The sequence below is a fragment of the Schistocerca piceifrons genome, chromosome X, assembly GCF_021461385.2.
Source record: "Schistocerca piceifrons isolate TAMUIC-IGC-003096 chromosome X, iqSchPice1.1, whole genome shotgun sequence".
In the NCBI taxonomy this organism is placed as follows: domain Eukaryota; kingdom Metazoa; phylum Arthropoda; class Insecta; order Orthoptera; family Acrididae; genus Schistocerca; species Schistocerca piceifrons.
The window spans coordinates 202,200,997-203,354,429 of NC_060149.1; the positions used below are offsets into that span (position 1 = coordinate 202,200,997).

The 1,153,433-nt window shown below is 42.2% G+C and overlaps 3 protein-coding genes and 2 non-coding genes across 11 annotated transcripts in view; 3 read left to right on the top strand and 2 right to left on the bottom strand.

Moving 5' to 3' along the window:
• Positions 1–15,297: 15,297 nt before the first annotated feature.
• Positions 15,298–847,810, top strand: LOC124721610 (ras-related protein Rab-3). Of its 3 annotated transcripts, XM_047246661.1 has the most exons (6): positions 15,327–15,367; positions 43,750–43,967; positions 603,635–603,859; positions 810,455–810,573; positions 813,333–813,504; positions 845,613–847,810. In XM_047246661.1, exons 2-6 carry the CDS (start codon positions 43,932–43,934, stop codon positions 845,757–845,759), a joined length of 699 nt encoding a protein of 232 aa, XP_047102617.1. In that variant the 5' UTR covers positions 15,327–15,367; positions 43,750–43,931; the 3' UTR covers positions 845,760–847,810. The 3 variants fall into 3 exon arrangements, with proteins under 3 accessions (XP_047102618.1, XP_047102617.1, XP_047102619.1); XM_047246662.1 differs by lacking the exon at positions 43,750–43,967 and having other exon boundaries at positions 15,298–15,367; XM_047246663.1 differs by lacking the exons at positions 15,327–15,367; positions 43,750–43,967 and adding an exon at positions 471,090–471,230.
• On the top strand, positions 591,000–591,074 carry Trnat-ugu. The gene has a single exon. It is a non-coding gene; the product is annotated as a tRNA-Thr (tRNA).
• A 100,120-nt stretch (positions 847,811–947,930) lies between the features above and the next one.
• LOC124722249 lies at positions 947,931–948,320 on the bottom strand. Its single transcript, XM_047247439.1, has one exon. The coding sequence runs from the start codon at positions 948,318–948,320 to the stop codon at positions 947,931–947,933; it is 390 nt and encodes a 129-aa protein (XP_047103395.1).
• Positions 948,321–1,053,621: 105,301 nt separating this feature from the next.
• LOC124723158 (palmitoyltransferase ZDHHC2) overlaps positions 1,053,622–1,153,433 on the bottom strand; it is a 279,047-nt gene continuing 179,235 nt past the window's right edge. The window contains exons 7-9 of one of the 5 annotated variants that reach the window (XM_047248350.1): positions 1,152,370–1,152,496; positions 1,098,951–1,099,031; positions 1,053,626–1,055,603 (exon numbers count right to left, since the gene is read on the bottom strand). In XM_047248350.1, the coding sequence (XP_047104306.1) occupies positions 1,055,462–1,055,603; positions 1,098,951–1,099,031; positions 1,152,370–1,152,496 (350 nt within the window). In that variant the 3' untranslated portion in view covers positions 1,053,626–1,055,461. Of the gene's footprint in view, positions 1,055,604–1,086,920; positions 1,087,153–1,098,950; positions 1,099,032–1,145,547; positions 1,145,636–1,152,369; positions 1,152,497–1,153,433 lie in introns of those variants that run through there. The other 4 variants (XM_047248351.1, XM_047248352.1, XM_047248353.1 and 1 more) reach the window with 4 other exon arrangements.
• Trnat-ugu lies at positions 1,131,025–1,131,099 on the top strand. Its single transcript has one exon. It is a non-coding gene; the product is annotated as a tRNA-Thr (tRNA).

A 1,153,433-nucleotide genomic window follows, 5' to 3' on the forward strand; every position in this document is an offset into this window, starting at 1 on the left:
TTATGTCTTTGTGTCGAAGTTTACGTGTATTTGGGAAAGGTACAAGCTCTCTGATTCTGTTCGGTGGTTCTTCATTCTTTAGTACAAGAGTAGGTGGTAAAGCAGTGGAATCATGAGGCATTTCATTCAGCACATTTTGAAATAAGTGTAAATATCTGTCCCAATGCTGATGCTTTCTGTGACAATAAAGTCTGCAAAGCTTATTGATTTCTTTCATAATCCGTTCAGACGGGTTACAATGTGGTGAGTACAATGAAATAAAAACAGATTTGATTTTATGATTCCGAAGCGTGCGTGACCAAACAGCAGATCTAAATTGCGGTCCGTTATCTGAAATAACTTTAGCAGCGTGGCCAACTTCACGTAAGAAATTTTTAACAAAGGCGTTGGATACAGATCGTCCAGTGGCTTTACGTAACGGAGTGAAAGAAACAAATTTTGAAGTAAGTTCAACAGCGACTAGAACGTACGAAAATCCATTGGATGTTCTGACAAGCGGTCCCAAGAGATCAACAGCAGCAAATTCTTTTAATTTAGAAGGAATAATAGGAAACAACGGAGCACGATGTGAGACAGTAGATGGTTTCGCCTTTTGACAAAGTTTACAAATAGACAAGACTCTTCGAATTCTTTTTTCCATATTGTTAAAATAACAAGTCGTTCGAAGAATATGATAACATTTTCGTGGACCAAAATGTGCGTAGCTGAAATGAATGTACCAAATGAGCTTATTAACAAAATCGTCAGGAATGCAAAGTACCCATAGCTTGTCATCAACAGTGCAGCGTTTGAACAGTATGTTGTTTCTAACCAGATAATAATGCCGAATCTGTGTGTGTGTCTTTTCATGCCATTTGCTCTTGATGTCTTTCCAAATCGGATCTTTATCTTGTTCATGAGCAATGTCCTTTAAAGATGTGGTGATGAAGTTTTCAAAGGCGACTTTCTGAATGTAAAGAATACTGAAATTTTTCTCGAGGTTGCCTTCTGTGGTACTTTTCTCAAGCCCAGCCGGTGCGCGTGACAGTGCGTCCGCAACAATGTTCTCCTTGCCGGGAATGTAGACTATTGTGAAGCGGAATTCTTGCAGAAACAATGCCCAACGTTTTAACCTGTCATGATTTAATTTTGAAGACATAAGAAATTGTAATGCACGATGATCACTGTATACTTTTACGTGCTTACCAGAAAGAAAGAAACGGAATTTGTTAAATGCCCAAACGATTGCTAAAGCTTCTAATTCAGTAACGGAATAATTTTTTTCAGATTTTGTTAGCACTCGGCTAGCAAAAGCAATGGTTTTCTGAACAGTAATGTCATTTTCTATGGCTTCTTGAAATAAATGGGCACCAAGACCGACTTTAGAAGAATCCGTGCTAAGGCAGAAATCTTGTGATAGATCTGGATGAGCTAATATTGGCGCATGAAGTAACGCTTCTTATAAAGAATCGAATTCCAACTGTGCTTGTTCGTCCCAGTTCCAAATAGTATTTTTTCCAGTGAGAGAACAAAGTTTTGGTGTAACAAGAATTTGCATATTCAGAAAACGACGGTAAAAATTTACGAGACCTAGAAAACTGCGGACTTGTCTTTTTGTGGATGGAACTGGAATGGCTCTGATTGCTTCTAACTTTTCAGGATCCGGCTGAATGCCTTCAGAAGAAATAATATGTCCCAAAAACTTCACCTTTGTCCTACCGAATTCAGACTTTTCCAAGTTAACTGTAATTCCAGATTCTGCAAAAATACGTAACAAACTGTTGAGGATGCAATTATGTAGTTCCCATGAAGCTTCTGCTATTAGAATATCGTCCACATATAAGGTGATGTGACGTTTTAAGAACTCAGGTAATATGGAATTTAGCCCGCGAATGAATGCTGCTGAAGAAATGTTCAAACCAAAGGGAAGTTTCCGAAACTGATAACAAACGCTGAAACAAAGGAAAGCTGTGTATTTTCTACATTCTGGATGAAGTTCGATCTGATAAAAGCTGGATCTGAGATCAATGGAAGACAACACTTTTACACCATTAAAATTTTGAAGAAGTTCTTCCAACGTTTGCGGCCTGTCTTTTTCAGGAATAATGATCGTATTGATTTGTCTCGAATCTAAGACAAGCCTGATCGATCCATTTTTCTTCTCAACAACATGTAATGGATTGTTGTATGAGCTTACTGCAGGCTCAATAATGCCCTCATCAAGCATAGATTGTACTTCTGTTCTAACACGGTCCCTATAATGCGCCGGAATTACGTATGGTCTAACACAAAATTTAGTATGCTCACGAACACGAAATTGGTATTGAAATCCCTTGATTGTTCCTGTTTTGTGAGTAAAAACTGTGGAATGTGCCTGTAAAATCTCAAAAAGGTCCTGCCTATCAATGTCATTACAGTTCTCAATTGTTTGAATTTTATTTTGAATTAAATCATTAGTATCAAATATGTCGTCGATACCATCCCTGTCAGTACTTGCAGAGTGATTGTTAGTGTCAAGTTCCGTTGAAAATTCCGAACTGTTGTCTAACAGGAGGTAAAGCCGATTAATTTCCTCGTCATGGTTTGAGAGCCAATCTTCAAATTTCAAAGCTATTGACTTACCTTCTTTTTCTAAACTTATTTCAGCATCGTGAAAGCTTAAGATTGCTTTGTATTCATTCAAAAAGTCTACTCCCAGTATAATTTCCGTCGACAATAATGGAACAATAAGAAAGCTCATAGAGAAGCTGTGGCTTTGACAAAAGAATTCTAAGTTGGTTTGTTGGCGTACATCTACACTTTTTCCAAAGATTGCACCTTGTAATTTAATCTTACGTAACGGAAGTGTGGGACAATCGTTCGATTTGTTGCATTTGCTAAAGGCTGTTTCACTAATTACTGAAATGGGACTGCCAGAGTCAAGTACTGCCGTAAATTTTACATCATTTACTGTAATGTGAATCACAGGATATGCAATGTTGTTATGTTTTATGTCGTGTTCCTGAAGTAAGATGTCCCTAATGTCTTCCATTTTTATGTAATTACTAGCTACGGCAGCTGCGTCGTCAGTTTCATAAGTATGTTTTGTGGCTGCCAGCGGTGTGAGTCATTGCCTATTGTCTCTTTGTTGGCGCGCGTCGTTATTGGGGTTTGGAGACCTAACTTCTACAAATTCACCGTGACGAGAGGGCCCTGCTCTGTTTGAATCCCGCCAGTTCTGATGCAATTCAGGTCTGTCGTTACGATCACATCGTCTGTCGTCATGTCGGTAGTTCCTGTAGTTTCTTTCTTGTCGGTTAAGTGGTGGAGAATTTCTCCCTGAATCGTAACTGCGCGCTGGACCGTTGCGTCTCAAGTTATTCTGTCTCCCGTAATAATAATTGTTTTGGTTCCCATATTGTCTGTTTCTCTGATTGTCTCTGTGATAGTCATTACCGCGGAGAGGTGATCTTTCCCTGTAATTATTACTACTCTGCCAACGGTTGTCATACGGGTGGTGTCTGTTTTGGTCACGATTTGTGTTGTGAGAATAGCCTTGTCGCGTCCAGTTATTATCGAGGAATTGTGACGGATGTGACCTGTAATTGTTGTGTTCCTGTTTCCGCATTCCGCGATTGTCAGTGTCAATTTCCAATTCTTGTAACAGTCCCTGAAAAGCTTCAATGTCGTCTTTGCAACGTCCTGCCAAAATAATGTGTCGTAAATGTTCAGGCAATTTGATTAAGCAAATGCGGATAAGTTCTGAGGGGCTGTATGGGTTTGACAGGTACTGATTCTTGTGCAACATGTCTTCAAAATATTTCATAAGACTGGAAAATTCAGATTGTTCGAAACGTTTCATCATTATGATGCTTTGTTTTACTCGGTCTTGTGTGGCCTGAGACCAGTATGCTGAGAGGAAGGCATGGTAAAACTCTCCTTCACTGTGGCAATCGTGAATGACCGACCGCATTCTTACAACTGGTTCATTCTCTAAGTAGCCACACATAAATTCTAATCTGTGTTCTAACGACCAGTTGGGAGGAAAACAATGCGAGAATTGATGGAGCCATGCTTGTGGATGAATGTCGTTGCCAGAATTTTTAAATGTTTTGAATTTACGTGTAGTCATGAACAGCTTATAGTCAAAATCATCATGTCGGCGAGTCGCATATTGGTCATTGTTAGGTCGTGTCGGCCGTTCCATCTCAAAATTCGGTGCACATTGCCAATTTCTTTCATAACTTCCGAAATGCCCTGTGTTATTATTTTGTGGCTGTTCCGTATTTCTATGTCCCTCTTCCCGTATTGGGGCGCGAGTGTCCTCTGAAATACGTAATTCTTGTACTACTTGTGCCAACTGATCTTGTACTTCCCGGATTTCTCTTTTGTACTGTGTATTGATTTGATTTTGATTTTGTTTGAATTTTCTTATTTGTTCATACTCTTCTGTGTCAGTGAAGGCTACGGGTCTTGTGTCATTCAGATCATCATCTACCTTTGTAGATAAGTTAGTGACCTGATCCGAAAGTTCGGCTACTTTCTCCGATAGTGTACTTATTTCCTCCATGTGTCTTTCTGAACCAATTTTCAGGGTATCTACTGTGTCCTTTAAGTTTTCCTGAGTTCTTGCAAGTTGCGTAACCGAATCGGTAGATGCAACTGAGTCAATTTTAGCCCACAAGGTCTCATGATTTTCATGAACAATGGTTTGCAGTTCTTTTATGGCTGCTTCGTGATTCTGTAATGCATTTTCATGCCGCGAAAAAATAGGTTGAAAATGCTCACAAATTTGTGTTTTTACGTCATTACAGACTTTTTGACATTTCGATTCAATGTTATGTAACTCAGTAGTTAAATCTTCGCGTGTTTGTTCAAGTGTGGTGTCTAACTTTTGAAGATTTTGTTCCATTGCGTCTAACTGTTGCTGTGTTTGTCTCTGGTGTTGTTCCACTGTGTCTAACTTTTTAAGATTTTGTTCCACTGTGTCTAACTTTTTAAGATTTTGTTCCACTGTGTCTAACTTTTTGAGATTTTGTTCCACTGTGTCTAACTGTTGCTGTGTTTGTCTCTGGTGTTGTTCCATTGTGTCTAACTTTTCAAGCTTTTGTCCCATTTGTTGCATTAATTGTAATAACAATGCACTGGTGTCTGAAACATGTTCCTCAGTGCTTTTCGGCAGTGAAGTTGCACCGGCAACATTCACATTTTGACAAGCGGAAAATGTGTCTTGACTCATTTGAGAAAACGGTGAGAACCCAAAACCTGAGTCTGCAGTATTTGCAATATTGTGTTCTGTCATTCCCGATTCCTGAGGCGAGCTGTTGCCGACCAATCGATCGATAACGCTTCCCTGTTCACTACCTGTTTCACTGTCTACACCATTGTTTGCCGCCCGCTCCATTTCCCTATGCGCAATTACCAAATTACTACTTTGAACATTAGTTAATTCATTACTCTGCGGCGCTAACACACTGCTTTCGTCTTCACTGTCATTTCTCAGTTTACTTTGGAGCCTAGTATTACGTTTTTCACACGCCATTATTGTCACAGTATTTCACACGACAACACAGAAAAACACAATTTGAAGAGCAAAAATAAGAGAACACATTAACATAGCACTGAAAATAATATTTAGTTAATTGCAAGCGCAGCTGCGAAAAACTTGCTGCAAATCTACATGCATGCCACAACTGTTTTACTGTACAACAATGAAAAACTACAACTACAAAGGAAATTCTCTCTATGATTACGCGCTATCAATAAACAAAATCTACACTAATTACACAAACTACAAGAAAAAAATCAGAAGATTCCAGTGAGGTATCCTCAGCTAAGGGTCGACATATGAAACGTCCCCTTTGAACAATTATACACGACTGTCCTTAAACTGACACACAATATTTTGTTAGCGCAACGCAATCTGACTTTCAAAATTCCCTACAAAAGAATGGCCCTGACTAACATTAAACTATACCTTTCACAAATCACTTACCTCACAAAAATCTTCGCTGCTCAAGCTACTGCAATACAGCGAGCGCCACTACTGCCAGCTAAATAAAAGATTCAAACTACTGAAGGCACTAACTACTGATAGGGATAGTTAGCAAATGAAAGATATTAATAGAGAACAAACAATGTATTTACCTTGATATCATCATATATAAATATAGCAGTTCATGACAAATTTCAAAACTCCGCCATCTCTCTCCCCACATCCACCACTGCTGGCGGCTCACCTCCAACTGCGCAACGCTACGCGCTGTTCACAGCCAGCTGCCTAACACTACAATGGCGAGTATTACAACAATGCAAAGCAGCCACAGACTGCACACAGCACAGCCAGTGATTTTCATACAGAGGTGGCGTTACCATAAAAAAACCTAAACAGCCTACTTACATAGAGAAAACATAAACAGCCTACTTACATAGAGAAAACATAAACAGCCTACTTACAATATAAATCAACCAACCAACTCAGCGAAGTGATCGTCAGCCATCTTTGAGTATTTCCATAAAACCCAAATGTTTCATCTAAAATCTTAAATGCTTTATATTTTAAGTTAGACACTAGATTGCCAATAATGACATAAAATACGAATAAAGCCTTCGGATTCCAACCTGTCACTTCATTCCTCGTTTCATAATGAAATTATTTCCTCTTCTTAGTGCTCACTTCTGGAAATTCAGAACTGAAATAATTGCACTGGCAACAACTTTAGATCAAGGAGAATTGTCTCAATATTCGACAAGCTATGTCAATTTATTCAATAAGCAATCAGTGTCCTACCTCAACATCAGTGGTAGTATTTCGAGCTTGTAATAATTGCTTCTGTAGTCAATTGGTTCTAACAGCTTAAGCTAAATCGATGCCATGACTAAACACTTGAATGATCTCACATAATCCAAAATAAACCGTATCACAGAACGTGTTTCAGTTGACAAATTTAACTTACTGAGAGTCTCAATAGCAATGGCAATCTTATCCAAGTAAGCTGCAACTGGTATTGCAGCATCAACCTGAGCACTCCAACGGTTATCAGACATAAAGAATAAAGAACTTTCAACACACTCTTTCAGAAGTGTTACCATCGTTGTGGACTGCTACTGAAAAAGTTGTAAAGAATATAAAGGTAGGCTTCCGCGGCCATTGTCACTCTCAATAAAAATTTTCTGGTGTTTGTGACCGCAATACCAATATGTAAAACTACTGACGTTTCGGTCAGTTGCGAGTGACCTTCTTCAGGGTGTTTTTGTTTACTGCCGAATGAGAAAACTTTGTTTCTTATATACCTGCAGACGTGGCTGTTATCTAATTCTGACAGGCTGTTAAGGATGAAGGAAGGGGGGGGGGAAATTAGAAGTTGATTATTGGTGTTTTTATTATTGCTTTTTATTGGTGGAAAAGCGACGTTCTGATTGGTGTTTGCATTGCTGCTTGTGATTGATGGAGATCGGCGAATGGAAAACCAGGTGGCAGTTGTGACGTGGCGTTGTTTTCCTGCTTTCTAACGCCGGCTGAGTAGAGTTGTGAACAAAACGAGCGAGACCCCTCGCCTTTTCGTTATGCTGATCCGCACAGCATAACAGGCAAGGCGACGAAGTGCTACCAACATACTACGCACAGGCGTGAAATTGAAAAGCTATTCGAACTTTGTCAGACTGATTCCAACCATGTGTAAGACTATATTAATGCTGATTTGTGTGTTAAACACAACACGTAAATATAAGGTGTAAATGAAAGAGGAAACGCTAATTAGTATGAACTGTACTAATAAAAAGGAATTTCAGCTTATCGAGATAACATAACTGTTTTAGTAAGACAAAGTACCCCAAATCGATACGAATTAGCAAAATATGCGCATTCGGCTGCGAAATGGTATGTGTCAAGGTTCAGACCAGTCATACTGGATTACCATTGCTGACCTACCACGAAAGTGTGCAAATCCAGCAATGCGTGAAGATTCATAACGAAATGCAGTAAAAATCATTCAGTGCCACACTGAAGTCAATTTAATTATTGTCAGAAGCGGAAAAAGTAGGCAGTAACGACTATGAAATTCTACAAGAGTATCATATCGACATCCACAGGACGTCAGTACGGGATAAAGGTACTGGGGGCACGAGAATTTCTTAAAATTACTTTACTGATAGTCTATCTGCCAAAATCTAGATTAGAACGGAAAACAAACCAGACCTCCCTTTCAGTAGCAAACACCTTTCACTATGCTAGCAGACATCCCAGGCAAACAACCCTCTATTATTACCCCAGACATGATTAAGCCAGCAACATACTTTTGTGGGGAAGGCAAACGACAGACTGCGTTTTATTGGCCGCACTCTAAGAATACGCAACAGGTATACTGAAAACACTGCCTACACTACGTTTGTCCGTCCACTGCTATAGTATTCATGCGCGGTATGGGTTCCTTGACAGCCGTGATTGACGGTGCACGCAAAAAACGTCCAAGGAACGGTTGCACGATTCGTAATGTCAAGAAATAGGGGAGAGAGAGTCCCAGATTTGATAAGCGAATTGGGGTGACATTCAGGAAACCAAAAGAGCTTTTCTTTGCCGCGAGATCTTTTCACGAAATTTAGATCACCAACATCTATCTGTTCTGAATGCCAAAACATTATTTCCTCGGGAACTTACACAGGAAGAAATGACCATAATAATAATGTAATTCAGGGCTGTTAAGGAGTGGGACGGTAGAGAAATAGTCCGAAGGTGGTTCGATGAATCCTCTGCCAGGCACGTAAGTCTGGATTGCAAAGAAATCGTGTAGATGTAGTCATGTCGACGTAACAACGAAATTATGTTGTGATTGCGACGTGTGAGTTACATTTGATTTGAACATCGAAGTTCTTTGCTGTTTATTGATTTTTTGTTCATTATTTTCAGCTATATACAAACACCTAGACGCGTTAAATTGATACTGAAACAAAGGACCAATAACAATAAATTCTTAACTACTTGTTATGGTACTGCAGTATCTGCCAGCGTCCTTAGAAGTGGATACCGCTTACGACGTTCCTAGGTTGTTTATAAGTGGATATTGCAGACGACTTCAAGCAAAATTTGAATCTAGCATCGTAAAAGTTCCCTGATAAAACGATCTGAGTTGATGACGAACACAGTTTATCCTCACTAGGCAGTATATATTATAATTATACACGAGGTAAAAAAGGTTTCACTGGGTGCGGTGGTCGAGCGGTTCTAGGCGCTTCAGTCACGAACCGCGCGGCTGCTTCAGTCACAGGTTGGAATCCTACCTCGGGCATGGACGTGTGTGATGTCCTTAGGTTCGGTATATGTAAGTAGTTCTAGGTATAGGGGACTGATGAACTAAGCTGTTTGGTCACATAGTTCTTAGAGCCATTTTTTGACCTATCGCGTAAATTTTATTTACATAAAGGGCCGTATCATCAGATTGCGTTGACATAGCTCACATTTTTACACCACCAAGGGACAGTATACCGCAGGAAGTGCGATATATTTCCGCTTATTATGTCTACCGTACTCGAGGTAACCGGGTGTTAAGGGTTTGGTAGACAGATAGCCGGTCAAGAAAGTGAGACTAGTAGGGTTCCATTTTTACCGATTTAGGTGACGAAATCCTAACGACAAAAATAGCTACGACAGTTACTGAAGATCAGTGCCGCATAAATAAACACTTTCGATCCAAATCACGTTTACAGGAATGCAAATAAAATCCATTTGCCTATACACGTGGTTATCCAGATCCCAGTATTAATGCCACCCCGTTTTAGAAGTGCGAGCATTCCCACTGGTAGCTAGCTTAAGAAACAGTTCGGCTAATGAACGTTTTCTGGCTGTGGAGAATTCGAAACATTGTAGAATACGTTTGGCAGCTATGTCACCGTTTATTTCCTGAGGTGGTGCAGAATTATCCTACTAAATTTACTCGCTAGTAACAGTATTTTGTTGTTTCGATAAACATCCCCAGTGATTGTCATATGAGCGGTGACATAAAGGTAAAAATTCATGTTTTTGAGTCCACAAAGCTCTATGCAACAGAAACTGTAGATCATTTTGCCATTTTCATTGCGAAATTGCCGGCTTTATCATGTTTGGGGTAATAATAGAGGGCTGTTTGCCTGGGTTGTCTGCTAGCCTAGTGAAAGGTGTTTACTACTGGAAGGGCGGTCTGGTTTGTTTTCGGTTCTAATCTCGATGGAGGCAGATAGACTTTCAGTAAAGTAATTTCAAGAAATTCTCGCGCCCCCAATACGTTTTATTGCTACCTTTTTTCTGGCTGGCTGGTTCAAATGGCTCTGAGCACTATGGGACTTAACATCTATGGTCATCAGTCCCCTAGAACTTAGAACTGCTTAAACGTAACTAACCTAAGGACAGCACACAACACCCAGCCATCACGAGGCAGAGAAAATCCCTGACCCCGCCGGGAATCGAACCCGGGAACCCGGGCGTGGGAAGCGAGAACGCTACCGCACGACCACGAGATGCGGGCCTTTTTTCTGTACTGGTGCCCTGTGGATGTCAATATGAAACTCTATAGAAGTTCATACTCGTTACTGCCTACTTTTTCCGTTTCCGTCAGTAATTGAACTGACTTCAGTGTGGCACTGAATGATTTTTACTGCATTTCGTTATGAATCTTCACGCGTTGCTGAATGTGCGTACTTTCATGGTAGGTCAGCAACGGTACTCCAGTATGACTGGTCTGAACCTTGACACAGACCTTTTCGCAGCCGAATGCGCATAATATTTTGCTAATTCGTATCGATTTGGGGTACTTTGTCTTACTAAAACAGTTATGTTATCTCGATAAGCTGAAATTCATTTTTTATTAGTACAGTTCATACTAATTAGTGTTTCTTCTTTCATTTATACCTTATATTTACGTGTTGTGTTTAACACACAAATCAGCATTGATATAATCTTACACATGATTGGAAACAGTTTGACAAATTTCGGATAGTTTTTCAATTTCACGCCTGTGCGTAGTATGTTGGTAGCACTTCTTCGCCTTGCCTGTTATGCTGTGTAGCAGACTTTAAAGCTGTGCGGATCAGCATAACGAAAAGGCGAGGGGCCTCGCTCGTTTTGCCCACAATTGTACCTACGGCCACTGCGGTACCCCGCGCGCCTGTGTGTATAGCTTCCTGTGAGCTGTCGTCCTGCAACGCTGTAATTGCTGGCAGCCAAGACGTCGGAAGTCGATATCTGTCTTCTCTCTTCACATTGGCGGGTCGCTTGGCTATTTCTATTGCCTCTCTAGTCTTCCTCCTGAAAGTAAGACGCTGTTTCGCTAGTACGCGAGCTTCACCAAAATCAATCTGTTTGCCGCACGCATCCTGGTGTTCTGCCACCGCTGACTTGGTGTGTTGTCTTAGTCGGATACGTCTTTCGTGTTCAGATATCCTTGTGCTGATGGGCCGCCCCATCTCGCCTACATACACTAGTCCACATTCGCACCTGATTTCGTAAACTCTAGTAGCATCCAGTATTGATTTAAGTGTCAGGAAGTCATTTCTGAAAGTATTCGTATGGAGTGTAGCCATGTATGGAAGTGAAACATGGACGATAAATAGTTTGGACAAGAAGAGAATAGAAGCTTTCGAAATGTGGTGCTACAGAAGAATGCTGAAGATTAGATGGGTAGATCACATAACTAATGAGGAAGTATTGAATAGGATTGGGGAGAAGAGAAGTTTGTGGCACAACTTGACCAGAAGAAGGGATCGGTTGGTAGGACATGTTCTGAGGCATCAAGGGATCACCAATTTAGTATTGGAGGGCAGCGTGGAGGGTAAAAATCGTAGGGGGAGACCAAGAGATGAATACACTAAGCAGATTCAGAAGGATGTAGGTTGCAGTAAGTACTGGGAGATGAAAAAGCTTGCACAGGATAGAGTAGCATGGAGAGCTGCATCAAACCAGTCTCAGGACTGAAGACCACAACAACAACAACAGTAGCATGTGGTTTGTCAACTGCGTCTTTCGTTCGGCGAAGAACATCTTTTACTCTGGTGCTACTTTGAAAGATCGGCTTGATGCATGCTTTGGGGATAATTTTGACCACCCGTTGAACATCTGGTAATAGATCGATGTTTTGTGCTTCCTCCTGCTCTCCTCTATTGCCTTAATTCCTTGTCGCCATAGTTTTATCTATTAGTTTTATCCCATAACCACTGGCAACAAAAATGGTCTAAACGTGGGTAGTTTCACATATTGACAATGCTGTCACAAACCCAGAAAAATGTTATGGAAAGTTGTAAAGAAGTTGAATCACTCTGAAAAAGTATCTGCTTTATGACAACTCTCGTGCATAAACTCAATATAGTGCTATCACAAGTACACACGGAAAATTTTGCAGGAAGATTGCACTAAAGAAAATGTATCTGAACTGCTTTGTAAGATTCTCTAATATTCTTTCGGTTATCATAACCTTGTCCGCAGCATTCACAAATAGGAACTGAGTGTTTCACAAGTGCTGGTGCAATTAAATGTGCAATAGCAACTCTCGCTTTCTGATTACAATACATGCATTCCAAAACCCGTTCATTTATTTCATATTCATCAGTTTCCTTATTGAAGCAAATATAACGCAACATGAATATTGTTTGTTCAATATGATTTGAATCAGGAGTTGAATCAATAATAATTGGAATAATACTTCTCATTTTCTCTCTCTTCCAAGATGGCACCCACGACATGATGGGCACAACTAGAAATAAATTTGACAGATAACGCTCTTGTAACTGCTTTCCATGTTTTTGTTGGGCTATGACACTGCCAATGTGTTTTACACGAAATGGATCATAGTGATTTAGGAGCTGGTATATTCCGAGGAAATTTCAATTATTTGCATCTCCAATTTTCTGAGCTGAGTCTGAAGGACGACCGTCGTTGCCCAAGAAATAATGTCAAGTAACGTGAGAGTTCCCATGTGAGTTGGCTATTCTACAGACGAACAAGTATCAGCATGTCCAATGTACGTCTTTCACGTCAGTCCATTTCTTCACTTTTACTGTTTTTCCAGGACGACTATCTACAAACAGGAATATTTTATTTTGTGTTTACTGTAGAATGCAAAATATTTTCTGTATACTCGTTTTTCGAGTAAAATCACCTTATGATGGAATCAGAAGTGCCTTATCTTTGAATGCTGCTGGCAAACCTATCAAATTATAACTACGTTTCACAGCTGTTACCGTGTACATTTGTTGGGGAAATTTTTTGTTAGGATTTTCAAGAAGAAAGCACATTTTCGACTCCATACAAGGTTGTTTTAGTGAACGATATCTAAAGAAAATATAGTGCATTCAACATTAACACGAAACAGAATTGTAGAAGATGGTGTTAATGCATGATTTCTAAAGGAAATGTAGTACATTCAAGATTAAACGCAAAGTAGCATTGTATGCAGCTGGCCTGTATGACTCATAAAACTAAAGAAATGAAGTGGAAAGGAAGAGCTAGATTGGTCATGCTGGTGCAGGAGTAATATTCTTTTATTTATTATACACTACTGGCCATTAAAATTGCTACACCAAGAAGAAATGCAGATGATAAACAGGTATTCGTTGGACAAATATATTATACTAGAACTGACATGTGATTACATTTTCACGCAATTTGGGTGCATAGATCCTAAGAAATCAGTACCCAGAACAACCACCTCTGGCCGTAATAACGGCCTTGATACCCCTGGGCATTGAGTCAAACAGAGCTTGGATGGCGTGTACAGGTACAGCTGCCCATGCAGCTTCAACACGATACCACAGTTCATCAAGAGTAGTGACTGACGTATTGTGACGAGCCAGTTGCTCGGCCATTATTAACCAGACGTTTTCAATTGGTGAGGGATCTGGAGAATGTGCTGGCCAGGGCAGCAGTCGAACATTTTCTGCATCTAGAAAGGCCCGTACAAGACCTGCAACATGTGGTCGGGCATTATCCTACTGAAATGTAGGGTTTCGCAGGGATCGAATGAAGGTTAGAGCCACGGGTCGTAACACATCAGAAATGTAACGTCCACAGTTCAAAGTGCCGTCAATGCGAACAAGAGAGGTGACCGAGACGTGTAACCAATGGCACCTCATACCATCACGCCAGTATGGCGATGACGAATACACGCTTCCAATGTGCGTTCACCTCGATGTAGCCAAACACGGATGCGACCATCATGATGCTGTAAACAACACCTGGATTCATCCGAAAAAATGACGTTTTGCCATTCGTGCACCCAGGTTCGTCGTTGACCATACCATCGCAGGGGCTCCTGTCTGTGATGCAGCGTCAAGGATAACCGCAGTCATGGTCTCCGAGCTGGTAGTCCATGGTGCTGCAAACGTCGTCGAACTGTTCGTGCAGATGGCTGTTGTCTTGCAAACGTCCCCATCTGTTGACTCAGGGATCTAGACGTGGCTGCACGATCCGTTACAGCCATGCGGATAAGATGCCTGTCATCTCGACTGCTAGTGATACGAGGCCGTTGGGATCCAGCACGGCGTTCCGTATTACCCTCCTGAACCTACCGATTCCATATCCTGCTAACAGTTATTGGATCTCGACCAGCGCGAGCAGCAATGTCGCGATACGATAAACCGCAATCACGATAGGCTATAATCCGATCTTTATCAAAGTCGTAAACGTGATGGTACGCATTTCTCCTCCTTACACGAGGCATCACAACAACGTTTCACCAGGCAACGTCGGTCAACTGCTGTTTGTGTATGAGAAATCGGTTGGAAGCTTTCCTCATGTCAGCACGTTGTACGTGTCGCCACCGGCGCCAACCTTGTGTGAATGCTCTGAAAAGGTAATCATTTGCATATCAGAGCATCTTCTTCCTGTCGGTTAAATTTCGCGTCTGTAGCATGTCATCTTCGTGGTGTAGCAATTTTAATGGCCAGTAGTGTATGATAGAAAATTTATTTTGCAATAGCAGGCTACTATTTACCAAATTTGCACCCTGTGTGATCCGAGCCCTTGGGACTTGGGCCCCCCATGAGGATTGGGCCCCGGGGATTATGCCCCTCCCCCACCTCTACCCTGTCATCGGGACGGCCGACTGTCGCCCTGCCCAGCACTGGTTTTGATCAGAAATCGTTCTGACATGTCACCTACAATGTAAAAAAATTGTGAGCGGTTCCTAGATCCTTTCGTGCTTCACAGTAGCTACAAATCCTGTGTAAGGTACGCGTACAACGCACTGTGTCGTCGGGAATTGGTGGCGGGCGCGCTGACTCAGCAGGTGTGGTTCTAGGCGGTCGTAATAACGTGAGGAACAGCTGGCAGCGAGCGCCTGGCAGCGTGCGGCGGGCGATAAGAGCGCCACAGGAAGGCGGAAGGGAAACAACGGCGCAGTCACAGCACAGGCCCATGGCGCGACGCGTCGTCCTGCTGCCGCACCAGGTAAGTACTGTATTATACTACCGCACTAGTCGCGGGCTTTCGTGCCTAGCGCGACACGTTTCAGGAATTTATTCCTATTTTCAAGTGTGGTTATCTATCACACTGTGTTCTTTATGTTAAATCGTAGTGGCAACGTCATGGTTTGCGTATGTGAAAGTTTCTGAGTAATGAAGGAGGCACTATAGTTTAAGGCCATAAAAGGACTACGCGACAACAGAAGCGGAACGAGACATACACTGACATCACTTACAATAACAATGTAAACTGCTACAGTACCTGAAAATTGGAATAAACTGCTGACACGCGTCGTTTCCTATGAAAAAATTTATTAGTGCAGTACGTTTTTTCTGTAAAACGTTATTGAGACAGTTGCTGGCTCTAGAGAAACATCGTTGATGACGGTTGAAAGTTGTTGACACTCTTTGCTTATCTGCAAGTCATATGTTTTGATTCGTTGTGAACGACTGCGGAAAGTGTTCCGACAGATTTAGCAATTACGATTAACGTAATGAACATATCGATTTCGGTTGATCTCGATGTCAGTCCTTCGTATCAGTGACATGTGCATATATCGTACATGAACTATGAAAAATACGAGCGGGAACGACTACGTAACTCTTACCAAAACCACATAGAAGTTTTTCTTTTCACAGTTAGTATTTAATGACGAGGCTATGTTTCATTTAGGTTGAAACATAAACCACCACAACTGAAGAATATAGGAAACAAAGCAGCCATGTATCACAGTCGAGGACGGCGGAGACTTTCCAAAGTTTTGTGTATATTGAGCTCTTTTTCCGGATAAGAACTACGGCCAGTTTTTTTTCGCGGAGAAACGCTTACAGGAATCGGTTTCCTGAATATTTTGCTGATCTGACTTTTTCTACGATAGCGAGAGCATGCCTACAATTTGAATTTTCAATGGGACTACGCACAGCTGCAGTGGAACCTACATTAAGAGAATTTATAACCGATGAGCTACCTCAGCGATGGACTGGCGTACGAATCTCACATTACAGCATGAGATTCCAGTGTCGCCTAATTATACGGGATGTGCCCCCTCTTCTAAAAACGTCGGTTGAAATCCGATGCGATATAGCAAAAGCAGTGAATGCAGTAATTCCAGAAAAGCTCGCAAAAGTAAGGGAGGAGTTTGACTCTCGTCTGTATGTTTCGTGCCTATCGTGTGTCCAGTGGAGAGCACTCCGTCCAATGGAGAGCACACCAGAGGTTTGTGAAAGGTAAATGAAAACTTTGACCCTAAACGTAATTGTAAAAGGCACCTCAGGGTTGTGTGTGCATCCATGTAAAAGATATGCCCTTGTACAATCGGATGGTGTTTTCCCCAAGTTTGCGACTTCATTCATGTAGAAGGTACAGTCTTGAGAAATTGGATGAATCTGTGTAACACCCTGTACTATCGAAGGTAAAAACACTGTACTGCAGTAAAATAGAAGCACCTCAGTGTGGGTCTAGTAAGAGTTACGTAGCTTTTTTCCAAAGAGGTGGAGTCCCTCCATGCTCACACCGGCATGATGTCAACTGCCACCTCTGCATAAGGGTTACTTTTCACTAAAGTGAGATGTCGAGTGGGTACTGCGATGTTTGCGTACGTCTGGTTAAGGTTAACCATTAATACACGCTCATCTGGAGATAGATTTGGTCGAAAGTTGAACGAAGGGTAGCAGTTGGAAGGGCAGAGGAAAAAAAGTACCAAGGGAAAAAAACCTGTGCGATAGATCGGGTAGTAAGAGCAGTAGCAGATGTCTTGCTGCCTGCGACATGTCATTCAAGGGTAGGCTTTGTTCGTAGTGAGTATCATGCATGTCGATACCATTGACGTTGCGCGGTGCTGTTACTCGGCGGCTGCCGCTCGGTGCCGGTGTTGATCTCTCGGTCAGCGTCAGCAAACCTGTAACAGTTAGGGTCGTCATTGTTTTGTGTCCGATAGGCCATATATCAGATGCACAATGTAGGGTGATGTTGGCAATTTGTTTGTACGCCAGTGGCCGAGCTCGTCGGTTTCCATGCTGTAGCCTGTTGGTCGGCTTTAATAGCAGCTGGTATATCCTGTCAGCGTTGCTGATATGCAGGGGCTTGCCGACGTTTGTCGCTTGTCGGTGTATGTCAGCTTGCCATAGATTGTTATGCCCTAGCTAGTAGTGTCTTTGGCCGTTTATGCTATGATCGTAGTTTCCCAGAGTAAGGATGAAAGGATTGTTAGTGTTTCGAGTTCCTGTATAGTCGTGTTTCTTGAATACTTCCTTGAGGGTTTCAAGACGGTACTCACTGTGAAGATCCACGGTGCGTGTGTAGCGCGGAGCGTTGCCAATGATACGTAGCACTTTGTTCTGCATGATCTGCAGGCGGTGCAGGCGTGTAGGAGCTGCATATCCCCAGACGGGAGCTGCGTACGTCATCAGAGGTCTAATCAATGTCATGTATATGGACCTCGACACCCTCCAATTCAGTGTGCTTTCCCTGTTGAGCATTGGGTAGAGTTGTTTGAGTCTATCGTGCGCTCTGTTGGCAACGTATTCGATGTGGTCCCCCCCCCCCCCCCCCCCCCCCATGTAGGTTTCCGGTCCCAGACACCGAAATATCTGAATTTCTCTCGGAAACGTATTGGGCGTGTATGTAGTGGTTTCTGTCTACTGTGTTGATGTTTGCGCAGTAGTTTCGGTCTGCGTGTGAACAGAACTGCTTCGCACTTGGTGACGTTTACTTCAATACGCAATCGTTCCAACCAAGGCTCGGCAGGTCTGAGTGCCGTCTGTATTCGTTCGATGGTTTCCAGTCTTGCGCAAGGATGGCTGTGTCACCAGTGTAGAAGGATAACGTTGTATTTTGTGTTGCTGGGAAGTCATTAATGTACAGGTTGAACAAGATGGGCCCTTGGGGCTCTTGGATGATTCCCTGGGTTACTCCAGCTTGGATACCGTGTTGTGTCGATTGTTTGCCCTGCACGTCAGTGTTGAAACATCTGTTCGTGAGGTATGAGTGTATGAGACGTAAGAGTCCGTCTGGGAAACAAGCTTCGCTTAGTTTGCGTATAAGGCCGTTGTGCCAAAGACGGTCGAAAACTTCTTCGATATCCAGTAACACGGCCCGTATGGCTTTGTTCATGTTGTAGCCATGTATTATATGTTCGACTACGCGGAGGAGTTCTTGTGTTGAGTGGAGATTCCTAAAGCCGAATTGCTCCGGTCTTAGGGTGTTATTGGCGATGCAGTGCCTAGTGATGCGTTTTAATATTACCTTCTCAACAATCTTGCTGAGCGAGCACAGCATATTCATGGGACGGTAATTTTGTGGGAGGGAGTGGTCTTTCCCTGGCTACCTGAACATCAGGACCTTGGCCACCTTCCAAAAGTCAGGGAAGTGTTGATGTTTTAGGATGGCATTCGTTATGTGTGCAAGGTGTTCTACGTCTCTATCCGTGAACTCCTGGAGGACACGGTTTTGAATGCCATCAGGCCCTGGGGCTTTCCTAGCGCTGGTATACCTGATAGCCATGTAATTTCATTTGTGCTAGTACGTCTAGTTTCGTCGCGCGTGGGCTGGGCTACAAGTCGTGTAACCTCCTGGTCCGTTTCAATTGTGAATACCGGATCTGAAGGAGCCAGATTCTGGATGCAAGACGCTGCAAGTGTTGTGGCCATAATCTCTGCCTTCTCCGTCGCGGAGTAAGCTGGACCGTCTGGCCCTTGTAGAGTGGGAATGTAATGTTTCTCCCTGGTGAAGTGTCTGGCTAACTTCCACACGTCAGGACGTGGGGTATCTAGACCTGCAAGTATATGTCCCCATTGTTCGTTTCTAAATGTTTGTATTTTGTCCCGTATTATACCCTGGAGTCTGTTGAGGTGCAGTTTACAGAATGGGTGCCTGGTACGCTACCAGTTCTCCTGAGGCGGTTCCTCATTGAGATAAGGCCCAGGATTTCCTGGGACAGGGCCGTCGAGTGTCTTTTTGGTGTTGTCCGTAGAATGGCGTCAGTCATTGCGTCTTGGACGGCAGTAGTAAGAGCCTCCACAGCCTCATCAGTTTGTTGCGTGTTGTTAATTTCGCGGGTGTCCACGTAGTACTCCCCTTTTCAACTTTTCGTAATTGGCGTACTGCGTACGTACATAATATACACAAAAAAACTCGTCGGAGATTTTTTTCTAATCATGTAATATAGCTTTACTTAATCTCCATTAGAGTTTTGCTAATGTACAATGAAAAGTGCGTTAGATGTAGAACAAACGTGAACTTCGTGCTATGCTACACATGCTTATTTCGAAATTGCATTCGTTGCCTTCATTAACTCACAACCAAATTCTCACCTTGAACCTAATCTACACGTAGGAACTACGCTACACATGTCTGTCACCACAAACAGGATTTCGAGCGGAACACTATCATTCCTGAACTGTGAAATTCCTACGTAGGTCACAAGAACAGCACAAAATTTCATATTTTTCAATTATTTTGCATCAGTATACAATTTTGTGATCATACTTTTTACAACTCGTACAAAAATTGTGTTGTTGATAGTAACGTGGTGTAGGAAAATAGTGGTGCTGGGATGTTCGTCCTGAATCAGAAGAACAGGGTAAACTCTGAATTTTTCAGTTAATTGGCATCGACATTTAATTTTATTGTTACACTCCGTATAACACACACGAAAAGAATACTATTATTCCTAACTGCGGTCGTGGAACAGGGTTATGGGTTTAGAGTAAAAAAAAAAATAAGAAAATTACAGCTTTTCATTTATTTAGCGCGGTTGTGAATTGTATTACTGGTATAATAAATTTGAAATATATACATCAATGTTAATAGCGGTCAAAGATCAGTGAAGTACTCACACCCAGCAGAAAGAGGTACCCGTAGTGCTCCATAAATATACCATTATTCTATTCCCGAATTATTTATGTGATTATGACTGAGTCAAGTTAAAAAGAAACGTTTTTATGGTGCCTTCGTCGAGACACGAAAGGCTTTCTATAATTAAATAAATTAAGAATGGAGTACAAATTAAAATTCACTCTGCGGTTATGTGTTATGTGCTGGTTTAGTTGTTCGATAAAAGAATTGCTATGACATTAGAAGAGAACATTGTGAAAAATTATGAATATCTTTTTACTTTCCCTGGTTCGTCTATGCGCTTAAATAGAAGGACATTTACATGTCCGCCATACGCATTTCGCATATTCCTTTCTTGAAGTTTCTTCCGTGGTTTCTTCTTTACACCTGTGCCATAGGTCAGCTGTACTTTGTTCTCCCATACAGTCCAGTACATTTGCGTGCGTATTTCAGAAGTTTCATCTGGTGTTCACTATTACATTTTTAAACGCGTATTTTGTGTATGTACTGCCCACAAAACAAACGCGTTTACAAACATAAGACGGAAAAATTTGAATAGTGTACGAAAATACAATAACGCAGACTGGATTGTATAATACAACAAAATAAAGTGCACCGTGCCACAGACATGAACAACAGGTGTTGAAACTCTACAACTGTTGATGAATTGTGTATTACTTCAGAATAAACAAGCTGAGTCACTTTTATAGTTTATTTCCGGACCTCTTCTTTAGGGATGACTATCTATCATACATCTGTCAGAACGCGGTGTTGCGGTGTGCGAAGTTCCCGAGTTTGCTAGTTCCACTTACTGCAATCAAAGGCAAGAATAATGACGGATAAGAGTGAGAAGGAGAAAGTATCTAATTGTTATTTAGCGCATAATCACGTTTTATCGAATTCATTGCACTTACAACGCAGAGTTTTGCTGGGAACAATGATGAGTTGCACAAGCAGCTACGCGACAGTGAACAATCTCACGAAAGCCACAGTTGGGGAATTCGCTACGCTGGGACCGAATATCTGAGCCATGGTCGTGTCCTGAGTGCACACCCTGCGCTGTATTTATTCTACGGGTACAGTTCAGTGTGCCAAAAGTTTTCGTTCTTAAAGGCGTTTTCCACAGTTTTATTTTTACAAAGACTGTTGGTAATTCTTCAGACCTTCAGAATCACAGCATATTATGTTCTAATGTTTCTGTGATTATAGAATAATCTTTGGGTTCTCACAAATGTAATACGAATGTGTAAGTTTTAAGGGAAAAAACAAGATAACATGTTCGAATTCTGATGCTCTTTGTGAAAACCACGCTATCAGTGTTCTTACAGAGGAAAATAGGAATTATCATACTGTGATGTAATGTCGTAATCAGTCACGTATTTATACAGGTAAAATTATTATTGGCTTTGAAGTTCTGGGAATTGGCCCGGTTTGAATGAGGATTTCTTTGATCATCTTGGATATCTGTTGAACTGACCGTTCATCCGAATTCTTCATATTCTCCACTTATTACACCGTAAACGTATACCATTAAGTCTCCTCGATGGTGTGTTTGCAGTAACAACAAAATGATTACAGTGAATAATTACATTCACTACTATGTTATAAGAAAAACGACATTACATTGTATCAGACGAAGGTGTAGCTATACGTTTATGTATTCACTTATTAATCCTGCCATGATGAGGACCATCAGGCCCACTCCTACGCATAAACAGGCATTCTACATACACTACTGGCCATTAAAATTGCTACACCAGTAAGATGACGTGCTACAGACGCGAAATTTAACCGACAGGAAGAAGATGCTGTGATATGCAAATGATTAGCTTTTCAGAGCATTCACACAAGGTTGGCGCCGATGGCGACACCTACAACGTGCTGACATGAGGAAACTTTCCAATCGATTTCTCGTACACAAACAGCAGTTGAGCGGCGTTGCCTGGTGAAATGTTGTTGTGATGCCTCGTGTAAGGATAAGAAATGCGTACCATCACGTTTCCGACTTTGATAAAGGTCGGATTGTAGCCTATCAAGATTGCGGTTTATCGTATCGCGACATTACTCCTCGCGTTGGTCGAGATCCAATGACTGTTAGCAGAATATGGAATCTGTGGGTTCAGGAGGGTAATACGGCCTCGTATCACTAGCAGTCGAGATGACAGGCATCTTATCCGCATGGCTGTAACAGATCGTGCAGCCACGTCTCTATCACTGAGTCAACAGATGGGGACGTTTTCAAGACGACAACCATCTGCACGAACAGTTCGACGTCGTTTGCAGCACCATAGACTATCAATCAGCTCAGAGGCCATGGCTGCGGTTACCCTTGACGCTGCATCACAGACAGGAGCGCCTGCGATGGTGTACTCAACGACGAACCAGGGTGCACGAATGGCAAAACGTCAGTTCTTCAGATGAATCCGGGTTCTGTTTACAGCTTCAAGATGGTCGTATCCGTGTTTGGCGATATCGCGGTGAACGCATATTGGAAGCGTGTATTGGTCATCGCCATACTGGCATGTCACCCGGCGTGATGGAATGGGATGCCGTTGGTTACACGTCTCGGTCACCTCTTGTTCGCACTGACGGCACTTTTAACAGTGGACGTTACATTTCAGATGTGTTACGACCCGTGGCCTTACCCTTCATTCGATCCCTGCGAAACCCTACATTTCAGCAGGATAATACACGACCGCATGTTGCAGGTCCTGTACGGGCCTTTCTGGATACAGAAAATGTTCGACTGCTGCCCTGGTCAGCACATTCTCCAGATCTCTCACCAATTGAAAACGTCTGGTCAATGGTGGCCGAGCAACTGGCTCGTCACAATACGCCAGTCACTACTCTTGATGAACTGTGGTATCGTGTTGAAGCTGCATGCAGCTGTACTTGTACACGCCATCCAAGCTCTGTTTGACTCAATGCCCAGGCGTATGAAGGCCGTTATTACGGCCAGAGGTGGTTGTTCTGGGTACTGATTTCTCAGGATCTATGCACCCAAATTGCGTGAAAATGTAATCAGATGTCAGTTCTAGTATAATATATTTGTCCAATGAATACCCGTTTATCATCTACATTTTTTCTTGTTGTAGCAATTTTAATGGCCAGTAGTGTAGAATCTCGGAAAAGGCAAGCTTTACGCTACGAAACACCTGTCGATATGTATCAAACGTTTTCGACACACTAATCACATAACATAATAATTAAACCTTCATTCTCTTCGGAATGAAGTCCGTAATAAAAATCAGTGCGAGTTGTGACCGGCAAGGGCAGTTGTAGTGGCGTGGAAGCGAACAGCTTCCTAATGTCATCTTGAGGAATTTCTTACAAACACATGCTGTATCGGTTCGTGAAGACTTGTGGCTGGAGTTAGGTATCAAAGTACTCGTCTTACCATCGCATCCCACACATGCTCTCAGTCCAGCCAAGGACCCACACGTACCTCAAGGCGTTTGTGGTGGTCTTGGATCATCCTGTTGGAATATGCCACTTTGTATCCTGCTCGTGAAGGGCATTCAGCTTCTTTTCAACAACTGTCAATCCAGTCCAGCTGTCATATCCTATAGCTCCCCCCACACGGTGACTGCACGAGTTGGAGAGGCGTGGATCTCGAGAATAGCTGCTTCGTATGAACTTCATTAGGTCATCTACAGACACGTTGACGTCAAAGAGAAGCTACCTTCAGCACACTGTGAAACACCTGTCGGTATGTTTCAAACGTTGTGGACTTGCTAATCACCACATAATGCCACTCAATGCCGCAGGTGGCTCTGTACAATGTAAGTCTATGTTCTCCGTAGTAAACGACGCATTATAACTACAGATCTCACACCAGACATCAGTAATCTGTTCTGGCCGGTTCGTGGTGCCACTCTGACTGTAACCTCTTCACGTATTTCAGTTGCCGTCATCCGTCTGTGCGTCAGTCAGTCGAACAATCCTACGGATTTCTCGTGTTAGTCTTCCTGAAAAGCTTCGCGCCTACTCTTTTTGCCACACTGGAGTCCTGAATCTATGTCATCACCACTCGTTTTTGAGACACTGGATTTCGTGATCTATCGGTAAGGTGCATCCTCATGCCTAACCTCAAAGTCCTAAAGATAACGATGAGGTGCACGTGCCAGTCCTCAGGTTATGTGATACGATGTACAACTGGAAAATTTCAGTAACGTTAGACATACCAAACAGCCATCATGTGCCCACACCATTCTTCATATGCAGGAATGGCTATTTTTCTGTACTGAAAATAGCTCGCGTAAGGACGAAATTTTCATAGCACATCCCACAGCCATGGGGACACTGGAGTATTATCTTCTTAGCTTTCGGTCAAGGTGTTCATAGTTCGCACTTTTTGTTTACGTCGGTTTCTTTTACATTATGTTCATTACAATACATATAAGAATTATTTCATTTAATATGGACTCAAATATATAGAAATCGTAAATAGAGGGAACAGTAATAGGTACATCAGGAAAAAAACAAAGCTTATATTCGTTCATGAAAATGAAAAAGAAGCAAAGAAGAATTGCTGGTAGGCAGACTGAAGCGAAGGGCACAGGCAGCAGTGTACGTAATAGAAGTGATGAGAGAGGGGAAGAAAGACGACCATAATTGAACAAGTAATGAAGACATGGGAATGGAAAGTGGATCGTAGAGAAACGAAAACAGAAAGAACAGTAACTGGAGAATATGAGAACACTTGTTTTACTTTTTGACAGTGAAAACTGCATCTAAATCTACATCATTTTCCGCTTGCCAGCTAACTATGTGTGGCGAAGGGTCCTTTTGGTACCTCTGATGTTCGTACGCTGTTCCACTCTGTGAATGGCGCGTGGGAAGAATGATTGTCGGTAATCCTCCGTATTAGCTCTAATTTTCTTGTCGTGGTCATTTAGCGAGAGGTTTGTGGGAGGAAGTAATATATCCGACTCTTCCCGGAAAGCGAGCACTCGAAATTTCAGTAGTAAACCTCCCCGTGATGCAGGACGGCACTCTTGTAACGTCAGATACTGGAGTTTGTTGGGCATCTCCGTGACGCTCTCGCGACAGCTAAACCATCCCGTTTGATCTTCTCTCTCTCTTCTGTCAGTGCTGCGTGGGGTAGCCGCGCGGTCTTAGGCGTCTTGTCACGGTCCGCGCGGCTTCCCCCATCGGAGGTTCGAGTCCTCCCTCAGGCATGAGTGTGTGTGTAGTCCTTAGCGTAAGTTAGTTTAACTTAGATTAAATAGTGCGTAGCCTTAGGGACCGATGACCTCAGCAGTTTGGTCCCGTAAGACCTTACCACAAATTTCCAATTTTCTGTCAGTCCTACCTGCTAAGGATATCACACTGATGAACAATACTCAAGAATCGGCCAAACAAGCGCCTTATAACCCACTTCCTTCGTGGTTGACCTGCATTTCCTAAAGATTCTAACTATGAATCTTAGTCTGCCATCTGCTTTTCCTAATATTTGTTTTATGGGGTCATTCCAATTCAGGTCGTACGGATCGTTACTTTATAGGTATTTTACGGAAGATTCTGTTCCCAGCATTTTGTCATTAATGATGTACATGTATAGTAGTGAATTTCTTTTCTTACAATGCATAACATGTCAAATTCATTGACGTTTAGGATGAACTGCCAGAGCCTGCACCATTCACTAATCTTCTGCAGGTCATTCTGCAAATCAATACTGTCTTCTGTCTCTGAGGTAACGAGCGAGTCGTCGCGCCCTGAAAACATTCTAAGTGTACAGTAGTAACGCACTTTTCTATATACTGTACTTTTCTATATACTGTACATTGTATTTAACGTGTTTTATACTGTATTTTTATTCATTTCTGAATAGCGAACAATTAAAAAAATGACATTTTTATTTGCTCCATAGATTTCCGATATTCAGATGTTTTACTGTAGTTGAGAGCTCCAGATGGGGCCCCTCAAGGACATGGCGGTAAAGGAGAGGAAGAAGTCCAGTGTGCATTCTGTGTGGATACCGCGGGGGTAATCTCACATGTGGAACACGTCTTCTGGATACCATGGAAAGGGCACTGTCACTTGGATCGCAAGAGATTCTCTCTGGTTTCCGGCAGGCATCTGAAGTAGTAAAGACTGGAAGGCTTTCCTGCGAGATGAAGGCATAGATCACCGTATGCAGCACGGTCGTTTAGTTTCAGTTTAGTTTAGTTATGTAATGTTCTGTAGATCATTTTTACGATTATTTCATCGATATGATGTGGAACAAGTCAGATTACAAGATATATATATACACACATGAATAGTGATAATATTAATATTACTGAAATTTTTAGTTGTACACATGCAACTACATTTAGAGATACAATTTTTTTTACTAGTTTTCAAACAAAAACTCGTCCATGGAATAGAAGTTCTCCAAAAGAAATGATTTTAAACTAGATTTTAAACTTGATCTGCTACCTGCCAGACACTTTATGTTGTTGGACAAATGATCAAAGAGTTTTGTTGCTGAGTAATGTTCTGGTTTTTGAGAAACTGACAGCTTCAATAACGGATAGGAAAGGTCATTTTTCCCTCTAGTGTTGAACGTATGAACATCACTGTTCTTCGCGAACTGATATGGATTATTTATAACGAATTTAATTAGCGAATATATGTACTCTGATGGTGCAGTTAAAATACCTAACTCCTTGAATAGGTGCCTACATGACGTCCTTGGGTGAACAGCACTAATTATTCTCAGTGCTCTCTTTTGTGCAATCAATACTTTATGTGTAAGTGGTGAGTTACCCCAGAAAACTATTCCATAAGACATTATTGAGTGGAAACATGCAAAGTACGTCAGGAGGCTGATCTGTTTATTACCAAGACTAGCGATTATACGAAGAGCGAAAGAAGCTGAACTTAATTGTTTTAGAAGCTCAGTAATATGCTTCTTCCAGTTCAAATTGTTATCAATGTGAACACCCAAAAATTTGGAGAAATCTACCCTGTTAACTGAGCCCTGTTCAAATGCTACATCAGTTGTCGGTATGACTCTATTCGGTGTACAGAACTGGATATAGTGATTTTTCCAAAGTTAAGGGAGAGTCCATTTTCTGAGAACCACTTGATAATTCTTTGAAAGACATCCTTAACAATATCTTCAGCTGCTTTTTCTGGAATGGGATTTATTATAACACTCGTGTCATCTAAAAAAGTACTAGTTCTGCTTGTTGAACGTTAAGTGAGAGGTCATTCACATGAATAAGGAACAGCAGAGGACCCAAAGTTGAACCCTGTGCTACCCCTTTGTGATAACTCCCCATTCATTAGAATTTACCACCCTCCCAACATTATTTGTGTTATTCAGCACAACTTTTTGCTTTCTGTTCGTTAAGTATGATTCAAACCAACTGTGCGTATAGCCTTCAATTCCATAAAACCTGAGTTTTTCTAAGAGTGTGACATGATCCACACAGTCAAATGCCTTGGAAGGATAAAAAAAACCAACTGGCGATAATTTGTTATTTAGGGCTTGTACTATTTGATGGGGAAATGTGTAGATAGCATTCTCAGTCGAAGCCATTCTGGAATCCGACCTGTGGCATGCTGAGTAAATTATTTTCACGTCAGGACCGACGCTTGGTACAGAGCTGAGTGGAGGGTCTCAGCTAGAGACATAGACGGTTCTGAAACAGTGCAGGCTGCAGATTCCTCGACTTGTACCATAGGTTGGTGGGAAACCTGGTCGCGCTTGTTAGTTCAGCTGTCCACTACACACAGGAGGCGTGTACACGGGTAGTGGGGCTGTGTGGAGTGGACTGCGGTTTTTTAGATGAGAGAATCTCGGTAAAGAACAGAAAAGGTTTTAGTCACAAAGGGTGCACGCCAAACACAGGATAAGGGTTGACCTAGGAACCATAGGCACTGTAGTAATAAATTATTGTATTGTTGGGAAAGAACCAGAGCTCCAGGAGCTAATAGCAAGCTCTGAAGCACAAATCGTTATAGGTATTGAAAGGTGGCTAAAGCCGAGATGAGTTTAGCCGAAATTTTTACAAAGGAATTGACGGTGTTCAGAAAGGATAGATTGATGACAGTTGATGGTGGCACGTTTGTTACTGTGTAAAGTGGTCTGTGTAGAAGCGAAATTGAAGGAGATAGCTCCTGTGTGTTAGTAAGGGCAGAGGTTAAACTTGACGACCAGAATAAATTAATAATAGGTTCCTTTTTACCGATCAATGATCTTGCTGAGCAGCGCAAAGAAGAGTTGAATTTCATTTCAAGTAAGTACCTCACTTATACAATAAATACTTGGTGGTGACTTCAATCTACCCTGGATATGTTGGCGAAAATACACATTCAGAGCCGGTGATAGACATAAAACATCTTCCGAAATCGCATTAAACGCTTTCTCCGGAAATTATTCTGAATAGCTAATTCGGAAACCCACTCAAAGTGTAAATAGCTGCGAAAACTTACTCGACCTCTTAGGAACAAATAATTATGAGCAAGCATGGAGCATTATGACGATACAGAGATTAGTGACCGCAGAGTCGTCGTAGCGAGACTGAATACCGTAAATCGAAACACACTAAGAATAACCGCAAAATATATATGCTTTTAAAAAGCAGATAAAAATTCACTTGACTCCTTCCTAAAGGACAGTCTTCCTTCCTTCCGAACTAACTAAGTGATCATAGGCCGCCGTGTGCATAGTTGTCTTGCTGTCCAATGATAAGTGATGTGCTGTTCGATCCAACATGACCGAATGCTGGGTGTGTCTGTGACCTCCAGTTCTTTTCGCTCGGGCTTTTCAGATCCTGCATGATGTTGAGTATGGCACTCCTGAACCCATAGATTCCATTCTGAAATGATAGTTGTGAGATCTAGTATATGGTACTCGCAAGGTAATGGACGGGTGGTTTAGCGATGATACAGAAACTGGGAAGCATTTGGCCATGTCATTGGTCGGCATAGAAATTACGGAAAAACTGATAGAATTGCTAAAATTGGTTACACTATTAGCTGTGATTCTTATTACAGTACATTGACGGTGTCTTTTCTGTCCACAGCTCATGGTCTATTGGCTAGCTTTGCTGCCTCTGGGTCCCAGGGTCCCAGGTTTGATTCCCGGCCGGGTTGGGAATTTTATCTGCCCAGAGACTGAGCGTTTGTGTTGTTCTCATCATTTCATCATCACTACCACCATCATCATTCGTGACAGTGACTAGATTGGAGTGTGTAAAAATTGAACTGTATAAAAATTGGGATTTTGTATAGGAGCTGATGACCATGCAGTTGAGTGCCCCACAAACCAAACATCATGGTGTCTTTTCCATCCCATCTGTCCACTGGTATGCTGTTGATTACCACATAATTACTGACTGACATCACTTGTTTGAGATGCAGAAAGAGTCTTCAGGGAGGGGGATTGTTAGCACCGAAACAGTGATCACATACATGATGGCAATATGAGGAATCAAGCCATCTGCTATCCCGTCACTGTGAAAGATGAGTTTAAATGTAGAGGCCATTAATCACCTTTAGACAGCTGTCTGGAAATGCTTCACAATGCTGCAAAGCTCTTCCAGTTTCCATATGTTGTGACTGTCTTTTATTTGTCATCCTGTGTGTGTGTTGTGGGAGCAGCAGCATAATTTACACTGTGCAGTGTCCAGTTTTCTGTGAGAGCCAATGGATCGAAACATGTGAATGTCAGTTTAGAACCTGACACAGACATCAAAGTTATAGGGGAAGAAACAAAATGTATGTCGTTGTACAAAACTGTAGTCATACACTGCTTTGACGTGTTCCAGCAGAAAAAAACAGTGTATCAAACAACAAAACAGGGACCCTCTCTTGCAACTGATAGTCTGTGGGATACGGTCCTTCGACAGTACAGGCAATGAATCTTTACACTGATTTGTGTAGGTGTCTTCCATCACTGGCCACTTGCTCTAGTGGATCAATACCTGTGTATATTTAATAGGATCACCACATGCTCGATGCCAGCACACAGACGGTATTTGTTTCGCAATACATCAGAAGAGAGAGAGATGTGGTAAAAAAATCTTCTCGAGTTCTCTATTGGATGATGTTAGAGGAGTCTTTATAGTTCGTAGTTTATCTCTGTTGGATGGTAAAATCTGACGATGATAGAGAGAACGTTTGGGTGACAGACGTGAATGCACCCTGAAGGGTTCAGATCTCCTTTGGACTGCAATTTGGAGACAGATCACAATGCAGTAGCAAAATCCTCATCCTTCCAGTTCCTGTAACTGCTTGTACTGCCTTTTCTACTACCTCATGTTGCGGGAAGTTGCGTTTGACATTGGTCTTACACATGGAACACAGCTGGCAGAGCTACGACAACATGTTCCCATTTCCACTGAGTGGCAAAAAAGATGGTCCTGTCGCATTAACTCAGCTCACCCTGTTTCTCCACAGGTTGCAGAAGGTCTTAGATATAGCGCTCTCCAACGTCTGCTGAGTTGAAACAACACATGGACAAAGCTGCAGGGATGGCGGGGCAGAGACAGAGGAGCAGTTACATGATGCATTGGGGCTATCTACAACCACGCTGGAGTTTTAGTGTAGCAGATAGGTTCGACAAAAGTGGCTCATTTCGAGATATGATAGCGCCAAGAATATGATTCACTAGTGGCTGTAATCATTAAGACATTTTCAAAGGATCAAACGCAGGAATATGGTTCAATGAAAAGACTTGATCCCAAATAGCAAACAGGATTTCTACCAGAAAGGCTAACACTATACATCTGAAAAGCCAGTGTATTGGTCGTAGGACTTTGTACATTTATTACGACCTCAATCTAGCGTTGCATTTTTTAAGTGATTCGCCACATAGCACATCATCTACTACATGTGTTCATTCTCAGTCAACCATGATCCTTCCACATCTGTAACCCAGTGGATATATTTCAGAACCTATGACGTGGCATCAGGATTGAATGCGTTACAAATACTGTTTGTTAGCGTGAGAAATATCTAGTAGCGGCATGAGGGCGTTTTATACGGGCTTAATACCATGTTCCTAGGCCGAAACACTTTCTAAGTTTGGCGATTATGAGCTTACACCGCCGGCGACGTGCACCTGGGCTTTCGGTCTGTTAATAAACACCCCAGCGTTCACCATCTATATTTAATGTTGCGCTTTTTGTGTGGAAAACCAATACCATATCTCGATTTATAAAGATTGTATAGTTTTTAACTTGGATGTCTTTAGCAGTACGTGTGTGCACCGGTCGAACCAAGACCGCTTTTTATGAAGGCGACAGTAACATAAACGTTGTGATTGTGTTTCTTTAATAGCTGGTTACTTATAAGACGATTACATATCTCTTCCTAAGACAAGATACATACTGGTACCACTCACAAGAGAAAGTAATGAGGCACGTCCATCCATTCTGGATTTTCACTCAGTACTGTTTGGTGTCACCAGCATTCAGTTATTGCCGATGTATTATACTTAGTCTGGGGTGTGTCATCAGTGGGCTTATAAAATATGTGTGCTGTGATCGGTGTTCCAACATGTGCAAATAAAATGACTATGTCCTGTCGTAATGGGAGGTGTGGATTTTGCATGTAAAATCTTTCAGCCCAGTTACAGCTGTCTCAGTTTTTCGTGTAAAATTATGTCCAGTCATAAGGAAGATATACACACATCAAAAAAAGTGTTGAATCACCCCAGTTCCCAGAACTCCTAGAGACAGACGTTGACTGTGGATATTGTATCACAGACAGTCCCTTTGACTGCTCAGAGATGTCACTGAACCCGCCCAAAGATGTAAACAACCATGAATGAGCAGTGCCTATTAGATGGAGGGGGTCCGACAGCCGATCAGTTCCAGTCATTCCACCAGGAAGGACGTACATGGCTCGTGTTGTCTGTAGTTCAACCATGCCTAGACGGTCAATACCGCTGTTCGATCGCGTCCACATTGTTACTTTGTGCCAGGAAGGGCCTTCAACAAGAGAAGTGTCCAGACGTCTCGGAGTGAACCAGAGCGATGTTGTTCAGATATGGAGGAGATACAGAGAGACAGGCACTGTCGATAAAATGCCTCGCTCAGGCCGCCGAAGGGCTACTACTGCAGTGGATGACCGCTACCTACAGATTATGGCTCGGAGGAACCCTGACAGCAACGCCACCGTGTTGAATAATGCTTTTCGTGCAGCCACAGGACGTCGTGTTTCGACTAAAACTGTGTACAATAGGCTGCATGATGCGCAACTTCACTTCCGACGTCCATGGCGAGGTCCATCTTTGCAACCACGACACCATGCTGCTCGGTACAGATGCTGAATGGACCACTCAGGACTGGCATCACGTTCTTTTCACCGATGAGTGTCTCATATGCCTTCAACCAGACAATCGTCGGAGACGTGTTTGGAGGCAACCCAGTCAGGCTGAACGACTTAGACACACTGTCCAGGGAGTGCAGCAAGGTTGAGGTTCACTGCTGTTTTGCGGTGGCATTGTGTGGGGCTGACGTACGCTGGTGGTGGTCATGGAAGGCGTCGTAACGGGTGTACGATGCGTAAATACCATTCTCCGACCGATAGTGCAACCATATCAGCAGCATATTGGCGAGGTATTTGTCTTCATGGAAGACAATTCGCGCCCCCATTGTGCACATCTTGTGAATGACTTCCTTCAGGATAACGACATCGTACAACTAGAGTGCATGGGATGGATTGAAAAGGGCTGTTTGTGGACGACCTGATCCACCAACCACTCTGAGGGATCTACACCGAATCGCCGTTGAGGACTGGGACAATCTGGACTAACAGTGCCTTGATGAACTTGTGGATAGTGTGCCATGACGAATACAGGCATGCATCAATGCAAGAGGACGTGCTACTGGGTATCAGAGGTACCGGTGTGTACAGCAATCTGGACCACTGCTACTGAAGGTCTCGCTGTGTGGTGGAACAACATGCAATGTGCGGTTTTCGTGAGCAATAAAAAGGGTGGGACTGAGGTTTATGTTGATCTCTATTCAAATTTTCTGTACAGGTTCCGGAACTCTCGGAACTGGGATGATGCAAAACGTTTTTGATGTGTGGAGGTATTTATATTTCCAGAGCCACAACCAGGGGGGTGGGGGTGGGGTGGGAGGGGTGTATTTCAGATACTTTGCTCATTGTTGAATGTTATCAGATTGAGGTTGAATCCGTAATATTTAATTGTAAGTACGGTGATAAATATGTGGCTGGTTTCCTAGGATGATTCTGCCTGGCATGCGGGAGGTGCGTGGCGGCGGTAGCCTGTGGTGGGAACGATTGACGTTTCCAGCTTATGGCAGGAGCTGTCCGAACTAGACAGGCTGGGGTACAACATGCAGCTGACCTAACCACTTCGCCTTCTAGGTGCCTGAATAGCAAACTAATGCTCAGAATGTGCTGGGCAGCCTTCGTAATGTGTGTATTGGAGGTGTTATCCGATGTAATTTCAGGAGATTCAATATGGGCGTGAGTTTGCACTGGACAATTATTCCCTCCCATGTAAATTATCTGGTCGACTGCTTTTACTGCCATCCTACACATTTCCCGTCTTTATGTGGTTGAGAGGACGTCGATTGTGATATGTGTTGTGTGCATCGAGATGGTGAAATTTGGGTGAAAGAGACGTTTGCTGCTTCCCTAACATGAGAAACATGTTAGTTTACTTTGTAAAGTACAAGGATCATTTGGAATGTGTTAGATCATTAACGTAAGTGTTCGTCAAAAAATACGAGTGGAACTACCAATTTCCTCTATTTTTACCGAGTTTTCACTAAAAGATCTTCGCAGACAAGATAAGTTTGTAGCTACTCAGTGATTTGCAGCATGTCCCATGTGATGACCTCGCTAAAGTTTTGGGTTTCTAGACATATAATCCCCTTATCTCTGGAATTGTACTGTGCAAGTGATCGGTAGTGTACTACTATGTGGCTGACATTGAGAACTACCGCGTAAATGGTATGATACTCTAGTGAACCATGTGAAAATACATATGTTCTTGTAATCCTAGTGTCTGGAGATGGATGTAGAAAGCAAGACAGCAAGCAGAAAAGCAGACAAGCAGGTCAGGGCCGGAAACAGTAACAACTTTGTGCCGGGAGAACCAGCCCAGGCTTTGTACTCCAGTTCAGAGAGTGACCACAGTCCATGGAGGGCGCTGTGATCGCGCATCGCGCATCGGTTTAGTGTGTGTGGTGAGCAGTTGACTCATGACTGTTGACCAACCGATCTTGCTAATATCTAGTACTACGGCTGCATATACAGTGCATGTGCATGCTTATGTTTTGGGAATCGATCAGTCTTCGTGGTGACCGGGCCAAATATCTCATGGAATAAGCGTCAAACGAAAAAACTATGAAGAGCGAAACTTGTCTAGCTTGAAGGGGGAAACCAGATGGTGCTATAGTTGGACCTCTAGGTGGCGCTGCCATAGATCAAACGGATATCAACTGCGTTTTTTAAAATAGGAACCCCCATTTTTATTACATAAGCGTGTAGTACGTAAAGAAATAAGAATGTTTTAGTTGGACCACTTTTTTCGCTTTGTGATAGATGGCGCTGTAATAGTCACGAACGTATAAGTATGTGGTATCACATAACATTCCGCACCTCCCGCAAACTCGATCCTCCTCATCCACTTGTCTCACCCATCCTCTCCCACCCCCGACTGCTGCTGCGCCTGTATTCCCACGTCCCACCTGGTCTCCATCTCTGCACCCTCCTTACCCTCTCCCAAGGTGGCTTCCGCCAGCTCCCCCTCCCTGATGATGTCCTCCTCCCCTCCATCTACCCCTCCTATCAACTTTGATCCTCCCCCCACTTCCTGTGTCCTTTCCCTTAGGCACCCTCCCTCCCCTCCCTTCCTCTTCCTTTTCCATTTCCCCCGTCCCCTCCCTCCACCCCTCTTCCCCTGGGCTTCCCCTACCCCTTACTCCCTTCCCCCTGTTTCCCCTGCCCATGGCATCTGCTCTCCACTCTCCCTCCCTCCCCCACTCCTCCTCTCTTGGCAGGTCCCTGGACTCGTACAAGGTTAGTGAACATTCGCGCGCTGGAGATCAACGCCTCGTGTTCTGTGTGTGCCATCGTTTTGTGCTTAAGTGGTTCGGTGTTATTCGTTTTGTGCACCTACGTTCACGTGTGACAATTTTCGTTTCTGTCTGTGTCCAAGTGTCTGAACAATTTTATCTTGGACTCCACGCCCGTGAACGTCACCTTGTATTTTAAAAAGTGTTGTCTCCGTTTATATGTCCACCATGTTTTTCTCTAAATGTTTTCATTTGTATATCTGTGTTTCTCTGGGGCCAAAGAGCGGCGTCTTATGCTGCTGCAGGCCTGCCTGTACTACAGGTTTCAAAATAACAATAAAGAAAAAAAAATAACATTCCACCAGTTCGGACGGTATTTGTTTCGTGATACATTACCCGTGTTAAAACGGACCGTTTACCAATTGCGGAAAAGGTCGATATCGTGTTGATGTATGGCTGTTGTGATCAAAATGCCCAACGAGCGTGTGCTATGTATGCTGCTCGGTATCCTGGACGACATCATCCAAGTGTCCGGACCGTTCGCCGGATAGGTACGTTATTAAACGAAACAGGAAGTGTTCAGCCACATGCGAAACGTCAACCACGACCTGCAACAAATGATAATGGTGATGCCCAAGTAGGTGTTTTAGCTGCTGTCGCGGCTAATCCTCACATCAGTAGCAGACAAATTACGAGAGAATCGGGAATCTCAAAAATGTCGATGTTGAGAATGCTACATCAACATCGATTGCACCCGTACCATATTTCTATGCACCAGGAATTGCATGGCGACGACTTTGAACGTCGTGTACAGTTCTGCCACTGGGCACAAGAGAAATTACGGGACGATGGCAGATGTTTTGCACGCGTTCTACTTAGCGACGAAGCATCATTCACCAACAGCGGTAACGTAAACCGGCATAAATGCACTATTGGGCAACGGAAAATCCACGATGGCTGCGACAAGTGGAACATCAGCGACCTTGGCGGGTTAATGTATGGTGCGGCATTATGGGAGGGAGAATAATTGGCCCCCATTTTATCGATGGAAATCTATATGGTGCAAAAAAATGGTTCAAATGGCTCTGAGCACTATGGGACTCAACTGCTGTGGTCATAAGTCCCCTAGAACTTAGAACTAATTAAACCTAACTAACCTAAGGACATCACACACATCCATGCCCGAGGCAGGATTCGAACCTGCGACCGTAGCAGCCCCGCGGTTCCGGACTGCGCGCTATATGGTGCAATGTATGCTGATTTCCTACGTAATGTTCTACCGATGTTACTACAAGATGTTTCACTGCATGACAGAATGGCGATGTACTTCCAACATGATGGATGTCCGGCACATAGCTCGCGTGCGGTTGAAGCGCTATTGAATAGCATATTTCATGACAGGTGGATTGGTCATGGAAGCATGGCCCGCACGTTCGCCGGATCTGACGTCCCCGGATTTCTTTCCGTGGGGAAAGCTGAAGATTATTTGCTATCGTGATCCACCGACGACGCCTGACAACATGCGTCAGGGCATTGTCAATGCATGTGCGAACATTACGGAAGGAGAACTACTCGCTGTTGAGAGGAATGTCGTTACACGTATTGCCAAATGCATTGAGGTTGACGGACATCATCTTGAGCATTTATTGCATTAATGTGGTATTTACAGGTAATCGCGCTGTAACAGCATGCGTTCTCAGAAATGATAAGTTTACAAAGGTACTTGTATCACAGTGTAACAATCGAAATAAAATGTTCAAACGTACCTACGTTCTGTATTTTAATTTAAAAAACCTGTTCGTCTAAAATTGTGAGCCATATGTTTGTGACTATTACAGCGCCATCTATCACAAAGCCAAGAACGTTGTCCAACTAAAACATTCATATTTCTTTACGTACTACCACGAATATGTAATAAAAAGTGGGGGTTCCTATTTAAAAAAAAAAAAAACAGTTGATATCCCTTTGACCTATGGCAGCGTCATCTAGCGGGCCAACCATAGCGCCATCTGGTTTCCCCCTTCAAGGTAGACAAGTTTCGTTCCTTGTGGCTTTTTCGTTTGACGCTTATTTCGTAGGATATTTGGCCCTGTGACGATCAGTGGACCACCTTGTATAAATGAGTGTCTGGTTGTTGATAGCTATATGTTGGATGCAGAGGTGATTTTATATGGTCAGGTTACGAATTGTTTACTACATCGATATGGTAATCGTCTGTTGTTATATAGCCCGGATGGAGATCGGTTTCCCGCTGACAAATTCAAGCTTTCCTTGACAGTAGCAGAGCAGTGGAATTGAGGAAGTGCCTTTGGCGACAGTTTCCATATTTCATGATCTGTAGACGACTTTTGCAGGGTTTATCTCTCAGTGCAGTATGACTGCTGTGTTTTTCTTTCCTATTTGCACGATATAGTTTTGCCTCTGAAAGTCTCATGTTTTGTCCGTCTGCAGAAAATGGCGGACACTGCTCCCGCAGTGGCGGCAGCAGTAGTTTGGCGGGTGAGGTTCAGAATGCTCCATTCACAGGAAGTTCCATGACGTCAGAGAGCCACAAGACATCCTCTGTGTATGGCATTGGAGTCTCTACAGACTGGTTCAAACAAGACAGGGGCAACGTATTTATGGAACGTTCTGTGACATCTGAGAGTCATGTGATGTCTTCTTTGTTCGAGTGTTCAGAGACATGTCCAAGCAGACCATCCTCCTCTGGTTCTGACGGGTGGGATGCTGTCCTCAAACGCCATTGTGCTTTAGACCATCTCCAGACAAGCAGTTGTAGGACATCGAAAATTCACCGAAAATTCCAGCCATTTTTCTCTTCTGTAGGACAGTGCTTTGAATTGTTTGTGTAATTGTTCTGATTTTCTCATCTGTGCTTAGACACCAGTGTGCTTCTAGGAGTGAGGAAAATAACATCCCTGGCTCCAACAGCAAATATTACACTATGCCCACGCAGCGTTTCAGAAAAGTGATGAACACCACCGCCAGCTGTAGGCCTTAAAAAAATTTTCTCCCTCTGGCAAGCAGCTAAAACTCGAAAAGTGGTGAGCGTCCTGTTTAGAGCTGTAGACAGAGGTATTTATTTCAACTTCCAAATCATCGTTTAGGCGTGTAAAATCAGATATTGCAGCTGATACCGTTTTCGCGATTATTTCCCACCAAAGTGTGTGAGGTGTCTCAGGGACGTTTCACATGTGTACCGCTGTCGTTTTGGAGTCTATTCAAGTGTGGCGGTATACATCGTAAAACTGAAGCAAACTACTGTGCAGAGATCTTTTTGAAAGTGTATTTAGAAACATATTCAGTTTGATTTAGTAACTGCTGAAGCAGCCCATGTTAGCGACGAGGGAAGGCTGTGGTATAGCGCACAAAAGCGCGCGAAGTGTCTCAGGAATGGTCGCAAGTGTGCCGCGACCATTTTTTTAGAGTCGATGTTCAAGTGTGGTGATGGTATTCCTCAGAATAAAACGTGTAAAATCACTTCGCAAATTGTTTAAATATTCATGCGTCTCCTACAAAGCTCTCTTTTTGTGCAGTGGTACATTTAGTTCCTGTGACTTCTTCAAATGATGTATGTGACAATATTCCGCATATTGCTTAAACACCAGATGTAGCAACTCCTGAAGCAGTTCGCGTTCAATGACAATGGGTGTCCATGCGCCAGGGGTCAGGTGGGAGTCTGCGGGTATTTCCATAGCGACAGGGAGTACTTATCGTATGACTGTCCTGCAGCTACTGCATGCTGGCGCTGTGAGCCTGGTGTGGTCCCTGCCCCAGAGTCCTCGTGTCTGCTGGAAGAGGCCACGTGCTGGGGTGGGTAACTGCGTGTTGCACTTCAGAAGACTGACTGGGCTTTATCGAATAATATACAGTTAAGCACACACATTTATCCGCATGAATTGTGAAGTGTAACTCAGCCCCATCCTTCCACATCTTCATCATTTTATAAGTGTATTCATATTCTTCATACGTTCACCAAATATCGTTGCTTTCCATGGCTATGGACACAGTCCTCAGTTGCATCATTACACCTAATATACCCTTTAAACTCTTCCTTTTCCAGCATAGACATCTCATCCACTGAACACACAGTATACAGTAAACAATTGTCTGTCCTCTTGGGAAGCTCAGGACAGACTGAGCGAATTTCCCGCCATTTTCCCCAGACTGCCATCTTGGATTACGTGATGAGAGGGAGGGGGTAGGGCTGAAAGCGCCCTCTGGTGGTGATGGTGTTGTGAACTTGATCAGCTGGCCTCTAGGCCTGAAGGGGAACACAGTGTATGGAGCTACTATCTATGTCAATTCTAATTGTTTGAATAAACAGTATACCATAATGCATATAAAATAAAGACTTAAGTCCATCCTATCCAGCAGCCCAGTACAGACTGAGTCCTTTTATCGCACATTTCCAGATGCGAAATTGGAGTGGGTAGGGGGAAGGGGTAGGGTTGGTGTATTTGGGTTAGTGGAGATAGCCTAATTGACCTATTTTCCCATCAAAATTTTGCCTTCCCGCCATGACATCACTGCGATGTTGCCACATCTATGGCCGCCATCTTGGATCTGTCATCTTGTATAAATCAGGCAACAGTTCCGAGTGGGGTGATGCTGTCATTATCTCACTACTTACAGGATAGAATGTCCAGGCTGTGATACATATTATATGGGACAGGCAGGTAGAAGACTTGAATTCAGGTTAGGTGAGTATTTAGTTCTGAATAGGCGGGATATAGTTGAGAGATCCATGTACGCTGCCCACTTGGTTGAGAGAGGACACACACACACTTCCATCACTGAGGTTGGGTGTCAGATTGTTACACTTACTGTAAGACGTCGTGGTCTCCTGACCTTCATTGCTTACATATTCCGCCCTCACAATCATATTCCGCACATCAAGACGCTTCATTCGAACCCGAACTCGATAAGATAAAGTCTATGTTGTATGAATTCATGTAAACAATATGCAAATAACAAGTGCGCACCGAGGTTGAAATACTCGAGGCTGGCGTACACACATACATTCCAGACACAACGGTCACAGGAGCTTTTAGTTCGAGAGAGGCAGACCACACAACGGGAGGCCGGTCCCTTCAGAGGACGAGTCAACCTCGGCCGCCCGTGCAGCAGACAGTGTATGCCTGAGTGAAAGGGGGAACGACCCCATGTTCGGCTTAAAAGCAAATTCCGCTACATTGTGTGGGAGCATCCAACCTATGCATTCTTTACACATAGCACGCAGTTTCAGAGATTTTCACAGGGAGACAGCAAACGCCAAACGCCGATACTTCTGATTTCCAGATTGGTCGCCTTAAATGAAACGTCATTCTCCTGTTTTACAACAGCAATGCTGATTGGCACACGATATTTCTGATGCCTTGAGCTGAAGGAGTAATGGAAGAGACCGAAAGATATACCCCTTCACATCTGGTGTGGAGAGGCGCCGTTCCGTTGTCGCTCTTGTAGTGAGGAACAAGTCTCTCCTCAGTACTTCACTGGGAGAGCACCCCTGTCAAAAGCGAATCGAAGTGCGACTCTATATTGAGTCCTTGCGATTAAGCGTTGTTAACTGTGTTGGCCGACACACTTATTGTGCGGTGATGGACTTATAGTTAAATGAATGCGAGCGAATTTTTAAGTGGCATCGTGGTGGACTGGTTATATGACCGGTGTACCACGCCAATAGTTAGACTAGGGGCGAATAGGAATCCTTGACGTCATCAAGGAGTAGGGAGACTTTGATTGGCGAAGGTCGATCCAGATAGAATGAGAGTTATCTTATTTGTCAGCAGTGAGCGGCGCAGACAGCAGTCATCGCAGCTTACGGTATTGTGCGCTACAGCTATTGCGAGCCCCATATTTCCTCCACAACAGTACACTTCACTGCATTTCACACGCGACAGCCTCGACCGTACCTAGCAACATTGTAAAGGATAATTATTCAAGTTGAGTAGGCGCGCCTCTCAGCCATTCTGCCAAATCAATAACAATCTTAAACTTTGTATAGAAATTTCATTAGCGAATCCTATCCTTGAGAGGTAACTTCACATTCCGAAAAGAACCAGGATATAACTTGTTCAATTCATATCTAAAAGTGCCATTGTGATTTCTCAGAATTTTTGCAAAATAAATAATAATCTTCGTTAGTTTCATGTTTTTCTTACACTAACTAGTACTACTCCAGTACCCAAGTATCCCACTAGTTACGTAAGAAATTTTGTGAATTTTCGTGTCATTTGCTGCGGACGACTCCAGAAGATATTTATTGCTGAAAGTTTTTCGGGCATTTCTCTTTAGAACGTTAGGAGCGTCTGTCTGACTTCTGTAGTAGTGTGAGGGTGGAAATTGCATCTTGCAGGAGCCACAGGGTAAAGGGTACATCTCAGATTAATCTGTTGCGCAGAATATTAACTGAAAAGGGCAATTTTGATGGAACTCCTGGAGGACATGAAAATATACTGCAATCCGAGGTCATCTGGCATTTACCTGCTCAATGAGCAGGTGATTGTGAGGAGCAGCTGATTTTGGGAGCTCTTTGAAGGTCTTCTGCTTCAGGGTAGGAGACGTCATGACCCAGGAGGGAACTAATATCGAAATTTTGGTCTGCCTTTGATTTGGCAACACTGGGCGTGGTAGTTTGTGAGAACACATTATTATTGTCAGTGGATCCGTTTGTCAACCATTTTGTTGGTTCCATCAAATGCCGTATCGGTTATACTATAAACAGGTACAACATTATTGAACCGCTAGTCCTAGGGCCTATGTATAATGCAGTGTGTTACATCGTTCTTTGGAAATAGCGCACCACAATTAGAGCTACATCATACATTACATAAGAAATTTACGCCAATAGAGCGCGTTAGAATGTTTTTGTTAATTGTATGTGGTTAAAGTGGCCTTGTTATGTTGATCTCAGTATTTTACTACGATATTAACAGAGGTTAAAAAGAGATTTGTGTGACCTTTTGTATTTATTTTAAATTAATTACTTAGTGGATCACTTAACCACTGTAATACTATCGACTGAACTAGATTTCAGCTTTTGACTAATTCCATTTGGTATATAACTATATTTTTATGAAAACCATGTTCGGAACTTTTTATTTTTTTAATTTTTTTTAAGCTACTGTATTGTAAAGAAACGGGTTTGCTTGGTTTTTGAAATATAGAGGGCACTATTTACACTACGTGACGCGATCTGAGGTTGCCATCCTTTTTTGTAAACAACCACCTCAGTTTCCTTCTGCCTATACACCTGTATAGTTATGTGGTGACATATACTGCTGCAAGTTTGTTGCAATATAATTCACTCAAATGGTAAGTGGAAAGGCTCAGTGCTATTGGACAACGCGGTGTTTTAGTTACTGTTTTATGTAAATCAGTTCTTGTTCTGTAATTTCCTTGTATTTTAGCACTGAAGATGAATATCTGTAGTTGAAATCTAGATATGCAAGAATATTAAAAAACCAATGAGCCTGCGACTGATTATTCCTTCCTTATCAAATTCATCTAGCAGATGCCGCTTTTCCGTTTGCGTTCAATATGCAAGGTTTCTGAAGAAGAGAAATTTGTTAACATCGAGTATTGATTTAAGTGTCAGGAAGTCGTTTCTGAAAGTATTTGTATGGAGTGTAGCAATGTATGGAAGTGAAACATGGACGATAAATTGTTTAGACAAGAAGTGGTGCTACATAAGAATGCTGAAGATTAGATGGGTAGATCACATAACTAATGAGGAGGTATTGACTAGAATTGGGGAGGAGTTTGTGGCACAACTTGACTAGAAGAAGGGATCGGTTGGTAGGACATGTTCTGGGGCATCAAGGGATCACCAATTTAGTACTGGAGGGCAGCGTGGAGGGTAAAAATCGTGGAGGGAGACCAAGAGATGAATACACTAAGCAGATTCAGAAGGATGTAGGCTGCAGTAGGTACTGGGAGATGAAGAAGCTTGCACAGGATAGAGCAGCATGGAGAGCTGCATCAAACCAGTCTCAGGGCTGAAGACCACAACAACAACAACAACAAACAACAATGCAATGCTTGAAGGTCGTCTACGATCTCTCTGAGGTGATGACTCACTAAATGGATTTAAATAGCTACAGCTGAATGTTTATATTCCTTAAGTCTGATAGCATCTTTATGGTCATTATATATATTTATAACGCTCATCACATTTGTCCTGTAACTTGGCAGAACATTGAGTTTTGTACAGACCGCAATTTTCAAACTTATTATTCTTTTTTTCTCGGTCATGACGTCTTTATGTCCCGATATGTTCTTGGTATGAAAAACTAATTTTTCCACCTTTCGCGATTTTCTGTCATAGTACAGAAATGTGACTATTTTGAAGCTATTCCTTTCATCCGAGTTCTCAGCCTGGCATTTGTTTTGCCTAATGATCGGGCTGTGATCTCTCGAAACGTATAATAAGTATGATTAATGTTACTGAACATTGTGGTTGACGCTGAAAATCTACAAAATCTTGATACAACCGCGACAACGCATGCAGTAAAACTTAACGAAGTACTTTTTCAGTACTGAACGTGAGACCAACTCCGTGCCATTATACCGGTTTTGGAGAAATACGGAGAGATAGAACCCTGGCGTGTCGATGAGAGCGCGGAAGCCAGGAATCGAGGCCTGTGGTCAGCGTGCGTCCGCTTCCGCCAGCGCTGCTTCGGGGAGAGCCAAGAGGCAGCGGGCAGTACGGACGCAACATGCAGTACAGTCACAGGCAGAACCAGCTGCGTTCCGTAAGTCCCACAAACCTTCTCTCATGACTGGCCGCTCGCAAGGGCCAATACGCTAATTCGCTTTAATTTTCTTAAACGATTCAGTCTGTCCTCAGAGTTGTTCTCGACAATGGTCATCGTCGATTTCTCTCATGGAAGGTGTGTACAGTCAGAAGATGCCCCCTCCAAATACTCTGCTGGCTATTAAAGTTGGAGTATCAGGAAGTATAGAAAATACCGCAATTGTGCAAAGTGTGCATAAACAAGATAGTAGGAAGAATACTAGATTAAATTTGTAGTTTGGGGGAATTCGGGGAGGAAATGTAGTACAAACGGGTGCCATCTTAGGCATCAAAAACGGCACTAAACTGGCTGGGCATAGAGTTGAACTGTGAGAGGACAGAGACTAGTACATCATCGAATGCTGCTTCGCCGTAGCGGCTGGCGAATGATGCGGGACAGTCTCTCGGAAACACGGAACTAGATTTTTCATTGGGTGAAATATCGATCAAACGTGCTAGCCAGGGAAACAGCCGAAAACGATATGTATCGATTGTGGTTAGGACATTACTATCGACATGCGGTGTTGCGTTATCTTGTTGAAATATAACGTCGTCACACCTCGAAAATACAGCACAGCCACCGGTCTTAACATGTCAGAAATGTAGCGGCTGCTGTCTGAATTACCGGCTATGCGAACCACAGTTGAACACATTGACTACCCAATGACACTCCAGTCCCTCACGCTATGCGCTGCGTCTTTATAACGAAAGCAACCAATCTGGCAACATTTTGGTCGCACTCTGTGTGTCGTACAGCAAACAAGAGCATTTGCTAAATCACGGTACGTGACGTGGCTGTGTCTCGATTCCTTCCAACACGAGTTTTGTGGGGCCACTGGGATTCCGAATGGCGGTGAGTATGGCCCTTATGAACCCATAATTTCTATATTCGCGTGATAGTCTGAGATCCAGACCAACAGCAGTAGCAATATCATTGAACGAGAAACCGCAGTCTTCGTAGACCACGATCTTACCGCTGTACAATTGTATAGACGTTTCTCCATCTCATACGCGGCGTAATACTCTCTTCTTACAAATATGAAACGTACAAACGCAGTTTCTGAATGAATAGCACTCTGTGTAGTCCTTCCTTATATACAGAATATAGATGGCGTTACTGTTAACCGCTTTGTGCGGTTACACTGAAATGATAATCGTTTGGATATCCAAACACATAGTATGTATTTTGCCAGTTTGACGTTTACTGAGCAGTGTGTTCATGATATTGAAATTTTAATCGCTAGCTGCATACTTGAACGCAATGTCCTCCACTTGATTCTTCTTTTCTCAACTTCCGTATCTAATCTTTAGATGCCCCTCCCTCCCTCCCTCAAAGATGTGAAGCCGTGTTAGGTTTGGGTGCGGAGGTCCACAGTTTATTACTGTCCTCTCTCCTGACAAATGCAGCTTGCTGTCACCCCACTTATAACGTGCCGCAGATGCCTAGACTTCAATGATATTAACAATAAAATATCTAAAATGTCTTAATATAGTAGCAGGAATTTGTTTACATCGGTGGTTAGTGCATCGCTTTAACATAGCCTCTAAGAAAATGCAATTTAGAGTAATACAGAGTGTAGCAGGTATAAGTGTAGATATTTCTGTTGGTAACTGAGGATGGTGTACTGGAGATTAAATCAGTATTTACTTCATTTGCAGACTAGTAATTATAGCTATTAGGAGTAGTATGTTTTTAGGTTCGTCAGTACCTCCAAGTACATGTGGGAAGAGGAAGATATTAATGCTTATTTTCCATTGGGCAGCAGGTCAGATATTGAAGTGTGGACACGTGGAAGCAAAATGGTTAGTCTCCACTAACAGGTGTTTTCCATTGAGTGGTGCAGTTCTTGTCATGCAGAAAACGTCAAGTTTGTGGGAAGACTGTTCAACACAAAAAAGACGTTCACGCTGATGTTTGTACATATAAAGGTACCACATATAAAAATATCTGCACTTATGTCCATTACACCTTGTATATCATGGAAAAACATTTGTCCAAAACATTAGAAATAAATGTCATGCCAATGACTTAGGAACAAACTCTCTTCATTTTGACAACTTTATAATTAACAGAACATGACATCACAGTGTGTCAGTACCACAGACCAGTGTACTAAGGCTATGCGCGCTTTTAAGTCTTATGAATGCTGTATCTTTTATTCGTTTCCACCTACATTTAGCACATTTTGTTATTCTTTCTTAGCGGTCCGTCATTACCTTCCTTTCTTGACTTATTAACTTTGCTGGGGTTTCTTGATTCTGCCAGTAGATTATGCTGCTCAGGCAACGTACTTATACACATGCGCTGCCACTGGAAAGTATTTTGTATTAAAAAGAGTTTATCATTTTCTGGAATTCCTACACATATTAGAGACTTTTAGTCATCATGCTACTTTTTTGTGCCAAAATTAGCTGAGAAATTTTGGATTCTATATATTTAAAAGTTCTTTAGGGGCACTTATTGTCAAATGTTCTTTGTCTACATCCTGTAAACCTGCTTTCAGCAGTTTTTATCTTCCCCCCTAGTTAACAATCGTAATATACTACACACACTACAACTACATATCTTTCATACCCTTTCTTAACAGCCACAGATTACACTTTCTCATAGCATTACTTAACCTCCTTATTCCCAACTTATTTTTTTGTGGTGCAGGTTGTGCAACTTAAGACGATGCATTGTAATGAGGTGGTTTCACCCTCCTTGTAAAAACTACCGTAAGTATTTGCATTGTAAACATGTTTTAACGTCTGCGAACGCCACCAATTAAATAATGAAAATTATATAGATATTTTATCATTTTAATATTTTAAAATTATGCTTATATGTCATATAAATGCTCTTGGCTAGAGAGTACCATTGACTGACAAACTATAATCGTTAACCTCCCGCTAATTTAAGTTGCATTAAACAAACAGTAATGAGGCCTGGTTTTACCGAGTTTGTCATTGTTTCTCTGCACATTTGTACTGCTCTTAAAGGTCAGCCCCAAATAATCGGATTACTATAACACACAATAAAAGAAATAGCTTTATATATCCACCCATGAATGGCATTCAGTTATCTTGGATTTTATTTCTGTAGTTAACTTTCTTATCCATCGTCTAAACCTGAGATGGAGAATACTCCTCATACTATTTTCATGTTCCATCTTTCCTATTCTGTTTGCAGATAGTACATAGGAACAACTGCTTTCGATAATCCTACCTATAAGGTCGTATTCTTCGATACTTCTCTGTAGACTGTTCGTGATACGCGACGCCTCTCTTGCAGCGTATGCCAATGAAGTTTAATGAGCATCTCCACGACTCTCTAGCGCTTACTGCAAAAATCGCGAGAAAACGTGCATCTCTTCTTTTGATGTTCGCGATCTCTTCTACTAATCCTAAATAATGTGGCATTGCGTGCAGAAGCCAACCTTGACCTCGACCTAGAGGCTACTCTCGGAAACCTCACGAATTTGCGCTTGTTATAGTCTGCTGACATCTTGATCAGCATTTCTGTATCTCCAAGGCCATACCAGGACCCATGACATCAAGATCACTGCATCCAGTTATGTGTCAAGGCCATGGAGTGGGAGAGAGGGAGGGGGAGCGGGAGCAGGGGCATAGAAAAGGGTAGGGGGGAGGGGGGGGGGAGCCCTCTTCCGCTCACCTGCCCCTGCACCCGGCAGGCAGTTGCATGCAGCGCAATGGTCAAGCTGAGATCTGGTGACATCATGACAATAAGTTAACATATAATGCCAAATATGTATCTTAATTACCTAAAATAAAGAAAATTTTGCCAACTATGTTTACATTACTGACTTACAAAAATTTGTTTAAGGACTGGTCTACAGGCCACATAGGCAAAATTCATATGAAGCTACATATTGTTCGCCATGGAATATCGTAATGAGTAGGTTGCCTATTTCTTTGTACATAATTAAAAATCACCATTCATGAAATATAAATAATGAATTAAGAACATATGGTACTGAACATGCCGGCCGGAGTGGCCTTGCGGTTCTAGGCGCTACAGTCTGGAACCGAGCGACCGCTACGGTCGCAGGTTCGAATCCTGCCTCGGGAATGGATGTGTGTGATGTCGTTAGGTTAGTTAGGTTTAATTAGTTCTAAGTTCTAGGCGATTGATGACCTCAGAAGTTAAGTCGCATAGTGCTCAGAGCCATTTGAACCATTTTTGAGTACTGAACATTTTTACCGTAAATAATATCTTGAAAACCTATTAAATGGGAAATTAAATCACATCCTGTTTTACATTTCAGTTGCTTACTGTCACAACAGATGGCTCCACTGTAGCATTCTTTGTAGCATGAGTTGTTCTCACTGCCACTCTTGGATGGCGCCTCTGTAGAAAAGAGCCTAGTTCGTTCTTTGTTCCAAGAGTTGTTCACACTGTCACACGTAGGTGGCTCCAATGTGGAAAAAGTGCATTGCAGTGGTAAAAACGATAAATGTTCGTTTTACAAGGTGTACAAATTGGCTTCCGCAGTTTTTTCCTCAACATTTGAGGCTTTAGTGAAACAAATTGGTCACAGTTGTATCATTCAAAGTATTTTCCATCGCTGGCCACTACTTTCTCCAACCTTTAGGGCAGCGTACGAAGCCCGCGTCGAAAAAATTGTTCAACTTTTGAAGCGATCCACGAATCTATCCAATTTGTGACTTCTTCATGAGATCGGAAGTGTTGGTCAGCCAGGCCATGCTCCATTGATCTAAACAGGTGATAGTCAGAGGGAGCAATGTCTGGAGAATACGGTGGGTGTGGTAGGACTTCCCAATTTAACGTTTCGAAGTACGTTTTCAATTGGTTCAAATGGCCTGAGCACTATGGCACTTAACATCTGAGGTCATCAGTCCCCTGGAACTTAGAACAAACCTAACTAACCGAAGGACAAGACACCCATCCATGCCCGGGGCAGGATTCGAACCTGCGACCGTAGCGGTCGCGCGGTTCCAGACTGTAGCGCCTAGAACCGCTCGGCCACCCAGGCCGGCAAGTACGTTTTGACATCTTTTGCAACGTGGGGTCGAGCGTTGTCATGCTGCAAAATCACTTTATCGTGCCTCTCGCTGTATTGTAGCCGTTTGTCTTTTAATGCTCGGCTCATACGCATTAATTGCATTCGATAACGAGCACCTGTGATTGTTTCACTTGGTTTTAACACCTCATAGTGCACGACGCCTAGCTGTTCCCACCAAATGCAGAGCATGATCTTGGAGCCGTGAATATTCGGTTTGGTCATTGACGTGGAAGTATGGCCGGGATATCCCCATGATTTTTTGCCTTTAGGGATTATCCTAATGAACCCATTTTTAGTCCCCAATCACAATGCGATGTAGAAATCCCTTCCGTTTTTGCCTCTGAAGCAACTGTTCACAAACACTCAAACACCGTTCAACGTCTCTTGGTTTCAGCTCACACGGGACCCAAGTTCCTTCTTTCTCAATCATGCCCATAGTCTTGAGACCTTTTGAAATGGCTTGCTGTGTCACTCCCACTAATCGTGCCAATTCTTCTTGAGTTTGACGCGAGTCTTCACTCAGCAATGTCTCCAATTCAGCATCTTCTAAAACATTTTCTCTTCCATCACCATGCCGGTCTACGACGTTAATATCACCGTTCTTGAAGCGTTGAAACCACTCACGACACGTTCTTTCACTAATAGCGTCCTTACCATACGTACTTGAGAGCATTCGATGAGACTAAGCCGCTGTTTTCTTCATATTGAAACAAAACAGTAACACCTCCCGCAAAGGAAGAGAATTAGGCTCGTAAACTGATCCAATCAAGAACAACTTTATGATGCAGACACAAACTGACTAATGTTTGAATGAGGTTATGTTGACCGAGGTCCAAGCTAACTGCCTGACGTCTGCGATCTGTTTCTTTCGACCGCTACTTACCGTTGTCGCCACCTTTCGGCAATCGGCGGAAGCAAATTTGTACACCTTGTATGTTTGTAGAACGCTTTGCTTAAGACACAAGAGTCGTAAAACATCAATGATACCTGGCAAGTGTCACAATATTCTAAAACGCCTGCAAAAATGTGTCTATAATGTAAATAAAATGCAAGTTATTTTCCAGTACGCGCATAGCCGCCAAATTAGCATCCAAAATTGTAAAGTATGTACTCCAGTCCTAGTTCTCCATGGGTAATAACAGTTGACATTGTACACCATAGACCAATGGAATCGATGTAATTAAACTGTCCTGACCACGCTGATAACTGCATAAAAAATGTGTGTTAGCTTAAATACTACGCTAAGCAGGTAGGCACACAAGGTCTATTCTTGATGTAAGTCACAATAAACACTCAAATAAATATTCGCGCGTTTATATTGTTCTCAAGCACCATTTTGGGCGGGACACGGATAGTGCATCATGTTATTCATTATAAAAAATATAATTGATGATATTGCTTGCTAATTATCGCTATTATTGTAAATGATGCAGGGTGGGGTTCGTTGCAGGCGTTGCAGGAAGGGGGAGAGGCGAGGTTAGGACACTGTTTAAGGAAGTGGGAGGCTTTACAAGGGGGGCAGGTGGGGATTTCTTGCACTTTTGGGTGAGGTGATCTCGTTGTGCTGGAGACAGTGCTGGCAGCGGTAGGATTTAGGAGGGGAATTGGACAGATCAACGGGGTGGCGGCCGTTGAAAATCAAGGCTCCCTGTGTGAGGACGTGATCGATGGAGGAGACAGACTCAGTTAAGATACGCATGAGGAAGGTAGGGACAGCGGATTTCCAGGGCAGGGTGAGTGTTCAGTTCAGTCAACACCTCTGCCTCCGTGCTTACAGGACTGAGTTTTGTGATCACGGCAGTGACGATTGGCGAACGACGAAGGGGTGGGGGCTGACAAGGAGAGGAAAATGTAAGGAAAGGGGTGAGGGATGCATGGTGGGGATAAAGGGATGAGGAGGAGATAGAAGGGGAGGAGACTGAGTAGAGTAGAGGACCCCCAGACTCCGATGATATAGTTGCTGAACAGTTCAGAGAAAATTTGAGTCTCGTAACAAATAAATACCCCACTCATACGGTTATAGTTGGTGGGGACTTCAACCTTCCCTCGATATGTTGGCAAAAGTACTTGTTCAAAAGCGCTGGTAGGCAGAAAACATCTTCCGAGATTGTCCTAAATGCTTTCTCCGAAAATTATTTCGAGCAGTTAGTCCACGAACCCACGCGAATTGTAAATGGTTGCGAAAACACACTTGACCTCTTAGCCACAAACAATCCAGAGCTGATAGAGAGCATCATGACTGATACAGGGATTAGTGATCACAAGGTCGTTGTAGCTAACCTCAATACCGTTTCTTCCAAATCCACCAGAAACAAACGCAAAATAATTTTATTTAAAAAAGCGGATAAAGTGTTACTAGAAGCCTTCCTAAGAGACAATCTCCATTTCTTCCGAACTGACTATGCAAATGTAGACGAGATGTGGCTCAAATTCAAAGATATAGTAGCAACAGCAATTGAGAGATTCATACCTAATAAATTGGTAAGAGATGGAACTGATCCCCCGTGGTACACAAAACAGGTCCGAACGCTGTTGCAGAGGCAACGGAAAAAGCATGCGAAGTTCAGAAGAACGCGAAATCCCGAAGATTGGCTAAAATTTACAGACGCGCGATATTTGGCACGGACTTCAATGCGAGATGCCTTTAATAGGTTCTACAACGAAACATTGTCTCGAAATTTGGTAGAAAATCCGAAGAAATTCTGGTCGTATGTAAAGTACACAAGCGGCAAGACGCAGTCAATACCTTAGCTGCGCAGTGCCGATGATACTGTTACCGACGACTGTGCCGCTAAAGCGGAGTTATTGAACGGAGTTTTCCGAAATTCCTTCACCAGAGAAGACGAATGAAATATTCCAGAATTTGAAACACGAACAGCTGCTAGCATGAGTTTCTTAGAAGTAGATATCTTAGGGGTTGCGAAGCAACTCAAATCACTTGATACGGGCAAGTCTTCAGGTCAAGATTGTATACCGATTACGTTCCTTTCAGATTACGCTGATACAATAGCTCCCTACTTAGCAATCATATACAACCGCTCGATCACCGATAGATCTGTACCTACAGATTGGAAAATTGTGCAGGTCGCACCAGTGTTTAATAAGGATAGTAGCAGTAATCCATCGAACTATAGACCTATATCATTGACGTCGGATTGCAGTAGGGGTTTGGAGCATATACTGTATATAAACATTATGAATCACCTCGAAGGGAACGATCTATTGATACGTAATCAACATGGTTTCAGAAAACATCGTTCTTGTGCAACGCAGCTAGCTCTTTATTCTCACGAAGTAATGGCCGCTATCGACAGGGGATCTCAAGTTGATTCCGTATTTCTAGATTTCCGTAAAGCTTTTGACACCGTTCCTCACAAGCGACTTTTAATCAAGCTGCGGGCCTATGGGGTATCGTCTCAGTTGTGCGACTGGATTCGTGCTTTCCTGTCAGGAAGGCCGCAGTTCGTAGTAATAGACGGCAAATCAGCGAGTAAAACTCAAGCGATATCAGGTGTTCCCCAGGGAAGCGTCCTGGGACCTCTGCTGTTCCTGATCTATATAAATGACCTGGGTGACAATCTGAGCAGTTCTCTTAGGTTGTTCGCAGATGATGCTGTAATTTACCGTCTGGTAAGGTCATCCGAAGACCACTATCAGTTGCAATGCGATTTAGAAAAGATTGCTGTATGGTGTGGCAGGTGGCAGTTGACGCTAAATAACGAAAAGTGTGAGGTGATCCACATGAGTTCCAAAAGAAATCCGTTGGAATTCGATTACTCGATAAATAGTACAATTCTCAAGGCTGTCAATTCAACTAAGTACCTGGGTGTTAAAATTACGAACAACTTCAGTTGGGAAGACCACATAGATAATATTGTGGGAAAGACGAGCCAAAGGTTGCGTTTCATTGGCAGGACACTTAGAAGATGCAACAAGTCCACTAAAGACACAGCTTACACTACACTCGTTCGTCCTCTGTTAGAATATTGCTGCGCGGTGTGGGATCCTTATCAGGTGGGATTGACGGGGGACATCGAAAGGGTGCAAAAATGGGCAGGTCGTTTTGTATTATCACGTAATCGGGGAGAGTGTGGCAGACATGATAAGCGAATTGGGATGGAAGTCATTACAGCAAAGACGTTTTTCGTTGCGGCGAGATCTATTTACGAAATTTCAGTCACCAACTTTCTCTTCCGAATGCGAAAATATTTTGTTGCGCGCAACCTACATAGGTAGGAATCATCATCAAAATAAAATAAGAGAAATCAGAGCTCGAACAGAAAGGTTTAGGTGTTCGTTTTTCCTGCGCGCTGTTCGGGAGTGGAATGGTAGAGAGATAGTATGATTGTGGTTCGATGAACCATCTGCCAAGCACTGAAATGTGAATTGCAGAGTAGTCATGTAGATATAGATGTAGATGTAGAGGAAGCACTCCATGAGGTTACAGTGGGAGCAGGGGATGGGGAAGGGGAGGTGTAGATGATGGTGGTAGTGGGGGTGTCCATGATTGAAGGTGGCATCCACTGGCGACAGGAGTCGCCAAAGTGCGAAAGGAACTAAAAACGGCGGCGGAAGCGGCGGCGGCGAGCACCAGGCTGCGGCAGCAGCGACGGCGTGCAGACGGACGAAATGACGGCAGCGGCCGGTAGACAGACAGGTGGCAACGGCCGGGGGCTCTTCCAAAGCAACGATAACTCCTTGAGTGTAGCACAGGCTGCATAATTCCTCGACTTGGAACTGAGGGGATCCAACCCTCGAAACGACGGCGTCGGACACTAGTTGTCTTATCTAGGCGTTGCCGACCGCAGCGCCGTATTCCGCTTGTTTACATATCTATGTATTTGAATGTGCATGCCTATATCAGTTTCTTTGGCGCTTCAATGTACTAATTTTATTTTGTTTTGTTGGTTTTGTTTATTCAAAAAAATGGTTCAAATGGCTCTGAGCACTATGGGACTTAACATCTGTGGTCATCAGTCCCCTAGAACTTAGAACTACTTAAACCTAACTAACCCAAGGACATCACGCACATCCATTCCCGAGGCAGGATTCGAACCTGCGACCGTAGCAGTCGCGCGGTTCCGGACTGAGCGCCTAGAACCGCTAGACCACCGCGGCCGGCTTTGTTTATTCAAAAATGGCTCTAAGCACATGGTACTTAACATCTGAGACCATCAGTCGCCTAGACTTAGGACTACTTAAACCTAACTAACCTAAGGACATCACACACATCCATGCCCGAGGCAGGATTCGAACCTGCGACCGTAGCAGCTGCGTGGTTCCGGAGTGAAGCTCCTAGAACTGCTCTTCCACAGTGGCTGGCCTTTTGTTTATTAATATAAACTGTTAAATAGGCATACTTTTCCAGTTCTTCTTTGGCGATAGTAGTCAGTAAATGTCTGATGATGGCCTTGTAAGCCGAAAATCGTCTAACACAATAAATTAATACTGTAGAACAAAAGCAAACTATCGCTTTTAATTTATTGTATGGAGAGATGGTGGACTGCCTTGTGCTGGCTGTTGCATTTGCATGTATTTTTGCGAACCATGACAGGCAGTTGAAACAAAGACTCGCTGAGTAGCAGGGCCAACCAGCCTCATGGCAAGGCCAATTCATGTCTCTTTAAGTGCAGATGTGTGTAGCTTTGTCTCATAGGACTGGACTATGTACTTATTATTGAGCATACTTGAGTAATTCTCCCTCGTCAGGGATTGTAACCGCTGGAAGCTCTAGTAGGAAAGCCAGCAGTCAACCTTCATTGACAGATCAGGAGGGGTTGTACTGTTCTTCAGTAATATACAGGGTGACACACTTCAAACTTGCGCCAGAAATATTGCGGAAATGGAAAGTGCTATTGATGGTTGGTTTTCACACAATGGATTGGTAATAATTGGTAGTAACGGACTCATATTGTTAGCCAGTCACCAAATTGTAATAATTCATAGAAAGTGTATTTTTGTGCAAACATATACTTTTTTAAATGTCTATTGACATTAACAAACTAAAATTAGAGTAAATTAGAATGTCAGTGGTGTTTGTTGCAGGATTCTTACGTGATTCGTTTACGAGATATCGTATTTTGAAAAGTTCCCAAACCGAGAGTTGTTCAGTACCAGTGGTAGCACACACTAAGGAACGACGTAAGTCCATACGCTAGTTATACGGATTCTGACCAGTAACGAGAAAATTGACCACCACTGGTTGCGTTTAAAATGGCCACTGGCAGTGGCAGTACACGCTTCCTTGTAGATAGTGTCTTTCATCTTTCCCCACAGAAAAAGTCTAGAGGCGTCAAATCCAAGGGACAGGCTGGCCAAGGTACAAGTCCAGTGCGTCCAATTGAATGATTTGGGAACAATTCGTGAAGACATGCTGTAGTACTTCATGTACTATGGGTTGAACAACACATGTTCATGCCCAGGTTTCTCCTAGTCTGCAGAGGAAAGTCGTCTAGCATCTGTGGAAAATTGTGTGTTAGGAGGATACGACACTTGTGCACATTCAGTGTGCCATCTATGGAGAACGGTCCTTTGAGCTGATAGTTCACTGCCCCACACTACACTTCCATTGACACTGACGCTCCACTTGATGAAGCCAACAGGGATTGTCAGCAGACCAATAGTGCATGTTTCGGCAGTTTATCTGGCCATGATTGGTACTGTGGCTTCATAACTAAACAATATACATGATACATCTGGAGTATCCTGTCTTAATGCCCATGTACAGAAGTTAACACGATTCTTATAAACGTTTCCATGCAGCTCCCGATTTAGAGAGGTATGACAGGGATGGAATATGTGTCGATGGAGAATGCGTAGAACACTTGCCTGACGTGCCACTTCTTCGTGTGATTGTGCGGGAGCTGAGATGTGGATCAACTGCAACAGTAGCAAGAACGTTAATCTCCTGCTCATATGTTGTCACTTGTTTCCTTCTGTTATGAGTTCTGTGTATTACACCACCACTTCCACATAACTGGTTGAAGAGGTTGATAAATAATTTCCAAGATGGTTGACATCTCTTGGGATGTTTTGCTGCATACACCATACAAGAACGAACTGCATTCTTTGTACGCTCTCCATACTCCATGAGCATGTCGGCTTTTTCTACGTTGGTAAATACCATTGTCAACTCATCATCTGCTGCTTGGGCTGTCAGACAGTAACTGACTAACAAGTCACAGTGCACTCAAGGAACACAAAATCACATCATAAGCAAACATGATAACATCGTTCCTAGCAACTACGCAGGTTGAGTGCCACAAACAAGTGCCGATGTGGAAACTTTTGAAAATACGATATCTCATAAAAAATGGTTCAAATGGTTCTGAGCACTATGGGACTTAACATCTGAGGTCATCAGTCCCCTAGACTTAGAACTACTTAAAGCTAACTAACCTAAGGACAGCACACACAGCCATGCTGTGGGGCGGTGGGGCGGTTGTTTGAATATTGTAACATTTCCCGACCGATGCACCACATGTGGGGCGGCGAGTATTCTTGTAAAAATAATAAAAAAAACTAATTTGCTGATTGCTGTATAAATGCTTGCATGTTGAATCAGTTTCTGGCTTTTAGAATGTTGTTAATGCTGTCTTTCGCCGTTCTCAACACTGGCTCTATATTTACTTTTTGGCACCCAGAAAGTGATTTAATAAAACATGGAACCAGTAATTAGAGATCCTAGTGCCCACTTTATCTGAGAATGTTATTATAGCTGCAGCTTATAGCTCTGAGGAATTAGGAGATTGTCCGGGATTTCTGATCAAAAACGGTTTTCCAAAATAGTTGAGTATATTCTGAAATTCACTGATAAAAAACACAAGTATCCCTACAACCTAAATAACAGAGCAGTTCAGAGTCTAATGCGCTGATGCAACTATAAATGTCCGAATTAAATGTTAAAAAGAATGCTCGCCATAATTTGATGAAAATATTTCATCAAACGCCACGCTAAATAATTGGTAGAATGTCTGTCCCGCGACGGCACGTGAAAATACGACAATACGCAAACTGAAACTAGATAATGAAAATCATCCCAGAATTAACACTTCACATGAAATGTTTTCATGGTTCCGCGTATCTCTAGTAACTTAATACGGCACCCGAGGCTGTTTGTAGCAGAGACACTGATGCGACGCGATTCCCGACACAGATGGCGTGTCATTCAGCGTCTGGAGAGAACTGGGGCCTTGCTTCCTCGCGCAGCGTTCTTATATACAAAGCCGCGGTGCGAACGGCTAAGGGAACGCCTGATCTTTTCGGCTCTCCCGACTAGCCGCTGGGCTAGTAACGCACCACTTCAAGTTACATAATAATTTATAGCTTCTTTTGCTTATGGCCGATGAAGCTCTTAATTTAAACGTGCATTCAGCACGCAGGTAAGTATTGATAATAAAATTTTGACGTGGCTAAGTTAAATATTCTGGGCGAGAGAATTAATTAAATTACACTGCACGCAGTAGATGAGCTCTGAACTGGCCCTTTTGAGATCCACTATCGCTGTAATTTTATAGGTATTCAAAAGAAACTTTACACATCTTCATAGTCATAGCGGACCTCCAACCTATTTAAATCTAAACATCCTAGCCTTATTTACTAGCCTACTTACTCTATCTTGCTTCCTTCAGTTTTGAGACGAAAACCACAAAATCATGAATTTCCACTAAAATCTTAATATGTGAAATCCAAAGTACTGTTTTTATTAAATCATTATGAAAGATGAATCTAAATATAAATTTTGAAGTCTCTAGCTCTTTTCTGTTGCGCCAATGGTTTTTCCAGAAAAACGTCCAAATTTCGAAAATGACTTAAGTTATCGAACTGATATTTAACACACATTAATTTAGTATTATTCCCGACATGCTAGAAAAGTTTTAGGTCATTTGCTTGATTTTTAAGGTATTGCGCAACATTTATGATGTCAGAGCTAGTTACAGAAGACTGGCTGGCACACAATGGAAACTGATGTGAATTTACTACAGCGTGAGTAGGCTGCTTCCCTACATCACCCTCTACTTAAATTTTTTTGTTTATGAATGTTAATGAATGAAAAAAAAATTTAATTACAAAAAGGGAAGCAAGAGTACAGTTTAACTCCCTATGAAAATCAAAATTGAAATATAAACCTGTAGAAACCTTAAAGAAAACTGATTACCTACATTAATTATTTAAATTGTAGGCATGTTCACTGCCTTTTAAACAATGTCATTACTCAAAATTTTAAGCAAAGTCAATGAAATATTTTGGCATACATATTGCCTTAGACAAACAAACACATACAAATTGAAAAATTATGAAAATCTTAGATCCATTAAATACATTAAATACATTTTTACATACACAAATTCAAAGAAAATAACATGATACATAAACAGATGATTATCTCTTAGCAGTCTTTTCTAAACCTGAAAGAAAAGTTCACAAATAATTTTTACACACGTGGTTGTAGCCGCTTTGGCTGGCGTCCTACACTTCCATTCACAAGGGTAGAGGAGGGGAAGTTGCTATGGTGTGTGTCCTTCTCGATCACTCTAAATTACATGGGGGAAAGGGGAGGGGTCACTGTGAGTTGTGTCCAAGTCACTCCACGCTTTCATGCAGCTACCAGGCTGCCATTATCTGGTTTGTCCTGTAGAACAAACAAAAAGAGTGCCTCAGACTCTGTTCACTTAATATCTAAGGGTGGGTCACAATGAAATGGGGATATATACATTTTATCCTTCAGTATGTTGCTGGAACAAAGTTAACAGAACGTTTCTCAATTTTACTCTTACGGTTACTTAACTGTCATAAAATCGGTAAACAAATGGCTCAAAACGCCGTTAGTCACGTACCAGAGAAAATCTATGCTCCTAAAGCATACAATCATAAAGCATATTTAATCTGAATTTATTATTTCTGGTCCGGAACACTGAACCAATGCTCGGTACATTCCTGATACATTTGTATTTTAAGCACTTAACTGACTCATCTTTGATTACCTTATTCTTCGAGATAGTATGAGTATGATTAGTGGTTGTTTTCCTAGCTTCTTTGTACATGTGAGTAACCTTTGGTAATAGTACAGATGTGAGTGTTCAAAACACACTACGTTTAGTTGACTACTAAATCCACTTATTGGTCCTCTGCTGTTGTCAGTTCCACATCTGCAATTACGTACTTACTTACTTTGAAGTGTATTTATGCTGAGCTAAAATAATGTTTCACGTCTGTCAGTATGTTACTTATTCATTTTGCTAGTGTATGTACTTATTTAACACTCACTCTATTAATATTTAAAGCATAGGATAGCACATTTATTTCATATTCATAGTGTATTGCAGCTGATTAGTTTGCTCACGTGGCAATCCATTTCCACTCGATCGGACGCTGAAACCTCAGGTAGTCTGTCTCAGACCTACCACTAAAGTGCATCAATTAATTATGGACGAGCGTAATGCTAAATTCCTTAAACCTATAGGACACCATGAGCTGCTCTGTCTCATTTAACATAAGGGTACCTATGGTCGCATTCACGCCTCCAACTCATAACCTCAATACGTGTAGGTGTATCCTGTCACCCACTACACTAAAATAATGGCCAGCTCCAACCTTATAAATACTTCAGGGACGTGTCCTTCACGTCTCAGCCACAAACACTGCTCAATTCTTTTACACTGCCTTTCCTTGCTACACCAGGTGAGTTTATCCTTACAACTTATCTGCATATTTTTCATAACACTAAGCAATCTCTTTCTTACTATTTATTAGTTAGCTCTAATGCATACACTAGGTTTCACTACCACTTCAGATCCTGCTTGTACATGAATTCATATATCTTTTTAAATTACTGTTGGTGGACCATTTCCAATAAAACAACACTTTGTACTTACTATATTACCAGGGTACTATACATAATTGTTACTCAAATACATTTGTATCTTAATTAATTCATACTTCCCTATTGTTTGTCACTATTAGGTTTGTCACATTAGGTATTTTTCTTCACTAATCGGTAGATGGAATGGTTACATAACTCATGGCTTGATAGCCATGACAGAAAATTTTCATGTCTGGAAAGAAGAGGTCGAAATTTTTGTGGATAGGAAAGATGAAGAATGAGTGAGACCTGAAAGGGGAAAGAAGATCTCACGCAGCTGGGACTGCACAGCTGCCACACTGTGTAGAGGTTACAGAACAACCTCCTCCCTACAGCATTCATTCATAACCTTTGACCACGCCACGTCGATCTGAAAATACTTTATGATGCCTTTTTAGAACCTGTCTCAGTTCTTCCTTTTGATTGTCTAAAATCTTCACGATTTCCTGCAACTTAGCTTCTATCTTGTCTAAAATAATTGCTTCTTCTTCTTCTTCTTCTTCTGTGTTTAGCTTACTTGTATCAAGATTAACATCCTCGTCCCAATACCTCCTATTTTTCAGAACTCGTATAGGCAGCTCCCAAGTTTCATGATCAGTTACTACATGTTTATCACTAAAAGGTACTATAATTACTCCGGTTATTGGCAAGACCAATTTTAACTGGCTTCTTTCAAAGTCAACAACACTCTGATATTTTGACAAGAAATCTAATGCCAATTAAAACCTCAATACTGAGATTGTTTACAATTAAACATGAATGATCAATTAAATTACCATTAATGTTAAAGGGTAGTAAAGCTTCTTGCTTTACCGTTTTTGAAACCTTGCCAGTAGCACCAATTATTCTTAGTCCTGATACCCTCATTACTGTAAGCTTGTCTTTACCAGGTAATGCATCAAAGAAGGACTGAGATATTGCACTCACCTCACTTCCACTGTCTAAGAGACAACGTACATTGATACCCAACATATTCACTATTATTATAGGGTGGCTTATTCTAGGTTGTACGGGTGGTTCCTCAAATTCATCTAGTAGTTCCTTTTGGATTTGTCTCCAACTAAAGTGATCAACATCTGTCTTCATTAGATTTAGGTCACAGTGTGTAGGGGTTTCCTGAATTACATTTTCAGCTGCCTTTTCCAGTCGGTCTATTAATTTTAAATCGAAACACCGCACGACTTCATTACATTTAGTTTGCTGAACATGACCCAAATTACTGTAGTCTGAGCGATTCTGCGCCTCCAGACCGGGCATAACATTAGTTACAGCTAAGCCACTTTCACCATTATCGTCGGTTTCCTTCTCAAGTGACAACTGGTCACAGCTACTGGGTTCATTGACCCTCAACAGCCTACCCTCTACATTCTCACTTACCTCCTGTCCTAAATCTATTAGTACATTATCAACATCCTGCACAGGCACTTTAGATAAGAGCACATCATTCTCATCGTAAATATAAGCATAAATTTCTTCTGCTTCTTCACCTGACAATTCAGTATTTTGTAGCTCGTCCCTATCGTTACACAGCTGCACCTTCTCATTCTCTTCCCACTTAGAAAGCGTCTCTAACACGGTATCTATCAAATACTGTGAGTGATCTAATATTTCTGTTGTATCCTTAGATGCTACCGACCCTTCATCCACCTGTTCAGTTTGAGTATTCTGATTTGTCTTACCAATTCCCGTAACAACTGGCTTAGGAAAAGTAACCGCCTGGTGAGCGCCAGTGTCCTCATAGACGGGAACTAGTTTTCCTGCCTCGGCCTACTACTGTTTCCTTTATTTTCATTATAGTTGACTGGCACAGCATTACTTTCCGTACTGTTGTTTACATGCATATTTCTGTTTGGAACAAAATTATTATCCCTTGGATGCCATTGTTGGTTCTGATAATTATTTCCCCAATTCCTACCTCTCTTAGGATGGCGAACACCTACTGTTCTGATGTTTACATTGCCATTTTGCTCGTTCCTAAAATTACTATTATTGTTATTAGCATTTCTGTTATTACGTGCTTGCTCCTCATTGGCAGCAACACGTTCTACACGTTCCAGATATTCAATGAAACGATCCAGATTGTCTCTAGGAGCAGATATAATTCTAGTTTGCCAATACCATGGCAGTTTGGCTTCAAGACCTAGTATAATCATTTCTGGTTTTAGCTTTTCCGCCAAATGTGACAAACGTGAAATCCATGACCTAGCAAACTCTTTAATGGACTCCTTGCCTGCATTGAAGCGTTTTCCACTCCAAAATTCTCTCAACACTTCATTTTGCTTATTGCTAGACCAATACTCATTCATGAAAGTTGTTTTAAACTCCGCTAATGTTTTACACTTCAACATAACATCAGCTGACCAACGCATGGCGTCACCTGCTAAATGGCTTCTAATAAATGAGATTTTCTCTCGCTCAGACCAAGTTGGTGGAATCACATCTTCAAAATCGTTCCAGAAATCTAGCGGGTGGATATTTTTATCTGGATCGAACCGCAAGAACTGCCGACACCCGATAAAAGTGGCGTTTGCAGCTACAACTTGTTGTATACTACCATTACCAGAAGTTACTGAAGCTACTTTACTCTCAATGTTAGCAATGTTAGTACTGATATTTTCTACTTTCATTTCAACATTATCTACTCTTTGCACAATATGAGTAGTGTCAGTTTTAATTGCATCTACATCTGCTTGACATATGTTTACTTTAATATTAACATCTTTAAATCTACCTGAGCACAGTTCAGATTCCGCCTCGATCTTTTCTGTTAACTTGTGCTCCAGCTTCGCATCTTCCATTTGGAAGTCTTTGCGAACCTCAGCAACTTCGGATTTAACTGTTTTATACATTTCAGAAAACTGTTGAGCAACCTTTTTCTTAATATCTTCATGATTGTAATCAATTTTATAATTCAAACTGTCTAGATCCTCTTTCAACTTATTGCAACCAGCCTTGAAGGTATCGTCCATTACCTCCAATCGTTTATTAAAATTTGTTTGGCTGGCCACAATTTCAGACTTTAATTCAGCATTACTGCTTTTGACCTGTTCACTTATTTCAGACTTTAGTTCAGCATTATTGGATTCTAATTTATTGTCCATTGCCTCAAACCGTTTATTAAAATTTGTTTGACTGGCCACCATTTCAGACTTTAATTCAGCTGTCATTTGTGCATTACTGGCAGCTATTGCTTGTAATATAACATTTAGATCAACAGCGCCAGCATCTTTGGGTTGCTCACTGGCTGGTTTTTTATCACACTCAGGTGACAAAAAACTAGCTCCAATACCCGAATCATCAAAATTAAATGAAACTTTTGATTGATTAGTCATCTCTAACTTCTCCTTCTTAAACTCTACCATTTCTGATGACTGTTTCATTTTTAATTCATCAGAGAAACTATCATCCAATAAATTTACCATTTCTACTTTCCGCTTTACTACAGGGGTCTCTATTATTGAATCATTGCCCCTTCGCACACTATTGTCAGGAGACAATACTTCATTTTTCACTTTAACATTACTACTTTCATGCATGTTTATACTTGAAACGTTGTCTGAATTTACAGTTCCCTCAACAGACATAGGTTCTAATTTAAGTTTAAACTCAGTTTCTTTTGGCGGTTCCATCGCCGACAGTCTTTTAGTGCAGGTTAGTAAAATTTTTAACAGTTTTTCACTTAACTTAGTTCCTTCTGCACGACGTATGGCGTTGCCGGCGCGGCGTACCAGGATTCCTGATGCGACGTGGCACGTTGAACTGCAGACGGCTCTCCGACGGCTGTTGTGTGTTTGCGTGGCCCGCAATTGCAGGCTCTGCGCCGGCTGCTCCAGCGGACGACTGCGGTGCGGCGAGACTGGCTTCTCGCGATGCCGGCAGCACCGCTAGACTCAGTGCCAGCTCCGTCAATCCAGATGCGTTGTTAATCCAATTGCGTCGTCCACATACACACGTAACACATTCACTGTTCTATACTCAGTTGCGTGTCGCATTTCACTCGCGAATCCGAATAGTTAAAAATCACTTTCACTTAGTTGATTTCCCGGCCGATGCATCATATGTGGGGCGGCGAGTGAGTTTGTAGAAAATAATTAAATCTACTGTTGTATCCTTGTTTGAATATTGTAACATTTCCCGACCGATGCACCACATGTGGGGCGGCGAGTATTCTTGTAAAAATAATAAAAAAACTAATTTGCTGATTGCTGTATAAATGCTTGCATGTTGAATCAGTTTCTGGCTTTTAGAATGTTGTTAATGCTGTCTTTCGCCGTTCTCAACACTGGCTCTCTATTTACTTTTTGGCACCCAGAAAGTGATTTAATAAAACATGGAACCAGTAATTAGAGATCCTAGTGCCCACTTTATCTGAGAATGTTATTATAGCTGCAGCTTATAGCTCTGAGGAATTAGGAGATTGTCCGGGATTTCTAATCAAAAACGGTTTTCCAAAATAGTTGAGTATATTCTGAAATTCACTGATAAAAAACACAAGTATCCCTACAACCTAACTAACAGAGCAGTTCAGAGTCTAATGCGCTGATGCAACTATAAATGTCCGAATTAAATGTTAAAAAGAATGCTCGCCATAATTTGATGAAAATATTTCATCAAACGCCACGCTAAATAATTGGTAGAATGTCTGTCCCGCGACGGCACGTGAAAATACGACAATACGCAAACTGAAACTAGATAATGAAAATCATCCCAGAATTAACACTTCACATGAAATGTTTTCATGGTTCCGCGTATCTCTAGTAACTTAATACGGCACCCGAGGCTGTTTGCAGCAGAGACACTGATGCGACGCGATTCCCGACACAGATGGCGTGTCATTCAGCGTCTGGAGAGAACTGGGGCCTTGCTTCCTCGCGCAGCTTTCTTATATACACTCCTGGAAATGGAAAAAAGAACACATTGACACCGGTGTGTCAGACCCACCATACTTGCTCCGGACACTGCGAGAGGGCTGTACAAGCAATGATCACACGCACGGCACAGCGGACACACCAGGATCCGCGGTGTTGGCCGTCGAATGGCGCTAGCTGCGCAGCATTTGTGCACCGCCGCCGTCAGTGTCAGCCAGTTTGCCGTGGCATACGGAGCTCCATCGCAGTCTTTAACACTGGTAGCATGCCGCGACAGCGTGGACGTGAACCGTATGTGCAGTTGACGGACTTTGAGCAAGGGCGTATAGTGGGCATGCGGGCGGCCGGGTGGACGTACCGCCGAATTGCTCAACACGTGGGGCGTGAGGTCTCCACAGTACATCGATGTTGTCGCCAGTGGTCGGCGGAAGGTGCACGTGCCCGTCGACCTGGGACCGGACCGCAGCGACGCACGGATGCACGCCAAGACCGTAGGATCCTACGCAGTGCCGTAGGGGACCGCACCGCCACTTCCCAGCAAATTAGGGACACTGTTGCTCCTGGGGTATCGGCGAGGACCATTCGCAACCGTCTCCATGAAGCTGGACTACGGTCCCGCACACCGTTAGGCCGTCTTCCGCTCACGCCCCAACATCGTGCAGCCCGCCTCCAGTGGTGTCGCGACAGGCGTGAATGGAGGGACGAATGGAGACTTGTCGTCTTCAGCGATGAGAGTCGCTTCTGCCTTGGTGCCAATGATGGTCGTATGCGTGTTTGGCGCCGTGCAGGTGAGCGCCACAATCAGGACTGCATACGACCGAGGCACACAGGGCCAACACCCGGCATCATGGTGTGGGGAGCGATCTCCTACACTGGCCGTACACCACTGGTGATCGTCGAGGGGACACTGAATAGTGCACGGTACATCCAAACCGTCATCGAACCCATCGTTCTACCATTCCTAGACCGGCAAGGGAACTTGCTGTTCCAACAGGACAATGCACGTCCGCATGTATCCCGTGCCACCCAACGTGCTCTAGAAGGTGCAAGTCAACTACCCTGGCCAGCAAGATCTCCGGATCTGTCCCCCATTGAGCATGTTTGGGACTGGATGAAGCGTCGTCTCACGCGGTCTGCACGTCCAGCACGAACGCTGGTCCAACTGAGGCGCCAGGTGGAAATGGCATGGCAAGCCGTTCCACAGGACTACATCCGGCATCTCTACGATCGTCTCCATGGGAGAATAGCAGCCTGCATTGCTGCGAAAGGTGGATATACACTGTACTAGTGCCGACATTGTGCGTGCTCTGTTGCCTGTGTCTATGTGCCTGTGGTTCTGTCAGTGTGATCATGTGATGTATCTGACCCCAGGAATGTGTCAATAAAGTTTCCCCTTCCTGGGACAATGAATTCATGGTGTTCTTATTTCAATTTCCAGGAGTGTATAAAGCCGCGGTGCGGACGGCTAAGGGAACGCCTGATCTTTTCGGCTCTCCCGACTAGCCGCTGGGCTAGTAACGCACCACTTCAAGTTACATAATAATTTATAGCTTCTTTTGCTTATGGCCGATGAAGCTCTTAATTTAAACGTGCATTCAGCACGCAGGTAAGTATTGATAATAAAATTTTGACGTGGCTAAGTTAAATATTCTGGGCGAGAGAATTAATTAAATTACACTGCACGCAGTAGATGAGCTCTGAACTGGCCCTTTTGAGATCCACTATCGCTGTAATTTTATAGGTATTCAAAAGAAACTTTACACATCTTCATAGTCATAGCGGACCTCCTTCCTATTTAAATCTAAACATCCTAGCCTTATTTACTAGCCTACTTACTCTATCTTGCTTCCTTCAGTTTTGAGACGAAAACCACAAAATCATGAATTTCCACTAAAATCTTAATGTGTGAAATCCAAAGTACTGTTTTTATTAAATCATTATGAAAGATGAATCTAAATATAAATTTTGAAGTCTCTAGCTCTTTTCCGTTGCGCCAATGATTTTTCCAGAAAAACGTCCAAATTTCGAAAATGACTTAAGTTATCGAACTGATATTTAACACACATTAATTTAGTATTATTCCCGGCATGCTAGAAAAGTTTTAGGTCGTTTGCTTGATTTTTAAGGTATTGCGCAACATTTATGACGTCAGAGCTAGTTACAGAAGACTGGCTGGCACACAATGGAAACTGATGTGAATTTACTACAGCGTGAGTAGGCTGCTTCCCTACAATGCCCGAGGCAGGATTCGAACCTGCGACCGCAGCAGCAGAGCGGATCCGGACTGAAGCGCCTAGAACCGCTCGGCCACAACGGCAAGCCGATATCTCTTAAACGATTCGCATTAGACCCCTGCAACAAACACGACTGACATACTAATTTGCTCTACTTTTAGTTTGTTAATGTCAGTAGGCATTGTTCCACTTAAAATTGTATGTTTGCACAGAAAACACACATTCTAGGAATTATTACAATCTGTGTATTGGCTAACAATATGATCACCTGATTACAAATTCATTCTGTGAAAACCGCACATAAACAGCACTTTCCGTTTCCGCAATATTTGAGGTTCGTGTTTTAAGTGATTTACCCTGTATACTATAGTGGAAATTTTCACGTCTGTATCACTTATTATAATGCAGCTCATCGTAATATAAGAAAGACCTCTATGAAAATTCGAGCAAAAATAAACTTTTATTATATAAGATTTCGCACGCTTTGTAAGCATAGTGAGGCATCAAATAAATGAAACAGCTAACGCTAAACGCCTAATGGCTAACGCCTAAGGCCTAACGCAAGACATTCATTTAAGCACACCATTGCGTGGCACCTTGCATTGCTATAAATACTGATCAAAAGTCGCAACCCATACAGTATTTAAGTAATAAATAACATAAAGAAGTCATGAATTTTTTTTATATAAGCAGACCTACATCATATCGCTTTTTGCTACGACTTTTGTTGATCGTTTTTCTTTTCAAATACCCCTACATTTCCGTTGTAAGCCATATATACGCACATGATTTTAAACGACTAACGAGTAGCATAGTGGTATATTTTAACAAAATACACCAATAACACACCCTAAAACAAATAGTACAGCGCCATAATTTAGTTAAACATTAAAACTAAGACGCAGACAGACACTAGATGGCTATTAGATAATATATTTTTTAATCCGACACTTACACTATGCGATCAAAAGTATCCAGACATCTGGCTGAAAATGACTTAAAAGTTCTTGGCGTCCTCCATTGGTAATGCTGGAATTCAATATGGTGTTGGCCCACCCTTAGCCTCGATGGCAGCTTCCACTCTCGCAGGCATATGTCCAATCGGGTGAAACATCTACATCTACAGCTACATCTACATCTACATGACTACTCTGCAATTCACATTTAAGTGCTTGGCAGAGGGTTCATCGAACCACAATCATACTATCTCTCTACCATACCACTTCCGAACAGCGCGCAGGAAAAACGAACACCTAAACCTTTCTGTTCGAGCTCTGATTTCTCTTGTTTTATTTTCATGATTATTTCTACCTATGTAGGTTGGGCTCAACAAAATATTTTCGCATCCGGAAGCGAAAGTTAGTGGCTGAAGTTTCGTAAATACACTCCTGGAAATTGAAATAAGAACACCGTGAATTCATTGTCCCAGGAAGGGGAAACTTTATTGACACATTCCTGGGGTCAGATACATCACATGATCACACTGACAGAACCACGGGCAGATAGACACAGGCAACAGAGCATGCACAATGTTGGCACTAGTACAGTGTATATCCACCTTTCGCAGCAATGCAGGCTGCTATTCTCCCATGGAGACGATCGTAGAGATGCTGGATGTAGTCCTGTGGAACGGCTCGCCATGCCATTTCCACCTGGCGCCTCAGTTGGACCAGCGTTCGTGCTGGACGTGCAGACCGCGTGAGACGACGCTTCATCCAGTCCCAAACATGCTCAATGGGGGACAGATCCGGAGATCTTGCTGGCCAGGGTAGTTGACTTACACCTTCTAGAGCATGTTGGGTGGCACGGGATACATGCGGACGTGCATTGTCCTGTTGGAACAGCAAGTTCCCTTGCCGGTCTAGGAATGGTAGAACGATGGGTTCGATGACGGTTTGGATGTACCGTGCACTATTCAGTGTCCCCTCGACGATCACCAGTGGTGTACGGCCAGTGTAGGAGATCGCTCCCCACACCATGATGCCGGGTGTTGGCCCTGTGTGCCTCGGTCGTATGCAGTCCTGATTGTGGCGCTCACCTGCACGGCGCCAAACACGCATACGACCATCATTGGCACCAAGGCAGAAGCGACTCTCATCGCTGAAGACGACACGTCTCCATTCGTCCCTCCATTCACGCCTGTCGCGGCACCACTGGAGGCGGGCTGCACGATGTTGGGGCGTGAGCGGAAGACGGCCTAATGGTGTGCGGGACCGTAGCCCAGCTTCATGGAGACGGTTGCGAATGGTCTTCGCCGATACCCCAGGAGCAACAGTGTCCCTAATTTGCTGGGAAGTGGCGGTGCGGTCCCCTACGGCATTGCGTAGGATCCTACGGTCTTGGCGTGCTTCCGTGCGTCGCTGCGGTCCGGTCCCAGGTCGACGGGCACGTGCACCTTCCGCCGACCACTGGCGACAACATCGATGTACTGTGGAGACCTCACGCCTCACGTGTTGAGCAATTCGGCAGTACGTCCACCCGGCCTCCCGCATGCCCACTATACGCCCTCGCTCAAAGTCCGTCAACTGCACAACGGTTCACGTCCACGCTGTCGCGGCATGCTACCAGTGTTATAGACTGCGATGGAGCTCCGTATGCCACGGCAAACTGGCTGACACTGACGGCGGCGGTGCACAAATGCTGCGCAGCTAGCGCCATTCGACGGCCAACACCGCGGTTCCTGGTGTGTCCGCTGTGCCGTGCGTGTGATCATTGCTTGTACAGCCCTCTCGCAGTGTCCGGAGCAAGTATGGTGGGTCTGACACACCGGTGTCAATGTGTTCTTTTTTCCATTTCCAGGAGTGTAGATCTCGCCGCGACGAAAAACGTCTTTGCTGTAATGACTTCCATCCCAATTCGCGTATCATATCTGCCACACTCTCTCCCCTATTACGTGATAATACAAAACGAGCTGCCCTTTTTTTGCACCCTTTCGATCTCCTCCGTCAATCCCACCTGGTAAGGATCCCACACCGCGCAGCAATATTCTAACAGAGGATGAACGAGTGTAGTGTAAGCTGTCTCCTTAGTGGACTTGTTACATCTTCTAAGTGTCCTGCCAATGAAACGCAACCTTTGGCTCGCCTTTCCCACAATATTATCTATGTGGTCTTTCCAACTGAAGTTGTTCGTAATTTTAACACCCAGGTACTTAGTTGAATTGACAGCCTTGAGAATTGTACTATTTATCGAGTAATCTAATTCCACCGGATTTCTTTTGGAACTCAAGTGGATCACCTCACACTTTTCGTTATTTAGCGTCAACTGCCACCTGCCACACCATACAGCAATCTTTTCTAAAGGTTTCTTGGGGAATGGTAGGCCATTCTTCACGGAGTGCTGCACTGAGGAGAGGTACCGATGTCCGTAGGTGAGGCCTGGCACGAAGTCGGCGTTCCAAAACATCCCAAAGGTGTTTTATAGGGTTCAGGTCAGGGCTCTGTGCAGGCCAGTCCATTACAGGTATGTCCGGCCATGCATTATGAACAGATGCTCGATCGTGCTGGAAGACGCAATCGCCATCCACTTATTGCTGTCCACCAGTGGGAAGCAAGAAGGTGCTTAAAACATCGATGTAGGCCTGTGCTGTGGTAGTGCCACGCAAAACACGAGGGGTGCAAGCCCCCTCCATGAAAAACACAACCGCACCATAACACCTCCGCCTCCGAATTTTGCTGGTGGTACTACACACACTTTCACATGACGTTCACCGGGCATAGGTGTAAAGCAGGCAGGGAAGCAAGGGATCCGATGTCACTCACTGGCAGGTAGAGCCACCAATGGAACTTCATGTTAAGGATCACATGATCAATGTATTAAGATTTGAGATATAGACGCAGGCGCCTATTTGCAACATATTTGTATACCACAGTACCTATACAGTCTGTAGTTTTCTCGACGAGTATGAAGGTGAAGGTGCTTTGACACCCATATACACGGATAACTAATGTAATAGCCTCTCACCAGGACAACACATTAATGACCTGTGGCAGCAGACGACCGACGCGAGTGCTTTCGCTGGCAGCACGACGTCGCCTGCAGCGCACTCTCCTGGGCTCGTCACCATATTGGTTGGACCCTAGACCACTGGAAAACCGTTGTCTGGTCAGATGAGTCCCGATTTCAGTTGGTAAGAACTGATGATAGGGTTCGACTGCGGTGCAGGCCCCACGAAGCCAAGGACCCAGGTTATCAAAAAGGCTCTGTGGAAGCTGCTGGTGGCTCCATAATGGTGTGGGCTGTGTTTGCATGGAATGGAATGGGTCTCCTTGTCCAACTGAACCGACAGTTGACTGGAAATGGCTATGTTCGGCTACTTGAAGACCACTGGCAACCATTCGTGGACCTCACGTTGCCAAACAACAATAGAATTTTTATTGATATTTTTATGTTTGCAGTTGGTTTGAAGAACATTCTGGACAGTTCGAGGGAATGAGTTGGCCACCCAGATCGCCCGTCATGAATTCCATCAAACTTTGATGGGACATAACCGAGAGGTCAGTTCGTGCACAAAATCCTGCACCGCCAACACTTTCGCAATTATGGATGGCTATAGGGGGGATTTCACAAGGCATGGCCTACACCTCAATAGGAAAGGGAAGGGTAAACTGGCAGGGTTGTTACTGAATTCCATAAGGGGGGACACTAGTACTCATGGAATGTACCTCTTTTTTAGACTAATATCAGTGTCCAGTGAAGTTCAGGCAGGCAGGTACTAAAGAGGTCCAAAACTCACAAAATTCTCACAACAGGAAAGTATATAATAATGCTACCATATTTAATCAAAATATTGGTGGATTAAAGAAAAAAGTAGATTCTCACAAAAGTAAATTAAAAAATAATGTTACCATTTTTCACAAAAATATCCCGGGATTCAAGAGTAAAGTAGATGAGCTCCTGGTTTGTCTAGATGACATTGAATCTTATAATGTAATAGATATACTATGCCTGTCTGAGCATCACATGGTTTCTGATAAGGAAAAGGTAAATATCAGTGATTATAAACTAGCTGCACATATCAGTAGAGAGAATAAGGTGAAAGGAGGAGTTGCCATATATGTCAGAAGTTATCACTGTGTAGAAAGCTTAGATACAAAAAAGTTTTGTCTAGAGCAACATATAGAAGCATGTGCCTGTAAACTTAAACTGAAGGAGGTCTCTTTTATAATTGTAACAGTATATAGCACCCTTCAGGAAACTTTCGTTTATTCCTGGAAAACTTGGCTGCCTTCTTGTGCTATCTGTCAGATAGAGGAAAACAAATTATTATTTGTGGGGACTTCAATGTTGGTTCACTGAAAGAGTATAATAGGAAGAGTGACCTGGAAGTGTTGCTCGGTTCTTTCAATTTGACATATGTCATTAATTTTCCTACTTGGGTAGTAAAGGACAGCAGCACCTAGATAGATAACACTTTTATAGACCAAGATAGGTTTAAAAACATAAATTCTTATCCTGTTGAGAATGGCCTTTCTGATCATGATGCTCAGCTAGTTACAGTACATGACATAGCTCCCCTCAGTAATTGAAAACCACCCTCCAAATTTGTGTGTTCAATTAATGACTCAACAATTAGAAATTTCAGAGAAAATCTGCAGCAGTTAGACTGGGATGAGGTGTACAATGAACCTGATGCTAATTTAAAATATAACTTATTTCATGACACACTTGTAAGAGAATTTGAAAACTGTTTCCCCAAGAAAGTAGTTAAATCTAATTATAAGAAATCATGCAAAAAACCTTGGCTTACTGAAGGATTAAAAAATCTTGTAGCCACAAAAGGGAACTGTATCTAGCAACAAGAAAGAGTAATGACCCAGAAACAGCCAAATATTATAAAAGCTACTGTGCTACATTAAGAAAGGTTATTAAAAAGTCCGGAAGTATGTGCATCATGTCTCAGATTAATACCTCTGATAACAAAATCAAAACAATTTGGAATATTATTACAAGGGAGACAGGGCAACCAAGAGTACAGGATGATGGCATCACCATCAAATCGAATGTAAACTTGATAAACAACAAGCCGGAAGTCGTTAACATTTTGAATAATCATTTTTTTAATGTTGTAGAGAAAATAGGATCTAAATGTTCATTAGAAGAAGCAAGGCTGTTAATGGAAGAGGCCTTACCCACACCATCTGATACAATTGAAATTCCACCCATCTCTCCTCCTGAAATTAGGAAGATACTAAACTCTCTCAAGAATAAAAGCTCACAAGGAATTGATGCCATTTCCAATCAGGTAATAAAAGCTTGTTCCCAAGAAATAAGTGGGATTCTTAGCCGCATATGTAATAGCCCTCTGAAGCAGGGTATTTTACCAGATAGACTGAAGTATGCCATTGTTAAACCACTGCATAAAAAAGGGAATATGTCTGATATCAACAACTACCGCCCAATCTCTCTTCTGACTGCCTTATCCAAAATTCTTGAAAATTAATGTATTGTTGAGTAGCTTCACACCTTTGTAAAAATAAAGTTTTAACAAAATGTCAGATGGTTTCCAGAAGGGTTTTTTGACGGAAAATGCTGTATATACTTTCACTAATGAAATATTAAATGCTCTGAGAAACCAGAAGTCACTTGTGATTTTTTGTGATCTATCAAACGCTTTTGACTGTGTAAATCATGTAATACTTATAGATAAGCTCAAGTACTGTGGCATGAATGGGACAGTGCTCAAATGGTTTAAATCATACCTAACTGGAGGAGTGCAGGAAGTTGAAATAAGCAGTTCACATAATATGCAAAAAAAACTGGTGATTTCTCAAACTGGGGAACAATCAAGAATGGGGTGCCGCAAGGTTCGGTCTTGGGTCCTCTGCTGTTCTTAATATATATTAATGACTTGCCATTCTATATTCACGAAGATGCAAAGCTGATACTTTTTGCCGATGATACAAGTATAGCTATCACACCCAACAGACAAGAATTAACTGGTGAAATTGTAAACGATGTTTTTTAGAAAATCATTTAGTGGGTCTCTTCAAGCTGGCTCTCATTAAACTTTGACAAAACACAATATATACAGTTCCACACAGTAAATGGAATTACACCATTAATAAATATAGACTTCGATCAGAAATCGGTAGCTAAGGTAGAATATTCAAAATTAGGTGTATGCATTGATGAGGGGTTGAACTGGAAAAACACACTGAGGATCTGCTGAAATGTTTGAGTTCAGCTACTTATGCTATTTGGGTCATTGCAAATTTTGGCGATATACATCTTAGTAAATTAGCTTACCACGCCTATTTTCATTCTCTGCTTTCGTATGGCATCATATTCTAGGGTAATTCATCATTGAGTAAAAGCGTGTGCATTGCACAAAAGCGTGTAATCAGAATAATTGCTGGAGCTCATCCAAGATCATCCTGCAGACACTTATTTAAAGAGCTAGAGATCTTCATTGTAGCCTAACAACATATATACTCACTTATGAAATTTGTTATTAACAATCTGAACGAATTCAAAAGTAATAGCAGTGTACATGGCTACAACACTAGGAGAAAGGTTAAATCTAACTTTGGCTCAGAAGGCGGTAAATTATGCTGCCAGAAAAGTCTTTGGTCATTTACCTAATAAGATCAAAAGTCTGAGAGATAGCCATACAGCATTTAAAAGGAAATTAAAAGAATTTCTTAATGGCAACTCCTTCTACTCATTAGATGAATTTTTGGATATAGTAAGTGGGTAATTTCCTCAACCCCCCCAAACATAAAATAAAATAAATAAATATTAAGTGTCATGTATATTTTGTGTAATGTAATATCTTGTATAGACACTTTTTATTAACCTGACACGTTACACATCATTACGAAATGTCGTATTCATGATCTATGGAACAAGTACTACTCTAATCTAATCTTCAAATTTTGGAATAAATTCGCCCTAAGGTCTATGGTTTTGGTGACAGTATGTCCGGCATAGTCTTCCTAATTCTCGCATATAGCATGCTACTGGATTACTAGATGGATGGTAGACTATTCCTTTTTGTAATATTCCTTCTAACCAGAATTTGGAAATAAACTGAAGACCATTCTCAGATAGAACTCTCCTTGGTATTCCTATCTCATTAAAGTATTCCAATATTTTACGGAAAACTGCTTTAGCTGTGGGTTTCCTGATTGGATACAGTTTAGTAAATTTTGAAAATACATCTGAAATAACTAGTCCGTAAGTGAAATTTCCAGTGGTTTTAGGTAGGGGCCCATATAGGTCCACAGACAGTAGCTCCGTGTTATCTAATGGTTTAAGACTCTGCGTAGCATCTCTGTTGGTATTGTTGGCCACTTTAGCCCTTTGACAAACGTCGCATGACTTTAAACGTTCTGTAACCTTTTTCAATGCCTTACTCCCAGTTTTGACAACACTTGCAATTTTCTCTTGGCACTGCTTCCCCACCCCCCCCCTCCCCTCCCCCCAAAATGTCCATATGCTGTATGAAAGTAATCAATAATTCTATTTCAAACTGTGATAGTCAACAGACTTGCCTTTTCTAATAAACAGTACCCCTTTAAATGTTTTGTACATTTTTGGTATTTGTGGACAATCATTACTGTCAAATTTGGCCTTCATTGATTTCCACACTCCATCTTCGGTTTGCAATCTCCTAATATTTTTACATATATTGGCTATTCTTTTGCTACTACCTACTTCTTTTAAGTATATCATTTTTAAAGTTCCATCCTCATTGGTTTCTAAATTGATCTGTTGATTGCCTTTAGGTAGCCTTGACAGTGCATCAGCAATTTGGTTTCTTGTTCCTTTCACATACAATATTTCGTAATCGTATAGCTGCAAATATAAAGGCCAACAGGATAGTCTCTGGTTCAACGGCCTGCAAAAATGTGAGTTTTATGGTCATTATGTACAATAATTTTGTGCTCCCATAAATAATTATTAAATTTCTTCAATCCCCAAATTATAAATAACGCCTCCTTTTCTGAAATAGTATAATTTCGTTCATATTTTGTTAATGTCCTGCTTGCGGAGGCAATGGTTTTGTGAACAATTTCCCCTTCAGATTCCACATCCTAAAAGACTTCTACTCCAGTCCCATACCAGCTGCTATCTGTGCTCATGTGGAATAGCGATGACAAGTCAGGATGATGTAATATGTTATCTGTAAGTAATTCCCTTTCTATTTCTTCAAAATCTCTTTGGCAGTGAGCTGTCCAAACGAATATACTATTCTTTGGTAACAAATTGTTTAAATCTTGACTATTAAAAGATTTTTCTTTTACAAATTTTCTGTAAAACCCACATAATCCGAAATAAACTTTTAACTGTTTCCTGTTCTTTGGAGGGGGACATTTTTCGATAGCTTTTAGTTTCTCAGCGTCATTCTGTATCCCTTCTGTGGCAATAATATGTCCCAAAAATTTGATTTCTTTTTTCACTACTGCACATTTCTTAAGCTTCAGTGTCATTCCTCCTTTCTGTAATGCAACAAATACCTATTCCAATAAACCGCAATATTCCCTCCATTCTTGAGTAGCTGTCAACAAATCGTCCACATAAATTGTGAGTCTACAGATCAATGCCCTTCCTAACACCCAATCCAAAGCACGTATGAACACAGAAATTGATGTATTTAAACCAAATGGTACCACCTTGTAATGATAACACTTGCCAGCAAAAAGGAAAGCTGTATATTTTCTTGAATCGGCATCTAACGCGATCTACCGGTACCCAGCCATCAGGTCTAAGCTGGATAAATATTTGATATCATAGAACCTCTGCAACATTTCACCTAGTGACTCAGGACAATCTATTTCCCTCTTCACTGTCTTGTTTAAAATCCTGGCATCAGTTAACTCTTACACCGCTGTCCTTCTTACTTACAGTAATCAGTGGATTATTGTATTCACTGTTGCCACGCTCTATAACTCCCCATTCAAGCATCTTGTCAATTTCGGCTCAAACGGCCCGTTTTTTCGCTGTTGGTACCGGACCGGATATGGGTGAATGAAAAACTGTTTATGTGGCAGAATTTCCAGTAGTATCTGAAAACGCGCTGTAATTTTGATCCAATATTTTTAGTAACTCGTTTTTCTGCACTGGATTCAAATATGGTATGTCAGTGACAATTTTACGAAATTCTTCTAACATCTGGTCTAAACTTTTGATGCTTCTTACACTTCTGAGAATCCTTCAGTATTAGTATCTATCTCCGTCATCATAGATTGAAATTCTTTATCAAGATCTTCATCGGTTTCTTCGAACTCTGTGTTCACAGTACCTTCCTCACTCATCATACTAACAATTTCATTTGCGCAGTTGATAACTACCTGTTGTTTCTGTAGCCAATCTATGCCCATGATTATTTCGGTGCTAAGTTCCGAAATCACCAGAAAATACTGAGTAAAAGGACGAACCTTTATTACAAATTCTATCAAAATTTGGGTCTTAATCGGTTTGCTTTCTCTTCCAGTCGCGCCCACTATTCTGATTCCATGTATTGTCATTATGACTTTTCCTGGCTTGTCTTTAACGTATTCGTAGAAACATTGAGACATCGCACTAATCTCTGAACTAGTGTCCAACAATGCTCTAATTTTGTAATCATAAACATCAATCGGGATTATGGTTTGTTTCATCACTTTCACTTCCTTGTCCTCTTGTTTCTCCGCAATAAGTCTTGGTCTACCATTACATCTCCCCACAAAATGTTATTTATTTCTTTACATTACAGTGGTTCTTTCTTCTTGCCTATTGAAGTATCCTTTATGATCTTTAATTTTTACTGTTTACTAATCATTTCTTCCGGTGTTTCTTTTTTCTTAGGATCCGTTATGTCTTCCGGATCCTGTGTTGAGATTACTGCTTCTTCACAGGTCTCGTCATTTACAGATTTTGTTTCCTCTTGACTAACTTATTTCTCCTTTTTACTGTCCAATTTCGGCAACTTTTCACATGAAATATCCTCATTCTCTGGTATTCTCATTTCTATCAGACAGTTTTTCAGTAAGCTTTGTTTCCTCCGATTCTGAATCATTAGATTGATTGGTTTCTTCATTTTTATTCAAGCGTCTTTGCTATCACTATCGGCTTCTAACATGAAAGCCCTTTTAATTTCTTTGAGAACTCTAGATCACTTGTCACGTAATTCATGCATTTATGGACTCGTTCTATGGTAACGAATTCCTCTTGTTTATCTTTTGCAACAGGCAGATTGTTTTTCTCTGTTGGTAGTTCGTCTTCTTCAGAACTGCCTTCGTTATCTTCCATGACGTCATCAGCTTGCATTTCATAAACTTTGTAATCTTTGTGGATTTCTATGAATCACGCAAATTCGTATTCCTTCAAATCAGGTTTGTAAATAACAGAAACTGTATCCTCAGATTCGTTGTCACGGAATGATTCTGCAGCAACGTGTAAATCTGCATCTCCTGCTTTGTGCATGCTTACTACCTCTTCATTTTCCCTAACATTAGCGACACGCATCCTCTGCGCAGTGCTTTTGGTTCAATTGTATTGGCAGCTCACGTACTCTGCTTGGCTTTAGACATTAAACCTTTCTTCTTTACCTCCTTTCCGGTCGTAGTAACGCTATCTTCCTGTTAGTTACACTTCTTTATACCGTCATACAGATTACTCATCTGTGTACGCCAATTATCAACTCCATTCAAACTCTCCTCCATCTCAGTTACTGCGTGTTGTCCGTCCGTAGCCTCTGAATTGGTTACAGGGGGGCGATGCCCCCTCTAGTGGCTTACTCACAGCCTCAGCTGATTGCCCTGTGACGTCACTCTCCGTCTGCACTGCTATAGAATTAATTCTTGTTACAGCACTCTGCCACAGCGGCTTGTTAGTGCATGGAATACGTCCGTTGCTAGGCGACTGTGATTCACCTGCTGTACCATCTGTCAAGGCAGGTCTAGTGCCCGACCTCTCATCTGCACCGTACTGCAGCGTATCGGAGCTTCTCTGCCTATCTCGACAATATTTCTTGCGTTGAGCCTCCTGTATCTCGTTCCTGAGTCAGTCCGACCCTCAACGTTTGCGTTATTTAGTTTAACTCCTCTCTATGGGAGTTACTTCGCGGCCTATGTCCTCTTCCGCGATGGTTAGAGGAAAATCTTCCTCTGACTCTTCCTCTTTGAACAGTATTAACCTTATTCTGGTTATTCTCCTCACCATTGCTGTTATTCCAATCGTTCCTTTCATTACGGCAGTTATTATTCTGACGGAAATTGTTTTCTCGCCAGTGGTCTTCGTCAATCACTTTTCCTAAAAATGCAGAAAAATAAGGTGGTTACTGCCTACGTAGCTCTTGGAATCCTCTGGTAATTTCTTCCAGAGTTCCCATACGATTTCGGAATCACTCCGATTCCTTAAGTGAGCCAATCTCCTATACCATGATTCACAAAATTCTTTCATGTTCATTCGGCCATTACCTTCGAACATTCACACCATTGTAAACTCACACCAGAGGCTATTTTGTATCTGCTGGGACCAATACTCATCCAAGAACGACTGTCTAAATTCACTGAAGGTCATTGCTTCAGTGCTTAAACCACTGTGTTTTCGGTAAGGGTCGAATGTTTCGTCGTCCTCCAGTACCTTGTAAATTGGTGTTCTGTCAGCCACAAAAGGGCCATTACATGTAATCTTTCTTTCTAGGTCACTAACTTTTTCTGGTATACTGGAAGTGTTATTGCAACACTTTTCTTCGCAATGCTCCACTTTCCTTTCTAGGTTTTTCTCAGTCTCTTGAACAGTCATTCTCAGTTGAGAAATTTGTTCTTCGTTGGTTTTCGTTATTGCTTTCTTAACGTGGGAAAGCTTCTCCTCAACCTTTGACCCTACCATAGGTTCGACCTATTCCTGTATTTTCTCTACTATGGTTTCAAACCTGTCGTTAATGCCCACAATTTCTGCCTGTTTATTACTAACAGTTTCACCTAAATCTTTCACACCTTTCTTCATTTTCAGTCAGAAAACTTATTTTATTATTAACTTTCTCCAACTTTTGGTCATTCCTTTACATTCGTTCACTCCGTTTCTTAAGTTTTTCGTTTATACTGGCAGTGTTTTCGTTTAAAATTGAAGTGTTCTTGTTTTGTGCTATCAGCTGTGTTTGCATACTATGTAGTAATGCATACAAATCAATTGGTTGTTGTTCATTTTGTTGATTATTGTCTAGCCCCTTGCCTTCCTCCTCTGAATCTACCTCTTTCTTAATCTGAGCTGCACTGAACAGCATAGAAGTCTCATCCCCCAAATCAATATTTTATACCTGCTTTTTCATCAGTAAAATCGTTTCCTCTCTGTCCTGCTCCTGAAAGCTGTTTACAGAAGTGTCATCACACTTATCCTCCTGCTTTACTTCTCTATACTGCATGTACTTATCTTTATCCATTTTTAATAATTGCTTAAACCACATATATAACAATTTATACTCTTTACCTTTCTCCTAACTGCTTTAACAAATTCGTGCCCGTGAGACCTTTATACTTGTTTCGAAAGACTCCTACCTATCTATAAAATGTATAACTACTTATGGACTCCTAACTGCTGCAAAAGGTCCTGTCACCAGGCGCCACTATACCCCAACAGAACATACAGTCCTGTCACGGGAAAAGCCACATATAACCCTACCACTACTATTGTAGTTTAGTATGCTTTTACCTGAATAACAGAAAACCCTGTCTCCATGTTGCCACATATAACTCTCTTACTAAATTTAATTTAGATTCCAGATAAAGCACACTATGGGAGGATAGTCCTGTTAATAAGGAAAGCTAAACAATAGAGATACCCTTTTTACAGGATTTGATTGTTTGTTGTGTCTAATGGATAAGTAAATCAGAGCATTCAATTCTTTTCCTAATATCTTATCCTGCGGTTAGAAAGAAACACAGTATGAATAATATTATATTGAAACTAGGGCAACTCAGTGCCAAGTTCATTTACTAGTTTAAAATATGTACTATCGGTCGCCATCCTATCCAGACAATGAAAAGGTGAAGTATTTGAAAAGCAGAAGTATGAATTTTGCCTACTTTCTTGAAACTGTTTAAGTTGCTTCTTCAAATAAATATTACTACACGTAAACAATGTTGCTGCAGACAATGGAATTTCTTTTTGACTACTACACTCTCATACATTATGTTTTTAAAAGAAAAGATGCCCAGTAGATAACTCCAAGGAAGCTAAAAATAGTTGGCCAGGGGGGACGTTAAGAAAAGCACTTTCCATAATAAACAAACTTAAATACGAAAATACTTAGATACTAAGGCACACACTTTTTTTACTGAACATTTCACTTCATGAAAACCTCTTTCTTACTGGAATTTATTTTCAAAAGCTATTATTCTTTGAACTTACTCTGTATAGTCATTTAATAGATTCTAGTAACTTTACTTCACTCTGACTGAATTTTGCGTAAGCAAACTTTTATTATAACACTTTGCAGTAGTTAAGGAAACTTTCTCATTATTTACACTGTGTCTCTTTATATTAACTTGGCACTTCATAAGTTTGTAAAACAGGATACTCGGATTAATCAAGCACCAGGAAAGAACCCCATATATGTTTATAATTAGGATGAAACAACAGGGTGAAACAGTTTCTTTGAAGCTCAAGAGTGAATATTAAAACACAGTTTAAATTAATGGTTCACGCTGTACAAAAGTGAAAACACAAATAAATCTTATCTGGTGGCCGTAGGCTTGGGTATTGCGAACAATTTTGACGGCTACGCTACCAAGAGTACGGCCTGCAAGTAAGTTGCTGTATGGCTCAATTTCTCTTCTTGGCGTCTTTCCATTTTACATACAGTAGCTCAACAACTCGCAGCCGGCCGGAGTGACCGAGCGGTTCTAGGCGCTACAGTCTGGAACCGCGCAGCCGCTACGATCGAAGGTTCGAATCCTGCCTCGGGCATGGATGTGTATGATGTCCTTAGGTTAGTTAGGTTTAAGTAGTTCTAAGTTCTAGGGGACTGATGACCTCAGAGGTTGAGTCCCACAGTGCTCAGAGCCATTTTTTTTTTCAACAACTCGCAGGTATGCCCTAAGCCGTTTGCAGTTTTCATCCGAGGCAATTTTGTGCAAATTTGCAGGCAGACCTTCTCCTACTGCACAATGATGTTGCTTCAATCAGTGCTGCTTACGGACTGTGTCACTTACTTCCCGCACTTGCTCTATGTAGCGCGCCAATTCGCCCTTGCCACCTTTTCCGCTCCCCAGAGCCACTTTCGTTTCAAACAAAAGCACACTGGCTTTTACATAACACCTATTTCTTACATTGTTCCTAAGCGTGACCATTTCCTAAATTTTCAAATTTTCATCAACATGGACAATTTATACAAACTAATATTTTTAAATAGAAAATGTCATCAGAAAGTTATTTAACGGAATAAACAATTTACATAGAGTTTTACAGACATTACTCACATACAATGCAAAGAACTTCAAATTCCAGAGTAGCACACTTGGCTTTACATCTACAGAAAATATAACACCAATATGCGAAAATTTTAAAGCAAAAAAAAAAAAAAAATTATAAAAATTTAAATGAACTATAAACAAAGAATGTTATACTGTGCCCTGGATTCAATTCCAAACCTCTCCGCAGGACCTTATGAACTGATGGCACGTGACACTGTTGATGGGGATGTTGAGCTGCTGCTGCTCTGCTACAAGCCGGCAGCGCATTCCCCTCCTCTCCCTTCCCTCATCATATCCAACATGAACACGATACAACACTACACTTACCTGCACTTAACAGATATATTCACATATTACACCTCGCGAAGGAAATGTGCCTGCAGGCGCGGAGGATAGGAAAAACCTGCCCAGTTAGGTGGCTCAACATGCACTTCAGGGTCTTCCAGCCATTCGTACCTTATGACTTGACTGCACGTTTTTTAATCAATGTATTCCTTCAACCAGCAATGCGGCTTGGAGAATACGCTATGGTTATACTAACGAGATCCAACCCCAATCTGAGATATAGCTGGAGGTTTCTGAAGTGCAAACTACATCGCTGCTTATTTCCTTGCGTTGTCAGCAGCTTCGGGACGGAACCATTTTGTGGGACTTGGCACTCCGGACACAGTGGCAAGTCACTATGCACATCGTGCAAATGGGTGGAATATGGCAGTTCTACGTACAGTAGATATCCCTCACTCGCATGCCTAGCTACGTCATGGATCTTTTCCTTCAGTCTGGCGATTTCCCCTTTGGACATCCATTGGAAGCCTCCAAACGGATTACTTTGTTTGAATAAAATCTTCTAGGTTCTCAGGCCGTGTCAATTTGAATAAAATTCTCGATATTTCGATAGCTTACTTCGTTGCATGACATACCAGAGAGGTTGTTTACATCGAAGTAAAAGATGTGACTTAAATCGTCAGATGACCTGTACTACTACTCATTCATTCGTGGGTTATTAGCCTTTGCGTACCTCTGCAAGCACTGCCCAAGTCCACCACAAATCCGGCATTAGAGGAAGATCAGCACGTCAACAGCAGTCGACAGTTCCATGCTGACGCGTGTTGTTCTTAATACTGCATCCCACGGTGGCGCGGTGTAATAGAAGGCAGGATCCATAGATTATGTTCCCAGTCACACGCTCTGGAATTTTTCGAAAATCTCAGCGAGCAGTTGTACAGCGATGTTCGTGTACAATCTTGCATACTTTCCTAAGTCAGTGATACCAAACTGCACTTACTCCAGATCTGTTATGGCAGTTCCTCTTAGTTTAGTGGAGTATGTGGCTATTTCTGGTAATGTGTTTTCGTGGGGTCTTTCTATCGCATCCGGGTATTCGTATGGAAAGACTCCCTTCATCGACACAAGCTGAAACTTTGCATCATCAGGATATGAAGCTCTGGTGACATGCATGTCCTACTGTTGCATTGTCTCAGCAAGTTTCTTAATGGACGCGTGCATGAAGCGAAGCGAATCCAGGAAGGAGGGCAATATTTTTGGCGTGATTCTCTTGAAAAAAGAAATACACTTTTCAACAGTATCAGGAATGATACTGACCCTATCACCCTTCAAACCGAAATCACCCAAGTGCTGAACAAGAAAGTGGGCATCGTACCTGCTCACATTGTGAAAGAAGACGGGTATGTGGCATGGCAGCTCCTACTTGAAGTTGCACGAGTTGTGAGCTGCGCCGCAGAACTTCCTCGCTGGATGGCAACTGTTCCCGCTTCTCTAGGCAATGGCTGTCCATAAATATACTGAAGAACCAAAGACACGGGTACACCCGCCTAATATCGTGGAGGGCCCCCGTGAGCATGTAGAAATGCCACACCATGACTTGACATGGACTCTACTAATGTCTGAAATCGTGCTTGAGGGAATTAACGCCATGAATCCTGCAGGGCTGTCCATAATTACGTAAGAGTACGAGGGGGTTGAGATCTCTTCTGAACAGGACGATGCGAGGCATCCCAAATAAGTTCAATAATGACTATGTCTGGGGAGTTTGGTGGCCATCGGTAGTATTTAAACTCAGAAAAGTGTTCCTGGAGCTACTCTGCAGCAATTCTGGACGTGTGGGGGTGTCGCATTGGCCTGCTGGAATTGCCCAAGCCCATCGGAATGCGCAATGGACATGAATGGATGCAGGTGATCAGACAGGATGCTTAAATACTTGTCCCCTGTCAGAGTGGTATCCAGACGTGTCAGGAGTCCCATGTCACTCCAGCTGCACACACCCCACACCACAACAGAGTCTCCACCAGCTTGAACAGTCCCCTACTGACATGCAGGGTCCAAGCTTCGTATGGTGCAGTCATCAAGGGTACGCGAGTGGGCCTTTGGCTTCAAAAGACCATATCGATGGTGTTTCGTTGAATGGTTTTCACGCTGACACTTGTTGATGGCCCAGAATTGAAATCTGCATCAGTTTGCGGAAGGGTTGCATTTCTGTCACTTTGAACGATTCTCTTCAGTCGTCGTTCTCCCGTTGCAGGATCCTTTTTCGGTCCCAGAGATGTCAGAGATTTCATGTTTTACCGGATTCCTGATGGTCACAGTACAATCGTGGAATGGTCGATCGGGAAAATTCCCACTTCATCGCTACCTGGGAGACGCTGCGTCCCGTGGCTCGTTGCGCCGACTATAGCACCACGTTCAAACTCACTTAAATCTTGATAACGTGCCATTGTAGCAGCAGTAACCGATATAACAACTACGCCAGACACTTGTTGTCTTGTATAGGCGTTGCCGACCGTACTGCCGAATTCTGCCTGTTTACATATACCTGTATTTGAATACGTATGCCTATACCAATTTCTTTGGCGATTCAGTGTATGACAATCAACTGAATGCTCATGTAAGGCATCTACATCTACATACATATTCCGCAATCCACCATACTGTGCGTGGCGGAGGGTACCTCGTACCACAACTAGCATCTTCTCTCCCTGTTCCACTCCCAAACAGAACGAGGGAAAAATGAGTGCCTATATGCCTCTGTACGAACGCTAATCTCTCTTATCTTATCTTTGTAGTCTTTCCGCGAAATATAAGTTGGCGGCATTAAAATTGTACTGCAGTCAATGCTGGTTCTCAAAATTTCTTCAGTAGCGACTCACGAAAAGAACGCCTCCTTTCCTCCAGAGACTCCCACCCGAGTTCCTGAAGCATTTCCGTAATACTCGCGTGATGATCAAACCTACCAGTAACAAATCTAGCAGCCCACCTCTGAATTGCTTCTATGTCCGCCCTCAATCTGACCTGATAGGGGTCCCAAACGCTCGAGCAGTACTCAAGGATAGGTCGTATTAGTGTTTTATAAGCGGTCCCCTTTACAAATGAACCACATCTTCCCAAAATTCTACCAATGAACCGAAGACGACTATCCGCCTTCCCCACAACTGCCATTACATGCTTGTCCCACTTCATATCGCTCTGCAATTTTACGCCCAAATATTTAATCGACCTGACTGTGTCAAGCGCTACACTATTAAAGGAGTATTGAAACATTACGGGATTCTTTTTCCTATTCATCTGCATTAATTTACATTTATCTATATTTAAGTTAGCTGCCATTCTTTACACCACTCACAAATCCTGTCCAAGTTATCTTGTATCCTCCTACAGTCACTCAACGACGACACCTTTCCGTACACCACAGCATCATCAGCAAACAGCCACACATTGCTATCCACCCTATCCAAGAGATCATTTATGTAGATAGAAAACAACAGCGGACCTACCACATTTCCCTGGGGCACTCCAGATGATACCCTCACCTCCGACGAACACTCACCATCGAGGACAACGTACTGGGTTCTATTATTTAAAAAGTCTTCGAGCCACTCACATATTTGGGAACCAATCCCATATGCTCGTACCTTAGTTAGGAGTCTGTAATGGGGCCCCGAGTCAAACGCTTTCCGGAAGTCAAGAATCATTCTTCTGCGAGTCAGTCATGGGAATGTTATTCCGATAAATCCCATCAACTTCCCACACAAGTTTTTCGATCGCAGCGAGCACTCATCTCGCAGGATTTTCATATGACGTATGGATAAAATTTGTCACAGTTGGTGCCATATGAGCATAGAAGGTCATATGTTGTCACATATGACATGTCGTTCTCTGGAGATTGCATGGGAGACAGTGGGGTTACCCTCACAGCGCACCACAGGAGCTAGGAGGCACTTGAAATCGGCGTATACAATGAAGGCACATCGCTACTGGTGATGGGTGTTTTTTAACTATAAGAAATTTTTATCCTCAGTAGTCATTTCCACACGTATCAGTTCCTGGCTCGAATAATCAATGAGGTGTCGGTCAAGACACTCACTCGTGACAAACGAGTTTAGGCATCTAGAGCAAAAATGCCGTGTACTGTGCTGTATGTATACATGAATTGAATAACCGGGTATTTTGGGGAATGGGACTCCTTTGAAATTAGAATGTTCTCAGACATCAGATATTCATTTGACGAGCCTTATCCGTGGGTTGTGATGCACTGCCGCTAGTATATCTATTTCGTTAGCGTCTCCTGTAACACGTTTGCTTCGTTTCCCTTTGCCAGTCTGTACACTACTGTGATACATAAAGGCTTCACAACCTTCTAAAGAAATGAATGGGAGCGAGCTTTCTCCGGAAAACGCTCGTCATACAAGGCAACAGCAGCCTCAACATTTCTCTTACATTCTCTGTAAATCAGGATCATTTCAGTTTAGTCATCCACTTACACGTCTGTTCTCCAAATGATAGGTAGGTGTGTAGGCAATAAACACTGCGCAAGTATTTTAATATTTAGAGCCGCTATTTGTTCTACGTCTGCAAGATACGTGAGCTCCGATCGGAGTGTTCTGGCTGCTGTGATACGTCTTAGTTCGCTACACGTTCACGGTGGCGCTAGAGTAGCCCCCTGTTCGATAGGTGGAAGGAATACAACGTTTCGGATGGGGTTTCCAATTAGAAGTTCTGAAATACTGCCCTGTCCTACCCTCGCACCCTCGCACCATGGAGATGGGGCCCCACGTACCATTGGATATTCAAGAGTAATTGAGTGGCATGTCGTAAATTACGATTGGGTATCCATTTGTATTCTTCCGATTAGAACACCATCTGTAGCTAAACGACGGAAAGACTTCAGTCAAAACATATCTACATTTTGCCGTAGAATCGTAATCCGCAATAAAAAAAACGGACGTTCGCACTGAAGATTTCAAAGTTGCCCCCACCACGCATACACGGAGTGGGTGGCGGGTCGGGTGTGGCAATGTTTTGGATGTCCCCCGCCGAGACAAAAAATTGGAATTATAAGCTTTTTGATTCGATGTATAGTTTTAGAGATATCGCAATGTCTTTAGTTAAAATAAACGTACTACATAAAATGCGGACCAATCAAACCTGTGTTTTTTTTTACGTCAAATTTATTGAAACAAAATACAATTTAAAATGAAAATCCTTTTACATGCAAGTAGTGCTATCTTTCAAGAATAACATTACTCGATATAATCTCCTACAGCCGCAATGACCGCCTCCAATCTTGTCCTGAAGCTATCGCACGCACTCTTTCAAACAGCGCCGTCCATATTCGCGATTGCTGCTTCGATAGCGGCGCGTAGAGATGCGACATTAGGGTTGCTCGTCTTATTGGTAGCTCTTTCGACAACGCTCCAAACGTAGCAGTCAATGGGCTTTAAGTGCGAGCTATTCGGGGGCTAGAACTCTTTTGACCAGAACATGGCAACATCATCCAAAAGCCAGTTTTGGACTAAATGGCTCGTATGAGCCGGTGCACCGTCCTGTTGAAAGACATGTTGTCACCCCGAGGCCACAGTTACCATCCGCGGTTTCACGACATTCGTCAAAACTTGAAGACAAACTTCCTTTGTGGCAGCCTGTCGCGTTTCAAAGAAATGTGGCGGCATGGCCACATGGCCACCTCAGACTTCTCCGAAGCATTATACCTGGCCACAATATCATAAATAGTTGATCTCGGGTACACGGAGAATCGAACCACATTCATGCTCATAAGTTAAGGATAATTGCAGAATGTGGTGCCACACAACATGGTACTACACAAAACTGGCGCTGATAGCATAGGCACATAGGGAAACACATGACACAGATCTGTAAGTCCACGGTATTGGTGATAAGTTGAGAAAATCGGTCCGAAACATATGTGCTACAAAACGCCACAGTTTCCTGCGCATGTACCCCGACATCAATATGGAATATGAGCACCATGCACACGTACACAGTCCGTAGAACGGGTTGGCATACTGTGGATCAGGTGGTCGAGTAGCTGCAGGGTACGGCCTCCCATTCTTGCACCAGTGACTGTCGGAGCTCCTGAAGTGTCCTAGGGGTTTGAAGACGTGCAGCGAAACTTCGACCGAGAGCATCTCAGACGTGTTCGATGGGGTTTAGGTCTGGAGAACAGGCAGGCCACTCCATTCGCCTGATATCTTCTGTTTCAAGGTACTCCTCCACTATGGCCGTGCGTTATCATCCATCAGGAGGAAGGTGGGACCCACTGCACCCCTGAACAGGCGTACGTACTGGTGCAAAATGTCGTCCCGATACACTTGACCTGCTACGGTTTCTCTGCCAAAGACATACAGAGGTGTACGTTCACCAATCATAATCCCACCCCACACCATCAAACCACGACCTCCATACAAGGACATTAAGGGGTTGGTATCTGGTTCCTGGTTCACACCAGATGAAAACCCGACGAGAATCACTGTTCAGACTATACCTGGACTCGTCCGTGAAGATAACCTGGGACCACTGTTCCAATGACCATTTACTGTGTTTTAGACACCAGGCTTTACGGGCTTTCCTGTGACCAGGGGTTAATGGAATGCACCCTGCAGGTCTCCGGACGAATAAACCATGTCTGTTCAGTCGTCTGTAGGCTGTGTCTCTGGAGACAACTGCTCCAGTGGCTACAATAAGGCCCCGAGCAAGGCTACCTGCAGTACTCCGTGGCCGTCTGCGGGCACTAATGGTGAGATATCGATCTTCTTGTCGTGTTGTACACTGTGTACGTCCCGTACTGTAGCGCCTGGACAAGTTTCCTGTCTGCTGGAATCGTTTCCATAATCTTGAGATCACACTTTGTGGCACACGGAAGGCTCGTGCTACGACCTGCTGTGTTTGACCAGTCTCCAGTTGCCCTAGTGTTCTACCCCTAATAACGTCATCAATGTGGGTCCTTGAACCATTTTCAACACAGTCACCATTAGAACGTCTGAAAGCGTCTGCACACTTATTCGCTACACCGTACTCTGACATGCACCAACACACCTCTGCGTATGTGGACTGCTGCCAGCGCCACCGTGCGACTACCGCAGGTCAAATGCACCGCATGGTCATACCCCGAGGTGATTTAAACCCTCAAACCGCCCACAAGAGCGTTGTTTCATCATGTATCAGCATTATCCTTAATTTATGAGCATGAGTGTATTTCAGTGGACGAACGATCAGCAGGAAGACTTTCGATAATCGGAGCTCTTCGGTTGTACTCTGCTCTTGTCGGCCTTTTTGAAGCTCTGACTGTGTACTAGATGCCTGTCGCTTTCAAGAATGCCAATTGCGACCTCCGGCGGAACTACGATATGAAGGGGAAATTCAAAATGAATTTTTTCCGGATTTAAGTGCCGCACTCTGTATATATTTGCAGCCGTTCATGGACTTCATGTTCTTAAAGAACGATGTCATGTCACTAGGCCACAATTGCTCGCGATTGGTTTGAGAAACATTCTGGACAATTTTAGCAATGATCTGGCCTCCTAGGTGGCCTAACAAGAGTCTTATCGAACATTTATGGGACATGATCGATACTCATTTCGCGCACAACATCCTGCCCCTGCAACACTTAAGCAAATATGAACGATAATAGAGGCAGCATGCCTCAATATTTCTGCAGGGGAAAGCTAACGACTTGTTGAGTCCACGCCACATCGGGTTGCTGCACTACGCCAGGCAAAATGAGGTACGACACGATATTAGGAGGTATTCCATGGCTTTTGTCACCTTACTGTGTTTCAAAATTCATGTTACACACTTCTAGAGTTTGTAGAGGAGCCTTAATAGATGAAGTTTTACACAGGAATCCATGTCCGGAAGCGTCATCCAACGACGCTACAGAGTGTCAAATTTAGGCGTCGAGGCCAGTAGATGTATGTACATATGGGGCGATTCCGTGACATGTTACAAAGTTTCTAGGATGATGGAGAAGGATAAATGTATCAATTTGAGGTAAGGGTCCCTGTACCGAAACGGATGGGTCGAAAGCTGTAACTGAAAACCTCTGACAGTGTAATAAATGTATTGGTACTGTTGTTGCTATGACTGTAGGGTAGGCAACTTTCAGAGGTGGTAACATGAACCAAAACAAGGAAAATATGTCCAGTAAATATGGGCTCTAAACTGCATGCCTGAGGAGTTACGAGCACTTGATCATCTTCGCTACTGTGGAACATATCTCTTCTATTGAACAGGTGGTTATAGCTCTGAAGGTATTCATTTTACAGACCACGATTACCGGACATTTTTCCTTGTTTTGATCCATACTACTAACTCTGAAAGTTGCCTACTCTACAGTACCAGTGCATGTATTCCACTGTCAGAGGTTTGAGAACGGTTTTCACTTGTAGCTTTCGACTCATTCGTTTCCAGTGCAGGGACCATTACCTCAGATTGATACATTTATCATTCTTCACCATCCTAGAAAGTGTGTAACATCATCACGGAATCACCCTATATACACTCCTGGAAATGGAAAAAAGAACACATTGACACCGGTGTGTCAGACCCACCATACTTGCTCCGGACACTGCGAGAGGGCTGTACAAGCAATGATCACACGCACGGCACAGCGGACACACCAGGAACCGCGGTGTTGGCCGTCGAATGGCGCTAACTGCGCAGCATTTGTGCACCGCCGCCGTCAGTGTCAGCCAGTTTGCCGTGGCATACGGAGCTCCATCGCAGTCTTTAACACTGGTAGCATGCCGCGACATCGTGGACGTGAACTGCATGTGCAGTTGACGGACTTTGAGCGAGGGCGTATAGTGGGCTTGCGGGAGGCCGGGTAGACGTACCGCCGAATTGCTCAACACGTGGGGCGTGAGGTCTCCACAGTACATCGATGTTGTCGCCAGTGGTCGGCGGAAGGTGCACGTGCCCGTCGACCTGGGACCGGACCGCAGCGACGCACGGATGCACGCCAAGACCGTAGGATCCTACGCAGTGCCGTAGGGGACCGCACCGCCACTTCCCAGCAAATTAGGGACACTGTTGCTCCTGGGGTATCGGCGAGGACCATTCGCAACCGTCTCCATGAAGCTGGGCTACGGTCCCGCACACCGTTAGGCCGTCTTCCGCTCACGCCCCAACATCGTGCAGCCCGCCTCCAGTGGTGTCGCGACAGGCGTGAATGGAGGGACGAATGGAGACGTGTCGTCTTCAGCGATGAGAGTCGCTTCTGCCTTGGTGCCAATGATGGTCGTATGCGTGTTTGGCGCCGTGCAGGTGAGCGCCACAATCAGGACTGCATACGACCGAGGCACACAGGGCCAACACCCGGCATCATGGTGTGGGGAGCGATCTCCTACACTGGCCGTACACCACTGGTGATCGTCGAGGGGACACTGAATAGTGCACGGTACATCCAAACCGTCATCGAACCCATCGTTCTACCATTCCTAGACCGGCAAGGGAACTTGCTGTTCCAACAGGACAATGCACGTCCGCATGTATCCCGTGCCACCCAACGTGCTCTAGAAGGTGTAAGTCAACTACCCTGGCCAGCAAGATCTCCGGATCTGTCCCCCATTGAGCATGTTTGGGACTGGATGAAGCGTCGTCTCACGCGGTCTGCACGTCCAGCACGAACGCTGGTCCAACTGAGGCGCCAGGTGGAAATGGCATGGCAAGCCGTTCCACAGGACTACATCCAGCATCTCTACGATCGTCTCCATGGGAGAATAGCAGCCTGCATTGCTGCGAAAGGTGGATATACACTGTACTAGTGCCGACATTGTGCATGCTCTGTTGCCTGTGTCTATGTGCCTGTGGTTCTGTCAGTGTGATCATGTGATGTATCTGACCCCAGGAATGTGTCAATAAAGTTTCCCCTTCCTGGGACAATGAATTCACGGTGTTCTTATTTCAATTTCCAGGAGTGTATAAAGCCATTTCCAGGCGCCGGCACCTATAACTTTGACGCCGTATAGCGTCGTTGGTTGACATTTCTGTACATGAATTCCTATGTAAAACTTGATCTACTAAGTCCCCTCTGCAATCTCTAACAGCATGTAACATGAATTCTTAAACACGGGAAAAAATTGTAATACGAAGAAGGGTGTTGTGCGACATAAACGAAAGTCGATAGGCGTGTCTATATCTCAAAGATGTCTATTTAAATTTCGAAACAATCGCATAAGAACTTTGCTAGCAGCGCTACTATGCGGATGCGAATCAGATTTAGTTTAAATACACACTGTAAAAAAAAATGTTCGTATGTGTGTGAAATCATATGGGGCTTAACTACTAAGGTCATCAGTGCCTAAGCTTACACACTACTTAATATAAATTATCCTAAGGACAAACACACACATCCATGCCCGAGGGAGGACTCGAACCTCCTCCGGGACCAGCCGCCGCACAGTCCATGACTGCAGCGCCTCAGACCGCTCGGCTCACGCTGTAACAGCCGTAAGCATTATTTACCTTTGAGATTGAATGCGGTGAGTTGATGTTAATCAACAATGCCTTCAAAGCAAAAATACACCATTATCAAAACCTCACAGAGTTTGAGTGAGGTCGTGCAATACGGCTACGAAAAGCTGGATGGTCCTTCTGTGATACTGCAAAAAAAAAAAAAAGTAGACACTGTACATGATTGCTGGCAACGGTGGTCACTGGAATCTGCGGTCCCAAGAAGACCGGGCTCCGGATGGCCTCATGGCAATATTGAAAGGGAAAACCATCGTGTTCAGCGTATGGCTGTGGTGCACCGTCCTGCGTCTGTAGCAGGTGCCAGTGGTGGCCGTTGTTGGTTAGAAATTGTAAAAATTGTAAACATGACATGGGATAACGATATGCGCATATAAAGAAGGTGTTAGTATCGTGTACAAATGGTATACAAGGGCAGCGCATTGGCGAAGCTGTCATTTGTTCTCTGGTGATTCATGTGAAAAGGTTTCCTACGTGATTATATCCGGACGACGGAAAGTAACAGACTTTGAATGCGGCTTGGTAGTTGGAGCTAGAAACGGAAATTCAATATGCCGAGATCCACGGTGTCAAGAGCGTGCCGAGAATACTAAATTTCAGACCTTATCTCTCACCGTGGACAACGCAGTGGCCGACGGCCTTCACTTAACGACCGAGAGCAACGAAGTTTGCGCGGAGTTGTGAGTGCTAACACACAAGCAACACTGCTTGAAATAACCGCATAAAAGCAATGTGAGGTGTACGACGAACGTATCTGTTAAGACAATACGGCGAAATGTGGCATTAATGGGCTATGGCAGCAGACGGCTGGCACGAGTGTCTTTGCTAACAGCTGGACATCGCCTGCAGCGCCTCTCATGGGTTAGTGACCATCAAGGATCGCATGCTGACGTTATTGTAGATAAAATCATGAGAAATTTGCTAGTCACAGGTAGCATCCATTTAATATAAACGACTTCGATTAGCACCTAATACTATTTCTCAACGTTCGTCTAATTTTTAAAACCATTTATTCTATATTTAACCAATTTTTTTTCGACTGTTTTCTCCAGCATTATCAGTTGTTGGAAATATCCTGCTTTCGCCACATATACAGTTGAGTGTATTCTAGAAGAGTGAACACATGTAGGAAGGAGACGGTTGAAGGTTCAGTCAGCGCAGATACTGCCCCTATCTCGTCATGGCTATGTGGAAAGTTTGGCCCGGCACTGCTGATTATTCAGGGTCATTCGATAGCTCCACCTGCCAGCCTCCAAGTTGCTGTCGTGATCCTATGGTTTTAATATTTAACATTTTATCGTCATACATTATTATTATTACTTTATTACTTAAATAAGCAGTTAAACACTTGATATAAAGTTGGTCTGGGCGCCTTTAATGCGAATTTCTGCCGTCAGCATTCGTTTTGGTTCTTTGAATAACATTATGTATACAGAACAAAATCACATCCATACTCCCCCTGGCCTTGGGGCATCGACGTAGGAGGATACACACATAAAATAGAGTGTAGTTACATCTACACTTAAACGGTAGACCGAAAGTGCTACCATCTTGAGTGTTTACACAGTTGTGCTTTTGCTACCGATACGAATTATCGACTACTCTGCTTGCAATGTGAAGATCTAATGCAAAATATGATCTATCTGTCTATAATTTTAATCATTCAACGTGCAAATTGATTACGCAATCTCGTTCTGGTGGTGGGCTCATGTAAAATACCACAGAGCGATTTATAAACAATCCTTGTATCATGCTTTAAAACACACACATACACATACACACACACACACACACACACACACACACACACACACACACACACACACACACACGCGCAGGAGGTTAGTAACGCCTTGATACAACCGTTACGGCTGTCTTTCCAGGTATCGTGTGCATGCTTTGTGTGACAGCAGCTGCTCGATGCTGCAAGACTTTGTGCAACACTCCCGTAATCCCTCGCTGGCATAGAACAATTTATTCTCATTATCTTCCATTACTACAGTAGATGCCCATTAATCCGGTATCCGAGTGTCCGGCACGTTAAGTGATCCGGTATATCTTAATACACACTGAATATTTCGGTGGCGTTCGGCGGAATTCGGTCACGCCTGGCAGTGGTCAACAATTTCGAGGCATACAGTGCCAGCAGTCACCTGTTAGACAGCTTCTTTCCTGTACCAGTTGTCAACATCAGTTAAAAAGTATTGTTTTAAAGTGTAATCACGATTTGTGCTGTACTGTATCGCAATTAGAAGAGCGTTGCATAGTGGTGTAGGAATGTTTCCCCAACCGAGCACCTCTCAAAACAAAATGTACGTGAAACGTAAACATGTTACCCTTATGGTACAACAAAAGCTTGACATCATTAATCGGATTGAGAAAGGTGAGAATAAAAATAATAGTATGGAGGAATATAATGTTGGTTCTTCAACTAAGTATGATATTAAAAAAATAAAGGTCAACTTCAAAAGTCTGCCTTACAGAAAGATGCATTGAAAGATTCTGAATCACGAAAAACTTCGAAAAAGCCCAACCTAGATCAGTTGGGCGGAATTTGGTACCAGTGGTTTTGTGCCAAAAGGTCTGGAGAAAAACCTGTAAGTGAACATACGTTATGGAAAAAGGAAGAGACCGTGGTGGTTTGCAGTTATCATAAGTTGAATGTATATTTTCTTACATAAAATGAATATTCTTACAAAAACTCTAAAAAAAAATAATTCCTGAACTTGTCATGTGCTGTTAAAAACCAAGATATTTGATGATACCTTAAGAACATAGCTATCATCTCTGAAAGGCACACATTTTCACATATTTAACTTATCGAGTTAATTATGTAAATGATTCAGTTAATTGTATTCTCCACTGTAATTCCGCGTTTTTGCCCAGCACGAGCCAGTCTGGCCCGACCGATTACCATGTTATCCTCTGCCAATGGAGTCATTGGATGCGGTATGGAAGGACATGTGGTCGACACACAGCTGTCCCAGTCGTTGTCGGGGTTTTTATCCTTGGAACAGCTACTGCTTGGTGAAGCACCTCCTCAGATGGCCTCACGACACTGAGCGCGCTGTGTTCCAGTCCACCCGCCAATGATGTAACACCCCACCCGTCACTTACCTGGTTTTGGCGTGGGTTCACCCCAGCTAATTGACTAACAGATCAACAGAGAGTGCAAAACTTCCGCAATAGTGGCCGTGCGGTTATAGGCGCTCAGTCCGGAACCGCATAACTGCTACGGTCGCAGGTTCAAATCCTGCCTCGGGCGTGGATGTGTGTGATGTCCTTAGGTTAGTTAGGTTTAAGTAGTTCTAAGTTCTGGGGGACTGATGACCACAGATGTTAAGTCCCATAGTGCTCAGAGCCTGCCGCAATATCGGATAACGCAAAGAAAGTGATAAGGCCCTGTGACTCCTGATTGAACTGCGGTGGAAGTGTTGACATTAATTGACACAGAATTGATCACTTTTAATTAAAAAGGGGTGCACATTGATGTTATATTCAGCTATTGAACACCAAATGCAAGTGTTGAACATAAAATTAATTAAGAAAATGACTTGGGATTTCAACTACTTGATTGAAAACAAAATGGATCTGAGCACGATGGGACTTAACATCTGTGGTCATCAGTCCCCTAGAGCTTAGAACTACTTAAACCTAACTAACCTAAGGACATCACACACATCCATGCCCGAGGCAGGATTCGAACCTGCGACCGTAGCGGTCGCGCTGATTGGAAACAGATGCAGTCGATTAGCACAAATTTATTTTAACTCACGACCTTCAATCATCACATTACATGAATCTCCTACCAGGCAGTGGTAATAAATTGCGTTTGCGTGGAGTAAAGCGCAATAACTCAAAAGTAATTCCTATCGACTAACCCAGGCGTAATGCGAAGTGCGAGAAGAATTCTACAATACAAGGCCCATGAAACCCTCATGGAAACTTTGCCTATGTGGTCCAACAAATTAATCAGTGGCCAGAGCGGGCGCAATACCACCGAGTACAGCGTGACGGAGCGGCGTCGTTATGCGGACGTCGGCCGACGTCGTGGTGCTGCAAGGCTGCGCTCGTCTATTCACTCCTAGCTATCTTGCTCAGTACACAGCTGAATCAAAACTTCCTATCTCCAAGCACAATCGTTCCGTTTGCGAAGTCCTAAACTGCAGAGATGCTCACTCTCTCTCAGGCTAGCTGAGTAAAGAACGGCACGTAACACTGGACTCGCATTCGGGAGGACGACGGTTCAATCCCGCGTCCGGCCATCCTGATTTAGGTTTTCTGTGATTTCCCTAAATCGCTCCTGGCAAATGCCAGGATGGTTCCTATCAAAGGGCACGGCCTACTTCCTTCCCCGTCCTTCCCTAATCCGATCAGACCTATGACCTCGCTGTCTGGTCTCCATCCCCAAAACAACCCAACGCCACGTCCGCACTCTAGGCAAGCTGGGAACGGAAGACTCCTACGGAGACTTCTCCCAGTCCGCTCTTCGCCTCAGTTTCCCCTCCAGCAAAAATCACTTACGCCAATTGCAGTGCAAGTCGCATTAATTATGCGTCGCTTCCCAGCACCGACCAATGCCTGCTCTGGGAAGTGAACAAATTCCCACAAAATTTCCCTTCCTCTCAACTTCTGCTGTTTAGCTCCTCCCAGGCCATCCATCAAGGTTAGCGTCTGCACAAAACACCAATTTTTCCGGAATTCTGACCCCCAGGAGAGTACTTCAGATTCCTTGGTCCTACATTCCCATCGGAGGCCGGCGTATTTCATTCTGTCGCTCTTCACCTGATTTACTTCAGACTCTGTGGACCGTGAATTCAGCGTGAAGTTGCTATAGTCACGAACACGCATATTTTGGCCTCTGTTGACCGCTCCACCGTAGCTTTGCGCGGCTTTCTCGCATGTTTCACTGAAAACGGGACGACGGACATTTATCAACAGGCGTACAAGTTCTCCGTCTGCTTCCTGGTACACCAGCATGGGGTCAACCACCCACTCACTGTCACTTATCTTAAGGCAGCTGGAGGCCGCGCCCCGTTACCGCTTTCTCGGAGGTTGAGCCGCCCTAAGCTGCCTATTGTCGCTTCCCTTTGCCGCTCCCCAGCCGGCCACGGTCACTTGAATACTTCCCTGGGATAAACTAGCCTCCAGTAAATCGACGCGTTTCCACAAATTTTCATGTCATGTGAATTACTTTAAAACCATCACCCGATATTAATTATTCCAATACGTCCATACTATACCCTCTACAAGATGCATTATGCCTTGTCAGTCATTTTTGTTCAGCCCTATTGTTCGCTCAACGTGAGTTAGGTGATCTTTAATGACTTGATGTAAGGGGCATAGTTCTTGCCATCTTACAATGAAAAGTCCCAGACAGTGCACTCATTCGAAACTGTCCTCCACAAAGCAGTCCAGCCACGCTGACCACTTATCTGTGGAGGCAAACAATAGTGATGAAACATACTGATTTTCATCTTTTCTTTTCAGATACATTGGAAGCTTAAGTTTTGTTAACTGTTCGTTTCACCAAAAGCACTCCCAGAAACTTTAGTCCTCTGTTTATTGGTCCCACAGTCCATCCACTCCTTGTCGGTAGTAATATAAAAAAATCATTGGCACATGCTATAAATTCGTTGTTAATTTGTAATTTTTTTTGATTATGATGAATACATATCATTTCAGTCTTCTGGCCCACTGTGAAATGTGCTGTACAAATTTTTCCATTATTTGTTAACGTTTGTCAATACTGAAATCAAACAGGGTACTGTCATCAGAAAAATGAAGGTGGTTCACGTATTTTCTATTAACCTATTTCCTTCTTCGTTGTCTCATTTTACAGATCTGAGAACTTACTGACTGCATGTGAGATTTTCTTTTCTCTCGCTATTTTTCTGGATTAAAGTGGCCACCCTATAGGAAACTGAATTTTCACTAAATCGTGCTTATTAATAGGAGCTTGCCGATTACATATTTTGATCAGCGTATTGTAAGGTATCACACCAAATATTCCTAAGCCGAAAAGAAAGTAATAAATAGGATCTGAATGATTATTTCTGAAGACTTACGAAGTGGTCACCTTTATTACTTGGGAGATAATGTGACCAGTACCATCGCAAAAGTATCCCATGCATGCTGTTCTGATTTTCGCATCTGAGACAATACCAACCTGCTGGAGCAGAACGTTTCCAAGCGAATATTTGTATCAGATAAAAAAAGCAGAATAGCGACGGCTTGGAATAATATAAATAGATCAAAATCGTCACAAAGAGACAGAATTACCGATGATACATTGGCATACAGGGTGGTCCAGTGATAGTGACCAGGCCAAATATCTCACGAAATTAGCAAAGAACGAAAAAACTACAAAGAACGAAACTCGTCTAGCTTGAAGGGGGAAACCAGATGGCTCCATGGTTAGCCCGCTAGATGGCGCTGCCATTGGTCAAACGGATATAAACTGCGTTTTTTAAAATAGGTACCCCCATTTTTTTATTACTTATTCATGTAGTACGTAAAGAAATATTAATGTTTTAGTTGGACCACTTTTTTCGCTTTATGATAGATGGCGCTGTAGTAGTCACAAACGTATAAGTACGTGGTATCACGTAACATACCGCCAGTGCGGACGGTATTTGCTTCGTGATACATTACCCGTGTTAAAATGGACCGTTTACCAATTGCGGAAAAGGTCGAAATCGTGTTGATGTATGGCTATTGTGATCAGAATGCCCAACGGGCGTGTGCTATGTACGCTGCTCGGTATCCTGGACGACATCATACAAGTGCCCAAACCGTTCGCCGGATAGTTACGTTGTTTAAGGAAACAGGAAGTGTTCAAAAAAATGTGTGTGAAATTTTATGGGACTTAACTGCTAAGGTCAAAAGTCCCTAAGCTTACATACTACTTAACCTAAATTATCCTAAGGACAAACACACACACCCATGCCCGAGGGAGGACTCGAACCTCCGCCGGGACCAGCCGCATAGTCCATGACTGCAGCGCCCTAGACCGCTCGGCTAATCCCGCGCGGCAGGAAGTGTTCAGCCACATGTGAAACGTCAACCACGACCTGCAACAAATGGTGATGCCCAAGTAGGTGTTTTAGCTGCTGTCGCGTCTAATCCGCGCATCAGTAGCAGACAAATTGCGCGAGAATCGGGAATCTCAAAAACGTCGGTGTTGAGAATGCTACATCAACATCAATTGCACCCGTACCATATTTCTATGCACCAGGAATTGCTTGGCGACGACTTTGAACGTCGTGTACAGTTCTGCCACTGGGCACAAGAGAAATTACGGGACGATGACAGATTTTTTGCACGCGCTCTATTTAACGACGAAGTGTCATTCACCAACAGCGGTAACGTAAATCGGCATAATATGCACTGTTGGGCAACGGAAAGTCCACGATGGCTGCGACAAGTGGAACATCAGCGACCTTGGTTCAAATGGCTCTGCGCACTATGGGACTTAACTTCTGAGGTCATCAGTCCCCTAGAACTTAGAACTACTTAAACCTGACTAACCTAAGGACATCACACACATCCATGCCCGAGGCACGATTCGAACCTGCGACCGTAGCGGTCGCGCGGTTCCAGACTGTAGCGCCTAGAACCGCTCTGCCACCATCAGTGACCTTGGTGGGTTAATGTATGGTAAGGCATTATGGGAGGAAGGATAATTGCCCCCATTTTATCGATGGCAATCTAAATGGTGCAATGCATGCTGATCTCCTACGTAATGTTCTACCGATGTTACTACAAAGATGTTTCACAGCATGACAGGATGGCGATATACTTCCAACATGATGGATGTCCGGCACATAGCTCGCGTGCAGTTGAAGTGGTATTGAATAACATATTTCATGACAGGTGGATTGGTCGTCGAAGCACCATACCATGGCTCGCACGTTCACCGGATCTGACGTCCCCGTGGGGAAAGTTGAAGGATATTTGCTATCGTGATCCACCGACAACACCTGACAACATGCGTCAGCGCATTGTCAATGTATGTGTGAACAATATGGAAGGCGAACTACTCGCTGTTGAGAGGAATGTCGTTAAACGTAAATGCATTGAGGTTGACGGACATCATTTTGAATATTTATTGCATTAATGTGGTATTTACAGGCAATCACACTGTAACAGCATGCGTTCTCAGAAGTGATAAGTTTACAAAAGTACATGTATCACATTGGAACAACCGAAATAAAATGTTCAAACGTACCTACGTTCTGTGTTTTAATTTAAAAAACCAACTTTTTACCAAGTGTTCGTCTAAAATTGTGAGCCATATGTTTGTGACTATTACAGCGCCATCTATCACAAAGCGAAGAAAGTGGTCCAACTAAAACATTCATATTTCTTTTGTTACTACACGAATATGTAATAAAAAATGGGGGTTCCTATTTTCAAAAACGCAGTTGATATCCGTTTGACCTATGGCAGCGCCATTTATCGGGCCAACCATAGCGCCATCTGGTTTCCCCCTTCAAGCTAGACAAGTTTCGTTCTTTGTGCTTTTTTCCTTTGACGCTTATTTCGTGAGATATTTGGCCCGGTCACGATCAATGGACCACCCTGTATACATATCGTGAGATATTTGTCCCGGTCACGATCAATGGACCACCCTGTATAAAAGTGTTTAGAAGTTGGTATGGCCTGTAGTGTCATGGGTGATATATGGTAGTGAGTAACTCTTTTTGGATAAACACTGTGTGCACTTTTCCCAACGAGTAATATGGCTACTTTTCCCGATCTGACACCAAGTCGATGTTAATGGTTCACAGAGGAAAGTTGCCTTAGATCGTACAAATCATAAAAGTTTTTACTCAACAATAAGGGAACATGCTTTCTCTGCCAAATTCACTGACAGCAATGACTTTGTACGTTAGATCTAGCGTGAACACTTCTCGGTGGGCAGCAGACGGCAAATTATATGCAATTGACAGTTTATCCACCCCAGTCACTTGAACCTACCTTCCCCTTCTACATTCTTCTAAGTATTTCCTATGATACCAAAATACTTGCTTATTTTTGTCTGGTATACCTCCCATTTCATAAATAAATTCTCAAATCTACAGTTCTGATTTCCCGTCTGTCGGTTTTTTTATACAAAATCTTGGAATTTTCAAACGGTTTTTGACGTTCAACTCCTGTTATTGTTATTTGTTAAAATATAATATTCGATGTTAGTTGAATTTGATCCTTGCCAAGTGCATTTTGTACTTGTTTCTCTTCTGGATGAATGTGCCGAGGATTAACGTATCGTTTTCGGGAAATTCTACAAATATACACTGATGAGCCAAAACATTAAGACCACCTCCTTAATAGCATGTTAGTAGATATTAGGAACGCAATACAACAACGTTTCCGGGTGGAATGGATTCAAGAAGTCCTAGTTAGGTTTCTGGAAGAATACGGTTCGAGGTGTTACGCAAAGGTCACGCAAAAAAAAAAGGAAGTTCGGTCACCGGGTTGCAAGTTTATTTCAGGTGACGCAACATTGGGCGACTTGCGTGTCGGTGATGATGAGGGAAACACAATACGCAGCCAATGAGTGAAGAAACTCTCCAACCCAGCCTGGAATCGAACACGGGACCGCTGCATGGTAGGCAAACACGTTACCACTTTTTTAAAACCTCATTTGGTTAGTTTTATCTGCTCGTCGTTGATCCATTAATTCAGTTTTATTTATTACAGAGGGCAGCTAACCCTCTGACCGAACACGCTGAGTTACCGTGCCGGCAAACCACTCAGCTAGGCAGGCACGTAATTCCCGTAAATTACGGGACGTGGTTTGTCAGCACAGAGGTGACACCTGATAGCATCCCAGATGTGTACTGTACATCGGGTCCAGATCAGATGAATTTTGGGGACAAGGCATTAACAAGAGTTGACTGTAATGATCCTCAAACAACTATAGCACGCCGGCCGCGGTGGTCTAGCGGTTCTAGGCGCTCAGTCCGGAACCGCGCGACTGCTACGGTCGCAGGTTCGAATCCTGCCTCGGGCATGGATGTGTGTGATGTCCTTAGGTTAGTTAGGTTTAAGTAGTTCTAAGTTCTAGGGGACTGATGACCACAGATGTTAAGTCCCATAGTGCTCAGAACCATTAAAAAAAAAAATAATAAAACTATAGCACGATTTTGGCCTGTTATCCTGCTGGAGGATGCCATCACCATCAGGGAAGGTACGAAGCATGAAACGATGCAGGTGGTCCACTATACTGTTGATGCAGTGTATTGCTGTCACGCCACCGCAGGTCTCGGCATAATACTGCCACTAAGGACCTGCGGCGAATGTTCAAGCAGCCGTTTGCCTCGATACCAGCAGCGACGGCGCTACCATTTTCAGGGAAAAATCTGTGAAAAGGTGCGGTGGAATATTGCATTACCCATGGATAGCTCGTGAGCACGGCTAAGGCAACAACGATGTTCAATTAATGTGACGTGTCCTAGGCTCGCTCATTGTAACGTGGCAACACAGGCAATGGACTTGTTTCCGATTACGTGACCAGAAGCGGCGCATTGGAGAACAGATGCACTGCTGTCTGGAATAAATAGCTGTCGATTGCAGAATCACTCGCAGCCCAGCATTCTACCAGCATGAAGGGCTTACGCCGTATGAGGAGACAACATGCAACCGCCAGCCGCAGCGACGGGTTGAATCCCTTTCGCCGCCCGTGTGCAGGCATTCAGTACAGGTTTGGCTGTCTTTGCAGCTCCTGTCCGTCTCCACGCGCCGCTGACATCGGTGCTGTAACTCGCGCAACAGGAGTGCGTGCCAGGCTCTGAGTTTCGGCATCAGCAAAGCAGGGCGCGACCACCTGTTGCAGTCAGCTGCAGCTGCCTGCACAGCTACCACCCCTCTCTCCACGGATGGGCGAGGGGCTGGTCGCCTCCATACATCGACGAAGTGCTGATGTACAAGTAGAAAAAAATATAGATTTTGACAGTATTTATATTGTGTGTGAATGAGGAGTACAAGGTGTAATCCAAGGAAAATCGTCGAGTAAAACCAAATTGATATCCGGCGTTCCCCAAGAAAGTGTTATAGGCCCTCTGCTGTTCCTGATCTACTTAAACGATTTAGGAGACAATCTGAGCAGCCCTCTTAAATTTTTTGCAGATGATGCCGTGATTTACCATCTAGTAACGTCATCGTAAGATCGAAACCAGTGATGGGAAAAGTGGTAGTTTGCTTTGAATAAAGAAAATTGTTAGGTCATCCACGTGAGTACAAGAAGAAATCCGTTAAATTTCGATTACACGATAAACCACACAATATTTAAGATCTGCCAATTGTGCTAAATACCGAGGAATCACAAGTACAAACAACTCAAGTTGGAACGATCAAATACACTCCTGGAAATGGAAAAAAGAACACATTGACACCGGTGTGTCAGACCCACCATACTTGCTCCGGACACTGCGAGAGGGCTGTACAGGCAATGATCACACGCACGGCACAGCGGACACACCAGGAACCGCGGTGTTGGCCGTCGAATGGCGCTAGCTGCGCAGCATTTGTGCACCGCCGCCGTCAGTGTCAGCCAGTTTGCCGTGGCATACGGAGCTCCAACGCTGTCTTTAACACTGGTAGCATGCCGCGACAGCGTGGACGTGAACCGTATGTGCAGTTGACGGACTTTGAGCGAGGGCGTACAGTGGGCATGCGGGAGGCCGGGTGGACGTACCGCCGAATTGCTCAACACGTGGGGCGTGAGGTCTCCACAGTACATCGATGTTGTCGCCAGTGGTCGGCGGAAGGTGCACGTGCCCGTCGACCTGGGACCGGACCGCAGCGACGCACGGATGCACGCCAAGACCGTAGGATCCTACGCAGTGCCGTAGGGGACCGCACCGCCACTTCCCAGCAAATTAGGGACACTGTTGCTCCTGGGCTATCGGCGAGGACCATTCGCAACCGTCTTCATGAAGCTGGGCTACGGTCCCGCACACCGTTAGGCCGTCTTCCGCTCACGCCCCAACATCGTGCAGCCCGCCTCCAGTGGTGTCGCGACAGGCGTGAATGGAGGGACGAATGGAGACGTGTCGTCTTCAGCGATGAGAGTCGCTTCTGCCTTGGTGCCAATGATGGTCATATGCGTGTTTGGCGCCGTGCAGGTGAGCGGCACAATCAGGACTGCATACGACCGAGGCACACAGGGCCAACACCCGGCATCATGGTGTGGGGAGCGATCTCCTACACTGGCCGTACACCACTGGTGATCGTCGAGGGGACACTGAATAGTGCACGGTACATCCAAACCGTCATCGAACCCATCGTTCTACCATTCCTAGACCGGCAAGGGAACTTGCTGTTCCAACAGGACAATGCACGTCCGCATGTATCCCGTGCCACCCAACGTGCTCTAGAAGGTGTAAGTCAACTACCCTGGCCAGCAAGATCTCCGGATCTGTCCCCCATTGAGCATGTTTGGGACTGGATGAAGCGTCGTCTCACGCGGTCTGCACGTCCAGCACGAACGCTGGTCCAACTGAGGCGCCAGGTGGAAATGGCATGGCAAGCCGCTCCACAGGACTACATCCAGCATCTCTACGCTCGTCTCCATGGGAGAATAGCAGCCTGCATTGCTGCGAAAGGTGGATATACACTGTACTAGTGCCGACATTGTGCATGCTCTGTTGCCTGTGTCTATGTGCCTGTGGTTCTGTCATTGTGATCATGTGATGTATCTGACCCCAGGAATGTGTCAAAGTTTCCCCTTCCTGGGACAATGAAGTCACGGTGTTCTTATTTCAATTTCCAGGAGTGTAGATAATGTTGTGGGGACGGCTAAGTTAAGACTACTCTTTGTTGGCAGAACACTTAGAATATGCAACAGGTCTAATAAAGAGACTATCTACATTACGCTTGTTCGTCCTCTGCTAGAATATTACCGTGCTGTACGGAATCCGGATGCAGGACGTGGAAAAAGTTGAAAGGAGGGCAGCTCGTTTTGTATTATCGCGAAATAGGGGAGAGACTGTCACGGATATGACAAGTGAGTTGGGATGGCAACCATTAAAACAAATCCTTTTTTTATTGCAGCAGGATCTTTTCACAAAGTTTGTCACCATCTTTCTCCTCAGAATGGCAGAACATTTTATTGTCGCCAGCCTACACAAGGAAAATGATCAGAGTAATAAAATAAAATAAATCAGAGCTTATACAGAAAGATTTCAGTGTCAATTTTTCCCTCATGCTGTTAGAGAGTGGAACAGGAGAGATATAATCTGAAGGTGAACTGCAGAGTAGTCATGTAGATCTAAATGTAGATGACCGAGCGAGGTAGCGCAGTGGTTAGCACATTGGACTCGCATTCGGAAGGACGACGGTTCAATCCCGCGTCCGGTCATCCTGATTTAGGTTTTCCGTGATTTCCCTAAATCGCTCCAGGCTAATGCCGGGATGGTTCCTTTGAAAGGACACGGCCGACTTCCTTCCCCATCCTTCCCTAATCCTATGAGACCGGTAACCTCGCTGTTTGGTCTCTTCCCCCCAAAACCATTCAACCACCTATATGTAGATGTAGAAATATTGCAGTGGCAGACTCAGAGACACAGAGTGTTATTAGTCGGGAGGCTGTTCAAGAATTGTTTCATGTTGTTGCACAGTGGAGAGCAGATAAACGTATGGCGTCGTTCGAAAAGCTGGGTGCCATAGCAAGGTTCGCACATCGCAACGAAACCACAGAAGAGTATATTCCCTGCGTGCCGTAGCGACGAATCAGAAACGCCTGCCAGAGCTTCGTAACGGCTCAGCAGAGGAACCACAGTCTCTTCTTAGATACGCCACAAATGTGTTAAATTTCTTATTCGGAAGATTATGAGAATATTGGTTCAAATGGCTCTGAGCACTATGGGAGTTAACATCTGAGGTTATCAGTCCCCTATACGTAGAACTACTTAAATCTAACTAACCTAAGGACATCACATACATCCATTCCCGAGGCAGAAGTCGAACCCGGGACCTTAGCAGCAGCGCGGTTCCGGACTGAAGCGCCTAGAACCGCTCGTCCACAACGGCCGACTTATGAGAATATTATGCCAGTTGTTACTCAAATGAAGAGTATCGTAAATTTGTCAGTATCAAGTTATATTTTAATATTTTGACATACTTGTAAACACTCAGAACATTCCTGTGGAAACTGATTGCACAAAGTTAAGTAAATCTTCATATCTGTATTGTAACACAGTGAACTAATATTTTATATGTTATAGTTCCGCCCAGTCTCCTTCCGGACCAAACCAAAGAACCCAGAGTTGTGCCGGCGAGTGTATTTTCGTCAGTCCCTTTTCTGGAAGGTCATCAGAGGATATGATATCGTTGGTGGAGGACCTGAAGACGTCGGTGAGTATGGGTGGTTGGTCCGATAGTCAGCTGTTTCAGGTAGCAAACTTAGGTCCAGCAGGAAAGGCAAAATTTTTTCTGAGAGGAAGGTAGAGACGTTTGAGCATTTAAAGCAGGTTTGGGAGTTGGGTGGTTTCTGGGAAGAGACCAAACAGCGAGGTCATCGGGCTCATCGGATTAGGGAAGGACGGGGAAGGAAGTCGGCAGTGCCCTTTCAAAGGAACCATCCCGGCAGTTGCCTGGAGCGATTTAGGGAAATCACGGAAAACATAAATCAGGACGGCCGGACGCGGGATTGAACCATCGTCCTCCCGAATGCCGGGGTGGCCGAGCGGTTCTAGGCGCTACGGTCTGGAACCGTGCGACCGCTACGGTCGCAGGTTCGAATTCTGCCTCGGGCATGGATGTGTGTGATGTCCGTAGGTTAGTTGGGTTTAAGTAGTTCTAAGTTCTAGGGGACTGATGACCTTAGAAGTTAAGTCCCATAGTGCTCAGAACCATGTGAACCATTTTTTAGATAACCAATACTGAAGAATCGGGCGAACAAGCGCCTTATAAGCCACTTCTTTCGTGGATGAGTTACATTTCCTTAAGATTATTCCGATGAATCTGAGTCTTGTGTCTGCTTTTCCCACTATCTGTTTTATATGGTCATTCCACTTAAGGTTGCTCTGGATAGTTACGCTTAGATATTTTACGGCAGACGCTGTCTCCAGCTGTTTCGCATCAATAGTGTAGCTGTACAGTAGTGGATTTCTTTTCCTACGTATGAGCAATATGTTACATTATTTACGTTCAGGGCTAACTGCCCGAGTCTGCACCATTCATCAGTTCTCTGCAGGTCGCTCTGCAGATTCTTACTACCTTCTGGCGTTGCTACTTTGGTACAAACAACTGCATCTTCTGCGAATAGCCTTAAAGAGCATCCAACGCTTTCTACTAGATCATTTATATATATTGTGAACAACAACGGTCCTATCACACTTCCCTGTGGTGCTCTGGATATTACCTTTACATCTGTCGATTTAGTTCTGTTAAGAGCGACGTGTTGATTTCTATCTGCAAGGAAGACTTGAATCCAATCACAGATCTGCTACGATACTCCGTAAGCTCGTATTGTTTTCATTAAACGTCAATGAGGGACGGTGTCAAATCTCTTACTGAAATCAAGGAACATGGCATCAGCTAGAACGCCGTTGACACTGCGCTGTTGATCTCATGGAGGAACAGAGCGAGCTGAGTTTCGCAGGATCTCTATTTGCGGAATCCATGATAATTTTTATAGAGGAGCCATTCATTTTCCAAGAACGTCATAATCCTTGAGCATAAAACATGTTCCATAATTCTACAACAGATTGACGTCAACGATATAGATCTATGGTTCAAATGGCTCTGAGCACTATGGGACTCAACTTCTGAGGTCATCAGTCCCTTAGAACTTAGAACTACTTAAACCTAACTAACCTAAAGACATCATATACATCCATGCCCGAGGCAGGATACGAACCTGCGGCCGTAGCGGTCGCGTGGTTCCAGACTGTAGCGCCTAGAACCGCTCGGCCACTCCGGCCGGCGATATATATCTGTAATTGCGTGGATCTGTATTATGGCCTTTCTTAAAAACGGGAATGATCTGCGCTTTTTTCTACTCGTTACGTACCTTTCGTTGCTCAAGCGACCTACGATAAATTACTGCTAGAAGGGGAGCAATTTCTTTCGCATAATCTTTATAGAGTTGGGTTGTTTTTGGGGAAGGAGGCCAGACAGCGAGGTCATCAGTCTCAATGGATTAGGGAAGGACGGGGAAGGAAGTCAGCCGTGCCCTTTAAAAGGAACCATCCCGGCGTTTGCCTAGAGCGATTTAGGGAAATCATGGAAAACTTAAACCAGGATGGCCGGACGCGGGATTGAACCGTCGTCCTCCCGAATGCGAGTCCAGTGTTTAACCACTGCGCCACCTCGCTCGGTAATCTTTATAGAATCTTATTGGTATCTCATCTGATCCTGACGCCTTTCCACTACTAAGCGGTTGTAGCTGCTTTTCAATTCAGCAATCGGTTAGCTCAATATCTGCCATTTCGACGTTCGCATGACGATTGAAAGGAGGGACAGTGTTACGATATTCTGCGGTGAATCAACCTCGGAAGACCGAATTCAGTATTTCGGCCTTCTCTCTGTTATCTTCTGTTTCGGTGCCGGTGTCGTCGCTGAGAGAATGAATAGATGATTTTGACCCACTTATTTTACATACGACCAAAATCTTAGGGTTTTTACTTCGGTCGGTTGACAACGTCTTACTTTCAAAATCATTAGACGCTTCTCTGATTGCTCCTCCTTACGCTTATTTTCGCTTCGTTCAGCTTTTGTTTGTCAGCTAGATTTTTACTTCTCTTGAATCTCAGATGAAGTGCTCTTTGTTTACGTAGCGCTTTTCCAACACGGCTATTAAACCACGGTGGATCTTTCCCATGCCTTAAAATCTTACTCAGAACATACTTGTCTAGGGAATAGTGAACGATGCATTTGAATTTTTTCCATTTGTTCTCCACATCTTCGTCCTCATCGCCGAATATTTGATGCTGACAGCTGAGGTATTCCGAAATTTGTATCCTGTCACCCTTGCTGAGCAAATATATCTTCCTACCGTTCTTAACATTCCCTGTAGGACCCGTCGTCATAGATGCTGTCACAGCCTTATGATCGCTGATACCTTCCTCTACGTTAACTGATTCGGTAAGTTTAGGTCTGTTTGTTAACAGGAGGTCCAAGACGTTACCCTCACGAGTTAGTTCTCTAACTATCTGCTCAAGGTAATTTTCAGACAAGAGATCCAGAACAGTGTCACACGATTTCCTGTCTCTGGCACCAGTTTTGGTGGAATAACACTCTCAGTCACCAGGCAAGTTGAAGTCACCCCCTATTACAACGGCACGATCAGGAAAACTACTATGATATTCTGCAAGCTCTGTCTGAAGCGCTCTACAACTACAGATCCTGAACCAGGCGATGCATAAAAGCATCCAATCATCATTTTTGACCGTTCTTTGATACTGAGATTCATCCAGATTAATTCACAGTCGGAATACATGATAAGCTCGCTAGATTTTATCGAATTTTTACTGCAATAAACACGTCGCCATCATTGGCGACTAAACTATCCTTACGATGAATATTCCAGTCTGAACTTAGGATTTCGTTGTTATTGACGTCTGGCTTCAACCAGCTTTCTGTTCCCAATACTATCTGTGCATTATAGCCTTCAATAAGCGATACTAATTCTAGGACCTTTTCTTGGGTGCTCCTGCAGTTTACTGAAATCATATTAATCTTTTCTATCTCTGATCTGCGGGGACCAAGATTCTCTGTGGTTGCTGTGGCTGATTTAACAGGCAAATCGTGTTTGTTCCCCATGTGCACGCCATACATACTTCGCTACCCTAGTAGCCGCTTTCTGCGTGTAGTGCAGGCCTGACCTATTAAGGGGAACCCTAAAATTCTGCATCCGATAGCGGAGGTCGAGATATTCTCATCCGATGCCGTCGCAGAGCCGTCTGAGCCTCTGGTTTAGACCTTCCACTCTGTTCCAAACCAGAGGACCGCGGTTAAACCTGGGTACGATGGTACAAATAGACAGCTTAGCCTGCACCCCGCGTGCGTTGCTAGTTGACTTCACCGAATCAGCCAGCCGCTGGAAGAAGCCGAGGATGGCCTCAGAACCCAAGCGGCAGGCGTCATTCGTGCCAACATGAGCCACTACATGCAGCCGGTTGCACCCAGCGCGCTCGATAGCCGCCTGCATGGCCTCCTCCACATCACGAATGAGACCTTCCGGCAAACATACCGAATGCACACCGGAATTCTTTCTCGCCTTGCCTGATATCTCCCTGAGGGGCTCCATCACCCGCCTAACATTGGAGCTCCCAATTACTAGCATACCACCCTCTGTACTTGTCTGGACTGGGCAGAAAAATCGACCGCTGGCCCAACAGGAGAGGCATCCCGTGCTGGCCCAGAGTTATCATCAACACTGGGGAGCACCTCGTACCTGTTGCTAAGACGTAGGGAGACAGCGCACAGCCTGCTCCCTCTTTCGCCTTCCGCCCAGTGACACGCGAACCCACCACTGTCTAAAATGGTTCAAATGGCTCTGAGCACTATGGGACTTAACTTCTTCGGTCATCAGGCCCATAGAACTTAGAAGTACTTAAACCTAACTAACCTAAGGACATCACACACATCCATGCCCGAGGCAAGATTCGAACCTGCGACCGTAACGGTCGCGCGGTTCCAGACTAGCGCCTAGAACCGCTCGGCCACTCCGGGCGGCCCACCACTGTCTGCCACCCACTGTGTAGTGAGCGCGGATTGGTCAGAGTTGCGTATCTGAAGCCGCAGTGACGTCCGGACCACCAGGGGATTCCAGTGACACCAAAGGTGTCGCAGATCTCGTCACTGGCGCTCCGACGCCACAGCAACTTCGAGCATCAGCTAGATGCTTGTCGACGGTAGCCAACGCAGCTTCCAGCTGTTTACGGACAGCAGTCAACTCTCCTTGTGTCCGCTCACAACAAGCACAGTCCCTAGCCATATCGTACTGTGTATAAACTATATATGAGATCTGAAATGGCGATACGGAGTTTCAAAATATACCAAAGGAGAATAAAATAACACTAAGTTGGTGTGCAGATACCTCACTTAAATCTGAGACCGTAAACTATTAAACAGGAATAAATTTCTCTATAAAGAAAATTTACACTAGGAAGCCGCCCTACACAAGGATATTCACGAGACTTACGCAAAAACAAAATCTACGATTAATTTTCTAACCTCTTGTGTACACAATAAAATTCACACGTACAGTTCATTTCTTTGCAGAAGCACGTGAACAAAAAACAAAGACTAAATTAATTTACAGTTTATCACACAAGTACTGCTGCTGCTGCTCTGCTGCGCGTCCCCTCGGCTCGGCGGCTGCAGCTACCCATGGTAATAGATCGCTTCCATTAGAATGTAAAGTTGATGGCCTCACTCATTCATTCTGTGAGTGGACAGGTGGCGGCTCCTTCAGCAGGGTCCGAATAGGCACACGGGGGGAGGGGTTTACCGGTTACTGGGAGCTCCAATGTTAAGTGCGTTATGGAGCCTCTTAGGCAGATAGCGTTCAGGGTTGGAAAGGAAGCAAATGTTCAGTCGGTGTCTGCCGGGGGGCCTCATCCTAGTTGTGGTGTCGGCCTTGCCGGTAGCCATTGAGCATGCAGGGTGCAGTCGTCTGTAAGATGTGACTCACGTGGGCACCACCAACGCCTGTCGCGTGGGTTCTTAGGTGATCCTCAGTTCGTACAGACAGCTGGCGGAGGTGGTGAAGACTGCTGGCCTCGTCCGCGGGGTGCAAGCAGAGCTCAATTTGCGGCATCGTTCCCAGAGTTAATCGGGGTCCTTCGATTTGGAGCCTATGGAGGGTCTCAACCAAATCGTATGGGGATTTGTAGGACTTCCCTGTGATAGGTCAGGGGTGCACTACACAAAGGACGCAGCTACTTTGGTGGCAGAGTACTTGTGGAATGCATCTGAGGTTTTTTTAGGCTAGGCGGTAGTTGGGGGTGCACTCATGACCACTCGCCAGTCGATTCATAGCACGGGAAGTCAAACGGCGTTCAGAATAAAGATATTTCACCTATCACAGTTTTATCAGTAAACTGTCGAAGTATTCGTAATAAAGTTCCCGAATTTACTGCCCTTCAGGAAAGTTCTCGCGCTCAGATTATTCTTGGCACTGAGAGCTGGCTGAAACTCTGGAGAGCTCTGAGATATTTACCGGAAGAACAGATTAGAGGCCATAAGACGAGGAGTTTTCATTGCCGTTGACAAAAATATTGTCTCTATTGAGATCGAAGTTGAGTGTGACAGTGAAGTCGTCTGGTCGCGTCTAACAGGTGTAGATGAAACTAAGTTAATTGTTGGATGTTTTTACCGACCACCCGATTCCACTGTGACAGTTCTAGAGTCATTTACAGAAAGTATACGGTCAATAGCGCGTAAATACTTATATCAAGCAATACTAGTTGGTGGCGACGTTAACCTACGATGTCTGTGGATTCATTGCGGGGGGTACAGACAGACAGGCATGCCAAATACTTTTGAACACATTTACTGAAAATTCTCTTGAGCAGCTAGCTCGGCAGCCCACACGCAATGGAAATATCTTAGACCTTGTAGCTACAATTAAGTCGGATCTTATCGATAATGGCAGGATAGAAACGGGGATTAGCGATCATTATGTCATTATAGCAACTATGATAACGAAAGTTAATAAATCAGACAGAAAAGCTAGGAGAGTGTTGTTCCTGTTAGATAGAGCCGATAAGCAGTTATTAACATCTTACTTAGACGGTGAACTGACATCACTTAGTTCCTGTAAGATTGATGTAGAGGAATTATGGGCAAGGTTTAAGCAGATTGTAAATCGTGGTACGGAGAAATTTTGGAAATTTGTGGTAAGGTCTTCAGGGACAAAACTGCTGAGGTCATCGGTGCCTAAACTTACCCACTACTTAAGCTACCTTAAACTAACTTACGCTAAGGACAACACAAACACCCGTGACCGAGGGAGGACTCGAACCTCCGATGGGGGAAGCCTCGCGGACCGTGGCAAGGCGGCTCAGACCGCACGGCTACCCCGCGCGGTGGTATGGAGAGTTACGTGTCTAGTAAGTGGATAAAGGATGGAAAAGACCCACCATGGTTTAATAACGAAATTCGTAAGATGCTGAGGAAGCAGAGGCTGTTGCACTCTAGGTTCAAAAGGGAACGCACAAACGACTTCAAGTGAAGGTTAGCAGAGATTCATCCGTCTATGAAAAGGTCTATGCGCGAAGCATACAACAACTACCACCGTCACACCTTAGCAATAGATGGGGCAGAGATCCCGAGAAAATTGTAGTCGTATGTAAAATCGCTAATCGAGTCTAAGGCTTCCATTCAGTCCCTTGTTGACCAGTCTGGTGTGGAAGTTGAAGATAGCAAAACAAAAGCCGAAGTTTTAAATTTCACGTTCAAGAAATCGTTCATGTAAGAGAACCGTACAAACATACCGTCATTTGACCATCGGACAGACTCTCGTATGGACAACATGGGAATAAGCATACCTGGTGTAGTGAAGCAACTTAAAGATTTGAAAACAAATAAATCACCAGGTCCGGATGAAATCCCAGTTCGATTTTACAAATAGTTCTCTACAGCATTGGCCCCTTACCTAACTTGTATTTATCGTATATCTCTCGCCCGCACAGAGTCCTAAGCGACCCGAAAAACGCCAGGTGACTCCAGTATATAAGAAAAATAACGCAAAACTACAGACTAATATCCCTAACTTCTGTTTGCTACAGAAGCCTCAGTTCGAATACAATAAACTTTATTGAGGCTACGTAGCTTATGTCCACGAATCAGCGTGGTTTTAGAAAGCATCGCTCATGAGAAACTCAGCTTGCCCTTTTCTCACATGGTATACCGAGAACTATGGATGAAGGGCATTTCCGGAAAGCATTTGACACGGTGGCCCATTGCAGGCTGTTTAAAGTGCGAGCGTATGGAATAAGTGTACAGATATGTGAGATGCTCGAAGACTTCTTAAATAATAGAACCCAGTATGCTGTCCTCGACGGCCAGTGTTTATTCGAGACAAGGGTAACATCAGGAGTGCTCAGTGGATGTGTGATAGGACCGCTGTTCTCTATACAGGGTGTTACAGAAAGGTACGGCCAAACTATCAGGAAACATTCCCCACACACAGATAAATAAAAGATGTTATGTGGACATGTGTCCGGAAACGATTAATTTCCATGTTAGAGCTCATTTTAGTTTCGTCAGTATGTACTGTACTTCCTCGATTCACCGCCAGTTGGCCCAACTGAAGGAAGGTAATGTTGACTTCGGTGCTTGTGTTGACATGCGACTCATTGCTCTACAGTACTAGCATCAAGCACATCAGTACGTAGCATCAACAGGTTAGTGTTCATCACGAACGTGGTTTTACAGTCAGTGCAATGTTTACAAATGCGGAGTTGGCAGATGCCCATTTGATGTATGGATTAGCACGGGGCAATAGCCGTGGCGCGGTACGTTTGGATCGAGACAGATTTCCAGAACGAAGGTGTCCCGATAGGAAGACGTTCGAAGCAATCGATCGGCGTCTTAGGGAGCACGGAACATTCCAGCCCATGACTCGCGACTGGGGAAGACCTAGAACGACGAGGACACCTGCAATGGACGAGGCAATTCTTTGTGCAGTTGACGATAACACTAATGTCGGCGTCAGAGAAGTTGCTGCTGTACAAGGTAACGTTGACCACGTCACTGTATGGAGAGTGCTACGGGAGAACCAGTTGTTTCCGTACCATGTACAGCGTGTGCAGGCACTATCAGCAGCTGATTGGCCTCCACGGGTACACTTCTGCGAATGGTTCATCCAACAATGTGTCAATCCTCATTTCAGTGCAAATGTTCTCTTCACGGATGAGGCTTCATTCCAACGTGATCAAATTGTAAATTTTCACAATCAACATGTGTGGGCTGACGAGAATCCGCACGCAGTTGTGCAATTACGTCATCAACACATTTTCTGTGAACGTTTGGGCAGGCATTGTTGGTGATGTCTTGATTTGGCCCCATGTTCTTCGACCTACGCTCAATGGAGCACGTTATCACGATTTCATACGGGATACTCTACCTGTGCTGCTAGAACATGTGCCTTTACAAGTACGACACAACATGTGGTTCATGCACGATGGAGCTCCTGCACATTTCAGTCTAAGTGTTCGTACGCTTCTCAACAACAGATTCGGTGACCGATGGATTGGTAGAGGCGGACCAATTCCATGACCTCCACGCTCTCCTGACCTCAACCTTCTTGACTTTCATTTATGGGGGCATTTGAAAGCTCTTGTCTACGCAACCCTGGTACCAAATTTAGAGATTCGTCGTGCTCGTATTGTGGACGGCTGTGATACAATACGCCATTCTCCAGGGCTCCATCAGCGCATCAGGGATTCAATGCGATGGAGGGTGGATGCATGTATCCTCGCTAACGGAGGACATTTTGAACATTTCCTGTAACAAAGTGTTTGAAGTCACACTGGTACGTTCTGTTGTTGTGTGTTCCATGATTAATGTGATTTGAAGAGAAGTAATAAAATGAGCTCTAACATGGAAAGTAAGCGTTTCCGGACACATGTCCACATAACATTATGGGGCGGCGGGTGGAATTTATTCAATTCTGTTGTTTGCCGTTCTCAACCAGAAAGTGATTAGCAAAACGTGAAGCCTGTAATTAGAATTCCTAGTGCCCACTTCATCTGACAAATACATTTATAGCTACAGCTTATGGCTCTGAGGAATTAGGAGATTGTCTGGGATTCATAATCAAAAACAATTTTCTCTAAAATGTTCACTATATTCTGAAAGTCACAGACCAAAAAGAATCCACACAATCCAACTACCAGAGCAGTTCAGAGTCTAATGCGCTGATGCAACTATAACTGTTCAGACTAAATGTTTAAGTGAATGCTCGCCATAATTTGATGATAATGTTCATCAAACGCCACGCTAAATAATGGTAGAATGTCTGTCCCGTGGGGGCACGTGAAAATACGACATACGCAAACTGAAGATAGATCATTAAAGTCATCCCAGAATTAAAATTTTACTCGAAAACGATTTCATGGTTACGCGTATCCCGAGCAACTTATTACGGCATCCGATGCTGTTTATAGCAATGATACCGACGCGACGCGACTCCCGGCACAGGTGGTGCACTAATCAGCGTCTGGAGAGAATTGGGGCCTTTCTTTCTCGTGCAGCGTTCTTATTTATAAAGCAGCGGTGCGGACGGCTAAGGGAACGCCTGATCAAATCCGCTCTCCCGACTAGCTGCTGGGCTAGTAATGCACCACTTTAAGTTATCGAATAAATCATTGCTTCCTTTGCTGATGGCCAATGAAGCTCTCAATTTAAATGTGCAATCAGCACACAGGTAAGTAATCATAATAAAAGTCTGATGTGGCTAAGTCAAATATTTTGGGCGAGAGAATCAATTTAACTACACTACACGCATTAGACGAGCTCTGAACTTGCCCTTTGGAGATACGCTATCGCTGTAGTTTTATAGTTATTCAGTTGAAACTTCTCACATCTTTATGATTATAGCGTATCTCCCTTCTACTTAAATTTAAACATCCTAGCCTTATTTATTCGCCTACTTAATCTATCTTGCTTCCTTAATTTTTAAGACAAAAACCAGAAAATCATGAATTTCAACAAAAATTTTAATTTGAGAGATCCAGAATACTGTTTCTACTAAATTATTATGAAAAACGAATCTAAATATAAATTTTTAATTCTCTAGCTCTTTTCTGTTGCGCCAATGATTTTTACAGAAAAACACCCAAATTTCGAAAATGGTTAAAGTTATTGAACTGATATCCAAGACATATTGATTTAGTATTACTCCTGACATGCTAGAAACGTTTCAGGTTATTTACTTGATTTTTAAAGTATTGCGCAACATCTATGACGTCAGAGCTAATTACATACAGCGGACTAGCTGGCACACAACGGAAAGACTGATGTGAATTTTATACGGCGTGAGTAGGCTGCTTCCCTACAACATATAATCTTTCTTTGTGTGTGAGGAATGTTTCCTGAAAGTTTGGCCGTACCTTTTTGTAACACCTTGTATATATAAATGGTTTGGCGGACAGGCTGGGCAGCAGAATGCGTTTGTTTGCTGATGATGCCGTGGTGAGCGGTAAGGTGACGAAGTTGAGTGACTGTAGGAGGATACAAGGCCACTTAGACAAAATTTCCAATAGGTGTGATGAATGGCAGCTAGCCCTAAATGTGGAAATATGTACGTTAATGCGGATGAGTAGGAAGAACAAACCTGCAATGTTCGGATACAGTACTACTAGTGTTCAGCTTGACACAGTCAAGTCGTTTAAATATCTGGGCGTAACATTGCAATACGATATGAGGTGGAACGAGCATGTGAAAACTGCTAGGGAAGGCAAATGGTTGACTTCGGTTTACAGGGAGAATTTTAGGAGAGTGGTTTACCTATAAAGTAGACCACATATAGGACGCTGGTACAACCTATTCTTGAGTACTGCTCGAGTGTTTAGAATCCATACCAGGAAGCAATTCAGAGTAGGGCTGCTAGATTTGTTACACAGAGGTTCGAACGTAACTTTAGTATTACGGAGATGCTTCAGGAACTCAAATGGGAATTCCTGGAGGGAAGGCGGCTTTCTTTCCTGGAAGCACTATTGAGAAAATTTAGAGAACCGGCATTTGAAGGTGACTGCCGAATGATTCTGCTACCGCCAACATACATTGCGCGTGAGGACCACGAAGATAAGAGAGGAAATCAGAGTTCATACAGAGGCGTACAGACAGTCGTTTTTCCCTCGCTCTATTTGCGAGGGGAACAGGAGGGGAAATGACAAGCAGTGGTACAGGGTGCCCTCCGCCATGCACACTACAGTGGCTTGCGGAGTGTGTATGTAGATGTTGATGTAGATGATTAATATGCCAAACGAAAGTGCAGTTACTGTTCAACAGGTAAATACTTTGGGGTACCGGAGATAATGATTATGGATCAAGAGACAAATTTAATGTCAGACGTGATGGAGTTATTATGTTACTTCTTACGTGTGAAGAAATTAAGAACAAGTGTGCTTCACTCACAGTCGAATGGTAGGATGGAACGGGTGTATCGGATAATCAGAAGTATGTTAAGTTTCTATGTGAACTTACATAGTAACGACTGGGAAATATAGCTTTCGTTTGTCATGCCTGTGTAGAGTTCAAATGTACACAGCATTACAGGGCTTTGTCCACACTATGTGGTGTACGTAAGGAAATTGCCATTGCCATTTGATATGATTAAGGTCAAAAGGGGCAAGAGTGTCACTCCATGAGTTGGTAAGAGCAGTAAGAGATATACTGAAACGGGTGTAGAAGCAAACACAAAGGCACTAGAGAAACAGGAGGGAGTTGTAAAATGCACAGGGAATTTATCCCATTGGAAGAGTAAAACATAGATGATTGTCACAAGATACCGAGGAGCCTACCGCGTGATAGAGACTACGTCACCAATCAACGGTAGGTTACAGTTGCCGGAAAGGTCGACAACATTGCATACTGGACGCCTGCGACCATTCAGACGTGCTCCGGTTTCGAACCCAGGAGTAGTCTGAGTGGAACTGGAGACAGAGGTAAAAAGGAAGAAATGGAACGATGTATATAAAAGTATAGATGAACCTATTTAAGAAGGGATTATTTCGGGTATTATGTGTGAGATACGAGTTAAAATATATGTTAAGGGTGCACGAATAAGTTTTTTTTTTATAGAGTAAGGGCTTGTGTAGTTCTATTTTAATATGAAATGCTGACCAGTGACAGAAGCTTTCTGATGGGGAGAGAGTATGAGGATAGTGTTTGCCCTCAGGTTGCTGCACGCTGAGAGTGAGGATGAGAAGAATGCAAGGCGTGGCGATGCTGTACCTCTTCACCTCGGGTCGAGTGGGAACCCTGTTGTGCCACTGGAGGGAGGAGTTCTGTTTGCAAGACGAGAAGATGTAACGATTGCTAGCCACCAAAGGACGCTGAGCATGGTAATTCGGGAATGAAGCAGGGAGGTTCAAAATGGTTCAGATGGCTCTGAGCACTACGGGACTTAACATCTCAGGTCTTCAGTCCCCTAGAACTTAGAACTACTTAAACCTAACTAACCTAAGGACATCACACACATCCATGCCCGAGGCAGGATTCGAACCTGTGACCATAGCTGTCGCGCAGTTCCAGACTGAAGCGCCTAGAACCGCTCGGCCACCAGCGGCCGAAGTAGGGAGGCTGGAGAAGGTATTTTCTGGTTTTCGACGGGTAACCAAGAGCAGAGGAGTACCTGGGGAAGTATTGTGCGAGTGTGAGAAGTTATGTAAGTCATATGGGCAATTACGAGAGCATATTTAGCAAGTAGTGTTTGTTGGGCAGCATTCACTACGGTGACAGAAGGGACTTTGGATTGAGCTGAAGCAGTCACTGTGAGTGGAGGAGTAGGCAGAGGATAACAAGTCGTGGTGAAGTGGCACACCACGCAGAGAGCGAGCATGGAGAGAAGAGTGTTGGACAATACTTGTACGTTTCGGAAACTGACATGTAAGGTGATGGAGTATGCAAAGGCATCAGGTGATACTGTGAACCGAGACCTGGGGATCTTGTAGGTACGGGTAGATCTGCTGGATGCAAGAGTCACAGTGACAAGACTGCTGCAATCGCTAGCGAACAGTCACAACGAAGTTTTTCGCTACGGCACTGTTGTATAAAACATTCTCGGACTGCTTTTCGCGATAGTTCCGGGTAAAATCTCGAGCTTTCAGTGATTACCTTCATCGATTAAATTTGGCTTCCTTTCGTCCAACTTCATTTTATCATTATGTTGACGATACGTTTATGGCCTGGCCGTACGGCGTAGAAGCACTTGAGCACTGTCTTGAACATAGATGAACAGTATGCACCCAAAAATCTAGTTCACTGTCGAGACAGAGAAAGAAGCAAGGCTACAATTTTTAGATGTTTTGGTTCAACAAAAGTCATATGGGCTCCTCGGCCACTCAGTGTACCGCAAGGCGACTTATATCTTAGCAACCAGAGTTTTTATCATCCAGTTCAGAAGAGAGCAGTTTTACGTACAATAGTAAACAGAGCAAAAACTGCTTCTGACGTTGACCACTTGGATTCCGAAATTAATCAACTGAAGAACGTATTCCGAAAGAACGGCTATGGTTCATATGATATGAAGTCAGCCTTCTCCAAGAAAAAGGAAAGTCAAAATGTCGAACATTCACGTGATGAGCCACTGACTGTATTCCTTCCTTTCTGTGGCGCTACATCCGGCAAAATAGTCAGAATCCTGGGAATACGAGGTACAAGACCTATTTCCATACCTCTTAAGACGATAATGGTGATGCTACCACCTGTTAAGGACAGTCTCGGCTTCAGGATCCGTTGGCTTTATAACATCTCTTGCGAATGCGGAAGCATTTACATCGGTCAGTCCACCCGTCCGTTTCTTACCGCTGTATAGAATTTTTTTTTTTTTTCTTCATTGTGATTTCATGCCCCTGCCCCATATGGGCAGGGGAGGGCTGTCAGCAGCACAATCCGCCGCTCTTCAGCCGAGTGACACGGTAACTAAAACAAGAATAAATTATACATACATAAGGAGATAAAAAAGGGGAACATAAAACAGAGTAAGGGGAGAAAATGGAGGTAAAAATACACCGTCATGTAGAAGTTCATTGGGAACAGTTAAAAAAGTCACCAGAAAGTTAAAAAACACAGTTGGCGATTCTTAAAACACAGAGAAGACACTGGATGCGCATGCACAGGTTAAAAGTTGGCCACAGTATAAAAAACATTCCGAAACAACACACTTAAAACCCACTTGGAGCACACACGACGAGGAATAAAACTACCAGGCGGGACCTGCCGAGGGAAAGGTCAGAGAGGATGGAAAAGGAGAGGAGAGCACGGGGCAGCTGGGGAAGCGGCGGGATGAAGAGAGGAGGGGCAACTGTGGGTTCACGAAGAGGCAGGAGACACATGGGGCGGGAGAGGAAAAGGGAAGACAGGGCAGGAGGGAGTGCAGAGACACTGAAAGAAGGCACAAGAGATGGACGGGGAGTAGGAGGGGAAATCCGCTCAGAAGGAGGGAGGGGGAGGAGAGGGAGCCCTGAGGAGGAGGCAGGAAGAGGGGGTTAGAGTTGGTAGGAAGGGTAGATGTCAGGGCGAAGCTCATCATCCGGGAGTGGTAGACGGTGGAAGTTGTGTTGGGAAAGGAGATGGAGGGTGTGGAGATGGAGAGAGGGAGGGACAACGGTAAAGGCGCGGCAACTGGTTGGGAGTGGAGAGGAAGGGAGACACCAGGGGGTGAGGGGGATCAAGGCGGCGGACAATATATAGTGTGCGGATGTGTTCAAGGAAAAGGAGAAGGTGGGGGAAGGGGATGAGGTCATAGAGGAAGCACGTGGGGGACGGAAGGCGGATGCGGAAGGCAAGGCGGAGTGCATGGCGCGCTGTATAGAACGTCAGTGGCATATTAAAAGTCGAGAACTGGAGAAAACTGCACTTGCTGAGCACAGTCCCACAAACAAACAAAAAATAATGTTTGCAAAACTACAGTTTTGTCCCAGGCTCCTACATACGGATAAGCAGTAATTGAAGAGGTTGAGGAAATAAGAAAGCGTGAGAAGAACTTCAACCGTGACAGCGGATGTAATCTTGCTGGTACATGGAAGCGAGTTCTCAAAGTAGATAAGAGGCAGATATATTCTTCGCAATGTTTACGCTACTGCTGGAGCGGTGGCACCACCAGCGCAGACGTTGACGCTATCTGGACAGCGTTACGTAATTACCGACCAATCAGAAGTCGTCTATGGAATATATGGAATATATAAGGCCACCACAGCAGCAGTTTTGACAGTTAGTTGTTCCTGACGGAGACGATCGAGGTAATCGTTGAAAGCTCGAGGTTTTACCCTGAACTGACGCAGCAAAAAGTCCGGAAATGTTCTATATACTAGCGGACAGTGTTTGGGACGTGAGAATGGAAATTACGAGCTTGCAAGAGGCTGTGCACCACACTTCGCACAAGGAGTTGAGTCCCATCTGGTTTTCGCCAGAACAGTATCTGTTGGGGTTGAGGGAAGTTCAGGAGCAACAACTGTCATAGCTGTGACTGCTAATGGAGTCCAGTCGGCAAAGTTTACCTTTTTATTATGAGATGGCATAGCTAGATGTGAGGACTGACCAGGCATGGCTGTACGTACCGGTTAGGGTCCCAGGAACAGGCAGGCATGCACAATTTAGGTGTTATACCATTCATCCCTGTCCAGTGAAATGGGGACCACAGAGGGAAATTTGTGCAGGTGAGGACAGGAGGTGTACTAGTGATTTCTGAAGAGGAGGACGGGCATGTCGTATTGGCAGAGGAGGAGCTGCGACAGTGTCGGAGGGAGAAGATTACAATGCTTCTAGCGCAAGTGAACCAAGCACATGCGCAGTGTAGCTATTCTTGTTCGTGGGCAAAACAGGGATACAGGATTATCGAGGGATATTGTGGAATCTAGACCTCAGTTCCAGTAACCAGGCCTGCACTGGGAGTGGTAGCGAGTTGCAACGATCGAGGAAGGTCACGGGGGAAGGAGACGGTTAGAAGTGAGAGATGTGGGTTGTTAGTTAACGGGACAGTATGCGACATAACAAGGCCTACCTTTCATCTACTAGCCTGGCGACAGGAGGTACTTAATCTTGTGCGCTACCATAGGGACATTGATTCAATTTTCACTAATAGATGGACTAATTCACAAGGAAGATTAGTGCATAATTTATTATCACTACAGCAGACGAGTTATCCGGCCATCTATACTTAATGCCACCTGAGTAAATCCAGGGTGGATCACTATTTACTAATAATAATTGGCTATCAGTGAATTTTCTTCAGTTTATATATCCCATATTTGTGTCCAGCTCCTCCACCCCTCTCTCTGTCCATATCAACCTCCCATTCTATCCATGACTTACATCTCCTCCTTCCCCCTCCCTCCCTATCCATCCTCCCTTGCCCCGCTCTCTTCCTATCCGTCCTCCCTTGCCCCGCTCTCTTCCTATCCGTCCTCCCTTGCCCCGCTCTCTTCCTATCCGTCCTCCCTTGCCCCGCTCTCTTCCTATCCGTCCTCCCTTGCCCCGCTCTCTTCCTATCCGTCCTCCCTTGCCCCGCTCTCTTCCTATCCGTCCTCCCTTGCCCCGCTCTCTTCCTATCCGTCCTCCCTTGCCCCGCTCTCTTCCTATCCGTCCTCCCTTGCCCCGCTCTCTTCCTATCCGTCCTCCCTTGCCCCGCTCTCTTCCTATCCGTCCTCCCTTGCCCCGCTCTCTTCCTATCCGTCCTCCCTTGCCCCGCTCTCTTCCTATCCGTCCTCCCTTGCCCCGCTCTCTTCCTATCCGTCCTCCCTTGCCCCGCTCTCTTCCTATCCGTCCTCCCTTGCCCCGCTCTCTTCCTATCCGTCCTCCCTTGCCCCGCTCTCTTCCTATCCGTCCTCCCTTGCCCCGCTCTCTTCCTATCCGTCCTCCCTTGCCCCGCTCTCTTCCTATCCATCCTCCCTTGCCCCGCTCTCTTCCTATCCATCCTCCCTTGCCCCGCTCTCTTCCTATCCGTCCTCCCTTGCCCCGCTCTCTTCCTATCCGTCCTCCCTTGCCCCGCTCTCTTCCTATCCGTCCTCCCTTGCCCCGCTCTCTTCCTATCCATCCTCCCTTGCCCCGCTCTCTTCCTATCCATCCTCCCTTGCCCCGCTCTCTTCCTATTCATGCCCTCCGGCCCCCTTTCTCTCCCCATTTCCTCCTCTATCCATCTCAACCTCCCACCAAGCCGGCTCACCCACACGTGTAGCCCCTGCAAAAGGAGTTGATAAACCAGGCTGGCACTATTCCCGCAACATGCCTCTCGTGGAGCATAACCTATATGCCAAGGGCTTGGAAACCCTTTTCTTCCCCGTTACGTAGAGGCTACCATGAACAGCAGTCTGCGTATAGGTTCCTCTGCAAAACAGGTCGGTAAGGCTGAAGGCTGGTCGATACTATTCCCAAACACGTCACCTGTTGTTCAGGGCAGCCTGTATGGCTGTGCTTAAAAAACACGTCTGTTTTAACTCCACAGCCTATTGTAAAGTGAAGAGATACTTCATTCAACCACAATCATGTGAACACAGACGCACAGGTGGCGGTCAAGATCGGGCCATATTCGTGTTGACAGCTGAAATCAGTTTGACAGGAGCACATGGAGGGCCAGTTTCACACTAAGCTCCACAGATGGAGTTGTCTTTGGGCTTAATTTAATCCTCATCTGAGGAGAAAAAGATGGACAATTACGCGTGTGAAGACGCGCCTTAGATATCTGCATTAGTTTATAAGTTACTGTAAGTTAAATATTATAAATCATTCCTGAATTGTAAAAATGCATATCTCGGCAATGCATTACCGATTGCAACAAACAAGGTGCCTACGGGTACATCTTTTAGAACTGTATCGGACTGTGATAGTAAATTTACTGAAATTATCCACATATTTAAATGAGGGGCCTAAAAGTAGATTTCGCGCAATTAAAAACAGCTGTTCTTACTAAATAAATAGAGAAACATTAAAAGTAGTGCAATTACTGTAAACTTCAGATAAATAGCAAATTATTTAATGCATAATTTAAATTGTTTGTTAATATTTACACTATAAATCCGAAAACGGAGGAAAACCATAGAAATAATTGTTTACAAATAAACTATGGTAGATAAAAGAAAATTGGTAACAGCATAATATTTCTCGAAAAACATCTGTGATTTGACGTATCATATGTGAATAATAGGTTAAAATTAAGAATTCCAGTGGTTTAACTGACTTCATTGGTGCAGGACCGAGGTTCCCTGGGTGAACAGCTGCAATTTGGATGGGTGTCTAGGTTCGCACGCCGTAGGAGGCGGTCAAATTGTGTTAGCCTATGTTAGAAGAAAGTTTTATATGAGGAGTGGTGAAATAGCCAGCACCCATTTCTTCAGAGTTCCTACTTTCGGACATAGATACTTTCCTGCATCTGATGAACTTGTTACTTTTCGGGTTGTGTGTGATACAAGCCGCACCTATACGGTTTCAGTGTGTAGCCATTGTGGAATTTATAGTCTGATATACTGTGGAACTTTAACGGTAACTTACGAAATGAATCGTAGTTCATTCAACCACTACAAGGATTTTAAGAAACTCGGTCAGGGCCTGAAATTAATTTATTGTGAACTGTGACTTTCAATTTTTCTGTGTTTTTATTAGAAATAAACTCGAATTTGTGAAACTTAAAAAAAATACGTGGGTGCGTACGTATCCTTCCTGGATTCACATTAAGTACTTTTGTGGGACATAAGTTACAATATGACGAGTGTGAGTTGGCGGCCCATAGACGAAACGTAAACGAACTTGTAAGCCCAACCACATTTATGGGGGCCCATTGAAGTGTTTGTACTGTGTAATGCGTAGGTAAATATTTTCGTGCAGTAGAATATGGGGGTTGCAAGCTGATATAAAACTTGTGGGCAGTTTAGAACTTTGATTTTGAGCGAGTTGACGAGAGAGATCCTATTTTATTTCATCATTCACACCATATGCACATTCCCATACAACACGTATGGTCGCATTGTACATCTCTAAATACTGGAGCTAGACTGTTGTAAACTCCCTCTGTGTTTATATTCTTGGAGCAAGGAGTTTGTGTGTCACATTTGGTCCAGTTCATCCAAGGGCCTGAGCGCATGGGATGAGTTCCTACACATTAATACATATGCTCAGCTTTATATGGATACAGGAGCTGGGAACCCCAGCATTGCCCAGATTTTCATCTTGCCAGTTTTGTATTAGAAAAAAACCTTATATGTACTCCTCCAGTAGACTCAGTATGAGATGATCCCAGACAGTTTATCTACACTGAGCGCAGCTGGTTCATGTGTCTACAAAGTGATTTTGTAAACGTCTCTATGCAACACCACTTCATAGCTATTGTTTTCACCTACAGCCATTTGTGCTTTGCAGTTGAAACCTGTCGAAAGCATTGCCAGGTGTCAGGGATTTCGTTAAGTTGATTCGACTGTGGGCGTGTCTTAGTAGTATGGGATAAATTTGTTAAAGCTCCATGCACGATGTGGTGTATGTATTGTACAATGATATATCTGTATAGGTACAATCAGCAGCATGTGTGGAAACTGTCTGCAAAATATATTTCGAATGAAGTTAGTAGCAAAGTAGTCATAAATTTAAGTGTCATGCATGATGCAGTTTTTCACATATCTCAGTGATTATGACATTGTATCTCCTGAACTATGTGAGATACCATAATATAATTAGGTGCATTTATCGGCATATGTGAATAGAGTTAGTAGCACAGAACTAATCAATTTAAACGTCATGCAAGAAGACATCTAATCGTTTATGACATATCTCTCTGCAGAAATGCTAGCATGTTGGCAGCTGTTGTTCCATACCAGTCTGGAAGCACGTGTTCCCACTGCTGGTGGTAGTTTAAACACAACCTGTGATGGTCAGTTGTCTTGTTACTGGTCAGAATCCACGTAACTATTGTATGCACTGATTTTAGCCTTTGCTGTGTGCTAGCACAGGTATTGTACAAGTGTCGGTGAGGGAACTTTTCAAAATATGATATAAAATAAAAGACTCACACTAGAAACCAGCAACAAACACTACTGTCATTGTAATTTACCCTACTGTTAGTTTGTTAATGTCAGTAGACATTATTCCATTTAAAAATGGCACATTTGCACAAAAATTGCACTTTGTAAGTATTATTGCAATCTGTGGATTGGATAACAATACAAGCTTCTGACTACCAACCCTTCTGTGAAAACTGCGCATCAATAGTACTTTCCATTTCAGCAATATTTGGAGTGCAAGTTTTAGGTGAACCTTCACTGCCAACCGATCAGTGTTAGTAAATAACTATCGACCCGCTCCAGATTGGCACGGGTAGCATTAAATACTTACTGCTCGACAACCTTTCTGGCGTAGTCGTAATCTCTATATGTAAAGGAAATGTCCCAACTGATTCACAGACCCCTCATCGCCGAGTCCAAACCATTAAGGACAGCAACCTTAAATTTAGCCAGGGTGTTGATCTAACACTGTCGACATCATTTGAGAACGGATTTCTCGAAATTACATCTGCAAGGGGGTGAAATAAGGAATGAAATTTTTTGGGGGTATTTGCCACTATTAAGGCAATTTTGAAGTTAGAACTACAAAAATTGGTATCCGACCTGTCGGTTGAAAATAAAAAAATACTTGTTTCATAATTTTTGGAAATGCAACACGTAAGGAGGCGAAAAAGGGGATGAATTTTTTATAGGAATATTTCAGTATGAAAGCATTTTTAAGCTAAATCTATGAAACCAAAATGAAATTTTCACTCTGCAGCAGAGTGTACACTGATATGAAACTTTCTAGCAGATTAAAACTGTGTGCCGGACCCAAAATTAAAGCCTTGAGGACATGTCCTCCGTTGTGACTGTGTAACTCAGTCGGTAGAGCACTTGCCTCCTGAAGATATAGGTACAGACTTCGCGTCCTGATCTGGCATAGTTTTAATCTGCTAGAAAGTTTTAAATCTACGAAAATTTGTATTTTACTTTTCACCTGAGAATAAAAATATATCTTGTTTTTCGAAATCAACCGCTAAGGGTGTGACATAGGGGATACGTCTACACATCTACGTGATTACTCTGCTATTCACGATAAAGTGCCTGGCAGAGGGTTCAATGAACCACCTTTATGCTGTCTCTCTACCGTTCCACTTTCGAACGGCACGCGGCAAAAATGAGCACTTAAATTTTTCCGTACGAGCCCTGATTTCCTTATTTTATTGTGATGATCATTTCTTCCTATGTAGGTGGGTGCCAACAGAATGCTTTCGCAATCGGAGGAGCAAACTGGTGATTGAAATTTCTTGAGAAGATCCCGTCGCAACGAAAAACGCCTTTGTTTTAATGATAGCCACTCCAATTCACGTATCATGTCTGAAACTATCTCCACTATTTCGTGATAATACAAAACGAGCTGCCCTTATTTGTACGTTTTCGATGTCATCCTTCAGTCCCACCTGATGAGGATCCCACACCGCACAGCAGTACTCCAGAATAGGGGGACAAGCGTAGTGTACGCAGTCTCTTTGGTAGACCTGTTGCACCTTCTAAGTGTTCTGCCAGTGAATCGCAGTCTTTGGTTTGCTCTACCCACAATATTATCTGTGTGATCGTTCCAATTTAGGTTATTTGTAATTGTAGTCCCTAAGTATTTAGTTAAGTTTACAGCCCTCAGATTTGTGTGACTTATCGCGTAATCGAAAATTAGCTGATTTCTTTTAGTACTCATGCGTATAACTGCGCACTTTTCTTTATTCAGGGTCAATTGCCACTTTTCGCACCATACAGATCTTATCTAAATCATTTTGTAAGTCGTTTTGATCATCTGATGAATTTACAAGACGGTAAATGACAGCATCATCTGCAAACAATCTAAGACAGCTACTCAGATTGTCTCCTATGTCGTTAATGTAGATGAGGAACAATAGAGGGCCTATAACACTTCCTTGGGGATCGCCGGATATTACTTCTGTTTTACTCGATGACTTTCCGTCTATTACTACGAACTGTGACCTTTCTGACAGGAAATCACGAATCCAGTCGCACAACTGAGGCGATACTCCGTAGGCACGCAGTTTGAGTAGAAAACGCTTGCGAGGAACGGTGTCTAAAGCCTTCTGGAAATCCAAAAATATTTGACATTTGTTGATAGCACTTATTACTTCATGAGTATAAATAACTAGTTGTGTTTCACAAGAACGATATTTTCTGAATTCGTGCTGACTATATGTCAATAAATCGTTTCCTTCGAGGTACTTCATAATGTTCGAATACAGTATATGTTCTAAAACCCTACTGCAAATCGACGTTAGTGATATAGGCCTGTAATTCAGCGGATTACTCCTACTTCCCTTTTTGGGTATTGGTGTGAATTGAGCAATCTTCCAGTCTTTAGTTACGTATCCTTCTGTGAGCGAGTGGTTGTATATAATTGCTAAATATGGAGCTATTTTATCAGCATACTCAGAGGAACCTGACTGGTATACAATCTGGACCGGAGGCCTTGCCTTTATTAAGTGATTTAAGCTGCTTTGTTACACCGAGGATATCTACTTCTATGTTTCTCATCTTGGCAGTTGTTCTTGGTTGGAATTCAGGAATATTTACTTCGTCTTCTTTGGTGAAGGAGTTTCGGAAAACCGTGTTTAATAACTCTGCTTTAGTGCCACTGTCATCAGTGACTTCGCCGTTGTTATCGCGCAGCGAAGGTATTGATTGCGTCTTGCCACTTGTGTGCTTTATGTATAACCAGAATCTCTTTGGGTTTTCTGCAGATTTCGAGACAAAATTTCGTTGTCGAAATTATTAAAAGCATCTCGCATTGAAGTACGCATCGTATTTCGAACTTCTGTAAAACTTTGCCAATCTTGGGGATTTTGCGTTCTTTTAAATTTGGCATGCTTTTTTCGTTGCTTCTGCAACAACGATCTGACCTGTTTTGTGTACCATTGGGGACCAGTACCATCACTTATTAATTTATGTGGTATATATCTCTCAATTGCTGTTGATACCATCTCTTTGAAGACATTCCACAACTTTTCTACACTTACATGATCATACCGGAAGGAGTGAAGACTGTCTCTTAAAAAGGCGTTAAGAGCATTTTTATCGGCTTTTTAAATTGATATACTCTGCATTTCTTTTTGATGGTTGTACGTGTTACGGTATTCAGCCTAGCAGCAACTGCCTTGAGGTCGCTAATCCCTGTATTCGTCACAACACTCACTACTTGTCCAGGATTATTTATTGCTAAAATGTCAAGTATGCTTTCGCAACCATTTACGCTTCGCGTGGGCTCATGAACTAAATGTTCAAAATAATTTTCTGAGAAAGCATTCAGTACAATTTCAAATGATGTTTTATGCCTGCCGCCGGCTTTAAATGTATAATTTTTCCAGCATATCGAGGGTAGATTGAAGTCACCACCGACTATAATTGTATGAACGGGGTACTTATTTGAAATGAGACTCAAGTTTTCTATGATCTGTTCAGCAACTATGTCTTCTGAGTCGGGGGATCGGTAAAATGATCCAATTAATAGTTTAGTCCGATTATCAGGTATAACCTCTACCCATACTATTTCACATGAACTGTATACTTCAATTTCGCTACAAGGCAAACTACCTCTGACAGCAATAAATACTCCACCACCAACTGTATTCAATCTACCCTTTCTGATCACTGTTAGATCGTTTGAGAACATTTCGGCTGAACATATTTCCAGCTATTTGAGCTTCAGCGCTTTCTTTTAGGGCTTGGAGCTCTGGTTCTTTCCCAACACACATACGACAATTTACAACTACAATACCAATCGTTTCTACAACTACCTTACTGTGTTTTACCTGCCCACTTTTAGACGGACGTCCCTTCTGTGGTTCCCTGAGACCCTCTAACCTAAAAACCACACAGCCCCCGCTACCTGTGTAGCTGCCCCCTGTGTGTAGTGGACTCCTGACCTATTAAGCGGATCCCGGAAACCCACCACCCGATGGCGTAAGTCAAGGAATCTGCAGCCTACACGGTCACAGAACCGCCTGAGCCTCTGATTCAGACCCTCCACTCGGCTCTGTACCAAAGGACCACAGTCGGTTCTATCGATGATGCTGCAGATGGTGAGCTCCGTCTTAATCCCGGGAGCACGACTGGCAGTCTTTACCATTTCCGTTAGCCGCCCGAAACCAGACAGAATCTGCTCCGATCCAAAGCGACACACGTCATTGGTACCGACATGAGCCACCACCTGCAGTTTGTCTGCACCCTGTACTCTTCATAACATCCGGAAGCACCCTTTCCACATCCGGAATGACTCCCCTCGTAATGACCGAGCGAGGTGGCGCAGTGGTTAGACACTGGACTCGTATTCGGGAGGACGACAGTTCAATCCCGCGTCAGGCCATCCTGATTTAGGTTTTCCGTGATTTCCCTAAATCGCTCCAGGCACATGCCGGGATGGTTCCTTTGAAAGGGCACAGCCGACTTCCCTCCCCGTCCTTCCCTAATCCGATGAGACAGATGACCTCGCTGTCTGGTCTCCTTCTCCAAACAACCCCCAACTCCTCGCGTAATGCACACAGAGTGCACACTGGCTTCCTTCCCCGCCTTGGCAGCCATGTTCCTAAGAGGCCCCATTACGCGCCTAACGTTGGAGTCCCAACTACCAGCAAACCCACCCTCTGTGAATGCCCAGACCTTGCGGGCCGAGAAGCTTCCTCTGGAACGGGGTGGACGACTGCATCCGGCTCAGAGACATCGTCAGCCACAGATAACGCCCGAAACCTGTTCGTCAAACGAACCGGGGAGGCCCTACGATCGGCCCCACGGAAAGTTTTTCACTGCCTGTCAGACTTTGGAATTATCTACCACTCGACCACGGGTGAGGGGTCAGCCTCAGTGCAGGCAGTACCCCGGGAGGTTACAGCAGTGGACCGATCGAAGGACACGTGGGACATGCTCGACGTCCCTCGCATCCCCCAGCCTCAAGCTGTGTGACGGAAGCCAACGCAGGCTGAAGCCGTGAGCGAAGGGTCGCCAGCTCAGCTCGCATCTGTACAACAATCACAGTTCCTATCCATTACTGCACTCCTCCTGTTTGAAACTCGTAAAAATATGTCACAAGTGAACGGTGCATTCGCCTTAGTAGGCGCAGGAACTAGCGGTGAACTCTCGCTGACGGTCTAACTGACACTGAGCTGTTCTAACCAAACAAACAAAAGCATGCACGATACTATAGTCGATACAACGGTCGATAGCAAAGGCTGTACTGTACACTACACTTATTGAAATAAAAGGTTGTGCCTAGTAAGCACTCGAACACGCAAGAAATTACAAAAATAAACTCATAACTGCACAGATAACTGAAAATAAGTCGCTCCTGTTTAAAGCTCGTAAAAATATGTAAAAAGCGAATGGTGTACTCGCCTTAGTAGCAGCAGGAACTAGCAATCCGCTCTCTGACGGTCTAACAAACAAATTATTATGTAAGTATTTCGTTACATGAAAACATTTTAAGTTAAACTATGAAAGTTAGTGTATGACTTATCTGTTACAGATAAAGGAAAATGTCTTTCGGAATGAGAATCTTTATGGAAATATTAGCACACGAATTCAAAAGGCAGGAGTAACAAAAAACTCCTACTCCACTACCAGAATAGCTTTTTGGTCAGATGTACATTCAGAGAAGACCATGCTTCTATAGCCTTAATTAGCCTGAAAAGTTTAGAAGGTGATGCAGTGTGTGGAATTTTAGGGAATTTAACATCCACGTGCAATAAACATGACTATGATAGTAGTCAACACTTTACTGTATTTACTCACTATTCATAGAACACTCTTCAGTGTGCACAGTCGAAATCTCAACAACGTAGTAATTACCAAAGAACAAAAAAAAACGTATGTCATATTGTCCAATACAAAGATATATGTAGTTTTTATATCAAAGCTATTCGGTGAATCAATGGTTGCACTTGCTCCATATCTCTAGTCCCTCTTCTTCCGCCACATCGTGCCCCCATTTTTGGGAGCTGTAGCTCGCCAATTCGTGTGCATAGTACGTTTACTCACTTGGTCCATCGGTACCCCAACTGGACTGAAATTGAAAACCTGCCCCCCCCCCCCCCCCCCCGGACCGTGGGGTGTCGACAGAGTACCAGAGTACTTGCTTGTCAGTCTGTCTTTTCAGTTTGTTCACGGGGATGAATGCGTCTATGCTTCTCTCACATATGATGAAGGAAACATAATATTTGGGCCCTTTCATTGCATGGTTCGTATTGACATCTTTCGGAGTATGCTGGTTTAAGGTAGTCAATCAACACTGTCTCCTTTGCCATTTTTTTCAACTACAAAATTTTTGACTCTCCTGTCAGTGACCTTTAAGGGTCGTATACATGGATGGGAAAGAGGAGGTCTAGCAGGGTCATCTCTCATCCATAAAACTCACATTTGAAAAAGTCTTTCTGGAAGTCGCGACGGACTGACGGGTTTAAGGAGTTGCATATAAGTTTGTAGGATGTGCAAAAATGTGGCATGTTCCCTAACCTATAGATTGGAAGGTATGGAAGGGGGGGGGGGGGGGAGGAGAGAGTAAGAAAAAATTACCTTCAAATTGCTCTCTATAGACCAACTGCACAGAGGAACGTCCTAAGTCTTCTTTAATTACTGTGCGTAAGCCTAGAAGCACTAATGGTAGTGCTGTCGTCTAGGATTCCGCACGGGAGACCAAGGCAGCTTTCAGGATGTGGTGCATACGCTCTACCATCCCGTGCAGGCGCGATGGTAGCTCATAGTTCGTATGTGTTTGCATCTGCATAATTTCATGGGCTCAAAGAGTTGGCATTCAAACTGCTTACCCATGTCGGTAGTGATAATTTGAGGAATGCCAAACCTGGAGAACCAAGTTGTGATCCATGTACCGGTGAGAGACACTGATCAAATATCTGGTGTGGGGACAGCCGCCGGCCACCTATTAAATCTGTCTACTATGATAACTAGAAAACGACAGCATTCTGAAGAGGGAAGAGGACCTACAACATCAAAATGCAAGTGTGAGAATCTCCTTGAAGGGGAGGGGAAGTCATCCACCAGAGCAAAGCTTTGCCAGGAAACATTACAACTTTGACATCGCGTGCAACATTGAGCCGCTTTGGTGGGATAAACGGACGTAACTTGTTTCTTATAGTGTCGCGCCAAATCCATTTCTTTGTGTGCTTCTGTAGCAGGCGGTCAGACACTGCTGAAGGAAGCCGTCCATATCTCGTTCTGCTGCCACGTCAGCCCAGTTAATTACGGAAAATACCGCACAGTTGTGCGACAAGCTGTCAGCCACAACGTTATCCTGCCCTGCGATGTGTTGCACGTCTGCCAAAAACTGGGCAATGAATTCTGCTTGGCGAATTTGACGTGGTGAATTGTGGTTGGTAACATTTTGGAATATGGAAATCAGAGGTTTACGATCTGTGAAAATTGTAAATACTTGTCGCTTTAGGAAATTGCTGGAAATTTTTGACAGCCAGATATATAACCAGGAGTTCCCTGTCACATACACTCCATTGTTTGTGCTGTACGGACAGGCTTTTTGTAAAAGAAAGGCCAGAGGTTGCCATTTCGCTGTGACGTATTGTAACACGGCGCCCAGCGCCGTCTGAATTCGGTCAAGCCGCGAGGTCACTGCCGCGTTCTGAACGAAATGTGGCAACAATGTAGCATTCACGAATGCATTTTTTAGGTCGCTACATGCAGATCTAGCTTCGGGAGTCCATGGAACCATCTTGCTACCGGATGTGTTTTTACCTGTGAGGAATTCGTTAAGCGGTTCCTGCAGCTCTGTGAAATGTGGCAAGTGACTTCTGTAATAATTTAACATCCCCGGCAAATGTGTAAGGCCTCTGAACGGAGAAGGAGGCGGCATATTTACAATATATGTCATGTTTTCGGGAAATGGAGAGATACCATGGCGTGATACGGTATAGTCGAGAAACTTTACATCTTATTTTGCAAAACATATTTGTCGTTATTAATCGTAACATCATAGCAATCTAGTGATTTGAACAAAGTATACGGATGCTTAACATTCTCCTCCTTGGTTTTCGAGAATAACAACACGTCGTCCATGCAGTGCAGGCAGTGCAGGAACGCATGCATGAAACATTGTCAAGTTTGTGGAGCGTTTCCTAGGCCAAAAGGCATGCTATCATGCTAAAAAAGGCCAAAGAGCATGGTCCCAACGTTTTTTTTTTGTTTTTTTTTTGAGTCATAGATATTTGTGAGAATGCCTTAGCACAGCGAGCAACACTAGAATGACAAACACCTTATAGGTCACCATTAAGGTCAGCTATATGAGGCAGCGAGCTATTAAACCCCTGTCGTCTCTGCAGATTCGCCATGATCCGTTTTTCTTCTTTACCACTTGCAGTGGGGCTGCCCTCGCACTATGTGATCTCGATGCGGCTCCATTACCTATCATGTTATCGAATTCCTCTTTTGCTGCGGATAATTTATCGGGCCTCCCACCATGAACCATAGACCTTGCCGTTGGTGGGAAGGAAAAATCTTGTTTCACAAAACGCCTAGCGTCCAGTTCACACTTTTCTATCGATTATTATTGCGATTTTGAAACGCATCCCTGATGGTTTTTGAACATTTTTGAACACATTCTTCGTTGATGTCTGAACGAACCATAAGTTGATTTTTGAATGCATGCATAGTGTACGTGATGTTTCTGCAATGGGAATACCCGTCGCATCTAGAAATAAAAAACTTTCACGCAGACATTGATTGGGTGTGCGAATGATAAGCGTCGTTATAATTATTAGCTGAGTACATAGGTTCAGACTACCAGAGTGGAAATAAACGACGCACAGGAACAACAGGTGGTAAAGGTTACATATTATCTTCTCGGTGTATCCAAGAAAATGAAATTTTGACAGAAAATTTGTGTCAGATCGCTACACTACTAAGAGCTAGTTGTACAGTCTCCGTTTAGCAGTCACTTACAATCTGTTCTCGGAATAGCGCGGAGAACGTGTTGTACGAACACGTAATAACGCGTAACATTAGAATAAACGCGGGATAACTGAATTGTTGATTCTGGGAGGGTTAGTGAAGTTAACCGGAGAAAAAGTTTTGACAATGGCAGGAATTGTTACAGAATTAGCGATGACAAGATTATTTGTTAGATCGAGGATGGAGAAGGATCGAGGACATCACAAAAAATTATATGGAAGAATATGACGACTCCAAATTTATGTAAACATTTCGTGCTACTACTACTACTACTACTACTACTTTTAGATCTTATTCTTGAGAAACCGGAGCATTTGAATGAAGTGTGAAACTATATCCTAACATAAAACGTTTTGCTTGTAGTAGGCGTAACAGGCATTTGATATTGGTACTTCGTGAATCCTAATTTGTCGTGTTATTTATGTAAATGAGGTAAATAAAAAGACCATTTGTGCCAAAAACGTTTCGCTTATTTGGCGTGAGCTACAACTGATGCAATATTAGAAAGGCCTGTTTCGTTTTATTTAGCAGACAGTGAGAAAACAGACGTAATCAAAACGAGAAACTTCACCAGTCTTGAGTACTATTCGTATTACAGCTTTTCAGTATTAGACATCTGCATTTTGATTTTTCATGTAGCAAAACGTTTGAAGAACTTGGATACAGTAATAGATTCTTTCGTAGATGGGAAGGCACGCCGTGTGAAACTGTAGCAAGATTAGAGAGAGAAAAGAAAATGGTGGAACTGAGAATTGAAGAAATGTGTACTGTCTTGCTTGTCTCTTGTTTTTACTGGTTTTATATTTTCTATACACAAAAGAGTGTTATTAGCTAATAGGCAATAAAGAGTGCAAATTTTCTGAAGAGTTTTCATTCTCCCGGTCACAAATAATCCCACTCAGTATTAATTGTGGGTTTTCTTTTTTTTTTTTTTTTTTTTTTAAAAAAAAAAAGAGGGGTAGGATGTCAAACTGGCCGACTGGGAGCAGGAGAGGCACCACAGGACGTTTTAATTTCCACTGTATTGAATATAAGTTTGATGGCTTCCATTACAAAAAATACACATTTGAGTTCCACAGAGCGAAATAAAGTGACGTGCGATAGGAGAATGCTGTGTGAAGAGGCGTGGCACTGCGCTTTGGCACGCTTAAGACCAAACAACATTTCTTACATTTCCTCTAACATATATGTTTTATATATCAAACTCTTCAGAAAGATGTGCACTACAAAATGAACATTTTTGAAAATCTATTTTTTTTAAAGTTTTGACTTCCTACCTCAGACACCCTGGTTCGGATATATCGTAGACCCGAGGCTGCTCCATAGTAGGCGAGAAAGGCGGAATTTTTGTGTTATAGTTGTTATTGTCGTTTCTTGAGCCTGTGCTGGTACTTGGAGCAGCTGTCTGCGGCATAGTGTTTGCCGGTAGACTGCGGGTCGTGGCAATCCGTCTTCACGGCAGTTGTATTGGGATCGATTGTCTTGCGCGTCCGGTCGAAGAGAATGTTTCGTATTGTTCAGTACGAGATACCCTGCTTTCGGCATCCACTTGTAATACACACGACTGTAATAGTAATCAACACTTTATTTATTCACTATACATAATGTAGAATACTCTTCAATGCACACAGTAGTAATACCAACACCATACTAATTACCAAATCCCATGAAAACTTGGTCCAATACAAAGACAAATCTAGTTTTATATCACAGCCATTCATGAATCAATGATTGCACTCGCTCCATATCGATTGTCCGTTTTAGACCACTACAAACTAAATCAAAGAAAGCTATTTAACAGTCAGCTGACAAATTGGCTCCATCAGAAATGCATAGAAAAAAAAGAAACGGATCTTTAATACATTTACTATATTCGTTTGAGAGGACCAGGAACGCTGTTGCTTGATTGTTGCTTTGTTCACGATCGATGTAAGAATATATTGATGTGTCGACAGAAGTGCCGACACAGTGTGGTTTTAGGGGACCGCAATGCACGCTATAAAGAAAAGTACGTAGCTGCTGGAATACTTAACTTTAATCCATCATTTGTATACAGCGTTCTTGATGATACAAGTGAGTCTCTGTAGATTCAGGCAATATACTGCTAATGGCGCCTTGCTACGTCGTAGCCATTGACTTAGCTGAAGGCTATTCTAACTGTCTGCTCTGCAAATGAGCGAGGCTTCGTCAGTGTGCATCGCTAGCTACGTCGTCCGTACAACTGGGGCGAGTGCTAGTAAGTCTCTCAAGACCTGCCGTGTGGTGGCGCTCGGTCTGCTATCACTGAAAGTGGCGACACGCGGGTCCGACATGTACTAATGGACCGCGGCCGATTTAAAGCTACCACCTAGCAAGTGTGGTGTCTGGCGGTGACACCACATATATAACTTTAATTAAATTAAAAAAGTGCAAATCTTTTATGAAGAATGGCTTTATTAAATTTTATTACCCTGTCTGCAGGTTAGTTTGTGTGGACTACATACAAGCCGGCCAGGGTGGCCGAGCGGTTCTATGCGCTTCAGTCTGGAACCGCGCGACCGCTACGGTCGCAGGTTCGAATCCTGCCTCGGGCATGGGTGTGTGTGATGTCCTTAGATTAGTTACGTTTAAGTAGTTCTAAGTTCTAGGGGACTGATGACCAAAGATGTTAAGTCCCGTAGGGCTCAGAGCCATTTGAGCCATTTGACTACATACGCAGTTTGCATAGTATGTAGATTTACACATGAGAAATGGGCCTAACAACATAAAAATTCGATTAAAGGAAAAAAAACAAGTTGTGTTCGGACCATACAGTCTATGCGAGCGACGCAGCAGGCGCTAAGCTATTAAACTCTCTCTCTCTCTCTCTCTCTGTGTGTGTGTGTGTGTGTGTGTGTGTGTGTGTGTATGTGTGTGTATTTGAATGTAACGTTTTCGAAAACTGCTGTAAATTTGTTTTAATATACGCTCTCTATTCAAAGAACGTCTAACAGTTACGTTGACAGACACACACTTTCGACAGATTGCCGAAACTGTGACGGCAATAAAAGAAAACAGCTGTGTACGAGGATGAGATGGTTTCTTTGAATAGATGTTCAATATTAAAATAAATTTACAGCTGTCTTTGAAAAATTACAGAAATGAATGATACCCTACACAACACGTCATTAGCCTACAAACTCAGGTTACCTTAAAAAAAAAAAAAAAGACTTGCACTAATGACGCACTTATTAGTGTATATTACTCTTGTTCCGTTAATGTCATACAGGGCATCCTACCTTGCGCATCCAGAGTGATGGCTTTAAATTACTGTTTCCAGCCGCGTGGGTTGAAAACCAGCCTGGCATCATTTAACGACCGTTATGCGTAACGCAACAAACTGTGTCGTTGGTTGTTGGAACTCTAAGAAACTGCTGAGAGACATGGTCCGCAAATTAGGCGTTTTTACGAGACTATTGGAAAGTATCATCAAATTTTAATAACATTATGACATAATATTAGTTTAATATCTGAACACTATCGACAACAGTTAATCTACGTCAGTAGTATTAACAGATCACTGTTGCTGTGAACCAATAAAACGTCACCCACACCATTAAAGTCGAGACGGCAGCGACGCTCGGTAACCACCACACCTGGGGCAGTGAAGTTCCTTTCACAAGATCCACTTGTCGCTGGAGTACATAGGGTACCCATAGCTACACCTGCCACGAAAGTACTGCCTTTTTAAGTACTTTTCATCATCCGAGAACATCAGCTTCCCCTCTTACATCTTTCTCTTTCGCAGTGTTAGTCCGCATGGTCCAGACTTCTCACATACCTCTGGAATTTCAACAGATGCACCAGGATCTGACCTGCTTTCATGTGAACCACGAGTTACTAGAAGAACAGAGGTAGAAATTTGTAGCAACATTCACTTGTAGTCATGTTTTAAGAGCATAGAATAATCGGCGTATATAGTTGTTAATTGAAGTATTTAAACACTGACAAGGGAACCTCCCCATCGCACCCCCCTCAGATTTAGTTATAAGTTGGCACAGTTAATAGGCCTTGAAAAACTGAACACAGATCAATCGAGGAAACAAGAAGAAGTTGTGTAGAACTATGAAAAAAATAAGCAAAATATAAAAAGTGAGCAGTCCATGCGCAACATAGGCAACAATCTAGGAACCTCCGTCGTAAAGAGCGCCGCGGTCCCGTGGGTAGCGTGAGCAACTGTGGAGCGAGAGGTCCTTGGTTCAAGTCTCCCCGCGAGACAAAATCTTACTTTCTTTATTTTTGCAAAGTTACAATCTGTCCGTTCGTTCATTGACGTCTCTGTTCACTGTAATAAGTTTAATGTCTGTGTTTTGCGACCGCACAGCAAAACCGTGCGATTAGTAGCCGAAAGGACGTGCCTCTCCAATGGGAACCGAAAACATTTGATCGCAAGGTCATAGGTCAACCTCCACAGGAAAACACGTCTGATATATTCTATACGACACTGGTGACGGCATATGCGTCACATGACAGGAATATGTTGTCGACCCACCTAACTTGTACCCTTGGCGAATGGGTAAAAAGATTCTTCTACCTTGCCCGATTTAGGTTTTCTTGTGGATGTGATAATCACTCCCAAAAGTGATGAAAACATAAGAATTTGTCACATAAACTGCAACAAATGAATGCAACAGTTTCACAGTCGCACAGTGCTCTGTCAAAACATAAGTTTTTAACTTTTTCAAATTTTTCCGTGTGTAGATCGTCAAATCCTGCATATGTCCAAGCAGATCTGAACATGTCCTGGAATTTTGGAGAGCGAAGTTGATTACGTGTGAGTGCCTGAATTTTGATAATTGTCTGAAAATCAAAAATCAAACTTTTTACCTGAAGGAAGACTTGAACCAAGGACCTCTCGTTCCACAGTTGCCACGCTAACCACCTTTTTTTTTATCTCGTTTTGTTCGTTGCATCTGCTCGGGGCGGACGTCGCAAGACACCCGTTTCAGTTCGTCGTTGAGCCATTAACTCAGTTTTTTTTTTATTACAGAGGGCAGCTAACCCTCTGACCGAACACGCTGAGCTACCGTGCCGGCTGTCCACTGGACCACGGCGCTCTTAGGTTCTTCATCACCTTGATGTTGCTTATGTTGCACATGGACTACTCGGTTTGTATTTGCTTATTTTTTTATAGTTCCACACAACTTCTTCCTGTTTTCTCGATTGATCTCTGTTCAGCTTTTCAAGGCCTATCCATTGTACCAGCTTATAACTAAATCTGAGGGGGGTGCGATGGGGAGGTTCCCTTGTGAGCACCGTACACCAAATGGAGAGTTGGATAGTTGTCTCATTTTAGATCATTACTGCCTTCTTTGAGTGGCTTGAGGAACATGACAAGTTCATTTAGGGTCTGTTAATTTATACTCTGTTAACACTTTTTGTGGGAGCAGGTCTTTGATCTCGATCAGAGTATCACGTACTAAATCCAGCATGCCTAACAAAGTGCTCTATCGGACGTCGATCTCTTGCTTGAAATATTTTGTGAGTTTATTTGCTGTTTTTTCTTCATAAAGAAATTAGTGTGGAAAGAGTACGTTATTCTTCACATGTTGTATTGCACTAATATAGGATACAGTCACTGTAGTGTAGTTTATTTTGCGTGCATCATCCATCCACATTTAGTTTGGAAAGAAACTCTTTTATCGCTAATAGCAGCAGTATTTCGCGGAACCAGCACCTTTTACACAGCGTCTGCAGTGGGAATTGCTCGATTGTTAACCGTAGTCGGATGAGGTAGTATAGTCCTCACAACTACTTCACAACCCACTACAGCTTCTACAAAAATGAGTGGTTGGGGCTACGTGTTTGAAGCCGCAGCCATGAACCATACTCAGTGGCGTAAGATCTTCGCAGTACATGTGTCACATAATCACAAACAGCCCACTTTATGTTTGCAGATACATAAGATTCGTTGCTCTGTGCCCTGTTTCCGTTTGATGGAAAACATCCGTTCTCTCATGGTGGAGATAGAATAAACAAAAGTACAATCATTTCGTTTGCACAGAACAAACTTGGTATGTTTTCCATCTGCAGCGTGGACTGTACTTTCGAAATTTTTCCGGGTATCACTCGTTTTTTTCTGGAGATCATTTGTAATTATAATACACTCTGTCACTTAATTTTCGTTTTAAATCTTCAACAGCCTGACAAAATAAAGCTTCGTTAGAGGCCATCTGATCTCGAGAGTCCATCACTTTCACTCAGTCAGTGCTATACAAGTACAGCAAGAACATGACCTCAACTTCTGTATTGCGTCATACCGTGTCTTACACTGACGCACGCTTCAGTAAGAGGTAACTAGTCGACGAGTAGAAAGTGACTCCAGCGTCAACTTTCTCAGACTCGACATATTCGCGGAACTATAGCGAGTAGGAGAGAAGTCAGTATAAGTAGAGGATCAAGGAGAGAACGATCCAACCTTCAAATGACTTTTGATGTTATGTTATAGCTGATGCAGTTGTGTTCAAGGCCACAAGCGACACATGTCAAGGTCACCCTCGCCACTTCCGCCCCTCCCCACCCCTATCCTAGCCTACCTCACTTTGGCCTTACCCAGTAGGGACTGTTTGACGTTTGCATTTGGTGCTGAAAGGACTATCCTGAAACACAATCACACTGATCAATCAAAAAGCAGAAGAAGTTTGAAAGTCAATATTTTTCCGTTAGTTAATAATACTATTATTAGTCATTTGTAAATACACTCCTGGAAATTGAAATAAGAACACCGTGAATTCATCGTCCCAGGAAGGGGAAACTTTATTGACACATTCCTGGGGTCAGATACATCACATGATCACACTGACAGAACCACAGGCACATAGACACAGGCAACAGAGCATGCACAATGTCGGCACTAGTACAGTGTATATCCACCTTTCGCAGCAATGCAGGCTGCTATTCTCCCATGGAGACGATCGTAGAGATGCTGGATGTAGTCCTGTGGAACGGCTTGCTATGCCATTTCCACCTGGCGCCTCAGTTGGACCAGCGTTCGTGCTGGACGTGCAGACCGCGTGAGACGACGCTTCATCCAGTCCCAAACATGCTCAATGGGGGACAGATCCGGAGATCTTGCTGGCCAGGGTAGTTGACTTACACCTTCTAGAGCACGTTGGGTGGCACGGGATACATGCGGACGTGCATTGTCCTGTTGGAACAGCAAGTTCCCTTGCCGGTCTAGGAATGGTAGAACGATGGGTTCGATGACGGTTTGGATGTACCGTGCACTATTCAGTGTCCCCTCGACGATCACCAGTGGTGTACGGCCAGTGTAGGAGATCGCTCCCCACACCATGATGCCGGGTGTTGGCCCTGTGTGCCTCGGTCGTATGCAGTCCTGATTGTGGCGCTCACCTGCACGGCGCCAAACACGCATACGACCATCACTGGCACCAAGGCAGAAGCGACTCTCATCGCTGAAGACGACACGTCTCCGTTCGTCCCTCCATTCACGCCTGTCGCGACACCACTGGAGGCGGGCTGCACGATGTTGGGGCGTGAGCGGAAGACGGCCTAACGGTGTGCGGGACCGTAGCCCAGCTTCATGGAGACGGTTGCGAATGGTCCTCGCCGATACCCCAGGAGCAACAGTGTCCCTAATTTGCTGGGAAGTGGCGGTGCGGTCCCCTACGGCACTGCGTAGGATCCTACGGTCTTGGCGTGCATCCGTGCGTCGCTGCGGTCCGGTCCCAGGTCGACGGGCACGTGCACCTTCCGCCGACCACTGGCGACAACATCGATGTACTGTGGAGACCTCACGCCCCACGTGTTGAGCAATTCGGCGGTACGTCCACCCGGCCTCCCGCATGCCCACTATACGCCCTCGCTCAAAGTCCGTCAACTGCACATACGGTTCACGTCCACGCTGTCGCGGCATGCTACCAGTGTTAAAGACTGCGATGGAGCTCCGTATGCCACGGCAAACTGGCTGACACTGACGGCGGCGGTGCACAAATGCTGCGCAGCTAGCGCCATTCGACGGCCAACACCGCGGTTCCTGGTGTGTCCGCTGTGCCGTGCGTGTGATCATTGCTTGTACAGCCCTCTCGCAGTGTCCGGAGCAAGTATGGTGGGTCTGACACACCGGTGTCAATGTGTTCTTTTTTCCATTTCCAGGAGTGTATATTCTTCTATACTTACTTTTCGTTATTATTTTTGATTCCAGCAGTGCTGTGCACTATAGTAGAAGTGCTGGAGGTGAACACTCGGGTGTTAAATATACCACTGTAAGCACTGCCGCAACAGCAGCTCAAAGACAAACTTGTGGATTTATTGGAGTTCCTGTCGTTCAACTATCTTGTAGCACCACTAGAGCTACCTCAGTCTGTCGAGACTCAGCTAAGTCCCATAAGAGTGCTATTATTCACCAACACATACATTGTGACTGCTAGTTACTCTAAACATGTGAATGTAAGCCTGAGACATAATAGTGACGTAGAAGTAGATATAGAAGTGGAAATTGTTTAATGAATTGGTGCTTAAGTGTAGTATTCATGGTATGGGTGGCACTAGTTGAGTAACAGGAGGGAGTACAGCCAGTTGCACAAGAAAGCGTGTCATAATTTTAAATGTAACGTCTGTAGCGACATCTCTGGTAGTGGTCTCGAATCTGTAATCAACGCGCTTTCGCACAGTGTATAGATAAACAGTGTGAGAATTGAATGTTTTGTTTTGTGTGTTTTTGAGTGCAAAGCATCTGAAGTGTGAAAATCATCCAAATGTGTAAATCATCCAAAGTGATGGAGCTGCTGCTAAAGTTCTGAGAAAGTCAAAGACATTCATTGCAAAGTGGGTCAAACACTATTTAGAGGTTGGAAACTTGGATGATTTACTGGAGAGAGGGCTAAGATGCCAATCTATAATCGATAATGACGGCGATGGGATTAACTCTTAAGTAATTGTGCAATTAGTAATAATATGTATTTTTATGTAAACATATATTTATAATAGTGTCTTTTATTTCATAAAGGTAACGTTGCACACTTTCTTGTGGAATTGATTGTATATAGAGAAGAGACTGATGACCGATTATTATCCATCAGATACATAAATTGAAATTCCTGTGTTTGAACGAAATATTTCAATAGCTGATATGTCCAATAAAGCTGTTCTGAGCTAACCTAGGGGACACAAATATATAACTAAAACATTCAGGTGTTCTGAATTTGTATGATCTATACTTTGTGCTAGAAATTGCAGTCAAATGTCAAAGTTTCAAACTGTGACTTCGTAGCGGACTTGCGTGTGAATAGTGTAAATGTAAAGCAAATAGGACAGTATGTAAATGCTTGTATTCAACCAGTGTCATGGAATGTAAGTGTTGAGTCTATAACTATAAAATCTGTGGAAGCAGAATTTACTGAAGGAATTCCTATGTAAGTAATTCCACCTCTAGACTTGAATATGATTCAGAGTGAGTTCAAAACATATAGAAATAATTGCTTCGACGATATTACAAACAAACTGAATATTTGTGTGGTGTATATATACTATGTCCATATGTATTATGAAATTAGATTTATGTATCTGTGTATGTATGTGCTACATCTCCTCATAAACCTCTGGACCAATTTCAACCAAATTTGGCACACATATCCCTTACTGTCAGACAACAATCGTTGTTGGGGTAACAATCCCCTACAAAAAAATGGTTCAAATGGCTCTGAGCACTATGGGACTTAACATCTGTGGTCATCAGTCCCCTAGAACTTAGAACTACTTAAACCTAACTAACCTAAGGACATCACACACATCCATGACCGAGGCAGGATTCGAACCTGCGACCGTAGCAGTCGCGCGGTTCCGGACTGCGCGCCTAGAACCGCTAGACCACCGCGGCCGACAATCCCCTACATATTATAGTTCAAGAGATATAAGGTCATAGGCAATTAGATGCGTGACAAACTGCCACATCATTCATGACAGGTAAATTTATTACTTCTTTGCTACAAACTCTTTTCGCAACACATTTCAGCGACATCATCGGCATATGCCACTAAATGTATCTACACAAATATGACACTGTATGAGACACAGTTCAAGAATTATGATGCCATAAACATTGAGAAACGTGAAAAAATGCTGGATCAGACATAAAGACTTAATGCATTTATTGTGTGCTACTAAGCCACACCTACGGTTGAGTCAAATTAAGGAAATCCCTGACACATGGCAGCGCTTTTGACTGCTTTCAACTGTGAAGTGTAAACAGCTGTAGGTGAAAATAACAGCCATCTGTAGAGCTATGAGGAACCATTGTCATACAGGCATTTATAAAATTGCGTTGTAGACACATGAAGCAGTTGTGCCCATCATACAGAAACTGTCTGGCGCCATCTCACACAGCATCTACTGCAGTCAGATAGCACATTTCTCGATAAATAATTTACAAAACCATCATTTACTACTAAAACATAAATGATTAAATACACTATGTGATCAAAAGTATCCGGACACCTCCCAAAACATACACAACTGGCTATTAAAATTGCTACACCAAGAAGAAATGCAGATGATAAACGGGTATTCATTGGACAAATATATTATATTAGAACTGACATGTGATTACATTTTCACGCAATTTGGGAGCATAGATCCAGAGAAATCAGTACCCAGAACAACCACCTCTGGCCGTAATAAGGGCCGTGATACGCCTGGGCATTGAGTCAAACAGAGCTTGGATGGCGTGTAGAGATACAGCCGCCCATGCAGCTTAAACACCATACCACAGGTCATCAAGAGTAGTGACTGGCGTATTGTGTCGAGCCAGTTGCTCGGCCACCATTGACCAGACGTTTTCAATTGGTGAGAGATCTGGAGAATGTGCTGGCCAGGGCAGCAGTCGAACATTTTATGTATCCAGAAAGGCCTGTACAGGACCTGCAACATACGGTCGTGCATTATCTTGCTGAAATGTAGGGATCGAATGAAGGGTAGAGCGACGGGTCGTAACATATATGATATGTACCGTCCACTGTTCAAAGTGCCGTCAATGCGAACAAGAGGTGTCCGAGACGTGTAACTAATGGCACCCCATACCATCACGCCGGGTGATACGCCAGTATAGCGATGACAAATACACGCTTCCAATGTGCGTTCACGGCGATGTCAAAATGGTTCAAATGGCTCTGAGCACTATGGGACTTAACATCTGTGGTCATCAGTCCCCTAGAACTTAGAACTACTTAAACCTAACTAACCTAAGGACATCACACACATCCATGCCCGAGGCAGGATTCGAACCTGCGACCGCAGCGGTCACGCGGTTCCAGACTGAAGCGCCTAGAACCGCACGGCGATGTCGCCAAACACGGATGCGACCATCATGATGCTGTGAACAGAACCTGGATTCATCCGAAAAAATGACGTTTTGCCATTCGTGCACCGAGGTCTATCGTTGAGTACACCATCGCAGGCGCTCCTGTCTGTGATGCAGCGTCAAGGATAACCACAGCCATGGTCTCCGAGCTGATAGTCCATGCTGCTGCAAACGTCGTCGAACTGTTCGTGCAGATCGTTGTTGTCTTGCAAACGTTGACTCAGGGATCGAGACGTGGCTGCATGATCCGTTAAAGTCTTGCGATAAGATGCCTGTCATCTCGACTGCCAGTGATACAAGGCCGTTGAGATCCAGCACGGCGTTCCCTACTACCGTCCTGAACCCACCGATTCCATATTCTGCTAACAGTCATTGGATCTCGACCAAAGCGAGTAGCAGTGTCGCGATACGATAAACCGCAATCACGATAAGCTGCAATCCGACCTTTATCAAAGTCGGAAACGTGATGGTACGCATTTGTCCTCCTTACACGAGGCATCGCAACAGTGTTTCACCCGGCAACACCGGTCAACTGCTGTTTGTATATGAGAAATCGGTTGGAAACTTTCCTCATGTCATCTCGTTGTAGGCGCCAGACTTGTGTGAATGCTCTGAAAATCTAATCATTTGCATATCATAGCATCTTATTCCTGTCGGTTAAATTTCGCGTCTGTAGCACGTCGTCTTCGTGGTGTAGCAATTTTAATGGCCAGTAGTGTACTTTGCTACCTGAAAAGCAAAACTCCTCTATAACGTCTTGTGGCTCGTTTCGTAATCTAATTCCTTCAGCATCACCTGATTTAATGCGATTGCATTGCGTTAACGTTTTTGAAATTTGTTTTCGCTATTCATCTCGTAACCTGTTTACAGGACAATATCTAATATATTCCGATAAACTAATCTCTCTGTTTGTTTACTGTCTCATCCAGAATTGCAATGACATTAACAAACCGCAAAATTTTTATTTCTGTCACTTAGAACTTTAATTTCTTTTCCAAATATCTGCATGGTCTCCTTTACCTTAAGGTCTAATAATGCCAATACTTAACGTAACATTTGATAAATCGTTTCATCAGGAACGTGGTATTTTGCTGACAGGTTCTCGGTTTCGAAGATATTTCGTTGAAGCTGGGTACGAAAACATACACCGTCCCTGTAGTGACAGCACTGAATGAGGTAGATGAAACGTATTGCTTCTCTCACCCTCCCCAACCCCTGTCAAAAAATATTTCTTCTTGCTCCTGTCTGTATCCGCGTTTATATGCAACATAACTTCCAGAAGAAGAAAACTGGGTTCCGGAAACCGATTTTCGATGTCGTTTTTACGTGCTATTCGTGAATAGATTTTGCTAACCCGATCAAACAGAAATTTTCCGAGCATCGGTTGGTATACACGAATGGTGCCTCTATACTAATGTCTTAATTTCGTCAAAATGATAAAGTGAGTTTATCAATACCTCCGTAATACTACACTGCTGGCCGTTAAAGTTGCTGCACCATGAAGATGACGTGCTACAGACGCGAAATTTAACCGACAGGAACAAGATGCTGTGATATGCAAGTGATTAGCTTTTCAAAGCATTCACACTTGGTTGGCGCCGATGGCGACACCTACAACGAGCTGACACGAGGGAAGTTTCCAACCGATCTCTCATACACAAACAGCAGTTGACCGGCGTTGCCTGGTGAAACGCTGTTGTAATGCCTCGAGTATGGAGGACAAATGCGTACCATCACGTTTCCGACTTTGATAAAGGTCGGATTGTAGCTTATCGTGATTGCGGTTTATCGTATCGCGACACTGCTACTCGCGTTGGTCGAGATCCAATGACTGTTAGCAGAATATGGAATCGGTGGGTTCAGGAGGGTAGTAGGGAACGCCGTGCTGGATCTCAACGGCCTCGTATCACTGGCAGTCGAGATGACAGGCATCTTATCCGCATGGCTGTAACGGATCGTGCAGCCACGTCTCGATCCCTCAGTCAACAGATGGGGACGTTTGCAAGACAACAACCATCTGCACGAACAGTTCGACGACGTTTACAGCAGCATGGACTATCAGCTCGGAGACCATGGCTGTGGTTACCCTTGACGCTGCATCACAGACAGGAGCGTCTGCGATGGTGTACTCAACGACGAACCTCGGTGCACGAATGGCAAATCATCATTTTTTCAGATGAATCCAGGTTCTCCACATCTCTAGATCTCTCACCAATTGAAAACGTCTGGTCAATGGTGGCCGAGCAACTGGCTCGTCACAGTACGCCAGTCACTACTTTTTATGAACTGTGGTATCGTATTGAAGCTGCATGGTCAGCTGTACCTGTACACGCCATCCAAGCTCTGTTTGACTCAATGCACAGGCGTATCACGGCCGTTATTACGGCCAGAGGTGGTTGTTGTGGGTACTGATTTCTCAGGATCTATGCACCCAAGTTGCGTGAAAATGTAATCACATGTCAGTTCTAATATAATATATTTGTCCAATGAATACCTTGTTATCATCTGCATTTCTTCTTTGTGTAGCAATTTTAATTACCAATAGTGTATTAACTACAGAGATAGATCGATTTACTAATAGATTTGTTGTAACTCTTAAGGAGGATAAGGGGGCGACCGCTAAAGAAAAATTGTTTAAACTTTTTATCAGCAGAATTTTTTGTTCGAAACTTTTATAATGTCTACCTAGACCACGCGGGTTGCGGAAAAAGTAAAATGGTTGCTGATGGAACTTTATTACACTGGAATCTTTTGAAAGCTTGTATTACTCTTGTTGGGTAATGGTGCATGCTAACCGTGTGTACAGACTTAGCCAATGTGTTTTCCTCAGCCGCTGATTGTGTGTGAGAGTATTTGTTACTAAAGGCGAGAGTGAGAGTGGGAGTAACAATTTATAAATTGGCCAGATAGGGTTTTTTGCAAGTTCGATTATATTAAATCAGTAAATATTTCAACATTTATGAGATTCTTTCTGGTTCACATACTGTACTTCTTTCCAATTACGTTAAGGAAGTAAATGTCTTTCCGATCAGTTCAATACCAGTTTTTTTCTTTCATTTCACTCAAATTACTTCGTCCAATTTAACCAAAATTTTTAAAAAAAATCTGGTACCAGCCTTGCAACCCAATCACGACTCAAATTCGCTAGTGTTTTAACTTGCAGCGAAAACCGATTGCGGTAGCTGAAATCCGTCTACCAAAGACGCATTTCCTGAATCGATGTTGGCATGTGTTTATATGACCAACCTGAAGTTGCATTTGGGAATTAGGTTTGCAGAAATGCGTATTTTAAAGCCCATGTAAACGTTATGTATGCACGTGGCAACGCTGGTTTCCTCTGAGAGTTATACCATCAGTCTTTACATGTAGATTAAATATCTGTACTTTGAGTATACATAATTTACTTCCAGCTTCACAGCACGAATGTGGTGCAATTGAGTTAAATGTGTGCTTCACTTTCCGTATCACGCCAATCGACTTACGTTTTCGCATTATTAATCAGAACTTGCACTTTCAAGGGGTCAGAGTAATCTTTGGTAATTTTTTCATATTAAGTGAATACATTTGCGTTTTCGATAGAATGTAAATCAATTTATATACCCACTAGCAAGGTAGAAACCTTTTTGTAAAACCTACGACTTTGATATTTATAGTATTATCGTCTTAAAAATCTGTCTACATATAATATGATCATATTAAACAATCTGAATACCTTTTAGCTGGCTAAACGACTAAAATTTGTTGGAGGTCAAATAGCAAAAAGTCATCATTTCAGTTGTAGAAATTTGTATGGGACATTCATATTTCGCAGGAGGTTTCAAATACTGCTATTTAAAAGAAATTCGTCCAGGGGTCTAGGGAGTAACAACGCCATAAACTTTTCCACGTTAGCCTGATAGGCAGCTCTTGACCTAGTATAAATTATCTGGCAAACAAGTTTTCCAATTTTCTGAATTTCACACCTTGCATCGTGATTCAGCATAGTATAGAATGTTTTCCCACTACCCCACAGTTCCGTGGCGCGTCTAAACATACCACTTATGACAGTGCAGATTTTGTGAAAACGCTGACACCATGAATAAAACCTGAAAGTCCCCTATGGCACTTAAACCAAATTATGAAACCTAAACACACTCGTGTACATAAAACAAGGAAACAGTTGAACAAAAGTATCAGTATCTGAACAACAATTTCTCAAATGAATTTGGTCAGAGTTACAAGACGTAAATAAAACACGAAAAACACTTTCACTCAAACAGTTTATATTCTACCTAATATATTTTCAGTGGATGAAGGCCGTTTTGGCTTCTGAGTAAATCAAAATTAGTGTGCTATCACTTCGTGAAATGAATAGTGCGCCATTGATGCGACAGATAATGTCATGTTCCCTAGGTAATTTGCATATCATCTATCGAAATGACAGGGGAGCGGTCAGTTAATAGTGGCGCATCTTCGTTTGTCGCCCTTGCCACAACCGCAGAATTCACAGTCAGATGGCTTCGGCATCTCCTCCGTGGCTGTCGTCATACGATCCGGTTATCACTCTCACAGCAGAGAGCCACTGATTGCCACCCTGTGAAGGCACCCGCAGCTCATCTGGGAGCTCCATAGCACTCCTGTTGCTGACACTAGCGGGCCCCATGATACAAGTACGACTTCGCAGTATTTCTCCGCGGGACGGCTATACAGGGTGGTCCATTGATCGCGACCGGGCCAAATATCTCACGAAATAAGCGTCAAACGAAAAAACTACAAAGAACGATACTTGGCTACCTTGAAGGGGGAAACCAGATGGCGCTATGGTTGGGCCGCTAGATGGCGCTGCCATAGGTCAAACGGATATCAACTGCATTTTTTTTAAAAAAAATAGGAGCCCCCGTTTTTATTACATATTCGTGTAGTACGTAAAGAAATATGAATGTTATACTTGGACCACTTTTTTCGCTTTGTGACAGATGGCGCTGTAATAGTCGCAAACATATGGCTCACAATTTTAGACGAACAGTTGGTAACAGGTAGGTTTTTTAAATTAAAATACAGAACGTAGGTACGTTTGAATATTTTATTTCGGTTGTTCCAATGAGATATATGTACCTTTGTGAACTTAGCATTTCTGAGAACGCATGCTGTTACAGCGTGATTACCTATAAATACCACATTAATGCAATAAATGCTCAAAATGATGTCCGTCAACCTCAATGCATTTGGCAATTCGTGTAACGACACTCCTCTCAACAGCGAGTAGTTCGCCTTCCGTAATGTACGCACATGCATTGACAATGCGCTGACGCATGTTGTCAGGCGTTGTCGGTGGATCACGATAGCAAATATCATTCAACTTTTTCCACAGAAAGAAACTCGGGGACGTCAGATCCGCTGAACGTGCGGGCCATGGTATGGTGCTTCGACGACCAATCCACCTGTCATGAAATATGCTATTCAATACCGCTTCAACCGCGCGCGAGCTATGTGCCGGACATCCATCATGTTGGAAGTATGTCGCCATTCTGTCATGCAGTGAAACATCTTGTAGTAACATCGGTAGAACATTACGTAGGAAATCAGCATACATGCACCATTTAGATTGCCATCGATAAAGTGGGGGCCAATTATCCTTCCTCCCATAATGCCGCACCATACATTAACCTGCCAAGGTCGCTGATGTTCCACTTGTCGCAGCCATCCTGGATTTTCCGTTGCCCAATAGTACATATTATGCCAGTTTACGTTACTGCTGTTGGTGAATGACGCTTCGTCGCTAAATAGAACGCGTGCAAAAAATCTGTCCCGTAATTTCTCTTGTGCCCAGTGGCAGAACTGTACACGACTTTCAAAGTCGTCGCCATGCAATTCCTGGTGCACAGAAATATGGTACGGGTGCAATCGATGTTGATGTAGCATTCTCAACACCGACGTTTTGGAGATTCCCGAGTCTCGCGCAATTTGTCTGCTACTGATGTGCGGATTAGCCGCGACAGCAGCTAAAACACCTACTTGGGAATCATCATTTGTTACAGGTCGTGGTTGATGTTTCACATGTGGCTGAACACTTCTTGTTTCCTCAAATAATGTAACTATCCGGCAAACGGTCCGGACACTTGAATGATGTCGACCAGGATACCGAGCAGCATACATAGTATACGCCCGTTGGGCATTTTGATCACAATAGCCATACATCAACACGATATCGACCTTTTCCGCAATTGGTAAACGGTCCATTTTAACTCGGGTAATGTATCACGAAGCAAATACCGTCCGCACTGGCGGAATGTTACGTGATACCACGTACTTATACGTTTGTGACTATTACAGCGACATCTATCACAAAGCGAAAAAAGTGGTCCAGCTAAAACATTCGTATTTCTTTAAGTACTGCACGAATATGTAATAAAATGGGGGTTCCTATTTTAAAAAAACCACGCAGTTGATATCCGTTTGACCCATGACAGCGCCATCTAGCGGGCCATCCATAGCGCCATCTGGTTTCCCCCTTCAAGCTAGACGAGTTTCGTTCTTTGTAGTTTTTTCGTTTGATGCTTATTTCGTGAGATATATGGCCCGGTCACTATCAATGGACTACCCTGTATAAATCGCCGCATAGCAGCTCGCCAATCAGTCTGCGAGTGGGCAAGTTCCAGCTTCAGTTCGTGAGCTCGACACCGACGTTCATAGACTGTCATTCGTCAGAGTGCAGCTCGCGCCAGTCATAGCCGAGACATCTGTAGTGTAACACATACAGACTTTTCTTACTGTGACAGACTGTGTACTAAACAGTACCTTCAAGAACTTTGGTGAATAGAGCAGTTTCTCATCAAATCGGGACGATAATTTAGTTACATTCATTCAGAAACTGTTCAGTTGCTGTTCAGGATGTATTTACTGTGTCAATAATAAATTTTTATTGTTCGTGGTTACGTGGCACATCTTCTTGTGGCATGCATCACCCACGTCACGAGATACTAAAAATAGGTTAAATATACATGGTTTATTAGCTTGTGATGGTATATACTGCCTATTTACAGATCGCAGTAGTACAGCGGCCTAAATTTAGTAAACATGAGCGTATTTGATCCATCGCACTATTCATGTTACATAATAAAACGTAAAAAAGAAATAAACATCTTTCTCATATATTTACTAACGACACTAGTTATTAATTGAAAACATGTCAACAGAAAAAAGGAGTAGTCCAGAATCATTGACTGATATGGTAATTCTTAATGAAGATCGTTTATTTTCTTATAGTGTTGTAGCTGTGGACATTACTGTTATGATGGATTATTTACAATGAGTTTCACTAGAGACTATATTATGCAACTAGAATGCCTAACTCATTGAAAAGATGCCCACAACACGACTGAGGATGAAAATACGTGTTATTCCCACTGTGCAATGAGAACTTTTGTTCAAAGTGATGAGTTGCCTCAGAAATTACAGGCTTAAGGCATTAACCCACGCAATACCAAGGGATAGAAAGGAGTTGGGGATACTTTAATCCCACCTTTAAATACTGTAATCGAGTCAGGTACTTTATATTTTAGAATATAAATTTAAATAAATAATTTAAATGTAGATGCTACTTTCCCTAGTGAATGGCACACTCAATATTTTCGGGTTCAGGATCTTACGTACACATCAGTATCCTTTTAAAAAGTGTGTTGTGAGTGAAATTCAGCAACAATTCATGAAATTTTGTAATCTATTTAGTATGGGCGTAAAGTACTCCCTTTCCCCTTGGTAATACGCGTAGCGGAAAATACGTCGGTATTGCTAGGATTAATAACGGAAGTATGTAAAATTTGTTAAGATGTTGATCGCAGTCGTGCAAACAGCAATAGTTTCTAAACTTAGATGTTTGAGAAGCTCAATAAAACGTCTCTTTCCGTTAAAATTTTCATCTGTATGTTCAGCTAAAATGTATGAACATCCTACCTTCTCATTCTGCATGTCACTTTAAGTTTTCGTGTCCACGTGTCTGCAAGATGTTATTGTCTGTTTAATTCCAAAGTGCAGAAGCAATTATCTGTAATCGGCGCAATTCGTACATTTTCTCGTTCTTCCCTGAACTATCTGTCTGGATGTTAGAGTCTATGATTAACATAATACGAAAGCCTCAAACATGCGGCCACGTCTATGTGATGGTTATCTTAACTGTCTCTTTTCTCACTGGTAGCACAAACTGGTGACCTATTCTTCGATGTGCACTTATCTTCTGTGAACTGATGACTTAAGCGGGTTTCAGAAGCGCAGTTTCCATCTGGTAGTTTTATGTGACATAGTTAGATTTTGGAAAAGAGGGAAGGAAATTTAGAATTAATCGGTGCACAAGCTCACACTAGAAGAAACTGGGCAGAAAGTAGGCCGTGGCCTTTTAAAAGGAACCACACCAACATTCATTTTAATGTTTGTGTTTGTTAGTAACGGAAGTTTCAGTAGCAGCAGTAGCTGCATGAAAATCATGGTAGTGGTAGCTGTAATAGCACTTTTTTATACCTGTCATAGTAGTTTGCTATTGTCATAGTAGTGTGTGCTGTTCTAGTAGTAGTAATAGCAATAGTTGATAAATATAGCTGTAAGGTTAGTGAAAGTAGTTTGAAATAACGAATATCTATGGTTCTTTTTTCTCTCGCAGTAACGGAATACCCGACTGAGAGTGTTAAGCGACGTGGTGCAGTAGTTAGCACACTTAAATCTCATTTGGCAGGACGACGGTTTAAATCCCCGTCCGACAACCCAGATTTAGTTTTCCCGTGATTTCCATTAACCGCTCCAGGCAAATGCCGGGATGGTTCCTTTGAAAGTGCACGGCCGAATTCCTTTCCCATTCTTAAAACAATTCGGGCTTGACCTTCGGCTCTAATGACCCCGTTATCGACGGGCTGTTAAACCATAATCCTCCTTTCTCGCTTCTTCCGAACGAGAATTTTAAAAATGCCATAAGTATCTCCTACATGTAGAATAGCAGGCAGGTAGATATCTAAATCTTATAGTGATAGTAATAGAAACATTGTATGATACTCATTGTAACGTTAATTCAGTATTCGTAGCAGCAAATAATAAGAAAAGCTTACATAAACAGTCACGTGAATTTTATATGTAACAGTCAAGTCTCACAAGCTGCGACATGGTCGCGAATAAAACAGTGACCCGAATATAAAATACATTTCCTTTACGTTTATGGCTACAAATTTTTTGTCATCACACTACCGGTTTCGGTCTATAATGCCCATCTTCAGATCTGCAACAAAATATGGGGCAACATAAATACACTAGCAGATTGTCTAAAGCTTAAAACAGTAAAATAGACCGTAATAAGAAGTACTCTGATATACATGTACATTTGTGTTTTATAAAAACATGTCCTACTGTACTGCAGCCGTAGTGGCATCGTCAAATGTTAAACACAAAATTAACACCAGCATCGTCAAATATATATAAATAACAGCATATGCAAGAGTCATCTTGTCAGCAGGACTACTGTTCATAACAAACTGTCGTACAGTAGCCACAAGATGTTTGTGTTGCAAGTTTACTAGATGTCGCTACTTTAGGCATACACATATTCTTCAATGATTAATTGAACAACTTAAAATAAAGGGGTATACAATCGCTATAATCTCTAATGTGCTTATAAGGAATAAGACGCATTACAGTAATAAAAAGCGATGAAATAAAACATGACAAAAGTAAGGTTGTTAAAAAGAGGAGAATCTTCTATCGATAGCATAGTGTACTTAGGAACAGATGATTCATTTTGGCAAGTACTGCAGTCTAGTGACTGATATTAGAACTGCATGAAGGGATGCGCCCTAGAGACCGCCTTAAGCACTTTGCTCTATTTTCTACAGTTTTGTTGTTGCTAGACATGAGGTTGTGTTTTGTGCAGCATCTGTAAATATTTCGAGTCCTAATCATTGAAGTGCTGTGTAATATATTTAAAGCTATTTGGAATACATTGTTAATTACAGAGTACCTGTATAGTGAGTAAAATGCTATACATTTATATGACATGTGCTCACTTAAGCCACATTTCGTCGATCGTGCACCATCTTCTGCCCTGAAACAGAAAGAGGTCTTTTACCACGGAAAATGTGATGCTTACAAATTAACTGCGTTTTGCTAATATCTTAAGAACTTTACATGTCTTGAAAATGGAAACTTTGTTAGTTTCCAATAGCTTCTATTTCAAAATTTATTTAACTCGTAAGTGGTTTCTGATGGTACTTTTGCTTAATTTCGCTTACTGATTATCGGTGTGTATTAGAGAAATAATGTAACAGATAGTGGATTAAATGCAGTACTGACAGGATTTTCTCTATGGTGAAACTTTTAAATTTCAGTGTAATATTTGTTTCTAAGCACCTGGCCATGTTGTACCTTGGAAAATGTTTCTCACTTGAAAAAGCCACAACTGTCCGGAGTAATTTTTGTAATTTCGGAGAAAGACTGGAGTACATACAAAGTGAAATCCACCTCTTAAAATGGGATTAGAAAATATATTTAACAGGGTTGGCTGCAGGCGAAAGTCTAAAAAGTGTACAAAGGTAGCTACTACATGTTTGGATTAAGCCGACGGTGAGAGCCCGTCCCTACGGAATTTAGAAATTAAAACACTGGGCTATTGTCGGGCAGCGCATCAGGTGAGAGCGGTACCTGGCAAGTTTGGAATACGGAGGCTGCACATCTGTGATTTGGAGAGCTCCTTCACTCGGCCAGCGGCAGCTAATCGATTAGGCGCCAAAGGAAGCGCTGACACTGCGGGGGCGGGGGCCGGGGAGGCGGGGGAAATCGAAGCCGGCGCCTTGTTTTGCCGCCAGACAGGCTCCTATGCTGCCGCCGGAGCTCTTCTGTCATGGCAGACACAGCGTTGTTTCTTGTCAGTTCATTGATCAACCGTACTATTCTCACACTCGAAGGAGACTCTCGGCAAACTGACTGATGGCAGTAGTTACTCGATAGAAATAGAATGCAAATGAGAAGTACGGACCACTCCCCGGTCGCTGCTAACTTCAGCAGAACACTTAGAAGATGCGACAAACCCACTAAAGAGACAGCCTACATTACACATGTCCGTCCTCTGCTGGAATATTGCTGCGCGGTGTGGTATCTTTACCAGGTAGGAGTGACGGAGGACATCGAAAAAGTGCAAAGAAGGGCAGCTCGTTTCACGTTATCGCGCAGTAGGGGCGAGAGTGTCACTGACATGATACGCGAGTAGAGGTGGCAGTCACTGGAACAAAGGCGGTTTTCTTTGCGGCGAGATCTATTTACGAAAATTCAATCAACAACTTTATCTGCCGAATGCGAAAATATTTTGTTGACACCTACCTATGTAGGGAGAAATGATCATCATAATAAAATAAGAGAAATCAGGACTCGAACGGAAAGATTTAGGTGTTCCTTTTTCCTACGCGCCATTCGAGAGTGGAATGAAAATGGTTCGTTGAACTCTCTGCTAGGCACTTATGTGTGAATCGCAGAGTAACCATGTAGATGTAGATGTAGCAGACAATGCTGAATTTAATGAATCTATGATGTCAAAAAATGTGATTATTTCAAACTTATTTACATGTAACTTCAGACGTTACCCAGGATTCAGTTCTGGAACCACTCCTGCTCTTGGTACATGTAAATGACTTTTCATCTTACGCAGGTAAAGCAGAAATAGTGAGCTCTTTGTGAACGATGCGAGCATCATAATCGTGTTCAACGGACCTGCAGCGACAGAACGAGTAATAAATGAAATATTTAACTGTGTTATAGACTGGTCGATCACTTAACTTAGGGAAAGTAACACTGTTCAAACAATACTACATAAGGCAATATACCTAACCATCAATAACAATACTGCGCTAGATCAAGGAAATATGTACACCCGAACGTTCAAATTTCCTGAGAGAGTATATTCAACAGGACTTGAATTGAAAATCGCGTATTAAAGACTCTTCACAAGTTTATGAACATTTAGTCTACGTGTAATTGCTGATTTTCGTGATGGAAGCTTCCGAAAATTAGCTTACTTTGATATACTTTGATGTACTGATGTCATATGGAGTAATTCTCTGGGATGATTATACTCACAGAAACTTGCTGTAAGAGTAATATGTGGTGTCTATGCTCCAATTTCGTGAGGGCAACTGGTCAATGTATTTGATACGCTACAACACACAACCAATTCTTTCTCTTATGAAGTTCGTTTCAGCTCAGTCTAGATACGATTGTTGTAAATTATCTTGTTTACTGCATAATTATCTGGTCAACAGCATATAATAGACTGTTTAATGGTATATTTACTACGCCTTAACTATACCTGCAAATAAGACAACAATAAAACTACTTTCAAAGGAAAGGACCCCGTCAGATCGAAGATAATATTAAGAGAGTAGATTTTAGAACAAATATCCTACTTCAGTTGCCTAGGATGTGATATTAGTTTTAAGTATCACAAATGTATTGAGAAGAAGGTTAATAAATATCAAGCTCTCTGCAGAATAATTGGAATGAGCTTGGTAAGAAAAATAAGAAAGGAAACACTAATAAAATTCTATTAGGTATGGCGGTAGCTACACTTGTATATGGTTCCGAATCATGAACAGTAGTAAAAAGAAAAAAAACAGACAGCAGAGATGAACGCCATGAGGTGTGTAAGGGGCCATAATAAAATGCACAAAATAAGAAATGAAACAATTTAAAAATCTTTTCAGTTAATGACAATACAAAAGAGAAGAGACCGTAATGGAAACATAGTGTTGATATTATGATAGAAAATAGGTTACCAAGAACGATAATGAATTAGCGGCGAAATGGAAAGAGAGAACTACGTTGACCTCATAAATGATGGATGGATGGTAGAGACTGGAGCAGCTGACTACAACACTCAGTCCTTGGAGGAGGAGGAGGGGGAGGAGGAGGAGTAAGAAGAAGAAAAAGAAGAAGATGATGAAGTTCTTTATGAAGAACTAGGCATGAATTAAAAATAATAGTAATATTCATAAATATAGCACAATTAACAAGAACATCTTTCACCGTCCCCAATATAACCTTACACTTCCATTGAAAAGAGCAAAGTATACAGCCATGAAATTATTTGAACACATTCGTTGTGAATTAAAGGCGCTGGCAGATGACGAAAGTTTTAAAAATAAATTGAAATAATTTTTGTTTGACCACTACTATTCCATCGATTAATTTCCGAATAGGTATTGTGTATACAGTAGTGTTACATTTATCAAATTTTGTTGTAGCTTAAGATTAAAACAAAAAATACTTTATGCAGATCGCTAGCATGTAGCCATATTTTCACAGAGAAAATTTACCTTATTTAGAAACCTTTGGACACGTTCAAGATCATTCAAGTTGTCGCGATTATGACCCACGGAACACGCATTAAACTAAACGTAACTGACATTTCAGCGATCGTTGCTTGATCGCCTGTAAGGTAATTCTATGCAAGCGTTCAGAATTCTTGCACACCGAGATAGTACAGAAACGGGAGGTTAAAAAGTCCCTACCGCTGCGCATTGATTCAGCGCAGGGATGTGTCAACACAAGCCAACAGCAAGGCGTAAACATTTCGATACGGTTAATCGGTCACCAAGAGTGCGACATCGACACTTTTGTGTGTGATTGCGAGCGAGATGAGTGGAAAAGTCTAAGAGAAGCACAAACCAAACTGCCTTTGTTGGCCTTGGAATATTAAGTAGGATGGCCGGCCAGTGTGGCCGAGTGATTCTAGGCGCTTCAGTCTAGAACCGCGCGACCGCTACGGTCGTAGGTTCGAATCCTGCCTCGGGCATGGATGCGTGTGATGTCCTTAGGTTAGTTAGGTTTAAGTAGTTCTAAGTTCTAGGGTACTGACGACCTCAGATGTTAAGTCCCAGAGCCATTTGAACCATTAAGTAGGATGCACTAGATAGGACGCAACCAACCCCTGTCAGGGACCTGACAGAGCAGTTACGGTACTCAGTCGTACCTGTTAAGCAAATTTAGCAGAGCCAGAGACCGCCGCCCACTCGTAATAAACAGGACCAATTTGGCCGTCACGAATCATGTCCCAGGGCAAAGCGCCCCCCCCCCCCCCTCCCATTTAACATGTTCTTGTTGTTGTTGTTATTGTGGTCTTCAGTCCTGAGACTGGTTTGACGCAGCTCTCCATGCTACTCTATCCTGTGCAAGCTGCTTCATTTCCCAGTACGTACTGCAGCCTACATACATCCTTCTGAATCTGCTTAGTGTATTCATCTCTTGGTCTCCTTCTACGATTTTTACCCTCCACGCTGCCCTCCAATACTAAATTGGTGATCCCTTGATGCCTCAGAACATGTCCTACCAACCTATCCCTTCTTCTAGTCAAGTTGTGCCACAAACTTCTCTTATCCCCAATTCTGTTCAATACCTCCTCATTAGTTATGAGATCTACCCATCTAATCTCCAACATGCTTCTGTAGCACCATTTCACATAAACACCCCAAATACCCCAACCAGTTAGCTTAGAGGCAGTCGTTCAGTAGGAGCCGTGGTGTCCATGTCGTTCGCACTCGACTCTCTCTAATATTTTCAGTAGGATTATTCCAGCATTGTCACACTATGTCAGTAAAACTCTCTCATTGCCTGACACTATGAAAACAGTTCCGTAAACGCGGATAACTGACGCCAGAGTCCAAGGCTGCAGCTACCATTGATGGATGGATCAAGGGTCCCCCACCACCAGTCCTGTGCAGGGCATGACTTGCTCTGATATTTCAGCTTCATACAGACCGGAGGGCCTACCTAACTGGCGGGCCAGGGTCAGCGTACATCCTGAAATCAGAAATTCACTGTATGTGACACCGCAGTCCATGTGATGTGACAGTGCGGCCTGTGACCAAAAAGAGACAAACCGTCTCAAGGCGGTATGTGTATCAATTACACATGCATCACGTTCAGATCTTCGCAGCGATATGCCGAACAGGAAGTGCCTATGGATCGGCGTGCAGGCAACCCACCAGACACGAGGTCCTGGCCGAAGCTATAGTTTACACAATGACCTCAGGCAGCTTTGAGTCTGCCAGATTCCACTGCAGCTTCCGATAAATTCATACCTGCTACATGCACTACATGCAGGAGGTGCCGTCACTCAGCAGATGATTGAAGAGAATACCACTGGACTGTCGTTAGACATAGAATAAAGTAAAATTGTTTCTTGCAACTGTAGTTTGTATTTTGAGAGTTATAGTAGTTTGTTCGCATAAGGAACGAAAAAGTAAAATGCACAAACATGGCGCAAACACAGGCAGATGGTACTAACGAGACGATAGCTGCTCTCACAGAGCAAGTTTCTAAGTTGTTAGATGACAGTGAGCAGCAGAAAGCATATAATGAAAAGTTGAGTCCGTAGTTACAAGCTTTACAGGCGTGATAGCATCCACAATCGCGTTCGGGGAAAGAAACCATTGAATGCTAACGAGTATGCTCATTCCATCAGGAATCATTCCCAGTAAAACGCAGTACTATGAAAGCATACATAGAGACGGATTGTTGGTTCAAATGGTTCAAATGGCTCCGAGCACTGTGGGACTTAACATCTGAGGTCATCAGTACCCTAGACTTAGAACTACTTAAATCTAAGTAACCTAAGGACATCACACACATCCATGCCCGAGGCAAGATTCGAACCTGCGACCGTAGCAGCCGCGCGGTTCCGGACTGAAGCGCCTCGAACTGCTCGGCCACAACGGCCGGCACGGATTGTTGCTTGTCAGCTTTGGTAAATAATAGAAAGTGTAACTTCCTAGTGGACAGTAGACACACATATCGGTTGCGAGTCTGGGCCTCGTGGACAAGAGGAGACTGAGAACTCCGAGTTACAGATTGAACACAGTAGGAGATAATAGAATAGATTCAGCAGAGAAAGCACAGTTCGGGTTATGGCAGGATGTACATGTTTTCATGAGCAAATCGACGTGTTCCCAATTGTGGGACAGGATTTACTCGGATTAGACTTCCTGGTTAGGCTCAAAATGGTTCAAATGGCTCTAAGCACTATGGGACTTAACATCTGAGGTCATCAGTCCCCTAGACTTAGAACTACTGAAACCTAGCTAACTTAAAGACATCACACACATCCATGCCCGAGGCAGGACGCGAACCTGGACCGCAACAGCAGTGCGGGTACAGACTGAAGCGCCTAGAACCGCTAGGCCGCAGCTGCCGGCCCTTGTTAGGCCTCATGCTAAAATCGACGTTTGACATCAAACAGGTGAACTCAGCAGGAATTTATTTCCAATGTGTACAGCAGTTGCAAACTTTTCTATATCACAAGGTATTCCCATCACTAGGGTAGTGCTAAATAAACTATGTTCAAGTTCATGAAAGGTTGTTTCACAAGACGGAACACCAGAAGGTACAGGGAAACTGATTTGTGTTACATTAGATGACAGTATATCGCAGCAAGTCTGCTAGAACCACTATCAAATAATGATATCCTGCATAAGAAGCAATGTTTTATACGAAGGAGTATAGCCCATGAAGGGAACATAAATGGCCAGTTTATGGTTCCAATAAGCCTAAACAAAAATGAAATTTTCACTTTTCAGCGGAGTGCGCGCTTTTTTACCGGATCGAAACTCGAATGCGTGACCTTTGCCTTTCGTGGGCAAGTGCTCTAACAACAAAGTCAAGTGGAGCCACTTCGGGCACCCTTAAAAAGTATTTATAGATATTAAAACAAAATTCGAAGAAACATTCCATTGCTAACTGTGCAAGTGTTAGCTCTTCCTGGGTGGCATACTCGCGTAGTTTTGCTTAGCTGATCACTTTACTTGGTCGGTTTCACAACGACAGCACGCTCACGCGGCACACCCCGAGTATATGGCGGGTCCGCAAAAACCGTTCCTAGGAAATTTGCATACCAGTTCTTGTACTTTCGTAGCCGTAACAGTTTTGTGTGGCTATCTTGCAACTATTGCCAGTAATGCAGTACGTTGAGACGTGTGTCTCTATTTACTGTATGTAATGGACCGTCATACCTGTGATCCACGCCAGTGCATTCGTCTTATAACGCGGAAAATAAGTTTCCTATGGAAAAAATACTGTGTCAAAAGATATTGCTGTATATGTAGTGCGCAGCATGAATGCCATTATCTTCCTTGCTAGAGTCCAGACAGCCAACACCTCGCCGCAGACCAGCCGATGGTCGTCCATATTCAGCATGCCGCATTGCTGACACACGGGCGAATCCGCCAAATGTATTGCGTACTTTTTGCCATTCTTTGCGTATTTCCGGTTCACTACAATGTACCATGTTGACCTGAATGTCGTAGATAGATGGGGGTGGTGCACCGTGCGCCACACCACATGCCAATTAACGGCAGGATGTTTCCGTTTCACCCTGTTCAGGGCGATCTGTCGAAGAAGCAGATGGTACACGTCCTTCGATGTCGACTTCCGGGACGTGTGAGCACATACGTTAACGGGGACGATATACGGCCGACACTGACCGGGGGAAGATGCGATGTTGGTACTAGTTCTTCGATAATCGTCGCCGTAAGCGAGTGTTTGATTCTTGTTGCGCCACCATTTTAGCATAGTATTAATATACATGGCAGGCGCCTTCTCGTGCACGTTCACTAAACCAACGCCCCCTTCTCGTGATGGAGGTTAAGCGTGTTGTACTGTACCTTAAAGAGCTGTCCCAGGCTTACATAGTACCCAAAAGCCGCTTCCATCCTCGTAGCCATCGTGCGCGTCAAGGGGAGAAGGCGTGTCAGGTGGGACATCATGGAAGCGAGTTAAAGGTTGACGAGTGACACTCGCTGCAGCATATCCATCGACCGGAAGGCGTTTAGTCGTACTGACGTGCAGACTCTGAGCAACAGCCATCGGTAGTTGTCCCCAGCCGTTCCCGCCGTCTCCTTATGAAAGGCTATACCCAAACATCGGACGGTTTGTACCACAGGTAAGGGTCCTTCCGTTGCTGATTCTAGTCCACGCCCCACATGCAAGAGTTGTGATTTTCGGGAGTTGACCTCGCTGCTAGCTTTCATCCCATATGTCTGGAGCCAAACCAGTGCTGATAGAGTCTCCCCTTCATTCTCGACGAGGAACACAATGTCATCCGCATATGCTCTACGTTTGAATGATAGATGCCGTTAAGACAGCGGCGAAGGCCTGCGAGGCACGGATCTAAGGCGATCGCATATAGGAGGATCGACAAGGGGCAACCCTGTCTGACTGATCTTAAGATCTTAAAATACTTTGTTCTCCCTCCGTTGATCACCATCGCTCATCTGGCGCCGTGCAACAGCCGCATCACAGCATTGGTCAATAATGGCGAGACACACACCCTATTCATCACCGCCGCGAGGTACACATGATCCACTCGATCAAAAGTGTGATCGAAATCTACAACAACCGGTGCCCCCCGGAGGCGTCATGCAGCCGCGAGGGAGACGACGTTACGATAGTCTCCCAAGGCTGTGTGGATATTACTGATGCCGCCAAGACAAGTCTGATAGGCATGTATTCGATCCGCCAGCGATGTTTTGATACGATTGCCCAGTATGCGCATAAAGATCTTGTAGTCACTATTAAGAAGGTGCAAAGGGCGATAAATCACAAGGTCGTTTGCCACCACGTGGCTTGGGTATCGGGATCATGAGCCCTTCCGTGAATTTTTTGGGAATCGGTACTTCTTTCCGCAGAAGCTCATTAAACATTCATAACCACATCGGTGTCATAATGGTCACAAAGGCACGGTAAAATTCCAACGGGAATCCATCTGGACCTGGGGAATTGTTGGAGGCATCTCGTGTAATCGCTTCCTCCAGCTCCTCATACGTAATTTCAGATAACAGGTCCGCTTCCCCGTTCACACTTGTCGCGACTGGGATCTCTTCCAAGACGTTCCCCAACTCCCTCTGGGCCTCCCCGTTGCTCGCATAAAATCTGCTAAAATGATCCATGAACGCCTGTGCTACGCCCCTTTGTGTTGAAAAACGACGGACATCGCCGAGATCGATCTCATGGATTAACGTCCTTCGTCTTCTTCTTCTTCTTCTTCTTCTTCTTCTTTCCTTTATCTCATAAAGCATCGAGGGAACTTCGTTGAGCAGTCAATCCTGCGACCTCGGGCGTATCATCGTATCCGCCATCCTATGCGTCGCAAGTTGTACCAGCTTCGCCTTGACTCGGTGGACGGCCGTCTGGCGTTCTGGTGTAGTGGTTGAGCGAACAGTTCCCGGAGGGCCGTAAAGTAAAAGTCAGTGTTCGTGCGTGGCCTTCGAGAAACCTCCTGCCCATAACCTATTAACGTCCTCCGTAAAGCTGGCTTCGCGTACTCGGTCCATCTCTGTAGGACAGAACCGTAAGAATTTCGTCGACGGAGGCAGCCATGCCACACGTGCTCCACCATGCGTTGGCTTTCTGCATCACGCAGGTGGGAGACGTTCATCTTCCAATTACGCCTCCGTCTCCACACCTGCCGTCTAGCGAGGGTAGCCGTAAAAATATATGCCTCATGGTCTGTAAACGCTGTCGGCCAGATTTCTGCGTCCACAGTCGACATCGCTAACGCCCTTGAAACATAGATCCGATCCAAACGGACCCACACTACCTTCCCTGTAGTTTATCCTGCTGATCAATCTTTAATGACAAGTGAAATCATGTATTGCCAATGATCAATCTTTGCACGGTGTTTGTCGAGAAAATTAGTTCCAGAATCACTGAATATTTTCACCTACATATCCAAAACAAAGTCCAAATAAAGAGGATTTAGTTTTTCATTTTTGTCTTAAAATTAAATTATGTTTTCTTAATTTAATCAAATTTTATGAACAGTTTTTCATAACACATCGATAATTAAGAATTTGTATTTGAAATGAAAATAGAAATTTCGCGTCCAATATGGAATTAGAAACAAGAAGACGTGCATTATTCATAAAAAAGATGATGACTTTTATTATTTCAATCTCTAGGTATTTGAAATTGAACGAGAAAGAAATGATAGTGAGGAGATTTGCACCAACGCACGAATTAACGGAGTAGATTCACGTTCCATTACGTGACCAACTGCGCTACACGTTCAATGTAGACTTGATAATCAACTGCAGTATATACAGTGCAGAGAAAACTTCAAAGCCGATTAACTCCGTAAATTTATGAAAATGTCAAGAACAGCCTATTACTCGGTACTTTTTAACCGTTTTCCATGCGCGTGTTTCACTACGGAACAGAAAGCAGCTTCAGCTATTTTCGTACTGTGTATTAACAACGCGATTGTCAGAGCACAAAGTTGCAGAGGACGTGACTGTACACGACTTTTGAAATAAAAACTACGTAGCTAAAGCGTGATTAAGAAAAACGTCGATGGCTGTTAATACATTAGAATATCTTAAAGTTTCATTTAACGTAACTAAGTAATAAGATACCTAATACATAAGTAGGACTTACTTCCAGGAGCGTAACAACACCAGTGTACGTTTGCTACGGCTTCTGACCAATCATCGCGTTTGTGTTTGTTTACATCAAGTTTGTTCTTATGATGAACGGATTATAGATTCAGTCTTAATGTTCAATTCTTCATTATGCGATTCAAGTTTAGAAAACAGTAATTGCATCCAATTTGGTGCCTCTACCTTGCAACTTGGCATTTCCACTGTTTTGAAAGGGATTTCTAGCATACCCTGACTTTGATGAATTTCAGATATACTGAACTCAGTTTCATTATCTGATAACTCTATTAATTCTACTTTTTCTTTTTTGACTTCAAATTCAATTACTGGTTCTAACTTGGCAGTAACATTGGAATTTACCTCCGATTCCACTTTGAGCAAATCACCTGCAAATTTTGGATTTATTGCTTTGACAGAACCGTCTTTGTTAATTTCTACTTTGAATTCTGAGGATTTATCGTTAGAGACTGGTTCCATCTTAACTTTCACATCATCCTTATCATTATATTCCATTTTTAATAGCCTGTTAGAAGCAGTCAACAAATACTTTAAATATTCTTGACTTAATTGCTTGACCTCGACGAGCAATGCCGGCGCGGTGTATCAGAAAACGTGATGCGATGTGTTGCGACGTAATGCAGGCAATAGCAGGAGCTGTGGCGGTGAGAATGGTTGCGGGTATCGCCTACTGCAGTAGCTCTAGGGATGGCAGGACATCGGTGAGCGTGCACAGTTGCTTGCAGATAACTTGCAGGTCCACCAGCCCGATGACGATAAACCATCTTCCTCTAACCATAGCGCCAGTGGTAGCTACGATGTAGTTTCGTCTTCTTATCTCCTTTCATCACGTTCAAGGCTACTTTGGCTAACATTTCGAATTTACAGAGCGAAAATTATTGAAGTATATGAAGAAAAAACTTAAATTAGTTATAAACTACGGTGTACACACTCTTTATTCAACGTGGAAACGTCACAACAAATATACGGATTTAGGTTATGCCGTGTTTGATATGCCCGCCATCATTGGCAATGATGTGGCGCAGACGAATAGCGAAATTATGCATGACCCGCTGAATTGTCCGAACATCGATGCCGTCGATGACCTCGTGAATGGCTGTTTTCAGCTCAGAAATGGTTTTCGGGTTATTGCTGTACACCTTGTCTTTAATATACCCCACAAAAAAGGAGTCGCATATGTTCCGATAAGGAGAATATGGCGGCCAGTCGAGGCCCATGCCAGTGGCCTCTGGGTACTCCAGAGCCAAAATGCGGTTCTCAATGTGCTCCTCCGGGACATCAAACACTCTCCCGCTTCTATGTGGTCGAGCTCCGTATCGCATGAACCACATATTATCGTAATCAGGGTCACTTTAGATAATGGGAATGAAATCATCTTCCAGAACCTTCACGTACCGTTCGGTAGTCACTGTGGCATCAAGGAATATCACACCGATTATTCAGTGTGTGGACATTACACACCACACAGTCACTCGTTGAGGTTGAAGAGACATCCCGATCGCGAATTGCGGATTCTCAGTTCCCCCCCCCCCCCCCAAATGCGCCAATTTTGCTTAATGACGAGCCAATCCAAATGAAAGTGGCCTTCATTGCTAAACCAGATCAAAGTCCTGTTTGTCAATTCTGTGGCCAATAGTGTTGGCGAAACACAATCGCTGTTCCATGGCCCTGGGGCTTAATGGCTGATGGGTTTGGATTTTGTATGGGAAGAGATGCAGGTCTTCAACAATAATTAGTCGCAGTGTCTTCCGGTAGATTCCCACCTATTGTGCAGCTCGTCTGATCGATTTCCTGGGGCTGGTTTGAAACACAGCAGGTGTCTCCTCGAAGTTTTCAAGCTTTTTCACCCTGTTTGGAGGACTGACATTGCCAACACTGTCATCACGGACACTACCTGTTCCCTCAAACTTGCGAATCAAATTTTTGATTGTTAGCACACTTGAACTGGTTGTCTTCAGCTTGAACTCGGTCGCAAACTTCGTTTCAGCCGCAATTGGGCTGTTACTGCTCGCATAGTAGGCCTTCACATACGCTATGCACTCAGGCATGCTGTACCATGACATTTTCACATGCAAATGGCCGACAACAACAAGGCGCGTGCGCATACTAATTCTCATAACAATGCACTTAGAACGTCCTAAAGCAAACCGTTCAGATGTTACGACGATTTGATTTCATATAGTTCAATAATTGAACTATATTCGATGTTAACAAATCTCTCTTTTTCAGAACCGCTGTTCTTTGCCGTTGCCAGTCTACACTTTATATCGTCTCTACTTCGGCAATATCAAATACTTTACTGCCAAAATAGCAAAACACAGATACTACTTTAAGTGTCTCGTTTCCTATCTAATTCTCTCAGAATTTGCTGTTTTGATTCGACTACATCCAATTATCCTCGGTTCGCTTTTGTTGATATTCATCTTGTATCCTCCTTTCAAGACACTGTCCATTCCGTTCAACTGCTCTTCCAATTCCTTTTCTATCTCTGACAGAATTACAATGCCAAAGGTAAGCTTCAAAGTTTTTATTTCTTCTGCAAGGAGTTTAATTTCTACTCCAAATTTTTCTTTAGTTTCCTTTGCTGCTTGCTCAATGTACAGATTGAATATCATCGGCAATAGGCTACATCCCTGTCTCACTCCTTTCTCAACCATGGCTTCCGTTTCAAGCTCCCCCGACTCATAAGTGCCGTCCGGTTTCTATACAAGTTGTAAATAGCCTTTCGCTCCCAGTATTTTACCCCTGCTACCCTCAGAAATTGAAAGAGAGTATTCCATTCAACACTGTGAGAAACTTTCTCCAAGTCTAAACAGGCTTGTTCTTCTTCTTCTTTCTTTTTTCTTCTTCGCAAAGTGAGTGACCGTTACAAAACATTTTCGTGCAAACATCAGTCCAGCTTCCAAAGTGACATCGCTTCTTACTAAGTTTTCTCTTCTTCCACAGGATGACCACAGCCTTTACGAAAAGACTGTGCAATATCAGTATGATCTTATTGTAAAGTTGTTTTTGTAATGCCATTTAACCTGAAGATGTGGTTTAACCCACGAAACATGTTGCTAAATAAATAAGTAATACAATAGTTGACAAAGTTTGTGACTGGTAGCGGTAATTTTAAAAAAAACCTTTACATATTTCTTGAGTGAGTCACGGTCGAAAAATAGTCAAAATGGCTTCAAATTCTATTATATTCTTCTTGAAGTCTGAGGGCGTTTCGCCTGTCTCATACATCTTGCTCAGAAAATGGAAGAGTTTTGTCATGGCTGGCTCTCCCAAGGCTGTCAGTAGTTCTAACGGAATGTCGTCTACTCCTGGGGCGTTGTCTCGACTTAGATCTTCCAGTGCTCTGTCAAATTCTTCTCGCAGTATCAGATCTCCCATCTCATCTTTATCTACGTTCTCTTTCACTCCTATAATATTGCCTTCAAGTTCATCGCCTTTGTATAGAACGTTTATATACTCCTCCCAGCTTTTACTTTTCCCTTCTTTTCTTAGGGGTGATTTTCCATCTGAGCTCTTGATATTCATACAGGTGGTTCTCTTTTCTCCAAAGGCCTCTTTAATTTTCCTGTAGGCAGTATCTATCTTTCAACATAATGATATATGCTTCTGAATCACTTACATTTGTCCTCTAGCCATTCTTGTTTAGCCATTTTGCACTTCTTGTCAATCTCATTTTTTAGACCTTTATATTCCCTTTCACCTGGTTCATTTACTGCATTTTTATTTTACTTCTTTATATGCCGCTGTCAGCAACGACCCATTGCGAGGTGTCCGCTCCAAACGGCCATTGCGCGCAGTTCACGTCGGAACGCTCGCTCTGAAGCTGGTTGAGATGCGCCTGGATTCACTGATGTCAGCAATTCCTGTCGTGATTCAAACCGATTATCGTTAACACAGCGGGACACTTGTCTCTGGTTAGCATCTTTTTGCAACCATTGTTCTTACACCGTGTTGTAAGCCTGCTAGTGAGACTACATTCTATGTAGACATATTTGGCAGTACAAGCTGATACACCAAAAAATAGGCCAACTTCGTTCACGAAAGCTCCTTTGTGCCATTTTGTCACGTCTCATCGTACTTTGCTGCTTTCATACATCCGACTGGCACATATACAGCAATTTTTTCCGTTATTTTATTCCCTCCTGCCAGAGGAATGAGGGAGGCTGGCAGAGGAACAGTACTCCATTCGTTAGATAAAAGAGTTTAAAAGCAACAAAGATGAAACAAGTAACTAACTCCATCCGAACGGGCCTCGAAGTTCCAACAGTACAGACTGACCGCAGTGTCATCTTCGGCACATAGGGGTCACCGGATTTGAATACGGAGAGGTATGTGGTCAGGGCCCGCTCTCCCGGTCGATGTCACTTTTCGTGACCAGAGTCGCTACCTTTCCGTCAGTTCCTTCTCTAAATCCTCGCACAAACGAAAAAATGGCTGACATCGAAATAAGTGTCCAAGGAATAGAAAAGCAACTGAAATCACTCAACAGAGGAAAGTCCACTGGACCTGGCGGGATACCAATTCGATTCTACACAGAGTACGCGAAAGAACTTGCCCCCCTTCTAACAGCCGTGTACCGCAAGTATCTAGAGGAACGGAAGGTTACAAATGATTGGAAAAGAGCACACGTAGTCCCAGTCTTCAAGAAGGGTCGTCGAGCAGATGCGCAAAACTATAGACCTATATCTCTGACGTCGATCTGTTGTAGAATTTTAGAACATGTTTTTTGCTCGAGTATCATGTCGTTTTTGGAAACCCAGAATCTACTATGTAGGAATCAACATGGATTCCGGAAACAGCGATCGTGAGACCCAACTCGCTTTATTTGTTCATGAGACCCAGAAAATATTAGATACAGGCTCCCAGGTAGATGCTATTTTTCTTGACTTCCGGAAGGCGTTCAATACAGTTCCGCACTGTCGCCTGATAAAGTAAGAGCCTACGGAATATCAGACCAGCTGTGTGGCTGGATTGAAGAGTTTTTAGCAAACAGAACACAGCATGTTGTTATCAATGGAGAGACGTCTACAGACGTTAAAGTAACCTCTGGCGTGCCACAGGGGAGTGTTATGGGACCATTGCTTTTCACAATATATATAAATACCTAGTAGATAGTGTCGGAAATCCCATGCGGCTTTTCGCGGATGATGCTGCAGTATACAGAGAAGTTGCAGCATAAGAAAATTGTAGCGAAATGCAGGAAGATCTGCAGTGGATAGGCACTTGGTGCAGGGAGTGGCAACTGACCCTTAACATAGACAAATGTAATGTATTGCGAATACATAGAAAGAAGGATCCTTTATTGTATGATTATATGATAGCGGAACAAACACTGGTAGCAGTTACTTCTGTAAAATATCTGGGAGTATGCGTGCGGAACGATTTGAAGTGGAATGATCATATAAAATTAATTGTTGGTAAGGCGGGTACCAGGTTGAGATTCATTGGGAGATTCCTTAGAAAATGTAGTCCATCAACAAAGGAGGTGGCTTACAAAACACTCGTTCGACCTATACTTGAGTATTGCTCATCAGTGTGGGATCCGTACCAGGTCGGGTTGACGGAGGAGATAGAGAAGATCAAAAGAAGAGCGGCGCGTTTCGTCACAGGGCTTTTTGGTAAGCGTATAGCGTTACGAAGATGTTTAGCAAACTCAAGTGGCAGACTCTGCAAGAGAGGCGCTCTGCATCGCGGTGTAGCTCGCTGTCCAGGTTTCGAGAGGGTGCGTTTCTGGATGAGGTATCGAATGTATTGCTTTCCCTACTTATACCTCCCTAAGAGATCACGAATGTAAAATTAGACAGATTCGAGCCAACACCGACTCAAAGGAAGGCCTCGGCGCTTGTTCGTGACGTCACGTCAGCTAGGCACGGCCAACGCCAGGTCTGTTGGTTCAAATGGCTCTGAGCACTATGGGACTTAACATCTATGGTCATCAGTCCCCTAGAACTTAGAACTACTTAAACCTAACTAACCTAAGGACATCACACAACACCCAGTCATCACGAGGCAGAGAAATCCCTGACCCCGCCGGGAATCGAACCCGGGAACCCGGGCGCGGGAAGCGAGAACGCTACCCCACGACCACGAGCCGCGGACGCCAGGTCTGTTGCAGGCATACTCATAATGGTGGTGTCTCCCTCTCTGACACAGGAAAATGTGAAACTATTGGCGGTAGTTGACCAACACACATCGTTCTGAGAGATATCTGCAATCAATTAATTGTGCAATTCATTACACTTCTAAACAAATAGTGTACTCCTGAACTTAAGTTTCCACCTGTTTTAACGATTGACATATAAAAACAACTTCATGGTCCAGCAGCAACAGAATTCGTGCTTCTTTACCTTATTTGTAAATCTGAGGAAGTTACGTTTGTACTGAGTTGCTTTTACAAGAAACTGTGAACATATTGGTGCTCTTCTTTAGGTATCTTATTTGACTATGGGGAGAGGAGCACTGAATGTTAATCTTGCGATTGTACACGTTCGGGGATGGGGTGGGGGACAGAAGAAGAGGCAAAAGAGAAATACTTGTTTTATCAAATAAAATTTTTTTATCTTATAAAGTTTCTCCTTTCAGTTGCAAGAGGGGAATATTCATCTTTTTTAATGCGCATGTTTAAAAAAGTTTAAGCTCAGCAGTATTTTCGATGTATGAAGGTATTTTGTTTCCTGTTTAGAGTTTCTTTCGTTGAAAACGACTGTAATCTAATGACTGGCAACAGTTGGACATTTACACATGTAAATTAGTTCACATTTCCAGTGACGATGTCAAACGAAAATAAATCAATAAATAAAAGAAACAAGTTCATTGTAAGGGGGTTGGGGTAAGTTTCGATAACAATATGGATCAAGTAAACATAGTTACTTGAATGTAAAATTTCCGAAGCTGGCAATGGGGCAAAGCGTCTTCTCATATTGATCTACGTTTGTTTCGACAGGATTCAGTAATACAGAACTATGATCTTGATTTGTAGCTTTACAATAGTAAGAAAATCTTTCATCTAAATAAAACTACAGAATCCAAAACAATACCAAACATTTTGTCCAAAAATAAGAGATTTATAGTGATAAGCACGCCCAGGCGTTTCTGCCTGCAACAGACCTGGCGTTCGCCGTGTCTAGCTGACGTGACGTCACCAACAAGCGCCGAGGCCTTCCTTTGAGTCGGTGTTGTTCGAGCGCGCACGGAGGCTTTCCGGCAGTCGTTCCCGCGAACCATACGCGACTGCAACAGGAAAGGGAGGTAATGACAGTGGCCACCGTTGGGTGGCTTGCGGAGTATAAATGTAGATGTAGATGTACCTTCTCAATTGGCCTCACAAGGGGTTGGTGCACCCCGCCTGCCAACAGCGTTCGGCAAACACAGATTGCCAACCATCCAAGTGCTAGCCAAGACCGACAAAGACGGAATAAATATTTTTGAAATAGATGAACTACATAAAATGGTTTTAAACTAAATTAAAAACGATTTTCATTGGTGATATTTAAAATAAGACTTAGGAAACCGTCGTCTGATATTTAGAAACAGAGATAATTAGTTGTGAGAAATTTAAAACAAACACTTCAGTGCGTTGTACTTCACTACTGTTTAATGGGAGTGACCTGAATATGGTAGGAGTAGTAAGAAGACGGAATACGGTTTGGTTCTTTGGGGCTGTTAAATATTTGTTGAGATATGTGGTACACGTAGGTTGCGTGGAGTGGACAGGTAGAATGCGGGAGGACGGTTTGTCGGAAAACACCGGATTCAAGGTACAGGTGGGGGGCAGGCTAAGGTAAAGAGGAGGAAAGATAAGGAAGGAAAGGGAGCCCTGAAAAATAGGGAAGGAATAGAGGTAGCGGCTTAAATCTGATACGAGGGACGGATGTCAGGAAGTGGGTGTCTGTTAACATTGTGGTGGGAGAGGGTATAGCCAGAGTGTAAGTGTAGAGTTTGTGGGATGTGTTGATAAAGGAGCGGCAGCACGGCATGTTTCGTAATTACGGGGAAAACAATGGGGTTGTTGACGTTGAGTTTACGGGAGGTAAAGGATATATGAAGATGCTCATGTGTGTGACAAAGTGGGGAAAAGAGATGACTGCTAACTGATTCTTGTGTTGTTGTTGTTGTGGTCTTCATTCCGACGACTGACTTGATGCAGCTCTCCAAGCTACTCTATCCTCTACCAGCCTCTTCATCTCCGAATAAGTACTATAGGCCACTTCCATTGACACCTGCTTACTGTACTCGTCTCTCGGTCTACCTCCGCAGTTTTTACTCCCCATATTTCCCTGCAGTACTAAAGTGACGATTCCTTTATGTTTCAGAATGTGTCCTGTCAACTGATCCCTTCTTTTGGTCGTGTTGTGTCACAAATTTCTTTTCTCCCCAATTTTATTCAGAACCTCGTCATTTGTTGAGCATTCCCCCTAACACTCAGAATTCTTCTGTAACACACATTCAAAAGCTTCTATTCTCTTCTTGTCTAAACTGTTTATTGTCCACGTCTAACTTCCATAAAAGGCTATACTCCACACAGATACCCTCAGAAAAGATAAACTACGGATTATAGGATTATATCCTCTCTACTTCGGCCATCATCCCTTATTTTTCTGCCCAAATAGAAGAACTTATCTATTAATTTAAGTGTCTCATTTCCTAATCTAAATCCCTCAGCATCGCCGGACTGAATTTCGCTACATTCCAACATCCTCGTTTCGCTTTTCTTAATGTTCATCATATATTTCACTTTCAAGACACCGTCCACTCTATTCAGCTGCACTTACAGGTCCTTTGTAATTCTGTCAGAAGCATCAAAGTCATCGACAGAACAAAGTGTTTATTTATTCCCTCTGAACTTTAATTCCCTTCCCAGATTTCTCCTTGCTTTCCTCCACAGCTTGCTCAATGTATAGACACAATAAGATCGGGGATAGGTTACAACCCTGTCTCAATCCCGTCTCAACCACTGTTTACATCTGCCGTCTGGCTTCCGTACAAGTTGGAAATTACCTTTCGCTACATGAATTCTACCCAACTCCATCAGAAATTTAAGGAACATATTGCAGTCAACATTGACAAATGCTTTCCCCAAATCTACAAATGGTGTAAACGTAGGTTTGTCTTTTCTTAAGGTCAGTGTTGTCTCGTGTGTTCCAACGTTACTGCAGAATCCAAGCTGATATTCGACTTCTACCAGTTTTTCCGTTCTTGAAGGGAGGGGGGGGGGGGGCTACACACCATTTAACTGCTATGACTAATGTGACCAGTTCTACAGTGTTCTAAAGCGGCCAGTCTCTTCTTTTAAAGGGGTGTATAGTATAATGTTCGGTGGGCTTCTGTAGGTTTGCGTATTGATGAGAAAATGAATATTTGTCGCATATGTCCACAATTACGCCAGTTCAGTCAAAATTGTGCTCATGATAGTCCGTGCCTATACTGTAGAATACCGATGCCAGCAGTACGTGTATGTCATGACGCCATATTCAATGCAGTAGTCATTTTTAGAGCCAGTGTACGGGTGCATCTGTTGCGATACTGTTTGGTAAGTGCAACCAAGTCTGCTCCTAATGTTCTCAGGACTACACCGGCTGAAGCGCTGTTTGTCGTTTCTGGAGTACGCCCACTCGATGTAATTGGAAGATAATAGCTGCTTCGTAGGGGCTGCGCGGTGGAGACGTAAACAGTGACTTCGAAACGATAGTTTCTAGAATGGTAGTCTAAGACTCGGGAAGGCAAATAAATGCCGGTCGGAGTGGCCGAGCGGTTCTAGGTGCTTCAGTCTGGAACCGTGTGACCGCTACGGTCGCAGGTTTGAATCCTGCCTCGGGTGTGGATGTGTGTGATGTCCTTAGGTTAGTTAGGTTTAAGTAGTTCTAAGTTCTAGGGGACTGATGACCTCAGATGTTAAGTCCCATAGTGCTCAGAGCCATTTGGATTTGGCAAATAAATGGCAGCGTGACTGGGGCGAACTTAAAAATTTATTTATTTATTTCATTAACAGTATAGAGTAACCCACCGCCTGGAAATGTAAGATGGATCAGATGCATCGGAATCCAGTAGCAAACACTTCTCATTTTATAGTATAAAGAACATAATACATAAAAATTTCTCTAAGCTTAGAGCGAGTTGAGTGGTTAGCGGTTGTTAAAATGGTTCTATATAACTTGTTTCTGCCTAGTTGATGAGAATATAATTTATACAAAGCAAATGTCAAAGAAAAATAAAAAGATAAATGTAATAAAATAAGTGTGGTGAAAATAATTTACAGTATGTAGAGGGAAGTGATATACTGTGTCTGGATGTGTAATACAGCCTTGTAGCATGTTGGTTTGTAATGGCCTATTTCTATCTATTTCAGGTGAGAAGGTCTGGGTACAACCTCGAGCTATTCTCATCTGAAATGGTTTGTGCTAATGTATGTTTATTGTGTTTGCGTGTATTGGCATATTACTGGGAGTGTTGCAAATCAGGACACTACATTCTATCCAGCAGCTGTTTGTTTGTCCTATTGTTGGTAGTTGCGGTATATTCTACGTGATACTTTAGATACATACGCCTGGTATTAAACAGATTAAATACTGACTGAATATTTGATGCATGGAAAACATGAATTTTAGCTTTACATGAGAAATACACTTATGTTTGTAAATTTGTTAATAGAAATAGAATGTAGTTCGTTGCTACCTGAATGCATTATTCCTTAAATAAATTAATACATTACATTTTTAGTCTTATACGTACTTTATTAGAAAATACATTTGATGTAGAAAATTAATTCACTGTAGCTTTAAATAGGGAAGAGGATATACTTCTATCTACACATAATAAGACAAACAATACATTACTTCTTGTGTGCAGTATACTTTGAACGCTATGCAACATGTCATTGGGGAGTAGGAGCCTCAGAATAGAATTCTTCGAGCCTTCTCCTCCCAAGCGACGTTACGTTATTACTAGAATCTTAGTATGTGGTGTCGGTGTTTGTTTGTTTTATGATTTTTACTGCCTGTTGTATTGTTTGTGACTGTGTTGTGGCATGCAGTGTCATCCGTTGTTGGCTTGAGTCCCTTACGTGTTGATTCCTTCTGAGTCATGTTCACTTAGTGTGTTGGTTCCTTCCTCGGTTTCGGAATCTTGTGTCCTCCCTTGTGGTTTGTGTCCTCCCATGTGGTTTGTTGTGTTGTTTCTGATTGTCTACGCCTTCTTCCATAATGGTTTTGGCGCTTGTATTCTTCGTGCAGTGTGTTCGATACAATATCGGCTACGCTATTTATTGTGTTCCAGTCATCGGAATTACGTAGTATTCTGGCGGTGTCACTGTCGTTCTGTACAGGTCTCACTTGTGCAAGCGTGTTGCATAGAAGTGTGACATGTTCTGGTGTCCCAGTTTCTCTGCAAACGCATATTTAATCGTTAGTCCCATGCGGTTTAAATGTATCGGATATGGCCCGTGGCCTGTCAGGAAATGGACAATCCCCCGGCTGGGGTCGACATGTTTCAGTTGTAATCTTTCGCGCACGTCAGGAAAGAAAGAGTATACTCGACTTCCCTTGTCGGATGCGTCCCACTCTCCCTGCAATGTTTCAATTTGCCATTGTTTCATTTGTGTTTTGTTCATAATGTTGGTTCCTGTAATTTCGGTGACGTTATCAAGCCTGTCCCTCTTAAGCCAGGAAAGGGCAGCTCTATACCATATTGTTATGTCTATGTTCAAATGTGTGTGAATCCCTAAGGAACCAAACTGCTTAGGTTATCGGTTCCTAGACTTACACATTGCTTAATCTAATTTAAACTAACTTATGCTAGAAACAACACAAACAACCATGCCCGAGGGAGGGCTCGAACCTCCGGCGGGAGGGTTATGTCTATAGAACAGGTCCCCATCACAACGCAAAGTGCCTCTAGTGATGTGGTGTTGAAGGCTGCGCTCATTCTCAGGATTACACTACATTGGCTTTGTCTTCAATTGTCTTGTTAGTCTGTATGTTCAGTCTGTGAGCCCACGCACTTGCGGCGAAGCATGCGATCGCATCAAATATCGCAATGTGGTAGGTCCTTATGGTCTTAATAGGTAATTTATACTGAGTTGTGTTGAGTGTTGCTAGTTTGTGCATAATTTTTGAGGCTTTGTCAATTGTCAGCTTCCTATGTATGCTTGTATTATTTAATTTTAGAATTGGATTCCTCTGTAGTGTCCTTCTGAGCAGTAAATATACAGTTTTGTTGGGAGCGATTTTTAATTTATTTTCTTTGCACTAAATATTAATTTTCTGAAGCAGTTGCGTGCATTTTGTCTCTAGTGCTGTTCTAGAGTTGGCTGACACCACTACGAGCAGGTCATCTGCGTACGCCACCAAGCCTCTTACCCTATAGTCACCGCGCAGCGTGTTCAGCAAGGGCTCGATAACGATATCCCAGAACATTGGTCCGCAGATCGAGCCCTGTGGACATCCTTTCGTTATTCTCTTGACAACCTTGCGTGTACCAGCCCTCCACTCCGCCACTCCGCCTCTGCAGAAGTCGAGGAGGCTATTGTAGAGGGAAGCTGATAGCCTCACTTCCCTTAACCTGGTGAAGAGGGATGGCCACCACAAGTTGTCAAAAGCCCCAGCTATGTCGATTAGTATGGCCGCCACGTATTTGTCACTGATGCTTGATGGGGAACCCGAGGAGGCTTCTGTGCAATTGTAAGCGGTCACACAGGGGCCTTTCCTGTACCTTGGCGAGAGTGTATAATAGGCAAATCGGTCGGTACGTCTTGAGGTCTGTTGATTCTTTGTCTTGTGATTTTCTGATTATTACTTCATTAGTAGTTTTCCAGAGGTTTGGAATCCTGCCAGTTACTAGTGCCTCGTTGAACATGTTAGTAAGAAAAGGTATGATTTGTGTTACTGTTTGTTTCAATGTTTCTGAAAGTATTTTGCCTGGGCCGGGTGCTTTTCGGTTTTTAATCCTGCTGATTCCCGTCGCAACTTCTTCTTGTGAGAATGGTATGGTTACACTGTCATTGATGTATCGTTGCCTCATACGTTCTCTTAGGTCAGCGTGGTGTCGCTCGTCTTGTGCGGGGTCGTCATCTGGGAGGAGCCTGTTTAGAAGATATTCTGCTGTGCTTCTCCATCCTCTGGCCATTGTGCCGTCAGCTTGTTTTAGTGTTGACAGAACTATCGGTGTCTTAACTCGTTCTGTTTCTATTTTGAAAGGTTGTCCCCAGATGTCGTTCTGTAGCTGGGTTTGGATGAAATTGGTCCAGTAGTCTTGCGTTGTTGTCTTTAGTTGTTTTTGGTGTTCCCGTTTAGCGTAACGATACAGATCAAGTCTTATCTGTCTTTCAGGAGCTGTCTTTGCTTGTTGGTAGTACTTTCTTTTGTCCCGTAAATCCTTCCTTAATCTCGCCAGTTCCGTCGACCACGGTTTTTTCTGTCCCCACCCAGCTTTTGCCCGTGGTAGCTGCTTCCTGTGCTCTTTGTAGAACCTCTGTCAGTACATGCGTTTTGTAATCTATACTGCCTTGAACAGTGTTTAGTGACGACGCCTCAAAAATATCTCGAACTTTTTGCCAGTCGGCTCTTCCTATGAGTAAATGCAGCTGTTCATGGTCCATGTTATGTGTATTGACATATCTGTCTGTGGTTATGACGATTGCGTTGTTGCCGCTGTGTGTGGCTGTATCCAATACTTTCCATGTGTTGACTAGTGAAAGAGATTTTGCGTTCCCTAGAGAAAGGTCTATGTTACTTACATCACCGGCGTCTCCGCGATAGGTCGGTGGCTGACCCTCCCTATTCAGTATGAAGAGGTTGCATTCATTTACAACGTCCTCTGTCGTCAGTTCTATCTGAGTTCCGCAAGGGAGAGTTTGCGTTGATATCGGTCAGAATGAGCAGCCTTTTTCTTTCTGAGTGTCGTGCAATGTCTTTTATTTTGTCTAAGGAAGGTTCTATATCATACGAATACTGAGGGTAAATAGACGACATGAGCCATACATCCTGTCCGTCTGTTATTTCTGCTGTGGCTATGTGTTCAGAGCAAAACTGGGTGATCTGTGTTACGATGAGGTTTTTAGTAACTACTATTAACACGGCTGTCGCGTTTGGTGTTCCTGCTATTGTGATGTAATGTAAGGGGAGCCCTGAAATCTTCCCGCTTCGCAGAAAAGGTTCCTGAACGCAGGCGATGTCTGCTTTTGTTTCTTCTAAGAGCCTACCTAGTTCGACGTTTACTAGGGTACTAGGGCAGTTTAGTTGTATTACCTTCATAAAAGATATATAGTGAAGGGAAAACACTTGGGTGTGGTTTCTTTAAAATCCAGAAACACATGTCCATGTGCTCTCACGAAGTCGTTGTATACTTTCCCTAGGTTTAGGCCCTCTCCCCTAAAAGCTTATGTAGTTCCTTGGGGTTCGTTGGCAACGCTTGGATCATCCTGTCAGTTTGTTATGTAGTTGGGAAGCAGATTTTATCCCCGTTTTCATGGTTAGTTCGTATTATATAGCGAAGAGCTGCTTGAAATATATCCTTGTTTCTAGTCTGCTAACTCGTAGGTTAGCTTCTAAGTGTTCGTAATTTACGTGATTAACGGTATTCAGTTGGGGGCCCTTGGTTTTGTCTGGCTGGTGTTCTTGACTGTTTGTTTGTTGCTCAGATTTCGAGTAATTTTGCAGTGCAGCATGTTTCTCGTGCTTTATGGTTTCTGGTAGTGTGGAGTTTGATGTGTTTTCGCTGAGCATTTCCCCTGATAGTGACTCGTTTTTGATCTCTTCCACGGACTTGTTCGTGAATGGTGAGTGTTGTATGTCCGTTTCTGGGGTGGTTGTGTCTGGTGCTGTGCCGGTGCAGGATGTGTCTTCCTGTTCAGCTAACTTACTCTTTTATTTTTCGTAGTGACTGTGTGTACTACCCCCGTAGACAAAACGAACTGATGTAATATAGGGTCTACGTTTGGTTGTGTCATATTCTACTTGTTGTGCCGTCAGGAAAAGATTACACTTAATCCAAGTCAGCACAAGGTACATCTTATTAGTGGCCATGGTAAGTACCCGCAGTATTTGTTTAAAATTAGGAAGCGACAGTCAGAAACGGTTAACTGCGGACAGGCTGACTCAAGAGCAGATAGTATTACTTTGTCCACCGTGCGCAGGCGCTAGGGCGAGTGATTTCCCTCAGAAGATTTGTATAAACTTCTAAGAGGCTCAGAACTGTGTTCAACAGTGGCTACAGCTGCACGCAGAGTTCCAAAAAATTAAGCCCCCGTAGCTTCCTTGCTTGGCCTCTGCCCACCGATACCTGTTCCTTTGTAGTTAAATGTTACCAGTACATATTTTGGTGTTTTGTACAATGATATGTATGTAGTGTGTAGAATTTAGAATAAAAATTACAACAGCGACAACCACTACGGACTTACGAAGACTCGAGCAGTGCTGAGATGCGCAGCACCAGAAGACTGTAGACCAGATTAGATATACTTTATCTTCTTATATTACGGTGCACGACAAGGGACTGGTAAGACTCGCAGCCTTTCCGGGACACCCACAAAACCTTGAAAGTGTGTAGAATAGAAACAAAACAAGATAGTATATAGGTGGTGTTTAGATTTTTTGTGATGTGTTTATTAAAATTTTGTTTTGTTGCAAATACCTTTGACAGTAATGGTTCAAATGGCTCCGAGCACTATGGGACTCAACATCTTAGGTCATAAGTCCCCTAGAACTTAGAACTACTTAAACCTAACTAACCTAAGGACATCACACACACCCATGCCCAAGGCAGGATTCGAACCTGCGACCGTAGCAGTCCCGCGGTTCCGGACTGCAGCGCCAGAACCGCACGGCCACCGCTGCCGGCTTTGACAGTAATCCGAACAGTAATTCGGTAAAGTAATGTGATTTGCCTGTTGTGTAATAGAGATTCACGAAGACTCACGAAGACGGGTGTTAGTGAAATAGCAGAAAATATACAATGCCTAAGAACAGCGAAACACCGAAAAGACAATGTTGGATGTTACACGTACACGTACACACCATTGTGTACGTCCCAGGAGGAATGGTCAATATTCATAAAAAAAAATTGTTCAAATGACTCTGAGCACTATGGGACTTCACATCTATGGTCATCAGTCCCCTAGAACTTAGAACTACTTAAACCTAACTGACCTAAGGACAGCACACAACACCCAGTCATCACAATATTCATCGAATGACAGGAACGACCATTTGAAGTAAAAGATCCTAGTAAACATAGCTTTTAGGGCATACACCTTAGAGTCTCTGTGTGCTGGATACTTTCTTCTTCTTTTGGTCCATACTACCATCTCCAAATATATGGAAAGCAAAGAGCTTGCAGTAGAAGAGATTGGCGTAACGGTACCGAAGATGAAGTTGTGCTCATAACTCTTAGAGTATGCATTTTAGAGCTCATGTTCTCTCTACGTTTTTGCTTCGAAAGATCTTTCCAGTCATATCTCTGAATGTGGACCATTCTTGCTGGGATACCTTGTAAAAAACTCAGTCCAGTCAACAAAGGAAAACTTAGGGAAAAATTCGTGTAGTCACGAAGTTTTGTACAGTGGCAGGGAGGAGTGTAATGAATAACATACTAAAAATTCTGGGTGATGGGATGTGAACGTGGAGGAGGGGGGGGGGGGAGGGGGTGGAGAGAGTTTAAAGGTCACATTCTAATGTTTTTTTTTTTTTGTATATCTGGAAAACGGCTGCTTATAACAAAAATGTTTTCCAATACAAAATTAAAACACTCAGTCTTCAGGCCACAAGTGGCTCATCGGGACCATCCGACCGCCGTGTCATCCTAAGCTGAGGATGCGGATAGGAGGGACGTGTAGTCAGCACACCGCTCCCCCGGTCGTTATGATGGTTTTCTTTGACCGGAGCCGCTACTATTCGGTCGAGTAACTCCTCAGTTGGCATCAAGAGGCTGAGTGCACCCCGGTAAATGGCAACAGTGCATGGATGGTCACTCACCCAAGTGCTGGGCACGCCCGACAGCGCTTAACTTCGGTGATCTGACGGGAACCGGTGTATCCACTGCAGCAAGGCCGTTGCCCAGTACAAAATTGGACAATATTACATTTTCTACAAAGAAGATCCCATTGATAATTCAGCTGCGACCAATAGTTTTAGCGTTGCAGGCAATGAAAAAATCGCAGATTATTAAAAAAGCTTTTTTAAAGTTACAAAAATATTGTACACTGTTAAAAAACGTGGGATAAGAACAAATATTAAGTGTTTCTACCGCATCTAAGTGCAGTAGGCCTGTATTAAGGTTTAAATTTTTTCTGGGGGTGTACAGGACGGAAATGCGGGGATGAATGATAGAAGCTTGAGGGAATCGCTAGGTCACCGGATTGTGGTCATACACTTCCCTCCTTCATAAATCCGGAAAATGAAGAGCGAGCAGCTAATTCCCCATCATGTCTACCACACTACGCCACAAAACGCAGCTGGAGGATGTTTCACAAAGTTATACCAACACTTCCGCAGCTCGCCTTATGATCCACTGGGACACAGTGTGCAGATATGCGCGGGGGTATTCATTTTCCGCAAAGTGTGTTAACACTTGATGGAAAACATGTATGAGTTACTAATAATACTTGCACAGGAGAACACATTTGGACATAATCTACGGAAATCTGTGCAGACAGTTTTACAGTACTAGAGGAAAACCGTTTCTTAGTCACACTGTACGGCAGCTGTAGCACTCTTCTGGGAAAGGCAACTTGCCCCACTGTGATTGCTGATCGCTTTTCAGTTTACAGATTATGGTTAAAAATGGCTCTGAGCACTATGCGACGTAACTTCTGAGGTCATCAGTCGGCTAGAACTTAGAACTACTTAAACCTAATTAACCTAAGGACAGCACACACATCCATGCCCGAGGCAGGATTCGAACCAGCGACCGTAGCGGGCGCTCGGTTCCAGACTGTAGCGCCTAGAACCGCACGGCCACTCCGGCCGGCTACAGATTATGCTCCCCAGCATTTCAGACAGACTTTGCGTCCGCAACGTTTTCCGCCCAGTTCTCTTATATGAGTAGGCAAAATAACTTCACTGAGTTCCTGTTTATATAGTGAAGTTATTTTCAGTTTATTAAGTGAGTTCTTGCAGTTGTTAAATGAGCTCTTATGCAAAATATCTCAACAGCCACATCTGTCAACTGTCTACCACATGAATAGCCTGCCTCAGGTGTAACATGCTACCAATATGTAGTCCATAATGTCAGTGTGATTCTCTCCACTAGCAACGGTTGCAATACTTTTCACAGCGTAGGGATATCAAATGTATCACGCCAGCCTCATCCTTACTAAAATGTGAAGAGGTTCAGAGGCTTAAATTAGCTCCTTCTGTAACAGAAGTAAGTCACCTAGGTGTTATGAAACTTCAGATATTTTAACCCAAGTGAAGCAACGCATTACAGCAGATTACTGTTGTAACCATTATCAGTTTTGTTCCATCAATTACATTGGCAACCACATTCCAAAATATTCTGTAGCTGTGTAGTAAGTGACTCCACTCAGTGTATCTCACTCTACAAGTCCCAGCAATTCCTGAGTGGAAGAGATTTATGCAGTCCACCAGTAACTCAATTAACGATCAGAGAAGTGCAGTAACCGTGTGATCATTCATTAATTCACCACGAGGTGTCTACTACACGGCTACATGATTCACAATATGCTTTCAACAACAGACAGCACCAATCAAAAACTGATATTAGTCTTGACCACCGTATTTATTAATTTTAAAATGCCTAACGTGTTTCGGCATTTTGCTATTCGCAAAGGCTCTACAAGAAAAATACACGGAAGGATATCAGTGAAGAAACATCATAAAAACTGAAGAAACAAGCATCCAGTTAAAAAACATTGATAAAATACATAAATCAAATACATGATTTTCATAAATGCTGTATAGTTCTGCCATCTGGCGGTGTTCTTCATTTAATACCTCGATGTGAACAGAGAGTCAGTTTGCACTGAGACGTCATCAAGTAATGTAGACCAGACACTTTGTATCCACGTTTAACAGATTCAATTTCGTTTTAACTTAGAATGTGTTAAAGATATTTTGGTGAGTTCTATCTCTCTTCATCATTTTTACGATGTACATTTTGTGTCTTTCATCAATGTTTTTCCACTGAGTGCTTGCTTCTTCCTTCTTTATAATGTACGTCTTATGTAACTGTACCAACGTTTCTCCACTCATACCCTTTCATGTATTTCTCTAGCAGAGACTTTGAGAATGGCCTGAGGTCGAAACGCGTAAGGCAGTATAAAATAAATAAATACAACGGTCAAGACTAGCATCAGGTTTTGAGTGCATTAAAATGGCCAAATTAAGCATTTCTCAGAGGCTGATTATAGGAGCGTATTTTACAGAAACGTCACTTAACAACAAAGTTGAATATAACGACAAGTGATCATAATGCAGTAATCACTGACACGAAGACTACAACACATCATATATCATCATCAAACAAATATATATTAATCAGGGCAAATTGGTACAGGATTCAGAACTATGTAAGAGATAAACTCGTGGAAAACGTAGATGAAAGTGTAGATCTAAGGGCAGACAGACTTCAGAAAATATTACAAACTGCCCAACGAAAAACACATACCGACTTTCACTAACCAGCCGGCCGCGGTGGACGTGCGGTTCTGGCGCTGCAGTCCGGAACCGCGGGACTGCTACGGTCGCAGGTTCGGATCCTACCTCGGGCATGGGTGTGTGTGATGTCCTTAGGTTAGTTAGGTTTAAGTAGTTCTAAGTTCTAGGGGACATATGACCTAAGATGTTAAGTCCCATAGTGCTCAGAGCCATTTTTTTTTCACTAACCAGCGTGAGACAGATGCTCCCAAGAGGTCCGAGCTATCTAGACTTACAGGATATGAGACGCAAGAGAAAGCTGTACCGGAAGGCAATTACCACTCGGGACAGACAGATCGAATACAAGAATACAGGGACGCGAAAATTACATTCGAAACCGCGCTAATCACGACTGGAAAAGAACGCTGAGAACACTACGTCACAACACATCGGCAAAAGAGCACACGGGGAATCCCATACAGACTTATAACAGAGAAAATTAAGTCCCTTCTTGTCCTCGCTGCGCTAAGGTAGGATAACGGAACTATGACAAGGGGATGGAGACAAACAGCACAATATCTGATCGACAAACTCCTCCCCGATGACGGTCCAGGAACAAATACTCAAGCATACACACACCTTAGGGAGACAACGTATAGGAATTACACTACAGAAACAATCACCTGCCCGTTTACGCGAGAGAAGGTCGCGATAGCAATTACTGGCTTCAAGAACAAGAAAGCACCAGGACCAATCATATCCTCTCGGAAACATTGTGCCAGGTCTCACCACACATAACCCCATATTTAACAAATCTAACAAATGATGCCCTGAGGCTGGGACGAGTGCTTGTAGTGTGGAAAACAACAAACACAGTAATTATTAAAAAAGCCGCAGATAGGGATCCTTAAATCAAAAATCGGACCGGCCAATTCGCGTGTTAAATAGGCCTACATTGGCTAAGGTCGATGAGAAGCTTCTGCGTGACACCCTCCAGGCTCACAGGGAACTCCATAGCCTTAGTCAGCACTAATTTGGCGTTTGAGCGGGAAAATCTATTGACGACGCAATTAATCTGGCTTTCCAAATCGTATAACAGACATTACAGAAGCACACAGTTTCGATTCTTATTGACATTGCTGGCGCCTTTGATAATATTTGGTGGCCAGCAATGTTTGCACAGTTACTTTAACTTCAGGTACTCGGATCCCTATACAATATCCTCCGAGACTATTGTAGAAACAAAGTGGGTTAGGGGAAAGATGGTAGTCGCAAGGCTGTAAAATGGATTAACAAAGTATGTCCACAAGACTCTATCTGCAGACCCAACGTTCAGACGGGATCGTTGCGTATGCTGACGACCTGATAGTTGTGATATCAACCAACACTAGAGCAAAGTTGGGAAACAAGACCAATGTTATGCAACACACAATACAACAACGGTGCCACCAAAACAAATTATCCACAGCAGCACAAAAGACAGCATACATAATGCTTAAAGTGTTACTACAAAAATACCCCGCAATTAAAATAAACAACACAAACTTAAAACGCGAAGTAGTAACTAGATATCTTGGGGAACACACTGACGAAAGACATAGCGAACATATACGACTAATCACAAACAATGCCGAAAGTATTCTTTACAAATTACACGACATTAAATTCGACACGACACAGAATACCACTCACACTCATAAGAATACACCACTGTGCACTTTTCTAGTCGATGTTGAGCTTTGCAACTAGTACATGGCCACATAGACTCGCTTTCGCCATGAACAGGATCACTGTAAGGCGAGGGCAGAAAAGAGTGCTACTTAGATTATCTGTCGATTATCAGTCGATTCGCTGTGTGTGGTGCTTGGAATACATCCGATCGATATAAGCATCAAATTTCGGGCTGCAACATACTGACTGAAGATGGATAGACCTGAGAGAGTGTTGCAAATCACTGGGCAGAACATAGAAAATAGGGGCCAACTTAACAAATGTAGTGTAGACACTTGGCAAATAGAGTGGGACGAAAGTGATAAGGGCCGTCGAGTCTATTCATTTTTACCAAATATCAGGGAGTCGTTATGGTTGCGTCATGTCAACCCCAGCCGAGGCATCGTTGATTTAGTGACTGGCCACGGTCCTTGTCCCACGTATTTGCAGCGCATGTCACTTTCAGAAAGCAGTCATTCCACATCAGGCGAAATTGGTTCCCCAGAACATTTTCTTTTGAAATGCGTTATATACAGGCACGTACGTAATAACATAGTACACATAACACTATATGATGCATTGAGGAACCCAGATACATGAACACAGTTGAACGCAATCGCCAACTACACTCCTGGAAATTGAAATAAGAACACCGTGAATTCATTGTCCCAGGAAGGGGAAACTTTATTGACACATTCCTGGGGTCAGATACATCACATGATCACACTGACAGAACCACAGGCACATAGACACAGGCAACAGAGCATGCACAATGTCGGCACTAGTACAGTGTATATCCACCTTTCGCAGCAATGCAGGCTGCTATTCTCCCATGGAGACGATCGTAGAGATGCTGGATGTAGTCCTGTGGAACGGCTTGCCATGCCATTTCCACCTGGCGCCTCAGTTGGACCAGCGTTCGTGCTGGACGTGCAGACCGCGTGAGACGACGCTTCATCCAGTCCCAAACATGCTCAATGGGGGACAGATCCGGAGATCTTGCTGGCCAGGGTAGTTGACTTACACCTTCTAGAGCACGTTGGGTGGCACGGGATACATGCGGACGTGCATTGTCCTGTTGGAACAGCAAGTTCCCTTGCCGGTCTAGGAATGGCAGAACGATGGGTTCGATGACGGTTTGGATGTACCGTGCACTATTCAGTGTCCCCTCGACGATCACCAGTGGTGTACGGCCAGTGTAGGAGATCGCTCCCCACACCATGATGCCAGGTGTTGGCCCTGTGTGCCTCGGTCGTATGCAGTCCTGATTGTGGCGCTCACCTGCACGGCGCCAAACACGCATACGACCATCATTGGCACCAAGGCAGAAGCGACTCTCATCGCTGAAGACGACACGTCTCCATTCGTCCCTCCATTCACGCCTGTCGCGACACCACTGGAGGCGGGCTGCACGATGTTGGGGCGTGAGCGGAAGACGGCCTAACGGTGTGCGGGACCGTAGCCCAGCTTCATGGAGACGGTTGCGAATGGTCCTCGCCGATACCCCAGGAGCAACAGTGTCCCTAATTTGCTGGGAAGTGGCGGTGCGGTCCCCTACGGCACTGCGTAGGATCCTACGGTCTTGGCGTGCATCCGTGCGTCGCTGCAGTCCGGTCCCAGGTCGACGGGCACGTGCACCTTCCGCCGACCACTGGCGACAACATCGATGTACTGTGGAGACCTCACGCCCCACGTGTTGAGCAATTCGGCGGTACGTCCACCCGGCCTCCCGCATGCCCACTATACGCCCTCGCTCAAAGTCCGTCAACTGCACATACGGTTCACGTCCACGCTGTCGCGGCATGCTACCAGTGTTAAAGACTGCGATGGAGCTCCGTATGCCACGGCAAACTGGCTGACACTGACGGCGGCGGTGCACAAATGCTGCGCAGCTAGCGCCATTCGACGGCCAACACCGCGGTTCCTGGTGTGTCCGCTGTGCCATGCGTGTGATCATTGCTTGTACAGCCCTCTCGCAGTGTCCGGAGCAAGTATGGTGGGTCTCACACACCGGTGTCAATGTGTTCTTTTTTCTATTTCCAGGAGTGTACATCTCAAAAGCACAACATGACATCTACAAACAGACTCATCAACATAGAAGGCGCAGAAGACGAAGACAGACCGACACAGATAGCTCGAGTAGCTCCGGTACTGACAACGAAACGAGTGACAGTAACAATAATGACGTAAGCTAGACACAGAACATACATCACATAAAACGTAAAACATGCACAACTATTCACGTAAACATTAATCAAAGATTGCAGTTTATATCTTATTATGAAGGAATCTAATTAAAAGTCCGTGGATAGATATTGTTCTAGAATACACGTTAAGCCTATACCCAATATTGTTAAGTAGTTATATAAATGAACGCATCTTTGTAAATGTTATAATATGAATGTAATATAAATTTAATACGAAGTAAGCAAGTAAAATCAAAACAGTGTAATGTTGTTGCATTAATTTGTTATGAAAGCGGTGCTGATAGACAATAAAAGCGGGTTAAAAGCTGTGAGCTGTCTGGGGAAGTTAACCTTGCATTACTGAGCAACTGTTTCACCAGGTATCCAGTCTGGCTTACCAAATTCCCAACCAGACTAACATTAATTATAATCTTTTAATAGTCATACGACAACCGGTTATATATATATATATATATATATATATATATATATATATATATAAAAGAGAATATAAATAAAAAGAAATAAATCAGTTTATATTTGGAAATTTATTTTAACATTGATCATTGAAATTTCAGCATATTAAACTTGATTTATAACTAAACTGGTGCCTTATTTAGGATTGTGAAAATGTGAGTTTGTTATCTTACGGAACACATCAAATATGGAGCCAAGATTGGGAGACTGCATACAACACTGCATTCATAAAATAACACACGAAGAACGTTGAAACATATGCAAGAGGAAATTAACCACAACCAACCGATTCAATTTTCACCCAAAGAAGTTATGTTCGTAGCGCAATCCTGTCCGTCATGAAATTACCACACACTGGTATACTAAATTCATACTAACTCTCTGTGAAATCTTCCCGAAAAGAATAGCTGAGGGCTACTTTGATGCTTACACCACATGCTTCACGTGATCAACTTGGTTTACACAAAGAGTGTAACTCCACAATAATTTTGATAATTTAAATAAATCACATCGAAACGCAATTTACAAAAGAAAAACCACGAACTGGTTACTATCGTCTTACTATTAACCTGATGGGTCAAACAATTGTATAAACACGTGGTACTGGTCTCACAAAGTACACCCCACGTGGGTTGAACATAAAGAAAAGTTGCTATATTGAAAAATATTGTCAAGACGAGACGTTATAATCTCACCCACATTCGCATTTAAGATTTATGATCTTTGTTAGAGTTACTGATCAACACGTGGTTCCACTTTACTCACAAAGTAGTGACAAAGCAACTACCGGAAGATATTCTGAACTTCACACTCGAATTACACTGCGTTGCAATTTAAGATAACATTAGATATTTTAGAGCTAAACCTGAAATAAAGGTGATTAAATTTTCAGTTAGGCTGAACTTGTCCATCCATTGTCCAACAAATCCATTGTCCTACGGACTTAGCAGACACGCGCTTTGCCGGAGATCTTACCACTTCAGACGCTCGCCGCGGTTAGACTGACTAGGCCCCTACCGAGGGTGCTCCACAGATACAAACGGAAGTGACCAGGGAGGCAGCTTCCTATACCAACATGACAAGGGACGGACAGGACCATACTAAGAATAGAAACCTCTTTGCTTTTAGAAAGTGTAGCTACCTGTTCCGACGTTGGTCCTACTGTTCTCTAGCAGACAGGCTTGTCTGCTACCATCAAGCATGCAACTAGAAATACATTTGCTCATTCATCCTCTCACACAGAAGGGAAGGGGGATGACAGTATCTTATCATATACAGTATATAAAAGAAAGCGGATGTAGGTTCCGTATGAGACTGTGTGACATGAATTACATATAAACTGTGTTTTAAAGTGTAGTAGTGTGACAGATCGTTCTTGTTTATGTGTAAAAGTAACACGTTTCACTGCTCAGTCTCCTCCCAGATAGTCAGAAACACCACAGTAAATTTAGAAGAGGAATTTATGCCGTAAATGACAACAGATTTAAGAAATTAACATGAAAGGAATCCAACAGAGACTTTTCAACAGTATAAATACGCAACAGAAACAGATCATGCCTATTATGCAATTATACAAAACTAATGAGTCCAATATACAAAAAAAAGTTTAGTTTTATTCTACAAAAATATTTTTACAAGATTAATGATAGGTTTGTGGTAGCTTGTTATTTCTCCTACAGCTACGTTCGAACAGTATATAAATTAACTAGACTGCACTGGGGCAGGATATTGCTCCAAAGCCATGAAAAATTTGTTCACTAACAAACCTAATACTGATAGTTGTTATGTAACTTAACAAACATCAGTTCACACAGCACTCTAACAAACAACACCGACATAGATTAGATCTGCATGGACTGAACAAATCGAGTTTTCTTGAAGGGTGATTTTCATGTGGATAATATTAATAAGGGTAATACCACATGTGGACGCCGGACTTGAAGGTCAATACCAAGTCCTCTTTCCCTGGTGGTAATGGTGAAGGGATATCTATATCTGTTCTTTCCTGTCTTCTTTTATTAAATTATATAATAAATTTATAATTTCCTACTTCCAAATTCCCATGTTTTTCTTTAAAAAATAAGTGAAATTGCTGGAAGTAAATAAAAGATAACACCAAAGTGTAGAAAAAAGAAATGTACACAGCCACATCTCCACATGGTGCTGCATGGGCAACAATGCCTGTGGCCTCAACTGTATACCGCAATTTTGCTGAATGATGTTGGCCGTGAGTACTAGCTAATAGGTCTGTCTGGGGCACTACGACCTGCGTAAAGCAATAAAATGGCATGCCCTAGTAATCATAATACAGCATGAAAAAATGCACATTGTATACGTTGCAAGATTTTTAGGAATTGGGACCATCAGCCATCTACAGGCATGTAATTAAATAGGGGTGAAGGCTGAAAATTTGTGCTGGAGCGGTAGTCGAACCTGGATGCTTCGCTTCTCTAGAATGGTTGCCTTAACTGTCTCGGCGATCCGAACACGCTTTCCGTCAGACCCAGATCCTCAGCTTGTTAGGCGCAAGTAGCGCCCCTATCCATTACCACCACTGCTCATAGCGTTGCGCTAAGTCCTTCAGGGATTCGGATGTTCAGCTACATCCACACAAAGAGTACCGCAAGTCATATCCGATCGTAGCTATACAACAATAGTGTCTGTTTGTCGGACTTAGCGCAACGATGAGAGCAGGGGGATAATGGATAGCGGCGCTTATTGCACGTAACAGACTGAAAATTTGGGTCCCATCAGTATCTTAGAACTTAGAACTACTTAAACCTAACTAACCTAAGGACATCACACACATCCATGCCCGAGGCAGGATTCGAACCTGCGACCGTAGCGGTCGTGAGGTTCCAGACTGTAGCGCCTAGAACCGCTCGGCCACTCCGGCCGGCCAGAAATGTGGCGTATGGGTGGGAGGCAAAGGAGAATGTGAAAGCAAAACTTGATTGAAAAGAATATGCTGTTACTACGAATAATCATCTTGGGGGTGAAGCTCTTTTTTCCGTGTTTGCTTTAACAATACATATGTTTTTGGATAGGGTCCGCCTTTAGCAAAACACAATTCTGTTTTTTAACCCAAAAATGTTTCACTGCAGTTGCAGCATCTTCAGTGGGCTTTTATTTCTCATCTTTTTACCACATGGTGTGGTTTTTCTGATCTACATCTACATCTACATCTACATCTACATTTATACTCCGCAAGCCACTCAACGGTGTGTGGCGGAGGGCACTTTACGTGCCACTGTCATTACCTCCCTTTCCTGTTCCAGTCGCGTATGGTTCGCGGGAAGAACGACTGTCTGAAAGCCTCCGTGCGCGCTCTAATCTCTCTAATTTTACATTCGTGATCTCCTCGGGAGGTATAAGTAGGGGGAAGCAATACATTCGATACCTCATCCAGAAACGCACCCTCTCGAAACCTGGCGAGCAAGCTACACCGCGATGCAAGGCGCCTCTCTTGCAGATTCTGCCACTTGAGTTTGTTAAACATCTCCGTAACGCTATCACGGTTACCAAATAACCCTGTGACGAAACGCGCCGCTCTTCTTTTGATCTTCTCTATCTCCTCCGTCAACCCGACCTGGTACGGATCCCACACTGATGAGCAATACTCAAGTATAGGTCGAACGAGTGTTTTGTAAGCCACCTCCTTTGTTGATGGACTACATTTTCTAAGGAATCTCCCAATGAATCTCAACCTGGTACCCGCCTTACCAACAATTAATTTTATATGATCATTCCACTTCAAATCGTTCCGCACGCATACTCCCAGATATTTTACAGAAGTAACTGCTACCAGTGTTTGTTCCGCTATCATATAATCATACAATAAAGGATCCTTCTTTCTATGTATTCGCAATACATTACATTTGTCTATGTTAAGGGTCAGTTGCCACTCCCTGCACCAAGTGCCTATCCACTGCAGATCTTCCTGCATTTCGCTACAATTTTCTTATGCTGCAACTTCTCTGTATACTGCAGCATCATCCGCGAAAAGCCGCATGGGATTTCCGACACTATCTACTAGGTATTTATATATATTGTGAAAAGCAATGGTCCCATAACACTCCCCTGTGGCACGCCAGAGGTTACTTTAACGTCTGTAGACGTCTCTCCATTGATAACAACATGCTGTGTTCTGTTTGCTAAAAACTCTTCAATCCAGCCACACAGCTGGTCTGATATTCCGTAGGCTCTTACTTTATCAGGCGACAGTGCGGAACTGTATTGAACGCCTTCCGGAAGTCAAGAAAAATAGCATCTACCTGGGAGCCTGTATCTAATATTTTCTGGGTCTCATGAACAAATAAAGCGAGTTGGGTCTCACACGATCGCTGTTTCCGGAATCCATGTTGATTCCTACATAGTAGATTCTGGGTTTCCAAAAACGACATGATACTCGAGCAAAAAACATGTTCTAAAATTCTACAACAGATCGACGTCAGAGATATAGGTCTATAGTTTTGCGCATCTGCTCGACGACCCTTCTTGAAGACTGGGACTACCTGTGCTCTTTTCCAATCATTTGGAACCTTCCGTTCCCGAATTGGTATCCCGTCAGGTCCAGTGGACTTTCCTCTGTTGAGTGATTCCAGTTGCTTTTCTATTCCTTGGACACTTATTTCGATGTCAGCCATTTTTTCGTTTGTGCGAGGATTTAGAGAAGGAACTGCAGTGCGGTCTTCCTCTGTGAAACAGCTTTGGAAAAAGGTGTTTAGTATTTCAGCTTTACGCGTGTCATCCTCTGTTTCAATGCCATCGTCATCCCGGAGTGTCTGGATATGCTGTTTCGAGCCACTTACTGATTTAACGTAAGAGCAGAACTTCCTAGGATTTTCTGTCAAGTCGGTACATAGAATTTTACTTTCGAATTCACTGAACGCTTCACGCATAGCCCTCCTTACGCTAACTTTGACATCGTTTAGCTTCTGTTTGTCTGAGAGGTTTTGGCTGCGTTTAAACTTAAAGTGAAGCTCTCTTTGCTTTCGCAGTAGTTTCCTAACTTTGCTGTTATACCACGGTGGGTTTTTCCCGTCCCTCACAGTTTTACTCGGCACGTACCTGTCTAAAACGCATTTTACGATTGCCTTGAACTTTTTCCATAAACACTCAACATTGTCAGTTTCGGAACAGAAATTTTCGTTTTGATCTGTTAGGTAGTCTGAAATCTGCATTCTATTACTCTTGCTAAACAGATAAACCTTCCTCCCTTTTTTTATATTCCTACTAACTTCCATATTCAGGAATGCTGCAACGACCTTATGATCACTGATTCCCTGTTCTGTATACACAGAGTCGAAAAGTTCGGGTCTGTTTGTTATCAGTAGGTCCAAGATGTTATCTCCACGAGTCGGTTCTCTGTTTAATTGCTCGAGGTAATTTTCGGATAGTGCACTCAGTATAATGTCACTCGATGCTCTGTCCCTACTACCCGTCCTAAACATCTGAGTGTCCCAGTCTATATCTGGTAAATTGAAATCTCCACCTAAGACTATAACATGCTGAGAAAATTTATGTGAAATGTATTCCAAATTTTCTCTCAGTTGTTCTGCCACTAATGCTGCTGAGTCGGGAGGTCGGTAAAAGGAGCCAACTATTAACCTAGCTCGGTTGTTGAGTGTAACCTCCACCCATAATAATTCACAGGAGCTATCCACTTCTATTTCACTACAGGATAAACTACTACTAACAGCGACGAACACTCCACCACCGGTTGCGTGCAATCTATCCTTTCTAAACACCGTCTGTACCTTTGTAAAAATTTCGGCAGAATTTATCTCTGGCTTCAACCAGCTTTCTGTACCTATAACGATTTCGGCTTCGGTGCTTTCTATCAGCACTTGAAGTTCCGGTACTTTACCAACGCAGCTTCGACAGTTTACAATTACAATACCGATTGCTGCTTGGTCCCCGCATGTCCTGACTTTGCCCTGCACCCGTTGAGGCTGTTGCCCTTTCTGTACTTGGCTAAGGCCATCTAACCTAAAAAACCGCCCAGCCCACGCCACACAACCCCAGCTACCCGTGTAGCCGCTTGTTGCGTGTAGTGGACTCCTGACCTATCCAGCGGAACCCGGAACCCCACCGCCCTATGGCGCAAGTCGAGGAATCTGCAGCCCACACGGTCGCAGAACCGTCTCAGCCTCTGATTCAGACCCTCCACTCGGCTCTGTACCAAAGGTCCGCAGTCAGTCCTGTGTTGTGTTTCTACAGTGATTGTTTTGTTCCACAGTTTGACATCTGCAACCACTTACACGTTTTCTTTTTCCTCATCTTCATCACTGTCAAACACTATATATTGAGTTGGCACTGGCGGTTGTTGTAACAGTGTGTGACAGAGATTTTCACCAGTAATTGATAAGGACGGAAATCATGACTCTTTGGTGTGAGAAGCTCTGCCCTTTTGCCGTAAAGGCCTCCTACCACACATCTGAAGGCCTATGTTTTGCAGAACACTGCAAAGTGTGTGTTCGAAACATTTACAGTTTCAGCGAAAGCTACGGGAACTAAAAAGTGACTAGAAATAGTGCCAGAGGTTTTCACTCATTTGCGTTAAAATCAGGTGGAGAATTTATCGCTTTATGTCAGGAGCTTATGAAAATTGGTCAGAACTGGAACATGTTGACATCAAGAACGACTGTAGCACGAAACATTGAAAGACAAGTGCATGAAACACAGGCTAATACAACGCCCAACATTGTCCAGGACGTACGCTTGAATGCATGTGCATCTGCAGTGGATAAGTGAACAGATACGTATCGGAAAACGTGTTACCTTCTATTGTTCAAAATGTTCAAATGTGTTTTAATCTCTAAGGAGCCAGACTGCTGAGGTCATCTGTCCCTATACTTACATACCACTTAAACTGACTTATGCTAAGAACAACACACACACACACACACACACACACACCTATGCCCGAGGGAGGACTCGAATCTCCGGCAGGAGTGGCCTCGCAATCCGTGACATGGCGCCTTTAAGCGCACGGCCACTCCGCCACTCCGCGCGGCTTACCTTTTATCATTTCTCTCTAGGTTAATCAAAGAGTAGACATAGCGAAATATGGTGTTGGTGGCTACTCATTTTTCTAACATGAAAAATTCTGGAGAATGCACGAAGAAGCGTATTGAGAAAACATTATTTAACGAAGGAGTAAATCTCCAGCATCTTAATAAGGTTTCATTTGTCACTTACTAAGGCACAAATACGCTAAGATGACAAAAGTCATGGGAAAGCGATATGGACAAATGCAACCTCGTTAATACCGTGTACACGAAGTATAAAAGGACAGTGCATTCGTGGAGCTGTCATTTGTAATCAGGTGAGTCAGATGACAAGGTTTCTACGTGATTATGGCTGCACAATGGTAAAAACAGACTTTGAACATGGAGCTGGGAGAGGAAGAGTTACTCTCTCACTATTCTCCATATTCAAGGGTAAAATTCCATGTTGATTTGTCACCCAAGACATCGTGTTTGCGAGACGACAGGAAGTTATCAGCATGAGCAGGTATTGATGGAAACACATACATTGTTAATGCAGGCAGGATCATTATGGTGGCTCTTCTTCAAATAGTATTTTTCTGGAGTTGAGAACAAGCAGGCAGTGTGGTCATTTAACAGTAAATCTCGCGGTGGAGGTTTGGGGCTTGAAAGCCACATGCAGGCCGCGCTGAATTAGCCGTGCGGTGTAAGGCGCTGCAGTCATGGACTGTGCGGCTGGTCCCGGCGGAGGTTCGAGTCCTCCCTCGGGCATGGGTGTGTGTGTTTGTCCTTAGGGTAATTTAGGTTAAGTAGTGTGTAAGCTTAGGGACTGATGACCTTAGCAGTTAATTCCCATTGTATTCTCCCCACAAAATATGTAATATTAATTGGTTAATGGTTCCAATTTTAGTGTAAGCTCAGAACAAAATTAGTTCCCATTTAATGTAAGCTCGAAACAGAAAAATTCCTAAACCTCGTAATAAAAAATAAATTCAGTAACCTGGTAGAATTTGGACGACAGCAGCGCTGCGTCATGGCCCTGTAAGATCATTCTGAATAAAAAAGGAAAAATTCTTACCTCAATAAAAACGGCGAATTTATCTGCTCTTATATAAAATTTTTCCGGGACAGCTCTATGCGATGCTGGCCGATAGATTTGTCATTTATGAAAGGAAGCAACTGATTTTTCTTTTGTAACAATAGGAATGATCATGGATTGAAGAAATTAGTAAATTCTTTAAATTGAAATGAATGTTTTTTTTAAAATTACTTTATATCACGAAGATTATTATTAGGACATTTTTAAAAGATTTACATGGCACTTTACATAACATTACTAGATATGCGCGATGCTGCTTTTTACCTTATACAATAATACTCAGGCTCCGGCATCGCTGCACCGCGACCGGCCCAGCCAACATGATACACTAGACCAGAGCAGACAGGCGACTGCTCGCTAGCAACAACTTACTGCTACAGCTACACAGTTCGTACTGCAGTCAACACTGCTCTTTGGTCTCAGATTCTCTTATAGCTTACATATCGCAGGCAGCACATACCTCTTACACCATAAGATTTCACACACATTTGAACACAAGCTGTTAAGGAAAGGAACATCTTGAAGAGTTACTGGTGACAGAATGCTGGGGCCATGGGGTGCAGACAATGCGTTCGGTCGATGAGGCACGAAAACGGCCTATCTTGACCTATCTGTTAGGCGCCCTTGCCACAGCAAAGGCCAGGGGCGTGAGAGAAATCTAAGTTGCCCAGCCGACGTGTTACGGCAGCATTGAGAATGGGGATGGTGGCCACAAAAATTCGCGAGTTTCCATGTTCACCGTGCACAGGATGCTATCAAGGAAGCCGTCAGGTAGTGTCGTCCCTCGGCCTGCAGAATTTTTTGGAAAGCCTCAGGCCTTCAGAACAATTTTAGGAGGAATGCAACATTTATGGCGGCTCTGAAATGCTCTACGTTGGGGCACACAAGCACTTCTCTTGGTTTAGCCGAGGCACCTGGTTGGACACGCATTAACGTTCAAGCCATCCAGATAATGGTGTCCATGATGAATGTGTTGTTCACTTTAGAGCTTCACAGAAAGTCAAAATAAAACGCTGCATAAAGCGGCCATAGGAAAAGACAAGTTGTGAGCACGACGTTGCCTCCGTTCTGCATGGGAATATGCGGCTCAGGGCCACTTCTCCTGGAAAGAGAAAAATATTGTTAACTTTGATTAGGATTGGCCGATGAGTAGAGCAGGTGAGTTAGAAGGGAGACATGGACCTCGTGGAGTCTTATGATTGGCACGAAAGCGAGTGCTTTTGCGGAGTTTACGGAGGTTTGACGGAAAGTGAGGAGTGGAAATACTGGTCATCTGATTCAGACTCCGTGCTGGAGTGGATCTTCTGATCCAGACTCCGATCTCAAGAGGATACTGTTCTTGACGTTTTTTATGAGTGGGGTGCAATTGGGACACTTACCCTGAGGGTGACTCCATACTAGGACTGGTCCTGACTGGGGAGCCTGTGGTGAGGGGCAGTTTAGACCTAAGTCATCTCAGGCAATTTGCTGTGCTGAGGACAATCTTATTTGTGACAGGTATACTGCCTTGACGTTTGATCTCCTTGTGCACACTGCCATGTAAGTGAGTCAAATTAGTCCATGGCATGACTGGCTAGTGGGTGTGTCAGACGCTGGAATCTGCCGAGATTTCAGGACTGTGTTAGAGAGTTATTGTGTTCTATCTAACAAACTGCTTGCTGCGACTATGCATATTTCATGTCCATGATAGGGAATTACAGGCGCCACACATCGGTACTCTGCAGACACTTGAACCATGACCATCACCAGAGACAGAGCCACACATCAAGAAAAGGGGTATTGTATTGCTGCTCCAGCTTGTTATTGCAAACAAGATCACAATCTGGCTACTTGTTCTCAGCTACATCAACGTAGTATAACTTCTGTGTAGAATAAGTTCATCAAGGTCTATTCATTGTCAGATAATTTCAGACTGCATTATCCATAGTTCAATCAGGTAAACCTTAGTCTTTGCCAACCAATCACCACATGGGGTTGTCGGTTGTTCATTGCATATTTGTGACACCATCAGATCATGCTTGTTTTAGTTATGACACTTAACATGTATTTTGTCCAGTTTTATTCTAATTAATAAACTTGTGCCATAACTGTTATAAACAATGAATACGTCTCATAACTTTTATAAAATTTTATATATATTTTATAAATCTCACCCATCAGCAGTTGACAAAAAAATGACAGGGCCACCATTTCACTAACACTGTTTCAGCATTCACGTTCATTTGGATTATGATAACTGAGAATGCAGGCTATCAACAACGAACATAGTTGACGAGCAAAATCAATTTAGCAGACACATGGGACAGGTCGTCAAGTAGAGGGTTTACTAGTTAAAGTGATTGCTGTAAGGGGAATTCAGATTCGCCGAAACGTACCGCAAGTCCAGTGCAGCGTTTCAGAGCTAGATGCATGGGACATTCCATTTCGGAAATCGTTAGGGAATTCAATATTCCGAGATCCACAGTGTCAAGAGTGTGCTGAGAATACCAAATTTCAAACACAGTGTCCAGTGGCCTTCACTTAACGACCGCGAGCAGCGGCCTTTGCGTAGAGTTGTTAGCGCTGACAGACAAGCAACACTGCGTGAAATAACAGCTGAAATCAGTGTGGGATGCACGACTGACGTATCCAGTAGGACAAAGTGGCGAAATTTGGCGTTAATGGCTGTGGCAGCCGACGACTGACGCGAGTACTTTTGCTAACAGCACGACATCGCCTGCAGCACATCTTCTGGACTCGTGACTATATTAGTTGGACTCTAGACGACTGGAAATCCGTGGCCTCATCAGATGTTACCTGGTTTCAATTGGAAACAGTTGATGATAGGGTTCGAGTGTGGCGCAGACCCCATGAAACCATGGATCCAAGTTGTCAACAAGGCAATGTGCAAGCTCTTGGAGGGTCCATAATTGTGTGGGCTGTGTTTATATGGAATTTACTGGGTTCAACTGGTTCAAATGGCTCTGAGCACTATGGGACTTAACTTCTGAGGTCATCAGTCCCATAGAACTTAGAACTACTTAAACCTAACTAACCTAAGGACATCACACATATCCATGCCCGAGGCAGGATACGAACCTGCGACGTAGCGGTCGCGCGGCCCCAGACTGTAGCGCCTAGAACCGCTCGGCCACTCCGGCCGGCATTTACTGGGTCCTCTGGTCCAACCGAACCAGTCATTGGCTGGAAATGGTGAGTGATCTGATGGATATACATTTTTCTGGACACAAAAAAAATTATGAATCTCAACTTTATCTCCGGTAAGAAGAGAAGCTAAAGCAATGAATTAAAATGTGTACCAATGCCTTGGCAGAAACTGTAATTCATTACTTCAGCTTTCTGTCCTTAAGGAAATGTTTATGTTCGGCTACTTGGAGTCCATTTGTAGCCATTCATGGATTTCATGTTTCCAAGCATGTCGCCACGCCACAGTTGCTCGCAGCGATTGTTTTGAAGAACAATCTGAACAATTCGAGCGAATGATTTGGCCACTCACTTCGCCCGACATGAATCCAGTCGAACATTTCTGGCACATCATCGAGGGATCAGATCGTGCACAAAATCCTGCAACTGCAACACTTTCGCAATCATGGACGGCAATGGAGGCAAATGGCTCAATATTCGGAGAAGATATCCCATGACTTTTGTCAACTCAGTGTATATGCAAGGCACTGAAACCCTTTTAGCATTACAAAACTTCTGAACACAGTGGTTTATTCCACGATTTATGCTGCCAAAGATACTATCTGGTTCGTGAAGAAAACTGACGTCATGAATTCAGATAAACTTGAAGCGAGAAATGGATACTAAGTGAATTGCCTGTTTAGACTACTACAGTTTGTAGTTACACAGTAGGATAAAATCATGGAACTGACTGCAGAGAAGGGTGTTTCTGAAAAATCTAATGGTTAAAATAACAACACTACAAAAGAACTCGAGACATTTTTAAAGCCAATGAAAAGTGCAACAGAAATGTTGGAAGACGAGAAGTGTGCTACGCTTCATTTGTTTTGTTGTGTATGTACAAACTGGAAAGTTGTTGTACTTAAGTCTTGTAGGTACAGAGGCACAGTTTCTTGTTTAATGTACACTGAGGTGACAAAAGCCATTGGATACCTCCTAATATCGCGTCGGACCTCCTTTTCCCAGCATAGTGCAGCAACTCGACGTTGCATGGACTCAACAAGTCGTTGGAAATCCCCTGCAGAAATATTGAGCCGTGCTGCCTCTATAGCCGTACACGATTGCGAAAGTGTTGACGTTGCAGGATGTTGTGCACGAATTGCCCTCTCGATTATGTCCCATAAGTGTTCGGTGGTTATCATGTCAGGCGATCTGAGTGGTCAAAACATTCGCGCTAACAGCAGAATGTTCTTCAAACCAGTCGTGAACAATTGTGGCCCACTGACATTGCACACTGGCATCTATAAAAATTCCATCGTTGTTTGAGAACATGATGTCCATGAATGCCTGCACGTGGTCTCAAAGTAGTCGAGCATAACTATTTCTAGTTAGTCATCGATTCAGGTGGAACAGAGGACTCAGTCCATTCCGTGTAAACACAGACCACACTATTGCGGAGCCTCCACCGCCTTGCACAGTACCTTGTTGTCAAATTAGATCCATGGCTTCGTGAGGTTTGCGCTACACTCGAACCTTCTTACCAACTGCAACCGGGATTCATCTGACTAGGTCACGGGTTTCCAGTCGCCTAAGGTACAACCGGCATGGTCACGAGTCCAGGAGAGGCGCTGCAGGCGATGTCGTGCTGTTAGCAAGGCACTCGCATCGATCTCTGCTGCTATATCCCATTAACGCCAAATTTCTCCGCACTATCCTAACGCATACGTTCGCCGTACGTCCAGTGTTGCTTGTCTGTTAGCACTGACAATTCTACGCAGACGCCTCTTCCCTCTGTCGTTAAGCGAAGTCCGTCGAACACTGCGTTGGCCATGGTGACAAGTAATGCCTGAAATATGGTATTCTCGGCACACTCTTGACACTGTAGATCTCGGAATATTGAAATCCCTGACGATTTCCGAAATGGAATGTTCATGCTTCTAGCTCCAACTACCATTCCGCGTTCGCAGTCTGTTAATTCACGTTGTGCTGCCACAATCACATCGGAAACCTTTTCACATGATTCACTCGAGTAGAAATGACAGCTCCGCCTATTCACTGTCCTTTCATACCTTGTGTACGCGATACTACCGCCATATTCATACGTGCAAATCGGTATCCCATGGACTTTGTTATATCAGTCCACAGGCTGCGAGTCCAGCAAATGAAAACCGTATTTTGGCGGTGCGGTGCAACTGTCGTGTTATGATCTACGAACTAGAGGTACTGCGAGCGCTGTCTCTGCCTGACAGAGGTGAGTCGCCCAGAATAATAACATTTCTGTGGTCGCCCATCCGATTAATAAAAATGATATCCGTTTCTGATATAGATGAGACAGTAAAATTCTGTCTGTCGAATTTCTGATGAAGTATCAGTTTCAGGTAAGCTAGGACAAAACTATAACGTTACAGTAATGTCTTATTCTATTTTCGGAGAGCCACGTCGTACACAATATACCGCTGAGGTTTACTTGTACTTATATTTAACCCGAATGGATAGTGGTGAAGTCGACTATCCGCTTGAGAGGTGGAAGGTTAACAGCAGCTAATTTAGCGAGAGGAAATTTTTGCGTTTCAGCTTCAAATGTGGCTAACGAAAGATATTTCAGTTGACGGGGAACCTTGTTTCGGACAGTCGAAACAGAATTGATCCAAAACGATTCGATTGTATGTTGACAATTCATTGTAATTTCAGCATTAACACAGAATAACTTCGAGACAATTTTGTTCGTAGGCCTATTAGATTTCTATTTCCTCAGGTGGTATAATTCGTATATGTAAATTTGAATCAATAAAGTAGACGGTGTTATAAAAATAACAGCATTGTAATTTTTCAGTCCTAGAATGACCATCATTACAAAAGTCTGTAGTTACTTAGTTATTCTCTGATTCTTTAAACTCTTTTTAAATTTTCGTTATTGTAGAAAGCAAGCTATTTTCTGTTGTGGAGCAGAATGATGTTGCGATTAGACACCACTATCCAGGGATATTCATCTACAGCGTAACTAAATTGATCTTAGTGTAGACCTATCAAATATGAGAGTATTTCAGAAGCAACATCACCCTGCATACACACAGGGCAACTTCAGCTCGTATAACGTCCACAATAGCTGCAAGATGCAGTCTCTATCTTCCCGTTCTCACGGCGCACAGTGGGCTAAGTTCGCTTCAGAACCTAGACATAACAGAAAAATTGATATAAAATCCTACAAAACTGTGTTTTTGGACTCTTTGGGCCGCTTTTTAGGAATCCAATGTCGGAATTACAAAATTCAAAATTGTGGATCCAGTTTGGCGGATTGAAAATAATAAATTTAGCGGATAACAGTAAAACATCGGGTATAAAGTATTGTGAGGTCGCTGATAACGAATTAGAAGTCGAAACTGCCGTATTGAAATGTTTTATTCGACATGTTACATTTTTCATTCGAAATCGTAGTCATATTCATCACTTGTATCATTGCTTTCAGAACGGTCGCTGTCTGGTTTTTCACTGGGAGATGGTTCGAAAAGCAGTTCTTTTACCTCAGGTGGTATCTGATCATTACAAAAGTCTGTAGTTACTTAGTTATTCTCTGATTCTTTAAACTGTTTTTAAATTTTCGTTATTGTATAAAGCAAGCTATTTTCTGTTATAGAGCAGAATGATGTTGCGATTAGACACCACTATCCAGGGATATTCATCTACAGCGTAACTAAATTGATCTGTTTACCTTCTTCAATTGTTATCTTCTGGACTCTCGAGATGAATGGGTCTGAAGATGCCAGAAACACGACATGCATCGTTTTCTCACGGAAATAGTAGCTTGTAAAATCTTCTCGGTAACGCCGAGTATCCCTATTCAGAGTTTCTTGCGCATCTTGAGAAAACCAACAAATCGGCAACGGAACAGCTGCGATTGTGGCATATCCGTGCATCAAAACTACGTAGACTGATGTCGGCTTAGGCCATCATTGCAGAATACTGCGATTCCGGTGAATTTGGCCCCTGAATTTCGAAAAATATACACTTCTTCAGAGTTCTTGATACACTCCTGGAAATGGAAAAAAGAACACATTGACACCGGTGTGTCAGACCCACCATACTTGCTCCGGACACTGCGAGAGGGCTGTACAAGCAATGATCACACGCACGGCACAGCGGACACACCAGGAACCGCGGTGTTGGCCGTCGAATGGCGCTAGCTGCGCAGCATTTGTGCACCGCCGCCGTCAGTGTCAGCCAGTTTGCCGTGGCATACGGAGCTCCATCGCAGTCTTTAACACTGGTAGCATGCCGCGACAGCGTGGACGTGAACCGTATGTGCAGTTGACGGACTTTGAGCGAGGGCGTATAGTGGGCATGCAGGAGGCCGGGTGGACGTACCGCCGAATTGCTCAACACGTGGGGCGTGAGGTCTCCACAGTACATCGATGTTGTCGCCAGTGGTCGGCGGAAGGTGCACGTGCCCGTCGACCTGGGACCGGACCGCAGCGACGCACGGATGCACGCCAAGACCGTAGGATCCTACGCAGTGCCGTAGGGGACCGCACCGCCACTTCCCAGCAAATTAGGGACACTGTTGCTCCTGGGGTATCGGCGAGGACCATTCGCAACCGTCTCCATGAAGCTGGGCCACGGTCCCGCACACCGTTAGGCCGTCTTCCGCTCACGCCCCAACATCGTGCAGCCCGCCTCCAGTGGTGTCGCGACAGGCGTGAATGGAGGGACGAATGGAGACGTGTCGACTTCAGCGATGAGAGTCGCTTCTGCCTTGGTGCCAATGATGGTCGTATGCGTGTTTGGCGCCGTGCAGGTGAGCGCCACAATCAGGACTGCATACGACCGAGGCACACAGGGCCAACACCCGGCATCATGGTGTGGGGAGCGATCTCCTACACTGGCCGTACACCACTGGTGATCGTCGAGGGGCACTGAATAGTGCACGGTACATCCAAACCGTCATCGAACCCATCGTTCTACCATTCCTAGACCGGCAAGGGAACTTGCTGTTCCAACAGGACAATTCACGTCCGCATGTATCCCGTGCCACCCAACGTGCTCTAGAAGGTGTAAGTCAACTACCCTGGCCAGCAAGATCTCCGGATCTGTCCCCCATTGAGCATGTTTGGGACTGGATGAAGCGTCGTCTCACGCGGTCTTCACGTCCAGCACGAATGCTGGTCCAACTGAGGCGCCAGGGGGAAATGGCATGGCAAGCCGTTCCACAGGACTACATCCAGCATCTCTACGATCGTCTCCATGGAAGAATAGCAGCCTGCATTGCTGCGAAAGGTGGATATACACTGTACTAGTGCCGACATTGTGCATGCTCTGTTGCCTGTGTCTATGTGCCTGTGGTTCTGTCAGTGTGATCATGTGATGTATCTGACCCCAGGAATGTGTCAATAAAGTTTCCCCTTCCTGGGACAATGAATTCACGGTGTTCTTATTTCAATTTCCAGGAGTGTAGATATGTTACACTTGTTGAGTTCTCTGTACAAAATTTGAATACTTCTGCACTATGTCACGAGAAATGGACAATATTACTTGGAGAAATTTTAATTCCTTACAAAAAATTACTTGACAGTTTGCGAAAAAAAAATGATTATATGTGTGAACAACTGCCCAAAAATTCTACAGAATGCACAGATGCCTTTTTTTGTGCAGATAGTAGTTCGTGCGATAATTGCAATAATGAGGGACCTACTTTTACCGTGTGGCACTGCCACACGTCGGAAGAATGACGCCCACTAAAAATGTGCAAATACATACGCAAACAACTGAGCTCGTTAACCTTACTAGTAGGGTAATAGAAAGGCAATTTACAAAAATTGCAGCCACGCAGAGGAAATTTTTACCCAAAGATTCCGGATTTTATCGGTAGTAGTATAGTTTTAAGTCGATTGCGTCCTTACACCAGCTAAAAATGTTATAAACGTACCATCAGGAGTACTACCCATCTTTTTTTTTATTCTGATAACTAGGCTGATCGCTGTCATATATTAAACAGGTCACATAAACGATATTTGAAAAATGTGTCGTTGTCCGATTCACTGTTTGCGGTCAACTGCCACGGCATGTATCATATTGATTTGAGACTGGGAACAATGCAGCACCGGGCAAGTCTACACCAGTGCAATCTATACAAGATTTCGTGGGATTAAAGTCGGAACGCCAACTTTCTTTTCTATTCGGTTTAGATTTGGCCAGCCGTGCGGAGCCTCGTTCGACTACAGCCTACCAGCTCCCACCATTCACGCTCGTGACCGCTATGCACGCGCGCGTTCTCCTCGAGTGACAACTGCGTCTAAGGGTAGCTGTGGAAGGTTAGATATACCATCCAGTAATTGCTTTTTGTAACGTAGTGCGGAAGATAGAATGGGATATTGCCCGCTCGCTCTTCATTCTGCAGACTTATGAAGGAGGCAAGTGCATGACGACAATCTGGCACTTACCTTCCCTCACACTTCTAACCTCCACTTCCACCTTTCCATCCTGTTACACATCCAGAACTCAATTTATCCATTAATACCATTCTACTGCACTTAGATGTGGTACAAAAATATTTGTTCTTAACCGATGTCATTTACCAATATACGTACATAAATTCTATGTCTTTAAAAACTATTTTCAGTAATTAGCGATTTTTTCATCCCTTTTAACGAGGGAACTATTAGTGGTAGATAAAAATGGTTACATCATTTTTTTTGTAGGGAATTTAATGCAGTTTGGAATTTAATGCAGTTTCATTTTGAATCGGGAAACATTTTCGCTAGATGCCACAATTTTCGAGCTATTAGATAAAAACTACGTGAAGTTTTTCCACCATTCGACATTTTTTTGGCCTTCGTTTATTGGGTTAATGATTAGAGATATGAAGAGGTTACGATGTGCTCAGTGCACAATACGACTCTGTGACAGGTAGCACGACCAGCAGAGTTCATTACTGTTGTTCGGGTTTACGTTGTTATCAGGACTTGTACGGTGTATAAGAGGCGTGAACAGTATCAGGTACTGAGTTGTCACTGTGAAGTACACGTAGATGCCATACACTTGTGTGAGACAGCATTATCGGCAGCACGCAGAGCTTGAAACGGACCTTGTTGTGGGCCTTAATTTAGCTGGCTCGTCGTGTTATGCAGTATCTAGATTTGTGGGGCATAAGCATCTGATGTAGTTGCCCGATGTTGGACTGCACGGAAACGTGAAGGCAGGTATACTTGTCATCGAGGGTACGGTCGACCACTTCTGACAGCCACAAGGGAGAATGCCGTATTGTGCACTGAGCTCATCGTAACCCCTTCACATCTATACCTGCTATCCGAGAACAAGCAGTGGTCTCCCTGTAACATTTTGTATCATTCCGGAACATTGGTCCGAAACTAGCTGCAGCCAGACTAGCGAATTACCGTCCTATGCCTAGGCTGTCGTTATCAGCACATTACAGATAGCTGCAAGTGGAGTAGTGCTGTGACCGAGAAGTATAGACTGCTAATGAATGGCATCGCATTATATTCGGCGATGAATCGTCCTCCTGCACTACATTATGCGACCATCGTCTCCGAGTACTGTGGCGACTTGGGGAGAGGTCTCATTCTTCCAATATTTTGGAGAAGCGCGGCGTTGTTACCCCTGCTATTACAGTATGGAAAACTATCGGGCATGACTAGAGGTCCCGTCTGGTCGTGGTTGAGGGAAATCTCACAGGACATCCCCTCGTGACATCATGTGTTTTCCTCAGCCAGCACATGGGACCCGCGCCCCCCCCCCCCCCCCCCCACCCATTCCCCCGCCCGCACCTACCCTACTGGCGGGAATTTCGAATTTTGATGGCCATTTCGAATTTTTGCGAGAATTTCGAATCTTGGTGGGAATTTGGAATTTTGGTAGGAATTTCTTTGTCCCAGGACTGTGCTGACGTCCTACTCCACCTTCACCCGGGAACTGACGGGAGATTAAAAATGGCGGTGCCGTTTCTGGGACTCGAAATCTGGTCCTTCTGGGTGGAAAGCCCAAGTGCACCCTTAACATATGGAAACTGTACAGATTCAGAAAAGGAAGTTTAGGTTCGTGTATTTTATTTATTTTGGATGGGAAACTGAAGTAAAGATCGGTCCTCATTACATAATTAATCGTAAGGATTGGTCCTAATTACACAACTATATGCATAGCGCTACACAAGGAGTGCCTAAAATTGCAATACAGCTCAGAAATTGACAACACCATACAGCTGGTGTTATCTTGCTGGGGAAAAGTTGACAATGCCACTCGCAACGAGTGGCAGACGTACTCAAATTCTAACCGTCACCTACATGCTAGTGGGAAAAAGGTGGAGTGGGAGGTGCTATCTTTATTTTTTGGTGGTAAATATGTTCAACTGACGAGATGCTGGCGTTGGACAGAGAAGAGTTTAATAAGTGTATTACTTGTATGCATATAACTGAGGATGCTGTCTATCACTGTTTGACATCAGAGTTCACTTCAGGCACATGCTCGACAATTACTTTGCAGCCCAGACAATCGAAGAAAATACACACTACCGAAATTGATGAAAAATGCTTCACTGCTCTAATTACACATTGAAATTGCTGTGAAAAACAGGCAGCACTCATAATCAGTGGGTCGTAATGCAACACAGGTACTGCGGATAATCTTTGTACCAAAAGATTGCAGAGGCGGCCGCAGTTGAACGTGCATTCTCCACAGTGTGCGGCCAAGAACTAGTAAAGTTAGAGGCACTTATACCTCCCCTCATCCGTCCCTCTCTCTCCCTCTCTTCCTCCACCTATAGAGACACGGGCCTTCTCGAATGGCCAGCTGCTACTGCAACCGTGTGCTGCGCCCTGCTCTTTTCGGCCATCCCCCGGCGGACCAGCGGCACCCAGCCTGCCTTGAGGCAACGGTCCAAGCATCGACATTTCGGCAGCTCAAAAGGATGAAAAGCCAGCTAAACAGTTAGAGATAAATGAGGGGCGCTCCACCCCACACGCCGCTCCCTTGTTGGGGCACAGCTGCCTAGGTCGACCACACACCCACACTGGACCATCTCCACACTATCGCCGCAAGTGCCCGTCGTTCTGAATGTGGAAACACTGCATTTTAACAATTGTATTTAACGTCAATGCATCTCTTATAATCAAACATCTATTAAAAAGGAAAACACAATTGTGGTGATAATTCATGTCCTCTTCCCACCAAAAATTGGTACAGTGCATTTTCTTTTAGTTTTATGAGAAAAGTTGGTATAGTTTTTACATTTGACTGCTGGATACAATTCGAACCTCATTATTTTGCGACATCCAACGAAGTGCACCACCGCCAATTACAGATGACCGAAATTGAGAGGTTGGGCTGTACACTCCGTATACATGCCCAACCTGCGTAAAATCGAGAAGGAAAACTTGCACTGTTTTGCTACAAAAATTACCAATCACCACATCCCATAGGATTTTTGCGTGTCTCTTTCTTCCGATATATCAGAAAACAAATACAGTCTTCATGATGACTTTGAGTATCTTACATATACACATATCGCTCCATTGGACCTGGTAGCCAGTGGTCAAAGTCACTTGCACACATCAGCACAAAGTTTTGATGACTGTGCTGGAGGAAGACCATACTCAACAGACTATCAATCACAATAGAGGGTTTCTATATTGTTCCTTTATAAGCAGTTTAATGCATTGTTTTCTTGGCTACAGCACATCCAAACACTGTATGACTACAGCTTTGTGCACCTTCATACACTTTGTTTTTCCGCCATGACTTAGAGGTGTGTGTCAGAAGCTAAACCGACATTAACACGTTCGATCCATTGGCTCTCACAGAAAGCTGAACATCACATGGCGTAAACTATGGAGCTGTCACAACACACAGGTTGGTAGAAATAAAATACAGGCGATGTTTCTCAATGATAAAAACGTGGAAGACATAGCAACATATGGAAAATGGCCATCGTGGCATCGTAGAGCGTTTCCAGCAGCTACCCAAAGGTCATGACCTACACAGTTAATGTCATCTTCCACAGTGGTGTCTTTACGGATGTCTCAGTGTTCCGTTTCGAAGAGCATTGTTTCCTCATTCTGCAGTCATGTACATGATTACTGTTCTGGTGTTGACCGTCTCTGGACGGTGCTGTTCACAACAGGTGTGAGGTAGTAGAAATAAACAGATGTACTGTTATCTTGCTGATGAAAAAAGTACATTTGGAGGGCATCACAGCTCTGGAAATGGGATGAGTCTGTAGCATTGAGGAACGCTTCCAGACAACCCTGAAGGTGATGACCTCTACGTTTAATTCCATGCTCCACAGAGACGAGTAACAGGTATCCAATGTTCCACGAACGCTCTCTCCAGCTCAACCTAGTGGTGTCAGAAAATCATTATGTGCTAATGTACAACGTACCAGTGAACAGATGGGATGGGAAAGACACACACTGATCATATGGGACGATGTACTGTAACACGCACCGCAGTTGATAGCGCGATCAATTTTAGCAATTTTGCCAGTTGTTCTGTAATTTCGACACCAGCCAGTGACACAGGATCTTGCGTCCCAATTTCCGTATCATCGCTAAATCACCTCTCCACTTCTTTGCAAGTACCATATACTAGATTGCGAATGCAGATAGATGACTGCGTAGTATGTCCATTTGGCCATATACACCAAAGTATACCAGCCAGGGTCCTATACCGATACAATTCAGCTATCCACAAATCTCCATCAACATTGATCATAGTGCAGAATTTACGATTGCGGCAGGTCGTCTTTCCATGTGTGGATGGACATCACAGAGTATTTTCTCAATCGTAGGATAAATTCGGAGACAGACAAATCCCTCCCACATTGTCCTTGACCAATCCTCCATGAAACATGGTTGCCAATTTAATGTGCAACTGACCAGAAGTATGAGGGTCCTACACCCACTACATTCCATGTTTCGTGAAGGAACATGCGAACTGTGACCATAACTGCTGTTCAGTGAAGACTGTTACGCACCAGTCTTACCCATGGCACCCATCCAAATGCACAAGATTTCTCCGGATGCGTGCATCTCGAGGAAGGTAGCATCTCTTATCGGTGTATAGTAGATATGTTAGTATTGCGGTGATATAACAGATGGTTAAGAAGAAACGTGTCGTTTATACACGACAGAGCTCAAGACGGAAGGAGTTTGAAACATTTCACGTAAATCAACTCTGCTACCAATTCTGAAGTATTATTCCACTGTCTGGAGGCAGTACCAGGAAGGTATAAGCATGAGAGAAATGATCATAGAGCATAAACACATACTCCTAGGGGTACGTGGTTCTGCGCCTAAAAATACTATTTTGTTAAAGCCATATGGTTTCCAAAGTATTAGTTGTGCGGAATGCAACGCTCTTAATACTCTAATGCACCATATATTTGTCCAACGTCAGACATACAACCACCCTTCAAGGTTCCATCCCCAATCACTACTACTACTACTACTACTACGTGATCAGGCCCAGTGGACCGCACGCATCTACAAGTTTCCTCCTCCCCCAATCACTACAGTGACAAAATTTAAAACAATAGAACTACTTTCTTTTACGTTTTTCTGGTGTCTTAGGAAGGCATTGTCAGAGTATATTCGCCGCTCGAACTGCTTATAAACCAACTAGAGCAAAGTCAGGAGAGTGCTGTTCTGTCTTTCAGGAAAATAATGGTTTTTATACGTCTTAAGTCGGAAACGCACGTAACCTTAATCACACTTCCCACATCAGTTGTGCTTATCATTAGTAATGGCATCAGTTTTGACGTATGCGATTATTGCTCACTAGGAAACAGAGCGAGGAGAAACTGACATAAATACTTCCGATAGCTGATACATTGAGGTACCACCCACGCAATGGTACTCGAAAATGCACACCAAGAAGCAGCAACTTCTTCCGAGGGAATAAGCACCACGATCTGTAGCCAAACGAGATGTAACAGTCTTACTGCTGTTTACAGTTGCACCACTACGGCTCTCGTAGGATTCATCTTGCACAAAGAAGTCCTGGTCTGATGTTCCATAGTTTTGCTCATGTGTAGGATCATGTAGCAGTTTCGTCCTAACACCAAGTCTCTCGAATACACCCCTCTCATACTGTTATGGGTGATACATGTGGCATCTGTCCACTCTCCTACAGAACCCTCCAGGGAATGGCTTAAGTCTGATAAACGCATTGAATCTTCTTCTTAATACTTAAGGAATAACATTGCTTGCGAGAACCAACCACATTTAGGTAATATCTGTATCTGACTGCATGTGTCAGAACACAGTTATGGGTTGGGATATATATGTGGAAGACAGATGAACATGTAGAAATGTGCCAGACTTTGAGTTTGCATCAAGTGCATCGCTACACGACTCTGTAGGCAAGCTCACTGATGTTTCCAGACTAAGAGTATCCAATCTGCAACGCTCGTTGAGTCTCGCCTAGGTATGAGGCGACTGTTAGTATACTTCTCATAATCTCCCTATCCAAAATGCATGCAAGTAGATCATAAAGAAAAGGAATTAGTGGTTTTTTTTAATAGGCTGGTGTGTAGCACACGCAAAAATCCTCATATAAAATCAAACAACGCATGAGTAGCCAGCAATATGTCAATATACATATGGAAAATTATCGAAGAAATATGAAAGAATGACATGAATTCAGTATAAATCTACGAAAACCTGGTATAATTATGACAAATTGATGGGAAACACGTAAAATTGAGGGAAATACGACGAAACGTGTAAAATAGCCAAAAAGCTTGCAACATTACGTAAGTTGAGCAAGAATGCATAAAATTAGAGTAAACGTACCATGATATGTAGGGGATTCAGGTATGTTTAGGGTACCCAGACACTCAAGACTGAGAAAAGCTTAAAAATTATGCTCTGGCTGCATTTATTTTTAACACTTCTCCTCCCCCTGTAAACTACGTGGGTTTTTGTAACACATACTTGTGTTTTTCCGACATGTGAGGAAATGGCATGAAAGATTGTATTCTCTAATGTTATTTCACATGTCTGAATGTTTGTAATACATACGTGCATTACAGTATATTTAACAGACACTGATTTGAATGCGAGAGATGCTGTCAGGTCGTGTCGTGATCAATAGATTTCACAGCAAAGTAGTGCAACTTTTCCTTCCCGATTTTGTGCAAAGTGGACATGTGTAGGAAGTTTATAGCCCAACCTCCGAATTTCAGTCATCTGTAGTCGGTGGCAGTGGACTTCGTTTGATATCGCAAAATAATGAGATGCGAATTGTATCCTGCAGTCAGACGCAAAAACTACACTGAGTTTGCTCATGAAACTAAAAGAAAATGGACTGCACCTGTTTTCGTGGAAAGAGGACATTAACTACCATTGCAATTGTGTATTCCTTTTTAGTAGATGCTTGGTTATAAGACATGCATTGAGGTTAAATACAATTTTTACAGAGCAGTGTTTTCACATTCAGGACGGTTGGGACTTGTGGGTATGGTGTGGGACGGTTCAGAGTGTTTGTGTGTGTGTGGCTGCCCTAGGCAGGTGTGCCCCGACCAGAGGGCGGCGTGTGGGGGAGGGGGGTAAGGGGAGGGCGAGTCTCATTTATCTCTAATTGTTTAGTTGCCTTTACATCCTTTAGAGTTGGCGAAATGCCAAAGGAGAATGCAGTTGAACTGCCACCCTCTCTGCAATCTTTTGGGACAACGATCTTCCCCAGTACATGTGTTGCATTATGACCTATTGATTACGACTGCTGATCTTTTTTCACAACAATTACGATGTGTAATTATAGCAGTGAAGCATTTTACGTCAGTTGCAGTAGCGTGTATTGGCTACGATTACCTGGGCTGCAGCATGATTGTCTAGGAGGCGTCTGTAGTATGCTTACAGCTAATACACATATTAAATTCCTCTCAGTGTGACACCCGCATCTCGTCACTTGAACATATTTCCCACCAAAAAAATAAAGATGGTATCTCCCACTCCATCCTTTTCCTCAGCAGCTTGTAGGTGAAGGGTATAATTTGAGTATGTCTACCACAAGTTTCGAGTGGTATTGTGAAATTGTTTCCCAGCAGGGTAACGCCAGTTGTATGGTATCGTCAATTTTTGAGCTGTATTGCGTTTTTAGGCACTGCTTGTGTAGAGCTTTGCATATACACTCCTGGAAATGGAAAAAAGAACACATTGACACCGGTGTGTCAGACCCACCATACTTGCTCCGGACACTGCGAGAGGGCTGTACAAGCAATGATCACACGCACGGCACAGCGGACACACCAGGAACCGCGGTGTTGGCCGTCGAATGGCGCTAGCTGCGCAGCATTTGTGCACCGCCGCCGTCAGTGTCAGCCAGTTTGCCGTGGCATACGGAGCTCCATCGCAGTCTTTAACACTGGTAGCATGCCGCGACAGCGTGGACGTGAACCGTATGTGCAGTTGACGGACTTTGAGCGAGGGCATATAGTGGGCATGCGGGAGGCCGGGTGGACGTACCGCCGAATTGCTCAACACGTGGGGCGTGAGGTCTCCACAGTACATCGATGTTGTCGCCAGTGGTCGGCGGAAGGTGCACGTGCCCGTCGACCTGGGACCGGACCGCAGCAACGCACAGATGCACGCCGAGACCGTAGGATCCTACGCAGTGCCGTAGGGGACCGCACCGCCACTTCCCAGCAAATTAGGGACACTGTTGCTCCTGGGGTATCGGCGAGGACAATTCGCAACCGTCTTCATGAAGCTGGGCTACGGTCCCGCACACCGTTAGGCCGTCTTCCGCTCACGCCCCAACATCGTGCAGCCCGCCTCCAGTGGTGTCGCGACAGGCGTGAATGGAGGGACGAATGGAGACGTGTCGTCTTCAGCGATGAGAGTCGCTTCTGCCTTGGTGCCAATGATGGTCGTATGCGTGTTTGGCGCCGTGCAGGTGAGCGCCACAATCAGGACTGCATACGACCGAGGCACACAGGGCCAACACCCGGCATCATGGTGTGGGGAGCGATCTCCTACACTGGCCGTACACCACTGGTGATCGTCGAGGGGACACTGAATAGTGCACGGTACATCCAAACCGTCATCGAACCCATCGTTCTACCATTCCTAGACCGGCAAGGGAACTTGCTGTTCCAACAGGACAATGCACGTCCGCATGTATCCCGGGCCACCCAACGTGCTCTAGAAGGTGTAAGTCAACTACCCTGGCCAGCAAGATCTCCGGATCTGTCCCCCATTGAGCATGTTTGGGACTGGATGAAGCGTCGTCTCACGCGGTCTGCACGTCCAGCACGAACGCTGGTCCAACTGAGGCGCCAGGTGGAAATGGCATGGCAAGCCGTTCCACAGGACTACATCCAGCATCTCTACGATCGTCTCCATGGGAGAATAGCAGCCTGCATTGCTGCGAAAGATGGATATACACTGTACTAGTGCAGACATTGTGCATGCTCTGTTGCCTGTGTCTATGTGCCTGTGGTTCTGTCAGTGTGATCATGTGATGTATCTGACCCCAGGAATGTGTCAATAAAGTTTCCCCTTCCTGGGACAATGAATTCACGGTGTTCTTATTTCAATTTCCAGGAGTGTAGTTTGGTAATTAGGACCGACCTTTATGATTAATTACGTAGGTAGGACCGATCTTTACTTCAGTTTCCTATTCAAAATAAATAAAGTACACTAAACTAACCTTCCTCTCCTGCATCTATACAGTTTACATGTATTGGGGGGGGGGGGGGGTGGAGGGGGCACTTGTGCTTTCCATCCAGCAGGACCAGGGTTCGATTTCCAGATAGGGCACCACCATTTTTAATTTCCCACATTTTCTCATTGGGGGGGGGGGGGGGGGTCGTCAAAGAAATTCCCACCAAATTTCGAAATTCACTCCAAAATTCAAAATTTCTGCAAAAATTCGCAATTCTCGCAAAAATTCGTTATTCTCTCCAAAATTGTCATCATAACTAAAAATTCACACCGGTAGGGTAGGTGGGGGAGGGTCAGGGGAAGGGGCTTGGGATAGGGCCCTATAAGCCAGCTGAGAAAACTCATGATGTCATCTGGGTGGGGGGAGGGAGAAGGTTGGGGGAGGTAATTAATTGATCAATTTAATTAATTTGCATATCAATTTGGTATGAGAATTGCGTTTTGGAGCGCCATCTCTCCACTACTTATGACATCCTTCCCAACCAAATCAGTGCTTACACCCAGACCAGAGAGGGAGCAATGTCATAATGAAAAGTGGGCATTTAGCGCCAGGCTCTACGTAAATTAGCCTCGATTTTGTAACCACCGAAATAACACCACAAGTCCTCTCATCCCATCAAATTTAATTTCCTTTCCTACTGTCCTGAGTGCTTCACTTCCTTTCTCAGGCACTAGATATTTTAAAAAATACCATTTCACTGACTCTGGTTTTTTGGAAACCAGAAATGATTCAGGCTGAACACCGCGTCTGCCGTGTCAAATGGTTCAAATGTCTCTGAGCACTATGGGACTTAACATCTGCACACTGGACTCGCATTCGGCAGGACGACGGTTCAATCCCGTCTCCAGCCATCCTGATTTAGGTTTTCCGTGATTTCCCTAAATCGTTTCAGGCAAATGCCGGGATGGTTCCTTTGAAAGGGCACGGCCGATTTCCTTCCCCATCCTTCCTTAACCCGAGCTTGCGCTCCGTCTCTAATGACCTCGTTGTCGACGGGACGTTAATACACCACTAACCTAACCTAACCTAACTTCACATCTGAGGTCATCAGTCCCCTAGAACTTAGAACTACTTAAACCTAACTAACCTAAGGACATCACACACATCCATGCCCGGGGCAGGATTCGAACCTGCGACCGTAGCGGTCGCGCGGCTCCAGACTGAAGCGCCTAGAACCGCTCGGCCACAGCAGCCGGCTCTGCTGTGTCGAGTGGCAAAATGTGTTTTCGCTTAAACTTTCCCTACAGTGATTGTCACACTCCTATTACTTATTCATTTGCCGTACGCTGTTATAGCGTGTTGTGTAGTGTTCTGCAACAAACGATATTTTATGTCCACTATTTTTATCTTAACTTTATGTTAAATAGAAATGACACTATGGTTTAAAAAAGCAAAATACAAGTTGTTTCAAAAATACTCACTCGACGCGTTTGATTCAGGTTTCACTTCAGTGCCGCGCGGAGTGGCCTCGCAGTTTGAGGTGTCATGTCACGAATTGCGCGGCCCCTCCCGCCGGACGTTCGAGTCCTCCCTCGCGCATGGGTGTGTGTGTTGTTCTTAGCACAAGTTAGTTAAAGTTACTTTAAGTAGTGTGTAAGTCTAGGGACTGATGACCTCAGCAGTTTCGTTCCTTAGGAATTCACACACATTAGAATATTCTTTTTTTTTTCATTTCAGGAGTTCTCTTGCCGAACCTTCACGCCCACTACGATGTTCACATGAGTGTGTGGAGGAGGGGGGGGGGGGGGGGGGGGGAGAGGCGCGGTGAGATTGTATTATTGTTCTACCACCTATCGGAGAAATCTGAAAAATGGTTCAAATGGCTTTGAGCACTATGGGACTTAACTTCTGAGGTCATCAGACCGCTAGAACTTAGAACTACTTAAACCTAACTAACCTAAGGACATCACACACATCCATGCCCGAGGCAGGATTCGAACCTGCGACCGTAGCGGTCGCGCGGTTTCAGACTGTAGCGCCTAGAACCGCAAGGCCATTTCCCACTTTGTGCTCTGCGAGAACTGAGTAAGTGCTCCGCGCAAAACTATTGGTGAAATGACGGTTTTTTTTTCGACTTTTTAACGTTACTAATTATTTTTTAAAGAAATTGTTATGAAATATGTGTTATCAGTTATGATTTAAAAAAGAAATAATCACTGCATAAAACAAGTTTTTATAATTTTTAAAAAATGTTATTCACGTTCAAAATAAACAAGGTGTTGCATCAAAGTACCAGCATTCTCAAAGTGTTCAGTCAGAGGAAAAGTTTGGGCATCTCTGGATTAGACTGATCATGTTTGGACCGCCGCGTACTGTAGAACAGAAAGTGGTCCTCAAAAAGGCAGCGCCAACTTGTGTTGCATTCTGCTCGTGGTAACCACCAGCCGTAATGTGTGGACGGCAGTCATTAGCTGATGATGCCGATCTCGCGCAATCGCTACGAAGCGGTTATTTAACGTTTTGTGCATCACGATACGGGGTTGAGATCTCCAAATGACTTGCTTTGATATCCGCCAATTCGACCAGCACCGTCCCCCATTGATACTCTTTCTTACCGTAAAGTCACAACACGCTCTCGATTTAAGCTTAAAAATGACCTTCTGAATCATGCTGGGATACATGTTTACACAAGCTTCGCTTTTAGATTGATGGCTCACGCGAGACCTGCACTGGAAATGCAGGTTGAAGTTCATTTCCATTACACGGGTGGTTGTACGGTGCGATTTCTTGTGATGAAAGGAGTAAAGACAGTGAGGTCTCCTATAAAAAACACAAGTATACTAATTATGAGGGTGAAAATGATTTTTTGAGAGTTCCGCTTCTTGTCGTCGTACTTTTCACAAAGGTTTGTGTACTGACTACAGTTTAGAATGTTGTTAATATCGTCATGTTGACTACCTGACGGTCTTGATAATGATAAAGAAAGGATAACGTGCGATGTCTTGGGAGCGCGTCAGTATACAAAAGGGCTGATAAGGTAAGAAATAAAGTGGTGTTTTGCAGAAAAGACTGTAGGAAACATGTAAAAAGGTGAAAAGCACTTACTAGACGAAGGGACAAGATGAAAGGACATGTGTAAGACGTCAGGGGGAATAACTTACATGGTACTTGAGGTACCAATAGCCGGCTACAATTGTCGGTTCAAGACAGAGATTGGAATATATCCAACAGTTAATTGAGAACGGGTACGCGTGCTACTTAAAACGAGTGATGATCCCGCCGTAAAGAAGAAAATAATGCTCAATGTAATTGGGCTCGTTCTACGGCGAAACTAAACTGCTGTAGTTCGATCCGACATCCCACTGCCTGCTAGCTGCGTTCTTCTCCGCGACGATAAAAACATTTTTCTGTGCTGCTCGCATCGCATCGCATCGACCTCCACCCACGCTGCTTGGAATTCTGAGCGCTTGAAAGGGCTTTCGTGTTAAGAAGCGGCAGTGCGTCGTAAGCGGATTCCTCGTAAGTAAGCACCGCTTTCGTAAGCCTTCAGTGTGTCCCAGTACGAGATTTACAGCCTAAATACGCATAAATATGAAACAAGCTGTTATTGAAATGCAAAGAATATTTATTAGAATTTGTAGCAATTAAGAGCAGGCCACATGGCAGACATAAAATCAAATACGGATATCTTAAAATACCTCTGAGCAGAGGAGACGATATTGTTGGGCCGTAGACTCTTTTCTGAGCCTCGTGGAAACGCACGAGACGATAACATGCGGAAGGTAAATAAATTTTAAAGCATTTAACATTTACCAGCCGGATAGAATGATCTACTTATATTATTTGTTTTTGAGGTTTCTCGAATAAGGAGAATTATTTTTCAGTCACTGCAAATAGTGAGTGTAGCTTCTAATAGACGTGAAGTCTACATAGTAAATTGAAAGAAACAAGCTTTAATGTGCCTATTAGTCCCTCTGACGACGGTAAATTATTAACAACGGTTTTAGGAAGACTACTCTTGTGCACTACACATCACGTATTATAAATTGCGTTGTTATCGAGACTGAATGACATAAAGGTAAAAACAAATATTTTAGTTTCCCAATGTGATAAAAGCTTTTTATGCTCAGACGTAAGAAAGAGTGCTGAAGTCCTGTCGTTGTTATTTATTGAGATAAAAAGTGTAATGAAAAGCTCAATAAAATTTCATTACGAGTTAGTAAAATTTCAAACCAGAAATATTTTATGAAGAGTCAAACTTCCTGAAACAATTTTTTTCTGAAATAAGAGAAAAGAACTGATATTCAGAACACTTCACATTTGAACAACGAAATACCCTGCATCTTGATTTTTTCCAGTAGTCATTTCTGTCATGTGCATTTATATATTTTCACCAGAACTGGTCGTGATTTTATTGTTATGTTCTTCGTTTTGTTCACTCAAATTACCTTCCTCTTTCTCATTTTCTAAATTTCCAAGTATGATGTTCACTCTGTCTAAAAAAAATAATAATAATAATCTTGGAACCAGAATTGGAGAGAGTAAAATTGTATCCATTTCTTGTTTAATTATGAGATGTAAACGCAGAGATTCAAAGTAACAACATGATACATCTAAGAAAAGATCATTTTGAGAACTAATATCGGAATTTACTTCATTTCCTTAGGTTAATTTAAATCAAGGACTCGTCAACAACAACTTATACTGTTTTAGATGGCAATAATGCTAAATCAGTGTTCCTAACCTTTTCTTCGTTAAGCTAGTCTGGCCTGCTCGGAAACTGATTGTTACTGGTTGTTTTGGGTCTGTAAATCAGTCGGTACTTCGAGGAATGACAAACAGCTCTTGTTTATTCAGTAAGTTTTAGTTACATGTGTACTAATAAAACGAGATGTTTCTAGAATAAAATTTTCACTCTACAGCGGAGTGTACGCTGATATGAAACTTCCTGGCTATGTGTGCCGGACCGAGACTCTAACTCGGGACCTTTGCCTATCGCGGGCAAGTGCTCTACCAAATGAGCTACCCAAGCACGACTGTCGCCTCGTCTTCACAGCTTTAATTCCGCCAGTAGCTCGTCTCCTATCTTCCAGACAGTTGACTGGAAGGTAGGAGACGAGGTACTAGCGGAATTAAAGGTGTGAGGCCGGGGCGAGAGTCGTGCTTGGGTAGCTCAGTTGGTAGAGCACTTGCCCGCGAAAGGCAAAGGTCCCGAGTTCGAGTCTCGGTCCGGCACACAGTTTTAATGTGCCAGGATGTTTCAATAAAATGAGACTTCTGCTAAAGTTACTATCCTCTTCAAACTGTAATTCCTGCACCACTGAAGAGGACAGTGTACATACATTAATAAAATGTAACGAGTATAATAATACGAGGACAATTACACTGCACATTATCTCCAAAATGAAAGCTTATTTTTCTCTTCGAGGAGCTCTTAGCTCCATGAATGGGTCCGTTGCCAAATACGTTTCACATTTTATCCGCCTTTGACAAGAAAATTGTAAAATTTGATAGCTTTTCTTATGCTTCATTATGTATAATTCTTTATACTTATATAGTAACATTTCGTTCTTAGATTTTGTATTTTATGATAGTGGTGCAGTCAGACTAACATACTTCTCAGAATAATTTTTTCTCACCTAATTATCAGTTTAACGTTGTATATGTTGGTTTTATTTAATACACTGTGTTTCATATTTTGTAATGAAGCTAGATAAATGTTCCGTTCGTTTCATTATGTGGAATAATTTATCAAGAAACTGAACCTTGCCTGAAGGTAATAAAAAAATAAAATAAAATGTTTCAGTCAACGTTCACACGAAATATAGTGCGCTTTACGAAAGAATTTAATTTTAACTGGCGTACTGTGTGCGACGCAGAGGGTAGCTGGAGATTAAACAACTTCAGTAATGTTTAACTTCAGTAGAGAGTTGTTGGAGGGATGAATATCATCACTTTGCTGCATTATATATTAAACATGCTACCAATCACGATTGGTTTTTATCACATTACGTTCACCACCTTCACCGATTTACTTCAAATTTTTAGACTGTACTCTGATAAACATTCAGACAGACCTAGGCTATATTTAAAGGGGCAACGTTGTTAGCAAAAATCTCTAAAACTTTTAGATGTTTTACTTCACATTTTTAAACGATACTGTAATAAATGTTTAGACGAACGTAGACTGCATATTTTTCTAAACATGTGGTTTTTAAGTATATAAATAATGATATATAAAGAGGAAACACTCTTAGCAAAAATCTTGAAAAGTTCTTGATTAGTTTACTTCCAATTTGTACGCAATAATCTAATAAACATGTCGACAACCATATGCTACATATTTTTCAATACATATAATTTATGAGCTTATATACAGGGTGTTACAAAAAGGTACGGCCAAACTTTCAGGAATCATTCCTCACACACAAAGAAAGAAAATATGTTATGTGGACATGTGTCCGGAAACGCTTACTTTCCATGTAAGAGCTCATTATATTACTTCTCTTCAAATCACATTAATCATGGAATGGAAACACACAGCAACAGAACGTAGGAGCGTGACTTCAAAAACTTCGTTACAGGAAATGTTCAAAATGTCCTCCGTTAACGAGGATACATGCATTCACCCTCTGTCGCATGGAATCCCTGATGCGCTGATGCAGCCCTGGAGAATGGCGTATTGTATCACAGCCGCCCACAATACGAGCACGAAGAGTCTCTACATTTGGTACCGGGGTTGCGTAGACAAGAGCTTTCAAATGCCCCCATAAATGAAAGTCAAGAGGGTTGAGGTCAGGAGAGCATGGAGGCCATGGAATTGGTCCGCCTCTACCAGTCCATCGGTCACCGAATCTGTTATTGAGAAGCGTACGAACACTTCGACTGAAATGTGCAGGAGCCCCATCGTGCATGAACCACAGGTTGTGTCGTACTTGTAAAGGCACATGTTCTAGCAGCACAGGTAGAGTATCCCGTATGAAATCATGATATCGTGCTCCATTGAGCGTAGGTGGAAGAACATGGGGCCCAATCAAGACATCACCAACAATGCCTGCCAAAACGTTCACAGAAAATGTGTTGATGACGTGATTGCACAATTGCGTGCGGATTCTCGTCAGCCCACACATGTTGATTGTGAAAATTCACAATTTGATCACGTTGGAATGAAGCCTCATCCGTAAAGAGAACATTTGCACTGAAATGAGGATTGACACATTGTTGGATGAACCATTCGCAGAAGTGTACTCGTGGAGGCCAATCAGCTGCTGATAGTGCCTGCACACGCTGTACATGGTACGGAAACAACTGGTACTCCCGTAGCACTCTCCATACAGTGACGTGGTCAACGTTACCTTGTACAGCAGCAACTTCTCTGACGCTGACATTAGTGTTATCGTCAACTGCACGAAGAATTGCCTCGTCCATTGCAGGTGTCCTCGTCGTTCTAGGTCTTCCCCAGTCGCGAGTCATAGGCTAGAATGTTCCGTGCTCCCTAAGACGCCGATCAATTGCTTCGAACGTCTTCCTGTCGGGACACCTTCGTTCTGGAAATCTGTCTCAATACAACCGTACCGCGCCACGGCTATTGCCCCGTGCTAATCCATACATCAAATGGGCATCTACCAACTCCGCATTTGTAAACATTGCACTGACTGCAAAACCACGTTCGTGGTGAACACTAACCTATTGCTACTACGTACTGATGTGCTTGATGCTAGTACTGTAGAGCAATGAGTGGCATGTCAACACAAGCACCGAAGTCAACATCACCTTCCTTCAATTGGGCCAACTGGCGGTGAATCGAGGAAGTACAGTACATACTGACGAAACTAAAATGAGCTCTAACATGGAAATTAAGCGTTTCCGGGCACATGTTCACATAACATCTTTTCTTTATTTGTGTGTGAGGAATGTTTCCTGAAAGTCTGGCCGTACCTTTTTGTAACACCCTGTATAATAGGAAAAAGTTGTTGACCAATATTTGAAAAATTTCTGGAGCTACGTACTTGAAATTTTGACGCAATACTCTAATAAACATTCAGACGGACATGTAATATATTTGTTTTAAACACCAATGTACAGGTTTTCTGTTAAAGCCGACTGCGAGAAAGAAAATACTGTGCTGTGAAAATGTGCAGTTTCGTTGCTTTCTTGTAGTCTGTTTTAACTGCGATTGTAGGGCATTTAAACCATCTGACAAATTCAGATAACTAACGAGAATGCAGCCGGGTGACATTGTCGACAACCTCCGATATTTCGACAGGATCACACCCTACCATTTTGAAGGTAAAACTGCAGCACCTAAGCGCTGTGCAAGTGAATTTAAAACCTTGGTTCCCGCAGAAACTTCGTAAAGATAACACACACACACACACACTGTAAACATTAGCGCCATCACAAACCAAAGACGGCCGACGTCTTAAATTATCGATAGTGAAATTAATAATCAATGCGTGTGGTAGCATAAACCTGTCCCGCTGTTTTTTTGAGAAGCGAGAGAGCAAGAATCCACGCAGAATTCATCTCTAGATCCGACGCACGAGGCTGAAGACACCCGTTGGCAAAACACCGTCTATAGCTGCGTGAAAAGTCCGTACCTGCTTATTGTACATCATCGTGCCATAGGAATCGTCGACCCGTCGAGGCTTTTTTTAAGTGGCTGAAGGCGTGATAATAATCACCTTTTTCTAACCACTGAAAACAGTCAACTATTGCTTGCAGACTACAGAGAAATGAAATGCAACATGTAAGAAATATGCACTATCTGATCAAAAGTATCCGGACACGTCTATGTGATTTGGAACTGACCTCTAAACATCACGATAAGCAAGCACGCCAGTATAAATGGAGGCAGAGGGTACTGTGTTGTCAATGAAGCAGCAGTAATAGCAGAATGGGTCAGTCAGGACAACTCAGTGACTTCGAACGTGGACTATTCATTGGATATCACCTGAGTAACATATCCACACGGGGACGTCTGAACGCCTCTAAAGCTGATGATGCTTTACCAATAACTCTTAACAACAGAAGACATGCAGTAACGGAAAAAATCGAAACACGAAAAAATAATTAATGTAGAATAATGAAATTTCGGGAATACATTTGTGTTCGTAACACATTTAAATGATTAATATTGCAAGATCACAGGTTAACACAAGCGCGAGATAAGCCATTGCAAATTTGAAATGCTGGTACATTAACAACCAGTCTAACTGCCGGAATGTTGAATGCAAGGATGCAGACATGCACACATTGTGTTGTACAGGTGCATGATGTCAGAGTGTGGGATGGAGTTACATGCCTATTGCACTTGGTCAGTCAATACAGGGACGGTAATTCTGCTTGTGGATGACGCTGTGGTTGTTGTCCGATGATGTCCCACGTGTACTCGATTAGAGACAGCCGTAGTGATTGAGCGGGCCAAGGCAACATGTCGACACTCTGTAGAGCATGTTGGGTTGCAACGGCGATAAGTGGGCGTGCGTTACCCTGTTGGAAAACACCTGCTGAAATGCTGTTCACCAATGCCAGCACAGCAGTTCGAATCTGCAGATTAACGTACAGATTTGCAGTAAGGATGCGTGGAATATCCACGTGAGTATTCCTGCTGTCATACGAAACTGCAGCCAAGACCTTGACTCCAGGTTTAGGTCCAGTATTTCTAACGTGCAAACAGGCTGTCTGCAAACCCTCAACTGGCCCTCTTCTAACCAACATACGGCCATGACTGGCACCGAGGCAGAACCAGCGTTCATCAGAAAAGACAACGGAACTCTACCCTGCCCACCAATGAGCTCTTGCTTGACACCATTGAAGTAGTAAATGGCGGTGATTTGGGGTAAGTGGAACGCATACCACAGGGCGTTTGGTTCGGAGCTGTCCTTCAAGTAATCGGTTTGTAACAGTTCTTTGTGTCACTATAGTGCCAACTGCTGCTCAAATTACTGCTCTAGATGCAGTATGATGCGCGAGCCATACGTCTTCCCTCTCTCTAGTGTCACGTGACCATCCGGAGCACGGTCGTCTTGCGACCGTACGTTCTTGTGACCTCTGCTGATAGCAATCGTGTTCAGTAGCTACGTTCCTGCCAAGTCTTTCCTCAGTATGGCAGAAGGAACATCCAGGTTCCCACAGCCCTGTTACACGACCTCGTTGAAACTCAGTAAGGTGTTGATAATGGCGTCTTTGTCACCTCAAAGGCATTCTTGACTAACATCTACTCACCACGTACAGTCTCAAAGATAATTAACGTTCATGACCGTTACAGGGTGTATTTGAAGCAAACCCGTTTAGCATCCTCATGGTGGTGCTACTAGCGCCACTCTTACGAGATTGTCGCGAAATCTGAATAAACATCAATTTTCAAATGAAGAATCACGCCTAGCAGCTTAAGTTTATGTCGCACAACTCCTTCTTGGTGTTGCGCTTTTTTTAGGTCAGTGTATATTCCATCATTTGAACTGCATTAGGAATGGATAAACCTTTAATATTTATATACATACTGACAAAGAAGAAACGAGACTGCTAGTATTACTAAGAAACTATTTGTCGTGTCATGTTGGCGTGCTACTGTCTTTCAACCTCGAACTATTTCGTTACGCTGTAACGAGATCAGTGGGACTAATATTGTGAGAACGGTGCATGCGCCCACTGACTTGACTTAAAACGGGTACAACACTATCCCAGCTCGCTATCGCGACGTCGCCTAAGGCAGTTAGTTAGTTACGTGTTCCACTGATCAATCTCACGGTAACCGTTCTGATGTGGAACGTGTCAAGTGCATAAGAAATGCACACATGAATGAACTTTTTTTTAAGCTTAAAATTTTTATTGTCCACCCCATTCTCTCAAATGGCACAAAATGCACATATTATACACTACTGGTCATTAAAATTGCTACACCACGAAGATGACGTGCTACAGACGCGAAATTTAACCGACAGGAACAAGATGCTGTGATATGCAAATGATTAGCTTTTCAGAGCATTCATACAAGGTTGGCGCCGGTGGCGACACCTACAACGTGCTAACGTTTCCAATCAATTTCTCATATACAAACAGCACAAAAATCAAATGGCTCTCAGCACTATGGGACTTAACTTCTGAGGTCACTAGACCACTAGAACTTAGAACTACTTAAACCTAACTAACCTAAGGACATCACACACATCAATGCCCGAGGCAGGATTCGAACCTGCGACCGCAGCGGTCGCGCGGTTCCAGACTGTAGCGCCTAGAACCGCTCGGCCACTCCGGCCGGCCACAAACAGCAGTTGACAGGCGTTGCCTGGTGAAACGTTGTTGTGATGCCTCGTGTAAGGAGGAGAAATGCGTACCATCACGTTTCCGACTTTGATAAAGATCGGACTGTAGCCTATCGCGATTGCTGTTTATCGTGTCGTGACATAGCTGCTCGCGTTGGTCAAGATCCAATGACTGTTTGCAGAATATGGAATCGGAGAGTTCAGGAGGGTAATACGGAACGCCGTGCTGCATCCCAACGGCCTCGTATCACTAGCAGTCGAGATGACAGGCATCTTATCCGCATGGCTGTAACGGATCGTGCAGCCACGTCTCGATCCCTGAGTCAACACGAACAGTTCGACGACGTTAGCAGCAGCATGGACTATCAGCTCGGAGACCGTGGCTGCGGTTACCCTTGACGCCGTTACCCTGCATGACAGACAGGAGAGCTTGCGATGGTGTACTCAACGTCGAACTTGGGTGCACGAATGGCAAAACGTCATTTTTTCAGATGAATCCAGATTCTGTTTACAGCATCATGATGGTCGAATCCGTGTTTGGCGACATCGCGGTGAAGCGTGTATTCGTCATCGCCATACTGGCGTATCACCCGGCGTCATGGTATGGGGTGCCATTGGTTACACGTCACGGTCACCTCTTGTTCCCATTAACGGCACTTTGAACAGTGGTCGTTACATTTCAGATGTGTTACGACCCCTGGCTCTACCCTTCAACGGCCGGTGTGGCCGTGCGATTCTAGGCGCTTCAATCTGGAACCGCGTGACCGCTACGGTCGCAGGTTCGAATCCTGCCTCGGGCATGGATGTGTGTGATGTCCTTAGGTTAGTTCGGTTTAATTAGTTCTAAGTTCTAGGCGACTGATGACCTCAGAAGTTAAGTCGCATAGAGCTCAGAGACATTTGAACCATTATTCTACCCTTCATTCGATCCCTGCGAAACCCTACATTTCAGCAGGACAATGCACGACCGCATGTTGCAGGTCCTGTACGTGCCTTTTTGGATATAGAAAATGTTCGACTGCTGCCGTGGCCAGCACATTCTTCAGATCTCTCACCAGTTGAAAACGTCTGGTCAATGATGGCCGGGCAAATGGCTTGTCGCAATACGCCAGTCACTACTCTTGATGAACTGTGGTATCGCGTTGAAGCTCCATGGGTATATGTACGTGTACACGCCATCCAAACTCTGTTTGACTCAATGCCCAGGCGTATCAAGGCCGTTATTACGGCCAGAGGTGGTTTCGTCTGGGTACTGATTTCTCAGGATCTATGCACCCAAATTGCTTGAAAATGTAATCACTTGTCAGTTCTAGTATAATATATTTGTCTAATGAATACCCGTTTATCATCTGCATTTCTTGTTGGTGTAGCAATTTTAATGGCCAGTAGTGTACATATAGATTTATTTATTCCTATTCAAGAATTCATCTATGGTATAGAAAGAGTTCTCAAGGAGGTATGATTTCAAGTTATTCTTGAAACTATTACGCTGTCTGTCAGATATTTTATTTTCATCTGGTAATCTATCGAAAAGTTGTACAGCAGCGTATTTTACCCACTTCTGTGTCAAAGATAGGTTAAGTAGAGGATAGTGTCTTTCTTTCTTCTGGTATTATAATCATGAATGTCACTGTTGTTTTTAAACTGGTCCATGTTGTTGAGAACAAATTTCATTACTGAGTAAATGTACTGTGAGGCTGTTGTGAGAATACCTAGCCTCTTCAGGAGATATCTACAAGATGTGCAACTATGAGCCCACACATTATTCTGACCACTTTCTTTTGAGCAGTGAATGACTTTTGCCTAAGTGTTGAGTTACTCCAAAATATTAATCCGTATGACATCAAAGAGTAAAAACTATGCAAAGTATGTTAGCTCGCTAATTTCTATATCCTCAAAATTATCAATTATACTGATTGCAAAAGTTGATGAACCTAATCGCCTTAGGAGATCCAAAATATGAATTTTCCAATTAAGATTCTCATCTATATGTACGCCCAAAAACGTAGTATGCTCTATCCTGGTTACTGACTTCTGCTGATGTGTTATATTTATTGAAGGAAGTGTACTCCTTGCAGTAGAAAATTGGATTTACTGTGTTCTTTCAAAGTTCAGAGCAAGGCCATTACAGAAAACCAATCAATAACTTTTCCAAATACATTATTTGTATCATTTTCTATTGGAGTTTCTTTTACCAGGTTAATAATGATGCCATAAATCTCTTAAACTATATAAAGCAACTTTTTGCTTCCTGTTCTGTAGGGATGACTTAAACTGCTCATATGTTGTAGCCTACCATTTATGCCATAGAATTGTAATTTCGGTAACATAATGTCGTGATTCACACAATCAAATGCTTTGGAGAAGTCACAGAAAATTCCTATTGGTGACATTTGACTATTTAAAGACACTATTATGTGTTCACTGAAACTGTATATTGCTGCCTCAGTGGAACAGCATTTTTGAAATCCAAACTGTAATTTACTAAGTATCCCATTACTGCTTAGATGGCTAATCACTCTTGAGTACATTACTTTCTCGACAATTTTTGAAAATGCTGTGAGCAACGATACTGGCCGGTAATTATTGACATCTGTGGTGTCCCCTTTTTTTGTAGAGAGGCTTGACAATGGCATATTTTAACCTGTCTGGGAAAATACCTTGAGTTAGTGAAGCATTACAGATGAGCGCTTGTCCTACTACAGGCATAATTTGCCTTGGTCTCATTCTTGACCATTCTGATGATGGCCGAGCGTGATTGATATGAAGGACAGGTGAGGACAGCACAACTCTACTTGAATAACAGACGACTACAGCCTCAATTAAACAGTTGTAAAGCTCTGGAATAAGTGAAAAACATGCTGTGACTATAGTTAATAATCTGTTAAGGGACCGCACTCGGTCAATAAGGAAAAGATCTGTGGTGTCACCGCCAGACACCACACTTGCTAGGTGGTAGCCTTTAAATCGGCCGCGGTCCGTGAGTATATGTCGGACCCGCGTGTCTCCACTATCAGTGATTGCAGACTGAGCACCGCCACACGGCAGGTCTAGAGAGACTTCCTAGCACTCGCCCCAGTTGTTCAACCGACTTTGCTAGCGATGGTTCACTGACAAAATACGCTCTCATTTGCCGAGACGATAGTTAGCATAGCCTTCAGCTACGTCATTTGCTACGACCTAGCTAGTTACTATTGATACTGAACCATGTACAGTCAAGAGCGACGCTCATCATTACTGGATTAAAGTTAAGTATTCCACAGCTACATCCGTTTCTCTAAAGTCGAATTTCCTTGTCCTGTTCCAGACCTCACGCCAACCTGCGTGAGCTACACTCCTGGAAATTGAAATAAGAACACCGTGAATTCATTGTCCCAGGAAGGTGAAACTTTATTGACACATTCCTGGGGTCAGATACATCACATGATCACACTGACAGAACCACAGGCACATAGACACAGGCAACAGAGCATGCACAATATCGGCACTAGTACAGTGTATATCCACCTTTCGCAGCAATGCAGGCTGCTATTCTCCCAGGGAGACGATCGTAGAGATGCTGGATGTAGTCCTGTGGAACGGCTTGCCATGCCATTTCCACCTGGCGCCTCAGTTGGACCAGCGTTCGTGCTGGACGTGCAGACCGCGTGAGACGACGCTTCATCCAGTCCCAAACATGCTCAATGGGGGACAGATCCGGAGATCTTGCTGGCCAGGGTAGTTGACTTACACCTTCTAGAGCACGTTGGGTGGCACGGGATACATGCGGACGTGCATTGTCCTGTTGGAACAGCAAGTTCCCTTGCCGGTCTAGGAATGGTAGAACGATGGGTTCGATGACGGTTTGGATGTACCGTGCACTATTCAGTGTCCCCTCGACGATCACCAGCGGTGTACGGCCAGTGTAGGAGATCGCTCCCCACACCATGATGCCGGGTGTTGGCCCTGTGTGCCTCGGTCGTATGCAGTCCTGATTGTGGCGCTCACCTGCACGGCGCCAAACACGCATACGACCATCATTGGCACCAAGGCAGAAGCGACTCTCATCGCTGAAGACGACACGTCTCCATTCGTCCCTCCATTCACGCCTGTCGCGACACCACTGGAGGCGAGCTGCACGATGTTGGGGCGTGAGCGGAAGACGGCCTAACGGTGTGCGGGACCGTAGCCCAGCTTCATGGAGACGGTTGCGAATGGTCCTCGCCGATACCCCAGGAGCAACAGTGTCCCTAATTTGCTGGGAAGTGGCGGTGCGGTCCCCTACGGCACTGCGTTGGATCCTACGGTCTTGGCGTGCATCCGTGCGTCGCTGCGGTCCGGTCCCAGGTCGACGGGCACGTGCACCTTCCGCCGACCACTGGCGACAACATCGATGTACTGTGGAGACCTCACGCCCCACGTGTTGAGCAATTCGGCGGTACGTCCACCCGGCCTCCCGCATGCCCACTATACGCCCTCGCTCAAAGTCCGTCAACTGCACATATGGTTCACGTCCACGCTGTCGCGGCATGCTACCAGTGTTAAAGACTGCGATGGAGCTCCGTATGCTACGGCAAACTGGCTGACACTGACGGCGGCGGTGCACAAATGCTGCGCAGCTAGCGCCATTCGACGGCCAACACCGCGGTTCCTGGTGTGTCCGCTGTGCCGTGCGTGTGATCATTGCTTGTACAGCCCTCTCGCAGTGTCCGGAGCAAGTATGGTGGGTCTGACACACCGGTGTCAATGTGTTCTTTTTTCCATTTCCAGGAGTGTAAAACGCGTGCCTTTCGGCTTCCTCTCATACCCGGTGTTGGCTCTCCTGCCAACCCACAACAAGATCTACACACAAGAAAATGGTTCCAATGGCTCTAAGCACTATGGAACTTAACATCTGAGGTCATCAGTCTCCTTGACTTAGAACTACTTAAACCTAACTACCGAGCGAGGTGGCGCAGTGGTTAGCACACTGGACTCGCATTCGGGAGGACGACGGTTCAATCCCGCGTCCGGCCATCCTGATTTAGGTTTTCCGTGATTTCCCTAAATCGCTCCAGGCAAATGCCGGGATGGTTCCTTTGAAAGGGCACGGCCGACTTCCTTCCCCATCCGCCCCTAATCCGATGAGACCGATGACCTCGCTGTCTGGTCTCCTCCCCCAAAAACCAACCAACCAACTTAAACCTAACTAACCTAAGGTCATCACACACATCCATGCCCGAGGCAGGATTCGAACCTGCGACCATAGCAGCAGCGCGGTTCTGGACTGAAGCGCCTAGAACCGCTCGGCCACAGCGGCCGGCTACATACAAGAGGACAGGGAACATACGAATATAGAAATCAAACATGAAAACTGAGGGCGAGCGTAAGAGATTTTGTCTAGTGATGGTACGTGGCAGTGAAATGTTGGATAGGCTACAGTGGTCTGGATGTGGTCGTAATTACCAGTTATTATCGTAATTTCTATGTATCTGACTGTGGTGATTAGCGAGTAACAAGATCATAAACTGTTTTGCTTCACAAAACCAGCAGACTTTCCTAAGTTCTTAAGACTGTAAGAACTTAGTTTAACTTTTGCAACATGGCGGTTAAAGTGTAGGTGCATGTGACATGGAGGTTGATTGTACTAACAGCGGGAAACGTGTGTTGCTTGTAGAAGATCAACCAGTAACATTAGACTGGCCGGTAGGTTTAGGTATTATTTAAAATCTTCACAGTTAAGAAGGCAGCTGACTGTGCAGGAAGATGCTTCTTTTTGCAGTCTTCATTTGCACAGGTTTTGTAAGGCTGCTCAGGTCAGTTAAGTTGTCACTTAGTGACTTCACCTAACAGTTGAAACTGTCTTTCTTGTTTATCCATGTGCGAGGCACTGTCCAAGTTCTCACAGGGGCTAACTTTAGCCGTAAAATGCCAAACTGGCGAGAATTACTAACCTTGTAATGAAATATGAGGTGCATTCAAGTTCTAAGGCCTCCGATTTTTTTTCTAATTAACTACTCATCAGAAATCGATGAAACTGGCGTTACTGCTCGACGTAATCGCGCTGCAAACGTACACATTTTTCACAACGCTGACGCCATGATTCCATGGCAGCGGCGAAGGCTTCTTTAGGAGTCTGTTTTGACCACTGGAAAATCGCTGAGGCAATAGCAGCACGGCTGGTGAATGTGCGGCCACAGAGAGTGTCTTTCATTGTTGGAAAATGCCAAAAGTCACTAGGAGGCAGGTCAGGTGAGTAGGGAGCATGAGGAATCACTTCAAAGTTGTTATCAAGAAGAAACTGTTGCGTAACGTTAGCTCGATGTGCGGGTGCGTTGTCTTGGTGAAACAGCACACGTGCAGCCCTTCCCAGACGTTTTTGCTGCAGTGCAGGAAGGAATTTGTTCTTCAAAACATTTTCGTAGGATGCACCTGTTACCGTAGTGCCCTTTGGAATGCAATGGGTAAGGATTACGCCCTCGCTGTCCCAGAACATGGACACCATCATTTTTTCAGCACTGGCGGTTACCCGAAATTTTTTGGTGGCGGTGAATCTGTGTGCTTCCATTGAGCTGACTGGCGCTTTGTTTCTGGATTGAAAAATGGCATCCACGTCTCATCCATTGTCACAACTGACGAAAAAATATCCCATTCATGCTGTCGTTGCACGTCAACATTGCTTGGCAACATGCCACACGGGCAGCCATGTGGTCATCCGTCAGCATTCGTGGCACCCACCTGGATGACACTTTTCGCATTTTCAGGGCATCGTGCAGGATTGTGTGCACAGAACCCACAGAAATGCCAACTCTGGAGGCGATCTGTTCAACAATCATTCGGCGATCCCCCAAATCAATTCCTTCCACTTTCTCGATCATGTCGTCAGACCGGCTTGTGCGAGCCTGAGGTTGTTTCGGTTTGTTGTCACACGATGTTCTGCCTTCATTAAAGTGTCGCACCCATGAACGCACTTTCAACACATCCATATCTCCATCACCACATGTCGCCTTCAACTGTCGATGAATTTCAATTGGTTTCACACTACGCAAATTCAGAAAACGAATGATTGCACGCTGTTCAAGTAAGGAAAACGTCGCCATTTTAAGTATTTAAAACAGTTCTCATTCTCGCCGCTGGCGGTAAAATTCCATCTGCCGTACGGTTCTGCCATCTCTGGGACGTATTGACAATGAATGCGGCCTCATTTTAAAACAATGCGCATGTTTCTATCTCTTTCCAGTCTGGAGAAAAAAAATCGGAGGCCTTAGAACTTGAATGCACCTCGTAGAATGAAGATCCGCAAAAGATATGGAAAATACCTCTACACGTGCGGGGCATCATGAACTATTTTGTATCTCTTCTCTACCCAGCATTATACATCAAATTAATAATAAAAATTAAGCACTCATTAATAAAGTCTAATTTGTATGTTTTTTTCTGTCCTAGAAATTTCGTATACAATAAAGCTAATCTGTCTTTTATTATTAAATTCTGCCGCCTCTATGACATCTCAGTACATCAAAACAAATAGTTTGTAGTAGTGCGGTTCCCCCCATCGGAGGTTCGAGTCCTCCCTCGGGCATGGGTGTGTGTGTTGTCCTTAGCGTAAGTTAGTTTAAGTTAGATTAAGTAGTATGTAAGCCTAGGGACCCAAGACCTCAGCATTTTGGTCCCATAGGAACTTACCACAAATTTCCAAAAAAAATTTTTAGTAGTGCAGGCAGTCTTTTTCGCTGACATGCTTTGTGTGTTTGTGTCTCTTATAAGTTTTGGGAATCATTCTACTATGCACTTGTTAAGATATGTATAAAACGGAACTTGGAATGAGCTCTGGTTTCTCTCTATGAACTCGTGAAACAGACTGATTATCATAATCCTGCAAACACGGCTCATCCCCAACCTCACGACGGCATTGTAGAACGGGAAGCCAACCAGCACAGGCGTAGAACCACCATTGTGCTTGGTTGTGGCTGGGAACGAATTCAGCTGTGAAGGAGTTAGAATACCGCTCCTCTGCATTGTACCTTCCTTTGTGCGCATTCTTGCCTCACGGCTCAACGTTGATGATACAGGCTCGGTCGCCCCGCCACAGGAAACGTGCCGCATAAAGAGGCGGACAGCGCGGTGCGCATATCAAGACATGTTCGCCACTTCAGCAAATTATCAGCAACTGGCTCTTGATGATAAAATCTTCAGTAGATACATACTACAGACAAACAATACTGCGTACTGAATTTCATCACGACCTATCACAAAACAGTCCCGTCTTACACTGCATTCCATGTTTCCGAGAGTTGTCGATGTTTGCTCGTAGACCTTTGTTGTTGTTGCTGTTGTTGTTGTTGTGGTGGTCTTCAGTCCTGAGACTGGTTTGATGCAGCTATCCATGCTACCCTATCCTGTGCAAGCTTCTTCATCTCCCAGTACTTCCTGCAACCCACATCCTTCTGAATCTGCTTAGTGTATTCATCTCTTGGTCTCCATCTATGATTTTTACCCTCCATGCTGCCCTCCAATGCTAAATTTGTGATCCCTTGATGCCTCAGAACATGTCCTACTAACCGGTGCCTTCTTTTTGTCAAGTTGTGCCACATACTCCTCTTCTCCCCAATTCTGTTCAATACTTCATCATTAGTTATGTGATATACTCATCTAATCTTCAGCATTCTTCTGTAGCACCACATTTCAAAAGCTTCTATTCTCTTCTTGTCCAAACTATTTATCGTCCATGTTTCACTTCCATACATGGCTACACTCCATATAAATACTTTCAGAAACGACTTCCTGACACTTAAATCTATACTCGATGTTAACAAATTTCTCTTCTGCAGAAACGCTTTCCTTGCCATTGCCAGTCTACATTTTATATCTTCTCTACTTCGACCATCATCAGTTATTTTGCTCCCCAAACAGCAAAACTCCTTTACTACTTTAAGTGTCTCATTTCCTAATCTAATTCCCACAGCATCAGCCGACTTAATTCGACTACATCCCATTATCCTCGTTTTGCTTTTGTTGATGTTCATCTTGTATTCTCCTTTCGAGACACTGTCCATTCCGTGCAACTGCTCTTCCAAGTCCTTTGCTGTCTGTGATAGAATTACAATGTCATCGGCGAACCTCAAAGTTTTTATTTCTTCTCCATGGATTTTAATACCTACTCCGAATTTTTCTTTTGTCTCCTTTACTGCTTGCTCAATATACAGATTGAATAACATCGGGGAGAGGCTACAACCCTGTCTCACTCCCTTCCCAACCACTGCTTCCCTTTCGTGACCCTCGACTCTTATAACTGCCATCTGGTTTCTGTACAAATTGTAAATAGCCTTTCGCTCCCTGTATTTTACCCCTGCCACCTTTAGAATTTGAAAGAGAGTATTCCAGTCAACATTGTCAAAAGCTTTCTCTAAGTTCACAAATGCTAGAAACGTAGGTTTGCCTTTCCTTAATCTTTCTTCTAAGATAAGTCGTAAGGTCAGTATTGCCTCACGTGTTCCAATATTTCTACGGAATCCAAACTGATCTTCCCCGAGGTCAGCTTCTACAAGTTTTTCCATTCGTCTGTAAAGAATTCGCGTTAGTATTTTGCAGCTGTGACTTATTAAACTGATAGTTCGGTAATTTTCATATCTGTCAACACCTCCTTTCTTTGGGGCTCAAATGGCTCTGAGCATTATGGGACTCAACTGCTGTGGTCATCAGTCCCCTAGAACTTAGAACTACTTAAACCTAACTAACCTAAGGACATCACACACATCCATGCCCGAGGCAGGATTCGAACCTGCGACCGTAGCAGTCGCACGGTTCCGGACTGCGCGCCTAGAACCGCGAGACCACCGCGGCCGGCCCTTTCTTTGGGATTGGAATACTTTTCCTGCAGATAAAAGCCCAGAGCTGTCAAATATGGAAAGTGTGTACGCCATTTTGTGTTTCCTGAACCACCAATAATCTCCAAATGTTCCGTTAAGAAAGACTAATTATGTGCAGAATGGACAACACATTCGGCATGTCATGTCCAATGGGATATCTTCCAGTAACTAAGGCAGTATATCTGTTAGGGATCATACATATTTGTGGTCTACTTTTGGTTACACACTGCCCAGTCACATTAATGTGGCCACCTCTCAAAAGACTGAATAAACACTTTTTGCAGCATTTGTAGAGTCACTGAGGTTCTGGACCATACCGACAGGGACGTGGGGCCATGCCGACTTCAGTGCTGTGTCCAGCTACGCTAGGTCTCTCGTATGAGAATCCGTAGCGGGAAGAGTCCGACCGACGTGGTCCCACAGATTCTCGATTTGGTTTAAATACGGGGAGTCTGTTGGCCAGGGGAATACGGTAAACTCATCCTGTTGCTCTTCGAAATACGCACGTAAACCCGAGCTGTGTGATCCATTACCTTTTCCTGCTGGTAGATGCCATGGTACAGAGGAAAAACAAACTGCATATAGTGGCGTACATGATCTCCATGGATAGCGGCATGCTTGTGTTGATCCAGTGTGCCTTCCAGAATAACTAGATCACCCAGGGTACACCACGAAAACATTCACCAGACCAGTTGTAGAATTTTGGAACACGTACTTTGTTCGAGTATAATGACTTTTCTGGAGACTAGAAATCTACTCTGTAGGAATCAGCATGGGTTTCGAAAAAGACGATCGTGTGAAACCCAGCTCGCGCTACTCGTCCACGAGACTCAGAGGGCCAAAGACACGGGTTCCCAGGTAGATGCCGTGTTTCTTGACTTCCGCAAGGCGTTTGATACAGTTCCCCACAGTCGTTTAATGAACAAAGTAAGAGCATATGGACTATTAGACCAATTGTGTGATTGGATTGAAGAGTTCCTAGATAACAGAATGCAGCATGTCGTTCTCAATTGAGAGAGGTCTTCCGAAATAAGAGTGATTTCGGGTATGCCGCAGGGGAGTGTCGTAGGACCGTTGCTATTCACAATATATATAAATGACCTTGTGGATGACATCGGAAGTTCACTGAGGCTTTTTGCGGATGATGCTGTAGTATATTAGAGGTTGTAACAATGGAAAATTGTACTGAAATGCAGGAGGACCTGCAACAAATTGACGCATGGTGCAGGGAATGGCAACTGAATCTCAATTTAGACAAGTGTATTCTGCTGCGAATACACAGAAAGAAAGATCCTCGCTAAAATATAGCAGGCCAGCCACTGGAAACAGTTAATTCCATAAATTATCTGGGAGCAGGCGTTAGGAGTGATTTAAAATGGAATGACCATATAAAATTAATTGCCGGTAAAGCAGATGCCAGACTGAGATTCATTGGAAGAATCCTAAGGAAATGCAATCCGAAAACAAAGGAAGTAGGTTACAGTACACTTGTTGGCCTACTGCTTGAATACTGTTCACTGGTGTGGGATCCGTACCAGATAGGGTTGATAGAAGAAATAGAGAAGATACAACGGTGAGCAGCGCGCTTCGTTACAGGATCATTTAGTAATCGCGAAAGCGTTACGGAGATAATAGATATTCCAGTGGAAGACTCTGCAAGAGAGACGCTCAGTAGCCTGGTACGGGCTTTTGTTGAACTTTCGAGAACATACCTTCACCGAGGATCAAGCAATGTATTGCTCCCTCCTACGTATATCTCGCGAAGAGACCATGAGGATAACATCAGAGAGATTAGAGCTCACGCAGAGGCATACCGACAATCCTTCTTTCCACGAACAATACGAGACTGGAATAGAAGGGAGAACCGATAGAGGTACTCAAGGTACCCTCCGCCACACACCGTCAGGCAGATGTAGATAACGCTCCCTCCTTCGGTCTCGACCCTACCGACGACTGTTGCAGGTTTTCCTGCCTTCAGACGTTTCACGCCGTACACGCTAACGGCCATCTGTCTGATGGAGCATAAAACATAATCTATCTAGAAAGGCCACCTGTCGCCAATCAGTTCACGTCCGCTAATCCCTGCCTTAGTCGCCGATCAACAACAGTCAGCATGGTTGCACAAACGAGACGCCTTCTGCGGAGGCCCAAATGCAGCAATGTTCGCTGAACGGTCCTTGAGGAGGCACTGTTGGTTATCCCTTGGTCCAAATGAACGGTCAGTTGCTCAATATTTGTACATCTATTCGCCTTTACGCATCTCCGCTGCCATCGTTCACCCCTGCCATCTGTGGCCTGTGGTGCAACACAGTTGCCTCGGAGGTGGTTTTGGACAGAGCCATTTTGCCAAGCGCGGTATAGTTTAATCACGGTGGCACGCGAATGGATTACAGTCCTACCCTTTTCGGAAATTCTTCCACCCTTGACCTGAAAGCCAATGATTATGCCCTTTTGAACGTCAGATGAATTGCTCCGTTTCCGTATTACGGCAACGACTGCACTGATTTTCGTGTTCCCCAGGCAAGCCTTATATGCCCTCCACCGCTAGTGCTGCCACCTGCCATTTGCGAGTGGTTATTGCACGTTGGCATCGAACATAGGCGGTGGTCATATTAATGTGAATGGGCCGTGGATAAGTCCTGTCAATAATACATTGACCAATGATGTGATTCTTGACAAACCCACGCCACACTTTGACATACCAAAGCAGTTGTTTATGAACTCCTTTCAGCCAACATGGATCTCCATCTAACTGGTACTGCATACTGCAATGATCGATTTTCCCACGATCTGTAAAATATGTTCCATCCGTAAACAAAAATTTGCATAGAAACGCCACATGACTTTGCAGTTTTCTTAGGCGTCATGTGGAGAACTGTAACCCATTTTGAAGTTCACTGCCATGAAACTGCTGAGGAAGTGAAATGTGCAAACGATGAAATGCGTAGGAATGAAATATTCGTAGAACATTTTGCTGGTCCTACTCACATATTCAAGCTGCCGCGTTTCTACAGCTGCTTGACTACTCTGCAGTTCATATTTTAGTACCTGGCAGAGGGTCCATGGAGCCGCTTTTGGTCTGTTTCCGTTCCACTCTAGTGTGCGAGAGAAACAAACCACTAACTCTTACCGTGGAAACTCAGATTTCTCATATTTTATTACAGTTATCATTTCCCCGTATGTAGGTGGGTGTCGACTAAATATTATGAAAAGACACCGCCGCAACGGAAAACGCCTCTGTTTTTATTATTGCCACACCAACTCTCTTATTACATCCGTATTACTTCGCTACAATACAAACGAGCTACCCTTCTTTGGACTTTTTCGATTCCCTTCGTCTATCTGGTAGGGATTTCATACTGCACAGAAAAACTCTATCAGAGGAAGGACAGGCCTAGTTTAGGCAGTCTCTGTAGTGCATTTGTTGTATCTTCTAAGTATTATACCAATAAAACGCAATCTTTGGTTCGCTTTGCCCACCACATTGTCTACGTCATCGTTCCAATTAAATTTTTTCGTAATTGTTATTCCTAGGTACTTAATTGAATTGAAGCTCTTAGCTTTCTGTGATTTTATGTGTAACCGAAGTTTAACTTAGTTCTTTTAGTATTTCTGTGGATGATCTCATACTTTTTATTATTTAAGATCAATTTCCACTTCTCGTGCCATAGAGGCATCTTGTCTATCATTTTTCAATTAGTTTTGGTCTTCTGATGAGTTTAATAGACGGTAAATAACAGGATCATCAGGAAACAATCTAAGATGGCTGCTCAGATTGTTTCTCAAATCGTTTACATAGTCCCTATATCACTTCCTTGGGGAACGCCAGATGTAACTTCTGTTTTGCTCGATAACCTCCCGTCAGTTATTACGCACTGTGATCATTCTGACAGGATATCAAGAATCCAGTCGCACAATTGAGGCGATACACCATAGGCACGCACTGTAATTAGAAGCCACTTTCCATGTGGATTGCGTATTAACGCTGTCAGTTCTCGTCACTTGCAAATTTTGTGAAGACAGATTGTAAGGGCTGCCACGACCAAGCATACAACAGCACCACTGCTCTGACAGATTGCTGACATTCGCCGTAAAGACTGTCGCATACATTTTGAAAATCTGAATATCTTCGCAGGCAATTTGTCTTCCCGATACAACATAGGACACGTGCCTGAGTTCCGTGTTTCGATGCATTTATGGCAGATATTCGAGAGACCTCTTCTCTTGACGGCTAGACAGTGGTTTTTGATTCTGTTTGATCAAATTTCACAAATGTTATCTCGTCGAAGCTATCTTCCGAGACCCTGTATAAAAACGGAAAAGAGCATGTAATACCAATAAAAAAAAGTCGGTATCATATTTCGGCAGCTACAAAAGTTAGACACTGCGTGTGTCAGAAAAGTCGCCCCACTATCCACTGTGACTCGCAGTAAATCATTCCTCAATACATTTACTAGTACTGAATAAATCTGAACCGAGCTCATTGATTCTTTCAAAGATATTTTCTGTTCTAGAACACTAACAAAATGGCTCTAAGCACTATGGGACTTAACATCTGAGGTCATCAGTCCCCTAAACTTAGAACTAAGTAAACCTAACTAACCTAAGTACATCACACACATCTATGCCCGAGGCAGGATTCGAACCTGCGACCGCAGCGGTCGCGCAGTTCAAGACTGAAGCACCTAGAACCGTTCGGCCACAAGGGCCGGCGGTACGCGAGAGACAGAATGCGACCCCCAAGTGCTCCTCCAGAACGTCAAACACTCTCCTGCTTCGATGGGATCGAGTTCCGTCTTGCATGAACCACATCTTGTCGAAATCAGGGTCACTTTGGATAATGGGGATGAAATCATCTTCAAAAACCTTAAAGTACCATTAGGTAGTGACCGTGCTATCAAGGAATGTCGCGACAATTATTCCATGACTGGACATTGCACATCACACAGTCACGTGTTGAGGGCGAAGAGACATATCGATCGCGACATGTGGATTATCAGTCCCCAAATGAGCCAATTTTGTTTATTGACGAACCCTTCCAAATGAAAGTGGGCTTCGTCGCTAAGCCAAACCATGTATGAGCATACTAATTCCCACTATGCCCTGAGGCCAGCCGCGTAGTTTGAACGTCGTAAAGCAAACCGTTCAGAAGTTACGACGATTTTATTTCATATACACTATTGGCCGTTAAAATTGCTACACCAAGAAGAAATGCAGATGATATACGGGTATTCATTGGACAATTATATTATACTAGAACTGACATGTGATTACATTATCAGTCAATTTGGGTGCATAGATCCTGAGAAATCAGTACCCAGAACAACCACCTCTGGCCGTAATAACGGCCTTGATACGCTTGGGCATTGAGTCAAACAGAGCTTGGATGGCGCGTACAGGTACAGCTGCCCTTGCAGCTTCAACACGATACCACAGTTCATCAAGAGTAGCGACTGACGTATTGTGACAAGCCAGTTGCCCGGCCACCATTGACCAGACGTTTTCAATTGGTGAGAGATCTGAAGAATGTGCTGGCCAAGGCAGCGGTCGAACATTTTCTTTATCCAGAAAGGCCCGTCAGGACCTGCAACATGCGGTTGTACATTATCCTGCTGAAATGTAGGATTTCGCCGGGATCGAATGAAGGGTTGAGCCACGGGTCGTAACACATCTCAAATGTAACGTCCACGGTTTATAGTGCCGTCAATGCGAACAAGAGGTGACCGAGACGCACCATCACGCATCCAATGTGCGTTCACCGCGATGTCGCCAGACACGGATGCGACCATCATGATGGTGTAAACAGAACCTGGATTCATCCGAAAAAATGACGTTTTGCCATTCGTGCGCCCAGGTTCGTCATTGAGTACACCATCGCAGGCGCTCCTGTCTGTGATGCAGCGTCAAGGGTAAGCGCAGTCATGGTTTCCGAGCTGATAGTCCATGCTCCTGCAACGTCGTCGAACTGTTCGTGCAGATGGTTGTCGTCTTGCAAACGTCCCCATCTGTTGACTGAGAGATCGAGACGTGGCTGCACGATCCGTTACAGCCATGCGGATAAGATGCCTGTCATCTCGACTGCTGGTGATACGAGGCCGTTGGGATCCAGCACGGCGTTCCGTATTACCCTCCTGAACCCACCGATTCCGTATTCTGCTAATAGTCATTGGATCTCGACCAACGCGAGCAGCAACGTCGCGATACGTTAAACCGCAATCGCGATAGGCTACAATCCGACCTTTATCAAAGTCGGAAACGTGATGGTACGCATTTCTCCTACTTACACGAGGCAGCACAACAACGTTTCACCAGGCAACGCCTGTCAACTGCTGTTTGTAGCCGGCCGGAGTGGCCGAGCGGTTCTAGGCGCTACAGTCTGGAACCGCGCGACCGCTGTGGTCGCAGGTTCGAATCCTGCCTCGGGCATTGATGTGTGTGATGTCCTTAGGTTAGTTAGGTTTAAGTAGTTCTAAGTTCTAGTGGTCTAGTGACCTCAGAAGTTAAGTCCCATAGTGCTGAGAGCCATTTGATTTTTGTGCTGTTTGTATATGAGAAATTGATTGGAAACGTTAGCACATTGTAGGTGTCGCCACCGGCTCCAACCTTGTGTGAATGCTCTGAAAAGCTAATCATTTGCATATCACAGCATCTTCTTCCTGTCGGTTAAATTTCGCGTCTGTAGCACGTCATCTTCGTGGTGTAGCAATTTTAATGGCCAGTAGTATAGTTCAATAATTGTCACACTGTATGTACTAGAAATTACATTTATTCAAGACTGATTTAAAGCTTCCTGACTGTCTAGGGAAGACTTCTAGACTTATCGATTCGTATTCGTGCATTCTAATCTAAGTGAGTCCATCTAATCTGCGTGACACCCTCCGGCTGCTGTGTTTCTTGGCACTACTGTAGTCCTCGAATGTGCCGCTCTTCTAAATCTAATACTAAATTCTACACTCTGCTTATAAGAATAACGTGCTGACGAATTACCTCGTATCGGGGAAATCTGAATGTTAGTTAATGCATACATTAGTGTTTCGCAATTACATCTAAAGGCTACTTAATTAGGAGTTATTGCTGACTTTTCCGCTCATGTCAAATGTCTCGTCAGAATTCACCTCATGTATTGATATGTGTTGGTTTAGTGTTGTCCTCATCCTTTTTATTTCTTTCATTCCCTTTCGATCATTTCTGTCTTTCACATTTTGAAAACACTTTCATTGGCTACAGAAAGGGCAGGGTCACTGCCAAGTAGTCACAGAAAGGCGCTACGAAGCTATATATTTGAGACTTAGGCGCTGTTGCCCCTACCGAGGATCATATTTTTGGTATTATTAAAAAGTTTTACAAATCTGTGTAACCATCGAACAAAGTAATACTCGTACTACCTGCTCAGCTGATCCTCCCGCAGTTACAAAATTCTGATTGTCTTTCCCCTTAATTCTGACAAATATTAAGATTACGGACCATGGCCACTGATTACATGATCCATACTCTGACTTGAAATAACGAAATTCCGTAGAAGCCTTTCCCTGATATTCGGAAATGTATCATATGGGATGTAACAAAATTAATATCGAAAACTGATACGTGAGGAAATATTATTCGACAGTAGAATCACACAAATAACCACAAAAGAGCCGTTTGGAGATAACTGCGAATTTGTGGGCACGGGTCGCCACTAACAAATACAATCCCAGTTAGCACAAATGTATTTGAAATGCAAAATTTTCGCTCAGGTTCCCATATAACTGAACTCGAGTTTCACTCATGGCCTACTTTACCAAAAAATGAAATACTACTTCAGCAAGTTACATGTTACAGTATATTGTACAGTCGCACTAGTGAAAGGAGGTGTTTTATTTTATTTTACACGTCTAGTTCCACATAACCAGATTGTGCAGCAAATCTCCACCATCATGGAACGAGTCAGTACATGAAATTTACATAGAAAAAGTAAAATGCAGGCAAATTCTATGCAGATGGCAGGCTGCGAGTACATATTACCATAATCAACAATATAACGCTGGAATTAGCTTAATTTTTTCCGAGGAACTCCCCGACAGAATATAAGGGGTGATCCTGAACAGGGTTCGACAAGAGGTTCGCGAACTTACACCATATATTGCTCGAACTACCCATTTCTGAGCCATGTGTCGTCTTCGCATTTGGATTGGATGCGGCATTCGTTTCTGCTCTCTGCTGTGCTTTCACCCCCCCCCCCCCCCCCACCCCACTCCTCCCGAATCATATCGTAAAGATTGACAAGTCTGTACAATTTGCTGCTCCAGTCCTATAACCGTGTCTACGGGAGTGCTGTATTCTTCACTTCTGAGATGACCTCAGATAGAAAAAATCAAGGGAATTGATGCCAAGTGATCTTGGAGGCCAAGGTATAGGCCCTATCCACTAGGACAATATTGGCGATTTAGTTGTTTTATATGCAGCAAATTGTGCCAGGTGCTCGCATTCATGCACCACATGTCCTGAGTGTGTACAGCGGTTCTGGTCAGCATGCAACCAGACATTTCTAGGGATGAAATTTTACTCGGTGAGATGCCCAGAAAGATCGTTTGCGTTTCTATTCTCTGTTCACCCTCGTTAAGGTTTCTGATTTCGCCTTCCGGCTTCTCCCACATTAATAATGGCGGCTGTTGCCATAGAACACGACAACATTTTAGATGCATTTGCAGTAAATTATTTTTCATAACTTGTTTGTAAAACATGATGTAAATTCAATTTTAATAAAGTATTCAGTTTTTATCGCAAAGTATTTTGTTCATGGTAACAGGTTTCAATCTCTGAAAATCATTATCAGACCACTGAGTGGTAGACCATGAAGTATCTCTGAAAATTTAACATAGTTTTTCTCAAAAGGCGATCATGAACTTTAAACAATAAACAGTACGCAAAATAGATAACAAAAGTTATGATAAAATACGAAACATTGAAACTCCTGCTCGGTCCAACGGGAGGGCTGCAGTTTATCCCTTTCGCGATACTTAAACGATCTGTAATTACAACATCGAAGTCAGGGACCGCAACCAACAACCGACAAGGGTAATCAAATCACACACGAATTATCGCTTTTCGAGATTTACGATTATACGTGTTTTACAATGTACTTAGAAATGAGACCCTGATCACTTCATATACGCTGAAGTATAACCTGATATGGAGACTAATAACTAAATGCAACAAGTAAGCCGCTTTAACGGACGAAAGAAATGTCGGGTATTAGTTCCACTACACTTTGCAGTTGTCTTAGACCCGTAAATATGAACTGTAAATAACAACCACTGACAGGCTGAAAACAGAAAAACAAATCACAACAGCACTAAAACTACAACATACTTCATGTCCAGCTGACACGGCAGTGACTGCCCTATGTGACAACTAGACAAACCAGTCACCTCCAGATAAACCTAATCCGGAAACCCACACGATCAAAAACACTTATTCAAACCTAATGGTAAAACAATAAATATGATCACCAGTGCTTGGCGACGTATCAGAAAAAATGTGATGAACTAAGCCCACCCAATTCCGGATGCGCTGCCACATAGCGAGTGCAGCGTCACCCTATTACTGTTTACTAACACGCAATGTAAGGAAAGACAAGCCCCTTCCATGGATATGCTTGTACGGGAATCCATCTAGCTCCTCATGAATATTACTAACACCAACTGACTTGTATACGATAAAATAGCAAGGACGTATCATCGGCACACCAGATTTAATAGGTGCCAGACTAATTGGCACAGCAGTTAAAACCACATAAATATTTAATATATATATTTAAAGAACAAGCAGAGCAACGCTAAAAACAGCTTAACAACATCAGATGAATTCCTCTAAAGAAAAATTACGCATATGTAACAACATATAAGCAAGGGTGATAAATTCTTTGCTCCTGCTCGTATTCCCTTAACAACAGTTAACACTAACAGAAAAACACATCACTGAGCTGGCAAACATTGACCCCTTGAAGCTAAGCGCCGCAATCGGTGATCTCTCAAAGGGTATCGACAAAAAAACTTAAAAAAATAGTCACTCGTAGTAACAACCGCCCAAGGCGACAGAAAGACTCGCTGAAGTGCCATATAACACAAACTCGCCCTCACTATTTGTGTGGACACCGGTCACACAGTACTAACGGACTGTCGACTCGTCTGATTTAGCTACCTTGAGCTCCCGCACCCATTTTCGGGTGTGATATATGGATCCTAATTACATCACCTTGGTTTACTTCAACTAGCTGAACCGTGACAAGTGCTATAAACCTGTTTATCCAAAACGGTGCCTTGAACCTCGGTAGCACGTTCTTCTTGATCTTGTCGATAGCTGTATTAGTAGCCTGATAATTCTTAACAAACACTATATCTTCCATACGGTATGGATTTACCTGACGCCCTACATTGTACTTCTTAGCTTGCTGTCAATGCTCTCTGTGTATGTGCAATTTTTTCAACACTAATCTGATCAGGCAACATATCCTCTATGCCCCAAAGTTTATTGAGGTGTTAGTTAACCGTAAAGGTAGAAAGCAATTGAGCCGGAGTTGCCTTATGGCAGGGCTTAACAACTGGCCGGTTTTGAGCGCGAGTACTCACGTCTGCTCAGGCACGTGATCGCGAGCAGGTGCAAGGTCGCGGAGTAGGGAGGGAGGGGAGGGAGGGGAAATGCGCGCGCACGTTTGAATAGGGCCGCAGCGTGCCTATTGAATTCGCACCGACTGTGTAACGTAAAAAGTACTACGATCAGCTCTAACAGTCACTTCGCTGGTTAAGAATCATGTCAGGTCGCCGTTGTGTAACCCCAATCATGCTTTCGCAGTTCAACGCCCATTGGGAGGAATTGTATATGTTTACAGAAAAAGATGGTGTTGCAAAATGTTTAGTATGTCACAAAACGCTGAATTCTTTTAGGAAATTTAATTTGCAGCGATATTATATGTCGTACCACGCGAAAGACTACGGAAGTGGAAAATGTGATGGACCAGATCGTGCACAGGAAGTTACTAAACTTAAAAGGAAGCTATCCGAAGAAGATCTGGACGACGAAGAAAAATCAACTGAGGCAGCTCTCAGAGTGAGTTACAAAATTGCTTTGCTTTTAGCAGAATCCCTGCGCCCCTTCACTGATGGAAATTTAATAAAAGAATGTTTGGTAGTTGCAGCGGAACATTTTTGTCCATCTCAAGTTGAACAGTTTCGGATTGTGCCATTATCTAATATGACCATTATGCGTCGCATACAGGACATGGCAGACGACGTCCAGAGCCAGCTTGCAAATATCTGTAAAGATTTTATGGCGTATTCTCTAGCTCTGGACGAAAGTGTTGATATCACTGGAACAGTGCAGCTTACCATATTTATTAGAGGTGAGGGAGGAGCTTCTCGATGTAGTAGCCATGAAGAACACTACAACCGGAGGTGATATTGTAAGCAGTGTTGAAGAAAGTGTTGAAAATATAGGATCGTCGTGGAATTCTTTAGTTTCAGTGTCTACAGACGGTTCACCAGCGATGACAGGGAATGCGCTGTTGAAGAAGAAAATGCAAAAACTGACCGGGCCGAATGAAATAAGGGGCGTTCACTGTGTGATCCACCAGGAAAACTTATGTGCAAATAGAATCACTCTAAAAAATGTGATGAGTGTTGTTGTTAGTACAACCAATTATATAAGGAGGCATGGGCTACAACACAGGCAATTTAAAAGTTTTCTTGAGGATGTAGAAAGCCAGTATGGTAGCCTGCCTTATTACAACGAGGTCCGCTGGCTTAGTCGTGGCGAATTATTAAATCAATTGTTTTGCCTATTAAATGAGATAAATATGTTCATGGAAATAAATAACGTGTGTTCCTGAATTGAAAGAGCCTTCATGGAAATGTGATCTCGCGTTCTTAGCAGATTTAACTAGCCATCTGAATGATTTGAACACTTCACTACAAGGTTAAGATCTGCTAATTACTCATTTCATCGAATACGAGCTTTTAAAATGAAATTGACACTTTGGGTGAGTCAGCTGGAAACAGGAAATCTAGCTCATTTTCCTAAATTATCATCCATGCAAGATGTTCACAAAGACTGTGAACGTTATTCACATAGTTTAGTTGCCCTTAAGGAAGAATTTGATCAACGCTTTCAAGATCTGACAGCACTAGACAGTGATTTTGATCTGTTCTCCTCTCCATATTCAGCGAATATTGAAGGGATTCGTCCTGAGCTGCAATTAGAAATTATTGACCTGCAGTGTGACAGAGAATACAGAGACAAATTTCAGAACAAGAACAACATTTTGGAATTCTACAGATAGATTTCTTCGTTTGCACAAACTGGCGGCTACAATAATATCAATGTTCGGTTCCACATATGTTTGTGAACAACTGTTCTCTGCAATGAAATGTAACAAGACGCGCCTGAGAAACGCATTGTCTGATCGAAATTTAAATTGCACACTGCGCCTACAATGCACAAGAACAATTACTCCGAATATAGACGCAATTGTAAAGGGCAAGAAGTACAAGATAACCGAGAATCCCACACTTCAGTGACACCTATTATTGTGTAACAGTTCACAAATTAATACGAATGTAGAGGCATACACTAAGCTAATAAAATTATGTGGCACGTGTACATTCTCCTTTATTTGTTGTCGCAGTAATAATTCGTGAATGATATCCCTGCAGGTGGCCGCGGATTTACATTGACAGGCGGCAGCTGTTGTGTGCCCCACATGACTCTACCCACTCTCCGCTCTGGTCCGGTAGTGGGGGTAGCGTGCTCACGCTGCTGCTCCGTGCTCGGGCCTTGCTGCTCACAGCTTGCTCCGCGAGCACTTATGTTGTGAAGCCCTGCCTTATGGGCTTGATGCCTGTCTATATATTAAAAGCAAACATGAGCCAGTACAACTCATCCCGCTTACTTCGACTATGCTGATGAAAAGAGATCAATGCTGCCTGAAGGTTATGGGTAACTCTTTCGGCATATGGTGGGTTTGAGTAGTAGGGAGTAGTTTTAATGTGGTTAATGTCAAAAAAAGGAAAAATCCTGAAAAAATGGGAACAAAAGTAAGCTGCATTATTGCTAACGACAGCCTTACTGGGCCCAAACACAGTAAGTATTTGTTGTAAGCATTGCAGCACTGCTTGTGCAGTAGCGCCCCTGTTGGGAAACAACGAGGTGAATCTAGAAAACGCGTCAACAGAGCCCAAAATATACTTGTGGCCACTGTGATTTCTGGGCAATGGACCTGCAATGTCCACGTATGCATTATGTGGACATTGTATGTCGGGGAGCCGGCCTTGCTGTTTCATACTGGTTTACTCACAGCACAAATTTGACAGTTCCTTACTCTGTCCTCAATGTCCCTATCTGCATCTCTCGTGGTCGTGCGGTAGCGTTCTCGCTTCCCACGCCCGGGTTCCCGGGTTCGATACCCGGCGGGGTCAGGGATTTTCTCTGCCTCGTGATGGCTGGGTGTTGTGTGCTGTCCTTAGGTTAGTTAGGTTTAAGTAGTTCTAAGTTCTAGGGGACTGATGACCATAGATGTTAAGTCCCATAGTGCTCAGAGCCATTTGAACCATTTTTTGAACCTATCTGCATCCTTCCAAATAAACTTCCTGCAAATTTTTTCCTAGGTTCGTAAATAATCAAGGGCTCCACCCACCGGGAATTCATCAAAATATTTAAATATTTCGAAATTATCTCCGTTGGTACCAACACTTCAGGTTTCCCATCAGCTTTTGCTGTGCAGCATAACACTTGTTCCTTAGATGTACCGAAGGAGGTGCGCAGTGGTTAGCACACTGGACTCGCATTCGGGAGGACGACAGCTCAATCCCGCGTGCGGCCATCCTGATTTAGGTTTTCCATGATTTCCCTAAATCACTCCAGGCAAATGCCGGGATGGTTCCTTTCAAAGGGTACGGCCGACTTCCTTCCCCGTCCTTCCCTAATCCGATGAGACCGATGACCTCGCTGTCTGGTCTCCTTCCCCAAACCAACCAACCAACCCTAAATCGTTCCAGGCAAATGCCCGGATGGTTCCTTTAAGAGGGCACGGCCGACTTCTTTCCCCGTCCTTCCCTAATCCAATGCGACCGATGACCTCGCTGTCTGGTCTCCTCCCCCAAACAAGCCAACCCTTAGCTGTAAAAACGGGCACCAACTTGTCTGTTTAATCGATCTTTAATGACGTCAATGACAACGTCTTGGTCTCGATACTGCCTAATCCCTTCAGACAATGATGGAAAGTAGTCAAAAATTAAATTAACTTGCTCAGTATCAGAAGCCTTTCTTAGTAATATCATATTTTACTGGTTATCAGTTTACTAAGACCATCGGCAACCTGGTTTTCAGTGCACAACCTCAAACTTAAATGCCAATATTTGGGTAGTCCATTGCACTATTTTCCCAAATTTATGAGTCTAGGACCCAGTTGAATGCCTTGTTATCTGTCCTGAGCTGAAAGATGGTTCCAGTGCTCCTCCATAGTCCCACTATACACAACCAAATCGTCAAGACACTGGAACACAAACTCAGACTTAACATTTGAGAAAATGGAATCTATGAGTTGTGACAAGACTGCCACTCAAGGGGCTAGATCGAAAGGCACCCTTGAAAATTCAAATCAATTCCAGTCTATAATGGATGCAGTGACTTCCCTAGAGTCACTGTGTAAGGGGATCTGATTATGAGCCTGGCTCAAAACAAGTAGTTTTAACAGCAGTGCACCTTTGAAACAAGCGAAACTCGAAAGAAGATCAGAAGGCGGAACAGATCAAAGAATTACCTTTTTTGTAAGTTCCCTATAATCTACAACAGGTCTTGAGCCTTCCCCTACCTCAGGGATTTAAAATATCGGTGACGCAAAGGCGATATTGAGGGCATAATGACCTCCTGATCTAACATCGTCTCAGTGTGTCTTTTAAGTCCTTTCCTGTAGGGGGTGATAATCGATATGGGGCTTTCCTACTGGGAACTTGATCTGTTAGCTCAAATGCTCCAAACTCATCAGTGACACCTCGCTTACTGGTGTCGCCTCCCCAACCACCTGTGAGGTATTTCCGTGTGGTAGCTCGAGTTGACGTTCGTACAATGCAAAGCTGACATTTTGAGCAAACCTGAAATAATAACTACTGTTTAATCAGTCAACAAATACCTTGATCTTACTTATAACACCTGGGCCAGTAATAAAAGGAACTGACAAATTACCGATTGCCCTAGCTTTAACCTTCCACGTAAAACTGTCTTGTCCCGAGACATAGATAAAAAGACATCTTACAAAAGACAAGGTTCTTACCTCAGTCGACACAATCGACGCGAGAAAGTAGCGTGGTCTGCTTGAGTACACCGACAGCGACTCGGCTACAGCTGAATGTATTTCAGAGTACGGAACTCAGTGTAAATCTCGAGGAAGCTGAAGGGAAATAAAGGTCGAACTGGATTCATGATAATGGAATTCTACTCCAGGCACTAATGTACGGCAAGATCTCCTTAGCTAATTCCATGTCAACGAATACATGTTGATATAAGTCTGCTGACTATTCCTCACAATCTATTTCAGTAGCAATGGCAACATGCCAAAGCTAACCAACTGTCCTAAATCCGAGGCCGGGTGGCTGGGTAGTGCCTCCTTACTACTGTGGACATGCTCTACCCTGGGCTGCAGACGGATTTGTATTTATATTGTTCATAAAGGTCGCTTTCTTGGCCTATACCGTATTAGGAAGTACATCTCCTCTGACGTTTCTCTGTGCTCGCCATGGTTGGAGCCGTAGTGCACGCCTCCCTTTATCTGTGTGTACAAGTCCTGTTTGTCGCTGGGCGCCAGTATTTTGACTAGCTAAGCTGCTTGTTCAAACGATCTCGCAACGCTCCGACTGGCTCTGCCTCCCACTCCCAGTTACATTCTCGGAATAATTTCTGAATTAGTTAGCTCTTACGGGATCGGGGTTCATGAAACCTCCCATGCCCAATGAAAAAATTTGCAGACTCTGTCCTCAGAGGCTATAAAATTTTACTTGTCCTGTCATTAGGGCTTTCGGAATATACATTTGTTTATTTCAGTTCCTTTGCATAGTTATGTCCTACCATGATTATCAACTCTACAGTTTACATGATTATCAATTTTATGGTAAGTTTACGTAACACTTAATAGGTAATAAGGTTACAGGACAATAAATCCGGTCTTTAGTACAACATTATTATTAGTTTAATGAATAACTTTGACATTTATTCAGTTCGTTCTGGTTACAATTCACACACATACGCCCGCAGGTATGTATAGTTCTCGTTAGCTCAGTCCACAAAATGATCAATCAGTTACGTACAACATTGTCTCGATGTATATCTAAACAGTTATAGGTTTCTTATTTATTAGTCTAGCATATATATATATATATATATATATATATATATATATATATACATATATTGTTATAGCTTAGCAGAGTAGCCCTTTCTTTTAATCTTTGTCAGTTTATGCTTGAGACTTTTATCTGTGAGTAACTTTAGTCGGTCTAGTATTGGCGTAAGCGGATCCATTTCCATAGTTCTCGGTGGAGTTGGACTATCGTCTCTCCGAACCTTCTCTGGAAGTGGTGAATGGTTGCCTGATCTTATGTCACACTCGAATAATTCGTTCTCACCTCTATGACACACAGTCAACATGGATTTAGAAAACATCGTTCTTGGGAAACACAACTAACTCTTCATACACACGAAGTGTTGAGCGATCTTGACGAATGATTTCAAATTGATTCCGTATTTCTAGATTTGCAAAATATACCGCACAATCAGCTTGTAGTGAAATTGCGTGCTTATGGAATGTCGTCTGAGTTATATGACTGGATTCGTGGTTTTATGTTAGAGATGGCTCAAATGGCTCTGAGCACTAAGGGACTTAAGTGATGAGGTCATCAATCCACTAGAACTTAGAACTACTTAAACCTAACTAACCTAAGGACAGCACACACATCCATGCCCGAGGCAGGATTCGAACCTGCTCTGTCAGAGAGGTCACAGTTCGTTGCAATTGACGGAAATTGATTGAGTAAAACAGAAGTGATTTCTGGCGTTTCCCAAAGTAGTGTTATAGGCCATCTGCTGTTCCTTATCCATATAAATGATTTAGGAGACAATCTGAACAGCCGTCTTAGGTTGTTTGCAGATGATGTTGACGTTTATCCTCTAATAAACTCACCAGAAGATCAAAACAAATTCCAAGAAGATTTAGAAAATGTATCTGAGTGGTGCGAAATTTGGCAATTGATCATAAATAATGGGAAGTGTTAGATCATCCACATGGGTGCTGGAAGGAATCCGTTAACTTCGGTTATACAATAAATCAGTCAAATCTAAAGACCGTAAACTGAACTAAATACCTAGGAATAACAACAAAGAACAACTTAGATTGGAAAGAACACATAGAAATTGTTGTGGGGGAGGCAAACCAAAGACTACGTTTTATTGGCAGAACATTTAGAAAATGTAACAGATCTACTAAAGAGACTGCCTGCACTACGCTTGTCCATCCTCTTTTGGAGTACTGCTGCGCAGTCTGGCATCCTTACCAGATGGGATTAACAGAGTATATCGAGAAAGTCCAGAGAAATAGTGGAGAGAGTGTCACGGACATGATGCAGGATTTGGGATGGACATCATTAAAACAAAGGCGTTTTTCGTTGCGGAGTAATCTTGTCACGAAATTTCAGTCACCAACTTTCTCCTCCCTACATATTGAGAAACGATAATCATAATAAAATAAGGGGAATCAGAGCTCACACAAAAATATATAGGTGTTCGTTTTTTCCACGCTTTGTTCGAGATTGGAATAATAGAGAATTATTGTTAAGGTGGTTCGATGAACCCTCTGCCTGGCACGAAAGTGTGATTTTCAGAGTATTCATGGAGATGTAGATGTAGTATAGATGCATTTCGGGTCGGTGAGAGGGGTACATTTAACAATTTATCCTGAGGAACTTCTGTTTGCAACGTTATTTGTTACACTGACTTAAGCACAACAGCTTTGACTCATAATTTTGCACACACTTTCACTAAAATGCTTACAACACTTACAATATATACATAAGCAACACACTATTATTATTAAATATACAATAACAGATCCGGAGTATCCCCACACAGACTACTGTTTCATGGACCATCCTTTGAATGTCATTCTATGTTAAAACGCAATTTCATTTTTCCATTCGTCTATCTTATCCCCTGTTGCCTTCAAATCATCCACCTGACAGACCACGTGCTTTAAAGATAATAACACTGGTATATTTGATATTTTCTCTTTCTCTTCCTCAGTTACTCAACAGTGTACCATTGTGTTTAATGCTGGTACAATATTCTCGTTACTTACAGTCGTACAAGTCACATGTTTCGACTGCAGAATTATCTGTGCTCCATATCCTTTACAGTTTCCTAAAAACTTAACTTACCCATACCTCTCATGAATAAGTCAGTAGTCGGTAATTCGCTACATAGGACGGTTGTTTGTTTATCCTTAGGGACTATGAATAGCCAAGCACTGTTTTGTATCTGCGTCCAGATACGTTTGTTCAATACAATGTGCTTTAGAGTGCAGTGTCTAGATATTTCTTTCACTGGCTGTAGCATGTGTGCTTCACATCTTTCATTGTCGTAAGTTGTTGTGAGTACAAAATTTATGTTAGTATTTTTGACGCTTAGCTGTGACACTCTTATAGATGAAATGGTCACTGAACAGTTATGCTGCCCTCTTGTAATGTTTTGTGGTTCCTGGTTGGATGAAGAGAGGGTAGTATGGTAGGTGGGTGGCCGGTTTCCTTTCACTACAACACAAAATGCTCACGTGGTTAAAATACACTTTATTACAGAAACCAATTGAGTACTTAACTTCAATGATGTCCAGTCTGAAGTTATGTGATTAACAGCAATCAGATAACAGGTACTAATTCTTGAATCTTATTGGTGTCCATATCACATCTATATACAATGACTAACGTTCCCTCACATCTAGCTAAGGAGCGAGACGACGACTGTCACTGTGAAAGACTAGAGCACAGTGCGACATATTGAGGTGCAATGCGGACTGACTCCCGATACGACGTACTGAGGTACTGGTCATAGCAATCTATAAGAAGGGTAGAAAATCGGATGCACATAATTACTGGCCAATTTCACTGACATCGATTTGTTGTAGAATCGTGGAACATAATTTGTGTTCAGACATAATCACCTTTCTAGACTCTGAGAAGCTCATCTGCAGAAACCAGTAAGGTTTTAAGAAACAGCGGTCATGCGAGACACAGCTGGCCCTCTTTGTGCATGATATACAACAGGCTCTAGATACCGGCCCCCAGGCTGATGCCATATTTCTCGACTTTCGAAGGGCGTTCGACTCAGTTCCGCACTGTCGCTTGCTCCAAAAAGTGCGCGCTTACGGTCTATCCGATGACATATGTGGTTGGATTGAAAGTTTTCTAACAAACAAAAGAGAGCAGTATGTCGTCCTGAACAGGGTTACTTCAACAGAAAAAAGCATAACTTCAGGTGTTCCCCAGGGCAGCGTAATAGGTCCGCTGCTTTTTACGAATTACATTAACGATCTGGTTGATGGTATTGACAGCAGCATTAGACTGTTTGCCGATGTTGCTGTAGTCTACAGGAGAATAGTATCACACGAAAGTTGTGAACAAATCAATGAGGATTTGCAGAAAATAAATGGGTGGTGTAATGACTGGCAGTTATCTCTCAATATTAGTAAGTGTAACCTACTGCGTATAACAAGGCGAAAAATCCCCATTAATGTACAAGTACAAAATAAATTCCCAGTCTTTGGAAGCGGTAACATCCATGAAGTATCTGGTTGTGACTGTTCGAAATGATCTCAAATGGCAATGATCAGATAACACAAGTAACGGGAAAGGCGAACTCTAGATTGCGGTTTATTGGTATAATCCTGAAGAGATGCAGTCCTTCAACAAAGAAAATAGCTTACAATACGTTAGTTCGTCCAGTCTTATTGTTCGTCAGTATGGGACCCTTACCAGTTGGGTCTGATTCAAGAGATTGAGAAGGTCCAAAGAAGAGCGATAAGATCCGTTACTGGTACATTTAGCCATTGCGAGAGCGTTACAAATCTCATAGAAAGTTTGAAGTGGTACACACTTGCAGATAGACGGCGCGCTAAACGGAAAGGGCTGCTCACTAAATTCCGAAATCCGATCTTCACCGAGGGTGCAGAGCATATATTATTAATACAAACATTCAAATCGCGCAAAGATAACCATTCAAAGATAAAGGAAATTAGAGCTCGTACTGAGGCGTTCAGACAGTCGTTTTTCCCTCCCCGAGTGGAACAGAGGGGGAATATGACTTTGGCGCGAATTGTGCCCTCCGTCACACACCGCTAGGTGGCTAGCGGAGTATGTATGTAGATGTAGATGTAGATGTAGACTGAGAGACTGAAACAGCTCGGTCGGCGGCGGCGTCCTATATGCGCGATGCCCAGGGGGCGTTACCGGCCCGTAGCCTGGGGCGTATCTTGATCTCTTGTCACAGGCGCGCCTAGTTCAGCGTCTGTTATACAATGTTTCCTAGTGCCGACCGGCGTGCTGGCGAAGGCGTACGCCAGCAACATGTATTCATTGCGATCTACATTTAGTAGTACAGCCGTCCGAAAATAGATCAAGTCTGTGATACATAGCAGCTGATAGCCCTGGTCCTCTGTCATCAAAAAATTGTATTTCCTTTCTAGTCTGTTAAACATCACAGTTAGTTGCACTAACTGTTCAGTTATCGTTATCAAAATCATGGCTTTATGCATCTTTTTACTCACACTATTCTCGAAGTCCCCTACATGCATGCATAATTTCCGAATTCCGTTTGCTATTATCTGCTCAGTATTCGTGACAGCATTGACGGTCTGACTGAAACTCATTAGGGATGGTCTTACTATCATCACTTTCTGATTTTATAACCTTAAGAGTACCCCTTGCTGTTTTTCCATAACATATATTTTTGCTTTGAAAATCGGCGTGTCCTCTTCTTACAGAGTACTGAACAGGATTTTGCTCCTCTCGCCAATGAAATTCAAAATTCCTCTTCTCGGTTGGAAACGTTCATGTCTAGCCAACTGACATAACTCTTTAGCTCAGTTTATTTTTTCTGCGTGCCATGTTACAGCTTTTGTGCATGTTCGTAATTGATGGTACTTAACTACACAGTATACAGTCTAGTTATACAATGTAATGCCGCATGGGCTGCTGCTTCTTGTGTTTTCTCAAATTAATCAAGCAATTATTTCTAATTAAAATAACCTAAAATATGCCCTTGGTGTACTGTATATACTAACCATTCTTTGGTTATCATAGAGAATTCCTGGGGAATCGATGCAACTGTATGTCTCGTGGCGTCTCCACTTGGTCTGCTAGGCTGGCCGTCACACCTCCGAAAATTAATAATCCCGATATGTCCCATACTCCTGCCATTTGGAATCCAAAGAATTCCTTCAGTCTATTCGCATCGACCTTTATACATTTCTGACCTTTCGTTCAAATGACTACATTGAGTCCTTTTACAATGACTACTGTATAGGGCCCCTCCACTGACTATCCAAATTTCTTGGTTGGCCTCTTCTCATGCTCTCATCGAATAAGAGTACTGCATCACTTTTTTTAACTTTTGTGATTTTCAGTTCGGTCAAATTGTGCTTTGTTGCTTCACTTACTTTTCTGGGTGGTTGCTTATACTTCCTGGTGAAGCAACTACATTCTCTGGCGTATTTCAGTGACACAGTCATGGTAATTGTACATAACAGTAGAAGGCTTTAGTGGCAGTAAGCCCTGTAGATTGCATTTCCTACTGAAGAATAGTTCAAACGGCGCATATCTGTTGTGCTGTGGGGAGTAGTATTATACACAAAAGTGGCATATGGCATCCGATAGTCCCAATCTGGCTAGGTCTCTGTTAATGCAGTGTTGGAACATTTCAGTTAACATTCGGTGTGTTCACTCTATTGCACTGTTTGTTTGGGAATAGTAACTGGCAGTTTTTATTTTAACGATTAACAGTAACTTAAACGTAAGCTTCATGGTATCACTAACAAAACTGCTGCTCACACCAGTCAGCAACGACGCTGGTATCCTGAATTTAAGGACAACGCTCTCAACTAGCTTTCACGCGATGGTGATATACCTGTCCTGTCTATCTATGGGTTTTTCCACAGCATATTTTGTCCAAGAATCCTGGGAGGTTAAGATATATCGATTACCTGTATTTTATTGGAGAACGGGACCAACAATATTCACATCATATCTCTCAAACATGAACTCTGGAGTAGAAGTTAATTCTAGCTGTTGCTTGCTGTTAGTTTTCATAATTTTGTTTTTCTGACAACAATTGCGCTCCCAAATGAATTGCTCAACATCTGTCTTCATCAGAGGCCAGTTAAAGTACTGCTTTACATGCCAGTATGCCCTACCTTTCCCTTGATGTCCTGTAATGGGACAAATGTGCGTTTGTGTTTGAATGGGTAATTTTTCTTAGACATTCAATACAGATTACCATTCCACAGTTTCCAGTTTCCCCTGTGGAACTTCTGACTGCACTTCTTGTGTCTGATGATCCTTGTCGTCCAATATCGCTGTTATTTCAATTACAGCCAGCTCCACCCATGTGTCAAGGCTGCAGCCTCAGTTGTGCTGCCCGTGTCAACAGCGTAATCTTTGGTACATTCCACACTTTCTCTTGCACTTGGTGTAGATTCATGAGTTACTTCACGTATATTTATAATGCATGATAAGGCATCTGCTACCTGATTGTGTTTGCCTTCTTTACATAGGATTTCCTCATCAGACTCCTCCAGCTGTTACCTAAATTTTATTAAACAGTAGGATAGATAGGAAATACTGCCCAGCCATATAAATGGTTTGTGATTGATCAAAATTTTAAAGCGTCTGCTGAGTAGGTAGGGTCTAAAATATTTTACTGCCCACACAGTAGCGAGTAGCTCCCACTCCACTGTACTATAGTTTTGTTCTGCCCTCTTGAGAGTTTGTGAGATGAATGTTACTGGCAGATCCTTGCTCATTTGGCCCTCACTTAGTACTGCACCAGTTGCATACAGACTCCCTTCTGTGGTCATCATGAAGCCTTCTTCAAAGCCAGCAAATTGCGGTACTGTTGGCCTTATCTGTTTTTCTTTTAACTCTTCTTGTGTGTCTTCCCAGTTATACAGGACTCTCTTCTTCAACAACTCATACAATGCCTTAGCTACTTTTCTAAAGCTACTTAGGATGTTTCTATAACATCCGTTGAGACATGGGTATGCCTTTCATTGTGTCACATTTTTATGTTGTGGATGTCGTTTGACTGATTCGACTTTAGCAGGGTCTGGATGAAGTTCCTTGGCTGTGAACACATACTCCAAAAAGATTACGTCTTTCTTCAAAAATTCATACTTACCTTATTGAAATTTTAGGTTTTCCGATCTTAAGTATTTGAACTTCTCTTCTAGACAGGCCTTAAGTCCCTTGTGTGATGATCCTAAAACAACCATATCATCTGGATATATGAAAAGCTGATTACCCCTTAATCTTGTTAGCACCATATTCGTTAACCTTTGAAACGTTGGGGGAGTGGCCTTTGGCCCCATTGCCATTTTGTTGTATTCAAAATGCCCATTGCGCGTGCTAAATGAGGCTTTCTCCTGATCCTTTTTCCCTACCGGCACTTGCAAACATGCTTTGGCTAGGTCTAGCGTTTAAAAGTATGTGGCTTTGCGTAGTCTATCTAGGATTTCATGTATTTATGGAAGAGGGCATACCATGTTGAGAGATTTCTCACTTAGTTTTCTGTAACTGGCTGTAACTCTCCACTTTCGCTGTTGACTAGCATTTAGTTCCTTGTGTATCATTCCATAGGGACATACTGGGTGGTATTATCTGTCAGCTAACATACTGTCAGCTTCCTTTTGTAGTGCTTTCTTCTGGGTGAAGAATCCAGTGATGTCTTTCATTAATAATCATACATTCCACCTTGGCTATTACACGTATTTTATACTTCACCAAGGCGGTATGTTAGTACATCTCCAGGTAACTGTCGTAGGCGGCGCACAACTCTTCAATAGATTGCCTCTCTTCTTGCTTTAAATGATCTACTGACATGTTTTCCCGTACGAAACTCTGTCTCAATTTAACTGTGCCTTTTGTGTCAGGTTTCACGTGCCAGATTTTACAACTGATTGGGGAAGGTACTGGCTCTGGGGGTACCTCAGAGGTTGATGTTCACACTCCTTCTTCGTGAGTGATCAGCACGCTAGTAATGCAGCTTCTCTTTTGCACGGTCACAAATGCTTCTGGGATGTAGATAGCAAGTCGAATTTCTTGCTTCAGTATTATAGCTTCCGTTCCTTGGATGCAAGCTAGCGTAACTTTGAAAAAGCATTCTTCGCAGAATCCTATCAGGACTTATTTTTGGCTGTTGTCGCTGATAACTATCACTTCCTGCAAGTTTCTTACTTATTACCTTGTGTCCTCTGTCACTCCTTTGCGCAGGTCGCGTTCTCTCTCACAACTATTTCCTCTGTTGTCTGCTGGCGGCTGCTGTCGGTTTAAGTGTCTATTGTGACAGCATTCGTGGTGGCTGTCTTAGTAATGGTTTCGTGGTGGCTGTCTTAGTAATAGTTCATTATCCGTGCCATTACCGAAGTCAACTTTCGTTAGTAAACTTCGACTCCTTGAGTGTGTGGTAGCCCACAGCTGGGTTATTGATCCCTTGTTCACTTGACTCAGTGACATCGTACTCTCCTGACTTGTGCACTTAGTGTTTCCTAATCCCCATTTCTTGGCACAAATACAGAGTTTGCTCCTCTTACATCGCCGTCCGTACCTGCAGTATTAGTAACTTTGCTACAGTTGTATCCTCCTCGGCTTCTCATAGCTCTATCCACTTACCCTGTACCATAAGTCTTCGAAGTGTGTAGTCAGTTAGTTATTGGTGCTGGTCCAGGTAGTCTTGTACTAATAGACCATTGAAGAGTAGTGGTATGAAATTTGAGGATACACGGTGGGAAAACCTTTCACCAGGTTGGACTTGGCCCTTGTGTGGTAAAACACTGAGCACATTTTAAGTAGTTTATTAAACAATCTATCAAACAACAACAAGGGCAGTTTCAACTTCCGTATTGTACAATACCTCTAAAAAAGCTCACACATGACACACTACAAGATACAAATAGATGAACCACAGTCAAACAAATAAATGCTTGCCTTGTGCAAGCAGACCATAAACAATCCAAAGGCGCAGTCCCTATATACACCCACTGACAGGCGCTACCAATCTTACCACATCTTTTGTAAATACCCTTTATTTATCAGTAAATGGCGGTGTTTACACCAGCAGTTAAATTAAATAAAAGTTTAAAAAATTATTATTCTTAAATAGCAAGAAATAACCGGAGATGTTTACATTCAGAACTCTACTAGACATTTGTTGTTTAAAAAATTTCAGATAAAGGAACATGTTGTTGCACTTAATTAAACAGCAAATATATTAAAAGAAAAATTCACATTTCAACTGTCAGTTCTACTTAGCTAGTACTGGAAAAAATATAGTTTACATAAATGTCAGCTGTCAACACACAGACAAAGGCATTAAGCAGAGTTAAATATTGAAGCTTCCATGTCAGTTAACAGCACTTGACTAGAGAATCAACAAGTTTTAACGTTAAGCCCTAGAGACTGAATAGAGACGGCTGTCTGCATTCAGATCCAAATCAGATTAAAGAGAAGTGCAAAAAATTTTAAACTTTAAATATCAGATAAGCAATAAATAAGCAGGCAAGCAAGGAAAGACAGTTAATTTGAATTAATCACAACGCGGTGTAACTGATTGCTATGCGCATTCCAACCAACCATCATCTTACGACTTACACTGCTGAGTACCAGAGTAAGTGATTTAAACGGGAAAATACTATAACTAGAATACCGGTTTACATTTTAGACGCGGGCACTGGTTTTCTTCCATATGAGCTAGCAGTGTCCGCTGCCATGTTGTAAAAAATGGTGACGCTTTAGGCATACCCAGACGCACCATATTTAAATGACAGATGACAAAGGTTCTACAACAAGGAAGAAACCTTTGGTATCAACACATGCAACATTATTTAAAAAATCGCCTTGCAGCACACACCCTGGCACAGCGATCTGTTAGTTACGTCAGAGCAACAAGTTTTACAAAACTTCAAATAGAACTTCCAGACATGCCTCTACAGTTCTTTAATTCACAAGCGTATATAAGTAAACATAGCTCTACTACTAGTGCCGAACTTTCCACTTCAACAGCTAACAGGAGTAAACTTAAGTGCTCCTCATATTAACATAGAGCGAGCTAACCAAAAATCTGTTGGCAGGGAAGTCCGACCAAATGTAGAATACGATGTGGCTATACAGTTTCAATGCAGAAGATTGGCAAAATACTCATTCAAACTCTGCAGGACCCATACTTGTCACACCCCTGAGCTTTTCACAGCACAAGACTAAAATACTGGTGCACAACCATTAGACGCTATTGACCCGTCCCTACTATAGGTCAGACATGGGTGTCTCATCCCCACCTCACGCACCAATATTTGAAAACTACTCAAGTCAGATATCGCCTGTACCCAGGTGACCATGCGGAACCTCTCGGAGGCAGTGATGGTAACTAGAGCAGAATCAATATGGACGTATCAGGTAGGTCTATATTTATTCCTACGACCTGGAAATCTTGTACACGTTCTGTTCCTTTTTCGAATATAGAGTTATCTTAACTCTCCCTTTGGTTTGAGTTTCTTCGTTGACAATACTACGAATGGAAATGGCTTTCCAAGGTTCCCAGTGTTTTCCCCTTTTTAATATCTTGCTTTCATTAAGCTAACATGGGCACCACTTTCCATCACTAGGTTCACTTACGGTTTACAGACGTCTGTATATCATAATTTGATGTAAATATTGTTACTTGTGCAGTCCCCGGTACATACAAGTATAATTCCAGATACAGCGTTATATGACTCTCACATTACGTCCGGTGTCTGTTTCCCTGTAAGCTCTTTGCACAGTAGTTTGCCATCTTTTCATCTTTTCCCATGCAATCTCAGGCTTATTGCCCAGCGCGATGACATGTTAAACAAGTCCCCGACTTGGCTTGTGTACAAGGGGAAATCTCCCTGTGCTCATATTACTGTCTTCATCCTGTCATATAGTGACTGGATGAATACAGATGTGCCGAGTTAACCTATCGGAGCATTGCTCCTGGAACATTCATCAAAGGTTTCATTATTTCTCTAAAAAGAAAATGCATTGTGACTGCTTGTGCAGCTAATTGAACCACAGTCTCAGTCCATCTTTGTCTACTACCAAACAATTTACAGGAGTAAAAATCTAATGTTTGTTATTTTCTTAACTGTCTAATAAGATCGCACGCACTGCGGACCAGGGGTCCATGTGATTATGTCCTTATAGCTTACTATGGGTTGACCAAATGATTTGTCCTATAATATACTTTAAGAACACCTTCATAGTTCTAGGGTCTACCAACTCATAAGCACTATCACAGAGCCGGCCGCTGTGGCCGAGCGGTTCTAGGCACTTCAGTCCGGAACCGCGCTGCTGCTACGGTCGTAGGTTCGAATCCTGCCTCGGGCATGGATGTGTGTGATGTCCTTAGGTTAGTTAGGTTTAAGTAGTTCTAAGTCTAGGGGATTGATGACCTCAGGTGTTAAATCCCATAGTGCTTAGAGCCATTTGAACCATTTTTAGCCACTATCATAGGTGTCTAAAAATTCCAATAATTGTTCTCTGTTGCCGTCGAATTCCCTAGGTACTAATGTAATGGCTTGAATGTAGCTCAGGATTGTGGGTCTACATCGTCAGGAGCGGTAATGTTGGAATTGTGGTGGCTTCCGTGTTTACTAACATTCCATCGCTACTGGTCATGTGACAGTTGCGGCATCTTCTCTCCTGCTTGCTGGTCCCTGGTATGGTGAGCCTCTAGTTCACGACAGTATCACTTTGCAAGTTGATGCTGTGCATAGGTTAGGTTAGGTTAGTGGCGTTTAACGTCCCGTCGACAACGAGGTCATTAGAGACGGAGCGCAAGCTCGGGTTATGGAAGGATGGGGAAGGATATTGGCCGTGCCCTTTCAAAGGAACCATCCCGGCATTTGCCTGAAACGATTTAGGGAAATCACGTAAAACCTAAATCAGGATGGCTGGAGACGGGATTGAACCGTCGTCCTCCCGAATGCGAGTCCAGTGTGCTAACCACTGCGCCATCTCGCTCGGTGTTGCTGTGCTTAGTCGTGCGTGCCTCTGGCTCGCAATGGCACTTCTCCTGTGATAGCTGTGGTCCATGGTCTGGCAAGCCTCTAGCTCGCGATCGTAGCTAGGTTACAAACTATTTTATTTTAAAGCTGTTCTCCTAACTTCATTTTGGGGTGACTTCTACGAAACTACCATTCTTACCTATACCTATCGCTGTACTCTGTGGCATGTTGATGTCCTTTCAGTTTAACTGGTCACCCAACTCGATCAATGGCCAACTATTAAACCCCACACCTGGCACATTTTCGTGCCTGTCGTGTCGCAAGAAGGAGTTAGAAGGACATCTTACAGGGGGCAGCGATTCTTACCTCAGTTCACATAGTCCATTGAGAGAAAGTAGCTTTGGACTGCTTGTAGTTCTCCGACAGTGGCTTGGCTACAAGCTGCATGTTTTTCAAAGTACAGAACTCAGTTTACATCTCAAAGAAGCACAAGCGAAATAAAAGTCAGAGTGGATCCGTGATATGGAATTATACTCCGGGTACTGCTGTATGGTATGCTTAGCTAATTAGGCCTACATGACTTGCCCTGAATTCGTTCCGATGTAAGTCTGCTAAGTATTCCTCAGAATCTCTTTCATTAGATACAGCAGCATGCCAAAATTAACAAATAGTCCTAAGTCTGAGACTGAGTGACGAATGGCACACGGGTAATGTTCCACTACTATGGACCTGCTCGCCCCCAGGTTGTAGATGGACCCGTAATTATATTGTTCGTATAGGTCACTTTCTTGGACCATAGGGAGGTTCTAGAACATCTCTGCTGATATTTCTCTGTACTTGATATGGCTGGAGTCAGTTACGCAGTGTGTGCCTCCCTACATCTGTGTATACAAGCACTGTCGCTGGGCGTCAGTATGTCAGCTGGCTGGACTACTTGTTCAAACAATGTCGCAACGCTCTGGCGGGCTCTGGCTGCCAGCTCCTAGTTGCATTCACGGAACAATTTTTAAGTTGGATTCTTTTTACCTCTTATGGGCTCAGGGCTCGCCACAACGCGTTGTATCCCCAAACAGACTATCAACACACTTCTAAGCTCCATCTAGATGTTGTTAACTGATAATATTTAAATTTATTCTCGTTCAGTTTCCTTTCCATTTGTAAACTATTATTTTTACTAACCCACTACAGGTCCAATGTCGTTGCAATGCTGCCAGAATCCACCAACCCACAAACTGGCTCATTAACGTTACAGCATATACATGGAAGCTAATCGTCTTGTGATTGAAGCTCTTTCCTTATCCATGTTTGCTACTTAATATGTTATACAGAAATGTGGTTGTGCCTTGAGCAAACAAAATTACTCTCTTTTAGTAGCTGAACATATTTCGGACAAGTTTCTCGACCTTCAGTGGTTTAATTTACTCTCTGTAAAATGACAAAGAACTTATGTACTATAATACATAATAATTTCTGAGGTTATAGTAGATATATTAATAAAAGCACTGACAGAAATATTAACAAGAAAAATAAATATATACCTTGGTTTGCATATTGGTGTTCATGTGGCTGACATTTGCTACACATTTTTAATTATTGCCTTCAAGTATGTCATTCAGAGTTAATAAGGGTTTATCAACGTTTTGTTACGTATTTTGCCAAAGTTTAGACCTAATAAGAAATTATCGAGTTCTTTACGTTTTTTAATTTTTTATTACAGTACTATTCTCATTACATTGTACTGGAAACAATGATTCGCAATTTTACTCTTTGACCAGCTTTTTATGTTAACTGCGAAACTTTGTTTATAACACAACATAATATACTGACAATATTGCAATAATAAAAAAGTGATAGTTTAATATTAGACCTAAAATTTGCAAATCACACAGCAAAACATTGATAACAATTTATTAATTACAGATGACATACTGGAAGTCAATAAACATACCTGTGTTGCAAATATCAGACATCCACTTGAACATCAATATGTAATACTAAGGTAAATTATTATTTTCTCTGTCAATATTTCTGCAGGTACTTTTATTAACTTAAGTACTGAACCTCAAAAACTGTTATGCATTATATTGCATTAATTCTTTATGTGTTATTTAGCAGAGCGTAAATGAAATCACTGACGATGGAGATATATCTCCAAAACACGTTTGGGTACTAAAACAAGGAAAACTATGTTTACTTTAGGTAGGACGACATTTCCCTATTACATATGTGGAAGACTGTCCCTACTTCGCATCTGTAACTGACCCAGTCCACACTTCTACAAAAGTCGTAACGCGGGATGAGTTTTTCAACTTTTATAATTGTGGTCCCGTCCCTCGACCTACAAGGCAGCTCCGGGCTAGGTGGACAGGACTGCCACAAGCAAAACACATTATGTCATCTTGGGCCGTATACGTGCTATTCTCACATGGTTTGGTTTCCGTTGTTTCTTGCTCCTTCATTCGCTTGTTGACATAAGCAACCCCTACACGTGACTAACCATATCACTTGAGGGAAGAAAATCGTAGGGGTTTTCACAAAACACAACAAGAGTGAAACTACGACAGTCTTCCTCTCCAGCTGGAAACCCTAATGACTGCCCTACTTAATAATTTCAAAAACCAATAATCCCCGCAGATAAACCTAATACGGAAACTGCTGAAGCACGAACAGTTACTCAAACTTAGTGGTAAAAAAAAAAGGGAGTACTAATGCTTAGTGGTGTATTAGAAATGTTTGATAGACTAAGTCCTCTCAAATCTAGATGCACTGTCACATAACCACATGCAACATGACCCTATTACTATCTACTAACACGCAATTAAAAAAAATACTTGGAACCAAAAGCAAGCCCCTTCATGGCATATGCTTACACGAGAATCCAACCCGCTCCTCATGAGTATTAGGAACACCGACGGACTTGTAGGCGGTAGAATGACAAGGACGTTTTATCGACACACCAGACTTAATAGATGCCAAGCTAACTGGCACAGCGCTTAAAAGCACATAAATATTTAATAAAGATTTAAAGAACAATTAGAGCTACAATAACCACAGCTTAACAAAGGTCAAATCAGTTCCTCTCAAGGAAAAGTACGAAGGCACAACAACAAATTCGTAATTCCTCCTCTTCTTCCCTTAACAACAGCTAACACCAGCAGAAAAGCACATCATCACTGAACGTGCAAACATCGACGGCTGTAAGGCTATCGAGTTAATCAGCGATCTCTAACCAAGCAGTCTTTAAAAGGACATCGACGAAAATAAAAACTTCAAAAAACAAAACCACTTGTACTAACTCTCAAGGACAACGACGTTTGGATAGCCCATTGCAAACCAACTGCGGAGGCTAACTGCCATTTCGTCGGGCCGCCGCTGGCTAACGCTACAAGGCATTGCCCGCTTACCCAGAACGCAACGGTTGGAGGCGGTGGGTCTTTCAAATTAAAACTGTAGCCCACCACGACCAAAGTCGAGAAAAAAGCTCGCCGGAACTCCCATACTGCACAAGATTCATCCCCTTAAGCGAGCTACAGAGTCGGCGAGCGGAGCCAAACAAATGCCAGAAGGCACATTCGGCTATTGCTGACTAGCGTAAAAGGGCTGTGTATTATAAAAGCGAAGCTCCATCTATCGTCTCCACATGATCACAGAGGGCGCCAGTGACAACTATAAGATGTTAGCGTATGTAAATACATCGAGAAAAGTGGTTAAATAAAATGAAAAATTAGACAGTATACATAAATAAGTCAAATAAGTCGGTATTAGTCGTCACACAAATTAAACACATTTGTAATAAAACGACAAAATCATAACAAGGACAACCAGCAGTAATCAATTACAGTAATCGAACTACCATCAAGTTTTCTACCGCTATTTCCATGGCAGCAGACGTTAAGTCGGCACGCTTCGTTGCTTTCGTCTCCATGGTGACTGACAGCATTCCTTGTTGGTAAATCATTGGATGGACGTCTGCCCCGCCAGTGACACGATTCATCGATGGACTCGAGGTGCCGGCCGGATTGGCCGAGCGGTTCTAGGCGCTTCAGTCTGGAACCACGCGACCACTACGGTCGCAGGTTCTAATCCTTCCTCGGGCATGGATATGTGTGATGTCCTTAGGTTAGTTAGGTTTAAGTAGTTCTAAGTTCTAGGGGACTGATGACCTCAGCAGTTAAGTCCCATAGTGCTCTGAGCCATTTGAACCATTTTGACTCGAGGCCACTCGCTTCCACGGCAACTGATGGCTCGTTTGTATACATCTGTGCGTTAGTTAGTATCCAAAAATCTTTTACTAAGACTCTACGATCTATAAATTTGATTTATTGTCCATTGATAGCGGTTCGAGTAACTGTAACTGATTTTTATTGCCGGCCGAAGTGGCCGTGCGGTTCAAGGCGCTGCAGTCTGGGACCGCAAGACCGCTACGGTCGCAGGTTCGAATCCTGCCTCGGGCATGGATGTTTGTGATGTCCTTAGGTTAGTTAGGTTTAACTAGTTCTAAGTTCTAGGGGACTAATGACCTCAGCAGTTGAGTCCCATAGTGCTCAGAGCCATTTGATTTTTATTGGTTTCCGTCTTATCCTTTTTTCATTGTACTAAAAATGTGTTTAATGTGTTTGACGAGCAATACTAATGAAGTTTATCTTACTGATTTATGTTTCTTAATTTTTCATTTTACTCAATTACTTTCCTTCGTGTTAATAATTTACGTTAATCATGTATAGTTCTCATTGGCACCCTACGCGATCATGACGATGGTAGGGCCATAGTGTCTTACTACACTCAGCAGTGGACAAACGTGCCTTTTGGAATATGTTTGGCTCGAAAAATGTTCAAATGTATGTGAAATCTTATGCGACTCAACTGCTAAGGTCATCAGTCCCTAAGCTTACACAATACTTAACCTAAATTATCCTAAGGAGAAACAAACACACCCATGCCCGAGGGAGGACTCGAACCTCCGCCGGGACCAGCCGCACAGTCCATGACTGCAGCGCCTAAAACCGCTTGGCTGATCCCGCGCGGCATGTTTGGCTCGTCTCGCCGTCTCCGCAGATCGCTAAAGGATATCAATTTTTGGACTTCATATTAACTTTTATTATCTATTCTGCGTATTTTTTATGTGTTTAAGTTCCTGATCTCTTTTTAAAGGAGGTTATATTTCATTTTCAGATATACCTAATGGTCTGCTGATAATCTCCAAAGACTGAAACCGGTTACAACGAATAAAATGTTTTGCGATCACGACTCATTGTTTTATTAACATTTACGGTAACATGGACAGTATTTCATACTGAAGTCAGTGGGGCCTCGTAACCTCACGTTCGCAATTATCTCACAAAAAGTTTGATGTGAACTCATGTTTACTGAATGTTTTTGCTTTTATTATCATGTACTTTCACCTGTGTCAGTTTTTGCAGTTAATTATGACACGTCCTGTGTATGTTTCTCTCTTCCGACCCACTCGCGTTGCTACTCTTCGATTTCTAGAGTTTTAAGCTGTTTTTATATGCGATTCCGGAACCTGTGAGACGTAGTGTCGGCGTAACAGGTATAACACAGCTACATTGCCAGGCAAAAAAGGAGAAATGCCTAGAAGGGGAGGAGGATATAAAATCTTCACGGGTTGAAAGGGTATTTCAAGTTATTTCAGTGATTACAAAAGCGAATCAAATTTACAAGGAAGTTGACAGTATGAACAGACTTATCAGTATGATGTTTCACCCTCTCTGTTCTGGATGCATGCACTAATTATGTCTAACAAATGATTAGGTCTAACAACTGTAATAGCTTGTGCTTAATATGCTGTATAGTGGCACTGGGGCGGAGTTGGCTTCCAAACTGGGCCCATATTCTATCGGCAACAGATCTAAGAATCTCGCTGCCCATGGAAAATCCCCACAATCTCGCAGACAGTTCGTAGAGACGCCTGCCATTCGAAAATTGGTTCCCAGTTCGCCATCATACTGACCGGAGATTGTCATCTGTGATAGTTCAGAACCGCGACTGATCGCTGAACACAATGTAACTTCATTCATCACCGGTCCGTGCTTCCCAGTTACAGCACCCCTCCAAACGCAACCGTTTCTGTTACTGTATGTTAACGGCGGCGTATGCACAGGATGGTAATTCACTACTTCAGATGGTTCCAGTCTTCGACCAATGTTGCTAGAAGACAGAAAGTGTGGCAGGGGTCCATTACTTGTTCTCATATGTCAGGCATAGATGTGAAGGGGTTGCGATGTGATTGTGGTGGTTAGATGTCGTCGATGGCAAACTTAAAAATGAGAATGCTGCCTTCACATTTTCATGCAGTTCAACTCTGTGCTGCTGTCATATCTGAATGTCTCACAAATCTGGATACAACACGATTCGACCAGCAGGCCAGACTGTAACCCACATCACTTTCAAACTATGTGATGTGCTGTTAATGTTGTCTCACACAAGTGTGTGGCATCCCACATGTTCTTGCAGTGATCACTCGAATTCGGACGCTGATCACGCTCTTCATATACCATTTCAGGTGTGGTAATGACAGTAAACATGACAAAACTATTAGAGTGGCAAGGAGAGTTCTGGCCAAAAATGCTGAGACAGCGCAAGTCAACACTTTCAACTGCTGTGAAATGATCCAGTTGTGTATGTCATATTTCACTGACAGCAGCACCAGTACTTCCTTATGTCCAAGACCATACCAGGAAATACGAAATCTGACCACGCGCCAAGGTTAAGGAGGGGAGGTGAGAGGAACCAGATATCATGTCACATCAGCATAAGCACTTTCTTAACTCCAAGGCCATTCCACGGTTCGCGACACTGGCATCATCACATCTGGCCACATGTCAAGGTTATGGGAGGGAGAGTAGGGGAGTGAGAGGCCCCTCATGCACCACCCACCCACCCACCCACGCTGAGCACGAAATTTGCTGCAAAAATTGTCAGAAATATTTGCATTACTGACTCCCAAAAATTCGTTTAAAGACTGACTCACCAGTCATCAAGCACATTTGTAAATTTCATTTGAAGCTATAAATCACTTGGCATGGAATATTGGAATGAGTAGATAGCATATTTCTCTACAAACAATCAAAAACTAAAATTTATTTATGAAATACAAATAAAAAATTACGAATTTGTATTTGTTGAAACTGACTTTTATCTTACATACTACCCCACAAACCCTAAAAGTGAGAAATAAAAGCAAGTCCTGTTTCCTTTCTGCTTGCTCCTGTCATAGCATGTGGCAGTACTGTACAAAAACGAGTGATTACTACCACCAGCAGATGGCTGAAATGTGAAATCGAGGGATATTCAACCTTTTCAACCACAACTTCTTACTGACACCAGTAGACCGCTGCACAGTTAAATAACTGCACTGGAGTCTTAAATTAATTACCTTCCACATCCAAGATGTTAAAAAAGTTCTAAAATGTCCATATAATATGTCGACAGCGCGAAAATTACGATGTTTGTATTGCTGGTTGAGATTAACACATGAAAAATCGCTGTAAGATTCAAAGCAATTGATGTGATGTCGCAATACCGCGAAATACATCTGCAAATATACACATATCTGACAAATTGCTGTCTAAAATTATAAAACATGTACCCCAGGGCCAGATTTCCACACATAATAACTGACATTTGAGAGTGTACACTTAACAATTCTGTTTTGTAAAAACAACCTGACCAGTCTTATTACTGCAGAAAAATACTTGTTAGCTCAAAGTACTACGCTACACAGGTAAATATGCAGACTGAATGTAATTGATTAGGCCTCCTCCTGATAAACGTCACAATACTCCCTCAAATTAAATATTTCTACATTTGAACTGTTCTCAGGCACCATATAGGCTGGGACAAAGGTAATGCATCATTTTACTCACTGCAAAAGATATAAACGTGGTACTGATGGCCAATTATTACTATCATTAAAAATGAAACAGGCCTACTGAAGGTATGTAAAATAATAACAGTTTGCAGTCAGACACGTGGCGGTAAAGCACAACAGGGTCGTAAATTAATTATTTCCCACGTCTAAGACGTTAAAAATTGTAAAATTCTGCATAGACTGTGCAAAAAGTACTATCGAGGGACTAACTGATATTAATACACATAAAAAACCGTATAAGACTCAGTGTGACGCCACATACATCTGCAATGTGAAAGAAAGTGCAAGTTAATTTCTACATATACACATGTATAAGAAATAAATGTCCAAAATTCTAGGGTATGTACCATAATACTACATTTCCATGTCTAATTACAGTTGACATTTTAGAAGTTAGGCCAAATAATTCGATGTAAAACTAGCCTAAACCCAATTTTTTTTTGAGGCATCAGTCTTCTGACTGGTTTCATGCAGCCCACCATGAACTCCTGTCCTGTGCCAACCTCTTCATCTCAGAGTAACATTTGCAACCTATGTCCTCAACTATTTGCTAAACGTATTTCAATCTGTGTCTTCCCCTACAGTTTTTGCCTTCTGCAGCTCTCTCTCTAACAGCATGACAGTCATTCCCTGATGTCTTAACAGATGTCCCGTCATCCTGTGCTTTCTCTTTGTCAGTGTTTTCCACATATTCCTTTCCTCTCCGATTCTCTGCAGAACCTCCTCATTCCTTATCAGTCCATCTAATTTTCAACATTCGTCTGTAGCAGCACATCTCAAATTCTTCGATTCTCTTCTGTCCCGGTTTTCCCACAGTCCATGTTTCACTACCACACAATGCTGCGCTCGAAACGTACATTCTCAGAAATTCCTTCCTCAAATTAAGGCCTATGTTTGATACTAGTAGACTTCTCTTGGTCAGGAATGCCCTCTTTGCCAGTACTAATCTGCTTTTGATGTCCTCCTTGCTCTGTCCATCATTGGTTATTTTGCCGCGTAGGTAGTAGAATTCCTGAACTTCATCTACTTAGTCCATATTATGCACTCATCATACTGTTCATTCCACTCAACAGATCATGTAATTCTTCTTCACTTTCACTTAGGATATAACTGCAAAAAATACATGTTAGCTCAATATACAGTAAGTAGGCAAATAGACAGACTGAATGTAACTAATTAGGTGCTTGAGGTGGGATGGTGGGAGGAGAGTGGGGGGCCTCAGGGCATGGGGGGCCTCTCACTCCCCTGCCCTCCCTTCCATGGTCTTGGCACAAGGATGGGTGGGATGATGATCATAATTCCTGGAATGGCCATGGAGATGAGAAAGTTCTTATGCTGATGTAACATGATACCTAGCATCTCTCCCCTCCCTTCCCCTCCCGACCCCTCCCCTCCCCTCTCCTCCCTTCCCCTCCCCTCCCCTCCCCTTCTTTGTTTGTCTATGTCACATGACCTGATGCCATGGTTTCTGATATTGCCTTGGAGATAAACGAGTGCTGGTGCTGTGTCAGCAAAATATGACTTGTGCAGTTCCATTCTTTTGCACTAGCTGAAAGTGCTTCTGACACTCCACTCCTGTTCACACTTGTTAGATATCAGCAAAAGTACCCTGTGAGTGCGTTAGCGTCAGTAGGATAAATGATTGAGGTTAGGAGTGTACCCTTATTCTATGACAGAGCACATCGGTGTTTAGCTGTAAAATTGGTTTAATTTCTATATTATTGTCAAAGAAGCAAACGAATTTACATAGATTGTGACATAACAATTTCAGAACAGTTGTCAATACATCGCATTACGCCCTGTTTAGCAGAAATAACACTGAACACAACGACATAAAATTTAAATAGAAGGTGCTCTACAAGATTTTTCTTACTTTTAGACAGTGAAGTTGGCCAATATTACGACAAATCATCCAATTCTGATTCTGAGTTCAGTACCATTTAGGATGACAATCAAGTCTACAGAGGATGGTTAATTTTTGTGAGGAGATGAGCAAAAGATTACTCAAGGTTGCTCGAGTTTACAGTGGATGCAAGCTGGTGATCCAACAATTTTACGCCTCTGCAAGCAGCATTTGAGGGGGCATTTTTTCGGACTCATAGTGTGAAATAACGACTTACAATTTCGAGAAGAAGAAAACAGTGACTGGTAATCGGAGAGACTACGAGCAGAAGCGTTGACCAGCACATACACACCCATATACTGATATTTCTATCTGGAGAATGCCCCTGGCGACACATCAGCCATTACGATGTCAAAAGTACACATGTTGTGCTGAAAACTCGTTAAACTTTTATTTTCTTGTCCATACTTGGCTCTAGGGGAGCTAAGTGTATTCTGGGACAGATAATTTATTCAAAACGGCAGCTGGGTTTTCCCCACCTCCTGGAAATGGCGGGCAATTTTGACAGGACATAGGGAATTGGGCTACCTCCACTAATCTAAGTTCTCACTGCCCCCTCCGATGACACGTGATGTGCTGTTGTCTGCATGTCTGCTCTCGCCCTCTGAAAATTCTATAAAAACTAATCAAAATCTTTACTGATTTTATCCGCTGAAATGTTTCTCGTTAGGTGAGAAAACATGCACTCATCCCTAGTCTGGAAAATATGGCGATACACGTGCATAGATGGAGCAGCATGTATACTTCAATGGCCTCTCAGTTCTCACAAGAACAATTAACCACATGGCTGTTTTGTTTCTTCAATGTCTACCCCTGCCAATCGGAAAGGGCCTACCTTTAAACTACATCGCAACATCACCCCTTTTTCTCCTTCTGAGTTTATTTCAGCCAATCAGATATTTTGTGCCCGCTCCTGACGCTTGAAAATTACATACATACATCACGAGCTTTCCACTGGCCTTTCACATGATCAACTGCATTGCTGGTCTGTTTGTATCCATCTGGAAATTCCCCAATGTCGTTTTTTAAAGAATTTCTCTGTCGCAAGCAGCGCTGGGCCGCTACCTGCTACCCTCCCTGTATCGCCCGGCACGTTCGTTGTCTCTCTCACTACGGGTCACCAACCCCTCTTAGAAACCCTCCGTTGTATGCAGGCCATGACGGCGCATCTCACATTTGCCCCCAAACTAAAACGTTTCTTCTAGGAGCTTTTTTCACTTTTTGCTCATTGACATGCAGAATGTGGGTTTTTTGTGTTAATACCGTCGAATCGAGTGTCATCTCTTTGCATTACATACTGTACATTTTGATAGGCAAATCTGCTCACTATCGCCGAAGTATGTCAGATAACATATCCTTCTACTTGTTACATAGTGTGAAATCTCATGTAAGGTGCGAAATTAACATTCATTCAAGCTGCCACCTTACATGCTGACTTACACTACATTGGCGCTTTTGACCAGAACTCTCCTTGCCATCCTACCTGTACAAGTGAATTACAACACTAATCATCTACATACCATCTGATGGTGTGTATTTGTTCGTAGTTACATGAAATCCGACCAGGCCTTCTGGGTTCTTAATTTTCTTTGTGAGACAATGTACATATTTTGTAGTTTTCTTGCCGGCCGGAGTGGCCGAGCGGTTCTAGGCGCTACAGTCTGGAACCGCGCGACCGCTACTGTCGCAGGTTCGAATCCTGCCTCGGGCATGGATGTGTGTGATGTCCTTAGGTTAGTTAGGTTTAAGTAGTTCTAAGTTCTAGGGGACTGATGATCTCAGAAGTTAAATCCCATAGTGCTCAGAGCCATTTTTTTTTGTAGTTTTCTTGATTCGGTATACCCCAAGAATGAAACAGCTTTATCAGTCGATGTTGTCCTGTAAGCTCCCTTGAGTCTCAGGAGAACACTGTGCTTCTGTCTACTCTGTGTTCCTGTAGCTGTTCAGTCGGAGTGGATGTGTCCATGTACTCGCCACAAAGCTTACTATGGGGACAAACATGGCATTATGGTATATACAGAGGGTGCAGTGGAATCTTGTGATCTGCAACACTGACACTAACTATCATATGCATATTTTCAACTGCTGTCAGTCAAACTTTAGCTAAGGGAATAGAAAAATTTACTCCTTCATTAGAAGCATTCTTAGACATTTGCTGACAATATTTTTATTTATAGGAATGCCTCCTGACAGTAGGATTTCTGGTTACAGAGAGTCTGTCCATAAGCAGCAATAAACAGGTCTTTTGTGCAGATATTTCTCATTTACCGCAACTACTCGAGTGCCTCACTCACTCTCTCCTCCATCTTATCTCTGAAATCCATGGTGAATATTATCTGTGTCAACAACTGTCCCATTTATATTGTCATCCCAATATACAAGTCCCTATCTTGAGCCGTAAGGACAGCCAGCACTGATTTTTGTTTTTAATCACCTTGGCAGTTCAATTAGACATTCAACTGAATCTTACAGCATTCGAGTTCAATATAATGGTTACCACTACACCAAGTTTAAAGTAGTGAACCGTTTATTAACGAAAACAGAGTGGAATATAGACAATTTTTTTCCAGGCTGGTAGATACCAATTAAGTTTCAGATATTTTGGAAGATACGCTGATGAGAAAAACCACTGCACCAAAAAATAAATAATGTAGAGTAGTGAATATTCGAGAATACATTTGTCTAGGTAACATTTTAAGTGAGTAACATTGCAGATCACATGTTAATGTCAGTGTCAGATAAGCCATGGCAAATATGAGATGCTGGTATACTAATAACGAGTGTAACCACCAGACATTTGAATGCAGGCTTGCAAACTTGCATGCATTGTGTTGTACATGCCTGTTGCATGTGGTCAGTCAATAGAGGGATGGTTAATGCTATTTGTGGATGATGCTGGAGGTGTCGTCTGATGATGACCCATATGTGCTCAATTCCATAACCATATTTCACCAGAAATCACAACAGACCTTCATCCTGCTCTCCAATGAGCTCACACTTGACTCCACTGAAGTCGCGAAAGGCGGTGGTTTGGGGTAAGTGGAATACATGCTGCAGGGCATCTGGCTTGGAGCTATCCTTGAAGTAACCGATTTTTAACAGTTAGTTCTGTCACTGTGGTGCCAACAGCTGCTCATATTGCTGCTGTAGATGCAGTACGATGCGCCGGTGCCATACACCAAATATGATGACCTTCTCTCTGAGTAGTGCCAGGAACCCAATCTTCTTGCGACCATACATTCCCATGCCCACCACTGCCAGCAGTCATGTTACTGACAAGTCCTTCTGCAGTATCACAGAAGGGACATCCAGCTTCTCGTAGTCCTATTACACGACCTCATTCAAACTCATTTCTATGTGCATACCAGTTTAGGGGGTTGTTTCTATTATCGTTTTAGATTGAGTCTTTTTCCTGCCAATTCACAAGTGGGGTAGATAGATTTATTTCGACTTGTAGGCAAAGAGAGCGTCCAATGTAGAGTTACTATTTATTTTGAGTCTGTCTGCTACTAGTTTCAGATGGTACTGCAATGTTTTCCAGCAGGGTAGCACCAGTTGTGTGACATCGTCCATTTGGAGCTGTAATGCGATTTTAGGCAGTCGTTGTGTAGCACTATGCATATAGATGTGTAATTAGTAGCGATCTTTACTTCAGTATCCTACCAAAAACAAATAAAGTGCACTAACCTAACCATCTTCTCTGGCAGCTGGATAGAGGCTCACAGTTTACCGCTGTTTCCAGGGTGGGTGATGTCGTAGGAGTGGGGTGAGAGGCGGGGGAGCCAACTGTGGCCTCTGGTAGATGTAGTGCAAACGAGCTCAGTCGCTTCCTGCACATCGATGCGAACACAAATGTTTCCACGTAGGTTACTGGAGGTAGCCCACGTGAGCTATGAATAAATAAATTAATTAAATACGCTACCTGCCTCTCCAGTGCAGAATTACCGTTTGCCACCAAAAATAAATAAAGTGAACTATTTGAATGTTTCACTCGGGCAGTTGTACAGAGACTGACCATTTCCTGCTATTTCCAGGGGTGATGTCTTACGAGTGCTGGGGGTGGATGATGTCATTGGAGGGGGCAGTGAGAACTTAGATTGTGGAGGTAGCCCAATTCCCTATTTCCTGTCAAAATTGCCCGCCATATCCAAGAGGTGGGGAAAACCCAGCTGCCGTTTTGAATAAATTATCTGTCCCAGAATACACTTAGCCCCCGTAGTCACATAGAACCAAGTATAGACATGAAAATAAAAGTTTAACGATTTTTCAGCACAACATGTGTACTTTTGACACCGTAGTGGCTAATGTGTCGCCAGGGGCATTCTCCAGATAGAAATATCAGTATATGGGTAAATGTGTGCTGGTCAACGCTTCTGCTCGTAGTCTCTCCGATTACCAGTCACTGTTTTCTTCTTCTCGAAATTGTAAGTCGTGATTTCAGACTATGAGTACGAAAAAATGCCCCCTCAAATTTTATTGCGTCAAAACAACCACTACACGTTTTATCAGTGCACTTTCACTATCACAAACCCATTGTTTCTACATAAATTCTGTCTTGGGGCCTTATTGTAGACTGTAACGACTGCAGTTGTCTTTCAGATCGTGCTTCGGTTTTTCCAAACAAGATTTTGAATGTTCTTCCTCGAGCCTTTTGGTGCGGAGTTCTTACTACAGAGGTCTTCTGTCATATCACGAATTTTAGTGACTGCTTTTCGAGAGAGAACGTGAAGTTGGCATCTAGTTCTGCCATGTCTGATGGGCACATTTAAAATTCATGTGTCCGATAACAACCTGTCTTGAGTGCTAGTCATCGATTTTGCAGATGGCATTAGCTCTGCTGCACTGTCGCAAGCGTACACCTGCGAACACATTCAGAATCAATACTTGTGATTTCCATTTCGTGAGATAAGCTGAATTCAAGTGGCCTCCGAATGGATATAACAGTAACCAGCGAAGATTTGTATTTACGAGGCTTATAGTTACTTTAAAATAATAGGCCATCTCGATAAAATTTTCCAATAATTTTCCCTAAACTATTTCAGCCGAATATTGGAGCAGGTCGTGGAGGAATACTTCCTTTAACCCAGTAAGTCTCCAGTCATTCAGTTATGTGGGTCACAATTAAGAAACTCTAAGTTGCTTTATATTCTCTTGTTTAGATATGACGCAGTTTTTGTATGTTGATCACATTCGATTTTATTATAAAACCACTTCACGTTATGCTCGCTGGGCGCAGCGTTTCCCGACCCGTGACCACATAACTGATGTCTATTCTGTCGTATCGTTTTGTTACGAATGTATTTCCCTGCTTGTCGGTACCAGTGTATGCAGATATTCTTTTAGTATGACGAACAGTAACGACCTCATAGCGAATGCTATTATCAGAACGGGACTTTACCTGTAACGTCATGTGATATTACAATGTAAGATATTGTGAACGTAACCGATAGTGGAATAAAATACTTAAGCAGCGGCTGTGGCGGACAATAATGAGTTTATAAACAAATTCCTGAGCAACTACGCAACACAATTTGCATAACCTCTTGCGTTAATTACTATCTTTTTCACCAGACATGTCAACTATCCCTCGTAACGGGTGTTAGGTAAGTATCGAATGCATCAAGCTGTTTTAATTTACATAGCAGTGTTGTATTTCACGGCACTAGCAACAGAAATGTGCAGTTTCGTAAAACGCGTGGACTTGTGACGTGCTTCACGTTCCGTAAAGATTCCTGCGCAAGTCTGAATGCGTGCAAATGAGCTTTTTCTGCTACTGGCCTGCCGTCTCTCCGAGGACTGGAAGACTTCCAGGAGCAGTACACGTCGCGCCTACTCCAATCGATATGCTTCAAGGGAACGTGTCAGAATTCGCCTTCTTACTTGAAGAAAAATGGTTTCTCAGCTAACTGAGACACTCTGTTCCTCCGCGCTCTCGGAGGCTCTGCAGCGCATTATAAATGAAGATCAGCATTAGAAAGAGTCATCACTGCATCGTCAAATGCAGGGGTTTTCGAAACGTTTTAAATAGGCCACATATTTGGCTGGTGGGTGAGCCACTAGATCCGCTCTCGGAAGGAACTGGATTCACTGACGACAACAGTATTCATGTAGGGTTAGAAATCAATTGATGTTGACACGGTGCGATATTCGTCTCGGGTCCCTGTCGCCTAGGATCTTTGTTTTATACTGCGTTGCGTGGTTGCGATTGGTACATCATTTCTGAACAGCTAGCATTGCTACACACGGCACTTCGCTGCCGTGCACTTCTGTAGCATCTGCGGCGCTCCAATGTTACCATCCTGGGTTTTAATAACCTGTCTAATTTTTGACAGGTGTGGATATAATCTTCACAAGCTACTTTATAGTTAGTTAGTTCGTTAGTTAAGTAGTTGTTTATTAACCCGTAGATCATTTACAAAATTATATCAGACATGTCATCTTAGTTAAAAAGGGAAACAGTGTCTGAAAGATTAACAACGTGATGCACACAGTAACATTAACAATGACACAGTGCTCATTTGTATCACATCACTGATCACTGCGCCACAAAATACGCACACTACACTACACTACACTACACTACACTACATTCTCTCTCTCTCTCTGTCTCTGTCTCTCTCTCTATCTCTCTCTCTCTCTCTCTCTCTCGGCTGACGTCAGGACCTTGACTATGGCCCTCGGCCAACCGTGCAGTTTGAACATCCTAACGCAAACCGTTCAGAAATTATGACGATTTTATTTCATATAGTTCAATAATCGTCACAATGTTGAGATACAGATAATTTGTAGTGACTGCTCAGAAATGTTTTTAATTTCGTTTTTAGTTGATTGCAATTTCGATTAGTTACTTTATATTAGATATTAATTTGTTGAATATTTTCCCGCCAGAATAATTAACTTTGTTTGGAATCCTAGAGATGTAGGCGAGGTCTCCATGAAAATTATCTGTATGTCTTGTATTGTGATTGTGCAAATCATAGTGCAACTGTAACTGCTTTTTTATCAGCAAAAGAAAATCATTAAGGAGTAAATGTGTTGGGAAGTGGGTAAGAATTCAAAGATACTTAAAAAGACTTTGACTTATGGTCATATACCTTACACAATACTATTACTTATTGCTCTTTCTGAGTAAATACTTTATCTTCTTTAGACTCACTGTTTCAAAATATAATTCCATGAGACAACAAAGAGACAAAATATGCAACATAATCCAACACTCTTGCCTTTACGTGAACGCTACGAGAGGGCTTGTAACAGCACAACACACTGAATTGAGCTTCTTGATTAGTTTATGTATGTGTTTTTTTATTTTAGCTTTTCATCCAGTTAGATTGAAAGGAATTCTACTTACTGTGTTTCATATAGTGTATGACCATTAATATCTACTACTGGTGCTGCTTGATTGAGTTTGTGTGAAATTAGAGCTTCAACTATTAGCTGTGAACCACAAACATTCGTCATCAGTCACCTAAGGTGTGTCTGATAAGAGTGAGTTTGAGCTCTTGATTAGTATGCTTGTGTCATCATCTGATCCACGTAGCTCCTAAAGGGGTGGGGTAAGAAGGATTTGTAACGTCTCACATCTCGGGCGCCCTGCAGGACTGGCATGATGGGCGGTATGTGTGGAACTCGCTGACGGCCGACACACGGCACTGCTACAGCTGTGAGCACTAGTGTCGCCTCTGTTGAACTAACGTGGTGATGTTGTCCGTCCCCGGTAGCTGAGTGGTCAGCGCGTCAGAATGTCCATCTTTAAGGCCTGGGTTCGATTCCCGGCTGTGTCGGAGATTTTCTCTGCTCATGGGCTGGGTCTAGTGTTGTCCTAATCATCATCATTTCATCCCCTTCGACGCGCAAGTCGCCGCAGTGACGTCAAATCGAAAGACTTGCACCCGGCGAACGGTCTATCCGACGGGAGGCCCTAATCACACGACATTTACATTTTGCCTGGTGACGCTGCAGGGCCATGCCCACTTTGCCAGCCAGTTAGTCTATAAAGCTAGTTGCGCCGCAACTCTGCCTTCAGTTGTGTATTCCCTGCACTCTTACATTTTTCTGATTACACGCCATTGGTTTGCTCTGAGATTTTTCTACAGCTTAGGTTTTCGTTCACGAATTACTCGTTTGAATTTTGTTATCCTGCCATGCCATCTCCGTTGTTCGTTTACCTCTTGTTGCTGACCTGTTCACATTCAACTAACCGCTGTTGACAGCCCCTGGCCGGCCACTCGCTGCTGGTTCTTTGAGTCATTCCTTATCCTTGTCAGATTACAGTCACAATAGTTTGCAATGCTAAAACAAGACTAAAAGCGGGAAACAGTTATTCAAATAAAAACAATAGTTTAACCTGACACATTTTAAATGACACTAAAAGGTATAAAATAGTTTATACTAGCCCCACACAGGTTCCTAAACCAATACAGATAGTTCTGTTAATTTGCGATTGTGAATTTTAAGAGCTTTCAAAATACTTGTAAGATTTAAAAATAGTACAAATGGCTCTGAGCAATATGGGACTTAACATCTGAGGTCAGCAGTCCCCTAGAACTTAGAATTACTTAAACCTAACTAACCTAAGGACATCACATGCAACAGATAATAGTGACCTATTCATGGATCGGTTATATATGGGTTGTTGTTGTGGACTTCAGAGACTGGTTTGATGCAGCTCTCCATGCAACTCTATCCTGTGCAAGCTTCTTCATCTCCCAGTACCTACTGGAACCTACATCCTTCTGAATCTGTTTAGCGTATTCATCTCTTGGTCTCCCTCTACGATTTTTACCCTCCACGCTGCCCTCCAATACTAAATTGGTGATCCCTTCATGCCTCAGAATATGCCCTGCCAACCGATCCCTTCTTCTAGTCAAGTTGTGCCACAAATTTCTCTTCTATACAATTCTATTCGATACCTCCACATTAGTTATGTAATCTATCCAACTAATCTTCAGCATTCTTCTGTAGCACCATATTGCGAAAGCTTCTATTCTCTTCTTGTCTAAACTATTTATCGTCCACGTTTCACTTCCACGCAAATACTTTCAGAAACGAATTTCTGACACTTAAATCTATACTCGATGTTAACAAATTTCTCTTCTTCAGAAACGCTTTCGTTGCCATTGCCAGTCTACATTTTATATCCTTCCTACTTCGTCCATCATCAGTTATTTTGCTCCCCAAATAGCAGAACTCCTCTACTACTTTAAGCGTCTCATTTCCTGATGTAATTCCCTCAGCATCACCCGATTTAATTCGACTACATTCCATTATTCTCGTTTTGATTTTGTTGTTGTTCATCTTATATCCTCCTTTCAAGACACTATCGATTCCGTTCAGCTGCTCTTCCAGGTCCTTTGCTGTCTCTAACAGAATTACAATGTCATCTGCGAACCTCAAAGTTTTTATTTCTTCTCCATGGAATTTAATTCCTACTCCGAATTTTCCTTTTGTTTCCTTTACTGCTTGCTCAATATACAGATTGAATAACATCGGGGATAGGCTACAACCCTGTCTCACTCCCTTCCGAACCACTGCCTCCCTTTCATGCCCCTCGACTCTTGTAACTGCCATCTGGTTTCTGTACAAATTGTAAACAGCCTTTCGCTCCCTGCATTTTAACCCTGCCATCATCAAAGTTTGAAAGAGAGTATTCCAGTAAACGTTGTCAAAAGCTTTCTCTAAGTCTACAAATGCTAGAAACTTAGGTTTGCCTTTCCTTAATGTCGTAGGGTCAGTATTGCCTCACGTGTTCCAACATTTCTACGGAATCCAAACTGATCTTCCTCGATGTCAGCTTCTACCAGTTTTTCCATTCGTCTGTAAAGAATTCGCATTAGTATTTTGCAGTCGTGGCTTATTAAACTGATAGTTCAGTAATTTTCACATCTGTCAACACCTGCTTTCTTTGTATATATGTATATATCATTTTATAAGTATTTCATAACTCTCAAAAATTCACTATCACAAACATTCATAATTTATTTGTATGGCGTTAGCAGCCTGTATGGGGCTAGGAGAAATTATTTTATACTTTTAAATCCTATTTAATAACACGTTATGTTAAGCATTTGTTTTTATTAACATAATTATTATTTATTAAGCTTTATTTGTTTTGATCTAGGACATTAAATGCGTTTTCTATAATGTCCTTGGCGCTGTCCACATTGCAATATTTTCTCTGCTAGTAGCTGTTTCAACTACAGCCATCCTTATTCTGTAGCTCTGTCTTTCGGATGAGTTTACTCTACAAATGGTCTAGAGAACGCTTTGGAAATCACTGGGGTGCAATGGATACTGATTTAGTCGCATTGGGTGCTTATGGGAAGCAGCCGTGCAACAAGCCTCATAACAGAAACATTCAGATGCAGACGATGTTGTATAAGATGCAAGCGAGTGAGGAAAAGTGCACAGCCATGTGTGAACGTCTCTCTTGCACTAGCGATTATCCAGCCTCTTAAAGTTCCGTATACGATTTCCTTTTCAGAAGCAATTCACTTACCCAGAAGTCCTCCTCCAAATCTTTATATATGACTCGATTGCGTTACAGTGGATTTTACTTTTTTGTCCTATTTCGAATCGTTTTTTAGTATCATCACTATGTATGTAATCTGTGTGGTGTATTCCGTCTGTTCGTCACTAATCATGTAATCGGATACTATTAGGTGATTTATTCGCGTTAAACATTTAGCGGAACTAGACAAAACGCAAATCATGATGGCTGGCCATGGATTCAAACCCTAGTCCTCCTGAGAGCGACTACTTCATGCTTGATGCCTTACCCGACGACGATGACATCTTGCATCAAGATAGCTGTCTTTGACACTAGGCCAGAATCGCGCTAGAGTGGTTTCAGGAAGAGATTGCCGTCAAATCTGCCTCTTATCAACCCAATGGAACACAACTGGGACGCCAACTCGCTCACAAACCGCCGGCTCGTAATGTAGTGGAATTGCGTGGCCTGGTTCGGAAAATTTGGAGCTATATATCTCCGGAAATCTATCGAGGAATTCTCGAATCCATGCCTTGCAGAATCACTGCCGTATTACGTCCCAAAGGTGGACCAGCAAGCTATTAAGCAAGTTCTCATAATTTTTAAGTTAATTAGTTGAGTTCTTTTGAGGCTCAGCAAACAATGTCTGCACTTGATGCTGATCATACGAAAGTCTCTCTGGATTTCGTTGCCGGCCGGTGTGGCCGAGCGGCTCTAGGCGCTACAGTCTGGAACCGCGCGACCGCTATGGTCGCAGGTTCGAATCCTGCCTCGGGCATGGGTGTGTGTGAGTGTGTGATGTCCTTAGGTTAGTTAGGTGACTGATGACCTCAGAAGTTAAGTCCCATAGTGCTCAGAGCCATTTGAACCATTTGATTTCGTAACTATTTTATATCGATGTTACACCATTTTACACAACTGTGTTGTGGCTTGGGATATGGGACCGATGGTCTTCAGTCGTTCGATACACAGTTATCGTACTTTGTTTAATGTCTTACCTACAATTATCTTATTAGTATCAGACAGTGTTTCAGATTCCTCGCCAGCCTGAGTATAACTGGTGAGAGAAATATACTGAAGTCACAGCTTGTTCCTGTGCGAGGCTGACGTAAGACTGTTGTAAATACCCCGGCCTAGTACTTGCCAGTCAGTCTCATTCTAGTATCTGAAGCCAACAGTAGAGTTTTGACAGTGCGTGTTACACATTTGTGATTTGGTTTGCTCCGTGGACTGTTGTATATGCTTAAGACGACTTTACTATGATCTGGTTAGCCATTCAGCTCGTGACAACGCCCTCATCGACCTCAGGAACCTCCTCTTGGTTCCACCGGTCTCTGCCTTACCGCCGGTCGAGTGACTATAAATTGGGTGCTATCGACGCAGAGTAGGATAGAGAAATCCAAAATCTTTGCCTCTATATTACACTAAAAAATCGGCAAAACAGCGGGAATATCGACATCACGTATTGTGTTTTTTATTTTGAAGAAAAGTTAAGAGGATTTGAAGGAACGAACGAAGATTAGGATTCTTGGCCCCTTCGATGACAAGGCAATTAGAATCGGAACACAATCCCAGATTGGGGAAGGATTAACAGTTAAATCAGTCCTCTCTAAAGAAGCCATCGAGGCATTTACCTTAAGCGATTTAGGGAAACCGTAGAAAACCCCAGTCTGGGTATCATGACAAGGATCTGAAGCTCCTTCGTAACAAATGGAAATCCAGTTTCCCGTCCACTCTTCAACATGCGGAACAAAAGTCTATTAACCGCAGAATTATAACACAAAGTGTAGTCGAATGAGGCAAAGTCATGTTGCCAAGTGAGTTCAAATGGTTCAAATGGCTCTGAGCAATATGGGACTCAACTGCTGAGGTCATTAGTCCCCTAGAACTTAGAACTAGTTAAACCTAACTAACCTAAGTACATCACAAACATCCATGCCCGAGGCAGGATTCGAACCTGCGACCATAGCGGTCCTGCGGTTCCAGACTGCAGCGCCTTTAACCGCACGGCCACTTCGGCCGGCACCAAGTGAGTGACTAGCAGAACTGTCAAAGACTACTTGAAAACCTAAGTGAACGGCGTCACAGCCCCATAAAACAATAGCGAACTAGCAAAGTATTCAGAACTGTTCCTTTCAAGTAGCTAAAATACATAATTAATTGAGGTCCACGTCAGATACACGGTATGCAAAATGAAAGTTGTCTGGAAAATATTTATGACTGACATGTAATTATATATACGAAGACAGTAACTTGTTCGCGAAAGAACAGTTACTGTTGATGACCGTGCAGCTTTTCCCTGGAATAAAGTATGACTAACTGAAAACCTAAGCTGCCGACAGGTGTTGTTGATATACCTCGATGTGGACAGCTGAAAATGTGTGCCCCGACCGGGACTCGAACCCGGGACCTCCTGCTTACATGCCAGACGCTCTATCCATCTGAGCCACCGAGGACACAGATGAATAGCGCGACTGCAGGGACTTATCCCTTGCACGCTTCCCGTGAGACTCAAATTCCCGACTGTCCACAATTCTACATATGTATTGTAGCTCAGATGGACAGAGCGTCTGCCATGTAAGCAGGATAGAGCCAAGGGTCGTAACACATCTGAAATGTAACGTCCACTGTCCAAAGTGCCGTCAATGCAAACAAGAGGTGACCGAGACGTGTAACCAATGGCATCCCATATCATCACGCCGGGTGATACGCCAGTATGGCGATGACGAATACACGCTTCCAATGTGCGTTCACCACGAAGTCGCCAAACACGGATGCGACCATCGCGATGCTGTAAACAGAACATGGATTCATCCGAAAAAATGACGTTTTGCCATTCGTGCACCCACGTTCGTCGTTGAGTACACCATCGCAGGCGCTCCTGTCTGTGATGCAGCGTCAAGGGTAACCGCAGCCATGGTCTCCGAGCTGATAGTCCATGCTGCTGCAAACGTCGTCGAACTGTTCGTGCAGATGGTTGTTGTCTTGCAAACGTCCCCATCTGTTGACTCAGGGATCGAGACGTGGCAGCACGATCCGTTACAACCATGCGGATAAGATGCCTGTCATCACGACTGCTAGCGATACGAGGCCGTTGGGATCCAGGACGGCGTTCCGTATTACTCTCCTGAACCCACCGATTCCATATTCTGCCTACAGTTTTTGGATCTCGACCAACGCGAGCAGTAATGTCGCGATACGATAAACAGCAATCGCGATAGGCTACAATCCGACCTTTTTATCAAAGTCGGAAACGTGACGGTACGCATTTCTCCTCATTACACGAGGCATCACAACAACGTTTTACCAGGCAACGCCGGTCCACTGCTGTTTGTGTATGAGAAATCGGTTGGAAACTTTCCTCATGTCAGCATGTTGTAGGTGTCCCCACCGGCGCCAACCTTGTGTGAATGCTCTGAAAAGCTAATCATGTGCATATCACAGCATCTTCTTCCTGTCGGTTAAATTTCGCGTCTGTAGCACGTCATCCTCGTGGTGTAGCAATTTTAATGGCCAGTTGTGTATTAATGAACAGAACTTGTCCATAACAGAAAATGCGGCAAGCCAGTATTACGAAGCACCTATCGGGTGCTGCCACATGCACATTTCCTCATGTTCTGCCCCGAGTACTTGGCTGTGCCTTTTCGTCTGTGCCGGCCGTTGTGGCCAAGCAGGTCTAGGCGCTTCAGTCTGGAACCGCGCGACCGCTACGGTCGCAGGTTCGACTCCTGCCTCGGGCATGGATGTGTGTGATGTCCTTAGGTTAGTTAGGTTTAAGTAGTTCTAAGGTCTAGGGGATTGATGACCTCAGATGTTAAGTCCCATAGTGCTCAGAGCCATTTGAACCATTTTTTTTTTTCGTCTGAGCCAATAAGACAAGCTTAGTGCTTAGTGACCAGTTGAATGGAACACAAAATGGTACTCGAGACGAAACAGCATGTGTTCATTGTCGAAGTATATATAAAGGACAATACGTGGAAAACGCGTGCGGAACTGTGGCAAATACACTCCTGGAAATGGAAAAAAGAACACATTGACACCGGTGTGTCAGACCCACCATACTTGTTCCGGACACTGCGAGAGGGCTGTACAAGCAATGATCACACGCACGGCACAGCGGACACACCAGGAACCGCGGTGTTGGCCGTCGAATGGCGCTAGCTGCGCAGCATTTGTGCACCGCCGCCGTCAGTGTCAGCCAGTTTGCCGTGGCATACGGAGCTCCATCGCAGTCTTTAACACTGGTAGCATGCCGCGACAGCGTGGACGTGAACCGTATGTGCAGTTGACGGACTTTGAGCGAGGGCGTATAGTGGGCATGCGGGAGGCCGGGTGGACGTACCGCCGAATTGCTCAACACGTGGGGCGTGAGGTCTCCACAGTACATCGATGTTGTCGCCAGTGGTCGGCGGAAGTTGCACGTGCCCGTCGACCTGGGACCGGACCGCAGCGACGCACGGATGCACACCAAGACCGTAGGATCCTACGCAGTGCCGTAGGGGACCGCACCGCCACTTCCCAGCAAATTAGGGACACTGTTGCTCCTGGGGTATCGGCGAGGACCATTCGCAACCGTCTCCATGAAGCTGGGCTACGGTCCCGCACACCGTTAGGCCGTCTTCCGCTCACGCCCCAACATCGTGCAGCCCGCCTCCAGTGGTGTCGCGACAGGCGTGAATGGAGGGACGAATGGAGACGTGTCGTCTTCAGCGATGAGAGTCGCTTCTGCCTTGGTGCCAATGATGGTCGTATGCGTGTTTGGCGCCGTGCAGGTGAGCGCCACAATCAGGACTGCATACGACCGAGGCACACAGGGCCAACACCCGGCATCATGGTGTGGGGAGCGATCTCCTACACTGGCCGTACACCACTGGTGATCGTCGAGGGGACACTGAATAGTGCACGGTACATCCAAACCGTCATCGAACCCATCGTTCTACCATTCCTAGACCGGCAAGGGAACTTGCTGTTCCAACAGGACAATGCACGTCCGCATGTATCCCGTGCCACCCAACGTGCTCTAGAAGGTGTAAGTCAACTACCCTGGCCAGCAAGATCTCCGGATCTGTCCCCCATTGAGCATGTTTGGGACTGGATGAAGCGTCGTCTCACGCGGTCTGCACGTCCAGCACGAACGCTGGTCCAACTGAGGCGCCAGTTGGAAATGGCATGGCAAGCCGTTCCACAGGACTACATCCAGCATCTCTACGATCGTCTCCATGGGCGAATAGCAGCCTGCATTGCTGCGAAAGGTGGATATACACTGTACTAGTGCCGACATTGTGCATGCTCTGTTGCCTGTGTCTATGTGCCTGTGGTTCTGTCAGTGTGACCATGTGATGTATCTGACCTGAGGAATGTGTCAATAAAGTTTCCCCTTCCTGGGACAATGAATTCACGGTGTTCTTATTTCAATTTCCAGGAGTGTAGGTGCAACACGAGCTCCGTAGCGAATGAAAACTGTACCTATCCGAAAATAGTTCGAATACCAGAAAACATTGCCCGAGTGAAGAAAAGCGTGGAACAAACTACAACGAAATCTCAACGCTGTTTATCTGTGCAAGTGAGAATTAAGAGATGATGGTGTCGAAACGTTATCAGACAGTATCTGCATGTATATTCTTGTAAATCTGCAATTGTGAATTAGCTAAAGCGTACAGAGGAACTGATGAATCCTGCCGGGGATTTCTGAGTAAAATGGAACCGGGACTTCTGGATCCTCAGTTTTTCATTCCTTTAGATGAAGCATAGTTTAGCTGCCAGGGTATGCGAACTCACAGATCATTTGCCATTATGCACCAGAAAATTTCCATCAGCACTTTGAAGTGCCGTTGCATAACCTCAATATTGGTGTTTGGTGCATAATGTCCTGCGCCCGCATAGTGACACGATTATTTCATCAAACTGTTAAAGGTAATGATTATGTCCAGAAACTGATGATGAATCGCCGTATGGACATTTTCAGCGACCGGCCGTTGTTGCCGAGCAGTTCTAGGCGCTTCAGTCTGGAACCGCGCCACCGCTACGGTACCGAGCGAGGTGGCGCAGTGGTTAGCACACTGGACTCGCATTCGGGAGGACGACGGTTCAATCCCGTCTCCGGCCATCCTGATTTAGGTTTTCCGTGATTTCCCTAAATCGTTTCAGGCAAATGCCGGGATGGTTCCTTTGAAAGGGCACGGCCGATTTCCTTCCCAATCCTTCCCTAACCCGAGCTTGCGCTCCGTCTCTAAAGACCTCGTTGTCGACGGGACGTTAAACACTAACCACCACCACCGCTACGGTCGCAGGTTCGAATCCTGCCTCGGGCATGGATGTGTGTAATGTCCTTAGGTTAGTTAAGTTTAAGTAGTTCTTAGTTCTAGGGGATTGATGACCTCCGATGTTAAGTTCCATAGTGTTCAGAGCCATTTGAACCATTTGACATTTTCAGCAAGACGGAGCAACATCACATACCGTCTTGACAATCCAGTCACAAATACGTGAGGTGTTCGGTGAGGAAAGGACAATCAGCAGAGGCAGTGTAAACTCCTGGCAAATTCGATCACCTGATCTCTCTCCCTGTGAATTTTACTCGTGGGTAAATTGGTGAGGTGTACTCAGATAATCGTCATGCACTGTAGGACCTACACACAACACTGAAAACGCGCACTGAAAACTTTATTGCTGCTATCTCTCAGGCAAAGCTCCTAAGCGTGTCAACAGTTTGATAAATCGAGCACTTGGCTGCATGGACGTCAATGGTGGCCACTTCTAGCGTCTTCATTGATTTTCGTTGACAACGGTCAACCTCGCGTCAATCTTATTGCAAATAGTTTGCGGGTCAATTTTATTTTGCCCACTTCGTATAACAGATTTAGTACAGGGAACAGAACCATAAATCTGATATTTGTACTTCAATAGGGTCTGTCAAAATACGGAAAGTGACTAAAGCAGTCAGTACTAGCGATTGCGCATTTAGCAAATGTTTCTAATAATGTAATGCGCAAATTTAGAAATTAATATACGCAAATACACACTCTTTTCCCGATGTTTCGTCTTAATGCTACCTAGTTAGTTCGCTTCACATGTATTTAACATTTTACATTGCGTTTCTATCACACTATCAAAGATGGCGTTTAATCTGCGTCTGAACCTAGCTCTCCATACATTTCCAATGTTGATGATCAGTACTTGATCTTCTTGGATAGCGACAGTCGGTTGCAGCATGATGACGGTATTGCACGCTGGAACCAGTTAACTAAATAAATTAGTACTGTATGACAGCCACAATTCTGAGCTTTTTGTTTTATACGAGGGTTGGAACTTTAATAGTGGCAACTATTTATTTACAGCTCGTACAAAATAGATACGTGCTTCAAAGTTTTACTGAACTTCAAAGCAGTCACCAGCATTGTGTATTACCCGTTGCCAGCGATGTGGAAGTCGTAGCATACTCTTAGCAGTGCCAGCTGTGTCGACAGTTCGAGCGGCGCGGTCTATTGCCCGACGAATTTGTAGTAGTTCTGAAGCGAATGCCGTGAAGTGCTTCCTTCAGTTTAGAAATCGAGTTGAACTTACGAGGGCTTAAGTCAGAGGAGTGGAGTAGGTGGTATAGCACTTAGCAGCCCCATCAGTCAAACAAATCAGTAACAGCTTGCACCGTACGTGTTTGAGCATTGTCCTGCAAAATGATGGTCAGCTCCTGCAGGAAGTGTTATCACTTCTGTTTCTCTGCTGTTCCTTTTTGGAATACAACCTACGACCAGCTTAGTGACAGAAGTGATGACACTTTCTGCAGGACCTGACAGAACTGTTGATCGAACATGTCGACACTCTGCAGAGAGTGTTCAATTACCCTGAAATGCTGTTCATGAATGGCAGCACAACAGGTCGAATCACCAAATTGCCGTACAGAGTTGCAGTCATTTGATAAGAACGAGATTGCTGCTTCTGTCAAACGAAATCGTAGTTCCAGTGTGTCCAGCACGCAGACTGGTTAGTGGCAGGCCCTCAACAGACCTCCATGTTTCCCTCCAATGAGCTCTTGCTTCACACCACTGAAGCCGCGGATGGCAGTGGTTTGGTGTCAGTGAAACGCACGTTACAGGGCTTCTGTATCGGAGCTCTCCTTGAGGTAACCGATTTGAAACAGTTCGTTGTGTCACCATGGTGCCAACTGCTGCTCAGATTGCTGTTGAAGATGCAATAGGATGCGCCAGAGCCATAAGCCGTACACGATGGTCTTGCCTCTCGGTAGTGCCTCGTGGCCGTCGGAGCCCGGTCTTCTTGCGACCGTACATTCTCGTGACCACCGCTGCCAGGAGTCATGTACCGTGGCTACAATCCTGCCAAGTCATTCTGCAACATCGTAGAAGTAACATCCACTTTGTCATGACTCTATTACATGCTATTTTAATAGACATCATGTTTCAGTTGTAGAAACACGCCTACCAACTTTCGTTTATGCCGCAAAGCTTCTTCTTGGTGTTGAGATTTTTTTCCATGAGTGTATATTTATTCACGCGTAATTTCAAATTGTTGGCACAAACGCACACTGTCACGTTTACAGAATTCTATGTTTTTATAGTTTCCTCAACTAGCAGTTTTTTCGTGACTTGGTAATTTATTTACCTTAAAAATCTCTTCTCCTTCTTTACGCTGACTTTTGTTTTTGTGCCCGAATTTTTCTCTCATTTTTAGCCTCATAACTACCCCGTAAATTAACTTTGGTGGATGGCAGATATAGAGCTAGAACAGCATCAAGCTTCAGCTTAAGTTTCGGAGGAAAATTCTACAGTTCACTTTTCTAATTCCTTTCATAATCGGAATCAGCTGAGCACACACGAGTATTATCAGCTGCAAATATATTGGTACATTTACAAGTATTTATCCATTTTTGTTTCAAGTTATTGTTCCCAGGATATACGAGGGCTATTCGGAAAGTAAGGAACGATAGGTCACGAAATGGAAACCACTGTGGAAGTCAAAACTTTTTTATTTGCAACAGTTAGCTACTACTTCCAGCTACTTATCTCCATAGTAGCAGATCCGACTTTGACGTTTGCCGTAGCGTTGAACCAACTAGCCAATACCCTCGTTACAGAAGGCATCCGTCAGTGCTTTCCGCCAATTCTCTACGCTGGCCTACAGCTCGTTGTCTGTAGTGGTTAGTACAACTCGCGGCTGCACAGCAGGCCACTGTTTTTCGTTGAAAACTGTTGTCTTCATAGCCAGCGGTTCATGTGAGCAGAGGTTAAACTCAGAGGGAGACAATTAAGGGCAGTATTGTGGATAATCAAACGCTTACTATTGAAAACGATGCAGAAACATCTTCACTGCCCCTGCAGAAAGCGGCTGAGAATTGTCTTGAAGAAGAAAACGCATGATAGTTATGTAATGTTAACTGCATAGCTTCAGGCGAAATTTCTCATCAGGCCCTCGTACTTGGCGGGAGACACTATTGTTCCAGGTATCTTTATGTGCTCCCTGTGTGCTCAGAACTAAAAGCAACAACGTAACGCGATCGACAGGCATACTAGAGACACTGCCTAACACACCTGTGCAAAACGTCGTCGGATTTTCACCGTGGATTCCATTTCGCGACCGATCATTCCTTACTTTCCGAATAACCCTCGTATATGAAACTTAATTCCTAACTTTTTTCGTTGTCTGTAGTGGTTAGTACAACTCGCGGCTGCATAGCAGGCCACTGTTTTTCGTTGAAAACAATGTTTGAAACATACTCGCAGAATCACCCAACACACTGATAACTGCAGCGCAAATCCACAGTTAATCGTCAGTCGCGGGTGATGCTGTTATATGTAGACAAGTCGCAATGCTGTAAATTTGTAACGAATTACAGAAGGCCTGTGGAGTATCGACACTTAATGTAGGAATTTCTCAGTCGGCCCTCAGCATAACAATTTTAATGTATTGCGCATAACTAGGTAGAAACACATGTTATTGTATGATTATACGATTACAGAGCAAGCATTGCAAGCAGTCACATATGTTATATAACATTCTATTTGCTCAAAAGCACAGTGACAGTACAATAGTTCTGGCTACTGAGCTGTGACAGCCCAAGAGAAATATGGGTCCCGCACCGAACTTGTGATGTCATACTAGTTACATTACCAATTGTACATTCCAAACACTCAGCTACTTCCAGGTGCAGACGGAAAATGTGCACCACAACTTGTACCTTGGTTTCCAACTGCTCTGTTACGGAATATAATTACGTATGTTCGTCGTTGTTGGTAATTCCTCACCACTATTGCTGTTGTAATCACATTATTGTGTCTCTGTTTTCTGTGTATTGCAACGTCGATATCTTCTCCTCTGCGAACCGGCGCTATCATTGTGATACACTGCAATGTTGCGGTACCATACCTAGTTACATTTACAGCCATTTTGTATAAGTTTTACTTATTGGAAGTCTGAACACGAATGTTATGTTGAGGATTTGATATTAAGCGTTTATAATATTATTATACCTACATTCTCATAAGCCAACTGCTATTAGCAGTGGAAATCTAGCACTGGGGTACATACCTTCGAATTTTCGACACTATTTTGGCGAATATGTGTATATGTGAATTAACTCGTGATTCCCTTTACATTCCAGACTTATGTTTACAATATTGTGACATCACATTCATTGATTTGACTCTTATAGCGTTTTTTCTTGTAATAGCCTCAAGCAGGTCCTGGCTACTCGGAGCAAACATAGCACATTTTACAATGCCTCCGTATTTTGGAAACATTTTCGAATGTTTCAACATGTTAGATGTGGAAAATAATTAATTTACGAATCTGTTGCGTTTTTTAACCGCACAACAATCGATTGGTAGCAGTACGAAATCGTGGTACAATGACCGAGCTTTTACAGTGTAGCCATCTGCTATTGACAGGAGCAAGCAGGATGTGAAACATTACTTCCTGTAATTCAGATATTCGTGGTGCCTGGGATAGTACTTAACCCTCAATCGCTCGCGCTTGAGAAAGAACATAACATTCATGATTTTACTGAAATATTTCAGAATATTGTAAAAATATTGAATTGTTGATCTACCAATGGTTTCTTCGATACCTCTACCTGCAGTGCAGCTGTCTTCCTTCTGTCAAATTACAAGTAAAACTTTCTGGTAGCGACAGTATTTGAAGCAGTGCGTGTTGTTAGATTTTTTCTCACGTGGGAGTTATTACGTAACAATGTGTTCAACACTCATGCTCATAAGGATAATGCTGATACATGGTGAAACAGCGCTCTGGTGGGCGCGACAGACAGATTATATCGCTGGCGCCCATGTGTCAGAGCTGCATAAATGGCTTTATAAATTATTTACGTTATCATAGAATAAAGACAAAAAATCAGAACAGTGTATAAATGCCTGTATTCCTCCGGCGCCAACGTCTACAACAGTTGGCCCCATAAGTAGAGAATCTGTAGAAGCAGAATATACAGAGAGAATACCCATGTATGTCGTAGCTTCTCTACGTTTGAACACGATTCAGGGTGAATTTGAGGCTTATAGAAATCAATTACTTGCAACATATTGTAGAACAGAATTAATGGGATATATATATATATATATGTATACAGAGTGTGTATGTGTAAATTTTAAAAAATCACATACAGAAGTGATATTATTTCCCTAGGTCTTTCAATCAAATGTTTTATAGCTGAGTTTGTCCAAAGGAGAACCATGCTACAAAAACAGTTATCACACAAGTACTGCTGCATATCGAGTGCCATCACCACGGCTTCTGCTGGGCCACACTGAGGAGCGGTGAGGTGTGCATGCTGAGCAATGATATGACTCACGCCACTGCTGCTGCTGCTGCTACTATGAACACCCACGGTGGGTGGGGTGGGCTGGCAGAGACATACCACCCCCCTCACCCCTCCATCTCACCAGCCACTAGTCTTGTCTCTCTGCTGCCCACCTCCTCCCAGCCCTACACACAAAGCTTACTGAAACAATGGCCATCGCTCCCCACCACCACGCCACCTCTCAAGCAGAGCTGACAGCGTGGCTTTGCTGTATCCCTCATTCCTTCTGTAATAACAGTCAGTATTCAGATGTGAATTAAGAGACAATACAATACCTATAGTAACTGTAGCAAAAAAATGGCTCTGAGCACTATGCGACTTAACTTCTGAGGTCATCAGTCGCCTAGAACTTAGAACTAATGAAACCTAGCTAACCTAAGGACATCACACACATCCATGCCCGCGGCAGGATTCGAACCTGCGACCGTAGCTGTCGCTCGGTTCCAGACTGTAGCGCCCAGAACCGCACGGCCACTCCGGCCGGCGTAACTGTAGCATTTTGGATAGACGACTTGAGTCATAAAGAAAAAACAATAACCCTAAGCTGTGATGATTAAGCACACAAGTTTTTTAAGTATATGTGCAGTGTTCGATAATTCATTCATTCAGTCATATAAGAACTCTGGAAGGGTAAGAATGTCGAAACACATAGCAGGACAGCCTTCACATGAGGAGAATCTGTCCAACGTGAAATTAACGTTTTTTAAACTGAATTACAGCCTGAACATCAGCAGCAGCAAATACTTCGTTATGGGAATGATTGTGGATAATGACCCCCATCTGGTGGGGGTTTTCGAAAATCCCTGATATGGTGTTACCAAAGTCATGTTGTCCATGGATGAGTGACTGTGTCTGTGCAAGACACCAATGCAGATTGCCTCATTGTTCCATGGAAATGCGAAAATGCGTGCTCTCCGTCAGTGATACTCGGTGATCATAAAATCGCTGCAACGGACTTCCCACAAATAATTAAGCTGTATAGCGACAGAAAGTACATCCATCTATAAAACGACACTTTCAAAACTCTAATGTACACTAGTTACACGTTTTAGTTTGCTCTATACTGGCAATACAGCTGGCAGACGTATGTCCATAGATTCTGTGAGAAAATATGCAGCAATCTGTTGCAGTCAGCACGCAAAAATTCTCATCCACCAGAAGAAACCATCGCTCAGTTCATGTTGTGCATCAATACAGCTTAAAATGTACGAAGCAACCATGCCACATGTAGGCACAGACCTATGCTCATATTTCAGTATGTTGATATATCCTGCTGTATTGAAAGGACAATAGATAAAAAACCTATAAAATCCCCTGTATGTTAATGTGATTATATGGTCATCACCATTGCTGAGTAGATCAAACGCCTTCGCCAAAAGAGCCTCATAGTAATTGACTGATCCTGCGGTGACACTGAAAAGAAGAAGAAGAAGAAGAAGAGTGGATCTCTAAAACTGGTTCAAATGGCTCTGAGCACTATGGGATTTAACTTCTGAGGTCATCAGTCCCCTAGAACTTAGAGCTACTTAAACCGATCTAACCTAAGGACATCACACAACCATGCCCGAGGCAGGATTCGAACCTGCGACCGTAGCGGTCGCGCGGTTCCAGACTGTAGCGTCTAGAACCGCTCGACCACTTCGGCCGGCAGAATGGATCTCTACTTTCCAATAACATACATTCTATAATTATTGAGACATCTGACTGCAGGAACACTAGTGTCGTTCTATCACTGTTAACACAACCTGAGGGGGTCTATTTCGAACATGTTTATATATTTTCCGGAATATTATTTCAGCTATTAGAGGAGATTTTGCATGGCGTCGACAGAGTACATACCAGACATTCAGCGAAAATGGCAATATTCCACGTCCTGAGAAAGTTAATCCCAAGAGTGTCATCGTATTTGGTGATATTGTGAAACTCAATACCTTCTGCTTGAGCCAGATATATTCCACGATTCCAAAGATTACCTGCAAAACACACAGTATCGCTTTCTTGTCATTGGAGAAACGAGAAAACTGAATGATGGCTGATATAGACGAAGAGTCTGCTTAAAAGATAGTGTACCAGCACGTTGCTGTGTCAGTGTACTATAGGCCATGAACATGCTGGACGATTTGGGTGACCAAATTATTTCGCTAAAACTGTAGAAAATGTTCTTCAAACCAGTCATGAACAAACTGCACCCTGATGACATGGCACATTGTCATCCGTAAAAACCTCATCGTTGTTTTGGAACATGGAGTACACGAAGGGCTGCAAATGGTCTCCACGTAGCCAAACGTAATCAGGACAGTGTCCACTCCATGCTAAAACAGCCCACACGATTATGAAGCCACTACCAGCTAGCACAGTGTCTTGTTGACAACTTGGGTCCATGGCTTCGTGGGATCTGTGACACACTCGAATCCTACCATTAGCTCTCGCCAACTGAAATCGGGACTCATCTGAACACGCCACGGTTTTCCCGTCGTCTAGCCCAGGAGAGGTACTGCAGGCGATGTCGTCGTGCTGTTAGTAAAGACACTCGCGTCGGTCGTCTGCTGTCATAGTCCATTATCATCAAATTTCGCTGCAATGTCTTTAAAGATACGCACGTAGCACGTCCCATACTGATTTCTGCAGTTATTTAACGCAGTGTTGCTTGTTTTTCTAGCGCTCACAACTTCACGCTAACGCCGCTGCTCTCGGTCGTTAAGTGAAGGCCGTCAGCCACTGTGTTTGTGGTGAGAGGTAATATCTGAAATGTGTTATTCTCGGCACACTTTTGACACTGTGGGTCTCCGAATACTGAATTCCCCAATGATTTCCGCAATGGAAGTCCCATGCGTGTAGCTCCAAGTACCCTTCCGCATTCAAAGTCTGCTAATTTCTGTCGTGCTGCCATAATCTCACCGGAAAGCTTTTCACACGAATCAGCTGAGCACAAATGACAGCTTCGTCGTTACTCTGTCCTTTTATAACTTACGTACACGATAGTACCGCCATCTGTATTTGTGCATATACCTATCCCGTGAATTTTGTCACCTTAATGTATACCTATATATTGATAGAAAATTTGAAGCAAACAGCATAAGATAAACGGAATAGGACGGCATTGTCTAGAAAACAACTACAAAAGCTGAGAAGTATTTGAATGACACAATCTAAAAGTCTCAATGCGCGATTAACAAAACGGTTTTATAAAGCGAACAGTAACGAAAGTAGAGTTGCACAAATCCATCGACAAGAATCTGAGGTGGAAGAGTGAAAGAGGAGAACAACCCAACATCACAGCTAGTGCCAGAGTATATTAATTGTACACTATCTCAAAACCTGTTTATTACGCACTAATGTGTCCATAAAGCGTAAACTCAGCGATGATGTTCACTGGAGCTTACAGCTGCTATATTAGGACAGTAGGACAGACATCATTCTCTTTCCAGAACCTAACAGAAAGTATTAAATAGCTCTCACACATGATAGACAGAGAGACAGAGGTAGAAGAGGAAAAGAAGAAAAAGAAGAGGAGGAAGAAGGCTATGCTGTTACTGATTAACCATCACAGTGCTAGTGAAATAGATGCGACTTGCAGGATGAGATCAGATCAGCCATAAATGCTCGGACAGAGCTCTAAAAGCTAAACCAAGCTCATAACACGTGTTGGGGATAGGGAATTTGAGAGAGCACCCGGTTCATTGGAACTAATATTCTTAAAAACATCAATACCCGGCAAGTGCAATGTTTCCAAAACGATTTACTAGTGAATTCTGAAATACTGCATTTGACTAACGCACACTGGCGAAACAACACCCTCAATGGATGAATAAAACGCCCAAACAGTTGTACGATTCTTCAGTGGTGAGTAGTTTTTGAGGCGATCATGGGGTAGTAGCACATACGCTCCAGCGTTTGGAGGGAAGTTTTGCGATGATTCAATGTCTACAGTGATGATACGTATGTCCATAGTTCCAAATTTTACCATCTGATTTTGCTTAGAGCAATCGTCACCACTGTAGATGGTAATTATTTAAACTTTTACTACTTAGCATAAAACAAAATTCATCGCATTCATAGTAAGAAGAGCAAGAGTTATTATCTGTAGCACTTCAAATTAGAATCATTTCTTGTTTAGCATTTATAAAGGCTCATGTATTAGCCTCAAAGAAGCACATTATAATTTTGGAGCGGGATACAGACGCTAAAGGGGGCACCTGTAGGTACATCTATGAGCCGCCCTTCATTTTTGCTGGTCCAGAGTTGATACGGGGACGTATATTTTGAGGGTTGAAATGATTCCAACGTTTCTTGTGTGATCGAGCTCAGTACTATTAAGTTCGTATCTTATTTATTGAACCATGTGTAAGCTGCAATGCTGTTGATGACAAAACCATTGCATCCTCCTCTGTGATTGTAAATCTTCCTTCAAAATTTAGATAACTGTTGCTTGGAAGTATTAACTCGCCTTGATGTTGAATAAGAATTTTTATCTCAGAGTTTTTGTTAAAGATAGTCAACGCAAAAGGCTTGAGCGAGAAATACTCCTGAAGAATGATCCGATAATCATATTGAATTGGAATTGTTATACTGAGCGACGTCGTTGCGTAGTTTCAGTCCTATCGCTTTAAGAAACTAGTAATTCGCCCATGCTATTGCATCTTTCGTACACATTATATCCATCATGCTGCTTCACATGAGGATGTACTTCAATTTCGTCACCACGAAAATCGACTAGATTCCCATTCTAAACTGTGATATTAACTCAAGACGGTCTAATGTCTGATCACACCCTAGAAGGTATATTGGATTGATAGTCACTTCCATGATTTTGTAGCCTGGACTCACTGTAAGAAGAAACCCGTAGATTGTGTGAATTATCTATCATTAAGATATGAATTCGTTGCGATATTACACTCTACACAGATCATAATAACAGGTTGAATATCCAATTGTTGATTCGACTTGTAACACTTACATCGATTTGGAGTAAGTTTATTTTAAGTAACTGTGTATCTGCAATTTATGAAGTGTGCATTCTATGTTGTTTGAACTCCTTGATTTATGGCAAGAAAATTAGAGTTTTGTATGTATATATGAAAAAAGCAAGAGAATATGTTGAAATTTTACGTTGTTATACCATAATATGAATATGTTTATGAAAGAAGTATGTTTGTTGAAAGCCAGTTCATGTTTAGGACACTTGTATTTGTAACATGTAAACGCTGTAGGGAAGTCCTCCGCAACGAAAGTGGCAGGGCGCGATGTAAAAGGTAGGTTTGGCTGTCGAACTGAGCGGCTCCTTTCTGTGAACGGCATGCAGTGTGTGTCCAGTCTTAGCACGGTACACATTGACGGTGCTAAGAGAGGCAATTGGAAGCTGCATTAGAAGGGATTTGCTTGGATGTACGTCTGGATATTATTTGGTATTCACGGCATAATGGAATGGCTCTAATATGTTGAAAATCCGACATCAAGAAGAGATTTTATAGAGCATTCGCACATTAAGAGCTGTGAGTACAGTTACCCGCCATTTCGCCTGCCATTAATCTTCGCCACTGCTTCACAGACTTCGTACATTGAGTTACGTAATGTATATTGTCATGGACCAGTTAATTTGTGTGATGCTTCAAAAATAATCACATGAAACGTCAATTCGTGTTCGAAACCATAACTTCAATCCTGATCACGAACCTACGCAGGGTCCTCACCTAAGTGCTACTAAAACAGAGTATCCTGATTTAAATGAACAACTCTGGCATTCATTTGTATAAAAGTGATCTTTTGTCTAAAGTAAAAGTAGCAACAAAAGTTAAAGCAAGAGTAAAATTTGGATGCTTTGATTATGGACTACTCCAAGTGAAATTGTTAAGGTAGGAAGTTTAAGTACAAAAATTTAAAGACCAATGAATAGGAAAGTGAAAATCTTAATTATTTAAAAGCTAAATCCATACAAGTGAAGTTGGATAGGCTTTTGCTAAAGTATCTTTAGTTTATTATAAAATAGAGTTTCGTAGGATTACAGTGTTAGATTGTATAAATATTATTGCCAAGAATACATGCTTCACGGGTGATTAAAGTACAAATACGTATAAATCTTTAATGAATCGATTTGGGTTGTACCATTAAGTGTGAAGTTATGCACATTTTCAAAGATAGTTTAGTTTCGGTACCCTTTGAAGGTAATTAAGCCCAGTGTTGCATTTTATTACCTTGCAAAGTAATTTAAGTGAATGATTAGCTTTTAGAGATAGTTTTTACTTTTGCAATAATCAAAGAACCTTGGCTAGTGAAACTATACCAATTTATGGGTCCCCATCATTTTGTCCTCCTGTTCATAAAAATGAACTATTACAGTTGCTAAGGAAAACTGCTATATGTAGAGGAGCTTAAACAGTGTATTTAAGATGTTATTCATCTATTATTTGAGTTATTTATGTCAATCAAGATATGAGCTCCACATGTCCAAAATTATTTCTGCACTTCATGCAGTGATGTTTCAGTATTTTGATTAAGTGATGCTAATGATTGTAACCGTCATTAGTATGAGATCGGTGCAATTTTGCTCCTCATAAAATACTGGTGTGTGTGTGTTATTGGTAACTGCTGCTACCGACAGAACAGAGTGCACTTGGTCAGTTTGTATCCTGTTTGCTATTCAAAGGGAAATCTCAACCAAAGTAACTTTAATAACTAATATCCAAATTTCTCAAATATATATTTCCAAATTAATGTGGGTAATTAGGCTGGTGACCGTTCATTTTTTTTCCATTCACTTATAATTTTACCACTTCTGTTAACTTTTAAGGTTAAGACCCGTTTAGTTTTCCAGTCAACTTCACAAAAATCGAAAGTATTTTCCTCTAGACACATCCACGGTCGAACTTTGAAGTCCTCTCAGAGGGTAACATTAGCGTGTTTCACGGCACGTTAGTGTTATAGATTGTTAAATTTTATAAGTATGCTCCAACACCTGGCCCCTCAAGAAAATATAGTAGTGATCGTATTGACTCTTCGTGTGTATAGTCTATTCTTTGTTGTATAGTCTTTATCTCTGCTTTATGGGTACTAATGTTTCCATGTAACTCAAAGCCTTGTGCAAAACATTCTACATACACATTCAAGTACAGCATCGTATGAGCCGAGAGGTATTACCACAGTTTCATGACCACCTAGATTAAGTTTCTTCTTGTTCTGGTGATATCAGGTACGCTGTTATTCGTTTGCAGAATGATGAATGCAATGCTCCACTCCCGCCTCCTCCCCCTGTTAAGCACCATTACGGGAAAATAGTTCACTCTTCATATTGATGAGGGGTTTGTTAAGGTAAAAATGTATGACATCAAATATAAATCTCAGCTAATGTAGTAGTGTGCATAGTGTTTCATTTTATGCATTCGCCAGGATAAACGTTAGGCAAAATGGCCACAAAATGCCACAGGGATGTGGTAGCGTCGAAAATCTTAGAACACCTGATTCATGTCAATAAAGTATCAGCGCAATTCTTCTGCTGGTCTCAAATTACTATACGAGTCAAAGTAGTAGATGGCAATATTTTTTTAACATACGAAATCCAGTGAGCGCTATATGCTCCTGTTACATCTAAATTGACAGTCCCACATCCCTTACATTCCCACATCTCCTCCTGTAATGTATTCTATATAAATACCCCGGGAAATCTCGCGATTTTGACGAATTTAAGTAGATCTGTATTGAAAAGCGGTCTGTCTGATAGTATAATAAGAAAGCTTTTTTTATAATCATTCTACATCCTTTCCCTTATGGTTTTAAATATACTGCTTTACTGACAGCTATAGACACCATTTCTCTATTGTGCCTTTTAGCTTCCAGTGGTTACTCCTGAGGGTTTTCTGCGTTTTTTACTGTTAGGGCTTTGGCGGTAGCACCCTGGCCAAACGATTGGCTGCTCATAACCTGCAAGGGCCGGAATTAGCAACGGTATGATTCCTTCAGATGTCTTAGGTGTTGGTAGAACCACTGGATTTTTACTCGACTTTTTCTTCCTTTCTGCTTCAAAGCGCATTTAGCCATTACCTCCACAAACTACATGCATTTTTAACACCTTATAGCTTCAATATTTTAGTGTGCAGTGAGCAGCGCTCATTATTTGTTTTAAATTTATTCCAGCACCCAATTTAAGTTTGGCATGTGTTGCTTTGTCAACTAGGAATGTTGCAATATATTGTCCTAAGCTTACGTCCGTTCCTTCAGGTATTTGCCTAGCTTTATGGGCTAATATTCGATCTACAACGTGACGATTTTTGTTTGTTATGTAAGCACTATTGTGTTCCTTGTAGGCATGGTCTAGTATGTTAATTCCCTTGTCGACAAGGGTTAGATATTTTTTTGCCTTTGGTTCAGATCCACAGTAGTTGTATCCAGATGAATTCAGTACAAGTCGTAACTTATCTAGAATGCCACCACCACCTCTGATTTGCTTCCTGTGTGGTTTGAAATTTATGTGTCCTGTTTATATAACAAATGGTGAAAGTTCACCCAGATGTTGTGCTTTGACGGGAAGCCGGGCCACTTCACTAAACCCTCATTCCCTTCACGTCTAATAACATGCTTTTTGAGAAACACATGTGGTTCAGAGCTTTTCTGTTATTCCTCTGTGTAAAAACTTCTGGCAGTTCAGTGTAAGACTTCTCAAATCCAGTTTTTTATCTTGAAATAGGCACCAAATCACCTGAACTGAATTTCCACTTGCACAGGTCCATCATCTTAATCCACTGTATGCCATATTTAGGAGTTCAAATGGTTCAAATGGCTCTGAGCACTATGCGACTTAACTTCTGAGGTCATCAGTCGCCTAGAACTTAGAACTAATTAAACCTAACTAACCTAAGGACATCACACACATCCATGCCCGAGGCAGGATTCGAACCTGCGACCGTAGCGGTCACGCGGTTCCAGACTGAAGCGCCTTTAACCGCACGACCACACCGGCCGGCTATTTAGGAGTCCATTATCATGTAGTTCAGTAGGCCTCATGTTCGTCGTACTATGTCTAGTTCGATTATATTGCTCATTACTTTGTGGGAGACAGTAAAACCATTTGTTTGACTCCTGAAGATTAAATATGATCCCTATGCAATTTTTTGTAGCTCTATTCAAATGTTCCACAATACTCGTTTTCATGTGGGGTAACGTCGAGTAGTGGTTTATTCCGTATAGTTTCATTACCGACTTGAAATGTCTGTTGTGAAATTCGCCTCCGTAGTCGTATTGAACATTGTCAGAATATCGCTTTGTCCCCAACTGCAATAGTTATTTGAACACCGACGCAACCTCCTTCCCTGTCTCTCCTCAGTGGCAGGACCCAGGCGAAATTTGAATGTGTATCTACGACCATTAAACTGTATTTGGACTGTTTATTCGATCATGAAATTGGTTCATATCAACGATATCAGTTTGCTATAAATCATCTAAACCCATACCTGGATGTGTCTTTGGGGGAATGTTTTGCATTGCGGCTTGTGAATCTCATGAATGGCTGGCACGATATCTTCTCAAAACTCTGAAACTGTTGGTATAATTTTATTCATTTTTGTTGTATTCCCTGCTGCAGCTGATGCTGTGAGCAGACATACATGCTCCCTGATTTCATTCCAGTCATAGTAGTGTATATACCTCAGAGGCAGCGTGTTCATTCCCTTATGTTGTGTGTGAATGTCTTCATCTGCGCTATGCATATACATTTTAAAGCATATTTAATGATATTATTGTATTTATTACTTTTAGAGTCTTTTATTTGCGCATACAAACACTTGCCTCTCTTCCGGCAGATGCTCGCCGGCACTCGAAGTTTTGAAAATTTTTATTGAGTCATCAGACTTCTGACTGGTTTGAAGTGAACCACCGCAAATTCCTCTCCTGTGCCAACCATTTCGTCTCAGAGTAGCACTTGCAAGCTACATCCTCAGTTATTTGCTGGATGTATTCAAGTCTTTGTCTTCCTCTACAGTTTTTACCCTCTACAGCTTCCTCTAGTATCAGAGAAGTTTCCTGACGTCTTAACAGGTGTCCTATCATCTTATCCCTTCTTCTTTTCAGTATTTTCCATACATCCCTTTCCTTTCGGCGCCGATTCTGCTGAGATCCTCCTCATTCCTTACCTTATCAGTCCACTTAACTTTCAACATTCGGCTGTAGTACCACATCCCAAATGCTTCGATTCTCTTTTGTTCCAGTTTTCCCACAGTCCATATTTTACTACCATGCAATTTCTCCCTCAAATTAAGGCCTATGTTTGATACTAGTAGACTTCTCTTGGCCAGGAATGTCCTTTCCGCCAGTGCTAGTCTGCTTTTTACGTCCTCCTTGCTCCATCCATTATGGGTTATTTTCCTGCCTTCCAGAATGAAATTTTTACTCTGCAGCGGTGTGTGGGCTGATATGAAACTTCTGGCATATTAAAGCTGTGTGCCGGACCGAGACTCTAACTCGGGACTTCTGCCTTTCGCGGGCAAGTGCTCTACCGAGTTACTGGCGGAAGTAAAGCTGGGAGGACGCGGTGTGAGGAGTCGTGCTTGGATTAGATCTGCCGGTAGAGCACTTGCCCGCGAGAGGCAAAGGTCCCGAGTTAGAGTCTCGGTCCACCACACAGTTTTAATCTGCCAGGAACTTTCATATTTTTCTGCTTGTTGTTGTTGTGGTTTTCAGCCCAAAGACTTGTTTGCTGCAGCTCTCTATGCTCCTCTGTCCTGTGCAATCCTCCGAATAACTACTGCAACCTACAGCCTTCTGAATTAGCTTAATGTATTCATCTCTTGGTCTCCCTCTACGATTTTTACCCCTCACGCTTCCCTCCAGTACTAAATTGGTGATCTCTTGATGTCTCAGAATGTGTCCTACCAATCGATCCCTTCTAGTGACGTTGTGCCACAAATTTCTCTTCTCCCCAGTTCTTTTCAGTACCTGCTCATTAGTTACATGATCTACAGTCATAGTCGTCAGCATTCTTCTGTAGCACCACATTTCAAAAGATTCTATTCTCTTCTTGTCTAAACTGTTTATCGTTCATGTTTCACTTCTATACATGGCTACACCCCAGACAAATATTTTCAGAAGGGGCTTCCTGACACTTAAATCTATACTCGATGTTAACAAATTTCTCTTCTTCAGAAACACTTTTCTAGCCATTGCCAGTCTACATTCTATATCCTCTCTACTCCGACCGTCATCAGTTATTTTGCTTTTCAAATAGCAAAACTCATCCACTACTTCAAGTGTCTCATTTCCTAATTTAATACCCTCAACATCACCTGATTGAATTCGACTACACTCCACTATCCTCGTTTAGCTTTTGTTTATCCTCGTTTTGCTGCCTAGGTAACTGAATTCCTTAACTTCGTTTATTTCATGATCCCCAATTTTGATGTTAGGTTTTTCGCTGTTGTAATTTTTGCTACTACTCATTGTTTTCGTCTTCCTTCGATTTAGTCTCAGTCCATATTCTGTACTCATTAACTGCTCATTCCATTCAATTGATACTGTAATTCTTCTTTACTTTCACTGAGGATAAAAATTGCATCAGCGAATTTTATCGTTCATATTACGTTCGAAGTTTAATCCCTTTCTTGAAAGTTTCTTTTGTTTCCGTTATTGCATCTTCGATGCGTACACTGAACTCTAGGAGTGAAAGACTACATCCCTGTTTTAAGTCCTTTTTAATTAGAGCACTTCGTTCTTCAACTTGTGGTATTATTTTTTCCTCTTTGCTCTTGTATACATTGTATATTACCCACCTTTCACCGCATGTTACGCCAATTTTTCTGAGGATGTCGTACATCTTGTGCCATTTTACACTGTCGATCTCTTTCCCTAGGTCGACAAATACTATGAACTTGTGTTGACTTTTCTTCAGTCTCTCTTCCATTATCAGCTGCTTGTCTGCTGTCTTTACCTTTCCTAGAGCAAAACTGATCGTCGACTAACATATCCTCAGTTGTCTTTTCCATTCTTCTGTATATTATTCTTGTCATCAACTTCAATGCATGAGCTGTTAAGCTGGTCGTGCGATAATTCTCGTACTTATCTGCTCTTGCTATCTTCGGAATTTTGTGGATAATGTTTTCCGAAAATATGATCGTATATCGCCTGTCTTGTGTTTTGTTGTCACTTCCCCAGATGATTTTAGAAATTCAGATGGAATAATATCAATCCCTTCTCCCCCAATCGATCTGAAGTCACCCAAAGCTCATTGAAACTGTGATTCTAATACTGGCTCCCAATGCCTCCCGTTTCTTTTTCCATCACATCATGGACAAATCCTCCCCCTCACAGAGGCCCTCAGTGTTTTCCTTCCACCTATCCGCTCTCTCCTTTGCATTTCACAGTGAAATTCCCATTGCACTCTTCATATTACAGGCCTTGCTGTTGATTTCACTAAAGGTTGTTTTGATTCTTGTGAGTCGGTCCTTGCGACAATCATTTCTTTTTCGATTTCTTCACATTTTCCATGCAGCCATTTTCCTTAGCTTCTTTTGCACTTCCCATGTATTTCATTCCATCAACATTTGGGTTTTTCGTTCTTTCGTCGGTAAACTAAAGTATTTATCCTGTTACCCTTGATTTCTTCGAAGTTACCTTCCCTATGCGTATAGTTTCCTTTTCGACTTCTGGGATTGCCCTTTTTAGAGATGTCCATTTGTCTTGTAGACACATGGCAGCGCCACCCAGTGGATGTGGGGGAGGGAGGGGAGGGGGAGGTCGTCCAATGTGAATCGAGTTCCCTCCTACCTCTCGGTTTGCTCCCGTCCAATTTCCAATCGTTCGAGTTCTACGCTATGCAGTGAGAATACACTTTGATCAATATTTTATTGTTGTAACAAATTATTTTTATTATGCGATGCCAGTGTCGCAACGACATGACACCAGCATCACAACAGCTCACCGATATGACGCCAGCATCACACCAACGCGACGCCCGTGCTGCACTGATGTCAATGTCATGATGCGCTGTATCACAACTGCGACGTTTCCCTGGCCTTGGTGTTCACTAATGTTGCGATTGTTCTGCAATCGTAGCACTGCGCGGTTTCGCGAATGCACAGAGACAAGACGATGTGATGTGCACGTGATCGCCCTGTCCTTGATATTTCCAAAAGTGGCGTCGAGTGCCAGTGACGCCTTGGGTGTGTGGCCCATATCATATGAGCAGCCACTTCACATTATACGTGAAAACATTACATACGTAAATATTTCTTTCTATTAATCGGAATGTATTGTACTAAAAATTGCATAAATATAGACTGATTATTGTTAAGTTTTCAGACATTTTAATTATGTTGCCTGGAATACAGACTCAAACAAAGATGACACGTGTATTATTCATAAGTGTCATATTAAAGTTGGAGACATATATTTTTTCCCAAACCACGACGTTGTTCTCCACAATACCGTAAAATATAGATGTTACATATTCAGAATTGCTTCCTACAAACAAAGTTATTCCACAGGTGTGAAGAAAAATAGTTAGCTTAAGGGGAGCCATGTTACTTTCAGCAAATACAAGATATATTTTTTCTTAAACCATTAAACATATGGCTCTGATATTTGGACAATATTTTCAATGAGTATTCCTCTAAAAAGTTATACTGCCCTGTTATGAAATATTTATTGGCTTTTGTTTTACATTTTTTAAAAATATTTCCAATTCTTTCTCTAAAATTTTGTATCTTCTATAACTCTCCTTAAATATACAATATTTTTTACAATTTGTTATAACAATGACGGAAATGAAATAAACAATATTGTGTACAATTTTGATTCATCTCCTATTAGCAGTTTTTATGAAAATGTTCCTTAAATATGAAAATCTGAAACTTGTGGGAAATGGCTTCCAAAGTTTTTTAATACCTTCCCGCTCCGTATCATGGATTATCTGCATCCTCTTCGTTTTCTAGTGTTATATTTATTTTCGCACGTCTCTTCTTCCCTTTTCCTGCGTGTTGCAGACTTTTATCTCTTCTTGATGCACCTCTTAGTCTTTCTTCGCCAATTAGGCGCATTGTGGAAATGGTGTTGTGCCCTTGTTGGAATCCTAAACCTTTGAACCAATCACATTTTATAATGTTTCTAGCACTGTACGTTGCAGCTGCATCATACACTCCGAAGTGCAATATTTTTATTTGTACAGACACTGTTTTTGAAATCCTAATCCAAATTAAATTGTTCACACTTTCATTGGAATTTTGTGTTTTCCCTTATAGGCACTTTTCCAATAAATTTGTCTGTGACAAATCTCTAAATATGGGCTTAATTACATCAATTACAGCATTTGGCGAACTGTGTTTATGGTCATATTCCTTTCCTGTTTGGTACTTACACCATGAGTCATTATCTGTGGGACATAGTGCACGCTGTGGGCGCAGTATGAAAAAATAATGCCCATACTGCTTTCCTCATATGCTCAGTGCCTCCTGTGTTTTTCCTAGTGGTTCAACCATAATACCTCTGCAATCTGTCAATTGTTTCATTTGTCAGTCTCCTTCTTCCTCCAAGGGTCTTGCCATCACTATGCTTCTGGGATCCTAATATCTGCTTCAGTTTGCATTTCTGCACATGTTCAATGCATTCCTGTTTTTTAATGTGAATTTCACTGCCATAAGGTTTGAGTTCCTCTACAGTTTTATACCCCTTAGAATCACAATCCCCCAGAGAATTAGTGTATCGTACATTATACCACTCCTCTGACCTGCAAAAAATTCTTTTCACTCTCCCTACTTCCATCGCTCCACTTGCACCATGAAAATTTGCTTCGCAACCTTAATTATGTTCCACCTTGGTATTGCCCTTACATCTACAATGTTTGGAGAGAATAGCAACATCAATAACTTCGCAACTGTCTCCACTGGTAGCTGTCATGACTCCATTTAGAGATTTATGATCTCTACACTGCCATGATCCATCTAAAGCAACAGTTAAATCTCTACAATTTCCATTATTAGTCACAACCTCTTCAACTGCTTTCTTCATTGTTAGTTGTGCAACATCTTCAGCAGAAGATTCCACCAATTTATTATAAAATCCAAACTTGGCTGGTGGTTTTGACAAGTTCATAATTCCATGTAGCATTTTTCCTGCAGCACTGCCCTTTCCTATGCAATACAAACCATACACTAGCCTAACATTTATGTCATAAATGTTCTTTCCATTTATACTAGTAGGAGGAATACTGTTAGAATTATGAAACGGAACCTCCCCACCACATTTATCACACTTCAGTAACATTTTACATGCCAAATCAATGTGTGAAATTATTTTCAATTCGAGTCCTCTTTCTTTGTACTATTGGCATAATACATTATGTTTTAAAATATTAGACAACAAGGAAATGTTAATTATTTCATTCATTCATTCACATGATTACTGTCACTTTCACAGTTTTCAAATTTCTATTTGCTGTCAAAAAGTTTCTTGCTAGAAAAAGTTTTCTCACACAGATTTGGAGTGGTTGGTGAAGCACACGGAACAACAAAGGATTTCTTCTTCCACTCACTGCGTCTTTTCTTATACACTCGATTTCTAAATAGGGCTTATTTATATCTACAAGCCAAATACGTAAAACAGATACGATTAAAATTCGCCAAATATGCAAAATTGCTGAGCCAAACATCAGACACATAGGAAACTTCAAAAGTCAACAAACACGGCGTGGCGTTTATGTTTACGGATATGAACATTCACTTGTCACAGGGATCTAGGCCTACAACGTTGGAAAACAAAACACTGGCGTATTCTGCCAAGGAACGATGTCTAAAGACAGCGAGCGGTGCCGTCAGTGATAATACACCATTTCGCTACAGCCATTTATGGAGCGAAGCGAGGTGCCTCAACTTTTAAGCGATAAAAAACACACTTAGAATTCACGTGGAAGAGTGAAACTTGATTTGTTTTCATCAGAAAACTCCAAATAATTTTATAATGAAAAACCCAAAAACGTTAATTTTCCCATTTTCATCGTTTCGGCTCCCCTTAAGCCATTCCCTATGGGAAACATTTTCCTCACTGCAGGACCTTGTTAAAGTGATTTACCACACACTGAAATTCTATATCGATGTGGATAATAGCTAGAGGGAATAACGTGCCCAATAGACTTAAATCATTCCCTGCAACGCGGCGTGTGATATATTCTAGAATAAGGTGGCACTAACTGATTTAGCCGAGCTAGATAGACCAGTTATGGGGCATAGCCTGAATCAGATCGTCTCTATAGCTGCAACAAATTACTTCCTCCCACATACCCCAAGAATGGAGTTGTGTAAAAAACGGAAGTTAACACTGGTAACATTTTTCCTTGAATTCAATTTCGTTATAATCCTGTAATAAATTTAAAAGATATGACAATTTTTTTTGCTGACTACAGCTCTACTAAATAAAAATTATTGCTGTATTTCTATACTTGTATTATTCCAAATAAAACGTTGTGCCGCAGTATTAATGGTGCTTGAAGCAAACAACATTCTGATTGGCATTTAGGATCGGTCATTTCCCTGTATGGGATCTACAAAGTTCTAAAAAGATTATGTATTTCGTAATTTATCTTATTATTTTGTAGCACTGATTATGTGAGAATACTTTATAATGTTTTACATAAATAAGTTATTTACAAAATAAACTGCATTGAATTTTACTTTTCTGACAATGTGAGATTAGGCACATGGAAAGTTTGACATTTCCACTCTTCAATTATCTAAATCTACGTCTACATACACACTCAGCAAACTACCGTACGTTGCGTGGCGGAGGGCACTCTCTATCATTACTAGTCATTTCCACTCGCATATAGAGCAAGGGAAAAGACATCTATGTGCCTCCGTATGAGACCTAATTTCTCGTATCTCATCTTCGTGGTTCTTTCACGATATGTGTTTTGGCGGCAGTAGAATCGTTCTGCAGTCAGCTGCAAATGCTGCTTCTCAAAATTTTCTCAATAATGATCCTCGGAAAGTATGTCTCTTCCCACCAGAGCTTCGCATTTGAGTTCGCGACGAATTTCCATAATACTTGTGCGTTGTTCGAACCTACCAGTAACAAATCTAGCAGTATGCCTATGCCTGTCTTCCTTTAATCCAACATAGTGCGGATCGTAAACACGCGAGCAGTACTCAAGAATAGGCCGCACCAGCGTTCTATATGCGCTCTTTTTTTTACAGATAAACCACACTTTCCTAAAATGCTCCCAATAAACCGAAGTCAACAATTAGCCTTGCCTACCACAATCCACACGTGCTCGTTCCGTTTCATATCGCCTTACATCATTAAATCCAGATATCTAAATGACCTGACAATGTCAAGTAGTACTACTGCTGTATCCGAACATTGTTGTTGTGGTTTTCAGTCCAGAGACTGGTTTGATGCAGCTCTCCACGCTACCCTATCCTGTGCAAGCTTCTTCATCTCCCAGTACGTACTGCACCCTACATCCTTCTGAATCTCCTTAGTGTATTCATCTCTTGGTCTCCCTCTACGATTTTTACCCTCCACGCTGCCCTCCAATACTAAATTGGTGACCCCTTGATGCCGCAGAACATGTCCTACCAACCGATCCCTTCTTCTAGTCAAGTTGTGCCACAAATTTCTCTTCTCTCCAGTTCTATTCAATACCTCCTCATTAGTTATATGATCTACCCATCTAATCTTCAGCATTCGTCTGTAGCACCACATTTCGAAAGACTCTATTCTCTTCTTGTCTAGACTATTTATCGTCCACGTTTCACTTCCATACATGGCTACAGTCCATACAAATACTTCATGACACTTAAATCTATACTCGATGTTAACAAATTTCTCTTCTTCAGAAACGATTTCCTTGCCATTGCCAGTGTACATTTTATATCCTCTCTACTTCGACCATCATCAGTTATTTTGCTCACCAAATAGCAAAACTCATTTACTACTTTAAGCGTCTCATTTCCTAATCTAATTCCCGCAGCATCACCCGATTTAAATCGACTACATTCTATTATTCTCGTTTTGCTTGTGTTGATGTTCATCTTATATCCTCCTTTCAAGGAACTGTACATTCCGTTCAGCTGCTCTTCGAGGTCCTTTGCTGTCTCTGACAGAATTACAATGTCATCGGCGAACGTCAAAGTTTCTATTTCTTCTCCATGGATTTTAATTCCTACCCCAAATTTTTATTATATTTCTTTTACTGCTTGCTCACCTTACAGACTGAATAACATTGTGGATAGGCTACAACCCTGTCTCACTCCCTTCCCTTGTCTCACTGCTTACTTTTCAGGCCCCTCGACTCTTATAATTGCCATCTGGTTTCTGTACAAAGTGTAAATAGCCTTTCGCTCCCTGTATTTTAGCCCTGCCACCTTCAGAATTTGAAAGAGAGTATTCCAGTCAACGTTGTTAAAAGCTTTCTCTAAGCCTACAAATGCTAGAAACGTAGGTTTGCCTTTCCTTAATCTACTTTCTAAGATAAGTCATAGGGTCAGTATTGCCTCAGGTGTTCCAACATTTCCACGGAATCCAAACTGATGTACCCCGAGGTTGGCTTCTTCCAGTTTTTCCATTCTTATTGTATTCTTCTTGAAGTTTGAGGGTGTTTCGCCTGTCTCATACATTGTGCTCACTAGATGGTAGAATTTTCTTAGGCCTGGCTCTCCCAAGGCTGTCAGTAGTTCTAATGGAATGTTGTCTACTCCCGGGGCCTTGTTTCGACTTAGGTCTTTCAGTGCTCTGTCAAACTCTTCACGCAGTATCATAACTATCCGAACATTATGGGTTTGTTTTTCCTACTCATCTGCATTAACCTGCATTTTTCTACATTTAGAGCTAGCTGCCATTCATCACACCAAGTAGAAATTTTATCTAAGTCGTCTTGTATGCTCCTACACTTACTCAATTTCAACACCTTGCCGTACAACAAAGCATCATCAACAAGCAACCGCAGATTGCTGCCCATCTGGTCCACCAGATCATTTATGTATATAGAAAATAATAGCAGTCCTGACGACACCCTTGTCTCTGATGAACTCTCGCCGTGGAGGACAACATACTGGGTTCTATTACTTAAGAAGTCTTGAAACCACTCACATATCTGGGAACCCATTCCATAAGCTCGTACTTTCATTAACACTCTGCAGTGGGGCACAGCGTCAAATGCTTTTTGGAAATCTAGAAATATGGAATTCTGCCTGCTGCCCTTCACCTGAAATTCGGAGTAGATCATGGCCAGATTGGCTAGATTGGACTGTGTAAAGATTCGGACTTTTTACGGACACTGATGACGGCGCAGTACAGCGCCCCACAAACCAAACATCATCATCTGATTTCGCTATTTGCCTATCGACTCGCGAGTGTTGATCAGAGTACCTCAAATTACCGCCTAACCTAAAAAAAAAACATGTGCACTCCACAAGTATTCTCCAACCCGAGTAACTGCTTCCTTTGTGTAGTGCTCCCTTGACCTATCAGGAGCCGTCCTACAATACCTCACCAGACTACGCAGGTCTCGAAATCTGCAGTCAAGACTTCAAAGAGATGATGAAGCCTTTGGTTGAAACCTTCCACTCGGCTCCAAACTAAAGGACCCCTATTAAAGGGTAAGATGCATGTGGCAAGAGCAATGCTTTCTAAAACAGTGCTGTTTCGAGGACATAAGATTTTCGGTGTCGTGGAAATGTATTATAATCGAACTGAGAATATGTTCAAGAATTCAACTACAGACCGAAGTTAGGGATATTGGTCTGTAATTTTGCGAATCCGTTCTACATCTACATCTAAATCTACATCTACGTGATTACTCTGCAATTCACATTTAAGTGCTTGGCAGAGGGTTCATCGAACCACAATCATACAATCTTCCTACCATTCCACTCCCGAAAAGCGCGCGGGAAAAACGAACACCTAAACCTTTCTGTTCGAGCTCTGATTTCTCTTATTTTATTTTGATGATCATTCCTGCCTATGTAGGTTGGTCTCAACAAAATATTTTCGCATTCGGAAGAGAAAGTTGGTGACTGAAATTTCGTAAATAGATCTCGCTGCGACGAAAAACGTCTTTGCTTTAATGACTTCCATCCCAACTCTCGTATCATTTCTGCCACACTCTCTCCCCTATTAAGTGATAATACAAAACGAGCTGCCCTTTTTTGCACCCTTTAGATGTCCTCCGTCAATCCCACCGGGTAAGGATCCCACACCGCGCAGCAATATTTTAACAGAGGACGAACGAGTGTAGTGTAAGCTGTCTCTTTAGTGGACTTGTTGCATCTTCTAAGTGCCCTGCCAATGAAACGCAACTTTCCCTACAATATTACCTATGTGGTCTTTCCAACTGAAGTTGTTCGTAATTTTAACACCCAGGTACTTAGTTGAATTGACAGCCTTAAGAATTGTACTATTTATCGAGTAATCGAATTCCAACGGATTTCTTCTGGAACTCATGTTGATCACCTCACACTTTTCCTTATTTAGCGTCAACTGCCACCTGCCACACCATACAGCAATCTTTTCTAAATCACTTTGCAACTGACACTGGTCTTCGGATGACCTTACTAGACGGTAAATTACAGCATCATCTGCGAACAACCTAAGAGAATAGCTCAGATTGTCACCCAGGTCATTTATATGGATCAGGAACAGCAGAGGTCCCAGAACGCTTCCCTGGGGAACACCTGATATCACTTCAGTTTTACTCGATGATTTGCCGTCTATTACTACGAACTGCGACCTTCCTGACAGGAAATCACGAATGCAGGCGCACAACTGAGACGATACCCCAAAGGCCCGCAGCTTGATTAGGAGTCGTTTGTGAGGAACGGTGCCAAAAGCTTTCCGGAAATCTAGAAATACGGAATCAACTTGAGATCCCCTGTCGATAGCGGCCATTACTTCGTGCGAATAAAGAGCTAGCTGCGTTACACAAGAACGATGTTTTCTGAAACCATGCTGATTACGTATCAATAGATCGTTCCCTTCGAGGTGATTCATAATGTTTGAATATAACATATGCTCCAAAACCATATTGCAAACCGACGTCAATGATATAGGTCTGTAGTTCGATGGATTACTCCTACTACCCTTCTCAAACACTGGTGCGACCTGCGCAATTTTCCAATCTGTAGGTACAGATCTATCGAACTAGCTGCTCTTATTATAGACAGGAGTCACCTGCCCTTCTTTCCAGTCGCTTTGGACTTTCCACCGGTCGAGATATTCACGATAAATGCTATCTGCGTAAGAGACCAATGCCGTAGAGTATTCTTTGTAAAACCGAATTTGGATTCCATCCGGGTCTGGCGACTCATTTGTTGTCAGGTCTTTCAGTTATTTCTCTACACCAGGGATGCTTATTACTATATCGTAGATACCGGGCTCTATGCGATGATGAAACGACAGTAGGTTTGTACGATAGTCCTGCGTCAACTCGCGAACTAAATTTAAAACTTCGGCTTTTCTTTTGCTGTATTCTTTTGCCACACCAGACTGGTCAACGAGTGAGTAGATGGAAGCCTTAGACCAGCTTATCGATGACCAGAATTTTTTCGGATTGTCGACCAGTTCTTTTGCTAAAGTATGACGGTAGTAGTTGTATGCTTCGCGCACTGATCTTTTCACAAACACACGAATCTACCAACCTTTGCCGGTCGTCATTTGCACATCCTCGTTTGAACCGAGAGTGCAACAGCCTTTGCTTCCTCAGCATTTTTCGAATTTCATTGTTAAAATACGATGGCTCTTTTCAGTTCTTAATCCACTTATTGGGCACATACTTGTCCAGAACACGATTTACAGTCTGTTTAAACTTTGCCAGTCTTCCCTTTATGTCCATAATATTGGAAATAAGTGATGTCAATTCATTTTCTAAGTGAGATGCTGACAACTGCTTATCTACTTTTTCTAGTACAAACACTCTCCCAGCCTTCTTAACTGATTTATTAACTTTTGTAACTATAATGGCTATGTTGACATCGTGGTCACTTAGCCACGTTTTTATACTGCTGCCATCGATAAGGTCCGCTCTGTTTGAACAACACGGTCTAAGATATTTCCATTGCGTGTGGGCTGCCGAACTAGCTGCTCGAGACAGTTTTCGGAAAATGTGCTCAGAAGTCCTTCGCAAGACTGTCTGTCTGTACACCCTGTAGTGAATCCATAAACGTCCCAATCTGTAATTGGTACATTAACGTTGCCTCTAACTAGTATTGTATGATCGGGTATTTACGCATCACTGACCGTAGACATTCTTTGCATGACTCAAGAACTGTCACAGGAAAATCGCGTGGCCGGTAAAAACGTCCAACAGTTAAACTGGGTTCAGCTACACCTGTTAAACGAGACAGAAAACTTCACTGACGCACTCAATTTCGATCTAAATAGGGACAATATTTTTGTCAGCTACAATGAACACTCCTCCTCTTATGGCGTGTAATCTGTCTTTCCGATATACGTTCCATGACTCGCTAAATATCTCATAGCTTTCTACTTTGTGTTTCATACAGCTCTCGGCGACAGGAATAATTTGAGCCCGAGAAGTTTTCTGGAGGGCAGTAAATTCGGGAACTTTGTTACGAATACTTCTACAGTTTACTGATAAAAGGTTGACAGTCGAAGTATCCTTACTCGGAACGCGTTCTGATTTCGCTATGTCCTCAGCTCGTGGTCTTGTGATTAGCGTTGTTGCCTCTGGATCACGGTGTCTCGGGTTCTGTTTCCGACGGGGTTGGGGATTTTCTGTGCCCTGGGATCGGATGTTTGTGTTGTCATCATTCGTGAAAGTGGTTAGATTGGACTGTGTAAAGATTGGGACTTTTTACGGGCGCTGATGACCGCGCAGTAGAGCGCCCCACAAACCAAACATCATCATCTGATTTCGCTATTTGCCTATCGACTCGCGAGTGTTGATCAGAGTACCTCAAATTACCGCCTAACCTAAAAAACCTCATGTGTACTCCACAAGTATTCTGCTACCCGAGTAACTGCTTCTTTTGTGTAGTGCTCCCATGACCTATCAGGGGGCGTCCTACAATTCCCCACCAGACTACGCAGGCCTCGAAATCTGCAGTCAAGACTGTCACAGAGATGACGAAGCCTTTGGTTGAAACCTTCCACTCGGCTCCAAACTAAAGAACCCCGATCAACTCTGGGAACAATGCTGCAAGTGGTGAGCTCTGCTTGCACCCGGTGCGCGAGGCCAACAGCCTTCACCACCTCCGCCGGCTGCCTACACGAAATGAAAATGGCGTCAGAACCCATGCGACAGGCATCACTGCTGCCGACGTGTGCCACAACTTGCAGACGAGTGCAAGCCGCCCTCTCGATGGCCGCTGGCAAGGCTATTTCCACGTCTCGGATGAGGCCCCCCGGCGGCCATACCGGGTGCACACAGATTTTCTTTCCAGCCCTCAACACTGCCCACTGAAGGGGCTCCATAATGCACCTAACGTTGGAGCTCTCGATTGCTAGGAAACTCCTGATCACGTGTACCTGCTCCGATCCTGCTGAAGGAACGGTCACCTGTTCATTTACAGGGCAGGTACACAAGGAGGTACCTCGGCAGCGGAGCCCGTGACGCATGAAGTTTCCCGCGTGACGCATCAGGTTATCCGCCACCGCTACACGCCGAGGCAGCAGCCTCAAGGCGGCTGACCGTAGACAAACGCGCATTCAACTGTTCGCGAATGGCGGCCAGTTCCTCCTGCGTCAAGGACGCAGCATACACTTATCCTATCCATCCTAACAAGACTGAAGAAAAAACTATAAAAGTAGAGAGAAACCAAGATATGCAACTTGTTACTCTTCTGAGGTCTCACCAATGGACGCTGATGCCTTGATGTGTTGTTTAGCTGACTGCTCAGAAGAAATGAAAACTACGTCACAGACTGCTAGAATTTACGCTTACAGTTAAAACGCTGGATGAATCCTATTAAACAGAAAATCACGCACGCTGCTAGAGGAACGTAACTTGTCGCTGTGGAGATGCGGAATGGCGACAGTTGAGGGCAATTATATTTTGCTTTAAATAAGTTAACTACACTACTGGGCTTTAAAATTGCTACACCAAGAAGAAATGCAGATGATAAACGGGTATTCATTGGACAAATATATTATACTAGAACTGACATGTGATTACATTTTCACGCAATTTCGGTGGATAGATGCTGAGAAATCAGTACCCAGAACAACCACAGCTGGCCGTAATAACGGCCTTGATACGCCTGGCCATTGAGTCAAACAGAGCTTGGATGGCGTGTACCCAGGTCCGTCGTTGAGTACACAATCGCAGGCGCTCCTGTCGGTGATGCAGCGTCAAGGGTAACCGCAGCCATGGTCTCCGAGCTGATAGTCAATGCTGCTGCAAACGTCGTCGAACTGTTCGTGCAGGTGGTTGTTGTCTTGCAAACGTCCCCATCTGTTGACTCAGGGATCGAGACGTGGCTGCATGATCGGTTACAGCCATGCGGATAAGATGCCTGTCATCTTGACTGATAGTGATACGAGGCCGTTGGGATCCAGCACGGCGTTTTGTAATACCCTCCTGAACCCACCGATTCCATATTCTGCTAACAGTCTGCATCTACATCCATACTCTGCAAGCCACCTGACGGTGTGTGGCGGAGGGTACCCTGAGTACCTCTATCGGTTCTCCCTTCTATTCCAGTCTCGTATTGTTCGTGGAAAGAAGGATTGTCGGTATGCTTCTGTGTGGGCTCTAATCTCTCTGATTTTATCCTCATGGTCTCTTCGCGAGATATACGTAGGAGGGAGCAAAATACTGCTTGACTCCTCGGTGAAGGTATGTTCTCGAAACTTTAACAAAAGCCCATACCGAGCTACTGAGCGTCTCTCCTGCAGAGTCTTCCACTGGAGTTTATCTATCATCTCCGTAACGCTTTCACGATTACTTAATGATCCTGTAACGAAGCGCGCTGCTCTCCGTTGGATCTTCTCTATCTCTTCTATCAACCCTACATGGTACGGATCCCACACTTCTGAGCAGTATTCAAGCAGTGGGCGAACAAGCGTATTGTAACCTACTTCCTTTGTTTTCGGATTGCATTTCCTTAGGATTCTTCCAATGAATCTCAGTCTGACATCTGCTTTACCGACGATCAACTTTATGTGATCATTCCATTTTAAATGACTCCTAATGCGTACTCCCAGATAATTTATGGAATTAACGGCTTCTAGTTGCTGACCTGCTATATTGTAGCTAAATGATATGGGATCTTTCTTTCTATGTATTCGCAGCACATTACACTTGTCTACACTGCGATTCAATTGCCATTCCCTGCACCATACGTCAATTCGCTGCAGATCCTCCTGCATTTCAGTACAATTTTCCATTGTTACAACCTCTCGATATACCACAGTATCATCTGCAAAAAGCCTCAGTGAACTTCCGATGTCATCCACAAGGTCATTTATGTATATTGTGAATAGCAACAGTCATTGGATCTCGACCAACGCGAGCAGCAATGTCGCGATACGATAAACCACAATCGCGATAGGCTACAATCCGACCTTTATCAAAGTCAGAAACGTGATGGTAGGCATTTCTCCTCCTTATACGAGGCATCACAACAACGTTTCACCAGGCAACGCCGGTCAACTGCTGTTTGTGTATGAGAAATCGGTTGGAAACTTTCCTCATGTCTGCACGTTGTAGGTGTCGCCACCGGCGCCAACCTTGTGTGAATGCTCTGAAAAGCTACTCATTTGCATATCACAGCATCTTCTTACTGTCGGTTAAATTTCGCATCTGTAGCACATCTTCGTGGTGTAGCAATTTTAATTGTCAGAAGTGTAAAACATACAACACGAACGTGACACGAGAAAAGAAACTATTGAGAAAATAACCGTTTAATACATTACGCAGCACGGTATCACACTTTTTCCATAGTAGCTCTCTCAAAACATTGCGTTGTGTACCTCGTGCCCACCAGCTACAAACGACATAGCTATAGGCTCCTGCATTTTAAACGGTTTTCTATACTAATAGCAGGTGATGTCCGACGTGTGTGCGAGTTTGAGTATTGCTTACTTTGCTCGTTGTCATACACCACAGATGCAATAAATTTTAGAGACATGCGAATTACATCGCCTACTTCCTTTCGATCAGTGTTGAGTAAATGACTATAGTATGCCCTGCAATGTTGCAACTCTCACTGGAATTTTAAATACATATTGACATAATTCCATCCACTAAGTATCCTTATTGCTAATGAAAGCAAAACGGATAGTCTTACTCTGCATGAGTTCTATATTTAAATGTTTTTTCAATTCTTGGCTCATCAAGATATTACGCAAGCCTCTCGTCGTTTAATGCTTTCGCATATCATCCACGAACGGAAAAACGAAATATTGACCATCTTTACGCTCCAATAAATGTGTCAGACAACCTACTACTTGGCTGTTATTCAGTTTATAATATTATGCTGCTTGGATTCCCCATTGCTTTTTCACGTCAACTCTAATGTCATGACGTTAAGACTCGTCTTAGGTGCCCTGATAGTCATGTCATTGTTTTTTTATAGCACCAATAACGCGATGGGGAAGTTCCTTCGAGTGAAATATAGACTTCGTATGTATCATTTCAGCTACATCTACATGGATGCTTTGCAAATCACACTTCAGTGCCTCGCAGAGGGTTCTTCGAACGACCTTCGCAATAATTCTCTATTATTCCACTCTCGAACAACACGCGGAAGAAATTAATACCTGTATATTTCCCTGCGAGCTCCGATTTTCTTTATTTTATTATGATGATCGTTTCTCCCTGTGGAGGTCGGCGTCAACAAAATATTTTCGCATTCGGAGAAGAAAGTTGGTGTTTGAAATATCGTGAGAAGATCCCGTCGTAACAACAAGCGCCTTTGTTTTAATGATGACCACGACACATCCTGTATCATGTCCGTGACTTTCTATCCCCTAATTCCCGCTAAGGAGCCCACACGGCGCAGCGCTACTCCAAAAAGAGAACGGACAAGCGTAGTGTAGGCAATTTCTTTAGTAGGTCTGCTGCGTCTTCTAAGTGTTCCGCCAATAAAACGCAGTCTTTGTTTCACCTTCCCCACAACATTTTCTATGTGTACTTCCCAATTAAAGTTGATTGTAATGACCTCACACTTTTCATTATTTAGGGTCAACTGCTAATTTTCGCACCATATAGACCTCTTTTCTAAGTCTTTTTGCAATTTTTTTAATCCGCTGATGACTTAACTAGACGATAAAAGATAGTATCATCTGCAAACAACCCTAGACTGCTGCTCAGAGAGTCTCCTACATCGTTTATATAGATTGTGAACAGCAGAGACCCTATAACATTACCATGGGGAACGCCAGAAATCAATGTTGTGTTTCACAAGATCGATGCTTTCTAAATCTGTGTAGACTAAGTGTCAATAGACCTTTCTCTTCGAGGTAATTCATAATGCTCGAACACAGTATATGTTCCAAAATCCAGCTGCATATCGAATTTAATGATATGGCATGTATTTTAGTGGACAACCACTATTGCTTTTTTGAATACTGGTGTGACCTGTGCAACTTTCCAGTCATTGGGTACGGATCTTTAGTCGATCGAACCGTTGTGTAGTACTCTTAGGTACGAAACTATTGCATTAGCTTACTCCGGAAAGAACCTAATAGTTATACAGTCAGGAGCGGAAGACGGATATTTACTTCTAAGTTACTCATCTCGACAGCTGTTCTTAAATCGAATTCTGTGAAATTTACTTCGTCTTCTTTGGTGACTCTGCTTCAACAGCACTGTAATCGATAGTATTTCCATTGCTATTGCGCAGGGAAGGCATTGATTGTGTCATTCCGCTAGCATACGTTACGTACGACCAGACTGTCTTTAGACTTTTTGCCAGGTTTCTAGACAAAGTTTCTTTGTGGAAACTATTGTGAGTATCTCGCATTGAAGTCCGCGCTATATTTCGAGCTTCTGTAAAAGACTGTCAACCTTGGGCATTCTGCGTTCGTTTAGATGTGGCATGTTTTTAGCTATTTCTGCAACAGCATTCTGACCTGTTTTGTGTACCAAGGGGCATCAGGTCGGTCGTGAGTTAATTTATTTGGTATAAATCGCTCAACTGCTGTCGATACTATTTCTTTGAATTTAAGCTATATCTGGTCTACGCTTATATTGTTAATTTGGAAGGATTGGAGATTGTCTCTCAGAAAGGTGTCAAACGAATTTTTTCGGCTTTTTTGAATAGATATATTTTTCGTTTATTTTCGGAGGATTTACGAGTTACGGTATTTAGTCTCGTTACGACAATCCCTATATCTGTTTTTGATTCTCGTTATTAGATCAGGATTATTTGTTGCTAAGAGGTTAAGTGTAGTTTCACAACTGTTTACTATTCGAGTGGGCTCATGAACCAACTGCTCGGAATAATTTTCAGAGAACACGTTTAGCACAATGTCGGATGATGTTTCATGCGTATCTCCGGATTTAAAGATTTATTTTCGTCAACATATTGAGGGCAAATTGTAGTTACTACCAACTATAATTGTGTGAGTCGGGTACATGTTTGAAATCAACTCAAATTTTCTCTGAACCCTCAAGCAATTGTATCACTTAAGTTGGATCCAATTATTAGTTTATTCGGATACCTACGAATGACCTCTACCCATACTAAATCACAGGGACTATCTACTTCAGTATCATTAAGAGATAAACTACTTTTAACAGTAACAAACACTTCAGCGCCAACTGTATTTAGCCTATCCTTTCTGAACACCGTTAGGCCACGCACAAATTTCGCCTGAACTTACATCTGGCTTTAGCCAGCTATCAGTGGCTATAACGATTTGAACATCAGTGCTTTCTATTAGCACCTGGAGCGCTGCTGGTACTTTCCAAACACAGATTCGACAATTTACAGCAGTTATACCAATGGATCAAATGGCTCTGAGAACTATGGGACTTAACTACTGAGGTCATCAGTCCCCTAGAGCTTAGAACTACTTAAACCTAACTAACCTAAGGACGTCACACACATCCATGCCCGAGGCAGGATTCGAACCTGCGACCGTAGCGGTCACGCGGTTCCAAACTGACGCGCTTAGAATCGCACGGCCACACCGGCCGGCTATACCAATGGATCCTAGATTTACGTTCTTCCTGTGTTCGACCTGCACCCTTGAATACTGAAGCCCAGTCTGTGTTTCCCCGAGGCCCTCTAACCTAAAAAACCGCCCAGTCAATGCCACGTAGCCCCTGCTACCCATGTAGCCGCCTCCTACGTGTAATGTACTCCTGAACTATTCAGCGGAACCCAAAACCTCCCCATCCTTTGGCGCAAGTCGGGGAACCTGCAGCCTACACGGTCGCAGAACCATCTGAACCGATGATTCAGACCCTCCACTCGGCTCTGTACCAGAGATCTGCAATCAGTCCTGTCGACTATGCTGCAGGTGGTGAGCTCAGCTTTCATCTCCCAAGCGAGATTCTGCATTTACCAATTCTGATAGCTCTTCAGAACCATAGAGAATCTCTTCCAATCCAAAGCGACACACGTCATTGGTACCAAGATGAGCCACGACTTGCAGCTGACTGCACCCTATGCTCTTCATGGTCTCTGGAAGGACCCATTCCAGGTCTGGAATGACTCCACCTGGTATGCGCACGGAGCGCACACTAGCTTTCTTCAACTTGCACTTGGTGCGGGGAGTGGCAACTGACCCTTAACATAGACAAATGTAATGTATTGCGAATACATAGAAAGAAGGATCCTTTATTGTATGATTATATGATAGCGAAACAATCACTGGTAGCAGCTACTTCTGTAAAATATCTGGGAGTATGCGTGCGGAACGATTTGAAGTGGAATGATCATATAAAATTAATTGTTGGTAAGGCGGGTGCCACGTTGAGATTCATTGGGAGAGTCCTTAGAAAATGTAGTCCATCAGCAAAGGAGGTGGCTTACAAAACACTCGTTCGACCTATACTTTAGTATTGCTCATTAGTGTGGGATCCGTACCAGGTCGGGTTGACGAAGGAGATGGAGAAGATCCAAAGAAGAGCGGCGCGTTTCGTCGCAGGGTTACTTGGTAAGCATGATAGCGTTACGGAGATATTTAGCAAACTCAAGTGGCAGACTCTGCAAGAAAGGCTCTCTGCATCGCGGTGTAGCTTGCTGTCCAGGTTTCGAGAGGGTGCGTTTCTGGATGAGATATCGAATATATTGCTTCCCCCTACTTACACCTCCCGAGGAGATCACGAATGTAAAATTAGAGAGATTCGAACGCGCACGGAGGCTTTCCGGCAGTCGTTCTTCCCGCGAACCATACGCGACTGGAACAGGAAAGGGAGGTATTGACAGTGGCACGTAAAGTGCCCTCCGCCACACACCGTTGGGTGGCTTGCGGAGTATAAATGTAGATGTAGATGTAGGGGGGTTACTTCTCGTGAAATTAATCGCAAATACTTTTTACAATAATAATCGGGAGGGTAATATGCAGAACCCAAATGTCACCCATTCCTGAAGTTCGAATAGCTACACACACATACTACACAGATATTATACAACACATCCTAATTTGTTCGTTTCTGTTTTCCACATTAATGTCCCTTTCCTAAACACTACATTCCGTTACTTTTGTTCAATATAAAAATAATTGTCGAGTTTTGCTTGTGTATACCAGTATTACATGGAAAAGTTGTTGCTGTATTTACTTTTATTCTGATGTGAGAAAAGTCACGGGATACCTTCTAATATCGTGTCGGATCTTCTTTTGTCCGGCGTAGTGCAGCATCTCGACGTGGCATCGACTCAGAGAGTCGTTGGAAGTCCCCTGTAGAAATACTGAGCGATGCTGCCTCTATAGCCGTCCATAATTGCAAAAGCGTTCACCGTGCAGGATTTTGTGCAGGAACTGACCTCTCGATTATGTACCATAAATGTTCGAAGGGATTTATGTCGTACGATCAGGATGGAGAAATCATTCGCTCGCATTGTCCAGAATGTTCTTCAAACCAATCGCGAGCAATTGTGGCCCGGTGACATGGCGCATTTTCATCCTTAAAAATTCAAAAAATTGGTTCAAATGGCTCTGAGCACTATGGGACTTAACTGCTGAGGTCATCAGTCCCCTAGAACTTACAACTACTTAAACCTAACTAACCTAAGGACATCACACACATCCATGCCCGAGGCAGGATTCGAACCTGCGATCGTAGCGGTCGCGCGGTTCCAGACTGTAGAGCCTAGAACCGCTCGGCCACTCTGGCCGGCCTTAAAAATTCCGTTGTTGTTTGGGAACATGAAGTCGAATAGGCCAGTCCTTGTGAAACAAAATAGACAACACACTTAACACTTCAAGCTTTATTAATCCGTCCCTGTAAGAAAAATTACACACTGATTCGAGGTTTGTCGATGTGTTCCTGACGCAACGTAGTTTCTATCAGCAATCCAGCACGAGAGAAGGAAGTAAGATTTCTAATCACGGTTCAGTGTAGAGTTGGTTTCGCGTAATTGTCTGTTGAGTCTGCAAGATTCACCTCAGCACAAACTTTCTCCTGCCATCTTCTCGTCATGCATCAGCCAACATTCACTCAATCCGATATTTGTATCGTTTATGACCACATCCCATCTTCATTAAAACTGTTCAAGACTAAGACTTGGTCACCACTGTTCTTGATTATTTCAGCTGTATACAAGCTTATTTTATTTGCAAATGTTCAGTCTTCGCGACAGTAACTAACGGTTACTGCTGAGTGTAGCTGCTCTTCCTAACAGCATCCCATACGAGCAAGCAGTTGCGCTTTTACGTGCAGTTACTCGTACATTAGGTACGGGGCTATGCACGGCTGCGTTAAAAGGAATAGCTCGATGTAGTCACAGGGTCGAACCGCGCACGTCTCCTTTCATGTCCCGCGGCTTATTCGCTGCAAATTATAACCTGTAGCTGTGATCTTGCATCAGATAGTCTATGCATTGGCTAGATTGCGAGTTAATAAAATACACAGAAATACATAATACAATAAATAATTTAATAACGAGGATTCTACTGTCAACATCTGTAATTGATATAGGAGAAAGAGAATTACGTTGAATAATGTTTATTTAAGAAAGGACATCTCAAATAAATAAGAAGTGGTCCTAGTGTATTAAGTTAAATACGGAGAGAAAATACCCTTATCAAATGCAGTAACGGTAAGTTCAGAGCGTTGCGAGAATGGTAGCTAAATCACCAAACTAAATAGTCATTAAAGACTCGCAAAAAGTCCATTTCGTGATTACAATACACGAAAGATTCACCAGCTCAAAACAGTTCAGTGTTCAAATTGATGATTCACACGCGCAACAGTAACTCATACTCAATCTATGCGCAATTTCGTATGACAAACGGAAAAAATTAGTCATACTCTCGAGCACTTTCAGACGTCTCGAATTATAACGTCCCTTCAGTAGTATGACAGCGGCCGTTCGAATCAAACACCTCCACGATCGAATCACGCTCGTTACTGCAGGCAGGGATGTCTCCCTCAAGAACTCGGTATGAAGTGTCTAGAATCGCCCCCTTGAGCTCTCCACTCGAAAGTCCCAGTTTGTACTTGAATCCCGCAGTGTTCGGCTTCCCCGCTTTTCCACTGGCTGCAGGCCATCCACACCAAAAATACATCGTTCTATACATGATTTGACTCATCTTGAGTAGTTCCCGGACTAAACTAATATATTACAACGATATTTAAATAAAGAAATGGTATAAACATTCTGACACACTTAGATAATTTACAATAATTATAAATAAAGGTTTGTCCAATAGTAAACAAGGCAGTATTCTTTCGCAAATGTGCTCACGTTAACTGACAACGGATTCGAATTATTATTTAAATACACTGAAGAGCCAAAGAAACTGGTACACCTCCTAATATCGTGTAGGGCCCCCGCGAGCGCACAGAAATGCCGCAACACTGCGTGACATGACCTCGACTAATGTCTGAAGTAGTGACGCAGGGAATTGACGCCATGAATCTTGGAGGGCTGCCTGTAAATCCGTAAGAGTATGAAGGGGTGGAGATATCTTCTGAACAGCACATCACAATGCATCCCACATATGCTGAATAATGTTCATGTCTGGGGACTATGGTGGCCAGCGGAAGTGTTTAAACTCAGAAGAGTGTTACTGGAGCCATTCTGTAGCAATTCAGGACGCGTGGGGTGTCGCTTTGTCCTGCTGGAATTGCCCAAGTCTGTCGGAATGCACAATGGACAGTAATGGATGCAGGCGATCAGACAGGCTGCTTACATACGTGTCACCTGTCAGAGTCGGATCTAGACGTATCAGAGGTCCCATATCACACCAACTGCACACGCCCCATACCATTACAGAGCCTCCTCCAGCTTGACAGTCCCCTGCTGACGTGCAGGGTCCATGGATTTATGAGGTTGTCTCCATACCGGTACACGTCCATTCGCTTGATGCAATTTGAAACGAGACTCGCCCGGCCAAACAACATGTTTCCAGTCATCAACCGTCCAGTGTCGATGTTAAAGGGTCCAGGCGAGGTCTAAAGCTATGTGTCTTGCAGTCATCAAGGGTAGACGAGTGGGCCTTCGGCTCCGAAAGCCCATATCGATGATGTTTCATTGAATGGTTCGCACGCTGACACTTGTTGATGGTCCAACATTGAAATCTGCAGCAATTTGAGGGAGGGCTGCATGTCTGTCATATTGAGAGATTCTCTTCAGTCGGCTTTGGTCCCGTTCATGCAGGATCTTTTTCTGCACACTGCGATGTCGGAGATCTGATGTTTTACCGGATTCCTGATATTCACGGTACATTCGCGAAATGGTCGTATGGGACATCATGTTAAAACTTACTTAAATCTTGATCACTAATCATTGTAGCAGCAGCAACCGATCTAACATCTGCGCCAGACTCTTGTTGCCTTATATAGGCGTTGCTGACCGCAGTTCTGTGCTCTGCCTATTTACATATCTCTGTATTTGAATACGCATGCTTATACCAGTTTCTTTGGCACTTCAGTGTAATTATTTATGCCTTCTTAATAGAAGCGCCTTTTGGTTCTCTTTTGAATTGTGGTGTCCGCTAACACATGGGATTGAGCACTATTAAATTAGCACAGTTTTTTAATAGCACTTGGAATCGACATTTAAATAAAGTCACTGACCAATTAGTAAGTTGTTCATTAAATAAAAAATGCAAGCATGACAAGATATGAGGTACTGATACTGTATTCATTTTCTGCTTAAACGAGGAGAATGCGATGTTGTGACAATCATTTGCCTAATGAAAAGGATATGAAAGAGATCGTAAATCAATAAATGAAATAGATACAGACGTGCAGCTTTCAGGGATGATAGCTAAGAGCGAGTCTATCATCTGAGTTATCGCATGTTAAAATCGCATGAAGCGATTAAAAGTTGTTAATTCAGAGGTTCGTTGTGTAAATGTTTATTCACTGTGAAATGTTATTTTTGTTGTGTTAAAGAATTCGGTGTTACTGATGTGTCATTAGATGCGCCTCATTTTTCTGAAATCACCCATGTACTCAGACTTGCATTTAAAACTTGACTGTAAATTATTACAGACTCTCAAAGAGCTGTAAGACACCATCTTTCAGCTTGTCTCAGAGTCCACCATTGCTGGTCATTCCGCATTCTGCTAAGCGAGCGACCATTGTCCAGTTCCTTTTTTTGGGGGGATTTAACCACATCTGGTCTTCGTCCCGGAATGGCCTGGAGCGGCCGCTGCGGCCCACCCTCAACCCCTGGCCTGTTAGCGTTCAGTCGTACCTTCTTCGTTGCAATTCTGGACAGCCGAATAGCTTACCTAGATGCTCATAACGTTACATCGTTCAATAATGTTGCACATGTTGTCGTTCTTGACCGTTATTATAGTGTCCTTTCACTTGCTTGGCATTACATTGTTCCTTTTCACCTAGTCTACGTTTGCGCTAGACAAAAAATAGTGTTCATATCTGTCTACAGTTTGTCGGTGCTACACATAAATTGTGTCTTATGCTCGGTACCTCGTTCGCAGTTCATAGTTGTCATAATTTAATGTGTAATACAAGTGAAGATGAGTTCGTTGAATTACGTGAGTAATATAAAATGAATATTTCCCGTAAACGTGATTATCAACCTGATGCACTGCAGCATGTGCAGCCAGCTGCAACAGTGCCGCCGGCCGCTGTGGCAGAGCTTTTCTTGGCGCTTCAGTCCGGAACTGCGCTGCTTTCGCAGGTTCGAATCCTTCCTCGGGCATGGATGTGTGTGATGTCCTTAGGTTATTTAGGTTTCAGTAGTTCTAAGTCTAGGGGACTGAGGACCTCAGATGTTAAGTCCCATAGTGCGTAGAGCCATATGAACCATTTTCTGAAAGAGTGCCCGTGGCATACTGGAAGCAGCACCCTGGGGTGGTCCCTGCACACTCCGTGGCGACAACCAAGTGGCCCAGTGACTCATAGCCACAGGTAAGCGACCGTTCTGCTATGCTGCTCCCCGGAATGCTAGATTTGTGTCAGCTCATAGCGGTACAGTGCGGAGTTGCGTGTCACGCGACGGCCTTGTCCCACCAGCTTGCTTCCTGCAGAGTCGTGTAAAGCGGCCCGCCTCCCGAGCTGTCCCCGCACTGCTTCGCACTGGGCGTCAGGAGTCGCAGGCGAAAGTCACCTCATGGTCCGGGCTGGGCTACCTGACTGGAGTGCTCCGCTCCGAGCAATGAACTGTAGGACAAACTGGGACCGTGACGTCAGTACGCGGGCCACGCTGCTCCGCACAGTATTTAGAAACTGCTCACAATAATTTTACCTTTGAAACTTCCTGGCAGATTGAAACTGTGTGCCGGACAGAGATTCGAACTCGGGACCTTTGCCTTTCGCGGGCAAGTGCTCTGCCATCTGAGCTACCCAAGCACGACTCACGTGCCGTCCTCACAGCTTCACTTCTGCCAGTACCTCGTCTCCTACCTTCCAAACTTTGCTCTTCTGCGAACCTTACAGAACTAGCACTCCTGAAAGAAAGGATATTGCGGAGACATGGCTTAGCCACAGCCTGGGGGATGTTTCCAGAATGAGATTTGTCCACGAAAAGCAAACATCCCGAGCTCGAGTGTCGGTCCGGCACACAGTTTTAATCTGCCAGAAAGTTTCATATCAGCGCACACTCCGCTGCAGAGTGGAAATCTCATTCTGCAATTTTACCTTTTATTCTCACAACTGGGACACACTCTTAATTTTCGCGTTAATCTGTCCACTTCTGTTTCAAAAATGATGTTCTACTCTAACAATTTATTCAGAACTATACATCATGGGCGTGGCCTCATGCAGTATAATTACAGCTACGTTGGGAAGAACGTTTCAGTCAACATATGCAACTCGGTGTCATAACTACAGCATCTACCCTCTGCTACCACGTCGTAACGCTCAATTTAATTTTTGTTATACACTGAAGAACTAAAGAAACTGGTACACCTGCCTAATATCGTGTAGGGCCCCCGCGACCACGCAGAAGTGCTGTAACACAACGTGGCATGGGCACGACTAATGTGTGAAGTAGTGCTGGAGGGAACTGATACCATAAATCCTTACGAGTACGAAGGGGTGGAAATCTCTTTCTGAACAGCACGTCGCAAGGCATCCCAGATATGCTCTATAATATTCATGTCTCGGGAGTCTGGTGACCAGCGGAAGTGTTTAAACACAGAAGAGTAAGACTGGAGCCACTCTATAGCAATTCTGGACGTGTGGGGTGTCGCATTCTCCTGCTGCAACTGCCTAAGTGCGTCGGAATGCACAATAGACATGAATGAATGCAGGTGATCAGACAGGGTGCTGACGTATGTGTAACCTGTCGGAGTTGCACCTAGACGTATCAGGGGTCCCATATTACTCCAACTGCACACGCCCCACACCATTACAGAGACTCCACCAGCGTGAACAGTCCCCTGCTGACATGCAGGGTCCATGGATTCGTGAGGTTGTCTCCATACCCGTACACGTCCATCTGCTGCATACAATTTGAAACGAGACTCGTCCGACCAGGCAACATGTTTACAGTCGGCAGTCTAATGTCGGTGTTGACGGGCCCAGGAGAGACGTAAAGCTTTGTGTCGTGCGCTCATCAAGGGTACACGAGTGGGCCTTCGGATCCGAAAAACCATATCGATGATGTTTCATTGAATGGATAGCACGCTGACACTTGTTAACGGCCCAGCATTGAAATCTGCAAGAATTTCAGGGAGGTTTGCACTTCTGCCATCGTGAAAGATTCTCTTCAGACGTCGTCTGTCTCGTTCTTGCAGGATCTTTTTCCGGCCGCAGCGATGTCAGAGATTTGATGTTTTACCGGATTCCTGATATTCACGGTACACTCGTGAAATAGTCGTACTGGAAAATCCCACTTCATCGCTAAGTCGGAGATGATGTGTCCCATCGCTCGTGCGCCCATTATAACACCACATTCAGGCTACTTAAATCTTGATAACTTGCGATTATAGCAGCAGTAACCGGTCTAACAACTGCGCCAGGCACTTCTACATCTACATCCATACTCCGCAAGCCACCTGACGGTGTGTGGCGGAGGGTACCTTGAGTACCTCTATCGGTTCTCCCTTCTATTCCAGTCTCGTATTGTTCGTGGAAAGGAGGATTGTCGGTATGCTTCTGTGTGGGCTCTAATCTCTCTGATTTTATCCTCATGGTCTCTTCGCGAGATATACGTAGGAGGGAGCAAATTACTGCTTGACTCCTCCGTGAAGGTATGTTCTCGAAACTTTAACAAAAGCCCGTACCGAGCTACTGAGCGTCTCTCCTGCAGAGTCTTCCACTGGAGTTTATCGATCATCTCCGTAACGCTTTCGCGATTACTAAATGATCCTGTAACGAAGCGCGCTGCTCTCCGTTGGATCTTCTCTATCTCTTCTATCAACCCTATCTGGTACGGATCCCATACTGCTGAGCAATATTCAAGCAGTGGGCGAACAAGTGTACTGTAACCTACTTCCTTTGTTTTCGGATTGCATTTCCTTAGCGTTCTTCCAATGAATCTCAGTCTGGCATCTGTTTTACCGACGATCAACCTTATATGATCATTCCATTTTAAATGACTCCTAATGCGTACTCCCAGATAATTTATGGAATTAACTGCTTCCAGTTGCTGACCTGCTATATTGTAGCTAAATGATAAGGGATCTTTCTTTCTATGTATTCTCAGCACATTACACTTGTCTACATTGAGATTCAATTGCCATTCCCTGCACCAATTCGCTACAGATCTTGCTGCGTTTCAGTACAATTTTCCATTGTTACAAATTCTCGATATACCACAGCATCATCCGCAAAAGGCCTCAGTGAACTTCCGATGTCATCCACAAGGTCATTTATGTATATTGTGAATAGCAACGGTCCTACGACACTCCCCTGCGGCACACCGGAAATCACTCTTACTTCGGAAGACTTCTCTCCATTGAGAATGACATGCTGCGTTCTGTTACCTAGGAACTCTTCAATCCAATCACACAACTGGTCTGATAGTCCATATGCTCTTACTTTGTTCATTAAACGACTGTGGGGAACTGTATCGAACGCCTTGCGGAAGTCAAGAAACACGGCATCTACCTGGGAATCAGTGTCTATGACCCTCTGAGTCTCGTGGACGAATAGCGCGAGCTGGGTTTCACACGATCGTCTTTTTTCGAAACCCATGCTGATTCCTACAGAGTAGATTTCTAGTCTCCAGAAAAGTCATTATACTTGAACATAATACGTGTTCCAAAATTCTACAACTGATAGACTTGTTGTCTTATATAGGCGTTGCCGACTGCAGCGCTGTATTCTGCCTGTTTACGTATTTCTGTATTTGAATATGGCTCTGAGCACTATGGGACTCAACATCTGTCATCAGTCCCCTAGACTTACTACTTAAACCTAACTAACCTGAGCACTTCATACACATCCATGACCGAGGCAGGATTCGAACCTGCGACCGCAGCAGTCACGCGGTTCCGGGCTGAAGTGCCTAGAACCGAACGGCCACTACGGCTGGCTATATTTGAACACGCATGCTTATACCAGTTTCTTTGACGCTTCAGTGTAGTTATCTAAAAGATTTTTTATTAATTTTAGCATACCAAGGTTTCTGAAACTAGGTATAGTTTTTGTAGTGTCTGAAGCTGGATATGAAAAAATCGATTGTAAGAAATCCTAATGTGACGTCTTACATGTATATGGATTAAGAATAAAAAAAAACGGTCGTCTCCTTTCCCTGTGCTGGTGTCTGTCGTTGTACATTCGCAAATATTTTCTTCTGTTGGCGAAAGTTGTAGGTTTGGCATCATGAACACACAAGACTTTATATAACGAGATTTACGAACCAGATTTTAAATTCTAAGCCATTTCCAGGGACAGATGTCGACTCTCATCACAATTTATTGGTTATAAACTGTAGATTAAAACTGAAGAAACTGCAAAAAGATATGAATTTAAAGAGATGGGACCTGGATAAACTGAAAGAACCAGAGGTTGTAGATAGTTTCAGGGAGAGCATTATGGAACGGGGGAAAGAAATACAGTAGAAGAAGAATGGGTAGCTTTGAAAGATGAAATAGTGAAGCCAGCAGAGGATCAAGTAGGTGAAAAGACGAGGTCTAGTAGAAATCCTTGGGTAACAGAAAAGATATTGAATTTAATAGATGAAAGGAGAAAATATGAAAATGCAGTAAATGAAGCAGGTGAAAAGGAATACAAACGTCTTAAAAATGAGATTGACAGGAAGTGCAAAATGGCTAAGCAGGGATGGCTAGAGGACAAATGTAAGGATGTAGAGGCTTATCTCACTAGGGGTAAGATAGATACTGCCTGCAGGAAAATTAAAGAGACCTTTGAAGAAAAGAGAACCACCTGTATGAATCTCAAGAGCTCAGATGGAGAACCAGTCCTAAGCAAAAAGGGAAAGCAGAAAGATGGAAGGAGTATGTAGAGTGTCTATACAAGGGCGATGTACTTGTGGGCAACATTATGTAAGTGGAAGAGGACGTAGATGAATATGAAATGGAAGATATGATACTGCGTGAAGAATTTGACAGAGCACTGAAAGACCTAAGTCAAAAATAGGGCCTCAGGAACAGACAACGTTAGAGCTACTGATAGCCTTGGGAGAGCCAGCCATGACAAAACTCAACCATCTGGTGAGCAAGATGTATGAGAATATAATAATTCCAATCCCAAAGAAAGCAGGTGTTGACAGATGGGAAAATTGCCGAACTATCAGTTTAATAAGTCATGGCTACAAAATACTAACACGAATTCTTTACAGACGAATGGAAAAACTAATAAAAGCCGAACTCGGGGAAGATCAGTTTGGATTACGTAGAAATGTTGGAACACGCGAGGCAATACTGATCCTACGACTTGGCTTAGAAGATAGATTAAGGAAAGGCAAACCTACGTTTCTAGCATTAGTAGACTTGGAGAAAACCTTTGACAATATTGACTGGAATACTCTCTTTAAAATTCTGAAAGCGACAGGGGTGAAATACAGGGAGTGGAAGGCTGTTTACAATTTGTACAGAAACCAGATGGCAGTTATAAGAGTCGAGGGGCGTGAAAGGGAAGCAGTGGCTGAGAAGGGAGAAAGACAGGGTTGCAGCGTATCCCGATGTTATTCAATCTGTATATTGAGCAAGTAGTAAAGGAAACAAAAGGAAAACTTGTAGCAGGAATTAAAATCCATGGAGAAGAAATAAAAACTTTGAGGTTCACCATTGTAATTCTGTCAGAGACAGCAAAGGACCTGGAAGAGCAGTTGAACGGAATGGACAGTGTCTTGAAAGGAGGATATAAGATGAACATCAACAAAAGCAAAACGAGGTTAATGGATTGTAGTCGAATGAAGTCAGGTGATGCTGAGGAGGTTAGATTAGGAAATGAGACACTTAAAGTAGTAGATGAGTTTTGCTATTAGGGGAACAAAATACCTAAAGATGGTCGACGTAGAGAGGATACAACATGTAGACAGACTATGGCAAGGAAAGTGTTTCTGAAGTAGAGAAATTTGGTAACATCGAGTATAGATTCAAGAGTCAGGAAGTCTTTTCCGAAAGTATTTGTGCGGAATGTAGCCATGTATGGAAGTGAAACGTGAACGATAGATAGTTTAGAGAAGAAGAGAATAGAAGCTTTCGAAATGTGGTGCTGCAGAAGAATGCTGAAGATTAGATGGGTAGATCACGTAAGTAATGAGGAGGTACTGAATAGAATTGGGGAGGAGAGGAAATTGTGGCACAACCTGACTAAAAGAAGGGACCGGTTGGTAGGACACATTCTGAGGCGTCAAGGAATCTCCAATTTAGTATCGGAGGGTATCGTGGAGCGTAAAAATAGTAGAGGTAGCCCAAGAGATGAATACACTAAGCAGATTCAGAAGGATGTAGGTTACAGTAGTGACTCAGAGATGAAGAAGCTTGCGCAGGATAGAGCAGCATGTAGAGCTGCATCTAACCAGTCGCTGGACTGAAGACCACAACGACAACAACAACAATAACAACGATCATTTTCTAATGCTGTATGCATTATGGCAGAAGATAGAGATGCAAATATGAAACATGAAATATCGCATGGAATGTCAAACAAAGATAATGTGGCCACAATTCGATACTAAAAGTTTGCCATAGTTATTGTGAAAGGAACTCGAATCGATATACGTTGAAAAATTATTTGTTTAAAGAAGTAAAGGCAAATACCTTCAGTCAGGAAAATACGTTGAGGAATTCACTACTGGAGACAACGAGCAATAGACATTTTTGGCGTTATTTGTGAACTGAGAGAGTCTGCATGAGATCTATGTCGTTATTTATCAAAATAAATTATCTTTATTAATGACTTTGCGTCGAAACAATGACAAACATGTCTAGATACGTATTCACTTGTCTTCGTACTATAGTGTAGAACTATTATTAATTTCATTAGATGCACCTGCAGCGATCATTCAGTTATAAATTAACCGATTTTATTGCTTCGATGTACGCAGTCATACAATAGTTCGTTCCCCCTCTTTTCTCGATTTTCGCTATCTTTTTCTGAGGCTATTTCCTCTCATATATATTCGTATTATTTCATATGCAATCTAGATAGTTACCAGACAGACACTCCATCCTAACGTATTGCGGTCTTTGTGTTATTATCCACAAACAGACATATTTTGCCTCACTTCAGAGTTTAATCCAAAGCAGCGTACGACGTTTTTTATTAATCTCTAGAGAAGCGCTCGTAGAAAAACTGCCATTCTGTATTTTCCAACATATTGCTTCGTACTTCGATGCTATCTTTCCTCACAACGACTGCTTAATTGCCTTCCCTAGTGACACTAATCGCCTCGGTCATTTTCATGCAGACAGTTTAGCTTCATTAATTTTTATAACCAGGATGGCAGCAGTTGCACAACATTGTGACGTCTTCATGCTTCTAAAATAGATACTTTGTATCACAGTTGCTCCTACACAATTAGTAGCATTCGTATTGCGATGGAGGCAAATAAATGAGACATGAATCGTTGATAAATTCTAGGATATCGTTTACAAAATTTTGTGTTTAATCTTTTTCAAAGATACTTTGTCTTATTATTTGTCAAATAAAAGTGATGGCGTAATAGTCTTTCATGTTTTTCTTACTATATAGAAGATGCGTGCGGAAATTGCAAATGGTCCGAAAAGAAAGGAAAGTAAGTCAATAAAACAGGAAATAAAACAAAAACTAATGGCTGTGAGTACAGAACCATAGAGCCTGATCCAGATCCCAAAAGTTCTATTTGGTAGTGTTTAAGTCTATAGCAGATGATGATGACAACAGTGTTAACTATGTTTGTTTTGTGGCATGTAGTGAACTTTACTATCAGGAGAGAGGCCAAAGGCTAACTTGCTAGAAAGGCGCCGCCAACGCCTTCTCGACCACCATTATTTAGATCGCCACCACGGACCGGAGGACCAAGTCAGTTTCAGTCAGTCATCCAGTCAGTAACCGAGTCAAGTCTTCAGTCACAACCCTGTCAGTTGCAGTTACAGACAGCGTCGTAGTCTCTGGCAGCACATAGCGACCAGAGTACTGTATATAGTGGATGTGTACTTCACCAGCATTGATGGTAACGTGGACTATTACATAAGAGTTTTTACCACATGGACTAAATTAAGATAAGTAACTTTCTGTTTTGATTAATTAAGAACAGTGTTAATATATGCATGCAGTTGTGCTATAGAAGGGGATACCGGTAACCAAACAACATCCTCTCCTTGCTTTCCATGGTACAAGCTTATAGCAAAAACGAGACGACACAAAACGTATATTTGGATCTGACTCAGAGATTGGTCGACACCGCAGCGACTTGCAGAAAGGTATCCTCGGTAGCTGTTATTCTTCATCTTACAACCGCCTGACGACACATCACAGGAAAAGCGAAAAATCTTACAAAGGAAATTATGCCTAAAGAAATGTATTACGTAAACGGAGGTGAATGCTATCACACTTCTTGTTTACAACCCGGTTTCCAGACGAGCTTAAAACCGGTGAAAATATAGGAAAGGAATTGTTCAGACGTTTTATCTCCTTTGGTATTCACGAGAATGGTCTCAAAGATGACTGAGAAAGGTACTAACACTATCACTGTCGTGTGCTGAACATATGCAAAGAAATGCATTTAATGTTCACTATATGTCATCCAACTGCCCTCAACGTCATTTTGTTCTGGCTGCAGTGAAGGACTTTGTAACATTTGTAAAGCAAAGTGACCTTGTTCATAGGCTAGACAGAACACTGGAGCAGTCCATTGATACTCACTGGAACACACGGTTGACCATGCTTAAATTGGTCAAAAGGCAGCATTCAGTATTGTGTAAAAAGCTCTCTGAGATATTATAAACAAAGAGAATAAAAGGAATTGACATCAGGTTGATGGAGGAACTGATTTCTGTTCTGATCGTGTGTACAGTGTTGTGTTTTTATACACACCTCAACAAAAGTTTGAAATATGATAGGGCTTATTACAATGACTTCTTATAATACACCCATTGAGTTTGTACAATACTTTACTAACAAAAAAACTTTTGGTTAGTTATAAAAATCATTGCAAAGCAAAGCAGGCTCTCTCCAACTCCAAAGGAGTGAACATCTTTATCTCATGATGATGGTTATTAGTCTTTAGTAGTAAATACACTCCTGGAAACTGAAATAAGAACACCGTGAATTCATTGTCCCAGGAAGGGGAAACTTTATTGACACATTCCTGGGGTCAGATACATCACATGATCACACAGACAGAACCACAGGCACATAGACACAGGCAACAGAGCATGCACAATGTCGGCACTAGTACAGTGTATATCCACTATACGCCCTCGCTCAAAGTCCGTCAACTGCACATACGGTTCACGTCCACGCTGTCGCGGCATGCTACCAGTGTTAAAGACTGCGATGGAGCTCCATATGCCACGGCAAACTGGCTGACAATGACGGCGGCGGTGCACAAATGCTGCGCAGCTAGCGCCATTCGACGGCCAACACCGCGGTTCCTGGTGTGTCCGCTGTGCCGTGCGTGTGATCATTGCTTGTACAGCCCTCTCGCGGTGTCCGGAGCAAGTATGGTGGGTCTGACACACCGGTGTCAATGTGTTCTTTTTTCCATTTCCAGGAGTGTATCTCTTCCCTGCACAGATGAGTTCTTCCACTCTGCGAGGCATGCTCTGGATGAGACCATCAAGTTTATCTTGGGGTATGAGGTGCATTGAAGTGCTGAAATTGACAGGTGGATTCGGACGCTACGAAGATGCCACCTTCAACCAGCCCCATTCATGCTCAACTGCGTTCATGTCTGTGGACTGTCCTGGCAAATGCATTTAGTTGATGTTCTACCTTTGAAGATACCAAGACACTGCTAGAGTAAGGTTAGGTCTTTCATTGTCATCGACTAGGATGAAGTTGTCACCAACTTCGTGTCTGTAGTGCCTTACAACCGCTTGTAGGAACCCCTCAAGGTATTAGGAACCAGTCAAATTGCCATAGATGGAAATCTACGGATATACTAATTGGGGAGAAGAGAAATTTGTGGCACAATTTGACTAGAAGAAGGGATCGGTAGGTAGGACATATTCTGAGGCATCAAGGGATCACCAATTTAGTATTGGAGGGCAGTGTGGAGGGTAAAAATCGTAGAGGGAGACCAAGAGCTGAATACACTAAACAGATTCAGAAGGATGTAGGTTGCAGTAGGTACTGGGAGATGAAGAAGCTTGCACAGGATAGAGTAGCATGGAGAGCTGCATCAAATCAGTCTCTGGACTGAAGACCACAGCAACAATAACAACTAAACACCGACCAGCATATGGACTGTAACTGGATAATGTATAAAGTGCCTAGGTTAATGAGACCTGTAGTATCGTAGACTACAATTATGATAGTATTGCAAACTTTTCTAGAGCAGTGTATTAAACTGGTATACATTAGCACGTAAATTATTTCAGGAACTGTAAAGCAGGGATTTTTCTTACATCTCTTCAAGGAAACCTCAGAACAGGAAACGGGAAACTCGCCTACACTGCACTTCCTGTTGCCATGGAAAATGACACGTACCTGAAACACTTAAGAAAAGAATCTAAAGACGGAGAAGCCTCTGAAATAAATCTTGCCAATCCGTCTGAAAATTTATGCAGAGGAAAAGGTACAACAAGCTAGCTAATTTCGTATGGGCACCATTTCCCCATCTGAAAATAATATCTGAATCTCAGAGGCATGAAGTTATGGAAGAGGTAAAGCATACAATTCGCTAACTACTATATCAATAATTTTAAGTGACCAGTCACAAAAGGGTGCTCACGCGTGAAGCACCGTCTACCAAACAAAACTACGTAAATTCTGTGGCAGAAAAGATGGTCATCTCAGGTTTATTCTCGTCTAAAGACTAGCCAAGTATACGTGAACTGTTTGCGGGACTGTCCAGGTAGAATATAAGAGCAACTTTGGCGAAGACCTGCAATGCTGGAAAATAATTCAAATATTTTTAAGAACGGAACATTTGGTTTCGTTTTCAATAGTACTTTTACGTTTTTCTGATTTGCCAAACGATATGTTTTGTCATCACGAATGAAAGTACAGAAGTTTGCTTTGTATGCAGATATTGACGACAGTAGACACGTATTTAAACCAGAATTGTAAATTGGTCGAAAATGTGGCTCTTTTTGGAATGAAAATGGACAAATGTTTCCGACTCTCCAGAAGATCGCCAGAAAATTTTTGTATGTACAGTCAGGCAACTTTGCAGCAGAGAGAAATTTTAGTTCTGCAGGTTTTAGTCGAAGTGCACGACGGTCACTTTTGGACTCAGACAGTGTTGATGCTCTTCTATTTCTTCGTAACAAATTCAATATCAGACAATGTGTTGTAAATAATTTTTTCACACCGCGTTTTGTTTTCTCTAAATCGGTTGTCGATTATTGTTAGTGTTGATTTATGGCAGCCAAATAAGCGAACCTGTTTCTTTGTGAATTATTACTGCACTGTAGAATGTTGGCAGTTTTATCACACCGCAAGTCATCATGTTTTGAAGTTAGTGCAGTGACAATCGTTTAACATGAAAACGTTTAATTTGAATAATCCGTTGACATGAAATTGGACTGTGGAATCGACGTAATGCCATACTCAGTTTTTCTTTGGATGCAACAAAATGGTTTGACATAACAGTAATCCGCTTCTCGGGAAAATTAGATGTTCAGTACCTACTTTCTACACTCTCATCAACACTCATAAGGTTTGTTCTTATTTTCGTTTCTTTGTTCGACCAAACAGAATAAACAATGCTGCATTTGGGCAGGTTCAGGTACCGTCAGTATCAACACATTTCACTGTACTAGTCAGTCAGATTTCGAACTCGGTTCTGGATGTGTGGAAATCTAATTTACGTGTATAATGGCCGAGAAATCTATACGAATACAACCCATCGTTTTACTTAAAATGTGGACATTCATAGTGTAAACAAACGTATCTAATCAGATGTGTTTACAACTGCATGTGTACATTTTAACAGCAAACAGCATTTCAGAAAATTACTTGGAGCAGGAGAGGCACCACAGGACATCTTAATTTCCACTGTCTAAACCTTAACAAATAAATTCATAATACTTTGTCAGCACGACCAGGAAGGATTCAGGATTCACTCTCAAAGCAGTGGAAGTTCAGAAACTTAACAAAATAAATTTTTTTACATGTGAAATGTCATCATTTTTTCACTTACTATTTGACTGCATTTGTTGCTATAAGTACACTTTTCTTCATAAGTAGGTGAGAATCTTCGATGAATTTTGCACAGCGTATAAATGATACTTACAAGTGTATGAAACATCTTGAAAAGTTAAACTACGATATTCAACTGGACAACGATCGACTAATACAACCCACCTCTTCTTATTGAAAGAAAGTACATCGTTTAGTTATGCAACAGCAACTTACTGATAGTTTAATTCCATTAGTTCAATGATTATTAAGGTTGCAATGGGGATTCTTTCTGCACTGTGCTGTCAAGGAAAAGACGAAGAAATTTAACTGAAAGTAAAAGTTCAGATCTCTAAATTAGGCGATCACAAGTAACCGAAATCATGGCAGGCTTCGACAGTTTTCTATATGAGTTTAAGAAGGGGTTTCCGTGTGGTCATATGGGGGCATGCGTGGATAGTAGATAGAATTAATCATGTCAGTGCCAGGGCGAGTGGTACGAGAGAGCGAATGAATATTTCGGTAACTCCTTACGATCACGCTATCTTTTCTGAGTCAATGCTTGTTAGAAAACGATAAGGGTTGGTCCGGATAGTTACTAAACAATCAAGTACACTGACCATGAAATAAAATAACTAGCACAACGGATAACGCTGAAGGGAAACAAGCAACCAAAGAAAATAACATATTGCGAGTGACTGCACTTCTGTCCGACATGCATATTTTCAGCATAATATAGTAAAGTAAATATTCATTAACTCAAACATGATTCCTTGAGGGGGGTAAATTTGCATAGGGTTGAATTATCAGATGCGGTACAGCCATTGCAATTACCAACATGAACAACAGGCTATTTATTAAAAGACACAGCCAAATTTTTAGTATAAAACAATACGTATCTCAGGCGCTGAGGGCGCTCAGTAGCTACATGTAAATGATCTCGTAATTTATTTCGAAATTAGGATGCATGGAATGAGTATATTAGGTAGCAAGACACGTTACTGGTGGGTGTGAAATTCTTCTGGATGCATATTCATGCGATACAGACAAAGAAGTGTGGTAACCCTTTCCGTTTCTAATGAATATGCTTACAAGGCAGGTAACGGACCAGGTTGGTTTTAGCGGGAAGAGTGATCATGTAATGTCATACTGCATTATAGGAACACGAGGAATCAAAGAAGACATAAATACACAGCATAGAATATCATATTAATCAAAATTGCATCCTAATAAAACTTCACACGATCAAACGCATTGTCTAACATGAATATCTACAAGAGCAATCAGGGCTGATTGACTGTACAGCCACCCCCACGTGGATGAGTGGAAGTTAGTACTCACCATTTCGGATCGTTCTTGAATCATAACCAAAATTGCACACGTAACATACGTAATACCTAGCCTTAACTTATTTAAGACGGGTACGGTTCGTTGTCCATCCAGTCGTGCCGACAAAGACCATACAAAACTTAGCAAACCTAATCAGTTAACATCACACAAAAAAATGCTTATATATTTGACGCTGTTCACACGCATGAAAACCTGAGCTGAAATAGTTATAAGTTACCTCTTCTTTATTAGAGTGGCTGCTTCCACATGACTACCTAGAGGATGAAGACACCAGGCCCATTTCACAAAGAAGAAAATGATAAAAGGTCTTACACGAAAAACTAAATAAAATGAATAATCGAAAACACATCACGATATAAAGTCAGTGCACACAAAATGTGCTGAAGGCACCATTTGATTACGCACATCCGCTTGGTTTGAAATGAACACGAAGATACCATTAAGAAGTCCGTATCACTGAATTTATGTGAAAAATCACTAAGAAGATAGTCTCAGCATTACCATAACTGAAACAGACCTAAGAAAAACGGTTAAGTAATCTTAACCATAACATACCTCGTTCTGAACTGTACCATTAAAACCATCTTAGACGACCACAGAATCCGTCTATTCCCTTACCAAGTTGGAATCCGAATGCCAAAAATGGCGGAGACTGCCTGACCGTCTCTTTGAGTCACCCAGGGGGTCTCAAAGCACTCTCTACTACACTCTGTACTACTAGCACTCTCTACTACAGATGTACTTCTGATTTCAACTTACTAATTGCCAAACATTCACCCAAGGTTTCAAGTTGGCAGAAAAACTGAAGTACCACATGTATGTTTGAACTACCACTGAATAAACCACACAAACAAATCATTCAAACATTACAAAACTAACAGGAACATTTTATGAAAGAGGAAAAGAAGGATGTTTACCAGAAAATAAAGTAACTCAGCTGTATCCATTCCGAAGATCCTCGGCACTTTTACAGATTACAAACATAGCCAATGCGTCATTGATACTAAAAACACAATGTACCATGAGTGACAGTAATGGGACAGTACCAATGCTGAGCCATCGACTTACCCCTGTGGATGTCAGAATGAGCTGTACCAGGTGATCCTACCGATAATAAACTTGCTCCCCCATGAAAGACATGAATTTAATTACATGCGCCTCCCGATGCATATATTAATAAATTTAGTTTATTAATGCGGCTGGCATACATGAAATATGGGTGCAGTAGTAACTCACAAGATGATAAGATAGGGAGTTTCATCGAACTGCTGAATGAAGCAATGGTCACAAGAAAACCCTATTCACCATAATTTGCTGCAGACTTCAAGTTATACACAAGTACACATGGACATGAAATCATTAGTTCATCGGGTATTAATAGAAGTTTAGAACAGAATTAAAACAACAACGCCATGGGAAATAGCCCGGCAAAGAGATGGAGGTGAATGCATTAACCTCACACAACACAGGGGTGGGGGGGCGGGAGGTGGGGGGAGGAGGGGGGATATGAGTTCACGGGAGTCACACTGTGACTGCCAACGTTAATCAGAGAGGAAAGAAAGAACTACAGGGAGAACCATGCATACACCTACCATGTTGATTGTGCACATGTTGAGTTCGAGATTGCTAATAGATGTACACCTAAGAGTCCTAACATCAGTCTGAAACCTCCATGTACTTACTGCCACCTGATTTGTGACTGCTGCACTGCCTCACCAAACTTAACGCTACCGGTGCCTGCGAGTGACAACTGTGGATTTTGAAAATTCAGAATCATTTGGTCTGCCTTAGAGCATGGAATCGAAGTCCCTGTCTTGGCTGAAGCGCCCTCTGATGAGTCTCGTGAAAACATTCTGCCACAAAGTAAAACGCCTTTGTTTTAATTATGTCCACCCCGAATCCCGTATTATTTCAGTGACTCTCTCCCCTATTTCAAGATAATATAAAACGTGCAGCCCTTCTTCGAACTTTCTCGATGTACTCCGTCAATCTTATGTGGTACGTATCCCACACCGCGCAGCAGTATTCCAAAAGAGGACGGACCAGCAGTCTCTTTAGTTGGACTGTTACATTTTCTAAGTGTCCTCCCAATAAAACGCAATCTGTGGTTAGCCTGCCCCACAACATTTTCCATGTGTTCCTTCCAATTTAAATTGCTAGTAATTGTATTTCCTAGATATGTAGTTGAATATACTGCCTTCAGATTTGACTGATTTATTGTGTATCCGAAATTTTACGGATTCCTTGTAGCACCCATGTGGATGACCTCAAATTTTTCGTTATTTAGGGTCAATTGCCAATTTTTGCACCATACAGATATCTTTTCTAAATCGTTTTACAATTTGTTTTGATCTTCTGATAATGTTACTAGTCGATAAACGACATCATTATCTGCAAACAACCTAAGACGGCTAGATCGTTTATACAGATAAGGAACAGTAAAGGACCTATGACACTACCTTGAGGAAAGTCAGAAATCAGATTTCCATACCAAATTCTTCTCCTAAAAATCTGTTTAATTGCGGTTGGGAGTCTTATGAGGTACATGTTGGGCAGAGGGTACGCAAGCAGAGGGAAATAGCCAGTGTCCGAGCATTAGATGGGCCGCAGGCCTTTTCAAGCAACTAACGCCGCCAAGGGGATGAGAAGAGCAGCTAGAAAGTCGAAACAGTGTCTTGGGTGTGGGCTAAGTTGCATCACAGAGGCACCGAATATGTTGTGTTCAAATCGATGGGAAGCCTACGTATCGTGTTTTAATGCGAGCGGTCCGCTGGCGGTTGAGAGGGACATCACGAGCAGACAATGAGACAGCGACGCCCTAGGAAGTCACTGTAATGCTAGGCCCGAAGCAATATAAAGAGAGAAATCTCGGAAGCGGAATAGGACGGGAGACCATTCAGAGATTTTGTGCTTAACTACATAGGACCCACAGTCGTCAGACTGGCGCCAAAGCATTTGCCTTGTTATTGACTCTGCTACGAAATAATAATGGCTAATACCATCGGGCAAGAGAAATCGCTGAGTGTACATGCAGGAGACCAGATTGGCTAATAACGCGAGATAGGACAGATGGTGGGAGTCAGGAGCTGCTTTTTTCTGAACTCCAACACTAAAAACTCATACTACTAGTTAATTATGTATAAAATGAGTATGAATAGGAAATTTTTGCAGTATTAGAATGGACTGGATCGGTTGGCACCCGGAAGGGTAACAGTCATTGGTGCTCAAAATCATGTGCAAGTAAAAATTCTACTTCTTTCTGGATCAGCTCTGTGGAACTTACATCCATCCGCTATTAACTGCTCCGAAATCGAAAATATTTTGTTGACGCCGACCTACATAGGGAGAAATGATCATCATAATAAAATAAGGGAAATCAGAACTCGCACAGAAGGATATAGGTGTTCGTTTTTTCCGCTCGCTGTGCGAGATTGGAAAAATAAAGAATTGACGTGCCGGGTGGCCGCGCGGTTTGAGAAGCCAAGTGAAGGACTGCGCGGCCCCCTCCCGCCTGAGGATCGAGTCCTCCCTCGGGCATGGGTGAGCGTGGTGTTCTTAGCACAAGCTAGTTAAGTAATGTGTATGTCTAGGGACCGATGACCACAGCAGTTTGGTCCCTTAAGAATTCACACACATTAGAACATTTGAATAAACAATTTTGTGAAGCTGGTTTGATGAACCCTCTGCCAGGAACTTAATGCGATTTGAAGAGTATCCATGTTGATGTAGAAATCTACTAACTGGACGTGGCGATCACTGACATTAATTTTAATCAAACTTGTATTCTCATTTCTAGATTGAGGTTAATTTAGATTGGCTGGAAGTGTTAATTTATTGGAATTTAATTAAGGAACGTGGCAATTTTACCCAAAACTGCAAAAACAGGCTACAAAAACAAAGGTGCACAGCTCAGTCCTCAGTCAGTTCTAAAATTTTTTCTTACACTTATCCTTCCTCCCACGATTGAAATGAATTGTATATGTGAAAAACTCTAAGTTGCACCATTACTGGCAGTCCACGCTAAACTGAAGGTCTCACTGTAACACGACGGGTAAGTCAACTGCAAGTTCGGAGAAAAGGCGATATAAGAATGACGAGTAAATAAGTTCTTTGTTCAAAAGAAGCTTAAAGTTCAGTGGAGATTTACCTGTGTAGTATAGTTATCGTATAATAGACCGAAGAGCTACTGTGGTAACTACTAAAATAGTTAGCTAGTCCAGCCTAAGTTGACCGAGCGAGGTGGCGCAGTGGTTAGCACACTGGACTCGCATTCGGGAGTACGACGGTTCAATCCCACGTCCGGCCATCCTGATTTAGATTTTCCGTGATTTCCCTAAATCACTCCAGGTAAATGCTGGGATGGTTCCTTTGAAAGGGCACGGCCGACTTCCTTCCCCGCCCTTCCCTGATCCGACGAGACCGATGGCCTTGCAGTTTGGTCTCTTCCCCCAAACAACCCAACCCAGCCTAAGTTGAATTCCGTACTCTATAGCAGTATTCAAGTATTGCTTTGAAAGCAAACTGTTTTGTAATAATTTGCCAGGGCACTTACAAATAAATGGAATTCAGCAATTAGATCTACTTACAGTGGAACTATGTCGTTATCCAGTTTCATATTCTCACACATTGATACCTCAAGGTGTTTATATTACGTGAGAAATTTCAGTTGTGGCTCATTAATGCTGCAGTAAAATGGTTATATATTTATACGTTTCCTTTAATACCTGAGTACACGGTTGTCTCTTTCATTCACACTTCACTCGATCACATTGAATGGACTTACAACAGTTTAACGTTTCGAATCTTAAGAGTCTCATGAAAACTGAAAATACAGAAAAGATGAAATGCAAAATTACTATTATGTATAGAAATTAGAAACTGCAAACTAAAGAAATTTATGAATTATTTAAAACGTTGTTAATGTATAACGAATATTGTAATATTTTTTACTATAAATTGTGTTTGAATATAATTTAAAATATTATGTTCGATTCTTAAACATAAATAAATTTTTAAAACTGAAATTTCTAAACATACAAGCCAAACATTTATTTGCTCTTTACAAACACAGCTGTTCCATTTCTAACTGGAACGCATGAGCTGGTGCGACAGCTGATGCGTAGTGAGCAACAGGAGCACTAGCTGATTGGTGTGGAACTTTTGTACCAAGATACTGAGTAATTTTGTATTCACAGTGTGTTACAGCATTCATGAAACTGATGAGTGACACACACACATAAAATGCGATGTATTTGCAAATTCAAGCGGTCCGCCAGAGACTGTATCGCCAAACTTGTTTCTCTGTTTGTTTCCTAAAACTAAACAAGAGGTCGATATAAAGATTGAACACAAGACGGTAGTAGCGATCGAACCTGAGCCAGAGGCTAAGCAGTCTCTTGCAATGTAATCGACATTATGAGAGCAACTGACACTAATTGTATCTAGCTGGCCGCTTGAATTTGCGTGTGTGAAGGCCAATTTGGATAGCTTAAATGCTAATTGACTCAGAAACAGCGTAACATATGGAACTTTTTTCTTAACAACTATTCCTCAGCACGGCTTACACTGCAAAGGGCATTAAAAGCCTGGGTATAAGTGCAGATATTTTGATCATTTCTACTTTAATATGTACTCAATTGAGTGTGTTACTTGTTTTTTCTCTACGTCTAACAGTGCTCCTGCAGACACATCAAGCACTACCTAATGTTTTCTGCATGTTCGTAACTGGATCACTAAGTGCTCTACATCTGTCAGTATAAACTAACCGTTTTGCGTACACGTGTCCACACTTCAACATCTGACCTGCTGCCCAGGGGAAAATAAGCATTAACAGCTTGCTCTTGCCTCATGTACTTGAAAGTGCTAGCCAACCTATTCGTATTAGTTATAAGAATCAGTCTGCAAATGAAGTAAATACGCACATAATGCTGTTCAGTACACTGTCCTCAGTCACCAATAAAAATATCTGCACTTATACCCCTAACTCTCTCTCTCTCTCTGTCTCTCTCTCATATATATATATATATATATATATATATATATATATATATATATATATATATACACTCCTGGAAATGGAAAAAAGAACACATTGACACCGGTGTGTCAGACCCACCATGCTTGCTCCGGACACTGCGACAGGGCTGTACAAGCAATGATCACACGCACGGCACAGCGGACACACCAGGAACCGCGGTGTTGGCCGTCGAATGGCGCTAGCTGCGCAGCATTTGTGCACCGCCGCCGTCAGTGTCAGCCAGTTTGCCGTGGCATACGGAGCTCCATCGCAGTCTTTAACACTGGTAGCATGCCGCGACAGCGTGGACGTGAACCGTATGTGCAGTTGACGGACTTTGAGCGAGGGCGTATAGTGGGCATGCGGGAGGCCGGGTGGACGTACCGCCGAATTGCTCAACACGTGGGGCGTGAGGTCTCCACAGTACATCGATGTTGTCGCCAGTGGTCGGCGGAAGGTGCACGTGCCCGTCGACCTGGGACCGGACCGTAGCGACGCACGGATGCACGCCAAGACCGTAGGATCCTACGCAGTGCCGTAGGGGACCGCACCGCCACTTCCCAGCAAATTAGGGACACTGTTGCTCCTGGGGTATCGGCGAGGACCATTCGCAACCGTCTCCATGAAGCTGGGCTACGGTCCCGCACACCGTTAGGCCGTCTTCCGCTCACGCCCCAACATCGTGCAGCCCGCCTCCAGTGGTGTCGCGACAGGCGTGAATGGAGGGACGAATGGAGACGTGTCGTCTTCAGCGATGAGAGTCGCTTCTGCCTTGGTGCCAATGATGGTCGTATGCGTGTTTGGCGCCGTGCAGGTGAGCGCCACAATCAGGACTGCATACGACCGAGGCACACAGGGCCAACAGCCGGAATCATGGTGTGGGGAGCGATCTCCTACACTGGCCGTACACCACTGGTGATCGTCGAGGGGACACTGAATAGTGCACGGTACATCCAAACCGTCATCGAACCCATCGTTCTACCATTCCTAGACCGGCAAGGGAACTTGCTGTTCCAACAGGACAATGCACGTCCGCATGTATCCCGTGCCACCCAACGTGCTCTAGAAGGTGTAAGTCAACTACCCTGGCCAGCAAGATCTCCGGATCTGTCCCCCATTGAGCATGTTTGGGACTGGATGAAGCGTCGTCTCACGCGGTCTGCACGTCCAGCACGAACGCTGGTCCAACTGAGGCGCCAGGTGGAAATGGCATGGCAAGCCGTTCCACAGGACTACATCCAGCATCTCTACGATCGTCTCCATGGGAGAATAGCAGCCTGCATTGCTGCGAAAGGTGGATATACACTGTACTAGTGCCGACATTGTGCATGCTCTGTTGCCTGTGTCTATGTGCCTGTGGTTCTGTCAGTGTGATCATGTGATGTATCTGACCCCAGGAATGTGTCAATAAAGTTTCCCCTTCCTGGGACAATGAATTCACGGTGTTCTTATTTCAATTTCCAGGAGTGTATATATATATATATATATATATATATATATATATATATATATATATATATATATATATATATAAAATCACCCCTGTTCCCAGAACTCCAGAAGATAGACGTTGACTGTGGACATTGTATCACAGATACAGTCCCTCTGACTGTTCATAGATGTCACTAAACCCGCCTAAAGATGTAAACAACCATACATGAGCAGCGCCTATTAGGCGGAGGGAGTCCAACAGCTGATCGGTTCCAGTCATTCCACCAGGGAGGAGGTACACGCCTCATGTTGTCTGTAGTTCAACCACGCCTAGACGGTCAATACCGCAGTTCGATCGCGTCCGCATTGTTACTTTGTGCCAGGAAGGGCTCTCAACAAGAGAAGTGTCAAGTCGTATCGGAGTGAACCAAAGCGATGTTGTTCAGACATGGAGGAGATACAAAGAGACGGGAACTGTCGATGACATGCCTCGCTCAGGCCGGCCAAAGGTTACTACTGCAATGGATGACTGCTACCTACGGATTATGGCTCGGAGGAATCCTGACAGCAACGCCACCACGTTGAATAATGCTTTTCGTGCAGACACAGGACGTCTTGATACGACTCAAACTGTTCGCAATAGGCTGCGTGATGCGTAACTTATCTCCCGACGTCCATGGCGAGGTCCATCTTTGCAACCACGAAACCATGCAACACGGTACAGATGGGCCCAACAACATGCCGAATGGACCGCTCAGGATTGGCATCATGTTCTCTTCACCGTTGAGTGTTGCATATTCCGGCCGTAACGGCTGTACGATACGTGAATGCCATCCTCCGACCAATAGTCATGCCGAATGGACCGCTCAGGATTGGCATCATGTTCTCTTCACCGTTGAGTGTTGCATATTCCTTCAACCAGACAATCGTCCGAGACGTCTTTGGAGGCAAGCCGGTCTGGCTGAACGCCTTAGACACACTGTCCAGTGAGTGCAGCAAGGTGCAGGTTCGCTGATGATTTGGGGTGGCATTATGTTGGGCCGACATACACCGCTGGTACTCATGGAAGGTGCCGTAACGGCTGTACGATACGTGAATGCCATCCTCCGACCAATAGTGCAACCATATCGGCAGTGTATTGGCGAGGCATTCGCCTTCATGGTCGATAATTCGCACCCCCATCGTGCACGTCTTGTGAATGACTTCCTTCAGGATACCGACATCGCTTGACTAGAGTGGCCAGCATGTTCTCCAGACCTGAACCCTATCGAACACGCCTGGGATAGAGTGAAACGGGTTGTTTATGGACGACGTGACTTCTGAGGGATCTACCCCGAATCACCGTTGAGGAGTGGGACAACCGGGACCAACAGTGCCTTGATGAACTTGTGGATGGTATGCCACCACGAATACAGCCATGCGTCAATACAAGAGAACGTGCTACTAGGTATTAGAGGTACCGGTGTGTACAACAATCTGGACCCCAACCTCTGAAGGGCTCGCTATATGGTGGTACAACATGGTATGTGTGGTTGTCATGAGCAATAAAAAGGGCAGACATGATTTTTATGTTGATCTCTGTTCACACACACACACACACACACACACACACACACACACACATATATATATATATATATATATATATATATATATATATATATATATATATATATATATATATGTGTGTGTGTGTGTGTGTGTGTGTGTGATTAGAATGGATTAAAAACAGACTCACAAAAAAATATTTTTATCATTGGTAATGCAAGATAAGTAAAGACAAACTGGACAAAAGAAGTCGAAATTGAGGACAAAAAACAGTTCAGAATTAAAATCAAAAACATAAATTTGAATAAGTTTCAACGAAAGGAACAGCATAGAAGAAATGAGCGGATGATAGGAAGAAAAAACACAGTGAATTAATGAAGAGATTTTGGAAGAAAAGGAAGTGAAGCTGTGATTGGCTCAAGTTCACACACTTTACTAAAAGGAAAAAGACAAGAATAATAATAAGAAGAATAAGAATAATACATTTGCGGACTAGTAATTACAGCTACTACAAGCCTTTTTTATTATGGTTAGTACCTCCAAGTACATGTGGCAAGGACATGTCATTAATGGTTATTTTCTTATTTTCTCCTGGGCAGCAGGTCACGTGTTGTGTAATAAATTAAGTGATGTGTTTGTGGGAAGACTGTCCAACACAGAGAAAAACAACCAACACACTGATGAGAGTACATATTAAAATACTAAACATAAAAATATCTGCAATTGTACTTCAGCTCAGATATCTCTGGATCATTTATACATATTGAGAAACGACTTTCACAGGTATGAATGTAAGTCAGGGACTCTTGAAAGGAAGTGCTGTTAGATATTCTAAAACGTAAGCAAATATTATTTTCAACACAAACTTATGTTTTTTTAATGAACGTTCTTTATTATTACTTACGCCATCAATAACATGAAAAGTCACAAAAATAATGACATTGGTTGCACCACAATACATCAATTTCATCCTGAGAAATTGTAAAGCAAAGGGGACGCTTGAAATAAACGAAATAGGTCGCTATTGCACATCCAGAGATGCATGAACCCTACGTTGGTTGTTATCACGATGCTTTTGGTGTACATAATCTTACTTTCACTGTTTTCATGATGGCCGAGAGTAATAATAGGGTTTTCTGCCACAGACATTGATATGTACATAACGGTTTCCCTCTTGTATGTTTTATTATCTGGATACACACTACGGAACTAAACATAGCAGAAATCATGACTTCCTTTGGATGCATTCAAGAAAACACAGTAGAAAAACCCCAAATTCCCCCCTCCAACCAGTCTCGCCCGCTATTAGCTGCCCCATTGGTATTTTCTACTTATGTTTCTGATTTGTGCGTGGATTATTTTATACCAATGCTTCATGTATGAGACAACTTTGAAGGATGACAGCTCTTCCATTGTAAATGTGTGATTTGCTGGGATAACTGGTTACTGCTCTCGAGACTAATTAGTATAAGTAAATAAAATTTAATTCAGAGTAATGGGATGATTTTAGATTTGTTTTCGTACACTGTTGTCTGCGATACAGTATTTTACAGGGAAGTCATATAGTTAACGAATTACCAGTGCAGAGTTGGCGGTGCCCGGTAATCGGATTGTGAGGATTATTTTAAGTTAATAACGCTTGAAGAATTTAATGCTGCAGTATTCTGGGTAACTATTGCGGTTGTATACGTTAGGGTGAACTTTTCCTTCCTATTATCATTCCTCATGACTACCTAGGGCAATACCCTCCTTAGTGACACGTGGTGAAAAAAAAAAGAAGGATCCGACTTAGGGTGAAAAACGTGTTGATTAATACGTTTTAAGCCATTAAGAGCTTAAGGGGCTCCGGAACGCCCTATACTTGCAATGTTAAAATAACGCTTATAAATTACATCTTTCCTCACAAAGTATTTGAGGTAGGAAGTTGAACTTTTTACAGATTATTTATTGGAATATGGGCTACAACTTAACACAGGGATTTTACAAAATTTTAGTTCAGTTATTAAACATGATTTTTTTAAAATTGTAATGAAAATTCACAACATTTTTTTGCAATTTTTTATTTATATATTCAAAAATATACAGTTTTTTGGAAAAAAGGCTGTGTTAAATTATGCAGAAGGTACTGTGTAACATTTACTGAAAGTTTGAAACAAATATGTTTGGAAGATCCTTAGAAAACATGTAATTAGTATGAGAAAATAAAAGTTTTGGGAATCGAGCGACAAAGATTGGATTAACTTTTTAGTACATTCCAGGTCCATAGGATGGATTATCTTCATCCTCTGCAAACTCCTCCTCCAGCTTCCTCTTGTTCCTCCTCCTGTTTACTCTTGCTTGTATTTCTAGACTCTTTACAGCCCTGTCTGCAGCCCAAAGGCGTTCCTTGTCTAAAGCAAGCATCGCTCGTACCATGTTAGAACCTATCTTCATTCCCATATTTCTAAATACCTTGCACCTTACAATGTTGCCATCATTGAAAGTCGCAACAGCATCATACACACCAAAGTGAAGTGTTTCTATTCCAACAAATACAGTCTTGGGAATTCTCGCCCATATAACACTATTTACACTTTCATTGGGGTTTTGAGTTTTTCCGTGAATACACTTTTTCAACAGTTCAGGTGCTGCTAAGTCTCTGAAAATAGGTTTTATCACCTCCATTATTGCATGAGGCAGACTATGCTTATGAGTGTACACTTCACCAGTTAGCAATCCTTTGTTATATTTACACCAACTGTCTTCTTCTTTGGGACACAAGCTATGTTGGGGATTTTCATCGGTTGAAGAAGTATGAAAAAAAAGAGTCCAAACAGCCTTCTTCATTTCGTCGACACATTGTGTATTTTGCCTAATAGCCATTCCATAATAGTTCTGTATTTTGTCAATTACACTGTCAGTTAACCTTCCCTTCCCATCCAACCCTTTACCATCACTGAGTTTTTGTTTTTTGTACGAAGCTTTCAGTCGCCGAAGTCTTGTTCCCATTCGCTTCTGTACGTGTCCAATACACTCAAATTTCTGCACTACAACATCATCACCATAGGGCTTCAGTCCTTGAACATGTTTGAAACTTTTAGAATCACCGTCACCAAGGTAATTAACATATCGCACTTTATCACACGCCTCAGAACTCTGGAATATACTGGCAACACCAGCCACTTCCATTCCTCCACTACTGCCACTATAGTTAGCTTTGCAATTATTTTCATGTGTACCTTTATATTTTTATGGACATCTACAATACTTTGATATTACTGCTACATCTAAAACTTTCCCTGTATACATACTGATGGCAGATACTACACCATGAAGAGATGTGTGTCCCCGTTTATGCCAGGTAACATCGAACGCTGCAGTCAAATCTCTGTTACCATTATTTTCCATTACTGCCTCTTCCACAGCGTTCTTCATAGATTCTATACAGACATCTTCTACTTTAGACCCTATTAATTTATTATAGGTCGTAAACTTGGTTGGGGGATTTGGAAGATTCATGATGCCACAGAAAATTGCACCTGCAGTAGCACCCTTACCAACTGAACGCAAGGAATAAACAAATCTAATGTTGTGTTCGTAGATTTTGCTACCATTTTCTTCAGTTGCAGTTACTGCAACACTGTTCCAAAAGGTGGTCATGTATGAACACTTATCACATTTCAGTTGTATTTCACTAGCAAGTCCTACGTGCTTTATTATGGAGAGTTCCAGACCAACTTCACTACAATGAATACATCTTACACAGTTTGAAAAAATTCCTTTGCGAACCGACATATCAAATATTTCATTCACATCCGATTCGCCCATAAAACATTCATAGTTTTCACTCATTGAACCAAGCTGAAGTATTTTCTTTCTCACTTTGACTGCTATGGGCAGGTGTACTTGAGAGGCTAGGTTCACTCACTTGGTTATCGTCTTTATTGTTTACAGTAATAACACATACCTTTGGCTTTCCAACATTTCTCCTTTTCTTAAAAGCCTTCAGAGGATTTCTAATAACTTTACTTTTACTCATTATTATACTTTAACAAAACAGAGACTCAAGAAACAGAATTAATTACGAATATTTTCGAGATAACGACAGAGTAAATAAACATGAAACAATCGACAATCACACCAGCGATATATATTGAACCATCACAGGTTAGCCACAACACATACTTTATCTCACATCACTAAAATGTACCTGATGATCACGGACGTTAATAATAACACCATTTGACAGCAGTTTAACAGCGCCACAGTGGGTCACGCCCATGTAGAACACATTTCAAAAAAAATTTAAAAATAGTTGTAGTCTTCGGAATTGAATAAATTATATATCTATTAAAAGGTAATAGTCTGCAGATTCAGAAAACGCAAAAAAGTAAAAATTGAACTTTTCATGATTTTAAGCCTTTCCGGAACCCCCTAATGTTTCTTAATGTTGTGGTTTTTACCGTGATTTCATTTTAAAATACAACTTCGTTACTAAAAGGATGAAACGTTGGTTTCGTTATACAATTTCGCTTTTAGACTATTTGTGACTTATGGTATTCATGTAAAATTTGACAAAATTTCATTAAAAGAAAGATAAATTTGGTTTTATTGTAAGTTTTTGCTTTAGACTGTTTGTTTGGTCTGGCATGTGCTTGTTTGTAGACGATTGCTGATGTAGTGCTTCTGTTTGACGAGTGTGGCGCTATGTGTGTTCCCTTGTCTACAAATTGACTTCCTGTTCCGATTTAAGAAACTCTGTATAAAGAAACGATATGCAATTTCTTAGGTGTGTGACGTAAACACTGCTGTAGCCATTATTTTGTTGTGTTGTTGATGATTATGGTATGCAGTAAAGACTCCCCTAAACGTCCGACAGCTGCGCCCCTTGCAGGAAAATTTCCTCAGGCTCACTGAAGTTAGGCTGTCAGTTTCTGTTTGTATCTAGTTTCACGATCACTTACACATACTTCTTTGGATAACGAGTGTCGTGATTTTGCTGTGTGGAGTAATATTTATTCTGATTGGATGGTACATATTTTGATACGTTAGAAAGGGATATTTTGCAACTTTGTCTGTTTGTTGTATTGAAATTATTTTTTTGTATTTGACAGTAATTTTACATTTCATCTTTTCTGTAATTTTAGTTGTGATGATGACCCACAAGAGTCAGAACAGCAAAACTCTTGTAAGTCCACTCAGTGAAATGAAGAGAATTCTTAATAAAATAAAAAGTATTTTTGAAAATAGATCCCATGCAGCACTTTGCCAACGTTGAATTTTATTTGTATTCTCCTACTTTAGTAGCTACTCGTCTGTCTCTGCAGCAGTTTGGTATTTTGTCTAGATGTACCGATATTGCTGCAGTTGTTGTGAAAAGACACTGTCTCAGACAGAACCACGCGATCTTGGAAATGTCTACAATGGCTATATTTTATTCACAAAATCTTTGAGATGTAAGATTAGCAGTAGTTACGCTATTAAAATTTTCAGTGGAACTAGGGTCAAATCGTTTTTGTTGTTGACTGTTTAAGATTATATGCATATACCATACCCAGTCACAATATTTGATGACTTTTAATCTGTTAACATTAATTTATTGGCGACGAATTTCAATCCACCAGTGCTGATCCTCAGGCATCAAGGAATAAAAATGTGTTTTATATTCCGTGATGCATGCAGATGAGCAACGTTGGCTCGAAACGCATTGCAAATTAATTACTGTTATAAATTTAGTGTCCATAGACAATCACAGGAAACCACGGATATAATTATGCTGATAGCTGATTATTTTACTTTTATTATTTTAGTCATTTATATCAAAACAGAAGGACAATTAAAAGTGGAGAACCAGAAGATCTGGATATTGGCTCACTGGGCTACAGAATCGATACAGTGAGTTGTAAAATTCAGCACCATTGGACCTACAGCCCTCATATTATACTTTCGAAAACCGTGCTAATCGTGATAAGTATTTTACTTAAGCACTAAGTTCCACAATGTCAGTGGGCAGCGTGCTGAGGGTCTACCAAGTATCCTCGTCGTGCATTTCCTTCTCAGATGAATCGTCAAAGAAATGGGAAGGTCTGATGATTGAAGTTTAATGCTCCGTCAACGACGAATCTATTAAACATGTAACACAAACTCGGATTGGACAAGAGTCGCTAAAAAAAACCGGCTGTGATCCTTCCGAAGCAACCGCTCCCAATATTCAGCTTCAGTGAAATGGAATGCTGGACGGATAAAACGAACGGGCGAGAATGCGGTGTAATAGCGGAAGTGCGCAGTTAGCACACGTCCGTATTACTGGTCTGTCTCAACGTTATCGTTGGGCGTGGAGGGCGCTGGTGTCTGTTAGCATAGAAATTGCGCTTCCGCTGAAGGTGGTGCGCCACAGCAGCACTCCGTTTCGTAATGTTCTTGGCGCTGCGAAAACACAGGCTGCTTCAGAGAAAGGTATATCTCCCATATGAATCAAGATAGAATGTTTGGGTAAGTTTTAAATTTCATGTAGAACTACGAAGTTTCTATTTTCAAAAGAACCATCTGAGTTTACATGGCTATCTCTTCTGCATTCATATACATTGTAACATATTTTACAACAAACTTTAGGACAAGAGTTCTGGTTTTTCTTTCACAAATATTCAATGTGCCCTCCACTTGGTACACCACAGATATTTAAACAGTAGTCAGGGTCGTCCCATACTGCGACACGATTAGGGTTACTGCATTCATTGCGGTTGCTATGCGGTGAAGCAATTAACCCAAATTTGCTTTAAGGGGAACCACATCAATGGAGCCTTTCACAAAACCCCGCAAAAAGAAAAAGATCAATACTGTGATCTCCAGCGACCTTGGAGGCCAATGGAGCAACGTGATATTTAGACTCAATCTTTTTTTTTTAAGATACGCTCTTGGATACAGGAGAGAGCAAGTTAGTGCTTCGTCCCATCGTAAAATGAAAGTTTCGGCATGTTCTTGCTATTGCGGGAAAAGCTAGATCTCCAGTATGTCCACCTACGTGATTCCAGTAAACGTATTTTCAAAACAAACACAGCATATTTTTTCTTGTGGAAAGGCACAAAACACAAGAAGCTTTGGAGAGTATCTTTTGTGCTCTACTATGGTACCTAGGGGTTATTTTAAGCTTGTCGAAACAAGCTGAAACTATTGAGCAAAACGAGTGGCACATTGTCAAAAGAGAGTACATGATGCGGATCGTGCAGACACAGTTATGCTGCGGTGCGGATAACATGTACATCACAGTGTGCGATCGAAATGGCGCGGCAGCAGTAAACGTACTGCGAAGTTGAAGAACTCGGAACAATACGATTCTTGTGGGCAAAATGTCTAAATTGCACATAGATTAACACTAAAATTCTGGCGCTGTGTGGAACAAACACAGAATCGCTTGCAGACTTATAAAATAATGTCAACAACTTGATAGACGCGGGCGATACTGATCCGCCATGCAGTCCAGATCTTGCACCTTTCTGGCACGCTGAAAGAATATTTGGAGCAGTCTACTTACATCTTTCAGTCCGTCTCGTTTTCATTTGGCTGCCCCTAATACAGGGTGATTCAGCTGCTCCTGCCGCTAAGTATCATGCAACCAGCAACTCTTTCAAATACTGTGTGGAAGATATTCATATTCTCTCGCTGGCTGCGCACAAACTGCTAGTCCGCCAGAAAAAATGAATGGGGCCTTTCTGTAGGAAATTTAATGTAGTTAAATTTTGTACTGGGACGCATTTTCGCTAGAGGCTGCAGTTTTCGAATTACTCAATAATGTCAACAACTTGATAGACGCGGGCGATACTGATCCGCCATGCAGTCCAGATCTTGCACCTTTCTGGCACGCTGAAAGAATATTTGGAGGGATGTTCAGACGGTGGTTCTCGAATAGCTCTGAGATCGAGGAGTGGATTTCAGTTATCAAGGAACTAAACGATAGGTAGAACGTTCGAACTGTTGTTTACACCTGGTGATTACGGTGAAAAATAATAGTGACATGTGGCTGTAAGAAACTATAATGCCTTGTGTTGATGATAAAAAGAACCAGTGCACGGATTCTGAGTCCGCAGCTCGTGGTCGTGCGGTAGCGTTCTCGCTTCTCACGCCCGGGTTCCCGGGTTCGATTCCAGGCGGGGTCAGGGATTTTCTCTGCCTCGTGATGACTGGGTGTTGTGTGCTGTCCTTAGGTTAGTTAGGTTTAAGTAGTTCTAAGTTCTAGGGGACTGATGACCATAGATGTTAAGTCCCATAGTGCTCAGAGCCATTTGAACCATTTGAACGGATTCTAAACTAGGGGGTTTAATTTTTCGTGTAGATATTGTCGAGAAGGTGTGCTTCCGGACATGTGGCATTCGCTAACTAGCATAACTGTTTGAATGAATTATGAAGAGCACAACGGCTATGACCCGGTAACTGAAGTGTGCTAAAATTTGACACAACGGGTAATGCGAATTTTGACGAGCATACCAGAGAATGTGACGTATCGCGAATAGCGCTAGATTCTGTCGTACTGCACATTTCTCTTCATTCTCTGCCTACTGTACGCTGATCTCTCTGAGATAGAATACAGAGGGGCGGAATGGGTAAAGTAAGGGTGAGAACGAGATCGTTTATGTAATCAATAGGGTTCCTTTTATCACGAATGTCGAACACTCATTCATCTAACGCCAAATAATTGTTAACAATAACTTTTTGAAATACACTCAGTACGCTATGTCCGTGGTGCAGAAAGTCTTATTTAGTCGTAACTGATTACTCAATGATAAATCACTTGGATACAAGCTTCATTTGCAATTTACACTCTCTTGAGTTGGAGACATCATAAGCGCTGTTGGTGGGGAAAATAACGTAAATCAGACTCTCATTCACGCACTTGAAAATAGTGGATAATGGTTTATTTCACTCTCAAATGTTACTGAGATAAATGAAGAGTGAATGCAGTAAATGATGGATAAAGCTACAGCATAGAAAGACAGTAGCAAACATTTCTTAAATAATCAAAAAATAGTCACCAGAGAATAACTGGAATTCATATGCAGGGTGATTCAGCTGCCCCTACCGCTGGATTTCTTGCAGTCCGCAACGCCGTCAGTTACCATGCACAAGATTTTCTCAATCTCTAGCTTGCTAGTTGGAAACTATTAGTCTCGTGCCAAAATTAACAGGCCCTTTTTGTAGGAAATTTAACATAGTTAAATTTTGTAGTGGAATATGTTTTCAGTGGCGTCTACAGTTTTCCAGTTATTCAAGAAAAAGGTGTAGGAAGGTTTTTTGCACGTTTTCTTGAGTAATTCGAAAACTGCTGCCTCTAGCGAAAATGCGTCCCAGTACAAAATTTAACTACATTAAATTTCCTACAGAAAGGCCCCATTCATTTTTTCTGGCGGACTAGCAGTTTGTGCGCAGCCAGCGAGAGAATATGAATATCTTCCACACAGTATTTGAAAGAGTTGCTGGTTGCATGATACTTAGCGGCAGGAGCAGCTGAATCACCCTGTATTAGGGGCAGCCAAATGAAAACGAGACGGACTGAAAGATGTAAGTAGACTGCTTACTATTTCAAAAGTAATTGCCGTATCAGTTAATACATTTATCCCACTATGAGACAAGGCAGTCAGTGCATTCATGGAAAAATGATGTTGTCTATGGGTCCACGATTATACCCAGACATGCACCTCTTTGTTCAAAAATCGACGACCTCTATACAGCCCCTATGTCTCGCCATGTGACTTCCATAGATTTGGAGCCCAGAAGAAATTCATTCGTGGCCACTGACTACTTCAGATGAAGAGGTGCACACCTTGGTAAAATCATGATTCTGTAGGCAAACAGCAAAAATTCTTCCAAAAAGGCACTGACTTTTCTGACGATGGTATAAATTTATTGATAGTAATGAGGATTATATTTCAAATACTGAAGAGATTACTACTTTTTTACGTATGTCCCGTTTTTATTTGACTGTACCATATAGGTAGTCTTACTACACAATACAAGATACAGGTTACTAGCAGTGAAATCATGAACACATTCGGTTGTGCCAAACAAAGGCCATTTTACTAGACACAAAGAGAAAGCCATTGAAAAGATATAAAATCCCATAGGAATTTCTCCACTCAAATCACAAGTTCATGCTGATGAGAATTCAACAATCTATAGATCCATAATGCTTAAGGCACTAGAGTAAGTTAACATAGAATGCTGGTTCAAGTTCAGGAAAGGTAATCGTCATCAGATTGCTCTTTCACACAAAATCTAACAAAATAAGCAAAATAGGGCACATCAAGACTTACCTGAACACAAATGAAGACAAAAGAAAGAAATAAAGAGAATTAAGTGATTCTCCAATTCAAGTAACAAATCCAAGTATATGTATCCTCTAGTAGAATATGAATATATGTTCTATCTCACTTTTCCAAAATCGTCTGAATTCAGAAAATTCCTTGGAATTTCCTCAAACCTACTATCTTTCTTTCCAGTATCGGAAAAATTATCCAGAACATACATTTATATACTTCCATATTCTAATATAAGACGATGAATAAATTACCCCTTTTTCAAGTATTTTCAAAGTTTTAAGGGCTTTTCAACGTTTTTCAAGTATTTTCACCATAATTTCCAATGTTTCCATTATTTGTCCAAAGATTTTTCACATATGTCCCAAATATTTCAAAGAGGAACTGTGAAATTTCAAGCATGAACTCTAGATGTTAAAGTTTCAAATTGTATCCTCACTTTCAGTTATATTTTTCTTTAAAATATAGATAAGGAAATGGAAAACTCAGTAAAACAACAACTAATTTTTTCACTTCTCCCATGTTTTTATTTAAATAAAAATTTTTGCATTAAAAAGTGTTTTTTTCAATATAAATGGGTCTCTGCAATGTACTGGAAGAGTAAGAAAATTTTTACACAGAATATATTTTAAAAGAAATGTCCAAGGTGTTAGCTGATAAATCTACAAAAATGATAAACATCACATATGCATTCTATATTGAGAACTATGATAAGATCTTCAAATTTAGTGATGTTAAGAGCTAAAAAGATGATCATAAAAGCTGGATATAAAGTGTAAGACTCAAACAACATGTCATTAATTAGTTTTTCAGTGGAAAACATAAATATATTAAATGTGAATTTTATAAAAATTGGAAATATCTTAAGTACAAATTTTATGTAAGTAAACAATTTATGGCATTTATATGGTAATGTATTATTTTCTAAAACATATGCTTTATCATCATGTAGACTTCAAAGTTATTTTGTTAATCTCAACAGAATAATTTACATCTTTATTAGTTTTGATTAAATTCATAGTTCTATATTATTCAGTATTATTAAATTAAAGTTTATTGTTTAGTAAGCTTATTTTTTTGCAACATATTTCTTACCTCCTTTAGATTTTTCTTCCTGAGTACCACCAGTTAACAAAAGCATACATTTTTGAGCTGAAACTACAAAATTCTTCCATCATTATTCCGTTACCTTCATCTTCCATTTTACAGAGTACTTTTCTATCACTTTTATCAGATCTGTTAAGAGTTTTCTACATATCTTCATAAAATCTACTCTTCCTATATTATAAATGTTACTGCCACTGTCTTGATATCAGAGTTAAATTTTATATCCATTATTATACTGAAAATTATATGTTAATTCTTTGGTTGAATCGACTATGCTCAATTCAATATAAATTCTTTTTGTGAACATAATTTTCATCGTTTTCATATGAATTGCAGCATGATTTTCATTAAATGTGGTTCTTCCACTGAAATTTTGTTTTGCTATACCGTTTTCACACTTTTCTTCAACTCAAACTAATTTTATATCCACCCTGTTGCTTATATTTTCAATTGACTTTCAAAATCGGAGTTATTCATTAACTTGCAGACATCTTACACAAAATCATTTTACACTTTTGCCTCATTTCTCTATTCAAATATGTGTATTTTTTGAACCAGTCAGATTGCTGTTAAATTATAAAACCATATATCTTTTTGGTGTTTTAATTCCATGAGACAAATATTGTTAAATATTTCTGTAGGGGACTAAAAAATGTTTTTGTCATTTGGTGTTGTTCACAACTTTTATCTTTAGCTCCAGGCACAATTTTATTATCAGAGGTAAATCTTTATGTGCATCATGTAAATTTTTGGATATTCTAAATCTGCTTCAGAAATATACCCGTATTCTGAGTTATCAGCAGCTTCACTTATTTCTTTAGAATCAAGATTATTTGAATTATCCCATTCAAATCCATCATATGTCAAATGTTGACTAATGTTGTTGTTGTTGTGGTCTTCAGTCCTGAGACTGGTTTGATGCAGCTCTCCATGCTACTCTATCCTGTGCAAGCTTTTTCATCTCCCAGTACCTACTGCAACCTACATCCTTCTGAATCTGCTTAGTGTATTCATCTCTTGGTCTCCCTCTACGATTTTTGCCCTCCACACTGCCCTCCAATACTAAATTGGTGATCCCTTGATGCCTCAGAACATGTCCTACCAACCGATCCCTTCTTCTGGTCAAGTTGTGCCACAAACGTCTCTTCTCCCCAATCCTATTCAGTACTTCCTCATTAGTTATGTGATCTACCCATCTAATCTTCAGCATTCCTCTGTAGCACCACACTTCGAAACCTTCTATTCTCTTCTTGTCCAAACTATTTATCGTCCATGTTTCACTTCCATACATGGCTACACTCCATACGAATACTTTCAAAAATGACTTCCTGACACTTAAATCAATACTGAATGTTAACAACTTTCTCTTCTTCAGAAACGCTTTCCATGCCATTGCCAGCCTACATTTTATATCCTCTCTACTTCGACCATCATCAGTTATTTTGCTCCCCAAATAGCAAAACTCCTTTACTACTTTAAGTGCCTCATTTCCTAATCTAATTCCCTCAGCATCACCCGACTTAATTAGACTACATTCCATTATCCTTGTTTTGCTTTTGTTGATGTTCATCTTATATCCTCCTTTCAAGACACTGTCCATTCCATTCAACTGCTCTTCCAAGTCCTTTGCTGTCTCTGACAGAATTACAATGTCATCGGCGAACCTCAAAGTTTTTATTTCTTCTCCATGAATTTTAATACCTACTCCGAATTTTTCTTTTGTTTCCTTTACTGCTTGCTCAATATACAGATTGAACAACATCGGGGAGAGGCTACAACCCTGTCTTACTCCCTTCCCAACCACTGCTTCCCTTTCATGTCCCTCGACTCTTATAACTGCCATCTGGTTTCTGTACAAATTGTAAATAGCCTTTCGCTCCCTGTATTTTACCCCTGCCACCTTTAGAATTTGAAAGAGAGTATTCCAGTCAACATTGTCAAAAGCTTTCTCTAAGTCTACAAATGCTAGAAACGTAGGTTTGCCTTTCCTTAATCTTTCTTCTAAGATAAGTCGTAAGGTCAGTATTGCCTCACGTGTTCCAGTGTTTCTACGGAATCCAAACTGATCTTCCCCGAGGTTGGCTTCTACTAGTTTTTCCATTCGTCTGTAAAGAATTCGTGCTAGTATTTTGCAGCTGTGACTTATTAAGCTGATAGTTCGGTAATTTTCACATCTGTCAACACCTGCTTTCTTTGGGATTGGAATGATTATATTCTTCTTGAAGTCTGAGGGTATTTCGCCTGTTTCATACATCTTGCTCACCAGATGGTAGAGTTTTGTCAGGACTGGCTCTCTCAAGGCCGTCAGTAGTTCCAATGGAATATTGTCTGCTCCGGGGGCCTTGTTTCGACTCAGGTCTTTCAGTGCTCTGTCAAACTCTTCACGCAGTATCGTATCTCCCATTTCATCTTCATCTACATCCTCTTCCATTTCCATAATATTGTCCTCAAGTACATCGCCCTTGTATAGACCCTCTATATACTCCTTCCACCTTTCTGCTTTCCCTTCTTTGCTTGGAACTGGGTTTCCATCTGAGCTCTTGATATTCATACAAGTCGTTCTCTTATCTCCAAAGGTCTCTTTAATTTTCCTGTAGGCGGTATCTATCTTACCCCTAGTGAGATAGGCTTCTACATCCTTACATTTGTCCTCTAGCCATCCCTGCTTAGCCATTTTGCACTTCCTGTCGATCTCATTTTTGAGACGTTTGTATTCCTTTTTGCCTGTTTCACTTACTGCATTTTTATATTTTCTCCTTTCATCAATTAAATTCAATATTTCTTCTGTTACCCAAGGATTTCTACTAGCCCTCGTCTTTTTACCTACTTGATCCTCTGCTGCCTTCACTACTTCATCCCTCAAAGCTACCCATTCTTCTTCTATTGTATTTATTTCCCCCATTCCTGTCAATTGCTCCCTTATGCTCTCCCTGAATCTCTGTACAACCTCTGGTTCTTTTAGTTTATCCAGGTCCCATCTCCTTAAATTCCCACCTTTTTGCAGTTTCTTCAGTTTTAATCTACAGGTCATAACCAATAGATTGTGGTCAGAGTCCACATCTGCCCCTGGAAATGTCTTACAATTTAAAACCTGGTTCCTAAATCTCTGTCTTACCATTATATAATCTATCTGATACCTTTTAGTATCTCCAGGGTTCTTCCGTGTATACAACCTTCTTTCATGATTCTTAAACCAAGTGTTAGTTATGATTATGTTGTGCTCTGTGCAAAATTCTACCAGGCGGCTTCCTCTTTCATTTCTGTCCCCCAATCCATATTCACCTACTATGTTTCCTTCTCTCCCTTTTCTTACACTCGAATTCCAGCCACCCATGACTATTAAATTTTCGTCTCCCTTCACAATCTGAATAATTTCTTTTATTTCATCATACATTTCTTCAATTTCTTCGTCATCTGCAGAGCTAGTTGGCATATAAACTTGTACTACTGTAGTAGGTGTGGGCTTCGTATCTTTCTTGGCCACAATAATGCGTTCACTATGCTGTTTGTAGTAGCTTACCCGCATTCCTATTTTCCTATTCATTATTAAACCTACTCCTGCATTACCCCTATTTGATTTTGTGTTTATAACCCTATGGTCACCTGACCAGAAGTCTTGTTCCTCCTGCCACCGAACTTCACTAATTCCCACTATATCTAACTTCAACCTATCCATTTTCCTTTTTAAATTTTCTAACCTACCTGCCCGATTAAGGGATCTGACATTCCACGCTCCGATCCGTAGAACGCCAGTTTTCTTTCTCCTGATAACGACATCCTCTTGAGTAGTCCCCGCCCGGAGATCCGAATGGGGGACTATTTTACCTCCGGAATATTTTACCCAAGAGGACGCCATCATCATATAATCATACAGTAAAGCTGCATGCCCTTGGGAAAAATTACGGCTGTAGTTTCCCCTTGCTTTCAGCCGTTCGCAGTACCAGCACAGCAAGGCCGTTTTGGTTATTGTTACAAGGCCAGATCAGTCAATCATCCAGACTGTTGCCCTTGCAACTACTGAAAAGGCTGCTGCCCCTCTTCAGGAACCACACGTTTGTCTGGCCTCTCAATAGATACCCCTCCGTTGTGGTTGCACCTACGGTACGGCTATCTGTATCGCTGAGGCATGCAAGCCTCCCCACCAACGGCAAGGTCCATGGTTCATGGGGGGGATGTTGACTAATAGCCCAACCATATTAGATATTGCCACACAGGGTAACCACATGGTCTGGGGCATCATGTGATGGTTCATGTGTCTCCCCCCCGTCAGAGGTTCGAATACTCCCTCCGACATGGGTATGTGTGTTGTCCTTAGCATAAGTTAGTTTAAGTAGTGTGTATTCTAGGAACTGATGACCTCAGCAATTTGGTCACACAGGAACTCACCACAACTTTCCAAAATATCAATTATATATATATATATATATATATATATATATATATATATATATATGTGTGTGTGTGTGTGTTAAATAATTTGACCTCATATGTGAGTGGTAATTTTTCCAACATTTATTATTTGCTTTAACATAACTTTTACAACAATGAGATATACTGCCTTTAATTCTTTTCAGTCTTTACAATCACACCATAACCACCAAATAACTATAATTTAACTTTCCTCATTTTTAAAATCGAATCCCAACATAAGACTGGCGCGATAAAAGCCATGATGGATGTAAATGATAAGACTTTGTACAAGATTTTCTAAAATTTTCGGAAATATCAGATAGCAACAAAACATCAGTTTTAATATATAAATCATGATATTTAGCATGATTTTTATATTAAATTTTTCTTAAATTGATTTGTGTTTATAATTTTCCCCATTAATATCGCCTTCATTTAATTTAGCATAAAATTTTTCTTCTGATGGAAGTTCTGTTTCTTAAAAATTTTTCCAACTGTCCGTATAACCATAAGGACAAACCCATTTTTGGGTTATTAAATTTACTAAATATTCTGAAAAAGTTTCTAATATTTTTCATTTGATCTTTTCTCAAAATTGTTGGAAGTTTTCGAGATGTGAAGCTATGAACTTTAATGTATCAATAAATGTAATTTTCAATTTTTTTACCAACTTAAATACATACATCTCCATTATTTGGCTTTGAATCTATTTGTTTTTATCATAACATAGTTCTTTCACGAAAAATGAGAACCATATCTTAAGAAATTATGTAAATAAATTGGTACAAAACTTGGATGATTGAGTTGTAAATTAGATAATTTTCTTATATCTTTTCCAGAAATGATGATGAAGTCTTTTGTTTATTGTGAGTAATTACATCTAACCATTGAAGAAGTTTTTAATTTATTACATCTCATTTATTCTTGAGATGATAGTGGTTCCAATTCTCAATTTCAGAATATAAATCACCAATTTCTTAAGCTTCTTTCTTCACACATTCGATAAATATTTTATGACAATTTGGGCCATAACATACAACTGGATTTTTATAATGTCCTGTCATGTATTTAATGTAATAACAAAAACCACTTGGTTCATTTTTTGATATTTTATAGCATATGTTTTTCTGAATAAGTCTGGCAATTATCCATTTTTGAAAGTAAACTTTCAAAATTAGCGTAATTAATCAATGGAACTTGCATTTATGTTGACAATTTTTAAAACTTATTTATAAATTATTAACTGCTGATCCAAATTTATTAACTAAACAATTTGGAACGTGTTTCTCTAATTATTCATTATTAACAAATTGCATCAAACACATTTTACATAAAATTTCACTTCTACATCTCATGTTCTCTGCACTCAAACAAATGTTGAGATATTTTATTATCCAACAATAATGTGAAATATTTTCATCTTTAAAATGTAATGGATTGATAAGCTGATTGTGTTTAGATTTCATTATTTTCAATGGATATACTTGAGATTTTTCATCAGATGAGTGAACATAAATAGATATATTTTAGTCCTGATTTTGGAAATATCTTCAAGTGTACAGGTGAATTGAAATTTGTCACACTTCTGCTCGATATCCAGTATATTGTCCATATGTTCTGTAATTCTACCCACAGATTTGTCTGTAAGATGATATGTGGATTTTGTAGACCACAGGAAATAGCTTTGATCATTTTTTTTTTCATTAACACAAATTTGTTTATTTTTCCTTTTTATGGCTGCTCAGTGTATGATGAATGTCTTCATGGGACATATTTATCAAATACTAAGAGATTGAATAATTCGATGTGAATTCCATCCAGATTCTCGAGTTCGAAATTCGTACATTCATGAGAGAATTTCTTTTTTCTCATTTTTATTCCATTTAATTAAAGCTCTTCCATTCATTCCACTGCAGATGAGTTCCCTGTTGTTTTTTTTAATCTGATAACATTTTATAATCACAAAAAAATTAAATTTAAATTCAATCTACTATGTAATTTTAAATTTTCTTTCACTATTTCAATAACTTTTGATTTTGTTGCGTTCAAAAATAAAATTGTGTTAAGTAAATTAAGATTGTTTACTATGTTAACAGTTCGTCATCTACTGTCAAATGCTTTGTTAACTAGATACTGATTAACTGTTTTTCTTTTTCTTCGTTTCTCAAATATGTCAGTTGAAAATAGAAATATTTCTTGCAATTCCTGAGGGTATTTTCATTCTGTCGATGAAACTACAAGAAAATATCTCTTTTTCCACCGGATGTATCTTGCTTTGTTGAGGTAAAGCATCATCAGTGGTCTGTAATTAAAGATATTTACTGTTGGATCTGTTTTTAGCCTAAAAAAACAGTTCATTAACAGTACGTTGCTTTTTACTTACGGTGATTTCTCCCTGGTTTCTCGCCTACATTGAGAAATGAAATTGTTTAACTTCACCATTTTTCAAATTTCATCGTTACTTTCAGCTTCAAAATATGGTAATTGTTGGAACTTCATCGCAGATTAAAACTTTGTCCAAACTGAGACTTGACATTTGGGGCTTTCACAAGCATGTGCTGTGACAGCCGTGCTACCTAAGCACAACTCATAATTCATTCTCACAGCTTTACTCCCACTGGACCTCATATCCTATATTTCAAACTGGACGGAATCTGTTCTGCGAAACTTGCAGGACTTGCACTCCTGGAGACAAGGCTTAGCTACAGCCTCGGTGTCTTTCCAGAATGAATTTTTTGCTCTGCATAGGAGTGTGCACTGATGTGGTGTCACTAAACCCGCCCAAATATGTAAACAACCATGCAGGAGCAGCGCCTATTAGACCAGAGGGGATCTGACAGCCAATCAGTTCCAGTAATTGCACGAGGAAGGAGGAACACGGCTCGTGTTGTCTGTAGTTCAACCATGCCTAGACGGTCAATACTGCAGCTCGATTGCGTCCGCATTGTTACTCTGTGGCAGGAAAGGCTCTCAACAGGGAAGTGTCCAGGCGTCTCGGAGTGAATCAAAGCGATGTTGTTCGGACATGGAGGAGATACAGAGAGACAGGACCTATAGATGAAATGCCTCGCTCAGGCCGCCCAAGGGCTTTACTGCAATGGATGACCGCTACCTACGGATTATGGCTCAGAGGAACCCTGACAGCAACGCCACCATGTTGAATAATGTCCTTCGTGCAGCCACGGGACGTCGTGTTACGACTCAAACTTTGCGCAATAGGCTGCATGACGCGCAACTTTACTCCCGACGTGGCAAGATCCATCTTCCCTACTACGACACAATGCAGCGCGGCACAGATGGGCGAAACAACATGCCGAACGGACCGCTCAGGATTGGCATCACGTTCTCTTCACCGATGAGTGTCGCATAGGCCTTCAACCATACAATCGTCGGAGACGTGTTTGGAGGCAACCCGGTCAGGTTGAACGCCTTAGACACACTGTCTGGCGAGTGAAGCAAGGTGGAGGTTCCCTGGTGGTTTGAGGTGCCATTATGTGGGGCCGACGTACGCCGTTGGTGGTCATGGAAGACGCCGTAGCGGCTGTACGATATGTGAGTGCCATCCTCCAACCGATAGTGCAACCATATCGGCAACATATTGGACAGGCATTCGTCTTCATGGACGACAATTTGCGCCTCCATCGTGCAGATCTTGTGAATGACTTCCTTCAGAATAACGACATCGCTCGACTAGAGTGGCCAGCATGTTCTCCTGACATGAACCCTATCGAACATGCCTGTGATAGATTGAAAAGGGCTGTTTATGGACGACGTGACCCACCAATCACTCTGAGGTATCTACGCCGAATCGCCGTTGACGAGTGGGACAATCTGTACGAACAGTGCCTTGATGAACTTGTTGATAGTATGCCACGAAGAATACAGGCATGCATCAATGCAATAGGACGTGCTACTGGGTATTAGAGGTATTGATGTGTACAGCAATCTGGACCACCACCTCTGAAGATCTCAATGTATGGTGGTAATAGATGCAATGTTTCGTTTTCATGAACAATAAAAAGGGCAGAAATGATGTTTATGTCGATCTCTATTCCAGTTTGCTATACAGGTTCCGGAACTCGCGGAACCGAGGTGATGCAAAACTTTTTTTTGATGTGGTGATAGGCTAGTCATATCGAATAATCATGATTTACATATACAGAAAAAGTATCACATAAGCACAGGATCATCACCAGTTCTGGGCAGAAACTCTTTGACACCAGCATCGTTATTTCTGGAATTGACATCAGCGTCAGCATTCACAGGATCGCTGATACCAGCATCCGGTACTCAGGCAATGGCACTATGCTGAGAGGTCTCAGGGCATGAATTGCATGCAAGCTCAGGCAGGTTCTCCCTCCCGCTTTCGAGAAATTTTAATTTTTATAGTTGGATTGTCAATACATCCATGCAATATGAAGCGATAACACCAGCAGCAGCGATGAAATGGACAAATGAAGTCTAACAGTAAGTATTTGTCATTTCTTTTCTATTTTAACAATATGGTTATTACTAACAAAAACACACCAATTTCCATGCACACATCGTAGAATCCCGATATGGCAGGTGATGTGCTACAGCTTCCATGTGTGTGTATTTTATAGATACACTGGCCTGTTGTGGTAAGTTAATAACGTTCGTAATCAGGTTTTTTGTTTTTGTTACAGGCAAGCACACAGAAGTGTTCTGCAACTCACTAGATCCTCAGGATGTCTGTCTGGCTTTTCGGAACTGGTGTCGTTCAACTATGTCATCGCACAGCCACAGCAGCTGCTGTCTGCAGCCCAAAGAGCTCTAATCAGATGCTAGACCAGGATATGGAGGTGTTCCACAAACAACAGCAGCAGCCACCTACCAGGTGATCAAAAAGTCAGTATAAATTTGAAAACTTAATAAACCATGGAATAATGTAGATAGGCAAAAATTGACACACATGATTGGAATGACACGGGGTTTTATTAGAACCACCTCATATTGCTAGACGCGTGAAAGATCTCTTGCGCACGTCGTTTGGTGATGATCGTGTGCTCAGCCGCCACTTTCGTGATGCGTGGCCTCCCAGGTCCCCAGACCTCAGTCCGTGCGATTATTGGCTTTGGGGTTACCTGAAGTCGCAAGTGTATCGTGATCGACCGACATCTCTAGGGATGCTGAAAGACAACATCCGACGCCAATGCCTCACCATAACTCCGGACATGCTTTACAGTGCTGTTCACAACATTATTCCTCGACTACAGCTATTGTTGAGGAATGATGGTGGACATATTGAGCATTTCCTGTAAAGAACATCATCTTTGCTTTGTCTTACTTTGTTATGCTAATTATTGCTAATCTGATCAGATGAAGCGCCATCTGTCGGGCATTTTTGAACTTTTGTAATTTTTTGGTTCTAATAAAACCCCATGTAATTCCAAGCATGTGTGTCAATTTGTACCTCTCTGTCTACATTATTCCGTGATTTATTCAGTTTTCAAATTTATACTGACTTTTTGATCACCCAGTACATTGCGTATACTTGGACTCAAAGCAAGCAGAAAGGAATGTAGTATGACAATGAGCGCTGTTAGTTTATTGTTACTGTACATTGACAATATACATATGTAAATAAAACATGTACTAAATTTCTTGTTATTATTCAACCCTGTCAACCAATAACAGCATGCACACACACACGCACACACACACACACACACACACACACACACACATATAAATATGATGCATGCACCAGTGTTACACTGGCATAATATTTTATGACAGCAAGCATCATATTTTATTCTAGCGTATTCGCCACAGTTACACCATGGTAAAATGCACTGAAAATATAAAAAATAATGACGTAATGTCATAATCAACAAACTGCTAGTGAAGTGGTACCATATCTTGATATTAGTAAAAGACTGGTGGTACGCATCGAAATGCAAACGTACCAACGCAAAAAATTGAGCACTTCATGCAGATGTGTATGTATCTGCCTAGTGTGTAAATGCAGGAAAAGGCATGGGCAGTATAAATAATGAGTTGACTGATATTGAGCGTAGGTCTTCACCCAAACAGCACTCGAGCAACAGCTAATCACAATGTCACAATGACTGTACTCAAAATTATCTGAATTATTTATCACTCATGCTCTGTTGCTCCACTTCTTTTAGGCATTTGCTCTCCATTGTAGGTCTTTACTCTGCTGTGAGAGGATTTGGATGTAGGTATCAAGATCGAAATCATTACTACGATGAAATATGTCATTCAGTGCCCTGTGTGTGCATTTTCATTACAATATGCCGCCGAACTTGCTCTTCCTTAAGTCTCAGTTGTCCCTACACACTCTTACAGTTTTACCAAGTCAGTGTTTGCTAAAAGTATTGACTATTATGGGACTTGTCGAGATGGTGAAATACGGAATTGCGTACGTAGGAGATGCAGTGCTTGTAGGTATTGTGTTAAAAAAAGAATATTTCTCCTGGTTCAGTGTGGCACTTCTGCGACATATTTGGTGGAGTTTGTGTACTGTATTAAAGCTATAAGCAGGCAGAACATAGTAATAATAATCATGTTCGGCTGAACGGTTTATCTATGCAGTGGTAGAGGAACTGCAGAGTGTTCTTAAACTCCACACAGCAGATATTCTACAAGTTATTCATTAACTGGCATCACATGGAAGCACATTGTAAACACCGTTTGTTAGCATTTAAAAAATCACTTATTCATTGTATCTCATGGTCAAACACGTATCTACTGATAACTCTGTTCACTCGTGGGCCAAATTTTAAACAAAACTCTATTAAAAATTCAGCCATAGACCATATATTTCGTAAACAACTATGGATAGGTTTTCTGTTAAACCTAGCTGTGAGAAAGAAAATGATCTGCTGTGCTCTGTGGTATAAATGAGACATGAATAGTAAACATTAGACAAATTGTTTCTTTTGTATATATTCTTTCTCATTATATATATTTTAAACATAAATTCTATACACAACAATGTGCTGTTTTGTTTTCTTTCTCATAGATGGTTTTCACAGAAAACAGGAAATCTGTATTTCTGGCTAGTCAGCTTATAATTAGAATACTACTAACAGTAAACAAGGCTCAAGGTCAGAGAGGCGGGGAAGAGGATATGAGCAGAGGGGTGGGGGGAAATAGGCACAGAGAGCAGATAGGAGAAGATGGACAGAGAGAGGGGGCAAAAAATTGAAGTGATCATGTGACATTGTTGGCCAGGAGGCTCCATCCGGTGAAGTTCGGCCGCTGGGCTGCAAGTCTTATTTCAGGTAACGCCACATTGGGCGACTTTCACTTCACTGATGATGATAAGGAGGAGGAGGAACATGACACAACACCCAGTCTACAAATGGAGAAAATTTACAACCTAGCTGGGAATCGAATCCGGACTCACTGCGTGGTAGGCAAGCATGCCACCACTCAGCTAAGCAGGCAGACAGGGAGAAGGGGCAGAGGAGCTGTAGAGAAAGGTGGGAGGAAAAGGTGGACAGAGGGAGGGAGAAAGTGATGGATAGAGAGAAAAGGAAGAAGGAGGAGATGGACAAAGAGAGGGGGAGGAGGAAGTGGTCTGGGACAGAGAGAAGGAGAGTAGGACATATATACAGTCTCAAAAAATTTTAGAAATGTGTGCTTTATTTGTCCTTTCAGTTCCATTTAAACAGATTGAGTCACAGCAATGCATGGTCAGTTTCAGCAATTTTATTATATGCTTTTACTCTGCAATTGGAAATCATCCACATTAAACAGTCAATCATGATCTTATCGTTATTCATAATCACATTGCTGTTGTGAGACAGTGAGATCTTCGTGTACATCTGTGTGTAAAACTGATTACATTGGTAAGCTTTCCAAGTTCGAATTATGTCATCCTTGTTAAATGTAACCAGTCATAATAAATGGTAGCAGAGCAGCACAAAAAATTGGTATGATTTGTTGCCTGATGTTAAGATAATACAATTAGGACCCTTGCCCCCACCATAAAGAAAGACCAACTTTTACCACACGCCATATCTTTAAACATAACCACTGCTGCTCTTTTACTTCTTTATGCAGTAACGCAATACCTACATCAAAGAAAAAAGTTCCATTTATCAACAACATAATTCGCCCTGTCACGTGGCATCCACACCAAACACATGGGACTTTCCCGCCAAAACTGCTTGTCGAACTAACAGGATGGATAAGAGAAAAGTCATTGGAATAACATGTGTCCTAAATCCATTTATGTGCCAGCACACATCTTAATGCATACCCATAAATTAACATAGAGAGACTGTACAGCACCAGAATGCCATGTAGCCAGCCAGCTCTGCACTACGCGCATTTTCCTGAAGCACTGTTTCTCCCCACATCCCCACACACGCGCGCGCACACACACACACACACACACACACACACACACACACAGCTGCATTGCCCAGTGCAAGTTCATCATGCAGCCAATTTTTACAAGCCGATTCGGAGCAGTATTTTATGCTACCCAGCACCCAGCTACCATCAGAACGGACATGATCACACCACTGAGTAGGGAGGCATATAAACGTTAGTATTTTCCTCTGCTGCTAAAGATCGATTGCATGTGCACTGTCATTTAGCATCTGTATTTCCATCAAGATCTCATGTGTTCAGTTGACAAGATTCTTATGCTAGCAGAACTACTGGAGCAGGTTATGTGGGTATTCTGTGATCCATTATTGTTTCAGCTATCAGATCAGCAGCAAATGCCTACAGCCCAACAGACCTCTGATCCAATGCTAGCAGAACTGTTGTATTGGGACATTAATGTGTTCTGCAAACTAGTATTGCCAGAACCCTCATATCAGTAACAGATATCTGTAGTCCAGAGCCTCTGATCCAGTGCCAGCAGAACTGAAACACAGGGACGCACAGGCACTACATAATGCACTATTTCTGGACTCACAGCAGCAGCAGGGGCAACAAGTGTGGGACACACATTAGCAGATTCGGTACTGAAATACACTCCTGGAAATGGAAAAAAGAACACATTGACACCGGTGTGTCAGACCCACCATACTTGCTCCGGACACTGCGAGAGGGCTGTACAAGCAATGATCACACGCACGGCACAGCGGACACACCAGGAACCGCGGTGTTGGCCGTCGAATGGCGCTAGCCGCGCAGCATTTGTGCACCGCCGCCGTCAGTGTCAGCCAGTTTGCCGTGGCATACGGAGCTCCATCGCAGTCTTTAACACTGGTAGCATGCCGCGACAGTGTGGACGTGAACCGTATGTGCAGTTGACGGACTTTGAGCGAGGGCGTATAGTGGGCATGCGGGAGGCCGGGTGGACGTACCGCCGAATTGCTCAACACGTGGGGCGTGAGGTCTCCACAGTACATCGATGTTGTCGCCAGTGGTCGGCGGAAGGTGCACGTGCCCGTCGACCTGGGACCGGACCGCAGCGACGCACGGATGCACGCCAAGACCGTAGGATCCTACGCAGTGCCGTAGGGGACCGCACCGCCACTTCCCAGCAAATTAGGGACACTGTTGCTCCTGCGGTATCGGCGAGGACCATTCGCAACCGTCTCCATGAAGCTGGGCTACGGTCCCGCACACCGTTAGGCCGTCTTCCGCTCACGCCCCAACATTGTGCAGCCCGCCTCCAGTGGTGTCGCGACAGGCGTGAATGGAGGGACGAATGGAGACGTGTCGTCTTCAGCGATGAGAGTCGCTTCTGCCTTGGTGCCAATGATGGTCGTATGCGTGTTTGGCGCCGTGCAGGTGAGCGCCACAATCAGGACTGCATACGACCGAGGCACACAGGGCCAACACCCGGCATCATGGTGTGGGGAGCGATCTCCTACACTGGCCGTACACCACTGGTGATCGTCGAGGGGACACTGAATAGTGCACGGTACATCCAAACCGTCATCGAACCCATCGTTCTACCATTCCTAGACCGGCAAGGGAACTTGCTGTTCCAACAGGACAATGCACGTCCGCATGTATCCCGTGCCACCCAACGTGCTCTAGAAGGTGTAAGTCAACTACCCTGGCCAGCAAGATCTCCGGATCTGTCCCCCATTGAGCATGTTTGGGACTGGATGAAGCGTCGTCTCACGCGGTCTGCACGTCCAGCACGAACGCTGGTCCAACTGAGGCGCCAGGTGGAAATGGCATGGCAAGCCGTTCCACAGGACTACATCCAGCATCTCTACGATCGTCTCCATGGGAGAATAGCAGCCTGCATTGCTGCGAAAGGTGGATATACACTGTACTAGTGCCGACATTGTGCATGCTCTGTTGCCTGTGTCTATGTGCCTGTGGTTCTGTCAGTGTGATCATGTGATGTATCTGACCCCAGGAATGTGTCAATAAAGTTTCACCTTCCTGGGACAATGAATTCACGGTGTTCTTATTTCAATTTCCAGGAGTGTACAATGAGTGGTGCCTACTGTACTTGAGTGATTATAAATTGTAAATTACTGTGTGGTAAATAAATATATATGTATGATACAAATGGGAGTATCATTATTTATTATGTGCTCCATGTGCTATTGAGGATCAGGTTGTAGGTATTTTAAAGAAAAATTAATTTTTTTTGTCAGTTATGTGAGCCAGTATTAGCTTATTTAATGGTATTTGTATGCAGCGGCAAAGTATTGGAGATTTATGTAGCTGTGTAGCAATTGCAACGAGGAAATTGCATATTTACACTGAATACTTGAGTGCCGCTTATGACCATGTAGAGTATTTTTTGGTGTAGTATTTATTTTATTTTTTATTGGTTTATTTAATTAACCTGATCTGATTAGGCCAATCAGGTCCCCTCTTACATTGAACCATGGTTTAACACATACAGTTCATATTTTACATCACAGTATCCACAGACATAACAGTTACAATATGACATACAGCGTTAAAATGATCTGAGTGTCAGAAGTGGCAGTGTGAGTAAATAGCACTGATTATCAACTTATAAACTTAATGCTGGCAGTACTTGTAATATTGCAGCTCCTATCACTAAAAGTTATAATAGTAATATTAATAATAATGATGACATAATAATGATAACGATAGTGGCAGATATAAAAAGGAGTTGGTTGGTGTACAAGATAGATGTTTTCTGATATATCGAGTTCTGGGGAAAGCAAATTTAAGAAGACTGCACCAGCTAAGTATGCTGGGAAAAGATGAAGATCGTTGGAAACAAGGATGTACGAGGATAATGAGTGCTACAATGGCAATGGTACTCCTTATTGTTGCTTTTGTAGATACGTTATTAACTGTCTTCTGAGGCTGGAGATGTTATTCAGTTCCCTAATATAATGTGGGAGATTATTGAGGTTATTCCAGAGTCGACTTCCTGCCACTGGAAATCACTTTGAAAATGTGAATGAACGACGGAATGGGACAGAAAGGATTTTGCTCTGATGGGTATAGGAGCTTCAGCCATGCTGTTAGATAAGAGCGTTAAGCTCGAGGACAGATGCGAGGGCCAGTGTTCGTTGATAAGACAGTAGAGAAGACAGAGCATATGGTAATCTTTGTCCTTGTGTACATGAAGCGCGGATAGCTGTGTATATGACAGTGAAATATGACCAAAAGTCGAACATCACAGATATAACGAATATAGACTTTCTTAACCAATTCCAGCCGCTGTGAGGTTTCCTGAGAAAAGTTTTGCAGGATAACATCGCTGAAATCAACAATTGGAAGTATAACTGTCTGTAGTACTTTCTTTTTCAGATCAAGAGGGGATAGCTTTTTATAATTTTGAAGGATATGGAGATGCTGACGCCTTCTTGCATATTGCTGTTACATCCTGAGTACAAGAGTCCTAGACTCTTTGCTGAGGGAGAGAAGTTGATATTTGTCCCTTTCAGGATTAAAGATGGTAGGTATTTCCAATAAATTGGGCTAATGAGCCTAGAATGGCCAATGGATTGGTTGAGTTTTTATCCTATATCCTGCAGCCATTGTAATAGTGCAAACAGGTCGGTGTTGAGAATCCCGATACCTGTCTTCAGGTTTATAGGTTTTTTATTTAGATACAATGGGAGGTCATCGGCGTACATGTAGTATTTGCAGTAGGACGAAACTGATGACACATCCTCTACATAGAAAGAAAAAAGTACCTAATAATGAATCCTGGGGGACGCATGATACTACTTGCCTCCATTGTGACTTAATGGTGCTGGATATGACGCATTGCTGGTGAGACGTCCGGTTTGAGGGAAACCATTGCACTGCACTTGGCGAGAAATTTAGGCTGCTAAGTTTGGCAAGTAAATTGTCGAAGTCGAGAATGACAAAGGCTTTGCTGAAGTCTAAGAAGCACTTGATAGTTGCCTCTTGTGCATCCATGGCAAGCTTCAGCTCATCTCTTATCTTCCTTAAGGCAGATGTTATGGTGCGATGTTTATGGAAACCTGACTGGTATTCATCATGTAGGTCGTTTGTAGTTAGGTAGTTTGTTATCTCGATGTGGACTATATATTCTAAGGCCCTGGACAGTGCAGGAAAAATGTAAATAGGTTGGTAATGGGAGGATGCAGTTGCAATATCCATGTTTCTTAATAGCTTAACTAGACACTGTTTGAAGGCCTTGGGGAAAACACTTGTGATTAAGGAGTATTTGAAGATATCTGTTGTAGTGGGTAGTGGTAAGTCAGTAATAAGCTTCATAGTCTGGACTGTAACGCCATCATGCCCAGTAAATGCTGATCTGACATGCATTCTTTTTTGATGTTGTTGCAGGTATTATGCTGTAGACAGAATTTTTTGGGGCTACAATAGTTTACCTCCCTGAAGTAATCAATGAGTCTCTGTTTCATTTGTTGTTCAGTTGTCGTTCATAATACGAAGTGGTAGGTCAGTTATTCGGCTGGGACAATGGGATCAGTTGCAGCTTTTACTTTACTTCTAACAACACCACCTATCTTCTTCCATAGGACAAATGGCCTGTTTTTGTTGTCGGTTAATGTATGGATATGCCTGAGTTTTGCATTTCTCGCAGACAGACTGACTTTGTTCTGCTTCTGCTCTATAAGCAATATGATATTCAGGCATGGGGAGTAGTTTGTACGCCCGGTGTGCAGCGTCTCTGAGATTCATGAGTTGTTTTAATTCATTTAGCCAAGGTGCAGGTTTCCTTCTTACTTTCCGGTTTTTAGGGGAGCATATTTGTCGTACAGTTGAGTAATATGTCGATTAGTTGGCAGCAAGTCGAAACTGCAAGTCACGGCCAGTTAGGACTTCTTGGTATGAAATTGCAATATGTCAAACCAGTGTCAACGCTCCTACCTTCAACAGAATACTAGAGAACGATCAGTCCAGGGGATATGTTTAAGTGTATACAGACAGCAGTATTTGGCTCTACACCTCAGACACATACTATGTTGCACATTCAGTAAACTGGTTTCATGTTGCTCTATCCAGTGTCTACATCCATCACATAGCCCCGTCATTTACAGCTCATTAAGATCTTAGATGAGGCATCAGTGCAACGGTATACATTCATTCGAGGCATGAACTGATTTGCTGACTACTCATCGCCACCTCTGTGTAGTCTTAACTAAAATAATTGTTATAAAAACAGACTACATTGTCGTATAAAGTCGCTTTTAACACCATATGTTTGTCTGCATAGCGGAATTAGTAAGAGCAGCATCACCTACAGACAGTCCATTTTCTACATGGATTATTATTATTAGATCACTAGTATGGACAGACAGTAACGAAATGTGTTACTTTGCTACAGCTATATATTTCAGTTAAATTTGAGATTCGCTAAGGCCTAAATTCTGTTCAAATTTTAACAACTATATATATCGGTGTGTGTGTGTGTGTGTCTGATTATTGCTCTCCTGTGAAGACAGCTATAGCTATACCACCTACTCTGCAGCTAAAAGAACAGTCTCATATGACTGCTGTTTAAGAACTGCAGATCCTCAACATTCATGTCTGAAAATTCCGGCGTTAGAAAGAGCTTGGCAGCATATAGCTCAGCCAGTACTGCCTTCCCAAAAGTTTTGTTAGTTTCGTAACTTTCAGTATAAGTAACTATTTTATAAGTAGTTATGAAAGCCTTGATAGAGGTTCCACATAGATGTCCCCACTACAAATGCTGTTTGGATTCTGCAAAGAAGGAGTCCTATCTTAAAATATATCATCATATTCTTGCATTGTAATGTTAGTATATAACAGTGCTTAAAAACAGTTGTGTAACCTCACATTTCGATTTCTTCTTGTACTTAAAAGTGGTTGATGAGTATCAGTAATCCCTCTGTGGTGTCAGCAGGTGATGGATGGATGCGAATAATGGCTACAATGTGGAGACAATGTCCAGTATACATAATGAGAATGATATGATGATAATGCGGACACCTCACAGATTCAACATTTTTAGGGTACTATGATGTTCAGGTTCGCTACCCACTCCCACGCAGCGGCGAGGATGCAGTCAGTGTATATAAGAATAATTTGCATAATTTGGGGACGCAGATCAGACCACAACGCTTTTCTTCCATCGGCTTGTGAAACCGCCTTATTTCATTACCTCGATGCATCCTGCAAAGAAAAAAGACACGCGATGGTATAGACGCAGCCCACAACCACATAATTTCAGGAACTCATATCACACCATGTCATTCCTCTCCCGCACTACTGAGAGTGCAGTGTATTCAGTATTGATAGCAGCACACATACACGGAACTTCTGGAACCAGATCATGCCACAGCACTCGCAAATGCATTTTCGCTACATGAGTGTTATGGCACATGGCCCCTGGGCTGACTGCCCACAGTTGGCCAACAACGATCACACTGCGCTCACTTCAAGTATGTGGGCTTGTCTGACAGCACTGAGCATGGAGAAAACAGTTCACTTCCCATATGAGGTGTGTACATCAATTCATGCATTGGGCGATTAGCATTTTGCTTTATACAGAGAGGCTTGCATTGGAATATGGCAGCAGATTGCTGTGGACTGCCTCCAATTTCGGCGTAATACAGACAAAGTTTCTAAACCTATTCATGAACAGTAAAGCTGGCATATGTAAAATACTTGCTTGAAGACTGAGAGCGAGTTGGTGAGAAAAATATGAAGTGAAGAAGTACATGCAAAGCTCATGTTCTTAAAAATATGTGCACATTCTCTGAAACACACATATAACTGCTGCTTGATTATTTTTCGTTTGTTTCACACAATCGTTATACATAATGTGGCTGAAACTGTGCACAATGTAAAACCATCAACGCAGGATGGCGTATTTAACAGCCAATATATTCCTGTGACCTGAATTCGTCACTTCTGTTCATCGGCTGACATATGTCAAAACAGTTGAAGAAATTGTAACAAAGCGGCACCACTGCGTGAGGCGCATGATCTCTGCACTACCAGAGGTATTACCAGGAAAGAGCAGGTGGATGTTTATTTAGCTAAATGCTTAACATGTACTTTTAATACACGTTCATAGCAGCTTCTTACAATGTGTCATCATGGAACAAATTTGTGAGCTTCAGATCTCCTCTTTATGGAAGTATTAAGACATGAAGTATATTGCCAGGTGTATAATATAGTTCACGGATACATCGTAGTCTACTTACCCCTCTACATGCCCACTTACCACCACCAAATCTGTTCCATATGTCAGCCCCCCCAACACCTCCCACTCACCATCAACTGCCCTCTTCTCCCCCTTTATCACAAACCTCACACTCTCGCACAAGCCCCTCACCTTACCACCCACTCCTTCTCCCCCTCCCAATTCCTTATCCCTATATTGAACAGCTGTGTACTATTATTGTACCTGCCGTATTTTAGGAATGTGTAGAGAATGTCATTGAGCAGTTCTGGCTCAGGATCTTTCATTTTCTGAGTTTTGTGGCAGTCACCCCATTTCACATGGATCATGTAAGTCGTTGCACAGATGTGACATCTTTCACGTAAGTCTCCATGAATCACGATTTTGTAATACTGAAGCCACGCGAGCGTTTTGAAATCAAAATTTTATTGTACATCTAAAATCGTTATATTTACACTCGAAGTACGGAATATTACAATTAATGCCTGTTAGAGGCTGTCATGAACATGTATTACAAGGACACATTAAGCATTTAGGTAAATAAATATCCACCCGCCCTTTCCTAGTAATACCTCAAGTAATGCAGAGATGATGTGGCCCACACAGTGATGCCACTTTGTTACGATCTCTGGCACTGTTTTGACATACGTTAACGTCAGCTGATGGACAAAAGTGAAGAATGCAGGTCACAAGAATATATTTCTGTTAAATATGTCATAATGTGTGTTAACGGTTTTTCACTGTGCAGAATGTCAGCCATATTATGTATCTTCGATATATACTTGTATCCTGTAATACAACTGGTCTATAAGTCCACACATATGTTTTTTCGACGATGGTATATCACAGACAGGTCAGATGTACTTTAACTTGTAAGTAACGTTTTCAGATGCATAGTAACGTCTTGTTCCTATGCCCGACACTGTATGCTATGCACGCTCCATTAGTTTTCACTTTGGTAAGCACTTGAGAATGGCTATAAAGCCGAAATCATGATTGTGTAAAATAAATGAACAATTAACAGTCAAATGGCGGAAATTTGTTTCAAAAAATTCTACACGACTGTGATCCTCTGTGAAAGAGAGATCTGTTGCTGTCACCATACATTTGCTTTAGTCTTCGAATTGATGGGCAGCTGAAATCCTGTGGATCGTGCATTGATGCACTCCTAAGATATTATGCAGACACAAGACTTTTTCACTGCCCTTGACGCAAAATATGCTTTCTCTATGGTCATTGATTCGACGCAGTATCACCATATTTTCGTTCAACTCTCCCTCCTCGTCCCACTGTTTCCTGTCATTGTTCGACGAGTGTTAGCACAGTGGATTGTACTAAATGGTTTAAACGAAGCAGCGGTTGTGGAATTCTTCGTTAATACCTGTCCAGTCTTGGAGAATGCCGTGAAGAAATCATCTTTAAACACAAACTGTCCACACTTATCGTGAATCCCCTGTATATGCACAACGACATTTACACTCAGACGCCAGTGTGAGACATGATGCATGCAGTGGAATACCTCTACACTTATACCACATGTTTTACTATTCCTGTTAGAGGTATGTAAATTACCATTCGGTCTTGTAGCAATAATGTGTATCCTGCAGTGCGTTCAGGGAAGTTTGCGATGATTCAAATTCAATAAGTATGTCTATAGTTCTGCTTTTAATGAATTCCTTTTGTCTGCAGCAATCAATCACCGCTAAGGGCGCTAATTCTTTAAATTTCTTAAGACTGAATATGCATCCAAATTCTTTGCTCTCATAGTAAGAAGAGCAAAACTTTGCATAAATATCATACAGTAGGCTATCATTGTCACTCTTCCGGTCAAGCTGTAGGTTATAGTATGGAAAATACTCTGAATTAGGTACACTCTTGTATTGGTTAGCTTTCAGTTATAAAATACGCTTGAGTCCTTTTTCCGATTCCCCCTTCTGTCTGTTTGCAGCGCTGTAATAATAAATCGAGGCTATTGTAATTGAACAGATCCCGTAATTGTCCATGATTGTTTGGAAGTCTCTTTAAGGACTGGTTACTCGTCAAATTCCCATGAATAGAAAGTTAATGACAGCTGGGCATCTGCATGCAACTCACATAAAAGTTTCAGGCACTCTTCAACGGATACTGACAAATGGGATAGTTCCCACACCAATTTATCCAACACAATTTTATTTTTCTCTTCTAATGCTTCTTGAATGTATTCCAATTGGAATAATTTCCTATTTAGCGTTCAAAAAAACTCATGCATTATCCTAAAAGAAATACCACTAACGTTCTGAGTGGAATACAGCCGCTAAGTTAGGCATTAGGAGTGATTTAAAATGGAATGATCATATGAAGTTGATCGTCGGTCAAGCAGATGCCAGACTGAGATTCATTGGAAGAATCTTAAGGAGATGCAATCCGAAAACAAAGGAAGTAGGTTACAGTACACTTGTTCGCCCATTGCTTGAATATTGCTCACCAGTGTGGGATCCGTACCAGATAGGGTTGATAGAAGAGACAGAGAAGATCCAACGGAGAGCAGCGCGCTTCGTTACAGGATCATTTAGAAATCGTGAAAGCGTTACCGAGATGATAGATAAACTCCAGAGGAAGTCTCTGCAGGAGAGACGCTCAGTAGCTCGGTATGGGCTTTTGTTGAAGTTTCGAGAACATACCTTCACCGAGGAGTCAAGCAGTATATTGCTCCCTCCTACGTATATCTCGCGGAGAGACCATGAGGATAAAATCAGAGAGATTAGAGCCCACACAGAGGCATACCGACAATCTTTCTTCCCACGAACAATACGAGACTGGAATAGAAGAGAGAACCGATAGAGGTACTGAAAGTACTCTCCGCCACACACCGTCAGGTGGCTTGCGGAGTATGGATGTAAATGTAGATGTAGATGTAAAGGGAGCACCTATAGATCCATTTATAAACCGTCCTGCATTTTAGAATGTATTTAGGTCCAAAGTTGATGTGGAGTTGTATGTTTTGTAAATCGATGTGATTCCATCATTTCTTGTGCAGTCGAGCCCGATACCATTAAGTTCATGTCTTATATCCTGAAACAGAGAGGAGAATGCAATACGTGAAAGTAGCTATGTTGCTGGTGGCAAAGTGCTTCCATCCTTATTCATGATTACAAATATTTCTTCCAAATACAGAAAACTGTTGACTGGAAGTGTTAACTCATCTAGATATTAAATAAGAATTCTTATCTCATCGTTATTCTTGAAAGTTGTTGAAACAAGAAGTTTGTGGGAGAAATATTTGTGATGAATGATCCAATCATCATATTTAACTGGAGCTGTTATATCGTGTGATGACATCGCGAGGCGTTAGGTCTGTCGATTTAAGGAACTCATAATTCTTACATTTATCACGTTGTGTACCACTGCGAAGTGGTCTTTTGATAGCTATGTGTGGTTTATTTATACTTCAAACCCATGACGCTGCTTCAGATGAAGACGTACTACAATTTCCTCATTGAAAATGTCTACTAGGTTTACACTTTGATGTATGATATTCAACACAAGATAGGCTAATTTCTGAACAGTCACTGGGAGATGTATTGCACTGCCAGGTACCTCCACAATTTTGTATCCTAGTCACACTGTGGGAACACGTCTGTAGATGGTGTGCAGTAATCTAGACTATGTGATCGAAAGTATCCGGACACCTGGCTGAAAATGACTTATAAGTTTATGGCGCCCTCCGTCGGTACTGCTGGAATTCGGTATGGTGTTGGCCCACCGTTAGCCTTGATGACAGCTTCCACTCTCGCAAGCATACGTTCAATCAGGTGCTGGAAGATTTCTTGGGGAATGGCAGCGCATTCTTCACGGAGTGCTGCACTGAGGAGAGGTGTCAATGTTGGTCGATGAGGCCTGGCACGAAGTCGGCGTTCTAAAACATCCCAAAGGTGTTCTGTGGGATTCAGGTCAGGACTCTGTGCAGGCCAGTCCATTACATGGATGTTACTGTCGTGTAACCACTCCGCCACAAGTCGTGCATTATGAACAGGTGCTCGATCGTGTTGAAAAATGCAGTCGCCATCGCCGAATTGCTCTTCAACAGCGGGAAGGAAGGTGCAAGACTCCTCCACGAAAAGCACCGCCACACCATAACACCACCTCCTCCGAATTTTACTGTTGGCGCTACACACGCTGGCAGATGACGTTCAACGGGCATTCGACATACCCACACCCTGGCATCGGATCGCCACATTGTGTACCGTGATTCGTCACTCCACACAACATTTTTCCACTGTTCAATCGTCCAGTGTTTACGCTCGTTTGGCATTTACCGGCATGATGTCTGGCTTATGAGCAGCCGCTCGACCATGAAATCCAAGTTTTCTCACCTCCCGCCTTACTGTCATAGTACTTACAGTGGATCGTGATGCAGTTTGGAATTCCTGTGTGGTAGTCTGGATAGATGTCTGCCTATTGCACATTACGACCCTATTCAACTGTCGGCGGTCTCTGTCAGTCAACAGACGAGGTCGACCTGTACGCTTTTGTGTTGTACGTATCCCTTCACGTTTCCACTTCACTATCACATCGGAAACAGTGGACCTAGGGGTGTTAAGGAGTGTGGAAATCTCGCGTACAGACGTACGACACAAGTGACAACCATTCACCTGACCACGTTCGAAGTCCGTGAGTTCCGCGGGGCGCCCCATTCTGCTCTCTCACGATGTCTAATGACTACTGAGGTCGCTGATATGGAGTACCTGGCAGTAGGTGGCATCAAAATACACTTAATATGAGAAACGTATGTTTTTGGGGGTGCCCAGATACTTTTGATCTCATAGTGTATCATTAAGTTATGAACTTGTTGCGACATTACAACAAGGATCGTGCTCACAGGCAGGACATTTGCTTGTTGATTCGACTCCTAAATTTTGTCAGTATATTTACGACAGTATTTGACTGCTCCAGAAACCTGGCAGCGATCCTGTAGAGCCTTCTTGGCTGAAGGCTATTACATCTACATACATACTCCACAAGCCGCCGTACGGTGCGTGGGGGAAGGTACCCTACACCACAACTAGTCGATTCCTTTCCTGTTCCATTCGCAGATAGAGCGAGGATATTCTGCACTGTCTGCATGTCTCTATATGAGCCCTTATTTCTCGTACCTTATATTCGTGGTCCCTACGCGAAATGTTTGTTCACGGCAGTAGGATCGCTCTGCAGTTAGCTTCAAATGTCGGTTCTCTGAACTTTCTCAATAGTTTTCGTAGAAATGAAAGTCCTCTTCCCTCCAGGGATTTCCACTTGTACTCCCGAAGCATATCCGCAACACTCGCACGCTGATCCAACCTAACGGTGACAAATAATCCATTAAATTTCGGGCATGCAGCCGCGGAAATAAAATTTCTTCTGCTGATATTTCGGCCGCGTATCGTCCGGCCATCTTCAGAGCGAGTTCCAAGACTGACGACAAGGTGCCAAGCGCGGCCTTATATGCTCCACCGCGGCGGTACTGCGCATGCGGGTCACAGATGCTGCGCCGCCTGTGGCGAAGGCGTACGGACATTCCATTTGCTTATCGATGTTTGATCGGCGGCGGTGACACGGTGACGACTTCTCTGCAATTTAATTACTCCAAGAGCCGGATTCCATGCTTTGTCCAGATTAAAACCATTGTCTCTGTTTATTAAATTGTTGGCTAATCGAATTTCTATGGCTTCCTTGAATACAGATTCCCAAAAAGAAGAGGTGGATGTTAAAATCTTCACATCACTGTAATTCATGGAATGACCCGTATCAATACAATGTTCGGCCACAGCTGACTTGTCTGGTTGTAATAAGCGTGTGTATCTTCGATGCTCCACACACCTCTCATGAACGGTGCGTGTTGTTTGACCTATGTATGACAGCTCACAGTTATTACAACCAGACAAGTCAGTTGTGGCCGAACATTGTATTGATACAGGTCATTCCATGAATTACAGTGATGTGAAGATTTTAACATCCACCTCTTCTTTTTGGGAATCTGTATTCAAGGAAGCCATAGAAATTCGATTAGCCAACAATTTAATAAACAGAGACAATGGTTTTAATCTGGACAAAGCATGGAATCCGGCTCTTGGAGTAATTAAATTGCAGAGAAGTCGTCACCGTGTCACCGCCGTCGATCAAACATCGATAAGCAAATCGAATGTCCATATAAGGCCGCGCGTGGCACCTTGTCGTCAGTCTTGGAACTCGCTCTGTAGATGGCCGGACGATACGCGGCCGAAATATCAGCAGAAGAAATTTTATTTGCGCGGCTGCATGCCCGAAATTTAATGGATTATTCATTACGCCGCGAGAAGTTGAAAATGCACACCTAACGGTGACAAATCTAGCAGCTGGCCTCTGAACTGATTCAATGTCTTCTTTCAATGCGACCTGGTGCGAATCCAAAACAGTCGAGCAGTACTCAAGAATAGGTCGCTGTAGCGTCCTATATGCGGTCACCTTTACTGATGAACTACACATTGCTAAAATTCTCCCAATAAACCGAAACTGACCATTCGCTTTCCTTACCACGATCCTCATATGCTCGTTCCGTTTCATATCACTTTGTAAGGTGTGGCACAGATGTTTAAATTACGTGACTGTGTCAAGCAGGACACTACTATTTCCGTATGCGAACATTACTGGTTTCTTGTTCCTACTCATACGCATTAACTTACATTTTTCTACATTAAGAGCCAGCTGCCATTCATCACACAAACTAGAAATTTTGTCTAGGTCATCTTGTATCAGCCTACAGTCACTTACCTTCGACACCTCCGTGCACATCACATCATCATCAGGGAACAACAACAGATTGCTGCCTACCCTGTCTACCAGATCACTTATGTGTATAGAAAATAGCAACAGTCCTATCACGTATCCCTAGGTCACTACTGATGTTACCTCTGTCTCCGATGAACACTCGCCGCCGAGCACAACATACTGCATTATTCCGTATGCACGTACCTTCGTTATCAGTCTGCAGTGGGGCACCGTCTCGATTGCTTTTTGGAAATGCAGAAATATATAATCTGACTGTTGCCCTTCATCCATAGTTCGCAGTATATCATGTGAGGAAAGAACAAGCTGGGCTTTGCACGAGCGATGCTTCCTAAAGCCATGATGAATCGTAAGTATGAGCTTTTCGGTCTCTAGGAAATTTATTATATTCGAACTCAGAATATGCTCAAGAATTCTACAGCAAACCATTGTTAAGGATATTGGTCCTTAATTTTCTGTTTTGTTGCTTATATCTCTGTTTTAACTGTATTAATGTTTGCACGTAACTCAAAACTTTGTGCAAATCACTTTATACGCTCATTAACATTCCAGATTTCCAGAAGGCTTTTGACACCGTTCCTCACAAGCGTCTCCTAACCAAACTGCGTGCCTACGGAGTATCACCTTAGTTGTGCGACTGGATTCGTGATTTCCTGTCAGAAAGGTAACAGTTCGTAGTAATAGACGGAAAGTCATCGAGTAAAACATAAGTAATATCTGGCGTTCCCCAAGGAAGTGTTATAGGCTCTCTATGGTTCCTGATCTATATTAACGACATCGGCGACAATCTGATCAGCCGTCTTAGATTGTTTGCAGATGATGCTGTCATTTACCGTCTTGTAACGCCATCAGATGATCAAAACGGCTTTCAAAATGATTTAGATAAGATATCTGTATGGTGCGAAAAGTGGCAATTGACCCTGAATAAGGAAAAGTGTGAAGTTATTCACATGAGTATTAAAAGAAATCAGCTAAGTTTCGATTACGCGATAAGTCACGCAAATCTGAGGGCTGTAAACTGAACTAAATACTTAGGGATTACAATTACAAATAACCTAAATTGGAACGATCACAAAGATAATATTGTGGGTAGAGCAAACCAAAGAATGTGATTCATTGGCAGAACACTTAGAAGGTGCAACAGGTCTACCAAGGAGACTGCTTACACCACGCTTGTCCGCCCTATTCTGGAGTATTGCTGTTCGGTGTGGGATCCGCATCAGGTGGGACTGACGGATGAAATCGAAAGAGTACAAAGAAGGGCAGCTCGTTTTGTATTATCACGAAATAGGGGATATAGTGTTACAGATATGATACGTGAATTGGAGTGGCAATCATTAAAACAAAGGCGTCTTTCGTTGCGACGGGATCTTCTCATGAAATTTCAATCACCAGTTTTCTCCTCCGATTGCGAAATCATTCTGTTGCCACCCACCTACGTAGGGAAAAATGATCATCACGATAAAATGAGAGAAATCAGGGCTCGCACGGAAAAATTTAAGTGTTCGTTTTTACCGCGTGCCGTTTGAGAGTGGAACGGTAGAGACACAGCATGAAGGTGGTACATTGAACCCTCTGCCAGGCACTTTATTGTGAATAGCAGAGTAATCACGTAGATGCAGATGTAGAAAATCGTCAGTCTCATATTAGACAGTATTACCACCAGATCACCACTTCGTAGATGTAGTTTCGTATTAGCCTTGGTGATCTTAAGGTACGCTGTTAGATGGTGCCAGACCGAACAATGTAATGCTCCACTCGGCCTTGCTTAGATATACTGGGGCAAAATAGTTCACTTTTAATATCCACAAGCATTGTTTTAAAGTGAGTGAGTATGACATCATAGCTAAATCTCAACTAATGTAGTAATATATATAGTGCTTATTTTTAAGTATTTGTCAGGAGAAACATTAAACAGAAATGATCAGAGAGTTATGAATTGATTCTTGGTAGCGTCAAAAACTGTAGAACACCTGGTTCTTGTCCGTAATGTATCGGCACAGTTCCTCACATGGTCTCAGATCACCATATCAGTCAAAGTAGTCAATGGAATTTTGGTTGCTTGTAACACATGGAACCCAGTGAGTGCCATATACACCTCCAACATTAAATTTTAATAGTCCGACATTCCTTCAGTTCCACATCTTTGACTGCTACGGTCGCAGGTTCGAATCCTGCCTCGGGCATGGATGTGTGTGATGTCCTTAGGTTAGTTAGGTTTAAGTAGTTCTAAGTTCTAGGGGACTGATGACCACAGAAGTTAAGTCCCATAGTGCTCAGAGCCATTTGAACCACATCTTTGTTGGCAACAATCCCACATAGACACTACACAAAATCTTGCGTTTTTTAGTTTCTTGATGAATTTAAGCGGGTCGGTATCGGTAAGTGGTCTGTCCGGTAGTACAGGTAGAAGGATTCTTTTTTTATATACAAACAGTCGAATTCCTTCGTTGTATGGTTTTAAATACAGTCATTTATCGGTAGTAATGGCCTCCATTGCTCTAATATACCTTATAGCTTCCTGAAGTTGCTTCTCTGAGTTTTGTGCATTCTTGACTGTTCGAGAACCTTCTGCTAATAGGCCTGTGAGCTCTGGAAGCAGAAACAGAATTATTCCACCTGATGTCTTAGGTATTAATAGAACCCCAGCCATTTTAACATGCCTCCTTTTTATTCCTCCTTTCCATTTCACACCACTTTTATCCACTGCCAAGGCTGACTAGATGTAATTTGTTTTAAAACTCCCTACAGTTTTTTTCTTCTTCAGTGCGCAACGAGCTGCGTTCATGATTTGCTAAAATTTAATCGAACACCCGGTTTAAGTTTTGCGTGCATTGCTTTACCAACTGTGAATGCTGCAATACGTTGGCCTATGCCTACGTCCTTTCTTCCATGTATTTGCCTGGCTTTATCAGCTAATATGCAACCTGGAGCACGACGATTTTTATTTGTGGCATAAGCAGTATTGTTGTCCTTGGAGGCGTCGTCCAGTGCATTAATTTCCTTATTGCCATGAGCTAGACGCTTTTTGTTCCAGGTCCACGATAATTGTATCCCGGTAAATGTAATTCAACTGCTATTTTATCGAGAATACCACACCCCCCTCCCACCCCCACCTCTTATACTTCCTAGCACTCATGTCACACTACGATATGGTTTGGTGTATATGTGTCCTGTTTGCAGACTAAATCGTGAACGTGTACTCAGCTTACCTAAAGCTACTTAACAAAAGCCTTGTTATCTCGACGTCTTACAACATGCTCAACAAGAAACAAATATTTTTCGGAGGTTTTTCTTGTGATTTCTCACTGTAAAACATTTTGATAGTGCCTTCAACATTTCTGTCCTTTAAGTTGTAAGTTCTCAGATTTGTGCATTGCAGTTTGGGAACAGTTTCTCCGTTGACCATTTTGGCAGGTAAGACTCCTCAAATGCAGTTTTGTATTTCAAAATATTTTCCAAGTCACCTACATTTAATTTCTGCTTGCACAAATACACCGTACTAACACGGCTGTATACAGTATTTAGGAGTCCATTATCATGTACATCAATAGGCTTCGTCTTTATCGTACTGTCTAGTTCTACTATACTACTCAGTTATTGGTGGTAGACTGTTTAGCTCTATGTGTGACCTTAGAAGATTAATTTCACCCACATGCAGTTTTTCATCGTCCTCACTTCTATGATCGGCTTGAAGATGGTCCGGTCATCGATTCATTTCCATCTACAGCAACTACTCAAACGCCTGAACTATATCTTTCATGGTCTTTGCCTTCACATACACGACTCAGGCGAATTTGGAATACACATTTATGATCAATAAAATATATTTGAAGCCTTTATCCCACCTTGAATATCGATTTATATTTACGAGACGGGTTTGTCACAACTCACCTAAACCTCACATTAAGACTTGTCTACATGGGAAAGTTATTCATGCAAGTTTGTGAAACTTATGAAAGACTGTCTCCACAATTACCGGATGACATGTCTTTCTTGAAACTCCGAAATAATTGGTATGATTTCATTCGTGTGAGCTATATTCCCTACTGTGGCTAACGCAGTGAGTATTTGTAACTGTTCTGTGACCTCGGTTTGGGTCATCGTAGTCATTTAAAGCAGGTTTAACAATGTTATTGAATTTCTCATTTTTACAGATTTTCATTCTCCATTTTGGGCTGTCGCCTTGCCTATGTGCTTTAATCATACGAAATATTTCAGCACATGCTTGCTTTTCTCGACAGATATGTGTCAGAACTTGAGGTTTTTAAGAGTATTAGGTCTAATAAACCCGGTAATGTCCGTCAACGTATTCGGTAATAGTGTTTCCTCTCGATCCTTCTTCTTCTGCTCTTCTACCATCATTCGTAGTTTACGATAGCCTTTTTGGCCTTACCGTTACCGGTTTAAACGTTTTTGAGAGAGAATGTTCTCGCTGCAGCTGTCCTAATTTTAGCAGTCATAATAATCGACGAATAGCTTTCCATGCTTCAACAACTTTACGCTTTGTCGCCGACATGCTGTTGTTTACTAAGCCGATTTTTGTAATGGCATGCAACTTATACATACTCTGAAATTACTGGTAGTGATGGGATGCAACTTCCCTACCTGTTGCATGGATAAAGCTGAGCACATCCGTTAGTCTTCCGTTGATCTCTTCAATTCTGTCGTTCAGCATCTCAACTTTTCTAGCTACTGACTCGACAATATTTTCCAGTTACACAATTTTTGTGTCGATTATCTGAATTTTCGTGTCAAAGAATAGATGCACGTGCTCCACATCCATACTTCGTGTGATTACAGTAATCAGTATCATGGGGGAGGGGGGAAAGGGGAGTGCATTTTCGTAGAACATAACAGAACTGCGTTCAAGCACCATACAGACGATTCTACACATCTGGAGATAATGTTACGTTGATGTCACTAAATTGTGGGTTTTCAAGTACCACCCCTTGGTAGAATTCACTACCCAGCGTCTTTCCCACACTAATTACTTTAGTATCATATTTGTTGAAAATGCAGGTACGGTTATGCAATATTATTTCTGCATCAGGCGTCTGCTGCAATGGCAGTGCCTTGTCTGTAAGGAAAAAAATTATTTAGCATATTCTATATTAACGACGGAATTTTTCTTATGCATCATTGACAACTGCCTTGCCGCTATACCCCTTGACATGTTCACTATTTCAGAGTTCATTCACGACTGACTGAACAGCCGAGAGCTGTAAATATACACATTTCAGTATAGTAAATAATGTTATTAGCTATGACACTAAATATAGTGTTCGTTATCTAAGCAGCGAGTGTACGGTCGGTTGGTTAAACCTTCTCATAGGAAATTATGCAATTCCATTGGTGCTCTAAGCAGCTTGTGCTCGCTTAGAAACGCGCAGGCTACATACTGATTCATGCATACCTGTGGAATAGTTCGTCACTTAGCAGGAAGCAGTGCATGGCTGTCATACGCCTGGCAACAGAAAATACAGCGCGTTGTGTTGGTGCAGTGAAACAGGTAATGTATCTTCTTGCCGTTCTGTTACATTGACGTTATTTGTTGAACAATACTTCTCGTGTCTGCAGTCATACTCTCCTCTGTTACCATACCTATCCATTCTTGATGCAGAAAGCTATGATCACATTTTCATTATTGGATTCAAGGAAAGGCTAAACGCGAAAGAATATCGATAGACAGTAACGTGTACAGTGTCTAGCAGAGGAACACTTAGGGCACGATGATTGCGCCCTGTCATAAAGGAGCACTTCTGAAGCAATGGTTTGCGGACAGCAGCATTCCTGAAATGGACTGCCCTAGCCAGAGTCCCGACCCGGACCCAATGGAACACTTCTGGGATGAGTTAGAACGTAGTCTTGCAGAATATCGGTAACATTTTTCCTAATTATGTCGATGTAATATGGAGTGACGTCAACTTGCCAGGTAGTGATTGGGAGAGTAGCCTTCAGAACTAAAGCCAGAGACAGGGATTCCTGTGACATTACTCTCAATGCGTTGTCCGAAAATTACTTCGAGCAGTTAATTAGAGAACCAACCTGCAAAGGTAACGCCTTAGACCTCCTAGCAACAAACAGCCTGAATTTCTAATGGTTCAAATCGCTCCGAGCACTATGGGACTTAACATCTGAGGTCATCAGTCCCCTAGAACTTAGAACTACTTCATCTACATCTACATCTATACTCCGCGAGCCACCTTACGGTGTGTGGCGGAGGGTACTTATTGTACCACTATCTGATCCCCCCTTCCCTGTTCCATTCACGAATTGTGCGTGGGAAGAACGACTGCTTGTAAGTCTCCGTATTTGCTCTAATTTCTCGGATCTTTTCGTTGTGATCATTACGCGAGATATATGTGGGCGGTAGTAATATGTTGCCCATCTCTTCCCGGAATGTGCTCTCTCGTAATTTCGATAATAAACCTCTCCGTATTGCGTAACGCCTTTCTTGAAGTGTCCGCCACTGGAGCTTGTTCAGCATTTCTGTAACGCTCTCGCGCTGACTAAATGTCCCCATGACGAATCGCGCTGCTTTTCGCTGGATCATGTCTATCTCTTCTATTAATCCAACCTGGTAAGGGTCCCATACTGATGAGCAATACTCAAGAATCGGACGAACAAGCGTTTTGTAAGCTACTTCTTTCGTCGATGAGTCACATTTTCTTAGAATTCTTCCTATGAATCTCAACCTGGCGCCTGCTTTTCCCACTATTTGTTTTATGTGATCATTCCACTTCAGATCGCTCCGGATAGTAACTCCTAAGTATTTTACGGTCGTTACCGCTTCCAATGATTTACCACCTAGGGCATAATCGTACTGGGATGGATTTCTGCCCCTATGTATGCGCATTATATTACATTTATCTACGTTTAGGGAAAGCTGCCAGCTGTCGCACCATGCATTAATCCTCTGCAGGTCCTCCTGGAGTACGTACGAGTCTTCTGATGTTGCTACTTTCTTGTAGACAACCGTGTCATCTGCAAATAGCCTCACGGAGCTACCGATGTTGTCAACTAAGTCATTTATGTATATTGTAAACAATAAAGGTCCTATCACGCTTCCCTGCGGTACTCCCGAAATTACCTCTACATCTGCAGATTTTGAACCGTTAAGAATGACATGTTGTGTTCTTTCTTCTAGGAAATCCTGAATCCAATCAGGCTTAAACCTAACTAACCTCAGGACATCACACGCATCCATGCTCGAGGCAGGATTCGAACCTGCGACTGTAGCGGTCGCGCGGTTCCAGACTGAAGCGCCTAGAATCGCTCGGCAACAGCGGCCGGCAGCCTGAATTTATCGTATCAGTTAACGTGAAGGAAGGTAGCACTGATCCATGCTAACGGTCTTTACAAGGCATGTTAAGAAAGATATGAAAACGTTTTAGCTTGAAGAGACTGACATGATACAAATTGCAGAGTATCTGAGGAATCAGCATCAAATATTCAGGGCTGAGGATGAACTCGCGGAGCACAAATGGAACAAATTCAAAAGCATCGTTCACTGGGCCTTAGACAGGTATGTCCCTAACAAGTTCTCAAAGGATAGGATAGATCCTCCGTGGTTTAACAGCCTTGTCAGAAAACTCCAACTTAAAGAAATAGAGCTTTATCACAGATTAAAGAGGTTTCTGTCTCACGTAAAATCAGTAAGCAGCTGAAATTCGCCACTCATTCACTCAGTGACAATTGTGACACCGGAATGCAGGATAACAGAAAGAAGTCCGAAATCTTGAATTCGGTCTTCCGAAATTGTTTACCGCGAAAGATTGTAACATTTCAATCATTATACGAACGGCGGAATGGCAGATATAGAGATAACCGATCGCGGAACAGAAAAACAACTGCAATCGCTTAGTAGTGGGAAGGCATCAGGACCAGGTGAGACATCTATAAGAATCTACAAAGATTAAGCGAAAGAATTTGCTCCCGTTCTATCGGCAGTTTATCGTAAATCGATGGAGCAGCGAAAGGTACCAAGCGATTGGAAGAAACCGCAGCCAATTCCCGTTTTCAAGAATGGGTGTAGGACAGATTTACATGATTATATGTCTATATTGTTGACGTCAGTGTACAGGGTGATTCAAAAAGAATACCACAACTTTAAAAATGTGTATTTAATGAAAGAAACATAATATAACCTTCTGTTATACATCATTACAAAGAGTGTTTAAAAAGGTTTTTTTTCACTCAAAAACAAGTTCAGAGATGTTCAATATGGCCCCCTCCAGACACACGAGCAATATCAACCCGATACTCCAACTCGTTCCACACGCTCTGTAGCATATCAGGCGTAACAGTTCGGATAGCTGCTGTTATTTCTCGTTTCAAATCATCAATGGTGGCTGGGAGAGGAGGCCGAAACATCATATCCTTAACATACCCCCATAAGAAAAAATCGCAGGGGGTAAGATCAGGGCTTCTTGGAGGCCAGTGATGAAGTGCTCTGTCACGGGCTGCCTGGCGGCCGATCCATCGCCTCGGGTAGTTGACGTTCAGGTAGTTACGGACAGCTTCAAGCGAACAAATGTACAACTAAATGAAACTTTATAGCTCCCTTAATTCGCCGACAGATAGTGCTTAGCTCTGCCTTTTGTCATTGCAGAGTTTTAAATTCCTAAAGTTGTGGTATTCTTTTTGAATCACCCTGTATTTTATGATTTTGGAACATTACTTATGTTCAAAGATTATGACGCTTTTTGAAGACCGAAAATTTGCTCTATTAAAATCAACGTGCATTCCGCAGAACAAAGATGTTGCGAAACTCAGTTCACTCTCTTCTTCATGAGATCCATAACGCTGTAGACAACAGTGCTCAAGTTGAAGCCATGTTCCTCGACTTCAGGATAGCATTTGATACCGTCCCACACTGCCGTTTAGTAGGAAAAAAACGCACTTACCGAATATCGGACCAGATTTGCGACTGGTTTCAAGAATTCCTATTAGATGGAACTCAATACGTCGCCCTTAACGGAACAAAATCGACAGATGGAAATATAATTTCTGGAGTATCCCTAGGAAGTATGATGGGATCTTTACTGGTTGCACTGAATATAAATGACTTAGTAGAAAGCGTCGGGAGCATTTCAAAAGTGTTCGCAGATGATAAAGTTGTCTACAAGAAAGTAGCAACGCCAGAAGACTGTGTCGATTTGCAGAATGACCTACAGAGGCTTGATGACCTGAGCAGGCCCTGGCGCAACTGATACTGAAAAAGAAGTGTGAAGTCCTCCACATGAGTGCTAACAAACTTTCGTTAAATTTCGTTACGTGATAAATGACATAAATGTAGAACGCAGTCGATCGAACTAAATTCCTAGAGGTTATAATTACCAACAAACTTAAGATGGAACCATCACACAGAAAATATCGTGGGAAAGTGAGCTGAAGATTGCGTTTTATAGGCAGAACACATCCAAGGTGCAGCAGATCTGCTGAAGAACCTTGTCCGTCCTCTTCTGTAGTATAGCTGCACGCTATGGGATCCTTACAAAACAGATTTAATGGAGGATTTCGAAAAAGTTTAAGGAATAGCAGCTCGTTCTGTTTTATCGTGAAACAGGGGAGAGAGTGTAACCGATAAGATACGCGAGTTGAGGAGGAAATCATTAAAACAAAGTCATTTTCGTTGCGGCGAGAGATGCATACACATGACACTAACAGATGCTAGAAGTAGACTCAGGAGAAAGTTCATCTGCTAAACCATCTTATATAACGTTGGTCGGTGGATAAGTAGTGGTGGTGTTGGAGAGGTGGTGGAGATAAAATAATGTCACTGTGACTGCAGTTTTCGCCAGGAGTGGATACATGTAACCATTGCTACATACGTGGAGGGTGACTAGGAACTAAGACGATAAGAAGACATGAGAGCTAGTTTTAAAATAATTTATTTATAATCCAATTAAATAGCACCTTTACATTATCCATTGTACATATATTCGTCTACTTCAGCCTAAGACGATGCTATGGAAGACATCCATATCTTTGTAGATCTTTAACGGAGGCGTTCCTTAAATATCATGTATCCATGAAGATTTCCCATAACCTTTCACATAAACAATCGAGTCAGTATGATCGAAATTTCGAAGTAATGTCACAAGATCTTCAAACATCATTCTGTCTTCCTCCCAGTTGATGCCATGATAATATCAACTAAACCATGACACATTTTTATGCGTTTTGACGCCGTTGATGTCTTTGAAAGGTTTGTTTGGAGTCACGATTGTTGCAAATGTTATGATAACTCATCTCCCATTCGTGAAGGAAAATACGACATCGCTGAATACGAAACGCTCATATTCGTCAAGAAATCCTTGTTTAGCAGTTTGAGATTCCACTGTGGAATGGTTCAGTTGTTATGCTACATCTAGCAATTTGTACAGGTATCTGTACAATTGCAGTAAGTGGACTGTATTTGGTGATCCAACTATGTAGCATAAATGCCAATACTTCCACGTTTTCTGGAAAGTTTTAGAAGCTTGAAACTCGATAGAAACGTCAATAGGACCTTCGTCCACTGTTTCATTCAATTTGGAGCAGTCTCTAATGTGAATTGGAGCTAGATTCTTCGATTTCTTAGGACTGAGCAGGCACCCATTACCCTCTTCACTGTCATAGTATGCAGGACAAAACGTAGCATATACATCAAAAAGCAGGCGTTATACATTATTAGACCAACCTTGCTGTAAGTTGTCATATGGGTAAAATTCGGCATTTAAGTGTACTCGAGTGTTTGTTAAATTACAGTTGTGTAATTCAGTCGAATCACATTTGAGGTTCACATTCCTAACGGTCTGAAATGAGAGGATGATAGATTGAGGTCTTCCTAATAGGACTGATGTCTAAATGGTGCATGATCGACAGGAAGAACTTGGAAGTAGAGGATATTCAAACAGCTTCGATGGTCTGAAACTGAAAGGCAGTTCAGTTCCAGATCCAAGTTTTTTATGTTTCAAGCGTTCTTCATTGGTTGCAGACACATGGAGCATCTTCCAAATTAATTTCTTGAGCACTGTCTTGCTTTGTTCTCCATTGACACCTTGGATATATGCATTGTCGCCTGTTTCATTTCTTAGTAATATAAGTTCCTGCTTCACATTAATTAGAATCAGAATCATCATACCACTTTCATATCCTCAAAGTATTTCATAGGCATTTTGAGAGGTATGCAAGCACTAAACCACTTGTACTCATCTGCTGATGGCAGTTTATCGGTAAACCAGTCTGTATTTCCTAAGTCATTCGAGTCTGATTTTGACGCTGAAACGTATGTTTTTAAGATTGATTTGATGCCTACATTCCCAGTGTGGTCAATTTCTACACCATTCAGTTCACATCTTATTTCCTGAAACAGGAATGCGAATGTGTTACGAATTACATCTGGTGTCAGTCCTAGATGATCATGCAGAGATCTCCTTAAGAAACTTGGTATTCTAACTACCACTTCTCAGTACATATACTCACTGATGTCCTTTGTCATTTTCAACATGTCTCTTTTTACACAAAATAGTGCAAAACATGATTATAATACCAGAGTCAAAAGCAATCTGTATAAGGACTATAAAAGCTTAACATTAGTACAAAAAAGAATCAAATACATGGGTACTCATATACCCAGTTTCCTTTGAGAAACCTACATAGTAACGATCTGATTGAATTTTCCTTCGTAAAGTTATTCTTGTTTCACTTTTAAGTATGTTGACGTTCAAGCATGACTTGAAACCTGGTGCTGCCCGTTTTAAATATTCGTTTGCATCATCAGTTTCATAATCTCTGTGACATACTTGTACAATTTTACCACTTCCCAGATGTATATTGCTGTTTGATGCACTAAAATTTGGTATTGTGTCGTACATTTTTAAGCCTATCAGCGCAATACTCCGACCTCATTTGTGTATTCGACTGGTGTGAAATAATTCACATCTAGTACTGACAATCGACAATTTGACCATTTAAAATTAAATGTATGACATGGCTCCTCAAACTCAACTGAGAACTGGTGTGCGGGATTACCGTTTTCAGATCATCCTTGTAGCTATCAGGATGAATATGAGACGTACAGGGTGACAATTACTGAACTATACGAAAAATAACCTAAATTAGTTACAAACTACGGGGTGCACTCACTTTTTTCAACATGTAAACGTCACTACAGATATTGAGATTTAGGTTATGACATGTTCGATATGCCTGCCATCCTTGGCGATGATATAGTGCAGACGAATAGCGAAATTCTGCATGACCCGCTGAAATGTCGGAATATTGATGCTGTCGATGACCTCCTGAATGGCTGTTTACAGCTCAGCAATGCTTTTGGGGTTATTGCTGCACTCATTGTCTTTAATATAGACCCACAAAAAGAAGTCACACGAATTCAGATCCGGAGGATATAGCGGCCAATGGAGGTCCATGCCAGTAGCCTCTGGGTACCCCAGAGACAGAATGCAGTCCCCAAAGTGCTCCTCCAGGACATGAAACACTCTTCTGCTTCGATGGGCTCGAGCTCCGTCTTGCATGAACCACATTTTTTCGAAATTAGAGTCACATTGGATAATGGGGACGAAATCCTCTTCCAAAACTTTCAGGCACCGTTCGATAGTCACCGTGCCATCAAGGAAAATCACACCGTTTATTCTGTGATTGGATGTTACACACCACACAGTCACCAGTCCAGGGTGAAGAGACTTCTCAATCGCGAAGTGCGGATCCTGAGTCCCTTAAATGCGTCAATTTTGCTTATTGACGAACCCTTCCGAATGAAAGTGGGCTTCGTTGCTGAACCAAACCATGCATGTGCATATTAATTCCCATCATGCCCCGCCCAACCGTGCAGTTTGAACGTGCTAACACAAACCGTCCAGAAGATATACGACTTTATTTCATATAATTCAATAATTGTTACTCTGTAAGTTTCTAGAGAGGTATTTATGGAAGTTTTGGTAAAAATGTAAAATACATGGTTACCATCAAAGTAGCTGCTTAATTATACTGGAGGCCTCAAATCGCCAAATGAGTCGAAATACTAAACACTGTTTTGAGATAGTCTTCTAACATCAGTCATTCAGTGAGCTCCAGGGCCACTCGCAACATCAAAACGTAAAACTGCGCGTTCATTAGGTTCTCATCTACTGTAATGTATTCTGTATGAACGCTGCATGAAATCGTAGGAGAGAGAACTTTTTGACGAACTTAAGGAAGTCGATATTTGTAAATGTGTGTCGCGGGCTTTTTTATTGTACAATCCAACCCTCTCCTGTGAAGTTGTAAATGTAGTCCTTTCCAATAGCCACAGATTTCACGAAAGTATTATGCCTTTGGCTTCGTCATGTTGCTTCTGTGTGTTTTCCGCCTTTTTCACTATTCTGGCGATAGCCGCCACACCTCCAGCCAAGGGACCGACCGCTGAAAGCCCTGCCAAGGCTGGAATTAAGGAGGGAAGGAATACACGTGATGTGATTTGCTATGATGAGATTCTAGGCATTTTAATAAGTTTTCCTTTTGACGCTCTTATAGCTAACCACGAAGGTTAGGTTGAGTACACAGCATATATGGTTTTGTCTTGCTTGATTGTAATTTCTTTCTATTTGACTACTGCTTGCCATGTTACTGTCTGGTACAAATGCTCCACAATACATGTTTCATCTGAGAGAAGGTTGAATAGTGATGTATTGTATACTGCACCATTACCGCCTTGAAACACGTATTCTAGAACTCACCGCCATGATCTGTTCGTAGATTGTGTGGTGTGTAGTTGGTTCTTGTCTGTAATACACATATCAAAAAAAGTTTTGCGTCATCCCGGTTCCCAGAACTCCTGAACAGACATAGTCCCTTTGACTGTTCAGTGATGTCATTAAACCCGCCCAAAGATGTAAGCAACCATGCATGAGCAGAACCTATTAGACGGAGGGGGACCGACATCCGATCAGTTCCAGTTATTCTAAGAGGCACCCACATGCCTTGCTCATACTGTGGCATCAAGCAGTCAGGCCTGCAAGATGAGTGGTCTGCCAAGCGAGTGGATTCATTCTTATTTATCGAGTAATATGAACTCTCGTACTCTCAATTAAGTTACAAATTATCCTCCTGTATGAATAATACGCAACGGAAACGCACATCTGATTATCAGTAATTTACAGAACCCTGACTGTTCACTACGCACTGGCAATACCACATTTTCTTTTTGTCTTTTATTTAACGGCTTTTATCAACACGTGGCCACCGCACTGAATATGAATGGCGCACACATTATAAATTCGGGACATCATGACAACATACAATTCGAAGGAAAAGTCCACCAATCTTTTTCTTTTCACTATCTTATTTATTCCGATAAATTCTATAACCTAAACACACAAATTCTATAACCTACAAAAATAACACATGAGAAATTCCGCCCAGTGGGCATGGCTTTACATTGGTGATTCTCTACCTTATGGTCTCGTAATTATTTAACGCTACAGTGCACTTTCTGGATAGGATGGTGGATCTTTTATTATATCTCACACTTCGACTCTCACAATCATCATCACGAAACTTTCCTACAGATCGAGCGGTACAGAAGGAACAAGCATAACCCACTAATCTTTTGAACTACCTTGCTACTCTCCCATGCAAACCACACGTACCCAAATTACATGACATACACCACACTACAACATGGAATACAATACAATAAATAGTCACAACACTATCACTTTCAGCTTTCCCACTTCAATTAGTATTTATCCCAGTTTCACACGACACTGCCCCACTTTGTAATTCTACTTTCCTACTATGAATTTTGGAGATATATGCACGTCTTCCTGTGCAATGCAAGCCAAGTGGCGTTGCTAGATAGACGACCGACTCACCTTTCTTCTCTCTCAGAGTTTGAATCTAGCGTCACACGGAATCATATCACGCAAAGTAATATTAAGAACATATTCACCACACACGCGAGTCCTCAACTGATACCATGGACGAGTACTTCTCTTTATCCTTTGTCTCATACACAGATTGAGACTCACCCAGTACTCACCATGTGGAAGTACTCGTCTCTAATTTCAAGTCCTGCACACGCCATTTCTTAAATATTTCAACTTATGGTACACACGCTATTTCTTAAATATTTCAACTTATAGTACACACGCTAGTAATTCAGCTTAACTTAAGCACACGGAAGTATTTCAACTTATTGCTACACGTGGTTTCATTGTGACCGTTGGTCACTCCCGAAGATTACTACGATCCCATTAATATTACCTGCCTGACATTTAATTCTCCCCACAAAAGTTCCTGAAATAGAGAAATTATTATTTCAAACTACTCTTAAATATTCCACATGCATACCATGTCTCCACTCTTTTGTCTTTACGGAGCACAACTAAGACAGGTCTTAACAGCACAAGATCCAGCGGCAGAGTGCCGAAACATGGCCGTTCTTCAGGTCCTCTGGCACCTCTGCTGAAGTGGGGGAGCACCTTGCTACCGTATTGGTCAGCCACATTTCAGGCGCTAAAAGCTCGGGTAAATTTCATCTCTTTGGTCCCACCAAAGGTGGCCAAAGTATCGTCTCAAAGATGATCATATATTCACATTCACTATCTGCGGTTAGCAGACGACCATACATTCATTCATTTCACAGATCTCACCAAACTGGATGTAGGGATTTATTTTGTGGGAGTGCACATGTGATCAATTAAATAAATAAATTGTCATTCTTTCCCACACTGGTATCCGGCTTCGCTGTATTAATTGAAATTGAGTTATTTTACAAAAAAATATGTTGTTCTGACAAAAATAATGAAGTATGTTGTACCTATTTCCAATGTCGGGTGGTACTGTACCCTTTCAATTCCACCAGGAAGGAGGTACACAGCTCGTGTTGTCTGTAGTTCAACTATGCCTAGACGATCAATACCAATGTTCGATCGCGTCCGCATTGTTACTTTGTGCCAGGAAGGGCTCTCAACAAGGGAAGTGTCCAGGCTTTTTGGAGTGAACCAAAGCGATGTTGTTCGAACATGTAGCAGATGCAGATACAGAGAGACAGGAACTGTCGATGACACACCTCGCTCAGGCCGCCCAAGGGCTACTACTGCAGTGGATGACCGCTACCTACGGATTATGGTTCGGAGGAACCCTGACAGTAACGCCACCATGTTGAATATGCTTTTCGTGCAGCCGAGGACGTCGTGTTACGATTCAAACTGTGCGCAATAGGCTTAATGATGCGCAACCTCACTCCCGACGTCCATGGCGAGGTCCATCTTTGCAACCACGACACCATGCAGCGCGGTAAGATGGGCCCAACAACATGCCGAGTGGAGCACACAGGTCTGGCATCACATTCTCTTCACCGATAATTGTCGAATATGCCTTCCACCAGCCAATCGTCGAAGACATGTTTGGAGGCAACCTGGTCAGGCTGAACGCCTTGCACACTGTCCAGCGAGTGCAGCAAGGTGGAGGTTCCCTGCCGTTTTGGGGTGGCATTATGTGGGGCCGACGTACGCCACTGGTGGTCATGGTAGGCTCCGTAATGGCTGTACGATATGTGAATGATATCCTCCGAGCGACAGGGCAACCGTATTGCCAGCATATTGGCGAGGCATTCGTCTTCATGAACGACAATTGGCGCCTCCATCGTGCACATCTTGTGAATGACTTCCTTCAGGATAACGACATCGCTCGACTAGAGTGGCCAGCATGTTCTCCAGACATGAACCCTATCGAACATGCCTGGGATAGATTGAAAAGGGCTGTTTATGGACGATGTGACCCACCAACCACTCTGAGGGATCTACGCCATATCGCCGTTGAGGAGTGGGACAATCTGGGCCAACAGTGCCTTGATGAACTTGTGGATACTGTGCCACAACGAATACACGCATGCATCATCGCAAGAGGACATGCTACTGGGTATTAGAGGTACCGGTGTGTACAGCAGTGTGGACCACCACCTCTGAAGGTCTCGCTTTATCGTGGTACAACATGCAATGTGTGGTTTTTATGAGCACTAAAAACGGCGGAAATGATGTTTATGTTGACCTCTATTCCCATTTTCTGTACAGGTTCCGGAAGTTGCGGAACCGAGGTGATGCAAAACTTTTTTTGATGTATGTAGTTGTCCAGACACCAGTGCATCACTCTTTCTCGTCTTTGTTTCCACAAGTAGAGCCCAAGCAGATTTAGAGTACATATCAATTACCAATAAAATGTATTTGAAACATTTCTTCTCCCATGAATATTGTCACATATCGACAAGGTCTACCTACGAGGGAAAATGTCGTGCACGCTGGTTTATGGAGTTCTTTTTGAACAACTTTCTCCTTGATTATTCGATAGTATGTCTTTCTCTAATTTCAGAAATTATAAAAATAATTTCATTTGTATGTGGTGTACTCTCAGCTGCAGACACTGTTTCATAGGGATCGTAGTAATAAGTATATTGGGGTGATCTGTTGTTGTTTTCCTTATTCTGAATGTCGATAATGCCACTGGGAGGTATGTCTGCTAACGCATGTTTCATAATCTTTTTGTATTTGTGCTGTTGGCACAGTTAACCCCTTCTCTGTTGCCTTTCTTACATACCTTTGCCTTTCGTAATATCTGGTCTTAAATTTTAATATCTGTCGGTTAACAGCTGTCTTGTTCTGTAGTTTTTAAGAACGTAAGATTTAGTAAACGGATTTTTTTTTTTTTGAATTCTCTGTCTCTAATCTGTATTGCATTCTTGGTTAATCATATAGGTTGAGTACCTAACATACACTACTAGCCATTAAAATTACTACTCCAAGAAGAAACTCGTTGGACAAATATATTATACTAGAATTGACATGTGATTACATTTTTACCCAATTTGGGGGCATAGATCCTGAGAAATCATTACCCAGAACAACCACCTCTGGCCGTAATAACGGCCTTGATACGCCTGGGCATTGAGTCAAACAGAGTTTGGATGGCGTGTACAGGTACAGCTGCCCATGCAGCTTCAACACGATACCACAGTTCATCAAGAGTAGTAACTGGCGTATTGTGACGAGCCAGACGTTTTCAATTGGTGAGAGATCTGGAGAATGTGCTGTCCAGGGCAGCAGTCGAACATTTCCCCGTTCTCACAGCTTTACTACCGCCAGGGCCACGTCTCCTACCTTCCAAACTTTACAGAAGCTCTCCTGCTGTGGCTAAGCCATGTCTCCGCAATATCCTTTCTTTCAGGAGTCCTATTCCTGCAAGGTTCGCAGGAGAGCTTCTGTTAAGCTTGGAAGGTGGGAGACGAGGTGCTGGCGGCAGTAAAGCTGTGGGAACGGGGCCTGAGTCGTGCTTGGGTAGCTCAGTTGATAGACCACTTGCCCGCGAAAGGCAAAGGTCCCGAGTTCGAGTCTCGGTCCGGCACACAGTTTTAATCTGCCAGGAAAGTTTCAACCCCAGAGTGGTTTGAGAATAAGTACTTAACTCCTTGATACTTTTGTTGAGTTCTTCAAATCTAGTAGTATGACGTTTAATACTGTCATTGAGTGATTCAGTTTTCACGTCAACGTAGAAGAGGAATGATCTGCCTTCCACTCTTGACTGCTTGTGGTTAGATGATGTTACGAGCTTGTCTATACCATAAAGTATGATCTCATAATCATTCCAGTGTATTACTACACACACACACACATACACGCACACACACACACACACACATATGCAAACGTCTTTTAAAAACATCCTGACAGTTCTAGCGCTATTCAGCTGTTTAGCTTTATTGATAACAAATCTGTACTGTGAACGATTCCCGCAATCTCTACATAAATTTATAAAATCCTCGAATGTCTCTTCAGTTCCTACATGTGCCTGCTAAATGTGTTTTAAATTCATATTACCCTGTTTGATGGCAATAATAATGTTTGCGTTATCTCTTATCAGTTGCTTTGGGGTCCATGAATATGTCTGATTTAGGGCCATATTGAACATCTCTGAACTTGTTTTTGAGTGAAAAAAAACCTTTTTAAATACTCTTTGTAATGATGTATAACAGAAGGTTATATTACGTTTCTTTCATTAAATACACATTTTTAAAGTTGTGGTATTCTTTTTGAATCACCCTGTATATCAAGACCTCTATGCCCGGGCACAAAGGTATCAAACAACCCGTTGGGAATAGAAAACTATTACATCCACATCGTTGTACCTGGATCATGCTAAATGTAGTTTCTAAACAGACACTGAAAGGGCTTAGCATATTGTACTGAACAAGCAAATTTGCAACGCTGAAGTAAATTTTGAACATAAATAACAACCGTTAGAACACAAAGGTCTACATTTACATCGGAAATGAAATGTAGAATCAAATGCGTCGGTTCTTAATTGCAAAAACGGGCACAGTTGACATTGGTCGATTGCAGCAACACTTACCACGAATGGAAAACAATGATTTGAGTAAACCGTACGTATATTTTGGTGTAGACATGGAATATGCAATAAAAACAGGTATTTCTCATTTGAAAATACAAAACTGACCCCACCCATATAGGAGGGGTGGTTAGGAGGTGGCCAGCTGTAACACAGATATATGTCACCTTCACTGAAATTAACACTTTTTTTGTACGATGCGTCGTTTTCGAGATATTAAGTTATCTCAAGTTAAAACAAACACCCTCTGTACGCTAAAAAAGCACACATGAATTGTTGACTATACCCAATATCTTAAATGCAGCTTGATGCCTACTGATACTCCATGATCACATAACAACGTGGCTAATAGTTTGTACTGCATTCTCATTACTGTTTACGATACTGACAGATAATTCTCACACTACTTCTACATTGAGTGTACTTTTTTAGAGTAGTGTGTTCTTTCAGAGACCATGCTAGGGAAATAAGAAGCAGTGATTTTCACCTTAGCAGCAACGTCTACATTCACTGAGTGTTTACAGATATTTCATGCATCATAAAACGTAGGTTACAGGCAGATGACCGCAACTATTTGTCAGCTTATCAACACTTACCTAAATAACAATAAAATGACGGAATTTTCCAGCTCTCTATACTGAGAAAGTAAGTTGTTCGGACACATGTATGTGTGCACACTGGACTGGTTTACTACCCCTACAGAAAAAATTAGGCTTCCATCATATTGCGCTCTACATCTATTAATACAAACTGGTAAATGTCCCAGGCTAACGAACATATCCCATATTTTTTTGCACGTAACACACAACGAAAATCCAAATCGGTTATACATGTGATAAATAATTATAGATTTGATTGAATAAACGGGTAACCATAAGTATCTTTTACGAATGCATATTTGTCATGAGTGTAGCGTGGTGGATCTGTAGCACATTTACACATACAATGTTACCTGCTGTAGCGTTAGAGCACTAAGCTAGCACATCGACAAATGACACCATAGTCCTGCGTCCAGCATATAGGCTCCTAAGAGGTAATACATTAAGTCTGTTAGACACATTGACTCCTTTAACTATCTGTATCTTTGCCAGCAACACAGTCAGGTCTCCAGAGGTGTATAGATATTCTTTGCATTTCTCTTCCTAGATTTTGTCCTTAATCATAACACTAGCAAAGAAAACCAGTGGTGCTTTTCCCAGCTATAGTAACCACAAATAATGTACATGCTTCATGGTATAATCATCTTAATCGATCTTGACTCTATGGCAAATTATTTGTTTACAACGAATATACAATCATCTAGCTGAACAACATAGAATTCCATCAAGAGACTGTCCACAGCACAACTGTCTGTATCGATGTTTTGGTAGTTTTTGTAATCTATTGCCGTGTTAATATAATTGAAACTTTAGCCATACAGAGCCTAGTTTTACAACCAATTATCGGTCGTTATTACTGGGAATATATTTAATTCCCTGGAAGATGTCGCTTTAGATCACATGTTGGTCTGTCATAGTATTTGCATATGTGTAGGACACAACACAAGAAGGCGTTTTAATATAGCTCGCAAATGCGAAGGCGAGCTTTAAATATCGTTTTAAACACAGGGAGATATTATCATTCTACCATAAATAGCAATGTTGAGTAACCATACGTTGGAGTACTGGTGGGAAATGTAACCGAGACCGTTTACTGCATTATGGGACGAACGAAAAAAACAAGAAATTATTTATATAGCTCCACTTACATTTGGACTTGCTTAGATGTTGTACACTTAACATAACAACCGTCTGCAGAGTTTAAAACCGTTGGAATAACAGTTTTTAATTGCAGTTCGATTGCAAAAGAATTGTTAACTTGAGGTTTCAGATGGCTATACGACGTTGGAAGCGAAAGCGCTCACCAGCAGCTGGGAGTCTTTCCGCATACAGTAAAATGTCAGTGTGTGTGTGTGTGTGTGTGTGTGTGTATGTGTATGTGTGTGGTGTTTAACAGGGTTCTGCTGTTTTCCTATTGGGGTATTAAGCTCCTAAGCACGTTTAATGTGTGATTTATACAAAGAAAAAGAAAGAAAACTGGAAATGGAGGACATCGAAGTCAAGAAACGGAAAACTAGAGAATGTGGCATAGACAACTGCCATAAACGAAGAATGTGTAAATTAAAATTGAGAAAACAAAAGAAGCTGTCACAAAATATGTGGAGCAAGTTTTACTTATTGATTTAAACACAGGAATATATTAGCATTTACTGTAGAATAGCAATGGTAGGTAGCCATATGGCCAATGCCCTTGCTGCAGTGGTAACACCGTTTCCCATACGATCACCGAAGTTAAGCGCTGTAGAGTTTGGCTAGCACTTGGATGGATGGCCGTCCGGGACTGCCGAGTGCTGATGGGGGGTGACCTCAGACCTTATGTGGCCAATTGAGGAGAATTAGGGCTCAACTCACGAAAACTGACAACGACCAGGAGAGCGGTATGCTCCCCATGTGGCCCTCTACATCTACTTCCAGTAACGCCTATGTGCTGAGGGTGACACGGTGATCGGTCGATACTTCCGACAGATAGCGTAGCTGCAGGACGGTATCAAAATGGCGTGTGTGGGTGCTGTACCGTACAAAAGCAACGTGTAGTCACCGAATTTCTCACTGTAGAGAAAGAAACTGTGGGGAATATTCACAAACGCTTGCACAAAGTCTATGGAGAATCTGCTGTCGACAGAAGTGCAGTTAGTCGCTGGACACGGAGGGTGAGGTCTTCAGAATGCGGTTCGCCGGAGCTCTACGATTTGCAGTGGTCGACGAGTCCATCCACGGCTGTCGCACCTGAAACGTTGCAGCGAGCTGATGTTGTCATTCGCGAGGACAGACACATTGGCATCTGCCAATCAGCAAAGGAAGGGTGGATGTAAATATCTGCACTCTTGGACATTCAAAACTGTGTGAAAGATGGGCCACGCGGTTACTAACGGTGGATCACAAATCGCGCAGAACCTTTTTGCAGTTTCTTCAGTTTTAATATACTGTCATAACCAATAAATTGTGGTCAGAGTCCACATCTGCCCCTGGAAATGTCTTACAATTTAAAACCTGGTTCCTAAATCTCTGTCGTACCATTATGCAATCAATCTGAAACCTTCCGGTGTCTTCATGTCGCTTCCACATATACAAACTTCTTTCATGATTCATAAACCAAGTGTTGGCGATGATTAAGTTATGCCCTGTGTAAAATTCTATCTGTCGGCTTCCTCTTTTATTCATTACCCCAGTCCATATTCACCTACTGCTTTTCCTTCTCTTTCCTTACCTACTACCGAATTTCAGTCTCCCATGACTATTAAATTTTCGTCTCCCTTAACTATCTGAATAATTTCTTTTTTCTCATCACACATTTCTTCATCATCTGCAGAGCTAGAGCTAGTTATAGAAGATATAGATAGATCATAGTTTGCGTTTAATACACTGGTTCTTTTTTTCTTAAGATCTACGATCTGATTCGACTAGTAGATGGAATGTCCTGACAAGACGGGGCGTGCAAAAGTATTTCGTCACTACTTCTACTAGTCACTGACTTCGTAGAATGCGTGTGCCTAGTGACAGGCTGAGAAGTGTAGAAATGAGAGTTTAGTCGAGTATTTAATTATGATGCACACGGAAGCCACTGCAAGACCTGTTTCCTGGTAACAATGGTCTCCATCTCGATACCCACACCCTAATCCTCTCACTGTAGAGAACGGATCTATAATGGAGAGCGAATTGCCTAAGAACAGTGGAGCCCTACAGCTACTGGATGAGAGCAACAGCGCGTGATTGTAGACAGGTATGTCATAGTTTACGTTTGATGCACTGGTTCTTTTTTCTTAAGTGCTACAAAATAACGTTTCTTGACGATATTGTAGTGGTACCTCGTCAATACTTAGGACATATATATAGATATCGTCAATTTACAAACGACAATTATACTAATAGCCACTCATTGTCATGCCATATTCCTCCTGATTGTTTGGCAGTGAAAAAACAAAAAATTCTAAGTAGATGGCTGCTGTTGTGGCTCAGGCAATAAAGGATCTTTTTTTCTTAAGATCTACGATCTGATTCGACCAGTAGAAACACCTCCATATCCTGGTACAGCAGTTTTGCCAGCTTTGGATTAGAGGCTCTTTGGGTTGTGGACGGTTGCTGCTGTGGCTGTGCTATGGCACAGTCAAATGACAACAAGTCCGATAGGGCACACAGACAACGTATGGAGAAGGACTGCTGCTGTTGCAAAGGTACCAGTGCATTGCGGAACACGTCTGCGTCCTCATCTGCAAGAATAACAACAAAAACGTAGGTATAAACACATGAAAGAGATAATATCAAATTGATTTATCACAATAGGTCAATGTGTCTGTAAAATACACATGTCATAATTCTCTAAATGTTGCACAGAAGCAGTATAAGCTAGCTGCTGCACTCGTGTGCTGTGTTGGAGTGCTGTTACACATGGAAATCGGTGGATTTTGTAGTAATAATCATATTGTTACAACGAAAAGAACTGCCAGATACTTATTGATAGTGCTTTTCTTCCCAGCTGATCGACGCTGTTGCAGCTGGTGGCACTTCATACTGGATGTACGTGCAGACTCTATGAAAGACTACCCAGGCGCAATCGAGTTTTAAAAATTGAATTTGCTCGAAGATTGCTCTGGGGGAGAGGGGGGTAGGGGGAGGGGAGGGGGGGAGGGCGAGCTTCAACTTCTCGGTACCCCGGAAGGCCCTTCGTGTAATGCTACAGGGAGTGGGGGATAGATCAGTGATGTCATGAATTCCAGGAATTCCGATGCTGATGTCTGCAAAATTCCCGCTATAACTGGCAGAGACCCTCCATTTATGACCCTTCTCCTTCCTAGTTTAAGGTTCTGAAAGTCAATCTATGTTTGTTAAGCATAGTTTTAATATTATGGAAGCACATTGTCTGACTGTTCCCACTAATCTCATAAACTTTTTTATACTAATGTAGGTTGAATGACTCTCAGTGGCTACCACTACAGATTTTGTTGAAACTGAATCAAAATCGTTATTAAAATCTATGGATTCCATCCAGGATGGTAATTCAAACAAACTGCTTCATTGTGGAATATAGTTCATGACTTAGAAATAGTCCATTGTTTTATATACACTCCAGATGACAGTTTATCACATAGCTTGATTAAAACCCAATATTGACATGTGCATGGTTGGTGATAATTTTAGTTACTATGATGGGTAGATCACATAACTAATGAGGAGGTATTGAATAGGATTGGGGAGAAGAGGAGTTTGTGGCACAACTTGACTAGAAGAAGGGATCGGTTGATCGGACGTGTTCTGAGGCATCAAGGGATCACCAATTTAGTATTGGAGGGCAGTGTGGAGGGTAAAATACACTAAGCAGATTCATAAGGATGTACGTTGCAGTAGGTACTGGGAGATGAAGAAACTTGCACAGGAGAGAGTAGCATGGAGAGCTGCATCAAACCAATCTCAGGACTGAAGACCACAACAACAACAACATATTTTATAATGCTGAAAAGGGGAAGACCTCAGAAATGGTCAACCCATTCAGCTCATTTTTCTAAGGTCGCTTGCGTAGAAATTAAATACACTAAGATATTTTCTCCCCAAACCCACCATTTTGAGAGAATTATTCCTCAAGTTCAAAACACACAGTTGACTTGTAATTGATGGGATCGATAGATAATTGAAAACTGAGCATATTTCATAAATATATGAGCTGCTCGTGGGAATAAAATGGTAAGCGCCAAAATCACAGTTTCGAGATACAGCGCATCTAAAGTTTCAATTGATCTGCAAATCTGAATAATTTTTTTTGAACAGTCCTTTTATTCTGTAGTGATTCTAACATCTATCTTCTACTATACAGACATAAATGAAACTCAGAACTGACTAAAACAAATGAAATATACAAAATTTATTACGTTACCATACACCATTAACAACATATAGTGATAGAACATTACATATTAAATTTTGCAGTAAGTCTTCAACAGTGTACTGAAACTGCAAAATCATTCATCACTCTCATTACTAATGTATTTTTCATCCAAAACTGTTGGCTTTAGTGACAGGAAAAATCCATAGTGGACAGGAGGTATGTAATTTAGGAGCGACAGGACGTCAGCAACTTTCTTCTTTTGAATAAGCCTTGGCCCATTGCATTTAAGTCGAAGTATAGGAACTGGTCCATGCCTTCCACGTTTCCTGAAGCTTATTTCATGCCAAATGTCATGACAAAATGTCTCGCTGATGAATAAAGATGATGGATATCCGGAGGTCACCTTCCACCTACATACTTTCCTTAGGTTGATATCTCGACCATCAACTGTCTTCTTTCTGAAGACAAACGCTTCTTTAGCGTGTCGTATTTGATAGAAATCCTCTCTTTTCATATTATATACAAGCAATGGATTCTTCTTAGCCGACTTCTTGATGATCTTGCACCACTGATCTGGATTGTACACATCTTGTACTTGTCGGCGAACGTAATTTTCAATTGTACCTCAGGAACATAATGATATGTACATGCACTTACCATTATGTTCGTAAAACGTACTAAAGACAGTATATTTACAAAATAACATACCTCTGAGTCATCTGAATCGTTAGGAATGTATTCTGGAGCCCTCTCGAAGATATTAGTATCATTGGAAGTATTTTCCTCGTCTTCTGCCATGTTCACTGTTGCCATAATCTCGGAGATGTTTTTACTTGCCGCCATTCCCTCAGTCACTTACCATAATGTTTCCGCAACAGACAGACAGTGGCGCTTACCATTAAGCTCCACCCTGACATCTATTGAGTGAATTTGGAACTGCTACTAAGTTTACTGCATCGTGCATCCCACAGGTGGTGTCATTAGCCATCTACCGCAAAATTCACGGCGATGGCGCTTACCATTGTGGTCCACCGAGCAGCTCATATATGGAACATCTAATGACAGCAATCTTCGAACAACTGCATTTTTCTCTCCAAAGATTCATAGGAAAACAAACATGGTTTACATTTTAAAGTATTTCTTCTTCACAAATTAATTTTGACTCATACCATGCATACAGTAACATTGTATGAAAAATCGGCTGAAAGTTAGTCACGAATTATGATGTAAATATTTGTATTTTTATTGCGTCCGCGTGGTTGCGCGATTCCCACTGGGTTACCAGAAGCAGACGCAAATTTTTAAGCATCGGAATAATGTTTTTAAAGATAAAAATGAACACCACATGGCTGGCACAGACGTCTACAGTTTGGCGGTATTACTTCTACCATGCAACTCAGTTGACCCAAGTAATCTATAAACATGCAATCATACATTATGGTATTGGTATTTCCACACCAGGATCCCATTTTCAGACAAAACTTGTCATTAGCAACATCCGTTTTTAAAATGTGCTCAAGATATATTTTGTGAATTGAATTCTTCAATTTATCTGGTTTGGAGCAAGTGACACAAACATTTTTAACACGTTGGTTAAATGGTTGACATCTTCTATGTCCTGAGGATCAAATTAATTGGCAGGAGGCACGGCACTCTCTCACTTTAACAACATTGTCAGTCAGATTAAGATTCATATTTTAGGAGATGATCTCTGTGTTCCCTGGTACCACATTTAATATGTTTGGTTACTGAATTTTTCTAGGTGAGGAAATTATGGGCAGAATGTACTTGTAACTGTACATGTAACCTGTATAGAGTTTGTCCCCAGGGGTCATAGCAGAAGCGACAAAAGACAGGGAGAGAGATGGGGGCCGAAAATACTGAGTGCAGCGACCTGGCTATGGGCGTGAGGCTGGGAAACAGTGTTGTGTGGCTCTTACCTCTAGAGGGGTATCTGACCAAAGCAGTCTCCTCCTTCCACTTAGTGCTGGATAGAAGGGCACTGGTTTGCAAAACATTTTACCTGGGCCAGGCGCCAGTCCATCACGGAAAACAGTTGAATGGCTGAAAGTGGAAGAAGGAAGCTATTTAAGATAGTCTGCTGTAAACTGAGCTTGTGCAAGTAGTGGGAAGGTCATAAAACTCCATGCATTCTCATATTAGAAGCTGGGACATTACGGAGAAAATGGTTCAAATGGCTCTGAGCACTATGGGACTTAACTTCTAAGGTCATCAGTCCCCTAGAACTTAGAACTACTTAAACCTAACTAACGTAAGGTCATCACACACATCCATGCCCGAGGCAGGATTCGAACCTGCGACCGTAGCGGTCGCGCGGTTCCAGACTGTAGCGCCTAGAACCGCTCGGCCACAACGGCCGGCCATTACGGAGAGATTGACGGGCATACATGTCTAGTGGAGGTGGGACTGTGACACTCCCCTGACGCCAGGATGTCGCTAAATTCTTTTAGTGCGCGGCAAAAGCATGTATTTCATGGGCATGACATTCTGAGAAGCTTAACAAATTTCTTTCAGAAACTGGAAATGGTCCGCCTGAAAGGATTAGATCACTCTGTGAATGAGGGACTCTGATACCCTCTGGGTACACGTTTTTCGCCAAAGTGTGTCCATGCTTTCAGTGAGAAAGACGCCTTCCTAGTCTATAATCTTCTTTTTTTCAGACAACAGAAGTTTCAAGCCGCTGATCGGCTTCTCTCAGGATATGCAAAGTAGGAGCTGGCTCCGCCAGCGTGGGAACCCTTGTGCTATGTCTGGATAGGCAACCAGGCAAACAGAACAGTCAAGAGTGGTGATTCAAGCCGGCCGGAGTGGCCGAGCGGTTCAAGGCGCTACAGTCTGGAACCCCGCGACCGCTGCGGTCGCAGGTTCGAATCCATGCCTCGGGCATGGATGTGTGTGATGTCCTTAGGTTAGTTAGGTTTAAGTAGTTCTAAGTTCTAGGGGACTGATGACCTCAGATGTTAAGTCCCATAGTGCTCAGAGCCATTTGAAACATTTTTGATGATTCAATGAATACATCTACATCTACATCTACATTTATACTCCGCAAGCCACCCAACGGTGTGTGGCGGAGGGCACTTTACGTGCCACTGTCATTACCTCCCTTTCCTGTTCCAGTCGCGTATGGTTCGCGGGAAGAACGACTGTCTGAAAGCCTCCGTGCGCGCTCTAATCTCTCTAATTTTACATTCGTGATCTCCTCGGGAGGTATAAGTAGGGGGAAGCAATATATTCGATACCTCATCCAGAAACGCACCCTCTCGAAACCAAGACAGCAAGCTACACCATGATGCAGAGCGCCTCTCTTGCAGAGTCTGCCACTTGAGTTTGTTAAACATCTCCGTAACGCTATCACGGTTACCAAATAACCCTGTGACGAAACGCGCCGCTCTTCTTTGGATCTTCTCTATCTCCTCCGTCAACCCGATCTGGTACGGATCCCACACTGATGAGCAATACTCAAGTATAGGTCGAACGAGTGTTTTGTAAGCCACCTCCTTTGTTGATGGACTACATTTTCTAATGACTCTCCCAATCAATCTCAACCTGGTACCCGCTTTACCAACAATTAATTTTATATGATCGTTCCACTTCAAATCGTTCCGCACGCATACTCCCAGATATTTTACAGAAGTAACTGCTACCAGTGATTGTTCCGCTATCATATAATCATACAATAAAGGATCCTTATTTCTATGTATTCGCAATATATTACATTTGTCTATGTTAAGGGTCAGTTGCCACTCCCTGCACCAAGTGCCTATCCGCTGCAGATCTTCCTGCATTTGGCTACAGTTTTCTAATGCTGCAACTTCTCTGTATACTACAGCATCACCCGCGAAAAGCCGCATGGAACTTCCGACACTATCTACTAGGTCATTTATATATATTGTGAAAAGCAATGGTCCCATAACACTCCCCTGTGGCACGCCAGAGGTTACTTTAACGTCTGTAGACGTCTCTCCATTGATAACAACATGCTGTGTTCTGTTTGCTAAAAACTCTTCAATCCAGCCACACAGCTGGTCTGATATTCCGTAGGCTCTTACTTTGTTTATCAGGCGACAGTGCGGAAGTGTATCGAACGCCTTCCGGAAGTCAAGAAAAATAGTATCTACCTGGGTGCCTCTATCTAATATTTTCTGGGCCTCATGAACAAATAAAGCGAGTTGGGTCTCACACGATCGCTGTTTCCGGAATCCATGTTGATTCCTACATAGTAGATACTGGGTTTCCAAAAACGACATGATACTCGAGCAGAAAACATGTTCTAAAATTCTACAACAGATCGACGTCAGAGATATAGGTCTATAGTTTTGTGCATCTGTTCGACGACCCTTCTTGAAGACTGGGACTACCTGTGCTCTTTTCCAATCATTTGGAACCTTCCGTTCCTCTAGAGACTTGCGGTACACGGCTGTTAGAAGGGGGGCAAGTTCTTTCGCGTACTCTGTGTAGAATCGAATTGGTATCCCGTCAGGTCCAGTGGACTTTCCTCTGTTGAGTGATTCCAGTTGCTTTTCTATTCCTTGGACACTTATTTCGATGTCAGCCATTTTTTCGTTTGTGCGAGGATTTAGAGAAGGAACTGCAGTGCGGTCTTCCTCTGTGAAACAGCTTTCGAAAAAGGTGTTTAGTATTTCAGCTTTACGCGTGTCATCCTCTGTTTCAATGCCATCATCATCCCGGAGTGTCTGGATATGCTGTTTCGAGCCACTTACTGATTTAACGTAAGACCAGAACTACCTAGGATTTTCCGTCAAGTCGGTACATAGAATTTTACTTTCAAATTCACTGAACGTTTCACGCATAGCCCTCCTTACGCTAACTTTGACATCGTTTAGCTTCTGTTTGTCTGAGAGGTTTTGGCTGCGTTTAAACTTGGAGTGAAGCTCTCTTTGCTTTCGCAGTAGTTTCCTAACTTTGTTGTTGTACCACAGTGGGTTTTTCCCGTCTCTCTCAGATTTACTCGGCACGTACCTGTCTAAAACGCATTTTACGATTGCCTTGAACTTTTTCCATAAACACTCAACATTGTCAGTGTCGGAACAGAAATTTTCGTTTTGATCTGTTAGTTAGTCTGAAATCTGCCTTCTATTATTCTTGCTAAACAGATAAACCTTCCTCCCTTTTTTTATATTCCTATTAACTTCCATATTCAAGGATGCTGCAACGGCCTTATGATCACTGATTCCCTGTTCTGTACATACAGAGTCAAAAAGTTCGGGTCTGTTTGTAATCAGTAGGTCCAAGATGTTATCTCCACGAGTCGGTTCTCTGTTTAATTGCTCGAGGTAATTTTCGGATAGTGCACTCAGTATAATGTCACTCGATGCTCTGTCCCTACCACCCGTCCTAAACATCTCAGTGTCCCAGTCTATATCTGGTAAATTGAAATCTCCACCTAAGACTATAACATGCTGAGAAAATTTATGTGAAATGTATTCCAAATTTTCAAAAATGGCTGGTTCAAATGGCTCTGAGCACTATGGGACTCAGCTGCTGAGGTCATTAGTCCCCTAGAACTTAGAACTAGTTAAACCTAACTAACCTAAGGACATCACAAACATCCATGCCCGAGGCAGGATTCGAACCTGCGACCGTAGCGGTCTTGCGGTTCCAGACTGCAGCGCCTTTAACCGCACGGCCACTTCGGCCGGCTCCAAATTTTCTCTCAGTTGTTCTGCCACTAATGCTGCTGAGTCGGGAGGTCGGTAAAAGGAGCCAATTATTAACCTAGCTCGGTTGTTGAGTGTAACCTCCACCCATAATAATTCACAGGAACTATCCACTTCTATTTCACTTCAGGATAAACTACTACTAACAGCGACGAACACTCCACCACCGGTTGCATGCAATCTATCCTTTCTAAACACCGTCTGTACCTTTGTAAAAATTTCGGCAGAATTTATCTCTGGCTTCAGCCAGATTTCTGTACCTATAACGATTTCGGCTTCGGTGCTTTCTATCAGCGCTTGAAGTTCCGGTAGTTTACCAACGCAGCTTCGACAGTTTACATTTACAATTACAATACCGATTGCTGCTAGGTCCCCGCATGTCCTGACTTTGCCCTGCACCCGTTGAGGCTGTTGCCCTTTCTGTACTTGCCCAAGGCCATCTAACCTAAAAAACCGCCCAGCCCACGCCACACAACCCCTGCTACCCGTGTGCCGCTTGTTGCGTGTAGTGGACTGCTGACCTATCCAGCGGAACCCGAAACCCCACCACCCTATGGCGCAAGTCGAGGAATCTGCAGCCCACACGGTCGCAGAACCGTCTCAGCCTCTGATTCAGACCCTCCACTCGGCTCTGTACCAAAGGTCCACATTCAGTTCTGTCGACGATGCTGCAGATGGTGAGCTCTGCTTTCATCCCGCTAGCGAGACTGGCAGTCTTCACCAAATCAGATAGCTGCCGGAAGCCAGAGAGGATTTCCTCGGATCCATAGCGACACACATCATTGGTGCCGACATGAGCGACCACCTGCAGATGGGTGCACCCTGTACCCTTCATGGCATCCGGAAGGACCCTTTCCACATCTGGAATGACTCCCCCCGGTATGCACACGGAGTGCACATTGGTTTTCTTCCCCTCTCTTGCTGTCATATCCCTAAGGGCCCCCATTACGCGCCTGACGTTGGAGCTCCCAACTACCAGTAAGCCCACCCTCTGCGACCGCCCGGATCTTGCAGACTGAGGGGCAACCTCTGGAACAGGACAAGCAGCCATGTCAGGCCGAAGATCAGTATCAGCCTGAGACAGAGCCTGAAACCGGTTCGTCAGACAAACTGGAGAGGCCTTCCTTTCGGCCCTCCGGAATGTCTTTCACCCCCTGCCACACCTTGTGACGACCTCCCACTCTACCACAGGTGAGGGATCAGCCTCAATGCGGGCAGTATCCCGGGCAACCACAGTCGTAGTCCGATCGGGGGATGCGTGGGACGAGCTGGCCGTCCCCGACAAACCCCCATCCGGAACCCCACAGTGATGCCCATTGGCAACAGCCTCAAGCTGTGTGACCGAAGCCAACACTGCCTGAAGCTGGGAGCGAAGGGATGCCAACTCAGCCTGCATCCGAACACAGCAGTTGCAGTCCCTATCCATGCTAAAAACTGTTGTGCAAAGAACGTCTGAACTAATCTACAGAGAGCGCAAACAAATCGACACAAAATTTAGACGGTTATTAAAATACAAGATTGCCTAGTAAATGCAGCAATGCTACTACTTGCGCACTGCTGACACACTGCTCGGCGGCGGAAGGAGACTACGCGATTTTACACTATTCAGGTACTAAAACGCGATGCTAAAACTCTCAAATACTATAATACGCCAGAAATTTATGAATTAGACAATGCAAGTACCAAAATCACGCAAAGAAATTAAGATTTAAACTATGTAACAAATGAGTGAGCTAGGAGTATACGACTTGCTGCTGCAGCTGCTTATCCAACGACGGCAGGGTTGTTCGATTTGTTTGTGCAATGTGGGGGCAGTTTCGTTTTGCTAATTCGCTCCCTGCTCCCTGTCCTCAGGTGAACCGTAGTTTGTAGTACAGTTGACCGTAGTTGATTCCATTTGACTAGAGTTGGGCCTCACCGTGGATCCATGTAAACAGAGACAGATTGCGTTATAAAAGGGATTAATTCAGGGGAGAATTTGTATAGCGTTCATTCCATTGTATGCTTTGCCTCTCAGACACTGTGGGGTAATGGGCGAGATGTGGAGCCCTGAAAATATTCTAAGTTCGGAGTTGGCATGGCCGCGCTGGGGCCTCTCGAAGAGCCACGGCTCATCGACGACTGCATAGTGCCGAACGTTAGCGGGGGCCCAGGGACCGTGTGGCTGACAATTCCATGATGACGCTGTGTCGATGAAGGAGACATGCTGGGAGTGCCTAAGATGGCGGACTTCGTTAAACCTTAATGGCATCCATTTCACAGTCTATATAGAAATTAATAGTACCCAGATGAATCATGATACTTCAAAAACAAACATATACCTTATCATTATTTGCACGACGCCTCTGATGGTGTAATCAGATTTTCAATATCTTTATTAGTTTAAAGTTTAGTATCTGACGATAAATTATACAAGTAACACCCAACAACGAATTTCCAAAATCTAAACGGTTCTTCCGATTTTGTCGATCGACATGTCTTTAGAAAGCTATTAGTGTAAACCTAAATTGGTATAAATTACAGGCATGTAACTTGAATAGCACAAGAGTTATTGGAAGTGAAAGTGGCCGATTACTATCGATCGCGTCAGGCCACAAGTACTCCACAGTTACACGAAAAAACGGTAGCAGCATGCTCATAAATATATTTCTTCAACTATGTCTTCGTTTATATCTGATATATATACTATTCATGAAGAAATTGGTCAATTATTTACTGTGTTTTGAAAAGTACAGAGACATTAGGCTTAGTGCTGCTCTATTCCTTTGATATATGTTTATTTTATTTGTTTATGTATTTAATGATGTGTGTTAGAGCGCATTTATGGTCCACACGTAGGAATATTTATTTAATTTCAAGTTATTTAAATGTAAATCCAGTATTTCGAACGTGTTTCATTATGCGTTGGCTTGAAGACATGGTGAGAGTGCTCTAGCCAATCATAGCGCTCGTGAATGGGGAGACTGGAGGGAAGTGGGAGAAGATTACGGGAGAGGACACAGGGGGTCTGGAACAGTACGGCGCGAGGGACACACAGTGGCGAGAGAGACTTGGAGTGTGGAGCGGTCGCGAGAGATACAAATACTTCGGAGTGCAGACTTGTGAGAATTCCGAGGTTTCTACAGTGAAGACATATTATGCGTTTAGAAGTGAATATCTCGTGAGCTATGTTGTCGTTCATAACTAATTACGTGCAGTAGGAATCTATTGTTTCCCTGTTATTCAACTTATATTTTATTTAATTGCTGGACCATCGACACCAATAAGTGTTTTGCAGAAATATACCACATTCTCAAGAGTACTTCTGCTATCGTACTCATCATTTAAGGTCGTTAAGATAGTACCTGCAGATTTTATTTATTGCAATCTTTCATTTATAAATTTCTACGTTACATTCGCGATTGCCGAGTGATAGGAACCTTCGACCATTCGATTCATGTATATATTCGTATTGTATACTGTAGATTCAGCAGTATTTGGCTTGTAATTCGGCAAGTGCGTATCCCAGCCCCTAGACAACGAAACCAGCCAAAACTTTTAATATTTCAACTTTGAGTCTGAGGGTACGTAGTTGAGGGCCAACACGCCATTTCATTTTCATAATTGAAAGCCCGCAACACCATTCCCATTATCAGCCAGTTGTAGTTACTAAAGGTTTAATAAAACTTGTTATTTTAAATGCGAACATTTTTAGGTTAGGCTTTACCGTGACTGTTACTGACATTAAATGAAACAACAATTTCACTGTTACCAGTCACCGTTTTAACTGGTAACAGTGAAATTGTTGTTTCATTTAAACTTGTTATTGTTTTGTAAATTTAAATACGCCACTGTGCGCATTCATACTCCCTCTACTATTCGCTGCTTTTATTTTATTATGGTGGTACATGAGTACCTTCACTCAGACATATATTTATAATTAAAGCGAGCAACGGCTTACATCATTAGTTTCTTATAACAGAAATCTTCGGGCAACAAGTTTCCAGACGCTGCGATGGAATATTGCGCCGTTTGCGAATGCGTAACTTTATGTGCACTCTCAACTGCGACAACGGTTAGCTTTTCTCCTTTATATGATAAAGTGTCAAATGCTCGTCTTCGAAGAATTCTTACTTGGAATTGTTTTCATACAACGAGGCCTAACAGGTTAATTCTGTACTAACACAAGGCGTTCGAGAAATTAATTTGTTTACCTCGTTATTACTAATCGTTTGTTTATTTAAGTTATTAACCCTGCTATTCCTAAAATATCGATTCAGAAAAAAATAAAAATGAAAAAAATTGCAGAATGTATCTGGAAATGGAAGCCATGTTCTATGATTCATAGACAGATTCCATGGCCCTCTAATTTAGCAGCACTTACACTGTGGGTACATAAGAGCCAGTCAGAAAAGTACCTGTTTTCGATTTCTACGAAAATATATGTCTGCGGACCAAACATAATTTGGTGAAAAATGTTCAGTTTTAAGTTACCTATCAACCCCGTCAATTATGACTTGATTACACGTCATGAATTTTAGGAGTGGTTTCTCAGAAACTAACAGTCGTTGAGCCAAAATAATTTAATGTCTTTCATTTTATGTTGTACACAAGCGACCTGTCAAATGCAAGCCGAATCGGATGGCCTTCACCCAGGTCTACCCCTCGTGAGAGGTGCTTGACAGGCCTATAGGTTTTTATATATTGTGCCTCCTTTCTTGTGTTGTAAAAAATAACATTGTTTCATTCTTTGGGAACTGCCTTTAAAGCAAGACAGTATTAATGTAATCGTACAAGAATCTTATTATTACTTTCTTTCCGATTATAATCATTACAACTGAATGGCTACCTATGCCTTGTCTAGAATACTATCATTTTTATTATTGTCTGTCTACTTACTTTCTGTCTTGAACTACACAATTAAAAATGTTTAATTGTCTTTACAATTTGCTTTCTTTTAACTTTTTATCTATAGTTACTTGAAAGCTGTTTTAGCAGTGGACGACGTTTGGAAGGATTCGTACTTCTATGGCACAATATGTTTTATAATAGCTGCCCACGTGACATATTACTAAAACATTTTATTGTCTCTTGGCATTACCGCTTTCAAAAAATTCTTCATCATCGCCTGACTGCACTACATTTAATGACCAGGTGTTTAATGCTATGACGTAATAGAGTGAGAAACTATTTTGATTTGTGATACACTCGAAATGGAAACGAAAATCGAGTCTAAACTATAGTTAAAATCATTAGGATTATTACACGCTCCACGTACTTCTTATTTTTGGAAATAACTGAGACAGTAATTTATCCATTTTACTGGCTGTTGAGCTCAGTGGCTGTGGCAAGGCGCCCTCAGTCCGCGCGGCTAAATCAATACAATCAAAAGATACGGCCATTTATGTCACGTATTTTGATCTTCTCAAACTCACTCATCGAAACCTTTAGGGTACTTCCCGTTTACCTAGCATCATAATATTTGGCAGGAATCTAGGTTTCACAGTACAAGACGAAGGAAAAAGTCCGGAAATGTTCATATTGTAATTATATCACATAAAAAATCCTTGCTGCCATTAGAACTTACAAAACAATGGCTCTGAGCACTATGGGACTTAACTTCTAAGGTCATCAGTCCCCTGGAACTTAGAACTGTCTAAACCTAACTGACCTAAGGACATCACTCACATCCATGCCCGAGGCAGGATTCGAACCTGCGACCGTAGCGGTCTCGCGGTTCCAGACTGTAGCGCCTAGAACCGCTCGACCACTCCGGCCGGCTTAGAACTTACATTGCGCTCATCATCCGTCAAGAGCATAATAGAAAAATGGTACTGCATGCAAACATAAAATGTTAAGTTTTAGTCACGTTTTAGTAAGTAAATAAATTATATTTTAATAACTGGACTCGTAGATGTGTCAAGTGGTTGCCTACCTGCAAGCACCTCGGACTACGTAACAAGTTCTCTCAGTACACGTTCATTTATAAAATTCTCAGTAAAGGTGGGCGGATGTCACCGAGGGTTTTGCCGTGTCAATGATGTGTCAATGTCACATCCATCCGTGATCACGTCACAGGAGGAGGCGAAACAGGAAGCCTGGAAAAGCATAAGCACCCATTGCTGATTCGGATTACGTTCAAATTTCGTCGAATGGTTGTGAACGGTCCCTAGTGGTATCGAACTCTACAAGACAGCAAAAACTGCGGTCACGATGCATTCCAAAGGGGTGCGATCATTTTTATGAGGATCCAGCCCCACAATGTCCGTACAGAATGATTGAAACGTCCAGAGATATCAACAGTGACAGAGGTTTTCAATGACGTCTCCTAGTTGCTCGTGGCGCTGCAAACTGTTGTTTTCTGCAGCTCAATGTGTAGGAATCAAGGGCCAAGGGAACGGGATTGTTTCACTGACGCCCCTGAGGACTTTTCGCGACGATTCTGAGCAGCAGCGTGTCTCCAATGTTTTCCTCGGTGACTTCAACGCTTGGCGTCGCGGTTATGACCTCCATCGCAGAGGCGTCAACAAAAGGGATGATATGTGGGTAAGAGGGGCTGTGACAACCTTCCCATTGCGTAACACGTCTACGCTGGCGGTTTTTTTTTTTTTTTTTTTTTTTTTACGTCGCAGGGCACCTCGCTTTTCCACCATTGCACAAGACGGTTGTGTGCACATTTGATGCAGATTTCAAACTTATACGTCGAAATGGCAGGCAATTATGAGGTTTCGAGGAAGCGATTTTTTGATTTTGCTGCGCAGTGTATATAAATAAGACCATAGCAACTGGAGTACCAACATGGAAATGAATGCTTCTATCTGTAACCAGCTGTATCACTGCAATGAATAACATTTAGACATATACCATATAAAATGTTTTGTTCGAATTAGTCTATACTTACTTCTCTTAAAATACTGAAGCACTTTTATTTTTACCTGCGAACATTCAGTTCTGACTATATAATGTTAATGCTTATCACTCTATTTATTTATCTTAGACTGCGAACAGTGAACTGTATCTGTGTCATATTAATGTGTAAAAGTTGACGTATTTGTACTCTAAGTGGTATTTTAGCTCATTGTATCTTATGATTTATGTCCATCGTTTATGGATTAATGTTTAATGACCAAGGAAAAATAACAATATTAAAAAAATCCGATATGTGGCCCCAGAATGCTCGCAAAATGCTAGTCTTCCCAGCTACTGATTTTACATGTTCTTTCTACTTCACATACTTTCACAGTTTTATGTCTCGGTATTTTAATCGAATGACAGCTTCCAGAAGTTTACAAAAAATGGTTCAAATGGCTCTGAGCACTATGGGACTTAACATCTGTGGTCATCAGTCCCCTAGAACTTAGAACTTCTTAAACCTAACTAACCTAAGGACATCACAAACATCCATGCCCGAGGCAGGATTCGAACCTGCGACCGTAGCAGTCGCACGGTTCCGGACTGAGCGCCTAGAACCGCTAGACCACCGCGGCCGGCTCCAGAAGTTTACAACCAATGCGGCAATTTAGTATCAGGTCTGTTTTCTCGTATTTAGTGTTATCTTGCATTTAGTCACTTTTAATCAAGACTCTCATGGTAACAGTTGTGGATTTGCGTGAGGACATCACTTTGTAATTTGCTTTTCTCGCATTTTTTGTTGGGCTTGATATTCAGTAGGTAGTTGATGCGCAGTTTGATTAGGTGTCACTTTAGTCATTTCTCAGCTTTCTTTTTGGTCCCCATTGAGTTTTATGATCAGATTCCATGCAGTTTTTGTGCTACGTGATATGTCCATTTTCTCAAAGGTTTCGACCCATTTCTTTTGCCTTTTTCACCTAGTGCTGTCATAGGAGTTGTGCCACAAGCTGATGTCTTGTCACTGAAAGGGTCTTTTGAGTACAATTCTTCATATTTCTTTAAGATGTTTTGGTCCCCCCAGAGAGTCCTGGTACGAAGTTCCGTTCAAATGTTCAAATGTGTATGAATTCGTAAGGCAACAAACTGCTGAGGTCATGGGTCCCTAAGCCTACACACTACTTAACCTAACTTAAACTAACTAACGCTAAGGACAACACACACACCCATGCCCGCGGGAGGACTCGAACCTTCGGCGGGGGGAGCTTCCCGTGCCATGGCAAGACGCCTGAGACCTTGCGGCTACATCACGCGGCGAAGTTCTGTCTACAGCCTCTTGGAATGTGCTTTTTTGACACTTTAAGAAGAATTTGTACAAAAGTATGCAGTTTTCGGGTACGGGATTTATGTCGTTAATTTCCCCGTCTAGTTCCCTAGAGAAATCCATCTATCTGGCTTTCTTAAAGTTGAACGATCTCTGAAAGGGTATGATAACAGATTTGACTACCGAGAAGACTTGAACTGCAATGGGCCTATGTCGAGTCCTTGGAAGAGCTTCATATACATATTTAACATATCTGTCACGTCAGGTGCGTAATGGGGCCCCTTAGAGATATGGCAGCAAGAGAGGGGAAGAAAACCAATGTGCACTCCGTGTGCATACCGGGGGGAGTCATTCCAGATGTGGAAAGGGTCCTTCCGGATGCCATGAAGGGTACAGGGTGCACCCATCTGCAGGTGGTCGCGCATGTCGGCACCAATGATGTGTGTCGCTATGGATCGGAGGAAATCCTCTCTGGCTTCCGGCGGCTATCTGATTTGGTGAAGACTGCCAGTCTCGCTAGCCGGATGAAAGCAGAGCTCACCATCTGCAGCATCGTCGACAGGACTGACTGTGGACCTTTGGTACAGAGCCGAGTGGAGGGTCTGAATCAGAGGCTGAGACGGTTCTGCGACCGTGTGGGCTGCAGATTCCTCGACTTGCGCCATAGGGTGGTGGGGTTTCGGGTTCCGTTGGATAGGTCAGGAGTCCACTACACGCAACAAGCGGCTACATGGGTAGCAGGGGTTGTGTGGCGTGGGCTGGGCGGTTTTTTAGGTTAGATGGCCTTGGGCAAGTACAGAAAGGGCAACAGCCTCAACGGGTGCGGGGCAAAGTCAGGACATGCGGGGACCAAGCAGCTATCGGTATTGTAATTGTAAACTGTCGAAGCTGCGTTGGTAAAGTACCGGAACTTCAAGCGCTGATAGAAAGCACCGAAGCTGAAATCGTTATAGGTACAGAAAGCTGGCTGAAGCCAGAGACAAATTCTGCCGAAATTTTTACAAAGGTACAGACGGTGTTTAGAAAGGATAGATTGCATGCAACCGGTGGTGGAGTGTTCGTCGCTGTTAGAAGTAGTTTATCCTGTAGTGAAGTAGAAGTGGATAGTTCCTGTGAATTATTATGGGTGGAGGTTACACTCAACAACTGAGCTAGGTTAATAATTGGCTCCTTTTACCGATCTGCCGACTCAGCAGCATTAGTGGCAGAACAACTGAGAGAAAATTTGGAATACATTTCACATAAATTTTCTCAGCATGTTATAGTCTTAGGTGGAGATTTCAATTTACCAGATATAGACTGGGACACTGAGATGTTTAGGACGGGTGGTAGGGACAGAGCATCGAGTGACATTATACTGAATGCACTATCCGAAAATTACCTCGAGCAATTAAACAGAGAACCGACTCGTGGAGATAACAATTTGGACCTACTGATAACAAACAGACCCGAACTTTTCGACTCTGTATGTGCAGAATAGGGAATCAGTGATCATAGGGCCGTTGCAGCATCCCTGAATATGGAAGTTAATAGGAATATAAAAAAAGAGAGGAAGGTTTATCTGTTTAGCAAGAGTAATAGAAGGCAGATTTCAGACTACCTAACAGATCAAAACGGAAATTTCTGTTCCGACACTGACAATGTTGAGTGTTTATGGAAAAAGTTCAAGGCAATCGTAAAACGCGTTTTAGACAGGTACGTGCCGAGTAAAACTGTGAGGGACGGGAAAAACCCACTGTGGTACAACAACAAAGTTAGGAAACTACTGCGAAAGCAAAGAGAGCTTCACCCCAGGTTTAAACGCAGCCAAAACCTCTCAGGCAAACAGAAGCTAAACGATGTCAAAGTTAGCGTAAGGAGGGCTATGCGTGAAGCGTTCAGTGAATTCAAAAGTAAAATTCTATGCACCGACTTGACAGAAAATCCTAGGAAGTTCTGGTCTTACGTTAAATCAGTAAGTGGCTCGAAACAGCATATCCAGACACTCCGGGATGATGATGGAATTGAAACAGAGGATGACACGCGTAAAGCTGAAATACTAAACACCTTTTTCCAAAGCTGTTTCACAGAGGAAGACTGCACTGCAGTTCCTTCTCTAAATCCTCGCACAAACGAAAATATCGCTGACATCGAAATAAGTGCCCAAGGAATAGAAAAGCAACTGGAATCACTCAACAGAGGAAAGTCCACTGGACCTGACGGGATACCAATTCGAATCTACACAGAGTACGCGAAAGAACTTGCCCCCCTTCTAACAGCCGTGTACCGCAAGTCTCTAGAGGAACGGAAGGTTTCAAATGATTGGAAAAGAGCACAGGTAGTCCCAGTCTTTAAGAAGGGTCGTCGAGCAGATGCGCAAAACTATAGACCTATATCTCAGACGCCGATCTGTTGTAGAATATTAGAACATGTTTTCTGCTCGAGTATCATGTCGTTTTTGGAAACCCAGAATCTACTATGTAGGAATCAACATGGATTCCGGAAACAGCGATCGTGTGAGACCCAACTCGCTTTATTTGTTCATGAGACCCAGAAAATATTAGATACAGGCTCCCAGGTAGATGCTATTTTTCTTGACTTCCGGAAGGCGTTCGATACAGTTCCGCACTGTCGCCTGATAAACAAAGTAAGAGCCTACGGAATATCAGACCAGCTGTGTGGCTGGATTGAAGAGTTTTTAGCAAACAGAACACAGCATGTTGTTATCAATGGAGAGACGTCTACAGACGTTAAAGTAACCTCTGGCGTGCCACAGGGGAGTGTTATGGGACCATTGCTTTTCAGAATATATATAATTGACCTAGTAGATAGTGTCGTAAGTTCCACGCGGCTTTTCGCGGATGATGCTGTAGTATACAGAGAAGATGCAGCATTAGAAAATTGTAGCGAACTGCAGGAAGATCTGCAGCGGATAGGCACTTGGTGCAGGGAGTGGCAACTGACCCTTAACATAGACAAATGTAATGTATTGCGAATACATAGAAAGAAGGATCCTTTATTGTATGATTATATGATAGCGGAACAAACACTGGTAGCAGTTACTTCTGTAAAATATCTGGCAGTATGCGTGCGGAACGATTTGAAGTGGAATGAACATATAAAATTAATTGTTGGTAAGGCGGGTACCAGGTTGAGATTCATTGGGAGAGTCCTTAGAAAATGTAGTCCATCAACAAAGGAGGTGGCTTACAAAACACTCGTTCGACCTATACTTGAGTATTGCTCATCAGTGTGGGATCCGTACCAGATCGGGTTGACGGAGGAGATAGAGAAGATCCAAAGAAGAGCGGCGCGTTTCGTCACAGGGTTATTTGGTAACCGTGATAGCGTTACGGAGATGTTTAACAAACTCAAGTGGCAGACTCTGCAAGAGAGGCGCTCTGCATCGCGGTGTAGCTTGCTGTCCAGGTTTCGAGAGGGTGCGTTTCTGGATGAGGTATCGAATATATTGCTTCCCCCTACTTATACCTCCCGAGGAGATCACGAATGTAAAATTAGAGAGATTAGAGCGCGCACGGAGGCTTTCAGACAGTCGTTCTTCCCGCGAACCATACGCGACTGGAACAGGAAAGGGAGGTAATGACAGTGGCACGTAAAGTGCCCTCCGCCACACACCGTGGGTGGCTTGCGGAGTATAAATGTAGATGTAGATGTTGCTGTTCATAAAGCGGTTATCAAGGTTGTAACCTAGTTTCCAGATTTTACTCGCGAAGGATTAATGCAGCTTTGAGTCATGTAGGAGAAAAAAGTTTATTCACTTCCATCCATTCTTCTAGGAAACAGCTATTGCCATCAGTTTCGTTGTAGCCCCTGTTTATACTATAGCAGCTGAAGTCACCTGAGATAAACCCTTTGTTTTGGTTTTTAAAATCGTCTGGCATAATAAGCTTAAGGTTACAACTTGGGGGCTTCTATGCAGATGTTAATGTGAAGATTACGCATTCGGTAGTTATGATCTCAGTGTCATTTACTGCTATTTGCCCTATGGAAGTTAAGGCCATGTCAGATCTAACGAAAATTACATTGCCGTGTCTAGTGTGTGGTACCTCTATTGCTAAATGCATCCCATTAATTTGGGACTTATCTGCTGATTAATCTCTGTGTGTTTCCTGTAGACACAGTATGCCACAGTTATATACATTTGGCATAGCTGCGAAATTATGTGTTGTTTGTTCTTTGTTATTCCTTCGACATTCAGGCTAGCGATAAGCCACAGTTGACACTGAGATGCCTTTTATTTGATTTTGATTCTCTGCGGTGATGGAAGGGTTGGTCGGTGCCATTATGGACATCATTTCCAGAGAGCTCCGGCATTTTCTAGTCTTATGGTGATTTCGAGTGGAAATGCACACTTAAAGGCTCCTTCCGTGCGCCAGTGCCCAAGGATACGAGATATTCTCTCTATACTGACGATTTGAGTATCACAGCGTAAGGAAGAAACTTTGTGGGAGCAGAGGTAAAGTTGGAGAATACCTTAGAAGCTGTGTCAACATATTACGATGACAACTCCCTCAAACCAAATCCCATTAAAACGAAAGTTTGCACCTTTTACCTGCTCGCACACCGAGCAAATAGAAAGCTGTACTTTAAATCTAATGGGTCTACCCTTGAGCATACAGACCAGCCGACATACCTCGGAGTAACGCTTGAGAGGTCCCTCACATACGAACATCACTGCGAAAAAACCCGAACTAAGGTAGCTACAAGGAACATTATCCTCAGATAGCTAACTCGCAGTAAGTGTAGTGGCAAACGTACTGTGCTTAGAACCGCCACTTTAGCACTTTGCTTTCCTGCACCTGAGTACGCGTGCCCTGTCTAGTCTACATCGGCGCATGCAAAGAAGATCGACATAAGTCTTAACGAAACCTGTAGTCTAGTCACAGGATGCATGAAGCCCACTCCACTGGAAAACTCTACCAAGCTTCAGGTTTCAGCAATTCGAAATATCGTAGAGTAACTCATGAACATAGCGAGTAGTTCAAAAAAGCATTTGAGTGCCATCCACTGTACGGCAGCCTTTATGAATGTAAAAGATAACAATCAAGATGTCGGTTCCTCAATACACTGGATGAACCCCATGTCGCCTATCCTATTTCAGAACATCCTCCAAGTGGTGCTGAATTAAACTACAGATCATGGAAAATGCTAAACCGTATCAGAACTGGTGTAACCTCTATCCAAACCAATCTGATGAAATACAGCCTATTAGAATCTAATGACAATAAGTGCGACTGTGGAGAAATGCAAAACATGGAACGTCTTCTAACATGCCGAAATCGTCCTGAACGTTGCTCCCTAGACAACCTTTGTCTAAGCAGGCTTGAAGCTTTTGACTTAGGCCAGTATTGGGCCGAATAATTGACAGCTTCGGACACGAAAAAGTAAAAGTAAGTAAACAGGACTGCGGTTCAGTGGTCAATATGGACGTACTGCACAACTGACTTTTCATTCATTTCGCTACACTCTTCCAGAGACGATTATTTCATCACCGCCAGTAGGAAATCCGACCTATCTTAGTGTACACATGCTCGCCCAAACCCATTTTCCCACAAACCGATTTCACATTCCATTCTAGTAGCAGCTCTGCTCATGTAAATATTCATCTCCATCTAACTTTACATGGATACTATACAAATCTCACTTAAATGCCTGGCAGTGCGTTCATCGAACCACCTTCACAATATTTTTCTATTATTGCACTCTCGAACAGCGACCGAAAAAAACGAACACCTATGTCTTTAGCGCGAGCTCTGATTTTCCTTGTTTTATTATGATGATCGTTTCTTTCTATGTAGGTCGGAGTCAACAAAATATTTACGCATTGGGAGGAGAAAGTAGGTAACTGAAATTTCATAAGAAGATTCCACCGCAACGAAAGACGACTTTATTTAATCATGTCCACCCAAAATCCTGTAGGATGTCCGTGATACTCTCTCCCCTATTTCACGATAATACGAAACGTGCTGTGGTAACTATCCCACACCACCCACCAGCACTTCAAAAGAGGACGGACAAGAGTAGTGTAGGCAGTCTCATAGTAGATCTATTACATTTTATAAGTGTTTTGCAAATAAAACGCAGTCTTTGGTTTGCCTTCCCCCCAACATTTTCTTTGTGTTCTTTCCAATTTAAGCTGTTCGTTACTTTAATTTCTGGGTATTTAGTTGGATTTACGGCCTTTAGATTTGATTGAAGTTTAACGGATTCATTTTAGCACTCATGTGAGTGACCTCGCAGTTTTCATTATTTAATGTCAATTGTCAATTTTAGCACCGTTCAAATATCTTTTTTAAATCGTTTTGAAATTTGTTTTGATCTTCTGATGACTTTATTAGACGATAAACGACGGCATCACCTGCAAAGAACTTAAGACGGCTGCTCAGATTGTCTCCTAAATCTGGAACCGCGCGACCGCTACGGTCGCAGGTTACAATCCTGCCTCGGGCATGGATATGTGTGATGTTCTTCGGTTAGTTAGGTTTAAGTAGTTCTAAGTTCTAGGGGACTGATGACCTCAGATGTTAAGTCCCATAATGCTCAGAGCCATATGAACCATTTTTTTGTCTCCTAAATTGTTTACATAGATAAGGAACAGCAGAAGGCGTGTAGCACTACCTTGGGGAACGCCAAACATCACTTCTGTTTTATTCGATAACTTTCCGTCAATTATTACGAACTGTTACATCTCTGACAAGAAATCACTAATCCGGTTACATAACTGAGGAGATATTCCAAGCACGCAAATTCACTACAAGCCGTTTGTGTGGTACGGAGTCAAAAGCTTTCTGGAAATCTAGAAATACGGAATCCCTTATCAATAGGACTCAGCACTTGGTGTGTGTAGAGAACTTGTTGGGTTTCATAAGAACCTGTTTTCCAAATCCGTGTTGACTGTGTGTCAATAGACCGTTCTCCTCCAGTAATTCATAACGTTCGAACACAATATATGCTCCAAAATCCTGCTGCATATCGACGATAATGATACGGTCCTGTAATTTAGTGGATTATTCCTACTACCTTTCTTGAATATTGGTGTGACTTGTGCAGCTTTCCAGTCTTTGGGTACGGATCTTTGGTCGAGTGATCGACTGTATATGAGTGTTTTCAAAAAATGGTTCAAATGGCTCTGAGCACTATGGGACTTATCTTCTGAGGTCATCAGTCCCCTAGAACTTAGGACTACTTAAACCTAACTAAGGACATCACACACATCCATACCCGAGGCAGGATTCGAACCTGCGGCCGTAGCGGTCGCGCGGTTCCAGATTGTAGCGCCTAGAACCGCTCGGCCACCCCGGCCGCCTTATGAGTGTTTTGTATGGAGTTATTGCATCAGCATACTTTGAAAGGAACCTAGTTGGTATACTGTCTGGACTGGAGGACTTGTTTTTATTAAGTGCTTTAAGTTGCTCCACTACTCCGGCAATATCTACTTTTAAGTTACTTATGTTGGCAGCTATTCTTCATTCGATTTCTGGAACATTCTAATATCAATTTTGGTCATATAAATACCTGATACCGAATCTGATGATGTGAACATTCCAATATCGGTTCTGTAAGTGCGGTACTGACTGCCGCAGAGCAGGTTCCACAACCGGGTTTCGGACACTGTCGCATTTGAGTCGTGAATAAGCAGGTTTCTTCTTGCCTTAGAATTTGCTGGTTAACGTCGTTGATGTGATTTTACGTAAAATAAACGAAAAGAGCAAGAAGTGGACTGGCCAGGAAGTTATTCAATTTTTTTATTTAACCGACGATAATCAGTTGTCCCCCCATGAACCATGGAGCTTGCCGTCGGTCGAGAGGCTTGCGTGTGTCAGCGATACAGATAGCCGTACCGTAGGTGCAACCACAACGGAGGGGTATCTGTTGAGAGGTCAGACAAACGTGTGGTTCCTGAAGAGCGGCAGCAGCCTTTTCAGTAGCTGAAGGGACAACAGTCTGGATGATTGACTGATCTGGCCTTGTAGCAGTAATCAAAACGTCCTTGCTGTACTGGTACTGCGAACGGCTGAAAACAAGGGGAAACTACAGCCGTAATTTTTCCCAAGGGCATGCAGCTTTACTGTATGGTTAAAGGATGATGGTGTTCTCTTGGGTAAAATATTCCGGAGGTAAAATAGTCCCCCATTCGGATCTCGGGGCGGGGACTAATCAGGAGGACGTCGTTATCAGGAGAAACAAAACTGGCGTTCAACGCATCGGAGCGTGGAATGTCAGATCCCTTAATCGAGCAGGTAGGTTAGAAAATTTAAAAAGGGAAATGGATAGGTTAAAGTTAGATATAATGGGAATTAGTGACGTTCGGTGGCTAGAGAGACAAGACTTCCGGTCAGGTGAATACGGGGTTATAAATACAAAATCAAATAGGAGTACTAGATGAGTAGGTTTAATAATGATAAATTGGAGTGCGGTTAAGCTAGAGGGACAAGACTTCTGGTCAGGTGAATACAGTGTTATAAATACAAAATCAAATAGGGGTAATGCAGGAGTCGGTTAAATAATTAACAAAAAAATAGGAGTGCAATTAAGCTACTACAAACAGCATAGTGAACGCATTATTGTGGCCAAGATAGACACGAAGCCCACGCCTACTACAGTAGTACAAGTTTATATGCCAACTAGCTCCGCAGATGACAAAGAGATTGATGAAATGTATGATGAGATAGAGGTAATCATTCAGATAGTGAAGGGAGACGAAAATTTAATGGTCAAGGATGACTGGAATTCGATAGTAGGAAAAGGAAGAGAAGGAAAAGTAGTAGGTGAATATGGAATGGGGGTAAGGAATGAAAGAGGAAGCCGCCTGGTAGAATTTTGCACAGAGTATAAATTAATCATAGCTAACACTCGGTTCAAGAATCATGAAAGAAGGTTGGATACATGGAAGAGACCTGGAGACACTCAAAGGTTTCAGATAGATTATACAATGTAAGACAAAGATTTAGGAACCAGGCTTTAAATTGTAAGACATTTCCAGGGGCAGATGTGGACTCTGACGACAATCTATTGATTATGAACTGTAGATTAAAAGTGAAGGAACTGAAAAAAACGTGGGAATTTAAGGATATGGGACCTGGATAAACTGAAAGGACCAGAGGCTGTAGAGAGTTTCAGGGAGAGCATTAGGGAACGATTGACAAGAAAGGGGGAAAGAAATAAAATAGAAGAAGAATTGATAGATTTGAGATATGAAATAGTGAAGGCAGCAGAGGATCAAATAGGTAAAAAGACGAGGGCTAGTAGAAATCCTTGGACATCAGAACAAATACTGAATTTAACTGGAGAAAGGAGAAAATATAAAAATGCAGTAAATGAAGCAGGCAAAACGGAATACAAGCGTCTCAAAAATGAGATTAACAGGAAGTGCAAAATGGCTGAGCAGGGATGGCTAGAGGACAAATGTAAGGATGTAGAGGCATATATAACTAGGGGTAAGATAGATACTGCCTACATGAAAATTAAAGAGACCTTTGGAGAAAAGAGAACCACTTGTATGAATATCAAGAGCTCAGATGGAAACCAATTTCTAAACAAAGAAGGGAAATCAGAAAGGTGGAAGGAGTATTTAGAGGGTCTATACAAGGGCGATGTACTGGAGGACAATATTATGGAAATGGAAGAGGACGTAGATGAAGATGAAATCGGAGATATGATACTGCGTGAAGATTTTGACAGAGCAATGGAAGACCTAAGTCGAAACAAGACAGTTAGAGCTATTGATGGCCTTGGGAGAGCCCAGCCATTACAGAACTCTTCCATCTGGTGAGCAAGGTGTATGAGACAGGCGAAAAACCCTCAGACTTCATGAAGAATATAATAATTCTACTCCTACAGAAAGCAGGTGTTGACAGATGGGAAAATTACCGAGCTATCAGTTTAATAAGTAACGGCTGAAAAATACTAACACGAATTCTTTACAGACGAATGGAAAAACTGGGAAACCGACCTCGGGAGAGATCAGTTTGGATTCCGCAAGAAAAGTTGGAACACGTGAGGCAATACTGACCCTACGACTTAACTTAGAAGATAGATTAAGGAAAGGTAAGCCTACGTTCCTATCATTTGTAGACTTAGAGAAAGCTTTAGACAGTGTTGACTGGAATACTCTCTTTCATATACTGAAGGTGGCAGGGGTCAAATACAGCGAGCAAAAAACTATTTACAATTTGTACAGAAACCAGATAGCAGTTATAAGAGTCGAGGGGCATGAAAGGGAAGCTGTGATGGGAAGGGAGTGAGACAGGGTTGTAGCCTATCCCAGATGTTATTCAATCTGTATATTCAGCAAGCAGTAAAGGAAACAAAAGAAAAATTAGGAGTAGGGATTAAAACCCATGGAGAAGAAATAAAAGTTTTGCGGTTTACCGATGAGAGTGTAATTCTGTCAACGACAGCAAAGGACTTGGAAGAGCAGTCGAACGAAATGGACAGTGTCTGAAAAGGAGGATATGAGATGAACATCAACAAAAGCAAAACGATTTTAATGGAATGTAGTCGAATTAAATCGTGTGATGCTGAGGGAATTGGATTAGGAAATGAGACACTAAAAGCCGTAGATGAGTTTTACTATTTGGGGAGCAAAATAACTGATGATGGTCGAAGTAGAGAGGATATAAAATGTAGACTGTCAATGGCAAGAAAAGCGTATTTGAAGAAGAGAAATTTGTTAACATCGAGTGTAGTGTTGGCAGAAGAGCGAACACTGTGTTTCTAGAGGAGGCCGAAATGCACGCGTTTAATTACACGCTGACTGGGGTGAGGTCTGGAACAGGACAATATCTTGAGAATTGCAAATAAAGTACGTAGTTGATATAATACTTAACTTTAATCCACAATTGTAGAACATCTCTCTTGATGATACATGCTTCACATAATAAATATCAATTGAATACGGCGCCTTGCTAGGTCGTTGCAAATGTAGCTGAAGGCTATGCGAACTATCGTCTCGGCAAATGAGAGCGTATTTGTCAGTGAACCATTGCTATGAACGTCGGCTGTACAACTGGGGCGAGTGCCAGGACGTCTCTCTAGACCTGCCGTGTGGTGGCGCTCGGTCTGCAATTACTGACAGTGGCGACACGCGGGACCGGCGTATACTAATGGACCGCGGCCGATTTAAAGGCTACCACCTAGCAAGTGTGGTGTCTGGCGGTGACACCACATCGAGTATAGATTTAAGTGTCAAGGACTCGTTTCTGAAAGAATTTGTACAGGGTGTAGCCATGTTTTGAAGTGAAACATGGACGATAAATAGTTTAGGCAAGAAGAGAATAGAAACTTTCGGAATGTGGTACTACAGAAGAATGCTGAAGATTAGATGGGTAGGTCACATAACTAACGAGGAGGTACTGAACAGAATTCGGGAGAAGCGAAATTTGTGGCACAACTTGACTAGAAGAAGGTATCGGCTGGTAGGACATGTTCTGAGGCATCAAGGGATCACCAGTTTAATACTATTTAGTACTTGAGGGCAGCGTGGTAGGTAAAAATCGTAGAGGGCGGCCAAGAGATGAATTCACTAAACACATTCAGAAGTATGTAGGTTGGAGTAGGTACTGGGAGGTGAAGAAGCTTGCACAGGATAGAGTAACATGGAGAGCTGCATTAAGCCTGTCTCTGGACTGAAGACTACAACAACAACAAGCAGCTGTATGTTTATTAGATGAGAACATATAGATAGATACTGAAATATTTACGGAAGTACCAAAATTGAACTGGTTGGTTACGTCCGTATACCCTTCGTTGTTGGTTAATTTGTTGATTTCTGTACTCACTCTAGCTTTCAAATGTAAAGACACTCGAATACAGTCAATACCTGACGACAAAATAATCGCTAATGGTCATTCTTCCCGTTTTCCTTCAAAGTTCACTGAAAACAATAAGGAAGTCGTTCTGAAATTTATCTATGTTTCGTTGTTTTCGCATGAAAGGCAAGTCCAGATTCTCAAATTCACAGCCCCCGTGGATATACTCTGTCCACTCACATTGATGTGACCACCTGTCAAAAGCCTGAATAATCACGTTTTGTATCGCAGACCGCTGCGAGACGTGGAGGTGGAGAGTCAATGAGGTTCCGGAAAGTACATCTACATCTACATCTACATCCATACTCCGCAAGCCACCTGACGGTGTGTGACGGAGGGTACCTTGAGTACCTCTATCGGTTCTCCCTTCTATTCCAGTCTCGTATTGTTCGTGGAAAGAAGGATTGTCGATATGCTTCTGTGTGGGCTCTAATCTCTCTGATTTTATCCTCATGGTCCCTTCGCGAGATATACGTAGGAGGGAGCAATATACTGCTTGACTCTTCGGTGAAGGTATGTTCTCGAAACTTCAACAAAAGCCCGTACAGAGCTACTGAGCGTCTCTCCAGCAAAGTCTTCCACTGGAGTTTATCTATCATCTCCGTAACGCTTTCGCGATTACTAGATGATCCTGTAATGAAGCGCGCTGCTCTCCGTTGGATCTTCTCTATCTCTTCTATCAACCCTATCTAGTACGGATCCCACACTGCTGAGGAGTATTCAAGCAGTGGGCGAACAAGCGTACTGTAACCTACTTCCTTTGTTTTCGGATTGCATTTCATTAGGATTCTTCCAATGAATCTCAGTCTGGCATCTGCTTTACCAACGATCAACTTTATATGATCATTCTATTTTAAACCACTCCTAATGCGTACTCCCCGATAATTTATGGAATTAACTGCTTCCAGTTGCTGACCTGCTATATTGTAGCTACATGATAAGGGATCTACCTTTCTATGTATTCACAGCACATTACAGTTGTCTACATTGAGATTCGATTGCCATTCCCTGCACCAAGCGTCAATTCGCTGCAGATGCTCCTGCATTTCAATACAATTTTCCAATGTTACAACCTCTCGATATACCACAGCATCATCCGCAAAAAGCCTCAGTGAACTTCCGATGTCATCCAGAAGGTCATTTATGTGTATTGTGAATAGCAACGGTCCTACGACACTCCCCTGCGGCACACCTGAAATCACTCTTACTTCGGAAGACTTCTCTCCATTGAGAATGACATGCTGCGTTCTGTTATCTAGGAACTCTTCAATCCAATCACACAATTGGTCTGATAGTCCATATGCTCTTACTTTGTTCATTAAACGACTGTGGGGAACTGTATCGAACGCCTTGTGGAAGTCAAGAAACTGTACTGACAGGGACGTGGAGCAATGCCGACACTAATGCAGTGGCCGACTGTGCTAGGTTTCTCGGTCGAGAGTCAATGTCGCAAACAGCGAGCAAGTGGTCCTACAGCTTCTCCACTGGGAGCTTGGTGGCTAAAGTACAGTAAACCCATCCTGGTGCTCTTCCAACCACTGCGATTTGTATGACATGGTTCAGTGTACTGCTGGTAGATGTCATCGTGCGGAGGAACAACAGACTGCATGTAGCGGTGGACACTGTTCCCAAGGATAGATGCATACAGGTGTTGATCCATTGTGCCTTCCAGAATGACACGATCACCCACGGAATGCGACTAAAACATTTCACAGACCATAACGCTCCCTCCTCGGGCCTGGATTCTTCCGGTCATGTTCCGTGGTGTTTACTTTCTGACGTTTCACGCCGTACACGCCAACGGCCATCGGTCGGATGGAGCATGAAACGTGATTCACTCGGAAAGGCTACCTGTCTCTACTCAGAGGACGCCCAGTTGCCGTATTGGCATGAAAACTCCAGCCTTCGTCGCCAATTATGAGCGGTCAGCATGTGTAGATGAACCACGCGGCTGCTGCGGAGGCCCATACGCAGCAACGTTCGACAAACGTCGTTGAGGAGGCGCTGTTAAAAGCACCTTGGCTCATCTTGGCGGTCATTTGCTCAACCGCTGCACGTCTATTCCCTCGTACACATCTCTGCAGACAGAATGAGATTTTCAGTCTGTAGCGGAGTGTGCACTGATATTAAACTTCCTCGCAGATCGAAACCGAGACTCACAGGTTCGCAGGAGAGCTTCTGTAAAGTTTGGAATGTAGGAGGCGAGCTACTGGCAGAAGTAAAGCTGTGAGGACGGGGCGTGAGTCGTGCTTGGGTAGCTCAGATGGTAGAGCACTTCCCCGCGAAAGGCACATGTCCCGAGTTCGAGTCTCGGTCCGGCACACAGTTTTAATCTGCCAGGAAGTTTCATCTCTGCAGACGTTTTTCACCCCTGTCATCTATGGGCCGTGGCGCACCACAGTTGACTCGAGTGCAGCTTTGGATAGTGCCAGTTTGCCACGTACGGTATATTTTAACCACAATGGCACGCGAGCAGTTTATAGCTTATGCGTTTCGGAAATGCTGCCACCATTGGCCCGAAATCCTATGATGGTGGCCCTCTGGACGTCACATAAACCGCTCCGTTCCGCATTACGACAACTACTGCTCTGTTTTCCGTGTTTTTTTTTTCTTTATTGATTTTCAATTCCCCCCGAAGGGGGCGGGCTGGCAGCAGCTTAGTACGCTGCTCTACAGCCTACAGACTTTTTTTAAAAAAAAAAGGAAGAAGAAAGAAACAAGGAAAAACAGGCGACAAAATGGTGACTTAAAGTGTGAAATGGCGTAAAAATTCGGAAAGTTAAAACAGAAAGGAAAAGGTGTTGGCAATGTTGATAAAATACACAGGAATCAGACAAGTAACATAGTAGACACACAACTAAAAAACATGGCGACAGTCTGGTTTCTGTTCGCAAGAGATAAAAAATCACACCCAGCGACAGTATGATGGCTGTTCGCTACACTTCCCAAAAGACACAACACGGAACACATCGTGTAGTATCAACGTCAAACTAAACACGTAGGTACGTAGTAAGTGCTCATCTTCCGTCACGCTGCTAGTAATAGGCCCAACTCACTGAGAACTCTCCAGAACTGCCTTTAGCCCACCTTCAGCTGAGGCGGCTTGTTTATTGTGGTGCCTTGTCATGTCATTCTGTGTTTTCTTTTCTTTTTTTTTTAATTATTGGCCTTTGAGTACTCCCCATATAGCCAACTATGTAAGTAAAACATAATGGCATACAACTGAAACAGATACAAAAGCAAATGGATAAAAACAGAAACTACTGATGATTACATAAAACAAAAACAATAGAAAAATGAAATAAAATACTCAAATTAACAAAGTTATGTAATTTATGTGAACTAGATCATCGCTGTCTTCGTGACTGCGTTAAAAAAGAGAAAATTTCCTTATACCCTGCAAATTCCGTGGTTCCCAATAATGTTTCGACAGATGTTGGTAACTAGTATTTCTTGTCCGCAACCTTCCTCAGTATTTTCTATATGATGTCTCACCGATTGATGCATCCAAAAAATACGTGATTTATGTTTTCTACTTGGCCTCAGTCACAAAGTGAAGATGGTGTTGTGCGTATGTGGTGGAGGAGCTGTGCATATCGACAGCGGTTGAACTTCAAGCGCGCTACACTAGTTGCAAATATTCCTGAGCCCCACGGTACCGAGGCCTCGTTGACAGTACTGGAGTCAACTGCGCATAGTCTTTTCCTGTAGCTGTCTGGGAAGCTTTCCATTCTTTGTCCCACTCGTTTAGAAACTTCTTCCTGTAAATCTGAAAGAGATGCTCCACTGTAATACGTGTATATCTTAAGCCTGAGGTCACCGCTTCCTGTTGATATACATATGTTACTACCTCGTGGGCTATCGGGTGGTTTGAGTGCCCTCGATGCAAGTAGTTTAGGAGAGTGAGCCCAGACTGAGAGTCCGGAAAGATAACAATGATTTCTTCCGGCACCGCAAAGCAGTACTTAATCAGTTCATCACGAATGGTGTCTGTTCTGTCGGACACCACTTAGATTTACACATTTCTGTAAGAGCGCGACGACTCCTTGACGTTTGTTTCAATGCAGATGCACTAATATCGTCCGACATCCTACGGAATCAGTAATTTGGGAAAAGGAGTTTAATGGAAGAGGGATGCTGAATTGTCGTGTGCGTAAAGTTTGAACCAGGGACCGCTTCCGGCTGGCCAAAGCGATTAGAAACCTGTCCGACACAAAATTACAACTTTCGCCACTGCATTACCACAGTGCCCTGTACAGCTGGAAGTCAACGAGTTCCACACTCAGCCTTTCCTTTCCCCAACCCCTATGTCATATACATGACCCTATCCTCTACTTCATATAAATATATGCGCCAGCCACGTCATAACGTGTGATGTTTGTTCTGTCGGACATGTCCAACAGAACAGACACCACTTAGATACACGCAACCCGTATTTACTGTCCCGGTAGTCACAGTGCCATATATCTAAACCTGCCCAGTGCATCTAAAACACATGGAAATTAACAAAAATATGTCTCTCAATAACATTTCCTTTCGATAAGCAGTAGCTGTGTTTGAAACCAGGCCTTATGCGAATGTGGTTACTTTTCCCCAAACATTACGAGGCAGTGTACAGAATTTCCATCCCTTCACGCTCAACAGCGGCCGAAAGTAAATGTCAGGACCGTCACCTACGATCTGAAACGAGCAACCCATGCCATGACGACAATGCCGCAGACCTCAGGAATAGAAAAGCAACTGGAATCACTCAATAGAGGAAAGTCCACTGGACCTGACGGGATACCAATTCGATTCTACACAGAGTACGCGAAAGAACTAGCCCCCCTTCTAACAGCCGTGTACCGCAAGTCTCTAGAGGAACGGAGGGTTCCAAATGATTGGAAAAGAGCACAGATAGTCCCAGTCTTCAAGAAGGGTCGTCGAGCAGATGCGCAAAACTATAGACCTATATCTCTTACGTCGATCTCTTGTAGAATTTTAGAACATGTTTTTTGCTCGCGTATCATGTCATTTCTGGAAACCCAGAATCTACTATGTAGGAATCAACATGGATTCCGGAAACAGCGATCGTGTGAGACCCAACTCGCCTTATTTGTTTATGAGACCCAGAAAATATTAGATACAGGCTCCCAGGTAGATGCTATTTTTCTTGACTTCCGGAAGGCGTTCGATACAGTTCCGCACTGTCGCCTGATAAACAAAGTAAGAGCCTACGGAATATCAGACCAGCTGTGTGGCTGGATTGAAGAGTTTTTAGCAAACAGAACACAGCATGTTGTTATCAATGGAGAGACGTCTACAGACGTTAAAGTAACCTCTGGCGTGCCACAGGGGAGTGTTATGGGACCATTGCTTTTCACAATATATATAAATGACTTAGTAGATAGTGTCGGAAGTTCCATGCGGCTTTTCGCGGATGATGCTGTAGTATACAGAGAAGTTGCTGCATTAGAAAATTGTAGCGAAATACAGGAAGATCTGCAGCGGATAGGCACTTGGTGCAGGGAGTGGCAACTGACCCTTAACATAGACAAATGTAATGTATTGCGAATACATAGAAAGAAGGATCCTTTATTGTATGATTATATGATAGCGGAACAAACACTGGTAGCAGTTACTTCTGTAAAATATCTGGGAGTATGCGTACGGAACGATTTGAAGTGGAATGATCATATAAAACTAATTGTTGGTAAGGCGGGTACCAGGTTGAGATTCATTGGGAGAGTGCTTAGAAAATGTAGTCCATCAACAAAGGAGGTGGCTTACAAAACACTCGTTCGACCTATACTTGAGTATTGCTCATCAGTGTGGGATCCGTACCAGGTCGGGTTGACGGAGGAGATAGAGAAGATCCAAAGAAGAGCGGCGCGTTTCGTCACTGGGTTATTTGGTAACCGTGATAGCGTTACGGAGATGTTTAATAAACTCAAGTGGCAGACTCTGCAAGAGAGGCGCTCTGCATCGCGGTGTAGCTTGCTCGCCAGGTTTCGAGAGGGTGCGTTTCTGGATGAGGTATCGAATATATTGCTTCCCCCTACTTATACTTCCCGAGGAGATCACGAATGTAAAATTAGAGAGATTAGAGCGCGCACGGAGGCTTTCAGACAGTCGTTCTTCCCGCGAACCATACGCGACTGGAACAGGAAAGGGAGGTAATGACAGTGGCACGTAAAGTGCCCTCCGCCACACACCGTTGGGTGGCTTGCGGAGTATCAGTGTAGTGTAGAGGTGTAGAACGGTGGCTCCAGTGGATTCAGCAACGATACCGCCGCCATCTCCTCTAATCCAACTACGCCACCAGCAACGTGAAAATTCTGCAGAACGCAGAGAACTCCACCAAACAGCGGTCCTACGTTACCAGTTGTACCAACAAGTACCCCGTTTTCCTCTTGCTCCATTGGGTCCCAGCTCCTACCCACCAAAATTTCACAAATTCACCCAACAGACTGATGTTGTGAACTACCTCGTTAACAGCATTTTAATTATAATTATGGTTGTGATGAATGATACATCGTACCAGCAGGCTACTTATAGGCCCACTCCAGAAATACACACAAATTTGATTTGGATGTGAGTCCAAATCATGTTGACCCCTCTCCTTGCACCGCAAAGTGGCATATAAAATTATCCATTGGAATGTAAGGTCGCTCAAAGTAAACAAATACAAAATTTTAAACGTGGCTGGACCAGCAACTGTTAAAAATCCTCACGGTAAAGGATAACAGATAAACAGTTGCAGTATAAAGATTTATTGAAATCCTTGACTATGGTTTCGATATATCTAAATATACCTTCATCAGAAGCAACGATACGCCTGAACAGGAAGACACCTTCATTAGCAAAAACTCTTAGCAACATAAGTGCGATAAAAGAAAAAAAAATGCTTGTAGCTTTAAGTAACCATGAAAATTACCAAAGAATTACAAGCACAAAAACTTTTAGTCACTTACTAAAATCACATCCTGCAGTGGAGATGGATAAAACAATCGTGCCAAAGGTGGTATCAGTAGTTGAAATTAAAATATCACCTTCATCTGCACAGCATAATTATGAAGAGATGGTCGATGCGAACGCGTCATACTATCAGTACTTAGCCTGCGAACTAGAGTGAAGAGGGTGTGGAAGCAGTAGAGCAGACAGTTTCACCGAGAGAGGGCACTTGTGGTAGGCGCGAGACACTCGCGCACATTAAAACCCAGGATACATACTCATGGGCGTCCAAATTTTAAAGGCTGTGCTAATTCAAACCCTCTGTCTTAATAAATAAAACATATCAGAACCATTTAAAACACCTGCATACAATAGAAAATATGAACACCAATTATCCAACGAAAGAGGGCACTATGGTTATGCGCGAGAGTCTCGCGCAAATTAATACTACTACGAAAACGAACAAAAGGTTGAAGAAAATCGAAACCATCTGTCATCATGAATAAAAAACATAACAGAATCAATTTAAACCACACATACACATCAAAACCGCGAATAACAATCATCAAAAATACGTAAAATTCAGCGTTCGCGTCGTCCATCTCTTCATAATTATGCTGTGGAGATGGAGGTGATATTTTAATTTAAACTACTGCTACCGCCTTTAGCACGATTGTTTTATGCATCTCCACTGCAGGATGTGATTTTAGTAAGTTACTAAAATTTTTTGTGCTTTTAATAATTGTAATTTTCATGGTTACTTAAAGCTATAAGCGTTTGTTTTTTCTTCTATCTCAGTTAATTTGCTAAGTTTTTTTGCTAATGAAGGTGTCTTCCTGTTCAGGCGTATCTTTGCTTCTGATGAAGGTATATTTGCTACAGATATACCGAAACCGTGGTCAAGGATTTCAATAAATCTTTATCCTGAAACTGTTTGGCTGTTATCGTTTGCCGTAAACAAATACAGCCTTAGACATTTTCTACTCGAACTAACGTAGAAATCCATGCCATCATGGAAACATGGTTAAAACCGAACGCCTCGTTCGCTCTCCTGGGCTGCTCTGCCATTGTAGGAGACATAGATGCTGGCTATGGCGGTGCAGCTTTCGTGTTAAAACAAGATATCCACTTTCTCGTTCTCAGTACTGGCACTAAACACGATCCATTGCAAATGGTGGGTATTCTTCTGCAGATCAAGTAACTCGATGTGAATTTTGTCTCAGCATGCAAAAGCACCTTAGGTGACAGACTTTCCAAACAATAATTAACAACAATAATTGACTCCATCGGGAGACGCCTTTTGCTACCAGGTGACTTTCACGGCCACCACACACCATACACTGTGGGACTGCAGAACTGCCAACGCAATGGGAAAAATGCTAGTGGATGCGCTAAATTCGGCAAACCTTATGATATTATAAGATAGCTCACCAACACGAATAGTCCACCCAAATGGTAGACCTTAGCATGGCACCCCTGCACTGTGTACCGGAACAACATGGATAGTGATACAAGATACTTTAAGTTCAGGCCACTTACCAGTTCAAATTATAGTAAACGATCGACCTAGGGAGACTGTCCGACACGTAATCAGCCAGAAACGGAAGACAAACAATACGAATTGGAACATACACCAAACACTACTGAAAGAAAAACTGAAATCAATAATGGAAACTGGAGATTCCGAAAGAGACTATGGCGTCTTAGTATTGCTTACCAATGAAGCAGCGGAAGTCTCAGTACCTCAAAATGGACGTAAGTGGACTCCTCATAGGTCATAAACCTGTTGGTGAGATTCGGAATGTGAAGCAGTGCTCAATGAACGAAGGGAGGCATTCTGAAAATACAAAATTCTCTTTTAAGACACAAACTTTATTGCTCTGAAGAAAGCACAAGCTACAGTAAAGAAAATTTTCAAATACAAAAATAGAAAGTCGTGGCAAAATTTCTGCATTATGATCTGCAAAGAAACAGAACTAACCAGTATTTGGAATGTAGCTAAGGAACATAAAAAACGGTCTAATGATGGACATACACACACTTCCACCAACCGACAAACTTTTACAATCATTCTTGTGTGTGATAGTACCATTTAACGTGATGGAAAAGGAAGACGAGGCGGAATATGAAGAGGACAACAATGTCACTACACAACCCTTTTCGCTGAAAGAACTCCAGTTCGCGCTCTCCCAAGGAAAGGGTGCTGCCCCTGGCCCAGATTGTACTGACTACGCGATAGGACGAAAGACTGGTAAGTTGCACAGGTCACACCAATATTCAAGAAAGGTAGTAGGAGTAATCCACTAAATTACAGGTCGGTATCATTAAAATCGATATGCAGCGGGATTTTGGAGCATATATTGTGTTCGAACATTATGAATTACCTCGAAGAGAACGATCTATTGGCACACTGTCAATACGGATTTAGAAAACGTCGGTCTTGTGAAACAAAACTAGCTCTTTACACTCACGGAGTGCTCAGTGCTATTGACATGGGATTTCAAATTGATTTCGTAAAGGCTTTTGACACTGAACCGCAAAAGCGGCTTGTAGTGAAATAGCGTGATTATCGAATATCATCTCAGGTATGCGATTGGATTCGTGATTTCCTGTGAAGAAGAGGTCACAGTTCGTAGTAATTGACGGAAAGTCATCGAGTAGAACAGAAGTGATTTTTGGCATTCCCCAAGGTAGTATTATAGGTCCTCTGCTGTTCCTTATCTATATAAAAGATTTAGGAGACAATCTGAGCAGCCGTCTTAGGTTGTTTGCGGATTATACTGTCGATTGTTGTCTAGTAAACTCATCAGAACGATTTAGAAAAGATATCTGAATGGTAGAAAAATTTGCAATTGACCGTATATAATGAAAAGTGTGAGGTCATTCACACGAGCGCTAAAACGAACCCGTTAAATCAGTCAAATCTAAAGGCCGTAAATTCAACTAAATACCTATGAATTACAATTACGAACAATTTAAATTGGAAAGAAAACAAAGAAAATCTTGTGGGGTAGGCAAACCAAAGACTGCGTTTATTGGCAGAAAACTTAGAAAATGTAACAGAGGTACTAAAAAGACTGCCTACACTACTCTTGTCCGTCCTCTGTTAGAGTACTGCTGCACGGTCTTGTGGGGTAGGCAAACCAAAGACTGCGTTTATTGGCAGAACACTTAGAAAATGTAACAGAGGTACTAAAAAGACTGCCTACACTACTCTTGTCCGTCCTCTGTTAGAGTACTGCTGCACGGTCTGGGATCCTCACCAGATAGGATTAACGGGGTACATCGAGAAAGTTCATAGAAGACCACCACGATTTGTGTTACCGCGAAATAGGGTAGGGAGTGTCACGGAAATGATACAGGCTTGGGATGGACACCATTAACACAAGGGCGTTTTTCGTTGAGGTGGAATCTTCTCACGAAATTTCAGTCACCAAGTTTTTCCTCCGAATGCGAAAACATTTTGTTGACGCCGACCTGCATAGGAAGAAACGATCATCATAATAAAATAAGGGAAATCAGAGCTCGCACGGAGAGATACAGATGTTCGTTTATTCCGCAAGCTGTTCGAGGGTGGATAATAGAGAATTATTGTGAAGGTGGTTAGAAAAATCCTCTGCCTGGCACTTAAGTGTGATTTGCAGAGTATCCATGTTGACGTAGATGCAGATGCAGAAGCTACGATACATCCCTCACATAGGGAAACTGATGCTGCACAAAATTTACCGTAGCGTATCGACTCAAAAGATTCAAATGGATTTGCTGGAAAAATGTGTAGTCCCCATCTACAAATCGGGAAATGGCTGTAATAAACCCGAACCCGCGTCGTATCGGCCAATCACCTTACAACAGTGTTCGGGCAAGGTAATAGACAGCACCGTTTAGAATAGTGGTGAGAAATCAAGAAAATATTATCAAAGAAACAACTTGGGTCTCGGAATAATTATATGATAGCTGCCTTAACGAAAGTATACGACAACGTCGTCTTAGGGAAAAAACTGGAAAAACTGCAGATTCCACAACCAGTCGCCCGTAACATTATAAGCCTCCTGAGCAATCATTTTGCAACACAGGGCTACACTAGGACCCAGAGAAACTAGCAAAGGACTCCCGCAGGGATCAGTCTTGGCTCCCTTAGTATTCAGTCTTTATACTGCAGACGTTCATGACCTCTTTGCCAGTGATATCCAAATATTACAGTACGCATCTATTCCGAAAACTGTACTCTTCAGTCCTGTTGACTGAAAATTCATACCGCTCTCACACGTCTGCGTGAGTGGTGTACAGAAAGTGGCCTCGCAATCGCTGATAGCAAGTCCACTCTAATGATTTTTACTCAGCAAAGGATTCCACTTCCCCAAACAGTGCAAATAGGACAATATAATTTTCCAGTTGCGAAAACAACTTAATACCTTGGGATTATTAGCGATGATAAACTCATATGAGCTCATCATATCCGACATATCATTAATAGATGTGAAAAGGCTTGCACTCTCATCAGAGCTACCATTGGGGTATGGTGGGGCTCTCATTGGTGGACAGCGATGACATTATATCGGTCTCTACTAGGGATACTGTTCGGCTAAGGAGACATATGCGACGGATCACCTTCAGGCAGCACGCTGCAAAGACTCAACACTATGCAGAACAAAAGCTTACGTATAATTACTGGAGCGTTCATGTGAACTCCAATAAATGCATTATTGGTTGAAGCGGAAGAACCTCAGTGAAAACTGCGAAGAATGTTCCTCAGCAAGAAATTCCCCCTGCGAATCTTTCTCAACGAATATGGGCCCCTGACGAAAATACCCTGGAATTAACATCCTACTGTGTAAGCGGACGTTATTGGATAACTAAGCAACTTTCACACGTGGTGGCTGAGTCTATAGATATGCGGGTATTAAGGCACAAGATGTGGAAAAGTCCTCTTATACCGTATCGCAACATCGTGACGGTATGGATGAAAGACAACCTGGAAATTAACACGTAGATGTCCTAGCAAAGCAAGCATTTATAGATGGAGCTATTAAATATGAAAAATTCCCTTCCACCAATATGATACCCATGCTCGGAAAGCTGTTGCCATCAGACTGGCATGAGCAATGGTCGAGGGCATTTAAAATCAAAGGCAGCCACTACGCACTAATGCATCCCACGATTCCAAGAGTACCGTGGTATGAAAGGATACAAATCTCGAGGAACTTCACGACAGTTACGGCATGGCTGAAATTTAATCACTGGAAGCTCAAATGCACCTCTATCGGCTCAACCTAAGCCACACCCCTCTATGAGTTTCGCAGAGGAGGAAGATCCAGACCATATGTTCCTACAATGTCCTCGAAACACGTATCACATCAACGTCTATACAAGCAATCTTCGGGCTCTTGGTCATCAGTTCCCAAAAATGGTTCAAATGGTTCTGAGCACTATGGGACTTAACCTCTGAGGTCATCAGTCCCCTAGAACTTAGAACTACTTAAACCTAACTAACCTAAGGACAGCACACACATCCATGTCCGAGGCAGGATTCGAACCTGCGACCGTAGCGGTCGCGCGGTTCCAGACTGTAGCGCCTAGAACCGCTCGGTCACTTCGGCCGGCCATCAGTTCCCAAGCAGCCTCCAAATCTTTTTACGCTGTAGCAACGTTTAAAATACTGTACAACATTAACTGAATTTTCCGTCGATGCTTGTCAGAACATGATAATTATACTAAAAACTAAAAACACTTCCTAACGTTTTGCAAAATTATATGTATTTGAGCACTGACCGGATTTCAGCTTCTTAGGTCATCTTCAAGTATCTGTGTTTGCGAGATTCAGTTGTCACGTGAAGATGGCCTGAGAAGCCGAAAGCCGGTTCGTGACCATGTTGTGGATTGGCAAGACAGCCAACCCACTATGAGAGGAAGCCGAAAGGCACGCGTTTTAGCTCACGCAGGCTGGCGTGAGGTCTGGAACAGGTCAAGGAAATGAGACTAGCAAAAAAAGGACGTAGCTGTGGAATACTTAACTTTAATCAATAAATGGTGAACATCGCTCTTGACGGTACACGTTTTACAGCATCAATAGTAACTGGTAATGGCACCTTGCTAGGTCGTAGCAAATGACGTAGCTGAAGGCTATGTTAACTATCGTCTCGGCAAATGAGAGCGTATTTTGTCAGTGAACCATCGCTAGCAAAGTCGGCTGTACAACTGGGGCGAGTGCTAGGAAGTCTCTCCAGACCTGCCTAGTGGCGGCGCTCGGTCTGCAATCACTGATAGTGGCGACACGCGGGTCCGACGTATACTAACGGACCGCGGCCGATTTAAAGGCTACCACCTAGCAAGTGTGGTGTCTGGCGGTGACACCACAGACCAAATAAATGTAATTTTGCAGAACATTAGGAAGTGTTTTTCCTTTTTAATATTAATTACTGTACAGTGCCAAAATGCAGATATAGCTCCCTGCGCTGCTAATCTAATGCTCTTGGTAATCCGGAGAAGAACGCAGCACAGTTCACTGACTATGTTGTCAGGATGTGAGACGATCAGCATGTAAAACGTTTCCTCTTGTGTGTACTGTATATGCCTGAATGTTGGAGTATCCATATGTACGGCTGTAACACACAAATCTGCTTAATGTATACTGTTCTCGTGTTGTGTATAGATGGTACGTATCAACCTGTACAAATATTCAATTATCTATCCACAGATTTTGAAACAGTTCTTACAGGACATACAAAAGAACATTTCCTTGTTAATTTAGATGCATAGTCATTAATATGGATTGAATTCGGAATATCCCGAATGAGTTCAAATGGTGCTCTGAGCACTATGGGACTTAACATCTCAGATCATCAATCCCATAGAACTTAGAACTACTTAAACCTAAGTAACCTAAGGACATCCCACCCATACATGCCCGAGGTAGGATTCGAACCTGCGACCGTAGCGGTCGGGCGGTTCCAGACTGAAGCGCCTAGAACCGCTCGGTCACCAAGGCCGGCCCGAATGAGTACCAACGGCTTTTTAACATTTTTTATTGTGTTACTAGTGGGATTTTTGTAACTTACTGCCTCTGTGAATCCCGTTTTACATTTTCGTCTTGTTTACTCGTCTTAGTGTGCTGTGGATGTAAAATTTGTTTTATATCTAAATCTGTTCTCTCGTAAGCCTATGTAGCTTCGTTCCAGCATACGACTTACACTAGTACGTACTCTCTATTGTCAGAACGAACTGTAGAAGCCTATTTTCAGTGTTGAGATGGCTGTATGGGCACATACCGAAAGACTTAAATAAAAAAACTGCATCATATGCTCTCTCCGTATCCGTATGAACCGCTATTAGGAACCCGTTATTGCTGAGACGAAGCTGGATATTTGTAATAAGCTATACTAACGTTTCATAGGCTCTGCGGAAGCCCATCTGTCCAATCTGTAACAGGCCGTTATGTTCGCATGACCAGTCTATCCTATGTTTTATTACCCTTTCTGACACCTTCAATGAACATGACTGTAGTGCGATACGTCTTTATGACATTTCGTCCGGAGGGTTCCAGGCTTCAAAACTGGAGCATCTCGCACTGTCTTCAGTTGAAGGCCGTAATTCCTACTGCAGCAGGAATTGCTAAAAATATTGCTCAGGTCAGTTTTTTTGATACCGTCAAATTATACAGCATGGAAAAGACGATGTTGTCAGGACCAGGGACCCTGCTTGTGCGAACCGACAACACTCGATTTCGTTCGCTTATTGTTATCGTTTCGTCCAAGATACGAGGGTTGTCCGGAAAGTAAGTTCCGATCGGCTGCGAAATGGAAATCATAGTGAAAAACAGAAACGTTTTATTTGCAACAGTTAGGTATACCTTACACCTACTTCTCTACATAGTCGCCGCACCAACTTCGAGTTTTATCGTAGTATTGTATCACCTTTCCAATATCCTCGTTATAGAAAGCAGCCGCCTGTGCTTTCGGCCAGTTATCTGGTCTGCAGCTCGTTGTCTGTGGAAAAACTTTGTCTTCATAGCCAGCGGTTCTTGTGAGCAGAGATGAGACTCAGGGGGAGCCAATTACGGACTGTATTGTGGGTGATCAAACACTTCTCATCGGAAACGCTGCAGGAGCGCCTTCATTGCCCCTGCAGTGTGCGGCCGACAATTGGCATAAAGAAGGAACTGTTCGACAGCTGTGTTATGAGGGCTGCATGACACAGGCGAAATCTCTAACCAGGCCCTCATACTAGGCGGGAGACGCTATTCCCTACGCATCTTTACGTGCTCACTGTTCACTCAAAACTGAAAAGAGCGACGGGCATACTAGAGACACTGCCCAACACGTCTGCGCAAAGCTTTACCGGATTATCCCAGTGATTTCCATTTCGCAACCGATCGGAACTTACTTTATGGACAACCCTCGTATGATGTACACCAGAAGCATCTAAATTAACAGCAAGGTTCACAGAGTCAGCCGTAAAATGTTGAATAAACAAATCCATCTAACTGATTCGAAAAGTCATGCGGCTGGACGTCTGGGTTTGAACCTTTCCGGTAAGTTTAATTTTTTCCCACACAGATGAAATGGATGTCCTTGCATTTAATCTCCCGTAAAATTCTTTCCAATTATTTCGTTTCATGTCCTTTAGGAGACGTTTCAGTTTCTTATGCACTCTATTGAAAGCAACGTAGTTTTCTACTGTCACTTGATGTTTTTATAATTTGAGTGCGTTCTTACGTTCTTTCACCGCGTTTTGACACTCTTCGTCCCACCGAACTGGTGGTTTATTTTCTATCGGAAGAAACGGTTTACCCTGTAGAATGGACATCTTCGCTGCTTCCTGAATATTTTTTTCTGAAATTCTAAAATTGGTATAATCCACTGCTAGGTTTCCTCGAATCTCGAAGCTGGTCATTACGGGTGCTCCAGCGCCAAAAATGTTGATCGATATGGAAAGAGACCGATAATTTCGAGCAATTTTAAATAGTAACCAAAAGCGTTTGTTGCGTTAAACAAGAAACAACTTTTCTGACGGGAAAATTTCGTTTGTGGTGAACAATGCATCTTCCTTGTTTAGCAATTGCTTCAGTAAAAGTCAAGAACTGGCAGTCGGTCTTTGATTTACAAAAATAGCGGAGAATTCTCTTTATAAAAAATATCACGAAAATACTGATAAACTCACTTTCGAAGCCGGCCGCAGTGGCCGAGCGGTTCTAGGCGCTTCAGTCTGGAACTTCGTGACCGCTACGGCCGCAGGTTCGAATCCTGCCTGGGGCATGGATGTGTGTGATGTCCTTAGGTTAGTTAGGTTTACGTAGTTCTAAGTTCTAGGGGACTGATGACCTCAGAAGTTATGTCCCATAGTGCTCAGAACCATTTGAACCACCCTCTTTCGAAAGTGGTGAAACTAACGAAACCGAAAAGTCTTATTTACAGACACCACTCGTGTAAAACAATCGAATCTCGGAAAACGGAAAACCGACAGGGATAGCAAAATCGATTCCGACCTTACAAGTAAACACAAGTCAGATTCTTTAATTTTGTTTCGACTTCCACACGTTGCGTTGGAAGTAAACGTAGTGTCTGATAAAATGATTCTGCAGCAAAGCAGTAGCTAACCTAGTATTGTTGATTTTGAGCTGCTGGAAATGTTCATAGTTTATGGCTTCCCAAGTGAATTGTTGTAACTACGTGACGCTATTTTCGTTCTGTTTAGCTAACCGTGCGGCTAGCTAGGGACTGCATCTGCATTTATGGTAGAGGATACTTCCCATTGTACTTCATATTAGAATATCTTGCAGTCCCGTTCACGTGAGGAGTACGGGAAGAATCACTGCGTAAATACCTCTCTACGCGCTGTAATTTGTGTTATTTAGCTTTCGCGATCCCTAATATTAAGAAGACTTTAGTGTATTCCTAGATTCGTCACTCAGTTCTGGTTCTTGAATCTTCGTCAACAGGCTTTCGTTGAGGGTTGTCAGTTAAAGTTTTTCAGCATATCCGTTATGCTCTCTAGAGAGTCAAAGCTGCTATTCTTTGTATACGTTCAACATTTCCGGTTAATCCTATCTGGTACAGATCCAACACACTTCAGCAACATTGTTGCATGGGTGGCACGAGTCTTTTGTAAACAATATCCTTCGTAGACTAACTGCATTTTCCCCACACCGTACCTGTGTCCTAAATTCCATCAAGTCTTTACCTAAAACTGATACTGTATGATCATACTACTTCAAGACCTCACAAAGTATTGCATTCAGGTTTATGTATTATTTCAGTGATTCCAATTATGACTCATTTATATTGTAGTAAATGGTTCAAATGGCTCTAAGCACTATGGGACTTAACATCTGAGGTCATCAGTCCCCTAGACTTAGAGCTACTTAAACCTAACTAACCTAAGGACAGCACACACATCCATGCCCGAGGAAGGATTCGAACCTGCGACCGTAGCAGCAGCGCAGTTCTGGGCTGAAGCGCCTAGAACCGCTCGGCCACAGCCGCTGGACTATTGTAGTCATAGGATATTAATATCAGCTGGTAAAATATTAAGTATTCTCTTAAAACAGCATAGTGGTCGCTTTGGAACGCTGTAGATGGTACCAGGTGATTATGGAACGTACCACGGCTGACTTCAATCACGGCAGTGGAATGGTTTTCTGTGTAGTAGATATGCGGCAGAACGGCTAAAAATGGTCCAAATGGCTCTGAGCAGTATGGGACTTAACATCTGAGGTCATCAGTCCCCTAGAACTGAGAACTACTTAAACCTAACTAACCTAAGGACATCACACACATCCATGCCCGAGGCATGATTCGAACCTGCGACCGTAGCAGTCGCGCGGTTCCAGACTGAAGCGCCTAGAACCGCTCTGCCACCGCGGCCAGCAGCAGAACGGCATAGGAGCATTTTTGTATGGATGTGCCTATGACCACACCTTGGAGGAAGATCGCGTATCATCGTGGACAGTCTAATTTGTAAGCAAGGAATGGTGTACATAAAACTGGCAGCCATATAACACGTCGCAAGAACATAAAATAACTTAACAACCAGAAACTAGGAACGAACGCCACGTCTTATCAATTACCAACGCAATGGAAATAGCTGGTGTCAGTTAATGAACGTCCCCTGCAACCAATTTCCGAGCTAGCATTGCGAAGGGAACTGCATGCTGTGGACATTTGGTTTCGGGTAATTCATGGAAGGTCATTGCTCTCTGTGGCACATACAGCTGCTCATCTTACAATACACAGACGGAAAATCAATCGACTGGAGGTGTGTAGTGTAGGCCGAAGAGTCGCAGTTTTGACACGTTTCAAATGATGAAAGGTGTGGATCCCACAAGCTGCCAAATGCTGCATTTAATTTGCAGCGTGTAGTTAAAGCCGGGACTGTGTCTATGATGGTTTGTAGGTGTCTTTCGTACCATGACTTGGGCCCACGCATTCATTTCAAAATTCTCGGTGACCAAGTATTGCCCATTCCTCTATGCGGACATTCCCGTTTTCCAGGATAATAACAGTCGTGTTGACTGGAGTACCCGCGAATTTTCCTGGTTTGACGAACACTCTGGTGTGCTACTGCACCTCGACTAGCAAAATAAATGATCCTACCTTAAAACGAAACAAACTCTCTAGGGCTATTTGGGGCACCAGATCGAATCATCTCTGCAGTTTGGTAGCTTGAAACGGTACAGTAGTTTCCGCTCCATAAGCAGCAGGTTTCGCTGCTCGCTCGCACCGGGAAATACAAACGGAGGCGGCTCCGCCGCCAGTTTTATTGCACGACGCGGCCGGCCGCGGGTGCAACAGAACCCATGTGGATGGGTTCATAATATATATTTATATGTGTCGTGTATTATGGATTTCTTGTACGTGAATGTGAATCTGCACATGAACTTTCCTAATCCTCCTCACACTTTTCCATAAAGTATGGCCAAATCTTACACTCCTGGAAATTGAAATAAGAACACCGTGAATTCATTGTCCCAGGAAGGGGAAACTTTATTGACACATTCCTGGGGTCAGATACATCACATGATCACACTGACAGAACCACAAGCACATAGACACAGGCAACAGAGCATGCACAATGTCGGCACTAGTACAGTGTATATCCACCTTTCGCAGCAATGCAGGCTGCTATTCTTCCATGGAGACGATCGTAGAGATGCTGGATGTAGTCCTGTGGAACGTCTTGCCATGCCATTTCCACCTGGCGCCTCAGTTGGACCAGCGTTCGTGCTGGACGTGCAGACCGCGTGAGACGACGCTTCATCCGGTCCCAAACATGCTCAATGGGGGACAGATCCGGAGATCTTGCTGGCCAGGGTAGTTGACTTACACCTTCTAGAGCACGTTGGGTGGCACGGGATACATGCGGACGTGCATTGTCCTGTTGGAACAGCAAGTTCCCTTGCCGGTCTAGGAATGGTAGAACGATGGGTTCGATGACGGTTTGGATGTACCGTGCACTATCCAGTGTCCCCTCGACGATCACCAGTGGTGTACAGCCAGTGTAGGAGATCGCTCCCCACACCATGATGCCGGGTGTTGGCCCTGTGTGCCTCGGTCGTATGCAGTCCTGATTGTGGCGCTCACCTGCACGGCGCCAAACACGCATACGACCATCATTGGCACCAAGGCAGAAGCGACTCTCATCGTTGAAGACGACACGTCTCCATTCGTCCCTCCATTCACGCCTGTCGCGACACCACTGGAGGCGGGCTGCACGATGTTGGGGCGTGAGCGGAAGACGGCCTAACGGTGTGCGGGACCGTAGCGCAGCTTCATGGAGACGGTTGCGAATGGTCCTCGCCGATACCCCAGGAGCAACAGTGTCCCTAATTTGCTGGGAAGTGGCGGTGCGGTCCCCTACGGCACTGCGTAGGATCCTACGGTCTTGGCGTACATCCGTGCGCCGCTGCGGTCCGGTCCCAGGTCGACGGGCACGTGCACCTTCCGCCGACCACTGGCGACAACATCGATGTACTGTGGAGACCTCACGCCCCACGTGTTGAGCAATTCGGCGGTACGTCCACCCAGCCTCCCGCATGCCCACTATACGCCCTCGCTCAAAGTCCGTCAACTGCACATACGGTTCACGTCCACGCTGTCGCGGCATGCTACCAGTGTTAAAGACTGCGATGGAGCTCCGTATGCCACGGCAAACTGGCTGACACTGACGGCGGCGGTGCACAAATGCTGCGCAGCTAGCGCCATTTGACGGCCAACACCGCGGTTCCTGGTGTGTCCGCTGTGCCGTGCGTGTGATCATTGCTTGTACAGCCCTCTCGCAGTGTCCGGAGCAAGTATGGTGGGTCCGACACACCGGTGTCAATGTGTTCTTTTTTCCATTTCCAGGAGTGTAGTTGGGAAGTGGTTCTGTAGTATAGTAGTTCCAACCTTACTCCTGGGTAGGGGATCAGAGAGACAGCACAGGCAGGGCAAAGTCAAAGATGTTCCAGTGTCACAAGATTTGGGATGGAGAGGTTGGTCACGGCCAAGTGGTTTGACCACCCCCTCCACCGCAGCCCAGGGAGACCCCCGGGTGCCCGCCATATTCAGGGAGTGTTACAGAAGACGGGTAAGTGAGCAGACGTGCCATCAGTGCGTCTGTCTCGATGTTCACGCGTGGAGGGGTATTTGAATATGTGCACTAGTTATTTTATTTCCAGCTTCGGATTGTGTAAGGAAATGAATGTTCTCGTTTAATTTCGGAAATTTGACCCCTCCCCCAGTGTTAATGTATCTGGTCCCCAGTTTGCCCGTTATCCTCCTCACATAGTGGATGTCCCACGTAAAATATTGGGAGACTTTGGTTGTATACATTCGACCAACGCAAGTCCGTCTTTTCCGTAGAAACGTGCATGCAGATTAGTATATAATACACCCGAGCTATAAGTTGTAAAATTGTAATATCTGTAAACTGGGTCAATTGCTGCAATCGCTGTAAAGTCGAGTGATAACGTTTAAAATAAATAAATAATCAGTTGTCATCAATCTTTAACATACCCCAAAAATCAAAAAGGAGTCAAGTTAAAGGAATTCATTTAAAATAAAAGATATGGAATGCAGGGACCCACACATCAGCATGTGAGCCCTCCAGCCCCTTGCCTAGTATCGTACAGAACAGGGCACGCTCTCTATGTAGCGCTCTCAAGCTCCCCTCCCCGGTTATCCGTTGCGCAATTTTCATTCGGGGCTTGACGACATCAACTTTCATCTGGCGTCCCTAGGCAAGGAGGTTTGACGGTAATCTTTCAAGCTCTAGGGCATCTAATGACGACGGAAGGCCTTCAGCTGAGCGAGAGTGTCGGTGTTACACGATATTAGCGTGACTAACTTTTTACCCCTTTTTTGTGTTTAGCCAAGGGCATAATATTACATTTCGCAACATTGAAAGCAAGATGTCAATCCTTGTATCAGTTTGAAATAATATAGATTCATGAGCAACTATTTGTGTAGCGTTTTTCAGACGCTATTTCATTATATACCTACAAAAGATCTGATTAAAATTGACTGCCAGGTCATCAATATACAAAGAAAACAGCAATGCTGCCAACGCACTTCACTGGGACACGCCCCAAGTTACTTTTACATTTGTCGCTGACTCTCCATCCTAGATAACATGCTGCGCCCCCCGTACCATAAATCTTCATTTCAGTCAGAAAGTTCGTTACTGCCCCATATAACTGTACTTTCGTTAATAAACATTGATACGATGTCGATTCAAATGCTTTTCGAAAGACAACAAATATTGCATCCACCTCTCTACCTGTATCCTCGGCTTTCAGGACGTCACGTGAGAACAAAACGAATTGCGTTTCGCAAGACCGACGTTTACGGAACCAAGCTAGCTGTCTCGGTCGAGATAATTCTGTTCGAGGTACCTCATTAGGTCTGAGAAGTTGTTATAAGATACTACAACAGATGATCGGAAGTTCCAGGTAATCACTGGAAGCAACATAAGTAAGGAGAGGAAGCTGAACAATGGATTGCCTCAAGCATCAGCTCTCTCACCCTTACTGTTCAACCTATATCTATCTGATCTACCTGACACTTCGTCCAGAAAATACTGCTATGCTGATGACCTGGCTCTAGCCGTAAAACACCAAGAAATGAAGACAACAAAAGAGATTCTAGCTAATGACCTGTCTGCATTAGATAATTACTTCAAAATCTGGAGATTCCAACCCAGTGTGAGTAAAACAGAAGTGTGTTGCTTCCATCTAAATAACTGGTTGGCGAACGTAAAACTGGAAGTACGTTTTAGAGGCAGAATTCTTCGTCATAATTGGAACCCAAAATATCTTGGAGTCATCCTGGATCGTACACTATGCTTCAAACAACACCTTCTTAACTTAGCTCAAAAGTTGAGGACTCGAAACAACATCCTCCATAAGCTATGCGGAACTACCTGGGGATCTTCAGCAACTACCCTGCGATCTTCAGCTCTGGGCTTGGTGTACTCAAGTGCTGAGTATTGTGCACCTGTTTGGACGAACAGTCATCATACAAGGCTTGTTGATACCCAGATGAATACGACAATGCGCATAATATCTCGCGCAATCATATCTACTCCAGTTTATTGGCTTCCAATGTTAACCGGTATAAATGCCTCCTGATCTACGCAGATGTACTGCCCTTATGAGAGAGTTCCACAAGATCTCCAGGAATTCTAACCTACCCGTTCACAGCGACCTGCCGCTTTTAAATCGTAAGAGACTGAAATCACGCCATCCAACTCTGTGCGATGCTGCTGACATGGTTGCTAAGGATTTCAAACCTCTTGAAGAATGGAAAGGTCGGTGGGCAGCAGTGACAGATGTGCACCTGCATAACATCTTCTCAGGTGCTAAACTTCCAAGTGGATTCGACCTACCACGCAAGACCTAGACTACTCTCAACAGAATCCGTAGCGGCCATGGCCGATGAAGGGATGCTCTCTTTAAGTGGAAGAAGCTGCCTGATACAGCCTGTGACTGCGGGGCTCCATACCAGACTGTTCACCACATTGTCAGTGAATGCAGGATTCGAGCCTATCACGGCGCCAAAGAGGACTTCCTGCTAGCAACTCCAGATGCAGTGCGCTGGATTGAAGGACTGGATATTCAGTTGTAAAGACAAACTTAAGTTTCTTGTGTGTTAATATGTACATATGTATACGTAATTTAATTCCATGATATGTCTGTATTAGCCATACGCTAAATAATAATAACAGATGGATACCGAGACACGATCGATTTTCTGGCTCGTCTCTTCCTTCGTTTTTGTGACGTTAAAGTATATTCGGCTCCAGTCGTCTCAGATTGCTGATTGTACTACTTAGCTCTATCCAATTAGTTTACTAGGGCCGTGAGCGGATTCTCCAAAAAAACCGGTTTATATCGCGAGTAACCCGACGAGCGTAACTAGGGCAGAGGTGCAAAGCGAGGGAGGAACGTGGCACTTGTCGCATTTGGGCTGCGGTGCTAACTCGATCGGATTGTGGCCGCATACATTGACGAGCGGCTGAATGAAGCGCCGTGTAGCGGGCGGGCACCCGCCTGCGAAATCAATACCAGGGGGGAGCAGCTGGCTACACTCGCCACTAGAGCGCAGCAGCAGCGCGCGCCATCTTGTAACGTTACTATGATAGCGTATTAGCCCGCAGTGCTCGGCCGTGCTTTGCTGACAGTCACTAACACCTGGGTGCGCGACGCACTCTCGCGATATTCGGCTGGTGCGTGGCGTGTCTGTCAGTCGGTGAACACCACAGCGCACTCATCACCAGGTCTGTTCTCCTTCGACGCGCTTTGCGCGTAGTCCTAGCCGCGCGCAATGCAACATTTTTCTCAGATCCTTGGGTAGCCTTGCTCAGAAATATGCGGCGACTGTATAATTGTTAATGTAATACATTTTTTTTGCAACTGCGCGACCTGTTGCGAATAGCATCTCGAGAATGTGCCGTAGTCTCCGATGTACTCGATTTTGGCGGTAAACTAGTTTCGGGAAAAGTTTCTCGCACCTCAGACAGTGCAAAAAAAAACTGCAACTCATTGCAGATCTTTTCTGACGGTCGCCTATAACCGCCAATCCCCTGTGTTCGTTGACCCGTACACCGAGCAGGTTTCGTCAATAACGCCTCCTCCTTGCGTCAGTAGAGATTGTCGAACACGGATGTCATTTGAACACGAGGGTACTGTGTTGCAACATTTAGCTAGGAATACGCATACGCCTGTTGCAATTCTGTGGGAATGATAATGATTAAATGTCCACGTAACACGCTGTTACATGTGTTACCAGTTGCGAGTACATATTTTTGCACCATTTCTGTCGTAATGAGCCTCACGAAACACGGGAATTCGCTGTTGTGCCCGAATCAAATAATTTTTTTCTGACTGGATCTGCGTATTATTTGAGAATACAGATCATTTATTTAACAGAGTTAACGTATGTTTTACTCCCTTTGTGACCAATGCCTCCTGCTTTGGCGAATATAAGCAAAAGTATTGCGTGGTTTTTCAAAACAGACTTTAGGTTTAAAAATTACTGTTATCTAGTACTGTATCAATGGCAGTTCGTATGAAACTGACTTAGCGTGAAGTACTTACGTATTCAGCAGGGAAATTATTTTGTGTGTCGTGTATACAATTGAAATACACGAAATTTATCCATCCCTTTCAAATCCGTGACAGGCTCTCTGAAACCATTATCTAACTTTCGCGTATTATAATTCTATCCTCCACGCAAAAATTTCGACACTTTTCAAGTCGACAGAAGTTCGAAGTCTGGCGGGAAGCGTAACGCTAAGGCGGCAACGGAAAAAGTCTGTAGTTTTCGTGGAATCTGATTGCAGACAGCATTTTATCGATGAGATAAATCATTTATATATCTAGCACTTGTTTCAAAAATTGTAGCTAGCACCATATGTGTAATATTTTGGGTTGCTACTGCCGATTTCGATTCATACCTTATTCGATATGTCGTACTGGTTCGCGATTATCTCATTCAAAGGATGCATGCATAAGGAAAAACTGAACTACAAAGCAACCGAAAACTGTTAGAGACAGGTATTAAATCACGATCTCTCGCACAAGACTATGTTGAACTCCACGTTTTTATAGTTTTAATGAAAGATTATTCAGACACTTTGACATACGTAGAACTCTTGAAACATTTAAAATGTATAATTTGGTGCATTATTCGTGACACCCCTGTGAGCAGAAACAATTCTGTTCCTTTCGGCAACAGCTGAATATTGATTACTATGCTCCAACTGGCGGGTCACAACGCTGAATCGACATCAGGCAGACACAAGCTTACAGTTTCTAACATCCTGAAACAGGCACACATAAATTTGCTTTTATTGCACATCTCATGGTGTGTTTTTTCGTTAAGTGTTCTCGCGTGTTTCAACAGCAAAGAAAGTGGTGCCCATATGGGTCCTAGATATTGGTTACAAGTTCTACGTAGCATATTTCCCCATTACAGACTTTAGAAGAAGCGTTTCATGACTGACAGATCTCACTATCTGAGGCCTTCCGTGCGAATACGAACAGATCAATATAACACCATTTCCTTTCTTTCCTTTTTCCAAGAGTATCTTTTTCGTGAGTTGTACTGTCTCGTTAAGTGTGCTTTCACTGCGGAAAACGTGTCCGTATAGATTACGTTTACTCTAAGAATTAAGTTGTTATTGCTTTGCGTAAATTGTATGCATTCTTGTATTACAGCAACACAATATTGTTTAGGCGCGTTAGGTAATCTGTTCCCCATACTTTCACACTTCACACTTTCAGATTTAACACAACAATTCATTTGAAATGTGGGATTTTCGTTTCGGTTGTCTTATGTAATAAAATAATTGTCGATGGAAACGCCTTCAGTAGGCGCGTTGCTATTGCCTTCCATTGTTCACGAATGTCAGTTAGTCTTGCAGTTTTTTGTTTAATGTTTTTCCTACTGCACAGCGCAGCTGTCGTGTCTACCTTGTAATTGCACTGTTCGGTCAAATATTGCAAACGAATGCCGTTCCAGTAAGTATATAAGAGTGCTCTAGCAGCACGCCCCTGCATCGCCAATGAGACTTCGCGCGTTTCTTCCGAAGTCGTTGCTCCTGCTCGTAGCAGTTCCTGTAGCTTTTAGTATAAAATTGTAAGCTGTAAGCTTGATTGTTAATATCGTCGTCTCTGCTGAACTGCTAGCATTCTCACATAAGTTGTGCTCGGAGTGTTGAGAATACAGCAGTGTAACTCAGCAGTTGACAATGAAAGAGGTTTTGGCATTTTCTACACGGCAACGAACTGCTGTCATATGTTAGCGTAAGCGGATAAGTGCCATATGGACACACGTAAAAACGAGCTGTTTCGATATGTATGTCCTTAGCGTTGGGCCCATCGCACCAGCCGACAATAATCCAAAGAGACTTCAGTACGGAGAGTAATCTTTCCACAGATTTCGTCACCAGAGGCTGCTTCCGTTACTGAATATCTCAGTGACGCCATTTATAGGTGTAACTGGTGCTGTGTGCAAGCGGACTTGGAACAACTTTCAGGTATTCATCACGAAAAAAAGTAAAATATATGATACATTTCGTATCCAAAATATGAAAGATGTTCCAGTCCTAGATAGTTGACTGAGCGAACGCGCTGGATCGACAGTTTACCGTACTCTCTCCGTCGGTCATTTAATTTTACCCAACTCCAAGCTACTCCCACTGGCTCGTAAAGCCTATCTTGACTATATGTGATAACTTCTACAGACAGTATTAATTTTTGCATGTGTAGTCCGTGCGATACCTTTCGGTGTGTGGCGGAGGTTACATTATCAACCCTCCCCCCACCAGCACACCACTCCTATTCCTTCAGTGGGTGGTGCGCGGGAAGAACAATTACGACAAATCTCGATATAGCTTTAATTTATGTAGTTTTACTGCTCTCTCATTCTGCGAGTGGTAAGCGAAAGAAAGAAATATCTACTGACGCTCTTGGAAGTTTAAGTCGGAGACGCGTTCACCGACGACGTCGTTTACATACGACGCAAGAGTTTCGAGTATTCGTTCACTACGAGTACCACGTAAACAACGAATAACACAAGTGAACCCCATTAATTTTCGCTATAACACTTTCTGGAACGTTGCTTTCATTTCAGAGCTTTTTGGGGATTCTCTAGCATCAGCAACAGCCTGCCCACGGAGACAGGTTCACTGGATTGAGTTGCAGTGTTGTGGCACAGCGGAAATTATCTCAGCCGTTACCACAGTGCCCGATGCTGCAGTCATTGCATCACAGCGAGCATGATCCTGGAGCGGCCCTATCAACAAAATGATACAAGACGTCTCAAATAATTTATGTACGCAAATCTCGCTCGTTGTCAATACTGAACTGCTGCTAAAATTTGGTTTATTGAGTAGCAGCGAACAAATACGTCGTAATGCAATAATTACTCAATACGTAGCTTTCAAATAGGACGTCCTGTGTATTCAAGTTCTTCTTTATTACGTGAATATAAGTTTGGAGTTATTTCACTACACTCCAACTCAAATCATTGCAACAGACATTTTATGGCGTTCCGTTTGTTGCGATTCACAATTCATATACAAGTTATGTTCTTGTCGCCTCACATATTTTATTGTCTGCTTCACAGAGGGAAAGAACGCCCGATTTAGGCTCATTATACGACCAAATATTTCGACAACTAGAGTTATATGATGAAAGATGTATCGCATGTAGAAAGTTGATAGCTGCCCGGTTCCTGCGGGTTGAAATGTCTTTGACATAAGCAGCATTTCAAGTAAATTTCGATTTTACGCAACATATAGTCCTGATAGTCATTACTTTGTTTACTGTTTTGTCATTTGTCTGATGTAAGATACACAAAATAAATTTTATACGTCGATACCTGTCAGAGAATGCAGTATACAATTCCAGTTATCTGTTTTGCGTAAACGACAAACTACACTAACGCTTATTGAAAGAGAAATTTACACATTGTTCGTGGTGACTAATGAGCTCAGTCAGGGGTTGGAGGGGGGTACTTCATTAAGCTGCATCATCACAGCTGATAGTCATTTGTTGAATCACATCATATATTTCAGCGATTGGCGCAGGTTGCCAAACTTGTAAGTGAATACGAGTCGTCTTCTTCTTTTTCTTGGCCATATCAGCATGTCAATCTGGATTTGGCAATGTCAGTGGCCGGACGCCGTCTGTTTGGAGTTTGCCCTCCAGTGCATGCAAACGACAAAATCTTACTATATTACTTTTTTGCACTAACGTATTTTGGCACAGTAATGCCGTGGTCAGGATATTTTATTTTATTGGCTTCTGAAAGTGCATCACGTTTACGAGAAAATTCTTGAGTGAAAAATTAGGTCTTAAACTCTTGTTTATGTACTGCACTATTTCTCTAAACATAAAGGTTTGTATCTTCAGTAACGGGAAAGGTAGCTTGACACCTGAACAGTTAACAAAGCATAAACAACAGGAAGACAAGGTAGATGACTGCAACGGATAAGAATGTTTTAAGCTTAATTTCTCATACACCGAGGCCTTATTTTGCATACACTAGTTATTTCCTAAAACATATGGTTCCAGACATCAAAAGAAAAACGTGCCGAAACATATTTGGCTAAGGAAATTCATGTAGGAAAAGATTGTTTTCTGCATAATCAGGCTGACAGCAATCCCCATAATTTGCTGCACAAACATGGTTGCCGTTAGAAAATTAAAATCTGTACCCATGTTATTCTTTTAGCAGTTTCTGTAAACAGATGTGTGACAGATATTACCACCTGAGACTGAAAATGCTTAGCAATTTTAGTCGGCAACATGCCATCCTCATTAGTTATACATCTACATTCAGTACATTCTCTGAAAACCACCATACGGCGCATGGCAGAGGATACCTTTTACTAGTGCTAGTTATTCCTCTTCTCATTCCACTCGCAGATGAAGAAATGGAAAAACGACTATCTATATGCTTCCGTTCCAGCCCTGATTTCTCTTATGTTGTGTTCGTGGTCTTTACGCTAGATGAACATAAATTCACATGGCAGTATAATCGTTCCGCAGTCTGTCCTAACTTCCGGTTCTCTAAACTTTCTCTATTGAGTTCACGGATTGGAACGTGCGACCGTAGCAGCAGCGTGGTTCTGGACTGAAGCGCCTAGAACCGTTAGGCCACAGCGGCCAGTTGCACAGAAGAGATAGTCGTTTGCGCGTACGACATACGAGGTACGACAATAACGTAATGAGACTGATTTTCTTTCAAGATGTGGCAACCCTGCAGGCTTCCGTAGGCACAATACCTTTGACCTTGGTCTGTAAGCTGCTTCTTGTCCAAGCGGCACATCGATGCAACTGCTCAGTCGTGAGTTGTGCTGTAATAAGTTAACACGTGTTTGTGTCTCTCGTCACAGAAATGGGGCCGCATAATATTGCGCAACGGTATGCCATTTCTTTTTGCGTTTAACTGTGTGAAAACGCGACAACATCTTACGGTAAGCTTCAGAAGGCTTTTTGAGAGGAGGTTATGTTAAGAGCTCAAGTTTTTCGTTGGCGTAAAATGTTTAGTGAAGGCAATACAAATGTTGAAGATGAAGACCGCAGTGGACGATCATCAACCTCATGGATGGATGTCAACTTGGCCAGGGTGCGTGAACTCGTACGATCTGATCGAAAATTATCCATGAAAATGATTGCAGAAGAACTGAACATCAATCGAGAAACGGTTCGTCTAATAATAACTGAAGATCTTGGTATGAGAAAGATTTGTGCAAAAATGGTCCCCAAAAATCTCACACCACAACAGCGAGAAACACGGAAAAATGTGGCTGCCGATCCGTTAGAGAAAACGGAAATCAATAGAGAATTGTTGAGCCATGTTATCACTGGTGATGAAAGTTGGTTTTTTCATTTCGATCTAGAGACAAAACCCAGCCCAACAAAAAGCTCGCATGTCAAAGTCAAAAGTGAAATGCATGCTTATGTGCTTCTTTGATTCCAAGGAAATTGTTCATAAAGAGTGGGTGCCTCCTGGACAAACAGTTAGCCAATATTACTACAAAGAAATTTTAGAAAGACTTCGTAAAAGAGTTCTTCGTGTCCGTGCCAACATTGCTGATAATTGGATTCTGCATCGCAATAATGCGCCATGCCATACTGCTCTGTCAGTTCAGCAATTTGTAACCTCAAAACAAATTTCAGTACTACCACAACCACCTTATTCACCAGATATTGCTCTGTGCAACTTTTTCTATTTCCAAGAGTCAAAACGGCGGTGAAGGGACACCATTTTTAAACAACACAAGATGTCCAAAAAGCTGTAACGAGGGTCTTGGAGGATATTACAGAAGATGAGTTCCAGAAATGTTACCATCAATGGCAGAAACGCTAGAAAAAGTGTGTGCAATAAGAAGGGAACTACTTTGAAGGAGACAACACTAAACTTGACTAAATCGGTAAGCAACATTTTTTTTTTTTTTCACATCAGTCCCATTACTTTATTGTCGCACCTCGTATACATGGTGAGCGCTGTCTCGTAGAGTGCATTCGTACCAGTCACACTGGCCCCACCCCAGCCAGCCGCGGTGGCCGTGCGGTTCTAGGCGCTTCCGTCTGGAACCGCGCGACTGCTACGGTCGCAGGTTACAATCCTGTCTCGGGCACGGATGTGTGTGATGTCCTTAGGTTAGATAGGTTTAAGTAGTTCTAAGTTCTAGGGGACTGATGACCTCAGAAGTTAAGTCCCATAGTGCTCAGAGCCATTTGTACCATTTTTGACCTCAGATGTTAAGTCCGAAGTGCCATTTGAACCAACCCCACCCCAGACCTTATGGTCTACAGCTACAGCTCTCGTTCGCCTTTGGTGTTTCTGGAGGGGACGCTAACAAGCGCTCGGTACGTTCAGAAAGTTGTTAGAACCGTTCTTACTACGTTTTTGAAACAGGAATGTGATGTGCTATTCCGACATGATAACGCTCACCCACACACTGCCTGTGAAACTCAGCGTCCTCTGCAAGACATGCGGCAGCTTCATAGACCAGCACGACCCTCGGACTTGGATCCGATCGTACACGTGGGAAATGTTTGGACGAAAAGTGACTAATGCACATCATCATCATCATCATCATTTAAGACTGATTATGCCTTTCAGCGTTCAATCTGGAACATAGCCCCCCTTAGACAGTTCCTCCATGATCCCCTATTCAGTGCTAACATTGATGCCTCTTCTGATGTTAAACCTATTACTTCAAAATCATTCTTAACCGAATCCAGGTACCTTCTCCTCGGTCTGCCCCGACTCCTCCTACCCTCTACTGCTGAATCCATGAGTCTCTTGGGTAACCTTGCTTCTCCCATGCGTGTAACATGACCCCACCATCTAAGCCTGTTCGCCCTGACTGCTACATCTATAGAGTTCATTCCCAGTTTTTCTTTGATTTCCTCATTGTGGACACCCTCCTGCCATTGTTCCCATCTACTAGTACCTGCAATCATCCTAGCTACTTTCATATCCGTAACCTCAACCTTGTTGATAAGGTAACCTGAATCCACCCAGCTTTCGCTCCCATACAACAAAGTTGGTCGAAAGATTGAACGGTGCACAGATAACTTAGTGGCCAAGTAAGTGGTCCCAACAGTCGGGATACCAGTTACTTTGGAATAAGGCTGGGCATCTCGGACATATTCTGAGTCGTGGTCACCTTTGTGCTCATATGGCAAAGACTACCAAATCCACCAGTTAGTCCCTCAGCCGTTAGGGGTAAAACCCAATGGGACTCGGGGCAAGTAAGGCTAGCAACCTGCTTCCCTGGTACTTTAAATATGATGCTGGCAACAATTAGAGGACTAATGCACATTGTCATCCAAAAACTCTTAAAGAATTACGTGAAAAGGTCGAGCAAGCATGGTATAACATACCCTAGGGCAGTATTCGCCATCTGTATGATCGACTGGATGCCAGAATCAGCGCCTGCATTACTGCCCGTGGTGGCTACATCACGCATGGGTTGATACCTGATATATAGAACCGCTTGTGCTATTGGTTTGTAAATGTAATCGTTCTATGTACTCCATATGCACTGTTGCAACAGTAAATATTGAGTGAATTGGAAACGCCTAAAACTGTGTACATTTGCAGCCTTCTGCCACTGGAGGGCTCTGAATTGTAGCACGTAACATGGCGATGTGTAACGTCACTATGTTGGTGAGTGAGAAACAGCGTGCTGCAATCCAGTTTAGAATTCGAAGGGTTCGTCCATCCACGGAGCATGACAATGCCAGATCAGAAACGAGCGCTGCAACATCAGCAATCCTATGCGTTGCGTTCACTGTCATCCATCATACTCCATACAGTATAGACTTGGATCCATTCGATTTTCATTTGTATCCAAAACTTAAAGAACACTTTCGAGGACTTCACTTTGATAGCGATGAAGAGGTGCAACAAAGTCAAACGTTCAACAATGGCGGTACCAACTACGTGGTCTCTCGTTTGGAGAAATGTGTTCGTCGCCAGGGTGACTATATTGAGTTGAGGAATGAATAATGGTTCAAATGGCTCTAAGCAGTATGGGACTTAACATCCGAGGTTCAAAATGGTTCAAATGGCACTGAGCACTATGGGACTTAACTTCTGAAGTCATCAGTCCCCTAATACTTAGAACTACTTAAACCCAACTAACCTAACGACATCACACACATCCATGCCCGAGGCAGGATTCGAACCTGGGACCGTAGCAGCAGCGCGGTTCAGGACTGAAGCGCCTAGAACAGCTCGGTCACAACTGGAATGAATGTGTGGACATCAAGAACAAAGGTGTATAATGTTAATAAGACCTGTTTTACTTAGAAAGCTTTAAGAGTTTCAACATGAAAAATTCAGAGGCATTACTTTTCAGCACTCGCACATATTTCTTTTAAACAACAATCACCACACTCCATTTAGAACATTTAGAACCAGGAACTACGTTTAGACACATGAGGTGCAAAAAAAACAATACTTAGGACCTTGGAATATTTGCAAGGAATGTCACGAGAATACTGAAGAGAGGAGCCCATATCCAGGAACGACTTCCTTCGTCCCTACAGAGCGCCGAAACTAGTGAGCGAAACTTGCCGCCAACCCAGCAAACGTCACTTGTGAGGCTGATAATTCTGCCGTCCCTGCGCTGAAAACCCTCAAAAGTCTTACTATGACAGGCGTACACGCAATAGACTCCATCTAACGTCCTCCATTTACAGGAGGTAGGATTGCGGTTAGTCAGCGTTCGAAGGGGTGTGTCCGCTTTAGCGTAGCTGAATGGCGTAGCTGGACATGGTATGTTACATCTACACTACTGGCCATTAAAATTGCTACACCACGACGATGACGTGCTACAGACGCGAAATTTAACCGACAGGAAGAAGATGCTGTGGTACGCAAATGATTGGCTTTCCAGAGCATTCACACAAGGTTCGCGCCGGTGGCGACACCTACAACATGCTGACATGAGGAAAGTTTCCAACCGATTTCTCATACACAATCAGCAGTTGACCGGCGTTGCCTGGTGAAACGTTGATGTGGTGCCTCGTGTAAGGAGGAGAAATGCGTACCATCACGTTTCCGACTTTGATAAAGGTCGGATTGTAGCCTATCGCGACTGCGGTTTATCGTATCGCGACATTGCTGCTCGCGTTGGTCGAGATCCAGTGACTGTTAGCAGAATATGGAATCGGTGGGTTCAGGAGGGTAATGCGGAACGCCGTGCTGGATCCCAACGGCCTCGTATCACTAGCAGTCGAGATGGCAGGCATCTTATCCGCATGGCTGTAACGGATCGTGCAGCCACGTCTCGATCCCTGAGTCAACAGATGGGGACGTTTGCAAGACAACAACCATCTGCACGAACAGTTCGATGACGTTTGCAGCAGCATGGACTATCAGCTCGGAGACCATGGCTGCGGTGACCCTTGACGCTGCATTACAGACAGGAGTGCCTGCGATGGTGTACTAAACGACGATCCTGGGTGCACGAATGGCAAAACTTCATTTTTTCGGATAAATCCAGGTTCTGTTTACAGCATCATGATAGTCGCGTCCGTGTTTGGCGACATCGCGGTGAACGCACATTGGAAGCGTGTATTCGTCATCGCCATACTGGCGTATCACCCGTCGTGATGGTACGAGGTGCCATTGGTTACACGTCTCGGTCACCTCTTGTTCGCATTGACGGCACTTTGAACAGTGGACGTTACATTTCAGATGTTACGACCCGTGGCTCTACCCTTCATTCGATCCCTGCGAAACCCTACATTTCAGCAGGATATTGCACGACCGCATGTTGGAGGTCCTGTACGGGCCTTTCTGGATATGGAAAATGTTCGACTGCTGCCATGGCCAGCACATTCTCCAGATCTCTCACCAATTGAAAACGTCTGGTCAATGGTGGCCGAGCAACTGGCTCGTCACAATACGCCAGTCACTAATCTCGATGAACTGTGGTATTGTGTTGAAGCTGCATGGGTAACTGTACCTGTACACGCCATCCAAGCTCTGTTTGACTCAATGCCCAGGCGTATCGAGGCCGTTATTACTGCCAGGGGTGGTTGTTCTGGGTACTGATTTCTCAGGATCTATGCACCCAAATTGCGTGGAAATGTAATCACATGTCAGTTCTAGCTAGTATAATATATTTGTCCAATGAATACCCGTTTATCATCTGCATTTCTTCTTGGTGTAGCAGTTTTAATGGAGTGTACATACACGGAGGTGACAAAAGTCATGGGATACCTCCTAACATCGTGTCGGCCCTCCTTCTGCCCGGTGAAGTGCATGGAAGTCCTCTTCAAAAATTTGAACCATGATGTCTCTATAGCCGGTTTTAATTGCTGAAGTGTTGCCGGTGCAAGATTTTGTGCAAGAACTGACCTCTCCATTATGTCCCATAAATGTTCGATGGGATTCATCTCGGGCGATCTGGGTGGTCACAACTCAGTCAAATTGTCCGAACTTTTCTTCAAAACAGTCACAAACAGCTGTGGTCCGGTGATATGGCATATTGCCATCCGTAAGAATTCCATCGTTGTTTGGCTATAAATGGACTCCAGGCAGGCGAACATAATCATTTCCAGTCAATTATTGATTCAGTTGTACCAGAAGACCCAATTCATTCCACGTAAATACAGCCCACACCATTATGTTGCCGACAGTAACTTGCACAGTGCCTTCTTGACAGCTCGGGTCCAGGACTTCGTTCGGTCTGCCTCACACGATCAGTTCCTAACAGTATGTGCACTGGTTGGCAGTCACCGGGAAACGGTGTGTAAATTCGCTGTTTCTTCATGCGGGGCTTGGGTCGCGTGACGGCAGTTTCAATGTTTGCTGGCCACATTCACAAACAAGTGGAGATATTGTAATAAGTGTGCGGAAACAAATAAGACTGCTCAAAGCGAACAAGTTGCTAGGCCCTGAAAAAATAGGAGTACCCAATAGACATTGCATTGAGTTTGCAGTGGAATTAGTCATTTTCTCAGACGATTCGATTCCGCGACTGTAGATGTTTCTGGCTACCTCTGCTGCTGTCACCCCACTACAGAACTCAAACAGAAGAATATTTCGGAAAGGTTCCGATTTCTCCACTTGGCCCTCCATGTTCTAGCGTTCACAGTTCCTCTCACTATGTCCAACTGACAAAATGACAGCATGAAACACTCAAATAGACACAGTGACAACAAATAAAATTGAAATCGACAAACCCATAGCTACGGAAATACCAACCCGCAAAACAAAAACGTTACTAACTTTTTCACAAACCTAATAGTTTAAGGTTCATTTCTTTATAGACTCTCCATGCATTGTAATATGCTTATGTTTTTCTTATTGATATATATAGTCGTAAAGCGTCACATTTCTTTCCTAAAAGAATCTTTGTATAATTATAAACTCTCGCTGATGTTGTGTGAATTACCTGTCTGGTCTTATGTCATCTTATGGTGATCTAGAAATCTGAAAGCGAATACACAACGAACTACAAAGAATATTATTGTGGACACCAATACCGTGTACTTCCATTTTCAATATGTTTATGCTCCTGCAAGTACCGGTGGAGTATTTCATAAAAAATAATACACATTCGTCGAATAATATTACAGGCAATGCACCTCGTAGTATTAAACTTCCTAACAATCTTTAAAAATATTAATCAAAACTGCAATAGCCCCAGCCTGGAGCATCTGCTGTATAAACCTATCAGTGCAGAACAAATGCCTCTGTCGCAAGCACCTCAGTTTCCCGGGCACTGCATTCCCGGAATGTAAGACTCGATGGTGACTCGGACGTTCGTAGAAGCGAAAATGAAACAAGATTTTGCAAAATTAATATTAAATGGATTTATCCTACTTGCGCCCTTCTTCCATCACTGAATATTTAATACTCGTTTTTATACTTGAAGCTGAACTTTAGTAGGGAATAGAGAAAAACTTATGTAACTGGGCTGGTATACAAGCCAAGATACGACTATGCGGACTATCGTTCCAGATATATGGATGACTCGATGTATTTTTGAGTAATAGGACACAGAACGTTATACTGAATGGCAAATTTTTGAACTAAACGAAATTGTCAGGCGTGCCTTAAAAAAGGCATAATAGGAACTCTAATATTGTCAGTATATCATGTACACAATCTCAAATGGCTCTGAGCACTATGGGACTAAACATCTGAGGTCATCAGTCCCCTAGAACTTAGAACTACTTAAACCTAACTAACCTAAGGACATCACACACATCCATGCCCGAGGCAGGATTCGAACCTGCGACCGTAGCGATCGTGTGGTTCCAGACTGAAGCGCCTAGAACCGCTCGGCCACTTCGGCCGGCACACAATCTCAGATAGGGTCGTCAGCACAAAATGTTCGATGGCGATGCGACAGAGGAAGACTTGGGTAAAATTTCCACTTAGTGTAAACAGTAACAGTTTTCTTTAAATATGTATAGATGCAAGATAAGAACCGTAAGAAGGAGAAAAAACCCAAGAGTATCTGATTGCAAGATTATTGGTCTAGATCTGGTGCACGAAGCAACAAATGTTTCAAATGGCTCTGAGCACTATGCGACTTAACTTCTGAGGTCATCAGTCGCCTAGAACTTAGAACTAATTAAACCTAACTAACCTAAGGACATCACACACATCCATGCCCAAGGCAGGATTCGAACCTGCGACCAGAGCGGTCGCTCTGCTCCAGAATGTAGCGCCTAGAACCGCACGGCCACTCCGGCCGGCTCACGAAGCAACATTCAGATATTTATGACATACTAAGAAGCCATATGAAGTGGGACGAACACGTAAAATCTGTATTAGCAATTGGGAATTTAAGAGTTAGGTTTGTTAGAAAGGGTCTGGAAAGTGCAGTGTGTTTGCAAAGGAAATAGTATATAAGATGGCAGTGCGAACATTTCTAAGGGTACAGCTGTGGCATTTGGAGTACGTATGACGGCAGACATTGAACTTGCAACAGGTCTGCTCTCACTATCGTATATCTCGCGCAGGGGTAAGAGAAATTATGTTGCGTACAGTGTACCATATACTCAGTAATTTTTCTCTTGGGTAGTACGCAAATGGAGGACAGAAAGTCGATAATATCGGCATTAAGTATACAATCCTGCCACACACTTTTCACTGGCTTGCGAAGTGTGCACGTAGGTGTAGTCGATAAACATTTATCTTCAGTGCGCACGGTAGCTGAGGTATTAGTTCCAAGGCCTAGGAATAATCTCTGTCATTCGGCACACGCTCTACACTCGGACGGAGCAGTGACTTGACTGTTTGGTAAAACGAAAGGTATTCTCTGCCGCGCGCTTTTCGAGCGATTCACGGGAATGTAACTGTGGGCGACGATCTGATGCAGAAGATACCGAGGTCTCGTCGTACACGCAGGATCATTGATTTCTACTGGTGCAAGACGTCGCGTGCGACCTTTACTTTCCAGCCTTGCCTTTGCTCGCGAAGGGACAGAAATAAACAAAGTGGCACAAATACGTGATATTTCGTATCGTGCGCTCAAACACATTCACAAATCTCCGCACGCAACTTTTGTTGGTGAGTATTTTCTGTCGCTTATTCCGTCTCCGAACCAGGGATATCATTACAAACGTAATGATGTTGCTCTCATTTTTAGTAGTAATCGGTGATTCGCTATCGTCATACTCACTACTGAATAGTTAGACTTGTACAGTGGGAACGGACACTACTGCTCTTACACCTCGTTCTCTTTCATTCTCTCTTTCGTTGTTCCATTATTAAATCTAAATGCACGCCTATAAATTAGTTTTTCGAAGGCATTCAGCCGGCCGCTGTGGCCGAGCGGTTCTAGACGCTTCAGTCCAGAACCGCGCGACTGCTACGGTCGCAAGTTCGAATCCTGCCTCGGGCATAGATGTGTGTGATGTCCTTAGGTTAGTTAGGTTTACGTAGTTCTAAGTTCTAGAAGATGAACAGATAGAGAAAGTGTATGAGGATATTGAAAGGGTAATGCAGTATGTAAAGGGGGACGAAAATCTAATAGTCATGGGCGACTGGAATGCAGTTGTAGGGGAAGGAGTAGAAGAAACGGTTACAGGAGAATATGGGCTTGGGACAAGGAATGAAAGAGGAGAAAGACTAATTGAGTTCTGTAACAAGTTTCAACTAGTAATAGCGAATACCCTGTTCAAGAATCACAAGAGGAGGAGGTATACTTGGAAAAGGCCGGGAGATACGGGAAGATTTCAATTAGATTACATCATGATCAGACAGAGATTCCGAAATCAGATACTGGATTGTAAGGCGTACCCAGGAGCATATATAGACTGAGATCACAATATAGTAGTGATGAAGAGTAGGCTGAAGTTCAAGACATTAGTCAGGAAGAATCAATACGCAAAGAAGTGGGATACAGAAGTACTAAGGAATGACGAGATACGTTTGAAGTTCTCTAACGCTATAGATACACCAATAAGGAATAGCGCAGTAGGCAGTACAGTTGAAGAGGAATGGACATCTCTAAAAAGGGCCATTACAGAAGTTGGGAAGAAAAACATAGGTACAAAGAAGGTAGCTGCCAAGAAACGATGGGTAACAGAAGAAATACTTCAGTTGATTGATGAAAGGAGGAAGTACAAACATGTTCCGGGAAAATCAGGAATACAGAAATACAAGTCGCTGAGGAATGAAATAAATAGGAAGTGCAGGGAAGCTAAGACGAAATGGCTGCAGGAAAAATGTGAAGACATCGAAAAAGATATGATTGTCGAAAGGACAGACTCAGCATACAGGAAAGTCAAAACAACCTTTGGTGACATTAAAAGCAACGGTGGTAACATTAAGAGTGCAACGGGAATTCCACTTTTAAATGCAGAGGAGAGAGCAGATAGGTGGAAAGAATACATTGAAAGCCTCTATGAGCGTGAAGATTTGTCTGATGTGATAGAAGAAGAAACAGGAGTCGATTTAGAAGAGATAGGGGATCCATTATTAGAATCGGAATTTAAAAGAGCTTTCGAGGACTTATGGTCAAATAAGGCAGAAGGGATAGATAACATTCCATCAGAATTTCTAAAATCATTGGGGGAACTGGCAACAAAACGACTATTCACGTTGGTGTGTAGAATATATGAGTCTGGCGATATACCATCTGACTTTCGGAAAAGCATCATCCACACAATTCCGAAGACGGCAAGAGCTGACAAGTGCGAGAATTATCGCACAATCAGCTTAACAGCTCATGCATCGAAGCTGCATACAAGAATAATATACAGTAGAATGGAAAAGAAAATTGAGAATGCGCTAGGTGACGATCAGTTTGGCTTTAGGTTCAAATGGTTCAAATGGCTCTGAGCACTATGGGACTTAACATCTGTGGTCATCAGTCCCCTAGGACTTAGAACTACTTAAACCTAACTAACCTAAGGACATCACCCACATCCATGCCCGAGGCAGGATTCGAACCTGCGACCGTAGCGATCACGCGATTCCAGACTGAAGCGCCTAGAACCGCACGGCCACACCGGCCGGCTTGGCTTTAGGAAAAGTAAAGGGACGAGAGAGGCAATTCTGACGTTACGGCTAATAATGGAAGCAAGGCTATAGAAAAATCAAGACACTTTCATAGGATTTGTCGACCTGGAATTAAAATACAAGGTGAAAGGATATCAATGATACGATTCGCTGATGACATTGCTATCCTGAGTGAAAGTGAAGAAGAATTAAATGATCTGCTGAACGGAATGAACAGTCTAATGAGTACACAGTATGGTTTGAGAGTAAATCGGAGAAAGACGAAGGTAATGAGAAGTAGTAGAAATGAGAACAGCGAGAAACTTAACATCAGGATTGATGGTCACGAAGTCAATGAAGTTAAGGAATTCTGCTACCTAGGCAGTAAAATAACCAATGACGGACGGAGCAAGGAGGACATCAAAAGCAGACTCGCTATGGCAAAAAAGGCATTTCTGGCCAAGAGAAGTCTACTAATATCAAATACCGGCCTTAATTTGAGGAAGAAATTTCTGAGGATTGAGTTCTGCCGATAGGGTCGACTTCAGATTCAGAGGGATGTCACATTTATTAATCTGATTTTATTTACTGACGAGGCTACATTCACGAACCACAGAAATGTCAATTTGTATAACATGTATTACTGGGCAACTGAAAATCCATGTTGGCTGCGGCATGTTGCACACCAAAAACCGTGGTCGGTGAATGTATGGTGTGAGATTTTGGAGGAGTTAAGGAGTATGGGACTTCATCATAATCATTTCATCGAAGGGAATCTTAATGGTCGGAAGTACACACCCATTCCTGCAAGAAACCTTAGGTCTGCTATTGGAAGAAATACCTTTAGGAATAAGGAACAGAATGTGGTATCAAAACGATGGGTGTCCTGCACATTTTTCGCTGATGGCTAGAGATGAGTTACAGAGACGATTCCTAAATAGTTGGTTGGGACGCGGAGGAGATGTGTCGTGGCCGGCTCGTTCGCCAGAGTTGACGCCTCTGAATTTTTTATTGTGGGGATTCGTAAAACACTTTGTTTATAAAGATGTTCCAACGGCACCTGAAGATATGCGATAGAGAATTGTCAGAGCATGTGCTTCGATAGGTGCCGATGTGATGAGGAATACCACTCAGTCCATGATAAGAAGATTGCAGCGGTGCATTGCATTTACGAGAACCCTCTGTAAACGGAAGTTCATGCCACCTTTGTGAGCTTCGTTGACCTTCAAAGACCTTACTGTTACACATCATTGGATTCGTCTAGATAGCCGCTATCAGAAAATAAGTACCAAACTATATGATCCCATTTAAAGAAACAAAGTTGACCATGTCTCTGAAGCGACCCCACCTAACAACAAAAAACCAACGTCATATTATTGCCCCTGTTGCCCATGCAACTTTTGTCTCACAAACTTTTCAGCTCCTATCATACTTTCGGAGTTATTCTTGGTGGCAATAGTTGGTGACTCACCCTGTATAAAGGAGAGACATTTTTACCAGACATCTCGAAATGTACTTGATCTATTTGCTTCAAAGATCGTGGCCTATTTACTTAAAATTTTTACATTCAGATGAAACAATGGAGGAAATTAATGAAATATTAAATGCCTCACAAACGAAATATATCGTGGTAAACTGACTGTAATTCCAACGGCGAGAATAAATTACAGCTGTAATATCCGCCGTGGCGATAGTACCATCAGACGTCACTAGATTTCGGGACGAGCGATAGCTCGAGAATTCAACAGCTATGTATTGATTAGTTGCCGTTATTACATAAGACATATACACAGCTATTTTTATTATTAAAATCCACAGTGCCGTACAAACGCTAAGGCGGCTCGTGGATATAGTGTCAACAAAAGTCATTAGATCGCGGGCCGATCGAAGGATTGAACAGAACATGACATTTTCCTAACTGTGACAATCTGTTCTAAGAATTAGTCGTGCTGTAACACAGCGCTACTTGAAACAGTGAAAGCTGAGCTGAAACAATAGATGGCGCAGCTAAACATCTTGCATCTTTTGAAACAGGTGAAGACGTTCGTTGCATTCGGTTGATATCCAGCGATTCAAATGGGCGCTTCGCCTTAAAGCGAATAGTTTCCCACGTGGAATGCATTCGCTGAGTATCAATAAGGAATAGGGCCAGTCACTTTGTATGGCAGATATTAAACATCCCAGGCAATGCCGGACACTGCAGCTAGTACAGAGTAACTTAGAAGAATTTATAGCTGGTGTGATGAATGGCACATAGCTCTAAATGTAGAAAAATGTGAGTCAATGTACACACACCAAAAAAGTTTTGCACCACCTCGGTTCCCAGAGTTCCAGAACCTGTACAGAAAATTGAAACAGAGATCAACATAAACAGCATTTCCGCACTTTTTATAGCTCATGAAAACCACACAGTGCATGTTGTACCACCATACAGGGAGACATTCAGAGGTGGTGGTGGTCCAGATTTGAATGTTCTACAGGGGCAGTTGAATTTAGTGAAACTAAACTTCTAATTGTTGTTGTTTATAGGTCCCCTAATTCTGAATTCAGAGCATTTCTGCTCAAGATAGTGTGTGTTCTTGATTCACTTTATAGGAAGTACTAGAAATTAGTTATATTTGATGACTTCAATATAAATTTTGTATATGGTAGAACAAGAAAAAGGATGTTGATAGAGCTCCTAAATTCATATGATCTGAAGTAGCCTGTGTTTTCTTCAACAAGGGTGCAGGGGAATAGTAGCACAGCCATAGACAATATTTTAATCAGGATGCCATCCATTCGGAAAGTAGGTGCACTCAGCGACTGTTATGTGGCTTACAAATTATAGAGTGCAGCAGTCAGTCGTCCTTTCTTAGATTTTATTACGCAAATCCAGATTTCGGCTAGTGGCTAGCCATTCTCAATGCATTATTTTCTAGTTCAAATGGTTCTGAGCACTATGGGACTTAACATCTGAGGTCATCAGTCCCCTAGAACTTAGAACTACTGAAACCTAACTAACCTAAGGACATCACACACATCCATGCCCGAGGCAGGATTCGAACCTGCGACCGTAGCGGTCGCGCGGTTCCAGACTGAAGCGCCTAGAACCGATCGGCCACCTATTTTCTGGATGTAAGTCCCTGTTGTTCGGGCGTCAGTCACATTTCTTTGAATTTTTGATACAGTAGTTTTCCGATAAATGTGACTTTCATGCATCGAGAATATAAAACAGTGCATTGAGAATGGCTAGCCACCAGCTGAAATCTGGATTTGCGTTATAAAATCTGAAAAAGGACGACTGACCGCTGCACGCTATAATTTATAACACAATATTTTTATTCATTATTCATTGCTAGATGGCCATTCTGTTAGTAAAAGGGTGAATGGCCTTTCAGACCATGATGCACAAATTTTAACACTAAAAGGCTTTTGTTCTCAAACAAATGTTACATATAATTACAAACTATGAGGGAAAGTTAATCTAACAGCAATAGAGAGGTTGTTAAACCTCGTCAAGGAACAAGAGTGGGAGGATGGATATAGTGCCGATAACATAGATGATAAATATAATGCTCTTCTTAAGACATTTCTCATGCTCTTTGAGAGCTGCTTTCCATTAGAACGTTCTAAACGGGGCACTAGCAGTAAAAGGCAGCCCAGGTGACTGACTGATGGGATATCATGTAGAACAAAGCGGGAATTATTTCAAAATCCCGGCCGCAGTGGCCGAGCGGATCTAGGCGCTAAAGTCCGGAACCACGCGACTGCTACGGTCGCAGGTTAGAATCCCGCCTCGGGCATGGATGTGTGTGATGTCCTTAGGCTAGTTAGGTTTAAGTAGTTCTAAGTTCTAGGGGACTGATGACCTCAGATGTTAAGTCCCATAGTGCTCAGAGCCATTTGAACCATTTTTTATTTCAAAATGTTAGAACTACCCATGATGCACAGACCTTGAATAAAGAGGGCTACACAGTTAAATCAGTTATAAAGGATGATATGTGAGAGTGGGAGCTTGAGTGTTCTTGGTGCAGGGGGAGGGTGAGAGATTTCCTGTCATTATGATGTCCTCCCATTGGCTCACGAGTTACGTCCCAATTTTGTATCACGTGACTGGTATCGAGTTGTGTGACGAATTTGAATGTAACTAGGCCACTTGCCTAATGTGCACGAGGGGCTCCGCCGGATGACGTCGATCAGTTTCCAGTAGTTCCCCAGGGGCAGCCTAGTGGGGAGGGGGGAGGGGAGGGAGGGGTTGAAATCCAATCTAAGTCACACAAGTGTTAAGCCTTGTATCGGAAGGCCTTGTCTGTGACCCTGAGATAAGACGCTACCTCACCCAGTTCTCTCCTCCTATAGTACTCCTTATCCACTGTGGCGTTATCGTATCACCAAAAGTGATGTCACTCAATGTTTACCTGTACTCGTATCCGCTCTCGATAACTACTGTGGGTATTATTACGGGTCAGAATGGTTCGAGCGTTGACTCCATAATCGTTCGAGATGATGTTGCAGGACTGTAGGCTGGGCAGCAAGTACGAAGAACCAGGTTCCCTAGTTGACTTTGAATCATAGAGGCATAGGTGATGACAGCAAGATTTATTTAACACAATTCGTACAGCTGAAATAGTCTGTGTCCTAGAAGCATACAGTGACCCCAGACAGCTGTGCCTGCTTACCACAGCACGCAGCAGCGGTAGACAGCCACCAGTGCAAGGACACTGGACCGGTGAAGCGGCCGGAGTGAAGAAGAGAAGTCAATGTCTGACCAGACGGGGAGCTGTGTCGAGCCTGCAGACATCGGGCATGCTGTGGCAGCAGTCTTCGGTGACGTTAAGTGCAACTGTGGCGACCACCCCGCAGCTCATACTGGACCCAGGGCAGGAGGCGCCCAGTCACGAAACGTGAACTGAGGACCCCAGAAGGCACCCTGGGGTCAGCTGACGTCTGACAACACAATGCTCCCGCCAGGGGCCCTATTCTGTATCAAAAATGGTTCAAATGGCTCTGAGCACTATGAGAGTTAACATCTAAGGTCATCAGTCCCCTAGAACTTAGAACTCTGAAACCTAACTAACCTAAGGACATCACACACATCCATGCCCGAGGCAGGATTCGAACCTGCGACCGTAGCGGTCTCCCGGATCCAGACTGAAGCGCCTAGAACCTCTCGTCCACTCCGGCAGGCTTATTCTGTATCGTTTATACCGATCGGCGTAGTAGGTTTGTCTCGGTATTGACGTCATTTTCGGTTCTTTACCGAAATATCCTATTCAGTAAGCTTATGAGACCTGTTACCGAACGGTCCTTCCACCGATTTTACGACAATTGTACCGAGAGGTTTTGGATTTCGGTGTGGCCCTGTCGATCGGTGAGCTGTGTTTATGTACGCCTGCAATTTGTTATTTTAAACACATTTAGCGGTTTTAGCTTTGGATTTAGTGATTGTGTTACTGAAGAATCACCAGACGACGCATCCGGTTGGAAAGTGAGTTCATGACAGACTATATTCCTTTGTTAGAAATATGGTTAGGTTAAGTTGTTACTGTGAATTATTACATCCAAACAGAAAAGTTTTCGGTCAATATTCTCTCAAAATACGTGTTATTTTAATGCAAATAAGAGTTTAAAGATAATTAAATAGCAAGACACCGGGTCTGCTTACGTATATTACATGAGTATGAACTGACGTTACTAGTGACTATGTGTACTTTTTCCCACAAATGGTTTAGTTAGTAATCAAAAAATGGTTCAAATGGCTCTGAGCACTATGGGACTTAACATCTGAGATCATCAGTCCCCTAGAACTTAGAACTACTTAAACCTATCTAACTTAAGGACACCAGACACATCCATGCCCGAGGCAGGATTCGAACCTGCGACTGTAGTGAGTTAGTAATCATCGAAACGTGTTAACGACATTCAAGTAACAATGGAAAGCAATTATGTTAAGCCTGATATTGGGAATCTTCCAAACTATTACGTATTTCTGATTTACGCAGCATCGTTTGTCAACGAAGTCAGCAAACGTTCCTCCGCAATAGTACAAGAATTCAGCATTGCGGAGTTGTTGTTTAGCGTAGCCAAGTGATTCGCGCGCGGCGTTGCTACACGTAAAGAAACGGATTCGCGCACGGATGGGTGCAAAATTTTTTTTCCTCTTCATATATGGAACACTTTCTGAGACATTGTTATTCGTGTAAGTTAAGATTTTCTGCAATATTCGTTATTACTTAAATGTAAGAGCGCACTTCCTCAGTAATGATTTCGTGATTCCCGTGTGTTTAAAAAACGAAATATGAAAATGCTGGAGATAAAATTTCTGTGAGTGAAACAACCGACAGTGACCTTTATATTTTTTCTTGTCAGAAATAATTCACCATTTCTTCCGAATATGTAGCGATTTCCGAGTATGCGATTAGACAGGAATCTAAGCGCACAACTTAAATTACTGGGAATGTAACTGGCAGCAGTCATCTTCATAATCTTGCTTCTCACAAGTCTTTATCTGCGATCGAATCCTCAACAAAAGCAGACGGAGATGAAAGATCTACGCCGTAATATTTTTAGACTGTAGCACCATATACGAAACATTTTCATTCATGAGATGCATCTTATGAACTTCGACGAACTGCAGGGCCTTTCGAAAACGCGTCCTTTCAATTTTGTTTCTAAGACCGAAATCGTTGACGTAACATATAGGGAAGTGGGCTACTTAATCATTTGGATCTATAGGAGCGAGTTGCCGGCCGGAGTGGCCGAGCGGTTCTAGGCGCTTCAGTCTGGAGCCGCGCGACCGCTACGGTCGCAGGTTCGAATCCTGCCTCGGGCATGGATGTATGTGATGTCCTTAGGTTAGTTAGGTTTAAGTAGTTCTAAGTTCTAGGGGACTCATGACCTCAGATGTTAAGTCCCATAGTGCTCAGAGCCATTTGAACCATTTTTAGGAGCGAGTTATAACCACATTCTGTTTATCTTCTTATTCTTTGAAACTCTCAATCAATTTTTCCGGTGTTTTTATAGATGTATTAGTGCAATGTGGTTCTACACACTATTCCTAACTCATTTTCCGAAACATAAAATCCAAAACACGATGTCAGTTTGAATGAGAATAAGATGACATAATGCTGAATTTACGACAATCTGCAGAATACAGTCAAATACGCTATAGTTACTATGCATGCATGGAAACATGCATGCATTTCAGCTGAGAATCATGGAAATGCAGGGTTTCTGTTTTTGTTTCAAATAAAAAAAATGGATCAAAGGGCTCTGAGCACTATGGGGCTTAACATCTGTGGTCATCAGTCCCCTAGAACTTAGAACTACTTAAACCTAACTAACCTAAGGACATCACACACATCCATGCCCGAGGCAGGATTCGAACCTGCGACCGTAGCAGTCGCGCGGTTCCGGACTGTTTCAAATAAAATACCCATAAACGACAATCACTATAGCAATCCTTAACGCTCTTTCACTGTCACTGAACTGTGAACCTACTAACCTCATTTTCATCCCACATTTCCGCTGGTATTTTAGCAACACTTCGTACTGCGAAAACGCAAGTTCGGTACTGCGAAGAATAGCGCGCCTACGTCGTCTGCTAGCTGCTTTGTGTTCGTGGCACTGTGCGCGCTGCAGTGCGCACGCGCGGATCTGTGGCCGCTTGCTTCTGATTGGCTTGCGCAACGCGAACCGTCAACAGCGCTTCGGTTCTCTAGACCCGAACGGTATCGCTACCGAAATGCATACTGAATAATGATGGGACTCTAATTCGAGTACTAGACCGTTCGGTGCTCTTGAGTACCGAAACGATCGGCACAATGGCGGAAAGATACAGATTACGCACCTAGGGAGGCACCAGTTCAGTTCATGGCAGCATCACGGTTGGGTATGGCCCGTGCACCAGCAGTTAGCAGAGGCAGCGTACATCAGTCGATGGCCGGCATGGAATACTTCTCAGTGTACGCAGCGGCCGAGACGAGATACTCTTGAGATCTGGATGGCCAGTATTTATATTGGCTCGCCTTGGATCTATTAGGAAAAAGTGCTACTTAGCGTCTCATACGAGGGCTGGGCAAGAGGCAGCAGGTCCCAACGGTCCATAGCCTGCAGTAACTTGGGACCGAAAGCAGAGGCTTTCGCCCTGAGGGCTCAGTGTTTCCCAGCACATATGGTAAGTAGCCTGCCGGCTTTATCACGAGTTGTGGACTCGACTTAGGAAGATAGTGGCATAACAGTACATACTTAATGCAGTCGTGGCCGTGAGGCAGAATGCGAAAATGATTGTCGTGAAGCATACCACACGATTCAATATGGAAATCGGTGTTTCAGCAGAATTGTAGATTATGGGCAGGTGCAATGCAATGTACATTCCGTGTATCAGGCATTCAAAATACAAGTGGTTCAAGTACGGAGAAAGTGTTTCTGAGATATCGCAGGATAAAAGTACTGGGTGATCAAAAAGTCAGTATAAATTTGAAAACTGAATAAATCACAGAATAATGTAGCTAGAGAGGTACAAATTGACACACATGCTTCGAATGGCATGGGGTTTTATTAGAACCGAAAAAATACAAAAGTTCGAAAAATTTCCGACAGATGGCGCTTCATCTGATCAGAATAGCAATAATTAGCATAACAAAGTAAGACAAAGCAAAGATGAAGTTCTTTACAGGAAATGCTCAATATGTCCACCATCATTCCTCAACAATAGCTGCAGTCGAAGAATAATGTTGTGAACAGCACTGTAAAGCATGTCCGGAGTTACGGTGAGGCATTGGCGTCGGATGCTGTCTTTCAGCATCCCTAGAGATGTCAGTCAATCACGATACACTTGCTACTTCAGGTAACCCCAAAGCCAATAATTGCACAGACTGAGGCCTGGGGACCTGGGAGGCCAAGCATGACGAAAGTGGCGGCTGAGCACACGATCATCACCAAACGACGCGCGCAAGAGATCTTTCACGCGTCTAGCAATCCTTTGTTTTTTTGGTTCTAATAAAACCCCATGTCATTCCTAGCACGTGTGTCAATTTTTACCTCTCTATCTACATTATTCCGTGGTTTATTAAGTTTTCAAATTTATACTGACTTTTTGATCACTCGGTATATCAGAATTTTAAAAAATCAGCATCAGTTTTACAAACATAAATTTACTTTATTTTGCAACAGATAATTGTAGATCATTTATTTCATGCAAAGTAGAGGACATAGAAGAAACATTGGAGACTGCAACAATGTTTGAAACAGAGTATATGGAAAAATTCAGTAGTCTCCTGCAAATAACAATATAATAGTTCCATGTTTAATGTTCACATATCCATTCATGTGTTGACTACATTTACCTACGTATTCATACATAGAACAATTCATCGGTGTCTTCAGACGCAGCGTCATTTTCAGCAAACAGCAAACCCTTTTTGATGAGCATTTGAGATGCAAGAATTATATTTGAAGAAACAGTGCTATATGGGAGGAATAAAAGGCAGCAAATCAAGCATATCCTTCATCTTCTTTGCATCCGTAACTGCACGTCGCTACTTGTAGAGACGGTCTTATTCTGGTAGCTGACGTGCTGGCCTTCCTTTACCTTTCTCTACTAAATTAATTTCAGAGAACTGTGTGTAAGGACCGAGGCAGTTTTTAAATTTTACTGAATCTGCACATCCCTTTTCGTACATCAACTACTGAATGTATAGTCAATTCAGTTTGCGACCACCTACGGTTTTCTTACTGTTTAAAATGGCTGCTTCCAATTTCTTTGTGGATGAAAAGTCTGTATGCGCCATATGAGCTATTTTAAATGGATTTTTCTTCTTGGATTCTTTCTCAACGGTTAACCAATCATCTGGCGAATAAATATGGGTTGCTTTCCTACTCTTTACTGCTATCAAGCCAAAGTCGGCATCATTTGGTAGATACGAATGCCCCGAAACGGGGAATATATGTTTAATGATTTTTGTTTCCGTAAGAGGTTTCTGCAATAGTTCCTTCAAACCAAGTGCCATTTTCATGTACCAATTTTGTCCTGTACAGCTTTGTGACTATACATCCTTACAATGTTTCAAAACAGGTTATGTTGTTGTCAAACCATGTACACAAATGATATAAGTGATCATAACGTGACCTACATTTCGCAATACGTTTTGAATTACATTAGTTTACCTTCATTTTCTTATGAACCGTCGTCTCTGCACATAGTAACGATTATTTGGAGTAATGGAACTACAAAATTACGAAACGCTGTGTGTGGTGTGGACCTGTTTCACTGGTCTGAAATAATAAACAGCTGTTTCCGTTGCCAAGTGAAGTGCTGTCATCTGACACCATACTGCTCAACTAGGTCTTCATTCAAAAATTTGCAGAAAAGGTCCAATTACACAGAGTGTACAACGCCTCTGTCCTCAAAAAACAATTTTTGTGGACTTACACCACTTTTACTCTGATCGCCTCACATAAGGAAAGAGTAGACAACGTTTTTCTCATTTAGAAATCTCATCTCAATATTGATTTATGTGAAGGGTTCGGTTTATGCATCGTGTAAGGAGGAGATACACCTTCGAGCACGGGTCGGAACTCGACAGCAGCACGATCGTCGTGTATCGAGACTGCGGTTTACCGTCTCGCGATACTGCTGCTTACGTCGGTGGAGATGCCAGGAATAGGTGGGTTCAGCAAGGACGCGCTAGATCCTATTAAGGCTGTCAACGAACCACATGCGACTAGCGCCGAAGAGGAATGACGTGCTGTTCACTCGTCTTTTCGGCCGGTTGGTACCACTACCGTACCTAACGGGGGACCTTCTGGGAGGTGCATCGAGTTATGAGCTCCCACTTCGCCTGCTTATAGTGTGGGTGGGCACCTATCACACCCTAAAATTGTAGGTGCCAATGCGGCCTCGTTTTTGAAATATTGCCTGTTAAAGTTTCGGCAGCTCTTTATATACAGAAAAGTTTCACTATTGTGGAAATTCAGCGAGTAGCCGAGAGACAAGGGAGCGAGACTCCCGTCCAGGCGACCCTGGTTCGAGACCCGTCTATGCTAATTTTGTTTCCTTTTTTCTCAAATGCATTTTTAAATTTTTAATTAATCATCAAAATTCCGCAAGGAATTGATTAAAATGAATTACAAGCCTCTACAAATCAAAATTACACATTGAATGTCAAATTTTGCCAAAATTTGTAAAGTCCTGCCGTTCTTCATTGTCAGGTGGAGCCCACAAAATACCTTCTTGGTCTTCCACCAAATGTTCAATATTGTCAAAATTGCACTGACTGACAACTCGTGAATAACTTGCACTTTTTGCTCCATTTTAAAGGATAAACGTCTGCACACTTCAGAAACAAACTTTCAACTGACGAGAAACGTTTATTCGGCAGTTATAACCGTCGCTACTCCCGTACACAGACGGTAGAGTCCCTTCATTCGTGGAACGGTAGGTACAATTTGGGGAACGCCAACGATCACAGACCATTAACAGGATCAGGCGCGACGACGCGTCAACGATCTGACAGGTATAAAATTTTCTAGGACCCTGTCCCAACATTTGTATGACAGGTTTATGACTATTTTCGAAGAAATATTTTAACAACTTCTCTCAATTTTCAGGTAAATAGACAAATTTATGTATGCCAACGTTTTAATTACGGTTAATTTCCTGCTAAAATAAAAATAAACCGAAAAGATTGAAACAAAATGTGACATTCAATTTGTTATTTTTGTTTTATAGAGGCTTGTAATTCTTTTTAATCAATTCCTTGCAAAATTTTCATGAGTAATTATAAATTAAAACCAGCATTTAAAAAAACAAAAAGAAAACAAAAGTAGCATAGACGGGTCTCGAACCAGGATCGCCTGGACGGGGGTCTCGCTCGCTTGCCACTTTTTTTAAATTTCATTTTGTTCGATTTCGGCTACTTGCTCATTAGCCACAATAGTGAAACTTTTCAGTGTATAAAGAGCTGCCGAAATTTTAACGGGCAATATTTCAAAAACGAGGCCGTATTGGCACCTACAATTTTAGCGTGTGATAGGTGCCCACCCACGCTATAAGCAGGTGAAGTGGGAGCTCATAACTCGATGCACCTCCCAGAAAGTCCCCTCGTAAGACTGAGTGGGCCCACCACTGTCAGCGCGCCTCTCTCTGCTTCCACGTCGAGAGTATCCGCAAGAATAGTCCCTATGCTGACAGTTCGTGATGCTCCATACGTCGTCGCACTGTCTGTTTGTCTAACTACAAACAAGCCCATCTCCTGAGTCAAGTTATGTGGCGTGACTGTACGATCTTGCACAGCAAACCAAATAATATGTGTGGCCCTTGTGGCGCAACTCTCGTGGGGCCGTTGACATCTACATCTACATGTACATGACTACCCTGCAGTTCACACTTACGTGCCTGGCTACCCTGCACAGCCTAGTACGACCGCCATGCGCCCATCGATTCCATATTCGCATGACAGTCGTGGGATCCGAACCAACAAGCAACAATATAACTGTCTAGATAGGTCACGATTCTACCGGTGTAAAATTCCGACATGTTATAACCAGGAATAACACAATAAATACTTCACCGTTCTACGGTTTATTGACACAACACTGATACGAATAAGTCTCTTAGCAAGCGCCAAGTTGCAGATGAACACTTTATGGAAAATTATATAAATTGATGGTGGTTATACCAAGGTCCAGGAAGTGCAAGTTCTAACAACCCTACCACAACAAAGTTAAAAAATTAATTATGATTGTAGTGTTGCTCACGCTGCTAAATATTGAATTTTCGGGCAACAACAAAGTTATATTATGTGGCAGGAGTCATTAGAACACAGTTAATAAAGTCATTTCTTGAAATAATGGATAAACTAGGCACTTATCTTTTCGTGTTTCCCACGCTGGTCTCGTTGTGAACTCATGGCTCAATCGTCGAAAATCTAGATAGTGATGATTCCAAGCTCGGATGCAAAGAGGCCTAGGTGTTATTCTACGATATTCAAAAGTTTTATAGATGTGTTTCATAAACCATTCTTGAAGATTAAACTTTTGCAAGTTAGGACAATGTTGATGTAAAAAAGTAATCAGCACTCCGAATTTAAGTTACACTTCTTTTTTATTATTTTTGTTGCAATATCACGTAACTCGTTCTAAAACATCAAAAAAAAATGGTTCAAATGGCTCTGAGCACTATGGGACTTAACAGCTATGGTCATCAGTCCCTTAGAACTTAGAACTACTTAAACCTAACTAACCTAAGGACATCACACAACACCCAGTCATCACGAAGCAGAGAAAATCCCTGACCCCGCCGGGAATCGAACCGAGGCGCGGGAAGCGAGAACGCTACCGCACGACCACGAGCTGCGGACTCCAAAACGTCACTTCACAATATAAAACATATTGAAAACATCTTCCTCACTATTAAAGTTCACATTTCATAACCTGACTACAATTTGGGTCTTTTTAACATGACGATCAAAGCTTGACTCTCCAATAACCGCTTACGCGCCCAAAAATCAGAGTTACAAGTACGTCAAAGATCATAGTGACAAAAGAAAGAATACACATAAGAATAATATCATTGCAATATATACATATCGATGAATCGAAGTACCTCTACATTAATGAAATCAAATCTGAATGTTGTCACAGAAATATGTGAACTATTTTACAGAAACACAGTAGAATATTACTGGTATCGAGAGGTTGAGGTGACGTGCCGTAATGGTTACGTAATTCAAGTACCAATACAAAGTGAAATAGAGAATTCCGGCGTAATCAGAAGTCCGTTGACATGTTAAGCGTAGTGAACGTCGAAGTCCAAGTTCCAATATAGAATTCGGATTCTAAGTCCAGAGTGTAGTCAAATCGACGTCGAACAGCAGGTCCACCGCAACGTAGCACTTCCGAGTTGAGCAGAAGACAGCACGATGAGAACTGGCGTGCAGACGTCAGTAGCGGCGTTAAATTAGGCTCCATAGTTAATGGAGCCGGCGGCTGAGGTTGCTGTATATTCTGGGTGGCCAGTCGCTGAGTAGTGCGGGTGCCCGACCAATCGCTGTGGTTTGAAGGGCGCTCGGCGGCGATTGCGGCCGGCGATGCTAGCAGCGGTCCGCGCACGGAAAGGTGCGGTCTACGATGTGGTTGTCAGCTGTTTGGTGCGGAGCTTTAATAGTGATAGATTCCACACGACACGTGCTGGTAGACTTTTCTTCTTCTCACACGAGGCATAACACGACCTTCTTACAAGCATCCAACATTAAAATGGGATTTCTGACTGATAAGTGGGCAGTGTTATCTTTTCTCATGTATGAATGTAGATTGCGTTACTCTGATGTGCTTTGAGCTGTTACGGAAAAATGCTAATCGTTTGCATACCCAAGCATGTAAGACACTTCATGCGAATTTGTCGTTTGTTGCGTCCATCTTAACGGTGTTGTTACTTTAATGGCCAATAGCTTATTAAGAAAGTATGATACATTTATTAGTGTGGTGCGCAGTTTTCTTCTGTACTTGCGTTCTCTGTTTATTGTAAGGGGCAATCAAATGAAAACGAGACACATAGAGCAAAGTAAAGAAACTGTTTATTATTCCAAAAGCAGTTGCTATAACATTTAATACATTACTGGCCATTAAAATTGCTACACCACGATGACGTGCTACAGACGCGAAATTTAACAGACAGGAAGTAGATGCTGTGATATGCAAATGATTAGCTTTTCAGAGCACTCACACAAGGTTGGCGCCGGTGGCGACGCCTACAACGTTCTGACATGAGGAAAGTTTCCAACCGATTTCTCATACACAAATAGCAGTTGACCGGCGTTGCCTGGTGAAACGTTGATGTAATGCCTCGTGTAAGGAGGAGAAATGCGTACCATCACGTTTCCGACTTTGATAAAGGTCGGATTGTAGCCTACCGCGATTGCGGTTTATCGTATCGCGACATTGCTGCTCGCGTTGGACGAGGCCCAATGATGGATCGTGCAGCCACGTCTCGATCCCGGAGTCAACAGATGGGGACGTTTGCAAGACAACAACCATCCGCACGAGCAGTTCGACGACGTTTGCAGCAGCATGGACTATCAGCTCGGAGACCATGGCTGCGATTACCCTTGACGCTGCATCACAGACAGGAGCGCCTGCGATGGTGTACTCAACGACGAACCTGGGTGCACGAGGGGCAAACCGTCATTTTTTCGGATGAATCCAGGTTCTGTTTACAGCATCATGATGGTCGCATCCGTGTCTGGCGACATCGCGGTGAACGCACATTGGAAGCGTGTATTCGTCATCGCCATACTGGCGTGTCACCCGGCGTGGTGGTATGGGGTACCATTGGTTACACGTCTCGGTCACCTCTTGTTCGCATTGACGGCACTTTGAACAATGGACGTTACATTTCAGATGTGTTACGACCCGTGGCTCTAGCTTTCATTCGATCTCTGCGAAACCCTACATTTCAGGAAGATAATGCACGACCGCATGTTGCAGGTCCTGTACGGGCCTTTCTGGATACAGAGAATGTTCGACTGCTGCCATGGCCAGCACATTCTCCAGATCTCTCACCAATTGAAAACGTCTGGTCAATGGTGGCAGAGCAACTGGCTCGTCACAATACGCCAGTCACTACTCTTGCTGAACTGTGGTATCGTGTTGAAGCTGCATGGGCAGCTGTGCCTGTACACGCCATCCAAGCTCTGTTTGACTCAATGCCCAGTCCTATCACGGCCCTTATTACGGCCAGAGGTGGTTGTTCTGGGTACTGATTTCTCAGGATCTATGCACCCAAACTGCGTGAAAATGTAATCACATGTCAGTTCTAGCTAGTATAATATATTTGTCCAATGAATACCCGTTTATCATCTGCATTTCTTCTTGGTGTAGGAATTTTAGTGGCCAGTAGTGTACATTTATCCCACTGTGAGACAAGACGGCCAATGCTTTCCTAGAAAAATGTTTGTGGTTGCCTACGGAACAACGATTGTACCCAGGTTGGTATCTCTTCGTTCGAAGCAAACCAACGGCCACAAATGCCTTCCTTCATAGCGTCAGATATACGGTAATGGCATGTGGAGAAATCAGGACTACGGAGGGTGTGTATGGGCTTCCCAGCGATACTTTTGCGCGGTAGTCGAAATAACATTGGGCCCGCCCTGAGGAAGATCGTCGTTCTGGGCAACCGCAAATATTTTTCCGGCAGGCCCTGACCGTCTTGTCTCATAGGGGAATAAATATATTGATAGTTATGGCCGTTACTTTTGATATAATAAACAGTATACTACATTTTTATTTGACTGCTCCTTATACATAGAATTTTAATTCTCGCTAAACCCATTGTGAAAAGTTATCGTCCCCCACCCTTCCCCAATTACCACCCTATACTTCCAGAACCGAAGTCAGATATTGCGTATGATACTACGACATTGTCGAATATTTGTTCTCTATACCAGTGCCATTGGTGTCTAAACACAACTATCGGTACACATGCAACGAAATGCGCTACCTAATGCCGCCCATAAGAATGCGATTCTTCCGGAACGCATACCTCGAGTTTCATTGGGGATAAAAAGGTGAGGTCGAGTGTGTAGGATAGCCCTTGGGCCAAGAACCATTTGTACACCAACAGAGGATCGTCTTAGTGTCACTATCCTACAGTGCAAGGTCGAAGTATGAATATAAGCTACTTGCGCCTGCTTGGGCAAATGGAGTATATCAATTGGCTGTTTTTGCATCTGATGTGGTCGACGGTGGCCTTGAGGTGCATATGCAGACACCATTAGTTAATGGGCGGTTGTTTAGAAAACCCTCTAAAAAAGTCTTTTTAGCTTTTTCTTTTTGTACCAAAACCGAGCCGCGTTTTCCAAGACGGCTATGCGCAGCAGATGGCTGAAATTTTTACGATATATTTCTAAGATCCAGATCTCGAACAACAGTGAATATTTTCTTGATATCCTTATCCGTTTCCGAGATACAGAGGTTCAAAGTTACCTTACATGTACACGTGCAATACGTACGTACAACCCTAGATGAGACGAAAGGTAAATAATTAATAACCGCAACAAATTGCACAAATTTTAAAGATACATTCTCTAGGCTTCTATCTAGAAGTGCCATCAGTCTTTATTAGCTAATCGGTATTTCCGCAGACAATCTCAAAACACGTTTTCTTACCATTTTTTTCGTACTAAATCTAAACCGCGGATTCCAAGACGCCTACGCACGGATAATGGCTGAAATGTTTATGATATACTCGTTAGACCCCGATCTCGTACAAGTTTGAAAAATTTCTGTATATATTATCTCGTTTTCGATGTACAGAGGTTTAAAATTATATGATTTTGTCCATTATAAATGGTTTTCTTGAAATCCTGCGACTGTTCGCTGTACACTAAAAGTTGTGAGTGATGTTTAACATGTGTGAGACTCCGCGCAAATGGACCATACGAAAACTGTAAGTACAAGTTATTCCAAATTTCGCCACTAACTACATATAAAAACAATAACTAAAAATTGCGCGTTTTTTATATGTTGCAGTAAAGTCAACAAAACAAAGCAGGACCTCACACATCGAAAACATTACGAAAAATGGCATAGTACAAAGAAATACACACTTGAAAATGGGAATAATTTCCCGAAATGCGTCCTGTAAAACATAAATAAAAGAAAATCGTAGCTGCTAGCATAAATTAATTTATAAACAAACCCACTGGCTTAATGTTACCTTACATGTACGCGTAAAAGTGATGCAGATTGGAGAAATAAGTTGTAAAGCGTCTGCATTAACATAAGAAGGGTTCTGGAAATCCCATGTTGTAGTACTGAATAACCACGCGTAGTGGCCGCACGGTTTGAGGCATGTCACGGATTTCGTTGCCCCTCCAGCCGGAGGTTCGAGTCCTCCCTCAGACATTGGTGTGTGTGCTGTTCATAGCATAAGTTAGTTTAAGTAGTGTGGAAGTCTAGGGACCGATGACCTAAGCAGTTTGGTCCCTTAGGAATTCACACACACGGTACTGGATCACATGCAAAGTTTTTGTGCACGTAAAATTCGGTCTGAATTGTAAAATTAGTTTTGCGCTATTTCAGTTTCACGTAAGTAAACTATAAAAATTTTACTGGCCCATGAAGTTCTTTTCATTTGAGTGACATGTCCTGCTGTGGCAGGGAAAAGAAAGGAACCAGTGGAAAAATGCCGGAGCACAAAAAAGGCGAAAATGTTCCTGTTTAAAAGACTGACTGAAAAGTGGGGGACCAGCTGCCTCATTCTACCTTCCTCAGCACCTTTAAAAATTTACTCAAAATTTTTTGCCTGTGAACATATTCGTACATTTTTATGCTAAGAAACTGTGGAAGTGTGAAAGAGGGGGTGCGGGGAGGGGGAGAAGTAATAAATACTGGAAGATAGTAGATGGTGGTTGTGGTATAGAAAGAGCGAAGGAAACACTGCCGACTGTGAGAGAACAGTGCTAGGTAAAGAGTGAAGGAGACTGTGCCAGTGGGAGACGAATAAAGAGAAGGAGGAGGAGGAAGAAATGGAAGTGGGTGACAGCTAGTGATAATGAGAGACTGTCTGACAGCGACAACGATGAAGAGAGATATGGTGACAGTGAGAAGGGACAGCAGCAGTGGGAAGGAATGAATAAGATAACAGCAGTAAGAGAGGGAGACAGTGATAAGGAGATTAGACAGTAGTAGTACTAGGACAGAACGAACATGGCTGTGGCCGTGAGGCAGGAGACAGTCACAGTTAAAGAGACACAAAGAGATGACAATGAAGTGGTCTCAATGAATGAGTGAAAATGCGCGAGAACTGGACGGGTATGAGCGATTTACAGCGATGGACTAGTGGGTGTGAGCGAGTTACAGTCACGGGAGCTTGTGGCAGTGAGAGCTGAGTTGCGTGTTAAAAAGAGCGCGAATATGTTCGCAAGCCAAAACAGTCTGGAAAAGTTTTGAAGGTGCTGAGAAAGGTAGAACGAGGCAACTGGTACTCCACATTTCAGTCAGTCTTCTAAACGGAGCGTGTTTGCCTTTCTTGTGTTCCGATAGGAGCATTTTTACACTGGTCGATATTTTATCTTATGGGTTACGTCTCTACTGGTCGAAGACAAGAACATCGCCCCCACTGCTTAAATGCTGTGACTATCAAAACAACCTCCCATAACTAGTTTTTGAATTACACCGTCACATTCGGAAGGCACTTGGGCAAATAAGGATTCCTACAGAAAATCGCCTCTCCTCGGTATGTCCTCGTAGGCACACTTACAGCCGTGTCAAAGGAACCTCATTAGCGTGCGCTGAGCGCTCTGTTCTTTCAATGGCGGGGTGTGAGCCGGCCGGCGCAGCAGATGTCATCCGCAGCGCTGACAGATCACAGATTACGGCTGCGTTTGATCACCACTAGCCTAGAGACGGAGAGGTGTTCGCTGTGGCCGCACGAATCTCTGCAACGCGCCCAGCTCTTCCACTTCCCAGCACCCCACACAAAGGGGGTGTCACACGTTTTCCAGTAAATATGCACCACGGCTCTTCCAGTGCCTGTTTTTATTTCATTCATTGCATAACGGTCCGATTTTTCCTCTTTGCTTAGAGACCGCTGGATCCATAGTCCGGTGAAATGGAAAATGGCCTGCTCAGACTTCAAATGTCTGAATGTTTGACTGTGAGTAAAATTAAGTCTACAGGGAAACGTCGGCGACATCCAAAGACATGACATGCGATATTAAACAGCCCAGTTCTGCAGGAGTTCCAAATCTGACGCAACTCACTGTGTCTCTGAGGTGGGGTGGCCCCAAAAGGTAGACTGAAATTTATTTTCCAATAGTGTACTTGTTATCGTGACGCACGACGCACGCACGCACCGTCGCTCGCTCGCCACTAGCCCATCGCCATGTCCGGACGCGGAAAGGGAGGCAAACTTGCTGCTGTGGCAAAGCTTCTGCTCACGCTGGCAGGAGACGGCCGCGGCAGCAACAAGAAGAAGAAGCGCAGCCGACCGCAGCACAAGAGGCAGTGCTACCGCTGCCAGAAGATGGGACACGTCGCCAGGACGTGCAGGAACGCAGTCGCGTGTCTGAAATGTGCTAAGGCACATGATACACGCGACTGCGACAAGCCACCACACGTCGCGCCAACGTGCGTAAACTGTGGCGGCGCGCACGCCGCAAATGCACGCAGCTGCGCATACCTGAAGCAGCGGACACCAACAACCGCCAAGAAAGCGGTCCATGAAGAAGAGGCACCATCAATGCGAACCCGGTCTTCACGCCGAGCGACTGGGGATACATCTTCGACGACGCAGTCGTACGGCTGAAGAACGAGGTTCGCGACGGCACGAGGAAGCTGTCTGCAGATCTTCAGACAGCGCTGCAGAACATCTCTCGCGAGACGAAGAAGACGTAAAACACTGAAGTCCACTAGTATGCCTGCATACTAGTAGCCAGGACAGGATAGACACCGAACAACGAGAGGACACACCACACAGTGAGGCCACATCACCATTGCATCGCCAGGAACAGGAGGAATGACTGTAATAAGTCTAGACTCCTACACCTCGGGCCAAAGAGGCCCGTCTGTAAAGCGTCAGCGTCTTTTGTATTAAACAACTTAAATTCTCAGACAGTATTCGAATATTTTCAATACGGGGTTAGAACTGTCGATACCGAGTAATGTTTCTGAAACTGGTAGTATTTTGCATTTTAGACCTGAAATTTCGGTTAGCTCGATGCGGCAGAGGTCTGGGACGTATGTTCTATGGAGCACAACGCTTATGCCCTTCCGGAGGGCTCAGTGAGCTGAATCTGAAGCCGTCCTCACAGGGGACGAGTTATCTAACGTTGACGTGGAATATTGTGAGGTCATTTCCTGTATTCCACGCTGAGGAGCCATTACATCAAAATAGGTTCTGCAATATTTTGCCAATTTGCTACGAAAAGTTGAACAATTAAGAAACAAGAACGCTCTCTACATCACAAGCAGGACTTGCGAGACGCCCTATGGTCTTTGTCTTTCTCAGTTAAATCTAATATTTCATAGGTTTTATATTATAACTTATTCCTACGAATATATGCTGTTTCTAAGCACCAGCACATCGAGAATCTCTCGAAAACGCGTCAGTACTGGTATGATTTCTTGTAATAAAACGTCATATTGCTTGTTACAGAATTTTCATATGCAGTTATATTCGTGTTATAAATTCACACGTTATGAAAGTGCGCTGTTTTATGATAACATCACACTGAAGATTCATCAAAAACGTGCCAGTCTTGGTAGGATTCGTTGTAATTAAATTTCAGTTAATAACGCATTTTCAGAAGATCGTAACATAAAGTACGTCATTCATTGTAGAAGTGCAGCGTAGCATAGTCGCTAGTGGCCCCGAGTTACGAAACAATTTGTAGTGGGTCCACGTTTTGCCGTATCCAATATTTTTTTCATCTTCGCATTTTCTATAGCGTTCTGGGACTTTCTTATTAAACTAATAAATAATATATTTTGTAATATTCGGTGGTAAATAAATGTAAGTGGGTGCTCTCTCAGGAGTGACTTTTTCCGATTTTGTGAAGTTTTATAAGCAGATGTCTTCACTGACTGACCATGGAACTTACCTTTTCGTCTTACGACATGTTCATGGATACTGCAGTTTTTATTTCTATATATTATGGACATAACAACGTGGCTAGCATGTTGACATGGAAGAAGTGTACGTTTTAATAGAAGTAAAATAGGAATTTTATCTGCGTCCAGTTTCACTTCACTGTTCTGAAAGGGCTCTGATTCAGAAGATTAATTTACTGTCTTACGTTCATTTTCATTTAGGAGTTTACTTTTATGCCGATGTTGCTACTCATTATTAAAACCATTAATAGTGAAATTTGTATTTATTTCGTTCATGTTACTTTCAGTAGTGACATGCACAGATTATTCTAGTTTAGCTTAGCGAGCTTCTGTTCCTGACACCAATTGGCTGTTTAACGACCGCTGTGAAAGCCTGCTACCCTCAGCCACAAAGCCTCCCTTCTACGTGAAGGTAGCTGCCGCTCCCACTTCCAGAAACCTGTGCTCCCCCAACACAGAGCGCCCCGCTAGGCATTGTTCCCCCACCCTCGGTGGACCAGGGTCGGTAACGTACATCAACGGTATCCCCGCCAATCTTGCACCCAAACGCACTAAGCATCAAATTGCACACAAAAATGTCCAATCTGTAACAGCTCATCTCGAAGAGTTCCACCATGTATTTCAAGACAAAGACATCCATACAATACTTCTGTCGGAGACCTGGCTCAAACCAAGTATTCCCAGAAGTTCGGTAAGTCTAATCGGCAACATCTCTCTAATGCATGCATGACAGGTGTAACTGGCGATGGGGTGGAGTAGTGGCGTACATATGCTCTGATTTGTCATCTGCTGTGCTTCACACATCCAAACAAGCGGAATATCCCCGACGGAGGTTCGGGTCCTCCCTCGGGCACCGGTGTGTGTGTGTGTTGTCCATAGTGTAAGTTAGTTTAAGTTAGATTAAGTAGTGAGTATGCCTAGAGAGACCGATGACCTGTGCAGTTTGGTCCTATAAGACCTTACCACAAATTTCCAATTTCCAAGTGGAATATACGTTCGCAAAGATCAAATCCCTTAGCAGGAAGTACCTGATAAGTGTACTTTACAAACCTTCTTAAGTAGGAGGGTCTGCCTGCTTCGAAAACGCTATTTCAATACGCTAATTGACATATGGCCATACGACTATAGCTAGTGACACTAACAAAAATTTTCTACACAATAGTCCTCCCAGTACGAAATTTAAGCGGATGGTTTCTTCTTCAAACGTGTCACTATATCAGTTTGCTCTTGCCCATTACACGAATAGTAGTCACACTCTCATAGATATGTTTGCAACGAAACCCCATACACCATAATTTGTATCTCTCAAATATCTGCATCTCGCATTTCCACCCATGACATAATTTTTATTACATATTCGCTAGAATGTTCCAGAAAGAAACTGAAGCTGACTACATAACGAGACTTCAAACGCATAAATTTATCTGAACTTGCAACTGAGGCGCAAGAAATAGTTTGGGTGACGTCTTCTGTTCCTTTCTCAGAGCCGGCCGGGGTGGCCGAGCGGTTCTAGGCGCTACAGTCTGGAACCGCGCGACCGCTACGGTCGCAGGTTCGAATCCTGCCTCGGGCATGGATGTGTGTGATGTCCTTAGGTTAGTTAGGTTTAAGTAGTTCTAAGTTCTAGGGGACTGATGACCTCAGCAGTTAAGTCTCATAGTGCTCAGAGCCATTTGAACCTTTCTCAGACAAAATTAAAAACTTCACGGCTTTCCTAACAAACTTACTCAACTATATGACAAACATGCTCCCCTAAAAACCGGAAAAGTAAGAAAACCTGCAGCTTGGCTGACTGAAGGAGTAAAACAGCTCATCAATCTGACACGCTGCGCATCTGGCATAGAAACTACACACCATTCCTGAAAATCGTATTCCTTATAAGCAGAAGTGGAAGAGTCAGGTAAGCTGTGATAAATGCAGAACTCGTGCATGCCTATACATTAAGCGACAACATAAATGGTCCAGCTGTCCTATGGTAAAAACCTGCATGGTCTCAGTATAGGCAAAGTAAAATTCGCATCAGGCCAGCATCTACTCTAGATGATGGCATCATAGTCCTAATGATGGAGCTTATTATTGACCCATTACTGCCCACTATGAGTTATCTTCAACCACTCCTTAACGACATGTGTTTTCCCAACGGACTAATTAAGCCACTACCAAAAATGGACGTTGTCGCAGCACCCTATCATTACTGTCCTATTTGCATTCTTCCCACACTGTCCAAGGTCTGTCAATATATAGTCCACAACCAGCTAACAAACTACGTAACTGCAAACTGCAAACAACCTACAAGAAGAAAACTAGTCAGGTTTCTGTAACCATAGCAGCACAACATCTGCCTTAATAAAGGTAACAGATGACCTGAAGCTTGCCATGAACGTACAAGAGGCAACTATCCTATGCTTTCTTAGACTTCAGCAAAGCGTGTGCCACTGTCGACTTCGACGTTTTACTTACCAAACTTACTAGCCTAAATTTCTCGTAATGTGCAGTCCAATGGTTCGGCTCATACCTGACACGTCGCGAGCAATGCATCATGTCCGGCACCGTAAAGTCACCATAATGGACGCAGATAGTATCAGGCCCCCCCAGGCTTCAGTATTAGGTCCTATACTCTTTTCATTGTGCGTAAATGATGTCATCAATTTTTTCCTACTGCAGATACTACATTTAGGCTGATGACCTCCAGTTGTATGCAAGTGCATAACCAGATAACCTGAAGACAGCTACTGAGAATCTCAATTCCGATCAGTGTGCACTATCAAAATGTGCATAGGGTATAGGGTAAAAACGCAGCCCATCAAAAACGAAAGCGGTATTGTTTAGTCATTCTAGGCTGATTAGCCCGACACACCGGGAATCCTTACCATCTTTAATCTTAAATCTGACAAATGCCAACTTCTCTCTCATAGCAAAGAGTCTGGGATTAATTATAGGTAAAAATCTAAACTGGACTCAGTACGTAGCTGCAAAGTGCAAGAAAGGCATCAGAATCTCTCCATGCCCTACAAAAATATAAAGAGCTCTTCCCTCCTGAAAAACGAAACTTGTAGAACCACTTTTACTTTCAGTTACTGAGTACAGCAACGTTATCCTGCAAGGTCTTTGTCAGGAAAGCCCACGGTGCCTGGAAATGGTTATGAATGCGTGTGTTCGTTATATCTGTGATGTTCACTGTGATACGCACAGCTGTTCCGGTTACGTGCAGCCAAGTGCAGAGATTTCCATATCTCCTGTGTTCCCTACGGTCTTAGCAACGAACATTGTCCCTCATATACTTCGCCGATCTTAACACTTTTACCCGAACTACATGGCAGAAACATCCGTTCCCATCAGAGCAAAATCCTTTCTGCCCCACTCGATGAGTTCAGCCAATTTCTCGAAGTACCTATCAGTAACAGGAACCCGACCCTAGAATAACCCCTCTCATTATATTAAAGAACTGAATAACTTTCTTATCTTTTGAAGACAGTTAATGACAATCTAGTTCAAATGGTTCAAATGGCTCTGAGCACTATGGGACTTAACTGCTGAGGTCATCAGTCCCCTAGAACTTAGAACGGCTTAAACCTAACTAACCTAAGGACATCACACACATCCATGCCCGAGGCAGGATTAGAACCTGCGACCGTAGCGGTCGCGCGGTTCTCTTACCTGGCTCAGTCCCCTGAAATTTCCTTTACCCAGAATTCGATATATAAGAAAACATATATCTTGTACACCTATACATTCTTTCTATATCTGCCACTATCATTATTGTTATTACTCATTATTTATTTATTTACGTTGTTTAGACCCATAGAGGATGACATAAAGCAAATTATGACCTGTGGCTGTTATTTTTCTTGTTCTTCCAGAATTGTTTGATCATCTTGCTATGCTTATTAGTTATTATTATTATTACTATTATTATTATTACTATTACTATTAGTGGCAACAGTTGCAGTACTATGAGTACTGCCAGCGTTAACTTTATTACCATAATAAAATTTTTATTCTGCAGCGGAGTGTGCGCTAATATGAAACTTCCTGGCGGGATTAAAACTCTTTGCCAAACCGAGACTCGAACTCTGCGCTTTGCCTGTCGCGTACAACTGCTCTACCGACTAAGTTACCCAAGTACGACTCACGACCGTGTTTCTGGTCAATCTAACTTTCGCACTTAAAGGACGGTAGTATAAAATTAGAAACGTTTTTGATAATTTGTACACGCAAAGCCTCTGAGGGCATCAGATGTTTTCACGATAACAGTATTAGAAGAAAATGTGAGCTGCACTTCTGTCTAGCCAGCCGCTGTGGCCGAGCGGTTCTAGGCGCTTCAGTCCGAAACACCGCGGCTGCTACGGTCGCAGGTTCGAATCCTGCATCGAGCATGGATGTGTGTGATGTCCTTAGGTTAGTTAGGTTTGAGTAGTTATAAGTCTAGGGGACTGATGACATCAGATATTAAGTCCCATAGTGCTTAGAACTGTTTGAACCTTTTGAACTTCTCTCTAGTGGATCTAACCTTTTCACAGAAAGGAGGGTAGTACACAACTATAAAACTCTTTGATAATTTGTACATGGAAAAAAAACATCCGTCACGTATGTGTGTGTGGGGGGAGGGGGGGGGTGGTTGAGGGGGGGCCGGCGTGGAGGAAGGGGAGGGGCAAGCACAGAAACAATTAGTATTGAATATTTGCTGTCTGGTCAAAAGTATCCGGACATCCTATGTAATGCGCAGCTGGCCACTAGCTGTCACATAACGGGGACACGCTTGTATACAAGTAGGCGGGGAGAATTGTGTTGTAAATAGAGAAGCTGGAACAGCAGAATGGGTCGGCTAGGACAACTCAGTGACTTCGTATGAAAACTACCTACTAGATATCACCTGACTGACATATCTGTCAGGGACATTTCAACCCTTTCAAATGCGCCAAGTCGGCTGTAGTGATGTAGTTGTGAAGTGGAAAACCCGAGCAACAATCACAGCTAAACCAGGACCACGCAGACATTGTCCTGACGGGCAAGGACAGTCCAGCATTGTAGAGGGTGGTTTAAAAAATCGCAAAAATCAACGGAAGGAATTACCCGTCAGCTTCAAAGAGGTATTAGCAGTTCAGTTAGCACAATGACTGCCGTAGGGAGTTAATAAGAATGGGATACAAGGGTCGAGCGGCCCACTATAAACCACACATTTCTGTAGTTAAGTGAAAACAAAAGACGGCTGGAACTAACCATGAATGCCTGTGTCCGTTACACCTGCAACATTCACCGATATGATCATGTTAGTGCTTCATACTCTGAGCTAGGGTGGCTGCAGCCGGACAAATTGCGTGACTACCACACTCTATGTCTACTTCACCGACTCCTCGTCGTGCAAGCACCCCAGTACCTTGCTTCAGAGATTAAACACCTTTCATGCCATCATAATCGAAACACGAGGTCACTCGTATTTGGTATCCTAACTGTGCCCACTCACAAAACAAAAACTTTTGCAAACTCCTTCTCAGTTGCCGCTGTCCGCCTCTGGAACAGCATGCCATACGCTCATTGTTAATCAAGACACCTAATCGAAAGTGTCGCCAGCAGAGTTCAAGAGGTCATAAAGGGGAATGGTGGACACAGCCTATATTAATGTCCACTACTAAGTGTCCAGATACTTATTATCGAATAGTGTGTAGATTCGAATAGTCTCTGCCATCCTTTTTTTTTAACTGACACGTCACACACCGTAGCTTTTACTGTCAATAGAATCCACCAACTAACGGACGGATCACCATCATCAAGGTCACACGGCCTCGGCCTCACTTAATGAGAAACCGTGGGAAAGCCGTGGAATTTAATGCAGAATACTTTAGCTCGGCGTAGTGGTGAGGAAATTTGCGCCATCACCTTTCCCCCACCTTGCCGACCGAATACTGACTGTCAACATTTATAACATCGCCTGGATTCAGACCAGCCTAATCAGAGTCCAACGGCACCGAAGTGGCGTGCGGTAACGATCTGTGCTGCGTGGACAGCTTTTCATTGTTTAAAACTCGTATAGGAACCACAGTCTGCTAGTGCGGTGCACTGGACAATGTACTGTTTGGTTTTTAGCTGTTTCAAACAACCACGGAGAAACAACCTGGACTGGTTCCAACGTCCGTCTCGCAGATACAGCATGCTAATAGTATACACACGAAAACAAGCTGAACACGCGAAGTGCCTGCAGATATGAAGTATAGCTCGCGTTTCGTAAGGCTTCGTGAAGTTCCTGGAATTGCACTACTTTGTACTGCCTCGGTGTTTCAGTGTATTGATTTAGGAAAAGTTTAAAAAATTACGGCCGACAGTGACTGTAGTGCGGCCATTTGATTGAAAGTAAGGGTTGCTTAGCTACGTTCGAGCGGACAACTACATCACACGGAGAATATACATTACCCGTATCTGAAACACCATCTGTCGCTACGGCCCATTTTCAGCACATCGCAGCTTGAAATGAGTTTGTAATTTAACCTTATGTGACTTTGTTCACTTACACTACCACTTTTTTTTTACGTACATGGGACTTGTAGAGACGTGAGGTAAATCCAATCGTCACGTACCGTCATATGACCACAATTTACATGTTCGTAATACGGTGTCTGGTATCATGTTTGTATACGTCTTCCTTTTTATATTTTGCTTTGGTACTGCTTTCGTGTGCAAAGTAAATCTCATTGTAATACTCGAGAAAGCGAATCGTAAATCCGGTTGTAACGGGAACTACTTGGTGACATGACTAGGTGCAGTCACCTTCCAGTACAAAGTGGTGCGTGTTGTTGCCTCCCCGTGTAAGCACGGAAAATGATCGGGCAGCCGCGGCAGCTGGCTGTTAACGTCATTAAATTTACTGCGATAAAAAGAGGAATGAGCGTGCAAGCAAAATCTTAAAACAGAGAAAGTCGATAGTTTGAAAATTACGCTAATCGGTTGGGTTTCAAGTACCAGTCACGAAGAAGAAGAAGAAGAAGAAGCGAAGTGCACACAGTACAGATCACACTGATGATATGGTTAAATGTATAACTAAGCAGCAAGTTGCGCTATGTTAACAACAATACAAGGAAAAATCTCTGCTTTGCAGGGACTTCCCAGCTTTTGTCCCACAGAAGTGGATTTCAACGCCAGCGATGAATCCAAAGAAAAAATTGTTTTGTATATGATATTTGGTTTCAAAAGGTGCCTGTATAAACGAGTGATAATGTGCGAACGAGACGTCGTCGATTAAAAAAAGTCACGTTACATTAGATCTTTGTGAAAAATTGAAAAATCAAGATCAAAGCAACGAGCAAAAGTGTCCGTCAAAATTCAGATGTGCTATGCAGTGCACTGGGATGAACACTATTCGGACACCCTTACACAGGGTGCTCCATTGATAGTGACCGCGCCAAATATCTCACGAAATAAGTGTCAAACGACAAGGAACGAAACTTGTCTCGCTTGAAGGGGGAAAGCAGATGGCGCTATGAATGTTTTAGTTGGACCACTTTTTTCGCTTTGTGATAGATGGCGCTGTAATAGTCACAAATATATTGCTCAAAATTTTAGACGAACGGTTCGTAACCGGTAGATTTATTAAATTCAAATACAGAACGTAGGTACGTTTGAACATTTTATTTCGGTTGTTCCAATGTGATACACGTACCTTTGTTATCATTTCTGATAACTCATGCTGTTACAAAGTGATTACCTGTAAATACCACATTAACGCAATAAATGCTCAAAATGATGTCCGTCAATTTCAATGCATTTGGCAATATGTGTAACGACATTCCTCTCAACAGCGAGTATTTCACCTTCCGTAATGTTCTCACAGGCATTGACATTGCGCTCACGCATTTTGTCAGGCGTTGTCGGTGGATGACGATAGCAAATATCCTTCAACTTTCCCCAAAGAAAGAAATCCGGGGACGTCAGATCCGGTGAACGTGCGGGCCATGGTATGGTGCTTCGACGACCAATCCACCTGTCGTGAAATATGCTATTCAATACCGGTTCAACCGCACGCGAGCTATGTGTCGGACATCCATCAAGTTGGAAATACATCGCCATTCTGTCATGCAGTGAAACATCTTGTAGTAACATCGGTAGAACATTACGTAGGAAATCAGCACACATTGCACCATTTAGATTGCCATCGATAAAATGGGGGCCAATTATCCTTCCTTCCATAATGCCGCACCATACATTAACCCACCAAGGTCGCTGATGTTCCACTTGTCGCAGCCATCGTGGATTTTCCGTTGACCAATAGTGTATATTATGCCGGTTTACGTTACTGCTGTTGGTGAATGACGCTTCGTCCCTAACTAGAACGCGTGCAAAAAATCTGTCATCGTCCCGTAATTTCTCTTGTTCCCAGTGGCAGAACTGTACACGACGTTCAAAGTCGTCGCCATGCAATTCCTGGTGCATAGAAAAATGGTACGGGTGCAATCGATGTTGATGTAACATTCTCAACACCGACGTTTTTGAGATTCCCGATTCTCGCGCAATTTGTCTGCTATTGACGTGCGGATTAGCCGCGACAGCAGCTAACGCACCTACTTGGGCAGCATCATTTGTTGCAGGTCGTGGTTGACGTTTCACATGTGGCTGAACACTTCCTGTTTCCTTGAATAACGTAACTATCCGGCGAACGGTCCGGACACTTTGATGATGTCGTCCAGGATACCGAGCAGCATACATAGCACACGCCCGTCGGTCATTTTGATCACAATAGCCATACATCAACACGATATCGACCTTTTCCGTAATTGGTAAGCGGTCCATTTTAACACGGGCAATGTATCACGAAGCAAATACGGTCCGCACTGGCGGAATGCTACGTGATACCACGTACTTATGCGTTTGTGACTATTACAGCGCCAGCTATCACAAAGCGAAAAAAGTGGTCCAACTAAAACATTCATATTTCTTTACGTACTAAACGAATATGTAACAAAAATGAGGGTTCCTATTTTAAAAAAACGCAGTTGATATCCGTTTGGCCTATGGCGGCGCCATCTAGCGGGCCAACCATAGTGCCATTTGGTTTCCCCCTTCAAGCTAGACGAGTTTCGTACTTTGTAGTTTTTTCGTTTGATGCTTATTTCGTGATATATTTGGCCCGGTCACTATCAATGGACCACCCTGTATAATACGGAAGTGACCACCAGAAATGACGAGAGGCGGACCCGCCAGTATAAAAGAGGGCGAGAACCACCGTGTCGTCAGCAGAGAAGCAGGAACAGCGCAATGGATCGCTCACGACAGCTCAGTGACTTCGAAAGCTTACTATTCATTGGATGCCACTTGAGTAATAACCCATCAGAGAAATTTCAAGCTGCAGTTGTAAAGCTGCACAATTCGACCGCTGGTAATGTGACTGTGAAGTGGAAACTCCAAGGAAAAACCAAAGTTCAACGAAGACCAGGCAGATTTCACGTACTGGCGCATAGCGGAGGGTGGTTATACAAACTGGATGGAATCAGCGGAAGGTATCACCCGTGACTTCCTAAGTGCTACAAGCAGTGAAGCTAGCACACTGACCGTGCGTAGAGAGTTAAAAAGAACAGAAGGGTACAATGCTCGGTAGGTCTTTATGAGACACACATTTCCGTAGTAGAAACTAAGCAAAGCTTGAGGTGGTGTAAAGAGGGACGTCAGTGGACAGTGGATGAATGTGATCGAGTTGGAGTAAAGAATCAAGCTATACCTTGTGGAAATCTTATGGAAAGATTCTGGTTTGGCGAATGCCTGAAGAACGTTACCTGTCGCCATTTGTGTTGCCAACAGTGAAGTACTGAGAAGATGTTGTTACAGTACATTCCTTTTATTTTTGTTAGTAGGTCTATTCCCTTATTGCGATGAAGAAAACACTAAATGCAAAAGGATATCTTACAGCATTACGTACTGTGTACAGTAGAGGAATCGTTCGGAGGTGATGGTTGTATCAGCATGACAAAGCAGCATCTCCGAGGCAATGGTTTGTGGCCAACCATATTTCTGAAACGGGCTGGCCTGTCCAGAGTCACCACCTGACCATCTGTGTGATCAGTCATATCGTCGATTTCGATCCAAACCAAAGCGTCTGACATCACCACCTTATCTGATTTCAAACCCTTGAGGAAGAATGGTCTGCCATTCCTCCACAGACAGACAGCTCACTGAAAGTGTCCACAACAGCGTTGAGCCGTCATAAGGGCGAAAGGTGAACACACCCCACATTAATGTCCACTAATAGGTGTCCGGATACTTTTGATCAGAGTGTGTATACGTGTAGCGTGTCAGTTCTTCACTTGTAAAAATTACTGGACTGTATTCTATTACTGCCTCCACTCCCTATTTCTCGGGTGTAAATGTGACGGTGCCTCTGACCGTGCCACGTCTAAGGTTTGCTTTACCAGATAATAGTTAAGAAAGTAAATTGTTACATGCTGTATACATGTTCTTTCAGGAGGAGCAGTAAATATTTTAGGAATCTATATCGAATAAAAGGTTCCATGTAACATAAAATTATATCTAGTACTTAATTGGTTAGAGAGATAGTGTTGCTCGTGAAACACCCTATTTAGTTTTTGGAATCATTATTTACGGCATGCTACACAAGGCCTTTCTTTTTTCAAAACTATTCCATATTCTTGCCGGAAATTGTATTAGCGTACACTAGAAACAAAATTCCTAGCAACATACGGTCAGAAACAAATACGTTTGAATTATGAACTATCTCAATACTCAGTGGTGTAGGTCGTTGTGTTCTTATTCCACAAACTGAGCTAGATATATCAGGCCTAGAAATAACAATCGTTTCCTATATATCTACCTTTCCTTACGTGCCACGGAGCACGCAAAGGAGAGCTTAACTAACTTGCAGAACATTTTCATGTTAATCATAGTAACACAGTTACCGGTAGGTTTCTTTTGACTGGTGGGTGATTGCACAGCATATGAAACTGACTCTTTTACAACAATGATTGATCTGTGATGTTAAGTAAGGAACGAAACCACTGATCATTGTGCAACGATTGACTGCGGTAAAAGGCATTATAATACGCACTATTGTGTGGCGTCATAATCTTCATAGTGGTTGATAAAATCTCTGACTAAAGGTGTCGTGTTTTGTCGTATCCTTCACTAATGTCCCCGTCGCCAATGTACTGTCGTGCTCGAAAGTATCCGACCGACCTGGATTGCGTTTCACCTGATTTGTATGCAACCACCATAACGTAGCTGTTTAGCAGGTCCTCAGCTCTATTTTCGGTACAGTCGTTTGGCTATACAAAATGGTTACTGCAAGAGGCCACAAGAGATAACTTCTATACATGAGTAGCAATCCAGATGCAAATATCAGAAAACATGTTATTAGAGATTACACAGGCATTATGCCAGTAAAGAGAAACTTGTTACAGTAAGTGACATTTCAAGAAGCACATTTCGACTTGAAATTACATTACGAACGTCTGTGGTGGACTGGGACCCGAGATTCCAATCCACCAACTCCTGTTCCTGTAGACTAACCGCGCAAGACAACGAATATGGTTTCAGTCACAAGTAACAAAGTGTACGAAGGTTTAAACTTGAAATGACATGGCATAAAATTTTGAGTTGTACGGGAATTCGAATGCAACGCCACATAATTGATGTGGAAAGCTATAATTATTTGTTACTTGCAGTTTGGTGTGCACGTGCTGCAGCTTGAAATGACATGATGTGAAACTTTTGTACCAGACCAGGTTTTGAGCCCAGACATCTGCCTTTCGTGGAGGCCTTAAGGACTTCGGTGTCTTGGTGAAACAATGAAACGATATAACTCTATCATCTCAAAGGAGTCTGGGTTCGAATCCCAGTCCATCACAATTACTTTCAAAATCTAAAGATTGGCTCATTAATTAAAGGCACTCTCGCGTAAGGAAGCTCACTGGTGACAGCCGGCCGGCCGGGGTGGCTGAGCGGTTCTAGGCGCTACAGTCTGGAACCGCGCGACCGCTACGGTCACAGGCTCGAATCCTGCCTCGGGCATGGATGTGTGTGATGTCCTTAGGTTAGTTAGGTTTAAGTAGTTCTAAGTTCTAGGGGACTGATTACCTCAGAAGTTTAGTCCCATAGTGCTCAGAGCCATTTGAACCATTTTTTTGGTGAAAGTCTTAACCTGGCGTGACTTTCACTCCTGTCATGAGTCATGACCCAACCTGCACGCATTCTTCTCCAGCAGCCGGCCGCTGCGGCCGAGCAGTTCTAGGCGCTTCAGTCCGGAACCGCGCTGCTGCTACGGTCGCAGGTTCGAATCCTACCTCGGGCATGAATGTGTGTGATGTCCTTGGGTTGGTTAGGTTTAAGTAGTTCTAAGTCTAGGTAACTGATGACCTCAGATTTTAAGTCCCATAGTACTTAGAGCCATTTCAACAATCTCCTCCAGCAGATAGCGAAAGGACATCAAGTTTAATGTGGATATGGAACCACGATGCAACCCCACATTGTTCAACCGGCGTTACCAGAGATGAAGAGAGTCTATTTATGCTGACTAAAAGTAGTTTCCTGATGCGTGAATCGAACCCATACCTTCGGCATACGCTTCTAGTTTCTAGTTCCTATTATTTCAAATTACATTGCTACTCAAAAGAGAATAAAACAAAACTCGGATTTAATACTACATGGAACAGTCACTTTTACACTTTGAAAAATTTCATTTCTAGTTGTAGTCTGCGTTTAATTGTTTTATATATTTATTTTTTATTTTTTGAAATGACAAGACCAACAGGACCACAAAAATGAAATAAACTGTGAAACAATGTATCTGAAAAGGGGCCATGACTAGAATATCCCAACCACCGGCTAACTGAACCGATACCTCGGCGACGAAATACAAGGTTCAACATACTGGCGAATAAGTAGCGATACCGTGGCAGACGCAAACACTTCCTATATGCAGTGGCCATATGTTGGTGAAAGAGTGGGTTCGTATCGCTCCTCCATCTACAATGTAATGAACAGTGGCCAAACAGCTATAAACTGAATTGGACTTAGCCCTTGGGAAGTAGTAGTAGTCTGGATGCAACACGATATCGGCCAAAAATGTAGCCTCAGCGGATCAAGTAAGAAACTCTAATCGTTTTTTAAGCCAATGTAAATTCGATTCAAGACCGTGACAGGTAAATCTATGTCGTAGCTTGTCACTGGCAGGAGTGCAATGATCTGTAGCACTAAGTCCAATAGCATATAGGCGGTCATTAGTGGACAAAAGGTTGTGTACCACTTGATACCACGAGGACGCCACCGCCATTGATACAATAGGAAGGCTAAGATGAATCCACACCGTCTTCCCAGAATTTTGGCGGCGATGCCCGTTCAACAGGCGCCATACAGTCAATCCCTTTCCCGCGCACTATCAAAAATGAGGTAGCGAGAGGCTGCCTCTCTAGAATATCAGCCCCCAAATAGCTGCTAGCAGTATAAAATCCACGGATATGTTTCAACTGGAAGTTCAATCGACTATCATCGACAAGCGGATCAAGACTAGCCGGCCGCAGATAGTAAAATAACTGAGACGTGAATGTGTGGATTGCACGAGTGACAGTCAACACAGGGCGCCGAACAAATAATACAGACTGTCTACTTTTAATATCTGAAAGTCTCAAAACCCCGAGGAAACACGCACACGCACCCACCTCGTATCGTAACCGAAATATGTGATTATTCCCTAAAATTTCCTAGCTATCATCGCAGGAAGGCGCAAGAGCTGAGCGACATAATATGGACTGCACAAGTCAAAGATATTTAGGATCCGAACTACCGGAAGCAGGTTTGGGAATCACAGTTCATGTTCCAGGATTGCACCTTGTATTTTCTCCATGAAAGAATTCCAATTATGTGTTGATATTTGGAGTGGAACCCGATCAATTACGTCTATCGACCACTATCGCCAGCAAAATCACAGAATTATCAAAACCGCGTAATTTCATAAGCCAACATTTACCTTCGTTGGTGCAAGCACCAGATACAAGGCAAAAGGCATCCAACGCACGCCCGAGCAACGGAATCTCAGCAGGAGAACGGAGCAACACCATCACATCGTTCGTGTATGCGTCTCGAACAGGAGTTACCATCCTTGTAACAGAGCGACGATCCTTCGAAGAAGGGGCTCAAGTGAGAGAACGAACGACGACACTGAAAGCGGAATTCACTGAGGAAAACCACTGCAGATGTTAATCTGGGGTGTCAGCTGGCCATTGACAGCCACCGAAGCTCGGATATCAGTAACCAAATCAGACAATACAGTAGCCCGCGTCAGTTGTGAACCCGACAGCTTCCGGTATCTGCAATAGGAAGCCATGGCTGAACCTGTCAAAAGCCTTGTAAAAATTCAAAAGTGGCAGAGCAACAGGAACAGAAGTAACAGCTGCCACCTATACGATATCACTACATGCAGATATCGAGGTCAGAATAGTATGACCGGGAATGCAACTTTGATGGTCAGCACCAACTTTCAGCAGCAACGCGGACTGCCAGCTATTCACTGCCCTCGTCACAGTCTTCTAATCAGAAGTTAATAAGGTAATCGGGCGAAATTTATCAATTGCTGCCTAACCAGAACTTTGAGGGATTAAAACAGTTACGCCAACTTTAAACGTGTCGGGCACAAACCCACTTTTCAATACGTCGTTCAAAAGCAATGTAAAAGTAGGACCCATGAACGAGCAAAAACGCAAATACAGGGGTTGCCTAGAAAGTAATGCACAGCTGTTTTTCCTTCAACAATTCTTTTTTGAACATAATAAGAATGACACACACTGAAACTTCCCCTTTGAACAATTATACAAGACTGTGCTTAACCTGACACACAATATTTTGTTAGCGCAACGCAATCTGACTATCAAAAATCCCTACTAAAGAATGGCCCTGACTAACATTAAACTATACCTTTCACAAATCACTTACCTCACAAAAATCTTCGCTGCTCAAGCTACTGCAATACAGCGAGCGCCACTACTACCAGCTAAATAAAAGATTCTAACTATGGAAGGCACTAACTACTGATAGGGATAGTTAGCAAATGAAAGATATTAGTAGAGAGCAAACAATGTATTTACCTTGATATCATCATATATAAATATAGCAGTTCATAACAAATTACAAATCTCCGCCATCTCTCTCCACACATCCACCACTGCTGGCGGCTCACCTCCAACTGCGCAACGCTACGCGCTGTTCACATCCAGCTGCCTAACGCTACAATGGCGAGTATTACAACAATGCAAAGCAGCCACAGACTGCACACAGCACAGCCAGTGATTTTCATACAGAGTTGGTGTTACCAATAAAAAAAACCCATAGAGAAAACATAAACAGCCTACTTACATAGAGAAAACATAAACAGCCTACTTACATAGAGAAAACATAAACAGCCTACTTACATATGCTTTTATAAAATGAAATGCATTTGCTAATGTGAACACTTTCTGTCAACAGATCTATTAAATAATTATTTTATGATCCACATTCTTTAAAAAAGGAGCACTTGGAAAGGAAAGAACAATAAGAAGGAACTAGTAACAGTAACACATAATTTTCTTTTCAAGTACGTGGTAATATTTCTTTTTACAATCAGTTGTTGTGGTGCACCACTTTAATTACATAGACATTAAGATGTGAATATACATTTTCCTTTTCTGCATTGTTGTTTTTACTGTAATATTCTTTCTGCTTGAGCTTTGTCATGTTTAGATATAAGTTGCTGCTGTTTGCCAGGCATAGTGTTATTGAATTTGACTTTTGCTAATTTATGCTGCTAGCTTTGCAATTTGAATATTTTGTCATTGCTGTTTGTGTTAATTGTTTTGTGCTGCTGCATTGCCTCGTCCCTTAGTTTAGCATCTGAGCTCAGTAGATTTAAGTTAGCTTAAGAGGGGGTAGCCTCTAAGAGAATGAGTTGCGATGAATTGGAAGAAATGCATTCAGAAGTTATACGAAAAAAAGTACAGAAAACAGGTTTAGGTAGGATTTTCTTGGAAATAAATGTTGAGGTAAGAAATGTGTGAACATATAAATACAGAAAGCATGCTTAGATAGAATTTTTTTGGTGGAAACAAAGGATGAAATAAGAGGAAAGATATATGAAGTTTTGGGTTGGACTGCAGTACCAAATGTTACACTGAAAACGAACCCTATCCTTTCCTATTGGTGTTATCCCACTATGTGTTTGTGTACCCTTGTGTAGTTGTTTTCTTCCTGTCTCTGTGTAGTTTCATAGAATTTTTTTCCCTTTTAATATTAAGCTACATTCACTATGATGAGGAATACTGTTATCCTCAAATATAATTGGCATTAATAATATGTTATTTACTTTGTAAAGATGTTAGACATTATTCATTCTGTTTAAATGCTCATGTGTGAAGATGTTTCGCAAGTTATTCTGATCTTCTATGTATGTACTCATGTCATAATTCCTGTAACACTGACGTATATGTCTGTTTCTATTCTTTTGTAAAGCCTGTACTACAAATGTTATCTATATTGTTATGTTTTTAATGATGTATTTTGTACCTTTATTGTATTCTTATGTTATAAAATTGTAACTGTCACCAGTTCATGATATTATTAACTTGTTAGTTACATTTCACTGCACACATTTCTGTTGGTCATAGTATATGGACAATATGTGAGAAGTTGGGACTGTTAGTGTTTGCACGTGTGTTAATAATTCAGCAAGGGACTGGATAACAGCATTGTTGGTTCTAAGGACAATTCCAAAAACTTTGTGAGTGCACAAGTGGTGGTTATGGACTTGCTATATTATCCGCAAGACTCTTCAATGGTGATTGTGCACCTGCACAGTCACAACAGATGGCTGCTAGGTATCTCTACAAGGACTACAGTGGGTCTGCATCTTTGATGACTCACCAGTACCATTATCTCTACAAGGACTACAGTGGGTCTGCATCTTCGATGGCCCACCAATTGCTACAAGGACTGCAGTGGGTCTGCACCTCTGGTGGCCCACCAGTACCGTAATTTCTACCAGGACTACAGTGGGTCTGCTCTGTGATGACCTACCTACCAATACTCTTCAAAACTTCGACTGACTCTGCTGTGGGTTTGCTCTGCTGTCTTTCCGTTGGAAGGACAACACTACTTCTTCAAGACTGCATGGAAATCCACTACTTCTGTGTGCATTTTCTTTTACTGCTCAGACTTTGAGAAAAACTCTGCATTTTTACTGTGATGAACAATCTGGACTGTCTTTATGGACTGTGAAAAATTTTTTAGCTTTTGACCAACATTGTATCAATAAGTGTGTGCATTTGATATCTTTGTTACTGCAATTATGAAACATTTTTTCAAATCTGTATTGGCCACTGCCCAACCCAATTTGTAAAATTTTTTTTGTGGGGACCATAGGGGCTATGTAAGTAGGCTGTTTATGTTTTCTCTATGTAAGTAGGCTGTTTATGTTTTCTCTATGTAAGTAGGCTGTTTATGTTTTCTCTATGTAAGTAGGCTGGTTAGGTTTTTTTTTATTGGTAACGCCAACTCTGTATGAAAATCACTGGCTGTGCTGTGTGCAGTCTGTGGCTGCTTTGCATTGTTGTAATACTCGCCATTGTAGCGTTAGGCAGCTGGATGTGAACAGCGCGTAGCGTTGCGCAGTTGGAGGTGAGCCGCCAGCAGTGGTGGATGTGTGGAGAGAGATGGCGGAGATTTGTAATTTGTTATGAACTGCTATATTTATATATGATGATATCAAGGTAAATACATTGTTTGCTCTCTACTAATATCTTTCATTTGCTAACTATCCCCATCAGTAGTTAGTGCCTTCCATAGTTTGAATCTTTTATTTAGCTGGTAGTAGTGGCGCTCGCTGTATTGCAGTAGCTTGAGCAGCGAAGATTTTTGTGAGGTAAGTGATTTGTGAAAGGTATAGTTTAATGTTAGTCAGGGCCATTCTTTTGTAGGGATTTTTGATAGTCAGATTACGTTGCGCTAACAAAATATTGTGTGTCAGGTTAAGCACAGTCTTGTATAATTGTTCAAAGGGGAAGTTTCAACACGAAAGAATTATCTACACACCTTATTTTTCCACCTAATGTCCATCCCGTTCTATGGCCTTTCTCCAGAGCGAAACAAGGACGGTACGACCTGCCGGTACAAATCCTTGTCCTGGTGGGGGAGCCAGCTTCACTGTGTGAATCATCTCCTCATCGTCCTCAAAATGTCCTTCACCAATGACATCCTTGAATGGCTTAAACAAGTGGAAGTCCGAGGGGGCTGTGACAGGTGTGACAGCCGTGGATGGTTTCCCCGACCGCTGCAAATCATAGAGATCCGCAGAACCGTCTTCTGATGATCTCACCCTCCATGCACAGTGACTGACTGTACCTCTGTCGACAGCTGATGCTCCATAGACTTTGAGCAAGCGTTTGTGAACATTCCCAGCAGTTTCTTTCTCTGGAGTGATAAATTCAATGACGACACGTTGCTTGTAACATACATCATCTACAAACGCCATTTTGAAACGTTCCTACATCTACGCTATCTGTCGGAAGTGACGGAAACTTGGCGCGTTCGCCAAAAGTTTTTTTCGGCTGAGAAAAAAAAATGTGCATTACTTTCTAGGCAACCCTCGTAAAACACCTATGAGAGGCCATCCAAACCTGGTGACTTATGAGGAGGCGACCTGACAATGAGGTCTTAAGGCACAGTCACATTGAAAAGCATCTAAAAACGCAGCATTATGAGCAGGTGCAAGTCTAATATCCAGAGCCCGAACAAAATAAAAAAAAAAAAAAAAACGGGTGACATATCGACAGGAACCTCATACAGCCTAACGTAGAATTGATGTAGAGCATGCAACATGTCCTGTGCCGTCAGAGCACTGGCGTCCTATGTCTTGAGAGACGTGATACACGCACGTCGACGACGAGTCTGATATCGAATCGTATGATATAGAGAAGTCAGTTCATGTTCTACCAAGGAAATTGGTTTGGATCGCATCCTTAACCCTTCCGTTTGACGCCGTTTCAACCGTAACAAATACGCCTTTACACGCCTGACGTCTGCAATCCGCAGGGGAGGCTCGTGAGCACTTTCACGTCAAAAAGAGTAGTAAAATTCCTCCCTCCTCCGAAATTCCCACGCTCTATCAGCGCAGAATCGTATCAACTTTTGACGGAGCCTCGGCTTTGCCAGTTCAACCTACCATTCAAAAAATGGAGGCGTATCGCGCAATTGAACGGAGACTGCGGTACCATAATTCCAGGGTCACCCATTTAGAGGGAGGCCTCATTCAGCATTCAAGACAATCGAAACAATTTAACCGAGTGTCGCCTATGATTTAAACTAACAGTCACTGCACAGCAGTCCGTGAAGTTGCCGAGGATGACATCGACAGTCAAAATCCTATCACACACCCAATCAAATAAATGAAATCTGTCAAGCCTACTGCTAGAAATGGTAGTAAAATACATCAATTCGAGAAGAGTCATCATGCAATTTCAAGGTACGAACTAAGTTTTGCAGTTGCATGCAGAATTAAAATTGGGAGACTGATTTACAGAACGTAACACACAGCTAAACACCACTATGTGGACATTTCCGTAACAAATAAATCACCGCTTCCTTATAAAATGGGGAACCGTCCATAGTGCATCCAATACCGAACGGTGTATAAGGGAGAGTCAAGGTGAGGTTAAGAAAAGTACATCATTTCCTCCTATGATTATCAAGAACTTCAATCCCTTCAATGAGAATGCTCTCCCCAAAAAGCAAGGCAGTTCCTGTGGAACATTCGGGAGCCACATTAAACGCACAGGCAAAACCAGGGAGAGAAAAAGGAGTAAATTGATCTTCTTGTAAGAATACGGCATTCACACAGGAATTATAGATAAATTGAGGCAATGAAGCAAGCTTCAGTCCCTACTCCAAGCGATTAACAGTGAAAGAAAGAAATGTATACGCCTGCATACATTAAAACAAGAAACAAAATTCGATTTGTTGGCCAAGTTCATCAAGTCATCAATGTGTCTGAAAGTCCATAGCCGAGTCCACTGATGAATCCGAGAGGAGGGTGTGTGTCTGGGGCGTGGGGGTGGGGGGTGGGTGGGGTAACGTGGTCTTGCACACCCGCCGCTCGAAATTTAATGTTTCTTCGTTTTAGAAGCCACCGCACGCTCAGGTTGGACGCGTTGTTTACAGCGACTACAGGCAATACAGGATCTGCAGTTGGAGACGTAGGCAATTCTTGAACATTAACCGAAATTGGTGACAACCAAGGAGCCTCAGAGGCCCACTGCGCAAGATGGGATCCTTGAAATTCAGATTGAAGCACAATGGAGAGGCCAGGCATCACAACATCTGGGTCGACAGGTAGGACTTCAGGGCCACCAACTGCCTTCATGGGAGTAACAACTGTAGATCGTTCCGACGTCACCTGAATGGGTGACATCAAGGGAAGAGGCACATCTATGGGCGCCTCAATTTTCTGCTGTTGAATCGTTGGAACGCCAGAAGGCTCAACGACTTCCCTACCCTTGGGTGATTTCGAAGTAGTTACTCTAACCACGGGAGGAATATTAGGATAAACACTGGAGATCGTGGTCTTGCGGTAGCGTTCTCGTTTCCCGCGCACGGGGTCCCGGGTTCGATTCCCGGCGGGGTCAGAGATTTTCTCTGCCTCGTGCTGACTGGCTGTTTCATCATCATTTCATCCCCATCGACACGCAAGTCGCCGAAGTGGCGTCAACTTGAAAGACTTGCACCAGGCAAACGGTCTACCCGACGGGAGGCCCTAGCCACACGGCATTTCCATTTTTACTGGAGATCTCAGCAGCTGTCTTCGCACCACCGACACCGTCAGGAAAGTAGGACTGAGCACTACAAGATATCAACCCACAAGCTTCCTTCAGGGAGAGTGAGTGAGGTGTAGATGTATCCGACTCCTCACTATCCTGCGGTCGGCGTCTCTTATGTTGCACTAAGGCTACTGACGGGCTTGGCAATAACAATTTCAGGACCGTATTGCGAAATTCGGGAGCAGTAAGCTGCGCGTCCCTCTGTTGTTCCATTTCACCCGGGAACGACGTGGCACGAAACTCCTGAGTAGGAGAAACGAGATCAGCTAACGTCAATTTTCTGTACTGTTCAAATGAGGACACCAATACTGTTAGATCTAAGGTGGCCATTTGCAAAGGAAACACGTCCCCATTTGTCCGCTATATGTTACATGAATGTGGCAACCACAGGCCTGTAGATGGGATGGAATGTTACGTTCGACTACCATATCCAGAGAATGGATGCGGCTATAACATTCAAACCCGTATTGAGTGGACGACATTCCCTCAAAATTAGTGAGATCCTTGGGAGAAAATACGATGACAAAATTATTTTATCGGGTATGGGCTGTGGTTTTACAGAAGAATGACGAAACTTCACTTTCTGATAAAGTGAGAAATGAGGAGCTTCGCTGCAGAAACGAGTGGAATAGTTTCCGGTTTTCAATTGAAAATATAACTGTCACAAAAATTGTCAAAAGTGAAAGTTCCTGTGTAAAAGTCTTAGAATGAGATATTCCATTAATTAGAACACATTAGACATTTTTGTACTACGACAGAACATTGACTATCTCGACTTTTGACAGTTGTTTTGAGCATTTGTAAACAGGCGTTAGCTTATGAAGTGGCGATAGTGCCTCGAAAGTGAGGTGTAGACAGGATTGAGCCTACAAAAATTTGTTATGTTCCTTGGAACTTTCACGCAAGACTTGCAAACCTTTAGTAAAATTCTGAACATTGAAAGGCGGGTGGCAGTGAACTGATTATTTATCGGATTGTAACACGTAAAAAATGTGCAATGACCAGCCACCGCTTAGAGCGACAAACTGAGAGCGGTGGAGGAAGCGCCGCAGCTGTAAGATTTCTATACAGGCTGTACCACAATCAGTCATGGCCGCCTGCGGTGCCATTGGCACTCAAATGCAAGATTTGCATATCGTAGTTAGTAGCGGAAATTGGCACGGGTGAGGACGTACTAGCAAAAAGGGGGGAGAGATGGGCCGCCAAACGACAACTAGCTTCTGTGCAAAAATGTTCTCCAAGGAATTAACAAAATAAATGTTGCAAGCAACGAATTACGACATAGTCCAATCGCCCCATTGTCTCCCCTTTGATCACCACCCTCGTATACTTCCGCGCCTTCAGAAACACATCCTTCTGTCCCTATACCTATACACACTCCATATCATATCCCAGTGCAACTCCCTCTCCCAGGCAATCGGATTCCCCCACCCACGTATTTATCCCTCCTATCAACTCTTCCCTGCCTATCCACTCCATATGAGGGTTCCTCTCTCCTTTCCGTCTCCATCCATCCCCATCCTTTTCCTCTTGCACCCACTGCTCTACTCAGACGACACCTTCTGTCTTTCTCACCGACCGTATTTCCACTATCCACCTCAGTTCATACCTCTCATCTCCATAGTTCTTACCATCTAACAGATCCCTAGCTTTCTACCCACACCTTGCAAAAATATGGAACATACTCTCACCTCCGGTAACATCTCTCATCCTAGTGCAGGACCTTCAGATTTTAAGTGAAACTTCAGTGCTTCGGTGTTTTTATCAGAAGAACTTCATCTTCCTGCAGTGTGTTTTTAGAATGTATGTATTTCCGTTTTTTTAACTGTGCGTCTTTGATTTTTAATTTAAAATAGAAAGCCGCCTCAAATTTTGTTTATATTTTAATTTGCTTGGCTGAAGAGCGGAGAATAGTACCGCTGATATCCCACCCCCCGCCCATGTGAGGCGATAGGTATCAAATAACGATAAAGGAAAAAATTACGACCGTGAACAACGAGTTAATAAGTAGAGTTTGGTGCATGTCTGTAACCAGTTCTGATTGTGAGCCGATATAATGCTGTCTTAGAGCTTCACAAGGCAGGCAACATTACTTTCAGAGCAGTCCTGACTCATTCTGTCTGTCATCAGAAGATGAATCAGAAATAAAACTAGGGTCACCGACTGATTCATATTCAGCCACAAGTACTACTGAACGTAATATTCTGTTTTAACAATTACACTATGTTAATCCTCACATGAAGTTTCTGATATCCAGGAAAAATGAGAATCGAATTGTAAAACAAGTCTCGCCAATTACGAAGCGCTGCATAGAAACTTCACTCCACATTCTGCCTGTTGGATCTCCTACTGATATTTTGCTTTCCCTCCATCTGAAGTGTACTGCATGTAGACACGGCCATTCATCAGACGCATTTCGCTTTCGCTAACGCAGTAATATCAGCGATTATATTGTAGTCACTACAAGTATATGATAATATTTGCTATTCTGAATAGTGCAGACGGAATGGCAGTTTCTCTTAATAAAGACACCTTCCAGACAATACTGTCAGCGTTCTATGTTCTTTTTACATGTGCTGATGACAGCTGTTTCTCCCCTCGCGTTAGTTGAAACACGAATCGGATTTGCTCTGCACACCTGACGACAGCTGCTTCTCCTTTCGCGTTAGGAGAAGCCCAAATCGGATTTGTTCTGGATCCACTTGCCGGATCCATTTCTTTGCGAGTTTTGGATCCGACTTCGCTTCCTCGATTTGAAACTTTGTCATGCCAATGAAAGTATTCTTAAGAAAAACTGTTCGTAAGCTCCTAACGATCGAAAGAATAAAAGAATGAAAGTGCCATCTCCTCATAATGTTTACACGGTATCGACGCGCGATGCTCGAAAATAAAAAGAAGCGAATCGCGTCTAGCTAATGAGTTCCTCAGTTTGACGGAGAAAAATAATTGACAGCTACTGAAATCTAGGACCGTCTAAATAATTCCCCCTGCTCTTTATATACGATACTCTAGTTACGGTCTGTGGGTGTTAGATCAAAATAATTGTGTTACGCTTCAATTATTTCGGCTTCCAATTAACTCAGAGCACCGGCGTAGCGTCGTCTTCGAAAGGCGAGCTTCCCAACTGCTATTCAGCTTAGCAAACGTATTCCTCCTGTCACTAGTCTGATACAGAATTGACAACATTATAGAATACGTCTGGGAACTACGTGACCGTTATTTTACCTCCTGATGTGGTGGAGAACTATCTTGCCAACTTCATTAGATTGTTCTTTGTCATTTCCGATAAATAATCTGAATGATTCTCACTTACGATGTAACACTGGGATGTCAAATCTGTTTGCCTCCAGGAAGATCATTCCACACAGATCTATAACAAATCTAATATTTAAAATTACTAATTGTGTCTGTTAATCAACAATACTGCATGAAAGCCTACGGTCGCAGGTTCGAATCCTGCCTCGGGCATGGTTCTGTGTGACGTCCTTAGGTTAGTTAGGTTTAAGTAGTTTTAAGTTCTAGGGGACTGATGACCTCAGATGCTAAGTTCCGTAGTTCTTAGAGCCATTTGAACCATTTTGCATGAGAGCATGCGCAGTGCTGTGCAGGCTCGGTAGCTACGTGGTAGTGCAGCAGGGAACGCTACGTTATGGGGAATCCTAAAGACTTTATCTCATTTTTACATCTTCTCTTACCGAACTGGTCTAGCGGCTAGCGTTGCTCCTTCTGGATCAGGGGGTTCCGGGTTAGATTCCCGGGCGGGTTGGGGATTTTCACTGCACGGGGACTGGGGGTTCGTATTGTCCTGATCATTTCGTTATCATCATCATACGTGACAGTGGCTCGATTGGACTATGGAAAAAACTGGACTGTGTAAAAACTGGGACTTCGTATGGGCGCTGAAGACAGCGCAGTTGAGCGCCCCACAAGCCAATCATCATCATCATCATCTTACCGAACTATAAGCTTCAGATCGAAAACAATAAAGGAAATTTTAACTTCACCATCTTAAGTCTTATTGCAGTTTCGCTCTAGTACCCCTAGATCTGAAGGTGAAATATTTAAGAAATAGTGATCTTGCATCCTCGTTAAAACTTGTATTTTTTGCATCGTTTTTTGTGAATACACGAGTCACTTCATTATGTGTGGCAATGAATAATTTTTAAACTGGATTTCTTTTTGCATCTACTCTCACTGCGAAGCTTGTTTGTTTTCGTAGTAATCTCAAAATGGTTCTTGGGTAGGGCAAGGGACTTCACGAAGGCACAGACCATGTTGGACTCAAAACTGAGTAATATCTTGCTAATGTGTGATGTTTTGAGAGGTTAGTGTTACACATAGTATCTCTTTTATTAAAGTAGGCTTTTGTCGTAAGGATAACCTGGTAAATTGTAACTCATTTGCGTTGGAAGACAGCGTATTTTTATACCGTTTCTCGTTGATTTATTGAATACAACAGAAAAACACAAGAGAGAAATTAATCATCAAGAATGTGTCTCGCCCTTTCCCCTTCCCCAATTAACTAAAGGTGTCTGACGATGGTCAGGCAGTTTTTGGATTCCACACTTGTAGAAAGTTACTGGTTTGAAGATAAAGATGTCGTCAGTACAGGTTTTAAGAGCATTTTCGTCCTCAGAAGGTTTTCTTCATAGGAGATAAAGATGTCGTCAGTACAGGTTTTAAGAGCATTTTCGTCCTCAGAAGGGTTTTCTTCATAGCTGTTCGAGGAGTGATAAAGATGAACGTTTGAGTGCGCTAGATGAGAAGTGCGATAGGGCTTGCTTTCCTGAAAAAGCTGAAGAATAGGTTCTTTTGTGGCATCATCAGGGTGTAGACGGGCGGCGTTCTCGTACAGTAGCAACACTAGCTGCAGTTTCCTTGGTCACTTTTCGAATGTTGCGACCGCAAGGCGCCTCAGTTGTTGATACGGATGTCAACTGCGAAGGAAACATCTTTGACATGCAGTTCTTAACACAAAACTTCTTATAGCGATTTAAATCCCCGTCTGATCATTCTGATTTAGTTTTTCAGTTATTTCCTCAAACCTATTTTTTGCCATTTTTTCGTTTGTCTCTCTGTTCGTCTGTTAAGACCTCTTTTTCTCAAGAATGGAAAGACGTACGAATTTGAAATATATGTCAAATACTAATGCCTATGGCCCCTTGGCGGTGTAAAAATTATAAAGTTCTAAGTCACTGCAGCCAAAGGTACGGCCATAGATGTCACAGATTTTGATATTCGCTAACTGAAACATCAAATTTTGTAGATGAGCAATCTGGTACATCGGCCTGTTCCATTTGCGACGCCGTACGGTTGGCACGTTGTTTACTTCCGCTCCGTCACAGTGGTGTGAATATTGGAAGTTAGATACTGACGTGACGTATTGTGCTTGGCGAGTGTATGTACTACGTTGAATTCGCCTTTGTCTTCGTTTACATGTGCTCTTGGTAGCGGCGTTATCCGGTTCTGTTTTGCGATCTTCTTTTGAACAGTGGTGTAAGTTAACCGTGGCGGACCTTGTCTCCAATGACAGTGAATAAGTGGCCGAGAAATCTAGTGGCGTCCACCGGACAGATATGAATTTCGCTGTGGGTGATTTTCCGCCGTTACGACCGAAGATGGCTCCCGATGTGCGGGTTCCTCGCACGGATGCTCAAGGCACCCAAAATAAGAGGCGCCGTACGGGGATACCGCTGTCCTCCCCCCCCCCCCCCGCCCACCCCACCCCGCCCCCCACATTTGGACAGTTTCCACATGCCGGGGGTGCACCTGGGCTCTCTGTCCAGAAGGACCGGGGTTCGAGTCCCAGAAAGGGCACCGCCATTTTTAATTTCCCATCAGTTCTCAGGTGGAGGGTGGAGTGGGACGTCAGCACAGCCCTGAGACGAAGATATTCCCGGAAAAATACGCAGTTCATGCAAAAATTCGAGATTCCCACCAAAATTCGAAATCGCCTTTAATACAGTATGTGTGGAAGGGGGTGGGGATGGGGTGAGGAAGAGCGGGGACCAACGTGTCATTTGAGGAAACTACATGACGTCAGCCGGACTGGGGATTGGCGTTGGGAGGGGGGGGGGGCGTAATTAATAAATCTATTTAATTCAAATGGTTCAAATGGCCCTTAGCACTATGCGACTTAACTTCTGAGGTCATCAGTCGCCTAGAACTTAGAACTAATTAAACCGAACTAACCTAAGGACATCACACACATCCATGCCCGAGGCAGGATTCGAACCTGCGACCGTAGTGGTCGCTCGGTTCCAGACTGCAGCGCCTAGAACCGCACGGCCACTCCGGCCGGCTCGATTTAATTAATTTGCATATCAGTTTGACATGAAACGGGGACTTGAAGCCCCTGTAACTTATTATTAGTAACCACAAATATCAGTAAATGTACCTGCAAAATTATATCACTGTACGACACATAGTTCAGTGGATACGATTTCGTAAACTTTTTCAAATGGTTCAAATGGCTCTGAGCACTATGGGACTTAACATCTTAGGTCATCAGTCCCCTAGAACTTAGAACTACTTAAACCTAACTAACCTAAGGACATCACACACATCCATGCCCGAGGCAGGATTCGAACCTGCGACCGTAGCAGTACCGCGGTTCCGGACTGCAGCACCTAGAAGCGCACGGCCACCGCGGCTGGCAAAGCTTTTTCATTATTCTATGGGTGAATAATACGACACTAATCAAACCGACATAATTGCGGTTTTGAATCTTCATACATAAAGGCTTTAATGCTTACCACCAAACATTTAACATATTAACTCATTTTTAAAGTTATCAGACCTTTGTAGCTGTTTTATACACGGTAGTTGGATTCTTTAAAGAATTGTGGCGGAAGGGGATTCACATCTAAATTAGTGAAACATATGTGCACAATCTTCAGATATCCACTGACACACACTCTGAGGTTGTGAATGCGGTGACCGTGTGGTCCGTGGGGAGGACATGTTGGAGGTCAGTGAGTGGGTGTTACAAAGATTCGGAGGTCGATATGTTCGGCCACAGCGCGAAGCGGCCAGGAATCAATAGGTATGTGCACAGCACAGTGTGACGTCACGCAGCTGGGCGCAGGTCGTATCTGAAACTGCGGTCGATGTCCGTGACGTAAGCGGCTGCAACACTCGTACGCCATACACAAACCGTCGTCAGTCGCGTAACACCGCGGAGAGCATTGCTGGCGTGTTGCAAAATCCTGGCTGGAAGTGGAATGGGGAAGTGACGCGTGTCAGTGGCGTAATGCGGAATCAACCACGAGAAGCGAACGAGCCAGTATAAAAGGAGGCGGAGAATGTTGTGTCAGCGGGGCTCGGTGATTACACCTCAGTGACTTCGATCGTGGACTAGTCATTGGATGCCACTTAAGTAACGAATCAGTTAGGGGCAGTTCAACCGTTCTAGACATGTCCAAGTCGACTGCTTTTGATGTGACTGTGAAGTGGCAACTCTAAGGAACAATCAGAGCCAAAGCAAAACGATGTAGGCCTTTTGTACTGACGGAAAAGGACCGTCCAGCTTGGAGAGGGTGGCTGCGAATAATCCCATCAAATCAGTTGTGAGTTCATAAGTGCTGCGACGAGTCCAGCTGTTGCAGTGACTGCGTATGCAGTTCAAAAACAGTGGGGTACAATGGTCGACCAGCTGCTAATAAGCCAAACATTTTTGCAGTACAAGAATTATATTCACATTTGTGAATATGGTGAATCTCGAGCAGCTCTGTTTATTGGTAACAATAAAAATTTGTCCCAGATCGGGACTCGAACCCTAATCTCGCGTTTTACGCGAGCGGTCGCCTTAACCGCTGAAGGCGTGCATGTCTGAAGACATTGCAGAGTATATCGAACTCACACAGGCACTGGAATATAGTACTTCACGAATAAAAACAAGGCCACGACTTTAACCAATGTCTCCCCCATTTTCAATGTCAACTCTGACACGTTGATCCTCTCCGCTGAAAACGGAACTACAACCCACTGGCGTTGATATGTAACAACAAGCTCTATTCGTGTGCACAATACATACATTGTGGAAGAAGACAAAACACAGCTTAACGTCCCAATTGCTATAACCCGTTCATCATAAGAATAAATCTAATGTAAACATTGCACTATGTATTCTTCCGCGTTTGCTGGAACCTCATTGGATTTCCGTTTCACGTGGGACTGTAGTCAAGCTGTCTCGAGTACTGTCAAGTAAGATAATAAAGGTACGTTTTGTGCTGTGCGTGAACCGCACATTGCTTTGGCGATAATACAGCATAACAGCTTTACCGGCACATTTACCTTGGACAGCACTGGCCGGCCAGCTGGTACAGTTAGCCTGCAGTTACGTGGCCAGCTGCGGCTCACACGTAAAAAGAGACGAGCAGAAGAGCAACACGGCTTCGAATATCACTTAATTTTTAAGCAGAATGAAATAATACACTGCAAATCTCCCACAATACGCTCCGTAGACGACTAGACGAAAACCGCAACACGTTATCGTTTTTAGCTAACGTACTATTGTAATTAAAAACTAGAATGATAAAAATTCCTGACTTAACCACGGGGTAATTTTTCTGCATAAGCTGTGTGTAACGTAAGAGTATTGAACGATTTCACTGTATCGTTAAACATTGAAGCCACTGAAGGTATTACTTACAGTCAGCTCCTTCCTTATCCGAATCCGAGAAATACATTTCAGTTCTGGAAGTGTCACCTGCTACGTTGATAACGAGCCTATCAGCAACAGAATCCACGAAGGCGATAACAGGCGCAGCATTTTTTCTTCTTCTTTTATGACGAGCTGCTCTATATACCTCCCCCAACGTTCGGCAGTGACGTGTGTAAAAGCTGCGAGCGTTAGTTCCAGTACGTCTGGCAGCTTAACAATCTTGTTACTTCTCGGGCCAAATTCTGCAGCTTGGCTCCAGATCAGTTCTGTTGAGTTCACATCGTAATGGTACAGTAGCACGTGTAAAAATGGAGCATTTGTATGATGTGCTCGATGCTGCGAAAATGATTGTTTTTCATATTTCTACGATATTTATCTACCTCTGTGGTATAAAACGATGGACATAGTCCAAATAGAGGATTTGGTTTCTCATTTTTGCCTTAAAAATTAAATTGTTATGTTTTCTTAATTGAAACAACTTTTATGAATAGTCTTTCATAAAACATCGATATAAAAGAATTTGTATTGAAATAGAAGCAGGAACTTCGTTATATATAATTAGAAACAAGAAGACGTGCATTATTCATAAAAAAAGATGATTTTTATAATTACGAGATGTAGGTATTTAAAATGAAACGAGAAAAAATGATCCTGGGGAGATCTGAACCAACGCACGAATAATCGCACAAAATTCATATTCCATTACACAACCGGTTGCGCTACACGTTCAGCTATTATCTGCAGATCAACTTCAGTATATACAGTGCTGGGAAAACTTCAATGCCGATTATCTCCGTAAATTTATGAAAACCATTAAGAACAGCCTGTTTCTCGGCCCTTTTTAACCGTGTTCCACGCGCATGATTCACTAAGGAACAGAAAGCAGCCTCAGCCATTTTCATACAGCGCATTAACAACGCGATGCTCAGAACACAACACTGCAGAGGCTGTGACTGTACACGATTTTTGAAATAAAAACTCCGTAGCTAAAGCGTGATTAAGAAAAACGTTGATGCCTGTTAATACATTTGAATATCTGAAAGCTTCATTTAATGTAACTTAGTCATAAGATATCTAATACATTAGTAGGACCAGGCCGGCCGAAGTGGCCGTGCGGTTAAAGGCGCTGCAGTCTGGAACCGCAAGACCGCTACGGTCGCAGGTTCGAATCCTGCCTCGGGCATGGATGTTTGTGATGTCCTTAGGTTAGTTAGGTTTAACTAGTTCTAAGTTCTAGGGGACTAATGACCTCAGCAGTTGAGTCCCATAGTGCTCAGAGCCATTAGTAGGACCTACTTCCAAGAGTGTAATAACACCAGTGTACGTGTGCTGCGGCTTCTGACCAATCATCGCGTTTGTGTTTGTTTACATCGCGTTTATTCTTATGATGAACGGGTTATAAAAGAAATTACCCCGGTTGCTTTGTACTCATCTATAGATATGCGGCACGTTCGTAATGGCTTTTATCATTTTAAACTGTCTTTAATAGAATTTAGCTATACTCAAACCAGTGTCCGTGCAGGACTATGACAAAAGTTAGACATGTACAAGAAACTAATGCAAGCTAGAAGCAGAAATGTGATGGAAGAAAATTACTCTCATTATCATTGTAATCTGGAAAAACATCAGTGCCCGTAACTTACTAACAAACGTGAAAGCTTAACGTAACACCTGGAAGTCGCAACCAAACAAACTTCACACCATCTATCTAATGGTTTCACCAACGTGTGAGTCTTACGGCTTAATGAATATCGAAGAACATAGATATGTGTACACTACAGTTACGGAAATCTGGCAACTCATCAGACAAATCTTAGCCAGGATAACCCGGACAGCACCCAACAATATCACGACTGCAGAGTTTTTGAATCCCAGTAATGTACAAAAATGAATGCTGTGAACTGGCTAAAAGTCCAATCGGTACATTTCTCATGACCGAAGAAGAGAAAGCAAAGATGATGTCCTTCACCACCACAACCTAATGAAGAAAAAATACTGTAAGAAACGCTTTGCCAACTTTTTAAAAGTGCTATTATGTGAAACTTAGTGACCATTTTGAAACGAAACAAATCTAAACAGAAGACCTAAATATCAAACATATGTTGGTTTATTTCTCCTCATACGTCCTTTTTATGGTGTCAGGAAAGGGAACAACCATTACCTATGAAATACTCACATAAGAAGCTCTTTTGTTTCGTTTTGAAACTTCCTTGGAGGGGAACCTTGTTCTCACAACAGAAGAAGTCGTCTATATTTTTTTTTATTTTCTTATTTTTAATTCGATAAACTATTCTATCAACCGGAAGAAGCTATTAACCTAATTTCTACTGTTTTACAATACATTCATCGTCATCTGGAGCAGCCCAGATGGTGGTACGAAGGTCTCGGCGAGTGGGGAGCTCAGAGTTAAGAGAAGCTAATTCAGCAAAGAAACCTCCTGAAACCGATACACCGGATGAAACATGAACAGATTTTGGAACAAAATAATCAACAAATCTCCGCGAAGACAAACTTTGAAGCCGTCATTGAGCTGAGAATGTTCCCGTGCGGCGATGGCCATTTGAAAAAGGCCGAAAAACAATGAAAGATATTTTTATTTACCATTCTACCAGTAAAGGAAACCAAAGAAAATTTGGAGTAGGAATGAAAGTTCAGGGGGTAGAAATAAAAACTTAAGGTTTGCCGATGACGTTATAGTTCTGTTAGAGATGGCAAAGGACTTGGAAAAGCAGTTGAACGGAATGGACAGTGTCTTGAAAGGAAGATTTAAGATGAACATCAACAAAAGGAAAACCAAGGATAATGGAATGTAGTCGAATTATCAGGTGATGCTAAGGGAATTAATTTCTTTTGAATACATTATGGGAGTAACAGTGATCAATATGTTACAAACATTTACTATTAAAAACAGTCTTGATTCTCTAGCAGACGAAGGTTCTTACTCATTCGTCTGAATATGACCACAGTCGTGGTCGAAACCGGTCACCGTACTAAATAAATTGTGATCAAGACTGTTCTTAATAGTAAACTAAGGGAATTAGATAAGCAAACGAGACACTTGAAGTAGGAGATGAGTTTTGCTACATGGGAAGCAAAATAACTGATGGTAATCGAACTACAGAGGATGTGAAATGTAGATTAGCAATGACAAGAAGAGCATTTCTGACTAAGAGAAATTTTTTAACATCGAATATAGACTGACGTGTTAGGAAGACTTTTCTGAAGGTAGTTGTCTCGAGTGTAGCAATGTATGGAAGTGAAACATGGGCGATAAATAGTTTGTACAAGGGAAAATAGAAGCTTTCGAAATGTGCTGGTACAGAAGAATGTTGAAGATTTGATGGCTCAACCACGTAACTAATGAGGTGGCACTGAATAGAACTGGGAAGACAAGAAACTTGTGGCACAATCTGACCAAAAGAGGGGAACGGTTGATAGGTCACATTCTGAGGCATCAAGGGATCAACAATTAAGTATTGGAGGGAGACCAAGAGATACATGCAGTGAACAGATTCAGGTGGATGTACGTTGCAGTAGTTATTCGGAGATGAAGAGGCTAGCGCAGGATACAGCAGCATGGAGAGCTGCATCAAACCAGTCATTGGACTGAAGACCACAACCTAATGAAGGAAAAAGACTATAAGTAACACTTTCTCAACTCTTTAAAAGTATTATTATGGTATATAATATGATATATAAATTCTTGAGTTCTACTCAACGCTATTCCCTGTATTTTTAAATCTCATTTCGGTTGACTGCTAAAGTTATCAGTCTGATGGTGCCTCAAAGATAATTGGCTTCACTTTTTTAACCTACCGTAACAGTAAAAACTTCCATAAATTGTTCGGCCAAACAGCTCGTGGTGCCGACCATACGCCAGCCGTCAACTAACGCCAGGCGCCGTCTCCCAGGTGAACGCGGCGTGGAGCTATGAGTGTGTTTATCAGCTGCCATTTTCTTATTTGAAGTTCTAGTATTTATCCTGCGTTCTTGAAACGTATGCACGTTGCTCAAGTGTTGTAAAATAGACTCAGAAGTGGTAAAAGGCCTAACATTTGCAACATATTATTCACTTTGGATTTAATAGAGGGCCGAGGCAAGTGCTATTGGGCAGAACACGTCAGAAAAGGAATTTCTTGTTTCGAGAAAGATCGTTCTGTCACGAATGATTTTCCACATTGCGAAAGTCTCGATGGCGGACTCACTTGAGTAACCATAGGCTACGAACTGCGACCACTGATGCGTCGTGTGATACATGCATTCAGTAGTAAAGGTTCCGAAGCCGGGTGTAGGATTATCCCTTGCTCTAGTTCAAAGCAACAAGAATCAAAGCAGTGATTCTTATTGCATTCTTGCTTGAACGACATCAGTTCATATACTGAGCATTCCTATGAAGTATTGTTATTGGTGGCGAGTTACGATGCTATTATGATAATTTCTGCCGGCCGAGAGGTTCTAGGTGCTTCAGTCTGGAACCGCGCGACCGCTACGGTCGCAGGTTCGAATCCTGCCTCTGGAGTGGATGTGTGTGATATCGTTAGGTTAGTTAGGTTTAAGTAGTTCTAAGTTCTAGGGGACTGATGACCACAGATGTTAAGTCCCATAGTGCTCAGAGCCATTTTAACCATTTTTTGATAACTTCTGAAGAACAAATTAACGGATGAGTCATAACAAGAGATATATACTCGAGATAAGGTCAATGTGAACATACATTGCATCTTGTGGCTGAAAAGGGGTGTTGTACTGTAGGGTCTCCTCATCAGGGGTGTGTCCATCGTAGCTGGTAGTTTTTGTCAACAACTGAGACACCTTTCGGTCGCAGTGTAAGAAAAACGACAAAAGAATATTCAAATGTGTGTGAATTACTAAGGGGCCAGGGGCCAAACTGCCGAGGTCATCGGTCCCTAGACTTACACACTACTTAAACTAACTTATGCTGAGAACAAAACACACACAGACACACACACACACACACACACACACACACACACACACACACACACACACACACACGCCCGAGGGAGGACTCGAACCTCCGGCGGGAGGGGCCGCGCAATTCGTGACATGGCGCCTAAAACCACGCGGCGAAAAACAAAAGACAAAACTGCATCGCGTGTTGTTATTACACGATAACACGCTCTGCTGATTTCAAAAAATAAACTATCCATGTGGTTGTTAGGGAAGTCATCCATGGCGCAGTTATTATTTTGAGCCGGCCTTAGCGGCCGAGCGGCTCTAGGCGCTTCAGTCAGGAACCGCGCGACCGCTACGGTCGTAGGTTCTAATCCTGCCTCGGGCATGGATGTGTATGATGTCCTTAGATTCGTTAGGTTTAAGTAGTTCTATGGGACTGATGACCTCAGAAGTTAAGTCCCATAGTACTCAGAGCCATTTAAACCATTTTTTTATTATTCTGATCGTATGCCCTCAAATGTTTACCTTTCCCGCTCCTTATCGAGCAAAACTCAAGAAAATTCTTTTCCAGACGAAAATCTACAAAAAACCTGGCTTGACGACACCTTTAACTCGGAACAAGTAGGCTTCTACACTTGTGGAATCTGGAAACTACTTGAATGTTGCCAGATTGTTTTAGATAAGGTGAGAGAATATATTGTTGAAACTGATTAATGTTTACTGTTGTATTCAATAAAGTAATGAAAACGCTGTTAAAATAAGCAGTGTACTGATACAAATGAAATACAGCTAACCACGATAACCTTACGACGAAAGTCTGTTTAAATAAAACATGAAGTACTGAAACCCTTGCGTGAATTAGTAAGATGTTATTCGCTTTGAGTTTCAAAACCGTCTATGTTTGCTTGCCTTCCTGTGTCATACTCAAGTAGTACAGAAATGTGAAATTTCATAATTAAAATTGTGTATTCACAAAAACCAGATGTTATGTCAGCAGAAGCGGAAAGTGACTATCAGTTGTGCAGTATCACAAAAGTGGTTCAAATGGCTCTGTGCGCTATGGGACTTACCTTCTGTGGTCAACAGTCCCCTAGAACTTAGAACTACTTAAGCTTAACTAACCTAAGGACATCAGACACATCCATGCCCGAGGCAGGATTCGAACCTACGGCCGTAGCGGTCGCGCGCTTCCAGATTATAGCGCCTAGAACGGCTCGGCCACCCCGGCTGGCTACATATCACAAGTTTTTCGCCCTTTCACTATGAGGAACTGGAAGTAGCGAGACTATCCGTGATGTGAAGTTTCCTTAAGATTTCCTTATTGTTCTTCGATGTGGCTGTTTGTAGCTCTGTAACATAAAGGATAAAAATAGTGTCTTCAGCTAGACTGCAACTGAATGTTAAAACAGCTTTCGTTTGACACGAATTCACACTGACTGTTTCTGGAGTAAATTCCTCTTGTTACGGCTCAGCCGTTAAAATTTCATCTTAAGAAGTTACCACCAGTAATGATGCTGCATAGGAATGCTCAATATATGAACTGATGTCATTCAAGCAAGAATGCAGTAATAATCACTGCTTTGAGTTTTGCTTTGAATTTGGCATTGAATACTTCTACATGCGACTTCTGAACCTTTCCTATTGAAGGCAAATTTTGAACGACGCACCATAGGTCGCAGTTCATCACATATAGTTCATCACATATGTCTGCCATTGAGACATCCTGAATGTGGAAGATCATTCATGACAAAACGATCTTTCTTTAAATAATAAATTTCTTTTCCGACGTGTCTTGCCTCACACACAATACGAAGGTTCCGAGTTGCCTCTGCTGCCCTCAACCCTCAATTAAATCCAAAATGAATAATGTGCTGCAAATGTTACACTACTGGCCATTAAAAATGCTACACCACGAAGATGACGTGCTACAGACGCGAAATTTAACCGACGGGATGAAGATGCTGTGATACGCAAATGATTAGCTTTTCATACCATTCACACAAGGTTGGCGCCGGTGGCGACACCTACAACGTGCTGAGGAAAGTTTCCAATCGATTTCTCATACACAAACAGCGTTGCCTGGTGAAACGTTGTTGTGATGCCTCGTGTAAGGAGGAGAAATGCGTACCATCACGTTTCCGACTTTGATAAAGGTACTTCGAAAGTGCAGTGTCACTTCCTGTGTGTAATGGGTTGTTTGTTCATGTCCGTTCGCCGAACCAGACATTAACAAAGCTGACATTCCCTACGGTAAGGGCAACATCACAGGTCAGTGGTAGGTTCCCCATATCTTCTACCAATGTTCTTTCTCGTAACAGTATGGCTGTGCCACCGCTGCTATCGGCACTGTTCAACGATAGGCGTCACAACCATAAAACTCTATAGGGGTATTGTTTCGTACCTTCTGCAGAAAAACTATGTCGATGTCCACTGTCCGCAGCATTGACTTGCTGAAAATGCTGCAACTGCAGTGAAACATGTTTGGATTATAAAACAAAATTGTGTTTTGTTAAAGGCGGACCCTATCCAAACACGGAAAAGAGATCTTCAACCCCAAAAAATATTATTATACTAACATATTTTACATATTTCTTTGTTACCATTATTAAAATCCTAGTCATCTGTCGTAAGTTAATAGTAGGGGTGACAGCAAATTATATTGGGGGAGGGGGGGGCGGGGGCGGGGCGAGTTACAAATTGTGATCCTCCAGAATTCAACCTCATATCCGCACCTGGGTAAATACCATGCGAGAGCACTAGCCATAGAGCAGCGGCTGAGGCGGCAGACTGACACCAATTCGACGTATAGCTTCATCTCCCTAAGTTTGCTTCAAAGGTTCTTTCAATGTTTGGTGCCGTACTTACTGGCAATTCTTTGAAACACGGCCTTATTTGCGTTCAGGGGGTATTTCAAGATACTAGTGTTTATTTCGGCAATTATTGGGCAGTTCTGGCTGTATATGTATTTTCAAGTCTGCAAGTAAATGAATGTCACTTGAGATCCCAACAAGAACCGGGCCATCTAAAAATGCTACGTATCTTTACAAGAAAACGCAACAAAAGCGTTACAAATGCAAATAATTAGATATGATTACTAGACAATACACGCCAGTTAATAATACACTACTGGCCATTAAAATTGCTACACCAAGAAGAAATGCAGATGATAAACGGGTATTCATTGGACAAATATATTATACTAGAAATAACATGTGATTACATTTTCACGCAATTTGGCTGCATAGATCCTGAGAAATCAGTACCCAGGACAACCACCTCTGACCGTAATAGCGGCCTTGATACGCCTGGGCATTGAGTCAAACAAAGCTTGGATGGCGTGTACAGCTATAGCTGCCCATGCAGCTTCAACACCATACCACAGTTCATCAAGAGTAGTGACTGGCGTATTGTGACGAGCCAGTTGCTCGTCCACCAATGACCAGACGTTTTCAGTTGGTGAGAGATCTGGAGAATGTGCTGGCCAGGGCAGCAGTCGAACATTTTCTGTATCCAGAAAGACCCGTACAGGACCTGCAACATGAGGTCGTGCATTATCCTGCTGAAATGTAGGGTTTCACAGGGATCGAATGAAGGGTAGAGTCACGGGTCGTAACACATCTGAAATGTAACGTCCACTGTTAAAAGTGCCGTCAATGCAAGCAAGAGGTGACCGAGACGTGTAACCAATGGCACCCCATACCATCACGCCGGGTGATGCTCCAGTATGGCGATGACGAATACATGCTTCCAATGTGCGTTCACCGCGATGTCGCCAAAGATGGATGCGACCATCATGATGCTGTAAACAGAACCTGGATTCATCAGAAAAAATGACGTTTTGCCATTCGTGCACCCAGGTTCGTCGTTGAGTACACCATCTTAGGCGCTCCTGTCTGTGATGCAGCGTCAAGGATAACCGCAGCCATGGTCTCCGAGCTGATGGTCCATGCTGCTGCAAACGTCGTCGAACTGTTCGTGCAGATGGTTGTTGTCTTGCAAACGTCCCCATCTATTGACTCAGGGATCGAGACATGGCTGCACGATCCGTTACAGCCATGCGGATAAGATGCCTGTCATCTCAACTGCTAGTGATACGAGGCCGTTGGGATCCAGCCCGGCGTTCCGTAATATCCTCCTGAACCCACCGATTCCACATTCTGCCAACAGTCATTGGATCACAACCAACGCGAGCAGCAATGTCACGATACGATAAACCGCAATCGCGATAGGCTACAATGCGACCTTTATCAAAGTCGGGAACGTGATGGTACGCATTTCTCCTCTTTACACGGGGCATCACAACAACGTTTCACCAGGCAACGCCGATCAACTGCTGTTTGTGTATGAGAAATCGGTTGGAAACTTTCCTCATGTCAGCACGTTGTAGGTGTCGCCACCGGCGCCAACCTTGTGTGAAAGCTCTGATAAGCTAATCATTTGCATATCACAGCATCTTCTTCCTGTCGGTTAAATTTCGCGTCTGTAGCACGTCATCTTCGTGGTGTAGCAATTTTAATGGCCAGTAGTGTATAAATGTGACCAGACAGTGGGTGAACACCAAGCACGATATATGTTTTCACTCGAGAGAATAACCGCTTCTGTACATTTTTCCCCCTCTTTCACACAGGAATTCACTTCGTAACGTTGCTGGCATATCTAATAGCCCGCCAATCAAGCGTTGTGGAAGCTGGCTCAGAGAGTAGCGTATCTGGATAGAGGATATTTCCGCCTGCAGTGCCGTCACATTTAAGGCAGTCCACTGAGAAAGTGTGACCAGATTGCAGGCGGTAGCTATCGTGCTGCTGTGATATACTGACCGCTATTATCCAGAATGTCCCAGAAATGTTGCGAGAAACTTCGAGGGGTTGTAGAGAGTGTTTTGAGGAACAAATCGGGGATAGTAACCAGTGTCTGAAAACGTCATCCGACAATGCTGCAGAGCATCGAAGTTAGAGGCTCCGGGGCTTACCGCTACGCCACCCCTTCAGCAGCACACGTGACTCTTATGCTGACGGACTGTAGTCGGAACGTTTCGCAATGAATTTTGTTAATCAGTTATCGCGACTGAGTGCCACGATCGCCCGTGGAGAAAATGGAGTTAGCTGCTGCCTCGATGGCCGGCCGAAATGGCCGTGCGGTTCTAGGTGCTGCAGTCTGGAACCGCGAGACCGCTACGGTCGCAGGTTCGAATCCTGCCTCGGGCATGGATGTGTGTGATGTCCTTAGGTTAGTTAGGTTTAACTAGTTCTAAGTTCTAGGGGACTAATGACCTCAGAAGTTGAGTCCCATAGTGCTCAGAGCCATTTGAACCATTTTTTGCTGCCTCGATGGGCCTCGTCTCCTAAGAATGACATCCTCTGTTGCCTCGATGGATGACTGGTTTCCATCTGCAGTTTAGTTTTTTCCTGAATACCGACAAACAGTGGAAATTTTACGGGGTTCCAGGAGAAAAATAAGCTGCAGAAAAAAACCATATTTGAAACCATCATCCATCGAGACAACAGACTATTTTATTTATAGGAGACAAGGCCTGACTGCACACCAGTCACGATCACTGATTAACAGACAAAATTGCGAGACGTTGAGCCTACTGTCCGTCGCTTTGCTGCCTAAGGGATGACGCAGTTGCAGACGCCGAAGCCTGTAACTCAGACGCTCTGTAGCAGTGTTGGATGACATTTCCGGACATAGGTTCCCACTCTCGATTTGTTAGGTATGTCTAACCGTTTCTGTTGAGGAACCGAGCTCAACTAGTTTATACACACATTAAACAAGTTTTGCGTCACCCTTGTTCCCAGAACTCCTGAAGGTAGAGGTTGACTGTGGATATTATATCACAGACACAGTCCCTTTGACTGTTCAGAGATGTCACTAAACCCGCCCAAAGATGTAAGCAACCATGCACGAGCAGTGCCTATAAGACGGAGGGTGTCCGACAGCCGATCAGTTCTAGGCATTCCACCAGGAAGGAGGTACACGGCTCGTGTTGTCTGTAGTTCAGTCCTGCCTAGATGTCAATACCGTGGTTCGACCGTGTCCGCATTGTTACTTTATACCAGGAAGGGCCCTCGACAAGGAAAGTGTCCAGGCGTCTCGGAGTGAACCAAAGCGATGTTGTTCGGACATGGAGGAGATACAGAGAGACAGGAACTGTCGATGACATGCCCAGGCAGCCCGAGGGCTACTACTGCAGTGGATGACCGCTAGCTAAGGATTATGGCTCGGAGGAACCCTGACAACAACGCTTCCATATTGAACAACGCTTTTCGTGCAGCCACAGGACCTCTTGTCAAGACTCAAACTGTGTGAAATAGGCTGCATGATGCTCAACTTCACTCCCGACGTCCATGGCGAGGTCCATCTTTGCAACCACGACACCATGCAGTGCGGTACAGATGGGACCAACAACATGCCGAATGGATTTCTCATGTTTGACATCGCATTCTCTTCACCGATGAGTGTCGCATATGCCTTCAACCAGACAATCGTCGGAGACGTGTTTGGAGGCAGCCCGGTCAGGCTGAACGCCTTAGACACACTGTCCAGTGAGTGCAGTAAGGTGAAGGTTCCCTACTGTTTTGGGGTGACTTTATGTGGGGTCGACGTACGCCGCTGGTGGTATGGAAGGCGCCGTAACCGCTGTGCGATACGTGAATGCCATCCTCCAACCGATAGTGCAAGCATATCGGAAGCATATTGGAGAGGCATTCGTCTTCATGGACGACAATTCAAGCCCCCATCGTGCACATCTTGTGAATGACTTCCTTCAGCATAACGACAAAGCTCGACTAGAATGGTCAGGATGTTCTCCAGACATGAACCCGATCGAACAGGCCTGGGATAGATTGAAAAGGGCTGTTTATGGACGACGTGACCCACCAACTACTCTGAGGGATCTACGCCGAATTGCCGTTGAGGAGTGGAACAGTGTGGAACAACAGTGCCTTGATGAACTTGTGGATAATATGCCATGTCGAATACAGGCATGCATCAGCGCAAGAGGACGTGCTACTGGTTATTAGAGGTATCGTTGTTTACAGCAATCTGGACCACCACCTCTGAAGGTCTCGCTGTATGGTGGTACAACATGTAATGTGCGTTTTTCATGAGCAATAAAATGAGCGGAAATGATGTTTATGTTGATCTCTCTTCCATTTTTCTGTACAGATTCCGGAACACTCGGAAATGAGGTGATGCAAAACTGTTTCTGGTGTGTGTAAATTGCTAAGTTAGAGTAAAGACTTCAAAGTGAATGTCTCATATCCTCAGCATCAAAAAATGTATGAGAAACGTGCCGAAAATGCTTTTATGTGATAAGAGTAAACCCTAGTTTTCGAAATGCTGTCATTTAGCTACAGCGACAGATTTCGCAGTTTCAGTTACGGCAGCGAGCCCAAATACCTAGTGCTGTCTTAAGTACCTTTAAACTGATTATTTCGAATTGTCAGAAACTGCATTACAAAAAGATGAACAGTATTATGTTTGGTATCAAAGAAAACTTAGGACTGCAACACATATAAATAAATCTGACGCTGTTTTTGTTATTGAAATTTAAAAGAAATTAGATAAAAATACTTTAAGCACAGAAACCGTGCTCCTCGGGCACCAAGTTTTATATAACAGATCAAATTATAAGTTTTTCATCTGCGATGTTTCTTATTGTGCTGTTTTCCTTAGCTGTCAGTCATTACCAGGACGGAATTACAGTATATTAGTACTATGTGTGCAGTAATATTGCATTTTTGTCAAGGAATTTTCACTGAAGCAAAATACTGTGCAAATCAAAAGTGCCTCTGAATAATGTACATGCAATCACCAGTTTCCTCTGCACAGATGTATAACCCAAGCACGAATTATTCACAATGTCCTTGTTTGATAGTTATCAGCCTACTCTTAAATATCTCTGTTCCAAAGCAACCGATAAATAAGTCATACAAAGCTCGCTGTTTCCAGCTTCTGAACTAGCTGCAAAATACACAGCAAAATATGACGTAATGTATGACTGTATAGTTTGCCTCGCCGAACGTATGAGTACAGTCTGAATCGCAGACGGCCAAACCGGGCGAATATGGGCGGAGAAGGAGGGAACGACACTGAACACGTCAGCTCGATGTCCCCGGAAATCTCTTCTCAAGACTACCTTGAGGCAGTGTATTGGACTCAACGTGGAAACCGATCGATCCCTAAGCCCTGCAGAATAGCGTCGGGGTCAGGCGTCGTGTCCTTTACGAGGTGCGCTAGCAGCGATTGTGGGCAGCCGAGGCTACAGATTCTCAGCGCACCCAGAATACTGTCTTCACTACAGACGCAATACCAAACGCGAAGACAGTTTGATCTTTGTGTATCACAAGCTGTGCCGCATCTATACTCGTCTTGATGATAGATTTCCCAAAAATTTAACTCACAATTCCAGTTACCGATAAATGCGGAAGAAAGTCAGACACTGGAGTTTTTTGTACATCTTGGTAACGCTTTCGTGCTGGTTGAACTATCCCGGGACGAAACGCGCCGCTCTTCGTTGTATATTCTCTGTCTTCTACCATTACTACCTGATAAGGTTCAAAATGGTTCAAATGGCTCTGAGGACTATGGGACTTAACATCAGAGGTCATCAGTCCCCTAGATCTTAGAACTATTTAAACCTAACTAACCTAAGGACATCACACACATCCATGCCCGAGGTAGGATTCGAACCTGCGACCGTAGCAGTCGCAGTTTTCCGGACTGAAGCGCCTAGAACCGCTCGGCCACCCCGGGCGGCACCTGATAAGGAACCCATATTGACGAAAAATGCTCAAGAATCGGTGGAATAGTAGTAGATTCCTCCCATGAACCATGGACCTTGCCGTTGGTGGGGAGGCTTGCGTGCCTCAGCGATACAGATAGCCGTACCGTAGATGCAACCACAACGGAGGGGTATCTGTTGAGAGGCCAGACAAACGTGTGGTTCCTGAAGAGGGGCAGCAGCCTTTTCAGTAGTTGCAAGGGCAACAGTCTGGATGATTGACTGATCTGGCCTTGTAACAATAACCAAAACGGCCTTGCTGTGCTGGTACTGCGAACGGCTGAAAGCAGGGGGAAACTACAGCCGTAATTTTTCCCGAGGGCATGCAGCTTTACTGTATGATTACATGGTGATGGCGTCCTCTTGGGTAAAATATTCCGGAGGTAAAATAGTCCCCCATTCGGATCTCCGGGCGGGGACTACTCAAGAGGATGTCGTTATCAGGAGAAAGAAAACTGGCGTTCTACGGATCGGAGCGTGGAATGTCAGATCCCTTAATCGGGCAGGTAGGTTAGAAAATTTAAAAAGGGAAATGGATAGGTTGAAGTTAGATATAGTGGGAATTAGTGAAGTTCGGTGGCAGGAGGAACAAGATTTCTGGTCAGGTGACTACAGGGTTATAAACACAAAATCAAATAGGGGTAATGCAGGAGTAGGTTTAATAATGAATAGGAAAATAGGAATGCGGGTAAGCTACTACAAACAGCATAGTGAACGCATTATTGTGGCCAAGATAGAAACGAAGCCCACACCTACTACAGTAGTACAAGTTTATATGCCAACTAGCTCTGCAGATGACGAAGAAATTGAAGAAATGTATGATGAAATAAAAGAAATTATTCAGATTGTGAAGGGAGACGAAAATTTAATAGTCATGGGTGACTGGAATTCGAGTGTAGGAAAAGGGAGAGAAGGAAACGTAGTAGGTGAATATGGATTGGGGGACAGAAATGAAAGAGGAAGCTGCCTGGTAGAATTTTGCACAGAGCACAACATAATCATAACTAACACTTGGTTTAAGAATCATGAAAGAAGGTTGTATACATGGAAGAACCCTGGAGATACTAAAAGGTATCAGATAGTTTATATAATGGTAAGACAGAGATTTAGGAACCAGGTTTTAAATTGGAAGACGTTTCCAGGGGCAGATGTGGACTCTGACCACAATCTATTGGTTATGACCTGTAGATTAAAACTGAAGAAACTGCAAAAAGGTGGGAATTTAAGGAGATGGGACCTGGATAAACTAAAAGAACCAGAGGTTGTACAGAGATTCAGGGAGAGCATAAGGGAGCAATTGACAGGAATGGGGGAAATAAATACAGTAGAAGAAGAATGGGTAGCTTTGAGGGATGAACTAGTGAAGGCAGCAGAGGATCAAGTAGGTAAAAGACGAGGGCTAGTAGAAATCCTTGGGTAACAGAAGAAATATTGAATTTAATTGATGAAAGGAGAAAATATAAAAATGCAGTAAGTGAAACAGGCAAAAAGGAATACAAACGTCTCAAAAATGAGATCGACAGGAAGTGCAAAATGGCTAAGCAGGGATGGCTAGAGGACAAATGTAAGGATGTAGAGGCCTATCTCACTAGGGGTAAGATAGATACCGCCTACAGGAAAATTAAAGAGACCTTTGGAGATAAGAGAACGACTTGTATGAATATCAAGAGCTCAGATGGAAACCCAGTTCTAAGCAAAGAAGGGAAAGCAGAAAGGTGGAAGGAGTATTAGAGGGTCTATACAAGGGCGATGTACTTGAGGACAATATTATGGAAATGGAAGAGGATGTAGATGAAGATGAAATGGGAGATATGATACTGCGTGAAGAGTTTGACAGAGCACTGAAAGACCTGAGTCGAAACAAGGCCCCCGGAGTAGACAATATTCCATTGGAACTACTGACGGCCGTGGGAGAGCCAGTCCTGACAAAACTCTACCATCTGGTGAGCAAGATGTATGAAACAGGCGAAATATCCTCAGACTTCAAGAAGAATATAATAATTCCAATCCCAAAGAAAGCAGGTGTTGACAGATGTGAAAATTACCGAACTATCAGCTTAATAAGTCACAGCTGCAAAATACTAACACGAATTCTTTACAGACGAATGGAAAAACTAGTGGAAGCCAACCTCGGGGAAGATCAGTTTGGATTCCGTAGAAACACTGGAACACGTGAGGCAATACTGACCTTACGACTTATCTTAGAAGAAAGATTAAGGAAAGGCAAACCTGCGTTTCTAGCATTTGTAGACTTAGAGAAAGCTTTTGACAATGTTGACTGGAATACTCTCTTTCAAATTCTAAAGGTGGCAGGGGTAAAATACAGGGAGCGAAAGGCTATTTACAATTTGTACAGAAACCAGATGGCAATTGTAAGAGTCGAGGGACATGAAAGGGAAGCAGTGGTTGGGAAGGGAGTAAGACAGGGTTGTAGCCTCTCCCCGATGTTGTTCAATCTGTATATTGAGCAAGCAGTAAAGGAAACGAAAGAAAAATTCGGAGTAGGTATTAAAATTCATGGAGAAGAAATAAAAACTTTGAGCTTCGCTGATGACATTGTAATTCTGTCAGAGACAGCAAAGGACTTGGAAGAGCAGTTGAATGGAATGGACAGTGTCTTGAAAGGAGGATATAAGATGAACATCAACAAAAGCAGAACAAGGATAATGGAATGTAGTCTAATTAAGTCGGGTGATGCTGAGGGAATTAGATTAGGAGATGAGGCACTTAAAGTAGTAAAGGAGTTTTGCTATTTGGGGAGCAAAATAACTGATGATGGTCGAAGTAGAGAGGATATAAAATGTAGGCTGGCAATGGCAAGGAAAGCGTTTCTGAAGAAGAGAAATTTGTTAACATCGAGTATTGATTTAAGTGTCAGGAAGTCATTTCTGAAAGTATTCGTATGGAGTGTAGCCATGTATGGAAGTGAAACATGGACGATAAATAGTTTGGACAAGAAGAGAATAGAAGCTTTCGAAATGTGGTGCTACAGAAGAATGCTGAAGATTAGATGGGTAGATCACATAACTAATGAGGAAGTATTGAATAGGATTGGGGAGAAGAGAAGTTTGTGGCACAACTTGACCAGAAGAAGGGATCGGTTGGTAGGACATGTTCTGAGGCATCAAGGGATCACCAATTTAGTATTAGAGGGCAGCGTGGAGGGTAAAAATCGTAGAGGGAGACCAAGAGATGAATACACTAAGCAGATTCAGAAGGATGTAGGTTGCAGTAGGTACGGGGAGATGAAAAAGCTTGCACAGGATAGAGTAGCATGGAGAGCTGCATCAAACCAGTCTCAGGACTGAAGACCACAACAACAACAACAACAGTAGTAGACTCCCCAGAAATCAATAAATCATCACTAGTTAACAGAAATAACAATGTCCCATGCTTTGAACGAGGCAAAAACAATTCCAGTACAGCAAGCAAATCGTGTCAGAGTCTCTCACAGTAAAAGTTTATATTAACTCCCCAAGTCAAAGTCCCACTTGCCTCAGAATTTCACTAAGTATGAACAAATTTTGAAGTCCTCTCGAGCGCTACCCACCCGAACTATGACTTTACCACACGCCATACCAAATGTTTCAGCTCTCTACATTTTCCAGAAATCCCACCTTGCTGCCAAGAGCCACTCCATGAATCAGAATATCAGAGAGCCTCACTTCTCACTCCAAAGAGGAACACATATTCCCCAACGAAATATCATCGTTGACTAAAATCTATAAAATTAACCATTTTCATAATTATAAAGTGACAAATTAGGTATATGCTTTAAATTAAATATCATTTTCTCTCACTTTTATAGGGACCAACACAATACTGTACACATAAAAGCATAAACATAATGAATTAAACATGACCTAGCACGTACGTGCTTATAACAAAGAATAAAGAATTCACGTTAAAACGTGTGGAATGTGAGTTTTGCCTGCTCTACTGATGCGTCCTCTCACACTCAATCTGTTTATTGTATTAAATCTTACACATCATTTACCTTTCTTAAGTTACAAAGTTTTTATGGCTGGCCCACATAACTTTTTGTTATCATTCAGAAACAGTTAATAATTGAGATAAACATAATATGGATAAAAGAAGTTGAAGAGGACCTCAGACAACAGTAAACGATGCAGAAAATAGAACTGAATTCAGGAACATCATCAAAAAACATAAATTTGACACCACAACACAGAAGAGACCGAGATGCAAATGGACAGCGGAGCGAAAGAAACAACACAGTGAACACATGAAGAAACTTTGGGCTCAGAAGAAACATAAACAATCATCATAAAGGAATTCAAGTTCAAACGCTCTCTTAAATGGGAATAATCGAAAATAAGAATAATAATAATAATAATAATTTGGTCACATATGGCTAGACCTGAGAATTGCCACACTGCTTTCATTTGCTATGAATCTGTGGAGGATACTATGATATGACATATTTACACAATAAAAAGATATAAAACGCAATAATTCAACGAATAAAATACGTGTCAATGTGTGACTTTCAGCGTTGGTATCTGGAGTCCTGAGCGATCATCCGATACTTCAATTCATAAAGATCGCATGAAATGTTCTACAGTTATTAATTTGCAGTGACTGTTATATTTTTTAAGTAAGTTCAACTAATTTATATAGTTTTTTGATATTTATAATATGAAAGTCTTAATAAATGTGTCTCAGTGCTGTATGTACGCTGATATGTTCGGATTTTTTGTATTGTGGAACACCAGATTATTATAGAATTATGGAGTACTTAATATGGCCATTTTTCATATTGTGGCAAAAGACGTCATTGTACCGGACCGCACTGCAGAGCAGGCCGCTTGCTACCTACTAACGTGAAAGAACCGTACTAGTGTCTGCTGCTGGTCGCTCCTTTGTCGATGCACGTGGCCCACCCGGAAAGGCCATCCAGCAGGATCCCACTGTCATGATACATTTTAAAACTTTTCTCTGGCTGATTTCTGGAGCATGTGCGTTATATCACAATCCCTTACAGGCTGGATTCTACATCTGGAGGGTAGGGGGGGAGGGGGAGGTGCTATACATAGATCACTTAGGTAATCACTGCTCTAATCTGTTATCCTAGTCTCAAGATCCCCACGCGAGGTTACACCAAGCAGAAATACTGTTCAGGCCGTTCTGAATCCTTACATCGAGCGACTATGCCTCCCTGTACTCAACATCATTAGCGAATAATCTGAGAATGCTACTGAGTCTGATTGAACGTTTTGTATGTTGGTGAATAAGCCATCCTTTTGCACTTTCTTCATACACACCCGATGTTACATTAGTTTCTGTTGAGCATTAGCCCTGGGTTCAATTAGTCAAATATTCTTCACGCCAGTCACATCTTTGTGAAGTTATTCCGTTTAATTTTGTCTCGGTTATTAGTCGACAATGTTGTGCAGTCTCCTCGAACGTATTTAGAATATTTATGAGGACTGAGCCCACCTGCTCCTCTTTATCCAATATTTGCAAGCAGTTCCTCGTATGCCCTCTCATTGTGTTGCGTATTGCGAGGAACTACGACAACGTAGAGTATACCAATTTCTGCAACAAGATGTATAAAGTGACAGACTTGTTACTAAGTTCACTATTAATGTTACGTAATCGTGTACGTTGTTTAAGATTGCCTTCTTCACGGATCACCGTTTGCGCTCCGTAGATATGAAACAATTGTGTTCACAAGAATACTTAATGTGACATGAAGCAGAGTCAACAAATTCCACGTCAGTAACGTTTACAGAGCTTACATACAGCAGTTAAATTTCTGAAATATTTACATCTTTAATACATCCCCAGGATGTAGTCGAATCTTTTTTTGTACATAAGCTACAACGCAGTAACAGTATATATGAAAGAAGTTAAGTGGCTCATTCTAAATCCGCTGTCAGGGTGCGCTATGCAGGCTGCAGCGACTCGCGCTTCCAGGGGCCGAGCCTGCATTTATCATGGGGTCTAGCCGCAAGCGGATGAGCGTAGAGGCTACCGTCATCAGGCCTCATGCCAAATAAACAACGGGACAGGACGGCAAACGAAGCAAAATGCCCAGTTGGCTAGCACCGGAAGTAAACGGTCACCCCGCAGTCTGCACGATGTCCTAGCTCCCTATGGAATACCCGTCATATTCTGTTCAGTTTTCGGATGAGTTAGCACCTCCTTTGAAACCTAGTATTAATGGAAATACGTTACGTCTAATGGCAAAGAGACTCGACCTCTTTGATGATGTCCACATTCAAACGTGTCACATATCATAAGGCAGTTTTGACAACAATGATTACCAGAGTTCCGGCTGTTGTGGCCGAGCGGTTCTAGGCACTCCATTCTGGAACCGCGCCACCGCTACGGTCGCAGGTTCGAATCCTGCCTCGGGCATGGATGTGTGTGATGTCCTTAGGTTAGTTAGGTTTAAGTAGTTCTATGTTCTAGATGACTGATGACCTCCGAAATTAAGTCCCATAGTGCTCAGAGCCATTTGAACCATTTTTTATTACCAGAGTACAAAGTACAACTGAAACAAGCAGGACGACTTACCGCGTCCTTGCACATCAGATAAAGAGGTAGTAGTGTCATATCTTAATGAACCTTAATTTAGCTCTGGAGAAGAACGCGTAGAAGAACTTTAGCTCAAGTTTAAAAGAATAGCTGATAATGCACTTTATAATGTCAGTGCTAAGGGACAAGCTAGTTGTTTTGAGAAATTGCACTGGAAAGTTTCAATAAAATAACGCAGGTAATATGTTTCAGATTCACTCTAAGAAAAAAAAAAGACGCAAAACGAAGGAATTCTCTGAATGGGACGGAAATCGGTAGATGTGATGTACATGTACAGACAAACAAACGATTACATTCTCAGAAAATTAGATGATTTATTCGAGAAAATGAGCTTCACAAATGGAGCAAGTCAATAACGCGTTGGTTCACCTCTGTTCCATATGCAACCAGTTATTCAGCTTGGGACCGATTGACAGAGTTGTTGGGTGTCCTCCTGAGGGATGTCGTGCCAGATTCTGTCCAACTGGTTCGCTAGATCGTCAAAATCCCGAGAGCGCTGGAGGGCCCTGCTCATGATGCTGCAAACGGCCTCAGCTGACTAGAGATCCAGCTACCTTGCTGGCCGAGGTCAGGTTTGGTAAGCACAAAGACAAGCAGTAGAAACTCTAGCCGTCTGTGGACGGGCACTATATTGCTGAAATGTAAGCCTAGGATCACTTGCATGAATGGCAACAAAACGGAGCGTAGAATATCGTCGACGTACTGCTGTGCTGTAAGGGTGCCGCGGATGACAATCGAAAGGCTCGACCTATGAAATGACATTGCTTACCAGACCATCACTCCTTGTTGTCGCGTCATGTGTCGGGTGACGTTTAGGTTGGCATCGCAACGCTGTTCGGGCCGTTTCCAGACACTTCTTCGGCCTGGAATCGCATTGACTGGAGCAGATTTGTCTTCAGTGATGAACCCAGCTTCGAACTGAGCCTCGATGACCAGCGAAGACATGTCTGGAGACACCACGGGGAATGGTGGGAGACCGAGCTGACTGTCGCCCACCATACTGCCCGACAACCAGGAGTGGTGGTATGTGTTGTCATTTCATTTTATAGCAGGACCTCTTTGGTTGTGATCCGTGGCACCCTTGCAGCGCAATGGTCCGTCGACGATTTTCTACACTCCGTGTTGTTGCCCTTCATGCAAGCCTTTTACTTGATTCGACCAAAATTAGCGGCACAAGCTGAACAGGCCAAACCATTTACAAAATAATTTTGAGAAGTTTGTTAGAGGATAAAATGTGAAGACATGGAAAATGAGGAGCATACTCGGCAGTTTGCAAGTAAAAGACTGCAATACTGAATAGGCCAGTGAGTATTACAAGCAAACACTTACAGCCCAAAGGGCAAAACAAAAAAGTTCTTAACGAAGTAACAAGGACCATACCAGGTCGTCGAAATGGCTTCACCGAGAAACGTAAAACAACTACCGACTGAGACATCTGTAGTCCATGTCAGTAGACTGAAGCCGTTTAAAGGAGCGATTGCTCCATTATCGCGGGTTTCTTCAGCATTACCGGAAAAAGAGGAGTTTTCTAGGAAAGGAAAAAAATAAGCGTAATGTATCATATGAACTTAGCTCTATGCGAAAAATACGAGGATTCTACACGTCTTACACCTTAGGTGTACATGGATTATGTTGGGATGTATATTTTAGGATACTTGAGTTGACATTGTTTTCCATTTGCTTATCTTTGATTCTGCTGATATACAATGGTCTAAAAGAGGGAGGGGGATTTATGGTAATTCCTGTTTCCTTTGGCAGTGTACCAATGATGATGTCCAGAGGGATTATCTTTGCCGTAATACTACAACACTTATTCAGAGGAGGTATGATTTGAAAACAGCCACTGAACATTGGGATTTTTTTCTCACTCACATACCTACAGCAGACTTGAATATATCAGAGAGAGTATTACCATTTATCCAGACAGCGTAGTTCACACTGATGAACAGGCAAAAAATGGTTCAAATGGCTCTGAGCACTATGGGACTTAACTTCTGAGGTCATCAGTCCCCTAGAACTTAGAACTACTTAAACCTAACTAACCTAAGGACATCACACACATCCATGCCCGAGGCAGGATTCGAACCTGCGACCGTAGCGATCGCTCGGTTCCAGACTGTAGCGCCTAGAACCGCTCGGCCACTCCGGCCGACTATGAACAGGCATTTCTTGGAAAAAATGGAAGTAGTAGAATGGAGCGGGAAGTACTAACCCCATGCCTTATTTCCAGAAAATTGGAGACCACTGGATTTGCTTCAGATTTTCACCAGAAACAGTGACTGTCAACTGTTACAGAAACGGAAAATCAACAGAGATGACACAATTACAATTGCAAAATAGCAGATTACTAATCAACGGAACCAAGTGTGGCATAGCTAGAACACGGTTTCTTACCACCACATGAACAAAAATGATTACCTTTTAGCGACCAATGACGTATTGGCCGGAAGAACTGTGACGTGTGTTACTTTTACAGAGCCTAACCTTACTTAACAAAACCTTGGATTCCAGTCTGTTACACTCTTTAAATGAACTGTTTATCTCAGAAAATGGAAGAATATCAGTTGATTACATGACACAAAATATAAAGCAATATCGTGAGAAACACAACCAAAACTTAATATCTATTGGTGTGTCCACAAAAGGTGTTATCCTGATTCTAATAGTCACTTGTCAAGCTTACTTGTGCATAAAACGCAAAATATCCTTTTTAAACGAATCACCAATGCATCAGATACACATGGAATGGATATATACTTGCGACAAGAATAAAGAATAGAAAGAATAAAGTGTATTACTAGTAGGAAAATAGACCAGGAAGATAATGTGAAGCTACGTAAGTAAGTTAATGCAGACTATGCTTAGGAGCCTTAGGGTTCAGCAGGAGAAGCAGCCAGAGGATTCACCTGAGAATAATATTAAATTGTAAACACAAAATAGGACGAATTTCTTGTGGAAGAGGGCAATGATACGCCACAGAGTAGAAAAGGGGGAAAAAATTTCTTATGTTCACGCTACCACAGCCACAGGTGGCACCCGGGAGAGATAGTGATGCAACTTTGCAGAAAAAAGAAACAACAACACTGTGAATCGGTTGCACACATCAGCACACGTTGCTATATCGGCAATAATCGCAAGGCACAAGTTACACATGCAGCAAAAGCCCACTGAGAGAGAGAGAGAGAGAGAGAGAGAGAGAGAGAGAGAGAGAGAGAAAGAGAGAGAGAAAGAGAAAGAGAGAAACAGAGAGAGAGAGAGAGAGAGAGAGAGAGAGAGAGATTCATTATTTCTTGTATGTGTAGCTAAATCCTCAGATGAAATAACAGCTATCAAAGACTTGACATTGCCTGTAACAAATTGTTGACCAACACTGTGGCATGATGACCCCTGACCACTAGTAAAGAAACAGACCATATATGGTTGTAACAGTCAGAACTTCACATCATTGTTTCCCTTCTGTCTGCCTAAATACCGCAGTTCGCCAGCTCTGAGTTCATTTGCTCATGAGGACTGATGGCATTTGTATCGAAGCACTCAATTCGATGATTATTACGGTGATGTGAAAATCGTATATTAGATGTTCCAGCTCTTAGCATGAACACGCTGCTTGCTGTTTCTGAGGTGACAACATGCAAGTAAGCTAGACCTGCCACTCGTGGGGTCTTTGCATTGGCTGCTGCCTACCACATCACTGATAGAGATGGATGGTTTTCAGACACCAGCACATCTCGCGGTGCTTCTTGCTCTACCATGATCGTCACTTTTGGGTGAGAGGGCCGTCTGGTGTCTATGCTCCTGATCATCGTAGCAGGCACTTCTGGGTGCAAAGGCCTACCTGTCAAGTGGGGCCAGGATCATCTGACTACACCACTTCCGACCTTGTGGCAGATCCCTATCAAATGGTTCAAAAAATGGTTCAAATGGCTCTGAGCACTATGGGACTTAACATCTGAGATCATCGGTCCCGTAGACTTAGAACTACTTAAACCTAACTAACCTAAGGACATCACACACATCCATGCCCGAGGCAGGACTCGAACCTGCGACCGTAGCAGCAGCAGCGCGGTTCCGGACTGAAGCACCTAGAACCGCTCTGTCACAACGGCCGGCAGAACCCTATCGCTCACAGCAGGTCAACTTCATCTTCCAGAGTGGGATCGAGGATCCTCTAACACAATGTGGGGCATAATCTCACGCTGAGGCTTCGCCTGCAGACTGGCAGAATTTGGCCCGCAAGACGGCAGCCGATTTGCTGGAGCAGAAGCCTTGCTAACCAGCCATCCCAACCGACAAAAGGAGGCAGTGGAATTTCATTGTATCACTGGCACAAGGCGTCATCCGAGGCTGATGAAAAGACACGGACCTGTAAATGTAAACGAATATATGTTAACTAGCTAATAATGTTTTTTGAGCACCGAAAGCTGCTCTACATGTTCCATAACACCATCCTAACAACGTGCCCTCACTGAACACCTTTACAATGCGTATTGATACGTTCCTATATACAGTGGTTGAGAAGTGCGTAATATGTAAGTTTGAGGTTGTCGGTGACCTTTTTAGTGTGGGTGGGAAAGGAATTGGATTGGTGAATGTGGCACCTTGCTGCTGTCTATTGTTGTCAGAGCATTGTAAGGCCAAGTAATTTTGTTGTCACTTTATGTGAATTAATTAATTTATTTATTTAATCGTATGGCTAGGGACCCCCCGTCGAGCAGGCCGTTCGCCGGGTGCCGGTCTTTCAATTTGACGCCACTTCGGCGACCTGCAGTCGATGAGGATGATAGGATGATGATGAGGACTGCACAACACCCAGTCTCTGGCCGGAGAAAATTCCCCGATCCAGCCGGGAATCGTTCCCGGGCCCAGAGGATTGACAACCCGCTCGCTGACTATTCAGCTACCGGGGGCTGGTATGTGAATTAATTAATGAACAGAAAGTTACTGCACTTTTCTCGCCATTAATTGTATAACTGGTAGATCCCATAAATCTCTTCCATTTAGGAATTTCTGCGCTTTCGGTATGTCCTGCACTGAGTGGTGCCACTTAAGACGTACACGCAATTTATCTCCCATGATGGGTGTGAATATGTCTGATGCAGTGGGACTGTTAATGTTGAAGTCAAGAACAATAATACGCTGCAGTGCGTTGCTTGACTTATATTGAAATATCTTAAGTTTCATAATACCTAGCTGACCTACTTCTGTTGCAGAGCGTGCAAATTTATGGCTCTGGGACTCTTCGGATGTATGGGAGCTGAGACAGGGGTGGTGCACTAAATAAACCTCATACCGTAAAAATTATTCCAACCATTGATAGTCCAGATAATGAAATCGACGTTGTTGACTAAACACTGACAGCGTATTACACTTGGGACAGACACTTCAGTGCAGTAGACAGTTAATAACTCCAGCTGTTGAACGTTTTTACATGACAGCTACTTATCAGCTGAAACAATGTACTCATTTAATAAACTGAGAATAATTCCACTTTATAAACACGAGATCAATGAGGTTACTTTGTCTACCCACATAAGAAAACTGGACAGGAAGTTTCAGGGAGATATAATCTGTCTCTAAACTGAAAAGCGAGCAGTGCTAGTGGTGGGGGTAGTTGCCTTTCCCGAAAGAACGCTACAGCTTCCGTACTGGATAACTAAGAAGCAATTTTCGTACTAGCTGTGTAGAACAGTGTACAGAGATTTACATAGTTTCTGTCGTTATGCGTTCTTGTGTTAGTATTTTTAGTAATTAATATTTGTGTCCCATCTAATGTTAATACATTTTGTGTAAAATAAGCGTTCCTCGGCATGTCTGAACGTTGTCACAAGTGTTTCCTGCGGAGGTTTCGTATCACTTTGTGAAACACCCTACGTTACAAATCAGTAACAGCTTGCACTGTAAGTGCTTGAGCATTGTTCTGCAAAATGATGGTCAGATCCTGCAGAAAGTGTCATCACTTCTGTCTCTAAGCTGGTCGTAGGTTGTGCTCTGAAAATGAACAGCATAGAAACAGAAGTGATGACACTTTCTGCAGGACCTGACCATCATTTAGCAGAACAATGCTTTGACTGATGGGGTTGCTAAGTGCTATACCACCTACTGCATTCCCCTGACTTAAGCCCTCGTGAGTTCAACTCGATTTCTAAACTGAAGGAAACACTTCACGGCATTCACTTCAGAACTGCTACAAATTCATCGGGCAATAGACCGCGCCGCTCGAACTGTCAACAGAACTGGTACTGCTAAGTGTATCCTACGACTTCCACATCGCTGCAACGGGTTATACACAATGCTGGTGACTACTCTGAAGGCCAGTAAAACTTTGAAACACGTATCTATTTTGTACAAACTGTAAATAAAGAGTTGCCACTTTAAAGTTCCAACCCCCGTATTTGCCCTAGAAGCCGCGGTTTTCCAGTTATTCAAGAAAAATATGAAAATGTGACTAAAATGCCCCCGCGCTCCTCGCTAACACCACACCGGTGGGAATTTTCACCACTGTACAAACATTTGCGAATTCACGATTTTTCCCCTTACTCGAACATTTTTGGTCTTCGCTAAGAGGGCTAAATAGCTTTTGCAGCGTTGCGCCACACAGCAGTATTAGGCTGTGTATGTTTTTTTTTTCCCTCCCACGGACGAAGGTTTCTTAAACTGTCAGGGTGTGTCAACGCACACAGATGACACATTTGGACTGAAGAGAATCCCTTGCCACCCACGTACGAGGTCATCGAGAAGAGATTTCCACAAATTTATGCACTGGCATGGTACACGATTACTAGCTTGGTTCCTGCATGCTTGTTCCTCGAGTCACACGCGATATATATACAAAGTTCGTTCGAGAAGTGCTACCGGAATTACTGGAGGAGCTGTCATTTGCAGTTCGTCGACGTATGTGGTTCCAGCACGCCGGGGTAGGCACACATTTCAGTCCAGCTGCCAAAACCCATATAGAGCAGAAGTCTGGAGATTGATACATTGGTCGAGGTGGCCCTGTAACTTGACTTTCTCGGTCGCCTGACCGCAACCCGCTGGACTACTTCTTGTGGGAACATCTCAAGAATGTGATGTGTGAAACCCCAATGGAATCAGCGGAAGACTTAGTTATAAGGATTTATGCAGCGTGTGAAGATGTTCTCAATATGCCTGGTATCTATGAGCGAATGCGTCAGTCAGTGGTACGCAGATGTCGCACACACTGCAATGTTGGAGGCATGCATTTCTTCTCTAATTTTATTTAATTTCTTATAACAGTAGAATAAATAGTGATGTTCACTCCTTGAAACTTATCTACCACAGTGAATACTCTGATGTTTCCTCCTCTTTTCTTTCCATTCATATTTCTGTTCCTTTAAATTAAACAAAAGCGCCCAATTCTTGAAGACTCTGCCGTTATTCATGGAACGCGAGGGACACTGTCGGTACCTTTCTGTTACATCCCGTATACCGAAAAACTATGGAGATTTTAGAGGGGTCCAAGAGAAAAATAAAAACTGCGAACAGGAACCCGTGTCCGAGACCGTCATCCACAGAGGCAACAGATCATCGCATACACAGGAGACAAGCGGCATCTAACTCCATCTCATCCAATGGCGGTCGTGGCAATCAGTCGTGGTGACTGAATAACAAACAACACCGTTCTATCGTGAAACAAATGGTTCAAATGGCTCTAAGCACTATGGGACTTAACATCTGAGGTCATAAGTACCCTAGACTTAGAACTACTTAAACCTAACTAACCTAAGGACATCACACATATCCATGCCCGAGGCAGGATTCGAACCTGCGACCGTAGAAGCAGCGCGGTTCCGGACTGAAGCGCCTAGAACCGCTCGACCTCACCGGCCAGCCTATCGCGAAACGTTCCGCCGGTGCCTATAAATTCGAAGCTCTGCAGTGTCGTTCGATTATATTTCCTATCCTCAATTTGTTCCTCAACGCACCGTCTGCAAGCTCTTGGAGTTTTTCGGTATCGTTTTGTAACACCCTTTGTAGATACAAACATTTTTGCTTACCCGGAGGTAATACTAACAGTCAAAGGCGAAATTATTGTCCTTTAAAACCATATCTTGAGCAGCACAATTATTTTATTTGGTCATTAGAGACAGTAATAATTTATCAAGTGGTTGCAAATGAGAATTTAGATCCCTGCTCACATATTATAATAACACAAAAAAGTTTCCATCTTTTAATTTATCTCGGAAAGAAAATGTTAACACTGAGATGAAAGGAGGAAGAAAATTAGCCAATTTATAAATACAAAATAAATCATATTAAACTGTAATTGCTATTGCGAGAGTAAATTAGAACGCAAGTGCTCGTTGTGAAGTTAATACTCACATATGTCGTAGATAAAAAGAAAATGGCTCTGAGCACTATGGGACTTAACTTCTGAGGTCATCAGTCCCCTATAAGTTAGAACTACTTAAACCTAACTAACCTAAGGACATCACACACATCCATGCCCGAAGCAGGATTCGAACCTGCGACCGTAGCGGTTGCGCTGTTCCAGACTGTAGCGCCTAGAACCGTAGATCACGGGACGAACAAAAGCTCGGGAACTGGACTGAAACGTGGTCGCTATCTCTTCTTTATTTTTTAGTTGCTAATGTTACATAATTAGAATCTGCGCCGGCCAGTGTGGCCGTGCGGTTCTAGGCGCTTCAGTCTGGAACCGCGTGACCGCTACGGTCGCAGGTTCGAATCCTGCCTCGGGCATGAATGTGTGTGATGTCCTTAGGTTAGTTAGGTTTAAGTAGTTCTAAGTTCTAGGGGACTGATGACCACAGATGTTAAGTCCCATAGTGCTCAGAGCCATTTGAACCATTTGAATATGCACCGTAGAAGATATAGCGGTCAGTGTTTCCCAGTTATTATTATTATTATTAAAATTAATAGTACTTGAATTAATAATACGTTAATACTTTAATAGTACGTACATTTATAACTCAAAGAAGCATCATGAAGATAGTAGGTACGGCAATATAATGGTGGAGTTTAATCTGTGATTTCTCGAGCGGTCGGTTCGTGCTCAGGCGTAGTATTGAAGTACTGCGACGTTGTGTTTGATGATAAATTAAAACATAAAGAAAAAGTAAAATCCTGCCAGAATAATAACTGTTGTGGATCGGGCAGTAAACGTTGTTTCGGTTGTTCGTAGGTCGTTCAAACTAGAATCGGTAGTGTTTACCAAGCGGCTCGTTACTCCAGCGAATTGTTATCTTTGGAGCTCCGCTGCACTAGGCATGCTTATTCACGTCCGATGACATGGTTAATACAGCAATGCGGGTTACTGCCGTATTTGTGGTCCTCAGGTTCCTTTCCGTCTGACAAACCCAACGCGGGTATTTCCTGTTTGGCTTCTGTCCGCTTGCCGGAAACGATCAGGAAACAAACGGCTTCCTACGTCTGCGTACTAGACTCCGCTTTCATTGCATCACAAACAGTGCGGTATTCAACGGACGTACGGTGCTCCCTAACTGACACGAAAAATTGCGGTTTAACCGTCTTTTGCAATTGCTGTGGTTTCTGTTTAACAATATCTTTCAAGTAGCTAGAACATTATCACGTTACGCTCAATTTAATAGGTTCTGTTGCCTGCTTAACGATATAATTCGTATCTGTAACAGCGGCACATAATTGGTTCTTGCCCTTCTTTGTTGGAAGGTCAATGAAGAAGGCTGTTCATTTTATCTGCGATCGTCTTGTGAACACATGTGAATTTTTGTATTAGTATCTAAACGAGACGAGTGTCGCATACGACCTGTGGGCGTAAAACTCATAGACAAAGTGGTCGATGAAACAGAAACCCCTACTAACAATATCGTATGTGTGTAAAGTAGCTATGTCGGCCTGTGAGAAACATCTTGCTGTAATCGACTTTCGAATTTGGGGAGTTGGTCCACCCGTGGAGCACACTCTTCTTCAGCATGACAATGCCGGACCACACACGAGCGCCGCGACATCTACAACAATCTGACGCCCTTGGTTGGCTATCATCGATCGTCCTCCATACACCTGCAGGGTTTATCGGTCGCGTCGCGTCGCTCTTTTCAGTTTTGAGTGAACAGTGAGGTGCGTCCAGCCGCATGACTTTTCGAATCAGTTAGATGGATTTGTTTATTCAACATTTTACGGCTGACTCTGTGAACCTTGCTGTTAATTTAGATACTTCTGGTGTACATCATACGAGGGTTGTCCATAAAGTAAGTTCCGATCGGTTGCGAAATGGAAATCACTGGGATAATCCGGTAAAGCTTTGCGCAGATGTGTTGGGCAGTGTCTCTAGTATGCCCGTCGCTCTTTTCAGTTTTGAGTGAACAGTGAGCACGTAAAGATGCGTAGGGAATAGCGTCTCCCGCCAAGTATGAGGGCCTGGTTACAAATTTCTCCTGTGTCATGGATCCCACGTAACACAACTGTCGAGCAGTTCTTTCTTCATGTCAATTATATGCCGTACACTGCAGGGGCAATGAAGACGCCCCTGCAGCGTTTCCGATGAGAAGTGTTTGATCACCCACAATACAGCCCGTAATTGGTTCCCCCTGAGTCTCATCTCTGCTCACAAGACCCGTTGGCTATGAAGACAAAATTTTTTCCACAGACAACGAGCTGAAGGCCAGTGCAGATAACTGGCCGAATGCACAGGCGACTGCTTTCTATGACGAGGATATTGGAAAGTTGGTATAACACTGCACAACCCTCGAAGTTGGAGCGGCGACTATGTAGAGAAGTAGTGGGACGGTGTACCTAACTGTTGCAAATAAAACGTTTCTGGTTTTCAGTGTGGTTTCTATTTCGCAACCGATCGAAACTTACTTTCTGGACAACCCTCGTACTTTAACGTAAAATCGGCACAAAGTGTTGCGGTAGCATATCGATATCACGATTAAAAAAATAACACAATGTTGCATTATGATTTTGTTTCTCAATCGAAAATTGTACCATTCTGTTGCACTAAAATGTCGGAAGAATAATAGTAAAATGTGTATTTCTCTATATACAGGGTGGTCCATTGATCGTGACCGGGCCAAATATCTCTCAAAATAAGCGTCAAACGAAAAAACTACAAAGAATGAAACTTGTCTAGCTTGAAGGGGGAAACCGGATGGCGTTATGGTTGGCCCGCTAGATGGCGCTGCCATACATCAAACGGATATCAAATGCGTTTTTTTAAAATAGGAACCCCCATTTTTTATTACGTTTTCGTTTAGTACGTAAAGAAATATGAATGTTTTAGTTGGACCACTTTTTTCGCTTTGTGATAGATGGCGCTGTAATAGTCACAAAAGCATAAATACGTGGTATCACGTAACATTCCGCCAGTGCAGACGGTATTTGCTTCGTGATACATTACCCGTGTTCAAATGGTTCAAATGGCTCTGAGCACTATGGGACTTAACTTCTAAGGTCATCAGTCCCGTAGAACTACTTAAACCTAACTAACCTAAGGACATCACACACATCCAAGCCCGAGGCAGGATTCGAACCTGCGACCGTAGCGGTCGCGCGGTTCTAGACTGTAGCGCCTAGAACCGCTTGGCCACTCCGGTCGGCATTACCCGTGTTAAGATGGACGGTTTACCAATTGCGGAAAAGGTCGATATCGTGTTGATGTATGGCTATTGTGATCAAAATGCCCAATGGGCGTGTGGTATGTATGCCGCTCGGTATCCTGGGCGACATCATCCAAGTGTCCGGACCGTTCGCCGGATAGTTACGTTATTTAAGGAAAGAGGAAGTGTTCAGCCGCATGTGAAACGTCAATCACTATCTGCAACAAATGATGATGTCTAAGTAGGTGTTACAGCTGCTGTCGCGGCCAATCCGCACATCAGTAGCAGACAAATTGCGCGAGAATCGGGAATCTCAAAAACGTCGGTATTGAGAATGCTACATCAACACCGATTGCACCCGTACCATGTTTCTATGCACCAAGAATTGCATGGCGACGACTTTGAACGTCGTGTACAGTTCTGCCACTGGGCACAAGAGAAATTACGGGACGATGACAGATTTTTTGCACGCGTTCTATTTAGCGACGAAGCGTCATTCACTAACAGCGGTAACGTAAACCAGCATAATATACACTATTGGGCAACGGAAAATCTACGATGGCTGCGACAAGTGGAACATCAGCGACGTTGGGGGATTAATCAATGGTGTAGCATTATGGGAGGAAGGATAATTGGCCCCCATTTTATCGATGGCAATCTAAATGGTGCAATGTATGTTGATTTCCTACGTAATGTTCTACCGATGTTACTACAAGATGTTTCCCTGCATGAAAGAATGGCGATGTACTTCCAACATGATCGATGTCCGGTACATAGCTCGCGTGCGGTTGAAGCGGTATTGAATAGCACATTTCATGACAGATGGATTGCTCGTCGAAGCACCATACCGTGGCCCGCACGTTCACCGGATCTGTCGTCCCCTGATTTCTTTCTGTGGGGAAAGTGGAAGGATATTTGCTACCGTCATCCACCGACAACGCCTGACAACATGCGTCAGCGCATTGTCAATGCATATGCGGAATGCATGTGCGGAATGCGAACTACCCGCTGTTGAGAGAAATGTCGTTACACGTATTGCCAAATACATTGAGGTTGACGGACATAATTTTGAGCATTTATTGCATTAATGTGGTATTTACAGGTAATCAAGCTGTAACAGCATGCATTCTTAGAAATGATAAGTTCACAAAGGTACATGTATCACATTGGATCAACCGGAATAAAATGTTCAAATGTACCTACGTTCTGTATTTTAATTTAAAAAACCTACCTGTTATCAATTGTTCGTCTAAAATTGTGAGCCATATGTTTGTGACTATTACAGCGTCATCTATCACAAAGCGAAAAAATCCAACTAAAACATTCATATTTCTTTACGTACTACACGAATATGTAATAAAAATGGCGTTCCTTTTTAAAAAAGCACAGTTGATATCCGTTCGACCTATGGCAGCGCCATCTGGTTTCCCCCTTCAAGGGAGACAAGTTTCGTTCTTTGTAGTTTTTTCGTTTGACTCTTATATCGTGAGATATTTGGCCAGGTCACGATCAATGGACCACCCTGTATAGTTCTACAAAGCATCCGGATGTTTATTAGATATTCTGAGAGATATTATGATAGATGGAAGCAAGTGTAGCCTAGATTCGATAGTGAGGTAGGATGAAATGTAGTGCATTAGCAGGGACGCTAGGTGATATCGGAGACCTGGCCCAGCTTGTTTCTGTGGGTCGTGTTACGTCGATGCAACAAGACCTAATAGTGGGAGGAGGGAGCTCTAGTGCGGAATGCTAGGACGTAAGGTGCGGCGATACTGCCGAAGATGACGGCCAATAAATTAGTGGAACAGCAGCCCGCTCTTTGGGGAACGAAAATAAATTGGCTCCGGCTGGAAGGGCAACTGCCAAGTCTGCTAGATGATGGTGAGGTACTGTTTAGCAGAGAAGACGCCTGCAGCGACCGTAGTCTTTACATTATTTACGAGCTTTTCGAATATCGGACCAGACTTGTCACTAGATTAAGAACTTCGTACCAGATAGAATGTAACACGTTATTCTTGTTGTCGTCGTTGTGGTCTTCAGTTCGAAGACATGTTTGATACAACTGTCCACGCTAGTCTGTCCTGTACAAACCTCTTCGACTCCGAGTAACTATTGCAACTCACATTCTTCTGAATCTGCTTACTGTGTTCATCTCTTGCTCTCCTTATACGATGTTTACCCGCGACACTTCCCTCTAATACTAAATTGATGATCCCTCGATATCTCATAACGTGCCATATCAACCTATCCCTTCTAGTCAGCTTGTGTCACAAATTTCTTTTCTTCCAAGTTCTGTTCGGTACCCCCTCATCATTTACGTGATCTACCCACTTTATCTTCGGCATTCTTATCTGGCACCGCATTTCAAAAGTTTCTATTCTCTTGTCCATTCTGTTAACCGTCCATGTTTCGCTTCCGCACAAATACCTCAGAGAAGTCTTCCTGACACTTAAGTCTATATTCGATCGTAGGAAATTTCTTTTCTTTAGAAAAGCTTTTCTTTCGAAAAGCTTTTCTTTCCATTTCCAGTCTCGCAGCCTGTAACACTTGAGGAACACACGGCACGTGACCGAGCGAGTTGGCGCATTCGTTAGCGCACTGGACTCACGTTCGGGAGGCCATCCTGATTTAAGTTTTCCGTGATTTCCCTAAATCGCTACAGCAAATGCCGGGATGGTTCCTCTAAAAGGGCACGGCCGAATTCCTTCACTAATCCGATGGGACCGATAACCTCGTTGTCTGGTCCGTTTCATCAAAACCAGCCAGCCACAGCACGTGGTCAGAGAAACATTGGATCGTCAGCGCCATCTACTGTGGCAACGATGCATTTACGGACACATATTCATAGAAAATTTGTTCCTCCATTTCCAGTCAGAAATCCGTCCCTGCAGTTTGTCGGTATAGTCCTTCCACTTTTCAGCTTTCCTTGCCTTGCTTAGGACTGGTTTTCCATCTGGGCTCTTGATATTAATGCAGCAGCTCTTCTTTTCTCCAAAGGTCTGTTTAATTGTCCTGTAGGCGGTTTTAATCTCTCCCCTTGTGATATATGCTTCTAAATCTTTACATTTGTCCTCTAGCCATTCCTGCTTAGCCATTTTGCACTTCCTACCAATCTCATTTTTTAGATCTTTGTATTCCCTTTCACCTGCTTCATTTACTGCATTTCTGTATTTTCTTCTTTCGTTAATTAAATTGTCCAGGGATTCCTACTAGGCCTTTTTGTTTTACCTATTTGATCCTCTGCTGCCTTCACTATTACATTTTTCAAAGCTACACATTCGTCTCCCACTGTATTCCTTTCTCCTGTTCTTGTCAGTCGTTGCCTGATGCTCCTACTGAAGCTCTAAACAACCTCCGCTTATTTCAACATACCTGGTGTCACCTCCTTTATTTCCTATCATAACCAATAAAGTGTGGTCAGCGTCCACATCTGCCCCTGGAAAGGTCTTATAATTTAAAATCTAGTTCCGAAATCTCTGTCGTACCATTACATAATCAATTTCAAACATTCCGGTGTTTCCAGGTCTCTTCCAAGCGCACAACTTTCTTTCATGATTCTTAAACAAAGTGTTAGCCATGGTTAAATTATGCTCTGTGCAAAACTCTTCCAGATGGGTTTATGCTTCATTCCTTTGCTCCAGTCTACGTTCACCTACTATTTTTCCTCGTCTTCCATTTCTTCTATCGAATTCCAGTCCCCTATCACTATTAAAATTTAGTCTTCCTTAATTACATCAATACTTACTTTTATCTCGTCACACATTTCTTAAATCTCATCATCTGCGGAGTTGGTTTGTATATAATCTTGTACTACTGGGGCGTGTGTGGGTTTCGCGTTCATCTCGTCTACAATAATGCATTCACTATGCTGTTCATAATAGCGTACCGCATTCCAATTTTCTTATTCATTATTGAACATACGCCTGCATTACCACTATTTCACTTTTTATTAATTACCCTGTATTCACCTGACCAGAAGTCCTGTTCCTTCTGTCGTCAAACTTCACCAGACTTTAAATGATCAATTTCGAATTTTAAATTTTCTGACCTACCTGCCCAATTAAGGGATCTAACATTGCACCCTCAAGTCCGCAGAATGCCAATTTTGTTTCTCCTGATGTCACTCTCCTGAGTAGTCACTTCCCAGACATCCGAATGGGAGACTATTTTACCTCTGGAATATGTTACCCAAGAACATGCCATCATCATTTAACTATACAGCAGAGCTGCGAGCTCTAGAGAAAAATTACAGCTGTAGTTTCCCCTTGCTTTCAGCTGTTTGCAGTACCAACACAGCAAGGCCGTTTTGGTTGAAGTTGCGAGGTCACATCAGTCAACCATCCAGACTGTTGCTCCTACAAGTACCGAAAAGGCTGCTGACCCCCTTCAGGAACGACAGATTTGTCTGACCTCTCAACAGATATTCCTCTGTTGTGATTGCATCTCCGACACGGGTAGCTGTATCGCTTAGGCACGCAAGCCTCCCCACTAACGGCAGTGCCCATGGGTCATTTGGGGAGGGAGGGGGGGGGGAGAGGAAATCGTCCTGTAGACTACATATATGTATTTGAAAGATACACATTACTACTGACTAGGGAACCTCCCCATCGCACCCCTCTCAGAATTAGTTATAAGTTGGCACAGTGGATAGGCTTTGAAAAACTGAACACAGATCAATCGAGAAAACAGGAAGAAGTTGTGTAGAAGTATGAAAAAAATAAGCAAAATATACAAACTGAGTAGCCCATGCGCAAGATAGGTAACATCAAAGAGAGTGTGAGCTCAGAGCGCCGTGGTCCCGTGGTTAGCGTGAGCAGCTGCGGAACGAGAGGTCCTTGGTTCAAGTCTTCCCTCGAGTAAAAAGTTAACTTTCTTTATTTTCGCAAAGTTATGATCTGTCCGCTCGTTCATTGACGTCTCTGTTCACTGTTATAAGTTTAGTGTCTGTGTTTTGCGACCGTGCGATTAATAGGTGAAAGGACGTGCCTCTTCAATGGGAACCGAAAACATTTGATCGCAAGGTCATAGGTCAACCGATTCCTCCACGGGAAAACACGTCTGGTATATTCTATACGACAATGGTGACGGCATGTGCGTCACATGACAGGAATATGTTGTCGACCCACCTAACTTGTGCACTTGGCGAATGGGTAAAAAGATTCTTCTACCTTGCCCGATTTAGGTTTTCTTGTGGATGTGATAATCATAAATTAAATAATATAAACTAAACTTTTCGCTCGAGGGAAGACTTGAACCAAGGACCTCTCGTTCCTCCGCTGCTCACGCTAACCACGGGACCGCAGCACTCCTGAGCTTACACTTCCCTTGATGTTGCATATCTTGCGCGTGGACTACTCAGTTTGTATATTTTGCTTATTTTTTCCATAGTTCCACACAACTTCTTCCTGTTTTCTCGATTGATCTGTGTTCAGTTTTTCAAGGCCTATCCACTGTGCCGAGACGTCGGTCTGTGCCGGGCAGACTTCATATTTTTATTTATGTTTATATAGTGATTTGCATACGTCTTGCGTATCACTATCATTCTCTCTTTCGATCTAGGCAATATTTTGCTTTTCTCGATCAAATTGTTTTCACGCTTAACTACGTGAGTGGTCAGGAACAGCAATGCAATTTTCACCTGTACTCTAATACTAGGAAAACCTGTCATTATTTGACTTTACAAGACCTGTATCTTGTAGCTTTCGGCTCACGGGAACTCCCACCTGCGAGGAAGAATCAGCCTTTCCCACTGACCAGGCACGCTAACGGCAGCCCGGAAACATAATTCAGCGCACTGGCAGGAGTGAACACGAGTTGCCTCTGCCAGCCTTATCTGGGGCTCGGGAAGAGAAAACGCTTTCCGCAGAACAGGTGGGCTTAGCGTCCAGTACAGACAATATGGGTCACAAGGCTTAGGAACTTGGAGAGGCGGAAGCCCCTCAAGTTCATAAACAGCCGCAGAGTGTCTGGGCGACCACTTACTAAAACCGTCGTTTCGTTCCTTTTGCACACCAGCATTCGAAATTCTGATTTATTGCTACACCTGCGCAAGAGAAAATTTCTTCTACAGTTTTCCGTGGGAAGGACAGTCGGAAAAATATCCCAGAATACTTGCCTTGCCATGAGAATGTGGTTTTGGATCTTTCCCGGGTACGTTTCTGATTTGCATTCTGTTTAAATTGTTGGTGGGCGTCATATACGAGAAATTGTGCGTATTCGAAAATACAACTGGCAGCTTGCTACGAACCTCCGTGGATAGGCAAATAAATTTGGTTTACAATACTACCATCGGAGGTCAGGAATCGGTAGCATACCCGCATGAAACACTAAGAATGATTATCAGTATAACTGTGGCGCTTGCAGGAAGGGTTAATTTAAATCCTGGATTCATCAGGAGGCCTCACTTAAGTGTTTGTTTGAAGGACTTTGACAATTTAACTACAACTGTGCTGTAAATTCCTAAATCATGCTGATAACATACATTTATTGATCCATGATTAACATATGACGATTATATTTTTTGACATTAGCATAATAATACAAATTGACTAACAAATTTAGCACAAAATTTAACTACATTGAATTTTATGCCAAAGCGTACTGTTCATTTTCCTGTAGGACTAGTAATACGAGCGTAGAGGGCAAGAGAATATGAAAATCCCGCACTGGGTTTCTGAAGGCCAGATATAGCATTGTATGCTGCATAAAACGACACTGGTAGGGGCACCTGAGTCAACCTATATACTGAGAATTCTCAAACCTTTCTTCTGTCATCCCCGTTCATTTTTGAAGGCTTGTGACAATAGATCACTAGACTGTCTCCTTTTGTGCAGTCAGTCACTGGACCTGTGAACGGCCTGGTGACGCCACGATTTTACCAGAACAAATAGCGAAGAGTAAACAGCGCTGGCAAAAAAATGGTTCAAATGGTTCTGAGCACTATGGGACTTAAGTTCTGAGTTCATCAGTCACCTAGAACTTAGAACTACTCAAACCTAACTAACCTAAGGACATCACACACCTCCATGCCCGAGGCAGGATTTGAACCTGCGACCGTAGCGGTCGAGCGGGTCCAGACTGTAACGCCTAGAACCGCTCGTCCACTCCGGACGACAACAGAGCTGGCACTACGATTCTGCCGAACCGAAGAGAGCTGTGCCAACTGCCACACTTCAGTAATAAATGAATACTTCCAGGAAGGAACGAGCAAAGCCGAGACTCCGCACGCCCTGCCGTGGCCGCGACACAACGGTTAATGATCGATGCTTCAGTCCAGTGACTGATTTCAGACTCACGTGAAGGAAGGCGCACTAGAGAGCGCCATAAGTAGCCGCCATTTTCCACAGTTTTTGTTGTTGTTAGACATGAAGTTCTCAGCCGGACACACAAAATCTGTACATGCGTCCGTGAAAGTGTTACGGCACTTTATTTATGAAGGTGCATCTTGATCACAATAATTGTACAATTCACAGTTACCGGTGTCGGCCACTGCCGTCTTCACTTTTATTACAAATAGAAAAAACAGTGGTTCAATAACCTAAGTTCAGTTAGCTGACGAAAAATCTACAACAGGCCTTGTGGTACATAAGGAGAGCAAAATATATACGGTTAACAGCCATGGCTACCAGCTACATATATAATAAAAATATTCTGATGCAAGTATCAACGTCAGTATCTACACTACTGGCCACTAAAATTACTACACCAAGAAGAAATGCAGATGATAAACGGGTGTTCATTGGACAAATATATTATACTAGAACTGACATGTGATTACATTTTCACGCTATTTGGGTGCATAGATCCTGAGAAATCAGTACCCAGAACAACCACCTCTGGCAGTAATAACGGCCTTAATACGCCTGGGCATTGAGTCAAACAGAGCTTGGATGGCGTGAACAAGTACAGATGCCCATGCAGCTTCAACACAATACCACAGGTCCTCAAGAGTAGTGACTGGCGTATTGTGACGAGCCAGTTGCTCGGCCACCATTGACCAGACGTTTTCAGTTGGTGAGAGATCTGGAGAATGTGCTGGCCAGGGCAGCAGTCGAACATTTTCTGTATCCAGAAACGCCCGTACAGGACCTCCAACATGCGGTCGTGCATTATCCTGCTGAAATGTAGGGTTTCGCAGGGATCGAATGAAGGGTAAAGCCACGGGTCGTAACACATCTGAAATGTAACGTCCACTGTTCAAAAGTGCCGTCAATGCGAACAAGAGGTGACCGAGACGTGTAACGAGTGGCACCCCATACCATCACGCCGGGTGATACGTCAGTATGGCTATGACGAATATACCCTTCCAATGTGCGTTCACCGCGATGTCGCCAAACACGGATGCGACCATCATGATGCTGTAAACAGAACATAGATTCATCCGAAAAAATGACGTTTTGCCATTCGTGCACCCAGCTTCGTCGTTGAGTACACCATCTTAGGCGCTCCTGTCTCTGATGCAGCGTCAAGGGTAACCGCAGCCATGGTCTCCGAGCTGATAGTCCATGCTGCTGCAAACGTCGTCGAACTGTTCGTGCAGATGGTTGTTGTCATGTAAACGTCCCCATCTGTTGACACAGGGATCGAGACGTGGCTGCACGATCCGTTACAGCCATGCGGATAAGATGCCTGTCATCTCGACTGCTAGTGATATGAGGCCGTTGGGATCCAGCACGGCGTTCCGTATTACCCTCCTGAACCCACCGATTCCATATTCTGCTAACAGTCATTGGATCTCGAACAAAGCGAGCAGCAATGTCGCGATACGATAAACCGCAATCGCGATAGGCTACAATCCGACTTTGATAAAAGTCGGAAATGTGATGGTACGCGTTTCTCCTCCTTACACGAAGCATCACAACAACTTTTCAGCGGGCAACGCCGGTCAACTGCTGTTTGTGTATGAGAAATCGGTTGGAAACTTTCCTCGTATCAGCACGTTGTAGGTGTCGCCACCGGCCCCAACCATGTGTGAATGCTCTGAAAAGCTATTCATTTACATATCACAGCATCTTCTTCCTGTCAGTTAAATTTCGCGTCTGTAACACGTCATCTTCGTGGTGTAGTAATTTTAATGGCCAGTAGTGTCTATACATAGATACAGACTAAATGCTGATAATGGCCTGCGTGCGGCCTGTATTTATATAAATAACTGAGGCCAGCAGAGGCCGCTAACGTTTGTGTACGTGAGCAACCAGTATTGTAAATTCAGTAATTGAAATACAGTATGCGTAGTCGTTAATTAAAACTGCTGCATATGGAAAAATGAGAGTCTGACAATAAAACATTAACGGACGTACAATATGCAGAAATGAAATCCGTACTTAAAATCCACATAAAACCCGTATAGAGTAATAATAGAAAGGGCGTTACCTGACAAAGTAAATAAAATGTACCGTAAATGAGTAAATATCAGAACAAAAAATATAAAAGTAACATCACAGCTAAAAATCTAAACCTTACAGCAATAAAAGCAATTAAACATAACCGCAATTGCATAATAATGAACCAGACAAGCTTGCGGAAGAACGCCCACTCCCCTGACCGCTGGTGGGAGGCTTACACGACCGCACGCCATGCTGTTGCGCCGAGCGACACTGCTTAAAATAATACTTTTCTGAATACATCGAAATAAGTATTCAAATTAAACTCGTTCTGTTCATTCAGTAGTAATTATGGTTGCCATTTTCTATGTACGAACAAAAATAAGAGCCCATTCGGTACACATTTGAATATAGAAAAAATGTGGTGAGAAGTACAGAGGATAATATGGAAGTGTCGCAAAATGCATCAAAAGACAATTATTGAACGTGCTGGGAGAAATGGAATTTACGTACTTTGAAAACGGAAACAGGGATTACTGCTGAATGACCAGAATGAGCTTAACTCGAATGCTTATTTTGATGTTTTCAGAAAGCTGTTAGGGCAGCGTTGTACGCCGCAACGGTTTGTCGTGCGGTCGTGTGAGCTGCCCACCAGCGGTCTTCTTCTGCAGGCTTGTTTTCTTAATTATTTTACACTTACAGTTATATTTAATCGTTTTGTCTTGTTGAAAGTTTTCTGTTTATAGACGTGATATTATTTTTAAACTTTTTATTCTGACTTTTACACAAACATGTGATTTACTTTTTTTACACGTTTTCGTGGGTTTTAAGTATGGATTTTATTTCTACATATTGTACGTCAGTTCATGTTCTGTTGTCAGACGCCATACTCGTTACTTATCTGCCAAAGCATTAGTGCTCTCTACTGGCCTCAGTTATTCGTATAAATACCGGACCCAACCAGGCCATCACCAGCACTTACTGTGAACCTATATGTATAGATATTGTCTTTGAGACTAACATCAGAATATTTTTATGGACTGTATGACAGGTATGTAGGCCTGCTATTAATGTTATTTTTTTTCTTATGTATCACTAGGCTTGTTCTAGATTTTGCTTCAACTAATGGAACTTAAGTTATTACACCACTGTTTTTCTATTTGAAACAGATGTGAGGATGACAATGACCGAAACCAGTAACTGTGAACTGCACAATTTATGTGATCGAGACGGACCTTAACAAATAACACGAAGTTCTGTTTTACGCAGCATTTGTAAATCTTTCGCGATTTATACATTTAAATGCTTCTTTTTAACTCTCTACGCAAAGTCATTGTGCTAGCTGGACCGCTGGTCTCACGAGTGATTCCTTCCGCTGATTTCATGCAATTTCTTAGACCCACCCTCCAAGTTGCCCGGCGGCATCATTCCGTCAGTACGTGAGGTCTGTGTGGTGTCGGTTGAACTACGGTTGGGCGTGCGTTTCTAGGCGATTCAGTCTGGAACCGCGTGACCGCTACGGTCGCAGGTTCGAATCCTGCCTCGGGCATGGATGTGTGTGATGTCCTTAGGTTAGTTAGGTTTAAGTAGTTCTAAGTTCTAGGGGACTGATGACCACAGATGTTAAGTCGTATAGTGCTCAGAGCCATTTGAACCACCATTTGAATACACCATCTTAGGCGCTCCTGTCTGTGATGCAGCGTCAAGGATAACCGCAGCCATGGTCTCCGAGCTGATAGTCCATGGTTGTTCCTTCGCGTTTCCACTTCACGACCCCATCACCAACAGTCGACTTGGCCAGCTGTAGAAGGATTGACGAATTTGTTAATTAGGTGACAACATCGAATGACTAGTCGACCTTCGAAGTCTCTGAGTTCTCCTGACCGTCCTATTCTTCTGTTTCTGCTTCTCTACCGACAACGCCTTTAATACTGGCGGGTCCGTTCGTCTTCTCGTCCCGCGTTAGATACGAGTGTTCAGATACGTTTGCCCAGATAGTGTAACTGCTGCTGCCTACATCATAGTATGTGGTCGAGCATTTTGTGTTCTACCGTATCTTCCTTCGTCGTCGGCGTTGTCGTTGTTGCCGTGAGGCACCGTTATACCAAGTGGAAAGGCGCGTCGATCTTAAGAGCATGAGATATGGTAACCTTAAGTCATTGACAACACACAACGGTCACGGTAGCACCTGATTCCAGAATAGCTGCAGTAGTTAGGATCTACGAACTACCCACTCTTGACCAGGTCCCCAAAACTTAACTCGTAATGAGATCCCTTCGAAGCAAATTGTCATAAAGATCATGTATAAAGGCTTCGTACAACGATAAGAAATGTTACAGTTTATCGAATAATAACAGATACGACCAAACTGTCTTGTTTCTTCTGTTTTATTTAACGTAACTGTGTTCACAGTTTTATTTCGCATTCACCACTCATTCACACCCTGATGTGGAGTATATACGAGTGCCTGAACCCTAACTCCCAAGTTCCATCGAAACCCTTTGATGAACAGTTTTGGTTGCTCGACACCAACAGTCAATGATAGTGATACAGTATTTTGTTATTGACTCTTCTAGTTTAGCCATCGCCCTCCACGAATGTTTGTTAGGCGTAAGACAATTATACACTTTTCTCTCCGATCCGCTATTATTAAGAGTTCGTTAAAAGTTAACGTTTTTCTCCTTTTCATAAATTGGAGCCCGCTCTCCGCCATATAATTAAAAAAAACGGTTTCAGTACCGCGTCCCTCGTGAGATGCGTATAGATTTATCCCGGGGTTGATCGCCCTGTAGGTGTACTCAATTTAATGACTACACTTCGCTATCCGCGATTTCGTGTAACTAATTGTCCTTTTGCTACTCTAATCGTATACCGTAGTTATTTAAAAGTCGCCCCTATATTTTTTCACAACGCACAATTAGCACTTTTTTACTTGTTTATTTCTAAGAGTAAACGAAAAAATGACGCCGTATCATTGGCTTCGTTGATATAAAGCAAAACACCTCAATATGCCCAATTTTACCTCTTCTTATAGGATCGGCTACCTTACTCATTAATTTACTACATATTATTTCCAATAACACTAAACAGGTATCGCTGTTATATTTTAATTGTATTCAAAAGCACGTTGTTATTATTATGACCGGCCAAATCGTAACAAATCGCGCGGCGTGCGTTTTTAACGATAGCTTTACACTCGCCCAGCCTTTATTCATGCAATATTATGTATAAATATACAGACAGGACCGAAAGATCGATCTCTCTACCGTAACCAATAGAGGCAAATACGCTGTTCAAGTTCCGTTACATCTATCTTGACTCGTATTGTTACAGTGTCTCCGTGTCATTATGTTCTTTACTACACTTTTGTCTATTTGACTTGTCGAAGGGCACATTCTGCACTTACCTCTATACTCTGCAAACCACTGCCAAGTGCATGACAGAGGGTACTTCCACGTATACCACCTATCGGGATTTTTTCCTGTTTCCGTCGCGTACAGAGCGCGGTGTGAATGACTGCTTAAACGCCTCCGTGTGCTCTGTAATTAGTCAGCTATTGTCTTGGCGATCCCTATGGCAGCGGTATGTAGAGGGCTTTGGTGTATTCCTAGAATTTCCACTTATTATTGGTTTTTGAAAGTTTGCAAGTAGGCTTTCGAGATCACCACTACTCTACCAGTGAACCGTCCGTTGAGTGGCAAGCGTGGCTGACTGCTGTCTAGAGGATCCAACTTCAGTTCTCGGGATTTTTCCTTGGTGGGTGGACTGTCACGAGATTCACTTAGTCTTGTGATGCCAACTGAGGAGCTATGTGACTCAGTAGTAGCGGTTCCACGTGACTTAGACTGAGAACGGCCGGAAAGTGGAGTGCTGACCCCATGTCCGTACATACCGCGTCCAGTGGCACCAACGGCAGAGGCTGACACCACGATCGGTACTGTCGGTGTGCCAGGCTTGTGGACGTAGTTCGCGTTTACTACCAATGAACCACTGTCTCCCACCTTTTTTACCTACGATTTCCAATTCTTCTTGGTAGATAAATGCTTCGTGTGCAAAAAGTTTAAGGTTACTATTAATTCCGACAGGTTGTCATCGTGCCGTACTCGACCAATCCACTTGATTTTCAGCGGTCCTCTGCAATACCAGATTTAAAACACTTCTAATCATTTAATTTCTACAATTTTTTTTTTTACACTTTCCATTTCTCATGCTCACACTGTGCATCACGTAATCTTCCCACGAAAATTTTTCTGGTCTTAAGGTTAGTATTTTTTGCTGTTAATAGCTGTTTCTTTTTACAGAGAGCCCTTTTGCCTTGTGCAGTTCTTGCCCTACTTTGTCATTCTCGTAGCTTCCTTCTTTAAATTGTCTATGAACTGGCTACCGAAATGACTCAGGAAACCCTACAGAGCTCTAAATCGTGTAAGCTGCACTGGGACATATCGGCTCGTATTGTTTCTTTCCTGAGGCTCCTAACTCATTACGTGACGGAAAGCTTCGCCTGGAGCTCCGAACAGCGGCTGTAGTTTGCAACGAGCAGTGGCGACGTGACCTCTGACCTATGGCGCGTGCGTCGCCCAGTACTCTCCACCACGCGGAATCCCATCGATTCAGCCTCCTCAGAGGATCGTGTGCAAGCGAGCCGCGGCCCGTATGTTCGGGCTGGGTAGCCCCTAGACCATCTACACGTACTTTATCCTCCTATAACGAGAACTCGTCCAGTTGTGCAGTGCTGTTATGACGAACGTTTTCCTGGGTCAGAGTGTGCCAAACTGTGATTTATTGTTTTGATGACCATATTATTTCACTCCTGCAGTTCTCTCGGAGACTCGTTGCCAAAGTGCTAGACTAGGAATCCAAAGGCCATGGGTTCCGTATCTGGTTCGTCTCGGACTTTTCTCTGCCACTTTTCGCTTCTTTCACCTCTGGCATTATTTGTTAATGCAAGAAATGCCAAGCTGCACAGTGGTTCCTACTCCACATTCAACTATAGCTAGTTGGTTAAGCTAGTTCCAAGGTGAGAGGAAGCCAATGGCATACCATCTCTCACAGAGACATGCCTACTAAAACACTTTGGTGTAAAAATCAGTCTTCAGGTTGATGACAGCTTTACTTCTTTTTAGAAGGGGCAACATCTATTACACATATGTTTGCCTCACACTGAGGTGACAGAAGTCATGGGATAGCGATATGCACATATGCAGATGGCGGTAGTATCGCGTACAGAAAGAGTAATAGAGCAGTGCACTCACAAAGCTGTCATTTGTACTCAGGTGATTCAAGTGAAAATGTTTCCAACGCGATTATGGGCGCATGACTTCGAGCACGGAATGGTAGCTGGAACTAGGGGACATTCCATTTCGGAAATCGTTTGCAGTTCAATATTCCGAGATCCACAGTGTCAAAAGTGTCCCGAGAATACTAAATTTCAGGCATCATCTCTCACCACGGACAACAAAGTGACCAACGGCCTTTACGTAACGACCGAGAGCAGCGGGGTTTGCCTAGAATTGTCAGTGTTAACAGACAAGCAACACTGCGTGAAATGACCACAGAAATTAATATGAGAGCTACGCATCCGTTAGGACAACGCGGCAAAATTTGGCGTTAATGACGATCGACGTGAGTGCCTTTGCTAACAGCACGACGTTGCCTGTAACGCCTCTTCTGGGCTCGTCACCACATCGGTTGGACCCTAGACTACTGGAAAATCCTAGGTCCCTATATCAAATGGTAATATTTGATGGCAGGGTTCGAGTGTGGTGCAGACCCCACGAAGCCATGAACCCGAGTTGTCAACAAGGCACTGTCCAAATTGATGGTGACTCCATAATGGTGTGGGTTTTGCTTACATGGCATGGACTCGGCCCTCTGGTCCAGCTGAACTGGTCATTGAGCGGAAATGGTTATATTCGGCTACCTGGAGATGATTTACAGCTATTCATGGACTACATGTTCCCAAACAACGATGGAATTTTTATTGATAATAATGCGCCGTGTTACCAGGCGACATTTCTTCTCGATTGGTTTGAAGAAGGTTTTGGTTGTTTTGAGCGAATTATTTGGCCACCCAGATCGTCCAACGTGAATCCTGTCGAACATCTATGGGATATAATTGAGAGGTCAGTTTGTGCACTAGATCCTGCACCGGCAACACTTTCACCATTACGGAAGGCTGTAGAGGCAACATGGCTCAATATTTATGTAGCGGACTTCCAACGACTTGATGAGACCGTGCCAAGTCGAGTTGCTACTCTACGCCAGGCAAAAGGTGGTCCGTCACGATAATAGGAGGTATTCCATGACTTCTGTCACCTCACCGTGCAGTACTAGATGATATGGGGAAGAGTCAAATTAAATGCATAGCTCTCTACTTAACAGAAAAAAGAGTGCCAGTAGCTCGTAAGGATGTCTTAACCCTTTCACCACCACTGTTTTCGGTGTGAAATACATAAATATATGATTATTTCAACTAATGTCATAGAAGTAGCAACACGAAAAAAATATTTATCACGGTTTTGTTTTCTAAGATGTAGAGGGGCAGACCTACAGATATCTTCGGGGTTTCAGAAAACGACTGCGCAAAAACTACAACATATACTTAAAATAGACATGATCAGTGTATTTATTGTTTCTCCAACTCACTTTACAGGTGCTCAATATGGGCACCGCTTGTGACGCAGTAAACGTCAATACCTGCGCGCGGTCCATTTACACGAATGCGCGACAGCAGCCCGCTTTGCAAACCTGTGCATTGCGTTGCCTATCTGCGAGTACCAACTAATTCGGTGCGACAACACGGAGCAGAGGATTAACACTGAAACTGGAAGACGGTACAACCTACAGGTGCAATTTAATTTCTAGTTATAATAACACTGCAAACTATTATCACGCTTCTCTTTATCTGTGGGACATTGATCCACAGCAATAATATCAGAAGATTCGCATCGGTTCTCTGATAACCTGTTGTGGAAGACACACGTCCCCGTGGTAGCAAAAGGGTTGAACAGTGCCCCCAGACCCGCGCGCTGTTCGAGAATGGAACGGTAAAGAAGTCACTTGAAGGTGATTCGATGAACCCAATGCCTCGCAGTTAACTGTGAATTACAGAGTAATTATGTAGATGTACTACTTTCCGCCTCCCCCCCATGAACCATGGACCTTGCCGTTGGTGGGGAGGCTTGCGTGCCTCAGCGATACAGATAGCCGTACCGTAGGTGCAACCACAACGGAGGGGTATCTGTTGAGAGGCCAGACAAACGTGTGGTTCCTGAAGAGGGGCAGCAGCCTTTTCAGTAGTTGCAAGGGCAACAGTCTGGATGATTGACTGATCTGGCCTTGTAACAATAACCAAAACGGCCTTGCTGTGCTGGTACTGCGAACGGCTGAAAGCAAGGGGAAACTACAGCCGTAATTTTTCCCGAGGGCATGCAGCTTTACTGTATGATTACATGATGATGGCGTCCTCTTGGGTAAAATATTCCGGAGGTAAAATAGTCCCCCATTCGGATCTCCGGGCGGGGACTACTCAAGAGGATGTCGTTATCAGGAGAAAGAAAACTGGCGTTCTACGGATCGGAGCGTGGAATGTCAGATCCCTTAATCGGGCAGGTAGGTTAGAAAATTTAAAAAGGGAAATGGATAGGTTGAAGTTAGATATAGTGGGAATTAGTGAAGTTCGGTGGCAGGAGGAACAAGACTTCTGGTCAGGTGACTACAGGGTTATAAACACAAAATCAAATAGGGGTAATGCAGGAGTAGGTTTAATAATGAATAGGAAAATAGGAATGCGGGTAAGCTACTACAAACAGCATAGTGAACGCATTATTGTGGCCAAGATAGATACGAAGCCCACGCCTACTACAGTAGTACAAGTTTATATGCCAACTAGCTCTGCAGATGACGAAGAAATTGAAGAAATGTATGATGAAATAAATGAAATTATTCAGATTGTGAAGGGAGACGAAAATTTAATAGTCATGGGTGACCGGAATTCGAGTGTAGGAAAAGGGAGAGAAGGAAACATAGTAGGTGAATATGGATTGGGGGACAGAAATGAAAGAGGAAGCCGCCTGGTCGAATTTTGCACAGAGCACAACATAATCATAACTAACACTTGGTTTAAGAATCATGAAAGAAGGTTGTATACATGGAAGAACCCTGGAGATACTAAAAGGTATCAGATAGATTATATAATGGTAAGACAGAGATTTAGGAACCAGGTTTTAAATTGTAAGACATTTCCAGGGGCAGATGTGGACTCTGACCACAATCTATTGGTTATGACCTGTAGATTAAAACTGAAGAAACTGCAAAGAGGTGGGAATTTAAGGAGATGGGACCTGGATAAACTAAAAGAACCAGAGGTTGTACAGAGATTCAGGGAGAGCATAAGGGAGCAATTGACAGGAATGGGAGAAATAAATACAGTAGAAGAAGAATGGGTAGCTTTGAGGGATGAAGTAGTGAAGGCAGCAGAGGATCAAGTAGGTAAAAAGACGAGGGCTAGTAGAAATCCTTGGGTAACAGAAGAAATATTGAATTTAATTGATGAAAGGAGAAAATATAAAAATGCAGTAAGTGAAACAGGCAAAAAGGAATACAAACGTCTCAAAAATGAGATCGACAGGAAGTGCAAAATGGCTAAGCAGGGATGGCTAGAGGACAAATGTAAGGATGTAGAGGCCTATCTCACTAGGGGTAAGATAGATACCGCCTACAGGAAAATTAAAGAGACCTTTGGAGATAAGAGAACGACTTGTATGAATATCAAGAGCTCAGATGGAAACCCAGTTCTAAGCAAAGAAGGGAAAGCAGAAAGGTGGAAGGAGTATATAGAGGGTCCATACAAGGGCGATGTACTTGACGACAATATTATGGAAATGGAAGAGGATGTAGATGAAGATGAAATGGGAGATATGATACTGCGTGAAGAGTTTGACAGAGCACTGAAAGACCTGAGTCTAAACAAGGCTCCCGGAGTAGACAATATTCCATTGGAACTACTGACGGCCGTGGGAGAGCCAGTCCTGACAAAACTCTACCATCTGGTGAGCAAGATGTATGAAACAGGCGAAATACCCTCAGACTTCAAGAAGAATATAATAATTCCAATCCCAAAGAAAGCAGGTGTTGACAGATGTGAAAATTACCGAACTATCAGCTTAATAAGTCACAGCTGCAAAATACTAACACGAATTCTTTACAGACGAATGGAAAAACTAGTAGAAGCCAACCTCGGGGAAGATCAGTTTGGATTCCGTAGAAACACTGGAACACGTGAGGCAATACTGACCTTACGACTTATCTTAGAAGAAAGATTAAGGAAAGGCAAACCTACGTTTCTAGCATTTGTAGACTTAGAGAAAGCTTTTGACAATGTTGACTGGAATACTCTCTTTCAAATTCTAAAAGTGGCAGGGGTAAAATACAGGGAGCGAAAGGCTATTTACAATTTGTACAGAAACCAGATGGCAGTTATAAGAGTCGAGGGACATGAAAGGGAAGCAGTGGTTGGGAAGGGAGTAAGACAGGGTTGTAGCCTCTCCCCGATGTTGTTCAATCTGTATATTGAGCAAGCAGTAAAGGAAACAAAAGAAAAACTCGGAGTAGGTATTAAAATTCATGGAGAAGAAATAAAAACTTTGAGGTTCGCCGATGACATTGTAATTCTGTCAGAGACAGCAAAGGACTTGGAAGAGCAGTTGAATGGAATGGACAGTGTCTTGAAAGGAGGATATAAGATGAACATCAACAAAAGCAAAACAAGGATAATGGAATGTAGTCTAATTAATTCGGGTGATGCTGAGGGAATTAGATTAGGAAATGAGACACTTAAAGTAGTAAAGGAGTTTTGCTATTTGGGAAGCAAAATAACTGATGATGGTCGAAGTAGAGAGGATATAAAATGTAGACTGGCAATGGCAAGGAAAGCGTTTCTGAAGAAGAGAAATTTGTTAACATCAAGTATTGATTTAAGTGTCAGGAAGTCATTTCTGAAAGTATTCGTATGGAGTGTAGCCATGTATGGAAGTGAAACATGGACGATAAATAGTTTGGACAAGAAGAGAATAGAAGCTTTCGAAATGTGGTGCTACAGAAGAATGCTGAAGATTAGATGGGTAGATCACATAACTAATGAGGAAGTATTGAATAGGATTGGGGAGAAGAGAAGTTTGTGGCACAACTTGACCAGAAGAAGGGATCGGTTGGTAGGACATGTTCTGAGGCATCAAGGGATCACCAATTTAGTATTGGAGGGCAGCGTGGAGGGTAAAAATCGTAGAGGGAGACCAAGAGATGAATACACTAAGCAGATTCAGAAGGATGTAGGTTGCAGTAGGTACTGGGAGATGAAAAAGCTTGCACAGGATAGAGTAGCATGGAGAGCTGCATCAAACCAGTCTCAGGACTGAAGACCACAACAACAACAACTACTTTCCGCGGGCTGCCCTGTAGCTTATAATATGATCGTACAGCAGAAACCAGGACTACAGTTTTCGTCTGATTTAGCACAAAACTCAATCACGAGTGAGTGTACAAAAGATTCCAATCTGCTAAGCCGTTTTAGTTCACGCCAGAATTATTGGTTTTGTCGTAAGGATATTTTCCTTAACGTTGCAAAGTTTATGGAAATTTCGTGTGTTTTTAAAGATTCAATACCAGTTTTCTCAATACATAAAATTATTGCAAAGTATTTAGTCTATACTGACGCATACGTACACCATAATCCAGAACTCTGTACAGCAAAAATAGAGACATTTGTTGTGCAAGATAAATAAATGACTACGAAGTGTTTCGCGACGGAGTCCTTGCATAAAAAGTTCTCGATTTACTCGCCGCGCCAAATTTGGATAAAATCCCAAGCTTTCTATGACTGCATTCATCATCTTCGTCAGGGGTAAAACTGACTGTCGTGGACCGGTGAGGCTTCCGCTTTTATAAGCAGTGGACGGCTTCTCATTGGCTGGATGACGTCACGGTGAAAACGGCGCGTACGGAGGTGGCGGCCTCTACGTCCATGGATTTTGTTTGCGCGCTTTATCCAGCGTTGCTTGCAGGTCAGGAGGTCAATGTCCGAAAGAACAGATACCATCTTCATATATAGTTAAGGTTAACCAGCCATTGACCTTCTTCTGTGCTGGATGCACACGCATTGCCCAAAATCTTACGGGACTCGGTAAGATTGTCTGCCGCGAGTAATGAGTGTAATGGGCAGGGGCACTACGAATGTAGTGTGTGGGCATTAAGTTGGGAATGTTGGTCCCACGGGGAGCGTGAAAGGGGTAATACCCTGCAGTCGCACTGTCGTCTGTGCCCTCGGTGGCTCAGATGGGTAGAGCGTCTGCCCTGTAAGCAGGAGATCCCGGCTTCGAGTCCCGGTCAGGGCACACATTTTCAACTGTCCCCGTTGATGTATATTAACGCCTGTCGACAGCTTAGGGTCTTGATTTAATTATCATTTCAGGGCGTAACCTTCCGGGAAGCTTTTTCAGACATACAAAGCGTAAAGCAGTCTGTCAAAAAGTCTTTTCATGCAAATGAACGTAATTCCCGTAGCAGTTCTGATGTCTTCAGATGCACATAGTTATGGGATGAGAGCAAGTTTTTGAGACGTTCATGGAGCGGTAGAGAATAATGTTCAATTAGAGCCTGTTTCAGGTCTGCATAGATTGTTCATTTAGCACATGCTCAGCATTTTTGATGTGAGAAGAGTGTAGTTGCGCTAACGCATTTTTGTCAAAGTCACAGTTCACTCTGTGTTTGTAAAATATTACTTGCAGTTCAATAAACAACAATTCACTGTTTGTCGACCAAAATGGTGGCAGATTCACGTAACCAGTGTTTGGCGGAAGCGAGGCGTGATGCAGGTCCCGATTGGCGTGACGACTTATTTGCGCAGCTGCGGTCGAAGTAGCAGCCGTTAGCGTACAAACTGGTGTATGTTCCTGCTTGACTGTTGTCGGAAACGGCCTCGAAATAGAATACAACAGTGATGGCTCTGACTCCCTTGTCACTAGTTCATCCACGTTCTAGAGGATCACCAATGTAGGACATAATGAAAGGAACTTCCAGTTATCTCAATTATGAACGAACAACTGTCAAGGAGCACAGTAAATAATTTACTAAGTATCAAAAGACTTACAAGGAGCACAGATACATATACACTCAATACACGCTGAAGAAAGCATCCATACATCTCAAAGAAGTTCGTACACACTCATTTCAGTGGAGTTAATCGATTAGTCGGTGCTGTGGCCAGCACAAGGCAACCAATTTTAAAATATCCTGTAGTGAAACAGAGACGTGTGAGTCAGTACTAAAAGAAATTAACGTTCATTGATTGTCATCACGCAGTGAAGAACAATAAAAATGAATTGACTTTTCATCCGACATTATAGCTTCGCAAAGAACATAGCCTACTTGAAGGAAAATGCACGGGTTAAAATGAAGAGGCAGACCAAGAATATCCACACTGCAAAATGAGATTAGTGACATTGACTGTATTAGTTACAGGTGGTGATACAGATGACACGACTGAGAGAGGCGGGGCATCGGCTAACACAATGGACTCGCGCTCGTAAAACAATTACGGCGACTTGTAAGAGCTGAATCTGTGCTCCCTCTTTTAAAACTCGAAGAACTCGTCGTCGATGGGACGTTACATCATACTCACTTTTTTTGATTTCTTACGGATGGCCAGAGGCAGACAAGGATGTTGCTTCAACAGTGTGACACGGATGTTGTTTCAACAGTGTCTGAACGATGATGATGAAGATGTGATGGTGATGCAGTGGTAGGAGAGAGTCAAAGATAGATCCCAAAATGTCATCAACAGGCGGTGAAAACCTTCGGCAACTCCAGTGTCATTGATGAGACGAAGAGGTGTCCAGACAAATGGTTCAAATGGCTCTGAGCACTATGGGACTTAACATCTGCGGTCATCAGTCCCCTAGAACTTAGAACTACTTAAACCTAACTAACCTAAGGACATCACACACAACCAAGCCCGAGGCAAGATTCGAACCTGCGACCGTAGCAGCAGCGCGGTTCCGGACTGAAGCGCCTAGAACCGCCCGGCCACACCGGCCGGCGGTGTCCAGACAGCACAGCAACAGGTAGATATGGGCGTCTTTGACTAGCTGCTCGTCGGCCGCTCAGTTAGACAAGTACCAAAACATGGACAACTCGTTACCTGCTATTATACAGCGTTTTTCAAGAATCCGACTTAACAAGACTATATCTTCTACATAACTGAAGATAGACAGTTGGTTTTCATTTTAATCCACGCATCGAAATTGTCGATTGACCTTCGCGTCAATTATAAGACGGCGGTTGTGCAGCCAACTCGCTCGTTCGCTACGTCTCGAGATGGTGATACACGGCCTCTGTGGAAACAGCTGCCATTAACTTACAACTGTGCAGCGTCATTTTCACCTCGAGTGCAGCACTGTACCTCCCGCAGTTCGTATCATTCGCCTTGGCGCGAGAAGTTTCACGACCCTGATTGTTTATGCGAGGAAAAATCCAAAAGTCGTTCCTGTGTGCTCATTCAAGCCGCAGAGCGCAATCAAAGAGTTTTGCACGTAGACGTGCCAGCCTATAGTCAGCCATTCCTATCTGGCTGTTTTGTGGCAACGTTTATGTTACATACCATGAACACTGAAGCGCCAAAGAAACTGGTATAGGCATGAGTATTCAAATACAGAGATATGTAAAAAGTCATAATAAGGCGCTGCTGTCGGCAACGCCTATATAAGACAAGTCTCTGGCGCAGTTGTTAGATCGGTTATTACTGCTAAACTGGCAGGTTATTAAGATTTACGTTACTCTGAACGTGGTGTTATAGTCGGCGCACGAGCGATGGGACGCACCATCTCCGAAGTGAAGTTGGGATTTTCCTGTACGACCATTTCGCGACTGTGCCGTGAATTTCAGGAATCCGGTAAAACATCAAATCTTCGACATTGCTGCAGCCGTAAAAAGATCCTGCAAGAACGGGGCCAACGACGACTGAAGATAATCGTTCAACGTGACAGAAGAGCAATCCTTTCGAAAATTGCTGCAGATTTCAGTGCTTGACCGTCAACAAGTATCAGCGTGAGAACCATTCAATGAAACATCATCGATATGGGCTTTCGGAGCCGAAGGCCTACTCGTGTATCCTTGATGACTGCACGACACAAAGCTTTACGCCTCCCTTGGCCCGTCGACACCGACATTCGACTGTTGATGACTGTAAACAAATTGCCTGGTCGGACGAGTCTCGTTTCAAATTGTATCGAGCGGATGGACGTGTACGGGTATGGAGACAACCTCATGAACCCATGGACCCTGCATGTCAGCAGGGGACTGTTCAAGCTGGTGGAGACTCTGTAATGGTGTGGGGCGTGTGCAGTTGGAGTGATATGGGACCCCTGATATGTCTACACACGACTTTGACAGGTGACGCGTACGTAAGCATCCTGTCTGATCACCTGCATCCATCCGTGTCCATTAGTCAACTCCAGCAGGACAATGCGACACCCGACACGTCCAAAATTGCTACAGAGTGGCTCCAGGAACACTCTCCTGAGTTTAAACACTTCCACTGCCCACCAAACTCCCCAGGCATGAGCATTATTGAGCATATCTGGGATGCCTTGCAACGTGCTGCTTAGTAGAGATTTCCACCCTTCGTACTCTTACGGGTTTATCCCTGCAGAATTCATGGTGTCATTTCCCTCCAGCACTTCTTGAGACATTAGTCGAGTCCATGGCACGTCGTGTTGCGGCACTTCTGCGTGCTCGCGGGGCCCGTACACGATATTACGCAAGTGTGCCAGTTTCCGAAAACGTAGGACAAAGATAACTTAGCTGAACTTCATCTCTCAAGTACACTGTGTTCGCATATTTAGCTGATGACCTAACTTTCAGTTCTCTGGAATTCTCGAGAATAAATACTGTGTTCAGCGTTCGCCTGCTTAGCCGGGTTCGATTTCCGGCCGGGGTTGAATATTTTCTTTTCTCGTGGACTAGGTTTAGTGTTGTTCTCATCATTATTTCATTCTCATCACCGGCACGCAAGTCGCCCAGTAGGGCGTCGAATGAAATAAGCCTTCCACTTGGCAGCCTAACTTCCCCGAATGGGGCTTCCCGGCCAGAGATGCTATACGCTCATTTCCATTTCTGTATTCAGTAGATTGTACAAGCCCCTGATAGGTGCAAAGGAGTTGTTTTCAAAACATATGTGTCTGTAGAAAGTGTTCGAAATAAAAGTATGAATTGTGTGAAAAAGATGACAGTAAGAGCTACTTACCAAACAGGCGGTAAATTTTATTTAGCCAAATTGTGGGCACACCTTGCTAATGTGAGCTCTCGACACTGGCTGATGTAAAACGGTCACCCTGTGGGATTGAGAGAGAAGCCCTCTGGCTGTTAAGCGTTGGAGGGTAATCGAGATTGATCTGGCACTAAAGAGCACCCCGGCCAGTCTATCCAATTTAGACAATGACTTTCAGATGTGTGTAAGACTGATTGTTGTCAAAAACTAGCGCAACGGAGTACCCTGCCTGGTCTAGTTTCTTTGATAGACGTTAGGGGATGTGAGCGCTCATCGAACCGGAGTATGTACAAAGTGTATACTTCTTATTCCAATAGAAAGAGTCTACACCGTAACCACACCCGGATGGTCGACTTTGCACGATGCCTCACAGTGACGTGACGTGAACGCGGCACGATGTATTCGTCTCGGCCGCTGCTCTGGCACGGAGCCGCACTGCTAGCCGCTCCCGCGACTGCTGCCTCGGCTCGTGCTGCTGACACCCGATCGCGCACACTACTACCGTCGCCAACTGCCTCTTCCTGCATCTTCAATGCTGTGCGCCGATCTGAAGCGAGAAATCATTCCACGCAAAACCTCATAACTTAACACGGTATACAGGGTGGTCCACTGATAGTGACCGGGCCAAGTATCTCACGAAATAAGCATCAAACGAAAAAACTACAAAGAACGAAACTCGTCTAGCTTGAAGGGGGAAACCAGATGGCGCAATAGTTGGCCCGCTAGATGGCATTGCCATAGGTCAAACGGATATGAACTGCGTATTTTTAAATAGGAACCACTTTTTTCGCTTTGTGATAGATAGTGCTGTAATAGTCACAAACGTATAAGTACGCAGTATCACGTAACATTCCTCCAGTGCGGACGGTATTTGCTCCGTGATACATTACCCGTTTTAAAATGGACCGTTTACCAATTCCGGAAAAGGTCGATATCGTGTTGATGTATGGCTATTGTGACCAAACGCCCAACGGGCGTTTGCTATGTATGCTGCTCGGTATCCTGCATGACAGAATGGCGATGTACTTCCAACATGATGGGTGTTCGGAACATAGCTCGCGTGCGGTTGAAGCGGTATTGAATAGCACATTTCATGACAGGTGGATTGGTCGTCGAAGCACCGTACTATGGCCCGCACGTTCACCGGATCTGACGTCCCCGGATTTCTTTCTGTGGCGAAAGTTGAAGGATATTTGCTATCGTGATCCACCGACAACGCCTGACAACATGCGTCAGCGCATTGTCAATGCACGTGCAAACACTATGGAAGGCGAACTACTCGCTGTTGAGAGGAATGTTATTACATCTATTGCCAAATGCATAGAGGTTGATGGACAGCATTTTGAGCATTTAATGCATTAATGTGGTTTTTGCAGATAATCACGTTGTAAAAGCATGCTTTCTCAGAAATGATAAGTTCACAAAGGTACATGTATCACATTGGAACACCCGAAATAAAATGTTCAAACGTACCTACGTTCTGTATTTTAATTTAAAAAACCTACCTGTTAACAATTGTTCGTCTAAAATTATGAGCCATATGTCTGTGACTATTATAGCTCCATCTATCACAAAGCAAAAAAAGTGGTCCAACTAAAACATTCGTATTTCTTTACGTACTACACGAATATATAATAAAAATGGGGGTTCCTATTTAAAAAAACGCAGTTGATATCCGTTTGACCTATGGCAGGGCCATCTAGCGGGCCAACCATAGCGCCATCTGGTTTCCCCCTTCAAGCTAGACAAGTTTCGTTCTTTGTAGTTTTTTCGTTTGACGCTTATTTCGTGAGATATTTGGCCCGGTCACGATCAATGGACCACCCTGTATGCTCCGCAAAAGTACCTGAACGAGTTAATTAATTGTTTAAACAATGTATTGTTGGGAGATACAATTCGTTAATTAGTGCGCACGAATGTACCAGCAGTAAACTAATTTCTGGGTTGCAGCACGCACAAGCGTACACACATACACACACACACACACACACACACACACACACGTCAACCTCATGAGCATATGGCTGCAGCTGGCACTCAGCGTTATCTGGGACACGCACTGGGGGGTGGTAAAGAACACGTCACAGCGCGTCTCTTGGGGACTGCAGCGAACAGGTTGTAAAAATTTTTCACATAAACTGTATATGATCAAAAAGCATCCAGATACTAATAGAGACACATTTTCATCTTGTGTGTAACGTGACGCGTCGCACGGCTTTTGGTCCGAAAAATCGCCGAGTTATACATCGTTCAACATTATTACACACGTAGAACAACGACCTATTTAGTGACTTGATGTTGGATCTGTCTGTTAGGTACATCGCTACATCCCAAATTAGTCTAATCTGATATTTGTATAATTAACAGAAAACATTGAAATAGCAGGGCAAATGTCCCAGCTTCCTAATTCACACTACAATCCGTGAGATAGCTGCGTGTAGTTTTGAAACTGCAGGATATGCATTAAGCGTTAATACCCTATCTGCAGTCAGACTTGTGTGCTGATAAATCTAAGAAAATATCATCCAGCTGACAGCTCCCAGTCTCACGCACCTTGACTTCCTCGCCAAACAGGCATACAGATAACTTACGTGTGCAACTGGATTGGAATAGATTAGAATCGGTTTTCTTTCCATAGACCCAACATTGAGATGATGCTCGTGGGTGTGGAACATGTCAGAAAGTATAACACAAAAGTATGGAACATTTTAGTATCCCCTGATCATTTGTCCGGAGATTGTCAAGATATGTGAATACAATAGAGTAAACTGGAACTGCTAATATTTATAGAATTAATTCATTGTCTGAATGAGGAATATTTTAGGCAGAGGTAAGGGATTTTATGTGTTTATGTAGATTGTTCTTACTCCTAGTTTTGATACTATGTGTTGAGCTATTGGATGGAAATAGAGACATATTATTTGCAACAAATTTCATTAAGGCCTTAATTTATTGAGAATCAGTGACTAGAATACCCAGTTCCTTAAACAGGTTTCTACATGGTGGTTTTGCATTTACACCACAAATGAGTCTTATTACACGCTTTTGAATGCTGAAACTTCTGCTCGGTTTGACGAGCTACCCCAGAATACGTTCCCATATGACATAACAGAATGAAAGTAAGTCAAGTATGCATTTTTTAAATATTTGTATCTCCTACAACTGACATCATTAGCACTGCAAATACAGACATGCTTAAGCACTTCAGCAGTTGTGTGATATACCTTTCTCAACTGAATTTATTATCGACTTGTATTCCCAGAAATTTAACACTGTTAAGCTCTTCTGTCTGCATGTCTTCAGAAGTTTTACACACGCTGGAAGGAAATCTCATACAGTTTCTGAACTGCATATAGTGGGTATTTACAAACTTCAGAGACAGTGAATTAGTTTTCAACCGTTTAATACTGTCAGTGAAACTTTGATTAGCAGCCATTTCTAAATCTGTCCTTGAATTGCTATTTATTTTATGTTTGTATTATCTGCAGACAAGACAGACTTAGCATCTGGCAGTGTAAAGGACGAGAGACTTTAATATACAAAAGAAAATTCAACAGGCACAAGATTGAACCTTGAGGAACACATCATGAAATTAATCCCCAGTCAGATGCGTACTCCACAGGTATTATGCAACGACACCGTTTGTTTCCTGTTAGTTAGGTAAGACTCGAACCATTTTGCAGAACTGCTAGTGACACCATAATATTCTAATTTACTTACGGGAATGCTGTGATTCACACAGTCAAAGGCCTTTGGCAGGTCGCAGTAGATGCCAGTAGCCGCTGTTTTGTTACCTAATGAATTAAGTACATTCTCACTGTACGTGCAAATAGCCTTCTTTATATCTAAACCCTTAAGGAGCCCGAAATGCGACTTCGACAATAAATTATTCGCAGTCAGATGCTTAAGGAAATGTTTGAACACGAAGACTTCAAACAGCCTCCGATTCTTGTGCTCGGAGGTCACGAACAAGTTCTACACGCAGTTGCCGCAGCTGCCGGCAGGCCTACTCCTTCTCTGCAACAAGGCAGCAAATGCAACCTTTTCTGCCACCGTGACGGATTTGGGATGTACAGTTGCTTCGCCAGCTACGTCCCGCATTGCAGCGCGTACGTCGTCCGTCGGCTGCTACTGCGTCTGCTTGTGAACAGGCAGTTTTTCCCGCCCTCCCGCTTGCGGTCGGTCTCCCCCACAGTCGATGGGAGATTCTGGCTACCCGCTGGTGGGGAAATTCCCCACCAGTTCCTCTGTCTGCTTGTCCGTCCTCGACTTTGTCGGTCGACGTCGTCGTCTTTTCCGCCGGTGAGTTCTTGTGGTGGAAGGCGCCATCACGCCGGACAGTCTTGACAGTTTGTGAAATGGGAGCAAGTGCAGGGAGCTGTCATTTGTGGTCTTAGTGAAGTTATTGGATCTTGTATAAGCATTATTGCCATTTATGGCTATTACACATGTGTGCACTTGTGGAAATGTATGTCAACGTTTACAACGAAGGCTACGGTTTGAAAATGGACAATGTAGTCCAAACTAGTCACCATAAATATAATTTTATGGAATTCAACTGTGAGAAAGATGGGGGAAAACCACACTTATTTACATTGCTTACATTACTGCACTGAAGACATGCGGAAGTCAGTTTTTACGTAACGCTCAAATTATTTGATGTGATTGATAATATACACATGAATCGATTCTCCTAAGAAATTAGTGAATGGAGTAGGCGTTGGCTACTAATAAATACTTCAGGCTCCACTTAAACTAAACTTTTAGTAAAACCTTTCATGGTTGCCGGCAAGTTATTGAAAATATGTGTTCCTGAATAATGTACACCTTTTTGGACCAAAGCTGGTGACTTTAAATCTTTATGGTGATGCTTGGCCGCAACTGCCTGGGAATTATCATACACAACTTTTGTACAGTGATCAGCCAGAACGTTATGACCACCTACCAAATAGCCAGTGTGTCACCTTTGGCACGGATAACAGCGGTGACGCATCGTGGCTTGGAAGCTGTGGTGCCTCGGCAGGTCGCTGGAGGGAGTTGGCGCCACATCTGCACTTAAAAGTCACTTAATTCACGTAAATTACGGGTTGGGGGGGGGGGCGATGAACTCTGACGCCACGTTCAAACACATCCCAGATGTGTTCGATGGGGTTCAGATATGGTGACTTGGAGGGCCATCATGCCAATTGCAAATCGCCACTGTGTTACTCAAACCATTCCATCACACTCCTGGCGTTGTGACATGGCGCATTATCTTGTTGGAAAATGCTACTGCTATTGGGAAACATGATTGTCATGAAGGGGTGTACGTAGTACGCAACCAGTGTGCGATACTCCTTGGCCGTAGTAGTGCCTTGCACAAGCTCCACTGCACCCACGGATTACCACGCAAACGTTCTCCAGGGCATAAAGGAGCCGCAGCCAACTTGTCTCCGTCCCGTAGTACATACAGGTGTCAAGGAGCTGGAAGATGACGGATTGACGCCCTCCTATTGGCATGGTGAAGACGGTAACCAGATTCATCAGCGCATGCAACGCGCTGCCACTACGCCAACGTGCAGTGCCGATGGTCATGTGTCCATTTCAGTCCTAGTTACCTATATTGTGGTTGGCACAGCCACGAGTCGTCGGCTGCGGATGCCATCTTTAGGAGTGTGTACTCAGTGCACTGTCTTCAGTCACATTTGTACTCTGCCCAGCACTAAAGTCTGATATTAGTTCCGCCAAATTTCGCCGCCTGTCCTGTTTTTCCTGTCTGCCCAGCGTACGACGTCCGACATCTGTCATGAGGGGTGGCCGCCGAACCCCACGACGTCCTCGAACACCTGCCAAATCGTACACTTTACGACCTTCCCCGTTCTAGACACGGACAGCAAACTCACTGATACTACATGCATCGTGCTTGCGTCTCACTAGCAGTCATTCCTCTCCAAGTGACGCTGCAATCGCCTGGGCGAGTTTAAATCAATAGTAAGTCGGTGGTCATAATGTTCTGCCCCATCAGTGTATATACTACTGGCCATTCAAATTGTTACACCGAGAAGAAATGCAGATGATAAACGGGTATTCATTGGACATATATATTATACTAGAACTGATATGAGATTACATTTTCACGCCATTTGGGTACATAGATCCTGAGAAATCACTACCCAGAACAACCACCTCTGGCAGTAATAACGGCCTCGATACGCCTGGGCATTGAGTCAAACAGAGCTTGGATGCAGCTTAAACACGATACCACAGTTCATCAAGAGTAGTGACTGGCATATTGTGACGAGCCAGTTGCTCGGCCACCATTGACCAGACGTTTTCAGTTGATGAGAGATCTGGAGAATGTGCTGGCCACGGGCCTTTCTGTATCCAGAAAGGCCCGTACAGGACCTGGAACATGCGGTCGTGCATTATCCCGCTGAAATGTAGGGTTTCGCAGGGAGCGAATGAAGGGTAGAGCCACGGGTCGTAACCCATCTGAAATGTAACGTTCACTGTTCGAAATGCCGTCAATGCGAACAAGAGGTGACCGACACGTGTAACCAACGGCACCCCATACCATCACGCCGGGTGATACGCCAGTATGGCGATGACGAATACGCGCTTCTAATGTGCGTTCACCGCGATGTCGCCGAATACGGATGCGACCATCATGATGCTGTAAACAGAAACTGGATTCATCCGAAAAAATTAGATGCCTGTCATCTCGACTGCTAGTGATACGAGGCCGTTGGGATCCAGCACGGCGTTCCGTATTACCCTCCTGAACCCACCGATTCCATATTCTGCTAACAGTCATTGGATCTCGACCAACGCGAGCAGAAATGTCGCGATACGATAAACCGCAATCGCGATAGGCTACAATCCGACCTTTATCAAAGTCGGAAACGTGATGGTACGCATTTCTCCTCCTTACACGAGGCATCACAACAACATTTCACCAGGCAACGCTGGTCAACTGCTGTTTGTGTATGAGAAATCGGTTGGAAACTTTCCTCGTGTCAGCACGATGTAGGTGTCGCCACCGGCGCCAACCTTGTGTGAATGCTCTGAAAAGCTAATCATTTGCATATCACAGCATCTTCTTCCTGTCGGTTAAATTTCGCGTCTGTAGCACGTCATCTTCGTGGTGTAGCAATTTTAATGGCCAGTAGTGTATATATCCGCATGTTTTAATATTACCACGTAAACGGAAATATATTTGAGATTTTATGACTCATTCCACATCAATAAGCACAAATTCAGTTAGGATGTGTGTAAGGAACATTAGGATACCTCATTCTAGGGCTCCGTACCTCTGTCACTAACAGCGGAACCCTGGCAGCATCGCCGTGTTGTCCGTCAGTCTGCCTGCCCGTGCGCCTGACTTGCTAAGACCCCTGTTTCTCAGGAAGGGCTAGACATACCAAGTTCAAATTTATGTTAAATACTAAGGGCTACGGTCCCTTGGCGATGTAAAAAAAAGTGAACATCGAAGGCACTGCAATAAAAAGATACGGCCACTTAAGTCACATATTTAAAAACTCGCAAAATTATTCATCATAAATGATAGGGTACTTCCCCTGGACATAGAATCATGAAATTCGGCAAGAAGCAATGTTTCAGAGTACAAGTAAAGGAAAAAATCCGAACATTGTTGATTTGTAATTATATTGCACGAAAAAAACATATTTTTGTAAAACCTATCCGACTGTGAATTTGTCCATCTGTTAAGACCCATTTTCTCTGGTATTGCAATAACAAAAAAATTTAAACTTAAAACTTAAAATCGAGACATTCTCAAAAATTTTGGAATTTACGGAACCGATATCTTTCTGCCGTATGTCAAAAAACTGCCGGAACTCATTTTATCTCGGGCGTATATGTGATATCAGCGCAGTAACAACGGTGGCAGTTTGAACTGTCAACTGTAAACAACATACTTGCATTCGACCAGTGAGTTGTGAGCAGGCAATGTTAAGTAGTGGACGTGAGGCCGTAGTGTGTCAACGTTGATTTGTCACACGTCGCTGTAAATCAAGTGTTCAAAACCACCTCCACAATGTCTTGAAGAAGAGAAAAGTGTGTGCAAAGTTTGTGCTGCACATTTCAATCCCGAACAAAATGACACCAAGATGTCTGCCGCACCTTTATTCACATGCAAAACGTGGACAGTTCCTTTCAGGAGAAAATCATCACGGGCGACGTGACTAACTTACCACAAAGCAACAAAGTACAGAAATTCACGTGAAGGGTCAACGCTCTTACGACATAACCGACAGTCGGACCACTGCGAAGCGCGAGTTGAACAACATTCCGAGGAATAACTTTTCAGATAGTTTCACACGGTTATACAAACGTTGTACGGATTGTACTCATCTGAGGAGAGATTATGTAGAACACCTAAACCATCATGTTAACTCTTCTTTATTTTTTATTAATCCATTCTCGAACCTTTTAGGACTGTATGTTATGTATTCTTGTTTCATAATACGTTATACACCTCCTCACTGTGGATTTGTCTAACTTAATAATTTTGTACAGATTTTGTAACACAGCTGGAAGAAATTATTTAAAAAATTACCATTAGAGCGAGAAAGGTGCATCAGCTCTGTGAGCTAAGTCTAAAGACGTGGTGTCGCTTTGTGTGTGCAGATGGCTGGCGGGCAAGACCCTAAGTGGCAGAAAGATGCCGCCGACCAGAACTTCGACTACATGTTCAAGCTGCTCATCATCGGCAACAGTAGCGTGGGCAAGACGTCCTTCCTGTTTCGGTATGCCGATGACTCGTTCACATCGGCCTTCGTCTCGACGGTCGGCATCGACTTCAAAGTGAAGACGGTTTTCCGCCACGACAAGCGTGTCAAGCTGCAGATATGGGTGAGTACACGACGTAACATTTCTGCCAGTGCTTTTGCTCTGCTTTACGTACACTATTGGTCATTAAAATTGCTGCACCAAGAAGAAATGCAGATGATAAACGGGTATTCATTGGACATACACTCCTGGAAATTGAAATAAGAACACCGTGAATTCATTGTCCCAGGAAGGGGAAACTTTATTGACACATTCCTGGGGTCAGATACATCACATGATCACACTGACAGAACCACAGGCACATAGACACAGGCAACAGAGCATGCACAATGTCGGCACTAGTACAGTGTATATCCACCTTTCGCAGCAATGCAGGCTGCTATTCTCCCGTGGAGACGATCGTAGAGATGCTGGATGTAGTCCTGTGGAACGGCTTGCCATGCCATTTCCACCTGGCGCCTCAGTTGGACCAGCGTTCGTGCTGGACGTGCAGACCGCGTGAGACGACGCTTCATCCAGTCCCAAACATGCTCCATGGGGGACAGATCCGGAGATCTTGCTGGCCAGGGTAGTTGACTTACACCTTCTAGAGCACGTTGGGTGGCACGGGATACATGCGGACGTGCATTGTCCTGTTGGAAGAGCAAGTTCCCTTGCCGGTCTAGGAATGGTAGAACGATGGGTTCGATGACGGTTTGGATGTACCGTGCACTATTCAGTGTCCCCTCGACGATCACCAGTGGTGTACGGCCAGTGTAGGAGATCGCTCCCCACACCATGATGCCGGGTGTTGGCCCTGTGTGCCTCGGTCGTATGCAGTCCTGATTGTGGCGCTCACCTGCACGGCGCCAAACACGCATACGACCATCATTGGCACCAAGGCAGAAGCGACTCTCATCGCTGAAGACGACACGTCTCCATTCGTCCCTCCATTCACGCCTGTCGCGACACCACTGGAGGCGGGCTGCACGATGTTGGGGCGTGAGCAGAAGACGGCCTAACGGTGTGCGGGACCGTAGCCCAGCTTCATGAAGACGGTTGCGAATGGTCCTCGCCGATACCCCAGGAGCAACAGTGTCCCTAATTTGCTGGGAAGTGGCGGTGCGGTCCCCTACGGCACTGCGTAGGATCCTACGGTCTTGGCGTGCATCCGTGCGTCGCTGCGGTCCGGTCCCAGGTCGACGGGCACGTGCACCTTCCGCCGACCACTGGCGACAACATCGATGTACTGTGGAGACCTCACGCCCCACGTGTTGAGCAATTCGGCGGTACGTCCACCCGGCCTCCCGCATGCCCACTATACGCCCTCGCTCAAAGTCCGTCAACTGCACATACGGTTCACGTTCACGCTGTCGCGGCATGCTACCAGTGTTAAAGACTGCGATGGAGCTCCGTATGCCACGGCAAACTGGCTGACACTGACGGCGGCGGTGCACAAATGCTGCGCAGCTAGCGCCATTCGACGGCAACACCGCGGTTCCTGGTGTGTCCGCTGTGCCGTGCGTGTGATCATTGCTTGTACAGCCCTCTCGCAGTGTCCGGAGCAAGTATGGTGGGTCTGACACACCGGTGTCAATGTGTTCTTTTTTCCATTTCCAGGAGTGTATATATAATACTAGAACTGACATGTGATTACATTTTCACGCTATTTGGGTGCATAGATCCTGAGAAATCAGTACCCAGAACAACCACCTCTGGCCGTAATAACGGCCTTGATACGCCTGGGCATTGAGTCAAACAGAGCTTGGATGGCGTGAACAGGTACAGCTGCCCATGCAGCTTCAACACGATACCACAGTTCATCAAGAGTAGTGACTGGCGTTTTGTGACGAGCCAGTTGCTCGGCCACCAATGACCAGACGTTTTCAGTTGGTGAGAGATCTGGAGAATGTGCTGGCCAGGGCAGCAGTCGAACATTTTCTGTATCCAGAAAGGCCCGTACAGGACCTGCAACATGCGGTCCTGCATTATCCTGCTGAAATGTAGGGTTTCGCAGGGATCGAATGAAGGGTAAAGCCACGGGTCGTAACACATCTGAAATGTAACGTCCACTGTTCAAAGTGCCGTCAATGCGAGCAAGAGGTGACCGAGACGTGTAACCAATGGCACCCCATACCTTCACGCCGGGTGATACGCCAGTATGGCGATGACGAATACACGCTTCCAATGTCCGTTCACCGCGATGTCGCCAAACACGGATGCGACCATCGTGATGCTGTAAACAGAACCTGGATTCATCCGAAAAAATGACGTTTTGCCATTCGTGCACCCAGGTTCGTCGTTGAGTACACCATCGCAGGCGCTCCTGTCTGTCATGCAGCGTCAAGGGTAACCGCAGCCATGGTCTCCAAGCTGATAGTCCATGCTGCTGCAAACGTCGTCGAACTGTTAGTGCAGATGGTTGTTGTCTTGCAAACGTCCACATTTGTTGACTCAGGGATCGAGACGTGGCTTCACGATCCGTTATAGCCATGCGGATAAGATGCTTATCATCTCGACTGCTAGTGATACGAGGCCGTTGGGATCCAGCACGGCGTTCCGTATTACCCTCCTGGACCCACCGATTCCATATTCTGCTAACAGTCGTTGGATCTCGACCAACGCGAGCAGAAATGCCGCGATACGATAAACCGCAATCGCGAGAAGGCTAAAATCCGACCTTTATCAAAATCGTAAACGTGATGGTACGCATTTCTCCTCGTTACACGAGGCATCACAACAACGTTTCAGGCAACGCCGGTCAACTGCTGTTAGTGTATGAGAAATCGGTTGGAAATTTCCCTCATGCCAGCACGTTGTAGGTGTCGCCACCGGCGCCTACCTTGTGTGAATGCTCTGAAAAGCTAATCATTGGCTTATCACAGCATCTTCTTCCTGTCGGTTAAATTTCGCGTCTGTAGTTCGTCATCTTCGTGGTGTAGCAATATTAATGGCCAGTAGTGTAGTTTGCAACGCTCAGTATCGCGTAGCCAGTGCGCAAATAGTCATAAGTAACAAATAAGAGGCCAGAGAAGAGACGATGTATTTTTAGAGCAGAAATTTAAACCATTTCATATTATTGCTAGATTATTCGTAGTTTCATTGGGTCATTTAAGGCTACTGTAACGTTTTCACTACCATTCCTTTTCTCTGAGTGAAAGACATTGATGTGTGGTTATTTTAATTAAGTTATCGTCAAAAGTAACAATGTGAAAAAATATTTCTCTCTGTTTTTCAACGAAGGGAGGGGTTGGACAAATGGGTCCCATTGGTATTTTGACATGGAAACAGTATGACCCAGTGATAGCGAAATGAACGATCATCATGTATTTCCACTTATGATATACATGATGATTCCCCGATGCTGTTACAGACTTTTAGATATGATGGGGAAGAGTAAATGTATCAATTTCAGGTAAGTGATCTAGTTCTGAAACGACTTAATCGAAAGGTATAAACGAAAATCTATTCATGTTCGGCCATAGCCTCACGCAGCGCTCGAACTATGGGCCCCAACATCCGAACCCTGACCGTGACGCACAGAATTCCCGCTGAATACTCCCCAATACTCTCAGATAATTTCCCCTGTTGAAGAACTAGTAACAGCGCACGTAATTTGTTGTCATAGCGACCGAAAATTCTAAGTTTACGTTACAGTAATAATGAACTACATTTACGCACACAAGTTTCGCAAGCTGCTACAGTTACAACAGTTGTTCAGACGCCTGTAGCGTCACTGCACCCATCGCATCAACGCACAAAGTTCTGTCGTACCCGTTCTAAAATCCCCGGTGTCTTTTGAACAGTATCGCAGGCAGACACTCTTCAGACTCGACAGGGGTCTTGCGCACAATTATAACTTTCCATTCGGTCGTTTTCGGACCAGGGTCTCTTGCCTCAAACTGATACATTTACTTTTATCTATCCACGAAAATGTGTAACATCATCATGGAATCACGCTGTATATTTTCAGAAAAGCACTTGGATCGTATCAATGATCATATATGAAATTTCGGCCTATTACTTGAAATAGAAAGGTCTTTATCATTACATACAAATTCGAGTGTCTCATGTGATAACCACATCGATCTTCCTGTGTGTGATGTGATGCGAAACGGTTTTTGCGCAAATCAGTTTGACAAATGGTACATGGCAACAACACGCAGCAGATTCTCATTGGTTCGCTGATAATCTGTCGTGGGGCACATACGTCCCAATGACAGCGAAAGTATTAAATACCACCACCGCAGCTTCGATAACTTTTTATTTCCTTCTTGAAACGAGATTTAAGGTGGTTGTTTTGTTGCATAGCCGAAGGTAAATCTTAGCGTGGAAGGTAATGAAACTTCCTCACAGATTAACACTTGTGTGCCTGACGAAGACTCAAATCAAGAACTTTTCGTTACGCAAGAGCTTTTCTTACCGATTGAGCTATCCAAGTACGACGTCATCCCCCTTCACGGATTTACGTCTGCCAGTACCTATCTGAACCTAGCAACAATCTCATAGGCTAAGGCTAAACTATTTCTCCATGATATCCTTTCTTCGAACAGTGATAGTCTCACTAGACAGACAAAGTCGAGAAACGCCCTGATATCCTACCACGTTAACGCACCGCTTCTAGGATACAGGGAGGCGAGCCTCACGTGATGGGCTGGTGATCTGGTCAGCCTCGATCTAGTTTTTAGGCGGTTTCTCAACTTTCACTAAGTAAATACTGGGTTGGTGTTGAAGTTCCACCTCTGATAGACGCTAAGCAAACAAAGGAAACGTTCTCACACTTTCACATGAGATTTATTCTAGGAGCAGACAGATAAGGCACAGAATTCCGTCCTGGAGGGTGACTAATACATTGATGTCCACAAAACCCATGATCATCATCACCGTTATCATGGAAAGTCGGAGACACGCTCTAGAAGAAGAAAAGCTGTGAGGGCGAATCATGAGTCCTGGTTGGATATCAGAGTAACGTCCGCCGAAGGCTGGGTTCCGGGTTCGAGTCCCTGTCAGACGCACCGTTTTAACCTGCCAGCAAATTTAAAAACAGCGTATATACCGCGACAGAGTAAATGATGCGTTCTGGAAGACAATAGGGTGAATGCGAGTTGACGAATCCAGCGAATCTGATGCCATGACAAGAATCTCAGATATGGTTATGAACAGTAGAAAGTAACGGGACCATAAACACATACTGTATACAGGCTGTTTAAAAAAACTGTCACATATTGTTCAAAACTGGAAGAAAAGTTCCAATAATTATGTTTCCGCAAAGTAATACCTGTTCAGTTATGGACCGTTGAAGATCTACATTTTACGGCCTGTCTTTTAGTTACAGATGCAGCAGGATTCACAACAGAATGCATAGTAAACTACCACAATACGCACATATCGACAGACACAAATTCTCTAGTAGTCGAGGAGCTGAGGCATCAGAACCGATTTAGTATCAGTGTATGATCGCGAATTGTCGGTGACAGAAACATAGAGCCATACACTTTACCGGACAGATTAACAGGTGCTGTGTATCACTGATTTCTGCGCGATGGATCACCAGCGGTTATGGAGAACGTTACCCCTCCAGAAAGACAACGACTGTGGTTTTCACACCATACAGCGCCATATACTTTTCTACGGATCGTTTGACAGTACCTCAGTGTAACTTTTCGTAGGCGTTTAGTCGAGATGGTATGGCCTTCGCGTTCACTGAACCTGAATCCGTTGGATTTCCAGCTGTAGGGACATTTGTTTATATGAACAGGTGTGTGCCCAACCCATCGACAACGTGAAGACGTTGCAGGAGTGTGTATCAGTGCATGTGACGCAGTCCGAGTGGACCCGGTGTGTTTGAAAGAGTGCGTGACTCACTGCGAAGAATGGCTGAAGGATGTGTCAGGATGCATGCAGTATTGTCAATAGTGTCTACTTCCACGTAACGAAAAATGGCTCTGAGCACTATGGGACTTAACTTTTGAGGTCATTAGTCCCCTAGATCTTAGAACTACTTAAACCTAACTAACCTAAGGACATCACACACATCCATGCCCGAGGCAGGATTCAAAAGTGCGACCGTAGCGGTCGCGCGATTCCAGACTGTAGCGCCTAGAACCGCTCGGCCACCCCGGCCGGCTCCACGTAACAGATAGATGGTACAAATAATGATATATACAATTTGCAGGCACAAATAGGGACACATATACAGGGTGTTCCAAAAAGGTACGGCCAAACTTTCAGGAAACATTCCTCACACACAAAGCAAGAAAATATGTTATGTGGACATGTGTCCGGAAACGCTTACTTTTCATGTTAGAGCTCATTTTATTACTTCTCTTCAAATCACATTAATCATGGAATGGAAACACACAGCAACAGAACGTACCAGCGTGACTTCAAACACTTCGTTACAGGAAATGTTCAAAATGTCCTCCGTTAGCGAGGATACATGCATCCACCCTCCGTCGCATGGAATCCCTGATGCGCTGATGAAGCCCTGGAGAATGGCGTATTGTATCACAGCCGCCCACAATACGAGCACGAAGAGTCTCTACATTTGGTACCGGGGTTGCGTAGACAAGAGCTTTCAAATGCCCCCATAAACGAAAGTCAAGAGGGTTGAGGTCAGGAGAGCGTGGAGGCCGTGGAATTGGTCCGCCTCTACCAATTCATCGGTCACCGAATCTGTTGTTGAGAAGCGTACGAACACTTCGACTGAAATGTGCAGGAGCTCCATCGTGCATGAACCACATGTTGTGTCGTACTTGTAAAGGCACCAAACTCAACATTACCTTCCTTCGATTGGGCCAACTGGCGGTGAATCGAGGAAGTACAGTACAAACTGACGAAACTAACTAAAATGAGCTCTAACATGGAAATTAAGCGTTTCCGGACCCATGTCCACATAACATCCTTTCTTTATTTGTGTGTGAGGAATGTTTCCTGAAAGTTTGGCAGTACCTTTTTGTAACACCCTGTGTACACACACGCACACACACACACACACACACACAAACGCTCACAGGTACGCTCATTTATTCTCGAGCGAATAGTGAGAGAACGGAAGGGTCCCGATCTCATTTGCACAAGTGAAGCTTTAGTCATCATTTCGCGACAGACAGACTTCCAGTTGCACTGCAATGTGCACCTCAACGCCGAATGATCGAAAGACTACTTCCTGCACAATATGAGGAGATAAATCAACACCAAGCAGGCACCTCTTGTAGTTTCCGTTTAGTAGAGCGTGTGAGGCGGCATGGTGCAGTCCCTTAGCCTGTTTTCTGGTGGCGCCTGCATCTATATGGTATGCATACATTTTGTATCTGTGCGCTACAAACTCCATAATATGCAAGCCATTAACATCGTCTGTCATCGGGAGGATAACCTTTTTGTTCTGTGGTGTTAAAGCGTAAGGATTATCGGCCACATCTCCAGACGTGTTAAATTCCTTGGTTTTTGTATCTAATTGCTTCATATGGATCACAGGTTTTGACCTAGTTTATGAAACTATCTGTATCGATGTAAAGTACCTTGACATCAGTGAAGTTTGGTTTAGCAAACCCGTAGTGGAACGGACACACGTGGAGTTCGAATACGCCAAGAACGCACATGCCGATATAAACAGGCTTCGTGAACTCTTCTGAAACCTTAGCCATCTGCTCAGTGACTAGATCTTCATTGAAGATTGTGACCCGCTTAAAATTTGGCTTCATGAAGTAATCTCATGCACTATAACGCCCATCCCCACGGTAAACTAACTGAATTTCGCGGTGGGTTCTAACTTTCTTTGGTTTTGTCGAAAATTAAATTATTCATTAATTTATAAAAATCTTTTTCAAAATCACACGTCACGAGAGACCTCTGCTAGGTATTGAGATCAACATACTCCTTTAACCAGGGTCGCTGGTCGAAGAAGATGCTGCGGGTGATTCTAGCGAGATTCATCCCCAACTTGAGACATTTCTGGAGGTTCCTATAGAGTAGAATTATTTTAGGGTGACAAACATTTGAGCATGATTTTAAAGGAGATGACCAACGTCTGACCGTGGTTTTAAAGGAGATTTAGTCACGATACATTTTAGCTGCATATCGAATGGGTGACAATGGAGATATAAATGTAAAAAGCAGGCATACTTTACTTACGAGACGAGCACATGCACATGTTACCAGTACTGACTGAGAAAAAAGTATATGTTTCCACTCTCCCGACCAATCTGGAAGTATTATTTTTTTTTCTTTATTGTGATTTTAAACACCTTATACAAAGGCGGGCTGTCAGCAGCACAATACGCCGCTCTTCAGCCTTGAGTTTGACAACAAGTAGTACATAAAGGTGGCACAGAGAAGACAGTCAAAACGGTGGGCAAGAAATGTAGGCAATAAAAATCGAAAAAAACATGGAGCCGTTCACGCTGGACGAGAAACATCACTAACACTAGGCGACACGGTGCACATAACATGGATGGTGGCGACGGCACGTGAACGGTGGTGGCGTGACGGCGAACAACACTACACACAAACGAATGTTCACTGAGCGTGTGCGAGTCCGGGGACCTGCCAAGAGAGGAGGAGGCGGAAGGGGAATGGGAGAGGGAGAGGGGAGAGCAGAGATGCCATAGGCAGAGGAGAGAGGCGGAGGGAGGAAGGCGGAGGGGAAGCCTGGGGGAAGAGGGGAGGAGGGAGGGGACGGGGGGAAAAGGAAAGAGAAGGGAAGGGAAGAGAAGGGAGGGAGGGTGCCTAAAGGAAAGGACACAGGAAGTGGGGGGGGGAGGAACAAAGTTGATAGGAGGGGTAGATGGAGGGGAGGAGGACATCATCAGGGAGGGGGAGCTGGCGGAAGCCACCTTGGGAGAGGGTAAGGAGGGTGGAGAGATGGAGACCGGGTGGGACCTGGGAACACAGGCGTGGCGGCGGGCGGGGTTGGGAGAGGATTGGTGAGACAAGCAGATGAGGAGGATCAAGTTTGCTGGAGGTGTACAGGATCCGTATCCTTTCAAGGAAGAGGAGGAGGTGGGGGAAGGGGATGAGATCATACAGGATCCGCGTGGGGGAGGGGAGACAGATGCGATAGGTGAGGCGGAGAGAATGGCGTTCAAGGATTTGGAGGGATTTATAAAAGGAAGGGGGGGGCGGAGACCCAGCCAGATGGGCGTAACAAAGGATAGGGCGGATGAGGGATTTATAGGTGTGGAGGATGGTGGAGGAGTCCAGACCCCACATACGGCCGGAAAGGAGCTTGAGGAGACGGAGTCGGGAGCGTGCCTTGGCTTGGATTGTCCATAGATGGGGAGTCCAGGAGAGGCGACGGTCGAGGATGACGCCAAGGTACTTAAGGGTGGGAGTGAGGGCGATAGGACGGCCATAGATGGTGAGATAGAAATCAAGGAGGCGGAAGGAAGGGGTGGTTTTGCCTACAATGATCGCCTGGGTTTTGGAGGGATTGACCTTGAGCAACCACTGGTTCCACCAAGCAGTGAACCGGTTAAGATGGGATTGGAGAAGGCGTTGGGAGCGCTGCAGGGTGGGGGCAATGGCAAGGAAGGCGGTGTCATCGGCAAACTGGAGGAGGTGGACGGGGGGTGACGGCGGCGGCACGTCCGCCGTATACAAAAGGTACAGAAGGGGGTAGAGGACGGAGCCTTGGGGCACACCGACGGAGGGGAAAAAGGTGTAGGAGTCGGTGTAATAGATGGTGACATAGGAAGGACGGTGGGAGAGAAAGGAGCCGATCAGATGGACGTAGTTAATGGGAAGGGCGAAGGTTTTCTGGAAGTATAGGCTATGCCATTATTTATGTACTTCTCACATTACCTTGGGCCAAACAGTCTTCCTTCTGTAGAAGCACGAGCGAAAATATTTCAAGGTCTGTCGATCAGGGAATTTGAACTATTTGTACACTTCGTGAAATTAACATATACAAGGTGGTACATTGATAGTGACCGGGCCAAATATCTCATGAAATTAGCATCAGACGAAAAAACTACAAAGAACGAAACTCGTCTAGCTTCAAGGGGGAAACCAGAGGGCGTTATGGTTGGCCCGCTAGATGGCGCTGCCATAGGTCAAACGGATATCAACTACGCTTTTTTAAATAGGAAGCCCCATTTTTATTACATATTCTTGTAGTACGTAAAGAAATATGAATGTTCTAGTTGGACCACTTTTCACGCTTTGTGATAGATGGCGCTGTAATAGCCACAAACGCATAAGTACGTGGTATCACGTAACATTCCGCCAGTGCGGAAGGTATTTGCTTCGTGATACATTGCCCGTGTTAAAATGGACCGTTTATCAATTGCGGAAAAGATCGATAACGTGTTGATGTATGGCTATTGTGATCAAAATGTCCAACGGGCGGGAATCTCAAAAACGTCGGTGTTGAGAATGCTACATCAACATCGATTGCACCCGTACCATATTTCTATGCACCAGGAATTGCATGGCGACGACTTTGAACGTCTTGTACAATTCTGTCACTGGCACAAGAGAAATTACGGGATGATGACAGATTTTTTGCACGCGTTCTATTTAGCGACGAAGCGTCATTCACCAACAGCGGTAACGTAAACCGGCATAATATGCACTATCGGGCAACGGAAAAGCCACGATGGCTGCGACAAATGGATCATCAGCGACCTTGGCGGGTTAATGTGTGGTGCGGCAGTATGAGAGGAAGGATAATTGGCCCCCATTTTATCGATGGCAATCTAAATGGTGCAATGTATGCTGATTTCCTACGTAATGCACTACCGATGTTACTACAAGATGTTTCACTGTATGACAGAATGGCGATGTACTTCCAACATGATGGATGTCCGCCACATAGCTCGCGTGCGGTTGAAGCGGTATTGAATAGCATATTTCATTACAGGTGGATTGGTCGTCGAAGCACCATACCATGGCCCGCACGTTCACCGGATATGACGTCCCCGGATTTCTTTCTGTGGTGAAAGTTGAAGAATATTTGCTATCGTGGTCCACCGACAACGCCTGACAACATGCGTCAGCGCATTATCAATGCACGTGTGAACATTACGGAAGGCTAACTACTCGCTGTTGAGAGGAATGTCGTTACACGTATTGCCAAATGCATTGAGGTTGACGGACATCATTTTGAGCATTTATTGCATTAATATGGTATTTACAGGTAATCACGCTGTAACAGCATGCGTTCTCAGAAATGATAAGTTCACAAAGGTACATGTACCACATTGGAACACCCGAAATAAAATGTTTAGACGTACCTACGTTGTGTATTTTAATTTAAAAAACCTACCTGTTACCGACTGATCGTCTGCAGTTGTAAGCAGTATGTGTGTGACTATTCCAACGCCATCTATCACAAAGCGAAAAAAGTGGTCCAACTAAAAAATTCATATTTCTTTACGTACTACACGAATATGTAATAAAAAATGGGGGTTCCTATTTTAAAAAAAACGTAGTTGATATCCGTTTGACCAATGGCAACGCTATGTAGTGGGCCAATCATAGCGCCATCTGGTTTTCCCCTTCAAGCTAGACAAGTTTCGTTCTTTATAGTTTTTTTGTTTGACGCTTATTTCGTGTGATATTTGGCTCGGTCACGATCAATGGACCACCCTGTATAACAGTCCTCACTAATTAAATATACTAGAGCCGGAAGTATTAAAAAATTGTATGATACGGGAGATCACAAGAAATAAGGGAGATTTGGTCTCCCTAGCTTATTCCCCACTGTTGGCATCAACTTGGGGATGGAACCATTTTGTAGGACTTGGCGCTGCGGACACAGTGGCAAGTCGTTGAGCGGGTCACGCAAATCCGTGAGACTTTCCAGGTCCACCCCCAGAACTTACCCCTACTAGCATCAGCAGTCACCCGATGGATCATACCAATGATATTATCTTTAGATAGCCATCAGAACCAACTAAACGGTAGAGTTTGTTGCACGGTATGGCAGTAACGGCACTAGATACTGTTTTCATGCAAATAAACGTTGTAACTCAAATCGACATATATCTGTACTTCTCCTCACTCATTCGCTGGTTATTCATATTGGTGTACCTTTGGATGCACTGGTAAAGTCCCCTGGGAATCCCTAGTTCGCAAAATAAGCAACATATCAACACTGGTCAACAGTTTGATGTTGACACGTGTCTTTTTTTAACATTACGTCTCACAAAAGCCTCGTACGGCGGGATAGAAGGAAAGTTCCGGAGTTTATTTGCCCAGGTATACACTCTGGAATTTTTCGTAAACATCTGCACGCAAGCGCGCATCTCTCTCCACGTACAACTCTCTCCCTGAATTAGAGATATTGAATTCCTGCCTAACATTCACAGCTTGCCTCTACTCCACATTCATTATGACATTGTAACATACTTGTAACCACTACATAATGCCTTTATTAGATATATAAAAACAAACCTTGTATTACGGGCTACTGAAGATACTTCATAAATGCAAGAAGCGAAACTCACATGGCAAAAAACAAACTGCCTTTCATTTAGTTGCAAAGGCGGAACAGACCTCCATGAAAATGTGAGGTATTCGTGCTGCATTCATTTTCTGTGTAATGGTGAAGAATACAATGCTCTGACAAACATTTGCACAACGGAAAGATATAAGAAACGGAATAAATCAAGGAATAAAATACACAAATAAGTAGCTTTCAGAGATCGTAGATATAGTGCAAAGTTATCATCTGGGATACTGAATGTTGAAATCGTGTGAAGCTTTTAAAAGTTGTTAATTCAGAGGTTCATTGCAAAATGTTTATTTACTGGGAAAAATTGACTTCTGTAGTTTTAAAGATATTGACATATTGTTGTGTCATTGGATGCACTTCATTTTTTTAGGATCGCCGATGCATTCAAATTTGCATTAATATTTGACTGTAAATTATTATAGATTCTCAAGAGGTGTAGCAAGCCATCTTTCAGCTTCTCTGACGCTCCACCATACTGGTGCCTTTCTTGCATAACAGCCATGCGAGTAGCAGCTGTCCAGATTCCCAGCTTTGCGACTTGCAAATTTCTTATGACGCTGCTCCTTGTGCGCTGTCTGGCCGGTACTGGACACGACGCACCCTTGGCCCTGCTGCTACACGGCTAGTCCTTAGCCACACAAGCAAATTCATTTTCTCTCACACCTGCTCCAGGCACCTAAATCATTCTCCTACGTATGTGTAACGTTACAACCTTGTCGTTCTTAAAGTTAAAATTATCGAAGTACTCAACAAGAAAGTGGGGTTCATATCAACTCAAATTATGGCAGAAGATGGGTAAGTGTCATGGCAATTACCACTTCAAGTTGCATGCATTTTGAGCTGGGCCGCAGAACTTCACTGTTCGATGGCAGTTGTCTCTATGTGGATTTCCACCTTTCTGTCCTAAGGCAGCCTTCAAATACGACATTCAGCTGCCTATTTGTATAATGCATCATTCTCTTCCGAGTTGCTCTTTGGAATGTTTTTCTGTAAAGAGCATTAACATTCAATGCACGTTTTCCGAGCTCACAAAGCAGTCATCTCAGAGGATTATCGCCATCAAATTTATCGCGACTAGAAGCATTTGAGAATACAATTTGATACACCGCTACTTACGGCGCATGTGGTTCTGTGAATGTGGTGCGAGAGGCTGCGGAATCACCTTCAGAGTGTACCACAGCAACCAGTAAGCACTCGAAATCAGCATATACAACAAAGGGACCTCGCTTCTTGAGGTGGGCATTCTTAAACTTTAAGAAGTTTTTATCCTCAGTGGGCATTTCCACACGTACTGGTCCCTGGCTCGAGGAATCAATTAGATATTTTTCTAAATATGCACTCTAAGTGAAATAGTTGAGGCATCAGCATAAAAATACCGTTTGCGCTCATTTTTACTTAATTGGGATGGAAGTAGGCAGGACACGTTCTTTATACAGAGGCAATGATGCTTCTTGACTCTGGAGAATAGAGAAAAATCCACGTGTCTGGGACGCTGACAGGCTACTTTGGAACAGTAGAAGGACCTGACTGCTTTATGCTTCACATCTCTTGGCACGCTTTTTCTCTTATCCACATCCAGATCATAGACTTGAACCTAATAATTAGGGCTCTGCCTCTTGAATTTTCCCGTGTCTAGGATTGTGATGAGGAATGAGATGCCTTCAAAGTTATAATGCTTGCAGACATTAGATGTCTTGAACGTGTCTGCGAGATACACATGCTTTGCGTAATTTCTATTGAAGGTGCAAAGCGACCTTATGAAGCAGTATTTATGTTCCTCGTCTAGATTCAGGATGTTGATACATGCATTTATCGAAAATATCTGGAGGAAGAGAGCTGAAACTGGACCCTGAATTGATTGAATCAAAAGCATGTGAGTACAAATCAAGGTCGATTACATGGCTGAGTGCCTTACCAGACCCCCTTTAATGGATATCAGAAACATGGCTCAGTATGATACTCTCATTAAAAGTTCCATATTACTCTGGAATTGGCACACCCCTCGATATCACATCATCCTTATCCCAAATTTTGACGATGTTTTTCTCTCCAGCAATACTGCCTTCTTTGGGGCGGACGTGACAGCTTACAGTACAGAATTGCTTTGCACTTCATGGCAGAATACCGATGAGTATTGATGATATCAGAGAGCTCCCTTTCCAACACTGCATGAAAAGCATGAAGGAAGGTAGCTGGGTTTGATGACCTGCATTAGTGTTATCAATGAAGGACTGCAAGATCCTACCACAAAAGCGCCTGCAACCACAGAGCTGCCTAATGCAGCTACAGGATTTACCTGGTTTTGATTTTAAAAAAGTGCTCAGTGACTCCTACTGCTACTAGACCCAGGACGTTGTTGTGGTGAATGATTACAAAGTGGACATAGTAAACATAGAACTCCAGACTGGGGGTATGAGGTAGCACAAGGTGGTAACCATCTGTGACAGACCTCGGTGCTTGTAGCTGCCAGTTCGAGGGTCCACGCTGGGGTGATGATGGTGATGGGTGTAGCATCAGCCAGTGGCATACAATCCACAAGTTCATCAGGGCACTGTTGGTCCATTTTGTCTCACTCTCAACGCCGATTCGGCGTAAATCCTTCAGAGTGGTTGGTGAGTCACGTCGTCCATAAACAGCACTTTTCAGTCTATCCTAGGAATGTTCGATAGGGTTCATGTCTAGAAAACATGTTGATCATTCTAGTCGAGCGATGTAGTTATCCTGAAGGAAGACATTCACACAAGATGTGCGCGATGGGGGCGCGAATTGTCGTCCACGGAGACGAATGCCTCGCCAATATGCTGCCAATATGGTTGAACTATCGGTCGGAGGATGGCATTCACATATCGTTGCAAAGATGGACCTCGCTATGGACGTCGGGAGTGAAGTTGCGGATCATGCAGTCAGTCTGTTGCACACAGTTTGAGTCGTAACACGACGTCCTGTGGCTGCACGAAAAGCATTATTCAAAATGTTGGGGTTGTTGTCAGGGTTCCTCCGAGCCATAATCCGTAGGTTGCGGTCGTCCACTGCATCAGTGGCCTTTGGGCAGCCTGAACGAGGCATTTCATCGACAGTTCCTGTCTCTCTGTATCTCCTCCATGTCCGAACAACGTCGCTTTGGTTCACTTCGAGACGCCTCGACACTTGCCTTGTTGAGAGCCCTTCCTGACACAAAGTAACAATGCGGACGCTACCGAACCGCGGTATTGACCGTCGAGGCATGATTGAACTGCAGACAACACGAGCCGTGTACCTCCTTCCTGGTGGAATGACTGTAACTGATCGGCTGTCGCACCCCCGCCGTCTAATAGGCGGTAATCATACTTAGTTGTTTACATCTTTGGGCGGCTTTAGTGACATCTCTGAACAGTCAAAAAGACTGTGTCTGTGATAAAATATCCACAGTAAATGTATATCTTCAGGAGTTCTGAGAACCTGGGTGATGCAAAACTGTTTTTGATGTGTGTATATTAAGAACAATAATGGACCCAAGACTGAAGCCCGCGGAATCCCATTCTTGATAGCTCCCTAGGCTGAGGAATCTTCTGATTTTTGTGCATTATATGAACCCTTTATTTTAACCTTCTGCTCTCTTCCAGTCAAATATGAATTAAAGCATTTGTGTACCCTACCACATTAGGCGCTGCTCATGCATGATGTATGCATGCGTCTTTTTATTGACACACGAATGTCTGTTAACTTTCGCCTATTGTTGTTTGCGTGTTCCCTTCTGAATCGAGAGTACAACATCCTCTGCTTCCTCAGCATTGTGTGGATTTCGTTTTTGATCCACGGTGGGTCGTTGTTGTCTTTAATCCACTTACTCGTCACGTATTTCTGCAGATTATGATTTATAATTCGTTTAATTTTTGCCCATAATTTCTCTACTTCCGTCATACTGGAACTAAATGATGTCAATTCAACGTCTAAGTGAAATGCTAATAATTGTCTATCTGCTGCGTCTGGAAGAAATACTCTCCTATCCGTCTTGATTGATTTATCAGCTATAGTAACCAAAGTCGCTATGGCTGTGCTGCAGTCATGGACTGTGCGGCTGGTCCCGGCGGATGTTCGAGTCCTCCCTCGGGCATGGGTGTCTGTGTTTGTCCTTAGGATAATTTAGGTTGTGTAGTGTATAAGCTTAGGGACTGATGACCTTAGCAGTTAAGTTCCATAAGATTTCACACACATTTGAACTATGGCTGTCGAACTAGTTGCTAAAGACAGCTTTTGGATAACGTCTTCAAAAGAACCTCGCAACATAGACCGTCTGTACTCGCTGCAGGGAATCCATAGACGTGGGGATGGAGGGGGAGATTAGTGTTTAACGTCCCCTCGATAACGAGGTCACTAGAGACAGAGCGTAAGTTTGGAGTACGTAAGGATTAAGAAGGAAATCGGTCGTGTCCTTTCTAAGGAACCATCCCGGCATTAGCCTTAAGCGATTTAAGGGAATCACGAAAACCTAAATCTGGATGGGCGGACGCGGGGTTGGTTGTCGTCATCCCGAATGCGAATCCAGTGTGCTAACCACTACGCTACCTCGGTCGGTCTCAGAGATGTCGCAGTCCATACTCGGTATGTTAAAGCCGCCTCCAGCTTATATTGTACGATCTGCGCATTTCAGCACTACTCACCGTAAACCTTCTGTCAGTGACTAAAACTGTCATAGTGGAGTAGGTAGTCGATAAAAACATCCAGCAATTAACTTCGATTCACTTAGTCCTGCTATACGCTACTAGATAACTTCACTCTCACACTTAAGTTCGACCTCAGCAGAGAGAATATTTTTTTTAACTGCAATACGACACCCCCTCCAATGGCGTCTAATCTGTCTTTTCAAAATACGTTCCATGACTCGCTAAATATATTAGAGTTTTCCATCTCGGGTTTCACCCAGCATTCTATCCCGAGAGAAACACGAAGGCAGTTCAAAAAGTTTGTTACTCATTATTATGGCAGGACAAGTAATTTTTATTCGATGCTGCATTACACTTCAAAGTGACACAAATACATGACACTACTTTCCACGTAGTCACCAAGTCTGTGTAAAAAACGGTTGGACCGTTTTGTTCAGTTCCTCGACTACTGAAATCCACTCCTTGGTCTCGGAACCGCTGTGTGCAACGACTGTGTCGAAGTCAGGGAAAGCAACAGGTGAGATCGAGCCTGTGTCGTCCATGTTTCCTGCCTCAATCGTCTGAGGGCTTACGGCATCGCTTTTTATGTTTCCTTGGAGACGTCTGTTTCCGGACGTGGGTTTCTGTGTGTGTGTGTGTACAGGTTCCTGCACCGCACCCCCTCAGGGAGAAACGCAGACGCCGGTACAGCCCTAGTCTCGAGTTCCATCCATATTCAATTTTAGCTTGTCGCATGCCGCAGGGGACCGGGGACGTCTCGAAGGTGTCCCATTTTTCTGCCACATGGCTAATTACCGTCCCACATAGTCGGGAAGCCGCGGTCGCTACGTCCGGCGGCACTTCGTTGCGTGCGTAATCCAGTCCCGTATGGTCAACGGTAACCGCTCCGATGTGGCCATCGCAGTTACTGGACTTGAGAGTGTTCGTAAATCTGCTCACAACAGCGTTACATATCGCTTCAAAAATGGTTCAAATGTCTCTGAGCACTATGCGACTTAACTTCTGAGGTCATCAGTCGCCTAGAACTTAGAACTAATTAAACCTAACTAACCTAAGGACATCACACACATCCATGCCCGAGGCAGGATTCGAACCGGCGACCGTAGCGGTCGCTCGGTTCCAGACTGTAGCGCCTAGAACCGCACGGCCACTGCGGCCGGCTATCGCGTCTTCGACCGTCTTGACGTACAAGACGCTACTTGTGTTGGAGAGGATGATAGCGACGATGTACTATTTGAACTTCGTCACGAATGAAGATTTCGGTTTCAAAGGCACGTGGTCGATTTGAAATCTGATCTTGATGGTAGCTTTTCCGTAGAAATGAGCCATAGCGACTCAATAACAACGGACTCGAGCACTAGCTGCGGCGAGGAAGTACACAAACTACGCGCGCTCGCGCACGAAACATAAACAAGACATCCTCGCCGCTCACGTGACGAAGGCAGTCTGCCTGCCATTGAAGGGCCAACATTTCACCACTAAGCTGCCATACAACTGTTGGTTGAATTGAGGAAGGGGACCATACAGTGAGGTCATCGGTCTCATCGGATTAGGGAATGATGGGGGAGGAAGTCGGCCGTGCCCTTTCAAAAGAACCATCCCGGAATCTGCCTGAAGCGATTGAGGGAAATCAGGAAAACCTAAATCAGGATGGCCGGCCCTAATGTCAGCCCAGTGTGCTAACCACTGCGCCACCTCGCTCCCTTATTGCACCAATGATTGCCAAGACAGGGAATTCGCTACATAAATGGCGACGTTAGCTGAAGTTTCTGTTGTAAACTGACGGTCACGCAGTTACCAAACTTATTCTACAGTGCTGCCAATTCTGCAGGCAGACTACAATTGCTCAGACGATGTGAATCTTGAGCTGGCAGCAATCGCGGCACCTTGTGTTATGGAAACGCGGTATTGACAGGGACCTAGTATAGGCCAAAGAAGTGTAAATACCTTGTACAGGCCAATGAGTTTTATTCACATATCTGTAACTGTGATTCAGGTGCCAAGCATAGTTACGAACTGACTGCAACTCGAACATAATAAACGAAGAGAACCGAAAATTATTTCGCTGCACTCCTATTCTGTAGTTGTCATAAGTAGTTTTTTTTTTCTGCTTTAAAGAAACTAACAAAAAACTCATTCACTTGAAGTGGTTCGGTTTTTTAGCATCACTAGGCGCTGTTAACAATGAGTATATGACATTCATATTAAAATTATATACTTACGCAAAACTCAATTAATTCTATAAAAACCAACGACATGACAAGTATCATCTAACTGTAACGATTACAATACAACTGCTGATGATGCTTTGTCACAAACAGCGGTAAACGCCTGATGGCTTTTCAATTTTCAGAAAGCTTAAGACAGAGAGGAACCAAAGTAAGAAGAAGAGGTTATCCTAGGTGAGCCTGGGACGGAATTTCTATGCAGCTGCCGCATTTTGCTCGTAGTTTATGTATCGGTCGTTTCTTACTTACGACTTCTCTAGGCTATCGCAACATTCAGATTTGAATGATCGAAGCATAATTTTTAAAACGGATTATTATTTTAAATATTACGGCACTTGTGGTCGGATCTGATTCAGTGGACCACGCTAACTGTAATTTCATTTCATCTTGAAGACTACTGGAAAGGCTTAATAGCGCTTTCAACACGCACGTCAACGTGTCTCCTGAGACAATTGCCCATCAGCTCTTGCTTAACCAACAAGTCGAGTGCCACATACACAGGATAAAACCAGAAGGACAAATAGACACTAGACACCTCACCCTTTACATCACTGTGGAATAACTTGAAAAACTGAAGCACTGATAAGTCGACGAATTGAGATGGAATGTGGCTGATGAGCCGGCCGCAGTGGCCGAGCGGTTCTAGGCGCTTCAGTCTGGAACCGCGCGACAGCTACGGTCGTAGGTTCGAATCCTGCCTCGGGCATGGATGCGTGTGTCGTCCTTAGATTGGTTAGGTTTAAGTATTTCTAAGTTCTAGGGGACTGATAACCTCGGATGTTAAGTCCCATAGTGCTCAGAGCCATTTGAACCATTTTTGTGGCTGATGAACTAAATTAAACATTTCGAGATGGAACCTAAATCATTTCTCCTGTAAGCACGTCCGCTTTGAAATCGCCACTCCAAAGCTCACAAATGATAAATACGTCTAATTGAAGATCTCTTTGAGTTGTTTATACACCTTAGTAACTTGAGGTCGGGTTATAGATTGTCCGCCACCTGATGTTGTCATTATGCCAGTCCCAGTGCGATACATTCCCCAATTTGTAGCCTATACTCCTGCACCAAAGAAGACGAAGTAAATATTCCTGAATTCCAGTCAGGAACAACTGTCAAGATGAGAAACATAGAAGTAGATATCCTCGGTGTGGCAAAGCAGCTTAAATCACTTAATAAAGGCAAGGGTCCGGTCCAGATTGTGTACCAGTCAGGTTCCTCTCAGAGTATGCTGATACAATAGCTCCATATTTAGCAATTATATACAACCGCTCGCTCACAGAAAGATCCGTACCTAAAGACTGGAAAATTGCTCAAGTCACACCAAGACCCAAAAAGGGAAATAGGAGTAATCCGTTGAATTACAGGCTCATATCACTAATGTCGATTTACTGTAGGATTTAAGAACATATACTGTATTCGAACATTATGAAGTACCTCGAAGAAAACGATTTATTGACACATAGTCAGCACGGATTCAAAAAATATCGTTATTGCGAAACACATCTAGCTCTTTATACTCATAAAGTAATGACTGCTATCGATATGGGATGTCAAATTGACTCCATATTTTTAGGTTTCCAGAAAGCTTTCGACACCGTTTCTCACAAATTTCTTCTAATCGAACTGCGTGCCTGTGGAATATCGACTCAGCTGTGCGACTGGATTCGTGATTTCCTGTAGGAAAGGTCACAGTTCGTAGTAATAGACGGAAAGCCATCGAGTAAAACAGAAGCAATATCCGGCGTTCCCCAAGGAAGTGTTATAGGCCATCTATTGTTCCTGAACTGTGTTAACGACGTAGGAGACAATCTGAGTAGCCGCCATCGATTGTTTGCAGATGATGCTGTAATTTACTGTTTTGTAAAGTCATGAGATGACCAAAACGAATTTCAAAATGATTTAGGTAAGATATCTGTATGGTGCGAAAAGTGGCAATTGACCCTGAATAAAGAAAAGTGTGAAGTTATTCACATGAGTACTAAAAGAAATCGGCTAAATTTTGATTACGCGATAACTCACAGAAATCTTAATGCTGTAAATTCAACTAAATACTTACGGATCACAATTATAAATAACCTAAATTGGAACGATCACATAGATAATGTTGTGGGTTGAGCAAACCAAAGACTGTGATTTATAGGCAGAACACTAGAAGGCGCAAAGGTCTACTATAGAAACTGCTTACACCATGCTTGTCTGCCCTATTCTGGAGTATTGCTGTGCGGTGTGGAATCCGCATCAGGTGGGACTGATGGATGACATCGAAAAAGTAGAAAGAAGGTCGGCTCGTTTTGTATTATCGCGAAATAGGGTAGATAGTGCCACAGACATGATACGTGAATTGGAGTTGCAATCATTAAAACAGAGGCGTTTTTCGTTGCGACGGGACCTTCTCAAGAAATTTGAATCGCCAGTTTCCACCTACGATTGCGAAAACATTCTGTTGGTACCCACCTATATAGGGAGAAATGATCATCACGATAAAATAAGAGAAATCAGGGCTCGCACAGAAAAATTTCAATGCTCGTTTTTCCCGCGCGCCTTTTGAGAGTGGAACGGCAGAGAGACAGCTTGAAGGTGGTTCATTGAACCCTCTGCCAGGCACTTTATTGTGAATAGCAGAGTTATCATGTAGATGTAGATACTGTCTTCCAAAAGATCAGCATTGATGTGGTTTTAGGAAGTGAGTTGAAAAGAGAGAATAAAAAAGTCCACAAGTTACAGCAAATGAAACATGTCATTTTTCACCGACTCAGTAGTGTTTAATTTTAGTTTAACAAGCATAATTACATTATACGTAATTTCGCTGGTATATTAGTCTCTCAATATCAACACTTGGAGCTCATAGTCATTGGCCGATTATGTTTCTGGTGCGGAAATACAGCAAGGACTCCATGTTCCAAGTGCGGGTTTAGAATTACATCAACAGTTTCCTGAAAATATATCTTACAAGGAGGGGTCACCAAGTCGAAACATAGTTTGGTGAAAGAAGGGCTAAAATAAATGGAAACTTATTTTGTCTTAGATGCAAACACTCAATAGTTTTCGAGAAGAGACAGTCAAAGTTTTGATGCTACTGCATGCTGCTACAGCAAGCGAGTTCGTGGCATAGTGGCTAACAGGACTGGTTCGAATTTTTGCGCCCCATGATCAAATCCAGTCTTATGACGCTATCCTTTTACTTTGGTTGTCACGGAACAATAAGAGATCAATGAGATCAGTATCTTTGTGACATAGAGGATTATAATGGAATTATTATTTACAAAATAAATAGACATTTCAAACATTATTAAGATTAGATTTGATCATCACAAATCCAATATAACCTGATGTAGCTAACAGTAATTAAAAATGAAAAGCATATAAATCCTAGTTCATCAATTTTTACTTTGATTTTTACTTTTATACTATTAGAGTACCAGTGCACCTCCCAGGGCGGTATCTATCATAAAAACGTTCAAAGCGTGAAAAGTCGGTGCACCACCAGCAAACTGCAAAGAAACATATGCCACATTCATACTTTTTAATTTGAATATCATTAAGAAACACAACTTCGTTAACGTTTTAAGTACCTCGTGCTCTGGCAATAATTTCGTGGCAAATCAAGCATATTAAAGCATTTTTTCGCAACAAAAACTGTTGATAATAGTTTTTCGGGAAGTGTTAATACGTAATGGGCTGTGTACCATCCAACCATGGCGACTTGCGAAAAGGTGATCTGACAATAAGGTCATAGACATAATCACATCGAAAAGATTCTAGAAACGTAGCATTTTGAGCAGGTGTAAGTCTAGGATCCAGAGCCTGAACAAATAAATCGCATAACGCATCGACAGAAAGGGATACCTCATACAGCCCAACATAGAACTGATTGCCGTCCTTTGTCTTGAGAGACGTGATACACGAACGTCGACGGCGAGTTTGACGTTGAATGAGTAATATAAAGAAGTCAATTCGTCCGCTACCACGGAAACATGGTTATCACAGCCTTAACCCTTCCATTTGACGCCGCTTCAACCATAACAATTGCGCCTTTACACGTTTGACGTCTGCAATCCGTATCGGAGCCTGATGTGCGCTTTCATAAAGGTCACGTAAGAGAGAATAGTAAAATTCTTGGGCACTCCGAAATTCTCGCGCTCTATCAGCGCAGAATCGTACCAACGTTTGTCGGGACCTCGGTTTTGGTAGTTGAATCCACCATTCGAAAATGGAGGCGTTTCGTGCAGTTGAATGGAGGCTGCTGTCCCACACTTCCCGAATCAGCTCATCCAGTGAGGGATCATCCAAGCGCACCACATTCAGTATCCAAGGCGATCGAAACAATGTCGCTCGTGATTTAATTTAACAGTCACTGCACAGTGGTCCGTGAAGCAGATGGGGATGACATCAACAGCGAAAATCCTGTCACACATCCAATCAGATAAATAAAATCCGTCAAGTCTACTGCTATAAGTGGCAGTGAAATTCGTAAATGTGAGAAGAGTCGGATATTCACAGACCCAAACCTCTTGGAACGGTCGAAAGTGTATCCGGAACAGGACGGTGCATAAAGAAGAATCAAGATCAGGTGAAGATAAGTATATCCTCTTCCTCTACCATTACCAAGAACTTAAGCCCCTTCAGTGCGAAATGCCCTCCCTAAAAAACAAGACAATCTTCATGAAACATTCGGGAGCCACATTAAACATAGTGCAAAACCAGGGAGAGAAAAACGAGTAAATTGAACTTACTATAAGTATAAGGCGTCCGCACAGGAGTCGTAGGTAAACTGACCAACGAAGTGTGCCGCAGTTCCGATTCCACCCGATTAACCTTCAAAGAAAGAAATCTGTAAGTCTCCATACTTTAACAACAAGAAACAAAATTCGAGCTGCTGGCCTACTTAATTATGTTATGAATGTATTTCGACTTTTTCAGATAGCGAACTATTGTGGCTCCTCCTTGTAAGATATTTGTTCAGGAAACTGCTGATGAACTCCACGCCCACACATGGAATATGGAGTTCTTGCTGTATTACCACAATAGAAACATAAATGAGCCAATCCAAATGATCTTGAGAAACTATATATTCATCATCATCTTCGCTTCAAGCATTAGGTCTTTTTCCTGTTTTGTCTGGTACGGTACCCATCGCTTTCTCGATTTTCCTTGATTTCTTCTCCCAACTGACTTAAATCTTCTTATCTGGAGAGGTGATCTGCCCCACACATTCTTTCGAGACGCTCATCCCAGTTTCTCCTATGTTTCTGTATTTTATTGAGGATGTTCAATATATTCAGTTTTTCCCTTATTTCCGAATTTCGAAATCTAGCGGCTCTTGTGGATCCCTTTACTGCTCTTAGAAACCTCAGCTGTGTTTCTTTTATGCGACTTTCCTAACGTGTACATATAAACCACGATTCACTTCCGTAAACGAGTATTGGAACTGCCATTGTCTTATAAAATTTCAATCTTGTTTCTTTACTTATTTTATTTTTTAGACAACTGTTTATTGTTCCACATATATTCATGAACTCCCCTAATTTGTTCTCTATGTCTTCGACGTACTCATATGTGACGTCACTGCCTAAATAATGACAATGTTTGACCTGTTCTATTGTTGACCACAATTTTTATCCATATAGGATATTTCCCTTTCAAAACAATTGGTCTTGTCTTCTTTTCTGAAATAACCAAATGGTACTCTTCCAAAACCTTACGTAATAATTGTATTCCCCTTTGTAGGTCATTTTAATTATCTGCAGCAATGTGACGTCGTCTGCATATAAAAGGCAGTTCAAGCGGGAACTATTATTAATCTTAGTTCCCTAATTCACATGTTAAAAATCTCCTACCATTTCCAAATTGCGTCACCTGGATAAATACTAAAAACTGTCTGTGGCTACAGGTTGAGTTAAGAGTGCGATTTATACCTAAACTTACAGTTGCGTAATTCTACAGACGGTTTAAAACGTTTTTTTTTCTTTTTTTTTTTAGGTGTTGTGGATATCCTCTTTTGTTCATAGTTCTTCCCAATTTCTTTCTATCAACTTTGTCAAATGCCTTAATAAAATAAATGAATGCTAAATGGGTTTTCTTATTATAAAACCATTGTTTTTCGACTATTGTTTTATTATAAATACTGCATCTATTTTCGATCTGCTCCTCCGAAATCCCATTTGTTCTTCGCCTAATAAACTCTCTGCTTAACCTTTATCCTTTTGTTCACTGTTCTTGTTTAAATTTTGTATGCAGTGTCAAGTAAGTTGATTCCTCCATACTTCTCACAGCTAGTGCAATCTTCTTTTTTAAATAGTGATATCACCTTTGCTTGTGACCATGTTTCTGGAATAGCTTCTTTTCTCCAGCACATGTTAAATAACTATAGCAATCTGTTTTGTTGTAGATTGCCTTCACATTTTACCAGTTCAGCTTTTATGCCATCCATACTAGTAGCTTTTCTGTTTTTGTGGAGTTTAGGGCTTCTCGTAATTCGTTCATACATAAATCGTTTACACGTCGTATTTCAGTTTCATCCTCTATATTCTCTCTGGAGCACGTTTCTTTAAATCACAAATTCTCGTAATGTTCTATCCATTTTACTTTTGTTAGATTTTATTTCTTTGACCAACCTCTTTTTCTGTTGGATTTAGTATTTTCATTCTTTCGTAAGCTTCATTTGCCTAATATGGTATAGAAATTAATCACCATCTCACTGGACTACTCTGATGTAACTAGGATTCTTAAAGTAAGACTGAACTGTACTGATTCCGTGGAAACTGACATGTTTCATTTCCTGCGATTTGTTGACTCTTTTATTCTCTCTTTTTGACCCTCTTCCTGAAACCACATCATTGCTGAACTTCTCAATAAAGTTATAGAATGCTGATTGGGATCTACATCGCAGTGGGACTGGGACGACGACAGTATCAGTTGGCGGACGCTTCCCACTGCGTGCTCGAGTAACCAAAGTATTTAAAACGACTCGAAGAGATTTCCAGTTAGACGTATTTGGCGTTTTTAACCATGTAGGGGCGATTTCAAAACGGAAATACGTACTGAATAAAGGATTTACGTTTCATCTCGAAATGTTTTACCTAAGTCGATTGACTTATCAATGCTTAACTTTTTAAAGTTATTCCATAGCAATGAAATGAAATGATCGTCTGTGGCGTTCTTGGCCGGGTGGCCCCTACGGGGAAGTTCGGCGGCCGGTTTGCACCTCTTATCTCAGGTGATGCCATCTTGGGCGATTTGTGTGTTGGTGATGCTGATGAAAGGATGATGAGGACAACACAACACACAGTCCACGAGCTGTGACAATCGCCGAGATTCGAAACCGGGCCTGCTGCATGGTAGGCAAACACGTTACCACTCAGCTAAGCAGGCAGACATTCCACAGCGATGTAAAGAGTGTAGTTTCTCGTCTCCGTGCCTATTCATCCTTCTGGTTTTACCCTTTTTATGTGACACTCAACTTATTAGTTAAGCAAGAGCTGATGAGAAATTGTCTCAGGAGACACGTTGATGTTCGCCTTGAAAGCGTTATTAAGCGTTTCCAGTAGTCACCGAGACGAAATGAAATTACAATTAGCGTGGTCCACGGTCGTAATATTTAAAATAGCAGTCCGTTTTAAAAATTACGTTTCGATAATTCAAATATGAATGTTGCGTTAGCCTAGAGGGGTCGTAAGTATGAAACAACTGATACATAAAGTACGAGCAAATTGCGTCATATTCGGGATAGTGGATAGAAATTCCGTCCCAGGCTCACCTAGGGTAACCTCTTCTTGTTACTTTGGTTCCTGTCTGTCTTAAGCTTTCGGAAAATTGAAAAGCTCATTCATCAGGCGTTTTCCGCTGTTAGTGACAAAGCATCACCAGCGGTTATATTGTAATCGTTACAGTTAGATGATACTTGTCATCTCGTTGGTTTTTATACAGTTAATAGAGTTTTGCGTAAGTATAAAATTTTAATATGAGTGTTACTTGCTCGTAATGTTAATAGCATCTGGTGACGCTAAAAAAGCGAATCGCTTCAAGTGAATGAGTTTTTTAGTTTGCAGTTTAAGGCAGAAAAAAATAGCTATGACAGCTACAGAAGAGGAGAACCGCCGAAATAATTTTCGGTGATCTTTTTCTTATGACGCTCGAGTTGCAGTTGGTGCACCTGGACATTATTCGTAAATGTACCTTGGACCCATGTCAGAGTTACAGAAACTCGATTAAAACACTTTGGCCTATATTAGGTGTTTACGCTCCTAGTCAATAGATTGGCAGCCACCGACACCACATTGCCGTGGGCACGTTGCCCCGATGCTAGCCAGCTCAAGATCCACATCTGTCAAATATGACGATAAAACGTCAAATTATGAGAATTACGAGAAAGGGCGATTAACAACAGCAGTAAAATACAACAGAGCCAACAACATAACAGTCCTAAATCTACACCGCATTGTAATAGAGTACAGAGTGACCGCGACCACTAATAACATATGGACGTAGGTACAAAGTTTTTACATCCGAAAATAAGATAACCAACATTATAATAAAATAAAATAATGTTATGTAACTTTTTTCACTGATGGTCTGGAGATGGCATTGTAGCCGAAATGTATCCATCACAATAAAAACCCTAAACTGCTATAGCAGCAATCTGGATTTTGTTACACAATTGTAGGATATGTTTGGCAAGTATGTCATCGTCGATTTACTTCCTGGTTTGGTTGAGAATTATTCTGGTAAATTCACTCGATATTGTCTTGTCATGGTAAATTCACTCGATATTGTCTTGTCATTTAGATGAAATATTACCAATTATTCTCACTTACGGGATGACATGCACGCCGTCATCAGGCCACAAGTGGCCCATCGGGACCATCCGACCGCCGTGTCATCCTGAGATGAGGATGCGGATAGGAGGTGCGTGTCGTCAGCACACCGCACTCCCGGTCGTTATGATGGTTTTCTTTGTCGTGGCGGTGGGACGTGCGGGCAGCGTCGATTACTTGCACAGCTGGGGCTAGTGATGAGTCAAACGCTGTCGCTGGGCCCATAACAACTCGTTATCCCTATTGATAATGCTTAGATAGTAACGTGTATCATCTAGAAAGGAAAGACACTGTGGAATTCATTTTTGATAGTAGCTTCTCATGACGAACATTTTTTTAAACAGAATGTTTTCTGGATGAAGTGGTTAAATTACCACCAGTCGATACCACTGGGATCCACTTGTCGATGGTCAGCAGAACGGTGTATATCATGTTGCGAAATCCCAAAATGTGGGATAAAGTTACAGAATTATGTAGTGGCATGTTAAAATTTCGACAGTGACGGTAATGTAGGTGAGGTGTTCGTTGCTCGTGCTGGGCTGGAATGGGTGTTAGAACAGTCAGAATTTTCGAGTTGTCATTCGAAGTAACTGCGGAAAAAATTAACCCCTCTGCTAGGTACTACGGCAAAATTATCAACAAAATTGCCGAAAAGTGAGTGTCGTTTCACAAGTACCCTGTTTTGAATGGTGTTCGGCAAATTAAAAATCGAATTGCAATGACATATGCCATCGTACCTGGTCATTTGTGGATACAGGGCGATAATCATGTATGAGAGGCAACCTCGAACACGCTGACGTTGTAATTGCGCAGGAAATGTCCGTGCCTAGTGTATTCGAAGCCGAGTAACGCAGGTGCCTGCAGGTGAACTAGAAAGCCCCCTCCCCTCCCACCTCCCACCGAAAATGGCAACGTCTCCGGCAACATGTATAGCGGCAGTCCTCGTCAATTTACCCACGACGTCGACAGTGTGAGTAGAATTCAACACACGAACCTCATGCTCAGCAAACACAGTAACAGGAAGCGATGTGGCTCTGAAAAATCGACAGGAGACACATCAACAGCTGTGTCAGCAGTCAGCTAGGCGGACGATACTTACGATGTATCCGGCAACCACGAGATGGGGAGGGGGGCGGGGAATAGAGGGTACCTGGAGATACGCCACTGGTATCTCGACAAGATGCGACATCCGAGGAAAGCAACGTATAGACAGCTCGAGGAGAAGTCCAAGGATGGGAGAGAACCGCAGATTCTTCAGTCCGAAGATGACAGATGGAATCACTCCCTTTTACGTCCGATGCAATTTTTTAAGATTCCCACTTTTAATATTAACAGAATCGATCGAACAGTCCACGGGTGTACTGCCGGTTCATAGCGTCCAACGGACAGAATATTTCGGCGGTCAGACATGTCGCCATCGTCAGGTGCGGTGACGAACTGAGCTCCTGAGGGCGTCTTGCCGACTAATATCCGCTGCCCCCTCCAGCCGCTCCGCCCGGACGCTAGCGCCGAGGTCTGTGATGGCGCTGACGTAAGGTCTCGGTCGGCCCTGGTCGCCAGACGTTTTGTTTGCTGAGACTCTTCTTAACTAAACTCAGTGCTGGTTCCCAAATTTTGCTAAGATTATAGCCGCTATCTCGGTTGACGAAATCGTCCCTGATACGAATTTACATGGCCCCTCTAACGACGCTGTCCCAGTATTTGCTAGTCTGTGCCGAGATCCTGATACGTTCGTACTTCATCTCGTGACTCTCGGACAGACAGTGCTCTGCGGCCGCTGACTTGTTGGCATACATCAGTCGAGTGTGCCTCTGGTATTTTCGGTAACGATCTTCAACGGTGCGCACTAGTGTCCAGTATATGTCTGATCTCCTAAATATTATTCCCGTTTGACACTATGAACCGGCAGTACACCAGTGGACTATTCGATCGCCGGCTTCGGTGGCCGAGCGGTTCTAAGCGCTTCAGTCCGGAACCGCGCGACTGCTACGGTCGCAGGTTCGAATCCTGCCTCGGGCATGGATGTGTGTGATGTCCACAGGTTAGTTAGGTTTAAGTAGTTCTAAGTCTAGGGGACTGATAACCTCAGATGTTAAGTCCCATAGTGCTCAGAGCCATTTGAACCACTTTTTGACTATTCGATCGACAAATACGCCGGGAGAAACTGAAGAATAACATTAACAGAATCGTCTCCCAAGATAAGATCCACAGCGTTAGACAGTATTTAATGACAGCTGCCATAGATATATTCTTACAGGATGCAGTGTCACCACTAATAGCAAACGCACCCCGTTCTGTAGCCGTTGTCAATATAGAAACTGAATCTGGGACCGTGCTTCTGTACAAAGAAGGTATCGAATGTTCCTGGCCATTTTACCAACCGGAGGAGGCATTGCGGCCAAATTCCGTGATATACTCCTCATTAATGTATATGCACCTTCCAGTTCCAGCGCGAGAGCAGCGAAGACAGAGTGTCACACCCCAGTGTTTAATCACCGACTTGTGCCTGCGCAGTGTTATGGAAGGCGACTTCAACTTCGTGTTGCGTCACACCGACCAAACGTCGAATTTTAACTTCAGTCAGGAACTACAAATTTTGGCAACAGAACTGCAGTTAGTCGACACGTAGTTCCACCGCCAGTCACATGAGGTCGCGTATACTCATATTACACCGCATTCATCAAGTTGGATAGATCCAATATATGTGCAGCAATATCTTTTAGCAGACGTGGGATGCTGCGAATATTGGCTAGCAAACTTAACCGATCATATCGCTTACCACACCGTTCTTAATCACACTCCTTAGAAAATTTACAGAGGCTCAGGATGATGGCATCTCAACTTTAGTCTCTTACGGGATAAAAGTTTAGAAAGTGAGATCTTGCCAGCAAAACATGGCTTCACACAGGCCCAGGTAAGCCACGGGATTAGAATCATGGACAGTTTATGCCAAGGGGAAACTTACTTACTGCGTCAAACATCGCGCCAGAATCCGTGCACGTGGAGAGAAGAAAATCAGGAATTATATTTCCTAGCTTTACGAGAAGTTTGCAAGAACTACGGCCAGTTCCTAATAACATTACCCAGATACGGTGCATACAAGAGAAATTACAGCCATCATGGGAGAGTTCGGCGTCGGCCACCAGATTCGTGCACGTGACGTCACCAACTTGCCACCACAGTGGGCGTCTGTATATTACATTGTGAAACAATGGTACATGGCGCGCAGGAGGCTTGTAGACAAGTTACAGGACGACTACGGCACCTCTTATAGAGATATCAAAAACTTTGTTGCAATTTGGTACTGTGCAAGGATCTCGTCTCATTCACCTCGACGACATGCACTACCATAGCTGTAGCCTTTCTTGACTTTATAAGACTTATGACAGAGCTGACTGCAGCTATCTTAGCAACGGGGATGGAAGCGATGGGCTTCAGTCGCGACGTTCTGCATATTGTCAACAACTCTTTTAAGGGTACGCGCACGAGGTTCGTGATAAACAACACACTGACGGGATATGTGCCGCTCTCCAGAGGAATGAAGCGAGGATTCCCTCTCTCAACGGTGATCTATGCGATACTCACAGAAACCTTGTTGCCCAAACTACATCACAGCCTGATCGGATTCCAGTTTTATGGTATTAAATCTATGGTCCAATCATAAGCCGATGATGTTAGCGTGCTCCCCGATAACGTTCGAGATGTCGATGACGCGAAGCGTATTCTCGAAAAATTTCAAACAGACCTCAGCGCACTTTTAAACATCAATAAATCTGCCATCTGAACACTTGGCCAAAATGAATCCATCACAGGAGACACCTGGCTGCCCTGTGTACTTACAGAAAAACAGCTTGGTATGTACGTCACGGCACCGCCTCCGGACATGTATAATAAGAATTGGATACCACAATAAAAGCAATCTTGCGCGAGACACCTAGATCCTCTACAGAGGACTTTATTAGTTAATTCTTCCGTTCTCTTCAAACTACAATATGTGGCACCATCCTGCCAGTGCCAACCACAATGACGAGATTACTTCTAGCAGCGTCCGCCCCCGGTAGCTGCGTGGTCAGCGCGACTGAATGTCAATCCTAAGGGCCAGGGTTCGATTCCCGCCCGGGTCGGAGATTTTCTCCGCTCAGAGACTGTGTGTTGTGTTGTCCTAACCATCATTATTTCATTCCCATCGACGCGAAAGTCGCCGAAGTGGCATCAAATTGAAAGACTTGCACCCGGCGAACGGTCTACCTGACGGGAGGCCCTAGTCACACGACTTGCAACAGCGGCTGCCTGGTACGTTTTAAACCTCAGTATTTTTAAGTTTCCCTTCAAAACAACAGTTTTGTCGTGCGACATGGGAGGCCTCGGATTGAACAACACAGGAATCCGTGCCTTGGCTACACTTGTATATGTGAAGCGATCGTTGAAAGTACTTACGACCAATGAGGACACCGTCACGAAGCGGCTCTATCAGCTGCCACGCACACGCAAGATGTCTCCGCCAGTAGATATGGCCCACATCAGCCCACACCTCAAACATATAGCACTATATAATCTCGAAAAAGTTATACTGCAGACGAGATTTCCTAGAAGACGACTGCTCAGATGTATCGCCCCGTATTACAAGCGAGCTCATCTTGCCCTTTGAAGAAAAAATATCCGTCTTGCGACTGGACGCTGATTTGAGCTAATATCCATAACAATACGCTAATAACAGATGCCCGATGGAGATGGTACGATTTGGTAACTGAAATAGTTCTAACGCAAGAAAAGCGGCACAGAATTAATCTTGCACGGAGTTCCTATTGCGAATTGTGACACGAGATGACAACGGTTCCACATACACTTGTATGCAAAGACGAAGTGCACGTCTGGCGTTGGACGTGCAAAATAGGTCTGCACCCCACGTCACGAAGAACACAGACGTTCTGCGACCAGACTTCCGACTCTTCCCAGAAGCCAAGCACAAGAGCTACATATACCTGGCGACTTCCTTCATCTGCTACACGCTTTCCCACAGTATCCCTGATGTCCCAGATTTCCGCTTGTATCTACTGAATCAAGACTGGGGACTGAAAACCGGCACAAGACAAATTTTCAAAATATTCTTCGAGTGATTCTACTGACGCCATAGGAAAAGGGTCATACAGTCAGCCATAAGAAGAATTTAGTTCGTCGTATTGAAGATGTAGTTTTATAGTCTCTTCGAAGAGTTTATTTTGTCTCCGGAAATCTACGAATACAGAAGATTTTATGTTTCAAGATGACTTCCTTTCCTAGGAGATATTATTCCGGAGGGGATATTTAGTTTGTCAATTTTTGTTATGTAACAGAACAAACATACCCGCTTTTTCCAGCGAATGAAGCCACAGAGAAGAAACTGCTACAAATGGCATTAGAAATTTATTTTTCATTTTGTCTTCAGGTACATTCTACTTTTTAACCTTTAAGCCGCTTTTACCGTTTATTCCTTATTTTCGTATATATACTCATTGTTAAAAACACGTATGTGTATAATGCTCCTTATTTAAGGATGTTTCAAAAATGAAAGGATGCTAGCCGCCAAAGAAGGCGAGGAAACTAAAAGAACAATCAGTAAAGAAATCATAAGACAGCTATTCCTCCATAAGTTTTGTCGCTACCTTGATTCCGTACACTTTGGATCTAAAGGTGAAAAACTTTCAGAACGTCAGACGTGTTAATGCGTGCTTTTTCTGCTTCTGTGGATTGTATTGACTTAATTGTAACACTGGTTGATCTGTTAATTGAATTTCGTTATATATCTATCCATACTGCTACATTTATATACAGGGCCACTCAAAAAGAAGGAACAGATTTCAAACACTTATTGCTTCCAAACTAGATAGAAACGCATCTTCAACATTCTTGGAAAGATAAAAGTTCAAATTATTATACATTCAGTGTGAGCACCATGTGTCACACGACAAATATAAAAATGGTGCCACATTTCCTGCCACACACGAAGCAGCAGGACTATCGTTATCGAATTCGCAGCTTTAACAAATGTTCAAATGTGTGTGAATTCCTAAGGGACGAAACTGCTGACGTCATCGGTCCCTACCGGCAGCAGTGGCCAAGCGGTTCTAGGAGCTTCAGTATGAACAACGCAGTGTCATCTAAAGAGCATGTCGTTGAGGGTACCTGTCTGTCTAAAATTTGCTTCCAGGATGAGGTAGTTTTTCTTTCTTTTTTTTTTTTTTTAAATAGAGATGGGTCCCCTCCACGCCCGCACCAACGTGGAGACCAGACCAAAAATTCTACTGTCACCTCCGTCAACATCTTACTAATATCTAATAGGTGGTTCACAGGATGCTGGGCTGTGATGTTATCCGTGCGTCTGGGTAAGACTACGCATTAACACGGTCCATCAGGTGATAGATAGTGGACGAAACGCGAATGAGGGTAGCAATTTGAAAACCTCTGCGACAGTGGGATGGGTAGTAAGAGCAGTAGTGGCTTACTAGCTGCAGTAGTTCATGCAAGGTTGGGTTTGTTAGTATGGGTATCATGCATCATTATCGTGGCAAGCGATGGCGATGTATCCCAGTTTGGCCGGCCAGGGTGGCCGAGCGGTTCTAGGCGCTTCAGTCTGGAACCGCACGACCGCTACGGTCGCAGCTTCGAATCCTGCCTCGAGCATGGATGTGTGTGATATCCTTAGGTTAGTTAGGTTTAAGTAGTTCTAAGTTCTAGGGGACTGACGACCTCAGATGTTAAGTCCCATAGTGCTCAGAGCCATTTTTTCATCGTCCCTAGACTTGCACAATACTTAAACTAACTTACGCTAAGAACAAGACACAAACCGATGCCCGAGGGAGGACTCGAACCTCCGGCGGGAGGGCCGCTCAGTCTGTGACAGGGCGCCTCAAACCGCACGGCCGCTCCGCGCGGCTCTTTAACAATGCGATGTCACAGACGTTAAAGAGTGTCAGTCATAGGGAGGGGGGGGGGATAAAAACGCAGCCTTTTACATAATCTCACATTTAAAAGTCACAAGGTGTTGGGTCTGGGACGTTGGATTGGAAGAGGAGGAGAAGAAGATGAACTCCATCGCCAGTGGCCTCCCAGGTATCCAGACCTCACACCTTGTGGCTTTTATCTGTGGGGTTACATAAAAGAGCGCCTTTTTATCTACCCTAGAACTGACTCTCTTGGAAGTCTGCGACATCGCATTGTTGAAGCTGTGAATTCGATAACGAAAGACCAGTTGCTCCGTGTATGGCTGGAAATGATCCACCGTTCTGATATTTGTTGTGTAACACATGGTGCTCACAACGAATCCATAAAAATTTGAACTTTGCTCTTTCCAGGAACGTTAGAACTGTGTTTCTATCTTTTGTAGTTTGGAAGCAATAAATGTTTGAAAACAGCCCTGCTTTTTATTTATTTTTCGCGGTGATCTTTCCTGTAACTCCACTTCATTATCACCGTCTACTGAATGTAGATACGCATCGTTTCGAAAACAGATGTAAGATTGGCGGTCTCCTCAAAACTTTTAGAAAACTATCCTTCTAATTCTTTCAAGGACAGAATGAATTCTTCACACCTCGTCTTCTCTTTAACAGCAGTGAGCTTAAGGAACTTCAGTGTGTTTGTCAGAATGTGTCCCTTCTATAACGAAATTCTCTTTTTGCATACATCGTCATCAAATCATAAATTAGCTGATTCTCATTTTGCATTGTCTTACTGCACGCAGCATGCAGTCAAGTCTACTTAAAATGTGAGGTCTGCAATCCATTTCAGATGTTGTAATTTTCATTCCCGCACTAATTTTTCGTTCATAATTTCAACAATAACGTGTTTTAAATCTAAAACTCGTTTTAGGCCTGCTGCTTGACTTAACCAACGTACTTTGAGGTAATATACACTCCTGGAAATGGAAAAAAGAACACATTGACACCGGTGTGTCAGACCCACCATACTTGCTCCGGAGACTGCGAGAGGGCTGTACAAGCAATGATCACTCGCACGGCACAGCGGACACACCAGGAACCGCGGTGTTGGCCGTCGAATGGCGCTAGCTGCGCAGCATTTGTGCACCACCGCCGTCAGTGTCAGCCAGTTTGCCGTGGCATACGGAGCTCCATCGCAGTCTTTAACACTGGTAGCATGCCGCCACAGCGTGGACGTGAACCGTATGTGCAGTTGACGGACTTTGAGCGAGGGCGTATAGTGGGCATGCGGGAGGCCGGGTGGACGTACCGCCGAATTGCTCAACACGTGGGGCGTGAGGTCTCCACAGTACATCGATGTTGTCGCCAGTGGTCGGCGGAAGGTGCACGTGCCCCTCTACCTGGGACCGGACCGCAGCGACGCACGGATGCACGCCAAGACCGTAGGATCCTACGCAGTGCCGTAGGGGACCGCACCGCCACTTCCCAGCAAATTAGGGACACTGTTGCTCCTGGGGTATCGGCGAGGACCATTCGCAACCGTCTCCATGAAGCTGGGCTACGGTCCCGCACACCGTTAGGCCGTCTTCCGCTCACGCCCCAACATCGTGCAGCCCGTCTCCAGTGGTGTCGCGACAGGCGTGAATGGAGGAACGAATGGAGACGTGTCGTCTTCAGCGATGAGAGTCGCTTCTGCCTTGGTGCCAATGATGGTCGTATGCGTGTTTGGCGCCGTGCAGGTGAGCGCCACAATCAGGACTGCATACGACCGAGGCACACAGGGCCAACACCCGGCATCATGGTGTGGGGAGCGATCTCCTACACTGGCCGTACACCACTGGTGATCGTCGAGGGGACACTGAATAGTGTACGGTACATCCAAACCGTCATCGAACCCATCGTCCTACCATTCCTAGACCGGCAAGGGAACTTGCTGTACCAACAGGACAATGCACGTCCGCATGTATCCCGTGCCACCCAACGTGCTCTAGAAGGTGTAAGTCAACTACCCTGGCCAGCAAGATCTCCGGATCTGTCCCCCATTGAGCATGTTTGGGACTGGATGAAGCGTCGTCTCACGCGGTCTGCACGTCCAGCACGAACGCTGGTCCAACTGAGGCGCCAGGTGGAAATGGCATGGCAAGCCGTTCCACAGGACTACATCCAGCATCTCTACGATCGTCTCCATGGGAGAATAGCAGCCTGCATTGCTGCGAAAGGTGGATATACACTGTACTAGTGCCGACATTGTGCATGCTCTGTTGCCTGTGTCTATGTGCCTGTGGTTCTGTCAGTGTGATCATGTGATGTATCTGACCCCAGGAATGTGTCAATAAAGTTTCCCCCTCCTGGGACAATGAATTCACGGTGTTCTTATTTCAATTTCCAGGAGTGTATAAAGTCTCCATATTTTTCCTTTAGTTTCATTGAAAACTATTGCAACTGACAGTGGAATAATGCGTACGACTTCAGAAATTTTACACACGTACCACCAATTTCTTCACGTGGTGTATGCCTGCAAATTTAGCAAAAGTGCTAGTTGATATTCAGAACAACGAATGTACAACGATCACTGTAATTTTTTTGCTCTTTCATTGTCAACTAAATCTCTAAATTCTTTCTTCATGATACTGTAATGTCGTTTTATAGCAAATCTCCGTTACCCGTCGCTTACGCAACTGCTTAAAAGATATTGAGATTTCCTTCCCTCTATTGTGTCATTCAACTTCATTTTTAAAGGCTAGTGGCGATAGATCTTTGGATTGCCTTCTTTTGTGCAAACAGGCACTGGATCCGTGAACGGCCTTTTCCTCAGTTACCGGTACGCAAACTGCCCGATTTCAAAGCTGGGCGTCACGTTTCTGACCTCCATCGCAGAGGCGTCAAAAGAACGGGTGAAATGTGGATAAGAGGTGATGTGACGACCTTCCCATCGTGCTAACTGTGCTGAAATTTGATGTCAATGTGATATTAGATTACCTTAAATTTCATATGAACTTCTAAGCTCTAGCCCTTTTTCGCATGTGTCGGCACCTTGCTGTTTGAAGCGTTGTCCATCCCGAGGGTGACGTCGCGAGGCGCTATGCTTTCGCACCGTTACAGAGGGAGTTTGAATTTTGTAAACACCTATGAGCCAAATTTCAAACTTCTACTTCGCAGTGGTAGACAATTACTGGGTTTTGATAAAGTTATCCTTAACTGTGTTGCGCAGTTTATATGCGTCACTTCAGGTACGACAAGATGTCAGCTTCCATTCCTTTGCTAATATTAGTAATTACTCATGCTGTAGAGTGAATTGTGGATTGTGTAGACAATACAAAAATGGACAGCATGTGTGCTGTGTACAGTATTTTTACAAACCATAAATAACCAAGTGTTTGTTTCTTTACGCTGTTTATTTTCTAGATTTCATTGGTTTTAGTGTCTGTTGTTTTACTTAAGAAACAAACCATACAAAATCTGAGAACTCCAAAAGGCCTTTCAATGCGTATCCTACAGGGAAACCTGCCAACGTATTCCTTGTAACCTCAAGAATACATTTTGCTGATGATATCCCGACAGTCTGCTTCTAGGTTGGCTCCAGAACCAAAAATTGCATTTTCAAATGTTCGAAAACATTTTGCACACCATCGATGGAAGATTACAGCATTTACGAGCACAACTATCTGATTATTCCGCAGTTCAGAATAAGGTATTCGGCAGGAGGTTCATGGAACCCCTTTCAGAATATTTATCAACCGTTCCACCCTCTAATTAAAATGAACACCTGAACCTCTCCGCGTGTGCTCTGGTTTCTCTGACTTTACTAGGATGGTAATTTCTCCCTATGTAGTTAGGAATCAACAAAATAGTTTGGCATTCGGAGATGAAAGTTGGAGATAAAAATTTCATAAAAATACTTCGCCGCAGAGAAAAACGCATTTTTATTGATAATTGCATTCTATTTCGTTTATCATGCCTGTTACATTCTTTTCAGTATTTCACGATAGTAAAAAGAACTACACTTCTTCGAAATTTGTTGATGTCCTCTGCCAGTCCTATCTGGTAAGGATCGCGTACTGTACAGCAATACTGCAGAAGAGCGTAATGGTGATCAAACAATGTATTTTCATTGCTGTGGAGGTTTGAAGCATTGGCATGAAGAGAATGATCGATGGGCGGCACACGCTCTGTGGTTCTTCAGATGTACGTTTTTGATTCATATAAAGGGCATTGATTTCATAGATATTATTTGCCCAACGAAAAGTGCGATAACTTGCAACAGACAATGTGTTAAATATTAAATTGAGCGAAAAGGTCTGAACAACGCAGTGGCATCTAAAGAGCATGTCGTTGATGGTACCCGTCTGTCGAAAATTTGCTTCCAGGATGAAGTGGGTGCGATATTCAACCCAAGTGGACACATCGCTACATGTGTTAAATGTACACTCTCCATTTCCTTTTGTTTACGACAGAAACAATCAGGAAGTTTTACGTAGTCTGAAGAAACTAATATTAGGAATGTTTGACCAAAAGTTGCGATGGGTGCTATGCGTGATGCGTTATGCATAGCGTGTAGGTGTTATGCGACATGCGTTATGCATCAACGTTAGGCATTGTGCGTTATGCGTTAGGCATTAGACATTATGCGTTCAGCGTTAGCTGTTACTTGCATTTAACTCATTTTGCCCACAGGGACTGCATATGACCATGTATAACGAAAATTAAAGTGATATTCGAATACTGAATATTATTGAAGGCCTTTTTTTTACAGCTGTGAAACAGTAAATTTGCGTGAAAGAATACCTGATGAAATATTGCACACTTGTAGTCTGCTGTTAAATTCACGCTGACATAGAGAGATATACTGGGCAAAAAAAATTAAAATGATTTAAGTTGAGGAACGTGACAACAGGCTATAATTGCCAACTTTGTAAATAAAAAGAAAAACTTAAACCCAGCAGCACCGTAGGCTCTCCTGAGTAGCTCGAGCAAATGAACTAATGCGGCTCCTTACAGCTGACAACATGAACGGAAAGAGAAAGAAAGCGTTAAGTGTAGTGGTAAGCAGAGATGTGCACTATTCTAATAAATTTCTATCTAGATAATTATTCGAATTAGTAGATCATTCAGCTATAACAAGTATTTTGCTCAGTGCAGTTTCTGTTTGATAAATAACTTAGTAACGGTCTTCCTGAAATATATGTTGGTGACTCAGTGGCTAAAGTTCTACACTGCATTACGAAATGTCAAGAGTTCTGTACCCTGTTAGTCCTATAATACTCTGTTACATATCGCTGCTTTCACTGACAAAAATTACAATAATACCGAGTCGAAATGGTTCAAATGGGTCTGAGCACTATGCGACTTAACTTCTGAGGTCATCAGTCGCCTAGAACTTAGAACTAATTAAACGTAACTAACCTAAGGACATCACACACATCCATGCCCGAGGCAGGATTCGAACCTGCGACCGTAGCGGTCGCTCGGTTCCAGACTGTAGCGCCTAGAACCGAGTCAAGTTGCGCCATATTTCGACGTACATGTTGAAATGTAGGTCCCCCTCTAACTAGCTGTACGCGTCTGTTACAAGGTGGACCGACGTCAACGGCACACCACCATCGCTACTACAACATTGCAGTGGTCAAACAAACTTGTAGTCCAGCACAGCTTTACTTTTTTTAAACGTAACAAATGAAATAAAATCAAAACTTGTAGATGGAAGGCCTTAGCAGTGCCAACACAACCTCATTCAACTGTCTCTGCACCTACCAGTACTAACCACCTCCTCCCCCCCCCCCCCCTACGTGAGCAACTAATGAGAATGCATAGAACTAATTAAACGTAACTAACCTAAGGACATCACACACATCCATGCCCGAGGCAGGATTCGAACCTGCGACCGTAGCGGTCGCTCGGTTCCAGACTGTAGCGCCTAGAACCGAGTCAAGTTGCGCCATATTTCGACGTACATGTTGAAATGTAGGTCCCCCTCTAACTAGCTGTACGCGTCTGTTACAAGGTGGACCGACGTCAACGGCACACCACCATCGCTACTACAACATTGCAGTGGTCAAACAAACTTGTAGTCCAGCACAGCTTTACTTTTTTTAAACGTAACAAATGAAATAAAATCAAAACTTGTAGATGGAAGGCCTTAGCAGTGCCAACACAACCTCATTCAACTGTCTCTGCACCTACCAGTACTAACCACCTCCTCCCCCCCCCCCCCCCCCTACGTGAGCAACTAATGAGAATGCGACAGATAAACAAGACATCCCACTCAAATGCTGACTCCTTCGACCACGTATGGAAGTGAACAGTTGCTATTTCAAAAAATGGTTCAAATGGCTCTGAGCACTATGGGACTCAACTGCTGTGGTCATAAGTCCCCTAGAACTCAGAACTACTTAAACCTAACTAACCTAAGGACATCACACACATCCATGCCCGAGGCAGGATTCGAACCTGTGACCGTAGCAGTCGTGCGGTTCCAGACTGTAGCGCCTTTAACCGCTCGGCCACTCCGGCCGGCATTTGCTATTTCAGGCAGGTTTCATATGCCCTCTTGTTCCACTTCGATGATAGTGGAAGGTAGGTCACCAGCAAAGATGCAAGTGTTGAAGTGTGCAATTCCAGTGATATTCTCTGTCACTGACTGCGAAGAGTATGAGAGGAATGACATAAATAATACATTGATGCTCACCGAGAAGTGAGTTTATGTGAAAGGAGCACAATAGTTGCATTACCGGTCGACATTAACAAGACCGTCGATCAGTATGGTGATCCTACGGAACTAGCGCATATTCAGTGGTCCCTGCCATTTGTCTTGTTTATACATTGGTACTATTAGTCGTAGTAGCTTTTCGCAAGGTCAAAACGGGTCTGATGTTATTTTGCACTATAATAAGGGTCTCATCTGTGTCGAGAACTTCAATCCCACACCCGTGTATCCGGATTCGTAGTTTCGCTTAAGCGAGTAAATAGAATATCGACGCCGCACGGGGTAGGCGTGCGGTCTAGGGCACCTTGTCACGGTTCGCATGGCTCCACCTGTCGGAGGTTCGAGTCCTCCCTCGGGCATGGGTGTGTGTGTGTTGTCTTTAGTGTAAGTTAGTTTAAGTTAGGTTAAGTATTGTGTAGGCTTAGAGACCGTTGACCTCAGCAGTTTTGTCCCGCAGGACTTACCACAAATTTCCAAATTTAGAATATCGACCAGTTGCTTGGAAGAGTGGTTTCCTTTCTCATCCTTGCCTTACACGAACGTTTGCTACATGTCTAATGCCCACCGTCGACTGTTCGTGAAACCCAAACCTTTATTCATCGACCATTATTTTCACGTACATGTTCCTGTACCCATTATAAACTCTTACTTCTGTTGCTGTTTTCTGGTTCCCAATACAGCGTGCCCCAAGCCTTTTGGTCCAAACCTATGCAGTTCATAGAGGATTAGTTTGCGATGAATTCAGTTATGTTTACAACACATAAGGTCGTGAGACCTCGACAGGTGGAAAATGATGACAATCGTGCAATCGAAGTATGTAAAAATAAATGAACATTTGTCGAGGACTCGTATACGGTTCACCTAGAGGACTAACGTTTTACCGAATAATTTACCAAGTCGTTACACTGCAATGTCAGAGTATACGAAACTCCCGTAAGATAAAATCTTTACTTTGATTATTGCTTCTGTACGCCTCACATAAGCGCCTTTTTCAGGGTACAGATGTCCAACAGAATTTGAGCATATTTTTCGCCCTTTGGCTATTCCATCACAGTAGTGCCACGTGCAGAAAGCGTCGTGGAGAGAGCACCTCACATTGTTATCAAAGCTGTTGGGTTTGTGTACCACTGTCTCACAGGATGTAGGGGTACAGATATCGATCCTGTACTTGAAGGATCGGCTCTACCCTTAAGCTCCTTTGCTACAGCGCAGCAACATCGCTGACGGCGATGCCCCATCGTCCTAGAAGGGAGAGATGGCCTGGAGACCATCCAGCGCAAAGGAGTGAGTCAGTCGACCCTGACCAAGCCTACAGGGCAGGTTTCGCGAGCTCGTGAATTAGCTTTGTGATATTGCGGAATACTGTCAGTCGAGCAGAGCAGATCCCGAATGTATAAAAGTGAAATATTTTGTGGAAAGAATACTGAAAGTCGCACCAGAGTAACAACGCGAGTAGGATGCATGTATGTGTCTGAACAAAGTGAGAATTTTGGAGCTCAAATTTAAATTTCGAGTAGGGGAAATTGTTATGTAAAGAAAGGCGATCGTAGAGTAATGAATCGGCAATGGTGAACTCGTACAAGCTCATGATAAATGAATGACTACAATTTAGAGTGAATGCAATCAGAACAAGCAAGGACGTGTTATTTGAATCGAATGTGGAATAAAGTAACTGTATTGTATCATAGTGTTCACATATTACAACCTCTTGATTATTAATAGAATATTTTGGAAGGCTGAATAGATAGGGCACGCGTCATAGACTCACAGTCAGAACTTTGGTATCAGTTCATGTACCTTGGGAGTAAGTTAGCACTCTATAATGGCTACTTAGAAATATCCGATGGCTAATTTTCCTAACCAGTCAGACTACAGCAAGTATTAATCACCTATATCCGTCGAAAAAAGCAATAAGATAGTAGGGGCGGCTTACAAGGGCAAGGTTATACAGATATTATTGAAGCAATACTTGATAGAAGCTAGGAGCTACAGCTGTGGTAAGATATTCCGTAGGCTATGTCTATTGCCAGGATGCTCTGTTCAGCAGTAATAGACATCATAGATTTAATTTTCATGTCTGTATTACTTATTAAAATACATGCATATCGTAATATAAGTAACATCTCTACGACAATACAAGCAAAATAAAATTGCTTTACATATAAGATTGGTCCCGTTCTTGCAGAATCTTTCTCCGGCCTCAGCAATGTCGAGGATTTGATGTTTTGCCGGATTTCTCATCACGGTACACTCATGGAATGGTCGTACGGAAAAATCCCCTCTTCATTGCTACCTCGGAGATGCTGTGTCCCATCGCTCGTGCGCCGACTATAACACCACGTTCAAACTCACTTAAATCATGATAACCTGCCATCGTAGCAGTAGTCACGGATCAAAGAATTGCGCCAGGCACTTGTTGTCTTATATAGGCGTTGCCGCCAACAACGCCATATTCTGCCTGTTTACATATCTCTGTGTTTGAAAACGCATGCCTATACCAGTTCCTTTAGCGTTTCAGTGTAGGTCTCTAAGTTTAACAGCGCTTGAACGTTTTAGGTGTATTAGGTCTGCAACTTCGTTTTCTCCATTTTGTAACAGATGCCAGTAACGGCAAGTGGTTGTGCAGGTGGTAAGGTCGTAAGCGTCATGCAATAAGCTTAGGCATTGGTAAACATAGCGTTACCCCAATTCTCGTCATTTGCGGGAACTTTTAATTTTCTGCCTTAACATAAAGAAATCAGCCGATGAGACTCATAAAATTCTGGGTAAGACGTATGATGAGGCACCTATAAGTGGAAGAACGTGCAGAGAATCGTTACAACGCTTCAAGAATGGTGAGTTTGACGTCTAAGACCTGCATGGCGGTGGAAGAGAGAAATTTTTCGAATCTATTGAAACCGACTGAAACACTCGCAGGAGATTGTTATCGAAAGCAATTGATGTGTTTGGGCCAAGCACTGAAATACAAACGACCACAATACGGCGAGAGACATGGAAAGGTGATTCCGCAGCAGGGCAATACTTCATCCCACGCCACAAAACGTGTCGAAACATACTTGAAAACGTTGAAATGCGAAGTCGTACTCCATCCACCGTACTCTCCAGACATTGCTCCCTCTGGCTACCACCTTTTTCGATCGGTGACACACGGATTGGCTGACTAACACTTCTGGTCATATGAATAAGTGCAAAATTGGAACGACTGATGGATCTCAAAAGACGCGAAGCTCTTCAGCCACGGGATTCGTATGGGGAAAAAGTAGCAGTCAGAGAAGGCCAATACTTTGAATCGCAAATTTCTTGTAAGTTTTTCACAATAAAGCCTAGAACTTCGTGAAGAAAACAGCGGAAGCAAGGTTGTAGACCTAATATATTCGTACGAAATGAGGTTAAGTCTAGCATTACCTCACCGTACCCATAAACTATTGACACTATACAAGCAAACATGTAAATGTCAAGAGGGATGTGAGATGCGTCAGACTCGTTAGTCGTCTTCCTAACTAATATATTCATACCGTATACATAGTAACTCTCCTACCATGAATACTGCTGTTTAGCACCGGCATGTTGTGCATTTTCTACCTCTATGACTACTTGGGAGTCATTGTTAAGTGCCAGACTTACATTTTCACGATTAGAACCACTGACATTTACATTGTATGTGTTAGCGAATATCATAACTCTTCTGGGACTTGACTGTTGTGGTTGTGCTACGGCAGGTTGTGAAGACATCCTGTGGGCAGCGATTGTGGGAATATCTGTGTTCCCTTGTCCAGCAATGGATCGGTGGTGCTGAGGCAGTGGTACTAGTGGCAGTAGGTCAGGACGACATCCTGTGGGCTGCAGCGGGGAACGGCTGCGCGCGTAATAGCATAAATATACTAACAAGGACAGGCTACGATGTTGGGATCACAGATACGTCATACATCGTACACCTTTAGTAGGCCATTAAAAGAACGTAATGTGCAAGTACTAAGATGCACTACTCTGGAAATTCCGAGAAAATCGCGACAGAAGTTTCACGCCTCTATTTATTTATCTGTGCTTGGGTGCTGCAGGTTAACACGGTGGTCAAGTGGTCAGCATTCCAACTCCCTAAAACGAAGCGACGGTTCGACTCTCGCTCAAACTTAATTTTAATGTGTATTTTTTTATCAGTGGTCGTATTATTAATATAAATAAAAAACATGATTATTTGCATGAAGTTTTGGTGAATTTCGTATTATTTGACTACTTACTATTTTTAATTAAATTGAATTATTAGAACATACATGTTTATAACTATCGACAAGTAAATGAGGAAACACACAGAGCTTTCCTGAAAATGAATGCCTGAGAAATGTATGTATTGTGAAATTCCTTATACATGCAATCTGGTAAGTTACCCGCCATTACTTTGCAACTTGATGCTTCGAGCTGCAGACACAGAGGCAGGCCCCATTTGGCAGTTAGCCTGCACAGCGGTGAGACTTTGCTAATGTAGTAAGAACGAATAGTGTAGGTGCAACTTTTTTGAATACCACAGAATTTACTCTTGTACTACAGAAATTTTCTGAGCGGGAGTCGAACTGTCACCTCATACACGTTCGTCTTACAAAGCTCGAACGCTAACCACTTTTTTTCACTACATTCCATTGCCTTAACCGCCTTTTTCCCCCCTGAGGAGTCTAAAAGGGACTCAAAAATAAAGAAAGAAAACTGCCACCGCCACGTTTGCCTAAATAAAAAGAAACCACCACTTCAGGCGTTGACCTCGATCTAATCCTACTCTCAGTACGACTAACCTAGACCTACGATGGGACGAGAAAGGATAAAGGAAAGGAAACCACAGGGGAGACATGAAAACTTAACATAATTAGTGATGAATTTTCCTCGGGTTATCAGCCGAGTTGTGGCATCGTCTTGTCGCAACGTTTCGATGAGTTTCGTCCCCATTATCTTCTGACGAAGTCGCCAGATGATGATGGGTACGAAACTCATCTAAACGTTGCGATAAGACGACACCACCACTCGGCTGATAACCCGAGAAGAATTCACCACTGGAATACGCCGAGAAAGACTGCAATCGCATACTAACATAATTAGTTTTTTGCTTTTTATTTTTTATTTTAATTTTATTTTTGTTTCTTTTTTTCGTTTTATATATGAGCGCACTGAGTAGCTGGTCCTGCGTTGGCCTGCACGTCCAAACGTGTCGTCTCGTTGAGTGGGAGTAGATTCTGTTATCGGTTCGGGTAGGTCTAGATTAGTTCTCAGCTTCTCATTGCTTAGACGTTCCAGCTGTGAGACGGATCATTAAACATGCTCCCTAAGACATTGGAGAAGTATTGCTGATAGTGTGGGTTGCGTGTTAGGACTCAGTGTCGTTTGTTGAGATAATTCCAATATCCTAGGACTGACTTAAGGCCAGAATTAAAAAGATAACATACCATGTGGTCACAGATTCAGTTCACAGAGTGAGTTTTGATGATGGGTTTAAAAGTCCCCTCTGGGAATAAAAGTGTGTCGATATGGATCTGAGCGGGTGTTTGGCGTGTAAGAAAAGCCAAAGAACGCCGCGCAAGTGTCCAGAGATTGGACGCTGGACCACAGTGGAACCGGTGCTCGTCTGTGTCGTCCACTCCACAGCGGGTGCAGAGGGACAAGTGAGCTAGATGGATGCGATGCAGTAGATGTCAGTTAACTTGTTTGCCATCCACTGCGATATACCACGCTGACAGGATGTTGTTGGACGAAAGGCACTGTTGTAACACTTGGTAAACTGTTTTAGTTTGAAACAACCGTGTAAGTGGTAAAGACTGGTAGACATAACAGAAGTTCAAGAAAAATGCCGGGGATGGTCGATATCAAAACTGGGGCCGACAAAGAGACCGACGCAAAGTCTTGGAATAGGAGTCCAGTGAGGCTCTGTGGGCGACGATGCCAGAGTTTGAGTTGGGAGCTGATGTACAGCGCCCTGACTCTGGTCGGCACATGTATCAGTCCCACGGTCCGGTGGGAGCGCAAGGGAGTCAAATTGCACTTTGAATAATATCCCTGAGCTGACGAAGGAGCCCAGTGTCATCAATAGATGTCGGGCCAGGAGAGTTGGGACCGGTAGTACTTGAGGCATATGTGGTATATGGGAGGCATGATAGATGCTCACACATACGGCTCATTGGATAATGTCGAGGGCTCGTAGTCAATGATCTGCAAGGCTAGCTCTGGTGGTCTGCAGCAAACGCCTACCGTTAATAGTCGCTGATCGACGGAGATCGGCTGTGAATTCAATGCCAAGACATCGAACCATCGCGGCGACGCTAAGGGGCGCGACGCTTCTCTCCGGCAGGCCCTCACTATGAGCAAGACCTAGGATTTGGTGGACACGTTGAGGGAGCTGACCGATGCTTCGCTGTAAGTCGCCACCCCTATCAGGTCTGCTCGAACTTCATCTTCATTGCACGTATAAATAACGAGGTCGTCATACTCAAGAATGGGTTGCACTAGTGGTCTATACGCCGTCTCCTTGATGGAAAGATATACTTTCCCAAAATTCTCCCAATACAACGAAGTCGAGCATTCACCTTCCTTGCTACCAACCTGATGTGCTCATTCCATTTCCTACCGCTTTGCAACGTTTGCCCATATATTTAATCGATGTGACTGTGTCAAGTAGCACCCTTTTAATGCTGTAGAGGAATGTTACAGGAATGTTTTTCCTACTCATCAGCTTAACTTACATTTATCTACATTTAGAGGAAGCTGCCATTCATCACACCAACTAGAAATTCTGTCTAAGTCATCTTTTATACTCTTACAGTCATGCTACAACGCACCTCCCCAAACACCACAGAGTCATCGACAGACAGCCGCAGATTGCTGGTAACCCTGTCCGTCAGATCATTTATGTATATAGAGAATAATGCAGTATGATTTTAAAAATTTGCATTAATATCCAACCAGATTTTGAAAAACAAAAATTGGAAACGGCAGGATTTTATTTTAGATGTTCATACATGTAAAATTTTGCACAACATAAAACGTGAACCTAATATGCTGTGATTACCTTCTTACACTGAACCAGGCATTCTGCATATTTTACATCAAATGTTTTGCAATAAGCATGTTACAAATTAAATCTCATATAGAATATAACATTGAAACATCTAAATAATTTTAAAAAACCCTCAATGTACATTCTTTCAAGGGCAACAATAAATGTAAATTACGGAAAGGTAGGTTTAGACTATGGGTGGTAGCAGGAACAAGAGAGAAGGTATTTAAAGGGAAATAAATGAGAAACGAGATAACTCACAATGCATAAAGAGAAGGGAAAAGAAAGTGACGTGATTCACAGAAATGAAATGAGGTAAAAGCACAGATGGGAGCATATAGGTACAGTGGCTGCACTGTTTGTCAGATGAAAATAAAAACTAACGTTAGGTAACACACACAAATATATAGATGAAGCAATGACATGGGATGATCATATAGGCTCATTCATAGGTTAAACAGATGATGACTTCGATTATTTGTAAGTACTGGGAAAATGCTTATATTCTACAATGGAGACTGTTTACAAAGGATTCGTGCGACCTATCCTAGAATATTGCACAAATGTGTCATATCCATACCAGAAAGGTCTAGGAGGACACATTGAACCTAAACAAAGGAGGGCTGCACGTATAGGCACAGATTTTTTTGACCGACGTCTATGATGAATAACCTGAATTGTCAGATGCTTGAAGACAGACGCTATCCCGCCAAGGCCTACTTTCAAATATCAAGTAAAGAGTATAGGAATATACTACAAGCCCACACATGTCGCTCTGTTAGGGACTGCACAAAACCTTAATACCTGGCGCAATGGGAGAAATCCTCTCCCAAGCACTTCGTGGTGGCTCGCGGGTTGCACACTGCATAGATAGACATTCTACTGGACGTGGGGATCCGTGACCTCCATTTCCAATGTACTAGATGTATATCTATGTGGCGAATGTACGAGTAGTAAGTGCCTATAGAGTGTAATATGGCGTTTTACGATGTTAATGATGATAGTAAATAACAACGGGGAGTTTGAAACTCAGCACTGGCACATACCGTACTTCTCCCTAGAAGAACTAAAGGGCTTCCGAACTTTGCAGAGGTCTTTAGTGATACCTTGTACAGAAATACTCTATACAGTTTGATAAAGTCTGTCTCACCTCAGGTTAATGTTTACATCCGAAACCTGGTGTAACTGCTCTGTACTATCTATCTGGGCCTGCATTTTTACCACGTTCCCACGTCTGCGTTCAACTCCCCCCCCCCCCCTGCGCTGTCCCCTCCCAGTCGTTACGAAACGATTCATTGCTAATCATTAAAAGCTTCGTGTTTCCACTCATCGTTTCAATGGCTCTCAGTATCACTGCAGGAAGAAACGGGTTTACCAAAAAATGTAGCTACATTGCTGAATGGATTGTGAGATCTACGTATGTTCATTTCCTGGCATTTTTCGATCCCCTGTTAGTACATACCAAAATCCGCTACTCCATTGGGTATGCTTATCTTAGTTGATGTAGTTTCGTCCAAGACTGTATGTCCACGGCATCATTTGATGTTTGAAGCGATATTGCGATTTGAATAATGAACAAAAGCTTTTCGGAATTACTATCAACATAAGGACTCAAGAACAAGCATATATCTTATGCACTTCATTATAGCCGCCATCAGTTTTGTGACCATACCATTACTCAGAAACGAACATACAGTCGCATCTTAAGTGGCATACAGTCGTAGCTCTCAAACCAACTACCAGCTATAATGAATTGACAAGGTGGCCTCCAAATGAGATACGCAGGTATATTTCCGCCGCAAAAAGTGCTTATTTAAGACTAAATCGCGTTAAATTTAAATATCTTTTGTTCTATATACTTGCTCTAGTGCATGTTCTCGTTACACAACTGAATATTTAGCTTACCTATTGTTCCTTTTTCTTAAAAACAACTGGTGTCATTTGAAATCCCGACAATCGCTAAGTAGGCCGAAATTTTGCGTGATATAATAAAATGGAAATCCTATCTGATCTTTCTCAATAGGAGGCTATAAATTTCATTAACAGAAGGCAGGAATACTTTAAGTAGTATCTACACTCGCAACAAAAGCATAATGAAACTTTTCTAAATCGTATATCTCAACATAATTCATATTGTTTATTGGTTAAATAGATGTGATTTTCGCCTAAATTTTCCGAGTTCTAAATGTTTAAAAACCTAGCAGCGGCAGCAGCAGCAGCAGTAGCAGTAGTAGTAGTAGTAGTAGTTATAGAAGGAACCATCCAGGACAGAGTAACAGTTGATGTCAAGACCACGTTGTGCACCGCCACTTCCATTTCCTAACATGAGAAACTGAGTCATTAAAACCTCTATAACGAGTGAAATGTTAAAGAGGATAAGTTGTTACTATTACACACTGCATAGCTCTGGGAGTAAGTTTTTTCATAGAATGAAAACAGAAGGAAAAACTAGTGTGAAAATATGTGAACTGTTAGATATTTTACTATCGTATTATTATTTGTGTTATGTATTTTATCCAATCCCTACTCTCTGTTATCTAAGTGATCTTTCATTGTATAGAATGTTTGGGTTAATAGGTACATTTTACGTGCCTTTTTTTCAGTAAGTTTGTTTTAACAATGTCTTTAATATCCTTTAGTAATGAGATTTTTCTACCGTTTTGACCATAAGGGCCTAGCGTTTTTTATATACAGGACTATGAACTTTGAGATAGAGTTCTGGTTTGTAATGTAACCCGCGCTGCTGGATTTGAAGTAAGACGATGCCGCCGTCGTAATCGATGACTGCAGAGTCGGCTGCGCTCTTACAGGAGCGGCAGCGGCCGCTTCTGGGAACTCTACAGGGCGTGCCTGCGTCGACGTCTCTCATTCGTTGCTGCGACTCTCCTTACTTGCGCTTCTGCTGTGATGAACCAACTACGACATGGAATCTCGTTCTTCGGACGACACCACAATTTAAAGGCCGTTAACGAAATTATAGAACAGAGAAATGAATATCAGTTATAATTTCTTTCGGATTCGCATGTTTTAAGATACCTTTTGAGTGAAGTGAATAAAATCTGTGCTAACAACGAGTGCGACATTTAGTATCGATTCAGCCTATGTTATTGTGGTGGTGGTGGTTTTTGGGGGAAGGAGACCAGACAGCGAGGTCATCGGTCTCATCGGATTAGGGAAGGGCGGGGAAGGATGTCGGCCGTGCCCTTTGAAAGGAACCATCCCGGCATTTGCCTGGAGCGATTTAGGGAAATCACGGAAAACCTAAATCAGGATGGCCGGACGCGGGATTGAACCGTCGTCCTCCCGAATGCGAGTCCAGTGTGTAACCACTGCGCCACCTCGCTCGGTATATGTTATTGTACCGATGAATACATACATCAATACATCTTCCATCAGACTACTCAGTGTAGTGTAGCGTCTCCACATCACCAAAACTGCTCTCAATGAGCCCTACAGAAACTGAAAAAAGAACGAATACGTATTAATGAAACATATCGTGCCACCTTCGTTCTGCTGGCATTGTGTTATTTGTCTTTAGTGAAGACTGACTTCGTCTAATGGAGATACCTAATAGTTCAAATTTGACAGTAGACCTCAAAATCCGCTATAACAAGACTAATGTATAATCGACACGTGGCAAATGAAACTGTACAAATAAGCTGCAAAATCTTAAGAAACAACTGATGGATTTTGGTATCTGGGGCAGCTGAAAACAACGGGATAGGCAGGCTAAAAACATTAAAGAGTTAAGTGTCGACAAGTGCTTCTGACTAACAGAAATATAAATTAAGAATATGATTCACCTTGAACGTTGATCACGTCTGTCAGCTGTAGTTTACAATGAAACGAAAATGTAACATATACTTACTGACGAGCTAAGGGACACAAAAGACTGTTTTTCTTTCTGTGGTTTCGTCAACTTAGTCTTCATTATCGTTGATGATGATGAAGTCCCATACTCCTTCACAGAGCCTAGCGGAAAGATGCGGGAGACCCGCACCGGCGTTCTAGGCAAGGTCCTAGTGGAGGTGGTTTGCCATTGCCTTCCTCCGACCGTAATGGGATGAACGATGATAATGAAGACTTATGAATGGTGGGCTCCATGTGGTTCCCAAGTCGTGCAGCGACCGTAAACCATAAAATTACCAAATATGCAGCAACCAGTCGGGAAATCATGTTTTATTTATTCACTTTTGCAAATCAACTTCAACTGATTAACTGCCATCATCGGTACTTTCAACCAATACGGGCCCTGAGTAGTAATACTGTCTTAAGCAGAGGTCAATTACATAGTCAAATTTATGATTGACCTCTGCTTAAGACAGCATTACTACTCAGGGCACATATTGGTTGAAAGCAACGGTGATAGCTGTTAATCAGTTGCAATCGATTTGCAAAAGTGAACAAATAAAACATGATTTTGCGACTGGTTGCTGCATATTTGGTAATTTGGTAATGAAGACGACACAACACTCAGTTTTCTCGTGGCAGGTGAAAATCCCTAACCCCGCCGGTAATCGAACTCAGGACCCCGTGTTCGGGAAGCGAGAACGCTACCGCGAGACCACAAGCGGCAGACTTATTGTCATTATAAACTATAAATTGCGCCAGTTCTTAGCAGAATAAGTTCCAGATAATTCATAACAGCGATCGTGCTGGACGAAACAGGAGTAAGATGTTTCGTTACGAAATAAATATTATCAAACACACACAACTTTACGTTTTCAGTTAAAATTGTTAGTTTTTATCTTATTACAGAGAAGCATGGCACCAGTCCATATCTACTCGCACGGCTCTTGCAACTTCACTGCCCTGTTTTTATCTCCCCTGCCGTTTGCTGTGACGCTGCTAACCAGGCAGTTCGCGGACGCTTAATCCGATATTAGTTTCAAGGGCTTCGCGTCGTATTGCTCGATTCAGGGGATCAAATTATCACGCTTGCGGTAAATTTGGCAACGCGAAGCTTATTAGTGGCCAGATGCGGAACGTCACAAACAGTGTTACGAAAAGCGTGCGACTCGTAAAAGCAAAAAGTATGGCTTAAAAAAGGCGAGTGGGAATAAACCTATGTGCACTACTCATAAATTCTCATGCCTTGGAAATGGAATTCCGAGGTACGAAGCGACAGGTTCACATGTATGGGTGTTATAGGTATGCAACAATGCATGCATGCGTGCTTCTCTGATTTGCTTACGACGCCAACAGAATAACAGATTAACTTTCTGCTTCATCTCTAAGCAATTTCTGATTATTTCTGTCGGACTACCGATACATTTCTCGTGCAAGAAATAGCAAATAGTGAAAAACAATGTGTTTTTTGTGAGAGGCACCTAATAAATTTGTTAAATTTCAGATGCACTATTAATTCTAACCTACTGAAACCACACACTCACTCACACACACACACACACACACACACACACACACACATTTTATGTCATATGATTACAGCAAATGCAGTTCACAATGTGAACATTGCTGACGAAAATAGTCTGTTGCAACAAATCTCAAACAACAGATAATCCTGACTGATTATGAATGCGTAGTAACTAAATGACCTAATTAGTGGGTGATAACTTGCTTACTCTGACCTAGTACATCATGCATATACATCGTAACCACATTATCATATACTACCGTGTACTCTACTCTGGGGACAGGTGTTGGTTCAAATGGCTCTGAGCACTACGCGACTTAACTTCTGAGGTCGTCAGTCGCCTAGAACTTAGAACTAATTGAACCTAACTAACCTAAGGACATCACACACATCCATGCCCGAGGCAGGATTCGAACCTGCGACCGTATCGGTCGATCGGTTCCAGACTGTAGCGCCTAGAACCGCACGGCCAGTCCGGCCGGCGACAGGTTTTGCATCGTAAGTTGAAAATTTTATTTTCTTTCACTGCTTATATTTTCTTCCAAACTCACATTTCGAAGACTTAAAAATACTGCACTTTCTGTCTTTGCAGTGTTCACGTTTCAGTGCAATACAGTGAGTGTAAAAAGTGTTCGGAAATCCAGATATTTTGCACATGGAGCGGACGAATCACTGTTTTAATAAGAATATATGCCGCAGTTTTTACATGCTACAGTAATATTTTTCGTCTGAAAGATGAAAAAAATTAAAAATGAAACAAAAAAATAAAATGAAACTTAAAGTAGCGGCCCATTTCTGAGGCGCACAACAAAGGATTAAAAAGCCAAGGTTTTTTTAACTTTTAATGGAAAATATGTTCAAATTCTTGTCCTAATACTTGTCGAATATATGTGTTAAATTATCAAATGTGTTATGACACAAAAATATCATGTTGACGTTGTTGTTGGGATGAATTACTGTAGTAGTGTGAACATATGGGGGAAGCTAAAAATTTGATATCAACTGATGTCTACACGAAGGGAAAACTAGAAACAAAGCAGACACTACGAAAAGTAAGGCGCAGAGAAGCATAACTATTCGTTTCAAATGCGTAACAAAACTATTTTATTCCATTGGCCATAAAATCAAAATAAGAATGAATTTAGCTACAAGTGCAGAGAGAAAATTGACGAGGCCATAAGGCTATCACGGGCGACCAGCTAAGAAGAAAGCAATGATAGCGAAGCAAATCGGAAGAATGGTTGACAGCCGTCACCCGGTATGAAATTATTCACACAACTTCCGTAATCTGATTATCTGAAGTGAATGAAGTAAAGTCCGTACCCTGCGCAAGAAGACCTCAGAGCTGCAGTTCAGATAGCTAATTTCTGTCATATTTACGGATTCTTCCGTTTTTTCTTTGTGGATCAATTCCATACTTAAAGCTGCATAACAATTACGCTGTTTCTGTTTTACTGATCCGTAGAACAAAAACAGTGTACTTGTTATTCAGCCTTAAATTCCTATCATATCACACCAAACCAGCGGCGGAAGAAATTTTCATGGCTATTTGACCAGCAAGTGGAGATAGCTTACGGTCTTGGGTTACTCGACTCAGGTTTATGTTCTCGGATGAACCCCAAATCTTTTCGAAGTGTCAGAAATTGATTGACTGAGTCACCAATGGTAATCCTTTTGTCGAACGGGAAAGTTCAGCTCGATTGCTGCCTTTGGAGCTTTTCTTTCGAGAGGACTAGGCTACGTGTCTCGGCGTCTGGTCCCCCCCCCCCTCGCCCCCCCCCATCTCTCTCTCTAATAATAATAATATAATAATAATCACCATCATCACAGAACACAACAGTGAAACTCCACACGCACCCATCTTCATTCAGCATGTACACTTACGACACAATAATCACACTTCGAGAAGAAAAGGTGCCCTTGTGCTCGAAGGAAGCACCATCATGTTGAAGTTGTTGCTGGGATGAATTACTGTAGCAGTGTGAACATACGGGGAAAGCTAAAAATGCCACAGATCTAAATGTTTCAGATAGACTAAAAACCCACATTCCCAGAACACACTGATAATGGGTAGGCAGTTCAGTAGTTAAGTGCCAGACTATGGATCTAAAGCTCTCAATCGAGTCCCAGTCCGCCCAGGAATTCTTATGTATCACTTTCCACTTGTTTCCCCTCCGGAGATGTTTGTTAACGTTAAAAATGTTGAGACCTACGGTGTTTCTGGGTCCACGTTAAGCTGTAGGTCCCCTCGTAACTGCCAGAGTCAGTTCGAAGGTCGGAAGAAGCGAGCGACATGCCAGCTGCAGCAGCACTGTACTTCGGGTTGATCACAACTTTACCTCTGACATAACCTGTTTCGCACGTCAGCATAAACATCGCGACTACATCCAGAATGTAGATTTACTGCTATACGTCTTTCTTTACATAAAACAAAAAACGTTTGTCCTTCTTATGGAGTAGGTTGAAACATCCCCTTAGAAAAATTATACATGACTGTCCTTAAACTGACACACAATATTTTTAGTGCAACGCAATCTGACTTTCAATAATCCCTACAAAAGAATGGCCCTGATTAACATTAACCTATACCTTTCACAAATCACTTACCTCACAAAAATCTTCGTTACTCGAACTACTGCAATACAGCGAGCGCCACTACTGCCAGCTAAATAAAAGATTCAAACTACAGAAGACACTAACTACTAATAGGCATAGTTAGCAAATGAAAGATTTTAATAGAGAACAAACAATGTATTTACCTTAATAGTCATCAAAAGTCATAATATATATAGCAGTTCATGACATCCAGTCTTACAAATTTCAAAACTCCGCCATTTCTCTCCCCACATCCACCACTGCTGGCGGCTCACCTCCAACTGCGCAACGCTACGCGCTGTTCACATCCAGCTGCCCAACAGTACAATGGCAGACAACAATGCAAACTAGCCACAGACTGCACACAGCACAGCCAGTGATTTTCATACAGAGCGCTATATAACGTTGCCAATAAGAAAACATAAACAGCCTACTTACATAGCCCCCATGCTCCCCACAAAAAATTTTACAAATTGTTTTGGGCAGTGGCCAATAATGATTTGAAAAATTTTTTCATAATTACAATAACAAAGAAATCAAATGCACACACTTATGTTGGTCAAAAGCTAAAATTTTCTCACAGTCCATAAAGACAGTCCTGATCATTCATCACAGTAAAACTGCAGTTTGTTTTCTCAAAGTCTGAGCAGTAAAAGACAATGCACACTGAAGAAGTGGATTTCCATGCAGTCTTGAAGAAGTAGTGTTGTCCTTCCAACGGAAAGACAGTGCTGACTCTTGACATGCAGACAGGTAATGGGCCCCAACAGAGCAAACCTACCGTAAAGTCAGTCGAGGTTATGAAGAATATTGGTAGGTAGGTCATCACAGAGCAGACCCACTGTAGTCCTGGTAGAGGTTACGGTATTGTTGGGCCACCAGAGGTGCAGACCCACTGTAGTCCTGGTAGAGATTGTGGTATTGGTGGGCCACCAGAGGTGCAGACCCACTGCAGTCCTTGTAGAAATAATGGTACTGGTGAGTCAGCAAAGGTGTAGACCCACTGTAGTCCTTGTAGAAATAATGGTATTGGTGGGTCATCAAAGATGCAGACCCACTGTAGTCCCTGTAGAGATGGCCAGCAGCCATCTGTTGTGACTGTGCAGGTGCACAATCACCATTGAAGAGTCTTGAGGATAATATAGCAAGTCCATAACCACCACTTGTGCACTCATAAAGTTTTTGGAATTGTCCTTAGAACCAGCAATGCTGTTAATCAGTCCCTTGCTGAATTATTAACACAAGTCCAAACACTATCAGTCCCTACTTCTCGCATATTGTCCATATACTATGACCAACAGAAACGTGTGCAGTGAAATGTAACTTACAAGTTACTTAATTTGATGAAGTGGTGTCAATTACAATTTTATAACATAAGAATACAATAACAAAGGTACAAAATACATCATTAAAGAACATAACAATACAGATAACATTTGTAGTAGTACAGGCTTCACAAAAGAATCGAAATAACATATACATCAGTGTTACTGGAATTATGACATGAGTACATACATAAAAGATCAGAATAACTTTCGAAACATCAACTTCACACATGAGCATTAAAACAGAACAGAATAAATAATGTCTAAACATCTTTACGAAGAAAATAACATAGTATTAGAAAAATTCTACAACATAACTCTCATCAGCTAAACACATAAAGACAGGAAAAAGACAAATACACAAGGGTACATAAACACATAGCGGAATAATACAAAAGGAAAGACAGGGTTCGTTTTCAGTGTAACATTTGATACTGCAGTCCAACCCAAAACTTCATTCCATAGATCTTTCCTCTTATTTCAACATTTGTTTCCACCAAAAAAATTCTATCCAAGCATGCTTTCTGTATTTATATGTTCACACATTTCTTACCTCATTATTTATTTTCCATTATCTTACCTCATTATTTATTTCCAAGAAAATCCTACCTATACCTGCTTTCTGTACTTTTTTCGTATAACTTCTCAATGCATTTCTTCCAATTCATCACAACTCGTTCTAACATATAGCTTACCCCATCTTAAGCTAACTTAAATCTACTGAGCTCAGATGCTAAACTAAGCGACAAGGCAATGCAGCAGCACAAAACAATTAACACAAACAGCAATGACAAAAAAATGCAAATTGGCAAAGCAAGCAGCAATATATATATAAATTATCAGAGCAAACGCAACATTACAACTAATATGAGCCAATGTGCAGCAACAAGAAAAATAAATCAGTAGTAATACTGGCTTAACAGAATAATAAAAAGTGAAATTTAGTAGCACTATGCATGGCAAACAGCAGCAGCAAATGCAATAACTTATATCTAAACATGACAAAGCTCAAGTAGAAAAATTATTACACTAAAGATGGCCATGTCTAATACCTATGCACATCTTAACACTAGAGTAATGCATCACAATTTATTCTACAAAAGAAATTACCAAGTACTTGAAAAGAAAATTCTGTATGCAATTCCTGTGAAGGGAAATGTCTTTTTGTGCTCCTTTGTTTTTTTGAAGTACATCATAAAGTTATTCTTTACTGGGTCTGTAGGCATAAAATATTTATATTAGTAAATCTATAAAATTTTATTTTAACCAATGCTGCAGGGTAGCTAGAAACTAGATATTAAACAAATTGAGCAATCTCTCAACTAGAAAGACAATAGATGTAAAAATGTTTCTCATCATTTCATTGGGCATTTTAGTAAATATCATAAATTGAAAGCTCCAAAGTGTAATCATACGTTTTCAGGTTTGAGTGTGTCGTATTTGCGATTCTTTCTAGAAAGGAATGTCAATAGCGAGGATAATGGCCACTTTTTTTTCTCCACCTGTGCCTCTGAAAGGCACACACAAATGGCATATTCCAGGCGATTGTCGCGCAGCTGGGTGCGCACGACGCATTATGTGCAGGTGGTCACTTAACTTTCTTACCAAAATATTTACGACACCAGTTTGCACTACAGTGACAGTCTCATATACAAATAAAATTTTCACAAGTCGAGAAATTACAGTAGAAAAGTGTAGAAACAAAATCCTATAAATATAACAGTGTCCAAAAAATTTTCGACAGCATTGTAATACATTCACGCATGTTAACACATTTCATAACTCTTAAAGTACGATTCTTGGTTTCCAACATCCTTTTTCACATATCAGAGACCCTAACCATTGTTCATTACTCCTTACTTTATTAGACATATACATATTCGTCGACACTTCTTCAATATTTCATCATAAGAAATACGTAGCATAATCAAATTCCTCATATACGGTAGCATCATCTTATTGATCATAGACATACCTCAGCAGCGTAATACACATCGTCCTCGTAATAATAACATCATAACACCTCAGTCAAATCTTGAAAACGTCGTAGCTTTCTGCAATAATTTCAAAACCTAAAAAAATTCTTTGCTCATTTAAATAGTGTCATCTACCTCAAACGTACTATAAAAATCATGATCCCATATCAAATACATCATTCAAAGCTCTCATAGTATCACAATGGTTCCAAAAAAATATGAACAGTTCACAAAGTACAGACAAAATTCAATTTCATAAGTATGAAATTATCCAACTATGTAATTGCGTAAACATGTGTCACTGATGTAGTTAAAGAAATATTTGTCTCTCAGTTAAATGATCAGATAGCTGTGTAATTTATGTGTTAGAGAAATATGGTACCGAAGTGTAAAGTTGTATAAGCAAATACCATACTAGCTAGGGCTCCTTGTGCTTGCCAAACACATGGTACACAAAGTAAGCGTACACCCCCCTGAGGATTAATGTAATTATACCCTCAGGTGTTACAGATTACAGTAATGGAATGAAATGTATCACGGAAAACCTTTGTATCATTGTACTTCAAATATCTTTAAAAATAAATGATTTAAGCACCAAATTAATCACTCAAATAAGTGTACTGTAGCGCTAAACTGTGCGTCTTGTTGTAAGATAATCTCTGTGGAAGTGTCGTAGTTATCGTCCTCCGAAAGCTAAGTTCTGCAGAAGCCAATGGACTTACTTCATGATAAACAAAAGTGAAATGCTTTGCGTATAGATATCTTAGTTATTACGCTTATTGCCGTGATGAAGAAAGTACTGTGCTGTAACATATTGTTGTGCTACGGAAAAGGCAGTCTCATTGTAGCTATACCACAAAAGTTACTACTAAAATATCTTTTACTTTCCAGAATAATACAGAAAAAGAGTGCAGATATAAAACAGATACACCGCAAAAGCAACAATGTAAATTGTGTCACATATTAGTAGCGTCGCGATATAATCGTGTAACTGTCAAATAAACTAACCACTGTGTCATCTAGTACCTCTCAGAAAGTACTTTAAATCTAGAATGTATTTTCAAGTAAACCAAAATGTTGCATTAAAATCTCATTAGCAGTACCGGTACATGTTCTAAGTATGTCAGCCTTATAGTCGTTACGTAATCGTGCAACTAACAAGCAAGAATTTACACACACAATAACACTGTGTCATCTGTTCACTATAACAATGCACTTGTAAATACTGTCTAAAAATGTTCCCTAGGTTCTAGACTGGATAGTGAACTTCAAAACATAGTTGCATGTTAACAGTTTCTAAGTCTGACAAAGCATACTAATAACGTGAAGTGAAAAATTTTATGGCAAAGACTAAGTTATAAAGCAGATCATCTTTCAATAAACAGTTTTACATGTGAAATGTGGTGCAATCCTTTACTCTTCTAGTACGCAGAGTTTCAACTTCAACACAATTATCATGTGGTATACGTCGGTAAAGAATACTGGAATTTTTCTCAGGGTTAGCTATGTTATTTTTCTCCCAGCCAGCCAGCGCACGTGGCTGCCTGCGGTGCGAGTCATTGTCTGTCTCTTTGTTGGCGCGCGTTGTTATTAGGATTTGGAGATCTAACTTCTACAAATTCACCTTGTCGAGAGGGCCCTGCCCTGTTTGAACCACGCCAGTTCTGATGAAATTCAGGTCTGTTGTTTTGTCGGTAGTTTACATAGTTTATTTTTTGTCGGTCATGTGGGGGAGAATTTCTCCCTGAATCGTAACTGCACGGTGGACCGTTGCGTCTGAAGTTATTCTGTCTCCCTTGATAATAATTGTTTTGGTTTCCATATTGTCTGTTTCTGTGGTTATCTCTGTCATATTCATTACTATGGAAGTGCGATCTTTCTCTGTAGCTGTTATTCTGCCAACGGTTGTCATATGGGTGGTGTCTGTCTAGGTCACTATTTGCGTTGTGAGGATAGCCTTGTCATGTCCAGTTATTATTTCTGTCATCGCGGAATTGTGACAGATGTGACCTGCAATTGCTGTGCTCCTGTTTTCGCGTTCCGCGATTGTCAGTGTCAATTTCCAGTTCTTGTAACAGTCCCTGAAAAGCTTCAATGTCATCTTTGCAACGTCCTGCCAAAATAATATGTCGTAAATGTTCAGGTAGTTTAATTAAGCAAATGCGGATGAGTTCTGAGGGGCTGTCTGGGTTTGACTGGAAAATTCAGATTGTTTGAAATGTTTCATCATTATGATGCTATGTTTTACTCGGTCTTGTGTAGCTTGAGACCAATATGCTGAGATGAAGGCATGATAAAATTCTCCTTCACTGTGACAATCGTGAATGACCGATCGCATTCTTACAGCTGGTTCATTCTCTAAGTAGCCACACATAAATTCTAATCTGTGCTGCAATGACCAGTTGGGAGGAAAACAATGAGAGAATTGATGAAGCCACGCTCGTGGATGAATGTCGTTACCAGAATTCTTAAATGTTTTGAATTTACGTGTAGTAATGAACAGCTTATAGTCAAAATCATCGTGTCGTCGAGTCGCACAACGCTCATTGTTACGTCGTTTCGGCGGTTCCATCTCAAAATTCAATGCGCCTTGCCAATTTCTTTCATAATTTCCGAGGTATCCTATGTTATTATTTTGTGGTTGTTCCGTATTTCTATGTCCCTCTTCCCGTACTGGAGCGCGAGTGTCCTCTGAAATATGTAGTTCTTGTATTACTTGTGCCAACTGATCTTGTACTTCCCGGTTTTCTCTTTTGTACAGTGTATTGATTTGATTTTGATTTTGTTTGAATTTTCTAATTTGTTCATACTCTTCAGTGTCAGTAAATGCTACAGGTCTTGTATCATTCAGATCATCATCTACCTTTGTAGATAAGTTAGTGAACTGATCTGAAAGTTCGGCTACTTTCTCTGATAGTGTACTTATTTCCTCAGTGTGTTTTTCTGAACCAAATTTCAGAGTGTCCATTTGTGTTGAAATCGTATCTACTGTGTCCTTTAAGTTTTCCTGAGTTTTTGTAAGTTGCGTAACCGAATTGGTAGATGCAACTGAGTCAATTTTAGCTTGCAAGTTTCATGATTTTCATGAACAATAGTTTGCAGTTCTTTTATGGCTGCTTCGTGATTCTGTAATGCATTTTCGTGCCGCGAAAAAATAGGTTAAAAATGCTCACAAATTTGTGTTTTTACGTCATTACAGACTTTTTGACATTTCGATTCAATGTTATGCAACTCAGTAGTTAAATCTTCACGTGTTTGTTCAAGTGTGGTGTCTAACTTTTGAAGCTTTTGCTGTGTTTATCTCTGATTTTGTTCCATTATGTCTAACTGTTGCTGTGTTTGTCTCTGGTATTGTTCCATTGTGTCTAACTTTTGAAGATTTTGTTCCATTGTGTCTAACTTTTGAAGATTTTGTCCCATTTGTTTCTGATTTCGTTCAAGCGTTGTGTCTAACTTTTGTAGCCTTTGTCCCATTTGTTGCATTAACTGTAATAACAGTGTACTGGTGTCTGAAACATGTTCCTCAGTGCTATTCGGCAGTGAAGTTGCACCAGCAACATTCACATTTTGACAAGCAGAAAATGTGTCTTGACTTATTGAGAAAACGGTGAGGATCCAAAACCTGAATCTGCAGTATTTGCAAGATTGTGTCCTGTAATTTCAGAATCCTGAGGCAAGCTGTTGCCGACCGATTGTTACGTCGCTGTTCACTACTTGCTTTACTGTCTACACCATTATTTACAGCCCGCTCCATTTCCCTATGCACAATTACCAAATTACTACTTTGAACATTAGTTAATTCATTACTCGGTGGCGCTAACACACTGCTTTCGTCTTCACTGTCATTTCTCAGTTTATTTTGGAGCCTAGTATTACGTTTTTCACACGCCATTATTGTCACAATATTTCACACGACAACACAGAAAAGCACAATTTGAAGAGCAAAATAAGAAAACACATTAACATAGCATTGAAAATAATATCTCATTAATTGCAAGAGCAGCTGCGAAATACTTGGTGCAAATATACATGCAAGTCACAACTGTTTTACTGTACAAGAATGAAAAACTACAACTACAAAGGAAATTCTCTCACAATTAAGCACTAGCAATAAACAAAGGCTGCACTAATTACACAAACTACAAGTAAAAATCAGAAGATTTCAGTGAGGTATCCTGGCAGGGTCGCCATATGAAACGTCCCCTTTGAAAAATTATACATGACTGTCCTTAAACTGACACACAATATTTTTAGCGCAACGTAATCTGACTTTCAATAATCCCTACAAAAGAATGGTCCTGACTAACATTAACCTATACCTTTCACAAATCACTTACCTCACAAAAATCTTCGTTACTCGAACTACTGCAATACAGCGAGCGCCACTACTGCCAGCTAAATAAAAGATTCAAACTACAGAAGGCACTAACTACTGATAGGCATAGTTAGCAAATGAAAGATTTTAATAGAGAACAAACAATGTATTTACCTTAATAGTCATCAAAAGTCATATATATAGCAGTTCATGACATCCAGTCTTACAAATTTCAAAACTCCGCCATTTCTCTCCCCACATCTGCCACTGCTGGCGGCTCACCTCCAGCTGCGCAACGCTATGCGCCGTTCACATCCAGCTGCCCAACAGTACAATGGCAGACAACAATGCAAACTAGCCACAGACTGCACACAGCGCAGCCAGTGATTTTCATGCAGAGCGCTTTGTAACGTTGCCAATAAGAAAACATAAACAGCCTACTTACAAGGTACGTCTCTTCTATATGTGTCTGTCTCTTGATGGCAGTATACAAGTTTGAATATTACAGTATTTTGTTTATGTCCAAGTGAACAAATGCGCTTCTATTTTATTGAAGCAGACGCAAGAGTAGCAGCTTTGGCCTGCACACTTTCAAAAGCAATTACATATCCACGGAAGATGACATACACATGGTGAAACATAAATGGACGACAAAAACAAAAAAAAAATTATTACGTGTTTTCCAAAAGGGCACATTATATAATGTGTTTGTTGAAACTTTGACATTATACATAAAATCACATAAGAGCAGTAAAACGTGACATTTCTCATTCAACGTTTTCCGAATATTTTATGGGTACGGACCACAGGCAAACAAAACATGCCACAGATATAAATGTTTCAAATAGGCTAACAACCCACATTCCCAGAACACAGAAACAGATGAGTTCATGCCAAACTTCGCAGTAATATATGTTTTGTATTCAGTGAACAGAGTTTTCATAACATGAAAACCACCACAATAAGCAACAAAAGTATGCCAAAGAAATAGTGCGTGGACTTTCTCGTCGCTATTTAACAGAAAACTTTCATATTTTATGGTGCAAAGCAAATAAATTGTGTTTTGTTTCATTTACATTTTTTGTTCCTCCAATCATGGCCTCATAAGCGGGAAATACGCTACTAAGGAACAATTATTAAGGGAACAAAACGGATTTTGTTTATTTTGCAGGTTTATATTAAAAACGTTTTTCTGACACTTGCAAATACGACAAATTTCAACACAATTAATTCTTTTTATAGTTCGCAATAAGGCTCACATTCGTAAAAACTGCAAACAATGATAAAAAACAGTGATATCAAACCAAGAAAACAATTGTAATGGTAATTTAGCTCAAGTAGTAAATAAAACACCACAATAGTTAAACATAGGACAGTTAACGATACTGCCAAATTTACGTCTAAGTCTCCGTATCACAGAAATTGCGCCAAAATAAAAAGCGTTATTACATCCAGATTACAAATTCTGTTATAATTTCGCGTACAGTAAAGGAGACAGAAACTAAGACTAGCAACCAAACGTTCTACTAAGGCACACGGTTTGTGAAAATTGTCAGTAAAACTGCTTGTTTAACATAAGTTACCTTTTACAGCAAAATAAACGGAAAACCGCATAGGATGCCATAACAGAACCGAGACGCCTATGGAATATAGTAAACTAGAATAAATTTTGTTATGCTCACTACAGAATCCACAGTTATAATTTATTATCTAAAAACATTTATTTCACGTAGATAAAATTAACATTTTCAACAACTGTCAGATCGATGAATTTATCAACATGGTGTTACGCAAAATACTTCTATAGCGTATTTCAAAGTCTTTAAACCAGTCATCTTTGAGTGACACGTCACGTCATGGGAGCATTTGTGACATTAGGCGTCATTTCACTGAATCCACAGACGCTCGGTGGGACCGAACTAGCTGGATCTGCTACCCAGGTGTGCTACATCCGCATACTAGCTACTCCAGTAAGTTCATAGAGTGATTGAGACTGAATGAGGAACTTGAGTATTTTGTAACCATCTTGTGGTGTTGCAACTCTTATGTCCGTGCTTGCTATGAAAACAGGACGATTAATTCAGCCTTATGCAAGACACCTTTGAGTTTCGTTTTACCCAGACATGTTTCAGCACTTATTGTGCTATCTTCAGTGGGTTATTTTATTTTCTTTCTGTAAAATTGTTGTTAATATTTAACATTTAGAGAATCTTTTGGTACAAATATTGCAATTATGAATGAAAAATTGTTGTATAACAGTTGTTGTAAAACAACAATTATTCATTCACAATTGTAAATATTTGTACCAAAAGTTTCTCTAAATGTTAATATGGAACAACAATTTTACGGTAAGGAAATAAAATAACCTACTGAAGATAGCACAAAAAGTACTGAAACATGTCTGGGTAAAACGAAACTGAAAATATGTCTTGCATAAGGCGGAATTCCTCGTCCTAGTGAGTATTTTGCTCGGCCTAGCAAAGACGCCAAGCGTCAGCGCAACTTTGCCTCTGACAGAAGTTGTTCCTCACGACGTGTTCTATCACACCTACACGTTCGGTGCAAAGACTTTGAGTCACCTTGTACTGGCAACTTATGACATCAGTACACTTAAGTTTTTATTTATTTATTTAATTGTTACCTAGGCTTACTTATAAGAGCCCACTTTCTTGACTACAAAAATGGACAGTTACATGTAGAATTCTATGTGTGTGCTTTTTAATGACAGTCAACTTTCTTTCTTATCCCTTTTCTTGTGTTCTGACGTCAACGCACTACCAATTTTACTTGTAATCAAAGAATCCAGTTAGTGTGATAAGTGTTATATATCTATACCGAAAAATCTCAATATTTGTCGTGGCGGAAGCAAGGAGTAGATAAAGTATGGAAAGCCAAAGCAGGTTGGCTGACTCAGAAATGTATTCTAGCTCATATTGAATGCTAATCGATAACTTTTTGCCGCTTCGTATAAGGAGCACGATACTGCAGTACCTCTTTTTAAGACGCATATATAAACAGAATTGTCCTTTCTTTTACGTCAGCTATAAATATTGTTATCTCCCTCGTGATTTTTTTCTCGTACCCAGAAACTTCAGTGATACAATGATATTTTGTGTTGATCGTATCTTGACTGTGTAAACCATGCGGCAAATGAATAGAATTTGCAACTCTATCTCCAAAATTTCCAGTCTGTCACCTTGCATATATATCTCTGTTGTCAAAACAGAACACGTGCAGTACCTACAAGTACAGATAATTTCACTGAAAATTAGATATTGATCTCGTGTTGAGATAAATACATATCGCACTTGCCAGTATGTATCTCAATGACATCAAATGCCAACCTAAATGCTGACAAGTATTGCACCACTTCTGATTGCAATTGTGTAAAAATTCATTTTTCAAGTGCCGTCGACATTTTCATACACTCCTGGAAATTGAAATAAGAACATCGTGAATTCATTGTCCCAGGAAGGGGAAACTTTATTGACACATTCCTGGGGTGAGATACATCACATGATCACACTGACAGAACCACAGGCACATAGACACAGGCAACAGAGCATGCACAATGTCGGCACTAGTACAGTGTATATCCACCTTTCGCAGCAATGCAGGCTGCTATTCTCCCATGGAGACGATCGTAGAGATGCTGGATGTAGTCCTGTGGAACGGCTTGCCATGCCATTTTCACCTGGCGCCTCAGTTGGACCAGCGTTCGTGCTGGACGTGCAGACCGCGTGAGACGACGCTTCATCCAGTCCCAAACATGCTCAATGGGGGACAGATCCGGAGATCTTGCTGGCCAGGGTAGTTGACTTACACTTTCTAGAGCACGTTGGGTGGCACGGGATACATGCGGACGTGCATTGTCCTGTTGGAACAGCAAGTTCCCTTGCCAGTCTAGGAATGGTAGAACGATGGGTTCGATGATGGTTTGGATGTACCGTGCACTATTCAGTGTCCCCTCGACGATCACCAGTGGTGTACGGCCAGTGTAGGAGATCGCTCCCCACACCATGATGCCGGGTGTTGGCCCTGTGTGCCTCGGTCGTAGGCAGTCCTGATTGTGGCGCTCACCTGCACGGCGCCAAACACGCATACGACCATCATTGGCACCAAGCCAGAAGCGACTCTCATCGCTGAAGACGACACGTCTCCATTCGTCCCTCCATTCACGCCTGTCGCGACACCACTGGAGGCGGGCTGCACGATGTTGGGGCGTGAGCGGAAGACGGCCTAACGGTGTGCGGGACCGTAGCCCAGCTTCATGGAGACGGTTACGAATGGTCCTCGCCGATACCCCAGGAGCAACAGTGTCCCTAATTTGCTGGGAAGTGGCGGTGCGGTCCCCTACGGCACAGCGTAGGATCCTACGGTCTTGGCGTGCATCCGTGCGTCACTGCGGTCCGGTCCCAGGTCGACGGGCACGTGGACCTTCCGCCGACCACTGGCGACAACATCGATGTACTGTGGAGACCTCACGCCCCACGTGTTGAGCAATTCGGCGGTACGTCCACCCGGCCTCCCGCATGCCCACTATACGCCCTCGCTCAAAGTCCGTCAACTGCACATACGGTTCACGTCCACGCTGTCGCGGCATGCTACCAGTGTTAAAGACTGCAATGGAGCTCCGCATGCCACGGCAAACTGGCTGACACTGACGGCGGCGGTGCACAAATGCTGCGCAGCTAGCGCCATTCGACGGCCAACACCGCGGTTCCTGGTGTGTCCGCTGTGCCGTGCGTGTGATCATTGCTTGTACAGCCCTCTCGCAGTGTCCGGAGCAAGTATGGTGGGTCTGACACACCGGTGTCAATGTGTTCTTTTTTCCATTTCCAGGAGTGTATTATTTTACAGTCAATGAGAGCTTACTTCGCTCATGACTAATTTTAATCATCATTAGTGGCATGTCTGAATAAACTTTCAACTTTGTTGAAGAAGCCTCAGCATTGTTCGGGGAACGTCATTTTAGGAATTGTACGTACTTAAAATTTAAGTAATCGATTTCTGCTGCATCTTACGGCGTTGTTTCGCACGACAGTGGGAGGAATGACTAAATTATAAGTGAAAATAGAGCAGAAGTAATACAAAATCATCCTGTGAACATCCGGATCACTCGAGTTTTGAAATGGTACAGCAGAACTGACAAGCCGGCCCTTGTGACCGAGCGGTTCTAGGCGATTCAGTCCAGAACCGTGTTGCTGCTACGGTCGCAGGCTCGAATCTTGCCCCGGGCATGGATGTGTACGATGTCCTAAGCTTAGTTAGGTTTAAGTAGTTCTAAGTCTAGGGGACTGATGACCTCAGATGTTAAGTCCCATAGTACTTAGAGCTATTTGAACCAGAACTGACACTGACTTGGAAACAGTTAGCTTCGGTCTTTCTCAGAAATCTGGAATGTCCTATATAATAGATTCAGGCGGAATCAAAATCGGGAAGTATTTTATTTTTCGTTGTAGTGACATATCGTGGCCACCATATTGCTGTTAGGCAAGTGAGGATTTTTGGCCGACGCGCTTAGACACCAGCAAAGGGCATTGTGATAGTGTTTGCCGCTTGGGAAGTATCCCAGTACCAAGTAGCCCACTGTGCTCGGCGCCTTTTCTTTCGCCTTTCTACATCTACATCTACATCTACATCCATACTACGCAAGCCACCTGACGGTGTGTGGCAGAGGGTACCTTGAGTACCTCTATCGGTTCTCCCTTCTATTTCAGTCTCTTATTGCTCGTGGAAAGAAGGATTGTCGGTATGCCTCTGTGTGGGCTCTAATCTCTCTGATTTTATCCTCATGGTCTCTTCGCGAGATATACGTAGGAGGGAGCAATATGCTAGCTGACTCCTCGGTGAACGTATGCTCTCGAAACTTCAACAAAAGCCCGTACCGAGCTACTGAGCGTCTCTCCTGCAGAGTCTTCCACTAGAGTTTATCTATCATCTCCATAACGCTTTCGCGATTACTAAATGATCCTGTAACGAAGCGAGCTGCTCTCCGTTTGATCTTCTCTATCTCTTCTATCAACCCTATCTGGTACGGATCCCACACTGCTGAGCAGTATTCAAGCAGTGGGCGAACAAGGGTACTGTAACCCACTTCCTTTGTTTTCGGATTGCATTTCCTTAGGATTCTTCCAATGAATCTCAGTCTGGCATCTGCTTTACCGACGATCAACTTTATATGCTTTTTCCATTTTAAATCACTCCTAATGCGTACTCCCAGATAATTTATGGAATTAACGGCTTCCAGTTGCTGATCTGCTATATTGTAGCTAAATGATAAGGGATCTTTCTTTCTTTGTATTCGCAGCACATTACACTTGTCTACATTGAGAGTCTGTTGCCATTCCCTGCACCATGCGTCAATTCTCTGCATTTCAGTACAATTTTCCATTGTTACAACCTCTCGATATACCACAGCATCATCCGCAAAAAGCCTCAGTGAACTTCCGATGTCATCCACAAGGTCATTTATGTATATTGTGAATAGCAACGGTCCTACGACACTCCCCTGCGGCACACCTGAAATCACTCTTACTTCGGAAGACTTCTCTTCATTGAGAATGACATGCTGCGTTCTGTTATCTAGGAACTCTTCAATCCAATCACACAATTGGTCTGATAGTCCATATGCTCTAACTTTGTTCATTAAACGACTGTGGGGAACTGTATCGAACGCCTTGCGGAAGTAAAGAAACACGGCATCTATCTGGGAACCCGTGTCTATGACCCTCTGAGTCTCGTGGACGAATAGCGCGAGCTGGGTTTCACACGATCGTCTTTTTCGAAACCCATGCTAATTCCTACAGAGTAGATTTCTAGTCTCCAGAAAAGTCATTATACTCGAACATAATACGTGTTCCAAAATTCTGCAAGTGATAGACGTTAGAGATATAGGTCTATAGTTCTGCACATCTGTTCGACGTCCCTTCTTGAAAACAGTGATGACCTGTGCCCTTTTCCAATCCTTTGGAACGCTACGCTCTTCGACGGTAACAACCTTGCCTGGCGCCTCTCGTGTGATGGAACAGTAGGATTCTCTTGCGACATATGAGGTCACAGCGCCCCATCTCGGTTGCTGGTATCGATCTGCAAGCGGCGCGTCACCTGTGGCCAGTAGCAGGAGCCGATGGGTCGATGGCCTTGTGCTCTTGCCAGCGTTCGTCGCACCGCGCTTCTACGTTCACTGCCAGTAACGAGCGTTTCCTTGCGTTTTTTGTTCTAAAAACGCTTGCAGCAACGCCACAAGGAAGAGATAACAACATAGCTACTGAAGGCGTGCACAAATAACGAGCAAACAAGACATTATTACAATATGTTACCACCTTATTTCTTGGGTTTCGGAGACGTCGTTAAACTGAAGGTCCCTCCCATAACTGAAGAGCCAGACGTACTAAGTGCCGTTTCTTTCACAAAGCGTGTATTCAGAGCTGTTGCGTTTTCGGCACATTTTTGCATGTCCCTAGATTTGTTACAAGTGCCCGATCGTGGAAAAATGTTTTAAAAATTCATTAACAGATGGCGCATGGTCTTAGTGCCAAGCAGTTCTTCCCTCCGTAGTTCCGACTGTCATACCTCAGTCTCCTCCATTTAGTTGTAGTGAGCAGAGTGCATGTAAGCTGTGTAATGGAAAGAGATAATTTCAGTTTCAGAAATGTAAAATAAGTTGGAGAACAAAGGCAAGCGAAGCCTTTGTTTCTCAAGATTTGCACGAGACTGTGCAGTCAAGTAAGGCTATGAAATCATTCCATGAATTCCAATACATAAAACTGACCTCTTCTATTTTAATGATACTGCTGAGACATTTTTGTCAATGCAGGCGTGTAAGATACCCAAATGACGCATGGTCAAAGTGTCTTACACTCATCAATCTCAAATAGGAATTAAAAATTCTTTCTCTACAACAGAAGAGTGGAGAAATGTCAATGTATTCGCAAGAACAAAGACCATGGCTTATGTATGCTTTGCCGTACTTCATCTGATGGTCCACCTGTGTTATCAGTCGCAAAATAGAAAGACTTGTTGAAATGCTGCCATTTCTTCCTAAACAGTACAATGAATTCTGCAGTGAATTTAGCAGAATCTAGTTCCAAGAATGGAGGTGTGTAAGTAACGTAAGGCAGTACTGAAAGTATTTTATAGAATTTAATTTTGTTATTCTCTTGAACAACACTTCAAATATTAAAGAAATAGTTTTTGACTACAGTTCCACTAGTTAAAACATTACTGCTGTATTTCTTAGTAAATGGGGTATGTGTGATAAAAGAGGTGGCGGTTATGCGAGAATTTCTCAAAGGTATTTCTCAGTTTAACGATCAAACTGCGTCCCCTCTATAACTGGGCTGCTACTCAGTGTGCGTTGGTGACTATCCAAAAACTATTAAATTTATCGATGATGAGGATAGTTTAGAGTGCACCCACTTATAGGAAGCGACATTCAGAAACTTTGTGTGCACAAGTTTAGCAATTCGGTGGGCTGTTAATAACCAAGTTGGATGGTGAGATTATGTTTACAGATTTTTTGCAATTTTTGACACACTCTTTCAAAGCTGACTAATGAGAACATTTTTGAGGATGTATTCACAAAAAAACTGTGTTTTGAAGCTGTACAGAGCATGTATGATGTATCACCTCTACCTGCTGTAGGCAAATAAACGTGTGCATACTCACATATGTTTATCTTCCCCAAAATGTTATCTGAAATTAAGAGAGAAAATAAATTACCCATATAAATTATAGAACTTTTTTTTCAAGTAAAGATTCAGTGCCGTAATAGCTCAGTCAGTAGTGTGTGTACTTGCACTAAGAAAGACAGTGAGTTTGCCACCATTACCAACTGACTCGAAGCTATGTAACAACTACGAATTTTTACATGCAGTGGTACTACCCAAAAGGATATGTGATAGGTTTCTTTTTGTAAATAAAATTATGTGCTTGAAAATTTTTTTCCCTGTTTATTCACTAGATATATTTATACACTAATTCTCTATCTAGAAAGAGAGATATGAAGCAATGATCAGAAATTCTTTTTCTTAATGACTAGAAGTTACAGACAATTTTTTTGTTAATGATTAGTTACATTTCCTATGAGAAACTGTATTTCCAATAGCAGTCTTTTTTCAGTGACGCAGTTGTTCTCTTTTACAGTGTTAGAGACAGTGTTTTCTTTCCTACAGTGAGAAATATTCTTTGTACTGTATTTATCGTCTTTGATCACATGACTAGAAATGACGTCTCCCCTGGCAGTACCTTTTGGTAACGCAGTTGTCATCTTTCCCAATACTCGAGAACATCTTTTCACTGATACAATAATAGAGATTCTTTGTAATGTATTGATGTAGGAAACACAGTGTGAGATGAGTGAAAACAAAATATAGACACTAATAATACTTAAGCCATTAATGTGAGTACTTGAAAGTCTCGATCCCTTCCTCACAGATGAACCATTTGTCGTCATAACGTGACAGGCCGCTTTTATGTTGCGGGTGATCCATGTGTGGCCGGCCGGTGTGGCCGAGCGGTTCTAGGCGCTTCAGTCTGGAAACGCGCGACCGCTACGGTCGCAGGTTCGAATCCTGCCTCGGGCATCAATGTGTGTGATGTCCTTAGGTTAGATAGGTTTAAGTAGTTCTAAGTTCTAGGGGACTGATGACCTCAGATGTGAAGTCCCATAGTGCTCAGAGCCATTTGAACCATTTTTTTGCCCCATATGTGGAAGTGAAGAAGAAGAAGAAGAAGAATCCTAATCAGGTAGGAGGCACTCCAAGTAATCATCAATCATGAGAGCCAAGAAGGCTGCACAATGCACACCATTAGTTCACTTTTGGGTGGCGCCTGTCTGTGTATGGTATGCGTACATTTTGGATCTGAGACCCACGAACTCCGCTACCTGTAAACCAATCACCTCATCCTTCATCAGAGCGATAACCGTCTTGTTTTGAGGTATAATTCTTTCAGCATTATTGGCCGCATAGTTGGACGTGTCGAATTCTTCAGGACAGTATCTAATTACTTTACATGGATCTCAGCCTTTCACCCAGCAGGTGAAACTATCTGACACTTTGGATCTGCGAAATTCTTCTTCTTAAAGTCATAGTGGAATCGATACATGTGGAATTTGGAAAAGTCAAGTATACACATACCACCATAAACGGATTTCGCGAACTTTATCGAAAATTTACTGATCTCCACAGTGAGTAGCCCTTCATTGAAGACTGTGGCCCGTTTAAAAATCCTGTGTGCCACAACGCCCCTCCCAGTAGCAAATTAATGAATTTTTCGTTGGTCTCTTAAATTATCCACGGTTTTCCCTAAAAAGCATTAGTTATTAATTTAAAAAAAAACCTTTTTCAAAGTAACATGTCTCGAGAGTCCTCTGCTCGGTATAAACGTAAATATAATCATTCAACCAGCGTGTCTGCTAGAAGGAGATGCCGCGAATGACTCTAAGCAGTTCCATCCCAGACTAATGTTTTGTTGGAGGTTTCTATAATGCATGACATATCTGTTTTCCCCTAGCGTTTTCATCAGTTTGGGGAGAAGCCATTACGTGGAACTAAGCGTTCTGAACATAGAGGCAAATCACTGTACACATAACGCAAATTAGAAGGATATGCCATGTCTGCCTCCATGACATATACTTCACCAGAATTAGCTGCCACACCTGTGAAATTAGCTAATCTGATGATGTAGTCTTTGGATAGCCATCAAATTCTCCAACAGGTAGATATTGTTGCATGGTGTTTCCATATACACTGATGACATCAATGTACATGATGTATCTCCCATCCTCAAATGCTTTCAACTGTCCATCCATTCGCAGGGTTTCTGCCTTGGCATGCTATGGACACATTGGCAAAGTCGCCCACGAATCAAGCGAGGAACATGTCGACTTTGGCCAATACATTTCAGTCTCGACATGTGTCTTTTTCAACATAGCATCCCATAAAAGCCTGGTGTGGTGTAATTGAATGCAGAGTCGAGTGTATGTGGTCATGCTTGCACTCTGAAATTTCTCGAAAATATCTTCTAGTAGTCACACGTCTGTGTCCATACATAGCTTGAAACCTTCCCGTCTCCTCTATACTTTTTTTGTTAATGATAACCTTCCCTTTTACAATAAATTATGAAACATTTTCTTAGGATTTCTATCTCTTGCTTAATAATAACAAATGAAATCTTCCCTTTGAAATTTATTCTCTTTCTCTATCTTCGCATACAAATTTAATTGCAGCTTATTAAAAGTGATTTTCTGATTATTTCGACGAAACATAGAATGTGTCGTCGTCTTGGCCCTCAGTCGTTATCTGCAATAACCCAAAACTGTTCCTTGCCTTTTTTACTGTTACTGGATCGTCATATGACTGCTACATCGAACTGCGACATGAATATACTTACTCTGTTTTACTATACTCTATTAGCTGCTGGTGGGCTTTCATAATAAGTGGCTGTATTTATTACCAAAGCTGACGTTATTCTTTAATAGCAAAGCTGACGTTATTCTTTAATTAATTTGACTGAAGTTACGTAATTCATAGTTAAACTTTTTCTTGACAACAACAAAATTTTGCAAAGTTTTACGTTGATGGTTTTTCGGATGGATTATAATTATAAATGCAATATTTCTGTCAAAAGTTAATTATATTCTGAATGAAATGATTTTACAAACGTTCAAATGGGACTTACTTTTTACAATAATCTTACAACTAGCAATGCGCAAACATACCTTCAGTAGTCTTGAGTTTTTCAAAAAATTAATTCAATAATATTAGTTCCTCTTATTATAATAGTTAGCTGATGTCTCTGTACACCCGTTTATAATCTCTTGTAAATCATAGCTAGTGGCTGGCAGGCACACCGCTCCTCTCAACCTCTCTCTTCAGACCTGCTACCGACTCGCTTCACTTCTCGCTTACTACTGACTTCCTACAAACGCTAAAGTGCTGCCTCTGCTCCCAGCAATGCTTTCTGGTGCAGACAATCCCTGCTACCATTACAAAATGTATCAATGCGCGGTCTTTCACGCTCTTTTCTTAAAATGTATACATACGCTGTCTCCCCCGCCTTTTTTAAAATTATATCAATTTGCGGTCTCTCTTGTCAACAATACTTTGGTGCAGACATTCCCTGCTACCACAATTATTTCCAACATGACAAATATTAATTATTCCTACCTAATCCTACTAATAAAATATAAACATATTTCATAAATTGCGGTTTGACAATAGACAATAGAAATATACACGTCTTACAAGCTTTGCATACTAACCTAAATCAGAGATGTTGAAGTTCTACAAAACTACACTGTATGTCCATACTCTGCATCCATTATGGCATTTCCTGCAAGGTTACTTGTGAATTCAGTTATGTTGGGCAACATGGTTTGATTGAGTCGCTCCATAAGATCCTGATATTGGCTCTGAGCACTATTGGACTTAACATCTATGGTCATCAGTCCCCTAGAACTTAGAACTACTTAAACTTAACTAACCTAAGGAGATCACACAACACCCAGTCATCACGAGGCAGAGAAAATGATCCTGGTATTCCTAAGGAACCCCCCCCCCCTTTCTTTGTCACAAGGTGAAACATTACATCAGCGGGAAATACAGCTCTAGTGAAATGCATGTCCTCCTGATGCATCATCTCAACAAGTTTCTGAAGCAGTTCAGGAATAAATCGAAGTGAGTCCAACAACTGTAACATGATGTTCGGTATCGTAAGCTTGGAGAACGAAATGTACCTCTCAACATTCTCAGGTAGGCCACTAACCGGATTGTTGCATCAATTGAAATCACACATGTGCTCAATGATGAAATGAAAATCACTCACGCTCAAACTGTGGAAAAAGACGGGTATGTGTTGTAGGCGCTTGGAAGTTTAGGTTGCATGAATTGTGTGCTGCACTGTGGGACTTGCTCATCAGATGACAGTGGTCTCTACATGGACTTTCCGCTTTTCTGTCCAAAGGGAGTCCACAAATATGCATTTGGCAGCTTTCTCGTACAAAGCGTCATTCCCCTGCAATTTGGTCATCAGGATGTTTGTGCCATAAATGTGATCAGCTTCCCATGCAAGATTTTCAAGCTCAGTGAGCAACTATCTCGCAGGATTATCCCCAAAATATGACCTGAAATGATGGTTACTTGGATCATATGTGCATACAACCTGATATGCAGCTATATATGGTATATGACGCTCTGTGATAGCTGTATGGGAGGCACTGGGGTCTCTCTCAGAGTGTGTCACATGAGCAAGTAGGCATTCGAAATCAGCATGTGCTACGAATGGACAACGCACCTGGTGGTGAAAATTCTTACACCTGAGAAACGTCTCTTCCTCAGTTGGCATTTCCACATGGAATGCTTCCTAGGTGAAACACACAATCAGCTGTTTCTCTAGGCCCTCACTCGTAGTAAAAAAAGTTAAGGCATTTAGAGCAATAAAGACGTGTACGACAACATTCACTCTTTTGGGCTGAAAGTAAGTCAGACATGTTCTCTACCCGTATGTACTGTTGTTTATTGTGCTTAGAAAAATAAGAGAAATCTACCTTTTTAAAACACTGGCCAGCTAATTTTGATAGGTAGAGCGGTTCAGCAACTTTGTGCTTCGCTTACTCTTCTTTTTCCTGAATAGTGTGCTCTTCTTCTGGATTACTTTTATCTTTCTTCAGGACATAAACATGAGCTGAATAATGCAGGCTTTGCCTCTTGAATTTAGGTATATCCCACAGTGCCACACGAATGAGATACAGTTAGAGTTAAAAAGCCCACAAACATCTTTCATTCCATATGTGTTTGGACGCTCATGTTGATCACTAAAAGTTCTTTCACAAATCAGTATTGACCGTGCAGAGCAGAATTCGTAACATTGGTACATGCCTTTTTATCTGCTATATCCTTTAGAAGTTTGAGATAGCTGGACCCCCCATTTAATGGGTCAAATGCGTGGATGTGGACATCCAAGTACCATATATGGCTGAGTGCCTTACAAGACAATCTTTCCTGCATTTTTCGGATTGCGCTAGTTTACAGCATAGTACAGCGCCGCATTTTATGGCAGGATAACACAGATCTCTTAAGGTTTTAGGGAGCTTCCTTTCCAGTATATACTATGTATGCATTAAGGGAAAGGTTAGTGTCTGTGTAGCCCACAGTAGAATTATCTATGCAGGCATACGAGGTCCCTTCCCTGAAAGTACCTGCACTTATTGAGTATTGTAATTCTGACGTGTGACTGACCTGCACCAGTGCCAGTCCTATAGGATGAGCGAAGGGGCTGTTACTAACTGGCTGCTGACTACTAGTAGACGGTGCTGCAGGTGAAGACTGACGCCACGGGGGCGCTGGGCGATGTGATGGCGCCGTAGGGTCTCGGTGACAGCGTCGTAGACGACACCAGTCGCGGTGGGTGCAGTCACAATCGGCTGGCACGTTATGGTGGTGGTGGCGCTGGGCGCATTAACGAAGGTTTAGGAGGTGGCGTTGCTGGGTGAAGTCTGCCTCCAGATGGGACCATCAGAAATTCTTCAAGAAAGAAATCTTCAAGTCTAGCGATGTTGGGAACGAAAAAAAATCATATGACAGTAATGTTTTGTGGTAGTTATATACTGGTCCGCATTGTATATAACCCTTATATCAATCTCGTCTAGCCGGCCGAAGTGGCCGTGCGGTTAAAGGCGCTGCAGTCTGGAACCGCAAGACCGCTACGGTCGCAGGTTCGAATCCTGCCTCGGGCATGGATGTTTGTGATGTCCTTAGGTTAGTTAGGTTTAACTAGTTCTAAGTTCTAGGGGACTAATGACCTCAGCAGTTGAGTCCCATAGTGCTCAGAGCCATTTGAACCATTTGAATCTCGTCTGCCTGTGGACTGCCTCTTGTCAGTAGCTCAAGATAATCTCCATCATTATTACTACTATTGGGCATGGCTACAAACAATGAAACATGTTACAAGCACTGCATGTAGGTATGACAAAAAAGTTGTTGTAGAAGAAGAAGAAGAAGAAGAAGCATTACTCACATGTCTCTTCATCTATGATGGAGCGGATCCAGCCCTATGAGCTGATGGAAGAGAATGGAGTCGCCTCCAATCGCTTCACTGTTATCGACAGCATCTCGAAACAAGAACAACAAAATGGTTCAAATGGCTCTGAGCACTATGGGACTTAACATCTGAGGTCATTAGTCCCCTAGAACTTAAAACTACTTAAACATAACCAACCTAAGGACATCACACACACATCCTTGCCCGAGGCAGGATTCGAACCTGCGACCGTAGCGGTCGCGCGGTTCCAGGGCGAAGCGCCTAGAACCGCTTGGCCACAACGGACGGCCAAGAACAACAGTTGACAGGCAGTTAATGCAAGCATGAGTAACTGTAGAAAAAGAATGAATTATTACTATTATATACAAATTAGTTCGTCAATTATTCGCGCCCATCCCTGTGAGGCAAAGAGGAAAATGGCGTCATGGTCTGAGATGGAACGTCATTCTGAGTATATATCTAGAAAGAAGGGAAACTCGTAAGAAATGCGAGCAGATGATGTAATAGTAGTAGTAGTAGAAGAAGAAGAAGAAATATGTATCGCTACATACGTATACTCTGTCACAAGCTATGTCAAGTCCCGGGAAGTTAGAGCCGAAAACGGTGTCATGGACTTCACATGCTTAAGAAAACCTCAGAAGAAAGCTTATACTCACCATGTTGTGGAAGCACAGGACCGGCTGCAGCCGACAAGTCAGCTTGTGGGACGAGCAAGTGCACAGGAGGGATGAGCTCAACCTGGGATGCATTCGCTGCAGCAATATGATAAAACAAATCTACAAAGAACAAATTGAAGTATGTAGCATTATTCACACACACCAGAGAAAAGCGGACGTTATCATAAAAGTAACATGGGTAAGGGCCTTATTACACTAGGCCACCCACGCACGCTACCGGAGGCTGTGTTCCTGTTACACTAGGCCGCAGTCAACTGTGCCACCGGCTGCGCAACAAGCGCTTGTTGTTCAGGCTGCGGTAGTTCGACAGTTCTCGCTAGTCGAGCAGTCTGTTTTCCTCGCACACCTTTCTGCTCACTATTTCATTGGCATCAGTATGTCTAGTGAACTGCAGAGTGTCACTGTGGAAAGGAATGAAAGTGTACACACGACAAAAGCTGAAAGAAGCACTGAAAGAATGCCAGAAGTTATTGGACACACAAGTGAATACCGAAGATTTCATTTGTGCAGTTTAACGTCATCCCGCAGTTTGGGATACCAGTTCTGAAGCTTACAGCAATAAACAGTTAAAACTAAATGCTTGGAAAGTAATTATTTTTTCACTCCTACCAGATTTTGAGCAGCGGTCCTTGGTTGAGTGTAATAACCTTTGTATGTATTTAAGTATTATATTTATTCGTAAATTCTCGGAGGTATAATTTTATCATTATGACTACAGAGAAAACTGAATGCTTGTGCTTCTACTTTTTAAAATCATGACCTTATCCTTCTACATTACGCTTGGGAGGATATCCTTCGTTTTTCTCTATAATAGAAAAAAATTCTAAAGGTTATGAATTTTTAAAATAGCTGCCGTTTATTTATTTATTTATTTATTTTGCTAATATTCACATGGGTGTTACAACACCAAGCAGACTTCATCCACTAAACTATAATGACGATAAATAGTAGGTACATGTTCTCGCTTTAGCGGTCGTGCTGTTGAGTTCATTTATGTACTCGTAGATTCTGTCCATTTGCCAAGGTACAGCTCCCGCGTCACTGACAAACTAATCACAAAACTTGTCTCTTAGCTGTGTTGCTTTGTTTGTTAGCATTTGACGGTCTTCACTCCATTCATATAAACCTTCAACTGACAAGGTATCTTATGCATAGACATACACCCTGTACTAACCAATCAAGTTATAGATATGATCATTAGCAGACTCCCTGATTTAAATTTAGAATCATTTCAAGCTTTTCCCTGTTCAGTATTGCTACTAGTTTCATGTGCGTAGCTAATTAGTTTTATAAACTGTTACACCTAGTTCATTTAAGGTGCGTGTTGTTGAGAGGCTTATGTTACTGTTTACTATCTTATTCGCCATTTCTTTGTTAGTAGCACATTTATTTGCAAGGTTTGGTTACTGTGTTGTAGTATGAACAGGAAAGAGTGTAGTGTGTGTCAAGGAAGGTTAGGTTAGTCTTAGCACTGCCTTCTGCTCTATTATTTTGCTTGACACAAGAATGCCTAATTAGGCTGGCGACCGGTTTTAATATGTAATGTTACAACTTTTGTGCTGCGAGAACATCTTCTCCCTGACTCACTTGTTTTCTGTTAGCTATACCCTGCTGGAGTGTATCGGAAACGAATCCCAGTTTGATTGTTCTGTTTCCATTAGGTTATCTCACGGTCAACTTTCTCAAAAATCCCTCGCAGAGGTATGAGGTTAGTATCGATTGCCCTTTAATGTGCACATATGCCGACAGAAGCCAGCTTTCATCACCTGCTCACTCGCCCGCCAACGCTCAAGCACTGTCAGAGTATAAAGAAAATAAGGTGCATTGCTAAACCACCCCAGTGTTATGTTGGAGTAGCAAGAGCGGTTTTCGTTTTTTCGTGCAGCGTGATGTTATTTGGATGTTTTTTTACGCTCGACTGCAGGTTACGCATTGTGATGTTAGTAGTAGGAGCGTACTTTTCGGTGCACCGAGGTGTTACCTTCCATAACATTTTTCTTCTTTTATTTAAGAAACTCGGTAGATAGCATTGGGATGCGCCGTCACCCCCCCCCCCCCCCCCCCGTCCACCTTCTCCAGTTTGCCGATGACACCGCCTTCCTTGCCCTTGCCCCCACCCTGCAGCGCTCCCAACACCTTCTCCAATCCCATCCTGACCGGTTCACCGCTTGGTGCAACCAGTGGTTGCTCAAGGTCAATCCCTCCAAAACCCAGGCGATCATTGTAGGCAACACCACCCCTTCGTTCTGCCTCCTTGATTTCTATCTCACCATCTATGGCCGTCCTATCGCCCTCACCCCCACCCTTAAGTATCTTGGCGTCACCCTTGATCGTCGACTCTCCTGGACCCCCATCTCCGGACAATCCAAGCCAAGGCATGCTCCCACCTCCATCTCCTCAAGCTCCTTTCTGGCCATACGTGGCGTCTGGACCCCTCCACCATCTTCCACACCTATAAATCCCTCATCCGCCCTATCCTTTGTTACGCCCATCCGGCCTGTATCTCCGCCCCCCCCCCCTACCTTTTATAAATCCCTTCAAATCCTCGAACGCCATGCTGTCCGCCTCGCCTATCGCATCCATCTCCCCTCCCCCACGTGGATTCTGTACGATCTCATTCTGCTCCCCCACCTCCTCCTTTTCCTTGAAAGGATACGGATCCTGTACACCTCCCGCAAACTCGATCCTCGTCACCTGCTTGTCTCGCCCATCCTCTCCCGCCCCCGCCAGTTGCCGTGCCTGTATTCCCACGTCCCACCCAGTCTCCATCTCTCCACCCTCCTTGCCATCTCCAAGGTGGCTTCCACCAGCTCCCCCTCCCTGATGATGTCCTCCTCCCCTCCATCTACCCCTCCTACCAACTTTGATCCTCCCCTCCCCACTTCCTGTGTCCTTTCCTTTAGGCACCCTCCCTCCCTTCTCTTTCCTTTTCCACCGTCCCCTCCCTCGCCCTTTTCCCCCGGGCTTCCCCTCCCCCTTCCTCCCTTCCCCCTATCTCCCCTGCCCATGGCATCTGCTCTCCCCTCTCCCTCTCCCATCCCCCCCTCCTCCTCTCTTGGCAGGTCCCCGGACTCGTACACGGTTAGTGAACATTCGCGCGCCGGAGATCAACGCCTCGTGTGCTGTGTGTGCTGTCGTTTTGTGCTAAAGTGGTTCAGTGTTATTCGTTTTGTGCACCTACGTTCACGTGTGACAATTTTCGTCTCTGTCTGTGTCCAAGTGTCTGAACAATTTTATCTTGGACTCTACGCCCGTAAACGGCACCTCGTATTTTAAAAAGTGTTTGTCTCCGTTTATATGTCCACCATCTTTTTTTCTCTAATTGTCTTCATTTGTATTTTTGTGTTTCTCTGCGGCCAAAGAGCGGCGTAGTATGCTGCTGCAGGCCTGCCTGTAAACAGGTTTCAAAATAATAATAAAAGAAAAAAAAGCATTGGGACACATTATCGTGCTGGAAATTGAATATGCTTTGTGGTGATGGCATTATTGCTCCAACGAAATCCGTATTAAGAATGTCAATCTCAAGATGACCCTAAGGAGTAGTGGAAGCGGTGATGGTGGGTGCTGGGGGAGGGGGTGGGGGTGGGGAGGGAACGACCAATAGCACAATAGCAGCAGAGTGGGGGCGTCTTTTATTTTTATGTCATAAATTACCATCATTAATATTGACAGTTATCACTTTAAGCTAAAAGACTAGGACACCTGGATAAACAAGCCGCCATAAATTATGATGATTATCATAACAGTTATTGCCCATTAATTATAACCCAAATAAACAATACATGCACCCAGGTGAACAGTGTGTTTACAAAAGGAGCATTATGCAAGGCTGGTGTTACTGGCTGGTTTCTTTACTTAAGGACAACAACGCCGTCCTTGTCCCAGACCTTACATGCCCCCTTAATTTTCTACTTTCGCATTATCACAAAAGAATCTAGTGACTCTGTATTAACGCACTTGAAACAAAATTTTCTTATTAGCACTTAGCAATAGCCGGTTCCGTGGTATGACACCTAGAACGTTCTTAATACATTATTTATTTTTTAATTCTCCTTATAATTTTTTGCAGCGATAAGGTTAGCGGCATAATTGTGTTGTATCATAACCCCATCTCAGTTTTTTTTGGAAACAGGTTAGTTACAAAAAGAGATGCATTGTTTTTTGGTTCTGTTGAGAAACGTGAGATTTGTCACTTAGTTTGACATTTGCACTATTCAGTTGTCTGGTAATTCAGTTCAAAGGTCGGAGGATCGCCACCTGCAATTGGACGTACTTTATGTGTAATTACGTGTGTACGACATGACGTTGTGTGCCATTTCTCCGGTCCGTTTTCCATTTGCGAATGCACCGTGGGAAGAACGGCTGTCGGTAAATTCCGTGATTCTTAGCGTCGCGATAGCTACATGGGAGGAAGTAATATGTTGCCAAACTGTTAGTGGAACGTAAGCTCTCGGAATTTCAACTGTAATCCTATCCGTGATAGGCAACGCCTTCATTGTAGTGTCTGCGACTAGAGTTTGACGAGTCTCCGTAACGCTCTCGTCCTTACAAACTGATCAAGTGACGAAACGCGGCGCTGGCAGATGCATCTTCTCTTTCTCTTTCTCTTCTACACTTCCGCGCAAAAATTAGGGACGAAAGTAACTTTCACCGATCTGTCACAGTCAAGTAACATCTCTCGATGAAACTGAGACCATATACCGAAAGTACTGCTAATTATGGTACAGAAGATGTTCAACTCCAAATCTCACTCAGTACACTCACCGGTCAATGTACCCTTTTCCCATGTACATCTTTACCGGGATGCATTCGGTCGTGACTTCATTTTGAGGAGAACAGTGCGCGACCGCATCGCACAGCGATGACCAAAACATTATGACAATCTGCTCAGTAGTGTGTTGATCGCAATACAGCAAAGAATTTACAAGAGAAATCATTGCCAACTTCCTGGGGGTACGTGGCCCTAGGTGAATTCGCAATTGCCATAAATTACCGGCCGGTGGGTTTGGACGTAGAGATGGTACCTGACAGCGTTCCAAATGTGTTCAATCGGGTTCAGATCATGCGGATTTGATGCCCAAGATATCAACGTGAGTTTACTGTCACGCTCCTGAAACCAGTGTAGCACGATTCTTGCTTTGTAACATGAACAGTCATCCTCTTGAAGATGTAATCGCCGTCGGGAAAGGCAAAAAACAGCAAGGGATACGGGTAGTTCGCAACAGTGTTCGCGTAGTCCATAGCTAGCATGGCGCCTTAGATTGCTTCCACAGTTTCCTGGACGCCCAGGTGAATATTCACCATAGTATGACACTGCCCCCACAGCCTAATGTTCGTGACGCGTTCCATGTTCCGAGCAGTTGTTCGTGTGGAAGACTATGTATCTGGACACGGCCATCGACCTTGTGTAACAAGGAACGTGATTCACTATGGGTACTGTGTTTCCTTTTTTTCTACTGGTACGGGATTGTTGGTAATTAAATACTGAATTGACCATCGAGAATAATTTTAGGAAATTTACCCTACTGGCCATTAAAAGTGCTACACCAAGAATAAATGCAGACGATAAACGGGTATTCATTGGACAAATATATTATACTAGCTAGAACTGCATGTGATTACATTTTCACGCAATTTGGGTGCATATACCCTGAGAAATCAGTACCCAAAACAACCACCTCTGGCTGTAATAACAGCCTTGATACGCCTGGGCATTGAGCCAAACAGCGCTTGGATGGCGTGTACAGGTACAGCTGCCCATGCAGCTTCAACACGATTCCACAGTTCATCAAGTGTAGTGACTGGCATATTGTGACGAGCCAGTTGCTCGGCCACCATTGACCAGACGTTTTCAATTGGTGAGAGATCTGGAGAATGTGCTGACCAGGGCAGCAGTCGAACATTTTCTGTATCCAGAAAGGCCCGTACATGACCTGCATCATGCGGTCGTTCATTATCCTGCTGAAATGTAGGGTTTCGCAGGGATCGAATGAAGGGTAGAGCCACGGGTCGTAACACATCTGAAATGTAACGTCCACTGTTCAAAGTGCCGTCAATGCGAACAAGAGGTGACCGATACGTGTAACCAATGGCACCCCATCGCTGGCAACGGGTTCTACACGACGCTGGTGACTACTTTGAAGGACAGTAACAGGTTCAAACATGTAACTCTTTTGTATCGGTTGTGAATAAATAGTTGCCACTATTTAAGTTCCAACCCTCGTATATGTACCTTTGGGACGACATTTATGTTATATAGATGAAAAACAAACATTTCGTTTCGTTGTTCTGCAAGTAAACAACGACAGATCGATGCACTGCCTCAATGAGTCAGTGTTGCTAGCATCATCCTTCACAAAATCAGTGCAGCGACATTATGTAATCGTACGTACGTCCGTCGTGTGACGCAAGTGCTCCTGCTAAAAACGATCCATCTGCTGCTTTTCTTCTAGAAGCTCGTCACGTCATTCTTATGGCGTCACACAAGCCCTACGTCACAATTACGACTTGTCTAATGATTCAAATTACCTGTTACGTAAATTTAAATTATTTTGGTGAGTAATAATACTGACACTTCAGTGCATTCAAATAACATCGGTGCCGCTTCACAATTGGTCGGTTCTGATGTAAGCAAATTGTATTCATAATCTTTCGACTGAATTTAGTTGAAAGGGGTGGAAAACGCTAGAAACATACAAAAGAAAATCACTAGAAAAAAGCAAAAACAAGAATCTAACAGAATGTTATCGTGATGTCAACCAAACTGTTTCGTTTGGCGAGAGGATTACAAAACTGAAATTGCATTTCGACTTGGCAAGGCATTTTGAAAGTTATTGATATGTCATTAGCGATGTTTTAATTAATGAATTGTAATTAAAATATCGTCTTTTAAGTGAAACAAGTTATATGAAGTGAGATTCTTTGACTTTCTGCTTTGATTGAAATATATCAATTGCTTCAAAAGTGTCACCATTAAGATAAGCAGTGCTCTCATATCATGGTTTTTAGGATTGTCTGATAGAATCCCTTCCACAGGAAACCTTCTAAGAAGAGTTGGATCTCTTTCAAAATATGTTAGTATTGCTGGGGTTAATTTATAAAAAATAAACCAAACACGATAGCTTCAACTTCATGAAGTAAGCTAATAAAGTAAATACATGTATCAATTCACGGTCTTAAGTTTACTGCAATTAATTAAATAGAATTTTACAGCAGACGCGTTTCGCTTTTCTTTACGAACCATCATCTGTGATCACTCTGGAAATACGGATACATATCTTTGTATATTTTGGTTCCTGCTTCTTGTTCACGTATTCTGCAAACCACTACTTTTTCCTGCTTTGTTAGCGGAGGTTGCGGTCAGAAGAAACTTCGTTGTACGTAATTATACACTTCGCAGCTTTTATCTTTTTGCGCTTTCTCTTACGCTGCGTTGTCGTTATTTGCAATTCAGTGTACTTTAGGAAACACACTGACTAACACACACACACACACACACACACATTCTTCTTCCACCATCTCTTGCGCTTTCTCTTACGCTGCGTTGTCGTTATTTGCAGTTAGCCCACTTTAGGAACTCACTAACACACTGATTATCTCACACACACACACACACACACACACACACACACACACACACACACACAGACATTCTTCTTACACCATCTCTCTCTCTCTCTCTCTCTCTCTCTCTCTCTCTCTCTCTCTCTCCCCCCTCCTCCCACTCACGCATCCCCCACACCCATACGAATTAAATATGTAAACAAATATTTGACAGGATAGCATCGCTCAGAACCGAAACTAAAAACAAATAAAGAAAGATAAACACTGTATTACTGTGCTAAGGGCGAACACGTTTAACTGCAGTTCTACTTCTAAAGCGAGGTGAATTGCAAATAACGGCAATGCAACGTAAGAGAAAGTGCAAAAGGGCAAAAAGTGTATAATTACCTACAACGAAGTTTCCTTCCGCCTCAACCTCCACTAACAAAGAAGGAAAAAGCAGTGGTTTGCAGAATATGTGAACAAGAGGCAGAAGCACCGTAAGTAAATTGCACGCCAACTATATAAAGAAGTACTGTTTTTAACCCTTTCGTTGGCAAAATTATTGAGCAGTTTTTTTAATGAATAGAGATCAGACAGTAGTTAACAAATAGGTATATTTATCATACAGAATATCAAATTTGCTCCAACTGTGAAAGTGAGGTCACACAACAAGATGGGAAGTATTCTTCCCACTGCCCTTCCTTGGAGTTAAATGACAAAAACAGCTTTTTCAATATATGTCATATTTATTTAATAAATTTACTTCTCTTGATACAATGATTGTTCACAATTACTTGCCATGAAATTTTCTGAAACATTTGTCTATGCAAAGTGGTACTTGACAATATGTACAAACACAGCGAGTGCACTTTTCCGCAGCTTTGATACTACAATGACGGCAGGTCCAGTAGGTTCCTCCTAAAATGGGTTGATGCTCCCCTACAGCCACATGACGAAAATCTTCATGTACTTTACCCCTTTTCGCCAGAAAGACAGGTTTCTGTCCACGCCTTTTTTGGGATGAGAAGCCAGCGATCAGTCTGGCTAGATGGATCCTGTATGTAAGCTGATCATGCTGTCCACTTTCTCTATTACTTATTTTCCACAGGATGAAACTGTTCACTGCAGCAACGTCCAGCAGGAAATAAAATATTCTGTGTCACCATTCTACAGAACGTCTGCCAATAGCATACCTTTCTCGTAATTGATCAAACTTATCGACACCACCCATTATTTTGTTTTATTCCATACCTTTCTCGTAATTGATCAAACTTATCGACACCACCCATTATTTTGTTTTATTCTGCCACAACTACAGGACAAGAAATCTCTGCACTAGTACCATCCTTGTTTTTCCTTTTCACTGTGGCTGTTTCTCATGGGTCATGAATTGAGGACAGGAAAGTGACTGGACGGTTATCCATCCATTTTACTGCATAAATGGCTCCTTTTGTTTCAAACTGGAATTCTCCTCGTTCCAATTTTACGTTTTCCTTCATAAATTTGGGTAAATCAAAAGTATTTCCCTTATATTATAGCTTTGAGGAAAAAAATCACAAAATGCCACGCAAACAGCACTGAAAGGCCCCTCTACAGAGCAACACTCAGTGCCTCTGCGCGAAGCTACAGCAAAAACGGCGGGAACTTCGATTGGAAGTAGTACCCTATACTGTTCACTAGGTGGTTTCACCGTACAGAGGTGGGAACTGTGAATCCCACGGGACAAGGAGCGAGTTCATTGTAGGGGGGAGCATGTTTCCCACGGCTCACGAAAGGGTTAACCTATATCACTGTGTACAAATATATGCATCCATATTTCCAAAATGACCACAGACGAGGTTTTGTAAATAAAATCGAAACGCGTTTGGAGTAAATACTTTTTCATTACTTCCAGCAAGGTTAAGACGAAGAAACCAACAATAATTGATTTTAACAGGTGCTGGTGGAAGATGGTCATGCACATGTACCTATATCTACGTAAATTTATACAAAAAGACGGCTAATTTCAAGTAGTTTTGTGCAGTACAAATTTTATTTCGTAGAATTTAGTTTATGACGAAGAAAACAGCTTTTATTTGCAGCAGCCGATGTGGAATATGCCGATTTGTCGTAGTTGATTTGTGATTTATGATAAAACGGCGAGTTAAATAGGATTACACCACAAACTGTCGGCGCCACAAGTCCAACATTATACTGCAGTGTTTTGAGAAGCACGCGGACAGGAGCTTTACAGATGCCATAACTGTAAGATTTCCATCACAATTAGTAGCACGCCGAGCTGAGAGGATGGCCAAAGTGCGTGTTAGTAGCAAAAACTGTTGCGGGTGAAAGTGTGAGAGGGAATTGGTGGGAGGAAGGGGGGAAAGAATAACAAGTCGCCTGTGCCGAGAAGTGTTCTCGAACCGGCACTGCATGTGGAAGTATTGGCCAACGAGTTCGCCTGATCTGAATACGGTAAGGAAAAAAGTCTGTGACGCTGTCGGGCGCCTGTGAGGGGGGCGTGGAGGTGGGCCGTAACCCGGGCACGGAATATTGGCTGCCAGGACGACGGCTGGCCCTCAGCTTCCTTCCATTCTCTTTAATATGAAACTTCCCTGATTTCATTGGCCCGATGCACACGTATGAGCTCGATGCACACGTATGAGCTTATAGAGGACACAGCTGCACGTGCATCTACCACTTATTCAATGGATACTCCGCAATGTGGAAGTTTGACATTTCATATAATACCTATATCTGTATTCCGCAAGCAACAATATGGTGTGTGGTGGATGGTGCGTGGCGTAGCAAATTCAGTTTCCACTCTTCTTATTTTGTTCGTGGATGGTAAAGTGGAAGAAAAACTGTCTACATCCAATTGTAAAGACCAACTTTATCTTATTTTTCTACCGTAGTATTGTCCGCCTCCGGTAGCTGAGTGGTCAGTGCGACGGAATGTGAGTCCTAAAGGCCCGGGTTCGATTCCCGACTGTGTAGGAGATATTCTCCGCACAGGGACTGGGTGTTGTGTTGTCCTAATCATCATCATTTCATCCCCATCGACGCGCAATTCGCCGAAGTGCCGTCAAATCGAAAGACTTGCACCCAAAGAACGGTCTACCCGACGGGAGGCCCTAGTCACACGACATTTACATTTTATTTACCGTAGTATTACGAGAGGCGAAATTCGGAGAAAGGAATTTGTTTCGCGATTCATTTTATATCTTTTCAAACCATTTCAGTAAGGTTTCGCGATGCATACGGCCAATATTTCTGCCTTTTGGGCCGCATTTTGTGGAACATTCCTGTAACGTTAACACGAAGGTTTGCTGGAAATGATGCCGCGTCATGTTGTAAAATAGCTGTCACTGCATAAAACCGGCTTTTTCGACCAGAGCTGCAGTGGCTTTCTTGTGGTCCACTGTACGGTGTGTTTCGTTTATACCCTTCTTCTGGGCTTGACACTACGTCACAATTAAAAAAAAAACTGTCGACAGGTCTTGTCTCGTGCGGTGGAAGAAGAGGAAAACTTGATTAAACTGATTTCCTGTATTGGAAGGTGTGGGATCTACCATGTGTGGCAGTCATCGGCGAATAGAGTGTACATTCCTAGCTTCTACCTCATACTGAGAGGGGCAACAGATAACGGATGATCCCCACTCGTGCAGAGTATCATTTTCTGACCTCCTATGAGTAGTAACTCTCTTCATTATTGTGAGCGCAAGAATTATTATTTGGGAGAAGGCAGTACACATGATAATAGGTAACGATCCTCCGGAATTTGCCAAACCCATACCCTTCCATGGGATTGCCACCGGGTATAGTCGGCCGCGGTGGCCGAGCGGTTCTAGGCGCTTCAGCCCGGAACTGCGTGACTGCTGCCGTCGCAGGTTCGAATCCTGCTTCGGGCATGGATGTGTGTGATGCCCTTAGGTTTGTTAGGTTTAAGTAGGTCTAAGTCTAGGGGACTGATGACCTCAGATGTTAAGTCCCATAATGCTCAGAGCCATTTGAACCACCGAGTACAGCGTGATTCGTCACTCGAAATCACTCGTTTCCAGTCACCCACTGCTCTTTACACCACGTCAGATGTCGCTTAGTACTGACTACAGAAATGTTTGGCTTGTGAGGAGCTGAGGCTGTTCATTAGCGTTTCCACTTGGCAGTCAGAAGAGTTAAAATGTCGCTGATGGATTTGTTACTAAGGTGACATCCAATGACTAGTCCCCGTTCTCCTGACCGACTCACTCTGCTGTTGCTGTTCTCAGCCTCCTCGCCTCCTCCTCTACTGCCGGGTCCGCCTCTCCTCACATAATTCCGCATTACAAAGGAGTGTCCAGATACTTTTGATCAGATTGTGTAGTTGCCCACATTATATCTCTCCGAAAGGATACTGTTAAATACAAGGTGTACAACTTCGCTTCCACCGTTTTTTCCCCAAAATTTGAGGATTTAATGAAACAAATCGGTTACACATGTATCATTCAAAGTACACTACTGGCTATTAAAATTGGTACACCAAGAAGAAATGCAGATGATACACGGGTATCCATGGGACAAATATATTATACTAGAACTGACATGTGATTACATTTTCACGCAATTTGGGTGCACAGATCCTGAGAAATCAGTACCCAGAACAACCACCTCTGGCCGTAATAACGGCCTTGATACGCCTGAGCATAGAGTCAAACAGAGCTTAGATGGCGCGTACAGGTACAGCTGCCCATGCAGCTTCAACACGATACCACAGTTCAACTCGCGTATTGTGACGAGCCAGTTGCTCGGCCACCATTGACCAGACGTTTCCAGTTGGTGAGAGATCTGGAGAACGTGCTGGTCAGGGCAGCAGTCGAACGTTTTCTGTATCCAGAAAGGCCCGTACAGGACCTGCAACATCCGGTCGTGCATTATCATGCTGAAATGTAGGGTTTCGCAGGGATCGAATGAAGGGTAGAGCCGCGGGTCGTAACACATCTGAAATGTAACGTCCACTGTTCAAAGTGCCGTCAATGCGAACGAGAGGTGACCGAGGCGTGTGATACGCCAGTATGGCGATGACGAATACAGGCTTCCAATGTACGTTCACCGCGATGTCGCCAAACACGGATGCGACCATCATGATGCTGTAAAACCGAACCTGGATCATCAGAAAATAATGAAGTTTTGCCATTCGTGCACCTAGGTTCGTCGTTGAGTACACCATCGCAGGCGCTCCTGTATGTGATGCAGCGTCAAGGGTAACCGCAGCCATAGTCTCCGAGTTGATAGTCCATGTTGTTGCAAACGTCGTCGAACTGTTCGTGCAGATGGTTGTTGTCTTGCGAACGTCCCCATCTGTTGACTCAGGGATCTAGACGTGGCTGCAGGATCCGTTACATCGTGAAGAAAAAATTCGATCGTTGCGCCGTTAGCAAGTTAATGCGCACCGAAGAGGCCGTTGGGTGCCCGAATTGGAGCGACCAGCAAGAGATGGTGTCCCCAAACGTGTCGCTTGGTTCCCTAAAACCGAACGAGAGAGCGATACAAAGATTGGACATGAGATGGTAGTAAGGATCGAACCCGAGCCAAAGGATGAAGAGTCTCGTGCGCTATCGTCTACGCTGTGCGTAGAACTGACACTAACTGTACACGGCGGGCCGCTCCATCCTGCGCGCAATGGCTTGCTTGGGCTAACTTCAATGTCAGTTGACTCGGAAACGCAACAACGTATCGAATTTTTTTCTTAACAATTATTTCTCAGCACAATCTACCCTGCACCAGCTTTACAAATTTTTTATACTGTTTCTGACCAGACTTAATACAGTAATGAGCTAAATATTATGACGACCACTGCCCATTGCGATACTGAACGCTTCTTGGTGGCGAAGGAGAGTGTAGAAGTGGAGCAGAGAAGAATGGGGAAGCACTCTGGCGACGATACGGGAAGCAAAAAGCGAAATCCATTCACATAACAGACTTCCACAAAGGACAGATTGTCAGAGACAGCTGCCTGGGAGCGAGCATCTCGGAAACGGCGAACCTGGTCGGCTGTTTGCGTGATACTGTCGTGGGCTTCTGTGGAAGTGGTTGAAGAGCAGCGAAGCCACGAGTTGGTGACAAGGTGTTGGTAGTCCACACCTAATCACAGAACAGGGATTGCCAGAGGCCTGCCCGCTCTATAACATCTACATCTATACCCACACAGATACTCCGCAAGCCACCGTCAGGTGCGTGGCGGAAGGTACTCCGTACAACTACTTGCCATTTCCCCAGATGTTCAACTCGCAAATAGAGCGACGGAAAAACGACAGTCTGTACGCCTCTGTATCAGCCCTAATTTCTCGTATCTTACCTTCGTGGTCCTAACACACGATGTATGTTGGCGGCATCAGAATGATTCGGCAGTCAGCTTCAAATGCCGGTTCTCTAAATTTTCTCAATAGTGTCTCCAGAAAAGAACAGTGCTTTCCGTCCAGGGATTGCCATTTGAGTTCTCCAAGCATCCCTGTAACGATTACGTTTTGTTCCAACCCATCGGTAACAAATCTAGCACTCCTCCTCTGAATTGCTTCTATGTCTTCCTTCAATATGATCTGGTACGAATCCCAAATACTCCAGCAGTAGTTAACAATAGGTTCCACCAACTTCCTAAACGTGGGCTCCGCTACAGGTGAATGAATCCCTCTTTCCTAAAATTCTCCCAATAAACCGAAGTCGACCTTTTGCCTTCCCTACAATAATTCTCACATGCTCGTTCCACCTCATATCGCTTTGCAACGTTACGCCCGGATATTTAAACGACTTGACCGTGTCATGCAGGACGCTAGTAATACTGTATCCGAACATTAAAGGTTTAATCTTCCTATTCATCCTCATTTAGGGCTAGCTGCCATTCATCACACCAACTGGAAATTTTGTCTAAGTCGTATGGCATCATCAGCAAATAACCTCACATTGCTGCCCACTCTGTCCCCAAATCGTTTAGGTATACATAGAACAACAGCGGTCCTATCACACTTCCCTGAAGCACTCCTGACGATACCCTTGCCCCTGAACACTCGCCGTCGAGGACAACAAACTGGGCTACGTTATTTAAGAAGGCTTCGAGCCACTAACATATCTGTGAAGTTATTCCATATGCTCGTACCTCCGTTAACAGCCTACAATAGGGCATCGTTTCAAGTGCTTTCTGGAAATCTAGAAATATGTAATCTGCCTGTTGCTCTTCATTCATAATTATCAGTAGATCATTTGAGGAAAGGGCAAGTTGAGTTTCGCATGAGCGATGCTTTCTAAAACCACCTGCGCTTTTTCCAGTCTTTTGCGACTGTTTGTTGGGCGATAGGTTCACGATAAATGCAAGCTAGGTATGGAGCCAATGACGTAGAGTACTCTTTGTAAAGTCGAACTGGCATTCCTTGCGCATCTGGTGATTTATATGTTTTCAAATCTTTAAGTTGCGTCTCTACGCCAGGTATCCTTATATCTATGTCGTCTGTACGGGGGTCTGTCCGCTGTTCGACGGGCAAATGACGGGATGTTTGTACGGTTCTTTTGCATGAGAAATTTGTTGAACGTGAAATTTAGAACTTTGGCTTTCGTTTTGCTATACTCAACTGCCACTCCAGACTGGTCAACAAGGAACGGAATGGAAGCCTTAGATCCGCTTAGCGATTTTCCATATGACATGAATTTTCTCGTGTTCTCTACCAGATATTTTGCTAAGGTGGTAGTTTTTCCATGCTTCGTTCATAGATATTTTCACAGACACCCGAATCTCTACTAACCTTCGCTTGTCGTCATTTGTGCGTTCCATTTTGAACCTAGAATGCAAGAGCCTCTGCTTCCTCAGCATCCGCCGAATTTTGTTATTAAACCATCGCGGGTCTTTTCCACCTTTTATCCACGTTCTAGGCACATAACTCTCCAGACCACGATTTACAATCTGCTTAAACTTTGCCCATAATTCGTCTACATTCATCTTACTAGTACTAAATGACGCCAATTCACTGTTTTAAGTGAGGTGTTGATAACTGGTTATCTAGCAGAAATACTCTCCTAGATTGCTTGACTGATTTATTACTTTCGTAATCATAGATGCCATAATGACATCATGTTCGCTAGTCCCCGTTTTTGTACTGACATTGTCGATAAGGTCCAGTCTACTTGTAGCTACAAAGTCTAAGATATTTCCATTTCGTGGGGGCTGCCTAGACAGCTGCTCAAGACAATTGTCAGAAAACGTGTTGAAAAGTATTTCGCATGGCTGTCTGTCTGTACCCCCCGCAATGAATCCATAGTCATCCTAGTCTATACTCGGCAGGTTAAAGTCGCCTCCAACTAGTATTGCATGATCTGTGTATTTACGCGCTATTAACGGCAGATGTTCTTTGAATGAGTCTAGAACTGCCACAGCGGAATCGGGTGGCCGGTAGAAACATCCAACAATTAACTTAGTTTCTCCTACACCTGGTATACGCGACCAAACGGCTTCACTGTCACACTCACTTTCGACCCCAATAGAGACAATATTTTTGTCAACTGCAATGAACACTCCCCCTCTTATGGCCGCTAATCTGTGTTTCCGATACACGTTCCACGACTCGCTAAATATCTCGGAGTTTTCAACTTCGGGCATCAGTCAGCTATCAGTCCCAAGAATAATTTGAGAGCGAGAACTTTCGCGGAGGGCAGTAAATTTGCGATCTTTATTACGAATAATTCGACAGTTTACTGATAAAGTTGTGATAGTCTAAGTGTCTTTATTCTGAACGCCATTTCACTTCCCTTGCTATGAATCGACTGTCGAGTGTTCATCGGAGCCTATCCTAAAAAAAGCCTCTTGTGCACGCCCACAAGTACTCTGCTACCCGAGTAGCTGGTTTCTTAGTGTAGTGCATCCCTGACCTGTCAAGGGGTGTTCAATAAATCACCAATCAATTATGCAGATCTAGGAAACTATAGCCAAGACCGTCACGCATCGTATCTTTTGGTTGAGACACTCCACTCAGCTCCAAACCAAAGGACCCCGAGCAACTTTGGGAACGATGCTGCAAATCGCGAGCTCTGCTTGCGCCCCGTTGGCGAGGTCAGCAGTCTTCACCACCTCCACCAGCCGCATGTACGAACTGAGGAGCACCTCAGAACCCATGCGACAAGCGTCGTGGTACCGACGTGAGCCACAACTCGCGGATGACTGCACCCTGCACGCTCGATAGTTACCGGCAAGGCCGCCTCCACATCTCGTATGAGACCCCCCGGCAGACATACCGAGTGCACACTGCTTTCCTTCCAGCCTTGAACCCTATCTGCCTAAGGGGCTCCATAACGCGCCTAATATTGGAGCTCACAATAACCGATATACCACTCCGCCGTGTGTCTGCTCGAATCCTGCTGAAGGAATGGCCAACTGTCCACTCACAGGGTGAACGTGTGAGGTCAGGCGGTCATTCTCCACATTGGCCCTCCGCCTCCAGCGACGCGAACGCGTTGCCACCCGCCACTCACCCTCCTGTGAGAGCGGATCCACCGCGTCGCGTGCACTAGGAAGTGCCTCGGAAGCAGAGCCCTTGGGTAACACAAGTGGCACTTGATGTGTCCCATGCGACGCGCCAGATTCTCCGCCACCGTTACACCCCGAGGCAGCTGGCTGGAGGTGACTGGCTGTAGCCAACAGCACGTTCAGCTGTTCGCGAACTGCGCCAACTCCTCCTGCGTCCGCACACATCATGCACACATCCTACTCATTTTAGCAAGACTAACTGAAGAAGTGAACTATAAGAGCAGACAGTCCTAGGTATGCTACTTGCTACCCTCCTGATGCGTGACCAATGGACGCTGATGCGTTGAAGAGTTACGCAACTGGCTGTTCAGTAATTATTACGCAAAAGACTGAGTGAGTGTACACTTACAAAAACGCGAGATTAACCCTCTTAAATAGGGAAACACGCAAGAAATTTAATAAATATACTATGTGGAAAACACAGAAAAGGATAAACCATTCACTTGCCTCTCTGTAGACGCACTCGTATCACAGCCGAGAGCTGGAGCCTGACTGATATGCGGTGATCTGTGGCAGATTTGACAAGAGAGTACAATGTTGGTGCAGGGATATGATTCTCGGAGCACACCGTTCAGCGCACTCTGGTGAAAATGTGGATCCACAGCAGACGACCCTTCTGTACTCTGATTTGGCCTCACGGCGTCATCAGTTATGATGGCAGTGGGTACGGAAGCATCGAGACTACACTTGAATGAAGGGAAACGAGCCGCGAGGTCGGACGAATAGCGTTTCTTCTTGCACCAGATCGATGATCGTGTCCAGGTTTTCATCCAGGTGAACATGTACCACACCACGGGTGGAGATAGTTGGGGGCAGTGTTATGCCGTGAAGGGCATCCACGGGACAACTGGTATCTGCAGACTCGGTGAACGTTATTGCAGACCACATGCATTCCTTCACGCTCGATTTCTTCCCTAACGGCGATGGCATGCCCCACCACGGTAACTGCTTCATCGCAAGGCCAGAATCGTGCTGCAGTGCGATAGTAAACTCACTTGGACGTCTCGGCCACAACGTTTGCCCCATACGAAAACGATGGAGAGCGTTTTGGGATGCAATCTGGCGCCAGCTTTGCGCTCACAAACCACGGGTTCGTGATTTAAGAGAATTGCATGACCTGTACATAGACATATGGTGCCACATACGTCCGCAAACCTGGCACGGACTTGTCCAGTCCGTAAGACATAAAGTGGCGGCTATATTTCGTGATCCAACACGCTGTTAAGAAGGAGGTCCTAATATTTCACTGTATATAAATTACCTGGCAGATAATGTCTGTAGCTATGAACCTGTTAGCAAATGACTCAGTTGTGTACGGTGAATGGTGTCTTTAGGATATATTATTAAACGCAGACAGACCTCCAAATAACCGCCTTAAGCAAAGATTTCGAAAGCGGACATTCGATACAAAAAAAAACTAACGTAATACTAGTAAATAGACGAAAAGATTCGGTTTAGTTTGACTATGCAAACGGCTTTGTCACTGGAATCACTCACAACTGTCGAATACAAGTAGAACAGCTTTGCTTCCGCAGTTTGCCGATAGATGGCGACAACGGTAAGTAGCGATCGAAAGAAACAGATCGCAGACGTCAGGCAGTTAGCTTGGACCTCGGTCAACATAACCTCATTCAAACATTAGTCGATTTGTGTCTGCATCAAAAATGGTTCAAATGGCTCTGAGCACTATGGGACTCAACATCTTAGGTCATAAGTCCCCTAGAACTTAGAACTACTTAAACCTAACTAATCTAAGGACATCACACACACCCATGCCCGAGGCAGGATTCGAACCTGCGACCGTAGCATTCCCGCGGTTCCGGACTGCAGCGCCAAAACCGCACGCCCACCGCGGCCGGCTGTGTCTGCATCATAAAGGTGTTCTTGTTTGAAAATGTCAGTTTACGAGCCTAATTTTCGTCATTTGCGGGAGGTGTTACTGGTTTGTTTCAATGTGAAGAGAATAGAGGCTGAACTCATCGAATGCTCTCGAGTACGTATGGTAAGGACGCTATTAGTGAAAGAACGTGTCGTGAGTGGTTTCAACGCTTCAAGAACGGTGATTTTAACGTCGTAGACCGTCATAGTGGTGAAAGAGGGAACGTTTTCGAAGATGCAGAATTGGAGACATTGCTGAGTAAATACTCGCGTCAAACTCTAGCAGAATTGGTACGACTAGTGGGAGACACACAGCAAGCGATTTCAAAACGTCTCAAGGCTATGGGCATGATTCAGAAAGAAGGAACTTGGGTCTCGTGTGAGCTGAAACCAAGAGACGTTGAACGGCGTTTGTGTGTTTGTGAACAGTTGCTTCAGAGGTAAAAACGGAAGGGATTTCTAAATCGCATTGTGACCGGGAACGAAAAATCATGGAGGTATCCCGGCCATGCTTCCACGTCAACGGCCAAACCGAATATTCACGGCCCCAAGATCATGCTTTGCATTTGGTGGGACCAGCTCGGCGTCGTGTACTATAAGGTGTTAAAATCAAGTGTGTGTGTGTGAAATCTTATGGGACTTGACTGCTAAGGTCATCAGTCCCTAAGCTTACAGACTACTTAACCTAAATTATCCTAAGGAGAAAGACACACACCCATACCCGAGGGAGGACTCGAACCTCCGCCGGGACCAGCCGCACAGTCCATGACTGCAGCGTCTCAGACCTCTCGGCTAATCCCGCGCGGCCTAAAATCAAGTGAAACAATCACAGGTGCTCGTTATCGAACGCAGTTAATGCGTTTGAGCAGAGCATTAAAAGACAAACGGCCGCAGTACAGCGAGAGGCACGATAAAGTGATTTTGCAGCACGACAACGCTCGACCCCACGTTGAAAAAGAGGTCAAAACGTACTTTGAAACGCGAAAATGGGAAGTCCTACCCCACAAGCCGTATTCTCCAGACATTGCTGCCTCTGACTATCACCTGTTTAGATCAATAGCGCACGGGCTGGCTGACCAACACCTCCGATCTCATGAAGAAGTCACAAATTGGATCGATTCGCGGATCGCTTCAAAAGGTGAACAATTTTTTCGACGCGGGATTCGTACACCGCCCGAAAGATGGGAGAAAGTACTGGTCAGCGATGGAAAATATACTACTTGCCATTAAAATTGCTACACCACGAAGATGACGTGCTACAGACGCGAAATTTAACCGACAGGAAGAAGATGCTGTGATATGCAAATGATTATCTTTTCAGAGCATTCACACAAGGTTGGCGCCGGTGGCGACACCTACAACGTGCTGACATGAGGAAAGTTTCCAACCGATTTCGCATACACAAACAGCAGTTGACCGGCGTTGCATGGTGAAACGTTGTTGTGATGCCTCGTGTAAGGAGGAGAAGTGCGTACCATCACGTTTCCGACTTTGTAGCCTATCGCGATTGAGGTTTATCGTTGCTCGCGTTGGTCGAGATCCAATGACTGTTAGCAGAATATGGAATCGGTGGGTTCAGGAGGGTAATACGGAACGCCGTGCTGGATCCCAACGGCTGTGTAATATAACGATAGAAAGCTGTAATTTCGGGAATAAGCTCCAGTTTTATATAAAAAGACACTGACGGTATTTATGTGGATTTACTTCTTGTGATCTTCAAGTTGTTAAGAAAAAACTGACACTTGTGCTACAATTGGTAAAAATATGACACAGTAGATTATCTAGTCCTTAGAAATAAGTTACAATGATGAAATAATATCGCTATGTTTGTATGAAGTAATGATGGAGCTATAACTAATTTGAAGATAATCACGTAGAGTTACAGAAGTACAGACGGTAGAATAGAAGCAGTTCAGAGGTCACAATGTACACTTGGTTCCCATAGAAAAATTCTGGAAGTCGATACTTAAGAGACAACTCGTGGAAAATTTTATAGTACGTACATAGAGTACAGAATCGATCATAGAAAAATTGGCGTGCTTGTTAGTCTTCAACTTACAACAATATGTGAAATTTTGTAGTCAAAAAGAGTGCCTTGTGACCACTGCTTTAGGAGCTTAAGATGTTCTAACTACAGGTGTTCTGTTTGCCGTCCGGTCGGAAGCAGCACCGAGGGTGCAGAAGGACCACTGTAGATGCATAGGAGGTGATCCGATCGCCGTCAGTTGCCAGAGATGCATCTCAGAATGTGTCGTAATTCTGTCCGCGTCCGCGTAAGCGTACGCTGAGCATCGGATGGCTTTGAAGACGACTGATTTGAATGCTTTTCAGTCGAATTAGGTAGTGTTCATGTTTTATGCAAAGGTGTGAAAGTGTACCTCCTGGAAAGCTTTTGTTTCACTTTCGATGTTTTGATTCGTCTGCCGCCCGTAGTATTGTAGAAACCCGCGTGGTAAGGGGCATAGCCTATACGCCACATTTAAGTACTTAATTAACAAATGGACTGATAATTAGTAATACTAGAAACATCGAATATAAGTCATCTCTGAAATACGTTGAGCGCTGATTACGATAGAAAAACTTCAATGAACTGCAAAAATGTTAATTGTAGGTGTGAATTTCTCTTAAATATACTGATTTGTTAAACGACAGTAGACTTTCCTTTATCGTCATAGTTCCTGACTCCTAGAACTTTTGTTTCACTGAGTTGTGGACTTACAGACTGGAGATTATGGACAGCACATTCTCCATCGCTTTCTGGTTGTCGGCACAAATACTTTGAGGCTCTTGTAAAAGGCAGTGGTATTTAAAAACCGAACAAGCTTTCATTCAGATACTATTTATAACTAAAAAGACAATAAATGTACCATAGAAACTTTTTTAAAGCACGCCGCATCACACCTTTATATAGATCGGTATGATACGAGGCTTTATAGCGTGTATCATGAACTATAGCTACAAGAGAATCCAGTTTATCGGCATATTTCGTATTTAGCGGGCACCATATCAGTTCCACTGTAGTTGCCTCTGACGACAGATCTGAACTGAGTTTGTTATACACGCACACTTTTCTACCCTTTATAACGATACAATACTAACAAATTTCGAGGGACTATGGGGGCATCTTGAGGAACAAATTTAGGATGAGAAACGATGTCCAGAAATGTCAGTAAATGACGCTCCAGAGCGCGGATGGGTGACACCTGTCGCTAGGACACCCTCTGGACAGCTGACGTCAGTTTTTATGCTTTTCCTCTGCGGTCTGAAGGGCGAACAAATGCTCGTTGGCTGTTCGTCGTGGCCTAGCGGCAGAGATTACTTCCTTGAATAATTGTTGGACGACTTCCCAGAATGAGTTAGTATTCTAAATTTTTTTCAAGACACGCACTATAAACCCGGAAGTTAGTGAGTATCGCTTTGTTCCACCATTATATCTACGATTTTCGCATCTTTGTGACGGTCGATGACAGGAAATGCGTGGTAACCAGTGGCAGACAGATGTGCTGCTGAGGCATGATCGGCCACATTACACCAAATGTGTGTTCCATTTCTGATTTGCAGTCGTGCAGTCTACTAGTCGACCTATCACTGTCCCTAATCACATGTTGTAGGATGCTGCTGTCCGACGTGTACCAGGTGGTTATAATTAAAGTGCAACTTCTCAAAGAGGTCCAGTGTGTGCTGTAATTATCGTATGGCAGCGGGACTTGGTAGATATTCCAATGCGTTAATGAAGAACCGATTTACGCTGGAAACAAATTTGTTCCAATTTTGGCCACCAGATCAAATCTGGTGCTTTGAATGCAGAAAGTACGTATGAAATGTTTCCATATGCAATGGATTAGGAATGGGACGTGGGCATAAAAGGTCAAACAAGTGAGGAAGATAGTAATGTTGAATTTATTATTAACCACCGCTTTCACAAGTTGTCCAATATGAACACGGAGACGTTGATGAGCTGCTGTACACTGCCAATTTTGCTTCTGGTGCCCAAAATTGGAACTAACTTTTTTGCAGCGTAAATCGGTTCCACCTTAACAAATAAGCATATCTACCAAGTTTCGCTGAACTACGATAATTACAGCCCAGACTGGAACACCGTGAGTAGCTGCGCCATCATAACCACCCTGTATATCCTCTAACTGGCATCGTGATAGGGGAGATGCTAATCCAACGAAACAAATTAGATACGCAAAATATATATCAGCCAATTCAGTCACTTGGTGATGTGGTCTCACTGAGTCGGCGTGCAACACAGGATCCCAGCAGGTTCTTTCATTTCTGCCGGTCTTGAGTTTCTTGTTGCCAACTGAATCCAGTTGTCTTTCATAATTTTCTGTCACGTCTGACAGGTAGTCTTCTTATTTTTGGTGAATTGGGCTCCAACCCAGATTTTGTTTTGACCATCTGCCAACATTTCCTCTAGCAATATTACTAAACCACTGCATTTCCAGGAAATTAACTCTTTCTATGATGTCACTAACCTTTTTCGGACGTTTGATTTCTACAGCTTTCATTCCTCTTTACGTCTCCCACATTGACCCTTCCACTCCTCTTTGATCTGTTACGAGTTTCCTATCAAGGAACTCAGTCAATCTCCATGTCTCACAACCGTAAATTATTACTGGTATTATGCATTGGTCTAAAGCTGTTTTCTTCAGCTCCGCCGATATCATAGACTTGACAACTGAAGAGTGTTTTTAGTAAGATTTCCAGCCTAATTTAACATGTCGAGATATTTCTGGTCTGAAATCTCCTTTCATATTAAAAAGTCACCCAGAGAGACATATTCTGTGACGTTTCGCAGATGTGTACTTTTATCACGCATTCTCGTGCTTCCTTCTGGTGTCCATTCATTCATCATGATCTTCGTTTTGTCACAGTGTATTTATAGACCAACTTCAGAGCATACTAACGCAAGTTCGCTAAGTTCCTGTTTATAATTATTGCTTTAGATCCGTCCATTCACAAGGGAATAAACCAAATTTTTGCTGTCGTACGCGTTTCGCTTTTATTATTTGTAAGGTGTCTTCAGTGACCTGGAATATACATATACTTGTGTTTAAATTACCATGTTTTACAGTTTGGACGTAACATATTGAGGCTATAAACAGTTCTAACACCCTCTGCTTCTCTATAATGTAGTGATCGTAGACATTTCTACATTTGTTCTTTTTCCTGTTTTCCAGCTGTTCTTCTTCTGCTTGCTGCCAACGGAATTTCGTTTTCACAGCACTAGAAAATGAACGTTTGTTGTGTTTTGGATGGTGTTGTCAACTACTGAGCGCTATTACCAACTGCTGAATGTGTGCTTGAGATATGTCATCCATCCACGCTTGTGCGTGTGCGTGCGTTTGCCTGTGTGTGTGTGTGTGTGTGTGTGTGTGTGTGTGTGTGTGTGTGTGAGAGAGAGAGAGAGAGAGAGAGAGAGAGAGAGAGAAGGGAGGGGGCGAGAGACAATATGCATTTGTTCCGTATGTACAAAAGGATTTTTTAAAATTATATTTTCATTTCCGTTATTAAGTTTAGCGCATCTCGTGTGGGTGTAGGGATTTCGACTCGTGCGAGAATATTAATAGAATTCTGAAACAAAAATAACCTTTAACTCGGGAAAATCCGCTTGTTCAGTCTTAGGAACTGATTTACATTGGATAATCCTGTCGCCCTGCCTTCGACGGATTGCGAAGACAAGGAGCTTATTGTTAGAGGAGGCGAGACTCTCCAGCCGTCTCCCCGCGGCCTGGTAACTTGATACCCTGCAAGACACCGAAGCCCAGAGATGACTCCGCGGAATTTCAAACACAAAGAACCCGGTAGTATCTGATTACAAGATTAGTGGTCAACATCTTGAGCACGTCACATCGTGTGACTAATACTACGGAGCGATATAAAATGGGATGCTAATGGAAGACTTAGAACAGATCTGGGAAATCAGTCATCGAAAGAAGTGTGAGATGTGCTGCTAACTTGGTACAGCCCATATCAAACTCCAACAAAAATGTCCGGGGGACGCAAAAGAGAATCCCTGGAAGAAAGGCGGCGTAATTCTTGCGAAACACTTTTGGATAAATTTAGAGATACTATATTCGAAGAATCCTATGAGATCATCTTGGTTCTTGCGTATGGATCGTGAAAAGAGATATAATGAAACTTAAAATGGCATGTAAGTAATCATTTCTCCCTCTTTCAGTACGATAATGGAACAGGAAAGGAAAACAATAATATTAGTTCGATGTACCCTTCGCCTTGCAGTTTCTTGCTGAGTATAAAAATGGGTGTAGGCAAACAGCATCTCACAATACTTCTGACCTGGTTACTGAGAAGTTGTCTTAGTGACAAGGAGATTGCCTCAGACATGGCTGATCGTAAGATATTTTGACTCAGCGTCCCTCCGCTTTTGAGAAAACCGTCCCTAAAATTCATGACGCGCAGACGGCTCAGAATTGACAGAAGTGATAGAGAATTGAAAATCGAGCATTTTTCATAGCCATACATGGCGTCCCCCAACGCATATATTCCTAGAAATTGAGGAAAAGAACTGCTTTGTCCGCCAGTTATACATCCATTAGAAAACGTTCTTAAACTAAAGCTACACTGGCGTAGCGACGGAGGCACCTAGCTGGGGAGCAGAGAACCTTCGTTCGATTCTCTGCTTCATTCTGCGGTTTTCTTTACGTGTATTTTTTCCGTATCGAAATTGTTAGGAATAGGAAGTCTAATAAGGTAATCAGTAAGGAATAATAACAAATTAGTCAAATTAATTTCTCAAACAACTAGGTTCAATTGGCTTTGAGCACTATGGGACTTAACATCTGAGGTCATCAGTCCCCTATAACTTAGAAATACTTAAACCTAACTAACCTAAGGACATCACACACATCCATGCCCGAGGCAGGATTCGAACCTGCGACGTAGCGGTCGCGCGCTTCCAGACTGAAGCGCCTAGAACCGCTCGGCCACACTGGCCGGAAAACAACTAGGAATAATAAAGAATTAAAACTATAATCCTCGCTGTTTGAAAACAATTCCGGGTAATAGTGTTGCGAATTCGTCATGACAGACCACAGACAGCCGACCGCACGATATATGTTACAGCGACACGCGGTGCTGAACTTTCTTTGGAGGTTTCAAAATTGCGAAGTACTTCTGGAAATAAAGCCGGAATTACACAACCGCGCGGATGAAACGACGATTCGTAGCATAATCCATACCCAGTAAAGAAACATTTTTCAATGTGAACCAAGCCTCTTTTCCACCAAATCTTCGGAAGGAACGCTGCAGCTACGCGAAGATTGTATACATTAGATGAAATTGCTCCAAGGATGGTGAGGACATGTGAAGGAGTGATTGAAAGAGCCTTGTAAGGCAACCAGCATTAAAATTGCAATTATTTACTAACCAAGTCGTTTGAGAAATTTGACTATATTGTTAATATTCCTCATTGGTTACCTTATTGACCCTGTTTTTCCTACCAGTTTCGATACAGAAAACAATACAAATGAAAAAACTGTAGTATGCACATGAGAATCGAACACAGGTTCTATGCTCACCAACCAAATGCCTTTTTTTTACGCGAAGGTGAAAAAATTGATACATCTCTTCTTTGGCTTTTTTGCTTTTTTGGGAGCTTCTGCTTGGCAAGAAAAATTAACATCAATATTTTTCAAAGAAACACAGATTTTAATATAGGAAGGAGGGTGGGGTGGGGGGTGGGGATGACAGGGTGGGTAGCGGCATGGCCACGGTGTATCAAATGTGTGTGTGAAATCTTATGGGACTTAACTGCTAAGGTCATCAGTCCCTAAGCTTACACACTACTTAACCTAAATTATCCTAAGGACAAACACACACACCCATGCCCGACGGAGGACTCGAACCTACGCCGGGATCTGCCGCACAGTCCATCACTGCAGCGCCCCAGACCGCTCGGCTAATTCCGCGCGGCGTGTATCAAATCAATTGGCTCTAAGAACTATGGGACTTAACATCTGAGGTCATCAGTCCCCTAGACTTAGAACTACTTAAACCTAACTAACCTAAGGACATCACACACATCCACGTCCGAGCACTATTCGAACCTACGACTGCACCAACAGCGCGGTTCCGGACTGAAGCGCCTAGAACCGCTCGGCCACAGCGGCCAGCCACGGTGTATCCTTCACCACCAACGGATTAGGACAGGTGAGGAGGTATCAGTAGTGCGACCCACTTCTTTCCCGCACCTAGAATACTTGCTGCTATCAACACTTCGTGCACTAAGTAAAGAAAACAAATCATCCCGGGACTGTATCACCCCAGGGCGTTATTTAAGGGGAAAACGGGAAATGCGCGATGTAGTACGATGCAGAGGAGTGCACCGCTTGCTCTACTTACGCTTGAAAGTCCAGGTATGTCTTCACGCATGTCGCAGGTTATTCCACCGATATCCGATCGTGTTATCGTCAGTTCAGTCACTGCGTATCTTCTCCTACCTGTTGATGAGCCACGTGCGTGGGAGGTCGGGTGGGACGCTCCCTAAGTAATTAGAAAAATGTTGCCTGTACTTTGGATTCTGTACAATCTTACTATGAAGCTGTTGTAGGAAGTTCCAAAAGTCCACTACATGTTTACGTTCATCATAAAATAAATATTTCGCTGCGTGCTCACGGACCCACACCCCTGTGTTGGTTTTTGTGCTTGGGTAATACAGATAATCCGGAAAAAATAAAAGCCGAGATACAAATGTTTCGGGGTCACTCGTAGAAAGTACGCAAATTTGTGTTGCACCAAGAACCATAAATCTTGTGCTTCGCCATATCTGAGACGATGCTCGTCCGGGTCCGGTACTTTGCTTTCCGCGAGACCGCCCTATGTGTCTTGCGGAAGCGCAGTCGGGTGACCTACTTACCGCTGGCAGTGATGTACTATGTTGATCGGAATTATGTATCCAGTATAATTGCGTGTACCGGCCGCCACACCACCTTGCAACTAAGATCAGGGTTCTTTGCGTCCAAGACGTTCGGTGGGTGCCTCCATTGTAGGACGCGATGTATCTCCCGTCCCGTCGCCTGTTTCATCATTGGTTGTGTCTTGCGGACATGGTGACCGATGTTGTAGACATGCGGGGGCATATCTTACGTCTTCAACAGGGCCGTAAGGGAGGACGGAACAAATCCATCAAACGTTCCGGGCTGTAGTGCCACAGCATGATGTGCGAACCGACAAACAGGACCATTTCTGTCGTGGACATGGACTAGGCCGAGACGTATTCTGTCTGGGGAAGGGTCAGCTATTCATAATCGATTATGAAGAGCATGGTGGTAATGACGTACCTCCAAATGCCGCTAATATACGTTGAGCTATCTTTAACATTACTGGAAATACATGCGCTATATGTGGAATGCGTGATGTTAAGTAAATACTGACGAAGTACGATCTTTCAAAAATGTCGAGAGTCCGTCGACGAAGGTTGGCGATCTTGACCCGAATTTGTTGTAACAAGCGGAGGTAGTCACAAGCCGCAGTGCGCCATATACCGTCGTTAAACTCTACTCCAACGCATTAGATAGTACCACTAAGCCGTAGGTGGTCAACACACACTAGGCCTATGTACATGGTAACCGATCTCTTTACATTCAGACAGCTGTCGGAAGCCTCACGGTATGTGTCAAATCATTCTAATGCGTTGGTCACATCATCATCATTGCGGAGCACGAGCACCAGGTCGTCTGCGTACACTGTACAGTGAAATGTGACGCCATGTAAGGTTACACCCGTTGACGGAGGCTGCAAAGGAGAGGTGTTCCACTGACGAGTCCTGAGAGGGAACAGGAAGGACTGCACGAATGCGCGTCATGGAACTTACCGACGAGGTACGTCGATAACAACTTCTGCTAATGGGCCGCCTGCTCTTCACTTGCTTGGCTGAAAAGTAGGCTATTGAGTGGGTTAGAGTACGGAACTCGACAGGAATATCAGGCATCCGAGGATCATAAAGCGGGAAATGGGATTACTATTACTGGAAGCACCCCCTGGGACATTCCCTATGTACAAGTCCCTATAAAAAGTATCTACATTTGGTTATAAGACTTCCTATTCTTCCTTGAGCCTAAGTCTCGTGGTGCAGAGGTGAGCGTGCCGGCCTAAGTGTCGACTTCATCGGATTATTCTACGTCCAGTCCCTGCCACACAGTGACCCGCCAGGATAGCCGAGAGCCCTAACGCGCTGCCTCCTGGACTCAGCTAGGCGCGCCGGCCCCGGATCGAATCCGCCCGGCGGACAAACGACGACGGCCGGTGTGCCGGCCAGCCTGGATGTGGTTTTTAGGCGGTTTTCCACATCCTGCTAGGTGAATACGAGCTGGTCCCCACGTCCCGCCTCAGTTCCACGACTCGCAGACATTTGAAACACATTCACACTATATCACGATTTACACTAGATGCAGACAGCTGGGGTACACTAATTCCGTCCCGGGGGGTGGCGGCAGGTAGCTTATGACCCACGTGGTGCTGCTCCCACGCCAAATCTGTACTTAACCCTGTCGACCCTGCGTACAATACGGGATAAAGGCAGTAGCGAAAGAAAGTCCTTGCCACACAGTGACTATGCAACCAACAAAAGACCTTTTCAGTAGGGTGGGTAGCCCTTTTATAGGCGTCTTTGCGCACCGACCTATCCTTCTGGAAGTTTCTACCCTTATGTACACGGGTGGGGCTGACCGCGCGGGAACGCGTGACACGTGCATGGCGTACGCGCATATTTCCTCACTGACTGTGTTCCAAGGTCAATTTTCCTCGCTTACTCCGAACCCCGTGATGCTACAGAGTCCGCCCTTGTTTGCAGAACAAATAGTAAATAGTAGCTGCCAACGGTCACGTACGCATCTCTGCTGCTCTGGCTAAGAATTTACGTTCTACTGCACTACCGAGTTTAGCTTGTTCTTTCTACTATTGTCCGCCCCGATAGCTGAGTGGTCAGCGTGACGGCTTGACGTCCTACAGGCCCGGGTTCGATTCCCGGCTGGGTCGGGGATTTTCTCCGATCAGGGACTGGGTGTTGTGTTGTCTTCGTCATCATTTCATCCCCATCCGGCGCTCTGGTCGCCCATTGTGACGTCGAATGTAATAAGACCTGCACCAAGGCGGCCGGACCTGCCCCGTCAGGGGCCTCCCGGCCAATGACGCCAAACGCTCATTTCCATTTTTTTTCCTGCTATTTACGACAGCGTAGAGTAAGCTCGACAGGGGGCAGCCTTGACGCACTGATCTGGAAATCGGTAAAGACTGTGTGACACAGCCGTTGAAGAACACCGTCGAAGTCACCCCACGGAGGAAGCACATCACGACGTTTATGAATTGCTGTGGGTACTACATGTGTTGGAGAATGGACGTCAATTACACGTGATCCACCAGCTCTGAAGCTTCACTGAAGTCTAGTGACGCCAGCAATCCTGGGATGCGGCGTGCCCTCGCTAGGGCTATCATGTCACGGTATTGACACAGTGCTGTGTGGATATAATTAATGTCCCCGATGAAAGCCTGATCTGGTGAGATGATGTGAAGTGAGGTCGGCCGTGTACGGGTCGCTAACAGTCTGGTGAGCATCTTCATGTCGCAGTTGAGGAGTGTCACCGGCGGTAATCATGTACTGTTGACTAGTATAATCATTTCTTCGACGAAGGTTGCTGGGAGCAGCACCACGTGGGACATAAGCTACCGACAGATGTCAGTCAGCTTGGTGGATACAAGCACACTTTTGAAGTGATTGGAAACCCTGGAATACGGACGCACTTTTGATATCTGGGATTTGATTCCGAACCTCCTGATTTCGAAACCCTTCCCTTCCCCTATCTGGAAATACTGGCACATACTGGTGCACTTGAAGATGCGAGTGTAAACCTCGAAATGTATTTTGGAATGAAATAAAAGGCTAACTGTCGCAGAAAATTGTTTTATTTCGAGGTTTATTGTAGTAGTTCCACACAACAGTTCAACATGGACGACATAAGGTTAATACTGGCGCATTCTTAATTCAATTAAAGTCATCTTACCTCTATGTTTGATGGGAAACCTTACCGCCACGTCGTCCTTCTATACTGTGCCTCTCTGACTGAAAGCTCATTCTCAATTAGTAGATGAAAACTGACAACGCAGTTTACATCTACTAACTAACACCGAAAAACATTTTGGCTAGAAAACTGAGGTCATTCAAATCAATTTATTCATTAAAATTTAACTGAATTAATATATCAATTAAAAGTTTTGGTTTTAAGAGAATATAAAACAATTAAAAATCTTACACAACAAAAATTTTGAATTTCAAATTTTTATTTTTTTAAAAATCTAATAAATTTTTTATGTTTAATAAATCTAATAAAATTTTTAATTTTCATTTCAAAAATCTAACAATTCTTTTTATTTTCAAAAATTCTAATATGTTTTTGTTTTTCATTTTTAAAAGATTAACATGCAATAAATTTATGTTCTCCATTAAAAAATAAATCAATTATATGTTCTTTGACTACCAAGAAATATTCCCAGCCATCATAATCAGCATTTAAATTCATAACTTCAATAAAATGTGAAAAAACTTTTATCGTAATTCTTAGTATATAAAGTATGTGTGATAAATAACATGTTGGTAGATTTATCAAATGACACTGTTGATGCTTCTTTTAAAATATATTTTTCGTTAATGTTGTCTAACTTCTTCAAAACTTTTAAAAGACCCATTTATATAGAATTAAATTGTTTATTTTTTATATATTTTTGTATACGTTGTTTAGATTTATTTGAATAGTAGTTTGGCTAGGAAGGTCTTACACATTCTCCACACAGTCACGATATATAGCTATGAGATTCCATATTTTTGATAGTCTGGAGGAAGACATTCGTGGTCATCAATTTGCTTCGCATGAAGAGGTGCACGCCCGGGTACGAGACACTGACTATTTTGTCTCACAGTGGGATAAAAGTATTAACAGTTATGGCAATTATTTTTGAAGTCATAAACAATTTACTCACTTTATTCCCATCTGTCTTGTTTTCATTTGACTGAACCTTATAATAATAATAATAATAATAATAATAATAATGAAATAAGTCTGTTGAAAAGATCACATTTGTGAAATGAGTATCTGTTGATGAGTAGTACTGAGTAGCGTATTGCTGGAGTCATCTGCTGTAACACGCACCGTCTGACACTCTTGGAAACTGGCTCTCCAGTGTATGATACGATTCCTACAACGACGCATTGCAAGTTTCAACTAATCTCAAGAATTATGAGTTGGTTATTTCGTTCACAGCTGTAGTTCACAGCAGGTGTAGAATAATTCCACAAAGATAAAAAGTCAGTCGGCAGCTGCACAAGGTAACCTTTATTTAGTTCACTTTACCGATTTCGACGGTTTATAGTGCCATCTTCAGAAGTGAAATAGGCTCAAATCATTGATAAGACAACGTCAAAATAAGAATCGGACAGTAGTGTCCTTTTCTAAAGAATCAATAAAAGAGAATGATTGCTCTAAAACTATATGATACGTGTGATGAGTGTGAGAAAAGTCAGTCACAAAACTGACCAGTCTGATGGTTGACTTTTCTCGCATATATCATGTCCGATGTGAAATTTGACAGTTAATTGATTGCCACTCGACGCACGTATGATATATTTTTAGAGACGTCATTCCCCTTTATTGAGTCTGTAGCGAAGGACACTACCGTCTGATTCTTATTTTGATGTTGCCCTAGCAATGATTTGAGCGTGTTTTACTATTAGAGATGGCAGTACGAACTGTTGAAACTGGGAAGGTGAACCAAATAAAGGTTTCTTGCGCAGCTGATGACCGACATTTTATCTTGTGGAAATTTTCAGTTGGATTCATATTTGCTGATACCGCAGGCCATTCCACAGAGTTAATTCGTGCCTCATAGAAGAAGGTGCTCACGAAACTGGTGCGATGTGCCCATGTGTTGTCGTCATGAAAACTTAGCGCAGTGCTGAAATATTGACTTTAGACTCAGACAATAGACCGGAGGATCCCGATCATCCAAGCCCTCAGATAATCCTCTATGGGGAAGAGGAGCGTCCGACATCAGTATTCGATGCTGGCCGACATTCCTGTTAAATCTGTTGTACAACGTGTTTGACAAGGGAATTGGTACCCGGCTACCTTCACATTCCTAGTGATTATCATCAGGGGCAGACAAATTATGCACTCCTTGGTGAAAAGTATCAGACGCCGTTGATCCAATTTCAATTTCAGGTGTTTCCTTGTCCAACCATCTTCTTCGCTCACCATAGCGCTAATGGTATAAACTGTTGATTGGATAGTATACGTAGAAGCTAAATTATTCTTGTGGATATGATTTCGTATAGTCTATGTTTGGACAGCCCTCCCAGTAGCACCATTCAACTTATTTCCATGCTCTTTAGGGTACCTAATAGCCGTAGTTTTTACATAGTGGTCATCAGTTTTGTGGCGGTGTTCGTAGCGACAAACACTTGGCTGTAGAAATGGCTTACGAAGTCACCGCCACACTTTTAATAGCGGGCCGACCGGTCCGCTGGAACAGTGAACAGAAAGATGAAAGCCCAAACACTCATATTAAATAAAAGTCGGTACTTATCTTTTATTAATGAAGATACAGTAACACAGTAGTGAACTCGGTGTCTACAGAGATCTGTCTAGTTCGAGTCGGAGCGGCTAGGTCAGCGTCGGCTGACGACAAACAACAACTCTGCTGCGATGAACACACAACTGACTAGCAAGTACACAATTCGGTCGCGAGTATACAACTGAGCGGCGAATCTAGAACTGTCCTAGCGCTCGCGACTCCAGCGCTTAAGAAGCCAGAAGCCAGCGGTGGCGCGCGCAGACTTGCGGCGATTTCCTGTATCGCTGGCGCTGCTTATGCGGACGGCGTCCGGACTTTGATGCTGCCAACCTTTCGGCAGCGGGCTCGGTTGGCATTACTGGCTAGGACATAACAATCAGCACATTGTATTTGCCTCGGACAACTACTACGATGCAGGTCTACACTGTTTCGTGTCCCACGATAACGGCTGAATCTCGAACTCTGAGCGTAGTTTCCTGCAGTAACAATCCTTGCCGCAAAGTGAGAATGCGCGCACACTCTAGGCTTCGAGGTGTGATGACAGAAAGAAGACCGGCATCGTCCCATTCACGATAAGTGGCAGCGCTTTCCACTAAAGTGGACTAAGAATACAGCTCTACTTTAACATTCATTATATAGATGTCTGTACATAAACGAAAGATGATCGAGGAAGCGCTTTCTAATCAAAAGCACAATCAATACAAATCACAAGAGTGTTATTGAGCAGCTTCTTTACCGTCCACTGTTATAATTTCGCGCATTTAGCTATTTTTAAATGACGAAGAATCTCGGCACTTGTCTAAGAGTAAAATGGGCTCTCGAAGGAATTACACAATGTCATAAACTATAAAAGCAGTGATCAACACAGTGTGGCCAGTACTCGAGAGTTGGCAGGCCTGACCAAGACGGCAGACGCTGGATTATTGAGCTCGTGAAGATGAACTGCTTAATTTCGTAATAGCTCTTAATTAAGTTAATATTACTCCTCAAAGAAATTAATTAACGTCTATTCTAACTCATGTATTGAAGATTTCACTTTTTCAAAGGCGTTTTTCGAGAAAGTAAAACATTTTGAAGTGTCAGATTTCTTACATTGCAATTGAAGGTTTACTCAAACTTAAGACGTTTGTGTAAGTGTTAAGGGTAGAATTTAGGTTATTTTTGTTTCAGATATATAGGGTGTAAATTTTAAGTTGACAAACCAGAATAACTCGAAAAATAAACTTCACACGAAAAAATGTGTAGAATCCAAAGGTGATTATTTTCGAGGGGGACATGTGCTGGTACCAAAATTAGCCCGCCACCCCAGCCCCTGGGGGAGGCAACTTTAAAATTTCGTATGGGAACCCCCATTTATTTTATTGCACAATCAGATTCTACATAAAAACATGGATGTTCTTGAATTACGGCGCCAACTACCAACTAGCAAAACAAATGTTTAAGACAAAATGTACATAGTTTTTTATGTAGAATCTGATTCTGCAATAAAAAATGGGAGTTCCCATTTGAAATTTTAAAGTTGCCTCCCACCCCACCCCCAGGGGGCTGGGGTGGCGGGCTAATTTTAGCACCAGCAGATGTCCCTCTCGAAAATAATAAACTTTGGAATCTACACATTTTTTTCATTTGAAGCTTATTTTTCGAGTTATTCTGGTTTGTCAACTTAAAATTTACACCCTGTATACTGCTGTAAATTAGTACACCATTTTAGAAGTTTCCAATTCAGTCAAGATTTATTGTTACAACAGTGCGGATGGAGTACGTGAAATGAGTGCATTTACAGGTCAACTGCACAAGCGGTTTAAGGTACCAAGTATCGACCCATGCTCATAACCCATATTAGTTCTTGGTGTAGCCTCGACGGGCAGCAATGCAGGCGCTGACTGGCATCCAGTCGATCGTACATGTGGCCAATATTGTCGTTTGATAAGTTATCCTACGCCTGCTCCACCTGTTCACGTAGTTCTTTAAGATGTGTTGGTTGACAGGTCGCATCAGTCACTTCTCGTTCCACCATATCCTGCAAGTTCTCAACTGGAGACAGGCCTGCAGATCGTGCCGGTCAGGGAAGCTACTGCATGTCGTGCAGAGCACGCTGCGTTTCATCGGCAGAGTGTGAGCGAGCATTATCCTGTTGGAACAAAGCATTATCCTGTTGGAACAACATATCACTCCCTGAATGAGATTTTCACTCTGCAGCGGAGTGTGCGCTGAGATGAAAGTTCCTGGCAGATTAAAACTGTGTGCCGGACCGAGACTCGAACGCGGGACCTTTGCCTTTCGCGGGCAAGTGCTCTACCATCTGAGCTACCCAAGCACGACTCACGCTTCGTCCTCACAGCTTTACTTCTGCCAGTATCTCGTCTCCTACCTTCCAAACTTTACAGAAGCTCTCCTGCGAACCTTGCAGAACTAGCACTCCTGAAAGAAAGGATATTGCGGAGACATGGCTTAGCCACAGCCTGGGTGATGTTTCCAGAATGAGATTTTCACTCTGCAGCGGAGTGTGCGCTGATATGAAACTGCCTGGCAGATTAAAACTTCTTTCAGGAATGCTAGTTCTGCAAGGTTCGCAGGAGAGCTTCTGTACAGTTTGGAAGGTAGGAGACGAGGTACTGCAAGAAGTAAAGCTGTGAGGACGGGGCGTGAGCCGTGCTTGGGTAGCTCAGTTGGTAGAACACTTGCCTGCGAAAGGCAAAGGTCCCGAGTTCGAGTCTCGGTCCGGCACACAGTTTTAATCTGCCAGGAAGTTTCATATCAGCACACACTCCTCTGCAGAGTGAAAATCTCATTCTGGAAACATCCCCCACACTGTGGCTATGCCATTCAGCAATATCCTTTCTTTCAAGAGTGCTAGTTCTGCATGGTTCGCAGGAGAGCTTCTGTAAAGATTGGAAGATAGGAAACGAGATACTGGCTGAAGTAAAGCTGTGAGAACCGGGCGTGAGTCGTGTTTGGGTAGCTCAGATGGTAGAGCATTTGGCCGCGAAAGGTAGGTTCCGAGTTAGAGTCTCGGTCCGGCACACAGTTTTAATCTGCCAGGAAGTTTCATATCACTTCCTGTTTCAAGAATGGCAAAAGAACGGGTCTAACGACATTCTGCATGTCCCGAGGGCTGTTTAGCGTCCCCTACGGAAATGCCAAAGGTTAATAAGAGTTGCAGCTTATCGCATCGCAAACCATAAAGCTTGGGATGGGGCCAGTGTGTCTTGGCTGGCCGATGTGGCCGTGCGGTTCTAGGCGCTTCAGTCTGGAACCGCATGACCGCTACGTCGCAGGTTTGAATCCTGCCTCGGGCACGGATGTGTGTGATGTCCTTAGGTTAGTTCGGTTTTAGGTCGATGACCACAGATGTTAAGTCCCATAGTGCTCAGAGCCATTTGAACCATTTTTGAGTGTGTCTTGAGCGAACGCAGTCTTCGAGGCATGACTCACCAGTTCTACGGCGTACACGCAAACGACCATTTCTTGCGTGCAGGCATAATCTGCTTTCATCGCTGAAGACCACGGCGCTCCATTCCATACTCCAAGTGATCCTCTGACTGCACTAGTCGAGCTATGCACATCGATGTTGTGGCATGAGTGGAAGTTGGGCTGGAGGTGTGCATGCCTGTAGCCTCATTGTTAGTAACCAGTTCGCAGCAATTCATGTTGACATGTCTGGGCTCACAAACTCACTTACTTGTGTTGTGGTTGCTGGGCGATCTGACACTGCTGCCCTTACAATGCGACGACCCCGGCGGGCGTGGAAGTCCAGAACCTGGCCTACAGGTGTGAGAATGTTCACATGACGACTAATACCAGCATCTTTGTTTAACTGACACAGCGTGTTCCACTCGTATGGCAGTTCTCCGAGAGGACCATCCCGCCACAATTTGACCCCTTTCAAACTCGTTCCGTTGGCTGTGGGACGCACAAGTGTGTCTCCGTGGCATGATTGCCAGCTTGCTTCACACATTTGCACCACCTGAACCATCTAGCTGTGAGCATTCCTTGTTAAAAAGTAGTCACTTATGGCGTTGTGGTAGCTATGCCACTACGCTATCTGTTGGCCGACGACGTTGAAACCATTATCAGTACATCTACTGTCCCCCACGTGACACATACTATCATCAGATCGACGCTGTCTTTACAGGTGTACATTTTTTCCGACAGTGTACGTAGTACAGCCTTATATACTTGGAGAATTAAAGATTTAAAGTTGTATCTATCATTTCTTTTAAAGACACACGTAGTCCGTATCGCACTAACGCCATTTTAGGCCTTTTTTTCGGGTGTGCAAGTTTAGTGTATTAACGTATTTTAAGTACTTTACGTTACAATATTAATAGTACATACGTATATTAATGTGCTATATAACTTTAATGTTTCCTCTGATCTGTAGTTAGTAGAATACTATCGTTTATTATTTAGCTAAATTTCGTAAGTAAAAATTGTAAACGACGAGTGCGAAGTGTTTGAGTTACCGTAATGAAGTTATATCTTGGGTTCTATGCAGCTGTTGCAACAAATGGTTTCATTTGGAGGAATGCAGTGGTATGCGAATTGCGGAAGTAAATGAAATTCTTCCATATTATTGCAAAGCATGTTCAAGGGACAGAAAAATAGCTGAACAATAAGGGAAATGTAAAGCCCGTAAAGCTGAACTGGATAGTCCAGGGAGAAACTGATGAGGTTAAGGGGGAAGAAGGGTGAAGACAAGTGATAGCAGGGAACAGGAGACACAGAAAGAGAACACTATCAGGCGGTTTCATCATTGGCACAGAAAACAGATTTGTATTGCTACCTGAGTTAAGTAATGAAGAACGTCAAGTAGACTTAGGTGTAGGTAATTCTCAAAAGAAGGTCATTAGAAAACCAACTGTTTAAAAAATATAGAGAGTAGAAGGGAAGGTCTGTTGCTGGGAAGTAGCCGTGGAGGAGGTGTGGGCTACAGTTTGCGAGGAAAATCACGTGACAGGTACCAGATCACTAACTTTTTCAACCCCAGCACATGTCTTAGCCAAGTTGTAGAGAGTGTAGGACAATTGTGCGAAGGTTTTAAAAGGCAGGATCACGTTGTGATAATGGTCGGAGCAGGAAACATATCTGATGGGGATTAGGGCTACAACACTGAGAGTGACTGGGTAAAAATAATTTTTGCAACGAACCATACAAATGCTGAATTTGAGACTGTTGCCAAGCGGTATTATCAGCCTCAGTTGAACAGCTCTGCAAGCAATCTCAGTATTGAGTCCGACTGGCTGCTCCAGGCAGCTACTGCGTCAGACATGGGTTCGGTTTCTGTTGATGCTGTTGGTAGATGGAATTTCTCTAGGAAAGGCCTGCATCTCAATACGAAAAGGAAGAGTAAGATGGTTGAATGGATACCAAATACCGAAAGAGAGGGAGGGCGCAGCAATTCATGGGAGTACTTCTTTTTTTAGGCCAAGATCAGTGTCCAGTAATTCAGCATCGAAAGGAGTTAAGCTTAATGAGAAGCTCAGACAGGCAGGTAGTGAAGACGCTAAAATATCACAAGATTCTCATAAAAGTACAGTTAAAAATTAATGTTAGTATATTGTATTAGGGTATCAAGGGAGTAGAAAACAAAGTAGTGACATTTTCGATTGTTTAGGAGATGTAGAAATGAGGATGAGGTAGATGCACTATATATGTCTGAACATCATGTAGTTACAGATATGGAAAAGGCAAATGTAAGTGGATATAATCTCTCAGCACATGTAAGTAAACATAATATAGAGAAAGAAGGAGTTGCCATATATTTTAAAAGTTATCATAGTGTGAAATATTTGGAAAATAAAAAAAATTGTGTAGAGCAACATACAGAAGTATGTGCATGTGAACTTAAATTAAATAATGGTACTTTTATAGCTGTAGCTGTGTATGGGTCCCCTTTATGAAATTTTCAGCTATTTCTGAAAAATTTGGATTGTTTCTTGTGCAGTCGGTCAGAGGCAAGAAAATTATTACTTGCGTGTATTTCGGTATAGATTTTCTGAAAGACTCTGACAGGAAGAATGACCCTGACGTACTACTCGGCTCTTTCGATTTGGTATCAGTTATCGATTTTCCTACGCCGGTATTACAGGAAAGCGACAAACTGATAGATAAATATTTGGTATACCGAGATAAATTTAATCAAATAAACATTTATCCTGTTGAGAATGGTCTTCCTGATCATAATACATAGCTAGTTACAGTATATGTCATAGCTCTATATAGTTATGCAGAACATTCCTCCCAAATGGTGCGTTCAATTAACGATTTAACAACTGCAAATTTTAGGGAAAGCTTGTAGCAGTTAGACTGAGTGAGGTGTACTGAGAATCTGCTGCTAATTTAAATGATAGCTTATTTCATGATACGTTTGTGCGTATATTTTAAAACTGTTTCCCTACGAAAACAGTGAGGTATAGTTCTAAGAATCCATGTAAAAAAAACATGGCTTGCTAAAGGGATAAAAATATGTAGTAACCGTAAAAGGGAAAAGTACCTAATAGCATGAAAGAGTAATGGTTCAGAAGCAGTAAAAAATTGTGAAAAAAAACTGTTCTATATTAAGGAAAGTTATTAAGATGTCCAGAAAGATATGTATTATGTCTGAGATCAATACCTCTGATAATAAAATTAAAACAGGGCAACCAAGAGCGCAGGAGGACTGTGTTACCATCAAGCTGAAGGAAAAGGTTATTAACAAAAAATAGAAGTTGAAACTATTTTTAATAACATCTTTTTTAAATTTTATAAAGAAAATAGGATCCAGATGTTTATTATAACAGTCAAGAATGTATATGGAAGAGGCAACAGCTATGCAATTTGATAAAATTGAAATTCTACCCACTTCTTTTTCTGAAATTAAGAAAATAAAGCTAAAAGCTCAAATGGAATTGTTGACATCTCTGACAGAGTACTAAAAACTTGTTCCCAACTGCTAAGTAGGATTCTCAGCCACATATTTAATAGCTAACTGAAGTATGGCATTTTTCCTGGTAGACTGAAATATGTTATTGTTAAACCATTGCATAAAAAGGCGGACAGGTCTGAGGCCAGCAGCTATTACCCAGCCTCACTACTGACAGTTTTATCCAAAATACTTGAAAAAGTAATGCATTAAGTAACAGCTTTAGCAGTAGCTTCAAATATTTGTAAAAATAAAGTACCAAGGAAATCTCAGTTCTGTTTTCAGAAAGGCTTTCCAATAGAAATTGCTATATATGCTTTCAACGATAAAAATTAAATGCTGTGAATAACTGAACATTAGTCGTTGGGATTTTCTGTGCTCTCTCAAAGACTTTTGTGCAAACCATGTAACTCTTGTTGATAAGCGTAAGTATTGCGGTATGAGTGACAGGGTACACAAATGCTTTAATTCATAATTGACTGGAAGAGAGCAGAAGGCTAAAATAAAGGGTTCACCTAATGCACAACAATCAGAGGATTCCCCAGAGTAGGGAGCTATTCCGTGGGGTTCAGTCTTGGGTCCAGTATTGTTCTTAATATAAACACATCAAAAAAAGTTTTGCATCACTCCGGTCCAGTTCTCAGAAATCCTGAAGATATACATTGACTGTGGTTATAGTATCACAGACACCGTCTCTTTGACTGTTCAGAGATGTCACTAAACTCGACCAAAGATGTAAAAAACCATGAATGAGCAGCGCCTATTAGACGGAGGGGGTCCGACAGCCGATCAGTTCCAGTCATTCCACCAGGAAGGAGGAACACGCCTCGTGTTGTCTGTAGTTCAACCATGCCTTGACGGTCAATACCGCGGTTCGATCGCGTCCGCATTTGTTACTTTGTGCCAGGAAGGGCTCTCAACAATGCGAGTGTCCAGGCGTCTCGGATTAAACCAAAGCGATGTTGTTCGGACATGGATGAGATACAGAGAGACAGAAACTGCCGATGACATGCCTCGCTCAGGCCGCCCAAGGGGCTACTACTGCAGTGAATGACCGCTACCTACGGACTGGCTCGGAGGAACACTGACAGCAACGCCACCATATTGCATAGTGCTTCTCGTGCAGCCACAGGACGTCGTGTTACGACTCAAACTGTGCGCAATAGGCTGCATTATGCGCAATTTCACTCCCGACGTCCATGGCGAGGTCCATCTTTGCAACCACGACACCATGCAGCGCGGTACAGATGGGCTCAACAAAACGCCGAATGGACCGCTCAGGCTTGGCATCACGTTCTCTTCACCGATGAGTGTCGCATATGCCTTCAACCAGATATTCGTCGGAGACGTGTTTGATGGCAACCCGGTCAGGTTGAACGCCTTTGGCACATTGTCCAGCGAGTGCAGCAAGGTGGAGGTTCCCTGCTGTTTTGGAGTGGCTCTATGTGGGGCCGACGTACGCCGCTGGTGGTCATGAAAGGCTCCGTAACGGCTGTAAGATACTTGAATGCCATCCTCCGACCGATCGTGCAATCATATCGGCAGCATATTGGTGAGGCAATCGTCTTCATGGACGACAATTCGCGCTCCCATCATGCACACCTTTTGAATGACTTCCTTCAGGATAACGACATCGCTCCACTAGAGTGGCCAGCATGTTCAGACATGAACCCTATCGAACATGCCTGGGATAGATTGAAAAGGGCTGTTTATGGGCGACGTGACCCACCAACTACTCTGATGGATCTGGACCAACAGTGCCTTGATGAACTCGTGGATGGTATGCCACGAAGAATACAGGCATGCATCAATGCAAGAGGACGTGCTACTGGGTATTAGAGGTACAGGTGTGTACAACAATGTGGACCACCACCTCTCAAGGTCTCACTGTATGGTGGTACGACATGCACTGTGTGGTTTTTATGAACAATTAAAAGGGCGGAAATGATGTTTATGTTGATCTCTCTTCCAATTTTCTGTACAGGTTCCGGAACTCTCGGAACCAAGGTGGTTCAAATGGTTCAAATGGCTCTGAGCACTATGGGACTTAACGTCTGAGGTCATCAGTGCCCTAGAACTTAGAACTACTTAAACCTAACTAACCTAAGGACATCACACACATCCATGCCCGAGGCAGGATTCAAACCTGCGACCGTAGCAGTCGCGCGGTTTCGGACTACAGAGCCTAGAACCGCATGGCCACCGCGGCCGGCACCAAGGTGGTGCAAAAACTTTTTTTCATGTGTGTATATTAATGAGTTGTCAGTGTACAATCACGAAGAAGCAAAGCTAGTTCTTTTTTCTGAGGATACAAGTATAGTGAAAACAGCAATGAGCTGAGGAAATTGTAAATATTGTCTTTTGGCAAACTGTTAAGTGGCCCTCTGGAAATGTACTCATTAAATTTTGATAAAACACAGTATATTCCGTTCTGAACAGCAAGTTTCGTAACACCATTAATAAATATAGACTTTCAACACAGGCCTGCAAGTAAGGCAGAATATTCAAAATTTTGGATGTCTTCATTGATGAAAGACTGAACTGGAAGAAACACATTGATGAACTGCAGAAACGTGTGAGTTCAACTACTTGTACTATTAGTAGTGTTGCAAATTTTGGCGAAAAACATATCAGTAAATTAGCTTTCTATGCCTATTTTGATTCACTGTTTTCGTATGGCGTCATATTTTGGAATAATTTATTATTCAGGAAAAATTTATTCATTGTACAAAAGCATATAATCACACAAATAGCTGGATCCCACCCAAAATCATCTTGTATACATTTATTTAAAGAACTAGGGATATTTACAATAGCTTCAGATATTCACTTATGAAATTGGTTATTAATAATCCATCCCAATTCAAAAGCATCAGCAATCTGCATAGCTACAACACTTGTAGAAAGACTGATCTTCACTATTCTGGGATAAATCTAAATTTGGCACGGAAATGGATGAATTATGCTGCCATAAACGTCCTTGGCCACGTACCAAATAGCATCAAAAGTTTGACAGATAGCCAACAAGCAGTGAAAAATAAATTAAAAGAATTTCTTAATGACAACTCCTTCTACTCAATACATGGATTTTTAGGTATAAATTAATAATTTTACAATTATTAAGAAAATTGAACTGTGACAGATAAAGAAACCTTTCGTTAGACTGACATGTTCCACATCATTACGAAGTGCCAAATTGATGATTATGGAAGAAGTATTAATGTAATCTAATCTATTCTAGGCTAACAAAACTCCAGAAAAAAACTACTTGTTGCGCGCTCTCACTCTCGTCGAAATATAGATTTATTTTCCATTAAATATGTTTTTTTTTATATTTTGACAAGAGCAAGGCCGCACATTGTGTTTTTCCTAGCACCTGGAGCACTGGTCACAAGGTGTTGTTCACTGCTTTTACGAAAATGCTTCAAATGGCTCTGAGCACTATGGGACTTAACATCTATGGTCATCAGTCCCCTAGAACTTAGAACTACTTAAAACTATCTAACCTAAGGACAACACACAACACCCAGTCATCACGAGGCACAGAAAATCTCTAACCCCGCCGGGAATCGAACCCGGGAACCCAGATTGCTTTTACGCTCTATGGTCTAGCGTGTTTACTTTCTTGAGGATGCCTTTTACCTTTTGACATAAGTCGATGCACTTCGTCATCCACTTCAAAATGGTTATATAGTAGAAACTGCAGTTGTGGGCAGTTAATATATTTACGGTTGCAGGCGAAAATGTTGTTGCTTAGGAAGTACAGTCACATTCTGAATCCAATACAAAAGTAATTAATCTTCGTCGCGTTGCAAGAGTAAGGATATTTAGATTAATAATTGCAGGATCTGTCGACTTTGTCTAAAGTCTACACAACAGGAGAGCCTTACTGCTAAGAAGTGCTGCGTCCAAAGCGACGCCGACCGTTGCTAGAAGGCTTTTAAGCGAAGTGCTCTTCTGTTTGAGCTTAAGTGACAATCCCTATATGGCTTACGGCGTTGACAGAGGATTACGCCCCCTCAGAGAGCGTGCGAAGTGTACCGTAACAAGCTGCTCCAGCGAGCAACGGCGCTTCAGACCTTCGTCTGCCTGCTGGAGAATTCTTTACTTAATGCAGAGTGCTTTATTGTACGCCATCATTTTCCCTCTGCTGCAATTCCATACTAAGGCACTTCCTTACACATACATAAAACTACCACCCGTAGATTGTGCGTTACATCACCAGTCGTTTCTCCCAAGCTCCATTCATGACTACAACGAGAAAAACCCTCAACATCGCCACTTATACATGCGACACAACTTGCGAAAGACGAAAACCAAATTTCGGAACCGTTTCCGGCTCTCAGCTTTATACCTGGATCGATGTTGCTAGTCTGATCAAATATAGGTTTTCCGAGCGTGAGTTGTTTTACACGAATGTTGTCGGATTCGGTCTGCACGGTGAAATAAGGTAATCAGAAGTTTTGTAATATTTTCAATAAGTGTGAGAACTGTTTCCTTACGGCTATACGTCAACTCTTAAGGGGGTAGAAGAGGAGGAGACTGTACAATAATAGATGTTTAAAAATGTTATCGACACTAATTAATGTGATCGAAACTTTTATTAAACTCACTTAAATTACGCGCGTTATGGCAAAAAGTGTAATCACCAGTGGCAGATTAACGTCTTTTTTTTTTTTTTTTTTTTTTTTTTTTTGTCATCAGTCTACTGACTGGTTTGATGCGGCCCGCCACGAATTCCTTTCCTGTGCTAACCTCTTCATCTCAGAGTAGCACTTGCAACCTACGTCCTCAATTATCTGTTTGACGTATTCCAATGTCTGTCTTCCTCTACAGTTTTTGCCCTCTACAGCTCCATCTAGTACCATGGAAGTCATTCCCTCGTGTCTTAGCAGATGTCTTATCATCTTGTCCCCTCTCCTTATCAGTGTTTTCCACATATTCCTTTCCTCTCCGATTCTGCGTAGAACCTCCTCATTCCTTACCTTATCAGTCCACCTAATTTTCAACATTCGTCTATAGCACCACATCTCAAATGCTTCGATTCTCTTCTGTTCCGGTTTTCCCACAGTCCATGTTTCACTACCATACAATGCTGTACTCCAGACGTACATCCTCAGAAATTTCTTCCTCAAATTAAGGTCGGTATTTGATATTAGTAGACTTCTCTTGGCCAGAAATGCCTTTTTTGCCATAGCGAGTCTGCTTTTGATGTCCTTTTTGCTCCGTCCGTCATTGTTTATTTTACTGCCTAGGTAGCAGAATTCCTTAACTTCATTGACTTCGTGACCATCAATCCTGATGTTAAGTTTCTCGCTGTTCTCATTTCTACTACTTCTCATTACCTTCGTCTTTCTCCGATTTACTCTCAAACCATACTGTGTACTCATTAGACTGTTCATTCCGTTCAGCAGATCATTTAATTCTTCTTCACTTTCACTCAGGATAGCAATGTCATCAGCGAATCAGATTAACGTAGTCCAACGATTTGGAGACTTTTAATGGCCAAAGAACTTCGAGAGAGTAAGGACAATTTCGTACTGCTGTTCACGGAACTACCTCGTTCCAGATGGGACATTAGACCACAGTGTTCCTTCATGTACCTAAATACTTGGCCTCTAGATAAGCTTGAAAACCTCAAAATAAATATAGCAGACAAAAAGTTTGTATCCCCAGGAGACATACCGCCACGAGCCTTGATAAATGTCTCAGTTCGGAAAGGAAGAGATTCCTCAAGTTCCTACACGTATGCCAGATCCAGTTGAAGCCACTCATTGATGACTCGATCCCATAGAACTACGAAATTTCGGAGATGTCGACTGTTAAGTTTCACCTGCTGTTCCAAATAGTTCTACACATTACCTATGGAATTAAGATCGGGGGAGTTAACGAGCCAGACGAGATGAGATAGCGTGCCTGAATGTTCTTCAAACAACAAGCGTACGCGTGTAGTTCTTTCAACAAGGCTTTTGTCATCCTCGAAGAGGGGTGTGTCTCCAATACATCACAGAACCACCTCCACCCTGAACTGCACCCTCCACACACTATGCTAGACGCCACACTGGTTCGTCGGTGCCCTCAGCACCTTGTAAAACTTGAAAAGAGGCAATATCGCCACTCATCGGAAGACAATAGACGTTTCTAGCGTGCTACTGTCCTCTTTCTGCACTTTTTGGCCCATGCAGCTTTTTGTGCTGCTGTGAGGCATCCTCTGATACGAGGTACTCGACTCAAAATGTCCATTGCACGCAATTCCCTTCGCGATGTTTGCTCACAAAGTAGTTAAGATGGACCTGCGTCCTCTGAGAGCACCATTTCCTGTCGTGTCAGAAACCGACTGCCACTGACAAGGCGTGATGCTGGCCTCCATTCCCTGTCGATTTGGATCTTATTGCAACCACACACTGTGTGGTACACCATTCATTATAGATACGTGGACAGTCCACACTGATAAAACGGTAAACCGGACAACCTCGTTTATGTTATGGTGATGGAAACTGGAATCCGCAGACAGAGATTTTGCGAAACCAGCTCGGTTTATTCCTCCATGAGATCCATGGGGCTGTAGACAACGGCGCTCTGGTTGATGCCGTGTTCCTTGACTTGACCATGAACGTAAATAAATATAGCATATTGCGCCTACATAGGGAGAGAAATTCTCTATTCAACAAGTACACTATTGATGACAAACTACTGGAAACAGTATCTGCCGCAAAGAGTAAATAACCAGAGTGACCGTCAACATCTACATCATTACTCTGCAATTCAGAGCTACGTGCCTGGTTGAGGGTTCATCGAACCAACTTTGAGTTACTGCTCTACTGTTCCACTCTCGAAGAACACGCGTGAAAAAGAAAACTTAAATATTTCCGTGTGAGCTATTATTTTTCCTGTTTTACAGTGATTATCATTTCCCCAATGTACGTGGGTGCTAAGAAAAACAGTTTCACACTCTGAAGAGATAGTTGGTCATTGAAATTTCATGAGAAGGTCTTACCACAGCGAAAAAAGCTTTTTTTAAATAGCTGTCACAAAAATTTCTGTATCATATCAGTAGCACTTTCTCCCTTGTTTCACGATAATATAAAACGAGCTGTTCTCCTCTGAAATTTTTCGATGTCCTCCGTCAATCCTATCTGATGCGGATCCCGCACCACACAGCAATACTCCAGAAGAGAGCAAACAAGCGTAGTGAAGCAGTCTCTGTAGCAGACCTGTTACACTTTCTGTGTGTTCTGCCAATAAATCGCAGTCTTTGGCCTCCTTTCCCCACAACATTATCTAGGTGACCGTTCCAGTGTCAGTTATTCGCAATTGTAATCCCAAACTATTTAGTTGAGTTTACAGCTTTTAGATTTGTGTGAGTTCTCGTGTAACTGAAATTTAGCTGATTCCTTCTGCTACTCGTGTAGATGACTTGACACTTTTCACTATTTAGAGTCAATTGGAACTTTTTAAGTCACACAGATATCTTGTCTAAATCATTTTGGAGTTGGTTTGGTCATATAAAGAATTTACGAGATGGTAAATGACAGCGTCACCTTCAAACATTCTAAGAGGGCTGCTCAGATTGTCTCCTAAATTTTTTATGTACATCAGGAACAACAGAGGGCCTATATCACGTCTCTGGCGAGCGCCAGATATTACTTCCGTTTTACTCTATGACTATCCGTCAATTATTACGAAATGTGACATTTATGACAGGAAATCACGAATCCAGACAACTTAAATGATACTCCGTAGACACGCTGTTCAGTTAGAAGTCTTGGAATGACCACGTAAAACAAATAGTAGGAAAAGCAGATGCCAGACTGAGATCCATAGGAAGAATCGTAAGGAAATGTAACTCTTCCACGAAGGAGGTGGCTTATAAGGCGCTTGTTGGACCAGTTCATGAGTGTTGTTCATCAGTATGGGAACCTTACCAGGTAGGACTGATACGAGAAATAGAGAAGATCGAACGGAGAGTGGCACGTTTCGTCATGGGATCCTTTAGTCGACGCGACAGCGTTACTGAGATACCCAACAAACTCCATAGGCAGACGTTAATAGAGAGGCGTCGTGACTGACGGAGAAGTTTGCTATTGAAATTCCAAGAGAGCACTTTCCGGGATGAGTCGAACAACTTATTACTACTTCCCACACACATTTCGTGGAATGATCACGACAAAAAAATTTGACAAATTATAGCCAGTACAGAGGCTTACCGACAGTTATTCTTCTCAGGCACTTTCGTGAGTGGAACTGGGTAGGGGGGAACATTTAGTCGTAACAGAAGTATCCTCCGCCACACACCGTGAGGTGGCTTGCGTAGTATGATGTAGATATAGATGTAGATGTAGACATAATTTGATATAACATTGTTGGAGAACAGCGATCTTTACTGTCATAAAATTATTTAAAAACAGTCTTGAGCTCAGCCGATGTTAACTTCTGACCGGTTTCGGCTTTTTAATTAGGGGCCATCGTCAGAGTTTGCACTGTTCAAATGGTTCTAAGCACTATGGGACTTAACATCTGAGGTCATCAGTCCCCTAGACTTAGAACTACTTAAACCTAACTAACCTATGGACGACATACACAACCATGCCCGAGGCAGGATTCGAACCTGCGACCGTAGCAGCCGCGTGGTTCCGGACTGAAGCTCCTAGAACCGCCCGGCCACAGCGGCCGGCTAGTTTGCATTGTAATCACAAAAGTAAAAGTGCTATATTACCGAAAAGTCAATGATGTAAAAGTATGCTCTAAAACGATGCATCATTACCCATGTGGATGACGGCGATGGCGTGTGACCCGCTGTGGAGGCCTCAGTCATTGTAAATGATGCTGATGCTGATGGCTAAGCAGCCACGACTTACATTGGGTAGGGAAAGGCCTCTCTAGAGCCTAAGGCATCGCCGTCAGCCAATTGGGAACGACTTACATATCATTTCGAGTCTTAATTTTTAAATATTCATCCTTTAAATTTAACTAATGAGGAAACTAATGGTTCATAATCTATGTTACAGACAACCTCATAAAATCCTTTAAAATTTAGTGTAATTCGTTAACTGAGGTCCAGAGCATTGTGTAGACGAAATAATTACCACTATAAGATCGCTAATTCTATAGCTACTGCTATTTATTCGTAATAAAACCAAATGTATGATGTATTAATACGGAACTTATACATATTGACTCATTTGTATTAGTAGTTACTTATTTAAAGTCTTAAAAAGCACTAGAAAGAACTAAATGCATCGTTGTATATGTGTGACTTCTCTTGGTGCCTGTAATAACGTATTTGGGCGCCGTTTCCATGAAGATATCCAGGTTGATATATCTGTCAGTTGTCAAAGATGTACTTGGCGCTTGTATAACACTGGAGGTCGATATCACTCACCAAAGATAAAAGGGGCGTTGTTCACAGAAGTGGCGCCAGTTTAGCTTAATTATGTTACTGTGAATAATATGCAATACATCATAGTTCACTAGAGGAAACGATTTGTTACAAATGATTTAGAAACATTTGGAGCTTAGAATAAAAATATATCTTAACAAGAGGAGTAAAAATGTAGAAATTCTGTTAAAATCGTATACATGTCGTTTGTAAAACCTTTGACGTTACTGTTACTATAAATTAATATTTCTGCTCTCTCTCTCTCTCTCTCTCCTGAGATAAAACGTGGAATAGTCACCGAAATATTAATTTATAATACCAGTAATGTCGGCGATTTTGAAAATGAAATGTATACGATTAAATGCTGGGCCATCAACAAGTATCAGCGTGTGAACCATTCAACGAAACATGATATACCTAAGTAACAAGATCTATAGCTTGTAGAGGGCGGTAGTGCTGATGTAACATAAATGTCTAGCTTCGCAAATTCAGTTCTTTAAAATACCATATTCATAGCTGTTAATTAAAATGGTTTCATATGTCCAAAGTGTGTGTCTAACAATTGGCTATAAAGTATAATACAATGTGTAGCAATAAAATACATACTTCAAATTAGAATAACACATGTAGCAGCGGTAAAGAATCTACTAATAAAAAACCATTTAGCATTACAAAGTACAAAAAAGAAGAAGCTGTGTGAAAGGTGATTAAATAAAACAATTGTCATTTATTTAAAAGTCTCGATGGTCGACAGTACATTCAGAGGACCGCCAAAGTAAAAAAAAAAAAAAAAAAAAAAAAATAAATGCGATGGGTGTAGCTATGGAGTTTGGTGTGGCTCACGACATGGTTTCACGTGCGTGGGGAGTGTTTCGAACCATAGGCATTGCTGCCCGAAGGAGAGGAGGTGGTCGAACGCGATCAACTGCAGCAGCAGACGACTGCTACATCGTAACAAGAAAGAAGTGACCCACGTCAAACAGTGAAGCAATCATAACCACATTTAACAAGACTGTAAGGCAAGCAATCTCAGACTCCTCAGTGGCAGAGTGACTGCCTGGGGTTGGGCTCTTTTCGCGGTGACCAGGACGTTGTGTTCCGTTGACACTCGTACATCTGCGGCACCGTTTGCGATAGTGCCAAAAGCATAGCGACTGCACCAACTAGGACAGGGGTTATGTGCTCTTCCCGGACGAGAGCAGATTCCGTTAGACTAGTGGTTCTTCGCGTACCCTCACATGGTGAGAGGTGGGAGTGCCTAATACCCTCAGGACCATTGACGAACATGATCGTTATGGTGTTACGGTGTGGGGAGGCATAATGTTGCATCGGGGTACAGATCTCCAAATCTCTGAATACGGCACACTCACTGGCCAATGTTATTGTGACACTGTCCTTCCGTATGTGCGCCTTTCCAGGGTATATTCATGTCTGCTTTCATTTTCATGAATCACATTGCGCGACCACATCGAACTGCGCAGATGGGGAAGCTCTTGCAACGAGTGGATATTCGACGATTCAGCTGTCCTACCCTTTCCCCCGACATAAATCCCATCGAACACAAGTGGAATGCGTTGTGGAGACGTATTGCGGAACGTTCACATGGACCAGCGACCATCCAGTAGGTATCAACCGTGCTGGTCGAAGAATAGAACGCCCTACCACAAGTACACCTTGCCAACGAGTGGCCAGAATGGGAGCACGCCGGAGAGCGTGCATTGTTGTCCGTGGTGATCATTCATCCTATTAAGAACCATGTCACGTCTTTTTTAATGTCCAGAGAACAACCATAAATCGCAGTGACTTCGGTGTAATTATGGTATTTGGATAATAGAGTAATTTCTGTTCGCTTCATTTCGTATTTATGTCAGTGACCTCCTGTACTATACCGTACCGGTTTTTCCAATGTATGGTTCAAGTTTCAGTCACTTGGCAGTGACACGCCATGCAAAAGTTTTTTCACCCTTATCTTTTGCAAACCAGTATACTTCTTGGAACTGAATATTTCTCGCTCGATTCCCTGAGTGTCATTTCAAATGGTTCAAATGACTCTGAGCACTATGGGACTTAACATCGGAGGTCGTCAGTCCAAAAAAAATGGTTCCAATGGCTCTGAGCACTACGGGACTTAACTTCTGACATCAATCCCCTAGAAATTAGAACTACTTAAACCTAACTAACCTAAGGACATCACAGACATCCATGCCCGAGGCAGGATTCGAACCTGCGACCGTAGCGGTCGCCGACCGGAGTGGCCGTGCGGTTCTGGGCGCTACAGTCTGGAACCGAGCGACCGCTACGGTCGCAGGTTCGAATCCTGCTTCGGGCATAGATGTGTGTGACGTCCTTAGGTTAGTTAGGTTTAATTAGTTCTAAGTTCTAGGCGACTGATGACCTCAGAAGTTGAGTCGCATAGTGCTCAGAGCCATTTGAACCATTTGAACCGTAGCGGTCGCTCGGTTCCAGACTATAGCGCCTAGAACCGCTCGGCCACTCAGGCCGGCGTCGTCAGTCACTTAGAACTACTAAAACCTAACTAACCTAAAGACATCACACACATATCCATGCCCGATGCAGGATTCGAATCTGCGACCGTAACAGTCGCGCGGTTCCAGACTGAAGTGCCTAGAACCGTTCGGATACCGCGGCCGGCCGATTGTCATTTCATGAAGTCTGTCTTCTTCTACGCTTCCTTCGTGTTATTTCCCTCCCATTTGTGTCTTGACTTTGCTATCATAGCCCGTTAAACAACAAAAACCGGAGAAAGATTTATATCATTTCTTTTGTCCGGTACGGCCCAAAATTTCTTTTTCCGATATAGTTTAACATTCCTATTTGCGACTGTACGGAACGGTTACGGCTAAGTAGTTGCTCTTCTAAACAGCAATACGAGAAAATTAGTTGCGGCTTTGCCTGATTGCCCGTACCTTAGGCACCTGGGCTGTGCACGGCTCTGTTTTAAAAGAACAGCTCGATGTAGTCATAGGGTCGAGCCGCACACGTCTGCTTTCAAGCCCCGCAGCTATCTCTCTGCAAATAATAACCTGTAGCTGTGATCCTGCAGTGAAATAGTCGATGCATTGGCTACAACAGCGAATTAATAAATTACGTAGAAATATAAAATGAAAGATAAATGATTAATTTATTAAAAAATGGTTCTATTCTAACGTCTGTGATCAATTTAGACGACAGAGAAATGACATCTCAAATAAATAGAAAGTCGTTCTAAGATATTCATTTTAAATACATACAGAAGTACGACGAAGTTAACTTTGAGAGCGTTACGTGAATTGTAGCAAAATCCCAATAGTCATCAAAAATACGCGAGAACTACGTCCATTTCCTGATCACAATACTCGAGAGATTCACCAACCCAAAATAGTTCAGAGTTCAACAAGATGACTCACAAATTAACACATGTGATACAAGGAAAAGTCTGTTCTCGGTTCCGTAAACCGAGCAGAATAAATTAGAGACCTCCTCTGACGCACATTCAGACCTCTCGAAATAGGGTTTTCAAAAGTATTGTAGCGGCCGTTCATCGCCCAGTAACAATCACCTATGTGAATAAATCGCGCACGTTACTCTAAACAGGTCTGACTTCTTCAAGAACTCGACAGAAAGTGTCCAGAATCGCTCCCTTGTAGACTTGGCCACTGTTTCTATGTTTCGATATAGTGTATCGATACGTGGAACTGTTTCAGTGTTTCGGAACGGCTGTGGTTCACTGTTTCGAAACAGTGGTGTTTCATTCCGCCCCTGTCTCGGATAACCGCACCAGATTCGATCTCGAGCCAGACACAGAAGCTGTATCGTTGTTTCAAAATAAGGCTGTTTCAGTCCCCCTGCGCTTGGAACGGACTAATTGTATCGAAACAGTGATGTTTCATTCCGCTCTGTGTCGTACGAGATTCGGGCTCGGCACAGACACTGAAACACAACATAACACTTAATGAAACACTTTCAAGAGTGGCGAAATATTTTTGACAAGCAATAGAATGAAGCTTAAGATATCCGAAAATAAAGCTTCGTTTCTAGCTGACTGTCCTATTACGAAATGGCGTAGCATCTGCTTTATAAACACTAACCAAACAATGAAACAACGCATACTATTCACATTCAAAATAATAAATATGTGAAAATCATTCGGTTAAATTACACTTTTTTTTATAACATACGCTTCTCTTTTCATGTACAGTAATCGTATTAAGAAACGCAAGTAAGCCTACAACATTCTGAATAAAAAAAGGCGTAGAGTTACAGTTATTAGATATATACATAAATTTGATCTAGGTATAATTGCAAGCAATCTGTTTGACATATCACAGATAGTGCAGTGGTGAACGGGAAGGGCTGGGAAACATGGTGACTTTATAGTAACGGTTCGAAACACCTTGAAAGGCAAAATTTTTTCTGTTATATTTTGTTATTTATTCGAATTATTTGGTGTTATCTGTGAGTCTATAGTCACTGTGCCTATTATCCATAATGATTCTCTTTGTGTGCATGGAAATTAGCAGGATGGGTATATTACCCATACTAACGGAATGTGGGAATCCCAGTAGCACATTCGTTGTTTCTGCAGTTTGCTCCCACCTCCAGTTCCGTTCGTGGTGGTTCTTCTGTCTTCAGCTATGGCTGTCCTCAGCCAATTGAAAAGTATGTAAGTCACACAACACGAAAGCAGCGCATTTGCTGCAGGAAATACGAAACTGCCAAGACTCCCAAGTGATAGTTTCATACTTTCTGCGAAATGATTAGCGCTCTCGCACCTCATTTGTGTTTATATGGACATACTTATACAGTAGACATTCAAGATGATAAAATGTGTAGGTTTATTAGATTACAAAACACAAACTGTTTCACTGTTTCGAAACAGCGTATCGAAACACTACTTTGTACTGTTTCATTTGTTTCGAAACAGTTAAGTGTTTCAGTTTGCCCATCTCTACTCCCTTGAGTTCTTCACTCGAAAGGTCCAAGTCTGCACTTGATTCCAGCAGTGTTCCGCCACTGTCCAACTCTCATTGGCTGTAGGCCATCCCCACCAAAGATACGTCCTCCTTAAGCTCTACAGACATGATTTTATTCAAGTTGACTACTTTCCGGACTAAACTAATATATTACGACAATATTTATATAAAGAAATATCATAAACATCTGGTTATACTCAGATCATTTACAATAAATATTAGTAATAGTTGGTTCATGAACAAATAAGCCATAATTCTTGCACAAATGTGCTTATGACAAATGACAACAGACTGTCCTTAAGAATTGTTTAAAATAATAATTTGTGCCTGTTGGACAGAAGCGTCTTGGCAATTTTTACAATAGTGGTAACAGCTAACAAAGACGATTGAGCACTTTTATATTACCATGGTCCTTAATAGCACTTGCAGTCAACATTTAAATAAAGTTTCTAGCAAAATGGTAAACGTTCATTAAATAAATACGAAAGGACGACAATATGAGTGTTGATGCTGTGTTCATATGCCGTGTACATGTGGAAGTACGATGTCCTGACAAACATTTGCGTAATAAAAATTATAAAAGACCTAATAAATGAAATAGATACAGATACGTAGCTTTCATGGACGATAGCTATAGTGCAAAGCTGTCACCAGAGACATCGCTTCTTGAAATCGCACGAAGCAATTAAACGTTATTTCAGAGGTTCATTGTGTAAATCCTTATTCGCTGTGAAGTATTAAGTTTGATAGTTTGAAAGATATTGAAATACTGTCTTGTCATTGGATTTGCCTCATTTTTCTGAGATCGCATTTTTCAGATATGCATTATTATTTGATGTGAGTTATTGTCGAATCTTAAAGAATTGTAACTTGGCCATGTTTAAGATCGTCTGACACTCCACGGTTTCCTGGAGCATATTATGTACAAAGGCGATGCGAGCATCAGCCGTCCAAATTGCCAGCTCTGGGTTTTACCCCTTTACTCATTGTCTCTGCTTGGGGCGGCCCTGTGACGGAAGCCGAACTGCCGCAGCACGCCCTCACACCTGGGTCCGCTATCACGCAGCCGTACAACAAATTCATTTTACCGTGTACCGATAATAAGCGGTAGATTAGCAATGCTTCCTAATCGTTTTGAGATTCTACCCTCGGGTGCAGTGGGTGCAATTGTGATATTAGATAGTACCCCTTCATTTTTGAAATGACGAAAGATAAATTATATTTAATTTCTGTGGGTGTTTTATTAAACCACGAACTAATGAGCAATGAGGCAATTGCTACCGCTTATGTCTATCATCTGTTTATAGAACGATGAAGCAATTCTCAGTGCATTGTGGAAGCTAACAATAAATCCTTCCCAGAAAAGGGAAGACACTTGGTACAAAACGTACGTCTTCTGGACCACGCCTCTCCCTAGCGACCTTACTTCACCCATCGTTGCACCCCTATTTGAAATTAACCAAGCTAAAATGTATGTGCTGTCCTTACTGTACGTATATCATCTGATTGCTGGACTCCTTTCTTTTGAACTGGTGGAATTTGGAAGACTTCAGGGGTCCCGTTCTTTGTGTATGATAACTACCACTAATAATAATAATAATAATAATAATAATTGATACATGTTCAATTACCCGAAAGTTCCTAAATGCAATGTAACATATACCGTACAGTTAAAAGGAAGTCACGCTTGATCAAGGTCCGCGTCATTTTCCATTTTCAACCAGACATAACGTCTGAGACAGGAAAGAATAATAATACTGTGCAAGTCCTACAGCAATATCGTAGCCATTATTCTGGTTACAGTTGTGTTGTGCTTCCAGTTAGTTCGTTTATCCGTTGTGAACTGAATAATGAAGCAGTTTCACCTTCATTGCACGAACTATCCACAACTCGGAAAACGCATTTTCATCAGATATTTAAGCATACGCGATATACGTATCTTAGTTTTACTTTGTATCACACATCTGCGACAAAAGTGAGGAAGAAGGCGTTCATACTTTCATTTCACAAGCTGTAACCTCCATCACGTTCTGTCACACGTCAATGATAGTAACTGAAAAAATGTAATTATTGGTAACTTATGTAACCACTATTATGGTATTAAGAAATACACTACTGGCCATTAAAATTGCTACACCAAGAAGAAATGCAGATGATAAACGGGTATTCATTGGACAAATATGTTATACTAGAACTGACATGTGATTACATTTTCACGCAGTTTGGGTGCATAGGTCCTGAGAAATCAGTACCCTGAACAACCACCTCTGGCCGTAATAACGGCCTTGATACGCCTGGGCATTGAATCAAACAGAGCTTGGATTGCGTGTACAGGTACAGCTGCCCATGCAGCTTCAACACGATACCACAGTTCATCAAGATAGTGACTGGCGTTTTGTGAGGAGCCAGTTGCTCGGCCACCATTGACCAGACGTTTTCAGTTGCTGAGTGATCAGGAGAATGTGCTGGCCAGGGCAGCAGTCGAACATTTTCTGTATCCAGAAAGGCCTGTACAGGACCTGCAACATGCGATCGTGCATTATCCTGCTGAAATGTGGGGTTTCGCAGGAATCGAATGAAGGGTACAGCCACGGGTCGTAACACATCTGAAATGTAACGTCCACTGTTTAAAGTGCCGTCAATGCGAACAAGAGGTAACCGAGACGTGTAACCAATGGCACCCCATACCATCATGCCGGGTGATACGCCAGTATGGCGATGACGAATACACGCTTCCAATGTGCGTTCACCGCGATATCGCCAAACACGGATGCAACCATCATGAAGCTGTAAACAGAACCTGGATTCATCCGAAAAATTGACGTTTTGCCCTTCGTGCACCCAGGTTCGTCACTGAGTACACCATCGCAGGCGCTCCTGTCTATGATGCAGCGTCAAGGGTAACCACAGCCATGGTCTCAGAGCTGATAGTCCATGCTGCTGCAAACGTTGTCGAACTGTTCGTGCAGATGGTTGTCGTCTTGCAAATGTCCCCATCTGTTGCCTCAGGGATCGAGACGTGGCTGGACGATCCGTTACAGCCATGCGGATAAGATGCCTGTCATCTCAACTGCTAGTGATACGAGGCCGTTGGGATCCAGCACGGCGTTCCGTATTACCCTCCTGAACCCACCTATTCCGCAGGCCGCGGTGGTCTCGCGGTTCTAGGCGCGCAGTCCGGAACCGTGCGACTGCTACGGTCGCAGGTTCGAATCCTGCCTCGGGCATGGATGTGTGTGATGTCCTTAGGTTAGTTAGGTTTAAGTAGTTCTAAGTTCTAGGGGACTGATGACCACAGCAGTTGACTCCCATAGTGCTCAGAGCCATTTGAACCCTTTGAGCCCACCTATTCCATATTCTGCTAACAGTCATTGGATCTCGACCAACGCGAGCAGCAATGTCGCGATACGATAAACCGCAATCTCGACAGGCTACAATCCGACCTTTATCAACGTCGGAAACGTGATGGCACGCATTTCTCCTCCTTACACGAGGCATCACAACAACGTTTCACCAGGGAGCGCCAGTCAACTGCTGTTTGTGTATGACAAATCGGTTGGAAACTTTTCTCATGTCAGCACGTTGTATGTGTCGCCACCGGCGCCAACCTTGTGTGAACGCTCTGAAAAGCTAACCATTTGCATATAACAGCATCTTTTTCCTGTCGGTTAAATTTCGCGTCTGCAGCACGTCATTCTCGTGGTGTAGCAATTTTAATGGCCAATAGTGCAGTAATAATGCCAATAATCTCTAAAAAATAATTTAGTTTTATGATAGAAAGGCCTTTGTTTTACCCTCTCAGAAAATTTCACCGTACCCTCCGGGAGAATTACCTCCCGGTTTGAAACCACTCATGAAGAATAATAGTTCTACCTAAAGATACAACAAAAAATTTAATATTACTTAGCGCATAAAAAATACAATATTCCAAATTTAAAATCGTGCATCGAAAAACTCATTAGGAACATATAACTTGACGCCACCCCGAATTACAGTGTTATTTTGACCGAAAATAACGTGAGTCGGCCTATTCCAGCATCGTTCACACAGTTGCTGTCAGTAGCAACTCTTTCCTGATGCAATCCACTATCGGACATTCCCCTAGGAAAATTCAGTATCACATATATTGGAGTTTGATTTTTTGGCCGGGGCATATTGCGCCAGAATTAGATTAAAAATGGTTTCCACCAGTGACAATGTATTCTTATTCCCACTTTTTATTCTGAAACTTTATCATCTCCCAAACCTGGTGGATAAATGTCAATTAAGGAGACACGGATTTATCGTATGTACGACTTTTGCGTTACCTGTGGCACTGTTTGCAATGCTCACTCGCTTGCCAGTCTTGTTTGCCTCATGTCCAGACGAATGAGCACAATGTAGGGAGACATGCGTGTGCATGTGTGCGTATGTGTGTGTGTGTGTGTGTGTGTGTGTGTGTGTGTGTGTGTGTGTGTGTTTGTGTGCTTGTTTCTCCTATAGCCTGAGAAAGGAATTTCATTCCGAAAGCTAGCAAAGCGAAGATGTGTACTTTTCCTTTGTGTACCTGTCGACCGAGCGAGGTGGCGCAGTAGTTAGCACACTGGACTCGCATTTGGGAGGACGACAGTTCAATCCCGTCTCTGGCCATCCTGATTTAGGTTTTCCGTGATTTCCCTAAATCGCTTCTGGCAAATGCCGGGATGGTTCCTTTGAAAGGGCACGGCCGATTTCCTTCCCCATCCTTCCCTCACCCGAGCTTGTGCTCCGTCTCTAATGACCTCGTTGTCGACGGGACGTTAAACACTAATCTCCTCCTCCTCCTGTACCTGTCGACGATGCAACGCTGCTGCCTTTCTGTGAGTCGTCTCTTTATTCCTAAATAATTCATGTCCATTCTGTATGTACTGAATTATATTGTGATTGGTCATAGTAACTTTAGTTTCATAATAGTCACGATAAAATATAACCCAAAATAAGATCGTTTCCAAAAATTTACACTTCCCATCCCCCAGCTCTGACCAAGGTATATTCTACACCCTCTTTCGTTGCCCTTCATGACAATCCATTCTGAACTTACATTTCAGCAAGGTAATGCCTGCCCGCTCACGGCGAGTGTCTCTACTGTTTGTGTTCGCACGTGCCACACCCTAGTTTGGCCGACAAGTTCGTCGAATCTCTCCCCAATTGAAAACATTTGGAGCATTATGGGCAGGGCCCTCCATCCAGCTCGGGATTTTGACAATCTAACACGCCGATTTGACAGAATCTGGCACTATATCCCCCAGGAGGACATCCAACAATCGTATCAATCAATGCATGCATATGGGTTCGAGGCACACCAACTCTTTATTGACTTGCTCAATTCGAGAAGTTCTTTCTCTTGAATAAATCACATATATTTTTGAAATTGTAATCATTTGTTTGTCTGTACATGTACATCACGTATACCGATTTCCGTCCGATTCGAATAATTCCTTCGAGGTGCTTCTTTTTTAGTGTATTTATGTTATTTATGTACAAGGAAAACTATCACTTTCTCTTGTTAACGTAAACAATTATTCATTGACAGATTCACTCACTGCTGAGTCTCACGACCTCATTTTTTTCATTAATTTCCTAAGTAACTGAATCTTTAACCAAAAGTCACCATCCACTGCGATCTTCAGCTCTCCTTAACATAATGTGAGAAGGTAGGCCCATAATCTTCCTCGCCTGATTCAACCATCTACTTCCTCGTGGTCTTCTGCCTTCTATTTTACCTTGAAAGATGGTCTTTTATTAATTATCCCCTTCTCTTCTCAAAATATACCCAAGGGACTGTAAGTATCTTTGACTGACATGGGAAGATAAACTTCTTGTGATGTTAAGTTCTTCTATAAATGAAACACTGGTTCTTCTTTCTGCCTATGGTACATGTAACATCTTCCGCAAGCATAACATCTCGAAAGCATCAATTCGGCTCTTGTCGGTAGTTTTCACGGTGCAAGTCTCGCGGAACATAGGAAACACCAATGACGCTATCAAATGCATCTTCGTTGTTTTGGATATTCCTCGGTTCGGCCAGATTTTAGTAACCACTGAGGCTCGGCCGAGGACGATTCGTCATTTTATTTCTTTATCAAACTTTCGTGCATCATGGATCTGAGATCCTAGATACAGAAACATTCACTGTCCCCAGTGAACACTGTAGTGGCTAAATACCTTCACCATAGCTAAACCGACACTGAAATAATGCTAAATTTTCTACGCACACCCTGAAGGGGACGTTACAGACACACCGATAGAATATGCTATGGACTATAGTGCCACGTGGTACAAAGTCGCGTCGTCTTGTATGCTCACCACAATAGCGAGAAGGAACCGTGTATCTCTATGCTTGAAACAAGCCTTTCTACTAATAGACACGTGATGGGTGCCTTGCACCTAAAATTCCTTAAGGATGTCTATGTAATGCATGTGATTGCAATGAGTGCTTGCATAGTTGAGTGCTTGCATAGTGTAGCGTCGTGTTTTCTTTCTTTTTTAAAAAAACTTTTAAAGAGGGCAGAGGTGAAACCTGGAGCTGATACATACGCTTTTCCTCTCTAATAGTACCAAGATAGCCACCACGCTTAAGGTTCCCATTCAAAGGTTGGATCAAACATAAGTCAAATGCCACACACTATGAAACACTGCAGAGAAGTTTCGGCTTTAACACAGGAATTACCAAAAAGTGAAGTATTCAGGACCTGTACGCCGTCATCTCTACTCCCATTGCCGAACAAAGATTAAGGACGCAATTTTTTTAGCAAAAGGTCATATGTATATCAGAACAATCTAGAGCTTATAATTCTACCAGTTATTAGTACAAGAGCAAGTCACCAATAATGTTGCTCCTTTGAAAGGAATTTTTAAAAAATGGTTCAAATGGCTCTGAGCACTATGCGACTTAACATCTGAGGTCATCGGTCCCCTAGACTTAGAACTACTTAAACCTAACTAACCTAAGGACATCACACACAACCCAAGCCCTAGGCAGGATTCGAACCTGCGACCACAGTCATGCGGTTCTGGACTGAAGTGCCTAGAACCGCTCGGCCACAATGGCCGGAGAGGAATTTAAAGTTTGACCGGAAGCATTTACTAACGGGAAGGAATAGGACTATTTTTCGTCAACTGAAAGATTATGTTCTGAAAGGGAGCAGATTATAGTAGAGAGAATCGAACCAAAGTTATTGTGGTTTTAAAGCAAAACTGTAGGCATGTGAATCAAAGACGGTCGCCAGCCTTATTAGGCAAAGTGATTTCAAGTAAATAAGGTGTTAGTTCATCAAGGAAACCAACTGATGTATATGGTTTTACGTTGAACTGACAGTCTAGCAAGTACTCGTAAGATAACTAGTCATGAACAACACAAATAAAAGCCTAACATGTCTTGGCAACAAACTATCTATCACTAACGTACACTGTCCGTTTCAAAGCAGGAAAGTTACTGTTCTTTGCATAGTAGGGCCCTTAATAATGGAAGAGCACAGCTAAATTGGACATGCGGTAGCTTCCTAACTAATGTGATTGCTCTTTGTTTATAAGTGAATCATGTTTCTCTTTGCACTGTGCGGAGTATACGTGAAGTATGGAGATCCTGACTCTGTTATGGTCTTAACAAGTTGTACCCAGTTATATTTACAAGAACACAGATGTCTGTAGAATGATTACAACACTTTGGATTTACTCTCCCTGTAATAATTACTGAACTACTGACTCAACGTTTTGAGGGAGGACCCACAAACTCTTCCGTCTACTGAATGTGTTAAGTACATATACTTCTGACCAGACACAATAAAGGTACATACATAAATGGGCATAGAAGATTGAGAGTACTATTACAAACCTGTAAACTAAATAATAATTGTGTAGGCCTTTAAACTGTAAAGATCTGTAAATGCTTCTTCTAATGACAATTCTATTCTGTTGCTTTTAGTAATAAACGAAGTTTTTTAAAAAGATTTAAACATATGTACTGTGATCAGAGCCGTTCTTAACACTCATTCTTTTGAAATACATTACCTATCCACTTAACTGATCACGTGGACCATACCATACAAAAGATTAACTAAACAGTTGAGAAAATCACTACTCCACGAAAGTTAATAAACAATTTTGAAACAGTAATGATTCTGCAGTTCAGTAATTTCGGACACTCGAAATTATTGGATAATCAGGAAAAGGAAGCTATCTAGATAAATGACTGCAGTGTAACTCAGTGTTCTTAACACAAAGTTGAAATAATATCACTTGTTATTTCCACATTAAGCAGTTTACGGGTCCATGCAAATAAATGTAATACTAAGCTTTATTTGTACTGAAGGTGGTGATTGTTATGAAGTCGTCATACATGGTAATGGCTCTTGAAGTAAAAGCACCCTATAAATTGTCTTCTTATTCAGAGAAAACCAATAAACGTCATGACCTAATAACCGATATATATATTCGCACCTGAGGCGTAATTAATTAATCAATCTTGCAACTATTCTTGCCTCATTTAGTTCAAAATATGTTAACTCAATGAATGCTGAACACCGACTGTTTCAAATGTTCAAATGCGTGTGAATTCCTCAGGGGCCAAACTGCTTAGGACACTACTTAGCCGGGCGGGGTGGCCGAGCGGTTCTAGGCGCTACAGTCTGGAACCGCGCGACCGCAGGTTCGAATCCTGCCTCGGGCATGGTTGTGTGTGATGTCCTTAGGTTAGTTAGGTTTAAGTAGTTCTAAGTTCTAGCCATTTGAAACATCTGAACACTACTTAAACTAACTTATGCTAAGAACAACACACACACACACACACACACACACACACACACACACACAGACGCACACACATGCCCGAGGAAACTTATGACCATAATGACCATAGATGTTAAGTCCCATAGTGCTCAGAGCCATTTTTTTTTTTTTTTTTTTTTTTTTTTTTGCCCGAGGAAGGACTCGAACCTCCGGTTGGAGGGACCACGCAATCCGTGACATGGCGCCTCAAACCACGCGGCCACTCTGCGCGGCACCGACCATTTGTGCCACGAACGCTTGTTGTTGTTATTTCGCCCCTGTCCAGCTTTTACATTGCTGTCTACAGTTTTTCGTTGCGGACGGATTTCCCTCCACGATTTACATGTGTGAAAACTTGTGTGCCCTGTGTATGAACCAGTTTTACGTACATTAATTTAATACACTCGCGTTATAAAAAAACAGAGTTTTACAAAATACGTGCACAAATCAATCCTTGTTAGTTAACTTTACAGAAAATAAGAACATACTATACTCTGAGGCAAGAAAAAAACGACGCACTAAAAAGAAATTATCCGAATTGGACGGAAATCGGAAGATGTGGTGTGCAAGTACATCCAAACTCATGATTACAATTTCAGAAAAATAATTTATTCAAGAGAAAGAGTGTCAGAAATTGAGCAAGTCAGTAACGCATTAGTCCACTTTCGCCTTATACAAGCTATTATTCGGCATGACATGGATTGACAGAGTTGTTGGATCTCTTCATGACTGATATCATGCCAGTCTTTCCAATTGGCGCATTAGATCGTCGAAATCCCGAACTAATTGTCGGACGCTGCCCATATTGCTCCAAACGTTCTCAATTCGGGAGAGATTAGATTAAATTAGATTAGATTAGTACTTGTTCCATAGATCATGAATACAACACTTCGTAATGATGTGGAACGTGTCCGGTTAATAAAAGGTGTCTATACAAGATATTACATTACACAAAATATTACATGACACTTAATATTTTTAATTATTTTTTTGTGGTGCTGGGGGTTGGGGAAATTACCCACTCACTATATCCAAAAATTCATCTAATGAGTAGAATGAGTCGCCATTAAGAAATTCTTTTCATTTCCTTTTAAATGCTATATGGCTATCTGTCAGACTTTTGATGCTATTAGGTAAGTGATCATAGACTTTTGTGGCAGCATAATTTACCCCATTCTGAGCCAAAGTTAGATTTAACCTTGAGTACTTAAGATGATCCTTTCTCCTAGTGTTGTAACCATGTACACTGCTATTACTTTCGAATTCGTTCTGATTGTTAATAACAAATTTCATAAGTGACTATATATATATATATATATATATATATATATATATATATATATATATATATTGTGAGGCTACAGTGAAGATATCTAGCTCTTTAAATAAGTGTCTGCATAATGATCTTGGATGAGCTCCAGCAATTACTCTGATTACACGCTTTTGTGCAATGAACACTCTTTTACTCAATGATGAGTTACCCCAGAATATTATGCCATACGAAAGCAAAGAATGAAAATAGGCGTGGTAAGCTAATTTACTGAGTGTATATCGCCAAAATTTGCTGTGACCCTAATAGCATAAGTAGCTGAACCTAAACGTTTCAGCAGATCCTCAATGTGTTTTTTCCAGTTCAACCCCTCATCAATGCATACACCTAGAAATTTTGAATATTATACCTTAGCTACCGATTTCTGATCGAAGTCTATATTTATTAATGGTGTCATTCCATTTATTGTGTGGAACTGTATATACTGTGTTTTGTCAAAGTTTCATTAGAGCCCATTTGCAGAGAAGCACTTAATGATTTTCTGAAAAACATCGTTTATAATTTCACCAGTTAATTCTTGTCTGTTGGGTGTGATAGCTATATCATCGGCAAAAAGTACCAACTTTCCATCTTCGTGAATGTAGAATGGCAAGTCATTAATATATATTAAGAACAGCAGACGACCCAAGACCGAACCTTGCGGCACCCCATTCTTGGTTGTTCCCCAGTTTGAGAAATCACCTCGCTGGCCAAGGTAGGATTTGCAAACGCGAAGACAAGGAGTACAGACTCTCGCCGTGCGCGGATGGGCATTATATTTCTGAAATGTAAGCACAGGATGGCTTTCCATGAAGGGCAACAAAACGGGGTGCGGAATATCGTCAACGTATCTCAGTGCCGTAAAGGTGCCGTGGATGATAACCAAAGGTGCCCTGCTATGAAATAAAATGGCACCCCAGACCGTCATTCCTGGATGTCAGGCCGTATGGCAGGCGAAAGTCAGGTTGGTATCCCACTTCTGTCCGGCTCGTCTGCAGACACATCTCCACTGGTCATCGGGGCTCAGTTCGAAGCGGAACCCACCACTGAAGATTCTACTCCAGTCAATAAGACTCCAGGCCGAAGTTGTGTCTGGGGACGCCCCAGATAGCAACCTGAATATTGCCCGCAATGCATCTCGACAGTCAGGACTACTGGTTCAAATGTGTTTGAAATCTTATGGGACTTAACTGCTAAGGTCATCAGTCCCTAAGCGTACACACTACTTAACCTAAATTATCCTAAGTACAAACACACACATCCATGCCCGAGGGAGGACTCGAACCTCCGCCGGGACCAGCCGCACAGTCCATGACTGCAGCGCCCAAGACCGCTCGGCTAATCCTGCGCGGCACTACTGGTCTGGGGTGCCATTTTATTTTTTAGTACGACCCGTTTGGTTGCCATCCGTGGCACGCTTACAGCACAGCGGTACGTCGACGGTATTCTGTGTCCCATTTTGTTGTCCTTCAAGCCAACCTGGGTTTACATTTCAGGAAGATAATACCCGTCCGCACACGGCGAGAGTTTCTGCTGCCTGTCTTCGAGCTTCCCAAATCCTATCTTGGCCAGCAAAGTCACCAGATCCATTCCCCAACTGAGATCGTTTGAGGCATTATGGACGGGGACCTCCAACCACCTCGGCATTTTGATGATCTAACGAGCCAATTAGACAGAATTTGGCACGATACCCATCATGTGGACGTCCAACAACTCTTTCAATCAATGCAAGCCGAATAACTGCTTTCATAAGGGGCTGAGGTAGACCAACTGGCTATTGACTTGCTCAATTTGTAAAGCTCTTTCTCCTGAGTAAATCACCCATTTTTTTTCTCAAATTGCAATCATTAGTTTGTACATGTACATCACAACTATTGCCTTCAGTCCTATTGGACTTCCATCGTCGTTTTTTTTCTCTTAGAGTGTACATTATGCGTAAGAAAGCAAGGATTTGCACAAATCAAAATACAGTCGATGCCGGACATAAGTGTTACAAGCTACTGGTTAAATAAATCCATCATCTAATGATTATCAAGTACGATGCACTGCAACTGAGAGTATACATCAGATACATTTACCATTTAACTGTCAATGGAACGAAATGCTGTTAACATACTCTCGAAAAGTGTCGTAATACAATGCAAGATACATAAAATTGTTTACAGCAGCCTATACCGCAAAATCCTCGCTGTTGTGTCAAATAAAATAAAAAATCATCTTGTGTTACTTATCTGAAAATACAGAATATAAAGCTATGGAGTCGATAGTGTTCATACATATAAACGAAGTAGATATCTATCATCAACAGTAGAACGCAATAAACAATTGAATGCAATGCTCTAGTTAAGTAATCGTCGTACACTGTCATCATCAGGTCCCATCCTTCCGTGTGGAGTGCACGCCACATATTTTCGATTGGACAGCTGATATCTATTTATAGGTCGATGCATATTGAGACATTTTAGTTGGCAGAGTCTCCTGTTTTCGATATTTTAGCAGACATCCCAGAAAGCATTATGTTTACTATTTTCATCACAGGCAGACACTGTATAGCCATGCGTGAAGTACGCACAGTTGTGTCAGTCGTATAAAAAACACGTTCTGTAAGTCATGAGCATCAATATTATCTGTATTATATTGTTCCAGTAATACGATTCATATTGGCACTGACATTAATGCTGTGCAAATAGATAATGGTTTTATATGTGTACATTTTTGTATATTTGAAATAACCTATACCCTTCGTTTTTATAAATGCTTTGACTGTGGCCTATGAAGGATACAACAGAAGTTTTAGTATTATTGAAGCACAAGGAAGCATATAGTTAGATTAATGTTGTGAGAGTCCAGATTGCGAATACTTCACATTACACACTTCACCAGGGATTCTTACTAGCTGCATCCGAGTAGAGTAATAGCACGTAACCGACGACCGGCTGCTTGTCAATCAAATAATGGTTGTTGTGCTACCTCTCAAACACATCCTCAACATTCGACCCAGGGGATATGACATGGCAGGCAGGCAGTGATTTATCATTACAAAACGGTTTTACGCTGTTAACAGTACTCTGGGGTAAAAACACCGACAGAAAAATTGCAACACCAAGAATATGTTGTGTGACATAAACGAAAGTTGCTAAGCGTGTTTCTATATCTGAAAGATTACGTCTTTTCACGTTTCGCAGCATTCGCATAGGAGTGAAGCCAGTAGCTTCACTATGAGGATGCATATCGGCTATGCTTTAAATACACGCTGTAACGATCCTGAGTGTTAATGACCTTTGAGACTGGATGTGGTGAGTTGAAGTTAGTTAGGAATATCTTTAAGGAGACTTTATCAACACATCAGTTAGATTCGACGAGGTCATGTACTACGAGAAGCTGAATGTTCCTTCTGCGATATTGCAGAAAGACTTGTCAGGAATGTAACCATTGATTTATGAGGGTGATCACGAGAATGTACGGTCGCAAGGGGACCGGGCTGCGGACTACCACGTGGCACTACCGAAAAGGAAGGCCATCGTGTTCGGTGTATGGCTCTGTCACATCGTACTGTATCTGCAGTTCTAATTTGAGCAGCAGTTGGCACCACAGCGACACAACGAACTACTACAAATCGGTGACTTCAAGGACAGCTCCGAGTCCGACGCCCTATAGCGTGGCCGGAGATAGGCTGACAGCAATATAATACATTCATGCGTCTAAATTTGTTTCGCACCCTCGCCTTCTAAACCAAGTATCAGCACACAAAATATTCTAGCTCTTATGCATCTCTGCTAAAGACTTCCTAGCTGAAAAAACTCAGGACATCGTTCTTGATTAGGATGCACCGTCGCATGAATGAAGTTAACGCGCGACGTGGTGTTTGTTTTAATGCGTGGTACGCAGCTATTTAATTATCTTTTGTTATAACTACCTGTTACCGTTTACATCGTCGTCACGTTATCTGCATGCATCCAAACAAAGCATAGAAAAAACTAGAAATGCATACAGTCCAATCAGTTAATCATAGGTTATGTAAGTTAATACTTACAAAAGATCAAATTTTAATCACACATCATAGCAAAGCATACCAATATAGCAGTCCATATAATTACTGCCCTATCTGAATTGCAGAACATTAACAAAACCAAACAGATATCCTTGCACAAGAGGTAGTGAGATCAATTTGAAATCACATTTATAGCTGACCATCAGCTAAATGTACATCTACATCTACATGGATACTCTGCTAATCACATTTAAGTGCCTGGCAGAGGGTTTATCGAACTACCTTCACAATTCTCTATTATTCCAATCTTGTATAGCGCGCGGGAAAAGCGAACACCTATATCTTTCCGTACGAGCTCTGATTTCCCTTATTTTATCTCGGTTATTTTCTCCCTATGTAGGTTGCCGCCAGCAAAATATTTTCGCACTCGAAGGAGAAAGTTGGTGATTGGAATTTGGTGAGAAGATTCTTCCGCAAGGAAAAAGCCTTTGTTTTAATGATGTCCATCCCAAATCCTGTATCATTTCAGGGACACTCTCTCCCCTATTTAGCGATAATACAAAACGTGCTGCCCTTCTTTGAACTTTTTTCGATGTAATTCGCCAATCCTATCTGGTAAGGATCCCACACCGCGCAGCAGTATTCTAAATAGAGGACAGACAGATGTAGTGTAGGCAATCTCCTTAGTAGAGCTGTTACATTTTCTTAGTGTCCTGCCAATAAAACGCAGTCTTTGGCTAGCCTTCCCCACATCATTTTCTATTAGTTCCTTCCAATTTAAGTTGTTCGTAATTGTAAATCTTAGGTATTTAGTTGAATTTACTGCTTTTAGATTTGACTGACTTATCGTGGAACCGAAGTTTAACGGATTCCTTTTAGCACTCACGTGGGTGTCCTCGCACTTTTCGTTATTTAGGATCAATTACCAATTTTCGCACAATATACACTCCTGGAAATGGAAAAAAGAACACATTGACACCGGTGTGTCAGACCCACCATACTTGCTCCGGACACTGCGAGAGCGCTGTACAAGCAATGATCACACGCACGGCACAGCGGACACACCAGGAACAGCGGTGTTGGCCGTCGAATGGCGCTAGCCGCGCAGCATTTGTGCACCGCCGCCGTCAGTGTCAGCCAGTTTGCCGTGGCATACGGAGCTCCATCGCAGTCTTTAACACTGGTAGCATGCCGCGACAGCGTGGACGTGAACCGTATGTGCGGCTGACGGACTTTGAGCGAGGGCGTATAGTGGGCATGCGGGAGGCCGGGTGGACGTACCGCCGAATTGCTCAACACGTGGGGCGTGAGGTCTCCACAGTACATCGATGTTGTCGCCAGTGGTTGGCGGAAGGTGCACGTGCCCGTCGACCTGGGACCGGACCGCAGCGACGCACGGATGCACGCCAAGACCGTAGGATCCTACGCAGTGCCGTAGGGGACCGCACCGCCACTTCCCAGCAAATTAGGGACACTTGCTCCTGGGGTATCGGCGAGGACCATTCGCAACCGTCTCCATGAAGCTGGGCTACGGTCCCGCACACCGTTAGGCCGTCTTCCGCTCACGCCCCAACATCGTGCAGCCCGCCTCCAGTGGTGTCGCGACAGGCGTGAATGGAGGGACGAATGGAGACGTGTCGTCTTCAGCGATGAGAGTCGCTTCTGCCTTGGTGCCAATGATGGTCGTATGCGTGTTTGGCGCCGTGCAGGTGAGCGCCACAATCAGGACTGCATACGACCGAGGCACACAGGGCCAACACCCGGCATCATGGTGTGGGGAGCGATCTCCTACACAGGCCGTACACCACTGGTGATCGTCGAGGGGACACTGAATAGTGCACGGTACATCCAAACCGTCATCGAACCCATCGTTCTACCATTCCTAGACCGGCAAGGGAACTTGCTGTTCCAACAGGACAATGCACGTCCGCATGTATCCCGTGCCACCCAACGTGCTCTAGAAGGTGTAAGTCAACTACCCTGGCCAGCAAGATCTCCGGATCTGTCCCCCATTGAGCATGTTTGGGACTGGATGAAGCGTCGTCTCACGCGGTCTGCACGTCCAGCACGAACGCTGGTCCAACTGAGGCGCCAGGTGGAAATGGCATGGCAAGCCGTTCCACAGGACTACATCCAGCATCTCTACAATCGTCTCCATGGGAGAATAGCAGCCTGCATTGCTGCGAAAGGTGGATATACACTGTACTAGTGCCGATATTGTGCATGCTCTGTTGCCTGTGTCTATGTGCCTGTGGTTCTGTCAGTGTGATCATGTGATGTATCTGACCCCAGGAATGTGTCAATAAAGTTTCCCCTTCCTGGGACAATGAATTCACGGTGTTATTATTTCAATTTCCAGGAGTGTAGATATCTTTTCTAAATCGTTTTGCACTTTGTTTTGATCTTTTGATGACTTTACTAGCCGATAAACTACAGTGTCATCTGCAAACAACCTAAGACTGCAGCTCAGATTGCCTCCCAAATCGTTTATATAGATAAGGAACAGGAAAGGGCCTGTAACACTACCTTGAGGAACGCCAGAAATCACTTCTGTTTTACTCGACGACTTTTCGTCAATTACTACGAACTCTGGCCTCTCTGACAGGAAATCACGAATCCAGTCACATAACTCAGACGACATTCCGTAAGCACGCAATTTCACTACAAACCGCTTGTGTGGTACAGTGTCAAAAGCCTTTCGGAAATCCAGAAATACGGAATCAGTTCGAAATCCCTTGTCAATAGCACTCAACACTTTGTGCGAGTAAAGAGCTAGTTGTGCTTCACAAGAACGATGTTTTCTAAATCCGTGTTGACTGTGTGTCAATAGACTGTTTCCTTAGAGGTAATTCATGATGTCCGAACACAATATATGTTCCAAAAACCTGCTGATATCGACGTAAATCATATGGGCCTGTAATTTAGTGGACTACTCCTACTACCTTTCTTGAATATTGGTGTGACCTGTGCAAAAATTACTAAAGAGTACCCAACCATAGATTTGGTTATGAAGAATAAAACAAGGCAAATATATAACTAATGCTGCTTCGTTCATTTAGTGTTAACAGTTACTGCATCGCTTTACTTAAAATGTTGACTCAAGGCACAATAACAGAGCAAACTTTTTTTCGTATAAAATTAGAAATCAGTTGAATAAGAAGGAAGGATCTTGTCGACATCAAGCTCATTAGAGACGGAGTAAAAGCTCGGACTGTGTGAAGGATGGGGAGGAAATCGGACATGTCCTTTTCAAAGGAACCATACCGGCATTTTCCTGGAGTGATTTAGGCAAATCATGGAAAATCTCAGTCTGGCTGGCCGGCTTCGAATTTGAACTGCCGTCCTTTAGAGTGCGAGTCCAGCGTCCTAGTCACTGCGCCATCTCGTTCGGCAGCTGTGTAAGAGTATAACAAAAAGAGGAAATAGTAACAAATCAGAACCAGTAGCGGAAATTTCTGATACATACAAATAATATAGAACAGCATACAGGTACAGATTATAAATAATGGACGTGTGAGTAGTAGCATTAAACGAAAGTAAGTTCGGGGGGGGGGGGGCGTGGTGGATTAGGGCTTAACGTGCCGTCGACGACGAGGACATCAGAGATGGATCACAAGATCGGAATGGTGTAGGATGGAGAAGGAAAATACCATGTCCTATTTCAATGGAACTAGCCCGGCATTTGCCTTTATTGATTTAGGAGAACGAAAAATCTAAAGTTGGATTAGAATTCCTGCCCTCCTGCATGCGATTTTACTGTATGAAATCCTTACATCATCTTCCTAGGTCCACTGCCCTTAGAATAGGACTCAATGTATGTATGGGAAAGCGATGTGTGGACACAAATTCCAATTCTTTTCAGTTATTGTTCCCATATCCACAAAACCTTCATTAAGCATAGGTTAAAGTAACTTACTCACAAATGAACATATTTACGGTATCATACAGAAAATCTTGTCAAGCTCAATAAAAATGCAAGCTGGTGAGAACATTATAACAGTTTCTCTCAGTTAAACTCGCAACTTAAAAATTATCTGTGAAAATAAGTTCTACTAACACTTCTCTAAAATCTGAAGCCAAGTGGTGACGCCTGCCTAATCAAAGGCAACATATTAGTTTATAATTACACAGTGTGTGTAGTCATTAATCGCGGGAAGTGACACGGACGTAAGAAAACGATAATAGGAGCGAAAGGTTTCAGTAAATATTGGTCCGCATACGAGCCATATGCGAGATGACAACGACTATATGGTTACGAGTACTAAGTGATTGTCTTACTGGCTCATATATTCTTCCAAGGAAACGTCATGCACGGGAGTTTCAGAGTTGCTTGGGGACGATCACCTCGTGCAACGTGGCGCGGCAGATTTTGCTGCTGATGTAAAATGAAATATAATACGCCAGAACTGTCCAAGACTAATAGTTGGAGGAGGTCGAGTACAAAATAACTCAGTCCTCTGGATTTTTCTGTCTGTAGTCATATCAAAAGTAATGTTAACAACAATCCTGTTGATAAGGTTGAAGAACTGGAGCAGCGAATTGTACAGTTTTGTCAAGACTTATGAGATGATGTGGAGGTTATTTGAAAGAATTCGTATTCACTGAGGGGACGAGTGTAGGATTGTGCAATAAACTGTAAAATATAACGTGATGAAGTAGTATTATATCCATACTTCTTATACACTCATTAAAAAAAACACAGCACCCTCAACGACTAGAGATAGGACGTTCGTATTCAAAGGACACATACATTAATATGTTCTGCAGAAATGATTAGCATTTGAACCACGTCGGCTGGCGTGTTCAAGATGAACATCCATATACCGGTAAAATGTGGATGCAGCTCTCGTTATCGCTATAAATCGAAGGTAATGGATCAGTGTGACTTGAGCAGAGGCGCAGGATGCCTCGCAGGTGTATGCGCGAACCACACCGTCAAATAAGTGAGATTGAAAGAGGGCGCTTTATTGGCATGCGAGAATGTGATTCATCTATCTGGGAAATTGCTGCTCGTATGGAACCAAGTATTTCGGCAGTGCAACGGGTGTGTCCAGAATGTATGACGGAAGGCCGTAGAAAATGACGAGATGGGTCCGGTTGCACTACCCAGACCTTCCCCCCCCCCCTCCCCCCAACTCCCACCCCCCTCCAGCCAGAAGATCGACAGCGTATCCGAATGGCATTCCAGAACAGATCTGCATCCTCCTCGGCTCTGGAGCAGCAGTGGAATAGTGTAACACATCGTTCACTATCAGGGGTGACAGTCCGTCGCCGTTTATTACGGCATGGGTTACGTTCTCGTCGTCCACTAATCCCCCTACCTTTGACGAATGTGTAGAAACATGCTAGACGGCAATAGTGTATGGAAAGACATCATTGGGGACAGAAATGACATCAGGTAATGTTTTCGGACGAATCTAGGTTCTGTTTGTTTGAAAATGATGGCTGCATTTTGGTTCGCCGCACATGGGAGAGCGGCATCACAGTCACCGCATTTGCAGAAGCCAGCTCAAGGCCGTATGGTATGGGCTGCTATTGGGTACAACCACAGATCACAACTGGTGCCTGTGCAGAGCACTGTGACTGGTGTGACCTACGTGATGACATCCTACGATCCGTAGCCATACCCTTTCTGCACAACACCCCAGACGCCATTTTTCAGCAAAACAATACACAGCCACATGTTGCTGCAAGAACACGTGCCTACTCGGAGTCACAGGATGTTAGCCGTTTGCCCTGTCCCGCCAGATCACCAGACTTGCCGCCAATCGAAAATGTGTGGGATATCTTGGAACGACGGGTGCAGCACTGTGGCCGAATCCCAAACACCACAGATGAACTCGGGAACCAGGTGAATGCAGCATAGGTATGCTAAACGCGCATTGTACTCATCGATGCCATCACGTATGGAACAAGTTATTAATGCGCATGGCACAGCCTGTGCCTACTAGCAACAGGACACATGCTGAACTGCAGTGACTGAAATGCTAATCATTCTCGCAGAACATACTAATGTACATGTCCTGTGAATATGAACATCCTATCTCTAGTTCAAGGTGTTCTGATTTTTCTGAACAAGAGTGTAAAAATGGGTGTACATATGTAATGTGCTTATATAATGTGTTCCACATCTCCTAAACTATTGGAGCGATTTCAACTAAACTTGGTATACGTATCAATTATTGTCTGGACAGAATCGGTGTAGGAGTAAGAACCACCTTGCTATCAAAGCGGCGGTGTGACAAAACAGCGTAGCCCACGACGCGCGAATACTCTACTTTAGCAACACAGTATTTTAGAATTAGAGCACTTGGTTAGTTGCAATGAACTTAACACATCACTCCAAACCTTTACGAAACTTTCTCTCGCTGACAACGCCCACAAAATGATAAAAGGAAAAAAATTTATCGATTACTACATTTTCGTTATTCATGAAGTGAAACTGCCGCATGAAGCATGACATTTTAATCTGTTACTTTTTTCTGCTAAGTTGTCCGCCTCCATAGCGCAGCGGTAACATTACCGACTACCACGCAAGAGGCTCGGGTTCGATTCCCAGCAGGGGACTGGGTGTTATGTGTCCTTCATCATTATTTTCATCATCATTGACACGCAAGTCGCCGAAGTGGCGTCAACTAAAAAGACTTGCAATACGGCGGCCGAACCCCGAAGGGGATATTCTGGTCAGTAACTGCCATACGATCATTTCATTTCTACTAAGTTTATTCGCAACACATTTTGCAGGCAGCATTCACGTATATCACTAAATGTACCAGCAAAATTATATCTTTGTTTGACATATATTGCAGGGGATGTGACGTCATAAACACTGAGACGTGGAAAAAACTACTGCATCATGTGCGACATTTTAATATATTACTTCTTTACTAATAATTTTATTTGCACCACATTCCCCAGACAGTATCCACTCAAGCCAGTGAATGTACCAAGAAAAATATATCATTGTAAGACACACAGGTCTGCAGATACGACGTCATAAGCATTGAGTTGCGTGAAAATGAAAGTGGAGGGAGGAATTCGCTAGAGATGCAGGTGAAATATGTGTGCAAGTACGTCTGAAATATCTTAAATATATATGAAATATATTTGACATGTGCATACGCAGGCAGAGCCACAGGTAGAAAGCTCATCCTCAACCCCTGGAACGATTTCAACGAAATTTGGTGGGCATATTAGGTGCGACCTGGAAAGAAGTACTGTGGGGGTTATAACCACAAGCCTACTATTGGGCTGAGCGTAATAACGTAGAGAGAGCAGGGGAAGAAGGAGATGGACAGACAGAGAGGGGGAAGAACTAGATACACACACAGACAGGGGGTGGAGGAGATTAAAAGGCAGAGGGGGAGGGGGAAATGGACAGAGAGAGGCATGAGCAGGAGGTGGGCAGAGAGAGGGAAGAGAAAGAGATGGACACAGACAGAGGAAAGAAGAGAGAGGCAGATTGAGGGGGAGGAGGAGGTGAACAGAGACGGGGAGGAAATGGGCAAAGAAAGAGACGAGGAAGGGATCAATATAGAGGGTATTGGCAAATGGACAGAGGGGAGGAGCAAATGGAAAGAGAGAGCGGCAGTAGGAGATGGCCAGCGTGGGGGTGGTGGAGATTCTGTATTTCTTCATTTCCAGAAGTCTTTTGACATCGTTCCGCACAAGAGACTTCTGATCAAATTGCGTACGTAAGGAGTATAGCATCAGTCGTCCGACTGGATCCGTAATTTCCTGTCAGAAAGGTCACAGTACGCAGCAACCGACGGAAAATCTTCGAGTAAAACAGAAGTGGTAACAACGCTCTCCAAGGCAGTGTTATAGGCCGTCTGCTATTCCTAATCTACATAAACGGTTTAGGAGACAGTTTGAGCTACCCTCTCAGATTGTTTGCAGATAATTGTATCACTTACCGTATAGTAAAGGAGTGGTTAGCGCACGGACACTCGCATTCGGAAGGACGAAGGTTCACATCCGCGTCCAGCCATCCAGATTTAAGTTTTCCATGATTTCCCCAAATCGTTCAAGGCATATGCCGGCATGGTTCCTTTGAAAGGACGTGGTCGATTTTCGTTCCCCTCCCTTCAAACATTCCGAGCTTGTACTCCGTCCCTAATGACCTCGATGTCGATGGGACGTTAAGCCCTAATCTTCGCTCCTTCATTCGTATAGTAAACTCATCAGAGAATAAAACCAATTGTAAAATTATTTAGACATAATATCTGTACGGTGCGAGAAGTGGCAGATGTCTCTGAAAAAGGTAAAGTGAGAAGTCATCCACGTGAGTACTAAAAGAAATCCGTAAATTTCGATTAAACGATAAATCCCAAAAAATAAGAGGCTGTATATTCAACTAAATTCCCACAATTTACAATTACGTACAACACAGATTGTAACGATCGCATAGATAATTTTGTGGGGATGGCAGACCAAAGACTGTCTCTTGTTGGCAGAACGCTTAGAAGACACAAAACGTCTGCTAAAGAGAGTGCTTGTACTACGCTTGTCCGTCCTCTGCTAGATTATTGTTGTGCGGTATGAGATCCTTATCAGATAGGATTGACGGAGGACATCGAAAAACTACTAAGAATGTCAGCTCGGTTTGTGTTATCGCGAAGTAGGGGAATGATAAGTGAGTTGGGGGCCAATCTTTAAAACCAAGGCGTTTTCCGTTGTGGCGAGATCTTTTCACCAAATTTCAATCACCATCTTTCTTCTCGGAATGCGGGTAGACTACCATGAACTCACAGAAACCCAACACCCACCACAGTAGTACAAGTTTATATGCCAAGTAGCTTCGATGTTGATGAAGAGACTGAAGAAATGCATGATGTGATAAAGGAAATTATTCAGATAGTTAAGCAAGACGAAAATTAGTGGTGGGGGGCTGGAATTAGATAGTAGAAAAAGGAAGATAATGAACAGTAGGAGAATATGGACTGCAGGAAAGGAATGAAGGAGGAAACCGCTTGGTAGAATTTGCACAGAGCATAGTTGAATCAGCGCTAACACTTTGTTGAAGAATCATGAAAGAAGGCTGTACTGTCCTAAAGACTTGGAGACACCGGAAGGTTTCATACTGTTTATACACTATTGTTTTAAAAACAGAACACCTCGAACGACTAGAGATAGGACCGTCATATTCACAGGACATGTGCATTAGTATATTCTGTGGGAATGATTAGAATTTCAGTCATCTCGGTTCAGCATGTGTCCTGGTACCTAACAGGCATGTTCCATGGATGATGACATCGACACGCATAAGGCGCGAATAAGGCGCCATCCGTACTGCGTTCACCTGGTTCTAAAGTTGATCTATGGTGGCTGGCATTCGGTCACAGCACTGCAATCGTCATTTCAAGATATCCCACACATTTTCGGTTTTTGACAAGTCTGATGATCTGGCGGAACAGGGTAAAAGGCTGACATCCTGTGACACCGAGAAGGCACGTGTCCTTCCATAAACATGTGGTCGTGCATTATCTTGCTGAAAAATGACGTCTGGGGTGTTGTGGAGAAAGGATATGGCTACGGATCGTTGGGTGTCATTCACGTAGTCACAGTGCCCTGGACACGCACCATCTGTAATTTGTCGTTGTACCAAATCGCACCCTACACCATGAGGCCTTGAGTTGGCTCTGTATGTCTTATGCGAATGCAGTCACTGTGGTCCCGCTCCCCTGCCTGTGGAGAACCAAAACGCGGCCATCATTTTCAAACTGAACCTGGATTCGTCCAAAACCACTATCTGATGTCACTCCTGTCTCCAGTGACGTCGTTCCACACGCCATTGCCGTGTAGCATATTTCTTCACAAAAAAATGGTTCAAATGGCTCTGAGCACTATGGGACTTTACTTCTGAGGTCATCAGTCCCCTAGAACTTAGAACTACTTAAACTTAACTAACCTAAGGACACCACACTCATCCATGTCCGAGGCAGGATTCGAACCTGCGACCGTAGCGGTCGCGCGGTTCCAGACTGCAGCGCCCAGAACCGCTCGTCCACCCCGGCCGGCATTTCTTCACATTCATCAAAGGTAGGCGGAGAGCTGGACGACACGCACGTAACCCATGCCGTATTAAACGGTGACGGACTGTCACCCCTGATAGTGTACGATGTGTTACTCTGTTCCACTGTTGCGCCAGAGCCGAGGAGGACGCTGATCTGTCCTGCAATGTCACTCGGACAAGCTGTCGATCTTCTCAGAGGGTGGTCTGGCTGGTGCGACCTGACCCATCTCGTCATGTTCTGCAGTCTTCCGTGAACCATTTGGCAAAAACCCGTTGCACTTGTGAAACTCTTCGTCCCACATGAGTAGCAATTTCTCGGATGGATGCATCACATTCTCTCACGCCAATAATGCGCCCTGTTTCAAACTCACTGATTTGACGGTACGGTTCGCACATATGTCGATGTTGGCCTTGAACCTGGGGGCCGACATGGTTCAATCGTTTCTGCAGAACATACTAATGTACACGTTCTCAATATAAACGTCCTATCTCTAGGCGTTCAAGATGTTCTATTTTATCTGAAAATGACGGAGATTTCGGAACCTGATTTTAAACTGTAAGACTTTTCAGTTGCAGATGTACACTGTAACCACAATGTATTGGATATGATCTGTAGGTTGAAAGTGAAGAAATTGCAGAAAGGTAGGAAATTAAGGAGATGAGACCCGGATAAGCTCAAAGAACCAAAAGTTCTTGAGAGTTTCAGAAGGAGCACTAAGCAACGATTGACTAGAACTGGGAAAAGGAATACAGTAGAAGACGAATGGGTAGCTTTGAGAGACGAAATGGTGAAGGCAGCAGAGGATAACATAGACAACAAGACAAGGGCTAGTAGAAGTCCTTCGGTTACACAGAAGATATTGAATTTAATGATGAAAGGAGAAAACACAAAAATGCAGCAAATGAAGCTGGTGAGAAGGAATACAAGCAACTAAAAAATGAGATTGACAGAAAGTGCAGAATGTCTAAGCAGGAATGCCTAGAAGACAAATGTAAGGTTTTAGAAGCGTATTTCACTAGAAGAGAGACAGATACCGCCTACCGGAAAATGAAAGAGACCTTTGGACAAAAAGACAAGCAGCTGCATGAATATTAAGAGCTCAGATGGAAAACTATTTCTAAGCAAAGAAGGGAAAGCTGAAAGGTGAAAGCGATATATAGGGGCTCTATACAAGGGAGACGAACTTGGGGGGGGCAGTATTATACAAATGGTAGAGGATGTAGCTGAAAATGAGATGGGAGATGTGATATGGCAAGAGGAATTTGACAGAGTACTGACAGACCAAAGTTGAAACAAGGCCCCAGGGGTTGATGATAATGCGTCAGAACTATTGATAGCATTGGGAGAGCCAGACATGACAAAACTCTTCCATCTGATGTACAAAATGTATGAGACAGACCAAATACCCTTAGACTACAAGAAAAATATAATAATTTCAATTCCAAAGAAATTAAGTGCTGACATGTGTGTATATTATCACCTATCATCATAATAAGTCATAGTTGCAAAATGCTAACACGAATTCTTAACAGAAGAATGGAAAAACTGGTAGAAGTCGATCTCGGAGAAGATCAGTTTTGATTCTGGAGAAATGTACTGACCATACAACTTATCTTAGAGGATAGATTAAGAAAAAGCAAACCTACGTTTACAGAATTTGTAAACGTAGAGAAAGGTTTTGACAGTGTTGACTCGAATACTCTCTTTGAAATTCTGAAGGTGGAAGGGGTGAAATGCAGGGATCAAAGGCTATTTACAGCTTGTACAGAAAGCAGATGGAAGTTATTAGAGTCGAGGAGTATGAAAGGGAAGCAGTGGTTGAGAAGGGAGTGAGAGTGTTGTAGCCTATTCCCGATGTTATTCAGTCTCTACAGTGAACAAACAGGAACGGAAATCAAAGAAAAGTTTGGAGCAGGAATTAAAGTCCAGGGAGAAGAAATAAAAAGTTTGAGGATTACCGATGACATAGTTCTGTAAGAGGCAGAAAAGGACTTGGAGGAGGTGTTGATCGGAATGAACAGTGCTTGAAAGGATATAAGATCAACATAAACAAAAGCAAAACAAGAATAATGGAGTGTAATTGAATACTGAGGAATTAGATTAGTAAACGAGACATTTAAAGTAGTAGATGAGCTTTGATATTTGGGCCGCAAAATAACTGAAGATGGCCGAAGATTAGAGGATATAAAATATAAACGGGCAATGGCAAGACAAGCATTTCTGAAAAAGAGAAATTTGGTAACGACGAATATAGCTCTCAGTGTTAGGAAGTCTCTTCTGAAAGTAATTGCATGGAGTGTAGCGATGTATGGAAGTGAAACATGGACAATAAACAGTTTGGACAAGAAGAGGATAGAAGCTTTTAAAATGTGATGCTACAGACGCATGATGAAGATTACGTGGGTTGGTCATGTAAGGAATGAGGAGATACTGAGTAGAATTGGGGAGGAATGAAATCTGTGGCACAATCTGTCCAGGGGAAGGGATCGATCGATAGGACACATTCTGAGACTACAAAGGATCACGAATTTAGTATTGAGGGGGGGGGGGGGAGATAAAAATTGTAGAGGGAGGCCAAGGGATGAATACAGTAGGCAGATTCAGAAGTATGCAAGTTGCAGTAGTTATTCGGAGATGAAGCGGCTTGCACAAGATAGAGTAGCATGGAGAGCTGCATAAAGTCCCTTTCCGGACTGAAGTCCACAACAACAACACCGGGTGCGTCCAAAGCTTCCGTCACTGGTTCATGTGATAAGCACGAGGGTACTATTGAGAGGCTCATTAAGATTCTATGTCAAACGCTCCAAGAGAGGCATTGAGCATCATGTATATGTCTACTGGCTAAAATTACGCGAGTGTACTTTTCTATAAAACGGATAAATCATTGCACCGAACGACCAGGAACACGACGGGAAGACCATAGATATTAAAACTCATACAGACGCTTAACGACAGACGGTCATCTGAAAGAGTGAGAGGGTCAAGATAGTGGTTTCAGAAATGCGCTCCACCAGAGACTGTATGGTGGCTTGTGGAGTGCACACAGGTACTTCCCACCTTCACTGCAGATGTGTCAGCTGCCGATGACTGAGTGCCTGCACAACAACTGCCGCACGCCTCAGAGTCAACCACTCTTACTTCATGAAACATCGACATCGCACAGGTCTTCAACCACTCCCATTACATACATATATCGTGAGAGAGAAGAACGACAACTATGCATTCTTCGGTTAAATGACTCTCCGTCGTCTTCTCCATTGTTGCTGTTGTTGTGGTCTTGTGTCCAAAAGACTATTTATTTCGTAAGTTTCCGACCAGAGGGTCCTTACGCCCATCTACATAAACGTTTTGTACAAATGACATAACGTCATAGAAATGGGGCCAATCATTTACCACGGAGGTAATAAAAAGTACATTTGGATAGATACATAGGGATTAAAGTATTTGTTTGACAGTAACTAGATCATAATTAAATTTTGAGTAGTGGTAAGTTTACAAGGATTCTTATACGTAATTATTGGACAACGTACATCGTCATTATAAAAAACAACAAAACACTGTTACAATTTACAGATTACAATAATAAAAAGATTATTTACAATAAAATTTGACGTGAAACATATATGAATGTGTGAGCACGATTGTTCTGGCGTTGTACGTTATATGTCAGCCTCGGGTTGTATTGCTGACGTGGTAACAGCACCGATTTTGTACGTTTACGTTTCTACTGGAAAAAGTAGGAGACTTTATCCTCTTTACAGACGATTTTATGTTTATTGAGAGGTATAAGGTAGATAACACTCTCTGTTTTGTTTGCTACGAATGCCATATGGTTCTTGAAGGTTAGGCGTTTGTCCAAGTGATCTCCCAGATATTTGGCGGAATCAGTGTAGGGAATTCCTTCACTAGACAAGAGCAGTGGGCCTTATAAACTCTGCCGAAGACTCGATTGATACAGCCCTTGATGATAGTCTATCCTGTGCAAGTCTCTTCATCTGTAAGCTAGATTCATTTGAACTTGCTTCCTGCATTCGAGTCTTCGTCTCCCTCTATAGTTTTTACCCCCCCCCCCCCTACCAAACTGACAATTCCTTCTTGCCTCAGGATGTGTCTTATCAAGCGAGCCTTTCTTTTAGTCAAGCTTTGCCACAAATGTAAGTTTTCCCCAATTCGAGTCAGTACCTACGTATTAGTGATTCGATCTACCCATCCAATCTTAAGCATTCATCTATAGCACTACGTTTCAAAAGCTTGTACTGTCTTCTAGTCTTCGCTGCTTACCATACACGTTTCACCTCTGTACAAATCTACACTCCATACAAAAACCTTCAGAAAAGGCTTCCTAGCATTTGAATTTATATTCCAAGATAATAGCCGGCCGCTGTGACCGAGCGGTTCTAGGTGCTTCAGTTCGGAACCGCGCTGGTGCTACGGTCGCAGGTTCGAATCCTGCCTCGGGCATGGATGTGTGTCATGTGCTTAGATTCGTTAGGTTTAAGTAGTTCTAAGTCTAGGGGACTGATGACCTCAGATATTAAGTCCCATAGTGCTTAGAGCCATTTGAACCATTTTATAGCGAACTCACGTTGATGTCTCGGTGACCAGATTCGCCTGATTTGAATCCAATGGAACGCGTTTGAATAGCTATCGGGCTACGTCACCGCGTACGCAAATCAGCCGCCCGATGTTTACATGAATAACACGACTTGTGCGTAGTCATCTGATGCCACAGACCTCCACAAACCTACCAACAAACTGTCGAATTCCTGACACGCAGAATCAGTGATGTATTTCGTTCCAAACACGGACAAACACGCTATTAAGCAAGAGGTCGTAATGTTTTGGCTCATCAGTATATATTTCTACATTCAAATCTACTGTTAGCAACTGACCCTGCAGCTACAACAACAAAGTTATGTATTATTTTTACTATTTCAGATTAGATGTAAAATAATTAATATCGGAATCCTCTGTTAATGAACGGCATCTGTTCTTCTAAAGTACCACACAGCGAGCAGAAGAAGTTATAACAGAAACTACAACCTCAAACGACGCTTACATCTCCAAACTGCACAGTCAGCACAGACGACACAACTAAGCGAATGATAAGAATATCAAGTTCTCCGTACTCAGAACAAACTTTCTTTGGTGGTGCGATAGCAAGCTTCTAGCCAATGTGTAGAAGATGAATTGCCTCAAAGCATTAAAACTGATGGGGACGCCTTGAAGGTTTCTCTGATATGGCGTGCAAATCCGCATAAACAATTTCTAAGCTTGGTACGAAGTTTGAACAGCCTTCTACTATTCAAGAGCGTAGCACACACAGTATCTAGTAGGGATGCCAATACACAGGATTGGCAAAACAGAAATAGTGGTAAGATGGAGATACATTTCTCGTGTATCACGGGGACTACGGCCACATGTCCGGGATTAACTGCAGGAAACCGCACCTTGAGAATACTCCTAGTAGGTCCTGGGAATCACCCTAGAATTGCCACACAAACTGAGCAAAGCACTCTTGCTGCTACTCCACAGAAGAGACGGGATGTTCCAGAATCCGCAACTTCGCGTGAGTACTTTTCAACCACCACCCAATAGTCGGTCCTGCCCTCTTTGTATATGAAATGAAATGTAGATAAACTGATACAGAATCTAGAAGCGATCTGTACCAGTTATGTTACACCTGCCCGCCCGGTTAGCCGTGCGCTCTAACGCACGGCTTTCCGGCTTGGGAAGGAGCGCCTGGTCCCCGGCACGAATCCTCCCGGCGGACTTGTGTCGAGGTCCGGTGAGCCGGCCAGTCTGTGGATGGCTTTTAGGCGGTTTTCCATCTGCCTCGGCGAATGCGGGCCGGTTCCCCTTATTCCGCCTCAACTACACTATGTCGGCGATTGCTGCGCAAACAAGTTGTCCACGTACGCGGGGAGTGGTTCGGTGTGGGGCGGCGGAGGGGTGAAGTGGACTGCGGTACTCGTCGAGGGGGTTGTGGACCACTGCGGCTGCGGCGAGGACGGAGCCTCTCCGTCGTTTCTAGGCTCTCGGTTAACATACAGTACAATACAATACAATACGCTAGACCTTCTACTTCTGAATACACTCTCCTCAAACCACTGTAAAGAGCATGGCACGTCCGCCTCGGCAGCTGCGTATTCCTTACCGAACGGGCCCGGCTTTGACTGCCGGCCGGGTAGGGGATTTTCTCCGCTCGGGGACTGGGTGTTCCGTTGTGCTCTCGTTCGTATCCTCATAATTGACATTCCACTATTAAGATGGGTGTATGGGAACGTCCCGAAAGCCAATAAATTAAAAAATATGCGTGACAGAGGGTAGTTAGCATGGTATTACATGTTAGTGTATCTTACCGTTCCAGTCGCATAAGCAGTGCGGAAAGAATGACTGCTTAAATGCCTTTCAGCATGATGTCTTCACGCTCTCTATAGGAGTAATACACAGCGGTCTCAATAATATCTCTAGGTCCTTCACTGAGACATCCACCAATGTGCCTGCGTCCACAGGAACCGACACACATCCCCTGAAGCGCAAGTTGTACTTATGGGGGAGTGGGATCGGCAAGGGTGGGCTGTATAGATCTGATGTATTAACTGAGGGCAGTATAGTCGGTAGCCTCAGATGGAGTCGGTTCGTATGCCAGTGGTGCCAATCCCTCAGAGTGTCAACCATCATAAGATGCTGCCCTCAGGTGGCAATCACCACAGCCGGCATCCACAAGAGTATTGTCCCACAGGCACGTGCGCACACAGCAGGGCCTGGAACATAGTGTGTCACAAGCAGGGTCCGGAGTTCCTGTGTCTGTGAGTACAGGATTTGTATGTGGTTGCCACCCACGGAAGTTCTCCGCTGGGCTACTGTCGTGACAGTGTCAAATGCCTTCCTAAAGTCAAGGTACACGGCATCAACCTAAGCGCCATTGTCTACGGCACTGTGGATCTCATGGAGAAACAGAGCAAGCTGAGTTTCGCAGGATATCTGTTTGCGGAGTCCATGCTGATTTTTATAAAGGAGATTTTCCTTTTCCACGAACGTCATAATTCTTGAGCGTAAAACATATTCCATAATTCAGCAATAGATTGACGTGAACGATATATGTCTATAATTGTGTGCATCTGTTCTACGGCCCTTCTTAAAAACGGGAAAGATCTCCGCTTTCGTCCAGTCGCTAGGTACCCTAAGTTGTTCAGGCGATCTACGATAAATTACTGATAGAAGGGGAGCAATTTCGTTCGGATAATCTTTGTAGTATCTTATAGGTATGTCATTTGGCCTGATGCTTTACCACTACTAAGCTATTGTAGTTGTTATTCTATTCCGCGATTTATTATCTCAATATCTACCATTTTGCCCCCCCCATGAACCATGGACCTTGCCGTTGGTGGGGAGGCTTGCGTGCATCAGCGATACAGATAGCCGTACCGTAGGTGCAACCACAACGAAGGGGTATCTGTTGAGAGGCCAGACAAACGTGTGGTTCCTGAAGAGGGGCAGCAGCCTTTTCAGTAGTTGCAAGGGCAACAGTCTGGATGATTGACTGATCTGGCCTTGTAACAATAACCAAAACGGCCTTGCTGTGCTGGTACTGCGAACGGCTGAAAGCAAGGGGAAACTACAGCCGTAATTTTTCCCGAGGGCATGCAGCTTTACTGTATGATTACATGATGATGGCGTCCTCTTGGGTAAAATATTCCGGAGGTAAAATAGTCCCCATTCGGATCTCCGGGCGGGGACTACTCAAGAGGATGTCGTTATCAGGAGAAAGAAAACTGGCGTTCTACGGATCGGAGCGTGGAATGTCAGATCCCTTAATCGGGCAGGTAGGTTAGAAAATTTAAAAAGGGAAATGGATAGGTTGAAGTTAGATATAGTGGGAATTAGTGAAGTTCGGTGGCAGGAGGAACAAGACTTCTGGTCAGGTGACTACAGGGTTATAAACACAAAATCAAATAGGGGTCATGCAGGAGTAGGTTTAATAATGAATAGGAAAATAGGAATGCGGGTAAGCCACTACAAACAGCATAGTGAACGCATTATTGTGGCCAAGATAGATACGAAGCCCACGCCTACTACAGTAGTACAAGTTTATATGCCAACTAGCTCTGCAGATGACGAAGAAATTGAAGAAATGTATGATGAAATAAATGAAATTATTCAGATTGTGAAGGGAGACGAAAATTTAATAGTCATGGGTGACTGGAATTCGAGTGTAGGAAAAGGGAGAGAAGGAAACATAATAGGTGAATATGGATTGGGGGATAGAAATGAAAGAGGAAGCCGCCTGGTCGAATTTTGCACAGAGCACAACATAATCATAACTAACACTTGGTTTAAGAATCATGAAAGAAGGTTGTATACATGGAAGAACCCTGGAGATACTAAAAGGTATCAGATAGATTATATAATGGTAAGACAGAGATTTAGGAACCAGGTTTTAAATTGTAAGACATTTCCAGGGGCAGATGTGGACTCTGACCACAATCTATTGGTTATGACCTGTAGATTAAAACTGAAGAAACTGCAAAAAGGTGGGAATTTAAGGAGATAGGACCTGGATAAACTAAAAGAACCAGAGGTTGTACAGAGATTCAGGGAGAGCATAAGGGAGCAATTGACAGGAATGGGGGAAATAAATACAGTAGAAGAAGAATGGGTAGCTTTGAGGGATGAAGTAGTGAAGGCAGCAGAGGATCAAGTAGGTAAAAAGACGAGGGCTAGTAGAAATCCTTGGGTAACAGAATAAATATTGAATTTAATTGATGAAAGGAGAAAATATAAAAATGCAGTAAGTGAAACAGGCAAAAAGGAATACAAACGTCTCAAAAATGAGATCGACAGGAAGTGCAAAATGGCTAAGCAGGGATGGCTAGAGGACAAATGTAAGGATGTAGAGGCTTGTCTCACTAGGGGTAAGATAGATACTGCCTACAGGAAAATTAAAGAGACCTTTGGAGATAAGAGAACGACTTGTATGAATATCAAGAGCTCAGATGGAAACCCAGTTCTAAGCAAAGAAGGGAAAGCAGAAAGGTGGAAGGAGTATATAGAGTGTCTGTACAAGGGCGATGTACTTGAGGACAATATTATGGAAATGGAAGAGGATGTAGATGAAGATGAAATGGGAGATATGATACTGCGTGAAGAGTTTGACAGAGCACTGAAAGACCTGAGTCGAAACAAGGCCCCCGGAGTAGACAATATTCCATTGGAACTACTGACGGCCGTGGGAGAGCCAGTCCTGACAAAACTCTACCATCTGGTGAGCAAGATGTATGAAACAGGCGAAATACCCTCAGACTTCAAGAAGAATATAATAATTCCAATCCCAAAGAAAGCAGGTGTTGACAGATGTGAAAATTACCGAACTATCAGCTTAATAAGTCACAGCTGCAAAATACTAACACGAATTCTTTACAGACGAATGGAAAAACTAGTAGAAGCCAACCTCGGGGAAGATCAGTTTGGATTCCGTAGAAACACTGGAACACGTGAGGCAATCCTGACCTTACGACTTATCTTAGAAGAAAGATTAAGGAAAGGCAAACCTACGTTTCTAGCATTTGTAGACTTAGAGAAAGCTTTTGACAATGTTGACTGGAATACTCTCTTTCAAATTCTAAAGGTGGCAGGGGTAAAATACAGGGAGCGAAAGGCTATTTACAATTTGTACAGAAACCAGATGGCAGTTATAAGAGTCGAGGGACATGAAAGGGAAGCAGTGGTTGGGAAGGGAGTAAGACAGGGTTGTAGCCTCTCCCCGATGTTGTTCAATCTGTATATTGAGCAAGCAGTAAAGGAAACAAAAGAAAAATTCGGAGTAGGTATTAAAATTCATGGAGAAGAAATAAAAACTTTGAGGTTCGCCGATGACACTGTAATTCTGTCAGAGACAGCAAAGGACTTGCAAGAGCAGTTGAATGGAATGGACAGTGTCTTGAAAGGAGGATATAAGATGAACATCAACAAAAGCAAAACAAGGATAATGGAATGTAGTCTAATTAAGTCGGGTGATGCTGAGGGAATTAGATTAGGAAATGAGGCACTTAAAGTAGTAAAGGAGTTTTGCTATTTGGGGAGCAAAATAACTGATGATGGTCGAAGTAGAGAGGATATAAAATGTAGGCTGGCAATGGCAAGGAAAGCGTTTCTGAAGAAGAGAAATTTGTTAACATCCAGTATTGATTTAAGTGTCAGGAAGTCATTTCTGAAAGTATTCGTATGGAGTGTAGCCATGTATGGAAGTGAAACATGGACGATAAATAGTTTGGACAAGAAGAGAATAGAAGCTTTCGAAATGTGGTGCTACAGAAGAATGCTGAAGATTAGATGGGTAGATCACATAACTAATGAGGAAGTATTGAATAGGATTGGGGAGAAGAGAAGTTTGTGGCACAACTTGACCAGAAGAAGGGATCGGTTGGTAGGACATGTTCTGAGGCATCAAGGGATCACCAATTTAGTATTGGAGGGCAGCGTGGAGGGTAAAAATCGTAGAGGGAGACCAAGAGATGAATACGCTAAGCAGATTCAGAAGGATGTAGGTTGCAGTAGGTACTGGGAGATGAAAAAGCTTGCACAGGATAGAGTAGCTTGGAGAGCTGCATCAAACCAGTCTCAGGACTGAAGACCACAACAACAACAACACTACCATTTTGACGTCCGTACGACCATTGAAAGGAGGAACGGCGCTACGACCTTCCGTTGTGAAACAATTTCGGAAGATGAATTCAGTATTTCGGCCTTCGTACTGTCATCTTCCGTTACGGTGCCATTATTGTCGCTGAGTGAATGAATAGATGATTTTGACCCACTTACTGATTTTACGTACGACCAAAACCTCTCAGGGCTTTTACTCTGATCGGTTGACCAAGTTTTACTTTCAAAGTCACTGAACGCTTCTGTCATTGCGCTACTCACGCTCATTTTCGCTTGGTTCTACTTTTGTTTGTCTGCTATATTTCTACTTCTCTTGACTCTGAGGTGAAGTTCTCTCTGTTCACGTAGCAGTTTTTTAACATGGTGGGTCTTGTTTATCCCTTAAGACCTTACTTGGAACATTCTTGTCTAGGACAAATTGCACGATGCCTTTGTATTTTTTCCATTTGTTCCCCAAACCTTCATCCCCATCACCGAATATTTGATGCTGACTGCTCAGATACTCTGAAATTAATATCCTCTCACTCCTCTTAAGTAAAATACCTTCCTACCTCTCTTTACATTTTTGTAAGAGCCACTGTCATTAATGCCATCACAGCGGTATGATCACTGATACTTTCCTCTACGTTAGCTGCTTCGATAAGTAGCTGACTAGTTGGTTCGCTAACTATCTGCTCAAAGTAATTTTTGTGCTAGACATCCAGAACAATATCACATAAATCCCTGTCTCTGGCACTAGTTGTGATAGCATGACACTCCCAATCTATACCTGGCAACTTGAAGTTACCCCCTATTAGAATGGCATGATCAGGAAAATTACTAACGATATTCTGAAACGCTCTACCATTAGAGCTCCTGACCCAGGCGGTCTATAAGAGCATCCGATCTTTGACACTTAACTTCACCCAGATTAATTCACAATAGGAATCCGTGATAACCTCGCTAGATTTTATCGAATTCTTTACTGCAATAAACACACCGCCACCATTAGCGTCTAAGCTATCCTTACGATAAATACTCCAAATTCAACTTAGGATTTCGTTGTCATTAACGACCAGTTTCAACCAAATTTCTGTTCCTAATATCGTCAGTGCTTTACAGCCTTCAGTACGTGATACTAATTCTGGGACCTTTCCTTGGGTTCTCCAGCAGTTTACTAGAACCATATTAACCTTTTCTATCTATGACTTGCGACGACGAACGCTCTCCGAGGACTTCTGGCTAATTTATCAGGCAAATTGTATAGCGGAGGTCGAGAAATTCGCATCCCATACCGTCGCAGAATCGTCTGAGCCTCTGGTTTAGACCTTCTACTCTGCTCCAAATCAGAGGACCGTGATCAAAAAATTTTTGGAAATTTGTCATAAGGTCTTATGGGACCAAACTGTTGACGTCATCGGTCGCTAAGCTTACGCACTACTTAATCTAACATAAACTAACTTACGCTAAGGACAACACACACACCCATGCCCGAGGGATGACTCGAACCTCCGGCAGGATGAGCCGCATGGACCGTGACAAGGCGCCCAAGACGGCGCGGCGAACCCGCGCGGCGCGGACCGTGATCACCCCAGGGTACCATGCTACAAATAGACAGCTTAGCCTGCACCCCGTGTGCGATGCTAGTTACCTTCACCAAATAAGCCATCCGCCGAAAGGAGCCGAGAATTTCCTCAGAACCCAAGCGGCAGACGTCACTCGTGCCGACATGTGCAGTCAGTTGCACCCAGTGCACTCCGTAGCTGCCGGCAGGGCCTCCTCCACAACACGGACGAGGCCCTCCGGTAAACATACCGAGTGCACGCTAGCAATCTTTCCCGCCTTGCCTGCTATTTTCCTGAGGGGCCCCACCATCCGCCTAACACTGGAGCTCCAAATGGAAAGCATACCCACCCTCTGCACTTGCTCGGACTGGGCAGGAAAATCGGCCCCTGGCCCAACAGAACAGGCATCCCTTACTGGCTCAGAGTTACCATCAACAGCAGGTATCAACTCGTACCTCTTGCTAAGGCCAACCGCGTGACCTCCTTGAGGACGGACCGGTCAGATGTTGTAAATCAGAAGATGCATCGACATCCGGGTCACCAGGAGATTCCAAAGGCACCGAAGGTGTCACATGTCTTGCCCCTGCGCCCCGATGGCGTAGCAATTTTGAACATTAGCCAGAAGCATGCCGACGGTAGCCAAAGCTGCTTCCAGCTGCTTACGGATAGCAGCCAATTCTCATTGTGTCCTCTCACAACAACCACAGTTCCTAGCCATATCGTAGTGTGTAAAAATAGATATAAGATCTCAAATGGCGCTGCTGAGTTTCGAATGTACGCAGAATATAACGAGGAGAATAAAGAAATAGTAAAAACTGCTCTGCAAATTTCTCACTATGCCCCGAGACGGCAAACTCTTAAACAGAAATAAATTTCTCTAATGAAGTGGATGTATTTACAGCTACCGTGCCGAAATACCAGAGCTACGGCTATCATTGTTTGCTAATTCATTAGTGTACAACAAGAACAACAAGCGTCCCAGCATGCTTCCCCAAGGCACACATGAAATTGCTTGTGCTTCTGTCGACGACACACTACCCGAGATAACACGCTGCATCCTTTCTACTAAGACACCCTTAATCTAATCACAAATTTTGTGTGATACCCAATATAATCGTACTTTTGATAATAAATCTTTGGTGCTAATGCCAGCCCTGGGTTCTGCTCTCTTTTCTCTATTATCGTCACGCACAACACAAACTTGACACTAACTACACACGCTATTCTTCAGTCATCAAGAGTGGATATTATTAATACTTTGAACGCTAGCTGCCACACAGGCCCATGTTAACTAATAACAACCATCTGTTATTTCTAAATTTTTATCTCGAATACTTCCCGTAATTATTGACAGAATTTAAAAATTTCAAATGCTGTCATCATCTAGTTAATAACTGGAATACTCTTATTTTAAAAGTTTAACACAATATAACAAGTATTGTGTGTCTTGAGGCAGCCTATTTGTCGCCGCGCAAATACCCAGATTCTATTCATCCATTATCCGAGAATGAAAGTACCTAGCGAGCAAAAATCTTTGCACATAATTTCAAACCTTATGGAGCCTTATTTCTCGCTGATCTCTCGCCCCCTCCCCCCCCCAAAAAAAGATGAAAAAATTTCCTCGCTTACTAAATTTTCGCTGTTGATGCAGTCGAACTTCAGCATCAGACATGACGTTTTCATTTATTACTTCTTTACTACTGAATCTATTCGCAATGCAGTTTGCAGGCAGTATCCACATACACTACTGAATGTACCTAAAAATTGTAGCAGTGTACGACACATAATCCAGGACACGGCCAATTAAAGACACTGGCCTGTGCACTATTTGTTCACGTGAGCAGAGCAATTGAACGACAGCCGCTAGTGGTCTGTGGGCTGAGATACACACAATCTGCTCAAAATTAAATGTAAATGAAGTAGATATTTGTGTATTATTATTTACATTTGAACCGAGAGGTACACTGGGTTTATTAACTTTTTCAGATGTGAAGTAACTGAAATTTGTGTCCTCAGTGACACAGAAGTTTATATTGTTTCAGTTGTAATAGAAACGGAACGTACACCATTTAGATATATATGACAGTCAGCAAGCAAAAACACACACACACACACACACACACACACACACACACACACACACACACACATACATACACACATATGTAAGAACACATGGAAAATTTTGAAAAGCGTATTTCCCAGAATCTCTGTGACTCACACACATATTAAAACTCGAATTTTCTGTTTTGTTTATCAGATCCTTCAGCTTCAGAGTTAAATTTTTTCATGAAGGAGAAGTGGGAGTGTATGACTGAAACAAATACGGAATTTACACATTTATTTATCGAAAATTACATTAAATATTCACTGTACCTGGGACTGTTATTACGAGCATTGTCCAGAAAGTAAGTTCCGATCGGTCGCGAAATGGAGACCACAGTGAAAAGCAGAAACGTTTTATTTGCAACAGTTAGGTATACCTTCCACCTACTTCTCTACATGGTCGCCGCTCCAACTTCAAGTGTTGTCGTAGTGTTGTATCAACTTTCCAATATCCTCGTCATAGAAAGCAGCCGCCTGTGCTTTCGGCCAGTTATCTGCACTGGTCTGCAGCTCGTTGTCTGTGGAACAATTTTGTCTTCATAGCCAGCGGTTCTTGTGAGCAGAGATGAGACTCAGGGGGAGCCAATTACGGACTGTATTGTGGGTGATCAAACGCTTCTCATCGGAAACGCTGCAGGAGCGTCTTCATTGCCCCTGCAGTGTGCGGCCGAGAATTGACATGAAGAAGGAACTGCTCGACAGTTGTTACGTGGGCTGCATGACACAGGCGAAATCTCTAACCAGGCCCTCATACTTGGCAGGAGACGCTATTCCCTACGCATCTCTACGTTCTCACTGTTCACTCAAAACTGAAAAGAACGACGTGACACGATTGAGGGGCATACTAGACACACTGCCCAACACATATGTGCAAAGCTTTACCGGATTTTCCCAGTAATTTCCATTTCGCAACCGATCTGAACTTACTTTCTGAACAACTTTCGTATATTTTGTAAGAAACTGGATCTGTTCTACAACTGCAGCTGTGAACATCTATCACGTAGAAGACCCTCCTCTAAAACATTCACTATGTGCTGAGTCACGAAATTATTATATTTAATTATACTATCCAATGCATCCTTGGATCTTACTGACACACATTCGTTTGGTCCATTATGCTGGAAAGTTTTGTACTTTCTCAAGGAATGTTACGTATTTCGTCACTGATCTCAATAACATACGCATCACTACTTTTTGTTTACTTTCAGTACAGCACCACTATTTCTTGTTTATGTGGATAGCATACGAAAAATATTTGTACATATCTCCTAAATTTTTGTAGCATTCTGCTCTTCGTATTCCCTATAATCTTCCAAGATTATTACCACAGCTTTTCAAAATATTTACTTTCTGCATCACATAACCTTCCGCATAATTGTCGTCAAGGATCGCAGAAAATTACAAAAAATTCATGGGACTGCACCTGCTTTCAGCTTTGGATGGCTCCTTACAAATATCTTTACTTGCCCTTTAACTATAAACAGTTTCGTTTTTATTATACACGCTTTACTGAAACGCCTTATGCATACTGTAGGTTTCTTCAACTCTGAAAAGTCATTGGAAATTTTTCTCAGCCACTTTTTCTTTAGTTCTTCATCGCTGGGTGAAGAAAATGTGTTGACTGTTTCGTTTTGTGATTTTTAATTACTTTTACAGCCAGCCACACTACAGCATCTCGACATTTTTAGTATCCGAAGGAGGAAATTCAATATATTATTACAACGTAAATATACACAATTTCAGAGAGTATCTTCATATATTTAGTTAGTTTATAAAACAACTGACGACATAACCTTGAAGCAGAGTCTGAGACATCGTTGAAAGTACTCAGTGACAGCGATCGTCAAGAGTTACAACAGCTGTTTCGCGAGCAGCTAAGAAACACTTACCGTTAATAGAACAGCGTCTTTATAATCTTCACTCTAATAACTGAAGATAACAAAAACAACTAATGTACCAGTCAATGCAGTAGTCCCGAAACACGTGTAAAAACGAACTGATCAACTCACGTGCAACAGATCTTCTCACGGCCAACTACTTTGCTTATGTCACAAACAATATGGATTCATTTATCCAGGCCAGGATCTCTGGTCGGCCGTGAGTTTAGGAGATATGACGTCATAAAAAATGAGATGCGTGAAAACTGCCTTTCGCTTAAAATGGTGCCATAGTATCTAGATTATATTCATCTTGTGTTTCATGAGAGCACTTTGCGACTTCCAACCAACTTCTAGCATAATTTAATTTCCTAAAGTTTCCTCGCTTATACATGCTTAAAGTCAAATACTTAACACATTAAATCATTTGTAAAGTAATCGAAGTGTTTGAGATGTGGTGCTACAGAATAATGTTGAGAATTAGATGGACTGATAAGGTAAAAAATTAGGAGGCTCTTCGCAGAATCGGTGGAGAAAAGAACATATGGAAAACACTGACAAAAAGAAGTGACACGACGACAGGGGCGTGTTCGACGACATCAGGGAATAATCACCAGGGTATTAGAGGGAGCTGCATGGGGTACAAACTGTAGGGGAAGACAGAGATTCGAATACATTCAACAGATACTGAGGACTTAGGGTGCAGGTGCTTCTCTTAGATGAAGAGGTTGGCGCAGGAAAGGAGTTTGTCGCGGACCGCTTCAAACGAGTCAGAAGACATAATGATACAAAAAATGGTACTAGACGTTTCAAGTTGTTTTACAAGTAGGAGTTCGATTCTATAAAGAATCTGGGGTTTACTGGTCTTGTAGAAAGAAAGAATGGTATGGCATTGTTGGCTGAGAGGCTTTGAGAGGAAATTATTTTTTTTCTCTTTATCCCACTGTCATGAAGTATGGGAGTTGTGTCTGTCTATGTTGAATTTAGGAGACTGCAATTACTGCGCTTTTTTTATTATGTTGTGTATCTTGCTGATGACGACGATAAAGCGAAGAGAGAGGTCGAAACCCGATTCCACGAAATGGCCATCTCCTCTCGAATAACACTGAGGTTAACATTTAGCTTTTTGTCCCCGTATGACGAACTGATCACCTTCAACACTGTCACAAGCTCTCACTGGCCAAAACGTTGCAGAGATGTTTCGAATTCGACCCATAACATTAGCTCGAAGTCTGGTGATCAGGAATTGTACGTCACAACCCCTTTTCTCCGTGCAGGCCAGATATACTAACCGAACAAAGGTATGGGAACACCTCTTAGTGGATATTAATTCGAGGTGTGTCCACACTTCGCCTTTATGACGACTTGGGCTCTGCTGCGGACAGCTGCAGTGAGGTATCTGAATGTCTGTAGAGGAATGGCACGCTTTTGTTCCTCAAGAGCCGAACCAGAGAAATTATTGACGCTGGACACTGAGCGAAGTCGACAGTTTAACTTATTCCAAAGGTGATCAGTGAGGTTCAGGTTGGGACTCTGGGAAGGCCAGCTCATTTCAGGAATGTTAGGTTCAAAAATGGCTCTGAGCACTATGGGACTAAACTTCTAAGATCATCAGTCCCCTAGAACTTAGAACTACTTAAACCTAACTAACCTAAGGACATCACACACATCCATGCCCGAGGCAGGATTCGAACCTGCGACCGTAGCGGTCGCGCGGTTCCAGACTGAAGCGCCTAGAACCGCTCGGCCACAACGGCCACACCGCTACTATATGACGGGGTGCAGTGTCATGCTGACACAATCATCGTATCCGAACTGTTGCTCTGCTGTATGCAGTACACACTGCTGCAAAATGTGCTCATATACTTCTGCATTTAGAGTTTTATCAAGCGCAATAAGAAGACGATACTCTATTATCACGAGAAACATTAACACTGCCACTTCCGTACCTAACTGTTACTACTACATACGATGACATTTAACATTCTCTAGGCATTCGTCAAACCTATACCCTTCTTTTAGATTGTCACAGAGCATAGAGAGATTTATCACTGCACATCACTCGCTAACACTCATCCACTGGCAGCGTCACTTCGCCCTGACTACAGAACTGTGTGGCTTATGAAGAGCTGCTAGACCATTGTACCCAAATTCTCGCAGTCATTGTGAGGTAACGGGTGAGTTGTGGCGCCCTGAAGATATTCTGAGTTGGCGTGGCCGAAGGGGCCGCTCTTCAAGCCGGGGTCCGGTAGCAAACACGTGGTGCCGAACGTTAGCTGAGCAAGAGCCCCAGCGCATGGTCCAGGCCGATCGCGTGGCTGGGAATTCCATGTTGACGCTGTGATGAGGACGGTGCTTCGTGTCGATGAAGGAGATCTGTATGCCGGGTGTGCCAAAGATGGCGGACTTTGTGAAACCTTAATGACAGACATTTCACAGTTCATATAGAAATTAGTAGCAGCCAGAGGAATCATGATACCCCAAAAAGAAACATGTGAATTACCATTATTTTCATGACGATTCTGATGGTGTAATCAGATTTTCAATATATTTATTATTATAAAGTTTAGTATCTGACGATAAATTATACAAGCAACACCCAACAACGAATTCCCAAAATCTAAACCCTTCATCCTATATTCTCTATCGACGTGTCTTTAGAAAGCTATTAGTGTAAACCTAAATTGGTATAAATTACAGGCATGGAACTTGAATAGCACACGAGTGATTGTAGGTCAAAGTGGCCGATTACTATCGATCGCTTCAGACCATAAGTACTCCACAGTGACACGTAAAAACGGTAGCAGCATGCATCTAAAGATATTTATTCGTTTTTGTCTTTTTTTATTCAGATATATACTATTCATGAAGAAATTGGTTAAATATTTACTGTGTTTTAGAAAGCACAGAGACATTAGGCCTCTGTCCTACCTTTTGTTCTATTCCTTTGATATATGTTTATTTTATTTGTTTATGAATTTAATAATGTGTGTTAGAGCGTGTTTATGGTTCAGCCGTAGGAGTATTTGTTTAATTTAAAGTTATTTAAATGTAAATCCAGTATTTCGAACGTGTTTCATTATGTTTGTGAGGATGCGTTGGCTTGAGGACATGGCGCGAGCGCTCTAGCCAATCACAGCGCTCGTGAATAGGGAGACTGGATGGAAGTGTGAGAAGAGCATCGTTTCTGGGCAGTGGGGCGCGAGGGACAGTCGCAAAGGACAAGAGAAGTGCGGAACGCAATGGCGCGACGGACGCAGAGTAGCGAGAAAGACTTGGAGCAGTTCCTAGTGTCGACTTCTGCTCTTGTGTGATTTCCATGGCTTCTACAGTGAAGACGTAGTATGCGTTTAGAAGTGAATATCTCGCGAGCTATGTTGTTGTTCATAACTAATTACGTGCAGTAAGAATCTATTGTTTCCCTGTTATCCAACGTAAATTTTATTTAATTGCTGGACCATCGACACCAATAAATATTTTGCAGAAATATACGGCATTCTCAAAAGTACATCTGCTATCGTAGTCATCATTTAAAGTCATTAAAACAGTACCTGCAGATTTTATTTAATTGCAATATTTCATTTGTAAATTTCTACGTTACATTCGCAATTGCCGAGTCATAGGAACCTTTTACCATTCGATTCATTTGTGTATTCATATTGTATACTGTAAACTCAGCAGTATTTGGCTTGTAATGCGGCAACTACGTATCCCAGCACCTAGACAACGAAACCACCCAAAACTTTAATACACTACTGGCCATTAAAATTGCTACACCAAGAAGAAATGCAGATGATAAACGGGTATCCATTGGACAAATATATTTTACTAGAACTGACATGTGATAATATTTTCACGCAATTTGGGTGCATAGATACTGAGAAATCAGTACTCAGAACAACCACCTCTGGCCGTAATAACGGCCTTGATACGCCTGGGCATTGAGTCAAACAGAGCTTGGATGGCGTGTACAGGTACAGCTGCCCATGCAGCTTCAACACCATACAACAGTTCATCAAGAGTAGTGACTGGCGTATTGTGACGAGCCAGTTGCTCGGCCACCATTGATCAGACGTTTTCAGTTGGTGAGAGATCTGGAGAATGTGCTGGCCAGGACAGCAGTCGAAGATCTTCTGTATCCAGAAAGGCTCGTACAGAACCTGCAACATGCGGTCGTGCATTATCCTGCTGAAATGTAGGGTTTCGCAGGAATCGAATGAAGGGTAGAGCCACGGGTCGTAGCACATCTGAAATGTAACGTCCACTGTTCCAAGTGCCGTCAATGCGAACAAGAGGTGACCGAGACGTGTAACCCATGACACTTCATACCATCACCCCGGGTGATGCGCCAGTATGGCGATGACGGATACACGCTTCCAATGTGCGTTCACCTCGATGTCACCAAGCACGGGTGCTACCATCATGATGCTGTACACAGAACCTGGATTCATCCGAAAAAATGACGTTTTGCCATTTGTGCACCTAGGTTCGTCGTTGATTACACCATCGCAGCCTCTCCTGTCTGTGATGCATCGTCAAGGGTAACCGCAGCCATGGTCTCCGAGCTCATAGTCCATGCTGCTGCAAACGTCGTCGAACTGTTCGTGCAGGTTGGTTGTTGTCTTGCAAACGTCCCCATCTGTTGACTCAGGGATCGAGACGTGGCTGCACGATTCGTTACAGCCATGCGGATAAGATGCCTGTCATTTCGACTGCTAGTGTTAACGACGCCGTTGGGATCCAGCACGGCGTTCCGTATTACCCTCCTGAACCCACCGATTCCATATTCTGCTAACAGTCATTGGATCTTGACCAACGCGAGCAGCAATGTCGCGATACGATAAACCGCAGCCGCGATAGGCTACAATCCGACCTTTATCAAAGTCGGAAACGTGATGGTACGCATTTCTCCTCCTTTCACGAGGCATCACAACAACGTTTCACCAGGCAACGCCGGTCAACTGCTGTTTGTGTATGAGAAATCGGTTGGAAAATTTCCTCATGTCAGCACGTCGTAGATGTCAAAAATGGTTCAAATGGCTCTGAGCACTATGGGACTTAACTACGGTGGTCATCAGTCCCCTAGAACTTAGAACTACTTAAACCTAACTAACCTAAGGACATCACACACATCCATGCCCGAGGCAGGATTCCAACCTGCGACCGTAGCGGTCGCACGGTTCCAGACTGTAGCGCCTAGAACCGTTCGGCCACTCCGGCCGGCTCGTAGGTGTCGCCACCGGCGCCAACCTTGTGTGAATGCTCTGAAAAGCTAATCATTTGCATATCACAGCATCTTCTTCCTGTCGGTTAAATTTCGCGTCTGTAGCACTTCATCGTGGTGTAGCAATTTCAATGACCAGTAGTGTGTTTCAACTCTGAGTCAGAGGGTACGTAGTTGAGGGCCACCACACCATCTCACTTTATTTGAAAGCCCGCACTATGCACAGCCACTTTGCTGGCTGGACTGTAGGTAGCACTTTGGAATTGCCACTGATTTCATACGACTTTTACGACCGCCCTCTGCAATGTTCGATGGTCCCTGTCTGTCATTAGATAAGAATAGAGGTGGTTTTCCGTTGATTTTCCACTTTACAGTCACATCGCCTCGGAAGTATTTAGATGGGTTGAAATGTCGCTGATGGATATGTTACTCTGCTGACATCCAATGACCAGTCAACGTTCGACACCACTAAGCTCTCCTGACCGACCCATTCTGCTGTTACTGCGTCGGTTCTTTTGGCAGGTGCTCTCTTTCAAAGTATTCAAAAATAAAAGCTGAAAGAACACTTTGTAGTCATTGGAATAACCAGAGAATGTAAACAAAACCCTTCACCACATGTGCTTTTCCATTATTGTTTAATTTCCTCTTTCTGACGTGCGAGAGTGGCCTGGCCGCCGAACATTGCCCCTTCACAGCTGCAAGTATTTATAAAAATGTATAAATACAGATTTAATATGTTAAAATGATAAAATATTTTCATTTTTTAGTTAATAAAGGCGACAATGTTATAAAAATTCTTTGTGTTTTATTAAAAACAAATATTGATAATAGTCTCGCGCTCTCCACAGCACTGCACTAAATTGTAGGTCCTGCACACAACAGGAAAAGTTGGGTGTATGAGGGTTAAGAGTGGTGCCTTGAGGAGAGTGTGGCAAGGGCGACGTTTAGTTCGTGAACGGTATAGGATGGTTGCAGAAGGTTGTGTAGAAGCCACCGAGCTCTCTGTGTGAGGACAGAGATTTAGTATAGATGACGACGATGATAATGAACAGTAAACCATTAAAAATTAAAAAAATATTTTATTACCAGTACTTCAAATTTTTTTTCCAGTAACTCTTCTACTTCTATAGTAGTAAACCGCAAATGTTCTTGCTTCTAATGCAGTTTGTGTCGCCATTACACACTGTCGAGTAGAACCTCTATCATCACCTTCTACCTATGAATTCTACGACGTGTAGTTCATGAACTACTCACATCTCATGTGAAAAGTATACGTGGAGTGATGGGCTTTCTATTGCCCGGACCTCAGTTCAGACACGCCACCCCCCCTCCCCCCCTCCCTCCTTCAGAGCCTAACTTTATACTATGGTACTCAGTGTAACAGTCTTTCCTACAGTATCTGTTGCTTGTAAACAAATACATGATTACTCATGCATATCCTCTTTCAACTCAGATTCTATACTGTCATTCTCAATTAAACCATCCTTTAACATTTTCACCGTATCTGAACATCCTCCTGCGTCCTACACTTTGCTTCTTCCCACGGCCCCTCAGGGAGTTGTTGACCACCAAAAGAACAGCCCTGTTCAGTCACAACCCTTGTACAATACCCTCACCAAGCACTTCATTCTTATACTTTCCTTACAAACTTTACCAACTGCCTGAGCAATAATATACACCTAACCTCGTGACATCATCCCTTCGACCCCGCCTCCCGCATGGACTGTAAATTTCTCATTCATATTATTGTCAAGCATCTAAATACCCACAGCCGATCACCAGCAGAAGTCCAGCAGTGACTTCGATCTACCGACAACCTTGAAGGTGATAGGTAGTACCCGTTCTGCAGCACAGCTGCCCTGAAAACAATTCCACTCCTGATGCTTCCTTAACCATTCCCACACTCCTTGGAGGCGTTACGGTAAAAGCTCTTGACCCTGTTGAAAGCTACCACCTACCCCTCCAATTCACCTACACAGGCACTCCCAAACGTGAGTCCAAAACTTGTCCAGGATTCTCCCACACCAACGGAAATGACTACCAGGAATACGAAATGTGTTCAGAAAAAGATCGAACTTGTGAAATAGCGAGTCAACCGACAGAGGCAGCGTGCTGCGACCACTGACCATACCTAGCGACAGATTTGATTTGCTTAGTCAAGAATATGGGAACAGTTAAGAATTTGGGGATGATTGTATGTGTGGCAATATGTGCTACGAGTGGCTGAAGCGTTTTGAACACGGAGGACTGTCGGTCAGTTAGTATCCCAAGCCTCGACGACTTTCTACATCAACTTTTAACTATTCGAGAATCTGCTGACAAAGTGGGTCTCGGCGTGGGATTGGGGTATCAAATTTTGAGTGACAAAATTTTGATGGTTCGTGTCAGTACAAAATTCGTGCTGCGTTTGTTGACTGACGATCAGAAACAGAGCTGTGCTTAAATCAGACACGAACTGCTTGCTATCGCAGATGGCAATGAAAACTTCCTTAAGAGCATCGTAACTGGAGATGAAGACACTGGTTTATGGCTATGGTGTTGAAACGAGGGTGCAGTCGCCACAGGGAGAAGACGATGGGGCTCCTCATCCAAAGAAAGCACACATGAGTCGATCAAAGAGATGTTGGTTGTGGTTTTCGAATGCATTGTCTATCAGAAATTTGTACCACCTTGTCAGATTGTAAACAAGGAAGTCTACCAGAGGATTTTACTGCACATGTAAGGGATTCTGCGTGTAGGAAGAGGCCTGAACTGTGAAAAAATCAGACTCGGATGTTACATCGTGACAGTATGCCAGTTGACGCAGCTGTCTGGCAAAAACTCGGACACCCATTGAGACTCATCCACCCTCTTCGTAGGATCTAGCCCCTGCAGACTTTTTTCTGTTTCGCAAATTTAAAATCGCTTCCAAAGGACGTCGTTTCCAAATCACAGAGGTGATTCAGAAAGTGCATTCCAGGAGGCATTCCAGATATGGAAGAAAAGTTTGGAATAGTGTATTTTCAGTGGAGGCGACTACTTTGAGGCCGCGCGAAGTGGCCACGAGGTTTTAGGTGCCACGTCACGGATTGCGCGACTCCTCCCGCTGGAGGTTCGAGTCCTCCCTCGGGCACGGGTGTATGCGTTGTTCTTAGCATAAGTTAGTTAAAGTAGTGTGTAAGTCTAGGGACCGATGATCTCAGCAGTTTGGTCCCTTAGAAATTCACTCACATTTTAACATTTGAACTACTTTGAGGGTAGTGCTGATAATGTAGTACAATGAGCAATAAATGTGGTATATGCGAAGTTCTGTCTTTTTGAATACACCTACATGGACTCCCTAATCAAAAACCGTTCCTTACTCTTTGAAAACCGTGCTGGTCTACGTCATGCGACTTTGTTCCTGCAAAAGATCCTGTCAGATTCTAAATTCTCCTTCATACCAACCTACCCTATCCAACGTCACTTCTCTGCACTCACTTCACTGGAGGGACTCTCTGGATCGCTTCCTAGATCGTTTTAATTGTCTGCATCCCAATATTAAGTTCGCGATGGAAGTTGAAAAGGATGGAAAACTTGCTTTTTAGATGTCTTGGTCTACAGGAGGGATGATGGACCATTAGGTCATAATGTTTACCGTAAACCTACGCACACGAATCGATATCTTCATGCATCAAGTTGTCATCCATCGTACCAACGCAATGGTGTCCTACGTATACTGGTAAAAAGAGATTACGCCATCTCAGTCAGATTCAGATAGTTTGACACAAGAAGCTGTGTTCAAGCAGAATGGTTATACTGAGGATCAGATCCGTCATGCTCTACAGATTGGACCTTCGCGAGAAACAACAGAAGATATAAGCAAATCCGTGACATACCTACCTTTTGCGGGGAGCATATCTTCAAAAATAGAAAGAATTTTAAAGAAATTTGATATGAAACCTGTATTCCGTCTGCCAGCTAAGACCAGAGCTCTGCTGGGCAGAGTGAAGAATGATTTGGGCTTGAGAAAGCCCGGGGCTACAAGATTCTCTGCCATTGTGGGAAAACCTATATTGGACAAACGATTCGTATGGTCCACGATCGTTGCGTGGAGCGTCATCGCCACAGGCGTTTATTTCAGCCAGAAAAATCTGCAGTGGCGGAACATTGTCTTACTGAAGAACATAAAAGTTGTACGATGAGACACAAATGGTTGCCTCTGCGTAGCGGTACTGGGACTGTGTAGTGAATGAAGCCATTGAAATCCGGCTATCTGGCAATATTATAAACAGAGATAAGGGGTATCCTTTAAGTAAGAGCTGCAACCCTGTTCTGTTTGACATTAAGAGACAACGGACCTTGTTTCGGTCTTCAAAAGCTATCAATAGTGTTTGATATCGATTTATCGTTTCCGCGAGCTTTCACCATCGTTGTGCCTTGCGCTAGAGGGCAGTCATCGCACGTGTATAATGGAGTCGCCGCGACGTGTTTGATTTCAGTTCCAGCGAATTAGTGCGACGGTCTACTCACCTGAAGATGGCGGTAAGGTGAACCGCAGAAATATTGTGTCCAGATGACGACATGTTCCGGCTGGAGACGTGACATGAAAACAACCAATTATTACGCCGTGAAAGTTTACGAAGTATACTTCTGCCTATTGTTTGCAGAGCTCCGATTTTTCTGCTTAATGTGTCTATAGCTACATCCTTCTTTCCTCGGATATGAACTACTTCATAATCGAATTCATTCAATTTAAGTTCCTCCTTGTTAACCTACTACAAGGATCCTTCAATCTCAACACTAATCTTAGCGCTGCACGATCCGTTCCAATGAGAGCTGAAAGTTTCCAGCTGATAGCACTGCTGCGACTTATATGCAATGTAACGCGACTCTGATGCAGATACATAAGCACCGCTATAAATGAATAGGATTAGTGTGGCATTCGTGTCTTACCGACGTGCGTGCGATAAATGCAGAACAGTGAACTGCGGCGACGTTATTACTAAACAAGGAAAACGTGCTGTTATTCTCTTCTTGACTGCCGAAGTACAAACACCGGTAGATACCCATCAGAAAATTAAGAATGTGTATGGGACAGCACATCTGTCGAAAACCACCGTTGTGGAATGAAAACTGTGACAGGTGGTGCTGCTGCTTATGATAACGCACGTCCCCATACCGTGAAAGTCTTAACGCAGAAGTGACGGCAACACAAGTCGGAGACACTCCAGCACCCGCCCTATAGTCCTGATCTCTCCCTTGCGATTTTCACGACTTCAGTCCCTTAAAAAAGGTCTCAAAGGATCGACGATTCATATCGGACGAGGAAGTGTAGCAGGCAGTTACAGACTTTTTCACGCACCAGGACATGTGGTTTTAACAATGGACATCTTCAACCTGGTGAATCGTTGGGGTATATGCCTCGGTGTTCATTGCGACTTTTCCTGATTGACATACCGATTTTGGGCTGTATAACCTTCGACAGGAAACGTTTTACTCCCCCTTTATATTTTGAACTTTGCCGCGCGGAGTGGCCGCGCGGTTTGAGGCGTCATGTCACGGATTGCGCGGTCCCTCCCGCCGGAGGTTCGACTCCTCCCTCGGGCATCGGCGTGGGTATGTGTGTTGTCCTTAGCGTAAGTTAGTTTAAGTAGTATGTAAGTCTAGGGATCAATGACCTCCGCAGTTTGGTCTCTTAGGAATTCACACACATTTGAACATTTTTGAACTTTTGGCCATACATGTAACAGCGAAAATGTGTAATTCCATAAATCACTGTGCAACGTTACGTACTTGTTTTTCGCAGAGTAGTTGCTCTCTTACCAGCAAACCAATTACGACTTCACCTGCAGTTACCCGCACTTTAGGTAAAATAAAATAAAAAATAGCTTTGTGTAGTCGTAAGGTAGAGCCGCACATATCTGCTTTCATGTCCAGCAACTAACTCTCTGCAAATAATAACCTGAAGTTGTAATCATGTAGTCAAATAGTCTATGCATTGGCTAAAACTGCAAATTACTAGAATACACAGAAACAAAACGAATAATTTAATAAAAAGAGTTCTATTCTAACATCTGTAATTGATGTAGCTGACAAACAATTACGCTGAATAATGTTATTCATGAATGTACGTCTCAAATAAATGGAAAGTGATCGCCTGATACTCATTTAAAATACAAATAGAAAATAGCCAGGAATGTTGTGTTGAGAGCCTTACAAGAATGGTAGCAGAATCCCCAATCTAAATAGTCATCCAAGACCCGCGAAAATTAAGTCCGTTTCGTTATCACAATACACGAAATGTTCACCAGCTCAAAATAGAGTTCAGCATGATGATTTACAAATTAACACACAAAAGGTAACGAGCGGAAACTCATAATCTCTCTAATCTCCGTTCCGTAATACAATCGCAAAACGTTGCAGTATTCTAGGGGCCGCTCGCCGCCCAGACTCAATCACTTATTCGACCGAATCACACGTATTAGCTCAGGCAGGCCTGCCTTTTCTCAGCGGTGACGTAAAAGTGTCTTCTTCAGTATATAAACAGAAAGGCCAAGCATCGCTCCCTTGAGAGCACGGCTCGAAAAAAGTCTGTCTCCACCTGACTCCAGCGGTAATCCACCACTGCCTACTTTTCCATTGACTGAAGGTCAACCACACGAAAATTACATGGTTATTGAGTTTTACAGGCATGATTTGACTCAACTTGACCACTTCCCGGACTAAACTACTATTAAGTAGCTGAAGGAAGAGATGGGAGAAGGAAAGTAAAGGGAAGGAACTGTTGATATCAGCTGCATCGGGAGTCTGCGAAATCAGTGGCGGCGAAGGAAAATGTGTGAAAGACCAGGACTCGAACACAGGATCTCCTGCTTAGAAGACCGTTGTCTTGCACCCACTATCTCGGCATGTTCCCCTGACTAGCGCCGTCTATCTCTAGTCCCCGTTCATGTCCTCCATGCTCTCTAAGTTTAGATTCCCACTTGTGGTCGAACGAAATGTTCATCTGCTGTGAAGGTTGTGGATTCATTGCCCTCCGAGGCGGATCAGTTATATGAACATGTGGCGTCTGTTACAGCAATATTTAAATAAAAAGTGCTATAAACATTTGGTCACTAGCAGACTATGTGCAACAAATATAAATAAAGTTCAGTTCGTAAATAAATAAACAAATGTTCTTGCACAAGTGAGCTCACGTTAAATGGCAACAGATAGTCGTTATATATTGTTTAAAAAAATATTTAGGCAGAAGCGTCTTTTGGCCCTGTTTTCAAAGGTGGTGTCAACTAACACATGAGGTTCGCCACTTCTTAAATTACCATGATTTTGTATTAGCAGTTGTAATCAATAGTAAAATAAATATCTGACAAAAACAGTAGCATATTCGTAAATAAATACACAAATATGACAATATATGAGATACTCATGCTGAATTCCTTTGTTATGTTATTGTGGAAAATACGAAGTTCTGACAAAAATTTTGCGGAACAAGAGAGATATAAAAGGCATCATGTTGCTGTTATTGTCTTCCGTCCAAAGACTGGTTTGATGCAGCTCTCCATGTTACTCCATTCTGTGCAAGCCTCATCATCTCCGAGTAGCTACTGCAACCTACATCCTTCTGAATCTGCTTAGTGTATTCATCTCTTGGTCTGCCTCTACCATTTTTACCCTCCACGCTTACCTCCGGTACTAAATTGGTGATCCCTTGATGCCTGAGAACGTGTCCTACCAACCGATCCCTTCTTCTAGTCAAGTTGTGCCACAAATTTCTCTTCTCCCCAATTGTGTTCAGTATCCTCATTACTTGCGTGATCTACCCATCTAATCTTCAGCATTCTTCTTTAGCATACATTTCAAAAGCTTCTGTCCTCTTCTCTAAACTGTTTATCGTTCATGTTTCAAATCCATACATGGCTACACTCCATAAAAAAAAACTTTCAGAAAAGACTTCCTGTCACTTAAATCTATACTCGATGTTAACAAATTTCTTCTCTTTAGAAATGTTTTCCTTGCCATCACCAGTCTACATTTTATGTCCTCTCTACTTCGACCATCCTCAGTTATTTTGCTGCCCAAATACCAAAACTCATCTAGTCTCACTTCCTAATCTAATTTCCTCAACATCACCTGATTTAATTGGACTGCATTCCATTATTCTCGTTTTGCTTTATTTGATGTTCACCTTATATCCTCCTTTCCAGACACTATCCATTCCTTTCAACTGTTCTTCCAAGTCCTTTGCTGTCTCTGACAGAATTACGCTGTCATCGGCAAACCGCAAGGTTTTTAAAGTTCCATGCCCTCGGGAAAAATTACGGCTGTGGTTTCTCCTTGCTTTCAGCCGTTCACAGTACCAGCACAGCAATGCTGTTTTGGTTGATGTTACAAGGCCAGTTCAGTCAATCATCCAGACTGTTGTCCCTGCAACTACTGAAACGGCTGCTGACCCTCCCCAGGAACCACACGTTAGTCTGGCCTCTCAAAAGATACACCTCCATTGTGTTTGCACATAGAGTACGGCTGTCTGCATCGCTGAGGCATGCAGGGCCCCCCACGAGCGGCAAGGTCCGTGATTCACGGGGGAGGAAAAAGACACAAGTCAATAAATAAAATATGTACATATACAGAGCTTTCATGGATGATATGTATAGTGTAATGCTGTCATTTGAGATATCGTTTGTTGAAATCAAAATAAGCGTTTAAAAGTTATTTCACAGGTTCACTGCAAAAGTGTTTAGTCCCTCTAAAATTTTAATATTTTTAGTTTTACAGACATCGAAAATATTGTCATCGGATGTGGCTCATTTCTCTGATATTCGAGATATATTCAGATTTGCTTTATTATGTAACTGTGATTTGTAGTCGAATTTCGCAGAGCTGTAAGAAGCCATCTTTCAGCTGGTCTGACACTCATCAGTGCAGGGGCATTGCCTGTCCTCTTAAGTGTCCGACCATCGAAATGGGATTTAGCCCTTCCTGTCAGCCACGCACCTGGGGTCGCCGAGGCGCCTAGGCTGAGCTGGCTACGCCGAGCTCCAGCGCTCAGCCTCACAAACTCCACCTCATACCAGTTCCAGGTAGCCAATCGACCCGCCAACATATGTGTAACGTTACAACTGCTAGCAGCTCTCTTTCTGTCATAGACTAATTCCTTTCTCCCTTGTTGAGTTGTCAAGACACATAGGCCACAGGATGTTCTTTATCATCTAAATTTTAACTGAGATCGCAACCTAGCGCACTGTTACTAGTATCACACAAAAGCACGAATTCGTTTTCGAAAACTTGGGATATGAGTACTTCAACCGATGTCATTTTTTTCTTCAACATCTCTGAATGCTATCAAGGAAACTGCTGTGCATTCGGTTTTTACACCTTTTTGCATCAATCAGTTCAATGGTTCAGCAATTTCCGCAAACTCTTAAATGTACTTCATATAACACTTGCATAGGCCTGCAAACGACTCTGCTGAAATTAATTGGGAGTCAGTTTTTACACCTTCTGCACTAACTGCATGGTCAAGACATTTAAGAGGTGCTGTCTGTAGACTGTTAAATACTTCCTCTAAATGTTTGACACGTTCTTCCATGTTTCTTGAAAATACACTCATATTTCCCAGATGGACCATGCGTTTTTTAGATTTGAAACCGCAAATTGTGGCATCCAATAATCTCTGGGATGTAGATGGTGTACTTTTAAATCCAAATGACACACTCCAATACTAGTAATGATCTAACAGTGTTGTGAAGGTAGTTCTTGGCCTTTCTTCTGGAACTACTTCTAGTTGTTGATATCTGCCCCTTAGACCCACTGTTGAAAGTATTTACATTGACCCAGATAGTCCAATGTCTACACAATATGGGGAACAGAATGTTGTCAGTGACGGTTTTTGCGTAAAAGATCCTGTAATCGCAACAGAATTTGAACTTTTTACTGCCATCCGGTAACTTCTTTGGAATAACGACATTTGCACTCCATAACCTATCAGCGTGTTCTGTTATTCAAATGGTTCAAATGGCTCTGAGCACTATGGGACTTAACATCTGAGGTCATCAGTCCCCTAGAACTTAGAACTACTTAAACCTAACTAACCTAAGGACTTATTGATTGGCGACTCCATAGTGTCCTGTGCACTACGACCAGATAATGGGTATACTTGGAAGGAGAGACAGCATTGGTCGTATATTTTTGTTTATTATCGCAAAATCGATTTTCGGTCACTTAGTGACCATCTTCAGTGCTGTAATTATAACTTAAATTAGTAAGCACTGATGTCAATAAGCTTACGGCGATCACATAGACTCACTATCACATAGAGTCTATGTGATCGCCGTAAGCTTATTGACATCAGTGCTTACTAATTTAAGTTATAATTACAGCACTGAAGATGGTCACTAGGTGACCGAAAATCGATTTTGCGATAATAAACAAAAATATACGACCAATGCTGTCTCTCCTTCCAAGTATAACCTAAGGACATCACACACATCCATACCCGAGGCAGGATTCGAACCTTCGACCATAGCGGTCGCGCGTTTCCAGACTGAAGCGCCTAGAACCGCTCGGCCACACCGGCCGGCGTGTTCTGTTATTCATTCTGCGAGTTCCTGATCAATAATTTTTTGGGAACACGTATCTATATCTACATCTACATGACGACTCTGCAATTCACATTTAAGTGCTTGGCAGAGGGTTCATCGAACCACAATCATTCTATCTCTCTACCATTCCACTCCCGAACAGCGCGCAGGAAAAACGAACACCTAAACCTTTCTGTTCAAGCTCTGATTTCTCTTATTTTATTTCGATGATCATTCCTACCTATGTAGGTTGGGCCCAACAAAATATTTTCGCATTCGGAAGAGAAAGTTGGTGACTGAAATTTCGTAAATAGATCTCGCCGCGACGAAAAACGTCTTTGCGTTAATGACTTCCATCCCAACTCGCGTATCATATCTGCCACACTCTCTCCCCTATTACGTGATAATACAAAACGAGCCGCCCTTTTTTGCACCCTTTCGATGTCCTCTGTCAATCCCACCTGGTGAGGATCCCACACCGCGCAGCAATATTCTAACAGAGGACGAACGAGTGAAGTGTAAGCTGTCTCTTTAGTGGGCTTGTTGCATCTTCTAAGTGTCCTGCCAATGAAACGCAACCTTTGGCTCGCCTTCCCCACAACATTATCTATGTGGTCTTTCCAACTGAAGTTGTTCGTGATTTTAACACCCACATACTTAGTTGAATTGACAGCCTTGAGAATTGTACTATTTATCGAGTAATCGAATTCCAACGGATTTCTTTTGGAACTCATGAGGATCACCTCACACTTTTCGTTATTTAGCGTCAACTGCCACCTGCCACACCATATAGCAATCTTTTCTAAATCGCTTTGCAACTGATACTGGTCTTCGGATGACCTTACTAGACGGTAAATTACAGCATCACCTGCGAACAACCTAAGAGAACCGCTCAGATTGTCACCCAGGTCATTTATATAGATCAGGAACAGCAGAGGTCCCAGGACGCTTCCCTGGGGAACACCTGATATCACTTCAGTCTTACAGACTGGGGCGTTGTTACTAGTGGGTATATGATGCGTAATAGGTGTCGCTGGTAAAGGACCTCTTTTGTTAAACAAATATAAAAACGGTAGTGACAAAGCTTCAATTGCTTTCATCGCTACCTTGCAACTGACTCATTCACTTTCGTACGTAATTCAGATGCACCAACGGTTTGCTTGCGGCTCAGGTCATAACATGACCTATCTATGTCTTCTTCATGTAGAACATCTAAACTGGGAATCATCGAGTCTTTTGGCAGATGACATCGTTCATGTCAAAATTATCTATGTTAACAAGAACCATAAACTCTTCATTTAAACAGTATTAATAATGCGTGCTATGCTTCTGCGTACCAAACGATATAATTTATCTAATTCTTCGCTGCTTTGTAGTAACTCTTCCACACACAAAACTTCTTGTGGTGCATTGGTATCTACGGGCACCCAAACCATCTTTCGCTTACCTGGTGCTACGTTATCATGGGAACCAACATTTACCGTATATGTTCGCAAATGCACCTTCGTGATTGGTGTACCGTGCGATACTGCCTACCACGAAAGATCGATTTTGGCATGACGTGTATCCACAACGTGTAGTCCGAGAATCGCAGAATAACCTTTCCCAACATTTGACAACAGTCCCATATTCTACAATGATATTTTCACTCTACAGCAGACTGTGCGCTGATACGTTAACTTGCTGGCAGATTAAAACTGTGTGTTGGACCGAAACTCGAACTGGGTTCCTTTGCCTTTCGCTGCCAAGTGCTCTACCGATTGAGCTACCCAAGCACGACTCACGACCGCTCCTCACAGCTTTACTTCCGCCAGTGCCTCATCTCCAGTCTTACAAACTTCACGGAAGCTCTCCTGCGAAATGTGCAAGACAAGCTCTCGTGGAACAAGAGATACTGCGGAGACGTGGCTTAGCCACAGCCTTGGGGGGATGTTACCAGAAGGAGATTTTTCACTCCGCAGCGGAATGTGCGCTGATATGAAACTTCCTGGCAGATTACAACTGTTTGTCTGACCGAGACTCAAACGCTTGACCTTTGCCTTTCGAGGGCAAGTGCTCTAGTACTCGAGTTTCGGTCCGGCACACAGTTTTAATCTGCCAGGAAGTTCAACACTTCCATACACTCACGAAAACTCTTAAAAATGGTTCAAATGGCTCTGAGCACTATGGGACTTAACTTCTGAGGTCATCAGTCCCATAGAACTTAGAACTACTTAAACCTAACTAACCTAAGGACATCACACACATCCATGCCCGAGGCAGGTTCAAATGGTTCAAATGGCTCTGAGCACTATGGGACTCAACTTCTGAGGTCATTAGCCACCTAGAACTTAGAACTACTTAAACCTAACTAACCTAAGGACATCACACCCATCCATGCCCGAGGCAGGATTCGAACCTGCGACCGCGGCGGTCTCGCGGTTCCAGACTGTAGCGCCTAGAACCGCTCGGCCACGAGGCCGGCGAAAACTCTTAGCTTCGAAGTTAAAGTAGAGCAGTGTTGTCCCTAATGACTTCTAATCATTGTCACCTACTCCACATAAGCTGTACCATAGAGATTCTCTATCTACCCAAGAGGTCCAAACTAACGCCTGACACGTTCGCACCTGTGTCTACTAAAAATAATGTTCCTTGCGCTGTGCTATGCCTAACAGGCAGCTTTCCGTCTCTCCATATGTCTTTGCAGTGTTCTGTTATACTGGGAATACCTTCCTACAGACGTTGTGTTTAATAACCCATTTTTCTCATGATGGTTTCCTCGTTGCTTGTTCCTGCAATCCCGCACCTTATGACCTACTTGACCACACTCATAACAATCGGTTTGGCGACATTGCTTGTGCAGATGACCCTTACGTCCACATCTGTAACAGTTAACGTCAGAAGGGAAGACCTGATGGCCATTATGCCCTTTCGGCGCAATATCTATTTCCTCCAACCGTTTGGCGATCCTAATAGCTTCGGACCGGTTAGATGGATTCCTATCTTGAATTTCCGTGGCATATCTGCGGATATACACCGTAAGAAAACATCGAAAGCCCCATTTTGCAGTTTCACGCAAGGTAACTTCATCAGCTTCTGCTCTTTGTGTCAGCTAGTATGTTAATGCATTTAGCTTCGTTATTCTGTCTCAAGAAGGTTCCACTGAAAAATTCGTTTTCTGCATTAAACTGCTCAGGGTCTCTCTCAAATATCTCGTGCTGTTTTGTTTCGGTAGCGCTGTCGGAAACCATTAGCTAACCCCTGGAATTTTCCTGCCTTATTAAGTACCTCATGATACACGTGCTTTAGCTTCACCCATTAACTGTAAGTTAGCCATGCGCAATCATGTTCCAGTAGTCAAAATCGCACAACTCAGCGGTAGCTAATACATATTTAATGAACACAAGAACATTCTCAGTTGCTTTTCCTGAAGAAGGCTTTATTAAATTTGCTGCCTACAGGCAGAGAGGAGATGAGGGTCCACTTAACGCCATCTTCGCTTCTCCTGACCCTGACTGCAATTCTTGTACCACAGCTCGTAGCGTTTCAAATTGATTCATTTTCCCCTCTTCGTTTTTACTCGCTGTGTTAAGATAGTGTCAGTTTCACCCTCAGTAGCAGCACCTATTTCCACCACTTTTCTGATTCTACTAGTGCTGTTATAAAAGAAAATGTGGGAAAAATACTCTTATACTACACACAACAACAAACAAATTAATTCCTATACCGGGTCATAAGCTATTCTGAGCCAAGCGTCCAACCCTCCTACAAATATACATGTAACTGGTACTCACTTAGTGCATGGCAACGGTCTGATAAATTACAAAATTCGCGCCTTACTGGCATTAAATGCATTTCCCTGGTATTACCTCTGAACAATAAGTCTGCAGGTTCCTGCAGTTTCACAAACACTATGAAAGTTGGACTGCCATATCTGTATTTTGACATGGAAAAAACAAGAACAAAATCAGAAAGGCCTACAGAAAAATACTCCCTTATGCCACTGTATTGCTTCGGGATGGAAATCCAGACGGTGAAGACGATGATCCTGCAGGCGTAGCCCGTGCACCGAGAAAGGACAGGGATGCCGGTGACCGCTTACAGGTAGAAGTTGGGGGCAGCGATTAGCGCACCCTCCCCCCCCCCCCCCCCCCCGTGACAGGTGAATAGTGCATCGAGCATCATCATTTCAGCTCAACAACCATAGGTAGACGTCTTCACATCTTCTCATCAGTGGTTGCGAGGTCAACAGCTCACAGCGTCAGAGTCTGGTAGATCAGATAGATAGCAGTCTCAGAGGCGAAAGTCATCTTGGTGAGTGGTAACGGCACATCACAGGCTCGGTCTCGTAGCTGGTGTACGGTAATGTAGAAATTGGAGTCTAAGGGTCGGAAACCTGAGTATTCATTACTACTAGTCTGAGGCAGAGATGTTAAGTTGTACCGCGATCATCAGCGGTCTTCACCACCCACTGTTTTTTAAAAATAGCTTTCAGGACCTCAGCTTGTTGCTTTTCCGCCATATCATCAGGTTGATAGCTGCTCTTGCGAAACTTTTATTTTCTCCTACGAAATCAAGGAAACTCTTACAGTGATGTGATATAGCTTCTGCTCGCTTAGGTCATGTTGCTAAGTTTACACTTCAAGCTCTTCACTCGCACTAGCTCAGGCAATCTCTTCCAGGTATGTTCTGTTTTCAGCAATGTCTGCTTTGTGCGTTTTGTTTGCGACATGGGGAACTGCTGGCTTGCTCTTGCATGGCGCTGGCTGGGAGGCCTTCCAGAAGATTCTACATTTTCCGCTAATACATTTCTGCTACGTGACAATTTTCTAAATACAAAATTTAAACATGGCGAAAGACAATGGTGGAAGAAGGTTACACACACACACAGAGAGAGAGAGAGAGAGAGAGAGAGAGAGAGAGAGTGAGAGAGAAATACAACTTTGATAGGTTACACACACACACACACACAGAGAGAGAGAGAGAGAGAGAGAGAGAGAGAGAGAGAGAAATACAACTTTGATATCGGGAAAATGCGATCTTCGCACCATAGATTTCTCATCGCAAATGAAAGTTTGATCTTTGCGCCAAAATAAAATTATTTATAAAAATATTTAAAGATTCTGAGTACAAAAACAAACAGGTTGCTAATAGTAATAAGCAAGTATAATCACAGCTATCTGATCGCAAATGAAAATTCGATCTTGCAACAACAACAAAATCTCAAAATATGTAAGATTTTGGCCACAAAACACACATATAGCACTACTGTCAGTACTTCGTTGTTCTGTAAGATTTAAAAAAATACATGGATAGTACATTGGCACTACTGATATAATTTACAGGTACACTCGTGATGACTAACATTCAACATTTCAAGGCACAGTAGGCTCGGAAATTAAATGCTTTCATCTCTACATTTTGTATATTACGTATCAAACTACAGACAGCCTGCTTGTTGGCACCACTGAAGTAAATTAGAACATAGTCAAAGAACATAGCTCGAACTTTCTACCATGCATTAAATTTATTTTTAAAAAAAGACGCACCGTTGAAAGAGTTGTCTGAATGGGTCAGAAATGGGTCGATGTGATGTACAGTACACGTTTGTCCACCTCTGGCCATTATGAAGGCTATTGTTCGGCTTGACATTGACTGACAGAGTTGTTGGATGTTCTCCTGAGCGATATCATCCCGAATTCTGTCCAGTTGGCGCATTAGATCGTCAATATCCCGAACTGGTTGGAGGGTCCTGTCCATAATGATCCAAATGTTCTCAGTTGAGGAGAGATCCGACGACCTTGGTGGCCAAAGGAGAGTTTGGCGAGCATGAAGACATGCACTAGACACTCTCGCCATGTGCGAGTGGGCATTATCTTGCTAAACGTAAGCCCAGGATAGCTTGTCTTAGAGGACAACAAAACATGGCATATAATATTGTCGACATACGGCTGTGTTGTAAGGGTGCCGCGGGTAGCAACCAGAGGGGTCCTATTATGAAATAAAAGGGCGCCCCAGATCATCACTCCTGGTTTTCACGCCCTATGGCGGGTAACAGTCAGGTTGGTACCCCACAGCTGTAGGGAGCATCTCCAGGTCTGAAATCTCATTGCCGGAAGTAGAATTGTCTACAGTGATGAGTCCCACTTTGATCTGAGCCACGAAGACCAGCAAAGACGTGTCTGGAGACGATCGCCATTCCCATGTTTCTGCCGACAATACTTTGGGTCCAGCGGGCTGTGTGAATTTAAAAGAAGTGAGTCATGTGAAACCCAATTTGCATTATTCTCACATGACATCCAGAAATCCTTGACTGAAGGCAGTCACATAAATGCAGTACTTATAGACAGCCAAAAATTATTTGGCTCAGTATCACATCTACGCTTATTATCTAAATTACAATCGTATGGGGTATTAACCGAAATTTGTTACTAGATTGAAGATCTCTTAGTAAGAAGGGAGCAGCATGTAAGAGGTTGCGGCGCAGCACGTTACTTTTTTACCGCCCTGCCAGTGTCCAGCAATGTTCATTTGTCTATCTAAAAGCTGTAGTAGAAAATACTAGACCACTACTGTCTACTGCAGGTCGCAGCATACATCGAATTGTCTGGTAAACGGGATGTGGCTAGCTACTGAAATAAATGTTTTAACTTGGCAATGTAAATTTTCAGGTGCATTTTTACGACAAAGATCACAGTTAATACTGCCAAGTCAGTACTAAGTGGCAACACAATGTAAAGTTCACACGCACACCACAATCACACACGTAGCCAGTTTATGGTATTTACACCCGTTACCGAAGCTAATAGAGTTCACCGGATCGTTTGGTTATGAAAATGCTCACTCAAATGTTGTGCACTCTGCTCTACATGTAATACCTGTTACAGTCTTAGATCGCACAACATGCCACGCGGTTTTTAACCAACAGTCAAAAGCAATAATTTTGATATTCCGTTCGAAATTCCACACGACTTGCACTATACAGTTCACTTAAACACACTTTGTACTACTTCGCGAAGTCGTAATTAGCATTTTTCCGCGATTTTACAGTACTTTCGTCGGAGCTGCTCTCAATAAGATGTTACTAGTTCGAACCCTCAGCCCCGACCCCCTTAGACCACACCAAAGGCTTTGTTCCCAGCATAGATTGGCGCGAGCCTGCATTTTTCTGATTGGCTGATATCACAAACAGCAAATCAAGTTGCAGTATTATCCCGCGCTAACCCGCGCTTTACTTCAATGACCAATCATAGTAAAACATTTCTTTCTATGGCAATTGCTAAATAAATAAATTTAGAAAAATATCAAATATAAAATTACTCCTTCTGAAATTACCGATTAATTTGTGTTCTACTCACGATTTATTAGTACCATAAACTGACTGCACATTTAATTATAGTAAATCCCCTGTATAGTTTAATTGGTACTTCGTGAATAAACAAAACAATTTTCATTTACTTCTGTTCTTCTTCGCTCATACAACACTCACACTGCTAATTACTACACATATAAAACAATTATAATTATGCAAATACATTAAATATTAATCAAACATAACTTTACAACATTGTTTTGACTACGACTGCTAGCACTGTCCGTCAACTGCTGACCTCTGCCGCCTACTAGTACAACTACGTGCAGCTCTGTAACTCAGGTCCATGTCAGCTGGTGACATCTGTCGATGACTGATGCCTATAACGATATCGTCCTAACAAGTGACAGGAGCGATGCGAAGGCGCTACGCCTCAAGGTGTGAAGAGTCATTGACAGACTTTTTGCAAATGATACTGTTATGTATAATCAATAACTTTCCGAAAAAAATTAAACATTCAGTCAGATATTGATAAGATTCCAAAGACTAGAAACTTGCTCCAAATTTTCACAAATATAAAACTGTGCATTTTACAAAATGAAGAAACTTAGTATCTTATGACTACAATATCAGTAACTCACACCTGGACTCTGCCAGTTCATACAAATACCGAGTTGTACCAATTCGTATGGATATGAAGCGGAAGAATCACATAGGATGTGCCATAGGCAAATAAGGTGGCAGACTTCGGTTCATTGGTATGTTAAACGTAAAATGCGGTGAAGTCTATGGGACCTGTGCCAAACAGAACTAAAAGGGGTATTGATGTTTAGAATCAATAGCAGCACAAATGGTCACAGGCTTGCTTGATCCATCGGAGAGCATCATGGAGATGCTGGGATATTTAGCCATTATAATGGCTAGAGGTAGTATTACACAATTTTAGTGTTATGTCCCATGGGAGTTACTAAATTTTATCTTGTGCACTTCTTAGCACTCAGTTTCTAAATACAGTGTTGGGTCTTGCCCACTCGTCTCGTATATAGGGTGCCTAAGGCATGTTGCGTTCTCGGAATGCTAAACAACAATTCAAGCAAATAACGTTAGTAGTTTTATTTCTGTAATGCAAATTGACAATACTTCAGTTGTATTTACAAATGTGTCCCAAATGACATGCAAACAGTAATAGTCTTCACTATAGACAAAGTCCAAGCACTTGATATGGATCACTACAATGTGTTCTGCGAGTGCCAGTCAACAACAGTCCACTGATGTCCGTATACGGAGCCGATCTGAGCACTATTGTCTGGCGGAGGCTGGCAGGAGTGGCGCTTATATTCACTTCTTGCAGAGATCGCTCCTGGCGCAGCACGGTCCTTTTCAGCGGACTATTTGCTGACGTTTGCTCACCGCCTTCTCTGGTATTCGTCCTCTTCGTTCCATCGCTTGTCGTTACGCCAGAACATTCATCTGCGCCGAAGCGACGGACCGTCGTCTTGTAGGGAGTGCGATCACGGCGGGGGATGCAAGAGTGTGGGCGCAACGTCGGGCCGGAAGCTGTGGCTGCAGGGGACGTCAAGCTTCCGGCCTGCGCTCTGGCGGAAACGTCCCCCGGAAGGGTACGCGTCCACCTCCTGCTGCCATGAATCAGACGAAGAAGGCGGCGACTGCTGCAGTGTGGGTGAGTCCAGCTCAATCGGTAGGACGAGAGGAGATGGAAGAGGCGAAGGCTCCGTCTCCATGGGGTCATGTTGCGGTGTCGTGAAGACAACCCCTGGCGGCTGCTGTGGTCGCGCTGTCTTCTGGACCTGGGAATCTGGGGGAAGAGAGACTGAAAGCTCATCGTGTACATGACAGAGGCAATGCTGATTTTGATGGCGGCGCTGCAAGGCATCTGGGCCTGAACCAAGATTTATGCAAGCGCCATGTCGACGGACGATCTCGCCTCACGCCCACCGTCTGCTGCGGCTAAGATTCCTGTAAAAGACAATATGATGCGGCGCGAAGCGACACTTGCGGCTTTCCTTCGGCGCTGGATGCTGAGGAGGGTGGAGCAGGTGGAGCAGTGTGCGATGGCGGCGGCCGTGAAGCAATTCCTCCCGCGATGGTCCACCTCGTCGGTGCGAACGATATGAGGCGAGAAACAGTTGCAGTGATTGATCTCTGATGTGCGCGGAGCGAAGTTTGGCCATCTTCTGCTCGAATGTCCTGACAAAACGTTCCGCTTCGCCGTTTGACTGTGGATGGAACGGTGCACTAGTTAGATGCTGCATGCCATTGCGTTCACAGAATGTTTCAAATTAATTTGACATGAACTGAGGGCCATTTCTGACACTATTCCTTCAGGTAAACCTTGGAGGGTTGTCGAGTTCATTGGTACATCATGAGGAAACTTGCTATACGAGTGAACCACAATCAATCAACGAGTGTTCCAGAAAGGTCCCCAAAGTCAATGTGCACACGTTGCCATAGCGATTTTCCGCACATGCGTGACACTCTGACGTCATCTGTTTTATCTGGACGTCCATACCCTGCCCAGTACAGTGTCGACGCGCTAACTGTTCAGTACAAACAATCCCCCTGTCCCCTTTGTGAAGTAACTGCAGCACTTCTTTTTGCAAAGCTTTAGAGATCAACACACGTGACTGTCCATTGTCATTTTGAACAAGAATTGCACCTTTCTGTACAACTAGGCTACGCCGACGTGCAAAGTATAGGCGCACTACAGAGTCCTTTATGCTATTCAATGAGTGAGGCCATGATGTGCGAATGTATGTTAGCAAATTGTTCAAATCAGGATCAGATTCCGTGGCCTGTGTAATTTTCCTTTAGTTCAGAGGAAATGACTGAAGCAATTCAGAATCCTGAGCATCGATGTGACAACAAGATGCAGAAGAAACGTCAAAGTCAGTATCAGGGCCAAACGGAAGACGTGAAAGTGCGTCCGCATTACCATGTTGAGCTGTCGGACGATACACTATCTCGTACTGGTATTGAGGCAACAGCAAAGCCCATAGTTGCAATTTTTCGGCAGTTCGTACAGGAGCCGGTTTAGTCGGATGAAACAAGGACTGCAAAGGCTTGTTATCTGTAGAATTTTCTGCCATACAAATAATGGTGCAATTTGCTCTCTAAGTTTTTGAAAAGCTACTTGGCACTCATCTGCCCAAACAAAGGGGACATTCTTGCGACGCACGACGCAAGCGATGCAACGGAGCTGCGATTTGTGCAGCATTCGGTATGAATCCAATATAATAGTTCATTTTCCCTAAAACTGACTGCAATTCTGTGATATTGCAAGGAACTGGTTGGAAGTGAGACGAAACAGAGGTATCCACATGGGAGAAAGTGAAATTAGGATGTTTTGCGGATATTTGACGGTGATGTACAGAAGTATGGAAAGGAGACTAGCGAAAAATATGGGAGTATTCAAACCGCCAGATATTTTGGAGAACAGTCGTGAGGAACAGACTGAATCTCCAGTAGTCGAGGCAAGAGGAATGGAGTAGTTTGAGCGGCTCAATATGCTGATGGGGCGGATGGTATCACTCATATCAGGTTTCGTGAGAGGGAATTTTGCCTTCAAAGTGTCGCCTGACGGTCACGCTCTGTTGCACTGAAGAATAGCTACTGCGTACACGTGGCAGAACATGAATAATGAACCACTATATTTATTATGAAGCCCTTAATTTTATTATTAGTGTGTTCATACGACTTTGAGGTGTATTTTCATTAAATTGCAGTCTTTATTATTCCGAAATTATCGTTGTTCCTAAATCACTTCTATATTATCACCTAGAATATGCATAAAACGACTACGAAAGTTTATTGTTACTATTAATTTCTCCATGCGCTCCACAACTGTTTGTTTAATTAATGAAAAGGCTTCTCCAGCTGCTCTGTAGAACTTTATTTAGTCCACTGCCGTTTGAATTTTTTGTTAAGCCATTCTCAAGGGGATCTGAAACTGTCCTACATCAAATAGTTGTATACAGGCATATAACTGTACACTCTAAGACAAAAAGAAAAAGATGCACCACGAAGGAGTTAGACAAATTCGTCTCATATTCATTCTCATACAGGTATCGACGTAAAATGTAAAACAGTAAAATTTGGTTGCCGATGGATGAATGTGTGACGCTGCAGTGCAATTTCACAATGCGGCTGGAAAGGATAGTAAACAGGGGACATGACGCTACGAGAGCATAAAGTCTTTGGGAATTGCATTCCGTGCACTCAGTTGGGTAATAACTTTGCCTCGCAGACAGACGTATGGACAATACACACAGATATCAGCATTTGACAGAGGACGTGTAGTTGGGCTCAAAAAAGCCAGTTGGAGTAACCGGCGAATCGCTTGACATTTGAATAGAAGCGATGCCCCTATTCATCGATGTTGGCACGAATGGGTGAACCACGGCTGAACGCAGCGGCAAGAAGGAAGCGATCGATCAAGAGGGACGAGAGAACGAGAGGACCAAGCAACTGTCAGAGAAGTACTCAGACCCCCAGATTCAACATTATCATCAATCCGACGTGCAACTGGTGCTTCAGTGACTACGATAAACATTAATAGGTGGCTCATAGAAAGGGGGAGGGAGGTGAGCTCATGGCACCCCTTGTGCCGACTGCCATTGACCTGTATACACCAATCAAACCGTTTGCAGTGGTGTAGGGCACAATCGAACTGGAATCTCATTGACTGGAGTGGAACTGTCTTCAGTGGTGACTCCTGGTTCCAACTGAGCCCCGATTACCAGCGGAGTGTGTCAGGAGACGCTCCGCACAGCTGTGGGATACCAACCCGACTGTCGTCCACCGTATGGGGCGACAACCGGGAGTGATGGTCTGCTATGCCATTTTCTTTCATAGTAGGACACCGGTTGTCATCGGCGCCATCCTTATAGTACAGCAGTACGTCGACGATATTCTACGCCCCGTTTTGTTGCCCTTCATGGTAAGCCATCCTAGGCCTATGTGTCAGCAAGATAATGCCAGCTTACACAGGGCGAGAGTTTCTACTGCTTTTCTTCGTGCTTACCAAACCCTACCTTGGCCAGCAAGGCCACTGGATCTCTCCCCAACTGAGAAAGTTTGGAGCATTACGGACTGAACCCTCCAATCAGATCGGGATTTTGAGGACCTAACGCGCTAATTGGATCGAATTTGACATGATATCCCAATCAATGCCAAGCCTAATAACAGCTGGCATAAGAGACAGATGTGGACCAACGCGTTATTGACTCGCTTAATTTGTGAAACTCTGTCTCTTCAACATATTAACCAATTTTTCTGAAATAATAATCAATTGTTTGTCAGTAGATGTAGATCACATCCACCGATTTCCGTTCCATTCGGATGATTCCTTCGTGGTGCTTCGTTTTTTATGTCTCAGAGCGAATTATACAGCCTCAGACCACTAATTCTCACGATACCGTTAGACAAGTAAACTTTTAAATCTACCATCTGTTTTTATAGCTTTTGGACATTATTTCTAACCCGCAAGTTTTATAGTCCGTCTGTTCATAAACATACGGAAACCATGTTTTCTCCATCTTCAATTATGTACCTTCAAACATTTACCGTATGTATGGCAACTTCAGATGCAACTGCGAATGGCTTAACAAAAAAAGCCGAAATCGGCAGTGAACTAAATAAAATTCTACAGAGCAGATTGAGCGACTTCTTCATTAATTTATTGTTACTGTTCTATTTTTCATTTGCGTTCTATGCCCAATTAAATCCTTGATCAGAATAACAATGTGACTGACAGTCTAGTACAGCTCAGAGTCGAAATGGAGTGACATTGCCACATCACAGTAACTCACGCGCGTAATATGCCCTCAATAAGAATAGCTGTGCGGTGCCATACAGGGCGCATTTGCACAATCCCCTATTTACGCCTTTTATTCAGTTCTTTTCGCAGCGTCATACTGGGCTTAACATTTCCACTGCCGGCTTCAGCTATTATTAAACGTTCCACGCACATAAACAACGAAACAGAACCAGAGCTAATAAGACACTGGCCGCAAGTATCCTTTGCTGCAGACTGGTAAGTGACGACTGAGGTGTCGGGGTGAAATGGCAGTGATGAGCATGACGGAGAGTGGGACCCATGTTATTCCCCGAATGGTGTTGCTGTGATAGCTGTTCTCTAAAAACTAGATTTAAATTACTTTGTTGTTCTGAACTAGGAGGCTCTCTCTCACATGCACACACATGACAGGGTGCTCACATCACCAGTCACAACATTTCGCAGCAGTATAGATGAATGGAAGAAATGAGGAATAAAATATAACAAACATCAAATTTAAGATCGTTTTAAATATACTGACAGGCAGAAAAGAGGAAATGAATTACTTTTAGTTATTTAATAGAAGGAAACACAGACATTGGAAAATAATGCTGAAATAGTAACTTTTCCCAAACTATGTAATACTGTAGCCATGCGACTGTCACTGTTGTTATCATAGCTCCTATGTCGAAATTAATTCTGCGAAATGAACGTCCTGCCAAACAAAACACCACAGGATATTCCTTCTTTTACATTGTAACCTATGTTGCTTTTCAACACACCCTCATATATACACTATATGATTAAAAGTATACGGACACCTGGCTGAAAATGACTTAAAAGTTCGTGGTGCCCTCCATCGGTAATGCTGGAATTCAATATGGTGTTGGCCCACCCATGGCCTTGATGACAGCTTCCGCTCTCGCAGGCATACGTTCAATTAGGTGCTGGAAGGTTTCTTGGGGAAAGGCAGCCCATTCTTCACAGAGTGCTGCACTGAGGAGATGTATCGATGTCGGTCGGTGAGGCCTGGCACGAAGTAGGCGTTCCAAAACATCTAAAGGTGTTCTATTGGATTCAGGTCATGACTCTGTGCAGGCCAGTCCATTATAGGGATGTTGTTGTGTAACAACTCCGACATAGGCCTTGCATTATGAAAAGGTGCTCGATCGTGTTGAAAGGCAATCACCACTCCAAATTGCTCTTCAACAGTGCGAAAAGCAAGTAGGTGCTTAAAACATGAATGAAGGCCTGTGCAGTGATAGTGCCGGTAAAAAAAAAATAAAAAAAACAAGGGGTGTAAACCCGCTTCCATGAAAAACACGACCACACAATAATATCACAATTTTATTGTTGGCACTGCACACGCTGGCAGATGACGTTCACCGGGCATTCTCCATACCCAAACCCTGCCATCGGATCGCCACATTGTGTACCGTGATTCGTCACTCCACACAACGTTTTTCCACTGTTCAATCGTTCCATGTTTACGCTCCTTACACCAAGCGAGGCGTCGTTTGGCATTTACCGGTGTGATGTGTGGAGTGTGAGTAACCGCTGGACCATGAAATCCAAGTTTTCTCACCTCCCACCTAACTGCCATAGCACTTGCAGTGGATTCTGATTCAGTTTGGAATTCCTGTGTGATGATCTGGATAGATGTCTGCCTGTTACACATTACGACCCTCTTCAACTGTCAGCGGTCTCTGTCAGTCAAGAGACGAGGTCGGCCTGTACACTTTTGTGCTGTACGTGTCCCTTCACGTTTCCACTTCATTATCACATCGGAAACAGTGGACCTAGGCATGTTTAGGAGCGTGGAAATCTCGCGTACGAATGTATGACACAAGTGACACCCAATCACCTGACCACGTTCGAAGTCGGTGAGTTCCGCGGAGCGCCCCATTCTGCTCTCTCACGATGTCTAATGACTACTGAGGTCGCTTATATGGAGTACCTGGCAGTAGGTGGCAGCACAATGCACCTAATACGAAAAACGTATGTTTTTGGGGGTGTCCGGATACTTTTGATTACATAGTGAATACACATTTGTATAATATATGTGGAATTTGTTTCTGTTTCACTTTTAACAGTATACCATGCAGATTTCATTTTATTAGAGACTTATTTGTGCATCAAATAGTTAAAGTACTATCACACACAGAACAAAGGTCACACAATTTACAGACACGACTTTTCTCCCTTAAGTACCCGTAACTGACGACTGTGGCGACAGGAATGACATCCAGCCACAAGTAAGATAGATTTGCCAGATCTTGAGTGCAGCGAATCCTACACAAGATGGGGTTATCGCTAAAAAGAAGAAGAAGTAGAAGAGACATATTTGTGCGTGGTCATTTGTCGTTATGTTTCTTTCTTTCACACCTCCATACAAGATGTTGCAACATGCTCTGGTAATAGGCCTAGCGTCGCATTTTAGTGATATGTTCTGAATATACATTCATTTTGTTAATTTTCCTCATTTAATTCAAATTCACAAAGAACAATTGAAACAAACTGTAGCTGAGAACCTATTTTACATTATGCTTTACTTCATTGCTGACTTAGTAGAATATGTGACACTGCATTGGAAGAAATTGTCTACTTCCATAAAATCAAACATACGATTATTTTAATTTCAGGACACGGCAGGACAAGAGAGATATAGGACGATCACTACAGCATACTATCGAGGTGCCATGGGCTTCATTCTGATGTATGACATCACCAATGAAGAATCTTTCAACAGTGTTCAGGACTGGTAAGTAAACAACACCAGCAAATAAAACAGCCATGTTGTGTGATTGTAAGAATATAAATAGAACTGTCATATCTGTTTGTGCATCAGGCCACACAGTCCTTAAGAGACTTCACTAGCAGTAGGAAACAATACACAGTTGTGACAGGGTTGTTAGCTTGTAACATAAGGATAAACATAGCACAGAGCATTTTTCATAATCATGAAATCAGTACAATGTGGTTTTGTGCTATTGCATAATGATATGGTAGGTGCAGTTAAATGAGTCTGATTGCAAGTGACTTTTGACTTCTGCTCTTAAGGACTACAACAGGAAACTCAAATACGTCAGTTGGTAGATACAGAACACAACATTCCTTCTGTTCGGTAAACAAAGTTCCATGAAAATTAATGTATACTTAAGTTTAACATGATATGAATCTAAAACATGTTTTTACATGTTTCTTATAGTGAAAATTAAGATCATAGCTGTTTTACAGAACTGCATTGCTGACTGTAACAGCAAATGTTTTCTTGTTTAACTGAATGAGTGGGAATGTCCTTCAGTTTACCTAGTTATATATAAACTAGAAAGTAATTTCTTGCTGCTATTTAAACACTTTTCATAACAAGTTGATTCAGAAAACTCAAGAAATCTTAAAGAAATTGAAACCATTATCTGTTCGTCCTGAAGTCAACCACATGAAGAATAAGGTCTTTTGAAAAAAATTAAACAGATTAATGAAAGTTTTTAGGTCTAAAATATAGTAAACTTCAAGACTATGCATGGGTACCACACCAATTTTCTAGTTTTTGCCGTAATTTAAGATCACGTTACAAGAATCTGATAAATCTGAATTATAGAAAAATAAATCTAAGAGCTAATGAAATACCCTCAATATCAGTTATATGTATCATGACCAAAAGATCCAGTTGTTGAAAGATCATTGTTTCCTTTCACTTTCGTAACTACAAGAACAAACAAATACAATATCATGTTCCATATTTGCTATATTTTTAAAATGTAGCTTCATCACTATTCCTAGACACGAAATTTTGTTAATAGTTATTTGGTTATCGAACCAGAGAGGCACATCACACATAAATTTATACTCTTTCCTCTGAGGCTAATCCTGTGTATTTTGACCTTACTGAGCATGCAGGATTAGGAGTAACTTTGACTTCCAAACAAAAACATGTGTAACATGATAGGCACCTATCTTCCATTCTGAATCAGTGATTCCAAACAGTAAATAAATAAATAAATTGGAATGAGGATCATTGTTTTCGTTTACATGTATCTTGTACATGATTTTCCACTGCTTATCACAACATAGGACTTCATGTTCAATTGCACAACTCCACAAATTTTGAATTTTTTAATTGTTTCGATAAAATAAAGATAAGGTAGACTAGAGGAAATCTGACTGCTGAGTATAAATGATGTGTACAAATAAGTACTACTGTTGATTTGGATTCTGTATGTTTCTGGGGTTTCCAGTAATAGTGCAAATAGTACTGCACAGTCAGAATCTTCCTTTAGTTGTAAATTAATAGTCACAGTAATAGAGACATAAACATTTTGTAGTGATGTAAACCCAATATAAAGAAAAGTATCTCATGTATACAAATTAGGTACAATTTACTATGTGAAATAAGCGAGACCACACTGCATCCTACACTGTAGGGAAGTATTTCAAATGTGAGTGGCAAGAACTCATTAAAAAATTGAATGTTATATTTTTGATTTGCAGTACAGTACACTTTAGAATATATAAACCATATTTGTTGCTATCTGCGTAGTTTTGTCAGTTACATTGTGAACTACACATTCAAAAATTACTTTCTTGGGTCTCTCTCTCTCTCTCTCTCTCTCTCTCTCTCTCTCTCTCTCTCACTCAATCACTAACTCACACACACACACACACACACACACACACACACACACCACAGAGAGAGAGATAGAGAGAGAGAGAGAGACCCACCATATTCTGTCATATTAGAAAGAAAGTAAGTTGAAGGGATATGTAAGTAATAGCATTGTGAAACGAACTGCTGTAGAACATTACACTGTAACAGGATACTAATAAACATTTATGACTGTATAAATATTGTAAAAAACTCTATTGCGTAATGATATTTCTAACTAATCAAATAATTTAAAAGTAGTAGGAAATAATGATGCGCAGATTAGTTTCCCTGAGATGTTAATTACTGATATTGAAATGTATATTACAGGCAATGTTTTAAGATGTTCATAATTAAAATCCTGAGTACAGCTCTATGATCCATAGGACATTAGCCAAACTACTATATAATGTGCTTTATTTAGCCCAGTCAGTGCAACACTATGCTTTAAAATTGTGGAGCAAAGCAGATAACAGTTGCAAGGAAAAGATATGCATAGATCACAAGAGAGTAATATCTGAGTGATGTAAATACAGAAACCATTTGTATGCATGTCATAAAATGAATCATAACATGTCAGTTAAATCACATTCCTTTATTCAGATGCTTGTCAGGTATGTAAACAAGATAGTTGTGAATTAGTTAACCTGTTTACAATACAACTTCCACCCTGTGTACGTGCATACATCAGTACAGTTATCTTCCGCCCCCTCTCAATAGTGTAAACAATTATCAAATATTTAAGTAAAACGTTTATTAAGTGTATATGATGATTACCCTACTTTCTTTCTTATATGCTTGATTTTAATGACACTGGGAAATGCTTCTAGAGTTCATTCTGCTTACTTTATTTAATGTCTCCATTTTTCCTGCAGGGTGACTCAAATAAAAACGTATTCTTGGGACAACGCACAGGTAATCCTAGTTGGAAATAAGTGTGACATGGAAGATGAAAGAGTAATCAGTTTTGAAAGAGGAAAGCAACTTGCAGAACAACTGGGAATTGAATTTTTTGAAACATCAGCTAAGGAGAACATTAATGTGAAAGTAAGTTATTGTTACCTTTAATAATTTTATGTATAAACGATGGACACAATTCATTAGTATGTTATACAGGGTGGCGCAGTGCTGACTGACATAATTTGGCCTCGAATGTTGTGCATGCGCAGTAGCTCGTATTGAGTGGCAGAGAGGTGAAGCGTAAGGAAGAGGAGGCTTATTGGCAAGTGCTGTGTCTTCCATAAAACACACAAACTCTATTGCAGTCGACTAGCTTCAAGTGACACCAGAAACTCCCACGAATAGATGCTGTTTCAAAATACAAGCACATCAAGGTTCTCTCAAAAACGTGCTGGTATTGGCACAATTAACTGTACTAAAATGACGAAAAACATCATATTGGTAGTTGAAGAATTTTGCTGTTTTGCTGCTTTCATATTATAATATCGTCATATGTTAGTATGTAGTTTCAAAGTTATGGCTTATTCAAAATTTATCAGTGAATGACATATTGGCGGCAAAAGCCATCAGGATATACTAAGAAGAAAGACACTGTCAAAAGCTGTAGGAGTTCTCCATATCGATAGTGTAGTAGTTAGGGGCATGGAGCTACGTTGATGTGCTGCTATATTTATTTTTTTTTAAGCAGAAAAATGCTACTGTTGGGGCCTCTTCAAAAGCTCTTATAGAAAAGTGGGGAATCACCTACCTCAGTCCTCGCACCACCTTTCTCAACAAAAATTTCTACTTGCGAATTTATTCGCGCTTTTTTAACACATAACATTCTAAGACCTTTCACCCAGTCCCTCTTTATATTTAAGTCTTCATACTCAGCATCTCCTTCTCACTGCCACTGTCTATGTATGTCGCTCTCCCACTGTCTCCTTTTTCTTCCGTTGATTACATTGTATACCACTGCCATTGTCTTCTCTCTCACTTATCCTCTCTCCTTTTGTCTTTTGTTTTCCACTGTTACTGTCTTCCCATATCACAGAAGCTCATAAATTCTGGGGCTCCAACCTATTTCTTCTCCTTTACCTACGTGTTTAAAATTTTGGACCAAAATTCTGCCTCCCCTATACCTACATGTTAAAGTTCACTAGTCTGGGAAGGTCTAGACCCTCCAAGCCTATGTATGGTGTCTATTCATCCGTGTTTTTTGACATGACCTTTCTCTTCGGCTCCCACTGCTATTGTCTTCATCCACCTCTGCCCCCTTCACTGCCACTTTCTCTCTCCCACCATCACTATCTCCTCTCTCTTTGTCTCCCACTGGTATTGTCTCCTCTCTCTTCCACTGTCACTGCCTCTTTGCTACTCTTTCTCTGAGCATAAAAAACCGCGAATATGTTCGCATGTAAAAATTTCTGGAGAGGAAGGCGGAATGAGGATTGAGCCAGCTGGTTCGCCACTTCCCTGTCAGACAGGACATGAACATATCCGCTATTTTGTGCATTTTTCTGCTGGTTCCCTTCTTTTCCCTGGTACAGCAGGGTGTGTTGCTTATATGAAACGTATTGTATAGGTCAATAATGTTTCGACTGTTTACTTGTATACTTCGACACATTTGTATACTTTAACACATATAAGAATCAGATAAGTACGCATAATATAAGGTTGAGATAAAATCGTTTGCTTCAAATTTTTTTCTGGAGACTTTGCTCATCGATTACAATTCATTAAAAATGTCCATCTTATGATTTGTTTGTCAAAAGAGTTAAAAAAGGTATCAGAAATACTTTTCCGCCTTAGCAGTCTTTCTAGTATTAAACAATTTTTGACAGTCGTTTTAAGTTCTTTTCCGGTATATTAATGCCATTTCTAGCCAATTTCATGCCACTGCAGTACCACCTTGGGCATATTTCTATAGGTGTGAAGTGTCCATTACACAGAGACAGCGAGACATACAGTTTTATCAGTGAACGAATTCTTACTAAAAACGTAGTTCGACGATCTCAGAACTCTTTTGATGACCATAAAACACTTGCTATGTGTTCACTACATTTACGGCTCAGACAGGATATTACGTGCATATTTTAGGTCCATAAGCGCAGAAAATTTTAACTTATGGATGTCGGTAACGGATAATGCAATCGGAAAAAGTTTCAAGGTTTCCCAACATCATTTTAAGAACATATGGTAAACATTTCGACAGTTTGATATGAATAGAAATTATATAAGTGGCTATCCCTACAACTGATACTTTTGCTACCAAATAATTATGTTTTTTCGGATGTATCTTCGTAAGTAATCCATGGCAGGACTCGTGCAGAATGAAGCATCAACTGGGTGTACACTTGCTGTTTTATTGCTATTAAATGAAACAATGCACACGTTATCATCTAACATCATGGCTGTCCAAAATAAGACTGCTTAAACACTAAAGATATAACAAACATCACTATTCTTTATTCTGATATATATATATATATATATATATATATATATATATATATATATATATATATATATATATATTCTGTAAAGACGTGTTTATCACAGGAGGAAGAACGCATTTCCTGACTCGTGTTTATTGAACTTAATTTTCTTGTTTTGATGAGTACTACCAGCTCTGAAAGTATTCGACACTTCTTTGAACATCATCATTATATATTTCAGTCGCATCCTGCTAGTGAAGTCCCCACAGAGTCCGCCCTCCACCCCTCTTGTGCGGAGCAAATGTGTAAGTTCCTAATGGAGCAAACTGCTGAGGTCATCGGTCCCTAGACTTACACACTACTTTAACTTACGCTAAGGACAACACACACACACTCACTCATACACACACACACACACACACACACACACACATACACACACACACACACACACACACACACACTCACTCATACACACACACACACACACACACACACACACACACACACACACACACACACATCCATGCCTGAGGGAGGACTCGAACCTCCAGTGAGAGAAGCCGCGCAATTGGTGACATGGAACCTCTAACCGAGCGGCCACTCCACGCGACTTGTGCGGAACAATAGGGAAAGTGAAGGTGTAACAGTTGCTTCTACTTTGCTACGAAATATTCAGGGTGGAGAGGGGAGTGAAGATGGCGGCCGAAGTGTGAGTGCGGGGGGTAGACGAAGAGTCTGGTGAAGAGCCCATGTAGTGCCATCTCATAACATCACATACTCGCACATCGCAAAGTCACCTTGGTAAATCTATGGTACTCCAGAAGAAGATTTCTGATGTTGGGGATATGTTGTCTGAATCGTTGAACCATTGTTGGCAGTTCAGCTGTATCAGATAATGCCACAGAATCGGTGAACTCCGCTTCACCATATATGATCTTCGCCAGCGAAGCTTGAAAGTCCTCTGAAAGCACTGCAAACACCAAGAAGCACCAATGGAAGGGCCTCTGAGCATTGTCCGCCATGACAGATCAGCAACGTCTTAAGTGCGTGGTATAACTGCTGTACCAACCCTTTGCTCTTTGAATGGTAAGTGGTGGTGAGAAAACGTTTTAATCCACAGAGGCTATACAATTCTTTAAACAATGCCGACTCGAATTGCCATCCTTGGTTCGTTGTTATGATGGCAGAACGACGAAACCACGAGCTCTACACATGAGCAAAAGCCTTAACCATTGTCTCAACTGTAGTGTCCAGTATGGGGACTGGCTTCACCCAGTGCGTGATGTGATCGACAGCCGACAAACTATACTTGAATCCACCAGAATCAGGCAGCCGAAGGAACAAATCCAAGTGTCCATACTATAAACTGTCCTATGGAATGTCATAGTGGTGGAGCTCTGGGCTAGCATGCCTACCTGTTTAGCAGCATTGGCACAGAATGTAGATGTGAGTCCACATCTTAATCACGCTTCACATCCTGCCAAACAATGTGACAGGTTGAGGAGATTATTAAACATGAGTCATCTCATCTGTGACGCAACCAGCATTCGAACTTCCCTCGCGATATATCGCACCAGACTTGTCTGTCCGATTTGGGGAGTCGACAGCACTCGAAAAGAAGGCTGATGGCTGATCAATGTGTTCTACAGAATTTCTTTGATTTTTATATCTGTCTCCTGCCCTAATGCAAGTTCATCGTAGGGAAGGGCATTGATTCTTGAGAGCAAGTCTGCCACTCCATTGACGGCCCATTTAATGTGTTACATGTTGATTGTAAACTGACTTACATTGTCCAAACTGTGAGAACATAGTGTGTGTGTGTGTGTGGGGGGGGGGGGGGGGGAGAGGGGGCAGTCCTTTGTGACGTTCTGTGCAGCCTCTGCTAGGGGTTTTGATTTCTGAAAATAGTGAAGGGCCTACCCTTCACTTCTGATTTGAAATAACACACTCTCTTGTACACTGATAACAGTTCTCAGTAAACTCTGTAAGTTTCTGAGAAAAGAACTGTAATTGTTGTTTAGCTCCAGTGACCAACTGTTGAAGCACTGCACCAATAGCTATATCGCTCACATAGGTACTGATAGATAAGCAAGCTTCACCTACGCGATGTACTAGAGTCAGCCTGCTGGAGGGACAGTTTGATGTTATCAAAGGCCCTGAGCATTTTGTAGTCCACATTAGCATTTGATTACCACTTTTGTTCTTGCCTGCCAGTGCGTCTCTGAGAAGAGCTAGAGTTGCCACAGCCTGTGGCAGATGGCGCCTATAAAAATGTTGTTCCCAAAAATCTTCTTAATTCTTCGTGGGTTCATAGCCGAGACAGAACTCGAATCAATGCTGTTTTTTCTGAGGTGGGTCAGACCCCAGACACATTAACCACGTGTCACATATATATGACTTCTTCCTGGCATAGCTGTCACTTGTCCATATTAATCTCAAGGCAATGACGATCAAGGTTATAGAACAAAGGGCGAAGGTGTACCTAATACTGTACTAGAGACACCACAAAAAAAACAAAATATCATCGACGTATGAACAACAAGAAGGAAGAGTCTTAAAATTTTATCGATAAAGTGTTGCCACGTCTGCTCGACGTTTTTTACACCATATGGCGTGGAAACCAACTCATACAACATAAGAAGTTTAATAACAGCTGTCTGAGCCATGGGTATCTGGAGATATGCTTTTTTTGCAATCGATTACACAGAAGACAGGTGCCCCTGCCGAGGCACGAGAAAAATGCAGAATGTTGGTAGTGGGGCCCATGTCTGGTGCCATTTATGCATTTAGCGAATGGTAGTCCCCACAAATTCTAAGAGACCTGTACTTCTTGGAGACCAAATGTATGGGCGCCGCGTAGAAAATGCTGAATTTTTATTGGCTAGTATGTTAAGAAGCCAATCAGATCATCTCGAGCACTTCTATACTCACGGTATTTCTAATGTAATCCAATCAGATTACCACATATAATTTCGACCAGAAATCTCGTAATTCCGGAACTAAATAAAATTTAATGAAAACAAAATACGATTTCTTTCCACATAATAAATAACTAATGAATTTAATACTCAACGTCCCTTCTGGCTGCCTCCTACAAAATTAAGCTCACTCGGATATACGTCACAAATTCCCCTATTGCACAACAACTTTCTCACGCACACATTAACGTAGTTTTAATACAATATCACATTCTCACTTTACGTATGTCCTCCCTTCGCTCTATGTCTCTTCAAAACACTCACTCAACTAAAACACGATGAAATAATAATTTTCCAAACTACTTTTAATTATCAAATAACTTACGGCTTTGCTGCCGGGTGACGTCGTCGACCACCGCCGATATTTCGACAGGAGCATACCCTGCCATTCTCAAGGCACAAATGCAAGGAGGATGCAATGTGCAAGAGAATTTAATACCTCGGTTCACAGAGGAGAAACAAGAAAGATACCACACACAGAACAAGTAACCGTAGAGTCAACACACAACCAAAGATAACCACATCAGAAATATCGATGGAGACTATTAATCAACAGGCGAGGTAGCACTAATTCTGTCCCTCTGTTTTTTGATGACAGACAGAGCCGGCTTCCAAGCAGCATTTAAACAAAATCCACCATCTCTGTTTATAAGGTTGCTTGATAGTTTGATTTCAACAGTTTCCTTAATAACACTATCCCAAAAGCTGGACGTGCAAGCCAGAATCTCCGTGTTGTATTCCATAGGATGATCGGTGTCAAGGCAATGTTCTGCAATAGCGGAGTTGCTCGGCTGTTGAAAGCGTGTGTGACGCTTATGTTCCACACACCGGTCTTCCACAGTCTTGATTCTCTGACCACTATATGACACGCCACAACTGCAAGGAATACGATAGACACCAGCTTTACGCAAACCAAGATCATCTTTTACGGACGCCAACAGGGTCTTAATCTTAGAAGGTGGTCGAAAAACACATTTCACATCATATTTCCGCAAAATACGGCCAATCCTGTTGGAAATGCTTCCTGCGTAAGGCAAAAATGCCGTAGACTTTGGTGCCACTTCGTTGCTATCGTCACTCACCCGTTGCATAGAAGGCTGATAGCGCAACAGCCTCTCACTATAACCATTCCGACGAAATGTGGCTTCGAGATGTGATAGCTCAGCTGCCAAACTGAGCTGGATGGTGACAACTATCTGCGAGCTGATCGGCGGTGGTCAACGACGTCACCCGGCAGCAAACCCGTAAGTTATTTGAACATCCAATTCGCCGGGAAAAATTAAGGTCTCACATACTTTTAATTGCGTCAGAAATATGTGGTAATGAAACTAAAGACAATTCCCGAAAATTTGGTTATATGAACCTATCATCGTGGTTGTAGTTTCATTTTATACTATAGATGAACACATTTCAGTCCCTGGCTCAGTTTCACAATGCCAGCACGGTTATTATGTGTTTTAGGTAAAAATTTATATCTCTAAAAGTATTAAAGTTATTGATTTGAAACTTTAGCAGTTTGGTTTTATTATCCATAGAATTTTGTACACTCATTATGAAAAAGATCGATTAACATTTAATAGTACTACTTCACATTCATAAACGTACTGCGCTACACTGCTCGCTCGGCCCAGTAGCCAGCGTCACTTGTGCCAGCGTGAGAACCAAAATCCGCTCTCCTCCCTGCTTCCCGGCAAGATACACCTTCAATGCAAGATTGCAACTCGTAATAATTTGCTACGTTATAGCTGGACTAACCTTGCCCTCCCATTTTGAGCCGAATACTCTTGTAGACAGCGAGACTTCGTGGTGGAGGCACGAAGTATACAGTTGCCGCAGTTGTTGTTGTTGTTGTTAGTGTTGTTATATATGTTGCTATTGTCACTAACGTTGTTGTAACTTGTTGTAAGAGGGCAATGTGGTTGTGAGCATTCCTCTAGCCCTTTTGTAACGCCAGTAGTTCCTCTTACAATTCTGCCTTCACTGTGCGCAAATTCATACGTTCCTGTGTCGTATCTTCAAATTTCTTCGTCATGCTGCGGACATCTTGTGCTTAACACTTTGCCGTCCGCACGCCTCGTACAAATTTATTCGCTTGGCGCCTGCAGCGCTAATTCGGATTACTTGGCTTGTCGCCGGCCGTTTGTCACCTTTCCATTGACGGCAAGCTTCAAACACATTGACTTTCGGGCGCTTTAATTTTTCCGAAAATCCTCTATTTTGTCGTATCGTTACAGAAACTCGAAATTTCTTTTCAAATAATTTCTCTGAAAGTTCTACACTTTTATAATAATTATCCATGTAGAGGTGATGCCACTTTCCATAAGAAGGTGTCAATAGTGCCATTACTGTTTTTGCTAAAGGTTGTCCAGCGCCGGAATATATCTGGAATGAGAAAATGTATCCCGTACTCGAATCACACAGCATCCGAATGAGTATGCCATATTTCGTAATTTGGGACGGATTCTAAACTTTAAACTTTAACTATCCACGCCACGGTATCACTCCTTCATCAACTGAGATGTTTTGACTTAGATTAAACATTTCTTTAAACTTCTTGGAGAAATAATCAATTACGATTTGCACTTTGAAAAGCCGGTCAGCATTATCGGTTTATTGTTGTTGTCAGAAAAATATAAAAATTATAACATTTGTCTGAATCGTTTTGCGAAATATCGGAGTGTCTGTCAACGGATTCGTTGACCAGTAATCAACGATCCTTGCTTTTTTTACAATTCGCGTAAGGATAGCAAGCCCTAAGCATTTTCTACGTTCGTGTCCCGTAACGTCGACGAATATGGCATTTTTTATCCAGTTTCCTTCTATTACAATTTTGACTGTAATACTTATTGGTTTCATTGCTAATATATACAAATAGATCGTTCCCAATACCTGTTTAGTCCCGTCAGTGTGTTCAAGAATCTTTCCTTGACATGAAACTGATGGGATTCGATTTTTATGCAACTTCACTGTACTTGCATTGGCAGCCTAGACTATAGGAGATTTCACTTGTTTGGAAGTTCCATTTTTCGTCGTGAAGTATATAAATTGTTTGTTGCAACAATGTGATGTCTTTTTCTGACAATACAGAATTTTCTTCGCTACACCAACGCGACCAGTATCATCTTCAAAACCTTCAGTTTGTTCCATGTATACATCATCTTTGATTACACAATTCAGAAACGCTATTTTGATGTCAAACTGGCCGAGCTTCATTTTCTCAGTAGCAGTCGACAGGTTTGCAATAGCATCACAATGTGCAACAGGGCTCAATAATTCTTCATAGTCAATTCCCTGCCTTTCTACATCTCCTTTGGCCACAAATTAGCCCCTGAAGCGAACTTACATTTTCCTGCAATTTTCTTGCATAAGACTCATCATTTTTGCAAAATCTGTGCCTCACTTGGACGCTCAACTAATACCTAAGTATTATTCTCTTTCAGGGACTTCAACTTTTCATGTATGGCCTCCAGTCAGTGACCTCTACTGCTAGATTGCAAAGCTTCAGTGTACAAACTTGGGCCCTTATGCCTGTTGATCGGAGTTCCAGCCTGTACACATAATTTCGTTTTGGCATCAATTTTGGTTTCTTCTTTTCGCATCTGTTTCTGTATTTCCCACTTAATACTTGACTTCCTCTGGGATTTACCAGTGTATCCCAATCTTCTTCCTCTTAACTTAAAACTTCTGTCCTCGTGTCATTGCTGACATTTTCTGATACCTTTCTCTCATTGGAAGTCTATTTAAACTGACTCTGTAAACAGATGCACCTTGAGCAACTTCAGATTCAGGAATATTTCTTCAGCCTTGAATTTTACATTTTAACGTAGTACCACCTTCCTCTGAGATAGAATCCAGGCTCTTAAACCATCTCTCTCATTCATATACTCAACCAGATGTCCGCGCACACCTTTGTTGTCAAACTTTGAACGAATGATTCTTTGCATTTTTTCATTTTTCATTCAACTTTATATGAATTTTCCCAGTTCCCTGTCCACGAGCCAACATGCTTACATTTCTTTTCTGAATTTAAGTCTTTCCAGGAACAGCGAATATTGCGTATAATGCAAAATATTATTTATTCATAGTGACGTGATTTGTGGTACTCTCACAATACTAACTGTCGACTTCAACACGGTTATCAAGTGCGGCACTAAAAACATGTGACAAAATGCATTACCCTTTTCAGTCTGATTGATGTGACTATTATTGTCTGCCTTTTACATCGAACACTCTGCTGACCAATAGCTACGTGCCCACTTTTCCTGTTGCATGTTGAAGATTTTTTTTTTTATTTTCCACTATAGTCACTTTAATTTCACTGAATTCGCGTCTTAAGATATAGCTCTACTGACAACTACCAAACTAGCAGTACATCGATAATGTTACTCCTGTGAAAGGATTTTAACTTTTGATCTTCACTCTGTGTAATAGAAAGATATAGGATGGTTTTTCATTTATCGAAAGATTCCTGTAAGGAAACAATAGCAAAAAAAGGGAAATCAAATTAATGTTTGCTTAGTAATAAAGTAAACTGTAATTGTGTAGAAGGAAACGGTCGCCAGCCTCATTAGGCAAAGTTGTACCAAGTACTAGCACGGTTCATAAAGAAGGATACTATTGAGATTGACTTTACTTGATACAGAAGTTACGTTTTCCAGATGAGACACCAAGCACTATCCCAATTTATCAAGCAAAGTAACATTAGTTTGGCATGAACAACACAGAAGGAATATTAACCGTTTTTGCAACAACTGGGTCTCAGTAACACTAACCGTATATTCAAGCCAAATGCTACTGATTATTGTAAGTAAAAAATTACTGATGGTTGAGGAATATTAACTTGGAACAGAGGTTCTTTTATTAGTTCAGTTATTGGAAAATACAGTCCTTGAAACATTTATCATGTAATTTCATTCTCTATTCCTATTATCATTTGTATTTTGGAGGCGCATCTACATCCTTAAACTATTTAGCTGAAATGGAACATGTGGCACCTAGATCTAGCATAGTTTCAATGAATGTAGCTAGGTGCTTATTATAGCATACAAATGTTAGATAGCTGGCAACTGCACTTCATTAACACTTTCACGGGCCGTGGGGGATATGCTTCCCACTAAATGTATTTCTGTACAGTGGTTAAGGGAATACATGTTACCACTTCTGTACGCTCCTGGCATCTAGCGGCAGTCCGCTGCACCAGCTTTAATTTCTGTTTGTTGTGAAATACAGTCTTCAGGGCTGTGGGAGGTATATGTCTCACAAAATAAAGATGTTTTAATGGTTATTGAGAAGTATGGTTACCACTTAAGTAATTTCCCGAATAGGCTTGGGAAGCATACTTACTATAAAATTCATCTGTCATTTTTGGTCCGTGAGTAGCATACTTAACACCATCTTAGAGGTATCCTAAAGCTTTTGGGAATATGTCTTACCACCTCTGTCTATGCCTGACATCTTCCTGGTAGCACACTACACCAGGTGTATGAAAACTGCTACAACAATCAGTTTCTTTTTGTCGTGGGATCACTACTTTGTCGGAACACATTGCTTCGCTCCTGCAGTATACATTATTGTGACCTGTTTCGGGTCATACCTTCATTGTGTGGTTAAGTTTCAAGGATTGTTTTCATATTTTGGTAAGTAAACTTAGGTATCGCTAACCAGTATTTTTTAAATAAAGTAAAAGAAAACATAAAATAAAAACAGAAAGCTCTGTTTTACGTGTAATGGAGACATGTAACAGCTCACTAAAAGGAAGTGGGAAATGCATTTACCACCACAGTTTTAATACCTCACAAACGTGCTGTGGTGATAAATGTGCCACCGTAATTTTTGGTCCTAAATCACGAAAATAAATATAGTCAGGTAATCACAATTCTAATAGGATAGCAAAAATATAATGTCTTTGGTGAGTTGCTACGAAAAATGCACCCGTGGAAGGGCTAATGCTTAATTGTAATATGAAACATAAATATGGCTCCACAATTAGCAAGGGAGTATCAGTAGACTCAGATCAAGGTTGAGTATTCTAGTCAAAACACAATGTGAGAAAAACTGTTAATTATATACTGCATGTGATAGTTACTTCCAAAGCTACGCGATAACTAATACTTACGCTGGCCCATCGTAGTCTACCAGCCAGTAACCCTTCTGGATCATCATTGATTTTACGTGTAGGTGTAATACTGTTCAGAGATTTCAATAAACCAATCTTTAAGCTGAATATTATAAATCTTTTGTAATCAGCTGTACTTATGATGGAACTTTAACTATCCTTTTATGAAAAATACGTGGAGTACTCACTGAATAACTGAGAAATTTACTATTCCACAAAGTTTATTAACTATAGCAAAAGTTTACTGAAATGACTTTTCAGTTCAATACAGTAGGATGCTCGGGAATATCGAAGCACGTTGGATAAGAACCTGTCTAGATGAATGACTAAGGATATTCAACGCAAAGTTTACAGAACACAAACTTATTACTGAGAAAGCACTCAAATAAGTGGTCCACGCAGTTATACAGTACACAGCTGATAATTTGAGATGAAGGTGGTCGCAGTGTCGATCTACTGCGGCCGTTCTACAAACGAGGCAACAGTATCCATGGGTCTTGCTTTATAACTATCGCTGCAAATTCTCTTCGTAGTGTCGGATTTTCGTAGAACAGAGCCAACCAAATTAATCGATGAATAATAAGCCAAATTACCTCCACATCCGAGGCTATGTTATATAATCTTGTTGTTCTTCTTGCCTCGTTCGGTTCACAAGATGCAAAAACGTCGACTGCTAGCCACTGACTGACTCATGCCATAAAGACGCTTCGCATTTCGACCGCCAGATCGATGTTTCTATTCCCGCCAACCCAGTTTCGTTACAGAGGGGCTTCCCTCATTATTTTACACGATTACTAACCTACATGCCCTATGCATGAACTAGTATTGCAAGCAAAGTTTTAACATTTCCATTTTCTCACGGCATATTACTTTTGAAATTACATCCACAAATTAATTACAGTTACATAAACTGGCATAAATAATGAAAAAAAGACACTGAGATAAATTTTACATCGAATAGCTTGTTGATACAAAAGTCACAATGAATAAAAGCAGATAAAGAAATTAGATGAGACAAATGTAGGTATTATCGATAATAGTCGAACACATGCCCCATGTTTCAATGGTGTTTCCTGATAGGGATACGTCTAATTTCATCTTATTCACTTAAGAACAACATTACGTACATTTTATCAAAACATATATCAAAAATGGTTCAAATGTCTCTCAGCACTATGGGACTTAACATCTGAGGTCATCAGTCCCATAGAACTTAGAACTACTTAAACCTAACTAACCTAAGGACATCACACACATCCAGGCCCGGGGCAGGATTCGAACCTGCGACCGTAGCGGTCGCGCGGTTCCAGACTGAAGCGCCTAGAACCGCTCGGCCACACCGGCCGGCAAACATATATAGTCATAGAAAATAATCTGTGTTACATAGGGCACTGGATAACAATCTATATAGCCACATGAGAATAGAAGAGAACATATAATACATAACTACAATAGAGGAAATATTTTACGAGCTTTCACATAAACATTATTTAAAATATTTCCAGTGTTTACAGTTGCTTACCAGAAACTTCAAGCAGTCCATTTACTTTGCTTTCGAGGAAGTAGATACTTTTGAAATAGTTATCATTTTCAAAATCTTTCATATTGTGTACAGGGGAAACAATGAGGAGAAATTGTTATTTGCACCAGATAGGTTTTTTGGCTGTGTTATTTTCATGTAATTCAACAAAATAACACAACACTATTTAAAATAATCATAACATTTTTCACTGCCCTTCCATTACTTCAGACACTTCACACCAATACCTTCGTTTACAAATCTTCTTTTAACAAGGAAACACTTGGTGCCCACTAAGAGCTTTGGCAGTCCATTTCAAACAGCCCTTAAACATCCATTCCTGGTCTGTCCTTTTAGCAAGTAGGCTAATTATGAACCACATTTCACGTATTGGCAGTCCATTTTCTTAGCTACAGTTCATTATCCTGTGTAGTCATTTAGTATGTCATTTAACTTTTTTTTTTTTTTTTGGAATGTCCATTCCATTCTGAAACTTATAGACATATATTAGAAAAACAACTACAGTAAGTCTTCACAACAGTATAACATACGTTGCACAACACAGTTTGTAGGAATAAACATATTATAACACAATACGTATTAGTCGTGACATGTTTCCAATCAGTTCACCTTTTCATTCCGTTCTGTGGACGTAAGGATTCAAGTCCACGGTCTTATGAACACTTATGGGCTTCTTTGATTTTGGGCACACCAAATAGTATGCGTTAGCGTGAGGCGTTCCTTTCACTTGAAACGTTCCATTGCAAACATATAGTTAAATTTGGAAATAAACCTGCCCTGCGCCCTAATTATGATAGCAGTATGTACTGCTGTACGCAGTGTAATTCCGTTTTCCAGATCTTACCATAACAAGTTTTAAGGAGGTCTAATTTTGACCCCAAGGACTGTTGTCTACATATCCTTTAATTATATCTGAGAACTTTCTTGCTTCTGGAATCGCAAATTCTTTCGCTACTTAAATTCGTTTTTCGTAATATATTGCGTCGTCCGGAGTTTCTTTCTTAGTTCTGTCTTTACCTCTGGTTCTTGTTTTGAAATTGCTTCATTTAAGCCGCGCGGGATTAGCCGAGCGGTCTAGGGCGCTGAAGTCTGGACTGTGTGGCTGGTCCCGGCGGAGGTTCGAGTCCTCTCTCGGGCATGGATGTGTGTGTTTGTCCTTAGGATAATTTACGTTAAGTAGTGTGTAAGCTTAGGGACCGATAACCTTAGCAGTTAAGTCCCATAAGATTTCACACACATTTTAGCTTCATCTGATGGTTACAAAACAACATTTCGTCACGCATTCCTCGATTTCCGTTGCTTCAATATATTCTTCATCCGAACTATCTTCTATATCGGACGATTCTGGGTCACTTTTCGATTCTAGCAGAATCACTTTTCTGAGACACTTGTTAATTTCCTCATCCCAACTTTTGTCTGGTTTTAAATACTCAGGATCATGGTTTTCTCCTAATGTTATTAGTTCTTTTTCTTTCACAACAGGCTCTTCTTCTGAGCTGTCGTCTTCGTTGGTTCTAATGACGTCTGACTTTACATTGTATTTTGTGTAGTCATCGTGAACATCAATAATTCGTAAGCAATAGTCCAAATCTACCTCTTCATGTCTACTGACATCAGTTTGTTCTGCTGGCGGTTCATTAGTTAGGAATACTTCGTCGGCAACGCTGAGGAATTTGTCTTCTTCCATTCTCCTCACTGCGATCGTATTATGTACTTTGCGTGGTGCCCTTTTCCTCGCTGTCGTCATCTTTGTACTACGAGGTGCATTCAAGTTCTAAGGCCTCCGATTTTTTTTCTAATTAACTACTCACCCGAAATCGATGAAACTGGCGTTACTTCTCGACGTAATCGCCCTGCAGACGTACACATTTTTCACAACGCTGACGCCACGATTCCATGGCAGCGGCGAAGGCTTCTTTAGGAGTCTGTTTTGACCACTGGAAAATCGCTGAGGCAATAGCAGCACGGCTGGTGAATGTGCGGCCACGGAGAGTGTCTTTCATTGTTGGAAAAAGCCAAAAGTCACTAGGAGCCAGGTCAGGTGAGTAGGGAGCATGAGGAATCACTTCAAAGTTGTTATCACGAAGAAACTGTTGCGTAACGTTAGCTCGATGTGCGGGTGCGTTGTCTTGGTGAAACAGCACACGTGCAGCCCTTCCCGGACGTTTTTGTTGCAATGCAGGAAGGAATTTGTTCTTCAAAACATTTTCGTAGGATGCACCTGTTACCGTAGTGCCCTTTGGAACGCAATGGGTAAGGATTACTCCCTCGCTGTCCCAGAATATGGACACCATCATTTTTTCAGCACTGGCGGTTACCCGAAATTTTTTGGTGGCGGTGAATCTGTGTGCTTCCATTGAGCTGACTGGCGCTTTGTTTCTGGATTGAAAAATGACATCCACGTCTCATCCATTGTCACAACCGACGAAAAGAAAGTCCCATTCATGCTGTCATTGCGCGTCAACATTGCTTGGCAACATGCCACACGGGCAGCCATGTGGTCGTCCGTCAGCATTCGTGGCACCCACCTGGATGACACTTTTCGCATTTTCAGGTCGTCATGCAGGATTGTGTGCACAGAACCCACACAAATGCCAACTCTGGAGGCGATCTGTTCAACAGTCATTCGGCGATACCCCAAAACAATTCTCTCCACTTTCTCGATCATGTCGTCAGACCAGCTTGTGCGAGCCCGAGGTTGTTTCAGTTTGTTGTCACACGATGTTCTGCCTTCATTAAACTGTCGCACCCACGAACGCACTTTCGACACATCCATAACTCCATCACCACGTGTCTCCTTCAACTGTCAATGAATTTCAATTGGTTTCACACCACGCAAATTCAGAAAACGAATGATTGCACGCTGTTCAAGTAAGGAAATCGTCGCCATTTTAAGTATTTAAAACAGTTCTTATTCTCGCCGCTGGCGGTAAAATTCCATCTGCCGTACGGTGCTGCCATCTCTGGGACGTATTGACAATGAACACGGCCTCATTTTAAAACAATGCGCATGTTTCTATCTCTTTCCAGTCCGGAGGAAAAAATCGGACGCCTTAGAACTTGAATGCACGTCGTATAGTCCGTTCATCGTAAAAATAAACCTCATCTAAACATTACACTATGAATTCTTCCGCGTTTGCTGGAACCTCATTGGATTGCGGTTGACGTGGAGCAGAAGCCAAGCTGTCTCGAGTACAGTCAAGTACGATAATGAGGATACGTTTTATGCTGTGCGTTGACTCAGCGATAATACGGGACAACAGCTTCACCAGGGCATTAAACTTGGAAAGCACTGACCAGTGTTGTGAACAGTCGTAGTAAAGACGTATAAAAATACGAGTACTGAACAATATAGCCTTGACTGTCATTTAACTTTTGAACAGAAGGAAATAATGGTAAAACTCAGGCGATAGGCTTATTGGGTGAGCTGATGGAAAATATAACGTGCTCTCGATCTTAGCTAACATAGTACTGTAATTAAAAACGAGAGTGATGAAAATTCCTGATTGTAACAGCGGTAACTTGTCTGCATGCGTTGTGTGCTGGGATTTCACCATGTAGTGTAATATTGAAGCCACTGTAGGTATTACAGTCGGTCGTCTGGTAATCGCTGAACTTCTGTCATCGGACTCCGAGGAATGTGGTACATTCAGTACTGCTACGTTGAGAACGAGGCGATCAGCAACAGAATCCCAAGCCGCCAAAAAGCCCTCATTTCCCCTCCTCTTTTATGACGTGCTGTTCTGCATTTCGCCGTCGTTCGGCAGTGACGTGTAACAAAGCTTCGTGCATTAGTTCCAGTAAGTATGGCAGCTTAAATGTCGTGTTATTTCACGCGACAAAGCCTTAACTTGGCTCCAGATCAGTTCTATTGGGTTCAGATTGCAGTGTTAAGGTGACAACTGTAAAAATGCATCATTTGTAGTGTGTGAACAACGCTGTGAAAATTGTTTTCCGTGTTTCTACGACGCTTATCACTCTGGTTCGTGTGAGACCACATCTTTCCTATAAAATAATGGGCATTTCAAACAAAGAGGATTTGATTTTTCATTTTTGCTCAAAAAATTTAGTTGTGTAATCTTGTCTTAGCTTCAAAATCTTTAACAATTTTTTATAATATATCGATAATTAAGAATGTTTATATACAATGAAAATCAGAATTCTGTGTGTGGCATGTAAATAGAAACTAGAACACGTGCATTATTCTTGAAGAAATTATGGTTAAGTATGAGTTAATTAACACATATTTGATAAATTTCATATTTAAATGATTTAGTTATTCAAACCGAACCAAAGAAATTGTGGATCTTAACGGGTTTCGAATCTCCGCCCACCTGCCCGCCTGGTTATCAATCTACGACACTACCGGTCAAGCCACGAATATATCCGAAATATTTTTTATATATTGTTTCTTGAAAAACGTCAAAGCTGATTTTTCTCTGTAATGTTGTGAAAAACATTAAGAACAACTTGTTTCTAGCCTTTAGCGGTGTTCCGCGCGAGTATTGCACTAGAACAGGGATCCCCAAACTATTTTGGACAAGTGACCCCTTTTCCAAAATGAACTGTTACCTCAGACCCCCATGGCCAAACTTGTCCACACAGACTTGCCAAGTTTTTCATCTTGTACGAACTTGAGACTTTACGTTACTACAACAATGCTATTTCCTACAAAAATATTAATTATTCTTAGTACACATAACACGACATAAACAATACAGTACCTACTTATCTTGAAAGTTTTAAATAAGAACTTGTGTTAATTTAATAGGGGTCGATTTTTAGACCTCGTCGACCCCCAAAATCAGTTTTCGTTTATGTCGACCCCTAGGAAACCAATATCGACCCCAAGGGGACGATATCGACCACTTTGGGAATCCCTGCACTAGAAGGTAGAAGCAGTGTCATCCATTTTCGCGGTGCATCTGAACAGCGAGACAATGAGAGCACGAGTAGCGCTTACCGAGACTGTGACTGTACACGATTTTTTAAATAAAAATTACGTAGCTACAGTATCATTCAGAAAAACTTTGATGGCTGGTAATAAATCAGAATGCCTTAAAGTTTCATTTACAGTGACGTAGTAATAACATATCTAATGCATAAGTTGGACCTACTTCCAAGAGCGGAATAACACTAGTACGAGAGCTTCGGCTGCTGACGAATCATCGCGTTTGTGTTTGTTTACATCAGGTTTATCCTTATGATACACGGTGTATATCTGCTGCTCGCGAACTTCGGGCGGCGCTAAATATTTCCATTTCCTTCTTTGCTGTCGGGCAACATCATGTTGTCGAGATCTCTTCCCTCCTTTCACTACCACCTAACCTGGTCGTGTGCATCCTTTTGAAATCCTCCCACTCGCACTGCTTTAGCCCTTGATACAAATCATCCCTGATAACTCATTTCCAAATTTTATCATTATTTAAGCTGTTGTTTTCTTCCCTACGAATATATTCAGGTTTTCTGTTGCTACGGAGTCGTCTGCAGCGTGTTCATTGCATCCTATTCTGACGCCCTCATTCTGTCCTGCTGCCGTAACTGCAACTTCCACACGGACAACTGCTTGATACGCTTTATTCGTTACTGGTGGGCATTCTGTCCGCCAGCAAGTGTACGTTTCATGACCTGTCTACCGTGACTCAGTCCTGAACACATGTCACTTCATTTGCAGGATCCTGCGGTGCTTCGGAGTCGCTCTCTCGTGCACTAAATTCATAACGTCTGCGACGGTACTGTTTCTTGCGTTTGGGCCTCAGAAACCTTTCTGCGTTAATTTGGCCCACAACATACGGGGTCTTCAGTTTTCCATGTTGTTGCTGTCGTGGTAATGTCTCAGTGCAAATGTACTACCGCGAACGGCTAAAGTACCTTGACCTCCGTCCCTACCTCTTGCAGCCGTATTAACGCGATATCTATCGCCATCATTTGTTTTGTTGTCATCGTGATTATCTCTGTTGTTATTGTTCTCGCAGGCAATGGCCTTTCCGCAGTGGCTATACAGGATCCCGAAGTTAAGCACTATCGGGTGTGGCCAGCATTTGGATGGGTTACCATCCAGGCTGCCGTGCGCTGTTGCCATTTTTCGGGGTGCACTCAGCCTCGTGATGCCAATTGAGGAGCTACGCGACCGAATAGTAGCGGCTCCGGTCAAAGAAAGCCATCATAACGACCGGGAGAGCAGTGTGCTGACCACACGACCCTCCTATCCGCATCCTCCGTTTGAGAAAGACACGGCGGTCGGATGGACCCCATGGGCCACTTGTCACCTGACGACCGAGTGCTACTATTCTTGCGAGAAACACGATTACTTTTGGAATGATATTCATCTTGTACTCTTTCTAGAAACGCAGAAAAGCTTTTATGATTGCCTCCTACATATCTCATTGAATCCTCTAGCAGCTTCTTCCATAGTTCCCAAGAAATCTCGGATTCGGATCATCAGCTTTTTAAGTATGTCAGTTTTCGTTACCAGCATTCCCAGAAAGGTTTCATGGAGTTTCTGCCTCTACTGCCACAATCTGGCCATTATGAATTCTCGCTATAAACAATGTTTTCGTTCTGACCACTATTGCTCGGTAAATTTTTGTTTGGATTCCTTAAATGTCACTTCATCTGTGTTCACATTTAATCCCCATCGTTTCGCATCACCTAATGAACTGGTAACTACATTAATCTTTTCTTGGTCTGCCAAATATTCAAGAAAGACCCTTTCGCAATTTTTCAGAAAATCCAGTGCGTGCCAGGCAGTATGTCTTTTGTCAGGATCAAAATGATCTTCTCCCTCTAAGGGTTTGTTATGAGGTCTCCTATCATCGACACAACTGGGCTTGCTTTTTATTTTATTTTCAAGGTCGCAGATTTGGCTTCAATTTGTGAAGTGTTTTCGTCACACTTCTGTTCGCAAATATATTCCTATTTGCTTATTACTTTCTCATAATCAACCTCTGTCATTCTCAAATGTGAGTTTCATTTCCACATTCATTAACAGTTTCGGTTTTCAGACCAAAGACCTTGTCGTTCACTTTCGTTACTACTAAATGCTTTACCGTTTCTTGGAACTTTATGATTTCTAAATCGTACCTTTCGTTGATATTATTGATCTGCCCCTGCATAATGACCACATTGTTATATGTGGTACTTATTTCAAGTTTCATATCCTTGATTTCAGTACTCAAAATGCCTACTTTTTTGTCCACTTTTTCTATGTGTTCACTGGACAAAGGGTGCATTGTGAATGAATGAAGAATTCTAATTGGCTCTTACTGAATTTACCCGCCAAATTACTGATGCTGCCAGTGTGGAAGCACTGACCACCCTTTTTCTGCAGACGAGACTTTCAGTGGCAAAACTATTTTGTACAAATCTCCATATTGCACTGACAGTTAAACCTTGCAAAAGTGGTCTACAGATCGTCAAATACAGAGAGACACTTCCTCAATTACACTGCTCTGCCACTGATGGAAGCTTGAATGTTTAAGCGTGAAACCCATGTCCAACCCAGCTATATATCACCACATACTGTTTCCATGTAGTAAACACACAATTCGTATCCTGCGCCATACAAAATCACCACTTCTGCATCTTGCATATAGCTATCAACCATCAGACAGTCGTACATATACCACAAAGATAGACAGCATAAGCACATGGACCGTATATAGTCCTCGCAGCACTAGTTATTTCCCGCGAGCTCAGTAGGTCATCGACCACAGCCAATGGTCACAAGTCATCTGCCCCTGAACAAAACTGGTCCGACGCATGACCAGAGCGCCCTCAGCGGAACAAGGTCACTCTCCGAACTGTTGTACAAAGTCTGGGTCGGTTACTGTTTCTGGCCCTGACCTGCTTGCTTGCTTACTTTCTACACTCATTTCCAGACTCTGTGATTACAAGAACATATATATTTTCATAAGGTTTACCAGAATATCATAGCATTTTTGCGATACTTCTCGATATCAGGCACATAACAATATTGTTTGGATAGCAATATCGCTTGTGGAGTATAATTCCGATATAGACTGGAAATTATTTCTCTAGAAACTCGAAACTTTAGCGAGGTGGAGCGTGCTGTAAACCATAGAGTAACTAGTAACGTATCTTCTCTGCGAAGACCTTTACGCGAAAACTCGGAAAAAATAGATGTAACTGGTATTTTAACTCACGAGTACCGATGTCGGTGATATAACAGAATCCAAATCATCCTTATACTTTACAAAGTCAACTAAGGCGCTTGTCATATCCAGAGAAGCAAAAAACGTGTCTTCCATCCGTCTTTCATCTGCTAGATGCACACAACGCACACCCTAATCGATGTTCTCTCAACCAAATAAAGATGGGTTAATGTGCAGAAGCAGTCAACTGGACAATTTACATGGGAGGGAATAATGGTCCAACGCAAATACACGTCCATATTGAATCTTCTCAAATTTTTGCAGGGAACACATGCGATCACGAAGGCTATACAATACATACTGAGTGTTAGGACGCTATTCAGCCGTCTAGAATACGACACGGTTAGGTCAGCTACATTCCTGTACCCCAACAGGCCTTTCCATTTGGACAGCTCCTGTCGTTAGCTGGAAACGTGAATCGTTACCATCACAGGCCACCGTCGCCGTGCGCCATGCACCCCCATACAGAATCATCCTAGGAAACAAGCTACATATTTATTTGATCGCTATACTTACAGTTAAATATTACGATCGCGGAATCAATTGGACGACATTTGACAATGACCAAAGTATCGGAAATACCCCGTGATGATGGCTGTGGCTCTGGAAATAGAAATATCTTTACCATTCTTATGAATTGACGTACCTTTCCAAGTAAAAAAAAAAATCTTCCATTCCCTTTCCTATCGCAGTATCCCACGTCAAATCCATACCTTCCTTACTACTAGACATAGTCATTTTCCTTCCACATGTCGGGATACACACGCATACTTTATAAGCCTCATGCTCAAGGTGAACCTATCACGCATCCCCTACTACTAAGTATAATACGTCGCCAATAACTGATTTCTGGCGATACGAAACAATACTGAGCGAAAATCAGCGATGGGTGGACATGTTTCATACGTTTTTCCTGCAATTGGTACCACTGTGTCTTAGAAAGAGAGGCATAATCGTCCTACAAACCGCCAGATCTTAAAAACATGATCGCGAGGACCATGTTACTATCACAAATGGTCTTGGTTCTACAGGTGCTCATAAGTATCGCTAACGATATCTGTGTTAAAAACTATACAAGCCTTATAAACCGAGTTATGACATTACCTCTGAATGAAGTGGTTTTCCCAGACAAATACCGCGACACTGAAAATAGACGGTGATCGCCGGAGAGTATATTATCAGACCAACAGTGCGATAACACGTCGCCAAGACTCATAACAAAATCACAGAATTTATGAAGTGATTTGGCTAAGGAACGCGGTATGAAGCTGGTGTTTTTCAACTCCATCATTCAGTCACTAGATTTTTTCCAGTATTTGTAACGCATGTGTCTCGATGCCACATCAGAGGTCCTGCGAGGCCGGCCGGAGTGGCCGTGCGGTTCTAGGCGCTACAGTCTGGAGCCGAGCGACCGCTACGGTCGCAGGTTCGAATCCTGCCTTTGGCATGGATGTGTGTGATGTCCTTAGGTTAGTTAGGTTTAATTAGTTCTAAGTTCTAGGCGACTGATGACCTCAGAAGTTAAGTCGCATAGCGCTCAGAGCCATTTGAACCATTAGCTCCTGCAATGTATTCACTGGCTTATAGGCGATGATTGGCTGAGAAGGATCCCAACAGTAGATGGTGTAATTATTGAGGTTGTAAGAAATGTATGCAGGCTTTTCAGATCTCTAGTATTACGTTCTCTGGTAGAAATGTCGTCTGCGATTTGGAATAAAGTCTTTCCATTCAATCACATACCTGGGTTGGATCCTATGGAGAAGTCCTTTAATGATTACAACCACTAGTGAAACATATTTCTGGCACTCTCATATCTCGAAACGAGACCCTTTTTTCGAACCTGTCTGCTAAATTAAAATTTTAGATAATCCCTAGGCACCATGCAACTGCCCCTCAGACTGTGTGCTGCTATCCCTGCAGCTTTTCGCGTGTGATCATTCCAGTTTAAGTCAGACCTGAGTAGAATTCGGAGAAAGCTATATCTACCACATTCTGTAGTCCATGTAGAAACAGGCTAAGCTGAGTCAGTGTGACAGGACCATATTTTGACCATTCGATGGAAATAGGAACATGTGATGTGTAAAGTCGGCGCCAAACGAAGCCTGCTTCTGCAGCACAAGGTAGTATACAGACAGTACGAACACTTATGGTGGTGTTTCTTATTGGGAAAATTAGGAAGCCTCAATATCATACAGGTACTGCAGTCCAAAATAGATCTACATCCCTCGGGGTCCATTCACGTCTATCACCCCAACATTCTATCATCGTCATTCTGTACCATCCAACAGAGAAAAATTACGAACTATAAAAGCTTTCCCAACTTCATCTGATACAGAACTTGATAAGATTTTAACCACATCTCTCTTTCTCTTCAGATGTCGAAAACAAATACCGTCTGTGTAGCAGCATCGAGCACATGTGGCGATCGTATTAAATATACTGGTATTGTTCCACTGGAGTACGCGAGCAGTGATTGAAGTCGCTTGCACAGACCAGTGTAAAGTGTGTCAGCGCCCATACTGTTGGAGGAGGAGGAACACCGTATGCCACAGACTATACTGTCAGCCACAAGAGTGGCTACCTGTGTTGCTGTTTGAAACATTGTTTTTTCTGCTGTAACACGACTTGTACACTGCCATGCATTTTGTCAGGTTCTAAACTGAGATTAACACGTTCTTATTCATTTCCTCTCACAGAAAACTAGACGTCGCATGGTGTAAATCATGTTGTTGCTTCTGCTACCACCCCATACCCCCCCTCCCCCAAAAAAAAATGGTTCAAATGGCTCTGAGCACTATGGGACTTAACTGCTGTGGTCATCAGTCCCCTAGAACTTAGAACTACTTAAACCTAACTAACCTAAGGACATCACACACATCCATGCCCGAGGCAGGATTCGAACCTGCGACCGTAGCGGTCGCGCGGTTCCAGACTGTAGCGCCTAGAACCGCTCGGCCACTCCGGCCGCCCCCTCCCCCCCCCACCCCATACACACACACACACACACACACACACACACACACACACACACACAGCCTTCACGATAATGTGTGTTCCCAGTGGAAATTTCACAAGCCGTTGTGTTTGCAGGGGGCAAATGACTTTTGTCCATTTGCTGCTGTGAATGACCTACTGAGCTCATAGGTGCTGCGAGCACTATATATGGTCCATTTGCTTATGCTGTCTGTCTTTGCGGTAAATGTAAGACTATCTGATGGTCTATAGATATATGCAAGACACAGAAATGGTGATTTTGTATGGCGAAGGATATGAATTGTTTGTTTACTACATCAAAACAGTATGTGGTGATATACAGCCAGGTTGGAGATGGGTTTCACGCTGAAATATTCAAGCTTCCGTCGCCAGTGGCAGAGCAGTGTAATTGAGGAAGTGTTTGACGATCCGTAGACCACTTTTGCAACGTTTAACTGTCAGTGCAATATGGAGATCTATACAAAATAGTCTTGTCTGCATGAAAAAGGTGGACATTGCTTCCACACCGGCAGCGTCAATAATTTGGCGGGCGAATTCAGTAAGAGCCAATCAGAATTCTTCATTCATTCATTCACAAGACAACCTTTGTGCTGGGACATAGGAGCCTTCACATAGCAGTGAGAAAGTTTACCGTTTCGGAGACCTTTGTTGAAAGCATGACATCGCGATTTCCAGGAAGGATAACACGTGATGGATGTGATGCCTCGTTAGTACCACCAGGAAGAATGCATTCGGTGTTATTCAGGGCTATTTTCGTGAACAGCTTCTGTTAGGACAAGAATTTCCTTGCAGACAAGCTGGGACATCTCGAAAGCTCCTACAACAACAAAAGTGACCATTAACTATTTCTACAACACTTAACGATTTTGGAGAGGGAGAGATGGCTCTTATTTATATAGACATGTGATGTCAATATAACACTGACAAAGTTTTAGCTGCGCCTGCGAGGGTGAGCCGCTATGCAAACGTCTCGCTCAGCACTGGACCTGCTGCTTTGAAAGATCTGCATCAGCAACAGTGAATAGGTAAACAAGTGCGCGGCCAGAGTCGTCTTGCATGTGGGATGGGCTGTCCAATTAGGATCGCTAGGAAGAATGCATACTGTTATCATTCTGCCTTGGAACTCTGTACAGAACGGTTTCTGATATGTTACAGTCGAATTTCTTAACGATAGTCCAAAAGCGGTTTTAAATGCAATGAGTGTTTGTGCATTGCATTATTTCTGCTGTTTAAGCGTTGTGTGCGTGTTTGCAGATCATTATACATGCATTATTTCGCCAATTTTACATGTAGTGAATGTGTCTAGGCATCAGTGAACTGCATTATTTTGTGAACACGCCTGTAAGATGTGCATTGCATTATTTTGACAGCTTACAATCAGTTAGCGTTTTTCCAGAGCGCTATACATGTATTATTTTGACAATTTACGAGTTGTTTGCCTCGCTGTACATCAGTGTATTGCATTATTTCGGTGATTTACGAGTAGTTTGCAGGTCTGTAGGCTATTTACTGAGACCCTAAGCACGCCAGAGTGAGTGCTTTGTAGCAGCGTAATAAATAAACTACCTGAAATCCATCCCTAAATAGATTGTTCCAACTTCCTAATGAAAATAAATGAAGTACACACCTGTCTCTCTCCAGCAGCTGGACACAGACTGAGTCCTTTTCCCGCCATTTTTCCCCAGACCCCCATCTTAGATTACAACATGGGAGGGACGACAGCGCCCTCTGGTGGCGGAAATGTGTACTAGGTCAGGTGGACTCTAGACTCCCATGGTGAACACACTGGATTGAACAATTTCCTATGACAACTCAGACTGTTTAAATGAACACTGCATGCAAAATAAGGACTTACATCCATCCTATCCAGCAGCCTAGTACGGGCTGAGTCCTTTTCCCGCCAGTTCTAAGGAAGAGGTGGTGGTTGGATGACTTAAGTTAGTGGAGGTAGCTCAATCGACCTATTTTCTCGCAAAAATTTTCTCACCACTTTCTTAGTTTAGTGGGGGTAGCCCAATTGACCTTTTTCCTGCCATTTTTCACACCATTTTCTTGGGATGAGGGGATAGGGGAATGGGGAGGGGGTTAGGTTAGTGGAGATAGCACAGTTTCCCTATTTTCCCCCTAAAATTTGAACTTCCCTCCATGACATCATTGCGACATTTCCACATATATCGCCGCCATCTTGAGTAAATTTGCCAACAATATAATGTGGGGTGGCGTCCTACTTGCCCTTCTACTGACCCATTCCCAACCTTCGCCAAAATTGCTTGGACCTCTGCTTCACTTAATCCTGGAAATCTTGGAAAGATTGCCCTGTGCCTCGCTTTCTGTATCGGCCACCATCCTGATCTTGAATCCTGTACCAACTCATCCACTTCCCACACCTACTCCTTTTCCTGGAGCACTTTTGGATCCAATACATTATTCGAAAAATCCAGTCCATACACCCAAATTGGAATCCACTATCAACAAATCCAGATGTCCTTTTGCGCGACTATATACAAATTCTACCCTTAATGCACCTTCATGCCTTATCCATCCTCTTCTGTCGGCATTTTAAGCAACTTCCATTCCTCAACAGTGATGTCCTGCCCGAGATATGTACCTCTTTCTAGTCCTAATCACAATGCTCCGCCTCACACCATCCTCCTATTTTCTCTGTCCCCTTCATCCACCTTGCTGACTTCTAATCGCCACCTGCGATTGTACAGGGCCTCATAGTCATACTCATAATTGCACCTTCATCATGACGAAATTTACGTGAATCACCTAGCATCACTTTTAAACCGTTTCATCATTCAAATTCATCAGAGCTATATTTTAATTGTAACATTAAATCGTCAATCTAGTTTTAAAAACCATCATTATTTTGTATCTATGTGTATTTAACGAAGTTCTCATTTATTGTCACTTGTTTTTATATAAAAAATTTTACAAAACTATGTGCTATTGTCGCATTTTATATATTTTAACAATCTTTAAATAAAGTTTATGCAATCTTTGAATGGAGAGCGGTTTTTATCCGCTGTTAGCCCACCCCAACGGTGGAAAATTAAAATAACAATAAAGAAAAAAGTGTGTACAACAAGCTAAAGAATGTGCCATCACGTGGTAACACATCTAACACTATGGGCTACTACTACAGTTCACCGATAATGTTAATCCTGTGAAAGGATCTTAATTTGTGACCGTGACAATTTATTGGATTGTTCTTTGTCTCTCAAAAGATTTCTATCCAAAGAAAACAATATCAAAACAAACGGGATTCGAACCAAGGTTCAGTCAGTAATAAAGTAAACTGTAATTGTGTAGAAGGATACGGTCAGCGGCCTCATTAGGCAAAGTTGCTCCAAGTACTAGCATGGTTCATAAAGAAAGTCAACTGTTGAGATTGACTTTACTTGATATATAAATTATGTTTTACAGAGTTCTTTTATCAGCTTCATTATTGGAATATACTGTCCTCAAAATGTCTTTCAGGTTATTTCATTCTCTATTCCTATCATTATTTGTATTTTCGAGGAGCATTCCCGTCGTTAAACTATTTACCTCAAATGGAACATGCGGTACCTAGATGTGGTATAGTTTGAATAGTTGTAGTTAGTTGCTTATTATAGCATACAGATGTTAGATAGCTAGCAAGTTCACTTCATTAATGCTGTAATTGTGATATGAACTTAAATCTGGCTCAACAATTAGCAAGGGAACCAGATACTAATCTAACAATACACTCAGATCATGGTTAAATATTTTAGTCAAAACACAATATGAGAAAAACTGTTAATTATGTACAAATGAAATTGTAAACACAGTTACTTCCTAACTTGCACAATAATTAATTCTTGTACCAGCCCTTGAAAGTATAATAGCTAGTAACTTTCTGTATCATCGTTTTCCCATGTAACTGTAATGCTAAACAGGGATTTCAATAAAAGCAATTTTAAGGTGAATATCATAAATCTTTTCTTGGCAACTGATCTTTGGTGAAACTTTAACTATCATTTCACGAAAATTACGTGGAGTTCTTCGAAACGTATGCTCACTGAATAACTGTGAAATTTACTACTCCTCAAAGTTTATTAACTATAGTGAAATTTTACTGAAACTGAAATAACATTTCGGTTGAATAAAGTAGGATACTCGGGAATACCGAAGCATGGTGGATAGGAATCAGTCTAGGTGAATGACTTAAGTATAAAATACGGCTACTCAACGCAAATTCTATAGAACACTATCTTATTATTGAGGATGAAACCCCATAATTGGACCATGCAGTTACACAGTACTCAGCTGATAATTTGAGATGAAGGTGGTTGCTGTGTCGATCTGCTGTGTCTATTCTACAAATGAGGCAACAGTATCGATGGTTCTTGCTGTATAATTACGTCTGGAAATACTCTTCTTAGCGTCGGATTTTCGTAGAACACAGACAGCCAAAGTAATCGATGAATAATAAGCCAAATTTCTTCCACATCCGAGGCTATGTTATATAATCTTGCTGTTCTTTGTGCCTCGTTCCTTTCACAAGATGCAAAAACATTGACTGCCAGCCACCGACTGATCCATGCCATAATGGAGCTTCGCAATTCGACTGCTAGGTCGACCTTTTCTATTCCCGCCAAGCCAGTTTCGTTGCACAGGGTCTTCCCACCATGTTTTAAACGTACATGTCCTATGCAGTAACCTGTACTACAAGTAAAGTTTAACATTTCCATTCTCTAGCAGCATCTTACTTTTAAATTTACATCTATAGGTAAATTACAATTACATAAATTGACTTAAGTAATGAATAAAACATTTACCTCGATAATACATCAAAGAGCTTGGTGTTACAGAAATCACATTGAGTAAAAACAGAAAAAAAAATTAGATGAGACAAATATACGTATTATCAATAATAGTGTTACAAAGATACTGCATGCAACAAATGCAGCTGATTCAAACCTACACTGATCACACTATTCAGTAATGCATAATTTTTCAGTCAAAAGGTTTGCACTTTGATTTGTGAATAGAATCATGTCCCACAGTTCTTTAGAATTGTCATATTCTTTGTGTAGTGTGGATAAAATTCGACCTCTTCAGAGTCTATCAGAAAAACATTTTCCTTGTGCTTACACAATTAACGAAAAGCCTTTGCAGCTTCGCAACGTGTGTGCTAATGGCATCTTTGTGGTCATGTTGAATACGAAAAACTGCCTCGATCACGTTCAGTCGTTGTGTACTGGTCGATTCAAATCGCGCGAATAATTTATCCAAATATCACTCGCATCGATGCATGTCAACACGTGATCACCAATGGATTTTCATTGTGCACTTGCTAATAAACTTACCAGTTCACATCATCTTGCAGCCACTGCTGATGTGTCACTGTTTCGTCTGTGGTCACAACTTCCACCGATTCATGGCACTTGTATGTATGTACCAGTAACTACGTCATCAAGAGCATGTGCTCGAAACAGCAACAACACATGCCATTTCCAAATTATTCACTCTTCAAGTGCTAGAGTTTGTTCTCTTGTATTTTGCAAAACCGAATACTTTGTAACTGTTCACACACAACCTGGGCCTATAAACTGTTAAGATTATTTAGTTAAAATAGACTACAACAGATTTACAAAGCTAGGTTCCTCATATATACACTCAAAAAACGTGGTACCAATACACTTTACGTTTTATCAGTTCAGTGATTCCACTGAATTTCCATAACATAGAAATGAAAACTCTCGTTACACACATATGATAACACAGATCAAACTTTCCTTGGATCTTCAGCCAGATTAAACTGTCACCTGCATAAAATATTTCAATAGTCCACGTAGCCGTCATCAGGTAAGAAAAGCTAAGCTCCTCTCGCCGATAACTAATTCAACCATGAACGGAGGACCCTTTATATGCAGCGAAAATACGAAGGCGTTAGCGCTAAGGTGAAATGCGCAAGCGCTTAATCGTTGCTGCTGCCCCCTGGCGCAAGGAGAGTTGCAGAACCTCCACTGCTAAATACCGTCGAAAAACCATATATCGTTAAAGATTATTATTCACAGACGGCCGATGTTTCTTCATATCTGATAATAGAGCATTCCAAGTGTGAATTAGCGGATATCTATCGTCACGTTTAATGATATTATCTGTTAGTCTTATTTCGACGAATTCTTTTCAAACACATTCCCAGTATCGCGAGGAGTTTGCAATCACTTGTGTCTCATTGTATAGCATCCTGAGTGTCTCTGTAAGACAGTGCTCAGCCACCGCAGTTTTGTCAGGTTGTAATAATCAAGTGTGGCAATGATGTTCAACACATGTCATTGATGGTACGAATAGTTTGGCCAGTGTATATTTTACCGTACTCACATGGTATTTTGTAAACGCCAGGCTTCCTCAAACCTAAATCGTCCTTAACAGACCCAATAAGTGCTCTAATCTTAGCTGGCGGACGGAATACACATCTGATTTTATGTTTCTTCAAAACCCTAGCTGTCTTGGCAGACACTTTCCCAGCGTATTTAAGGAAGGCCACAGAACTAAAAGTGTCTTCAAGAGGTTTAGGTAGACATAGGATGCTATACAATGAGACCCACGTATTTGCAGATGCCTCGCGTTACTGGGAGTGTGTTGTAAAAGAATCTGTCGAAATGAGGCTGACAGATAAAACCGCTAAGTAAAACCTGGAATCTTATCAGAAATGAAGAAACAAAGGCATCTGAATCGGCCGTCTATGAGTTATAATTTTTGACTGTATATGGTTTTTCGACAGTATTCACAAGTGGAGGCGCTACAACTCTTCTTGCGCCAGGGGGCACCAGCAACAATTAAGCGCTTGCCCATTTCACCTTAGCACATGCACCTTCGTATTTTCGCTGCATATAAAGTTTCCGTCATTCACGGTTTGAATCAGTTATAGGCGAGAGCGGCTTAGCTTTTCTCACGCGATGATGGCGGCCATGTGGACTGCTGAAATATTTCGTGCAGATGACAGTTTGATCCAGCTTGTGACCAGACAAGAATATGATCTCTTGATACGCCACAAAGTCTAAATAGCCACATATGAAAGTACGCTTCGTATTTTTCTTCTCATTGTTAACAGTAAGCGTTCCCAGCTGATCAAAGTTTATGACAGGAGATTTCTTGCATTTTTCTGCAAATTATTCTAATCACTCTTTTCAGAGCAATGATTAGCCTCCCAGACGTGAGATCACTTCTAGTTCGTAGTATGAGATGAGTGATGACAAGTAGTCACTTCCTACTATACGTCTCACTCTATTCTTCTGTACTGAGTACTGTGGCACAGCATCACATGTTAGCCATTTCTTGCACTTTCTCGTTTTGTGTTTACATCAACTCGCTATAGGTAAACTGTATTGGTGTGATGTGTGTCCAAAGAATGTGTGAATGCTACTATCACAAGTTACTCTTAAGGATTGTATAGTGACATTTCTACTTGTATACTTTGCAGATGTTCACACACTCCCTGAGCCCATAAACTGTTAAGATTATTTATTTACCATACTTTTTCTATGCTGAATTTGAATGTCTATGAGGAAATGAATGTTTTTTAGGTCCTAGAATTTGTTAGGTAACTACGTCTTAGTGAATTTAAACATTAAAAGTGATTTTATGTGTTCACAGTGGTATGAGAGAGTCTAAGGAATCTGATCACTTCGTTAGGCACTGGCCTCATTTTGTAGTACTTGTTATCTTAACTGTTCTAAAATAATGTATACACTAAGAAGTCTATTCCATCTATAATAATTGAGAGTGAAAAAAGTTTTTATTTCTTTATTCATACTGGACATCAATGCCACCAGTTGTATTTCATCTTCAATTAAATTAAATTAACAGGTTTTCTTGCAATTTAAAAATTGTGACTAAAGTTTTTAAGTCTGTTTGTTAGAATAAAAATCATTACTATAATTTATTTATTATCAATGATCAAATTACATTTCCTATGTAAATTTGTTTTTCTGTACACAGGCTGTTTTCGAACGGTTAGTAGACATAATCTGTGACAAGATGTCAGAGAGCCTGGACTCGGATCCAAATCTCATGAATGCTGGCTCTAAAGGAACACGTCTGACAGAACAGCCTGCTGGCCCACAAAATGGAAGCTGCAATTGCTAACTGCTTCTGGAACTGTAAATTAATCAAAATAAGCAGCCACAATGTAATGGAAAATAAATTTAATATGGAATTAAATATACCTGAATAAGGATGTTAACATTTAAAACAGAATTGTACAGTAAATATGTTATGTGATTAAAAATATTTCTTAATAGTGATAAGTGCCAGTGTGTATTTATCCAGGTGTCTAAATAATGAGAACTAACCAAACTTAGGAATTACACGAATACAATAACAGAAAGGTAATTAAGGTGACTGCATTCTATGATACTTAAATAAACAATAGTGTAAGAAAATGTTTGTGTGTAAGAATATATACATTCTGAATCATTGAAATCGAAATATGTGTTTTCTGTTTTTATTGCTTTGTAATTGTAGTTACTGTCCATTATCTCTGGCTTCTAGGTTTCTTGTTGTTCTGTATTTTCTAATGTCAAACATGTTACCTCAGCCAGTTGTAAGTATGATAGCTAACTCTGTTTAAAATGAGGAATAAACTATGAATAATATTCATGGAGAGATGTCAATTTCTTGGGAAACATTTTGTGGGTACAAAATATAATTTTTATAATTAATGAGCATTGTTCAAGAGTGTTTATGACAGAAATAAGATAAAAGCTTCATAGATCAAATACACACTTCTTGAAGAACTGAAATTCTTTTCACTGAAAGTCCTTCTGTATTTCTACCTGTCTGTATCTAGTGATCAATGCAAATGTGTAGAGAAACAAATTAAATGTTCGTATTATGGCCTTAAGTAGAACTGTCAAACAGTTAGTAGCTTCACCTCCCAGTATAATAACAATGTATTCAAGGTATTATTACTGGATATTTCAGCAAAGAGCTTTATTTGTTTCCATGCAATTGTTTGAAGTAGTATGTGGCATGTAAAGCATTTTGTGTGCTCACTGTGTGTGTATTTTCCTGATCTATGTGGCTTGGACTGTTGTGTTATATTAAGTATTCAGTTGTCACAAATGTGGTATATTTAGAACTTCAATATGTTTAGCATTTTTGATAATATTTCCCACTTACATAAATATTTGAAAAACATTCAAAGTAGCATTACTTTTTATATCACAACATTTGTGTTCATCAGATTTTTTTAAGTAACAATGTTCTTTGGCTGTATACATTTGTTTCAGAACCTTTAATTTTCTATTTTATCTCTGGTTTGTTGACGCATGCCTGTAAAAGGTATTATTTTTTATAATTGGTTCTCAAGACCATCAATTGAGTACTATTATTAATGCATATAGCTATTAACACCTGATGTCATTGTGTGGCACATCATTGACTATAAAACTGATTGTATGTTTAATACATGAGGGGTAGCAAATCTATATTTTTAGACTTTATTCATGTATGTCCTGAAATGTAGGCCTACAGACAAAAGACTTTCTTTGTGTTCAGTGTCAAGGAAAAAAGTGTTATTAGTTCTTTTGGACTATAACAAGCCACTACAAAGAACTGCAGCCATTAAAAAACCAAGTACACAATTTTTATGTTATTTTCATTGCTGAATTGTGAAATAAAATATAACCTTCCACAAATGCAACCAGTGTACAGTTAGAAATTCATTATTAAATATTGGTATAAATGACATTTTCTGAAATTTATTTCATTATATATAGCTGTTAGCCAGTCTGAATTTGTGAAGATGAATGACACACACATAAAACCTATTATGTTGCATTATATAGGTAATTTTCCAATGTATAATGTTTCTGCATCTGAGTCAAAAATCAACAACAGCGTTAACAGACCAATTCACAGTTCATGTATAATTCTATCTTGAAAATCATATTATCATATACAGGTCACTTTTCAGAGAAAATTCGTTATATCTTGTACATCAAAATTAATCAGGGTTTTTATTCTGCAGTCAGCAAAATGTATGTAACATTTACTTCAGTATTCATTGTCTGCAGGAAATATAGCTCTGCCCTTTGTTAAATGCAAAATCATGATATTAGTTTGCTGAACCGGAAGCAAAAGTGTAAATATGCATAGTTTTGTTTGTACTGTTTAAAATATATTTATTAGTTGTATTGAGTGAGTTATTGTTCCAGTGTGATCTTATTGTTCCTTACAACAATCATTTACTGTTTGAGTGACATAGAGTAGGTTCCCCAAAATATGTGCCTTAGCTTACTGCATGAGTTCACTACTTCAAAGGCTGCTCCAACTCTAATTGCTGTCTTCCTGTAGAGACTGGTGGAACATATAAAAAGAAATTGATGATGCTGACTATGAATCTAGATTCAGGTTATATGAAAGCTATTTTCAGAAATATAGATAATATCCTAATAGTCTCATATATTTTCACAGTATTTAGAAGGAAAAAAGATGATTTTATGATTCTATGACTACATTTGCGTTATATAAATTCTTTCTAGCAGTTCACATATATGTATCACATGTACTATGATGTACATTATTTTACAGAACATCTTTTACACATCCAGTATTTAAACCTTACACTTACATTGGTTTGGCTTTGTTGCTGCATGTCACACTTCATTGACCATCTAGTACAAATATTAGTGGATATCATACACAAATATTACTATGACAGACCACCACTGTCGTTATAGATGGAAGCTCTTAGTTAAAGACAGTCACACAAAAAGAATGGACATGCCTGCCTCACTGTCAAATGAACATCCTTCATTCATCATTCATATATACATCTTTCTTAAACAAGTACTGTCCAGCCTCAGCAGCATCTCTCTCTCTCTCTCTCTCTCTCTCTCTCTCTCTCTCTGTCTGTCGCTCTGTATCTCTCTCTCTCTCTGTCTGTCGCTCTGTATCTCTTTCTCTCTCTCTCTCTCTCTCTCTCTCTCTCTGTGTGTGTGTGTGTGTGTGTGTGTGTGTGTGTGTGTGTGTGTGTGTGTGTGTGTGTGTGTGTGTGGTGTGTGTGTGTTGGGAAAGGGGTTGTCTGGTATTTTGTAAATGAGCACTTTGTCTCCAAAACACGTGGTACTGTGACCCCATAATATTACACACTTTCCATACAGAACATTCCACTGTCATTACTTTTACTTACTGCCACTAAGCTCATATACATTTCACATGAAGGGATTTTCAAGGACCATGAATATCACAGTGGAACATAATGTAAAGTAACTTTTTTACATCCAAATGCACTTATAATCTCTAGTAAAAATACAAAAAACTGTATCTTGAAAATTAGGTTCTGCACTTCTCATCATTTCTGTAATGGTTACTCAGTTGTTATTATCTCAGCAACATTTATGAGCAGTTTGTTTTCTACATTTTTATTAATAATTCCAAAGCTGCAGTATTATGCTTTTGTTCTGACTTTTCTGCATCCACCACTACTAATGTACACAAATACATAGTCTAATTCTGAACAACTGAATAATAAAACATTCCATTTATTTCTTCCATTATTGTATTCTGTTGTGTCAAATGAATCATGTATGTTAATCATTTGACCCTTCTTAGTGACAATAATAATAATTCAGTCTAGCAATCATCACAATCAATATCACAAATATAATATCATAGTTGTGAGAGAAATTTGGTACATAAAGTAGCAGCCTCAATGTTGCTTATATTTAATATATTCCACAAATAGTACTACATGTGAAAATTTCCCAAATTGTGACAGGAAACTAAATCTAAAAATTATAAATGCAAAACTTTGATGTCTGTACAATTTCACTTTAATTTAGCCCATTTCTACAAGTTACTGGACAGTGTGCAGTCTTATGAATTAGAAAAACATACATGTTTTCTTTACTTGTGATACTGAACAATTAGCCAGTTAGGTAACAGAACGTAAAACTTTTTCCACCCAAGGAGCTAATTTTTATTAATTGTTTGAGGTGGCCATGGGCAATTGACATAGATTTTCGTTTTCTAATTTTTCTACCCTATTTTCAGCACTTCGAGAAATTCTGGTGAATGTAGTGGATTGCTTAACTTTTTAACTACAAAATTTTGGAGGACTCATTAATTAAATATGTGTTTAAGTATTGCAAAGAACACTTTTCCTATAAGCTTGCAACAATGCTAAATAACCTGAGGTTGGTTGGCATAACTCTAAGAGCATAATGTGATATGGATAGGAATAATTAGAAAGATACAGAAATTTTTGAACAATATGTTTTATTTTATTAGAATATGTAGTAACTTCGTTTTCAAAGAATACAGTCAACAAAAAATAAATTTCTCATCAATAAATAATACCTGAACAAAAATAAACTCTGCTTGAATGTATTTATAACAGTATAAACTGGCCATTTCTAATTTATCACCTTTTTGACCGTGTCTGGCAGTCGAATCTCACTGCCATCAATTTCGGCGATCTTCCCATGGCACACATGGTGCTTCACCAAGAAAAGTCATTTACAAGGTATTCAGGCGGTCAGGGGACCCTCTAAATTGTGAAGGATTCATTAATAGTGTTGCTTGATATGACTTATAGCCATGTCTTTGGAAAATGGTTAAGTGAGAACCAGCCTACTGCAGGAGGCTGAGATGATGTTCTTCAGCCTTTGAACTATTGTTAAGGAAGGTCAAGGTATCAGCACTATTGGCATAGCTAATGCTTGACATGCCATCATCATAAACTGTAGAAGCACATTCGTATCAGTATTTTCAGGGAAGTTTTTTTCTTTTTGGACTTGTCAATCTTAGCCATGTCACCTTCCTTGACTGTGGATGGCGTTTTCTTCTCATTAGTCCTTCCAAACATGATTTTATATTTTATGCAACTGCCTCCTAAAATAGCAGTACAACTTCTTTTTAGGCCATGGTTGGATTTGGGAATAGGGCACATTTCTTCTGGGATGATCTATATTGGTCCATTTTTCACAGAAATTCTTTTTTTTAAGGAACAGTAATGGAGGGTTTGGTTGGCACAGGTGTGGGATGAGTTTTCATAGCTGTGCCACCTGACCTCATACCTGTCTATGTCAACTAGCCCCATTAAGATATCAAAAACAAAATGGTTACCACACTACCCCAAATATCAGAAACAAAAGATTTTGAAACATGCAGGCAACCACTTTTTTCAAAACTGCTATCAGTAGCACCTCAATTTTATCTACAAGTTCACCAAAAATTATGTGTACAAAATCTACTCACCAATCACAAAAATAATCAAACAGGGATCATGACACTTCCAAGCAGACTGAAGATAACGTGAATAATGCGTCTTTACATTCACTTCCCACTAGGATGATTCTAGATTCTAGCTCTACTGTGGCAGGAAATGGTATCTGTGTGCCAAGTAGCTCATTATGCCAACTAACCCCAGTTTTCCCCAATATTTTTAATATTACTTTCGTTATTTCAATTACTGTCATTGTGCTTTGTTATAAAATTATGTAAATTATATTTAACTGACACATTTACTCCTGTATGTCCTTTGTGATATTCACTAACACAACAGAAATATTCACATGTGATGTCGTTAAAAATACTATACCATTCAAGACCGATATCTGTAATGTCTGTGGAAGTCAGTAAGCGAGAAGGCTCATTTCTTTGTCTGAATAGCATTGTTTAATATTTCGGTTGTAAAAATAATTGGAGTTATTCATGCCTTCTCAGGCATGAAACTTTTATGCAACGTTCTTAGCAAACTTCAGTGGAAATCTCTACATTTCATGTTTGCCTCTGTCAATTTAGAAAGAGTTTCCTGCTGCATATCACATGTATGTACTTCTACTCTTTGTTTCCAAAATTGTTTTTCCATATAAGTTTTTCATGATATTACTTAACTGCACTTCACCTTATAGAGTAATTATTTATAATATTCATTATGTAGCATACATCAATAACACCATCAGTTTAATTAATCATCAGCAGTTTATTAGGCATCCATAGCCTGTGAGCCACATCTAGTATGTGCATACTATTTATCTGCAGTGTAGTCCACTATAGTTGAGCAGAAATCTGAAACCTAAGTTTAGAAATCTAAAACCACATATACTGAGTAAAACTATTGTGTACAGTCTAATAATCAGTGCACCATGTTAACAGAAAAAGAGATAAATATGTAATGTAGAATTCTAGAATCATACAAATGTAAATTTACATTCCTGGTTGATTGGTTTAACTGACAGCAGGGAGAGTTATCCCAAAACATGTAATTTAAACTTGAAACAGGAAAACAAGTAAATCTTCTATGTAAGCATTTTCTGGGAGACAAAAACAAAAGAAGAAATCTACAGCATAGTGACATGGCTTTCATTTTTTCTCTTTTTCATTGTTTGGCACGTTATTTACGTTTTCAGGGGGTTATCATCACTTCTGTGTTTAGAGATTCATGCTTTAATGCATAGCTGTATTTTCTGACTTTTAATGACAACAAATAAGTACATAATACCATGACCCACTCCATTTCTCCATCAAATACACATCCTCTTCTACAGATGATTGAATGTTTGCTGGCAGTGCCCTGTAAACAAAAATTAATAACAATTTGAAGTACTGGGATATTTGTTGGCAATAATTTTACAGAAAAATTAAATTTAATGCATGAATCAGTTAACAAATGATACCATAGCTACTGTGGTGACATCTATGGGTATTTGTTTGTTTCTTCATATTAGATTTTCTTGATAATTAAAGAAGATTAAATAAAATAATTTTTTTTGCACAAAATCATTTTATTTGAATCTTTGAGCTACGCCATAGGTGAAGCCTGGGACTCTGGCACTTTCATGTATAATGTCAGGCATAAGTTGTTACTTACTACAGGTAACAGAGGATGTGAGAAAGAGTCTGGAGTAAATACTAAGATGTTACAATGGGTTACAAAGAGTCATGTTTCACAAAACTCTCTGTTAAGTAGGATACCTCCCAATATTCATCATAAGGCTTGTCAAAACTTTCCATGAAGTTCTTTCAGCTGTCACAAATTCAAATTTAGTGTGAATACCAGTATTCAAGACCTATCAACAGAATGTAAATATTAAGCAATAGAGTCATTTCATCACTGTACATAAAACTTGTTACTAAAGAAAACCAAGTGGATTCAGTTCTTACAGTTTCATTTGTAAACTCCAAGATATTGTAGACTGTATCATTATGTCATGAGAAGTTCTGTTCTCCAGTAACAGAATTACAAAACAATAGAAAAATATGATGTAATATGACATAAAATCTTTGGTCACTGAGACTGGTACAGAAGCTGCAACTTCAAATTTCTAGATAGCCTTGAACACTCCTTAGAACTTGGCTGCAATCAGAGTTTCCGCATTTTACATTATTGGCTTACCGTAACTTGTTATTCAAATTTGATGGAGCATCTGTCACTGTAAAAAAATGTAGAAGATTATAGCTTTTCACACCATGACTTACTTCTCATTCACCTAAAGCGATCCACATTACTTCTTCAAGTTTAGTATAAGTAAAATCACTCTTTTTCATATTCACTGCTGTGTGATATTATCTGGAGCCTAAGAAACTAACGCACATCAGTTTAATTTGAGAGTTGTTTGTAATAATCTATGCAATATAACACAAAACAAAACATCAAATATGCATTAAGCAACCTTTTCCCAAAGAACTGGATGCCCTCAACAGTAAAAGATCAAAGCTGTTCCCAGCTTTTGTTGCTAAAGTTGCAGTACAAGCTACAAGACACATAATGAAATATATATGTGAACTTGAAACCCTATGGAGAAACAAATCTTCTCATGACAACTGTACTGCTGTTCTATTGATTCTGGTGTCATTGTATATGAAGATTTTGTTAACACTTTCGCCCTATATGTGACTATAGAAGATACTATTATTTTTGTCACTAAATAGTTTCAGAAGTATCTTGTTTTTTCCTCTCTCATTTCAAAGAATTCTTTAGAAGAGGCATTACAAATTTGGTAATTGGCAATAAAGTAATTGTCTGTGATCTTCATGTAAACTTACTCCCTTGAAAATTTGTTGTGGGTGATATAGTGCTAAAAGACATTGTCTGTCACTTCTCTATTTTCTTCACATCTAGGGTTTAACATTGTTTCTCCAGTTTGATTTACCAATGGATTCATCCTAGTTTCTTTGCAACTGTGTTTGATTAGCTGTTATCAATTACCAGAACTGTATAACATATGCACAAAGAAAAATAATTTCTTAATGTTATCAATTCACTATGTTTTATTTTGACTGTGATATAGAAACCTTCTCATTGTGAAATCACTGGTAACAATTATTACAGGAGCACTATGCAAAAATATAAATACTTGTTATTTAGCTACCTATGGAGCCAAAGCTGACACATTCAGTAGACATTTAGGTTTGTTGTACGGAAAGTCAATAAATACACCTATGTGTTCAATATCTATTTTTTGAAACAGGTTTTATCTGTGACCCTCCATAACGCTAACATTTTTGTATATACTGAAGCTCCAAAGAAACTGGTATAGGTATGCATATTCAAGTGCAGAGATATGTAAAAGGGCAGAACACGGCGCTGTGGTCTATATAAGTGTCTGACACAGTTGTTGGAATGGTTACTGCTGATATAATCACAAGTTATCAAGATTTAAGTGAGCCTGAACGTGGTGTTATAGTCAGCACACGAGCGATGGGACACAGCATCTCTGAGACTGCGATGAAGTGGGGACTTTCCCGTATGACCATTTCACGAGTGTACCGTGAATATGAGGAATCCGGTAATACAGCAAATCTCCGACATCGCTGTGGCCGGAAAAATATCCTGCAAGAACGGGACCAACGACGACTGAGAATCGTTTAGTGTGACAGAAGTGTAACCCTTCCGCAAATTGCTGCAGCTTTCAATGCTTGACCATCAACAAGTGTCAGCGTGCGAACCATCAACGAAACGTCAGCGATATGGGCTTTCTGAACCAAAGGCCCAATAGTGTGCCCTTAATGACTGCATGACACAAAGCTTTACGCCTCGCCTAGGCCCATCAACACTGATATTGGACTGTTGATGACTGGAAACGTGTTGCCTGGTCGGACGAGTCTCATTTCAAATAGTATCAAGTGGATGGGCGTGTACGGGTATGGAGTCAACTTCATGAATCCATAGTCTCTGCATGTCAGCAGGGGACTGAGCAAGCTGGTGGAGGTTCTGTAATGGTGCAGGGCATGTGCAGTTGGAGTGATATGGAGCCCTGATACATCTAGATATGACTCTAAAAGGTGACATGTCACAAGCGTACTGTCTCAACACCTGCATCCATTCATGTCCATTGTGCATTCCGACGGACATGGGCAGTTTCAGCAGGACAATGCGGCACTCCTACAGAGTGGCTCCAGGAACACTCTTCTGAGTTTAAACACTTCCGCTGGACACCAAACTCCCCAGACATGAACATTATTGAGCATACCTGGGATGCCTTGCAACATGCTGTTAAGAAGAGATCTCCATCCCGTCTTACTCTTACGGAATTATAGACAGCCCTGCAGGATTCATGGGGTCAGTTCCTTCCAGCACTACTTGAGACATCAGTCGAGTCCATGCCATGTCGTGTTGCAGCACTTCTGCGTGCTCGCGGGGGCCCTATACGATATTAGGCAGGTGTACAAGTTTCTTTGGCTCTTAAGTATATCTGTACACGTAGACACATTTATATGTGTGTGCATGTAAAACATATGTGCTATGGAGGTAGGAATAGTTATCATGCAAAATCATAAGCAGGAAGTCCATAAATCCAGGTTCCCACTCCTCCATCCCTCATAAACAGCATTCATTCACACATATGTACGTTGTAAACCAAAGCTTTCATCTTAAACAGCTTCAGGATTACATATCAAATCGAAGTATAAATTAACACAGAGAAGTATATGTCAGGAACCGTTTGTCAAATTGTGTTAACAATTAGCTACAATTAGAAGAGAAATCACCAATTTTCTATTTATACTAAGAGGCCGTTTTATGTACATCTGGCTGAAGAATATTTGCGTGAATAGACATACACTGTCTGATCAAATGTATCCGGACACCCCCCAAAAACATACGTTTTTCATATTAGATGCATTGTGCTGCCATCTACTTCCAGTTACTCCATATCAGCGTCGTTAGTAGTCATTAGACATAGTGAGAGGGCAGAATGGGGCGCTCTTCGGAACTCACGGACTTGAAACGTGGTCAGGTGATTGGGTGTCACTTGCGTCATACTTCTGTACTCGAAATTTCCACACTCATAAATATCCCTAGGTCCACAGTTTCCGATGTGATAGTGAAGTTGAAACGTGAATTGATGCGTACACCACAAAAGCGTACGGGCTGATCTCGTCTGTTGACTGACAAAGACTGCGGACAGTTGAAGAGGTTCGTAATGTGTAATGGGCGGACATCTATCCAGAAAATCACGTAGGAAATCCCAGCTGCATCAGGATCCACTGCAAGTACTATGACAGTTAGGTGGGAGGTGGGAAAACTTGGATTTCACGGTCGAGCGGCTGCTCATAAGCCGCAAATCACGCCGGTAAATGCCAAACGACGCCTCACTTGGTCTAAGGTGCGTAAACGATTGAACAGTGGGAAAACGTTGTGTGGAGTGACGAATCACGGTACACAATGTGGCGATCCAATGGCAGGGTGTGGGTATGACGAATACCCGGTGAACGTCATCTGCCAGCATGTGTAGCGCAAACAGTAAAAGTCGGAGGCGGTGGTGTTATGGTGTGGTCTTCTTTTTCATGGAAGGGGGCTTGCACCCCGTGTTTTGCGTGTCTCTATCGCAGCACAGGCCTACGCTGACGTTTTAAGCACCTTCTTGCTTCCCACTGTTGAAGAGCAATTCGGAAATGGCGATTACATCTTTCAACACGATCGAGCACCTGTTCATAATGTACAGCCTGTGGCAGAGTGGTTACACGACAATAACATCCCTGTAATGGACTGGCCTGCACAGAGTCCTGACCTGAATCCTACAGAACACTTTTGGGATGTTTTGGAACGCCGACTCCGTGCCAGGCCTCACCGACCGACATCGATACCTCTCCTCAGTGCAGCACTTCGTGAAAAATGAGCTGCCATTCCCCAAGAAACCTTCCAGCACCTGATTGAACCTATGACTGCGACGGTGGATGCTGTCATCAAGGCTAAGGGTCGGCCAACATCATATTGAATTCCAGCATTGCCGATGGAGGGCGTCACGAACTTGTAAGTCATTTTCAGCTATGTGTCCGGATACTTTTGATCACATAGTGTAACTGTCCAAGGACAACATCTGTTTTTCTTTACAGTGTTCATTGTTCTCCTTCATATTAATAGCACTCATTTCCAGTCCATTGATCTTGATAATCAAATAATTAATAGAAGTGTTAATGAGGCACATTTTGAATTTCCTTCTGAATTTGCAAGCTATCCAAATTTTTTATCGTATGTCTGTTGCAAACATCATCAGACCATAGTATGAAACCCCGATCTGAACCTTTGACATGTTACGAAAATCAAAATGTAATTTCTTTTCATCTCTCTTTCTGTATTTGTGTAAATCACACTTTAGTTTTATCATCAGACACGAATTAAGCAGGAACATTAAGTCTCTTTGAAGAGGTCTCTGCATGATATATGACTGCTTGCATTATTCGTTCTTCAGTTATGTATTTGCAGGTAATAGCTTTGTTCTCTTTTGGTGTACTGCCCAGAGCACAATTTCATACCATGGTATGCATTAAAAATGTACAGAATCACCTTGCATTTATTTTGCAGATCACAGCAGTAAGAGACAGCTGAAAGTCCAAAATATGTCAGCACGTTGACTCAATTGTAGCCTGTTATCCACATCAACATTGAGAACATGTACAGATTATTCTTTATTTTATGCATGTCCATATTCAGTATTACTGACCGTTTTAGTGGCTTGTGCAATGTCCTCTTCATGATTCGGTTAACGAATAAAGATGTTGGTAAAATTTTCAATAAAAAGTTAACAACGCTGATTTTTAATTTACAGACAGTGTATATTTATAGAATGAGATTTTCGCTCTGCAGCGGAGTGTGCGCTTATATGAAACTTCCTGGCAGATTAAAACTGTGTGCTGGACCGAGACTCGAATTTGGGATCTTTGGTATTCACGGTCACACGCGCTACCCAAGTACGACTCACGACTCCTCCTCACAGTCTCACGCTTGCCCCAGAAAGGCAAAGGTCCGGAGTTCGAGTCTCGGTTTGGCAAACATATTTAATCTGCCAGGAAGTTTCAGTGTGAATTTATGTCTACATCAAAGTTTTCTGAGCATCGCACTGTGTCATAATGTAAAAAACTATACTGGACCACAGTTACAGTGGCCTTTCGCTTCTATTTTGTCATTGCCAATAGTGAGCATGACGTTATCCCATAATTTTAAAGGGTCGTAGCTACAATACTGGCCATTAAAACTGCTACACCACGAAGATGACGTGCTACAGACGCGAAATTTAACAGACAGGAAGAAGATGCTGTGATATGAAAATGATTAGCTTTTCAGAGCATTCACACAAGGTTAGCGCCAGTGCCGACACCTACAACGTGCTGATACGAGGAAAGTTTCCAACCGATTTCTCATACACAAACAGCAATTGACCGGCGTTGCCTGGTGAAACGTTGTTGTGATGCCTCGTGTAAGGAGGAGAAATGCGTACCATCACGTTTCCGACTTTGATAAAGGTCGGATTGTAGCCCATCGCGATTGCGGATTATCGTATCGCGACATTGCTGCTCGCGTTGGTCGAGATCCAATGACTGTTAGCAGAATATGGAATCGGTGGGTTCAGGAGGGTAGTAGGGAACGCCGTGCTGGACCTCAACGGCCTTGTATCACTAGCAGTCGAGATGACAGGCCTCTTATCCGCATGGCTGTAACGGATCGTGCAGCCACGTCTCGATCCCTGAGTCAACAGATGGGGACGTTTGCAAGACAACAACCATCTGCACGAACAGTTCGACGATGTTTGCAGCAGCATGGACTATCAGCTCGGAGACCATGGCTGCGGTTATCCTTGACGCTGCATCACAGACAGGAGAGCCTGCGATGGTGTACTCAACGACGAACCTGGCTGCACGAATGGCAAAAAGTCATTTTTTAGGATGAATGCATGTTCTGTTTACAGCATCATGATGGTCGCATCCGTGTTTGGCGACATCGCGGTGAACGTACATTGGAAGCGTGTATTCGTCATCGCCATACTGGTGTATCACCCGGCATGAAGGTATGGGGTGCCATTGGTTACACGTCTGGGCCACCTCTTGTTCGCATTGACGGCATTCTGAACAGTGGACGTTACATTTCAGATGTGTTACGACCCGTGGCTCTACCCTTCATTCGATCCCTGCGAAACCCTACATTTCAGCAGGCTAATGCACGACCGCATGTTGCAGGTCCTGTACGGGCCTTTCTGGATACAAAAAATGTTCGACTGCTGTCCTGGCCATCACATTCTCCAGCTCTCTCACCAATCGAAAACGTCTGGTCTATGCTGGCCGAGCAACTGGCTCATCACAATACGCCAGTCACTACTCTTGATGAACTGTGATATCGTGTTGAAGCTGCATGGGCAGCTGTACCGGTACACGACTTCCACGCTCTGTTTGACTCAATGCCCAGGCGTATCAAGGCCGTTATTACGGCCAGAGGTGGTTGTTATGGGTACTGGTTTCTCAGGATCTATGCACCGAAATTGCGTGAAAATGTAATCACATATCAGTTCTAGTATAATATATTTGTCCAATGAATACCCGTTTATCATCTACATTTCTTCTTGGTGTAGCAATTTTAATGGTCAGCAGTGTATAATTGTCCACTTGAGAGAGAAAGAGCGGAAACTTTATTATAATAGGTTGCTACGTTGCAGGGAGTGGAGACCAGCTGTTGTTTATAGCTTCTTGCGCTCGTCACTTAAAAACTTGCTGGTTCTTGCGCTGTTTGCTATGAATGGTGCTCTCCGGAAAATGAGGCATTGGCTCCCATTTTCCTCCTGCTGGACGCAGGCCGCGCGGCGGCATGTATTCGCCGGCGGTGGTCCCTTGTTGTATGTGCAGCCTGTTGTCAGAATGGATACAAGCTTCCCCATCCTGGCTGCTACCCTCAGAGTCGGGAGTGTCTCGCGCCATTGATAGCCTGGTTGCGCTGACGTTTCAAACCGGCAACTAGCTGGTGAATACCTCTGCTTGAAACGGCAGATGAATAGCTGACACAGAATTCTATGCTCGAGTGAAATATGATCGTATACTTATAGCTATAAAATTCGTGTATTTCTCCTCAAGATTAAACACTAGTCAACACGTAACGTGACGGAAATGGTGAATTTCATTATCATTAGGCATTAAATACTGAGAAATGTATTACGGTATTGAAACTTATGGATTACGTTAAATAGATTTCTCCAAGCATTTCAAATGTAATTATTACTATATGCCAATAAATTATTTTAATGCTGTATAAATTTTTGTCTAAACCAAGTAAAAACCCTTCAGATGTCATAAACATTTCTCTATTAGTACGTTGTGTATGACACGAAGCTCTCATATTTTTCTAGGTGTCTCTACCACTGGCGTAGGTAGTTCATTGGCACATACAAACCACCGAAGTTAAAAATATTAAAACTTATTCAGTCTAAAAGCGACATCTATTTTACTACCATATGTAAGGTCATGTCTGTACACGCTACATTTTTTGTTTGCCTTTGTAATATGGTAATTCTTTGCGTACAATGGTAATACAATTTATGTTGTAAACCACTGCGAAGGATGACCTACATGATTCATTCACGTATTCAGTATTTCTCTGATAGCTCTGGTCGCCTTGTTTTCTCGCAAGAATACTGTTAGTGAACAGTGTAGTTTCTATGGAGACTAGTACGAAGAAGAAAATTTCAACAGAAAGAAGTGTAGCATGTAAGCGATTATTTTTCACTTATAGTGGTTCCTAATTTGTGGAGGATGAAATCACTTTTAACTGGTTGCTTTATACCTACAGAGTGTGTGCCTAACGTGCTAACTTGAGATCTAGGTGTATGACTAGCCGCCTCACTCAGCATACTTATCAACTTCGTCACTGTTTGTGATGGAAAATGTAACTAGAATTAACTTCAATGTTATTTAAAATATGGATGTCATGTGAAAAAATAATTAAGAGTATCATTTATAACTACTTCGTTCCCCACCTTAAATATGAGATCATAATCTGGGGTAATTTGGCAGCAGCCAAACGAATTTTCACAACACAAAAAAGGCTATTTGAGTCATAGATGATGTGAATCTAGAAACCTAGAAACTCCTTAAGAGTTTAGGTATTCCACCTTTACCGTGCATTTACATTATGGAGACCCGTTTTTTAAAACTAATGAAATGGGCAAGGAATAACAGGTTATTTAAACAGTGACAATCGCTCAGCATAACAACGTTGTTTTTGTTGTTTCTGGCCGTGCGGTTCTAGGCGCTACAGTCTGGAACTGAGCGACCGCTACGGTCGCAGGTTCTAATCCTGCCTCGGGCATGGATGTGTGTGATGTCCATAGGTTAGTTAGGTTTAATTGGTTCCAAGTTCTGGCGTCTGATGACCTCAGAAGTTAAGTCGCATAGTGCTCAGAGCCATTTTTTCGTTGTTTCTGTTGTCTTCAGTTCGAAGACTTATTTGATGCAGCTCTCCGCACTACTTTATCCGTGCAAGCTTCTTCATCTCCGAATCACTGCCGCAGCCTGCATCATTTTCAACCTGCTTACTGTCTTCATCTCTTTAATACCATAAGCTATATAAAAATAAGTAAATTTCAGCAGCAAATATAAAACAACAGAAACAAAATATAACGAAGAAAGCAAGCTAAATGAGCATAAGCAAGCGATATGAAAGTAGGGAAGTGTAGCACAAGTCTTAGTAGCTACTTTCAGAATGGTAGATCACACGCAGCCATGTGTTTTCTGAAGCCGGATGGGTGTGGTCACGTGATGTCAGTTTTCGGTCCGAAACGTCAGCGCAGCCAGGCGATTTACTGACGCGAAACACTCCCCCCTCGAGTCCAACATACCGCATCAACAACACGTGACGCAAGCGCAACCGGCGAGTGAGTTCAGCAGGAGGAAAACAGGAGCCCATGCTTCACTCGATGAGCACTGGCCATAGAAAACAATGCATGAGGCAGTAGACAACACTCCCTCCGTCGTAGCAACCTATTATAATAAAGTTCCTGTTCCTTCTGCCTCAAGGGAGCGATCGTAGCTATGACCTTTTAAAATAGTGGCATAGCGTCAAGCTCAGAGTTCGGCAATGACAACATACAAGCGACACCTCACAACTAAGGCACATTAGTAGATCAGAAAGAAAGCCACTGTAACCGTGACCGAAACTGTGGTTTCTCCAGCACACGTGTCTTACTTTATGACGCGGTATGGTTCTCAGAAAACTTTTATGTCAATTGAATCTGGCCGCAGAGAGCCTACACAGCCATTAATGTACATTTATTTTCGTACCCTCGCACATGATCAGCTTGCTGTTTATATTTTTCATTTATCTTCATTAAACTGAATCAGTACCCTGTTTGGAAGTGACAATTAAATATCAGTTCGTCCTAACTACCTTTCATAAATAGTGGACACTAAATGAACTCAAGTATAGCTTAATACTGAGAGACCATAAATATTCAAGATGAACGCTTAGTGAAGACTATTACCTGTCACTAGTGAATCTCAGTAGTGGTTTAACAGTGACTTGACATGATTACCTGGTACTATTATGCCTTGACATTGGCTGACGGCTGTAAAGTCCGTGGAACCTTTTCAAAAATTTGCATAAACATGTTTTTATAAAATATTAAAATACTGATCAATAACATACTTAATAATGGCATAAAAGACAGGAACTGTACAGAGTATTCACGAATCGTCAAGAATGAATTTACTTTGTTTCACCACATGGCTGTATGTTTCTTAAATGCCTCCACTTTTAGAAGTGAAGTTTTAGTTGGGCCGATTCCCCACCCCCTGTACTTTCCGTTAGTCATGCCGTGATTATCATAGAAACCAATACCACAACTATAACTACAAAATTCCAGAAGTGGATTCTTGAAAGGTTCCGATCAATTATTTGGTTCTTATGACAACAACCATTTAAATGGTTGTACTTCCTAAATTACAAAATTGTGAAAGAAGATAAAATATTCTTTACATAGAAAAAAATAGTTATTTTAAAAAAGTCATATCAAACCTGAAATAAACACTTATTAGCAGGATAAAATTTGTGAGTGCATGTACTTTTACTGAATCTTGAATACTGAATATTTCCTTGAAGTAAATCTTTTTTTTCTTCTTCCTGAAATGTTTGTGGTCACCAATACCATCTTCAAAGACTCTTCCTGCGGTAGTGTATCGTCATTGCTTTTAACAATCAAACGAGCCTACAAGTAAACGAAGAAGTAAAATGTTTTCATACAGAATATTGGTACTGTGATCATCAATAAAATGAAAATTACCCTCTGAACAAGATGGATTTGAGAAATCCAGGTTGTAAAAGAATTTTGAGACTTCAGGTAAATTCTGTACACAGATTAGGTGAGAAAAAATTTAAAATGTTGCATCTATGTTAGGCATGATAGCACAGCAGTTGAAGCTGTTCCATCTTGCTATGTATCAAATGGTATGTATATATTTGTTGTCTGTGAGAGTGCAACGAATAGTACATGTAAAAATAGTTGCTGACTGTAGAAAGGAAGCATTCAGCAATATGTATATAGATGCACAAGCAGGACACACACACACACACACACACACACACACACACACACACACACACACCTGATCACATGCTGCATGGATCTCCAATTTTTTCATGTGTAGTCAATCTGAAGTGTTGGGAGAACGTAGGTCTCTCTCTCTCTCTCTCTCTCTCTCTCTCTCTCGCTCTCTCTTCATCTACCTCTTCTCTTCATATACAATATTCAACATCCAGTTTGCACACTCCCCTACTGTTCAAAAATTCCCCTCTACGGTAAATGGATATACGTTCATACCATTTTTCAACCAATATTTTTCGTTTTAGTACCTGTAGGTCATATTTATTTTGTTGAAATTGCACAATATGAAATTTTATAAGTTAAGAGTTTGAGCCCATGACTATTACGTTTAGGTGATGAGGAAATGTGTCAGCATGATAACATTTCTTGCTAGAGCAGGAAGAACATCATTTGTGGCCTTATATACACTGCCTGACAAAAAAAGTGAAGCAAGGCCTGATTAACCATCTTGGTACCCCAAGGCAATGCACGTCTCAGGGCCCCTTTATCCTTTACTAACTTCCTAAAATATATTTTTTCTACCACAACGCAATTTTATTCGTAGTAACGCTATTTTTTCTACATTATGAAAGTATGTTGTCACCCTATTCAACAAAAAAATTTAAACAAAGGAAAGAAAAATATACGATTTTTTAAAAGCATTTTGTAAACTACAATGAATTTAAATTTATAAGATACGAAATCTTTTAAATCATCCTTAAAACTGACTTTTTTGCGATATATAATTTTCAGTCACCATTACCGCCAACGAATTTTAACGTTTCTGAAACACTGATGAACTAAGACAGTTCTTGATTAGTTCTAATTTCGAAAAATTACGTTCACCCGAGGTGTTTGTAATGGTCAGCCTTCTACATATTTGAAATGCTGTCATTACATTCGAGAAAGTTGATTGTGCCATATTAAAAAAAAGTCAGTTAATACGATTCCTTGGCAGGTACAAGAGGACGATGTCGTCCCATTGCGGTCTGGGGGAAAAGTGGCAGTAAAAGGACTCAGCCTGTTCTTGGCTGCTGGATAGGAAGGACTGTACGTTATTTATTTTGGAACAATTTATTTAGCGACGGATTTCATGTAGTTTATTTAATACACTGATACAAAACACTCGCTCTGATGTGCTTGGGGTCACACTGCACAGCATACAGACCTGCAAACTACTCGTAAATTACCGAAATAATGCAGTAAACTTATGTACAGACACTCAAACAACTCATAAATTAATGAAATAATGCATAGTACAGCCTACAGACCTATTCACAAAATAATGCAACGGCATGTTCACTACATGAAAAATTGTCAAAATAATGCATATGTAACGCTCACAACGCTTAAATAGCGGAAAATAATGAAGTGCACAAACGCTCATTGCATGTAAAATCGCTTTTGAACTATCGTCAACCGCGACATACAGAGGTTCCAACTCGCACACACGTTGACGCCGCCGACTCTAGACGCGAGCCACCACCAGAGAGATGAACCCAGGGACGCAAGCCATTGCTCTCAAGCCACTGCAGCCTACAGCCAGCAGGTGAAAGTCGCTTCTATTTTTGGGTATGTAAATAATAGCCAAGTCTCACTCTGGATGCGCACGTGTTCACCTAAGCACCATTGCTGGCGCAATGACACATAGCTGCAGGTCCAGCGCCGATAAAGATGTTTGCATAGTGGCTCACCCTCACAGACGCACCTAAAAGGTTCTCAGTGTTATACTGACAAGACATGTCTATGTAAATAACAGCCAAGTCTCCCTCTGGACGGGCTATAGAAATCTGTTGCAATGCTTCCCACAATAATACAGGGTGCATTCTCCCTAGTGATTCTAACAGGACAGCCATCTCACATTCGAAACGTCCCTCGCCGCGTAAGTGTTTACTCAGCGACCATGCGTACCTGCTGGTCGAGCGCAGGCCTAATTGCCAAGTGAGAGATATCTGCGTAGCGACTCATCCACGGAGGCGCACTAAAAGGTTCTTACTGTTACGCTGATGTCCCAGTCAAGTCTCCATCTGTACCTGCTACAGACACCTTTTGCAGTGCTTCCTTCCCAGAATAAAACATGGGATGCATTCTTCCTCATGATCTCAACGGGACAGCCGGTCCGTTACTTATCAGCCCCTTCTTGGAATTCATCAAGTGTCGTAGAAATAGTTAAAAGTCTGTTTTGTTGTTGTACGAGCTTTCATGATGTATCTGCTTGTCTGCATGGAAATTCTTGTCCTAACAGGACCTGTTTACAAAAATAGCCCCAAAGAACACCAAATGAATTCTTCCTGATAATCCTAATGGGACAGCCCACCCATCACTGAATTTACCCATCAAACTTCTGCTGCTGCCGGTGTGGGAGAATTGTCCACCATTGTTTACTGCAGACCAGACTTTAAGAGGTAAAACTATTTTGTACAGATCGCCATATTGCACTGACAGTTAACATACTCACTATGCTACAGTGTAGCGCCGACGGAGGAAATTGCTGCCGTAAACGTGGCCCATGACCACAGCCACAGAAGCATGTGTCAGCCAGAGAGAGGCTAGCCAGCCGTGGACGACACCCCTCCCCCCCCCCCCCGCCCCCAACCGCCCTCTCAAATTTCTGCAGAGTATATACATGACACATGGGGTCCTGAACGCGACTATTTACCCATCCAGGGAGAGCCGTGAGCCAAATCATCATAAGTCGGAACCTTTCTTGGACCCTCTGAACTGGTGTACAAAGGATGGGCAAGACCCAGCTTGGAACAAAAGCGTTCGCTGAGATACTGTTTACAGCCAGACCTGCTTGCTTGCTGCTGTGCTTTCCACAGTCATCTCCAGACTCACAAGAATATTGGGAAACAGGCACATATTTACCAGTGTAACTACAGCTAAATACACTCCTGGAAATTGAAATAAGAACACCGTGAATTCATCGTCCCAGGAAGGGGAAACTTTATTGACACATTCCTGGGGTCAGATACATCACATGATCACACTGACAGAACCACAGGCACATAGACACAGGCAACAGAGCATGCACAATGTCGGCACTAGTACAGTGTATATCCACCTTTCGCAGCAATGCAGGCTGCTATTCTCCCATGGAGACGATCGTAGAGATGCTAGATGTAGTCCTGTGGAACGGCTTGCCATGCCATTTCCACCTGGCGCCTCAGTTGGACCAGCGTTCGTGCTGGACGTGCAGACCGCGTGAGACGACGCTTCATCCAGTCCCAAACATGCTCAATGGGGGACAGATCCGGAGATCTTGCTGGCCAGGGTAGTTGACTTACACCTTCTAGAGCACGTTGGGTGGCACGGGATACATGCGGACGTGCATTGTCCTGTTGGAACAGCAAGTTCCCTTGCCGGTCTAGGAATGGTAGAACGATGGGTTCGATGACGGTTTGGATGTACCGTGCACTATTCAGTGTCCCCTCGACGATCACCAGTGGTGTACGGCCAGTGTAGGAGATCGCTCCCCACACCATATTGCCGGGTGTTGGCCCTGTGTGCCTCGGTCGTATGCAGTCCTGATTGTGGCGCTCACCTGCACGGCGCCAAACACGCATACGACCATCATTGGCACCAAGGCAGAAGCGACTCTCATCGCTGAAGACGACACGTCTCCATTCGTCCCTCCATTCACGCCTGTCGCGACACCACTGGAGGCGGGCTGCACGATGTTGGGGCGTGAGCGGAAGACGGCCTAACGGTGTGCGGGACCGTAGCCCAGCTTCATGGAGACGGTTGCGAATGGTCCTCGCCGATACCCCAGGAGCAACAGTGTCCCTAATTTGCTGGGAAGTGGCGGTGCGGTCCCCTACGGCACTGCGTAGGATCCTACGGTCTTGGCGTGCATCCGTGCGTCGCTGCGGTCCGGTCCCAGGTCGACGGGCACGTGCACCTTCCGCCGACCACTGGCGACAACATCGATGTACTGTGGAGACCTCTCGCCCCACGTGTTAAGCAATTCGGCGGTACTTCCACCCGGCCTCCCGCATGCCCACTATACGCCCTCGCTCAAAGTCCGTCAACTGCACATACGGTTCACGTCCACGCTGTCGCGGCATGCTACCAGTGTTAAAGACTGCGATGGAGCTCCGTATGCCACGGCAAACTGGCTGACACTGACGGCGGCGGTGCACAAATGCTGCGCAGCTAGCGCCATTCGACGGCCAACACCGCGGTTCCTGGTGTGTCTGCTGTGCCGTGCGTGTGATCATTGCTTGTACAGCCCTCTCGCAGTGTCCGGAGCAAGTATGGTGGTTCTGACACACCGGTGTCAATGTGTTCTTTTTTCCATTTCCAGGAGTGTATTAGGATTGCTGCTGCAGTCTGACACCGAGCAATGTACTGGAAATGTCTCTTATTGGCAGCCATGGTTCTGGAACGACTCTCAATATCTATAGCAAACATAATTTTCCACGTAAAAAAAATATTTCATTCCCCTTCACAGTTATGGATGTGGTGAATGTATACCTCCCTGACCATAGGACACACAGTAGCGACCACCAGACACTCGTACATATACCGAGAAGACTATTGTACAAAGGCTGGGTTGGTTCCCTTCGGCACAAAGGCGTCACTGTTTCTGGCCCCGACCTATTTGCTTGCTTGCTTGCTTGCTTTCTATACCCATCTACAGACTCTGAAATTACAGGACCACATATTTTCACATGGTTTGCCAGAATGTTATGCAATTTACACGATATTTCTCGATATCAAGCATATAGCAATATCGCTTGCATAGCAGTATCGCTTGCACAGTATAATTCCAAAGAAACAGACTGGAAATTATTTCTCTAGAAACCTAAAACTTTATCGAGGTGAAGCGTGCTGTAAACCATTAACTAGAAACTTATCCTATCTGCGAAGACCTTTACATGAAAAACCGAAAGAAATAGAGCAAACTAATATTTCCACTCACGAATACCGATTTCGGTGATATAACAGATTCCAAAGCACCCCTATAATTTACAAAGTCATCTAAAGTGTTTCTCATGCCTAGAGAAATAGCAAACATGCCTTCAACACGTCTTTCACCTCCTGGATGCACACACCACAGTCGATGTTCTCTCAACTAAATAAAGGCGTGAAACGTGGGGAAGCAGTCAACCAGACAATTTACATGGGAGGGAATAATGGTCCAGCGCAAACACACGTCCATGTTGAATTTTCTCAAGTTTCCATGCGATCATGAAAGCTGTCCAACATATATTAAGTATTAGTTCGCTATTCGGACGTGTAGAGGACGACATGGTTAAGTCAGCTACATTCCCGCTTCCCAATAGGCCTTTCAATTTGGACAGCTCCTGCCGTTAGCGGGAAACGTGAATCATTTCCGTCAAAGGCCACCGCCGCCGCCTGTCACGCACCCCTAGACAGAATCATCATAGGAAACCAGGCACATACATATTTAATCTGTATAATTACAATTAAATATTACGATCGCGGTCTCAGTTGCACGACATTCCACAATGTGCGAAGTATCGGGAATACACCCTGCTGGCGGCTGTGGCCCTGGAAATAGAAATATCTATACCATTCTCATGGTGTGACATTGTATTGTATTGTGTTGTGTGGAACTGAGGACCTAGAAACAACTGAGAGGCTTTGTCCCCGCCGTAGCCCTCAGTGGTTCACAACCCCACAACAGGCTACAATAGTCCACCCACCAAACCACCGCCCCACACCGAACCCAGGGTTATTTTGTGTGGTTCGGCCCCCAGTGGAACCCCCCCCCCCCCCCCAGGAATACATCACGCCAGACGAGTGTAACCCCAATGTTAGCGTGGTAGAGTAATCATTGTGTATACAAACGCGGAGAAAGTGTTTGCGCAACAATTGCCGACATTGTGTAACTGAGGAGGAATAAGGGGGACCAGCCTGCATTCGCCGAGGCAGATGGAGAACCGCCTTAAAAACCATCCACAGGCTGGCTGGCACACAGGACCTCGTCGCTAATCTGCCCGACGGATTCATGTCAGGGGACCGTAATGCCTTCCCGCCCGGAAAGCAGTGGGTTAGACTGTACGGCTATGATGTGACATACTTTTCCCTTTGCTATCGCCGTATTCCACGTCAAATCCATACCTTCCTTACGACTGGACATAGTCATTTCCGTTGCACATGTTGGAACACACACACATACTTTATAAGCCTGATGCTCCAGGCGAACCTATCACGCATCCCCTACTACTAACTGTAATACTTCGCCAATAACTGATTGCTGGCGATACGACATAATACTGACAGAAAATCAGCGATGGGTGGACATGTATCCTAAGTTTTTCCTGCGAGTGGTATCACTGTGTCTTAGAAAGAGATGAGTAATCGTCTTACAAACAGCCAGATGTAAAAACAAAAAAAAAAAAAAAATCACGATCGCAACGACCATATTACTTTCACTATCAGTCTTGGTTCTACATGTGCACACAAGTATCCAGTTAAGAGCTATACTGGCTTTATAAATCGTGGTATGGCATTACCTCCGAATGAAGTGTTTTTCCAGACAAATACCACGAGTGAATATACAGGGTGGTGCATTGATAGTGACCGGGCCAAACATATCACGAAATAAGCATCAAACCAAAAAAGTACAAAGAACGAAACTCGTCTAACTTGAAGGGGGACACCAGATGGCGCTATGGTTGGCCCGCTAGATGGCGCTCCCATAGGTCAAACGGATATCAACTGCGTTTTTTTAAAATAGAAACCCCCATTTTCATTACATATTCGTTTAGTACGTAAAGAAACATGAATGTTTTAGTTGGACCACTTTTTTCGTTTTGTGATAGATGGCGCTGTAATAGTCGCAAACGTATATGCACGTGGTATCACGTAACATCCCGCCAGTGCGGACGGTATTTGCTTCGTGATTCATTACCCGTGTTAAAATGGACCGTTTACCAATTGCGAAAAAGGTCGATATCGTGTTGATGTGTGGCTATTGTGATCAAAATGCCCAACGGGCGTGTGCTATGTATGCTGCTCGGTATCCTGGACGACATCATCCAAGTGTCCGGACCGTTTGCCGGATAGTTACGTTATTTAAGGAAACAGGAAGTGTTCAGCCACATGTGAAACGTCAACCACGACCTGCAACAAATGATGATGCCCAAGTAGCTGTTTTAGCTGCTGTCGCGGCTCATCCGCACATCAGTAGCAGACAAATTGCGCGAGAATCGGGAATTTCAAAAAAGTCGGTGTTGAGAATGCTACATCAACATCGATTGCACCCGTACCATATTTCTATGCACCAGGAATAGCATGACGACGACTTTGAACGTCGTGTACAGTTTAGCCATTGGGCACAAGAAAAATTACGGGACGATGACAGATTTTTTGCACACGTTCTATTTAGCGACGAAGCGTCATTCACCAACAGCGGTAACGTAAACCGGCATAGTATGCACTATTGGGCAACGGAAAATCCACGATGGCTGCGACAAGTGGAACATCAGCGACCTTGGCGGGCTAATGTATGGTGCGGCATTATGGGAGGAAGGATAATTGGCCCCCATTTTATCGATGGCAATCTAAATAGTACAAATGTATGCTGATTTCCTACGTAATGTTCTACCAATGTTACTACAAGATGTTTCACTGCATGACAGAATGGCGATGTACTTCCAACATGATGGATGTCCAGCACATAGCTCGCGTGCGGTTGAAGCGGTATTGAATAGCATATTTCATGACAGGTGGATTGCTCGTCGAAGCACCACACCATGGCCCGCACGTTCACCGGATCTGACGTCCCCGCATTGCTTTAGTGGGGAAAGTTAAAGGATATTTACTATCGTTATCCACCGACAACGCCAGACAACATGCCAAATGCATTGAGGTTGACAGGCATCATTTTGAGCATTTATTGCATTAATGTGGTATTTACAGGTTCAAAAATGGTTCAATTGGCTCTGAACACTATGGGACTTAACTTCTGAGGTCATCAGTCCCCTAGAACTTAGCACTACTTAAACCTAACTAACCTAAGGACATTACACACATCCGTGCCCGAGGCAGGATTCGAACCTGCGACCGTAGCGGTCGCACGGTTCCAGACTGTAGCGCCTAGAACCGCTCGGCCACTCTGTCCGGCGGTATTTACAGGTAATCACGCTGTAACAGCATGCGTTCTCAGAAATGATAAGTTCACAAAGGTACATGTATCACATTGGAACAACCGAAGTAAAATGTTCAAACGTACCTACGTTCTGTTTGTTTGTCTTTTTATTTTTTATTTTTATGGGACTTAACTGCTAAGGTCATCAGTCCCTAAGCTTACACACTACTTAACCTAAATTATCCTAAGGACAAACACACACACTCATGCCCGAGGGAGGACTCGAACCTCCGCCGGCATCAGCTGCACAGTTCACGACTGCAGCGCCTGAGACCGCTCGGCTGATTCCGCGCGCCTACGTTCTGTATTTTAATTTAAAAAAATCTACCTGTTACCAACTGTTAGTCTAAAATTGTGAGCCATATGTTTGTGACTATTACAGCGCCATTTATCACAAATCGAAAAAAGTGGTTCAACTAAAACATTCATATTTCTTTACGTACTACACGAATATGTAATAAAAATGGGGGTTCCTATTTAAAAAAACGCAGTTGATATCCGTTTGACCTATGGAAGCGCCATCTAGCGGGCCAACCATAGGGCCATCTGGTTTCCCCCTTCAAGCTAGACAAGTTTCGTTCTTTGTAGTTTTTTCGTTTGACGCTTATTTCGATCACGATCAATGGGCAACCCTGTAGAGGGTGATGGCTGGAGTGTATATTATCAGACCAACAGTGTGGTTACACGTCGCTAACGTTCCAATCTCGTGATAAAATCACCAAATTTAGAAAGTGATTCAGCTAAGGAACATGGTATGAAGCCAGTATTTGCAACAAATGCCGCCGAGAGATATATCTCCAGTATTTGTAACGCATTCTGTCTCGATGCTATGTCAGAAGTTCTGCGGTATATTCACTGAGTTAAAGGGAAGGTTAATTGAGAAGGATCACAAACAGTAGATGGTGTGCCGATTGAGATCATAAGCAATGTGCACAATTCTTTCAGATCTCTAGTGTTACGCTCTCCAGTGGAAGTGCCATCTGCGATTTCGAATCAAGTCTTTCCATTCAACCACATACCTGCTTTGGATCATATGGAGAAGTCTTTTAATGATTACAGCCACTAGTGAATCATGTTTCTGGCACTCTCATATGACAAAAGGAGTCACATTTTTCGAACCTCTCTGTTACAGTTAAATTTTAGATAGTCCCTATGCCTCTGACAACTGCTGCCATTTCTGCAGCTTTGCGCATGTGATCGTTCCGGTTTAAGTCGGAACAGAGCAAAGTCCGAGAAAGCTATATCTACCACCTTCTGAAACCTGTGTAGAAACAGAGTGACCTGAGTTAGTGTGACAGGACCGTATTTTGACCATTCGGTGGAAATGGGAACATGTTGTTGTAGCTCTGCCATCAGTGTACGATGTGTAAGGTCAGTGCCAAACGAAGCCTGCTCCTGCAACACGAGGTAGTATAAAAAACAGTTCAGGAACTGGAAGAAGGACGAGGATTTTGCTACTACATTGTGGTGCATCTCCAAACTAAATATGGGTACTGCAGTCTGAAGCAAATTCGTGTCCCTCAGGGACCATTCATGTCTATCACTTCAACATTCTCTCATCGTTATTCTGTAACATCCAACTGAGAAAAATTACAGACTATAAAAGCTCCACTAACTTCATCTGATAGAGAACTCCATAAGACCTTTATCGCATGTCTCTCCTCCCATATATGGAAAACAAATACCATCTGCATACCAGCATCAAGCACATGTGGCGATCCTATTAAATATGCAGGTATTGATCCATTGCACAGCCCAGTGTAAAGTTTTATCACCTGTACTGTAGGACGACGACCGTATCCCATAGATTATACTATAAGTCGCAAGAGACGCTCCCTGTGACCCTCTGTCTTTTTTTTAAGCATTGTTTCTTTTCTGCTGCAACGTGCTTTGTACACTGCCATACATTTTGTTTTTACCGATATGACTTTGAGGTCTATGTCAGGCTCTAAACTGACATTAACACGTTCTGATCCATTGCCTCTCACAGAAAACTAGATGCCACATGGTGTAAATCATGTTGCTGCTGCTGCTATCATAACACACACACACACACACACACACACACACACACACACACTGGATGATTTTAAATAAAAGACAGTTACAACATAAGGTAACTGGAAGATATTTGTGGTGTCGTAGAGTGTTTCCAAACTGCTCTCCGAAGGTGATGACGACCTCTACATTTAAACTCATCTGTCACAGTGGCAGGATAGCTGATGACTCTGTGTTCCATTTCGATTGATTACTCATATTGCAGTCATGTATGTGATCACTGTTTCGGTACTAGCCGCCCCCCAGAAAGTGTTGCACCTCCACCAAGACTCTTTCTCCACCTCAAACAAGCGATGTCAGTCAATCATTGTGTGTTAATCAACAGCGTACCAGTGGACAGATGGGACAGAAAAGAGACTGTCGATATACTATAATAAGAAGCATCGCAGTTGATAGTGCAAACAGTTTATCAACTTTGTCAAAGTTAGCTTAAGTAGTGTGTAAGTCAAGGGACCAATAACCTCAGTAGTTTGGTCCCTTAGGAATTCACACACATTTGGACACACATTTGAATTCTAAACAAAAGATGATTTTTGAGATGTACTCCATGAATGTAGGACTGATGCGTGCATAGTATAATATTTGAACCAGGATCGTACATGAACAGTGGACGCTACACATCTCTGGAAGTCTATATTGTGCATGTATCACTCAGAGCCAATGTTTTAAGGAAGTAGTTTCTCATTTTATAGTTTGTTACCATAGTTTATCGTAGAGAAACCTGCAAGAAGGATGTTTGTCATGCGCTGGAAATATATTTCTTACACTGGAATATTAACAGTGCTGCTTTCCACATGACTAATGGGTCGGCAAATGAAGCAATCTAGCATTATAGCCTGTTTTAAGTGCAGAACTATGTGACCTTAGGAGTGCATGTGTTTATGTTCTCTCTTACCAATACTCTCCTGGTACTGATCCCAGACACTAGAACAATACTTTAGAATTGATAGCGTAGTTCACTTACATAAAATGCTTGGAACGTATCCATCTGGAGTTCCATCATGCATAAAAATCACCGGTTTCTTGTTCATCTTAACAGTATGCTATCACATCACAACACTTTCAAACCTACTACTATACACCGATAAAGGGTGCTAACCTCCTCGACATCGACGCATCTAGAGAAATCTTGTGCTCTTGGATGGGTGAAGACTCGGCAAGCTCCATTCATTCACAAGACGCTGAATACAGCCATCTACCCCTGGTCAGCTGCAGATTAAATCAGGAACGGTGCTGAAGGACAGGTTGGTCAAAGACTATGTGAGGGGGTCTTTCAGTCCTAACTTTATCCTAAGACTACTGGAATGGCCTGTGACTCTCATTCATATAGAGACAGATCGTAAATTATGCACTATGCTCGAGGTGTCGGCAATATGTAGATCGCTGTCTGGTATACTTTGACAATGTATATGTTTGAGAATTAACAATGAATGAACGTACTAAAAGAAAGTGTGTGAAATCTTATGGGAGTTAACTGCTAAGGTCATCAGTCCCTAAGCTTACACACTACTTAACCTAAATTATCCTAAGGACAAACACACACACACCCACCCACGCCCGAGGGAGGACTCGAACCTCCGCCGGGACCAGCCGCACAGTCCATGATTGCAGCGCCTTAGACCGCACGGCTAATCGCGCGCTGCAAATGAACGTACTGCACAGTCATCTACCTACATATACAATGGTACTCGCAAAGTAGGGGGGGGGGGGCAGTTTAGCAATGATACTGACATTAGGAAACATGCTGACACATCATTGGTCGGAGTTGGAATTACAGTAAAATTGCTAAAATTGTTCGCACTACCAACTGTGATGCTTATTATTATAGTATATCGACATACTCTTTTCTGTCCCATCTGTTCACTGGTATGCTGTTGATTAACACACAATGATTGACTGACATCGCTTGTTTCAGATGGAAAAAGAGTCTTGGTGGAGGGGCAACACCTTCTGGGGGGCGGCTAGCACCGAAACAGTGATCACGTACATGACTGCAATATGATGAGTCAATCGAAATGAAACACAGAGTCATCAGCTATCCTGTCACTGTGACAGATGAGTTTAAATGTAGAGGTTGTCAGTCACCTTCGGAGAGCAGTTTGAAAACACTCTATGATGCCGCAAATCTCTTCCAGTTACCTTATGTTGTAACTGTCTTTTATTTAAAATCACCCAGTATGCGTGCGTGTGTGTGTGTGTGTGTGTGTGTGTGTGTGTGTGTGTGTGTGTGTATGTGTATGTGTGTTATGGTAGCAGCAACATGATTTACGCTGTGCGGCGACTAGTTTTCAGTGAGAGGCAGTAGATAGGAATGTGTTAATGTCAGTTTAGAGCCTGACACAAACCTCAAAGTCGTGTTAGAAAAAAACAAAATGTATGGCAGTGTACAATGTGTGTTACAGCAGAAAAACGTGTCTGTTGCATTATTTTGTGAACAGGTCTGTAGGCTGTGCTATGCATTATTTCAGTAATTTACGAGTTGTTTGCATGTCTCTACATCAGTTTACTGCATTATTTCGGTAATTTAAGAGTAGTTTGCAGATCAGTATGCTGTGTAGTGTGACCCCAAGCACATCAGAGCGAATGTTTTATATCAGTGTATCAAATGAACTACATGACATCCATCGCTAAATAAATTGTTCCAAAATAAATAAAGTACAGTCCTTCCTATCAAGCAGCCCAGAACCAGTTGAGTCCTTTCCCCGCCATTTTTGCCCAAGACCGCCATGGGACGACAGTGCTTTCTGGTGGCAGTACTGTGTACTAGGTCAGTTGGACTCGGGACCTCAGGGTGAACACACTGGATGGAGCTACTGCCTATGACAACCCAAATTGTTTAAATAAAGACTGCTCTAACATTCTGCGTGGTGTCTGTCTGTTGTTCTATGTCGTGTCGCCCTACCACTTTCGCGCAACGACGCTCTGAGCGTGTTTTTTAGGGAACTGACTAGTTTGAACCTGGGACCTGTTGCTGGTAAGGAGACGCCAGACCACACATGACGTGTAGAGTTCAGAAGAGTTCAGTGAGACTAGCGACGATATAACCAAATACTTAATGATTTCAGCCTCAGCTCCACTGCACTCCCTGTAAAAGAATCTTAATACTAACTAAATTTAGTGGAAGGGGTTCAAGGCTTTCCTATTTTTAGTTAGCTGGTAAAATAACGTCGAAAAAGCAGTTAAGTTTACCATTGGAAATTTTATTCTACTCACAAAACATTGTTTATAAATTGCACTATTGATAAAAGGAAATGTTTTAATACAGGATGATAAAAACCAACTGCGTTCAACAAAAATGTGAACGAATATTCCCTGAATGGGTTTCCAAGTTCTACAATGGATTGAAGGATGACCTATGCCATATCACATCTATAATCTAGGTTTAAATTAAGTTTCACAAAAGAGAAAACTATCAAAATGGTCTACAGTGACCCTCTATTACCTTTAATTACTTATCTAACTTGTCGTAAATTACAGTGGCTGATGTGGCTTCTCAATAATTATATAACAGAAAAATCATCCCGTTTCAGATTTTAACTTACGTAGCAAATGTGAATACCATGAGCTTTAATTGACGGTCGACACTAGTATTACGCAAAACGGGGATGTAGCAGATGAGACTTCTGCAGTTCTGAGTGAAGCCTTATGCGCTCAAAATGCGGCATCGCGTGCGTTCATTACCTTGTCGGTGTTCGTCAGTGGGCGGCGGCCGGCGCAGCTCCATCCAGCTCGCCGTCTCCGAAGCAACTCTCTCTTAACTTCTCGTTACTACAATTTACCGAAGTTGGTTTAAAAAAAAACTATCTGGCTGTGTTTTCATCTGACCAATCAGGGTCTCAATGTTAACCTTAAGCTCCGCCTACAAAAATACTGTCTATCCAATGAGAAACGTTATACTTTTCGTGGTGGGGCAATGTTTTTAAAGTTTGCAACGTAACAGAGACGCGAAAAGTCTCGCACTAAAACTTGCAGCTGGTGTGGCCCTTTTAGTGTTATCATAAGATCTATACTGTTCTTCTGGAGGGCTCTATCTTTTAACATGGGCTGGGGGGTGGTCCTGTCGGTTACTTTTCGTGGTGGGGCAATGTTTTTAACGTTTGCAACGTAATAGAGACGCAAAAAAGTCTCACGCTAAAACTTGCGGCTGGAGTGGCCCTTTTTGTGTTATCGTAAGATCTATACTGTTCTTCTGGAGGGCTCTAGCTTTTAACATGGGCTGGGTGTGGTCCCAGCGGTTAGCTGGCGACGTGGGTGTCCGTCCCTTATTCTAGGGCCTTCTAGCTTAACACGGTTCTGCTCTCGGCTTCTGTTCTCGTTTCTCCCCTCAGAACTGCGTCTGTCTCACGGTGGGAAGGTATGACATGCATTTAGGCATTCTTGTGTTAGTCTGTGGTATTCCATTTGCTCACTCGTTACTCGTATTACTTTGATTAATTTAATGTCACGATTTATTCGGAGCTATGTGACATTCTACTGGATTTGCTTATCACGTCAGGGTTTTCATGGAAGGTGTTGGATTTGCCTGACACCTTACATATCACCACCCTTCGAACTTAAGTTTTGCACTGCAGTTAGGCAATGATTGAATCGTTGTCTAAGTCAGTCAAAAATTATTCCTTTATCTAAATTTTGTTGCCTACTGTTCAGCCACGTTATCCTGGTTCTATGCTAGTTTGTATTACTAATTTATATTTTTATATTCTTCCACATGATTCTCAAAAATATGCTTATATTGACAAGAGAGGAATATTTTTATTCTATTGTAATTATTATTTTTTAATTATGTTCTTACTTAAGTATGAAGTTTGTTTTTTAAGAAGTTTGTTATCGAAAGTCAGGAGTCTTTCACATCGATTTTCTTAGAAATGTTTTTTTTATAAATCTAGTAATTAAGTAAAATCTATTCCTAACACATTTTCTAAATATCATGTATAAGTAAAATGTTGTTGTTTCTAGACACTCATTTCAACATTGTTACACTAACAAATAAGAACTATTTCCAAGAATTGCTTTGACAAAGAAATATACATACAGAAGTATTGCGATATTATCCTAACAAATGGTACAAATGTTAAAAAAAAGGGAAAACATCCAACAAGATAGTTTTTTATTCTTTGTCTTTATAAGGAGAAAATAAGTTAAATATATTCTTTTATTTTTATGAGGAGAAAATAAATGGCATATAGTTTTAGTGTTTATTATGCCTTACTTTTGTTCTTTATATACTGTCCATTTCAGAACTAATGACTTATTTTTGTCGATAGTCTAATTTTTTTGCTTACGTCCATAGTCAATGACTGTTATTTTGTAGTTTATTAGCTGTCTGGTATGCTTAACTTATTTAGTTTTTCACACGTTTCTTTTGCACAATTCCTACATCACATAATTTGATTTCATACATTCACACAATCCTATGAATGTTTAAGCATGAGGTCGGCGAATGTTTTTGCATGAAGGTGATTGACTTGAGCGAGATGGATGTGGGCAAGTATTTGATGTACAGCTTCGTTCGTTGTTCCTTGTTGGCTTTGCAAGTGTGTGTTGCTGTTGTGGAGATCCCATAATGGAATGGAGTTGTGAGTGCAGAATCTCGTGGTTTACTGGCTTTGTATGCGTGAAAGTCATCGTTATGTGTCGCTGAAAGCGGTCGTTTTTCGTTGTAATACTTCGCAGATGACTAGTTTACAACAGGATAGGAATTTGGGAAGGTATGTCGTCTATTCTTCACCCAGCTTCTTTCTTGGTCTCAATCTTGCGAATCTTCCACTTCTGTTCTTCCTGCTTTTTGTCTGCTTCTTACTTGCTTCTTGGTTCTTCTCTGGGCAGGATATGGAAATATTTATTGATAACTAGTCGCTTTGAAGTTCTCCTCTTAGTAACAGTTTGATAAATAGTTTGGGCGTGTCATTTTTACTTTGTGGAAGTTTTCTTCAGTTTCGTGCATCAGCGTGCTGTTTAATATCAGTAGTGTGACTTTTACACATATTTTTTTTGCCGGTGGTGGCTTGCCCAAGCGGTCTTCTCGTCGGGCCATTTTTTGCTCGCTCCGCTGAGTCGGGGCATCCCGGGGTTTACGAGCAGTGATAGTCTGGTGTTTGCTTGTCAGTCCCTGCACCAGTCCCTTCAGCAGTAGATTTACAAGTTCCCTTTGTTGGTCTCACTGTCCTTTCCCTTCTCTCGACGCTTCTGCCTTGTAGGAATCGTGTCTTGCTAATTACGTCCTTTTCTTTCTTGATACTTCTCGCGTTGCAACTTGTGGGTCGTTACATCTGGTCTTTGCTGGAGTTTTTACAATAGTTCTTACAAAAAGTTTTACTTATAATCATCTAACATATGTCTAGTACCTACATTGTTTTACGCCTTCTTAAAAAGCTTTACAAATTTCGGCGCCCTTTCCATGTTACAATTCTAAGATATTTTGCGTCTTAACTTCTACAAGAATCCTCAAATTCGTTTTCTTTTTTTTTTGCATAGTGTCGTGGTGTATAGCATTTTAGTGTTTCATGCTGTTAGACTATCTACGTTTTATCCCTTCGCCTTAATCTATGGTACTATTGGTGTTATTTTTGTTTTTGTTTTTATTGAAACTACTTTCTTTTTCCCACCTTCCTCTCTCTTCATTCTTCTTTCTCCTGACGATCTTATCTGTAACATAATCTTGAAATATTGTGCTGATTATTTACCAGTAATAAAATTAATCTTCAAACTTTTTGATATGGCTCACATGGTGAAGTCCTAAGGTTTTGCCTGTTTTACTTCAATCTTGTACTGAAAGTGTTTAATACTGCCAGTCTTAGGTAAAAATACCTCTGTTTTATCTCGTAAAATACCCTCTAATTCTCTTTTACTGTGTTCCGAAATACCTTGAACTTCTTGCAATTTTTCGTCGATTTCTTTATGGACTTCTAACATGAGTTGAGGCGATTCCCCCTTTTGTGCATACCATTCTAATTCTTCAGCCTCTTTATCTCGCATCATTCTTAATTGTTTGTTTATAACTGGTATTTCTACTAATTTTAGCTTTTGCTCAAAGAGCAGTGTGACATTCCAGAATGTTACGCTACCTTTCCCCATACCTATTATCGCTCATCTCTCATTTAAAAAATCTGCACCTCTAATTAAATCTACAGTTAGTTTAGGTATAATCACGAAGTTGGCTTCGATCTTTTGACCTTGACACGAAAGAGTTAACCTTGTTTGTCTCGTAACTTCCGCAGCATTGTTTCTAATAGGACCTCTTACTTTAAGCTTACGTGTTTTTAGAACTGGCAATTCCTCATTGGCATTACACTGCATTAATAAATTTTCTGAGATCGCAGTCAGTTCACTTCCGCTATCAGTTACAATATTGACTGGGATATGCTTTACCACGGCCTTCACAATTCGTTGAATTTGAAAGGGTTGGTTCTGTTCTTCTTCTTCTTGCATCAACGAATCCTCCACTGAATCATACATGAGTCTTTTCAGGAATTTCCCTTGTGAATTCGAACTTTCTGTAGGATAAGCTTCGACTGCTACTTCTCTCTCTTTTATTTCCTCTACTCTATTTCTTCCTTCATTTACGCTTTCTTCAACATCCTCTACTTTTTCCTCATCCTCGTCTATCTTCTCCTTCTTTGTCGCTACTTCCACATAATCGCATCTAAATGCTCTAATTATCGCTTCATAACTTCCTCCATTATATACGTTGGGTTGTGTGTCCACTAGTAACTTGTTTTCAACTTCTGTCGACTGCGCATTATCCTCATTGAATTCGCTTTCCCTGGTTTCCATCTCAAATACACTCCTGGAAATTGAAATAAGAACACCGTGAAGTCATTGTCCCAGGAAGGGGAAACTTTATTGACACATTCCTGGGGTCAGATACATCACATGATCACACTGACAGAACCACAGGCACATAGACACAGGCAACAGAGCATGCACAATGTCGGCACTAGTACAGTGTATATCCACCTTTCGCAGCAATGCAGGCTGCTATTCTCCCATGGAGACGATCGTAGAGATGCTGGATGTAGTCCTGTGGAACGGCTTGCCGTGCCATTTCCACCTGGCGCCTCAGTTGGACCAGCGTTCGTGCTGGACGTGCAGACCGCGTGAGACGACGCTTCATCCATTCCCAAACATGCTCAATGGGGGACAGATCCGGAGATCTTGCTGGCCAGGGTAGTTGACTTACACCTTCTAGAGCACGTTGGGTGGCACGGGATACATGCGGACGTGCATTGTCCTGTTGGAACAGCAAGTTCCCTTGCCGGTCTAGGAATGGTAGAACGATGGGTTCGATGACGGTTTGGATGTACCGTGCACTATTCAGTGTCCCCTCGACGATCACCAGTGGTGTACGGCCAGTGTAGGAGATCGCTCCCCACACCATGATGCCGGGTGTTGGCCCTGTGTGCCTCGGTCGTGTGCAGTCCTGATTGTGGCGCTCACCTGCACGGCGCCAAACACGCATACGACCATCATTGGCACCAAGGCAGAAGCGACTCTCATCGCTGAAGACGACACGTCTCCATTCGTCCCTCCATTCACGCCTGTCGCGACACCACTGGAGGCGGGCTGCACGATGTTGGGGCGTGAGCGGAAGACGGCCTAACGGTGTGCGGGACCGTAGCCCAGCTTCATGGAGACGGTTGCGAATGGTCCTCGCCGATACCCCAGGAGCAACAGTGTCCCTAATTTGCTGGGAAGTGGCGGTGCGGTCCCCTACGGCACTGCGTAGGATCCTACGGTCTTGGCGTGCATCCGTGCGTCGCTGCGGTCCGGTCCCAGGTCGACGGGCACGTGCACCTTCCGCCGACCACTGGCGACAACATCGATGTACTGTGGAGCCCTCACGCCCCACGTGTTGAGCAATTCGGCGGTACGTCCACCCGGCCTCCCGCATGCCCACTATACGCCCTCGCTTAAAGTCCGTCAACTGCACATACGGTTCATGTCCACGCTGTCGCGGCATGCTACCAGTGTTAAAGACTGCGATGGAGCTCCGTATGCCACGGCAAACTGGCTGACACTGACGGCGGCGGTGCACAAATGCTGCGCAGCTAGCGCCATTCGACGGCCAACACCGCGGTTCCTGGTGTGTCCGCTGTGCCGTGCGTGTGATCATTGCTTGTACAGCCCTCTCGCAGTGTCCGGAGCAAGTATGGTGGGTCTGACACACCGGTGTCAATGTGTTCTTTTTTCCATTTCCAGGAGTGTAGTTCTGCATTTCTCATTACTTCGTCCTTTCCTCCTACATTCGTTGTGCATGCCTCTGGTAATTCACCTTCCTCGTCAGTATTCTCCCAATTAATTTCGTCCCAACACGATACTGTTATTTTCCTGTCTTCGTTTTCATCTGGTCCCTGCGGATTTGTTTCTTCCTTCTTCTCTTCTCTTGATAAGGTATTTACTTCTCTGTTCAAGGTGCTGCAATTGTCCTGGGTCAGTGCGTCACTCTCTTTGGCATGGGCGCTTAGCTGTCGATTCGAACGTTTATCGGGGTTTGGTGGTCTTACCTCCACCTCTTCTATCTGTATTTTCTTTTCTTGCTCCGCTTGTTGATATTGGTTTCTTTCTTGATAATTTGTCGGTTTATTGGCGCACCAATACCCGTTCCGGTTGTCGTTATTCTCTCTGTAATAGTTGTTGCCGTTCCTGGGTGAATTATAGTTATTGCCATATTCTCTTCTAAATCCATAACCGGTTCTTTGTTGAAATCTATTGTCGTTTCTTGGTGCGAAGTTATCACGTGGTTCGTAATTATTGTTTCTTCGTACTGAGTCTTGTGGATTCCACTGCTTTTTGCTTTCGCTTTCACGTGCGCTTCGTCTTTTTCTCGCGTCATCTTCCGAAAATATGAACTCTAGTTCCCTTAGAATACCTTTAAACGCTTCGACGTCATTGCTTCCGCGCCCTACTAATGATTGCTGGTATTTCGATGGTAACTTCATCGCGCATAATTTAATCAACTCTCCGTCACTGTATGGTACATCTAAGCATTGATTTTTCTTTGCCATTAATTCGAAAAATTTCACGGGACTCTTCTCTCCTGAATTTTCGAAATATGGGTTCTGTAATAATTCGTACTTCACTCTGTTCCGTGCTTCGCTGGACCAATATCGTGAGAGAAACTTCTCTCTGAAATCGTACGATCGGCATGGCGCTGCAACATTTTGCATGGTTTCTGCGACTGTTCCTGACATGTGTACACATATAAAGTCTAATTTGTGTGCTAGCGTCCAGTGTTCTGGTAATCCTACTCGGAACTGATCAATAAAAGTTCGTGGATGTAATGAGTTTCCTTCTCGAAAGTGTTGAAATTTTCTGACTGTGAGGAAATGATCGTTGTTGTACTTCGTCATAGTTCCATATGAAATTCGCGATTCTTCGCCACTTTTGTTTCTGATCATTTCTCCCGTCGTTCTTTCCGGTTGTTGTAGATCCATTGGATATTGTCCACTGTAACTTTCGCCTACCCTTGCGTAGTATCGTTGGAGTGGTACGCAATAATTTTCTTCCATCGGTTGTGAACATGTAGCTGAATGCACGTACTCTTCGCGACCTGGTTTTCCATTGTCAGGTATTGGTTCGGTATCTTGTCCGGCTAACCTTGCTGCTTCATTGCACGATCCAAACTGTCTTGAAACATACATTTGTGGTTCCGCATGTGTTTGTGATGACGTTTGTTCATCAAGAATTTCGAAACGTGTTTGTTGCTGTGCAGGCTGTCTGATTTCACGTATGTTACTTTCCGCCTGTGATTGGAATCGCAAATGCGTAATATCTTCGTTAATTGCTTGTTTTTCCGGTGCTGTTACAGATACGGATGTGGTTGCAGACTCAGTGCTTGTTCGATCTTGTTCACTACGCTCTTCAATGGTTTGCAACAACTCTGTTCGCAATTTTTGAAATTTTCGCTTCGTTTGCACTTCTATTTTGACTATGCGGTTATCATATCTTTTCAGCGCTGCTTTTGTGATACGTTTGCGTAGCACACTGTTTTCAACAATTTCACGCGCTGTACCTGCTGCTTGTCTAGTAATTACGTTTATCTGTTTCTCTAGTTTCTTGATTTCTCCCTGGGTGTTGTTACGTAATGTTTTGATCTCGTCCTGAATGTCATTACGCGATGTTTGTACGTCCACTTGTACCTTGTCAATGTCTGTTCTCAATTGATTGTGACCTGTTATTAAGTTTCCTATCACTACTCGAGAGTCTTTTGCCTCGTCTTCAATATGACTTAGGTGTAACTGATATTTTTTTGTTTTGTTCTTTAATCTCACGCATTTGTCTCGTGGTTTCTGCATTCTGAATTTGAATTTGGTTCGCTATGTCTTTATTTTGCCTTGTCATGGTTTCCGTAATTTGTTGTAATAATTCTGCCAGATTGGTGGGTCCTATTGCGTTTTCTTCCGACGTCCTACGCTCTGTGTTTTCGCCCAAGTGTTGGTTCGCAACCGATTGCATTGAACTGTGCTGTGACACGTTTCTGCTCGCATTCCTTGTACTCTGTGGTGAGGGAGCGCTGATTACTTGTACTAGGGTTCTACGTATTCAAGACGCAAGTTAGAATCCTCATCGGCTGTCTCTCTACTTTCCTCCTCCTCTGTCGTATGCTGACCTAGGTTTTCTGTGCCTTGGCGTACATTAACCTCGTTATGGTGCGTTATCTGTCCTATTTGTCGCGATACTGCATCGTCTGTTGTACTGTCCTCTATTTTCTGTCCATTTACATGTTGGGTCTCTACCTCAATTCGGTCAAGGTCTCGATCTGCCATTGCTAATCTTTCCGAATCCCTTATTTTCTGTTTTAAAACCAATTCACGCGCCCTACTTCGCGTCAACATGCGCTCATACGATCTCACGCGTTTCATAAACTTTTTGCACACACGACTTGACAATCCATTCACTTACTTTTTGGGTCAGAACCAACTTGTCAACGATGTATCCGCCACCTGTGCGCTTGCATTGGAGAGAAAACTTAATTCTAACAATATTAAAATTCATAACTTAATTATGCTATTGTCTCTGCTAGAATGTCTCACTATCTATTAAATACTTTATTACTATCTATCGCTGCAGCTACTGTTTTCAACTATTTATGCCATTCAAAAAAAATTTTTTTTATTACGAAAATTTTTCAACAGGATATTTTTCTGACCTAGTTAGGCATGTGGTCGCCCTTCAGTCGTGGTATTTTACCATCCTGGCAGAGTCGCCATTCTCTAAGATTCTGCGTGGTGTCTGTCTGTTGTTCTATGTCGTGTCTCCCTACCACTTTCGTGCAACGACGCTCTGAGCGTGTTTTTTAGGGAATTGACTAGTTTGAACCTGGCACCTGTTGCTGGTAAGGAGACGCCAGACCACACATGACGTGTAGAGTTCAGAAGAGTTCAGTGAGACTAGCGACGATATAACCAAATACTTGATGATTTCAGCGTCAGCTCCACTGCACTCCCTGTAAAAGAATCTTAATACTAACTAAATTTAGTGGAAGGGGTTCAAGGCTTTCCTATTTTTAGTTAGCTGGTAAAATAACGTCGAAAAAGCAGTTAAGTTTACCATTGGAAATTTTATTCTACTCACAAAACATTGTTTATAAATTGCACTATTGATAAAAGGAAATGTTTTAATACAGGATGATAAAAACCAACTGTGTTCAACAAAAATGTGAACGAATATTCCCTGAATGGGTTTCCAAGTTCTACAATGGATCGAAGGATGACCTATGCCATATCACATCTATAATCTAGGTTTAAATTAAGTTTCACAAAAGAGAAAACTATCAAAATGGTCTACAGTGACCCTCTACTACCTTTAATTACTTATCTAACTTGTAAATTACAGTGGCTGATGTGGCTTCTCAATAATTATATAACAGAAAAATCATCGCGTTTCAGGTTTTAACTTACATAGCAAATGTGAATACTATGAGCTTTAATTGACGATCGACACTAGTATTACGCAAAACGGGGATGTAACAGATGAGACTTCTGTAGTTCTGAGTGAAGCCTTATGCGCTCAAAATGCGGCATCGCGTGCGTTCATTACCTTGTCGGTGTTCGTCAGGGGGCGGCGGCCGGCGCAACTCCATCCAGCTCGCCATCTCCGAAGCAATTCTCTCCTAACTTCTCGTTACTACAATTTACCGAAGTTGGTTTAAAAAAAACTGTCTGGCTGTGTTTTTATCTGACCAATCAGGTTCTCAATGTTAACCTTAAGCTCCGCCTACAAAAATACCGTCTATCCAAAGAGAAACGTTATACTTTTCGTGGTGGGGCAATGTTTTTAACGTTTGCAATGTAATAGAGACGCAAAAAAGTCTCACGCTAAAACTTGCGGCTGGAGTGGCCCTTTTTGTTTTATTGTAAGATCTATACTATTCTTCTGGAGGGCTCTAGCTTTTAACATGGGCTGAGGGGTGGTCCTAGCGGTTAGCTGGCGACGTGGGTGTCTGTCCCTTATCGTAGGGCCTTCTATCTTAACACAGTTCTGCTCTCGGCTTCTGTTCCTGTTTCTCCCCTCGGAACTGCGTCTGTCTCACGGTCGGAAGATATGACATGCATTTAGGCATTCTTGTGTTAGTCTGTGGTATTCCATTTTATCACTCGTTACTCGTATTACTTTGGTTAATTTAATGTCACGATTTATTCGGAGCTATGTGACATACTACTGGATTTGCTTATCATGTCAGGGTTTTCATGGAAGGTGTTGGATTTGCCTGACACCTTACACTGCCTGCAAAATAAAGACTTACATCCACCCTATACAGCAGCCCAGCACAGGCTGAGTCCTTTTTCCACCAATTTCAAGGGAGAGGTGGCAGTCGGATGACTTCAGTTAGCGGAGTTAGCCCAAGTGACCCTTTTTTCCGCCATTATCTTATGTTGGTGGAGATGGCCAAGTTGTCCTATTTTTCCCATCAAAATTTGAACTTCCCATCATTCTGTTGTGGAGGGGGTGGATGGGAGGGGATTGGGTTAGGTTAGTGGAGTTAGTCTAAATGACCTATTTTCCCACCAAAATTTGAACTTGCCACCGTGACATCATTGTGATGTTGCCATATCTATCGCTGCCATCTTGGATCCGTCAAACGGCTCCTCAAGTTTTTATATTAATCTTATATTGGTATAAAAAATTTAAAGGTATGGTATCTATTTCTCCCTCTTTGTGCCCTTCCGCAGAAATTAACGTCAGAAAACATTCTGCTGCTTCTCCATTTGATGTAACGTGCCTCAGCATTACAGTCAGCTGATCAGTATAAAACTGACGCTTATCGAGAATTATTTGACTTCAGTAATTTCATTAACAACGAATTTTAAAACCTTATTTCCCAATATATCAATCAGTTCCTCGTATATCGCTGAAGACAAATATGATTGTTTTCCCTTACCTAAATTACGATATTTGGATAATTGTGAATTACGGAACGGGTCATACTCTGCGAACTTTAAAATTCCCAAACTGTTGTCATTATGTTGAGAACCAAGAATTTCATTATCCTCATGAACTGATAAGCCACGGGATGATAAAAATTTAATCACTGAGACCGCACTTAGTAAAACGTTCATTGAATATTCCCTTCCTTTATTGAATGTAATTTGCAATTAGATGTCGATTCATCCACAAGTATATCGTCTACTAATTAATGTATTTACACATACTCGGAGCGTTTCACTATTCTCGTGCGACTAAATTCAGTGCGACGCTTTTTTTTTTCAATCAGAAAATCTAATTTGAAATTGTGATTGGCTCTGGGGTTCAGGGAAAAGAGCGCGTGGAAAACAGTACACTTTTGCCGCAGACAGAGAATACACGAGCCACTCTCGATTAATTTTACCACCACATATATGTTTCCGAAAAAACAGAGGTTGGGAAAAAAAAATTTATCGTCGTATTGTGAACTTGAAGCAGAAACATCACAGTCAAAGTGTTGACATTCGTTAGGATCTCTAGTACACCAAAAATCTTGTATTTCGTTTCTAATATTTTGCCCTAAACCAATGTCAGTCTGGTATTCTGCTCCTAGATGGAGTAGTAATTGGGCCTCGGTCTCGGCCTAACTTTCATGTGCACCCACTAAAGTAGCTGTTTCTTCATTCTGGCCATTATGTTCAGAACACAAGACAGGAATCGCTACTGAGTCGACCAACATTCTGATATACCTACTAGGAGACGCCTAAGACTCATTTTCCGTTGACCGGCGACTAAATCCGAGTTGAAAAAAAATTTTTTTCGCCTTTAATTGTTCATCAGACTGCTTTTGGTGCTCTTGCAGCTTTTTACGTTTTCCCGAACCACTTTGGTGTTCCCTTTAGAGTACCTTAGACATTTTTTTTTTTTCTTGAAAGGAAAGATAAATAATGGTGTGACTAGAGTGTGGACCTAGAATTTACGAAAGACATTTGACAAATAAGCAATAATTTATGTATTTAAATAAAATTAACTGAACGTAGATAGTTACCTATCCTATATATGTATATCATTAGCCGGCTGCGGTGGCCGAGCGGTTCTAGGCGCTTCAGTCCGGAACCGCGCGACTGCTACTGTCGCAGGTTCGAATCCTGCCTCGGGCATGGATGTGTGTGATGTCCTTAGGTTAGTTAGGTTTAAGTAGTTCTAAGCTCTAGGGGACTGATGACCTCAGATGTTAAGTCCCATAGTGCTCAGAGCCATTTGAACCATTTTTTGTATATCATTATTTTACTTATTATTTTCCCACCTTCCTATTAGGCGAATGGAGAGAAAATGAATTCTTTACAAAAATCTAGCACTATTATCCAAATTTGTAAGTTTTCAAATACGTACACCAGTGAAACCTCTTAATTTTGTTTCACTGTCGCAAAATTCGCAAATCACAATTACAGAAAAAAATGAAATTTAAGCAATTGCAAGTGTTTCGAAAGTTTTGTTTGTGATACAACATATGTATCCAACGAATGGGGGACTTCCCCAATGCTCTTTCTCGTGCGAACCAGCACTGCCAATCACATAAAATTGACTTGGCCATAAAATAAATTAATACACATATCAGTAACTGTGCATTCACATTAAAGAGTTTTTGTAGCGCGTTGGATTAAAAAAACTGCTCTTGCAGCGCCATCCTCTGATAAGTCGGCATTCAAATCGTCGCAATAAAATAAAATGTTATTCTATAATAATTTGAAATGTATTCCGAAATGCACTGAAATATTAAGATGTAATATAAAAAAACAAGGCAAAAATGTTGCCCTTGAATGTTTGTAACATACATATCTTCAAATTTAAATTTCATTCAAACGAACATTTTCAAATAATTTTTTTTTCTCTGGTTCCGGTCCCTAGCCGTTGCGAGTTCCCTAGACAATTGAACTCACCGCCTAATGGATAATCCGGCCCTGCCCACAAGACATAGTTGATTGTCAATGTATCTTCGTACATGAACACACCGTCAGAGGATGTGTAAATTTTTAGAGTACCGATTCTCTGTCTAAGGTAGAACAGTCACCCGAACTGCATTAATTTTGTTCTGGTTTAGTGTTGTTACCAGGCCTGTTATGTTACATACGAGGTGTGAACAGCATCAGATGTTGAGTGATCACTTTGAAGGATACAGAGATGACATACACTACTGGCCATAAAAATTGCTACACCACGAAGATGACGTGCTACAGACGCGAAATTTAAGCGACAGGTAGAAGATGCTGTGATATGAAAATGATTAGCTTTTCAGAGCGTTCACACAAGGTTGGCGCCGGTGGCGACACCTACAACATGCTGACATGAGGAAAGTTTCCAACCGATTTCTCATACACAAACAGCAGTTGACCGGCGTTGCCTGGTGAAACATTGTTGTGATGCCTCGTGTAAGGAGGAGAAATGCGTACCATCACGTTTCCGACTTTGATAAAGGTCAGATTGTAGCCTATCGCTATTGTGGTTTATCGTATCGCGACATTTCTACTCGCATTGGTCGAGATCCAATGACTGTTAGCAGAATATTGAATCGGTGGCTTCAAGAGGGTAATACGGAACGCCGTGCTGGATCCCAACGGCCTCGTATCACTAGCAGTCGATATGACAGGCATCTTATCCGCATGGCTGTAACGGATCGTGCAGCCACGTCTCGATCCCTGAGTCAACAGATGGGGACGTTTGCAAGATAACACCCATCTGCACAAACAGTTCGACGAAGTTTGCAGCAGCATGGACTATCAGCTCGGAGACCATGGCTGCGGTTACCCTTGACGCAGCATCACAGCCAGGAGCGCCTGCGATGGTGTACTCAACGACGAACCTGGGTGCACGAATGGCAAAACGTCCAGATTCTGTTTACAGCATCATGATGGTCGCATCCGTGTTTGGCGTCATCGCGGTGAACGCGCATTGGAAGCGTGTATTGGTCATCGCCACACTGGCGTATCACTCGGCGTGATGGAATGGGGTGCCGTTGGTTACACGTCTCGGTCACCTCTTCTTCGCATTGACATTTCAGATTTGTTACGTCCCGTGGCTCTACCCTTCATTCGATCCCTGCGAAACCCTACATTTCAGTAGGATAATGTACGACCGCACGTTGCAGGTCCTGTACGGGCCTTTCTGGATACAGAAAATGTTCGGCTGCTGCCCTGGCCAGCACGTTCTCCAGATCTGTCATTAATTGAAAACGTCTGGTCAATGGTGGCCGAGCAACTGGATTGTCACAATACGCCAGTCATTACTCTTGATGAACTGTGGTATCGTGTTGAATCTGCGTGGGCAGCTGTACCTGTACACGCCATCGAAGCTCTGTTTGTCTCAATGCCCAGGCGTATCAAGGCCGTTATTACGGCCAGAGGTGGTTGTTCTGGATACTGGTTTCTCAGGATCTATGCACCCAAATTGCGTGGAAATGTAATCACATGTCAGTTCTAGTATATTACATTTGTCCAATGAATACCCGTTTATCATCTGCATTTCTTCTTAGTGTAGCAATTTTAATGGCCAGTAGTGTATATTCGTGTCGTGTGATACAGTGTTGTTGGCAGATGGCAGAGTTGGGAAGATGTCTCATTGTGGGTCTCTGTATGGTCAGCTGGTTGAATTGAGTAGATCTAGATTTCTACATCTACATCATACTTCACAAGTCACCTAACGGTGTGTCGTGGACGATACTTCTGTTACCACTAACTGGTCCCCCTACACTGTTCCACTCGCGAACGGTGCGTGAGAAGAATGATTGTCGGTGTTAGAGCTAATAAGCTCTAATTTCTCGAATCTTTTCGCCGAGATGTACATGGGAAGAAGTAATATGTTGTCCGACTCTTCGCGGAAAGTATTCTCTCGAAATTTCAGTAGTAAAACTCTCAGTGATGGGCAACGCCTGCCGGCCGGAGTGGTCGTGCGGTTCTAGGCGCTACAGTCCGAACCGAGCGGAACGGGCGCAGGTTCGAATCCTGCCTCGGGCATGGATGTGTGTGATGTCCTTAGGTTAGTTAGGTTTAATTAGTTCTAAGTTCTAGGCGACTAATGACCTCAGAAGTTAAGTCGCATAGTGCTCAGAGCCATTTGAACCATTTTTTGTGCAACGCCTCACCGGCCGGTGTCTCCGAGCGGTTCTAGGCGCTACAGTCTGGAACCGCGCGACCGCTACGGCCGCAGGTTCGAAACCTGCCTCGGGCATGGATGTGTGTGATGTCCTTAGGTTAGTCAGGTTTAAGTAGATCTAAGTTCTAGGGGACTGATGACCTCATAAGTTAAGTCCCATAGTGCTCAGAGCCATTCGAACCATTTGCGACGCCTCTCTCGTAACATCTGCCACTGGAGTTTGTAGAGGATCTCTACGACAGTCTCGCAACGACTAAACGATTCCGTGACGAAATGCGCCACTCTTCACTGGATCTTCCCTTATCCCTTCTATTAGTGGTACCTTGTGACGATCTAGTATTGATGAACAATACTTGAAAATCGGTCGAACAAGCGCCTTATAAGCCATTTCCTTTAGCGGATGAGTTACATTTACTTAATATCCTTCCTATGAATCTCAGTCTGGAAGCAGCGTTTCCTACTATTTGTTTTATGTGATGATTCCACTTCAGCCTGCTCTGGATAGTTACTCCTAAATATTTTTAGGTAGATACTGTTTCCAGCAGTTTATCATTACCATAATAGAGTACAGTAATGGATTTCTTTTGCTATGTACGAACAATATGTTACAGTTACTTACGTACAGGGCCAGCTGCCAGAGACTGCACCATTTATCCTCTGCAGGTCATTCTGCAAATCAGTAGTGTTTTCTGCTATTGATATTTTCTTGTAGACAACCGCATCATCTAACAACAGTCTTAACCCTCCAGAGGGCGCGCCGTATGCAACGCAAATTCTAGTTTTCTCTGTGTTCACTGGCTGGTGCTAGTTGTCAGTTTCCATGGAATCTAGTATGCAATCTTCACCATAGATGGATTCTGTGTAATCTCGTTTGAAACCAGACCTGGCCATTGTTCTGTTGCAACAGCATTGTTAATTTCAGTTCTGCCTCTGCGCTGTGATTGCCGCCACGCTCCTAGCCATGTGCCTATTTGTTCAGCATTATATGCTTATGATTTGTCACACACGTTTTCACCATTAAGTCTTGTTTAGAGTGTTAATTTGTTGTTTTATGCATACACTATATTTATTTCCAGGAAAAGGGATATTGTAAGGGATCCTGAAGAGATCCTACGAATTCTAGCGGGAATTTCGGAAAATGAGTTGACGTGTGATGAATTTTAGGACAATTTTGATATGAAAGAGGAAATTATTGAAGCTAACAACCAGAGTAGTGAATCTGCACAGTGCAGGAAGATGACAGTCAGGAAACAGCGGCATATGATGTTACGGAAGGTAACTATACATTTTATACTGGAATAAACGGTGAAACTCTTTGGATTAGTTGGCCCATAACTGCAGGGAAAACAAGTGCTAAAAACATTATCAGAACTTTATCGGGCCCAAAAGGGACTGCCAGAAACTCACTAGGACCTTTAGATGCATTCTATCTTTTTATCACTAAAAACATGATATAAGATATCGTAGCTCATACCAACAGATGGCTTAGGAGAATACATAGTGATACGAACTATTCTAGAGCTCGTGATTGTAAAGACACTTCAGCAGAAGAAATTCATGCTCTTTTCGGTCCACCTTTTTTTGATTAGCATAAACAAGGGCATTATGCCAACTGCTGTGAACTGTGGGCATCTGATGGTACTTGAATGACTGTCTTACGATAGCTTTTCAGTTATAAACGTTTGAACGAAGGTCTACAGATAAACTGCCACCCCTTCGTGAATTTCACCAAGAATTTGTAAATAGCTGTATTGCTCACTATAATGACAGTGAATTTGTGACAATTGATGAAATGCTGCAGACTTTTAGAGGCCGTTGTCGGTTTGTACAGTACATTCCAAATCAGCCTGCGAAGTATGGTATCAAAATATACGCCCTTAGTGACGCAAAAACATTTTATACCCCCAATTTCGAAGTGTATTGTGGCAAACATGTCGCTCGGCCATATCTAAAATCAAATAAACCTGAAGATGTTGTCGAAAGATGTAAGTCCCATAGAGGGCACGAACAGGAATGTTACGACTGATAACTATTACACCAGTTATAGTCTAACTCAGAGTATACTAGATAAAAAGTTGACCATCATCGGTACTTTGAAAGAACAAAAATCAAGGAAATTACACCTGAATTTCAGACTAGTAACACAAGGGAAAGCAAATCGACACTCAATGGATTTCAGTACGATTGCGTTTATCTTCAACTGCCACTTAAATAAAAAAAAATAAAAATAAAAAAAAAATAAAAAAATTCTGTGATCTTCCTCTCTACGACGCATGATACAAATGAAATTGACGTGGAGGAACAGTTTGAAATTGATGATTGTGTCAGCATGAGATTGCACCCTTTCGTAAAGCAGCTTTTGTGAACTAATGGTTTGTGGGCAACAAAATTTGTGAAATGGACAAGTCTGCCCAGAGTCGTAACCTGAATCTAATGGAACACTTCTGGGATAGATTAGCAAGTCAGCTTTTCTCCAGACCCCAACGTGCAGCATCACTACCTACTCTTGTTTCAGCTTTTGAGGAAGAATGGGCTGCCATTCCTCCTGAGACATTCAGACACTTCATTAAAAGAGTCGCCATAGAAGTTCAGATAATCATAAAGACGAAAGGTGGACACACTCCACTGATACGTACGTACCGATTTATGCGCTGAGTCGGCTTCACTACCGCGAGGAGTTACACTTCCTGCTCGTAGTGAGAGGACGTGCGCTGCTGTCTGGAATAGATTTAAGTGGCTCTGAAGAGAGGAAAGGAGGTCTTCTTTTGTCTTTTGAGAAGAGAGCAGAGCGTACGCTGGTCAGTGATTTAAGCCTGCACTTGTCGGGATCATGAGGTAGTTTAAACACCTAAGATGGACAGGCATTAAGGCAGGCAGTCTTGCAACCACCACTGACCAGAATATAAACATGAGGTTGCAGCATGCTGTTGCTGGCCCACTGGATCAGGATGTGGGACGTGTAAGCCACGCCGTGCTGAAGGCTCTGGTCTTGCTCTCGTCTCTGCTGTCTGATTAACGGTAAGAACTTGTCGGATACTTCGAGTAGAGTTTCTTCGGGTTGACTGAACACTTAAATTCACTTGGCGCTTAGGTTCTCAATTGTCGGCGATGGACTATAGGCCGTTACTTCGAGTTTTTGGGTAAAAGCATGGAACTGCAAGTTGTGCTTGTCGAATGCATGGACACTAGCGTGTGCTCTGTGTTCAAGGCTGGAACAGGTGTCTAGAGTTCTTTCATAAAAACAAATTTTTAGTGACAGTTTAAATTCTTAACTGTTTTAAGGGACAAAGTTCATTGTTCCTTCATGAGATTCGTTTGAGAATTTTTGTAACTCTTTAAATTATTAAATATTTGAGGGCCAAAGCCTATGCACTGAAATAGGATTGGTTTGAAAATATTAACGCTCCAATGGTATTCTTTGTTCAAGTACCAATGTAAGCAAAATTTTAACCTTACCAGTTTGGCAAAATAAAATGTTAAATAAAAGGACCAGTGACTTACTGCTCAAGGATCTGTGCAAACCTGCATCCAAGCTAACCTGGTCCATGGTTAAGTTCCTCAATACCAACCTCAATAATATCCCCTAATAAGTGCCCAGAGACTTTTCGTCAGATGGTGTATACTGCTGACAAAGTACCAACTACCCCCGCAGATGGTAACAGAGGAGAGACTGTATCATAAATTACCCATACGCTTAATTCTGAACAACAATGAGAGTGCAGATATAGACTCCTAGATCCTTCATTATGAGGTACAAAAATCACCTACAAACAACTGAGAGATTAGAACTGGCGCAGGAACCTTACTGGTAGATGTTCAGATAGTGAAAGCAGGTCACCTGCACTGATGGGTGACAATACATAGGCGGGATATAAGTACACTGAAAGCAAAATGAGGTAATACATGCTTCTTTCAACAGAGCAGGGGATGCATTCATTGAATGAAATGTGGTTGTGATTTTTTGTCAGCACTCACTACTGGACAATAGAGAAATCTCTGGCAGCTGTTGGTTCTATGGCATCTCACAGGTGATCTCCATGTTTAGCAGGATGCTGCACCAGCTCATCACTTCCATATTTTGTTAGAATGATTTGAGGACCACTCCATGAATCGAACCTCTGTTTAATGAGCACATCGGAGATGACATCAAGCAATTTTTGTGGTGGATTTTGATCCATTTTCAACAAGTTTACTAGACTTTTGAGAGGTTGAGTGATGATGACTCTTCAACACATAATTTCTCTCAGCGGTCTATGTCCCAGGAGGTACCATCAGCATCAGGATGAAAGGCCATGCGACACAACTAGGTGCCTCAAAATCAGTCACCCACTGTCTCTGTAATCACAAATCTATAAGTAAATGTGACAATTAAACCTTGCAGCTTTAATTATTTACAAATGGAAATAAATATTGATCATTTTTTTTTTCAAATAGCCAATATTTCTATATTTTCACAAATCAAATGTGCGACAGGGTAAGAGTGTGATGTAGGTAATAACAGATTCTTATCTTGCGCAGACATTCCTTTTCCAAATGAACTATTTGATTGTACCTAGCAGGTCAGTTTAGAGCTCTGACATGCCACTACCTCTTGACTTATGTTGTGGTCTCTACAGGGGCAAATCTATTTGCTCAGGCACAACTGTAATAGACAATGTTCCGTATTTCAAATATGAAATGTGCTTTTGTTGTACTCTGTCAGTTTAACAACAGTACTGGTATATGTAACACATATCTGTACATTGAGAGTGTTCCCAATAACTTGCTTCGAGAACTCTAAATTGTCTTGACTTCTTGTAGTGTCGTCATTGGATGAAACTTAAAGCTTTCTTTTTAATAGTATAATAAAGTTCTTGATTGCAGCTCTGTATTCTTACACTGTAGCAGACTGCTTCACACGAATTCATTAATGAAAAAAATCCTATTTATTTGTTCAAATATCGCAAATCAGTTTTTTCTAGCTGAAAGAAATAGTGATCTGAGACACTGGTGCACTGTGATCTTCTTGATGTAGACACATTAACATGCATTACCGTATTCCTGACCAGTGACTCATTTCTGCTATCAACTACTTTCTCAAAAGAGGCTGCTCATGCTAAGATTAATCACAAACATTTTCTTTGTTTGCTGCAGACTGTTTCAACAGAGATCCTCATACTATAGTTTATAAGTTGATATGTGTAACAACAAAGAACTAATAAACTTTCATATAAGTTTGAACAGAAATTACATTACACCATATATGATTACTTACTCATTTGAAGTACATTGTTGTGTCCCGTTTTTCTAGTTGTTCAGGCAACCTACTGAAATATTCATTCCTCATCATCATGTCCTACAAATCATTCAGAGACATTGATCATGCAGCAAGGAATTAATAAAGAATATTAGCTGCCAGGAACCAATTCTGTATGCATTTAGTGATTATTGAACAGGTATATCCCATTTGTGCCTACACTGGTTAAAACAAACATAGTAAAGACACTAAAGACACTAATCTGAAAGAGAAAAGGCTGCTGACTCCTCAGATATGCAAAGTACATGCTATTTATCTTACACTTCCTTATTAGTTACACATGACAATGCTGACAAGTGTTAAATAATTACAGTTCAACTAAATGATGTAAAAAGAGCCTGCTTACAATGACCAGTGTTATTTGTCATTTTTCTAGCATGAGTTTTTACTCTCTGAACCTACATAACCAAATAATTTGCAATAAGAATGCCTAGCAAATCATGTTTTACTTTTATTTCCTGTTTGAACAAAATTCTTAAGTTTTGGTTTCAGTTAGAATGAAGAGTCGAGATCGCAATAATATTCGTTTATTAACTGGTTTTGGCATATGTAAATACCATCTTCATAATTTTTGGCGCCATATGGCTGGTGCTGGCGGCTCCTTGGTTGTCTCATGATATCACGAACGTAAACTTTAGTTTTGCTTTTTCTCTGCTGGTAGCTTGTCAAAGGCCTTTATATCAGGTGATAATGGCTCATTATGAATCACAGGGAATGATATGAAGTTTATGTGGAAATTATTTTTGTTAGCTCATTTAAAGTTAATCTTAATATATAAAAATCATTACAAATTAATTATCACTTTTAATTTATTGTAACTATTATAAAACCATGTACTGAGGAGTGTGGGAGTAGAATTTTAGTCTATGAATGGGTACATGAACTTATTTTGTTTCTTGTATCATGCATATGTCGAAAATAGTTTTATATAGGTAATTCTGGATTGTTATGTATAAAGATAAGCAGTTCATAACAGTAAATACATGAAATAGTCACTACTTTAGATCCATTAATAAAGGCTGGAATGAATCTGTGGGTTTAATATGACATATTTCTAATAACAGTTTTTTGAAGTAATAATATCCTATTTACAGTACTTATTTTCCTCTAAAAGATTATTCCATATCTCACAATAGATTGAAAATAGCTGTTGTAAACAACTTTCCTAGTCCTCATACCACATGCGTGGGACAATACTGTCATTGTGAATGCCACACTGTTTAGCTTGTTTGCAAAGTAAGTTATATGAAAATAACAGGATAATTTTTTTTGTAGAAACATTCCCACGGATTTCACGGAATTTACTTTCCTAAGTTCCTGTTTTTCGTGGGTTATTTGCAAGCTATGTAATTTTGATTGATCCATGTTTTCGTTGGTTTTTTTATGTTCAGTGTTAACCCATTTACCTCAAACCACTTTTCTAAGCTATTTAGAGTGTCAGTAATTCTCTGGGGATTCTCTTCTGTTGTAACACTTACTATGCTGCCAACTACTACTGAATTACCAGTACACTGATAATGTTACTCCAATGAAAGGATACTTATTTGACCGTTATTGTGCATAACAGAATGGTATCAGAATAATTTTGTTTCTATAAAGAGTCCTTTCGAAGGGAAGCAGTAGCAGAACAAATGTGAATTGAACAAAGGGTCTATTATTAAATAAGTAAACTGCAATTAGACAAAAGGAAACTGTCGCCAGCCTGATTAGGCAAAGTTGTGCCAGATATTAGTATGGCTCATAAAGGAGGCTGACTGTTGTTATTTCCCTTACTTGATACTTGAACTAATAAATAAACACTAACAAATTACGTGATTTATGAAGCAATGTAATTGTAATTTGGCATGAACAACACAGAAACAATATTAACCATCACTGCAACAACTGGCTCGCGGTAACACTAACTATCTGTACAACGAAGTAGAAAAGCTAATGATTTCTCTAGGTAAATAATTTCTGATGGTGTAGCAATATTAACTTGGACAAGATGTTCTTTTATCAGCTTAATTACTGTAAGATACTGTCCTTGGAATGGTTGTCAGGTAATTACATTCTCCATTCCTATTTTTATTTGTATTCTCGAGGAGCATTATTTCCTTACACTAGTTAGCTCCAATGGTACATTTGATACCTTGATCTACGTACTATAGTTTGAATAGATGTAGGCAACTGTTTATTATAGCATACAAATGTAAGAGGGTTGGCAAGTGCACTTCATTAACGCTGTAGGTGTCTATCAGTAGAAAAGATCAAGACGGACTATTTTAGTTACAATGCAGTATGAGAAACGCTATTAATTACATACACATGAAATCATAAACACCGTTACTTTCGCACCTGCGCAATAATAATTGTTATACTGACTCTACACTATCTACTAGCCAGTAACTATCATGAATCATTACTGTCTTTTCGGGTAACTGTAATCCTGTACTGAGATTTCAATGAAAACGATCTTTAAGCTGAGTACTTTAAATATTTTCTTGATAACTGTACTTTGGTTAAACTTCATCTATCCTTTAATGAAAAATACATGGGGTATTTCGAAACTTTAGCCCACTGAATAATTATGAAATTTACTACTACGCTAGTTTTATTAGTTGTAATGAACGGGGGACTGATGACCTCAGATAGTAAGTCCCATAGTGCTCAGAGCCATTTGAACCATTTGTAGTGAACGTATACTAAAATGACTTTTCAGCTCAATATAATAGGGTACGTGGAAATATCATAGCATTTGGGACAGGACTGTGTCTAGGAAAATGACTAACGATAAAATACGGGAGCTCAACACAAAGTGTACAGCACACAAAGTTATTATTGAAAAAGAAACCACAAAACTGGTCCATGTAGTTACATGGTACTCATCTCATAATTTGACATGTAGGTAGTGTCTGTACTGCTCTCCTGTGCTATTCAAAAGGAGTGGCAAATGTATCCATGGCTCTTCCTATGTTACAGGCTCTGAAAATTCCCTTCTTAGCGTCGAATTTTTGTAGTACAGAGTAAACTAAAGTATGTCATAAATAATTAACCAAATTACATCCACATCCAAGGTTATGTTTCTTGCCTCGTTCAGTTCACAAGATGTGAATACTTTTGCTGCTAGCTTTGGATGAAGTCATTCCACAGAGGAGTTTTGCAGTTCGACCATGAGATCGACCTTATCGATTCCGCCAAGCCAGTTTCGTCAGAGATGGGCTTTCCTCCATGTATTACGTGATTAGAAACCTACACGTGCTACGCATGAACCAGGATTATTAGTAAAGTTTTAACGTTTCCATTCTTTCATAGTATATTACATTTGAAATTACATCCACAGATTAGTTACACTTACATAAACGGTCATAAATAATGAATAAAACATATATATGGATGTTACATCAAAGATTATTGTTATACAGAAATCACAATAAGTAAAAACAGACAAAGAAGTTAGATAAGACAGTTATTGGTAATAATGATAATAGTGCTACACACTTTCAATGACTACAGATACATTGTCTGCAAATAAAACTGAGTGGGATGATATAATTAAAGGTAAATCATTTACATGAAACAACATATAGGACCGAGCCTAAATGGAACCCTGTCGGACTTTCTGTGAAATAATTTTACAATATGAGAAACAACTTCCTGTACCTGACGTTACAACTATCCTTCGCTTTCTGTATGTTAAACATGATTTGAACCATTTAAAATGCTGCTGTTTAATCTCTATCTTTCTAATTTATTTTCCAGTAGAGAGTGGTTTACACATTCAAAAGCTTTTGTAAGGTCACAGAAAGCTGCTGTGACTTTTGGGATTTCTCCAGAGATAAGCAAATTTTCTCAACAAAATTTATTGTTGGCACATTGTAGTCTTCCCTTTATGGAAGCCAAACTGATTTAATGTGGTGATATTAGATCCTGCTATCAAATTTTGAATTTCGATTGCAGCTACTTTTTCGAATACTTTTGAGAATATTGGGAGAAGACTTACTGGGCAGTAGTTTCCTACATCTTCCTTTGAGCCGTTTTTGAATAATGTTTTTGCTACTACATACTTTAGAGCATCTGGGAAGCATCCTTCTTGAAATGATTGGTTTATTATTTCATATCTGGATCCTGACATAATACTATAAGTTGTCTTCATTGCTCTAGTGGCTATTTCGTTCTATCCAAATGCGTTTTTATTTTCAAATAATAACAGTACTTTCTCTACCTCTTTAGCAGTAATTAGTTCAAATTTGTGTGCATTCCGTGTTGTTTGAACTCCTTGATGTACGGCAGTAAAATTAGAGTTTTGTAATATATATATCAAATAGGAAAAGAATATGTTGAAATTTTGAATTATTATAATGTGAATATGTTTATAAAAGAAGTATGTTTGTTAAAAGCTGGTTCATGTTTAGGGCACTTGTACTTGTAACATGTAAACACTGTAGGGAAGTCTCTCTGCAACAGAAGTGGCATGGCGCGATGTAAAAGGTGGGTTTGGCGGTCGAACTGAGAGGCTCCTTTGTGTGAAAAGCATGCATTGTGTGGCTAGCCTTAGCACGGTACACCTCGACGGTGCTAAGAAAGGCAGTTGGAAGCTGCATTAGAAGGGATTTGCCTTGGATGTGGATCTGGCTATCATTTGGTATTCACGGAATAATGGAATGACTCTAATATTTGAAAATCAGACGCCAAGAAGAGGTTTTATAGAGCATTCGTACAACATGAGCCGTGAATATAGTTAGCTGCCATTTCGCTTGCCACTAATCTTCGCCACTGCTTCGCAGACTTCATACATTCAGTTACGTAATGTATATCGACATGGACCAGTTAATTTTTGTGTTGTTTCAATAATAATCACATAAAACCTCAATTCGTTTTCGAAACCATAACTTCAATCATGATCACGAACCTACGCAGGGTCTTGACCTAAGTGCTACTAAAACCGAGTATCCTGATTTAAATGAACAATTCTGGCATTCATGTGTTTAATAGTGAGTTTTCGTCTAAGGTAAAAGGAGTAGCAAAAATTAAAGTAAGAGTAAAGTTTGAATGCTTTGTTTTTGGACTACTCCAAGTGAAATTGTTAAGGTATTAAGTTTAAGTACAAAAATTTAAAGATCAATCAACAGGAAAGTGAAAACCTTAGTTATTTAATATCTAAAACCATAAAAGCGAAGTTGGATAGGCTTTTGCTAAAGTATCGTTAGTTTATTATAAAATATAGTTTTGTAGAATTACGGTGCAAAATCGTGTAAATATTACTGCCAAGAATACCTGATTCACAGGTGATTAAAGTACAAGTACATATAAATCTTTAATGAACCGATTTGCGATAGTACTATTAGAAGTGAAGTTGTGCACATTTTCAAAGACAGTGTAGGTTTGGTACCCATCAAGAATGGTTCCTTTTGAAGTTGCATTTTATTACCTTTCAAAGTAATTTAAGTGAATGATTAGCTTTTAGAGACAGTTTTTACTTTTGCAATAATCAAAGAACCTTGGCTAGTGAAAATATACCAGTTTATGCGTCCCTTTCGTATTGTCCCATTAAGAAAAAAACGATCTATTACTGTTACTAAGGAAAACTGCTACATGCTGAGGAGCTTAAACAGTGTATTTAAGATGTTATTCATCTTTGTTTGTGTTATTCATATCAGTTAAGATAGAAGCCCCTCATGTCCAAAATTAGTTCTGCACTTCATGCAGTGATGTTTCAGTATTTTGATTAAGTAATGCTAATGATTGTGGCCGTCATTAGTATGAGCTCGGTGCAATTTTGCTCCCCATGATTTACTGGTGTGTGTGTTATTGGTAACTGCTGCTACACACAGTACAGAGTGCACTGTGTCAGACCGAGCGAGGTGGCGCAGTGGTTAGCACACTGGACTCGCATTCGGGAGGACGACGGTTCAATCCCGTCTCCGGCCATCCTGATTTAGGTTTTCCGTGATTTCCCTAAATCGTTTCAGGCGAATGCCGAGATGGTTCCTTTGAAAGGGCACGGCCGATTTCCTTCCCAATCCTTCCCTAACCCGAGCATGCACTCCGTCTCTAATGACCTCGTTGTCGACGGGACGTTAAACACTAACCTCCACCACCACCACTGTGTCAGTTTCTATCCTGTTTGCTATTCAAAGGGAAAATTCGACAAAAGTAACCTCAATAACTAATATCCAATTTTCTCAAATATATATTCCCAAATTAATGTGTCTAATTAGGCTGGCGACCGTTCATTCTTTTTCATTCATTTATAATTTTACCACTTCTGTTAACTCCCAAGGTTAAGGCCCGTTTGGTTTTACTGTCAACTTCACACAATTCGAAATTATAGTCCGATACCCTATTCCTTAAGACACACACACGGTCGAAATTTTAAATCCTCTCAGAAGGTGACATTAGCGTGTTTCAGGGCACGTTACTGTTACAATAGGCATGCGTATTCAAATACAGAGATATGTAAATAGGCAGAATACGGCGCTGCGGTCGGCAACGCCTACATAAGACAAGTGTCTGACGCAGTTGTTACGTCGGATACTGCTGCTACAGTGGCAGGTTACCAAGACTTAAGTGAGTCTGAACGTGGTATTATAGTCGGCGCACGAGCTATGAGACACAGCATCTCCGAGGTAGATGAGAAGTACGACCATTTCAAGACTGTACCACAAATATCTGCAACATTAAATCTATGACATTACTGCGGTCGGAAAAAGATCCTGCACGAACGAGACCAACGACGACTGAAGAGAATCGTTCAGAGCGAGAGAAGTGCAACCCTTCCGCAAGTTGCTGCAGATTTCAATTCTAGGCCATCAACAAGTGTCAGCGGGCGAACCATTCAACGAAATATCATCGATATGGGCTCTCGGAGCCGCAGGCTCACTTGTGTACCCTTGATGACTGCACAACGCAGGCTATACGCCTCGTCTGGGCCTGTCAACACCGACATTGGACTATTGATGACTGGAGACACGTTGCCTGCTCAGACGAGTCTCGTTTCAGATTGTATCCAGTGGATGGACGTGTACTATAGAGACAACCTCATGAATCCTTGGACCCTGCATGTCAGCAGGGGACTGTTCAAGCTGGTGGAGGCTGGTCATCAAAGTGAACGGCGGCTCGAAACGTACAACGCGCAACGGACGCAGGCTGGTAGGAGCAGTATTATCGTATGGGAGACATTCTCCTGCGCTTGCATGGGACCTGTGATAGTAACCGAAGATACGCTGACAGCTGCGAACCACCTGCATCCCTTCGTGCTTGATCCCCGACGGCGATGTCACCTTTCGGTAGTATAATTACCCGTGTCTCGGAACCAGAGCCGTGCTATGGGTATTATAGTGGACTCACGTTGATGTCTCGTCGACGAAATTCGTCTGATGTAAGTCCAGTGGATCCCATCGGGGTCGCTATCAGCCGCCATCACCGCATACGCATATCAGTGGTTCGTTATTTTCGTGAATTATATGGCTGTACGTAGACATCTAATGCCATATACCTCCACAAACCCACTAACAAACTGTCGGATAACTGATACGCAGAATCAGTGATGATTTTCGTTCCAAAGGCAGACAAATAAGCTTTTAAACAGGTGGTCATAATGTTTACGCTCATCCCCGTATTCCTTTCCTCGCCGATTCTGCGGAGAACTTCCTCATTCAGTCCATCTAATTTCCAACGTTCTTCTGTAGCATCACATCCCAAATGCTTCTATTCTCTACTATTCCGGTTTCCCCACAGTCCATGTCTCACTGCCATACAATGTCGTGCTCCAAACGTACATTCTCAGAAATTTCTTCCTGAAAAGAAATTTCTTCCTGAAATTAAGACCTTTGTTTGATACTAGTAAACTTCTCTAGGCCAGGAATGTCGTTTTTGCCAGAGATCGTCTACTTTTTATGTCCTCCTTGTTCCGTCTGTCATAGGTCATTTTGCTGCCTAGGTAGCAGAATTCCTTAACTTCATCTACTTCATCATCACCAATTATGATGCTAGCTTTCCCGCTGCTCTCATTTCTGCTACTTTTCTTTACTGTAGTCTTTTTTCAGACTGTTCATTCCATTCAACAGTTCCTGTAATTTCTCTTCACTTTCACTTCGGATATCAATGTCATCAGCGAATCTTGACATTGATATCCTTTCACCCTGAATTATAATTTCATTCTTAAATTTTTCTTTTTATTTTCGTTACTGCTCCTTCGACGTACAGATTGAACAACAGGGGCGAAAGATTACACCCCTGTCTTACACCCTTTTTAAGCTGCGCACTTCCTTCTTGATCCTCCACTCTTATTGTTCCGTCTTGGTTCTTGCACATATTGTATATTACCCATCTTTCCCTATAGCTGACTCGTATTTTTCTCAATATATCGAAAATCTTGCACCATTTTACACTGTCGAACGCTTTTTCCAGGTCGACCAATCGTGTGAACGTGTCTTGATTTTTCTTCAGTTTTGCTTCCATTAGCAACTGCAACGTCAGCACCTCTTCTTTGGTGCCTTTACTTTTCCTTAAAACAAACTGAGCGTCATCTAACGGATCCTCTGCTTTCTTTCCCATACTCCTCTATATTATTCTTGTCAGCATCTTGTATGCATGAGCTGTTAAGGTGATTGTACGATAATTCTCGCTCTTGTCGGCTGTTTCAATCTTGGGAATTGTGTGAATGACGTATTTCCGAAAGTCTGATGGCATATTGCCAATCTCATTCATTCTAGAAACCAGAGTGAATAATCTCTTTGTTGCCACTTCCCCGAATGGTTTAAGAAATTCCGATGGAATGTTATCGATCCCTCCTGCCCTATTTGATTTTGAGTCTTCCAAACCTCGTCTAAATGCTGATTTAAATACTGGATCCCCTATCTCTTACCCATTGACTCTTGTTTCTTTTCCTGACACATCATCAAATATGTCCTGCAACTCATAGAGGCCCTCAATGTACTCTTTCCACCTATCCGTTCTCTCCTCTGCATTTAACGGTGGAATTCTCATTGCGCGCTCTTAATGTTACCGCCACTGCTTTTAATTTCACCGAAGCTTGTTTTGACTTTTCTGTACGTTGAGTCAGTTCTTCTACTTAGAATTTCCGTATTCCACCTGTTTGCGGATTAAATTCTTCCTGATTAGCCTCTTAAACTTAAGCGTACTCGTCATCATTACCAAATTGTAATCTGAGTCTATATCTGCCCCGGGGTACGCCTTAAAATCTAATATCTGATTTCTTTATCTGATTATGACATAATCCAACTAGAATTTTCCTGTGTCTCCCGGCCCTTTCTAAGTATACATTTTCCTCTTGTGATTCTTGTGCAGAATATTCGGTATTACCATGTGAAATTTATTGCAGTACTTAGTTAGTCTTTCTCCTCTCTCGTTCCTACTAACAAAGCCCATATTCTCCCCTAATCCTTTCTTTTACTCCTTCCCATACAACGACATTCCAATCCCCCATTGCAATTAGAGTTTCATCTCCCTTTGCGTACTGAAAACCCTTTCCATACCCTCACATACTTTCTCTGCCTCTTCATCTTCTTCTTGCAACGTCGGCATGTATACGTGAACTACTGTTATCGGTGCTGGTTTGCTGTCGATTCTGATGAGAACAACCGGCCGATGTGGCCGAGCGCTTCTAGGCGTTTCAGTCTGGAACCGCGCGACCGCTACGGTCGCAGGTTCGAGTCCTGCCTCGGGCATGAATGTGTGTGATGTCCTAAGGTTGGTTACGTTTAAGTAGTTCTAAGTTCTAGGGGACTGATGATCTCAGACGTTGAGTCCCATAGTGTTCAGAGCCATTTGAACCATCTGATGAGAACAACACTGTCACTGAACTACACTCCTGGAAATTGAAATAAGAACACCGTGAATTCATTGTCCCAGGAAGGGGAAACTTTATTGACACATTCCTGGGGTCAGATACATCACATGATCACACTGACAGAACCACAGGCACATAGACACAGGCAACAGAGCACGCACAATGTCGGCACTAGTACAGTGTATATCCACCTTTCGCAGCAATGCAGGCTGCTATTCTTCCATGTAGACGATCGTAGAGATGCTGGATGTAGTCCTGTGGAACGGCTTGCCATGCCATTTCCACCTGGCGCCTCAGTTGGACCAGCGTTCGTGCTGGACGTGCAGACCGCGTGAGACGACGCTTCATCCAGTCCCAAACATGCTCAATGGGGGACATATCCGGAGATCTTGCTGGCCAGGGTAGTTGACTTACACATTCTAGAGCACGTTGGGTGGCACGGGATACATGCGGACGTGCATTGCCCTGTTGGAACAGCACGTTCCCTTGCTGGTCTAGGAATGGTAGAACGATGGGTTCGATGACGGTTTGGATGTACCGTGCACTATTCAGTGTCCCCTCGACGATCACCAGTGGTGTACGGCCAGTGTAGGAGATCGCTCCCCACACCATGATGCCGGGTGTTGGCCCTGTGTGCCTCGGTCGTATGCAGTCCTGATTGTGGCGCTCACCTGCACGGTGCCAAACACGCATACGACCATCATTGGCACCAAGGCAGAAGCGACTCTCATCGCTGAAGACGACACGTCTCCATTCGTCCCTCCATTGTCGCCTGTTGCGACACCACTGGAGGCGGGCTGCACGATGTTAGGGCGTGAGCGGAAGACGGCCTAACGGTGTGCGGGACCGTAGCCCAGCTTCATGGAGACGGTTGCGAATGGTCCTCGCCGATACCCCAGGAGCAACAGTGTCCCTAATTTGCTGGGAAGTGGCGGTGCGGTCCCCTACGGCACTGTGTAGGATCCTACGGTCTTGGCGTGCATCCGTGCGTCGCTGCGGTCCGGTCCCAGGTCGACGGGCACGTGCAACTTCCGCCGACCACTGGCGACAACATCGATGTACTGTGGAGACCTCACGCCCCACGTGTTGAGCAATTCGGCGGTACGTCCACCCGGCCTCCCGCATGCCCACTATATGCCCTCGCTCAAAGTCCGTCAACTGCACATACGGTTCACGTCCACGCTGTCGCGGCATGCTATCAGTGTTAAAGACTGCGATGGAGCTCCGTATGCCACGGCAAACTGGCTGACACTGACGGCGGCGGTGCACAAATGCTGCGCAGCTAACGCCATTCGACGGCCAACACCGCGGTTCCTGGTGTGTCCGCTGTGCCGTGCGTGTGATCATTGCTTGTACAGCCCTCTCGCAGTCTCCGGAGCAAATATGGTGGGTCTGACACACCGGTGTCAATGTGTTCTTTTTTCCATTTCCAGGAGTGTATTCACTTTAACTCAGTCCCTGTCCTACTTTCCTCTGCATAAAAAGTCCTACTCCCGTTATTCTATTTTCTGCTGCTGTTTACATTACCCTACACTGGTCTGATCAGAAATCATTGTCTTCTTTCCATTTCACTTCACTACCACTGACTATATCCAGGCTGAGCCTTAGCATTTCCATTTTCAAATTTTTTAGCTTGCCTACCACGTTCAGACTTCTGATATTCCACGCTTCGACTCGTACAACGTTTCCTGGTGCCAAAGGATTCTAATTGCCCCACTAGGACATTAGCTACACATCTATCACAAATATCAGTGGTCTCGTCGACTGAAAGCCAAATATAGTGGTCACCAATGGCTGTTTTAACATCAGAAATAGCCTTTTCATACACCTGATTCAAATATATTTTGCGCCATGTCGACTCACCTTGTATTTTGCGACGGCCGATAGTCTCAACGAAGCCCATAAAAGTAGGGTTCCTTAACACGTCCCATGGCATAACTCCGAACACTATAGCCTCACGTACGTCTGGATTAAAGCTATATACTGCACTACTTGTCGTATGGTTAAATATGTTATTTGTTCTTCTTCCCAAAGTAGCCCGTAATTCGAGCTGTGAAATCTTTATACAGAAGGAAATATGAAATTATCGTTGCTTGCCTAAAATTAAAACAAAGAACGCAAGTAAGATGGAAGTAACTAATAAATGAGAAAGTGATCACGTAAAATGGCAGCTTCAGTTGAGGCGCATTTGCATGTCAGCAAACCAATTCTGAATTTCGATTTTAAATATTGGAGGTAATAATGCTAGCAAGACGACTGGTAGATAAAATCAATGACCAAAATAACCAGTGTTTATTTATTTGCTTTTGACAGGCTTGGGGAAAAATTATTCGACCGTCGAATGTGAAAGTGGAGACTTCCCCAATCCACTGCCGTAAATTACCAGTTTTTTTACGATATCTGTTTAGACATGAAAAAGTTACACGTAAAACGCACTACTCAATGACGGCTAACACACCACGCCACTTTACTTCGTAACTACGATATTAAATAAACTTAAGTGTCACCCGTTTGTTCCTTTAATATACCTCTGTATTGTCAGGCAGCATTTAATTAAAGAATGGTTGGGTTTGTCCCAACGCAGCGGTGTGTGGACAGATTCTCAAAGCAACAGTACGGTAACAGTGCCTCGTACAGTTTCATTTCAAAGCGGGCTACATTTCTTACACCTTCAGAACCATAAAAATGAGTAGACTCAAGTGCAACCGATGCAGCAGCGTGCTGACACATTGCCGAGTTATAAAGACAAGTGACACTGCACCGTACACTTTCTTGATTTCACTGCAGTTTATAAGTTTATTTGTTATGTCTTTCCTTAAAATGTGCAGATTCACGTTGTTGATTTTCGTTAGCATTAATTCAAAAATTCCATTTAAAAACCTTGAGTTTTTCAAAAGTACTCTTTAACTCCTATTTTTACAGTGAAAGTTCTATTTAGGTCCTTATAGGAATTTTAATACGATTTACCCGCTCTTCGTTCCATATCGTTAAAACCCTGAAATCCACGCCCAGTTATGAAACATTCTATCAAGAACCATGTCTCGCATTTGAAATATCCAGCGAGCAATCATAAAACTCTGTTACCTTAGTGTAATCATCTCTGTTCGTCCATTCCGTCTTTCTTTCAGTTACCTTCGGTAATATACTGTATGGTCCCAGTTCCCTTACTTAGCATTGCTGTGTCATGAGAAAGTTACTTCCGCCCATAAGTTTTACACACTAGTGTATATTTAATGTTGAGCTTTCATCATGTAGAAAGTTCTGGTAATTATTTGCTTTATTCAACCTTAAGTCTCATCAAGTTTTCGTGTGCGAATCTGTGCCTTTCCTTATTACATTTTTCATCCATCTTCTTTCCCTTTCTTCTTACAACAAAGTAGAGCAACTACACAACCAGCAACATCCAAATCACTTATTTTTAAAGCACAGACTAAATACTTTTATGCTATCTAGAGAGACCTTTCCAATAATATTGACCGACTAGAGTTCATTAAATTCCATCACTATTATGTGGGTCTCCACTCACAAATTGTTAACATCTCCGAAGCGTCTCTAAAGAGTAGACATTCTCCCAACGTTTTTAGGCAAATGATGAATTTTTATTGAAGTACTAGCTCCATTTAGGCCTTTACCGAAATCTCTCCACTTGTTTTGTACTCCACTGCTCCAGTTAGTGCTGTAAGATGACCCCGCTATAGTCGAAACATATTTTTGGGCAGAGTTCAGTAGTATCGTGTGCTGCATCTGCTCAATCTGCGAGGCGTTTGAAGGATGACATCAGAACTCAAGCTTGTCGAACAACACAAGTGCGAAACAGCTGTAACAACACAGCAGCTGGATCGTTAGAACCACTCTTTTCCTGTACTTTCCGCCGTGACTAGCAAACGGGTCTGCTGAAGACTGCTGGTCATACTGCCGACGGTTTTAAACCTCCGACTTTAGCTGGGGCCCAACTATGGCCTTTGAAAGTTGCTGTTAAGATAAGTTGGAAAGGCAGATTGCTCCAGTAACACAACTTTCTTTATAATTTAAATTCTAATATAAATGTATGTCTTAGGAAATCTCCGAAATTATTTGTCCAGAGCGTAGGCTTGTACATACGTGGAATAATGCACAGAGCAAAAGAGAGTGCAAGATTTTGAAACAGGCCTACGGTGCTATAGAAGAATGTTGCAGATTTAGATGGGTAGGTAGAATAACTAATGAAGAGGTACAGAGACAGTTGTGGAGAAAAGAAACTTACAGCACACCATTTGACAGAACACATCTTGATACCCGTTTGTTTGGTAGTTAAAGGAAATGTGTTACTGTGTGTAAGGAGTGGGGAGGGATATCAACTGCATTTTTTTAAAATAGGAACCCCAATTTCTTATTACGTATTCGTGTAGTACGTAAAGAAATATGAATCTTTTAGTTGGACCATTTCTTTCGCTTTGTGACAGATGGTGTTGTAGGTAGGTAGGAGACGAGATACTGGCAGAAGTAAAGCTGTGAGTACCGGGCGTGAGTCGTGCTTCGGTAGCTCAGATGGTAGAGCAATTGCCCGCGAAAGGCAAAGGTCCCGAGTTCGAGTCTCGGTCGGGCACACAGTTGTAATCTTCCAGGAAGTTTCAGATGGTGCTGTAATAGTCACAAACATATGGCTCACAATTTTAGACGAACAGTTGGTAACAGGTAGGTTTTTTAAATTAAAATACAGAACCTAGGTGCATTTGAACATTTCATTTCGGTTGTTCCAATGTCATACATGTACCTTTGTGAACTTATCATTTCTGAGATCGCATTCTGTTACAGCGTGATTACCTGTAAATATCACATTAGTGCAATAAATGCGATCCCGGCGGAGGTTCGAGTCCTCCCTCGGGCATGGGTGTGTGTGTTTGTCCTTAAGATAATTTAGGTTAAGTAGTGTGTAAGCTTAGGAACTGCAGTTAAGTCCCATAAGATTTCACACACATTTGAACATTTTTTGGAAATAAATGCTCAAAATAATGTACGTCAACCTCAATGCATTTGGGAATACGTGAAACGACATTCCTCTCAACAGCAAGTAGTTCGCCTTCCGTAATGTTGACACATGCATTGACAATGCGCTGACGCATGTTGTCAGGCGTTGTCGGTGGATCACGATAGCAAATATCCTTCAACATTCCCCACAGAGAGAAATCCGGGGACGTCAGATCCGGTGAACGTGCGGGCCATGGTAGGGTGCTTCGACGACCAATCCACGTGTCATGAAATATGCTATTCAATACCCCTTTAAATGCACGCGAGCTACGTGCCGGACATCCATCATGTTGGAAGTACATCGCCATTCTGTCATGCAGTGAAACATCTTGTAGTAACATCGGTACAACATTACGTAGGAAATCAGCATACATTGCACCATTTAGACTGCCATCGATAAAATGGAGGCCAATTATCCTTCCTCCCATAATGCCGCACCATACATTAACCCGCCAAGGTCGGTGATGTTCCACTTGTCGCAGCCATCGTGGATTTTCCGTTGCCCGATAGTGCATATTATGCCGGTTTACGTTACCGCTGTTGGTGAATGACGCTTCGTCGCTAAATAGAACGCGTGCAAAAAATCCGTCATCGTCCCGTAATTTCTCTTATGCCCAGTGGCAGAACTGTGTACGACGTTCAAAGTCTGCGCCACGCAATTCCTGGTGCATAGAAATATGGTACGGGTGCAATCGATGTTGATGTAGCATTCTCAACGCCGACATTTTTGAGATTCCTGATTCTCGCGCGATTTGTCTGCTACTGATGTGCGGATTAGCCGCGACATCAGCTGAAACAGCTACTTGGGCATCATCATTTGTTGCAGGTCGTGATTGACGTTTCACATGTGGCTGAACACTTCCTGTTTCCTTAAATAACGTAACTATCCGGTGAACGCTCCGGACACTTGGATGATGTCGTCCAGGAGACCGAGCAGTATACATAGCACACGCCCGTTGGGCATTTGGATCACAACAGCCGTACATCAACACGATATCGACCTTTTCTGCAATTAGTAAACTGTACATTTTAACACGGGTAATGTATCCCTAAGCAAATACCGTCCACACTGGCGGAAAGTTACGTGATACCACGTACTTATACATTTGTGACTATTACAGCGCCATCTATCACAAAGCGAAAAAAGTGGTCCAACTAAAACATTCATATTTCTTTGCGTACTACACGAATATGTGATAAAGAATATGGGTTCCTTGATAAATCCGTCGCTGTTCACGAGCTACACCACCTGCACACCTCCATTTTATTTTCATTCCGCTCACGCTCATTGTACTGTGTGAAAAACAACTTCTCGACACGATGCATTTCAGACGTACATATGGTAAACATTACGAAGTAGATTCAAATAGTCCGACTATTTAATGACGTCAGCTGTTTGTGACACATGAAATTATGTGCTGAACCAGTATTCGAACCACTGCGAGCACACCTTCAGTACCGATCCAAATTTTCAATTGTCGTGTAGTCACACCCATTATGCTCACACAATTCGTGATTCCCGCACAGGGACCCAAATATTATATCGTCATTTTAGCCATCGAGGCATGCTCACATCATTCATAGTTAGAACGTCTGTGTTTATACAGTGTCTACATTTTCACAATACAATGATCTGGAAACCTTATTTGGATCTTACAGTAATTAACATTTTATCGAGATTGGATAAAGACAGTAGGGACCTAACTGATAGTGTTTTACCTGCTGATATTCAAAGCAAGAAAATAACCGCTTACCTATTAACAGCTGACCATGATGCAGCCAAGATAGCTAAGATAATGCCTTACAGTATGGAGACTCCTCAGTGGAAAGCAGAAAGAATAATTAATGATTGAATGTAAATAGTTTTAAGAATAATTTACAAGAGATGACCTGGTATTAAATTTATAATTAATTTAATGCTAATACAAAATTTAATGCACTCCATTATAAATTAACCTAATTATTTGAAAATAGCTGCAAAAGATAATCAGAAAGTACATTAAACAGCTATGTACAAAACCATGGATCAGTAGGAGGATTAAAGATTCTTGTGAAACGAAACGGAAGTGTGTCTGTCAGTAAGAACAAGTATAAATCATGCAATAAGATCACATTATAATAACTGCCCCCAATTGCTAAGAAAAGTTATTAAAAAGGTAGGGAACATGCACATAACTTCAGAAATCAGTAATTCCCACAACAGACTTAAGTCTGTATGGAATGTAGCGAGAAGAGAGACAGAACAACCAGCCACAGAATATGATAACATCACTACTGAACTGAATGGAGGGGCTATGTTTTAGTTAGTGGTTGCAAATAAATGTAATAATCATTTCTTAAATATTGTAGAAAATACAAGGACAAACAATTCAAGAGACAAATCACAACACCACACTGAAAAAGCATTTCTCATAAAATCCAATCATATTTCTCCATGTAAAACTAAGAAAATTGTATATTCTCACAAAAATAAAATCTCGTCTGGTTTTGATGGTGTTTTTAGGAGAATACCAAAGTCGTATGGTGATGGGGCTATGACCCCAATTTTGATATCAAATTGATATGTAAATTAAGTAAACTGATCAATTAATTACTCACCACCACCATGTGTTTTCTCCAGCCGGCATGTGGGTCCCTGCCCCTACCCTCTCCCCCTCCTCACCCCTCACCCTCATCCTCCCCCACCTACCCTGTTGAAAGAAATTTCGAATTTTGGTTAGAAATTCAAAAAATGGTGGGAATTTAAAAAATGGCGGGAATTTCTTTGTCCCCAGGGCTGTGCTGATGTCCCATCCCACCCTCCATCCAGGAATTGGCGGGAAACTCAAAATGGTGGAGGCTCTTTCCGGAACGCGAACCCCGGGCCTGTGCAGAAATCCCATGTGCACCTGCCAACACATGGAAATTGTCCAGATGCTGGTGAGGAAGGTTAGGTTAGTGTACGTTATTTATATCCCCAGGCTTACTTCAGACCAAGCCAACCTACTAGCGGAATACAGCTGCTTATATGAAGAAAACCCTTTCAGTGAAGCAACTGTGGAAGCAGGGAACAAGCTTATTTCCTCTATAAGGGAGACAAAAAAGGATAAGTGGATAAAAACTATAGAAGACTTCGATCTGAAAAGAGACAGCCATAAAGCTTGGAGACTTCTGAGACTCCTAAACAATGATCCGACTAAGACCATTACACATCATAGTATCACTGCCAATCAAATAGCACATCAGTTACTGGTGAATGGGAAGCCAACACCCAAATCACAAAAACCGAAATTGCAAAGAGAAGCGCAAGAGGAGAGTAATGACCTTACACCATCATTCATCATGGAAAAACTACAGAAGACTATCAAACAAAGTAAAAATGGCAAATCAGCTGGCTTTGATGAAATACGAACGGAGCAAATCAAACACTTCGGCTTAAACACAAAGAAATGGATTCTCCAACTTTTCGATAACTGTGTAGGCGGAAACCAAATTCCAAAGATATGGCAGAAACCTGGTAAAGAAGGAAATGATCCAACGAGTTTTAGACCAGTTGCACTACTTTGTCATCTTTACAAATTGCTGGAAAGACTGATTTTAAATCGTCTATCATCCCTCACTTATACCTCAGAAATCTGGATTTCGTCCAAGTAAAAGCTGTATTGGACAATTGCTAAATCTCAGACAGTTTATAGAAGATGGCTTTGAAGCTCGGACGGTGACAGGAGTGGCATTTGTGGACTTATCAGCAGCGTATGATACGGTCAATCACGAGCTACTGCTAGTCAAGGTCTACAATCTGACCAAAGATTTAGGTCTAACCAGACTCATCGCGTCCCAGCTGCAGAATCGCAGGCTCTTCGTTGACTTTCAAGGACAGCGTAGTCGATGGGGACTACAGAAGAATAACCTCCTGCAAGGAAGTTATTTGACTCAAATTCTGTTTCATGCATACACTAACGACCAACCTATAGCCACAAACACCAGGAGCTTCTTATATGCTGACGACCTCGCTCTAGCCACCCAGAGCACAAATTTTGAATCAGCGGAGAGCAACCTCACGAATCCCCTTGAAGATCTATCCAAATACTACTACATAAACCAGCTTAAACCAAATCCTTCAGAGACCCAAGTGTGTGATTTTCATTTTAGAAACAAGGAAGCCACTAGCAAGTTGAAAATAGTATGGTTGGGGGTCCAACTGGAACACTAAGAGACTCCAAAATACCTAGGAGTGACACTTGATAGATCCCTCACTTTCAAAAAGTACTGCATGAAATGAAAGTCGAAAGATTCCACCAGGAACTATCTCCTACAGAAACTGGCCGGATCACAGTGGGGAAGTCAACCTGAAACAATCTGAACATCTGCAATGGCACTATGCTATTCTGCGGCAGAGTACGCCTGTCCTGTTTGGTATAATTCAACTCATGCCAAACAGGTGGAAGTAGCGCTCAACGAAACCTGCAGAATTATAACATGCTGCTTGAAATCCACTCTAGTCGAATGGCTTTACCATCTCGCAGGAATAGCACCACCACCTGTTCAAAGAGAGATAGCTGCGAGCAAGGAAAGAAAGGCAGTGAAACAGGAAATTACTTATCCTGTGTATGGGCATGAACCGCATCCGCAACGAATGAACTCAAGGAAGAGTTTCCTTAGGGCATCAAAGGAAATTAGAACCACTGCTGAAGGAAGAAGCTAGGCTGCAACTATGGAAGGCTATGACCTACCTCCCCCCTGGTAGGAAAAGAGTTGTTGAAGCTTCACCTCCAGGCAATGATGTGGAATGGACAACTTGGAAGTCCCTGAATAGACTGAGATCTGGAGTTGGAAGATCAAAAGTTAACTTGACAAGATGGGGATACACTGATCCAAATAATATTCGGTGTGACTGTGGAGAAGAACAGACTGTTCGGCACATGCACATGTCGATTGTGCCCAGTCTCCTGTACAGAAGATAATTTTCAACAAGCACCGGAAAATGCACGGGAAGTGGCCAAGTTTTGGTCAAAAGCAATTTAATCATAACTGTGTAAAATGTATGGTCATGTACCTGTATGTTTATGACACGAGATTAATAATATATTTAGGTTGAGGAACTGAATTGCGTAATTAACCGCAAAGATCGGTCCCAATTACACAACTATGTGCATTGTGCTACACAAGGAGCGAAGAAAATTGCAACATAGCTCAAAAATTGATGATGCCATACAACTGGTGTTATCCTGCTGGGAAAAAAATTCACAATACTATTCGAAACTTGTGAAAGACATACACAAACTCTACATAGGACGACCCCTTCACCTACAAGCAGGTGGGAAAAAGGGTGGAGTCGACGGTACTATCTTTATTTTTGGCAGGAAACATGTCCAACAGACGAGATGCTGGTGCTGGACAGATTTCAGTGTATTGCCCATAAGCATACAGCTGAGGACTGTTTGTATCGCTGTTTGACGTCAGAGTTCGTTACAGACGCCTCCCGATTCATTGCTCAACAATCGCCTTGCAGCCCAGGTATTCTAAATTCGGGAAAGCCAATAAATGCTACCACAACTTATGGAAAACGCTTCACTGTTCTAAATGCACATCGAAATTGTCGTGAAAAAAATACCAGCACTCGTAATCAATGGGTCATAATGCAACACATGTACTGGGGATTCGGGAATGTCATTGCCCCAAAAGATTGCACCAGAAGATAGGGGCCACAGTTGCACTAGTGTTTCCATCGATGTGCGGTCACGAACATGCCAACTTAGAGCCACTCATACCGCCCTTCATCCCTTCCTCTCCATCCCTCTCCCCACCATAGGTGGGGACTATTCTACTTGTCGCTGATGGTCCACAAAAAAATTCATCTGCTGGCAGTGATACAGTCTGCGGTACTCAGACCTCCTGCGCGCCGTTAATAAACGTATTTCTCAGAAAGACTGGAACAACAATGAAATTCCAGAGAACTCTCCAGATCGCTTTTGCAAATGGACAGCTGCCACCGCTCCTGCACACTGCCTATACTGACTGCGGACCCCTGCTGTATGTGGGAGATGACTTCTTCACTCGAATGCGTCCCTAATGAAGCATCTGGCTGGGTGGTCCAGATGGTGGGTCAACGCTAACGATACTGACATACACAATAGGGCGCGACTCCGGCGGGCAACAGAACAAAGTGGCCACCCTGCATTGTCCCCCATGGCGCTGGCAAACCGCCCCCCTCAAGCATCTGCTGTTATGCAATGGAAAACACTTAACTGTAACAATTGTATTTAACGTCAATGCACCTCTTATAAGCAATCATCTGTTAAAAAAAAGATAACACTATCCCGACGATAGTAAACGTCCTGTTCGCACGAAAATAGGCGCAGTCCGTTTTCTTTCAGTTTTATGAGCAAAATCGCTGTAATTTGAGAGCATTCAATATATTGAAACTATAACCTGTCGTACACGAGGGCATTACATTCTTTCCAGATCGTTGAATTATCAATATAGAATGGCATTTATATAGTCATTCTTTTCCGTTCAACTGCAGGATAGAATTCGTTTCTCTTTCTTTCCTCCTGTCTCCCGTTATTTTGCGACATCCAAAGAAGTAAAAAACAAAACAAACAAAAAACTACAGTACTACCGCCGATTACAGATGACCAAATTGTAGAGGTCGGCGCTATACATCTGACAGATATATTATCTTATCTCACATCTCCTATACATGGCCACCCTGCGTAAAATCGAAAGACAAAATTTCCACTATTTGTTGCGAAAACTAGCGATCACTGCAAAAGTCCTCATTATTTCGAAACTTTCATCCGAATAAACAAAGAGCGAGAATTTAAACGCTAGAAAAAAACATTTACCTTAAGCAATTTCTTTCAGTTGATGGACAAAACTACCTGGTTTCAGAGCATCCCTGGTGTTCAAATCAGAGTCTATAAGTAAATTGTCATGTACATATGTATTACAAACACTTCAGACGAGTGAAATAACATTGCAGAATACGGCCTTTCACGCCATTTGCTCACATGTCGGAAAAAGCGCACTCATTTTACGTTCAACAACAATACAATATAGTTCAAGAGGACATTATTGTTTTGTACAATATGGCAGGTCCAGTTTTACCAATGCAATGCTATAGCACATTAGCGTTTAGGAAACTCGTGAGAGCATGTCTTGCAATAGAACCTCATAACGTCACCAAGTAGAGAACCCTTTAAGGTTCTTCCAATACATCGAAAACAAACGCCTTCTGCATGCTGACATCTGACATTTCAGCTCTCCTCTACTGACCTCCCCGGAGAGTTTCTGATACCTGTACTTGAAGAAAAAGTCCAAATCCAGCAAACTATCATTTGAAATAACAGCAGATTCTAGCATTATAGTTTCGTAAGCAATTTGATCACCACAAAAACACTATCATTTCTGGATTCCACAGTGAACTATAACTGAAGTGCTGTCTACTTTATAAGTAGAGGTTATCAAGTATGAAATAACACGGCATACATATGTTTAAATACATAATCATGATGATAATAATAAAAACAGTCATGACTCCACAAGAACGAATACAATCGATTTCTACTAGTTTTATGAGTGGCGTCATTTGAGAGCATTCCACGTATTCAAATTCCAAACTGTCATGCACGAGGGCATGACATTGATTTCAGATGTTTGAAATACTGCTATTGATCAGCACCTATAGAGTCATTTATTACGTTTGAGAGCACTCATCATAATTATTTTGTAACACCCAGAGTAGGTAAAAAACTACGAACTACCTGCGTCCAGACTTTAACCAATCATACCACTCCCACTAATAAAACCTCCTATAAGATTTTACCTTCCAACATATCGAAGAAAAGAATACTGTCTGCATGTTGACATCGAGCATATTACATATACACGTACTGCTCCATTGGAGAATGCAGCCAGTGATCAAATTCGCTTGCATAGAGCTGTGTAAAGTTTTAACTCCTGTATTGGAGGTAGATCATATCCCACACACTATCAGTCACAAAGAGGGTTCCTGTGTTGTTCTTTCAAAATCAGTTTAATACACTATTGGCCATTAACATTGCTACACCGAGAAGAAATGCAGACGATAAACGGGTATTCATTGGACAATTATATTATACTAGAACTGACATGTGATTACATTTTCACGCAATTTGGGCGCATAGATCTTGCGAAATCAGTACCCAGAACAACCACCTTTGTCCATAATGGCGACCTTGATTCGCCTGGGCAGTGAATAAAACAGAGCTTGGATGGCGTGTACAGGTACAGCTGCCCATGCAGCTTCAACACGATATCACAGTTCATCAAGAGTAGTGACTGGCGTATTGTGACGTGCCAGTTGCTCGGCTACCATTGACCAGACGTTTTCAATTGGTGAAAGATCTGAAGAATGTGCTGGCCAGGGCAGTAGTCGAACACTCTCTGTATCTAGAAAGGCCCGTACAGGATCTGCAACATGCGGTCGTGCATTATCCTGCTGAAATGTAGGGTTTCGCAGGGATCGAATGAACGGTAGAAAAAAGGGTCGTAACACATCTGAAATGTAACGTCCACTGTTCAAAGTGCCGTCAGTGTGAACAAGAGGTGACCGAGACCTGTAACCAATGGCACCCCATACCATTACGCCGGGTGATACGCCAGTATGGCGATGACAAATACACGCTTCCAATGTGCGTTCACCGCGATACCGCCAAACACGGATGCGACCATCATGATGCTGTAAACAGAACCTGGATTCATCCTAGAAAATGACGTTTTGCCATTCGTGCACCCGGGTTCGTCGTCGAGTACACCATCACAGGCGCTCTTGTCTGTTATGCAGCGTCAAGGGTAAGCGCAGCCATGGTCTCCGAGCTGATAGTCCATAATGCTGCAAACGTCGTCGAACTGTTCGTGCAGATGGTAGTTGGCTGCACGATCTGTTACAACAATGCGGATAAGATGCCTGTCATCTCGACTGCTAGTGATACGTGGCTGTTGGGATCCAGCACGGCGTTCCGTATTACCCTCCTGAACACACCGATTCCATATTCTGCTAACAGTCATTGGATATCGACCAACGCGAGCAGCAATGTCGTGATACGATAAACCGCAATAACGATAGGCTACAATCCGACCTTTATCAAAGTCGGAAACGTGATGGTACGCATTGCTCCTCCTTACACGAGGTATCACAACAACGTTTCACCAGGCAACGCCGGTCAACTGCTGTTTGTGTATGAGAAATCGGTTGGAAACTTTCCTCACGTCAGCACGTTGTAGGTGTCGCCAGCGGCGCCAACCTTGTGTGAATGCTCTAAAAAGCTAATCATTTGCATATCACAGCATCTTCTTCCTGTCGGTTAAATTTCGCGTCTGTAGCACGTCATCTTCGTGGTGTAACAATTTTAACGACCAGTAGTGTACATTGTTTTTCAGCTGTAACACCTCCAATCAGTATATGACTACAGCTTTGTACGCTGCCATACATTTTCTTTTTCTATCAAGAGTTCGAGTTCTGTGGCAGGTGCCAAACCAATATTTACATGCTTTAATCCATTAGCTCTCAAAGAAAGCTGGACATCATATGGTGTAACCTATGCTGCTGCCACAGTACACACGATGGTAGAAATAAAACACAGAGGCGATGTTTCTTATTGACAGAAATGTGGGAGACAGTGCAACATATGGAAACTGGAAGACTGCGATGTTGTATAGCGTTTCCAAACAGCTGCCCAAAGCTGATGGCCTATACAGTTAATCTCATCTTCCACAGTGACAGGGTTGCAGATCTGTCATTGTTCCAATTAAAAGAGCATTGTTTCCTCGTTTTGTGGTCATTTACATTATAATCATTCTGGTGCTGACCATCGCTGGAAGTTGCTGTTCACAAATCATGCAGAGTAGCAGAAATTAAAAGAGGTACTGTAATCTTATTGGTGAAAAAGAATGGAGGGGGCATCACAGCATATGGAGATAGGACGAGTCTGAAGCACTGAGGAACACATCCAAACAACTGTCTGAAGGTGATGACATCTACATTTAGTACCATGATTCACAGTGACAAGTGGCAGTTGTCCAGTGTTCCATCAAAGCTCTCACCATCTCAAACAAGTGGTGTCAGTCAATTATTATGTGTTAATCAACAGTATACCAGTGGATGGATGGGATGAAAAAGACACCATTGATATGGGATGGTGTACTATAATAAGCGCTGCATTTGATAGCACAATACATTTTTACAATTTTATCAGTTCCGTAATTTCAGTGCCGGACAATGAAACAACAGAATGCTTCCCAGTTTCTGTATTGGTGCTCAACAACCACTGCACTACTCTGCAGTTACCATATATTAGACTGCAAATGCAGATAGATGACTGTACAGTATCTCCATTCGGTCATATACACCAAAGTAAACCAGACAGTGATCTATACCGATGCATTTAGGTTATCTGCATATTTACAGCACATCGATCATAGTACAGAAAAAAATGGTTCTGAGCACTATGGGACTTAACATCTGTGGTCATCAGTCCCCTAGAACTTAGAACTACTTAAACCTAACTAACCTAAGGACATTACACACATCCATACCCAAGGCAGTATTCGAACCTGCGACCGTAGCGGTCACGCGGTTCCAGACTGAAGCGCCTAGAACCGCACGGCCACACCGGCCGGCCCATAGTACAGAACTTACGATTACGACTGGTGATCTTTCCCTATGTGGATAAGGGAGGGTTACATATGAATGCACATAATTTTTAAGCTTTTCTTGGTATCGAGTATCCAGGTACCACCAACCCACCTCAACCCGCCTCCCCCCAGTTCATGGTACTTTTTCTCTGATTTTATGTATTCTTGGTCAATTTATCTAATTTTTTCAACATATTTTGTCGTATTGCCCACAATTTTAGGTATTTCCCATCCATTTGTCGCAATTATACCAGGTTTTCCTCGATTTTTACCGATTTCATGTAGTTTTTTACATTTTTGGATACATTTCCGTATGTATATGATCATACTACCGGCATACCCATGCACTGTGTGATTTTACACCATTGGGTCTGACAGAAAGCTGCACATTACATGATGTAAACTATGCTGCTCCCACAACAGACGGGATGGTTGAAATAAAAGTCAGTGGCGGTGTTCCTTATTCACGAAAATGTGGAGGATATTACAACACGTAGAAACTCGAAGACTTTCCCACATTGTGGAGCGTTTCCAAACAGCTCCCTGACCTCTACATTCAATCTGATCTTCCATGGTGACGGGTAGGAGGTGTCTATGTGCTCCATTTCGAAGAGACCAAAAGCAATGATTCTTCGTAATGCAGCTATGTACGCGATCACTGTTTTGGTGCTGACCATCCCCAGAAGGTGTTGCATCCACCAAGACTCTCTCCACCTCAAATAAGTCATGTCAGTCGATTATTAGATGGCATTGCGTACCAATGGACAGATGGGATTGAAAAGACTATGTCGATATGGGATGAAATACTGTAATAAGCACCACAGTTGACAGTGCGATAAATTTTAGCAATTTTAAAAGTTTTTCTGTAACTTCAACTTCATCCAGTGACACGGCAGCATGCTTATCAGTTTCTGGATCATCGCCAGACCACTCCTCCACTACTTTGCGTGTTCCATATAAAATATCGCGAATGAAGATAAATGACTATCCATTACTTCCATTCATGGTGAATTCTCGGACATACCACACAGCGTCCTATACCGATGCAGATAGGTTATCTACAGATTTATAACACTTCGATTATAATGCGAATTTGCGACTACGATTGCCCATATTCACCAATGTGGATGTGATTCACAGTGTATTTTCGCATTCTTAGGGTAAAGTTGGAGATTGGAAAATCTCCCCTCATTGTCTTTGACCTACCCTCCCCGTAGCACTGTCCCTGATTTAATTTGCAACTGACTAGAAGTAAAATGCAAATGACGTGTGACAAGGGCCTCCCGTAGGGTAGACCAGGTGGGTACTATATCCGCTTTGTTTCACATCTCATGAAGGAACAGTGCAAGCTGAGTCTGTAAATGCTGTTCAGCAAAGACTGTTCCACATCAGTCTTTCTGTCGACATCAGTCCAAGTGCACAAGATCTCTCCAGATGCATGCATCTTGGCGAGGTTTGTACTCACTGCCAGTATATAGTAGGTATGAGAATGCTGTGGTGAAATTACAGACAGTTAAGAAGAAACATGTGTACGCATGATGTACATCCAGACAGACGGAATTTGAAGTATTTTACGTAAATCATCTGTGCTATCAATTCTGAAGTATTGTTCAAGTGTCTGAGGCCAGCACCATGAATGTATTTCCAAGAGAGAAACGATCGTAGAACATAAACACATTCCCTCCTAAGCCTACACGGCCCTAGACTTTACCAGTCTATAATGTTAAAACCATGTGGTTCTGAAATATTAGTCATGCAGAGTGCAATGCACTTCATACTCCAATGTAGAACATATTTCTATCCTACTCAGGTAAAGACAGCTCATAGCAAAGGGTGGCCTTATCGAAATAACAGAGGATATTATGTTCAAGGGAAAGCAGTTAGATAATCTTGCAGGCAAATATCTGTTTTTCTTGTAACAACCGAAATAAACTGTATAGATGTAAGTAATATCAATATTACCAGCAACACCAATTTTATATTATTAATTTTCTTTCAGCTGCAGAACAAAATCTGTGATTCCATTGATGTAATTCAATGTAATAATATTTTGGCAAAATTTCTAGATATTCCTACCAAAGTTACGCAGCACTTACATCAACAGCGCCTTATTGAAGGAAAGGAAGTAAATCAGAGTCATCTTCGGACATCTCATCCAGAACGTTGTGAAAACTTTAGGGATGCAACGTTTCTGTACCATATAATGCTTGAAAGTGAAATGAAATTGGTTTGCAACAAAGCTTTCCTGAATATACGTGCAGTGACGAATTCGTGCATGTTTCGAACCTGTAAATTACTACTTAAGGGAATCACACCTGCTGATAAACATGTGAAAAACCTGAACACCAAGAAGACACCAGACAGTACCCTTGTATTAATTCACGAGCATGTAAAGCTTTTCTCCACAAAATCCTCACACTATGCACAAAAAGAAGTAACATATTTAAAATCTAAACTAAATGTCCAGATAATGCACAGCATGGTCAATGACAAATATGAAGATTGTAAAAATTCTGGAGATTCATTGCCCTAGTGGGCTAGAGACCATTTAATTATTCCTTCTTGTTAGTTAATCACTGTTTTCCTTGTGTTATCAGTGATTTTTGTAGCAAACATTATTTGGTAACCCTTTTCCCCCCCAGTGCAGTTCGTGAGCGACTGCACTATATTCCACCCATTTCAAAATTATCATCAGTATTTAGCCTAAATTTAGAATGGATTCTTCCTTCAGTAGAGCCTGTTGTACACTTTCCTCCAACTAACTGGTGTTATTTTTCTTTGGTAACGACAGCCCTACTCACTGCAAAATCTCATTAGGCATATGACATCATGCTCAGTTATATCACTGACCAGTAGGCTGATTAGGAAAGGGAAAGTTACAAATGCTTTAGAAATAGCACAAGAAAGAAACAGAGACATAGATATGTTAGTGCCACATCTTGTTCCTCAAACAATCGATCCAAATTTAAGACCAGCTTTACTTCTTTTAAGATTGCCTGACTATGAATATAATTATTATGTTATCAGAAGATGAAGGGAAAATTTATAAAAACAGTTGTACATTATTCAAGATAGACTTCCATATTTTGAAGAAATATTAAGAATGAATTATGGTCCTAAGTCTAAAATCAGAGAATGAGAGAAAATTTATCTATTATTTGCTGTCGCAATTATGTTAATATTTTGGATGACTACTCTCAAGAAGATATGATTAATGATGTATTCAACCTCAGTCAACAAATTTTTTAATTGCATTCTTTTAATAACATTTCTACCCATTGGACAAGAAACATGTTCTGTTAACCATTTACAATCAAATTTTTAAGAAAAATACGATTACAGTTTGTTTCTACAAATTAATTATTTTGATCATTTAAGCATATTGGACAATCATTACCTTAAGATTGCTCGATTACTTCATGAGGTTTTATCTTTTCTGAATGGATGATACAAATAATTTATGATATTTTAAAGTGTAATTCAATTTAACCTTGTTTAAATTCTGTTATAAAATCTTCAGCCAATTCTTGCCTAGGTGATACAATATCCCACTTTATTCTACTTGAAACTCTCTCATAAACCCTTCAGACAATTTTTATCTTGAGGATATTGCTGCCCAGTCTACTTTATTCTGATAATCTCTTATAAAATTTTCAGATAATATTTTTTCCCTTGAACTCTAATACCAATATACTTTATCTTGAAATTCCTTTATGAAATTGATAGTCAATTTGCATTGTAATATTTTATTCGAATTTGCTCTATCTTGAAATTCTCATATTAATCTTTAGATAATTTGTCTTTATTTGATATAAAGCCCCAAACTAATTAGTCTTCAAATTCTCTTAGGAAATTTTTAGTTAAGTTTCGATATGATAATGCATTCCAGTCTAATTTGTCTTGACATTTTCTCATAAAATCCTCATATAAAACTCGTGTAGTTGATAAAAAATGCCAATTAATTTTATTTTGAACTTCTCTAATAAAGTCTTCAGATAGAGTTCATTGTAGTATTAACATACGTTCTCAACCTAATTTAGCTTGAAATTCACTCATAAAATCTTCAGTTAATGCAAAAAGTCCAGACATAAAATTCCATCCTCCTTTACAATATATCTCTTTCCTTTTAATATGATCAACAATTTTTTTTAATATGTTTCAGTTGTTATCAAACAAGGTTTATATAATTCTCAAAACACAAATTTCCATATTATAATTAATCAATGGATTAAGTTTTCTCGTTTTTTAATTTAGAATACCCTTCACTTCCTAATTCTTTTCCTATACCTCTTAGATCCTTTATAGTCAAATTTAGTTCTTTAATGTTGTTGTTAATAAGATCTTTCACATTCAGTGCATTAGTCTCAGAGACACGATCAGTAAGTTCTTGTTTTCTTACATTAGAATATTCTTCTATTCCTAGTTATTTTGCTCTAGCTTTCAACTTGTTGACTGACATATAAAAACAATTGGTATTTTGTATTTTTAATATGATATTCCCAAGGGCAAATATTTCAAAGTGACAGCTTTAAGGTCATTATGTCCAATTTCCCAACCAAAACTATATTCCATATACAGAAATAAAACATGATAATTCACTTGCTCTAGAATATAAAATGAAAACCTTAAATGGATCAATGTCTATTTGAAGTCTAATAAATTTGCTTATTAAATAGATTGGATGAATTTAGTTTCTGATCCACTGAATAAATTCAATTCTAACAAATTACATTTGCATTTCATTCAAATGAATTTAAGTCTGCTAATTTAATTTTCTGTATTCTAATCGTTTTTTGTAAAATGGAAATTAACGTAAGACTGCTTCCATTAATATATTTTATGTTTTATGCATTATGGTATTTCAGCGAGTGGTGTAACACACTCACGAAAATTAAAAGACATAAAATTAATTTAATACAATTATTAAATAATTATGATCTAGAATAGATTGAAAACAAATACAATAAAACTCTTGCATTAGACTATGAATGCATTCAAAGTGAAATAAAAACACTTGCTCCCAATAATGTCTGTTACAAATTTAATAAAATCATTTTTAAACAGATTGGATTTATTTTGTTTCCATTCTGTTAAATAAATTTATCTCCATTAAATTATGTTTACAATTCAGTCAAATAAATTACATTTATTACTTAAATTTTTTATACTTCCTTTATAAAGTGGAAGATAACCCCTATACATTCTCTTCTTCTGTGATGAATATATTTTAATTTATCCAAAAGAATGATTATCAATTAAATTTCAGCAGCTGGTTCAAAGAAAAAGAATGTGCTGATCATGAATAATAATTTATGTTTCCAGTATGGGATTAAAGGGTCTACCAATTCAGACACAGTATTTTTAAAAAAGTGCAAAGTAAATTATTTTTAATTTGTAAAAGGTAATGAAATCTTATTCATAGAATTTTTAGAATATGTATACATTCAAAATGAAATGAAAGTTTTTACTCCTAGTAATCTTGTTCAAAAGAAACAGGTTTCATTAAGAAATATAGTGGATGGAAAAATGGAGTGCTGAAATATCGATAAGGTTTTACAGAATTGTAGGATCTAGCTTCCCAAACCCTACAAAGCTAAAAAATAAAATATCTAATAAAAATTATTATGGCAACTATTACAAGTACATCGAATGTTGAAAAATCTATGATAAATATTTTTGAATTTATTCAGAAGAACAATTATCAGTAAAATTGTTGTTCTTGTTTTAAGCACATTTGGTTATTTTAAGAAAAAATGTGTTGATAACTTATGATATTTTAAACATTATTCATTATGCATTTTCAACCAGTAGGAGTGTAGCAGCGGAAACTATTAATGATAATAAAAGGAAGTTGGTAAAACTACTTAAACATTACAATACTTATTATGCTGACATAAAGTATGATAACCGAATAGCTTTAGAATAGGAATACGTTCAGAACGAAATCGAACAAATAACGCCAAATAATTTAAGTAACGAAAAGATACATTTTATTGCCTCTTAGAAACTTCAAAAGCCTAGTAATGAGTTTAAGAACTAAAGTAGCTGATGAAATTAAAAAAATATTATATCACTCTTGAAGAACTATTTTATGATTGCTTGAAATATACAAAAGAATATAAAACCATTCAAGCTAAACAAAAGCTACATTATTTGAAAACAGACTAAAAATAGAAGAATAACAACAATTACAAAAAGAACTAGAAGGAAACAAGAAAAAATATTTGTATTTAGAAAATGTAATAGATAATGTGGTAGACATGAAGGAAGAAGAGATTATTTATATTGATACCTCTAAGCAGTATGCAAGGAGAAACTATTTTAAAGTAAATGGTGTTCAATCTAAATTATGTTTGAAAGGTAGATTTTCTACATATAATAGTGGCAGATTAGATTATCTACTCATTAAGCTTGTCTTCAGTTTTTTGCTCATTTTTTATAAATTCTTGATATTTTCGTTGATCCACACTTTTACAGCAAGTACACAAATGATTAATTTTATTCCAGTTTAACCAAGCAGGGGCTAAAATATATAATTATTGATCATTAATGCCAGTTTTCCACAACTACTTGGTCCTACTATTTCACATTGTATGGAATTTAGTAAAAGCATACCATGTTACAAATAATTAATATAAATTTTAATGTAGGTGATAGAATGTTTATAAGGCATACTGATAATGCTGCTTGAGCTGGATATACTGGTAAACTAATATTACTGTTTCATTCAAGACAGATGCAGAATCTGGTGGACCAATAATTCATGAACGAAATTATCCTGTATATATTCCTTCTAGTGATTCTATTTATGATTTAGAAATAACTGCACCTGATGATAATGATAATTTGATTGATTTGTGTGACAGTTGTTTTAGAAATGGCGTCATGTCCTCAGGGTCTTTCATGACGGCATACATGAATAATACATTCTCGGTTTTCCAGCCACGTCAGTTCAAACAAAATCCCCGAGCTTTCGATGGCCATCTCTGCCATCGTTGTCAGGAGTTCACTGATGGCGGGGTCTGCTCTACGCCTGCTCTACAGCCTACAGACTTTTTTTTAAATGGAAGAAGAAAAGAAACAAGAAAAACAGGCGATAAAACGGTGACTTAAAGTGTAAAATGGCGGAAAAATGCGGAAAGTTAAAACAGAAAGCAAAAGGGGTTGGCAATGTTAACAAAAGATACAGGAATCAGACAAGTAACATAGTACACACACAATTAAAAAACATGGCGACAGTCTGGTTTCTGTTCGCAAGAGATAAAAAGCACACCCAGCGACAGTATGATGACCGTTCGCAACACTTCCCAAAAAACACAACATGGAACACTCACTGTAAAACACTGCACGAAAATGGCGGTACAAAGATGACACTCCCGAGCAAAAGGCAGATGGGAGGGGACCTGGATGAGGGGGAAGAACAAGGAGGGAGGAAGGAAAAAAACGAAAAGGGGGAAACCAAGGAGGGAGAGGACTCAAAGGGGGAGAGGGGCATGGCAGACACGAGAGGGAATGAGAAGAGGCAGAGGAGGGAAATGCAAAAGGACTCGTGGGAGAGAAGGGGGCAGAGAGAGGGGAGGTGGGGAAAAAGAGGATGGAAGGGGGGAGAGGGAGCCCAGGAAAAGGACAGAGGAAAGGAGGGGGAGTGAGGATCAGAGTTGATAGGAGGGATAAATGGAGTGAGGGAGGGCATCATCCGGGGGGGGGGGGAGTTGATGGAAGCCACCTTGGGAAAGGAGATGAAGGGTGTAGAGATGGAGGGTAGGGGGGACACAACAGTGAAGACATGGCAGGGGGCGGGGATGGGAGAGGAGAGGAGCAACCAGCAGGTGAGGGGGATCAAGGCAGCGGGAGGTGTAGAGGATGCGGATATGTTCGAGGAATAGGAGCAGATGGGGGAAATGAATGAGATCATAGAGGATCCACGTGGTGGACGGGAGGCGTATACGGAAGGCGAGGCGGAGTGCATGGTGCTCTAGGATCTGGAGGGACTTATAGAATTTGGGGGGGGGGCACATATCCAGGCAGGACTGGCATAACAGAGGATGGGACGGATTAGGGATTTGTAGGTGTGGAGGATGGTAGAGGGGTGCAACCCCCATGTCCGGCCAGAGAGGACTTTGATGAGTCGGAGGCAGTTGTGTGCTTTGGATTGGATGGAGTGGAGATGAGGGATCCAGGTGAGGTGACGGTCAATGGTGAGGCCAAAGTAGGTGAGGGTGGGGATGAGGCGGACAGGACGGGTGCAGACAGTAAGGGAGAAATCCAGGAGCCGGAAGGAGCGAGTGGTACGACCTACGATGATTGCCTGGGTCTTGGAAGGATTGATTTTCAGGAGCCACTGGTTACACCATGCAGGAAGAAGGTCAAGGTGATTCTGGAGAAGCCGTTGGGACCGTTGGAGGGTAGGACCGAGGGCGAGGAATGCGGTGTCATCAGCATATTGCAAGAGGTGTACTGGAGGGGGGGGGTTGGGGCATATCTGCCATGTACAGGAGGTAGAGGAGAGGGGAGAGGACAGAGCCCTGGGGCACACCTGCAGAGGGGTATAAGGTGTGGGAATTGGCATTATGGATGGTAACATAGGAGGGGCGGTGGGAGAGGAAGGAGGCCATCAGTCAGATGTAGTTGATAGGAAGGGCGTAGGTTTGTAGTTTAAACAGGAGTCCGGGATGCCAGACATGGTCGTAGGCCTTTTCAAGGCGAGGGAGACAAAAATGGCGGAGCGACGGGAGTTACGCTGGTGGGAGAGGAGGTGAGTGAGGCAGAGGAGTTGGTCATCAGCAGAAAAGGAAGGTTGAAAGCCACATTGGGTGTTGGGGAGGAGGTGGTTTTGGCAGAGGTGGTGATGGATGCGCCGGGAAAAGATGGATTCCAAGAGCTTGCTGAACACCGATGTGAGACAGATAGGACGATAGGAAGAGGCATCAGATGGAGGCTTGTTGGGTTTGGAGAACATCAGGATACGGGAGGTTTTCCACAGGTCGAGATAAAAGCCAGTGGCAAGGATGACATTGTAGAGGGTGGCAAGGACTGAAAGGAAGGAGGGAGGGCAGTGTTTGAGGTGGCGGTAGGTAATGCAGTCGTGGCCAGGAGCAGTGTTGCGTTTAGTGCGGAGTGTGAGGCTGATGTCCTGTGTAGTGATGGGAGTGTTAAGTTCAGATGGTGGTGTGTGGCCCAAGTACTGGAAGCTAGGAGCAAGGGGAGGAACAGAGGTATTCGTACGGTCCATGACATCAGGGAAGAGGGAATAATCAAAGTGGGGATCATCTGGGATGGAAAAAACATCGGAGATGTGAGAGGCAAAGTGGTCGGCCTTACTGAGGTCGTCAGGAAAGGGACGGTCATTAAGGAGGAGAGGGTACTGGGGGGTGGGGCGGTTCCCAGTAAGGCGGTGGAAAGCAGACCAATACTTGGAAGAGTTTATGGGGAGTGTGGTGTTGAGTTGTGTACATGTCTGGCACCAGGCACAGCGTTTCTTCGCAGTAAGCAGGTTGCGAATGTGTCGTTGTAATTGCCGGTGGCGCGTAAGTGTATCCCGGTCACGAGTGCAGAGAAAAGAGCGGTAGAGGCGGCGGGACTCTCGAAGGAGAAGGACGCCCTGTGGAGGCAGGGCGGGGCAGTGAGGGTGGATGGCTTTGGTGGGGATATGGGTGGCGACAGCGTCAGACAAGGTCTGGTGCAGGAAGGCAGCAGTGCGAGAGATGTCATTAGGAGATTGGAGGGTAAGGTCATGGCCGTCAACACGGGGTGTGAATGGAGTCCCGGTAGGCATCCCAGTTGACACGGGATTAACCATGGACAAGTTTAGGAGGGACGTTGGGGCGAGGAGCGTTGCGGGGATGGCGACCATTAGAGATAGTGAGGAGAACAGGAGCATGGTCACTGCCAATGAGGTCAAGGACATCTGCGGTGATGCGCCCAAGGAGGTTGGGAGAGGCAAGGACCACATCGGGAGTGGTGTTGGATTCAGGTCGGGTGTGCTGAGGCAGGGGAACCAGGTCTCCCTGGAGGGTGGTGAGAAACTGATGCCACTGCTGGAGGTCAGCAGGATCACAGGTGTGGATATTGAGGTCAGCGGCAATCATGTAGGTGGAGAAGGTGTGGTCAATGTGGGCCAGGAAATCGTATGGGATGGGGGTCCGAGGGCGGACATAAATGGTGGCACAGGTGATGGTAAGAGTGGGGAAGAAGAGGCTGAGGGTGACATGCTTGGCAGGATTGTTAAGGAGAGGTTGGGGCCGGACAGGGAGGTGCTTGAGGTGGCCTATAGCAACTCCGCCATGCACCAGAGGATATGGGTTATCGGTGTGGTGAAGGGTGTAAGGAGCCATGGAGATGGAGATACGGGGTTGAAGGAAGGTTTCATTTAGGATGAAGGCATCCATGCGGTGCTGACGGAGGGTGTGGAGGAAGAGGAGTTTGTGGGTGGGCAGGGAGCGAATGTTGTGGTACAGGATACAGTAGGGTTGTTGTACCATGGGAGGGGAGAGTTAGATGAGGGTGGTGAGAGGGGTGAAGGTGAAGTGGGCCTGGTTGTGGGAGTATGTGGCATAGGTGGTGAGATGGAAGATGGAACGGGCAGTGAGGGCGATTTGGGAAAGGGTGTGGGAGCACTGGAAGGGGTGGATGTTTTGGAGCACAATGGTGATGAAAAGGATGATGTCCTCTGCAGTAGGTGGAGGGCAGAGCGAGTTGTTGGGGTGGATGGGGTCATCAACAGGATGGACAGGGACGGTGAGCTCAGGGGTGACTGGAGGAGGTTTCGCTTTACACTTCGAGGAGTAGGTAGGATGTGGTTCATTACAAGTGTTGCAGGAGGGGGGAGAGGTGAGGTTGGGGCAATTCTTGAGGAAGTGTGAAGCTTTGCAGTGGGGACAAGTAGGGGGGTTCTTGCAGGCAGAGGTAACGTGGTCGTCGTATGTGAGACAGCATTGGCAGCGGTAGGATCGGACTGGGGAACGGGAGGGGTCCACCTTAGGATGGCGATTGTAGATGAGGGCTCCCTTGGTGACTAGGCGGTCAATGGAGGAGGAGGATTCGGTGAATATCTGCATGAGAAAAGTCGGCCTGGCATCATCGAAGATGCGACGGGCCGAGCAGATTTCAATGACAGGCCGGGAGTCGAGTTCCACCAACACCTCAGCCTCCGTGATCACTGGGCTAAGCTTCGTGATCACAGTGGTGAAGGTCGGTAGACGTCGGCGAGGTCGAGGCTGACAGGGAGAGGACGGGGTGTGGTAAGGGGTGAGGGTTGCACGTTGGCCAAATTGGATATGGGGGATGTGGGAGAGGAGATCGGTGTGGAAGGGAGCATTGGGGGATTTAATGAGGACCGAGTCCTTACGAGGAATCAGAAGGGAGATGGGGGCATCGGGGCAGTATTTCCGGATGGCGAGGGTCAGGGAGCGGGCATCGAAGAATTGAGGGTCAGGATTGAAGAGGACAAAGGTGTGGGTGGCAGGCGTGGCGGGGGCGGGGGTCGGGGTCGGGGTCGCATCCACAGGGTTGGTGGGTCATGGGAATCGGGGCTTTTCTCGGAGGAGACTTTGGGGGAAGGGTCAACATTCGGGTGCTTTGAAGGTTTCGTGGTCACGACAGGGTGGAGAGGGGGTTGGGGGACGGGTTGCAGGGGAAGATGGCGGGGGGCAGTACCACCCTGAGCAGTGGATGACGCAGAGGGAGGGGGCGTGGGTGTCACAGAGACTGTGAAACGTCGAGCCGAAATCCGTACAGGCTCAGAGCCTGTCGGAGGTGGTGCAGGGAGCGGCGGAAACTCGGTAGCTGTCGATGGGGTGACAGTGATAGGGGTGGGGGAGGTGGGGGTGGTTAAAGCCGAAAGTGGCGCAGGGGTGGGGTGGACAGGGAGAGAAGGAAGGACGGGAGGGGGGGTGGAGGATGAGCTCCATGTGATGGTGGTTGGAGCAGCGCAGGGAGAGGTGAAAATGATAGTGGTGGTGGGTTGGAGCATGGTGGCGGCGCGCGCGAAGGGCAGCGGCGGCGGCAGGCGGCGACGGCGGCGGCGGCGACCAGGCGGCGGCAGCAGGCAGCGACCGAGCGGCGGCGGCGGCGGCGAGCACCGGCAGGCGGCGGCGGCGGCGAGGAGAACTGGACGGCGAGCAGTAGTGACGGCGAGCAGACGACACGGCAAGGAAATGGTGGGGCTCTTCCACGTCGAAGATACACCCTGAGAGTAGCCCAGGCAGTACAAGTCCTCGATGAGGAAGTGAGGGAATCCAACCCTCGAATCAGCGGCGGGGCCTGTTACGGTCTCTGGCTTATATATGCATAATGACATCATCAGCAGCCAATCAGATTGATTCAATGTGGCGCGGGCGCGTAAGTCGACCCGGGCAGCTAGCGGATCTATTGCCCGTGGTAGCACTGGTGACGTCAGGTGGCGCCAGGGGCAGGCACCACGTTTAAAACTTGCGCTCCCGCGTCGCGCATCCTTGTTCCGTCACGTCCTAACGACAACGTACTTTTTGTACTGCGAGGAATATTATGAGATGACTGACAGCACAGCCATGGGATCACCACTGTCTCCAGCAGTCGCAAATTTCTTCATGGAGCACTTTGAGGAGCACGTTCTGCAAACTGCGCCATTACGGCCATCTTGCTTTCTACGATACGTTGATGACACCTTCTTGATATGGCCTCATGGTGAAGATACACTACAGCAGTTCGTCGATCATATGAATGGTGTCCATCCCAACATTAAATTTACTGTTGAGATGGAGAATCACGGCAAGCTACCATTCTTGAATGTTTTGGTTGAGCGGAAGGCAGGAGGCCACCTTGGTCATTCAGTGTACCAGAAACCAACACACACTGATCGGTACTTGAACGCCAACAGTTTCCACCACCCTGTACACAAGAAAACTGTCCTGAACACGTTGGTTCATAGAGACAAGATTATCTCTGACGACGACCACCTACAGTCTGAATTGCAGAAGTTTAAACGTGTTTTCGAGGAATATGGATACAGCAAAACAGACATCGCAAATGCTTTCAAGGGCCGCCGACGAAAGACACCTTGTAAATCAGTAGAAGAGGCCAAACGGACTGTATTCCTGGCATACTGTGGAGCAACTAGCAGTAAGTTAGGACGTCTGCTGCTGAAACATGGGCTAAGACCAGAGTTCCTGCCCGCCCCCAAGATACGAGATACGTTGCGCCCTGTTAAAGACGACATTGCTCTTCGAGTGTCCAGTGTGTATGGTGTACCCTGTGAATGTGGCAGCATGTACATTGGACAGACAATTCGCACGGTTGCGGAGCGTTGTACTGAGCACAAGCGCCATATAACACAAAGGGAGCTTGACAAGTCGTTCATAGCGGAGCATTGCCTAAAAAACGGACATAAAATACAGTTCGAAAATACAAAAGCGTTGGCTCATGCGTCTACATATTGGGAATCCGTTATAAAGGAAGCGGCCGAGATTCGCTTAAACAACAAAAATTTCAACAAAGACCTGGGATACACACTCAGCAGGGCATGGGGACGGGCGTTGGACATCGAAATAAAGCAGAGACAGACGCGAGACGCGGCAGCGGCAATTTCGAACGGGACGCCTGCTTCTGACGTCACCTGACGTCACTGGTACTGCCACGGGCAATAGCTCCGCTATCTGCCCGGGTCGACTTACGCGCGCGCGCCACATTGGATCGATCTGATTGGCTGCTGATTATGTCATCATGCCTATATAAGCGAGAGACCGTAACAGCCCCGGCACATCTAGAGGGTTGGATAACCTCCTTCGAAAGCGTCAGATTGCAAAACCTGGGCTACTCTCAGGGTGGAACCTCCGTCTTCGAAGATTGTGTCTGTCTGTCTGTCTGTCTGCCCGCCCGCCGCTTGCTGCTGTAGCTGTTCGTCCGTCCGCCTGCTTGTTCGCTGTCCATCGCCGTCGCCGTACCCGCTGCTGCCGCCGCCGCTGCTGTCTGCTGTCCGTTCGTCTGTTCGTCGGCGACCATCGCCGCCGCCGCCGCCGACGACGACGACGACGCCGCTGCCCGCTGCCCGTCCGTCTGTCCGTCGCCGTTCGTCTGCAATGAGTACTCCCACCTCCATTGTTATCTACACCTTCCCCTCCCCCTCTCCCACAGTCACTTCCTGGAGTGCCGCCCCTGGCCTCCCTCCTTCCACCTCCCCTCCCCTTCCCCCACTTACCCATCCCCCTATCTCCTCCCCTGCTGTATACCCACACCTCTTCACCCTTCCTCCAGCCTCCACACCCTCAACAGCTCCCACTACTACCCCCGCCCTCACGTACGCTTCTGTTGCCGCTTCTGCTGCTGCCCTCAGGTGGTCGGCTTCCCCTCTCTCACCCACCCCGTCACTTTGTCATCTGCATCTCCCGCACGCATCACGTCGCGACGAGCCACCATCGCCACCACTGAACCGGCTGCTTCTCCTGGCGCCTCCAGTACGCCACAGGGATCTGCCACCCGCCACCTCCCTCTCCTCCCCGTTCCTCTCCCCTCCTCCCAGCCTCCAGTCTCCAAAAAAACCCAAAAACGCGTCATTACCGACTCTGCTCCCGCCCCTTCCCACAAAAAGTCAACACCACCTCCCCCTCCCCCTGCCATCTCCATGGACACCACCCCTCCTCCTGCCACCCATCCCTTGGCTCCCACCCTCCACACCTTTGTCCAGTCAACTCCTGATCCTAAGTTCCTCGACGCTCGTACCCTCACCATGGAGATACGAAAGTACTTACCTGGTGCTCCCATTTCCCAACTCATTCCCCGCAGGGACTCAGTCCTTATCAAGTCCCCGTCCCCATCCTTTCACACAGACCTCCTGCGAAAACTCCCACGAGTTATGTTTGGCCCCCACGCCTCTCTGACTCCCTTCCTTTCCACTTCCACTCCTCGTCAGCCCCAGCCTCCCTGTCGCCCCCCCCCCCTCACATACACTGCTGTGATCACCAAACTCAGCCCGGTGACCACAGAGGATGAAGTGTTGGCAGAACTGAACTCCCACCTGGACTTGGAAATCCGCTCTGCCCACCGTATCCACAATGCCTCTGGTCCCACCTACCTCATGCGGGTGTTCTCTGAGTCCACCCCATCCATTGACCATCTCCTCACCAGGGTGCCCTGATATACCACCGTCGCCACCCTGTCGAATCCTCCAAATCCCCTCCCCAATCCTACCATTGCCAGTGGTGCCTGATGTACAATGACCACCTGACTCCCAACTGCATAAACCCCCCACCTGTCCCCATTGCAAGGCCTCCCACTTCCTTAAGAACTGCCCCAACCTCGCTGCTCCTCCTTCCTGTAATACCTGCAATGGCCCCTTCCCACCTACTCCCACAAGTGTAAAGCTAAGCCCCCTCCAGCCACCCCTGAGCTTACAGTCCCAGTTCGTCCCGTCGATCCCCCTGTCCATCCCAACAATTCCCTCCGTCCACCCCCCACGGCCGAGGACATCATCTGGTTCCTTATCATTGTACTCCGAAACATTCACCCTTTTCAGTGCCCCCACACCTTCCAACAAATCTCCCTTGCTGCTCGCTCCGTTTTCCACCTGCAACACCTTCGCCACCTACTCCCACAACCAAGCCCACTTCACCTTCACCCATCTCGACACCCTAGTTTAAGTCTCTTCCCTTCCCTCTCTTCCCCCCCTCCTTCCCGCCACGGCGCGGCACGTGTAACGCATCCTCTTCCAGAACATTCGCTCCTTCTGCTCCAACAAATACCTCCTCATGCACACCCTCTCCCACCACCAGGTCGACACCTTCCTCTTGAACGAAACCTTTCTCCAGCCCCACCATTCTATCCGCACCTCTCCCTATATCCTCCACCGCACTGACGCTCCTGGTCCTCGTGCGAAGGGTGGAGTCACGATTGGCCACCTTAAGCATATCCCCGTCCGGCCACAACCTCTCCTCAATGACCCCACTGAACACCTTATCCTTAGCGTCTTCTTCCCCTCCCTCACCATAACCTGTGCCACCATCTATGTCCGCTCCACTGCTCCTCTTCCTTATGACTTCATCTCGCACATTGACCGCACCTTCTCCACGTATGTGATTGCCGCCGACCTCAACATCCATAGCCGCACTCCTGCTGCCCTTCAGCGGTGGCATCAGTTTCTCTCCACAATCCAAGGTAACCTTGTTTCCCTTGCAAAGCACACCCGACCCAAAAGTGACACCACCCCCGATGTTGTCATTGCCTCCGCCAACCTCCTTGGGCATATCGCTGTCGCCGTCCTTGACCCCACAGGTAGCGATCACCATAATGTCTGCTCAGCGCCCCCCTCCGGCTCCGCACCCTGCACCCCCTCCCAAGGTCGTCCATGACTATCGCTGTGCCAACTGGGATGCCTACCGGGACTCCATCTCCACCCGGGTCGAAAGCCACCCTTTTACCTATCGCCATCCTGACGACATCATCCGCGCCTCGTCCTTCCTCCAGAAGGTAATTACTGACGCCGTGGAGGCCCATGTTCCTACTAAAACCATCCACCCACACCATCCCACTCTCCCTCCGCGGGCTGTGCTCCTCCTCCGTGAATCCCGCCGCCTCTATCGCTCCTTCCTGCGCACTCGTGACAGGGATTCACTCCAACGCCACCGGCAAATACAGCGACACGTACGGAACCTTATTACAGCAACGAAACGTAGAGACTGGCGCCAGACCTGCACACGACTCAACAGCACCCTCCCTATCAACAAGTACTGGTCCGCCTTCCATCGCCATACTGGTTCCCTTTCCACTCCCCACCACCCCCTTCTCCATAACGATCGCCCCCTTCCTGACAACCTCAGTAAGGCCAACTACTTCGCTTCCCACCTTTCCGAGGTCTTCTCCATCCCCGATGATCCCCACTTTGATTATTCTCTTTTCCCCACCGTCATGGAATGTGCCGATACCTCGGTCGCTCCACTTGCTCCTAGTCTCCAGTACTTGGGGCAGTTGCCCCCCTCTGACATAAACACTCCCATCACAGCACAAGACACTAAACTTATCCTCCGGTCCAAACGCAACATGGCTCCTGGTAACGACTGTCACCTACCGTCACCTTCGAGAAAGCCCCTATTCCTTCCTGACTGTCCTCGCCCATCTCTATAATGTCATCCTCTCTACTTGCTTTTACCCTGATGTGTGGAAGACCTCCCGTGTCCACTTATTCCTCAAACCCAACAAACCCCCTTCTGCCACCTCTTCCTATCGTCCCATCTGCCTCACCTCCATCTTCAGTAAGGTCCTTGAATCCATCCTCTCTTACCGTATCCATCAGCACCTTGCTCAACACCACCTCCTCCCCCTTACCCAGTGTGGCTTCCGACCCTCCTTCTCTGCTGAAGACCAACTCCTCAACCTTGTTCACCTTCTGTCCCTCCAGCTCAACTCCCATTGCTCTGCCATTTTTGTTTCCCTTGACCACCAAAATGCCTATGACCGTGTATGGCATCCCGGTCTCCACTTTAAACTTCAAACCTACACCCTGCGTATCAATTTTGTCCATCTGGTCACTTCCTTCCACTCGCACCGTCCTTCCTATGTCACCCTCCACAACACCAACTCCCGTATCTTTTTTCCCACGGCTGGCGTCCCCCAGGGTTCTGTCCTCTCCCCTCTTCTTTATCTCTTGTACACAGCTGATATGCCCAAGCCACCCCCACCAGTCCACCTTCTCCAGTATGCTGATGACACCGCCTTCCTGGCTCTCTATCCTACCCTTCAGCGGTCTCAACGTACCCTCCAAACCCACCTTAACCAGTTCACCACTTGGTGTAACCAGTGGTTCCTCCGTCTCAAACCCTCCAAAACACAGGCAATCATCATAGGCCGCACCACTCGCTCCTTTCACCTCCATGATTTCTACCTCACCCTTTATGGTCGTCCCATCCAGCTCACCCCCACCCTGAAATACCTTGGCCTCACCCTTGACTGACACCTCACCTGGACCCCTCACCTCCAGACCGCCCAGCAGAAAGCCCATTCCCGCCTCCGCCTTCTGAAACTCCTGTCTGCCTGGACATGGGGATTGCATCCTTCTACCATCCTCCACACCTACAAATCCCTCACCCGTCCTATCCTCTGTTATGCCAGCATTGCCTGGATCTACGCCCCTCACCCGCTTTTACAAGGCCCTTCAAATCCTCGAATGCCATGCGCTCCGCCTTGCCTTCTGTATCCGCCTTCCTTACCCCACACGGCTCCTGTATGAACTGATCCCCTTCCCCCACCTCCTCCTGTTCCTCCAACATCTTCACATCCTTTACATTGTCCGCAGGCTTGATCCCCCCCACCCTCTGGTTTCCTGCTTCCTCTCCACCCCCACCTGTTGCCGCGCCTCTATCGCTGTATCCCTCCCTCTCTCCACCTCCACACCCTCCATCTCCTTCATCAGGGCAATTTCCAACGCCTCCCCCTCCCGGATGACGAACTTTGCTGTGACATCTACCCTTCCTTCCAACTATAACCTGGCCTTGTTCCCCCCCTCCCCAGGGCCCCCTTTTTTCCTCTTCCCTCCTTCTCCCAGAGCGGATTTTCCTCCTCCCCCCCTCCCGTGGGACCCTGCACCCCATACTTGCCTCTTTCCTTCCCACATCCCTCCCTACCTGGCCCTCTTCAGCGCGTCCCCAGCTCCTCTCCCCAATCTCTTCCCCTCCCTCCCTTCTTCCAGTCTCCCTCATCTCCTTGCGCCTGGCAGATCCTCTGTTTTGATCATCGTTAGTGTGCCACATCAGTGTTGTGTTTAGTGCTGTTTCTCCTGTGCGTCAAGAGGTGTGATTTTAATTGTGTACTGCCTTGAGGTTCGCCATCAGTGTTTGTTATGTGCTACGCCATCCGTCGATACCTTTTATGCTCCAGTCATACAGTGCCTTGTGTTCTTTTAATTGTCGCAGTGTGTGGCTTTTTGTGTGTGCTACTTTTAAACAGTTTTCACAGTTTTTTATCTCCATTTTACGGTCACCCCGTTTTTTTGTCTATTGCCTTCCATGATGTTCTCCCTTTTTTATATCTATGTCCACCATATTCTCTCCTTTGTTATTTTTAAATGTCTTCTATTGTTTGTTCTATGTCTTTCGGCTGAAGAGCAGCGCATATGCTGCTGCCAGCCCACCCCGATGGGGAATTGAAATACAATAAAGAAAAAAAAAGACAGCCACGGAAGTCAGAGAACTCCTGACAACGATGGCAGAGATGGCCATCGGAAGCTCGATGATTTTGTTCGAACTGATGCGGTTGGAAAACTGTGAATGTTTTGTTCAGAAATGGCTTCGTCATAGACTTTTTGCTAACGCTTAATAAAGGCTATTCCTTAATAAATAATGAACAAGATAGAGAGCTATGATTTCTAATTATTCCCTGTGAATGAGAAATCTAAAAATAATTTAAATGTACCAATTAAGGATACAGAGATTAACATAAACATTGGTGATGGATGGATACATCCTAGCCATGCTCAAATATGCATGAGCTTCAGTATTATTGGAACTGATGATACAGATTATCATACATACAATAGAAAACCCAATAAAAAATTAATTGATAATTATGTACCAAAGCTATTTGATTTTGTGACCCAAAGAATAGAAATAATATTTTATCTAGAATTGAACATCTCTGAGCATTATGCATTATGTCTTTCGGCTGAAGAGCAGCGCATATGCTGCTGCCAGCCCGCCCCGATGGGGAATTGAAATACAATAAAGAAAAAAAAAACAGCCCCGGAAGTCAGAGAACTCCTGACAAGGATGGCGGAGATGGCCATCCGAAGCTCGATGATTTTGTTCGAATTGATGCGGTTGGAAAACTGCGAACGTTTTGTTCAGAAATGGCTTCATCATAGACTTTTTGCTAACGCTTAATAAAGGCTATTCCTTAATAAATAATGAACAAGATAGAGAGCTATGATTTCTAATTATTCCCTGTGAATGAGAAATCTAAAAATAATTTAAATGTACCAATCAAGGATACAGACATTAACATAAACATTGGTGAGGGATGGATACATCCTAGCCATGCTCAAATATGCATGAGCTTCAGTATTATTGGAACTGATGATACAGATTATCATACATACAATAGAAAATCCAATAAAAAATTAATTGATAATTATGTACCAAAGCTATTTGATTTTGTAACCCAAAGAATAGAAATAATATTTTATCTAGAATTGAACATCCTTTTATTTCGTCAGTTTTATTGTATTTGACTTCATCAGTTACCGACAAAATAAGTATGGAAGGACATATACTTCATACAAAACGAAGCGCTTAATCCACTGAACATGCTTGGTGGTTTCTTTGAGGACTATAAGGAAATTTTATGGGAAGGAGATCTTACAGTAATTTTTACTTTGAGTTCCGCTGCTGGAGATGCTCTTCTTAGATGGCCTGATTATAATCAGCCTGGAGTCGAAATAAAAGTTACACTTCCGAAACAAAGAAAACTTGTAACAGAATCTATGGAAATTCGGATACCAATCGTTAAGTATGAGCCAAATTACGAGTAAGAACAATGAGGAAATATACTGAAAAATCTTAAAAGTCCCATATCTTTTTATAAACTGAAAACTGCAAAAGTTGCTGGAATGACTGTTGAGAAAAAGTTTGATTTAGATATTACGAATTTCTATACTCCGTAGAGTTTGATATGCGATATTTCCTATTTTTTGGATCTCAAACAAATCGTAAAAATAATCACTTGCTTGACTCTTCATTATTCCATCATGTTGAGCTACAGAATATGTACGTGAAAAATAGAAGAAACGAAGATTTGCTTCAAGAGATGTGGAATATTTATCCATCAATTAGTTTTCTCAAAGCATATGATGCATTTCTCGATATTAAACGAGTTACACTAATCGAAGTAGACACTGATGTAGGTCCATATAATTTCGTAATGAACTATCCTGTGTGATTAACATCACTCATAGGAAAAATATTGTGACAACTCAGAAGACAACAATGAAATTAGTTGCAAATTTTAATGAAAAGATTCTTGCAGATTCTCTAGCATATTTAGTTATGTATTGTAAAAAGAACCTCACTTACGACAAGCAACACAGAATTTTAACTGAGAATTTTTAAACCAAAAAATTGCATATGTACTTTGAACATCCCTTTTCATTTAGACTGTGGCAGCATTTTGATTTTTAACATCGGTTGAACAGTTCTTTCGTGAAAAAATGGTTCAAATGGCTCTGAGCATTATGCATTATGTCTTTCAGCTGAAGAGCAGCGCATATGCTGCTGCCAGCCCGCCCCGATGGGGAACTGAAATACAATAAAGAAAAAAAAAACAGCCCCGGAAGTCAGAGAACTCCTGACAACGATGGTGGAGATGGCCATCGGAAGCTCGATGATTTTGTTCGAATTGATGCGGTTGGAAAACTGCGAACGTTTTGTTCAGAAATGGCTTCGTCATAGACTTTTTGCTAACGCTTAATAAAGGCTATTCCTTAATAAATAATGAACAAGATAGAGAGCTATGATTTCTAATTATTCCCTGTGAATGAGAAATCTAAAAATAATTTAAATGTACCAATCAAGGATACAGAGATTAACGTAAACATTGGTGATGGATGGATACATCCTAGCCATGCTCGAATATGCATGAGCTTCAGTATTATTGGAACTGATGATACAGATTATCATACATACAATAGAAAATCCAATAAAAAATTAATTGATAATTATGTACCATCTGAGGTCATCAGTCACCTAGAACTTAGAACTAATTAAACCTAACTAACCTAAGGACATCACACACATCCATGCCCGAGGCAGGATTCGAACCTGCGACCGTAGCGGTCGCTCGGCTCCAGACTGTAGCGCCTAGAACCGCACGGCCACTGCGGCCGGCTCTTTCGTGAAGTAGCAGTTACGACAACGCTAGCGGTAACGGAGAGTGAATGCCAGCTGCCGACTCGAGGTGAAGACTGAGCGAGATAAGATAGTAGCTCCTGTCTCTAAAGAGGCTCGTGACTGACTGAACGCCACGGACAGAAGTTGCGATGTACTATCAAACGCCCGTTTCCTGGTTCACGAAATCACTAACAGACGTCTCATTTTTGTTCTCGAATCAACATCTTTTCTGAAATACCAACTGTATACAGGATGTTACAAAAAGGTACGGCTAAACTTTCGGGAAACATTCCTCAGACGCAAATAAAGAAAAGATGTTATGTGGACATGTGTCCGGAAACGCTTAATTTCCATGTTAGAGCTCATTTTAGTTTCGTCAGTATGTGAACGTTTGGGCAGGCATTGTTGGTGATGTCTTGATTGGTCCCCATGTTCTTCTACCTACGCTCAATGGAGCACGTTATCATGAGTTCATACGGGATACTCCACCTGTGCTGCTAGAACATGTGCCTTTACAGGTACGACACAACATGTGGTTCATGCACGAAGGAGCTGCTGCACATTTCAGTCGAAGTGTTCGTACGCTTCTCAACAACAGATTTGGTGGCCGATGGATTGATTGGTAGAGGCGGACCAATTCCATGGCCTCCACGCTCTCCTGACCTCAACCCTCTTGACTTTCATTTATGGGGGCATTTGAAAGCTCTTGTCTACGCAACCCCGGTACCAAATGTAGAGACTCTTCGTGCTCGTATTGTGGACGGCTGTGATACAATAGGCCATTCTCCAGGGCTTCATCAGCGCATCAGGGATTCCATGCGACGGAGGGTGGATGCATGTATCCTCACTAACGGAGGACATTTTGAACATTTCCTGTAACAAAGTGTTTGAAGTCACGCTGATACGTTCTGTTGCTGTGTGTTTCCATTCCATGATTAATGTGATTTGAAGAGAAGCAATAAAATGAGCTCTAACATGGAAAGTAAGCGTTTCTGGGCACATGTCCACATAACATATTTCCTTTCTTTGTGTGTGAGGAATGTTTCCTGAAAGTTTGCCCGTACCTTTTTGTAGCACCCTGTATACGGTTTGTGAAGCAATCTCGTTGCCCTACGGGGCACAGGTGAACTGGTTTGGCTGGCCAATACTGTTGTTATCTGCTAACGTCGTCCACAGCTCGAACCCATTAAGAAAACGAAAATAACCACCAGAGGCAGCTCGTCCAGTGCATACCAAAGCACACTGGAAAATATGCAACGGAAGAAGAAGGGTGGAATGGTGGACAACAATTAGCGTCCAAGCCGCAGTCCAACAGCGACGCTCAGAAAAAAAGGAAAAAAAAACAGGCGCTTTTCTTCAAAAGGCGCTGAAGGTTTTGCACTTTTTGGGAATAAATTATTATTTAAACTAAGTCTACTGCGTTCAACTAAATTTTATTTAGGAAAGCTTTGGATAAATAAGATTTATTGTAATAAAGTGATTTGCTTCCCTTATTTTCTTAAACTCAAATGTTCATCTAACATTCACTGTCTTCGGAAAAAATTAAGTTTTTATAAGAAAATAGAAAGCCAGGGTTCGTTTCCCTTATTTTCTTAAATTCGATTTTTTTTCCTTACAATCATCTTTTTTTCATAAAAAGTCAAGTTTTCTTCCTTACGATCACATTTTCAGAAACAAATTGAATTTTATACGAAAATACTAAGACATGGCTAAAAAAAGTGGGGATAGCAGTACATAAGTGTAGGTTTTTGATAAGTTTTTTTATAGGAAAACGAGTGAACGAGCGAGCGAGTTTTCTTATCATAAAGTGAGCCAGAACCTATACTTCTTCATGCTGCTTCAATCGACGCGGGGAAAGCTGAAGAAGTCTCGCTGCCATGCGTGCCTACTCCTTGCTGCTGCCTTTCTGCAGATTGCCGCCGTCAGAATCCGTCGCTGTTAAGTTTCCCTGTTCATTTACACGTTGAGACCTTTTCTCTTATGTTAAAGTCTTGTTTGTGACTCTAGAATTTGTAACCATGCTTGCCGGCCGATGTGGCCGTGCGGTTCTAGGCGCTTCAGTCTGGAATCGCGTTATCGCTACGGTCGCAGGTTCGAATCCTGCCTCGGGCATGGATGTGGGTGATGTCCTTAGGTTAGTTAGGTCTAAGTAGTTCTAAGTTCTAGGGGACTGATGACCACAGATGTTAAGTCCCATAGTGCTCAGAGCCATTTGAACCATTTTTTAACCATGCTTGATACACGCTCTCGTGATTTGCCAGAACGGCAATAAGCAGCTACTGCTTGAAATGCTGAGGTGCATAATGCCGCTCTACTTCAAGAGCCGGTTAATGCATTATTGCTACAAAAATTTCAGTTACAGGAGCACGTTGCTAATCTAATACAACAACGTGAACGTGAAACTAGGCAGGCAGCTAGCAGAATTACCGCAAGCATCTCTAGAACCGCTGCAGGGGAGGCAGTATCTTATGTACCAAATGTTGCTAGCACCCTTCCTGCAGTCTCTTTCGTGACCCTCCTTTTCAGGCAGACCTGGCGAGTATGTTACCACCTTTTTGCAGAATTTCCAAGGCGTAGGACACTCTCACTCCTGCACAAACAGATTTTTTTAGAATTTTCTGGTGACGTGCACACCTATGTAGAACGGTGGATGTCTTACGCGATGCTACATTTGATATCTTGGCGAAGGAGTTAGCAGAGCGCAACTCAAACAGAAGAGGCATCAGTTATAACGGAGAGTGACTGTCCACTTTGCTCCAGAATAATTGTGAAGATTTTGAGTCTTTCGCAGATTTCACAGATTTCCAGGTTGGCCAGCGCCAAAATCGAGTGCCTGCAAGGGGAAATTGACTCCTCTCTGCTAAATCTACTTGGAGGTAAGTAACTTAAAAACTGTGTGAGCATTGAAAATGCCAAGGTCAAGAACACACACGCCATCGGTGTTTGCTAGCTCGGACACTATTGAGTCTAGTTATTTGGTCAATTATATCGGCTCCGACTTTAGTTTCATTGTAAAACTTCATAGTTTCTGGAAGTTTCTTCTCAGTATTTTCAATTATCTAACATTCAGCATGCATGTCACTGAGAATAAGGACTCTTTTCTTTTGCCATTGGTTTAATGTGGGAAGACCACCGTCTGAACTTTACAAATGTGTTACGTAAAAGACATCGTCTCCGCCTCTCACTGCAGGAGGTACCTCTTTCAGTGATGTCCAAAGAGTGCCGATTAAACTTGTTCCTTTTTGTTTCAGCTCATCCGCCAATTTCAGAGAGGCGAAGAGGTTGTCAGTCGTGATATTACGACCACAACAGAGGAATGGCTGTCCCAAATTCATAACGACATGGTGATCAAGATGCTTGCTCGGATCACAAGTTGCAATTTTGCCACGATAAGGGAAGCCGTTCAGGAAGTAGCGCTTGTCAGCAACACATAAAAAGTAGTATTTTATCCAATGCTCATCAGGTGTCCTCGACATATACTGCATGCACGGGCACCTGCACTTGCAAGGGTACAGCTGCTTGTCGACACTCATGTTCTCGCCTGGCTTGTGGCAGGCAGTGCAATTGCCAGTAAATAAATTCCATATTTCTGAAACAAGGCAAAATTTGTCAGTTTGTTTGCGTTGCCTCCTTGACGACATACAATGCAGGATGGACCTCTTTAAGTGATCTCCGAAAAGTGTCAAATAAACTTGTTCCTTTTTGTTTCAGCTCATCTGACAGTTTCACAGAGTTATTACGATCACAACTGAGGGATGACTGCATATTTCTGCAAATCTGTTCCTTGATATTTTCATTGAAAGAAAGGAGACCCCCACGTATTGCTCCATAAGTCTTCGTGTGAAATACCGTGCGCGCCGTATGCTCCAGAAATGCAGAGTAATCCAATTAAAGCATCGAGTTCTTTCAGGTTTAGGGACCACTCATTATTACTAAGAGTGTTGTGAGCCTTTTCTTCAGTCTACTTTTTTATCAGCTTCATGATCGGGTTGCTGAAAAATAACCGCAATGCAGAGAGTGGGGAGTGATCGGTAGTGTGGTAATTTTCGTATAAGGGGCAAACATACATTCAGAGGCGAACTTGATTGATTTATGAACCCCTCAACCTCCCCTTAACCTGCTGTTATGCTCATTGATTTATGATCCCCTGAGGGTTGATTTCTGACCCTATGGGAATAATTCATCCTTGTGAAAGAAAAACCACCCCTCCCGCTCCCTCTCATCCTCCCATACCCCTCTGGGAATCCCTAACCCTCCCCCCTCCCTCTGGCCGACACAAGCACACTTTTTAATTCTAATTAATTGACTAATTAATTAAATTGATCGATTAATTACCCCCTCTCCCACCTGGAACTCCCTCAGTTCCTCTTTCTCCTCCCTTACTCCCCCCTCTCCTCCATCATCTGGAAACTGGCAGGAGAAAGACTCAATCTATGCTGGAGGGAAAGGATCTTACGAGAAGAAATTGAAATCAATCTGAATCACATAGCAGAGGGTACATTGTTTATTTTTAAACCTAATTTCCAAGGCTTGGATAACTCATTTATTTGGTGGGCAAAGCTCACATTCAGCAACTACATGTACTTATTCCGTAATTACACTGCGGTGGATCCAACTAAGAGCTCTATCCTCATCCTATCCCGAACCTACACTGTGCCATGTTAAACAATTTCTGGCAGACAAGGAAACGTGTGGAATATTGTTTATTTAAAGAATTTATGGGATGCAGGACAGTGTATGGAGTACAGTTCACTGATTTTTTTTAAAGAGTTTGTCGGGAAATTGACTGCAGTCTATGGAATGCTGTTTATTTAAACAATTTGTTGGTGACAAGGCATCCTCCTCCCCTGCACCCCTCGCCACTAATGCAGACCTGTCGCTGGTAGTAGGCATATCCCTCTGTTCTCACACTTCCATTTCTATGCACACCTGCAGCGGATTTCACAAAGGTATTTGAGAAGAAGTGGATAACATCTGCCGTGTGCTATACTAACCCCTCCTTCGTCCTGAACTAAGCGGCACATACCTGGAAAATCCCAAGCCCTTCCGAAAATGGAAGGTTGTAGATGTCTTGGAAATATTCCCTCCTCTATCAGATTTACTGACTTATTAATCAAATTTATACTCTGTGTGGGACAGTTTCTCCTCGATTCCTATTGGTGGATGCTAGGACTGGAATATTTGGCAGGATTCGATCTTGCAGCCGCACAGTTTCCAAACCCTACTTTGCCTCTTCTACTTTTTCTTCCCTTCCTTCCTATTAGTGGATACTGGCACAGTTAGACCATTTGGTAGAAAGTCCATTACGTTGAAGGTTGCTGAAAATTTTAGCTTAGTTGCATGCTATGTCCTTAAACAATTTGCAGAGGGGTTGATTTGGTATGTGGCCTTGCATAGCACAATCAGAAACAATAAATTTATGAATCGAGAATCTGACGTGTCGATTGTTTTTTTTAAAGTACTTTGTAATCCCTAAGTTGGTTCTCTCAGCTACACCAGGACGATGAATGAGGAGGAAAAGGAGGAGGAGAAGGAGGAAGGGTCTACTACCTGATAGGATAGTAACAACAACGAATACCACTCCCACCTTTCCGGTGCAAGACAGAGTCCGCAGGAATATACTGAGAGGCAGTAAACACCACACACTTAAATCACGTTCCATTCCGGAGTAGTAGGTGTGACGGTTTGATGTCGGAGATCACTGAAACACGCGGTCATATTCCCACGTCCACACAGAGCGCCCCATGCCAGAGAGTCACGCTGCATTTGTTGCCACCGTTTTCCAAGACTCCAATATATCTGTTGTGTCGGTATCTGGGCCGACACCGTGAAGTTGAGATGGCTGAAAATGCACGCTAGACTAACGCAGACGGGCGTGATGTACTGGAACAGGATACGTAATTAATGTTAGGAAGAAAAGTACGAGCAGGATTAATACTTATCTTTAATATCATTGTGGTACATCGATCTTGACGATACACAGGAGACTTTAAGTTCAATCACTGTATGGCTAATGGCGCCTTGCTAGTTCGTAGCCATTAACTTAGCTGATGGCTATTCTGTCTCTCGGCTAATGAGAGAGAAAGGCTTCGTACATCTGGTCGGTAACTAGGTTCTCGTACAACTGGGGCGAGTGCTCTCTCGTATCACGAGACCTGCCTTGGTGGTGGCGCTAGGTCTGCGATTACACAGTGGCGACACGCGGGTCCGACATGTACTAAATGGACCGCGGCCGATTTAAGCTACCACCTAGCAAGTGTGGTGTCTGGCGGTGACACCACATTCCTCCCCCGCAAATCGGCGAACGGTCGTGTGATAAGGCTTCCGCCCGCCGTGGGGAGGACCACATGTTGACGTATGCGATGAGGTGGGGCGCCTAACAACAGGCGAGGCTGTGCCACCCGCACCCGGCCATTCGGTCCGAGGGGAGCTAGGAAACGCCTGAAAAACTAGTCCAGGGTGCACGTCAACATGCGGTGTATGCGCCCGTAAAGAGTCAGGAGGGACCGAAGGATCAACCTCCATTGCGTCGGGGTAGCCGACGCGCGATGACGTCATGTGGTCCGGAGCGGGCGGGAGTTCCATGGCGGAGGACAGGTGGTCACGGGAAGCGATCGGCGGCGCGTGACCCTGGGAGGCGCTTGGCGGCTGCAACGAAGCGTCGAATGCGGGCGGCGCCGGCGGGAGAACAAGCGGCGGCGGCGGCGGCTGCTGCTGCTGCGGCGGCGGCGGCGCGTCGCCATGGGGCAAAATGGAAGGCATCGTCGGTAACACCTGGGGATGAGGCGAGCCAGTAGATGGGTCCCCAGGGCGCTGACCGGACGGCACCGTCGCTGAAAGCAGACGGGGAGCGGCAGAACCCGAGCGACGACAGAGGCGCAGCTGATTGAGATGCCGACGCACCTCACCAGAGGCCCCCAAAACCAAATACATCGCGCGGCCGAGGCAGCGAAGAATGCGCCCTGCGAGCCAACGCCGTGAACCTCGATAGTTGCGATAAAATACAACGTCGCCTGGAGCAAAAGCAGGAGTCTGCCGCTGCACAGGAACCTGATGCGGCGGATGCAGCAAAGACATCAAGGTGCGATGAGGACGACCGTGGAGCAACTCAGCCGGCGAGCGACCATCTCGGGGCTGAGAGCGATACGAAGACAAAAAGAGCAACAATGCGTCCTCCCGAGAATGCGACTCTTTCAATTTCAACATCTGTGACTTGAAAGTCCGGACCAATCGTTCAGCGGCACCGTTGGACTGAGGCGAAAACGGCGCGGATGTCAGATGTTGAATACCATTGGCCTGGCAGAATGACTGAAATTCTGCGGACATGAATTGTGGGCCATTGTCGGAAACAATAGTCTGCGGAAGACCTTCAATGCAAAAGATAGCAGACAACGCTTGGATGGTGGCGGAGGACGTCGTGGAAGACATCCGGACAACAAAAGGAAAATTACTGAAGGCGTCGACCAGAACCAACCATCGAGCATTCCAGAATGGACCAGCAAAATCAATGTGCAAGCGTTGCCAAGGGGAAGTGGCTTTTGGCCACGCAAAGACTTTCCGCGGCGGTGCGGACTGTTGTTCGGCACACGCCGGGCACGAAGAACACATATTCGTAATCGCAGCATCGATTCCGAACCAAGTACAGTGCTGACGAGCAAGTTGTTTCGTTCGCACTATACCCCAATGTCCTTGGTGAAGAAGCCGTAAAACAGAGGACTGTAACGAACGTGGGACCACGACTCTGGACTGATCATTATCAGAACGCAACAACAAAACACCACGTCGAACAAAAAGTCTCTCCTTGTGAGCAAAAAATCTGCGAACCAACGGATCCTCGATCCGAGACTTTGACAAAGGCCATTGCGTAGCAACAAAACGTAAAACAGTAGCAAGGACAGGGTCAGCAGCTGTGGCTGTAGCGACACGACGAAAACCAATCGGAAACGATTCGACCACTTCATCGGTTTCCGAATCAATGAACATGCAAGCAAGTTCGGAAGAATCGAATGCTTTATCCTCAGCAACAGGCAAACGGGACAATGCATCGGCGTTTCCGTGCTTAGCAGTGGACCGATACAAGATATCGTAGCGGTACTGCGAGAGGAAAATAGACCAGCGAATGAATTTCTGCGCTGTACGTGGAGGTACAGGCTTGGTCGGATGAAAAAGCGATGTCAAAGGTTTGTGGTCTGTGATGATGGTAAAGTGACGACCATACAAGAAATCATGGAACTTAGTAACACCAAACACGAGAGCCAAAGCTTCTTTCTCTATCTGCGAGTAATTTCTTTGCGCAGACGAGAGCAATTTGGACGCAAAGGCAATAGGGCGATCATGGGAGCCAACTTTGTGCGCAAGCACTGCACCGATCCCGAAATCCGATGCATCTACCATCAACAAAAGGGGTTTCTGGGGATCGAAAGGCGTGAGACAAGTATTAGAAAGCAACGCCGATTTCAACTGGCGAAAGGCGCGTTCGCATTCCGTCGTCCAGACGAACGGAACACCTTTACGGCGTAAGCGATGAAGCGGAGCTGAAATGGAAGAGGCATTGCGCACATATTTATTGTAATAATTAATTTTACCCAACACACTCTGTAGCTGTTTCACATTTTGAGGGGAAGGCAATTCTTGTATAGCACGGAGGTGCTCTGGGCTCGGATGTATGCCTTGGGCATTAATGACATGTCCCAGGTATGGTAAGTCACGAGCAAAAAACACACATTTGTCCTTCCTCAAGCGAAGACCATTTTGCCGCAAGACCTGAAATAATGTGCGTAAATTCGCAAGATGATCTTCTTCTGTCTGTCCGGAGATCACTATATCGTCCAGATAGTTTGCTGCAGTAGGGACCGACGCACAAATAGTTTGTAAATATTGCTGAAACAAGGCAGGGGCGGATGCACACCCGAATGGCAGTCTTTTGAAGCGGTACAATCCAAGATGCGTGTTAATCACCAATACGCGCTGGGATTCGTCGTCCACCGGTATTTGCAAGTACGCATCGGCTAGGTCCAACTTTGAAAAATATTTTCCCGGGCACAGTTTAGCAAAAAGATCTTCCGGGCGGGGCAAAGGGAAAGTAGCAGTCACTAGCTGTGGATTCACTGTGGCCTTGAAGTCCACGCAAAGTCTCAATTTTCCGGAAGGTTTTGGCAAAATTACTAAGGGTGAGGCCCAGAGAGAAGCTTGCACACGTTCAATTACACCCTGTGATTCGAGATCGTGTAACGTTCTTGCGACCTCATCACGCAATGCGTGGGGAACATTGCGCGCCCTGAAAAATTTCGGTTGCGCGTTGACCTTCAGTTCTAAATGTGCTTCATAGTTTTTAGCGCAACCTAAGCCCGGTGCAAAAATGTCTGCAAATTCGTCACACAGCCGAGAAGCACTGTCTGTAGGCACAGCCTGATTCACTGATAGGACCTGATTTACAATAGACATGTTAAACAACTGAAATAAATCGAGACCAAACAAGTTCACTGCAGAAGAAGAACGAAGAACGTAAAATGACACAAGTTTTGTTTGTCCCTTGTATGTTGCAAGAAGGCTGCACTGTCCTAACACAGGAATTTTCTGTCCGGAATATGTAGTTAGCTTAACATTTGCGGAACGCAACGGAGGTTTGCCCAGTTGTTTGTACGTGTCGTGATTGAGCAATGAAACTGCAGCTCCGGTATCGAGCTGGAATGGTATCACTTTGCCTTCAAAGTCTAAGTCCACAAAAAGTTTATCATTCTGCTGACGACAAGAGCGACTGTTTTGTGCAATTGGAACAGACACTGGTACAGAATCACTTGCTAATTGACGTGATTTCCGGCGACGTCGACGCACAGTTTTTGTGGGACGAACACAGTTACTGTTAGAGAAAGTGTCACTGGACGAAGTGGAATTAACGACATGAATGTCCATAGGCGAAGGTCCACGAGCCTGAGGGTCCTTGGTTCGATTCCGGCGCGAAGCAAAGGGCCTGGAATGATTGTGATTGTCTGATCTGAGCTTTTTCTGGCAAACACTTTGAACATGTCCTTTCTTATTGCAGAAAAAGCAAATAGCTTGGCGTGACGGGCAATGTTCACGCGAATGTCTAGTAGCACACCGCGGGCATGATTTCACTGCATTTGTGTGCTGGCGCGGCACACCTGGCTTAGCAGGCGGCGGCCGCTGTGTCGACGTGCGCAAGGCCCGATTACCGGGCCGCGCAGCGCGTCCAGCGGGCCGGTTAATGTTACACACTGCTGGCGAAGTTTCAAAAGATTCCTGAGCACAGTCAAGTGTGGCCTGTCCATCCAATATGTCTATCACTTGTTGAAGGGAGGGATTAACTAGTTTCAAAATTTGCTCCCGTATGCGAACATTAGAAACGTTCTGTGCAATTGCATCACGCACCATTGTATCTGAATAAGAAAGACCACAGTCACATTCAAAGGCACAGTCCCTAGTAAGTCCTTGCAATGTTGCTACCCACTCCCTATTAGTTTGACCGGCCGTACGTTTTGTACGAAAGAACGTATACCGTTTTGCAACCACATTAACTGTTTCTTTGAAATAGGCATCTAATGCAGACAAAATTTCCTCGTAGGACAGAGTTGCTACGTCGCGTCGGGGAAACAATTTCACTATCACACGGTATGTGGACACACCGACACAAGAAAGCAAAAACGGCTGCCGCTCTTTACCTTGAATTCTGTAGGCTGCTAGATGAAAGTTGAACTGCCGAGACCACTCGTGCCAGGTCTCATCGGCTGCCACGTATGGTCGAAAGGGAGGTGCAACAGCGTTTAGTGGCAGCGGTAGCGAAGAAGCGGCGGCGGCCGCATCGGTTTGAATGGTACGTTGACCCTGGACGAGCTGTCCAAGGGCATCCAGTAACGCCTGCGTCTGCTGATTCTGCAAGCGATAAAATTCGGACAGTACATCTGGAGAATGTGGCGAAGCCATGACACAATTAAATGTAAGCAATCAGAAAGAACTCTTTTATCTCGTCGCCAATGTTGTGTCGGTATCTGGGCCGACACCGTGAAGTTGAGATGGCTGAAAATGCACGCTAGACTAACGCAGACGGGTGTGATGTACTGGAACAGGATACGTAATTAATGTTAGGAAGAAAAGTACGGAGCAGGATTAATACTTATCTTTAATATCATTGTGGTACATCGATCTTGACGATACACAGGAGACTTTAAGTTCAATCACTGTATGGCTAATGGCGCCTTGCTAGTTCGTAGCCATTAACTTAGCTGATGGCTATTCTGTCTCTCGGCTAATGAGAGAGAAAGGCTTCGTACATCTGGTCGGTAACTAGGTTCTCGTACAACTGGGGCGAGTGCTCTCTCGTATCACGAGACCTGCCTTGGTGGTGGCGCTAGGTCTGCTATTACACAGTGGCGACACGCGGGTCCGACATGTACTAAATGGACCGCGGCCGATTTAAGCTACCACCTAGCAAGTGTGGTGTCTGGCGGTGACACCACAATATCGTCAACCACGCGTCTACGACCTATACTCGTACATCCATTATGTCTATTCCCGCACATGTCAGACGTTGTACATGGAAGCTTGTGCCCAGTATCGGCAGATAAATAAGACATTGCAGTTCCTGTGTTATTCTGATCACAATGCAAAGTTCCTTTGGCCACGCATGCATGCATCGTAATCAGTATAATACAGGGACTGCGATATCGTACTTAAAGACGGTAATGTCCGTTCGTCACCGTTGGTCACCGACTGCCTCCGCCACGCACCCAGATGGCAGGCAGCCACATATTTATCATTGCAATTACTATTGAATATTACGTCCATAGTAACAATCTGGCGACATTTGACAACGAGTAAAGTATTGTAAATACCTCCTCCTGACGACTGTGGCTCTAGAAATATCAATATCTATACCATTCTTATTACTGGACACAATTTTCCATGTAAAATCTTTCATCCCCCTTACAGCTATTGATACTCTGAAGTCGCAATTTTCCACATCAAATCTACACCTCCCATACGACCGGACAGTCAGTTTCTTTGCACATATCGGAACACTGACCACAAAACTTTACACTCTAACACACAGAAATTTCCGTTTATCGTTTAAATATGCATAGCATCTGAAAAAATTGATATGTCCGCACTCACATCGGCTAGGTGTCTCGAGTCTCCTCACTTCTAGGGAGTTATTTGACGATCAAGTCTTGCAGCCAGTCAGATTCGAAAATATACTGCATGTACTAAAAAATGGTTCAAATGGCTCTGAGCACTATGGGACTCAACTGCTGAGGTCATTAGTCCCCTAGAACTTAGAACTGGTTAAACCTAACTAACCTAAGGACATTACAAAGATCCATGCCCGAGGCAGGATTCGAACCTGCGACCGTAGCGGTCTTGCGGTTCCAGACTGCAGCGCCTTTAACCGCACGGCCAATTCGGCCGGCTGCTGCATGTACTTTCAGCCATAACTTCCAGAAGGTGCTGTATCCCACCAAGGCTCTCTCAAACAAGGTTTGTCACATGTGCTAGAATACGATGACTTCGATCAGTATTGAAATTACACGATGCATTCTGCATGCCCTGAGAGAGTTATGCGCCCTGCGACATTGGATGTAAGCTGCATTTTTTGTGACCGTCTGGCAGCCAGGCCACCCTGCAGCAGCAGTCCCCTTTGTTCATGGTGACGTCCTTTGCCATGTCAAGTGGATACTTCCAGTTGCAGCACATACACCTCAAACCACTAGACCAAATTGTCCCAGAATACTGCGTTCCTATTGGCTAATGGTGATTCAGGTGTCCCAGAATACTGTGTTCGTATTGGCACATAAACCCTACCTCCTCCACACCCATTCTCATTCTGCCTTCATTCGCCGCCATCCATTGTGTGAAGTCGATTGTCTTGTTCTCGCTCGTGTGCGTTAGTTGTTAGTATGATTCGTCCCTGATCTAACAGGAAGCATTCATCAGCCTCAAGCAGCAGCAGTGCCAGTGGCGGAAAGCGGCAGAGACCGTTAGAGGAGGATGGAGAATTACCTGGTAAGTACAGATTCAAATCGAAAACTGCCTCTTTTTTTCACTAAGAATTTCGTTGTATTGAATACATGTCGTTTTATTGTTTCAGCATATATCCACCGAATCTCTGATGAACAAAGCGCTGAGATGCATCAGCACCACTAGCAGCAGCGACGGATGCATCAGTGGCAGTAACAGCAGCAGTTACATCACTGTAAGTATATATTTTCTTCCTCCTCTTCATAGTATACGTAATTCGTTACGACCACCGTGTCGGAGTTTGTTTTAGATGATTTTCAGGGACCAAAATCGATAAATGTAACTTTTTCACAAAGAAATTCGTAGTATGGAATACATGTCGTCTTACTGTATCAGGATATGCCCGCTGAAAGCCAAAAAACAGCATTGTAAGTAGTATATACAAATTTCCCCTTCGTAGTACTGTGTATATGTAATATGTTGCTGTTTTACAAACATTTCACCGTATATGTAATATGGTGCATGTTCTTTGTTGTTGTTGTAAATGATTTCCTGGCAGAAGAAGAATAGGGAGTGGTATGCACTAAGAATATGTAGGAGCCATTTCAGATCTTCTGTAGGTGCATATTGTAAAAAAAAATTGTTTTTTATTCAATCAATATTTCTCTGTTGCACGTGGTGTCAATGAGATGGATCAGGGGATCTGCACCGTTAGAGCCGAGGAAAATATGGCACAGTGGGCGGAGGAGATGGCAAGGGGGCTGTGTCACCATGAGGTGGTGTCGGATGATCTGAGAGAGATGCAAAGGAGCCAGAGCGAAATAGGTAATTTATTTACAGATAACCAGTTTTCTTTCTTTCCTTGCAGTAGAAAGTGATGTCTGGAATGTTGTACTTAATTTTTGTTATTCTCTCCTCTCTCTTCTACGGGCGCTGTGTTAGGGGAACAATTCCCTCAGCACACCGTGGCTTTGGCATGGGTACCGGGGCCGATGCCTGCTTTACCAAAGCAATGGCCCGCTATGTGATAATCCGCCGCCACCACTGCCGCAGCCCCCACCACCTCTCTCACACCAGCTCCGCTCTGGCATCCGTGCGCCACTCTCCCTCCCACAAGCGGTCGGGGTCGGAGCAGCAGCAACAGCCACAGCTGGGCTGCTCGCGCTGGCACAATACCACAATGTCGCTTCCTTCTCCACCTTCTCGTCCTCGCCGATCTCGCAAGGTATGGGCACTTAACCCTCGTCACCTCACTACAAACGACTTCGGCATTTACTTTTAGTAGTGATAGTTGTGGCTAGCGGCAGTTTCCTCTCCCGTCCTTTAAGTGAAGGACATCAGGTCAGTCATACCATATTTCAAAAAAAAAAAATGGTTCAAATGGCTCTGAGCACTATGGGACTTAACATGTATGGTCATCAGTCCCCTAGAACTTAGTACTACTTAAACCTAACTAACCTAAGGACATCACATAACACCCAGTCATCACGAGGCAGAGAAAATCCCTGACCCCGCCGGGAATCTAACCCGGGAACCCGGGCGTGGGAAGCGAGAACGCTACCGCACGACCACGAGCTGCGGACACACCATATTTCAGTTAGAATAATTGGTGATTGGAGACGCCTTTGAGGAGCAAATCTCGTTCACTAGAATCGAGAATTTGGCAGGGGGTACCGGACCCTGTTGGGTTTCGAAGAGGATGCCTTCCTGCCATGGAAACGGAGCTTCTCAAGGCTGTTATCCGCAGTATTCAGCCATTCCATTAAATGCGGGGCAGTACTGTGCATCAAACTATTGCACTCACCCCCCTCCCCCAAAATTGCGTCTGGCGTTGAAGAGACAAGTATTCGTTGTCTCTAGGTGGTGGGGGAGGGGGGAGGAGGGAGAGGGGGATAATCGCATGATAACGTGGAGCATATAAATCAACGAATGGTTTTGTGAGTCCACCTTGAGAGCTACACTGACCAAGTTTTCTGAGATGGAAGTTAGGGGGTCAGCTAAAGCGCTCAGCCGAATACTACACCTGGGCATTCATACCCATGTCTATGATCCGGTAAACTGAGGTCCAGCTATATCAAACTCCCTAAAGGTATAGCTATTAAGAGGGCATGCATTAATGTCGAAAATAAAAAGGATCAGGCTTATTTTGCATGGTCAGTCGTGTCATGTGAGAGAAATTACAATTACAAGGATACTTCTGAGTGTCCTGGTATGTACCATGTGCCTAAAGATACTATCCCCAGGGAGCATAACTTTGACAGTATAAAGTTACTCATTAAAATCTGGCTCATACGTAAATTTGAGGCGCAAAATACCGGTATATCGGTTCATGTTTATGGCCTGGAGAAAGGCAAGTCAGGTGAGAAGAACAAGCATACAGTTTTTGGCTCCCTCCATTTCTCAAAATTTGCCAGTGAGCGTAAGATGTATGTAAATATGCTGTAATTCTCCGATGAGAAAAATAAGAAGGAAGACTATTATGTTTATGTTTGGATCAAAGACATGTCCTGGCTCCTTTCCTCCTAATTGTCAAACAACGATTGTGTAAAACATATTTGCTTAAAATGTTTGAATTATTTTTCCACGAGCGAGTATTTAGCACAAAGCACGTAGAAGATTGCGCTTCGAAGGACCCAGTACATGTTTTATGTCTACTGAGGAAAATAAATTGACAATGTTTAAGTGTGCTTACCATCAGAATCCAACCCTGTTTGTGATGTACGCCGGCTTTGAATGCCTTCTCGCTCCTGTGACCCGCAGTGAAAGTGACCCAACAGCCTCATATACTACCTTCACATAAAAACACTTACCATATGCGGCAGCGTCTTATTGTTCGAGTCTTAACTGATAAAAACCTATTGTCAGGGATAATCTTGCATTTTGGCTTGTCACTGAGCTCGAAAACTTTCATGGGAAGTTGATAGGATCTGCAGCGACAACGTTCTCATGACAAAATCAAAGGAGAACGAAGATTTGTGCAATAATGCTGTTGACTGTCGTATTTGTGGGCTGCCATTAGATAGACAAGCGGAAACTCCTCATAGGAATCATTGTCCTCTTTTATGGGGAAGTTCTGTGGTGCAGCTCACAATACATGCAGTCTGAAGTGCCAGTTAGCAAGGCAAATACCTGTTTCCTTTGATAATTTAAATGGGTATCACGCTCACTTTATTGCTGAGCACTTTTCTGATTTCAGTATGGATAATAATGAGATTAGTGCCCTAACTGAGAGCGTCGAGAAATACATTTCATTCTCCAAACGAATGACGCCAAGAATTACTCTCCACTTCCTTGACTTGCTATGTTTCATGTAGGTACCACTCCAGAAACTCATTGAAACTCTACCTGAGGAGGATATGCTCATTACTCGAGCTGCAGTCCCGGGAAAAGTTTAAATTTGTAACTAGGAAGAGGGTTTTCCCACATGAGTATCTGGATATTATGGCAAACCTCTACGAAACCAGGTTACATGACAAACTGCATTCTACAGCAACCTTACAGGCAATGCCATAACGGATGCAGAGTTCGAAGATGCTGTGTATGTCTGGCGGGAATTCAACATCATCACTTGATAAGAGTATGCATGGCTTTACATGGACGCAGATATGTGCCAGCTTGTGGACGTTTTCGAGAAATTCCAGATTCTATGCATTACCAAATGTTCTCTGGATCCCGCCTTTCATTACACGGCACTTATGTTGTCTTGGGACGCCATGCTGAAGAAAATGATGCACGGCATCGAATTATTGACTGATCCAGATGTTCTTCTTTTCTTTGTGTGAAGGATCTGTGGGGGACTTTGCCAATGTTTCCATAGGCACGCCAAGGCAAACAGCCCACGAATGGTATGGGCAATGAAGCACTTAAAGTAGTACATGAGTTTTGTTATTTTGGGAGCAAAATAACTGATTATGTTAGAAGTAGAGAGGATGTAAAATTTAGACTGACAATAGCAAGGAAAACGTTTCTGAAGAAGAGAAATTTAGCATGGAGTATAGATTTAAGTGTCAGATGAGTCATTTCCTCAAAGTATTTTTATGATGTGTAGCCATTATGGAAGTGAAACATGGACGATAACTAGTTTAGACAAGAAGAGAATAGCAGTTTTCGAAATGTGGTGTTACAGAAGAATGATGAAGATTGGATGGGTAGATCACGTAACTAATGAGGAGGTACTAAATAGAACTGGGGAGGTGAGGAATTTGTGGCACAACTTGACTAGAAGAAGGGATCGGTTGGTAGGACATGTTCTGAGGTATCAAGGGATCAGCAGTTTAGTATTTAGGGGCAGCGTGGAGGATAAAAACCATAGAGGGAGTCCAAGAGCTGAATACACTAAGCAGATTGATAAGGATGTAGGTTGCAGTATGAGCCGTGTGCGGCTCGTGTTCATGCCGTTTCTTGCTTGACAGCTTCTCTTTACAGAACAGTCCCCTCGTTTCTTATTCGATTTACTGGCGTCACTAAGTTGCTGGCATGCCTGCCCGTGAGTGGCAGCAGCAGCGACTATCGATAAGAACACTGTAGTATTATCTTTGAAGCGACCGCTAGTATTTCCGGCTTTTCGTGTGTCAGGGGTTGGGACGCAGCACCAGTGAGGTCCGGACAGCCAGTACTCCCGGACCACTTGCGACACGCATTCAGTGTCTGATGGAAGGAGACTAGAGCAGGAATGACCGTTGGTTGGTCGTTCGGTCGGTTGTCTCATCGGGCGACGTGTATTTGGTCTTTTGACAGTTTCTGGGCCTCGACAGTTGGTCATCTTGCTGGACGTGGATCGGTCCCTTCCTTGTGCAGAGATGTTGGGTGGGCAATGGGCAAGAGTTGCCTCTGCATGGTTGGGTCTGAGCCAGTCTGCCCGGGTCGCCATATCTCCGAGTTCCGAACGGACATGGAGTTGAGTAAGGGTGGAGCTGCAGTGAGGTCCGGACAGCCAAGACTCGCCGACTGTTGCTAACACACATGACTTGAGTGGGGACGACCTTGATTGGTCGTCCAGTGGGTCGTCTCATCGGACGACGTATATTTGGTCACCGACCGCTTCGGGTTCTCTGTGTGGTTCGACTTGTCATTCGTCCTGGTTGTTCCACAGTGATTGCTTTTACGATTGTTCAAGTTCTTTTGGAAGTGTTCTCGAGGAACTGTGTCTAGCTGGTGTAATTTCGACTGAGCAGTTATGTTAATAATGTCTGCGTACTGGAGTAGGCAGTCAGTCGGTTGAGACAGTGCAGTGAGGAAGTCTCCACGGCGAGGGCATTAGCGTAGTGTTCCGCAGTGTGTTTTTCCTCGCCGTGTTGATGCTGTCCGTATCGCGTGTAGTTTGACGGTCTTTGGTGTTGTTCATATTTTTGAGTGGTTATTGTGCCTTGGCCGTTTTTAGACGCCAATTTTGAAGACATAGTGCTGCTGGTATCATTGTCCTCGGCTGTTATTCTCCGTTGCCGTTGGTCGGCGCAGCGGAATTGATTAGGTTGTTGGTAGGTCCTTCAGCTGTCCCTGGGTGGGATTGCCATCCTCAGGCCGACCCCCCGAACACTTCTGAGCACCATTGTTCTGTTGGTTTTAGATTGTGATTTTTGTCTCAAATACAGTGCGAGGTCTTCAGCCGCCTATTAATTTAGTTTGTTTTAATTTTAAAATAAGGCCTTCAGCCGTCTTAACGTAAAGCTTGGAAGATTCTTTTTTGAACTAATTTTTTTTAAATAAAAAAGGGGAATTTTGCTCTATTGCAAATCTTTGTTATCCAAGCCGTAAGCCATGAGTTGTTCTATGCGGTTCTAGGCGCTTCGGTCTGGAATCGCATGACCACTACGGTCACAGGTTCGAATCCTGCCTCGGGCATGGATGTGTGTAATGTCCTTAGGTTAGTTAGGTTTAAGTAGTTCTAAGTTCTAGGGGACTGATGACCTCAAATGTTAAGTCCCATAGTGCTCAGAGCCATTAGAACCATTAGTAGTTCTATGTTCAGTAAGTGCGGTGTGGCCGTGCGGTTCTAAGCGCTTCAGTTTGGAACTGCGTGACCACTATGGTCGCAGGTTCGAATCCTGCCTCGGGCATGGCTGTGTGTGATGTCCTTAGGTTAGTTAGGTTTAAGTAGTTCTAAGTTCTAGGGGACTGATGACCTCAGAAGTTAAGTCCCATAGTGCTCAGAACCATTTGTTCAGTAAGTGGCCTTCAGCAGAGCTTTTATGTCAAATATTTTTAAGATAAGGCCTTCAGCTGTCTTAAATTAAAATTAGAGAAAATCACTTGTTTAAAACTTTGAGAATATTTTTCTCTATCTGAAATTCTTGTTATCCTTGCCTTAAGCACTCAGTTCTTCTATCTACAGTGTGCGGCCTTCAGCCGAGTTTTATGTAAAATTTTGTAATTTAGGCCTTCAGCCGTGTGTATTCCTTAAGGCAATTTTGATAACTTGTGTTTGGGCCTTCAGCTGTATTGTTTTTGAATGCTCTTAAGGGCATGTGTGATTCAGTGTTTTAGGAAAATAAAGTTTGGATGTTTTTTGCAACTGACAGTAACTGATTTTGGCCCCTTTCCACAACTATAACCTCATCCCCTCTGTCCTGCGAAACCAGATCTCACAGTAGTTACTTGGAGATGAAGAAGCTTGCGTATGATAGAGTAACATGGAGGGCTGTATCAAACCAGTCTCTGGACTGAAGACCAAAACAGCAACAAAAATAATCGTATAAGTCGTCTAGGAAACATGTAATCAAGAGCGTTCAAGTGGTGACGATTTTTAAACAATTTCATATAAATATCCAAGCGCACATTACACACATGTCATGATTTCACCAATTCAAACGTGTTGTAAGCAGTAACATTCTCTTTTCCCAGTGAATCCGTAGTCCTTAAGACTAACCGTCGTAAAATACATGTTCTTCAATAAAGCAGAGTCGTGCAGTCACTATTCGCCTTTAACAGCTCTGAAACCGACATAATTTAAGCATGAATCTCAATATCCATGACCATACTTTGCACAATACACTCACTATCACTGTTCAGATTCACTACTAGAAATATGGTGCTGCTAATTTTCCTCCTAGCCTCAAACAGCATCATCTTATTCACAGACATCCTACATGCAATCGAAGTAGAATGACTGAATGACGATGGATTCACAGTGGTTATTCAGTTACATACAGTCGGTTTACTGAAGTGACAAACAAAAGTATGTTGTACGCTTGGAATAAAGCATTATCCGTATTCAAGCCTATAGGAGGTTTCCTTTTGAAAATTCAGCTTCGATACACAAGTTATAGAATCTAAACAAACACATGTTTAATATATATCACTAAGTTACTGTCTGTCGCACATGTAACAAACAAAACCTTTCTAACAGGTTTCTTTTTTTTCTTTTTTTTTAATAAACCCATTTTTGGCAGCTGCACCATATCTGTCTTGGGCTCCTCCTCCTCCAAAGTGTTAAACAGGTATAGTGCTTAGCAAGATCAACTTAAAATGTGCTTAGACTCAATACAGAACAGTTTTGTGATGTGCAAACGTTTCTCTACATGTTTGCTTGGCCCCTGAAATTAACCCCAGATGGCCATACTCTAGTATTTTTCATTCGGAGTGATAACTTAGTGGAGAAATTTGTAAGATCTGTGTGTTAGGTCTACGGTAGTTAAGCGTTTAAACACGGCATAATGGTCATATGTGCTAACACAAACTACAGCTTAGCGGTCCGAATGTATAAGTGATCAGACTACTACTCATGTAAAAAATTATGTATGTCTAGTCTTAACAGGAGGATAGATTTGGCATGGGTAATGGTGATTCTGTCAAGGAATCATGAAGGTTGGAGATCACTACACATTATTCAACAGCAATGAGGAACTGCCAGATTGGACCTCTGTTCACAACAAGGTGTTCTCAGCGGTTATTAAATGGATCCCAATAAATGACCGCATTTGTGCGATGATTCTGAAGGCATCACCAAACAAGATTTGTGTTCTTAACTGTCATGCACCATCGGAGGACACGGATGATGAAATACAGAACAACTTTTATGCTGATTTGGCGGACACTTCTGACAGACTACCGGGGCATTCGATCCGTTTAGTCCTGAGTGATGTCAATGCACAAATTGGATAAGAAAATGAATATCGTCCCACAATTGGGCCGAATAGCCTACAGGAAGTGACCAACGATAACAGTGTTAGGTTGATAAATTTTGCTGACCTAAGAAGAATGATCATTAGTATCACCTACTTCCCACAGAGAGAGATACATAAAGCCACATGGATATCACCAAATGCTAAGACGAAAAACCAGATTGATCATGTATTGGTGGATGGAAGGCATTGTGGATGCATCGAGCAAGTACGAATGTACAGTGGTGCTTTTATGAATTCAGACCACTTTTTAGTAGTTTTGAATATCTGTCTACAACTCTCTATAAAATGGCAAAGAAAAAAAGGGAAGGAATAGTTCGTCATGATAAGGACAAACTTTCAAATGAGCAAGTAAGGCAGCGATACCAAGGTAGTCACTGGCTTGCTTTTGTCAACAGAGGCCCCAGATAATGTACAAGGAGTATGGACATGACTGAAGGAAGTGGTTATCCAGAGTGCAAAGGAAGAACTGGGATGGCAACGTAAACCCAACAACAAACCATGGTTTAATGATGAATGCCAATCGGCTGTTAAAGATAGAATGGAGAAGAGATTAGAGTGGTTAAATCACCCGCCAGAAGATACACAAGCAACATACTCAGAAGTGAGACGACTGACAGACAGGCTCATTAGAAGGAAGAAATGAGAATGTGGGAAGAAACTATTGGCGGCAGTTGAGGAATCGAAGAAAACACAGCACTGCTTTTTCAAGTTGGCAGCTTTTGCTCGAGGTGACTACAAACAGGAAACTTTAATCCTAACAGATGAAGAAAGGAATGTGGTACCTCCTTTGGAACAAGCAGATCAGTTTGCAGAGCATTTCAGAAAATTGCTAAATGTAGAAACTTCAGAAGGAAGTATAGAACAAGAATGGGAGTTAAATACAGAGGAAGAGGAAGTACCTGAACCTTCAGTGGAGGAGATGAGAACAACTGTAGAGTCACGCAAAACCAATAAAGCGCCAGGTGGTAGTGGTATTAGTGCAGAACTGACTAGAAGCGAAGGGCAAGTGTTATTGGAGACGCTAAGACAGCTTATTGTCAAAATCAGTTCATCAGAGGAGATTCCAGTTGCATGGAAGAGAGAAATTGTATGTCCAATTTTTAAAAAAGGAGATACCACAAAAGTAGACAATTATCGAGGAATCTCGCTACTTGAGAGAGGTTATGAGGTCTTAACCTCCCTGTTACTTAGTCGCCTGAAACCTTCTCTACAAGAGATTATAGGATCCATCAATGTGGATTCATGGCAGGACGCTCAACCACAGATCACAACTTTACGCTATGACAGCTAATGGTAAAGAACTATGAATTTGATAGAGAATTACACCTGGTAAATATAGATTTCCGACAGGCCTATGACAGCATTAATCGGAAGGTATTACGGAGGATAATGTAGGAGTTTGGCATCACAAGAAAATTCATCAAAGTTTGGAAACAAAATATCAGAGCCTTTCACTGTTCAACACGGTTTGGGACAAGGAGATCCTTTGTCCCCAGTTCTATTCAACATTGCATTGGGGAAGGCAGAACGTGAAATTGGTAATGACAGGGAGATGGATATGATTGGAACTGACACAATTTTAGCCTTTGCGGATGATTTGGTGATTATGGGAGACCCACTTAATCAAATAGTGTCTGACACCACTAGGTTCATGAAAGAGGCGAGCAAAGTGGGATAAGTTGTCAGCAACAAGAAAACCAAATATAGATCATCTCACGCCGAAAGGACTTCCCTACCACTACCAATATAGACAGACACAATTTTGAATGAGTAGAGAAATTTAAGTACCTGGGATCGATTCTATCTAATAAAAGCGAGTTTGAGAAAGAGATACAACAGAGAATAATTAATGCTAATCGTGACTTCTTTAGTCTCAATAACTTATTCAAGTCATGCTTGGTCTCACAAAACAGCAAGATCAAACCTTACATGACACTGGTATAACCGGGTCTGTTATATGGTAGCGAGACATGGGCGACTTCACAAACACTTGAAGAGCGCATTTGCGCATTTGAAAGGAAAGTCCTCAGAAAGATTTAGGGGCTTACATTCAACAGAGAAAATGGAAGATGGGAAAGGAGGCAAAATGAGGACTTACACCAACGTTTTGGGAAAGCTGACGTTGGTAGGACCATCAGAGGACGACGACTCCAGTGGTTGGGACATGTCTTAAGATCTGGAGAATCTATACCCAACCAATTGTTCAATTCCCAGCTGATTGGAAGACGTCCAAGAGGTCGTCCAAGGACTAGGGGGAAAGACAAGGTGATGAGGTCGTTGCAGAAGGTAGAACCTACAGCGTCCCTGGAAGATGCAATGGACAGAAGAAAGTGAAACAACATCTGCCAGAAATACCTGCAACTGTGATCAGAACAATGGTCCTTCGTGTGTCACTGATTGGGTTAGTGATCTTTGTATAGTGTGTCACTCAGGTTTGTAATATTGCTTTTGCTTTCTGTCATGGGCCTTTATGGCCTGTTATGTACAATACATGATGATGATGATGAAATGGTGATTTCAACACATTGCAGAGTACACCCAACCATACTGGGGTGACAGATTCATTTCGTAAACAGCTGCGCAATATAACAGTGTGGGCAACACGGCTGTAACAAAATGGATACACAGAACGTCCTCTCATAGGCTCCCCTAGACTGACCCTCACCTGTTCTCTATTGCACTATCAACTGCGAAGTTTATTACAGTACCCCAACCCATATCGGTGATGTTTCTCCACGCCTTTTGTCTGCGGGAGTGCTGTTGATTATCACATCATGCCAGACGCCTGTGTTTTGCAACACCTGAGAGTCTTCAGAAAGTGCTGATCGAAAACACATGCTTTCACGAATCTGATTGCCTGGAAAAACTGAATGTCAAATAATTTTGTAGCACTGAGGAGAATCGAGACTCATAGCTGGCGTGAGTGTGGATATATCATTTTTTTCAGATGCTATATACATCTAAATGATAACAGGAAATGTGTATCTGTTAGAGTATGATGTTACTGTAGTCAGTGTTACAACGTGTGCAAAGAAAACGACTTCGTCTGGTCGTACGGGAACTATATACTTGACATGGGAAATTGCATTATCAAAGCATCAATAGCTGTAAGGGGGATGAAAGATTATATGTTGAAAATTGTGTCCAGTAATAAGAGTGGTATAGATATTTCCAGACCCACAGTCGTCAAGAGGAAGTATTTAGATAATTCTCTCATTGTCAAATGTCACCATATTGGCACTATGTTCGAAATATTTGATTGTAATTATATTGATAAATATGTGGCTAATTTCTGAGGAGGACTCTGCCAGCCATCTGGGTGCACAGCACAGGTAGCCAGTGATTGGAAGGAATGGACATTTCCTCCTTAAGGTGAGATCCGCCGCTAATCCTCACGAACTGGTCAGGCAGATACAACCGTGTCGCCCTCTGGCCAGGGGAATAGCGAACTAATACTCAGCATGTGTTGGACAGCCTTCGAGATCGCGTGTGTTGCAAGTATTCTACGATTTGTACATGGATATTTAGGATGATTCAGTACCGATCACTGACAAGTGTTGGCACTTGACATATTGATAACAACTGCATTATTACTACTACAGTTGTCCTGGACAGAATCCATGGCAGGAGGTATTTACCAGCGGGCCAAGTTCAGTAGACCCTTCCTCCTCCATTCATCCTCCTCCTCTTCCTCCGCATTATCCATCTTGGTGTAGCTGAGAGGACCAACTTAGTGATTATACAGAACTTTAAAAACCTAACTGCAACGCAAAATTCCCGACTGATCAGTTTATTGTTTCCAATAGTTGTACTGTGAGGGAAGAATATATTTGTCAGTTCTAGGACACTAAGATAAACTAAAAATAAATTCTGTCTTTTATAAATAAAACAACTGAATTTTTAGTTCTAGGACACTAGGACAAAATTAAAACAAATTCTGAATTTTATAAATAAGTTCTAGGACAGTAGGACAACTTTAAACAAAATTTTGTATTTTATAAATAAAAGAATTGATTTTTTTTAAAAATACAGTATATTTCTTTAATTAAGATGATTTTATAACGTTAACTAAATACCTATTTTTACATGATTTTAACGCAATAATATGTATTACTTGACAAAACAAATTTATTTTTAAAAATTTTCCACTGTGAATGTAAGTAAATTAATTAAATTGTGTTATTTAACAAAGTACATTATTTTAACAAAGTACACTAACATAAAAAATGTGCACTGTGAATGTAAGTCAATTAATTAAAATGTATTAGTTGACAAAGTACATCATTTTAAAAAATAACATTGTGAATGAAAAATTAATCAAAATGTATTAGTTACCAAAAGTAAATTATATTAAAAATTTTAAATTGTGAAGGCAAGTAAATAAATTAATTGAATTAGTTACCAAAAGTAAATGATTTTAAAAACTTTTTGATTGTAAGCTTTATATCACGAAATTCATTATTTCTACTTTTAAATTTCACCATTCCTTTATACTTCCATTTCATTTTTAATTATTTCAAAATCAAATCATCAATTAATTTAGAAAATCTATTTTTTAAAATAAATTCAAAATCATTATTGAGTTCTAGACATTGTTGTTCTCCATATATAGTATTTAAATACTCACAGTTTGTAATGATATATAAGACATTTCTCTCAAGCCCATTTACTTTTTTAATTTCTTTAGAAATACTTATATTGTTGAGCTTCTTGATTAAAGTAGTTTCCATTTATAAAGAAAAATTTTTTATTGGTTTTACAAAAATAAATTTCTAGTTTGTATTCAACATATTTTTTAAAAATTTTAATTTTGAACTTATAGCAAAAGGATTCATTGAAAATTATCCTTTTCAATTTTTATAAATCAAAAAAATTATTTCTTATAGATGAAGAACCTAAACGAAATGCAATCTAAACTAAAAGGAACTTATCAACTAATTGAACAATCTGAAAAAGGTATTGCATCTCCTATATGTTTAAGTAATGAAAACAATAATCAATTTGTTACAACAAATTGCAAACATTTTTTTCGTAAAGAACATATTGATAAATGGTTCAAGGAAAAAGAAAATTGTCCACTTCATTGAACTATTAACAAAAATAAAGTACCAGAAAAAATTTAAATAATTGATATTAATGCTATGTTTGATGCTCAAAATGAGGCAGCGTTTTAGCACTATATTATAGTGAAGCAGCAAATTATTATGATTTTAATTAATTAAATGTTTAAAATGAAAAATTATAAAAATTACTTGCAGAAATATACAAAAGATGCTTATAGAACTACATATAAATCATGTACAAATAAGTATCATGTAAAAAATTACAATAAAAATAGAATTCTTTTGTATGTGGAAAAAGTGTTGCTAATATTATTACAAGGAACATTTAGAACGAAATCCAAGTAACGAACATTCAAAAACATCATTAAAATGAATAATGAGAAAAATCTACTTCTACAATGCACAACAAAGAAGTTGTAACTGAAGAAACATCTACATCTTCAAAGAAATGTGAAGGTTATCAAGAAATAAGATTTAAATAGCTTTTATATTAATTCTTCACATAAACATAATAATAAATATAACAAGTGTCCTTTAGAATATATTAGAAATTAGAAAATATTAACTTTATGATTTATTATTTATTAAATAATAATACATTTTCATTAGTTAAATAAATCAACAAAACTAATTGATTGTTAAACTAAATATTAAACTAATTATCTTTTTTGGATAATTATTTATTAAATAATTATTCGTCTACATTTATAAAATAATTATCATTTTGTTAAAAAATGTTTTTTACAAATCTAACGAATTTTTCGTAATAAATAAAATAGCAAAGCGGAAACTTACATTGCTTAGCAGGTACAACAACTTACTATTGCAAGTCTTCGTGAATTTTGTAGAATAAATAATTTACAACGATATTCAAATTTACGTAAAGCTCATTTAATTAGATTTATTATTAGAAATAATTCATTTATTGCTAGAAATAGAGAAGAAAATGAAAATTGTATTGTTAAAAATTATACACCTGAAGTAAGTGAAAATCAAACAAATATTGTTAGAAATTATACATATAAAGTAAGATAAAATTTTTTGGAAAAAGTTACCAAATATTGTTAAAAATTATACACTTGAAGTAAGTGAAAATCGTAGAAATATTCTTCAAAATTATTCACCTGAAGTAAGTGAATATCAAACAAATATTGTTATAAATTATAAATATGTAGTAAGTAATAATTTCTGGTAAAGGTTACGGAATATTATTAAATATTACACACCTGAAGTAAGTGTAAATCAAACAAAAATTGTTAGAAATTATATGTCAGAAGAAATGATAATTTTTGGATAAAGTTACCAAATATGGATAAAATTATAAACCTGAAGTAAGTGAAAATCATACAAATATTGTTAGAAATTATACATCTGAAGTAAGTGATAATTTTTGGGAAAAGTTATCATATTATAATATTGATGATGTTTTTCTGACTACAGAAGATAAACCAATAAAAAGAATATTCCCATTTTCTACAAATATATTTATAAAACTGAAAACAAAAGATGGAAAAACAATTAAAGAATACTTAGTTGAAAAAACATTTGAAACATATTACAAACTATAAATTTTGAAAATTATCTAGATATATTTGATCTTCATCATATCTTAATTGCAGTAAAAACAAAAATTTTGAAATTTTTAAGATAACAGTTCAAAGATAAATTTTAATTTATATTGTGAATATAAAGTACAAACAAATAAAATTAAGTTCAAGAATTTTGAAAACACACACGAAACTGTACTACTATGACAGGAAAAGGCTTTAGTAAAAAATTTAAAGAAGGTCAAACCGATACTTTAGAGAAAATATCGAATTTTCTAGCATAACGATCATGATGCACATTACATCGAAGTATTGGTTTACAACTAGCTATTAATACATATACTCCAGTCAAAGGATCATCTTACATAATTTACCTAAAGTAATAAAAAAACAAAAAGGCTTGTATTAATGTAAAAAATTACTATGAAAAATATTGTCTATAGTGTATAAAAGAAGTTTTCTTTCCAGCAGTTAAACATCCTGAAAGAATAACAAAATACAAAAATGTTGGAATTGATCGTGATAAAAACTTGAAACTTATTAAATGTAAAAAACTTATTAAATGTAAAAAGGAAATCATGTAAATCTACCTTATTTCAAAAACGAAGGTAATTCACACTATTGTAACATAAAAAATATATCTAGAGTTGTATGAAGTCAATCAATATGAATGAAAAAATAAAATTTATTTGTGACTTATGTTAACTACATTTCAATAGTAAAGAAAAACTAGATAATCATACAGCAAATTGTATAAAAAAAATTAAAGGTTAAGATGCTAAATAAAGGAACATGTGTATATTTTAAAATTTATCAATATACACAAAAAGTTCCATTTGTTATTTATGCTGATTCAGAAAATTTATTTTTAAATATGTACAATTGTGGAAGAAATCAGAATTAGCAAATACAATGAAATATCAAAAACATGAACCAAGAGGATTTTGTTACTACATAAAATTCATATATGGAAAGTATAAGACCCTGTTGTTTATAGAGAACCAAATTGTCATAAAAAACTTATTGAATGTATAAACCAATAAGCTGAAGAAATTGGAAAAATTTATTCTGAAATTGAAGAAATGAAACCACTTACATTTGGAGAAAACAAAATACATAATAATTCAAACTTGTGTACGTATAATAAAAAAAGTCCGTCACTATGATCATATAACTGGAAAATACATTGCTCCACTGTTATTCAAAACCACAACAATCTGATTTTGTACGTATTTATGTACATAATTAATCTGGTTATGATTAACATTTTGCTGTAAAAGACCTTATTTACGATAATAAAACAAGAGAACTAATACCAAACAATAAATATAAACACATAAGTTTTGGTAAGAATACTAAAAATTTAAAAATGAGATTTGTTGATGCATTTAGATTTGTGGCTCCATCACTTCATAAACTTTCAACAAACTAAAAGAAAATTCAGTTAAAAAATATCAATAAGTATTTTTCACCAGAATTATTTAATTTAGTAATTAGAAAAAGTGTTTATCCATATGATTATATTGATTCTTGGCAAAAATTAAAGTAACAAAATTACCAACAAAAGCAAAATTTTACAATAAATTAAATGATTGCAATATAACTGATGAAGATTATGAACATGCATAATTAGTTTGAGAAAAATTCAATCCAAAAAAATTGGGTATATCATGATTTGTATCTGAACACTGATGTATTATTGTTAAATGATGTTTATGGATATTTTAGAAAAATATGTATACAAACATAATCTAGATCCTTCTTGGTATTTTACAGCACCAGGTTTATTTTGGGATGCGATATTAAAAATTACTGAACAAGAACTTGAATTATTATATGACAATTATCTGCTTTTAACGGTTGGAAAGGGAATAAGAGGAGTAATTTCAAAATGTTGTAATTGATATCTAAAAGCAAATAATAAATATTTAAAAGATTTTAATAATAAAGAAATATCAAATTATATAACATATCTAGATACAAATAGTTTTTATGTTTATGCTATCAACCAAGATTTGCCATATAGTGGATTTCAATTGGATGAACGAAAATTTTAACTGTACAAAAATTGTGAAAATGGTTACATATTTGAAAAAGATTTTGAGTATCCAAAAGAATTACATAATTTAAATAATGATTTACCATTAGCTCCGAAATCAGAATTGTTCCAGGTACAAATGAAAGTAAATTAATAATTACTTTAAATAAAAATATAATTATGAAGGATATTTTAGAAAGCTTAAACAATATTTATCTGTGGCGATGTAATTTACAAAAAAACATTATGTTCTAAATTTAAAAAATTGTTTAAAGGTGTATATAGATTTAAACACACAGTTAAGAACTAAAGCTACAAATTTTTTTTAGAAAGATTTCTATAAACTAATATATAACTATGTATTTCGTAAAACAATGGAGAGTATAAGATATAGACGACCTATAAAATTAGTTTCAAATAGTAAAGTATGTGACAAACTTGTAGCTAAACCAAACTTCAAATGTAGAAGTATATTTAATGAAAATCTTGAAATTCCTCATATGTATAAAACTGAAATTACTTTGATAAACCCATTTATGTTGTATTAAGTATACTTGATTTATCTAAAGAATTAATGTAGGATTTTCACCATAGAGTTTAGAACCTAAATATTGAATTATGATATCTAGATACAGATAGTTAAATTTATAATATTAAAACTGATGATTTCTATGAAAATATACGATCAATGATTAATTATTTTAATACAAGTGACTATCCAACAATTAATATATATATAATATTCCACAAATAATCAAAAACGTTATTGGTAAAAGGAAATAATAATGTAATGGAAAAGTAAGTGACGCATTTTGAGGTTTACTAGCAAAAATGTTTGCTATAAAGTTGGTGACAAAAAAGAGAAAAAAGTTAAAGGAATTGAAAAATATGTTGCTAAAAACAAAATAAGTTTAGAAGATTACATAGGTTCCTTAACAATATAGAGCAAAACAGAAAAATTAATTTAATGAAAAGTAAAAAAAAATGAAATACATACAATTCAAGTAAATAAAAAAGCACTAAGTCCTCATGGCAATAACAGATAAGTATTGGAAAATAAAATAGATACAGTATGATATGGTCATTAACAGTTATTAAATATGTAATACATTTTTATACATAATATTATAAAATTATTTCTACATAAAATTAATAAAATCTTTTATGTATAAAATTTTTCTATATAAATGGAAACTTTTTACAAAAAGCAAAAAAACATTGAATAAAATTAGCATTGATCCAATTAAAGAAACGATGATACAATTAAAAGAAAATATGAAAATATTAAAGTAAAAGATGAATTTATTACAGGATAATATGATCAAATTTGATGGAAATAGTTCATACTTATTTATAAAGTAATTGACTTTTAAACTAAATAGTAAACTAATTCATTTAAAATCTAATTCTTTAAAAACTAATTGATTGATAAACTAAATAGTAAACTAATTCTTTGAAAAAGAAATTATTTAAGAACTTATTATTGTTAAACTAAACAGTAAGTTACTTCGTTATAAAAATACCTTATCTTAATTTATCCAACTGTTTATGAATTATAAAAACCTAACCATTTAACATAAACTTGATTACCTTTCCTTTTTAAAACATTTTCAACTAAGTAAACATCTGGATATTTTGTTTTCTGTAGTTCTTGTTCACAAAAATTTCCTTTTATATCCTTTAATCTATATGTAATTTCTAATATTTCTGGTGACCAATTATCTGTATATCCTTTTTTCAAAAAGACCTCTGAGTTTACTAATTCTAACTTTGGCGACTTTTTTAAATTTAGGTTCTACATTAGATACAATGTTACTTATTTTAAATTTTTTTCATTGAATTCTATTGGTTTAATTTTTATTGTAGAATGTTTTGTATTATTGTAGTAGTCAACTAGATTTTTACTTAATTAAAGCATTTACAATTTTATTGAAAAGCAAATTACTTCCACACTTTTTCTTTAGGTGTTCTAATGAATATTTCAACAACACATGCTTTTAACTCTCAAAAAGTTGAATAATGTTTAATGCTATATTTCTACATTAATTCTTTATATTCTTTGTTGAAGTATTATTAACCATTATCGGTTTGTAAATTATTTGGTTTTCTAACTATTAAAATGTTTTGCTAAGCATCAACTATATTTTTCGCATTTTTATCTTTAATAGGCACACCAAATGCATACTTTGAAAAAACATCAATTATTGTTAATAAATATTAATAACCTTTGTTTATTTTTGAAATTACTTTTAAATTACCTGAATCCATTTCAACTAGATCAGCTTGCCATAAATCAACAATACTAAAAGAAAACGTATCTTCCTTTAAAATTCCTTCAAATTGATTTATGTATTTCGTTAACTATATTTTCACAAATAATATTTAAACCTTCGCCATCTACCAAATTTTTTATGAATTTGTTTTTTAAATTTAGAAATTGTAAAAAAACGTTCAGTTCTTTGTTTTCCATATTTAGTTGCTATTCTATGTGGATTATGTGTTTCAGTAAACTTTAAACAACAAATATAATCGTCTTTAAGAACTAAATAAGAATTGTGATTATTCATTTATATAGATAAAAAATTATCAAATTTACTTCACCAAATACAAATATATTTACATCTACAGAAACAGTTTTAATATAATGTTTCAATGTTACAATTACAAAATTCGATTTTAGTACTATTATTGATTGAGTGCCTTTGTTTACTTCATATACCTCATTACCTAAAATCATCAAAGTTTAAATATCTATTAATATTTTCACCCACAACAATAATCTTTTTAAGTATGAAATTATATTCAGAAACGTACTTTTTTACTTCACCACTTGTTCAAAAGTAATTTCAATTTTGTCGTTTATCATGTATTTTTTCTGTAAGATTATTTATCTCTTTAATGTTTTTAGCTGCATAATCTGCGTTTTCTGCAAAAAAATTACTAAATCTTTTGTGGTAAAATAAGTTATTAAATTGTGTTCAAATGCTAGTAAATTCTGGATATGTAACATACTCTTTTTCTAGATATTGTTTGTTAACTATATCTTTTACATCTATTGGATCATTTACAATAGCAAGTATTCAATTTTTAAAACCAATATAAACTTTAGTTACTTTAAAAATATAATAAATTTTTTAAAACTGTTTAATTCCATTAGTTACCTTTGGATTTATTGATGATTGAAGTTGTTTAATAATATTTTCAATTTTTCCAATGTTTTCTAAATTGAATATACATGTAATAAATATTTGTACAGCTTGTTTAGTTAGATGTATCTTATTTCCAACAATATTCATTTACTAAATCTAAAAATCATTAAAATTATAATCCTAAAAAATGCAACTTTAAAACAAGTAAACATAAATGACCACATATTACTTCATCAAAATGAAGTATTATTTCTGTATTGTAAAATAGTTAATTTTTTTCCTAAATAGATAACTAATTGTTTTAGTATATTACAATAAATCAATCAAAACAAATTTTTTATGATTATTTTAATAATACCATATCAAATGAGTACCAGGATTATCAGATGTATCCAAATTTACTGTACCACATCCAATTTTAATGGTTTATTTTTTAATTCATCAATCATGTATACACCACAAAAGTATTTAATTTTTTATTGTTTAGTTAGTTTTTTTATACCTCAAAATTACTTAATCAATTAGGATATTTATCAATTACTTTTTAAAAAATTTTGATTTATTTATTCGCTAACCTACATTTTTTCCATTTCTAAGTTATGTCCTTTTTGTTCTTCTGATGCCTTATCATTTTTCTTTTTGTTTAATATTCCTTTTACAATTGCTGCAGATCCTCCAGCTAATGAACCAATTGCTGCTAAATATGGTAATGCAGCTAATACTAATGGTAAAAATTCACCATCATGTTGTGTTATTCTTTTACCATCTTTTTTTTTTGTTAAACATTCAATAATTTTTTTAACAGGAATATCTATTTTTATAAGTAAATTAATACCAGTTTTTTTATTTTTTTATTTAATGTGGTTTAGTGAAAAATGGTTCAGTTGCATTTAATTCTTCGTTACTTAACTTTAATTTAATTGACTTTGTTTTAGTTTTACCACAAGGCAGCAGAGTATTATCAATTGTGCATTTATTCATTTATATATTTAAGAATTTAGTAAAGATTTTTTATATTGTTAAAAATTTTTAAAGTTGTTTGTATAGTTTAAAAATGTATGCAGATTTTTTTAATGTCCAACCATTTTCATCAATAGTAGCATTAATTTCCCAAACCTAATTTTCTTTTTCCATACATTATTCCTCTATTAGCTGTTGCTGCAATGTTTTCGCCAAATGAAGCATAATTTGAACAGATTCTTTCTTTTGCAGCTAACTGAAGTTCATTATCAGCTATATGTATTTTTTCTAAAACTGTATTATCTCTATAAGCAATATCACGTTGTTTACAAGCTTCATCTAATGGATTTATACCTTTATCACCTTTAGCTAATCTTTCTTCTATATTTGCACCTGGACCACAAAATTTATAACCTGGAAGATGCCCTTCAACTGACAATTTTTAAATTACAGTATTTACTAATCTTTTTCCATATTTATCACTTTTCGAATATGTATGTGGAAGATTATTCAAAATTCTAATTAAATATGGAATTCCTTTTGGCTTACAAATTATAAAATCACTAACTCTTTTTTTAACATTTTTCCATACTAACTTTATCATTATGATAACTATTATTTCCAGCTAGTTCTTCACCATGAATTGCTGGTAATCTATCAATTAATAGTCTAACATCATTTAACCAAACATATTCAATTGATTTATCTGTATATTTTTTAACTAAACCTTCACCTATTTTTTGTCTTTCAGGCTAACTTTGTTCTGAAGAGACTATAGTTGTTTTTCTTCTTAAGTTTGGAAAATATTCATCAACAATTGGTTTCATTAAATATAAATATATATTACCCTTACTTGATCTTATTTTATTTCGATTATTATCAAAATACGATGTTCCTGAAGTTAATAATATATCTGCATTATTTGATAAATCTTCACAATTAAACTTCTCATTGAAATCATCTATTGTAATTTGTTTCTCAGTTAAATGTCTCATTAATCCATCTGTGCCTTCATATGTTTTTTACCATTGGTTAATTTATCTCCATTGCATTCTACAAGAAAATTACTAACATGTTTAAATATACCAACAGGTTTTAAACCAAATACATTATCATCACTATTATTAATATACCTTAACATTATTTCACTAACATTTATCTTTTTACTTTCATTTATCTTTTTCTTTCGTTTTTGGCTTGGTATTTATTAAATGTATATTTAATTTCTGTTTCACTTAATGTATAATCATATTTTGGAGGAATATCATCAGACCAATCTGTTAATTTCTCAATTGGTGATAAAACTTCAAAATTTTCTATATGATGATATGGAATCCTTTGTATTTCAACTTCCCTATTTTCTTCATTTGCTTTTAAATTTTCTATATGATGATATGGAATCCTTTGTATTTCAACTTCCCTATTTTCTTCATTTGCTTTTAAAACATCATCACCCAAACCTTCAATACCTTGTCGTACTAATTCAATAGCATCAATTACAGGTTGAGCTTCCTTTTTATATTTTTCATATTCTGTTCTTGGTTGCTTTTTCCAAAGTTTAAATTGTTCTTTTAGTTCTTAAAAATTCTTTCTGTTTCGTTTAGCTTGTTTAACATCTTTTTCATCATACTTTGCAAACATTTATTATTGAAGAAAACACATTAATTATGATTATGTTTATGTTAATATTTATGTTTATATTTTTGTTTAATGTGAATGTTAATCTCAAACCTAAAGATAAAGTTAAGTGTTTAAGGTTTTTTTAATGTTTATATTGTTAAGAACTGTTGTATTTCATTTCTAAACATAGTATTTGGTTTTCTAGACATATCTATTGTTAAAAAATCCAAATTCGTCATTCCAACATTTACTATTAAATTCTTTAAAATTACGTAACTTTTAACCTCCACCAACAAACTCATGGTAAATATGATTTAAATTTGTATCATCTTGTCTACAAATATTCAAAAAATTTAAATTGCCTTTAACTGAGTGTTTTGGTACATTTCAATAAGCCTGAGCTAAATAAAAGCAATCTATTCCTTTTTGTCCACCCCTTGTAAAATATTCTTTTACAATCTCTTGATTTTCCAATATAAAGTCATCAAATACAACACCTGCATTTTCTTCACAATCATCTATGGAGTAATTTCTTCATAATTTTAAAACACATAACAATTTGTTTATTAATTATTTATTCAATTCTTTCATTGTTTTATAAATTCTTGATATTTTGCTTGTTCTAAGCTTTTTGAATAAACATACAAATTTTTAATTTTGTTACAATTTAACCATCCTGGAGCTGAAATATAATGATCAATCATTAGCATTGTTTTTCCACAACCACTTGGTCCAACTAATGCACATCTTACAGTATTTGGTAAAAGTTTACCATGTTTGTTTTATAACTGATTTTCTGGAATTCTTACTTGTGGTTCCCAATCCTTTCGTTCATTTATTAATAATTTTTTTCATTTATGTATTTTCTTTCATTTATTAATATTTTCCATTTATTAATAATTTTTTCTATTATTCATAATTTTGTCATATATTAATAATTTTTTCAGTAGTAAATAAGTAGATTATATCAACTTAGTGATAAATCTTCTATACTTAGAAAACGATTAACTGTTCCAATATGTAATAATTATACTAATGTTTCATTAGTTTTTATTCAACTTTTTAACACCAAATATTACAAAAAAATAATAAACTTTATTGTGATGGAGAAAAATATAAAATCTTGTAGATCAATATAGCGTGAAAAATTAAAAAAATTATACATTTGAAAATACCTAATATACACAATTAAACATATGAAATTTTAAACAGAATTGTTATTGAAAGTGATATAAAATTGTATATAGATATAGCAGATAGTATTGTAAGTTTACTTGGTTTTAATAATCAAGTTGTTCATGCTAATGAAAAAGCTGTAGCATAAGATGTTCCAAAAATAATTCCTTTTTAATTAATCAATATTAATTTTAATATTGCTAATGGAATACATGTAAAATATAGTTATCATTTTCATAAAGAAACTAATATTATTGCTTCATTTAAATATAATGCAGAGTTTGGTGGAACAATAATTAATGAAAGAAATTATCCTGTACATGTTCCTATTTTTAATACAGTTAAACATATACAAGTTACTATAACTGATGACAAAAATAATTTAATGGATCTTAATAAATTTTTACTTAATAAGTCATAAATAAAATTGAAAGTTATCAGTTTTGTTCGTTTCCTGTTAACGAAAAAACTAAAAATAATTTAAATCTTCCTAACAAAGATACAAAAAATGAACTAAATATTGGTGATGGTTGTCTACATCCAAATCATGCACAGTTATGCATGAATTTTAGTAGTATTGGAAATGATGGTACAGATTATCCAACTTATAATGGAAAATTAAACTAAAAATTAATTGATAATTATGTAACTAATTTGTTTGACTTTATAACAATAAAAAACGAAATAATATATTATCTAGAATTGAACATCCTTTTACTACATCTAACTTCATCTGTTACTGACAAAATAAATTTAGAAGGACATATTCTTAATACAGGAAAAATAGATAGTAAAAGAAATGAAGTTCATAATCCATTGTCATTAGTTGGTGGATTTTTTAAAGATTATAAAGAAATCATGTTTGAAGGAAACTTAACTGTAGTTTTTACACATAGTTCATGTTCTGGAGATGTAATTTTACATTGGTTTGATAAAAATGATGCTGGTGTTGAAATAAAAGATACACTTCCTAAAGAAGGAAAAATAGTTAAAGAATGAATGGAAATTCGTGTACCTGTTGTTAAATATGAACCAAATTATGAACTTGAACAACGTGAAAATATTTTAATAAATCGTAAAATTCTTATTTCGTTTTATGAACTTCAAACAGAAGAAATTGCTGGATTATCTGGTAAAGACAATTTTGAACTAGATACAACAAATTACTATAACTCTATAGACTTTTACATGCCATAATTTGTTTCTATTGAATTTCAGACTGATCATAAAACTAATCAATTAGTTGATTCATCATTATTTGATCATCTTAAATGACAGAATAAATATATATATATATATATATATATATATATATATATATATATATATATATATATGAGTATATATATAACAGTATAAAATATTAAAAGTGAAGTTTTTCCTCAAGAGATATGGAATATTAATTCACCAAATAATTTTCTAAAAACATATGGTGCATTTCTTGATTTTAAAAGAATTACTTTACTAAAATCAGATATTGATATTAGTCCATTTAGTTTTATAAGTAATTATCCAATTAATGTAAGCAATATGACATGTATAAGGAATGTTATTGAGCTACAAAATACGAATATGAAACTTTGTGCAACATTTAATGATAAAATTCCTAATGATACACTTGCTTCTGTAATTATGTATTTAAAAAGAATCTTACATATGATCCACAACATAGATTACTTACTGATAGTTTTTAATTATTCTATAGAAAATTTATAAAAGTGTTAACTTCATGTTTATATACATTTCTGAAACATTTTAAGAACGATAGAAAAAATAAAAAATGAAAATTTTAATAATATTTGCTTTTGTTAACTATTACATTTTTATGTATTTACTTATGTTCACAATCTAAAATTATTAAAATAATGTCCTTTTGTTACAAATAATACATTTTAATTTTTTACTTACCTTCACAACAGGATTTTTACAATAATGTACTTCGTTAACTAATAGACTTTATTTATTTACTTACATTCTCAATGTGATTTTTAAAATAATTTACTTCATTAACTAATACATTTTAATTAATTTACTTACTTTCACAGTGTAATTTTTTTTAAATAATGTTGTTGTTGTGGTCTTAAGTCCTGAGACTGGTTTGATGCAGCTCTCCATGCTACTGTACCCCGTGCAAGCTTCTTCATCTCCCAGTACCTACTGCAACCTACATCCTTCTGAACCTGCTTAGTGTATTCATCTCTTGGTCTCCCTCTACGATTTTTACCCTCCATGCTGCCCTCCCATACTAAATTGGTGATCACTTGATGCCTCAGAACATGTCCTACCAACCGATCCCTTCTTCTGGTCAAGTTGTGCCACAAACTTCTCTTCTCCCCAATCCTATTCAATACCTCCTCATTAGTTATGTGATCTACCCATCTAATCTTCAGCATTCTTCTGTAGCACCACATTTCGAAAGCTTCTATTCTCTTCATGTCCAAACTATTCATCATCCATGTTTCACTTCCATACATGGCTACACTCCATACAAATACTTTCAGAAACGACTTCCTGGCACTTAAATCTATACTCGATGTTAACAAATTTCTCTTCTTCAGAAACGCATTCCTTGCCATTGCCAGTCTACATTTTATATCTTCTCTACTTCAACCATCATCAGTCATTTTGCTCCCCAAATAGCAAAACTCCTTTACTACTTTAAATGTCTCATTTCCTAATCTAATTCCCTCAGCATCACCCGACTTAATTCGACTACATTCCATTATTCTCGTTTTGCTTTTGTTGATGTTCATCTTATTTCCTCCTTTCAAGACACTGTCCATTCCATTCAACTGCTCTTCCAAGTCCTTTGCTGTCTCTGACAGAATTACAATGTCATCGACGAACCTCAAAGTTTTTGAAACTTCCTGGCAGATTAAAACTGTGTGCCCGACCGAGACTCGAACTCAGGACCTTTGCCTTTCGCGGGCAAGTGCTCTACCATCTGAGCTACCGATGCACGACTCACGACCGGTACTCACAGCTTTACTTCTGCCAGTACCTCATCTCCTACCTTCCAAACTTTACAGAAGCTCTCCTGCGAACCTTGCAGAACTAGCACTCCTGAAAGAAAGGATACTGCAGAGACATGGCTTAGCCACAGCCTGGGGGATGTTTCCAGGATGAGATTTTCACTCTGCAGAGGAGTGTGTGCTGATATGAAACTTCCTGGCAGATTAAAACTGTGTGCTCGACCGAGACTCGAACTCGGGACCTTTGCCTTTCACGGGCAAGTGCTCTACCATCTGAGCTACCGAAGCACGACTCACGCCTGGTACTCACAGGTTTACTTCTGTCAGTACCTCGTCTCCTACCTTCCAACCTTAACAGAAGCTCTCCTGCGAACCTTGCAGAACTAGCACTCCTGAAAGAAAGGATACTGCGGAGACATGGCTTAACCACAGCCTGCAAGGTTCACAGGACAGCTTCTGTAAAGTTTGGAAGGTAGGAGACGAGGTACTGGCAGAAGTAAAGCTGTGAGTACCGGGCGTGAGTCGTGCTTCGGTAGCTCAGATGGTAGAGCACTTGCCCGCTAAAGGCAAAGGTCCCGAGTTCGAGTCTCGGTCGGGCACACAGTTTTAATCTGCCACGAAGTTTCATATCAGCGCACACTCCGCTGCAGAGTGAAAATCTCATTCTCAAAGTTTTTATTTCTTCTCCATGGATTTTGATACCTACTCCGAATTTTTCTTTTGTTTCCTTTACTGCTTGCTCAATATACAGATTGAATAACATCGGGGAGAGGCTACAAACCTATCTTACTCCCTTCCCAACCACTGCTTCTCTTTCATGTCCCTCGACTCTTATAACTGCCATCTGGTTTCTGTACAAATTGTAAATAGCATTTCACTCCCTGTATTTTACCCCTGCCACCTTTAGAATTTGAAAGAGAGTATTCCAGTCAACATTGTCAAAAGCTTTCTCTAAGTCTACAAATGCTAGAAACTTAGGTTTGCCTTTCCTTAATCTTTCTTCTGAGATAAGTCATAAGGTCACTATTGCCTCACGTGTTCCAGTGTTTCTACAGAATCCAAACTGATCTTCCCCGAGGTTGGCTTCTTCTCGTTTTTCCATTCGTGTGTAAAGAATTCGTGTTCGTATTTTGCAGCTGTGGCTTACTAAACCGATTGTTCGGTAATTTTCACAATTGTCAACACCTGCTTTCTTTGGGATTGGAATTATTATATTCTTCTTGAAGTCTGAGGGTATTTCGCCTGTTTCATACATCTTGCTCACCAGATGGTAGAGTTTTGACAGGACTGGCTCTCCCAAGGCCATCAGAAGTTCCAATGTAATGTTGTCTACTCCGGGGGCCTTGTTCCGATTCAGGTCTTACAGTGCTGTCAAACTCTTAACGCACTATCATATCTCCCATTTCATCTTCTTCTACATCCTCTCCCATTTCCATAATATTGTCCTCAAGTACATCGCCCTTGTATAGACCCTCTATATACTCCTTCCACCTTTCTGCTTTCCCTTCTTTGCTTAGAACTGGGTTGCCATCTGAGTTCTTGATGTTCATACAAGTGGTTCTCTTATCTCCAAAGGTCTCTTTAATTTTCCTGTAGGCGGTATCTATCTTACCCCTAGTGAGATAAGCCTCTACATCCTTACATTTGTCCTCTAGCCATCCCTGCTTAGCCATTTTGCACTTCCTGTCGATCTCATTTTTGAGACGTTTGTATTCCTTTTTGCCTGCTTCATTTACTGCATTTTTATATTTTCTCCTTTCATCAATTAAATTCAATATTTCTTCTGTTACCCAAGGATTTCTACTAGCCCTCGTCTTTTTACCTACTTGATCCTCTGCTGCCTTCACTACTTCATCCCTCAAAGCTACCCATTCTTCTTCTACTGTATTTCTTTCCCCCATTCCTGTCAATTGTTCCCTTATGCTCTCCCTGAAACTCTCTACAACCTCTGGTTCTTTCAGTTTATCCAGATCCCATCTCCTTAAATTCCCACCTTTTTGCAGTTTCTTCAGTTTTTATCTACAGGTCATAACCAAGAGATTGTAGTCAGAGTCTACATCTGCCCCTGGAAATGTCTTTCAATTTAAAACCTGGTTCCTAAATCTCTGTCTTACCATTATATAATCTATCTGATACCTTTTAGTATCTCCAGGGTTCTTCCATGTATACAACCTTCTTTCATGATTCTTAAACCAAGTGTTAGCTATGATTATGTTGTGCTCTGTGCAAAATTCTACCAGGTGGCTTCCTCTTTCATTTCTTAGCCCCAATCCATATTCACCTACTACGTTTCCTTTTCTGTCTTTTCCTACACTCGAATTCCAGTCACCCATGACTATTAAATTTTCGTCTCCCTTCACTATTTGAATAATTTCTTTTATTTCATCATACATTTCTTCAATTTCTTTGTCATCTGCAGAGCTAGTTGGCAAATAAACTTGTACTACTGTAGTAGGTGTGGGCTTCGTATCTATCTTGGCCACAACAATGCATTCGCTGTGCTGTTTGTAGCAGCTTACCCGCATTCCTATTTTCTTATTCATTATTAAACCTACTCCTGCATTACCCCTATTTGATTTTGTGTTGATAACGCTGTAGTCACCTGACCAGAAGTCTTGTTCCTCCTGCCACCGAACTTCACTAATTCCCACTATATCTAACTTTAACCTATCCATTTCCCTTTTTAAATTTTCTAACCTACCTGCCCGATTAAGGGATCTGACATTCCACGCTCCGATCCGTAGAACGCCAGTTTTCTTTCTCCTGATAACAACATCCTCTTGACTAGTCCCCACCCGGAGATCCGAATGGGGGACTATTTTACCTCCGGAATATTTTATCCAAGAGGACGCCATCATCATTTAATCTCACAGTAAAGCTGCATGCCCTCGGGAAAAATTAGGCTGTAGTTTCACCTTGCTTTCAGCTGTTTGCAGTACCAGCAAAGCAAAGCCGTTTTGGTTATTGTTACAAGGCCAGATCAGTCAATCATCCAGACTTTTGCCCCTGAAACTACTGAAAAGGCTGCTGCCCCTCTTCAGGAACCGTTAAATAATACAATTTCATTCATTTACTTGTTCACAGTTTAAAATTTTTAAAAATACTTACTTTTGTTAACTAATACATATTATTGTGCTAAAATCACGTCGTAAAAAAAACAGAAATTTAGTTAATGTTATAAAATCGGTTTAATTGATTAAATATGCTGAATTTTTAAAACATCAGTTGTTTTATTTATAAAATACAGAATATAGTTTAAAGTTGTCCTAGTGTCCTAGAATTAAAAATCAGTTTTTTTATTTATAAAATACAGAATTTATTTTAATTTTGTCCTAGTGTCCTAGAACTAAAAAATCCATTGTTTTATTTATAAAATACAGAATTTATTTTAAGTTTGTCTTAGTGTCCTAGAACCGGCAAAAATATTCTACTAGCGAACACACAAATCAGTCAAACCCCTCCACAGATTTTCTAAGGACACAGCTATGGCCAACGTCAAGGGCTTCCAACCAAATGACCTAACTGTGCCAATATCCACCAATAGGAAGCAAGGGGGAAAATCCAGAGGAGGGAAGAGTAGTCTTTGGAAACTGTGTGGTTTTAGGATCTAACCATACCCAATATTCCAGTCCTAGTATCCACCACCAGGAATCAAAGAAAACCTGTCCCACACAGAGAGTATCGTTTTAATTAATTAGTCAGTCAGTCTGATAGATTGAGGGAATAGTTCCAAAGCATCCACAACCTTGCATTTTCGAAGGGCTGTGGATTTTCCAGGTATGTGCTGCTTTGATCAGGGCAAATGAGGCGTTAGTGCAACGCACAATAGACGCTACCTACTTCTTCTCCAATGTCTTTCTGATTTAGGTTTTCCATGATTTCCCTAAATCGCTTCAGGCAAATGCCGGGATGCTTCCTTAGAAAGGGCACGGCCGATTTCCTTCCCCATCCTTCCGTAATCCGAGCTTGTGCTCCGTCTCTAATGACCTAGTTGTCGACGGGACGTTAAACAGTAATCTCCTCCTCCTCCTCCAATGCCTTCATTCCACCCACTACATGTTTTCATTGTGGTGGAAGTGTGAGAACAAAGTGACATGATGACTACCAGTGTCAGGTCTGCATGAGTGGTGAGGGGTGCAGGGGAGGGCGATGGAAGGGAGGAGGGGTGGGGAGGACATCTGGGTCTGTGTGTGTCTGCATATGTTGGTTCACACAAACAGGAAGTAACAACTTGAGACAGGGAGAGTGAGAGTCGGGAAGTGAGTCTGGTACCAAATTTCAAAGGTATGCCGCTATCTGATGCTTGGTTTGCAGATGACTAGTGCGGTCCAGCAGTTGTGGCGGTCCCTTGCCGGTGGTGTGTGCAGTAGCCAGTGCGATCAGCCTAGCAGTCATACATGATCAGGAGCTTTTTTTCGCTAGATACATTTAGCGCGATCTGTAACAGTGTAATTACGTGTGGTGGGTGTTTCATGGTGTTATTCCTTAGGTGAGTGGAATAAAAAAAGCGCCGCAATTGTTTAAATATTACATACTACCTTCTCATCCACAAATTGTTATATAAACAGTATTCCATGCACTGCAGTCAGTTTCCTATTAAATTCTTTAAATAAGTAAGTGAACTGTATCCCATACACCATCCCATAGCCCACGAATTGTTTAAATAAACAATATTCCACACATTGCCTTGTCTACCAGAAATTGTTTAACATGGAAAAGGGTAGGTTTGGGATAGGATCAGGATAGAGCTCTTAGGTGGATCTACCTCATTGTAATTATGCAATTCAGACATGTGGTTGATGGATGTGAGCATTTTGCAACAAATAAAAGAGAGATCCAACCCCTGCAAATTAGGTGTTATAAATAAACAATATATCCTCCGATATGTAAAGCCTAGTTTACACGACGACACTAGGTTGCAAGCAACTGCGCTACCGGCCACTGCACATGCGCGGCGCTAGTTTGCGCAGCTCCTAGGTGAAACTAAGCAGTTTCGGCGTTTTCCAACTTTGGTGACACTAGCTGCATGGGTTTTGAGGTTATGTGTGTTCGTAGAATGTATACAAACTGAAATATGAAGTGGGGAATGGAGAATGATGTTCGCTTTTTGGATAGATATGCTTTGCATAGGTGTTTGTGGATTTTCAGTGATGCCGATTACAATAATAAGCAACATATTGCTAGTCCTGAGACCGTCATGTGCGATCAGAATATAGATAGTTTGACTATATCTGAACTGCAGGGCAAAATTTATTGAATTAGGAGCACATATACAACTGAATTAAGAAAAATACAAGCAAATGTAATTCTAGCTGTAGAAATGCAATTGTGTACAAGACTAAAATCCCATCGGTCGAGTTGGCTGACTCCTTTTTTTAAGGAATATTGTTGACAGGAGGGTAGGCTACGCAAATCAAGAAGCTACAGTCTTTATTCAATATTCATCTATTTAAAACGTCGCAGCAGTGCTCCCCATTGACATATGTTTGAATTTTGAAATATTGCCACTGTACAGATCTATCTTCAAGAGAGAAGCTTGCAAACCATTCTCTTCTTAATGCGGCCTGCTTCGAATAATTACTGCTGTCAATGTTAATAATTGTTACAGTTAATGTTAATAATTATTGGTGTTAGTGAAAAAGCGTCATCACCAACTGAAACCGCATCTTACAGCATGCCGGGTGTTCTCGATTGTAATGCATGCAGTGTGATATGTAATTTCAGTTCTGGCGATAGTGCTTCATGCATTACAATATCTTTATTCCTTATCGCACAATTAACTCTATTTAGAAGGAACGTTAACAGTTCTGGTGACATTCTAAGGTAATTAAAAGAACTTCTTGGGTTTTCCATTACAAATTATTTCAGAAAGGATGCTCAGCAATAGAGCTGATGTCTTTTCTTCATACAGTCACGAATCGAAACATGTTTCTCATTTTTTCCTTCTGCAGCGATCCCACGCGACAAGCTGTAACTCCATCACAACTCGTGTGACGTGCAGCTGCAAAACTTTCATTTCAGGCACGACTCAGGAACCCACAAAACGACGAAACTGAAGTATATACTGGTTTCGCCGTGTCTACAGTCAAATATGAAACAATTTGCGTGCAACTCATTCCACGCAGCGAGTGGCTCAACCCAATGTAGTCGTGTAAACTAGGCTTAATTCAGATTGATTTCAGTTTCGTATCTTGAAATCCTTCCTCTCCAGCACAGATTCAGTCTTTCTCCCGCCTGTTTCCAGGTTGGGGAGAGAAGAAGAGAGTGGGGGAGGGGAGGGAAGGCCTGAAGGTTTTCCCAGGGGGGGGGTTAGGGTAATTAATTATCCCGTTTTATTAATTATTCATTCAATTTGGTGTCAAAAGCTTGCTTGTATCAGCCAGAGCAGTTTGGGGAAACCATACCTCAATATTGGCCAATGCAGAAAAAAGTACATTTTATATTTGTGCATCTAGAAGGTGTGATTGCAGGGACCATGCGAAAAGTGGCAATGTCATACACAACGTATGACGAGTTTAAACAGGTGTTCTTGAAGCTACTGGTTGCGACATAACGGGCTCTTTCTCACAACGACGTGAATTTGCAACATAAATTGTCCACCTACCTCGATACTGCTGCAGTTCTGCACACGTAACTCCTGACTGCAGCTACTTAAGAGATCTCAGAAAAGCAGTGTTGAAGAAACTGAGATTTCATAACTACACGTCGGAGGCCGCTATAAGCACAAAAAGCAGAAAATAGTCTTGTCAACTCTAAAGAATAAATCGGAAATGGATTGCTGTTCAAATTTCTAAGTTCAAAGGTCCTTTTAAACTTGCATTAGGATTTTTTTTATTGGTATTAAGCAAGATCATCAGCCCACATAAGTTCAAATCATTAAAGTTCCTGTTCACAGTCCTCGTCACACTCAGACAGCCGGAACTTTTCCTATCCAATTCCGAAATCATTTACGAGAGTAACACAGTCAATAAACTGCTATTTTCTTTTGCACTCGGCATTCAATGGTTGTCTTTAAATAAAGTTTTTGCTCGCCATAAATACTAAGTAAAATAAATTTACTTAGTACCACCACGCTTTTAGTTCAAATTTTACACACGCGATTTTCTCCAGAGCAAAATATCTCTCGAATCTCAAAATTTCACAAATAGTTAATGGTAAACACCAGCTACATTTATCACTGTACCAAAACGCGGAAGTCAAAATATCACTTCATTTTACACATAATGCGTTCGGACACTTTCAGCATGAGCAGCTCCTTCGAAAGCTAGTCCACCGCTTCCTTCTTCTCTCTGCCTCTACCAGCCCCTCTATCTCATGCGTTAGGTGGCAAAACCGTCTCACTTCTTATTGGCTGTTCAGAATTACGGCCAATCAGAACTGACTTTGAGAGTGCGGCTCGCGCCAATATCTAGCAAGAACCAACCACTGCTCTCAGCTCATTGACGTCATTAAACCTCTCTTGTTAAACAAATAAAATGAAATAAACTTTAAGCTGTACTTTACGTCTGGAATTTAACTATATTGTCGCGAACGTTCTGGCTGTCTGTTACATATTCAAACATACTTGGACATCCGTCATCCACTAGTAGGGGAACCACTGGTGGATTCGTTCCCATGATACAAAGCTGGAACACTTGCAAATTCCTATAGAGAATTAGAAACTGAAAATTTAATACTGGCGAATGTCCCACATACACTCACACAAGTACTCTCTTTCACACTCACCCTAACACAAAACATAAATATCTACTTGAAATTCTTAAAGTTATTACTACAGCAAAATTACGAATGGTTTTCTAAAATGAGAACTTCCCAAATTTGAATCTAAACACTGAAGGTGTTATCATATCTTTTCAAATAGTCGCAGTTGGTGAACTATTTACAGGGTGAGTCACCTAACGTTACCGCTGGATATATTTCGTAAACCAGATCAAATACTGACGAACCGATTCCACAGACCGAACGTGAGGAGATGGGCTAGTGTAATTGTTTAATACAAACCATACAAAAATGCACGGAAGTATGTTTTTTAACACAAACCTACGATTTTTTAAATGGAGCCCCGTTAGTTTTGTTAGCACATCTGAACATATAAACAAATACGTAATCAGTGCCGTTTGTTGCATTGTAAAATGTTAATTATATCCGTAGATATTGTAACCTAAAGTTGACGCTTGAAACCTCCGACGTTCAGTTGCGTGTTGTAACAAACACGGGCCAGCCGGTCAGTGTGGCCGTGCGGTCTAGGCGCTTCAGTCTGGAACCGCGTGACCGCTCCGGTCGCAGGTTCGAATCCTGCCTCAGGCATGGACGTGTGTGGTGTCCTTAGGTTAGTTAGGTTTAAGTAGTTCTAAGTTGTAGGGGACTAATGATCACATATGTTAAGTCCCATAGTGCTCAGAGCCAAACACGGGCCACGGTCGGCGAGCAGCATCTGCAGGGACATGTTTACGATGACGACCGTGTTTACGAGTGTGGCTGTATTGCACTGTTGTGGTTTGGTCTGTTGGCTGTAAATGTCTGATGCGGAATCATTGGCGACCACCTCATTGGTCCTCACTTCATTGCACGGGCCCAAACAGCTGCAACATACATCGCGTTTCTACAGAATGATCTGCCAATGTTGCTCGAAAATGTCCCACTGGAAACGCGTCGACGTATGTGGTATCAGCATGATAGTGCACCTGCACATTCCGCAATTAACACTACGCTGACTCTTGACAGGATGTTCGACGGGCGTTTCGTAGGACGTGGAGGACGCATAAATTGGCCAGCCCATTCTCCTGATCTTACACTTCTGGACCTCTTTCTGTGGGGTACGTTAAAGGAGAATTTGTACCGTGATGTGCCTATAACCCCAGAGGATATGAAACAACGTATTGTGGCAGCCTGCGGCGACATTACACCAGATGTACTGCGGCGTGTACGACATTCATTACGCCAGAGATTGCAATTGTGTGCAGCAAATGATGGCCACCACATTGAACATCTATTGGCCTGACATGTCGGGACACACTCTATTCCACTCCATAATTGAAAACGGAAACCACGTGTGCACGTGTACCTCACCCCTCATGGTAATGTACATGTGCGTCAGTGAAAAAGACCAATAAAAAGGTGTTAGCATGTGGACGTAATGTGCTGTTCCAGTCTCTTCTGTACCTAAGGTCCATCACCGTTCTCTTTGGATCCCTACGTAATTCGGTGCTCTCCGATACACACTATCGAACAGCGGAGGAGTGGTACTCAAGCGTCAACTTTAGGTTACAATATCTCCGGATGTAATTAACATTTTACAATGCAACAAACGGCACTGATTACGTATTTGTTTATATGTTCAGATGTGCTAACAAAACTAACGGGGTTCCGTTTAAAAAAACGTAGGTTTGTGTTAAAAAACATACTTCCGTGCATTTTTGTATGGTTTGTATTAACCAATTACACTAGCCCCTCTCCTCACGTTCGGTCTGTGGAATCGAAATGATATGAAATGGCTCTGAGCACTATGGGACTTAACTTCTAAGGTCGACAGTCCCCTAGAACTTAGAACTACTTAAACCTAACTAACCTAAGGACATCACACACATCCATGCCCGAGGCAGGATTCGAACCTGCGGCCGTAGCGGTATCGCGGTTCCACACTGTAGCGCCTTTAACCGCTTGGCCACCCCGGCCGGCTGTGGAATCGATTCGTCAGTATTTGATGTGGTTTACGAAATATATCCAGCGGTAATATATATATATATATATATATATATATATATATATATATATATATATATATATATAGTTTCTTAAGTGTCGGATAATTGCGTTTTTTACTGACTTTCCTTTTTTTGTAACTTACAAATTATGACAGTTATTGACTTCAGATTTTGACAGATTGATCCTTTACACAACAGAAGGTTATGTACCTAATATGAAGTTCCTCAGGCTATATCTTGATTAGTTATTAATTTTTATAGTTCCAGAGAATGTAACTACTCTGTAAGCGCCTCTCCGCTACTTTCACACGCTGCATTCACGCCATTGGTCATGACGCACGTCTGCATCACTCATCTCGCTCGTTGCAAATCGTATAAGATTCTGACTGCTTACACTGGAACCCACATACATTCATACAAAAAGATTTAATAGACAAATTGGCGATCGCGCCCTAGCTGCGACGCCTCATGGTCTTGCACCACCCAAGACAGAATAAAACACGAGCTTATGATGCACAGAGGTGTGGAGTCTTCTGGATTTAAATGCTCAGTAAAGTTTTTCGACTAGGTGACCAAAAAGAATCAGTACCTCGATGTACCATGTAGCGATAGCGAAATCATCCGCATGTACTTCAAGAAGTATAATATGTGGATAATGTCAAGGGATTCATAGGAATTTTGTGTGAGGTAGAACTTGTGCCGAATTAGGAACAGGCACAAACAAAAGACGACAGCATGGCACAAAGTTTGGTCTATGCGAAATTATACACTCCTGGAAATGGAAAAAAGAACACATTGACACCGGTGTGTCAGACCCACCATACTTGCTCCGGACACTGCAAGAGAGGGCTGTACAAGCAATGATCACACGCACGGCACAGCGGACACACCAGGAACCGCGGTGTTGGCCGTCGAATGGCGCTAGCTGCGCAGCATTTGTGCACCGCCGCCGTCAGTGTCAGCCAGTTTGCCGTGGCATACGGAGCTCCATCGCAGTCTTTAACACTGGTAGCATGCCGCGAAAGCGTGGACGTGAACCGTATGTGCAGTTGACGGACTTCGAGCGAGGGCGTATAGTGGGCATGCGGGAGGCCGGGTGGACGTACCGCCGAATTGCTCAACACGTGGGGCGTGAGGTCTCCACAGTACATCGATGTTGTCGCCAGTGGTCGGCGGAAGGTGCACGTGCCCGTCGACCTGGGACCGGACCGCAGCGACGCACGGATGCACGCCAAGACTGTAGGATCCTACGCAGTGCCGTAGGGGACCGCACCGCCACTTCCCAGCAAATTAGGGACACTGTTGCTCCTGGGGTATCGGCGACGACCATTCGCAACCGTCTCCATGAAGCTGGGCTACGGTCCCGCACACCGTTAGGCCGTCTTCCGCTCACGCCCCAACATCGTGCAGCCCGCCTCCAGTGGTGTCGCGACAGATGTGAATGGAGGGACGAATGGAGACGTGTCGTCTTCAGCGATGAGAGTCGCTTCTGCCTTGGTGCCAGTGATGGTCGTATGCGTGTTTGGCGCCGTGCAGGTGAGCGCCACAATCAGGACTGCATACGACCGAGGCACACAGGGCCAACACCCGGCATCATGGTGTGGGGAGCGATCTCCTACACTGGCCGTACACCACTGGTGATCGTCGAGGGGACACTGAATAGTGCACGGTACATCCAAACCGTCATCGAACCCATCGTTCTACCATTCCTAGACCGGCAAGGGAACTTGCTGTTCCAACAGGACTATGCACGTCCGCATGTATCCCGTGCCACCCAACGTGCTCTAGAAGGTGTAAGTCAACTACCCTGGCCAGCAAGATCTCCGGATCTGTCCCCCATTGAGCATGTTTGGGACTGGATGAAGCGTCGTCTCACGCGGTCTGCACGTCCAGCACGAACGCTGGTCCAACTGAGGCGCCAGGTGGAAATGGCATGGCAAGCCGTTCCACAGGACTACATCCAGCATCTCTACGATCGTCTCTATGGGAGAATAGCAGCCTGCATTGCTACGAAAGGTGGATATACACTGTACTAGTGCCGACATTGTGCATGCTCTGTTGCCTGTGTCTATGTGCCTGTGGTTCTGTCAGTGTGATCATGTGATGTATCTGACCCCAGGAATGTGTCAATAAAGTTTCCCCTTCCTGGGACAATGAATTCACGGTGTTCTTATTTCAATTTCCAGGAGTGTATAACCAGGGCAATTTTAAGAAACCAAACAGCTGACAAGGTAATGGGACCAGGCCACACCTTAACACTTCACAATTCTGAAACCAAAATGACAATGGACGGAACTGGAAAGTAAGTCAAAGAAATGATGGGTCGCGTTTTCAGCGTAACGAGCCTGCATGAAATGAGACACAGCCCGAAGTTCAGATCGCAGAGAGGTCTGTCCACCGAATCCAAGAAGGAGAACAGATATGATGAGAGTGCAAGGCGGGCATGATTGCAGACATACCCCAAACAGAAATCGGAAGCAGTCATCTGAAAATGTTAAGATTAAATTGTAAATACACTCCTGGAAATTGAAATAAGATCACCGTGAATTCATTGTCCCAGGAAGGGGAAACTTTATTGACACATTCCTGGGGTCAGATACATCACATGATCACACTGACAGAACCACAGGCACATAGACACAGGCAACAGAGCATGCACAATGTCGGCACTAGTACAGTGTATATCCACCTTTCGTAGCAATGCAGGCTGCTATTCTCCCATAGAGACGATCGTAGAGATGCTGGATGTAGTCCTGTGGAACGGCTTGCCATGCCATTTCCACCTGGCGCCTCAGTTGGACCAGCGTTCGTGCTGGACGTGCAGACCGCGTGAGACGACGCTTCATCCAGTCCCAAACATGCTCAATGGGGGACAGATCCGGAGATCTTGCTGGCCAGGGTAACTGACTTACACCTTCTAGAGCACGTTGGGTGGCACGGGATACATGCGGACGTGCATTGTCCTGTTGGAACAGCAAGTTCCCTTGCCGGTCTAGGAATGGTAGAACGATGGGTTCGATGACGGTTTGGATGTACCGTGCACTATTCAGTGTCCCCTCGACGATCACCAGTGGTGCACGGCCAGTGTAGGAGATCGCTCCCCACACCATGATGCCGGGTGTTGGCCCTGTGTGCCTCGGTCGTATGCAGTCCTGATTGTGGCGCTCACCTGCACGGCGCCAAACACGCATACGACCATCATTGGCACCAAGGCAGAAGCGACTCTCATCGCTGAAGACGACACGTCTCCATTCGTCCCTCCATTCACGCCTGTCGCGACACCACTGGAGGCGGGCTGCACGATGTTTGGGCGTGAGCGGAAGACGGCCTAACGGTGTGCGGGACCGTAGCCCAGCTTCATGGAGACGGTTGCGAATGGTCGTCGCCGATACCCCAGGAGCAACAGTGTCCCTAATTTGCTGGGAAGTGGCGGTGCGGTCCCCTACGGCACTGCGTAGGATCCTACGGTCTTGGCGTGCATCCGTGCGTCGCTGCGGTCCGGTCCCAGGTCGACGGGCACGTGCACCTTCCGCCGACCACTGGCGACAACATCGATGTACTGTGGAGACCTCACGCCCCACGTGTTGAGCAATTCGGCGGTACGTCCACCCGGCCTCCCGCATGCCCACTATACGCCCTCGCTCAAAGTCCGTCAACTGCACATACGGTTCACGTCCACGCTGTCGCGGCATGCTACCAGTGTTAAAGACTGCGATGGAGCTCCGTATGCCACGGCAAACTGGCTGACACTGACGGCGGCGGTGCACAAATGCTGCGCAGCTAGCGCCATTCGACGGCCAACACAGCGGTTTCTGGTGTGTCCGCTGTGCCGTGCGTGTGATCATTGCTTGTACAGCCCTCTCGCAGTGTCCGGAGCAAGTATGGTGGGTCTGACACACCGGTGTCAATGTGTTCTTTTTTCCATTTCCAGGAGTGTAGATTAGGAACTTATAAATACTATAGGATAAGTTAGTACTTACGAAAAGTAATGAAAAATGTTCATTTGGGGCGTCATAAGAACTGTCATACGCACGAAAATATTAAAATGTGCTCATCTGGGATATCAGAAGAACTGTCATAACGACAATGAAGATGTTTGAGGTGTAAAACACTATACTTACATCAGGGCACTTTTAAACCAGTAAAATTAAAGACAGCTATGTTTCTTTTAAAATGGGCGGCCATCCCAGGTACTGCAAACATGAGTTCAGTGAAAAGTAATGTGTCAACCGTTTGGACAACGCACTTTACCCAGAGAGGTGTAATGAAACATCATAAGTCGAAGAAAAACGAACTTAATACTGCCTTCGATATGACGAAATCTTCGTCAGGAGTCAGATCATGCAGGTAACCTGTGTATTTGAAAGACAACAAAGATTTTCCAGTTTGGATGACGTAATGGCGTCAGGTGTTTCTTGGTCAAATTAGAGTGGCTTCATTATTACCGTATTTCTTACCGAGAGAGACCGACATGAAAACACCACTTTATGAAGTGTGTTGACGTGAGGGCGATGGCTTTTATTGAAGTTTCAGAGGGCTTGTTTGCAGTGCGCGGAAGTTTATTTGAGGAAACACATGGCGGTAAGAAGGAGGAGAGAGTTCGTTTGATGCAGGTAGGAAGAGAAAATAGTCTTATAATGTTACAAGGATAATATAGTGTAAGTCTGTACAAAAACAAGATTTTTCATGTGTAATATTTTAAAACCAATGTAGGAATGTTCAAAAGGTTTGAGACATAACTGACTTGAGAAATAACGGGGAGAAACAACTGGGAATGACCAGGAATCGAAGAATGGGAAAGAAGGAACTACAGATGAAACTAGAAGGGGAAACATTAACTGTAAATGGTACATAGCACTTTTAAGTTTATTTACTGAGATATTTTACGTTACCATCTCAGCTTTTGTGTGTAGAATGTTGGAGAGGGTGAGCAACGGTGACCAAAGCCTAGCAGCTAGCAGAACACACACACAGTGAAAGCAGAGGAGGCTGTAACAGGAGACCAGATGGGGACAGGGTGGACATCTAAGGGCTCTTATGCAACTGACCACATGAGAAGAAAAATGCGCCGGGGGCAGAAGGAGGTGGCCTGTGGCAACCCCTGTGGAGTGCCTTTGACAAGCAGAGCGGCAGCATCTGTGCCGCAGCGTGCGCCACTGGCGGAGCAGGTATTCTGGGTGCAGGCAGGCGGCGTCAGAAGAGGATGCGAAGGGCGCACTATTAAAGCCACACTGACCCGGATCTTTGGATATGCAGATTTTCACAATTCTGATAAGAATGAGAAGAGACAGACGCTGTTAAACTACCACAATTGCCAGATTATTCTCCCACGAGTGTTAGTTCAGCAAGGTCCGCAGAAGAACTTCTGTGAAGTTCGCAAAGTAGGAGACGAGGTACTGGCGGACGTAAAGCTGTGAGGACGGGGCGTGAGTCGTGCTTGGGTAGCTCTGATAGTAGAGCACTTGCCCGCAAAAGGCAAAGTTCCCGAGTTCGAGTCTCGGTCCGGCACACAGTTTTAATCTGCCAGGAAGTTTCATACCACAATTACGTCAGTCTACAGCCCTCATCAGTAATAACAAGCTACTTAGGTGGGTACAAGGCAATATTCTGATGTGACAATGTCTCGAACGCTGAGCTGATCTCTTCTTACCTAGGTCTTGCTAGCAAACACAAAGGTATAGGACGCGCAAACTTCTGTACTTGGGCAATGATTCCATTTAAAATTTTACACTATCATAAGTAGAACCATCCTAAAACCAAACTTGGTACCAAAACAAGACAGAAGACTCAGAAGAGCACAAGTAAGAAGATCTGAACGCACGAGAGGAAACAAATTCAAGAAACAAGTCTCAAGACAAGAAACCAGGAGGTCAAGAAAAGAAATACGTCAAAACAAAGAAAAAAGGGCTCTATTGCATACAGGTGGGGTTCTGTCACACTACCTCAAGCAGCCACAACTTACAAATGTAATAGCAGAGGTCTAGGAATGCATCCACAATTGCGAGATGTGAAAGGTATGAATTCCTAAGGGACCAAACTGCTGAGGTTATCGGTACTGTGAGACGCTTATTACAGTAACAGCAGAAGTCAGTCTCCAAATATGAGATAGTTCAGAAGTTCAATCCACATATCTCCTTCTATCACAGTACCATGGAGTCTGGTCAGCCGCCTTCAGTCTCTGAACACTGATTATACTATGACTTCGAGTATCTACTGCATACTTCTGATAGTATGATACCCCTACCGGCAGTTGAACAACTACCATACTTGGGGCTTCGCGAGTCAGCAGGTACTTAAAATTAGCGCAATAGCTCTTCTTATAGTTGAGTGTGGCGTGATAGTATGGGTTGCTGTCAAACTCCATGCAGTGCCTGATTCTTGAAGGATGAACCGCCAAGCCACAACGATAGCCTCTGTCTCGTAAAGCTTCATATATTTCTGTTTAAGAGCTTACCATCTCAGTGTATAGTGAGAAATCTCTAGAGCAATTTTTAGTGTTTCTTTACTCTCCTCATCATATTTTGCGTACATTCCAAACTCAGTAGCACAATTTGAAATCTTGTATCTATTTTTTACACACTTCGATATGGCTAGGTACTGTGCTTGTTGTGAGCGGACACAGGGAGAATTGGCTGCTGTCCACAAACAGCTAGAAGCTGCATTGTATACCGTCGACATGCTTCTGGCTAATGTTCAAAGCTGCGGCGACATCTAGGTGCTGGTGAAGAGACCTGTGACACCTTTGGTGCCGTTGGAATCCCCTGGTGACCCATATGGTGTCGCTGCATCTTTTGATATGCAACATCTGATCGATCTAACCACACTCGAGAGTAGGTGGCTGACAGTGGCCAGTTCATGTGTCATTGGGCATAAAGCAAATGAGGGATTGTGACATACGGCACACTTGCTACAGTAGTGGGGCAACAGTGGCGTCGCCCCGCTCTACATTGTTGCCAAATTTATTCAAAATAGCGGTTTCCAGATGGTGTCCATAGATATGGAAATGTCACACTGACGTCATAGCGGGAAATTCTAATTTTGGCTGCAAAATAGGTCAGTTGGGCTACCTCCACTAACCTAAATCAAACACCCTCTCCCCCCCCTCCCCTCACTCACCTGCAAATTAGTGGGAAAATGAATCAGTCTGTGATTGGCTGACACATAGGATGGATGTAAGCCTTTATTTTGAATACAGTGTGGTACATTGTCTGTTTAAACAATTTGAGTTGTTATTGATTGAGCACTAGACAGTAGTCCCATCAAGTGTGTTTGCTTTGATGTGCAGAGGCCAACTGACCTGGTTTACACCACCACCGCCAGATGGCACTGTTAGCTCTTCCCTCTCCCCTCCCCTTCCCTGCTATGGCATAACGCAAGATGGCGGTCCAGAGGAAAATGGCGGAGTATTCGCTCAGTCTGTGCTAAGCTTCCTGAGAGGATGGGCATAATTGTTTACTGTGTACTACGTGTTCAATGGATGAGATATCTGTGCTAGAGAAGGAGGAGTTTAACCAGTATATTAGCTGTAATCTTGCAGCTGAGGGCTGTATCCATAGCCACTTGCATGATGTTTAGAAAATGATGAGCTTTGGCGAATTTATGAAGAAGATGAATACACTTAATCAAATAATGAAGATGCAGCAGGATGGGGCTAAATTACACTTCACAACTCATTCTGATAAATGCGTGTGCTATAACTGTGAATCATTCGATAAAAGTACAATCAGTCTTGCAAAGCACAAGAGGCAAGACGCTCCCCCAAGTCGGCGCAAGCATCCATGTGTACAATTGAGGAAATGCTGCTGATGAGTAGGGATGAATTTAATAAGTGTACTTCACGCAAGTACACAGCTGAGAACTGTATCCATAGCCTCCTACACAATGATTGGAGAGAAAAGATAATGGATGAGGGTGTGATGTGAAACCTCCCAGTCTTCTGTACAAGTTGGCAGCCAGTCAAGAAATATTTTAGGTAATTGGTTTAAAAAAAAGTTTTTTAAAGTCCGAGTCAAATCTTGACTAGTTTTTTCCGAGAGCAACTGCTGCTGTGCCTAGGTGACACAAGTTGCCTGCCTGTCAGAATCGAGGCAGTTCTGTCCAGTTAAAGCTGCTGACAAAGGTGTCTTAAGCTCTCTGCTGAAACTGGTAGCAAATTCACGCCATCGGTTTTAGCGTGGGATACGGGTCACATATGTCACTCTGGAGGATTCTGCAGTACAGAACACAGCCGCTTCTCTCTCTTGTGATCCAGACCTCAAGCAGAACAGACATCTTTCGTGAGAGGCAGAGCCTCCGTCTCTGCGTTTCACGACTGACCACCGACATCAATTAAAATGCACCACCCTCCATTCCACTACCCACTTCAATTAGTTGTTCGACCTCCTACACTGGCCTAAACCTGGTCACTTCCTCCCTAGGCGCGCACCTTGTATACCATACATTGAAATATATTCTCTATATTTTAGGTCATTTTCTGTTCTTTCATTGAAGGGCAGCCTTGGATGCCCACTTACGAGTCCTGACAGCACGACCGCCTGTACAGTGTCATCATAAGCAAAATAGAACAACCTTTTCCCCCTTCCCTGCCTATGTACACTTCATCCCTGAGACACTTCACGCGCTTTTGTGGGAAATACCACAACAGTCCCTTGTCTTTCAGCGTGAGGTCCATCAGGAGTTTTTAAATCCAATTGAACGTGTCTCTAAATACACTTTCAAAAAGATCGAGGCACAGTAGTTTGCCTCAATTTTGCGATGTATACCGCCACACTTGAACACAGACTCTTAAAAGATCGCGGCAGGTTCTGACACACACGTGTGAAATTTCTCAGTCTTCATTCCTGACACACTTCGCGCTTTTGTGGGAAATAGATCCGGAAACCTATATCAGCTGCAATATCCGCTTTTACACCCCAAAACGGCGATATTTGGAAGTCGAAATAAATATCACTATAGCTCTAAACAGTACAGGCACCACTTTTCGAGTTTTAGTTGCTTGTTTGAAGGCGCTGCCAGAGAGAGAAAAATTTCTGAGTCCTACAGCTGCTGTGGTGTTCGTCACTTATCCGAAACGCCGAGTGGGCTAAGTTTATATTTGCTGTTGGAGTCAGCGATGTTAAGGCTCTTATATTTTATATTCTTCACTTCTCGAAGCACAATTACATATCTAAAAGTTCATGACATATTTCGGATCCCACAACAGATCGTTAAAAAAAAAAAAAAATAAAACCAAACAGAATTCGATGTACTGTCCCACAGGCGATAAAAATGGCTGGAATTTTCGGTGAATTTTCGATGTCCTACAACTGCTAGTCTGGAGATGCTCTAAAACCACAATGGCCGGTGGGGAACAGCATCCCGCCTGTCTGAAGCAGAGGAGGATGGTCTGCTTGGGCTTCTCTCTGAGCACTCGAACAAAGAAGACATCACGTGATTCTCAAACTTCACAAAACTCTCCGTAGATACCTTGGCTCCATCGTGTTCGAACCAATCTGTAGAGGCTCCTGTGCCCCACACAAAGGATGTCTTGTGACTTTCTGAAGTCATGGAACTTCCTGTGAATGGAGCATTCTGTTTGGTTTTCACTGTATTAACCCACCAAACTGCTGACGCTTCTGTGGGAGCTCTGTCCACCACTTTCTGAAGGTGGACAAATTACGAGAGTTTCAGCGACAAACTATTTTGCACAGATCGAAAACATAGAGCAGTCATATTGTACTGATAGTTAAACCCTGAAAATGTAGGCTACAGATTATGAAATACAGAAACTATCGCCAAAGATACTTCCTCAATTATACTGCTCTGCTACCGTCGAGGAAAGCTTGAATTTTTCGACGTGAAACAAATATGCAATCAAGCTATATAACCACAAACGATTGTACCACCGTACCATATCGATGTAGTAAACACAATTCGTATCCTGCGCTGGCCGCGGTGGCCGAGCGGTTCAAGGCGCTTCAGTCCGGAACCGCGCGACTGCTACGGTCGCAGGTTCGAATCCTGCCTCGGGCATGGATGTGTGTAACGTCCTTAGGTTTAAGTAGTTCTAAGTTCTAGGGGACTGATGACCTCAGATGTTAAGTCCCATGGTGCTCAGAGCCATTTGAACCATTTTTCGTATCCTGCACCATACAAAATCATTACTTCTGCTTCCTGCATATAGCTATCGATCACCAACACTCATACATTCACCGTGGAGGCAGATAGAGCCCAGAAAACATAAGCACACGCACTATATGTACTCACAGCACTAGATATCCCACGAGGTCAGTCGGTCGTCCACCTCGCAAATGGTCACAAGTCAATTGCCCCTTTTACGTGAAAACAAGAAAATAGAGAAAACTGGTAGTTCCACTAGTATTCCTAACGAACACCGATGTCAGTGGTATAACAGAATCCAGATCAACCTAGTACTTAACAAAGTCAACTATGGTCTTAATACTTATAATAGTATGTGTTTCTCATGTTTAGAGAACCGGCAAATGTCTCTTCCGCCTGTTTTTCACCACATAGATGCACACAACACACATCACAACTGATGTTCTCTCAACCAAACAAAGATGGGAAATGTGTAGAATGGCAGCACAAGCAGTGAACTGGTCAGTTTACATGGGAGGGAATAATTGTCCAGGCCAAACACTTGCCTGTATTGGATCTTCTCAAATTTCCATGGAGAATACTCACACCACATGCAATCGCAAAGGCTGCCCAACACATACTGAGGATTAGTTCGCTATTCACCCGCCTAGAGAGCGACGTGATTAGGTCAGCTGCATTCTTGTACGCCAAGCTCTCCAGTTTGGGCGGCTCCCGCTGTAAGCCGGAAATGTCAGTTGTTCTGGCCACAGGTTACCTCCTCCACACACTCCCGCACACCAGGCAGAATCGTCCTAGGTAACCAGCTATCATACTTCCCCTACTAAGTATTATATTTCGCCAATAACTGAGTGCTGGTGATAAGAAAAAAATATTGAGCAAAAATCCACGATGTATGGAGATGTCTCATTTGTTTTTCTTGTGCATGGTACTGGTGTGTCTGAGGAAGAGACATGTAACAGTCTTAGAAGCGACCAGCTATTAAAAAACACGATCGCAATGACTATGTTACTGTCACCCTGCATAAAAAGTGGTCCTGGCTCTATGGGCGCACATAAGTATCGCTAACAAGAATCATGTTGAAAACTAAACAAGCTTTATAAATCGAGATATGGCATCACCTCCGAATGAAGTGGTGTTCCACACAAATACAGCGACATTGTACGAGGGTGAGTCAAATGAAAACCTTAAATTTGTAATAACAAATCGAAATTTCACGCCGTTATTCTGTAAGCTGTTAAGCGTGCTACAGACAGCGTGGAGAATGGCCTGTAGGTGGCAGAATGGTGCAGATGAACAAATACCGTCGCAGTATCAGTATAAAGATGGCCGCCCCACTTACGAGTTGCACCAAGGAAGAACAGCGTTCTGTTATTCGGTTTTTGCGTAGTGAAGGTGTGAAAACTATTGAAATACGTCCACGAATGAAGGTTCAGTACGGTGATGCATGTTTGTCACAGCAGCAAGTCTACGAATGGAGTAGGAAGTTCGCAAATGGTGTGCCTTCAGTGGAAGATGCTCCTCGTCCAGGTCAGGCACAACGAGTTGTGACTCCACAGAACATTGCAGCAGTTAAAGTCATAGTGAAGGAAAACCGCCGAGTCACACTGAATGACATTGCAGCCCGTTTACAGATTATTCATGGGTCAGCGCACCACATTGTGCATGATGTGCTCCAGTTTCATAAAGTGTCTGCAAGATGGGTGCCACGGCAACTGACTCCTGAAATTAGAGAACGACGTGTTGATGCTTGTGAAGAACTTCTTAGGCGCTTTTAACGAGAAGATGATGGCTTCCTTGCAAGAATCGTTACTGGGGACGAAAGCTGGGTTCACTTCCACCAACCGGAAACGAAGAGAGCGAGCAAGGAATGACGCCATTCCTCATCATCAAAACCAAAGAAGTTTCGAACAGAACCATCAGGAGGGAAGGTTATGCTGACTCTCTTTTGGGACGAAAAAGGCGTCATTTTGGAGCATTACATGCCTGGAGGGACCACTGGCACCAGTGCATCATACACAGATCTCCTAAAAAATCATCTGCGGTCTGCAATCAAATCAAAGCGATGTGGATTGCTGTCAGCAGGAGTCCTTTTGCAACATGACAATGCAAGGTCCCACACTGCCCGTCCAACAGTTGTAACAATCACAGACCCGCATTTTGAGTGTCTTCCTCATCCACCATACACACCAGACCTTGCCCCAAGCCGGCCGAAGTGGCCGTGCGGTTAAAGGCGCTGCAGTCTGGAACCGCAAGACCGCTATGGTCGCAGGTTCGAATCCTGCCTCGGGCATGGATGTTTGTAATGTCTTTAGGTTAGTTAGGTTTAACTAGTTCTAAGTTCTAGGGGACTAATGACCTCAGCAATTGAGTCCCATAGTGCTCAGAGCCATTTTTTGAACCTTGCCCCAAGTGATTTCCATATGTTTGGACCACTCAGAGACGCAATGGGAGGAAAGAAGTTCCGTTCTGATGAAGAGGTACGCCACAAGGTGCATGAGTGGTTGCGCAGACTACCAAAAGAATTTTTTTCTAAAGGAATTTATGCACTTTGTAAGCGCTGGAGGACTTGCATTGAGTGTGGGGGAGATTATGTTGAAAAGTGATACAGCTTTTTACCAATTCTCTACAATAAATAATATTTTAAAAAATATTAAAGGTTTTCATTTGACTCATCCTCGTATATAGACGATGATCGCTGGGGTGTGTATTAACAGGCTGAAAACGCAGGTGCGCGTCGCCAGCGGTGTAAGATCGTAATAAAATCAGCATGCCCTCCGAATTTAGAAAGTGATTAGACTAAGGAACGTGGTATTAAGCCAATATTTCCAACTTCTTCATGAGGCCACTAGATATTTCTCACGCAAACAAACAGTATTTGCAACACATTCTATCTCGATGCCATGTCAGAGGTTGTGTGATATGTCCACTGGGCTATAGGCATGGGAGGATAATGGTTGATTGAGAATGATCACATACAGTAGATGGTGAGCTATGTGACAAATCACTCAAAAAAATGCAACACTAGCTTGAGGTCGTAAGAAATGTACCAAATCCTATGACGAGTGCATTGGCTTTTCAGAGTTTCAGTGTTTCGCTTTTAAGTATATATGCTGTCTGTGATTTGGAATCAAGTATTTCCATTCAACCAAATACTTGCACTGGATCCTATGGAGATGTCTTTTAATGATTACAGCCACTATAAATGAATCATATTCGTGGCACTTTCATATCTCGAAACGAGTCCACTTTTTCGAACCTATCTGCTAAGGACCCCATGCAATAAAATTCCAACGTGGTTTTAGACAGTTCCTCTGCATCTTCTAGCTGTTCCTCACGCTCTACCCCACCCTCCCTGCAGCTTTGTCCATGTGATCGTCACAATTTAAGTCGGAACTTAGCAGAAGTCGGAGAGTGCTATATCAACCACCTTCTGCAACCCGTGGAGAAACAGAGTGAGCTGTGTTAATGTGACAGGACTGTTTTCTGACCGCTTGGTGGAATTGGGAACATATTGTCGTAGCTCTGCCAACTGTATACAGCGTGTAAGGCTAGCGCCAAACAAAGCTTTCTCCTCCAACATGAGACAGTAGAAAAGACAGTACAAGAAGTTATGGGAACGATTTTCCTACTGCATTGCAGTGCGTCTCCATATTACATACAGGTACTACCGTTCAAAGGAGATCTGAGTCCCTCAGGGTGCATTCATGACTGCCACCCAAACATTCTATTATTGTTATTTTGTACCATCCAACAGAGGAAAACTACGAACTATAAAACCTCCACTAACATCATCCGATAGAGAACACAGTAAAATTTTACCACATCCCTCTCTTCCAATATATTGGGAAACAAATACCGTCTGTGTGCTGGCGTTGAGTATATGTGGCGATCGTATTAAATACACATGTATTGATCCACTGGAGCAGGTGGCCAGTGATCGAAGTCGCTTGCACATACCAGTGTAAAGTCTCATCACCTGTACTGTAGGTGGACAATATCCCATAGACCATCAGTCATAAAGAGAATCCCTGTGTTGTCGTTTGACACATAGCTTTTTTTCCGCTGTAATACATTCAAGCAGTGCATGACTACAGGTTTATGGCGCTTCATCTGATCAGAATAGCAATAATTAGCATAACAAAGTAAGACAAAGCAAAGATGACGTTCTTTACAGGAAATGCTCAATATGTCCACCATCATTTCTCAACAATAGCTGTAGTCGAGGAATAATGTTGTGAACAGCACTGTAAAGCATGTCCAGAGTTGTGATGAGGCATTGGCGTCGGATGTTGTCTTTCAGCATCTCTAGAGATGTCGGTCGATCACGATACATTTGCGACTTCAGGTAACCCCAAAGCCAATAATCGCACGGACTGAGGTCTGGGGACCTGGGAGGCCAAGCATGACGAAAGTGGCGGCTGAGCACACGATCATCACCAAACGACGCAAGAGATCTTTCAGGCGTCTAGCAATATGGGGTGGAGCGCCATCCTGCATAAACATCGTACGTTCCAGCAGGTGTTTATCAGCCAGGCTGGGTGTTATGTCCTAGCCAGTAATGCCACCCGAGCTCGCTGCCAAAAGGTTGGCAGCATCAAAGTCCGGACGCCGTCCGCATAAGCAGCGCCAGCGAGACAGCAAATCGCCGCAAGTCTGCGCGCGCCACCGCTGGCTTCTGGCTTCTTAAGCGCTGGAGTCGCGAGCGCTAGGACAGTTCTGTATTCGCCGCTCAGTTGTATACTCGCCACCGAATTGTGTACTTGCTAGTCAGTTGTGTGTTCATCGCAGCAGAGTTGTTGTTTGTCGTCAGCCGACGCTGACCTAGCCGCTCCGACTCGAACTAGACAGATCTCTGTAGACACGGAGTTCACTACTGTGTTTCTGTATCTTCATTAATAAAGATAAGTACCGACTTTTATTTAATCAGAGTGTTTGGGTTTTCATCTTTCTGTTCACTGTTCCAGCGGACCGGTCGGCCCGCTATTAAAAGTGTGGCGGTGACTTCGTAAGCCGTTTCTACAGCGAATTGTTTGTCGCTACGAACACCGCCACAAAACTGGGGATGATACGATTCTGTAACATAGATGGCGCTTCATCTGATCAGAATAGCAATAATTAGCATAACAAAGTAAGACAAAGCAAAGATGATGTTCTTTACAGGAAATGCTCAATAGTAGTCGAGGAATAATGTTGTGAACAGCACTGTAAAGCATCACGGTAGCAGTTACAAAACCATAATCACGCATTTCCTCGAACAAAAAAGGCCCGATAACGGTAGATGTGGTAAATCCGACCCATACCGTGACTTTCTCGTCGTGCAATGAAGTTTTCACGACAGTTCTAGGATTTTCGGCAGCCCAAATTCTGCAGTTGTGGGCGTTGACAGACCCTCGGAGCGTGAAATGAGCATCGTCGGTCCACAACACGTTACTCAACCAATCGTCATCTTCCGCCATCTTTTGAAACGCCCACACCACAAATGCCCTCCGTTTCACTAAATCGCCAGGTAACAGTTCATGATGCCGATGGATTATGTACGGATAGCATCGGAGGGTACGCCTAAGTGCCAACCAAACAGTAGTGTATGGAATGCCGGTGCGACGTGCGACTGCACGAGCGCTGACTTCCCCGTGCATAGACGAACCCGCTACAGTCTCCATTTCTTCCTGAACTGTCTCAGCAGCATTACGCCTTGTGCTCGGTCGGCCACTACGGGATCTATCGTCTAAACAACCCGTGGCTTCGAACTTCGAAATCATTCTCGCTACAGCTGCATTTGTCAACGGACCTTTACCCGTTCGAATCCCCTTCCTATGGCGATAGGATCGTAACGCTGAAGTAGCACATTCTGCATTCTGATAATACAGCTTCACCAAAAGCGCCTTTTCAGGTAACGTCATCATGCTGCGACTGCTGGCGCATCTGATTCTCTCTCTCATTACAGCTCCTTTTATACACGATTGTCATGCGCAGTCACTGACGTTTTGCTGTCCAGTGCCATCTGTCGGACATTTTGTGAACTTTGTTTTTTTTTTTTTGTTCTGATAAAACCCCATGTCATTCCAAGCATATGTGTCAATTTTTACCTCTCTAGCTACATTATTCCGTGGTTTATCAAGTTTTCAAATTTATACTGACTTATTGATCACCCGGTATATATATATATATATATATATATATATATATATATATATATATATATATATACACTCCTGGAAATGGAAAAAAGAACACATTGACACCGGTGTGTCAGACCCACCATACTTGCTCCGGACACTGCGAGAGGGCTGTACAAGCAATGATCACACGCACGGCACAGCGAACACACCAGGAACCGCGGTGTTGGCCGTCGAATGGCGCTAGCTGCGCAGCATTTGTGCACCGCCGCCGTCAGTGTCAGCCAGTTTGCCGTGGCATACGGAGCCCCATCGCAGTGTTTAACACTGGTAGCATGCCGCGACAGCGTGGACGTGAACCGTATGTGCAGTTGACGGACTTTGAGCGAGGGCGTATAGTGGGCATGCGGGAGGCCTGGTGGACGTACCGCCGAATTGCTCAACACGTGGGGCGTGAGGTCTCCACAGTACATCGATGTTGTCGCCAGTGGTCGGCGGAAGGTGCACGTGCCCGTCGACCTGGGACCGGACCGCAGCGACGCACGGATGCACGCCAAGACCGTAGGATCCTACGCAGTGCCGTAGGGGACCGCACCGCCACTTCCCAGCAAATTAGGGACACTGTTGCTCCTGGGGTATCGGCGACGACCATTCGCAACCGTCTCCATGAAGCTGGGCTACGGTCCCGCACACCATTAGGCCGTCTTCCGCTCACGCCCCAACATCGTGCAGCCCACCTCCAGTGGTGTCGCGACAGGCGTGAATGGAGGGACGAATGGAGACGTGTCGTCTTCAGCGATGAGAGTCGCTTCTGTCTTGGTGCCAATGATGGTCGTATGCGTGTTTGGCGCCGTGCAGGTGAGCGCCACAATCAGGACTGCATACGACCGAGGCACACAGGGCCAACACCCGGCATCATGGTGTGGGGAGCGATCTCCTACACTGGCCGTACACCACTGGTGATCGTCGAGGGGACACTGAATAGTGCACGGTACATCCAAACCGTCATCGAACCCATCGTTCTACCATTCCTAGACCGGCAAGGGAACTTGCTGTTCCAACAGGACAATGCACGTCCGCATGTATACCGTGCGACCCAACGTGCTCTAAAAGGTGTAAGTCAACTACCCTGGCCAGCAAGATCTCCGGATCTGTCCCCCATTGAGCATGTTTGGGACTGGATGAAGCGTCGTCTCACGCGGTCTGCACGTCCAGCACGAACGCTGGTCCAACTGAGGCGCCAGGTGGAAATGGCATGGCAAGCCGTTCCACAGGACTACATCCAGCATCTCTACGATCCTCTCCATGGGAGAATAGCAGCCTGCATTGCTGCGAAAGGTGGATATACACTGTACTAGTGCCGACATTGTGCATGCTCTGTTGCCTGTGTTATGTGCCTGTGGTTCTGTCAGTGTGATCATGTGATGTATCTGACCCCAGGAATGTGTCAATAAAGTTTCCCCTTCCTGGGACAATGAATTCACGGTGTTCTTATTTCAATTTCCAGGAGTGTATATATATCCAGATGCGCGCGTGTCGAAGGTTAGCACTGTCTAATGGTGTATAGTAAATATAAGAGTGTTGCGATGATATAACAGACGGTTAAGAAGGAGAAGAAGAAGAAGAAGACGAAGAAAGCAAGTGGTTATATGCATGATGGAGCACCAGATGGAAGGAATTTGAAGCATTTTACATAAATCAAGTGCGCTATCAATTCTAAAGTATTGTTACAGTGTTTGAGTCAGTGTCAAGAAGGTAATGGTAAGAAATAAATGATCACAGAACATAAACACATGCACTCCTAAGGCTACAAGGTTCTGCACTTACAGACTCTATAAAGTTAAAGCCAGGTGCTTTCCGAAATACAGCGACAAACTTTAACATGATGAAACTACTCCCTTCTATGAAAAAAAAAACATAAAGCCATGCACAATATAGCTTTTCGTGGGTGTATATCGCCCACTGTTCACATTTGATCACGGTTCAGCCCCAATGAAATGATCGTCAGCAGAGGAGAATGCCTCTAAAATGGCTCTGAGCACTATGGGACTTAACATCTATGGTCATCAGTCCCCTAGAACTTAGAACTACTTAAACCTAACTAACCTAAGGATATCACACAACACCCAGTCATCACGAGGCAGAGAAAATCCCTGACCCCGCCGAGAATCGAACCCGGGAACCCGGGCGCGCGAAGCGAGAACGCTACCGCACGACCACGAGCTGCGGACGAGAATGCCTCTTACAAGGAGACAAACGCATAGCAGCAGTGGTTCATATGTGAATTACGCGCTATGCTGCCACTAACTCTGTAAACAGGATACCTGCCAAGCAGTTGTATACATGGGGATGGTAGTACCTCACAAACACCCTCCACTAACTTAGAATCACTGTAGTTGTGAAACTGAAGACTCAATTTATGCCCAAGGTGCGGCCGGGGAATGGCATGCGTCGCATAAAACTTCGTTCATATAGAGGAGGTTGGCGAAACTGGTTTTCCATCAATGGACATGTTTCATCATCACACATGAGTTGGAAATTCTCTGATGACTGTGGGATGGACAGGATTGCTGTTAACGATCGCAGGTAGATAGGCTCTAAGCCACACAGAACGTTCAATTGTATACAAGTTGAATGTGGGTTGTACCACACAACTGATACGCCCTAAGAGAACAATGGAAAACAAATGGTTAAATGCATGACAAATGACCTGCAGCAATATCTTCCTCTCTCCAGACTGCATCACCAGTCAATCATTAACTCATACCTCGTTACAACCTCATCTCAACCGAGCATTCCATCCATTTTCTATCATCCTTTAAGGCAGATGCAAAACAATTTACAGGCAGATGGTTCTCTTTTTCAGTAAAGCATCAAAAGCAGCAGTCAACTTGCACCTATCACTATTACCTCAGTAGACATACAGGAGAAACTTGTTAAGAAAACAATACAGAAACTGTTTGTAATGTATTTGTTAACTGACGCCGGCCGGAGTGGCCGAGCGGTTAAAGGCGCTACAGTCTGGAACCGCACGACCGCTACGGTCGCAGGTTCGAATCCTGCCTCGGGCATGGATGTGTGTGATGTCCTTAGGTTAGTTAGGTTTAAGTAGTTCTAAGTTCTAGAGGACTTATGACCACAGCAGTTGAGTCCCATAGTGCTCAGAGCCATTTGAACCATTTTTTTGTTAACTGACACCACACGGTTATGGTTAGTGGAGAGCACAGAGAAGCACATTCTAAATATTGTTTGTTAGTGTTTAAAACACTTAAACAGTCGGGTCAAACACGCGATTCATTCTGTAGTTGTATACTGCAATCCCCCAGCTGGTAATACAACGCTCTTTACCTAAGCACACATAGTGTTTCCGTATTTCGTAATCTGTAGACCACTTTTTCAGGGTTTAACTGTCAGTGCAATGGGACTGCTCTCTGGTTTTCGACTGTACAAAATAGTTTGACGCTGAAAGTCTCGTAATTTGTCCATCTGCAGGAACTTTGGGTGGGGTATAGGAGCCTCTGCAGACTAGGCAGGGGCAAGGTTTCTACGGAAAGTTCTGCGACGTCTGAAAGTCACGTGATGTCTTCTTTGTTCGGGTATTCAGAGACAAGCCCAAGCAGATTATCCTTCTCTGGTTTGGACAGACGGGATGCAGTCCCCGCGCGCCATTGTGGCTTTAGAGCATCTCCAGACCGGCGGTTGTAGGACATCGAAAATTCACCGAAAATTCGAGCCATTTTTCTCGTCTGTAGGACACTACTTCGAATTCTGTTTGTGTTTTCTTTCACGATCTGTTGTGGGGTCCCGAATATGTCATGAACTTTTAGATACGTAATTGTTTTGATTTTCACGTCTGTGCTTAGACACCAACGTGCTTTGAGAAGTGAAGAATGTAAAATATAAGAGCCTTAACATCCCTGACTCCAGCAGTAAATATAAGCTAAGCCTACTTAGCGTTTCAGAAAAGTGATGAACATCAGAACAGCTGTAGGACTCGTAAATCTTTCTCTCTCTGGTAGCGGCTTCAAACAAGCAGCTAAAACTCGAAAAGTGGTGGGTGCCCTGTTTAGAGTTACAGAGATATTTATTTCGACTTCCAAATATTGTCATTTTGCGGTGTAAAATCGGATATTGCAGCTGATATCGGTTTCTGGATCTATTTCCCGCAAAAGCGCGAAGTGTCTCAGGGATGAAGACTGAGAGGTTTCACAAATGTGTGCCAGAACCTGCCGCGATCTTTTTAGAGTCTGTGTTCAAGTGTGGCGGTATACATCGCAAAATTGAAACTCGCTACGACTCAGCGATATTTTTGAAATTGTATTTAGAGACATCTCTAAGACTGTACTTCCAATATGATGGATGCCCGGCACATAACTCGAGTGCGGTTGAAGCGGTATTGAATAGCGTATTTCACGACAGGTGGATTGGTCGTCGAAGCACCATGCCATGGCCCGCACGTTCACCGGAACTGACGTCCCCGAATTTCTTTCTGTGGGGAAAGTTGAAGGATATTTGCTATGGTGATCCACCGACAACGCCTGACAACATGCGTCAGCGCATTGTCAATGCATGTGTGAACATTACGGAAGGCGAACTACTCGCTGTTGAGAGGAATGTCGTTACACCTATTTTTAAATGCATTGAGGTTGACGGACATCATTTTGAGCATTTATTGCATTAATGTGGTGTTTACAGGTAATCACGCTGTAACAGCATGCGTTCTCAGAAATGATAAGTTCGCAAAGGTACATGTATCACATTGGAACAATCGAAATAAAATATTGAAACGTACCTACGTTCCGTATTTTAATTTAAAAGACCTACCTGTTACCAACCGTTCGTCTAAAATTGTGAGCCATATGTTTGTGACTATCACAGCGCCATCTATCACAAAGCGAAAAAAGTGGTCCAACTAAAACATTCATATTTTTTTGCGTACTACACGAATATGTAATAAAAAATGGGGGTTCCTATTTTTAAAAAACGCAGTTGATATCCGTTTGACCTATGGCAGCGCCATCCAACGGGCCAACCATAGCGCTATCTGGTTGCCCCCTTCAAGCTAGCAGAGTTTCGTTCTTTGTAGTTTTTTCGTTTGATGCTTATTTCGTGAGAAATTTGGCCCAGTCACTATCAATGGACCATCCTGTATAGTCCAAACAGTGTTACCGTTCATTGTTGCGTCCCCTACCAGGATCTCGGTTTGATGGCACCTTCTATGATAGTGTTGCATAGTGAAGTTTCTGTTCCCCGTGTTTAATGTGGTATACTAGGTAGAATAGATTCGCGTTACTGGCGCCTAGACATAGTACTAATATTTAATTATTGTATTTTCATGTTGTGGTTGTGACTTGTGTGTCACTTGATTGTTTGTTTCTGACGGCGAACGGCGTTGTGCTGATTTGTTAGGATTGAGATTTTCGTTTGTGAGTATTGCAAGTGTACTGTTATTTGAATTCGTTGTCAGGAACTGGGAATCAATAGCTCACGGGAGCGTAATTTATAGTAGAATCTGAGAGGCATAGGAATGTGTAGTGTTTAAATTCGTTTGGGTCAGAGTTAGAGTGCATGCTTACAAGAAGCAAGGTACGTTTGCTACAGAGTAGCGGAAGTAATTGTGTTTAATTATTCATGAATCCACGTCAGATCATTAACGGTGATCAGGCAGATATTACACAGGATTCTCAGGGTTGCATACCCGGCAGAAATATCGAATGTAGAACCTGCAGAGTATGACGACATGTCTCAGTCAGGCTGCTGGTACGAGACGCACCGTCAGTGAGAAAGGTAGACCAGAATCACGAACGAAACGTCATAGAATGATGGAATCTCGTTCATCTAGACCGGAAGGTGTTAGCGTTGGATCTCAGTTTGAGGCTCTCATGCAATTCATGCAAGAGGCAGACAGGAAGAGGCAAGAGGCAGAAAGGAGGAGGCAAGAGGCAGAGAAAAAGAGACGGGAGGAAGAAGAGGAAAGACACAAATTAGTCATAAGAACGGGTCACAGAGAGTATAGATGGAGTCAAGAAAGAGATCGCAGGAATCCAAGAAGAGCTAGAGAATGTCAAGAAAACGACAGTAGAAACGCGCAAGGTCGCGGACCAGGCGAAGCGCAATGCCAAAACAGCGTGATTGGTAGCGCAAGTAGCACGAAAGGACGCATCAGTGGTCAAATAACAAGTTAAACTGTCAGGAACTGAGGTGTGTAAGACAAAAAAAAAGGCACTTGCAACTATCCTAAAGCAAGGTAAGAAAATAGTTCAAGAAACGCAGGAAAAAATGAGTGAGGCTGTGAAGCGAATTGAACAGATAGAAATCAAACAGATCGAAATCTCCGAAGTTAAAGATCAGCCGACCCGAGTCGCCGCGCAACAAAACGAGTTGGCTGAGGACGTTCAGCAGGCACATCAGCGGGCCGCGCAATTGCAAATACAATCCCGTCCGGTAGAGCGCCATTGAGAGAATCGCAGAAGTGAAGAAAGTGTTTTGCGACTCTCCGAACTTCTATATGTGGACATACCCCTGCACATTGGCTAATGCAGCAGGAATATGCTTCTGCCGTGGCGGAATGCTTAATAGGAAATGCTCCGTCGGTAACACGCAGCATGTCAGAGACCGAGCCCGGAAACAATTGTGCACGTCTATGGAGGTCAGAAACGTTATTACGAGAATCTGTCAACATGAGGGGATACCATAACAGTGCACGAGGATCGTTGGGGCACGGATACGCTGACTACAGGCCTGCAGACGAGAAGGAAAATTCATACGGCGGATACGTCGAACCTTTCGACTACAAACTTTTCTTGACCATCCAGAATTTTCAAGTGTACAAGGAGGCAAACAACGCACTATATCCAAAGACCTGAATGGCACAGTATGATCACGTGCTACCAGAATCTTGGCCACTGAAGTACAAGCTCCAGTTTATCTGTGGTTTCTTAGAAGGGTCGATTGCAGAATATATTCGTGGAGCGGAGAGTTGTCGCTCCTACCAAGAATTTAAGGACTTGGAAGCGTCAGGATTCCACATTCTTTTCAAATTCTTCGAATCCCTGGTCAAGAAGAACCGTTTCTTGGATCAACCATACAGCCCCAAGGAAATTATAAGGCACTGCTACATTAAGGGGACCAAACTGTGGTTCAGGTCGAAAAAATCGATTTTCGGTTTTCATCATATTTCCATAGATTAACGTTTTATTTAAGTACTCTGAAAAGGACTCCGCTGAAAAAAAAATTTTTCGAGCATTTAAAGAGCATTTTCCTACCACGTATGTTTATGTGCCACACCCACTTTTCTGCATATATTTTAGATCTTTATATCCCCTACATTGCACGTTAGGGTCTCTCTCTCTCTCTCTTTTTTTTTTTTTTTAACTCACGACTTTGTTGGCTATCCTTGGAATGCAACGGTCGGTATTCTTTTGTTCACGCTTTCAAACACGCATTTAGTTTTGTTCAAGTGTGATTGCGAGTAGCTGTTATACTTACGTTTGCAGTGCTTGTTTACATGTGTTTTGTTGTTTTTATTGAAGATGACGAAACGTAAAGGCATTTTCAAGAAACGACAATTTAGAGGAAACAAGTTTCGAAAGTTTTCTGTACAAGAGGTTATGTCGCCTGGCAACGATGTTTCTAATTGTAATTCTTCAACAAGTGCATCATAAAAGAAGCTCTCACCATTTCGAGACAGTTACAACGAATTTACTGTAAGTGACAAGGGGTGCAATAACATTATTACAAATTTGAGAATATTATCAGATGTAATTTCTAAATTTGTATAATGTAGTCACAGAGTGTGAAAATTTGTGGAGTGCCAGTGGGAGAAAAGGCCTAGCAATTGCTTTGGATTTAATTTGCACTAAATTCTCAGCTGTGATTTCATTTATGAGTTCTTCAAAACCAGATGCAAGTGGCCCTTATGAAATCAATACTAGAATAGTTTATGCCTTACGATCCATTGGCAAGGGCATGACTGCAGGGAGACCATTTTGTTCAGTGATGAACTTAGATCAACCACCAAATAAATTTGAAAAACTGGTTGCAATATTAGAGAAAGCTGTATGTGAGGTCAGTGAGGAAAGCATGAAACTGGTTGCCAGGGAAGCAGCGGAAGAAAATGATTGATGTTCGGATATTGCCGTTGCACTTGATGGAAGTTGGCAGAAAAGAGGACATACTTCTCTGAACGGAGTAGTGACTGCCACGAGTGTAGACACAGGTAAAGTGTTAGATGTGGAGATAATGTCTAAATATTGCTAAATATTGCAAATGTTGTAAAGTCAATGAACATTAAGAACACAACTGTGTGGCTAATTTTAGAGGAACAAGTGGTGGTATGGAAGTTCATGGAATACAACTAACATTTCATCACTCTGTGGAAACAAGAGGTGTACGGTACACCAAATACTTGGGTGATAGTGACATTTAGGCATACAACAATGTGGTGAACTCTAAGCCATATGGAGATGCCATTATTAGCAAAATAGAATGTGTAGGCCATGTTCAAAAACGTTTGGGAACAAGGCTGAGAAAACTGACTCTTGATATGAGAGGAAATAAATTAGAAGATGGAAAACTGTTGACTGGACAGGGCTGGTTAACTAAAACTGAAGTAGAAAACTTGCAGGTATACTATGGGCAGGCGATTAGGAGAAATAAAGAAAATCTGGAGGCAATGAAGACAGATGTTTGGGCCATATTCTTCCATATGTCCTCTATTGATGATAAGCCATGACATGGATTGTGTCTATCAGGAGAAAATTCGTGGTACAAATACAATAGGGCTCAGGCAACTGGAGAATCTTATTCGCACCAGAATTCTCTTCCTGCTGCTGTTATTACAGCAATTAAACTTATTTTCAGAGACTTGGCTCATCTTGACCTTCTAAGGAAATGTCTGCATGGGCAGACACAGAACCCCAATGAATGTTTCAACAGCATAATTTGGAACCGCCTTCCTAAAACTGTATTTGTAGGCGTGCATACAACGAAAGTAGGAGTTCATGATGGTGTTATTACATTCAGTTGTGGTAATATCGGCAAGTGTTGGGTACTGAAAAAGCTGGGAATTAATCCTGGTGAAAATATGATCACTGGGCTGCAACGTTGCGACAAAATGAGGATAGCCGATGAAGACAAGTCTGCATCTAATATGGCCAAGAAAGTAAGACAAACATCCAGGAAGGTGAAAAAGAAGCTGGAAGATCTGCTAGAGGCCAAAGACGGGCCATCATATGCAGCAGGGCAGTTTTAATTAACTGTAAGTAACAAATTTCAAAATTTTCTTCTTTAAAGTCAATTTCCTGCAAACAAAATTTTCAGTACATATGCCCCATTATATAAAAAACTATCATAGATAAATGAATGAAATTTTCAGAGACTCTGCATAACATAAAAATCCACCTCTGGTACATTAATTAATATTCCCCCATTAGGGAGTTCACCAAAAAATATTTCCTGCAGAAAAAATTTAATATTTTTTGTTAATAAATTTAAAAAAGTAGTTCTTAAAAAGTATAAAATGGATAAAGTAGATTTTAGTACAGTTGGCTCTATTAGCATCATGTAACATACAGTAAAAATATTAAGGTCCTGCATCAAGTAGTTTTTTCAGAAATGGGTCAAATACTTGCCTAAATTAACATGGGTTAGATAGGCAGGGTGTGGTCCCCTTAAGTTACCTTTACATTACGAGCAACTGCTCATCGGTAGATGCAACCATCCAATCGCAGATTTCAAGTGTGCGCTGTGCGAACTCGAGTACGGGAATGAAATTCACAACTCGCGGGAAAGAAGTAGAAATAATGACCGTAACTGGCCATATTTGCCAAAGAGGAATGACGATGGACGAAATGGGGGAAAACATCGATCGAATCGAAATTATAATCATAACAACAACAACTACCTACGAAACGGAAACTGGAGATAGCAACAGAACTCGAACCAGGATCAACAAGATTCTAGGGACCAACAGCAAAGCAATAGCAGGACATACAACGGTCAAGGTCAATGGAATGACCAACGTACCGAATATGTGGAATTGAGGCCACCTAACGCCTAACCCATCGCAGGGGTCGCGCAGAGAAAATTGAAACAGGAATTGATAAATAGCCGCTGCGGACTCAGCTCGAAACAATGCTGCAGAAACTATCGGAATGAGCGATGTTAACCTGTTAGAGTATGAAGATACAAGAGAGCTGCAAAGGGAAGAGAAGGTGCAGAATGTAAATAGTCTCCATGGATGAACAGTTTGGCATAATTTAATGTTGATATTGTGTTGCTTAGCGTAATTTTTGATTTGTTACATTTCAGTGTTATTTTGTTTGTTTGTCATTTCCATTATGGCTCTGAGCACTATGGGACTTAACTACTGTGGTCATCAGTCCCCTAGAACTTAGAACTACTTAAACCTAACTAACCTAAGGACATCACAAACATCCATGCCCGAGGCAGGATTCGAACCTGCGACCGTAGCGGTCGCGCGGTTCCGGACTGCGCGCCTAGAACCGCTAGACCACCGCGGCCGGCGTCATTTCCATTAGTTTTCAGCATTAGTCCTTGTTGAACGTGGTCAAATGAGTTGCGTATTTGTGACATGTTCACACCAACATTTACAGCTGTCAGACTGAATTAAAATTCCGTTGCTAGTTATATGTAATCACCAGTTGGCACTTTTTGTGGCATACCAAACCAGGCACGTTGCAATACTGAGTACTCCAAACAACTGAATACTGATATTATATTATTTCTTTGGGTGTCCGCAGCTCGTGGTCGTGCGGTAGCGTTCTCGCTTCCCACGCCCGGGTTCCCGGGTTCGATTCCCGGCGGGGTCAGGGATTTTCTCTGCCTCGTGATGACTGGGTGTTGTGTGCTGTCCTTAGGTTAGTTAAGTTTAAGTAGTTCTAAGTTCTAGGGGACTGATAACCATAGATGTTAAGTCTCATAGTGCTCAGAGCCATTTGAACCATTTCTTTGGGCCTCACAGTTGTTGTCCGATTTCCGCAATTGAGCGTCGTACTCTGTCATAGCATACTCATAGAAGAGCCTTCATAATTATCACCATGGTCGATGAAATTGATTCTGTTTACTTTCCGTGGTTTCTTGTACACTGTCCAAGGGACGGATGCATGTCACTTTATGTTTTTCGTGGTGTCTAGACGGAAAATAATGCCACAGAGCATGTGCGTCTCGATTTTCGGATGTGTTTGGTACGGTGTTAGCGGTCCACACTTTGGACGCGTGTCGATAAAGATACAGAATAGGGCCCCAGAACTCGTGTAAAAGTGTTCAAAATCGCTCCCATGGGCTCTTCACTCCGTAAGTCCCAATTGCCACTTGACTTCTGTAGTGTTCCGCTACTATCTGCTTTTCCATTTGCTGAAGGCCATCCTAACGAAAAATCATTGTGCTTAAGCTCTACAGACATGATTTGATTCAAGTTGACTACTTCCTAGACTACATTAATGTATTACCACAATATTTAAATAAAGAAATGCCATAAACATTTGGTTGCACTCATATCATTTACAATAAATATAAGTTATAGTTGGTTCATAAATAAATAAGCCATCATTCTTGCGCAATTGTGCTCACAATAAATGACAACAGATTATTGTACTGTTTAAACAGTTATTTATGCGTTATTACCTGAAGTGTGTTTTGCTTCTCTTTTCAATTGTGGCGTCTCCTAACACATGCGGTTGATCACTTTTAAACTGGCACAGTTTTTTAATAGCACTTGCATCCAACATTTAAATAAAGTTACTGGCACAATAGTACACCATTCATTAAATAAAAACACAAGTATGACAAAATATGAGGTATTTATGCTCCATTCATTAGCTGTGCAAATATGGAGAATATGATGTTCTCGCAAAAATTTGCACAATGAAAAAGATGTAACAGACGTCGTTAATTAAAAAAATAATAGTAATAATAATAGATACAGGCACGTAGCTTTCAGGGATGATAGGTACAGTGCAATTCTATCATCTGGAATAACATGTGTTGAAATCGCATGAAGCCATTCAAAGGTGTTAATTCAGAGGGTCATGGTGAAAATGTTTAGTTGCTGTGAAATATTATTTTCTGTAGTTTTAAAGATATTGAGATAGTGTTGTGTCACTACATACTCCTCATTTTTCTGAAATCACAAATGTATTCAGATTCGCATTTATATTTGATGTGAGTTATTGTCGCGTCTCTAAGAGCTGTAATTTACCCATTGTTAGGATTCTCTGACTCTCGGCCATTTCTTTGAGCATCTCCTGCACAAATAGTATGCGAGTAACAGCCATACAAATTCCCAGCTTGGGAATTTTCTCCATTTCAAGCGACGCTGCTAGTCTTTGTGCCAGTCACCTAGCTGCAAGCCGGAACTTCCGCAGCACGTATTGACACCTGGGCCGCTAGCGTTCAGCCGTACAAGCAAATTCACCTCTTACCAATAATGGGCGGCCGATTAGCTCGCCTAAAATGCGTAACGTTACTGTAGGATGTAATACGTTGGTACTCTACTTCAAAAAAAGGCATTCAGGACCTATAATGATCTACAAAACTATGAGCTGTATACATAATATTTCATCCTGGACGTCCATCTGCTTAGCAGAGTAACGCCGGCACCCTCTGTAATAAAAAAAAAAAACTGAGTGAACGGATCAATGAACAGCCTGAACGGGTGTCATCCGACGTCCGCCCCCAACAAATTCAATGAACGATATAGAACAAAATGAGATCGACAAAAAAAGAAGTGATGACGTGTTTGTCTACCATCTAGCGGGCCCGTGTTCCATTCCCGGAAGGGTTGGAGATTTTTCTCCACTCGTGGACTGGGTGTTGCGCCGTCCTCATCATCATTTCATCATAATCAACTCGCAAGTCGCCGTTGTGGCGTCATCTGAAATAAAATTGCACCCAGCGGCCGAACTTCCACGGATGGGGCCTCCCGGCCATCAATGCGACACGACCGTTTCATTTCATTTCGATCCTGCACATCCAGATGACTGACACTTTGGCGTAAGAAAATCGGTATGGAAAATTCTAGTGAGACTAAATCTGAGAATGCACAGAACAACTACATATCTGCTTGAAAGTGTCTGCCTGGTTGTGACATACAATAAATTATGCCCTACTTATATGTATGGGAGATGATGTTTATCGAGCAGACGTATTAAAATTACCGAAGATGTATACCTAAGATCGTTCTGCAATTTTGTGTACTGCAGGTAAGTAAATACTACCTCTTGATGGACTCGGTCGCGACGTCTTTTCTCGCTATGGATCTTAAAATTCGAATACATCTTTTTGTATCTGGATGTGTACATAATGTGGACGACTGTAGTTTCAAAATGGCTCTGAGCACTATGGGACTTAACATCTATGGTCATCAGTCCCCTAGAACTTACAACTACTTAAACCTAACTAACCGAAGGACATCACACAACACCCAGCCATCACGAGGCAGAGAAAATCCCTGACCCCGCCGGGAATCGAACCCGGGAACCCGGGCGTGGGAAGCGAGAACGCTACCGTACGACCACGAGATGCGGGCCGTAGTTTCAATGTATTCAGTAATGGTAGGATGCAATACCTCGATATTCTACAACAAAATGAGAATCAGGACCTATAATGGTTTACCCAAAAATGTGACAAAAGAGTCACTGCCACTAAGTCAGCAGCCTTATACACTACTGGCCATTAAAATTGCTACACCACGAAGATGACGTGCAACGGACGCGAAATTTAACCGACAGGAAGAAGATGCTGTGATATGCAAATGATTAGCTTCCCAGAGCATTCACACAAGGTTGACGCCGGTGGCGACACCTACAACGTGCTGCCATGAAGAAAGTTTCCAACCGATTTCTCATACACAAACAGCAGTTTACTGGCGTTGCCTGGTGAAACGTTGTTGTGATGCCTCGTGCAAGGAGGAGAAATGCGTACCATCACGTTTCCGACTTTGATAAAGGTCGGATTGTAGCCTATCGCGACTGCGGTTTATCGTATCGCGACATTGCTGCTCGCGTTGGTCGAGATCCAGTGACTGTTAGCAGAATATGGAATCGGTGGGTTCAGGAGGGTAATACGGAACGCCGTGCTGGATCCCAACGGCTTCGTACCACTAGCAGTCGAGATGAAAGGCATCTTATCCGCATGGCTGTAACGGATCGTGCAGCCACGTCTCGATCCCTGTGTCAACAGGTGGGGACTTTTGAAAGACAACAACCATCTGCACGAACAGTTCGACGACGTTTGCAGCAGCAAGGACTATCAGCTCGGAGACCATGGCTGCGTTTACCCTTGACGCTGCATCACAGACAGGAGCGCCTGCGATGGTGTACTCAACGACGAACCTGGGTGCACGAATGACAAAAGTCATTTTTTCGGATGAATCCAGGTTCTGTTTACTGCATCATGATGGTCGCATCCGTGTTTGGCGACATGGCGGTGAACGCACATTGGAAGCGTGTATTCATCATTGCCATAGTGGCGTATCACCTGGCGTGATGGTATGGGATGCCATTGGTTACACGTCTCGGTCACCTCTTGTTTGCATTGACGGCACTTTAAACAGTTGACGTTACATTTCAGATGTGTTACGACCCGTGGCTGTACCCTTCGTTCGATCCCTGGGAAACCCTACATTTCAGCAGGATAATGCACGACCGCCTGTTGCAGGTCCTGTACGGGCCTTTCTAGATACAAAAAATGTTCGACTGCTGCCCTCACCAGCGCATTCTCCAGATCTCTCACCAATTGAAAACATCTGGTCAATGGTGGCCGAGCAACTGGCTCGTCACAATACGCCGGTCACTACTCTTGATGAACTGTGGTATCGTGTTGAAGCTGCATGGGCAGCTGTACCTGTACACGCCATCCAAGCTCTGTTTGACTCAATGCCCAGGCGTATCAAGGCCGTTATTACTGTCAGAGGTGGTTGTTCTGGGTATTGATTTTTCGGGATTTATGCACCCAAATTGCATGAAAATGTAATCACATATAATATATTTGTCCAATGAATACCCGTTTATCATCTGCATTTCTTCTTTGTGTAGCAATTTTAATGGCCAGTAGTGTAAAACACAATGGTTGATCATAGCACTTTTGTCTTCTTGTGGGAATCAGCGTATGAGTCTGTCTTGTAACATATCGATCGTAATGTAACACTATATACATTGTCAGAACGCTGTTTTTAATGAACCCCATTACCATAGTAAACATGACCCAAGTTACTGCATATTTGTCTTTGAACGTCTTTCTCCTAGTGCAACCAACTTTATAAAAAATCACTGTGCAGACAGGCTCTGGGACCATCACACTCAGAAGTATTAGACTCCAATATTACCTGATTTGTGATTTGTAATAGACAACATTGTGTTGTCAGCCCTCTAAAGATATGCGAGAGGCGGATAAGTGGAAAAATCTTAACGTCCAACATTTGCTGATATAACTGTAATTAGTACAAATATGGAGCGTTCTTGTTAATAATGTTTTGTTTTTGTTAATAAGACCGTATACTGCACCTCACAGGAATGTAATACAAATTAATTTTCATACGTTCTTATTCCTCTGGCTGTTACAGGTCTTCCCCGGGCGGCACACACTGTCAACATTATAAATCACCAGCTGCTTCTGATATAGGCGCCAGGTGGACGATCCTCGGCTACTGTTTCAACTGCAGCACTGTGACCGAGGCGGTGCTGCTTATAAGACGAAAGCCGTTGGAAAACAATTGTAGATTGTTACTCCTCGGTGATTACCCCATCTCTCAGTTAGTGTATGATTTTTTTCCGTGGTTACTTGGAGCCAATGAGATCACTCTCTGTCTGGGACATGCGAGAGAGGTGTTGCATGACCGAAGACTAGTCAGTATTCTCAGGCTTGTCTGCAGCCTGAGAGTGGCGATGTCGGCCCTCGTGCTACCTAGATCTGTAGCGCTAGCACATACGAGCAGGATGTTGTGATAAATATGGTGCTAACTGCACTGGTACCAGGTATATGCAACTCGCTTTTCCAGTCATCATCTCGGTCCTGCATACAGTTTTAATCTGCCAGGAAGTTTCATATCAGCGCATACTCCGCTGCAGAGTGAAAATCTCATTCAGCTATCACATTACATCCACCCCGACCAACTGCAGAGGTAATTAGTGGGAAATATGCAGTCTCGCCGATGTTCAAATCGTTTTCGCGCCAGGCGTTTTTCTTCAGTTAAAGCATCAAATTGAATCCAATTTACACTTCCACAATGCGACATCTTGTGTGTTTCCTTCTGTTATTCTTACCTTTATTTAAACATTAAGATATAACATTAACTTCCTTCAGATGTAAACGGCCACTTTGTTTCGTCTTGACACATATAAGGCCAATAGAAAATATTTGTGGATACAGTAACATCATCTGTGTCCAACTAGGCACAAAAAACAGTAGGTAGGCTACGCTAGAGTGCGCATTATGTTGCACACAAAAATTCCATGCTACACCTTTGACGCCCATGCTTGTCTTCACGGACCCGGTACCTACCTGTACGAACAACGTTGACTTTAGAGATGTTGAAAGCGACCGCCTTCCATTAGCAGAAACTTGGTCGCACGCTGGATCATACTTTCCGATACCCTACGCAACACATCTTCATCCACCTTGCCGAAGTGCCATGCACGCGAGCTATTAGGTTGCGTACATCCATGGGTGGAGTACTATAAATTTGTCCCTTTAAGTGTCACCAAAAATAAAAATATAGTGGTTTAATTTCCGGGGAACATGGAGGCCAGTACACTGAACCTCTACGAACTATCCATTTTCCTGGAAACGTTTCATTTAAATAGTTAACGCACATTCGTTCCAAAGTGTGGCATCAACATACTGAAACCATAGCTGTCGCCGAACATCAAGTGGAAAGTTTTCCAGTGAGTCAGGCACAGTATTACAAAGAAACGTACGATACAGGGACGCATTCAGCTTGTCCAGCAATAAATAAGGGCCGAGAAGAACTCCTCCCACGATTCCAGCTCGCAGGTTTATGCCAAAGCTTGCCTAAAAGCCACGTTCGTGGGTAACATGTATCTTGTGTTATGGCCAATAATGGTTGTTGTGGAAGCTGAAGACCTTCACGAGTGATGTTAGATTCGTCAGTCTATATCAAATTAATTGATAAAATGTTGGTTATCTTCCACTTGGTGTAAAAGCCATTCACAAAACTGGACTCGTCGAATGCGGTCTTCTGCCTGCTGGTGTTAACGTGTTTTTCAATGTCCAACATTCGACCACAAGTCGCGTGTGTTGTTCACTTTTCTGAATCACGCTGGTAACTGGTCTTTGGAAGATTCACTTATCACTACATGGTGCTCGATCTCTAAGGTCGTATTTAATAGGTACTGTGACCTCTACGAATCTATGATTTTGCATGTAGGAAGAGTTTACTTTTTGTTGCACTGTGACCATTTCTCAGACACATCTGCACGTGGCAAAGTCATATATGATTATTTCCACAGCTATCTGTGAGTCTTATAGTGACGTCGTATACTAACACCACGAGAGTTACATAAATGGCAGATCTATCCGCCCCCTTCGATGTGGCCCTTGAATTGTATTTTAGTCGCTAATTTTTTTCTCCGATATACCCGTGTAGTGGGTGGAAACGTGGTTGTGCCAGTCCTGCTTGCGTTTAAGGGATACTCATTATTAATGCACTGTTAGCAATGTGTTTATCGGCACAGGAGCCCATATATTTCCTCTGGTGATCATGTAGATGCCTGCGAGTTATGACTAGTTTGTCTAGGTGATCCATAGGGAAATTATGGATGGGCGGGGAGAGGAGTGCTTGGTGTTTAAACTGTTGGCAGTGTTTATCTCCAAAGGCATCCACAATCTACAACAGATTTTGATGTGGCGGGACACACACTTCCTGGATGACTGTGCTTCATTTGCGACAGCTGCTAGGTCGGAGAAGATTAAACATAGCATTGTTCAAATTTCTCTACCACACCTGGGGAGATGGTCTGGCGTAGTGTTAGACCGACATATGGATCTCCCCCGTTCACAACCCAGTAGCCACGATCGTACGAGGAGTCCCACACCATATCAGCATTGTCTGACAAATACAAATGTCTTGGGATCTGTTTGCCATTATTACCGCAAGCGGGAGATCTCTCGCCCATCAATATTAGGCACGAACTGCAACTTTCTCAGCAACTGCTGGGCACTGTGTGTGCGCGATCATCGGCGTTCGTGACTACACACAGCACGTCGAAGTCGGAGGGAGGTGATCTAACCTCCAGCACACGACATGATTTTCGCTGAGGCTGTCACAGATACTGGACGATTCTCTCTAGAGGTGTGCTACAAATACGGTATCTTTTGTTGGAGGTACCAGAATTTTACCATGACAGCACATAATCTATCAATGTAGTGTGCTATTTCTTATAGAATATCTTTGGCTTACAAAATACTCTGTGATGTCAATGTGTTCGTTTCTAACACTATGATGTTACACCCTAGTAATGGAGTGATAGCTTAGCAATGATACATAAACCGGGACCAAAGCTGACAACAGTATGACGTCTGTGGCATATCGAGATTGTTTTAGTTTAGTGGACAAAATACGTAAAATTGTGGAAATCCCTATAAAAATACGTAAAATTGAGAAAAATATGTAAAACGGAGTACTTACATATCTTCCTAGGTGAGGTCTCTGCTGGAACCACGTAATATAGTTATTAACGAATAGGACTAACGTGGCGTAACTTAACGTAATTTGTGGTTAGCAAATAAACACATCCTCTCCCTCTTCTTGCCAGCTCCTGAGTAACTACTTCCGTACAAGCGTCCCAGTTATAAAAGATGAAAGTGTAGAGAGGGTGCATGACTCTCACTGGCTCAGAGGGGGCTCCTGCTATTTTTATGTCAAATGACAATTTCCTGGGTGACCCTGATGAATTTCCGATCGTTTCCCGAGGGAGAGGGAGTGAGCAAAGCAAAGAGGCCAAGTTCGTAACCTGACAAAGTATTTGTAATATGACACTGGATGCGTTAAGATCATTATCTCAGCCAGAAACCGCTTATAGTCCTACCAACATCTGCTACCTACTCATAATGTTTACGAAAAAACAACTGGAGATTCTCCAAAAGTGTGAATCGAGTCTGGTGAGTGACCTTTTTAGCTTTTAGTAGGCTTAAGGCAGACAAACACAAATAATGTGAAAGGTCTATCCTTCACAGACAGCTGCCCTTCAATTGTAACACTTACTAATTTATGACGTTTAGTGTCCAATCTGTGCATCTGAGTACTGTTAGTAACTACAGTCTATCTGGAACAACAAATCGCTGGAAAAGTCTAGGAGTTTACAACTACACCCTAGTCCCTAAACCTAGCTCCTGAAAAGCGAATAGCCGGCCTAGGTGGCCGAGGGGTTCTAGGCGCTTCAGTCTGGAACCGCACGACTGCTACGGTCGCAGGTTCGAATCCTGCCTCGGGCATAGATCTGTGTGATGTCCTTAGGCTAGTTAGGTTTAAGTACTTCTAAGTTCTAGGGGACTGATGACCTCAGATGTTAAGTCCTATAGTACTCAGAGCCATTTGAACCATTTTGAAAAGCGAAGAAGACTCATTGACATATTCTATGGCTATTCTGGCCCTTGGCAGCTGTGTCTTCGAGACACTAGCTATGGTCACTGCCCAGCCTGTCCCAGGATCACATCGGCTGGCATCCTTCCTGGTAGTAGTATAACAATCTTGGCAACAACATATGATATGTTTGGCAATTCTGTGACCGATGAGTTATTTCCTGGATGGCACAGAATTATGCTGCTAAATTCAGATGACATATTTTTATAATTTACATTGAATAATCTGAGTGATTTTAACACAAGATGTGAAATAAGGTTAGCAGTTTATTGTTTCAAGTCCAGGAAACTCGTTACACACGAGAATTGTCACAATTTCGCCCCTTACGTTCCGCTTTAGCAGTCCTAGCCACCTATTGGGCAATACGGGAGAGACGTATGCCGTAATTCTCTCTAGTCACATGGTTGCCTGTAAGTCGAAGACTGCTTTGCATTGTGCTTCCTGTCTCGCTGAAGGTTAAATTTTTAGCAGTTTTGTGACAGAGCTACAGGCAACCAGATCGAAAATCAAAAAGGGAATCGTAATTATCTTGTTTATGAAATGCCAGATTTTCATACACATTCAGAGTGACCCTGGACAGCAAGTACACATAGACCGTTTCAAAGTGCAGAGTGAGTGATATCGTACAAATTTGTGCTGATGTAGGTTACGGGTACCTTATATTTTATTAAAATGGAATTTCGACGTAAGGTTATTGTGATACGCTGTATTTCATTTCTATTAGTACAGTGCACATTATTATAGCGTTTTCCATTAGTTTGTTGAATGCAACAGCAAACCTGAGACACAAATCTATCAACAACAGTATGTTCTCTCACATTACCTAAAACAGTCTGGCAGCAGTTTACCGGTTCCACACCTGTGGAAAACTAATGAGCCTGAGATAAAAATGTTGTCAAACCAGATTGGAAGTGTATTTTCATCCTGAAGGGAATTATTTCGACTGCTTTTCGTTAAAGTGCGAGAAAGGTAAAACATTTGAGGGCATAACGTGAGAAGAATAAGTGTGTAACAAATGACGTCTCATACAAATTCTGGATAGTTTTCTTTGTGAAATGAGCAGAGTGCGTTACTGTGTAGTAGCAACATGTGACAGTTTTGTCGGTCGTTTCTCTCACAGTCAGTCTAGCTGTCACCATGTAGCAGCATAGGCTTGTGTGTGTGCGTACGTGCTTTATTTTACTCTGTCTCGTCAAAGGATAAAATCCGAAAGCTAGCAAGTCGTCTTCCTCTTTTGTGTGCCTATCGGCGACTCAACATTTCTGTTTTCCTTTCAGTGGTCTCCATTAATCCTAAGGTATTTACGTTCACAAGTTTCAAGTATGGAAACTCCAAAACGTAACTGCAAAATGAAGACTACAACTTCAAATAAGACAATCGCACTTAATAAATACACTCATAGCGCTGCGGTCACCTAAAGTGCGTGTCATTTACGACGGCGGCCGAGTTTAGGTTCGTTCTGCGCATCTGACGTCACAAAACACAGTCAGCCAATGAACAGGGAACGATGTTGCCAGAACTCGACTGCAGTGCAGAGCATGGACGAGTGTCTTCAGTTTTAGAAACTTTCAGTCATAAATAAAGTAATTGAACAAAAGCAAAGTCTTGATAGCAGACTTTCTTTTATAGAAAACTTGGAAAAAGCATTCTTTATACCAATTGCTTCATATTCTTTTAATTAATTAAACCAAACAAGCAATAAGCCTCCTAATTCAGGCGATAGCAAGGAAAGGTGTTTTTATCATTCTCACTAACCGCTTTTCCGCAATAAAGAACAGCGGTAATTGTTTATTTCCTATTGTACTTCGACGAAACGTAATTCCTAGTCATACCAACAGTGTTTGTCGGTATTTTGCGTGATATTTTAAACTCCTCCGGGAGGTCTCTTGAATAACGAATTGCGTTAGCGTAATGGTTAAAGTGTTTTGCTGCTAAACAGAAGGTTGCGAGTTCAAACCTTGTTCAGTGTTTAATATTTTCTTTATTTAAAAACAATATCGAAGTGTCTTACTTAATGAATTTTATTCGTTTGAATGTAATTTTTTGAAATTTCTAGTGGCAACTAAAATCGACCATACGGATAGTATACGCTATGGACTTTTCCCTCTGCAAACTCTTCAAAATTTTGTGCAGTGATTTACTACATCTAATGCTGCACAATTACTGTGTTGAACATCGAAACAAAATTAAGTCATTTATGGGGGGAAGGTATCAGTCAAGAAGATGTGTAAAAATCAAATTTTTGGGCCAAATAGTTTTTGTGAAATCGAATGATAAAGTGTGTCAAAGCAGTCGAAACAACATGTGTCTGCACAGGCGAGCAGTGCAGTGATGACAAAATCGTGCACAGTGCGGAATGCGGGGAGCACATCTCTGTAGCAGCGAAAGGGTTAATGCGGCCATGGTGGCTTTACTTCATAAACTGAGTGCTCCCCCCTAAACGTAAGTTTGCGAACTATACTATGGCGCTGCTTCTCTTGGCACGTGCAACTGGCAACGCGGCGGGCATGCGCGAACCACCAAGATAAAAGAATTGAACTATAGTCGGAAAGCATCTGATGTCCGGAGGCGAGCTGCGTGTGACCGTCAGCCGGTAGCAGGTAGCTGGTAGTCGCTGTGGAGAAGGAAACTCTTGCTCATAAACTGATCTTGACGCTGCTGCGAGCTGTTTGACGGAATGGTTTCTGGGGGTTAGAAAGTGAAGCTAATTATCTTTGATGTTCCATCAGACTGACAACTGTTGCAGTAAAGCAATGCGATTCAAAAATATATGGAAAGGAGTAGACTCGAAATCGAGACTTCATATCCACACTGCACAACGCTTACCACGACATCGCGAGCACACAGAGTGCCGTAATGGCTAATGAAGGGTGACAGCACTTTCTCCATACACTTCCGCATCCTACAGTGTTGCCAGATCGTGTATGTGGCCGGACTTGGAATTCTGAGGGGTGACCGGTTATGTTGGCCACCTGAATGACTGCAACTAAGTCACTTCGTCAGCCAGCTGGCGGCAATGTTTTATGTCTCAGACTGTACATCCACCACGTTCTTCATGTCATCTAATCCACTACTGTGATCGGTCCCAGTTGCCACCTGTGTTAAGGATGAGCCCCCACATTTCTGGATGTGGCAGACAACAAGACTTTCCTACGAGCCTCCCGAGTTTGTCTGACGAACATGTTTTGGGCGATACCTGTGGCTGACAAAGATCCCGAGCCAGATGCTGTCGCTCGCCCTGATCCAGAGGAAGCCACTCAGCCCACTACATCTGGGCATTCACGGTGCATGGGGTTACTGTTAGCTGGGAGTGCCAATGTCAGACACATAACAGTATTTGGCTACCATGGAGGCAAAGAAATCCACTATGCACTCTCCGTATATACAATGAGGAGTCATTCCAAATGTGGAATAAGTGCTTTCGGATGCCATGCCAAGCTGATGGTGGCTTGTTTTAGTATTAACAGGGTGTGTCATTTTGGATGAGAAGATAGTCTCCCTGGTTTCGGGCAGCTATCTGATGTGGTAAAGACTGTGCTTGTGAGACGAAGGCAGAGCTCACTGTGGAGAATCGATGACAAGACCGACTGTGGACCTTCTGTACACGATCGAGTGGAGGGTCCGAATCAGGGGCTCAGAAGGTTCTGAAGGTATTTCTATGGAGTGCATGCATGCATGGAAGTGAAACAAGAACGACAAAAAGTTTATACAAGAAGAGAAGAGAACCTTTTGAAAATTGGTGCTAGGAAAGATGCTAAAGATTAGATGTGTACATCACGTATCTAATGAAAAGAAATTTGTGGCATAACTTGACTAAAAGATCAGATTGGTTGATAGGGCATATTCTCCTCCTCAGTTAGGTATTGTGCTAAATGCTTTCTCAAAAAATTATTTTGAGCTACTAGTTCAGGAGGCCACTCGAAGTGTATATGGTTATGGAAACATACTTGACCTCTTAGTGACAAATAATCCTGAGCAAATAGGGAACATTAGTATGTATACAGAGATTAGTGACTACATGTCACTGTAGCGAGGCTGACCACTGCAACACCCAAAACCAGCAAAAGCAAAAACCAAATATATCCATTAAAAAAATAAAGAGAGATAAAAATTCGCTTGACACGTTTCTAAGAGATAGTCCCCACGCCTTTCTACCCCTGTATGTGTACGTACACCTGATGTGGCTTAAATTCACGGAAATAGCATCTGCATTGACTGAGAGATTTATACCGAATAAATGAATGAAAGATAGCACTCATCCCTCATGGTACACAAAACAGGTCAGAACACCGTCATAGGAGCAACGAAAAATGCGTGGCAAATTCAGGGTGTATACGTGGACAAGGAAAAAAAATTCCCGGATATTCCGTTTAAAAAACATACTTTTTCCCGGGCGAAAATACACTTTTTCCGTGCTAAGTGACATTCGGTTTTCTGTAGATTTTTCCTTTGGAACTGTAAAACTTATCACTCCTTTGAATGATTAACGTTTTATACACTAGCGCAGAACTTCCCGAGGGAAAAAAAAAACAAAAAAAAACCGGGGGAGAGATGTTTTGGAGAGACTTTTGATGAAAAAAAAGGTAGAGAAGTTTTGGAAGTACCTCTGATGTGCAGCAACATATACGCTGCATATTTTCGTATTACGAAAGTATAAATTCGAATTGCACCAAACACAGCACGTTAGTTTCCGGAGCGTTGAAATCGAGATTGCGATGTCCTTTTGTAAGCCATCCACATCTCATGCCACGTGATATTGCCAGCAGATGACAGCAGATATTCAGAGCATAGGACACGTGATGTAGTCGACCAATAGCAAGATCACTGTTACGTAGTGTGAATACACAAAGAGGAAGAGTTAATGGTTTACATTAACATACATAGTATAGCTACAAGAAAAACTAAGCTTTCACATATAATATTGGTCTCAATGATTAATAAGCTACAAGAGAAGTTACGCTTTCACATGTAATATTGATCTATTTTGCGTGTGTTATACTTTACCACACAAATGTGCCAGTAAATTTAAAATAATATCATAAAAATCTGGTCTTCTGGGTTCGAAATTCTTCGACGTGGCTGGTCCTCAAAGTGTTCAGTTTTAAACGCTCTGTGATTTAAGAAATTCATCCGACTCCCTCACAGTTAACATAATTCATCTTGCGTAAAAAGAAGTTTACTTTGAAAGTAACGCTTTTCGAGCCACAGATCGCAATGCTACCCCAAGACTGTTAGAAATACATTACTGACCATTAAAATTGCTACATCACGAAGATGACGTGCTACGGACGCGAAATTTAACCGACAGGAAGAAGATGCTGTGATACGAAAATAACTAGCTTTTCAGAGCATTCACACAAGGTTGCTGCCGGTGGCGACACCTACAACGTGCTGACATGGGGAAAGTTTCCAACAGATTTCTCATACACAAACAGCAGTTGACCGGCGTTGCCAGGTGAAACGTTGTTGTGATGCCTCGTGTAAGGAGGAGAAGTGCGTACCATCGCGTTTCCTACTTTGATAAAGGTCGGATTGTAGCCTATCGCGATTTCGGTTTATCGAATCGCCACATGCTGCTCGCGTTGGTCGAGATCCAATGACTGTTAGCAGAATATGGAATCGGTGGGTTCAGGAGGGTAACACGGAACGCAGTGCTGGATCCAAACGGCCTCGTATCACTAGCAGTCGAGATGACAGGCATCTTATCTCCATGGCTGTAACGGATCGTGCAGCCACGTCTCGATCCCTGAGTCGACAGATGGGGACGTTTTCAAGACAACAACCATCTGCACGAACATTTCGACGACGTTTGCAGCAGCATGGATTATCAGCTCGGAGACCATGGCTGCGTTACCCTTGACGCTGCATCACAGACAGGAGCGCCTGCGATGGTGTACTCAACAATGAACCTGGGTGCACGAATGGCAAAACGTCATTTGTTCGGATGAATCCAGGTTCTGTTTACTGCATCATGATGGTCGCATCCGTGTTTGGCGACATGGCGGTGAACGCACATAGGAAGTGTGTATTCGTCATCCCCATACTGCGGTATCACCCGGCGTGATGGTATGGGGTGCCATTGGTTACACGTCTCGGTCACCTCTTGTTCGCATTGACGGCACTTTGAACAGTGGACGTTACATTTCACATGTGTTACGACATGTGGCTCGACCAGTCATTCGATCCCTGCGAAACCCTACATTTCGGCAGGATAATGCCCGACCGCATGTTGCAGGTCCTGTACGGGCCTTTCTAGATACAGAAAATGTTCGACTGCTGCCCTGGCCAGCACATTCTCCAGATCTCTCACCAATACAAAACGTCTGGTCAATGGTGGCCGAGCAACTGGCTCGTCACAATACGCCAGTCACTACTCTTGATGAACTGTGGTATCATGTTGAAGCTGCATGGGCAGCTGAACCTGTACACGCCATCCAAGCTCTGTTTGACTCAATGCCCAGGCGTATCAAGGCCATTATTACGGCCAGAGGTGGTTGTTCTGGGTACTGATTTCTTAGGATCAATGCACCCAAATTGCGTGAAAATGTAATCACATGTCAGTTCTAGTGTAATATATTTGTCCAATGAATGCTCATTTATCATCTGCATTTCTTCTTTGTGTAGCAATTTTAATGGCCAGTAGTGTTGGTTCGATTTAGCAGTTGCCAGAGAGCGCCAGAAAAAGAGGCCTTATTGCGCGTGCGCAGCTGCAGTGGTGTAGGAAGCCCGCATGTTCGTATGTATAAAGCACTGAGAGAGCGCCGGCCGAATTGGCCGAGCGGTTCTAGGCGCTTCAGTCTGGAACGGCGAGACCGCTATGGTCGCAGGTTCGAATCCTGCCTCGGTCATAGATGTGTGTGTTAGTTAGGTTTATGTAGCTCTAAGTTCTAGGGGACTCATGACCTCAGATGTTAAGTCCCATACTGCTCACAGCCATTTGAACCATATGAACTAAGAAAGCTTACATTACGCCACAAAAGAAACAGGACGTCAGAGGATACTCCAAGAGCATCGAAATTTAGTAAACCATACTGAAATGCATAATTCGGCTTGAAGTGCACATTGGTTTTTACGAGATTCACAGTGATATTAAGCTTTTCAGTGTGGTTTTTGGTATGTACATTTTCTTGGAGTAACAGTACTGTAGTATGTCATATTTGGTTTTTTATTCTGGCATAATGCCATACATGGCAGAAGATGAAAACGTGCACTTGAAATTCAGCGAACAGTTGGAACTAGCCAATGCTGTGGAACGAAACACTTCGTTTCAAATAAATTGATTGCCTCAGCGGAAAGATTAATAACGCCAAATTTCTTTAGCAAACTGACAAAAATAACGTCATTGTTCTGCAAGGTGATTAATGCTTGACTGCTAACAATTTGGAAATAACATAAAATCAGAAAACTGAAACTAATAATATATTTTTGCCCTCCATAATTATGTGAACGTATTATAAATCAATCGCTAGCTCCCGGCCGCAGAAATCCGTTTTGTTTTCATTTGACGTGGGAGCTGTAAACGAAGATGAAATAGCAAAATCACTTAACGCAAACAGGGGTCAGGTGGAGACTAACCCCCTCCCCACTACAACTCAGAGAACTCTGCGTATGCGCGAATCTGGCAGCTAGGGCGCGTGAGAAAAATTTTTCTCGTTAGCATCTGGCTGCTTGCTGCCGATACAGCCAACAGCCACACTTCAAGTAGCGGGAAGCGGGAGAAGGTATTGCTCATAAGCGGGTCAACTGGGCATGCGCAAGAGCCCGCTGGCAACTGGTCAAACGAACCTAATGTGTACCGTTGTGACGTCACGCTCATAGAAAGCAGGTTACTGCTACGAAGTATTACATAGTCTTCGCCCTAAGGCCTTTGACATACTTTTGCTGTTTGCAGACGTTTGTGCGTGCACGGTGTTTTGTTGTTGCAAATGGCGCATTTGCTTTGCCACTAAAGTTTTATTTTTTTTCCCTCTCGTTCATATTTTATTGCTGCAGTATCATTCTCCAGTAGCAGGATAGAGTAACATACTTTGCTACAGAATCAATTTTTACCAGTCAAAATTACAAAAATTTAACTGAAAGCTAAAACAATGTAAAATTCCCGGAATTCCGAAAAATTCCCGGGTTTTTCCTGGTTTTCTCCTGGATGAAAAATTCCCGGGTTTTTCCCGGATTTCCGGTGATCCCGGGTCGTATACACGCTGAAATTTAAAGGAACATAAAATCTCCAAGTTTAGCGATGTTTTACCGAATTCGAAACTTAGTACAGACTTCAACATGAGATGCTTGACAGAAAATCCAAAGAGATTCTGGTCACATGTAAAGCACACCATCAGCAAGACAATTAGGACCTTCATTGTGCGATACCAATAGTAATATTACCAATGTCAGCGAAAATAAGAGAGAGTTATTATACATAGTTTTCCGAAATTCCTTCACAAAAGACAACTATTGCTTCATTTGTACTAGTAATTAGTGCTGTCAACAGAGCATACCAAATTGATTCCACATATCTAGATTTATAGAAGGCATTTGATACTGTTCGTAAGAAACCTTGTAACAAACCATGGCTTACTAAGGGTATAAAAATATCTTGTAACCGGAAAAGGGAAATGTATCTGACAGCAAGAAAGAGTAGTGACCCAGAAACTATCAAAAATTATAAAAACTACTGTGTTATATTAAGAAAAGTTATTAAAAAATCCAGGAGTATGTGTATCATGTCTGAAATCAGCAACTCTGATAATAAAATTAAAACAATTTGGATTATTATTAAAAGAGAAACAGGTCAACCAAGAGCAGAGGAAGACAGTACTACCATCAAATTGAATGAAAACTTTACGAACAAAAAGTCAGAACTTGAAAACATTTTTAATAATCATTTTCTAAATGTTGTGGATATAGTAGGATCCAGGTGTTCATTAGAAGATGCTAGGCTGTTAATGGAAGAGGCCATACCTATGAAATTTGATACAATTGAAATCTCACCCACTTCTCCCTCTGAAATTAGGAAAATAATAAACTTGCTTAAAAGCAAAAACTCACATGGAATTGATGGCATTTCCAGCAAAATACTAAAAGCTTGTTCTCAACAGATAAGTAAGATTCTCAGCTACCTGTGTAATAGCTCTCTGGAACAGGGCATTTTCCCTGATAGACTGAAATATGCTATTGTTATACCTTTGCATAAAAAGGGGGATAGATCTGATGTCAACAATTACCGTCCAATCTCCCTTCTAACAGCTTTATCCAAAATTTTTGAGAAAGTAATGTATTCAAGAGTAGCTTCACATATCTGTAAAAAAGAAGTACTAACAAAATGTCAGTTTGGTTTCCAGAAAGGTTTTTCAACAGAAAATGCCATATATGCTTTCACGAGTCAAATTTTGAATGATCTGAATAACCGAACACCTCCCATTGGGATTTTTTGTGATCTCTCAAAGGCTTTTGATTGTGTAAATCATGAAATTCTGCTAGACAAGCTCAAGTATTGTGGCATGAGTGGGACAGTGCACAAATGGTTTAATTCGTACCTAACTGGAAGAGTGCAGAAAGTTGAAATAAGTAGTTCTCGTAACATGCAAAGATCAGCACATTCCTCAAACTGGGGAACTATCAAGAATGGGGTTCCACAAGGGTCAGTCTTGGGTCCTTTGTTGTTCTTATTATATATTAATGACTTGCCATTCTATATTCATGAAGAGGCAAAGTTAGTTCTCTTTGCTCATGATACAAGTATAGTAATCACACCTGAGAAACAAGAATTAACTGATGAAATTGTCAATACTGTCTTTCAGAAAATTACTAAGTGGTTCCTTGTAAACGGACTCTCACTGAATTTTGATAAGACACAGTACATACAGTTCCGTACAGTGAATGGTATGACGCTATTAATAAATATAGACCTTAATCAGAAGCATATAGCTAAGGTAGAATATTCCAAATTTTTAGGTATGTCCATTGATGAGAGATTAAATTGGAAGAAACACATTGATGATCTGCTGAAACGTTTGAGTTCAGCTACTTATGCAATCAGGGTCATTGCAAATTTTGGTGATAAACATCTTAGTAAATTAGCTTACTACGCCTATTTTCACTCATTGCTTTCATATGGCATCATATTTTGGGGTAATTCATCACTGAGGAATAAAGTATTTATTGCACAGAAGCGTGTAATCAGAATAATAGCTGGAGTCCACCCAAGATCATCCTGCAGACATTTATTTAAGGATCTAGGGATATTCACAGTAGCTTCTCAGTATATATACTCTCTTACGAAATTTGTTATTAACAACCAAACCCAATTCAAAAGTAATAGCAGTGTGCATAACTACAATACTAGGAGAAAGGACGATCTTCACTATTCAAGATTAAATCTAACTTTGGCACAGAAAGGGGTGAATTATACTGGCACTAAAGTCTTTGGTCACTTACCAAATAGTATCAAAAGTCTGACAGATAACCAACAAGTATTTAAGAAGAAATTAAAAGAATTTCTGAATGACAACTCCTTCTACTCCATAGAGGAATTTTTAGATATAAATTAAGAAAAAAATATTAAAAAAATAAAAATAAAAAACACAAAAAAATAAAGTTGTTATATTAACTTAAGTATGTTGTTAAATTAACCTAATTATGTCATGTATTGGAAAATTCGACTCGTTCCACATCATTACGAAATATCGTATTTATGATCCATGGAACTAGTATTAATCTAATCTAATCTAATCTAATCTAATCTACCTCACAAGAGACTTCTAATCAAATTGCATGTCTATGGAGTATCGCTTCAGTTATGCGACTGGATTCGTTATTACCACTCAGAAAGGTCACTGTACTTAGTTATCATTGAATAAAACAGAAGTGATATCTGGCATTCCCGAAGGAAGTGTTACAGGCTGTCTGCTGTTCCTGAGACAATCTGAGCACATCTCTCAGAGTATTTGAGTGTGTAACTGTCATTTAGTGTCTAGTAAAGTCATCAAAAGATCAAAAACAATTGCAAAATGACTTATACATGATATCTGTGTTGCATAAAAAGTGACAATTGCCTGTAAATTATGAAATGTGTGAAGTCATCCATACGAGCACTAAAAGGAAACCATTACATTTAAAAAAAAGCACTCCATCTTCAGGCTACAAGTGGCCTACCGGGACCATCCGACCGCCGTGTCATCCATCGTGGAGGATGCGGATAGGAGGTTCGGAGGGGTCATCACACCACTCTCTCGGTCTTTATGATGGTATTCTTGACCGACCGAAGACGCTATTATTCGGTCGAGTAGCTCCTCAATTGGCATCATGAGGCTGAGTGCACCCCGAAAAATGGCAACAGTGCATGGCGGCCTGGATGATCACCCATCCAAGTGCCGGCCACACCCGACATCGCTTAACTTTGGTGATCTCGTGGGAATCGGTGCAACCACTGCGGCAAGGCCATTGCCTCAGTTTCATGATAAAGCACACAAATCTAAAGATTGTGAATTCAACTAAATACCTAGCAATTACAATTACGAAGCACTTAATTGGAGCGATCACATAAATAATGTTGTGCGGAAGGCAAACCAAAAACTAAATTTTAGTAACACACCACTTTGAAGATGCACCTTACAGACAGGGTTGAAGGACACTGAGGAATTGCAAGGAAGGGTGGCTCGTTTTGTATTATCGCAAACTACGGAGTGAGTGTCACAGGTATGTTACGTGAATTGTGGCCACAATCATTAAAACAAAGACTTTTTCATTGTGGGTGGATCTTTTCATGAAATTTCAATCACCAACTTTCTCCTCTGAATCTGAAAATATTTTACTGTAGCCAACCTATATTGGGAAAGAGAAATCTGGAGCTCGTACAGAAAGATTTAAGTGTTCATTTTTCCCGTGCGCTGTGTAGGACAGCAGAGAAAGAGTCTGAAGGTGGTTTGAAGAACCACCTGCCAGGCATTTAAGTGTGAATGATACAGCAGTCATGTAGATGCAGATGTTCTTCAGATAAACTCTGTATCTCCTGTATTATCCACGGATTTCTACTTGGCCTTGTCTTTCATATTCTCTGATGCCTTCCCCACTTCATCTCTCAAAACTACCAATTCATCTTCCACCGTATTCACTTCCCTGTTTCAGTGAACTTTGCCTAATGCTCTCTTTGAAAAGCTCAATAATTTCTGGTTCCTTCGGGTTATCCAGGTCCAATTGTCTTAATTTATTATCTGTTTTCAATTTCTTAAATTTTCATCTATGGTTCATAACCAATAAATTGTGGTCCAAGTCCACATCTGCCCCTGGAAATATCTTGCAGTTTAAAATCTGGTTTCAAAATCTCTGCCTCACCATTGTATAAGAAGTCTAAAGCCTTACAGTGTCTACAGGTCCCTCCTAAGTATACAACCTTCTTACATGATTCTTGAACCAAGTGTCACCATTGTTTAAATTATGCTCTGCACAACATTCTATCAGTTGGATTACTCTTTCATTTCTTTCCCCTAGTCCATAACCTCCTACATATTTTCCTTCTCTTCCTTTTAATACATTCGAATTCCAGTTTCCCATCACAATTAAATTTTTCTCTTCCTTAACTATCTGCATTATTTCTTTTATCTCATCTTACATTCTCTCAAGCTCATCATCATCTGCAGAAATAGTTATCACATAAATTTAAACTACTGTGGTGGGACCAGCTTTGTGTCTATTTTAGCTATGATAATGTCATCATTGTGCTGTTCATAGTAGCTTACCCACATTTCTACTTTCTTATTCATTATCAGACATACTCCTGCTTTACCACTATTTGATTATGTATTTGTAACCCTGTACTCATATGACCAGAAGTCCTGTTCTTTCCACAACCACACTTCAATAATTCCTACTATATCTAACTTCAGCCTACCCACTTCCCTTTTTAAATTCTCTAACCTCCCTACCTGATTAAGGTTTTTAACATTCAAGGCTCAGACCCATACAATTTTTTTTTTCCTGATGACTATCTCCTCCTAAGATGTTCCTGCACTGAGATTTGAATGGGGGACTAATTTTCACACGAATGTATTACCCAGGATAGCCTCATCATTTAACCATAAAGAAGAGATGTATGCCCTTAGAGGAAAATAATGGCTATAGCTTCTCCTTGCTTTCTGATGTTCACAGTACCATCACAGCATGACCATACTGGCTAACTTTACAAGGTCAGTACAATCAATAATCCACACTGTTACCCCTGCAACAACTGAAAAGGCTGCTGTCCCTCATCAGGGACAACATACTTGTTTGGTGTCTCCATAAATACCCCTCCATCATGGTTGCACCTACAATATGGCTACTTGTATTGCTGAGGCACTGGAGCAACCTTCCCTCCCCCCCCCCCCCCCCTCCCTCCCCACTCCAGTACTGCCACAAAGGTCCTTAGTTGATGCAGTTGGAAAAGGCACCTAAAAACAAAAAGTCCAAAACTCCCAGTTGTCTATGTTGGTATAGGGTTTAGACATTAATCATAATTCAAAAAAATGATGAAAATTGTAAGAACAAAGGTGGATGACAAGAGTAAATGGCCATCAGGATTATACCACAAACCAAAATAGTACAAATCTACGTCTTGCTTTGAGTAGACATATGGTTCAAAGACACTGAAAACAAAGCATTAGATACATAATGCCTGTCATGTTAGCATTTTCTGTATGGTTGGATTGTAGTATATCCATCAAGTCCACAATGTAATATCACAAAGATATTTGAATCTTGTTTTGAACCTCAAATCAGGTCAGAGACAGGTTGCAGTCTCACTTCACAGACAATGGAAAATTGCGGTGTATACCAGACTATGAGTAACCATCCCAAAATAGAACTGATATCTGCTTTAACTGCATAACAAAAATTAACATTTGTAATATAAATGTCTGCAAAGTTGTGTTAATCAGGTAAACTGTGTGTTAGTAGCTCAGAGCAGTTGGCTTCAATAGTGGAGGTCCACTGAGTATGCCATTCACAGACTTTATGAACTGGGCCTGCTTATTGTGGAATCGACAATGAAAATGGACAATGAAGAAAGGAGGAATGTGCTTTTTAAACCTGAATCCAATATATTATTATTATTATTATTATTATTATTATTATTATTATTATTATTATTACTTTTATTATTAGTAGTATTATTATATAATTAGTCCAAAGTGTCATGTAGTGAACAGCATTGGCGGTGTAGAGCACACAGGTGTGTAACAATGGTCATGGTCAGTGTTATATGCACTGAAGATAACTATGTAATAGATAAAATCTAGATATTCTGTAATAAAATGATGGATTTCACAATAAATTTCTGTTCTTTTCTCCATTGTCTATATTCACTTATGCTGCGCATAATGAGATCATATGGATTCCAGTCTGATTAAAGGACAGATGTGAGTTAGTAATTGATGCCCGCTATCTTTTACACATTCAGTTCTTCTGTGGAATAGGGGTAGTTACCAATGAGAATATATCTGGTTTATTTTTAAATTTTTGTTTGCTGGCTGTCAGACGTTTTATATCACTGGGTAAGAGAACACACATTCTTGGTGCAGCAATGTGGACCCCTTTCTGTGATAAAGACAACCTTAATGTGGAGTAATGAATGTCATTTTTCCTTCTGGTATTGTAATTGTGTACATCATTGTTCCTTTTGAACTATAGTGGATTATTTACAATAAACTTAATGAGGTATCCTGTACAGTCTGAAGAACTAGTCAGAATGTCCAACTCCTTAAACAGGTGTCTACCAGATGAGCATGGGTGATCATCACATATTATTCTTACAGCACATTTTTGAGCTATGAAGACTATCTTTCTTTATGATAAATTACCCCAGAACATTATTCCATATGATATTATTGAATTAAAAGATGCAAAATATGTGAACTTACTGATCTGTCTCTCCCCAGATTTGCAACGATTCTAAGAGCAAATGTGGATGAACTGAGATGTTTTAGGAGTTCTAAAATGTGTTTTTTGAAGTAAAATCTCTCATTGATATGAACACACAAGAATTCTGTAGCTTCCATCCTATATTTATTTCCTCACCATGTGTTACTCTTATCACTGTTTTAGTACCCATAGAAGTGTAAAACTGCGTATTTTGTGTCTTTGGCAGAAAATCAGTCAGTGATATTTTTAAGAACATTGTTTACCATTTCTTCCCATTCTGTATGTATGCATTGGTTAATACAATACTAGTGTCATCTGCAAAAAAGAACTAACTTTAGTTATTGCATATTAGATGGAAGATAATTTACATATATGAGGAACAACTGTGTATCTGAGATGAACCTTAGGGAACCCCACATGTGATTAGTCCTCGGTCAGAATTATGTCCCCAGACTATATTGGTTGAATTACTAAATAAAATTTTCTGCATTCCTTTGATTAGATGTGACATCCATTGGTTGACTGTACCATCAGTCCCATAGAATTTCAATTGATCTTTGAGAATTTAGTGATTCAGACAGTGAAATGTCTTAGACAGAACACAAAAAATACCAACCAGCACTATTTTACTATTTAATGCTTGTAAAATTTGGTGGGCAAACATGTAAACAGCATTCTCAGTAGAGCAACTCTTCTGAAATTCTAATTGTGATTTGCTGATGATGTTATTGTTGTGAAGGTGAGATACTATTCTAGAATGCATCACATGCTGAAAAACTTTGGAAAATGATACCAGCAGTGAAACAGATTGGTAGTTATTGACTTCTCTCTTGAACTGGGGTTTAACACTGACATATTTTAGTCTCTCTGGAAAAATGTTACCTTCAGTACTCTATTGGAAACACATCAAAACAAGACGAGCTCTTATTTTTTGAGAGAATGCATAATTTTCCTAATTTCAGAAGGAGAAGCTGGTGAGACACTCCTTTGATTGAATTTTATGAGAGTTACTTTTTCAACTTACTGCTATGATTTTTCTCCTGAACTGTCTGCCCCTATGAATCCTACTATAATTAAAATGGTTATTAAATATATTTGCTACTTGTGGCTCACCATTTATAGCTCTTTCATTCAGAGAAGAGTGCAGTACCGCATTCAGGAGCTGGGACCTGAATGGCATGGCTTACATACCAGGGTTTGCATTCATAATCACCAGTTTGTAAGGCTGTGTAAGCAGTAGTTCCAATGATTTTGTTAAAATGTACCAAAATTCATTTTGATGAGAACAGAGTGCTCAAGGATAGTCAAAAGTGGACATTTGCAATAATATCTGTTTTGGATGACTGTTCTGACAAGTTATATTAATGACGTTTCATAGGCCTTTCTTATTGCATGTCATAACTGTGTGGAATTTTACTCAGATGCCACTCAGATACTTTATATTAAAACTAAATAACAAACTGTAGAATTTTGGTGGGTATAATGACAACATATTGAACATCAAGAGAAAATTATACTGTTTATAAAATGACTATATCAGGATTTAGTAACATGAGGACATGTTCGATATAGTCACCGACTTCTAGTGTGACTTTTGTATAAGTAATTACAACAGAACTTTAAGTACTAATTTGAGCAGTGCTCCACAGACTAAGTGGTAATTAAAGAGTACAGATGAGGAGGCAATTTTTTGACCTCATTATTTATGATTATGTGCTTAATTTATTTTTAAAGTACTTATTTCAAGTAGTAGCAAGCGTCATCCCAAGAAGTAGTATGAATATGCATCTGTTTCAAAGAAAATATGTTGCAATCTAGAGAGACATGCAATGCAGTCACAGCTGTTTTCAGCTGAAGAACTTCATCTGTCACACCAGATCAGGCAGCAGAATGTATGGAGCTTATTGGGGTGGTGAAACATTATCTTGCACCAGTACAGCAACAGCAAGAGCAGTGCCACAAGCCACACTGGTATTGTCATATAGAAATTCACACATCTTTCTCTTACATTTTATAATTAAATTTAGCACGTAATATGCATATGTCTCATGGAATAAAAGTACTGGTGTGCTTCCGGCCATATATATCTGTTGCAATGTCTCTTGCAGCAGTCTCTCCGCGATATTTTCAGAAATTTTATAAATTATATGGACTCAGTACATATCTCGAAAATATCTCTTCTTATCAAAATGGTTCAAATGGCTCTGAGCACTATGGGACTTAACATCTATGGTCATCACTCCCCTAGAACTTAACCTAACTAACCTAAGGACATCACACAACACCTAGTCATCACGAGGCAGTATCTCTTCTTAAATTACCAATTCCAAAACTTTAATATATGATGATTATCAATGCAAAGTAGTTTCAAGCCCTATTATTCCTTGGAGCATCCATTTACTCCATGGAATAGCTCTCTGCTATCTATGTTTTCTCTTATGAAAAGAATGAAGGAGATCTTGCCGATTAGCTGTGAAAGAAGGAAGATGTATATGTATGTATTGTTGAGCTACTCACCATCTTGATGAGATTCTGTATCAGAAGGAATTTAATACATGAACTAAACTAAAGTAAGTGTGTTCGCGTATTGTTTAACTGATTATTATTGACAGTGTCTGCTTACTACGCTGTGTTGCATGGGATCAGTGGAGAACATCTGATTTACACTGGACGAACCTGCCGTTTTGTATGCTCAAGATATCCAGTTATTATTTGAAAAAAATTAGGCTAACACGGTCTTACTAGCAGATCTCTGGTCTTCCCATGTGATCACCGAAAGTTAACAATTATTACAAATGTTTTCAGGAGATCAAATGACAATTTTCGTCGCACCGAGACTTTGAAATTGCTTCACTGCCTTACGGAATTTAAGTTAAGCTCAATTTAATCAGGATAGAACAGTACTGAACTGTGTGAATGTGATAAGCCTGCTTTGTGAATGAAAATTCCCTTAATATACACATGTTTTTCACTATCCTGATCAGTGAAGCTAAATCAGTCCGGTGTGAGAGAGGTTTTCAAATTTTAGATCCCACAAAAAAAAAAAAAAAATATTAAAACTGTGTTAAAAAAATTCCTCAGTGTCTTGTTTTAAATGATGATGATGATTTGTTTGTTGGGCGCTCAACTGCACAGTTATCACCACCCGTACAAATTCCCAATCTTTACACAATCTCGCCACTGTCACAAATGATGATGAAATGAGGACGACAACACAAACAACCACTCCCCCAGGCAGAGAAAATCCCCGACCCAGCTGGGAATCGAACTTCTTGTTTTAAAGAATTTTTATTATGCACTGACAGAATGAACAGAAGAAATCCTTCATTCTGTTTCAAAAGTGTGAACCAAGTAAAATAATATAATGGGGTTGAGTGTTCTCTGAATTTTTATTATTTATTTTCTGACAGTACAAAAGAAATTAGCACATTAAATTTTGTCAAGTTGTAACATGAAAAATGTGCAGAAATTGTATATCAGTAGTGATAAAAAATATGCTTTACAAGCTGAACACTTACAGTTTCGTTGCAGTTGAAAAAATTATGATAAATATGATGACCTATATAAAGCATTTTATTCTGAAAATTCACATCTTTATATGTGAGATCCCTCTTTGAGAAGACAATGGAGAAGAATTACAGTCATGTGTCAAGAACAGACTGGAGTAAATTACAACAGTGAGGTATTTTAACATAAATTAATCTATCTTTCCTTTATTTTTGTGAACAGGTTAGGACATCAAAAGGCACAATTTTCCATTGGCTTATAAAGAGCTTATACATACATGTTTCATACATCTATACACAATATACAGTACGAGGAGATGGAAATGGTAACAAAAATTTTATAACTCAAATCTGTGTGAAGAATAAAATTTCATTATTTAGTTTCTCATATTTAATTACAATTTTGTGAATGAATCCTGCAATGAAAGAACATGGAATAGTAAGTACAATATAAAAAGGTTATTCCAGGGTGGGAATAAAGTGATGAATATTATGACTCTGACCAGTAAACCCATACTTTCGCAAATGATAAAAAAAAAAAAAAATTTAAACATTTTGTCTTAAACCTTCTGCCGGTCTCACAAGAACAAAAATTTCTGCAGCAGACAGTACCCCAGCTTTGTTTGCAATTTTGTTGTTAGCCAGAATGTATGTGTGATTCTCCTTCTGACAGTATTTTACCTTACAAAATCCTCTTTTATTCCCTGCAAAGTGCAGGTATGCTCTTACTTTCTTGCCATATATTAAAAACATTATTTTTTCCCTCTCTGTATTTTACTCAAAATATTTTTTATTTGACAAGCTAACTGGTCTCTAATTTTCACATATATTAATTCATATTTTTGTATTCTCTTTCTGTTCCGGTCATTTTTCTGCATTTCTATTGCAGTAAGTTGGTCTGTTCATTTATCTGATACTAATCATGACTCACAATTCATTTCCAACATTTCTGCAATTACTTTGACAAAATTCTCTATAGCTTCTCAGTTTCTCTCTTTTTCTGATTAGTAATAGTCTGAACTTTATTTTTAGAACACCATTTATCTAAAATGTGTTTCGTTTCAAAAATTTCCTTGCAATCTACATTTTTTTATGTGATGAAGAGAAAGTCCCCTGGATAGGATAAACCTACTTTCAGTAAAATTTTCACATCAAGTATCAGTGTTAAGGAATGAAAGACACGTTCCAAAACAACTGAACTTCTGTGTTGCCACAGAAATGCAAGTTGTTGTCAGATCTCTCTAAAACATCTAAACTAAAATACTGTGCGAAAGAGCAGGGGCCACTGAATGTGATGGAGGAGTGTTGCCTTAAGAAAAATGAAGTGAGTGAGCTGTAATCTGAGGAGAAGGAAGTGTGAGAAGGGTGTAAGAGGAAAGGCACATAGGAGAGAGAGAGAGAGGAGAGAGAGAGAGAGAGAGAGAGAGAGAGAGAGAGAGAGAGAGAGAGAGAGAGGGGGGGGGGAGGGGGAAGGGAAGGAGGGAGGGAGAGAGAGGGGGGGAAGGGAAGGAGGGAGGGAGGGGAGAGAGAGAGGGGGGAAGGGAAGGAGGGAGGGAGAGAGAGGGGGGAAGGGAAGGAGGGAGGGAAGGAGGGAGGGGAGAGAGAGGGGGGAAGGGAAGGAGAGAGGGAGAGAGAGAGGGGGGAAGGGAAGGAGAGAGGGGGAAGGGAAGGAGGGAGGGAGAGGGGGGAAGGGAAGGAGGGAGGGAGAGGGGGGAAGGGAAGGAGGGAGGGAGAGAGAGGGGAGGGGGAGGGCAGGGGAGAGGAGGGGATGAATATGATTTTACAGTGAATGATTGAAAGCAGTTCAGATGAGATATATTGAGTAGTAGTGTGCACAGAATCATAGCTTTAAGGAAACTGCAGTGCAAAACAGCACACAAAATTGGCATGTAATACTGCACCAACCTCCTTCAGCTGCTATATACCAAATTATTAGTTCTATTACAAATTATGCCACTGATCAATTTTTGCCCTCTACTACTACTGCCCAACGAACTGTGTACAGGTCATCCCCCAGATTATCATCATTTATATTTTACTTTATGTATTTCTTCATGGCATTTTTGGCATCATGCAATCAAAATAGCAGTTGGAAAAGCAGGCAATTTTTGTAACAATACTGACTGGAAAACATCTCAAAGTTGTGTTAACTTCATTTCTGTAAGGCTTTTTAAGGAGCTTGAGTACTGTTCCTCCAGTTTTATTTCCTTGCTCTCATGATTTTCAAATGTAACTGTTAAAACCACTGTACTGTACAGTGATACTTTGTACGTAAACCCACAAAAACTGTTGTGTCAGCAATTGTAGCCGTATGTATTGATTATCTAGGTGTACCTAACGCACAAAAACTATTGTATCAGCAATTGTAACCATATGTATTGATTATCTAGGTCTTACTGTCCTTGACAGGCAATTAACATTTATAAGCGTATGAAAACTATGACATAAATGCAATTTGCACTGACATTGTTAAATAATAATTGCAGTTCCTAATTAAACATGAGAATATGGCTGTTCAGTTATATCAAAAGACAGTGAACAAACATAACTTATACTTATTAAAATATTTAGGGTATTGTACAATGATCAAATGAACATATTTGAGAAACTCGATGTTCATCTCTATGTGTGACGGACATCCTCGAGGAGGTTGTAGCTTCTATGAAAATCTGATTCATCTCCTAGCTCACTATTGACTAATGTAAATTTTTTTTTTTTTGCATGCTCCACACACAGACAAGACATCACATTTTCAAAAGCCGAGCAGGTCTAAGGCGCTGCAGTCATGGACTGTGCGGCTGGTCCCGGTGGAGTTTCGAGTCCTCCCTCGGGCATGGCTGTGTGTGTTTGTCCTTAGGATATTTAGGTTAAGTAGAGTGTAAGCTTAGGGACTGATGACCTTAGCAGTTAAGTCCCATAAGATTTCACACACATTTGAACATTTTGAACATTTTCAAAACTTCAGCACAGTTTGTCAGTGTTGATTACTATTGTCAAATATCACCATTGCCCCATAACGGAAAACTAATACACATCTTCTGCACAGAAATCCAGATACTGTTCAGTTTCACACCCTCCACCTTATGAGTAAAATGTGTCTTTAATGACATCTATCACCACTCTGAATAGCCTACGGTAGTATCTGCTCAAGGCTGCCAGGATCTAGACCTATGAAATTAAATCTGATTGACTCCTGGCAGCAAAGCATATCCACAATAGTTGATGTGTTTCTCCCTTCTACAGTTGAAATGTTGTTCTAGATGTTTTTGAGAACTCATTTTGTTGTACACGTGCAAAAGTATTCACAACTACAAGGTATTCCGTAAATTCCTGCTTTTGCCAGCAGCGTGAATACATACTTGGCCGATCTTCGGTGTTCCAAAGTAGCTTGTAGAGTAGAGTGATATTTCATTTCTTTAAGATCTTTCCCATGTGGGTAAATATCCTCAATAAACAGTAGGAAAACCTCAGATTTTGCAAACAACTGAACATCACTATGATCTTTTCATGGTAGTCTTAATACATTTTTTATATCAGTGAATTCCCATTGTCCAGCAACACACTGGTAAGAGACTCCAGTTAACAGATGTACCTCTCTCTCTATTTGCTAACTTTTCATAACACCACACTTTTGCTATGGACAGTGATTATTCAAATCACTGTCCATAGCAAAAGTGTGGTGTAGATAAGTGTGTGTGTGTGTGTGTGTGTGTGTGTTTTTGTGTTTTTCAGTATACTATGTGGCCAATGCTACCAGCATCTTTCTGTCTCTTTCTATCTTCTTTAAATAGAATGACTCATTCAAAAAAGAAAAATATATACATGGCTTGTCCATGGGGAGTGCCCTAAGCCCAGTGGTAGCAAATATCTTCATTGAAAAATTTCAAGAGCAGACACTGCAAAAAGCCACCATAAATCAAACATATGGTTCCATTATGTGGATTATGTGTTTGTGTTATGTAGATACTACATATCACTGCAATTAGTAATTGTTGCTTCTGAGCAGGGGTTTGAAGAAACTAAACATTTAAGGTCATCAGCCCCTTATTGACTGCCTAGGATGGAATCTAAGTAACCCATCTGTATGAGTCTGGAGTGTAGTCTACTTGCATGGGTCAGAGCGTTTTCTAAATGTCTTTGTAACATTTGTCCAAACTGGGACATGGGTACCTGCATAGTATTCACCTAATGGAATGTGAGGAACAGCCCAAAAACCATATCTAGGCAGATTCTCACCAGCCCCCATTGTTAATCTGTGAAGCGGGTTTGATCTGGGTCAGGTTTGCCTCCCCACACCCAGAAGTGATGCATTAATTTGCTTCACTATCCAGGTGGGTTAATCAACAGGAAGGTAAGGTGTAAATTGGACCTTCATAGAAGCTACGATCCCTAACAAAGATGTCCTTTGCAGATGGCGACAAAATGTCAGAAAGTTTACATTTTATGAATGTAACTTAACAAAGAGTTTCTTCCAGTCTCAAAGTACGCTATAATAATGAGTGCTTAGTACTAGTGATATACCGCTGCTCTCTGCAATAATTTTTTATTTGAGGATATACTTTTACTCTTTGGAGAGTAGCATTTGTGCAAGTAAAAACTGCAAGCTTTACTGAGTAGAACAGATTCCAGTCTTTCACAGTTAATTCAGGGTAGCTTGAGCATGCATCACAGGATTGACTCAAAGGTTCAACTTGCCACTGGTTCCACTCACTTACCTACTTGAGTGTTCAACAAATCAATGTGGTTCAATAAGAATAACAAGGCTGTGTGTGTCATTAAAGAGTAATAACAAGAAGATTGATTTGAAACACTTAACATCAACATTACATAAGTACAGTGACATTACTAGGTGTTAAATCTGATACCTAAATACTACATATTCCGAAAACAGTTTTATCTGACATAGAATTCAAATTATGCGGTATAAAAATATAGCAAAAACAGACAAATTCTAGAACACAGATGAAATTTTAATACTTAAAATCCATGAACGGCAGCTAAATAAGATAGATAGATAGATAGATAGATAGATAGAGAGAGAGAGAGAGAGAAATGAGAGCACTGTTCCTTTGTATTTTTGAAACAAAAATACAACTTTTGTTTTCTTTCATTAAGATACTCATTCAGATAGCAAAAAAAAAAGCATTAATGTGTAGTACAACATATCACCAACACCAAACCTGATTTATTAACGTTTACAGAGCTGGAATAAAATAATAATGACATAATATATATAAAAGAGTGTGTGTCAAACATCTGATGTATACAATCAAATTCTCATTTTTCATGTCATTAATTTACCAAACAAGTACCCAAAATAACATCATAACAAATTTATAAAAATGCTAAAATAATCATATTCCAAATGAGTTTCTCACAGCCCGATCAAATTATAGAAATTAATCAATAAATGAATATTGCAATTAGCTGAACATATTTTAACTTTAACGAACAAGAGAAATACCTTAACAACACAGTTATTATAATAATAAAACAATAACACTGTAATATTTAAATTCTGTAATAATATCACATTACACATATACATGAAAGATTTCTCTCTCATATGATGCGGTTCCGACATCAGTACCACAACCAGAAGATTACTTTTAGAACTCAAAGTAAAAATTCACTTACAACCTAATCTGCTATATAAATTTATACATGAATAACTGAAAAAAAGCACGAATTACAAGAAGAGCAACAACAGAGATGAAACACTGACTTTGCAATAAATAATGACATACTGTCATGACCCGTTATGTTGAGTGACTCTGATAGTTGAGGGTTTCCTTGTATGCACATTGCTTTCATGATTCCATTACTATACACTGGTATGAAACAATTAGCTACACGTGAAGCCTATTTCAATCACTTGCAATCATTTGAAATTTTGAATAGTACTGAGAATGTGTGAACCACCTGTTTTCCTCTTGGCAGAGGAATGTGCAACTAGTTACTTTTGTGGAATGTTAAGTTGGGCACAACACTGTTCCCCCACTTGGTAACCTACATCTGTGGACCAAATTCTGTTGTATGACAACAGAAGGCGCAATATTTCTTTTGTAACTTTCTTAAAATAACATTGTGTGTGTGTGTGTGTGTGTGTGTGTTTGTGTGTTTTTGTGTTTGTGTTTTAGAGAGAGAGAGAGAGAGAGAGAGAGAGAGAGAGAGAGAGAGAGAAAGGGAAAGGGGGGGGTGATAAAATTTAAATGCAGAGGTTATCTTTTCTTGTTTTTAAGCTTCTGCTGTAAGCAATATGAATTTTTATATAATTCAAACTTCTCTCATTACTGCCAGAATTGAGTCCCATATATAACACAGGTGTAATTTTGATTGCAGGCTTCAGTGATATACCAGTAATTAACATTTGTGACCACAAAAACAGCTCTCACTGAAAAACAATTTTTTCAGAAAAAAGGAGAATGCAGTATAAACTAAATATCTACAATATAATTAGTTCAACAAAATACAGACTAAAGAAGTTAATGATTTCACCACTCTTACATTTTATCTACATGGGATGAAATTAAGTCTTGTCACATCTTTGCAGATGCACACAATGCATAAAACACAATATACTCCAGAAGCTTTCAGATTTTTGTACGCTTACATCATAGGTCCATACCTACATTCGTTACCTTGAATTTTTTCAATAAAAGCCAAATTATACTCTCATAGATATTATAACTGGTTTTTCTTCACATTTCCACTCTATTTTGTGCTGCTGAAAAACTATATTTTTAGAAGGTCTGTTATACAAAGTATTTGTTCAATAGTTCCTCCTCTTATTCACTAAAATCTGCACTATTCAATGGTATAAATACTGGCTCTGTAGCAACGCTTGACACTGATTGTCTCCCAAGTGTATTCATTAACATTGCACGTCAGTGATAAGTCTTATTAAATGTCTCAGACTTCTGATTCAACACGAGTTTCAGACAGAAAACACACACACACACACACACACACACACACACACACACACACACTGCTTTGGGTATTTACTTACAATGGTTACATCAGTAGCATGAGTTTTTGATACCACACAAAATATGTTCATATGTTCGTACATCAAATTTTAATTCTTCTCTGTTTGCACAGGTTGAAGAAAAGCATCCTAATACAGCTGCGTACCTGTGGAAGAGGCAAAAGGAGGGGAATCTAGTTCAGCCTCCTCAGCCCACTGCTGATGAGATCCCAGTAGTGTGTGTGTATCTTCATCCACACAACGCTGAGGGAACGTGACACCATCTCCCAAACTGAAAACAATAATCCTAGCAAAGCTCTGGCCCTTTGTTTACTTATACAACAAAATAATGCTATGGGCCGAAATATTAGTATTATAAACTATATACACAGAACTACCAACACACACACACATCAAACAGTGTTTTTGACTACACACAGCTCACAAGGCATATAGGCAAGACTACACACAGAATCATGCAGAGAAGCCAGAGTGACTGATATTTCATTATCTTTTATAAAAATGAAACATTTCTGAGTCTAATATTTGAAGAATACGCTGTCAGATTTTGTTTGTTGTGAACATATTATTTCTACCACCGTAAAGGTTAGTGCTTCTACTCCTAACATTATTAATAACACGGAGACTACTCTCACTATTACTATTACAAAACAGTCAGTCTTGATGCCTGTATATCAGACAGAATTTTTACTTGAAACCTGTACAGATTTAAAAACAAAAGATTCAAATTATTTCATTATTCACCACCATAAAATGTGGTGAATAGCTTTAATCTAGCATTTCGATTCATGTTTGTGAATTCAAGTGTGCCGTTATTAATATATACACAGGCATTTTTGGATACTTTTAAAGCATTATGGCATTAATTTTTGTTCTCGTCTACACTTTTTTGTTTACTAGGCATTTACTGTGATATAAAGCACAGGCTGTTTGTCAAACACTAGTGATGGTAAGAGTTTAACTGGATAAATCATATTGTTTGCATCTAAGAACATCTAGACTGTAGTATGTAAAATCTCTTGTTACATATGTTGAAAGGGATTCAAATACTGGTAGTATTACTTATCATCTCCATCAGTATAAGTCTCTCTTTTTTTTTTTTTTTTACCTTACCTGTTGCCATACAGCAGCTGCTATGAAACAACAGCCACATACGAGGACTTCTAATGCCATATTCCTGTCTTGACAATATGAGAACAGAGCTTTAGTTTCCACATGGTTTGTTTCTGTATTAACAGACCACCCATCTATACAGTCTCTCCACATGTGTATGGTGCATCATGGAAGGAATCTGAGCATTCATGAAGTAAAAACAGAAGGACGATCATGGTTTGATATTCTGCTGATGAAGAGTTCATTGAAGATTGGAGCACAAGCTCAAATGTGGGAGGATGGTAAAAGGAAATGACCATATCCTTTTTAAAAGGACCCATCCTGGCATCTGCCTTAAGTGATTTAGGAAAACCACAGAAAACCTAAATTTGGATGGCTGGACGACCATTTGAACCACCATTCTCCTGAACATGACTCTAGTGTCGTATCACTGTCCTACCTTGCTTGATCACTCACGAAGTGCTTCAGTGACAGAACAAGTGAGTTGCTGGGAGTACACTACACTGACTTCATGTAATAAAAACCTGATATCATTATATGCCTTGTCATTGTGTTGTAAACAGCTTTTGTCAAATTGAACTGAATCATTTATTTCAGAAACTCGTCAACAGTCATTTTTTCATAAAATTGTGTTTTTACAGAATCAATAACTCTTACTGCAAACACATGCAGAAACCTGTCAGCTGTCATGTGTCTTATGGGTTAGTATCCAAACTAAAGATTGAGTTTAGTGCAGAAACCTGTCAAGTGATACCACTTAGCATGTTTCTACAGTAAAGTTTCATGTTTGTTGTCAACAGTGTACTGTTGGTAACTTTGGTTGTTTCTGCTTTCCCAGTTGCACCACCTGTGTCTTTTGTCATCACTTTCTAGCTGTCATCATTGAGTTGTCATGTGCAGGTTAAACTAGTGGTGTTATAACAACTAATGTAGCTTTAATTTTGTACTGTTTCACAGTTTGTTTACAGCATCTAGTAGTAGCTGTGAGGATAAACCACAATCAAAATAGTAAAATGGTGTTATTAATAAAGAAAATTACAAATGAAATGTTATGCAAATTGCAAAGGTAAAACCGTGCCAATGAAATTTGTTCCTGATGAAATTATGTGCCACTGTCCATGTAAATGCTGTTTATCAACTAATAATGAAGCATAAAATGAGACTTTGAATTATTTTTATGGACTAGATACTAAAAACAGTCAAGATACATAGCTGCAAACATTAACAGAAGTACAGGAAGTATATTGTAGGGTTGAAACAAACACAGGCAAAGGTCACTTTGATGCTATTGCAACTAAAGCTTCATGCTCAAATAAAAGAACCTGTAACAATTGCTTGGTGTTTTTCTTTTCAAAACGGAACACAACACCAAATTTCGCCATTTAGCTTTCAAAATATGTTTTTTAAGAAAAACAATTTTTTGTTGCAGAAAGCAGTTAACTTAAGTAATTACAAATTAAGGAATAATTGTTATAATTTAGTTATAGGCAACATCTACTTTGAAAGCTTGTTATTTACTACTTCGAATTTTATGAAGTCAAACAATGAGTTGTTATCAACAACAGAATGTTGTCTCTAGTTTCCCAGAAGTTTCACAAAATGCACTTAGTGAGTTTATAAAATAAAAAATTCAGTTGTGGAGGAAAGCTTGGTATTATCACTGTTGATATACAGGATAAGTCACTTTGCCACCTAGAATAACTCCGAAAGTATGATAGTAGCCGAAATGTTTGTGGGACAAATGTTGCATGGGACAACAGGGGCCGCAATATGATGTTGGTTTTTTGTTGCTAGGTGGGGTCATGTCAGAAATATGAATGTCAACTTTGTTTTTTTACATGGGATGCTGTAGTTTGGTACTTATTTTCTGATAGCGGCTATTGAGACGAATCCAGTGATGTGTAACAGTAAGGTCTTTGAAGGTCAAAGAAGGTATTCCTTATTACTGCAGCACTTATTGAAGCACATGCTTTGACAGTTCTCTCTCGTATCTCACACAAATAGTAAATATTCACTGAATACGGCATATCCATCTAACTTGCCATTGAAATGTTAACACCATTTGATGGTTTCACAATACAACACTAATAGGAATGGCAAGACTAGTATCGTCGAATCAATTGGATGTGAATGATGTATTCCTTCAAAGAACAAAGTCAATATGCTTCTCATTTATGGAGAATGCCAATGAAATTCGGTGAGAGCTACAGACTTATACACTGAAAGATATCCTCAACATACTCACCCTACACATCGTACATTTAAATATATGTATGATAAATTGAGAAGAACTGGATCTTTAATGCATCAGAAACATATCCGGCAAAGGAAAGTTACTAACGAGGAAACGGAAATTGGTACTCTTGCCACTGTGGTTCGAGGTCCTTGTGTTAGTTTGTGTCAAATCGCAAGGGAATCTGGCATGAGCCAGAGTAGTGTTGTTTGTGTTCTGCATCGCCATAAATATCATTCTTACCATATCAGTCTCCACCAAGAATTAACTGGTATGGATTGTATGAGTTCTGTTTTTGTATTGAGTTTTGACGATGGGCTCAACTTCAGCTTTAGTGGGATGACACATTAATTAATTTGATTTATCCACGAACTATGGAAATGTTAATTTGCATAACATGCATTATTGGGCAACTGAAAATCCAATTTGAACACGGCAAGTATTACAGGCCCCTATTTCATCGAAGGAAATCTTTATGGTAGGAAGTACACCACATTCCTGCAAGAAACGTTAGGTCTGTTATTGGAAGAAATACCTTCAGGAACAAGGAACAGAATGTGGTATCAACACGATGGGTGTCTGGCACATTTATCGCTAATTGCTAGAAATGAGTTGCAGAGACAATTAATTCCCAAATCATTGGATTGGACATGGAGGAGAAGTGTTGTGGCCGGCTCATTCGCTAGACTTGATGCCTCTGGATTTTTTCTTGTGGGGATTCGTAAAAGACATTGTTTATAAAGATGTTCCAACTACACCTGATGATATGCGAGAGAGAATTGTCACAGTACGTGCTTTGATAGGTGCGAATGTGATAAGGAATACCACTCAATCCATAATAAGAAGAGTGCAGCTCTACATTGATACCAATGGTCATCACTTTAAAAACTTTCTGTAAATGGACATTCATGCCGCCTTTGTGACCTTCGATGGCCTTCAAAGGCCTTACTGTTACACATCATTGGTTTCATCTTGATAGCTGATATCAGAAAATAAGTACCAAACTATAGCATCCCATTAAAAAAAAAAAAAAAAAGTTGACCTTCGTATCTCTGACGCGATCCCACCTAGCAACATAAAACCAAAATCATATTATGGCCCCTGTTGTCCCATGCAACTTTTGTCCCACAAACTTTTCAACTCCTATCATACTTTTGGAGTTATTCTTGGTGACAATAGTTAAGTGACTCAGCCTGTATATCAAGTTACCTGTGTTATCAATGTCTTGTGTCTGCTTTAATGCAAGGTTGGGTTGGTTAGATTAGTGGTGTTCAACGTCCTGTCGACAACGAGGTCATTAGAGACGGAGCACAAGCTCGGGTTAGGGAATGATGGGGAAGGAAATCGGCCGTGCCCTTTCAAAGGAACCATCCCGGCATTTGCCTGAAATGATTTAGGGAAATCACGGAAAACCTAAATCAGGATGGCCGGAGACGGGATTGAACCGTCGTCCTCCTGAATGCGAGTCCAGTGTGCTAACCACTGCGCCACCTCACTCGGTTTTAATGCAAGATATCTGCATAAACAACATAGCTATTTATTATAAAGGATATAACAAAACCAATTATTTGTATAATCAATTGTTAGGTACAGAAATAAAGTGTACTTTATTTGGGTCAATTGAATCTATTAATACCAGATGTCGGCTTCATTCTGTAATGTAACGATGATGTGGAGTGTGATGCATGCAAACAGAAAGGGAACAGAAAACTGACAATATTTCTTATGCATCTATATTACATTATCACATTAGATTAATACTTGATCCATAGATCATGAATATGACATTTCATAATGATGTACAAAGTGTCAGCTTAACTTAAATTTTCTTTACAAAATACATTTTTTTTCCCTACTACATATCTAAAAATTCATCTATTGAGTAGGAGCTGTCATTCAGAAACTCTCTTAATTTGTATTTCAATTCTGGTTGGCTGTCTGTCAGACTTTTAATGCTATTTGGTAAATGACCAAAGATTTTTGTGGCAGCACGATTCACCCCTTTCTGTGCCAAAGTCAGATTTAACCCCGAATAGAGGAGACCATTCTTTCATTTAGTGTTGTAGCTATGCACTTCCCTATTATTTTTGAATTGGGATGGGTTATTAATAACAAATTTCAAAAGTGAATATGTGTATTGCAAAGGTGCTGTGAGTATGCAGAGTTCCTTAAATAAATGTCTGCAAGGTGATCTTGCGTGGGCTCCAGCTATTATTATTCTGGTTACACGCTGGTGAATGAAAATATGCATAGTAGGCTAACTTACTGTCATGTTTATTACCAGACTTTGCAATAACATGAATGTCATAAGTAGATGAACCTACACATTTCAGCCGATCATCAATGTGATTCTTCCAATTCAATTTCTCATCAATGCATACACCCAGAAATTTTGAATATTCTGCCTTAGCAACAGACTTCTGTTCAAAGTCTATATTAATTGATGGTGTTGTACCATTTATTGTACATAACTGTATGTACTGTGTTCTTTTTTAAAATTTAGTGAATCCATTTGCATAGAACCACTTAATAATTTTGTGAAAGATATTATTTACTATTTCATCGGATAATTCTTGCTTGTTGCATGTGATTACTATACTTGTAACATCAGCAAAAATAACTAGCTTTGCATCTTGACAAATATAGAGTGGCAAATCATACAAGTGACCCAAGCCTCAAGCTTGAACCCTGTGGGACACCATTCATGATACCTCCCCAGTTAGAGACCTCTGCTGATTTTTGCAAACTATCTGTACTGTTAATTTCAAACTTCTACATTCTTCCCATTAAATATGAATTAAACCACTTGTGCACTGTCCAACATATACCACAATACTTAAGTAAGCTTATCTAGAAGAATTTCATGATTCACAGTCAAAAGCCTTCGAGAGGTCACAAAAAATTGCAATGGGCGACATTTGGTTGTTCAGAGCATTTAATATTTGATCAGTGAAAGCATATATAGTATTTTCTGTTGAAAGGCCTGACATTTTGTTAGTACTTCATTTTTACAAATATGTGAAGCCAGTCTTGAATACAATACTTGTTCAAGAATTTTGGATAAAGCTGTCAGAAGTGAGATTGGGTGGCAGTTGTTAGCATCAGACCCATCCCCTTTCTTATGCAATCATTTAACAATAGCGTATTTAAGTCTATCCAGAAAAATGCCCTGTTTCAGTGCGGTACTACATACATGGCTGAGAATTCGACTTATCTGTTGGGAACAAGCTTTTAATACCCTGTTGGAAATGACATCAATTCCATGCGAGCTTTTACTTTTGAGTGAATTTATTATTTTCCTAACTTCAGTATGATATGTGAGCTGAATTTCAGTTTTATCAAATTACATAGGTATTGCCTCATCCACATATAGCCTTGCATTTCCTAATGAATAGCTGGATCCTATTTTCTCTGCAACACTTAAAAATGATTATTAAAAATATTTTCTGCTTCTGACTTTTTTTTAGCAAACTTTTCATTGAGTTTTATAGAAATCCAATCTTCTTGTGCTTTTGGTTGCTCTGCTCCCCTTTCAACAATATTCCAAATTGTTTTAATTTTATTATCAGAGGTGCTAATGTCCAACATAAACCACATACTTCTTGACTTTTTAATAACTTTTCGTAATACAGTTCAGAAATTTTTATAATGCTTTACTGTTTCTGGACTGTTACTCCTAGTTGTAAGATACATTTCCCTTTTCAGTTTACAAGGTATTTTTATCCCTTTAGTAAGCCATAGCTTTTTAGATAGTTTCTTACAATTATGCTTCACTGTTTTCTTAGGGAAGCTGTTTTCAAATATATTCACAAAGATACCATGAAATAGGTTAAATTTTAAGTAAGCATCAGGTTCCTTGTACACCTCATCCCAGTCTAACTGTTGGAAGCTTTCCCTAAAATTTGCAATTGTTAAATCATTAATTGGACCCACTATTCTGGAGGACTGTTTTACATTACTGCATGGAGGTATGTTGTATACTGTAACTAGTGCATCATGATCAGAAAGACCATTCTTAACAAGAAAAATTTTTATTTGATTAAATTTATCTTTGTCTTCAAAAACATTATCAATGTGTTGCTTTCCCATACAACCTGGGTAGGAAAATCAATAACCAATTTCAAACTGAAAGAACCAAGTAATACTTGAAGGTCATGTTTTCTATCAGAAAATCTACATTGAAATCCCCACAAACAATAATCTGCTTCCCCCGTCTTACAAATAGCACAACAAAGAATACAAGTTTCTCAGAAATAGCTGAAAATTTCCCAGTGGGGACCTACACCCAGCTGCCATTATATAAGTGCCATTATTTAGTTTAAGTTCACAAGCAATGTTTCTATATGTTGCTCAACACAAAATTTCTTAGTTTCTAGATTTAATTGTTTTTTTAATTTTTCAAACTGTTTTATTTTTGTATTAGTTTTTTGTCAGGTTAATTTTCCTTTGTAGCCCTACTGATTGGGTCGTGTATGGTTGAGAAAGTAGAAGAACTACGGATACAGTAACATTTACACTGTCTACAAATATTAATGAGGATATCTACACTGCATCCATTACATAATTATTGATGCAAATATCTGCACACAGCAATAAATATCTGCACCCACATAAACCACGAGTGACAAAGGGACAACGACTATCTGATTACATGGACGTGGAAGCTTGAAGGTGTTGATGATTAAGGGCAGATATTCTTTTAGAAGGGCACATCCCTGCCCACAATGTGGTGCTATTTACTGGTTCAATTTACTTACCTCACAATCAATGCAGACAGTGGGTGCCTGGAGATTGGTAGGAGTAAGGTCAGGGGCAGACCAAAGGAGAGAAGTATCTGGGAAGTTTTTAGAGATTTGTGTGGGGGTTTATTTATTTCGCTTGAGAAATTTAGAGTTTGTAACCCAACAATCCTTTGGGAAGGGAGGTACTGCTACCAGATTGTTTTGCTAATATGAGACCAGTACTGTATTTTGTGGATAATGGTTGTGGGTCATACTAGACATGTTTTTAATTTGGAAACTCTATTGACTTAATCTGTTGTGTGTTAATGTGTTGAGTTCCATCACAGTAAAATGAAGGATTACTGCAATAAGCATAATCAATTTCTTCACTGTAAAAGGTGACAGTGTATGAAATTTGATAGCACATTCTACAGTAAACAAAAGAGGAGACTGTATTGCTAATAGCACTTCATGACAAATTTTTGTCTTTGAAGATTTTATTTGGTGGCTTAACTGAATTTAATTTCATAATTTATGAAAATAATTGTATGGATATTCTTTTTCATGCCAAGTAGAATTTTCCATGAGATTAAGTCTCAAAATTTTCAGTCCCATACTGTGATTACTTTATCAGAGTAAGAGAGTGTTCAGCAGTGAAATAATGTGCTCAGCATGTAGATATTTGAGTTAAGGTAAAGTACAGTATACCAAAAGACTTACTGAACCATTGTATTCCTTAACATGCACCATAATACTTCTAAGAAAGTGCTTTTTGGTAAGTAAGAATTTATAATGAATCAATTACAACTGTGTTTAGAATTTATGGAGTTCAAGTATGTTTTGGACTCTATTTTGACAAAATATAATTAGAGAGCAGTTCAGAAATATGAACTGAATCTCCATATGTAAATTTATTGTGCAACAATTACAGTACAGCTACAGTTTCTATCAAACCAAATCAAGAGAGCACAAAATTCAGAACTGATAAAGGAGTTAACTAAGTTAAAAGTTTTATGTAAAACTTCCATATACTTGGAAGACACAACAGACAGCTTGAATGACCTCCCAATTTGCAGCAGACTTTACTTTCTTATGCCGCACAACTTTTTAATAATAATTTTAAAAAAAACCACAACAATAAGATACATATGAGAACAGCAATGAACATTAACTGTAGTGATATTCAAATGTTGTATAATCACTACATTGAAAGGAAGACACTGAATATTAGTGATCATGTTATTTCATTAATTCATAGTTAAAATTTTTAGAAACAGGTGGGATACAAATGGACATGTAAGACTAAAGATAGCAACACGTGAAGAAGTGTGGAAGATGTCTTTATCCAGAAGTGGATGAATAATGACTGGTAGTGGTAGTGGTGGTCAATAGAACAGCAACTCACGATGGGTGTCTCCCTTGAGACAAAGCAATATGAAAAAGTCCTACAATGGGAACTGAAAATTTCACACAGTATTAAATCAATTTAACATACATTTTGCCATGAGTGAAAGAATGAAACATCCTAGACAAACATTCAGGAATGGGCCCTACTGCAACAAAATTAAGAAAAAACTTACTTCAATATATGAACCTAAATTAGATGTTGTCTGCATAAAAGGCTTTAATTGTTATAACAATACTGTTACATTTGTTCTACATATTTAACAATTATTAAGGTTTTAATGCAACAAAATGAAAAATTTAGTATCTTTCATGCTGGAACAATTCTTAAAAGTTGAGCCACAAAAAAATTCAAATCATATTACATGCTAGCGCTATTTGATTCCTTCAGTTTGTAGGGAACTCAAAGTGAATAATGCCAGTGCCATCAAATAACATTTACTCAGCATTCAGAAGTACTGAAAGCAAAGTCAAGCACTAGAAGGAAACTGTAAATAGCACAAAACAACAATTAATGCATGAGGCAACCTAAATAAAGTAACAGTAATCTTTAACTTATGAACAGGTGAAGCACATGTATGAAGGAAGGAGTAAAAGTTACGGTTCATCATAGACATGAAGCACTGAGTGGTCAATAGGTGCATAAACAAGGTTGAAAACATTGCTACACTTTTAGAAAATGTCATCCTATAGAGCTAACTAATGTAGGATGACATTGTACCAGCACTGCACCTAGACTTTGCTCTTTCCATTATAGTATTTCTCCCAGAACATCTCTTTATCATATAAAATACATATATGGACATGTAAAACACAATTATCAGAAGATTGTGTGATAAGATATCAAAAGGTTTTACTATACTGTTCTATCTCACATAGTTCTCACATATACCTCAACTTGAAAACTAAATCACAGCTACATGGCTGATATAAGGACGGTGAAATCTAACATCAGTAGGTAAATGCAAGTGATGACACAAAGTAAGTTAGGAAGTGCAGATACATTAATAATAAGAAATATTTTACTCATATACGAATATCATGCAATACCACAACAGTGTTTCAGAAAAAATACTACATACAACTCGCCTACTCATTTGTGAACCTAAAACATAAGGAACAGAAAACTGCTAACATTGAAGATGTTTTTCCTATTTTTTCTATCACTACTGTTTATATCCTAATAACAACAGTTTTCATTACATTAAAGTTTGGGTAGTACAACCACAAAGACAAAGAAAAGAAATCATTTCTCTAACTCTGATAACTTCAGAAAAATGTGTAATGTTTTTGGGAGGCATTTATGAAGTGTATTCAAAAAATGCCGGAACATTCGTAATTTTGCCGTTGGTATCCTTGCACACTCCTGTGTTTAATGTGTAACTTTATGTCTGTTAGTCACTGTTCAGAGCTGTATTGAGTAGAACGTTGTGTCAAACAATTTGCAAATTTCGAGATGGTAGAGTTACAGGAGTAATGTGTCTACATTAAATGTTGTATGAAACTCAAGAAAACGTTTACAGAGACATGCCAAATGTTGCAGGAAGCCTACACTGATGAGCTGTACTCTGTGTTATGAATGGTTTACATGGTTTAAAAATGGCCAGACAGAAGTTAAAGATGACCCTCATCTGTAAGTGTCCGAGCCTCTGGAGCCACCTCCATAAAGCTGAGTTCCATACTTTTCAGTGGGCTATCTGAATTTCTCCAAGATCATAGTCCCTCCCCCCACGAAACCGACATGCACACCAAATTGTCAGTCCCAAAATTCATGGTTCAACTTGATATTGGGGAGTGACAATGGAAGCAGCAATGAAGGTGTTACCTCTTACTGGTCCACATCAAAGTGGTCAAACTGAACGTCGAACAGCACTCTCGAGAGATGTTTTTGATGGTATTTTGTCCCCCCTCATGGCATAAAGTTAATCCCAATTGACAGAGTCCCCTGTTGGGAATGATCCGTAATTTCAGCATCGCATGTTGGACTAAGTAAATAAAGTAAGTATGTTGTTCTGTTAGACCCTGGATGTCTTTAATGGAACCCAGCATAGTTTGCAATTGCACTGGAAGGTGGAAGACACATTTTATTTGATGTTTCTTGAGCAGCCTACCAATCTTGAAGGAAACGCCATCAACATAGGGGCGGAAAACAACCCCTGTGGAGTTCTCTGTTTCTTCTGACTGTTCTTGAATTTTAGTGCAAGCCTGTCAAAATCCGTTACAGCTCTGTTTCACAGAGTACCCATTTTGTACAAACATGGAATGAGGATAGCTAAGCTCTGCTGCTAAGCTCCCTTCATCTGAGATAACTCTAGCCCAATGAACAAGATTCCATAATACGACACTGCATTGAGATGGGTGATGGTAGCTCAAACCTTGTAGATATAGTTCAGCATAAGCTGGGTTACGAAACACACAGGGACCCACGGACTCACGGAGTTGTCTTCTTTTCTGTGGACCAAGACATCTACGACTAGCATGTCTCATTTTTCTCCACTTTGTGGTGAAGCAAATGCTAGGATGGAGGGAAATAAGGTGTTCCAGAAATGCTGGAACCATTTCTGTTCTGTGTGACCAAACTACAAAGGTCTCATCCCCCTACCTCCAGAAACATTTACGTTTCAACACCTCTGACTGAAGTGCTTTTTCCTTGAAGTCTTTCATAAAAAGGCTAGCCACTATGGTAGACAAAGGGCTACCCATGGCAACACCATCAGTTTGCTCAAAATATTGCTCATTAAATAAAAAGTATGTCGAGGTAAGCACACATTTGAAAAGATGTGAGATGTCCACTTCCAACTTAGTTCCTGTAAGTTGTAACAAAACTTACTAATACATCAGCTGATTTGAGACACAAAGTCTTCAGTCATTGTATCATATCTTCTGAGTTTCGAATGTGATGTTTACATTTTCCTACCACAGGACTCAGAAGATCCTCTACTGATTCTGATATGGCAAAGTGCAACCCCTTCCTTATGGATCTTAGACAGCTCATAAAGTCGTGGCAGAACTGGTGCTTGTACTCTCAAGCTCTTTTTAAGATGTTCAAGAAACTGTCTTGATTTGAGGAAGTGAATGTCTTCTGTTGTACTGTATCAGTTGGATCCTTCTGGAGATGATGATATGCTGAGTCGTGGAGTAGATCTGTCATCTTGATGAAGTAAGATGTTGCAGGCAAAAGAAAAGTAGTGTTTCCCTTGTCAGTACATATCATCACTGCTTCTGTGTCTTCTCTTAAAGAACTGAGAACTTTCCGTTCTTCATTGTTGATTTTCTGCTTGGGTCCGGGCACCCTGGTTATTTATGGCCCTCCAAGCATCTTGCCTTATTTCTTCAGCAGTTTCACTCAGTAGTTTTAAAGACACCTTGCTCAATGCACTAATAAAAGCATTGATAGGCAAGTGTACGCAACTGGAGTATGCACAAAATTTAGTCCATTTTCCAACACCAATATCACAGCGTCACTCAGTTGTTTACCTGAGAAATTAAACACAGTACATCTACATGGTTGATGTTCTTGTGATAATTGTCATGTAAGGCAATGGAACTTGGAAGTTTGACATGCAATGGCCTGTTGCTTCATCCAGTCTGAAAGTGACCCCATAACTCTGCCCACCCACTCCCAGGAATCCGTTGACAGGCACGACGGGATATTCAGATGTAGTGAAAGCAAGCTCCTGGAGATACTCTCCAATTCTCGCCCAGTATACCAGCTTCTCTCTCTCACCAGAGCCATGCTGGCTCATTGTTTGGTTCTCTTGGTGGCCGCAGAATCTATATAATGAGTAAACCTGGTGAATGTTGGTATAGTTTGCTAGTCCCAACATCTGAATAAGAATCTGATAGAGCAAGTGCAGGTTGAAATGGGAAACAGATCCATAATGCATTTCAGCCGGCACGCACTAAAGCTCAAGAACAGACAGAAGAAACAGAGAACTCCATGAGGATGGTTTTTCTACCCCATGTTGTTGGCATTTCCTTCATGATTGGCACGCTGCTCTCAAGAAACATCAATCAAAAAATACTGTCTTCCACCCTCCAGCACAATTGCGAACTATGGTGGGTTCCGTTAAGGAAAACCTGGGTCTCAAGATACCAGGGATATACAAAATTCCGTGTCAATGTGGGAAATCATACATTAAGATGTGTCACACTGTCAAACATAGACATCACACCAGATTAGATCAGTCAGAAAAGTCTGCTGTGCTGCCTTGACATGGTATGCAGCATGACTTACAGAGACACATAGATCACTTCGTCTGCTTTCATGTACTGAGACTCGACCATGAAAGAAGCAGTCAAAATATGTGTAAGTAACAACCTAATTAATAGAGAGATGGGATTTTAACTCAACAAGGCATGGGACCCAGCATTGATGGTACTAAGGCATTGTTGGCCGCAAACGGAGAACTCTGAGTCAACACAATAGAGAATCGGAGTCCGCACACTTAAGCTGGGCACCAACACACTGCCCCCACGCACGTTGGGCCGCAATTTGCGGCCATGCATTTCCTGCATCCTGCATATGAAAACAGTGCCCCATTTCTCTGGCAGTGGCAATGGAAGTCACCCTGATCTATGATTCATCTACAATGACGTTACAGGCCCATTCTTTGGTGCTAGCGCTTTTCTAGCAAGTCAATGTATATATTGGCGAGCCACTGCAGCAACACTTCAGTAAGCACCTGAAGACTATGAGCAGCTGTCTCGTTGAAATATTGAGCAGCTTCCACATTATCCGACTCAACGCCCGTGAACCAATGAAAGAGTTATTATGTCAGGAAAGTCTTAAACAGCACTTCTGGTACCTCTACAGGGAGGAGATGGTCAACAGAATAAGTGAGTTTGATAAACTCCACAACAAGAAAACAGACCACTGTGCTCTCTCGCATTTTTACTGACATGTCGGAACCAGCAAACTACACCGACATTCGTCAGCTTTGTCCATTATACTAACACTGTGGCTGCCAAGAGGATCAAACGAGCCAGCACGACACTGATGAGAAAAAGAAGCTGGTATATTGGGTGAGAATTAGACAGAATCTGTGGGAGCTTGCTTTCACTACATCTGAATTTCTCACCGCTTCTGTCAGCAGTTTACTGGGAATGGGTGGACAACGATATGCAGCCAGTTTCGGACTGGACGCGGAAACAGGCTGTGGCACGTCTACTTCCAAGTTCCACTGCCCTACACGACAGTCATTGCAAGAACATCAACCATGTAGACTTACTGTGATTAATTTCACAGATAAAAAATTGGTTGACGGTGCAATATCGGTGCTGGAAATGGACTAAATTTTGCCTATCAAGGATTTTATCAGTGCACTGAGCAAAGTGTCTTGCAACTTCCGGGTGAGGCTGCTGAAGAAATACGGCGAGAGGCTTGCAGGACCATAACCAGGATGCCCGCACCCAAGCAGATCATCAACAATGAAGAACGGATAGTTCTCCATTCTTTGCGGGACGACACAGAAACAATGATTTTACACGCTGACAAGGGATACACTCCTTACTTCAGCAAGATGACGTGTTTACTGCACAATGCAGCGTAACGTTGTCTCCAGAAGGATCCAACTGATAAAGTACAATGGAAAACATTCTAGCTCCTCAAATCCAGACAGTTTGTTGAACATCTTAAAAAGTGCTTGAGAGTACAAGCACCAGTTCTGCCTTGACTTTATGAGCTACCTAAAATCAATACGGAAGGGGTTGCACCTCGCCCTATCATAAGCAACATAGGATCCCCAACATATTACCTAGCAAAACATCTGGCTTCTCTTCCGAGTCCTTTGGTAGGAAAATGTAAACATCGCATTCGAAACTCAGAACATATGATACAATGGCTGAAGACTGTGTCTCAAAGCAGCTGACGTATTAGTGAGTTTTGGTGTGGTCTCTTTGTTCACATGAGTACCTCTGGGGGATTCATTACAACTTACAGGAACTAAGTTGGAAGTGGACATCTCACATCTTTTCAAATGTGTGCTTACCTCGACATACTTTTTATTTATTGAGCAATATTTTGAACAAGCTGATGGTGTTGCCATGAGTAGCTCTTTGTCTCCCATAATTGCTAACCTTTTTATGAAAGACTTCAAGGAAAAAGCACTTCAGTCAGAGGTGTTGAAATGTAAATGTTTCTGGAGGTATGTGGATGACATCCTTGTAGTTTGGTCACATGGAACATCAATGGTTGCAGCACTTCTGGAACTCCTTACCTCCCTCCATCCTAGCATTTGCTTCACCACAGAAGTGGAGAAAAATGAGACATGCTGCTCATAGGTGTCTTGGTCCACAGAAAAGACGACGATTCCGTGGGTCACAGTGTGCTACCATCACTCATCTCAAAGCAGTGTCATATTATGGAATCTTTTTCATTGGGCTAGAGTTATCTCAGATGAAGGGAGCTTATCAGCACAGCTTAGCCGTCTTCATTCTATGTTTGTACAAAATGTGTCCTCTGAGAAACAGATCCATAATGGATTTCAATGTGCATGTACTAAAGCTCAAGAACAGTCAGAAGAAACAGAGAACTCCATGGGGTGGTTTTTCTCCACTGTGTTGATGGTGTTTCCTTCAAGACTGGCAGTCTGCTCATGAAAGAGTTAAGATGGTGGTTTTAACATTTCAGGTATTCCACATAGCCTTTTCCCACTTGAGTGCAATGCACAGAATGTTTATAAGACCACAGGAAACGGTCAGAAAACGTCCTCCTTTCAGATGTTGTTCAACATCACATGGCTTGACTATAAATGGTGGTGTGTGTATAGGTGTACAGAAATAAATTTAAATTAACTTTATTTTGAGCACTATCATTGACAAAGAAAATGTCGGATTTGATATTCACCCATGTATCCTGTATACATTACTGATCCTTCCTCAGAGCAACACAAATTTTCTATTAATCAGATACAAGTTTTTTATTTGATACCTTATTTACATTGTGTCTTTACTGTATTTATGTAATTTATATCTGAAACTATGTACACATGACACTTTCCGTAACCTTGCAATTCACTCACTACCTGGATTTATGGAACACAAAATAAATAAATAAAAAGTTAAAATAAAGGTTGACCCTTCTTGTGAATTTCTGCACTATGTCATTTTGCAGTAGGTTCGTACTAATAACACCAAGTTATATCACCCATGATGATTTTTTTCAGAAAAGATATGTCCGGTTTCGCATTTCAATCAAGTTGCAGCAAGCTTCCACATATTGTCTTGTTCTAGGGTTAAGGTATGAAGAACAAACTTTTCACACACTTTTCTCTTCTTCAAAAAGTTCTGTTGAATGTCTTGAGAACACTTGATTTAGAGATTTTGCTGCACTGCAATTTGTGGCAGAATAATACTGACACACTGTGGCTGTAAGTCCACTACTTAATACTGCCTGCTCACAACTGAGTGGTCGAATGCTCATCTGTTATATACAATCACTAGTTCAAGCTGCCACCGTAGTTACTGCACTGGTGTCACTTACACACCAGAAGTAAAAGCAATTTTACTAGATGGGTAGTGTAATAAGTAGTAGTATACAAACAACAGAGGTAATGAATGGTAAATGCTACTTTCAAAAAACGTAGCAACTCGTTTTCTGCAAATTGCCAGCCACTCCCCTCCCCACCCCTCCCCTGAAAAAAAATATATATATATATATATATATATATATATATATATATATATATATATATATATATATATATATATTGGAAAAAAGCTTTATCAAGAATTAACAGGAAATAACAATTTTCATTGCATAAATCTCATGATACATCCACTGCAATAAGTAGCAAGTCAAGTACAGATTTAGAAATAGCTGCTAATCACATTTTCACTGACATTAATAAATGGTTTAAAGTTAATTCACCATCATTAAACTCTGAAACGATGCACTATATGCTGTTCAAAACCTATAAGAGATTTCCTTCCAGCACGTGTATAGCATATGAAGACATGCAGATGGAAGAGGTTGACAGTGTTAAACTTCTGGGATTACAACTCGACAATAAAGTCAGTTGGGAAGGGAATGCCACAGCATTGCTAAAGCACCTAAGCAAGTCTGTATTTGCAGTGAGAATGATGTCAGATGTAGGAGAGATAAATATATAAAACAACTGCACACTTTCATGGTATTACAAGATCATAATCTGTGGTAACTCATCAAATCAAGCAAAAGTTTTTAGCCAATAATAAAATACCAACAGCCGGTATTATTCGTTAGGCAACCAGTTTCAGCACTACATTATACCTTCTTCAGGCCTGCATATATTGAGTAACCCTTGTGTTAGAAACCAATGCAGCACTGTCAACTGATATCATGAAGATTTTTTTCCCATGGGCATGTGCACTCCTTGGACAGTTGCTGACCACTGTCCAAGGTGCCCACATGCCCGGGAGAAAAGAAATCTTCACGATACCAGTTGACAGTGCTGCATTGGTTTCTAACACGAGGGTTACTCGATATATGCAGGCCTGAAGATGGCATAATTTAATGCCAGTTCATAATTTAATGCCAAAACTGGTTGCGTAACAAATAAAACCAAAATAACAGCAGATGGTATTTTATTATTGGAAATTGACTAGCCGAAGTCCCGCACTCTGGACACAGGATGAAGTTACATTCATTAAAAGTTTTCAGCATGCAAAAGTGTGTAATAAGAATAATTTGTGGTGTAAATTCAAGAACATAATGTAGAAACCTGTTCAGGGAACTTTGTATTCTAACCACTGCTTCCAGTATATTTATTCTTTAATGAAATTTGTTGTAAGTAATATATATCTATTTCCAACCAATAGCTCAATACATAGTATCAATACTTGGAATAAAAACAACCTACATAAAGACCTAAAATGACATACCTTGCTCTAAAAATGGGTACAATATTCAGGAACAAACATATTCAATAAATTGCCAGCAACCATTAAAAACTTGGTTTCCGATAAAGCATGGTTTAAACAGAGTTTGAAAGACTTTTTGATAGGCAACTCCTTCTACTATATAGATGAATATTTTAACAAGGACTGTTAGACCAGCCTAACTAAAAATGTCTTTTAGATTTCAATTTTGACAGCACTTTGACACAATAGTTAAGATTAGGTATTTTTGTATGATAAATTTATTAAAAATGCATTACAATGTTTAATTCTGACAGTGTATTAATCCTTTAAATATTAGTAGTTCTGGTTTACTGTAATGTATTCACCTATTTTTGACACTTTCCTGACCAATGATCAGGGTAGTCAGTAGTGTATTCAATTGTTTTATGTTTTTTATGTTACTCTTTCTGAGACATTCCACACCCATGACAATCATCTCATTTTTGGGTCTATGGAACAAAAATGAAATCTAATCTAATCTCTTTACAAATAATATCATTACTTGTGAAAAGTCTGAGACTGTAACTAACACTAACTGCACAGTTTATGCATACTGCATTAAGGAAACACAGTGACTATCTTGTAAAATGTTTTTATTATATATATTTCAGTGCCGGCCGCGGTGGTCTAGCGGTTCTAGTTGTTCAGTCCGGAACCGCGCGACTGCTACGGTCACAGGTTCGAATCCTGCCTCGGGCATGGATGTATGTGATGTCCTTAGGTTAGTTAGGTTTAAGTAGTTCTAAGTTCTAAGGGACTGATGACCATAGATGTTAAGTCCCATAGTGCTCAGAGCCATTTGAACCATATATTTCAGTTTCAGGTCACAGAAATGGTTGTATGACCTAAAATAATAAATAATAAGCAATACTGTCTGCTTGGTCATTAATGTCCAATGTGAATAGTAATTACACTATTAAACTTCCCGTGACACTAAAAATATTACTTTTGTTTCTGCAATAACCTTCCATACAGGATCACATACTGTGCTCTGGCTGTTAAGAAACTTAAACTCAATCACAAACCTGGTGAGAGATCCTCAGAAATCAAGTTTTAGTAGATGGTGATGTGTCATTGGATCAGTAACTTTTCATTGGTCTACAAATTTAAATCCTGGGACTTCAGATACTGTGTATAAAGACAGCAAGTTGGGTGTTGCATGATCAGCCTTTTCAGAAACTGATTCATCATTGGAGGTCATTTCACTTCAGGCAGGTTATTATGTTAGGACTCAGGAGATGTCACAGAATTATGCTACAAATAGAAATGATGAGTGACAAGGTGGTAGTAAAATGGATTAGTTTCGCTACCCCCTCCCCCCCCCCCATCCGACTCCTCATTTTTTATTTAGACTTGCACTCTCTTCCAAATGCAAATGATAGTTCTTAGCTAACCCTTTAGCTAAATTTTGGTCAAGAGTGGAGCTAATTCATTTGCAAATTCTGTATAACATCTGACAAGACTTCTGTCAGGACCTGACATCATCTTGAGTTTTAATAATTTCACATGGGTTTCCTACATCACTAGTACTGATTACTTCATCACCAATCTTTGCAGCACTAAAAGAATTGAATGGTGGTAACATTTCATGATTTTCTTTTGGGAAGTGACATTTGAAGATGGACTTGAACGTTTACACTGTCCAGTCATGTTAATGTGACCACCTGTCAAAGCCTGAATAACTGCATTTTGCAGTGCAGACCACTGTGAGATGTGCAGGAAGAGAGTCAGTGAGGTTTGGAACATACCGACAAGGATATGAAGCTGTGATGACTCCAGTGCCAGCTGTGCTAGGTTTCTTGGTTGAGGCTCCATGGCACCAACAGCCCAATTGAGGTGGTCCCACAGATTCTCAACTGGGTTTAAATCTGAGGCATTTAGTGGCCTGGGGAGTACAGTAAACTCACCCTGGTACTCTTCAAACCACACACATACCCTGCAAGCTGTGTGACACATTGCACTGTCCTGCTGGTATATGCCATTGTGCCAAGGAAAAACAAACTGAGAGGTGGACGCAGTCCCCGAGGATAAATGCATATTTATGTCGATCCACTGTGTCTTCCAGAATGACAAGATCATTCAGGGAATACCACAAAAACATTCCCCAGACTATAATGCTCCTTAGACGTTTCACACCATACATGCTAACAATCATGGAGCATAAAAAATAATTCACCTGAAAAGGCCACCACAGTGGATGGCCAATTGCAGTATTGGCTTCCAAATTCCATCTTTGTTGTTGACGAACAGCTGTCAGCATGGGTGCATGAAGGTCACTGAGGAGACACTGTTGGTAACCCCTTGGTTGATCTGCACAGTCAGTTGCTGAACAGTTGCACGTTTATTCACCTGTACACATCTCAAACCATCGTTTACTCGTGTCATCTATGGCCTGCAGTGCAGCACAGTTGCCTTGGTACAAGTTGTGGATAGCACAATTTTGCCATGCACGGTATACTTGAACCACAGTGGCACATGACCAGTTTGCAAACTTTGCTGTTTCGGAAATGTTTTCACCATTGATCTGAAAGCCAATGATCTTGTCCTTTTGGAGGTCAGTTAAATCACTCCTTTCTCGTATTATGACAATGACTGTATTGTTTTCCATGTCCCCTGACATCAAACGTAAGTGGCAGCCACGTCACTGTGACTAGACTATGTACCTTTGTATTTCACCTGCAAAATCTGCAACAATATATTCTCATAGTATAACCAAAGTCTTCACACATTGAACTCATTGTTGCACCCAGGCACATTTGAATTATCATCTGCCTCTCAGGAATATCAGCACTTGTATTTAGTGTGATGGTGTATTGGTTAAAGACACAGATGTCTGTTTTCTATAGTTTTCTTAAATATTGCTCTCATGAATGGCAAGGTGGTCGCTTTGAAAAGCACACAGATTATTCACTCCATACCTTTAGTTCATAAGAGCTGATGCTGCTCCTCTCAGGGCCTCATTATCAAAGGAATGTTAAACCCTAGCATTTGTTCCATCCATTTTTTCAGTCATTTTTCAATATTACTTTGAGGAAGCAATAATTTACAGCTTCTAGATTTTTTCTTTTTTTAAAACTATGGTTTGCACATAGCTGTATTGTCCTTTCACTAAACAATTTATTTCAGTTAGAAATGGACCAGCTTCTACATGATTATTCTACAGTTCACTATTAACCGCCTAGCAAAGGGTTCATCAACCCACCTTCAAGCTGTTTCTCTACTGTTCCACTCTCGAACAGTGGGCTGGAAAAAAAACCACTTACATCTCTCTATTCAAGTCTGACTTCTATTATTTTATTACAATGAACATTCCTCCCAATGTAGGTGGGTGCCAACGAAATATTTTCTTAGTAGAAGCCTACTGCCACTAAACTCTTACACATCATTACCGACACCAGAGAGATGCATATGACAGATCCTACAACCCAGAAACATGAATAATGGACAGGTATTACAACAGACAATTTTGTTTATTCAGAAATATAAATCAACCACATGGTACTAAATAACACATGTTGTTGTTGTGATCTTCAGTCCCGAGACTGGTTTGATGCAGCTCTCCATGCTACTCTAACCTGTGCAAGCTTCTTCATCTCCCAGCACCTACTGCAACCTACATCCTTCTGAATCTGCTTAGTGTATTCATCTCTTGGTCTCCCTCTACGATTTTTACCCTCCACGCTGCCCTCCAATACTAAATTGGTGATCCCTTGATGCCTCAGAATATGTCCTACCAACCGATCTCTTCTTCTAGTCAAGTTGTGCCACAAACTCCTCTTCTCCCCAATTCTATTCAATACCTCCTCATTAGTTATGTGATCTACCCATCTAATCTCCAGCATTCTTCTGTAGCACCACATTTCAAAAGTTTCTATTCTCTTCTTATCCAAACTATTTATTGTCCATGTTTCACTTCCATACATGGCTACACTCCATACAAATACTTTCAGAAATGACTTCCTGAGACTTACATCTATACTTGATGTTAACAAATTTCTCTTCTTCAGAAATGCTTTCCTTGCCATTGCCAGTCTACATTTTATACCCTCTCTACTTTGACCATTATCAGTTATTTTGCTCCCCAAATAGCAAAACTCATCTACTACTTTAAGTGTCTCATTTCCTAATTTAATTCCCTCAGCATCACCCGATTTCATTCGACTACATTCCAATATCCTCATTTTGCTTTTGTTGATGTTCATCTTATACCCTCCTTTCAAGACACTGCCCATTCCGTTCAGCTGCTCTTCCAAGTTCTTTGCTGTCTCTGACAGAATTACAATGTCATCGGTGAACCTCAAAGTTTTTATTTCTTCTCCATGGATTTTAATACTTACTCCAAATTTTTCTTTTGTTTCCTTTACTGCTTGCTCAATATACAGATTGAATAACATTGGGGAGAGGCTACAACCCTGTCTCACTCCCTTCCCAACAACTGCTTCCCTTTCGTGCCCCTCGACTCTTATAACTGCCATCTGGTTTCTGTACAAATTGTAAATAGCCCTTCACTCCCTGTATTTTACCCCTGCCACCTTCAGAATTTGAAAGAGAGTATTCCAGTCAACATTGTCAAAAACTTTCTCTAAGTCTACAAATGCTATAAACGTAGGTTTGCCTTTTCTTAACCTAGCTTCTAAGATAAGTCGTAGGGTCAGTATTCCCTAACATGTTCCAATATTTCTACGAAATCCAAACTGATCTTCCCCGAGGTCGGCTTCTACCAGTTTTTCCATTCGTCTGTAAAGAATTCGCGTTACATATGCTTATGGAAAGTTCATCACAACAAAGTGTTAACACTTTCTCTTAACAATTTAACTGTCCCAACAGGAATAAAATCAGCAACCTCTTTCATTTCGATCACTGTCTAATAAAAATGAGAAACTGATGAAAATGTAAGTACAATTTGTAGCCACAGACACCTGAGATATGACCCAGAAATGCATCACATATCAATAAGGAAATAAAGGACACTGAGAAGAGATTGAGATTATTGTTAGAACACACAAACTTAAAGCAACAGTCACAGCTGCCTTAGAAGTGTGTACTGTCTGATAATAAAAATAACATTTAGCATGTTCTGGCTTGTTTTCTGCTTCTATTGTTTTCATAATACTGTTCTATTTCATGCTCACAACATGAGCACAGACAATGACCACTTCTCCTCTTACTTTTAAAGTTGTACCCCAAAGTATAGAGCTGTGTGTCAGCCACGAGATGTATACTACAACACTTAGGTAAAAAAATGATTAAGAAAATTCAAAGTGCTCCTGAACTGTTGCAGAATGGGTACTCAACTTCTACATGTAGTGCTGCAATTAAAAGCCTATCACTTCTCAATTTGATTTTAAGCTCATCTGCCTTTTCTGTCATGATAAAGTATGCATGACACTGTGGTTATGTGTATTTAACAGAATGTTCATGGTGGAAGAACAATTTATGGTACCAATGTTTCCATGATGACTATGACTTCAAAAATTGTAAATCATACCATAATAAATAAATGTGTATGCACCTACTGCAATGTTGCTAAACAAATATGTTCTTTGGCCTTGGAAAAGTTCCACAGCTACCACATGCATTGAAAAATTATTACTTATGAAATCCCTATTGGTCAGAACCAGATTTTACAGTCATATTTTAAACCAACATATATAAAGTAGAGCTGGTTGTTTTTGCAGATGACATTTTATAAATCTGGTTAGAGATACTGCAACAAAATTAATTTTTTATGATGTTTCCAAAAGAATTACTATATGGGTCTCTGACAAAGGCTTCTCTTTCCCATTTTGAAAAAAAAAAACACAGTATATTAAGTTCAGTAAAAATGACTAGAATAACTCTAACAATTAGTTAGTTCTAAGTTTTTTTGTGTACATACTGATGAAAATTTAAACTGGAAGAAACAAGCTACTGAGATTCTCAAGCATCTAAGTTCAGCAATTTTTGCTATTTACTTAACTAATAGTCTTAAAAACAAAATATTATTCTTAGAAAACTCATAACTTAAGTAGAAAGTGTTGATTATCTTGTAGGTACCACTTCAAGGAGTTACATATCCTAACAGAACCATATATGTTTGCTAAAGAAATTTGTTCTGAGTAATCCATGACAATTTGAAAGAATACTTACACCCATAGATGAAACAAAGAAAGAAAATGTTTTTGTTTTTATATTTTTTATGAGACAGTCACAAGAGCATTTCACAATGTCACAACAGGTTTCAATCAGCCGGTCATCACATTGTGGAATACTAATGTGATTGTGCTGTAAAACAAAAATGACATAATTAGTCACTGCATCTCCATGGGCAATACGTCATTTTTTTCCAAGGAAGAATGAATGATCGTGCCTCACTCATTAATAAAGCTGTCAGTTACTTAGAAAAGAATTAAACATGATACCACAAGAAAGTTTAATCATTTTTCTAATAAAATAAAATTTGTGACAGTCAATAAAGTAAATTTTAAATCTGATCTGAAATTCCTTCTGGACAAGTCTTTCTATTCTATTGATGAATATTTAACTAAACACTAGTACCATAGTAGGCAAATACGTTACTTTGTTGTTATGTCCTGTATCATTAGTACCACAAGCAACGACAAAGAGTAATAACGGTATGTTCGCATTTGTAAAATTTGATACAATTTGCTATTTAATAGTCTGCAAATGGCCAACATGGAGCCAAACAAACAAACAAATCATGTACGGGCTCATTAAATAGCCAGAAAATTAACTTACTCCACATAACTTTGATATAAAATTAACAAACAACAGGCAATCTGTCATTTGGTTAATAACTTATCTGGTATAAAACTACTCTTAATCCATACAGACATTGTTATAATAATGTCAGCAAACATATGGTACTACTTTTATACACTGATGAGCCAAAACATTATAACCACTGGTCACTGTGAAATTGCGGGCACATGATACGGTAAGGAAAGTATATGAGCAGAGCAGAGACGTATGGAGAAATCATTTTAGTGACACTACAGGCAACAAATAGCGTTATCCTCTGAAAACAGTGAGTTTGACTAAGGACAGATGGTTATGGTCCAGTGCCGGGGAACAAGCATCTCGGACAGGCAAAGCTGGTCAACTGGCCATGGGCTACTGTCATGAGCATCTGTGGAAAGTGGTTGAAGACTGGTGAAACCACAGTAGGCAACGAGGTATTAGATGTCCACATCTGATCACAGAATGTGGAGGTCAGAGGCTTGCCTGCTCTGTAAAGCATGATACACACTGACCTGTGGCAGACCTGACGAGAAAGTAGAGCATTATTGTAAGTGCAACTGTTTTGGAACATGCTGCTCAGTGTACATTGTTGAAACAGATGACCTCTTTGTTTTCCTATGCTGACCCAACAACACCGTATGGGATCATAAAGATTGGACCGTGGATCAATGGAAATATGTCAGCTGGTCAAATGAATCACATTTCTTGTTAAATCAGGCCGATAGTCATGGCCTGATATGCCACCATCTAGGTGAATGGCAGCACGAAACATGCACTCCGGCATAGATATAGGCCAGTGGGGGCAATATTATGCTATGCAGAACATTCACCTTGGCTTCCATTGGACCTATTGGAGTAATCCACCACACTATGATAGGTGTGGACTACATGAAAATTATTGCAGACCATCTGCAGCCCGTTAAGCTTTATGCCTTCCCTGTGGGCAGTAGCATCTTCTGTCAGGATAACTGTCAGTGTCACAAGGCCACAATTCTGCTACAGTGGTTTGACAAACATGATAGCAAATTCACATTTATGTCTCAGCCACCAATTTGCCAAATATCAATCCAATGGAACACACTTGGGATGCCACTGGGTGCCAGTTCTGTATCCACAAACCACCAGGCCATAATTTATGGGAACTGCATGGCCTGTGCATAACCACCTGGTGCCACAAACCTCCAGAAAGCTATTGAGGGCTTGTCGAATCCTTATCAAACAGAATAACTGTTGTATTGTGTTCCAATGGTGAACCAACATGTTGTTATGCAGGTGGTCATAATGTTACAGATCATCGATGTATTTAAATGGGAATCATAAGATAGTGAATGCATAAATTATTGCACAATATGTGTAATGTTATTAGCAACATTATTCAAATAATTTTGACTTTTCTAATGATAGATATTAGTATCCTTCACAAGTACAAATCAATTCCTGTTTTCCCATCATCAATGTGAGCAGGTAACTTTTTCCAATGATAATCAAGCTCCATGACCATCATGGTTGCAAATATAAGGTACCCTTACAACTATCATTGAAAATGACCAACACCAGAAGCCAGTTGTACAGAATGAGAGGTATAAATTGAAAGAAAAGGTAAACAAATCATAGGCAGCTTGACGTTTTTGGATTTCTGTTATTGGGAAAAAAGTTTCACTCTTTTATTCAGTCTACAATGAATACAATAACAATTAATTTCAATAGCTTTCAGTATCACAACTTACAATCAACAAAATCGAAGCAGACTTATGATTACATAACTGGAAACACTGACTCAAAAATTTATTCACAAAAATAAACATTCAGATTTTTGTTGCCACACCAAGCAACAATACGACTTAGAATGGTCTGATTGTTTCAGTTAAGAGTATCTACAATATTTCACTCATCAACGTCTTTAAAAAATACACATTCATCCTATAAAAATGTACCACACTTTTTCATTAATTCATCGAAGTGCATCTATGCTCATGTTGTAACCTAGCTCATTTCAATGTTTAAATGAGGTTCACCACTTTCACATGCTCACTTTTCTCCTATTATTGCTGAGTATAGTGTTAGCGCATCATTTAAAATCTAAAAAAAAGGTCATGTTCCATGGGATGAATACTGTAACTATGCATGTATATTAAATACTATGGTCTAAATGTATTCAATATTCAGAACTCCAATACAACATTGATATCCAAGACTTTCCCTTGGAACATTTCAGACTATTTTTCCAATTATATGCATAAGTTTACACTATTTCCTATTTACCATTGTTATAAATTTGCATGTTAAGAGAGTCATCATATTCACTTCATATACTTCCGATAATATCTGTCAGCTGCAAGAATTGTTTTGAACATTCTGAACTCTAAAATTAGATGCTTTAAAGCAAATGATTTCATCAGGTGGTATTACAGATGGAATGTTACCATTATGAATATCTGATACTCAACTGATGGTGTGCACTATCACTGAGCAGAAACATCCAAATCAGCAGTTACTGAAGTGGTGTAATGAAAGGTACAGTCACAGGGCTGAGCAGAGGGGTGACTGAACTGGATTTGCTAATAAATATTATTACGCAGTGCTGCTGGTACACTGAAGGCTCTCTACTCTGTAAACCTGGCATTTACATTTTCAGATTTTCTTTGATAATATTTGAAATTTCAGAAGATGTAAATGGTGGTAATAAACTTTATTGCAGCAAAACTTCATAAATAACCATGTGGATACATAATAATAACACAAGTTCTGACTCCACTTAACCTTTTTCTTTATGTTGTGCTCACATTGCTCTATGCCTAACGTGACAACTGTGAACATAAGGGTAATAAGTTAAACAAATACTTCAGTGTATCAGTACAACCTGCAGAAGCAGAATGGATTCAGCTGAGGTATGGTGAAAATTAGATAAGTCAATCTCTAACAACCATTCAGAAAAGTGGTACACTGAAAATGCTACTATGACTGTACTGACATCATATGATTTTGGTGTGTGTATGTATGTCTAGTGTCTAAATACTGTAAAAAAATTACTTTTAATAACTACTGATCCATTTTTCTGATGCATCAGTTTATCTCTAGTTGTATGAATAAACGAATATTTGTTGACAGTTCAGAATGAGACAGCACATTACACAGAAGAGCCTATGTAAAGCTAGTATTAAGCAAAGAAAGGAAAGATGAGAAAGTTAGAAGAAAAATACAGTAAGGACAATACAAGGGAAATTAACATGAAGGGAATGCCATAGAAAATAAAGAGGAAATAAATGAAGATTTGATGTGTGATATGATTCTGTGAGAAGAATTTGACAAAGCACTGAAACATCTACGTGGAAATGAAGCCCCTTGATTAGATACCAGCCATGACAAAACCATTTCACATCATGTGCAAGACATATGAGGTAGACAAAAATACCATTATACTACATGAAGAAAGTAATAATTCACACTCTAAAGAAGGTAGGTACTGTCTGGTGTGAATACTATCAGCTTGATGAGTCATGGTTGCAAACTATTGACATCAGTTATTTACAGAAGAATGGAAAAGGTCGAAGCTAACCTCTGTGAAGATAAATTTGTGTTCCAGAGAAATGTATGAACTTGCAGGGATATACTGACCCTATGACTTATTTTAGAAGATATGTTAAGGAACGGCAAACCTATATTGACAACACACACTTTAGAACTCTGAAGGTAGCATCGGTCTATACACTGAGCAAGTGACAAAGGAAGGCAAGGAGAAAATTGGAGAGAGAATTAAAGTTTAGAGAGAAGAAACAAAAACTTTGAGGTTTTCTAATGACACTGTAATTCTGTCAGAGATGGCACAGGACTTGGTATTGCAAGCGTCTTGAATTAGGTGATACTGAGGAATTAAGTTAGGAAATGAGACATTAGAAGTAGTAGATGAGTTTTGTGATTTGGGCAGAAAAATAACTGATGACAGCCAAATTAGAGACAATATAACATACAGACTGGCAACAGAGGGAAAAGTATTTCTGTAAACGAGGAATTTATTAACATCTAATATAAATTTAAGTGTCAGGTTGTATTTTTTGAAGGTATTTGCTAGAGCAGGGGTAGTCAACCTTTTTTACATACTGCCCACTTTTGTATCAGTGTTAGCAGTAAAATTTTCTAACCGCCCACCGGTTCCAGATTAACGTGATTTGTAAAGCAAGGAAGTAACTTTACTTCATAAAATTTATGAAGCCGAGTTGATAGCAAGTTAAAGCATGTAATAATAATTACTTACAAAATAATTTACATCAAAATTTTTTGATAATCTAATGAAAACGTTTTTAAAACTCCTGCTGCCTAGCATCCACCATGAAAGCTGGAACGCCCACTAGTGGGCGGTAGAGACCAGGTTTACTACCACTGGTCTGAAGTGCAGCCACATATGGAAGTGAAACCTGGACAATAAGCAGTTCAGACAAGAAGAGAATAGCAGTTTCTCAAATATGGTGCTACAGAACAATGATGCAAGATTAGATAGGTATGTCAAATAACTATTGAGGAGGTACTGAATCAAATTCAGGAAAAAGTTAAATGTATGGTACAACTTGACTAAAGGAAGCTATTGGTTGATAGTTCATGTCCTGAGGTGTCAAGGAACAATCAGTCTGGTAATGTTGGGAAGAGGAGGGAGGTGGTGAAAGGGGGCAGGGGGGGGGGGGGGGTAAACACTGCACAAGGGAAGTGAATACAGTGAGCAGGTTCAAACTGATGTATATTGCAATAGTTACTCAGAAACAAAGAGGCTTTCTTGTGAAATGGATAACATTGAATTATGAGCTGTGATAAAGTACTTAATTTTAAGAGATTTAACCCCACTAAATATTAAAAGAAGAGGACATAGACTTGTAATTAAAGGATTATTTCCCTTTATTTGCTAAGGTTAAGAAATGAGTTACAGTCTGTAAGTGAGGTTATGTGCTCACTGCCGAATAACGGGCACATGGGACATTCAGAAACCTGCATGACCACCAAGACTGTTGCAGAAATTCACAATGCAGCAGTCAGTCATCAACAGCTGAAGATACACAAGCTCACTGACACTGAATGGATATTGAAACACTGTGATTACCCTATTCTATCGCAAGTTTTGGGCATAAAAAACCTTTCTGCTCAAGAGATTCCATGTTTGTTAACTACTGACCAAAAACTTGCATGCAAATGAACAGCACTAAAAATGTCTGGATTTATTTAATTTCAGCCAGTTTCTCAATTATTTCATAATAGCAGATGAAACATGGATTCATTATCACAGGCCAGAGATAAGGAAGCAGTTGAAAAAAGCAACAATGATCTATTTTTTGCAAAAGTCATAACTGCCATTTTCCAATATTCTCACATTGTAGAGCTCAAAGACTATCTTCATGATGGCAAAAGCATCACTGGGAAGTTATAACTTCTGTGTAAACAGAAGGATACTATTTAGACTAATCAATCACACAAACAAGTAAGTTTTCTTTCATCATGAGAATATATGTCAAATAGTTCCTACTGAACTGCACAACTTTCACTTCTACATTTGCCAGATTATCCACATATTACATTTTGTTACCAAATCACAATATATAGCTGCAAGATCAAGGATTAAAATCAAATGATAGGTTGAAGCTGATACAGATGCTTAATTTGGAGAAATCTCATTTTAATATGGGCATTGAACAGTCTTTGTCAGACAGAGAACTTTTAGGACATATTTCATATTTTAAGTCTCAATTCTGGGTATGATTGACTTTGTACATCTCTTATATGTTAAGCTCTGTAACAATTTTTGTTAATCTGAGCTTGCCTTATAAGTTTACAAAACATTGGATTTTTATTACAAAAATAATACGATACAAAAATAAAAGTCAAATATTTTATTCATTAAATATGAGATCTAACATGATATACTACTCTGTAAAAACGGAGAGGTATCAAACTGGCAAATAAGATTTTAACTGCGTTTAACAGAAAAAGTTAGCAGAAGAACTGAAGACAAATTTATAATATACCAAAAAGGCACAGTAGCATACAACAGTCATACAACACATTCATTCAGGAAGTTGCTCACAGCACACACAACTGAATTGTATCTCACATTTGCGCGCACCCCCAGCCTCCCCCACACACCTCTTTTTATGGATTGCAAATATATTTCATAAAATAAGGATTTAGGACATATGAGTAGCTGAAGTATTCTGCAGCATTTCTGCACAAACGCCATGGCAAGACAACATGTACTGCTGTTGAGATTAAATTCAGTTAAAATTTACATGGTACTATTGGGTCTTAATGTTCAACAATGACAGGTAACAGTGCTTCGTAGGTTGTGAAAAGTGTACAGCTGAACATGTGTGCATGCACACACACACACACACACACACACACACACACACACACACACCATAATAAAGTGCAGCACAATCATGCAAATATGGTCCAGCAGAAGATATAATGAACTGCTGTTGTGAACTTAACAGACGATCTCAAAAAATATTCAAAATATGTTTTAAAGTTTATTTTTATCTTGCCTGCATTTTCCCTTTGGCACTTTTGTTATGTGGTACAAAGTTTCTTAATCAAATGCTGAAAAGAATGCATGTCAATTTGCTGTATGATCACACAGAGGCTGTTTTGGATGGTGGTGATGAGGATCATGGTAATCCCCTCTATTGCTTGTTTGAGAGTCTGAAAATGCTGAACCTTCTTGACATGCTGTTCCATCCTGTGTGTCCCTGTGAGGAAAAGGTTTCCATAAATGCCTACAACTGTGTTTGGATGAATATAATAATCAATTAAAAATAGTGTCATGACCTTCGTTATAATTTATTAGTGGGGTGGAAACTGATTACTAGAGTACTAACACAATACTGGGGGACACTAATTTGCAGGTGGTAAATGAATTTCACAGCATATCAGCGCATTCTAAATTTAACTTTGTTCATGAGTGGAGGCCTATGTACCTGAATCTCAGTCACTAAGCAGCAAAGCATAAAAAAAGCCACACAAGATGATTGTGTGTTGTTTTTTTGAGGTGTTCTAAGGTTATATTGAATAATAAATGAATATCCAATCTAAGCATGTGAACAGTATAAGACAAAGCAATTTAACCACAAATTGTGCCTTTTTTTAGCAGGTGTCTAAAGAGGGATAACTTGACAATTCCATTTTTCTTACAGTCCCTATCACCTATCTTTCTTTTTAAGCCTCATACATGACACAACTGTATAGATAATAACTTAGAAACATTGAAAATATTTTGAAGAATTTCTACAGTAATAATGATGACATGACAATACATATATTCATGTGCATACACTGATCTGGAGCAGACTACTCATGAAGCTTCTCATGACGTAATGTTGAAAGAGATTTTTTAATTTCTAGACAAACTTAAATCTTTTATACTGCATTATATGTTGACAGGAAGTACACAGTTCACGGGTGTCATTTTAAACATAATATTCTCAGTTTACAATATACAATATTGGGGTGGTCCAGGAAGCCACTTATCTTACTCTCAATGAGGTAAGTCATGCATTAGCTGGACTTACTTTGTTATGTTGGCTTGAGAAAAGGGAAAGCCATTTTGTCTTTCATATATGACACCTGATTTGAAAATGGGCAAGAGTTGGTCATCACTACCTACAAAATCTATTGCTGACAAAATTTTCTTTACCCAATCCTCCCCCAAAAGTGATGAGCTTCATAAAAGTGAACCTGAAATTAACTCACAGTTACACGTTTTATACTTCAATTCTGTGAATGACTCCTGTAGCATATTGGGAAAATGACACTAGTAAAACAATTAGTTTTACTATACTGCCATTGAGTTGTCCAAGTTGGGCAACTTCAACAGAAACACGTAAACACACATTACAGCTTTATATTTCCATTCCTGTTGTTTTATTTACAAAATCAGAGGCTGCTGATGATATTTTTACATAAAGATAATTGAAACTTTGCATACTTTTGATTGAGTTTCACGTATTTGTTGACATTTAGTTCAGTTTTGTGCTACAAGATGAATGAACTGCAGATTGTTAATTTGGCAAGAACATATGATTTTCTGCAAAATAATGTTATTTTGTAAACAGGAACAATAAGTTATACTATTTTTCACCAGTGTCAAGAGTTTTTACATCTATGAGTTTGGATAAATTAAAATGCAAAGTGCTGTAGTTAAGGGGAGACAGAGGGCAAGTGGGCTTCAAAAATATGATTTTTAGATTTTAGCATATCTGAAGTGCCTGGTCTTTCCTGCATGAAACAGTTTTTGTTTTATATAAATACAACAATTTTTTCATGTGAGACGATGGTTTTCCTGACACTCCGTGCAATCTGGCATTTAAATGCCATGTCTTCCTTTTTGCGCCATGCAGAGATAATGCACAGCATTTTTTTACTCCTTGTATATTATTTCATGCTTCTATTGTTTTATCACTTCAATGTTTCCTACCTTGTATCTATGATCGATACTCGTTTTTCTGATTGTGTTTGTTGTTTTCAAACGTTAATGGTTGTACTTAGTGAAGTTTGTTGTGAGTGAAGTACGTGTTGATTTGTATTTCCTTTGGTTCTGCGTGTTTTCATAAAAATGTTGCAAATAAAGAAATTCTTACCTAAATTAAAATTAAGAGGAATTAAATACGTAAAGATAAATGAGGTTAGTGGGTCAAGGACCCAAGAATGTTAGACATAAAGAAAATCAGCACATCAAGAAAGAAACTGCAGTGTCTTCAAGGCATTTCCTCCCAGTCAGATTGTGGAGATGAACATTCGTTTGGAAATATTATGGTGAACCTTAGCATGCTCTGTGATTTCATTTACAAAAATACTGTGTGCAGAATATGTGGTGGTGCCGTATCTTTGGGTGAGAATCAGCATCTTCATAAAGGTATTGTGTCAAACCTGACATTGAGTTGTACAAAATGTGGTGCAGTTGCTACAACGACATCAAAATGGTAAATAATAATTTAGATGAGAACAACATGGGAAGAACATATTGCACAAATGAAGGATGGAAGATGGACAAAATCAGTTTTAGAGTGGAGTCCCAGAGAAAAACGAAGACCACTAGGGAGACCACCTGATCGCTGGGACAAAGAACTCAACTGGCAGAAGACAGCACTGGACAGAGATGCACAAAAACACCTCTTAAAATGTATTTAATAACTTGAAGAGGCTACATCTGGTATATATTGAGTTACCTGAACAATAAATAAATAAATAAATAAAGGGATCCTAGTGTTGTGTGATAGCGATCAGCTGAGAATTAGCAATCTTTCACTGCAGCTGCAAAATCAGTAGTCTAGCAAGATCAATAAAAGAGCCGTGATTCACTCTCGCCAGTATGGATTTACAAGGCGGGCATCATGTATTGGGATGTCTACAAAGGTAAAAGTATGAGATTATTAGCACCTGCGTGGTGGAGCAGAAGTGTTATCTGAGACTAAAACACTACAGAAAACTAGCTACAGCTAAACAATCAGAATGACTGGGAAAGATGTTGAATGTCAAGATGTCCATATTACAGGAAGAGAAAGATACTGAAATGCAAACTAAGGGAAATGATTAAAATTAAAAAGGATCCAAATGACATGACTAATAGACAACTACACACTTTGTCAGCTGTTAAACACGAGACACAGTGTGTATGATGGGCAACAAAATCACAAGGCGAATAATGATCATGGTGTACCTACATTAATAACAATGTCGTCTTAAGCTTTTCATCCAGGTTATTAAGTCACAATATGGAATGAGAGTAATGATATAATATAAAGGACAATATATGTGCCTGTGAAGCCCTTGGATGATAGCCCTACAAATAGTTATATGCATGAAAAGTTTTTATTTTAGCACAGTAAAGTGCTATATGAGACTTAACATACAATAAATGTATTTATAAGAGTCTAAGACATATGCACTGTATGGAATTTATCACAACTGTGTGTATGTCCTTGTACAAATAGACAACTTGGTAAGCCTTACTTACATTCCAAATGTTGGATTTCAATTCTTGCTATCAAAATTTCAAAAAGTTTCTTTGATGTGGCTCTTTCCTGTACCTTCAATTACAACACAATAAACTAATACAATACAGTAATTTCATTGTCCTTAAGGCTCACAATACGACCTCATGACCCAGGATTTTAGGGGATTAATGATAACAGACTGGCATCTAAGTTCTTCAAGAGCATGTTAACATTTCTAACAAGCTTCTTAAAATGCCACTTACATATCCCTGAAATGCTGCAGCCAATGTACAGAGACTGTTTCACAAGTTGGAATGGCATCATGTCTTCCATACAGATGAAAATATAGTACATGCAGCAAATACACTTGAAAATGTGTGTCGTAAACTACTAAATGCCACTAAAAGAGGCTACCTATGAACACTGGTGTGTAGTTAATAGAACATGCACATGAAACTATAAGCTCATCGTGTTTCAAACTGAATGTAAGTCAAATTGCTATCATATGTAAGATTTGCAGTTTTCGAGCCTGAAATGACTGTTCTGTCATACACATTAACAGTATAGACACCGAATGTGAGTGTTGTCTCATATCAGGCTGAAGCAGATTGAATTGACATCTTCAAATGTGGCTACATAGACTAACTTTACCAGACTCAGAGTGGACACCAGAGGTGATGTTAGAGGGTGCTACTGAACAATGATGCACATGTACTAGAAGTGTGACTGCATTATCTATGCATAATGAAGAAAGGAAGTAACATGAAACTTCAACATTCTGTCAATGACTGGGGTCATTAGAGGTGGAGCACAAGCTCAGACCAGGGAAGGACGTGAAAGGAATCTGGTCACATCCTTTTATGAATCATCCTGATATCTGATTTAGGAAAACCCAGAAAACTGCAGTCTGGATGCCTGGGCAAGGATTTGAACTCCAGCCCTCCCTAATACAAGTCAAGTGTCTTCACCACTCTGTCACCACTCTCAGTTGTGCATAAGGATACTTCCGTTGTGACAGTATTCTGATTCTGATGACGTGTGCAGATGGAGTGTCCCACCAACTAAAACAGGCACAAAAGTGGACTTCGAAAACACACATTGCATCACCACTGGCAAAAAAGTATGGGGGATTTGGGATTATATTTTACACGATGCCAGATGTATGAAACACTTGTGTCCATTTTGTCCACAATAAAACAATATTTGTTGTTTATGTAGTTCTTGGTCATTCACTGCAATTTTCTCTTACAACTACAATCTAATTTGGTGACAGTGCTGGTTAGCGCAATGACTGATAAAATCTTTCATGGCTGATGAAGAAGGGTACATGTATCAATTTGGGGCAAGGCCCCCTGGCTGGGAAATGACCAAGTCAAAAGTTACAAGCAAAGATCATTTGGATACCACTGACAGTCAACCTCCTCTTCTTCGCTTTCCATATCTTGAGAGGTGGTAGTATGGAACAAAATTACTGTGAAACACATCTCCTCTACTGAAAAAGTGCTAATAACTCCTAAGGTATGCATTTTAGAGCCCAATGTTTACTTGACAATTTTTGCTTTTGTTTCTGTCCATACTATCTCCTACTAAAATACAGAAAGCAAAGAGAAAAGAGCTCCACTATCAGAGGTACCAGAAACATTTTGCTTATAATTTGCAACTCTGCTGTTTCCAGACAAGGGTTCATTACCTCAAATTGATACTATCACCCTTTTCCATTATCCCTGAAAGTTTATATCATCCATGGAATCACCTTACATATATATTTTTCCTTGCTACATCTGTTCTGAAAGATGTAATTCATGTACCATGACTTATGAACCAGTCCTTTAAATTATCTGATGTATGTTGAATACTAGTGATATTCAGAGTGAAGAATCTAAAATTTGCACTCCTTTTACTTTGTTGGTGGTATGAGATATTGGAAAGAGGTTTTTCACAAATTTTAGTAAGCAGATGGTCATGTGATTCTGTTGTACATGTTATTGTATTAACTCTATATCAAGTGACATACTGAGGCAAGTAATGCTTTTTAAACAATGAACTTTACAACATTCAAAAGTTCTTAAAAAGACAAGTTCTGTGATATAACACTTGGGTTAATGTTGGTGCCGAAAGTTTTCACAAAAATATCAAAAAATGTGAATGGCAAGGCAGCCAGAATCAGCTATTGCAGTGTAACCACCACCCAGTAGGGCTTCCATGTCTGGCTCCATCATTGTATCAAGCCTTTTGACTTAACTTGTTTCCACAAAAGTTGTTACTTAAACATGAATATACAATATATAATATATAAAGCTGCTCCATTTACGGCAATCATACGTGACCTTGTATCTTTGTTATATAATGTATGACCAAGTGGTAATATATATATATATATATATATATATATATATATAGGAAAGAACAATATTTCTGTTGAGCAGGGGACCACAGTGAGTTATTGTTTTGAAAATAATTTAATTATCTCACACGATCACATTTATTTATAATGAAATGGCTGGTTTCGGCTAGTGTTAGACAGCCTCAGATCACAAAGTGCAGGACGTGGTACAATTCCACCACTGGAGAAACCAAATTGTTATTCAAACTGACTGACACAATGTGATCACCGCTGTAGTGGGATCAAGCCATGCCACGCACTTTATGATCTGAGGATGACTGATGCTAGCTGAAATAGGTCATTTTGTTAGAAATGAATGTGACTATTAATAACATAGGTCCATCTTCTTGCTGCATATTACAATGTAGACTCAGGTGAGAGCCCTACTTGGCAGTGTTTACATCACAATACTCAATGCACATTTCTTGGATACTTCAGCGAAAAGTTTTAACATTAACATTTACAACCGTTATTTCACTGAACTTATCTTTTCAAATCCCATTTAAAATTATGTTGTTCCATTTAAAATTATTATTCTTGCTTTGCTATCTTGATTCATACAATAATTAAGATTATTACCCACACAACAAAATTATATGCCCCTCTACCTGTGATCACTTACCAAAACCGTGTCTCAACATCTTTCAATGTTCACGAAATAAAACTGCTCAAAGGTTTAAGTGATCCATCCTGTACAATACACAGTAAAAGTCCAGGTATAAGAAACAAAATTATGGTACGGAGGGGGGGGGGGGGGGGGGGGAAGCTGAGACCGATCGTTAGCGCTCCTGGATCACCGTCATATAAACTGGCAAAACACTTGGCCTCTCTGCTCCAGCCACACGTGGGGAAGACTGACACATACATTAAGGACTCAGGACATTTAATTGAGAAGCTGAAGGAACTGAAACTTGCACCAAACGACATCCTGGTCAGCTTTGATGTTGTTTCGTTATTTACGAAAGTGCCACTCAGTGACGCTCTGGAGCACATCGGTTCCATTTTCCCACAAGTCATCAGAAAGCTCTTCCATGCATGTCTCACCACGAGCTATTTCATGTAGAATGGCGATTTCTACGAACAGCTGGAAGGCGTCGCCATGGGTAGTCCTCTCAGTCCAGTGGTGGCCAACTTCTTCGTGGAACAATTCAAAGCACAGGCACTGAACTTGGCGACTTGCAAACCTAAGGTGTGGTACAGGTACGTCGATGATACTTTCGTGGTGTGGAGCCACGGTGAAGAACAGCTCGGTGACTTCCTAAGACACCTGAACAGCCTCCATGACAACATAGCATTTACCATGGAAGCAGAAAAGGACAAGAACCTGCCATTTCTAGATGTGTTGGTCACAAGGTACAGCGAAAACCTTGGACGCATTGTGTATCGAAAACCGACACACACGGACCGATACCTGCACAAACTGTCAAACCACCACCCGAGCCAGAAAAGAGGCATGATTAGTACGCTCGTAACGAGAGCAGGACGAATACGTGAGCCGCAACACCTCAAACGAGAAATGCAATACCTGTAAACTGTCCTGAGGAGCAATGGGTACTCTACAAATTATATTAGAAGTGTAACAGAGCCAAACACTCGGCGAAGTAAGGAACCAGAAAAAGAAATGTCGGGTACGGCCTTTCTGCCCTACATTCCCAGAGTGACGGACAGAATCTGCCGTATATTGCGCAAACATGGCGTAAAGACGATTTTCAAACCGACAAGGAAGATCAAAGAGTGTCTTAGATCGGCGAAGGAGAAAAGAGACCCACTTGTAATGTCGGGAATATACCGTATACCATGCACATGCGGAAAAGTTTATGTCGCAATGACTGGACGATCCATTAACACCAGGATCAAAGAGCACAAGCGACATTGCAGGTTGGGGCAGGTGGAGAAATCGGCCGTGGCAGAGCACGCACTGAATGAGACCGACCACGTAATAAAATTCCCGACACGGAAGTTCTGGCTGTAGAGAAACACTATCACACGCGCTTGTTCAGAGAAGCTGTGGAAATACAAAAACACGCGAACAGTTTGAACAAGAAAGAGGAAAGCCTTAAGGTCAACGGATCCTGGCTCCCCGTACTGCAGCAAACGACTGTCGCAGGTAGCAAGAGGAGAACCACACCGGAAATGACCGCGGAGAAGCCCTCGTACGTTGGCGCGCCAGATACATATAGTCTGCGCCCGCGAGCTTGGCTCCAGTTCACCACCGGCAATGGAGGGTGAAGCTTTGACAATACCAGCCACTCGTGCTGGCAAAACGTCAGAAAAATCATTAGATGAATGTCGGCTGAAGAACCTGAGACAGAAGCCAGTAGGCAGTTTGTGAACATCAAAATCACAGATATCAAAATGCGTGACTGCGAGATATAAAATGAACTAAAATCACTCTTAGACGAAAGGAAATGGACCTGATTTTACAAAGATGAAGTGAACAAAATAAAAGTGTACAGAATATAAGACCAGCTCCATGGTTGTACTGAATAGTTTACAGCAGTTAATTTTTAATGTACAGAAATCTTCAGATATAAAACTAGCTTCAGGCATACCTGAAGAGCACATTTGTAGGACCATAACTGTTCACAGCACATATAAATAGCATAGTACATATCGTCGGGAATGCCATACGGCTGTTTGTGGATATGCTGATGTATACAGAAAAGTCACAATGGCATAAAACTGCAGAAAAGCTCAGGAAGACTTTCTGATGATCAATACTTTGTGCAGGTTTTGGCAGCTGGCCCTAACACAAACAAATGTGAAATATCACACATAATTAGGCAGAAAGACCAGTTATTGTTTGATTACACAATTACTAAACAGTTACTGGAAAAACAACTTCTATTAAACGTCTGGGACTATTTGTATAGTGCTATTTAATGCAGAAGGACCATATAAAACTAATTGTAGGAAAGGCAGATGCTGGACTGATATTCATTGGAAGAATCCTCGGGAAAAATAGTCCACCCAAAGATGAGGTATCTTATAGAAATCTTCCTTCAACATATATCCAAGTATTGTTCCTCACTCTAGGTTTCTTACCAGGAACAACTGGTAGAGGGAGTACAGGAATTTTCAAGAAGAAAAGTACATCTTATCATGGGTTCATTTATAAAGCATGAAATTCACAAAATGTTCACCCACCTCCGGCAGCAGCAAATTCTGATACTGATTCATCATGGTGTGATTCAGAGTTAAAATTCCAAGGGAATCTGGTCTCCGAATAGTAAACCAACATATTGCTTCTCCCTATATATATATATCCCATGAAAAGACTATGAATGTGAAATTAAGAGGAATTTGAGCTCATACAGGGTATTGACAGTATTTCTTCCCACACACTATGTGTAACTGTAACATGGAAGGGGGGGGGGGGGGGGGGCAAATGACACTGGTACAAGAACTACACTCCACCATATACTGGAACGTGGCTTGTGGAGTTTAGATGTAGATCTACAAGTACCATGTGTACCGGTATGAACTGAGCATTAGGATACAAATCTGTCGATACGGAACATTTGTTGTGAACGAGCCTTAATTTTTTTATTTTATTTTATTTTATTTTATTTTTTATTTATTTATTTATTTTTTGTTGGTATGACATCTGTCAAAGATATTTAGTATACATCAAGTCATGGAACAAACAACATCATATGTTTTCATCATGTTAAGAATGTCGAATTTTCAACAGAAAGTGATGATTTGCGGAAAGCATTAAGTTTTTGTTTTCATTTGAAAAAATGTGGTGCAGAGTCACATCCAATGCTTGTCGAGGCATATGGTGATCATGTTCTATCAGAAGCAACATGCAAAAGATGGTTTCAAAGGTTCAGAAATAATGATTTTGATGTAAGAAATGAACGTGGAAGACCACCAAAAAAGTTCGAAGACGCCGAATTGCAAGCAATATTGGATGAAGATGATACTTTGAGGCAGAAGCAAATGACAGCAATGCTAAATGTTGCACAACAAACAATTTCTGACCGTTTGAAAGCTATGGTAAAGATCCACAAGTGTGGAAAATGGGTGCCACATGAATTGAATGAAAGACAGACAGAAAACCGAAAAATTATTTGTCAAATTTTTCTTCAAAGACATGAAAGGAAATAAATTTTGCATCGAAATGCTAATGGCGATGAAAAATTGATTTATTTTAAGAATCCTAAATGGGAAAAATCGTGGGTTAATCTGTGACAACCATCAACATCGTGTGCAAAACCATATCGATCCGGCAAGAAGACAATGCTCTGTGTTTGGTGGGATCAGAAAATGTGGTGTTTCATGAGCTTCTAAAACCCAGTGAAACTGTGAATACTAATCGCTACAGACAACGAATGATCAATCTGAACTATGCATTGATCGAAAAAAGACCAGAATGGGCCAGAAGACATGGCAAAGTAATTTTTTTTACACGACAATGCACCTGCACACAAAGCAAAACTGGTTCAGGATACAATCAAAACACTTGGCTGGGAGCTGCTACCCCACCCGCTGTATTCACCAGACTTGGCCCCTTCCAACTACCATTTGTTTTCATCAATGGGACATGCATTGGCTGAGGAACACCTAGATTCCTACGAAAAAGTCGAAAATTGGGTGTCTGACTGGTTTGCTTCAAAAGACGAACATTTATATTTGCGTGGTGTCCACAAATTGCCAGAAAGGTGGTCAAAATGTATAGAAAGCAATGGTCAGTACTTCGAATAAAATGTTTTTACTTTTCAATTCCAAATTAGTTTTTCATTTTCACAAAAACGCTCATTTCATACCGGTACACCTGGTAGACTAGGTTGAAGAAAGACATGAAAGACAATTCAGATATGGTCATGAATAGACTATGTTATAGTGGGAAACATTATAGTTTATATACCCAGTAAATAGAAGTATAATTTACTTTGTGCATATTTCTTTAATAGTGCATCAAGTGTTTGGATTTGTAATGGAGAATATAATTTTTTTGAGACAAGCACATTTTTCTTTACATGGTTCTTGAGCAAGCTACCATATTGTGATGTGATACTATTACAGTATTTCAGCAGATTCTGTTTTCCATCAAAGTGTTTTCACAATATCATCTAAAATACTGACATGTTCCCTTTGGTGAACTGACATAAGATAGGTGCTCCTAGTATCACTACAATGTTTCCAATGATTGAACTTACAAAACTGTACCATTTTGGAGCATCTGCTCATATTAATGTGTTCTTGTATGATTCTTTATAGACATGAAGAAAACTGCAGTTTGGAGTGGTTTGTTTGAAAGAGTCATGCAAATCTGCAGAATGAATAGAGCTCACTATACAAGAAGATTATATCAAGATAATAAGAAGAAACTGAATATCACTGGCAATAATTTTAATTTTTGTGTACTTTATGGCTCTGCACCAAATTTTGAAAGATACAGAAATACACTAACATATAAAGCAGTTGACTTTGTTATTAGAAAAAAATTACAAAATTCTACACAAATTTAAAGATAACTAAATGTTAAGCTAGTAACAGTTGCATCATATTTTAATGCTTTTTGAAATGAAAACTGTATTCAACATGCATGATGTACGGTATGGATTAACTGCTTCTACACTTGCTTCTTTTGGTCACAACATGCTCAATGCTTTTGTGTCTCAAAATGTCATCATTATACAACAACAAGCAGCAGAGATATTAATGCCAAGAGAAAAACATGCATCATATACATTTGCATTTCACACTGATGCAGTTAAAATAGACATCTATCACATTAAGTTTGTAGTTTGCTTCATTGTATTGCAGGCATAAATAATTATGCAGTATTAGGTAACTACTTCCTTGCATAAACTGTAACTTAAAAGTGACACTCTAATATTATCTTTCACAGTAGTTGTGTACAAAACCTCTGCTGGTTCATTAAACCCATCCACAAAGTCTATGAATCATTTGACAACAAAAAATGTCAAACCATATGGAGTATGATGATAATATGGTACTCTCAAATGAGTCCTCCCTGAAGCACAAACGCAGTATTAGGATCATTCAGCACAATTGCATCTTGTCTACAGGCAGTACTGGCACTGGCACTGGCACTACCGATGCTATATTAGTGACACATGAAACTGAAGGTGACATACCATAGGACTTGGAGTACACAGGGAAACATGCTAAAGCTGTTTACAAAGCATATGTTTCTGACCTGGTCTGTGTACTGCCCATCGAGTTGTATGAGCTGGGTTGGTGCTGAGCCCGGACTGGAAAAACCACACCATCGCCCAGACTAAAACAGAAGCACCACCTTATCTCTAAATATCTGTCCAAGAAACACTTTCAGTGGTCCTATTAAGTGTATGAAAGAAACATCACAATCATTGTGACATCTAATAACACAGCCCTTGGCACAATAAAATTCTTTTCTCACCAGAGAGCAGCAAATTCTGGTATACGAAGTGCCCAAGTATCCCACCGATGCCACTACTAAGCACTACAATAAGTACATGACTCAATAATGATGAATACTGTAAAACAATGTGTCACAAAGAGAAGCCATTAATTCAGGCAGTTCAAGCCACTCCACACACACACACACACACACACACACACACACACACAAACAATTATATATATAAAAGCAAACTAACTTAAAACTGTAAGCACGAACAATAACAGTGATGAAATACTGACAATAAATGAACTGAAAATTATATTTGTCAGATGATTGTCTTGATTGGTAGGATAACACGCATGAAGACGATACAATTGCACACATGTTGAGCTGGTGACCAACACACATTAATTGTGGAAGCTAAATGGAATGGACTTTGATTCTTAATAACCCAGTACCCAAGATCTATGGGTGCCTGTGAGGAACCTGGATGTAAAAGTCAAGTAGTGCATTTGGTGGAGTTGTCAGAGACAGAATATGAAGGTCAGACTGGAATTAGAATGTTTGTAGGTTTCCTAACAGAATAAGATTATGTAAGCATTAAACATAAACAGAAAGAGGCAAAATAGAAAACAAATGAGACACTGCAAAGTGATGAAAATAAATACAATTGTAATAGACTGATAGTGAGAGTAATTTATGATTGGTTACAGTTTGGTTTTGCCTTTAAAACACACACTTCTGCTAAACATTCTGTTACTATTCTGAATTCTTTTTCCTAAAGCTATGGGGAAAAGGAAACTCATTTAACAATGATATAATTTCAGCAGTTTGGGATTTTATGCACATTTGTGTCAATGGTGTATTTTTGGCTAATTATGTCCTTTTGCTGTAACTTTCCATGCTGGTAAACTAATAAAGCATAACGTTTTAATACTTGAAATTAATTCTTCCTGTGATATTTTTGAATTTGGTTCCATTGCAACATATTTACAGAAGATGGTGCTCTTTCTCAGAATTAAAAACAATGAATTTAAAAATTATTTTTGTCCACTCTTCCATCTGCATTTTGAGCTATCCCCTCTCTTTTTTTTTTTACCTTGGCCTGATCATGTTTGGTCCATTGTACTACATAACTATGAAAATAATTTTTTGTACCATCAAAGACTCTGCAATGCTCATCACATCATTTTCTATGATAGCAGTTAATTGGACAAAGGGTACTGTGTTTCAAGTAACTAAAGAGTAAGAACAACCTTAACATAATCATGTAGGGAAGGAGATTTTCCTGAATAAAGATAAAAGAGTGCCAAAGGCATGGGAATGAACAAGTAATTGCCAGAGCAAGCCCACAACAGCTAAAAACATTAGTGAGAAAAAATAGTATTGTGTAAGAAATGTACTAAAATGAATCAAGCTTCTATGTCTCACTTTTGGTCTGTAGCAACAAACTTTTCACTATTTACTGCTTCTGGTATTGAGAGATCCCCGACTTTGTCATATTAAGGAGACGAAACAAGACATGGGCCAAAAAGAAAACCTGAATAGTCAGCATGATTTCTTTGTGATACAAATTTAGGGAGGAACTAATTATACAGTGATGAGGGAATCTCTAATCTAGTATTGACAAGTACACATATACATAGAATTGAAACACTAAATTCTCAACTAATAATGTGCTCTGTGGTTTTACATATATGTTTAATTAGTGTTGCAGCTATAGCTACTAGTTCATGCACAACTTATTTTTTTAATTTTAATAGCAGAAGCGAAGTCATTTACTTCCAAGATTTGACACTACCGCATGTCCAGAAAACTGCATTAAAAAGTTTAGCAGGATCACTTGAAATCCATTATTAGGATGCTCCACCATAACACCATCTTATTCAGTCAGAAGCTGGTGCAATATCTTGTGCCTCATACAATGCTAAATACTGTTTACATACAGAAGAACACATTTACACTGTTTCTATCAATATCACTGCCACAACCAATACTGCCTATAGCAGCTCGATGGTGAAGGGAGAATGAGTGCTGGAGTGTTGTGACAGTAATGGTGAAGAAGGTTTCACCTTATGACTCACCTACATCTCAAAGTTTAGTTATAAGTGGGCCACTACATTTGCCAGAAATACTCCACATACTTCTTTAAAACTGCTTAAAAAATTATTGAGTTGAGGAACTCTTAAAATAACTGCCTTTTAGTCTCTGTGACTATTTGTAAGTCAATCCTTGCACCTTAAAATACTGCAACAGTCACAATCAGTCCCAGTCTCTCTTCTCATACAACTGCAGACAGACATTTCATTCTACTGAGTAACATGTTGCTTCATGGGCTTTTCTAAGTATTATGGGATGACTACTTCAATAGCTTAGATCCTGCTGACATGTTTCACCATATTCTGGATGCTTACTTCTTTATCTTTCTTATATGGACTGCTCTATCTGTTAACATCTACTGAATTAAAAGTAGATAGATTACTGCTTAATGTTTCATCACAGACAAGTACTTAGGAGTCTACGCACAAGGCTACTGGTATACCTTTTTGATAGGAACAATTCCAGCATTTGCCTTGACCAATTTACAGGAACTGTAGAAAACCTTCAAATGGATGTCCACATGGGTATGTGAAGCCCATTATTCCTGAAAGTGAGTTTAGTGTCTTAAACATCGCACTATTTCACTCGGCCCTTCTGAAATAGAGAAACTCATGACTACCCTACCTATTGGGAAGGTGTACTGAGAGCACAAAATGCATTGTTCATATCCAAGTTCCCAAAAAGAAGAGTAGAGACTACAGGGAGTCGATTAATAGTGTGTATGAAACTTCTTTGGTCTATGGTCTTGGGGGACAATACTGCCTGTAAATTTGTGGAAATGGGTATAGGTCATGAGTGGAAAGTACAACAACAGCTACCCAACCTCCATTTCAGTCATCACTAACCCACAAATCAGTTGTGAAAGTAGACTTGTTGACTGACATTAAAATTTTCCAATTGTCAATAACACATGTGTTGGGCTCCTCACCCCATTAAAGCTGCCTCTTTGGATGAAACTGCTTCTTTGGATTAACATGGTTAACAGAAAATTTAGCAAAATCAGCTCTAACATTAATTTTTTGTTCATGTAATTTACATCACACCATTTTCTTCATCTAAATAACTTCTCTAAATAACTGTAAAGTGTACTTCACACCATCACTACCTTTTCTGTGCAGGCTGTAAATGGTGTGAAGGAAATATGAGTGTAGCTCCATATGCACCCTCATCTATTTTATCTTCTTACTATACTATTCCCAAGAGATTAGAGATGAAGGCTGCAGAATTGTTTTGCAGTCTGTTTCAGATGTTGCAGCTTTAAACATCTTTTAAGAGCTCTGTAATTTTACTTCTTAAGTCCATGTCAGCTTTCTGAGCATTTCTGTAACACTTCCATTTGGGTTTAATCAAGTGGCCACATATCTAGCAGACTTATCAACAGTTTCTTTGATAATTTCTACGTTAATGTAAACTGGTGAGTACCTCAACATTGGAGTAATACCCAAAAATTTTTCAGAAGTGTCGTGTATGCAATATACTTTGCAGCTCCTCTACATGCTTTGAGGATTCTTCATGCCACTAGATATTAATTATTATGACATAGTCAAGTGGCAGATCAATAATGCTAATTTTGATATCAGTCAGTAAAAGATACAGTGTCAAATTTCTTTCAGAAGTCTAGGAATATGTAATATTTCTGTTGGCATATTTCCATCATTTGCAAGATAAAATGTGGGGGATGTGAAAGGGAGGGTTGGGGAGGGGGAGGGGATGATAAGTTGCATTTTACAGAGGTGAAATTTCAATTGATGCAGAATTTTAATTAAAAGCTTTTATGCCTAAATAATTCTTTATGGTACAGTTCAGAATATGTTCTAGACTCCTATGACAGAAATTTATTATATTGATCTATTATTGTGGGTATACATTCTTTTACCCCACTTATAAACAAGATTAGGCTCTATTTTTAGCTACGTGAGATATTCACAAGAAATTTAGAGTAAGGTGGAGCTGATTGCATTGTGTACTTACTGTAGACACTGATAGGATTTGGCATATTAGTTGGTTTCAACAGTCTTAATTATTTTTCAACACTGGAGTTTGTCACTTCTGCCAATCGTCAGAGTTTGTTCAGTGTTCAGAGTATGGAATGTTACTACGATCTTCCACCACTAATGATTACTTTAGGATTTCAACTTCCCTGTACTACCACCTACTTTCATGCTGGTCTGAATCTTGTATGATTTTATAAAAGCTTTTCGATTGGTAAATTACTTTACACTAGACTTTCTAGCTGTAATGTATATGTCCACAAATTACTGGTAACATTTGCTTGTTGGTATCCTGCAATCTTTTTTTCTATCAACAGTGCAATGAATTGTTTTCCCAATATTTCATGAATGTTACTTCTGAAGAACATGGACAAGGAATTTGAACTCTGAGTGTAACTTGTCTACATATGTTCTATTTAAGATAAATATTCCAACTCTTGTTGGTGTTTGCTCATCAGTGCCAGGAAACAGAAAACTCTCTCTGCATTTAGTAACCATTGCAACTACAATGGTATTGTGATCACTAATTTTTCCCCTTTTGTTAACAGTGAAAGGTCATGTTAGGTTAGGTTTTGTTGTTTTTGTTTTTGTTTTTGTTTTTGTTGTTGTTGTTGGCGGTGGTGGTGGTGGTGGTGGTGGTGGTGGTGGTGGTGGTGGGGGTGGTCTTCAGTCTAAACACTGGTTTGATGCAAATCTCCGCTATAGTCTCTCCTAAGCGAGCCTCTTCATCTCTGCACAAATACTGCAGCTTACACCCATTTGAACCCGAATACTATAATCAAGCCTTGGTCTCCCTCCAGAATTTTTTCCTGACAGTTCTATCCGTTACCAAACTGATGATTCCCTGATGCCTCAGTATGTGTCATATTAATCAATCATTTCTTTTAGTCAGATTATACCATACATTTCTTTTCTCCTCAATTTGATGCAAACCTTAAAGTTTCCATTTCTTTTCCCTAAATTCTAATTCCTTTTCCAAATTTCTCCTTTGCTTCATTTATTGCTCGCTCAGTGTCCACACTCAATAGCACTGGGCAGAAGGTACAACCCCATCTCACTCCTTTTTCGACCACTGCTTCTCTTTCATGTCCTTCATCTCTTGCAACTGCAGTATGGTTTTTGCACAATCTGTAGATAATATTTTGCTCCTTGTATTTTATCCATCCTACTGCCAGATTCCAAAGGGTGTACTCCTTTCAACATTGTCAAACTGTTTTACTAAGTCTATGAATGTTATAAATGTAGGTTTGCCTTTCTTTAGTCTATTTTTTAAGATATGTTGTAGGGTCACTATTGCCTCACATGTTTCTACATTCATCAGGAAACCAAACTGACCTTCCCTGAGGTCAGCTTCTACCAGTTATTCCATTCTTCTGTAAATAATTAATGCCAGTATTCTGCACCTATGGCTTATTAATTAAATGGCTCAGTAATGTTCAAACAGTCAGCATCTGCCTACTTTGGATTAGGCATTATTACATTCTTCTTTAGGTTTAATGGTACTTCCACTGTCTCATTATCTTGCACATCATGTGGAATAATTTTTTCATGCCTGGCCCTCCTAGAGTTCCCAGTAATTGAGGGGATGCCATCCAGGGGACTTGTTTCAACTTAGGTCTTTCTGTGCACTGTCAAATTATTCTTGCAGTATTGTATCTTCCACCTCATCTTAACATAGTCTCCACTGTTTCCCTTATACAGACCTTTTATATAATCCTTCCACCTTTCCCTTCTTTGCTTAGTACAGGCTTGCCATCTGAGCTATTGATATTCACACAGTTGCTTTACTCCAAAGGTTTCTCTAATTTTCCTATAACCAGTATGTATCATTCTCCTAGACTGGCATTCTTCTACAGCCTTGCATTTATCATCCAGCCATTACTGCTTTGCTACTGTGCACTTCCTGTCAATCTAAATTTTTAGATGAAACTTCCTGGCAGATTAAAACTGTGTGCCGGACCGAGATTCGAACTCGGGACCTTTGCCTTTTGCGGGCAAGTGCTCTACCATCTGAGGTAATGGTAGAGGACTTGCCCACGAAAGGCAAAGGTTCCAAGTTCAAGTCTTGGTCCGGGACACAGTTTTAATCTGCCAGGAAGTTTCATATCAGCACACACTCCACTTTAGAGTGAAAATTTCATTCAAATTTTTCAGATGTCTGTATTCAAATTTGGCTACTTCATCTGCCGCATTTTTATATTCTCTCCTTTTGTCAATTACATTCAATATCTCATGCAATGTCCATGGATATCTATTTGGTTTTGTATTTCTGCCTATTTGATCGTTAGTTGCCTTCATTTTACTATTTCATCTCTCAGAGCTACCCATTTGTCTCATATTGTATTTTGTTCCCATTTCTATTAATTGTTGGCTAATGGTACCTTTCAAACTCAATGTCCTCTGGTTCTTTAAATTTAACCAGGTCCCATTTCCTACCTATCTGCAATTTCTTCAGTTTGAATATGTAGCTCGTAACTGCTATAACGCTGTACATAATACTTGGATTTGCACTGTGGCACCAGGCCACTGGCATGCTACACTTTGATTATTCCACCAATGGCATCTGCATGGCCTGGCCACCAGAGGCCACCTGCTGTGGGCCATGCCTTGTGCACACAGCACATTATTTGGCATGCCATCTACCAGAGCCCTCCTCTTTATATGCGCAGTGCAGCAGGCACTCGCTCCCATACTGTGTTCATACTTACTGTCAGCAACTGCATGTATCAGTACTTGGATTATTTCTTCTATGTTTGTGTCTACATTCTCAATTGTTGTTTGTTTGTATGTGGAAGAATAATTAATTTTGATTCATTGTGACCATGCTGTTGTTTGTCTCTTACAGTACGATATAACTGGCAATGAGTCTGATTTGCACTTCTGTGGGCTCAGTCTATTTGGTTGTTCCTTCAGTTCTTGTGTCCACAGTGGCAGTGCTCCAATCTCTCCTTGAGCAGCAACAAGCTCTTACAGTTGCTATCACAAATTTGTCAGCCACACTACCCATGCAGTCTTCCATGCTGTCAGCATAACCACCATTCTTTCCTCCTTACAATGATGCAACTGAAGACTGGGAGCCTCACGAGAAGCAGCTTTGGCAACACTTCTTGCTTTTGGTGTCATTGAAGCAAACATATGTCAGGATTTGGTGCTTTTTTGGAATTCTCCTTGGACCTACCAGTTGTTCTAGTTAGCCCCAGTCCAGGAACTTGCATTACTTTCATTTGACGAAATGTTGAAGTTGTTTTCAAATTATCACCATAAATGTATGCATGTCATTGCAGCACATGCAGAGTTCTGACATCATCACAAACAGCTCCAACAGTCTTACCGGGCTCGGGTAGCTACTGGCCATATGCCACCCGCAGCCTAATGCCAGGTGCCGTCCGACCAGGTGAAAACAGCACAGTGCTACGAGCGCATTATCAACTGTCATTTTCTTATTTTCAGTTCTGATATTTATCTTGCACCTAAATATTCAATATTGCATGCTTGAAACTTAAGAACATTGTTCAAGATTTGTAAAATAAGAGTTGCAAATGAAAAATAGTCTAACATTTGAGACATGCATCAGGAAGGGATATTCTTGTTTTCAAGAAAGAGCATTCTGGCATGAATGATTTTCCGCATTCAGGAAGTCTCCATAATAGAAATATGTAGTGAATTGTGACCATTTAAAAATCATTCGACATATACATTTAACAGGTAAGGTTCAGAAGTTGGGAGTAGGAGTGCTGCTTGCTCCAATTCGAAGCAACAGAAAAACATCATCAGCTCACTCAGTGAGAATTCTTGTGCAATACTGTTATTGGTGACAAGTTATGATGCCTTTAACTTATTAACAAGAAATTAATAGCCGAGTCCTAAGAAAAGGCATATACTCGAGCAAAGGGCAGTCTGAACACAACAGTTTGTATCCCGTGGCCCAAAAAGGGTGTTGCGCACTACGAAACTCTTCCCAGGGGTGCCTATCGCAGCTTGCACTTGTTGCCAACAACTAACATGCCTTTCGATTGTGGCGTAATACACACAACCTAAAAAACTGCATCAGGTGTTGCTTCTATAACGAACTCTGCTGATTTCACAAACAAAACGGTCCAGGAGTTGGTCTGAAATCATACCTCATGCACTTATTCCATCTAATCTTATACCCTCAAATGTCAAATGTTCATCATTCTCACTTCTTGCTGGAGAACTGGCAAGAAAATACCTTTCTGGATGAAAATGCAGTTCAAACCTGGTTTGGGACATCTTTAACCAAGATGCAGTAGAATTATACAGGTGTGGAATGGGCAAAACATCTGAGCATTGTCAGACTATTTTAGATAATGTGAAAGAATCATCTGTTGTTGATTAATTTCTTTCTAATCCAAAATAATGGAAAAAGTTATTACATTACGTGCTGTAGTAATATGAATGAGATACTGCTCACCAGAAAAACCATACACCAAAAGTCTATTGTAATACAACATAAGGTTTCTGTAACACAAACGAGCCTATGTCAGCATGAATTAACAAGATATTACTCACTCAGAACTTTGAAACAGTCTATATTTTCTTGCTCTCCCATGTCACACTCAAGAAGTATGGAAATATGGCAGTTTATACATAAAACAGTAAGATTTCATTATTGATTATTATCTGTCTGCCTGTAGCTCTGTCGCAAAACTGATAAAAATCTGGCTTTCAGTGACACTGGATATGTGAGCTAAAGCAGCCTTCACAGGCAGTGATGTCACATCACAACTGGCAAAGAGCTATAGCATTTGGCTCTCCTTTATTGAACCAGTGGTGGCTATTACTGCTAAATCACAACATAAAAGATGAGATTAACTGCGATTTCCATGTACAATGACTTTCCTGGATTAAAAACATTAAATTGACAATCTTATTTCACATGTTATGTGAAAATCACTCAGGTTATTCAATGAAAATGATATGAATAGATTGAGTTAATTTAGCAATATAATTCTGTGCCATCCAGAACGTAACTTGTCATTCACGGAGTTACCAAGCATGTCCTGTGTTGCTATATTACTAGCAGGAAGAATATCAACCAATGTTTTCCTTGAGTCAGCTGCAAAGTGAGTACAGAATCTGTCTCGAAGAAGTGGCTGCCAAGGGTCAGAATACCAAAAGTATGTGTCACTGGGTCTTGTTTGTATGTCTGTAAAGAGGTTTACGGACTAGAGAGTACTGTAAACTAAAGATCATACATCAAGAACTGTCACAATTATTTGTGTATTTCTGTCTTAAGCATACCAAAAAGTAAAATGCTAATCACTGGATATGATTTACATTTCTGGAGCATCTCCAATGTTTATACTTGTCAATGTTATGAATAGGCAACACATCTCTTTTATAATTATAAACTTGGACAATATTTTTCTTGAGAATGGCATCATTAATGCTGTCCCCAAAAGAGAGGAATGAAGAGAGAACAACACAGCATTGATTGCAGGATGTGAACATCCACAAAGAAATTTCTTAACCTACAAAAAAAAAGTTCCAATCAAGAAAGGCTACTGTGCACAAAACCACACGCAATGACAGACAATGTGGGCTCAAAATACCATTGAAAATTAGACCAGTCACAGCTAGTGAAGCACCAACAATGTGAACAGTCTCTCATTGCTGTAGTAGAGACACAGGTAGAAAAGAGCAGGTTTTTCCAAAACATAAACTACAAAGAGCCATTGTAATTTAGTCATAAAATAATAATATTGCAGTTGAAAATGCAATTTTCCAATTCATTATCACTTATTACACACTGGTTGATCAGAATATTTCATCAGCGTTACATGCAAATATCTAGTGAATGTAGTAGGATTTTTCAGTTCCATTCTAGACAATACCAGTGATTTCCGAACATTTGTCTTGCTATCTGTGTAATAACACATTAATGGCATTCTTTCCTTAGACATTGTTTGGTGATGCCATTAATTCATATCAAATGCATACAAATCAGAGTGTAGCACCTATAGAGTCACGTAACTAATGGTCGGTATGTTTGAGAACAGCAGAAACAGGATTGCGATGAGGTTATTACTTAACTAAATACAACATATAAAATGTGTGTAGTGACTGCCATTTCAGTTGCACAGCAGACAGTAATGATTGTTAAAGAATCATCTGCAGAATTAATGTAATCACCACAAGAATGAACTCTGTGCCTGCTTGGCCATAATGAGACAAATGCTTTGTATATTAAATTGAGGAGATTGATAAGTGTTTCCCTTCAAAAGTTAGGAGTTTTTGGTTCCATTTCTTGCTGCTTCTTGAGGGAAAGGTGGGACGGTGTAGCAGGCCAGGTGTTCCTAGACACACATCGGTAGTGTATATGCTTGCTTGTGGAGCATATGAAGTAGGTAGATCTTAAGCAGATGCCCACTTGCTATCTCCACTTAGATAGTCAGTGCTAGAATAAGTGCGTCACCACTAACACCATTCAAACCAGGTAGACAGTGTAACAACACCACGTTCACAAAAAATATTGTTCAAATGGCTCTGAGCACAATGGGACTTAACTTCTGAGGTCATCAGTCCCCTAGAACTTAGAACTACTTAAACCTAACTAACCTAAGGACATCACACACATCCATGCCCGAGGCAGGATTCGAATCTGTGACCATAGCGGTCACGTGGTTCCAGACTGAAGCGACTAGAACTGCTCGGCCACTCTGGTCAGCTCCACATTCACAAAGCATCATACTATTCTGATCATACAGTTGTTACTATCATCTACACACAATGCTCACAATGTGACTGCTACTTATGCTTTGCCCAAAAAAAAAAAAAAAAAAAAAAAAAAAAAAGCAGTGCTTTATGAATAATAATTTCTATTTGCAGTACACCTAAGACTGAGATCTCAAATGACAATAAGAAGTTAGCAAAGTGGAATGAGGGGCAGAGCCTCTACCTATTTTCTAGAGCTATTGCAGTTTGAGCTTGATTAATTCCTGACAGTTGCACTCTAATTGCCCCTTCCAGCTATCAGAATATTCATAAGGGTGTTATCAAAGTTTAATTGCGTCAACAGTTGAATACCTTAAGCAGTACTCCATTTTGGGTTGAATACAGTTTTGAATGTGACATTAATTTGTCTTTCAGTCCATCTCCTGAAGACTTAAGGAATGATGTCTGAACTGTTCCGACGGTTGTGTTGTCAGTTGCCCGACTTCTTGAAAGAGTTGTGGCCTCTGACAGTCAGTGCTGATTGCAGATACGCACAAAAATCTTCACTACTGTAAGGGATACATGTCTTTACTGCATGTTAACTCATATAATAACTAGTAAAATAACAAGAAGAACCAGTCAACTGAAAAACTTGATGTCCACATGTCCTTATATAAGTATCTGGGAGCAGTAATAACATATGAAAGGAAACAGCCTATTTAACTACAGGATGGAGAACTCCAGATTTTTGCAAAGTTTCTGATAAGAATCTGTCACATTGTGCTTCAGAACCCTAAAAATTTTATTTTCTCAATTCATGCTAAAACAAGTGCTATGAGATAAGAGGAGGAAATGAATTATCTATTTCTGAGAAAAATTCATTCCTTATGTAATATCACCGAGTGCAGAAAAGCTCCATAGTTCTTTTTGTGTGATGCATAAATTTTGTTATCACCACATCATACTTTGTCTTGGGATCTATCGTGAGTGGTTAATATTCTGATGGCTAATGACATGATACTGGTTCGACGTAGAGTTTCACATTGGCTATTCAATGAATGTACATGTAGTGTTGTCTTGGGATGGCATTCAGAGCAAAGAGGTCATCTTTCTGTTTATATTGTAGCATTCACTGCAGTGTCCGTTGGGCAGCCAACATAAACAAATTGAGCACTGCTTACTGCTACGCTTGCCACGAGTCATTGCCTCAAGAATGCACTGACTATACTAAATATGTTTTAGATGTAATACGTCCTCCAAGCATTTAGTTAACATAACATGCAGGACACATGATGAGTAAACATTAGTTTTGTAACTTGACATTGCATTAAAATACTTCACAGTTTTGTTGTTGTTTCTCTTTTAAATCTTAATGCTATCTATTCACAGAATGCATAAGTATGAACAAAGCGCGCGCACACACACACACACACACACACACACACACACACACACACACACACACACACACACACACACACAGTGTCTAGTGAGAGAGATTTACCAACATCTGCTCTGTAACACATGCACCACTCAATTCTTCAGTTGCTGTCAACTGGATGAGATTTTTCAGTTTCCCAGCAGTGCAAGAAGTGCGAGGAGGAGACTGCAAGATAACAGATGTTTATTCCAACGAGCTACTTAAAGAAATGCTGGACTGATGATCAGACAATCTAACAGATGGCTTCTGCAGAAGAATATACTTCTAATAACCAATCCATCCACCATCACTACATAGGGTTTATAGAAGGTGCTGATGTACTGATTCCACTAGGTGATGATTTATCTCCCAGCAAGCATTTTGCTGGTCCACATGCTAATGATGCTGATACTTCTGCCCACACATTCTCTATCAGGTTGAGGTCCAGCAATTGTGGAACAAATGCCATTAGCTTTATCCTATCTTAGCCCTGAAGTCAATCCTGAACAGCTATGCTTTGATGGATGGGGCTGTGGTCCTGTACATAAATTGTTATCTATCACATCATATTCATAACAGACACACAGTATTAGTACTTTCTACAGAATTTATGAATTCAGGTCTTGTCATAGTTACGAGAAGAAGATTAAAGAGTCAGATTAGGAATGTGGTTTACCACGTCTATCAATGATGAGGATCATAGCCAGCCGACAGCCATATTATGACCAATCAGCTGAATCCGATACGAATGATATGGTATGGTATCACACTGAGAAACATGAAATATTAGACAATTTAAACTTCTGTGATGCAACAGTGCTGTGGAGAAAAAAATTCCCCTGGATGGAGTAACAAGCAGCAACTGAACAAGAAAATTTGAGGAATATGACGTAGTAGTAGTTGCAAATTTAGAAAAGGAGCATGACAATGCAGATACTATCTGTGCATTATGAAAGTGGGTATTTGAAGTAACTTCTCAAAAATCTATACAATAATTAATGCCTGTGAGGAAACAGACTAAAGAGATCAACATAGATGCAAAAACATAGGGTACTTAAGTTAATCAAGTCAAGCTGTTCAACTATCCTATGGTTACAGTTACAACAGATGCTTAACACATGTGAATGGAAGAATAGTAATGTCAAAACAAGCATTTATGGGTAAGACATTCCAACAATTTAACCTATGAGAGGAAATACATAGGTGTAATGCAACATCAACAGTATGCAATCTATATCTCAAAGAACCCTGAGGAATCAAGCAGAGAAACAAAGAACAGAACAATCTAGATGAAAACATTAAAAAATTGAAAGCACAACAAGGGCCAAAGAAGGCAAATGGACAAAATAAAAAAAATGGAAGACGCAATTCATTCAATACACCTTTAGACACATCATACTCCTCATCAATGTATTTAGGGACAACATGGTCAGCTAGAAGCCATAAGGGCGATACTGGAAAGCACTTTCAGGACAACATTACCAGAACAAAATGCAAAAATATTGGGGACATCAAGATAATACCAAATGACAGTGTACGGCGGTTGTTTCAACAAGTTGTAGCCAACAGGAAAGTGTCCACTTTTCTCCCTTTCCGCTTTTCCACCCCATATGGCTTGTTTCAACACAGCCACTCCACCAATGCCTAGCCATCAGTTTAGTATGCCACTTTTCACACCATCTTCCAATGGGCTGTAACAGCTTGAGTGAGTGCAGTGTTATGACATTGCAATGCCATGTCTCATGCTGTTTCTTTCGTGCATTATCGCTGCTCGCAGATTCTTATTTAAGGGCTTATGTATATCGAGTTTTTCAGCAGAATGAGTCTTTTGTTACTTTACTAATTACAGTACGGGTTGTATGCAGCAAAGGAGAGTACCCCTTACAGCATATCTGCATTCAGCACTGACTGCCAGAGGTCACAACTTTTTCAAGAACTCAGGCAATAGGCAACAGCAGTCCAAACAGTTCAGGCCTCATTGGTTGATTGATTGACTGAGGGGGGGGGGGGGGGGGGGGGGGGGGGGGGGTATGTGACTAACTGGCAAGTTCATCAGTCATCAGTCCCGCAATTCAAAAATTACTTGCTTATGATAGAGGTGTCCGCTAAAAGAGGACGGACCCAGTCATAGAGGTCAAATGATACAATGAGGAAGCTGAAAACACAGATTGTAGAAGGCATAAAAGGGTAAGGAAATCTAAAACTGAAAAAAGAGGGATAAAAGAGCAGTCTTTCCAAGTGGGAATGGTCATGGGTCCCAGACCCAAAAGGTGGGAGATTAGATTAGATTAGATCAGATCAGATCAGATTCAGTTTCGTTTCATAGGCCCAAAAAATGAGATGATTCTTGTGGGTGTGGAACACATCAGAAAGTATAACATAAAAACATAAAACCTTTAAATATAATACTTACTATCCTGATCATTTGTTAGGAGATTGTTGAAACAGGTGAATACAATGTGGTAAACTGCAACAGCTAATATTTACAGAATTAACATGCTATCAGAATGAAATATTGTTATGCACTATCAATAAATATATCATACACAACATACCTAATCTTGACTGTTGTAACCAAGTGCTGTCAAAACTGAAATCTAATAGATATTTTTACGTAAGCTGACTTAACAGTCTCTGTTAAGATGTTCATCTATGGAGTAGGAGGAGTTGCATAAAAAAAAGTCTTTCAAACACTGTTTAAACTGTGCTTTATCTGAAACCAAGTTTTTAATTGTTGCTGGCAATTTATTGAAAATGTGTGTTCATGAATATTAGAATATTGGACCCCTTTTTGGACCAAGGTAAGTGATTTTAGGTCTTTATGTAGATTGTTCTTATTCCTTGTATTGATGCTATGTATTGAACTATTGGTTGGAAATATAGATGTATTATTTGCAACAAATTTCATTAAGGAATGAATATACTGAGAAGCAGTGGTTAGAATACAAAGTTCCTTGAACAGGTTTCTACATGATGTTCTTGAATTTACACCACAAATGATTCTTACTACACACTTTTGCACCCTATAAACTTTTGCTCGGTTTGATGAGTTGCCCCAGAATATGATCCCATATGACATAATAGAATAAAGTAAGCCAAGTATGCAAGTTTTTATATATTTATATCTCCTACATGTGACATCATTATCATTGCAAATACAGACTTGTTTAGGCACTTAAGCAATTCTGTGGTATGCCCTTCCCAACTGAATTTATTATAGAGTTACAATCCCAGAAATTTAACACTGTTAACCTCTTCGATCTCCATGTCTTCATATGTCATACACATGCTGGAAGGAAATCTCTTACAGGTTCTGAACTGCATACAGTGGGTCTTCTCAAAGTTTAATGACAGTGAATTAGCTTTTAACCACTTATTAATGTCAGTGAATATTTGATTAGCAGCTATTTATAAATCTGTGCTTGACTTGCTGCTTATTGCAATGTTTGTATCGTCTGCAAATAAAACGAATTTAGCATCCGGCAATGTAAGAGATGAGAAGTCGTTGATTTACACAAGAAAAAGCAATAGACCCAAGATGGAATCTTGAGGAACACCACATGTAATTAGTTCTCAGTCAGATGAAGACAGACTGCTTACTGCACAGGTATTTTGCAACGACACCCTTTGTTTCCTGTTAGATAGATAAGACTCAAACCATTTCACAGAACTGCCAGTGACACCATTATATTCTAATTCACTTAAGAGAATGCTGTGCTTCACAAAGTCAAAGGCTTTTGACAGGTCACAGAAAATGCCAGTAGCCTCTAATTTATTATCTAATGAATTACATACATTCTCACTGTAAGTGTAAATAGCTTTCTCTGTATCAGAACCCTTTCAGAAATCCAAACTGTCACTTGATCAATATATTATTACATTATTTGCAGTCAGATGCTTAAGGAGACACTTGAACACAACCTTTTCAAATATTTTTGAGAAAGCCGGCAAAAGTGAAATTGGTCAATAGTTTGATGGTATCTCTTTATCCCCCTTCTTGTAAAGAGACTTAACTTCAGCATATTTTAGCCAGTTTGGAAATGTTGCATTGATAGGAGACTGATTACACAAACAACTTAAAATATAACTCAACTCGCATGAGCAGTCTTTGATTAACTTCATTGATATGTTACCATACGCAATGGAATACTTAGATTTTAAGGGTTTTATGATGTTTGCTACTTCTACGTGAGTGGCATCTCAATTTTACTGAAGTTATTTTTAAAGACTGGTCTCAGACACTCCACTGCACTGTTCACCGAACCTGATAACCCCAAGCTGTCAGAAATGAAGAACTCGTTTAAGATTTGCACTTCTACAGGTACTTGTTACCAAAGTCTCATTTATTTCTAGAGCTGTCTGTTCCTCTTTCGTTTTGGCCCCAGATGTCTCTGTATTCACTACATCCCATACAGTTTTTATTTTGTTGCCTGATGTAATTATCTTTTTTTCATAATAAAGCTGCTTTGTTTTCTGGATTACTTACTTCAATATTTTACTGTATTCTTTGTAACACATTACAATTCTAACATCAGTGCTGTTCCTAGACAGCAGATGCAGTCTCCTTTCTGTCCCACATGATATATTTATTCCTTGTATAATCCATGGTTTATTTTTTGACTTCTGTGTGAGTTGAGTTACCTTCAGGGAAAAAAATATCCAAAAGTGGAGGTAACTTTATTAATGCATGTTTTGTATTTTCCATTTGAGTCAGAAGTATTGTAAACATCTATCCAGTTCATATCTTTGAGCAATTACTCGAATTTCTAAATTTTTTACTTATTTATTACCCTCCTGTCCTCAGATTTTATATGTTTTATCCTGAGAAGTTTTTTAACATTTAACAAGAGATGCTGCATGTCATGATCAGATAGCCCATTTACTGTTGGTTTTGTGATATTACTTTTTTCTCTATGTTTGTTTACAAAAGTATTATCAATAGCAGTCTCAGAGCATTTACATATCCTAGTAGCAAAGTTCACAGTAGGAACTAAATTGAATGATAGTGTTGCTGACTGCAACAATTGTTCATTGACAGAGCTCTTCAATAAATTTACATTAAAATAACCAGAACCACTATTTCCTTGTTTTTACCATAAGATTGGACAGCAGAGCATTCATATTTTTTAATGAAGAGGTTAAAATTTCCTGAAGGTGATCTGTATATATGTACTATTATAAAGGACTTCTTATGAAATACTACTTTTGTTGCACAATCTTTAAGTGCTGCTCTGACCAAAATTTATTAATATCAATATTCTTGAAATCAAAACAGTTTCTGACAAATGTGGCAACTCCTCCTTTCTCCATATTTTCTCTACAGAAGTAAGAAGCTAGCTTGAATCCTGTAACATTTAACATATCTATACCAGTGGTCACATGATGTTCAGAGAGGCAGATTATATCAACTGGTTTGCTCAACTCTAAATCTTCAACACAAATAAGTAACTCATTAAGCTTACCCCTTAGTCCTCAGATATTCTGATGCATTAACAATAAATGATTTTGTGCACTCACTGAATTACAACTGGATGAACCTAATTTTCCTGCCAATTTTTGAGTATCTCTAGTTTCAATCAGAGGCTGTCTGCATGAACTGTGTACATTAAGATTTGCTTTCTGGCTTCCTGTTTTATCAATGTGAATGTCATTTTCAGCCTGTTTTGTTTCTGCCATCCCTATCCTAAAAAACTGCTGATCTGTCACTTGTAGCCACTGGTACTTTACCACTTGTGACAGGGAAGAGAGGCCCTAACAATAATGACCCTGCCTCTGCTCTAGGAGTAAAGCAAAACCTTATAAGTGAAAATAAAAACCACTTTCATGTAGGAAACTGGGGACCAGTTCAACCATCTGTAAATCGTCCACTAATATTAAAGGGGTAACCAGAGGCCCAACAGAGGTTACAAAACCATTGATGGTAATGAGGAAAAGTGTGACAGTTAACACAAAAACCCTTGCTGAGTGAAGTGCCAACTCAAACCTGGAAAGGCCGGTGGGATAAAAATTCATGGAAAAAAATTGCAACAGGACCATAAAAGCCCCAGTCATGGAGGGTAACTAAAATGTGGCATTACCAAGCCATGTCTTATGCCTCGAGTAGGTCAAAGCAGACCATGACAAAGTGCCAGTGGTTTGAAAAAGCCTGTTGGATTGGTGTTTCCAATCAGAGTAAATGGTCAATTGGAGATTGTCCTTCCCAGAAACCGCACAGATACAGGGACAAAAAGCATCAAGACTTGGGTACCTAACATAGTCAGAAGCTAACCATCCACTTCAGCAGTACATAGAGTATGTTGGTCAGACTAATTGCGTGACACAGGTCAAGAGACGTTGAGTTTTTCCCCGGGCTTAAGGATAGGGATAACTATGCTGTCTCACCATTGCGAGGGGAAGGGAACCATGAGCCAAATGTGGTTGAAGACCCTGAGTAGGTGTTGCCTGTGGGTAATGTCCAAGTGTTCGATCATCTGGTTGTGGAGGGATCCGGACCTGGGGCCATGTCACGTGAAGAGGTAAGAGCCTGCAAGAATTCCCATTCAGTTAAGGTTTTAATATAGGATTCAGCTTGGTGGGGGTTGAAACAGAGGGAGGGGGGGTCTCTTCAACTTGTCATTTCTGCTGGAAAAGGTAACAGGATAGGAAGAGGACACTGATGCTGTCACAAGGTTTTCTTTGAGGACCGAAGGAACAGTACACAGAGCACCCTGTACGATAAGACCCTGCATAGCTGATTGTCACTGGCAGCTCAGAAGGCTACAGAACTTGGACCAAACCTGCAATGAAGAAGCATACGCCACTAGGAAGGAAACATAGTGCTCCCAGCATTCCTTTTCACTCTGCTTAGTAAAATAGAGAGCCTCAGCACAGAGACACTTAAAAGTGACAAGGTTGGTCTGGGAAGGGTGTCATTTAAACCGTTGCAATGCCCATCGGAAGTCCTGGATAGTGACTGCTGGTCCACGGGACCAGTTGACAACAAGGGGGACCTGTGGATACGGGGATAACAGTGCCAGCGGCACGAAGAAGCGTGGCAGAGACATCTTGCATGACTGCATCAATGCAGTCCAAGAGAGAGGTATCAAAGTGCACAGCAGATGCATATAAAGGCCAATTGGCTCTGTTGAATACCCAATGTGGGGGGCTGTCTATTTCGCGGCAGCAGGGGAATGATAGAATCACCTGTAAGTGGTCACTGTCACAAAGATCTTCATGGGGTGACCAATGCAGGAAAGGAGATTTTGAGATAGATAGCAGAAAAGGTGCCATGATCAGTGCCGAGGTGTGTAGCGTAACCATCATTGATGAGACACAAGTCAAATTCTGTAATAATTGGTCAGTTAGAAGATTGGATGGGTTAAACAAAAGGTTTCAAATGCTTTTTTTTTTTATTTAACTAAAGCGTTTGATTGTGTGGATCACAAAATATTGTGCCAGAAGTTGGACCATTACAGAATACGGGGAGTAGCTCACAATTGGTTCACCTCTTACTTTAGCAACAGACAGCAAAAGGTCATTATTCACAGTGTTGAGAATGGCTGTGATGTGGTGTCTGAGTGGGGTACGGTCTGTGGGGGGTGCCCCATGGATCAGTGTTGGGGCCACTCCTGTTCCTTATTTATATAAATGATATGCCCTCTAGTATTGTGTGCAACATTGGCTCGGTTTCAAATAGTGCAGTTCATGACAAGTCCATGGCTTGTAGAAAATAAACTAACGCTAAATCACAGTAAGACTCAGTTTTTACAGTTTCTAACACAAAATTCAACCAAACCCGACGTTCACAGAATGGGCATATGATCAGTGTAACTGAACAGTTCAAATTTCTAGGTGTTCAGATAGATAGTAAACTGTCATGGAAAGCCCGTGCTCAGGATCCTGTTCAACGACTTAATGCTGCCATTTTTACTATTCGAATGGTATCTGAAGTGAGTGATCGTGTGACATGAAAATGAGTCTACTTTGCATATTTTCATTCACTTATGTCATATGGTATCATATTTTGGGGTAACTCTTCCCATGCTAAAAGGATATTTTTGGCTCAGAAATGGGTGGTTCAAGCAATAAGTGGTGTAAGTTCACGAACCTCTTGTCGACCTCTGTATACGAGTATGGGTATTTTGACACTGGCCTCTCAATATATATATTCTTTACTGTCACTTCTTGTCAACAATATTAGCTTATTCCCAAGAATAAACAGCTTTCACTCAGTTAATAGTCAGCAGAAAGCAAACCTGCATTTGGATTGGACTTCCTTAACTCTTGTGCAGAAAGGTGTGAAGTATACAGCTGCATCCATTTTCAATAAGCTACCACTAGAATTTAAAATAATCTAGCAGTAATCCACTCACTTTCAAATTGAAACTGAAGAGTTTTCTCATGGGTCACTCCTCCTATTCTGTCGAGGAGTTCCTTGAAAAATTAATCTGATTCTTCTTGTATTGTTGATTGCACTTGATTGCATTTACTTAAACTTATGGATTGACTTTTTTCTGGTTCATTAACATCTTATTTTTATCTGTTATCACTTTTATGTTGTAATTTAATGTACTGACATGTTCCATGACCTTGGAGATTTGCTCCTCAATTTGGTCCTATGGAACTTGACGTATAAATAAATAAATAAATAAAACCCCTACCCATCGAAGTGGATGATGTGCACTGAAGTCCCTGAGGTGGTGGTGTGCAGTGGGAGTTGCTGTATTAAGGTGGGCAGGTCAACATAAGAAAGTGACCTACCTGGAGGGAGATGGACATTGCATATGGTGATTGCGGGGGTCGTTCTGACTTTTACCACTATTGCATCCAGGTTGGCACGAAGGGGGTTCCACTCACTGATGACATTAGTGCGAACCAAAGTGCAAGCAAAATCCTCCAGACACTATCCCGGGGCTGGCCCAAATCCAACAAAATACCCGATAACCACGAAATGTTGGAGAGTGGTCATCACGGAACTGCATTTCCTGAAGAGCAAGACAGAACGCAGAATAAGAGGAAACAAACTGTTGTGTTTCTGGTAGGTGACAATAATATATGTTGCAGTTCACTGGATTATCATGTGGCAAGAATTCAGGTTAAACATACAGAAGATGAGGGGAGGTCATGTCACCGGGTCAGTGGTCGTCACTGACAAGGATGAGGTGGCATCCATAAATGAGATATCAGGCTCAGTTTGTAAAGGGGGAGATGGCACCTCCAGGGGCACTGGTGGGGCCTTGTCCTACTACTACTACTACTACTACTACTACTTCTTCTTCTATTATTATTATTATTATTATTCTCTTTGAGAGGTTGAGGAGGGCAAGGCACACGGGGAGAGCAGGCTTCCATAAGATCCAGAACTGAAAGAGAGTGGGTGACCTTGGGGCGCACAGATGGTGTGGTCCACAGTAAAGTTGTGGGAGCAGGCCTCCAGCCTGAGAGATGACAGGGAGAGGGGTCCTGGGAAGGGTAGCCCCATCAGTGGCAGGTATCGCAGAAGGGGCTACTTCTTCACATGGGGAGGGGTGGCGGCACCCGGAAGGGAGAGCGTGGGAGGGAGAGGGGAAGATGAGAGGGGGATGAGGCTGGGGCAAGGAAGAGGTAGGAGTGGGAGAGGATATAACAGAGGAAAAAAGCAGAAGAAATCAACACTGGTTGGAGGCAGTCATAGTTTTGGACTTATACTCCTGCACCAAGCAAGATTCCTCCTTGTAAACTGGGCAATCTGGTGAGCATCGAGAGTAGCAGTCACAACAGTTGACACACAGAGTTGGTGTAACACAGGGGCTTCCCTCATGGAGTGGGTAGCCACAGTCACCACTCTTAGGGTCCGCTGTACAGCAGGAAGTTATATGCCCAAAATGCAAGCACCGAAAGCACCTAGTGGGTGGCAGGACATATGGCATCATGTCACACTGGGAACACGTAACCTCGACCTTCTCTGGGAAGGTATCCCCCTTGAAAGCCAGGTTGTCTTTGCGTCACTTCTGCACATGTCGAACAAAATGAATGCCGCTGTCATTCCAGAGTAGCCCGGAGTTCCTCATCAGTTTGCAGGATGAGCTCCCTATGAAAAATCACTTCCTGGATCATGTTCAGAGACTGGTGAGGGGAAATAGACACCGATAAGTTACCAAGGCAATCAAAGCACAGAGGGCTGCAGATTGATTGGCAGAAGTAGCTTTGATCAACAGGGAGCCCGACACCATCTTAGTAAGAGACTCCAATTCACCAGACTTGTCGTCAATATTCTCCACAAAAAAACAACAGCTTTGCAGTGATGAATGTGTCCCTGTTGATCGTCGATTCTAGTACAGACCACATTGCGGGTAAAGTGTTTCATCCTAAGACAGCGAGCCTGGCCTCCTCCCAGCATGTAACCAGAGAAGAGAAGGCTGCAGGGTCATGCAAAGCAGCATTCAATGATTTGGCCATTTGACAACGGCCAGATTTTTGCACCTTGACACACTTCATGCACCAATCATCTGCTCTGATACTACTCACTCCGATCAGGGGTTCTCTCATGGGCACACGCAGACTCAGCAACGGCCGTCTGGCACAGCAGCCATTGCAGGGAGTTCCGATGCTCCACAACAACAAGCAACCTCTCCTTGAAATACATGGGGAAGCAACAGCTCAAGTATTAGTAATGTGATCCCTGTGTTGTCAGGGATATCAGCCACATGGGTACATAACAGCTCCACCACACGGTCTGGCTACATATGCTGGTGACCTAGTGGGACAGAGGAGGGGCTAGAGTGGGGAAGGAAGAGCGAAGGAAGGGGGAAGAGGAATCCACACCATAGACACTAGTGAGGATGTTCTTCCTCAAATGGATCACACTTAAGACAGAAAATTTAAAAGTGGAGCTCAAACCCCAAGGGGGAACCAAAACAACAAAAAGGATGAAAGAGAATAGGCAAGAGGAACTAAATAGCAAGGAATACAGGGAACTAGGTGGATAGAGAGCTTGACATAAATCTGAACACCAAGAGAGGGGAACTAGGGGGCAGCAGACAAGAAGCAAGTGCTTGGAGGGAGGGGCACAGTGAAGGAAATGCCGCCCGGGAAGGAACAATGAGCTGCAACAGCTCGGGGCCTGGTGTGCACCACACATGAACTCACGAAAGAACCGTGAGCCCCCTGGGGGGTCAGACACCATTCCTGAAGTCTTCATGAGATGGAGTGAAAGACAAATTAACATTATATTGATTGATTGATTGATTAAGTGAGAGGGATTATGGGACCAAACGGTGAGGTCATCTGTCTCGCGATTCCAAAGTTAGTCATGGAAGAAAGAGGGTCTGCTAGAAGCGGACAGATCCAGTCAGGGGAGTCAAATTATAAAATAATGAACATTAAACACACACAGTAAAGGCATAAAACATGAGACCAAATCTAAAAACTGGAAAAAGAGGGGCCGTCATGGGGTCACAAACCGAGAGGACTGTAAAAGAATTCCCAACCACAACCAACCTGCCCCTGCTCCAAGACTAAAGTAGAACCTTATATCTGGAAATAAAAACCACTTTCATGGAGGAAACTGAGGACCAGTTCAACTATACCTGGGTCATATCCTAATATTATATTTAAGGAATCAGGAAGACTATACTTAACACGAAGGGCCGAAAGAAGGGGACATTCCACCAATATGAGAGATATTGTCAGTCTGGCTCCACAGTCACATTGTGGGGGTGGGTTGTTACGTAGGAGGAAACAATGGGTGAGCTGGGTATGACCAATGAGTAAACGGCATAAAACAATGGACTCCTTCCAAGAGGAGTGGAAGGAAGATCGCCAAACTGCAATAGACTCCTTGATTGTGTGGAGTTTATTACTATGAGCAGTAGCGCTCCACATGGCATTCCACTTTTTGGCAAAGAGACATTTGATGTAGATCCGAATATCTGCAGCTGTAATCACGAAAGGAAATGGTGGGTAAGTATCTGCTTCTCTAGCAAAACAGTCAGCCAGTTCATTCCCTGGGATGCCCACGTGATTTAGGACCCTGAGAAAGACAACTGAACAGGCAGCACACTCAAGGGCAGAGAGGTGGTCATGGATAGCAGAGACCAAAGGGTGACAAGAGTGGCATTGGTCAATAGCCTGCAGGCAGCTCATGGAGTCTGAAGAAACTAAAACACTGTGGAGGGAGGCCTGAGAAACAAAAAGGAGGGTCCTGTGAATGACTAGAAGCTCTGCTGTGAACACACTACATGATCCCATCAATAAATGGTGTTTGAAGCCAGTAGACACACGAAAGCATATCCCACCTTATTGATTGTCTTAGAATCATCAGTGTAAAAGATGGTGGCACCCTGGAACTCTGCTAAGTTGGCACATACAAGACGCTGGAAAACCATAGGAGTGACAGATACCTTAGGACCCTGGAATAGATAGGCACCATCCAAGGAGGGGGGGGGGGGGGGGGGGGGGGGGAGGTTATGGGAGGAAATACATGTGGTGCAGTCCATTGAGTGGAGATCCCAACAGAGGGAAGTGAGACACATGCCAACCGGCAATCCCATCCATGGACAGGTATTAGGAGGGAGACATCCCTCATTGGCAAAGAGCACAGGTTACACAGGATGGTCAGGGAATTGATGAATGGTAACTGCGTAAGAAACATGGAGATGGTTCTGTCGGATGTGTAGAAGGGAAATTCCTGCTTCTGTGAGGAGACTATCAACAGGACTAGTGCAAAAGGCACCAATAGCCAGACGCACCCCACAATGATGGACAGGATCAAGGAGTTTCAAAGTGGAAGGAGCTGCTGAGCCATACACCTGACTACCATAATTTAGTCTGGACAAGACCAGAGCATGATAATGATGGAGAAGAGCAGAATAGTCTGCACCCCAAACGGTGTGGACCAGGAGGCGGAGAGCATTAAGCTTCCTAATACATGTAGTCTTAAGTGGCGAATGTGGGGCAGCCATGCCAGTTTGTTATCAAAAATCAAGCCCAAGAAACGGGACTGTGCAACAACATCAAGGAGTTGGTTGCCTAAATAAAGTTCTGGATCTGGGTGTACTGTGGGTCGACAACAAAAATGCATAACCAGCAGTTTGGAGGCAGAAAACTGGAAGCCAAGGGTGGTGGCCACGCAGAGGCCCATTGGATGGCACACTGGAGCTGGTACTCAGCAGATGCTACTGAGTGGGAGCTGCACCAGATGGAAAAATAGTTGATGTACAACTCTGGGGTAACCAGAGACCCAACAGAGGTCACAAGCCCCTGGATGGAAATGAGAAAGAGTGTGACACTTAGCATAGAACCCTGTGGGATACCATTCTTCTGAATCAGAGGGGTGCTGAGTGAAGTGCCAATTCGAACACAGAAGAGCCGGTGAGGTAAAAACTTGTGGATAAAAACTGGAAGAGGACCATGGAAGCCCCAGTCATGAAGGGTAACTAAAATGTGATGGCACCAAGCCATGTCATACACCTTATGTAGGTCAAAGAAGACTGCGACAAGGTACCGGTAGCGAGTGAAAGCCTGTCGGATGGCTGACTCCAATCGAAGTAAATGGTCAGCTGGAGATTGCCCTACCCAGAAGCCACACTGATACGGGGACAAAAGGCCCCAAGATTCAAGTACCCAACATAATCTGAAGCTGATCATCCTTTTGAGCAGTTTACAAAGTACATTCATCAAGCTAATTAGGCAGTAGCTGTCTAGTGATGTTGGGTTTCTCCCGGGCTTATGGACGAGGATAACTACACTGTCTCATCATTGTGATGGAAAAGCTCCCATGAGCCAAATGGAGTTGAAGACCCTGAGAAGCTGTTGCCTCTGGAGAACGTCCAAGTGTTGAATAATTTTGTTGTGAATGGAATCCAGGCCTGGGGCTGTGTCTCATGAAGATATAAGAGCCTGCACCAATTCCCCAGTAAAAGATGCATTATAGGGCTCAAGATGGTGTGGGATGAAACAGAGGGGGTTCTGTTCAACTCTGCGTTTCTGCCGGAGGAAGGTAGTAGGGTAGGAGAAATATGACGATGCCGGCGCAAAGTGTGTCGCGAGGTGTTCTGTGAGGACCAATGGATCAGTGCACAGAACACCTTGGAAGTTCAGACCCTGGACAGTTGACTGTTGCTGGTGGCCCAAAAGGCTGCGGAGCCTGGACCAAAGCTGTGATGAAGAGGCATACATCCCCAGGGAGGAAACACAGCACTCCCAGCATTCCCTTTTACTCTGCTTAATAAGGTAACAAGCCCTAGCACGGAGAAGCTTAAAAGTGAGGAGGTTGGTCTGTGAAGGGTGTCGCTTAAATTGCTGGAGCACCTGTTGGCAGTCCTGGACAGTGACTGCGACACCCATGGTGTATCACGGTACTCGTCGACAATGAGGGGCCCTCTGGATAGGAGGACAGCAGTGCCAGCAGCATGTAGAATAGCGGCAGAGGTGCTTTGCATGACTACATCAATGGAATGCAAGAGGGAGATGGCAAAGTACACAGCAGACATATATCAAGGCCAATTGGCCCTGCAGAATGCCCATCGTGGAGACCTGTCTACCTGGTAGCAGCAGGGGAATGATAGAATCACCAGAAAGTGGTCACTGTCAAAAACGTCATCATGGGATGACCAATGTAAGGAAGCCATGAGTGCAGGGGATGGGATCGTGCGATTGACAGCAGAGAAGGTGCCATGAGTGGCACTGAAGTGGGTAGGGGAACCATCATTGAGACACAAATTGAGAAAACACTTGGGGGCAATTTGTTCCGATCCTGATGTAGCTGTATGGTGAAAGTGTTTCTGGAAGTTTTTGCTATCACTGGTGGGTTAGCCAGTGAAGTGAATTATCTTTGAAGTTCCATCAGACATAACTTTAGCAGACACCAGGAATAAGATTTTTTAGAAAAAATACAGTATTGAGGAGCCTGAAACTCACGACTTCACATTGCATGACATTTACCACTATATAGAAAATGAGCACATATAGCTTTGTACGGCTCATGAAGAATGACAGCACTTTCTCTGTAAACTTCAGCATCTTACAGTGTTGCCAGATTGCGCATATGGCTGGACTTAGAATTCTGAGGGGCAGCCGGTTATATTGGCCACCTGAAGTGAACGACTCCAAATTATTCTCTGTAACAGCTAGCCGTAGGTCACGTTTAAGTCTGAGACTGTATGCCGAAGACCTTCAGTTATATCCAAGAGCAATACCAATGAACCTGAATACAGCTGCCAAGAATCTCAATATTGATCTATGTGCACTATCAAAATGAGTGCAGGATCGAGGATAAAGCTCAACGTATCCAAAACCCAAGCACTGCTGGTTGGTCATTCTAAGCTCATTAGCTCAAGATGTCATGAACCCCTACCATCTTTATTCATCAATATGACAAATATCAACTTCTCTGCTTCAGCTAGGAGTCTAGGAGTAATAATAGATTTAAATCTAGATTGGACTGAGTATGTAACTGTAAGGCATCAGCATCTCTCCATACCCTACAAAAATATAAAAGGAATACAAACTTCTAAAAAATGATATTGATAGGAAGTGCAAAATGGTGATGTAGGAATGGCTAGAGAACCAATGTAAAGATTTAGAAGCATATATCAATAAAGGGGGGGGGGGGGCGATATACACTTCAAGGAGAATGTAATAATACCAATTCCAAAGAAAGCAGTTGCCGAATAACAAGTCAAGGTTGCAAATTATTAACTTGAATTATTTACAGAAGAATGGAAAAACTGGTAGAAGACAACCTCGGTGAAGATCAGTTTGGATTCCAGAGAAACATAGGAACACACGACGCAATACTGACCCTACAAGTTTACAAGTTATCTTAGAAGACATGTTACAGAAGGGCAAACCAATTTTTACAGTATTTGTAGGCTTAGTGAAAGCTGTTGACAATGCTGGCTGGAATAATCTCTTTGAAATTCTGAAGGTAGTAGGAGTAAAATACAAAAAGTGAAAGGCAATTTACAACTTTTACAGAGACCAGATGGTAGTTGTAACAGCTGAGAAACATGAAAGGGAAGCAGTGGTTGAGAAGGAAGTGGGACAAGGTTTTAACCTATCCCCAATGTTACTCAATCTGTATATTGAGCAAGCAGTAAAAGAAGCCAAAGAAAACTTTGGAGTAGGAATTAAAGTTCAGGAAGAAGAAATACAAATTTTGAGGTTTGCCAATGACATTGTAATTTTGTCACAGACAGCAAAGGACATAGAAGAGCAGATGAACGGAATGGACAGTGTCTCAAAAGGAGGATATAAGTCAACAACAAAAGCAAAATAAAGATAATGAAATGTAGTTCAACTGAATCAGGTGATACTAAGGGAGTTATATTAGGAAACAAAACACTTCTAGCAGTACATGAGTACTGGTTAGGCAGCAAAATAACTGGTGATGGCCGAAGCACAGGGGATATAAAATGGTGACTGGCAATGGAACAAAAAGTGATTCTGAAGAAGAAAAATTTGTTAACACTGATTACAGATTTAAGTGTTACGAAGTTTTTCCTGTAAGTATTTGTATGGAGTGTAGCAATGTATGGAAGTGAAACATGGACGATGAACAGTTTGGACAAGAAGGGAATGCTTAAAAAATATTAAAAAAAAATTGCTGAAGACTAGATGGGTAAGTCACGTAGCTAATGAGGAGATACTGAATAGAACTGGGAGAGAAAATAAATTAGTGGCACACGGTGGCTAGAAGAATCAAACGGTTGACAGGACACATTCAGAGACATCAAGGGATCACCAATTTAGTACTGAGGGAAGTGCATTGGGGGTAAAAGTAGTAGAGGGAGACAAAAAGATGAACACAGTAAGCAGATTCAGGATGTAAGTTGCAGTAGCTATTTAAAGCTGGAGAGGCTTGCACAGAATAGAGTAGCATGGAGAGCTGCATTGAACTAGTCTTCAGACTGAAGACCACAAGAACAATGTGCACAACCATCCTGGTTGCAAGCAGACAGGCACAGAAATTTCCATACTCTCTGTGTTCTCTACCGTCTTATCAATGAACACTGTCCATCACACCTCTCCTCAAACTTAGCGCTCTTGTCTGAACAAAATGGCAGAAACTTTCCCATGAGAGCAAAATCCTTTCTGCCCCACTCCATCACTCAGCCACCTTCTCGAAGTCCTTCTCAGCAGCAGGAACTTATCTCTAGAATAACCTCCCACAGTATATTATGGAACTGAAAAACATTTCCAGCATCAGATGACAGGTAAAGACAATTATACTAAAGCAACGATAAGATTACTATTATAAATAAACTGGAAGCCATCTTGATCACTTAACTTTTTTAATGGTGACCGGTTTCGATCTTTTAGCAGATCATCTTTGGACCATGAATGTCTGCCAGAGGCAGTGGCACATGGTAATCCTCTTGTTTGTGGCTGGTAGTGGAGTAGGCAATACTGCCCATTTCTGAGTCAAAAATATCCTTTGAGAATAGGAAGAGTTGCCCCAAAGTATAATACAATATGTCTTAAGCCAACGAAAATAAGCAAAGTAGAGTACTTTTTGTGTTTAACAATCACTTCCTTCAGATACCATTCTAATAGTAAAAATGACAGCATTAAGTCTTTGAACAAGATACTGAACATGGGCTTCCTACGACAGTTTACTATTCATCATCTGAATGCCTAGAAATGAGAATTCTTCAGTTTCATTAATCATATGCCTGTTCTGTGAAATTAAAACGGGCGCGCGCGCCCACACACACACACACACACACACACACACACACACATGTACTATGGATAACGATCTTTTGCTGTCTGTTATTATTATTATTATTATTATTATTATTATTATTATTATTAAAGTAAGAAGTGAACCAGTTGTGAGCCACTCCCCTTACTCCATACCGGTCCAACTTCTAGAGCAATATTTTGTGATCAACACAATCAAACACCTTAGTTAAATAATAAAAAAAAATATGCCTAGCATTCAAAACCTTTTGTCTAATCCATCCAGTACCTGACAGAGAAATGAGAATATAGAATTTTCAGTTGTTACACTACTTCTAAAACCATTTAGAAATCACTGATGACATAGAAATAGGTCTAAAATTGTCTACATTATCCCTTTTTATAAAGTGGCTTTACTGCCGAGTACTTTAACCATTCAAGAAACTGACCATTCCTAGAGGAAAAATTACAAATATGAATAAGTACAGGGCTAACATGTGCAGCACAGTACTTAAATATTCTGACAGACACTCCATCATATTCATTGGAGTCCTCAGTCTTCGGTGATTTAATTATTGACTCAATCTCCCCTTTTTCAGTATAACAGAGGACTATTTCAGATATCAGTCTCAGAAAAGCATTTTCTAAGAGATTTATATGATTCCATGTAGAAACTAAGTTTTTATTTAATTACCAGCAGTGTTCAGAATGTGTTTGTTAAATACTGTACAGATATCTGACTTATCAGTAACAGAAACATTTTTACTACGTACTGACTTCATATCGCTGACCTCGTGTTGTGGACCAAACACTTCCTTCATGACTGACCATATGGTTTTAATTTTATCCTGTGAATTAGCTATTCTATTTGTGTACCACATTATCTTTGCCTTCTTAATAGTGTGTAAGAACTTCGCAGATATCCTATTCCTTCTTCCACTACTCCTCACCCTCACACCCACACACACACACACTCTCACACTCTCTGTGTGCGAGTGCATGCTACTGCTGGCGTAATTCGGTATGTCGTGGATGGAGAATCATGTATTTAAGCAACAATTTCATTGCTCTCCTCAGCAGTTGATGTTAGTGGAGTCAAAACACTTTTTCCATTCACTACCACCACATACCATCACAGGTAGAATTTATTCTTTTCACGTTGTACGTCATGTATTTAATATGTTACTATTATTATCAGACTTCCCTATAAATCCATTCTCTATTTATATTTTGGTATAAATGGTCTGAAGAGGGTCATATTCTAACAAACTGGTAACCGCTGCCAATAAATATTTTACTGTGCTCAATACTTAAATGTATGAAAGAATTAAATACTCTAATGCTGTCTAATCTGATAAGGTAATATGCACTATAATGGATCACCTGTGACTATACATGTCTTATTGGTGCAATACTAAACTACAATTCTAAACTAATATTGTCTCATATGGTCATCTTTTCAATTTTAATGCTCTAAAATAGTCATTTTTGTAGAAAGTATAGTTTGTTAAGGGCTCTGATTAATACTGCAAAACAAATGTTTATCAATTTCTTTGCCCACATTTGTTTCAGTACATCTGCAGTTTCTTCTGTAGGTTTTTTATTAATTACATGTCTGAAAAGTTAAAATATATTTTCAACAATGATAAAAAATAAGTCCAAAACTTTTTGTTATCACCATCATTTTTTTTTTTTTTTACGTAAGTACAGATGCATTCAGTTTGCATAATATCACATTTTTGGTTGCATAGGCTATAACTTGCAATAACATGATTATTTTTTTTATGAAAGGTTCACTCTTATGCCCACTGAAGCTTTTGTTGTTCACCTCCACAGCTGTTGTAAGTGTGGCTGACTGCCATGTGGTGAACCTGGGTTTGCAGCTGCAACTACCAGCACAATTTTTCCTTGGTGGGAGCGCTGGTACAGAGTGCACTCCACCTCGCGAGGCCAACTTAGGAGCTACTTGACTGATTAGTAGTGTTGTGGACATGTTGGGAATGTGGATCTCACGGGGAGCGTGCAAGGGATAAGTCCCTGCAGACGCACTATCCTCTGTGCCCGCGGTGGCTCAGAGGGATAGAGCGTCTGCCATGTAAGCAGGAGATCCCGGGTTCGAGTCCCGGTCGGGGCACACATTTTCAGCATGTCCCCAATGAAGTGTATCAACGCCTGCTTGCAGCTAGGGTGTCCATTTAATTATCATTTCTACAGTTTTTCCTACAGAGCTTGTAAGAGTGACACTCCAATAGCTGCCTGGGAGTGCGCGGTCCTTCCCTCATTTAAGAATGAGGACTATTACAGATGCCCTCCAAGGGAGAGGATATTCTCAATCTCTCCATACCTTATTAAAGAGAGCAAATAAGATTTCTTTAGATTGAGAGTTAAGGTGCCATAGCATACCATAACATATAAAGTCTGGTGCAGAAGCAGTCTCAGGAGTGCAGCTAATGCTGTGTCCAATTGCCATATGGTGAATGGGAGGTTACAGGCCTCAGCATTGATGGAGGCGAAAGCAAGGCATCTCCTCTCCCAAACTTCATGATGGGCACAGAAACCTGGAACTGGACTCATGGATGATGTTACATCGTTAAAGTACTCCATTGTCCTTTACAGCAGCTGAAGACACATCCTTTTCCCATACTGCAGTGGCAGAATTTGACCAATTAGACTTTAGAAACTTGGGCCATGATTGCTTCTTGCTCTCCTTCAATGTCCACTGGGCTTTTGCTCTCACTAACCAAAAGGCTCGTACGTTCTCTGCTGTCGGACGATGCGTGAACCTGCCCAGCACTTCCTGCCTGTCCCATATAGCACAGACACACTGATCATTCCACCAATGAACAGCAGGTTGCCCTCTGTGACGGTCTGACAATTTAGGTATAGATGCATCAGCAGCAGCATGGATTACATTGGTAATGTGACCAACACAATGGAGGACACTGTCCCTGTGCTCAAGCACAGCCGGCTGCTGTGAAGCATCCAGTTCGCCTTGGGTAGCAGCCATTCATCGTAAGAGTCGGACAGTAGTATGAAAGTGGTCACTGGAGTGGAGGTCATCTGGCGAATGGGGGCTGACAGAGTCCGCAAGAGCAGAAGAGCAAGCTATCAAATCAATGGTGGAGAATGTCCCTGTTGCTGTGCAAAAAAGTGTCATGGAGCCAGTACATAAGAGACACATGGTGTCAGATTGTAATACACTTTCAACCACTCATCCCCTTAGGCAGGTGGAGAGACTATCCATAGAATATTATGAGCATTACAATCCTCTAGGAGCACAAACAGTGGCAGAAGCTGGTCGATCGGCTCAGAAAATGCCTCGCCATGCAGTGTTGCCTGTGGCAGAAGGCAGGGGGAACTGAAGATTACCTGAAAGGACAAAAATACACAGTGACAGCAACTGCTTGTAGTGTGGTGATTAGGGTTACAGGGGAGGAGTAAAGTGTGTCAAGACGAACACTGCTACTCCTCCCTGAGCTCTGTCTCCATGAAGGTCATCTTTTCGATGTAGACAATAACCCCTAAACACAGGGATATCAGAAACCTTGAAATGTGTTTCCTAAAACACTCTCTCTCTCTCTCTCTCTCTCTCTCTCTCTCTCTCTCTCTCTCTCTCTATAGGTCCGGTGTGTGTGAGGAACTTTAGTTCATCCACCTGAACTCGAAGCCATTTAAATTCCACTGCAGGATGTCCATAATCTATTGGGAAAGTTTGTCTTTCCTTTCTCTTTGCACCTTGGCAGGGAATGCGAGGTAATTGGTGGTGGACTAGTAGGACTAGATGGGGCACCAACTGGAACCACATCCATTACCAAATCATCAATAGCAGCAGTAGCAGCTGGTTTCACTGCCGGCACTTTAGATACTGTTCCACTGGACTTTGACTTTGACTTTGTCTTTGTGGTAGTTTTCCCTTGTTGGGCTGAAACACAGGAAGGGTCCTGAATGAGTGTGCCAGTCAGTGCCAATGGGACAGCTGCTGCTCAGTGTAATGGCTCCACATTGGAGTCTGACAAGTTTGTGTAACCGAGTCTCTGGCAAGTGCAGTGTTACACAAGCCTGGTGTTGGCATGTGCAGCAACAGGAGCACATGTCGGTAGCGGCAGTTGCCGCTTCCATTTGTGTCATCAAACTAATTTTTAACGATGGGCTGTTTCACAGCCAATTCAAATGAGGTAGCGAATGCTTGGGGCTGCATGGATTTAAACAGTTTCTTTACTTCTGCATGTGACACATGATGCGTAACTTAAAGTGCTTGAATTTTCTTTTTATCCCTATAGATGGGGCACACTCTACCCCAGACTGGATGTGAGTTAGAGCAATTAACACACTGATGGAGATGAACATTCCACACCTGGTTCCTGACTGTTTGACCACAATCCCACAAGTAACACGACCATTACATGCAATGGTAGTATGACCAAATCTTTGACACTTGACCCCAACACCACATGGGATTTGGAAAAAATGGGTGAACTAGTAAGCACAAGAAACCTGCCTTAATTGGGCTGGGCAGGTTTTGCATATTGAAACTTAGAATGAATGTAGATGTTGTTTCAAGCTGCCCATCCACTCTCTTCTTCACATTTTGAACCTCCATAACACCTTCGTCTGCCCATTCCTGTTGTAAGATTCTGATGTCCTCATCCATGAGGTCTTCACATGTTGCCACCTCAGAGCTGCAATTTAATGCTTTATGCAGTTCAACAGCAATAGGGTATTAACCCGATGCAGCTGCTTTTTGAAGTCTCTGTACTTCCCCTGCAGTGGCCATTTCAATCAACAATGTACATTGTGAAGTCTTTCTATTGTCTTCAGACCACACATAATACCATCTAAGCCTTTCTGGTTGTAGAATGGGGACACCTTAGCAAAGGTGCCCTCGGCTCTTTTAACTGTCACAAAAACATTTTGACATATGTGACCTGTTACTATAACTGGTTCTACATGTCTGAAGAGTATGCTCAGGAGAGGTACCCTCACAGTTTCTCTTGTTGGGATGGGTAATAGTGCTCACCAGTGGCCCACCTGATTCGCTAAGAACAGTTTTTTAAGAATTAAAGAGGCTCCACGGTCGTCCCAAGAGCAGCTACGAAATGGATGTCCAGCCAGACACAGCCCCACTTGCCTGGGTAAGCCTTTAACAACTGAGGTGCAGCAGGTTCCCCAGAGGCCGCCCACTTATGGCTGTTCTTCCTCAACACCCATGCATACCATCAGCATGCAATACAACTAAGTATTGAGGTTTTTTTATTTATTTTTTAATATACAGAGGTTAGTACCATCCTTGTGACCCAGGGAGTTAGGCCAACATCCCAGGTGACACACAACATTCCACCACCACGCTGCATGGTGCTCGATGAAGCACACCCAGAGGTTAGAGTGACAGAACTGGTGGCGCTCACCAGTCCCCAGCTCAGGCAACTAGGGATCGCCAAGCCCGTACTCAGCAAATGAATGAAGAGCCCCGTGAGAGGACTAGTTGGAGGCAACTTTAATCTATCGAGTATAGAGTGTGATGTCTATGGATTCATTGTGGGTGGGAGGGGGGAGGGGGGGGAGGGGGACAGACAGTCGTGCAGAATACTTTTGAACACCTATTCTGAAGACTGTCTTTAGCAGCCTGCTTGCCAGGCCACACACAACAGAAGTATTTTAGATCTTGTAGCTAAAAATAGGCCATACAATATTGACAACGTCAGTACAGAAACAGGGATTAGTGATCACGGTGTCATTACAGCAACTATAGTTATGAAAGTTAATAAATCAGTCAAGAAGGCTAGGAGAGTATCTCTGCTAGATAGAGCAGATACACAGTTGTTAGCATCTCACTTAAGACAGTGAACTGACATCACTAAATTCCAGTAAGATGGACGTAGAGGAATTATGAACAACGTCTAAGCACACTGAAAATCGTGGTCTGGAAAGTTATGTGGCTAGTAAGTGGATAAAGGATGGAGAACTCCAACCATGGTTTACTAACAAAATTTGGAAGATGCTGAGAAAGCAGTGGATGTTGCACGCACTGTTCAAATGAGAATTCACAGATGACAAAAAGCAATGGTTAGCAGAGATTCAAACATCTCTGAAAATATCTATGGGCAAAGCATACAACAACTACAACCATCACACCTTAGCAAAAGGTCTGGCAGTGAACCCAAGAAAATTCTAGTCCTATGCAAAATCTCTAAGCGAGTCTAAGGTTTCCATTCAGTCCCTTGTTATCCAGTCTGGAGTGGCAGTTAAACATTGCAAAATGAAAGCTAATGTTTTAAATTTCATGTTCAAGAAATCATTCACACAGGAGATTCATACAAGCATACCGTCATTTGACCCTCTGACAGACTCCCGTAGGGACAACATAGTAGTAAGCATCCATGGTGTCGAGAAACAACTGAAAGATTTGAAAGCAAATAATTCACCAGGTGTGGATGGAATCCCAATTAGGTTTAACAAAGTGTGCTCTACGGCATTGGCCACATACCTAGCTTGCATTTATTGTGAATCTCTTGCCTAGCACAAGTCCCAAGCAACTGGAAAAAAGCCAGGCAGCTCCTGTATATATGCACAAAAGAACAGACCCGCAAAATTACAGACCAATATTACTAACTTCGGTTTGCTGCCAAATCCTTGAACATATTCTTAGTTAGAATATAATAAATTTTCTTGAGACTGAGAAGCTTACGTCCACAAATCAGCATCGTTTTGAAAAGCATCGCTCGTGCGGAACTCGGCTTGCCCTTTTCTCACATGATGTACTGCGAACTATGGATGAAGAGCAACAGGCAGATTCCATATGTCTATATTTCCAGAAAACATTTGACACGGTGGCCCATTCCAGGCTATTAACGAAAGTACGAGCATATAGAAATCCATAGTTACAAGCATATAGAATATGTTCACAGATCTGAGAGTGGCTCTAAGACTTCTTAAGTAACAGAACCCAATATATTGCCCTCGACAGCGACTGTTCATTAGAGACAAGGGAATCATCAGAAGTGCAACAGGGAAGTGTGATAGGACTGCTGCGTTCTCTATATACATAAATGATTTGGCGGACAGGGTGAGCAGCAATCTGCGGCCATTTTCTGATGATGCTATGGCATAAAAAGTGATATGAAATGGAATGAGCATGTGAAAACTGTGGCAAATGGTCGACTTCAGTTTACTCAGAGAATTTTAGGAAAAAGTGGTTCACTTGTCAAGGAGACTGCATATGGGACGCTGGTGCAACCTATTCTTCAGTACCGCTCAAGTGTTTTGCATCCATACCAGGTTGGATTGAGGGAAGACATTGAAGCAACTCACAGGCAGGCTGCTAGATTTGTTAATGGTAGGTCTGAACAACATGTAAGTGTTACAGAGAAGCTTCAGAACTCAAATGGGAATTTCTGGATGGATGGCGACACTCTTTTTGAGGAACACTATTGAGAAAATTTAGAGAATCGACACTTGAAGCTGACTGCTCAATGATTCTACTGTTGCCAACATACATTGTGTGTAAGGACTATGAAGATAAGATTCGAGAAATTAGGGATCATATGGAGGCATATAGACAGTCATTTTTCCCTCGCTCTGTTTATGACTGGAGTAGGAAATGAAATGACTAGTAGTGGTACAAGGTACCCTTTGCCTTGCACCATAGGGCAGCTTGCGGAGTATGTAAATAGATGCAAATGTAGATAATTCTGTATATGATGTTTCAATGAACTAGTAACATAACCTGAACATAAACACATTATTCTCATACCTTTCCTTACAAGAATTTTAATCACTGTTCTCCATGGCATGGTCCACCAACGCACCATCCAAACCATCACCCGTACTGGTATTCCTGCAGTACATGAAATTGTGTCAGGTAACACTTCCTTAAACATGAAATTTGGTCTCATCTGTCCAAATGATGTGTTTTTTGAAACAAGGATTTTCCTTCAGCATTCCTAGCCATTTTTCTGTAAAGTCCAAGTGCCTATCTGGATGATCATCTTTAAGATCATTTATCAAACAAGGATGACTTTGCTTTCATTTCAGAATCTCCATTATTTTCTGAAGTGTTGTGTGTAAAATGTTCAACACACTTCATACTGAAACACTGTGTCTACAATTACAAATACTACAGTCAGTTAATCATCATATACATAATTACGGGCCACCCTGTACTTCAAAAATTACATTCTTAGGAGAAGCCTCTGAACCCTTCAGCATTAAGTCATGAGTTCAGCAGGGCAATGGACTCTCTGTTTCTCTTCAATTTGGTATTAGATAAGGTCATCTCTAAAAAGTGCCATCACAGAAGTTACAAAGAAAACCATATGTACGAGGACAGTAACTGTGAAGAATCTATGAGTAATTAGAGAAATACTTCAACTGATTGAAAAAAGAAGGAAGCACAAAAATATTCAGGGAAATTCAGTAATTCAGAAACATAAGTCATTTAGGAATGAAATAAATAGGAAGTGTAGGAACTAAGGTGAAATGGCTGCATTAAAATTGTGAAGAAATCGAAAAGAAAATGACTGTCGGAATGACTGACTCAGTACACAGAAAAGTCAAAACAATCTTTGGTGAAATTAAAAGCCAGGGCAGTAACATAAAGAGTGGAATGCCAATTCCACTGTTAAATGCAGAGGAGGGAGCAGATACGCGGAAAGAGTACACTGAGGGTCTCTACGAGGGAGAGGACTTGCCTGGCGATGTGATGGAAGAAGAAAGAGGAATGACAGGGAAGAGATAGGGGATCCAGTATTAGAAGCACAATTTAAAAGGGCTTAGGATGACTTGGAATGGGAAATGACGTTCCGTGGTTCTTGACAGAGCGTAGAGGAACGATGCGGCAGACCTGCACCGCTGTACTAGGAAAGGTCGTAATGGAGGTGGTTTGCCATTGCCTTCCTCTGACCGTAATTGGGATGGATGAATGATGATGATGATGATGATGATGATGATGATGATGACAACAACACAACAACACCCAGTCATCTTGGGGCATGTGAAAATCCCTGACCCAACCGGGAATCAAACCCGGGACCCCGTGCTTGGGAAGCGAGAACGCTGGCGTTAGACCATGAGCTGCGGACTTAGGATGACTTAAGATTAAATAAAGCAGAAGGGATAGATAATCCAAAATCCCCAGGGAAGTAGCAATGAAAGGACTACTCACGTTGGAGTATAGACTCTAAGATTGGCAATACACCACCAGACTTTCTGAAAATCATCCCACACAATTCCAAAGATAGTGAGAGCTAACAAGTGCAAGAATTATCGCACAATCAGCTTAACAGCACCTACATCCAAGTTGCTGACAAGAATAACATACGGCAGAATGGAAAAGAAAATTGTGGGTCTGTCAGATGACAATCAGGTTGGCTTTAGGAAAGGTAAAGGCACTGAGAGGCAGTTCTGAAGTTGTGGTTGATAATGAAAGCAAGACTGAAGAAAAGTCAAGACATGTTCATAGGATTTGTCAATCTGGAAAAAGCATTTGACAAAGTCGAATAGTGCAAGATGTTCAAAATTCTGAGAAAAATTGGGGTAGGCTGTAGGGAAAGAGGAGTTATATACAATATGTGCAAGAACCAAGAGGAAACAATGACTGGATGATCCAGAATGAAGTGCTTGGATTAAAAAGTGTGAAAGACAGGGGAGTAGTCTTTTTCCCCCTACTGTTCAGTCACATTGACGAAGAAATGATGGAAATAAAAGAAAGGTTCAAGAGAGAGATTAAAATTGAAGGTGAAAAGATATCACTGATGATTTTGCTATCCTCAGTCAGAGTGAAGAATTACAGCATTTGTTCAATGGAATGTCTACTGAGTACAGAATATGGACTGAGAGTAAACCAAAGAAAGGTGAGAGTAATGAAAAGCAGCAGAAATGAGAACAAAAAGAAACTTAATATCAGAAAAGAGCGTCATGAGATAGATGAAGTTTATGAATTCTGCTACCTAGGCAGCACAATAACCCATGATGAACAGAGCAAGGAGGACATAAAAAGTAGACTAGCACTGGCAAAAAGGGGATTCCTGACAAAAAGAAGTTTGCTGTATCAGACATAGGCCTTAATTTGAGGAACAAATATCTGAGAATGTGCGTTTGGAGCACAGAATTTTATTGTAGTGAAACACATATTGTGGGAAACCAAAGTGCACTGAAAAGGTACGGAATGAGGTGGTTCTCTGCGGACTCAGTGAGGAAAGGAATATGTGGAAAACACTGACAAGGAGAAGGGATATGATAAGAGGACATCTGTTCAGATTAGGGAATAACTTCCATTGTACTAGAGAAGCTGCAGAAGGTAGAAACTGTAGAGGAACACAGAGATTGGTATACATCCAGCAAATAATAGGGGACGTAGGTTACAACTGCTACTCTGAAATAAAAATCTTGGCATAGGAGAGAAATTCATGGTGGACCACATCAAACCAGTCAGGAGACGGATGACTCCATAAAGGCCATGAGGGAGTGGGATAAAGAACAACAAGAGAAAAACATAAAAGGAATCCATTCAGGACAAGAAGGAAGATTCAAGGTGAAATGTCTCACTTTTCGTGACAATACTGACTGTAATAATATCTGAGGACAAAACAGATGCAAACATTTCACAAAATTGAAGATAACCAAATCATATGAGAAAATAGAATACATTTAATGCAAGCACAACAGAAAAAAGTATACACAAATATCACACAGAAACATCAAAAGAATTGACAATTTCAGATATTTGGGAGAACAGATACAACAAATGCATCAGATAACACCACAAGGAAAGAAACATCAAAGAAAATGGAATTAGCATACAAACTCGCTAAAAAACATCATCATAAAATATCAGTACCATTCCAGGCAAAAATTAGACACTAAGCAACAGAATAAATGACAACAGGATAACCAAAAATTTTTCAATTTCATTTCCATATTAAAAAACTTCATAGGATGTCCAAAAGATACAAGAAGGGATTTTAGAAGACTTAAAATCACATAAGATACCATACAGCACAGGGAAGATTACAGGGCCATCAGACAGGGCATGAAATTCTGGGACTACAGTCTTAGTTTCTATGCATGTTAGAATTGGCCAACTCAAGTAAAAAGAAAGGGAGGGTCAGCATGAGTGTTTAGAAGTATATTCAGATTAGAGTCTTGGCACTTTTGCTTCAGGGAGTGTTAATTATGTTCTTTATTATTATATAACTGAAGTGTGTTTACAGATATGTATGTGCTTCATACATTAATGATTTGCATAAATGTCACATGGTACAGCAAGTTCTCATACTTGGGACAGAATCCTAACTTGGGACATTTTGTCACCTTTTATGTTGACAGTTGGCACAGCTCTATGGGAGATTCTAGCTGGTTGCCAATTCAGTGTAAATAAAGTTCAATTGTTGTTCCAGTGAACAGACCTCCAGTTTGTGAATTGTTCTTGCAATTAAGGTGCACTATTTAAGCTAAAATCTTTGCTAAAAACATGAAAATGTTTATATTCATGATAATTGGGTATCTGGAAGTTTCCTTGTATGCATGTAACTCTAATAAAGTACATAGCTGGTATCACTTACGTGTTGTAATGAAAGCCTAGCCATGATTTTTTGTTTAAATCTTCATGTGTTTGACATGTATGTACTTTTACAATAACAGTCACACTTAAGCCAAACTTTGGATGCTGTTTTAAGTCAGGACACAAAACTGATTCAAAATAATTGATACGTTATTTTTATATTATTGTTTTACTTTTGAGTTTTAGTGAGGGAAAAGATATGTTTGATCATACACGACTTCGAAAGCCTACTATATCTTCAGTGAAAGTGCCATACAGAATGCAGCTGAAGCCTTAAAAATGGAATGAGCTATTGGAAAAAGAAGAAGAAGAAGAATTCAGAGTTTCAAAATCATTGATTCAGAGGTGGGTAAAAATGTACTGCCGAGTCCTTATAGCTGGGCCACTGTTTTCAACCACAATGAAGAAAAAGTTATATCCAATTTCTCAGCTTTTTAAAAGTGGAGTGGGGATTCTCATTTGCAATCTTTGACATTAGATTTGCTGTGGAGAAGTTTCTTGATAAAAAGGGAGTGGTGGAAACTTGATACAAGAACAATTTCCCCAGCTCAAAATAGGCAAAGACACATTTATCAAGGCAAAGTAATGAGCTAAAAACTCGAATGTGTAATAACATTACATGAGCCAGGACAGCTGTTACACCTGAGCCTACAGATGAAAATTATAATGAACTGGCCAGTTCCTTAAAAGAGATGTCAGCCAATGCAAATGACAGTTTTAGTGAGTCTACTATGCAAGATAATGCAGGGAAAACAAAACTTATTGTAAACAGAAATACAAGCTCCCACAGAGGATAATGGATGTTGCAAGGAAAAATTTTTCTGTTATGTTTTTGGGTGCAGCTAATGGGGTTTTATTTCCACCTTATGTGGTTCACAAGCTGAATAACCTGTATAATACATGGACAGAAGGTAGGCCTATAAGCGCAATATACCACAGGACCGAGTCAGGCTGGACAGAATGAATTCTTTTTGAACACTGGTTTCAGACTGTTGCTCTGCCCTATCTTAAAGACTAGGAGATGTTCCTACAGCGATTATAGGTGAAAATGTAGCTAGCCATATATCAATCAGCATTGTCGAGCAGTGCTCCAAGAACAATATACACTTCATTCTACCTCCACCCAAGAGCACACATTTATGTCAGCTATTGGATTTGACTTTTTGCAGACTGCTAAAACAGGAAGCTGTTGTCTGAGTGGAAAATGAAACACAGAAAATTAGCAAGAAAAGATCAGTTCCCAAATTATAAAAAAAAAAAAGCACTGGATGCAATTCAGGCTAACATATCTACCAATTGGAAAGATTGTTTAAAAAAGATCAGAGTCGTCCTGCTGGAAAAGGCTGCAGTTCTCAAATATTCACCTACAGTGTCAACCACAAATGACACAAATAATGCATCATGATCTACAGCAGAGCATGGTCGGAATCCTTTAAGGAATTTCTAGGATCAGCATGGGAAAAAGATCACTGTCACCACAGAAAGGGGGGGGGGGGGGGGGGGGAGGGTGGGAATTGAGAATGATGTAGTACAGGTACCTGAAAACCTAGAAGAAACCAAAGGGCAAAAGAAAAAGTCTGTCACAAAGAAGTCAGATAAATGCAACAGGAAAATAAAGAACAACTTACAGACATACGATGAGTCTTAAGGAACAGGAAGTGTCTGCAACATATCACTCCATAATAACAATTCTTCAGTTGGTGGAGATAGTTCTCTATTATTTAATGAAGATTTATGCCAGTGATTAGAAACAGAAACTTAGTTTGAACAAATATTGCTGAATAAAGAATTTTGTAATCGTTAAGGTCACCTACTACAAAGACAAGATGATAAAACATGAAAAGGTCTTTATAGGTGAGTTATTGGGCAAGAAAAACAGAAGAACAAAATTAAATTTACATCTACATCCACGCGACTACTCTGCAATACACAATTAAGTTCCTGGCAGAGGGATAAATGAACCACCTTCAAGCCATTTCTCTACTGTTCCACTCTTAGAACAGCACAAAGGAAAAACCAACACTTAAATCTTTCCATGTGAACTCTCTGATTTCTATTATTTTATTACAATGATCAGTTCTCCGTATGTGGGTGGACACCAAAAAATTTTTTGGAGTCAGAGGAGAAAGTCAGTGACTAAAATTTTGTGAAAAGACCCTGCTCCAATGAAACATGCCACACCGAATCTCATACTGCAACTGTGACTCTCCCCTCCCCTCCCCCCCCCCCCCCCACTTTGTGATAATACAAAAGAAGCTGCTCTTCTTTGAACTTTTTCAATGCCCTCTGTCAAAATAATCTGATGCGGATCCTATACCCTGCAGCAGTACTCCAGAATAGGACGGGCAAGCATAGTGAAGGCAGTCTCTTTTGTAGACCTGTCGCATCTTCTAAGTGTTCTACCAATAAATCGCAGTCTTTGGTTACCTTTGCCAACACCATTATCTATGTGATCATTCCAATTTAAGTTATTCATAATTGTAATCTCTAAGTATATAGTGGAATTTCACAACATTTAGACTTCTGTGAGCTATTATGTAACCAAAACTTCGTGGATTCATCTTAGTACACACCTGGCTAACTTAACATTTTTCATTATTTACAGTCAACTGCCTCTTTTAGCACCATACGGATCTCTAATCAATAATTTTGCAATTGGTTTTGATCTTCTAATGATTTTACTAGATGATAAACAATGGCATTATCTGCAAACAACTTAAGACAGCTGCTCAGATTGTCTCCTAAATTGTTTATATAGATAAAGAACAGCAGAGGGCCAATAGCACTGCCTCAGGGAATACCAGAAATACTTCTGTTTTACTCAATGACTTTCAGTCAATTACTACAAACTGTGACCTCTCTGACAGGAAATCATGAATCCAGTTACAAAACTGAGATTATATTCCATAAGCACGTAGTTTCAGTACATGACACTTGCGTGGTACAGTGTCAAAAGCTTTCTGGAAATCTAGGAATACTTCCTTGTCAAACGCCAGAATATCACTTCTGTTTCACTCCACGACTTTCCATCAGTTACTATGAACAGTGACTTTTCTGACAGGAAATCTCAAATCCAGTTGCACAGCTGAGATGATAGCGACTTAGGTATGCAATCTGATTAGAAGGTGCTTGTAAGGAATGGTGTCAAACATATTCTGGAAATCTAAAAATATGAAATCAATTTGAAACACCCTGTCAACAGCACTCTTTGCTTTGTGTAAATAAAGAGCTGGTTGTGTTTCAGAAGAACGATATTTTCTGAATCTGTGTCATCTATTAATAAACTGTTTTCTTCGAGCTGATAGTCTGTGCAGTGGATTACTCCTACTTCATAGCTGCCGACACGGACAAGGGGCTATTAGTAATCACATGGCAAATACAAAGGAGGCTCCATGGCCCCATCCCAGAAAATTTCAAAAATTAGAAGCCTAATTTAGGCTAACACTTTGGTGTTACAACATTGCTATCTGAATTTGCTGCAGTATTTGGAGACCTTTTAGAGTATTTACTTTTTTTATTGTGATCATTTTTCACTTTCCTTCTTAGTGCAATCAACATAAGTAAAGTAGTAATACTGGTACTTTGAACATCTACAGAAGCTTCCATCATATTATTTTTTCACTTTCACTCTGGATATCATTTCCACTGTTTAGTTTTGCATTATGATTTGCTTTAGGCTTGTCTTATAGAAACTGTTAACAGTTGCTGAACGAACACAAAAAAGTCTAATTCCTTGCATTTTTGAGAAAACAACTAAAAAACTCCTTAGCAGCTAACACTATACACATGTAGTGCTTTTGAAATCTAAAATTGTGAATAAAATCACCAAACACAGATAAAGTCACAAAATTACTGAAAACTGATCAGTCAATAATAATTTACTCCCGGGGAAAAAAAAATAATAATAAAATAAAATAAAGGAGACGGCCATTAAGTACAGATAAATGGGTGAGCTGTGCACCTTATGACATTATATGGTTAGAGAAACTTGCCTCCATGGAAAAATCGCAATAGCTTAAATATGAATATCGGTAATATTGTGATGCAACTTTGTTCAAAAGCAATTTTATTCCGCTTCTTTAAACTAAAAAATAAATAAATGTCAGGTGGCACCAGGACCTGGTACAAGTCTGTCAATTGGATGTCACTTTGGCGATTTGCATATCCTCAACACCAACGGCACCGAGTTTTCCCTGAATGATCACCCACCCAAGTACTAGCCAGGCAATGTTGCTTAGCTTCAGTGATTGGGCAGGAACTCATGTTACCAAAATGGGAAGGCCTTTGGCTACCCTTTAAGCTGACAAGTGCAGAAAGAAAAATTTTCATCACCACTCAGCATAACCTACGTAAGTAGCCATCATGGCAAAATCATTCACAGAAAGATTTACTACATATTACTGAAGGAAATCATTAAAATCTATACAACATTTTAACAGTACAGTATATGATTAGTGAAATTTAAACAATGCCTTTTCCAATTTTTTAAAACATCAAATTATAAAACGTCTATTTCCTTAACATTTTTAGCAACTTTCTGTAACTCCATAGTTAAGTTGGCAAATCCATAACAGTTACAGATAATGTGTAATCATTAGCAACCATGCTAGTTCCTTTCTCAAGTACTGGTGTGACCTGTTCAACTTTCCAGCCTTTACGTTCTGATCTTTCATCGAGCAAGTGACTGTATATGATTGCTAAGTTTGGAGCTATCCTATCAGCGTACTCTGACAACAATCTAAGTGGTATACAATGTGGACCGGAGAACATTCCTGTACTAAGTGATTTAAGCTGCTTTGCTACACTGAAGACATCTACTTTTAAGTTACTACTCATGCTGGCAGTTGTTCTTTATTCAGATTCTTACTTCGTCTTCTTTGGTGAAGGATTTTTGGAAAATTATTTCTAGTAACCCCCGCTTTAATGCCTTTTCACACTGGAGATCATGACACATCAAAAAATTCCACAATGCATTGCAAATGAAGACATGTCAAGGGGCCATCACATCACATATTTTATTATTGTGCTTTGTTTTCATGGCAAACTGCTAATGTTCCATAACAAATTGAATATTTTTTCCACTGAGTATTCTTCCACAAGTGGGGTCAGATACCTGAAAGCGAAAAATTATTTGCATTTTACTGTAACAGCAATTAAATATCATTTCAGATAATGGAAATAGCCTGTCTATTTGTTTGCATGCTACGATTTCATTTTTGTTTAAGAAGTAACTTCATACGGAATATTGTGCATCACGATTAAGGTTATTCATGACTGGGTAAATACCTGGACAATTTGTTATGCCTCAACATATAAATGTGCAGACTGTTATAGACAATAATACCCTGTGTAATTCTAGAGAAAAAATTCTCAAGAGTTAAGATTAGAATTGTTCTGCACCATTACCATACCATTTCTATAATGTATATTTTTCTCTCTTTTACAGTGTTCTCATTTCTCTAGAGTATATATGGCATACACACTTATATTCTGGATCTAGCATTATTGTATTTCTGTTGCTGGATGCTATTCTTGTCACCACACAGTCACTTTAATCAAAGATGGACTGGAAATTCATATATGCGATCCATGAATTGTAAAAAATATTTTTCTGTGTGTTTCAATGGTTTGTTGCATTTCAGGGGCCAATGAGGGGGAAAAGCCAGCATTTGCCTGTAAAGTGTGAGAAGCCATCCAAATCTCACACTCTAGCTGACCCAAGTTCATAATATGGTGGTATGCATAGGGTGTTAAACAGCAAGGTTATCGGCGACTTGTATTCAATGCAAATGGTCATTAATCTGTTATCTCTCTAGTTTCTCAAGCAGGACTGATTAATAGTGTATTTCCAGATGTCCTACTGAGTTGTTCCCATTTCATACCACAAAATGGAAACAACAACTCTGTAGAACATCTGGTAACATGCCATTAATCATTAATCTGTTTTTTGGATTCAATATGAGTCTGGTTTACTACTTCATTTTGCAACCTAGTGTTCTACAAGTTATATTGATTGAGCAGGTCATTTCTGTTATCTAAATATTTCATTAAGTGAATATTGAAATCTCCACAAATATTCATTCACTCCCCTTTGATAACTTGCACAATGTTTCTAGTTTTGTAAAGTAAACTTGAAACTTTCCTAGCAGGAATTATGCCATTAGGTAGAATTAGTTTATGGATATTGCTGGGAGCAAAAACTGTCCATTTCAAAAGATATGAATTTTATGATATTTTTAATATTAAGTTAAAACTAATCCAGTATCCCAGTTCCTCACACAAAAATAAGATGCTAACACTTTACAAAGGTATTTTATAAATGTGTACCTCTGCCTGAAATATTAGCACAATTCCTCAACAGGCTTGTTCTGACGAGGAACCACATGGGAGTTAATTATTCCTCATATTTAGTTGTATGGTGTGGAAAGGTTTGGGCTTTACGGCAGCTTTTTTTCCTGGGGCTGGAGATGTTGCTAAACCATGCCCAATCCAGGTACTTTGAAACTGTTCACCTGAATGGCAAAGTGTGCTGGGGCTCAGTTCTGCAGGAACCACACGAGGCCCAATTCCCTTGTATTCCAGCTGAAGTATTAATTCTGTTTGCTACATGTCCATGTAAGAATTTCCTTCCACATACCCTTCAAAAAAATATTGTCCAAACTGGTATCATGATGAGATCTCACATCAGTCAACATGAGGCCACTTTCTTTCCAACTCTGGCACATACTGGACATCTTCCTTTGATTAAAAAACCACATTCCCTGGATGTGAACTTTTATATATTGCACATTCATCACAAAATAACACTCTTGAATGACCCAAGTGGTTCCTTGGATAGCATAGTAAAGGAAGTAAATGTGTTTGATATGTCCTTGATGAAATGTCAACAATGGAAGGAGTAACAGTAATGCTGACCGAATAATTGAGATTTTCAGTAGTCAATAGGAACATGACATAAACTGAAAATTGTGCTAAGCTTTCTGGTAATATCCCTCAGATTTGACTACAGAATACACACACACACACAACGTATGGCTACCTTATCCCAAACACCTACATTGTAGCAGCACTTCAGTTTAATTAGAAGGGAGCCACTTTAAGGTTGGAGAGAGAGTGCTCAACATAGGTTGAAATGTAGCCTTAAATGGTTCTATACTGAGCACTATCAATCTCACAACTGATAACATGACTGAATGAGGGGAAAGTGACTAACCATGATGTGGTCAGTTACAACTTGACATGATTGAAGAGTACTCAACCAAAATCTTCTGTAAAGTGAACCACTTGATATGACAGGAGGCTAAGAGTTTTTATAAAATTGTGAATATGGTTCAGAATATTTCTACTTCAACCAAATTTTATGTAGCATTGTGCAAGTGCATTTGGAAACTTTCCAAAGCGCACAGAAGGCTGCAACTTCTGCTTCAGGTCACACTCAGAAAATTCATTGACAAAAACATCGGTCTAAATTACACTCCCAAATCTCTTTTTAATGTGGTCACACACTGTTGAGTGTGGTATGCTAAGTTCAGCTGCTTTTTGTGAATCAATTTCAATGGAGACACCCATTAATTGATCAACTGTGTCACACATTTCCTCTTGCATTTTCTTACGTCCACTACCTAGTCTGCCTTTTTACTGCCTGAAACAAAGCATTTTTCTTGCAGTCAAGTATGTTTAGTTTATGAGGGCCTGCCAAAGTGATCTAAAAATGTACTCATTTCATTGAATTCCACAGTTCATTGAATTCAATGAACTAGTTTCTAGCTGAAATCTAGAACTGCCAATAAAATTTTAAAAGAATGACCGATAGCTGAACTCTATTATTTAAAAGTCAGTATAACAGTCACTGCATGCAACAGCCTTCTGAATGGAAGGTAACCTGATTTTTTAGGAATGTTATTTAGAAAATTTAGAGAACCACTATTTGAAGCTGACTGGGGCTCATATGAAGGCATATAAAAATTGTTTTTCCCTTGCTCCATTTGCAATTGGAACAGGAAAGAAAATAACTAGTAGTTCTGCAATGCACCCCTCATCACACATCATTTTTTGTGGAGTATGTATGTAGATCCAGGAAGCAAGAAGAAACTTTGTATTGATTTTAACACTACGATTCTCAGCTTCACTGCACCATTGATTTCATACCACAGGTCTGATGATGAGGTTTTTCTGAACCTTGCCATGAGATGGTTAAAAAAATGGCAACCAAGACAAGTGTATTACCATTTAGTACTGAAGCTCAGAGCTGGTCGCAGGTCTTTTGTGAAGTCTTTTGTCTAAAGAGGGGGGGGGGGGGGGATCACACAGATGTTCAGCTCTGACATTTAAAAGCAGGTAGAGATGGGCTAAAATTGTAATGAGTCCTGCATTGCAGAAGTTTAACATTTGTCATGTATCTCAAAAATCTCCTGGAACTGGCAGACTGCTGCACAATGGAAAGGATTTATGTCACCCATATCACAAAATAGTCCTGGGACTATTGGAAGTAGTGGAGTGAGAGAATGCTGTCAATGTGTATGAAGCACAAAAAGAAATACCTAAATTTGGGAAAATTGACACCAAAATCTGCAAAAAAATATCACTGAACGTGGCCATAAAGTAAAACATTTTCTTCCTAATGTTAGAGGAGGAGGATCAGTGTTTAAAGATCCTGATGACAAACGTGGTCATTAGAGATGGAGCTCAAGCTCAGATCAGATAAGGACGGAGAAGGAAAATAGCCATGCTCTTTCAAAGTAACCATCCCACATTTGCCATAAGAAATTTAGAGAAACCATGGAAATCCTAAATCAGGATGCCTGAATGCGGGTTTGAACCATCGTCATCCTGAATGCGAACCCAGTGTGCTAACCACTACACTACCTCATTTGGTTTTTCCTAATGCTAGCTATAACCTTTGTTCCTTCTGATTTCTCCTATTAGACTTTCTATCCAATCACTAAACAAATATTTTTGATTTTCAGTAAAAAGCTACTTCTGAATTTTAATGACTATTAACAGTCAACATATTACTTCATTTCTTTGTGTGTGCGTCTTTTGTTCAGCATTTATTTTTTCCCATTTACTTTCATTGTGTCTTATATATTTGTACCTACTTGCATGCAGGATCTCATTTGCTTTTTGTACAACCCATTCTCTCTTCTTTGAGATAAAGTAGCTTTTTCATTCTATTTGTAGACTGCATACATCTGCCATCTGAAGAACTATTTGGACTACTAATACACTCTGAGACAAAAAACACACACCATGAAGGAATTATCCAAATGAGATTGAACTCTCCTGGTCACTGAGCCGTATGGCCAGTGACAGGTTGGTATCCCACCACTGTCCAATGTGCCTCCAGACTCACCTTTGGCTTGGAACCTCACTGATTGGAGTATAATTGTCTTCATTGATCAGTTATGCTTTGAACTGATCCACGATGACCAGTGAAGATGTGGCTCAAGACATCCTGAATAGCGGTGGGATACCAACCTGACTGTTGCCCGCTGTATGGCTCGACAACTAGGAAGGATTGTCTGGGGTGTCATTTCATTTCATTTCATTTCATTTCATAGCAGGACCCCTTTGGTTGTCACTTTTGACACTCTTACAGCACAGTGGAGTGTCAATAATATTCTACACCCCGTTTTGTTTCCCTTCATGGCACACCATCCTGGATTTACATTTCAACAAGATAACACCCACCTGCATGAAGTGGGAGTTTCTACTGCTTGTCTTCATGCTTGCCAAACCCTATCTTGGCCAGTAAGATCACTTGATCTCTCCCGAACTGAGAATGTCTGCAGTATTAGGGGCAGAGCCCTCCAACCAGTTCGGGATTTTGATTATCTAATGTGCCAGTTGGACAGAATTTGGCATGATATTCCTCAGGAGGACATCCAACAACTCTATCAATCAATGCCAAGTTGAATAACTGCTTGCATAAGGGCCAGAGGTGGACATCTGCTAAATTTCTCAAGCTTTTTCCCTTGAATAAATCATCCAATTTTTCTGAAATTGTAATCATTTGTTTGTTTGTACATGTACATCACATACACTGTTTTTGAATACTGAATAAATTTTCAACAGCCAAGATTCAGTATTCATAATACTACAGATCACCCCCAAGTTGGCAATGTCAGAAGAGTACATCTAATGATTTCCACCCCATTCAGGTAATTCCTTCATGATGGGTCAGTTTTTTGTCTTAGAGTATCAATTGCTAGCAATACAGAGATCATGCATTGACGAAGACAATCTTTGTCTTGTACACACAAAGTACCAGTTGGCAGCAGTAGGTTCTATTAAAGAACAGTGCTAATACAGATGTTATGATTAGTGCAGTGAGGTACTATTGAACAAATGTCATTCACTTCGGAATGTTCAAATCTGAGGTCAAGCTACTTGTTCAATGAACAAGTAACTGTACGTACAGATCATGTTATGTTTATGAGATTTATCATAGTATCCGATTTGTTGATTTGCCATGGTACAAAAAACTTTGTTATCCAAATCAGGTTCACTAAAATTTTGTCATCAAGAGATAGTTTTTATTTTTTTAAAAAAATAGTGTATCGTCGAAATGATGCCTGTGCAACCTGAAAACAGAATTTTTTAAATAATGTGCCATTATTAGTTAAACATTATTGATATGAATCAACAAGACTTGTGGACCTTTTACTAATTGTTGCTGAATATGAAGAAAAGTGGTGGCCAAAAAACAGAAGCACTTAGACATATAATTTATGAAAAAAATAATTATCTGTGACTGATACTTTCCTGAAGAAAACAGCAGGTTGTCAGTTTGTCTGTCTTGATGCATGTTGCTACTAGGTTACACATCATGTTTTCCATAACACTAGTAGGGAGCAAACTGCCCTTTAATGGGCCGTGTTCTCTCTTTTCTCCTCCTTTGTTGTAAACAATCTTATTTATCAGCATTTTAATCTGTGTGTGAACTAAATACAGTCAACACATTACAGAGCCAAGTTAGTACAACACAGATTTTCCATCGGCCTACATTTTCTCATATCTGTACGAGTCTTCATTATTGTGTCATCAGTTGAAATTGAAAATGGATATCCTTTCCCAGGGAACAGAGTTGGGAAATTTATTTTATTACTATGTTCCTTATACGTGGACACAAAACATATTTGACAGGTAATTTACTTTTAGCATGCACTGCATCCTAATTTCAAGGTTGACAATAAAGTTTGTACCAATTAGAAGTATCAGTTACACTGATATCAGTTTATGAGTTGCATTTAAGTCTGCAGGCTTTCGTGGCCATTGTCACTGAAGTTAAAATCTTCTGGGTCATTAAACCACATCCTATTTCCTCTAAAATAATCGATGTTTCAAACCCTCTGCTGGGATCTTCCAGTGTTCACTACTGCTACAACACTGTCAAAGATTAGTGTTGCATTCATGCTGGAGAAGTGGTAATATGGGGGCTATCAATAGTATCCACAAGAGTTTAGCCAATAACACCTCTTCTTCTGCATCAGAGTGGGAATATTAACCTATGATGATGGTCCACCAATAGTAGCCATAAGAATTTTAATGAATATTACCACTTCTCCAGCATAAATGCAGGAAAACTCCCCTTTATAAGAGAACATGACACTGGTCTCTGACAGTGTTCTAGCAGTAGTGGACACAGGAAGATCCTGAGAAAGCTCTCAGCAGATGGGTCAAAATGTCAATTATTTTAGAGGAAATATGACACAGCCTAATAACCCAGAAGATATTAACTTCAAAATGAAATCAGTTTTATATGTCTACATAACAGTTCACACTATATGATTCTACAGATATGTGGCAGGGAGAAAAATATTCATTCTTCTGTAATAGTAAACATACCTTGTGAAAACAGGTAAGAACCAGAGTTTCCTGTTGTCTCCAAAAACTTCCTGGAAGTTGTTATATGTCCCCAAGCTGAACCCATCTTTGTCAGCACCCGTACGAAAAACCGGAGGTCTAAAGGCCTCTGAAGACAAAAATTAGGAAAAAATGGTAACATTATTTTTCTTCTTCTTCTGTGAAGCCTCAAAAGACGGAAAATTCTAATCAAAATATTAAATAGTTTCTGTTAACTCTCATTCAGCTCATTCTTTCAGTTTTTTCACCACTAATACCATTGACATCAATCTTAAAATTTATTGCTCCTAATAAAATTCTGATACGTTGTTATTGTGTCAATCTTTCACCTGAGGAAAATAACTCAAGCCCTTGCATGAACTTCTGTAAGAGGAAGTTCTGTTTCAAGCCAACATGAACCTCTCATATAAACATTATAATCAAAGAATAAATTGCGCGAGGTGGCAATGTATTATCAGAAATAATGGCTTAAAACCAAAATGAGCTGAAAACTATGTTTTTAAGGAAACCTTTACACCATTTCATAGTCACAGGACACCTGCACAAGCTGTATATTACAAACTTAACAATTGAAAACAACCATTTTAAATCATCCATCAGTATCATAGCTGCCAAGTTGGCTGTGGTTGCATCGCAACACAGAGCACAATTCTTATCATCACATATCCTTTCCAATTTTTAATCATACTGTAAAACTGATATAGTTGAGAGAAACTATATTTTACACATTACCCATTTCAATTGGATAACTTTTGTTCAGTGGTGTGATGTGCATTGTTATCATCAGTAGTAGTAGTAGTAGTAGTAGTAGTAGTAGTCACAGGACGCAAAACAGCTGAGGTCATAAGCATCTGTGTCATAACTTGTGAATGGTCAATTACTGGAAAAGCTGGAGTTTATAATACTCAGGGCCTAATCGACTGTAGCTGAGAGATAACTAAAAACAATCACTTCCCCTTTTAGGAGGATGTTCAAACAATTTAAAATCAAATTTCCTTCACCATATTACTATGATGAATAAAAATTAAAACTCAATCTATGGTTCA

What these genes read in the sequence shown, in the direction of transcription:
- LOC124722249 (XM_047247439.1), bottom strand. Translation starts at nt 948,320, where the DNA reads ATGAGTGTCGACAAGCAGCTGTACCCTTGCAAGTGCAGGTGCCCGTGC.
- LOC124721610 (XM_047246661.1), top strand. Translation starts at nt 43,932, where the DNA reads ATGCAGTACAGTCACAGGCAGAACCAGCTGCGTTCC. An exon ending in TTCAACAGTGTTCAGGACTG is followed by an intron (nt 810,574 to 813,332) that starts GTAAGTAAACAA and finishes TTTTTCCTGCAG; the next exon opens with GGTGACTCAAATAAAAACGT. An exon ending in AGGAGAACATTAATGTGAAA is followed by an intron (nt 813,505 to 845,612) that starts GTAAGTTATTGT and finishes TTCTGTACACAG; the next exon opens with GCTGTTTTCGAACGGTTAGT.